The 1,134,945-nt window shown below is 41.1% G+C and overlaps 5 protein-coding genes, 1 long non-coding RNA gene and 1 pseudogene across 16 annotated transcripts; 3 read left to right on the top strand and 4 right to left on the bottom strand.

Annotated features, from left to right (window-relative positions):
• Nucleotides 1-148,759: 148,759 nt before the first annotated feature.
• LLPH (LLP homolog, long-term synaptic facilitation factor) lies at nt 148,760-158,329 on the bottom strand. Its single transcript, XM_070409792.1, has 3 exons — nt 158,242-158,329; nt 156,180-156,391; nt 148,760-153,984 (listed from the first exon to the last, which is right to left on the bottom strand). The coding sequence occupies exons 2-3, from the start codon at nt 156,382-156,384 to the stop codon at nt 153,806-153,808; spliced, it is 384 nt and encodes a 127-aa protein (XP_070265893.1). The 5' UTR covers nt 156,385-156,391; nt 158,242-158,329; the 3' UTR covers nt 148,760-153,805.
• Nucleotides 158,330-158,457: 128 nt separating this feature from the next.
• On the top strand, nt 158,458-175,822 carry LOC139006938 (uncharacterized). Of its 2 annotated transcripts, none has more exons than XR_011470812.1 (2): nt 158,458-158,612; nt 174,826-175,822. It is a non-coding gene; the product is annotated as an uncharacterized lncRNA (long non-coding RNA). The 2 variants fall into 2 exon arrangements; XR_011470813.1 differs by having other exon boundaries at nt 174,691-175,822.
• On the bottom strand, nt 161,914-179,244 carry TMBIM4 (transmembrane BAX inhibitor motif containing 4). The gene is made up of 7 exons (XM_070409791.1): nt 179,063-179,244; nt 171,342-171,450; nt 169,994-170,099; nt 167,670-167,703; nt 164,905-165,022; nt 162,712-162,757; nt 161,914-162,168 (listed from the first exon to the last, which is right to left on the bottom strand). The coding sequence occupies exons 1-7, from the start codon at nt 179,157-179,159 to the stop codon at nt 161,965-161,967; spliced, it is 714 nt and encodes a 237-aa protein (XP_070265892.1). The 5' UTR covers nt 179,160-179,244; the 3' UTR covers nt 161,914-161,964.
• A 9,602-nt stretch (nt 179,245-188,846) lies between these two features.
• On the top strand, nt 188,847-245,197 carry IRAK3 (interleukin 1 receptor associated kinase 3). 2 transcript variants are annotated; one of them, XM_070409790.1, is made up of 12 exons: nt 188,847-189,085; nt 204,463-204,522; nt 210,228-210,292; nt 210,891-210,945; nt 212,140-212,291; nt 215,957-216,021; nt 226,315-226,429; nt 227,211-227,329; nt 239,133-239,331; nt 239,578-239,640; nt 239,720-239,884; nt 241,109-245,197. In XM_070409790.1, exons 1-12 carry the CDS (start codon nt 188,941-188,943, stop codon nt 241,631-241,633), a joined length of 1,728 nt encoding a protein of 575 aa, XP_070265891.1. In that variant the 5' UTR covers nt 188,847-188,940; the 3' UTR covers nt 241,634-245,197. The 2 variants fall into 2 exon arrangements, with proteins under 2 accessions (XP_070265891.1, XP_070265889.1); XM_070409788.1 differs by having other exon boundaries at nt 204,463-204,645.
• A 28,507-nt stretch (nt 245,198-273,704) lies between these two features.
• HELB (DNA helicase B) lies at nt 273,705-318,300 on the top strand. Of its 2 annotated transcripts, none has more exons than XM_070409786.1 (13): nt 273,705-273,933; nt 283,940-284,341; nt 285,439-285,608; nt 288,479-289,348; nt 290,632-290,821; nt 292,000-292,141; nt 295,858-296,012; nt 301,442-301,523; nt 302,142-302,201; nt 303,330-303,540; nt 304,637-304,780; nt 311,390-311,869; nt 317,112-318,300. In XM_070409786.1, exons 1-13 carry the CDS (start codon nt 273,732-273,734, stop codon nt 317,214-317,216), a joined length of 3,213 nt encoding a protein of 1,070 aa, XP_070265887.1. In that variant the 5' UTR covers nt 273,705-273,731; the 3' UTR covers nt 317,217-318,300. The 2 variants fall into 2 exon arrangements, with proteins under 2 accessions (XP_070265887.1, XP_070265888.1); XM_070409787.1 differs by lacking the exon at nt 273,705-273,933 and adding an exon at nt 283,589-283,767.
• Nucleotides 318,301-324,979: 6,679 nt separating this feature from the next.
• GRIP1 (glutamate receptor interacting protein 1) lies at nt 324,980-988,881 on the bottom strand. 8 transcript variants are annotated; one of them, XM_070409780.1, is made up of 25 exons: nt 988,634-988,881; nt 502,833-502,913; nt 471,957-472,092; nt 469,684-469,829; nt 461,398-461,481; nt 455,628-455,703; nt 452,899-453,044; nt 426,292-426,439; nt 424,287-424,456; nt 418,362-418,517; nt 417,548-417,703; nt 407,770-407,956; nt 407,027-407,172; nt 393,275-393,355; nt 378,592-378,661; nt 376,329-376,474; nt 368,156-368,300; nt 365,284-365,423; nt 364,672-364,866; nt 351,576-351,732; nt 350,166-350,277; nt 350,008-350,052; nt 345,399-345,632; nt 329,156-329,302; nt 324,980-326,720 (listed from the first exon to the last, which is right to left on the bottom strand). In XM_070409780.1, the coding sequence occupies exons 1-25, from the start codon at nt 988,689-988,691 to the stop codon at nt 326,496-326,498; spliced, it is 3,387 nt and encodes a 1,128-aa protein (XP_070265881.1). In that variant the 5' UTR covers nt 988,692-988,881; the 3' UTR covers nt 324,980-326,495. The 8 variants fall into 8 exon arrangements, with proteins under 8 accessions (XP_070265881.1, XP_070265878.1, XP_070265879.1 ...); XM_070409777.1 differs by lacking the exon at nt 988,634-988,881 and adding an exon at nt 719,096-719,270; XM_070409778.1 differs by lacking the exons at nt 350,008-350,052; nt 988,634-988,881 and adding an exon at nt 719,096-719,270.
• Nucleotides 764,672-765,679, bottom strand: LOC139005394 (AN1-type zinc finger protein 5 pseudogene; annotated as a pseudogene).
• Nucleotides 988,882-1,134,945: the final 146,064 nt, after the last annotated feature.

Here is a 1,134,945-nt window from a genome sequence, read left to right as displayed (position 1 = left end):
TGCAGCAAACAAGCTGGCTGTAGGACCCAGAACATTCTGCGAGGTCACCAGAGTTTAAAGCCCCATTTCTTTACTTTAGTCACCAAATCTGTAGGCTCAGTAAAGTTCCCTGTGGCCTTGCACTCTTAAATCAAGCACTTGGCAGGCTGATATATGGCTTTTATTTATTACAATGGGATACCCTTGGCCATAAAGCAATTATGTTCAGCCTAATCCCCAACCGATTTAATACTGTCATGGAAAATAAAACCTACAATTCAACCAGCTAATGAAAATGTGAAACGTCCACAAATCTATAAGTCGATTGTACTGCCTGTCTAACTTTTGCAGAAGACATCTTTACCATACTCGGAGATTCAAAAACCTCGGGAACACAGCTGCTTTCTCTTCATCTCTGCTGTCACTACTTACAATCCAAGCCACTATCACTTAGAAAGTTCTGTCTGTGTAGTCTTCCCCCACCCCCACCCCATTTCAATTCTTCCTCTACCTGCAGCAAGAGTGCTCTTACAAAAAAAAACCAAAAAAACAAAAACGTGATGACAAACCTCATGCTCTCACATCAAAATCAAAATCTCTTCTAAGGCCCAAATCACGTGGCAAGGCCTGGCTCCTGCTCCCTTCTCCAGCTTAACTCTGCCCTGCCTTCCTCTCTGGCCTCCCACCACACTGGCTTCCCTTCCAGGAGAGCTGGGGATGCACCATTCTCTTCTTTGTCGCCTCAAGCACGTTCCCCAGGCTCTAGTACTCTCTGCCTGGAATTCTTTTCCTTCTCCGGGCCCCTCTTCCACCCTAGCAACCCTCATTCTTCAATGCTCTGCTTTCTAGGGTCCCTTCTCTACCTTGCTCCCTGCCACATCCTCACCTCCACATGGTCAGGTCTTCTAGTGTATATTCTTCTGTAACACCCTGGGCTTCTCCCTGATACCAATGACCACAACTGTCATTAACCTTTGTGTAATGTGGACCCCTGGTGATCATGAACATAGATCTGTCTTGCCACGTTTGTATCCTTAGCTGCCGTCACAGTTGCTGGCCACAGTCGCCCCTCCAGAAATGCTTGAATGAATAAACGATGCCCAGTCTCCACGGAGTGAGCAGATAGATTCTTTCTGGCAGCCTCTCACATGACGTTGCTCCAGATCTCGCCCATCCTCTGAGATTCCTTTGACCTTCATTGAGGCTTCACTTCCCCTCCGCTACTCGGGGCCCTGGACTCCAAACCACCCCCTACACTCCTCCTACACATCCCACAGAAGCTCTCCTGTACCCCATCTCTGTAGGTTCAACTTCCTGCCTGCATGTTCATTTTGAAAAAATCATCTGATAAACAAATGAATGAACAACTGATGCTACACCAGAGACAGACACCCAGCTCAGTGTCTCAGACATAGTCTGCCCTGGGTGTGTATATTTGCTTTAAACTACTCAGTCTTTTTTTCTTTTTTTAAACTTCCTCTGGGAGGAGTGCTCAATTTTATTTATTTGTTTGTTTATGAGGAAATTCCTCTCCTTCACTCTCAGCCCATGAGATTCAGCTGGCTCTGCCATCCACTCCCTGATGGCAAGGGAAGGTATGAGATTTAAGCCAGGGCGGTTGATTTCTTTCCATCCTCTGATCGGTTCAAGCACAGGCACAACCTATAAGTCCTACAACAGCCTGAGAATGAAGCCAGCACAGAGGGAAGCACAGATAAGACCTGCAGACAGAGCAAGTGCCGAAGACATTGTCTGAGCCACTGGACCCTATTGTGCCCAGAGGCTAGTAAAATTGCTTCTCTTCTTCAAGTGTGAAAAGTTGGGCTTTTCTCACTTCCTCCCAGAAGAGTCCTGGCTATGCCATCAATTAAAGAAGGAATAAAGGGGCCCTGGCTGGGTTGGAGCATCGTCCCCGTGCACTGGGATTGTGGGTTCAATTTTGGGTTGAGGTACACACAAAAAGCAACCAGTGAATGCATAAATAAGTGGAGTAACAAATTGATGTTTCTCACTCTCCCTTCCTCTCTCTAAAGTCAATGGGTAAAAGAAAAAAATTTAAGAATGAATAACTGAATGAACACAGTGAAAGACAGCAGAACTACCCTCAGAGAGCCTTCATTCTAGCTTGGTTCTACGACTCCCGGAGTATAGCAAACCCTGACCAGAACTGTTTCTCTGTCCACATACTGAGGACAATGGTTCAATTAGATGGTTATTATTCCTTCTAGGTTTAAAATTGCAGGATTCTGTGATACTAAGGTCTCCACAAAGGAATCCATTCCAAATGGTGAAAATTAGGATAAGAGCCTGTAAAGGAAACAGTACTGGCTAGGGGGACACTTCCTGGCTCTTTCATGTCTCACCAGGGCACAGATTCCTGTTAGAGTTCCACCTTTGAGAAAGGGGAAACTTTCTGGGCTGAAATTGTTACAGAAAAACCTGAGAAGAACCAAGCAATGCTCAGAGAGTTTGAAGTTATACTTTATTCACTGCGGTGGGCTTAGAGAAAATGAATTTAAATTCTAAGCAGAGCTACAAGCAGAACTTCAAGCAGAACTTCCCTTTTTATGAAAGAGCCAGCCCTATGTGTGTTTAGTGGTTATTTTGCTTGTGGCCTTGAAAACTACACAGTTCTATCCAATTAAAAAATGCACCTGGCATGGCATTGGGCGTATCTAGTCTTTGGCCTACAAGGTCAGACAGCTAAGTTTATCTTTCTCATTATTCAAGCAGGCTAAAATAGGCTAGAAAGCAAAGTTATTTTTTAGAATAAGAGGCCGTCTAAAGAATAGCAGAGAATTCCAAACAGTCGTTTTACAAAATAGGGGTTAGCCTTCACAAAATAGAACCACATGGAATTGGAAACCAACAAATAGCAAAATTGAAAACCCATAGTCAGCAATGGAATTTCATGAAATAGCTTCCCTATTTCACAGTCACAGAAGATGTGTGTGTGTGTGTGTGTGTGTGTGTGTGTGTTAGGTTAAATATATATATATGTTTTTCTTAAATTTAAGATAATATAAAAACACATTCATATAAACATAAATAATCCTATATAATATAGAGGTAATATGCAAATTGACCATCATGCCCTTGCACAAGATGGCCACCCCCATGTGGACATAAGATGGCCACCACAAGATAGCCGGCAGGGGAGGGCAGTTGTGGGCGATCAGGCCAGCAGGGGAGGGCAGTTAGGGGTGACCAGGCTAGCAGGGGAGGGAAGGCAGTTGGGGAGGACCAGGCATGCAGGGGAGGGCAGTTGGGGGCAATTGGGCCGGCAGGGAAGCAGTTAGGCGTTGATCAGGCTGGCAGGGGAGTGGTTAGGGGGTGTTGAGGCTGGCAGGCAGAAGCAGTTAGGGGCAATCAGGCAGGCAGGCAGGCAAATGGTTGGTCGGACATCCCCCACAGGGTCCCAGATTGGAGAGGGTGCAGGCTGGATTGAGGGACAACCCCCCTCCCAGTGCATGAATTTCATGCACCAGGCCTCTAGTAATTATTATAATAATAATTACAATTCTAGCCAGAGGCTAATACACAAAATAGAGCTAGTAAAGAAGTAAATGAAATAGCACATTATTACCTCACATGAATAAATGAAAGATAACATGGCTATCATTGTGGTATAATAGATAACATGATTTGTGACCAAAACTGTTTCAACTCTTAACTAAATATATTCCTGCAACACCATTCTACTCAAAGATACATCCTGTTTAAAAGAAGCACTTTCCTTACCAAAGAAATAACTTTTGTATGAAAATAGACATTGAGCCAAAGTCTAATCTTCTATAAGTCAATGAAAATTCTCCCAAAATTTATAAAGAACATCCTAATTTATCCTTTCCCCTAACCAAACCAAAAAGCTAATATCACATGTAAAACACATAAGCCATCAAAGTAGAATAGTTCTGTTTCTTTTTACTAGTCATTTGTATGCCCATGGGGTAGTTTCAAGGAATTTTCATCTCTATGATTTGTTATTCCTTAACCTGTCACACAACTTGAACTGAAAAATGAACATTTTTTCTGGCTTCCCCATAATCACCAAAGGACCACACCTCCTTAAACAATCAACTTTCAATTAGCTTTAGATTAACATTTTAAAACCACGTTTAACTTTTCTTTCAGCGTTTTCATATCATTCGTGAGGGCATTCAGGGCACATTAGCTCTGGTCCAATGCAGAGCAATAGAAAAAGCATGAAGTGACTATGACCTTTCTGGAGCGTCTTGTGCCCCAGCAGAGGGGTTGGGGCCGGTGGGGGAGGAGCGGTATTGAAAACGTTTCACTTCGCATAAATCCAGAACCTGATCTCATGAGTGATAAGGCAAATGAAGTTTTCAATGTGGTCTTTGTTAACTATTTTTCAAAGGCTCTAAAAACATAGGAAAATATAACAACTTTCCCTCCCCTATTTGTCAAGCCATAAATAAGAGGCAGGGTTATAGCATGTAGCACAAACCATTTTGGAAGCATTTTATTTTCTTCTTTCATGGGGCTATAAAATTATATGGTGCATTTTCAATTTACGTAGGAAATTGCTGGAGGAAAAGAGCTTAGGAAATAGGCGTTTCCTACGGGACACAGGAAATATGCACAGCCTTCTCGCTATCTCTTTTTCCCTTAACTTCTGGATCTAGGCCAACATTTTTTAACTCAGCCTTTGACTCAGGAATTGTTAAGCACAATTGTGCAGTTGTTCTGTTGTTAATTTCCACACATATTCAGTATGTGGGCATACTCAGTATGCAAACTGAAGCGGAACTGAATACATTGACAGTTACTTTCACTCATTCAGGCATGCATACATTTATCCAACAAATGTTTATCGCGCACCTGCTATGTGCCACGTACTGAGCTAGCAGACACATAGCTTAGTCTCTATGCCCAAGGAGCATACAGGCCAGCACAGAAGACTAACAGTAAATGGCAGCAACAACGCAGCGTCTAAAGTGAGATGTCAGAGGGATGCTCTGGGGGCTGCGGGAGATGTGGGCTCCGCACTTAGGTGGTGTCCGGGTTGAGTAGGGCTCCTGCAGGGAGGACCCATCTACGCTGAAGCCTGAGAGATGGGAAGGAGTTGAGCCAAGCAAAAAGGAAAGGGGACGGAGGGGCTGCTCCCAACAGATCCATAGCACAGTCTAAACACCAGAAGCATCGAAGCAAAAGACTTGTGCTAAAACGAATATTTTTGAACAACTACTAATGTTTACATTTCACCTCTGGAAAGTGTGAAGAATGGTTTGCAGTGGTGACTGGCTCTGTGTGCCCCTGATCAACCAGTAGATGACATCGTACCAGAAAATCCGGGCACAGGCGAAGGAAGCAGGTCGGAGCTGAGGCCCCCAGGTGACCAGGAGCCATTTCATGTTGTGAAAATCTCCTAAGTGTCCTGGCACAAAGGTCACTTACACTTCGGGTGAGCAGGCTGCAAGAGCGATGGGGAGTGGAAAGCAGGGTGGCGGGAGAGCAAGCAGATGGCACTGACGTTTCCCCCTTCACTTTCTTCAGTTCCTGTTGCTACAAATTCCGTTGAGAAACATTTTTGCAGTTCTATGAGGACTTCCAATAAATAAAGACTTTATTTAAAAAAATTATTGTAAGATGCTTCTTTTTCTTGCATCTTAAGGACATGAGAAGGCATATCAACTGTATATCTTTGTTATGAGCATTGAGAAGCAATTGATTTAGGTTCCTAAATATTTATATGTTGGACTTGAAGGTTTTCCCCCCAAGTTTTGGGTTAAATACAGTTGCTTTTAATCCTTGCAAAATGACAACAGATATATAATACATTCTTCAATGATCCATATAAATCTCAGCACAATGCCTGGCATATAATAAGTGCTCAATAACAGATTTATTATTGTTGATATGACATATTTCCAGTAAATAAATCCAGAATGTTTTCTAAGACATATACACTCTTTTAAAAAAATAAACAATACAGACATGTGGTGAAAAAAGCAAATAGCTTGCAAAAACTAATGGAAATGACAGTGACTTGCCCCTCCCACTCCTACTCTCTCATCCTAATGCTCACATGCAGCTAAGCAACTGTAATTCTTTTATTGGTTCCTTCAGGTGACTGCCTATTCTTTCTAAATTATAGGCTTTAATGCATGTTTCATTGATGAACCAATTTGAGGCACTATCAACTGACTTCTTTCCATGGCAGATGAGAATTTAGATCTCTTGCATCATTCACTTGCTCATTCACTTTACCAATTATTACTGAGCACCTCCCGTGCCGAGTACTGCTAGCTGGGCCCTGAGGATGCCACTCTGAACAAAGCTGACAAAACTCCTTGTCTGCATGGAGCTTTCCTTCTAATGGGGAGGAGAGACATTAAACAGGTAAAATGCATAGCATGCCAGGTGTTTATAGGTTCAATGGAACAAAATAAAGTGAGGAGGAAGGGCAAGGAGTGCTGGGTGGAGGGGCTGCAGTTTAAATGAGTTGGCCAGGAAAGGCTTCCCTGAGAAGTTGATTATTTGAAATCTTGGGAAATGTTCTTATGTTATTACTATGATGATTTCTTCACCTTCACTTTCTTTATTCTAGCTTTTTGGATCGCTATCAGTCAGATATTGACCCTGCTGGTTTAATCCTCTATGCTGCATGGATGTTTTAAATGTTTTTTTTTTTTTTTCTGTCTTGGTCTTTTTGTTCTGTTCTCTGGGAGATTTCCTTGATTTTATCTTTTTAGTTCTTCATTCAACAAGTATGTAGAGGCCTTTTTCTTAAGACTCTTGAGGTCCCCTGGGAAGTCACCTCTGACCCCTAGGCTCAGGAAAGAAACCAGGCTGCTGACATTTTATGCCCAAAGAAATGGATGGCAGCCAACTGACCCATAAAATCTCCATGTTTTCAGCCCTAAGCCTAAATACCACCCACTACCTGGCATCCCAGAATCCTAAGTCCTTCTGGGATTCCTCTGGGCAAATCTGATTTCTTTTGTCTCTGCCCCCCTTGGCATGCAAAGAGGCCGTTTCTCTTGAGCTGCTGAATTTGCCGAATCTGCATTCCAGAAATGTGCTGGATCTCTTATTTGCTATTGACTTCAGTCCCATTCTTTCTGTTCTCATGAATCTACACCTCTTATATGCTCTTACTATTGTTCTGACAGGGACCTGGGGAAGAAGAAGAAATTAATGCATTAGCTAATCTGCCTTCTATAACCAGATATCTACGTACAATTTTAAAAAGCATTTATTGGCAGTGCCCTCAGAGGTCCTGGATCTGTCTCTCGCTTCAACAGTGTTTGGATGGAACAGACCCAGAGACGCCCCTTCTTCCGGCCTCCGCCCCCTCTCCTGCGTCTCATCCAGTCACCACCTTCAGAACTACTTCCGGGACCAGCCAACACACCGGGGTTTTTTCTACCTTAACTCCTTATTGCCGAAAAACCATGAGCTTCCAAATTCGTCAGAATTATTCCACCGAGATGGAGGCTGCGGTCAACCGCCTGGCCAACCTGCATCTGCGGGCCTCCTACACCTACCTCTCTCTGGGCTACTATTTCGAAGACCGTGATGATGTGGCTCTCGAGGGTGTGGGCCACTTCTTCGGTGAGTTGGCGGAGAAGAAGCGTGAGGGCGGTGAGCATCTCTTATAGTAGCAAAACAAGCGTGGCGGCCGCATCCTCTTTCAAGACATGCAGAAACCTTCCCAAGATGATTGGGGTAAAACTCAGGACGCCATGGAAGCCGCCCTGGCTTTGGAGAAGAACCTGAACCAGGCCCTTTTGGAGCTGCAGGCCCTGGGTTCTACTCGTGCAGACCCTCATCTCTGTGACTTTCTGGAGAACCACTTTCTGGATGAGGAGGTGAAACGGATCAAGAAGATGGGCGACCACCAGACTAACATCCTCAGGCTGGCCGGCCGCCAGGCTGAGCTGGGCGAGTATCTCTTCGAGAGGCTCACCCTCCAGCACAACTAGGAGCCTTTGGAGCCCAGAGGCCTTTCAGAGGCCCCTCTGCATCCCTCTGTTGTCTCTGCCTTTTACCTGAGCCTCTTCCTGAAACTACTAGTCAGTCTTTTAACCTCCCTGGAGCCCGATCCCATGCATTGGACCAAATGAAACAATAAAGCTTTTTGCAGCAATAAATAAATAAATAAATAAGCATTTATTGATTCTTATAATTTCCACCATATATACATATATTTTCTGGATAGGTATTATATATGTATATGTGTGTGTATATACAAATGGATGTATGTGTATGTGTAATCTTTGACTGGTGGAAGGGCATACCATATTGGCTAGAGTGTAGATTCGTTTAGAAAGAAGGAAATGATCACAGGAGATGCTGAAGATAAATTTTTAAAAATAGAGCCAGACCCTGTATTAGTTTCAGATTGAATGTAAATTATAATTGAAAAATAAAAATTAATTATTTTTTAAATGGAGCCAGATGCTAAGGGGCCATGTAAGCAAAGTTAAGAACTTTGAAGTTTATTCTATGATCTATAGAGTCCTACTGAATGAGTTGAGCAGAGGATGATGTAATGAGATTTATATTTTAGAAAAATCACTGGCTACAGCAGAGAATTTAGTAGGAGGCAAAACAGACAGACATGAGGATCAGTTCACAGGCAATTGGAAGGATGCAAGCAAGAGGTAAAGGTGGTCGGAACCAAGACTGTGGCAACAAAGACTGAGGGGTATGGGTATCAATTTGAGAGATATTTGGGAAGTAGAGTTGATGAGTCTAGAAATGGGTGTGTGAGTGGGAAGATGAGTTCAGGATAATTCTTGGTTCTGACCCAGGCAGGTGTGTGCTGGTGCTGTTCACTGAAACAGGATCCATAGAAGGAGCAGGAGGCTAAGAAGCTGATGAAGGGACAGAAAAGACAAGATTCAGAAGCCTGTTCTATCCACCAAGGCCGGCCATAGCCAATACAGACCTTAGCATGGAGGGAGGGCAACCTCACCTGCGTGTAGATTGAAGCATTGATGGATATCTCCTGCAGGACCCTGAGAGGTGGTGATTTGGGGACCAAAGTGGAAACGGGACTCTAGATTATTTTGTAGAAAAAAAAAAACATTTTCCAGAATTTATATCTAGGGACAGAGGAAGTTCACTCCCACTGAATAAATTTCAAATTATATTTTTGTTGTAGGCCATGCCTCATGGACTGAAATACTTATTACAGCTATATGAAACTCCTCGCTCCCAAAATCAAAGATACGCATCCCATTCAAGCACAAACACAACACTTAACAAAATCAACCACATACCAGACACAAAGGACAGCCCAGAATTTTTCAAAAATTTGTCAGCATAGAGATTACATTTTTAACCACATTGTCACTAAATTAGACATCAATAATAATAACGTAGAAAGGGAGAAACATCACATTTTGATTAAGCACATCTCCAAACAATTCATGAGTTGAAGAGGAAATGACAATGGAAATTACAAATCCTTTAGACCTGAACAACTATAAAAGTACTACATATCAGAACATATGGGGTACAGTTAAAATGGTTCTTAGATATAATTTCATATTGCTTTTAAAAAGTATTAAAATGAATAAGTATTTACTTTGAGAAAGTGCATTAAGTCACTTGAAGAAAGTTGGGTATTGAAGTAAGATCTCCTCTTTCTTTATATAAAAAGTTATTGGGTAAAAAAATAGATGGGCATTATTGGGTAAATAAACAAACACCTATTTAACCAGACTAAAATTTATATCATCCAAGAAATACAAATGCTGATTTCATTCATGCTACCCTCTTTGTCTTTTTTACAACTGTATTTATCAAAAACTTCAATGGGTTAGTAGATATTTGGCTTTCTCATATGCATTATGTATATATAATATGGACATATATATGCAATATGATTCTCTGTATGTATATATTATAGTCCAACTGGAACATTTTGCCTCTAAATAGAAAACAACTCTGAGAGAAGCAAGATGGAGGGATGAATAGGACCATGGGCCTGGGGTCAGACAGCACTGAATTCTGTCTCCACTTTACCTCATGTTAGCTGGGTGACTCAGACACATCTATGTTACGTCTGAAAACTTCTGTTTCCTTCTCTGTAAGCTAGAGTTGCTGCAACACTGGTACCAGCCACACATGAGTGTTGCCATGATTGTAAGTTATGCATATGCCGTGCTTACCCCGCTGCCCAGCAGAGCCAGCGATCATTACGTAGTAAGTTACTAGGATTAGAAGAGGGGTGATAATACTTTATTGTGGAAGGGGACTCTTAATGTTAACAAGCTCTTCAATGTATACTTTTCATTTGGCTTTTGACATTCCTAATACTCCAAGAGATAGGGTTGATCAGGCTTTATTTCCGTTTTACAGATAGAGCAAGCCAAGCCCTAAAAAGCTAATAGCAACGTTGTCTAAAATAAAAAAATAAAAACTAGTTAGTGAGGATCTGATATAAGAACCCTGCTTTCCTGACTCCTGGTTTGTGTTCTTTCTATGATACGTTTCAGCAAAGGTGGTACTTAGCGATCTCTTGTAAAGGAACTTTATTTTATTAGATTCACTTAACTATCTCTTAAGACAGTAGAAAAAATAACGCTTTAAAAATGCAGATCTTTCTTGGACCAAAAAGACCTATAGAATCTGTTCACATTCTTTTTTAAAACTTAATGTTTTCATAGAGTAAAAATGTAGCCTTTCTAAGGTAGTTTTCTGAGTTTTGATAAACACCTTTTTACGCATAACCATCACCACAGTTAAAAGAACAATCCTGTTACTCAAAAAATGCTTCTGTGTCACTTTGTAGTCAACTCTTTCTCTCACCTCCAGTCCTTAGCAGCCACTGATCTATTTTCTCTCTATAAACTTTGTCTTTTTCAGAATGTCATAAAATGCCATGCAGTACTAGCATATAGCCAATTTAGTTTGGGTTCCTTCTCGTAGCAGAGCGCATTAGAAATTCATCCACTTGTTTGCATTTATCAGAGGTCTGTTCCATTTTTATTCCTGAGTAGTATTCCATTGTATAAATGTACCACCATTTGTTTATCCATTCCCCAGTTAAGGGATATTTGGGTTGTTCCCAGATTTTGGCGATTACAAATAAAGCCACTATAACCATTCACATACGGGTTTCATGTGAATATACATTTTTATTTATCTTGGGTCAATACCTGGAAGTAAGACTGTCCCACGTGTAACCTTCTCGGGAACTGTCGCACTGTGGGCCAGAGTGGCCACACCATTTGCATGCCCAGCTGTGCTCATTCTACAGGCATTTGGTATTATCAAGGTTTTTTTGTTTTTCACTTTTGCTTGATTTTAACCATTCTAATAAGTGTTACGTGACATTATGTTTTACTAAGAGACCGATATAGACTGAATGTTTGTGTTTCTCCAAAAGTCATATGTTGAAATACTATGTAATGATATTTGGAGTTGGGGCCTTTGGAGTGATTAGGTCTTGAGCACGGAGTCTTCATGAATAGATTAATGTCCTTATAAAAGAGACCCCAGAGAGCTCCTTCGCCCCTTCGGCCACCTGAGTTCATAGAAGATGGCCACCTATGAACCAGGAAGCGGGCTCTCACCAGACCCTGCAAATCTGCCGGCACCTTGATCTTGAACTTCCCAGCCTCCATAATTGTGAGAAATAAATTTCTGTTGTTTATAAAGCTACCCAGCCTTGGGTATGATGTTACAGCAGCCCGATGAACTGAGACAGAGGCATTAGTTAGGATTACAACCTAAGGATCCTTGTTCAAACAAATGGCTATTTTAGTTGACAAGGAAAGTATAAATAAGTCCCTAACCAATAACTTTGCTAGTTGTTCCTCTTCCTTATCCAATTGGGTGTATTGCTTAAATAGAGGTATGAGCACAAACATACACAGCCACATAAGCAAATCTCACTACTTCTGTCAAGTGCCACCCTTTGGGCCTACCAGAGAGCACTTCCTCCTACGACTTGAGTAATGTGTACATTGTTCCAAAGGGGAATAAACAAGGCTTGTCAGGTTTGGTAGGTCACATACTGACCCCCAAAGAGGTCAACCCCTAGTTTACTGAACCCGTGACTATGTTATGTTTCATGGCAAGGGGGAATTAACATTGCAGATGGAATTAAGGTTGCTACTCAGCAAATCTTGAGATGGGAAAGTATCCCTGATTACCCAGGAGGGCCTGATGTAATCACAGGGGGGTCTTTCAAAATAAAAGGGGGAGAAAAAAGAGTCTGTGTCAGAGTGATGGCGCGTGAGAAAGACTTGGCCGGTCATTTGTTGGCTTTGAAGATGCAAGCAGCTCATAAGCCAAGGAATGTGGGCAGCCTCCGGAAGCCGGAAAAGGGCAGGGAAATAGATTCTTCTCTAAGCCTTCCGAAGGGGTGCCGCCTGGCCAGTGCCTTGTCTTTAGCCCAGTGGGACCTATTTTGCACCTCCAGAGAACAAATTTATGTTGATTAAGCCACTGAGTTTGGGGTAAATTGCTCTTAGTACCTAAGAGTTCTTTACAAGAAGAACCACAGTCTGGGTTGATTTCTGAAAGTCTTTCCTCTCATTCATTCACAAAAGTCTGAATACTACACAATTGTGATCCCCGCCTTTGCTACAGTTTCTCAGGATTTAGCGCTGGGACATCTCATTCCTCTCGCTTCCCCTTGGCCCTGCAATAGCATCCACACTCATGGCTTCAGGCGCCGTTTGTCTGTGTGGATGATTCACAGATTTGTATCTCTCACTCAGCCCCCCTATCAGAGCTCCATTCCAAAATATGTCCCTGTGGCTATCTCACAGAGATTTCAAACGTGATACGTCCAATCCTGAGCTCTTGATTTTTTACCCCACACCCCCCATCCTTGCATCCCCGCCTGCCCTTTCCCTGGAGTGTTCCAATTATTGCTCATGATAGAATCTAGTCAAAAAACATTTCATACCTTTGCTCAGCCTCCAGTTACCAAGTCTTATCAAATCTGTCTTCAAATACATCTCTAATTTATCCAATTCTCTCCACCTTTCATCACCACCCTCGTCCAAGCTATCTCTCATCATTTCTTCCGTGAACAGCCTCCTAAAAGCTCTGCTTCCCACAAGATCCCTCCAATTCATTCTCCACTCTACAGCCAGAGTGACCCTTTAAAACATGAATGACATGATGTCATACTGTTTAAAACCCTTTAATGCAGCGGTTCTCAACCTGTGGGTCGCGACCCCTTTAGCGGTCGAACGACCCTTTCACAGGGGTCGCCTAAGACCATCCTGCATATCAGGTATTTACATTACGATTCATAACAGTAGCAACATTACAGTTATGAAGTAGCAACGAAAATAATTTTATGGCCGGGTCACAATATGAGGAACTGTGTTTAAAGGACCAGAAGGTTGAGAACCACTGCTTTAATGGCTTCCCATTGCTCATACAAGAAAATCCAAACTCTTAAGCATGGCTTGAAAGGTCCTGCATGATTCTCTCCTATCTCTCAAAATCTATCTCATGCCACTTCTCCTCTCACTATTTCTGGAAAACTGTGAGGTCATGTTAAACTTTTATTTATTTGTTTGTTTATTTATGAATGACTCATCACCCAAGGTTTTTTCCAGTTGGTTTTTAGAGAGAATGGAAGGAAAAGAGAGAGGGGGGAGAGAGGGGAGAGGGAGGGAGAGAGAGAGAGAGAGAGAGATGAAAGAGACACATCGATTGGTTGCCTCCCACACATGCCCCAACCCAGGCAGGGATTGAACCTACAACCCAGGTATGGCCCGACTGAGAATCAAACCCGCCACCCTTCGATGCACAGGCAGACACTCTAACTGCGGTACACTGGCCAGGGCACATTAACCTTTTAATTCCTTGGGCATCTCGATCTCCTTCCAACATCAGGGCCTTCATACAAACTATTCCTTCTGCCTGGAATACATTTCTTCCAACTTTTACTTTCCACCTTACCAAAGAGATCTTCTTTGACTTAAAGTAGTTCTCATCACATCCTGTTATTTTCTTCCATAGTTCTTATCTTTAAGTTATACACGCACTTATTTGTTTAATTTCTGTGACTCTCACTAGCCTGTAAGCTCCCTGGGGCAGAACCCATGTCTATTATGTTCCTCTCTGTATTGATAGTCCCAGGCACAATGCCCAACACACAGTAGGTAGTCAATAATTTTTATGAAAAGATAAAATAATACATGAATGATGGATTTGGATAAAGTGAACAGAATTTTAAAAGTTCTCCTATCCTATCCCCTATTGGAGAGCATTTCTTCCTCTGCCCCCCAGCAGACTATTTTTGTACTTACTCACACCTTTCCTAGGCAGTACCATATTCTCTGAAACCTTCCTGCCCTATCAAAATTCATCTATCCTGTCACATTTCACAGGGACCCCGCCCTCTTATGGCCGGCAGGGGTACCGATTCCATTTTAATTCATGCTTATGGACTAATTTATTTTCTCAGTATTTTTATCTTAATCATCAACTTCTAGAAAACCAAAAGTTTGCCCTAAAATAAAGATTCCAAATCCACTTCTGTTTACTAATGTATATTAATCAAGTCCATTACTAAACTTGGGAGTGATGAATTCATAAATATAACCAGGGCAGTCTGCAGTTGTTCATTCGGCACCTATTTATTGACTCTCTCTTAGTCTGGGTTGAGAAACTTAGGATTTTTCAAGGAGCCCTCGACCCAGAAGGGGAGCAAGATATTATAACTAAAAACATGGAGCTGTCTCTGCCCTGGCCTGTGTGGCTCAGTTGGTTGGAGAGTTGTCCCAGGACTGAAGGGTTATGGTTCTACTCCAGGTCCAGACACGTGTGGGAGGCAATCCATCAATTTTTTTTCTCACACATCAATTTTTTTTCTCCCTCTCCTTCCCTCTCTGTACAAAATCAATAAAAACATATCCTCAGGTGAGGAATTTTTTAAAAAGGTATCTCTCTTTTTTTAAAAGAATGAAGCTGTCTCCTCTATAGACAATTCTCCATCTCATCTCCTTCAGACCAGGTCACTGGGGAGGACATGCTCCCTGGGCTGAAAAGTGAATCAGCAACTTTACATTATGGCACATTACTAAGACCTTCTCATATTTCCATCATGTCTGAGAGAATATACTTTATGATAAAACTTAGGGGGAAGATCAAGGCAAAAAGTGAATACTACTCTGAAAGTCTCCAGGGGAGCGTTTAGGAAAACATTTCTGTCTTATAGGCTTAGATGACATTGTCTTTGAGACTCATTGGTGCTTATATGTGTGTGATCCAACAGTTAAATAATTGCTGGACAAGGTGTCTGCATCTCACCCCAGTACGGAGACCTAAATAGTGGTCCGGATTTGGAATATGCATGAACACCTTGGGCTGCCCCTTGTGCGATTTCCAAAAGATGGGTGTGGTTATCCCATGGGAATTTAGAAAGAAGAGCCTCCTTCTTAGAGAGGCACATATCTGAGGACAGGGGAGCGAGGTTGGGTACGGCGCACCCATGAGGACACACCTGTGACTTGCCCAATTTCTTGGCTCAGTTTCCCTTAGATTGTAGAAAAGTCATATTTACACTACGGTGTCGGGTGAATTTCCCGCCAAAATATAAGATGGCGCGGGCAATTATTTAGGTTTCCCGCGCAAAATCAGGGATTTTTATGATACCTATTACCCCAATGGGTATGAAACGGTTCGCATACGCAGGTAGGTATCTTTGTGAACGGCAAACAAACAAATATTTGGTAATACGCAGTTACAATCGGCCCGAGTTTACACGTTTCCCGCACTCCGCCGCAAATCTATATGAACCGAGTTAGGACGGCTCCCGCGGAGTACGCACAATTCACGCGAGCCGACTTAACTCATTTCCCGCACTCCAAGTGTTTAGTGCACAATTTTAGGTTACTGTTCTATTATATTACATAAATATTGTTATATTATCAACATAATATTAATAAATTATATCTTATTATTACTACCACCTCCCATTTGGTAATTCTCTTTAGATACATCAACCCTTCAGTAAAGTCTAATTTACCCATGTATCTATGTGTGAATGGTGAGGCAAACATAAAAGTAATGCAGTATAAAAATACGTATCAGAATATTTTGGTTGCTGAAAATCAAATTGGTTTAAGTGGAAAATGAATTCTCTAGATCACTGAACTGAAGATCCAAGTGCACAAACTATGTATTCAAGAACCTCTCTTTCTTCTCCTAGTGCTATTTTCCTCTGTTGTCTTTCTTTTCAAGCATTCTTTCCCACCGATGGGTGCAATGGACACTATAGTTCCCATTTAGCAAGTTGACAAAATTAGGGTTTCTCTTTCCAAAATGTTTTAGCACTAGACAGATCCTTACTTGCTTCACTTGCTGAATCCCAAACCATTTGCTGTGGCCAAAAGTGGCCACACCTGTTTAAATGTCCATCTCCAGAGCAGGAGGGTGAGCCAGGCCCTTGAACCACATAAATCAAATCTAAAATGACAAATCTGGATAGCAGGCACATAGCATTAAAAAATAGGTATGTGCCCACGAGTGTGGCTCAGTGGTTGAGCATTGACCCATGAACTAGGGTCACAGTTCGATTCCAGGTCAGGGCACATGCCCGGTTTGCAGGCTCAATCCAAAGTGGGGGGCATGAGGGACACAGCCAATCAATGATTCTCGGTCATCATTGATGTTTCTGTCTCTCTCTCCTTCTCCCTTTTTCTCTCTGAAGTCATTAAAAACTTATTAAAAAGAAAAAAATAGATATGTAATATTATATCAGGTGATAAGTCTTCTAAATAAAAACATATCAAAGTAAAGGAATATATCAAAGTAGAGGAGGCCAAGTGTGCTTTTTAGAAAGTGTCAGCAGGAAATGAGATCCCAGAGCTAGTCTTTGACTCTGGGTAGAGTGCTTCAGGTCTGAGGGATGATAGGGGCAAAGGTCCTAAGGGTGGTGTGTGCTGAGAATGTTTGACAGACAGCAGAAGTCCATGTGTCTGGAGTCCAGCAAGCAAGGAGTAAATGACAGGAGATGAAGAAAGAGAGGTAGACAGGAGGCAAATCAGGGACAGCCTTGTAGACGACGGCAAAGACTACGGACTTTATTCTAAATGTGACAGGAAAGTATTGAAGTAATTTGAGCACAGGACTGACATGATGTTACTTATATTTTAAGGGGACGACTGCCTACTGTTAAAGACTTTAGGAGCCATCGGGGAAGGGGGAGAGAGGAAACGGATGAGTTAGGAGGCACAGGGCGCCAAGAGATGAAAGATAACAGTGGCTTGGGCTACAATGGTGGTGGAGGAAGTTGGATATATGGTTAGATTCAAGAATTATCTTTGAAGTTAATGCCAATTAGATTAGGAAATGAATTTGATATAGGATGTGAGAAAAAGGAAAGAGTTTGGGGTGATTTCAAGGTTTCATGCTAGGGGAAGCAAGGGTTTCATTTAGGTGACAATATGTAAAGAATAATGGCACTATGTCAAAACACACACACACACACACACACACACACATATTTTATTAAAGAGCTCATGAACTCTGTTACTGGGGATCTGGCACTCTGTGCCTGCACATGTCTGGTAATCCTAAACATCACTCTGAAGACTTCCATCCTTCAGGCCCCCAGGGAAACACTTCTCAGTATCTCTTGCCCCCTATCCTTAACCTATAAGCATATGACTCCCTCAGTGTGTACAGGTGTGCCATTGCCAGGGCTGGAGATGAAACACTGCTTTGAGAAGAGGACTTGAGCAGTGAAAGTACTGAGGTAAGAGAGAAAGACAAATGAACTTGTCACATCATTCCTCTTGCATAAATAGCACCATTTCCCAACAGGACTGGGCATCCGTTTTCTTGCTTCTTTTGATGTTCCAAATTGTAGTCTGGAAGATGCTCCCCAATTAGTTCATTATTCAAAACTTCTGCACATGGCTTCGGTAGAAAACAATTTGCAACATTTAAAAATTCACATTATTCTTAAATGAATGCACTCAGACTTAGGTCTGACTGATGCATAAAATACAGGCACAGGGATGAGTTCTGAAAGATGCATCATTAAGTGACTTTGAGTTACGCTAACATCAGAGTGCGCTTACACAATCCTAGACGGCATGACCTACTACGCACCGAGGCTCTCAGAAAGCCTATTGCTCCGAACGGCTATAAACCATACAGCGTGCTACTGTACGGAATGCTGTAGGCAATTGTAACACAATGGTAAGTACTTATGTATCTAAACTCATTTAAACAAAGAAAAGTTACAGTAAAAATAGGTTATAAAACATGAAAACGGCACACCTTATAGGCCCCTTAACAAGAATGGGGCTTGCAGGACTGGAAGTTGCTCTAGGTGAGGCAGTGAGTGAGTGGTAAGTGAATGTGAAGGCCGGGGACATTACTGTACACCACTGTGGACTTTATAAACACTGTACACTAGGCTACACTACGAAATTAAGTCAAGCACAAAAGAAATTATGCAATCAAGAAACGTGATAGCTGAAACCGGTTTGGCTCAGTGGATAGAGCGTCGGCCTGCGGACTGAAAGGTCCCAGGTTCGATTCCGGTCAAGGGCATGTACCTGGGTTGCGGGCACATCCCCAGTAGGAGATGTGCAGGAGGAGGCTGATCGATGTTTCTCTCTCATCGATGTTTCTAACTCTCTATCTCTCTCCCTTCCTCTCTGTAAAAAATCAATAAAATATATTTTTTAAAAAAAGAAACGTGATAAACTCGAGATGTATGAGGCTGTTGCTAGCCTAACACAGCTTACCGTTTTACAGCAAATATTTTTATATAAGAAAAAGTACACTCAAATAATGATAAAAGTTTGGTATGGTAAATGCACAAACCAGTAACATATCATTTATTATCATTATCAAGCATTATGTGCTGCACATAATTGTATGAGCTATACTTTTATATGACTGTCAGTGCAGTGGGCTTGTTTATGCCAGCATCACCACAAACACAAGAGTAATGCATTGCGCTATGGTGTTATCACGGCTATGATATCACTAGGCAATAGGAAGTTTTTAGCTCCATTATAATCTTATGGAATCACTATCGTATATATATCATTGACCAAAACATTGTTATGGGGCCCATGGCTACATAATATGGATTATTTACATTGGTAATTAGATGACCACTGAACACTAGATTTGCAAATAATTTTACTTTTATAAAATATTTAATAATATTTAACTTTTCAAAAACAGTACATTTAAATATAGGAAAATTATGAGACAAGGCACAGAGCCCTGCAGAGGCAAGCCTTGAATGTTAGCTCTGTGAAATGGTCAGCTGCACTTTCTTATCCATGATCAACACACATGGATATCCCAGAACCAATACATTAGTATGAACATCTTTTAAAGAGATCAGTTTGTTTTTAAAATTTTGTTTTAAAATTTTTATATGCATTAATTATCATGTACTTTGCCTTTTAATTTTGTAGATAATTTTAAATATTTAGAAGAATATTTCTTGAGAACACATAAATAGCTTTAATTGATTGATTTTGCATTTACTTTAATATACAGACAAGATATATTCCAATTTCGTATCCATTGACTACAACTACATTTTATGGTTTAATCCTTTAAATCATAATTATCAATATAATACAAATTAAATGAAAGTCTTTATAATAATAAAATAAATGCTTTTTTTGTTAAAGTCAAGAAAAATCTATTTAGGGAATGACTGTATAAAAATGTCCACAATAATGTATAATAATGTGTGAATTATATTTTTATTACTCATCCAAATGTTACTAGCCTATAAATTAAATAATGTTTAATAATGGCTGTTAAATGTGATCTTCTGCAATATTTTGTCAACTTTTCATCTTATAAAAACAATGTTTGCTCATAATTTTTATTCCGTTATTATGATGGTATATTTGACAAGGGAGCCTAGAACATATTTTATTCAACCATTGATTAGCTTGATTTATAACTTCTTAAACATTTGGACATGTGCTATGTAGACCTCCATCTGTGCTTTTTCCTGGGCCCTATAAATGTTATGTTCAAAATACCAGGAGAGCATTGAGGAGAGTGTAATTAACTCTGGGAGGTCTGCAAGGTTTCACTGAGGAGACGGTGTTTGACTGGATCATGGAGGATGGTTAGGAGCTCACCAGGCAAACGCGGAAGGGCATTCAGAGAGTGGGAACAGCATATGCAAGGCTGAGTGATCATGTGACACGAAATGCAGCAAGCTTTGCATGTTGGGCATAAAATAGTGTGAGGACATGGAATGGTTGGACATGGAGCTGGAGATAAGGCTCATAGAAAACTATCTAGAACAGATATATCTATCTCATCTACAGCTTTTATTCATTCAGAAATATCTGTTTGAGTGTTTACCATGTGCCAGGCATGAGGCTAGAGGCTGGAGGCACCATCTTTTCTCCCCAGGAGTTTATGTGGAGGGAGTCCAGGGGGAAGGTGTTGTGTAGCAGTCACTCTGCACATTTTAAGAAGCTCCATGAGTGAGGGATCCTGGTATAAGTTTCTTTGCAATTCCACTCAGCCCAGGATCAGGTAAATACTCCATGAATATTCAACTCCTTGTTGAATTAAAGTGAAAACATTACAGCTGGAATATTTTAATTTATTCTTAAGGCTACATTGCAGGCAGCACATTTGTGAACCTTTTCCCAAGGTCTCAAGTCTAAGGGATGCTGGGACTCCATTAGCTCATTGTTAGAAATGCTGTGAGAGAGCTAAAGTCTTGCAAATAATAAAGTATTAATAAACATTAAAATAATAAGAAATTTTATTGCCAATACTAACAGTTGCCATTTACAATCTCTCAGTATGCACCCATCACTATGTGAAGTGCTCTGTATGAACAATCCCTATGATCTCTGAATCCTCATATCAACCCTATGACATAGATGGAGATACAGAAGGGCAGCAAAATGAATTAACCTGCCCTGATACCACTGACAGAGACAGACCAGAGGTTCAAACCCAGGTCTACCAGGACCTACTGAGACTGGAAGGGGTCCCTTACACACACACACACACGCACGCACACACACACACACACGCACACACGAAACAGGCAGTGCTTTTAAAATGGTTCAAAGAGCTGTGATCACCCTCAAAATGCACCGCCTGGTGGGTTTTTTCTCTCCTGATGATTTTACGCAGTTTGGACAATGGCCACATCTATATGGTAAACAGATGGAGTACGGCCTCCTTCCATCTGGTCCATCTCTAAAGCATGCTCATCTCAGTAGACTGGTGCTGGGGATTCTGTGGTAGGTCAGGGACTCTTCAGCCAATTGGAAGTACAGTTCCTCAATTGACAGAGCTGAGACCGGGGTTCCTCTTCAGGGTTTCTCAGTCCTATTGTGAGAATCTACTTGCCTCATCAAGGAATCAGTTGAGAGACACGTATTGTTGTGTGTGTGTGTGTGTGTGTGTTTCAATTAGAAGCATTTCCGTCCATTAGAAATGTTTAGAAGAATGTAAATATTAAGAGAAGGGAAAGAATTACTTCTCTGGATACAAAACCTTGGTGAAGAGATTTCTCTACAGATGAGTCTTAGTTCTAAGATCCAGAAGATGGTGAGCGTTTGCTCAAGATCAGTGGAGGAACTGGGCCACCATCGACGGCTGGGCTGCTAGTTCACTGTGTACCCAGCCCAGGTGGCAAGAGAAACTGAAATCTTGCGAGCACTGTGCTCACCCAGTCATGCACACTGGTGCAGGGCCATCTGCCCAGAGGGGTACTTTGTTTGAATCTATACTAATGGCTGCCCTGCCCTAACCTCCTTCCATGCTGAGGGTGCTAGTGGTGACCTCAGGTGTTCATTCCCACTCTTCCAACTCTCTCCCAGAATTTGGAGCAGAGACGCTATGGAGTAGTAGGTAGACCCCTAGCTCTGCACTATCCTATTCAGGAGTCACGAACCACCTGGGTAGGGTTCCTGATCACTTAAAATGTGGCTGATATAAACTGAGATTTCTGAAATGTAAAATACACATCATATTTTGAGACAGAATAGAACAGAAGTTAGGTATTCCTTAAAATTTTTTATTTTGATTACATGCTCAAGTGATAGTATACTAATATATTGGGTTAGAGACTTGGGGTGATAAACACACAATGGAATATACTGATGTTTTGTAGAATTGTATACTTGAAACCTGTATAATTTTATCAACCAATGTCATCCCAATAAATTCAATAAAAAAGCAGCCCTAGTTGGTTTGGCTCAGTGGATAGAGCATTGACCTGTGGACCAAAAGGTCCCGGGTTCAGTTCCTGCTGAACTGCTCGCTATGATGTACACTGACCACCAGGGGGCAGATGTTCTGACCAGTAGGTTAGCTTGCTGCTGGGGCGATAAGGACTGAGTGAGATGGGCCGGACACGCCCTAGAGCCCTCCTTCGGTTCCTCCCTGGCCCAATTGTGCACTGGGGAAGGGGGGACCCCTTAGCCTGGCCTACACCCTCTCATAATCCAGGACCCCTCGGGGGATGTCAGAGAATGGGTTTCAGCCCAATCCCACAGGCCACTCCCTTTGGGAGGGCGCCAGATGCAGGGCTCATGGCTGGTGAGTGCCAGGAGCCTCTCCCTAACTAGACTGATTGGGCACAAGCCCATGACAGGCACAGTGGGGCCGGGATGAGTGGGAGTGGCAGGTAGGAGCTGCAGGTGGGGTTGGACTGTGGGTTTTGGCCCGATCCCTGCAGACCACCCAAGAGGGACCTCACCTGTGCATGAATTTGTGCACCAGGCCTCTAGTATTCATATGAATGCTCAATTTCTGAACAAGACTAAATGTTTGATCATCTTCTCATTCCACGTTTCAGAGGGGTTGACACCAAATATCTAGGAGCCAACAAGTTGCAACTGGCATCTATTGCCTATATCACAAATATCATTTTTCTCTCAACCACCACCTCGGGTGCCTCATGGTCATTTCTTTAGTTTGCTTTCCCACTAAGGCTTGTCCTTGGAATGGCACAACCGCAGAATTTTTTACTGTAAAGGAGGCCTTGGTAAACTCAAAACCAACCGATTTTTAAAAATAGCAATTTTAAAAAAATGGATCACTGTCTGTTGATTGAATCTGTGCTTAGAGAGCCATGGGACATTCTAACTTTTAAATTTTTTCTAGCCACAATCAGAAAGAAGAGTGTTAGGCTATGTGCCACAAGCTTGGAGGTGCAGGAGGGGGAAGTAGATTAGAATAAAAGGCAGATAATGAATATCATTTATTTTAAGAAATCTGGATTCAGTTGACTGCTGTGAACTTTGAGATTTCTGGAATTGCCTAGCGCAGGGCCACACTTAGTCAAAAGACTTCCGCCCCTCTCTCTCTTCCTCTCTCTTTCTTTCTCTCTCCCTTCATTATCCTGTTCTGTTTCCAGTATTTTCTTAGCTGAAAAATATTTTATTTTTGAGTTCTGAAAAACAGGAGGCATGGTCTTAAGCCATAGGCTGTTTTTCATTGGGAAAATGTTTAATGAATGTTTAGTAGCTCCAAGACACTCTCCAGAAATCAAAGCAGACACAAAGATAAATGAGCATCGAGTGTGCCCTCAAGGAGTTTCAGTCTTGGAAAAAAGCTTAGACATTTATCCAATCATTCAACAAATGTTTATTAAGTGCTTACTGCATGCCAAGCATGTTCTAAACATCAGAGACACCGCAAGAAATGAAGTAAAGACATTGCTATTATGCAGCTGAAAACCTGAAGGAAGGAGATTGACAACAAAGAAATAACTATACAAGGTTGGGCAAAAGTAGGTTTATACTTGTGAGTGTGCAAAACACAGAGTGAATAAAGCTAGTGTAATAATCATAACCTGTGTGTCTTTTTCCATACGAACAACTGTAAACCCACTTTTGCCCCAACCTGTATAATATCTCTGATATTAGAATGCCAACTTAGTGCTGGTCACCAAATATTGCTGGTTGCATGCTTGTTGGGCACATGGTAACATCATTCTTCCTTCCCCCTTTTGGTGTAAGTGTGGCCATGTGCCTTGTTATGACCAATGACATAGGAATAGAGGTTACGTATGTCACTTGCCAGCAGAAACTTTAAGAAACAGCACCCAAACCACCACATTCCCTCACCACTGCTGCAGTAATTGTGGAAGAAGCATGTGAGGCCTCCTCATTCTGAGACAATGAGGCCCCAGTTAGCCTGCAGTGGACAAGGTGCATGAGCAAGACACATTTTTGCTGTGTTTCCCCACTAACATTTGGACATTACTTGTGACCACAGAATAGTCAGAACTCTTCTGAAAAGGGGGGGTGGCTAAGTACTCTGTAGAAAAATCAAGCAGAGTTAAGAATATTTTTTAAAATGACACAGAAGTCATGGTTTTTATTTCAGATAGAGTGGTTAGGATTGTTCTCTCTGATAAATTGATATTTGGTCAGAGACCTGAAAGAAACCAGAGTGCCAGACACGTGGGGTTCTAAATGAAAAGCAGGGAAAGATGGGCCAGGCAAAGGTCCTGAGATGGAAGCTGCTTGGAGTGTTTGACATGATCAATGTGGCCAAAGTACAGAGAGCAAGGGGAAGAGTAGTAGGACATGAATTTGGAAAGCCTAGTGGGAAGTTGCCCGTGAGGAGGCCTTTTTGGTTCCCATGTAAAGGTCAAGTGCAATGGAATGTTAGAGATGTGTCCTAGCTGCATATCTCAGTTGGTTAGAATGTCATCCCTATACACCAAGGCTGTGGGTTTGATCCCCGGATTGCAACCAGTGAATGCATACATAAGTAGAACAACAAATATCTCTCTCTCTCTCTCTCACTCTCTCTCTCATCAATTAATAAAAATTAACAAATATAATTGTTTTTTTAAAAAGAAAAGTAGAGAGGTAAGTGATGATAGCAGATGGATGAATGGCAATTGGTCTGGTCATCTTTGACTCCTATCTCTACCTCATCTCTTATAGCTAACTCATGATCAAGTCTTAATTATATCTTGGATCTGTTCTCCATGCCCAGACCCAACACCACTGCCACTACCTTGGTTCCAGCCTTACTAGCCTTGACCTGAACCATTGCAATGGCTTTCTAACTAGCGAAATCCTGTGCTTTTTGTAGCCCAAATGAATCTTGCATGCTACAGCCACTGTCTCCAGGAATTGATTCCTTAAAAACTCAAAACTGAGGAAGTCACACAGCCCTGGTTATAACACATCAGCAGCTCCACACCTTCCAATGAAAAGCAAAACAAACCCAACTCCCTAGCATGGAATCCAAGGCCCTCCATCCTCATGCCAGCCCTTAGGTCCTCCCTTCCAGTCCTGACTCACCTTCACCCTCTCCTCCTCCCCTGCAGAGTGATCTCACTCCTTATGACTCCCACACGCCATGTTTTATGTCTCCATGTCTTTCCACATGCCATTCTGTTGGCCTTTCCCACATCCTCATCTGTCCACATCACTATAACCTTGCTTAATCATGGCCTCCTATGAAAAACTTCCCACGGACACTGCCCCTACAATAGGCCCACTGAGGCTCTCTCATTCACCTTAACATTTTAGAGATTACATCCAGGAGCGTAGCTATGACATGATGTGCGTTTCTCGGTTTCTGTGGCTGTCTCCTCTTCTGATGTGTTCATTCTCTGAGGATGAAACTTTGTGATTCACTTCTCTGATGCAAGCTGGGCCCTGCACAGCACTCCCTGCCCCATGGGGTCATTGTGATGTCTCCTTCAAAGGCATGCTCTGTGGGATTTTTCCAGGCCTTCCCTCCTAAATCTCTTCCAGACCCAGTTGCTCATTCTTCCAACTCTTGGTTTTATCCTCTCTGTGAGCTGCTTGGGTTTAATGTTTTAGACCTATCCATGTTTCCAGCACCATATTTTGCTTTGAATACCAAGAACTTACAATATGGGGCCCTGCTTTGATCAATCTTAGTATCTGGACAACCACCAAAGCCAGAGTCCTGTCCCCTCATTCAGGCAGCAGGTGGACACTGCTCACCTCAGTGCAACAGCTAGCTGTTCCACACAGGATTGCAGAACTGAGCTGATTGCACCTTGCAGACAGGCTTCACCTTCCTTCTTCTTCACCGTGTGCCCTCCAACCCCCATCAATCTCTACCTGGATAAAAGCAAAGTTTCAAAATATTTGTAAGGTGAGTGGTAGCATCTTCCCACAGCAGTTTGGGTGGCCCCCGAAGGGCCCCGGGGCATATTTTACCCACCCTTCCTCTCCTCCTGCCCTGTCGCCTTTCTCCCTCCTGTGCGGGAAATGCCTTCAGAGCCATCATTTAGCAGTAGAGTTAGTAGAATTTGTCCAAGCCTGTCGAAAATAGGGGTACAAAAACCACAAGAATGAAGTTGTGTGTGTTTTCTATTTGGTACTTGGCAATTCTTCTCAAACATGCATTCTGATATGGGCGCAGGTCAGGATGAGCTGTACTCCTTGTCAGGCTCTGTTATGTTAGCACGAATCTCCTCCTGGGGCCATTTTGCCTCAAAGAGTGTGTTTTGAATCTTCTTTGTCTTGGAAAAACCCACATGAGCTGTGAGTAAAGATGGTGGCATGCTGGGGCCTGGGTGTGGGCCAGGGTGGCTCTTGCCTGCCAGCCCCAGAGTTTCTGGGAAAGCAGCATAATTGTACTCAGAATGATTTCTAGGCAATGCTGACTTCAGAGAATAAAGGTGAAAGTAAAGGGAATATAAATTTCAGAAATGAAAACAAAGATCAAGTGACCTTCCTTTTGGATGACTTCATTAAGCCCATTACTCCCTGATTGGTGGAAAGATGACCCAGGTGGGGATTTTGAGCTTGTGCTGTCCATGAGGGTTTCATATCAAGAAAGCAAAAGGAGTTGGAGGAAAGGGCACCTCAGCAGATCGGCGATGTCATGGTCAGTTCTAGATCTCACAAAGGGAAGGGAAGGACTGGCCTTGTCTTATATTAGAAGACTAATGGCAGCTACAGACATCTACAAGGAACATTCAAATGGTAGGTGACTAGGAAATTGACATATTTTCTACTTTGTTATTTTGACATGACGGCTTATAGTAATGTTAGACAGTGCCTGTTAAAACCAAAACTATCTTCCCTTGAATTTTAGCTGTGGGTGAAGTGTATTCAGAGACCATTGAAGATGGGTAGGATTCAAGTGGAAAGGTGGAAAAGCTGATTTTCATAGAGAGCCCCATTGCTCTCAATGTTTGAAATAAGTACTAACCCCCCAGCAAGGTGATTTCCCGATCCTGCCAGTGAGCACCGGAAAAACAGGAGAAGCCAGGAGCAAGTGTCTCTGACACTCAGTCAGAAGGCTAGGTCTGCATTTCTAAGCATATTGAAATCACCTGGGAACTTTTTTATCCCCAGAGGACAATACGGTTTCTAAATGGAAAACTAGAGCAATGGTGGAGTAGCTGTAATACAGCTTCTGCCTCAACTGTGAGGTAAGAGGGAGATATTAAATATTAAATTTTAATTTATATTCATTGAAAATATGAAATACATTAATAAATTATACATTATTACATACTTATCCATATATTAATTTAATAATCTATACGTATAAAGAGGTAATATGCTAATTGCCGTCACGGTGTCCCTGTAACAACCACTTTACATATTGATGTATGCACAGCAGGGGGCAGGTGGCTGGAGCCAAGTTCCCGGGGGTCTGAGGAGAGTGCCTGACAGGACTGCAAAGAAGGAAGAGGAAGCGGCCATTGGGAGCTCTTCCAATCCCCCTGGAGGACGCCCTACCCCAGCCCCTGCACCCCCAGGGGGGCAGATGGACACCCTACCCCAGCCCCTGCACCCCCGGGGTGGATGGGGAGGCTGACCAGATGGGGAGAAGACCCAGCCTTGGGGGTAGCTGCAGCCCGCACCTCTGACTCCTGATCTCTTCCCCTGCCACCCCTGCCAGGGGCGCCCACAACAATAGCACGCCGGCAACCACCTGTCAGCGCCCCTGAGGCACCCAGGGCCCGGGGCCCGCCTCTGCCGGGCCCCCTCCGCCGGGGCTGGGCAGGCCTCTCCTCCCTACAACTCCAGACCCAGGTGGAGGCAGGCCTGAGCAGCCCTCCAGGGTCAGACCCTTCCCCCCACCCCCGACAGTGAACCTTTCTGGGGGGCTGCTAAACCCGCCCTCCTAGTCCGCCTGGCACCACCCTGGCCCGGCCCCCGACCCCACTCCAGGAGATTGGAGCCCCGCCCTGAGCAGGTACAGCTGTGAAACAGCCACATACAATTTAAAGCATGGTGCCAAGCGGGAAGGTTTGACAGTTACTCTCCCTTCGGCCTCGACGCCCCTCTAGTTCCCCCCTAACTCCCTGGCCCCTGCCAGCGCCTCCAGGGACAACCACCGCTATAGGGCTGGTGGTCACAGCCCACCCCTCCAAGGCCTGCGGAACCCTCTGCAGAGTTTCCATAGCTACAGTCCCAGGAAACAATCATGCCCTCCTCCCCTAATCAGCACCTGCTTTCTGGGAGGGTACCTGTGGGCTTAAAAATAACAATCCCTTCCCATTTAGACATCACTTACTTGATGAAACATTTCTAGGTTTATTAGCTCAGAACCTCCTCATGACAACCCAGTGAGGTAGGTGGAGAAGAGATTACAATTCCCATGGTATATGCGTATGCAGAAATGAAGCTCAGAGAGGAAAAGTGTCAAGCCCAGTAGTTCCCAAGGTGCAGCACATGCCCCACAGGGGGGGCAATTTGATTTTAAGTGGGGGAAACTCGAGAATGAGTTAACAGTGATTTTTTTTGCATTTCTTATGGTTCATCTACAGTGTATCCTACATAATAAAAGGCTAATATGCAAATGACCAAATGGTGGAATGACCGGTCACTATGATGCGCGCTGACCACCAGTGGGATGACACTCAACACAGGAGCTGCCCCCTGGTGGTCAGTGTGCTCCCACAGGGGGAGCGCCACTCAGCCAAAAGCTGGGGTCACAGCTGGTGAGCACAGCGGCAGTGGTGGGAGCCTCTCCCGCCTCCATGGCAATGCTAAGAATGTCTGACTGATGGCTTAGGCCCACTAAACCGTCAGTCAGACATCCTCCCAGAGCTTCCAGACTGCTAGAGGGCACAGGTCAGGCTGAGGTACCTTCCCCAAGTGCACGAATTTTGTGCACCGGGCCCCTAGTCCTATATAATAAAAGCCTAATGTGCTAAGTGTCCAACTGTTCAGCCCTTCGACCAGTCGCTATGATGCGTACTGACCATGAGGGGGCTAATGCTCTGACCAGTAGGTTAGCACAATCGGGACTGGGCAAGATGGGCCGGACATGCCCTGGAGCCCTCCCACAGTCCCTCCCCAGCCCCGATAATGCACTGGTGGGGTCCCTCTGCCTGGCCTGTGACCTTTTACAATGTGGGGGATGTCAGAGAGCCAGTTTCGGGCTGATCCTCGCAGGCCATGCCAAGGGACCACACTAGTGCACAAATGCATGCACCAGGCCTCCAGTTATTATATATAATTATACTAGCATCCCGGTGCATGAAATTCGTGCACTGGAGGGGTGTCCCTCAGCCCAGCCTGCATCCTCTCCAATCTGGGACCCCTTGGGGGATGTCCGACTGCCGGTTTAGGCCCGATCCCACAGGGGGTCAGCAGTCGGACAACCCTATCACAATCTAGGACTGCTGGTTCCCAACCGCTCGCCTACCTGCCAGCCTGATCACCCCCTAAACACTCCCCTGCCACCCTGATTGACACCTAACTGCTCCCCTGCCAGCCTGATCGCTCTCAACTGCCCTCCCCTGCAGGCCCAGTCACCCCCCCCAACTTCCCTCCCCTGCCGGCCCAATCACCCCCAACTGACCTCCCTTGCAGTCCCAGTCACCCCCAACTGCCCTCCCCTGCTGGCCTGATCATCCACAGCTGCCCTCCCCTGCCGGCCATCTTGTGACCACGTGGGCGTGGCCATCTTGTGACCACATGGGTCAATTTTCAAATTACCTCTTTATTATATAGGATTATTTTTCTACTAGAGGCCCAGTGCATGAAAATTCATGCACTGGAGGAAGGGTCCCTCAGCCTGGCCTGCCCCCTCTCACAGTCCAGGAGCCCTCAGGAGCAGGAGGCAACCCAGCGATCAGGGGAAGGCGACGCCTCCATCACACCTCTGCTGTTGCCACTGCCGGCAGCACAAGCCTCGGCCGGCCCTGGTTACCTGAGCCTCAGGCGACCCTGGGTGCCTGGGGGGCCAGAGGGGACTGGGGGACTCCAGAGGCAGGTGCACAGCGGGGCTGAGGGGACTGGGTGCTGCCATCTTGTGGCTGTGTGTGCTGCCATCTCTGATGGCAGTGGCAGTCAATTAGCATATTTCCTCCTTATTGGCTGTGGGCATGGCCATTTTTGTAATATATTAATAGAATTATTAATATAAATTATATACTAATTTAACAGTTATTGGTATTAATTTTATTAAATGTGTTTAATATATATTTTAAAGGTATTAGATCAGAGATCACTAAATCTTTAAAAACATATATTCCTATTTTATATAATAGTTCTAAAAAGTTTAAAAAGGGAGAAGCTCTCCAATTCCTTTTATGAAGCTAGCAAAATCTTAAAATAAAATTCCACAAAGGCACAATAGCATGATAAAAATTATGTGCAAAACATAACTTAACATTTATTCATTAATTTTTACCAAAAAAAAGTAAGGAAGAGATAGAGAAGGAAGGGAAAGAGAAAGAGAAAAAAAGAGAGAGACAGAAAGGAAAAACAAAGAAACACATGGTAAATTTGGAATTGAAAAAAAATTCTTAAGCTGATGTAAATAACTACCCATCACCTAAATCAAACATCATACTTAATGGAAAAACCAGAAACATTATCTTTGAAGTCAGAGACAAGGCAATGGTGTTCACTATTACTGGTTCTATAAAGGACAGAAATACAGAAACAGGGGGAAAAGAGAGAAAAAGAAAAACTGGAAAAATGAAACAGTATGGTCAATATTGCCCAATGACATGGTTATCCTATATAATAAAAGGCTAATATGCAAATAAACTTAATGGCAGAACAACCGATAAATATGATGTGCACTGAGCACCAGTAGGCAGATGCTCAACACAGGAGCTGCCCCCTGATGGTTAGTGCTCGCCCACAGGGGGAGCGCCACTCACCCAGAAGCCCTGAGCTGGGCTCACTGCTGGCAAGCACAGCAGCAGTGGTGGGAGCCTCTCCCATCACCACAGCAGTGCCAAGGATGTCTGACTGCCAGCTTAGGCTCACTTCCCGAGGGGAATGAGCCTAAGCCATCAGTTGGACATCCCCTGAGGGCTCCTGGACTGCAAGAGGGCACATGCCAGGCTGAGGGAACCCCCCAAGTGCATGAATTTTGTGCACTGGGCCTCTAGTTTATATATAAAATGCAAAGGAATCCACAATTAGTTTAATAAAATTAATGAGAGCTCATCAATGTTGCTGGGTAGAGAAGCAATATATTAAAATAGTAGCTTTACTCTACCTAATAAAAAATATTTAGAAAATTTAAAGAAAAATCTCATTCACAATGGCAGCAAAAAGATCTAGGTCAGATAATCTACACTAATAAAAGACAAACATGCAAATTGACCATACCTTCGCTACACCTTAAGCCATGTCCACCAGCCAATCAGAGTGACTATATGCAAATTAACCCAACCAGGATGGCGGCAGGCAGCCACGGAGCTGGAGCAAGCAGGAGGCTTGGTTGTCCCAATGATGGAGGAAGCCAAGCTTCCCGCCTGCCGCTGCCAGCTCTGAGCTCCACTCAAAGCAACAAAGTTTCAATTATAGAAGATAAATAAACTCCAGATACCTGCTTTCAGTGGGCCGTGGCCACAGAGCTGGAACCTTGGGTTGCCCCTGGTGATCGAGGAAGCCAAGCTTCCCTCCCACCCGCCCTGGCCGGCTCTGAGCTCCACTCCAGGCTACAAAGTTTCAATTATAGAAGGTAAATAAATCCCAGAATAAAAAAGAAAAAAAGGAGAGGCTGGGAGCTTCCGTCGCCGGGGGGAAGGGGGTGGGGGGTGCGGCGGTGCTTGGCCAGCCTGAAAATGACCCTCAGCCCCTCACCCAGACTGGCCAGGCACCCCCGTGGGGACCCCCCACCCTAAAGAGGGTGTGGCCAGCCAGAAAACTGCCATGAGCCCCTCACCCAGGCTGGCCAAACCTCCATGGGGTGAGGGTCCCCACTGTGGGGGGCTTGACCAGCCTGCAAACAGCCATCAGCCCCTCACCCAGGCTGGCCAGGCAACCCAGCGGGACCCCCACCCTGATCTGGGACACTCTTCAGGGCAAACCAGCCAGCCCCCACCCATGCACCAGGCTTCTATCCTAGATAATAAAAGGGTAATATGCAAATTGACCCTAACAGCAGAGCGACTGGGAATGACTGGTCACTCTGACACACACTGATCACCAGGGGCCAGATTCTCAATGCAGGAGCTGCCCCCTGGTGGTCAGTGCACTCCTACAGGGGGAGCTCTGCTCAGCCACAAGCCAGGCTGATGGCTGCCAGTACAGTGGTGGTGGTGGGAGCCTCTCCTGCCTCCTCAGCAGTGCTAAGGATGTCCGACTGCAGCTTAGGACTGCTCCCCACTGGCAAGTGGACATCCCCCGAGGGCTCCCAGGCTGCCAGAGGGATGTCTGACTGCCAGCTTAGGCCCAATCCCCCGGGGAGCAGACCTAAGCCAGCAGGTGGTCATCCCCCGAGGGGTCCCAGACTGCGAGAGGGCACAGGCCAGGCTGAGGGACCCCCCCCCCCCCCCCCCGAGTGCACAAATTTTTGTGCACTGGGCCTCTTGTAAATTTAATAAAAGATGTACAATATCTTAATAGAAAATATAAAAATGTATTAAAGGACATAAAATAAATAAATGGAGAGATATAAAGTATTAATAGATGGAGAGACTCAATGTTGTAAAATTGATCATTAAAATTAATCTATAAATTTGTTGGCATTCCCTCCCCAGCTAGCCAACCTCCCACATCCCTCCCCAGCCCCAATTGTGCACTGGTGGGGTCCTGTCGCCTGGCCTACGCCCTCTCACAACCTGCCCCTCCCCTCCCCAGGGGATGTCGGAGAGCTGGTTTCGGCTCAACAGTGGAACAACTGGTTGTTACGACATGCACTGACCACCAGGGGGAAGACACTCAACACAGGAGCTGCCTCCTTGTAATCAGTGCACTCCCACAGGGGAGCACCGCTCAGCCAGAAGCCAGGCTCATGGCTGGTGAGCACAGCGGAAGTGACGGGAGCCTCTCCCACCTCAATGGCAGTTGGACATCCCCTGAGGGTTCTCGGACTGCAAGAGTATGCAGGCCGGGCTGAGGGACCCCTGAGTGCACAAATTTCATGCACCAGACCTCTGGTGTTAGATAAGCTTCATTCAGGCACGAGTTCTAGTGTTGTTGCTATGAGTTCAATGTTAATCAACAATAAATATTAAATAAGGTGTCTTTAAAGAGACATAAACATAAGCAGGGTTATATGTTGATCAATTGATGAAAATATTGACCAGAGGCTCACAGAAACTTAGCCCTGCATTACTCCTGGGAGCAATGCTTCACTATTCCCTCACTCTGTGCTGCTGGGACATAGAACATAGCTCCTGTGAGTAGCAAGAATTGACTGTGTGTTTACCATCTGAGTTATGGACATGTTTTTAAAATGGTTTGTGAAAAGCATAGACTTTTTGTATACACAAAACATTTCATAATGGTAAAGCATTAAAAATAAATAAAAGGCAATGAGGCTGGAGCGTAGTTAGTGAAAGGGAGGCTGAAGAGGCAGGCAGGCAGGAACCTGGTCACAGAGGGGCAGTGGACAAAAGCAGTAAGTGAATTTTTATCAAGAACCAGACTAAGTAACTAATACCAGCAAAGGATTTTGCAAGGTTATTTCTTCCCTTCTCTATTCTCTCTTCATCCTTCTTTCTGTAACGTTCCCACCCAGTTCTCAAGAGGCCCAAATAGCTGGACTATCACATTCAATAGGACTTCCCTAGGATATACATTTCTAGATACTGTACTTTCACTGAGGATTCTGACTATATATATATATATATATATATATATATATATATATATTGCTGACACCTTTCAAGCCTCACCTCTGTCTCTTTCCCTTTGCCCCACATCTGGAGGAGCTGACAGAAAGCCAGAGTGCTCCCTCCTTGGGCTGTGGTGGGAGAGTCAAGCCATACAAGTCTCCATTCATGCATCCCCTCAGCCTGACCTGCCCCTCGAACCGTTTGCAGGCCTGCTTGGTGTTCCTTCCCTGCTCTCCCCAGAAAAGCCTCAATTAAGAAAGTAATAAACCTTTTCCTACCCCTTGGCGTGCCTCTACATTGGAACCAAATTAAGGGTGGGGGCCCATCAGATTTTTAAAGAATGGCTATCACATTCAATTTGGGAAGACTATGCCAGAAGGAACTAACACGATCCAGGGCCTTGGGGAAATAAGTATGTTGAGAGATTAATAAGACTAACCATAAATTTTAGAAAAACTAAAGCAACACAATTTCTTTGGTGAGTGATATGCCAAAAAGATTCATTTAGGGTTTTTGTTTGTCCTATTTTAAATGTATTGCACTTTAACCTGAAGAGTATCTTATTCTTATGTTATAGTAAAAGATAAATAGGAGTCTTTCTAGATTTATCTAAACTATTCATTACTTGTCCAGTGCTATTACTCTTCATATTCATTGCAGAGTCCCATAGCTACAGATAAAAAGATAAGCACCATTCCCTAAGGAGCTCTCTTACTTCCCTGAACCTCTCTGCCCCCCGCCCCCCATACTCAATAGCTATGGCTCATCTGGATCAGAGAGGAATATAGGACGCTCCCCCTTAAGGGAAGAGCCTTCCATTGCCATTTATGCCATACTAGAAGCCTGGTGCATGAATTTGTGCACCGGTGGGACCCTTGACATGGTCTACACCCTCTCGCAATCCGGGGCCCCTCAGGAATGTAGATAGCCGGTTTTGGCCTGATCCCCATAGGCCCAATCCAGACAGGAGGGACCCCGATCCTGTGCATTGAGCGTCTGTCCCCTGGTGGTCAGTGTGTATCATAGCGACTGGTCGACTGGTTGTTCGGTTGTTGGATCGCTTAGGCATATATATATATATATATATATATATATATATATATATACTCCTGTCCCTTGCTGTCACATAAGAGGCAGTCAGCTAAAGGCCTGTCATTCTGCATATGAGCTAGAAAAATCTTCCCCTTCTTCCCTCAAAGTGGAAAGTACAGCTATAATAAAGGGCCTGTAATTAGAAAAAGGCATTAGCTAAATGTGTATAACAATGTATTTGTGGGATAACAATAGCTACCATATTCTGAGCATCCACCATATTCAAAATCATTTCTATCTTCTTCAAGAGGCATTTTCCATGCCCCCTTTCTGGGCTATAATATTGGCATGAATGCCAAGAAATATGATTTAATGAGGGAGAAAGACAAATATCAGATGTTTACACAATATTATCCACTGTGTACTTTGCAAAATTCAGATGGCCAGGATTTGAACCTAGATACACCTGCTTCCCTAGCCTGGGCTCTTTGTGTCATGTGAATGCTACCAAGTACCATTAGTCCCTCACCAAACTGACCTTCTCCTCATTCTTCTTTGCTAATAACAAATTCATGTTTCTTTTCAGCTATCAGTGGGCCATGTGCTTCAGGGGAATTTGTTCCCTGCCCAGACCAGAGGTTAAATCAAATATGGTAGTTCTATTTCTATTCTAGCAACTAATTGAGCAATGGGCATGTGACCCAATACTGTTAAGACATGTGGGAAGTCTGAGGGGAGGCTTCTTGAGATATTTTTCTTTCTCTTAAAAGATAAAGATACAAAGAGGCCATTGACTTTATTTAGATTTTTATGTGTGGTTTGGTGGGTTTTTTCTCTCTGTGATGTGATGTTCAGAATTTTGGTAGCCACCTTGGGACATTGAAGGAATTTGCCCTAAGAGGACAGCACACTATCCTGAGAATAGCAGAGTGGGGAAAAGAAAGAACCTAGAACCCTAACAAAATTGTTGACCTGATTTAACTAAAACTTATATTTCCACTTTTCTCTTCAGATAAGATAATAAGTAACTTTTGGTTTAGATATATTAGGTTAGGTTTTGTACTTGAAGTATAAAATGACTTAACTGACAGTTAGCCTATGAAATAAGATTTGCCCATGGTTGGTTTGAACACCGAGAAAGGAATTTTCCTAGAAATAAGTCAATAAATAGGATTTCCGACGTTACTATGGGATGTAGGAAACAGGAAAAAACACCACCCCACACTTACAACAAAACAAAAAAAAGCTAGATAATTTATAAAATTAGAACTTCTCTTAAACCGATCCCAGAGCTGTGGTCACATTAAGAATTGCAAAGAAAGATGGTTGCAGAGGAAGGAAGATGGCAGCATAGGTAAACGTGGTACTCACATCCTCCCATAACCACAACACAATTACAACTAAAATACGGAACCACCATCATTCAGAACCACCTGAAATCTGGCCAAATGGAAGTCCTACAACTAGAGAAGTAAAGAAAGTACATGGAGGCTGATTGGAGGAGCGGAGGCGCAGAACAGGCTGGTCCAACACCAATATGTGGCATTTTTAATCGGGAGGAATATCTTGACTGAGGAGGCCTTCTGTGAGGAGCAAGGGATTCCAATCGCACACCAGGCTCCCAGCCCAGGGTTCCAGAGCCTAGAAGACAACTTTGGGCTGTAAAAATCAGTGGGGATTGTAGCTGAGTGACACAGAGGCTGCTGGAGTCCCAGGTATTACTCTTTTTTTTTTTTAAGGGAGAGGGAGAGAGAGATAGAAACATCAATGATGATTTCAGAGAGAAAGGAAGAGGGAGAGATAGAAACATCAATGATGAGAGAGAATCATTGATCGGCTGCCTGCTGCACAACCCTTACTGGGGATCAAGCCCGCAATCTGGGCATGTGCCCTTGACTGGAATTGAAGCTGGGACCCTTCAGTCCCCAGGCCAACACTCTATCCACTGAGCCAAACCGGCTAGGGCAGCAGGTATTTCTCTTAAAGAGCCAGTGCACAGGCTTACTCAGATTCACACCCTCTGAGCTCTAGCACTAGGGCAGAAGCTAGAAAAGATTCAGGGACAAAAGAGGAGGAACTAAATTGTCTGACATCAAGGCAGCTTTCTCCCAGACAAAAGTGCTGAGACTTTCCTCCCATAGAGCTGACTGTCAGGTGCCGTATCTGAGTCTCCATCAACCTGGCCCACACTGTTTGCCCCACCCTGATGAATCCCTAAGACCCCACCCCACCCAATTTGCAGCCCCACCTGAGCTGTTTGCAGCAGCTTTTCCATATGAATTGCCTGTTCTGGCTCAGGCTTCAGACTTTTCTAAAATCCCTCAAACAATCAGCAGCTAGACTCAGTGTGCCCCATACCTCTCAATAAATAGCCCCAAATCCAGCACTAGCATCAGCTTGCCAAGGTTCACAACTTAGTCTCCCCTGGGCATCCCCTGGGCATCTCCTAGCCCAAGACAAGTAGCAGCCATATGTAGATCACTCTAGCTCATGCTGGGTGGCCCCAGGGAGGACACAGGCAGTGTCCTCTCCGGAGGCCCCAAAGGCAGTGCACCCAGTGGACCACTTCAGAACACTCCAGATTACAATTCTACCACATTCATGAGCAACACACTCAAGGGGAGACTCAGTAAGCACCAAAGCGCCACTAAAGCAAGTCCTGCTCCAAAGTAGTATCTCCTACACAGCAGCACTTCCACTGCAATCACAGCTGGTCCTCAGAGCCTATTGGCCTGGGGCTCAATTCCTCCCAGTGATGCTAACAATCAAGGCTCAACTACAACAGGATAGTGCACACAGCCCACATAGGGGCACACCAAGAGTGCCCAGCTCAGGTAACTAGAGAGGCTGACCCACCGAGCCCTACAGGATACCTACTACACAAGACCACTCTACCAATTCTGGGAGACATAGAAACTCTACCTAATACACAGAAACAAACACAGGGGAGCAGCCAAAATGCAGAGACAAAGAAACATGTCACTAATGAAAGAACAGGAGAAATTTCCAAAAAAGGAACTAAATGAAATGGAGGCAAGCAAACTACTAGATAGAGAATTGAACAATGGTTATAAAGATGATCAAAGAACTTAATGAGAGCTTCAGGGATTTTAGTGAGAATGTCAAGAAACTTAGTGAGAATTTCAAGTAAATTAGTGAGAAAATCAAAGACATGAAAAAGGACCAGTCAGCCAGCTGGCAAGCCTCAGTGGTTGAGCATCAACCTATGAACCAAAAGGTCACAGTTCAATTCCAGGTCAGGGCACATGCCCAGGTTGCAGGCTTGATCCCCAGTGGGGTATGTGCAGAAGGCATCCAATCATTGATTCTCATCATTGATGTTTCTATCTCTCTCTCCCTCTTCTTTCCTCTCTGAAATCAATAAAAATATATAAAAAGAGAAAAGAACCAGCCATAAATGAAGAATACACTAACCAAAATGAAGAATAATTTACAGGGAATAAACAGTAGAGTAGGGAATGCCAATAATCAAATCAGCAATTTGGAATATGAGGAAGCAAAAACTGCCCAATCAGAAGAGCAAAAAGAAAAAAGAATCCAAAAATATGAAGATAGTATAAGGAGCCTCTGAGATAACTTCAAGTGTACCAACATTCGCATCCTGGGCATATCAGAAGTAGGAGAGGGAGTAAGAAATTGAAAACCGCCAAAACCGGTTTGGCTCAGTGGATAGAGCGTCGGCCTGCGGACTGAAGGGTCCCAGGTTCGATTCCGGTCAAGGGCATGTACCTGGGTTGCGGGCACATCCCCAGTAGGAGATGTGCAGGAGGCAGCTGATCGATGTTTCTCTCTCATCGATGTTTCTAACTCTCTATCTCTCTCCCTTCCTCTCTGTAAAAAATCAATAAAATATATTTAAAAAAAAAAAAAAAGAAATTGAAAACCTATTTGAAGAAATAATGAGAAATGACATAAAACTTCCCCTAACTGGTGAAAGAAATAGACATCCAAGTCCAGGAAGTGCAAAGAGTCCCAAATAAGATGAACCCAAAGAGGCCCACACCAAGACACATCATAATTAAAATGCCAAAGGTTAAAAACAAAGAGAGAATCTTAAAAGCAGCAAGAGAAAGACAGTTTTCTACAAGGGAATGCCCATATAACTGTCAGCTGATTTCTCAACGTAAACTTTGCAGACCAGAAGGGAATGGCAAGAAATATTCAAAGTGATGAAAAGCAAGGACCTGCAACCAATATTACTCTACCCAGCAAAGCCATCATTTAGAATTGAAGGTCAGATAAAGAGCTTCACAGACAAGAAAAGGCTAAAGGAGTTCATCACCACCAAACCAGTATTACATGAAATGTTAAAGGGTCTTCTTGAGTAAGAATAAGAATAAGAATAAGAATAAGAATAAGAATAAGAATAAGAATAAGAATAAGAATAAGAATAAGAATAAGAGCCAAACCGGTTTGGCTCAGTGGATAGAGCATTGGCCTGCGGACTGAAAGTTCCCAGGTTCGATTCCTGTCAAGGGCATGTACCTGGGTTGCGAGCACATCCCCAGTAGGAGATGTGCAGGAGTCAGCTGGTCGATGTTTCTCTCTCATCGATGTTTCTAACTCTCTATCCCTCTCCCTTCCTCTCTGTAAAAAATCAATAAAATATATTTTTTTAAAAAGAATAAGAATAAGAAGGAGGAAGAGGAGGAGGAGAAGGAGAAAAAATAAAAATTATGAACAATAAAATGCCAATAAATATCTATCAACAATTGAATCTAAAAATAAAAATAAACAAATAAGGAATCTAATGAACAAAATAAACTGATGAGTAAAATAGAACCAGAGGCATGGGAACATGGAACAGACTGACAAATGAAAGCAATTATGAGAAGGGAAACAGACAAAAGTGTTATCTAAAAAAATATGGATCCTAGTTCCAGAAGTTGTTAAATTAGCTCACCTGAATGATCATTGTTTTCTACATTTGCTTCAGTTTTGATTCTCCATTCTGGGTTTTATAATTATTTGATTTTTGTATGTGAAGATTGTTTTTGTGTTATACCTACATATTTATTTTTAGATTTAACAACATAAATTTAGTAAAAACTGTTATTACTATACTACCTTGAATTTGTGAACATTTTTTAATTAATGACTTTATAAGTGTCATTAAAGGTGTACTCACAACTCCATGGTGAAGGGAGAGAAAATGTAATCATGAGACATAGACATTTCTTTATAAAATGGCAGAGGTTTCTTGTTTGTTTTATCTGAAACCACAATTGTTATCCAAGTCAAGGCCTCAAGTCTTGTGTGCTGTGCTCCTGGGTCTGGCTACTGTTCAAGGTAAAAAAATACACCCCAAACTGCCAGGCTAAGAGAGAAATCAGGAGTTGAAGTAAGAGTACCAGGCCAGAACTAGACATGCAGAATGAAGATCTGAGACAAAGCAGACACAGTCAGTAGAAAGCAAGGAAGGTCAAAAGATTTGGGAGTTTGACCAGGCTTTTAAGCCATGATGGGGCCCTAACCAGTTTGGCTCAGTGGATAGAGCATCGGCCTGTGGACTCAAGGGTCCCAGGCTCGATTCTGGTCAAGGGCACGTACCTTGGTTGCAGGCACATCCCCAGTGGAGAGTGTGCAGGAGGCAACTGATCGATGTTTCTAACTCTCTATCCCTCTCCCTTCTTCTCTGTAAAAAATCAATAAAATATATATTTTAAAAGCCATGGTGGGGCAGAGCTCAAAGCAGATGCCCAGAAAAAATTCAATCCTTTAGGCTTTCTGACTGAGAAAAGATAGTGTCAGGGAGGCCAATTGCCAGGTGAGAGGAGAAAGCCTGAGGCTGAACACCCAGTCCAACCTGGGGTGTTTTATACCCTTTCTGATTCAGGTTCACAGATTAACTCTGGCATGCTCAATTCACCCCCCCTGCTCCCCCCCGCCCTTTAGTCCAGAATTGATCAGTAAACTTAGCCAAACGGCTAATTTTGTGGAATAAAAAAGCCAAGCTAGTCAATTGAATTGACAATGTCAGCAATTTGTCAGATATCTTGGTATCTTTTGGAGAAAGTCTATTCATCATTATTACTGCTTATGTTTAAAAATATGGTTTTATGTTGAAAAGAAAACATGGAGTGGCAGAAAGAACATTTTGGAGTTAAACAGACTTGAGTAAAAATCATTGCTGTTTCTATGAATATAACTTTGGACAATTAAAAATCTGAGTCTCAAGGTCCCCTACATGTAACATGGGGTACACAATGTCTATCCCATGGAATTTCCATGAGCAAATCCCATGGGGAAAAAAAAAAAGATGCTATTTGTAAAGCACCTCACACATAGACGGCATAAAGTAAAAAGTAATAATAATAATAATAATAATGGTCATGTTTTATAGTTCCTGTGTAAATTGAAGCTTGGACATTTCAAAGTTTTACATAATCCATCTAGTTTATTCATAAATAAACAATCTATCTACTTCATTCAAGAAATATTTACTGAGCACCTACTATGTGCCAAACATTCTTTCATGTACATAGGATTCAATGACAAAGAAAAGAAAATCTCTGGCCTCCTGGAATTGGCATTCTGTTGGGAGTTTGTATATTATATGCCACCCACATAGCAAGAGATATTTCTTCCACCGAGAACTACTTCCCCTGCTGTAACTCTGCTGATAACGACTGAGGCCACTGAATTCAATATATTCAAAGAACGGTCTGCAGGTTTCCCCAACAATGCCTGCATCAACATAATGCTCTCCTAGAGAAGAAGGTCCCATTCTGCAGAATGATTATCTATTGAAAACTAACTTGAATTTAGTAGACTCCCTCATACAGGTACACCAGTAACAATGTTGGTAGTTCAGAGTAATCTTATGCTACAGGAGTCATAGACCCAACTGCCAACTAAGGGCAATGGGCAAATGAGTCAAGAAGCCCAGTGGCATGACTAAAGAGAAAAAAACATACATAAAAAAAGTAAACTTTCTCTACAAAATGCGCAGCCACTACCATTTCTAGTTGACACTGGTGGAGAAAACGCCGGTGTGGTCATATCTGATTTTTCAAGAGAAGCTGAACTTTTACATGAAATTAAGTGATTTTTCAAATAAAATCTTTCAATGGTACTGGTTCTGCTTAGGGGACATCAGTTTGTAACTCCCATCATGGTCCTTAGAAGACTCCATTTTTATAAAGCAGTAGCATAAACAATCTTCGATTCTTTTTTCATTTTCCATACTGAACAGTATTTTTTAAATTGCAGAATGCCAAATGGCAGAGATTTCTTGTTTGTTTTATCTGAAACCACAATTATTATCCAACGTCTAAGAACGTAGAGTCCCCCCAGTGGACCCACTAATTGGTGGAGCAGCTACTATCAGAGTGGAGTAATGATAGATTAGAGTGAATGGGGTGCTCTCAAGTCATAATGCCTTCTAGCCTACTGTCACCCCAGAATTCAGGGGACTTGTTTGTAGTCGCAGGTTTTGTATTCTCTGTTGACTGGCTACCCTGAGAAAGCACATCTGTGACATGTTTGCCAGCATGTCAAGAGTAACAGGACTCTTGAAGCCATTTCAAATGTCATGTCAATCCTTTGGCATAACATCTTTAAAAAGATTGTTGCTTTAAAGATCTTAATATTTTTTTAGAAAAATGAAAAGCAATCTGTTTAGCCACTTAAAAGTGGAGTTTTTTTTTCACTAAGCAAGGTTGAACTTTTTAAACTTCTTCTTCTTCTTTCTTTTTCTTTCTTTTTTTTTTTTTTTTACCAAACAAACTTCTTTTTGGTGGTGAGCAAATAAATTAGCATGTGGGTCCTAAGTGCTCTTAAAATAGTTTTGCTATAGATCTGTCCACTGTTTATAATTCTTGAATAAAGCTAAAAGTAAAGAAAGCTTTGCTCTGAGGTTTATGAGCATTTTTCCATGAAGCAGAAGTCAAACAGAAGATCAAAGAGATCTAACAGACTGCTTCAAACTTGGGTAGGGTGGGCTAAAGGCCGGTGAAAAGAAACCAACCTCTCCAGATAGTTTGGGAGATATGTCTTGTTATTTCAAAATAAAACAAAACTAAAACATGATAGTCTAAGTGTATCAAACTGACATTTCTGAACCATGTTGTTAAAAGTATCAGTCTTTGATATTTCACCCATAGTATCAAAGACAATTTAAAAGAGATTAGGCAACTGTTTTCCCAAGTGGCAAATAGGAACAAAATCAGGTGAATTTCCTACCTCTATTTCTAACAGCCATTCTTTTCTGGACTTCTCTTTTTGCAAAGGATACACTCTTCCAGGTTCAAGAATTACTTTACACGGTCTTGAATTATCTCAATACATTCTTTATATTTTGTATACTAATTAATTAATATTTTAGCTTTTGATACACTACCCATTTAAGTGCCTACTAACCATTTACTTTAAAAGAGAAAAATAAGACAAAAGGGATAGAATGAATATATTTGCTCAAATAACATGAATCTAGCCAGCCATGATTAAACCCTCAATTTATCTGCTTCTAAGCACCCATTTGGTATTTAAATATATGGTAACTAGCCTATTAAATATACTTCTCTCTATTAATGACAGTTATTCTAAATTTAATGGCAGTTGTTTGAAATATATATTCACAGATTATTAGCAAAATTTTTAAACCAAGGAAAGTGAGTATGAATCCATCAGATGTCAGTAAGTCAATTACTATTTAATATAGGGTGTCGGAATTGTTAAGTCAAAACATACCCAAGTGAGAATGCTTTGAAACCGTTTTAATAAAAAATAATTTCCTGGGGAGGAGAGAGGGAATCCATCCGTGAACTGCTATTACTATTTCAGCATTAAATTAAGGATATATAACTTTAAAATATATTTACTGTGTATGAAAATATACATTATGTGAAGCGCATTAACTTTTCTTGATTGGGACTTGATTTTAACCAGAATACCATTTTAACATTCTAAGTCAAGTGGTTTTAATATTTCTGTGGCCAAATAAATATGTGCTAAAAATATTACATGCTATTCTATTCTGGGGATTCACAAGCAGGTTTTTACAAAACATTCCTTTACATTGAACATAAGAAAAGCCTTTTCCAAGTTTTGGTGCCCAACAAGTCCCCATCCCTCAAACAGAACAAAGTTCTGATTCTAAATAGTCTGTTTCTGCCTGCTGGCACGTGTGTTTCCAGTCAGGTGGACTCCGGCTGCCATAACTCTCTGGCAAGTGTGAATGGCCCATGCCACACTCGCACGGCCTTGCCCTTCCAGCTATCCTCCTCCACATCGCTGGGCATTTATTGGGATCAGAAGTGTAGACTGGCAAGTTCATGTGTCTTAAGAATCCCAACCTATAAAGCACATCAGTAGACACTTTGTAGCATGTGCTGTTTATTAGGGTTTCCATTAAAAGTATTATGTTTCCATACTTTACAACCATAAAAGAGTAAATAATTTCAAAGGATTGCTTGATAGGAGACTTCTGTTTTAAATGGAACTTGGAAATATCTGGGAAATCACTGGTATAAATGTACTTAATAGACCTGATGCTGTGACGTTCCTTTTAACTGTTTTTAAGAACATAAAAAGGTATACCATTTCCTCCAACATTTTTTGAAATAGGTTTTGGTTTGGGTTTTTTCTCTGTATATTTGACTTATAAATATTTCTTACATTACTTCTTTCTTTCTTTCTTTCTTTCTTTCTTTCTTTCTTTCTTTCTTCCTTTCTTTCTTCCTCATTTTTAGCTGAAGCTGTCTTCCTAACACCAGCAGATTCTGCCCTGCTTCACTGTTCTAGCACTACAGGGTACGCTGAACTTAAACCAGAAAGTAACATCACATGCCACTCAAGAAAACCTGCTGCACCACTCGAGAAGTTGGAAAATGTATACTAAATGCCCCTATTGAAATATTTCCTTTTTTAGAAGAAACAAATTCCAGGCATGTAACTAAGCAAATGTTTCATCAATCTGGGCCATATGTGAAGCCAATACTGAATTTATTGCATGGAAAAAAATCAATAAGGTCAGCTTCAGAATAAAATTATTTTTAAAAAATATTGTAAACATCAAACATTTGAAGAAAAGTTAAGTAATCTGCCCAGCCGGTGTGGCTCAGTGGTTGAGCATCAACTTCGGAACCAAGAGGTCACAGTTCCATTACCAGTCAGGGCACATGCCCAGGTTGTGAGTTGTGGGCTCAATCGCCAGTAGGGGGCGTGCAGGACCCAGCCCATCAATGATGTTTCTCTATCCCTCTCCCTTCCTCTCTCTCTAAAAATCAATTAACATATTTTTTAAAGTTAAGTAAGCTATAAAATATTAACCTGTTATAATCCAGTTGGAGCCATTTAGATTGGCTGTCTCCACAAATCTATTCTCCAGGAAATTACAAGAACTTTTGCTTGATTTTGTCTGTGTAGACATGGCATTAGAACATTTCCTTTATTCAGAGTCATTATTTAAAGACATTTCTGAGCACCAGCAACACTAGCATCACAGACAAGCTGATGAGTAGATAAGTAGGGTGAAAATCATTTGATTGACAATAGCAACTATCAGACTTGCATGCCAGACTCCATGCTGAATTCTTTTTTTCTTTTTTTATATACATTTTTATTGGTTCCAGAAAGGAAGGGAGAGGTAGAGAGAGATAGAAACATCAATGATGAGAGAGAATCATTGATCGCCGCCTTCTGCATGCCCCACACTGGGGATCGAGCCTGCAACCTGGGCATGTGCCCCTGACCAGAATCAAATCTGGGACCCCTCATTCCCCAGGCCGACACTCTATCCACTGAGCCAAACCACCTAGGGCCCCATGCTGAATTCTTGACCCATATCACATCATGTAATTCTTATAGCTCCTCTTCATCTTTACTTTATAAATGAGAAAAATGAGGCTCAGAGAGGTTGACTAACTTACCCAAGCTCACAGAGCTAGTAGTGTAGCTGGGATTTTAAACCACATCTGGCTGAGTCCAAAGCTTATGATCTTAACTAACAGGCACAATATCTCTCCTGCGTCAGAGTTGAGCAGAACTGGAGGGCAGATCCCAGAGCAAAACCTAGAGAAAGGCTTGATTCTTAGGAGGTGAGGATGCATTGAAGTGAAGAAGGAAGTCATCTGATGGCCCGTCATGGGGCCAAGGCCTCGTCCCAGCAGAGTAGGTCTGCTTGGCAGGGAAGAATACATGGGAAGTGCATGAACAGCCTGTTGGGCTGGGGCACAGACTTAATTACACCCTCCATCAAGTGGGAGATGAGTAAAAGCTATCTGCTTCCTTCTGGTACTGAGCCAGGTGTATGTGTCTGGGTGGTAGAAAGCTGGTAGACTCATTTAGCTGGGATAGGCCAGAAAAGAGAAATGAAAGCAGGGAATGGCAACTCAAGGCACGTCTCAAGGCGATCAAGGCCTTGCCCTTCCCATCAATGTCATACACCCTCGCCGAATGAGGACACTATTTGGGAGAGGCTGGGAAATAGAGCAGGAGAGGAGGAATCCAGGGCAATTAATCACCTTGCCTGGCAAGGAGGTGCAGTTCAGAAACCGAAGGGAAAAACAGGGCTCGCTTCCCCAAAGCACTCAATCTCCTGAAAGAAACAGCATAAATAGAGTCATATTTGCCAAGGAAGGTTTCTAAATGTTTAAACTAGCCAGTAACGCCACACAGATGGAGAAACTAATGCTTGCGGAAGTTAATGATTTGTACTGTAGTCACTCAGTGAGTTGGAGATAGAGCAGATGTGAACCCCAATCTCTTGACTCCCAGATCTGCACATAAACCATCAAAAATGCAAACCTAGCCCTGAAACCTGCCAAGCCTTTTGTCTACTGTGTGGTCCCCTGTCAACCTTCAACGTGGCACTACACAGAAGAAATTTCTTTCCCCTTACACAGTCTGTAAGTCTTGGTGAGCTACGTAACCAGGTCTCCGTGATTTTCCCTTTATCCTTTCATTCATTTGACAAATATTTATTGAGTGCTTCCTATGAGTCAGGCACTGTTCTAGATGCCGGGGATACAGTGGCGAACAAGACAAAGACCTTGTTCTCTTGGAGTGCAGATTGTCGAAGGGCAGACAGGCAGTGAACAACAAACCAACAAATAAACACTAGGGGGTGAAAGTGCCATACTGAAAATAAAGGGGCATGATAGGGTGAAAATTGACAGCAGGAAATACCTTAGACCAGGGGTCCTCAAACTACGGCCCGCGGGCCACATGCAAATACAAATACAAATATTGTATTTGTTCCCATTTTGTTTTTTTACTTCAAAATAAGATATGTGCAGTGTGCATAGGAATTTGTTCATAGTTTTTTTTTTTTTTTAACTATAGTCCGGCCCTCCAACGGTCTGAAGGACAGTGAACTGGCCCCCTGTCTAAAAAGTTTGAGGACCCCTGCCTTAGAGCAATCAAGGGAGGCCTCTTACAGGAGGAGAATTATGAGCTAAGACTTGAATGCCAAGGAAAAGCCAGTCACGTGAAGATTGGAGGAAATCGAATGTCTCAACCAACACACACTCCCATAGACTTACCCAGTTATGCTCTCGCTTTAACCTGTTTTTTCTTCCACACAAGATAACTTATTTAACAGCAAGGGAGTGAAAGGGTCATCTTACCAGAAATGAGTCAAAATATTTCATTCTGAACTTTAAAGTTCCATTAGTAAGCTTTGGTATATGGGCTATTGTGAATATTAATTTCTATTGACATAAAATTTCTTACACATTTCACATCAGATTAAGACACAGCAAAGTCTTGTATTGGAGAGGTTGCTGTACAAAGGAATTGAGAGGTTCACGGAAGAGCTCAATAGCATGACAAATGCCATCTCCAGATTATGCTCAAATTCACCTGCACAGTAGAACCTACACACTGTGGCTCCCTGCTATCACCATCTCTTCCCGATTTAGGATTATAGCAGCCTCCTAAGTGGTCGCTCGGCTTCTCAGCAACGATGCAGTGTGCAGATGATGTTTTATCAAAACTTGTGTGGGTTTGCAAACTAATGCCACTCCAATAAATTCAATAAACAAACAAATAAACAAATGAAGTTATTGCATCTCTCCACCGTTCACCCCACTCTGACATACAACCGTCTGCAATTTCAGGTTGTTATGGAATGAATTGCCCTAATATATCCCCATTATACCTGAGATAGGGCCTTTAAGGAGGTAATTAAAGTTAAATGAGGTTGTTAGAGTGGAGTCCTAATTCCACAAGACTGGAATCCTCCTAAAAAGAGCAAGAGATACCAGATCTCTCTCTCTTTCCTCGAGCGCACACAGAGGAAAGGTCATGTGAAGACACAGGGAGAAACCTGTCATCTACAAAATAAGAAGAGAGGCCCCACCAGCAACCAACGCTGATGGCACCTTGATCTTGGACTTTGAGCCTCCCAACCTGAGAAAATCAGATTCTATTGTTGCAGCCACCCACTCTCTGGTGCTGTGTTAGAGCACCCCTGGCGCACTATGCAGGGATATTTGCCTCTGCCCACCTCCTTTTCCCCTCTGACTCATCTCCTGGGTGCTCCCTTCTCCTATTTCCTTCCAGCCACGTGGTGGCCTCTTGTTGCCTGTACTTGCAGCACTCCTCCCCAGATATCCCCAGGGCACTTTCTCTCTCCTCTTCCAGGGCTTTACTCAAATGTCCCCTCACAGTGGCACCTTCCCTGACCACCTCTATTTAAAATTATGATGCCCCGTCCCCCCCCTCCCTGTGGTTCACGGCAATTATCTGCTTTATTTTCTTCACAGCACTTAACACCTGCCAATCTATCTATATAAGACCATAATATGCAAATAGACCGAACAACAGAACAACCAAACAACTGAACAACCAGTTGCTATGTCGTGCACTGACCACCAGGGGGCGCACGCCGAACATGGTTGGTGTCGGCAGCAGGTGGCAGAGCACAGAACATGGAGGCTGTTGGCCACAGCAGGATGGTGGAGCAGGTGAGCAGGGGCGCCAGACCAAGGCAGGGTGCCAGTTGCTATCATCAGGGCGAGCCTCTGGCAGTTACTGAAAATTCTTTGCTCCCGCGCACCAAGGTCCCACCCAGCACTCATACCTGCTGCCGACACAGAAGATGTTGCTCACACCCACTGTTGGCCCCAATTGTTCCACACCAACAGAGGGTGCGAGCAGGGCCTGCACTGTCAGTGCTTGGGAGCGGTGGCAGCAGGAGCAGGGCTGCCGGCAGACAAGGGACCGGGGGCCACAACAGGAGGGTCCCGGAGGGCACTGCTATGGTCTGATTATGGAAAAGCTTTTCATCATCTGAAAACTTCGCAGGTCAGGTAGAGCAAGGTCTTATGTGCTGAATTGCCTAGAGCAATGCCCGGCTTATAGAAGGTGCTCAATTAATACTTGTGATATTAATTGAATGAATTCTAACACAGTAGAAAAACCTAAAACTCTTCTGTATAGCTCAATATAAAATTACCTCATTATTCCTTTCAGTAAATGAATTTTCTTTATTCTGCTTGACTCTGAGCAAAGTGTTCAAATCAGTCATATACCAAGAGAGTATGCAGTAACAGTATTTTGCACAATTTGCATTTCACAAGATGTATAAGACACACAAATATGCTTAACAAAACCTTGTTCTAAAACAACTTTTTAAGGAAACTTTTTCTGAGATTTCAAATTTAGTTATTTTGCTTTTTTCTAGTTTTATTGAGTAAACTATTTTTTAATGCAATGGAGAAGGCTTCTCACTTAAACAAAAAAAGATTGAGAATGAGCTTACAAACACTCTATCTGCAAGTAATTAATCCTGAGAATTGAGAAAATTTTTCTTTGTTGGCTTATTTTGTTGTTGTTGTTTTATGTAAATGATTTGAATTGAATATAGTTGACATATAAAATGATGTTAGTTTTAGTTGTACAACATAATGATTTGATATATGTATATGTTACAAAATGATTGCCACAATCTATTCAGTTAACAGCCATAGCCACTCATCGTTACATAAGTTTTTGTCTGCCTGTGATGAGAACTTTTAAGATCTATTCTCTTAGCAACATTCAAATATAAAGTATACCATTGTTCGCAATAGTCACCATGCTGTGCATTACATCACCAGCATTTATGTATCTTATAATCAGAAGTTGGTGCCTTTTGACTCCCTTCTCCCATTTTGTCCACCTCCCACTCCCCACCTCTGGCAAACACCAATTGTTCTCTGTATCCAAGAGTTTGGGTGCTGCTTGTTTTTTTCAGATTCCACATGTAAGTGATATCATACAGTATTTATCTTTTACTGTATGACTTATTTCACTAAGCATAAAGCCCTCAAGTTTCACCCATGTTGTTGCAAACGGCAGGGTTGCCTTCCTTTTTATGGCCGAATAACATTCCAACATATATTCATACCACATTTTCTTTATCCATTTATCCATTGATAGATACTTAGGTTGTTTTCCATGCCTTGACTATTGCAAATAATGCTGCAATTGACATGGAAGTACAGCTATCTTTTCAAATTAGTGATTATATTTCCTTCAATAAAATGCCTAGAAGTGAAGTTGCTGGATCATATTGTAGTTGTAACTTTAAAAATATTTTATTTTATTATTTTATTTTATTTTATTTTATTTTATTTTATTGTTGATAGTATTACAGATGTCTCCCATGTTTCTTCCTTTTGGGCCACCCTCCAGTTAACCCCAGCCCTGCCTCAGGCCTTCCCCACTTTTTTGATAAACCTCCATACTGTTTTCGATAATAACTACACCAACCTTGCACAAGGGTTCCCTTTTCTCCACATCCTCACCAAAAGTTGCTATTTCTTGTCTTTTTGGTGGTCATTCTAATAGGTGTGAATGATATATCAAGTGATTTTCTTAGAGAGTGTAATATTGAAATTGGCTGTGTTGCATATATTGTTGTCAGTCTTCAAATAATTGTCTGTCTCTTGGTCTAGGGCCGTGGTCAGCCAACTGCGGCTCGCGAGCCACATGCGGCTCTTTGGCCCCTTGAGTGTGGCTTTTCCTAAGCCTTAGGAGTACCCTAATTAAGTTAATAACAATGTACCTACCTGTATAGTTTAAGTTTAAAAAATTTGGCTCTCAAAAGAAATTTCAGTCGTACTGTTGATATTTGGCTCTGTTGACGAATGAGTTTGCCGACCACTGGGGGCTTTTAGACTCTAGGGGCTTTTATTCTCTTTACACCCATTCCCAAGCTCTGAATATGCTCATGAGCATCTCCACCAGAAAGCCATGCAACCACTCACTCTACCTAAGTCCAGGTAAGTAAAAATTATGTGGGGTTAGAAGTAAAAACTATTGTCCAAAAATATCATGCTCTGATATTTTTCATGGATTTCCAGAAACCTGGAGCTCTAACCCACTGAGCTGCATGATTGAGTCATCTGGTTACACACATTTTTGCAGGGGTTATAGTGGTTTCTCAGTAAATTTAATTGAATTTATATGACTAAATCTTTAATATATTGAATTTAACAAATTTATATTTTTTACATGGAGAAACTGCAGGTGTTATTTTAATCTGTTTCCTGTTTAGTTTGTTGTTTAAGCAAAATCAATAAACTGATTTTATCAATTTTGTATTCATTTGAATTTTTATTTGTCCAGGAAACATTTATTCAGTACAGTGTCAGTATTTAAACAGTAGAAAAGCTCTAGCCAGTGTGGCTCAGTGGTTGAGCATCGTCCCATGCACCAAAAGGTCACTGGTTTGATTCCTGTCAGGGCACATGCCCTGTTGTGGACTCCATCCCCAGTAGGGGCCATGCAGGAAGCAGCCAATCAATGTTTCTCTTTCACATTGATGTTTCTCTCTCTCTCTCTCTCTCTCTCTCTCTCTCTTCCCCCTCTCTAAAATCAATTTTAAAAAACACATAAAATTTTAAAATAAAAATCTTTAAAATAAAATAAAAATATATGAACACTTGTCCTTTTAGACATTGTTTTTAAGTTATAAAAAAGGCTAACTTCTGCATCTAGAATGCAGAGACGTGCAGAAGAGTCATAACAGAAAGAGGTGAGTGTGAGCTGAGACCATTTGAGGACATTGGGCAACTTTACATTCAGTGCTAGAGAAATGGTAGAAGTGAAAAAGTTGGCCTGTCTTTAAAGACCAGAAAACCATCTAAATAGAGGCAGCGCCTTTTATATCTGTGTCAGAGTTCATTTGAGGATTGCTTTCTTACACCCTCTGGTAATTGTTTAAAAAGATATCAAAGTTGAAACTGTAAGTAAGTAATCAAATTAAGTTGATAGGTTATTAAATATCTCTTCCAAATTACCAAAAATTGAAATACACAGTTAAAAAATTAAAGAGATACAATATACAGTGGGAGTCTGTGAATCTCCAGACCTCCATTTCCAAAAAAGCTCTCCAAATATTCATAAATCTAAGTAACTTCCTAGCAGGACAACTCCCAAACAAAGTGTGGCTGAGCACAGAAAGCTGAAATACATTTTTTAAAAAACAAAACAAAACATGCTTTAGGTATATACTTTGTCTGGAATTTATTAGGAAACAGAAATGCCACCAAAATGGAAATTGCACATAAGAAAAAAATCCAACCATGCTTTTATCCAAATAGGTTGAAAGTGATGTAATAAAGGCACCGTAATTTATGTACATAAATGTGTGGGCAACTCATTCAGGGAGTGACAAATGCAGAATTCCAGTTGGGGGAAAAAATAGTGGACATCAAAGAAATCTGACCAGCTGCCAACCACCATGAATCTCTTCATGACCTCTTTAATATATAGATGCCAAATACAGCTTGTCATTTTATTTCATCCTCAAAGCAATACATTCTTACTTATGAAGTTATGAGAGAATATAACATTATACTCCATTTGACATGCATCCACAGCGTGTACAACAACCTTGAGAAGATTTCATTTTTAAAAATGGGACATTGATAAATCAACAGCCATACACCTCAAGGATAATGGTTTAAGTCTGACCATAGCCCTCAACTTAACGTGACCATGATCTTCATTCATCTTGCCGTGGTCAGCAAACCACATCACAGAAACCACTGGATGTGATACATCACCGAGAGCCAGCGTGCTACCCAGGAGAGACTTCAAATAAAGATAGCCCTGAATTGTTTCAGATGTGCAGGCGTGAGAAAAACCCTTAAGGATGAAGATAGAATACATTAAATATCACACTAAGAGAAAACGTTTGTATAGTTGTCGAAAACCTGGGAGTTTTTGGCTGCGGTCACCACAGAATTACAGCATTCCCTGGGCTAAAACATTGTTAAATGATAAGCCTTTTTAATAATGTGGCTTTACCAGAAGCCATTTAGCACTCTTCAGATTTATAGTTTGATAAGTTTTCAAGGAGAGCTTCCCTTAAAGATATTTCCTTCTTTGGGTTTCTATAACTCTACATCTTACACGCCTCAGCAGTAAAACACAATGTGTTCCTTATTACTTCTTCTGCAATGAATAACCAATGTTTACCACCTTGAATCATCACTTCAACAAAGTCTAGATCAAATTATTTCTGCTTATCTGGACATGAAATGAGGAGGCCTCATAAATAATCATTTAAAATTTACTCAAGTAATGGCAATACTATAATATTATCCCTCCCACAGCAACCTCAACAAATACTTAGAATCAGAAGTGTGTGGCTGTGTGTGTGAGAGAGAAAAAACAGAAAGTCAGAGATAGGAGATCATCAGTCAAATCAAAATTGCGCCCACTGGGGGGAAGTTCTATGGAATTCTTTAACCAAGTTCTCTAGATGTCAACTTGTAAATGCTAATAAAATGACAAAACCTACTTTAAAGAGTTCAGAACGCAATGAGGAGATACTGCTGCCCGGCACCTGGGAGAAGGCCTGTCACAAAGCAGAGGTTCAATGAATACTTTATGAGCTTACTGGTCATTGTTACCATAACCACCATCTCCTTCATCTAGCGACCCCCGCTGCCCTCAGCTCCTATCACCTGATTATGGACAAGGTTTTCATCATCTGGAAACTGCACAGGTCAAGCAGAGCAGGGTTTTAGGTGCCATATAGACCGGCTGATAGCCACCAGCCCTGTGGGCCTCGAAAAATGAATTTGCCCATCTTCTTTAAAGGCGTCCAAAACTGATGTTATTTCCTACCTTGTAAGAAAGTTATGAAGATAATCAATGGGCCCTATTCTCCCCTTTGTTTTTCCATTTGAAGGACAGCCCAGAGTCAGCGTCCATACATAACCTGATCCCAAGCCTCCTACAACATGCTACTATTGGGCCGATAGAGAAAGACGAGGCGTTGGAATCCATGGCCATCCTTCCAGGTTCATCTGGAACATTGACCTGGTCACAGCGTAGGTCTGCACTTTCCAGGAGGCCAAAAGAAAGTGAAGCCAAAAAACCAGCATCCTTTACCAAGTTCTCAGGGCTAGACCTTGCTCCCTTTCTCTTGGTTCGTGACTGTTTCTGACAATTCCTACAGCCAGCGTCATCACTGGATATATGCGTCATAGCTGGCACTTAGAGAGTAACCAGCCTGGGACTGTATATTCACAGGGGTTGAACAGAAACAGAAAGCAGAGACCCAGAAAGTACCAAAAGGGGGTTAATCACTCTCTAGGGATAAATATGGAGGCACACACCCTGGCCAGTTTGGTTCAGTGGATAGAGCGTCAGCCTGCAGGCTGAAGGGTCTGGGGTTCTATTTCGGTCAAGGGCATGTACCTCAGTTGCAGACTCCTCCCCAGCCCGGGTCCTGGTCGGGGCATATGCAGGAGGCAACCAGCGGATGTGTTTCTTCTCTCACGTCGATGTTTCTCTCTGTCTTTCCCTCTCTCTGCCACTCTAAAAGTCAATGGGAAAAGTGTCCTCGGATGCGGATTAAATACATATATATTGAGGCACCGGGAAGGGAACAGCATCTCCCAGAACACGGATTTTGATAAGACTGGATGGTCCCAGCTGTCCAGGAACACTGGGCGGGTCCCCTATGGGAGGGGACAATGTAACGGGGCACATTTTAATAGGCTTCAGCAGCCTGTGTCCAGAGAGCAGAGTCAAAAGTTACACCCCAAGCCTCGTGTCCCCGCACTCCCCAGAACCCCCATCCGGCTCTGACACCCTGTCCCTGCCTCTGATTCAGCCTGTGAGAGCCAGCTCCCCTCGCGGGGCATCACGAAGCCAATCCATGTCAGTTTGTTGCCACTCAGTGGATCTTAGTTCCATTTTTACAAGACATATCGATGTGAACTCTTTACGTGCTCACCGCCCAGAATTTACTGAGTCGTCATCTCTTAAGATCCCACGCTTCCCAACCATTGAATTCACATGGTTCAATTAGTGAGGAACCCTTAAACGCTCATTACTGGCGTGCAACATTTACCTAGGGTGAAACCCACGAAGAAAGAGAGGAAAGATGTGACGGTAATAAACTAGTATCGAAACAGAATCGTAAAGTTAGATGTCAAACAATAGGGTATATTGTAAGCCATGCCCTTCCCCAAAGCTTCCCTGTGATAGCCACGGCTCAGGACAACATATGATAACAATAAATATGACTTCCACAACGCCACAGCGCTTTCACCACGGGCTCCATGTGGGGAAGATAAGCCATGGTTCTGCTCTGCATTTGTTGTTAAAAAAGAAATTCTTCCTCACAAATAATAAATTTATACCAAGAGAATGTCTCTGTGACGCAGGCATCCATTGTAACTTACTGCTTTTATGGACTGAAAGACTAGCCCTATGCGTGGGAAGTTCGTTAGGGCAACCTGGGATCGGTGGGAATTGGTTAATGTTTAAAAGGGAAATGTGCGATTCACTTTAGAATCTGTTCAGCTCTCTGCCAGACCCCTGGCCGTTTCAACCCAATATGTGAGTTAGTACTACTTCAGTCCACTCTGGAGTAGCCGGTGGCTCGTATTTATTCGTTATATTTGGGTAAAGAAAGATCAATGGAGAAAAATAACACGGCACACATGAGTGTGTACATCGTTCGGTTCGCTGTGTATGTATTTCAGAATACCATACCCTTATTTACATTTTGGAGACTGTTACATTCTTAAAACTCTCTCGGTGTTAAAATAGATTCATTCTTCCAGTGTTTGAGGACAAACAGGGCCCATATGATACCAGAGATACTCCTTGTATATAGTTTATTTTACTTAAGCAAACATGTCAGTGGTTTTTATAAATCAACAGTGCCCAGGCAATGAAATATTTTCATTCAAAAGAAAAGCATATCTTATGAAGCCAAATTATTTGAAAAATACCAGCATTGATCTCGCTGTCTATATTTCAATAGTCTGATCATGGCTCTGCACTTAATCTAAATTGTTATCATCTTCCTTTTGTTTCTCAGCACAAAGACCGTCTAAACTGGTGCTACTCAAAGGGTGTAGGATGGACAGTGCTGGCCCCGAGCCGATTGCCACCGGGCTGCAGTGAGGTGAGCACAGAACAGAGAGTAAGCATTTAGAAACTTCTATAGCAATTTGACAGGTGATGTTTTTGGCCTGTTGAATCCAATAATAAACATTAGAGCAGCCGTGGGCAAACTACGGCCCGCGGGCCGGATCCAGCCTGTTTGAAATGAATAAAACTAAAAAAAAAAAAGACCGTACCCTTTTATGTAATGATGTTTACTTTGAATTTATATTAGTTCACACAAACACTCCATCCATGCTTTTGTTCCGGCCCTCCGGTCCAGTTTAAGAACCCATTGTGGCCCTCGAGTCAAAAAGTTTGCCCACCCCTGCATTAGAGGCTTGCATTTTGCATGAGTTGGGATGTGTTTTTTATTTAATTTTTCTTGTAATTCATTTTTAGTCTATTTTTCAAAAATGTCAGACATGGCTTACTGGAAATTTAAAAAATAGACCTTTGTTCCAGGTAGTTTGAGAAGCATTGGTCTGAAGTACAAAGTGATCTGGATTGTCAGGTAACCATCTTGTAAATTGAATGTACAACATTCAACATATATATTTGAATATATACATAGGTCTTATCTATATAACAGAACAATCAACTCGGCAAAAACAAAGCTTGAAGTTCTCTCTGAACTCATTTCCCCCAGTCTCTCCAGATGTGCCACAGCTGAGGAGATTGCTCAGAAATAGGCATGGTTTGATTAGATGATTGAAACAACTGGATTTGTTCTGCCTTGATCCGTTTTATTCCTTCCTTTTCTCATGCCCTCCCTCCCTTCTTTTTTTTCCCCATGCAGACACTATCATCTTCCCTCTCTTTAAGGAGTGAAACCAAGATCCCACCTTCACTCACACATCAATAAAATACATCAACAAAGATTCACTGAGATGGGGGAAGGAGAAAAGTGTAGGGATATATGGAAACAAAACTAGGAGTGGAAAATGTGGGTACAGTAAGCTCTAGAGAAAAGCAGCTGAAGCAAACAAAAGGAGCCTTCCACCTCGGGTCCCCAGGGGACCTTTGATTACTATATTTTAATTGTCTTGATCTGACTTTCTGAAGAACTCTTATTGGTTGTTCACCCATGAAATTCCAAAGGAATTATAATGAACGAAAGTTCCTTTAGATTCTTTGGGGGAAAGAATCGGTGAAGTCATTTCTGCTGCTGCACCTCCCTCCCCCCGGCTGAACTGTTACAGACCCCAGGACTTGCGTGGGGCCCACATCATTTTTCCTGGCCTCTGAAATGTGGATGGTTAAAATAGGATGCCAAAGCAACCATATTTCCTCCCACTATGCTGCCCCTTTCCATGTACTCAGGACAATGCAGATTTGTTCTGCCTCACCTGTGTCTTATGTTAGACACATGCCCAAGAGCCTCTGACAACTTCTGTCTTTCATTTCACAATGAAGGAAATGTACTGCCCAGGCTCACGTGAAAACACAGAGAAATGAATCTCTATCCCTTAAGCTTTGCAATTCATTTTTCTTCTTTGTGTGTTCTGAAAACTGAATTCCCTGGGTTGAAGTTTTATGCTAGAATTTTGTCTTCTGCCCTTTTCTCTACTTCCCCTGCCCCATGGGGTCATTGAGTCCAAATCACAACAGCTTTCAAGTGGCCGGGACAAAGGTCCAAAGCTCCTACATTTCCTAGAGATTTTTATTCTTTCCTGGATTTTCCCAATATTGGTTAGAGGGCATGTCTGACTGTAAGTGTTGTGCCTGGACCCCATCCTGTCTACAAAAGTTTGTGTGAAGTATATTACTCTTTGCCTGCTTCTTAACTTGAGGCTCAATAGTTTTACAGTGTCAACCCCCTCCTCCTCCCCCCCTCCCCCAAGTGTAATTCAAGAGACAGCTGTCTTTGGAACAAAATTCCAAATAGTTGGTCTGGAAATGAACTTCGTAGTGGGTCCCTCCTCCATTCTGGCTGACTTTTCCCCATTAATTTCTTTTTCTCTTTCATCCATTCATTGGCTGATATGTCTATAAATACACTTCATCTGCTTTTACTTTGCTTTTTAAGAATAAACTGATACCAAGCACACTGTCTTAATTACATCCATGGGCAAAAGCATAACAAGTTTACATGTTGTCACAATATAGATTTAAAACTTTACATTGTTAATTAAGCCAGCTGTGACTTGGCTGGCAAATAAAAATTCTAATTTGAATGTGTAAATGAGTAATTCATCTGAAATGGAAATTTTTACATTATTGGTACATGACATTAGCCAGAAACCTACAAGGCAAAAGAAGAGAGTTGGACAGGAAACTAGTAAGTGGATTGGTAAGAAAGCAGGAAAGCATGGCCCCCATGTCTCTGGGTCTCCACGTTGCTTATACTGGACAAGTCAGTCCTCCCAGATTTAAATCAAACAGGTCCCTGTTCCATTCTTGAGTGTCCACATTTAAGGTGGCTGCTCATTTGTGAGGTTATGGATCCCAAGGGCACACCAAGAAGGAAGGCCAGGACAAATTCTGATTCATTCCCAGAAGACAGTAGGTTTTAGAAAGTTCTGCTTTTGAGATACAGACAAAATTGAAGAAAAGGACTTTTAAGAAAGAAAAGTTTCATAAACTTTGCCAGGTATGAAAATCTTGTCAAAATATTTCCAGAGGGTCTGCCAAAGGCAGTGTGCCAGCCATCTTCTTTCTGAGGTTATATAAATTTGTTGTCCATTTTTGTTTAAGTGCCTTTTGTAAATGCACCCATGAAATCATTATCTCTTCCTTTTCTCCACCAGCTGAAGAAAAAAAAGACAAGATCTCACTATCAGTCCAGAAAAAGAAATACTAATCTTCGAACTGGTTATTTTATGACTTAGCAATTTTTCACTCAAATCAAATACCTTTCAAATTATTAAACTCATATGGCTTTACTTCTTTTTTATAATAGTTTGATATAAATAATGATTATAATAGTAAATGTCACTCATATGTTCTTGATAGAAAATATTGATGTGATGGTAGGGCTGATAATTTTCAGATAACAGTAACCCATTGGGATGCATTAACATTCTGAGTTTTGTAAAGAAATCCTTAGTTTCCTGAGGTATTCTGACATAAAACACATTCTTATTTGACAAAGAGCATTGGAGAAATAAAAGTCAATGGAAACTTTGCCAGGTATGAAATTATTATAATGCTCCATTTTTCACACACAAAAAGCCACACGAAAATAGCAGTTCATATACTTTGAGTCACGTGTGAAAACTGGTAGACATATCAAAAAAGTTTTAACTGAGCCAAAGAAGAAAAGACTTACAGATGGCTGAACGGTCTTGACATTGATGGAGAAGTATAGGAAGAGTGGTGATCAGATGTTTTACTATTTCTATGAGGACAATTCAAAATGAAACTTAGTCAAAAAGTCAAGTTTGGCAACATATAAGAAATCTCAGACTAGCTGGAACCCATTTATCACTAGAAAAGTTTACTCAAAGAGACTGTGGAAGAATCTATTTTCTTTGAAGAGAATATTTCCCTTCCTTTAAAGAAAAGAAGAAAACCAGTATCTGTGTGAGTAGTTCTCAAACTTCATTGCATCAGAATCACCTGGAAAGATTTGCTGAAACACAGATTGTCAGCCCCACTCCCAGAATTTCTGATTCAGTGGGTCTGGGTGAAACCCAAGAGTATATTTCTGACAAATTCTAAGGTGATGCCAACGATACTGGTCTGGTTGCCACACTCTGAGAACCACTGGTCAGTGCTAACTCCGTGTTAGGCGTGGCCACATAAATATCTCACTGACTCTTTGCAACAACTCAAAAGTAGATGTAACTCTGATAGATATACACATATTCCACAACGTTTCATACATTCAATATTCATGTCATGTGTGGACAGCTATAAACTGTTTACTACACACCAAAACCACTCTTTTGTACACCAGTTGATGAACAAACTTTTTGAGAGATCCCCTGGGGCTGTCCACCAACTATAATTCAGTTTGGGCAGCAATGCTGTGTGGCACAGACAGTATGATGAGTTCACCAAACCATTTTGATTCTCTACTGGGCAAATGGGAAAATTACATCTTTCATTTCTCTTGCATCTAAATGGGATCTTGTTTTATGGCCAATAGAATATGAACAGATGTGATGTACATACTTATAGTCTTGGCCCTTAAAAAGACCCATGAGATTCTCCTCATTGTCTCTCTTAACTCATCAGCTGGCTGAACATGGCAGATGCAGCAAAGGCCACCCAAGAAGACCCTAATGGATGATGGAGCCACTCAAAGAATATGCTGGGATCCCTGAGTCCCATCTTAGAGAAGAGCTACCCAAGCAAGATCACCCCCATTGAACTCTACGTGAACAAAACAATGAACTAAGCCACTGAGGTCTGGAGATTCTTCATAGCAACAGCTAACAGTAACTACCCCCAATAAATAGCTCCTGTGGATAGAGCAGTCCAAACAAAGTTCAATATTTGTGCAGTTATTTAAATATTTTATTGCAATTTATTATTTTATATTAACATGATGGAAAACAGAAAAATAAAGGTATAGATACTAGTAATAGGAGTATCACAAACAATATAAACTAAAAAAAGATGAATATTATTAGGCATGTTAAAAATGATAAATCTATAGCCTCAGCCAGATCTCACTTAACCGATTGACTACATGTTCACTTGCAAAGAAAAGTTAACATAGGTGACATGCTAGAATTTAAGTCATTCAAATATTGTCTAAAAAGCAAAACTTATATGAAAACAGGATCCCTCACCCATTAAATCAATTGTTTCACTATCATACGATCAACTTGCAGCCATGTTTTAACTATCAAACGTACAAAAGCATCTATTTCCTCATTTTTGAATATGAGAAAATTGAAAATCAGAGAGGTTGAACAAATTTCCTCAAAACCATGTTAATAAGTAATAGAACTAAGATCTATTCCAAGATTTGCATCAGCCTGCAGCCTTGTTCTTTTCATTACACCTCATTGCCTCTCATCTCTGCAAAAAATTTGGATGTCTGCCTATCTTTGAAGAAAATATACAAAATGATCTTATAGCGCCCCCTTTGAGCACTTTGATTCTATGATAAAGATATTGCCATAACTTTCTAATCTTGTGAATGCAGGAACCGTGTGAAAAACGCCCCTTTGCTTCTCAGGTGAATGAGCGCCCAGAGATAGGGCTCAGGTCAGCTACGTTATGCTGCTTCTACAAAACAACAGTGTTCCTACAAAGTGTTTCTGTTCATCCAACGTGGAAAATGAAGTGACAACAATATTAATGAGTATGCTGCAGTTTCTGAAAACTTGGCCTCTGTCCCAGCATTCTGCCCCAGCCACATCTCACAAGGAAAGAATTCCTCCCATCACTCCACAGCAGTCCATTCTGCTTAACTCAGACCCCTACAGACAGGTGGTGATGAAGACAAAAGGTTTCCCCAGACAGAACTGGCAAACAAAAAGCTTGGAGACACTCTAGTTTTTAGAAAGAATAAAATAAATTATTTATTTATTAACATCATAATGGTCCTTAGAAGAATATCATAAAGCACCCTTTGTCACCAGTGACATACCAAAGCAAATATGTATGAGATACTTGAACTGGAAAAAATTATTTTTCATTGACCAGCCAACAATTTTGACCTCCTACAGTATTTTGAGAGCCCACTATTACAATAAATCAGTTCCACAGTCTTTTGGACCCAATAAAATGTGTATGTCGTAGTTAGACTTTTGCTTTTGAGTGGTGTCAATGTAAAAATAACCTTTAATAAAGTTACTAGCATCCACGGACCCATATGGGTACTCTGTACCCATAACCACTCCATGCCTCTAGTTCTGCCAAGATTCTTGCTTGATGGGTATTTCCTGTGAAGGTTGCCTTGCCTTCTCATCCACAGCACTTCCCTATGGCCTGCGCAGGGACAGAAACAGCCACTGGGAGAAATTATTAGCTAACTTTCCTGAGTCAATCAGGAGTTGGGGCTATCCATTGTTTAGGCACCAGTACCACAAGCAATCTATTTCTCTGCAAACCTCCTGGCCTTTCTTGTTCACATCTGTGAGCTGTGTCCAAAAGTGGAAAATGAAATATGATGATGGATGAGAGGAAGGGAGAGATCTTGGGGTGAATAAGGGAGAGATCTTGGGGTAAGTATTCATGTCAATACAATGGAATTGTCAGAGCATCTTGCTGCTTAGATCACTCCTGAAGAGAAAGTTGGCCACACTTAGAAGTGCAGTGGAACTTCCAGCCACAGAGCGTATGAGCACTCTCAAGAAGTATGTCCCCAGCAGGATGTGGTACTGTGTGGATCAGTGTTTCTCAAACTTCAATGCAAATACAAACCAGCTGGGATCATGCTAAAATGCAGGTTCTGACTCAGTGTCTGGAGTGGGATATGAGATGATGCTTTTCCAACAAACATTAAAATGATAATGCTTTGAGAGGCAAAGGAGTAAAAACACAAAATCCAATTTTAGAACATATGAACTGTGAAACCTTGGGCTTCAGTCTTCTTATCTGTGAAACAGAGATTAAGTATTATCATGTAGGATTATTGTGAGCACTAAATGACATGATGGCATATAATAAGGCACATGATAAGTACTCAATGCATTGACCACCATCAATATTTTATTTTTACTACTCTGGGAATTGAAGCAGCTTCCAAAAAATGATGCCCATTGTAAACTTGGTTTTTTAATGGTGAGACCAAGGTGTGTAGGATGCAGTGAAAAGTGTGTATGTTGGGGGCTGGGTAGAGAAGGTGGGCTGAAAAGCAAGTCCAGGGAGGAATAAAATTAGAGGTCCCACCTATACCTCAATTCCTGCTTGGATAGGAACTAGCCCAGTAACAAATGCATCTCTGTGACATTACATTAGGAGAGATATTTCCTGGAGAATATGAAGCTTTGTGGTTTCTTTTGATTATTATTCCAAAAAATAAATGTATTGAAGTAAGACTGCAGCTACCAAAAAACCCCACATTGCTTTAATCCTCATACTTTTGATTCTCACAGGACATTTCTACCAGAGGGATAGATTAATCAACTGAATGAAAGAAGATAAACCAAATAATTTTGATAATCCTAACCAGCCTATTTTTCATTACCAGAGTATTCTACCAAAATTTCAGTCAAGTGTTTAACTCCTGAACCTTTCCCAGGATGCAGATAGTCTAAGCTCATTTCTGAAAATACAACTAACTTCCAATTTAATAAGAATTTGTCGAGTGCTTCTTATGCCAGGCTAGTCTATGTACTAATCACTTGAAATATAAAAATAAATAAGAATGGCTCTTTCCCATGAACAGTTTTAATATAGTTAGGAAGATATATATATCAGCAAGAATTACAATACATTTTAATAAGTATAAAAGAGATACCCACTGAGTATTACGATAGCACAAGTGAAAAATAACTAAAATAGCAGTTGTATCCTGGTAGCCCATGGGTATAATATATACAGAAGATTTTTTGTTTGTTTGGTTGGTTTGGCTGAGTTTAATTAGTTGGCTACATTAAAATAAAGGAAGGGTTGTGTTTAATTTCCTCCCAGCCACAGTCAGCTGAAGCTGAGTAATGGCTGTTGCTTTTAGACGAGACATACTTTCTCCAGTTTACCACTGTCCCCACTGTTTCCTAGGCTTCATTCATTGACCTTACCAATCTGGCCTATACAGGGTGTTGAGTTTGACCTAAGGAGAGATGGTAAAGAAGTATAGGATTTCTTCCTATAATTATGGAAAGGTGGGAAAGAGATGAAAAATGAGAGGGGAAAAAAAACACAATTTTAAAAATATTAATCCACATATTTATCATTTGGATTGCTCTTTATCTATTTCTATAGATCCAAATCCTCATCTGATATAATTATATTTCTGCTGAAAGAACTTCTTTTAACATTTCTTACAGTGAAGGTCTCTTACCTTTTATTGACCTGAAATGGTTTTCATTTTGCCCTCATTTTTGAAAAATATCTTTGCTGTGTATAGAATTCTGGGTTGGCTGATTTTTCTTTTAATACTTAAAAGATAGCATTCTATTACCTTTAGGTCTACATGGTGAGAAGTCTGCTATAATTCTATCTTTGTTCCTCTGTATATAATGTATCTTTTTACCTGTGGCTATCTACATTTTCTCTTTGGTATTAGTTTCAGAAATTTAATTATGATATGCCTTGGTGTGTTTTTCTTTATGCTGTTTCTGTTTGGAGTTTGAGATTCTTGGATTTGTATGTTTATTAATAAAATTTGGATAATTTTCAGCCATTATGTCTTTAAATAGTGTTTTCATTTCCCTGACACCACATTTCTAGGATTCTAATCACACATATGCTGCACGGCTTAATATGGTTCCAGATTCACTGTGGCACCGTTCATGTATTTTTAGTCTTTTTTTTAACCTGTGCTTAATTTTGGACGCACTTTATTGCTATGTCTTCACATACGGTGATCTTTCCTTCTACATCATATAATATGCTGATAATCCTAACCAGCCTATTTTTCATTTCATCTATTTTCATCTCTACAGGTTGCATTTGTGAGATATATATATATTTTTTTCTTCTTTCATCATATTTGTTTTCTTTTATATCCTTAGCATAAGAATAACATTTGTAATAGCATTGTTCATGTCCTTGTCTACTAATCTGCCATTTCTCAGTTAATCTCTCAAAATTGATTCATTTTTCTCTTGTTATGAAATCATCTTTTCACACTTATCAGCATGTTTAGTAATTACTTTTTGAATTTCACATTTTGTGAATCTTATCTTATTGGGTGCTGGATTTTTATTGTCTTTCTTTAAGGAACTTTGGGCTATAGGGCAGATCAGTTTGATCTATGAGATGCTTGTGTTTAAGTTTTTTATGGGGGTCCAAAACAGCTTTTATTCTAGAACTAATGTAACCCCAGTACTAAGGCATGATACTCCTAAGGACTCTGCTAATGCCCCATATATTTTAAAGATTCGTCATTCAGGCTGGTGGAAACACAACTCTTCCCAGTCCTAAGTGAGCTCCAGGTATTGTTCAGCTAAGTGCATTCTGGTACTTCTTTCCCAAATCTTGGTAGTTTCCTCATATGTATGTGCAGATAATAATATTCAGCCAAACACATGGGGTAAACTCTGCAGATCGCTGGAGTGCCCATTTCATTTCGTTTCTTCTGTTCTTGTAATATGCCCTGCAAATTCTAGCCTCCTTGGTCTTCCCAGATTTTTTATCTCTTTCTCCTCAAATCAGTGAGACCACTGGGTTATGCTTTAGTTCCCACGTCCTGAGAAGTGGCCTGGAAACTGTCTTTAAGCAATAAGCTATGGCAACCACAGGGCTCACCTCATATGCCCTCTTACTCACAGGAATAAAATCTTGTGGTTCAATATCCAACATTTGTATGATTTCTAATTGTTTACAGTAGAATGGTGTAGTAATTAATCATTCATGGTCAGAAGGGGAGGTAAGCATAGTTGGTGGAGAGTGAAGACCTGGAGAGCATTTCAGGCAGAAGTGGTCACATAAGCCAAGGCAAACAGTTGAGAAACAGCAATCCATGAGTATCAGGAAGTAACAATTTAGTGTTGCTGCACCCTAAAGCTAAAGGCAGGAAAGGACTGGCAAAATGTGTGGCTAGAGCTGGGCCCCAAAGCCAGAATTTGGGCTCTCAGAGATCATGTGATTGAGAACTGTGGAATAGGAAGAAAGACAATGGGCAAAGAGTTAGAAGACCTGGGTTTGAGTTCTAGCCTACTATGAGCTCTGTAACTGTAAGCTATTTTGTGTGCTTTTGTTGTCTCAGTTGTAAAGCTGGCCTTCACTGACTCTTATCCAAGACTATATTTCAAGACAACATTTCTATAATTGAGCTCAGTGGAGGTGGAGAACACTTCAGGCTGGAAACTTCAGAGAATATAGGTCATTAACAAATAGTGTTTATTGATCACCTTCTAACTACATGCCAAAATTTATGCTCAGAGTTTTAAATACATTGTCTTTATGCCTCACAACAACCAACCTTACAGATTAGGAAAGCTTGTCGAAGTTCACATATAGCTAAAAATGGTGGAGACAGAATCTGAACCCACGTCTGGGTAATTAAATTTTTTTGGTTTTACCCTGGACCCAGGCATCAGTATGTTTTTTAAAGATCCGTGGGTGATTATAATGTGCATCCAGGGCCAAGAACCAACCTATCAGAAATATTAAAAGCATATTTGAGACATCCACCTTAATAATAACAAGTAATGCCTACAATACTGTTTCTTCCCCCCCCCCCCCCCCCCCCCCCCCCCAGTGCACCACTTTGGACATACTGTGATTATACCTGTACTACATCCCAACCCCGAGAGGTAGGTAGATGGGAAAAGCCTTAATTTTTTGGAAGAGTATGCATTTAAAGTCTTTATAGACCTTCTTAGTTTATCCAACCGTCAGTTGTACTATCTTACTTGTGCTTTTTGCAACAGTACATATTAACTGAAAATATATTATTTATTAATATTGGAGTAAATTCACCCCCCATTTTATGCCAGTTAATTTTGGGAGCACATTAATGGCACTGGGGCAAGATTTTATAGTCCTCATAGCAAACGATTGAAACCTTACTAAGGTCTAGGTACACTGCTGAGCAATCTACTTGTATTATCTTGGTTCATTCTCACAACAATCTCATGAGGTAGGTACAGTTATTATTCCTGTTTCACAGGAAACTGAGGCCCAAAGTTACACAGTGGGTCACCCAGAAATGAGGCCGAGCAGTCTGGCTCCAGATCCTAAGGTCTGAGCCTTGTACTGTGCTACTCCTCTCCTTGCAGTGGTTGCTGGTAGGAGGGACATGTTCTTTATTTCTTTTTAAGTTGTAAATAGTGAAACTAGAATAATCAAAAGGGTTAAAAAATATTGCCCTACCATCCTTTTAAAAGGCAGAATAGGACAGAAAAGGAAACTCTTAGTACCCTGAAGCCAAACTCTTACATTCTTCTGTTCTATTGTAGGTGAAACCTCATTTTTGGCACACGGGTCATTGCTCTAAAGCAATGCATGCCTTTATCTTTTTGATCTGTGTGTGGTCTCAGTAATGTACGTGTGTTATGGGCCATGCCACAAATCTGGCTCTCTCTTCCCCAGCAAGGATTTTACTACACAGACCACGTTAACGTGAAAAATCTGGAACAAAGAGGAACTTTGACTAGCAGCATTATGTCCACAGCTAAAGGGGCTACATGATGAATCACCCATTGATAAAAAAATTTTAAACATTTTCTTTCAGTATGGGAACCACTAACATCTAATTCAGAGATGAGTGCCTTTTGAAAAGATCTAGGGAGCTGAGAGGCCAATGAACACAAGTGTGTCTCACTATTAGGTCTCAGATATGAAGCAAAATGGTTTATAGAAAGCAATTGAGACAAGTATTGATTATCTAACATGGTACAGGCTTCTGAGCTTCTCCAAGGGACAATAGGCACTTTCCCACCAGTATGTGAAGTGACTTTTCACTCTTTCAGAAGAAAAGATAGGGGGAGAAGTTGCTTTTCTAGCAACCTCCAATCATAGATTCCCACGTCCCTCCCAGCAAGTGTGGCCGTGAAAACAGTATGCGTAAGAAAAATGCATAGATGACTCTATTGTTTCATTTAGGTATTGGTTTCAAGTTCCCTCAAACATATAATACGCTTTGATCAAACTTACTGTAAAATATGAAAATTAACATATTATTCCACCCATACCCCCAGCTCCAAGTTAGAGGAGGCTAACAAAAACAGCAGAAGAGAAGCCAAATACAACATAATCAGAAATTGGATATTAGCCCAGAACAATAGCTGATCAACCTTACATTTCTATCATTTTTTTATGTAAGACGCTCTTGATTCAGTATAAAGGTTATTTACTCTGTGGAACTCTGGAAGGAGTGAGCGCTTGGTCCCAGGGCACTGTCAGTGTAGTACTATAGGCAGGATTCCCCACTGGGCAGAAGTTTGGAGCGAATGATTCTGGATTTCAGATAGCACATGCTAAATTTGACAATGAGCAGATCCATCCAAGGACAGAGCCTGCCCCCCAGCTAGAGCCCCAAATACTTCCAACAAGGTTTCATGGTGGCAACTGGAGATGGGCTAGTTCCTTCTGAAGCGAAAGCATCATGCAGCTCCTGGGTGTGACACAGTGAACAGTCACTACATGGGAGTGCAGGTGGTCTTAACACCCCAGAAACTGTGCTGTAGCCCCTCTCAGTGCCCTCTGTGGTCTGCTGGCAAAGCCAAGCTCTGAGACTCCATGGAAGCATCCATCCCACCCAACACGTTGGAGGTCTTTGCTGGGTCTCTATGGAATCTGAGGCAAAACACTGTGATGCTGCAGGTCCCAGGGATGATGTCCCAGCCGCTGCTGGGAGGCCCCTGCCTGCCTGAATCATTTTAACAGCTGGACACCCAGTGCTATTTCTCGGTTCCTGTTGGAGAATCAGGTGGACCAGCAGAACCCAATTAATTCGAATTTCCCAGGTTAAAACATGAAATCCCTCTGAAAACAGTCATGAGAACATTTTTCTTTTGGTCTTGCGTTTTGAAATATTAAAATTAAAAAATAAAAAACCTAATAACTGCTTTATTCCCTAAGTGGTAGTGTGAGTTTTACAACTCACTCTGTTACAGAGGCAGGGCCTCCAAATCCCACTTGAAATCTAAGACTTGCAGAGAGCCTGCCACCAAAGCACGATTGGCAGCTCCGAGCCTCAGAGAACGGCTTCTTCCTCCTTTCCTGAGCAGACAACACTGCGGGGCTGCGAGGGAAGCCGTCTGTGTCCAAGCCGATGATGAGAGCTTTCCTGTGTGTTTCATCAAAACCAAAGCCAAGACCAAAGGATTATGTCAAGGAAATCACATCAGACAGTGCCCTTTCAACATCTAAACTCCTGTGCCTTTAAAACACGGAATAGAATTGATGATTTCCACCCCCCTGAAGCTATTTGTTCTAAGTTCATAAGGAATGCCAGGAAAACATCTCTTTTATCTTTTTTTGCAAGAAGCACTGGATGCAAAGGACAGGCAAGAATCAGTTGGGGACAACATTAATGAGACAGCACAAAACTAAGTATGAATGTTGTGCTGCTCTTATTTTTGGCTGTCGGTGGAAGCAATTGGAACTAATAAAAAATAAAATAAATACAGTTGTGGTGGTGAGAGTGGCCAAGGGTGAAGGAATGCTCTTTCTGGTGCTCTCCTATTGCTAAGCAGCTAGAAGCTGCTCCAGAACATTGCTTCTGATTGTCTGGCTGCATTCTCTTCCTTTTTTTTTTTTTTTATACTGGCAGCAGGGTGAGATGTGTAAGAGGAAAGTCACTGGAGACCTGAGTTCTAGGATCAACTCTGCCACCATGCTGTGTATAGTTGTGCTATAGAGTACCTACTATGTGCCAGGTACTCTTCTCAGTGCTTTGTGTCTGTTGGCTTAGTTCATCATCACAATGATAGTAGGTACAATTTTCACACCACTATATAGAAGAGACAGCAATGAAGTCCCTCTCCCAATGTCACGGGCTCGCAGGTGGAGGGCCTGGGACTCAGATCCAGACAGCCGAGCTCCAGTGCACAAGCCCTTCACGACCATACTATCTTTCACCTGGCTGAGCAGCCCCTGTTCACTCATCTTAAAAAAATGTAGATTATAAACCTCGTAGATTTAATGTTAGTTAATGAGACATTGTATATATGCTGAGCACAGAGCTTGGGGCATAATAAGTAATCAAAAATGCCAGCTATTGCCCTAGCCGGTTTGGCTCAGTGAATAGAGCCTCGGCCTGCAGACTGAAGGATCCCAGGTTTGATTCCGGGCAAGGGTACATGCCGGGTTGTGGGTTTGGTCCCCAGTAGGGGGCATGCAGAAGGCAGCCAATCAATGATTCTCTCTTATCATTGATGTTCCTATCTCTTTCTCCCTTTCCCTTCCTCTCTGAAATCAATAACAAAACAAAACAACCCAGCTATTATTTGTTTGCCTTTCTTTCCTTCTTCTTTCACCCCAGGCCCAAAGAGGCGGAACCAGCAGGCAGGGAGGACTGGCAGAAACCTTGCCAGTTTCTTTTCTTCCCCACCCAGGGTGTCCTGTGCGCATTCTCTATTGTGCTACTTAACGAATATTCACAGCAATAATAATCAGGCCACTGGGTGCCCAGAACATGTGAGGAATTACACAAAACCCATCATTTTACATGTTTGCTTTCCAAACCTGGCCAGTCTCTGATGCGCGGGTTTAAGATTACTAGCAATATATCCATTGCAAACCCTTTAATCCAGAGGGCCTGCTGTTTTGTCTTGCAGGCTTTGGTTCTGCAAGCATACAGGACGCTTTGATTTCAGCTGCAAGGGTGTTTGTTTGGGTAGCAGCCAGAGTCTGTAACATTTGGGGTCCTTAAGCTCTTATGCATCTGTTGTTTGGCCATCACAACTGACTGCATTGACTCGATTGGAATTACAACTCAATTTACACCCTATATTTCCCCTTTACTTGTTCTTCATCATACAGGACGCGAGATTTAACAGCATTTCTTTGACTTTCTGGCCTCCTCTCCATATTTTATTTGATTTCTACAAGTCATATAACTGTGTTCCCTGCAGCCAATAATAAGGCTTCAATCGGATACTCTAACCAGGCTCTTTCTTATGGCAGCAAGCTTCTAGCAGCTTTCTCTTCTACCCTGCAGGAAAGAGAGACACTGGGGGAGTGGGGGGGGGAGTGCTCCATTTTTAGAATGAGGCAAAGGCTGGCTCAACAGGTGAATGAAAGCCAACTGTCCTCAAGGTGGGGAGGGTGCTCCCTCGGAGAGGACAACTCCCCCTCTGTAGGAACTTGCTTGCTTAGAAGGCGCGAAGGCCAAGATAACCAGTTGTGGTCCAGGGCACTGAGTGTTGCTCCTGATGCTCACCTGTCACAGGATTTAAGGCAAGTCCTTTTGCTTCTCTGGGACTCAGTTTTCAAATCTGCGGAATAATATTCTCTGGCGTTTTGACCGCAGAGCTTAAAGCAGTTCAGTATATGTTACCTCTTTCTTCTTCCTTTCAGCCTTGAAAGTCAGGCACAGATACTTTGTTTTAGGGCCTACAAGGAAGCAAAGGAGCAAAGAATGTTGTGGCTGCTCACAAATGGCAACATAGGTCGGAGAGGAATTCACCTTATCTTAATGCTAAGTGCTGTTGTTTCCCAGAAATGTCTTTGCCACAAAATGGAATTCTTCACATAGAAATAAACCACCTTGCTTGCCAGTCACTTGACTTGGGTATATAAATGAACTTAGGGGATTTGAAAACCCAACCTAATAGAAATTATTAATGCTCAGCCAGGAAAAACAGGTCCAACAGCGTTTCCCATTATAGAAATACTAGTATTTCATACTTGGGGTCTACTGCCTTGAAACCCTGACTACTTAATCCTCACAGTTACCTTGTGAAACACGTTATTAGTCATTTTAGTTCCATTTTACAGCTGGAGGAATGAAGGAAGAGTGTTGGAATGGCTTCTCTGGGGCCTCAGAGGAAGTCAGTACTGCACGGGAGAAATTCTTGTGTTTGCTCTCTCTTTTCTTCATGCAAATAGAGAAAACAGGTTGTCTGGAGAGGTTCTCACAGCTAAAATCATTCCTGCAACTAGAGGCACATCCACATCACACCAGCTTTTGGGTACAGTAGCAGCTATCAGATTTCTAAAATACAAAATAAAAACAAATGTCAGCTCCATGTTGTGTTTCTCTAATTGTAGTCATTGGGCTGTCAGGAATTTAAATCACTCACAGCCTATGACATGCTCCTATTCATGCATTAACTATATATTTGATGTCATTCAATTAAAAGCTGATGTCTTCTTAGGTGTATGTGAACAAAGAATAGTGTCAAGCTTCCCATTGGTTTTCACAATGTAGAGGTGTTTGTGTGTGGTGGTGAAGAGTGTGTGTGTGTGTGTGTGTGTGTGTGATGTTAGCTAGGCATTTACTGAGCATTAATTACACTGTGGTTACTTGTTGGGAAATAAAAATAAAAATATTCTCTTGCCCCCTAAGGAATTTAAAATTTAGGTAAGGAAACAAAACAATATAATAGGCTCTGGTAAAACCTGAAATTTAAATATGTGTTATTTTTAATTTTGTGGAATACTCTATGTCTTTGACTTTTTGAACCCTGAAAAACTTTTTTTTCAAAAGCACCTAATAATGCCACTATAATTAGTTCTTCACATTTAAAAACTAATTTTTTAATCCTCACTTAGGAATATATTTATTGATGCGAGAGGGTGCGGCGGCAGGGGGCAGGGGGGGCGGGTAATAGAAACCTCAATGTGAGAGAGAAACATTGATTGGTTGCCTCCCATACATGCCTGACTGAGGATAGAACCACAACCTAGGTATGTGCCCTGACCAAAACTAAACCCACAACCTTTTTGGTGTTGAGACAATGCTCCAACCAACTGAGCCACCTATCACGCTAGAAACTTAATATTTTAAGCTTCTGTCTGGGGCTGAAACTTAGTTTTTTAATCTCCCAGTCCATATTCAGGTTTAGAATTTCCTAAAAGGTCTTTTACTTAAGCTCCCTTATAAAGCAATATCATAATTAAAATGCACATAAAGCCCAGGCCGGTTTGGCTCAGTAGATAGAGTGTCGGCCTGCGGGCTCAAGGGTCCCGTGTTTGATTCTGGTCAGGGGCATGTACCTTGGTTGCGGGCACATCCCCTGTGGGAAGTGTGCAGGAGGCGGCTGATCGGTGTTTCTCTCTCATCGATGTTTCTAACTCTCTATCCCTCTCCCTTACTCTCCGTAAAAAATCAATAAAATATTTTTTTTAAAGAATAAAAATAAAATAAAATGCAAATAAAGACTGCCTACTTTACATTTATAGTCTATAACTTTAGGTTAAATTGGAGCCTTCTACCTGCCAGGTGCTGAGGGAGAGAGACATGTAAGCCAATGATTGCTGTGCATAGGGTGAATGGAGGCTGATAGACCTACAATACACAATATATGAGTGCCTTGAGACCAGCCGCACTACCACGTGGGTGCATAGTGGAGGAGGGGGCGGCCATCTGGTAAAGGAAGGCTTCATGGAGAAAGTCATGTTTGAGCGTTTCTCAAAGAACAGAAGGTCCCAAGAGGAAGATGAGAACGTTTCCAGGCAAAAGGAGGAGCATGTGCAAAGCCTAAATGGCATGATTTGAGAGTTTCCTGGGGGGTTTTAAGAGAAAACCTCCCGAGAAGATTAAGATGTGGGACAGTGTGTGTAGGGCGCTTTGCACAGCCAGCTGAGTCAGAAACCCGCCTGCTTCAGCTAACGAAATCTACCGCCAGCATCTTCTCCCACCAACCCTCGGTCCCTGACACACCCCTGACTTCTCCTGTCTCCCCCTTTTCCTCTGTCAAATAATAGGAGTATCGCTTCTAATTTCTCAAACATGTGCAAAAAGACCTTGAGCTCCACCAATGAGAAGACCAGCTAGACATTAAAGAGCTTCCTTGAACAATAACATGTAGTCGAAATTCCAGGACATGGTTGCTCAATTTGTGTATGAGCCATGACTCCAGTTCCTCCTCCTGTTGCTGACCATCTGGCGATTTCACCACTGACATTTGTGTGCACAACTGGTTGTGTGATTCCACCCTTTCAGCTGCTGTTACTTCTTGTGGGATAAAAGTTAGAACTGAGGATTGCAATAAGACTTGGGAATAGTCTGTGGAGTTTCTGTTTTCAGTTTGATCTACTTCACAGAAAATCAACAGACTTGTTTTATTTTATGGAAAATTAACATTCCTGTCAAAATGTTTATATATATACACACACATATATATACATACATATAATATTATTGATTTTTTACAGAGAGTAAGGGAGAGGGATAGAGAGTTAGAAACATCAACAAGAGAGAAACATCGATCAGCTGCCTCCTGCACACCACCTACTGGGGATGTGCCCGCAACCAAGGTACATGCCCTTGCCTGGAATAGAACCTGGGACCCTTCAGTCCACAGGCTGATGCTCTATCCACTGAGCCAAACTGGTTAGGGCCAAAATGTTCTTTTACAGTGGATTTTGATGGAAAAATTTTTTTAATCTAGTGTCCAAAATTGTTGGACCGTTATACTTTTACTTAATGTCTTGAGTACTAAGAAAAGTCCCTATAGCAAGCATAGGGTTTTGACATTATTAGCAAGGGAAAATACTGTATAGAGATAATTATGTGTGGCTAAAGACCTACCTTAGGCTAAAGTCCTTGAACATAAAACAGTTATAAATATCTTTGTTTGAAGTTTTGTGGTGAAATAATCATTGGAGGCTTATGTATATAAGCCTTGATTGATAACTATCCTATGAAAATATTTTTAAAAGGCTGAGCATTTGCTAGGTAATGCAAAGTACATTTTAAAAATTTCATATTGGTGAAGGTTATGTACTTTCACTCAGCAAATAATTACTGAGTTGCTTCATTTGTGTAGACACTGTCAGATATAAATGCTTGTCATTTATATAAGAAGTAAAGATTATAGTCACCAAAGGAGATCTTACAGTGATTACTATTTGCAAAGACAAAATTGTAATAACATTACATCATAATTTATTGAGCAATTACTAAGTACTACGTGCTATGCTCAATGCTCAATGTATATATTATCTTTTAATCCTCTTGGTGACCCCTTGAGGTCAGTTTATTATCCTCTCCCCTCCCCCATTTTTTAGGTAAGGAATCTGAGAGTCAGAAAGAGAAAGAAAGCCAAGCTGGTGTGGCTCAGTGACTGAGGGTCAACCCATGAACCAGAAGGTCACAATTCGATTCCCACTCAGGATGCATGCCCAGATTGTGGGCTCAATCCCCAGGAAAGAGCATGCAGGAGGCAGCCGATCGATGATTCTCTCTCATTATTGATGTTTATATCTCTCTCTCCCTCTTCCTTCCTCTCTCTGAAATCAATAAAAACAAATTTTAAAAAAGAAAAAGAAATTTATCCAAGTGTATTAGAGTTAAAAACACACAGAGCCAGGTTTTGAACTCAGGAACTTCTAATTCCAAAGACTTGTCTCTTAACCACTATCTTCTATTTCCCCATTGTCTTTGGTAATATACCTGCTAGTGGGAGAGCTACTTAGAGCAGATACTTACCTGTAGTTGGTAATATTCTAACATAGCACCTTACAGTTTGTCAAATGTCTTTACATATGTTAGAACTTGTAATTTTACCTTGGAAATAAGTGTTACAAATTTCTCTTTTTTAGAGCTGAGTATATTGAGACTCAAAGAAATTAAAGGACTTACTTAAAGTCATACAGCTAATATGGGGTAGAATGAAGAATGGAAACCAGGGATTCTTGGTTTCAAATTCTCTGCTATTATTTCTATGCCTTTTTACTCTAAATAGGTAGAAAGAGAGATGATGGAAAGTTTGTTCTACACAAACATATATGGACATGCACTCAACAAATAAGGAGGTATTACTATAAATCTTTGTGCTAATAAAATGTAACTCAAATTAAAACAAGTCAATTTATATTTCATTATAGAAACTTAGTAGTAATTAACTAAGCCTAATAATAAAGGCCAAAAGAATCAAATATTTATCAATCCTCATGAAATGGTAAGTTTTACTGATTAGAAGATATATTTATCTTAGTTTGTCTATTTAATAATCTTTCAAAGAGTGCAGACTTTCAAAAATTATAATGACTTAAAATTTTTTCACTGTAGGCAAAAAAAAAAAAATAACAAGGGGAGTAACTCATTATCTACTTGTTTTAATGTGAAAAGGGGGAAATTTTTTCAAAATGACTTGTTAGTGAAAAATCTGAAAAGATAATGAAGCAAAAGACCTTTAGATCTTGTTAGTTCCTGAAGTTGAAAGTTTTATATCTAAAATGGAGAGGAGAGAGTAAAAATGTAACATCGTTCAGAGGATAATATAATTCAAGAAGTCAGTGCCAACATAGCATGCAGACCAACAAATTCCCCTTCCTTGGTTTGTATCTGGAGAGGAAAACAAGTCAAAAGGAAAAATTCCAAAGAATTTTCCTCCAATTTATTTTTTTATTATTATTATTTTTTCAAATTCATTCCCAAACCTCAGAGCCTAGCTCAGGTTTGTCTGTGTGGTTTTATTGCTTAGTTCACACACACAAATTAGCACTGGCAATCCTAAGAGCCAGCTTTAATTTTTTTTTTTTTTTTTGCTTCTGGTGTTGATGAAAGAAAACACTTTCTCAAAAACGTGATTATTTGGTTCCTCACAAGTTCAAAATGTGTGAAAAGAAAGAGGGGAGTTTCTTAGTTTAAAGGAACTTTCTTCCACCACATTTTAAAATGCTGCTCATTTGTCAATGATGGGCAATCAGGGGCTTCTAAAAGCAGGGAAACATAATGGCATCTTTCAAATTAGTCAACAGGGAACTTAGTGTCAAATTATGTATATAACCAGAATACCATGGAGTTGCTTTCTGTAGTTACTTCTTTATGGGGGAAAAAATAATACAATAATTTACATTTTAAATCTTTGGGATTTAACAGTGACTTTTACTACAGTAAAATCTCATTGGGGAAAAAAATATTGCTACAACATTCCCTCAAGAATAACTATTTATAGTTATAGTCAGGTAAAATACGATTTGCTTATAAGGTGAAAGCTACTGCTATGCCCTACCATCTGCATTATATATTACTGTGAAATTATATTGAAATAAGGATTAGAATAACACCAATTGTCTAACCAAAGAAAACATTCACAAATCTAACAGTTTAAAAAAGGATATGAGAAATGTAAGTTATAAAATGTGTACTTTGCTAACGTTGTTTAACACAATGATCAGGAAAAGAGAGAAAATTGCCTAGAAGTGAAGGAGCTGAGAGTCCCGTGCTGAGCGCCTGGATGGGTAGTCTCTCTGTCCTGGCATAACCGTGCCAGTCACTTGTAAACACGCCATATGCATTAGCATTTGAACTTTATCTAATGCCTTTCAACACTTCAGAAGCCACTACCAATCAAACTAGTTTTTAAAAATACATCGGATCTTGTTTTTCTTGGTCAACCTAGTAAAGCTTTTTGAAATTTTATACTTGGTGACATTCACAGTATCTGTATGGGTTTGAGAAGAGAACAAACTTAGTACTCATTTGTTTATGGCTTAACACAGACGCCAGCCCCTAAATCTGTGTTTTCATTTAAGTTTGCTCATTTCCAGTTATTTTATCTTAGCATCTTTTTACACTTTGTAGATGAAATCTTTTGTCTTGATAGGGCATGGTCAAAAGATAGAACTTCTATTAGATGTGAGGATTTTGAAACTGCCTCCACCATTGGAAAGTATTGTTTACCAGTACACCTCAAAGAACATACACCCCAAATGGTTTTTAAAAATTAAAAAGCACCCCAAAACTAGATACACCATTATGCCCACTAAGGATTTTGAATAAATCTAATATTTAAATGATTAAAAAAACAAACCAAGTCATTTTGGCTGAACCTCACATGACCACCTACTCTGGGTAGATGTAATGAAGTTGAGCTTATGGGGGTATGACATCTGGCAAGGACTTGTGAATTACAATTTTCTTTTACAACTGAAAACCATATCCTGGTCAGGTCTCAGTGGGGTTTAATGCTGTCAGAGAACACAAGGTTTGTTTTGATCTGTTATGGAGTTACACACATCGCTTTCGTTTCACACTAATAACATCCCCATGTCTGGTATACACCAATCCAGAGCCTACTAATTAAAGGTTGGAATTAACCAAACACGGTTTCCCTAAAAAACATGTGAAACTTATTAAAACTTAAAAGTAACTGCTGATTCTCAATATAGGCAGAACTGAAGAATGTGAGTCTTGTGAGGTTACTTGAGCAAGAATTTTAAAGCACATTCAAGATGCTTTGGGTCTGCCTCTTCAGTACGCAATGTGTTAACATAGTAGAAAAATGTGCTAAACTTTTAAGATTACTGAAAACCAAGAGATAAAAAGAATTCACCAGGGTTACCTCCTACTGAGTTTTGGGTTTAACAAATAATTCTATATGCGGTTGTTACCGCACCCATTTCTCGCCAGAAAACTGTTTGTTGATTTGGAAATGAAAGGGGAGTGGTGACCAGCGGGAGATGTGGCGGCAGATCCAAGGACGTGCATTTCAGCCCCCATGTTACATAATTCAATATAAGGCAGCAGCTTTATTTTCGTTTTTATTTTTAACGATATATAAAATAAATATTTAAAAATGCTATTTCATGAGCATACAATTTGCTAAATGTTCACAAAATGGATTTATCTGTGTAACAAGTGCCCAGATCTAGAAACAGAACATTCTTGGCACTCCTACCGATAGTTTGTTTTTTTTAACTGAGCGATGTATCTTTACCCACAGTGGACACTTAGATATTGCTGTATATCATGCTTTGAAAGAATACTGAATTTCTGAAGCTGGACAGCAATAGAGATGACAATAGCTAGCATTGAGTTCTCTCTGCTTGTGGTTTTGACAGAGCTACTGGGTCCCAACATGAGATGTGTGACTACAACCACTCAAACTGAATTCAGAAAAGAGGAGAAAAGCATTTCAATTAAGAGATCCACGGTGGTGGCAGATTAGGTGGATATTACACTCATCTCCTCCCAGAACCAAAGTGGAATCACAACTAAAACACAGCGCAATTAACTTGAATAACCAACTGAACACTAGTTGAAGGGGAGCCTTATAACCAAGGATTTACAGAAAAAGCCACATCAAGACTGGTAGGAAGGGTGGAGATGTGAAAAGAGCTGGACTCACTCCAACAGGCAGCAGCTGAGATTCTGGAAGGAGGAATATCTCAGCTGTAGAGGTTCCCCCAGAGGGGTATAGGGTCTCAACCCCAAACCAGGCTCCCCAGCCCAGAGCATCAGAGCTGGGAAGAGGAGCCCACATAACATCTGACTATGAAAATCAGCAGGGATTCTGTCTGCCAGGGACAGGAGGCTGCTAGAGACACAGGCACCCTATTAAAGGGCCAAGGCACAGAACCTCATTTTCAGCCACACCCCTTGGGCTCCAGTGGAGGGAAGGCAGAGCAGACTAGAGTCATGTAAGGAGAGATTGGGGTTTGAGGCTCTGGGGAGAAAGCTGAAGGAACAGCTACCCAGATACCTGTGCTGAGTCCCGCTTCCTCACTACAGATGCAATCTTTCCAATCTTTCTTGGGTGGAGCATTCCCTCTGCTGGCATCAGCCTGGAGCAATGAAATAGTCCCACCCTCTGAACTCCCTGCTGACCTACCCTGGGAAGCTCATGCCCTGCTGAGGAGTCAGCTGCCTGGGCGAGGGTGTAGAGGTCTGGGAAGACTCCAGGGTGTCAGTGACTGAATTGTGTGGCTGCAGGGTGGGGGCCATCCCTCCACTTTCCTGTGAACCCCTCACAGGAGATCTGCTAGCCTCACTCTCTGGACTCCTAGTGACTCTGCTCTGCTGAAATCTAGACAGAATTTTGGACAGATTGAACTGTGCGGCTCTAAGATGGGGGCCATTTTTCCCTCACACACCCAACCAGTGTAGAGCACTCCCTTCACACGGCCAAATATTGGTCTGTTTGGGCCTGATAAACTCTATTGGCCTAACCCTGATGACTCCCTGAGAACCCGTTCCTCCACAAGGTATGCGAGCAACCAGCTGGTGGCAGCTAGACTTGGTATACCCTGGGACATTTGCTGAGTGGCCTCAGACCCAGCAGTGGCACCAAATTTGAACTTGTATCAGTCTGGTGAACACCATTTACCTCCACCTGGTGATTCACTGAGAAACTACCTTATACAAGTCAAATACTGCCAGATGCTCTCTCAGTGACTGAGCCTAACAGGCAGTGAACAAGCAGAAGCAGGCAAAGATGAATTTCTGGGTGCCTTGGGGCTTTTGCTGACCTTCCCCCAGGCCCAGTGCTGGTAAAATCTAGCCTTGGTGTGTAGCTTGATCCTTCCCATGCATAGCCAGGCCAAGCAGAGGCAGGCACCAACTGTGAATCACTCTGTAGCTCCAAACAGGTTGCCCAGGGCCAGTCACAGGCAGCATCTGACATTGGCCTGCACCAGAGTCCCTCCTAGGAGGCCCCAGAACCAACATACCTGGTGGCCAGCATCAGACAACATCAGAGCAGGATACAATTAGCTTCATAAGCAGCATATCCAAAGGGAGATTTCAGCAGGCAACAGACCATGCAGAGGTGAATTCCACATCATGTAGTCAGTACCTGCACAGCAGCTCATACACTGTGATTCGAGTTGATCCTCACAGTTAGCCAGCCTGGGGGTCAACCCACACATGGACAGATCAATAGCAATGAATGGGTTAATAGCAATCAAGACTCAATTACAATAAGAGGTCCCACCTAACCCACACAAGGGATATTCCTGGAGCACCCAGGTCAGGTGATCAAGGAGACTGTGCCACTGGGTTCCATAGGACACCTACTACATAAGGCCACTCTACCAAGACTGGAAGTCATAGAAGATCTACCTAATACATAGAAACAAACACAAAGTAGCAGCCAAAATGGGGAGACAGAGAAACATGCCCCAAATGAAAGAACAAGAGAAATACCCAGAAAATGAGCTAAATTAAATGGAGGCAAGCAATTTATCAGATATAAAGTTCCCCCCCCAAAAAAATGGTTATAGAGATGCTGAAGGAACTTAGAAAGAACTGCAAACACCATGAAAAAGGACATAGAATCCATAAAAAAGAACCAGTTAGAAATAAAGGATACAATATCTGAAATGAAGAATATCCTAGAAGGAATAAAGAGTAGGTTGGATAAAGCAGAGGACTGAATCAGCAATTTGGAAGGCAAGGTAGCGGAAGACACCCAATCAAAGCAGCAAAAAGAAAAAAGATTTTTTAAAAATGAGAACAGTTTAAGGGACCTTTCAAACAACCTGAAGCATAACAACATCTGCATCATAGGGGTACCAGAAGGAGAGAGGGAGCAAGAGATTTAGAACCTATTTAGAGAAATAATGACTGAGAGCTTTCCTAACCAGGTGAAGGAAAAGGATGCGCAAGTACAGGAAATGCAGTCTCAAACAAAATAAACCCAAAGAGGTCCACACCAAGATACACATTATAATTAAAATGGCAAAGGTTAAAGACAAAAAGGGAATCTTAAAAGCAGCAAGAGAAAGACAGTTACTTACAAGGAAGGAGCTCCCATAAGACTGTCAGCTGATTCCTCAACAGAAACGTTTCAGACTAGAAGGGATTGGCATGGCATATTCAAAGTGATGAAAAGCAAGGAGCTACAACTAAGACTACTTTTCGCAGCAAAGCTATAATTTAAAAATGAAGGAGAGATAAAGAACTTTCCAGACCCCCCCAAAAAAAGCTAAAGGAGTTTGTTACCACCAAACCATTATTACAAAAAGTGTCAAAGGAGTTTCCTAGAAGAAGAAGGCAGAGGAGGAGGAAGAAGAGGAGGAGGGGAAAAAAGAAGAGGGAGAGGAACATAGTTAAAAGAATAAAATGGCAATAAATGCATACCTATTAATAATCACTTTAAATTTAAGTGGATTAAATGCTTCAGTCAAAAGACATAAGAAAACAAGACCCATATATATGCTGTCTACAAGAGATCCACCTCAGAACAAAATGTACACACTATAAAAGTAAAGGTATGGAAAAATATTTCATGCAAATGGAAATGGAAAAAAGCTAGGGTAGCAATATTTATATCTGATGAAATAGACTTTAAAACAAAGGTATAATAAGAGACAAAGAAGGACACTGCAAAATGATAAAGAGATCAATCCAACAAGCAGATATAACCCTTGTAAACCTTTATGCACCCAACTCAGGAGCACCTAAACATACAAAGCAAATCCTGATGGACATAAAGGGAGAGATTGTCAGTAATATAGTCAGAGTAGGGGATTTTTTTTTAAATTCTTTTTAAAAAATATTATAATAAGTATTACAAAGGGTATTACATATGTGTCCTTCCCCCACCCCCCGCCCTTGACAATCCCCTGGCCTCCCTTACCCCCCAGTGTCTTATGTCCATTGGTTACGCTTATATGCATGCATACAAGTCCTTCGGTTGATCTCTTACTCCCCTCCCTTCTGCCCCCCAACCCTCTCTGGCCTTCCCACTGCAGTTTGACAATCAGTTTAAGGCAGCTTTGCCTCTGTATCTATTATTGTTCAAAAGTTTGTAATGGTCTTTATTATCCATGAATGAGTGAGATCATGTGGTATTTTTCCTTCATTGACTGGCTTATTTCACTTAGCATAATGCTCTCCAGTTCCATCCATGCTGTTGCAAATGGTAAGAGTTCCTTCTTTTTTACAGCAGCATAGTATTCCATCGTGTAGATGTACCACAGTTTTCTAATCCATTCATCTACTGATGGGCACTTAGGCTGTTTCCAGATCTTAGCTATGGTGAATTGTGCTGCTATGAACATATGGGTGCACATATCCTTTCTGATTGGTGTTTCTGGTTTCTTGGGATATATTCCTAGAAGTGGGATCACAGGGTCGAATGGGAGTTCCATTTCCAGCTTTTTGAGGAAACTCCATACTGCCTTCCATAGTGGCTGCACCAGTCTGCATTCCCACCAGCAGTGCAGGAGGGTTCCTTTTTCTCCACATCCTCTCCGGTACTTGTCGTTTGTTGATTTGTTGATGATAGCCATTCTGACAGGTGTGAGATGGTACCTCATTGTTGTTTTGATTTGCATCTCTCGGATGATTAGTGACTTTGAGCATGTTTTCATATGTCTCTTGGCTTTCTGAATGTCCTCTTTTGAAAGGTGTCTATTTAGATCCTTTGCCCATTTTTTGATTGGATTGTTTATCTTCTTTTTGTTAAGTTGTATGAGTTCCCTATAAATTTTGGAGACTAGGCCCTTATGAGATATGACGTTGGCAAATATGTTTTCCCATATAGTGGGCTTTCTTGTTGTTTTGTTGATGGTTTCTTTTGCTGTGCAGAAGCTTTTTATTTTGATGTAGTCCCATTTGTTCATTTTCTCTTTAGTTTCAAGTGCCCTAGGAGCTATATCAGTGAAGAAATTGCTTTGGCATATGTCTGAGATTTTGTGGCCTTTGGATTCTTCTAGAATTTTTATGGTTTCCTGTCGTACATTTAAGTCCTTTATCCATTTTGAGTTTATTCTTGTGTATGGTGTAAGTTGGTGGTCTAGTTTCATTTTCTTGCATATATCTGTCCAATTTTCCCAACACCATTTATTGAAGAGACTATCTTGGCTCCATTGTATGTTCTTGCCTCCTTTGTCAAATATTAATTGAGCATATTGGGTTGGGCTAATTTCTGGACTCTCTATTCTATTCCACTGATCTATATGTCTGTTCTTGTGCCAGTACCAGGCAGTTTTGAGAACAGTGGCTTTGTAATACAGCTTGATATCTGGCATTGAGATCCCACCTACTTTGTTCTTTCTCAGGATCGCTGCAGCTATTTGGGGTCTTTTTTTATTCCAGATGAATTTTTGGAGAGTTCGTTCTAGATCTTTGAGGTAGGCCATTGGTATTTTAATGGGAAGTGCGTTGAATTTATAGATTGCTTTGGGTAGTATGGACATTTTGATGATGTTGCTTCTACCAATCCAAGAACATGGTATGTCCTTCCATCTCTTTATGTCTTCCTCTATCTCTTTTTTCAACGTCCTGTAGTTTTCTGAGTAGAGATCTTTTACCTCTTTAGTTAAGTTTATTCCTAGGTATATTAATTTTTTTGGTACGATGGTAAATGGGATTGTTTTTATAATCTCTCTTTCTGAAAGTTCACTATTGGTGTATAGAAATGCCTCAGATTTCTTGGGGTTAATTTTGTATCCTGCTACATTGCCAAATTCATGTATTAAGTCTAGTAGTTTTTTGATGGAGTCTCTAGGGTTTTGTATGTATAATATCATGTTGTCTGCAAATAAGGACAGTTTTACTTCCTCTTTTCCAATTTGGATGCCTTTTATTTCTTCTTCTTGTCTAATTGCAAAGGCTAATCTTCCAGGACTATGTTGAGCAGGAGTGGTGAGAGTGGGCATCCCTGTCTTGTTCCTGTACTTAGGGGAAATGGTGTTAGTTTTTGTCCATTTAGTATGATGTTGGCTGTGGGCCTGTCATATATGGCTTTTATTATGTTGAGGTATGATCCTTCTATTCCCACCTTTCTGAGAGTTTTTATCAAAAATGGGTGTTGGATTTTGTCGAATGCTTTTTCTGCATCAATTGATATGACCATGTGGTTTTTTTCTTTCAATTTGTTTATGTGATGTATTACGTTTATTGATTTACCGATGTTGTACCATCCTTGCATTCCTGGGATAAATCCTACTTGGTCATGGTGTATGATCCTTCTGATGTACTGTTGGATCCGATTTGCTAAGATTTTGTTGAGGATTTTGGCATCTATGTTCATGAGGGATATTGGCCTGTAATTCTCTTTCATTGTGTTGTCTTTACCTGGTTTTGGTATTAGGGTGATGCTGGCTTCATAGAATGAGCTTGGAAGTGTTCCTTCCTCTTGAATTTTTTGTAGTAGTCTGAGGAGGGTAGGTTTTAGTTCTTCCTTGAAAGTTTGGTAAAACTCCCCTGAGAAGCCATCTGGTCCTGGGCTTTTGTTTGCTGGGAGCTTTTTGATGACTGCTTCAATTTCTTCCATAGTTATTGGCCTATTGAGATTTTTAGATTCTTCCTGATTGAGTTTTGGAATGTTGTATTTTTCTAGGAATTTGTCCATTTCCTCCAGGTTGTCTAGTTTGTTGGAGTAGAGTTGTCCGTAGTATTGTTTAACAATCATTTGTATTTCTGTGGGGTCTGTTGTTATTTCGCCTCTATCGTTTCTGATTTGGTTTATTTGGGACCTCTCTCTTTGCTTCTTGGTGAGCTTGGCTAGAGGTTTGTCAATCTTGTTTATCCTTTCAAAGAACCAGCTCTTAGTTTCATTGATTTTCTGTATTGCTTTTTTGGTCTCTATGTCATTTATTTCTGCTCTAATCTTTATTATCTCCTTCCTTCTGCTCACTCTGGGGTTTTCTTGTTGCTCTCTTTCTAATTCTTTGAGTTGAAGAGTTAGATGACTTACTACCATTTTTTCTTGTTTTTTGAGATAGGCCTGCAGAGCTATAAACTTCCCTCTCAGGACTGCTTTCATTGTGTCCCATAGGTTTTGGATTGTTGTGTTTTCATTGTCGTTAGTGTCCAGGATGTTTTTAATTTCTTCTTTGATGTCATTAGTAACCCAATCAATATTTAATAACATGCTATTCAGCTTCCAAGTGTTTGAGTATTTTGGGTTGTTTTTATTGTAGTTTATTTCTAACATTATGCCATCGTGGTCTGAGAAGAAGCTTTTTATGATTTCAATCTTCTTGAATTTGTGGAGACTTTGCTTGTGACCCAATATGTGGTCTATTTTTGAATATGTCCCATGAGCACCTGAGAGGAATGTATATTCCGCAGCTGTGGGGTGAAGTGTTCTGAAGATGTCAATTAAGTCCATCTGATCTAGTGAGTCATTTAGGATTGCTGTTTCTTTGCTGATTGTTTGTCTAGCGGACTTATCCAGTGATGTCAGTGGTGTATTAAAATCCCCTACTATGATTATATTGTTGTCAATCTCTCTTTTGATATCTTCCAGGAGTTTTTTTATGAATTTGGGTGCTCCTGCATTGGGTGCATATATGTTTACCAGGGTTATATTTTCTTGTTGTATTGATCCCTTTAGTATTATGAAGTGGCCTTCCTTATCTCTGGTTATGGCCTTCACTTTGAGATGTATTTTGTCCGATATAAGTATTGCTACCCCAGCTTTCTTTTCCTTTCCATTTGCGTGAAAGATATTTTTCAATCCCTTCACTTTCAGTCTGTGTGAGTCCCTTCTAATGAGGTGGGTCTCTTGTAGACAGCAGATGTATGGGTCATGTTTTTTTATCCATTCAGCCACTCAATGTCTTTTGATTGGAGCATTTAGTCCATTTACATTTAAAGTTATTATTGAAAGGTACTTTTTTGTAGCCATTTCTTTTTTTGTGTGTGTGTGTGGCTGTTTTCTTTCTGAGCTTGTTATTTCTTCTTTTTACACCAGTCCCTTTAGCATTTCTTGCATGGCTGGCTTGGTGGTGATAAACTCCCTTAGCCTTTTTTTGTCTGTGAAGCTTCTTATTTCCCCTTCAATTTTGAATGATAGCCTTGCTGGATAGAGTATTCTTGGATTCAGTCCTTTGCTTTGCATCACTTTGTAGATTTCCGTCCATTCTTTTCTGGCCTGATGTGTTTCTGTTGAAAAATCATTTGATAATCTAATGGGAGATCCCTTGTATGTTACTTTCCGTCTCTCTCTTGCAGCCTGTAAGATTCTCTCTTTATCCTGAACATTTGCCATGGTAATTATGATGTGTCTTGGTGTGGGTCTTTTCGGGTTCACCTTGTTTGGGACTCTCTGTGCTTGTGTGACTTTTTTCTTCCCCACCTCAGGGAAGTTTTCTGATATTATTTCTTCGAATAGGTTTTCTAATCCATGTTCATCTTTCTGTTGTTCTGGCACCCCTATTATTCGTATGTTGTTTCGTTTCATGTTGTCCCAAAGCTCCCTTAGGCTCTCCTCCTGTCTTTTAATTTTTTTCTCCATTTGCAGTACAGTTTGAGTGTGTTTTACTTCCTTGTCTTCTAATTCACTAATTCGGTCCTCCACTTCTCCTAGTCTACTGTTGATACTTTCAATGGTGTTTTTTATTGCAGCTATGTCGCTCTTCATTTCTTCTTGGGACTTACTTAAGTTGTTGATTTTTTCATCTGTTTCTTCTAGCTTCTTGCATAAGTAGTTGATTTTTTCATCTGTTTCTTCTTGCTTCTTGCACATCCGGTGCATGTACTCTAGGACCCTTATTCTGAATTCTTTTTCCGTCATGTTGCATATCTCTGTCTCACTTAGCTACTTTTCTGGTGAGTCCTCCTTTTCTTTCCTTTGGGGGTTTCTTTGTCTACCCATGTTTGATCTCACTGACATATCTAGTTGTTGAGTCGTTCAGTGGCTGCTCCCTGCGTGGCAGTGGCTCCTCAGGCTGTGGTTGCTCCTTGGGCGGTTGTGGTAGCAGCGGCTCCTCTGTTGATAGCAGGGCCTCTGGTGGGTGCTGTTCACAGCTGTGGTGGCTCTTCTGGCTGGTGGAGGGAGGCTTCACAGATAGCAACTGTTCCCCAGACAGAGTGTGTGGTGATCAGGAGGCCGCTGTTGCTTGAATCTGCTGCGTTGATTTAAAGGCACAAAATATAACACAACAAGGCACAACGTACCAGGCACTGAACACGAATGTATTTACGATATTACTAACCCCAAATAAAGGTGGCCACCCAAGCTAAGAGAGTTAGGAGATAAGGAGAAAAGAAGAGAAAAAGGTAGAAGAGAAAAAAGAAAGAAAGAAAAAAAAGGAGTGCAAAAATGAAATTGGAAAAAGGGAGGGGAAAAAAGAGGAGAAAAAAAAAGTAAGAGAGAAAAGAGAATGAAGTATAAAAGGGGAAGAGACTATTTATATGAGGAGAAAACCCCTATAGATCTGCCACTAATACCAACAAATTATAGCAACAGATTCCTGGAGATGAAAACAAACTACAAACAACCAATAATATCAAGTGACGCAAGGGAAAACAGAAGCACAGAAATAACCGGGGGGGGGGGGGGGGGCAGGAAAATAAAAAGAATAAGCAGACTAACCTCACAAACAATCCTAAGAAAACCCCCAATATACTCGTCAGTCAAGCAAACAACAATAAAACAATAGAGAGAGAAAAGAAGAAGAAGAAAAAAATTTGGATAGTGAAGGAAGATAAGGGAAAGGTGTATAAGGATTTAGAGCAGGGGATTGGACGTAGGATATATAAGTAGGGTGAAATTTTGACAGGGGGTAAAAAGAATAGGAAAAATCTAAAGCTGGAGTAGGGTAAGAGAAACAGGACAACAAAAGGGAAAAAGTGGGGAAGAGGGTTTAGCACAGAGGCAAATTGAGGTGGAGAAAAATGTTGCTAAAAGAACGATGAAAATAGAATGGAGAACATTAGTCCCAAAATAAAATAAAGACAAAATAAACTGACACTTTAAAAAATGGTAAAATGGTAGCGGTAATAATACTATTTAAAAATAAAAATGTAGTAGTTGAAAGGGTAAAATCAGGTGATGGGGGGAAAAAAAAGAAAAGAAAAAAATGTTTTCTTAGTTAAAAGTTGAAAAAGTAGTTTAAAAAAATAAAAATAAAAATATGCAGTAATGCAGGTGCTTCAGATCTTCTACTCTTCTTTTTGGCACGCTCGGAATTCAGGAGAATGTTGAATTTCCCTCTGATACACTGTTCCTCCGTGTTGTAAGCCACAGTCCTGATTTTAAGGCAGGCCGTATTGATTCCCCTTACTGCCTTATCTGTATTTACAGAAGAGTCAGTTCGGGGCTCTGCCTCTGGGTGGCAGTGTGTCTGGATTGACCTCCGAGGCTATAAGTTCTCTCTGACTAGGAGTTTTCTATTGTACCTGAACCAGCTCCGCCCAGAGCTGGTTCCCCAGGCGCCACTCCCAGCTCTGTTTCCCAGGCTCCCCAAAAACAATCTTCCCCTACATGCACTGGGATCAACAATCAAACAGAGTAGAGGATTTTAACACCCTATTAACATCAATGGATAGACCTTCCAGACATAAAAACAATAAGGAAACAGCAGCCTTAAATGGCACACTAGATCAGATGAATTTAATTGATATCTTCAGAACATTTCACCCCAAAGCAGCAGAATATATATTTTTTTCAAGTGCACATGGAACATTTTCTATGCTAGAGTACATGTTAGGAAATAAAACAAGTCTCAATAAATTTAAGAAAACTGAAATAGAAAAGATGGCGGCGATATAGGCAGACGCGTCCCAGGTCTTGTCCCGGAGCAAACGGAGTAAGCAGCTGAAACTAATAACACCCACCCCGAATTGGCAAATTTACTCAGCTGGTGAGACGGCTTGCAGCCTGGAAGGGCAGACCTCCCCTGGAAAGGTTAAAAACCAGGGATCTGGGCAGGAAAGTTTGCCAGACCTGAGCCCAGAGGGTCGGAGGGAGACCGCATGGCAGACAGCCGCGTCTCTTGGGACAGACACAGACCCTGACCAGGGTAAGGAGTTCCGCGGGTTTGCTGGCGCCAGGAGATTTGAGATTTGGATTTTGTGATTGCGGAGAACTGAGACTAAAGGGGGCATCCTGAGGAACTGATCAGACCGTGCAGTGCCCATAAGAGAGGAGCGTTTCCCAGACCATGCAGTGCTGGTAAGAGGAGCGTTTCCCAGACCGGTAAGAGGAGCGTTTCCGCGGCCGGCCGGCGTTTGTCTGTTTCTTTGTTTTCACTGAACCCTGCTCATAGGACAGTTCGGATACAGACACTCACCTGTGCTGAAGAGAGGGTGAAGGTGCAGACGAGGGGAATCTGGGGAGAGGCTGAGGAAAGAGGGGGAGCCGGAGGAGGTGGCAGCGAATTGAGTGCTGAGACCCCCCTGGGCCCAGGACTGGGGCAGCCATTCCTCCAGAGGGTGGAATTCCTCCCCCCAGCCCCCCAGGCAAGGAGCACAGCCACACCCAGATTCCACCCTGTATGAGATAAAGGACTAAAACAAGCTGATTAGTCCCTGGGAGTTACCAGGGTCTGGCCTATAGAGGGATTTTCAGTCCCACCAACAACACAGAGCAGGGTAAGGATTAAAAAAGGATAGAGAAGCTGTATAGCCTCAGAGGCCAACCCAAAAACACTGCCACCCAGAGGTTGAGCCACAAACTGACTCTTAGGGGAATACAAATTAAGGCAGACTGGATCACAAATACGGCCTGCTTTAAAATCAGGACTGTGATTTACAACACGGAGGAACAGTGTAATGCAGGCAACACTCTCCTAAATACCTGGCAGGACCAAGGCGAACCAGGCTGAAGAGTAGAAGAACCGAAAGACCATCACTACTGCAAATTTTTTCTTTTTCTTTTTCTTTTTAATTTTTTCACCTTTTTACTAAGAAACCAATTTTTTTTTCTCTTTTTCTTCTTTTTCCATCACCTGATTTTACCCTTTCAATTACCACATTTTTATTTTTAACCAGTATTATTACTCCTACCATTTTACCATTTTTTAAAGTGCCATTTTATTTTCTCTTTATTTTCTTTTGGGATTAGTGTTCTCCATTCTATTTTCATCGTTCCTTTAGCATTAATTTTCCCTATCTCAATTCCACCTCTTTGCTAAAACCCTCTTCCTTACTTTTCCCCTTTTGGTGTCCTGTTTCTCATACCCTATTCCTGCTCCAGACTTTCCCAATTCCCTCTTTTTACCCCCTGTCTAATTCCACCCTACTTATATATCCTATTTCCAATCTACTGCTCTAAATCCTTACACACCTATTCTTTATCCTTCTTCACTTTCCAACCATTTTTTTTTCTCTCTTATCTTTCTATTGTTTTCTTGATTGTTGAATATATTGGGCTTTTTTTTTTTTTTTTTTTTTTTTTTTTAATTTGTTTGTTTGTTTTGTTTTGTGTTTTTTCTTCTTTTTTAGGACTGGTTGTGAGGTTGTTTTTCTTTTTCTTTTTCTTTTTCTTTTTTTTTTTTTTTTTTTTTTCTTCTGCTGGTTTTTCCCTTCCCTCCCCCACCCCACCCCAGCTATTTTTGTGCTTCTGTTTTCCCTTACCCCTCTGGATATTATTGGTGGTTTGTAGTTTGCATTCATCTCCAGGGATCTGTTGCTGGAATTTGTTGTGATTAGTGGCAGTTCTATTGGAGTTTGCTCCTCATACGGGGAGTCTCTTCCCCACTTCTACTTCATTCTCTTTTTTCGCTCTCTTTTTTCCCCCCTCTTTTTTCCCAATTCTATTTTTGCACTCCTTTTTTGTTTGTTTTTTTCTTATTTTTCTTTTCTGTTCTCTCTTTTATCTTCTTCTCTTCTTTCTCCCTTATCCCCTAATTCTCTTAATTCGGGTGGTCACCTTTATTTGGAGTTATTAATATTGTGAATATACTTGTGTTCAGTGCCTGGTACGTTGTGCCTTGCTCTGTTGTATTTTGTGCCTTTAAATCAACGCAGCAGATCCAAGCAACAGCAGCTCCCTGATCACCGCAGCCTCCTGATCACCACAGCCTCCTGATCACCACACCCTCTGTCTGTGGAACAGCAACTGTACGTGAAGCCTCCCCCCACCAGCCAGAAGAGCCAACACAGCTGTGAACAACACCCACCAGAGGAGCTGCTGCCAACTGGAAAGCAGCTGCTACCGCAACTGTCTGAGCAGCAACCACAACCCAAGGAGCCCCTGCCACCCAGGGAGCAGCCACTGAACACCTCAACATCTACATATGTCAGCGAGATCAAACATGGGTAGGCAAAGAAACCCCCAAAGGAAAGAAAAGGAGGACTCGCCAGAAAAGCAGCTAAGTGAGACAGAGATATGCAACATGACGGAAAAAGAATTCAGAATAAGGTTCCTAGAGTACATGCACCACATGTTCAAGAAGCAAGAAGAAACAGATGAAAAACTCAACTACTTATGCAAGAAGCTAGAAGAAACAGATGAAAAAATCAACAACTTAAGTAAGTCCCAAGAAGAAATGAAGAGTGACATAGCTTCAATAAAAAACTCCATTGAAAGTATCAACAGTAGACTGGGAGAAGCGGAGGACCGAATTAGTGAATTAGAAGACAAGGAAGCAAAACACACTCAAACTGTACGGCAAATGGAGAAAAAAATTAAAAGACAGGAGGAGAGCCTAAGGGAGCTTTGGGACAACATGAAACGAAACAACATACGAATAATAGGGGTGCCAGAACAACAGAAAGATGAACATGGATTAGAAAACCTATTCGAAGAAATAATATCAGAAAACTTCCCTGAGGTGGGGAAGAAAAAAGTCACACAAGCCCAGAGAGTCCCAAACAAGGTGAACCCGAAAAGACCCACACCAAGACACATCATAATTACCATGGCAAATGTTCAGGATAAAGAGAGAATCTTACAGGCTGCAAGAGAGAGACGGAAAGTAACATACAAGGGATCTCCCATTAGATTATCAAATGATTTCTCAACAGAAACACATCAGGCCAGAAAAGAATGGACGGAAATCTACAAAGTGATGCAAAGCAAAGGACTGAATCCAAGAATACTCTATCCAGCAAGGCTATCATTCAAAATTGAAGGGGAAATAAGAAGCTTCACAGACAAAAAAGGGCTAAGGGAGTTTATCACCACCAAGCCAGCCATGCAAGAAATGCTAAAGGGACTGGTGTAAAAAGAAGAAATATCAAGCTCAGAAAGAAAACAGCCACACACACACACACAAAAAGAAATGGCTACAAACAAATACCTTTCAATAATAACTTTAAATGTAAATGGACTAAATGCTCCAACCAAAAGACATCGAGTGGCTGAATGGATAAAAAAACATGACCCATACATCTGCTGTCTACAAGAGACCCACCTCATTAGAAGGGACTCACACAGACTGAAAGTGAAGGGATGGAAAAATATCTTTCACGCAAATGGAAAGGAAAAGAAAGCTGGGGTAGCAATACTTATATCTGACAAAGTACATCTCAAAGTGAAGGCCATAACCAGAGATAAGGAAGGCCACTTCATAATACTAAAGGGATCAATACAACAAGAAGATATAACCCTGGTAAACATATATGCACCCAATGCAGGAGCACCCACATACATAAGAAAACTTCTGGAAGATATCAGGGGAGAGATCGACAACAATACAATCATAGTAGGGGACTTTAACACACCACTGACATCACTGGATAAATCCGCTAGACAAAAACTCAGCAAAGAAACAGCAATCCTAAATGACTCACTAGATCAGATGGACTTAATTGACATCTTCAGAACACTTCACCCCACAGCTGCGGAATATACATTCCTCTCAGGTGCTCATGGGACATATTCAAAAATAGACCACATATTGGGTCACAAGCTAAGTCTCCACAAATTCAAGAAGATTGAAATCATAAAAAGCTTCTTCACAGACCACGATGGCATAATGTTAGAAATAAACTACAATAAAAACAACCCAAAATACTCAAACACTTGGAAGCTGAATAGCATGTTATTAAATATTGATTGGGTTACCGATGACATCAAAGAAGAAATTAAAAACATCCTGGACACTAATGACAATGAAAACACAACAATCCAAAACCTCTGGGACACAATGAAAGCAGTCCTGAGAGGGAAGTTTATAGCTCTACAGGCCTATCTCAAAAAACAAGAAAAAATGGTAGTCAATCATCTAACTCTACAACTCAAAGAATTAGAAAGAGAGCAACAAGAAAACCCCAGAGTGAGCAGAAGGAAGGAGATAATAAAGATTAGAGCAGAAATAAATGACATAGAGACCAAAAAAACAATACAGAAAATCAATGAAACCAAGAGCTGGTTCTTTGAAAGGATAAACAAGATTGACAAACCCCTCGCCAGGCTCACCAAGAAGCAAAGAGAAAGGTCCCAAATAAACCAAATCAGAAATGATAGAGGCGAAATAACAACAGACCCCACAGAAATACAAATGATTGTTAAACAATACTACGAGCAACTCTACTCCAACAAACTGGACAACCTGGAGGAAATGGACAAATTCCTAGAAAAATACAAAATTCCAAAACTCAATCAGGAAGAATCTAAAAACCTCAATAGGCCAATAACTATGGAAGAAATTGAAGCAGTCATCAGAAAGCTTCCAGCAAACAAAAGCCCAGGGCCAGACGGCTTCACAGGGGAGTTCTACCAAACATTCAAGGAAGAACTAAAACCTACCCTCCTCAGACTACTACAAAAAATTCAAGAGGAAGGAACGCTTCCAAGCTCATTCTATGAAGCCAGCATCACCCTAATACCAAAACCAGGTAAAGACATCACAATGAAAGAGAATTACAGGCCAATATCCCTCATGAACATAGATGCCAAAATCCTCAACAAAATCTTAGCAAATCGGATCCAGCAGTACATCAGAAGGATCATACACCATGACCAAGTAGGATTCATCCCAGAGATGCAAGGATGGTACAACATCCGTAAATCAATAAATGTGATACATCACATAAACAAATTGAAAGAAAAAAACCACATGGTCATATCAATTGATGCAGAAAAAGCATTCGACAAAATCCAACACCCATTTTTGATAAAAACTCTCAGAAAGGTGGGAATAGAAGGATCATACCTCAACATAATAAAAGCCATATATGACAGGCCCACTGCCAACATCATACTCAATGGACAAAAACTAACACCATTTCCCCTAAGAACAGGAACAAGACAGGGATGCCCACTCTCACCACTCCTGTTCAACATAGTACTGGAAGTATTAGCCATTGCAATTAGGCAAGAAGAAGGAATAAAAGGCATCCAAATTGGAAAAGAGGAAGTAAAACTGTCCTTATTTGCAGATGACATGATATTATACATACAAAACCCAAGAGACTCCATCAAAAAGCTACTAGACTTAATACATGAATTTGGCAATGTAGCAGGATACAAAATTAACCCCAAGAAATCTGAGGCATTTCTATACACCAACAGTGAACTTTCAGAAAGGGAGATCAGAAAAACAATCCCATTTACCATCGCACCAAAAAAATTAAGATACCTAGGAATAAACTTAACTAAAGAGGTTAAAGACCTCTACTCAGAAAACTACAGGACGTTGAAAAAAGAGATAGAGGAAGACATAAACAGATGGAAGAACATACCATGTTCTTGGATTGGTAGAATCAACATCATTAAAATGTCCATACTACCCAAAGCAATCTATACATTCAACGCACTTCCCATTAAAATACCAATGGCCTTCTTCAAAGATCTAGAACGAACTCTCCAAAAATTCATCTGGAATAAAAAAAGACCCCGAATAGCTGCAACGATCCTGAGAAAGAACAAAGTAGGTGGGATCTCAATGCCAGATATCAAGCTGTATTACAAAGCCACTGTTCTCAAAACTGCCTGGTACTGGCACAAGAACAGACATATAGATCAGTGGAATAGAATAGAGAGTCCAGAAATTAGCCCGAACCAATATGCTCAATTAATTTTTGACAAAGGAGGCATGAACATACAATGGAGCCAAGATAGTCTCTTCAATAAATGGTGTTGGGAAAATTGGACAGACATATGCAAGAAAATGAAACTAGACCACCAACTTACACCATACACAAGAATAAACTCAAAATGGATAAAGGACTTAAATGTACGACAGGAAACCATAAAAATTCTAGAAGAATACAAAGGCAACAAAATCTCAGACATATGCCAAAACAATTTCTTCACTGATACAGCTCCTAGGGCAGTTGAAACTAAAGAGAAACTGAACAAATGGGACTACATCAAAATAAAAAGCTTCTGCACAGCAAAAGAAACCATCAACAAAACAACAAGAAAACCCACCTCGTGGGAAAACATATTTGCCAACGTCATATCGGATAAGGGCTTAATCTCCAAAATTTATAGGGAACTCATACAACTTAACAAAAAGAAGATAAACAATCCAATCAAAAAATGGGCAAAGGATCTAAATAGACACCTTTCAAAAGAGGACATTCAGAAAGCCAAGAGACATATGAAAACATGCTCAAAGTCACTAATCATCCGAGAGATGCAAATCAAAACAACAATGAGGTACCATCTCACACCTGTCAGAATGGCCATCATCAACAAATCAACAAACGACAAGTGCTGGAGAGGATGTGGAGAAAAAGGAACACTTGTGCACTGCTGGTGGGAATGCAGACTGGTGCAGCCACTATGGAAGGCAGTATGGAGGTTCCTCAAAAAATTGGAAATGGAACTCCCATTTGACCCTGTGATCCCACTACTAGGAATATATCCCAAGAAACCAGAAACACCTATCAGAAAGGATATATGCACCCAGATGTTCATAGCAGCACAATTCACCATAGCTAAGATCTGGAAACAGCCTAAGTGCCCATCAGTAGATGAATGGATTAGAAAACTGTGGTACATCTACACGATGGAATACTATGCTGCTGTTAAAAAGAAGGAACTCCTACCATTTGCAACATCATGGATGGAACTGGAGAGCATTATGCTAAGTGAAACAAGCCAGTCAATGAAGGAAAAATACCACATGATCTCACTCATTCATGGATAATAAAGACCATTACAAACTTTTGAACAATAATAGATACAGAGGCAGAGCTGCCTCAAACTGATTGTCAAACTGCAGTGGGAAGGCCAGAGAGAGTTGGGGGGCAGGAGGGAGGGGAGTAAGAGATCAACCGAAGGACTTGTATGCATGCATATAAGCATAACTAATGGACATAAGACACTGGGGGGTAAGGGAGGGTAGTGGTTTGTCAAGGGCGGGGGGGGGGGAAAAAGGATACTTATGTAATACCCTTTGTAATACTTTAAGAGGAAAATAAAAAAAAAAAAAAAGATTAAATGAAGAAAACAAAAAAAAAAAGAAAAAAAAAAAATTAAAAAAAAAAAAAAAAAAAAAAAAAAAAAAAAAAAAAGAAAACTGAAATAGTATCAAGCATCTTCTCCTACTGTAATGTTATGAAACTAGAAATTAGCTACAATTTAAAAAAAACTGAAAAACATTCAGACTCATAGAGTCTAAAAACATGTTACCTAACAATGAATGGGTTAGCAATGAGATCAAGGAAGAAAACATAAGATACCTTGAAACAAATGAAAATAAGAACACGACAACCTAAAATCTATAGGACACAGTTAAAGTAGTCCTAAGAGGGAAATTCATAGCATTACAGGCCTACCTCAAAAAACAAGAAAAATCTTAAATAAGCAATCTAATTTACGCTTAAAGAAACTAAAAAAATAAAACAAAGCCCAAAGTGAGGAGAAGAAAGGAACTGATAAACAGTGGAGTGGAAATCAGCAAAATAGAGTCTAATAAAATGACACAAAGTCAATGAAACCAAGAGCTGGTTCTTTGAAAAGATAAAACAAAATTGACAAACCTTAACCAGACTCATCAAGAGAAAAAGAGAGAGGATCCAAATAAGTAAAATCAGAAATGAAAGAAGAAAAGTAACAGCTCACACCAAACAAATACAAAAAATTGTAAGAAAATGTTATGAACAACTTTATATCAACAAATTGTATAATATGGATGAAATGGATAAATTCCTAAAAACATACAATCTTTCAAAACTGAATCAGGAAGAACCAAAATATCTGAATAGACAGATTACAACTAATGAAATTGAAGTAGTAATAAAAAAAAAAAATCCCAACAAACAAAAGTCCTAGACCAGGTGAACTTTACCACACATTCAAAGAAGAACTATTTGAGAACTATCCTTCTCAAACTATTTCAAATAAGTCAAGAGGAGGAAAGACTCCCAAGCCCATTTTACAAGGCTAGCATTATCCTAATTCCAAAACCAGATAAAGACACTACAAATAAATAAAATAATAGGCTAATATCCCTGATAAATATAAATGCGAACATCCTCAACAAAATATTAGCAAACTGGATCCAGCAATACATTAAAAAGATCATACACCATGGTTAAGTGGAATTTATTCTGGGGATGCAAGGTTGGTACAATATCTGCAAATCAATAAGTGTGATACAACACATAAACCAAATGAATAATAAAATTCTCATGATCATATCAATATATACAGAAAAAGCATTTGATAAAATCCAGTACCCGTTTATGACAAAAGCACTCAGCAAAGTGGAAATAGAGGGAACATAATAAAGGCCATCTATGCCAAACCCACAGACATCATAATCAATGGGGAAAAACTAAAAGTGTTTCCTTTAAGATCAGGAACAAGACTGGAAGGCCCACTTTCACCACTCTTATTCAACATAGTACTGGAAGTCCTAGCCACAGCAATCAGGCAAGAAGAAGAAATAAAAGGCATCCAAATTGAAAAGAAAGAAGTAAAACTGTCATTATTTGCAGATGGCATGATACTGTATTTAGAGAACCTTAAAGATTCTACCAAAAACTACTAGAACTGATAAGTGAATTCAGTAAAGTATCAGAATACAAAACAAATTTCCAGAAATCAGTTGCATTTTTATACACCAATAATGAACTATCATAAAGGAAAATTAAAAAAATAAAAATAAATCTCATTTACAATTGCATCAAAAAAGTAAATTAAATACCTAGAAATAAATGTAATCAAAGATGTAGAAGACCTGTACTCGAAAAAATTGCAAGACAATGAAGAAAGAAGTTACAAATAAATGGAAGCATATACTGTGTTCATAGATAGGAAAAATTAACATCATTAAAATGTCCATACTACACAAAACAATCTATAGATTCAACATAATCCCTATCAAGATAACAATGGTGTATTTCACAGAACTAAAGCAAATATTTCAAAAATGTATATAGAAACACAAAAGACCAAGGAATAGCCACAGCAATCTTGAGAAAGAAAAACAAAGTTGGAAGAATCATGCTACCTGATATCAAACTATACTACAAGGCCATAATAATTGAAACAGCATGATATTAGCATAAAAACAGACATATAGATCAATTGAACAGAAAAGAGAGCCCAGAAATAATCCCATACCTTTCTGGTCAATTAATATTTGACAAAGGAGGCAAAAACTTACAATGAGATAAAAATAGTCTTTTAAATAAATGGTGTTGGGAAAAATTAGACAGATACATGCAAAAAAAAAAAAAAAATTAGCCCTAACTAGTTTGGCTCAGTGGATAGAGTGTCGGCCTGCAGACTGAAGAGTCCCAGGATCAATTCTGGTCAAGGGCATGTACCTTGGTTATGGGCACATCTCTAGTGGGAGGTGTGCAGGAGGCAGCTGATCGATGTTTCTCTCTCATCAATGTTTCCAACTCTCTATCCCTCTCCCTTCCTCTCTGTAAAAAATCAATAAAATATATATTTTTTAAAAATGAAACTAGACCACCTTCTTACACCATACAAAAGAACTCAAAATGGATTAAAGACTTAAATGTTAGCCTTGAAACCATAAACATCTTTGAAGAAAACATAGACAGTAAAATTTTAGACATTTCTCGTAGCAATATTTATTCTGATATATCTCCTTAAACAAGGGAAACAAAAAGAAAAAATAAACAAATGAGACTATATCAAGCTAAATTTTTTTTGCAGAGCAAAGAAAACCATCAACAAAATGAAAAGATAACCCATTGAATGGGAGAACATATTTGCCAATGATATATCTGATAAAGGATTAATATCCAAAAATTATAAAGAACTTATAGAACTCAACACCAAAGAAACAAACAATCAAATCTAAAAATAGGCAAAGGACCTGATTAGGCACTTCTCCAAAGAGGATATACAGATAGCCAATACACATATAAAAAATGTTTAATGCTAATCATCAGAGAGATACAAATTAAAACCACAATGAGATATCTTCTCATACCTGTCAGAATGGCTATCATCAATTAATCACAAACAACAAGTATTGGTGAGGGTGTGGAGCAAAAAGAACCCTCATACACTGTTGGTGTAGATGGGTGCAGCCACTGTGGAAAACAGTATGGAATTACCTCAAAAAATTAAAAATGAAACTGCTTTATGACCCAGTGATTCCACTTCTGGGATACCCGGAACACTTGAAAGAATATATGCACCCCTATGTTCATTGCAGTGTTATTTACAATAGCCAAGATTCAGAAGCAGCCCAGGTACCCATCAGTAGATGAGTGGATAAAAAAGCTGTAGTACATATTTACACAAAGGAATACTACTCAACCGAAAAAAAAAAAGGGGAAGAAATCATACCTTTGGGACAGCATGGATGGACCTGGAGAGTATTATGCTAAGTTAAATAAGCCAGTCAGAGAAAAACAAACACCATATGATTTTACTTATATGTGGAACCTATGAACAAAATAAACTAACAAACAAAATAGGAACAGACTTATAGGTACAGAGCACTGACTGACAACTGTCAGAGGGGAGTGGAGTTAGGGGACTGAGTGAAAAAGGTGAAGGAATTACTAGTAAGCAAAGAAAAAAAAACAACTCGTAGACACAGCCAACAGTATGGTGATTACCAGAGGGTAAGGGAGGTGGAGGGAGGTAGAAGAGGGTATAGGGGGATAAATATTGATTGAAGGAGACTTGACTTGGGGTGGTGAACACACAATACAATATACAGATAGTTATCATAGAATTGTACCCTAAAACCTATATAATTTTATTAACCAATGTTACCCCAATAAATTCAATTAAAAATTTTTCAAAATACTTTTCAGGTTGTTTTTTTTTTAATCTTTCCCTGGGAGGCGTGCTCAAAGTATGCTTATAAGAGTCATGAAAGCACTGTGGTTTGGGGACTAAGATCCCAGGATGTAGAATCAGGGATATCATCTTCACAACTCACTAGAAGGAAGACCCAGTCCAAGCTGCTTAATTTCTCTGAGCCTCAAGAACTCCATCAACAGAATTGAAATGTGTCAATCTCACTAAGTTATTGAGAGAATCAATGACATCCCTTATAGTTGCTTGTGAAAAGTGCTGAATACAAGCAGTAATCAAAAGATTATCATAGATATTATTCTATAATGATCAAATCATTATTATCTTTATTACAATATCTGATTCATCCATTGGAGAGACCGCTTGGTTTTCTCCTCCGTTGACTGTCAGTTCACCCTCCTCATGTGGGTTTTGTCATCTATCTCTTAGCCTGTTAGAACAAAATTCAAGATTAAAGAGTAAGTGGCCTCTGCTGGTGAAAGAATCCAGGTATTCCATCCCTTCTTCTCTGGACTCACCTAAATCTTTAAACAAATACCTCCTAACATTTAACCTATGCCAGGTTTTCAAAATCTGGTATGTATAAATGTCACCTGGGTTTCTAAGGCTCATACCTAAATATTCTCTTCTAGTAGATTGGGGGTGGGGCCTAGGAATATGCTTATGAATCAATGCCCAAGTGAGTCTGACATAGGTGATCTCTGGGCCACCCTTTCAGAAACACAGACTCTCTGAGTCTCAGGACCTCGGAGATTATAAAAAGAGCATCTGCTGAAGCAGAGGCATGTTCACTGACTCAATTGTCTAGGCTGTGTAGACAGTATTTACAGTTGACACTTTCCAAACATTAAAGGAATGTTTTAAGGAATAAAAAAATAATTCTCCAAACATGTGGGCTGCTGGCTTTCATTTCAGATAAATCATTTGTATATCATTAAAAGTCCTAAGCAGAAATAAGATGCTAATGAAATTGGTTAAGTCAAATCAATGCAACTTTAAAATTCATGAAAGCAAAATAAGATTCCTGCAAATGAATAAATGTAACATTTTTCTCATTATGGTTTTCTATTTCTTGAGCATATTCCTTGGCATCTGACATTCTCTATTTTGTTGGCATTTTTAGTTCCTCTTATTTTTTTCCTAAAAATAGGCCCATTAATACTATAGCTCAAGATATTTGTACATGTGCTCTTAGAGACATACGTTTATATATCTTGAGATAAGCATGCTTTACTGAAAAAATACTTCTTCCTGACCTTCACACTCCCTTTCTTTTTTCTTGTTGTCATCAGTATCACCTTATTCAGTGCATAGAAAGTTATGTTCACTTTCTTAAAAGATATTTCTTCAACTAAGTTGAAATACTAGTAAATTGGGATGCCCTACCATTAGAAAATAGAGTGTAGAGCCATTGTAATTGGTGCTATTATCAGACATTCTTATTTGTATTCTAAATCCAAGTGCATACTAAGTTCAAAATGCAGTCACTTTGAAAAAGGACCCTTGATAGAATACACAATTGTTTTTTTTCTTGGATGTCAAGATCTCAGGCATGAGTAAGATTAAAGATAGTTTAGTGTTCTTCTTTTTTCACCTCAAGTTTTCTAAAATAAACATGAATAATTTTTATAATTAGAAACATCCCAATAAATGTTATTATTTAGGAAGAAAATTTTAGACTCATGGAAGCCCACACATAATTAGGCTTTACCCAAATGTATCTCTACACTACAGTTGTCTAAATGCTTTCGGTGTGGTGGTCAATTTCTTCCAATAACATTCAATGAAATTTATTTGCTTTAATGATTTTAATAATTAGGTATCCTGTATATACTCCTGATTTTTAAGTCAATCTGGTGTTGGTATGAAATGAATCCAGGAAACTGTACAATTAACAAAATTCCATCTTTGTTGGATATGGCCTTTTAAATAAGCAAGTGTCAGATTTACAATGTGGGACTTAGGAAAATGTCCCATTACCTAGGATTATCATAATCCTGGAAATGACAATTTTAAAATTTGTAGATTCATTTTAAGATAACAGAGAAGGATGAAAGAGGGAGTCTATATTTATGGTGACCAGGTGTTCCTGGCCCACCATCTTTCATAGCCGAGCTCACATTGCTCTATCCCCAGAGCTCTGATCAGGAAGACATAAAAGGTATGAACGTCTGAGAGGGCCTGGTAAACTCTTCACCCTAACTGTTCAAAGTACCTCATTCTTGGGGTAGGACTTAGCAGCTTCCAACTAAAGGTGAGAAGTGCTAAGATTTCTGCAAGCAGATGTTGAAGTCAGTAAACTCAGTCTATATCTAACACATCATCCCACTGGACCAAATAGGAGAATCAGAAATTGAATTCCTTCAAACAAACATACATGAGAAGGCAAACAGCATGAAAAAACAAATGATAGAATTGGCTAATCCCAGGCTCAGCCTGAGTGGACTCACAGAGAAATCACTTTTATTCTTTTGTTTCCTCTTACAGGCAATATTTAATATTGAAAATGAAATTTAAGATATCTGATACTTTAAAATAATATCAATCAGAGAAAGGAGAAATATGTACATATCTGTATGGTTTAATGTACAAGGTCCATATTTGTAAGCCTAAAAAATATTATATATTTTAAATACAACTAAGGATAATTTTCTTTTTTTTAATTGTTTATCTTTATTGTTGAGGATATTACAGATGTCCCCTATTTTTCCCCCATTTCCCCTTCCCCCTGATTGCTGCCCTACCCCAGGCCTTCACTCGCTATTGTCTGTGTCCATGGATTATGCATTAGGTTATCCTCTGCCCACCCTTCCTCTCCCCTTCCCTCTGAGATCCATCAGATAATGTTCTTAGATGGAACTATTTCTGAAAAGAAAGCTTTCTTATTTTATCTGTTAACAGTCTTGTTCATGAAGATTGAGTTGCTCTTTAAAGGTTTACTACTTTAAGCAACAAAGCAATGAACGAACTCTAGTGCAGGGCATGTGAGCAGATTGTTCTCCAACACGGAGACCCAGAGGCCACTGGTTGCCTTGCAGGGTTCTCCAATAACTTGCATAGTCCTTGGGTGGAAGCTAGATAGGCCCTCTCATGGTGCGCTTGGCATAGACTAAGTTTGAATAGCAATGGAGCCAGACTGCTTGGGTTCAAATCCCGTCTCCCCAGTTTACTAGCTTGTGACCTTGGGTGACTTATTTTAGTTCTTTCTGCCTCTGTTCCCTTGCCTGTAGATAAAGATAATACTACTACTCTACCGTAAAGTTGTTGTAAGGTCTCAACACAATTAACCCAAACAAAGTTCTTCGAGTAATGCATGGTACATAGTAAATTGTAAGTATTAACTGTATTCATAAATACGGTGAAGATAGAAATGAAAGAAATCAAGAAGGAAGAAAGAACAATTGCCAAATAGTATCATGAAGATTATTTTAGGAAAATGATGTGCAAATGTATTCATTGTTGTACTTACGTAGTTTTCTTTTCTTGTCTTTTTTTCTCTTGCATCTGCGTGAAAGTCTCCAGGAAATGTGAGTGGAGACTTCTACATTGTCATCTACAACAACCAATCTCCACAAGGCTGAGATGACGTTTCTAAAGAAAGAGCAGTTGTTTGTGAAACATTTCCACCTGCAAAAGTAATGGCCAAAACTTGTTCTCAATTTCACTTAGAACCCATTGTGTTAGAAGCGAATCTCTCAAGGACTGGACATCGATCGCACGCCTGTGGAGAATCACTTTCAAATGGCCTGCCGCCGTGGGAAGTGGTACCGAAGAAGAAGGAGGCCAGCCATAATGAATGGGAAGCACAATGATGAGTCTAATTCGTCAGATTTCTCATATAAGTCAAATGAAGAGGAAGGTAACAGTGGATTAGTATATTTCACTCAACACTTCTCCTTCTGCCAAGAATTTTTTAAATGTCAGAAGACTATAACTCACATGCTTCACAGATTGCGAGCAGCTTTCTCCAAACCTTCAACCATGTGTGCAGTAGCACCCACGCTCAATGTACTCCAAGCAGGACAGCAAATGGCCAAACACCATCTCGAATGCCCCAGGGTGTGAAGGAGTAGAGGACCCCATGCAACACTTGCTCACAGAGAAGGACAACCAAATGCTGCTGGGAGTGGTGCCCTGTGAACACACATACTGTAGCTCTGCCAAAGCATGGGAGAAGCTGAGAGCCATCAACAGAGTGAGCGCAACGAGAAACTCCCACTGATGGTCATCTTATCAAGGTGGCTGGTGGTGAAGAGGAAAGATACTCTTGAGCACTGTAGTGCCAATCATTTACAAGTCATGGACTCATGAGAAGGAGGATCACCTCTTTTCAGCCTTTGGATGGTCAGAGTTGAGTACAGTTCCTGACATATAAAAATAATGATAATCACTACCATTGTTAAAAGCTTACTGTATTCCAGGCACTGTGCTAACAGCTCGACTACAAGTATTATCTCATTTGACCCTAAGAAACCTATTTTATATTTCGGGAACCTCAGCCACACAGAGGTTTGTATTTGACCTGTCACCCATTAGCAATTGTGACTCACATAATCAATACTCAATATGTATTCAAATGAAAAAATGAAGTGAATGCATTTTAAAGTGGAGACTAGTTTCCCAACACACAAACTCACTAGGTATGCACACAGTACTATAGCTGAGGGGAAAGGATACCAAAAAGAGGCTGAGCCCAGCTGCGGTGCATCCACTGTTGAGCATCGACCTATGAACCAGGAGGTCACAGTTCGATTCCCAGTCAGGGAACATGCCCAGTTGCAGGCTGGATTCCCAGAAGGAGGGGGTGCAGGAGGCAGCTAATCAATGATTCTCCCTCATCATTGATGTTTCTATCTCTTTCTCCCTCTCCCTTCCTCTCTGAAGTCAATAAAATGTACATATTAAAAAAAGAGGTTGAATAATTTGAAAATTACTAGGTTCAAAGGGCTTTATAATAATCATGTTGTGGGAAAAATCTTTGAGGCAGGTCACTATTGTTAACCTCGTATTTCTGTAGTAAACCTGAGATTCAGAACTGTTTGTGTGGTTTCAGAAAGGTATTCTGAGGGAAGGGCTGTGAATGCTATAGAAATACTGAGGATCTCCAGGGTCATGAAACCTTAGGAGTGCTGTAAGAGGCAGTGTTGCTCCTCTAATTTGAGACAGTTCATGCAAATAAGAAATACAAATAGCCAATAAATATATAAAAATACCTTCAACCTCAACGGTAATCAAATTTGAATTATATCAATTTTAAAAAATTACTAGGATTGCTTAGCAGATGGGAAGAAGCATTATTGCATACTGCAAAGAAATAATGTCGTTATCACACTCCCTCCTCCTTGTTATCTTCCTTTTAATTCAATTTCCCAGCAAGTATGCTTAAATGGACTTTTAACTATTTTGAATAACCTTTATCATTACTGCTTGGGAGTTCTTTCTCTTTTTGGAGCTAACAGTTTATTTGTCTCAAAAAATGGAAGCAATTCCTTTCTTCTTCTAGGAGCAGCCAACTAGTAGTAGCCCAAGCACTCATTTGTTCGTTCATTCATTCATTCATTCATTCTACAAATATTCCCAGAGCATCTATTGGACGGGGACATGGTGGTGAACCGGACACAGTCTGGCTTTCAGCATCTTACAGCCCAGTAGGAAACCTAGTGGTAAACAAGTAATTGCCCAAATAGTTAACAAATCATAATTAAGATACATGCTATCAAGGAGAGATACATCATACATGAGGGATATAGCAATGAAACATACAAGCCTGGAGGAGTCAAGGAAGAGTTCACTGATATGATGTTTAAGCTGAGACCTGAAAAGGAAATACAGAATATGAATAGAAGTTGGTTGGGGTGGGACGATAAGTAAAAAATGTTCCAAGCAGAGGGAACAGCCTGTGACAGCAGGTATAAGGACCATGAGGCAGGAAGAAACCGGACTCAGCATGGATATTTGTTCTAATTATTAAATATTAACACTTCATTGGTTGTCAATCGAGCACTATCTTCTAGGAACTGCCATGTAAACTATCTATTAGAAAATAGGATGCTACAAGGTAGACCAAGAAAAGTACTCAAACCCTGAACAATCCACCATTGGCCATGTGTAAGAAATTGTTTGGAACTATTTGCTCTAAGAACAACCTCCGGGGAGTTGCTAAGAACATCCTGTTGCCTCTCTGAGGCTCTCCTGCCCCCTCCCACCATACAGAAATGACAGAGAGAGAGAGAGAGAGAGAGAGAGAGAGAGAGAGAGAGAAGCTTATGGAAGAGCCTCTCCCAAAACATTCATTTGGTGCATATTCAGGTCTTCCAGCAAAACCAGCAAAACCAGCAAAACAGTGCTGTGGTTGGCCCCACTGCCTCTCCATTTTCTCCCCACTCACACTCCTTCCCTGAGGCCTCCACCCACCTTTAACTTAAAAACTTAGGCTTATGCATCTGCCAAAGTAAACAGAGATGCCTTTTTTTGAAAAAGCAAAGGAAAAAGAGAGAATGAAGAAAATAAATCCCCTCAGACGTCTTGCACTTTGGGATCCACCCAGCAAAACTATCTGAACGCCAACCTGACTCCTGTAGCTTTTCAAAGCACACAACAACCGGGTCACCCAGCTTAAGTGGCATAAAAAGCAGACCCACCAACTGATTGCATTCACGGTGTGTGGTCCAGAAAATTAATCCACTTGGAGGACAAAGCCCACACCTCTTCTTTGCAAGTTCATTCGGTTTCCTCACTTATTGTTTTCTCCAGGTAATGCCTGCAACCTAAGTAGGATCAGTAAAGTAAGTAGCTCTTGATAAAGTGCAGGAAACAGAGGTGGGAGGGAGAGCGTGGAGGGAGGTGCCAGGCGGAGTAAGAGAGCCTCCGTATCCTGGGACCCAAGGAAAAGTCTGATCAGAGCCTGCAGATGCTCAAGTGAACTCTTAAGGTATGGATAGGTAGTATAGAGCTAAATGTTACTTTTTACTTCTACGTTAAAATAAAGCTCAATCACAGAGGGTTCAGCATTTTCCTAATTTTTAAAACCCGCTCTGAGGGAAACAGTCCCAATTTGGCATGGAAATGGGGTAAGTGCCAGCCCCTCCCCGGCCCACATGGGCTTTTCTGCAATCTCAAATCTCTCTTAAGAGACCAGGCAAGGGTTTCATCTTGCCACCTATAGTCACTCACAGTTTATGGGTGGCTTTTAAAAGTAAATTCTGAACAAATTGTGTACTGTGTAAGTTTATCCTTAGTTCCGTTTTGAGTCTTAAATCAATCTCATTGTTTTAAACAAACAAAACATTTTTTAATTGAGCCAAAAAAATGTTACCACCTATATATTCCTTTTAGGAATGTGTGTGTGTGTGTGTGTGTGTGTGTGTGTGTGTACGTTCGCGGGTGCCTGCGTTCGTTGTGGATCAAATCTCTCTCCTTCAGAAGATTTCCTCTGTCAATAGTTCCTAAAGCAGGAAAACTCAGAGCGCCTCAAGGGTAATGTTCTCATTTTCATGTTGTCCCCTTGTTTCCACAAGACATAAGCCAGCCTCCTACATTGCCCAACTGCAGGGAGCACCCTGTTCTTGCAAACCTGAGTAAGAAGGGCACAGTATGGAACAAGGATTTCAAATGTATACCAAGGTCAGGGGTTGCAGAATATTCTAGAACGTTCGCCAGATGTACACCAACTTCTACATGCACACAGTGTTTTTCCCAACCGCTCTCCACAATGGGTTTTCTCTTGGTCACCCTGTCCCGGGTGGTGGAGGTGGTGGAGGAGGCCTTGGGGAAGCAGGGCCAGTGAGAGGCGGGTTTGCTGGAACACCTTCCTTCATCCTCTGAACCAGGATGGCCCTGGAACCTAAAATCCATTCCCCTTTTATCTTCTTAAAATGAAGTATGTCCACCGAGTGCCCTTGCAGCCACCCTCCCTGTGACCAATGACACAAAACCCACTCGGTTCTCAGAGCCTAACAACAGCCCGTTTCACAGCTGAGACCTCCTGCGTCTCGCATCCCTCGGTGTCCTATTTCCCCTGAAGCTTTTGCTCTTCAAAGAGGGACATCTCTGGGCAGCAGCGCAAGTTTTACTGATAAAGTTAAACCGACCCCGTTGACACAGGGCAATCTGAACGGACAGAGAATTCAAACGCGGCAGGATAAGGAGAGGCGCTGAGGACTAATGGCCTGGCTTTTGAGTGCTCGGTTCCCAAGCTGTGCCCCAGGGAGGATCAGGCTTCCCGGACACTCAATATGCTGGGAGGGTACCCGCCTCAGCCCCGGGCTGCGGCCTAGAGGAACCAGAGAAAAACAATTTTCTCCGGAAGCGCTGGGGAATGCAAAGATACATTTAATAATAATATTTGATGGGGGTGGAGAAAGAGGTTTTTTGTGTGTGCGCGCGTGTGTGTTTTTCAAGGAGAACTTTCTCTGGCACCACAAAATTAAAGGAATTTCTAACCCCGGTCTTCTTTTCGTCTTTCCCAGAGGAGGAAGTTGTAAAGGCCGGCCCTTGAAAAATAATATAGTAAAATCTAACTTTATTCCCCTAATCTCTTAATAATGCTGCAGCTGGCCATGATCTATTTAGCATAACACAAAAATAATGTATTTGTACCAAGCAGATTTGAAATGCTTTAAAATAGGGAAAGCTATTTACTTGATTGATTAAGTTAAAGTGTTTACATAAAAGTGTCGTATTTTGACATCAGTCATACAACACCACATATGGTACTTTTAATTAAATTGTGTGAAAAAGGCTACATCTTATATTCAGTCACAACAATATGGCTAACGGGAAGCACAAACGTATTCGTCATGCCAGAACCTGGGAGCCGCGGTCATGGCATGTGGCTGCTAAAATCCCCAGATTCGGATTTTTAAAGCTTTCATAGCCTCCAACACATGTTTTGCCTGAACAAAGACGAAGCAACTGGGCCCCACTTCTGTGAGTCAATGGTTCTTATTTTTCCCATTTTGATTTAAACCTCTCCAAGCGCCATCAGTGAAGTAAAATATACTGAGAATTAGAAGCAAGTTATCCTAAGGAATTGGTGCTCAGAGCCCAGGTAAGGCGCTTTGTTTTGTTAAGCTTTATTCCTGCAGATTAGGAAATAAACTCAAGAAACTTTCCCGGAGAAACAGGGGAGGGAGACCCTATTATTCTATCTGAGTGAGAGCTCATTTGTATCTTTGAAGTGTGGGACTTATATATCCCTTGAAAAGGGCCTGCTCCTTCCTTCCCCAAGCATTTGATTTAAACCACTGCCCCCCCCTTTTTTTTCTCCCAAAATTAAGATGAAATATTTTAAATATAACAAAGGACAAAATGGCTTGGCTTGTAAAGGCATGCTGACTTCACTTTTAATATAGACAAATAATACTTCAAAGTCCTCTTTGTGTGTGTGTGTGTGTTTTAAGCTAACTTATGTCCACCCCATGTGCAAATTCAATTGACTGACTAAGTCCACAACTGAAGTGAGCCTCCCTGGGAACCATCCATTTGCTACGAAGGTAGAGGAGACACTGCTGTATTTTCTTAAAGAGATTCCTGGCATTTTTCTCCTCCTTCATTTCGCCTTAAAGACTACCTTGAGAAATGTTGCCCAGCAGTAAAAGGAAAATGAGTCCAAGCTTCAAAATCAGGAAATTTGGGTAGTAAAAATGTAAGTTATAAAGCCAATGTTGATCGGAAAATAAATTGAGCTCTTTTAAATGGTGGGTTAAGTGTCAGCCCTGAGAAGTAAAGACCATCCAACTTCTTATAGAACTTACTTGCCCTTCCTCAGGCAAATGCTGCCTCTGAAAGGCTCCTAAGCTGCAAAAGGGTATGCTGGCCCAAGTGGTGAAGCATTTGAACACACATGTGGGGCATACACTTATTTACCATGTACCATGTTCAACCTAAAGAAAACAAAGGGGAAGGCGGGAACCATGAACAACTAGAGGGCACGGTTTTCCATAATTGCAAGGAGGTTTAGGTAATGCTCTGCTCGGTGTTTGATTTAAAATGTTAAAATATTAACAAAAGTTTTCTATAGCAGAGTATTCCTATCACAGTGAAATGACTCATAAGAATGCTAAATTCAAACCAGATGGGCACAAACATTAACTGGGGGAGAAAAAAAAATCAGATTTTTAGGGGTCAGCATGGGTCTTCACAAAAATGAAGACCTTGTCTGAGTTTGTGAAAAATGAACTTTCTGTGATAAAAACTAAAACAAGAGAAAATATTAGTGACTTTATTTTAATTATACAAGCCACCGTCAATTAGAAGAACTAACACTTACAAAACTTCGCATTGCCATTTTAATTTGAAAAAGATGACTAGGGTAATCTTGAGACTTCAGATACACAGGGACTTCGATGTCTCCTGTGGACCCCGAGTGAGGGACACACGAGTTCAGCGGTGTGTCACGCTCTTCTACAGCAAGCTCTTTGCTTCCCACCGAGAAGTTCTTCTCATTGAAGATTTGTGTGGTATAGAAACCTCCAACCATTGGTCCCCGGCATGAGGCCAGCCTCTGCGCCTCTTTCAACAGAACACAGAGGAAAATTCTCACCGCTGGGGCAGACACCTAACCAAATCTGCTCTGCTCTCTTGTTAAAAATATGTTCCCTCGCATTTCTCCCTTTTTGGTTTTTTTCCTCCAGAGCTTTTTACCATTTACAGATTGTCTGCAACATGTGCTGTGTATAAATGTGTACATACCCTACAAGAAGAAAAATATGTGGGCTCAGAATTAATATTGTTTTTGACTTATAGGGAAATTCCAGGTCTGTTTAACTTGGACTGTGGGATCCAGGAACATTACAGAGAGGAGAAACGAATGTGTTTTGAGAAAAAAAAAAAGAAAGAAAAAGTGTATGGGGAGTTCCCTACTGTTTTGTTGCTGGAATCTTGGGCAACATGGGGAAAAGTGACAAGCACATAATTTAGTCTGGCAGCCATACTGCTCTGTGCTGTGCGCCTGTCAGTTCATACCAGCTAAGTAAGGACTGGCCTGCTTTGGTGTGAGGATGAGAGACCTCCCAGGAACAAGTAGGTACTTCAGGAAATGGTGTTTCTCGTTCAGTAGGTGGCCTCTCCCGTCCGTGTGTGAATCGATGCCCTGCGTGGTGTTGGGGGCACTATGCTGCACTAAGCTGTTTACCTTTTGGATGAAACCTAAAACCACAGACCTAACCATTTGTGGTCACCAGAGATCTTATGGCAGACTTTCTAAGAGCAGTTGTGTTAACTCAGGAATCCTGGCCCAAGTCCAACTAAAGTAATTACATTCTGCCTTCCTAAAATTCCCCCTGCAGTTTCAATTGAATACGATAGTCTCAACCCTCCATCTCACAGTGTTGCTAGGCATGGTGGTTAGCATTCCTTGGAGGCGCAGCCCGCAACTCCATGCTGGAAGAAGTGATTCCCTTTTCCTCAGCAAGGTGTGGCGAGGCTTAATTAATGCATATTCATAAAAGCATGTGGAGAGCCTCAGTTTAGAGTGGGACGAGTGGCAGGAATGTACACAAGTTCAGTTGTCCATAAGAGCCAGCGGCCAATGCACTAGGTGACTGCTCTAATAGAAGCATAAATTCAGGACAAGAGAGAGAGAGAGTTAGAGTCCTACTGCCCTCTGACCTGGAAATACAACATTTGGGCTAGTGGGTTCAATTCTGGGGATGCTTTTAAATGAGGCCTCATCTAAGTACAGCGTATCTTCAGAGGCCACCAGAACGATGAGAGCATCTAGAAATGATGTCATGCTTAAGCATGACAGACATGCTTCAAGGAACTGAGGATGTTTAACCAAAAAGAAAAGGGAAGGAAGAAAGCAAAGAAGGAAACTGAAATTTGAAGCGCAAACGTACTTTGTAACCTAACAGAACCAGTGGCTGGAGGTTACAAGGAGAGAAAGCCCTTCCTCCCATCCCTTGCCTAGAGTCTTTTCCCACCACCTCTGGGCATCAACTCTTACCCATTCACCAAGACTAAATTACATTCTATCATCAGATGAAATTCCTTCCACCAAGAACTCATCTTATACCACCTCACTCAGCACATACTGTCTGAAGCACTAATTTGGCCCTATCACAGGCTCTCAATGGTTAGCTCATTAATTCTGAATTTCTTTTCTCATGACTATGTCTCTAAGAGTTAGCAGAGGAAGAATCGTGCATTACACTTCATATATGTAACAGTAGTAAGCAAAATACATTTAACTCAGTTTTTCACAATAGCTATTTATTAAGAAACTAAGACATGTGTCCTGGGTATACAAAGATGAATATGACAAACCTACCCCGAGGGTTGACCTCCCTCTGTATGGCATGAATTATTTTAAAAATAAATAAACAACAGACATGGGGAAAACATCAAATTGGAAGATTCAGGAAAGGTTTTCATGGAAAAGTGATATTTGAGGTCCACCCTTGAAGGAAGCATGTCTTTTTAATAGGCTAGTGTCAGGGGAAACATTTTACATGGAAGGAACCTTAAAAGCAAAGGCCTGGCAGTGGGAAAACATGGAGTAATTTCTTGGAACAATGTAAAGATGTTTCTTGACATAGAGACTAGTAGTTAGGGGAGGGGCAAGAAATAAGGAAAAGCTAATTGGAAATATATATTTGGAGGACTCTAATACTTAATAAACACCAGCTTGCTAATGAAAATTATATTGTTTCAATGGGGAATATTAAGAAGAGAGTTATGCTTTAGGATGCTGATGTGATAGGGATATGTTAGGTGAGTTAGAGGGCTGAAGGCTGGAGTCTAGGTCAAGGTAATTGTAGATCCAACCAAGTAGTAAGCTATGGTGCTAAAGACATGGGGAAGGGGGAGAATTGAAGGAGAGAGAGATTGATTTTACAGAACTTCAACAAGTTTGCCACAGGGATGTAGAATATTATCTCTAAGTTGGAATCTATATTTTAAAAAATAGAGAAAGAAGGAAAGTAGCTGGTTTCCCAGGAAAATAATTAACTTGGTTTTTCACATGTTAAGTTTAGAAACTTGTGCTGAATCCAGGTGAAGATTCCTAATACGCAGCTAGAAATGCAATATTAATCTTTGGGGTAAAGGACATAGTGATATACCTACTGCCTCTATTGACATGGGGGAGGGGCCAAAGGACAGAGCACATAGAAAAGAAGAATTCTCCCAAACGGGGAAGCAGTCTGTCAGGCCCTCTGCTGTACAGAATTCAGACATGACAAGGTGGCATATGACGATGATTAGAAGGTCACAGGTTACCTTCAAGAGTAGACTTCCGTAGAAAATTGAAGGTGCAACATCACAGAGGGAAGTAGAAATGAGAGCAAATATAAATATTTAGATTCTAGTAGGTTTAGAAAAACTATCATAAACTATATGATAAAAACAGAATAAATAAAGAAGAGATGGATTTTAAAATGTTGAGCAATAGTGAATAACTATGGGAAATTGTTGGGATATCGTAAGCACCAAAACAAAATAAAACCACAAACAATAAACACTGTCTTCTTGCTTTTCTCAGTAGTATACCACTTCCTGGGAGTGCACCAACTAGACAGAAAGTAAGGGTTGGTCTGGGTGGGGATTTGGTTATTAGGGAACCGGGCAGAAGATTCTGATAGCAAAGGCAACATGCAATTGACTCCCTAGGATGGAATCTAATGAGGCTTGAGGTGAACCTGGCCACATGATCAGGTTAAAGTTGAGGTAAGAAAGCAGGAGTGGTAGACACATTCTTTGATACCTGCCCAGGTGCTACGGGTATGGAGATGGAGATGCATGTATCTCTGAGGGAGTGTTCAAAGAGGACAAGTGGGAAATATTTGCATTGATGATGATGTACAGGTATGATGATCAAATCTAGCCTCCACCACTTCCTAGCTATTTTATCTTAAGCTAGTACTTAATCTTTAAGCCTCAGTTTCCTATTCTGTAAAACTGGGGTGGCAACCTTCCTCACAGAGTTGTTATGAGAATTAAATAAAATAGCCCATGCACTTGGCTCAAAGTAAGCACCTAAAGAATTTCCCCAAGGTTACCATGTGCTCTTCAACCTACTCCAATCAGCAGCCTTTTCATTCTAGCCCTTTCCCCCTCATGCTAGGTCACCATTCTGACCTTCTGTAAGTGGCTTGCCCTGACTACTATCCTTCTACACTCTCCTCTACTCCCCAACATGTCCCTGCCACACATACACCAATGAAAGACTAACTGTGTGGTACACTCAGAGGTGTAGGTTAAAGGTTCTGAGCTAAGCCCTACTAAGTCTTAATGAATTTCCCAGCCCTTTATCTCTCTGTCCCCAGGAAGAAGTTCAGATTCATAGCTGAGGGACTGTACCCAGATAGGAATTGGGTGTGCACTGACTAGAGGAAGTTGATTCTCTCTTTAATTGCTAGGCCTGACTCTAAGATTTCTCTTTCCTCAGTGGAACAACTTAGCTATGAGTCATTCTGCGGGAATATGTCCTCAGGGAATTTGACGAGGAAGGAACTTGAGTAGCAAGCCCCTTGGAGATAGCTACAGTATAGCTGCTATAGCGTAAGAACAGAGAAGGAGGAAGGCAGTACATGGTGGGGGTCCCAGCCCCTCCACTTTGTACTTCTCTTGGGCCCAGAGCTTTTCCTTTGTGAACAGTGCTGTCTATACCTTGGGTGGGTAAAACTTAGCTCTTTACTGCATTTTGAGGAGACCGTCGTGCATTTTACCTTAAAAATAAGGCCCAACATTCTACCAGTCTTAGAGTCTTTATATTTCACTTCTAATACCAAGGTTAAAAAAATGAATAAAATATTGTCTGTTTGTTTTTAATATATTTTTATTGATTTCAGAGAGGAAGCAGAGAGAGAGAGAGAGAGAGAGAGAGAGAGAGAGAGAGAGAGAGAGAGAGACATCTATATATAGAAAAGCCTAATATGCAAAGTGTCCCCTCAGGAGTTTGATCGCTCACTATGATGTGCACTGACCACCAGGGGGTGGCGCGGAATGAAGGAAGGCCCCGGCCAGCAGCGGGGAAGGGAGGCCCCAGCTGGCAGCTGGCAGCAGGCAGCCACTAGGGACCCTACCAGTGCACAAAATTTGTGCACTGGGCTTCTAGCCAATAATGAGAATAATTGATTGGCTGCCTCCTGCATGCCCCCTACTGGGGATTGAGTCTGCAAACTGGACGTGTACCCTGACCAGGTATTGAACTGGGGACCTCTTGGTGCATGGGTCGATGCTCAACCGCTGAGCCACACCAGCAAAGCAGGTAGCCATTACTTTTCATTTTTCTCATCTCTTCCCATCTTGGTACCAGTCAAACATTCCCTAAACAAAGCAAGCCACAAATCAACCCAGGGGTGAAGGCAAGGTGGACAAAGTTGGATCCACTCAATACAACCTCCCCTCCTAGATCAAGGTTCTTCCTTCACTTAGCCACACAAAAGATAACTGTCCTTCTCGAATATGAAAGTGGAATGTTTCATTAATAAAACAGCTAGTGCATTTTCTAATATGCTTGAAAAAGAAGTCCAACCCACCCCCCCAAATTCTATATGTTTTACTGCTCTTGATCATGGGCAGGGGGACTATCTTTCTTTTTAATTGAGAACCCAAAGACAATGACAAGGAATATTTTCTGAGAGGTGGTACAAATTGTTTTTAATGAAAAGATACATTGCAATGCACTCTGTAATACCCCATTCATTCATTCTTTTAACAAATACTTCTGAATACTGATTATGACTTAGGTACTATCAAACTTGCAATTTAGCTTCATAATTGCAATTTGAAATAAACAAAGGTGTAGGAATCCTAACTAGAACTATGATCCTAGCATTAAGGTATGTGTATGTTTTCATCTAGTAATGCAAATTGTTAGTTAGCCTTTTCATAAAAAAAGAAAGAAAGAAACACTTTTTATTATGGAAGCGATGTGTTAATACTAGTTGCAAGAAAGAATAACACAAAACTTCTGAACTTGGTTATATCGCTCCAAGCGTCCCTTGCTTCCCACACAAATATATATCTTGCCACAGATATAAACAAGATCCTCCGTAGTCCTGGCATTGCAGAGAGAAGGAGGCATGGAAAAAGCAGTTCTTACCTTGTGGCCTCTTTGTTTCCCAGCTAACATTGGTAGCAGGTTCCAAGATAGCTTCAAGTGTCAGAACTGTCTCTTGAAGCTATCTTGGAACCAAAGTTTACCAGGGATCGGGCCTAAACCAGCAGTTGGACATCCCCCAAGGGGTCCCAGATTGGAGAGGGTGCAGACTGGGCTGAAGGACACCTCTCCCCCGCCCCAGTGCATGAATTTCATGCATCGGGCCTATAATTATAAACATAATTATAAACATCTATAATTATAAACCTCTTTCTGTACTTTTAGAAAGACAGCCTAATGATCTGGTTGAGTGATTGCATAATATTCCATTGAGCAAATCTCTTATGGTTCCCTTAACCATTCTCCTATTGTGAGAAATGTAGGTGGCTTCCAAATATTTACTAGTATACAATCCACTGCAATAAATATCTGTGTGTGTAGCTGTTTCTGAAAGAATTGCTTCCTTAGGTTACATATTCTAGAGTAAAATTACTGGAAGAAAAAGTTAAAGTACACAAGGAGGTTAAAAACATGGGATTTGAAATCACATACTCTGGAGTTTAAATCACAGCTCTGTCACTTAGTATGTGACCCTAGACATGAGCTTCTTTTCCAAACCTTTCTGAATTTCTGTTCCCTATCTGTAAAATGGGGATGAAGATATCTATCATTAGGGTTGTTGAGAGGATCATATTGAATAATTCACGTAATTAGCATAGTGTTTGACTCTCAGTAAACACCTCCAAAATTATAGTTAATATTGGGATTTTCATCCTATAATTTTTAATAAGATAGTGTCATATTGTTTCCTAAACATTGTTATTAATCTGCACAGAAATCTACCCCATTTTATTACATTGTAAAACATTTGCAAATTTTACACTTTACCAATTTAGAATGGTACGACAAGGCTATTTTAATTGGAAGTTTTCTGATCACTTAAATAAATGAAACTTTCCCCAGGTGTTTTATAACCAAGTTGTTCTGAACTCAAAGGACACCATCCTCTCAAACCTCAGTAGGTGAATAGCTTGCAAGTAGTGGTTGTCAAAAGTTTTCTAACCTAAAATACCTGAGGGATGCAGTGTACCTCATTGACAACAGTGGCATTTTATGGCAGAGTTTTTCTACCTGAGGATCATGTCCCTTGGAAGTTATTCTAGAACTAGAGGCCCAATGCACAAAATTCATGCCAGAGTAGGCCTTCCTTCCCCCTGGCTGCCGGCACCGGCTGCTCTCTGGCACCCAGGACCCAGGCTTCCCTCGCAGCCCCGCTTTATCTGGAAAGTCATCCGGAAGGACATCTGGTCTAACTAGCATATTATGCTTTTATTATTATAGATTAGAAAAGAAACGGATTGAATAAGTCTCTCGAGTGATTTACCTCATTCAATTAAAAAATTAGCAATGTAAATAAATATACATATTTAATTGTACTGAAGGTTTAAAATATCAATACTCACATCTTTCATCAGCCTTGTTTTCCTACCTATGAATGTCAGGTTGCAAAGTCTATGAAATTGGAAGATGGAGAAACAGGCTATATAGATGGATATTGAGGAGTAGATCCCACTCAAATGGGACCTCAACAACATACCTTTTCTATTAGTTATCATCAATATTGAGGCTTAATGTTACTCCCTACTGCATAAACTGCTGTGAAAGCTGGCAAATAATTAGGTACCAGAGTGATGAAGAGGATGGTGATGTGTAGTGAAAAACCAAAGGTCTATTAACATTTGGTGACAGAATGATTGATATCCCCATCCCTTCCCTAACCCAGTGATAGAAATGGGCTACAACCATCCAGGACCATGATGGCCCCAACTCCAAAGGGCCTCTCTTCACATAAAGTCAGTGTTGGGGGCTCAGGTAAGACATAGGAAAGGATTCAGTAAACAAAAACCCTCGTGGAATGAGCAAGAAATGGGAGAAGAGAAGCCCATGGAAGAGGAAGACTGGGGACTTCTAAGCAGAATATAACAATATAACTTATTAAAGAAAAATGCACAACTTAGTATCTTCTTTGCTGATCACTATCCTAGAATGAGAAATCAATATTGAGTTTCTAAGTTAATCAGTTGTACTTATAATATTGACTCCCCAACACTCCTGCCAGCAGTCCTCATGCAGGATGGAGAATAGGTTGTAGTTTCTATAGATTGTGCTCACTGAAGATTAAACTGGGTAGCCCTTGAGGTGAAGATGATGGAGTTGAGCTCTTAGGGGATTTGGAATTTCCCTGAGACATGGGAATAGACGGAGGACAAAGTGGCTAAGGTAGCATCCCCTTACACAGGAGGGTGGCTATGAGATGCTGAGTCTGTGAGCAGCATCTCATAGCCACCTTGAAGTCAGGCAAGAGCATCATGCTGAAGAGACAGATGTCAGAGACTAGTAAAGACAATTGGGCAACAAAAGGAGTGACGGCAAGGGTGATGTGCTCCCAGATTGCTGCCTGTGCCCACGTTTTGTCACTACTTAAAACCAAAGTTCCTATTTGATAACATAGCATGAAAGAAGAAGCCTCCTAAGTGACTCAAGACAAATTCATGGCCAAACATGTTATGGGTTGAAGCAGAATGAATTTCATCTATAAAAGTAAAGTCAGTTTCTGGTTAAGGATGGCAATAGCCTCTGCTCTCTCCAAAAACCTAACTGAAACAACAATAAAGAAAAAAAATTAAAGCTTATACCCACAAATACAAAGAGAATGAGAGAGAAAACAGCATTTTGGAAGCTAGAATGATGATGGACAAATGAAAATACATTTAGTAGACTTAAGAGTTAAAGTTTAAGCTAACAACTAAGAATGCTGACAAGCAACCTGAATTACACTGGGGACCCAAAAAAGCTTCAAATATTAGTGGTATAACATGTATGGTAGTAGGGATGAGAATGGAGTTAAAAACAGAAGGCTCTGATGGAAGTCTGCTTCAGAACAGACTTAACGCCTCACCAGATCTCTCTATCCCACTCCCCGTAGTTGGCCAACTGCCCTTCTTCCCCCAGCAGAAGACAGGAGACTCTATTTCTATAGAGTATGATGGAGGGTCTAGACTGGAGGCAAAGGTATCATGTTGAAAACGTCATGATTAAGTGAGAAGTGACATTCTTTATGTTGAGACACTCAGCCTTCTTCTGTTGAGCTTTCAGAACCCTGAAATCCAGGCAGGAGATTGAAAGCATCTTCTCTAAATCATGTGATTAACCCAACATGAAAATCTTCAACTAAATGGTCCAGCCAGCTAACACTCCACATACACCAAGCCCCTCCCGCACGTACAAAGTTGGAATCAGCTTTTCAAAGTTCAAATATTAAATATGAGCAGACAATAAGGATCACCAGGAGAAGTCCTCTGACAAACAAACAAACAAAAAACAATGTAGAGAAAACGACTTATGTCAAAAATTGTCACTGATAGCCTAAGAACGATAAAGCATTTTTGACACATGAATAGGAATCTACTTTTTAAATCAAAATAGTGTTCAGAGGACAAAAAATGATATTGCATATTCATATGTAAGCAGAAATAAAAACTGAATTGAAAGAATTACATTACATTTGAAATTTTTTCAATATTATTAAGATCATATTTACTATTGGCCATGTCTATTAGGATATGGAATAATTTGAAAATGTTAATTACATGATTATCTGGTCGTTGTCATTTTGAGATACTTGTTAGCAAATAACGGATGTGGAAAAGCTCTAAATGTTCAATATCTTCAGTATGTAGGGCTTTCAAAGAACTTATAGGAACAAGTTTGTTGAATTTCAAATTTATTGAAAGCATGGCTTTACATCATCAAATCTGTACCAAATACTTGCTAATTTGTAATCACCATTACCTCATAGCAACTGACAGTTAAGTGGAACACCCACTTATGGCAGATTATTTTACAGATTCCCTCCCCACCCTGGTAGGTTTGCTTTTGTCAGTGGAATGTGGGCTGAAGTGACAGGGCATCAGTTCCTAGCCTAGGCCTTCAAAGTCATCACTTGTATCGACTCACCCCTCTGGGATCTTCTGGCTTCTACCATGGAAAGAATATGCCCAGGACGCTGCTGTTTCTCCAGTCTGGTGCCCACAATAAGAGGATGAGCAGACCTGAACTCCACCTGCACCCCAGTCAACACACAGACCCATACAAGAGTTACATGCTTATCATGGTAAGCCACCAATGCATTGTGGTTAGTTATTATGTGTTTTTTTAAAGGGTGCTTCCAAATTCTGCTTGAAAAAAGGCCCCTAAAATTCCACCCCATTGAGGAGCTGGAAGGAGAAGAATCAGGCTCCACGCTACTCATGCAGCCATACTCATGTAAATAGTTTTCATTTTACAGACAGCATTTTCTGAATTGGGCACATATTCATACCCATTTTCAGAGTCCTATTATTTACAAACCAGAGCATTAGCAATCCTCCAAACATGGTAGAACTAAGCCATTTAGACCAATCTTTCCATGAAAGAGAACTAACGAGCAAAAGTAAAACAGTTCTTCACAAAATAGTGAAGAATTCCTGGGCCAAAATCCAGGTGAAGACCCCAGAGAAGTAAACACACTGTTCAAAGCTGCTCTACCCTGAGGGCATTTGCTGATGAATAAGAAATAGTTTTTAAACAAAGCTAGGCTTTGATTGGACTTCAAAGGATCCAGAGTATGAAAATAAAAGTTACAGGCCTGCCAAAAACAAAGATTCTGATAGTCTCTCTTACTTAGCATCAGCATAAGGATTCCTGGAAGTAGCCCAGTCTTCACAGGGATTTATAGCTAACATCTATCTGGGTTGTTCGGGAAACTTTAAGCCTTCAAAACAGATTATGATGTCTCTAGATTCGGAATGTTCCCAGCCTCCTGGTTGAAGCACAATTGTATGCTCTACAGGAAAATAGATGTTTAGGCCTCCAAGCAGTCCTAAATGTGGTGTCTAGCACACACACAAAAATAATTAGGCACACAGAAAGCAAGAGCTTCAGTTGACAACTGGGAGGAATAATAGCTGACAGACCCATAAACATTTGAGATACTGAATTATTAGATGAATACTATAAAAAATATGCTTATATTTTACAAAGACATAACAGCTAAGCCTGAAACTTTTATTGGGGAACAGGAAACTATAAAAAGTGACAGAGCAGCCCTAGCTGGTTTGGCTCAGTTGATAGAGTTTTGGCCCACAGACTGAAGGGTCCTGCGTTCCATTCTGGTCAAGGGTACGTACTTTGGTTGCAGACTGGATTCCAGGCCCTAATCGGGGTGCATGTGGGAGGCAACCAGTCGATGTGTCTCTCTCAAATCCATGTTTCTCTCTCTCTGTCTCTCCCTCTCCCTTCCACTCTCTCTAAAAATCAATGAATAATGTATTTAGGTGAGGATTAACAACAACAAAAAAAGGTGACAGAAGATTTGAAAACTAATCAAATAGAAATTCTACAAATTCATGATACCAACAGTAAAAATATACAAAATCAAGATTTTAGACAAACATAAGGAACTATCTGTATCAGATGCAGAACAGACTCTGGCACTGGCTTCCTCTAAGTTAACAAATTTCTGAAGTAATAATGCTTGCAGCCAAGATAATTTATTTAATTCTTCTAGGTATTACTGGTAGTGCACAGCCTGGGCCACATGGCAGAGATGTGCTATATTGAGTAGTGGCACTTTACTTTAGCTTGGATTCCCACCTCCTACCCCCACTGAATTATTTCTGTTGATAAGAGTAGAAAGCCAAGTCCAGATCATTGATCTATTCTGTAAGTAGAACCTCCAAATACACAATCATTTTAAGGAGCAGTTCCATTATTGGATGTTGAGCCAAAATCCCCACTAACTACTTTTGTCTATATGACATCGAATTTCAGAATATAGCAGAAGTGGGTCCAGAAGAGAATTAAGAAAGAATAACAATAAAACACACAAGGGAAATCCAACAATACATCTCTTCCTTTTTTCTCTTTAAAATAACAATAATCCTTTCCCATTTTTTTTATGAGGAAAAAATAAACTCCGTCTTCAGAAGAGCTTGCAAATTAGCTCTTGCACATTGGCTTTCTCCATTTTGGGGAAAAATAACTTCTCCTCCATGACACAAAGTCCTGAAGCAGCATCTAAAGCATAAATAATAATAATACATTTTTTGCCCTGGCCAGGTGGCTCTGTTGATTGGAGTGTCATCCCATACACTGAAAAGTGAGTTCAATTCCTGGTCAGAGCACATACCCAGGTTTCAGGTTCCATCCCCATTTGGGGCACATATAAGAGGCAACCAATTGATGTTTCTCACATTGATGCTTCTCTCTCTCCCTCTCCCCCCGCCGCCTTACTCTCTATAAAAAAATCAATTAAATAATGGAAAATATTTTATTACAAAAAGATTTTAATTGATGAACTGTGGTTAGAAGATAGTAGGCATTCAATACATATTTATTTACGAGTGCCAAAATTTCTACATTCTTTGCTAACACACTTACATTTAATCTTTGAGGTAGATATGATTGTCAAACAAAGGCTCAGAGAAGTTAAGCCACTTGCTGAAAACCACACAGTTAGTCTGTGTTAGAGCATCAACTCAAAGCCAGGTCTGACACCAAAGCTAGAATCACACAATAATACTTCTTTGTGGAATTAACTTAATAAACTCCCCGATGTCCAAACATCCCTGGTTCCCCTGTGAAATGGAAAGAATCAGACTTACCTCGTTTTTTGCCATTTAGAAGCAATTAGGTGCATTTTCTTCCTGTGCTCCCCCCACCCCCACCCCCTACGCCCGAAAGTCTTAAACATTCCTGTGGACAGTAAAGCAATATTGCTCTCCTGATTAACTGTTTGCTGGAACAATGGTCTGGTCTCTTTTCATGTGTTTCAGGCAGTTCAACAGTCTTCATATTACTTTTTATGGATTGCCATTTGAAATATCTACTTGGAAGACTGAGAATAAAACTGCTTTTTCCACAGACTAGTTTCTGTTTCCATTTGGTAGACTCTAATATTTCTTTCTTCTCATATTTCGAATTCAAGTGAAGTCAAGATGGCTCCACTCTTGGCCCTTTTGCTATTTTCATCTTTGTGCACCAAGGCCTTTGAGCTCATGAGAACATGCCTGCCTCAGGGAAGGGTGATACAAGGACTCCTGAAGCCAACTACCTTTGAGTCTGCTTCCAAATTCCAGATGCAAAAGCATTTCCCCTCCATAGATCAGTGCTCCTGGGGACACCTGAGACCCCCATCACTGCTAATATCAGGCCTTGGGTGCGTTGCCTTTGAATAGGGTTTCTCTCCTGCAGTTCCTGCCTGCCCTTCCCTACCTCACAACTTCCTGAGGGATTTCCCCAACTTTCAACCCAAGTGATTGAAATTCCCACAGAAACAACACCAGCTCACCCTCACTGGAGATCCCCAAGACTTCTCCTCCCCTTCAATACCAAGTTGCCTCAAAGAATGATGATTTTATTTTTTGTAACATATAACTGTGTCAAAGCTAAAAGTTAAATAAACTCTGAATTAATCAATGTTTGTGATTAACAAGAGATAAGCCTGCCAGATACTTCATACAAAAAAAGAAGAAGAAGAAGAAGAAGAAGAAGAAGAAGAAGAAGAAGAAGAAGAAGAAGAAGAAGAAGAAGAAGAAATGCTGTTAAGAAGGGCAAAGAGGCATCCTTGGAGGCAGATCTTGCAACTTCAAATGGAATAAAATGACCAGCAATGTTCATACCAAGAAGCTAATCTCATATTCCTGCTCACAAGCTCTAGTACCATGTGTGTGCACCGTTGTCTTCACTCCCGAATGTTACCATGGTTTCTCCTCTTTCCGGTGCCTCTAGAATAGCGGTTCTCAACCTGTGGGTCGCGACCCCTCTGGGGGTCGAACGACCTTTTCACAGGGGTCCCCTAAGACCATCGGAAAACATATATATAATTACATATTGTTTTGTGATTAATCACTATGCTTTAATTATGTTCAATTTGTAACAATGAAATTGGAGGGTCACCACAACATGAGGAACTGTATTAAAGGGTCTCAGCATTAGGAAGGTTGAGAACCACTGCGCTAGAACTTTGGTGACTCTCACTAATACCCTTCTAATAATTGAACCCTGACTTTGCTTCTGTTCCAAATACAGTTTTGGTGTTTGGCTTCAGTCTTTGATCCTCCAAACTGCCCTGTAGTTTTTGTTTGTCCTCCACCACGCCTTGTTTGACTGTCTACCCAGCAAGGAGTATACCAGCAAAGAGATAGTTGATTTTGTTCAGACTTCCACCCACAGTAATGGCTTGTTTAGTTAAGGAATAGCTTCCTTTCCGAATGCTATATCTACAACCGAATTCTAAGAGTCATTTCCTACTCTAAAGCCTTCAGGTTTGGGGGTGGAGTGGAGCCTGAGATGGGGGTGGCATTCTTATACTAAAACCATATCTATATATTTGTTCATCTTGATCAAGAGTTGTATGTACTTGTGTACATATCTCCATACAGAAGTATTCATTAGAACAGAGACATTTATTTACATTGTTCTTTTAAAAACACACACGCAATGTGCTGCACTCCATTTCTGCTTCCTGTATGAGTGAGTTTCCTTTCCAGGAATAGTTAGATCATGAAAAACGTTCTCCTGAGTTTTACTGAGCAATAATATGACACATAACCACGAAACCTCATATTAAGAAAAAAATTAGTTTAAATAAGAAATTGAAAATTTTGCCCACAAATAATACTGTAAAAGTTTACAGTCCATCCTATCGAGGATACTTTCCATAACTTTAGGGTTTGGTAGTAAAATATATACACACACATATGCATGTTTCTAATAACAAAGCACCAAAGTAAAATAAACCTGCTTGTCCAAATACGGTTGCGTTTCAGTCAAAGTTTTGCTTAATATTTTGAGAAGAGCTTTGAGAAGATAAATATTCTCAGCCTGGGATCTGACATCAGATGCGCATGGTGCCATCTACTGGCCATTGCTATGTGAGTCTTGATTGAGAGACCTGGATTTGGAAAGTTGTTTTCAGTACAAAGCGAAGCCCCCAGTTACCATATATCCACAGCTCTGATGTGGCTTGATTTTAAAACATCAGCTGTGCTGATGGGACATCCAAATTCTTGTTTCACTCAAATTATATGACATCTCATGTTTGAACAGCAATGCTTATAATTATATAAAGCCTGAGCTACATTCTGCACCAGGAGCCATCAAATTCTAGTGAGACGCCTTGCTCTGTCAGAGCATCAAAATGAGAAGGGGAAGCTCAGTGGTTGACCATTGACCTATGCACCAGGAGGCCATGGTTTGATTCCAGGTCAGGGCACACGCCCAGGTTGCAGGTTCGATCCCTATTATGAGACGTGCAGGAGGCAGCCTACCAATGATTCTCTCTCATCGTTGATGTTTCTGTCTCTCTCTCCCTCTCCCTTTCTCTCTGAAATCAATAAAAATATATATGTTTTAAAAAAGAATGAGAAGGGGAAGCAGACCTGGCCAACTGTGTCTTCATGGAAACGCCATCTCAAGAGCATAGGATGTTCCCAGTAACGTGAAGCTGATGAGAAAGAGGGGAAGTGTTGCCACTAAACGAGTCTCTGTAAAGACAGCAGTTAGCAGGATCTGTCCCACCCCTTCAGAAGTCTCGAGGTTACTGAGGCTGCAGCTGATGGCTCGCCTTCCCCAGTGACTTTCTGAGCCAGTTTACTCTGGTGGCCCAGTCCTGGAGAGCAGGTCCAATGTCTTCTTCCTTGTTCATCTCCCCACTGAGTGCATGCTCTTTGCAGGCAGGGCATGTCCTACTTTCATTTGTCTTTCAGAAGCTAAGTTTGTTCTCTCCTCTAACGCTTTCTGTCCCTGGGGCAAGAGACCTCTGTGGGTATCCCATACATCACTAATGAGTCCATGGATCGTCCTGCCCGGCCCCTGTGGAGTTATGCTGAATTTGGAGCTCCCAAGGGCCTGGGCGATTTCAGACGTCAGCCCACCTCAGCCGCAGCAGGAGGGCTTCAGAGCCACCCCCGCCGCTGGTCAGGCCAGCACTGAGCAGCCATGGTCCTTTCACACAGGGGTTGTGTACAAACCAGAAAGTGTTCTGTAGGTCTCTGTGTGGAGACCACCTGGTCAGATCAGACTTCTGAAATCTCTTTTATTATTTAAAACTCTATTATGAAATTATTTTTCAAAAATTAAATTCCAAACCTGATGTATATTTTGAGGCTGGACCCCAAGCTTCTGAGAGGAGGGTAGGGGACCTCTTGAACCCAATATTAACCAAACCCCTTTAAAACGCTATGGCTATCTGAGGTCTCTAACAAAGACTGTGTGAAAAATTTGGTAGAAATTAGGAATCAAAGTCAATTCTTTCTCCCCTTCACACCAAACACGGGTCTATTTGCATCTCCTTAAAAATAGCAGTATGACTCATGCAACAATGTCGGATGCATACTGATGATTTTAGCAACCAGTCTCTCCTTCTGCGAAACAATAAATGGGAACTTTGAAAGAGCCTAGAAGTTTATAAGAGCACACAATATAAAGTCCAAGTCCACAACAAGAATTTTAAACAGCAAGTTCTGTAAGCAGGAGTGATACTTAAAATAAAGGTTGTACCCAAATATAGTTTTACTTTAAAAAGGCTAGTCACACTTCAGTTAGCACAGAAAAGGGGCCTAGAAAAAAAAGGTTGTTTCCTGAATGGCGCAACCCTAACGTCACTTTGCTGGGATCCAACTGATGCCCATGTGTCAGTGGTAAAGGGTTCATTACCCAAACAAAACAGTTTTTCTACCTAATATATGTGAGCTATAAGAAAAGCCTTTTAAAATAGAACAAGTCTGCAGTAATTCAACTGAAGATGAAGAGACACAAAATAGATTTGCAAGGTACAAAGACATAATGTAAGTTAAAGTACTGACATCATCAACTGTGCCCATTCAGAGCCCAAATCTAGTTGATAGAATTTGTGAATTTTCAACTTGATATATTAACAGAGGTTTAGGTTTTGGTCTGGGCCTTCTGAGGATAATTTCCTTGTTTCAAGTTTTTTAAGTAAAACTACCAATGTGTAAGTGCTACTTTTACTATAGGGAGGAACTCGGGTTATTTGAGAAGGGTGCCCAAAATGTGGCACACCCAAGAAACATAGCTTCTATTGCATTTGAACCTCAGTCATATTTGCAATGACAGTGATGCACAGAGAAACTAAAATAATATATTTTCAGTGCCCAAACTTCTAACTATTCCAAATGTTCGTTTCTCATTTTTGAAAGAGATGTCCACCCATTCTGAATTTTCTTTGAGCAATCTTTCTGTTAATTCCCAAGGATCTGCTTGTCTATAAACAGTGCATGAAAGGAAAAAATAAGGTGTGCTGAATTCAATGAAAGAAAGAAAAAGAAAGGAGTGAGGGAGAGAGGGAGAAAAGACAACATTCGGAGAAAAGAGAGACACAGAAAAGAGGGAGGCAAAGGGAGAGACAGACAGACAAGAGGGGATGAGGGGATGAAGGCAGGAGAGTGAAGGCACAGAGAAAGGAAATCAGGGAGAAGAAAGAAAGAAGAGGGGGAGGGAAGTCGGGGGGGGGGGGGGGGAGACAATACCAGAAAGATAAAAAAGGAAAAAGGGGAAAGAAAGAAAAAGCAAGAGAGAAAAAAATTTTTTTAAAGGGAGAGAACAGGAGGAAAAAATTACAAAGGGGTGAGGTGGGTGAAAGAGTTGAAGAGTGGGGGGTGTTGGTGGGGGCAGATTCTTGGAGAGGCTGAGAAACAGAGATAATAATCAAATAGCCTTTTAGGAATTCCACAGGTGGAGCTGGAAGGAATAGTAGAGAACATCTCATCCAACCCTGCAGAGCACAGATTCAGAAAGAGAGGACCAGGGAGGTAAATAACTAAACGAAAATCATCCAGTCAGATACCACTGTTGGGAAAATGCCATAGAAACAAAACAAACAGGCACTTCATGGCAGCTTTTCGGTCATGAAATGCTTAAGCAGCACCCACGCCCTGAGGAATGGACCAGGGTAGTCAGAGGTGCCGGGCGTCCCGGGACCAGGCGGGAGCCGTCTGATTCAGCATCCTCTGACGTTATTCCTGGGCTCCGGGCGAATTCCCAGTGCAGCTGACAGCTCCATAAGCGAATAGAAGTCTCAAAAACAAAAAGAGCAGTAATAACAAAACTCTAATCCCTCTGGTGTTTAGAGGGGGATAGGGCTTGAACTCTAGGGTCAGGCTGCCTCTGTGCGAATCCTCACTGAGCCCCTGCCTGCTGACCCCACTAAAGCCTTTTCTTTACCTGTTTCCTAGTCCGTAAATTGAGATCTCAACAGTATTTACCGCCCAATATTGTCACGAGAATTAAGTAAAACAATCCGTGTGGTGTGATGACTGCAGTGGCCGGCACACCAAACACAAAAGGCTTCGGGACTCCTCGCTGGACTACTTGAGCTTCTGTGCTGCCCAGCTGTGTTGAGAGCATTGGACTGACTGCATTTTATTTTTGTACAATACTTGGTTATGAAATATCTTTGGCATTTATAATGAATGAATGAACGAATGAATGAGAAGGGATAGTGCCAGGCTGGCAACCACTCGGTGAGATTTTCCAAGCTCTACTTACCAATTTTGTGGGACCCTAAATGTCCAATGTCTTAGTTATGAAGAACAAATTTAATTTTATATTTGACGTGCTTGGCTGCAGGCCTACTGAATGCTATTTGTTTTGAAGTGAAAACGGAAAAATTAAAGTAAAGCAGGACTTCCTAACTTACAAACATTGATGCTGATCTGTAGCATTTACTATTAAAACAGCTCTATGTCTATTTCAGCCAAGGTGCTGATCCCCCGTGACCACCTCCGCGTCTTTCATGCCACTTCAGCGTGCTCTTTTATTGCAGGAAGTGAAGTAAACCAGTGGGGAGGCTGATTAAAATCCCTGTTAGAGGCAAGTGGGTAAAAATGAGATTAGGGAATGTGAGTGCATCTCTAAATCACAGCACTTGACCAAACCAATTACAGTTAAGTATACTTTTGCCTCAACCCAGGGGAGTAAGCTGTGATCCAGAGAAAAGGAGACTCAAACTCCAAGAATGGTAAGCTATAGGTATTGACTGTTCACACACACGCACACACACGCACACGCACACGCACATATACACACACACACGCACACGCACATATACACACACACACACAAGCAGGCATGATTTTCCTTAGGTGAAGTGGTACTCCCAACTTCTCCAGATGTTGTTTTGTGATAACAATACCTCCTATTATGGAGTACATTATAAGTGACAGACACTGGGCTGGGAATGTCACATATGTAATTTCATTTAATCTTCACAAATCTGTCCGTGGGTAGTGTTCCCCTAACAAGGATGAAGAAATGGAAGCTCAGAGAATAATAGTTACACTTTTTAAAAAATATTTTTATTGATTTTTAGAGAGAGAGGAAGGAAGAGGGAGAGAGACAGAAACATCAATGATGAGAGAAAATCATTGATTGGCTGCCTCCTGCACACCGGCTACTGGGGACTGAGCCCGCAACCTGGGTATGTGCTCTTTGACCGGAATTGAACCCTGGACCCTTCAGTCCACAGGCGGACGCTCTATCCACTGAGCAAAACCAGCCAGGGCAATAGTTACACTTTTTAATACTTACATGTGCTACGTGTTTTTACATATGTTACTTCATCTAATCATTTTAATGATTCTGTGAGATGGATTTTTCCACATTAAAAATGAAAATAGCACAGTCAGTGTAGCTCAGTGGTTGAGCATTGACTTATGAACCAGGAGGTCAGGGTTCGATTTCTGTCAGGGCACATGCCCGGGTTGCAGTCTTGATACTCTGTGGGGGATGTGCAGGAAGCAGCTGACCAGTGATTCTCTCTCATCATTGATGTTTCTATCTCTATCTCCCTCTCCCTTCCTCTTTGAAATCAATAAAAATACATTTTAAAAAATAAACATTTTTTAAAAAGATGAGAATAAGCTGTGGCCAGATACTCGGTTGATTAGAGCGTCATCCATATATGCCAAGGTTATGGGTTTGATCCCTGGTCAGAGCACATACAAGAATCAACCAATCGCCCTGACTGGTTTGGCTCAGTGGATAGAGCGTCGGCCTGGGGACTGAAAGGTCTGGGGTTCGATTCTGGTCAAGGGCATGTACCTTGGTTGAGGGCACATCCCCAGTAGGGGGTGTGCAGGAGGCAGCTGATTGATGTTTCTCTCTCATCGATGTTTCTAACTCTCTATTCCCTGTCCCTTCTTCTCTGTAAAAAATCAATAAAATATATATATTTTTTAAAGAGAATTAGACATCTCAAGCTAAACTTACTGTTTTAAAAAAAAGAATCAACCAATGAATGTATAAATAAGTGGAACAACAAATCTCTCTCTCTCAAAATCAATAAATTTTTTAAAAGTTTAAAGGTGAGAATAGTGTGGCTCATATTATTTAAAATAGCTACCATTTATTGCATACTAAGCACGCGTCACATCTCTTAAAATACAGCACATTATCTCCTATAATTCTTACGACCTATAAAATAAATCCTAATTCCACTTTACGAATAAGTAAATGAGGCACAGCAAGGCACACAACTTGCCTAATATTGGCCAACTAAGATAAGACAAAGGCAGGATTTTAAACAAGATTTTGGTGATTTCAAAGCCTGAGTGCTTAACCTATGCCTTGTAAATAGAGTTTTAATAAAAGAATACAGATCTAGGGGGCATGGCTCCAAAGCCAATTTGAAGGAGTTCCCACTGACCAAATCTGAAACAATTTGAGCATCGAAATAAATAATAACAGTAATGGATTATAATACATTTGATAAGAAGGAATTCTTAAGTCCACACTGATATGAATGAATGAAAAGAAGAGAAATCTCATTCTTAAAATAGGAAGCGAGCCAATAAATACAGAAAAAAAAATGATGAAATTAGAAAGCCACCATAGTAGCCACCATTCTAGTAATAACTAATTCTTGAAAGAAACATCAATAGATGCCAAACTTAGTGGGTGAAAGTGAAGTGAAGAATGAGACTTTATATAGTCTAAAAGTATCCCCCCACGCAAAATATTTTTTATAACAAAGGGAAAAATAACTTTACAGTAGAGAGACAAGAAAGACACCACAATCTTAACTAAGAGGTCAAAGTTAATACCACTAGTAACAAGACAAGTAGACACCGCATGCAATTTATCTCTCAATAAAATGCAATGAAAAGAACACAGCATCCATGATCTCTCAGCCCAAGATGCACCAGGGTCCAATCATAAGACAATGTCAGAAAAACACGAAGTGAAGGACATCCTACAGAATGGCAGGTGTATAATCTTCAAAACCGTCAAGGTCATAAAAAGACTGAGGACCTCCTCCAGAATAAAGACACTAGAGACAAACAATGGAGTGCCGCCTGTGTCCTTGAATTAGATTCTTTGCTATAAAGGGCATTCCTGGGGAGGTCACTTGCTGCCCCTATGCTTCAGTCTCATTACTTCTGAGGTCCTTTGCAACCTGCAAATGCAAGAGGCCCGCACCTTCCCAGAAGCGTGTAGCACAGCCTTTCGGTGAGGGAGAAGGTGAGTGGGAGATGGAGTGGGATGTGGTGAGAGTTACTGCACGGTGTGGGGAGGAGCAGGAGGACGGTGGTGCTGCAGAACACCAGCCTCCACGTCCCTGGACTTCCAGACCAAACAGCTGCTTGCAATCGATTGGGAGGGGGTCTAAAAATAGGTCAAAACTCCATTAATAGCACAGATGTGGAAATAAAAGTACCGTATTGGAAATATTGGATAGATAGTAATACTTAATAGACTTGCCATTTGAATAGAAAAACCTAAACTAATAGATGAAAAATGAAACTATGTGGAATATTTGAAAGTCTCATCATCACAGATGTTCCACTGGAACCCTAGAAATTCCTAGACAGGGCCTGACCTTAAATGTAAGTGGATATTGGGGAAATAACTACTATGTTCTCTCTCTCTCTCTCTCTCTCTCAACATGCTCCTTGGAACTTCTAAAGAGCAAAGTTAACAGGATATAAATTCCACCTTTGAGGGAATTCTACAGTTTTAAAGTTTGAATTTATCTTAATAAGGTGTCAACATAGAAAGCAGACCAGTATTCACATCAAGTTTGAAAGAATTCCTTCTATCCAAAGAGATTGAAGTTTACTGGATTAGAAAGAAATTTCCCTCTTTATCTTTAGAGATTATGGAATTCCTTCTTTTGTTATTATTTCCTTCTGTTTCTCTCCTGGAAGGATGATCTATTTCTATGTTTTTCTTACTGATCCATCTCATCCTACTTTAAAGGAAAAGACTTGAGGTCTAGACAGACCACAGACCGTGTTTCATTGTTCAATCACTGTAAAAAAGGCAGAAGGATCTTTTATTGCTAAATTTTCTTGAATATCTTTAGACGTTTGTCTCTTTCTTTAGTAACCTTTCATTCAAATGGTGTGTGTGTGTGTGTGTGTGTGTGTAGGCACACATGTTAGAGGTGATAATATATATTTTTTTAATTGATTTCAGAGAGGAAGGAAGAGGGAGAGAGAGATAGAAACATCCATGATGATGAGGAGGAGCCAAGATGGCGGCGTAGGTAAACACCGGAGACCGCTGCCGCAAACAACCATTTCAAAAATACAACTAAAAGATGGAACGGACATCACCCAGAACCACAGGAAGGCTGGCTGAAGAGAGACTCTACAACTAGAAGGAAAGAGAACAGCAAATCGAGGCTCAGAGGCGGCGCAGTGTGGAAAATACAAAGGTACCAAGGTGCGCGCGCAAAGCAGGCTGGTGGCTGAGGGCGCGGTTGTCGTTTTCTGTCGGGAGTGAGTCTCAGACTCTGGGCTCCAGATCCAGGCGAGTCTCTAGGGACCCAGACTCAAACGGGAGAAGCGGGATTATCCGGCATCAGTTGGAACCTGAGGGCAGCTTTCTCTCCGAGGTTTGCAGCGGCTGCCGGGGTTCTCAGAAGCAGAGCCTCTGGGAACGGGACTGAGCGTGGCCATAACTGCTCCCTCCGCCCTGTTGATCCCGCCCCGCCCAAAGCCTGCGCACAGCCATTTGCCGATCGCCTCAGGCAAAGGCTGGATTAGCACCTCCCCAGAAGGCAGACGTTTTCCATACAGCTGATTCCTATAGCCAGTCGGCCTGGGGGTCAAATCCCTCTAGTGTTAACTACAACAATTAAGGCTTGGCTAGAACAAGACTGCGCACAGAGACCACAAGGGGGTGCACCAAGAAAGCATAAAAGATGCGGAGACAAAAAAACATGACAGAAATGGAGGATATGGAGCTAAGAATCGCAATTTTGAGGGCTTGCCATAAATTTGTGCAGAGCCTCACGAAAACTAATGAGACCCTCGATGCTACGATAAAGAAATTAGAAAGTAAGCATACACGGACTGAAATAAAGAATATTATACCCAATAGCAGACCAGAGGAGTACAATAATCAAACCAAAGATTCGACAAAAAACACCCAATTGGAAAAGCAAAATGAAAAAAGAATCCGAAAGTGTGAAGATAGTGTAAGGAGCCTCTGGGACAGCTTTAAGTGGTCTAATATCAGAGTCATTGGAGTGCCAGAAGATGAGAGACAGCAAGATATTGAAAACCTATTTCAAGAAATAATGGCAGAAAACTTCCCCCACCTGGAGAAAGAAATGGACTTACAGGTCCAAGAAGCGCAGAGAACCCCAAACAAAAGGAATCCAAAGAGGACCACACCAAGACACATCATCATTAAAATGCCAAGAGCAAAAGACAAAGAGAAAATCTTAAAAGCAGCAAGAGAAAGAGGCTCAATTACCTACAAGGGAATACCCATACGACTGTCAGCTGATTTCTCAACAGAAACTTTGCAGGCCAGAAGGGAATGGCAAGAAATATTCAAAGTGCTAAATACCAAGAACCTACAACCAAGATTACTTTATCCAGCAAAGCTATCATTCAGAATTGAAGGTCAGATAAAGAGCTTCACAGATAAGGAAAAGCTAAAGGAGTTCATCACCGCCAAATCAGTATTATATGAAATGCTGAAAGGTATCCTTTAAGAAGAGGAAGAAGAAGAAAAAGGTAAAGATACAAACTATGAACAACAAACATGCATCTATCAACAAATGAATCTAAGAATCAAGTGAATAAATAACCTGATGTACAGAATGAACTGGTGATTATAATAGAATCAGGGACATAGAAAGGGAATAGACTGACTATTCTTGGGGGAAAAAGGGGTGTGGGAGATGCGGGAAGTGACTGGACAAAAATCATGCACCTATGGATGAACACAGTGGGTGGGGAGTGAGGGTGGAGGGTGGGGTGGGAGCTGGAAGGAGGGGAGTTATGGGGGGAAAAAAGAGGAACAAATGTAATAATCTGAACAATAAAGATTTAATTTAAAAAAAAAAAAAAGAAAAAGAAACATCCATGATGAGAGAGAATCATGGATCGGCTGCCTCCTGCAAGTCTCCCACTGGGGATCGAGCCCACACTCTGGGCATGTGCCCTTGACTGGAATCGAACCTGGGGCCTTTCAGTTTGCAGGCGACGCTCTATCCACTGAGCCAAACCATCTAGGGCTTATAATATATTTTTAAAACACAACTTTCTTCAAAAATGTACCTGCTCTCCAGTCATTCTGGGAGGCTGTAAGCTCATTCCAGTTCTGAGACATCAAGTTTTTAAGGCTGGCTATATTGACAGAAATATAGTCATTTGACAATATAATCTCTGTTAGATTCCTCAATCTCAGTTAGATATGCATATCGCTAAGTAAATCGATTTCAGCTAAATAAAATTATGGTACTACATGCATACAATTGAAAGTATTCCCAACCTGCAGCTGTTAAAAGGGATTATTTAGCTCATCTCCAATACATTATTAAGTGAAAAAAGACAGACTCAGCGGTGTGTGTGGTGTACCATCATTTACATGAGGGGGAAAAAGGATATATACGCATACATTTATAAAAGCACAAAATATTCCTGAAAGAATACACAGCAAACGCTGACGATGGCGGCCAGCGGGAGTGTGGCGAGGTGGAATGGAGGCATGGAAGGACAGACACCTATTTGTGACTGTGTATTTGAATTTGTCAAGAATATGTTTTACCTAGTCCACAAAAAAGGAAAATAAGAAAGAAGTCTCCTTCCATCCCATGTTTAATGGTCACGTGGTAGAACACTCTACTGACATGAAGTTGGGCTTTGGGGTCAGGCAGGTCAAGATTTGAATCCACATGTTAGCAGGGAGACTTTCTTTGGGTCCCCTAATTTTCCTGAACATCCATCCTCTTCCACGGAGAGTGGGAGGAAGGATAGCTGCCTTCAGTGTGTTCCTCCTGGATTGACACAACAATGAATGGAAACCCAGAAAACGAGCAGAAAACCGCAGCCCTATTTCCTCCCTGCGTGTAGGAAGGACCTGTGTTGGTTATGTGAGGTCCTTAGTAATTTTTAAACAGTTCATTGATTACAGCTTGTTCTTTTCCACTCTTACCAAAAGGTTACAAACAAACTTTGGATAAGGAACCCCTCCCCATGCCCCAGGGAACAAACCTGCTTCAAAACCACCATCCTGGTAGAGGCATTGCCTTGGGGGATCATGGGTTTAAAGAAAAAGAAAAAGAGGGAAAGAAAGTTTTACTACTTGTCTTAAGACATGAAATTTCACCATTAAATTTCTCTCTTTTATTTCTAGGTGGCTAGTAAATCCCTAGCAGCCTTAGTATAAATGATATTTAAACCTCATCTGCTAACACTTTGCAGGGAATTAGTTTAAGCAATTAAAATCTTTCCCTTCCCTAAACACCACCACCCATAAAACAGAGGACATTGGAAGGGGAGGCCAAGTAGTCTCTAGTCCAAATTGCAACTTGCTGTGATGTTAGCAGTAACACTCTCCTTAAGACCCTCTACTGCCACCTGCTGGAAAATTGTAGGTATCCGCTGTACAGATTCTCCCTGGACTACAAGACAATGGCACCCCTGGAATTGTGCAGCAGGAAGCTCACACACCTAGGAGCAATACTCCCCAAACAAGCATCACAGCTTCGCCAAGGACTGGCACTACGCTGCAGCGCAGGCACCGCTGAGAGGCAGCTGTCACTTTCTGGTGTGTGTCCCTCATGAATTCTTTCCTGCAGGGACTTTCCTGGCCCATCCGTGGTAATGGCCTGAAGGTTGAACCCTTCCCCCAGAACCTCTAGAGTGGAATAGCTGCAAGGCCCCTTCCTACTATTTCAAAGACCCATTCAGACCATTTCGGAGACCCCCTTTCAGGGGTCCATGACCTCCGAGGTGAAAGAGTGCTTAACGAGTGTGAATTCATCTTCCCATCATTGCTTGAGGCAGCACCATAAATTGTGACAGTCGGGGAGGTTGACTGAAATGCAGCATTGCAGGCAAGCTCGGAGGATAGGAAACAGATCTGTCTAGGTGCCATCAAGACAAGGCAACTGGCCCCTGGAAACGCTGCTGAGGTCTTGGGTGCTGGGGAGCAGGAGCAGAGAGGAGGGGTAAGAAGTCCTGAGGGGCTCGCACAGCCGGCCAGTTCTTCATCTCAAAGACAGAAATGAGGTTTGGCCTCATTCTTTTCAGCCCACTGATTGCTTTATTTCAAATTACCCTAACTACTTAGCATGGTGAATTAAGTTGAAACCCCCAAAAGTTTGTAGAGGATGTCATCTAATCTGATTAAACGGAATATTCCCGTCACAAGCCAGGGAGGAAATGGAAATTACTCTGAGTGCACTGCTATTAAATAATTTGCATAGACTTGCATATGCTATACATCAGCAAAGCATATGCTGTTTAGATTTAATGAAATAATTTTCCCTCTCTAAAGACTGATTCAGTCTCGGTCCTCCTCACTCTGTCTTTTTCTGTTCCCATCTGTCTCTTTGTGAAGGTTGAAATTATTTTTACGGGAATGGCACACAGCTATGCACAAGTTACATGAAACACGCTAACAACCTTCCTGCTGGCAGGACTGGGAGGTCCTCCAACTGTGAGCTTCCCACGCGCCCTCCCCCTCCTCCACCTCACATAATTAAAGGCTCCCTTGAACAGCCCTTAAAAGGTTCAACTTGATTCATTCGGGGCTTCCACTGATGGGGGGAGGGTGGTTTTAACCTTTGGCTCTGCTTCCCCAGTGATGTTTTCCTAACCCTAAGGAACAGCATCTAAATCAAACTGAAAATGAAAGGACAGGTCTCCGCGGCGCTCATGTCATCCGTATCTGTTGAGTCTGTGACACCGCCGCTGTGGCTGCACGTGCGCACTAATCACCCCTGAAAGATGTCTGTGCCTGCTCTGCATCTCAGGGTTCCAAACCCCTGACAAGTGCTGGCCGCTGTGAAAGCGTCGTTCCCATTTTTATCAATGGAGACAAGGAAGCCCGGATAGACGAACATGATGTGTTAGTGGCAAGGGGGCGGGTGGGGGGACGAAATCTATCTATTTTTGTATTCTCTATGGATATTCCCTAGTTTTGGGTAATATTTTAGCAGATCTCATGTTCAGTTGTAATGTAGCCAACAGAGGAATTCTAGTGAATTCCCCAACAAAATTACATTAGGATCAAATGTGATAGTTATAAACACTATCCAGATGTTGGGGATGGACTGGATATAACTCTTTAAGCCCCAAATTACAGTATAATAAATGCAGGCATGGGGATCTGCCAATACATCTGAACTTCGTGTCGGAAACCAGGTCTGACCTTAATTTAACTCTATAAGGAACTAAGAGTTTCCCCACTTGGGTAGTTAGGATGCATCCAAGGCTCTCCAAGTGCTGCGATATTGTCACAAGTTTTATCACTCACTTGAAGAATAACATTATCAGTTCCTGGAGTCCAGCCAATCCTAACGCAAGCATTTTATTGCAAACAGAATTGCAAATATAAATAACTACTGAGGTTATGAAACAAACCTGTGAAATAAAATACAATATAATATGAAGATCACATTTGTCCTTGGTGAAACTTAGGGAGTCAAGATCCTATATAATAAAAGCCTAATATGCAAATCAACCAAATGGTGGAACAACCAGTCGCTATGATGCACACTGGCCACCAGAGGGCAGATGCTCAATGCAGGAGCTGCCCCCTGGTGGTCAGTGCACTCCCACAGGGGGAGTGCTGCTCAGCCAGAAGCCCTGAGCTGGGCTCACAGCTGGTGAGCTCAGCAGTGGTGGTGGGAGCCTCTCCCATCTCTGCAGCAATGCTAAGGATGTCAGGCATCCTCCAACAGCTCCTGGACTGCAAGAGGGCCCAGGCCAGGCTGAGGGACCCCCCCACAAGTGCATGAATTTCATGCACCGGGCCTCTAGTAGTATAATAAATACTAAAATAATTTACTACATAAACCAGCAGTGCAAACTAGCACATGCCCACAGCAAAAGCTAAGATTTGGCAAGAAAAAACTTCATCCTCTGTCCCTGATGTTTGCTTTCTACCTGCAGGGCTAATAGAAACTGATCGTTTGTACTATAGCTCATGGTCAGTAGTGAATGTATCCTAATTAGAACATCTGTGGTCATAAGGGAAGATGAATATTTCAAATATTGTAGTGTCCAGAAAAAAAAGAAAAAGAAAAAAGCAGGCACTTTGGAAAGCTGGAATCAATAGACTAACCAATTTGTTAAATGGTAAACTTTAGCAAGCCTATCTGTGATATTGTGTTGGATATTGCTGAAAGAAATCAAAAGTAAAAGGAAACGTTTAAAGGAGTGCCAAATATGCATCAAATCCTTCAAGAAATGTATGTTTTTTATCTGGACATACCAAAGCATAGAATGGTCTCCCTGGCGAAACTTAAAACACAGTGCCAAAGATATGAGCTATACAGCCCCCCAAATTCAGAAGTTAAATCACCAAACCAAATAATAGATGCCATAAGCCAGCATAAGCACAGCATTGAGGGGCTCTGTGTATCTCCTACCACTAACTTTCCAAACGAAAAAATAACTATTTGTAGCAGTCAAAAAGTATTGAGAAAAACACAAGAAAACAGCTTCCAAAAAATGCAAAACCTAATTGATGGTTATATTGTATACGAGTATTTTTTGAAATCATACATTTTTTTGCAAAAAGAATGTAAGTCTATCACTATCATTTATATAGTCTGTGAATGAACTCTTCCTCTGCTCCTTCCTCACCCTGCCGCCACCTTCCCCAATATTTTCCTCACTCGGTATGTGAGTGTGAGACAGACAAAGGAGTTTCAAGAAGGGAAGGTTGTCTGAGAATGGAGAACTTGGATGAGCCAGCACCATGGGCCTCAAGATATTCTCAGCAGAACCACCCAAACTGTCCATCGATACATAAACAAAATGTGATCTATCTGTACAGTACAAAATTATTCAGCCATTAAAATGAATGACATTCTGCCCTAGCCGGTTTTGCTCAGTGGTTGGAGCATCGGTCTTAGGACTGAAGGGTCTCAGGTTTGATTCCAGTCAAGGTCACATACCTCAGTTGCAAGCTTGACCCCCAATCTTGGTCGGGGCCCATGCGGAGGCAACCAATTGATGTGTCTCTCTCTTCCATTCTGTCTAAAAATCAATGGAAGCTGGACAGTCATGGCTCAGTAGCTGAGCATCAACCTGTGAATCAGGAGGTCATGGTTTGATTCCTGGTCAGGGCATATGCCCGATTGCAGGCTTGATCCTCAGTGTGGGGCGTGCAGGAGGAAGCAGGTCAATGGTTCTCTTTCATCATTGATGATGTTTCTACCTCTCTACCTCTCCCTTCCTCTCTGAAATCAATAAAAATACATTTTAAAAAATAAAATAAATCAATGGAAAAATATATCCTCTGGTGAGGATTGACAACAACAACAACAAAAATAAATGATGTTCTGACACCTGCTACAACATGGATGAACTTGGAAGATATGTTCAGTAAAAGAGGCCAGAGACAAAAGGCCAAATATTGTATGATTCCACCCTTGAGAGGTATACTTAGAATAGGCAAATTCATAGAGACAGAAAGTAGAATAAAGGTTACCTGAGCTGGGAATGGGGAGTTATTGTTTAATGGGTGCACGGTTTCCATTTGAGATGGTGACAAAGTTGGAAATGTAGTGGTGGTAGTTGCACAAAATTGTGTATGCTCTTAATGTCACTGAATTGTACCCTTAACAATGGTTAAAATGGTAAATTTTATTTTATGTATATTTTACCCTAATAAACAAGTACCAAAAAAGAGAGATTAATATTCTTAAGGGAACAGCCAGTGGAAGCCCAGATGCACTGGCAATGACAGACCTGAGTCCACTGGGAAAGATCAGTAAAGCTGTAGAGCAGGTTTGCCACGGGCAGATTTCCTCCCTGGGTAGCGGGTATGAAACAGCAGGGAGGAGGGGTTACTGGGAGAACTCAGAAGTCCTGGTCCTCCTAAAGACAGCAATACTTCCATCAGAAACAAAGCAAACACTGGACAAAGCATCTGCAGGGCAAGGGCACCAAGTTTTCACTCCTGATAGCAGGTCTCAACGCATGTCAACCTACAACAAAATACCTATTATGGGGCTTCTACTGCTAAGCACATCTTACCAGAAGCTGAAAGTAGAATGTGTGAGAGAAGGAGAGAGATAAGAGGGCGTGTAACAACAAAACGACCACCACCATTTGCAGTGAGCTACTGTGTGCTAGGTAGGCACTGAAGATGTCTCACTTATGCTTTCTTATTTAATCCTCAGGACCACCTCTGAGGTAACAACTACCACCATCCCTATGTTGTAGGTTCAGAGAGGGAGGTACAGAGAGGTAAAGCCTCTCATTAGGAGGTAAGTGGAAGAGCCATCTGGTTCCAGTCTAGAGTCCCTGCCCTCAAGGCAAAAAACCAAAACAAAAAAAAGGTAAACACTAATGATCCTCAAACTGGAAACCTTTTTCAAACACTAGGGTCAAAGAGACATAATATTTAAAGTCGTGAGAGTAAACAAAGTTGACAAAGGTAAGCATATACAAAAAGGAGATGATAGTGTTAGGAGCTCATCTTATATCCATATTTCAGTGGACAAGAATGCAATGGAGATGGAGGAGTTGTCAGAGATGGAGAAAAATGCCAAGAGTGTTAATGACACCAAGTCAAAGGAAAAGAGGGTTTCAGGAATGTCAACAATATTGAATGCTTTGGAGAAAGGACTGAGACTAGGCTGGTGTTATCAGGCTAGAGTGCAATCACAAACAACCCCAAACCTGGGAGCTTTCCAAAAGCAAAGTCTAGCTCTTGCTCGAGATACGTGTCCAACCCTGGTTGGTCATTCTCCACATTGATGTTCTTTCTCCAGGATCCTGGCTCACGGCTTCACCATGGCAGAGAGGATGGAGAATGACTGGCTAAGGCCTAGCTCTGAGAAGATTTTGTATGTAAGTATACATCACCTCATATTGCATTGGCCAAGTCAGTCACGTGGCCACATCCAAATGAAGAGGAGAGGGGAGTGAAATTCTATCGTGAGCCTAAAGGGAATCAGAAATATTTGGTGGACGGCACTAATAACTACCACACTACCCTCAAGAGTAGTTGCAATAACAATACACCCCCTAATGTTTACACAGCATTCCACAGAGTAAAAACTATTCTTACATATATTATCTCACAGGAGCCCCACAAATCAAGGTCTGTTTTATTATTTCCATGTTAAAGCTTTGGAAACAGGCTCAAAGAAATTAAGTTACTTGCCCAAGGTTGCATACTACTAAGTGGCAGGGCTGGGATTTGAACCCTAGTTTTCTGACACTTAGTCCATCTAGGGCTGTTTCCTTGATGCCTCCAGGCAGACTGATGGGGGCAGATGCCAGATTGCTGTGCTGAGAAATCAGTTGGAAGTGAAGGAAAGGAAGAGTGTACACTAAGAAGCTTAGATTTGATCTTGCAGCCATGGGAAGTCTCCTAGCTGGAGAGTGACTTATTGAAAGGAATGTTTTAAAAGGCTTAATTTACAGCCCTTCAAGTGTGCCCCAGCCAGGCAGTCACACACTCCTGGAAGGATTAATTGTTTCAGCCTTTTGGGAAAGTGGTTTGGCAATATGGATCAGGAGTCTTTTTTTAAAAAGTTCATACTCTTCTAGAATTCGTCTACAAGAATATCACCAGATAAGGATTTACATGTAAGGTCATTAATATTACAGGAAAATATTTTTAGGAGCAAAAAATATTTTGGAAAAAGTTTAAATGTCCAAAAATAGGCAAATAAGAAAATTTATAGTTTGCCCACAAGACAGAATAAGAGGGAACTTATCAAACAAACACTTTTAAAGAATTTCAGAGGCATGGGAAAATTTTTCATGATACAAAGCTAAGAAAAAACGCATATAAAATTATACAGTGTTAAGACAATTACAAAAAAATATATATACATACATATAGATATTCTCTGGGTGGTTGTATTATGAATGATTGCATTTCATTTCAACTTTCTTAGACTTTGTAACTTTCTACTAAATACATGTGCTACTTATATGAAAAAAAATAAGAAAAGTTACAAAAATAAAAATAAATGACTGAATTAAAGACAAAAAAAAAGTCCAGGGGAAGGGGGTTTGTTGTTTTGTTTTAATGAAAAGGTGTTTTACTACCTCTGAGGCAAAGAAGCACAGTTACCAATGGAAAAGGTTTAGCTATTAACCACAGCAGAAATAGTCCTGCAAAAAAGACCCCTGGTCACACACAATAGTTTCATTTAGCAGCCCCTCTTTTATTTATTTTTAAAATATATTTTTATTAATTTCAGAGAGGAAGAGAAAGGGAGAGAGATAGAAACATCAATGATGAGAGAGAATCATTGATCGGCTGCCTCCTTCATGCCCCACACTGGGGATTGGGCCCACAACCCAGGCATGTGCCCTGACTGGGAATTGAACCGTGATCTCCTGGTTCATAGGTCAATGCTCAACCACTGAACCATGCCAGCCGGGCTAGCAGTCCCTCTTTTTATAGAAAGGAATAGAATTAATCTTGACATGAAGCAGAATGTTAGCGTTTGTGTGACTAGTTGTCACTGCGTTATGTTTTAGAAAAAGACTGGTCTGAGAGTAGAGACCTGGGCTCCGGGCCTCTGTTATGAATTTCTAATATGTTGCAAAAATTGGGACCTCAGTTTCCTCATCTGTTAAAAAACACAGGATTAAAATAGGTGATCTCTAAAACATGTTTCAGCCTTAAACCCTATGACTATTTTTGGTCTGTATTAATTTCATGTTAATGAAACCAACCTGTAAGTGTATTTGGGTAAAACATTTTCAGCTAGACCACCCAGCAAATGCAACTAAATTGGAATGCTTTCATATGTGCCAGTATTCTAGGTGCCATATTAAATTAAAGCAGAGTCCTTTCTTCAGCATCTGACATTTCCAAAAATGGTTCATAGACTTAAAGGAAAAGTTAGCTATGAGACTTTTGAATAGCTTTACAATGGAATGATTTATTTACTTAATTTGTCCAAAGACTAAAAGAAGACCAGGAAGAGGTGGAAGGTGGGGAACATATCTAAACACACACACACACACACACACACACACACACACACACCCCTGGCTGGTGTGGCTCAGTTGGTTGGGCATTGTTCCATGCACTGAAAGGTCACTTGTTCAATTCCCGGTCAGGGCACATGCCCAGATTGTGGTTTAATCCTGTTTGGGGTGCATGCAGGAGGCAACCGATCCATGTTTCTCTCACACAATCAACGTTTCTCTCTGTCTCTTTCCCTCTTCCTTCCTCTCTCTCTAAAATCAATACAAATATGCCCTGGCTGGTCTGGCTCAGTGGATAGGGCATCGGCCTGCGGACTCGGGGGTCCCGGGTTCGGTTCCGGTCGGGGGGCATGTGCCTTGGTTGCGGGCGCGTCCCCGGTGGGGGGGTGTGCGGGAGGCAGCTGATCGATGTTTCTCTCTCATCAATGTTTCTGACTCTCTGTCCCTCTCCCTTCCTCTCTGTAAAAAATCAAGAAAATAAAATCAATACAAATATATTTTTAAAAAATAAACACACATTACAACATGACAACCCTCTGGTGTCACCTACCTTGCTTTCATACTTACGGTGAGTTTGTATACAACTGCCTTCAAGTAAGAAATTTAGGGAGGTACTTGCAAATATAAAATGCAACCTAACCTCATTAACTAAGGATGGTAGACATAAAACAGACCCAACTCACCTGAATTTCCAAATAAAGAACAGAAACGTTCATTTAATAAAGTAGGAGGCAGCAAAATTTTCCTTAAAAGGCCAGGCAGTAGATATTTTAGACTTTGCAGGCCAGAGAAGGGTCTCCGTCACAACTACTCAACTCTACCTTTGTAGCACAAAAGCAGCACATTAACAAGTGGGCATGACTATGCTCCAATAAAACGTTGTTTACAAAAACAGATGGCCAGCCCTGTTGTAAAGCATATATTTTTATTTTATTATTTTTAATCTTCACCTGGGGATATGTTTTTACTGATTTTAGAGGGAGAGGAGAGAGAGAAAGAGAGAGAGAGGGAGAGAGAGAGAGAGAGAGAGAGAGAGATTGGTTGCCAAGATCCGTTGCCTGCTGTGCTCGCCCCCACTGGGAATCGAACCCGCCACCTTTTGGTGTACTGGATGACACTCCAACCAACTGAGCCACCTGACCAGGGTTTAAGTTTTTATTTTTAAAAAATGTTTTAAAGAAGTGCGAAAGATAAACAGACTGAAGGAGAAAGACTAAAAGTAAAGGGATGCAAAGAAAAGGGAGATTCACAAGAGTGTACCAAATAGGGACCAGGGCAGGGTGGTGACAGCCAGGAGGGAAGAAAAATGGATCAATTTCCCCTGTCCTTTCAGTCTCTGCTCTCTGGAATTCAAAGCGCCACGTTTGGTCTTGCTGGGGATTTCCTGGTCAAAATATTCAGCTGGCACATGCCCAGCAGTAACATGGCCATCCCAGTTCCCCATTCCCTTCAACCCATCCCCAAGTCCTAGTGGTCTCAGCCTACCCTTTGCCTATCCAGAAATTGCTCAATGTCAAATTCCTCCCTGGCACTGTGAGCTCAGTGTGTATACAAGTCTTTAATGACAAGGGTGGAAAATTAACCATGGGTCAATTTCCTCATCCATTGGTCACACCTTAGCATTTCCTTTCAATTAAGAATTACACCAAAAGGACCTCTAGACCTATGGGGTCCTCTGGTACTTTAGTTCTAACAACTAAAGTATACTCTTCAGGTCTGACCTTTTAAACCTTGTAACCTGAGATGTGAGTGTGAGAGAATAGAATAAAGGACTTACAACCATCAGGCGGAATTAAATTTTAACCATCTTAATTAAGTGGGGATCTCCCACTCTCCACCCCTTTCCATTTCTTTCTCTAGCACTCTCTCTCCTCCAGAGATAATTCAACAGCCTCTTTTCAACCCATACTTGGCTTTAAATAACACTCACATTCAGGAAGTTCTTCTTTACATTTAACCCAAATCCCTTCTGCTACAGTTAAAACCCATTTCCTCAGTGGAGATTTGGAACAGCTGGTTCCCATTCTCTTTATAGCAACTCTTCTTAAAGATTCATAGGCTTAGAAAGGTCGTCCATACCAACGTCGCCTAAGGCATACAGCTTCCTTTTCTTAAGCATTTTCCAAGAATATTTTCCTATATAGTTATCAATAACCAATTGCCTAGTCTGTGGAGAGCTGACTCATTAAGCACATTTCTACAGCTGGAGAAAAACAATAGCCCCCTATCCAATTACTCAAGGGATTACCTGAATTATTAAATACCTGTGCTTTTTTTGAAGACACTTAATTTGCAGTTTGGGACAGAACACAAACTAACACAAGAGCACAATGCTTGCTTATGTCTGAGTAGGGAAGCCTGCGGGAATGACCAATCTTTGGCCAAGTGCCTACAGCTCTGCTCAAGAATATCACCTCTTTATGTGAGCAAGGTGAGCCATTTTAGAATTTTGACAAATAGCACCCAATGTTGGTCTCTCACTGAAATTTGTAACTGTCTTCTCCCCACCACATATCTCAAACTGTTTCTTCTCTAAAGCATTAAAAAAAAAAAAATCCTGGAGCAATACAAAAGATCTTCAGCTGACTTTTAGGAGCAAACAACATATGTTCTCGAACATCTGTGCTTTTCCCAAGCTATTTTTTTCCATTATTGTCAAGAGAAAAGAAGTTTAGTGGAATGTTTATCCACAGAGGCACAAGTCTATAATACTCCCTGTTGATTACATATGAGACACAAAATATTAGTTTATTAAAAGCAGCTTCAACCATTGCTGTACAAAGCGGTTCTCCGATGGAACAGATTTATGAAGTAACAGCTGAAAGGTATGCAGATCACAAGATACATGACAAATGTACTTTATTACATGGATCAGAAATACCATATGTACTAGCAGTTACCCAACTAGGACTATTTAAAGGTTTTGCTGATATTGAAAACTATAAAGACACAATGTGAGAGTGAGAAAGTGTTTCATAAGATAACATAATGACAAGATAAGTCATCACTTTAGGAAATTAAATATTCTGCATATTATAAAACTATGCCATTCTTTAAATTAAAATGCAGGGGACTTTTCCCCACTCATTGTTTAAGGCAGATGTTTATAACATTTTTCATGCTTTAAAATGGGACGTAGTGGAATGAATACAAGATTTAACATGAACACATTTAAGATTTCAGATTGAGATACTTAAGTCGCAATCATGTAGCGTTAAAGACTACACAGAGCAAAGCAAGCACAATGCATTTAGACTTGACAGCTTCCTGCAAGGCATTTAACTGGAAAGGACTTTAGCAGCTTTCAACCCTAATTCCACATACAGTAGTCCTCCCTTATCTGAGGTTCCATTTTCTGCAGTTTCAGTTACCTGGGGTCAACTGCAGTTTGAAAATATTAACTGGAAAATTCCAGAAATAAACAATTCACACCATTCTGAGTCAGTGATGAAACCCGAGCTCCCCGGCTCCATCCTGCCTGAGACATGAGTCTCCCTTTGTCCTGTGCATCCACACTGTACACAGGGCAGTGAGATACTTTGAGAGACCACATTCACGTAACTTTTACTACAGTATACATGTGATCCTTGAACAATGCAGAGGTTAAGGGTACCGACCCCACCCCCCACGCAGTCCAAAAACCATGTATAAAGTTTGACTCTCCAAAAACTTACAGTTTGTTCTTTGGTATCCGAGGGGGATGGTTCCAGGACTCCCCACCCAAATCTGCAGATGCTCAAGTCCTTTGTATAAAATGGTAGAGCAATGCGTACAGTTGGCCCCCTGAATCCTTGGATTTCCAACTGCAGATCAAAAATAGTTTTCAATCCGTGGTTGTTTGAATCCACAGATGTGAAACGCAGGGATAAGGAGGGCTGGCTGTATATTTATTGAAAAAGGCCTATCTGTAAGTGGACTATCCTATCTAATAAAGAGGGGATATGCTAATTGACCCTCACACCATCGCAAAGATGGCGGCACACAGCCAATAAGGAGGGAATATGCTAATTGACTGCCCCGCCATCAAAGATGGGGCGCCCAGTGCCCTCAGCCCCACCAGGGCGGCAGATGTGCGGCAAGGCTGGACAGTGGGCCCAGTTGTTCTGCGCGCCTGCCTCAGGAGTCCCCCAGTCCCCTCAGCCTCCCAGCCGCCCAGGGCCGGCCCGAGGCACAGGCAAGCCTCAGATGGCAGCTGCCCAGCTGCCCAGGCCCACCCGAGGCTCAGGTAACCAGGGCTGGCCGAGGCTTGCGCTGCCGGCAGTGGCAGCAGCAGAGGTGTGATGGGGCGTCGCCTTCCTGATCGTCGGGTCGCCTCCCGCCCCTGAGGGCTCCCAGACTGTGAGAGAGGGCAGGCCGGGCTGAGGGACCTCCCCCTCCAGTACATGAATTTTCATGCACTGGGCCTCTATTATTATTATAATTGTTCTATTTTATTATTAGTTGTTGCTAATATCTTACTGTGCATAATTTATAAATTACTTTTACCATAGGTATGTATCAGAAAAAACAGTATATATAGGGTTCACTGTCTGCAGTTTCAGGCATCCGCCAAGGTTCTTAGACTGTATCCCCTGCTGTAGATAAAGGCGGGGGGGGGGGGGGGGGGGGGAATGGCTACTGGACAGTGTTTGAATCCATTCTGCTACATTCCAACTGAGTGGCTGTCCAGCCTTAGCTTACAGGGTAGTCCTCCTGAGGCTGCCTGTTCCGCCTCCCAGCATCCTGGTTAGAAAGTTCTTCCCTAGAGTGAATCAGTCTCTCTCTGAATTCCCATTAGAGGCATTCATTCATTCTACACTCTGGAATAGCCAAGCTCACTATTTAACAGTGGCATGAATTTGGGCAAGTTTACTTACCTCTTCAAAACGGTATCCTCATCTGAAAATAGGAATAAGAGTATTGATCCCACAGCATTGTTTTAAGGATTAAATGATATAACATAGGTAAAATGTTTAACACAGTATGCATCCTCTAAATGTTGATTATTACCATTATTCTACCAAATGAGTCTTATATGACATCTCATTATATTTTTCTCCTGCTATAAAATAGGTGCAGAAGACCCTTAGCGTTAAACTTTGCAAAAGTTAGGGGTTTTGTAGGCAGGCGCACATCTGGTCAGGCTTTCCTGCTATATGATAGGACCCTGCAAATAGTAGAGTGGCCTCTGACCTGGCATGAGTACTAAACAGCTCCCCACTCCCTTCCAACAATTCCTTGTAAAATTCGTAAGTGCCTGATATATATTTTTAATTCTCACCCAAGAATGTTTTTATTGATCTTATTTAGAGAGAAAGGAAGGAGAGAGAAGAGGGAGGGAGGAAGGGAGGGAGGAAGGAGGGATGAGAAAAAAACATTGATTGGTTGCCTCCAGTACTAGTCTGTCCGGGGATTGAACCCACAGTCTTTTGGTGTGCGGGACAACACACCAATCAACTGAACCACCCAGCCAGGGCTGCAATGGTATTTGTATATGCTGGCAAATACAGGGGAAAAGAATTCTATTTTGTACCTAACATGAATTTGAATCACTCTGCCAAGTGGCATCAGAAGTCAGTCACTTAGCTAGTCAACAACCCCAACATCTTCATCTCAATAGCAGTATTTATAAATTTACGTCTCTTTAGATTTCTCCCATTTACCTTATTGTGTGGCTAGCACTTCACTAGTCTAAACCACACACCACTGCCCTTCACCATCATTATACAGTCCATTTCAGATATTCAAATCAAGTCAGCCAGTTATTTCCCCAACTCCTAAAAATCCTATCTTAAATATTGATTCAAATTCTGAACATATACAAATTTTCTAATAAATAAATATATTTGTGAACTAGTGGGAAAAAATGTATCTACATCCATGTGACATTAAAAATAAAAAGAAGTGGTCAAAACTACTACTTGACTCTACCTTAAGGGTTTCAACTGTAGTTCGCATTTCTTCTGTTTAGTAGCTTGCACACCACTGACCTTGGGCTTCACCTTTGGGACTGGGTCAGCCCATGCTAAGGGAGTGCTACCAAGGGAACTCCAGTCTGGGCTAGGCCCAGAGATCTGAGAAGGGTTCTATAAACCATTTCTCTACTAAAACCTATTCTTTATCTGATCCCAAGCTTGCATCATGGTTTGGACCAAAAACAGGTACTCTACCCTGAAACTACCTTTCTTTCCCAGCAAGTTTGTACATCCTTTAGAGGCAGAATAGCATTGTAAGATTGTAGCCTCTGGGGCCTGAACTTGAATCCCAGTTCTCCCAGTTTTAGCCATAGGGCCTGTGTGCCTCAGTTTTCCCATGAGTACCCAACTCATAGATTGCTGGGAGGATAAGTTAATACTGTGATTGAAGAGTTTAGGATTAAATAATTTAGACTAAGTCCTGATATATGAAGCAACCAATAAATGAAAGCAATTTTGATTATCCTTATTTTAAATTCAATTAAAAAAAAAACAAAAATAAAATGTTACATTCAATTCAGAATGTGATTGAGCCCACTCATCCTAATTCCAAAAATGATTTGGTGCTTAGCTTGAGCTCCATCTGGTGGTTTTACAGCAATTCCCTGGAAAACATGAGTCAAATAAAAAGATGACAAATTTTCGAAAAAATATTTTACTCATTTAAAAGATTTAAGGATGTTGCTATACTTCTTTTTAATTTTTTTTTAATCCTCACCTGAGGGTATGTTTTCATTGATTTTTTTTTTTTTAGAGCGAGAGGAAGGGAGAAACATCCATGCAAGAGAGAAACATCAACTGGTTGCCTCCTGTATGTACCCCAACCAGGGATAGAATCCACAACCTATGTATGTGTCCTGACCAGGAATCCAACCTGCAACATTTTGGGTGTAAAAAACAAAGCTCTAACCATCTGAGCAACCTGGCTGGGCTATACTTCTTAATTATAATCTTTAAATATAAAGCAACAAAAGAGTGATCATACCCTATACTCATTTTTGAATGCCAGTCCAAATTTCCTGCCAAAATTTGGAGGGGGTAAATCTTGCTGGCAGTGCAGTCCACCAACTCAGTGCCTTAGCGGCCCCAGTCTCAACCTAGTGCAAGACAATTTCTTTTTAATAGCCTTTCCAGAAGCTATAGGACGCTTGAGGACTTGTTTCTCAAATAAGTTATTGACAATGGTGTTTGATTTTGTTAACTTTATGTTAAATCCTGACTGGACAAACTTCAGGACTGGACAAAATTAAGTGACCATACCTACATCATTATGAGGCCCTGGATGAATGCTCAAAGCAACTACCACTGGAGTCAAATTAGAGGTTATCAGCAACAGAAAATGTATCTTGGGCACTGGACTCTTGGGCAAAATCCAGTAAAACAATACCTGACAATGTTGCCAAAATATAAATAAGCACTAAATGGGTAACATCACCGATACAGACAATTCCCAATAGAAAAAAAGGTAATTTAGCTAGTATATTTAGGATAATATTAGCAACTTTTTATTTCATAAATAAACATTTATTTACCTTTTCCTCACAAACTCTATTTGTTGTTCATAATTATACCACAAGGCAAAAAAGGCCATGAATGACATTTATTTTCCAACTCATCTTTTTTTTCTCTAAATATATTTTTATTGATTTCAGAGAGGGAGAGGGAAACATCGATGAGAGAGAATGACTGGCTGCCTCCTGCACGCCCCCTATTGAGGATCAAGCCCGCAACCTGGGCATGTGCCCTTGACTGGAATCGAACCTGGGACCCTTCAGTATGCAGGCCAATGTTCTATCCACTGAGCCAAACCGGCTAGGGCTCACATCTTCTATTAGATTCTTTGAGAAAACTTATTTTAAGTATTTAAAAATTATCCACTAACTTTTTGGTGAACTAACACTGAGTAAACTGAGAAAAGTCTATTACGTAAAATAATTTTTAAGATTTTACTGGCATTCAGTTTTATAACTCAAAACTCCTAAAAGATTTGGGTCATGTCCTATTTATCTCTATATTGTACCCCAGCCTAGCAGTTTGCCTGGCACAAAATTTGTGTCCTGATGACTAAGTGACTTTATTCTAATAGATCCCACTTTTAGTTTAGTTTTCTCCTGACGTTAACAGCCTCTTCTGAGTAGACATCCATAAAGGCAGACACCTTGTATCGTTCCTTGTGCCCCTAGCACCTAGAAAAGACCCTGGCACACAGTAGGCACTCAAATATTTGTTGTTCCAGTGAATATATAGTGATGGTTAATATTTTTACAGTGAAATTTCAGAGGGAACACTAAGTTTATTTTATTTTTTTTGTTAAACTTCACCCGAGGATATTTTTTCTATTGCTTTTCAAAGAGTGTGGAAAGGAGGTGGGGGAGGGGGGGGAAGAGAAAGAGAGAGAGCGCGTGAGAGAGATAGAGAGAGAGAGAGAGAGAGAAACATTGATGTGAGAAACACATTGACTGGTTGCCTCCCACATGCACCCTGACTGCCCAGCACTTGGGGAATGCTAAGTTTAAATGTTTAAATGGCTTAACTAAAAGTAAACTTAGCCCTGGCCAGTGTTGGTCAGTGGTTAGAGCATGGGCCTGTGCACCAAAGGGTTATGGTTTCAATTCCAGTCAAGGGCATGTACCTAGGTTGCAGGTTCAATCCCCGTGTGGGAGGCAACCAATGGATTGTCTCTCACATCAATGTTTCTTTCTCTCTCCCCCTCCCTCCCTTCCACTCTCTCTAAAAATCAATAGAAAAAATATCCTGGGGTGAGGATTAACAAAACTAAAAATAAAAAATAAGAGTAAATTTAAATAAGAGTGAAATTAGTAAACTGTAGCAAGACAGAGCCAACAAAAATCATTTCATTATACAAACATTTCCAACAGTATATTCTATTCTTCTGAATACTAGTTTTAAAAAGTCAAAGCTAAACAAATTTCTTTATTGCTAGATCTCTATAAAATAATACTGAGCAAATACTTTCTGTGTATCTTCAAGCACATAGCACTTCCCAAACTGATATGACTACAAAATGTATTTTTTCACCACACATCTGGAAAAATAGATTCTGAGAAATATACTCTTGGAAATGTTGCATTATATTAGGCTACATAATATAAAAACTGATAAACATTACGCTAGTTCCCAGGATATTCTAATCTCCTTAAAAGATGGATCATACTAACTAGTACATGTTAATAGTCTATCTAAAAATTTAAAAGAAGAATCTGGACTTCTCCACTACCAGAATACCTTAAGGATACATGAAAGAAAAGATATTCATGATCTAAACAAAATACCTTTCATTATGAAGTATACAAACTCAAAACTCCAAACAAGTACTGCTGATAAGATCCACTGACATTACATTTTAAAATAACATTATATAATTAGTCTTCTTTAATCTAAGTTAGTATAGTATCACTTATCTTTACTAATACCAAAAACCACAACCACATTAATATTTGATAGAATCTTGATGTCTGAAATCTAATCCCTGTATATCAGATAGCGTCCAATTAAAATATAAGTATAGCTTTCATTCATCAAAGGAAATATTTTATTCAAATTTCTAAAACAAATTTGAGGTGTTATGTTGGGTTTGAATTGAAGAAAAAGGCCCATTTAAAAAATGGTTTTCATTTGATAGAAGCTGAAAGAGGTGTATACATTCTAGTCAAAGATCTGCCCCATGTGGCACTTTTCAAGTTTTTAAAAGTCTACCAGGCCAAACCCTTAGCCGCCTTCGCTGCTTTTGCTTTGCTTTTCCCCTTTCCTTTTTCTCGCTTTGCCTTCAGCCTTTTTCTTTGCCTCTGGTTCATCCATATGGGGTACTGTCCATGCTGGTCTAGAAGAGTCTTTTTGTTTCTCTTAATGTCAGTCTCCATTTTCATGTCATCTGAATAAAAAAATGGAAAAGCTATTAATACTCACGAATGAAAAATCAACCCTGTAAAAGAGCATATTAATGCAGTGAGAACATCAATAGTGAAAGTGGTCTGAAACAACAAAAGAAAACACAAATCCCTCATTGACTAACTCTGAAAACCCCTAACAACACTTTCAGTGGAGACACACACATGCTGTCAAGTGTTCCTACTACTGTGAAAGACAAGTATTTGTGAGCAAAGAGACATCACCTTTTTAGTCACTGAAAAACTTTCTAAAGAATGTTGTCATGATTGTCCTTTAGAATAATAAAGGTTAAATAGGAACCATTAAGGATGTATGAATTTGAGTTACTGCGTTAGGGGTAAGTATATGGTTCTGAGTGAGTTACAAGAACATTTCTTAAATTAAGTGCCTTCTTGAGCTAAATAAGACAGCTGAGCCATTAAGAAGTGTACCCACACTTCTAATGGAGAGGCCTCAGAAGTAAATGAGCTGATTAGGAATGAATGACCACTTCTAATGCCGTGAACTAGGAAGAGGAGGAGGAGCAGTAAGCAGCAGGATTTAGATGACAGAGATGGAGAGAAAATAGAGAATGACTGGATATATCTCGGGGCTACCACACTTTTCTAGCCAGATCACATGAAGAAATCCAGCTCTACTAACAGGAGACTTGGCAGGAAACTCAGTGCAACCATGCTGTGGTACATCTACCACCAACCTTACTTATTGTGAAGGACATGCCCAGAATGGCCTTCCCTGGGAACTGACCAAGGTATACAAGGTCTTCCATGTTTTCTACCACCTGACATTCACTTATCTGGTTTACTTTCTCTCTTCTCTAAAACAATGGCAAGTCTACTAGAATAGAGGCCTTTTCTCTAATATTCATTATTTCCATAGTACCTGGAATAACTAGTTGATGAATGATTATTTTAGGTGCTATTCTAGATTCTAGGGACATAGTGGTCCAAATAACCTCCCTGCTCTCATGGAGTTTACAACGTTCTTTTGAGAGGAGAATAACAGAGCAAACTTCAGCCTGTGGTAAGCAGTTTTTTAAAGAGAGGTTCTGTACCTCTGTCTATCAGAATCAGATTTAGTAACACATGGTGGACTCTGGTAAGCATATGAAAAGACAATGTAGTGTTTTAAGCATGAAAATAAAACTTGATTTATATTCTAAAAAGATCACACTGATTGATAGGCTGAAAAAAATCAGAAGGGAAAAAGAGCTGAAGAGAGAAAAGGCTACTATCATAATTCAGTCAAGAGATAGTGATCATTTAAAGTGAAAGCATAAATGAGAAAAACAAATAGATTCCTGTTGTATTTTGAAGATACTCAAGATGTGCTAATTGTTTAGATGTGGGAGAAAAAGGAAAGAGGAATCAAGGATATCTGTGAGGTTTGTGGCTTAAGAAATTAAGTGGGCAGATGAAGGAGTGGAAGGGGAAACATGAACTTGAAAGCAGAGATGAGGAACCATATTGAAAACAGGTAGATTACTAAATGGGGAGACACTGTGAAAGGAAATTTCTAGGATTAGAAAGTTAAGGAATGCTGCTCTTTTCCTTGATCACTGTACACCACATAAATACACTTCTATTTTAAGACCCTAAGTATTGTGAGTGCTTAATTTAATTTGTTGTCAAAGTAGTGTATTAACCATGTGAAAACCAATGAGTCTTTCTCTGTATTGAAACTATAATATACAGCCTCCAATTTTAGACAATAAGTAAGACAAAGAGGTCTCTAAAATCTGTCAAAATCAAATACAGGGAAACTTTATGAATTTTCAGGATAATGTAAGTGCAGAGGACTCTCAGAATGGGAACTAGTTCTTGTAAAGGGTAAAATGAAGAAAGATCTCCTTTTGTCCTGCCTCGTCCCTGACTGAATTGTGTACCTTCCAATGAGGATGTCTAGGTTTGCCTACTCCTATAGCACTGTCTATCTCTGAGACATTTGGGCTATTGTATAAACATCAAAGGCCCACTCTGCATATCCCCAAACGTGCCTATTCACATGAACTGGCTATAAAATAGTTTAGCACAGAAGCTCTAGCAGCACCATAAGCCTTCAAAGAATAATGTGGGCATGGCAGGTTTGTAGGGACGCAAGTGTGGGAGTGAATGGAAGACAGGAAAAAAGAAAAAAAGGCCTAAAAGGAAACTGACAGAATTTTTTTTTTTAACTCACCTTTGTCATCTTTCACCACACACTGGGTTTTCACTTCAGAATGTTTGGGGACCACCACAGTTGCTACCTCATGAACATCTTTCATTAAAACATCAGTATCTACTTTAAGAATACTTTTAAGTCTGCTAAGCTCCTTTGGGGCATTCTTTTTTCTCTTTTCAGCACGCATCTTCCTTTTCCACTTACTCCGTAAGCTTTTAGCCATATTTTATCTGGAAAGTGAACAAAGATACATATTAAAAAGTAAATATGTACCATCAAAGAGGGGCAAATGCTGGGAAAACCAAATCAAAAGGTATCTCTACAAAACATAAACAAACGGAAGGTAAAGCTTTTTACTCTGTTCATGATTTATGTTGGCTTAATGTGCAACTTCTGTGTGGATCAACATGGCCATGTACAGTCATTAAATAATTAAGAACACCAAATCAAATTCCCCTTGGTCACTCACTAGCTATAAGTCAAGCCAATTCTGAAAGTTCCTGGAGTTTCCATACAAGATGCAAAAATTTAATTTCCCCCAAAATGCAAAGAGCATCATCACCTTACATTTAGGCAACGACTCACAAATCACAAAATGCTTTTATAAATATCTCTTTTAACTGAATTTTGACTTCACTCAATCCTACAGGACACCCACCCAAGTCGTCATTACCCACCCCTTCAAGTCAATCTAGCCATCTTAAAGTTGTCCAATTCCACTGCTGCTTTCTCTCCATCCCTTATTCCCAGCCCTAAATCCTCCACAAGGTGGTTAGTGAGCTTCTAAAAACTTAGAGCAGCCCTGGCCAATGTGGCTCAAATAGCTGGAGCACCATCCCGCAAACCAAAAGGTGGTGGGTTCGAGTCCCGGTGAGGGCACATATCCAGGTTTTGGATTTGATCCCTTGTTGGTGTGTGTGCAGGAGGCAACCGATCTAAGTTTCTCTCTCACACTGATGTCTCTCTCCCCCACCCCTTCCTCTCTAAAATCAACTAAAAATAAAATTTAAAAAACAAACAAACACGAAAACACAAAACTTAGGAGCACATGACTGCCTTTCCTTAATGACTTTCCGCCTCCTATCTTCAAGATCTACAAGGTTATTTGTGACCTGACTCCTGCTTCCTTCAACTCTCTCTCCTCTTGTTCCATTTCACCCCCAACTGCATCTGAAAAAAGTCCAACTGGTGACAATGCAGGGACAGTGGGGATGTGATGAGAGGGGGGAAGGAAAGGATTATAAAGAGTTTTTAGGGATAGTTTTGAGAGTGATTTATAACATCCTCTTAATTGTGCTGGATTTATATTTGTATACACCTATCAAAGCTTATATATATTACACACTTTAAACATATGAAGTCTATTGTGCTAATTATACATCCATAACGCAGTTATATAAATCGTTATGACACGGCTTGGGTGGGAAGAAGTCCACACGATGTCCACATCAGGACCTTTCCATTTGCTCTCCTGTGCCTGAGAACCCATCTTCTCAAGGCTTGCTCCTCACTTCACTGGCTGAGAAAGGACTTCTCTGCCCATCAGCTCCCCTCCTAGTATCTCCTATGACAGATCCTTCCCCTTCCTTTTTAAGATGTGTTACAGTTTGAAATTGAGTTTATTTTCTGTCACCCCCGATGGACTGTGACTCCACTGGGCAGGGACTACATCGGTCTTTTTCACCGTTGGGTCCCCCGATACATAACTCTCTGCACATAGCAAAGGTTAAATAGACTTGCTGAATTAATAATGACTAGTGGGGTACCATTCCTTTGGACGCCAGCAATCACAAACTCAGGCTTTCCCCTTGTGAATAACAACCCCAAACCCGTACGCAGTGGGGATGGAAGGATTTCGTTCAACAGTCTTGAGGGCCGAGGTTAACCCGAGCCAGACTGAACGACGGACTCCAGTTCGCCCGGAACACCGATGCCCGAGGGCCGCCAAGACGAGAGGCCCCTGCCCCCAGGAGCGGCTTGCACCTCAGCCTGCCCAGTGATGGACGGGACTGCAGGCGGGCTTCTCTACGAGAGGCAGAACGGAGCCCCAAGTCCCACGCGTCACAGGACACCCGCTTACCTCTACAGGCTCACCACTCACAGAACACACGATCCAGACGACCAGAAGCCCAGCACTTCCGCCTTCCGGGACGCCTCTCCACACCGCGCCGCCCCGCCCCCTGGCGCGTTGCACGCTGGGAGCCGAATGTCCGGGATTGCCTCCAGAGGCGGGGTCTTCTGAAGGTGAACGCTGACGCGCTTCCGGCGTTTGGTCGCCTGCAGGCCTGGGGGCCTGGCTCCTCCCAAACAGGTTCCGAAGCGGAAGTTGAAGAATGCTGAAAAGCCCGGGTCGAGGTTGGGGCGCCCGCCAGGCCCGCTTCCCGAGCGCGGCGGCGGCAGTCTGACATTTTAACCCAACGAGTGACGTTGACCAGCGGACCCTGCTGCCAGGTAAGGAGCTCAGAGCCGGCCTTCAGCTCTCACGTTCACACAGAACTAATGGATTCCCACCGAATCATCCTCCCATGGACACAAACTATAATGTGGTAGAGGCCTAGGGCAGGGGGCTTTTTAAAAAAATTAGCCCGCTGTATTTGGTCAGACATTTAATTAGTTCTCCCCTAATGCCTTGGCAGAGACAGACCAAATGACTTCGCAGGCCGGACGTTCCCTACCCTGTATTAGAACTTCTTTCAAAAATAAAGGTTTGTACTGCGTCTTAGAGAAAGCTCACTTCTACGTAGTTCAGATTGATTGCATCTTTCTTAATAATATACCAGGCCAAGGCTTTTAAATAGACATTTGGCACAAGAAAAGAGAAAAAGACAAACTTATGAAAATGTCTTGGTGTTAAATATATGCCGTAATTTAGCGTTACTAATGCTTTAAAAAACTGAATTTTAACCTAAGCTTCTCTCCAGTTTGTATAAAAGCAGTTCTAACAGAATAGTTAAGTGGCCTTGGAATATTTAAAAACCCCTAATCCATTCCTTCCTTCATCCATTTGAGTGTGTACTATGTGATGAGCTCTCTGCTGGGTATACAAAGATGAAGGAAACCCAACTACGGACTTCAGGAAACTTTAACCCCTGATGGAAGGACAAGGCTTCGGGGGTCAAAGTGGACATTGCTTCTCTCCCCTCACAGGGGTGGACGGATGCTATGGGACGGGAGGCACAGTGGGTCGCACTGCATTCCTGACCGGAAGTGGGCTGTCTCTCCATCTGAAAGGCATACTGCACTATAGCCAGTCCCCGCCGGCCCCCCCGCCGGCCCCCCCGCCCCCGCCCCCCCCCCCCCCCCCCCCCCCGTCAGGCCTCTCTGTGGAACCCCTGCTGTGCATAATCACTTAGTGAAACAGGAAGACTGCTGGGACTCAGATGGTGGCTCCATGTTGCCCAGGCCCCAGATGATGGAAGTGGGTTGAAGCCAGGTGTGGGAAAAGTCATGCAGGCCAGTTAGGTGGGGTCTGCTGCACCTCTTTCCTCAAATTACACTCAGTCAAAACAGTTCTCAGATACTGCTCCTACCTCTCTGACTGCATTTTGTACCTTACACATGGAGTTGCCTGTCACTCTGAGTCCCACTAATTCCACTTTTTTAGTATTTCTGGAGTCTGTATTTTCACGTTTACTTGATGTAAAAAAAACTGAAGTTGCACGTGCCCTTTTATCCAGTAATTCTGCGTCCGGGTATGTTCCCTACCTGGACAAACTCTCTTATCCGTGCATGCTGGTAAATATACAGGGACATACAGAGCAGGACTGATTATGATGGTAAAAAAGGAACCATATAAAATTCAATAACAATGTATGAATAACTATGGTTCATAAACTATAATACTCTACACCAAACTTCTGGGTGTAGTGATTTCTGTACACCCTTAGAAATTACAATATTTTTCATACCAAAAATTACAACAATTTTTGGAAAACTTGATACCATTTTTAAAAGATAAATTATTTACATGTCTACATTTTATCTTAAAAATGTAGGTATTTCCCAAAACAAAAAAAATTTACTGAAAACAGTGGCATTGTTTTACATTTTTTTAAAAATGGTTTGGCTCAGTGGATAGAGCGTCGGCCTGCAGACTCAAGGGTCCCTAGTTCGATTCCGGTCAAGGGCATGTACCTTGGTTGCGGGCACATCCCCAGTAGGGAGTGTGCAGGAGGCAGCTGATCGATGTTTCTCTCTCATCGATGTTTCTAACTCTCTATCCCTCTCCCTTCCTCTGTAAAAAATCAATAAAATATATTAAAAAAAAATAAAAAATGGTTTAGCCCGGCCAGTGTTGCTCAGTGGTTCAACATTGACCTATGAACCAGGTTGCAGTTCAATTCCCAGTCAGGCAACCAGTTGATGTTTCTCTGGTGTTGTGGGTTCCATCCCCAGTAGGAGCATGCAGGAGGCAGCCTATCAATGATTCTCTCTCATCATGATGTTTCTATCTCCCTTTCCCTCTCTGAAATAAATAAAAAATATATAAAAAAATAAAAATATATACCTTTAAATGTTTGTATTGATTTGATTAACTTTTAGAGAAACATTTTGTGTCCCACTTATTTATGCATTCATTGGTTGCTTCTTGTATGAAATTTATCTCTCACAGTTCTGGAGGCTGGAAAGTCCAACATCAAGGTGCCGGCAGATTTGATGTCCAGTAAAGGGCTTCTTTCTAGTTCACAGACTATGTCTTTTCACTGTAACCTCACATGGGACAATGGGTGAGAGATCTCTACAGGGTCTCTAATCTTATAAGAGTAGGAATCCCATTCATGAGAGCTCCACCCTCATGACCTAATCACATCCCCAAAGCTGTACCTCCTGAAACCATCACACTGGGCATTAGGTTGTGGGACACAAACATTCAGATCAGACCACTGCAAAGTCCTAACTCTTGTTAGTATCACAGAATGTGACTATATTTGGAGATAGGGTCCAAAAGAGGTAATTAAGGTAAAATGAGATCACTAGGGTCCCCTAATCCAATATGACTGGTGTCCTTATAAGAAGAAGAAATTTCACACAGACAAATATAGTGAAAGACCATGTAAGAACACAGGGAGAATATTACAAGCCAAAAGCAAGGCCTCAGAGAAACAAATCCCACCAATACCTTGATCTTGGACTTCTAGCCTTCAGAACTGTGAGAAAATACATTTCTGATTAAGCTACCCAGGCTGTAATACTTCGTTATGGCATCTCAATAAAGTATTACAGTGAGGAAATTTGCCAAAGTTTCACTGGCCACTAGTTTACAGTTATATTTTAAAATGAAACCTGCACTTAAAAAAAAATGTCAAATTTTATGTCACAACATCTGACTTTCAAGCAGACTTAATTTTTAATACATTTTATGATGAAACGTCATTAACACTTTAATACAATTCTGAATAATTCTCTGGAATTTATCTTTTAAAATTTTTCCTTTCTAAATAAAATAAAACGCTAGCAGCTCAAGGCAGAAACCAACCCTGGAAAGGATGCTATCGCATCACAGGAGGCACACATACCCTAACTCACTCTGACTGGGACAGTTTAGACGTGCCAGTTCATCTTTGGGATATGGAAGGAAACCAGGGTATCCAGAGAGAGCCCATGCAGACATGGGGAGAACTTGCAAACAATACACCGACAGTGGCCCTTACTGGGAATGGATTTTTTTTCTCACTGAACAAAATATTAAGAACCTGCTATATTATAGTATAGTAATAGCTCAGAAGTACATAGCATACAAATAAAGTAATAATTGATAGTTGTTTCAAACTTTATTAAATCATTTTACATATCCTGTTTTCAGTCACTTTTTAGCTGCTTCCAAAAGTCGCAACAGGTGCAAGAATAGATTGATGATATCCAAGTAGAGATTGATGGCAGCTAACACATACTCCTCAGGTGATAGCCTGTGCATCAGTGAATGTGTGTCATAGATGATGAATCCACAGAAAAGAAGTGCTCCTACAGCAGCCACAACCAATTCCACTGTCTCACTATAAAAAAATAACTGTAGGCAAAACATTAAAGTAGTAAGTAAGAACAGTATTAAGCATACTGAAATTACTTGCTCTTAAGTTACATATACTACATACCTATATATTTAATAATGCTGTACAACTTTGAATACAAATGTTATAAGTAGAAAAAGGCAAAGCAGGTCCACCCTGGCTTCTGATAGATGAAAGAGTGACTGGATGAATCAATGGATATCCCCCTACTAGATAACCCACTGACTTTGAACAGTAGCATCCCAAATATAAACTACTAAAAAATTTTTTTCATAATGGTATGTGCCACTGGGAGGTTAGCAATTACAAATGAGGGCCTTTAAAACTCATTTGTTCATCTTTCTTTCTATCAATACTGATTAACATAAGACCTTGATTTTTCAAAAGATAATTTTATAACCATTCTATATACAAATGTTTCAGATAATTATAATGAAGTATCCTATCTTAAGATTATGCCTCTGACAGCTTTTTTGAGAATATAGTATTTATATTGACATGGCCAGAATTATATTTCAAGTTATCATTCTAAAATAACTCACCCTCAAGATTCCTGACAAGCACAAAATCCACAAAACAGCAAACAGTCTATGGAAATAAAATATTAATAATTTAGAATAAATATTGTTCCTTACAAAAAACTTTATAAACCCATTCAACATATTCTGAAGAAATAAATCCATCCTATTTGTCAAAGAATAGTTTAAATGCAAGAATTCATAAACATACAATGAATAATGTAGAATACCCAGAAATTGAAAGAAGAGCTATTTATTCAACATTTGTTTATATGGTGCATAACACTACTTAAGAGTGTCAATTTTTAGATTTCCAATTGAAATGCACAGGAAGCACACATACCCCCACAACAGAATTAAATTAGAAATTAAATACACATTTATATTATAATACAGTGTCGTGAACTGAGGATATGGTGAGATTCCAGCCCTCAGTTATCTTGCTGGAATGGCCACAAAGCTCAGGCTACATCTGGCATACTTAGAATGAAGTTTCTCACCACCTCATAGTATAGATCCTTCAGGACTGAAAGGGATTCAGGACTTGTCTTTTCACACCTAAACCCTGGGGAAACGCCAAAGTTTCTGCACCAAGAATTTGGGAAGTTGGGATTAAGAACTATAGAGCATGTGAGATTTTACCTTACTTACAAGCAAATAAGTTACCCTAGCACAATTTTGTGGATGCTAGTAGAACACAAGGGACTCCTAGGTCTGAGATGAAGGACACTTTATTACAACAATAACAGTAGCTGAAGAACTGGCATAGTAGATAGGTGTTGTGGGAGTAAAGAAATTACAGAGTTAGAAGGACAAGGTTGAAGAAAAAGTATGACGTTTGGCATTTAAGATTTCAGCAATGGAATAATCCCTAGTGATTGCAAGGTCCACAAAGAGGCCATGGCAGGGAATGAAAGTTGCTGCAGTAGAAGAGGTCCAGAGATATTGAGAGGCAAAGGTGATGGATGGGCCTACCATGTAGTTTGATGCTAAAGTCTTCAAAGAATGAGGAGGCTTGACCAAAAAGGGGATCAATGACAGTAATGAGGAAGGGTAGGATGTATATCACCAGAAAGCATAAGCCTTAATGCAATGAATTTCTATTATGCTGAAGGAATAATGAAAAGTGGCACCAGGAGACTAAAGCAGTTTTTAATAGTAACCCCCCCCCACCCCCACCCCAAGCTATATAGGGTGCGGGGGAATGAGTGGCTAGAGAACAGTTCTCAGGGAGGAATCAAGTTTCAGCTGAGATAAGGAAGAAGAAAGAATATGTTATGAAGAGGCTGAAATATAGGGAAGATTATTTACCTGGAGTTCTAGAGACTATAGTAGAATGGATGGGAAGGAGGGGAGCGATTGGAGTTCAGAATAGAAAGAAGAGAGCAAACCTTTCATTATATATATATATAAATGTATGAAACCCCCTCTCCCCAAAAAATAAGAATAAAAAAAGAACATGTTACCTTTCCCTAAATCAAACTCCATTTTAATAAAACTATTCATCTTGCACAATTATCAGTGTTGTCTAACCAGCTATATTTTATCCCAATGGATTTCTGATAATCTGGATTACCAAGGGAATAACGGAGTGGGGGTGGGGGAGGTGCGTCACAAGAGTACAGTTTTGTAAAATTTTAGTGTTGTAACAGGAAAAAGAACAGAAAATGGTTGGGTGATTATTTGTGCCAACAGTAAGCCAGAGTGATTTTAGAAAAAAAGAGTCTATTCATTCTTAACCTGGTGAGGGCAACACAGTACTATTATCCTAATAAAAAGGATCATTTCATATATCTATTAGTTTGAAGAAGGATAGAGGTTAATCAAATGGATCAAAAAGGTTTTAAGGTTGATGAAGACATCTCCAAAATCTTGCTTTCACCAAGGTTTTGGATGGTTTTGGTAACATTTATGTTAAGACAAAAACCTAAATAATTTAGGCAAATTCCATACCATTCATAAAGCACAGAAGCCTACTCTCTAGAAAGCTAATTTATTTTAGCATTCACTTCCTTTTCAACATAGAGGGGAAGGAAATGACTCAAAGCCAGTTTCCATGCCCTTGAATGTTCTGGGAGAGTAGGATCCTATAACTCAAAGAGATGACCTTTCACTGTGCTCCACTTTAAAAGGCAGTATTCAAAACTAACAGTATAGCACTTCTCTCAAAACTATAATATTAAAGATATCTATCATAGACATGAATATATTACTTACCCTGCTCCAAATTTGCTGAAATCTTTCTTAGATTGTAGAGTATATATAGTCAAACCAAGAAATACTGCAGTAGTCAGTACAAAAGCTTGGAGAATAATATACACATCATAGAAAGTAACTGTAAAATTAAAAAAACACAGATTAAAAGTGCACATAAATATACTCAATATAAAATAGCTTTTTTTTTCTGGGATTTACTCAATATAAAATAGCTTTTTTTTCTCATACTACATGCCAATAAGAACTAAGAAAAGATTTCTTATTCAGCCTTGAGTATTGATTGGTACAGTAAGACTACCTCCTAATGCAATAACTAGGCTCCAAAATATTCATCAATGCAAAATAAGGAGGTCACATTATTCTGAGTTAAAGAAATGACTGGAGATTTCACTGCTAGCCGGTTAGGAGTTTTGAGGGTATGGAGGAACAATTCTCACCCTACCCCTGTTCTAGATGCAATTAATCACTTCCTGCGGTGACTGTCCATTATGGCTTAGATATCAATAGAGAAGATTCTGGGTTCTGTGGCTGGCTGGGAATTCCTGGATAGTATATAGCAGTTCTAGCAATCACCTGGTTAATTGTACCCAGTTCATGGATTGAATATGGCTATTGCAATACAACTGTTTAACATTTTAAGAAAATGATAAATTATAACCTCTTTAAAGGAAGTTAATTTTAATTTTTCAGGGATTAATTATCCAAGCTATTTCTATTCCTAAATGCTAAATTATTGTAATTTCTCCATTTATACCATTACAGGATTAGGAAGGTGAACGCAGAAAGATAAAACATGAAATCACTTTTGCTTCTTGTCAGTAATTTCAGTGTAAGATGTTCTCAGATTATCCTCTCTACGTATTTCTACCCCCAATTCCAATACCCTTGAAATAAATCTCTTTCCTATATCCCTTACAAATGGTGGGAGTCAGGGAGGGCAGAGATGGATTTGATAAAAACATTAATAGTAAGTAACATTAATAGATAATAAATCTAACAAGTAAATATTAACACTTCCTATGTTATAAAATTTCAGTCCTATTTTAGTACTTACTATTTTCTTATATTCTAATTATTTTATAAAAGAGGTAATTACCAAACAATACATACATTCAATAAACTGGCATCAAAAGTTAAAAAAAGTATTGACAAGAAAGGAAGAGATAAATATATTAACCATAAGAATTAACAGTTTATTGAGAGTAATGGTTAATACTGACCCTTTTGATACCCCAGGTTATCATTTTGAAACAATCATAATTTTTACTGTTAACCATAAATTTTTTTACTTGAGGCATTAAATAGGGTACATCAAGTAATTATAAAAGACATTCCTTTCAAACACATTTAACACCAAATACAAAACAGAAATTACTACTGTTTTTTTTGTGGGGCCATTTGAGAAAAGACGAGGATCTATATATATAAAAAACCAGTGACCAAAAAAACAAAACAAAACAAAAAAACCAGTGACCAGAACTGGGTAATGACTGAAACGACCAGTCGCTATGACACCCACAGCAGGCAGCCAACCAGCGATGTGGGGAAGGGGCCAGCCGGCCAATCTCCCATGGCCCCTCCCCCCAGCCGGCCCTGCCCCTGATTGGCCTCTCCCACACCCATCAAGGGCAGGGCGGCCAGCCAAACCCCGCCCCTGGCGCTTTCCCCTGGCCAGCCCCGCCCCTGATCGCCCCACCCACCCCAATAGGGGGCGGGGCTGGCTGGCCAACCTCCTGCAGCCTCTCTTCCCACCCGGCCCCACCCCCCCACCCCTAATGGGCCCCCACCACCCCAATTGGCCTGCGGCCCCTCCCCCCAGCCAGCTCCACCCCCGATTGCCCCCACCACACCAATTGGGGGTGGGGCTGGCCAACCTCCCACAGCCCTTCCCCTGGTTGCTGACCCCTGATAGGCTCCCCAAGTCAGCCCCCCCCCCCACCCCAATCAGGGCCAGGGCCGCTGGCCAATCGCCTGCGGCCCCTCCCCCCAGCTGGCCTGGCCCTGATTGGGCCTGATCAGGGTGGGCCAGCCAGCCAACCTCCCGCCGTCCCCTCCGGACAAGCCTTGCCCTGATCCGCCCCAATTGGGGCCCGGCTGGTTGGACCCCACCCATGCACGAATTCCTGCACTGTTGGACTGGGCCTCTAGTATCATGATAAAGTATAGTTTGATGCAGACAATTTAAGAGGCTGAGCTCGTAAAAAAAAAAAAAAAAAAAGCCTGGCCAGTATGGCTCAGTGGCTTAACATCAACCAATGAACCAGGAGGTCACGGTTCAATTCCAGGTTAGGGCACGTGCCCATGTTGTAGACTTGATCCCCAGTAGCGGGGTTGCAGGAGGCAGATTCTCATTGTTGATGTTTTTGTCTTTCTCCCTCTCTGAAATCAATAAAAATATATTAAAAAAAGAAAAAGAGGCTGAGCTCCTGATGAAAGTACCTGGCTCAAAACATGTCATCAGCTCCTCTAAGGGCCCTTTAAATTACAGAAAAGATTGTCTTATTTTTATAAATGAATAAACACAAATGAATATTATTCTACATTCCTACTTGTTTTTCTAATTCTTTTCCACTCTAAGCTCAGTTGAACTATGTAAAGTATAAACATTTAATTTTTGCCTATATTTTAGGAATTTTTTAGTCTAGACCATATTTTTGAAATATGACATTCCATGATGTTAAGCTTTAGTCCCAAATCCTTTTATCCAGAATACTTATCCATATTAAAAAGTAACTGTAATACATTGGAGAATAATTATGGCTTACCAACACAGGCCACAGACAGAGCTTCCAACAGTGTCTAAGAAAAAGAAATTGAAATTACATAAATGCATGTGAAATTTATACTGTCATGTACATGGTTCTAATTTCTAGTTCAATGTGGTTCCATATGTATGATCTCATTTTAGCTTCAGAGCAGCCTTGTAAAGTATATGGGACAGATAATAAGTCCATCATATAAAAATGAGACCTCAATATATTGAGTGAGAATATTTAGATTCTAATTGTGATCCCATCACTCCTTAAACTCTAACTAGATATTTCATATCTGTAAGAGGAAAATTATAGAAATAGTACCGAAAATTCTATTTTTCTCACTTTGTGTAATGTAAATAAAAATGAAATTGCAAATCATGTGCACATTTATAAAAACATAAATATGTCACTTAAACATAGGAATATTAAACATTTATATTAAATTACTAATTAATTTAATACTAAATATATAGGTAGCACTTTGGTGTGGCAATCTTAAAACTTTCTCACAATATTCTCTCTTTCTTCCCTAGTAACAGAATTTTTACCTGGACACACATTTTTACCTGCTTTTATTAAACATTCTATTTTTCAGTATCCCTTACAGCTAGATCTGGCCAGGATTATATTCCAGCCAACAGAATGTGAGTAGAGACATGTACAACTTTTAAAAGTAAAGAGGCTTCCTCCCTTTTCTCAAACAACTAGATGGAATATGGATATGATAGTGAACATCTTATACCATATGACGCTTTAGGAATATCTGAAACTTAGCACGTACCTGGACCTCTGACAACTCCACTAAACAATCATCATATTTTTTACATGAAAGAGAAATAAACCTTGTTTTAAACCATATCACAAGTAGCTCTAGTTTCTTTTCTCTTAAATATATATCTTTACTTTTTTTATTTGCTTGCTCTACCATAGATTTGTCTCCGTCATCTGAGAGACCATATCATAAAAGCAAAGCCAGCAGTATCAGTAGTACACAGAAACACTCCCTATTAACCTTCCCTACCTAAAATCAAGAAATCATTAGGACCAGAGCAAAAATGGTATTAGAAACTGTACATGGATGTGGAGTCAATGAAGTCACTGCCACATCCTATCTAATAAAGAGGTAATATGCAAATTGACCATCACTCCAACACAAGATGGCCACCCCCATGTGGTCAAAGATGGCCAGCAGGGGAGGGCAGTTAGGGGTGACTAGGTCAGCAGGGGAGGGCAGTTAAGGCCAATCGGGCTGGTAGGGGAGCAGTTAGGCATCGATCAGGCTGGCAGGGGAGTGGTTAGGGGTTGATCAGGCTGGCAGGGGTTAGGGGCAATCAGGCAGGTAGGTGAGCAGTTGGGAACCAGCAGTTCCAGATTGTGAGAGGGATGTCTGACTGCCCGTTTAGGCCTGATCCCACGGACATCCCTCGAGGGGTCCCAGATTGGAGAGGGTGCAGGCTGGGCTGTGGAATAACCTTTCCTATAACAAATTTTCAAAGTTGTGAGCTTTTCTTTCATAATATTAACAAAAACGTGTTATCAGAATTCATAAAACTTTCTTAAAGGCAGTTTAATCTGATAAATAGCATTTTCAATTTTATTTGACTATAAATATTCTTAATAGAAGTTTGGAAAATTTTGATGTACATTTTTAAGTCACAACTCAAATCACACTGGATATAAAAATGGGAAAAGTAATTTTTAAAATATATAACTTGAGGTCTTACCAACTCATTCTGGTCAGATTCTAAGATTGAGTTTTTATAGGTAGTAGTTTGGGTTTTCATTTTCACAAATATTTGAAACAAATGTGACTTAAACTTAGTTCCCCCAACGATGATTTCGAAACAAGTCTTTTAGTAAAGCACATCAATTGAACACACTGGTCCTTTAAAAGAACCAGAGTCATCAGACAAATATAAACCGAGGAATTAATCATAAAGATTTCAATTTAAGGCCTATGAAATTAAGGCCAAAATGTAATTTTTTACCAAATAAAAGCATAGAATATTAGGAGTAGAAAGTATCAAAGGGATAATCTACTTTAAAATTTTCATTTTACATATGAGAAAACTTAGGTACAGAAAGGCTAAATGCTCTGCCAAATGTCACATAATCAGATAGTGGCAAAGCCAGGTCACGTGATTCCAATTCATTACTTTTTCCACTATATCATAATATTGACAGAAAAACTTTGAAACTGACAACAGTTCAAAAATTTTTACAGACAAGGAGATTATAAATTCTGTTAGTTTACTTATATGCATTCAGTTAAGTAAGTAAGTTTAAAACTCAGTAATAAATGTTAAAGGGACAGATATTGTCAAAGTACTCACAAATCCAAAAAGCAGGTACAGGTTAAGGGGATGCTTATGTCTGTTTAGAATCAATGCAAAAATTGAACCCAAAGATCCAATGGCAAACACCAAAATTAAGGCAGGGCTGAAAGACAAAATTAAAAGCAGTTTAAAGTTAAAAAAAATACAGCATAAATAATATTACAAAATTTAATAAAATGTGTCTATTTTATGTGTTTGTGAAAGTACAAAAAACAGTCTGGAAGGATCCACACCAACCTTTCAAAAGAAATTATTTTTCCATCTGGGCAATCTGAGGAGTATGAGATGGAAAGGAGTAACAAGACAAAGAAAAGAGCTCACAGTGCAAGGGGAAGACTTTCCCCTTTTTACTTCATGAACATATCATATTTGAATAAATTTTGCAATTGCTTTTTTAACCAAAATACAAAGAAAAGCTATTAAATACTAAACAAATTTTTTAAATCTTTAAACAAAATTTTTAAATATGTTTTTATTGATTTCAGAGAGGAAGGGAGAGAGAGCAAGAGAGAGAAATATCAATCATGAAAGAGAATCATTGATCAGCTGCCTCCTGCACGCCCCCACTGGGGAGTCAAGCCTTACAACCCGGACATGTGCCCTGGCTGGGAATCAAAATGACCTCCTGGTTCATAGGTCGAAGCTCAACCACTGAGCCACATCGGCTGAGCAATAAACAAATTTTATACCTAACTACTTTTTTAGGTATTTACTACATAGCTGTAATTTAAATTAAATATCTTTACCCCAATTGCAAACTAATAGTTCAAGACTTCCCTTCTGTAGGGGAAGGGAAGATAGAAATTGTCTACTCCTAAGAAAGTATTCATTCCTTATATTTCCTTTCCTTTAATATAAAGAGTCTATATTACTTTTAGCCATAAAAATAATTATTCTGGAGGTCAGGTCTTAAACAAATTTGGGATAAATCATATGGAGTGCCTTTGAAAACTTTTCAGTGAAATTATCCTAAGCCTGATCCAATACTAAGATGAATTAAAAACACCTTAGTTAAATACCTTTATTTTTCAAGTGCTCTATTGGGCTTTGGGGACAAGGCATAAGTCTAATAAAAGCAAAAAATTAAGACTAAAAACTGTATACAGTAAAAATTCTTAATACAATTCCAGGAAATAAGGGGGTTTAAACCTATAAAACTGTAAACTAAAAAGTTGAGAAGTAAATACCATGTTATAGAATATTTATCTAAACAAAACTAATGTTATTTACAAGAGTTAATAAACACTTTTACATTCAAACATAAAAAGAGAATAGAAAATAAAGAACTTTGCTTATTCCCTTTTGATCATAAGCAGTGGCTGAAAGTGATTCAGAATCGTCTTACCTTTCATGTACAAATGTCCGTATAGACTCGAAGTATAAAAAAAATGCAGATGTCACTGTAGTTAAGAGAACTTGCAGAGAAAGGATGGTGTAGACTTTTCTTAGAAAGGCTAGAAAAGAAAAATAATCATACATAACTATTTTCTTAAGCATTTGTCATAGAACAGCAAGATCAAATGTCTTATTAAATTTGTATATGTATTTCTTAAATATTAATCCAAATAATGTTATCTGTAACTGAATCTTAAAGAAAATGCTTCCAAAGGGGAAAAAATTGTTAAGTGGTAACTGTCTTCCAAGAAGCATCAACTTAAAAAAAAAATTAATGGGCCAGAATGTAAATGTTTTTCCATCAATATAAAAAGAAAGCATTGAATGCATATATGTAAATAGCAGTGGTACAACAAAAGATTAAAAAACAGAACACTTTAAAAGAAGGATTCTATCTTGAAACTGAAATGCAGGAACAGAAAGCATGTGTTTACATATAAATTTAAGAAGAAATCTTAATTTCCAAGCAGTACAAATGTTTCCCTAAAATGAACTTCCCCTTAAAAGGCAAACAATATATAAATGTAACTTTCACTCATCCATTTTTATTTCTCACTTATAATACCTCCGCCTCTAGTTTTTATACAATAGAAATTCTTATTTTCAGAATATTTTATCAACATCCATAAATTAACTCCAAGGCCTAAAGATTTAAAAATACTTAGTCTTCTGATATACAGATAATATAATACACTGAACACCCGACTCACCACCAGCTTCACAAATAAAACATTAACAACAGTTCCCACCTCCTTTATGTAAACATCTATAATAATAAAAGCATAATATGCTAATTAGGCTGGATGCCCTTCCAGACGACCTCCAGCGGTTCTCAACCTGTGGGTCGCGACCCCTTTGGCAGATGAACAACCCTTTCACAGGGGTCGCCTAAGACCATCCTGCATATCAGATATTTACATTACGATTCATAACAGTAGCAACATTACAGTTATGAAGTAGCAATGAAAATAATTTTATGGTTGGGTCACAACATGAGGAAGTGTATTTAAAGGGCCAGAAGATTGAGAACCACTGTTCCAGACGAAGCCGGGGCTGGGAGAGAAGCCTGGGTCCCTGGTGCCAGAGGGAAGCTGGTGCTGGCAGGCAGGGGAAGGAAGGCCTACTCTTGCATGAATTTCATGCATCGGGCCTCTAGTACTGATAATAACACCCCTCATCCCCTTAGCTAACAGCTAGTCACCTTTCAAGATTCATCCTTTCTCATTTCCCCAGTCTGAATTAAATGTTCTTCCTCATGCTCCCAATGGACCCTAACCATACTTCTAATCACATTATTTTTTATTTAATTTTTTTATCCTCACCCAAGGGTATGTTTTCATTGATTTCAGAGAGAGAGAGAGAGAGAAGGGGAGAGAAACATCGATTGGAGGATAATTAATGATATCAATCAAATTTAAAATATACATACTCTTTTGACCCATTAATTTCACTTCTAAAAATTTATCCTAGAGCAACACTTGCAGAAATTTACAGAGTTATGGAAAGATGTTCCCTAAAGCACTATTTGAAGGAATACAAAAAAATAACCTAAATATCCATCAAGAGGGTATGATTAAATTAATTGTGGTACACACATACTAGGTAAGACCACTGCCATTAAAAGGCTATTGTGTACTGCGATTTTTCTAAAATATATATTTTGTTATTTTAGAGAGAGAAAGGGAGAGGGAGAAACATCGATGAGAGAACCATTGATCAGCTGCCTCTTGCATGCCCCTATTGGGATTGAGCCCACACCTGGGCATATGCCCTGACTGGGAATTAAACTGGAATGATGCTCAACCAACTGAGACACACTGTACTGCTATTTTTACATGTAAAAGATATTAAGTGAAAATACAAAATTGCAGGAAAGTATATATAATCCCATAAATTATAACATTCTCCTGAGTCTATAAAATAGTATGTGTTAGTGTTTCAAAAATACACATATAGCATATTGCTAAAATAGACTAGTTTAATAGGCTATAATATATTTCTTATATAACTGACTATATAAACTTAATTGGCACTGTAAAAGTGCTCAAGGTAGAGACTGTACTCAAAAATTCATTCTCCCATAATTTTTCTGTAGCTTCATGATTTGTTGTTTTCCAACAAGGAGCCTTGACATTTTATATTTATAATATTACAAAATTATTTTCCAGAAAATGTACACATTACAGTCAGCTTAATTTTGCTTTAAAAAACAAGTGGAGCATTTCTTTTTTACTTATTAATTGGTAAAGGACCAGAGACAGCTGAGAACCACTTTTTAATACAAATGTAGTCAGCTCAGTTACCAGCCTAATTACCAGGGCTCCTAAGTAAAATGCTCCAGCATAATTTAAATATTCATGAATGAGAAAATGTTCATTGAGTTTTGGGTTATTTAGATCAGTATTGTCATAGTGACATAAGACATACAGAAATAAATATAAGACTAATTTTTCTTTAAAAACAGTTTAGGTATGCAGAGAGGTGGAAATTATGAAATCTGGTTTAGGGATTTATGAAATCTGGTTTCTAATCCTGGAGCTTCACTGCAAAGAACCATGCTATTTTATTTATATGCTTTTATTTATTTTAGAGAGAGGAAAGGAGGGACAGAGAGAGAAACATCAATGGTGAGAGAGAATCATCAATCAGCTGCCTCCTGCACTCCCACTACCCCTACTGGGGATCCAGTCTGCAAACCAGGTATATGCCCTGACCAGGAATCGAAATGTAACTTCCTGGTTCATGGGTTGACACTCAACCACCCAGCCAGGTAAGAACCATGTTATTTTAGACAAGTGTTTTTAAACTTAGTTTTCTGTAAATCATGGGTATATATTATTTCAGGATTGTAATTCCAGGGAAAATGACAATATTGTTATCACAAAAATTCTGAGCAAAACTTTGTGGCATTCAATTTCAGGGGTTGGTGGAAGGGAGGGATAAATGGGGAATGGGGAGAGCACGGAGGATTTTTAAGATAGTGAAACTATTCTGTATGATACTGTAAAGGTAGGTGTAAATCATTATACATATATCAAAACCCAAAGAATGTACAACACCTAGAATGAACCCTAATGTAAATTATGGGCTTTGGGTGATGATGTGTCAGTGTAGGTTCATGGATTGTAACAAATGTACCACTCTGGTACAGGATGTTGCTAATGGGGGAGGCTTGGAGTGTGTCTGGGCAAGGGTATATGGGAGCTCTGTAATAATGCGGATTTCTTTCAATAGATGGAGTTACACATATGTTGATATATATGCGATTTGATATGTATGCTATTTTGTTGTATTGACAGCAAGCTTCAAAACTTCATATGTCAAACTTGCTGAAGGTGTTAACATCATAGATATTTTTACGCTTAAAAATGTCTAATTTCGTGCCAAAAAAAGAGCATTTGCGGGAAGTTTTAATTCATTACTTTATTTTGAAGAAACGTGCTGCTGAAAGTTATCGTATACTTCGGGAAGCTTATGGTGAACATGCTCCATCTCAAGATACTTGTGAACGCTGGTTTAAACGCTTTAAAAGTGATGATTTCGATGTGAAAGACAAAGAACATCCAGGTCAACCGAAAAAATTTGAAGACCAACAATTACAAGCATTATTGGATGAAGATGCATGTCAAACTCAAAAACAACTTGCAGAAAGATTAAACGTTGCTCAGCAAACAATTTCTGATCGTTTACAAGCAATGGGAAAGATTTTAAAGGAAGGAAAATGGGTGCCACATCAACTGAACGAAAGACAAATGGAAAACCGAAAAGTCATCAGTAGAGTGTTGCTTCAACGGCACGAAAGAAAGTCTTTTTTGCATCGAATTGTGAATGGCGATGAAAAGTGGATTTACTTTGAGAATCCCAAATGCACAAAATCATCGGTTGATCCAGGTCAACCATCAACATCGACTGTAAGGCCAAATCACTTCGGAAAGAAGACAATGCTCTGTGTTTGGTGGGAGCAGAAAGGTGTGGTGTATTATGAGCTTCTAAAACCAGGTGAAACCGTTAATACTGATCGCTACCAACAACAAATAATCAATTTGAACCACGCTTTGATCATAAAATGACCAGAATGGGCCAGAAGACACGGCAAAGTAATTTTGCTTCATGATGACGCACCATCACACACTTCAAAACCAGTTAAAGACACGTTAAAAGATCTTGCCTGGGAAGTTTTAACCCACCCACCGTATTCTCCAGACCTTGCTCCTTCAGATTACCACTTGTTCCGGTCGATGGCACATGCACTTTCTGAGCAGCACTTCAAAACATACGAAGAAGTGGAAAATTGGGTCTCTGAATGGTTTGCCTCAAAACAAGAAAAGTTCTATTGGGACGGTATCCACAAATTAGCTGAAAGATTGGGGAAATGTGTAGCTAGCGATGGACATTACTTTGAGTAAAGCACTTTTGATGTTTCTCTTGAAATTATTTTTCTTTGATTACAAAATCTGCATTATTAACCGGTACACCGGTACTTTCCACATTTAATTTTGCGGTGAATCTAAAACTGCTTTAAAAAATAAAGCTCATCAAAACAAAATAGGCAAAAAGACATTTCTTCATAGAAGATATAAAAATGGCCCATAAGTATATGAAAAGATGTTCAACATCACTAATTATTAGGGAAATGCAAATTAAAATCGCAATGAGGTATCTCACACCCATTTGGATGGCTACTTAAACAAACAAAATAAATGTTGCTGAGTTTGGACCCTTGTGCAATGTTGATGAGAACATAAAATGGTCCAGCCTCTATATAAAACAGTATGGTAGTTCCTCAAAAACTTAAAAATAGAATTACCATATTATAAGAAAATAGAAAATATATATTGGTCTCTGTCTCTGGTTCCTGACACAGAGCTCATTAAATCCTTCTAATTTCCTGAGTGCTAAGGGCACTTGGTGCATGTTCTAATATTGGTTTTTGACCCTGGCTCCTAACATGGCTGGTCCCTTGTAATGTCCTGGGTGATAAGGGTGCCTTTGTTCTGAGTGGCTTCGGGTTGGCTTCTGGATGTCTCCTGGACAAGGGCCAGGCACAGAAAGATCAAGCTATGATTAGAAGTTGGAATTTTCAGCCCAACCCCCACTTTCTTGAGAAGGGAAAAGGGCTGAAAATGCAGTTAAATGCCTACATGAGGAAGCCTCCAAAAATCCCAGTATTGTGGGGTTAAATTCTTGGTTGGTGAATTTATCTGGGAGGGCAAACACTCCAACTACATGGGGCCAAAAGCTCCTGTGCTTGGGACCATCCCAACGGGCCTTGCCATATGTACTCCATCTGGCTGTTCATCTCTATCCTTTAATGAACTGGTTTCCCTGAGTTCTGTTAGCCACTCGAGTAAATTATCACACCTGAGGAGGGAGTCTTGGGGACCTCTAATTTGTGGTCAAGTCAGACAGAAGCTGGGGACCTACTACTTGTGACGCATCTGAAGTGGGGTGGGAGCAGTACTGAACCCCTAACCTGTGGGATCTAACACTATTTAGTCAGAATTGAGTTAAATAGTAGGACACTCAGATGGTATCACAAAGAACTGCTTGGTATTGGGGGAAAAAACTCACATTTGAAAAAAACAACACCTCACATTTGGTGACCAGAAATGTCAGAAGTGTTCGGTGTGAGAAGTAAAAGAGAAACACAGGAGAAAGAACTGGGCTTTTCCCAATGGAAAAACTGAGGTTTTTCACCAAAACACATTTGATCCAGCAATTCCACTTCTGGGTACATATCCAAAAGATGAAAGCAAGGTCCCAAAAACATATTTGTATGTTCTATACATAGAAATGGAATATTATTCAGCCTTAAAAAGGAAATATCTGAGACATTCTGTAACAGGGATGCACCCTAAACATGCTAACTGAAGCGAATCACAAAAAGACAAATACTGTATGACCCCACTTATATGAGATATCTAGAATGGCCAAATTCATGGAAACAGAAGATAGAAAGGTAGTTGCCAGGAGAGGGGGAAATGGGAAGTTCCTTGATGGGTGTAGAGTTTTGCAAGATGAAAAGTTCTGGAGATTAGTTTCACAATGTGAATAATACTGAGTACTACTGAACTTTAGTACCCTTAAAAATGGTCAAGGTGGTAAATTTTTAATGTTATATGTATTTTACCACAATTAAAAAATTTTAATTAAAAACAAAAACTTGCCAAAATAATTCAAAATTCAATTCCAGAAATATAGCTGCTAGAGATCATGATTCTTAGTGCATCAGAGCTCCATAATTCCTTTTCCAGAGCAAGTTCCAGCTGCCCAGACAGGATGAAAATCTGGGGCAGCTTCTGTGATCAACGGGCTAAACTAGAGGGGACGATGAATTCCACTTAAATGAAACTGAGCATTTTATTTATTTATTTAATATATTTTTATTGATTTCAGAGAGGAAGGGAGAGGGAGAGATAGAGAGAAACATCAATGATGAGAGAGAATCACTGATCGGCCGCCTCCTACATGCCCCACACGGGGATCAAGCCCGCAACCTGGGCATGTGCCCTGACCAGGAATTGAACTGTGACCTCCTGGTTCATAGGTCAATGCTCAACCACTGAGCCATGCCGGCCGCGCAAAACTGAGTATTTTAAATTTAGAATAATTTCTGCCCACTAGATATGGAATAATTTAAAACTAATATGGTATTTTGATTGACTTAGAAATCATCTATTTCCAGCACCTGCCCCAATAATACTCAAACCTATGTTGAGTTCTAGTTCCTACAGAGAAAATAATGAACAAGAATAGATATGGTTCCTGCCCTCACAGATCTTATAATCCAGCAAAGGACACAGACAGATAGAAAAATTAAAATGCATTCACACAGTCCCTGGCTGGGAAGTCAGTCAGTTTAGACTCAGCATCATCCAGTTACACCAAGGTTGCGGTGGGATCCCCAATGAATGTATAAATAAGTGGAACAACAGACTGATGTTGCCCGCTCTCTCTCTAATTAGTAATAAATAAATAAACATAAAATGCGTGCCCTGGCGGGTGTGGCTCAGTAGATAGTGCCTCCTCAGGTTGCGGGCTGGATTCCCGGTAGGGGGCGTGCAGGAGGCAGCGGATGGATGTTCTACTCTCACATCAGCTCTGGGGTTTCTCCCTCTCCCTCTCTCTAAAAATCAATAACAATATAAAAAATAAAATAAAATGCGTTCACATGCCCTACAAGCACAAACATCCCAGCAGATAACTCAATGCAGGTTTTGTGCAATCACAATGATTACACAATACATCACAACGGTTACACAATACTGATTACACAATACTGATTACACAAACTTATTTGCACTGTAAAAAATAACCTCTGGTATCTTCTCATTTATAGACGCCCCAGCACGGCTGTTGAGGCTTTCAAATGTCCCTTTCTACCCCGGAGACGTCAGGGTTCAAGGAGGAAGGGCCCCAGTTTCGTTTTCTCAGCTCCCAGCTCGGAGGCCTCCCTGGGCGGCTCTGCCCTCCGAGCCCCGAGCAGGGCCGGCGCTGCGCTCCGCTCCGGCCCGGGAGCCCCGAGGGGAGGCGGGGCGAAGTGCTTCCCCGCCCGGACCCCGCTCTCCCCGGAGCCCGGCGCGGGGGGCGCTCTCCCTGGAAACCCGGACATCCGCCTCCCGGGGCGACTGCGCAGCAGCAGGGCCGGGCGAGCCGGGGAGGGCGACCTACCCATGCGGATGTGCACGCTGGCGGAGGCCACGCAGCTGCCATAGTTGAAGTCGTCCTCGATGGAGGAGCGGGGGTAGAGGGGATCGGCGTCGGCCATGTCGGCGGTGGAACCCCAGCTCCCCGCGGAATGACGTCGAGCACACGGACCTCAACGGCCCTCGGTCACTTCCTGAGCGCAGTCAGCCCCGAGCGCCCGGCCGCCTCCGCGAGCGGCCGCGGCCAATCCGAGCGCCGTCTCAGCGCGGCTCCAGGAAGGTCGCCGGGGTTAGGGTGCCGGAAGGCGGGTGCGTGCTCGGCGTCAGGTGAAGGGACACTTCTCTCAGATGTTCCTCAACAGCCTTTTTTAAAAAAAATCCTCACCAGAGGATATGTTTTTATTGGTTTTGAGAGACAGAGAAACATCCATGTGATAGAGAAGCATGGATTGGCTGCCTCCCGGCCGCCCCCACCGGGGATCAAACCCGAAACCTAAGAGGTGCCCTGGCAGAATGGAGCCCTTTAAACCTTTGCTGTGGCAGAGGAGCGCCGGCCCGCAGCAGGGCCAGGGCGCCCAGAGGGGTGTTGTTGAGGGGCCCTGACAGGCAGCGCCCAGCGCAGTGGGTTAGGACCTCCTGATACAGCCAGGTTGCGGGTTGGATCTCCCGTCAGGGCACAGACAAGAAGCAACCAAAGAGCGCATAAATAAGTGGAATGACACACTAGTGTTTCACTCCCTTCCTAAAGTAATCAATCAAGCCCTACCGGTTTAGCTCAGTGGATAGAGTGTGGGCCTGCGGACTGAAAGGTCTCAAGTTCGATTCCGTTCAAGGGCATGAACCTGGGTTGCGGGCACATCCCCAGTAGGCGGTGTGCAGGAGGCAGCTGATCGATGTTCCTCTCTCATCAATGTTTCTAACTCTCTATCTCCCTTCCTCTCTGTAAAAAATCAATAAAATATATTTTAAAAAAATAAAGTAATCAATCAATTAAAATGAAAATAAGCCCTCTGGCAAGCAGAGTTGCTAAAACAGAAAGCGAAGTCCCATCCCTTCCCATTAATTCAGCGGTTCTCAACCTGTGGGTCGCGACCCCTTTGGGGGTTGAACAACCCTTTCACAGGGGTCGCCTAAGACCATCGGAAAACACATATATAATTACATATTGTTTTGTGATTAATCACTATGCTTTAATTATGTTCAATTTGTAACAATGAAATTGGGGCTCACCACAACATGAGGAACTGTATTAAAGGGTCGTGGCATTAAGAAGGTTGAGAACCACTGCATTAATTCAACAAATACTTCATATCTTCTTCAACAATCACACTGGGGATGGGTGTTTGTTTGTTTTTGTTAATCCTCACCTGAGGACATTTTTGCATTGATTTTTTTTTTTTTTTTTTTTACAGAGAGTGGAAGGGAGGGAGAAAGACAGAAACTAATGTGAGAGACATCAATTGGTTGCCTCTTACTGAATTCCCGACCAGGGCCCCAGATTGAACCTGCAACCCAGGTACATGCCCTTGATCGGAATCCAACCCGGCACCCTTCAGTCTGCCTGCAGAAGCACTATCCACTGAACCAAACCAGCATTTTTTTTCTTTTTAAGTCCTCCTCTAAGGATATGTTTTTTCATTGATTCTAGAGAGAGGAAGGGAGAGGGAAAGAGAAAGAAACATCAATCAGTTGTCCAAGCAATCCAACAGGGATGGAACCCACAACCTGTGTATGTGCCCTCACCTGGAATAGAACCCATGACCCTTTGGGAGGACACTTTACTGATCCACACTGACCAGGGCCTGGAGGTACATTAAAATTTTTTTTTCAGATCTGCCCTGGCCAGGTGGCTCAATTGGTTGGAGTCTCAACCTGTACACAAAAGGACTTCCTGTTGGATTCTAGGTTAGGGCACATGCTTAGGTTTGGGTTAGATCCCGGTAGGTCAGAGGCAGCCTACCAGTATTTCTCTGTCACATGGATGTTTCTCTCTCTAAAAATCAATTTTAAAAACATCTTCAGGTGAGAATTAAAAATATATATATTAAAAAATTTTCAGATCTGAAATTTTATTTTTTAATTTTATTTTTCATTTACAGTTCACATTCAATATCCTATCCTATATAATACTAGTAAAACCCTAATATGCAAATCGACCTAACAGTGGAACAACTGGTCGCTATGATGCACACTGACCACCAGGGGGCAGATGCTCAATGCAGGAGCTGACCCCTGGTGGTCAGTGCGCTCCCATAGGGGGAGCACCGCTCAGCCAGAAGCTGGGCTCACAGCTGGTGAGCGCAGCAGTGGTGGCAGGAGCCTCTCCTGCCTCCTCAGCAGTGCAGGACCCCTCGGGGGATGTCCAACTAATAGCTTAGGCCCGCTCCATGGAGAACAGGCCTAAGCTGTTAGTTGGACATCCCCTGAGGGGTCCTGGACTGCAAGAGGGCACAGGCCGGGCCGAGCCCCCCCCCCCCCCCCCCAGTGCACAAATGTCATGCACAGGGCCTCTAGTTATTTTATATTAGTTTAGATGTATCGCGTAGTGGTTAGATAATTATATATTTTACAAAGTTTCCCCCTGATATTTCCAGTACCCACTTGGCACCATACATAGTTATTATATTATTAAATATATTACCTATGTTGTACTTTATATCCACATTACTATTTTGTAACTACCAATCTTAATCTCCACCTTTTTCACCCAGTCCCCCAAACTCCCCACCCCTCTGAAACCATCTGTTTTGTATATCTATGAGCCTGTTTCTGTTTTGTTTGTTTATATTGTTTTTTAGGTTTCACATATAAGTTAAACAATATGGTACTTGTCTTTCTCTGACTGACTTATTTCACTTAGCATAATATCCTCAAGGTCCATCCATGCTGGTGCAAATGGTAAGATTTCATTCTTTTTTATGGCCAAGTAATAGTCCACTTTTTTATCCACTCATCTATTGATGGGTACTTGGGTTGCTTCCATATCTCGTACATTATAAATATTGCTGTAATGAATGTAGGGGTACATATATTCTTTTGAATCAGTGTTTTGCATTTCTTTGGATATATACCCAGAAGTAGAATTGCTGGGTCATCAGGCAATTCCATTTTTAATTTTTTGAGGAGCCTCCATATCATTTTCCATAGTGGCTACATCAATCTGCATTCCCACCAACAACATATGAGGGTTCCCTTTTCTCAACATCCTCAGTAACACTGTTTGTTGATTTATTAATGATAGCCATTCTGATAGGTATAAGATGATATCTCAATATACTTTTAATTTGCATTTCTCTGATGATTAGTGACATTGAGCATCTTTTCATATGTCTATTGGCAATCTGTATATCTTCTTTGGAGAAGTGTCTATTCATAGGGATGCATTTTCAATTCTGTTATTTTAACAATAATATTAATCCCTAAATTTAATGAGCACTTTCTATAAACCAGGCTTTTTGAATGAAATAATGCTTAATCCTGGAAGACAAGTAGGAGCCAACCAGAGAAGAGTGGAGTGATGTAGGTAAATTCTCAAAGGACCAACATCTGCAAAAGAGGGAGAGGAGGGCAAGCCTCAGTGGGAGTAGGGTACAGAAGGCAACCAATAGGCTGGATAGATAGCAAAGGCCAGATCTCTGTATGCTATCCCAAATGTAGAATACATTGGAGAGTGTCCCAACCAAAGGCAGGTAAGAGGGGCTATTATATTAATCTAAAAGAAATGATGGTGGCAATTTTGATGAATCAGTTACTATTCGTGATATTGTGTCATTTCAATATAAAGGTGAGGTGTAGATTTACCCAGAGTGACATCATCCCAGGGTCCCTGGGACATTTTTTTGATGAGTTTACATTCACTCCGTCCCTACTTTCACCATAATACAGTACTCAAAAGATTTACTAAAAGTGGAGCTCAGCCGAAACCGGTTTGGCTCAGTGGATAGAGCGTCGGCCTGCGGACTGAAAGGTCCCAGGTTCGATTCCGGTCAAGGGCATGTACCTCGGTTGCGGGCCCATCCCCAGTAGGAGATGTTCAGGAGGCAGCTGATCTATGTTTCTAACTCTCTATCTCTCTCCCTTCCTCTCTGTAAAAATCAATAAAATATATGTTTTTTTAAAAAGTGGAGCTCAGAATAGCTGTAGAACTGTCTATTTTGAAACTAAATTCTTAAACTTAATGATATTGGAAGCTTTTGTCAAAAAAAAATTAACCTCATTTCCATAAGGATAAGCCAAGAAGCACCTTACATGTTATGACTTCACAGACATTTTATAAGCATATTACCCATTTTAATGTAAAATCATAACAAGAGGATTTATTATATTAAAAAACTGGAGTCCTGTCCAGTATTCTCAGTGGTTAGAGCATCCTCTCTTTTCTCTTTCTCTCTGTCATGTACCTACCAAGGAAAGGTAGAAGGAGAACTCTGTCATCTACAAGCTAGAAGGAGGAGAGCTCTCAGCAGAAACTGAACCCTGCTAACACCTTAATCTTGGACTTGTAGCCTCCAAAATTGTGAGAAAATACATTTCTGTTATTTAAGCCCCACAGTCTGGTATTATATGTCAGCCTGAACCAGTTAATACAAGATTTATTTGGGAAATTTATTTAATAGCAAGGAAATGAAAGTAAAACCCTTGAGAGGGAAAATGTACACGATTTGTGTTTATAACATGACAATGAGATTTGTTTTTGTAAGCATTTTTATAAGTATTTTTTTTCAACAAACATTGCATCCAGAGTTCTTACAGCCAGGAACAGTTTTGTCATCTGTAAAATGCAGGAATTGGACTAAGATCTCTAAGCCCTTTCCTAGTCTCAAACTGCAAACAATCGGAGTAAATATTTTACTGCAAGAGAAAAAAATGTTGCCATATTCTCAGATCTTTTCACATGTCTGGGATTCTTCTAGGGATAAATAAATTTTGGCTTCAAAAAATAGCACCTTAGCTAATATTGAAATTAGCATGAAAGCCCTTGGCTGAAAGTTATTTGATTGTAGAAATCAGATTTTAAAAGTCAGTGATAGCTAGGGACAAGTTATTATAGCAATACACCCTGAGGTGCAAAGAGCCATGAAAATAATTCAAAAAGAAAATAGTGGCAGCTGTCCCTATGGAGCTACCCCACTCTTTTCCCCACCCCCTTTTCCCCGGTGGGTTTTCCTGGCCTTTCTCTCTCCTAAGCTCCAAGGGCCCTTCTTTTGCTTCTGTAACTTGGTTCCTGAGCCCATTTCTTCTACCTCTGTGACTTTATAAATAAACTTTCTCTTATAAAAAAATAAATAAATAAAAATAAACTGTCAAATGGGATCAACCATGGAAGTGTTAGAAGAAATTATTTTCTAGACTTGAGAATTTTCTAATCATAGATACAATGCAATTTAACCCTTGGGAATTCGGAAAACACAGGTAAGAAATAAAATCGCAATAATCCTTGAACCTAAAATGTTAATCATTCAGATCCAGAGAAAGATTGAAAGATCTGAATGAGACGTGGTCCCCTCAAAGCCATATGTTATTGCTGATATCAGTCACATGCCAACCTGAATCTCAGTGTACAGACCACTGTAATTTTAAATTTGGAGGTCAGGGTAGACCTTAGCCATGTGATAAGAGCATACCAGGCAAAGGAATAGCAAGCCCAAAGGCTCCAGTGTGGGACTCGACCTGGTGTGTTCAAGGACCAGCAAGGAGGCAGTGTGGCTAAAGTAGAATGAACAAAGAAACAATATCAGAGGGTACACAGAGCAGAGGGGCAGGGCAAGAGAGAATTCAGACAGCATAAAGAGTTTGACTTTTATTCTGACTGAAATGAGAAGCCAGTGTTGGCTTTTGAACAGAGGAGAGACATAATCAAATTTGATTTAAAAGGGTCAATCCAGATGCAGTGTTGAAGAAAGGCTGTAGGAAGCAATAGTGAAAGCTACTTTTAGTTAGGGGACAACTACAGCGATCAGACAAGACATGATGTCTCAAGCCTGGGGTGGCAGCAGTGCAGGTGGGGAAAAGTGCCAAATTCTAGATACAGTCTGAGTAGAATCAGTAGGATTTGCTGGTGGATTGAACGTGGGCTGTGAAGACATGTAGGAGTCAAGGGTGACTACAGGTTTTGGTTCGAGCAACTGGAAGAACAGAGTAATCTAGAGGGGGGAAATGTGAGTAAGAGTAGATTCAGGAGGCATGATCAAGAGTTCAATTTTGGACATGAGTCTGGAGTTCAACAGACAGATCTGGGTTAAAGATATATGGCAGTTCTCAGTAGGTGACTGGTATTTACTAGTAAAGCCTCAACACTGGTTGAGACCACCAAGGGAGTGAGTATAGATAGAGAGAAGAACCATGGACAGAGCCCTGGAAGAAGAGGAACAATAAAGAAAGTTGAAGAGTGACTAGTGAAGTAAGTGGAAATGTATGAGAATGTGGAAGACAAATGAAGAAAGTGTCCAAGAAGGAGGTGGTGATCAACTGTGTCAAAATTTACTAACAGGTCAAGTAAGATGGAGACTGAAAACTATTATATTTAGCAATGATGTGGACGTAGGTGACCCTGAAGAGAGCAATTTCAGTGGAGTAAGGTGAGTGATGGTGGTTCTACTTAGAGTGAGTTTAAGAGAAGAGCAGAGGAGAAAAATTAGAGACAGTAAGAATATTCAACACTTCACTACAAAAGGGAACAATGAAATAGGATGGTTGATAGAAGAGGAAAGTAGCATCAACGAGGTTTGTTTTTGTTTTAAGGTGAGAAGAAATAACATCGTATTTGTATGCTGATGGAATTGATCAGCAAAGAATGAGATATTGATTATATGTCAGAGAGTGAAACAGCTGCCCTTGATGTCTGTGAGCGGGGACAGGAGATAGGACCTCGTGCACAAGTGAAGATATTAGACTTAGATAAGAGCCTAGGTAAATCAGTCTTGGAAAAGAGGGGAGAATGTATATTGGCACAAATGCTGGTAGGTAAATGGACATGGTAGTGAGATCCTGTGGATGTTTTCTCCTGATGTATCAGTATTCTCAAGAAATACTCTCAAGATCATCAGCAGGGCCTGAAGATTGGGGAGAAGATTATGTGAATTGAGAAGAGAAGACATAAAATAGTTGTCAAGGAGACCAGAAAAGTAAATGGACTAAAGGTACATCGTGTAACTGCTTGGCAGCATCAAGGACCAATTTGAGAGTCATGGCTTTGATTTTAAACTGAATCCAATTAACAGGGTTTGGATTCCACCCCCTAGCATGGGTGCAGAGCCAAACATTAGAAAATTAGATTTAATCAGGAGGGTAGATTTGTCAAGAGAGTTCAATAAAGTGAGCGAGGAGCACGAAAATGGAGAGCATAGCAAAGGAGGGATTATAATAATTGAGTGTGGACTTTATGGGTAAGGAGAAAAATGAGGGCTTCCAGAGGATGGGGCCAGAGATGGGATGGCAAGACTTTGGATTGGCACCCAGCCAGCGTGGCTAAGTGTTTAAGCATCAATCTATGAACCAGGAAGTCACAGTTCTTTTCCCAGTCAGGGCACATGCCCAGGTTGTGGGCTTGATCCCCAATAGGGAGCATGCAGGAGGCAGCCAATCAATGATTCTCTCTCATCATTGATGTTTCTTCTCTCTCTCCCTCTCCCTTCCTTTTGAAAATCAATAAAAATATATGTTAAAGAGATTTGGGGTTGGTATTCTGGTGAGAATGAAGGATTATTGATGTTAGAGTACTAGAGAGAATGCACTGCAAGTACAAGTGGTGTGGTCAGAAGGTGGATTTATAAAGTATGGATGGGGTGCAGTTATTGACAATGACAAGTTCTAGGGGATGTTCATGCGAGTGAGTGACTGAAATTGGGTGGAGGATAAAATCATTGAAGGAGAGGAGTCAAGGAACTGAGAGTCCAAAGTATTGGAAAGATCATAATCTATTCTACATATATTTTAAGTCACCAAAAATTAAGACAGGATTGATATTGAAGATAATTACAATGAGAAGGAGCTATATTGTCTAAAAATGAGGAGTTGGAATTGAGGTGGGGTAGCAGAGGATGACAGCAAAAGTGAAGAGTATAATGAGTGATGCTTGGTCAGTGTGGCTCTTGGTTGAGGGATGTCCCATGCACCAAGTTCAATTCCCAGTCAGGGCACTGGTTTTGGGCTTGATCCCCAGGAGGATGTGCAAGTGGCAGCCGATCCATGCTTCACTCTCATTGATGATTCTATCTCTCCCTCTCCCTCCCTCCCTCCCTCCCCCTCTCTCTCTCTAAAACAAACACGAAAAGAGTATAATAAGTGATATAATCTGATGATACAGAATTCAAAACTCAGAGGCAGTTCTAGGGAATAGGGATGAAGCCTGGTCTGATACTAGCTACCAACGTTGAAAATACAAGAGGTTTCATATAATCTCTATAGATTTCACATAATCTGGCTTTCACATAAAATTCTTGCTTCTTTGTAAATCAGAAAACTTGGCACAGCAGGCCTTGGTGACTACTTCATTCATCTACAGTGATTTCCTGGCTCCTCTGTGTACCTGGGTTTGACTCCCCTTTTCTAGCAACTCAAGAGCGACCGAATACTTAATTGTATGTTGCTTCATTACTCACCTTTTTCAGGTAGTCCCTTTGAGAAGTATAGGGTTTCTTAAGCATGTACAGGTTGACAATAAAATCCTAGCCATTTGAACAAAGGGATATAGAAACTCTTGCCCAAACAGCATTGCCTTTACTAATTTTTAAAAAGATGTTATGTAATACTTTAGCTGAGAACGTAAATATTCAGATAGTACTAATGATAGTGTATCTTCACTGTTGATATCTAGGGGGCGCCATTCTTAACGACTGCAAATCTGCAAGGTTTCAAATAGGTGTTGACATTTTTTCAGTTAATGGTCATGGTCCACTCTTCCAGTCATGCAGGTTGGGATGTTTCTCGTCACTTTCGAAGCATCTCTTTTTGTCAGCAGCATTTGTGTTATGCCTGCTGAGGGGATATTACCGCATAACAGTAGAAGATTTCAAAAACAATAGTCAATTTTACTTAAACTCCATGTTGAAAGCAAAAGGAAGATTGCTTGGTAAGCCCTTTTGAGGAAGAACAAAGTGGTCAAACAATGTTTCATCAAGGAAGCTCAGAGAAAAAGAGAACATAGTAAAACCAAATACGGTCCAGTGTGTAGAAAGAGGCAGCCTCGTGAAGAAAGTCACTATGATTTTATTCTACTTTTTCTGTCTTTTGTTTTCCTATTGTTGGCATTTGTGTCCATCTTTTCCAATAATCAGTTCATATACGCACATTAATCCGCTTACATTCAGTAACAGTTGGGAGGATATTGTGCCAAAACATTTGGAGTGGTTGTAGGTTGTCTTCAACACGGTGGGGCTACGAGTGATTATCTTATTCTTTCAGTTTTTCTGGGTTACCCAAGTGTTCCTCACTGTGTCGGTTTTGACAAGATGAGAAGAAGTAAACTTGGTACATAAGTAATGACAGGCCTCATCTCCATCCACGCCAGGAGGCAGTCACGCCAGGACAGGCAGCCGCTCCATTCCTTCTGCGCTTCTGGCTTTCCTCCAGCTTGCACTCTTTGCTGTGTCTTCAGTCACGTCCCAACCCCAGAGGAAAGAAAAAAAAAACCTCTTCAAAACTTAAAGCCGATGACCAGGAACCAGCAGAGGCACGGAGACCCCAGGGCCAAACAGGGCGTCCCCGGGGGCATCCGAGGGGAGCGGCACTTTGCGTCATGCAGGGCCCGCCCCTTCCAGGACCTGGGTTCGGCGTGTTCTGCCGTCTTGGCCGCAGCCGTGGAAGCAGGATTTCCGCGGTTGTGTAACGGCCCCTCGAGGGCGTGCAGAGGTCTGGGCCCCGCATCCCTCCACCTCCCGGCCCCTGGTCTCCGGCGGCCGAGCCATGGCCTGCGCGGCGGCGGGGAGCCGCGGGGCCGGCGGCGCGCTCTCGGTGCACACCCTGCTGTTCGACCTGCCGCCGGCGCTGCTGGGCGAGCTCTGTGCCATCCTGGACAGCTGCGACGGCGCGCTGGGCTGGCGCGGCCTGGGTGAGTGTGGCGCGGGGCGGCCGCGGCCGGGAGGGGCGGCGGGACCCCAGCGTACACGCTCCCTCCCGCCCGTCCGCCCGCCCGCGCTGCGGGGCAGCTGTGGCGCTGCTCGGCGTCTCTGCGCGGTCCTGGACGGCGGGGAAGGGCCCCGGGATGCAGCCGCCTCTGGGTGGTTCCCACGGGGAAGCTGCCCTTTCCTGGCCCTGGAAGGACACCACCTCACCGAGACCCTCCCCAAAGCTGCCCCTTCTCTTTCAAAGAAGCCTGGAGTATGGCTGCAAGAGTAAGTGAGCAGAGGCTGGGCGAAAACAGCAAGCCGCGTGCAACCATCTAGTATGTATCAAGCGTTCCTGTCTTCCTTCGCTCAGAGTGCTGTCAACCAGCATGTCTGTGCGATGCTTTCTGGTCATTGTTAAGTTAGCCGAGACTGGTGTGTTCAGTGCCCTCTCAAGTGACCACCTTACTTAAATGGCAGGTGGAATGCTCTTTGTAATGAACGTGGCTCTCCGTCTTCTTAATTATCTCATTTACCCAATTCGATGGAATGACAGTTTAACTTTAGGCTCTAGAACAGCGGTTCTCAACCTGTGGGTCGCGACCCCTTTGGCGGTCGAACGACCCTTTCACAGGGGTCGCCTAAGACCATCCTGCATATCAGATATTTACATTGTGAGTCATAACAGTAGCAACATTACAGTTATGAAGTAGCAACGAAAATAATTTTATGGTTGGGTCACAACATGAGGAACTGTATTTAAAGGGCCAGAAGGTTGAGAACCACTGCAGAGAATGGCTTTTTATTTTAGTCTGGAAAGTTGGTTTCAAAACCCCATTTCATGCAGTCATGGGAAGGCTGAGACAATGCCGGTGGGAAGTGTTGAGTGTGATCGCCAGAAATGATTCAGGCAAAAATCTTTGTTTTGTTAAGCACAGGCGTTTGGGGTTAGATTTGATACTCTGTGATGCCACATTGAATTTTAGTTGAAAATAAAAACAATTATGTCAAGACAACTTAGCCTTAATTCTCAAAAAGTGCTGTTTTTCTTACGAAAATAGCAGAAGGCCTAGGAGGGAAAAAGTTGTAATTGTTGTTCATGAATATGGTCATACTTTCTGGAATGTGGTATTGGGCTTCTAGTTACATAAAAATTACTTGTATATCATAAGCTCTGTAATTTTAAATTATAACCCTTAAATAAATGCCTCAGAAAAGTATACCCGAGTCTTTGATTTCTGGAAAGCACGGAAATTTCTAAGATACCTTTGAGGAATAAGATCCCTCCCAAAACATATATATTTTATTGATCTCAGAGAGGAAGGGAGAGGGAGAGAGAGATAGAAACATCAATGATGAGAGAGAACCATTGATCAGCTGCCTTCAGCATGCCCTACACTGGGATCAATCAAGTCTGAAACCCAGGCATGTGCTCTGACCGGGAATCTAACCGTGGCCTCCTGGTTCATGGTTAGACTCAACCACTGAGCCACGCCAGTTGGGCCCAAACCAGATCTTTTTGAAATGGATGATGGCATTGGCAGTTTTTGACCCACTGGTTTCCTAGGGTTACTAATTTTGTGAAAGAAAAATGTATTTAGCCCAGTCCACAGGTAGCAAATGAGGCCAGGTAGGTATTATAAATGAGTGAGGCTGGTTGGTGGAAACTTGAAAAGTGGAAGCACATATGTCTCATTTAATAAGGGCAGTTAGTAATCAGCCCAGGGCCACTGTGGCTTTCCAAGAAGTTCAGCCCAGTGTTGCTGGGTCTCTCTTTCTTTCCCTCTCTCCCCTCTTCTCTCTCACCATCGAAATTCATATATTCACATTTTTACATGGGTTATCTCATATAATTCTTCCAGTTGACAATTGAAGCCGGTGGCATTATCATCACCAATGTTTTAACAGGCGAGGAAACTGTGTTACAGATTAGTTAACTTGACAAAATCAACACAGCTAGGAAGTGGCAGAGCCAGGACTTGAACCTTGGCAGTCTGGATCCAGAGCCTGTGCCCTTTCACAGCCCCTCTATACTTCCCACTTGACTTCCCAACCATGACTTCCTCAGAGTCACAGGTACCGCTGCGCTCTTTCTGCTACACTCTCCAGCCTCCCTAAGGTACGGCCATGTCTGCCATGAAAGAACAATCTCATGAGCCATTTTAAGCCACAGCCCCATTTTCCTAGTTGTGGAAAGAAATGAAGACCACCCACACGAGAACAAACACAGGCTCCTTATTCAAAGCAAGGAAGTCAGCCAGCATCACTTGCATTTCTCAGAGATGCCAAGGCAGGCAGAGGAGTAGAAAAGCTTTATAGCGGAAGACAGGGGAGGCTTCAGATATGCCCTAATTGGAGGCTTTTGGCATGAGGACGCTGTAGAGGGACTAGCTAGAAGTGGGGCATTCTGTGTGTGATTGTTTAGGGTGCGTATCTGACTTTCTCCCGTTTACCCAAAGTTGGTAGCAGGGGCAAAACTTAGGGAAGCTGTTAGTTATTAATCAAGTCCTAACCATTTGGGCCTGATTTCTACAGGGCTTATTGTTTGGCTTCCTGGACTAGAGGCTACAGATACTAATTTGACTTCCCGGACTGGTTCCTGTAGGTGGTAGGTTGGCTCTCTAGGCTGGTTAACACATGGTGTGGGTCAGAGTTGCATTTTCACATATAGTCCGGCCACTGTTCCCTTGTGTACTCATTCTGTCATAGGGGAACGCCTACTTTTTGATTCTCCAGCTACAGTTCATTGTGCGGCGGGGGGGGGTGGGGGGGGGGGTGGCGGGGGGGGGGTGGCGCGGGGGGGGGGGTGTCTATTGACAGCTTGGACCACAGAGCTCTGAAAGGAGACTTGGAGCACACCAGCTGCTTCACGAATTGTTGACTCAGCAAGAAGGGAAGACCTGCTCTGTTCAGAGTAGTTGAGGGCAACTGTCTGTGTTAAATATGCTGAGTTTCTCTATTGGCCATTGAAAGAGAAAGAGGGGGAGAGGTGCAGGGAGGGAAGACTTGACTTAGAAGTGGGAGAAGAGAGTGTTGGGGGACTGAATTAAGAAGACAGTCCCTTTTATTTATGCTCAAGACAGTGGAGAGCCTGAGGAAACAGAGGGTCCAAAATTCCATATAAACAACAACTGTAATAGTAACCGGTAATGTAACACTTTAAACAATAAAGATAAAAATTTTTAAAAAGTCGCCGATAAGACTGTCTCGAGCTGATGATGATTCTTGATGATGGTGACTATCAGGCTGTATTTACAAAGGCAGCTCCGACAAAGGCAAGTCATGTGGCAGCCTATGTGATATGATCAGGGTATACACAACAAGATAGACCAGTCGTTCACAAACTGGAATCCCATACCATCTTTTAAAGATACCAATGTCCAGGCTCCACCCCTGGAGCTGTTGATACAGTGAGTCTGCATGGAGGGTCCAGCATCTTTCTGTTTTTGTTTTTTTTGCCAAACCCTGTAGGTGATGCGCAGCCCGGTTGGGAGCCATTACTTAGGTCAAATTCTCTTCTTTGATAGCATCCTAACGTAACAGTTATTTCACCACACTCTTTTACCACTCCACTTAGTTCTTTTTATCTTTAAACAAATTCTACGTAAGAATCTTCAAATCAATTGTATCAACTATTGTTATTTAAAAGAGCATCACCGCAAGGTAACATATTCTCTGGTTGATGTTTCTATTGGTTTTACAATGAAAGTAGAGCTCTCATTAGAAAATGGTATTTATCTTATACTACTTTATAGACACGGTGTCATGTATACAGAGCCTCTGGTAACAACTCATTTCAGTCCATTATAATAGACTGGTATTTGAATTAAATTGTTTGGAGCACTTCAGTAATACACTGAGAAGGAAACCCTTTTTACAAATACTATATTATAGTTATATTCAATTTTCTTCTGCTCAAAAAGGAAATAAAATTATCATAGAAAAAAATTAATCACTTTAAAGCAAATTAAATGTAAAATCACATTAAATGTGTATTTGAGTATTCAATAAAGATTTTTAGATAGTAATAATAATAGCTGCCATCTAGTGAGTGTTGACTATTTGCCATATACTGTGTGTTAAGCATTTCACACTCATTTATTTATCTATGAGGTTGTTATTCTTTCTATTTCCATTTTACAGACAGAGAAGCTGTCAGAGAATTTAAGTAATTTACCTCAAACCATAGTCCAGTAAATCACAGGATTCTAACCAGAAGGTCAGAATCCAGAGCCTAGCTATGCTCTTATTTATTTATTTAATTGTTTTATTAAATATGTTTTTATTGATTTCAGAGAGGAAGGGAGAGAGAGAGAGAGATAGAAACATCAATGATGAGAGAGGATCATTGGTCGGCTGCCTCCTGAATGCTCCCTACTGGGGATCAAGCCCACAACCCGGACATGTACCCTGACCAGGAATCGAACTGTGACCTCCTGGTTTATGGGTCAATGCTCGATCATTGAGCTACACCAGCCGGGCACTTATGCTCTTTTTAAAAAAAATGTTTAAATTGCCCTAGCCGGTTTGGCTCAGTGGATAGAGCGTCGGCCAGCAGACTGAAGGGTCCCGGATTAAATTCTGATCAAGGGCACATGCCTGGGTTGCAGCCTAAATCCCCAGTGTGGGGCATGCAGGAGGCAGCCGATCAATGATTCTCTCTCATCATCAGTGATGATTCTAACTCTCTCTCCCTCTTCCTTCCTCTCTGAAATCAATAAAAATATATTTTTTTTAAATAAATAAATGTTTAAATATAATTGTTTAGAACAGTTTTAAATTTACAGAAAAATTTAGAAGATAGTACAAAGAGTTTCAATATATTCTATATCCTTCCTTCCCATATACTCTGCATCCAGTTTTTCTTCTTATTAACATCTTACATTGGTATGACACATTTGTTACATTGTTGACACACTGTTATTAAAGTCCATACACTATTCAGATTTCCTTCATTTTTACCAGACATCCTTCCTGTCTTCCAGGGTTCCATCCCGGACACCACGTCACATTTAGTTGTCATGTGTCCTTCTGCTCTTCTTGCTGTGATAGTTTCTCAGACTTGTCTAGTTTTTGGTGACATTGACAGTTTTGAGGAGTATTGGTCTACTGCTTTGTAGAATGACCGTTGATTGAAATTTGTCTGATATTTTCCTCACGATTAGATTGCGATTATGGATTTGGGAGAGGTAGGCCACAGAGGTAAAGTACCGCTTTCATTACATTACATCAGAGGTACATGATATTTACATGACTTATCACTGTTGATGTTAACCATGGCTGAGGTAGTGTCTGTCAGGTTCTTCACTTTAAATTGCCCTCCCTCACCCCCATGACCACGTTATACCCTCTGGAAGGAAGTCACTCTGTGCAGCCCACACTTAGGAATAGAGAGTTATGCTTCCCTCCCTGAGTGGAGTGGAGCCTGTGTTCTTTTGACCACCATGTTATTTCTCCCATCTTACTTGTTCTGTTTAGATCTCATTTCTACTCTAAGTTATGGCCCTTTGTTCTGTTCCCCTTTATGATTATACGAGAGGCCCAGTGCACGAAATTCGTGCGTGGGGGTGGAGGGGTCCCTCAGCCCGGCCTGCACCCTCTCGCAATCCGGGACTGCTGGCTCTTAACCGCTCACCTGCCTGCCTGCCTGATCGCCCCTAAACCCTCTGCCTACCTGCCTGATCGCTCCTAACTGCTCGCCTGCTTGCCTGCCTGATCGCCCCTAACCACTCTGCCTGCCTGCCTGCCTGATTGCCCCTAACCACCTCTGCCTTGGCCCCCTCTGCCGCGGCTTCGTCTGGAAGGACGTCCGGAATGATGTCCAGAAGGTTGTTCGGCTATCCAGTCTAATTAGCATATTACTCTTTTATTATTATAGATTCCTAAAAAGAGCTATTTATGCTCCAGTTCCTCCATTCTCCCTGAGTCTGCTCCAGTCAGGCTTCCTCCCCACCACTCCACTGAAATTCCTCTCCTCCAAGGTCGCCGTGGCAGAATCATTGGTCAGTTCTTCATCTTATGTGGCACATTTGGTCACTCCTTCCTCCTTGAAGCATGTTCTTTGCTTCTAGGACATTACACTCTATATTCTTCTCTCTTTACAGTTCCTCTTGACCTCTGATCTCCTAGAGTGCCCCTGGGTTAGTCCACGGACCTCTTCTCTTCTGTGTACTATACCCACTATCTTGTCAATTCCATTTTTTTTTTTTTTTTTTTTGCTAATAACTCCCAAATTTCTAGCCTGGGTCTCTCTCTTGATCATTAGTCCCATCCATCTACTTGCCTGTTTGATAGACAACTCCAACTGAACAGTCCATTTCCCTTTCCTAAAGTTTTTCTCCAGCCCAGTAATGGCAACTCCGTCCTTCATTTGTTCAAGCCAAAAATATTAGTCTTCTGTGACTTCTTGCTTTCTCTCACAAACCACTTCCTGTCTCTCAGCAAAGGCTGTTGACTGTGCCTTCAGGATCAATCTAATAATCTGACAACTTCTTACCGCTACCACCACAGCCATCCTGGTTCAAACCACCATCAGATCCCACCTAGATAATTTCAGCAGCCTCCTCAGCAGGCTCCATGCTGCTGCCCTGGCCCAATCTCTTTTCAACACAGAAGCCAGTAAGTAAAGTATATGTGTAAAGTATATTATATCATTATCCTATTCAGAACCTTTCACTAGCTGCTCATCTCACAGTTAACACCGAAGTCCTACATCGCCTTACTCACTTCTTTTCTGCTCAATTGGCCTCCTTGGACATGCAAGTAATATTTTTCCTGCAGGTAACCTTGAGACTTACTTCCTCACTTCCTTCATGTTTTTGATGAACTATTACCTAGCCTAACCACTCTTATGCTTCTTTCCTGCTTTATTTTTCTCCATGTCATTTATCCTTCTCCACATACTTTATGTCTTTATTATCCATTTAGCAGTAAGCATCATGAAAAATGTCTCCCTCAGCCAGACCCAGCCTCTCATCTGGGTAGCTGTGCACACAATAAATGCTCCCCTTACCACTTGGTGTTTCTTTATAGGCATGCCTCCCCAGCTCGACTGGAAGTTTCCTGAGAGCAGGGAATCCTGTGTCCCCAGAGCCTAGCATAGCATGCTGCTCATAGCTGAAGCTCCATAAATATTTAGAAACGAATGAATGAATGAATAAAAGTGGAGATGTTATGAACATAGACTGTACTATCTGGTAAAAAAAAAAAAAAAAAGCTTCATGAGGGCAGGGTATGTTTGTTGCTTTGTTTTCTGCATACTCCTCTAGCGTCTAAAATCGTACCTGGTACAGAATAGGCATTCGGTAAATATCTGTTGATTGAATGAATTAATGAACAGACAGATGTTAGTGAAACATCCAAAATATTCCTGGGCAGAATCTTAGACAAAGCATTGTACAACATCATGGTCTCTGCTTATAAGAATTTTCCAATTTAATATAGCCAACAGATCTATACAGATGCTATAAAGAGGTTAACGAGGGAAGACAGTGTGGGAAAATAGTACTGATTATCACCTGGGTACGGACTCTGAGTTCCAGACTGAAACATGGTGTTGAGAGTGAACTGTTCTTAAATTCTCTCCCAGAGGTAATGTTAAGTCCTTCCCTAGGCCTGAGATTGAGAAAGCAGGACAGATGGAGGGATACCTGAAAAATCATGCACAGCCCTTTCCAGATATTAAGTTATGAGTCCTACTGAGGTATTTGAGTAACAAGTACACATTAGCCTAGGTATGGATAAGTATTGTTTCTTATAAAATTTCTTAGCTAGTGGAGATGATTGCTTCGGTGTGGAAAGAGAAGTTCAGCTAACTTACACTTCTGAAATTTGTTTTACCTTTTTTGCAATTAAAAATATCTTCAATCTCAAATGTGTTTTTTAAAAAATGACTATTTTTTTGTGTGTTTGTAGAAAGAAGAGGCAAACTTATCTTTGTCTCATTATGTTATCTCAAAACAAACTTTGTGGGACTGTAGTCTTAATTTCCTACGGGTTTTAGCATGTGGTAAAATGCAAATAAAAAAGCTCCAAATAGGGGTGTGTTGCATTATTCTAAAAAACCCCTTCTGACACATATTTGCATATGGAGAGTGATTTCTGCAGCTGAATTCCCCAGCGGTTAGCACTACCTAGAGAGTCCTGCCTCTCAAAACAGCACCTTGGAGCACCCAAAGATTATTTAGCAATCGGTATCTTCAGATAATCTAATCTCTGAGCTCCTCAGGTCGAATTTATGTCTTATATTGTGAAAGATTTCCTTCCAAAAAGTGGTTTTAAACAATGGTTTGCTATAGCATATTTTTTATTTTATTTTTTACAGTATACAAAATAAATCTATTATCAGATTGTAGATACAAAATAATTAGCCATTTATGTGCAATAAAGACTAATATTTCAAGAAAAACAATTTTAAATATGATAACATTACATACAATAAACATTAATATTTCAAGAAAAAAGATTTTAAATATAATAATATTACCAAAACTGTACTAAAGTAGTATAATATCACAGAAGTTGTAGGGAATATTAAAAATCTGCAAATAACAGGATTACTTCTATAAATATTCTAAAATATTTTTTTTTCCTCTGGCTCTATTTTTGTTCATCAGTTTATGTTGTTTGTTGTAGTCCACAAATGAGTGAGATCATGTGATATTTATCTTTCTCTGACTGGCTTATTTCACTCAGCATAATGCTCTCCAGGTCCATTCATGCTGTTGCAAAAGGCAAGAGTTCCTTCTTTTTTACAGCAGCGTAGTATTCCATTGTGTAGATGTACCACCTTTTAAAAAATTATTTATTGTTTAAAGTATTACATTTAATATTACATATGTCTCCTTTTCCCCCCATTGACCTCTCCCCAGCCATCTCCACCCCCCAGCACATATCCTTATCCCCCTAGTGTCTGTATCCATTGGTTATGCTTATATACATGCATACAAGTCCTTTGGTTGATCTCTTATACATCCCCCTCCCCTGCCTTCCCTCTAAAGTTTGACGGTCTGTTCGATGCTTCTCTTTCTCTGGATATATTTTTATTCATCAGTTTATGGTGTTCATTATATTCCATTGTGTAGATGTAACACTGTTTTTTAATCCACTCATCTGCTGATGGACGCTTAGGCTATTTCCAAATCTTAGCTATTGTAAATTGTGCTGCTATGAACATAGGGGTGCATATATCCTTTCTGATTGGTGTTTCTGGTTTCTTGGGATATATTCCTAGAAGTGGGATTACTGGGTCGAATGGGAGTTCCATTATTAATTTTTTGATGAAACTCCATACTGTTTTCCTCAGTGGCTGCATCAGACTGCATTCCCACCAGCAGTGCACGAGTGTTCCTTTTTCTCCAAATCCTCGCCAGCACTTGTCGTTTGTTGATTTGTTGATGATAGCCATTCTGACAGGTGTGAGATAGTACTTCATTGTCATTTTGATTTGCATCTCTCAGATGATTAGTGACTTTGAGCATGTTTTCATATGTCTCTCTGCCTTCTGTTTGTCCTCTTTCAAAAAGTGTCTATTTAGGTCCTTTACCTATTTTTTAATTGGATTGTTTATCTTCCTTTTGTTAAGTGGTATGAGTTCCCTGTAAATTTTGGAGATTAAACTCTTATCAGAGATAATATTGGCAAATATGTTCTCCCATGCAGTGGGCTTTCTTGTTGTTTTGTTGATGGTTTCTTTTGCTGTGCAGAAGCTTTTTATTTTGATGTAGTCCATTTGTTTATTTTCTCCTTAGTTTCTATTATCCTAGCAGCTGTATTGGTAAAGATATTGCTATGACATATGTCTGCTATTTTGCTGCCTATGGATACTTCTAAGTTTTTTATGGTTCCCTGTCTTACGTTTAAGTCCTTTATCTATTTTGAGTTTATTTTTGTGTATGGTGTAAGTTGGTGGTCTAGTTTCATTTTTTTTGCATGTATCTGTCCGATTTTTCCAATACCATTTATTGAAGAGACTGTCTTGACTCCATTGTATGCTCTTCTCTCCTTTGTCAAATATTAATTGAGCATAATGGCTTGGGTCTATTTCTGGGTTCTCTGTTCTATTCCATTGATCTATATGTCTTTTTTCATGCTACAGCATATTTTAATGTATCTTTTTATTTAGAATGCTCCTAACCTTAACAACACAGTCATAGAGAAGTTTACTCTTTATTTGTTTAGTACTATGAATAAACAAAGTTCTGTGTCCTGGAAGGGAACAAATACGGAAGGATAAGAGAAAACTAGGAATATTGAGGAATATAATTAAAGTCAAGAGTTTGCATCCTTTTGCATCAAATTGATGGTATTGTTTTGTGGAATTTTATCTAAATGAATTATACATTTTATGGAAGCTAATAATACTTTTCAGTGGTGTTACTATTCAGAATGCATTATCATTGGCGAAAACCTATTGAGGTTGCACTTGGATCACTAGTTGGAGAAAGAAAACACATTTCATTGCTAGTCCTGGAAGCAACCCATGTATGCAGTATCCATTTTAACTGAGACCAGTCAGTTTCACACTGGGAACTGTCCTTATCAGAAAAATGCCTTTGCCTAATGTAGCTTTCCTTAGACAGTGCAAACTCAAAGCCCTTTGCCCCTGGTCAGTGTTAGGGAACTAAGAACTCCAGCTTTTTTGGCATCTGTTCACTCACCCACCAGCTGAATCTCAAAAATGTGCTTAAGGAAGAGCATTTAAAAAAAAATTTTTTTTTTCCGGTTTGAATGTTTCTTTAAAAAAAATTTTTTTTTTTATTGACTTCAGAGAGGAAAGGAGAGGGAGAGAGAAATAGAAAGATCAATAATGAGAAAGAATCATTGATAGGCTCCCTCTTGCATACCCCCTCTGGGATGGACCTGGCAACCTGGGCATGTGCCCTGACCAGGAATTGAACTGTGACCTCCAGGTTCATAGGTCGAATCTCAACCACTGAGCAACACCAGCCAGGCAAGGAAGAGCATATTACATTAGCAGTTTTTCAGCTGAGTCACAGGACCGGAGAGCACAGACTCATGGCCTGTCGCACTTTTAAAAAGAAAATTCAGAAATTAAAAAAGAGAAGGGAAAACGGGAAATGGAATTATATGGGAAATCTGACATCCTTTGGGCCTTGAAAAGTTAACTCCAGGTTTCCTTAATAGTTAAAAAAAAAAGTTCCTTTCCTCTTGTGAGAATCGGGAGAAAATGCTTATATCTTTTTATGTGCAAATCTTGTATATAAGAAGACTCCTGCTACTATTGCCACCAGATGGCTCTTCCAAAGAGTAAAGCTTCCATCTTTGCATCAGAAATCTTAAATTTGCCAATCTAACTGATGCGAACACTCAGGTCCCTCTCTGTCCTTCAGTAAATATATATTGAACACCCACTATGTGCTGAGCATATTCTTACAAGGCTAACTTGGGGACTTCATGAAGCTCGACCACCTGTTCTTAAACATAAACCTCTGCTCTAAGCAACACTGGTGTGCTCTGCCTCCTCCTGCTCTTTTCTCCATTTCTGGAACAATTCCCCCATTTGACAGGCTCTTTCATCTTCCTTCGGCCTATTTAAACTTTACCCCAGCCCACCCCTGCTGCAAAGCCAGCCAAGGTGGCATCACCCTCACGCTGCTTCCCTGACTGATAGCCCACAAGGGAGTCTTCTTTCTTCACCCCTATTAAATTACACACATGTCTTATCCCAAAGCTTCAAAGTGTAGAGGGAACTGTTTTTCCTGAAAAATAAAGGAAATAAGAAGAGGCTGGCCAGTGTGGCTCAGTGGTTGAGTGTCGACCTATGAACCAGGAGGTGACAGGCTTAATTTCAGGTCAGGGCACATGCCCGGGTTGCAGGCTCGACCCCCAGTAGGGGGCATGCAGGAGGCAACCAGTCTATGATTTTCTCATCATTGATGTTTCTATCTCTATCTCCCTCTTCTTTCTCTCTGAAATCAATAAAAATATATTTTTTAAAAACATAAAAGAAAGAAAAAGAATCCTGTTTTATGTTACTATAAATATTACTAATTTGTATGGTACATTATGCCTAATATTATCTAAATATTAGCCAATTATCTTACTAATAGAAAAAGTGGAAACCTAAGTTTCCCCTTCACTGAACGTTGAGATTTAGCATTTCCTCATTGGAATGTTAATTTTGAGACTAGGAAGTATTTTAAAGACTGGAGGGGTTTTAAAGTCAATGCTCATATAATTAGCAGGCCAGGGAAGCAAACTAATTTGCTATTATGTTTTGGGGAAGAATTTCTTTAAAAGACAGACACTAATGAGAATTTTCAGGTTGCTCAGTGAGACTATGACTTGTCTGCACTGGCACCATAGGTCGATGGCAGAGCCACCACTAAACCAGCATGTTTCTACATAATTCCAGGAGGCCAGCAATGCTGTTTTCACTGGCAACTTTTCTCCTTAGAAGACAGTATAGTCCATGAGGCTCAAATTTCGTTCTCTTTGTTTTTCAAACTGAAACTCCATGATTTCCCCCACCTTACCCCCCTCCCCCACAGAATAGTGTGCCCTATCCAATAATTCCTTAAGAATTGGCCTCTCTTTAGAAATACTCCTAGTTTTAAACTTGGCTCAGGCCCCAGTAACCTTGCCCCTAGGACAGTGATTGGCAAACTGCGGCTCACAGCCACATGCAGCTCTTTGACCCCTTGAGTGTGGCTCTTCCACAAAATACCACGTGAGGGCACGCATGTACAGTGTGATTGAGACTTTGTGGCCCATGCGCAGAAGTCAGTATTTTGTGGAAGAGCCACACTCAAGGGGCCAAAGAGCTGCATGTGGCTCATGAGCTGCAGTTTGCCGACCACTGGCCTAGAACATCTGCTGAGCCAGAAAATAAGGAAGTGTTCCAAAAATGATAGGACTTGTCAAAAGAACACAGGAGCCAACCTGAATAGACAAAGCTGGAATAATTTTAGCAACAAAGTAAAATAATGATGGCACTGGATTTTAACCTATGACATAAATATTCATGAGTCCATGATGTTAAAAATAAATAAATTAGTTAAACAAATGGGGGAGAAGAGACAGCACTTTCTTACAGAAGTGTTACAGCTAATGAACATAGAAGGAAAAAAGAGAAAATAAAAATATTACCATTAAGCAAACACCAGAGTAATAATTGTGATAAACAAGTTCCACTAGTAGATGTGAACACTTATGGGCAAAATCTGAGGAGAAACAGGATATTTCCATAGTTTTGAAGTATTTCCCCCAATATAGTTATCCTATCTAATAATAGACAAACATGGTAATTAACCGTAACTTCGCTACCCTTCCCATTGGCTAATCAGCGAGATATGCAAATTAACTGCCAACCAAGATGGCGGCCGGAAGCCAGGCAGCTGAAGCGAACAGGAGGCTTGCTTGCTCCAGTGATGGAGGAAGCCAAGGTTCCCCGCCTGCCACTGCTGGCCTCTGAGCTGCACTCTAAGAAACAATGTTGCAATTATAGAAGCTAAACAAACCCAGAAACCTGCTTTCAGCCAGCTGGGCCTCAGAGCTGGAGCTGTAACAGTGTTTCAATTATAGAAGCCAAACAAACCCAGATACCTGCTTTCAGCAGCCGAGGTCTCAGAGCTGGAGCCGAGTCTCAGAGCTAAAGCCAGCTCTCAGTTCCAGTGACAGCCATAGAAGGTAAATAAATCCCAGAATAAAAAATAAAAGAAAAAAAGGAGAGGTTAGGAGCTTCAGTCACCCTCCAGCCTGAAAACGGCCCTCAGCCCCTCACCCAGACTGGCCAGGCACCCCAGTGGGGACCCCCACCCTGAAGGGGGTGTGACCAGCTGCAAACAGCCATCATCCCCTCATCCAGGCTGGCCAGGCACCCAAGCGGGACCCCCACCCTGATCTGGGACACCCTTCAGGGCAAACCAGCTGGCCCCCACCCATGCAGCAGGCCTCTATCCTATATAGTAAAAGGGTAATATGCAAACTGACCCTAACAGCAGAAGGACTGGGAATGACTGGTTACTATGACACACACTGACCACCAGGAGGCAGATGCTCAATGCAGGAGCTGCCCTCTGGTGGTCAGGGCGCTCTCACATGGGAGGAGCTCTGCTCAGCCACAAGCCAGGCTGATGGCTGCCAGTACAGCGATGGTGGTGGGAGCCTCTCCTGCCTCCTCAGCAGCGCTTAGGATGTCCGACTGCAGTTTAGGCCTGCTCCCCGCTGGCAAGTGGACATCCCCCAAGGGCTGCCGGGCTGCCAGAGGGATGTCTGATTGCCATCTTAGACCCAATCCCCCGGGGAGCGGGCCTAAGCCAGCAGGTGGTCATCCCCTGAGGGGTCCCAGACTGCTAGAGGGCACAGGCCGGGCTGAGGGATCCCCCTACCCCCCGAGTGCACAAATTTTTGTGCACCGGGCCTCTAGTCCTATATAATAAAAGGCTAATATGTAAGTTGACCGAATGGTCGAACGACCGGTTGCTTTGATGCGCACTGACCACCAGGGGGCAGACGCTCAATGCAGGAGCTGCCCCCTGGTGGTCAGTGCCTCAGCAAGAAACTGAGCTCACCAGCAGGCTCAAGGCTGGCGAGCGCAGTGGAGGTGGCAGGAGCCTCTCCCACCTCTGAGGCAGCACTAAGGAGCAGCAAGCCTGGCTTCTGGCTGAGTGGTGCTCTCACAGGGGGAGCCCCACTCAGCCAGAAGCCAGGCTCATGGCTGGTGAGTGCAGCTGTGGTGGCGGGAGCCTCTCTCATCTCCATGGCAGCGCTAAGGACCCCTCAGGGGATGTCTGACTGCCAGCTTAGGCCTGCTCCCTGGAGTGAACAAGCCTAAGCTGGCAGTTGGACATCCCCCGAGGGGTCCCAGACTGCGAGAGGGCACAGGCCGGGCTGAGGGAACCGCCCCCCTCCCAGTGCACGAATGTCGTGCACTGGGTCTCTAGTTAATGATACTAAAAGGAAATGATAGTAAAGGGAAAGATAATTTCATAGTGCAGATACCATTTTACCCAAGTGATCAAGATGAACATCACCAGTGATAAGACATCAACATCATGAGCCTTTTGATTTTATGCATTGAGAAGGACACAATAGCATTTTCCTGTCCTGCAGGACAAGGAAAAACTAAGGAACATCAGACTGGAGGAGATTAAAAAGAAATAATAACTAATTGTAATGCGGGAAACTGGGTGGGATTTTAGAAGAGAAAAAGGACAGTAGGAAAACTGATGAAATTAGAATAAGGTCATCACTAATAATTGGACTGTAGTTATGTAAGATGTTAAGATTAGGGGAAGCTGGGTGAGGAACTAAAGTTAGTTCAAAATAAAAACTATAAACAAAAATAAAACACATAAGGCACACCAAATATTTCAATAACGTGAACTGTTCTTTGTTTCTTCCTGTTCCATTTCCACAGCGGAGCGACTTTCAAACACCTGGCTGGACGTTCGTCACATTGAAAAATATGTAGATCAAGGTAAAAGTGGAACAAGAGAATTACTTTGGTCCTGGGCACAGAAAAACAAGACCGTCGGTGACCTTTTACAGATTCTCCAGGAAATGGGACATCATCGAGCTATCCATTTAATTGCAAACCATGGTAAACACTGATTTTTATGACATGGCTCTTGGTCCATTTTATAGGAATAATAATTTGTAAATGTAAATATTGCATTTTATTCAAGACAATGACTGGTTATGCTGTATGTCACAGATTTCTCACCAGTGGCATTTATCTGAAGTGGACCTTACTGCTTCACATTTTTTTGGTGCCGCTTTCTTTCTTTACTACATAATGCATACAGCACATTCCTTTCTACCACTTTATAGTTTGGGGTTTAAGATTTTTTTTTACTTGCAAATCACACTTTTTGAACTGTTTTATTCTTAGCAATATGAACCAACTCTCTATCCAAATCTCTGAAACTCTTTGAAGCATAAACATGACCACAATCACAATATAAGTAAAATATAGATAATCCTATAATTTGTTTTATCATATGATTAGAAGTTAAAAATATAATTGGATTTCCCCCCTGTATTTTTGTGTAAATGACATCCCTGCAGAACAACTGTGGGGTTTCTCTTTTATCTGCATTGCTCATTTTATGCCATTGCCTCTAACTCTGCCTTACCTGTTTCTTGTTCATTACACGGGGTCTGATTCTTCCCTTTGTCTTGTTTGTTTCTCATGCTGTGTCATGCCTTACATGAAGAGTAACCGGATAAGTAAAGCTCATGAAGTTTTCTAAATTCATTCTTTGTCAATAAAATAATCTCTTAATGTTACCTGTTCTGTTTATTCCACTTTAGATTTATTCACTTCAATAAGAATTATCTGGAGTGATCTTGGGTCTTATAGACTCAGGGCTCTTAAGTTGGAAACTCTTTTGAATCACTATCATTATTTGCCTCTTTCATTCAGTAACATTTTTATTTCTCTATATTTGCACACATCCTTTTGAATAATATACTAAGTGCCCTTGAACCTCTATGTTATTACCCAAAGAAACTTTGCACACACAAAGAAGAAATCCTGAGAGATTTGTACCAGAAAACCATAGCTTCAGGTTGACTTTTATTCTGTAGGTTTTCCATGTTAATGGGATATTAGACAGTTTCCAATAGGCTTCTACCATGATATTATCTGTGAGACTTGGCTAACTCCTTTTCAACTTTTGCACATTATTTCTTCACTTAGTTTCATAGAACAGAATCCTGCATTATGAAGCTTACTGATCAATTAAAATGCAATGGGTCCTTGGGAACTGTGAATTCAATGCCTGATCATTATCTGAGCCTTTTTCAGCCACTGAAACCATCCACATGACTCACTATTCACACCACTTTGACAGGACACGTGGGATGTTTTATACTTCAGTGTTCTGGAATAGATTTCAGGGTATCTTTTGCTCTCTACATCATTTATTTATACAGCAGAGAATGATGTGAACTGATTAGACAAAAATGTCACATTCTTGATTGACTCCTAGTCTGTTGCACATGCAAAATTGATTTTATTTTTTAAATGGGAGATTGGCTGATTGGTGAAAAGACAAGTATTTACTGCCCTAGTACCAGGAGATAGATACATTTGAGATGAGTGGAGGATAGCACTTTGCGCTGAGTCCTTTTCTGAGGAAAGTAGTGATAACCAGAACTGTGAGCCAAGGTTTTTCCCCCAGGGGGTTGTGTCTCTCCACACCAAAGAATGAGCTCTGCAGACCAAAAGATTTAAGCAAATGCATGGAAAATTTATTGCAAGCAGATTCAGGCTCCCCACATGGGGAGGGAGGCCCAATAATGGGTTTCCTGTGAAGCCTGGTAGTCTAGGGGTATATATTTGCTACAAGCCTGCTCTATATCTATGCTGATTGATTCCCTCAATTTTTCTTGCCCAGCAAGTTTCACATGCCTCCCTAGTTTCACATGCCTCCCACTTTGAGTCCGAAAACATTTTGTTATTCCTGCATGGTTGGTTTCTGTGATTAGTCTTGCTCAAACTGCCCTGTCTGCCCCTGAGGTATGTTCCACCAGCCTTTGTTTTCCACTGGACCCCTGCCCAGATTGCCTGCATGTCAAGCCAAGCCTCTCAATAGCATTATTTAATTGTGATTTATTGAGTGGATGCTTTGATTATCTTAAGAAATGTTCATTGTATAGCTTGTTAAAAGCAGCAATGTGATGATTCATTGGAAACATTAAGTGTAACCTGCTGAACAGATATCTCCTATGATAACTACTCACCAATTTAGGAATTAAGATAAAAATATTTAGTCTTTGTTGCTACCATGGACAGAGCTATCAGTTATCCAAATAATTTATTATCCATCCAGATATCCATTAAAAAAAATTTTTTTTAAATTGATGTCAGAGAGGATGGGAGAGGGAGAGAAGGAAACATCAATGATGAGGGAGAATCATTGATCGGCTGCCTCCTGCACGCCCCACGCTGGGGATTGAGCCCACAACCTGGGCATGTGCCCTGACCGGGAATTGAATCATGACCTCCTGGTTCATAAGTCGATGCTCAACCACTGAGCCACGCCAGCTGGGCCTACCTTTTCTTACAATTGTTCAGTTTGGTGGAATGGTTTTCATTTTAGAGAAATTCTTACCTTTCACTTGCCAGCCTTCAGGGATCACTTTCTAGACTTGGATTTTATTATGAGTCCTTCTGAGGAAGGACCTGTAGTCATCATTCCTGCAATTCAGGTGGCTGCAAAAGGTGGCTTCTTCACATCCATAAAACATTCCCAGATCTCAGGGCATAATCAAGTTGTTCAAGAAATTAGAATCTTTACTTGCTGTCTTTATATTTCTGGCATGCTTGTCTTAACATATCACATTTTGCATTTATGTTTTAATGATCAGTAATTATTTCTTAATTTTGATGTGAAATCCATAGCTTTCTGCTGGCTTCTTAGGAGAGAGACACATTGAGTCTTCCATTTTATATGACAATGAAGTATTGTCCTTTCTTTTTATGAGCAAGAAGAGCAATGACTTTTAGTGCCTTTATAGCCCCAAACTACAAATTTTGTTCTACATGACAGTACTTTATTTAGGATCATTATTATATCTTTTTCTTGCCTAATTGCCCTGGCTAGAATCTCTAGTATATTGTTGAATAGAAGTGGCAAGACCAGACATCCTTTTCTTGTTGATCTAAAAGAGAAACTGTTCAGTCTTTCACAATTGTAAATGATGTTATCTGTGGGTTTTTCATAGATCTTTTTATCAAATTAAGGAAATTCTATTGCTATAGTTATTATGATAGGTTATTGGATTTTACAGGCTTTGTTCTTCATTCTATAAAAATGATTTATTTTACTGATTGATTTTCAGATATTAAGCCAATATTGGATTTCTGGGATGAATCCCACTTGGTTGTGGTATATAATCCTTATATGTTTCTGGATCTGGTTTGTTAGTATTTTGTTGAGGATTTTTGCATCTATGTACATAAGGGATATTGGTCTGTAGTTTTCTTGTGATGTTTTGTCTGGCATTGGTATAAGGAAAATATTGGCCTCAAAGAATAATTTGGGAATAAATTCTATTTTGGAAAAATTTGTGAAGGACTGATGTTAAATCTTCTTTAGTTATTGGTAGAATTCACCTGTGAATTTACCCCGACTTGGACTTTTCTTTGGGGAAGTCTTAAAATATTAACTCCATCTCTTTCTTTGTTATAGGTCCATTTAGATTATTTCTTCTTGAGTTAGTATCAGCAATTTGTGTTTTTCTGGAAATCTGTTTATACCATCTATATCATCTAAGTTATTTAATTTTTTTCATACAGTTGTTCTTGCATTCCCTTATAATTCTTTTTATTTCTGTAAGGTCGGTAGTTATGCCTCCTCTTTTGTTTTTGTTTTAGTAGTTTTAGTCTTTTCTCTTTCTTGGTCAGTTTAAATAAAAGATTGTCAATTTTTTTTCTTTATTTAAAGAATCCACTTTGGTTTCCTTGATTTTTCTCTTTAGTTTTTCTATTTTGTATTTCATTTAATTCCACTCTAATCTTAAATCTTTCTTCCCTTTTGCTTACTTCAGTTTAGTTCACTCTTCTTTTTCTAGCTACTTAAGGTATAAGTTTAGGCTATGGATTTGAGACATCCTTTTTTAATGCAGGCATACACAGCTATAAATTTTCCTTTAAATGAGCCTCAATAAACTTTGCTTTTGCTGTATTATGTTTTGATATGTTGTATTTGGTTTTTTAATTTTTTTATTGATTTCAGAGAAGAAGGGAGAGGGAGAGAAAGATAGAAACATCAATGATGAGAGAGAATCATTGATCGGCTGCCTTCTGCAGGCTCCACACTGGGGATCAAGCCCACAACCCAGTCATATACCCTGACCAGAAACTGAATCTCAACCTCCTGGTTCATAGGTCAATGCTCAACCACTGAGTCACACCAGCCAGGCCATATGTTGTGTTTTTATTTTTATTCATTTCAAAGTATTTTATAATTTTCCTTGTGATTCTTCTTTGACTTTGTTATTTATGAGTTTGTTGTTTAATTTCCATGTATTTGTGAACTCCCCAGATTTCCTTCTGTTACTGATTTCTGCTTTAATTCCATTGTGGTCAGAGAATATGCTTTGTATGATTTCAACCCTGCCAAATTTATTGAGGCCCATTTTATTGCCTAAAATGTGTCTCTTCTGGAGAATGTTCAATGTGCACTTGTGAAGTATGTATATAGTCTTCTGTTTTGGGAGGGAATGTTCAATAGGTGTCTGTTAGGTCTAAAATGTTTAGTTTATAGTATTTTCCAAGGAGATTTGTTATCAATTTATTGTGTTTTGTTGCCAGTCTTCTAAGCAAATAATTTAAGAAACAGTAGAACACAATCTAAGAAAAATTTGAAGATGAAATGAAAATTTTCTAAAATCTGAATCAAAATATCAGAAGCGACTGCAAAATATTGCAGGGCTTTAATCTTTTGTAGGAAGCCACATAGACTACTTCAGTTCAGACAGAACTATAACAGACAGAAGTTACAGTCTAAAACTGGGGAGCAGTGGTGGGTGTTTGTAGTGGTTAACACAGACATGCACACAACATGCATGCGCACCCACACACATACACACTTATGGCATAAAATCTTATAGTTTTAAAAAACAAAAATTAAATATATGTGCAAAAAGATGATAATGTTTTTTTTCTTTCAACTTTCTACTTTACTTTTTAAAATAATATCTAATGCCCTAACCAGTTTGGCTCAGTGGATAGAGCATCAGCCTGCGGACTCAAGGGTCCCAGGTTTGATTCCGGTCAAGGGCATGTACCTTGGTTGCGGGCACATACCCAGTAGGGAGTGTGCAAGAGGCAGCTGATCGATGTTCCTCTCTCATTGATGTTTCTAACTCTCTATCCCTCTCCCTTCCTCTCTGTAAAAAAATCAATAAAATAAAAAAGTAAATAATATCTAACACTAATTTAAGGTAGGTATTCCTATTTTAAGTGAAACAAAATATGTTTGTAAAGTATTTGATCATTAGAAAGCTATTCACATGCATACATTTGCAACCATTCAATGGAAATGAAACTGAGCTTGAGAAATGAACATTACTAGCAAGGTGTTTATTTTTGCAGTCTAAGAAAGAAAAAAGAACATGTTTATTAGGAACATAAAAGGTTTTTGTATCTAGCTCCCCTTACCTCTCTTTCAGGAGCAGCCTTGAATCCTCCAGAGAAGAGTCATCAGGCGGATGGATTTCCAGACTTGTTCTCCAAGGTAGAGTGTGCGCGCACAGATAATGACCCTTGAACTCTGTTGCATACATAATTGAGCATAAGTGCAGAACAATGCTGCACTTCAGGTATCCATGTAAAAGCAGACAAGCCCAGCTCTCATTATTCTTTGTTTAGTTGGGGATTCAGGAAATTAGAGATTCATAGATGCTTGAAGAGTTCACTTTCTCCTCGCAGTGATCTGTCAGAAATGAGACTTAGAATTATTAAGGGTGCTGGGAGTTATGCATTTGTCTTAATTTTCCTGTTCTAATTGGTGCTTTGCATATTGCTGTTAGCTTTTCTTACAGCAAATTAGCAGCGATCACTTGTATAGCAATAGAAGTCATTTAAAATTGAGTATAACTGAATATGACATTGATATTTGAGTTTTTACAGTTGGTCTGGAAGCCTTAAATATATAAGGCAATGAATATCATTGAATAAAATACAATAATTTTGCTTTCTACTAGCTTTCTTCTAAATTAGATTTCACTCTATTGAAATGTATAGTCCCAGAGGGAGCTTTGGATTTCTGTTGAAATTCTGCTCTATCTAGACTTATGAAACTGAATTACTTTTGTATGTATTTCTTCTCTTAGGAAACAGCCAATGTCACAGTGGATAATGTTCCTATCCTTGAACATAATAAAAAAGGTAAAAAACACACAAAAAATCAAACACCCAAACTTCTTTTTAAATCATGTGTTCAAGTAAGTCATTTGAGAGGGAGAAATATCCAATAAATATATTAACTATTCATTATTATGCAGATTCAGGATAAAATTTTCATAGATATAAAAATATTTGCAATTTTGACTGAGACAGTTCTGATGATATATCATTGTGAAATTAAAAATCTATTGGCCAATAAAGAACATAATTGTGGTCTCTTAGGGGATTTCTTATTTTTTGTTAGTGAAATTTGCTATTTTTATGTGTCAGGAAAACATCTAAAAATTATGTTGGGTTTTACATAGCTTTAAATTTTTTCATGGCATTTGCAGAGATTTTTAGAGATGTTTGTAGAGCAATTCTGAAAGTCACTATGAAAATCCAGTTATTTTCCATATCAACTTTCCTAGAGAATAATTTAGTTCTGCCTAGGAATCATTCTGATCAACTTTAGTGGCTCTCTAAGGCTGCCTTGTCTAATCCTTGCCACTAGATCCGATGCTTCTTTGGTTCAAGAGAGATTTAGAAAATGTTGGTCCTTTTAGGATTTAGCAGTAGGGTCTAAATCAAACATTAAATGTGGAAATATAGCCAAAATTGGGTTCTGAAGGATTTAGCCAAGCTTTTGCTTTGGGATTTGTATTTGATTACTTTTTAGATGTTTCTTCCCAATCTCTGCTTTAGCATCTTCCTAATTTATTCTGCCGAAGTAAAAAAATAGGCATTTAGAAGTTTTGGCTAATGAAAAATGTTTCCATCATTCTTGGAAAATATTGTTTAGTAATAGCAAGTTTTCCACTAATATACTTTTTTTTTTTTTTTTTTTTTTTACTGGTTTTTACATTCTTCATAGTTCTAGTGACAAAGAAACAGAACCTTGGAAAAGTTTCCCAACTAAGCTTTTCGGCTGATCTCTTTGTAAGGGTGATAGAACCACAGTGCTATTGTTGGAATATCTAAAAAGCCATTTGCTCTGTGAAATGGTGGGCACCAGACCTGAGTAAATGTGCAGAGAGCACATGGTGGGTTTCCACTTGGTTCCTGGGCCTCACCCCACTGACTTTCCACAGGGTTTCGATACGTTTCTGGCATGGAAGGCCTAGTTCTTTATAATGGTGGCATTGACTCTTAAAAAAAGAAAAGTCAACTTATCTTCTCTCTACTTTCCTTCCGAAGGAATAGTGCTTAACTCTTCTATCAGCTTTCAAAACATCATAGAAGGAACCAACAACTTCCACAAAGGTTTCCTCATCGGAGAAGGGGAGATTTTCGAGGTATACAGAGCGGAGATCCAAAACCAAACCTATGCCATTAAGTTGTTTAAACAGGTATGGAAAGAATTACTGCCACAGGATATCAGTTCCACTTATTTGCTATGCTTCATACTAGAAGGTGTCATTTTTCATCAAGATTGAAAAGAGGTGCATTTGAAAATATAATTTCATAAATGGAAATAAGATATATGATCTCAGGTGACTGGAGAAATGACTGAGAAATGAAATGAATGACTGTCTGGCAGGAATGTGGAAGTCAAAGCCTTCCCACCCCCAGATGTATTGCATGAGAAAGACTTTTCTGAAAAGCCTTGTAGGACCTTTGGGACTTCGCTTCAGATGGTCAGATTGTGCCGGCTGCTCCCATTTTCCTATTTGTTTGATGGGCAGCTTCACAGGCTAAGCCACAGACTGGTATCCCATGCTACTTGATAAATGGTCTTCTGTCAGAGCTCTGGAGGGTAGCAAAGGGGAGGCTTCAAGTAGGAGCAGCAAGGCGACAATGAGAGTAGGAGATTGGGAGACAGCTGAGCGATTGCAGCCAGTAGAGCAGCAAGGGTGCCGAGGCATCTAACCCAGGAGTCGGGCAGAGATAGGTACACCATACCCCGCAAAGAGCTGCTCCTCATGTGCTTCACTGGTAGTCAACAATTACTAAACAGTTTCTAGACTCCTTCTATGGGCTGGGTGTTGAGCCTGCAAAGATGAATAAGGCATATTTCGTCCTCAAGTTGCTCAGAGTTTAACAGGGGAAACAGCCAGCTAAAGAAAATGTTAAATTGCAATGTGAGAAGTACTTTAGCAGCGATTTGTCCAAAAAGTCACAGGATCACGTACCATATAGCCAGAGGAGGGGCGCGTCCAGCACCCAGGAGAGTGCCTGGCACAGAGTAACCATTCACTAAAAATGTCTGCAATGCACAGATGGAGGAGTGGATGAAAGGAAGTGACCTTTCAGCTGGCTTTTGAAGGATGAGTAGAACTTGGCCGGCAGTGAGGGAGGGAAGTACTTCTGGGGTGGAATAAGTAGCAGAGGCACAGGCCTGAAGGCGCAGGCATGAAAGCATCTTACTCATGAATAATAGGTCGTTCAGTGGAGTAGAGATCAGTGTGGGGGTGGGAAGGAAGAGGCAGAAAATGATACTGGAAAGATAGGTTACGTCCATGGATGGTTTGTAAGAGGGAGAGTGAAAAGACTAGATTTGAGTTTTTGAAAAATAACTTTGATTAGATGATAGACAGGAAGTGAGCAGAAGCGTTGGAGGAAGGGTGGCAAGAACTTAGACCGGAGGTGACAAGACCTGGCAGAGGGATCTTTCAGATGTGTACATGAATTGAGCTTAAACTAATGTTCTTAGTCCTAATATTAGAATCACCTCTGGAGCTTTAAAAAAAATGATCCCCTTAGTGTCTGGTTAGGTCAGACTAGGGGCGGTGGTGGCAGGCATCAATATTTTAAAAAAATTTATATTGAGAGAGCCAGCAAGAGAGAGAGAAACATTGATATAAGAGGCATCATATGGGACGTGGTGTATGGGATGATGCTCCAACCAACTGAGCCACAGCAGCCAGGGTGGCGTCAGTGCTTTTTAAAAGCTTCCCAGGTAGTTCATACGTAGCCAGTGTAAGGTGGGGTAGAGGCAGGGGGTGGGGGGATGGCAAGGAGAATGTCTAAGAAAAGAGATGAAATGGACCCAAATAGTGATCTATTAGATAGGACTGGGGAAATAGGGGAGAAAGAGGGAGGACCTGAGATGAATCCTACTTTGCAGCTTACACTACAGGGACTTAAAAAATTATTAGCCTGATTTCTCCATTTCCTCAATTGCATTTTGTCCACTAATTCTATATAGACATCTCAAAATTTCTGATAAGAGGAATGGTCTATTAAACAAATGGAACTACTTACCGGTGAAACCATTCAGCAGAGAATGCGGTTACTGTAGAGGTGGCCTAACTAGAGCCTGTGTCTTAGCACTAATGTGTCTCTGGCCCCATTTGTACATTCTCCTTTGGTTGCACCCCAGGGCCACCTCCCCAAAGGCTCCACCCATCTACCTTCCTCTTCTCTCTGCAGCTACCACCAACTCACATTCCCTTTGGGGAGTTTTGTTTCCAAGAGTTTGGCTTCAGAATGAAATGGCATTGCCTCTAGATCTTCCTTTCCTGCCCCAGAGAATTATTTCTTTGATTGCCTCTGACCCCTCCAGGATGGTTTTGCTGACCCTCCTAAGTGTAGACACAGCATCACTGCATTATATCATAGTATTGATTCCCTCACCCGTCTCTCACAATAGGCTAGATGGTTTTCTTCAAAGAGCTCTTATTTATCTTAGTATCCCAGTGCCTCACTACAGGGCCTGAACCATAGTAGTTGTTCAATAAATGTTTGTCAAGCAATGAAATGAATGGTAAATATGCCCGTTTTATGATTTTCATTGCTGATATCTAGGAGTAAAAAGACAGGAGATGACAAAGGAAGAGGGAAACATACTAGATGTGTGAGATAGGTACATCCAACACCTGGGGAGCTTACAATTCTGACTCAGCACATCTGGGCAGGGACCTGAGACTCAGCCTTTCTCACCAGCTCCTAGTGAAGTTGATGTTTCTTGTGCACAGACCACACTTTGAGCAGCAAGAATGCTAGGTTAGCACGAACACAGAAACTAAACCCTTCACTGTTCAGATTAAGAAAGCTCTGACCTCAGGGAGATTAAGTGACAAAAAAATCACTAATAGTGAGTGCTAGAAATGAGCCTGAGACCCAATCCACTTGGATCGCATGACAATGGTTTTTTTTAAATATAAATTTTCATAAAGATGTCTTTGAAAATGAGCTGTCAAACTAGTTTATTGTTTCTGACTTTCTGGGTTAACTCGGAAAATAGTGTCCAGAATTCTTGTTGGACTTCTCTCCCTTTATTTCTGAGGACAGAGAGGTCTGAAAACTGCCCAGTTTAGCAATTTGCAAATGAAAGAACCTTACAGCTGATGGGACCTAAGGACGCACTTAATTTAACTCTTTTATGGTAGAAGTTAGGAACCTGAGATTCAGAGACAAGTGTGACATAAGGTGTATGAAGCCCTGGAGAACAGTGCCAGGCACAGAATAGATGCTCAGGACAGTATCATTGAACTCATTAATCTATTCAATAAATATTTGTCAGGCACTGGGCTAGCTTCTGAAGCATCTTTGAAGTAAGGAGTTATATTTTCCATTTGCTTAGTAGGCCCATCTTTTCAAAATTAATACAGAGGTAAGCTTGAACCAACGTGTTCGCATGACCCAAGTCATAAATGCCAGATTAGTGAGACCACTTCTAACCAGAATGCGGGGATGCCAAACTGAATTCTTCATGAGATCAAGTGGGGAATTTCTAGACATCATGGGATTTATTTGAATACATATGCTATTTTTAAATTTATGAAAAAGGTGAAAGTTTAAACTATAGAATATGGCAACATGATGCATTGCATGAAAAACTTAATTTAAAAAAATTAAAATTTAATAGCATTGGTTCTAAATCTGTTTGGGGGTTAATGGGTTTTTGAAAATCTGATTAAATCTAAGGATTCTCTTCCCAGAAAAATGTTCATTTGCACTTACACCAAAAAGTTCATCTAATTTCAGGGAGACCATGGCCCTAGGCTAAGACTCCCAGGAATAGCGAGCCTTTCCGTAATTCTTCCCCCTTGTTTTTCTGTATGATATTTAGGAGAAAACAACGCAATGCAAGAAACAATGGAAGAGGTTTTTATCTGAGCTTGAAGTTTTACTACTGTGAGTATATTTTGCCTGGAATGTCTCCCTTTGTGTCTGGTTTTCATCTCCGTTCATCTTTGATTCTGCAGCATGGTTGGCATTTAAAAAATAAGGGTTGGAAATAGAACACTGTGTAAATTTCTGACATCTGCTTTAGTATATTCCTTAGAATACATTTAAAAATAGGCCATTTACATAATTCACTTGAACATATTTTAACAAGAAACTGTCACAGGGAAGTGGGTTAAATCATGTGTGACTAACATAGCTGAGTGTAAAATAATTCCTAGAACATTAGAATTGTATATATTTTACCATTTCCCTCTTCCTTAGAGACATTCCAGTCAAGAAACTGTTTCATCGGTATAACCCTCGTCAGGAAGAGAATTTTAGACAAAGAAATCAAGTACTTTTGATGTGTATATTATTTTCTGGGAATTCATTCATGAGCCTGAGAGTCCTTGGGGACAAACTAAAATGACTTCATTTTCATATATATTCATATCTGCAGCTGTGCAGCCTGCCTCATTGAAGGCCCCTAACCCTATAGAGGCAATCATCACCCTTTCAAATAGAAAATGTTCTCTTCAAACGTGACCAATACGTGCCTGGGGGAGGGAGTATAAATCCTTCTCCTTTTATACCCAGGACCAGAAATCAAAATCTTAAAGGCTAATTTTAAAAACTTAATATCAGAAGCATCGATCAGACTGTCAAACCTCAGAGGGAAGGTAGGGGAGGGTGCGGGTAAGGGGGAGAGATCAACCAAAGGACTTGTATGCATGCATATAAGCCTAACCAATGGACACAGACACCAGGGGGGTGAGGGCATGAGTGAGGGGTGGGGGGTGGGGGGGCAATGGACGGATAAGGACACATATGTAATACCTTAATCCAGCGGTTCTCAACCTGTGGGTCACGACCCCTTTGGAGGTCGAACGACCCTTTCACAGGGGTCGCCTAAGACCATCCTGCATATCAGATATTTACATTACGATTCATAACAGTAGCAACATTACAGTCATGGAGTAGCAACGAAAACAATTTTATGGTTGGGTCACAACATGAGGAACTGTATTTAAAGGACCAGAAGGTTGAGAACCACTGCCTTAATCAATAAAGAAAAAAACATAAAAAGAAAAAATAAAAATAAATAAAAACTTAATATCTAGCCCAGCTGGTGTGGCTCACTGGTTGCGTGATAACCTATGAACCAAGAGGTCACGATTCAATTCCCTGTCAGGGCACATGCCCAGTCTGGGGTGTGCAGGAGGCAGCCAATCAATGATTCTCTCTCATCATTGATGTTTCTATCTCTCTCTCTCTTCCTCTCTGAAACCAATAAAAACATATATTTAAAAACCTTAACATCTATCATTTACTCAATGAACAACTAAAAGCAAAATTGCAATAATAAGGGCTTTATATTTAAGCTTTATTTATTTGCTTATGACTAAACAAGTTCAAAAGATTTCAAAATTCCCAGTGAAAATGGGTAAACCAAGAAAATGATTTCTCCCACTATTATCATCTGGCCGCCCAGCTGATTTTCCCAAAGCAATCGAGTTATCAATTTCTTGTATGTTTTCCATTATGTATTTGTTTTCTTATTTTCTTCTTCTCACACAAGAGATAGCAAAAATACTTTGTTCACTTTGCTTATTTTAGTATTTCATGTGTGCTGTACTGTAACATTCTCTTATTGATGGGTTTTTATGTTCTAATTTTTTATTATTAAAAAATAACGCTGCAACAAAAAAACTTTTACATGTTATTTCATATATAGATTTGAATATATCTAAGATAAATTTACATAAATAAAATTATAGGGTCAAATGGTGAAATGTATGACATATTACCAAATTGTCTTTCAGTTATACCAATTTATACTTATACCAGTCATATGTAAGAGTGCCTGGTTCCCCATATTCTTGCCAACATAGTGTTTATTCTTAACTTTTAATCTTTGCCAGTCTGCTAGGTGGAAATGGTTTCTCAGGGTAGTTTAAATTTCTTTTTCTATTATGAGTGAATCTTTTTACATATTAAAAGATATATTTTCTTTTCTATGAAAATATCTTATAATATCCTTTGCCCCTGTTTTTTATTAGGCCTTTGGGTATTTTTCTTAATGGTTTGTAAGAGCATTTTAAATATTAGAGAAAATTAGCCCTGTTTTTATGTTATGAGATACAAGCTTTTTTTTTTTTTTTTACCAGATTGTCATTTGTCTTTGCTTATTCTATCTAGTTTTGGCCATGTGGAAATGGTTTTCATGTAGTTGAATTTAACATTTTTCAACTATATTTTCTTCATGGACTCTGGGTTTTATATCATAGTTTAAAAGTTCTTCCCTACTGAGAGGTTATAAAAAATATTGCCATTTTTTTTCCAAGTACTTTTATGATTTCATTTTTTACATTTGTAGATCTGGTTCATTTAGAGTTATCCTGGTAAGGTATTTGTATGTTTATTTAGGGAGACATAATAACTCTATGATGTTGAATATTCCTCATGTACTATCATTATTATTTATATTGCTAATAGTTATTTATCAAGAACTTTACATGTATTGATTCTTTAATACTATGAGATAATTATAGGATTACCTATGTGGTAATCAACTTGCCTATGAGGTAAGTACAGCTATTATCCCCATTGTACATACAGATGAAGAAACTGAGGTAGATTCTATATTTTTTTTACAAGTTTCAACTTATTTCCTAAATCATCTTCAATCTCCCTCTTCTCCGAGATTTACTTGTGAGTAAGACAGGTGCAGCTTTCTCCTTTTAGAGCATAGTATCTGAGATGTTTGGAGTGGGATTAGATGAGAAGTACATAATAGGCAATTTCAGAAATTAAGTGATAAGATGAGGAAATACAGGCACTGAAGAAACTGGAAATAGAAACTTGAGGGGGGGCGCTGCAGAGTAGGCTTCTTGGAAAAAATAACATCTAAGCTGAGACCTGAGGATAAGTTTTTGTTCTGTTTTTTAGTTTAATATTAAGGAAACTGCTTAATCCTTGTGCCTTAAATAGAATTGTAAACTCCTTAGAATGTGGCTTCTGGTTCTTTTTTCCCCCTTCTTCCTCAAGGGAAGGGAAAGAAGTTAATAATTTCCGAGGTTCTGGGACTTGGCTAAATGTTTAACCTTTAATTTAATTTTCATAAGAATCTCAGGGTTAGCTGGCTTAAACAACAGAGATTTATTTTCTCACAGTTCTGGAGGCTGGGATCAAGGTCAAGGTAGATTTGATTACTGTGAGGACTCTCTGGCTTGCAAATGACTGCCTTCTTGTTTTGTGCTCACGTGGTATAGAAAGGAAGTAAACTCTCTGTTGCTTCTTCTTATAAGGGCACTAATCCCATTATGAGGACCCCACCCTTATGACCTCATCTAACCCTCATTATCTCCTAAAGGCCTCATCTTGAAATATTATCACTTTGGAGGATAGGGTTTCAAGATATGGATTTGGGGGGAACACAATTCAGCTTATAGAGATTAAATAACTTGCCCAAGTTTATACAGCTGGTAAAAAGAAAGCCAGAGATTCAAACCCAGGTTTGTCTGTGTTCAAGTCTGTCTGTTTTACCACATCGTAGTAACTTGCATCATGTTTTATCTGTAGTAGGCACTCAGAATATTTGTTGACTTGCTGACCTTTAGACCTATATAATCTAAAATCCCACTGAAAGGATTTTAGTGAAAGAATGGGCGAGGTGGGTCCATATAATTAAAACCAGCAGTCATTCCTATGGCATTTCCATGGTCCATACCTTGATAAAAAGTAACCAGGTTTTTGCTTGATCAGTAATAACTAAAAATAAGTAAATGGTCATTTCTGCTCTGTAAGCAAGAGAGCAGAGCCATGGCTGTGTCTATATAAGGTCTTCTACCTACTGCTTTCCAAAAGATTGATATTTCCGTAGAGGCCCAGTGCACAGATTCGTGCACCAGTGGGGTCCCTCAGCCTGGCCTGCACCCTCTCGCAATCTGGGACCCCTTAGGGGATGTTGGACTGCCGGTTTTGGCCCGATGCCCACAGGCCAGCTCAGGGATATAGCAGTGGGATATAGCAGTGCGAGAAGTGGCAGGCAGCCGGAAAGGAGCCCAAGTGGGGGCCAGGCACTGCTCCAGCTCATCCCGGCCACGCTGCACCTGCTGCTGCCGCCACTCAGTAGCTCTGCTGGAGGCGGGAGAGGCTCACGCTACTGCAGCTGTGCTCGCCGGCTGTGAGCCTGGCTTCTGACTGAGCAGCACTCCCACTGTGGGAGCGCACTGACCACCAGGGGGCAGCTCCTGTATTTCGTGTCTGCCCCCTGGTGGTCAGTGTATGTCATAGCAACCAGTCAACCAGTCATTTGGTCATTCAGTCGCTTAGGCTTTTATAGATATACTAGAGGCCCAGTGCACAAAAATTTGTGCACTCGGGGGGGAGAGGGGGTCCCTCAGCCCGTCCTGTGCCCTCTCGCAGTCTGGGACCCCTCGGGAGATAATGACCTGCTGGCTTAGGCCTGCTCCTGGGTGGCAGAGGGCAGGCCCAATCCCTAGGTGCAGCCCCTGGTCGGGCTCAGAGTAGGGCCGATTGGGGAGTTGGGGCGCCGCCCCCTGTCATGCACAGAGCAGGGCAGATGGGGAGGTTGCGATGCCACCCCTAGTCACGCTCAGGGTAGGGCTGATTGGGGGGTTGGGGCACCGCCCTCTGTCACACTCAAGGCAGGGTCGATAGGGAAGTTGCGGCGCCACCCCCTGCCACGCACAGAGCAGGGCCGATCAGGGGGTTGGGCGCTGCCCCCTGTCATGCACAGAGCAGGGCCGATCAGGGGGTTGGGGCGCTGCCCCCTGTCACACACAGAGCAGGGACCATCAGGGGGGTTGGGGCTCCGTACTCTGTCACACACAGAGCAGGGCCCATCAGGGGTTTGGGGAGCTCCCCCTTGTCATGCACAGAGCAGGGTCAATCAGGTTTTGGGAGCTCCCCCCTGTCATGCACAGAGCAGGGCCAATCAGGGGGTTGGGGAGCTATCCCCTGTCACACACAGAGCAGGGCCAATCAGGGGGTTGGGGCACTGCCCCGTGTCACACACAGAGCAGGGACCATCGGGGGTTGGGGCTCCGTACTCTGTCACACACAGAGCAGGGCCCATCAGGGGGGTTGGGGCTCCGTACTCTGTCACACACAGAGCAGGGCCCATCAGGGGTTTGGGGAGCTCCCCCCTGTCATGCACAGAGCAGGGCTGATCAGGGGGTTGAGGAGCTCCCCCCTGTCACACACAGAGTAGGGCCAATAGGGGAGCTGGGGCACCGCCCCCTGTCACATACAGAGCAGGGCCCGTGGGGGGGGGGGGGTAGTTGAGGCGCCACACCCTGTCACACTCAGGGCAGGGCCGATGGGGAGGTATGGCTCTACCCCGTCTCACATAGAGCAGGGCCCGTGGGGGGGGGGGGGGGGGGGTTGGGGTGCCGCCCCCTGTCACACACAGAGCCGCAGGGCAATCAGGGGGTTGGGGCGCTGCCCTCTGTCACACACAGAGCCGCAGGGCAATCAGGGGGTTGGGGCGCCGCCCTCTATCACCCACAGAGCAGGGCTGATCAGGGGGTTGTGGCCCCGCCCCCTGTCACACACAGAGCAGGGCCGATCAGGGGGTTGGGGCGCTGCCCCCTGTCACACACAGAGCCGCAGGGCAATCAGGGGGTTTGGGCGCTGCCCCCTGTCACGCTGATCCCGGTGCCGGGAGGCCTCGCGGCTCTGCTGATCCCGCCCGGCAGGGTCACAGATCCGGGTCCCAGACCGCAGACAGCCTTGCCTGCTGCCGCCTGCCTTCTGTATGCAAATTAGCCGCCATCTTGTTGCTTCAGGGTGGGGTCCCCACTGGGGTGCCTGGCCAGCCTGGGTGAGGGGATGATGGCTGTTTGCAGCTGGTCACACACCCTTCAGGGTGGGGGTCCCCACTGGGGTGCCTGGCCAGTCTGGGTGAGGGGCTGAGGGCCGTTTTCAGGCTGGTGGGCGACTGAAGCTCCAAACCTCTCCTTTTTTTCTTTTCTTTTTATTCTGGCATTTATTTACCTTCTATGGCTGTCACTGGAGCTGAGAGCCAGCTTTCTCTCTGAGGCTCCGCTGAAAGCAGGTTTCTGGCCTTTGTTTTCTGTATTCGAAACAATGTTGCGACTCCTGACAGGAGCTTTCTGGAGTTTTGTTTAACTTCTATAAGTGTTACTATGTTTCCAACTGAAGCTCAGAGGCCAGGGGAACGTTGCAGTCTGCAGTCACGGGAGCAAGCCTCCTGTTAGCTTCCAGCTGCCTGGCTGCCGGCCGCCATCTTGGCTGACAGTTAATTTGCATAAGGATACGCTGATTAGCCAATGGGAAGGGTAGCGGTCGTACTCCAATTACCATGTTTCTCTTTTATTAGTGTAGATAGATATAGATTAAATTATTTTAAACTGCAGGAGAATCAACCAACTAGTGACATAGATCAGCTATTTAAGCAACCAAATACACCAATTCACTTCCTTTTCAGTCCATTGCTTTTCATTTTATAGATATGATCTGAATCATAATAGGTGCAGGAATCTTTGTGTCACAGTTTTTCACATATCTCTATATATAAAAAGCTAAGTGACCAACCGTCTGTCCATCTGACTGTCCGACCAATGAACCAGCCAGTACATATGACACCCACTGGCAATTTAAAAATAAACGTTGACTCACGCATGCATGATACATATAAAGCTCTCGCTAGTGCCAATTGCACACATGTTTTAATTTTATGATACTATATTATATATACTATTTTGTCATGTAATTTTTTGCACTAATGTAATTACTGCACGGATCTTTCTTCTAATTAATTTCCTTTCAGTGTGCACAAATCCGTGCACTGAGCCACTAGTTTAACAATAAAAGTCTGTGTGTTTGTATATGAGTATATGTTTGTATACACACATACACACACATACACCTTTTTTGAGGAAAGAGGAATAGAAGGACTCAGAAGGGAGATATAGATGGATAGATAGATAGATAGATAGATAGAAAGATGAACAGATAGATAATCTCCCTATAGATAGATATCTCTATATACAGGGTATCCCCAAAAATGTATGCACACTTTTGTCTGATAGCTCAATTGATGTTTCTTTATTTTCAAATTTAACCCATTGGAATTAATAATTATTCAAAGTGTGTGTACATTTTTTTGGATACCGTATAGATATGTGTGTGTGTTATAGCAAAGTTTTGCTATTGAAGAAACAAATAATAGGTCTTTATAAATAGAACCATTTTTTTAAATAGCTTTATTTATTTTAATATCCTAAGCATGCCTACAACACAGTAGATGTTCAATAAATAATGGATTAATTGAACTGAATTCACAGTATGTGGGAAGTTCACATGTTTTATATTTCATAGTTATTACCTGGGTTTCATTGGTTTTCACAGTGATGACACACACATTCAAGAAATAGAGCTTGAAGGAAAGGAGCCTGAAAAATGAATCTTACACTGACATAGAATTCTATGATTTAAAAATCAGTGATAGGAGAACCGAGATGGCAGCATAAGTAAACACTGGAGTTTGCTGCCTCGAACAACCACTTCAAAAATACAACTAAAAGACAGAAAGGACATCATCCAGAACCACAGGAAGGCGGGCTGAGTGGAAATTCTACAACTAGAGGGAAAGAGAAAAGCATACCGAGACTCAGAAGAGGCGCAGTGCGGAAGTAAAATACTAAGGTACAGAGGCGCACACAGAGCGGGCTGGCGGCTGAGGGCACGGTTGTCGTTTTCAATCAGGAGGGAGTCTCAGGTTCTGAGCTCCAGTTCCGGGCAAGTCTCTAGGGACCCAGACTCATACGGGAGAAACGGGACTGTCTGGCATCGGTCAGAATCCGAGGGCAACAGGACACTGAGAAGCAGAGCCTCTGAGGACAAGACTGAGAGCAGCCATAACTGCTAGCCCTGCCCTGTTAATCCCGTGGGACCTGCCCTGCCCAAGCCCTGCAGGGAGGCTTTTGCTGGATAGCCTCAGGCAAAGGCTAGATTAGCACCTCCCTAGAGATCCAGGAGCCAGGAAGCCCAGAGGTCAGTGTGGGACCATCCAGTTTGCAGCTCCGTGGAAACATAAAGGACACACTCAGGGGGCAGACTCAGTGAGCACCAAAGCCCCATTGAAGCAAGTCTTGCCCCGGAGGGGTGTCTCCAGCACAGAAGTTCTCCCACTGCAGACACAGCAGATTCTCACAGCCAATTGGCCTGGAGGTCAATTCCTCCCAGTGATAACTACAACAATCAAGGCTTAACTACAACAAGACTGTGCACAAAGCCCACAAGGGGGTGCACCAAGAGTGTCTACCTCAGGTAATTGGGACACTTAGCACAGAAAGGCACTCTATCGAAACAGCAAAGCATAAAAAATGCCGAGACAAAGAAACAGGACACAAATGACAGAAATGGAGGAAAGCAAACTGCTGGAGATAGAGTTCAAAACCACACTTTTAAGGTCTTTAAAGAACTGTCTAGAAGCCGCCGATAAATTTAGTAAGGCCCTCGAAAAGACTGGTGAGACCACCAATAAATGTAATGAGATCTTCAAGAAATCTAGTGAGACCCTCGTTGTGATAAAGAACCAACTAGAAATTAAGCATACACTGACTGAAACAAAGAATATTATACAGACTCCCAACAGCAGACCAGAGGATCGCAAGAATCAAGTCAAAGATTTGAAATATGAAGAAGCAAAAAACACCCAACCGGAAAAGCAAAATGAAAAAAGAATCCAAAAATATGAAGATAGTGTAAGGAGCCTCTGGGACAGCTTCAAGTGTACCAACATCCGAATTATAGGGGTGCCAGAAGAAGAGAGAGAGCAAGATGTTGAAAACCTATTTGAAGAAATAATGACAGAAAACTTCCCCTACTTGTTGAAAGAAATAGACCTCTAAGTCCAGGAAGCGCATAGAACCCCAAACAAAAGGAATCCAAAGAGGACCACACCAAGACACATAATAATTAAAATGCCAAGAGCAAAAGACAAAGAGAGAATCCTAAAAGCAGCAAGAGAAAGAAAATCAGTTACCTACAAGGGAGTACCCATACGGATGTCAGCTGATTTATCAACAGAAACTTTGCAGGCCAGAAGGGAGTGGCAAGAAATATTCAAAGTGATGAATACCAAGAACCTGCAACCAAGACTACTTTACCCAGCAAAGCTATCATTCAGAAGTGAAGGTCAGATAAAGAGCTTCACAGATAAGGAAAAGCTAAAGGAGTTCATCACCACCAAACCAGTATTATATGAAATGCTGAAAGGTATCCTTTAAGAAGAGGAAAAAGAAGAAAAAGGTAAAGATACAAATTATGAACAACAAATACACATCTATCAACAAGTGAATCTAAAAATCAAGTGAATAAATAATCTGATGAACAGTATGAACTGGTGATTGTAATAGAATCAGGGACATAGAAAGGGAATGGACTGACTATTCTTGGGGCGGGGTGGAAAAGGGTGTGGGGGGTGCAGGAAGAGATTGGACAATAATCGTGCACCTATGGATGAGGACAGTGGGTGCGGAGTGAGGGCGGAGGGTGGGGTGGGAACTGGGTGGAGGGGAGTTGTAGTGGGAAAAAAGAGGAACCAATGTAATAATCTGAACAATAAAGATTTAATTAAAATAAATAAATAAAAATCAGTGATATGTATTTCATTATCAAACTTTACTAGTCACATGGGTTTCAGATAACAATACAAACTTTGTGAAGACATTGGCTACATCTTTTACCTGTGTGACTGATGCCTAGTGCAGTACCTGCAGCATCATAGCTCTCAATAAATGGATGAATGAAAACAAGTCTTTGGTACTCTTCTCTTTTGGTGACTTAACTTACACATGTCTACCTAAAGCAATGAAATGGATAATTTCAGTTGCATTATCTTTACTTATTTAATAAATAAGTTATAATGAGTTTTATGCTGATAAAAATAAATTAATATTCAGTATTGTTGTCTATTTGTTGTATAGTTTCCAACACTCCAAATCTTAAGAACTCTCCACTTTCTTAAATTTTGTCTTATATTTGGATATTTTATTTGTATTTGCATGGTCACAATCAATCAAAGAGTGACTAGTATTTGTTAGAACACTTGACCAATTTGGAAAGCAAACCTGTGTCGTGTGTCCAATGAAATTACTTCTTTCTTGGTCAAATTTATATTCTGCTTTACACCTATTCCCCACCCCGTGGCCAGAGTGTTGTTGAATAAGCAATTTGATGGATTTAAATCAAATCTTGTGTTTTAAGATTTCATCATCCAAACATCCTGGAGTTGGCTGCATATTTTACAGAGAGTGAGAAGTTCTGCCTGGTTTATCCATTCATGAGAAACGGATCACTTTTTGACAGATTACAGTGCGTAGTAAGTCATTTCCATTACTCTTCTTGCTACTCCAATTCCCTGTCGCCCCAGGGAGCTGCTGAAACCTTTGATGAGAGCTGGGAGCCCAGTGTGCACGTTCACATGAGGGGACAACCTACACTGGGTTTCCCAAGGAGGCAGAGGACTTCTCCATGAATTAATTTCTTGCTCTTAGAAGACGGCATAAACACCTGAGTTACTACGTGCTGTGCAACATGGTGGCCAAAAGATTTGCTAGGTCCTTACTCCTTATTGATTCTACATCTCAAATGAGTTTACATCAATTACTCTTACTTCTCAGATCATTTTTTATTTATATAACATTACCAAGGTACCATTCAATACACGTAAACATAAAAATGGTACAGACTCCTTAAAGTGAAGGAGGTTGAACCAACGTCATGATTTCTCATAAGGTGTTTTTTGAAATATGCTTAAAAATTGATTCCAATAAGATAGGTTTCAGTTAAGATGAGAATAAAATCAGATTATTTTCAATTATCCACACTATTATGCCACAGATAATTTTAAAATCTTATTTAATGAAGTAAACATAATTACCTTGTTACCCATAATTTGATTAAACTAATATTAACATTAATAGGTATCTCACTAGCTACAAAGGCCTAGAACAGCTATTGGAAGTAGAGGAAAGCCTTTCTTGAATTAAAAATCCATTACTGTAAGCCCAGCTTCTGTTCAGGCAATTTTCTATGTAATGAATACATGTCTGGCTTTCACTCCGAAAGTGCAACTAAAGCAACTACTCTTGTCTTTTTAGGGGAACACCGCCCCACTCTCTTGGCACATTCGGATCAGTGTATTAATCGGAACAGCCAAAGCCATTCAGTACCTGCACAACACGGTCCCGTGCTCGGTCATCTGTGGCAGTATTTCAAGGTAAGTTCTCCCAGAGCTTTAGGTTCCACCTGCAAGCCCCTTTCACCCGGTGAGTCAGACTTCACACTATTTTCTGCCTATAGTTTCCCTGGCATGTACATGTACGTTAAAAATGCTCATCTAAGTATTTAAAACCTTACCTTTTTATTAATGAAAGCATATCTACCAAATTTAAAACACTACATTTATGTTGCCAAAGGGAGAGTTTATATTATCTTGGGGAATTATTAGTGAATAATGTAGGATAGACAGTTTTGTGTATTTTATTAATTATACCTGATAGCAAACTGTGAACTGAACCTGTATTAATCTCACTTACAAAACAAAACAAAACAAAAAACCCCAGGTTAAAGGAAAGGTTAAGTGACTGACTTATAGGGGGATTCCTAGCAAGGTAACAGTAAAATTCTTTGGCAATTAAAAGTCTTTGTCGAGTCTCCAGTGTCTTGCTCTTTCTACTGAGCCTGCTGCCTCGTAGCCGTATATATTCATCTGTGACAAGCCGAGCAGCAGCTCCCGTGTTCATTTTTGAGACATGAGAAATTTAGAAGCAACGTCTAAATGAGTTTCAACCGGTGTGCCGTGAGAAGTTTTAGAATATGCGATACCTGAAATGCCTGACTATTTAGTCAGGGGCACCGACCTCGTTTTCTCTAGATTGTCAAATAAAAAATTAACAACAGCTAAAACAATAATAGCTGTCCAGTGTGAGTGAATCAAAATTATACCTATTATTTTTGTCACATCAGCAAAAAATATAAGACCCTTTTAGTAATTTAGTAGCAGAATTTTAGTAATAAGTTTATGAGTGCCACGAGATGAAAAAGATGGAGAATCGCTGGGCTAGAGCACAGACTGTGGGCCCTGGTTTCTGCTTTCCCATTCATGTTTAGTGTCTTCAGGCAGCTTCCCAGGGAACAGGCTCAGAGGCAGAAATTTGCCTGCGGGAGATTGTTAGGGGTGTGCTCTCAGGAACAACAAATGTCAGGGAGGGGAGGAGGAAGGCAGAATTGGGCGGTTGGAAACGCTGAGCTGGAATATTGTCCTAGAGGCCTTGGCTGATTCTATGGGATAGCTGAAGTTGGGGTGACCCTTCAAAAATATCCTAAAGTGAGGCAAGGCGCTCAGGTTTTTGTACCCCTTCATCTGACTGGCCCTGAGAGGGGCTATAACTTGGCTGAGGCAGCTTCCTTCTTCCAGGGACAGATCCCAGGTTGGGTTTAGCTGTGAGCCATCAGCCACTCCTCCCGGATGGGAAATGGGAAGCGAGAGCCTCCCTGGGTCCTGAAGGAGAGACCTGAGCCACACCCCTGCAGCCACCACAGTTAGGCATGGAGATTGGACTGGATGCCGCTCTGCAAAATGTGACCAAATGATTCTTCTTTCTCATGTGCTTTCCTTACCACCCCTTTCCATCCTTTCCTCTTAGTTCAGCAGAAGCTGACTTTCTACTTACACTGCCATTCTGAGCAATTTGCTTAACTTGTCTAAGCCTTAGTTTCTTCCTCTGCAAAATGAGAATAAAAGAATAACAGCTTCGCCTGGGGTGACTAGGTGGATGGAGTATCGTCCTGTACACCAAAAGGTTTCGGGTTCAATTCCTTGTCAGGGCACATACTTAGGTTTTGGGTTTGACCCCCGGTTGGGGTGCATATGGGAGGCAGCCAATGGATGTTTATCTCTCTCATCAATGTTTCTCTCTCCCTCCCTTCCTCTCTCTCCAAAATCAATAAACATATTCTCAGGTGAGGACTGAAAAAAACAAACAACTCTTTAAAAAAAAAGAATAAAAGCTTCCATCTTAAGGTAATATGACAAAGTATATATGGTGCTTGGCAAAGAGTATACTCATCAAATGGTAGTTCCTGTTACAATTGATCAATAAGAGGTGGAAATAGAAGTGGAGGAGGCTAAGATCTGATGGCTAATCATTCCTTTTACTTCTCTTTTACTTACTGTCTTAACTCATTCGGAATGCTATAACCAAAATACTATGAAGTGGGTGACTTATAAACAACACACACCTATTTCTCACAGTTCTGAAGGCTGGGAAGTCCAAAGCAGGCCTGCTCTTTGTCTGTGAGGGCCCACTTTCTGTTCATAGGCAACCATCTTTCCCCTGTGTCTTCACGTGGCTGAAGGGACAAGGGGTCTTTCTGGGGCCTCTTTATAAGGCACTAATCCCTTTCATGTGGGCTCTATCCTCATACTAATCACCTCGAAAGACCTACCTCCTAATACAGTGATGGCGAACCTTTTGAGCTCAGCGTGTCAGCATTTTGAAAAACCCTAATTTAACTCTGGTGCCGTGTCACATATAGAAATTTTTTGATATTTGCAACCATAGTAAAACAAAGACTTATATTTTTGATATTTATTTATATATTTAAATTCCATTTAACAAAGAAAAATCAACCAAAAAAATGAGTTCGCGTGTCACCTCTGACACCCGTGTCATAGGTTTGCCATCACTGTCCTAATACCATCATCTGGGGTTTAGGGTTTCAACATATAAATTTGGGGAGACACAACCATTCATTGTGGTTGGAGTTGGATTCAGTCCATAGTACTTTACCTCCATCATCAATTCATTGTGTTTGAAAAGTGGATCCACAAACTAAGCTCTATTTTTTTAAAAAGTCACTTCTGTGTTAACTTTTTGAACATTTAAAAAAATTACATTCATTTTAATTCACAAATATTCATGGAACATCTGTGTGCAGAGCATTGTATTAGACCATGATGATCATAGTCTTGTCCTTGAAGGTTCAGCCTGGTGATCAGAGAGATAACACAATCACAGAAAGTATACAGGGCACCACTAACTATGCCCAATGCATGGCTGGTCTGAGAATGCTCTTCTTCTAATTAGATAGTTCTAACCCAAGTCTTTGAGGAGATAGGTCATGGCAGTGGATTAGTTGAAAGAAGAGAAGAGACTATTCCTGGTGGAGGTGATAATATGTTCAAGGGAACAGAGTAAAGAATTGCCAACCATATAATGAAAGCAAGACAAATGGATTGATTGGAGAGGAAAGGATGAGGTTGGAATAAGGAGAGATAAGACTGGAGAGGGGTAAGGAATGTGGTTGGGGTTGGATAGAGCCTTGAGGTCTAACTGGTCTGAGGACCTAGATTTGATAAGCAGGGCTCTCTCAAGGGACTCCGAGGCTTCTCTGGGGTGTAAGGGGCAAGAGAACGGTTCTGGAATCAGCAGTAGATACCACAATTTTAAAGGAGGCCACTTATTCTAGGCCACTTATTCTCAGTACCTGTTTGGATGTGCTGAATATAAAATCATGCAAGGAACCTACTAGATGAGTGCCTGATGAGTAATGGAGATGCAGAGTATGGAACGATATCTGATCAGAGATAGGGAGAATTTCATGGGACAGGCAGGGTTTAAACTGGAAACGCAACTAGCAACGTATTTTATTGTTTTAGTTGGTGAAGGGGCTGCCAATGATTGCTGCCTTTTGGGTTTTTCAAAGGGCTCAAAGCCTCAACATAACCATCTGTAGACTATGCCCACCCAGGCGTGTGTCAGGGTGTGGAGTTGTGATATATGGGCACTTACTGAGAACTGTGGTTTCACAATTGTTCATCAGTGTATTCCTCTCTGCTCCAGAGCAAATCAGCCTCTTTCACAGACATTGATCTCTTGACTTTCTGCTAAGCCTGCCAGCAAAGATGTTAATTAGCAGTAGATTTCCCCCCTCCTTTGGTGATGCACACACCTGTTCTCTAGAAACTGGAATGAGACCAACTCATTTCATTCAAGTCACTGAGCATCTGTCAGGTGGTAGTGACTTTCAGTCCCCAACAGCCTCGGCCAAACGTGCACTGGCTGACCTAGATCACCCTCCCGAGTTTCTTTTAAATGAATCCTTCACTTTGCTCTAAGTGTGGGCCTCCTTGGTTCTTGGTTCCTCTGTGTACAGCCTAGTGCGCTTAGGAATTCTTACTTTTCTGCCTTTGTCTATTAATTTTTTAATTCTTTGTAAGGAAAGGCAGCTTCTAGGAGATCTGTCATTTTGTTACACAGGACATTTCAGAACGTGTTAAACAGTGATGAGAAAGTCAGAGTTCTGTTTGTGTTGGAGAAATGGGAGATACTGTATTGTTACCTTTATTTTCATTTCTGCATCTGGAGCTCAGATGATGGATCACAGAAGAGTTTATTGTACATCTTTGACATTATCAAATAATGTTTTTAATAGTATGAAATAACCTGGAAGAATGTGCATAAAGTGAGATTAAGTGAAAAAAGCCAAATTGAAGTAGCATTGAGTACATGATTATAACTTTGTAGTACTACAAATTTATGAATTAAAGAATAGGTTAAAGTAAAACATAGAAAGTAAAACATACCAAATAAAAAGTAAAAGATACCAAAATATAAATAAGGCTTTATTTAGACAGAGAGATGTAGCTTTTAATTTAATGGCTTAGTTATTACTTCTATGCTATGTTTTTAAATAAAATTTATAATAATTATAACATTTATATAATTGTATAATAAAAATAAAAGTTATTAGGAAAAATAACTTGGCATCAGATCTTTCTATTTCAAACCGAGGAAGCAGAAGAAACTCCAAGAAGGAGTCTAGTTACGAAGTGATGTCTGAAAGTTCTGTTTTATTCATTCCCTGAAATTACTTCCGGCTACAAAAGAAGCTTGGTAATCTTACGCATTTGTGGTTTTTAAAATAGTTTAAGAAATGAAGATTGTAAGGTCATTATTCTGCAGCCTGGAGCCCAAAGTGTGAGCAGCACCTTCGTCTAAGCAACGAAAAGGTGCCTGCACCGGCACTGCAGATGACAGGGCAGGAGCACAGGCAATCCGCTCAAGCCCAGGGCCTCCCACTCCCAGGCCACGGGTTTCTTCTCACTTGTATGATCTGAGCCAACAGGGATGGTCTCACGTTGGAGCTCTTCTTGCTTTCGAATTCTGTGACACTGCCCCTGCCTGTTTTTGTGCTGTGCTCTATACCCAAATCTAGGGATTGTACCAGGAGAAGGATATGAACCTACATTTAAAAAATCCTGGTCATGCTTTATCCTGATCAACTTCAGAGTGGGGATGAGTTCAGCTACGTTAAGGAGGTACCTCCAGAGACCCGCTCGCCCTAGAGCAGGCGAGGCAAAGCCCTGAATTGCCTGTTCCCCAGAGTCTTCTCTCTCTCCTTTCCCCTTTTCAACAACCAGCCAGATGTCATTGCTGCCTCTGTTTCCTGTCACTGGTTACGTGTATGGCCTTTGGGTCAGGAAGATCTCGGTTCAAATGCCTGCTCTGCTACTTGCTGGCTGTGTGACTGTTGGTGAATTCCTTAAACTCCCAGAGGCTCAGTCCTCTTACCTGGAACTGAGCCGGCTACTACGCACTCCCCCCAGGTGGTGGGGATGGAGGGAGATCATCTATATAAAGCACCGCCCAGGGTCGGCAATAGGCTGTAATTTCTCTCACCTAGCGGAGGCTGCCCCTTCCACCTCCCAAGTGTCTCATCCAGCCAGCCCTGGGCCCCAGCACAGCAGTTGTCAGAGCACCATCGAGGTGCAGCTCTGGTGATTAGAGCTTCCTTTATAGTGAGCTAAAACCTGTCTTCCTGTGACCGCTCCGCCACTGTTTTGCACTGGAATTTTCTATATGCCCCTAAAGAAAAGAGGAGATAAAAGTTCATTTCAATTCTGCTTTGTAATCAACAGTTACTTAATCTCTTGAGTAGCTGAATAAAAAGATTTTTTTTCCAGTTAACTATAGTAAATTGAAAGAGCACTGAACACCAAAAAAAGGAGGGCTAAGCTTTAGTCCTGGCTCTGCCATTAAAAAGTTATTTTGCACCCCAGCCAGTTTGGCTCAGTGGATAGAGTGTCGGCCCTTGGACTGAAGGGTCTGGGGTTCAATTCCGGCCAAGGGCACGTAGTTCAGTTGCAGGCTCAATCCCTGACCCTGGTCTCTCTCACATTCATGTTTCTCTCACTCTGTCTCTCCCTCTCCCTTACCCTGTCTCTAAAAAAGAAAATCAGTGGCCCTAGCTGGTTTGGCTCAGTGGATAGAGCATTGGCCTGTGGACTGAAGGGTTCCAGGTTTGATTCCAATCAAGGGCACATGCCTGGGTTTCGGGCTCGATCCCCAGTAGGGGGCGTGCAGGAGGCAGCCGATCAATGATGTTTCAATCTCTCCCTCTCCCTTCTTCTCTGAAATCAATAAAAATATTTTTAAAAACCCAATGGAAAAATATCCTCAGGTGAGGATTAACAACAACAACAACAAAAAGCTATTTTGCACCAAAGAAGTCATTTCAACCATGTGGGCCTCATTTACCTGATCTGAAAAAGGGGCGATTATATTATATAGCAGTGATTATATAGCAGCGATGACAAGTCAGTATCATCTCACATTTCATCTTTGATGGATTGGCAATGATTTCCCACAGGCAGTATTGAAAGGGAATTGGGGGAGGGAGAGGGTGTGCATTCTGAACTCAATTTGTGATGTCTGCCAAGAATATGGGAGGACGTTTTGGCAACATTGGGGCCACATAGTTGCCATATGAAGAGAGGTTTAATCTACTTATGGTTTTAAATTCTCTTAATTAACAAACTGATTATATAAACACATGTTTGTTAACTATTTTCTATAGACTCAACATCATGCTTATGTAAACAACAGAATCTAGTCTCTTAGTAAGAGTCAAATGGCATATAGTGCAGCTGTGCAGTGGGGACTTGGAGAAAAGAAGACCGCTGGAATTCAGGGCAGTTGAGTGAAAACTTCATGGAGGAAGTGAATATTAGGCTGCAGAGAGGCCTGGATAAAAATTGGGGGGAGGGGAGGAGTACTTTGCAGGTGAAGGGAACAGTACAAAGAAAGAGCACTGAACACAGAAAAAGGAGGGGAATGGCAGAGGGGTAAAGGGTAAAGGGAATCAAATGTTTGGTGACAGATGGAAACCAAACTTTTGGTGGCGAGCGTGCTGTAGTGTATACAGATATCAAATGATAAAGCTGCATAGCTGAAACTTATATAATGTTCTTAACCAATGTTACCTCAATAAAAATTAAAAATTTAGCCCGACTGGTGTGGCTGAATGGTTGAGCATTGACCTATGAATCAGAAGGTCATGGTTTAATTCCCAGTCAGTCACATACCTGGGTTGTGGGCTGGATCCCCAGTGTGGGACCTGCAGGAGGCAGCCGATTAATGATTCTCTCTCATCATTGATGTTTCTATCTTTCTTCCCTCTCCCTTCCTCTCTGAAATCAATAAAAAAAAATTTTTTTTAATTAAAAATTTTTTAAAAGAAAGCAAGCCCTTAAACACCACTAAGTGCAGTCCTCCCTGCCTGCATTAGTAAGTGCTAATACCTCAGGGTAGCTAACAGGCTGCAGACAGATCAGGGAGTCAGTGAAAGCTCGAGGGCTTTAGACCTGACCTAAGAGCCCACTGCACAATGTATTAACCTCCCCAGCAACCCCGAGTTTGGGTATCATTGGTCTTATCTCAGTTTGACACAGGAGAAGGCTGAGACTTCCTGAAATTAGTAACCTGCTTCTGTCACACCTCTGTAGATGGGGGAGGGAGGCGGGGCTCACATGTGTGTGGGCCCAACAATCACGCTCCAACTGGGTGATTAGTCATTGTCTCTGGGGGCACGTCAGCTTCATTGGGCAGAGACAGGGAAATGGGCAGGAAAGGAGAGCGTGATTAACGTGTGCAGATTTGGAGATGCTGACGTCAGACACCTGGTGAAAACGGCAGCAGGCGGTGGCCTGAGCTGGAGACGGGACCTGGGTGTGCGTTCAGGACCCTCGCCTGCGCCTGTGAAGCAGTGAGAGCAAACAGGCTCCCCAGGAGACGCTGTGCCAAGGACACTCAAGGAGGAAGCCAAGCCCACATTTCAAAAGTGTTTTCGAGAAGCCTGGTGGTTTCGTTTGCCCAAAAATGTCTTCGTAATTTGAACTCTTCCGAGAGAATGTTATAAAAACAAAACTTTATTTCCAGATGGTGGAATTTGAGGAGGAAAAGGATTTAAAGTAAAGAATCTTAAAGAGTTGACGTCTCTGCTCTTGACAAATGACCTTCCCATTTTTATTTGGGGAACGGAGATGTTTTTGAATTACGGGAAAGCAGTGGTTGTTCTTGCTTTTTCCAACCTATCCCTTCCCGAGCTTAATTGTTTTCACATTTATGAACGATCTTAAATTCAAATGCATTTTATCTTCGGCGTTTTTCATCCCAGACATTCATCCCTGTTCATTTCCTGGCGAACATTTCTAATGTTTCCTGTGAGATTATGTTCTCGCATCATTTTGGCCAGATGCTGCATGCTGCAGCGGGGAGGGCTGTGTGCACCCCTCCCAGCCACCTGCAGGCTCCCGGGGAGACTGGGTCTTGCCCCATCTGGTGAGGGGTATCTTGGTGTGGCAACAGCAGTAACACAGCAAGATGTCCCATCGCTTCAGGCTGTCAACCAGAGGCCACGTGTGTCCTCTATCTCTGGGGCCTATTGGGTGGAGTCTGGACTTTCCCTGAGAGTTGCCAGGCACTCAGGGACTGGGCTACTGGGCACCAATAACGTCCCATAAAATCCTATAAAAATAAATGTATCTTTAAAAAACAATCTTGCACCTACATATCAAACATGGTATTTGCACTTACGTTCAAATCCTGCATTATAGTCTAGGTGTGTCATCTTGCTTTATATTTAAGGCCCACAGCCTTCTACTAAATCAGGAGACAAACTGGTGAGCAAAGAAAGCAATTCTTGTAGCCATTGAGGGATGCAGTTCCCCCCAAAAGAATTGTCTTAAAGACTTAGCAAGAGGGAGATGAAGTAATATTCCCGCAGTGAGGATGTATGTCACCACCTGTGTAGGCTTCTCCCCATCTCCTTCGTGACCCTATCATTGATCCTTCTGCGGAAGAATGATCTAGCGGCCTCTCTGTTACAGTAAGTGGTTTTGTGGGAAAGAATAGAAGAAACAGGTTGCAGAGACACTAAGTTACGTGTGTGGGCCATTGGATGTTTCTCACCTGTGTCTTTGGTAGCCACAATAGCTAGCAAGCTGCCCTTTTAGTGCACCATATTGTTACATGGTTTCAGTTATTTATGTTGTCTTTCAGTCTGTGTTTACCCCCATAGGATAAACGCATTCAGTTGACCTACATGGTAGCTGAAGGCACTTTATGTTGGAACATTCTATTTGAGGTAGAAGCAGGGGAAAGAATTAGGGCAGAATTGATTGTTGACAGGCCTTTTGCAATTCCCACTTTTCTGAAACAGAACATCCTTCTTCCTCGGCTACCATTAACCTTTATTTAGAACAGAGTAAATCACTGGGCTCAAAATTTATGTTATACACTAAGGTCTGCTGGTACACAACTTGTCTTTTCACCAAATATCATTATTCAAAGTGTAAACGCAGTGCCCTAGGACAATTTCGAATTCTTATTGATGGCCTCTCGCTGCCCCCAATCCTCCGTGGGTTTTACTGGGTAGCGTATTGTGGTTCCCTGGGGCCGCCTCTTACAGAACTGCTTCACCCGCTGCCGGAAGCTTCCCACCAGTTCTGCTGAGGGTCAAGTAAATAGACTAGATTATGGTTTTTGTTGTTGTTGTTGTTACTGCTATTTTTTTTTTCTCTTTTGTACCTAGGAAAGAATTATTCTTTGGGAGTCTGAGTGATCCACAGATTTAGCTTATTGCATTCTCATGGCTCTGGCATTCTAAGTTACGCTTTAACCCTTCTTCAGAGCTGGTGAGGGAAGAGGAGGGCTAGGAGTTTGACAAGGAAAATCTGGCGTTCAGAGCTCTGCTGCCTCCCCCTGGGCTGAGATGAAGAGGGGCGGCTGCAGAGGAGGGCCCGGCCCTGAGTGCGGCAGAGGCTGGAGGGGTAGAAGGCTGGTCCTGGTGATGAGAGGACCTGTCTGCCCACCTCACTCCTGGCACACCTGGCACACCTGGCACACTACTGCATTAACTACCCCGGCACTCAGAATTGATCAGGGCGTCCCAGGAAGCTTGGCCTGGATCTGAAAGAGTGCAGTGTACACCCGTGGAAGAAGTAATTATGAACTAAATGTCTATTCTTACCGAGAGATGGAGAGAAGGTAGGATCTGGCTCTAGTATATTCCTCACCTTCAGAAGCATGTCAGGATAGTTAATGCTGTTTTCCAAATGAGAAACCCAAGAATGGGTGAGGAGTGACATCGGTGTGTGAGAGAGACCCAGGCTGGTCTTAGAAGCTGCTGGGTTTGAAATATCAGGAGAGAAAAGACAAGGCAGGGAGAGAACTGAGGACTGTGCTTCTGAGATAAGCCTCCTCCCAGATACAAGTCCCTCCCTGACTTTCTCCTCATTAATGAAGGGACCGCACAACAGGTAGGGGCTCTAGGGCTTATGCAGAAGGTGGGTTCTTTGGGATTTGCGATTCTCCTGCCACCTCCAGAGGAGGGAGAGTGACATAAAGTTTAAGGCATGTCTGTCTGATCCCGGGGAGCCCCATCATTTTGTCTGTCAGTTGAGTCCTAGACAAGGTCTGGGTTAGAATCCTCAAGGCCTCCATTTCAAGTCCTTGAAACAGAGCCAAGACTGACTATTCGGAATCACAGCAGCGCCTGCAGTTCAGACGTGTGGAGCGGCCTGCTTGTCAGCCTGCTCGTCCAGGGACAGCAGGGACTCTGGAACTTTCGTGAGACCCAACACTTGTTCAGAATTAATCATTTCCTGTGTTTATCCTGCTGCTATTCACCACATTTAACAAGAGTGTGTGGCACTCCAAAGGTCCCACGTGGCATTGGGATGGGCAGGGATCTCATACTAGCTTTGGTTTCAGGGGACAAAAACAAGCCCTTAACAAGGTTGAACAGCAGATAACTTTCTCTTAGCCCAATAGCCATCTCTTTTCTCAATAGCCATCTGCTCTCCTGTGAGGAATCACTAGCCTCTATCTAAGCCAGCGTTTACTGAGCATGCCCAGCAGTAGCTGTGTCTGTGCCTGTGAGTTCTGTTGTTTTCCTCATCTCACTCATGAGGGATGATGCTGCTGAGGTTTCCGGGGTGAAGTGACCCGCCAGTGGCTACAGAGCCAGGTGGGCTGTGGGAAATGGGGCTCCCCCTCAGCTTAACTTTTCCCACCCCTCCTACAGCAGCCCTTCCAAGGTCAAACAAGCTCACGCTTACTTCCAGACAAGATGTTAAGTGACTATTAAGGTTTTTATGTGACGAACAGCTAAAATGGACTCCAAGACTTTGCCTCTGCCTCTTTAGACGGTTATATTTTAAGCAAGACTCAAAGACAAAGAAGCCATGGGTATGGGACTGTGGAGTAGGGCCACTGAAGATTCCTCAAAACCTTGCAGGTGAGTGGCTGTGGGCAGAGCAATCCACAGCAGAGCTCCGTGCACAGAACTGACAGGTATTGGCTGAGTAAGACCCAGGTCATGTTCTCATCACGTGCAAGAAGAGCACAAGGAAAGCCGCTTTGGTTCACATTAGTGTCTCTTATTGACAAACCATCAGCTTTATCCACCATCTCCACGTAGGTAGCTGTAAATTCGAAATGCCCACGGTTTTTAGGTCAGGATTTGGTTTTTGGTTCTATAGAACACTTGGATTTAGGACACATTCTCACATTAAGAAAAATGAGAATATGTCCTACAGTTCATGGAAAATATGGATGGCTCTATTTTGTCCATGTTTGTAATGAATAAGACATGAAGGTGAGCTCGTCGTGTTGTTTTTCACCAAAATGTCTTCATGATGTTTTTGTCTTGTTTGTCCTTGCTCCTCATTTTAGTGCCAACATACTTTTGGACGATCAGTTTCAACCCAAACTCATGGATTTCGCCATGGCACACTTCCGGCCTCACCTCGAGCCTCAGAGCGCCACCATAAGCATGAGCAGTGGCAGCAGTAACCATCTGTGGTACATGCCGGAAGAGTACATCAGGCAGGGCAAGTTGTCCACGAAAACAGATGTCTACAGCTTTGGCATCGTAAGTACCGACAATGCTCTCAGTTGAGTGGGACATTGGAAACCTGTATGATTTTATTAACCAGTGTCATGCAACAAATGATCTCCTGTTACTCATTGTCTTATACATTAATTTTGGGTAATCAATCAGCAATAAAATATAAATTCATTGATTGGAATGAACTATATTCATTGTTAAGGTTATAGCCACCACTGACATGTGGGTATAGTTAATGTGCGTAACTGACTTTCTGTGTGTCCTTGGTAGGTGATCATGGAAGCTCTGACCGGTTGTAAAGTGGTGTTGGATGACCCAAAGCACATTCAGCTGGTAAGACTTGTCCTCCCCTCTGCGCCGTGGTCATTTTTCTGATAGAGTTCTAAATGAGGTTGTCTTCTTCTCCTCCTAGAGGGATCTCCTGATGGAGTTGATGGAGAAGAGAGGTCTCGATTCGTGTGTCTCATTTCTAGATAAGAAAGTGTTTCCCTGCCCTCGGAATTTTTCTGCTAAGCTCTTCTCTTTGGCGGGCCAGTGTGCTGCAACACGGGCAAAATTAAGACCATCAATGGATGAAGTACGTATGCACACAGTTTTATTAAACACTGAATCCATGGAACCATTGAAAATCTAAATAGGACAAATGTGTATCTAAGTAAATTCTTTATTAATGAGACAAATCCAGCCCCCAAAATAGAATTCTAATCTAATAGATAGCTTTTCTAGGTCGAAATGTCGCATCATCAGGTACTCTAGTAGAGGTCATTCTTGGGTGGAACCAGGGCACCATGAACATTTTAAGGAAGAGACATAGTAATTTGGAGATGATATTTTATTCAACCTTCATAAGAGATCTGCCCATTAAAAATGCAGTGTGTATTCCCCTTATCGGTTTTTCATTTATCTGTCCATCTATTTAATTGTCCATTCATTTATTTGTTTACAATAAACAAATATTTACTTAGTGCCTACTTTGCAAGGGTCAGGTGTTGTGCTGGGTGCTGGAGATACTACAGTGATCAAGATACAGCTGCTGCCCTCAAGCCCACTATCCACAGGGAGAGTGACCTCAGGAAACATGGAATTTCAGGACAGAAAGATAAGGATCCTGGTAGATGGGAGCATGGAATTAGTACATTCTAGCTGATGGAAGTCAAGGAAGCTTCTTGATGGAGGAGCCAGTGGAGGTAGGCCCTGAAGAACAGGGTGGATTTAGGTAGCCATTAGGATGGACGGACATTCCAGGGAGAGAATATACACCTGCAAAGGCTCAGAGGGCTGGATTTCATGTCGCTAAGACCACAGGTAGTTCTGCTTCTGTGGGATGGTGGGGAAGGAAACGCTGCAGGGTTATAATAGAAGGTTCTAGGTGATAGAACAGGGGTGGGTAACCTTTTTTCTGCCAAGGGCCATTTGGATATTTACAGCATCATTTGCGGGCCATATAAAATTATCAACTTAAAAATTAGCCTGCTGCCCTCTAAAATCAATAAAAACATATTTTAAAAAATAATCAGAGATTCACCCCAGGTCCAAAAGTAGTGGTAACAAATCTAGGCCTAAGGTCAGGTCTCTTGATATTCAATTCAATGCAGTTTCTTTTATCCTTTGCTTCACGTCACTTAATTTATTCATTAAAACGAAGAGTTTAGCTAATCTTTAATGCCTTCTCATTCAAAATTCTGTAGTAGAACTGATTTCATGAAAACAAAAGCACAGTCCTTCAAAGGTAGATGGAAAAAGGGTAAAAGGAAACGTTAGTCAAGCTTAACTCTATGTTTGCTTGCTCCTTGGTTATTAGGTCCTAACTACTCTGGAAAGCACTCAAGCCAGCTTATATTTTGCTGAAGATCCTCCCACCTCACTCAAATCTTTCAGGTGTCCTTCTCCTCTGTTCTTGGATAACATGCCAAGTATTCCAGTGGAAGATGATGAAAGACAGAACAGACAGCCTCTGCTTCATGATCAACATTTGAGGAAAGACAGAATCGCTCAGAAAATCCCTTTTGAATGCAGCCAGTCTGAGGTTACTTATCTGGGCTTGGACGGGAAGACGGGGAGTAAGAGAAAGGAGGACGCTTGCAAACTGCCCAGTTCTCCTCCTGAAGAACGTTGGCCTCCAAAGCACGCGGCACCAGTCTGGGATTCAGAGGCCCCCGGTGTAGATGCAGACCCTTCTGCAGAACCTGCAGGCCACACTCACAGGAGCAGGCCAGTGGAGACCAGCTGTTCCAGTGAATTTGTCTGGAATGAAGGTGAGCAGAACAAAAAGGAATCCATTTTACCAGAAGATAAAGAAGATGACAAATACTACCCAGGTACTTGAGTACAGGTGGCATCTTGGGAAGACATTGCCTTCATAAGTAATGCCCTGAGGGTGATCCATGTGACCTTGGCAATGAGGATCAACAATCTGGACGATCTCATTCTTCACTCTCCAACTTGCAAAACGGGGCCTTCAAAGTGTGTTTTGTTGGGTAATTGCCTCAGATCAAATCTAGGCTGAATTAGAGCCATTCGTGATTCCTTAAGATCCTGGGCCCTGACTTCGGACAAACAAAGCAATCAAAACCTCCCCAACGAGACTGGATTCTTACGTCCTTCACGGCATTGATCTGAGTCCTCAGAGCCTCGTTCTGCTAAGTGTGTTCAGTTGGATTCCACTGTTGGGTGTAGCTTGCCTGTGAAGTCGTAGGAAATGTCTAGTTTGTACATATTAATGGTTGCCCTTTAAAGAATTGCCTTTCCGTGTACTTTGATTGACCCATGGCATTTCCCTGTTCATCCCTATCAAGCTTGCCTGTGCGAAGATGAGCCAGGCTCACCCTTGGCTATGATACGGTCTCTGCAGAGAGTAGATTTTTGCCCAAGATCTGTAGTCTGTATTTAAACTCTTAGGATAATTTGTCACATAGAATACAATTGTTGACTGTTATTATAAGTTCTTTTTTACAAACGTAGGTACCTATTATATCCTAAGTAGGATGTATGAAATTTGAATCAAGTAATTTCTGTTTCTGAGAAAATGGCTGGTCACAAGAGCCTAGGTCTGCTTTTTGATGCTGTACCTTCCAACTCGATGCCTTTGCTCCTGCTGTGTCCTGTATCCCTTCCCTTTTAAAATCTTACCAATCCTTCAGGGCCCAGCAGAACTGCCATCCTCCCGAGACTTCCCTAATCTCCAGCCAGAAGTACTCACTTTACCAGCATTTCCATAGTAATATGTTGTATTTATATTTTATACTCGTCACTTTCTGAATGATACCAAAGTTGCTTGTGCCATCTCTCTCTCTGACCAGGCTTGTAAGCTGCCTGTATTAGTTTTCTATTGTTGCTGTGACGAATCACCATAGACCGAGTGGGCTAAGACAATGTAGGTTAATTATTTTGCAGTTCTGGAGGTCAGAAGTCCATGGCATCCCTTCTGGAGGCTTTAGGTGCAGATTCGTTCCCTCACCTATTCAGGCTCCTGCCTTCCTTGGCTTCTGGCCTCTTCATCCTCAAAGCCAGTAGTGTAGCATCTTTGAATCTAGATCCCTCTTTCTCTCTGACTTCTTCTTTATCACCTATTTCTCATACTTTGGCCCTCCTGCCTCTCTCTTATAAGGATCCTTGTGATTGCGTTGGGTCCTCACAGATAATCCAGGAAAATCTCTGCATCTCCAGATCCTTAATTTAATCACATCTGCAATGTCTCTTTTCTTCTGTAAAGTAATATATCCGCAGCTTTCTTAGGACATGGACATCACTGGGGACCATTACTCTGTCACATTCCCTGCGTGTGCAGGGGCCGTCTCTTCAAGGCCTAGCATGTTATACTATACAGAGCAAGTGTTTTCTTATAAGTCAAGTTGAATTAAATTATCTCTGTGAACCCACATACTCAAAAATTCAGCTACAGTAAATGCTGTTGAGTAAATTAACAAAGTGGGAATAATGATTGTCTTTGTGATGATGAATGGAAATACTCAAGAAAACCATTTCCAGAGGATTTATAACTGCTCCCTCTTCAGGGCATGTATAATGAAAGGGTAGACCTCTAGCTTCAGAGGAATAGGCGCATGTAGCGTGTGTGTGTGTGTGTGTGTGTGTGTGTGTGTGTGTGTGTGTTTGGGTTAGTCATAGATTAGAGTCCAGATTCAAGAACAACTAATCAAAAACAAGAAGTTATCAGGAATTAGGGGCAGGTTAGCAGACCAAGGTCAGAAATGTGGAGCTATAGTTCTGGGGGAAAAAGGATTTCATGGCAGAAAGTGAGCTTCAAAACACAATAAACCTTAGTCTGATTGACAGGCCCAATGCAGGCCCCAGGTAAGCAGTTAGGAGAGGCCATGCTCCCGGGCACGGGCAGGTCTGCCGGCCGGCTGTCCAGTGCTGTCTTCCGCATCTGATCACGATGTCTGTGTTCACAGTGCTCCCAAATGGTCCCTCTGCTAGGACTAGTAGGGGAGCAGGCTTGGACTTGACTTCAGATGATTTCAATTCTTGTGACCTGAGCTGGCTGCCCACTCTTGATTATCCATGCTAATGAAAGGAAGCAGTAGAAGTCTTTGGCATTTGGATTTATAAGATGTAAACCATTCTGAGGCTGATTTACCTTGTTTTATTTGAAAATAAAAAACAGCAAATGTGTTGCTTATTTTATCAGTATTAACTTTATCCTTCCAGATTTGCAAATATTGGAGCAATTGACAAGAATATGGGCAAAAGGACATTCTTGTTCACTATTGGCTGGAGTGACAATTGGTACAACCTTTCTAAGAAGGCAATATGTCAATAAAGAATTATTTAACAAAAAAAGAAGGCAATATGTACTAAAGTTGGCAATATGTATCAAAAATTCAAAAGACACACTTTTACCCGGCAATTTGTTTAGGAATTTATTCTAAACATTCCCTAAGTGTGCAGGGACCATCTCTTTAAGGCCTAGCATGTTATCCTATACAGAGCAAGTGTTTTCTTATAAGTCAAGTTGAATTAAGTTATCAAGCGTGTAAATAAGATGGCAAAGATGTACTTTATCAGATTTATGTTATTAAATCATTGGAAAAAGCCTAAATGTCCTTCAATAAAAGATGGGTTACATAAAGTATAGCACACATATACAATTGACTTACATGCAACTGTCATTAAAGATTATTTAGATCAATGTTTATAACTCTGGAAATTTGTCACTGAAATATTATTGAATGAAAACTCAGACTCCAGAATAGCATGTTTTATAGGCCGCATTTATAACACTGGATATTTTAAAATAATATATATTTCATAGAGAGATCTTTGCCAAAAGGTTAATAATGTTTTTTTTCTGGCCTGTGGTATTTGGATGATCTTTACTTTCTTTAGACTTTTATGTATTTGAAATTTTTATAATGAGCATGGATCATTTTTATTTTCTTAAAACAATAAAGCTATTTTTATTTTGGAAAAAAATCCTCAACATTTCTATATTGGCCCCCCTCTTTGCTTACCTGTGCCCTTGGTAACAACTGGCAACTAGCAATGCTGCTTCTATTCCATTGCCCTTTGTTCTTTCTGTCCTCAAAGCTTAGTGACTGGAGCTCCCACATTGATTTGTCTGGATCCTCTGAGTAACAAGTTTTGGATTGAAAAAGCAATCCAAGAGGCAAAACTAGACAAATTGAAATACAAGAATGGACAATGGCCCTGGCTGGTGTGGCTCAGTTGGTTGCGCATTGTCCCGTGCATTGAAAGGTTGATGGTTTGATTCTGGTCAGGGCACACACTTGGGTTGTAGGCTCCACCTCCAGTAGGGGGCATACAGGAGGCAGCCGATAGCTGTTCTGCTCTCACATCGATGTTTCTCTCTCTCACCCTCTCTCTCTAAAAATCAATAAAAATATCTTTAAAAAAAAGAATGGACAATGGATTACAGTACACAACTGAGAATACTTTATAATTAAATGTTACTCAATTTTGGTAAAATCTTTAAAAATCACCTTTAGTATGTACACCTACAAATCATTATTTCAATGAGTAACCTATAAGTAAATTTAAAGATCTTTGGGGAGATAACATTTTCATCATAAAATATCCATTCCTCAGACTTGTGCCCCACTATCCCCTTTAGCCCACATAAAAACTATAACTTGCTGAATTTAGTAGACTCTGGGCTGTAGTTATCAGTTGAAAATTAAACTTGCAAGAGTGCAGAGAAATTGTGACTAAATACAGTGGTTTTCTCTAGCAGGTAGAGGTGGAGTCCATGTAACAGTGTTAATGGGATTCACACTAATGCATTAGTTAAAGGGAAGTAGCTACTATACTCCAGGCTAAAATACCAATTCTAATGAATCCTATCTGGAGAGACTGTTTGTGGACATAACTAGGTTACAGAGGGTGTCAATATGACAAGAACAACAGCAAAACCCCCATTTCCTTGGCCAATCTAGCTAAAAGACAAATTAGAGCTGGCTTCTTAAGAGCATAACACAGACACAAATTTTGTTCTTTTGATACCAAATTAAGGTACTGGTGCTGCTTTTGTGTTTTCTGGAAGGGAAATGCCAGCTGTGCCATCACTGTGAGGATTTTAACAAAAGACAAGTTAAGAAATCGAATGAATGAACACAGTGTAAAATGGAGTTGTTCTGACAGCACATTGGAGTGAGGCATAAATAGCTTCTGCTGGTCTTCTTAACCGGCTTAATCCTTTTATTCACTAATGGTAATTTCACGGCATTCTGAAAGTGTGTACACGCGAATTACAGTGCGCTTACCCAACCATTACACATTGGGCCTGTGATATTTCTTTTTCTCTTATGCTTGTAGCACAGGGTTTTTAAAAAGACCTGCAATGACTTCAGCCGAGAGCAAATATTAATCTATGACCTATTACTGTTTTTATTTTATATACCCTAGAGAGAAAGGTAGGATTCCAGTATGCTCGCAAAGCCAAATATGCATGATTGTGTTAACTCACTGCCGACAGCTCTGAGGCCTGAGACAGGAGGCAGAGCAACCTCTGGCGTTTTCATTATGCATTTGTCTGGCAGTTAGAAGGGAAGAAATAATTCATGTCATTACTACTATCCTGTCTTGGCCATTAAAATGCATTTCTCTAATAAAAAAAAATATTACCATATTTTAGAAGACAGTCTGACATGCTCTCATCCTTCTCCCTATCTCATATCCTGGCATTATTGTTTCTTATTTTAACAGTCACTTGAGTGAACTAAGTAGCACCATCACATCCCAGTTAAAAGATCATCAATTATAGTGAAACGACACTTTCACTTCATCTCAGCCACTGTTTCCAAGGCTGTACTCTGAGCCTTATCACCACCTGCAACTGCTAACGTCAGAAATCATAGCATGGCCCTGGCCAGCATTGCTCAGTGGTTAGAGCGCCCGCCTGCCCACTGAAGGATCTCGGGTTCAAGGGCACAAACCTGGGTTGCAGGTTTGATCCCCGGCCCTGTTCAGGGCAGATGCAGGAGGCAACCAATCGATGTGTCTCTCTCACATCAATGTCTCTCTCTCTCTCTCTCTCTCTCTCTCTCTCTCTCAAAATCAATGGAAAAAATATTCTCTAGGGAGAATTAACAAACAAAAAAATAAATCATAGCATGTTGCTCCTGATGTCCTGTTATATGATTTTTTTTCTGGCCTATCAATGATCTCCTCCTCCTCCCCATTCATATTATTCTTTGCATAGACTGGGCTGTGGATTCACATGCATCACTGGAGAAATAGAGCCCCACTAAGTATTTCAAACATATAGAATTTAATATTGGGAATTGGTTACCAAAGGGTTGGAAAGGAAAGGCTAGAAGAGAAAAAAAAGTGCAGTTAGAAATTAATAGCTACTGGAAGCCATTCTCATTCTCATGGATGAAGGAGCCAGACCATGCCCCACTGAGGCTGCTGAGAACTTGCTGCTGCCATTGGAATGGTGCTGCCAAGGAGGACAGCAGCCTGCAGATGGCACCCCTCCCCCTGCAGCTGCCCTTGCCCCTGCCCCTGCCCCTGCCCGTGCCCCTGCCCCTGCCCCCGCCCCTGCCCCTGCTGGGCCCAGTGAGGAGCAGAGAGGTGGAGCTTCTCCACTGTATCCAGGCTCCACAGTGAGAAGTTAGCTGCTAGGGGCATCCAGGAAACGCAGTTTCCCCTGAACTACAGGACAGCACAGAAACGCAGGGATGGAGTTCTGAACCAACAGACAAAACCTACCCTTTGCATGTTCAGCATTTATTCTCACCCTTTACCCTATATTCAACTTCCAGGAACAATAGCAGGATCACACAAACACCTCTTAGATAACTGAAGATGCTGTCACTTTCCCAAAAGAGAGGCCTCATCAGTCATTATTTCCATCTCTAGGTGATCTGCTCCCATTTGAATTTTCTTAGAATAAAGGTAATCATCAGTAATATTTCTTATCCTAATATATAAAAAGCCAGGGGCCGTCATGACCAAAACAAGCGGACAGACAACCAAACGCAGGCTGCTGGGGCAACAAGGCTGGCAGGGGGGTTAGTGAGGGATGGACGACCAAATGACTGAACAGCAGGCTATGTGGGGCAACCAGGCCGGCAGAGGGGGGCAGTTGGGGGTGACCAGGCCGGTGGGGGGCAAAGAGGGGGGGCAGTTGAGGGCGGCCAGGCCGGCGGGGGGGGGCAGTTAGGGGCAATCAGGCAGGCAGGCAGAGGCGGTTAAGGGTGATCAGGCTGGCGGGGGCGGGAGGGGGGGGACAGTTAGAGGCAATCAGGCAGGCAGGCAGGTGAGCAGTTAGGAGCCAGTGGTCCCAGATTGTGAGAGGGATGTCTGACTGCCAGTTTAGGCCCAATTCCTGGGATTGGGCCTAAACTGGCAGTTGGACATCCCCTGAGGGGTACTGGACTGGAGAGGATGCAGCCTGGGCTGAGGGGACCCCCGTACATGAATTTTGTTCACCAGGCATAATATGCTAATTAGAGTGGACAGCCAAACGACCTTCTGGACATCATTCCGGATGTCCTTCTGGATGAAGTTGCAGTGACGGGGGCAAGGCAGAGGCAGTTAGGGGCGATCAGGCAGGCAGGCGAGTGGTTAGGTATGATGAGGCAGGCAGGCAGGCAAGCGGTTAGGAGCCAGCGATCCCGGATTGCAAGAGGAATGTCCAACTGCCAGTTTAGGCCCTATCCCAGGGATCAGGCCTAAACCAGCAGTTGGACATCCCCTGAGGCATCCCAGATTACTAAACACTATATACAATGGGATTCTATTTTTTGCATAAAAATGTATATGGACACATAATTGTAGAAATAGGACTAGAAGAAAATTAAAATATCTAAATGAAACTGGGTATTATGAGTATAATGATGTCCCCCTTTATCTATATTTTTAAACTTTTCTACAATGAACATGTTTTATTTTAATTTTTAATGGTTGCCATGATTAGAATAGCTTCAAATTAATTTTGTAATATTATTTGATGGAATTTAATAGTAAGTAAAAGTTATATGCAATAATATATTAGTATTTTCATTATGTAGCTTTTTGTGTAAGAAAACTGCTTTTATCTTTCTGCTTGGCCTCTTATTAATTTCTTGTAGTGATATTCCACTATAGTAGCTTTAAACTTATTAATTGCCAGTATCTATTTATATGAACGCAGACAAGGCTTGGTGTTGCTGTCCTCTGGGAGAGGCTACTATAAGATAGTAAGGATAATGACCGCCAAGCAAATATTCAAGGGACTGAGCTTCATTTGTTAGCATGCTACAGTGATGCGATAACAATGATGGTTTTGCTTCCAGTGTGGGGAGTATCTCCTAAACTGCAGAATGTACCCCTTCGTGGTCCATCCTCTGCCGTGTTGATTAGAAAGGAGACCACAGAGAACAAGGGTAGATAAGCATGAAATACCCTCCCACTGGCCAATCAGTAATCCCATGTTTGTATGAGAAGTGCAGCTGCAGTTGGGTCAGTGAATGTTACTATTTAATTATAATTCAATTAAAATCTAATTTAATTTCTAAATTCAACAAATTTAAAGCCAGCATGATAAAAGGAGTGAAATAGAAAGTTGTCCGGAAAGTGTTCTCTCATATTCTCACCCTCATACACTTCTCTTCCCTCCGGGGTTGATTCGCTCACTGCTCACCTCCCTCCCAGACATTGCTGGTCCACCCCGTGGAATGTTTATTTGCTTGGAAAGAAACTTCTCTTTATTCTTAACCTGCACAAAGACATTTTCACCCTTCCCACTGTCTTAATGGAACCCGACTCTCTGCTTTTCTTCCTTTACCGTTGTGCCCATTCTTCCATGCCCCTGGCCTTTCTAGGTCCGGGAGGAGGAGGTCTGATTCTCCCAGCTCCACACCGCTGCTCCTATACCACTGTCCGCCCAGTCCAGACCGCCTCCCCGGCAGGCAGGGGCCCAGTGCCGTCACACAGGCCCGGCACAGAAGTGCCCCAGGGCTTGGGTTTAATGCTCTGAAGTTAATCTCGAAACTCAACCATTGTTAGGAGCTAATTGTGCCCTCCCCCCAATTCATATATTGAACTCCTTGCCTGCAGTACCTCAGCTTGTGACTGTATTTAAAAATAGGGTCCGCCCTAACCGGTTTGGCTCAGTGGATAGAGCATCAGCCTGTGGACGCCAGGGTCCCAAGTTCGATTCCGGTCAAGGGCATGTACCTTGGTTGCAGGCACATCCCCAGTAGGGGTGTGCAGGAGGCAGCTGATCGATGTTTCTCTCCCATCGATGTTTCTAACTCTCTACCTCTCTCCCTTCCTCTCTGTAAAAAAAACCAATAAAGTACATATTTTTTTAAAAAATAGGGTCCTTTAAAGACCTTTTACTTGAAGTTAAATGATGTCATTTGGATGGACCCTAATCCAATATGACTGGTAAGAGGAGTAGATTCCTAACGTTATAAAATTCCTGATAGGGGTTAGGACACAAACACGGAAGAAAGACCCTGTAGGACAGAGGGAGAGGCCGGCCCTCTGCAAGCAAAGCAAAGGCCTCAACAGAAACCAAACCCGTGACGTCTTGATCTCAGACTTCTAACCTGCAGAAATGGGATGAAATAGATTTCTGTGGTTTAAACCACCAGGTTCTTTGTGACGGCAGCCCTAGCAAACCAATATAACAGCGTTACCTTTTAATTTGTGCTTCTAGTGAAGTCGATGGGACAAGGGAGCACACACCAGGGTCCTGGGGCCTTGGCTCCCATGGGACCCCCACCTTCTACCGCCTCCCCACCTTCCCTGGGCAGGTTCTTGGCTCCCACTCCTCCTCTCCTCCCCAGAACCCTGGGTCCTGCCCAGCCTGCCCCCAGGCCTCCTCCCCAGGGCAGTGACTGTGTGATGACAGAGTATCAAGCCCAACTGTGTCCCACATTGCCCTCTGGCCCTGGTGGGGACTGGATGCAGGTGGGGGTAGGGTTGGGATTGGGTAAACACCACCTCTGGCATCTTCAGCATGGCAGTGCCATCTCTGCTCTAGGCTGGCAGGGACACAGTGTGTGTCTGGTGGGCACTTGTCAGAGGCGGGTCCATCGCCTACTGTCACGCAGGCACCAAGGGTGTCCTGGTGGTTATCTCCCCTTGGGAGCGGCCCTTCTGCTGTGGGTGGCGGGGTTGTGCTGTGGGAGGGAAGACTGATTTCTTTGTGTCCAGCAGGGGTGCAGCACATCAGGGGAGTTAGAAATGAAAAGCCGGTGAGCCGCACAGGGACGGAGCCCCCACTGGGCGTCTGTGAGGGTCTGCGCTCACCCTGCAAGTGTCCCCATGTCCAAGGGACAGCAACATGACACAGCAAACAAAAACACCGTGACAGGTCAAGAGGGAGCGACTGCAGCAAAAAGGAGTTTTTTTCTTAATATTCCAGTATCTTTAACAGCATTATATTTGAACAAAGGCCCCCACATTTTCATGCTGCAATGGGTTCCACAAATAATATAGCCAGCCCTGCCCAGCCACCCCCTCACACATACACACACACACACACACACACACACACACAAATGTCACCACGTTTAGGACTCAGACAACCTGGCTATTTTACACTCTCTCCTCAGTACTCTTGCATACATACAATTTACTCCCTGGCTAGTCTTCTTTTCTTCTTCTCCTTCTCCTTCTCCTTCTCCTTCTCCTTCTCCTTCTCCTTCTCCTTCTCCTTCTCCTTCTCCTTCTTCTTCATCATCTTATTTCAGGAGGAAGGGAGAGGGACAGAGAGATAGAAACTTCAATGATGAGAGAATCATTGATTGGCTGCCTCCTGCACGTTCCCCACTGGGGATCGAGCCCACAACCGGGGCATGTGCCCTGACCGGGAATCTAACCGTGACCTCCTGGTTCATAGGGCAATGCTCAACCAGAGCCACTCCGGTTGGGCTCCCTTCTAGTCTTTATCCCCGCTCCTAGCCATCGTGATGTGGTAATCCATTCCTCACATGTCAGACCCAGCTACACCCAGCTGTCCCCTTCCTTCCCTGACCTGCAAATCCAGGCCAGGAGCACAACTCAGGCCCCTGGCCCATCCTCCTCTCTCCACCCTCACCTCCAGGGACTGAGTGCACAGCCTGGGGCAGATCAGCCAGCTGTGTGACACTGGACGAGTCAGCGGCTGTACTTGAGCCTCGGTTTCCTCGCCTGCTGTAAGGTTCAGTAAAATAATACACAAGCTGTGCTAAGCCTATGTGTCCTCCTGGATCACAACTTCCTGTCCCTCTGGCTGTCACCTTCTTACTCCCATCGAAGCTGGGTCCCAGCACCAAGATCTCCGGGCTCTCAATATCTCCCTTTTCTGTTGTCACGACAATCTCACCCCCACCCCTAGGCTTCACCCCCTCTTCTGTAATCTTGGCAGCATCCTCTGTTTCCTTTCTGCCATATCTGATGGGCAAAATATCTGATCAGCAAAAAATTGTCCAGTTCTTTTCTCGTTCCCTGCGATCTGCTTTCCCTGTGCCGTGACGTCACAGGCACCCGTTCCTTACTGCTGCTTGGCTGTCTGTCTGCTAGTCTCAGGCCATCTGTCCCCTCCACGCCCAAGAGCATTGTTAGAAGGCTTCTCTTCAAGGATCTGTTCTTTTTCTGCCTTCTGACTCGGAGCCCCTGTGTCTGATTCCCACTTTAGAGGGAAACCAAGCCCGCGCTGGCTGGACCCCCGCCCCTCTCCTGCTTCTGCACCGACCCTTCTGCACTGGAGGCTTCTTGCCTCCTCCCCTCCGCCCGCCTGCCTCCTGGGCCTTTTCTTTCTGTTCTGTGCTCTGGGGCCTCTCCTCTCCTTCCCTCGCCAGCCGCCTTTCTGCTCTGTCTCCAACCTCTCATGTTCCACGTCTGCTTCTCCTCGACACAGAAACCTGATTACACCCTTTTCGGTATTTAGGGTGTGTGTGTGTGGGGGGGGGGGGGGGGGGGAGACTCTTCTTTAATCGCATCTTACCTAACTTCCTATTCTTCCCAGCCAGGCCTTCGATAAGGCAGACTGCACCAACTCCCGCCTCCTTTCACATCCTGTTTGCCCCCCCCGCCCCCCAATCCCACAGTTTCTCTCTGAGACAGTCAGGGGCTCCTCAGACATCACCGCTGGATTTCTCTGCAGCATCTGACATTGGTGACTTGTGCTTCTCCCTCTGTCCTCCCTACCTCCCTTCTAGAACATAGCTCCCTCGTTTACTACCATTCCAACCCCTCCCTCTCTCTCCCTTGCCGCCTTCTTCATCTCCTCCTCCTCCTCTGCTGTTTGCTGGGATGTTGCCATTCTCTGGGTTTCTCTCACCTCCCCTTGCCCTCACAGCCTCCCTTGATGAAGTCCTTCGCTCTCCTGGCGTTAACCACCTTGTGCTCTCCCGCAGTGCAGGCTCCAGGCCCACCGGACAGGGGTAGCGTAGTGGGGTCAGCATCCACCAGCCACACCACTCACCAGAGCAGATTTGCGTTAACCTGTGACAGTCTGTTCCTCACTTGTACAATGAGACTAGATATCTTATGGGCTTACTGTGGGGATTAAAATAATGCAGAAAAAATATAGTTCCTGGCTTATATAAATGACTCCATAAGCGGCAGTAATCCCACTGTGGCCAATGGTGCTGCTCCTTAAAGGAAACAGCCGCCCAGGGCCTGCCGGGTGCCTGTGAGGTATCGCCTGCACCTGCCGTAGCCCACCAGCTACAGGTGAACCGCGGGACCTGTACGCGGGCCCACTGGCGCCTCTTTCTGCCCAGAACCACGGCATTGGGAACTGTTGCGTGTTCTCCACTTCCCCTCATGTCTAACCCACCTCCCAGCCAGATGCCTTTGCTTCCTGACCTGAATAACCTCCCGTCCCATCTGACCTGGTCTTCTGAGGTCTGCACATGTAAAGAAGCCCATCGCTCCACAGTCTCCCGAACCCAAACCAGGCCTAGCTGGCACTAGCATTCCCATGTGGTCTTGTGCAGTATTAGTCACAACTCGGCTAATATCAGGGGAACACGGTTTGGGGGACACCACCCGATAGGATAAAGGTCTGGTCCTTACTTACTCTTCTACCTTTATCCACTCTCCTGTGAGTGCTTATGCCTCCGCAGATGAAACCACTAGCGACTTTCAGCAGGTACCCTGCTGCTCCGGCTTCTCTGTCTGAATTGCCTCTCCCTCCCACCCCCCCCCCCCGCCCCCCCGCCCCCCCCAACCCTGCTCTGTGCAGCCGCCCCTAACATCTCTCTCCGGCTCCTTGCCAAATCAGCTATGTCCACTCTGTTGTTCTCTCCTGCAGCTCTGATCAACCTTTTCTATAAATGTTTGCCTCTCAACTTGCCAAACTTGAGTTTTCAACCCTGTCTTGGTCCCCACAGCCTGGCACACAGCAGACCTTCAGTGTCCATGCTGCCATTGAATAGGTAAACGAACACTGGGGAAGCGCTTCAGCAGAATCCCACTAGAGGGCGCGTTCTCTACATTTTAGGAAGAAACAGGCCTGCACTTAGGAAATCAATTCTTTATGAAAAATCCAGCTTTGTGTTTAATTTTTAAAGTCATTTGCTGTTTACTTAATGGGAACTGAAATTCTGCCATGTTGTACAAGCCTCGAAGCACTGTACCACTGCCAACTCTTTCTGCTTCTTACGGATAATGTCAATATTCATGCTTGTGTAAAAAAACAAAATTACACATGGCATTTAATTTTGCATATTAGGAATTCAGATCACTGAATTTATATGAAACTTTCTTCCATATTTTTTAGGTTAATATCCTTAGGTAAGGTTACTATTGAGTTAGTTCAGTGCAAATAGGTTTACAGATTATCCCAAAGACCTGTTCTTCTAAACCTTCATTTATTTTTTTAAAAAAAAATATATTTGATTGATTTTTTTTACAGAGAGGAAGGGAGAGGGATAGAGAGTCAGAAACATCGATGAGAGAGAAACATTGATCAGCTGCCTCCTGCACACCTCCTGACAGGGATGTTCCCACAACCAAGGTACATGCCCTTGACCAGAATTGAACCTGGGACCCTTCAGTCTGCAGGCCAACGCTCTATCCACTGAGCCAAACCAGTCAGGGCTAAATCTTCATTTCTTCACCACACTTATTCTCATTTAATCTCAGTTGTAAAATTAATGGCGTATTCCTACTGATCATCTTGACCTGCCTAATACCACAGGGATTTTAATAAGGGGGGTGGAAAGGGGAGAAACTGATTTTACCAGCAATTAATAGCCACGTACATGCAGTACAAACACACTTAGCACAGATATCATGCTTTAATGTTCTGGTGACTCCCTTCAATGCAATATTCCTGACTGGCCTCTAAAGCAGCCATGGGCTCAAGGTTCTGCTTTTAAGGGAAAATGTTGTTCTTAGCATCAACTGAAAGCAAAATGCCGCAGCTAGTGGACAGACACTGAGATTATACTCACTGTCAGCCGTCTAGGAAACATGGAGACGTCGACCAATGATTCAACACCATCGGGTAAGAACAGCAACAGAACAGGAACCATGTACTGTGGGAGTTGGTTCAAGTACGATGGCTTGACAGAATGAACTGCAAGGAATGCATGCGGTTGGTCACATTTGGAAAGTGCATGGACTGTCTCCATCCCATAGCAGGTGACTGCACATGGAGGCGGGTTCTTTCTCCATAGTATGCCAGGAGACTGCATCTCTGCTAAGTAAACTATGTGTGTGTGTGTGTGTGTGTGTGTGTGAGAGAGAGAGAGAGAGAGAGAGAGAGAGAGAGAGAGGGAGAGAGCAGATTGACATCAGGGATGACATTTGGAAAATCAACATTCACGGAACTGGAGAGAGGCCTCGCTTCGTCAACTTGGCTCTTGCCCATCCCTGAGCCAATTCTGGAAAGCATTTTGGAGCAATTGGCCTGCATGGGCACCTCTCACCTGCTCTACCCTCATCCCGAGGGCACGTGTTTCTCACAGAACGGAAAGCAGTTTCTCTTCTCTGCCTGGAACCCTCCCCCTGCCCAAGTGACGTGAGAGCACCCTCCTCCTCGGGACATGCACAGAAGGGTGACTCCAGGCTTGTCAGTCCTTTCCCCAGAGAGAACCTTTCCTGACCGCGTGGATCAGGGCAAATGTCTGTTAAAAGTTCTCTTTTTGCTCTAAATATTTCTCTTTGGTCGCACTTACTGCTATTGCAATGTTGCATTGCTTTAAAAAGATAAACTGAGGCATAGTTACCATTTAAGAGTTTATTTGAGCAAAAATCTATTCGAATCAGGCAGCGCTAAACTGGTATTTCACTTACAGGAGCTTGGGGAGAGACTTTTATAGAGAAAGAGTGGAAGCAAAGTAAGGGAATTATTGATTGGCTATAACTGAAAGTTTGATGGCTGCTTGTTGTCCTCAGGTGTCAATCTGTAAAGTTAGGGAAGTTACTGTGTTAGCGTCACCTCAGTCTAATGGCCTCCTTTTTTAACTAATTCAACACTGGTAACTATTTAATTAAATACTGACTCAGCTGAAAGTGCTAGGAGACCTCCCCATTATGTCTTTGCTCCCCATCACCTATCGGAATGCCCAGCACAAAGTAAGCATTCAATAAATACTTGTTGGGTAAATGCATGAATGAATATTCCAAAGGATGAGTAAATCATTTTGTTAGGCTGCAGCACTGGCGGGTTGTTCTGGGAAAAGGGAGAATAAATGTATGCTTGCTTTTCTCTCAGAGACGTGGGGGAACGGAGGCAAGCAGAGGTCCTGACTTTGAGCCCTGCTTAGAGAAAAACTCCCTCCCAAGTTTCTGTCAGTTCTTTTAAGGCAGAGCTCCTGGCTTAGAGTCGAAGGTTCTTTGTTCAGGAAACGTTGGGAAATGTCACTAGCTCAGTGAGCTGGTGGCGGAGGGCCAGGCAGGGTGCTCACGGCATGGAAGCTCCGTGATCCCAGTGGGTGCCATGCTTGCCCATTTCTCTGTGCTCCGTTAGTCTGTCGTGTCTCTTTCTGTGGGAACACATCTTAGAACCCTAGACTAGAGCTGCACAGGATTGTACCGATTAGCAACAACCTCATTTTATCTGAGCCACAAGAGTCACAAAATTCTGCAGCCTTCTGTGGTCCACCCATACAAGTAAAACATCTCAGGTTCCCATGCAGTGTAGCTGCAGGAAGCATAGTCACCACCCAGCTATTTCGGGGTGTTCCCATGGGCAATGTTCACATGGCCTGTTGTCAGCTCTCATCACCAATGTCCCTGTCTTCTTCTATCCTCCTGCCCTCCCCTCTTCTCCCTGATGTTCCAGCGCTCTCTGCACCACTCACTTTAATTTGGCTACAGCCCAGCCTTTCCTTTAAGATCCTATGAGCCCAGCACTGTTGTCTGTAACTTGCTTTATAAAAGGCTGGAAGGAAACAGAGTGGAATTACTAAGCAAAATAAGAAACTTTTGACTCAGGTATCAGACTTGAGCTTACTCCTGCTGGTCCTCCTTGGCCTGGCCAGATGCTGTATTGCTGGAAATGGTCTAATCCTATATAACAAAAGCCTAATATGCTAACTGACCTTTTGTTTGACCGTTCGACCAGTCGCTAAGATGTGCACTGACCACCAGGGGGCAGATGCTCTTACTGGTAAGTTAGCTAGCTACTGGGATCTGGTTGATTGGGACTGGGTGAGATGGGCTGGACACACCTTGGAGCCCTCCCACGGTCCCTCCCTGGCCCTGATCGTGCACCTGTGGGGTCCCTCAGCCTGGCCTGCACCCTCTCTCAATCCGGGACCCCTCGGGGGATGTCGGAGAGCCAGTGTCAGCCCATTTCCCACAGGCCAGGCCAACGGACCTCACCGGTGCACGAATCCATGCACCGGGACTCTAGTTTATAATAAATGTCTTTACCTCGCTTTTTATTCTCCATTCTTTTTTTAAAGGATATATATTTTATTGATTTCAGAGAGGAGGAAAAAGGAGAAAGATCAATGATGAGAGAGAATCATTGATCGGCTGCCTCCTGCACGCCCCCTACTGGGGATCAAGCCCACAATCCAGGCATGTGCCCTGATGGGGAATCAAACCATGACCTCCTGTTTCATAGGTCGATGCTCAACCATTGTGCCACTGCAGTCTGGCATTCTTTAAGCCCACAACCCTCTGTCCCCAGCCCCTTCAGCCCAAATTAATTATCATCCAAAGAAGCCCTCTGAGGACCATGCCCTTTCCATTTTATCTATGACAGTTTCATTTACGCATGTTTACTTTTTCTTATCCTTCCTAGACTCAGAAACTTGGTGATGCATAGCCAAGAGGTTCCCTAAAGCTGTTATCGCTCCAAGATTAACTCTGCTGCATTTTCAAATAATAATTTTCCCCACTTGCTGCCTATACTCTTTTGATAAGAAAACAGAAGTCCCAAAGTCCTAGTGACTTCCAAGTGGCATAGCTTCTCAGAGATAGATTTTAGGCCAGAACATTTAGTTCTGAGACTTCTCACTTCCAATCTAGTACACTTTCTGTATAAACCTCTCTAATCTTCTAGCTGAGGAGCTCCTTGAGGGCATGGAAGAGTAATCTCGCTCAGCACAGTGCCTGGAACATGGTAAGATTATGCTCCGTGAATGTCTGCTGCTGAATAGACATGCTTCATCCACATTTCCTCAACATCCTTTTAGCCCCAAGCTCTCCAGCCTTTCCCTCGGGAGCCAGCGACCAGTTGTGACCAGTAGAGGGCAGCAGAGGAGCAAAAGCCCTGACCCTGGAGGGGATGGTTGAAGTGTTGCAATAGAGTCAAAGCCAGAAACATCATGGAATACAGACGTCACATCTAGCAAATAAAAACACCGGACACTCTGGGACATGCTTAACTGGAAAGTCATTCCTTGTCCTGGAGAGTATTATGCTAAGTGAAATAAGACAGTCAGAGAAAGACAAGTATCACATGATGTCACTCATATGTGGAATCAAATGAACAAAATAAACTGTTGAACAAAATAGATCCAGAGAAATAGAAGCATGGAACAGACTGTAGAATCTCAAAGGGAAGGCAGGGGAAGGTGGGTGGGTGGGAAGAGATCAACCAAAGAACTTGTATGCATAGGTGCATAACACATGGACCCAGAAAACAGGGTGGTGAAGGCCTGGGGCAGGGGATGGGGGCGGGCTAGAAGGGGTAAATGGGGGGAAAAGGGGACATATGCAATACTTTCGACAATAAAGATTTTTTTAAAGTTGTATTGCGTGATGCAAATAAATTATAAAATCTAAATAGCAATAAAATACATTTATTATTAAACAACTGAAAGAAAGAGTTATTCCTTGTTTATCTGAAATTCAAATGAACTAGGCATCCTGTGTTTTACCTGGCAACTCCAACAAGTGCCATCGCACATGAACCTGATGCTCAGTAAGTGGCCTTGGTCCTCCTGAGGAGCCTGTTGGAAGGAATCTGACAGGGAAGGTGTATGGTGAGCTTACAAAAATCAGATGATGACAGCTGAAAGGGGATTGCACCATCTCCATATGCGGGCAATTCATACCTCTTCAAGGGCCTGTGGAGCAATGAACAGGGAAATCTCTAGTGAGAAGGTACAATTTGAGCAAAGACTCAAAGATGGTGAGGGAGTTAGCCATGCAGATCCGTGGGCAGGAGCAGAATGAGCAAAGGGGGGCAGAGGAGGAAAGTCCGTGAGACCGACAGGAGAGCAGAGCATGGAGGAACTTCTAGGCTTTTGCTTTCACCATAAATGTGATGTGGGACCATCGCAGGGTTTTGAGCAAAGGAGTAACACACTAAGACTCATTTTATTTTTAATACATTTTATTGATTTTTTTACAGAGAGGAAGGGAGAGGGATAGAGAGTTAGAAGCATCGATGAGAGAAAAACATCGATCAGCTGCCTCCTGCACACCTACTACTGGGGATGTGCCCGCAACCAAGGTACATGCCCCTGACTGGAATCAAACCTGGGACCTTTCAGTCCACAGGCCGACACTCTATCTACTGAGCCAAACCAGTTAGGGCTAAGACTCATTTTAAAAGGATCACTATGGCTGCTATGTTGAGGAAAGGCTGTGGAGAGTGAAAACTGGAGAGAGGAGGTTGGTTAGGAGGTTACTGCAGTAGCACAGAGAATGCAGAGCTCGGACTAGAGTGAGAGCAGTGGGCATGTTCAGAAGCAATGAATTCTGGGTATATTTTGAAGGTGAGTCAACGGAATTTGCTGATGGATTGGATATGGGATCTAGGAGACAGAGGCATCAGGGATGAGTCCAAAGAATTTGGCAAGAAAGGAGAATTGCTGGATTGGTGTTCCTGAGTAGATGAGAGGGGACTGGATCTAGACCGTATCCAAAATAGGACTACAACTAAAGCGTTCATATTTCATAACATCAATAAGAAGGAAGATGCTGCTAAATAAGACAGTAAAATATTAATAATATGCTTGCATTGTGGAGACAATGGATATAAAAAGAAAGTGGAGATTGTGAGGCCAACCAAGAGGCAACTGTAATAAGTTAGGGGAGATGAGCACAGATGAAGGTGCTGTAACTCTCAGGCTTAAGTAATCAGGGCTCCTCACAAGGACCCCAGGCATCAGGAGTCTCACTCATAGAAGTGACTTCCTTAAATCTGTGACCCTCTCTGGTACCTGGGACCAGCTGAGATTGGACTGGCATCCACCTGGGTGAGGCACTCCAAGCTACGGACTGGGGCCCCATGTACTAGTAGACTCAGTTCCATTTCTCTATTTTGGGATGCTCCCCTGCCTGCAGTCCATTGAGTGGAGTTGACCAGATGTCCCAAGTTGCTCCATGATTCATGCCTATCCGTTCAGTTATCCTGGGTTGTGGCCAGGTCCTGGCTCTAGGAGGGGCCCTGGAAAGCCAGTCATGCCCCCAGGCAATGCAGTTTTGTTTATTTGTTTGTTTTTAAGAATTGTGTGAGATTGGGCTGCCAAAATGGCACTGGCATGCTGACTTAGGTGGCTTAAATCGCTTGTGAAGACAGGGCCCTGCAAAAAAAAAATATTTGCACCAGGCTCTACATACCCTAAGGATGACCCTGAGTGTGATATAGCAATGAAGGTTCAATCAAAAAGGTAGTTTAAAGAAAAAGGGATTGGATTGTTTATTTGTTTGGCGTTGAGTTTTATGAGTTCTTTGTATATTTTGGAAATTAAACCTCTGTTGGAGCTGCTGTTTGCAAATATTATCTCCCATCTGGTTGACTGCCTGCTTGTTTTGTTGTCCACTTCTTTTGCTGTGTAGAAGCTCTTCAGTTTGATATAGGCACATGGTCCTACATACAGATTTTGTAAATTAGTAATCCACACATGTAACCTATATGTTCATGTAGACCAGCCATGGGCAAACTACGGCCCGAGGGCTGGATCCGGCCCATTTGAAATGAATAAAACTAAAAAAAAAAAAAAGACCGTACCCTTTTATGTAATGATGTTTACTTTGAATTTATATTAGTTCACACAAACACTCCATCCATGCTTTTGTTCCGGCCCTCCGGTCCAGTTTAAGAACCCATTGTGGCCCTCCAGTCAAAAAGTTTGCCCACCCCTGATGTAGACTAATGTCACCCCAATAAAATTTAAAATAACAAAAATAAATAAATAAAGAAAAAGGGAGAATGGACACCACCCCACATTATTGGATATAATGATATCTGAGTGTCATCTTAGGTGAATTCCCCCACTACCCACCCCAGAAATGCCTCCAGCCCTGTGCTTCCCCCACCTTTTGGCAATGATGGAATTTAGCAAAGAGATAGCAGGCGGAGCTTTTTGAAGAGCAGTGCGGGAGCTGTAAGGAAGTAATTTTTCTCAAAATATGAAGTCATGGTCAAATATTATGGGGAAGGTGTCAGCCAACAATAATCCCTCCAGAACAGAGCTAGCCAGGAAAGAGGTAAACAGCATTCATTTCTCCCACATGCGTTATTAATCTCAGAGCCCTGAGCATAGAGTTCTTACCAATTGACCCAGCAGCTACGTGGAAAATAATCACCCCCGCCCCGTGCAATTTAAGTTATTTATCACTTATTTATGACATCACGCTGTGGGTATCTTTTAAATCTACTCTGAGATCTCAAAGCAGTCTGTGCATGTTTCACAAATCTTAAACAAACAAGTGAGAGGCAACACATCGAGGAGTTTTATTCGGCTACAAAATGAGTCCCCCGCGTAGCCCAGTGTGTCCGCGGTGGGTGTACAGAACCTGAGAACAGAGCTGCGCCTGGCCGTGTAGTAGCTCAGAGCCTGGGCACGGGAGCCAGACTCTGGGCTCAAGCCTAGCTCGTCCACTTCCAACCTCAAGCCCGGCGTTTTACCTCTCACTAGCTGTTTCCTCAGAGTCGAACGAGCGTTTTAATGGCATCTACTTCATAGATCTGTTGTGAAGAGTAAATAAATTAATTTATAAAAACCACTTCGTGGTTGGCACATCACAAATGCTCAAAAGTAGCCATTATTGTTTATATCTAAAGGAAAAAGATAAAAATACACAAATGGCCCAGTAGGCTTGGCTCAGTGCTTGAGCATTGACCTATGAATCAGGAAATCATGGTTCGATTCCCATGTTCCCTGGTTGCAGGCTTGATCCCCAGTGGGGGGTGTGCAGGAAGCAGCCAATCAATGATTCTTTCTCATCATTTATGTTTTTCTCTCCCTCTCCCTTTGAAATATATATATTTAAAATGCACAAATGTTCTAGTTCCTGTATATGAAAACATTTTCTCTGCACTCTCCAAATTCTGTTTACTTCCATAAAAAAGGGGGGATTTTAGAGATTTTATATGCCTTAGGAAACCTGCCATTGGGTAAAATGAGTTGTCACAGTGTTACAGCTATTTTTTAAAAGAATTTTTAAGTTCTTTTTTCTGCTGCCCTGCATCCGCTTCCTTGCGCCTCAGTGGAATTTGCTTTCTGTGTCCTATTTCTTGTCTCCCAGTCATCCCTTCTTTTTCTTTGCTCATGATTATTCCAACCTATTCTTTTTATTTTACCTTTGTCCAGTGCTTCATAAGCTGCATGGTTTTTTTTCCCCCTTGACAGAAGTAGATGTGGTAGGTGGAGTCTTCTCACAGGTGGAGGGAATTGTCCAACCATTTAGAATAAACCCAAGAAAACACCTGCTAATCTGAAGGCAGTTTGATTTCTGCAACAAGGTTGGTCCTGTGGACTGCTCAACTATATTTCTATTCCAAGAAGTCCGTCTTCATCTATTGCTGATTATGGATTGCATGAGCATCGCACTTTCACTTGTTCCCTAATTTGCATTTCTTCTGTTCAATTATTCATCCCTCAGCCAACAAACATAGCATACTATCTTATCAATGTCAATTTAATAATATTTCTGCCTGTTTCCATCGATCACTGCATCTGAAATAATAAATCTCCTCTCCAGTCGTTTTCTGTCCCCTTAATTGCTTTCATGGTTGTTTCTAGTTCTTAGAATCACTTGATATTTGCTTTTACTTATTCTTTGACAATCTCCTCCCACTAGAATAGTGGTTCTCAACCTTGGCTGCACATTAGAATCACCTGGGAATCTTTTTAAAATCCTGATTTCTGGGCCTCATCCTCCAGAAATTCTGTTTCTTTGTTACTAATGTTGTGGCTTCAACCCATAACAAAGAAACAAAATTTCTGGAGGATGAGGCCCAGAAATCAGAATTTTAAAAAGATTCCCAGGTGATTCTAATGTGCAGCCAAGGTTGAGAACCACTGCACTAGAAGGTTCAGCAACTTGGTTTGTTCACTGTTCTTCTCCAGTACTCAGAACACTAACTGTCTTGAAATCTATATTGACTGAATAAATGAGTTATAATCATGTGCATCTTCTTACTAATATTTTCTAAACTTCTGCAGCTTTTTAAATGTATTGTATAAAATAAGATGAATAATTTTCATAAAATGCCTACAAATTAAGACCAATAGAGCAGACTAGGAATGGCTCCCCAGTACCATCTCTCTGGGGTAGCAGAGTTGATGTGTTTTGGGTTTGGTGTTTACCATGATCATGGCATGTTTCTTAGGAAAGAAGCTTATAGAAAACATATTTAAGGAAGCAATAATATTTTTATCAGCATGTTCTCCTACAACTTAAAATCTCACCTACTGAAACAGAAATATAAGAACATGGATTTAGCCCTACAAATATTTTAGCTACAAATATTACCTAAATTGTCACAATTTAGGTAATAATGCAAACTAAAGTAAATTGCAATGGAGGTGATTGGGATCATTTCTTTGTAATATTTAGAGAAAGGGATTAACACAAGGTCAACTCATTACACTAGCATTTTGACTGAAGCACCCATATGACAAAGAAGAGGGCATGGATGCCTCATGGGTCTTGAGGTATTGCCCAACCTGTGCCCACAAGGATGAAATTACTTTTAGGTTTTATCTTTTACCTTAAAAGTTCACATCAAGTTTCTTCCATATAATATACTAGAGGCACAGTGCACGAAATTCGTGCATGGAGGGGGAGGGCTCAACCCGGCCTGCACCCTCTCCAATCCGGGACCCCTTGGGGGATGTCCGACTGCCTCTCGCAATCCGGGACCGCTGGCTCCTAACCATTCGCCTGCCTGCCTGCCTGCCTGATAGCCCCTAACCACCTCTGCCTGCCTGCCTGATTGCCCCTAACTGCTCCCCTACTGGCTTGATCACCCCTAACTGCTCCCCTGCTGGCCTGATTGCCCCTAATTGCCTCTGCCTTGCCCCACACCCGGGACCCAGGATTCCTTCCCTCTGGCCGGCCGCAGGCACCCAGGACCTGGGCCAGCTTCGCCTGGGCCAGTCGCAGCAGCAGGCACCTGGGACCACGGGTCGGGTGGCTTGTCCCTCTCCCGGACCACAGCCCCAGCTGCTGGCACCCAGGACCGCAGGGTGGGCAGTTTGTCCATCTCTTGGGCCGCAGGCACAGGTGCAGCTGCTGGTGCCCAGGACCGCGGGGCGGGTGGCTTGTCCCTCTCCCAGGCTGCAGCCTGGCTGGTCCCCATTGCTCTCTCATGAGCTCATTTGTGCCTGGCTGGTCCCCATTCCTCTCTCCCCAGTGTTGAGTGTCTGAGCCTTTGGCATGATGGCGTGAGGGCGTGAGAGTGTGATGACCATTTGCATATTAGCTCTTTATTATAGAGGATCCTTATTTTTGAAATATAAAAACAACATATTAAATAATAAATATAACATGAGTCAACTGAACACTCCAATAAGCCTTTTATCTTGAGTGTTATTCTCTTTCTGGTGTTCACCACTTACCTAGTAGTAGTCTGGATTCATTAGAGAGTTACAGAACTAGATGTCACTCCGGGGTCGGCTCCTGCTTCCCTGGCTCTCTGTTGGTGCCTCACAGTGCTCTCTCGGGTTCTAGCATGCAAAGCTCTTCTGCATCGGCCCCAAAGGCACTTTTTCAGCCCTTTGCCCCATTAACTCGCAATCTACATACTTTAATTAAATTATAGAAACTTTTTGGGAAGGGCCCTTATTGTTTCCTTACAAATCTCATTTAACCCACCAAAAATAGACATCTAGTACATGTTCAGTATTGTCAGTAAGGCTACCCTAGGTTCTGCTGATAAGAGAAACAACTCCATAGTCTTGGTGGGTTAACACAACAAAGATTTATTCTCCTTTATTCAAAGTCTACTGCAGGTCCACGTAACTCTACAGGACATTTGTCTGTTACAGGATGGCTCACTGTTGCACCTCACACTCCCACAATCACCGTGGAATAATCCGTGCTAGAGAGTTGAGAGATGCAATTAAATGTTTCCACCCTGAAGTGACATGTTGCTCTCATTTTATTGGCCACAGCAAGTCAGATGGTCATTACTAACTTCAAGTTCATGGGGAAATAAAGCCCTACTGTGTATCTGGAACGAGAGGGACACTGGATATCAGTGGGCAACAGTATTACCTGTCACACATACGTCTACCTGTTGACCAAATGAAACCCAGTGCCTTTTTATTATAATTTCGGCTCTCTGTATAATTGTCAATCTCTGGTAATCCTATTATTTAACTTGTTTCTTGTTTTAATTCTACCATTTCCCTTTGGACCCCATTTTAACAAACACAAAAGACAAAATGCTAATTTAGACATGCATCAGGATAAATTAATTTACTAAAGCGCTTCCCCCAAAGTGTGAAGCCATCATTATCATAACTACACATTAATTGGATGCTTTACCTCATCACATTAATTAAACAGGTCACTAAACCTTATTCCCTCCTCACTCTCCCAATAAAATGTTTAGGTTTTACTAATGATAACTCCACAGCGTGGTACTTGCCTTGATACCCCCCAAGCACTCTAAAACAAATGTAAATATAACCAGAAAACACATTACATGTAACCTAGGAAAACACTCCTACGTGAGAAGCAACATGAATGAGATACTGACATGTTTTGCTTCATAAATCAGATTAATTGCTTTCTTTCATAAGCATTTCCTAGGAGAGACTTCAAGGGGACATGGAAGGGAGAGCTTGGTTTCTGCTTGATGAACAACCCTGTTTGCAGAAGAAAATGGGTAAGCTGTTCGCAGCCTTTGGTGGCTTCTCACCGACCCCACTGTGGCCTCTCAAGCACGGCAAGCTGACGTCCAGCCCACCTCGCTAGCCTCCCATGTCCACTCCTTGTCCACCTGACTTCGGCTACTGGCCTCTCTGTCAACCCTGGAACCCCTCTTGTCCTTTCCCACCTTTTCCCCATGACACCGACTTTTTGGAAAATCCAGGTCAGCTGTCTAGTAGAATGTCCCATCTGCTGGCTTAGGTGTGGGCAAATTTTGGCCTGTTTAGTACAGCCCTGGAGCTAGGAATAGTTTCATATTTATAAAGGCTTGTAAAAAAGAAGAGAAAGAAGAAAGAAGAGGAGGAGAATGATGTGAAAACTGTATGGCTTACAAAGCCTAAAATATTTACTAGTTGGCCCTTAAAATTTTTTTTTTCTGACCTCTGTTCTAAATCTTTATGTTTCCTCATGGTATTATTTCGTTTATGCCTCAGGTCCTTGGATTTGGGGCAAATTAGAATTTGGTTCTAGAACTACATCGTCCAATATGATAGTCACCAGCCACATGTAGCTATTGAGCACTTGAAATGAGGCTACTTCAAATTAAGGTGTGCTATGAGGGTAACATACACATCAGATTTGAAATATCTATGATGTAAAATATTTTACCAATGATTTGTATATTGATTGCCATGTTGAAGTAATATTTTGGATATATTGAATTAAGTTCATCTTTAAAATTAATGTCACCTATTTCTTTCTTTTCAATATAGCTATACTACAAACTTTTAAATTATATATATAGTTCACATTATGTTTCCATTGGACAATGCTGTCCTAGAGCCGTGCTTAAAATCAGGTTAAATGTTTTTGGCAAGAATACTTCATAGCTGATCTTATGTTCATCACTATATTGTATCACAGTGTGAGGCACATTTGTTTGTCCCATCATTAATGACTAGAGGCCCGATGCATGAAATTCATGCAAGGGCCTTGGCCTTGGCCTCAGCCCCCGGCCCCCAGCCGTGACTGGGGGCCTCTACTGTGGCCCCCACCCGCTGTCACCGCAGTCAGGGGCCCCTGTCATCCCTGCTGCAGCCCCCGCCCCCTGTGGCTTTGTCCAAAAGGAAGGATGTCTGGAAGGATGTCCAGTCTAATTAGCATATTACCCTTTTATTATTACAGACTAGAGGCCCAGTGCACAAAAATTTGTGCACTGGGGTTGGGGAGGAGGTCCCTCAGCCCGGCCTGTGCCCTCTCACACTCTGGGACCCCTCGGGAGATAATGACCTGCTGGCTTAGGCTTGCTCCCGGGTGGCAGAGGGCAGGCCCAATCCCTAGGTGCAGCCCCTGGTTGGGCTCAGAGTAGGGCCGATTGAGGAGTTGGGGCGCCGCCCCCTGTCATACACAGAGCAGGGCGGATTGGGAGGTTGCGATGCCACCCCTAGTCACGCTCAGGGTAGGGCCGATTGGGGGGTTGGGGCACCGGCCCCTGTCATACTCCAGGCAGGGTCGATAGGGAGTTGCGGTGCCACCCCTTGTCACGCACAGAGCAGGGCTGATCAGGAGGTTGGGGCGCTGCCCCCTGTCACGCACAGAGCAGGGCCCATCAGGGGGGTTGGGGTTCCATACCCTGTCATACACAGAGCAGGGCCGATCAGGGGGTTGAGTAGCTCCCCCCTGTCACTCACAGAGTAGGGCCGATAGGGGAGTTGGGGCACCGCCCTCTATCACCCACAGAGCAGGGCGGATCAGGGGGTTGGAGCGCCACCACTGTCACACTCAGGGCAGGGCTGATGCGGGGGGGGGGGGTTGGGGTGCCGCCCCCTGTCACACACAGAGCAGGGCCGATCAGGGGCTTGGGGGGCTGCCACTGTCACACTCAGGGCAGAGCCGATGGGGAGGTTATGGCTCTACCCTGTCACACACATAGCAGGGCCCATGCGGGGGAGGGAGGGTTGGGGCGCCGCACCCCGTCACACACAGAGCAGGGCTGATCAGGGGGTTGGGGCGCCTTCCCCTGTCACGAACAGAGCAGGGCAGATAGGGAGGTTGTGGCCCCGCCCTCTGTCACACTGATCCCGGTGCCGGGAGGCCTCATGGCTCTGCTGATCCCGGTGCTGGGAGGCATATTACCTTTTTACTATATAGGATAGAGGCCTGGTGCACAGATGGGGGCCAGCTGGTTTGCCCTGAAGGGTGTCCTTGATCAGGGTGGGGGTCCTACTGGGGTGCCTGGCCAGCCTGGATGAGGGGATGATGGCTGTTTGCATCTGGTCACACCCCCTTCAGGGTGGGGGTCCCCACTGGGGTGCCTGGCCAGTCTGGGTGAGGGGCTGAGAGCCGTTTTCAGGCTGACAGGTGACTGAAGCTCCCAACCTGTCCTTTTTTTCTTTTTTTTAAAATTCTGGGCCAGCTTTAGCTCTGAGGCCTCAGCTGCTGAAAGCTGGTTTCTGGCCTTTGTTTACCTTCTGTATTTGATACAATGTTTTGGTCCTGCTCGCTCCAGCTCTGACAGTGAAAGCAGGTATCTGGGTTTTTTTTAGCTTCTATATTTGTTACAATGTTTCTTAGAGAGCAGCTGAGAGGCCTGCAGCAGCAGGCGGGGAACCTGGCTTCCTCTGTCACTGGAGCAAGCAAGCCTCCCTGTTCGCTTCAAGCTGCCTGGCTTCTGGCCGCCATCTTGGCTGGCAGTTAATTTGCATATTTCAGTGATTAGCCAACGGGAAGGGTAGCGGCTGTACGGCTAATTACCACGTTTCTCTTTTATTAGATAGGATACTAAGTTTAATAACTTGATTAAGGGGTGACTGACAAGTACGTGTTTCCATTGGAAAGGCACATTTCCCCCTTCATAATCTGTAAGCTGTTATGAGACTATCAGTTTCCTATTGACTTTTCACTTTATGCTTCCTGCATCCTTTGGGGATCATTGCTTGAATCAGTTATCTCACTAGGGATTGCAAAATGGTGCTTAATATTAAAAAATGTTTTTTAATTTAACTGGCATTCTTTTCTTTCTTTTCTTTCTTCCTTAAACAATTTTTTTTAGTATCACAATGGACACATCAAATTTTTATTTACTCAGTGTGTTATAATCAAGCACAGTAATTCTTTCTGATACTCAAAACTCCCTAAATTTGCTTACTGGGACTCCCAAATCCATTTATCATAACTTCATTAATTTTTTAGTGTTTCCTTGCCTTTTGGTACAAAAAGTCCCAGGTCCACCTTGAACTTGCCCTGTCCCAGAAGTTGAATCAGCCATTTCTTAAGAAGCCTCCATTGCTTTTAGTAAGATACTGGAGGCCCGGTGCACGGATTCGTGTACCGGTGGAGTCCCCCGGCGTGGCTGCAGCGATCAGGCCGAAATCAGCAGTTCAACACCACCTGCTGCTCCTGTCTGCTGCTCCCACTCATCCCAGCCCCACTGCTCCTGCTGCGGGCACATGCCCAGTCAGTCCTGATCAGGAGAGGCTCACGCCAGCAGCTGTGAGCCCTGCGTCTGGCGCCCGTAGGCCAGCTGAGTGGCGCTCCCACTGTGGGAGTGCACTGACCACCAGGGGGCAGCTCTTGCATTGAGCATTTGCCCCCATGGTGGTCAGTGCTTGTCATAGCAACTGGTAGACCAGTCATTCGGTCATTCGGTCATTTAGGCTTTTATATTTATAGATGGTATTCCCAAACCAAGATAACATTGGCAGACGTGGTCAAAATTAGTAGGGTGACACTGCTTTTGGCCCTTTCAGTAAACAGAGCTAGAAAATATAATTTAAGAAATCACAAGCTCATATTGATATTTCCAATTCAAGTTTAATATTGTAGGAGTTTTTCTTAACTTCTTTTATTTTAGGTTTGTATTTCTTTTCCATGTACATTAAAACCATCACTTGATAAAACATGGATACATTTTCTTTTTGCTTTATCCTATAGTACATAATTTCAAAGTTACTGTAACAATATTACAATTAACATTAACCATACTGTGTGGTGAGTTTAAGATTTCTTTGTAGAACTTTTGACCTCAGAATATCATCTACTAGTATATAGTCAGAGTAGGTTAAAATATTTATTCAAAGTATTCTACAAAAGTAACTTGAAGTAATTATTTTCCCTGAGAGGTTATGTTATACATTTGATAGACAGTTTCATTTATTTCTGTTTGTGTTCCATTTTAGGTTTTACTTTCTGTTTCTTTATTTTTGAATATGTAAGACATTTACATGGTTCAGCAGTCAAAACCATTACAAAAGGTTAAATTCAGAGATTCTGTGCCATCCCTATCTCTTTACCCTGTTTCTATCCTATCTGTAGGTAACTATTTTCATTAATTTCTGGTGTATCGTTCCTGTATTTCTTCCCCTCCCCCCCGCAAACACAAAAATAACACACACATAAATAAAACTACATGCATTGTTTATGCCCTGCTCTTTTTGTTTAACATGTTTTGGAAAACACTCCCTATCATAGAGATCATAGAGATCTTCCTCCTTCTTCCTTTTCTTAAATTGCTGAAGAATACTCCACTGTGTGGATGTACTCTAGTTTATCAACAAGTCTCTTATTGGTGCACATTTCTGCTGTTTCCAATCATTTGCTACCACCAAAATTACATAGTGAATAAACTTATGTCTATGTTGTTTGGTGTTTGTGGAAATGTAGCTTCAGGGTAGATGCAAGAATCTAATTTTTAGAAACATCCCAAGTGATTTCATGCACAGCCAGGTTTGAGTACTGTTGCTTACTGTGTATGGGAAAAATGGTATCCAGGAACCCATTCAAATAGTAGCTGCATGATTTTCAAATAGTAGCCAGAACTGTTAACATTTTCTTAAAAAATAAGGGATGGGGCCCTGGCTGGTGTGGCTCAATTGGCTGAGCATTGTCCCATGCTCTAAAAGGTTGCTAGTTAGGTGTTGGTTGGCCACGTGCACAGGTGGAAGTCGATTCCTGGTGGGGGGCTGATCCATGTTTGCTCTCACATAGATGTTTCTCTTTCTCTTCCCCTCTCCCTTCCTCTCTAAAAATCAATAAAAATATACCTTTTTAAAGAGGGATGGCACCCAGCTGGTGTGGCTCAGTGGTTGAGCATGGACCCATGAACCAGGAGGTCACAGTTCAATTCCCAATCAAGAAACATTCCTGGGTTGCAGGCTCAATCCCCAGTGGTGGGAGTGCAGGGGGAAGCCAATCAATGATTCTCTCTCATCATTGGCGTTTCTATCCCTCTCTCCCTCTCCTTTCCTCTCTCTGAAATAAATGAAAACATATTTTTTAAAAAGAGGGAGGGGGAAAATGAGGAAACAACAGGTAAAAAAGCAAGGATATCATCCTGAATCCTCACCTACCGTATCTAGTCGAATGTAATTGAGTTATATGAATGGAGGTTGAACTTCTGGAGTCGTGTCCCCAAATCATCATGTTGGTAACAAGGCTACCCTATGTCTATACACATAAGTGATCCAGATTTGAGCAGTGCACAACTCTCAGTTTGGATGTTTTGAACCTCAAGTAGCCCAGGGGCATCCAATGGGCAGTGGTTTGCACAGGTTTGGAGCTCAGATTAGGAGTGTTTGCTGTAAACAAAGCCAGGTATTCTGTCACAAAAAGGATTAATTCAGGAGAAAAAAAAAGGTTTGCAATCCAGTGTGTGCAGACATGGTGAGAGAGAAGCAAGAAGATCAAGAAGCAGCAGGAAGCCCCCTTTTACTGAGGGGAAGAGCAAGTTGAGGGGAGGGGCTGTTGCACCCACAGAGCTCTGTTGTGAACACAGTTTTTCCTGCAGGGCTTTAGTGACTGACATGTGGTGTCAGAGCTCCTGCCACAGGCCCTGCTCCCGGACTCTTGTCTAGGTTGAAGGTCTCATACATTTTGACAGGTCATTAGCATGTAGGTGGCAGAGTAGGTGAAAGATGATTGAAGGGAGGATTAGAGGGAGAAGGTGCTTAAGATAGAACCCTGGGGAACGGCAGTACTTAAGAGGCCAGTAGAGGAGCCCAATAAAGTACATATGGCCAGAGGGGCAGAAGGAAGACCCGAGAAGACAAATCATTAAAGCCCAGGAAGCTGAGTGTCACAAGAAGAAAACAGTTTTCAGTGCCAAATACTGTTGAGAGGTGAAGTAAGACAAGGCTAAACGGTATCCATTGGATTTAGCATCAAAGAGACCAGCAGTGTGACTTTTGACACAGCAGATTCAACGCTGTGGTGGAAACAGTAGCGTGAGAGTGTTAAGGAAGGAAGTCAACCTCCTTGAGATGAATCTTGGATACACTGGTGTTTTGTCAGTTGCAGCAGAGATTTTTTTCTTCTGAAAGCCACAAAAGTGGACATTTGTACCCAAAGGGAGAAAAATCAATTTTAGTGTTTTCTCAAACCTTTGGCGCTGGCTGTTGTTTATATTAGAATCTAGCATAAGATGCTTTTGGATTTAGCAAACAGTGTATGCAGGGTTATTTTAGGTATATTATTAATAAAGTAATTTCATAATAAGTAGTACCCAAATAGTAATGTACTGATATATTTTACCCTTAAAGAGCACCATGATTTTCAAATAGTAGCCCCATTAAGTATGAGAATCATGGCACCAGAACAATTTTTAAAAACACTGTCCTTTCTCTTCTACTTTGTTCCCCCCATCCCCGTCTATATTCTGGGCTAAGAGTAGATGCCTTTTTTTATTTTATTTTTTGCTCCCCAGTGAGCAGGGGAGCAAAAATTTCTTTCTGCTTAAAGAAATTTGGGAGACCAGGGTGTACTCACCAAGAAAAAGATGAAAAGGACTTCGAATGTTATCTAATACAGTACAGTGGTTTCCAGACCTGGCAGAGCATCCAAATAAAGAACCCTAACTTGCCTTAAAAGACAGAACCCTGGGCCCTGCCCTAGATCCAGACTCAATGGGTGGAATGGGGACTAGAGATCTGCACCTTGCATAACTGCTTTTGATGATAGAAATCCAACTCTTTAAGGAAACAGAGGCCCCAAACAGTCACTAGTCTCAGATGGGAGATTCCCTGTTCCGTGCTCCTGAAGGGCATCTGGATTTTCGTTTTGGGGGTGGTGGGGAGGGCTTGCTTTTCCGGGCTCCCTAGGCTCACTAGACGTGGCCTTCCCCCGTGATTCAGTCTCCGAAGGAGCTGTCGTGGCCCAGCGGCCCAGCAGGTGCCACACATGCCGCTGCCCAGCGGGCTGATTTCGATTTCGTCCAAACCCCTGGTTCCGTCCAGGCGCTGACCTCCTCCGCTCCCCACCCCGTGCACACCGCCCCCCCACCCGGTGCACACCGCCCCCCCACCCGGTGCACACCGCCCCCCCCACCCGGTGCACACCGCCCAGCCCGCGGTGTGGGGGCGGAGCTTCGTTGCAGCCCCGCCCCTCCGCGCTCGCACTGGCGTTCCCGGAAGTTGACGATCTTGCAGCCGCGGGCCTGATTGGCTGATGAAGGCCGGGTGCCCAGGCCGGGTTTTCCCGGGTTGGGTTGAGTTTCGGAGAGTTGAGTTATGGCCTCTAGGAATCAGCAGCTGCGCGAACTGCAGGGACAGCTGCTCCCGTCCAAGGCCCTGGTGGAGGGGAACGAGGACTGCCTGGAGGAGGAGGACGATGACTGCCTGGTGGAGGAGGAGGACGAGCCGGTGTTTGTGGACGCCGAGGAGCTCTGCAGCGGGGGCCTCAAGGCCGGCAGCCTCCCCGGGTGCCTCCACGGTGAGGAAGCGCGGGAGCCTGGGGGTGGCGTGGGGGTGAACGTGGCCCTGTCCGGGGTAAGGCGCCCCAGCGCTGTTCGCAGACTTCGTTGGGGACGGCCTAGCTGTTTGTTTACTTAGATAAAATTATATTGATAATATAGTAGCAGTAACTTGAGCAAATACTATGTGTTAAGCTTGTGCTCTACATGTATTCTCTCTTGTAATGTTCACAACTCTTTGAAGTAGTGAATCGGGGGCTTTTAACTATTTCCGTATCCAGCCTGGAGTCAAATACGAGATTTTTTCCCAGCTGCTTAGAAAACACAGGCGCCCTGGCCGGATTGCTCAGTGGATAGAGCGTTGGTCTGTGGACTGAAGGATCCCGGGGTCAATTCCAGTCAAGGGCACATGCCCGGGTTGTGGGCTCCATCCCGAGTAGGGGGCGTGCAGGAGGCAGTTGATCAATGATTCTCATCATTGAAGTTTCTTTCTTCCTCTCTGAAATCAATAAAAATATATTTTAAAAAAAGAAAACACAAGCACCCAAGAAACACCATCAAGGCATCATTGATTCATTAACCTTGTGTTAATACTATTGATATCCGTGTTTAGTGTGTGTAGTTTCCTATGCTATGAATTATCCTTGTGGCAGCTGTTTATAATATTTTACTATTTAGACCAGTGCCATCCAGTGGAATTTTCTGTGATGATGGCATGGTTTTATATTTGCGCTGTCCAGTACAATAGCCACTAGTCACATGTGGCTATTGAGAACTTGAAATGCAGCTAGTGCAACAAAGGACCTAAATTTTAAAATTAATTTAATTTAAATTTATTTATTTTTTCTTTTTATTTCCTTATTTTTTAAAATAATTCTTTATTGTTGAAAGTATTACACACGTCTCCGTTTTTTCCCCCTCATTGACCCCCTCCAGCTCACCCCCATCCCCCGCCCCAGGCCTTCACCACCCTATTGTCTGTGCCCATGCATATGCATACAGGGTCTTTGGTTGATTACCTCCCAGCCACCCACTCTTCCCTGCCTTTCCTCCAAGATTCCGCACGCTGTTCCATGCTTCCAGGTCTCTGGACCCACTCTATTCATCAGTTTGTTTTGTTACTTGGATGCCGCATATGTGTGAAATCATGTGATACTTGTCTTTCTCTGACTGGCTTATTTCACTTAGCATAATACTCTAGGTCCCTCCATGCTGCCTCAAAGGGTAAGAGATTCTTCTTTTTTACTGCTGCATAGGATTCCATGGTATAAATGTCCCACAGCTTTTTTATCCACTCATCTACTGATGGGCACTTGGGCTGTTTCCGGATCTAAGCTATTGTAAATTGCGCTGCTATGAACATAGGGGTGCATACATTCTTTCTGATTGGTGTTTCAGGCCTCTTAAGATATATTCCTAGAAGTGGGATCACTGAGTCAAATGGCAGTTTCATATTTAATTTTTTGAGGAAACTCCATACTGTTTTCCACAGTGGCTGCATCAGTCTGCATTCCCACCAGCAGGGTACTAGGGTTCCCTTTTCTCCACATTCTCACCAGCACTTGTCATTTGTGGATTTGTTGATGGTAGCCATTCTAACAGGTGTGATGTGATACCTCATTGTCATTTTAATTTGCATCTCTCTGATGATCAGTGACTTTGAGCATTTTTTCATATGTCTCTTGAGCCTCTGTATGCCCACTTTGGAGAATCGTCTATTTAGGTCATTTGCTCATTTTTTAAATTGAATTGTTTGTCTTCCTTTTGTTAAGTTGTATGAGTTCCTTATATGTTTTGGATATTAACCCTTTATCAGATATATCATTGCCAAATATGTTTTCCCATACAGCGGGCTCCCTTTTCATTTTGTTGAGGTTTTCTTTTTTTGTGCAGAAGCTTTTTATTTTGACATAGTGCCATTTGTTTATTTTCTCCTTAGTTTCCTTTGCCCTAGGAGATGTATCCATAAACATATTGCTATGAGAGATGTCTGGGATTTTTGCTGCCTATAGTTTCTTCTAGGATTTTTATGGCTTCATGACTTAAGTCTTTTATCCATTTTGAGTTTATTTATTTTTTATTTTTTAAATTAAATCTTTATTGTTCAGATTATTACAGTTGTTCCTCTTTTCCCCCCCATAGCTCCCCTCCACCCAGTTCACACCCCCCCACTGTCCTCATCCATAGGTGTACGATTTTTGTCCAGTCTCTTCCTGTACCCCCCACACCTCCCCCCAGAATAGTCAGTCCACTCCCTTTCTATGCCCCTGATTCTATTATATTCACCAGTTTATTCTGTTCGTAAGATTACTTATTCAGTTGATTTTTAGATTCACTTGTTGATAGATATGTATTTGTTGTTCATAATTTGTATCTTTACCTTTTTCTTCTTCCTCTTCTTAAAGGATACCTTTCAGCATTTCATATAATACTGGTTTGGTGGTGATGAACTCCTTTAGCTTTTTCTTATCTGTGAAGCTCTTTATCTGACCTTCACTTCTGAATGATAGCTTTGCTGGGTAAAGTAATCTTGGTTGTAAGTTCTTGCTATTCATCATTTTGAATATTTCTTGCCACTCCCTCCTGGCTTGTAAAGTTTCTGTTGAGAAATCAGCTGACAGTCATATGGGTACTCCCTTGTAGGTAACTGACTGTCTTTCTCTTGCTGCTTTTAAGATTCTCTCTTTGATATGTAATACTTTTTGTAATACTTTAAGCAATAAAACAATTTTAAAAAAAGATTCTCTCTTTGTCTTTTGCTCTTGGCATTTTAATTATGATGTGTCTTGGTGTGGTCCTCTTTGGATTCTTTTTGTTTGGGGTTCTCTGTGCTTCTTGGACCTGTAAGTCCATTTCTTTCACCAGGTGGTGGAAGTTTTCTGCCATTATTTCTTCAAATAGGTTTTCAATATCTTGCTCTCTCTCTTCTTCTGGCACCCCCATAATTCAGATGTTGGTATGTTTGAAGTTGTCCCAGAGGCTCCTTACACTATCTTCATATTTTTGGATTCTTTTTTCATTTTGCTTTTCCGGTTGGGTGTTTTTTGCTTCTTCGTATTTCAAATCTTTGACTTGATTCTTGCGATCCTCTAGTCTGCTGTTGGAACTCTGCATAATATCCTTTATTTCAGTCAGTGTATGCTTAATTTCTAGTTGGTCCTTTTTCATAACCTCGAGGGTCTCACTAGATTTCTTGAGGGTCTCACTACATTTATCGGCGGTCTCACCAGTCTTTTTGAGGGTCTTACTAAATTTATCGGCAGTTTCTAGAAAGTTCTTGAAAAACCTTAAAAGTGTGGTTTTGAACTCTATATCCAGTCGTTTGCTTTCCTCCATTTCTGTCGTTTGTGACCTGTTTCTTTGTCTCTGCATTTTGGCTACTTCCCTGTGTTTGTAGAGTGGCTTTGTGTGCTAGGTGTCCTATAGGGCCCAGTGGCTCAGCCTCCCCAATTACCTGAGGAGGACACTCTTCGTGCACCCCTTTGTGGGCTTTGTGCACAGTCTTGTTGTAGTTAAGCCTTGATTGTTGTAGGTATCACTGGGAGGAATTGACCTCTAGGCCAATTGGCTGTGAGAATCAGCTGTGTCTGCAGTGGGAGAACTTCTGTGTTGGAGACACCCTTCATGGGCAAGACTTGCTTCAGTGGGGCTTTGGTGCTTACTGAGTCTGCCCCCTTAGTGTGTCCCTTATGGATCTGAGGAGTTGTAATCTGGATGGTCCCACTCTGACCACTGGGTACACTGGCTCTTGGATTTCTAAGGAGGTGCTAATTTAGCCTCTGCCCGAGGCTACCCAGCAGGAGCCCAGCTGTGAAGCAATGCAAGCTGCTGTGGGGCCTTGGGCCTTCTTTTGGATGTTCTGGGTTTCTCTGATCCAGTTGCAGTTTGTCAGGCAATTTTCAGATTGCAAAGGGCCAGGCCTTTCATATGGAAAAGCTTCTGTGCACAGCTTGGGTGGGTCTCAGGGGATCAACAGGGTGGAGCAAACAGCTATGGCTGCTCCTCAGTCTTGCCTTAACAGGCCCCGCGTCTCAGTGCCCCTGTAATCGCTGCAAGCACCTCTGAGAGAAAGCCGCCCTCAAGTTCTGACCAATGCCAGACAGTCCAGTTTCTCCCCGTATGAGTCTGGTTCCCCAGAGACTCGCCCGGAACTGGAGTTCAGAGCAGTCAGGAGCTTGAGACTCCCTCCCGATTGAAAAAGTCAACCATGTCCTCAGCTGCCAGCCCTTTCCACGTGTGCAGCGTCCTCAGCTGCCAGCTTTTCCCATGTGCGCCTTCGTACCTCTGCACTTTACTTCCGCACCTCCTCTGAGTCTCAGTGTGCTTTTCTCTTTCCTTCTAGTTGTAGAATTTCCACTTGGCCAGCCTTCCTGTGGTTCTGGATGATGTCCGTTTTGTCTTTTAGTTGTATTTTTGAAGTGGTTGTGCGAGGCAGCAATTTCTGATGTTTACCTATGCCGCCATCTTGGTTTCTCTTGAGTTTATTCTTGTGTATAGTGTAAATTAGTGGTTTAGTTTCATTTTTTTGCATATATCTGTCCAATTTTCCCAATACCATTTATTGGCTCCACTGTATGCACTTGCCTCCTTTGTCATATATGAATGGAGTGTAATGGTTTGGGTCGATTTCTGGGGCATCTGTCCTGTTCCATTGATCTATGTGCCTGTCCTTGTGCCAGTACTAGGCTGTTTTGATTACAGTGGCTTTGTAGTATAACTTGAAATCTGGTATTGTGCCTTTTATTTCTTCTTCTTGTCTGATTGCTGTGGCTAGGACTTCCAGTACTATGTTGAATAAGAGTGGTGACAGCGGACATCCCTGTCTTGTTTCTGTTCTTAGATTTGTCATATATGGCCTTTATCATGTTGAGATATGCTCCCTCTATTTGCACTTTGCTGAAAGTTTTTATCAAAAAAGGGTGTTGGATTTTGTCGAATGCTTTTTCTGCACCTATTGATATAATCATGTGATTTTTGTCTTTCAATTTGTTTATGTGATGTATCATGTTTAATGATTTGCGAATATTGTACCAGCCTTGCATCCCTGGAATAAATCCCACTTGGTCATGGTGTATGATCTTTTTTAATATATTGCTGGATCCGATTTGCTCATATTTTGTTGAGGATTTTAACACCTATATTCATCAGGGATATTGACCTGTAACATTCTTTCTTTGTAGTGTCTTTATCTGGTTTTGGAATTAGGATAATACTGGCCTCATAAAAAGAGCTTGGAACTGTTTCTTCCTCTTGGATTTTTTAGAATAGTTTGAGAAATAAAGGTGTTAGTTCTTTGAATGTTTAGTAAAACTCCCCCGTGAAGCCGTCTGGACCTGGACTTTTGTTTGCTGGGAGTTTTTTATTATTACTGCTTTTATTTCATCAGTTGTTATTGGCCTATTCAGATTTTCTGATTCTTCCTGATTCAGTTTTGGGAAATTGTATTTTTCTAGGAATTTGTCCATTTTATCCACAATGTCCACTTTCGTTTCTGATTTTATTTATTTGGGTCCTCTCTCTATTTCTTGATCAGTCTGCTTAATGGTTCATCAATCTTGTTTATCCTTGCAAAGAACCAGCTCATTTTTTGTATTTTTTTTTTGTCTCTATGTCATTTATTTCTGCTCTAATCTTTATTATTTACATCCTTCTACTCACTCTGGGCTTTTCTTGTTGTTCTCTTTCTAGTTCTTTAAGTTGTAGGGTTAACTACAACTTTATTGTTAATTTTTCTTGTTTTTTTGAGGTAGGCCTGTAGTGCTATGAACTTCCCTCTCAGGACAGCTTTTGCTATGTCCCAGAGATTTTGGGTTGTTGTTTGTTGATTTACATTTTTTCCCCAGGAAGTTTTTGTTTTCTTTTTTGATCTCATTGGTAACCATTCATTGCTATTTAAGCCCATGTGTTGGAATTTTTTGGGTGTTTCTACTGTAGTTGATTTCTAATTTCATTTCACTGTGATCTGAGAAGGTACTTGATATGATTTCAATCTTCTTGAACTTTAAAGATTGGTTTTGTGTTCTAGCATGTGGTCTAGCTTTGCGAATGATCCCTGTGCACTTGAGAAGAATATATATTCTACAGCTTTGGGGGGAAATGTTCTATAAATGTCAATTAAATCCATCTGATCCAGTGTGTCCTTTAGAGTCACTGTTTCCTTGTTAACTGTTTGTCTGGAAGGTCTATCCAGTGAAGTCAGTGGGGTGTTAAAGTCCCCTACTATGACTATATTGTTGTCTATCTCTCCATTAAAGTCCCCCAGAAGTTTTTTTATACATTTAGGTGTTCCCATATTGGGTGCATATATGTTTACCAGGGTTATATCCTCTTGTTGGATTGATCCCTTTAGTAGTATGTAGTGTCCTTTGTTGTTTCTTGTGATGGCCTTCATTTTTAAAAAAATATTTTTTTATTGATTTCAGAGAGGAAGTGAGAGGGAGAGAAGGAGATAGAAACATCAATGATGAGAGACAGTCATTGATTGACTGCCTCCTGTTCACTCCCCATTGGGGATTGAGCCCACAATGCGAGTGTGTGCCCTTTACTGGAATTGAACTTGTGAACCTTCAGTCCACAGGCCGATGCTCTATCCACTGAGCCAAACCACACAGGGAAGTAATGGCCTTCATTTTGAAGTTTATTTTGTCAGCTATGAGTATTGCTACTCCAGTTTTTTTTTTCTTTTCCATTTGCATGGAAAATTTTTTTCTATCCCTTTACTCTCATCCCGTGTGTGTGTATTGTTCTGAGGTGGGTCTCTTTAGACAGCATATAGTTGGGTCATGTTTTTGTATCCATTCAGCTACCCTACATCTTTGGAAGGGAGCATTTAATCCATTTACATTTAAGGTTATTATTGATAGGTACTTATTTACTTTTAATTCTGTATGCCTAGGTTTCTCTCTATTTCATCTTCTCATTACAGCAGTCCTTTTAGCATGTCTTGTAATGCTGGCTTGACGGTGATGTACTCCTTTAGCCTTTTTTGTTGTTGTTCAGCAAGCTCTTTATTTGTCTATTTTTTTATTTTTTTAATTATTTTTTATTGATTTCAGAGAGGAAGGGAGAGGGAGAGAGAGAGAGATAGAAACATCAATGTTGGGAGAGAATCATTGATCGGGTGCCTCCTGCACACCCCCTACTGGGGACTGAGCTCACAACCTGGGCCTGTTCCTTTGACCAGAATCAAACCCAGGACCCTTCAGTCCACAGGCTGACGCTCTATCTACTGAGCCACACCTGCTAGGGCTTGATTATCTATTTTGAATGATAGCCTTGCTGGATATAGTAATCTTGGTCTCAGATCCTTGCTTTCCATTACCTTGAGTACTTCATGCTATTCCTTTCTGGCCTGTAGAGTTTCTGATGAGAAATCGGGTGTCAGCCTTATGGGAACTCCTTTATAGGTAACAGTTTTCTTTTCTCTTGCTGCCTTTAAGATTCTCTCTTTGTCTTCAATTTTTGGCATTTTAATTATAATGTGTCTGGGCATGGGGCTGTTTGGATTCTTCTTGCTTGGGGTTCTCTGTGCCTCCTGAACTTGTGTGACTTTTTCCTTTACCAGGTTAGGAAAGTTATGCCATTATTTCTACTTCATTATTTCTTCAAACACGTTTCTCTATCTCTTTCTCCCTTTCTGCCTCTTCTGGCACGCCTGCTATTCTAATATTGTTATGTTTCACATTGTCCCCCAGCTCCCTTAAGCTGTCCTGATTTTTTAATTGTTTTTTTCTTTTTGGTTCTCTGAGTGATTTTTTTCAACCCTGTCTTCTTATTCACTGGTTCAATCCTCAACTTACCCTAATTTGCTGTGTATTCCTTCCAGTGTGTTCTTTGTGCTATGTCATTCTTTATTTCTGTTTTCCTAGTTACAATATGTTTTCTCATGCTGTTGAGCATCTTTCCCATCATTATTCTGAACTCTGTATCAGATAAATTTCTTTTCTCCATTTCATTTTTCTCTTCTTCTGGAGCATTCTCTTGTTCTTTGTCTTATTTTGGCTGCCTGTTTGGGTTTGTGACTCTGTATAGGTAGATCTGCTAAGCCCCTCAATCTCTGGTTCTGAACAGTATCAAACTGTTTCTGACTAATTAGATCAAGCAGAGACTCAGATCCTCCAGAGACCACCCATTAAGAGACTGGGTCTCAGGAACTCCACACTGTGCGGAGCTAGCTCAGCCAAAGGTTCCGCAAGCCTGAGGGAGGGCGGTGAAGGATGAAGAAATGACAGACAGAGAAAATAAGCTGGGTCTAGGTGGATCTTCCTGTGCCTGTTTGAGGCCACAGAGAGAGACCCAGATGGCAAGCTGAGTCTTTATTTTATAGCCAGAGGTAAACAAGGTAGTGGTCACCATAGTTACAATATCCTTGTGAGTTTCACTTGTTTTGGCAGCAGTTGCTGCATCTCCCACAGCCCACTAGCTACCCGGATAAGATCTAGGGAGGTCATAAGGTCAAGCCTAATTATGCTAAGAGGACTGTGCTCTCTAAGCTGGGACTTATTTGTGGCTTTGCCAACAGGTCAGTCCCAGGCTTAACCCTATAGCCTCGCCCTACACACACCTTGGGGCAAGTTGTTTTCCAGTAGGGTGGGTCGGCTATCTTCCCCCCAGGCAAAGTTGCCGGTGTAGCAAATGTCTGTGTGACAAAGATGACCTCTGCTGTGTGAGGGAATGACTCAGCACAGGAAACTGGGGTGTCTGCCTTCTGAGCTCTAACCCCAGAGCCCTGTTCCTGGCTCCTGCTCACACAGCTCCAATCCACTCTGCCCTCCCTCTGCTGGAGCATAAGGTGAGTGGTTCTACACTTTAAAGGGTGCCATTGGCCCTTTAAGAGGGTGTGTGAATTTCCACCTCTCTGTCCCTGGAAAATAAGCAACCCTGCTGCTTTTCACAGCCAGGTGTTTTGTGGACACTCTTGTCAGTTCTAGTGCTCTCTGCTGGTGTGGAGGGCCCAGCTTGGAGATTAGATCCCACAGTTCTCAGTGGCAACCCCCCTCAGCTGAGATCTCTCTCGGAGACTTCAGTTGCTGTCTGTGGGCACCCAGCCAGCCCTTTCACACCTCTGCCCCTCCTACCAGTCTCTATGTTGTCTCTACTTTTGGTCCTCGGGTATCAGGATTCTCTCCTGCAAGTTTTCCATTGATTATTCAGGAAGTTTTTCTGTATTATAGTTGTAATTCCAGTTTGGTCCTGGGAGCAGCATTTACTTACTTGGCTGCCATTTTTAATATCCTATTTAATTTTAATTTTAATTTTAATAGTTACATGTGAGTGGACAACACAGGTTTAGACAATTTTCAAGTGTTTGTGGAGGGTTTAGTAATTTATCCTAAAAGTATTAGTGACTAGCTGCCATGTCCCAAGCAAGGTTGTTGCAGGGATACCCTGGAGAGATATGATGATGAGTTTGCTGTCCTAATGGAGCTTACTATCTATTGAATTAAACAGACATTCTTTAAATAATCACAGAACTAACTATCATGTTACTCAGTGCTTAGGAGAAATAGTAAGTTGTGCTAGAGAGGTTATATTCATGAGACTCAGTGAAGGCTTTCCGGAGGAAGATAGTTAAGCTGAGGTAAATGGGATAAACAGTAAAGAAGAGAATGCTTGAGGCAGATGGAACAGCTTATTCAAAGACCTGGTGGTGGGAGGGACCATGACATTTTTTTTTTTAGAAACTGCATGAAGGTCAGTTTTGGCTGAAGTCAAAGTAGCAGAGAGAGGACTACTTTTAGAAGAACAGCAGGCTTTTGCCATGCACCATTGCTTACCTCTTGGAGCTCAAAGACTAATGAAACATTGTCCTATGCTAGAGGGCTTACAGTGTAGTGACCGAGACAGGGAAACAGGTAAGTGGAATATAGACACCCTAATAGATGTCTGTAGGGGTGCTGTGTGTGTGCGCGGCGGGGGCAGAGGGGGAGCGCAGGGGAGAGTTACAGAGAATGATGTATTTGGTTAAAAAACAAAAACTTTAGGAAAGAGGTTTTAATATATACTGAATAAAATTTTTGTTTTAAGTTGTAATTTCTGATGAAAACACTCGGAAGAATTATGAAGTGTCTGGACATTTTCCATTAACGGGTCCTTGGTGGCGAGTGAAGGTACAAGTAAAGCCTGCAGGATCAAGGAACTATCAAGTTCAAGGATTTCCATCGTACTTTTTACAGTCTGATATGTCACCACCAAATCAAGAAAATATCTGTTCCCTCTTTCTTAAAGACTGTAATGTCCCCAGTGACACTATAACTAAATTTTTAGCTTGGGTAAATGCAACATTAGGCTATGAAAATCTCAACTTTGAAAATCTTTGGGAAATGTTGAGAACTTTTGAGAAGGAAAATATGAAGAATGGTAAAAAACAATCTACACAGCAAGAGTCCCAACCAGATAACAAGATGTGGCGTTCTATGAAAAAAACAAGTAGGTGTGATTTTTATTATCGAGTTTAGTGTAATTGAGATACTTACTGACTTAGGTCTTTTAAATATTGTCACAATGGTATCTTGGCATAGTACCTTAATTTTTTTTTTTAGTTAATCTTCACCTGAGGTTATGTTTAGAGAAGTCGCATGGGGGTGGGGGAGGGAGGGAGGGAGACAGAGAAAGAGAGAGAGAAAGAGAGAGAGAAAGAGAGAGAGAGAAGAGAGAGAGAGAGATATCAAACCTGAAACCTAGATATGTACCCTGACCGATTCAAACCCAAAACTTTTTGGTTTATGAGATGATGCTCCAGCCAACTAAGCCACCCAGCCAGGGCCATAGTATTCTTTTTAAAATTGGTTTGATGAAAATGTGTTTATATTGCTTTTGAAGTATGTCATTGACATTCCAGGTTCCTCATCTTTAATATGAAGAGACTGGGTCCTAGCTGGTTTGGCTCAGTGGATAGAGTGTTGGCCTGTGGACCGAAGGGACCCAGGTTCGATTCTGTTCAAGGGCACATACTTGGGTTGTTGGCTCGATCCCCTATAGGGGGTGTGCAGGAGGCAGCCAATCAATGATTCTCTCTTATCATTGATGTTTCTCTCTCTCCCTCTCCCTTCCTCTCTGAAAAAAAATAAAAAATATATGTTATATATATTTTTATATGAAGATATTGGGTGAGATGATCTTTGGCAGAACACCATCATATGACTTCAGTGACAAAAGGATCACAGTTACAATGAAATTGATTAAGGTTAATATGTGTATTATTTTTATATTTAGCTTTGATTTTATCTTTATGTCATTGAGTCAAGAATTTTATTCTAATTATTTGCAAACAAAATGAAACAAAAGACTAGGAAGTTACCTAAGCATTTAAAGGATATAAATTTTGGTGTTTGATACAGTGAAAACCATCTCAGTACAAATAAATTGTTATAATATGAGATTTCTTGCTGGTTAAAGTAAATTTATTAATCTCTCTTTGATTTGGATTTCTTGAGCTAGGGGTACTAAATAAGAAAATCCATCAAATTGGTTGTTCTGTGAGCTCATTTGTATGTTTTGATTTGGTCTTTTTTGATATCCTGCAGTTCCATTTAGAAGTGTAATGATAGCGTTGAAGTTTCCAAAAATAATGGAATTTCTTCCAGTTCTTCTGCCTCGACACTTTAAGCAGCTCATAAGCTCGTGTCCTAACGAGGTGTTGGGAAACATGGAAGAGATTTTAGGTACACATCCATGGAAGCTTGGATTTAGTAAAGTAAGTAAAACATTTGCTTAGAATTTAGTAATCTTATATAAGGCAAGATTTCTCAAATGTGACAATTTTTGTATCTCTTTCAAACGAAAAAAATTGTATAGATCTCAATGTTGATGTATTTTTCTCTCTTTTTTAAAAAAATGTTTTTATTGATTTCAGAGAGAGGATGAAAGAGGGAGAGATAGAAACATCAATGATGAGAAAGAATCATTGATTGATCAACTACCTCTTGCACATACACTCCCTGCCCCCCACTGGGGATCAAGCCTGCAACCCAGGCATGTGCCCTGACAGGGAATCGAACCGTGACCTCCTGGTTCATGGATTGATGCTCAACCACTGAGACACACCAGCCAGGCTAATGTATGTTTCTTTGATTGTTACAAATTAAATATAAACTTACTTTTTTTTTTTTTTTTTTTACTGAGGAGAGGGGGAGGAGAGGAGGAGGAGATCTAAATATAAACTTTAAAAAAAAATCCTCATCTGATAATATGTGTGTGTGTGTGTGTGTTTGTTTGTTTTTTATTGATGAGAGAGAGAGAGAGAGAGAGAGACATCAATGTGAGAGAGAAATATTGGTTGTGTCCCATACCTTCCATGACCGGAAATCAAATTCACAACCTAGGTATGTGCCCTGCCTGGGAATTGAATCCACAACTCTTTGGTGTATGGGACAATGCTCCAACCATCTGAGCCATATGGCCAGGGACTAAATAGAAAGTTTTTGTGCTTCTAGCTCTTATGCAATAAATATATAAAGGAAAACAAAACAACAAAATAAATGCCATTCACATTATTAATAATTTAGTTATATAATTTAATTTAATATGGCAAACATTTTTTGCTAACTTAACTGCCATTTGCAACTTGAGTATAGATTTCATTGAAGACACAAGTTCTTTGAGTTTGGCAAATGCATTCTGCAGTGCAACTCAATCCTGTACTTTCCTATTAGAACTTTTAAGAACTTTCACTGCTCATATCGGATATATGATTAATTCAGATTTTTAAAGTTATTACAACAATATTATTTATGAATGACTACACTTTTGTTATTATTAGACATCAAGAGGCTCCAGTGGCATTGGAAACCAAACGTGGCACTGAAATTTTGGCCGTCCTTGGTTAAAGGTGGTTTTCCAAATGGAAATACAATTTAAAAATTCTAATGTAACTTTTGGGTCCCCACGAATGTGAATAGACACCCTCCCCATCCTGTTTGAGAAATACAAGAATAATGAATTTGTTTTCTACGTAAAATGACTGGTTTCTGTATGCTTTGAAAAATAAGATCCTGAAATGTTAGATTATCATATGTATTTATTCAGTAGAGAAGCAGTCAGAGCAGTGAACATTCTGGGACTCAAGTGGGAAAAGGAGGCTTGAAGTTTCACTGTTGACCATCCAGAATAAAGACTTGTACTGCGGTATTGTATTAATTTGCTAGGACTGCTCTAACAAACACCATAGACTGGGTGGCTTATACAACAGAAATCTATTTTCTCACAGTTCTGGAGGCTACAAGTTCAAAATCAAGGTGTCAACAAGGTCGATTTCTTCAGAGGTCTCTCTCCTTGACTGACAGTCTTCTTGTTATGTTTTTACACGGTCCTCGGTCCTCTCTCTCTAGAGAGAGTTGTCTGTGTCCTAATTTCATAAATCACATTGGACTAGAGCCCTCCCCAGTGGCCTCATTTTAACTTAATTACCTCTTTAAGGGCCCTTTCCCTAAATATGGTCACATTCTGAAGTACTAGTCGTTAGGATTTCAACACATGAATTGGGGGTACAATTCAGTCCATAAATATGTGTCTAGAGGCTCCATGAAAAAAAAAGGTGGAGCTGGTGGAAGACCCGCTAAGTGGATCCTGATGGAGGAAGTTCCTTACCTCTTTTGTAGCCTTTGGGCAGAATTGTTACTAAGTGCATAGGAAACTGAAGAAGCCAAGTAACCTGGCTGGTATGGCTCAGTGGTTGAGTGTCGACCTAGGATCCAGGAGGTCACAATCTGATTCCCGGTCAGGGCACATGCCCAGGATGTGGGCTCAATCCCCAGTGTAGGGCATGCAGGAAGCAGTCAATCATTGATTCTCTCATCATTGATGTTTCTCTCCCTCTCTCTTCCTTTCTGAAATCAATAAAAATATATTAAAAAAAAAGAAAAAAGAAAACAAGGAAATGAGATAGTCATTAACTTCACAGAACACACAGAGTTTATTATAAAGCTAAGGAACGTAATCATGGTACATCAAGTTGCTTATCTGAATCCTATTTACACTGATTTAACCCAAATTGATTAACAAAATGTATACTGTAACTTTTTTCAAAAATGAGAAGGGGAGAAGCATATGTGGAGGTGATAGTATAAAAGAGAGAGATCTTCTGTAGAGAAAGACTTTCCATAATAGGGAGTTAATATGAGGGCGAGGGAGGTAGGAAAGGATAAAGAGGGTCAAATATATGATGATGGAAGATTGGACTTTAAGTGATAGACACACTATATAATATATAGATGATGTATTATAGAATTATAGATCTGAAACTTATATAATTAACCAATATTATCCCAATAAATTTAATTTAAAAATATCTAAAATTTAAAATAAAATTAAGGAATAGTATATTCCTTAATATACTATACTTTGAGAAAATATAATTTTAATTTAAAAATTATATAGAGCTCTAATCACAGGATAGTCAATAAAAAAATTAGTGATGTATTAGAGTTGTTTCCTCCAAATTTAGTTGAAATACATGTCTCTGGGACTTAAAAAATTATTAACAAATAACATTGTTTTCACTGTAATTTTAATAATCATGAACATGTACAATTTTTATAAAGCAGCTTGAACTTTATTTTCTTAAAGATCACCTACAGAGAGCTGAAGCTTTTGCAATGTGAGGCAAGTTGGACAGCATTTTGTCAGTTTCCGTCTCTCCTCCTCCTGATGACTGATGTGCAGAAGAATGGGCTGATAGTATATTCTAAGCTGAAGCAGCTGTGCAGAGAGCATGGGCACACATATGTGGAAGAACCTGACTTAACTTCTCTGTTGTCAAACCAGATGCCTTTTTATGATGTTTGGGAGTGTCTGAAGTTTTTGAAGGATATCAACGTGGTGACCTATAAGAAGGACTGTGTCTTTCTGTATAACCTTTACCAGGCTGAGAAAGGCATTGCCTCTTCTATAGGTGACCTGATGAAGAGGCCTCCATGGTGTTTTCATGTCGACGTGAAAAAGGTGCTTGCGTCTATTCGTACCAAAAAACCTGAGAATTCAGGAAGGGGTGATCCATTGAACGAAAGTAAACCCGATGAAACATTAGAAACTTCTGAGGCCAACACACAGGACAGTGGGGACCATATTTGTGATCATGGTGAAGATGAAGGTAATGCAGAAATACCTGACGATCAACTGGACCAGGACCAAGTGGCTGCCTTGGAGATGGTCTGCTCCAATGCTGTGACAGTCATCAGTGGGAAAGGCGGTTGTGGGAAGACCACAATTGTTAGCCATCTTTTTAGGCATAGAGAGCTGTTGGAAAAAAGGGAAGTAAAGAAAGCTTGTGAAGACTTTGAGCAAGACCAGGACGTACCAGAAGAGTGGATTACTTATACCGAGCAAAGTCTGCCAAAGGCAGACAAGGGTATAGAAGTTTTACTTACAGCACCTACAGGGAAAGCTGCTGGCTTACTGAGACAAAAGACTGGTTTTCACGCTTATACACTGTGTCAGGTAAAACCTTTTATATTTCTTCTCAATAGGAAACATTTGCCTTAAAGACAGACCTTATTTAATTAATTTAGTTTTCATTTCTTCATGACGACGTGTGGGAAATATGAATGCTTTTGCTGAATATACACGTTGAATCTAGCTACAGTAGAAAACTTAAATAAATTAGTAGTTACAAAATAATGACAAGGATGTAAAGTACAGCCTGGGGAACATAGTCAGTAATATTGTAATATTATGGTGCCAGGCAGGTACTTGAAATATCAGGGCAACACTTTGTAAAGTACATGACTGCCTAACCACTAGGCCAGTGATGGCGAACCTTTTGAGCTCGGCGTGTCAGCATTTTGAAAAACCCTATCTTAACTCTGGTGCTGTGTCACATATAGAAATTTTTTGATATTTGCAACCATAGTAAAACAGATTTATATTTTTGATATTTATTTTATATATTTAAATGCCATTTAACAAAGAAAAATCAACCAAAAAAATGAGTTCGAGTGTCACCTCTGACATGCGTGTCATAGGTTCGCCATCACTGCACTAAACTATACACCTGAAACTAATACAGAATAATATCGAATGTAAACTGTAGTTGAAAATAAAATTTTAAAAATTACGTGTTACCATTTAAGAAACCTGTGTATACAATATATGTGTACTTACAATATAGAAGTGTTTCTGGAATGATAGAGACCAACCTATTTAAGATGATCTCATCTATATTTTTAAAATAGTGAATCTTATTACCTCTGTAATAAATCATTTTTAGTTGTTGGTTTTTTTGTTTGTTTGTTTTTTAATGTGAAGAAGAAGTACGTATTAGGCTGGGAAGACAGCACTTTATTTCCGGATGAAGTGTTATGGTTGGGAGAAGGGGAGGACCTAAGTGATTGGGTAGCTCAGGCCAGGAGAAGGCTTATTTGGGAATGGAAAAGGCTATAGAGAGCTCTCCCTGGTCAAAAGTAATAAGGGGAGGGTTGAAATTTTTGCAGCGGGATAGTGACATATACAAAGCCTGTTCAACACACTAAGTAGTCGTTAGGAAGCATTTTTTTAAATTATTAGATCTTTTTTTTATTTTTAGATTTATTTGATCTCTCTATTCACCTCTATAACTTTTGTGTTCTCTATTTCTTTAGGCTTTTTCCTATGTTACTCTACTTACACGCATTACCCACCCCCTCCAATTTAAGAGTTTTGTTTTCAAATAACATGTTTTTAAAAAAAATTATTTTGGGTAAATTTTATAACCTGAACTTAAAAGTGCAATACTTTACTTGTAGGTCAGTTACAGCTTCTATTTTTGGAAGAAAACAATGGACAAGGAGAACAGAGAGAATAATAGTCCATGGAGATTTTCTTCAGTGAGAGTTCTGGTTGTGGATGAAGGGAGTTTGGTATCTGTAGTAATCTTCAAATCTGTTTTAAATTTATTGCTTGAGCACTCCAATCTGTCTAAGCTTATTATCCTTGGTAAGTTAAAATATTGTTGGAATTCTAATTGTTTAGTTCACAGCATTGTGGTTAAATGGCGGTTTATACAATTCACTACTTTACTATCCATATCCTACAGTTGGGAAGGCATTCGTCAAAGCCCATATTAAAGCTGCACTGAGTTCAACTTGACCACTCTCTTTAGCAGTTTGGGAGGCTCTTCGTTTTGGCCAGGGAATTGGCAGGCTAGGATATGAATGAAATAGAGATGTGAGGGGTCACTGCTGATCACCTAAATGATAACTATAAAAATGGTAAAAATGTCAGAGATCCAAAGTAAATAAGGATATTGATTTATTTGGAAATAATAAAATGTCTGAAGTATAGACCTCTTAAAAATAATTTTATGATTTTAAGCTCATAGCGCAAATGAGACCTCACCAACCTCTTAAGTCCTTTTCAATTCTGGTGAGATTCAGTTAGGTTCTATTGGGTATATTGTTCTGTAGACGGTATGATTTAATGGAAAAAGAAATAGAATTGTAGTGTGAGAATCAAATTCTTCATAAGTAATTTTTTTAGATATTTGAGGATATTTGATGAACAGTTGATTCTATTAAAGGCTTAAGCATTCTCCTATCTTTCACCTAGAAAGTAGTTTTTCTGATCTCTATGGTTGATTGGGTTTGTTTAAAGTAAAAATATTTTTAATAGAGCAAAATATTATCATTACATTACTAGAATTTATCTGTTAGCAAATGCATTTGGTTTGTTTATTTTGTATTTTATCTGTTTATTTTATTCATTTGAGGCCATAGATTCTTTCATGTTTAGTAAGACATTGAGCAAGATTAAATAAGTACCAGCTATCTCAGGCCTGTGTTTTTCTTCACATGTTGGCCAAAATATATGTCTTTACACAGTTGGCCTGTGGTTATAGGTAGGAAAGAAGTTTGACTCAGATTTTACCTTGTTGAGTTATTGCTATTTTTATCTTAATTGTTTAATCTGGATGGTATTTTTGTGTGTGAAACATTTTCAAAGACTTGTTCTCAAGTCATTTTAAACAAAGATTTTTGGGGAAGGGCTTTTTTTTTTTTTCCCTCAGAGTAAGTCTATATAATTATGGCATATATCAGTAGGGCGAAATAAAAATAATTCCTAAATTTCAGAACCACAGTTACCTAAAACCTATATCTATTCCCACCCCCTTTTAGGTGATATTAGACAGTTACCCAGTATTGAACCTGGCAACTTACTGCAAGATCTTTTTGATACTCTTAAGTCAAGGAATTGTGCTATTGAACTAAAGACAAACCATAGAACAGAATCTGAGCTAATTGTGGACAATGCTACAAGGTATAATATAACTAACATTTTCCATTTTCTCTTTCTTGTGTTAGAAATAAAAGGTTAAAAAATACATATTAGCTTTTATTTTTTTGGTTTGTTAATCCTCATCCAAGGATACTTTTTCCATTGATTTTTAGAGAGAGTGGAAGGGAGGGAGAGAGAGAGAGAGAGAGAGAGAGACATCAATGTGAGAGAGACATATTGATTGGTTGGTTGCCTCCCACCCAGGGATCAAGTCTGTAACTGAGGTACCTGCCCTTGACTGGAATCAGACCCAGGGCCCTTCAGTTCGTGGGCCCATGCTCTATCCATTGAGCCAAACCAGTTAGGGCCATATTAGCTTTTGAATTAATGACAGTACATTTATTATGCCCTTTTAGCAAACCTATCCTGTCTTTCAGATATATACATACTAGAGGCCTGGTGCATGAAAATTCATGCACTGGAGGGGGGGTCCCTCAGCCGAGCCTGCCCCCTCTCACAGTCCGGAGCCCTCGGGCGGGAGGTGACCCGGCGATCAGGGGAAGGAGATGATCCCATCACACCTCTGCTGCTGCCACTGCTGGCAGTGCAAGCCTTGGCCAACCCTGGTTACCTGAGCCTCAGGTGGCCCTGGGCGGCTGGGCAGCTGCCATCTGAGGCTTGCCTGTGTCTCGGGCCAGCCCTGGGTGGCTGGGAAGCTGCCATCCAAGGCTTGCCTGTGCCTCAGGCGTTGGCTGGGCAGCCAACATCTGAGGCTTACTTGCGCCTCGGACCGGCCCTGGTGGCTGGGGGGCTGAGAGGATTGGGAGACTCCGGAGGCAGGCACGCTGAGTGGCCAGACCCGCCTTGGGGTGGGCCCAGCCGTGCCGCGCACCTGCTGCCCCAGCAAGGCTGAGGGGACTGGGCATCACCATCTTGTGGCTGTGGTGCCGCCATCTTTGAGGGCGTGGCAGTCAATTAGCATATTCCCTCTTTATTGGCTGTGGGCGTGCCATCTTGTGAGGGTGTGACACTCAATTAGCTTATTCTCTCTTTATTAGATAGGATACCTTTCCCCCCATAATTAGAAAAACAAAGGTAGTATTTTTCATTACTGGCCCAGTAATAAAATTTAAGAGTGAATGTGATTTCAAAGTATGTATGTGGATTAAAGTTACATCAGTCTTGCCCTGGACAATCTTTCTCAGTGGTTAGAGTGTTGGCCTGTGGACTCTAGGGTCTTGGATTCAATTCTGGATAAGCGCATATATGTCAGTTGCAGGTTCAATCCCCAGCCCCAGTAGGGGTGCAAGCAGGAGGCAACCAATTAATGTGTCTCAAGCATGTCAATGTTTCTCTCTCTCTCCTCTCCCTCTCCCCCGTCCTGTCCTTTCCGCTCTCTCTAAAAATCAATGGAAAAAAATATCTTCATTCCTTGGGTGGGGATTAAAAACAAAAGGTTACATCAGTCTTAGTGACTAGAATGAGCCCAAGGGGGACAGAGACTTAGAAACGAGTTCATTAGAGTTCAAGGGAGACTTGGGAAAAGATTTCCCATAATTTTTGCAAGAGACCTCAAAGCAAAATAAATGAATATGGCATTTTATTCCTTGATGAATCTTGGTGGCATCCATGTCATATTCCTCTCCTTAAAGTAGAAAAGAAACCTTATTTTCTCATAGTCTTTGCACAAGTCTTTAGAGTGATCTTCTGTAGTAGATGATATGGGAACTCAGATCGCTAAGAGATGGTTTTATTCATGGGCCAAAATTTATCTTTGTTTTGATGTTCTTTTATTGCTTGAACATTTGATGTCGTTTTATTGCTTGAACATTTCCTTGGTTGGAGATGAGCAGAAACTAGAATATTAAAACCTACTTTCTCCATACCCCTGTCTACCTTGGGTTGGATAGTGGGAGTAGAGGGAGAATTGATAGGAAGAGGGTAGATGATGTAGGTTTATATTAAAACACTAGAGGCCCGGTGCACAAAATTTGTGCACTCGGGGGGTAGGGGTGTCTCTCAGCCTGGCCTGCACCCTCTCGCAGTCCGGGAGCCCTTGGGGGATGTCCGACTGACAGCTTAGGCCTGCTCCCTCTGGGGAGCGGGGAGTAGGCCTAAGCTGTCAGTCAGACATCCTTAGCGCTGCTGCGGAGGTGGGAGAGGCTCCCGCCACCACTGCTGCACTTGCCATCCATGTGTAGCAGCTTCTGGCTGAGCGCAAGAGCGCACTGACCACCAGGGGACAGCTCCTGCATTGAGCATCTGCCCCCTGGTGGTCAGTGTGCGTAATAGTGACCAGTTGTTCCGCCATTCGGTCAATTTGCATATTAGCCTTTTATTATATAGGATTATGAAAAATATGCAATTGGATGTGTTATGTTCTTTTTTGTGAATATATTTTTATTGATTTCAGAGAGGAATGGAGAGGGATAGAGAGATAGAAACATAAATGATAAGAGAGAATCATTGACCAGCTGCCTCCTACACGCCCCCTACTGGGGATCGAGCCCTCAACCTGGGCATGTTAACCAGATTGAACCTGGGACCCTTCAGTCTGCAGGCCAATGCCCTATCCACTGAGCCAAACCAGTTAGGGAGGATGTGTAATATTCTTTTCCTATAACATTTCTGCTCATTCTGGGGATGTTGGTCAATGATTGGTCATTTTAAAGTCTAAAAATCTTAGGGGAATCTGAAGCACATTAGATTTTAACTCAGTTTTATCTGAAATTTAGGAATGCCTTTAATTAACCCCTTTAATACCATTTGGGCTGAGCTGTGCTCCTTTCATCATTTCTTTGTAATCATCATCAAATATCTATAATCCCAGTGATACCAGATAGAAATATATTGAGATAGAAATATATTACATGTCCTGGGTCAGAAGCAAATAGGAAATTCGTGGTGACTTTCAATCCCCCAGAAATTAAATCTGGGATATTTCCAGCAGGGACAGCCTCCTTCCCTCTGCTTTCCTCCTCCCAACTCTCTTGGGCAGGGTTGACGATGACACAGTTGGGTACCATTGCCTTTGATAGCCAGGCTGGTGTTCGGTCATCAGGGAGTCAGTCATCTTCCAAATAACCAAGGGGAGACTATGATGTCAAGGCACCTTCCCCTTTCTCTGTTTTCTGATAGAATTTGCTAGTCTTGGGAAATATAAGAACTAAAGAGGGATGGGGACGGAATAGAAGGAAAGAGAAGATGTGGATACTTGGTTCAACTGGGAAAATGAGGCCACTCACATATAATATACACAGAAGAAAAGGGAAACAGAAAGAGTAAATGTAAGGATAAGAGTCCAAGCTAATTCAAATAGACAAGGATATGGAGCCAAATAGGCCCAAGTAGGCTGACTAGCTCCCTTGCTTCCTAGCTCTGTGGCCTGGGCAACCCACTGCAGTTGACTAAGTCTCATGTTGCTCACATGTGAAATGAGGCTGTACCTACCTTGAGTGGTTCTTTTGGAGAAAAGTAGATCAAGTTCTCAGAATGGCGCTTAGTAAACTCCCTGACAATTTTTTCCAATGCTTTTAATTTGCTAGGGGTGGGGGTCTGATTGCTCAATGTAACATTATGATATTGCCAATTCTATTTTAAAATTCATTTACTATTTATAATGCGTATATGAGTAGTCTGTTTGCCCTATTTATCTATGAGCAAATATTAATTATTGTAATGACATTATCTCTGGTTATATATAAAAGTACATTTTTGGATATTAAGGTTCTTGGTGTACCATTTTACGTGTTTTTAAGAATCTCAAAACGCCAATTTCCAAAATTTGATGCAGAGCTGAGTATCTCAGATGATCCAACAATCCCTGTCTCAGTACAAGATAAAACGTTTATTTTTGTGAGACTCCCAGAAGAGGATGCCAGTTCTCAGTCATCAAAAAGTAATCACCACTCTTGTAAGTATAAACTGGGTTATGCAGGGTTACATGTTTCAGTATTGTAATATAGTTATTAAAGGACTAGTTAGAATGTTATTTGATGGTAAAGATAAGTATTGCTGGCGAAAAAATATCAGGCACTGAAAAGGAAGGAATTTATTAATCATCAAAAGCAGATTACCCTAGAATTTTGTAATCTGCAAAGGCAGATTACCCTAGAATTTTAGATTTTTAGACTTTTAGCTGTTGTCACATACATACTAAGAGCTCAATAAATATTTGATGAGAGGATAAATGGATGTAGATGATTAGTTTAAAATAAAAGAAAAGAAAACAAAGCTCCAGTAATCCAAGTTATTCAGGAGAAGGCATGTCTTTTTTTTTTAATCTTTATTATTGAAAGTATTGCCCCATTGACCCCCTCCATCCCACCTTCACGCACCCCCCCCCCCCCCCGCCCTAGGTCCTCACCACCCCACAAGAAGGCATATCTTAATGAAGTTTTTCTTTCGTAGCAGTTGGAAAAGTAAATGCATTTGTTATTTTGATATATTTGTGAAACAAAAGTAATGGCTGTCGGCTGTTGCCAAGTTGAGTCCTAATATTTCTGTCCTATTTCTTATGAAATGGACAAGTATCACTTCTATTTATGGGCATTAGGAGGACACTATGACAGGGTTGAGGAAGAGCATGGGATAGGAAATCTTCACCCTTATTTATGTATATGGTTCATGTCACATCACTTAATGGTTTGTAAAATGGGAATCCTAGAGACAGGGCCTGTGGAGCAGTTGTGAGGGTTGAGGCCATTCATCAGTTTTGAGGCACTACATAAATTTTAGTTTTTTGTGTGAATAATAGATATTAAGGTATTCCAAATGAACCTATTTAAATAGATTAAACCTTTTGATCTTTATTTCTATTATAAACTTACTTAGAAAACTTTTTGTAGTAGTATAATGGCTTCTTCAAAGTTGAATGAGTGAAGATTTAAATGATTATTATTGAGGATTTATTATAGTTGGCACAGTTCTTAAAGGATATTTTTCCTACTTGGCTACTTTCACTTTGTATGTGACGTTAAGTGACAGAACTTTACCTTTAAGGCTTTCTTCCTTTGTGTGTGTCACCATGTGTTACAATATTCTGTTTTCTTTTTAATACATAATCTTCTATTAATGCCTTTTGGTTTTTTTTAAACTATAGAAATAATTTATAACTTAAAAAAGTCAAATGATACCAAAGTATTTGAAGTAAAAATTAAAATTTCCCAGTAATCTTCCTTTTGCCTCTTCCCTCAAGACAACCCCATAAAGGTCACATATAAGGTAAGGGATTGGTGTTTACCCTTTTAAACATCATATCCAAAAACAACATATATTACTTATTTTAGTTTTACATAAATTGGATTATAAGCTGCACACTGTTTTGTGATATTTTTTGAATTAAATATATTATGAATAATGAATAGATAGTATTTATTGTCACAACAGCTTAGTTAATATAGGTACTAGTACAGATGAAGAAAATGAGACATAAATGGGTAAGTAACTTGACCTCTTTGCCACTCCATTTAGATCTACCTAAAATATGGTTAGTTTATTTTTGGTACCCATTCTTTGTATTAATGAAAATGTACTTTGAAAAATTGTCTGTTTCAGAATGGTAGCAAAACTTAACTGACGTTGTTTTTCTATCTTTATTACAAACTTCAGCTGGAAAATTAGTCTTCTCTTTAAGAGAATTGAAAAAATACTCCTTAGAGAGGCATACAGAGCTTTTTCATTAATAATTAATTAGGTTGTTGAGTAAATTATTTCCATTATTGCAGAGTACAAAGACCTAAGACAGGCTTCTTAGCTGGGTTAGAATTTTAGAGGTGTTAAAATGTGAGCCAAACACATATCGTAGAACCAATGAAATAAGATGTACATATTGATCTGTGAGATGTAGAAAGAGTGAAATAAGTGAGGAGCAAAGCAGCATGATCCTGTATGTGTAGAAGAGAACTGAGCTCTGTGAGACCTTGGCAACTCCTGTTCTGGAAGACCAGGGCTGGCCGGGGTGAGCTGAGTATTGGCTACTTTTTAGTGCTCATCCTCCCTCCATCTGAAAAATGAACTGTTAGCTCACAGCTAATGTAGTCTTCCTGGAGCAGGGCCTCCCAAGGCCTGATTTCTTCATTCTCCTGTGGTTCACCTGCTGAGGGAAAGGCACACAGCTGGAGCGTTCTTACTCAAATAGTTATGTCTTCTCTCTCTCATGGGAGATGTTTGTGTTTTGTTATATTGCTAAGAGAGCTTAGAGGAAGCCTGCTTCTTAGTGCTCTGAGGAAGGACAAGTTGTAAGTGGATGTTGTCACTGTCAATGATCCTACTCCAGTTTCCATTTGGAAAAGTACCTTTGCTTCCAAAAGCCTCAGTATCACATTCATAACAAGGATGTAATCAGTGGTGGTGATAGTCGAACTATTTACTAGCTGGTAGGGTATAGTCACTCTGGGAATGGGTGCCCCTGCCGTGCCAGGGTTAATCTTTCAGTTGCTGAATTATGGGGAGGTGTGGCAGTGCTGGGGGAGGAAAGACCTGATTGGAGTGGGAATGGGGCATGATGGAGTTTGAGAGTAACCATCTTCCAGCCATTTTATCTTAATACTAGTGTCCCGGTGCATGGATCTGTACACATTGAAAGGAAATGAATTAGAAGAAATGTGTGTGTATGTATGTATATGTGTGTGTGTGTGTATATTTATGTAAAGGCAGTGACCGTGATGACTGAAATGACCGGTCGACCGGTCACCATGAGGTGCTAGCATAAACACAGGTAAAGTCTATGAGTGAACTAAGAATGAACAAGACAAATGCTTGCCTTCACGGAGCTCGCACTATAAGGTTAGGTCAGGGATGAGAATTCAAAATTGCCACCAGCACAGATCTGAGGTGCCGCTTCTCAGAGTGGCCAGAGATACACCAAGTAGCGGACTGGGGTGTGACTGAAGGGCTGGCACTGACATGAAGGCAAGGCCATTCTGGATTTCCCAGAGGAGCCATTGGCTGCCTAGGAGGTGGAGCTTTTGATGCTGACTGGCATAGAAACCAACCAATTAGAACCAAGTCTGGGTGAACTCTGAGGAGCCAATGGCTGCCTAGGAGGTGGAGCTTTTGATGCTGACTGGCATAGAAATGTACCAATCAGAACCTAATCTGGGTGAACTGCAAAGGCAGAGCCTAAGGTGGGGACTGAGGAGGGTTTTTTTAAAAATATATATTTTATTGATTTTTTTTTACAGAGAGGAAGGGAGAGAAATAGAGAGTTAGAAACATCAATGAGAGAGAAACATCGACCAGCAGCCTCCTGCACACCTCCTACTGGGGATGTGCCCACAACCAAGGTACATACCCTTGACCGGAATTGAACCTCGGACCTTTCAGTCCACAGGCCGATGCTACCTCCACTGAGCAAACCGGTTTGGTGAGGAGGGGTTTTAAGGGCAATAGCTGTTTGGTGTAAGGTATAAGAAAGCGATTCAATTTTTTAATAACCAGTTTGGCAGTATCGTGCATATGGCTGGCTATCAGTCCAGATATAGGGGTTATGTATTTTTGTCTGCAAGAGCATCTCCTCCTGCTGAAAAAGGCTTTTCCACTCCATTTAAGCAACCCTATCTTATATAATCCATCTATACTAATAAAAGGGTAATATGCTAATTAGACCGGGTTGACCGGCCATCTTCTGGACATTTGACTTCATTCTGGACAAAGCCATGGTGGTGGGGGCTGAGGCAGAGGCAGTTAGGGGCCATTAGGCTGGCAGGGGAGAGCAGTTAGGGGCGAGATCAGGCTGGCAGGGGTTAGGGATGATCAGGCCGGCAGGGGAGGGCAGTTGGGGCGACCAGGCCAGCAGGGGAGGGCAATTAGGGGCAACCAGGCTGGCAGGGGAGGGGTGTTGGGGGCATTAGGCAGACAGGCAGGTGAGTGGTTAGGAGCCAGTGGTCCTGGATTGTGAGAGGGATGTCCGACTGCCGGTTTAGGCCTGATCCCAGGGCCTAAACCGGCAGTCGGACATCCCCCGAGGGGTCCCGGATTGGAAAGGGTGCAGGCCAGGCTGAGGGACACCCCCTCTGTGCACAAATTTTGCGCACCGGGCCTCTAGTATTTTAATATTGCTATTCACGTCTTGCTAATGAAAAGAAAATAGGATTCTACCGAGTCTCCTATCTATCTACTCCAGGACTTCTGTGAGGATCAAATGAGATGAGGCATGGGAAAACGCTTCACAAACATCTGGTTAAACTGTAAAATGTTTGCACCTGGTTATAAAGCAAGTCTGTTTCCTGGGCTGAAGAAACTCTAAGGGTGCTAGTCGCTAGGAAGAGGAAGCTGGGCATTGCTACGTGACATCATTACCCAGCACCCACAGCCACTGTTTCTGGGCTGGGCTGGGCTGTGGGCCGCATTTTGCACCATGGGGTCTTGGCAGCATTGGCTGCAATTTGGTGAGGTGTAGCTCCAGGGTGGTGGTGGGGCCCGTGTCCCACTTGGGGGAAGCCAAGTGTTGGTTTGTCAGTGCCAGGTCTGTGGTGCCACTTAATTTTAAATGGCCAGTGCACGTCATGGCAGCTCCTGCATCAGGGGATGCATCTGCCTCCTGGTGGTCAGTGTGTGTCATAGCTACCAGTCAGACGGATAGACACTTAGCCTTCTATATATATAGATTTTATGCTGGTATGTATTCACTAAATATCAGCCTTGGACATAATATGTGCCTTATATGAATGTTATGAAGATGAAATTTAAATGTAATACGCAGAGCTGTTCTCAAATTTTAACTCACTACCACTAATACTACCAGAGCTTAAAACAGAAAGAAGTCTTACATTAGTAATTCTGTTTCATATTTTCGTCTTCTTGTTCATATTTTATTTATTTATTTGAAATATGTTTTATTAATTTCAGAGAGAGGAAGGGAGAGGGAGAGACAGAAACATCCATGATGAGAGAGAATCATCACTTGGCTGCCTCCCACATGCCCCCTACAACACTGTAGATCGAGCCTACAACACTGGCATGTGCTGTGACTGAGAATCAAACCATGACCTCTTGGTTCATGGGTTGATGCTCAACCATGAGCCACACCAGCCGGGCCTCTTGTTCACATTTTAAATTTAGCATTCACAAATCATCAATGAATACACAGTTACTTTATTACGAACTAGGAGCTGGCTTGTGGCTGACCTCTCTGTTGAGGACAGGGTGTCTGGAACCCTGTCTCCACTCTCTTCTGTTGCTCTGGCTGATGCAGGGAATGAGGTTGATGTTCCTGTGATGAACTTGTATTCTGTTTGGTGAGATGTTTTCCTGCACCCCTTAGCAGCAGTTCTTAATTCGTTTCTACAGTGTTATAATTTGGTGCTTTTCCATGTTAACTGTTTTCTCTTGAATTGTCAGATTTATATTCTGCTGTTGAAACTTTACTCAAAGAAAAGGACCTAGAGTGTGCAGAAACATCACAATTTATTGCATTTAGAAGGTAAAACATTTGCAATATTTTAATGTCTTTAGCCTTTAAATCTTCTTATTAATATAGATACTGTGTGAATGAGAGTCTCTCTTTTTTTTTTTAATCCTCTCCGAGGACATGTTTTTATTGGCTTTAGAGAGAGAGGAAGGGAGAGGGAGAAAGACAGAAATCTTTATGTGAGAGAGAAACATTGATGTGTTGCCTCCCATACCTGCACTCTGACTGGGGATTGAACCGGCAACCTAGGTATGTGCCCTGACCGGGAATCAAACCCTCAACCTTTTTGTGGATGGGATGAATGCTCCACCCAATTGAGCCACACCACCCAGGGCAGAATGAGAGTTTCTTCTAGTTCATCACTGTTTATTCTCTCTCTGATTTTAGGTATTTCTTTGTTAGACATGCAGAGGGCATTTTCTAAGCAGGACTCTTTCTACCAAATATTATGTTTAGAAATTCACAGGATCTCTGACTGGGGCAAAGGTTTATGTTAAGATCAAATTTACAAAATACTTTTTCCAGGAGAAAGTCCTGGAGACTTTTATTAGAATCCATTATGTCATATTGTTGGCAACAGAAACAAGCACAAAACCGTTCAGGTGACCTTTGCATTTTCATGTGTTTCAGGCAAGACTGTGATGTCATCAACGACTGCTGTTGCAAGCACTACACAGGCCTCCGACACAAGTGAGCACCAAAGAGTAGGAACTTTGGGGATGGCCCTACCTTGACTCACTGTTCTTTTGTTTGTTTTGACATTGATCACTGTAGCCACATATTTAAACATTATGTTTTTTTTATTCATTTGTGAAGTAAGATGATCTCTTCAATTAAATATCATATATACCTTAGGAATTGACTTTTTGGTAACTAGTGTAGTAAAAAAAATAGTCAAATTTTCCTTGTGGTTTCTAGGTTGGCAAACTCCAGCTTCTGCAAGATGAGCTTGGAGAATTCAGGAGAATTTTTCACATTCTAATATGTGCATAGTGTGTCCAAGAACTGTAGCAACAGGCTGCATGCAGAGAGTACCTTAGTGAACATCGATCAGAGAAATATGAGTGGAGAAAAGCCATTCTATGAACACAGGAAAAATTAACTCATATCTATTACATTTATCAACACCTTCTACTTATTAAGTGCAGAAAACTGAGAGATGTGTTAGTTGAGGGAATACACACACACACACACACACACAGCACGTTAGGTAACCTATGAAAGGGTTAACAAGCACGAGATTGGGGGCACCTATTCTGGATCCCAGTGACTACGATCTTGGGCAGGTATATGAAAGAGGGCACTTACACAGGATTTCCTCATAGAGTTGTAGTAAGGATAAATGAAATAATATGCCTACAGCACTTATTGCAGTAACTGGCATATTGCCAGCGTTTATTCAATTTGCCGCTATTATTTTAATATGTTACAATTATCATCATAGAAATACATATAAGTGCTGTAAGACCTGAAATAGGGTAGTGATAGGAGTAACTGCAGAAGAGAGGATGAATTTAAAAGGTAGAATCAGTAAGATATTTGGTAACTTTTTGAATAGAGAGGGAAAGAGAGACATCAGCATTTATGCCAAGATTTCTAACAAAAATTTGGCTGGGCAGTGGTCTTGAGTTTGAAAGTGTAGGTAATCAGACCACACCTGTGGGAGTCTGATTTCTTGTTGAACTTTGGAGAGTAAAAGTGGAGTAAAGAAAATATGGAAATTATTTTGAGCATCAGATTGGATCTGAGTAGGAGTTAATGCTTAAACAAAATGAAATTAAGGTTTTCCAAACTTAATATTGTCATTTTCTAACCCAGAGACCATAAGAATAGACTTATATTTGGAGTTGGCCATAAAATTTGTTGTACCAGGAATGCATATCTCTCGGATTTACTGCCTGAAAATAACTTCAACAGTCAAAAGAGTAATGAACTAGAAGATGGTATGCCTCATGGTGTTGCTAAAAATAAGCATGACTTTGAAAGTGGTATTCGACTCTGTAATGGAGAAATATTTTTCATAAGAAAGGTAAGTGATAATAGAAAAATAGGACCTTTTTACCTATTAGAGGTAGATTTTTTTTTTTTATTGCTCTATAATTGAATCAGAATCCAGCCATATTAGAGTTGACATTCTTCTTCCATAATTTTTTGTCAAGGATTTTTGCATCCATGTTTGAAGAATATTGGTTTGTGGGTTTCTAGTAATGTCTGATTTGGTGTCAGAGTGATGCTGGCTTTATAAAATGAAGGCTTTTATATATCTATATATCTATATCTCTATATATATGTATTTTAATCCTTATCTGAGGACATGCTTAGAGGAAGGGGGAAAGAGATAGAGAGAGAGAGAGAGAGAGAGAGAGAGAGAGAGAAACATCGATGTGAGAGGAAAACTTTGATGGGTTGCCTTCTGTAGGTACCCCACCCAGGGATGGAACCCACACCCAGGCATGTGCCCTGACCAGGAATCGAACCAGCAAACCTTCAGTGCACAGGATGATGCCCAACCAACTGATCCACTCTGGCCGGGCTCTTCTATTTTCTAGAAGACTTTGTGAAAAACATTTTTAATAAGTTTGAAGTGCTTGAGTAACAAAATCAAGGAACAAAGGACATATTTTACAAAGCATAATTTCCTTGGTTGCTGCTTAAATATAGAAACTATAAAAGTAGTCACCTTGAATTTGTTCTCATTGTAGAAACACTCTCTTAAACTTATAAGCCGATTCTTTAAAAGTAGTTTTGCAAAGAGTATATGCAGACTTACATAGTTAATACAAGAAATAAAATGTATAGACTTCAAAATAAGAAAGACAACACATACTTTTCCGAAAGCCAAATTTAGTTAAGTTTCAAGGACCAAAAATTTCCATTTGTGTTTATTAAAATATTTTTGTGTGTGTATATATATGTGTGAGTGTGTGTGTGTGTGTGTGTGTGTGTGTATTCAGTTTGTGCTCAAGCATAGGTTTTAAGCCTTTTGAAATTCTTAACAATTATACTGAATATACATGCTATTTTACTCATAAGTTGTTTGCATATGATGTTCAGTCCAACCATAGAATATCTTTGCCCTGTGCATATTTGAACACATACAAAATAGTTCTTTGTTTTGATGACAGGATATAACTGATGTAACTTTTGGAAAGAGAAGATATTTGACCATTGATAATATGGCTGGTTTGGAAGTAACTGTGGATTTTAAGAAACTAATGAAATTTTGTCACATAAGACATGCATGGGCAAGAACCATTCACACTTTTCAGGTAAGAATCAGATTTATGAAGCTGTTTAAATAGCTTGCCAAGCCATAGACTTCCTTATATTATTTTCTTCCTAATTTTTATTGCTTTTATTTTTTTAAATTAGGAAAAAAAATGTACAAAAGCACAGAAAATGCTACACAAATGTAAACTTTCTACTCTTTTTTTCTTCAGAGTTGTCTTTCTTGAGGAGCTAAGACATGCTAGCTAAAGCCTCATCCTCAGGCCTTCCCTTCCCACCAGGGGTAGAGGGTCAGAACCAGCAGGACTGAGTTTGCCTCTTGCATCCATCTCCAGTGTTGCTTGGCATGGCACTGTTATTGATTTTGTCTTTATTTAAAATTTTGATATTTTGATCATCATGAATCTTTTTGCTTTAAATTTTGATTTTTAAAAATATTATATTACAATATTTATCTTGATTGCTGAGTTTCTTGGCATCCTCTTAAATTTTATGTCCTAAGCAAGTGCCTCACTTCTACCCTTGTCCCATGCCTTCCTACCCCCGTCAGAAGTTGCTTCTGCTCTGAATTTGCCCATTCACACAGAAACAGTGTCATCAAGGTGTGCAAAATGGTATTCTAATGCTTATAGATTTTTGTGACTTGCTTATTTTTTATGTAATAAACTATTATTGGGGTATAATTTGCATACATATTATAATTATAAAGTTGGATGAGTTTTGACAAATGTTTCCCCTTTCTCCACCCTTGTGAGGCAACCACTTTAAAAGAAAAATGTTTTTACTGATTTCAGAGAGAGGAAGGTAGAGGGAGAGAGAGATGGAAACTTCAGTGAGAGAGAAACATTGATCAGCTGCCTCCTGCACAATCCCTACTGGAGATCAAGCCCACAACCTGGGCATGTGCCCGGAACCCGTGACCTCCTATAGCATGCACTGACGCCCAACTAACAGAGCATCACCGGCTGAGGGAACTCCTTTTTTTTTTTTTTTTTTTTTTATAGAGAGGAAGAGAGAGGGATAGAGAGTTAGAAACATCGATCAGCTGCCTCCTGCACACCTCCCACTGGGGATGTACCCGCAACCAAGGTATATGTCCTTGACTGGAATGGAACCTGGGACCTTTCAGTCTGCAGGCCGACACTCTATCCACTGAGCCAAATCGGTTAGGGTGGGAACTACTTTCTATTTGGGAATAATTTTAGATTTACAGAAGAGTTGGGAAGATAGCACAGAGAGTTCCCATATACTCTTCACCCAGTCTAACCTTGGACCACGTTGAAGTTAGTGCAACTTACTTTTAAGCTCTACTTTAATGCTCTTAAATTTTCATAAGTTATTAGTGGCTCTGTTATTTATCTCATTGTTTTGAGCTCCCCTCTCTGAAGTTGGAATGTTGTTTTAATGATGAAGTTTCCTCAGCTTCCATTTTTATGCAGAAAAATTTAGGTCAGCCTATATCCTCTACGAGTAGGCAGACACTAATTAGTGTAGGTTTTTTTTTTTTTAATTGAATGGTGTCATACTTAACTTACCCCATCTCAGTTCCAAAAAGAATTTGAAATAGCTACAGAAATGCCTACAATTCAGCATGATATTTAAAAAAGATAAAGAAATGACATCAAGTGGAAAATAAAGGTAAGGATGGTGAAGGATTCCTGCCAGGAGTGGATTGGAATGCTTATACACACACCAACCTATTTGCTTGCTAATGCAGTAGATCCTGGGACAGAAAGAAGACACAGTGAAAAAAAACCTGGTGAAATACAAACAAAGTATAGAGTTTAGTTAATAGCGTTGCACCAATAGTAATTTCTTTTTGACAAATACCAAAATTATTTAAGATGTTAACTTAAGGCAGATTTGGCCTTAAATTCCCTCAAACAAGAGAGAAACAGTCAGTTGACTGTTTCTATTGGATAAAAGCAATAACCATTTATGAAGATGTGCAGTATTTGTGGCTGTGAGATCCTGGAGAAATTTCTTCCATGGTCTCTATACTTCTGAAAACTCATATCATTCAGTTCTAGGACATTTTCTTGAATGATTTCATTAAGATCTCAAGTCCCGAGTTTCCTCTGTTTTTTCTATCTAGAACAGTGGTTCTCAACCTTCCTAATGCCGCGACCCTTTAATACAGTTCCTCATGTTGTGGTGACCCCCAATTTCATTGTTACAAATTGAACATAATTAAAGCATAGTGATTAATCACAAAAACAATATGTAATTATATATGTGTTTCCCAATGGTCTTAGGCAACCCCTGTGAAAGGGTCGTTTGACCCCCAGAGGGGTCACAACCCATAGGTTGAGAACCGCTGTTCTAGAACCTCAGTTATGTTGGACCTCCAGAAGTGGTTATCTCAGTTTCTTATCAATCCCTTTTATTTTCCATCTCATTATCATTTTGCTGTATTTTCTGAGAGAAAGTAAACTACATATTATGTTAGAAGGTGGTAGATGCTATGGAAAAAGGGGTAGGGTGCAGTTGTAATTTTATTTTATTATTATTATTTTTTCCTCACCTGAGGACATGCTTAGAAGTAGAGAGGGAGGGAGTGGGGGAGAAAGAGAAAAAAAGAAAATGAGTGTGGGAGAGAAAACTTCGATTAGTTGCCTTCCCTGTGTGCGCTGACCAGGGATTGAACCTGCAACCTGGGTATGAGCCCTGACCATGAATCGATCCAGCAATCTTGCGGTGCATAGGACAATGGTCCACCAACTGAGCCACTCTGGCCGGGCTGCAGTTGTAATTTTAAATTAGGTGATCAGCAAAGGCCTCATTGAGAAGGTGGCATTGGAGTATAGACTTGAAAGAGGTAAAGAAGTTAACCATGAGGGTATCAGGGAGAACATTCTAGGTGGAGGGAAGAGCCAAGGTCAAGGTCCTTAGGTGGGAGCCTGTCTGGCATATTTGAAGAGTTGGAACAGCCAGGAGGCCAGTGTGGGCGTGACAGGAGATGAGGTCAGAGAAGGGGGCTAATAGAAGCAATAGAAGGATAGGTCACATCCACTGGCCTTTTAGGACTATGTATTAGTCAGTAGAGTAGTCAGATCTGGCTCTCCACCTGTTTTTGTAACTAAAGTTTCATGGGAACAGTCACATTCATTTACATGTTGGCTGTGACAGGAAGAGTTGAGTAGCTGCCGTAGAGACCATCTATCTACAAAGCCTAAATATTTATTCTTTGATCCTTTACAGAAAAAGGTTTTTGGACCCAATGCTAAAGTCCATATAGACTTTCAGATTCTCAGTCTATAAAATAATGAAGGTTTAAATATTGATAGTTTGTGTCGATTCATACAAGTTGTAAGTTTTAGAACAAATTTAGAGAATAGATGTGTATATAATTAAAAGTAAATGTACAAAGCGTGCCTCCCTAAGAAGTTAATAATAGTGTTAATAATTGAAAGAAGATTTAAAGAAATGGACATGTGGCTTATAGCAGGTGATTAAAGAAAAGCTAGAGTCCTTGTCCTGCCTTCTGAGCCCACCTTTGGCAAGATGTTGTAATTTTTATCATCATTCACTCAGTGAGACACAGAATAAAGAACAGTGAGCAGAATAGAAGTGGTCCCACCTTCACAGAGCTCACAGTCCACTGAGGAATACAGTTACGAAGGTACCTCCCAGGCTGATGAGAATTCTGTGGTAGAGAAAGTACAGGGTGCTGGAAAGTATAGGGATGGGGCAGGAAGTGAGCCCAATGGAGGCCATGGGCTGAATGCACAGGCAGAAACACGGAGAGATTCCTGGCGCTAGAGGCAGTGTGGCTCATGGGAATGGAAAGGGGAAAGAAGGAGGGAGGGGAGCAGGGCCGAGGCTGGCTCTTGAAGGGCCATATGAGCCATATTAAGGAGAGACTTTGAGATCCTGGAAGCCATTATTATTATTTTTTTAAATTTATCTTTGTTGAAAGTATTACAGATGGCCCTGGCTGGTTTGGCTCAATGGATAGAGCGTCAGCCTGAGGACTGAAGGGTCCTAGGTTCGATTCCGGTCAAGGGCACATGCCCAGGTTGTGGGCTTGATCCCCGTCCAGGAGGCAGCCGATTGATGATGCTCTCATCATTGATGTTTCTAGCTCTCTCCCCCTCTCCCTTTCTCTCTGAAATCAATAAAAATATATTTTAAAAAATAGAAAGTATTACAGATGTCCCCCTTTTTCCCCCATTGACCCTCCTCTCACCCCTTCCCACTTCCTCAGGCCTTCACCACACTATTGTCTATGCCTTATGGGTTATGCATATCTATAATAATGAAAGTGTAATATGCTAATTAGATGGGACATCCTTCTGGACGACTTTCCAGATGAAGCTGTGAGGGCTGAGGCAGCTGCCGCGGTTGCCTTGGGCTGGGGCTGCTAGGGCCAAGCCCCTTGCACGAATTTCGTGCATTGGGCCTCTAGTATGCATATAAGTTCTTTGGTTAATCTCTTCTCCCGACCCCACCCCCTCCCCTACCTCCCCCTTTCCTCTGAGATTCGACAGTCTGTTCCATGTTTCCATATCTCTGGATCTATTTTGTTTGTCAGTTTATTTTGTCATTAGATTCCACATGTAAGTGAGATGATGTGATACTTGTCTTTCTATGACTGACTTATTTCACTTAGCATAATACTCTCCAGGTCCCTCCATGCTGTCTCAAAGGGTAAGAGGTCCCTCTTTTTTACTGCTGCATAGGATTCCATGGTGTAAATGTACCATAGCTTTTTTATCCACTCATCTACCAATGGACACTTGGGCTGTTTCCAGATCTTAGCTATTGTAAATAGCGCTGCTCTGAACATAGGGGTGCATACATTCTTTCAGATTGGTGTTTTGGGTTTCCTAGGATATATTTCTAGAAGTGGGATCACTGGGTCAAATGGCAGTTTCATATTTAATTTTTTGAGGAAACTCCATACCTTTTTCCATAGTGGCTGCACCAGTCTGCATTCCCACCAGCAGTGTACTAGGGTTCCCTTTTCTCTACAACCTTGCCGGCACTTGTTGTTTGCTGATTCTTTGATGGTAGCCATTCTGGCAGGTGCGAGGAGATACCTCATTGTCGTTTTAATTTGCATCTCTCTGATGATCAGTGACTTTGAGCATGTTTTCATGTCTCTTGCCCTCTGTATGTCCACTTTGGAGAAGTGTCTTTTTAGGTCCTTTGCCCATTTTTTAATTGGATCGTTTGTCTTTTTTTTTTGTTAAGTTGTATGAGCTCTTTATGTATTTTGGAAACTAGCCCCTTATCAGATGGATCATTGGCAGATATGTTCTCCCATACAGTGGGATCCCTTACAAAATAAAAAGAGCCATTAATGGGTTTTAAGCAGAGTCTCTGTGATTGAATTTGCATTTTACAAGTATCACTATAGCTGCCTTGAGGGCAGCGGAATGTAGCAAGTGTGAGTCCAGGGACACTGATTATGAGGCTTTGGGATTTTTCTCATGTTACTTAAATGAGGAGTAAGAACTCAGTTCAGTTTAGGTAGACGTTTACCTGTTTAGGAATACACAGTGTAAAGTCCAGAGGAGCAGTGGTGCTGTGTATCTGTTGAATGTATTTAGCATTTCTCTAATCAAGTATCATTTAAGTCAGTTTCTGAGACCGAGCAGCACTGGAAGGTAGCATTTGTCAAACTTTTATCATCTGAAGAGTTAGTTCAAACTCCTGGTGTCTATGGATAGAAGTGCTTGCTGTGTAGAAGGTTGTTTTTTGTTTTAACTGCAGATCTGTATTTTCCACATGCCCATCTAGTCATTTGTCTCCCACAATTCTTCTTTTGGCAGGGAAATGTGGGAACGTTAGGGGAGATAATGGTTCAAACCACTTCTTAGTTCATGTTGGCACAGAAAATATAGGGGCTAAGAATAGCTACAAAACGATGCTTTTCTCAGTTAATGGTGACATCTGGCATTTTTCTTGCCTCTACCATTCTTGGCTTGCTAAACTTTTGTTTATCTTGAAAAAAGTAATGAATGCTTCAACAATGGGAAAATACAGAAAAGTAGGACAAAAAAATGATCCATCGGCCTTTCATTTTGGAGACAGTCTAGTTATAATTTTGATAGAATTGCCTTCCTTTTTTGTGATTTATTTTGTTTTGTCACATATTTATGTTTATTTTATAGGTACTTTTTTGGATCAGAGTAATTTTATTTTGTGTTACAGAGTTGTAATCATATAAAATATATATATTCAATTTTTAAAGTTATATTTTTAAAGTATCTGATGTTTGCAACGTAGTGTATCATGTATCTATATGTAGATACTTACTATAAATATATGTAAGTAAATATAGTATATATATTCGACCACTGGATTTTTAAGATGTCTGTCGTTTGTAATATAAAGTAAGAGTAGGATAATACATTTATACACAAGCTCATACAATCATTTTAAATTATTCCATTATTTGGCGCTGCACACAGACTTTAAAGTTTATTTCTGGGTTTCTACAGGCCAGCTGTGGATCTGTGAGACCTAAAGTTCTCAGCATAATCCGAAAACGCGAGTGCTTGGGGAATGGGGGGGCTGGGCCCCATTCCTAGGAGCAGCCCAGCCGGTAGTCGGTGCTGGGAGCACTTGTCTCCTCTACCTCTGTGGGCTGAAGACACGAGCCTGTGCGCAGTACTAAGTCCCCTGTGCTTGTTCCCTGCCAGGGGTCTGAGGAGCAGACCGTCGTCTACGCGGTGGGCAAGGCGGGCCGCCAGGACTGGCAGCACGTGTACACCGCGGTGACCCGCGGCCGCAGCAGAGTGTACGTCATTGCAGAAGAGGCTCATCTCCGGAGCGCAATTTCCAGGAACAACGTCCGCAGGAAAACTCGTTTAAAACATTTTCTGCAAGACCAGCTCTCCTCAAGCTCTGCGTCTCCGGCGGAGGGTGCATCCCCGTCCAAGGGCCCCGAGGACAGCAGAGGCGCCAGCACACCGCCGCCAGCATCCCCATTCCCTGCAGCCGCTGACTCAGTGACTGACGATGGCCAGGCCTCTGCGGCTGCTTTCAAGGCATTCGCCTGCCCTGGCGGGTGGAGAGGATTTTTCCCTGGTGAAACGAATGCAGGCGATGATCCATCCCAAATGCGAGGGTCCAAAAGAACCTGTGCCATGGCTGATGAAAGTCCCAGCAAAGTCCGCATGGTAGGAGTGATGGTCTCACGTGCTCAAGCTTTACCTAAATTCGGCTCACCGCAGTTGCTGATGTGTGCTGGGGTGCTCTGCGTTTCTGTCCGTGTTGCGTTGGCTGTAGGACTGAAACAGCGTTTTCTCACGTCTGTTACGTCCTCTCTGCTGCCCTGCTGGTCCTGGTGGTTTCTCTCTCAGCCCGAGGCTGTCACACCAGGCGGCCTCAGCGATGGGCTTTCAGGAGAGGCTACTGTGTCTGCTGCACCTTCTTTCTGCAGATCCTTCTCACCCTCCCCTCCCTGTTGTAGGCCTAGTCTCACTTGTCTCCTCACAGCTCCATGGAAGCGGCTGGTTCCAGTCACCTTGTCAACCTGGAGGCCTGTCCCTAGGTCTTGTTCTTTGTTTCCCTGACATTTCTAGTAGTTTTACATGCTGCCGCAGTTTCAGTGTTTCTTTCCCTTGTTTCAGTGGTGCCTTATCTCACACCTTCCCCACCTCTGTCTCATCGCCCCCTCACCTCTTCCCTCCCTCTGATGGACACACCTCTCCAGGGCTCAGTTCTTCTTTCCTTTGAGGACCCTTTCCACTCTCTAGGTTTCAGCTGTCACCTTTGCACTGGTGATTTGTCAACCAGTAGTCTCAGCTGTCCACTGCATTCTAGGTGTCGAGGACTCCGTGGTAAGTGAGTCCCCACTCTCGCACTGCTGGCCCTGCGTGGGGGCAAAGGCTGTGCTTCCCCGAATGCTCTTCACACTGAAGGGGAGGGACAAACTGGCTCCCCAGGCTGCAGCTTTGTTCCTGGGATTGACTTTCTGGGACCACAGCCCAGCATCTGACTCTTTTTTTCTGCTTTCTCCACCTCAAACAGCATTCTCCCAGTTACACAAGCCGGACTCACCTTGCCTTCGCCCTCTACCTCCAGTTGATAGATTTATTGCAAAATGTAGCTCTCAGGAATTTCTTTCATTCCATGAAGTCTGGGCAATTTTAGAGCCTTACTTCATTTTCTCGGATGATTGCTGACCCACTGCCTTCCCCCCTCATTCCCATCCTCCTAGAAAACTCTGCACCTTGTTACCAAATTCACCCCCTTAAGTGCTCAGCTCTTTCCTGTATTAAAAGCCTTCCACTTAAGTTCCAGACTGTCTAGCTTGGCATTTGAGACCTTGCACAGTTTGACTCCAGCTCTCGGCATCATTTTATTTCCCACTGCTCTATTCCTGCGTTAGTCCAGCTAGTCCTCATTCACTGAAATGAGCCAAACTTACTCTCATTTCTTCCTTTTGGCTTTTGCTGTGCGACTTGGTTTGGATGCCTTATTCTCTCTGCCTGCCCTCGTTTAGCATTTGATGGAAGTTTGGATCCTCTTCTGGTCACTGACCTAAATGTGGAGGGAGGAAAACAGCCTCTTCTCTGACTTTGTTGACATTATAGTCTACCAGTGGGTCATAGGCAGTAAATACAAGAGAAATCAAATGTTCAGGTCAAGAAAGATTCTATGACGAAAAGAAAGGTAATGAGGTAGGGAATGGTGGGAGCGGGGGAGGAGGGAGGGCAGCAGGAGGTGCTACTTTGCCATGGGGGTCAGGTAAGGCCTCACTGAGGAGAGCACATGTGAGCTGAACAGCCAACAGCCCCGTGAGGCTCAGAGAAGTGCCTCCAGGTGAAGGATACAGAAGAGGCAAAGCCTGAAGAGGGAACGGCCTTGTTGGAAGGGAAGCGGCTGATGTGCCGATGGGTGAGGAGGAGGGTGTGTAGATGGCGATGCTGGAGAAATGGCGGGGCTGTGTGAGGGAGATGGGGATGCGCTGGAGCTTTAGCACAGGTGTGACCCTGTGTGTGCTTACAGTCAGCCCGTGTGCTGCTGTGGAGCGTGAACTGTGGAAAGTGCGGTGGGAGCAGGGAGGCCAGTCAGAAGGCTGTCCTAGGGAAGGTGTAGGGAGGAACAGGGAGGTGATGAGAAGCGGAGAGTTGCTGGATGCATTCTGCAGATGGCATCAACACGACCTGCTGATTAGATGTGAGGGGGTAAAACAAAACGTTATCCAGGCTGGTTTCTGGGTTTCTGGTTGAAGTAACTTGGTGAGTGGCAGGGCCGCTTCCTGGGATGGCAAGGCCTTGAGAAGAGCTGGGTAAGGTGGACTCATTGAGGAAGCCAGTGGTGGGTGGGGGAGTTAGGGCCTCAGGGTGGGTTGGGGTGGGCAGTGGTGGGAGGGGGAGTTAGGGCCTCAGGGTGGATAGGGGTGGGCAGTGGTGGTGGGGGAGTTAGAGCCTCAGGGTGGATTGGGGTGCACAGTGGTGGGGGGGAAGTTAGGGCCCCAGGGTGGATTTGGGTGGGCAGTGGTGGGTGGTGGGGGAGTTAGAGCCTCAGGGTGGATTGGGGTGCACAGTGGTGGGGGGGAAGTTAGGGCCCCAGGGTGGATTTGGGTGGGCAGTGGTGGGTGGTGGGGGAGTTAGAGCCTCAGGGTGGATTGGGGTGCACAGTGGTGGGGGGGAAGTTAGGGCCCCAGGGTGGATTGGGGTGCGCAGTGGTGGGTGGGGGAGTTAGGGCCTCAGGGTGTATTGGGGTGGGCAGTGGTGGGTGGGGGGGTTAGGGCCTCAGGGTAGGTTGGGGTGGGCAGTGGTGGGTGGGGGAGTTAGGGCCTCAGGGTGGATAGGGGTGGGCAGTGGGGGGGGGGAGTTAGGGCTTCATGGTGGGTTGGGGTGGGCAGTGTCCATGTGGAAGTCATTTGCATAAAGTGGTACTTAAAGGACTAGGAGAGTTAATTTCAGGAGAGACCACAGACAGGTCTGGCGGAGGAGGAAGAACCAGCAAGGGGCCTGGAAAGGTGTGAGGGAGGGAGAAGGAAAAGAGGGGTGGTGGGAGGGACTAGGAGGTGGGGCGTGGGGGAAGCCTTGGGGCAGCGTTTCTGAGGAGAGAGGGCTGTGCAGCAGAGAGAGGGTTGTGTCTGGATGGACGCCCTGTGGTCGGGGAGCACTTCTTTATTTTGGAGGGCACATCAAGGCACCCTAGGGTGTTGCTGGCACGGTCCAGTGGAGAACAAGGAATTCATGATTCGGAGACGGGCAATTGCAGGAATGGTGTCAGGAGGTGGGTCAGATGGGAAAAATCACGAGTGTGTGTAGGTGTTGCCTTTAGATACAGTCGGGGACAGGGACGCTTCTTCCACTGCAGCCGGACGGAGCGGGCGCAGTGCGCTGCTGGGTAGAGTGGAGGGTGTTGTTCTCAGCTGATGACCTCTGCCTCTCTTCATAGTGGAATTGAGATCAGTTTCTGTTTTGTTCATGAAACCCGCCCTTTCTCCGAACCAGCACTCTCCTGTGTACAGCACGTGCAGCCAGTTTGACTGTAAGTGCGGCTTATTGAGGGCAGCATGCCGATCCCACGGGAATAGCTCAGACGTACTTGGTGGTTGTACTAGGAGTTGTGAATATGTGGCATTCGGACCTTTAAATAAACCGACCCTCAGAGTCTGGTTCTTTCATGTGCTCAAGTCCTACGTGTTCTGCAGCCCCTGCTGTGCGAGTTCCTTTGAGAATCCCTTTCAGAGGCAAGAAAAGACCCTTTTGAATGTGTATAAGGGAAGCAAACGTCTACTGGGACCTATTTTTGTTTTTAGAAATAATCCAGTCAGTTCCATAGTTTTATGAATCAGATGATTCAATTTGGATAATAGCATTTTGTGATTTTTTTTTAAAAAGGTGGATTATGAATTATCTGGGTGGTTAAGTTGCTTTCTGTGCCGGCAGCAGACTTGCTGGGGCGAGGCTCAGGCGTCCAGGGCTGAGCAGTAAGGCCGGGATGGAGCGGGCCACTGTGGGAGCCCAGGGGAAAGTGCCCACAGAGCCCGCCTCTCCTAGGCCGAGTTCCGGGGAGAAACGCCTGCCTTCTGACCCCACAAGGGTACTCGACAGTTAAGCAGTTCACTGGGCGTGTGCCCGGCAGAGGGTCCAGTTGGGAGGGACTGGCACATCAGGCAACGCCGGTCTAGAACTGTGGCTGGAGCAGGACATGTAAGGGCGGGGCGGGGCTGAGCTGAGGACAGTGGGAGAGTCGGGGGAGAGGGCTCCTCTACAGAGAGTACATCCGCTGCAGCCATGGAGAGCCCGGAGCGTTGGAAAACTGGATTGACGATTATGGAGGTGACTCTGACTGGAGTTTAGTAGATGATGGTCAGGCAGAGGCTAGGGCTGAGTTCCCAGCAAAAAGATGCTTTCAGTAACTTGTACAAAATGATTACACCCTAAGTCAGGACTGGGCACAGAGGCTGAGGGACAGGTCTCGTGGGAAAAGTGATGCAGTTGGACATAGTGGGGAGGAAAAGTTTCTTTTCTTCTTAGTAGCAGCAGGCCCACTGCTGACTCTCAGCTTCTGCCTGTACTCCATGGGATGTGGACTTTCCATCTCAGCAAAACATCTCTTTTTCTGAAATGAAATGTGTTAACTCTTAGCAAGGCCATGGGGTAAGTAAGGCTCTGACCGGAGCAGAAAGCGAGGCAGCTCCAGGGAAAGGATCTTTTTCTAAGAGTGCCTGGCGATGTATTTCTCAGCAGGAACATGGGGTGTGGCTGTGGTTTCTGTGGGGGTGCCCAGAGAAGGTGGCAGCGCTATCCCTCTTCAGCTCGGAGCTGCCTCCGGCTGAGGCCAGCATCGCAGAAGACGCGTGAGCAGAGTGACGGCCCAGTGCCGACTGATGCCACGGCAGGAGGGCAGCCGCGCAGCCACACGCTCCAGCTGTGGATTTCCTTACAGGGTTTGCCAGAAGCATGTGGCATTGACAAGAATCCTTAGAAACGTGGAGTAGAACTGAAAGCTTCAGGGCTGGTGAATTAGGAACCTCTGTGTTTTCATGATTGTAGGCTTTTCGGTGCACTGAGATGTGTTGTTTCTAAAGGGTCAAATGCAGTGCCAAGGGCTGCCCACACCCCCTTGCTTTGTACTCACACTGCTGCATGGGAGCCCACCAGCATATATAGTGGGCCCTGTCCACACCTTTGGAAACTAGGTATATGGACTCATTCAGCAAATAGTCCCTTCTCCATGCCAGTGCCAGAGGTGGGGCTGGGGTACCACAGCGAGCAAAGGCAGACGTGAGCCCACAGGAAGGAGCGGACCCTGCTTGCTCTGGTCTGCGTCTTCCCAGCGATGGGGGAGTGTGTCGTCTTCCACAGAAGCAGTCAGGGGGAAAAGAAGTGCAGAGGGCAGACTGACTACACTTTTACAAAACTAACCTTTTTCTTTTCTTTTCCCCAATAGATGGAAGAATCATCTCCACAAGTGTCTTCCAGACTTCAGAATTTGAAACTAAATAATTTAACCCCCAGGCGACTTTTCAAATCCACAGATAATCAAGAAACTTAATTTTATTTCGGATTGCTCGTAATCATTTGTCTATTTTTTTTTTCCATTCAACACAAAATGAACATCATCACTTCAGAGTATCAAGATAAAAGAGGATATCTATAACCGGAGTTCTCTTTTAAGGTGTTTGTGCTAGCAGGTGTTTTAAATTCATTTGATCAAAGAAAACCTTAATGATTTCAATACCTGTCATCATGAGAACTGATAGCACTGGACATAAATGAGGGAAAATGATGTCATATATATTTTTAAAACTCTGTACTTTAAAAAGTGTTTTATTTTAGGATAATGCCTTATTGACTTCCACGATCATTGTGTGTGATCCTCGCCCACGGGATGAAGCAGTGGGAGAGATACCCGGCAGCTGCATCTTACCGCCCCAGTTCCAGGACGGCGTGTCTTCCGCAAAGTGGTCGCCCCTCCAGGCTGCCCTGGCTCCGCCTCACCGGGGCTTCCTCCTGGAAACCCCTTTTGAGTTGGGAGCACAGTGGTTTTTATTTTCTTAATTTGAGATACAGTGGATGTGTAGCATTGTCTAAGCTTAAGGTGTACAATGTGTTGATTTGATACTTACATTTTGCAATATGATTACCACTATAGCATTAACTAACACCTCTATCATGTCACGTAATTATCATTTTTGGGAGGAGCACATTGTTTTGAAACACTCTACTTTGGAAAAAATTTTTCTCAGTGATTTTTCTTTTTCTAGAGATTTATTTATTGTTAAATAGTAAAATGAATAGTTAAGATTTACCTATTATCCCAGTGTTTTAAAAATAGCCGTATTGAGATAAAACTCACCTACAAATCACCCATTTACACAGTCGAGTGGCTGTTAGTATATTTGCAGTTGTGCTACCAACACCACAATCAGTTTTAGAATATTTTAATATAATCTCCCAAAGAAGTCTTATACCTCTTAGCTCTAATACCCTCATTCCCTCCAGCCCTAGGCAACTGCTAATCTATTTGATCTCTATAATAGGCTCTTTTTACTTCTTTGATTTGCATAATATTTTCAGATTTCATATTGTATCATGTATCTATCAATGTGTTTCATCTCTCTTTTTTAAAAAGGGATAAAAACAATTATGTATAAAAAGCTAGCATTGTTTCTTTTATTGGGTAGATGTCTTGGGTAATCCAGTCAAGGACAATCACTCAGTCCAACTTGAAGCTTGTGTCCTTCGTGTACTGCGGGAAAAACTGGCAGCATATACTGAGGCCATATTTCTCCATCGGACTGCTGGCTTGAGCTGATGGGGCACAATTGGGACCCCTGGCTCATTTGTGCAGGTGGCTCCAGAAGAGTTCAGGTGACCCTCTTGCTTTCAGTGATGCCATGAAGCAAAGAGCCTTCATCTCTTTTTATTACTGAGTAATGTTCTGTTGTATGGATATAGCACATTGATTCATTCATCAGTTGATGGACATTCAGGTTGTTTCTACTTTTGGGCTATTTTTAAAAAAATATTTTTTTATTGATTTCAGAGAGGAAAGGAGAGGGAGAGAAGAGATAGAAACATCAATGATGAGAGAGAAACATTGACTGGCTGCTTCCTGCACACCCCACATTGGGGATCAAGCCCACAACCCGGGTGTATGCCCTGACTGGGAATCAAACCATGACCTTCTGATTCATAGTATAATGCGCAACCACTGAGCCACACCGGCCAGGCTACTTTTTGGCTATTATAACTAACTAGAGGCCCGGTGCACAAAAATGTGTGCACTCGGGGGGGTGGGGAGGGGGGTCCCCCAGCCCGGCCTATGCCCTCTCACAGTCTGGGACCCCTTGGGAGATAACGACCTGCTGGCTTAGGCCTGCTCCCAGGTGGCAGAGGGCAGGCCCAATCCCAAAGTGCAGCCCCTGGTCAGGCTCAGAGCAGGGCCAATTGGGGAGTTGGGGCAACGCCCCGTCATGCACAGAGCAGGGCAGATCGGGAGGTTGCGATGCCACCCTCAGTCACGCTCAGGGTAGGGCCGACTGGGGGGTTTGGGCACCGCCCCCTGTCACTCACAGATTAGGGCCGATAGGGGAGTTGGGGCACCGCCCCCTGTCACACACAGAGCAGGGCGGATCAGGGGGTTGGGGCGCTGTACCCTGTCACACTCAGGGCAGGGCCAATGGGGAGGTTATGGCTCTAGCCTGTCACACACAGAGCAAGGCCCGTGGAGGGGGGTTGGGACGCCACCCTCTATCACCCACAGAGCAGGGCCGATCAGGGGGTTGGGGCGCCACCACTGTCACACTCGGGACAGGGCCGATGGAGAGGTTATGGCTCTACCCTGTCACACATAGAGCAGGGCCTGTGGGGGGGCGGGGGTTGGGGCGCCGAACCCTGTCACACACAGAGCAGGGCCAATCAGGGGGTTGGTGCGCTGCACCCTGTCAAACACAGAGCTGCAGGTCAATCAGGGGATTGGGGAGCTCCCCCCATCAGGCACAGAGCAGGGCTGATCAGGGGGTTGGGGTGCCTTCCCCTGTCACGAACAGAGCAGGGCAGATAGGGAGGTTGTGGCCCCGCCCCCTGTCACACACAGAGCCGCAGGGTGATCAGGGGGTTTGGGTGCTGCCCCCTGTCACGCTGATCCCGGTGCCGAGAGGCATATTACCCTTTTACTATATAAGATAGAGGCCTGGTGCACGGGTAGGGGCTGGCTGGTTTGCCCTGAAGGGTGTCCTGGATCAGGGTGGGGGTCCCCACTGGGGTGCCTGGCCAGTCTGGGTGAGGGGCTGAGGGCCATTTTCCGCTGGCAGGTGACTAAAAGCTCCCAACCGCTCCTTGTTTCCTTTTTTTATTTTTTTTTTATTTTGGGCCAGCTTTAGCTCTGAGGCCTTGCTGCTGAAAACATCGATACAATGTTGCGGTCCGGGGCTGACTGACAGCTGGTTTCCTGTGTTTTGTTTAGCTTCTTATTTGCAACATAGTACATAGTTTCTTAGAGTTGTAGCTCAGAGGCCGGCAAGTGAGGCGGGGAGCGTTGGAGTCTGCAGTCACTGCAGCAAGCAAGCCTCATGTTCGCTTCCAGCTGCCTGGCTGCCGGCCGCCATCTTGGCTGACAGTTAATTTGCATATACTCACTGATTAGCCAATGAAAAGGGTAGCGGTCGTACGCCAATTACCATGTTTCTCTTTTATTAGAGTAGATGCTGCTATGAACATCTGTGTACAAGTTTTTGTGTGGACATATATTTTCACTTCTGTAAGGTGTATACCTAGGAGTGGAATTGCTGGCTCTTCCTGTAACTCTATGTTTAACCTTTTGAGGAACTGACAGACTGTTTCCCAAAGTAGCTGCACCATTTTATATTGATACCAGCAGTGTGTGAGGATTCCAGTTTCTCCATATTCTCGCCAACACTTGTTATTATCTGACTTTTTTATTATATAATCATGTAGTGGGTGTAAACTGATATTTCATTGTGGTTTTGATTTGCATTTCCCTGTGGCTAATGGTGTTGATCATCTTTTCATGTGTTTCTTGGCTATTACCATGTCCTCTTAGGACAGCGGTTCTCAACCTGTGGGTCGCAACCCCTTTGGGGGTCGAATGACCCTTTCACAGGGTCACCTAAGACCATCGGAAAACACATATATAACTACATATTGTTTCTGTGATTAATCACTATGCTTTAATTATGTTCAATTTGTAACAATGAAAATACATCCTGCATATCAGATATTTACATTACGATTCATAACAGTAGCAAAATTACAGTTTTGAAGTAGCAACGAAAATAATTTTATGGTTGGGGGTCACCACAACATGAGGAGCTGTATTAAAGGGTTGTGGCATTGGGAAGGTTGAGAACCACTGTCATAGAAGAAATGTCTATTCAGATCTTTTGCCCATTTTAAAATTGGGTTTTTATTATTATTATCTTCTATATATATAAAGAGCCAGGGTCTGTAACGTCCAAAACGACTGAAGGCTCAAACGAATGCCAGGTGGGGGGTGGGTGGGGCAGGGCAGGTGCGGCGAGGTCGTTAGCCTCCGGCCCGTGTGGCCTGCTGCCTCAGCAGTTAACTCCAGCAGGACCTGGGCCCTCCTCTCTGTGGACCAGAGGCCCTTTTCCTGATACCATGTTCCCGGGATCTCTCAGACCTGTTTGTGGAAGTCAGGAAAACTGCATGTGGTCATCCCGCCCTGGGGACTCCCCAGGGCTGACAGCAAGGGTGGGCTTGTGTGGGGTCACCTCTGTTATGCGATCCATGGTCGCTATATCCTAATGTTGACTCTGGCCAGACTTGGGCCGGTCCTCTGCATATCTGAGGTCCCACTCCCTATACCAAAGCCCCCGAGTCTCTGAGACCTGGATGCAGAAATTGCCTGTCGTTGTCATCCCATCCTAGGGACTCCCAGGGCTTACAGCGGGGGAGGGCCTTGGTGGAGTCCCCTCTGTTGTGGTGTCCAGAGTCCTCACCTTGACTCTGGCAGGCCTTGGGCAGTCCTCTGCGTATCTGAGGTCCTGCTCCCTATACCAAAGCCCCCGAGTCTCTGAGACCCGGATGTAGAAATCGCCTGTTGTCATCATCCCACCCTGGGTGGGATGATTCTGTTCTAGGGTCCAGGGTCCCTCCCTCCTCCCTCATGTTCCTCACCTTGAGCCCTGGCAGGTCCTGGGATCCTCCCTCTGTTGACCCAAGGCCGGACTCCTCAGATCAAGGCCTCACTGCCCTGAGTCCTCTGCAGGAAGTCAGTGTATGTCACATCCGGTACCAAGCCCAGCAATTCCAAAGCCTGATGGCAGGGGCTGAGATGGATTCCATAGGGTCCTTTGGCCCTGCCTCTGATCCATACTTTGACAGGACCTGGGCCTCCTGTCCTCTATGAACCTGAGTCTGCAATCCTCAGACCAGGGGTCTGACTACCTGAGTTCCCTGAGGAGGTAGGGTGGGGGGGGGGGGGGGGGGCGGGGGGGAGGTGCAGTTTTCAACATACGAACAGAAAGCCCAACTTTGGGAATTTAAATTCCTGCCTCATTCACCTTATACTGTTAAACCAAAAATCTAGATACTATACCTACCAGGCTCACCCCCAAGATTTTAAACAAAGCTAAGATAACCAGTTGAGCAATTCTATTTATTAAAACAGCCTAACGGCAATGATTTCAACATTGAAAACAGAAAGCTGGGGAGAGCCACATGGACAGTGGAAAAAGGGGGGTGAGACAGAAAATTTCTCTGGTAGAGCCAAGAAGTGAATGGTTTTTAAGGTGCATAAGAGCAACCTGTACTAGGGAAGCAGGATGATTCACATCTCCACAGAGACAGTCACATTACCTTGAAAAGATTTTAGGTAAATCTTATGAAAATGAGCTAATGGTGAAGGATGAGAAAGAACAGTGAACCACTGAAATGGGTGGCCTAGGGAAACGTTTGGAGGAAGCATCATCTCCCTACCATGTGACCCATCAGAATTGAACATGGGGTCAATAAGTTTGAGAAGGCTTAGGAGTAAAGAAATGCCCCCTTTCTCTTACCAAAGCATCTGAGCCTCCTCACCCCTCCCCATGGAAGTGTCAGGATGGTGGTTTGTGATGTCTAAATTTCTCTTCCAGAGCTACCATTAGCTGGAGGGGAGGCTTTTTGATTAATTAAAGCCTAGGGGGGGGTATGGCCCCTCATTGTCCTGGAGAAAAGCATATGTTCAGGAGGCCTGGGGTAGGGCCCTGGGAAATTTTGACATGGTGCAGATGACCAGGAAACCACAAACTCCTAGCACAGTTATGTAACAACCAACCCCATTCACCAAAAGAAGGTAAAAGAGGAAGAAGCCCTGTTAACCCAGGTCCAGTGTCCAGGATGAAAGGGCCACACCCAAACTTCTCCTCTTCTTTAGTGGCATATCCCCAAGACTCCCTGGCCTTCCCTGGCAGATTCCATCCTCAGCCCATACTTTTTCTCATGAAGACTTTTTCCCCTTTCATCCCAGCCATTTCCTCACAAACCAATGTCCTGTGCTCACTCTGTTGTCCTTCCGGGTACTAAAGACATCCATGGAGGTGAAAATCCCTTGAATTTAAGGGAATTCAAGGAAAGGAGCCTTTCCAAAAATTCCTACCCCTTCAAGAAAACCTACGAAAGCTATAAAACCAACAATATGTGGCCATCATCACAGGCCAAATGAGGAACTGAATAAAAATGATCCAGGAAAAGACCAAGACAGAAAAATTCTTGTAGAAAAATTCACCACCTCAAGTGACAACTTGGACAGCCAGTAACTTCAGAGCAAGGCCAGAGACCTCAGAACTATCTATGAAGTCTCTGAAGTCTGGCCCCCAAGAAATGCTGACAGTATGGAAGCCAAATTTTACACCTACAGGGTACACCAATAGTGATGATTAAAATAAAATTAATAAGGGGTTCATTTCCAGTGTAAGCATAATTTGCAGACAATTTTTATTAACTTTATTGGGATAACATCTATACTAATAAAAGAGTAACATGCTAATTAGACCAGGAGACTTTCCAGAGACCTGGACGTCCTTCCAGACAAAACCATGGTCTCGGGGCTGAGGCAGAGGTGGTTAGGGGCAATCAGGCCAGCAGGGGAGAGCAGTTGGGGGCAATCAGGCCATCAGGGTAGAGCAGTTAGGGCGATCAGGCCAGCAGGCAAAGGCAGTTAGGGGCAATCAGGCTGGCAGGCAGAATGGTTAGGGGCAATCAGGCTGGCAGACAGAACGGTTAGGGGCAATCAGGCTGGCAGGCAGAATGGTTAGGGGCAATCAGGCAGGCATGTGAGCAGTTAGGAGCCAGTGGTTCCGGATTGTGAGAGGGATGTTTGACTGCAGGATTGGGCCTAAACAGGCAGTCAGACATCCCGCAAGGGGTGCCGGATTGGAGAGAGTGCAGGCTGGGTTGAGGGACCCAACTCCCCACCGTGTACAAATTTCGTGCGCCGGGCCTCTAGTTGAGATATAAGTTCTTTATATAGTCTACAGAGAAGTCCCTTATTAGAAACATTACTGGCAAAAAAATTTTTGCATTTTGTGGATGTTTTCACTTTATTGATGGTATCCTTTGAAACACAAGTTTTGATATCATGCAAATAGAGATAGTTTTACTTCTTTCAAATCTGGGTGCCTGTTATTGTGCAGGTGGCTCCAGAAGAGTTCAGGTGACCCATCTTGTCTCAAATCTTGGGTGCCTTTTCTTGTCTTACTGCCCTGGCTAGAACTTTTAGTAAACTGTGAAACAGAAGTGGTGAGAATGGACATCCTTGTCTTGTTCCTGTGAATTTACAAGGTCTGCAAGGCAATCTGCAAAAATGGAAGTGTTGGGACTATTAGTGTAGTTTGTTTTCTTTAAAGATGGACTAATTAAAATTTGTATATTTTTAATACTTTATGTAAATATTTCATAGAATACATGTATGTTCTCTGAGGGCAGATGCCACCTAAAATAAATGTGCCTTTGTCCTGGGTGTGTTCCTGTCGGCAGACTGTTCCAGCACTTACATGTGTGTTCACACCTTGTCCTCACAACAGTCCTGGAGAGCAGATACAACCTTTGGTATGGCAGGTGGGGAAAATGACTCCCGGTGAATTTCATGCCACCAGTGAGTTGGCATTCCAGCCCAGGTCTGATTTCAAAACCTCTGCTCTTCCCACTTTTCCATGCTGCTTTTCAAGTTTATGGAAAACCGCCCCCTCTAAAAAATCATGTAGCAATAAGCATTGTGTAAGGCTCAGTCTAGAACATGAAAACACTTTCAAAACACACCAAAAAAATGCATGTCCAATTTTTTTGGCTTTTTAAAATCACTGTTTATTCCATTTGGTAGAGGGTGTGTTTTTTTTCCATACAAATATTTGCAACAATTTTGAATTCCCCAAAACCATACATAGACGATAAATACCATGCTATTAAAGTATTAAATTTGTACAAAAATACTTTACAGTTTAATACTTGTTTGTTACAAATAAAAATACATATTTAAGTGACTCATGATCTTTTTTTTTTTCTAACATGATTCTGCTTTATACTTTCTTGCCCTGGCGGTCCTGAAATGTGATCGAAATGATATATTTCTCTGCACAGAAAGAAAGGTGAGCTTTTTCCTTAAACAAAGGACACAGTGTTCAAATGCTTCATCTAAGCGGTCGGTCGTTTGAATTATTGACCAAAATGAAACAACGTCTGGAAAATAACTGTTTCAATGTGGATATTCTACAATCAATATACAGATCTATTTGTTTTTACATTCACCAAATAACAGTTATTAGTGTAACTATTCAAAATATCTGAACAAAGGGAAACAGTTGCTGACACACATTAATGCAACTGTCACAGTTTATTGCTCTGAGGGATGGTAATAATTGGCAATGCGTTTTGTGGAAAGTGTATTTACAATCTCGGTGCGTGGCATGGCTCAGAACAAAAGACAGTCCAGTGTCATTTTTAAGTCCATGTGCTGTACACCCCTCAACAGAACCTGTTTTTAAAACACGTCAAGCAAGATGAGTTTGATTTGCCTATCCTTAAGAGAAACCTCGTTTTAATAGACTTCATTCTTAAATTCTTAGTTTTGAATTTTTAAAAAGAAGATAACTAACTCTCAGTGTTACTAAACACCCTAATTCATTATCTGAGATTTTCAGCTATTAAAAATGTGTCCTTAAAGGAAAAAAAAACAACAGGTAACAAGACATATCCTGTTTGATCATTTGTTGCATAGGGAATAGCATACATCTTAGTTAAAATCATTCCTATACTTGGGCAAAACAGTTCCCACCACCTATTAGGAGCTCCCACGTGCATCATTGCGGAAACATCTTAGGATAATTTTCTACCTGCAATCCCTCCCCTAGCAGCCGCCCAGCAGTCACCAAACTAGTTCCCCCAGTAGAGCCAGCTTTACGGATTAATGACTTCATAGTAAGAAACTGATTTCAAAGTGAGTTAAGGAAATTATCTTAGAGACTATTTTCAAACAGACGTTTTCCAAAAATCGATAGGAAGATGAGCTTGTAAAAAATGCCCTCCGATGTTCATTGTGGGAGGGGTGGCCTACCTCTTTTTCTGTTTCTTTACCATTGGGCTTGGCAGGGAATCGTCTTCCACATACCATAGTGATCACCAAAAAAGAAACCTCTTCTACGTGGAAAGGGAAGTGAACATGAGCCATGAGAGAGATTTAAAAGACCCCTGTGCTTGCAGTTAATGCCACGTGATTATCTGTGCTTCAAACGTCACAGAAATCTTAAAGGGATTTTTTTTTTAGCACCATGTAGATATTGTCTTTTGTCCTGCTTTATAAAAAGCGTTGCTATAATGTATTAGTGGGCTCTCGAATCTCTAAATTACCACCGTGGCTAGGCTGCTGGAAAAAAGCACTGTTCTGTTCGCTCCATCCTCCCGGGACAGTCTGGTCTATAGATTTCTGGGAGGCCAGTGGGTTCCTGCTGATCACCAGGTCCAGCTTGTTACCAGATTCCGCTATGAGGGGCACCACCAGGCAGCAGTCAAAGTCCCGCGTTCGCACGTGATTAACCTGAAAGGTCAAGAGGGGCCATCCTGAGTCATTGGTACCTTCTTCAAATCATTCCCAAACCCAGAGGAGCCCTTCAGGCATCAGGAGTCGTCTTAAAGGTATTCAAAGCTGCACCTGTACTGACAAGTCCATCCCTGCTCTGGGCAAACCATAACACACTCATTGGCTAACATAGTCCCTGCTGCTCAATGTTAATGTCCCGGAGAGCTGGGAACAAGGACACATCGCCCCCATGCAGAACGGACTGCCTCGCTCACGCCAGGTGTTCCAAGTGCTGAATGAATATTATCCCCAATTTACAGATGAGGACAGTGAGGCACAGAGTGGTTCAGAGATTTGCCTTAAAGAAGCAATTGGGTAAGTGGTCCAGCTAGGATGTGTGATCCCAGGCCGTCTGGAGGACTCCTATAACCCATTCTCTCTTTCTTTTTTTTAATATATTTTTATTGATTTCAGAGAGGAAGGGAGAGGGAGAGAGAGAGAAACATCAGTGAGAGAGAACCATAGATCGGCTGCCTCCTGCACATCCCCTACTGGGGATTGTACCCACAACCCGGGCATGTGCCCTGACCAGGAATGGAACAGTGACCTCCTGGTTCATAAATGGATGCTCAACCGCTGAGCCACACCGCAGGGCAAAAAGCCCGTGCTCTTGACCATGATGCTGAACCACCCTCGTAGGGAACCCTCCCCCCCCCTCAGCCCCCCTCCTCAGCCCACACAGGCACTCATCTCCTGGTTTCCTCTTTATTCTTCACCAACAACAGTTGTTAAAATCGACATGCTGCTTCCATTCTGTGACTTTCCATTCTCTCCCCAGTCTGACCTGACGCTCATATTATACAAATGACCCCAACTGTCCACACAGGAGCCGTGTCTCGGGTTGTCGTTCCCTTTGGCTTTCAGCACCGGCCGCTCTGGACACCCACCCATCCTTAAGCCTCCCCGTCCTGGGCTCCTAGGGCGCTACTTTGCTTTGATCCTTTTACCATTTTAACTGCTCACTCTCGGTCCTTTCCTGCCTCTATTTCTTCCTGTCCTTTAAATTTTGTTTTTCTTATGATTCCATCCTTGGTTCTCTTCTCTTTATTACTACAAGTCCACCATAGGCAACTTTATCCGAACCCACACCTTCATCATCCTAAATCTTCAGCTCTGACTCTAACAGCTCTTCTGAGCAACAAATCCAAACCGCCTCCCAGACAGCTCGACCAGGATGCTCTGAGGTATGACAGGTGTGGTGCCGGTGTCTTTCCCATACCTGTCTCCTCTCCTGTGATCTTCCCTTCCCCCTCCCCCACCCCAACGCACCCACGATAGTATTGTATGTTTTTCCAAATTATAAATTGTGTCATTCTGCTTAAGAAATCAATATACCTCCAGAATGAGCTTGGCATCCAAGTTCATTCTGGAGGTATGACATCTTGACATCTTGTAATGACATCCAAGACTCTTCACAACCTGCACCCAATCTACTTTGATAGCCTCCAGCTGCAGGGAAATAGGTATAGTTCCAATTCAGGGGTGAGGAAGACACTCTTAGAGGGTAACTTGTCCATAGTTATTCATTCATCAAATATAAAAGCACCAATGGAAAACAAAAGTGTCCCACACTTCTAGGACAAGACTAATTGTTCTCTTGCCATGGCAAAAATGATCCCCAGAATTGGTTGTAAAACTGTCTAACTGATCAACGTGTTCAGTGAACACGCCTCAGTGCAGCCTCCCTCATGCTTTCAAAGCCAGCTGTTTGGTGACACACTCATTCCAGTCAAACACACTTTTAAGATGGATGCCAATCCTTTCCTTTTCCTGCAAAATGTTCTTCCTAAAAACTGTACAGAAGAAGTGGCTTGGCCCTAGCCAGTTTGGCTCAGTGGATAGAGCATCAGCCCTGCAGACTGAAGGGTCCTGGGTTTGATTCTGGGGAAGGGCATGTACCTCTTGCAGGCTGGATCCCCACCCCCACCGGTTAGGGCCCATGGGAGAAGCAACCAATCGATGTGTCTCTCTCACATCAATGTTTCTCTCTCTCGGTCTCAGTCTCTCCCCCTCCCTTACACTCTCTCTCTGAAAATCCCTGGGAAAAATGTCCTCAGGTGAAGATTAACAACAACAACAAAGAATTTGCTTTGCTCAATGAAACTACAATTGACCACGATAGGACTCCATCAAGTAAACAAGGTTCAGCGTTGGTTAGAGATTGAGCTATCAAGCATCAGCCAATGGGAGAACAAGGCACTGGCTCTATTCTTAAGAAGTGTAAGATCTGCTGGGGCATCAATACAGGGAAACAGGCAATTTCAATAACCGGAAAATCCTACCAGAGGAAAAGCTTCTATCCTGATCTAGTCCCCGGGCAAAGGAGGATGGGTGGGCTTTGGTCAAGAAAGACTCAGAGGGTAAAATTAATGAAAATTCACCTGCGGTCTTACCTGCAAGAGCCTGTCATAGGGCTTTAAGCCACCGAGGTCTCCCGGCCCCGCAGGGCGAATGTTTTTGACGTACACGCCCTTCTCCAGCAGGCCATCTGCCACGCTGAACCCGAAGTCCTCCATGTCCGAGCTCTTGTACAAGGTCACCTGGAACGGGAGAACGTGTGGCGGGACATTTTAGCCAGGTTGGAGACCGGGCCTGTGAATCTTCTTGACCAACCATCTTTTCAAACTCATTTCAATCACATAATGGATTTGTAATACATGAGGCAGCTACTCCCCACCTTCCCTAGAATATCCTTGGAATTTGTAAACTTCCACCAGAACAGAAAAATAAGGAAGAGAAAAGCTGGAGAGGCCTGGCCTTCTTCTTCTTCTTCTTTTTTTTAATAGCAGTTCCCAGGTACATGTGAGACTTGGACCAGGGCAAGCTGACTTCTCTACTTTCTTGGACAGCTCTCCAGTACGGGGAGCAGCCAGGGCGGCCCTCGGTCCTGCTGGACACCAGGACTGAGCCGAAGGCCCTTCCTTCCAGCCCCGCCCTGCCTGGGGCCCTGCTGGGTACCAGGCCCAGCGTTTCCTCCTCCTCTGAGCAAGTCTTGTGAAGACCATCATTTTATTCGCTCTGGTGCCGCAATCATGACTCCAATAATGTTGGTAAAGCAAGCAAACCAACAAAAACACCTACAAGTGCTCCTGTAACAAACCCCTTGCTCTGGGCCCGGCTTCAGCAGCTCCCTCTGTATGTGTGGAGGGCAGGGTGGAGCAGCTCAAGGCATTCCCCCTTCTCAGCTGTGGGCCACAGCTGGTTCTCTTTATACCCGAGACCAGCTGCCACCAGTTAAGTTCCCCCCAAGGTTCATCTCTCCACCTGACCATCTGCAAGAGTTAGCCTGAGGTTCCCTCACTCATCCAATCAGGCCTACTTTCAGCAAATGGGGATTGAGTCCCCACCCTGTCCTGGCACAGTTCTGGGCGAGGGAAACAACAGTGAATGAGAGAGAAGAGCCTGCCTCCCAGAGGCCCGCGCACTGGTATGTAATGTTTCCCGAGCACAGTGAGGGGCCCTGCCGGGGGCATGCTCAGCGCCTCACACTCATTTCACACTTAAAGGCGCCCACTGTTTGTCCTAAGGCTGCCAAATGCCCTCCGCAAAACCCTGTGCACACTTCAAGCCATGACTTGGGCTTACATTTTTACCCTCGTGGTTGAAAGACATGCCTTTTAGTTTACTTTCACACAAATAATATGGGGACGCATTCTAGTAGACGAGTAGAAAATTCAGAGCTGTAGAGAGCAAAACGTGAAGATGAAAACTTTTAGAGCAGGTTTATTTTTTTATACCCAGTCATTTTAGTTCAGAGAGGCAGGACACATGGAAGGAAGCAGGAAAGTGGCCAGTGTGCGGATTTTTATTTTACTGGACAGAGAGCTAAAGCACCTGCTGGCTGGGTCAGCACGATTCACCAGGCAGCCCTAGCGGTTACTGCCATGTTGGAGGTGAGAACATTCTGTTTTATAGAGGGTTAGTAAGTTGCCCAAGATCACAAAGGTGACGGAGGGTGGGGCTGAGTTTGTCTGACTACATACACGGAGCACTCCACTGTCGCGCAAAAGGCCTTACTTCATAGATTCCAAGAGGCACTGCTTTTTAAAATATTTTAAAATCTCTGAAATCAGACTGTTTTATTTTCAATGGCATCTTAGAGCCTGTGAAGTAAGCACGTGATATGTGCTGATACATCAGCATATACTAGTATATGGTTTTAAAATCTGAAATGGCCCGGTTTCTGTGGAAGGATCACTTCTGTGGCGTTCAGTTCCACAAAGACAGAGCAGCCAGCCCCGCTGTACAATATAGAAGACACGTGTGCGCCTGCGCGGGTGTGTGTGGTTTAGAAAATCCAGCCCCCACCCCCCACCCCCGGCTCCCCATCGGAATGCACCCTTTGATGTTTGGGGAGAAGTGCGTTAAAACTGAGTAAATGAGAGCATGCTCTCCCCCTCCCCCCACCCCGCATCCCCAAAGCAAATCCCATCAGGAGTGGAGGAGACGATTTTCTTGGTGACTTGGGCTCAGGTGAAGTAGGGGAGGACGTGGAAGATGCCCCTTCAGGGAGCTTGAGAGGAGCAAGGACCTTGGGGATATTTACTTACATATCCCAAACCCTAATCCGGTGCCTGCCACATAGGAGGGTTGGTATTTTTGTTGAATAAATTAAAAGATTGGTTCTGACAGTCAGTACTGTCCACCGTAAGCTGGGAGTGTGAACTAGGCTGGGCCCCGACGAGGATCCAATGGCGCCACCTGGTGGTCACAGCAGGTGAGAGCACCTCTAACATGGAGCCAGGCCTGTCCCACAGGAGAGAGATGGATGGAAGGTTGAGCAGGAGATGCTGGACTTCTGGCTAATAAGGTCTGTGGGATTTGGTGAGCAGATTAAAAAGCAAACAGAATGCTACCGTCTCTACCGAGTTTGTGGAGCAGATCACATGGACAGGGAAAGGAAGGCTCAGAGAGGGTTAGAAACCTGCCCAAGGTAAAACAGCAAGCAACAGAGTGGTTCTGACTGAGAAGTTCGGATCGCTCCATGGTACACTTCCTTAGTAAATGCTCATTTCAGAGAAGAATTTTTAGGCCCCTCTATAACCACGATTTGTCATAGGCCATAGGATAGGAGAGAAAGCTATTTTTAATTTTTTCCCAATTTTATTAAGATACAATTGACGCACAGCTCTGTATAAGTTTGAGGTACACAGAATAATAAATTGACATAAACATATTGGGAAATAATTACCACAATAAGTTTTGCTAGGAGAAAGCTATTTTTTAATGAAAAAAATGTCAAACACACTCAAGAGCAGAGAGAGTAGAACAATGAATCCCCATACACTCACCAGTCAGACCCAACAACCATCAATAGCTCACCACACTTACTTCACCCACCCTTCTGTTTTCTTTTTGGGGGTGGTATTTTCAGGCAAATACCAGTCCTCATGCCATTTCACTCTTACATACCTCAGTATGAACTCTAAAAAACATGAACTCTTCCTATGTAACCTCAATGCCACTAATTCATTTGCAAAATCAACTCTTACTCCTTGATATACTCCAATACCTAGTCCATAATACAATTTCTCTGATTGTCTCAAAAGTGGTTTTTAGAGCTGGTTTGCTCAAATCCAAACAAGGTCCACACATTATGTTTGCTTTCAATCTCTCTTTCTCGGCCCCCCCCCCCCCCCGCACCCCTTAAAATACATTTCTATTGATTTCAGAGAGGAAGGGAGCGGGACATAGAAACATCAATGATGAGAGAGAATTATTGATCAGCTGCCTCCTGCATGCCCCCTACTGGGGATCGAGCCCACAACCTGAGCATGTGCCCTGACTGAGAATCGAACCATGACCTCCTGGTTCACAGGTTGATGCTTAACCACTGAGCCATACCAACTGGGCTCTATCTCTTAAATGTCCTTTTATCTAGAGTATGCCCCCGTCTTGTTTTCTCTGTGCTGCTGACTTATTGTGGAAATGGTGTCCTTTGCCATTAGCATGCTCTTTTATCCCCCGTATGTCCTCTAAATAGATGTGAGTCTGGATGCTTGATTGGAGTCAGAGGGGGAAGGGTATCCTATATAATAAAAGGCTAATATGCAAATCAACCAAACTGCGGAACAACCAAACAACCGAACAACTGGTTGCTATAACGTGCGCTGACCACCAGGAGGTGCACACTGAACATGGCAGGCGTCAGCAGCAGGTGGCAGAGCGCAGAACATGGCGGGCATCGGCCCAGGCCAGATGGTGGAGCAGGTAAGCGTAGGTGCCAGACCAAGGCAGGGTGCCAGTCACTGTCATTCGGGCAAGCCTCTGGTGGTTACTGAAAATTCTTTGCTCCTGCATGTCACCATCCTGCCTGGTGCTCGCACCCACTGCCAGCACCTGGTGCCGGCCCCGATCACTTGGTGCCGTCAGCGGGTGGCTGCCAGCCCCGATCGCCCCTCAGGTCTTCTTCACCTCCCCCTGCTCCCGAGGGGCGATCGGGGCAGCAGCCCCCACTTGCACCTGCTGCTGGTGCCAGCCCCAACCACTCTGTGCCATCATCAGGGCCATCGCTGTCAGCACGTGGGAGCAGTGGTGGCAGGAGCAGAGATGCTGGCAGACAGGGGACTGGGGGCCGCGGCAGGAGGGGCTGGGTTGGGACACGGAGGATGGGCCAAGACCCACCCCTATCCCCACCACAGCCTTGCAGCCCACAATTCCTTTCAAGGTGCATGAATTCGTGCACTGGGCCACTAGTAAAGATATATTATCACAGATGGACAGTGTGCTTCCTATGACATCTTGTCACTCAATGTCTAGTGCACTAGACATTGGGTTCCGGTGATGACAGCTCAATTTCTCCACTGTAAGGCTCCCTATCAACTTTTAATCTAGTGGTTTTATCCACTGATGACCTTGCTCTGAATAAATACTTCCATTAGGGCTTGCAGGGTGATAATCTTTTTCTAATCCTATAATATCTTCTGTATTAGCTACAATTCTTTTGTAAAGAGGACTTCTCCTTTCTTCAATTAGTGCTATTTGATTACTCTGAAGTACAGAGTTTGTACAAGAACAGCAAAGGGAATGCTAATTCTTTCCTTTTGTTCTTAGAATAGGAAATTAGGGCACTAAATACTTCCAATGGTGTCCCAGGGAGGATTTTTTGGGAGGAGGAATGACTTTTGTTAAGTAAAATATCAATATAAACCTTTGATGATCAATTGTGTTATCATTACTTTGGATGCTCAAATTACCTCATCTTTGACCAAGGAGAGTCCTTAATGTTGACTCTTATGTCCTTGTGATATGACCCATTTGTTATAACTTCTTGGCTTTCTAGCTCCAGCTGTCACAGACCCACTATGGATATTTCCTGTTCCCCATCTGGAATCAGCCATACCTCCAAGGAGCCTTAATTGCAGAACACACTTCTGGCTTATGTACCAGTCCTTCCCTGCTCCTCTCCCAAAGAGAGGAAGAGGAATGGGGGGATGAGGGCACACTGGAGGAGGAGGTGAGTGGCTAATAGGATTGTGGCACCCTGCATCCTTCGGGCCCTGTTTCCTAGAGGGAGAAATCTCTCTGCTCAGGGTCCCTGCTTATGTGCCCTTTGGCTTGGTCTGTGCCTTGTCTGTGGGACCTCTTGTCCTTGTGCCCCCTTCCCACCTTTATTCCCAGCCACGTTCTCTCCAGTGACCAGCAGCACACCTGGGGCAGGAACCTCCTGGAGGTACATTCCTGTGAGTCTTAGGGACCCTGTGCTTACGGCTGGTTTGGTACATGGATTGGCGTCTGCCCTGCAGACTCCGGGCCCACCTGGGAGGGTTGCAAAGCCTGTACTCACAAGCAGCACTAGGAAGCCCACTTCTTTCTGTGCTCTGAGGCATGTTTTCCAGCACAGTGACCCCGAATCCTTGCACTGGGGGAACACTGGGCATGGGCCTGGCACAACAGTGACGTCTTCATTGCTCAGGTGGCCGGTGGTTCTTGGATGCCTGCTCCACAGCCAGGACCCAGGAGGGGCAGAAAGGTGAGTGGCAGCCAATGATGCCAACACTAGCCAGTGGGAATACATTCGCCAAAGCATTACAGGTGGATGCTAAGCAGAGCCGATGAGCAGGTGAAGGGCACAGCTGTTGACCAAGAGGCTTCACTCTCCTGGGCCTCAGACTTGACGTGTCTCTATGGTAAACTCTTCTGCATAAGAGGCGAATAAGTGGGTTAAATTGGAAAGTAACCTGTTTCTCTGGAAAGATTTCCTAAGGTGAGAAGAGACTGAATTTTAATAGCCAATTCTGTGGTTCTCCTGGAACTAGCTTATAAATAGCACATAATGAAAATGAAATTATTTCTAAATGACCACGAAAGACAAGATTCCAGAAATTAATAATTCACAAAACTGGGCAGCACAGCTGCGCTCAAAGCAGCAATAATAAATTGTGCCAGGTAGCTGCTGCCCCCCCCCCGTCCCACTGGAGGGTGGTGGTGGTTACTTCTGATTTATTTCCCGTCCAAAAATAATTCTAAGCATGCCGGGGGTTAGGCCATTTCGTTTTTGTTTTTGTTTTTGTACACATGCCTCCCTTACCCAGGCACTTTCCTACACATGATTGCTTTTGATCTCCAACAATTCGGCAGCACATTCATTCCCTTCCTGCTAATGGGGATGCTGACTCTTGAAGTTGATGGACAGGCTGGTCCGGTGAGAATGCACAAGCTCTGGGATTTGGTACTAAAATATCTGACCTCATTAGCTGTGTTTGTCAAGTCATGATTTTTTTTCTGGACATAATCTCCTAGCTGGTCAGGCAGCCTTTATCCATTTCCAACGGCCCAGCAAGTAAAGATGAAAAATGCTTCATGTCTGCTGATTTCTTCCCATAGAGCCCTCCCGGGCTCTCCATGGGCATCCCCATACACTCCGACTCCTAGAGTTCGTCCCGGTCCACCCCGGCCCGCGTGAGCCAGTTCATCTTGTAGGGTCTCTATTCTGAGCAGACCAAAGGCTGCCTCCAGGGAACCTGGATAGATTTTTCTGTTCTAAAAGGGCGAGTGAACATGGAACATAACACTCCGGCAAGGACACAGCTCCACAAAGCTCGGTTCCCTTTGAACCCTTGGCCAGCATGTGCTGCAACTCTTCTAACCTTCCCGAGAACGGAGCCTTGGCAGGAGGCAGAGGGTTCGCCGCCATCCACGCTGAGCCTTGCCTTTTATTTCTATCCACGTGTCTGAATAATGTCCTTGAGGCAAAGATCAGAGACCTCCAGCTTGTGATTTCAGTCTGACATGTGAGAGAAGCTTCGCAGCGGAGCCAGCTGTCCCCGCGTGGATGCTCAGGGCGGCTGGGCCTGCGATCTTCGGCAGGTCACTCCGAGTGACACGTGTCCCCAGGAGCAGTTCCTACGCACTGTAGCCTCTCTATGGCTCAGCCCCTCGTCCAAAGGCCTAAGGACCAAACCGACACCCACTTCTCAGAGGTGGTACTGGTCTTCCCGTAAATCACCAGGCATTTGAGTTCATTCTTGCAGGCTCTGCGGGGGTCGCCTTGTTCCTTCAAACCTGACAATTCCCTGAACGGCAGTTTTGAGAACAATCCTGCACTACCTGGGGGGCTGAAAGGAAAAACAAAGCACGGCCTTCCCAGCTGCATTCTTCCCGCCCAAGAGGAAGGAGGCCATGTCCGTTTATGCCTCTCCAGCTCCTGGCTTTCAAGACTCACTAGATCAGAGAAGGCAGCGGCTGCCCTCCTGTCTGCGAGTCTCTGTTGGTGGAGGAGAACGAGGGACAGCTGCTTCACACTATGCCTCCTGCTGCTCCCCGGCACGGCCGTGGCACGGGGGTCGGCAGTGAGAGAACCAGTGTGTGAGCAAGTCAGGGGTTGTTGACCTGGCCCTTGGAAAGCTGAGTCCCAACCAAGGGAGCGCCCGGCTTTTAGGTCTGGCTTTCTCCATTTGTGCAGAGCACCTCATGTCTATCATTTCGCATCAGATCAAAGCAACAAGCGTGAGATCATTCTCCCAATTCTCCAGGCGATCAAGCCAAGCCATGGCAGCTGACAGACACCGCGTTCTCATCAGCTCTGTCGCTGGCCCCTTCCATGTGCTCTGGCCGCCACCGAGCCAGCCAGCAGTGGCGGCGAGTCTGTCCCGACACCTTTGCTCAGGAGGCTGCCGGTTCCTCACAGCACCAGCCCGCTGCTTTGGCCTTCATGCTCCCCTGCCAGGTCTGCTCCGGCCTGGCTCTCCTCTAGCTCTTGACCCTTCCCGATTCCCTCTGCAACTTACTGACCTCATTCCCTGCAGGCCTCTGTGGGTAAAAAGGTCACGATCACAATGCCAACCTGTGTGTAGGGGGCGAAGGGGTGTTTCCCCCTACCACCAAGCAATGCTGCTACACCAGCTGGGTGTCCTACAATTCAGATCCAGTCTGACCCGATCTGCCTGAAGATAGCATCGGATTCCCCAGGTTAAGGGCTCCGTCCCACAAGGCTGCCCCCCAAAGCCTTCAGGTGCCAATTGCAGGTCTAGCTTATCACCTGGGCTTCTGGCCAACTGGCTATCCATCAGAGGTTCCAACAACCCCTTTCTTGGGTTTGATAATTTGCTAGAGCAGCTGTCAGAGCTCAGAAAAACACTTTACTTACTAAAATACTCGTTTATTATAAAAGATACGTCAGGAACAGCCAGATGGAAGAGACGCATAGGGCAAGGTGTGGGGAAAGGAGTGGAGCTTCAAGCCCCCGCGAGTGCACAGCTCTCTCCACATGTCCATGTGTTCACCAACCTCTCCACTCTCTCTCCTTTTAGGTTTTACAGAGGCGTCCTTACTTAGACCTGCTTGACTAAACCATCAGCCATTGGTGATTGATTCAACCTCCAAGCCCTCTCCCTTCCCTCCTCCTTAGGTGCTGTCCAAAAGCCAACTCATTAACACAGCTAAAGACACCCTTACGCGCTCCACACCCAGGACATTCCAAGGCCTTTTGGAGTCCTGTGCCGTGAGGACATGGACCAGGGATACATGCCTTACTATAAACCACAACATCCCAGTGGGCTTCCTGGCTCCAGCGGCCACCTGCTCCTCTGGGTGGGAGACCAGCCTTCCACCCACCCTCTGGGCTGGGGGAACTCAGGGCCAGGCTCCCTGTCCTTCGGGAAGGATGACAAGTTACAACTGATCAACTCCTGCTGCACTGAGCACGAATAGTCTTGACTGCATTTCCTCATTCCAGGGATTGCTGTGGCCCAACACTACAAAGATTCTCAAGCAAGGAAAGATCTCGGCACCCCACCTGGGGGAAAGAAAGAGACAAGCCCTGGGCTGGACCATGATCATGTCCTACCACAGATCTGCTAGACAAGCAGCAGGGCAGAGTGACGGCAAGGGAGGTGGCCAGCAGGCTTCTCTCCAAGGACCTGGACAGTCAGGAGACAGGGTGACCCTCAGAGAGCTACACCGCTGGTCAGATGACAGAATATCTTATAGGTAACAGAGTCTCTTACAACCTATAAACATATTTGATCCCCACAGAGACGTCAGGAAGAGATGAATGCTCTGCAGGCCAGAGCTAGACCTAAGGGAAGCTGGGCACACCTCTGAAGAGGGGTGGTGGTGGATCCAGGACGGAAGGGATAAGACACGTGGTCAAAAAGTGAGAAGTAAGGCACCCCCCCCCCCCCCACTGTCTAACAAGCTGCCCAAGGGCCATCCTTGTCTAGGGGTCGGCAACTCTGTTTGACTTACCAATTCTATTGCTCAGAGCAGAGCTCAGACTCAAAGTGATAGGATGTAAAGCAACTTCCGCCTGGTAGAGATGCAAATGATTCTTTTCCATCAGAAAAGACAACCTCAAAGGCTTTGCTTTATTTTCTGTAAGTCATTGAGCATTTTTATTCTAAATTGGAAATTTTACTCCCACATTCTTTCCCCCCAATAGCCTGAGAATATAAATCTATCTATCTATCTATCTATCGATAGATATTTAATACAAGCCAGCATTTGCATATGAATAATGTTTTTCACATTTTGAAAAGTTGTTTTAACAGGAGCATAGACAAGGGAAGCTGACCAAAATGATACATCCTGAGGATTGTCAGGGTTGGATAATCCGTTATATAAAATGTACAACCTAAATTCCAACCCTCATTCTACAATCCATGTTCCCTCAACAACGTTCAGATACTTAGCTGCCCTGGTTTCACAGGGTGAGAACGTGCTGGTCACGCTGATGCGGTGACGGGTAACTAGACACCCCCCATTTGCCTTTGGGTCTCATTCTGGCCCACATCCCCGCCTCGAGGGGCTCTGAGGCAGCTGGCTGGACCTCCTGTAAGTCCGGGATCCTGAGGAGACCTCATGTTCTGGGGTTCTGACAGTGCATGGCTTTGGCGAGATCTGAAGGATGGCAACTCCCCCAGGGAAAATGCTGTTTTTGAAGTCTCTTCTCCCGATAATCAGCTGTCCCTTCTGTGCTAAGTGAGCAAACCGAGGATATGGGAAGTGAGGCGGCTGAGGACTGTCAGGCTGGGACCGAGCCTCGGCCTGCCTGGCGCTCCCTCATTCATCACTCCTCGCCTGAAGGGGAGAAGCTGTCTAGCACAGGGGCAGGCAGAAGAAAAGGTTCAGACATCCAGTTTGTAGTTTTAGCTTCTCGTGACTTCCACAGTAAGAAGATGCTACACTAGTGATTTGAAGAAGGCCTGGTGTGAGGGCTCCTTTGATTTGAGCACCAACTCCAGATACTTGGTGAGGAAGAGGCCTGGGGCTGAATAAGCATGTCCTTCCATTTCACATTCCCGCTGGGGCTGAGCCTGCTCCTCTCGGGGGTGTGGGGGGAGGGCTGTGGAAGAAGCTGCCATGGAACACCAAGAAGGGCGTCCTTCCGAGGAGAACACGCTTGTACTCTCAGGAAGAACGGAGTCCCCTCTCTAAACACTCAAACGCGTGGGAACTGCAGAGCGCACTGGCGGGGCGGGGCAAGTCGATGGCAGCAAACACAGCCACAAGAAACACACCAGCTTCCAGTGACGCAAATGCCATCAGAAGCCGCCAGTAAAAGTAGATGTGGAAATAAATATCTCTGCAAAATGAAAAATAAAAATAGTTGCATACAAATAAGACATGTAATTTCATTGAAAAACATGCACGACAGAGCACAGGAAATGTCAATATGGTTTTAGAAAGTCCAAATGCTCGGAATGTGGGGAACTTTCTACTCTACTGAAATTTTTTCTGTCTTACACTGTGCAAAGAAGTGGAGCTGGACTTCATCTCAGAAATGGATTAAGTGGACACCAAAGGATATTCACGCTTCAGGCGGGAAAGAAGGGTTATCAATAAACTGTAGCAAAGATCCCAGGCGCCTTACTTGCAAAGAGGAAGAATCTGCGATAAGCTACAGGACAAACCAGAATTCATTGCAAAGATAAAACTCAGAAGTTTCAGGGCCAAAGATGCAACCTCATCTCTTTACCTCATCACCCAGGTGCTGCCTGGGACTTCACCGAAACAGAGGACTCACTGCTAGTTAGCAACACCCAAGGGAATGATACTCCATCTTGGGGCGCAACAGAATCCAATGAAGGGGTTGCTAAAGGGGAGATTATTGGCCTGACTTCCCAGAAAGTGCTGGCCAGCTAAGTCTGGGTAGGGACTAGGAGCCTGCATTTGAACAAGCACCCCATGTCATCACAGAAAAGGGCAGCAGAGGGTCACACGCCAAACTGTTATCTAGGGCTCTGGTCGGCAAACTTTTGGTTGTGACCCATTAATAAGCCTGAAAGCCAGCTTCATGCGATCACATTTAAGAAAAAATAAACAAGAAATAGAAGATGTCAGTGTACAAAGTTTGGATTCATTCATATGTGAATGTGGTGTATGTGTGCACTGACGTGTGAGATAAAATGATTTCAGACTGTGTGACTCAGCCAGGACAGTCTGACAGGCAGTGGTCTAAGGGGACATGAGTATCACTTCCCAGTGACCCTCAGCCTGCCTCCTCCCAACAAAGTACTAAACCATCAGTCCAGCTTCAACTTCCTCCCCATCCACACGGGAAGTGGGGCTTCAGTTCTCTTTGTTCTCGAGTGTCAGGAAGGATGGCTAGCGATTTGGGCTCATGAGAAAGATGGACAACCGGACAACTTCAAGGAAACCCTGCCAGGACCTGGTGGAGCCTGAGACACAGCAAATGATGTGAAATGAACGAAACCGCTTAGACTCTGACCTGAGTTCAGGATTTCTGAAGGTCTAAGGAAGAGAAGGAATGGCTAGGAAGACTAGGTGGAACATGGGCGCAAACAATGAGAGTCAGATGAAACCCAAGAAACTGAAAGACAAGCCCACACTTTGTTCTGCTGTGTGAAGGCGTTAGTCGTCCGTCACCAGGAGATGGGCAGCTTTTCCTTTTGTCTTCCTCTCCAGGAATGGGGGCGGATACCTGCTCATCCGCGCCTAGCCTCCTGGTCAGCTTCTAGCGACAGTAAGCGATTGCAGGCGCTGGCCTGGGCAGGAACGGCCCACACTGTTCTTGTGGAGACAGCTTTCCAAGCGCCAACGGCCACGAGAAAGATGGCCACCGGAAAAAGAACACGAACGTTTTCAGAATGGTGTGTTGCCCACGCCCCCAGCCTCTCGCTCGGCTCTTCCCAGCTCCTGGGGAATTCCTCCACCAGGTCCACTTAGAAAGTGCACCCAAGGGGCTCAGGGAACTGAAAACCAGCCCTCATCCCATGTGTCAGGCTGGGTACTCCATCTGGGGGAGTCTTCAACTTGAGGGAGGGGTGTGTTTCTAATTCCCTAGCCCAGTGGTCGGCAAACTCATTAGTCAACAGAGCCAAATATCAACAGTACAACGATTGAAATTTCTTTTGAGAGCCAAAATTTTTAAACTTAAACTATATAGATAGGTACATTGTTATTAACTTAATTAGGGTACTCCTAAGCTGGCCTTTGCTAAAAACGTCCTCAATCTGATTGAGGTACGTTCGTTGAGGTCGACCCCTTCCAACTCTCCCATCCACACTTGTCTTGTATACTTGTTTCGTCTATCTCCTTTTGTTCATCCTCTCTATATGTCCAAACCATCTCACCATACCTTTCTCAGTTCTCGACACTACATCTTTTTTCACTCCACAACGTTCCCTAAAATTAACTTAATAAACTTTACTTAAAGTTTTAAGTCAACTTCACACTGTACATGCGCGCCTGCACGTGGTATTTTGTGGAAGAGCCACACTCAAGGGGCCAAAGAGCCGCATGTGGCTCGCGAGCCGCGGTTTGCCCTAGCCCCTTCTCTACACCATCACATGAGAGTAATTTTCACAAAGGCGTGGTGCAGGCTGGTGGTACCCAGTGAAGGATCACTCAGGTCTGTCAACACATCACTGTGCTTTTCCAAGGTGTCAGCTAATTGTCCAGAGTTCAAAAGGCACCTCCGGGCAAAGGTCTCGGCTCTGAGTGAAGTGAGTTCTCATGACCATTTCTCCTCCCGACCACTTCAACCCTGAAGGTTTCACAGCCACCATGTGGCTGGCCTATGAGAGCTACTGAAGTCACTCAGAAAGGAAGAGAGGCCTGAGATGTGAGCGAAAACCACTCTGAGAATCCGGTACAGTCGGCTGCAGGTTCCGCCACTTCACCAGATCCTACTAGGAGTCACATGATGCCCAGCCACCGTCTATTTTTCAGAGTCTTATTTAGTTTGAGGTCAATTCAGAAGGAAGGGAAGCTATGAGGGAAATGCACTGAAGTGAAGCGCATTGATTAGGTAAAGCTGGCCCACCCGTGTCTGTGATGGCGAGGCCTCCTGATCCACATACCGACACAGCTTCAGCCAGTCCATCCCCGGCCACTCACTGTGCTGGGTCAGTGGAGGATGCCTTCGAAAAACTTTTCACAGGATCTATTTTCAGCACAGCCATTTTTTGACCTCAACTGTAACAATTCGCACATCCAATTCACCATCACTATCTGTGCTAAATGCAGCCAGTGCAGGAGGGAAGGGGAGACGGGCCTTTTGTATTGCTAGGCTATCGATACTTTTCCCTGGAGGAGACTGCTTTACTCCAGAAGAAAAGTGACTCTATTTTGTACTTGCTAGTTCCCTGTCCTATACATGGGGATAGTAAATATCTGCGAAGGAGGGCTATTGTGAGGGGTATACACCGGTGACATGCAGCACACAGTAGGCGCTCCGTACATGTTGGTGTCCTTTCCCTGGATGCTGAGGGTGGGTGGGTCAGAAGCGTGCTCTCCTCTGCCTGGGCATGGAGTGTTAGAGAAGAGGGCAAGAGGGGCCAGGAGGGGCCAGCCCTCTTTTTATTTATTTATTTTTTCCTTTATTGAATAAGATATTACAAATGTGTCCTTATCCCCCCAATGTCCCCTCATCCCCCCAATCCTGCTCTCACCCTCACCCCCTATTGTCCACATCCATCGCTTATGCTTATATGCATGCATACAAGTCCTTTGGTTGGTCTTCCCCCCTCACCCCCACCCTCCCCTACTTTCCCTCCGAGTTTTGAGCATCTGATCGATGCTTCTCTGTCTCTACATCTGTTTTTGTTCATCCATTTATGTTGTTCATTATAATCCACAAATGAGTGAGAGCATGTGATATTTATCTTTCTCTGACTAACTTATTTCACTTAGCATAATGCTCTCCAGCTCCATCCATGCTGTTGCAAATGGTAGGAGTTCCTTCCTTTTTACAGCAGCATAGTATTCCATTGTGTAGATGTGCCAAAGTTTTTTTAATCCATAGCCCTCATCTTGATGCAGCAGAATTAGCACTGACTATGCAGCTTCTGCAATTGAAGATTCATGTGAGGCCTTCAGACTCCTAATAGTGCTGTCATTAGTGTGTTAGGACATGTGAGAGGGGGGTGAAGGCCAGTGATCACCAAATAGACACACATACTTTCGGGGTTACTGGATAAACAACCTAATTTGTGGTATGGGCCACACCTGGGTCACTACCCTAAAACGTCAGAAACTCCTTTGCTTTTCTGTAAAGTTCTGTAGCTCCTCCTAAGGCACAGGCTTCAATTCAAGGCTCCGGTGATATGTTGGAATATTCTCATCCCCTCAGCACATCATAGTCTTGACATCCTTTGCACATGCTTTTTTCTGTACTTGGAATGCCTTCCCACTCTTCACCTTCCCACTCCCCACTTTTCTGCAGAGGCAACACCTGCGCCTAGGAAGCCTTTTCTATTCCTCTGTAGTGGGAAGGGTCCACCCTCTGTCCTCCAAGGCAGCCTAGTCTTGCTTCTGTCATTGTACCTGTCCCACCATCTTCTCACTGTCTCCCAGAATGTCTCCCCATTAGACTACTGGTATTTGCTTGCTGGGGATTCGCAACAGATTCTTTAAGTGAATGAATGCATCCAGCGATAGAATACCAAGTTCAGAACCCAACTTTCCACAAAGTCCTTTCTTTTACCCTATGCTCTGTCGGCTGTAAAAGAAATAGCTACTTTTAATAGGTGGTTAGGGAAATTGAAGTCTTTAGAGCAGCGGTTCTCAACCTGTGGGTCGCCAACCTGTAGGTCGCGACCCCTTTGCAGGTCGAACGACCCTTTCTCAGGGGTTGCCTAAGACCATCGGAAAACACATATATAATTACATATTGTTTTTGTGATTAATCACTATGCTTTAATTATGTTCAATTTGTAACAATGAAAAGACATCCTGTATATCAGATATTTACATTACAATTCATAACAGTAGCAAAATTACAGTTATGAAGTAGCAGCGAAAATAATTTTATGGTTGGGGAACTGTATTAAAGGGTCGCGGCATTAGGAAGGTTAAGAACCACTGCTTTAGAGGAAAAAAGGAGTAGCTGGCCTGTCACCTCCTTTTAATTTGACATTTATTTGCTTTTCTGGGCAAGAGAAATAATCTCTAGTTACTAGATTATTGACTACAGAGAGGGTCTTGGCTCTCAAGAAAAATGGAGTGAGATTGTAAGTATCCTTATGCATTAACAAAAACAAAGCATTAGTTCTACAAAAGAAAACCAGAGACACCTCTCTACCACAGCTGTACTTGACAGTGGTTCCACAAACACTGCCACTCACCTATGCCTTATTTAAACTCTGCCGCCGCTCAAGTTCAGCTCCGTGTGCCATTGTGGGTTTTCTTCCATGAAGTAAAGCGAGGCAACTATCCTAGCAGAGATGGAACATCGCCAGGCTTACCCTTTCCAAACCCAAGACGTCTAAATCATCTTGAAGAGAACTTCATGTCCCTCAAGTAATGTAGCCAGCTACTGATAAGTCCGACATTAAGAATTAAGCCTTCCCACATTACACCTCAAGCCCCTTTGAGTCAAGCTAGGAGCATATACATTTAGGAAAATCCTTCCTGCCCTTCCCCGTGAATTTGGAATAATAGACCAATCATCAAAGCTCCATGTGACACTGGAGCCTTGAACTTTCGTAAGAAGATTTTTGGCCACAAACACATTTCTTTATTAAGTCATTGCTTGGAAAGCTAATTATCTCTGTTTTACAAAATAATGTCTCAGTGTTGAGAGAACAAGCAAAGCCTCTGCCGATCGACCTTTAAGCCCTGGCTTTCTTCCTTGGCTGAGACCAAAGTGCAAGGTCATTATCATGCTTGCATCAGGCTATGCACAACGGCTACTACGTGTGACCCTAAGGGAGGAGAAGAAAGCTTCCTGACCTTGTGCAGCTCCACCGGAGTCGGGGACATGATCTCCTTTATTTCTTGTTTCATTTTCCTCAGGGGGACGGACCTCCTGCCCACCTCTGAGGGCAGAGTGTTGCTCCGAGTTGTTTGGCTATAGTGTGGCCGCGAGCTGCTCCGTTCCTGGAAGCTGGCCTGTCGCCCCAGCTGACTGCGAGGTGTTGGGGCCTCATGATTCAAACTCATCGTGCTCCCCGACATGATTGTTGCCTGTGGCATTGACAATTTTCAGAAACAATTAAGCCACAGACGAAGGAAAGGGTTTGGTTGCTCAACATTAAGCACATTTCTGCCTCTGCCCAGTCAAAATACAGTGTCTTCAGGGCATAACCAAAGACTGAAGGATGGATAGAGTCACCCAAGTATGAAAATCTGGAAAAAATGCTTTGTAAGTGCCATTTGTAATGCGCATCTCAAATCCAATTTAAGTACTTAAGCTGCTGGGTTTATTTAATCAGATACCACCCCTGGCAGTTCTGAGGCAAATTGAAAAGCTCTAACATTTGCTTACTGTAAACTACATTTTAAGCATTAACTTTCCACTGAGTGGGCTCTAACGATGGGATTCACGAGGCAACCTTCAATGTGTCTTACAGAAATGAGCTAAGAACTTCTCATTGAAGACCAGGCTGCCTCTATTTGTAATGCTGCCTCTCGTCCCACCTGTAAAAACAATGGGCTAAAATGGAGCTATTGGTACAAGGACAAGAGCTCCGACCCGAAGCCCCTTGTCTACTGTCTTTCTTTTGGCCACTGGGCCTGGCCCAGAAGCTTGTAGACCAGCTAGGTCTCCACATCATTTGTTTCTTAGAAATGGCCTTTGTGTAAGATCCTGAGAGAGGTTAAAGAGTAATAATTTATTATGCTACTTGGATTCAGCCCTTGTGCAAAAGCTGTGGCACCTGGATTGAATTTTACCAGTGAATCGGGATGTTACCAGTTTCAGTTTCAAATACATTCTCTACGGAAAACTCCAGGAATAGCAAGCCTAGAAGATCAGTTCCCCCAAAATGACTGAGTCACAGAGGGGAACAAAAAGAGCACTTGAAACCAGCATCGTGTTGGGAATGCCCCTTTCTCGAGTTTGGAGGATGCTGAAATTCTGAAAATATGCCTGTGTTCCTCCAAACAATGGCTATATGAAGGTAAAGTCAAATTGGTGAATCTGCCGGAAATCCTGGGAACAGAAAACAGGTTCCATATGCCGTGTCACTGGCTGCAACTCCACGTAGAGGTTTATAATAATACTGATGCTAAAAGTAACGGAAGTGTAATCTGTTGAGTCCTTTGAATGTATTCACCCATTGAAGCCTCGCAACAACTTTATGAAAGAAGCACTGTTATTCCTCCTAATTTACAGATGAGGAAACTGAGGCACAAAGAGGGTGACTTACCCAAGGCAAAATAGGTAGTAAATGAGCCAAGGGCACGACCTAAAATTATAGATCAGGAGGAAACACTGCAAAGGGGGTAGAGTTTTCATTTTTAGCTAAGGTTTTATAATTCCAAATTCACCTGGTATCCAACTATAAATATAGCCCCAACAAAATTTTTGAATGGCAAATTTTAGTGCTCTTGTGCACATATTTACATCTCTGTTGAAAGAGAAGGAATAAAAATATCCTAAGTAGATCAGTTTTTAAAGGATAATTTTGGAAAAGTAAATGTGAAAAAAACTTCCTGGTCACTGAGCATTAACATGTGCTAAATACCACTTGTATATATATGTGTGTGTATCTAGAATATCATTTAATTATTATATCTTCACATTTCAGTTAAGGCAAGGGATGCCTGGATAAGTTAAGCAACTTGCCCACGAGTCTTGGATTGCAACCTTAGCAATCTGACTCCAGACTTTATTCTTGACTACCAGGGTGTGTAGCTTCTCGGTCAAATATTACGTTGAAACATATAAAACTGACCTTTTTAGTCGATTAAACCCTAATATTTAAACCAGTATGAATTATCCATATTTTGGTTTATTTCAGATATATTCCTTCCCGAATAAAACTTTTCAGTGACCAGCTTTATGGATATCCTGGGACATCCTTTTATTTTATGGCACTTAACTCACACCTATCATTTTTTTGTTTGTTTGTTTAATCTACTGTAACAGACAGCACCCAAGGATTGCTCTCTGGCTGTGGGGACCATCTACCTATTATTGTTTTTTACCTACTTAGACTAGTTATTTGCTTTTATTAACATCTAATTTTTACATTCATTTTTTCGTGGGACCAGCAGAAAACATGTTGGAAATAAAATACTTAATCACTGCAACTGGGAGACAAGTTTGCCTTAGTCATGCAGAAGTTACAAACCGGTCTAGAAAGGGTTCTGATGGGAGCAAGGACATATTCTCAAAAGGTCTTTAGTTCACGTTGATGGCTTGATTGTTTTGTTTAAAAAGAACTTCAATGGAATCAGTGACATGTCTGAAGCAATATAACAATTAAAACACAAATACATGACTATAATAAAAAGTTAAGAAATATTTTAAATTTTCTAGGATTTGTTTGGGCTCCAAGAGTTATTTATTGCCTTTTTCTATTTTGCATAACTCATAATTTACAATTATAATTTCATCTTTTCTACATTATCAGTGAGATAATTGGTATGTACAAACAACTTAGAAGAGATATATTTAAGTGTTCTCTGACGTTTAAACCTTCTTTCTGTATTAGACAAAAAGTAAAAGCAGTGTTCATTAATCAAACAAATGGCAAAAATAATTCATTTCTATTGGACATTTAGTAAGTGCCATGTAAGTATTAGCTCATTACAAACCCCATATTTTAAAGAAAGAGATATATCTGATAAGACATATTAAGTAACTTGTCCAAAGTCTTAGTTAGAATTTTTCTCCTTTGTTAAAACTAACATTTTTCAGTGCTTAAGTTGAACTTAAATTATTGCTAACAATGGGGAAAATGACTAGTATAATTTTCCTTTTCATTTCAATTGTAGTCATTTCAACTTAGTTAATCTACATTTGTTACAGTTCTAGTGCATTTTGACTTTTATAGTGGATATACATTTCATATGTATGAACCTAGCTCAAATAATATATTTTTTTTTTGCATAGTTAGGGTTTGCAATCAAGGGATCAGAGTTCGTTTAAACTAATAAATCAATGTGTCTTTGTGATAAAAGTGTAAATAAGACTCTAATTTATGGTTTGCCAATCATTCTTTCTAGGTGAGCACTTTAATTTCTCAGCCCATTTCCCTTCTGGATTGCTAATTTCAGAAGCCACACCTGCCTGAAGGAAGCTACATTAGAAGCTTGGCAGGCGGTTGCAGTATAATCTTTATGCTGATGGGTGCTGTTTTCACTGGATAACTCAATTTTGGGGTGAAAAACACATATTGTGTTTTACATCATTTGCATTTTACCTGATATAACAGAATATTAGAAGGATAGTTGCTTCTACAAAAAAGGATCAACATGCACAAGGCATGTGAGCCAAACACATGCTTTCAAAAGTAGGAGTATGTTCAGGAATTGTGAACTGAGCTCATCCTTCAGTTTGGGCCCCTTTAGGAAGTGGTAAAAGTTTAAATAAGCCAGCTGATGCTTAAGCATTCTACACTTTTGGAAAGTTGCATGAAAAGGAATTAATTGCTACCATTTTAATGTATTCACGTTTTATAGGATTATCCATCTCCAGGTCCTTTAACCATGCTCGGAAGCTGAAATTCATGCCAGGTAATACTATGATGTTTACAAATTCAAATTAATATTTTTGTTTATAATTCTCTTTGCAGATTCACACAAAATATCCACACATGCAACTGAGAAGCAAAATAATATAAAGATGAGTCATCATTTTAAAATTGCAAGAGTTCCACCCAGTTTTGCCATTCACATTCCTTATGGTGACTTGGGGACCTCGTATGACATCAAAATAAAAATGAAACTTTTGCCACTTTATTTTTTACAGCTTAGAAAATTTAAAAGAACATAAAAGGAAATAGTCCAGGACTTCCCAGACCAAAGCGTGAGTACGTCAGCAAATTCATGGCTTTGATTAAAGAACTCGGCAGGAGTTCAGCTACGACACTCCATCTCACCAGGACTCCTCAAGTTCACACTAAATTAATATGGGATCAGAATTTGCAATGAGCAGCAAAGCACTGTGTAACAGTCTGGCTGCTTAACCCACAGACCGGCCTTTTGTACCAGCTGCATTGCCATCTATTTTAAAGGACAAAACAAAAGATAATAAAATTTCCTCTTATGTTCCGCTTCACGATCAAATTAATTTCTGTACCAGGTACAAATGAAAACATGCCAAAGAAACCTTTCTAAAGCGGCTAAGGGAATGAGATGCGCCACTGCTGGGAGACTGAGCTGCCTCCTTAGCGATTCGGTGGCAAACAGGTACAGTCAGGGTTAGCAGGGAGCAATGGCAGAAGCCACAAGTCAGTCAGCTCAGGGGGGGGGGGGGGGGGGGGGGGGGTGAAAATGGGGAAATCAATATACTTTTCACTGCATTGAATCAAATCAAACTGCTGTCCGGAAGGCAAGGGGGGCAGGGGAGGCAGCTTCACAAGCAAAAATATAAACATAAAAGGGTAGCTACCAAGAGAGTCATGTTTCTCACAGACACACGCCTGTCGGCTTTCTCCTGTGGAAAGGGGTTAAAGCTTTTAAATGAACTGGTGTGATAAATGCCAACTCAGAAGGACCAAAAATCATGAATGTAGAAACAATCAAAGTAAGGAGCAGGACCCAGGCTACCTCAAGCTCTCTCAGGATCCCCGACTGCCCGCAGGTCTCCAAATCCTCCAGCGCCTGGGACCAGAAGTTTTCCTCCTGCTCCGCCTCCGCACTGTCAGGAGCCCCTGTGAAACTGTCACCAAAAACAGTCTTGGTTACGACGATGCTGCTAGATTTGTTTTTGTCCTGTATCCAGACTCTCACCCCTTCATCTCACACACCCAAAAAACCCCAGGTTCGTTTTGGGTTTGGCTTTCTTCCAACTGTGGCCTCCAAACAGTGCTGGCGGGGCGCGAGGGCACTTTAGGAAAGGCTAGAATGAAAGGAGGCCCGTGGTCTTGCTCACTGAACTTGAGTGCTCGTGGCCACTGCCGAATGAGCTGCATTAACGGGGCATTTGTGTGGGAATATCTGTCAGCTACTATAGCTGCAGGGGAGGAGAAGTCAAACTTTTCCCTGAGAGAGAAAATGTTTTCCCCACCCCATGGTAAACACAGTGTAGATCAGTGATTTCCAACCAGTCAGCTGCAAGAATTCTTAACACTATTTAGTCAGGGGCACTGACCTCTTTTCCCTTAGATCAGCGGTTCTCAACCTGTGGGTCGCGACCCCTTTGGGGGTCGAACGACCCTTTCACAGGGGTCGCCTAGGACCATCGGAAAACACATATATAATTACATATTGTTTTAGTGATGAATCACTATGCTTTAATTATGTTCAATTTGTAACAACGAAATTGGGGGTCACCACAACCTGAGAAACTGTATTAAAGGGTCGTGGTATTAGGAAGGTTGAGAACCACTGCCTTAGATTGTCAAATACAAAATGACAACAGCCAACATCACAATAGCCGTCTGGTGTGAATAAATCAAAATGACACCTATTTTTTTTTTTTTTTGTCAGATTGGCAAAAAATATATTTTTTGGTGTACCAAAGAATTTTAGTAATTAGTTTATGTGTGCCATCAGATGCAAAGAGTTGAAAATCACTGGTATAGATCAAGTGCTATCATTTTTTATAAATTTCCTTAAAGTATTTTCGTAAGGAACACAATGCTAAAATATATCTTAGCAAAAAATATGGGACCCTAGGTGTATCTTTTTAAAAAATAGAAGTTGATGTGAAACTACCTTTTAAATGAAAGGAGAGGGAACTAGTCACAGAGTGAGGCCACGGTCCTTAGAGGTAGATTTTCCCCACGTGCTCTTGTTTTCTTTAGGGGACACAGCGCTTGCCCTGTTGTGTGGTGGTGCCCAGGCTCCCACTGGGCAGGCACAAGTGTTAGAATCCTGCCACCAGACCAGCATGGCCGATTCTAGCAGCTTCAGGAAGCCAATGCTGGAAACATGTGCCGATGGACGTAGAGAGGTTCAGATCTGGCCCCCCAAACACAAAGCAGTCGGGACAGGGCCACGGTAGATGAGCCTTACCCGCTGACGGTGGAGCGGTCCCAGTCTTCGTTACTCAGCCCCACGTCTGGGTAAGTCTGGCTCCGAGGCTTAGTGACTGGGGACAAGCTCCCTCTCTGCTTCGAGCTCCTCCAGTCGTAGGTGTTGAAGTTGTATCCCGAGGCCTGAAAGCCGGGCCCTGAAACCAAAGACAAGGCATTCTCTTCTGCCCCTGAGGCCCTCCAGTGAGGTCTGCTTCCTAACTTGTCTTTTTCTGTGGTTTCCATCCGTTTGTTCAAGGGGGTTGACTTTAATGGAATTTGGGGTCATAAAGGCCATCAAGATAACACTAAAGTCTTAACATTTAAAACGCATCCACACACATTAGCCCAATTGATTAACAACATCCATAAGGTAAGACCTTTAGACCCAAGCAGGAGGGGCCGCTGTGCTGGGCTTGTGCTTTGTGTAGCTCCTGCCCTACTCTATCTGGGCAAGAAATCTACTGGGCCAAGGGGATATGCCCAGCAGACTTATATCCAACCCCTTTTAGAGCAAGTTCCAGAAAGTCAGAATCCTGAATTTCCTGCCCAGGCAACCCCGAGCTATGTGAGGGCTTCTTACCCAAGTGTGAACTGAGAGTGGAATTTGCTACAAGATGTAGGTTCCAGACCCAAAAGTGGCCAAAGGGGCTGCTAGTTGCAGATGTGCGGACAGAGCTTGTATATATGGGCTGTGGGCACAAATGTTAGGGACAGGCCTGAGGATTACTTTAATCCAATGAGAAATGGCCTTGTTAGCAAGCAGAGGGGTCGAATAACAACAGCAACAACCATAACAACAGCGAGCACAAAGTGGGTACTCATTCTGCACCCAGAACTTCATTACGGGCTTTCTTTGTATATACAGCCTTTATGTATTCTTCTGAACCGTCTTTGAAAGTAGGTACTATCACTATTTGCATTTTACAGATGAGGATACTAAAGACTCAGAACAGTGGTTCAAGTACCTAGGACTATTTGCATAATTTCTTAAGGGTTCCAGTGACACATTTGGGAGCATCAGTTTTCAGATCATCAAGTTGCATGTACACGTCTCCCCAAAACCGACTTGGCTGAGGAAGCACCAGGAGTCTGAGTCTCCCAGCTCTCCCTCTCCCTCTCCTCTCACAGTTGCTTTCTGCCTCTTTACAAAGGAATGACATTTATTATCCACCTCAAGCCTTTGAAGGAGCTTGGGCCTGGGATAGAAATAACGTAGAGGTAACTGGGAAAGGCTTGCTCCTGCACCCTGCTGGTGTGGCTCAGTGGTTGAGCATGGACCTATGAGGCAGGAGGTCACGGTTCCATTCCCAGTCAGGGCACATGCCCGGGTTGCAGGCTTGATCCCCAGTGTGGGGCGTGCAGGAGGCAGCCAATCAGTGATTCTCTCTCATCTTTGATGTTTCTCTCCTTCCCTCTCCCTTCCTCTCTGAAATCAATTAAAAACATTTAAAAAAGAGAAAGGCTTGTTCCTGAGGAAAGGTCTCTGAGGAGCAGAGCTTTATGTCAACCAGGTACAGACTCAGGCCAGGCTTTGACCTCTCCCATACATCGGCCTCTCTGCCTCTCAGAGTCAGAGTCAGAAGTGTGGGCACTTTAGTGTGTTTATTTGAATTTTTGCAAATGAAGATTGACTTCCTCTCTGATGAGGAGTTAAGTCTGATTAGCTTGATGGGGGAGACAGTGAGGGATATTTTTGGCAATTAGCTTATATAATGAACACTGTCTATGAATCTGAGCTAAATTTTTGGCTCTGTACTTTGACATGTATTATAACATATTTACAGTAAACGGGAAATTCTAGTCTTTGCAAGTATTTAAATTTGGGGAGGAAAACCTTTAGATGACAATTGTAAATGTGTGATGGGGTCTGCAGCTTTTCAAAATTCCTCTGGGGGTTCAGTGGGAGAGCAGGGGCTTGTTGTAGGTCTGACTCTATAGATTGTGCTGTAGCCACTACTGCTCCATCCACCCTTCAGGTTGTGACCTATTGTGTGTGTGTTTACATGTGTGTCCTGGATTACAATAAAACATGGATTTCTTACTGTGTTTAAAAACACTTAATAGCCCAGCCAGTGTGGCTCAGTGGTTGAGAGTCAACCTATGGACCAGGTGGTCATGGTTCAATTCCCAGTTAGTGTACATGCCTGGGTTGCATGCTTGATCCCCAGGGTAGGGCATGCAGGAGGAAGCCCATCAATGATTCTCTCTCACATTGATGTTTCTACCTCTCTCTCCCTCTCCCTTCTAGAAATCAATAAAAATAGATTTTTTAAAAACCACACAAACAACAACAACAACCCCCCCGCCCCCCCTGCCACTTAATATAGCAAATAGGCCTCGGCCTATTTTCACATCCTGTTCAATGACCGGACCATGGAAGATGACTGTGTCCATGGCACCCCTGCTTTGTCTTTCTCATTCATGTTCCCTCCACTTGTCAGCTGGCACAGTGCCATCCTCCCTCTTGGCTACAGCGGGAGAAAGCAGGTTGTCCAGAAGACAATGCTCTGTTGAAAGGATCTGATCTCGGGAGAGCAGGGAGTGCCCACAGCTGCACGATGGAGCATCCATGATGGAGGGCACCAAGGATTACAAGTCCTCGGAGCCAGGGAAAGATCTACAGTTCAATATCCCATTTTCTTTCCCAGATAACTGCAGGAGTGTGGCTAGCCACCTGGGAAGAAATCTTGCGTGATGAATGTGCAGTTTTGTGTCAAAAGTGGTGGATGAAGGGGACACGCAAGAGTCCCTTCTAGAAGGGGAGTGACGAGCAACACCGCCTCTCTCCCAGCTCCTCTGACAGGCGATCTGTTTCCTCCTTCCAACCAACCAACCAGGTACAGGAAGTCTCACTTGTTATGATACAAAAAGTGTTAGGCGAAGCCTGTACTTTCCTCAACCAGCCTAAACCTGCTGAGAGCCGAATGCTGTATGGTGGTGTCCTCCTGGGGTAACCCTTTCTGATCAGCACTAACCCACAGGACCATTCTGTTCTCCGGGGAAATTCCAACAGGTTTTAAGGGCAAATTAACTTTTTAAAAAATATATTTTTATTCAATTCAGAGAGGAAAGGAGAGGGAGGGAGAGAGAGAAACATCAATAATGAGAGAGAATCACTGATTGACTGCCTCTTGCACGCCACCTACTGAGGATCGAGCCCACAACCTGGGCATGTGCCCTTAACTGGAATCAAACCTGGGACCCTTCAGTCTGCAGGCCGATGCTGTATCCACTGAGCCAAACCAGCTAGAGCAAAATAACTCTCTTATTTCCCTCCAGCTGTTGTTTGTAAGTGGTTCTTGGTGAATTGGGCAGGAGGGTAGGATGAGCAGATGTGCAGCATCGTCACTAGACAAACGCCACACTGGCAGGCACATGTATCTACACCAAGAATGCGTTCTCTTTGTAAGCACTATTCAATCATTATTGCATTACAGCAAAGCAGGCATGAAAAGGGGATAAAATTTGAATGGCTTCAAGTCAGGCGTAGACCCAGAAGACTGCGGCCTGGTCCACTCTATGCTGGCACAGGACTGAAGTTAGGAAAGTCCTGGGTTCAAATCCCAGCTTTGCTACTTTCTCACCCTGGGGGCTAGGCCACTTTGCCTCGGGGACAATGACACATGCATCACCAGGCCGGTGTGAGAATGAAGGAGAAGAACGTATATGAACACTTAGATAAGTGCCCAGAACACAGTGAGGTTATCATGAACATAGATGTCCATGACTTTTATTATTTACTATGCCATTCAACTTTTCAAGATCTCAGTTTTCTCATTGTAAAAGGGAGAGCAGGCAAGGAGGAGAGCCTCACCATCACTCATTCACTACGTGTTCGAGCGTCTCCCAAAGGTCAGGTACTATATGAGGTGCTGAAACGCAAAGACACTCTCCAACTGCGTGGCTTAGAATATGCATGGGAGTGAGAGAAGGAGACACAGTCATAGAAATAAGCATTCTAATAGCACAGAAATGTTATCTCTTTAGTCTGAACACACTGATTGCAAGAATGAGACCTGTTTGTGGTGGGAATGTGGGTTATGAAAGGTGCCATAGGAAGGTGGTATCGAACTTAGAGTTGGAGGATGAGCTGGCCTGTACAGTAGGGGTACTGGGTAAGGCAGTATAAGCCCAGCAGGAGAGGCTGGGGAAGGCACTGTCAGGGTAAACCCCGCTCCCTGCCCTTATGTTCCATCAGTGAGTTTCTGCTTCACTCCCAACGAGGGAGCAGCATTCCAGGAATATTCCAAGAACAGCCCTCTTACTACCTGTACTTACTCCTCCCCACAGGAGGAGCTGTGGTTACCTAATTGTCAAGTTTTGGAAAAGAGCACTGGGCATGTACACTTGACCCCTCTTGGCTTTCTTTGGATTCATTCTTTCCCACGGCTGCTGCTCTGGGACATAACAAAACGGGGTCCCACTCTTGGGCTCTCTGAGCTCAGACGGGCAGGGAGACCAAGACCATGCCATTAGCTGACCTGGCCATCAAAACATCCATCTTTTCTCTTTATTCTTAGTCCTGGAATACCAGTTTGGGGATGGACATATTACTGCTCAGGATAAGACTATATCTCCTAGCCTTTCTTGAAGTTGGGCTAACTCTGTAGAACAGTCTGGCCAATGATATCTCAATGGAACTTCTGGAAGGTTCATTACAACGCTCTGTCCTGCTGCCTAGAATGTCGATGAAATGGCTGGAGCCCCAGTAACCATCTTGGACCCTGTAATGGGCCCTTGAGCCCAAACCTAAGGATGGAAGCTGGGTGCTAAGCTTGGTAGAGAATACATACTCAAGAACATGGATGTTGTGAATTTTATACCAGCTCTGAAATGCTTACTTCTTTACGATCTAAGATACTAATGTTAGAATTTTAAGTACTGTTCAGCTGAACCAATTTCAGCTGATGTGCTGGGTCACGGTTTGCTTTGTAGACTGACTTCCCCCTTATGTCAGTTTCAGTGTCTAGACTTGGGTTGGGGGTAGGGAAATAACCATCCTAATTCTGCCTATGCAGCCAATCCAGCTTTCCTAGAAAAAAATAAAATAAAAAAGTTATTTTAATCCGTAGCTGACTCCAATTTCTATTTTTCAACTGTTTGCAACTGATACAGGATGAGGTGGATTATTACATCAAAACACCTAGAGCTATGAAGGTACCAAGGACCACAGCTTGCTTAGCGAGCTCTGAGATGTTCAGGATATTTGTAGTGAAGATATTGCAATGAAGTGTCAGGAGATGAAATTGATAAAATAGTTGAAGGACTCTGTAGTTTAATATATATATATATATTTTTTTTTCAGAGAGGAAGAGAGAGAGAGGGCGAGAGAGAAAGAAACATCACAGTAAGAGTGAATCATTGATCAGCTGCCTCCTGCACGCCCTACACTGGGGATCAAGCCTGAAACCTAGGCATGTGCCCTGACCAGGAATTGAACCATGACCTCTTGGTTCATAGGTTGATGCTCAACCGCTGAGCCATACCCCCCGTGCAGGACTCTGTGTTTAAGCTAAGGACCTTTGACTTTATCCTAAAATAATAGAGAACCACAAAAAGAGTTTTTCTTAAAGGGAGTGGTAATATTAGATTTAGTTTCTTAGGAATCATTGATAGCAATATGGAGTGGTAAGACACTCAGAGTAGGTGATGAGGAAGTAAATATTTCAGGCCTAATGAAAGTTTACAACAAAGGCAGTGGCCATGCAGACACAGAGATGTTAAGTTAGTAGGAGGTAGGAAGATGCCTGGTCCTGCTGATACCATGGGCTACCTGCCTTCTCCAGGCTCTTTACTGCAGCGGGAGAAAAGCAACCCTGTGTCTTGTTTAAATACCAACATTTTGGTTTTCTTTTATTTGGAGGGGAATTCAACTCCTAACTGATGCAGGTGGATGATGTTATTATGACTTAAAATAGGTGGGAATTAAGTTCCTGTAGAGGCCAGCTGGTTGCCTTGGTTGAGAAAAAGTTATCAGGCCTTGAGAAATATTCCCTTTACACCAGGAATCAAAGTTAAAATTCAAAGAAGAAATGGAATAAATGAGGCATCCCAGGTGTGGGAAGAATCAACTGCCAGAAATATAGACTTCATTTTAACTGAACGATAGTACAAATGCATAAAATTAAAATATAAGCATGACATTGGAAACTAGATTTTAACTTCAAAATTGATAAAAGAAACACATTGAAAGATAGCAGTTCTAAAATTTATTTCCTAGGTAATTAGTCTTTTTATTTAAAATGAAAAATCTTTTTTTCTTTTTTCTTTCCTTCTTCTCCCCTCCCTCCCATTTTTCCTTTCCTTTCCTTCTTTCCCTCTCTTTCTCTCTCTCTTTCCCTTCCTTTCACATCTAGGTTTTCATATCTGGTTTTATACTTTGTATCATAATGTTAGGTATGTTATGGATTAATTGTATCCCTCCAAAATTCATTTGTTGAAGCCCTCACTCCCAATGTGACTATATTTGCAGACAGAGCCTTTAAAAAGACAATTAAGTTAAATGAGGTCATAAGGGTGGGGCCATAGTCCAATCTGATTGGTGTCCTTATAAGAAGAAGAAATGTAGACACGTGCACACCAGGGATGCACACACACAGAAGAAAGGCCATGTGAGGACCAATGAGAAGATGGCCATTTGCAAACCAAGGAGAGAGACGCCTCAGGAGAAACCAGCCCAGCTGACATATATTTTTGTTGTTGTTGTTAATCCTCACCTGAGGATATTTTTTCCATTGGTTTTTAGAGAGAGTGGAAGGGAGGGAGGAAGGAAGGAGGAAGAGAGAGAGAGAGAGAGAGAGAGAGAGAGAGAGAGAGAGAGAAACATCGATGTGAGAGAGACACATCGATTGGTTGCCTCCTGCGCATGCCACTCAGTCTGTGGTATTCTGTTATAGCAGCCCAAGCACATTAATACAAGGTCAGAGATTCAGTCTAGATTCCTTTCACTGAAAGTAATGTTAAGTTTTATTCATTTGCTTAATGGAAAATAGGTCTTCACAAATGTAGGTACTTCTGAAAGTTGATGGACTCCTGGTAATGACACTTATTTTTAGGATAACCATCCCTCAGATATTTGTAAAATTCTGACACTCCAATATTAGGCAATTGTTTTTCAGTACCACAGTGTTGTGCAGATTAATATCTTCCATTTAGCTTTTAATTATCACTCAGTATTACTTTAGAAAAGTGAACTAAACAAAGACTCATGTTCATAAGGTTTGAAATTGGAGAATGGTTTTGGAATTCAATCTTCAGCTCTATAATTCAGGACTGTAGCTCCTGCCGTTGCTTCATTTTTGGAGCCAATTTTCGTCTAGCAAAGCAAGTCAGATAATTCCCTGCCAAATTGTTTCCTAAAGACCCAATTTTGTTAAAAATGAGAAAAATCAAATCATATGTTTGTATAACTACTTGTAATTGTTCCTGCCAAGAACTGTAAGGTGTTTGGATGAGACTGTGGTTTGAAAATGGCAGAGCTGCTCTCCCTTCTCTCAGAAATCACCTCAAATCAGAAAGGGATGGAAAAAAAAATAGAATGTGAACTCAATCTTTGGAAAAACTAGAATCTCAAACCATTATACACCAGAGATGTTACCAAATTCTGTGAAAGTCAAACAGGGCATGGGGGGTTCTGTTAAGAAGCCAAGAGGAGACACTTGTGGTCAGTCCTCCAAATCAGGGACCAAACGAAGCAAAACCACAATGCTTTGTTGGGAGCTCTAAGGACGGCACAGACTGGCGGCAGGCAGTGCCATGACACTAGGGAAAAGCTGGGGAGCTGGGCTGAAAGACAACACCTACAGATGTGCCAGAGGCTGCAGGAAGCCAGCTATTGGTGAGGCGGGCTAGCAGAGGGCTTCTGCATTGCTGGCTGTCTGCAGTTGCCGATGTCTCTGGCTGAGGATGAATGCACTCATCACAGATACTGGGAACAGGGTAAGTTTTTCTAGCCTGGAGCACAGCTTGGGCACTTCTGTCTCAAAACCTCTTGCAAATTTCCAAATCAGTAGGAAATCATCTCATTCAAAGATGAGCAATAATTAAAAAAAAAAAATTGGTATACCAAGTTGATGAGAGAGAGAGAGAGAGAGAGAGAGAGCAATAGCAGATGAAGGATACTCATGAGAAAATGGCTGCCATAGAGCAAATGGTAAATATAACCAAATATATCATCTCAAAATTTAAAAATTACAAACTGAAACCATCATCTCTCTAAGAGATCAAAGCAGTGATATAAGAGGGCCAGGAAAACTGGGCAAAACAAGGCAATAGTAGGAGTGAAACATAAGCTTGTAGAGCCCAGAAAAGAAGTGGAAGAGGGAAAAAAAGTCCCCCCGTCCCCCCACATGGGGAAAATACTGCTGAGTGTCTGGGTCTGTGCTACTCTCTGTGCGGACCATGTCGTGTCCCCTAACCACATTAAAGGATAGTCGGATCTCTGGCTGTACATGTTGGTGTCTATTACTAGTCATCACCATCTTTATGAGATGAGAACTACAAGGAAGCATGGAAACAAATGAATAATGCACCCAATTCAAGTCATAAACAGAAAAAAACTCTAAGAAGAACACAATAAAGTTAATCAAATTAAAAGCAAAAATTTATTTTAAAAAATCAGAGTGGAACTAATAAGTAAATGCAAGAGTCAGTTCTTTGGGGGAAAATACTAAATAAAAACAAACCATTACCAATATAATCAGAGTGAAAAAAACATAAATACACCAAATATGGAACAATATTGAGGATATAATTCTAGAAACCTAGAATATAAAAATAAACAAGAGATTACTTCATTGTATGCAAATACATATGAAAACCAGGATAAAACAATTTTTCCCCCGAGAGAATACAAATGATAAAAATGACCTCTAGAGGGTTCAGCAATCCTACTTCTGAGTATATATCCAAAATAAATGAAATTGGTATCTTGAAAAAAAATCTATTCACTCCCATGTCATTGTAGCATTATTCATAATAGCCAAGATATGGAAACAACCTAAGTGTTTGTCAGATGAATGGATTAAAAAAAAAAGAAGTAAAACTCATAGGAACACAGAGGAGAATGTGGCTGCCTGGGGCTGGGGAAGGGGAGAAATAGAGAGATAGAGAGATGTAGGTCTAAGGATAAGATGAATAAATTCTGGGGATTTAATATACAGCATGGCGACTATAGTTAATGATACTATTTTGTAATATTCTTTAAATTTGCTGAGAAAGTCGATGTTAAGTATTCTCACCACACACACACACACACACACACACACACACACACACACAAATGGTAACTATGTGAGGTAATGGATATGCCAATCAACTCGATGGTGGTAATCATTTCACTATATATATATATATATATATATATATATATATATATGTAAAATCACCACATTGCACATTTAAAATATATGCAATCTTGTCAATTTTACATCAATAAAGCTGAAAAAAGGAACTCAGAAGAGAGAAATACCTAAAGATATGATAAGGCAGAAATGTAACTACCTGAGTTGAGAGTCAAGAATTACAGACATCACAAGACCCTCATGTCTATGAGAATGACAGAGTCCAGGCACCAACAAATCTCCTCTTGTATTGACTGACCTTTGCTAAATCCAAAGAAAGCAACCCTAAGGTTTTCTCAGAGTTAGGAGGGATCAATAAGACAAGGGGGACAAAAGCGTATGATTTTGATAAGGCAGAAGGGCATGAATATAGAGCATGGGGACTGGAAGAAGCTGACCCAGAGGCCGACTAGAAAAAGTTTGCATCCTAGCTACACTCTAGAATCGAGAGTCATCCATTGTGAGACTTCCTTGAACACACTCCTTCTTTCTCTACCAGCTTTGATTACTCCATCCTTTCCCCCTTTTCATTGGCTACGTAATGCTTTGCACTGTTGGTTGGTTAATTGTCTGGCCCTTCAGCTGGGTAACCTTTTCCATGAGAACAAGGACTGCATCTCCTTTGCCCAACATTGTATGCCCCCTATACTGACCTTACGCTGTGCCAGCCATGAATGGGGCAAGCTTGACATTTTGGACAAAAGCAGGTAACAATAAGGAATGTAGCTGCAGAGATACAGGAATCAACGGAGGTGCAACATCCTATTGGAAATGGGGCAACTACTGTAGACTTACAGGTGCAGTGAGAATGTGCAGTCTTCCTAGGAAATGGTAGAGCAGCTGAGAGGCCAGAGGGACAGGCGGGAGAGACAATCTACATCTCACAACATGATAGTTAACCGAGGAAAAAGGATGGTTCCATGCCTTGCTTTAGAAAAGTTAATCCAGTGGTCGGCAAACTGCGGCTCGGCAAACAGTGGCTCACGAGCCACATGCAGCTCTTTGGCCCCTTGAGTGTGGCTCTTCCACAAAATACCGGCTTTTCCACAAAATACCGACTTCTACGCATGGGCCACGAAGTTTCAATTGCACTGTACGTGCGTGCCCGCACGTGGTATTTTGTGGAAGAGCCACAATCAAGGGGCCAAAGAGCCGCATGTGGCTCGCGAGCCTCGGTTTGCCGACCATGGGTTAACCCAATATCAGAAGTAAAGGGGGAAAAAAACCACAGACTTTGAGTTCTTGATAAAGAGTAAGCTCAAAATGAGTGACAGATGGGATGTGACCATCAAAATTCTTAAATCGAGTGAGGCTGCACTGATAGGTTCTACAGTCTTCAGCGATAAAGGTGAAAGCCTTGAACTGCTCCGGGCTGTCCGATGATTGCCTGACTTCCTTTCTGAGTGCTACACTTTAATAAGAATGGAGTCAAATTTGAACATGTTCAGAAGAGAGGCCCCCAGGATGATAAAGATACTCAGAAGTAAGCTGCTCAAGGAACAGTTAGAGAAACTGGGGCTATTTTGCTTAGAGAAGGAAAGACTGGAAAGAGGCATGATAGCTGGCTTTGGGAATCTGAAGGGCTGTCAAGTGGAAGAGGCTTTGTCTAGCTCCGAATGACCTCGAGGGCAGAACTAGCACTGATCGGATTTTCGCTCAATGCAGCTGAGGACTCGGAGACAGAGCTACGTTCGTGGAGAAGGGAGAGCAGTGAGGGAGCCCCTGTCTCTGGGGTGCTCCAGCCCCAGCCCAGGCAGTGTGATCCTGCAGCGAGGCTGGCCATGCACCCAGGCTGCACTCGATGTCAGAGAGCTGACTTCTACATTCTCTCCCAACACTGAAATCCTGTGAGCAATGAGCCTTTTGACTTCTATGTTCATGATGGGAATCATTTTGTGAAAGTGCTTTGTAAACACTAAAGTGCTTTACAGATATAAGGTCTTGTGACTATTTTCTCATCACCTTGTAAGACTTCAATTCTGTTCTGATTGCCACTTTCTCTACTTATCTCTAATCTCTCTTCAACCTCATAAAGATTTCTAATTGATAAATGCCAAATTTAATAGTATTGTGACTACTATTCCCTGTCTAGGATTTCAAATGTTCAAAGTGCTTTGTAAATAATAAATGATTCTTCTTTTTTCACTAATGAGGCGAAGGCCCTCTATTGAGTATGCTGCTCCTGGTACTGATCCTATGGTGTAAAGCAGGGGTTCTCAAACTTTTTAAACAGGGGGCCAGTTCACTGTCCCTCAGACCGTTGGAGGGCCGGACTATAGTTTAAAAAAAACTATAAACAAATTCCTATGCACTCTGCACATATCTTATTTTGAAATAAAAAAACAAAATGGGAACAAATACAATATTTGTATTTGTATGTGGCCCGTGGGCCGTAGTTTGAGGACCCCTGGTATAAAGGGACGGGGTAGCTGAATTATTACACACCCACCTTGTGGGGTGGAATTCATTAAAGTCAGTAGCATGCTCACAACATTTGGTGTAACAAAATAGTCTCCACATTAATAAGTTGTCAACAAACAAGCACAGTAATAAATCAACCTCAGAGTCCACGCTGACACAACTTGGCTTCTGCTCTTTGTCAGAGTGACCTCTGGTGGCCCACGAACTCTCAGACAAGGAGAATACCTGTTTTGGTGGCATAGCTTACTTGTTACAAAGCATTACGACTTAGAAAAATTAACTGTCAGACACATAAATTCCCAAATCTATTTTGGGGTGATCAAAATTTTTTTCCCACGAAACTCTAATATCATCTCTAATAAGCAACGACTTGAGAGCTCTAAAATATTTATTTTCCTTTTTCTCCAAGGGACTTAGCCGAGAGTGACACAGGCAAAGACAAGTGGAGAGAAGAAAACCAGGGAGAGAGCAAACTGGATGTAAGCACTCTTAAAAGGTTAACCAAATTACACAGCAACCCTCACACCCAAACGTGTGTTCTAGAACTGTTCATCTATTTCATCCTCTGGCTGACGGACACCCAAAGCAGAAAGGGGATTCAGAGCTGAAATTTATACAAGGCAGCACAGAGAAGGTAAGCCTCAGATAAGATGAAGTACAAAGAATTTTTTGTACACTTCTCTTTTGATGCTATGTACCATTGGGAGGGAAACAGATTTTTAAAAGAAGCTTTTTAATTCATATTCTATATTCAGTCTAACACATTCTGTGTTTACTTTCTGTTCGTGAGTTTTAACTTTTAATGTAGGTTATACTTGTTCACATGCTGATGTCTGCGAAGAGAACTCTATTAAATATTTTTATATGTTATGATTACAACTCTCTAATAATGAGTATTTGGGGAAACCCCTACAAGTTGTTTTTAAAAGTCAGAGGAGGCAGGAATAAATAGATCATTGGCTAATCTCTCATGCTCCTTGTCAGCACCCCAATCCATCTTTGCCGACGAGGTAAAACCATGGGGCTATCTTCAGTGAACCATTCTGTTTCAGGGTTACCCTCATAATTAATTGATGCAGGAAGGACATGCTCCGGATGGAACACTTGAACCTCAGTGGGTCTAATGAGGGGCCTGTTAGTGTTTGATAAATGTTCATGACTTACCAGCATTAAGGAGGAGGAAATGCGGGGACACTATAGCCGTGTGTTCAATATGGTTACATTGACGCAGACATAAGTGAAAGGTGTTCTTTTCGTGGGGCAGAAGGTGGACCCTTGAGAAACATGGGCTTAAACAATGACACTGCCTCTTTCCTCAGGCCCAGGACATACCTTGATTCCCGTAGCCGGCATCGATTCCAGAGCCATCCCACGAGTCCACAGCACTGTCCACACTGGGCACGGTGGACGGGTACATGTCGGAGAGTTTGCCCGGCTTCTGTGCTGGCGAGGAGTCCTCCTCCATGTCTCCCAGGTCACCCAAGTGGCTGGGAATGGGGAATTTCTTGGGACTTGATGCTGACTGAGCTTTAAAGACAGGAAAGAAGTTTAAGTATCAGGGTAAATTGAAAAACATTTTTTATTGCCTTTTAAAATTATTTTTATTGATTTCACAGAGAGGAAGGGAGAGGGAGAGAGAGATAGAAACATCAATGATGAGAGAGAATCATCAATTGGTTGCCTCCTATACGCCCCCTACTGGGGATTGAGCCCACAATCTGGGCATGTGCTCTGACCAGGAATCCAACCAGCAACCATTTGGTGCATGGACGACACCCAATCAACTGAGCTACACCAGCCGGGGCCATATAAATTTAAATAAAAAGATAAACATTCCCTGGCTAGAGAGTCATTTTCCTAGAAATGCACACAGAGACATTTGTCCATTCTTTTGGGGAAGGAAATGCACTGGAAATTCTTAACTGTGGCTCTGAACCCACTCACCATCTGTCTGTTTCTTAATTTTCAAGGTGACAGTCTCTCCCGCCATTTGTAGCAAGTGGATGGCCTCACTCAGGGGCTTCCCTTTCAAGCTGCTGCTGTTGATGGCCAGGATCCGGTCTCCGATGTGGATCGCGCCGGTTCTGGAACACCGAGGAGCAACAGGAAAATAGAAATAATCCCTGTGTGATACTCAATATAGATTCCCGGCCATACTTTATGTATTCATAATAATAAAGACTTGGCAAGGGTCTCTAGAAACCAGGTCTAGCTTTCTCCTGGGCAACGTTACAAGACAACTGCATCTGTTGTGAATTACTTTTTAGTTTCAAATAAAATTAGAAAAATTGTTTTAATTAGTAGTTAAAGTGAACTTGTATGCTTTTTAATTCCAAGAAAGCAGAGTCATTTGGTAACCCTCTTAAAAATCCCAAGGAAACGAACAAGATTGGACAATGAATGTAGCTATGTTTAGCACGGGCATTCCTTCTTCCTACAGATTTAAAAATGTTGAACATACTCATTCTCCCAGCTCACCAGAAGTGAGGATCAGAGAGATGGGGACACACCCCGGACGCTGGTGTGGCTGGGCCCCCCTGCTGGTGATTCCAAGGAAACGAAAAAGGCTGATCTTGGGAATCAATGGCTATACAGTCATGCACCCATAACAAATGGAAACACGTCCTGAGAAATGTGTCGTTAGGCGATTTCCTTGTCTTGGTAACATCATAGAGTGTACCTAACACGAACCTAGATGGTGTAGCCTACCACACACCTAGGCTGTATGGTACAGCCTATTGCTCCTAGACTACAAGCTTGCACAGCATGTTACTGTACAAAACAACTCAAAATCAAATCAAGGCCAAGAGAAAATGATGCAACCAAGAGACTCAGTGAATACGAGATGTATGAGGATGCTGCCAGCATAACTCAATGTATTGTTTTACAACAAACATTTTTATATAAGTAGAATAAGTACACTCTAAAATAACAACAAAAAGCATAGTATACTAAACACATAAACCAGTAGCACAGTCAGTAATTATCAAGTATTATGTACTGTGCATAACTGTTTGTGCTATACTTTTATAAGATTGGCTGTGCAGATTTGTTTACACCGGTGTCATCACAAACACGTGAGCAATGCGTTGTGATATCACATTTGGACAGCTTTGATGTCGTTGGGTATAGGAACTTTTCAGCTCTGTCATAATCATGTGAGACCACTGTGTACGTGTGGTCATCGTTATGTAGCACATGACTGTGGGGCTAGGTTTGAATCCAACTCTGCCACCACCAGCTGTGGGACCTCGGGACCCTATGTTAATCTCTGGGTGTCAGTTTCCTCATCACTACAATGGGGGTAATCATCTTACTGGGAAGCCCTAAAGATTGAATAGGAAACTGTATGTATAGGGTATAGCACACTATTTGAAATGTGGAAATAAAAAACTAATTTATTGATCAATAAACTAATAAACTGATGGCCTTTCTTCTTCTCTTCCCATGCTCACCCAATTCTGAGCTCGCAGGTTGGAATGTATAATTCTCACGCTTAGCATATCTAGCTTAGCTTGGGAGCACTGGGTGGGGAAGGAGTAGACTCACAGCAGGAAGCTCAGGGATAGTGGAAAAACCCAGATCTCTCTGTGCTCAAGGCTGCAGAGAGGAAATCCATGCGCTGGCCTCCTGTGCCCTGCTCACTAACTGAAGCGAGGGAAGGGATCATCCCAGCGCCCAGGGCTGCTTGTGACTGAGCGCTTTGACCACAGCTGGCTCTGGGGCAGTGGGCAGCTGTGATGGGCAGCAAAGGAGACACTGGGTTGTGCAGGCTGGGGGGGGGGGGGGGTGGTGCTGCTTAACAAGTCCACCAATGCATCAACTCTCAAAGAATTCTTCCCCCTGAAAAAAAAATCACTTCATTCTCTCATGAGGAATCTCCAGATTATGAAAGATCTGTGTTGTAAGCCATACAACACTTGACCAGTAGCTTGCTAAAGCAGATAAACAGTAATCTTTTCTCGTTTGCTCCCTAACAGAGATACCTAGAACGGGAGGATGCCTGAAGAATACCATGTTACAGGTGTCTCTGTTAATATCAGGTTATGAAATTCTAACAGGGTGATCCGTTTGAGCGGCCTCAGGGCCCTCGACTGACAGATGTAAATGTTGGATGAGATGATTTCTAAGGTTCCTTGCAGCTCCACAGCTCTGCATTGCTACGTCTCTATTCTGTTGTCCTCCAGTGGCAGCATGAATGATGTGCGTGTGTTCCGGAGCCGGGTTACAGGAGGCCAGATCTGGCTGTGATGCCTGGACCATCCCCCCACAACAGGTCTCAGAAAGATGCAGTTTAGCAGGGGGTTGGGATGCGTGCTCATGGAAACAAATTGCCAAGGGAACATTCCAAATTGCAAGATATCATTAAGATGCTGCACTCTGCTTCCCGAAATCTTTGAGGATACAGCCTGTGCCATCCTCTCCTGAAAAACAGCAGCGGAGGCCATGCCTGTCAGGGGAGAGGCTCAGCGGACGTTTGCTGAATTGAGTTGGACAAGCCTCTTAACCTCCCTGAACTTCAGCCTCCTTCTCTCAAAATGGACAGGATATAAATCTACCTCCAGTCAATTGTGGTCCGTTTATACATTTCTAGAGACTAATATCAATGCTAAGCCCCTGGCACCTTTCACCGTCAGTTAGATGCCCCTCCGAGTCAGGTCGGAGCAATGCCCAAGAACTCTCAAAGCTCTACAATCGATCTTTGAACAAGCCCACAGAAAACCCACGCAGGGGAGGGGAGCACGTGTGTATGCGGCTGTGAGGAAGGAAACCCATCTCGGACCCAGGTAACTGGAGCAGTGCCTTCAAATTGTACCTCTCAGCTAATCCCCCTTTAGTGAGGCTTGAAATGATTATAGGATCGAATGGCTCTTCAGTTCCTGAAATTGTGATGCCGAGGGGCCCCCCGTAGCGCTTCAGCTCCACGGTGTAAATAATTGCCCCGGAACTTTCTTGCTCATCTGCAATAAATGGCAAGGAGTCATAATTGGTTTCTTAGAAAAAAAACAACAACAAAAAAAGCAAAGTAATATGACAAATATATTCAGACATAAAATAAGAAATTCAGAACATCGGCACCAGCACGTTATGTCGCAGAAAATAATTATTTGGAGAAGCAGCATTTCCTTCGTAGGATATCACATTCTAACAGGGAACATCCTAATGACTTATGCTTTAAACCTGGAGAGAGCCACCAGGGGACCTGCAGGCCCTGCCCGCGTGCCCATGCCTCGCACGGCGCTGGCCCAGCATTTTGTGAGTGTGCCATCGACACCAGCGGAAGGAACACACGGCTGAGGAGGCAATTAGGGAGGAGAGAGTCGTGCAGTGACAAAGAGATCAGGCCACGCAATTCCTATTTTCAGGCTTTACAGCCAGCTAACTTTCAACACAGAAAAGCCGATTTTACTCAGGGTTGGAGCAAGCTTTAACTTACGTGCATGGTTAAGTGGGGCTTGGAGAGGTTGGTTGGCCTGGAAATCTAGAATCCCTTACATATCATCCCACCGACTGTGTCTTACAACGTACATCCTGTTGATGAACTCGTGGATATGAAAACAGGTTTGAATGATTACCTCTCTTCTGTTTTTGAATCAAAGGCCGTGTAGGTTATGTTTCGGTAGCATACACCCGGTGTCACACTGTCATACATTTATTTTGGCTGTTTTACATTAGCACAAGGGAAGACATCTGTGAACGGGTCTGCCTCAAGCCTCGGTCTGAAAGACGTCTTGAGGTGACTTCAGCACCTGTGGGTGTTTGACTGTGTCAGGCTTGCAAATACAAAACCTGTTTCGTATTTGCTGGTGGCATGGTAAAGATTTTGAGCATTTCTTGTTTTATTCCTTGGGCCTCAGGGCGCTGTGCCTGGTTAAGGAGCTGTTTCATTTCTGTACCCAAGGACGCAACGAAATGGTCTGGAAGCGACTTTAACAAAACAGTCAGCGTTTACAGTCAGACTGTGTCATGGTGAAGCATTAACGCAGTCACATATCTACCTATCTGTCTGTATCTATCCATGGATATGAAAATCAGGCAAAATGGAAACATTAAGTGAATATTTAATGATATTAAAATTTTTTGCCAATATTTTAAACTGTGATATTTAATTATATATCTTAGAAGTCTTAAATTAGGGCGGGAGTATAGACCAGCAAGATTGATCATAAGTTACCAACTGTTAATGCTAGGGGACGTATGATGGTTTATGGCACCATTTTTCTCTATTTTTAAATATTTGAAGTTTATATAATAACATTTAAAATGTAATAAAATGTTATTTTATTAAATGATATTTAATACATTTGTAATAATAAATATTTAATTTAATAATATTTAATTTAATAAAAACATTAATTCCCTCAGAAAACTCTGTGATGTCTTGAGTAAACTGACATTAATTAGTTTGGTTTGCTCATCTTCATAGGCTGTGGTGGCGGCCCATTTGCCCACCAGGCGAGGTCCCAGCGCATCCGGCTGCCACCTGCGCTAGAGGAGGCAGACATCTCAGCTCTGCCCCGGGTTTCATAACAGTGGTTTCTTCCACATGTTTTCCTGATAGGGACCCAGCCTTTGTCCCTCTCCCTCGCATTGATTTTCACCGGTGCTGCCAGCCTATAATTCCCTTTCCGTTCTTCCTGGAATATTTCAAAGGCATAAATCTGAATGTCACCCTCTTACTTGATGCTTTCATTGGTTCCCCAATTCCTTAAGAATAAAATACCACCCCTTTCTTTGCTCGAGCTGAGCTGGGGCCGCCATGTCTCCAGAGGGCGACCCCCCTCCCATCCCAGCCCAGTCTCCTACATTCTTCCTCAACGCAGTTTCTGTAAAAGCACTTCCCTGAGGTCTTTAACCTTGCACATGCCACTCCCTGGGCACAAACACCTTTCTCTCCTGGAGAATTCCTACTGGGGCCTCAGCACTGGGCGCAGATGTCTTGTCTTTCAGGAGCGCTTCCCGGCTCCCCCGCAGGAGCTCCAGGCCTTTCCTGGGAGACCCCACACTCCTGTGCATTCTTCTAGTGCTTCTCACCTTTTCATTTTAATTCTTGCCTCTGCCCCGCGACGAGGAGAGAAATTAAATTAAAATTCTTCCTAACGAGAGAAATAGGAAGGGCTAAGATTCACTCAGGTAGGGCTGAGCTGTGGAGGGCCACTTACCACTGTGATGTAACATCTCCGGTTCCTTACTCTCTGAGAACCAATTTTTGCCCCCACCCACCGAGAAGGCACGCTCTAGCCAGTCCTGTTCACTAGGTGTTTAGTTATCTCTCTCCTTGTCTCTTCCATTAGAATAAGATCACCTTGAAAACAAGATTTTCATCTTCGTATCCCCAGAGCCTAGATCTAGGGCCCCAAGGCTGCTGCAGTAGATGCCTGAACAGGTGAGTGAAGATGAATGAATGTTCATGTCCCCAGCTCCGAGGGAAGAGAGCTCTGGGAGCCACCCTCCCAGCTACTCCAAGGCCTACTTTCCTTTGCCAAAGTGATGTACACCCAACCTGGCTCCTTCCAAGTGTGAGGGTAAGACCGGGGCTGCCTCTGTGGGGACCAGCAGGCCTGGAGCACCCTCCCCTCACAGTCCCGAGAGTGGCTGCGCCAGCACCAGGCTGCACATCCAGGCCCATCTGCCGCCTAGGGCTGGCGCTCAACTGGCACGTGCACGGCTCTGCAGCTGAGGAGCTGGCAAGAATGCCCGTGATGCTCAGGCCATTTTGGAGGTGGAAGCCCTCCAAGTCACTCTCTCCTCCAGGCTGCTCCAGCGTAGAAAGCAGCAACTGGAGGGTTTGAGGAACAGAAACGTTCTGAAAGGGAAAAATGCAGGATCACCAGTAAGCTGCTACGGGAGCCTAACCAGATGTTAATGATATTATAAGCAGCTTTTACATCACAGCAGAAGGCTCACAACTATTAGTGAAAGACATGACAGGGGGCCAGCCTCCTTGTTTGTTCTGCTTGGCTCTAGTTAAGAAAATGAATGGGACCACGGAACAGATGCGGAATTGCAGCATTAATTATCAGCAACGTTGTTTTTGGGCTTCTCGAGTGCCTCCTGTTTAACAGAATGAGCGCTCTCTGGCGTGAATCCATAACAGCAGCTGCTCCTGTGGCCGAATAGGAGGCTTGGATTTGGGAGAGAGCCTTCGGAATGCCTAACTGTACAGGTCAATCAGAGTTCATTTTAAACTAAAAGTGATGGGATGCATTTCAGAGTATGGCCACCTTTCTTGGAGGAGGGCAGCCTGAGTAAATGAACCATTTAGAACAGCTTCCTTACTGTCGTGTGGTCTCTGCAGACCCCTAGAAATGATTGGAGACAGATTTGGAAGCCTCCATTTACCTCTTCCTACAGTTCCTCCAAATTCTCTACTGTTTTGCTTCAAGGTTCCTTCTCAGATCACCAAACTCTCCCATCTGTTTATAGCAAATCTAGATGCAACCAAGGCAAAGCAATAGATTTTATTTCAAGAGGGTTACTTGCATCTTTGGGGACCTGGGGATTGGGTAACAGCCATTGTTTGGAGCCTGGGACCCAGGCAGGAATGGTTTGGCTCTACTTAATTATTTATGTTTCTGTGGTAATGAAAGAAAACAAGTGCAAAGGCTCCTGAAGGCAGAATGGTCTTGAATATAGAGGGAGGGAAATGCCTATAATCAAGTGTTCCAAAGATCGAGCCATTGTAAAATGAAGCTAAAATTAGCTTTAGTAACACCCTAATAATGACTGTTGATCATTAGCATTCATTGGGCCTTATTAAGTGCCAAACATTATTGCTGAGCACTTCAATTTATTACCTCCTTTGATCCTAAGACAGCCAGGCGAAGTAGGCAGTAAATGGACATTTACAGATGAGGAAACTGATGCTCAGAGAAGTTAATTTCCCGTTTCCCAGTGTGTCAGTTGGGAAGCCAATCTAGTGTTTTGTGTTTTTTTTTTTAATTTTATTGATTTTTTTACAGAGAAGAAGGGAGAGGGATAGAGAGTTAGAAACATCAATGAGAGAGAAGCATCGATTTTCTGACTCCTGCCCACCCCCTACTGGGGATGTGCCTGCATCCAAGGTACATGCCCTTGACCGGAATCGAATCTGGGACCCTCCAGTCCCCAGGCAGACGCTCTATCCAGTGAGTCAAACCAGCTAGGGCCAATCTAGTGTTCTTATTCATTTTCTTCTTCAGCTTCTCCCAGAAAGGACTAGAAACAGTTAATTTAGACGCTCTCAAATGTCTCATTCAATATTCTAGTAAATGATTGCAACTGGTGGTCACTGACCAAACACTATGGCCTCACTCTCCTGCAATAAGCCCTCCCCACTGGCTTCTGGGGTAAGTTCAAATGTCTTAACATGGTTTAGAAGGACCATGATGATTGGCTTCAGGAGAGGTTTCTCCTCTCCTACTGCCGAGTCCTTACGCATCGTTTTTGCTTCAGCCACGTCTGGTACTAAGATGTGCTATGCTCTCTGGCCTCCTGCTTGGTTCATACTCTTCCTCTGGTTGATTCTAACAATACCTCCCAGACCATGTCAAGATAGAGGTTGTTCGAAGTATTCCTTGAGCTCTCCAGGCATCAGGGCTAACATTTTCTGCACACCCTTAGAACATGCATCATGTTGTTAATTATTGATTTTCTTCTGTTTCTCTTATAAGGCGGTGACTGATGTAAGGGCAGGCAGGGACTGTGTCCTTTTTAATCTAATTGGCAGTCCCTGGCACAGTAGATTCCACCTCATAGACACTAAATAAATTGCGTGACTGAATGAAAAACAAAGACTTAATGTTTGAGAATAGTTCTGCCATCTCCCTGGGTAAGGGGCAAGGCAGAGCAATGAAACCAGTGAAGCTGGAAAATATGCTCAATAAGCATATCCTAATAATCATCATGTTAGGTATAGAGATTATAGCGGGAAAGGTCTAAAGGGGGAAAATGAGCTGAAGGAAAGCAACGATTCATGTTTCTGAAACTCCTCCCAATGTGCCTGCTCAGCCTGGCTTTGGAACTGGGGCATCGCCAACCGGGAGCTCCAAATACTGACCAAATACTATGGCCTCACTCTCCTGTATATTCCTCTGTCTTGGCTTTTTCGCTCTGCAAGGAAGGTAGCTGAGACCTGCTTCGCTTGGCAAATCGTGCAAAGTGGGGTTCTCCACGGGGCTTTGCCTCTTCTCTAGGACAGAACCGAGTGCTGCTGGAGGCTTTATCCCTCCAAAAGGAAAGTGCAATCGAAGCATGCTTGTAAGGAGAGGAATGCAAATGTTGGCACAAAAAATCAGTTGCTTGGGAAATAACGAGTAGAAACCTATGCATATTTTAAAATGTTGGTTATATATTTGGACAGAATCATCCTTACCAGCTGTGCAAATTGGCTGTAACTACCAATTTGTTTTGACTTTGAGTAGGAATCGGCAACACATTGCCTGACATAACCATGAACTCTAGGTCTATGGTTTCATTACAGGTGACTCCAGAACTGGCATAATAACTCATTATTGGTTTGGATGAAATTAGAAACAGTAGAAGCTCTCTTAACCAAGCTCCAATCACCCAATTGACTAGACTACTTGTGGCTCCGCATTCTCCACGAGGTTCCTGACGGATGCCATGGACTGCTGCGGATTACTGGGTCTCCCTCTCTAGTGCCCCATGTACTTCTGCTCCTGCTACCTCTTGAGTTGTAATTTTGAAATTTTAGAGTCAATTACATTTATCCCCAAGCCTGTTTTATCCCAGTTTTACTTGTTATTGTAACTATGTAATTTAATGAATCTTACATAATGTATAAAATATGAGTATAGTGGTTCTGTGAAAATAAAATCAAATGCTTTGGAAAGATTCTATAAAAGGGGCTCATTAAGCAAACATAAACATATACTATTAATTATATAGAGGAAAAACTCAAAAACATTTGGGAAAATAAAAATCTAGATGGAGCAAGCATTCTGATTGCGTTGAATTTTTAAAATTCTCACCATATTAAAACAAATGAACAAAAAAAATCTAAAAGTGGAAATCATAAATCGATTATCATGGGTATAGTTTGGGCAAACAAACAAGCAACAAGACATGTAACTATAATCTGCAGAATATTCTTAGGAAAGGCCTTGACTTCACTGGTAAGACTGGCAAAATTTTAAATTAAACATTTATATTATGGATATACTAGAGGCCCGGTGCACAAATTCATGCATGGGTGGGGTCCCTTGGCCTGGTCAGCCATCGGGGCTGACTGGGGTGGCGGGAGGTTGACAGGGGAAAGACCACGGGAGGTTGGCCAGCAGGGGAGATGGGGAGGGGCTGCTGGAGATTGGCTCTCTGGCCCCGATCAGGGCCAACCGGGACCAGACAGTGGGGGGGAATGGTTGCGGGAGGTTGGCTGGGGGAGCATACTGACCACCAGGGGGCAGCTCCTGTGTTGAGCACCTGCCCCTGGTGGTCAGTGCACGTCATAGCGACCAGTCAACTGGTCATTCTGTCGTTTGGTCGTTCAGCCACTTAGGCTTTTATATATATAGATATATTTTCCATAATTCCCCACATTTTGCTGACTCTTTCAATTAATGGACTTTTCTCAATAAGCTCTGGTTCTTATCATAATTAGATAAAAGGGCTTCTACTGCAGGGCTACTCAGAGTGTGGCCCTTGGACCATAGCAGCATAATGAGGAAGTTTGCTGGAAATGCAGAATCTCAGGGCCCAATTTGGGAGCAATGCCCAAGAACTGTGTTTCTTTAAAAAAATAATTTTTTATTTTCCTATTACAGTTGACATACAATATTATATTAGTTTCAGTTATACAACATAGTGATTAGACATTTATGTAACTTATGAAACAATTATTCTGATAATTCTAGTACCCATCTGGCACCATACAGAGTTAGTATAGCATTATTGACTATATTCCCTATGCTGTACTTTACATCCCCAGACTACTTTGTAGCTACCAATTTGTACTTCTAAATCTTTTCCCCCCTTTTCCCCCATCCCCCAACCTCTCTCCTATCTAGTAACCACAAAAAAGTTCTTTATGAGTTTGTTTGTTGCTTTTTAAAAAAATCTTTACCTGAGGATATGTTATTGAATTTTTATTTTTTAGAGAGGAAAGGAGAGAGAGAGAGAGATCAGTTGCCTTTGGTACACAACCTAACTGGGGATTGAACCCACAACCACTTTGGTGTACGGGACAACACTCCAACTAACTGAGCCACCCACCTAGCTGGGACTTGTTTGTTCATTTCTTTTTTTTAAGACAAGCTCTTTAGGCGATCCTGAGGCCCACTAAGGTTTGAGAAGCACTGCTCCAGTGGATTCATATATTGCTGGAAGCACTAAAAATGGATACAGCCCTTTTAGAAAGAAACATGGTAGAAGACTCAACAGGAATCCTAAGATTTCCATCTCAAATTGACTCAGCAATCTTCTAGCGATATTTCCTAATGAAATAATTCAAAGGATGAACAACTGAATAAAGATATCTATGCCTAAAGATATCCATGACTGCACTATCCACAATAATAAACAATTAAAAGCAATCTAAGCAAGAAGAGAAGAATGGTAAATAAATTATAGGCAGTAAATAAAAAATATAGTAAGGGTTTGTAAAATGATAACTGGTTTATAAAATTAAGTAAAAATGTAACATGCACTATGGTTATAATTATGAAATATAACTATCAACTTGAAAATGACTTGTTCCATTGTACTAGGGTGGTACTGGGTGATAATTTAGTTTTCATCTTTAAAGATTACTTAAATACAGTTGTAATAATGGTTCTATAATGACACTATCTTAATTATATCATTTAAAAGCACCATTACTTAAAATTGACACTAAACTCTCAAAGCACAATTTAAAGCCCCTTTTAACTATGTAAAACTCCGCTGCAATGTCACCAGCCAGCTGTTGTATGTAAAACATCAAGATCTAATATCCTCTGTGGCAGATGGGCAGTTAGAGACACCAGTTCCAACGGCGAGGCTATCAATACCTGAATTGTCTTCATCTTTGCGGATTTTGAGCTTCACCAGATCTTCGCACTGCTGGAGGATCTGAACGGCGTCTTCCATGGAGCAGTTGTCCAGGCGGATGTTGTCTATTGCAAGCAATTTATCTCCAAGTTCCAGCGTTCCGGTCCTGTTGGCAAATGCAGAGCAACACGCGAGCGATGATGAGCACGTACGCAGGCCGTCTCAGAGGCGTTAGCATCATGCAGCATGATGGTAATCTTTAGAGGAAAAGCGGTTCCTCAACTGCTTTTAAATTGAATTTTATTGACAACTCCCCCCCCCCACTCCCACCCCCCATTCCGTAAGTCTTATTTTGGATGGTTGCCATGATGAGAAACAGCAGAGTATTAAAAACAGCTTTTTCTTGTGCTGCCTTCTATTAGCCAGGACAACACTGTCAGCCTCACCCAGGAACTCTAAGGCTCTCAGGAAGGGAGGGAATGTCTGCCTCCTATGCTTCTCCACGTTGTCGTGCCACTTTGGATCCTTGGCCATCTAGACGCTAGGACAGGGTGGAGGGAGCAAGGGCAGCCAAGGTGGGAGGGACAGAGTGGAGGGCTGAGACGGGCGCCTCTGCCATTCCCACCTGCGCGGAGAGCTCACTGTGGGGAGAAAAGGTGACTTCCACACTTGCTATCTGAGGTGTGGCCACGGAGGGCCTACTACTAGCTGTGGACCTCTGCGGGTCTCTGAAAGTTTATAAGGTCCATCATGAAATAAGAAAAATGATACGATTGTATATGTGTTTGTGTGTGTGTATATGTATACACACATAATTGTAAATAAGGTTATGTTGTTTTAAAAAATGTATTTTTATTGATTTCAGAGAGGAAGGGAGAGAGAGAAACATCAATGATGAAAGAGAATCATTGATCTGCTGCCTCCTACACGCCTCCCACTGGGGTCCCAGCCGGGGGCATGTGCCCTGACCAGGAATCGAACTGTGACCTCCTGGTTCATAAGCCAATGCTCAACCACTGAGCCATGCTGGCAATAAAGTTATGTTTTGATAAGAACTATCCTTTATGCTTTGGGTCTGCGACAGAGATTGCTAATTGCTTCCCAGCATCTCTTCTCTCCTTCCTGCTTTGGGATCACGCCCTAGCGATGCACAGCCCAGACTCTCTCGGTCCCACCCCTACCTCCCTTCTGTGGCTAGAAGGTTGCAGCACCGAGCAAGTTGTGAGGATGGCGAGCTGCTTCCCAGCCCTGCAGGGCCTGCCACACTCCCCACTGTTATGTGAGAGACAAACTGCTGCCTTGTTTGATCCACTTTACCTATGAGTCTCTTTGTCACAGAGGAGCCTCTACCTATATACACCTACACTCACACACTGTCCTTACTACCTTTTTTAAAAACAGATTTATGCATTTATTTATTTTTTAAAAAATATATTTTTATTGATTTCAGAGAGTAAAGGAGAGGGAGAGAGAAACATCAATGATGAGGGAGAATCACTGATTGGCTGCCTGTGGCACGCCCCCCACTGGGGATGGAGCACACAACCCAGGCATGTGCCCTTGACCAGAATCGAACTCAGGACCCTTCAGTCCACAGGCTGATGCTCTCTATCCACTGAGCCAAACCAGCTAGGGACTTACTATTTTTTGAGGGTTAAATATTTCTTTAATGAAATGGCTATGATAATAGGTGGGATTTTTAAAAAAGTCCTTAACTGGAAAGTAAAAAAAAAAAAACACACAAAAAACAGTCTTATAGTAGTGTTCCCCAATCATTTAAAAAATATTTTTGATCCGTGAAACCAAAAGTTTGAGACTTCCTGATGTGGATAGATATGGACCAAATAGGAGATAAAACATTAAGGCTGAAGGACCTGGCTGGGCCAGGAAGGACATCCTGGCATCTAGCAAAGCTCTTGCACAAGCTACTGTCTCCACGTGGGGTGTCTGGTGCACGTAAGGCTGCTTTCAGATTTCCAGTTAGAAAATGAAAGATGGAATACGATCAGTGAAGGAGAGCCTCTGTTGGACTCATAAAAGGCCTTACAATACATTTTCAGGCCTGTGCTTTCTGTACTGGGTGCAGAAATAAATCAGCATGCCGAGGAATTTCTACAACAGCACTGACATTGGAAATACCAAATATGACTGATTCATGGCGGCTGCCTGGGATATATTGAAGCTACCACGATCCATTAGCAAGGTCTGCCTAGGGTGTGGCAGGGGTCATTTCTGCTTTATGAAGAAATGCCTTGGAATAAACAGAGAAGACGTTTCCCTTACCTGTGTGCCACACTGCCTTTTTTGATATCTGAAATGACAAGGGGGTCTCCCGGTTTTCTACTGGATGGAGCTGTAACAATGAAGATAGAATAGTCACATCTTTATATCCACGATTCACCTACTATACATTTCCTATTTTATAACAACTGTTAATGCAAGTATAGTTTGTATGTAAAGCAAAGATGATCAACCAATGAATTAGAAATGCGCACACTACATCTTCTTGATGCAAACATGTTTATATTACCTACACTAATAAAAGAGAAACATGCAAATTAACCATCACTCCACCACTCCGCTACACCCACCAGCCAATCAGAGCGACTATGCAAATTAACCCAACAAAGATGGCGGTTAATTTGCATACACAGGTGTGGAGTGAATACTGAAGATGACTGAAGATGGCGGCAGCCACAGAGCTGGAGCGAGCAGGAGGCTTGGGTTGCTCCCGGTGACGGAGGAAGCCAAGCTTCCCGCCAGCCCTGGGCTCCGCTCAAGGAGTGGCTGGGGGCCTGGGTCACCAGGGGCAACCCAGGCTTCCAGCCCATCCTGGGCTCCATTCGAGGAGCTGGAAATAAAAAAAAAGGAGGGGCTGGGAGCAGCCGGAGTGGAGAAGCCAAGCCTCGCTGCTGCGGTTGGACCAAAGGCCTGGGTCCCAGGTGCTGGAGGAAATCCGGTGCTGGCAGCCAGGGGAAGGAAGGCCTAGTGCATGAATCTTCGTGCAACAGGCCACTAGTAGTACTTATAAACTTAAAAACTAAAGCATAGTCATTTTAAATTTGTAATTGCAGAAAACAATCGGAGAGCTGCCCATTAGATCTAAATCTATTTTTATCTGTGATTCTCATGAGAGGGAAGAAGGGTGGATTCTCCACTGGGCAGATTGCAGGCTCAATCCCCAGTAGGGGGCGTGCAGGAGGTCAATGATTCTCATCACTGATGTTTCTATCTCTCTCTCCCTCTCCTTTCCTCTCTAAAATCAATAAAAATATATATTTTTAAAAGTCACTGGGGGCTCCTGTTAGTGGTACTCATGTGTGTTCCCTTTTCCAGTCCTTAAAGCCTTTCAAGGGAGAGATACCATTGTCATGGAAATGTACTGTACTACTCAAGTGTCCTGGTTGGGAATGTGGGTGAGAATCACTGATTTAAAGTTCTTTATTTTCCCAGATGGAAATCTTTTGCTAGATATACTATAAATCTTTAAATTTTGTTTACAAATTCATACCTGGAATGCTCTAAAATATTTTGGAATGTGACTATTTTATTTTATTGACAGTAGTAAATATTTGGTGCTATTTAATTATATTTTTATGCATATTCATAATATAGTCATGTACATATAACCTTTATTGAGTTTACAGATAAAATTATTATCTGGCACAGTAATCAATTTTGAGCTTTATAAATTTTCTTAGGAATATTTCCATTTTATGAGAATGAAAAGAAACTAGTAATGAGTCTATGTAGAATTAATCTTGAAAATGAACTCTAGTCCTAATAAATTCAAAATTATCATCTTAATTTAAGAATTTAGAAGTATCATTTAATTTAGGCTGATACTTAAAATTAACCAGACCAACATTTGTAAAAAAACGATTTGCTTCCAAGAGGAGATGTTTTGCCAACCTAAGCTTGTAGTGATCATTAAAAGGCCCCTAAAGTAAGATTTTCTTATAAACAGTCTGATCACCCCATAATAATCATAGAACCATATCATAGCCCGTACTCCCATCTGAATCCCAGAAAAATGTTTATGCACAAGAACAGATGGCTTAATATCTCAACACAACATTGAGAGAAAAAGCAAACACATATACCAATACCATACCCACCGTCTAAATTAGTACATAGGAAATGTTAATGGGACTTCATTCAATCATTATTTTTGGCTTCTAGCAAAGAATGCAAAACATTCTATTCACTACAATTAATTCATAATTCTATCTCCACGCAATGATGTGAAATAATTCCTCCAGAGAAATATACACATCTAGCATTTTTACTTGTGCCATATTTCAGAACAGCAAATTGTTCTGGGCATGGGACACAGAAATAAAAACTTTGTTATTACCAGCAAAAACAACTTTCCAAGCATCTGCCAATGAATTTACACAATATTTTGCCAAGCAGAAGTAACCATGATAGAACACTCAATATTTCTTTTGTTTTTGTTTTTTTTTAAAAAAAAAAATCCATGTTCCACTGAAATGATCTGAAACAAAACAATAATAGATGTACCATCAAACCCATCTGTATCATCTTTGCAACAGAGGAAACAAGCACTGTCACCTCTTGGACAAACCCATGCAGATTTCCAGAGAGGTCGGAAACTTCTCATGGTCTACAGACAAGTATGGTGGCCATTCCCACATTTATTAGATCCTTCTCTTTCTCCTTTAACCAAGGCCATGCCTGAGGTTTGAAAGGGTCTTCGGGGTGGATGACCATCGGAGGGATAAAGTTGAACCCAGAAGTGGGGCCAAATCTCTATGGGCTCCTGACAGTGTCACTGCCAGGCCCACCAAGCACGTTAAACGTGGCAATGCATGTTCTGGGGACTCTGTCACGGTGTGAACACCCTGGCATCATATTTTAACTACCCACTACTTGAGAAGAAGTCATACACCAAGCATGCTTTGCAAGGATTGTAGTGCTTTGAAAAAATTTAGTTCCCAGCATATCAAAATTGTAGATTTCATATAAATGTATAGCTTCTTTTTAAAAAAAATTAGAGGTAATAGTGGTTACTGGGACTTGGCAGTCAGAGTGCTTGGGTTTAAAGTCCTGGCTCTACCACTTATTAGCCATGTGAGCTTGAGCACGTAGTGTTTAGGCACCTTAGTCTCCTAGTCTGTACAATGGTGATGAAGATAGTAACAGTGCTTGTCTCATACAGTTTCTGTTGTAGGTTGTTCTCACATGTAGAGTGATTGGACCAGAGCACGTGAAATGCCCCACATAGTGTTTCTTGTTGGTAGGATTTCCCAGCTGCATTGGACTCGCTTTCCCACCCCCCTCCCCTTTAGGTAGAGCCTTCCTTCTCCCTTTGTTCTCTTTAAATTTTTTTTTTTATTTCTTTTAAATACAGTTTACATTCAATAGTATCTTGTATTATTTTAGGTGTTTAGCAGAGTGGTTAGACAGTCATATACTTTACAAAGTATTCTCCTCGATATTTCCAGTACCCATCTGGCACTGTACATAGTTATTACAATACTAGAGGCCCGGTACACAAAAATTTGTGCACTCGGGGGGGGGGGGGGGGGCGCGTCCCTCAGCCCAGCCTGTGCCCTCTCGCATTCTGGGACCCCTCAGGGAATGACCACTTGCTGGCTTAGGCCTGCTCCCCGGGGGATTGGGCCTAAGATGGCAATCAGACATCCCTCTGGCAGCCCGGCAGCCCTCCGGGGATGTCCACTTGCCAGCGGGGAGCAGACCTAAGCTGCAGTCGGACATCCTTAGCGCTGCTGAGGAGGCAGAAGAGGCTCCCACCACCACTGCTATACTGGCAGCCATCAGCCTGGCTTGTGGCTGAGCAGAGCTCCCCGCTGTGAGAGGACACTGACCACCAGAGGGCGGCTCCTGCATTGAGCGTCTGCCCCCTGGTGGTCAGTGTGTGTCATAGTGACCAGTCATTCCCAGTCTTTTTGCTGTTAGGGTCAGTTTGCATATTATCCTTTTACTATATAGGATAGAGGCCTGGTGCATGGGTGGGGGCCGGCTGGTTTGCCCTGAAGGGTGTCCTGGATCAGGGTGGGGGTCCCACAGGGGTGCTTGGCCAGCCTGGGTGAGGGGCTGATGGCTGTTTGCAGCTGGTCACACCCCCTCAGGGTGGGGGTCCCCACTGGGGTGCCTGGCCAGTCTGGGTGAGGGGCTGAGGGCCGTTTTCAGGCTGGCGGGTGACTGAAGCTCCCAGCCTCTCTTTTTTTTCTTTTTCTTTTTATTCTGGGATTTATTTACCTTCTATAGCTGTCACTGGAGCTGAGAGCTGGCTCCAGCTCTGAGGCTGCGGCTGGCTGAAAGCAGGTATCTGGGGTTTATTTAGCTTCTATAATTGAAACATTGTTGCTGTCCTGCTCGCTACAACTCTGAGGCTGCAGCTGGCTGACAGCAGGTATCTGGGGTTTGTTTAGCTTCTATAATTGAAACATTGTTGCTTTTGGAGCTGTTGCTTCAGGAGCTCAGAGCTGGGCCACGGCAGGCGGGGAACCTTGGCTTCCTCCATCACTGGAGCAAGCAGGCCTCATGTTCGCTTCAGCTGCGTGGCTACCGGCCGCCATCTTGGTTGGCAGTTAATTTTCATATCGCCCTGATTAGCCAATGGGAAGCATAGCGGAGGTATGGTTAATTACCCTATTTGTCTATTATTAGATAGGATTATTGACTATGCTGTACTTGAATCCCCGTGACTATTTTGCCACTACCAATCTGTACTGCTCAATCCCTTCACCTTTCACCCTGTCTCCCAACCACCCTCCCCTCTGGCAGCCATGAGTCTGTCACTGTTCTCATTGGAAGGATCTCACTCATTAACTGGCCTCACTCCTTGAGGGCTTCTGAGAGTGAGACACTTTGAGTGGTGTGAGTCTATTTTCACTCATGACTCATGGACCCATCAATTTGGAAAGCTATATCCATCAATGCTAGGCAATTTTATACAATGATTTGATGCTTTCCTTTCCTCTTTCTTTCTGTAATGGTTGTTATTTGAACTCATCCTGTATAATTCCTCTCTATTTAGATCCCTCATTTACTTTTGTTCCAATTTCTGGAAATTTTCCACAAACTTATTTTCCAATAATTTTTTGACTTTTTATTTTCATTTCTGCCATATTACTATGTTTCTAAAGCTCTTTGTTCCCCTCTGTATGTTATTTTGCAATAGTACCGGTAATCATTTCCTCCCTCCTATGGATATAATATCTTATGTTGCTAATGATGTTAATGATAGTTTTTTTTTCTTAAGTTTTCTTCTTTCTACATGTGCTCTTTCTCTGTTTCTCTTCCTTGTTTTTGGTGACAGTCTTGCATATTAGGTTCTCTCCTCAACTGTCTGGGTTTTTTTTTTTCTTCTTAGTTCTCTGTTTACACTAGAGTGTGACCCGAAACAGCTGAACATTTGGGGCATCTGAGTGGGCTTGTCACTTTGGTCTTCACTGTATAGTTCAGGCTAGGCTGTTTCTTTGGGTCAGATGGCTCTGATTCTTTCTCTTGTTTGGAGGGTATTAAACCTGGCTACCCGGTTTCTTTGAACTTAGGGTTCAAAGAGGTGGGGGGAGACTAGCAGTCCCAACATTCAGTATGTAAACTTCCACCTACTCTGTTTTCAGAGTAGCCATGCCACACTCAGCTGTGCCCCCCAATCCAGAGACCCTCGGTTCCCAGAGACTAAAACTAGGCTTCTGCCGAAACCGGTTTGGCTCAGTGGATAGAGCGTCAGCCTGCGGACTCAAGGGTCCCAGGTTCGATTCCGGTCAGGGGCATGTACCTGGGTTGCGGGCACAATCCCCAGTGGGAGATGTGCAGGAGGCAGCTGGTCGATGTTTCTCTCTCATCAATGTTTCTAACTCTCTATCTCTCTCCCTTCCTCTCTGTAAAAAATCAATAAAATATATTTAAAAATAAAAAATAAAAAATAAATAAATAAAACTAGGCTTCTGCCAGGGAGGAAAGGGGTACCTGGCTGTGCTGAGTTGGAGAAGGCATCTAAGGGACTAATTCATTCTTTTCTTTATTGACACTATTAAAGATGTCCTCCATTTCCTCCCCCTAATAGACTTCCAACCGATACTCCTGTCATAGCTCTACCATCACTCTCACTTCCAGAAGTTCCTGATTTCACCATTTCCTGGGTCTCTTGGGAGTTTAGGATATAAATCAGGTTCCCTGCCAGCTTTCTCTTCTGCTTCTTTAAATTCATCTTTCTCCATGTTCTTTGCTGCTTGCAAATTTTGTTGCTGTTGTCTATTTTCCATTTCCTCTTTTCTTCATGGTTTTTGGCTTTTTGAAAAATCTATACTGTCATTTTAAAATGGGGTAGAAGCTAAATCTATGTGTTCAAGCTATCATCTTTGACCCCTGAAGTTTTAAAGTTACTAGTCATTCTTTGTTATCAGAAGCTATTCTTAAAGTGAATACGGATTCTTTTCCTCTCAAATAGTTGTTGGAAGAGTTAGAAAATGACAGAATTTATCATTTGTTTAAAAAAACTTTGTAGTAAAAGACAGGTGAAATCTTCTGAATTTTGAAGTGAATTAAATGTGAATCAATAAAGTATTCCAGTAACATTCTATAACATGTAGCCATTCATAGAATTTACTCTGCTAGTTCAAGTACTTTGCTCAATGGGCCTGATAAGTGTCCAATGTCATTAGAGTAACACATACATGATCATTCAGTTTTATTTTAATTACAACTATATATATATTACTTGACAAGTGAAACAAGTTATTTGATTTTGAAGTGAGTAGAGATTTTATTGCAAGCTTGGCAAAAAACTTCAACTATTCTCTTCTAAATATGCTTAAGACTTTAAAGGAAAATGATGGATTTGTTGTGCATGTCATGAACTGCTTAATGATTTTATTTTTTTAAAAGTGAGACTTTATTCTTGCAAACAATCTGGTCACAATTGAAAAGGAAAGTCAACAAATTAACTGCACTCCCAAAATGCTGTCTTTTGCTTTTCTAATATGGGATCTGGGAAGGTTCATCAATGAGATAGAGACAGGGATGAGTGGTAATGTGACGGCAAAGCCAATGTTAAGTCAGACAGTTGGGTGTGGCTCCCTATTTAGCCTTTATAGCTCTGGGTCTTTGAGAAGTTATCCAGCTGAGCCTTACCTTCCACTTGTAAATGGGCATAGACGTCACAGGGCCACTTTGAGGATTAAATGGGAAGATACATAAATTGCTTAGAAGCATGCTCAGAACAAATCAGATACAAATTTGTATAATAAAACCAAGGAAGACAACGTCAATATCAAAGGGACTTTACTGACAACTGCACATGACAACCAGGATCCTCTGACTTGAGAGGCAGGTGGGCTGCACTCTCTGGCTTCTGATTGGGTGAGGTGTCAGAACTTGAAGATGCTTCTTCCAGTCACAAACTATCCTTCTGCCAGGTCGTTCACTTCATTTGTTATGATAAATTATTCCATGGTATAGCCATAACATCAGTGAAAGTAATGCCTGATGCTAATGTGCTATGAATGTCTCACCAAGAACTTCAGAAAATTAGTCTAAAACCGCTTACCACATCCAAATTCAGAGGGACTCATTTCTCAGTCAATTAGGTATGAAGAGTGAGCCTTAAGACAAATGTGAAAGGCTCTGATGGTATCGTTCAGAGATGGAGGCCTGTTTCTTACCACTCAGAAGTTTCACAAGGTGAAGAAGACAAAAGAGGAGTTTGTATAAAGATGGTGAGAACCATCAATGAACCCTTGCAGTTCCTTGGTTTCACTAATAGCACTCTGTGTATGTTTGAGAAAGGGTCTCTTGATTTACTCCTTTAGCATAATTGCGATTGGCACTAAAATTGGTGGGGGCAGAGCTTTGATTTAAATATTTCAGAGGGCTCTATGGGTAAAATAAATAATGATCATCATAATGAATAACATTTGTTAGGATTATAGTTATATACAAATGTAAATAAATATATATATATATATATATATATATATAGTTATATAGGGTGTTTTAGGCATTTTACATATAGTAATTCTTTTAATCTTCTCAACTATGTTACAAAGAAGGTAAAAAGTGCACTGTTTTATAGACAAGGAAACTGAAATGAATTGAGGGAGATTAAAAATGGAGGCAGAGTAAGTGGATGCTGCATGGACATGCTCCCAGGAACAAACCGGTATTACAACTAAAGTACAGAAAAACTTCCTGAATAATCAACAGAAAACTCACAGGAGAGAACCCTGACACCCAAGGATCAAAGATGGAGACTGCATAGAGACTGGTAGGAGGGGCGGAGGCGTGAAAGGGCTGGCCAGGCGCCCACAGATGGCAACTGAAGTCCCGGAGAGATATCTCAGCTATGAGGGGTACCACTGAGAACTCTGGGATCTAATCCCAAAGCTGGGATCCCCAGCAGAGAGCACCAAAACTGAGCCACATAACATCTGGCTGTGAAAAGCAGGGTGCTGTCTGCCAGGAAGTAATAGCTGAAAATTCAGGCACCCTCTTAAAGGACCAGCACACAAAATTCCCTGTGGAGCCACCCATCTTGTGTTCTGGCAGAGGTAGGGTGAAGTGGACTGGGGCTGTGAAAGCAGAAGCCAGGACTGGGGACTGTGGGGATAGAGCTCAGAAGGCAGACACATTCATTTTTTGGGGCTGAGTCATTCCCTCATGCAGTGGAGCACATCTTTCCCACATAGACATCTGCCTAGCCTGGGCGGAAGAGAGTAGACACACCCTATTGGGAAATACTTTGCCCTAAGGCCACTTAAGAGATTAAAAATAACAATTAGCCTCCAGGCAGTAGCAACTGCCCCACCCTGTTGAAAAAACTCTCATCACACCAAAGGACGATTGCCTGCGGGTCAATTCAAGTCAGAATCCTATCAGTCTGTAGACAGAGGTGGTCTCTGGAGGCTTTGAGTCTTTGCCTGCCTTATCTAATTAGTCAGAAACAGCCTTTAACACTGTCCTGCACTAGATAGAGATTGAGAGGTATAGAGGATCTACCTAATGCATAGTCACAAACCCAAACAGAAAGCCAAAATGAGGAGACAAAGAAACAACCCCCAAATGAAAGAACTACAGAATTCTCCAGAAGAAGAGATAAATGAAGTAGAGATAAGAAATATATCTGAAACAGAGTTCAGATTAATAATGGTAAAGATGCTCAAGGGCATGAAAAAAGATATAGTAACTATGAAAAAGAACAGTCTGAGATAAAGAATGATATAACACTAATAAAGAACACATTGGAAGGAATACACAGCAGATTAGGGGAAGCTGAGGCTTGAATCAGTGAATTAGAGGACAGAGTTGAAAATATCACTCAATCAGAAAACCAAAAAGAAAAAAACAATTAAAATAGAGGAGGACAGCTTAAGGGAGCTGTGGGACAATGTGAAATGTAAACAATATTAGAATAGCAGGTGTGACAGAAGAGGCAGAAAGGAAGAGAGGCAAAGAGAAGGTGTTTGAAGAAATAATGGCAGAAAATTTCCCTAACCTGGTAAAGGAAAAAGTCACACAAGTACAGGAGGCACAGAGAACCCCAAACAAGAAGAACCCAAACAGGCCCATGCCCAGATATATCATAATTAAAATGACAAAATAAAAGACAAAGAGAGAATCTTAAAGGCAGCAAGAGAAAAGAAAACTTTTACCTACCAAAGGTGTTCTCATAAGGGTAACACCTGATTTCTCATCAGAAACTCTATAGACCAGAAGGGAATGGCATGAAGTACTCAAGGTTATGGAAAACAAGGATATGAGACCAAGATTACTATATCCAGCAAGGCTATCATGCAAAATAGACAGTCAAATGAAGAGCTTCCCAGACAAAAAAATGCTAAAGGAGTACATCACCACCAAGCCAGCATTATAAGACATGCTAAAGGAATTGCTGTAATGAGAGGAAGAAACAGAGGAGAAACCTAGCCATACAGAAATATAATGGCAATAAATAAGTACCTCTCAATAATCACCCTAAATGCAAATGCACTAAATGCTCCAATCAAAAGATGTAGGGTAGCAGAATGGATACAAAAACATGACCCAACTATATGCTGTCTACAAGAGACCCACCTCAAAACAAAAGACACACACAGGATGAGAGTGAAGGGATGGAAAAATTTTTTCTATGGAAATTGAAAAGAAAAAAAAGCTGGAGTAGCAATACTCATATCTGACAAAATAGACTTTAAAATGAAGGCCATCACAAGAGACAACAAAGGTCACTACATAATACTAAAGGGATTGATCCAACAAGAGGATATAACCCTGGTAAACATATATGCACCCAATATAGGAACACCTAACTATATAAAAAAAACTTCTAGAGGACTTTAATGGAGAGATCAACAACAATACAGTCATAGTAGGGGACATTAACACCCCTCTAACTTCACTGGACAGATCTTCCAGACAAAAACTTAACAAGAAAACAGAGACTCTAAAGGACACACTGGATCACATGGATTTAATTGACATTTATAGAACATTTCACCCCAATGCAGCAGAATATACATTGTTCTCAAGTGCACATGGATCATTCACAAAGATACACCACATGTTAGGACACAAAACAAGTCTCTACAAATTCAAGAAGATTGAAATCATATCAAGCATCTTCTCAGATCACAGTGGCATGAAATTAGAAATCAATTACAGTAAAAACACCCACAAACATTCAAACACACGGAGGCTAAATAACATGTTATTAAACAATGAATGGGTTACAACGAAATCAAGAAAGAAATAAAAAACTTCCTGGAAACAAATGAAAATGAACACACAAAACCCCAAATCTCTGGGACACAGCAAAAGCAGGCCTGAGAGGGAAGTTCATAGCACTACAAGTATACCTCAAAAAATAAGAAACATCAGCAATAAACTATATATCCCTACAACTTAAAGAACTAGAAAGAGAACAACAAGAAAAGCCCAGAGTAAGTAGAAGGAAGGAAATAATGAAGATCAGAGCAGAAATAAATAACATAGAGACTAAAAAAAAAAAAAAAAATACAAAAAAATCAATGAAACCAAGAGCTGGTTCTTTGAAAGGATAAACAAAATTGATTGCCAGAAGCCGGTCCATCCTTGCTGCTTGACACAGTCGCTGCAGGAAAGAAACATCTGCACGGCATATGTTTCAAGGGACCTGGTGTATATAGCATACTGTTCTTAGCGCTATGTGTTTTAACCAAGGTCACCTCTCCGAGAAAGGTTGTTTCCCCAGGTAGGGATTTTTCCCTGAAGTTAGGGAGGGGATAAAACCCCTTAACTAAGTGCCAGGCGGGTAGTTAATCACTTTAACTACAAACAATCAGCTTAAGCTACATAATCTTTACTCCCTGGAATGGAGATAAGAAATACCCTAACCTTTGCAATAGAAATTGACAGGATTAAAATCAACTGGTATAAATACAAATGTAACAAGACAACAGAAGACAGAACCTAGGAACAGAACCTAGCGAGAGAACCTGGCTGAAGAACCTAGACACAGAACCTAGAGACAGGACTTGACTGGAGATCCTAGACAGAACCTAGAGACAGAACCTAGAGACAGAACCTAGAGAGAGAACATGGCAAAAGATCCTGGACAGAACCTGGCTACAGAACTTGGCTGGAGAACCTAGACAGAACACGGCTGGAGAACCTGGCTAGAACCTGGCGACAGAACATGGCTGGAGATCCTGGATAGAACCTGGCAAGAGAACCTGACTAGAAGCTGGCAACAGAACCTGGCTGAGGAACCCAACTATGATGATCACCTGAATGCTGCCTCCGTGTCCTTCCTTCTTCACCGACTCCGTCCACACCTTTGGGGACCCCTGGACCCGCTGGGGTTGGACCCCAGCAATTGATAAACCATTAGCCAGACTCATATAGACAAGGAAACTGGTACAGAGAGATTAGACAGTCAAGGAGTGGGGCAGTTGGGCTCTGAGTCCTTGCTCTTAATCATTTTCCAAGCCAGTGCTTCTTCAGTCCACACCACAGCCTCTGCACAGACATCTATATTCATCACCTTCTTCAGAGGCTCATTTCCCAGAGAGCACAGTGGCTGGCAGAAGACTGTTTATCATAGACTCCTTATTCATTCACTCAACAGGTAAACATCCAATGAGCACCTGGTATGTGCCAGGAGCTGTGCTAGGCTTCAGGAGTTCACTATTTCATAATAATGAAAATGGATTCTGGCTTTTCTTTTCTTTTAGCAAATTCTGCTTTCTCAATGGACAAAATATGAGCATTTTCCACAAGGAGACACAAACTCAGGATGGTGATGATTAGTTGTATAAATGGAGCTGTAACTCTAGAAGGGCTGACGAGCATGTTTGACAAGCTTATGTCTCATTTCTCCATCCAGGGAACATCACACTTTAGCTTCCATGAATAATGTTAGCTTAGGGCCAGCTAAAAGTCAGGCCATTCTTGTCGGGGGTGGCTTGGGGTAGTTTCCATTATTGGTATTAAAATCAATTTTAGAAGTCATACTTAGTGCATATGTAGCATCATCATATAGTGTGATTTTAAATGGTTCTTTATGTGAATAAAATATTTTATAGTTGTGTGTACATGATTACACCTTAAACAAATTGAACATATAAATATTGACTTAAAAAAGGGAATATATCACAGGATTTGTTTTTAAGTGAATACTCTCCTTTATAATTAAATCACATTTTTTGTATATCAATTTTAAGAATAAATCTGTTGTATAGAAACACAAAAAAGACCTTTTCCCTAATAAAAATTCGAGGGTAAATTAACTGTGTGGCAAAATGTGTAGCAATAGAAACTTCTGAGGAGGTGTCTTCAGTATATGCACTAGCAGTAGCATCTCTAAGGCAGGGAGTGTATTCTCCAAAACTCAGCACTGGGCCTGGGCATGGTGGCCACTCACAATGTGTTCATTCAATGAAGACAAAAGGACGAAAGAACAGAGTGGAAGGCAGGGCCTCTGTGCACAGCCAGCAAGCTATGCACTGCACAACTCCAGGAGGTACCACTTCCACAGCCAATTCTGATGAAATAAATAAACAGAATGGAATAAATAGAATAAATGAGAGCATGGAGTTACAGAAGCTATCTTGAGCTCCAAATATTTTTATTGATTGATTGATTGATTTGAGAGAGAGAAAAAGAGAGAGAGAAATAGATTTGTTGTTCCACTTATTTATGCATTCATTGGTTGATTCTTGCATGTGCCCTGACCAGGGATCTAACCTGCAACCCTGGTGTACTGGGATGACACTCTAACTGAGCCACCCAGCAAGGACCATATTTTTAGAATAGTAAGTTCTGATGAGCTCTCTTTTAACTTCACTAATCACAGCTGTTGGCAGAATAATAGTATACCATCTTTGCTTCAAATTGAGCAAACTGAGAGGTTAAGTGACTCAATTAAAGGCATATATGACTTTAAGGACCTAGAATAGGTCTGGAGTTGCCAAAATTCCATTTCACCTTTCTATTTACTATATAGAGGCGCATCAGACACCTCAACCCTACTTTTCTCCAGTAAGCCACAGTGAGGTTTGGTGGTGGTGGTGGTGGAGGGGGTGGGCGGGTACAGATTCTCTCTTATGCATATTGTATTATACTGGTGTGTGCAATTTATTAGTTATAAATAACATTTCATTTGCAGTGCTAAATTTATATGGTCAATGTTGAACTGGACAGCCCCCATTTCATACTGCCCAATTGAGATCTCTTTATTTTTGCCAGAACCACTGACATAAATGCTATGCAGCAGAGTGTAATGAGGCACTTTCATGGAGCCTCATCACTCTTTCTTGAAGGGACCACCCCTCGGTCACAGACATTGCCTCTGTCTCCTTTGGTCTTTATGCATTAATCATTTGCTTCATTTCCTGGGGGGGGAGGGGACATTTATGGATATAGTTTATGGATATTAAAAGCAGTAAAACCTCAATTTCCATTCTATAAAACTCCATTGGGGCTGAAATTTTCAAAGTTATTTTACCAAAGCAGTTATAAATCTAGAGCCTGATCAGAGGAGGGAATGAAATACATTTATATATATATATATATATTGATTTCAGAGAGGAAGGGGATGGAGCCCACAACCCAGGCATGTGCCTTGAGCGGAAATCAAACCCTGACTTCTTGGTTCATAGGTCAATGCTCAACCACTGAGCCATGCTGTCTGGGCTATGTTTTATTTTTTTCTTTGTGATTTGGTTACTCAGACACCTTGTATCATGGAGGAGTTCAAGAAGTTACTAAAGTAAACACTGTTTTAGTCTTGCAAAATAGATTTTAGCCCTAACCGGTTTGGCTCAGTGGATAGAGCATCAGCCTGCAGACTGAAAGGTCCCAGGTTTGATTCCGGTCAAGGGCATGTACCTTGGTTGCGGGCACATCCCCAGTTTGGGGTGTGCAGGAGGCAGCTGATCGGTGTTTCTCTCTCATCAATGTTTCTCTTTATGCAAGTTAAAAATCAATAAAATATATTTAAAAAAATAGATTTTAGATGCACAGTGACCAGAAGGGAAAATGGTTTTAAAAGTAAATAAATGTAATTTTTGTTAGTTAAATAGATGACTGTGAAAACTAAATCCATAATATATTGAAATGTAGAGAACCTATATGGATTTATATGCTCATCTAGTTATTAATGGAGGGTGGTAAGAGACACATTTATTGAGCACTTATTACTTGCCAGGGACCACACTAGGTATATAAATGTGTTATTTTAATATAACTCTATATTTTGTAGATATCATTTCCATCTTACAGATGAAGAAACATAAGATTGAAGAGTATTTCAGTAACTTGCCCCATTGACACAGCTTGTAAGTGTTGGAGGTGGGATTGGTTCCACATTTTTGTATCATTATGTAGAAACTTGTCAATGACACTTAAAACGTTTGCCACACCTGTAAACCATTTGACAATACAATTTTCTAATGTAATTTTTATCGACCACATTTTAAAAGAAATCACTTCTACTTACAACTTATGGTTATTCCAAGTTCCACGTTGTGCTTTTTAGGGAGCTTTACATGAAATGTTCCACTACTCGGGATGACAGACTCTGTAATTTCAAAACAAAAAAGAGTGTTTATAGAAGGTCGGCAAGAAGGGAGCGCCAATTAATGAAAATGCACCAGGAAACTTGTATCAGAATCCCCTGTAGTTAAAGCTGTACAACTGAAGAAAGGTGAGTGCCTGTAAAATCCTGGAACCCTAAGCTCCTGGTGAAGAATACATGTCCTATCCACAGCCACCGTGCATAATTCACAGCAGCAGTCAAGGTCACTGTTTCTTCAGTGTCACTCAGGGCATCAGATTTACCTGGGATGCAAGTTAAAAATACAGATGCCTGTACCATTCCAGATCTATAGAAGCAGAATGTCTGAAGATGAAGCCTAGAAGTCTGCATTTTAAATACGTTCTTCAGGTGACTGTTAGGCATAATAAAGTTTAAGAACCTCAAACCTAGTTATATATTCTTTTCTTCCTTAACCATATTTTCCCAGAGTTTACTATTCAGCAATTCATTTTTTCAACCCTTGTTTGAAGGTACTAGGGGGAAAACATTTCAGGAAAGATTTCAAGTTGGTGTGATGGTTGTTGATTTGGGAGGAGGGGAACGGAGGTGCCTTAATTTGTAAAGAGAAAAGAGAGGGAGAGCGGCAGTAAGGGATCGAGGAAAGAGAGAACCATCAATTTTTGTTCTGCTTATTTATGAAGATATTAGTTGATTCTCTCCTCTCTCTCTCTCTCTCTCTCTCTCTCTCTCTCTCTCTGAAGAAATATATATATTTCAGAGAGGAAGGGAGAGTCGATAAACAATGAAGGTACATCTAAAGAGGTAGAAGCAGGAGTGATATTCAAAACTTTTCACAACCAGGATGGCTGCCCATAACCAGTCAGACTGGATGCTGAGCACAGCTGGGAACTCAGGGGCCAGGGAGGCCCAGGTGCACCAAGGATGACCCTTTAGTTTCTGGATCCTGTGGAGCTCCAGAAGGTCCCAGAGAGGAGCCGGAGAGTGACACTGGGACAGGGTGAAGATGGGCTCTGAGACTGGCCACCTGGTATAGAAGGAAGCTGAAATTGTAGTAACACTTGGAGTACGGGAAACGAGTTAAGTCGGCTCGCGTGAATTGCGCGTACTCCGCGGGAGCCGTCTTTAACTCGGTTCATATAGATTTGCGGTGGAGTGCGGGAAACGTGTAAACTCGGGCCGATTGTAACTGCGTATTACCAAATATTTGTTTGTAATCCACCCTTTTGGTGGATGGAACAAAACCAAAAGACAGAGCCATCTTATATTTTGGCGGGAAATTCACCCGCACTCCAAGTGGTAACAGAGAGAACCAGTGTGCGCTGGTTGAATCTCAACTTTGGATGGAACTAAGTTGATTTTACCAGGATCTGACTAATATTTTAGAAAGGAAAGAATTGCTACATATTCTTAAATATATTCTTAAAATTTCTTTAACAGTCTGGGAGACCTTTATAAGTTTAAAATGGAAATATCCTTTGAAGAGATAACATCTATTCACCCTAAATTGCTAATGACTATAATTATTTCTTGAAGGTTTTTGGAAGAGGTGGCAAGAAGGGAGAGAAACATTAGAATAAAGGGAAGACTGTGGGATGGCTGAGCTAAACGGCTTTTACTGCTTGCTTTTGCTCAAGGCCAGCCCCCGAGCGCCCCCCTCCCCCAACCTACCCACAAAGAATTAATGACAGTGGCTGTGATGTGAGAACTATTGAGTCCTCAGGCCTCTGGCCCAATTTGTTAATCACATATTTAACATTTTGAGTCCCTGCAAAGCAGGGTGGAAGTTGGGATGGCCTCATGGAAACAGAGTTAAAATACTCCCTTCCTTGTCCCGCTTTAACTTGCCCTTTCTGGCCTTCTGTACTTCCCCTCGAGGAATTTAGGCAGTAAACTTTTTACAAGACCTGAATCTGATCTTCCAACTCAGAAGATCCTCCACTGATTATTAAACTGCTGAACAAATAAAACTTTGGATTTGCTGGGCTCTCCACCTGTAATGTCACCTATAAAAGACTCTTAAGACCCCTAGGACTCCACCTGTAAAAAGGGTTCCAGTGTTTACTCTCAGGAGAGTGCAGGAATCTGTTACCTTCTCCAACTTTCTCACCTGAGGATATGTTTAGTGATTATATATATATATATATATATATATATATATATATATATATCTCCTATATAATAAAGCCCTAATATGCTAATTAGATCAGACGGCAGAACGACCAGTGGGTGAGAGGCGGGGCAGCCGGGTCACAAGGGCCTATGCTTGCACAAGTTTTGGTCATCGGGCCTCTAGTGTCTATATATATGTGTGTGTGTGTGTGTGTGTGTGTGTGTGTGTATATATATATATATATATATATATATATATATATATATATATATTAGAGGCCCGGTGCACAAAAATTTGCGCACTCGGCGGGGTGGGGGTGGGGGGGGTCCCCCAGCCTGGCCTGTGCCCTCTCGCAGTCTGGGACCCCTCGGGAGATAACGACCTGCTGGCTTAGGCCTGCTCCCAGGTGGCAGAGGGCAGGCCCAATCCCTAAGTGCAGGCCCTGGTCAGGCTCAGAGCAGGGCCGATTGGGGAGCTGGGGCGCTGCCCCCTGTCACTCACAGAGCAGGGCCCATCAGTGGGGTTGGGGCACCGCCCCCTGTCACACACAGAGCAGGGAGGATTAGGGGGTTGGGGCGCTGCACCCTGTCACACTCAGGGCAGGGCCAATGGGGAGGTTATGGCTCTAGCCTGTCACACACAGAGCAAGGCCCATGGAGGGGGGTTGGGGCACCACCCTCTATCACCCACAGAGCAGGGCCGATCAGGGGGTTGGGGCGCCACCACTGTCACACTCAGGGCAGGGCCGATGGAGAGGTTATGGCTCTACCCTGTCACACATAGAGCAGGGCCTGTGGGGGGGCGGGGGTTGGGGCGCTGCACCCTGTCACACACAGAGCAGGGCCGATCAGGGGGTTGGTGCGCTGCACCCTGTCAAACACAGAGCTGCAGGGCAATCAGGGGATTGGGGAGCTCCCCCCTATCAGGCACAGAGCAGGGCTGATCAGGGGGTTGGGGCGCCTTCCCCTGTCACGAACAGAGCAGGGCGGATAGGGAGGTTGTGGTCCCGCCCCCTGTCACACACAGAGCCGCAGGGCAATCAGGGGGTTTGGGTGCTGCCCCCTGTCACGCTGATCCCAGTGCCGGGAGGCATATTACCCTTTTACTATATAGGATAGAGGCCTGGTGCATGGGTAGGGGCTGGCTGGTTTGCCCTGAAGGGTGTCCTGGGTCAGGGTGGGGGTCCCCACTGGGGTGCCTGGCCAGTCTGGGTGAGGGGCTGAGGGCTGTTTTCCGATTGGTGAGTGACTGAAGCTCCCAACCGCTCCTTGTTTTCTTTTCTTTTTTATTCTGGGCCAGCTTTAGCTCTGAGGCCTTGCTGCTGAAAACATCGATACAATGTTGCGGTCGGCTGGCTGAACCTGGCTGACTGACAGCCGGTTTCTGGGGTTTTGTTTAGCTTCTTATTTGCAACATAGTACATAGTTGCTTAGAGTTGCAGCTGAGAGGCCGGCAAGTTAGGCGGGGAACGTTGGAGTCCGCAGTCACTGAAGCAGACAAGTCTCCCTGCTCGCTTCAGTGCATGGCTGCCGGCCACCATCTTGGCTGACAGTTAATTTGCATAAGGATATGCTGATTAGCCAATGGGAAGGGTAGCGGTCGTATGCTAATTACCATGTTTCTCTTTTATTAGTGTATATATATATATATATATACACACACACACACACACACACACACACAGTGGGGCCTTGACTTACGAGTATCCTGACTAATGAGTTTTTCGAGATACGAGCTGTCTCTCGGCCGATTTTTTGCTTTGAGTTGCGAACTAAAATTCGGGTTATGAGCCAGCTTCAGATACCCCACCACTAGTTGGCGCAGCGAACGTCACAGTGAACGCCACAACATCAGCCCAGCATCACGTGTCTCACTCGTTCACTTTTTGATTTGACATACGAGTAATTTGAGTTACGAGCTCCGTCACGGAACAAATTAAACTCGTAAGTCAAGGCCCCTATATAATAAAAGCCTAATATGCAAATTGTCCCCTCTAGCGGTCATTAGACCAAGAGACCGCTTGCTATAACGTGCACTAACCACCAGTGGGCAGCATGGAACATGGTGGGTGCAGCAACGCAGCGCTGGCAGCTGGAGGCAGTGGAAGCACTGCTGGCCCTAATGGGCCCCCACGAGAGCGGGATTACGGTGGGATGGTAGAGCAGGTGAGCGGGCGGTGCCAGGCCAAGGTGAGTGCAAGTGGGGGCTCGAACGCCCCGCCGATCGCCCCACAGATGGTGACCAGCGGCAGCAGCGGTGGGGGGCAGGGCTGCCCGGCTCCCAGGTGCTGAGAGAGCTGGGCAGGGTCCCAGCCTCAATCGATCACCATGCAGGCAGGATGGTGGAACAGGTGAGGGGGTAGCGCCAGGCCAAGGTGGGGTGCCAGGTGGGGCTGCGAGGCTGGGGGCATGAGCTGGGGCCCGATTTCCACAGGCCAACCCAAGGGACCCCACCTGTGCATGAATTCGTGCCCCGGGCCGAGAGAGAGAGAGAGAGAGAGAGAGAATCGGTTGCCTCTTATACTCACTCCAACCCAGAATCAAACCTGCAACATTTTGATATGCATGGGATGACACCTCAACCACCTGAACCACCCAGCCAGGGACTTCCTCCCACTCCTCTTAATCCTGTGAGGTGTGGTCCAGTGAGGGCCATAGACTGAGATGCCCCCTCTGGCTTTGCTGTTATCCTCCCTTAACAGTCTAATGTGCCAGGAAGGACGCTTATTTATTTATTTACTTAGAATTGGTACCCTCCTCATTTCCCAAAAGGACTTGAGCTAGATACATTGTTTATACCCCCCAGAAGGTTTTTAAAAGGCTGGCTAATTTTGATATATTGGGGCAGACAAAGAGAAATGCGGCAAGTTAGAAATATGTAGGTGAGCTCTACTTTCTTACTTCAGGTTCTGCAAGTGTCAGAAATATTTATTACCAAAATATTTTTCAGTTTCACGCCTTCCCTCCATCTCTTTCCTGAGTCCTCTCCATCCCTTGTTCCAGTAATGGAAGGCTAATGGACACCTCCTTCCCACCCCTAAGGCCACAGTTTAAGAATTTGCAATGAGCATGCAGACTGGGGGCAGAGAGGGCATTGGAAAGTGGCCATTTCCCCCAGTAGCCAGTGTGCCAGGAGAAGGGAGAAAGAAAGAAGTGCAGATGAGGAGAGAGCACGAGGCCCCAGAGAGAACCTGCACTCAGCTTGATGGTCTTTGATGTCTGGTCCTAGCTCTTCCTGGGGCTGCCTCCGTAAGGGTCCTGAAACACCCGTCTGCTTCCCGTAAATGCCTCTTTCCGTCTAAACCAGCTTGAGTGCATCTCGGTTACTTCCAACGGAAAGATCTCTGATGAACACATTAATCAAGTAGAGGAAATGGGGTGGGGCTAAAGGGAAAGGGCCCACACGAGTGCTCACGGGGTAGCAGAAAGAAATTGTTTGATTATTCAGATAAAGCATGCAAGTGCCCTAAGGAAAGGTACAAGAAGCTATAGAGGAACAAATGGCTTCCCTATTAATGGAGCTCATTTCATGTATGTTTTAGTGTTATTTATTTTAAGAAAAAAGTTCTCTGTGAAAGGGGAGGGGAGCCTATTGTATACTTGTATATGTATATATGTATCCATGTAAGTATAGGACATCTTGCCCATGATACTATGCCGATATAAGTGAATGGTAAGGGCTGGGAAACACTGATCTAGAATAGTTACCATAGCAACACTGCTTTTATACATTTTTCATGGCGGGAACCTTGACCAAGATTAACATTGTTAATGACACTGGAGGGAGTATTATCACTTCCTGGGAAAAAGTAATGGATCACTTTTGACTACATAAGATTTGAAATATTCATAATGATGAACAAATATCAACAAATAAATCTCTTTGATCAAGCTGTGTCTTCATTTTAATCTTTAAATGCCAACATGATTTATTTTATATTTGGTCATTTTTCTCCCTCTATAATTACTTAGTGGCTAAAGCAAAGGCACATTTAATTTGGGGTTTCTTACAGAAATACTAGTAAAGAGAAAAAAGGTCCAATATTTGGAGAAACAATAGGTTTAGAATAAGTAAATAGACTTTATTTTCTTAGACTCCCATGTGATTATTTTGCGCTTCCCTGGTTTTGCTTTATCTTTGTTAATACTATAATTAAAAACACATTTGGGTAAACAAAGACTTCCTTCTTTCCAACTGGTCTGCTTTTTCTGCCTGAAGCATTCACTGTTGGCACAGGAAGATAACCACCACATCTTAATCCATCAACCTTGTGATATTTGAAAAAAATTAAGGATTCTAAGGGGAATGAGTGTAAATGTTCAACTCCCATCCACTCAGAGAAAAACATTGGGGGTACCAGTCCTGCGGGCAAATAGCATTTGATAGCATTTTCTCTGGGAAGTCTTTTCAGAGTTAAAGTAGAAACTTCAAGTATTCACAATACTGTAGATTGGTATTTGAAAAGACCATATTGAAAAAAATTGTGCATATATTATGAGTACAGTTTTATAAAATCATATATGGTAAAATAATGTAAAAAATTCCATTAATGTTACTATAATGTTGTCTGTACAGTAGCACTCAGAGATAGATTTAAACAAAAGTGCATTCACAGCCAAGCTTCTTAGCCACTTACAATGGTTATAAAATAGAGATGGCTCATCTCTAAGACCCAGTAGCTTGGGATAATACCTGGGCACAATATATTTTGGAGGAAGAGTTTTGGAAATGGATGGCTCACATCCAGACGATTAGGAGTGAATCCAGAAAAACAGGGCAATCTTGAAATAGCTCGTGTCCAGACATTTCCTACCAATATTCCAGGTTCTCTAATGGCAGTTTGGAGTTGAAAAGAATGATGAAGTTTAGAATAGCTAATAGGGAAATCAGTGAGGAAACCACTCAGACTCATGTAAAAGGATTTTTTCAACTGGGCAGTGGGCCAAGCAGAGTCCAGAAGCTCTAACCTGCATGGTCAAGTCCGTGTGTGTGTGTGTGTGTGTGTGTGTGTGTGTGTGTGTGTTGTCAGGAGACCTCAGTGGCTGAGGAATAAGAGCAGAGGTGGTAGATGATTAGATTGAGCCAGAGGCTGAGATTTCCGGAGAAGTTTCAACAGAAGGAGGATTTTAGTCACAGAGGTTCAAATTTTTGCAGAAAGAGTAGGTGAATAATTACAATAATAGCACAAAAATGATCATGATAATATTTATGAAATGCTTACTCATGTCACTTTCCTAAGCACTGTGTGTGCATCAGCAAAAGGAGTGAGTGGCTGAAGTGGAGAGGAGTGGAAGCAAATATTCAACCAGAGGACTGGGCATTGGGAATGTGGTGTGATGGAAGGACCATCCGCACAACTAAATTTCTCAGGTGGAGGGCAGGACTTGGAGTGAGGAGGCGGGTAGGAGCTAGCTGCTCTTGCCAGGTCGAGCACAACCCCATCAAAGAATCTCTGCAGCTGGGGTTTCCTCTGCTTGGGCAGCTCTGCCCCAACATGTTCGAATGGCTTGCTCATTTCATTCAGGCACTTGCTCAAACATCACTTGCTCAGAGAAGCCTTCCCTAACCGTCTATCACTCTCTGTGTGCCCAGATTTATGGTTTTTAGCCCTTTTCAAGCTCCGTCCAATGTTGTGTAATACATTTATTTGCTTATTGTCTTGTCTTCTCCGGTAGAAAAATGTATCATATCAGGGTCCTTATGCTTTTTGTTCATGAATGTACCCCCAAAATAGTCCTTGGAATACAGGAGGTTCTCTGTCCGGAGATGAATAATGTTCAGTGACTCTCCTGAAGGATCCACATCAGGAGACAGGTGCAATTCAACAGACTGGGTTCTACTCAGGAATTTCAATTTGCATGAAGAACTGACTTTACAGCCAGTTTCTTTGGGGTTCCTGGCCTCTGGATGCTGCTTGTTTCTGCTCACCTGCTCCATTTGTCTCTGTACAGATTTTCTCTGACTTTTATTTTATTTCATTTTTGTCCTGACTTTAAATTGTATATGGCTGTTTCATCTTTGCTAAAGTATCCAGCTAGCATCAGCCAGTTCTCATTTCTGATTCTTAAGAGAAACAATCTAATTGGACCAATGTGGGTTTGGTCTCCTCTCCTTTTAGTTAGCTGTGGCCAAGCGAGAATCCAGTAAGGACCCTAAGAGAATCAGTCAGATCCAGCGAGGGCATGGTTTTCAAAGAAGGCTATCCATCCAGCAGCCTCAGAATGTCATTACTACAATCAGAGAACAGACTGGTGAAAGGACTCACAATCCAGTACCTTCACTTACTTGTAAATGGTGGAACTGGGGTTGAGGTAGGGAAACTCAAGGTCATACAGCAAAGTGAAGAGTAGAACCCAGTCTGTTGAATTGCACCTGCCTCTTCCATGCCATATTATGTTGCCTCTTCAAAGAGACGTTAAGAGTTCCCAGCATGAAACAGCTGGCTTTCTGAAATGCACCCTGCCCTTCTGGCATTGCTTGCTGAGACCATGCAGCTCTCCTGTGCACCATGGGCCATGGAGCAGCATTTTTCCCCCTGGGAACCAGCAGTGGAATGGCCGGCACAATTTGACCTTCTTCATAAGCAGTATCTAAGGATTAACTTGTGCTATAAACACATTTTTATTTTATGTGTATCCTCAATATTTGTCCACTGTTTAACCTATACTTAATGTATATGTATATTTTATGTACTTGTTGATTAAATGCTTTAATATCTTAGGTTTAAGCTCCTAAAAATTAGACACTATGCCCATTAAACCCACATTGTTCCAAGCTTGCTTAAATAAGGGACAGTAGAAAGGGACCTAAGGGCATCTCCCTCTGCCCTCGATTACTCCAGAAATAACCCGTATAGATTGGATAGAAACGATGTAGAAGAGGACTGGAAAAATATATGCTCCCAGCCTGTCACTCCCTTCTCCTTTGCTCATGGCAGACATCACTAATTGATGTCAGCATCCCCCTGCTGAGCAGCAGAATCCTCAATATAACACTCTCGTTAGTCATTAGCAATTACTGGAATCTATTGGAAACTTCTGGAAACCTCAATCTTAATCTCTGGCTCAATTTAATCATCTACTCAATATCCCTCACTGTACCCATTTTTCTTCCTGAAGACTCCCAGTGACTGAAGTACTCCCTTTCTTTCCAGTCTGTCAGGCCAATCCTTTATTAACTTCCATCCCTCTCCATCCTAGACTTTTGCAAACATAGGCAGTATGTATAATGGTTAGAGTGTGGCCTTCAGACTCACACCGCCTGGGTTAAAATCCCAGCCCTACCATAAACTGCTCGGCCTCCATTTCCTGGGGATGTAATAATAGTAATCTTCTCCATTGTTGTTATAGGGCTAAGTGAGCTAATGCACACACAGTACTCCTGACCAAAAAAAACCCAAATAAACAAAAACCTTGCCAAAATAATGAAACAACAACAACAATGAATGACTTGACCATGCAGGTTAGAGCTTCTGGACTCTGCTTGGCCCATCCCTTTACATGAGTCTGGTTGGTTCTCTCACTGATTTCTCCATTAGCTATTCTAAATCTTCATCACTCTTCAGCTCCTCAAGATGCTGACCTTTTCACCCTTGCTTGACAGTCCCTACAAGGACTCCCTAATCACAACTAAAAATGTATTTATACTAGAGGCTCAATGCACAAAATTTGTGCAAGAGTAGGCCTTTGCAGCTGCGGTGGCTGCCTCGATCCTGAGGCTGCAGCCCTGACTTCGTCCCTGAAGGACATCTGGTCTAATTAGCATATTACGCTTTTATTATTATAGGTTCTTTCATTCTTCTCTTCAAACTCATAGGAGGAGCTCTTCTATTTTCTGTCTTAGACTAATTATTTCTGTATGTTCTAGGTAACTTCCCCTCTTATCCATTTGGGGACCCAATTTCACCAATTATCTCTCTTCTCCATTCATTACAGGCCTCAAACATGCTCAAATCTCTCCAATCTTAACAAAACAAATTAACACCCTCTGAACTCTGAATTCCCCTGTGCTGTCCCACTTTCTTTCATCTATAGCTAATTAAAAAATATATTTTTATTGATTTCAGAGAGGAAGGGAGAGGGAAAGAGAGATAGAAACATCAATAATAAGAGAGAATCATTGATCGGTTGCCTCCTGCATGCCCTCCACTGGGGATCAAGCCTGAAACTGGGGCATGTGCCCTGACTGGGAATCGAACTGTGACCTCTTGGTTCATAGGTGAATGCTCAACCACTGAGCCATGCTGGCTGGGCATACAGCTAATTTTTTGACATTGCCAAATGTCCCCTGCAGCATACCAGATCTTGGTTGAGAACCACTGATATAAGATATGGTAATATAAAATAGAGCACTGAGTATATAATTAAATTAGGGGCCCGGTGCATGAAATTCATGCACAGGGAGTGGGGTGTGTCCCTCAGCCAAGCCTGCACCCTCTCCAATCTGGGATCCCTCTCACAATCCAGGACTGCTGGCTCCCAACTGCTCACCTGCCTGCCTGCCTGATTGCCCCTAACTGTTTCTGCCTGCCAGCCTGATTACCCCCTAACCACTCCCCTGTCAGCCTGATTGACACCTAACTGCCTCCCCTGCAGGCCTGGTCACCCCTAACTTCCCTCCCTTGCCAGCCTGATTGCCCCTAACTGCCCTCCTCTGCCAGCCTGATTGCCCCTAACTGCCCTCCCTTGCAGGCCTGGTCATCTTAACTGCCCTCCCCTGCAGACCTGGTCAACTCTAACTGTCCTCCCCTGCAGGTTTGGTCACCTCTAACTGTCCTCCCCTGCAGACGTGGTCATCCCTAACTGTCCTCCCTACAGATCTGGTCACCCCTAATTGCCCTCCCCTGCTGGTCTGGTCACCCCCAACTTCCCTCCCCTGCCAGCCATCTTGTGGTGCTATCTTGTGTCCACATGAGGACGGCCATCTTTGACCACATGGGGGTGGCCATCTTGTGTTGGTGTGATGGTCAATTTGCATCTCACCTCTTTATTAGATAGGATGTTATAAAGTTCTAAAAAGAGAAGCCCATAGAGGCCTCCAGTCCCTTTTATCCACTCACTGCATTTTGCCTGCCAAACCCTCTTCCACACACCAATTCCTCAGCAGATAGCAAGCACAGCTTGTCTGCATTCCACTCTCTCCTCCCTCCCTCCTCAGCTCACTGCAGTCTGACCCCAGTCCTCCGTTTTCTGAAACCACTCTGCAATGTCTTTCTTCCTAATTGCCAAATCCCATTGACATTTCCTGCCTCCTATTACTTGAATTCTCCACAGCAATTTTACTCTATTGACCATGACTTCTGCCTTGAAACTCTTGCTTTGGCTTCCAAAACCGTTTTTGGTTCTCCTCCAAAAAGAAGAGTGGATCTTTGTTATCTCCTTTGCTAGCATCCTTTTCCTTTAAACCTTAGCACTCCTTAAGCAGAGTCCCCTCTTCCTGGCACTCTTTCCCTAGTGTTTTCTTCAGTGCAAAGACTTGAACACTCCCTGGCATGGTCCCTCCTGAGTCCTGCTCTGGAGCCCAGGCCTGACCCTGATTCCAGGAGGTACTGCCTGTAGTCACCTGGGCACTTCCTTTTGCAACTGAAATGTAACACACATTCAGTAAGTCTATTCTTATCTTTCAGCAGTTCTTGCTCTTGTCTAACTGGCTATGAGCTCCTTGGCGATATTGATCCTTTCTATTTTCTCTTTCAGTGATCTGAATACAGGACAGTGCATAGCACTCAGTAACTGGTGCTTGATAACTGCTTTTTGGGTTAAGGAATGAATGTACTTGTCCTTTTTCCCTAGCATTGGCAATAGATTTACCTGCTCAGGTCTAAATTAGAATGTTTGCTATTCCCAAATTTCCACTGTTCAAGTCCTCTTCACAGTTAAAGACATCAGTATTTACTCAACTGCTATCCCTTATATCCCTCACCCCATCCCTCATCTTCCATATCTAATCCATGAGCAGATTCTGTTAGCCAAGTCCTAAATTTCACTATTGGTCACCATCTCTAGCACCATTATTTCTTACTTATCCAACTGCCACCACCTCCTAATCAGCTTTTCTGCTGCTGCTATTGTCCCTTCTCATCTCAGAAGGATATCTCCAAAACATTCATCAGGTTACCTCGCTCCCTTCCCTAAAATGCTCCTTGGCTTCATTGCATCTGGAATCTAATCCACTAGAGTCTTTCCCAAGGCCCTTCATAAATGAGCGCTTTCCAACCTCTCCCACCCCATCTCTAAAGCCAAACCTGATTCTCAGCCCAACTCCCCTATCTGCTGTAGCAAGAGCCCTTTTTGCTGTTCCTCAGACCCACCCAGCCTCTTATTTTGGTTCACATCTTGTACACCAGCTGCTCCCTCTGTCTGGAATGCGCTCCTCCCAGATTCCCCTGGCCTGCTTCTTCCCAACCTTCACATTTCTGCTCCAAGGTGTCCTTACAAAGTCATCCTATGAAAATAGCTCCCCACAGTCATTCTCTAAGCCCCATCCTGCTTTATTTCCCTTAGAGCACTTATTATGGTCTGACTTTATGTTTGTTAACTTAAACATTAACTTTCTGTAAGATATCATATAAGCTTCATTAAGACAGGGATTTTTTCTTTCCTGTCTACTATTACACCTCCATGGTATAGAAAAGAAATTGGCCCACAGTAAATACTCAGCAATGTAGGGATAATGCAATCTCTATGTCCGAAGGCATATCTGCACGGATTGGCTAAGGTTATTGGCTCTGTGAGGTGCTGTTTCACTGGGTGAAGATAACTTTCTTAGATGGGAACTGGCACCAACCTCTAAGACCCACACACATGTTAGCTACTGACATAATCAAATTCAGGCTCCTATGAGCCCTCTTCTTGACTAGGACTTGTCTTTGGCCGAGCCCTTAGCCTGCGGAGCCAATTTAGCAAGTCTCCTGCTAACGCAATTTACTGAGTGTCCCTCCATCCTTGAATATATAATCACATCTCTCATCCCTCCACCATTGATATCAAATCAAATTCCTCTTAGTAATTTTCAATCCAATGACTCCCTCTCCTTCTCCTTGCCTGCTGGCTATAAATTCTGGCTGTCTTTGCTCTCTCGCGCCATAGCCTTGAATAAAGTCTTCCTTCTCATTTTTAACAAGTGTCTGGTACAATTTCTCTTTAACACTAGAGACCAAATAGTTACCCACTGAGCTTGTATACAGCTATTTAATGAATTTTCACTGGTCCCCTTCAAACCTTCTTATGTTCTTTGCAGTGGAAAGGGTCAAAAAAAGGCTTTTCTTGTCTGTGTGACTGAAGAATATGGTTTCTCTAGCATACAGGAGAAAGTCAGGAAGAATAAAGGCTACGTGCTTCTTTTTATCACCTTTATAGTGGCTATTACTTATTTATTTTGTCACATTTATTTTCTACTGTTCTTGTGGTGACATTTTAATGAATAATACAACAACCATGTTCAATTCAAAATGACACCCCAAATCTCCTAAACAAAAGCATGTCAGTGTATAAAAAATAGTTCCCCATCTGCCACGAAACCCATGCAATTCACAGGCAGTCCCCTCCTGACTCGGCAGCCAACTGGCGATGATATGGTCATACCTGCCACATCGAACTCGATTTCCAGGGTGACCTTGCTCGTGATGGAGGAGTCTCGGAGGAGCTGATTGGCTTCCTCGAAGGTGCTGTCTTCGGTTGGAATTCCATTAATGGCCATCACTCTGTCTCCAATCTGTAGGACCCCACATCTGAATGTAGAACCACATGTTAGAGGTTGCATAGAGGGTAAATTATCATCAGTCGAAGTTGCCACATCTGCTTTGTTTGACCCTTGCAAAATGGCATAACCATGTGGTCTTGTTTATTCAATGCTGTGGGAATCCTATTAATTAGGTCAACTGCAATGTCTTGCACTTTTGCATCTCATGGCTACGATGTGAGCAAGGGAACCTTGAAGTATTCCAGCAAAGTAATTAATAATTCAGCACCATGGTATTTTTCTAATCTGATCTGAACCAATATATAGTAATGATGAATGTACATCCCTCCATGGCAGAGAAGCTATTAAAGTTTGAACTTAGAGATTTTTTTAATAGATTTTTTTTCCCTTTTTAATTAATATACCCTTAGTCCCTGATGGACGAAACCGTGCTAGATAAAGGCATCCATGCTCATAATTCTTCTCAAAACTCATCAAGAACATAAAATTTTATTGTCAGAACAGAGAGTTCATTATATCTTACATTTCCTGCATTGAGCGCTGCTCCATAATTTATTAGTTGTCCAAAAAGAGCCGGCGCACAAACGCACAGCAGGGAAAGATGCTGTGAAAGAAAGCGTCTCACCTCTCTGCAGGGCTGTCAGCCTCAATGTAGGAAATCAGAGGCGGAGAAGAGAGTGTCTCCGTGGCAAACACACTGCCCTGCAGCTGGATCCCAAATCCTGTGACAGGGTCTGCCGTCAGCACCACCTCTGTGGTTTCTGTGTGAACGACCTGGCCAGCCAAGCCCACTGTGCTGGAGGCTAAAGACACTAGAGGAGCAACACGAACAAGAATGATGTCAGGTTGAAGCAAGCACCAGAAAACCAGCATTTCCAAAACAGATATGGCTCTGAAGAGCAGCTCACTGGCTACGGTGGGAGGTCATATTTTGGCGTTCTGGTAACAAGTTTAGCCAGAGCTGAACAAGATGCGTAACTCTCCCAGAACTAGTCAGTTCTCAGTCACAATACACAATGTAAAGTGTTGCCTCCTCCCCTTACATACCTGCCTGTTAGGGGCAATTGTGGGAGTTGCAGGAAGAAGACACCACAGGGTCAGGGTCAGGGTCAGGGTCAGGGTCAGGGTCAGGGTCAGTCAGGGTCAGGGTACCTGGATTCTGGTCCTGCTTCTACTACTGAGAAACCATTAACCTCTTTCCTATCTAGAAGAAGGTGGTCCGTTGGGCTAACTCGTCTAATGGTTTTTCTACTTCAGCTTTAAGATTTAAAGACAATCTGACCTCCAGCTTTGAAGAAATGCTCTGAGTCTAGCTTCCAGGGTGGTAAGGAAGTGCTGGTCATCAACCTCACTCTAGCATCAGGTTGGCATGATGGAGTCATTTAGACGCTACATTCCTCCTACTCTCAAATTTGGTCTCTTCAGTCCTTACTTCTTCCCAATGGGTCTCCAACATACTCTGTCATCTCTTATTTCATTAGTTCCTCTGATAGTCTTCTCAGTCCCCTGGCACACATCTCTGACTTGTTCCCATCCCCACCCATGTCATGATTGACTGCTGCACTCCTGGACGCCTTCCTCTCAGGCGTGACCTGTGCCTCCTTTGCTCCCTGAGAGCAAGAGCTCTGTCTTTAGGGTCACCCTCTGCTGCACTGTCACTTCTTCCCAACAGAGGCTTCTGGCCCTTTAATGGAAACCTGATGAGAACACGTACCTCAAAACCTTCTCCAACCAGAAGCTGTTTTCTTTCACTCTCCCTGCACGGGGCAAGGAGAGAGAAGGGTTTCTAATACTGCTTGCTTTCCATGTAGTGATCTTTTATTTGTTTTTGTTTTTTTACCTCATACCACTCCTATTTAGAGTTCCATATGCTGTACTAATTCCTGCTCTGTCTCATCTTCAAACCCATAGTTTTCTGTTTACAAGATCCCACCCCTCTTCCTCACTGACTTCAGGACTTGGCTCATCGTCTGTCTCCTCTGACCTACAGCTTTTCGTTGTCCTAAGCCCTTTGACATGATGGGAATAATCTAATGTGCTGGGTTTGTGGTTCTGCAGCTCTCCCATTGCTAGCATTCCACCCTGTCAGCTCTCTGCCACAAAGCCCTGGGTGGACCCCATCCTCCTTTGAAATGGGTAGAGCTCCAAGATTTCAATCCTCCTTGGTGATCACATGTCCTTATTAGCCATCTGTCCCAGCCTCTACGATCTAATTTTCTGCTCTTATGACTTCTGCTTCCATTGCCTCTCACTTGTCTCCTAGTATTTTTAGCAACAGATCACATCCCCCCACCTCTTCAAATGAAGGCAGATGATAAGGGATGCCTCTAAATTCCAGATGAAAACAGAACTACTGCAGTGGACGTTGGAATGAGACCCCAAGCCTTCGTCCTCCCTCGTAGGGGAATCTGTGAACGCAGTTTAAAGACCATCATCTTTATCCATTGCCTTTTACTAGCAACCTTTCCCTCCATACTCCACCTGGACCTCTGGTGACCACTTCAATGATGCATTTGCTGGTAAGAGATTCTGAAACCTCACGTGATTGTCTATACGCTAACGCTCTGTCCTCTTTGGTAAGGCCCAGTTAACTCCACCGCTGTTACTAAGTTGCTTAGGGGTGTTGAGAAAGTCATGACAAATTCACATAGAGAATAATATGGGGCCCTGGAATCTTTTGCTGCATACTATTTTGGCACCTTATTAGATTTCTTACAGGATCTGTCTCAAACATTTCTACCCTTAGTAAGGTCAAACTTGACTCTTTACTTCATTACAAGACTGAAAATATGCCACCATTTAACAAGAGTTCCTTAAACAACATTGTCTCGATCTTAATTTCTCTGTATCAGCGATTTTCAACCCTTTTTATCTCATGGCATTAATGACTAAAATTCTACTGCACACCAAAAAATGTATTACATTTTCAGCCCGCCTGGCAAAAAAATATATAGGTATAATTTTGATTCATTCACACCAGACGGCTATTGTGTTGGCTATTGTCATTTTTTAAATTGACAACCTAAGGGAAAAGAGGTCAGAGCCCCTGACTAAATAGTCAGGTATTGCATGTTTTAAAAACTCTTGCAGCACACCAGTGTGCCGCGGCACACTGACTGAAAACCGCTGTTCTGTATCACCATCTGTTCTCTCTTTCCCCCATTTTTTCCTGCTTCAGGGGGATGTATCCTTTTTCCATCTCCAGGCTAACTATTAAGTATTTTTGATACTATCCTTTTCTGCTCCTGTGATTTTGTGCCATAAAAATCTTTCTTGCCACTTTTCCAACTTACTTACTCACTCCCCTAGCTTTCTGACCTCTCTCTGATTTGTACTGCTTCTAAATGGCTTAAACTGTGGCTTCTTCCTTTACCTTTACTGAAACTACCCTCACTGCTGGCTTCCTGATTGCTAAAATCTATGGCCTCAACTGCTCTAGCCACTAAGTAGCCACTGGCTTTGGGAACCATCACTTTCTTTCTCAAATTGCCCTCTGGGTTTTGATGAAGCTTGGTTCTTAGTTTCTTACTTTTTAGCACCCACCATTCTTTTGCTTTATCTGCATGTCAAGCAAGCTAATGCCCACGGTTCAGTCCTAAGCCTTTTTTATCTCATTCTTTTCCTCATTTACTTCCAGTAAAATATGACCCAGTAAAATACATACCTTCTCAAGTCTACCTCTCTAGTGATGAATTTCAGGACTTGATAGATGCCAACTACAACGATGTCTCATTGACTCCTCAAACTCAACATTTTCAAAATTGAGTTAATCACCTTCTCTTTTCCTATGGGACCACAATTACAGTCCTTTGGGCTTGAAATCTCAAAGTAGCCTTTGACCCACATCTCCCCATTGTCTCAAACTCAATCAATTTTGTTTAAATCCCCCTTTCCATTCTTACGGTCAATACCTTAATTCAGGCTTTCATTACGTTTACTTCAATTAATCTAATATACATATTTCTGGGTTCTTTCATGCCAGTGCTTTCAATATATTGTTGCCAGATTAACATTCTCTTCAGAATGAGGCCCCAATTTATCCACTCCTCATCACTTGACCCTCAGTTCTTTGCATGTCTGGAACCCTAGTGCCTGTACCATTCAGTGAATGCTACGTAAGTGAGGAATGAGTCACATTTTGTGATATCATCTGCATTTTTTGTTTTGAAACCAACATTTCATGTAGATTCTGCTAAGTTAAGGAACTAGGAAGTTGTTCTTTGGGACGCAAATTTTTCCATGATGTGGATCGTTCCAGCACTGCAGCTGACATGGCAGAGGATGGTGGCGGGTCAATGTCTGGAAGGACTAAGGGAACTGTACTTCTTCTAAAGAAGCACGATCATTGTTCTGTCTCAGCAGGATGAAGTCAGTGAGATTTCTGCAGCCTGCAGGGGGAGTGAAGGGAGCCTCCCACCCTAAGCTTTTTACAGGTGGCCGCCTACAGTTCCAAAGTCTCATGGACTATCAATTATTTTCATTTTTAAATTAAATTTATTGACATGGATTAATAAAATTTTATGTTTCCAGTGTGCAATTCTATCATACATCACCTGTGTGTTGTATTGTGTGTTCAGCAGTCCAAGTCAATTCTCCTTCCATCACTATTTATTCCCCTTTATCCTCTTCTACCTCTTCCCAAACCCTCCTCTCCCTCCAGGAATCAGTAATACGTTGTCTGCTTCCTTGAGGTTTTTTTTTTGTTTTGTTTGTTTTTGCTTAATCCCTTCACCTTTTTCACCCAGCCCCCCAAACGCCCCTACTCTCTGGCAGCCGTCAGTCTTAACTTAGATTCTGCCTCTGTATCTATGAGTTTGTATCTATTTTGTTTGTCTGTTTTGTTTCTATTTTACTTGTCAGTTTATTTTGCTCATTAGGCTATCACATATTTTCTAGGATGCTTTTGTGGATGTGAGCTGTACTTTGATTGCTCTCCAGATCATACATATATTTTTTTTAATGCTGGTACAAACCAGTAGAAGATGCCATTTCCTGTCTGTAAGCGTCTGGAAAGTTGCATTTCTTTACAGCTAGTGAGCAGGAACAGAATATTAGAACATCACTTATTTGGCAGATTACTTCCAGTTCTTGGTGAAGTTTTTTTTTTTTGGATGTCAACAAAAATACTTTCTGTGAATCTTTATACATATATTTCATCTGAAATCTCAATTTGGTGCAGATTTTTAGACTACTTAATTAGAGTTAGAAACTATGTTTGGACTTCTAAGTCAGAGACGCCCTGAGGACACAGGCCTGACAGAAGGTGTGCAAGTTTCTGAGGGTTGTGCTCTGGGGCATGTCAGGATATCTACTCCAAAGGAAAGAACAAGTTGCTGCCACTTTCATCCCCTCTGCATAGGAAGAGTCAAACTACTCAATGGGCGTCTTTAGATATTAGATATCAGTTTCCATGTGCCACTTGGACCCATTAACCAGGTGATCCAAAAAGTTGGATCAGTTGGAATGAGCAGCTAAGATGATGCTACAGGTGCTCCTCACAGTGATGCACGTGGCTACTCCAGGCCGGTGCTTTCTGAGGGAAGCTTACAGCCATAGCAATGAGACTCTGACACCAGACTAAACCAGAAGTGATGGCCTGCAATTTCAGAAAGAGAGGAGAACAGAAATGCCAGTGTACAGCTACAGAGAAAACGGATCATTTGAATCCTGTGGCTTCTGGGGAGCAGGACAGAAAGGGACACTGTGTCCCATTCTAAGCCTCATATTACAAGTTCACTTTTAACTATAAGCCTTTATATTGTGATAAAAGTAAGAAGGTGAACATTAAAAAAAGAACTTTTAAGTCAGCTGATTACCATCTCCATTAATTAAGAATCAAAAAGAAATGGTCAGTTTAATAACAATGGGAGAGATTAGGGGAGCTGTAGCAAAGACCCTCTCCAAGGAGAGGCTTGCTATGTTTTTTGGATCAGTTAGAGAAGATGAAAATTTCATTCTGTAGAGGGTTTTGAACACAGAAATAAGCACTAATTCACTGTGGGTAGCATTAAATTTATAAGCTCTATCTAGAGGCAAGTTGAGGTGATAGAAATCATTAGGAACTTTAATTTAGGATTAAAATGTATTAAACATGGGTTTCATAATTATATAAAGTTATAATTTATCTAATAAAAACAGGCTTACATTAGAGCTAGGATTTTACAATTCACTCTGAAAGTCCTCTGACACATTGGGATCTATTCTTTGAAACGGTCAAAGATTACTCACAGGCATTAACATCTTGAAAATGATTACCAGACATGATAAACATCAACTGCAGACTCAAGGATGATGAGCCAGAAAGAAAAACAACCAATATTCCTTGGAAGAGAAAACGATGAACTTGATTACCCCGCTTCATTAATGTGGTCAAGCAGCAGAGGAAAATGAAGGGGATTTAATCCTGAGTTCAGAAAGTTGTAGAATGAATTCTCTCTCCAGTAGCAAATGCCCCTGCAAGGCACTGGCCCTGGCCTGAGAGGTGCCCATTTCTACCCGCAGGTGAAGGCGGACATGACTACACTGCCGCCATGCTGTGTGTGAATACCAGTCACTGGTGTGTGCCAGCATTCACACCTGCATGTCCTGTCCCTTTCACACCTGGAGGGTTCTGTTCACAGCCCTTCAGGTTTGCAGGAAATGGCCCTGTGTTTGGGTCAATTCTTGTCTTTCCGAGTGTAAGTAAGGGAGGGGAACCAAAGGCAGTTTTCTAACTCCCAAAGTTCAAAAATCAGCACCATGTTTCCTTCATTTAGAAGGCTGAGAGGTTTACTGTTAGATATGAAGAGCATTTAAAAAGTACAGAGAGCAAAGGACCTCACAGATTTATTAGTAATGCGGTGTTTGTCATTCTTTGACCCTGTAACTTAAGACATCTCACTGAAGTGTTCCACATTTAGGGTCGACCCACTGTGGACACAACACATTGTGTATCACGTGGTCCATTCGGGAGCGCAGCGGGGTGGCCAGCAGCCCCCTCCTCCATGCAGGGCTGGTGGGGGCAGATCTTACGCTGTCAACTGCCAGCGCTCTGTGCTCCGTCACTTATAAACGCTTACCATTAGCTGCCTTGGCCTTCCATTTTTTTTTCAGGGGTCGGTAGAAGGGATAAAAGTTGTTAGTCTTTTTCATTCTCTTCCTCTCAGCTATCTGCAATGCTGCCCTTCTTGGTAGTAAGTGCCAATGACAAAAGAGGCAAAGACCGTTCTGGGCATGTGCTCTGACGTGTACTCTCTGTTGTATCTCAGGCTGACTGGGCACAGGCAGTCTCCCCAGGGGCTCTGGGTGCAGGAGCAGGAGGCAGACAGCAGGAGAACTGGCTCAGTCATGCCTCTATCATGGGGTGTGGGGGTGACGGGGTCCTGGAAGGAGCCCTGGCCTCTGCAGTAGAAAAAGGGCAGCCGGGTTGTGGGGAAAAGTCAGTAACATTCCAGAAGCGGTGAGGAGAGGTTCCCTCTGTGACACCCTCCGGGCTTTGTGACACTCCTCACAGCCGAGGCGGGGGTTGCTCACCACTGTCCCTGTGGAACTACCAGCGCTTTCCTGTCTCACTGCTTGTAACATATGGTCACGGCTTTTCTGTATTCTCCCCTCTAGGCAACTATACAGAACGTTTTCATATTTATGTGAGAAGATTTTCCACTCTTCCGGCCATGTCCTTCCTTCGTCCTGGAAACATATGTGAGAATTCTTTCTGGTTTCCAGGTTCTGGCCTCAAATGCTCACCAACACGGCAAAAAGGCTTTTGATTGTATTTGGGACTTTGCCAGGACTCACCATCCATACAAATGGCATGGTTGCTATAGAAACATAAGAGTGAGAAAGGGGGCAGCCAGTGGTGGCATGGAATAAACACATAAATAAAGTGGTGGAAATAAACCAAGGTAGAGTGAGAGTGGCTATAAAACTTTTATTATCAGTTATTTGGGGAAACCTTTCTCTCTAATATGACCATTCCAAGCTTAACAACAACAACAAAAGAATGGAACCTAATCTTGAGGATTTTTGTGGGTGATTTTGGAAAACTAATTTTTTAAGGCTCTTTGAAGTTGGAATAAAAGTTCATAGTTTGTGAATCTTATTGTTGGATTAAAATATAACATATATGATCTCCTGAGACAAACATTCTGGTCTATGTATGGTCAGTGATGTTCTAGTAGCGAATGTCTACAGCAAACACAAATAGCTAGAAATTTCTTCAACCAGCTTTGTGTTTATATTTCCACTATGTTGGAGAATAATGTGCTGATTCAAGAGAGAAATTATGAACTGGCCATGGATGTCAGTGACAGTGTGGCCTCAGCTTTGTTGCCTACCACAAAATTCAAGATGTGCAAATATCAAACCCATTATCATTCGTTTGTAGTCCCTAATGTGCTTAGTCAACATAGTCAGTCTTACCTAACACAAGCAAATGTTTAGCCATTGAAGCACAAGTACAAACATTAATGAATTCGTTTTAATTGCTCTTCCCTACTGAGGGATGTTAGCCTGTTTCTGTCAGTGAGGAGTGCTGTACATGAAGCTATTCTATGTAAAAATATTCATGAGCAAATGCCCACCACAAGCCCTGAAGGCACTGCATGGAAGGAGCCCTGGCCTCTGCAGTAGAAAAAAGGCAGCCGGGTTGTGGGGAAAAGTCAGTAACATTCCAGAAGCGGTGAGGAGAGGTTCCCTCTGTGACACCCTCCGGGCTTTGTGACACTCCTCACAGCCGAGGCGGGGGTTGCTCACCACTGTCCCTGTGGAACTACCAGCGCTTTCCTGTCTCACTGCTTGTAACATATGGTCTATGTGTTATGCCAAAGTGTAATCACTGTGAAAAATGCAGAAATTTGAGAGGAATGTTAACAGAATTTTTGCACAGGACCATTCAGACTCAGGCAGAATAGCAGCTAACAATCTATTCAAAAGAGCTAATTACAGTGGGGCCTTGACTTATGAGTGTCCCGACTAACGAGTTTTTCGAGATACGAGCCGTCTCTCGGCCGATTTTTGCTTTGAGTTGCGAGCTAAAATTCGGGTTACGAGCCAGCTTCAGATACCCCACCGCTAGTTGGCGCAGCAAACGTCACAGTGAACGCCACAACATCAGCCCAGCATCACGTGTCTCACTCGTTCACTTTATGATTTAACATACGAGTAATTTGAGTTACGAGCTCCATCACGGAACGAATTAAACTCGTTAGTCAAGGCCCCACTGTATATGACCTGAGAGACCGTTTCCTGGGCTGGGTGGTGGTCAGTCTCCTACACTGATGGTGGCATGCGTGGGACTGGCAGCACATCCACTTGCATAGATGAATCTCTGGCAAATAAGCTGAAGAGCCAACAGGCTCAACCACTCCTTCTCACAAGAACATTCTCTCTTCACTACCAGCTTTGAAGTATCTGGGTTTGGCTTTATTTAGGTAACTTAAGGGTGTTCTTTATTTTATTCTCATGGTAATCCCAGGAAGAGACCCTATCTCCTTTGAGCTTCTTTATAGGAATCACAACCATGGCCAAAAGGAACACATAGGATACAACCCATGCACGCTCTAGACTACAATTAGATCTCGCTGGAAAGATAGGTGTTTTCTTCCTCTAAACCGTAATGTGATGATGATGAGAAATTATGATCTTCCCCAGCAAGAAAAATTAGGAGCTTTTTGAATTTCTTCCCTGTGCACACAATCATTACCCCTTTTTCTCTTTACCAGTATGTGTATAACCAGTCATCCAAAAGCAAGTAGCCAAGCACATTTTCCTAGTCTTGCTTGGTCTATACTGAGCATGGCTGTCCCAGAGGGTCATATTTCCAAGAATCCTATTTGAAATTCCTAGACTTTAAGATGCTTGTTGTAAAGATAAACATCCCTCTCATCTTCTTAAGGCTGAAGAGGGCAGCAGAAATATAAGTTCAAGCTGTGATTCTCAATGGGGTGGGTCCCTGGGGAAAGTATTGGAATCATGGGGAATGAAATATTAATAGCATTAAACAAAAGTGTGAGGTTCTTATATTTACCAAAAAGGAGAAATAGTTTTCAAAAAACTGCTTTAGAGTGAATAAGAAACTAAGAACAAAGGTCATGCTCGAAGCTACCCTGAAGGAGTTTTAAAGGAAAAAAATCACATCTTAAGTCATTTTGTTAGATCAAAGGAGCAAGAAAAAGTTTCACATAAAAAAGTCGTAGGCAAGGGCAGTATGAACTAATTCAATCTGAGATTGCATCCCCTGTAATCACTATCCTAGAGATAACGGATATCACTTTAATGGTCTTTGGCACCGAGCTGGACCTGCTTGGCATCTGCCTGATGAGCAGGCTCTGTAAACTCTCCCCCCAGACCTCTGTGGACCAAAGACTCTAACCTGCCCACACGCTTTCTCCAGGCCACATGGCACTGGCTACCATTCCACTTACGTGAGCTTTTGAAGTCTTTCTTTTTCAGTCTCCTCCTCATCATGGTTCCACGGGGACTAGTGGAGTAGAGGCTGCGAGGCAAAGTCCCCATGTTCAGGGAACTCAGGCTGTATGCACTCATGGAGGTAGGAGAGAAGGATGAAGACACCAGAGCTGCTGTAAGAGAATGAAGACTTGGCACAGAGCATTCCCAGGTGGGGTGTGAGCCCGCCACATGTGCCAACCAGCGACAACCCGGGAAGACACACAGGACGCACAGCGGTAGCGAGTAAGTGCCCCAACCAGACAGAGACAGGGCTCAGGAGCTGGGGACGCAGCACTTTAAGTTCTGAGTTACAAGAGCCCATGGACACCTGAAGGGCAGATGGTCCCCGTACACATAGTGGAACACAGAGAAGCTCTTTGAGTTTTGCGTTAGACACACTAAAATCCCAAACATTAAAACAAGTTTCTTCATAAACAACACAATGCGTCAGATACGTAATCTCATTCTCATAGGTATTTTCTGACATGACTTTTGCATGTGATTCCACATATTCAGAGAAGATCTGCGAATACTGTACGCTGTATAACATTCTGAATGGTTATTTCCTGACCACATGTAAAGCATTCTGAACACTTACATCCTCTCCCCATGACAAATGTGTTCTGATGGAAAAGAAAAAGACGTAGGGGATGTCAGAAATGATAAGCTGCTACAACGAAAAAAGCATACAACGCCCATGAAACCAAATACGGTATGACTCAGATGAGCAAGGAGGGAGATGAAGATAATTTAAATAAAGGACCAGGAGGAGAAAGCCTGGAACATTACGAGGGCTGTTTGGAGGAGGCGCTTTCGGGAATGTCAGGGCCGGCAGTCTGCCATGGTCAGGGTGGTGCGCGTTAGAGTGATGGTAGGTGTGGAGGCTGCAGTGGCTGCTGGCCCAGGAATCCCAGGTAAGTTGCCTGTCGCTCCTCTGAATTTTCACTGCCCATATGAAGTGATGATGGGAAATAAGAAAAACAAACAAAGAACCAAAAAAGAGGAAAAATAACTGAATTGCACAAATAAGAAGTGTAACAAAAATGAAAGCTTCTTGAAAAAAAAAATATACTGTCTACTGCCTTTGCCCTTTTCTCAGTGGTCAGCAAAACAGATGATTAAAATCAGGATGGAAACTTTCATCTTCCCAAGAATAATGCATGTTTTTTTCCCCAGCCCATTTCCCCCCTCTTTTAAAGATGCCTCTGGAATCAATTTCTAATCTCCCCCCAGTGCCTCACAGCAGAAATTAAAACCATTTTTTAAAACTTAAAAGTCAACCCCATAATGATTTATGGCACATGATTAGTAATTGAAGATTTGCAAATCTTGGCTAGTTAGTAGCATTTGTTTTGAGAGAGAAAAAAAGAAGAAACAATAAATCTCATAGGCTCATGATTCAAGTGGTTTACTGGCCACACATCACAGTTTACTGCTCTGACTTAATTGCTTTATGATCCATCACTTGGACTTGGACTTAATTTTTCTCAACATTAAATCACTCTAATCATCTATCAATACCAGAATCTTATCTGTATCCTAGTAAGGAGAAGATAAAAGTCTCAACATAATACATTTTTTTTTGTATTTTTGAAAGAAGGTACTTACATTTGAAAGCAATAATTAATTCTTAAAATATTTCACATTTTCTTATATTTCCTTAAGATGCTACAAAATTTTAATAAAGTTTATTTTTAAATGTTGGCATCCTTTTTATTTTTTAAAAAATGTATACTGTATTTCCATTCTAATTCCAGTATTGTTTCAATTTGATTTTCTACTCAGTGTTCTAAAGTATGACCAATATTAAGTTTGTTACTATGTCTGATAAGAAAATTTTCATTTAGGCTGCTTCAATGGGTTACAACAGCGGTTCTCAACTTGTGGGTCGCGACCCCTTTGGAAGACCATCGGGAAACACATATATAATTACATATTGTTTTTGTGATTAATCACTATGCTTTAATTATGTTCAATGTGTAACAATGAAAATACATCCTGCATATCAGATATTTACATTACGATTCATAACAGTAGCAAAATTACAGTTATGAAGTAGCAACGAAAATAATTTTATGGTTGGGGGTCATCACAACATGAGGAACTGTATTAAAGGGTCTCGGCATTAGGAAGGTTGAGAACCACTGGGTTACAATGACCAAGAGATGCAGATGTGACCGCTATTAATCTCTCCAGCTTCATACCCTATCATTCCACTCATCATTGATTGTTCCACCAACAATGGTCTTAGGTTTGTTGGTAATACAAGTCAGGCTCCTTCCTACCTCGGGGCATTTGCAGTTCCTATTCTTTCTGCCTCTAATATTCTCCTCCCAGTTGTTTGCATGGCTGGCTCCTTCTCATCATTCAAATCTCAGCTTAGCTGCTACCTCCTCAGAGTTGTGGCCGACTTCTGTGACAGAAGTAGCTGCCTTCTCCCACACTATCCTATTACTGTTTTACGTTCTTCATAGCACTTATTACTGTTTCATTTATTTAATGTATTTTCAGTGTTTGTCCCTTTATACTAGAAATCCATAGAATAGGAATCTACTTTGCTGTCTTGCTTACTAGATGTACTGTAGCAACTTTAACCATGCCTAGTACATAATGACTGACGAATGAATGAATGAATAACTGAACACACGATGAACAGGAATATCAGGGAGAGTGTCCATGTCCGCATTGCTGCAGCATTTTCCTTGTGATAAAGTGTTGCAAGGCAAGTCCCTAATGGATTCTCCTTCACCGTCCTTATTCTACGTTGTGGTGCAGAACACCATGTTTTATAGCAATGTGCAATCATTGCTGGGTCCAGCTAATCTACACCCACAGCCATCGATTCTACTCTTTACAAAATATTGCCTGTGTTTCCAATGAAGTATAGTGAGTGGACTTCAGAATTCTAAACTGAATTTTTGATCCGGTTCTTTATGGAATGCTTTGAAAGTGGGAACTTTTGGGGCTGTCGTATATTAGGCAAGTATTTCAGGAGTTTAAAAAGAAAATGTTAACATTTTTTTTAAACACTGTCTAAGTCTATATAATGGCTTGTCTCATAGAGGAGAGCACCGGAATAGGTTAGACCAGTGATGGCGAACCTTTTGAGCTCGGCGTGTCAGCATTTTGAAAAACCCTAACTTAACTCTGGTGCCGTGTCACATATAGAAATTTTTTTATATTTGCAATCATAGTAAAACAAAGACTTATATTTTTGATCTTTATTTTATATATTTAAATGCCTTTTAACAAAGAAAAATCAACCAAAAAAATGAGTTCACGTGTCACCTCTGACACGCGTGTCATAGGTTCGCCATCACTGGGTTAGACTTTGTTACTATAGAAAGCTAAAATGTTACATTTTTATCAAACTCTTTCATTTTGCAAAAAAACATTCACACACATTTTCCCATTTAATGGTCCCAATAATGACAGAAAACTCTGACTGAATACTTGCTATATACCAGACACTTTCCCATTGATTATCTCACACAGTGTTCGCAATAGAATCGTGAGGTATTATTCTCACATCCATTTTACAGAAGAAGAAACTGAGGTATAGAAAAGTTGGATAACTTGCTTAAGGTCCCAAGTGGTGGAGCCATAATTAAGACTCTGGAAGTCCGACTCGAGAGTCCCTTCCCTCAGCCACCACACTACACTGCCTCTGCCTTTGTTACAGATAAATAAATAGTGAAAATACAATGCTGTTCCCATCATTCCATGGTGACACCATTGCTGAAGTCTTAAGAGGTATCTGCCTTGGAGTTGTCTTCCTCTCTAATCGCACCCTCTTGCCCTGTCTGGGACGTCTGAGGGTACAGGCAACAGCAACTTCGGGGTGGTTCCTGGAGCTCGCCGATGCACGTCCTCTTGGCACAGAATATATCATATCAAACCTAGCAATTCCGCTTACATTTACCCCCTAAAGTCTCAGTTTCCTTCAATTATGATTAAGGATCCCAAAGGTCCTCTTGGGGTACAATTTCTAACCTCATTGAAAAGTCGTTCTTGCTGGCTTATTTACTAGCAAAAGGCACAGTCAATCTCTGATTGCTAGTTGATGTGCCCATTTCTATGTTTCATAAAAACACTGTGGTGAATGCTTTGTTGATAAGAAAAATTTGGAAAATGTTGTATTTCCCTCCAACTGGGATGAGAGACGTGCTCATGTTCAGGCATCAGAGATCTTGAAAAAATAACCAGAATTTTCTTGTGGAAAAAGTGTAAAACTATGTAAGGCAATGCTACTAATTACAAAAAGAGAAGTTTGAGGATTATGAACACCATTTTGGGAGGAGGGGTATTTTTCCTCCTTCATAACTGTGATCTAATTATGCTTAGGAGTCTATATTTATTTCCTTTTGGAAATGCAAGTCTGATTTTAATGTAAAATGTAGGGAGTTGCTTCTATGCTCGATAAGGAAGATGGTGAGCAATTGTCGGCAAAAGTGGATGATATGGTCACAAATTAGAATTACGTAAATTACCAGTTCCCTGAAAAATCATAAATGACATCATGTTCTCTACAGTGAAGAAAAAGAATTTGTTCTTGGTCTCCACACATTTTAGTGTATACATTCATTTTCTCAAATTGTCTTGGCAGGTAAAAATATTATTTCACACGTTGGAGACAATTTGAACTATTTATGGTTTGTATACAGGGCAAATAAAAAGGAGAAAAATGAGGTTGCTAAAGACAATGACATTTTTAAAGAGTCTGTTAAACATTTCTGGTTCACTGAAACCAGAATTTACCAAGCAAAACCTCACACTGAAAAAGCGTTACATAGTGTGCGCTCTCCTCCCTACTGTGCTCCAAATCCATGACTACTGCAGATTAGTTTAGGAGAAACTTACAGTCCTAGAAATCTCTCCTCTCAGCCAGTTGCAGGCAGGAAAGGCCCGAGGGGCCTCCCGACAGGAGCGGCCTGCATCCCGGGGGACTGCGTCCTCTGAGCGCCTCATCATTGCCACTCACATGAGGCAGAGTTTCTTCATAACCTGCCTGTACGGCATCGTCTCTCCACTCCAATGTGTAAAATTAAAATCTGATAAAGGTAATGCTGTACTAGAGATTTTCATTAGCTCCAGGGATGCCTAAGCTCCATTTAATTAAAAGAGGTTGCATCCAGCTGACTCATTCAGTATGAAAATTAACTGGTCCCTCTCTTTTTTTCAAATTGCGGAAAAGTGCAGTGTGTTTTAGGAGGTGGGAGACACGCAACGCAAATGACCGCCTCATAAGCAAAATTACAATTACAGAGAAAACTGTTCTCTTTCTCTACACACACAGCAGTGCCTTCTTCACCTCCAGGGCACCTCGGAGGCTTCCAGGATTTGATTTCAGGAATAAAAAGGAGGGCACTTGGCTTAAGGAAAAGGAGGGAGGAGGAACTGGAATAAAGGCCCCACTGGGGAGTCTTTCTTCATTTGATTTTGGACTCAAAGTACTTTTTCTTGCACCAGGTTTTGTTTAAAGAGGCCCAGGTGAAGGGTATATACAGGGAGGGCAAAAGTAGGTTAACAGTTGTGAGTATGTGAAACACAGAGTTTACTCTACTATTATTATTTATTAACTAGAAGCCTGGTGCACAAAAATTCATGCACTCGGGGTGGGGGGAGGAGGGTCCCTCAGCCTGGCCTGCGCCCTCTTGCAGTCCGGGACCCAGAGGGGGATGTCAGACTGATGGCTTAGGCCCGCTCCCCAGGGGACCAGGCCTAAGCTGGCAGTCAGACATCCCTCTGGCAGCCCAGGAGCCCTCGGGGGATGCCCAACTAATGGCTTAGTTGGATATCCTTAGCACTGCCATGGAGGCCTCTCCCACCACCGCCACTGCACTGGCCAGCCATGAGCCGGTTTCTGGCTGAGTGGCGCTTCCCCTGTGGAAGCGCACTGACCACAAGGGGGCAGCTCCTGCATTGAGCATCTGCCCCCTGGTGGTCAGTGTGCATCATAGCGACCAATCATTCCACCTTTAGAGTCAATTTGCATAATATCCTTTTATTATATAGGATGATTGTATTATTTTCCATATGAACAACTGTAAACCTACGTTTGCCCACCCTATAAATACTCAGCAAACTGTGATTTGTGGGATGGTAACACTGTAGATTCCCTCAGCTGACACTTGCTATTGAATAGGTGTACTCAAGTATTAGGATTCTCTCAGGGAAGATATTTGGTCAGAAAGGTTGTTCTCCATTTTAAGAAATACACTCCTCTGGCAAACAGACAAAATATAGAGAAAGTCAACTCTTCACATAACTATTCCCCAATCCCAAATATTTGAAGGGTCTGCTATTAATACCCATTTTATAACTATTTACAAAATGAAAGTTTTACTATTTACCTTCATTGTCCTTCAAATAGAGTGGAAATTTAATATAACAGGTTATCAAATAACTTCCCTTCTCTCCACACTCAATGTACATCCAAGGGTTTTGTTTTGTTTTTTTAAATATCAGATATTACTAGCCTGAAAATTCTTCAAAACATTCTCAAACAAGGTTTCTTTGCTCAGTTTGGGGCTTTTAAGTGAATGACATGCGTCTTAGCAAAAGAGATTCGGAGGATAAAGACCAGCAAACAAAGATAACCTGCTGTTTTGAAAAGAAATGACTAAGGCAGAATTAAACCCAGGATCTTCCTAGCTCTGCTGGAAGGAGCAGCAACTGCACAGAGAAAGCAGAGACTTATCCCGAGGGCCTCACCGTGGTCAGGTCCCTTCAGTGCCAGGCGGGTCTGGTGGTGGGGAAGGATCTCCAGCTTGACCTGGTCGGTGGTGTTGGCCAGGAACTGGGTCGCCTCAGCTAGCGTGCAGTACTCCATGCTGGTGCCGTCGATGGACAGGATGTGATCGCCCACGTGCAGCGCTCCACACCTGCGGGAGGGGAAAGGCTCAGTGCACTTCCTCTTTGGAATGTGGCTTTCATGTCCTTCAAAGTTAAAATTTCCCAGTTTCCATTTACACGCCCTCTCCCCTCCCAAAATACTGGAGTGTTATAGGAAACACCCTGGCAAATGTAAAGAACATAGAAATAGGAATGTAAAACCTTGTGGCAAATACAGAAAAACTCAAGGAAGTGTTTTCCTCTTGTCCTTCGAAAACCAGCAAACAATTATTTGGGGGCAAAGGTGCCAAATGTTGAGGGGAAACGAGCAGGGGGACAGGGAAGGACGGGCAATGTGTTTCCCTTGCCTCTTTCTGTGATGTTTCCTCCCAGGTTTTTGTGTTTATAAATATGATTGGTAACTATTCAGAATGTCAAGATGTGACTCACGGAGTTTGAACAGGGACATTGACAACTATTTTATGTGTGAAGGGGAGTAACTTGGGGAAGTTCAGCTAACGCTTCCTCACAATCTTTTCACACAGGCCCCCAGATAGCCAGTTCTGTATTCTTGTGTTTTGGTTTGTTATTCTGGAGTTAAACACTTATGAGTACAAAAGCTCTCGAAGATGGTGGGAATTATGCAGGAGGCACTAAACCGAGGCCTGCGTGGTGAGAGATGGGGAGTGCAGGGGGCAGCGGGCCTGCTACATCTCGCTGAGCTCAGAGACTGGCTACTGGGTGAGCAGAGAAAAGCACAGTGATCAGCACCACACTTGATGTACCAGGCAAGTGGACAGCTCCCGACACTGCTTCCCCCTGCGGATGGGAAAAGACGGAGGAAATGAGAGCATCCTGCACCACTGAACTGGACACACCTGGATCAGTGGCCGTCATGGTTAAAGGACAGAATGCAGGGTAAGACCACAGTGGGGCGGTAGGCTGGCCACTACAGGGGTTGCTGCAGGTCACTGCACACAGCCAGAGGTGTACCAGGCATGGCGAGGGCATATGGGGAATTGGGCTGAAGACATGCAGGGTGAACTGGGCATTCAATCTTATCTAAAAATGTCCACCGTCAGAATAGTCCACCTCTCAAGACAAAAGCATTTAAAGTCATCTCTTCCATCTACAATTATAATTCCACGTGGAGGTACTCGGAGTGCTTCAGCTATGGGAGGTGGGCATTTTCTTACCGGGAGCTGTAACATAATGTATTAGGTGGTAAAGTCATCTTTGTTATCCCTCTTCTAACTTGTAAGTCTAAAATACCAATTAGGAAAAGGAATTCAAGAAAACTGACTTCCTATTTTTACTGTCATAGGAATGAATGATGTTTTTAGGGACACTTGAAGTTTGTGAAACCCTAAGATTAACATACTAAAAGTTGGACCTTTCTTTAAAGATGGTGTAATTAAAAAAATGTTTTATTCCTTTAAGAGAAAAGGACTGGGGCTTTACGGTGGCAGGACTGAATTGTTAGCAGTCAGGGAACGCCATGGCTTCCCTGCATGGAGCCTAATAAAGTTCTGCTCAGCTGCCCTCGTCCCAGGACATGGTAGGAAAACTTACTCAGCCTGACTTTTTTCTTTTCCATTTTCAAAGGCCACACCAAACATTTGGAGGAGGTGACATTACATCATGGGGTGGCTGATAAGTGAGGTGAATTTTTAAGCCCTAGTACACTAACTTGTTTTCTAACTGAAACTTGTGTAAATTGGCAGGAGAGCTGTGTTTTACTGTGTGTGTATGCATGTATGTGTGTGTATGTACATGTATCACATATGCATGTATAACATATAAAAACCTGTATACATATGCTATTTGTGTGTGTGTTTTAACACACATGCAGTTTTGAAAAGCTGGTGCTTCCTACGACACTCACCTGTCCGCAATGCTTGCAGATTTGATTTTGTCTATGACAATGACCTGCTTGTTACAGCACATCGAGGTAGTAAGGGCAACCCCAAGGCTGGCACCAGGAGTTTTGGCAACTTCAACTAGTAATGGCCCGGATGCTGTTGCCACAGAATCTATGAAAGAACGAATTTCAGAAAAGAAAACAAAATTAGACAAATAAGCAACCAGACACACACACACACGAAATGGAGAATGTTCAGTCTGACATTGGTCTATCAATTTCATCACTGAAATGTAAAATTTCCTCCAAATGACATCCCCACAGCCAGTGGTAACTTCTTGGGGCATCTCTTAGGACACCTGTTCCATGCAGCTTGGTCTTCAGTAGTACGGGCACAGGCCTATCTCTTCAATTACATGCTAAGCTTCACGTCAGCTGGGATAAGGTCTATGTATCTTTATGCCTCTACATCACTTGGTGCATACAGTGCCTGGCACATATTAGGTCTTTCAATAAGTATTTTTAAATTAATTAATCCATGCAATAAACATCTTAGCACCTAATCTGGATGGCTGAATGGCAGGAAGAAAGGAAGGAAGGTAGGGCAGGAAAGTGAGAGGGAGGCAAGGAAGGATGGAGGAAGGAAGGAAGGGAGGGAGGGAGGGAGGGAGGATGGAAGGATGGATGGATAGATGGGTAGATAAATGGATGATGTCTCTAATTAACCACATAGCAGGAATGCGTGCACTGTTGTATCTGTAAATCCATTGGTTCTTTCCTTATTCTAGACCTGATCTAGGGTCACCTCTCCCTCAGGAGTGACTTCAGACATGCTTTATTTTTGCTTTGGAACACTCTTCATTCCTTCAGCTGCCACTGAACCTTGGGGACTCAGTGTAAACATCACTTCCTCTGGGGAGCCTCTCCTGATTCATGGTTTCTCTGTGCGCCCACAGCCTGCTATATTCCTGCTTGTAGCAGACACCTCAGTGGCATAAAAGGCAATGTGGGTTATATGCCTCTAACCCCCCCAGACTGTAGGCTTGCTGCGAAGGCAGAGACTATGCCTGGTCTATCACAGCATCCTCAGTGCCTGGGATAGTGATGGGTACAGAGGAGTGTGCAATCAATAGCTGTTGAACGGACGTATGGACAAATGAGAAAACTCATGAAATCGCTTAAAGCTCAGAAGAGGCAGGGGTCATACAGGAAAGAGCCCTGGACACAGAGTTAGAACCTCTGCATTTAACTCTTCTCTTCACAATATTTTGGTTATGATTCTTTAGACAAGTTACTAAAACCTTCCAAGTCTGCTTGCTTACCTATAAAATGGTATATTTTCAAGTGTTTATTACACCAAAATCAATGTGTAATTAAACATTTTATAATTTTCAAAGTGCCTTATAGAACATGATTATCATTGATATATTATGACCTCAAGCCTTGAGTCATCTTATTTTTCAAGACTGTCTTTCTGATTTCCTACTGCTCTGGTGTTTGGGACTTCATTAATACAACTTTGTCATTATCACCAAGGCGCCACTCAGATATAGTAAACAGGAAGTCTGTACTCCTGCTGCTGAGGTTCAGGCAGTCTGCACTGACTCCTGAAGACGGAAGTTCCATGGGGAGAGCCATTTTCAGTCTGAGATACAATAACATATTTCTTAAATGAGGTAAAGACAGAATATTCATGCCAGCAACAAATGATTGGTGATATTAAAATAATTTAGTCCTAAAAAAAAGAAATAATTTTCCCTGGCTGGTGTGGTTCAGTTGGATGAGTGTGGTCCCTGACAAGAGGTCACCGGGTTGATTCCTGGTCAGGACACATACCCGGGTTGTGGGCTCAATCCCCTTTAGGGGGTGTGCAGGAGGAAGCCGATGGATGTTTCTCTCTCATCGATGTTTCTCTTTCTCTCACTCTCTCCCTCTCCTTTTCTCTCTCTCTCAAAACATATTGAAAAAAAGAAATTATTTAGTTCTAAAAATGGTTGAGAGACCATTAGGACCTATATCTCTTCCTGTCAATTCCAGGGCAGAGCCTCATTGCTAATAGCTGGAAGGAGCCAACAATCTTGGTCTGTTAAGAGGACTTTTTGGACCTGCAGTTCATGGCTGTAATTTTCCCATTATATTATTACTAACTCGCAGAGATTGTTCCCAACCTAACCCTACTGCTACTCTCTGCTCTTGCTCACCTTGCTGTCTGAATTCCCCTCACCTAGGGGTTTATAGTGAGTGGTCCCTGTGCCTATATGCAACAGTGGTTTGCTCCTCATCTGTGGCAGTTGGGGCCCCCCAGAAAGATTTTGGGTCAGTCCCTGAAGTCCCTGTTTTAGTTGTCCTTCCATGATGAGAGTAGTTGATCCTGCCTACCTCTCAACTCTAATAGTCAAAATTCTGCCACAACCCACGTGCACCTGGTCTGATGTCACCAGCTCCATCCAGAAGCTTGCTGTCCTCTTCTTTGAGCGTGATGCCCCCTGGCAACCTCTCTTCTTGCTCAGATTGAACTTCACAGGAGGCTCTGGCCTACCAGGCTATTTCTACGTGTGTTTATAGAACTTTAGAAGGGCTAATTTTAGAAGGACTAATTTCCCAAATGACTTCCCATAGACTTGTTGAATTTTAATAGGTAGCTTTGTGAGGTGGCAATCACATATGCTCTCCCATCTGGTTTGCTCATGTCTAAAGATAAACTTATTTGGCTTAACAGATGAAAGTAATCAAGTTTCTCTGTTACTTATTAACTTAATCTCTTATAAATGACAGAAAATGACAATTGTTCCTTGGTATCCTATCCTCCCTTTTTCTTCAGTAATAAGCTTCCTAAGTGTTAGCTGAGCAAATGGCTTTCCAGTTAAGGACAGCATTTCCCAGACTCCTTTGCAGCGAGGTGCAGCCCTGTGACTAAGTTCCAGCCAATGGGAAGTGGGTGGAAGAGAGATGTGACCCATTTTGGATGTGCTCTGAAAAAATGGCTGTGTCTGCCTCTTCCTCATTTCCTACTTCTTGCTGTTGCCCTGTGTGCCTAGAACTGGTGAGCCACATTCAGCCATGAAGACAGGGGCATGGAGCCACAACATAGAGGAAGGGTAGGTTCCTGACACCACATCTCCAGAGATTGCTTAATCACCCAAGAAATAGACAAATACCCTTCACCTCAAGGCCATAAAGAGATGTGAATGCACTGGGTGCCTGGGAGAGGACGCTATCAGGCCCTAGGAGAATCTGCCAGACTGGCCTAACTATAGAGGACTCTAAGCAAACCATGATGACTGACAGCTGAACAGAACCACAGAGTAGAAGGTGCTTATTTCAGTCCTAGCCAGAAACAGATGGTACTCAAATTAGGATAATTTGAGGAGAGTGTCATAAGGGGCTATTTAGAAGATGTGATAAGGTTGTAGGGAAACCACAGGGAATACTCTAGGGCCAGAAGCAATAGGGCACTGTGCCCCATTAGACCTCATGCCTCACTAGACCCGAAGAAGCAAAAGATAGAACTGTTAGTGGAACCAAGATTTGGAGAGGATAGTTGTGGACAGGGCTACCTGACAGGAGCTGGGACCTTCCATCAAAGAATGCAGCCAGCCCCAGTGAATCTACAGGGAGGAAGTCAGGGAAAAACACCCTCTGTCACTGTTCTCCCTCCCTCTGACCTCCTGCCATGATTCACTATTAGCTAAACCCAGAAGAGCCAGAGGCATGAGAGCCTATCAGGCAGGGCAACAGGGCATGGCACAGAGCAGCCAGGAGAAGGGCGGTGAGTGGCTCTGGAGGTAAGAAGAAGGATGTCTTTATTTGTATATGTCTCCACTCAGCTTCTTTCCACAAACGTCTGGAGGCTGCTTGCTTTAAACAAAATATGCAATATAAGGAAATACTAAGGAAGAAGAAAAAGCGACTACAGATGCCTTGGCCACACTGGTTAATAGAGAATTTAAAAAATAGCTGAACTATATAGGTAAACCCACAGAGACAGAAAGTAGATTAGAAATTGCCAGGTGGTGGGGACAGAGTGACTGCTTAAGTTTTGTAACAACACAGAGGTGATGGCTGCACCACATTGTGAATGTACAACGTGCTACTGAACTATACACTTTAAAAAGTGGTTAACTATGTTATGTGGATTTTTCTTCAATTAAATAAAATATGATTCTGAACCTCTGGAAACCAGGACAATCAAGGAAACATGGTCAGATATACAGTTGTCACTGCTGGAAAGGAGAAAGTCTGTCCCTACAATGGAAATAACGATTCTTCAGGCAGAGAATCCTAAAAGATACCTCTCCCCCGGGTTTTATATATAGTAAATGCTGCTCACTGATAAATGGGCAATGTCCTCCACGTTTTTATAATAGGATGCAGAGGTGGTTTCCAATGGCTATGCCTTCATCAAGGTTGAGGCATAAGGTTAAAAAGCAAATGAATGATGATGTCTCTATAATGGAAAAGCTAATGTGATGGTTTGATCTAAAGACAGATCCTAGGGTGGACAGACCAGATATCTCTCTGGGGGTCTTTCCTAGATACCTGTCTTTCCCCTCACTTAGTTTTCCAACAGAAGCCGGGCATTAGACAATGTAAGAAGGTCCCCTGTGATGAGACCCTGGTATGCTGGCAATTTATATACACGACTGAGACCACATCCAAAAGCTATGGACATCAGCTAAATCAGCAGCAGAATTAATGTACTATCAGGAGGCTGGAGAAGCCCATGTTCTGGCAAAAAGAGAAGAGCACCCACCTCACATTCCCACAGAACAGGGCTTTCTAATTCATCATTCCTGCAACATGAATTTAAAATATACTATTATTGAGTGCTAACTATATACCAGGAACATCAGAAGATGCTGGGGACTCACAGATGAAAATGTTACTATCCCTCCCTTCTAGTAACCCCTGGGGATACCTTGCAGAGAAGGTGATGGAACAGGGTAGACTCCTGGATTTCATGATGGACACTTATTCTGTTGAACCTCATGAAGTTTCTAGTTACTTTTTTTTAAAAAAACTGAAGACACCAAATGTTTGCAATTTACTCTCCACCGCACCTCTGACCCAATGAAATCTTTAATCTAGTAAGGTCAGCATACTTATAGAAAACTAGAGGCCTGGTGCATGAAATTTGTGCAGGAGGGGGGTCCCTCAGCCCAGCCTGCACCCTCTCCAATCCAGGACATCCCTCTCACAATTCTGGACTGCTGGCTCCTAATTTCTCACCTGCCTGCCTGCTTGGTCGCCCCTAACTGCACCCCCTGCTGGCCTGATCACCCCTACCTGCCCCCCCCCGCCACCCCTAACTGCCTCCCACTGCTGGCCAAGTCACCCCCAACTGCCCCCTCCCTGCCGGCCTGGTTGCCACTAACTGCCCCCACCCCGCCAGCTGGGTCACCCCCAACTTCCCCCTCTGCTGGCCTGATCACCCCTAACTGCCCCCTCCTGCCATCCTGGTCACCCCTAACTGCCCCCCACTGCTGGCCAGGTCACACCCAACTGCCCCCTCCCTGCCGACCGGTTGCCCCCAACTCCTCCCCCCACCCCCCCCCACCCCCCTGCTGGCCTGGTCGCCCCATGCAGCCTGCTGTTCAGTCGTTTGGTCGTCCCTCACTAACCGCCCTGCTGGCCTGGTCATAGGCAGCTATCTTGTGAGGGTCAATTTGCATATTACCTCTTTATTATATAGGATACTGGGTTATCTAATAGGATGTGATCTCCAGGTTCCTAGGAAAATTACTCAAGTATGGCAAAAGATCCACAGAAGGGGGTGGAAGCTCCCTGTCCATAAGGACTGCTTATAGAACAGCAATCATTATTACCAAATATCTACAGTACATGACAAGGGAATGGCAGTGACAGTGAGACCTACGGGGATCTGAGTAGGCTGAGCATGGTGGCTGGGATGAGTGTATTAGTGAGATAGAATTTGCTCTTAATATCTCTCAGCTGTCTCTATTTTCATGGGCTCTAGGAAAACAACAAACTATTTTAGCAAGTATGGCTTTCCAGCATTACCCATGAGGCAGTTCCTTTGTGCATCACAGAAGGGGATCTACAAATGTTAACATTTAGTGATCATTAGCCTTCTCTGGCAATTGCTTTCCATAATAAATGTCTCCCCACAATAACATCAAGACGCTCATGCTGCCTTGGCATTAACTATTTCCCTAGCTGCCACCCAATTTCATCCTCAGAGGGCCTTAGGGAAAGCAGGAGTCCAAAAGCCCTGGCTTTATTCCAAGATGTCTAACAAGATGCACAGGAAAAGAAAAAGCAAGCAGACATGGTGGATGGATGGGGCTCTCTGATTTAAGAAAGTGCGAAAGAAAAAAATGGAGTGTGTCAAAATGAGAAAAATAAACAGAAGAAACATGAGGAAGAAATCATTAAGAACCCATCCCCTGACAGAAGATTAGTTACTCCTGCTGAAGTGAAGCATGGTTGAGAAAAATGGATCATGCAGATATAAATTCTTCATGGTTAAAGATGTCTTGGTCATTAAGATATTTGCACCACACTGAAGCCCTTGCATGCTGTGTTGATTTATAGGCTACATAATTACATAGGATATGCTGATGGCTGTTTGCAGGGAAACACACTGGATTTTTATTTTGTTAATCAGTTTTACCACCCTGAGCCCTGCATTGCAATCAGAGTACAGGCTTGATTAGAACCTCCCAGAGGGTGGCAGAAAGACTGTGTGTGGTCATGTTAGCTTTCCCTGCCTTATATTCCTGCAAATATAAAGTACTGTTCGGGGTGCTTTTCAACTTACCCGTTAGTTAAAAGTATTTTTATTAGTGATAGTCTGTTCATACTATGCTACTAATAATTTTAACGCTTTTCAGATGAGCTAAATTTAATAAAATTTTTGTTAACTTTAAAAAAAAGCCAATTTATTTTAATCTATTGACATATACTACTTGGGAAATATTCCAGTATAACAAAAAGTATACCTTCCATGTTCAAGTGAGCTTTATCTTAAGTCCTAAGTTTTTCTGTGGGAGTTAAAGGAGACAACTTGAACAGTTAATTATTGCAGGAAGAGTCCAAAGCAAGGAGCACTCAAAAATAAGTCCCATGTCAACTTGAACTTGGCAAAAGCATGATTGGTGATTAACTTTCATTCTCCTAATCAGGCTCACCCTAGTCATTTAGTTAACTTTGGAATATCTTCAATTCCTTCATGCTCTCCCTACCCATTTTGCATGACAGATTTTTTTGGTAGCCTGCTTATTGGGTTACAGTGTGTTTTTAAAAATTTATTGAAGTAAAAGAAACATTTAGAGAAATACATAAATCATAAGTTTGCAGTTGTTAAATTTTCATAAACTGAACACATCAGTGTAACCACACCCTGATCTAGAAATAAAACACTACCAGCATCAAAGAGTCCCCCCCACCATATACTCCTTTAAATCACTCCCCTGTCCCACAGGTAACTTCTAACAGCATAGGTTACTATTGTTTACTCTTATGCTTTTTAAAAAAAACAGACTCAGTTTATACTCTTCTATATCTGGCTACTTTTTCTCAATATTATGTTCATGAGATTCATGCATATGGTTGGAGTAGTTTTAGATCATGCATTTTCATCTATAATAATAAAAGCATAATATGCTAATTAGACCAGATGTCCTTCTGGACGACCTTCCGGACAAAGACGGGTCCGCGAGGGAAGCCCAGGTTCCGGGTGCCAGAGGGAAGCTGGTGCTGGCAGCCAGGGAAGGAACACCTACTCTTGCACAAATTTCGTGCATTGGGCCTCTAGTTGCTATATAATATTCCAGTGAGTGAATGTGCTATAATTTATCTATTCTACTACTTTGGTGTTTTCTGGTTTCTGGCTAAGACAACTATTGTTGCTATGAATGTTTTGGGTTATCCTTTGAAAAGCACAGGTATACATTTCTGTGGGAGTCATGACCAGGAGTGGCACTGTGGGGTTGTAGGCTATGAATGTATTCAGCTTAAGTAAATACTGTCAGATTTTCCCCAAAGAGTTGTATGGATTTACCTTCTCACCAGCAGGAAAGGAGTTTCAGCTGCTCTACACGTTTGTCACCTCTTGCAGTTGTTCCCATTGTGGCACTCAGGTGGGTATGCAGTGGCATCACATTGTGGTTTCAATTTGCATTCCCCTGGCTAAGGTGTTGAGCAATCTTTCATTGCTTATTAGTCATTTGGATATCCTTTTATAAAGTATCTGTTGAAGTCTTTCCTCCTACCTCCCCTCCCCTGCCAACTTTCTATTAGGTTATCTGGCTTATTGATTGGTGGGAATTAACAAACATTTGATGAGTTCTTTATTGGATATATAGTTTGAAAATATATTTTCAAGCCCTTGTGTGGCTTACCATTTTAGACTCTTTTGATAAAGAGAAGTTCTTAATTATTATTTTTTTATGTTAGTAGTTCATGTGTTCTGTTTAAGAAATCTTTTCTTACTATAAAGTCATGATGATGTTCTCCTATGCTTTTCCAATAGGCCTGATTATCTAATATTCACATTTATATCAGTAGCCCATCTGAATTGGTTTCTATGTCTGGTGTGGAGTAGGGTCACAATATATTTTATCTACATGAATATAACTGACCTATTATCAGTTTTTGAAAAGACCATTCTTTCCTCACTCTATTTATTATCACCGGTCATAAACTAGATGGCTATATATGTACCAGAGGCCTGGTGCACTAAATTCATGCACGGGAGTGGGAGGGGTCCCTCAGCCCAGCCTGTACCCTCTCGCAATCCGGGACCACTGGCTCCTAACCGCTCGCCTGCCTTCTTGCCACATCACCCCTAACCACTCTGCCTGCCTGCCTGATCGCTCCTAACCGCCTCTGCCTTGGCCCCCACTGTTGTGGCTTCATCTGGAAGGACGTCTGGAATGATGTCCAGAAGGCCATTCGGCTGTCTGGTCTAATTAGCTTATTACACTTTTATTATTATAGATAGTTCTGTTTCTGGACACTGTCCTGTTCTATTGGTCAATCTATGTTGTTCTTATGACTTTTTACGAGATCTTGACATCTGGTCCTGTAAGTGCTCTGGTTTTGTTGTTCTTCAAGATGGCACTGGCTTCCCCTGGCCCTTTGCAGAGTGATGTTTTACTGTGTATCAGTTCAGAGAAAACTAGAACCCACTAACTCAGTAAGTGAAGGAGTTTTGGCCGCTGGCTAAAGACATCTATGAAATAATTGTGACAGGATTTACATGGGAGGTTTCACTATTAAATCTGATAGACCGACGTAGTATTTATAGATATTTAAACATGTTTTGCAGAATACTAATAAAAGTTCTCCAACTTAAAATTTTAGGGTTCTTGTTCTTAAATTTTAAACTTGTAAAAGAGAGAATAAAATAAGTACGGTCACAACATTTTTTTTTTAATTAAATCTTTATTGTTCAGATTATTACATTTGTTCCTCTTTTTTCCCCCCATAACTCCCCTCCTTCCAGCTCCCACTCCACCCTCCACCCTCCCTCCCCACCCACTGTGTTCATCCATAGGTGCATGATTTTTGTCCAGTCACTTCCCGCATCTCCCACACCCCTTTTCCCCCCAAGAATAGTCAGTCTATTCCCTTTCTATGTCCCTGATTCTATTATAATCACCAGTTCATTCTGTACATCAGGTTATTTATTCACTTGATTCTTAGATTCATTTGTTGATAGATGCATGTTTGTTGTTCATAATTTGTATCTTTACCTTTTTCTTCTTCTTCCTCTTCTTAAAGGATACCTTTCAGCATTTCATATAATACTGGTTTGGCGGTGATGAACTCCTTTAGCTTTTCCTTATCTGTGAAGCTCTTTATCTGACCTTCAATTCTGAATGATAGCTTTGCTGGATAAAGTAATCTTGGCTGTAGGTTCTTGGTATTCAGCACTTTGAAAATTTCTTGCCATTCCCTTCTGGCCTGCAAAGTTTCTGTTGAGAAATCAGCTGACAGTCGTATGGGTATTCCCTTGTAGGTAATTGAGCCTCTTTCTCTTGCTGCTTTTAAGATTTTCTCTTTGTCTTTTGCTCTTGGCATTTTAATGATGATGTGTCTTGGTGTGGTCCTCTTTGGATTCCTTTTGTTTGGGGTTCTCTGCGCTTCTTGGACCTGTAAGTCCATTTCTTTCTCCAGGTGGGGGAAGTTTTCTGCCATTATTTCTTGAAATAGGTTTTCAATATCTTGCTGTCTCTCATCTTCTGGCACTCCAATAATTCTGATATTAGACCGCTTAAAGCTGTCCCAGAGGCTCCTTACACTATCTTCACACTTTCGGATTCTTTTTTCATTTTGCTTTTCCAATTGGGTGTTTTTTGTCGAATCTTTGGTTTGATTATTGTGCTCCTCTGGTCTGCTATTGGGTATAATATTCTTTATTTCAGTCCGTGTATGCTTACTTTCTAATTTCTTTATCGTAGCATCGAGGGTCTCATTAGTTTTCGTGAGGCTCTGCACAAATTTATGGCAAGCCCTCAAAATTGCGATTCTTAGCTCCATATCCTCCATTTCTGTCATGTTCTTTTGTCTCCGCATCTTTTATGCTTTCTTGGTGCACCCCCTTGTGGTCTCTCCGGTCACAACATTTTTTGAAGTGTCTGAGCTCCGACATGGTGACTCGGGATACACTCTGTAGACAACGCGTGTCCCTTACCACACAAGCTTGGGAAGCTTCCACTACCACTGTCAGCACGAATGGGAACACTTTTAAAAAGGGCATAACTCGGTCTACCAGAAGCAAGCTTCCAGAAAACTCCCAAAATTTATGTCCCATTTGCTTTAAAAACTGTAAACAGCCCAATGAATCTGGCATTTAAGTGATCCATATCAATGGGGAAGTAGATACATTGGCCACAGAGTAAACGATCCTTTGCCCTGACTATTAAAAGATTTGGCATATACACAGGGCTACTGCATAATCATCATACTCATATCATCACTCTCCAGAAAGTCTGATTCCTCCTCACTCTAAAAATAGTCCCTGTCAGGTTTTTCTGAGCTGGATAAGTGATCCACACAGAAAAGAGAAGGAATCTCCATCAGATTCTGCTGAGGCAGAGAAACTACAGCAGGAGGAAGTGTCTGCCAGCCTGGAAAAGAGTTCTTCCTGCTCAGGGTTCTAACCTCCCGAGACGGGAGGAGATGTCCGTCAGCAAGCGGCCAGGACTCAGCAGCAAATGCAGACTCTCTCTGGAATCCTGTGCTAGACGAGGCTTTATGTTTACGGTTAAAAAGAAAAAAGGAGCCTGGTTCTCAAGGATCCAGATCTGAAATAAGACAAACAGATAGCAACCAGCCCAATATCCTAAAAGCAATTTACTTGTAAGTTGCCAAAAATATACTTAGAAATATTTAAAGCACCTATGACTGACCTTGATTTTCACGGAGAATAAAACAAAACAAAACAAAAACAAAAAACACTGGACAAATGTACAGGCCTAAAGACATGGCTAGGTAAAAAAGGAAAAACAACTTGACCACTAGGTATTAAAATCACCGATGTTCTGGCAATAAAGAAGCAGAGGAGGTCTGACCAGAGCCCCTTTCCCCGCACCCCAAGCTTGGGCCAATGTGACCACTGAGCATTGGACAGGGATAATGAGCACACAGTCCACTGTCTTGAATTTGTGGGTCCTCAATAAATACTCATGTGTTAATCGTAAAACAAATGAAATTTGTAATTTGAAATTTTGACATATAGCTGGAAGGGATAGAAAATAAATTGGATGTTGGATGTCAAAAATCAGGATCTAAAAAAGTTTTGACAGGTTGGAAGGATGGGAGGATATTTAGAAATTATTATTTAATAGGGTAAGTGATTATATGCCTTACATTTTTACTGTGAGTTATGCAACAGCCCCCTGGGACTGGCCTGGGCATTTTAAATACAGTGAGGTGGGGGGGGGGGGGGTCCTGCTTTGGGCTGTAGGCTTGGTTGGCCAGAGTGGTCTATTGTTAGAGCTGTTCCAACAGAGCTTGGTAAAGAACATCCTGAGGGATCCCAGCGTTGGAGAGTGGCACAGGGACATAATGCTGGGATGCAGTTATTGTGGCATGCTCCTAACTTTGGAGAAGACTATCTCTGGGGAGCCCTCTTGCCTTTGGAAACACCCTTTGAACATCCTATTTTCACCTGTTTGGTTAGATAGGTCTTCTATAGGCATCTATTTTTTGACTAGGTTTTATTTACTTTTAAAAAATATATATTTTTATTGATTTCAGAGAAGATGGGAGAGGGAGAGAGAGACTGAAACATCAGTGATGAGAATCATTGATCGGCTGCCGCCTGCACACCCCTACTAGGGATCGAGCTTGCAACTCAGGCATGTGCCCTGACTGGGAATCTGAATTGTCATCTCCTGGGTCATAGGTTGACACTCAACCACTAAGCCAAACCAGCCAGGGCTTATTTACTTATTTTTATGCATTTATTTTCAAAAATTTATTTTTATTGTTGAAAGTATTATAGATGTCCCCCCTTTTATCTCCATCAACCCCCTTCCTGATCAGGTCTTAGGTAGAGCATTGAAATGTGAAAAATAGCCCTTTATGCCACTAAAGAAAACTACCAGACAGAAACTGCAAGGTCACCTGAAATACTTCAAAAGACCAAAGTAGAAAACTTCCTGAACCAGTACACACAGCAGAAAGAAGAGCCAACTATTTCTGTAGGGAACTTGAGGATCATGGAGTCCAAGTCCATTCTGCACATGTTTGTAGAATTAAGGAAGCTGAGCGCCTTTGCCAAAGGACAAGAGTTAACAGACCATTCTGTTAAAACCCTTCGTTTATGGAACTGATTTTGATGATGGCGCTATAATATCACTCATGAGATCTCTAATACATTAAGAAGTGAACACAGACCCTACTTTCAAGGTACACTTGTGATCTTTTCTTGGGCTATCTATTCCTCTCCTCTCTAGAGATAAGCGAGATCCTAACACTCTGGTTCATTATGGAAATCTGGGCTGCAATGCTGGGCCCAGGAAAATGTGAAGATGTCTCTGGGTCTGGAGGGAGTAAAGAAAGAAAAAGGTAGAAGGATTCCTGAAAAATTATGCCTCACTCCCTTAGCTTTACCATAATTTGAATCAATAAAAAAATGCCTGATTGATTAAACACCAGTAGATAATTAATTCAGTGTCTCACTTTCTTCCTTCTTACTCAGAACTCTCTCAGGGTGCTTAATGTTAAATATTTGATGTTTTGGGATATTTTTTTCTTGCTCAGTAATGCACGTAGGCCTAAAACAATTACATTTTAGATGATTAGATTTCACTTTTATTTTTAAATACTCCCTGTAAGACTTTTATTTTTGAAAGACTATTAACTGCCTGAGTCGTCCATTTTAATGGCAGAATCTTAAGTTTAGAACAAAGATACATTCTATTACTTTTTGTGCTTTCAAAATGTTCATCCACACTTAAAACATTTATTGTTTCATATATTGGCTATAATAACTCTCAGTCTTCTGTGGGTATATTATCAGATTTGTGAGGTCAGTCTGGGTTTGGTTTAATCCTGGCTAGGTTTAACACAATATGATGTGTGTGATACTGGGCAATTTGTGTAACCTCTTCAAGCCAGTTACTTCATCTATGAAAAATAAGGATAGTCATGTATATGTCACAGGGTTGCTATGACAATTAGAGTTAATAAAATGCATAGAGCAGTGGTTCTCAACCTTCTGGCCCTTTAAATACAGTTCCTCATGTTGTGACCCAACCATAAAATTATTTTCGTTGCTACTTCATAACTGTAATGTTGCTACTGTTATGAATAATAATGTAAATATCTGATATGCAGGATGGTCTTAGGTGACCCCTGTGAAAGGGTCGTTCGAGCGCCAAAGGGGTCGTGACCCATAGGTTGAGAACCGCTGGCATAGAGTATACCTTGCACAATGCTTGGCGGAAATTAACCACACAAATTGTTAGTTCTACTCTTGGGTTAAACTCAAGGCATGTTGATGCTGCTCAATTAATTTCCTAGCTGGTGTGAAAAATTACTTTCTTTACTTGGCCAGAGAAAGCTAGAGAAGACTTAAGTAAAAATAAAATAAAATTCTTTACTTATCTGCCCCAGCACTTTAAGTTAGTGTGTGCCTCTATGTAAGATGTGTGGTATTGTCCTTAAGAGAAAGTTATAACAGACAGAGAGAAAGAAAGCTAAAGGGAGAGCTAGATGGTATTTTAGTGTATCATGAGTTAGATTTTCATATGTCGTTTCGCTTACTTAGCTTTAAGTGTTGTAAATGATTTCAATATTACTCTCTCTGCAATTTCAAATTTTCTATACTGCTATGGATTGAGTTTTATAATCTATAACTAGCAAATCCATATCTTGGGCAAGATACTAAAAAAAATCAACACGTGGAACCTCTGAACTACACAAATTATGAAAATTAAATTAATTTTTTTCACAGGTAGAATATTCAACATTCCTGCTAAATGATACCTTTTGCTTGACTGACCAAGCTAAAACCTAGCTCAGGCCCCCACCTGCCCTCCCAAGGGTGAGAATTCTGCTTTTACTATAATTCTGTTTGGACAGTAAGACAAGTGAATGTACCACTCAGCACAAAACTGCCTTTCAAGTTGCTCAACAGATAAGTTCAAGGTAAGGAAGTGCCCTGTGAGAAGAGGCTCCATAGCACCCAAAGCATGTCCACACTGTGAGACAGCTCAGTAGAGTCTGTGACAAAACTTCAAAGGGGTCCTAAGAAGTAGGCAACCAACAGTGACGAACCAAAGTGCATGCGACGAAAGACCAGTGGGATTTCATAGGAGTGCGGCTGAAATATCACTGGAGTGCCTCACCCAATTCTTGTGAGTTAATGATAACCACTCCTTGCTACTTTCTGAGAGAGAGTGTGTGGCTTAGTAGCTATAAGCTTAACCATGCCCGGATGAAAGTGTCCAGTGGGCCAAAATGACATGTCAATACTCTGCTTGTTCAAATATATGATGCTTATCTGAAACCACACCTAGGGGGTGGCTAAAAGAATCTTCCTTGTACCTGTGCCTACAAGGCTCAGGCCTCTGTGGAAGGTATGGGATACGCAGGGTTTGGACAATGAGTATGGATGATACAATAGATTTACATTCCTGATTAGCAGCAATAGCTGAAACTAAAGAGAAGCTGGGGAATCCTCAAATGACCTACCGGACAACAAGCTTTCAACTGGCCAAGATACCAGAGCAGGACACCGTTCAAAAGCTCCATTTTTAGGAACTTATATCATGAAGACTCATACTTGCTGTTTTGTTAAAACAAGGTTCTTCTAACACAAGAGGGCTGGACCCAGGGTGACATAGGCCACTCTGATCCAAGTACTTCCCAATATTCAAAGAACAGGAGATAAATAATTTGTTGCTTGTACACCTTCTTTGGAGAGTCTAGTATATTTTTTCAGAGTCTTGATCTCTAGGCTAACATTTACTATTAGAGTTTGGAGCTATGGTGTTCCTGAATCACTGGAAATAGCTAATGAACAACCGGACAGGAAATCAACTGTGAGTGTGGACCAATGAGTCATGGAAAACCCTTCCACGAAGTTCTCTAAGATTCAGGCACCATGATGCTTTTATTTATAACCTGGAGAAAATGCTATTTAAGGGAATGGAAAGGAAGGAGAGTGAAAGGCAAGGGTGAGGGGAAAGAGGAGTGAGGGAAAGGAAGGAGGAATGCATAAGAATATCCAAATATGAATATATATTGGCTACTTAGGTCTTTATTACATCTTTTACTACTATCTTTGGAGTTCAGAGAAAAGTAACTATTTACCCTTAATTTTGCAAGATGAGAAGATTATCATACCGGTAAATTAGGATTATAATGGTGATGATTATTGTAAAGGAAAAGCAAGGGCAAGTAAAACAGGAAGACCTAATTTAGATAGGGTATCAGGAAAGTTTGAGGAAGTGACATTTAGGCTGAGACATTAAAGGATATGCACCCAATGGCTGGGTGAAAATGTGTGTTTGTACACGTGCACGGGTTGGAGAATCACTTCTGAGGCAGAGGGAAGGGAATGTGCAAAATCCCTGAGGAGAGGAGGCAGGTATGGGGGAGGATCTTAAAAAAAAGCCTTGGGACTCAAAGAGAAGTGAGCCACAGAGAAACTGAAAAGTTGAAGTAGGAGAGGCCGCTCTAGAGACCGAACACGCAGGGACTCATACGCACAACACAAGAGTTTAATTTTATTCAAAATTGAGTGGGACGACACTGAATGAGAGGACATGGTTCATTGTATGCTACATAAAAAGCTCTGGGGCTTCCAGGTGAGCAGGGATTTGAATGGAAGTGGGCATCAGAGTGCAGGTAGACATGAGCTGTGAGGTGACTGCAGTTCTCTGGGAGAGAGGGTGGCATCTGTGAGAGAGGCAAGGACAAGTGTGTGGAAAGCAAAACCAGAGACAAGCAGGATGACTAGAGAGAAGAGTTGGGACCCTGTGTAAGTGGGGCTGGGGAAAATGAACAATGACCCAGACTTTATTATTTTTAATCCTGATCTGAGGATATTCTTTCCATTGATTTTTAGAGAGTGGAAAGGAGGGGGAGAGACAGAGAGAGAGAAACATCGATGTGAGAGAGACACATTGATTGGTTGTCTCCTGCACATGCCCCGACCAGGGCCAGGTATCGAGCCTGCAACAGAGGTACTTGCCCTTGACTGGAACCTGTGACCCTTCAGTTCAAGGGTCTCTAACCACTGAGCAAAACCAACTAGGGCCAGACTTTTGATTTGAGAACTGCTCAAATAGAAGCACTAAAGCCTGAGATGGGAAAGATGGGATAGAAACAGGGTAAGGAGAGAATTTGAGTTCAATTCTAAACATTTAGTTTTAAGAACCCTATATAATAGAAGCCTAATATGCTAAGTGTCTGGTCATCCGTTCAATCAATCAAAGCGTAATATTTGAATGATATGCTAAGGCCGCTCGACCACTAACTATGACGTGCACTGACCACCAGGGGGCAGACAGTCAACTGGTCAACCAGTTTCTATGACATGCACTGACCACCAGGGGGCAGATGCTCTGACCAGTAGATTAGCTTGCTGCTGGGGTTTGGCCAATCAGGACTGAGTGAGATGGGCCAGACATGCCCTGGAGCCCTCCCATGGTCCCTCCCCACTGGCCAACCTCCCGCATCCCTCCCCACCCCTAATCGTGCACCAGTGGGGTCCCTCGGCCTGGCCTGCGCCCTCTTGCAATCTGGGACCCTTTGAGGGATGTTGGAGAGCTAGTTTCAGCCTGATCCCATAAGCATAAAAGGCTAATATGCAAATTGACAGAGCGGCAGAATGACTGGTCGCTATGACGCACACTGACCACCTCGGGGCAGACTCTCAATGCAGGAGCTTCCCCTGGCAGTCAGTGCACTCCCACAGTGGGAGCACTGCTCAGCCAGAAGCCAGGCTCACGTCTGGCGAGTGCAGTGGCGGTGGCGGGAGCCTCTCTTGCCTCTGCAACAACACTAAGGGTGTCCGACTGCCTGCTTAGGCCCAAAGGTTCCTGGACTGCGAGAGGGTGCAGGCCAGGCTGAGCCCCGTGCCCCCCCTCCCCCGAGTGCATGAGTTTCATGCATCAGGCCTCTAGTTATCATATAAGTGTTGCATTAAGACAGCTCTGATGGTTAAACTGGAATTGAACGTAACAATTTGAATTCTGGCTCTGTTATTCTTTACCTATGCAAGTTATTTTATGTTCTCTGATTCCTCAAATGGGTAATACCTAGGTCTATCTCTTACGGTAAGAACACAATGTTTATATAGGGCCTTGAACACAAAAGATACTTAGTAACTGGAAGCTGTTATGACTGTACTAGTAAGATGCTAATAGCAGTATATTATTTTAGAGAAAAGACTGAGTTTTGACTTTGGCACTTATAAACTATCATCTAAGCAAATAATTTACCTTGGATTTCTAATTTTTAAAACACCTAATACCTTCCTTTCCTATATCACAAGGTAAGTAAAACAATAATTATGACTTCAACATTTAGCCTTCAACCTATAGGTCCCATTGATAGGTGTCAAGAAGTCTTGGAATGAAAGACCCTCGTGCATAGTTGGTGGGAATGCAGATTGGTGCAGCCACTATAAAAAACAGTATGGAATTTCCTCAGAAAATTAGGAATGGAACTGCCTCATGACCCAGCAATTCTACTTGTGGAAATTTATCCAAAGAAACCCAAAATACTAGCTCGAAAGGATATATGTACCCCTATGTTCATTGTAGTGCTGTTTTATAATAGCCAGGCTATGGAAGCAACCCAAGTGCCCATCAGTAGACAAGTGGATAAAAAATTAAGAGGTACATATATATAATGGAACATTACTGAGCCATAAAAATAAGAAAAAAGAAATCTTACCATTTGTGACAGCATGGATGGACATAAGTGAAATAAGTCAGACAAAGAAATACAAATACCATGTGACTTTACTTATATGTGGAATGTAAAGAACAAAATAAATGAACAAACAAAACAGAAAGGAAGGGATTGGGTGAAAAAGGTGAAGGGATTAAAAAGTACAAATCGGTAGTCACAAAATAGTCACGGGGATGTAAAGTACAGCATAGAGAATATAGTCAATATTATTTAATAACTATGTATGGTGCCAGGTGGGTCCTGGAAATAGCAGGTTGCGGGAAAGGTCTTATTTAAAGTCAGTCTCACATATGTTCACTGAGAAGGAACAAAACTTCCCTAAAATATTCAAATGTGAACTCCAAAGTTCTCATGCACTTTTCTAGGAATGTGGCCTTCGACTTGAACATTGAATGTGTGGTGACCCTGGAGCCTGTAAAACCCTGTATGTTTTCTAAGAACAAGTTTTATTGAGGAAATAGGATTTGTTCACTTTGTTGGCTTAAGTTGCAAATGAATTCACTAAGCCGTTGTGAATTCTTGTACTTATCAGAAAGTGCCAGAGTCCCCAGGTCAGCATAACCCTTTCAGGCTTTCTAAAAACAAAACAAAAACAACCCAAAACAAAACAACACACAAAAAAGGGAGCTTGGTTTCCTTAAGAGCAAATGGATAAAATAGGACAGTGGTGTGAAGTGCACTGTTAACACACTGGGGAGTATAAAGTTAGTATCCAACCGTAGAGAAAAGGAATCCTGATTAGTACCTTGGCAGTTCTCTAAATAGATGGTCAAGAACTGACCTTATGACCCATCTAAGCATTGGTCTGCTACTCCTCTCAAAAGGAAAAGCAGTTCTCACCTACCTAATACATGTACATGATCCCAGAGAAACTGACGGTGCAGAGACAGATTTCCCCTGACAAAGTTCAGCCAGTTTTTCATTTTTCTATAATACACTACAATTAAAAGGCTAATTTTCCCCTTAAGGGACATGTTTAATTTTAGAAGCATAATATTCAATCTGAGGGAACTTAAAGCAATGTTTTATTCATTTATTAAATGTCTCAAAATGCCAAGAACAAGATCCTCGCAGATAATGGCTTCACAGCAGCATGCTGGCCTTATGCCATGATAAGAATGCTGGGAAATAATCCGTGGGACATTTATAACTGTTAACGGGACTGCTGGGTTTCATGCCGTTAACAAGGGAAATGACCAACTTTCCTTTTTAGTTGGCGGTTTTAGCTGTCACCATTTTAATTCAGTCTGAACTACAGTTAAATGTTACCTTTAAACTATTTTTATTGATATTATTTTACTTTGGAGCTACGTCAATGAAAAAGAAGTGGTCATAACTTCTCAACCCTCTTTGAGAAGTTACTAAATTCCAAGAGTTACAGAATATTAGAGCTAGAAGGACCTTTGAGATAATGTAGTCTAGTCCTCTCATGTCACAGGTGAGGAGTAGTGGTGCAAAAGATTTAAAAGATCCTGTCAATTCTCTCACAATGGATATCACTTAAAATATAGTCAAATGGGCCTTTAGAGAAAAGGTAGATGTTAAATTACTAATACTTATGACTCCTGCTCCCATACCACTCCTCATCTCCTTGGCACCTAGTGTAACACTAAACCTCTAAGAGGAATGAGCTCCTGAGCGGTATTCTACGGTATTTTATATCGTTACCTTCGTGTTACTGAGGTATTTAAAAATATCAATGGGTACCTTTTACACTAAAATTAGACTATCCAAATGACTTCAGAGACCTAGAAACTAATGATTAGCTTATTAGGGATGAGCCTTCTAGATTCATGTCTTCCCCAGCCCAAGGACACAATCAGGTGTACCAAGAGTGAGAGAGCAGGCCCAGCAGGGACAGAATGGGGCCAACAGGGGCTCACATGAGAGAGACTGAGAGAGTGGGCTGTGCTAGTGGGTTGGGTTGAGTATCTCAGCTCTCAACTCTGTATTTTGCCCAAAATTTTCACATTCCTTCCAGGAAATGAGAGATTAGACAGAGAAAAATGTTGAATACTTGCAACATTCCTGAGAAACTACACAACCCAGACTGAGGGCTGAAACAGAAAGGTGATGGTGTAGAGCAAGGGTCCCAACCCCAAAAGCCTGCAGGGGACAAGCATGATGTGGACTTGCTGTAGGGTGTTGGTGTCAGGGAAACAATGTGGACCAACTGGAGAGAGTATTTCCAAAGAGGCAACATGGGACTCAACTCAAGCCAGTGGTTACATGCAGGAGGGCTGGCCCAGGGTTCTCAACTTGTTCAGAGCAGCCAGATACTTACATTTTTAAAAATAAAAAGCCCTTGTTTTTAGATGTTGAAAACTAATCCCAACTTTTTAAAACCAGGGAAGAAGACTTGAGAGACAGAATGCCTGTGACAGAATTGAACTTGTGTGTCAAGCCAGGAGACACCTTGGGCTCCCCACTTCTGAAAGCTAATCAGTTCCCTCCTTAAGCTACTCTACATTAGGTTTATGCGATTGGTACACGACTGAGCTGTTTATTGTTCCTCATTTTCTCAATTGAAGACACATCTATTTAGCTTTATCCTCGAGTGACAAAAACTTACCTGAATAGAAGCCTATAAACTTTAAGTTTTAAACATTCTTTGATAAATTTAATTCTTTTGTACTCTAAATATCTCCTGGTTTCCTTTAAGGATTAATAGTTTTATTTTAAATGTTTAATTATTGAGGAATTTACTACTCCAATGAGCTGAATAAGAAAAATATCATTCTTATTTCCCATTTAAATATCTCATTCAAAGTTAGGTAAAATAAAAAAAAATTGTTACATTAATTATTCAATTGTTAAAATTTTTCTTGCTTGAGAAAACAAGAGTAGTAAACTATTTTTAATGGAAATTTGACTCCCCAAAAGTTTGAAAGAGATAATTGAGCCTCTCAGAGTAACAAGTAGGCTGTGTTGTATAAAGAGCTAATTTTACCCCATTTGAGAAAAAAAATCCAAAAGTTGCAAAAAAAGAAAAAAAGCAAATAAAAAGAAAATGTGTTTTGTTGTTGTTGTTGTTATAACAGGAAAGGTTAGTTTAAAAGGAAAGGTTAGTTAATATTTGATGAACAATAATTCTAACTGAAAGTATCCTATATTACAATTTTCTAAGGCACCACTTTTACTTCCCTTTCCTCAAATTGTCATTCTCAATTATTGGACCTTCTCTATAGCCCTGTCTTAACCTAAATTAGGAAAACAGGAATGGGAAAGAAGCAAGGAAGAGAAAAAGGAATATGACTACAGGGAAATACTAGAAAGACCTCAAGTAAGACAATTAGAATACAGAAGAATATTGACAAGTGAGAAGCTGAGAGTAGAATATTATAAAGAATGGAGTGGCTGAAAAGGGAAGGAGGAAAGGAAGGGAGATAGAGAGTGAGGTTCAGAATAAGAAAGGAAAAAGTTGAGAGAGAGAGAGAGTGAGCATAGAGTGGTAAAAAAAACAAAAGAGAAAAAAAGGAACTAAAAAGAAATAAAAAAAAGTTTGGTCATTTGCTATATAAAGTTAACAAAGCTTAGAATATTGCAACAAATGTAGTAGGTAAATAATTTTTCAAAAAAATAAATCTGTGTTCTTTTATGGTAATTAGAACCCTTATGCTAAGACTTTAATTCAAAAGTCCTATCCTGAATTCTGTTGTGGAACTGAATACAAAGAGAAGAACAACTAGCCCAGAGCTAGACTAGTGTGTTTAAAAACTTAATGTACGACTTTAAAAAATCACAAATCAGTGGGTATGTGATAGATTCTTTTTTTAACTGATCCAGGTATATTGGTAACTATTTAGAAAAATATTATTTAAATCCTAAGCAAAATCCTAGATCCAACGATAAAAAGAAAAACCAAAACCAAAAGAAAATAAACTTCAATATGTCAAAATAAAATATATTGGAAATAAGCTACCGAGAAAAGTTTTTACAAAAAAACTAACATCCTTAACATATAGCTTATACAAACCAATTAAAAAAAAACAAGGGTACTTCCAACAGAAAAATGAATAAAGAACACAAGCAGAAAACAGCAAATGAAAATGGCTAGTGTTCATACGAAAAAATACTCACTTGCACTATAAGTTTTTAAAAAGGTAAATTAAAATGTAAATGCAACTTTTACTTAACATCAGAATGATTAAACATAATAACAGTCAATGTTGCCAATCTCTAGTGGGAGCGGTACATTTAAAATACTGCTGGTAATAATATAAAATACAGGGCAGGGCAAATGTGGGTTTACAGTGGTGAGTATGTGAAACACAGAGTTTATTCTTGCATTATTATTTATTAATTATTTTATTATTTTCCATTCAAACAACTGTAAACCTACTTTGCCTCCACCCTGCAGTGTAATCTTTCTGGAGGACAATTTAAAATTATGTATCAGCTATTTTAAAAATAAATATAGTCTAACTTAATGAAATCAGAAATACAGACAAAAATTTGGGTAAAAGGATATTCATTCCAGTTATTTATAATACCAGTCTGTTGGGAAATGGTTACATAAATACAACATTTATTTTTGGATGTGAAATGAAGTAGGAATTTAATTGACTTTTTCCCATGAGGCTAATTGACCCAGCATCATTTGCTGACTAGTTCAATCTTTGTCCACTGATGTAAGACCATACCTCTGTTTCTATATTTGCAGTGGCCTTCTAGTCATTCCATTTTCTTCTGTTGGTCTCTTTACCCCACATTAATATTATATACATTTAATGGCACAATTTTAGAATAAGTCTTGACATTGCTTAGAACAAGTTTCTCTGCTTTCGCATTGTTCCAAAGTATATTGCTGTTTGTTCCTCCCATCTTTCTTACACCATGTACATTTTAGAAAGAACTTATTAAGGTCTCCTGACCTCAAGATCCTTCTGAGACTTGAAATAGAATTAATTTATTAATACATTTGAGAGAAGTGACATCTTTCAGATATTAATATTTCTCATCTAAGAATATGATACAAAACCCTTGATTTTTCAGACTTCAATTTAGCAGACTTTAGATTTAATGTATAAAATTTCTGGTCCTTATGTCATATGGAAAAATGAACACTTTGCTAATTTTAAAATCCTTTAAACCAAGATTTGCTCATAATTAAATTAACTTTTTTTTGTTATTAATTCACCATTATTTTTGACAAATTTTAGCAAATGTTGGAAAATACACTGTAGTAATTTCACTGACATAAATAAATATTACATGTCTACAACAGTACATGTTTAAATCCAAGAGTTCTTGCTGGTAAACAATGTTCAGCAATGATTGGCATATGATCACACTACATCGAGAATGGTAATTGTTTTTTGTCCCTGGGGTGACTTTCTGCAGCAGTTTTAATGTGTGCAGGCTGATGTTCCTACGTGCCCCAGCTGTGTGCATCTGTTTATTGGTGGTGACTGGTGAATGCACGCATTTACTGGAGCTATTCAGTATAAATTTAAATTACTGTAATACATATAGAAAATTTTTCTGTGAAATTAAACTTTTCATACATACTTAATTTTCATTACACAAACATATCTCCCTAAGTAAAAACAGATAAGCTAACTAATTTGTCAATTTTTAAACATATATTTGGAATATCTTCTTTATTGTGTAACCAACTTTCAGGTTTAACAAACACCCCCTCACCCAAATTAACCCACATATTAAGGTTTTACTATATAGATCTTCATTTATTTCTGTATTCTTTATACATCTTAATAGACTCATATACCTTTTGTTATATTTATTTCTTATAGGAACTGTACTATTTTATTTTTGTTATCAATGGTATCTTAAAATTTAACTTTCTGCCCTGGTGGTTTTGCTGTGTGATTAGAGCATTAGCCCACAGACTGAAGGATCATAGGTTCAATTCCCTGTCAAGGGCTGTACCTGGGTTGCAGGTGTGATACCCAGCTCTGGTCAGGGAACATGAGGGAGGCAACTGGTTGATGTGTCTCTCTTACATTGATGTTTGTCTCTCTCTCTCCTCCCTTCCTCCCTACTTTTCACTCTCTCTAAAAAGCAACAAAAAAAATATCCTCTCGTGAGGATTAAAAAAAACAAACACAAAACAATTTAACTTTCTGTTTTTGGTTGCTACAGAGAAATATTTTGTATATTAGTCTTATATCTAGCAACTTAGAGGACATTTTAATGTGTTTCCTTCCTGATGGCCTACTTTCCCCTATATTAGGGGGCTATCTGAGAACTCTGGAGTGTGAAAACTGTCAAGCATCATTAAGAATGTGAGTGTGGGTTGGGGAGAAGGCAGACAGGTGAGTCACCTCATCCCCTCCCAACTGGCAACAATGAGACAGGGAGGAATCTTCTCCGAAGTGCTGCTCAACCCCATTGGGGAGGTAGACTGCAGGCCTTAACAGGCTATTGTTATCTTCAGTTTGGGAGCTGGTTCTTTCTAAGCCTTCAGGTTTTAGCTTACCTGTCACCTCTTCAATGACTACCCTATTATTGGAACCTGCCAACCCTCACCTGTGCCTGCCCTTATTCCCTATTACAGAATCCCATTTATGCCCTTCACGGTAGGTAATGATCACATTTTATGATTGCTTGTTTGGTAAATTACAGTTTACTATCTGTTCCTCCAACACTTGTGAGTTTCATAATGACAGGACGGGTTTGTTATTCTGTATTCCTGGTACTTCCCACTAAGCTCAATAAAAACTTTTAGACTGAACTAATGAGTTAAATATGCCAAACATCTGCTTCAATTTTTAATGTTAACAATGTATTGTATCAACATTTAAAATATATTTACTTGTATAATTTATTTTTGTTTGCACAACTACCTTTTAAAATAGGCATTACTAGTCCCTATTTGACAAATGAGGTAACTAAGGCATGGGGAAATAAGTAACATAGTCTAAATTATAGCTAGAAATCAGTAGAATTGAAAACAGAAGCCAAATCATCTAACTAAAAATCTAATTTAAAAACCATATAACAAAAGAAAAAGAGAAAGAGGGAGGGAAGACAAGATACAGGAAGAATGAACGAAGGGAGAAAAGTTCCTTCATATTTAGGGCATATCATCCTATTTATCCTGCTAAGAACTTCTTAGGTCTCACATTTTAAGCCAGCGGTTCTCAACCTGTGGGTCGAGACCCCTTTGGCGGTCGAATGACCCTTTCACATGGGTCACCTAAGACCATCCTGCATATCAGATATTTACATTACGATTCATAACAGTAGCAACATTACAGTTATGAAGTAGCAACGAAAATAATTTTATGGTTGGGTCACAACCTGAGGAACTGTATTTAAAGGGCCAGAAGGTTGAGAACCACAGCTTAAGCCCTTAGGGAATCTCAGACCTAAGACATTTCATGCTAGGAGGCAGATTAAGAATACTTTCAAGCAACACTGTTCTACATGAATCATACAGAGTGGGAAATAGAGGAGTTTGCAGTTATGCAATATGTTTCTTTTTCTGTGCATAAACTCATGGGTAAAGTCAGGTCACATAATCAAGTCTGATAATTGTAAGAAGTACTTAACAATACGATTTAAGCTTCAATTTCGGGGTTTCAATTGACTCTCTCATAAGTTTTCTGCCTTAGCCAACATGACACAAATCTTTGGCCCTCTTCTTAACATTTAAAAGCCACATGAGACTATCTTCCCAGTTATATTATAGTTATGAGGGTAGAAATAAAGTTACTTTCTATTGGAATCACTATTGAAAGAAAGAACAGGGCACTCAACTTCTGATTTTAATCAATGACATTACATGTCCATTTCCTTTCTTTGTCCCTAAGTCTGATGATGAAATGGCAATTTCCATTAATTCTGATTATCTGGCTTCATATTGTGACATTACAAAAAAAGAAAGGAATCCCCTACTGGGAACTTTTACTCTGGAGTAAAAGAAAAAAATATCCCCTGAGTTAACAATGCTATTTCTGTGCTTTGGAAGGCAAAACTACTTTCCGGCCAAAGGGTAATCCCCATATAAATGCTGATTGCTAGGTGAAACCCACTGACAGAATGAGACCTCCTTATAGAGTCTATTGACACAAGAACTCTAAATTGCTGAAAGGAACCACTCACCTCTTCCTGAACCCAAACAGAGTTATGCTATGGTACTGATGAAATTCTGTCTGCTCCAGGAGGACATAGCAGATCATTCTCTTTACAAAGTAGTTTATCGGGGATGGATGATGACGTGTACTACAGCTTAGGGATCACAACCGAAGGACTGGGACATACCCATTACTGAGACGTCATATTCTATCAGCAGCGTTGCTTCTTGTCCACACTGTTTGAGAATACTCATGGCTTCAGCATGCGTGGTTCCCAGGAGTCGAATTCCATCCACACTGAGCAGCCTGTCGCCAGGTTTAATTGTGCCCTCTCTGAAGGGAGAACAGAGGAACAGTCTCTAGCAATTTAGCATGACGGGGCTTGCTTAGCATTAATAGTCACTTAGCCAACATGGTTCTTTCATACACGCTCTACCATCTACTCCACTTGCATTTCCTTTTAAGCCTCAAGTGTGACAGAAGGAGAGTAAAGAGGTAGCCCCGAACAGGAAATTGCTGCAATATGAAAATCAGTAATAAGAGAATAACTACACATTAGCAAGTAACTAAGTCACCCGCAGTTATCTCTTGGGGTACAAGAGTAATGAAGGCACATTTCTCTCTTCTGGATTTTTGCCCACATGTCTGAAGATGATTTATTAGAGTCCAGGAAATAGCATTCACCTATTTTCCCAAAGCCAGGTGAGCATAAAAGCCTGCTAGTTCCATTCAATTTATTACCAGTGAACCCAAGCAGGACAGGAAGGCTGGTGAAAAATTTCCCTAGTCTATAAAATTTCCTACTGATTTATAAGGCCATTTGGCGATCGTTAAATTGATTCAGTTTCACATTCACTGGAAAAGTCAGGCAAATACCATTCTCCCTGCTGGGACCACAGACACTCAGGGCACTGGGAGAGATCCCTCAGGACCTAGTGACACCACTAGGGCATGGCTTCCAGATCATAACTATCCTGCCTCAGGGATGGTCATCGCGATGAGAAAAGCAAATTGGGGGTGGGGGGGGGTGGGGAGGTGGGGGCACGAGTCTAGGATTTGGGAAGAATAAAAATAACCTCTTAAATATCTCTCAGCTATATAATGCTCTGTTTTGACTTTAAATGTTTATCTTAAATTCTTAGATTTCCTTTAGTCTTACATTAATTTGGTAATTTGTTGTTCACAAACTAGCCTGCTTCTGATGTTTCTGTTGACTCCATCTCTAAATGGTAGTAATCAAGAAACGAAAAAGCATGAGAAGGGAAAATGCCGGGGCTGACCAGCAGACCCTGAGCGATGGATGAATGGATTACTCCAACACAACATTTGCTGTGAAAGAGAGGACTAAGGGACTGTCTGGCTAATGTAACTAGACAGCCCCGATTGCCTGTCTCGTTAGGCTTTTACTGCAGTTTTTATCTTTAGATACAATCAGTAGGGTGAGTAATCTTGGGAGGACACATGTGTTTACATTGTCCTCTAGGCAAGGGCATTCAGGGATTAAGCATAAGGGTTCCAGTAAACACCGGGGGGTCTGCATGTGCACAGACTTGTTTGGAAAGGTCAAGGAATAATCAGAGGTGCCGCCTTCGACACTCCCCAAGTTTCTCCTAAGTCGGAATTCCGATAAACAGGGCAGGTGGCCTTCTACACACTTCCCTTTTCTCAGAATGTCCTCCTTACAAACTTTCCAACCAAGTCTCATGCTTCCCCACAGGAAAAAGGCAACATTTCCCTGGAAAATTTGACTTTGTATTATTCTCTGGAAACAAATATATTTTAGCACAAGTGAAAAAACAGTGTCTTCATATCCTCTTATTTTATATTAAATATTAACTTTTTCAAAATATCTGAGCTCACAGTATGAGCATTGAAGGAAAACAAACCCACACTAGCTCTTCGATGTACTAGTTGAGAAGTCAGTAACCATGATGGGCCTCAGTTTTGTCATCTGTAACTGTAGATACAAATACTTCATTTCATGGGTGGTTGTGAGCATAAAATAAGGTAATGTCTGCCAAGCACTTTGCACAGTTTCTGGCACATGGTAAGTGCTCAATGAGTAGCACTGATTACTATCACCATTTCTATTGCTTAAGGAAAGGTTTTAAACAATTTTCCTGGTCTGAAACATAGTGGGGTCAGGGGTCACCAGTGCACTTTTCTCCCACCTTTCGTTCCACAATATGTAATGGCAGGAGTTATGTTCCCCCACTATTATGGGCTCCGCTTTTGCTGTGGAAATGAATACAAAGATAAGTATCTCTTGAGATACCTAAGTTGTGATTTTACTTGGGATCCCCCCAAGGTTTATGAGATGAAAGCTGAAGGAGCTATCCTTCAGGTAGTCAAATTAACCAGGAAAAGAAAGCACTAGAGACCAACAATACTTCATTTTATTAAAAATTACTTCCCTCTGACATACCTCATCATCAACAGAGGGACTAATAATAATGATAAGGATGTTGCTAATAGTAAGACTCAGACCACCACCACCTGTCTTTCCAGGTCAGGAGATTAGCAATAGGAGCTGATGCCCCTCAAGTGCCTGCCTTCAAGGTGCCAGCTGCCTTTTATCCCAGAGCCACAGCACGGCCAGTCCCCTGCAATGCACCCAAAGCAGCAGTCTTTGATAAAACGGAAAACCTTGAAAGCTAGCTGTTCTCTCCCTTTCACAAAGGAGGAAACTGAGCTCAGGACTGTTGACTCACTTGCCAAAGCAGGGCAGTACGTGTGGCATCTAGAGTCAAGCCTTTCTTTTGATTCCGCAGCCTAAACTAATTCACTTTTCACATTCTCACATATTTAGTTACTATCTATCTTATGCTATGAAATTTATAACCCATCAACGTCTCTGCCAAAGTCCCTAAGCTTTATTAATCTGTTTGGATAGTGACACAGAAAGATGGAGCTTACCTGTCAGCAGGCCCTCCAGGACGAACACATGTTATCACAACGGGACGAGATTTATTTCTGTCATCGTGTGCTCCCCCTGGCAACGAAAAGAAATACAGCTCCTTTCACTAAAAACCTTCGCTTATAAAATGCCAGCTGAGAACTTTTGTTGATGTGTGGAGGAAAATGCAAATTATTTTTCTTCTGGCATATAGTCGCCTCAAAAATCTTACTCATTTTACATAGAGTGTGTTAGAAGTCATCATTTCTTCACCTCTCAATAAATATATGACTGTAATTACGGGTGACATAAAATACTGAACTACTGGTGTGACAAGGGAATCAGCGCATTATCAAGTCCTAGCCCGATGAGAACAGCTGCCAGTTATAAACAAAGTGCCGGTGGGGAGACCTGGCGCTAATTAACCTGGGCTGTGAGGCAGGTGAGTAGGTCTGCAACCTGACATACAGGAAGAAAAACCTGAAGTAAAAGAAAATCATCCAAGTATTTAAAAAAGAAAGAAAAAAATTCAAGTGGCTGAAGTGGCCTCCATTAAATTGGCATGTTCAAAATCCCGGGGGTAGATTTGGCAGACTATGTCAAGCCAATCGCAAAGCTAAATGGGAATTTTAATTTTGTATAAAACATTTCCCATCAATAATTTTTAGAAATATAGAAGCTTTGAGATAGAAGATAATTTATTGAAAATCCTCCTTTTATCTAGGACCCCTTTGTACAACTTGTTTAATCTGTGCTCCCCCAGCATCCACTCGAGACCCACCCCTTGTTCTGCTCACTAGATTGGAGGCAGCCCATTCCACATATGGACAGACACCAGAAGGTTCTTCTTAATATTCATCTTTCATTTAGCTTCCTTCAACTTTCATCCTTGCATCTCTGTTCTGTTATCTACAGCAGTAGAAGAAAAATGTATATCCTCACCCAGCCAGTGTGGGTCAGTGGTTGAGCGTTGACCTATGAACCAGGAATTCACAGTTCAATTCTTGGTCAAGTCACATGCCCAGGTTGCGGGCTAGATCCCCTGTAGGGGGTGTGCAGGAGGCAGCCAATCAATGATTCTCTCTCATCATTGATGTTGCTATCTCTCTCTCTCCCTCTCCCTTCCTCTCTGAAATCAATAAAAATACATATATTTTAAAAGTATGCTCTCTTCTACAAGTGTTTCCTGAAAGTGGAAAATAGTGATTATACTGCTAAGTCTCATCTTCTTAAGGCTGAACATTTCCAGTTTCTTACTGTCCTTCATCTGACCTGACTTCCTCATCTATCACCACCCTGGCTGCCCATCTGGGTGGTCTCTAGTTTGCATTATGTGATTACTATGAATGTTACTGCCAAGTTGTCGTTCCTTAATGTCTGCCTGGTAGAACAGACTGACATTTCCCAAGCTTGGCACAGGTAGGGAGGTCAACTTAAAGAAAGTAAACTGATGAACAAAATAGATCCAGAGACATAGAAGCATGGAATAGACTGTTGAATCTCAGAGGGAAGGTGGGGGTGGGTGGGCGGGTGGGAAGAGATCAACCTATGAACTTGTATGCATAACCCATGGACACAGACAATAGTGTGCAAAGGCCTGGGGCAGGGGGCAGGGGCAGGCTAGAAGGGATCAATGGGCAAAAAAAGGGGACATATGTAATACTTTCAGCAACAAAGATTTTTTTTTTTTTAAAAAGAACCTAGCCTAAGAGAAAAATACTATTATGTAACTTCTCATTTGCAAGGTGATCATTAATAGATAGGTTTGCTTTCCCCAGAAGCAGTATTGATTTAGAAAAGGATTGGGCCTGAAGACAGCAAGAAACTTTTCCATAATTTTGATTTGGAGGTCTAAATTCAAATATATACCAGTAAATGCATATTAAAGTATGAGAGAGATAGCTCTAAATTTCATGATATATGACATTTTATCAGTACTTGAAATGATGAACCAAATTTAGTGACTGGCTTAGGATCCAGAAGTTTGGTGATGCCAAGCAAAACAGAAACCACTCGGAGACCAGTGGTACTCTCAATCCTGGCTGCACACTAGCATCACCCACCTGGGATATTTTTGTAAAAGTATCAAGGCCAGGCAGGGCCACTGTGCAAACCAAATTTGAATATCAGGCTCCATACATTAGCTGAGTACATCTACCTACAATTTTATAGCTGAGAGTGACTAGAAAAAGTTTCCTGGTCTAAAGTGAAAAGTAATTTATGGCAGAGTGATATTTCTATCAGCCCAGACCAACTCCTGTAGCTTGGTGGTAAGGGAGTTAACTGAAATTTAATTTTCCAAGATTTAGGCCAGAACATCATTTTTCATTCTATGGATGAAAGGTTCTATTGTTTGGTGAGCCAAGGTTTCTAGAACCTGTGACATACCATTAGAAATGTAATTCCATTCAGTAGCTCAAAGCCGGTTTTATTGTTCTAAGACCCACTTTAATTGGTTAAGAAAGAATTCTCCTGAACTAAATGAATATGCTCCATCTGCAAAATCTGCCCCTCCTTTCTGAATGTCCTGGTCGTCTCCTTTGATTTAAGTTTAGCTCAATATTTATGCAACTATAAACTATTATTTGCCATGATGACATTTACCCACTGTCTCACTCTGCAATTCTTTTTGTGATTAACCAATGATTCCTAAAGGGTGGATGGTGACCCTTTTTTCAGCATGAAGGACCCTCCAGACAGATCTCAAATTGATATGTTGTTTATTTGTCCTTCATTGAAAAATTATGCAAAAAAGTTAAACACACTTTTTAAAAATATATATATTTTATTGATTTTTTACAGAGAGGAAGGGAGAGGGATAGAGAGTTAGAAACATCGATGAGAGAGAAGCATTGATCAGCTGCCTCCTGCACACCCCCCACTGGGGATGTGCCTGCAACCAAGGTACATGCCCTTGACCGGAATCGAACCTGGGACCCTTCAGCCCGCAGGCCGACGCTCCATCCAGTGAGCCAAACCAGCTAGGGCAAAAGTTAAACAAACTTTTATGTTTAACCAATTCAGTAAGGGAGTTATTAAAGCCTACAAAAGTTGTGTCACCCATAAACTAAAATGGGTTCATTAAGAGAAAGACAAATATCACATGATCTCACTTATATGTGAACAAAATAAACTGACAAACAAAATAGGTCCAGAGGCATGGATGCATGGAATAGACTGACATCTCTCAGAGTGGAGGGGGAGGAGAGGATGGGAAGAGAATAGCCAAAGAACGTATATGCAAATATGCATAGCCCATGGACACAGACAGTAGTGTGGAGAAGGCCTAGGGTGGGACAGGGGGCTGGGTGGAGGAGTACAAAGGGAGGGAAATGGGAGACATCTGTAATACTGTCAACAATAAATAAATTTAAAAAATTAGTATAATACTAAGAAATCTGATGTCCACATAAATCTAGGCAATGTTCAATATTTATTCCTTCATTTATTAAGTGCCTACAATGTACCAGGTAGTATTCCAGCCTCATACAAAAAAACTCTTACGAGGCATGCACACGCAGACAGATGTTCAAAATTCCTGCAAATTGTGTGAAGGAGATTTTTTTAACATTATATCATCAGTTGTCTTGAGGTGGTTGTGGATTTCAATTACTTTTTTTTTTTTTAGTTCTTGATGCTAAATTACTGTTGGTTTAGCTTTTTCATTAGCAATTTGATTGGTTATTGATTAACCATACAGCAACTAGTGATAAATATTTGAACCAGCAAAACTTTCACTACAGCTTTCCAATAATTAGGCGTGTAGGCATGTGATCAAGTGCCTCCGTTCATACCTATATTGCAGAAACAGATCTGTATACACCACCTCGTGCTAAAATTACTTGTAAACTGACTTTTCATTACATTCATTTACTAGTTCTTTTACACAGAAATTTGGAAATGCTTAAGGTAAAAGATGAGGGTGAATCGATCTTCTTGTTTCATCTAAAAATAGGACCTGGTCAGAAAAATGCAATCACAACTGGTCTAAACCACTCAGTGAGCTCCTCGTTGCCCATTTTCTTTACCACTCACTTGGGCACTTAATCAACTTATGTCTAAAATTCACTGAGCTGTAATTGACTGTAGATAGGGGTCCTGTCTTATGACTCCAGAGTACTTGGCCCTATGCTGACATGTTGACGAATCTTTAATAAATATTTGATTGATTTATTTGCTACATGACTAACACAGAATGAAATCTAATGCTTAAATCTATTACTCAGTCATTTAAGGTAAGTCTATAGGACTGAACACATCTCATTTTTTCCTTGATGTTTGTAAATTTATTAAGATATTTACTTTTAATTAATGTTTTAATAAATTGGGTAGAATTTTTACTCTGATGAAATACAACATATAATAATAGATAAAAATAAATCAAGAAATGTCAAATCTTTAAAGATTCCTGATGCCTATATAGTTCCCTCACTTTCACACTAGGATTTATGAGTTGTTAATGTCTGTGCAGTCTTTAAGAAATAAAGCTGCTAATGAGAAAAATAGAATGTTAAAATCCAAAATTACAGCTCAGAATGAAGGGTTTTATAGACAAGTTGGAATCACTCAAAATATTTATTATTAATGTCATCTCCTCCCATAATAAGATGAGCTGAGCTGATGTACAAAGGTGCCAAGGAATTAGATTATCAATTCATCTTTAGAAAGCTATAACAAAATGTATTAAAATAAGAGAATAAAAGTTGCTTAATCCTAGTGTTTTAAATCAAATCAAGTAATACTCATCACATCAACACTTTTTCCCAAGGGAAACAATAATCTTTATTTAGATTATGAAATCAGGGATTTATGACAACATGACTTTTTAAAATTGTTGTTCTTTATCTTTAAAAAAATTAAATTACTATATAATATTGTACATTAACTATACAACATAATTATTTAACATCTATATACCTAACAAATTTATCACATGATTAAGTGCAATAAAGATCTGGCACCATGCAAAGTTATTACAATATTATTGACTATATTCCCTATGCTTTACGTTACATTCCTGTAACTTATTTATTTTATAATTTGTTCTTCTTATTCCACTTCTTTTTTGCTCATCCCCTATCCTTTCCCCTCTGGCAACCATCACTCATCTACAGTTTTGACTCAGGGATATAGAAGAGTATAAAGGGAAGGTAAAAGGTGTATTGAAAAGTGGCAAATAAGAAGGATGACTGTGAACAGATAAGGTTTACAGACGTGACTTCTTGGCTCTGTGTTAACAGGCTGAAAATAAAGCTAGGTCATTTGGATTCCACTTTGATTCCCACTCACTGCTGCTTTATTTCTTTAAAGAAAATGAACTAACAAGCAAAATAGAGATAGATTCATTGATAGAGAGCAGGCTGACAGCTGTCAGGAGGTGGTGGGGGGTTGAGGAGGTGGAGGGATTGAGCAAAAAAGAAGAAAAGAAGAAGAGAAAGAGCTTATGGATACAGACAACAGTGTGGTGGTTGCTGGGGCAAGAGGGGTTGGGGGGAGGGGGCGGGAGAGGAGAGCCATAGGGGGATAACTGGTGATGGAAGGAGTCTTGACTTGGGTGGAGAACATATAATACAGCTTATAGATGATGCGTTATGGAACTGTGCCACTGACATACCTGTGTGACTCCAATTAATTCAATAAAAAAGAAAGAAAGAATGGGTGCAAATACTATAAAACGACTTTATGTGCTGGAAAGATCAGGGTTTTTGAGGATGACTTTCTAGTTCACTCCCAATATTTCACTGACAAATTCTCCAAAAATATCTGACAGTTTATTAAACCATCACCTACCTCGTATTACAAAACCAAAGGTATTGCCTTCTTTATGTAATGTGACCTCCACTGTTCGGAAAATAACACTCGATCCTTGGACAGCTAAATGTAGAAAAGAGGCAGGCAAGCATAAGTTTAAGTCATAATAACATTTCTATATTAATGTGGCATGTAATATTGCAGATTCTTGTTGCAAATAATTATTGCTTTGAGTATTAAAACAGCAATAATTTGTTTTCAAAGAAATGTTAGAAAAAATAACTGGAATAACATACAAATACCATAAGAGTCATCTGCACACACAACTCATACAGATTCAAGTGGAATCAAAATCACAGGCACTTCTTTTTCTCTTGTGTAGCCAATTTCTAGGTAGAGGGTAATATTCACATTGTTAAAACTCCATAGAACAAGAGAGACACTTTTCATATGATAAATAGAATTGTTTTTCCTTTGTGAAAAGCAAAAACAATATGATTTGTGTAAAACTAATGAAACAAGTAATGTATTTATTTTTGCAGCTAGCAAAGGAAGAAAAAGTAATATTCTCAAATTGCTATTAAAAGATTAGGCTGATACAAATAGATTTTTTGACATGATGCAAAGCAATTAAGCAAAAACATCAACAACACAAATGAAACTTGGAGGGCAAAAGAAATCCTAAGTACATTCAAAATATTACTACTGACTAATAAAATAAAGATCCACTTAATTTTATTTGATGCCATGTTTTCCTGTTTATTGCTCTCATTTCACAAAATGAAATTACATTTCCAAGTTGCAATCTCTAATTATATTGCACACAGTATGAGTTTATAAATTGTGTGGAGGTGTGGTCACTACACTATTCTCTAAGACTGCTTTAAAAAAACTGGTGAATAATTCTGTTATATAGTACACTATTGGTGAATTAAAAACAAAAAAAGTCCACAAATTAACATTTCATCATTAGGATATAAAATTGGTTTTACTCATGGAGACAGAAAAGTTTGCAAAGTATAGAATGTGATGGTCTTAGATCCTTGTATTAAATTTTTACAATGATGTCTACTTATCTAATGTTATTTTCATGATCAATGACATTTTTACATTGTTACTAGATCTTGAAGGTTATAGTGTATAAAACTATCAACAAGAAATATATAGACAGGATTTAAGGCATTTAAAAAAATAATACTTCTTGCCATAACAGAAATAGGAGATAGCTTTAATTAAGTATTAATTACAATTATTTTACTAGAAATTCTGAATCCTCGAAGGAACGGACATGATTATGTAAAGCACTCAGCTAAATTCACAAAGCTGCACACATCTAGCTGGGACATAAAGTACAATAAGAACTTGGATCTGCCGAAAAACATAAACCTACAGCTGACCAAATGTTTCTGTGCATTGCTGATTTAATTAAATGTCATATTCTTGCTCTCAGGGGAATTTCATTTTATTCTAATCAGCTAGGTCAGTATATACAACTAGCCGAAACCATTGAGATACAGATTTAATTAAATAAACAATTTGAGTTCAAACCAAATGTTTTCTTATTTCTATGATCCACTTCTAAGAAACTGATTAAGCACATGAGCTTTTTGTTCTATTGGTAAGGGAGAAAAGGAAAAGATACAGGGAGAAATAATTCATGAGCTTCTACTGTGTGCCAGGAATTCTGCAAAGTAGTTTGCAAATATTATTTCACTTAATCATTAAATCAACTTTCAATTATATACAACTAAATCTAATTCTGGGCCACCTGTCCTTGTTGGCTGGGTGTCTGCTGTGGAAGGCAAAGCACTGTCATTTTAATTTTGCTTGAGCTAAATCTAGCTGACCACCAAATCTTACAATCAGATCTAACGTTAATATAAAGACTTTTAGGATTATCTACAGCTTTAGGTTATTCACACTAATGATGTTCATTATTTACAAAGGTAAATGTGAATGTTGACTACATTTTAATATACTTAATGAAATAGATTTGGTCTTTATAATTTTTTTATTGATTTCAGAGAGAGGAACCGAGAAGGAAAGATAGACACATCAATGATGAGAGAGAATCATTGATCGGCTGTCTCCTGTCCTCCATGCCCCCTACTGCAGATCGAGCTTGACACCCAGGCATGTGACCTGACTGGGAATTGAACTGTGACCTCCTGGTTCATAGGTCGGTGCTCAACCACTGAGCCACACTGGCCAGGCTGGTCTTTATAATTTTTATTTGTATGATTGGTTCTGGGTGACTACATTTTTATATTCAGAACCAAGATATTTTATATTGCCATGTGAATTTTACATGTGTGTTTGTGGACATAAACGTCCAATTAAATGGTTTCCCCAAAGAATCATATCTGGTACATAGAAGGGCTAGGTAGAAACCAATTTCATAGTGAAGAAATACTTCTCCTTGGTATTTTAGTTGTACTGTTGTCCTTTGTTTCTATATGTACCACATGTGTATTCATATTAATTTACTATGGTAAATTATATTTTTCTAAATTACATACTACTTCCCTGACTCCTCAACTCCTACCTGAACAGGGGAATCGGAATTGTGTTCTTTCCCACCTCATTATGTTAGGCTTGCCCATGTGACTTGCTTTGGCCAATGGAATGTTAAGAGTGTGAGCAGTGATTGGAAGTGTTTTTCCACTACCACTGCCACTGGAAGAGCTTTCCCTGGGAGCTGCTGCTCCTTCAGATAGAATCCCACAATGATCCAGGCGGAAGAGATCTGAGACTGCTCCTGCCCACTACCACCACCACCATCATCATCATCATCATCTATCTATCTCTCTTAGAATAAGAATTGAGATGCCCTAACTGGTTTGGCTCAGTGGATAGAGCGTCGGCCTGAGGACTGGAGAGTCCCAGGTTCGATTCCAGCCAAGGGCATGTACCTTGGTTGCAGGCACATCCCCAGTAGGGGGTGTGCAGGAGGCAGCTGATCAGTGGTTCTCTCTCATCAATGTTTCCAACTCTCTATCCCTCTCCCTTCCTCTCTGTAAAAAATCAATAAAATATATTTAAAAAAAAAAAGAATTGAGAAGAAGGCTGTCACAGAGACATGCTTCAACACATTTATTTGAATTAATGAAGAACTCCTGATAGAAAGCTAGTCTGATTTAGCTGATGGTTTAACAGTGAGGATTGCCTTTGCCAACTCTCTGCTGTATTTTCCATAAAATAAGACATATTCCATAAAATATGTAGCTCCAAGTTTCAATAAAATAGTACTTAAGACATATAAAGAAAATCATGCCAAAAAAATAAATCTTTTTGAAATATTTAAGCTTTATGGATAAAGAATTTTAGGTGTTAACTAAAAAGATGGGTGAGGATTATATAATATTTCAAAATTCTTTAGCGGTTATATGGTAAAAAAAATTTGAAGGCAGCGCTCTAGACTTTAATACATAAACACCTGATACTGTTTGGAATTTTCTTTCTAAATACAGTCTCAAACCATCACATAATTTTAAAGTCAAAAAGAACTTTATAGCTTATGTAGATGGACCATTTCATTTTCATAAAGACACTGAATCTTGCCCTGGCCAGGTGGCTCAGTAGATTAGAGCATCATCCTGTGCACCAAAAGGTTTCAGGTTCAATTCCTGGTCAGGGCACATACTTAGGTTGCAGGTTCAATCCCCAGTCTAGGCATGTAAGGGAGAGAGCCAATCAATGATAGACGTTTCTCTCTCACCTCTCTCTCTTTCTCTCTCTCTTCCTCTATCTCTAAAAATCAATAAAAACGTAGCCTCCAGAGAGGATAGAGAAATTAAAAAGAAAGAAATGGAATCTTAGAAAAGGTAAGTGGTTTTCCCAAGATCAAAGTTCCATCTTTCATCTATCAGATCACACACACACAACACACACACACACACACACACACACACACACACACACACACACGCCCTTCCACTTTTTTCTAGACTGGGTGGGAGCAGGGTGGTTGGCTGAGGCTCAGATTGCTGTGATTAGTGAAAGAGTTAGCAATCTCGGCCTCAGGCGATCTGCCTTCAGCAGCCAGTGCTCCCCCAGGGTCTCACTGCTGGCGGCTTGCTCCTGCTTGGGCTGCCTGAGCACAGTGAAGGAGAGGCGTATTAATTCCTTCAACCTCGCTGAACACAAAGATCTTATTAATTTATCCAAACATAATAGAAAATGACAGAGATAATCCTTGGAGAACAGACCTCTCCTATCTATCTACTCCAAAATTCACACTTTTGTGTTTAAAAATAATTTTCCTATTTCTCATCAGACTTATTGCATGCAGAAGGAAATGCTGGTATATTCACCAAGTCATGATAGGTTTTAACCCCTGATATGTCTGATACCCACCCTCTCCCCTTTAACTCTATGGATGCTATATTTATTCAGGATATCACCTCTCTTTTGGAAAACTGTAACAGCCTTCGGTTTATAGCTTCTGATATATTCTCCATTTGGTTTTTAAAATGATAAGTCTAAAAACTCAGGTCTGGAGATGCCATTCCTTGGCTTTATAAGACTTCAAAGGCGCTTCATTGCTACTTGATGCCATCCAAGATCCACCCCCATGGCTCACATGGCCCCCATTGTTGCATTCCTGTTGCTGTTGCTGGCCTCAGTCCTCTCAGCCCTCCAGGCCTCTCTGTTTTTCTCTGTGGGCTCCAGCAACTCCAATCTGTGTGTAGTTCAAACCATGCACTGGGCTGTGTTCTGACCTCCTTGCATTATGCTCTGCCTAGAAACTTCCTCTTCCAACTGGACTTGGCAAATCTCCATAAACTTGGCAAATCTCCTCTACTGTCCCTAGCCCTGGAAAGCTATCCTAAGAGTTCCTTTTAGGAAGAGATTGTGTTTTATTGATTTTCATATACCCAGTGGAGTAAAAATGCTAAGTCAAAGAGCATTAGCTCTAGATATCTGGTTTCTCTTAACTCCTTGGCATTGGTTTGAAGTAGCAATTTCAAAGCAAACAGACTCTTTTAAAGTTCAAGAAAACATAGTACTTTCAGTGTAATAATAATAAAAATGGCAATAATCACTAATGTACTATGGCTTATTGAATACTTGGTAATGATCTAAATACTTTACGAGATTATAGCCTTGAATTCTTAGAAAAATTTTATATCTATTATAGCCACTTTGTAGATAAGAAACCCAAGGCTCAGAGAGTTTAAATAGCATGTCCAAGGTCACAAAGCTAGAAAGGGGAAAAACTGACACTTAAGCAGTGACACAGTCCAAGCTCTCTACACTGGATTTCATTGCCTTCCCTTGCTGAAAATGAAAAATGTTGGCAAGAGTTCTGAACACAGACTTCTATTGATTTTGTTATAAAATCACTGTTAAAGTTTTGGTGTTAGATTTTATATTAAGTACAAGAACTGGTGATTGGTTATGTATACTCACTCCCCGCGTGCTGTCATCTGTTCCCAAAGCTACAACCACCACCTATATTCCCATTAACCTTAAATTTACATTTCCAGCCCGGATCTTTCTCCCAAACTCCAAGCCAGACCTCCAGCTCTTGACATTTCTTCTTTGCATGTCAAATAGGCACCTCAACTGCAGCATTTTAAGCAATGAACTTCTGGTCTTTCTCTCGCAAATCAACTCTGCCCACCTTCTTAGCCACCTCATTCATGGCAACTCCATCCTCTGGTTGCTCAGGTTCAATGTCTGGGATGGCCCTTGACTCCTCTATTTCTGTGCAACCCACGTCAAATCTGTCAGAAGATCCTGAATGTGATGGGCCGATATGGCTCAGCTGGTTGAGTGTCAGACCATGCACCAAAAGGTGACTGGTTTAATTCCTGGTCAGGGCACGGGCCCAGGTTGTGGGTTCGGTCCCCTGTTGGGTGCATGCAGGAGGCAGCTGACTGATGTTTTGCTCTCACGTTGATGTTTCTCTTAACCCTCTCCCTTCCTTTATCTCTAAAAATCAATAAAAACATAAAAAAGGAATGTGATGGTGTTTCTCCACCACCACCTCTCACCTGGATCACTTACAATAGCCCCCCAACCGGTGACTTAGCTTCTACCTTTGCCATGGCCGTCTATTCTCACACAGCGGCCAGAGGGAGCTTTTGGAAATACAAACCAGGTCATGTCACTCCTCTGCCCCTACATCATTCAGAGCAAAATTTAAGGACTGTCCAATGGTCTACAATAGTACCTCATCCTTTACATTCTGACCTCCTCTCCTACTTCTCTTCATGCTCACTCTGCTATAGCCACACTGCCCTTCCTAATGTTTCTAGAACAACTCCAGATATATTCCTGCTGTTGGATCTTAGCACTGGCTGTTCCATCTTTCTGCAATTCTCTTTTCCCTGAAATCCACACAGCCAACTTTCTCACCTCCTTCAGTCACTGACTAATGTAAGTTTCCAAGAGAAGCTGTTCCTAACTATCCTATTTAAATTGAAATCCCACGCCAGCACTCAACCCCTCTCCTTGCTCTTTCTTTTTCCCACAGCATTCATGCTATGTAATTCACTTATTTATTGTGGTTTTATCTTGTTGTCTGTCTTCCCATTAGAATGTAAACTCCACCAATGTACATAGTGGTGGCTAGAACTTAATAAATGATCAATAAATTATTGCTGAACAAATACATTGTAATTGAGTATTAATATTCAGTCTAAGTTCTCACCAGGACAGAAAAGCAAAGAATTTTCTCAGAATAGCATCCCTGTTAATAGCTTAATAGAAGGAGAGGTGGTTGTAGAATAGCACAGCTTAAAGGTAGGGCAGCAGTAATACATAGCATAAGGTATACCTCACACTGAAGAAGCATATGGACTTTGGAGTCAGGGAGCCTGAGTTCAGATACTGACTTTGCTGCTTTCTCATTTGGGAAAGATATTAACTTAAGCCTCTGTAGAATGAGAATAATAATGATGATAATGCCTATCTTGAATGTTGATTAATTTGTGTATTTATTATTTACCAAAAAATGTTTATTGTTCTAAGTCAGTGGTCGGCAAACTGCGGCTCAGCAAACAGCTCGCGAGCCACATGCGGCTCTTTGGCCCCTTGAGTGTGGCTCTTCCACGAAATACCGGCTCTTCCACAAAATACCGACTTCTGCACATGGGCCACAAAGTTTCAATCGCACTGTACGTATGCACCCGCACGTGGTATTTTGTGGAAGAGTCACACTCAAGGGGCCAAAGAGCCGCATGTGGCTCGCGAGCCGCAGTTTGCAGACCACGGTTCTAAGTGCATTACAAATACTCATTTAATCCTCACAACAGATCTATGAGTAGTAACTAATATGCCCATTTTCCAGATGCTGAAACTGAGACCCAGAAAGCTTAAGTAACTTTCTCAAAGGCATATAGGTAGTAAAAAGTGGAGCTAGAGTTCTAACTCCACTTTTTACTACCTACATGCCTTTGAGAAAGTTACAGAATCTAGCTCCACTTTCTACTACCTATATGCCTTTGAGAAAGTTACTTAAGCTTTCTGGGTCTCAGTTTTGGCTACTGACACTGGAGTTCAGCTCAGCTATGCTGACTGTCCTTGTGATGAGAAATAAATGTATCAATGCAAGTCAGGTTCCATATAATGTCAGACATTTATAAGTTCTCAAAATGTGTTGGCTGCTCTTGTTACATTATTATTATTATTATTATTATTACTTGACAATAATGTGTTCTAAATCAATTTTCATGCTTCAGAAATTAACATAACTATAAAGAATCAATATTAAACATGTTTCTCCTAAACCTCGACACTAAGTACAAGGCCTGGCTGGAACTTAATGCACAGAACTTACAAAGATGGTTACTGTTTATTAAAATAGCTTAACTGGCATATACAATGTTCACAGATCACCTTAATAGAAAGCCAGTTCTATATAATTTTATTGATATCAACACTCTTTTCAATTCTTCCTGAGCAGGTTATAAGCTTATCAATTCAAATAATTACTATTATTTTTAATCCTCACCTGAGGATATTTTTTCCATTGATTTTTAGAGATAGTGGAAATGAGAGGGAGAGACAGAGAGAAACACCGATGTGAGAGACACACATCAATTGGTTGCCTCCCGCATGGCCCCCTGCCAGGGCTGGGAGCCTGCAACCGAGATATGTGCCCTTGACTGGAATTGAACCCGGGACCCATCAGTCCCCAGGCCGACACTCTATCCACTGAGCCAAACCAACTAGGGCTCAAATAATTTTTAAATATCAAGAAACTATGCTCTGCCATCCCAGTAATGAGACAATGATGGCAAAAAGGAAGAAAATAAGAAACAACCTTTTAGGCAAAAACGTGGTGCAGCCGTTCTGCCTTGGGTGACAAGTACTTACAGACTGGCGGCAGCTCATACTCGACTTCAAGAACCACTCTCTCCCCCACGTTCTTCAGCAAACTGATGATCTCGTCATGGCGGAACTTGGCCAGGTTGATCCCATTCACGGCTTTGATGTAGTCACCCACGTCCAGCTGGTCACTTCTGCAAAATAGGGGATGTCGCCTCAGTGGACCCATCCTCTCCACAGGCCTGTCCGACTGCATTTCCACGTTCCCTTCATGATTATCACGCAAGGCCCACGGAGCAGCAGTCCCGGCCTCTTGGGCTATGGCTGGCTCCTGGGAGTGGGAATACAGCCAGGTGGATGCGAGAGTCCACGGACCCCTCTTACTCATGCTGACTCTTTGCCTTTAGAAGTCTTGCTCTGGATCTGTGGCTGTCTCTGATTTTTTCCCCAACCCTTTGCCTCTTCTATTTTTAGAGAGAATCATGAAACAAAATACAGAATATTTTTTTTAGTTACTCTGGCCATAAAGGATTGGCTATCTGGGGGTGCAGGGCGGGGGGTGGGGTAGGTTATCCAGATCCTGGACACACCAGGATTTTTACTTTCTTCACATTCTTCCCCATTTTTGCCACCTGTCTTTTGGACATGTCACAGCTTTCAATATCTTCGCTGGGAATTTGTTAAGGAAAGCATCAGCTTGTTTTGCTATTTACTGCTTACAACGTGAGTGACAAAGAAGAGTATTGGTGAAGGAGAAATTATAACAAAAATACTAGGTTTCGGTAACATTCTTGTTTCTTTTTACCACCATAATAGAACCCCAGCTACTTGTGGGCTTTTAGTCAAACTCTACTTGTAAGCCAAGAGCAAGCAGCGAGACGAATGATAGGACTTAAAATTAGGACCTTCAATAATATTTTCTCTCCAAATAGAAATACCTAATTCATTTATTTTATATAAGTTCAGCTCCAATCATTCCTTTTTCAGCGAGCCTCCCTAATCCGATGCAGCCTGCCAGACATGCTGCTACGGTTACCTCGGGTTTACTGACACTCACTGGGCAACTTAACCGCCGACCGCTCTGGCTCTGTGACAACTCCTGTTGTCGTTTTTCACTATTATGCGATGTTATTATTATTGAACTTTTCATGTTTTCTATTCCATATCTCCTCTAATAGATTATAAGTCCCCTTAGGGCAGAGACCTTATCCTAAATTAGTTTGGTTTACTACCTATAAAATGTAGGTGCCTTAAACAGTGAATGTTTGGTGATTGATAATAATACAACCAGCAAGCACTACTAGTAATTACAGCATCAATACAACTGCCAATGGCACCCATCCCCCCTCCGCCCCGCCGCCACCGTTCTCACATGAAGCTCCGGAGACATTCACAGCCCGAGCATCACGGACTGGCCATGACTGTTACAAAAGAGGAGGCTGCGGGTGTGGAAAGACGTCTCTTAAAAGCCTGAAGAAAGGAAATCAGGATGCTTGTGTGGACAATGGCCTGTTTTACAAACAGTACCTCAGATCATGGAGCAATCAATTGGACTAAGCTTATAAATTAATTGTACACACAGGTTCACCAACTGGAGTAATCACTATTTCAAATGGCACTTTATAAAGCAAGCACTCTAAAACCTAATTGGCGATTATGTGGACAAAAGCACTGGTGTCAGGATTTAAGGTACATGAACCTTACTTTGAACGGAACCTGACCATCCCATCCATCCCCTCTTCCGGAGGCGGATTTTTGAATCTGTCTACAAAGCAAGCCCACTCCTGCCCGGCGTCCAGGACAGGCTGCCTTGGGCAGTAACTCGAACAATTTGCAGCTCACCGGGAACAAGCACATGAGACCTCCTCGCCTAAGCCTGCTGTCCTTTTGAAGATCACCTCTGTGTCTGAAGAGAAGGGAGATCCCACAAGTAGAAAAGTGGAGAAGATGCCAGACCCGCAAAACTGTCCCACAGAAGCTCAGAGTCGGGCCCTCTCTGGATCATCTGTTCCCCAGGTACATGATCAAAGGGTCTCATCCCCACCGCAGCCCATCAGTGCTCAGTGGCACATTTGGGGACTGCAGCCATACAGGGGTTTTAACATTAAAATCTCATGAGGGCCTGGCTGCTCCTGAGATGACCTCCTGGGTGACTGGGGCACAGGCCAAAAAAAGCCACACACTGAACCACGCCCCGGCGCGCCTCCGCCCCGCGCAGGGCAGCCGTCATTCATTAATCGGTGACCTTCTCTGGGGGAGCTTTAGTGTTTGAGTTAATTTCACCCCGTGTCCCTTTGCCCACTTCCCCGGGATGAGGTTACCTGGCTGCAATGCCTCCTTGCCGCAGGTTAGAGACTCTCGGCTTGCCGTCCTTATCCACTCCGCCCGACACGGTCAGTCCCAGGGTGGTGCCTTCCTTCTTCATCAGCTCCACGAAGGTGGAGCCCTTGAATTCCTCTGTGGAAAAAGAAAAGCATTTGCCTTATGAAATGAGATTAGAAACACAAGGTGTTTTGTGTGTGAGGAACGGACGCCTCGCCAGGAACTCTTTCCACGTTTTCTTTTATGTGCAAAGATCTGTGGCCTCTTTTCATTGCAATTTGCAGAGTGCCTCATAAAGATTGCATGCAGATATTCCATTGTTATTAAAATGGGTACCAGTGGGACAGCTCACTCTAGGTTCACAATAAATAGTCCGATACGGCTTATGTACAAATGATATGCTTCGCCCTTTGCTTTCTGCCATTCTCAAGTGGCTTTCTCTGGTTTCTCTCCTTGTAACTCTAAAGGGAAATGAGAGCTGTAAAAGAAGGGGCTAGGCCAATGGTCGGCAAACTGCGGCTCACGAGCCACATGTGGCTCTTTGGCCCCTTGAGTGTGGCCACGAAGTTTCAATCGCACTGTACGTGCGCGCCTGCACGTGGTATTTTGTGGAAGAGCCACACTCAAGGGGCCGTAGTTTGCAGATCACTGGGCTAGGCCATTTAAAAATAATGATGCAGATGCATACAGTATAGCCACAGAGTCCAAGTTCATGTTACATTTCAGCAAAGAAGACGAGGACTCAAGCAATAGAAAAGAGCTTTCTACCTGTTTGAGCTTTACTTTTTTTTTTCTTTCTTCCTGTCGTTCAGAAAACAAAGTACGATGGCCTCATGTAGCAACTCATCACTTATAACAGAGTATGTCACGATATGGTAAAGCAGGTTTGGCCCTCAGAAACCTGGGTAATTCCTGCAAAGTCCTCATTCTCTACACATTTAATGTAAAATCTTACAGATCCTGTGGGGATAATGTCTTTACACTAAGAGAGAACCCAAATCTTTTGATTTTAGCCACAACCGAAGGTAAGAAAACTTGAAGACTACCCTTCCTTTCTGAAAGAAAATGAGTAGAGTCAGCATGCAGGATTAAGTCCAGAGGCTAATTACGATAAACACTGCTTTAAAATTCTCTGTGATTTTATGCCCCCTCTGCATGCACATTTTTGGGTAGGGATGGGGGAAATGGACAGTTTTCCAAATCTTTCTGGACCAGGTTATGAATTTCAGGGGTTATGAACTTCTGGGACATCAAAGGCATTACTTAAAATGCAAGAACAGACCTTCTTTTTCAAAGTCCGAAAGCCAAAAATATTATTTGCACACCTCTGCCCCTTTCTTAATTACATACGAGAGGTAATTGTTTTAAAAATGTAAATGAATCTTTATCATGAAGGGTTTTGAATTGTTGTTGCTGATATACTATGGCACCTACAGGTGAAAAACGTCAACTCATGCTGGGGAAGGAAATAATCTCTCATCTGTTAAGAAAAACAGAGCATCATGGGAAAGCAGGCGAGTGGGGGGCAGGGACAGGGCACGACTTCCTCTGTGACGCCCAGAACGTCATTCCAGACACGGCCTTTGAGATTGCCACGTCCTGTGACCTTGGCACCCAGCGCACTTCTTCATGGGTGATTCATGACAGTGCATTCGTGAGCTGTAGCTGCCCGTTAAAGTAGAAGCCAAGGAAGAGTTTATGGGTATGAGTGATGTCAGCTTCATTAACTACATTTTATGTGAGATCACACAATGGCTGAAATTCAGGAATCAAAATTCTTGTCAAGTATACAGAAAGCACAGAGCCTTTTAAATCACTTAGCAGAAGCACTTGTAACAAAAGTCCACCACTGTGTGCATTTCACCTTAAAATGCAATAAAACAACCCCCTACACACCAATAAAAACATACATAGACCCAACTGATACTTGCAGAGATCAGTTAAACAAACAACTCCCCCTCCAAATCCTTCCTGGCAGAAAACCAGGTATAAACTACTTTAAAAAAATAAAGTGAATAATTAAAATAATTTAATTTAATAATAAAGTACATAACAGATGATGACTGTCCACACTACAGGGATGCAATGCGCTCAACAATTTTGCCCAACAAAAGAATTCTCTGCATTTTCTTTAAACATGTAGAACAACCCTGTACATTTAAACATTTGATTATAGATTTTAACTTGAAGAGTTGGAAGCATAGTTTTTTAAGGGTCCATCTTAAAGGTCAGTCAGAAATGCACAAAGAAGCAACTATGAAATAGTACTACCTGGCAAGAGAGAAGTCAGTTTCAATTCACAAGACTTTATTCCTATTCAGGTTTTCAAGAATGAGCTTCCTGCATGAATGAGATGCTCACACTAAGGCGCAGTGTCCTGGGGTGTGGACCATACAGTTTTCTTCACAAGGAACCCAGGTCCTTCCAAGGCTTCTGGTTGAACCTTGAAAATCTAGAAGAGCTCAATTTCTGTAGTTTAATTTGGTCTCTGTTACAATACAAATCTTTCTGGGCTCCTTTTTTTTTTTTTTTTGGTTAATCCTCACCTGAAGATATTTTTTGCATTGATTTTTAGAGAGAGTGGAAGAGAGGGGGAAAGACAGAGAGAGGAACATCCATGTGACAGAGGTACATTGATTGGTTGCCTTCCGCTCCCTGACCAGGGCCAGGGATAGAGCCTGAAACTGAGGTACATGCTTTTGACCAGAATCGAACCAGGGACCCTTCAGTCCGCAGGCCAACGCTCCAACCACTGAGGGATGAGCTACTTTTTAAATTAGTCAGAGTTAACTACCTTCTTGTTTAAAAATATTTCAAATCTTTTCCCCAGGGCTAATTTTAATACCATAAAAGACAGAAAATATTCATGCCCTAGTTAATTGAGCAATTTGTGCATTCGTTGATTCAAGCATTTATTGAGAGCCTACCGTGAGCCAAACAATAAAACGGAAAGATGGGAAAAGTCTGAGGTGCTTATAGCCTAATCACAGAGGCAAATGGTTCAGGAACCGACCGGCATGCCACAGTGTGGGTTGTTGGGGGAGGGGGCATGGAGGAGTCAGTCCTGCCAACAATGTAAACTGAAGGCTTGCTGTTCCAAATGCGATATTTGTGCCACATGATGTCTTCTGTCTAATCTGTCTGTACTTATCGATCAGGATTAGCTAAGTGGAACAGACCAAAGGCAGAATCTAAATTAGGCAAAACTCAGGAGGAAAGATAGAATATTGCTGCAAGAAAATGCGCTGGATCACAAGAATGTTAACTGCCAATAAGTATCTCTAGTCCCTGAAGGATCGACTACATATTTCATGGGAATGTCTGAAGGGGTAGGAGAAAAAAAGCAGCCTGGAGAGGGAGGAACATGCTTCTGGAGTTTGCTGTGAGCTATCTTGCACTCTCCACTAGATTAATCAATCATTTCATGTCTTTCTTGGTGTTTAATGTTTGCATAATGATCTAATGGCAAAGAGAAATGAAGACAGATGCATTCATTCGCATGAGTTCACTTACATATCAAGGCTTACTAAATCAAGCTCTGCAGTGAAACAAATCAGAAAATTTAGTAACATAGATGGTAACAAAATTAATATACAAAAACCATAACCCTTACACAAACAAACGACAGCCTATTAGAAGTTATCATTGAAGAAAAAAATAACATTTACAATAGCCGAAAAATTAAACCTCTAAGAAAAAATTTAATGAAAAATGTGAAGGAAAAATTTAAAACACTTCTGAGGGCTGTAAGATCAGAACAAATGGAAAGGCATCCATTCCTTCATTCAATAAAAACTCAGCACCTACTATGTACCAGGCACTGTTCTAGGGTTTGGAGACACAGCACTGTACAAAACAGAGAAAAACCCTCCCATCTAGAAACTAATATTCCAGTGGATAGCATAACCCAATACCACCAATCGGCCAATTTTCCCTAAGTTAATCCATAAAGCTCACAATATCAATAAAAATGCTAATAGGATTTGGAGGGGGCACAAGATATACCTTTATATTAGTGCAAAAATGGAACATGCATCGTTGCAAAAATTCTGTGAAGAATTGTGTTCCCACAGTACGGCACCTTGCTGTGAAAGAAAAAGACAGCCTGCCCATGAGGCCTACCTGAATGAGGTAATGGAATTATGACTGAACTACAATTGTACCTCCCTCGATAGCATTTATAAAAAGAACCAGACATCCCAGAAGCAAGGGCCTGGAGTGGGAAGGCTGGCAAAATCTCTGTGTCTGCCCCCAAACGTTGGTCAGAGTCTGGAACTATTTGGACATACAAAAAAATAATAATTCAGAAAGAAAAGCAGAGAAGTATCATAGGCCTAGTGCATTCAAAACCCATATTAGGCCATTTCAGTGTTTTGTAATGCTGTTCTACATGGACTAAAGGTGTAGCATAATCATCACATTTTGTTCTGTTTCAGAAACTCTCAGTGTCTGAAATTTTTTTACCTCATTTCCTATTTAAAAAGTATAATTAGGCCTAATTATAATTATAGAAAAAGGGAGTTACTACTACTTTTGGAAGTTCCCTAAAATTCAGGGGCTAAATGAACAAGGAATTAGGAAGTGAACAATTGTAAAAACAGTTGCTGAAAGTGGGGAGACAGATAAAAAGTGATGATTACAACGACGAGTGTTAAGGGCTATGGCAGTGAACACATAAAGGTCTATCACGCTGCATACAGGGAGGATCCCGCATCAGACAGGGGGTCGGGGGGACCTGACAGTGTACTCTGGACAGTTCCTTGGAGGAGTTATCCATGAGCTGTCTTGAAACAGCCTCAGCTCAGCAAATGCAGGGACGGAAGGTGTTAAAGGCAGAGGAACCGCACAGGCTATTACAAGGATTCTGCCCAGTGCAAGTCCATGTCTGACATTAGGGGAAAAGCATTCCATGTGTCATCATTCAATGTTAGGTCAGCGGTTGGATTTTGTAGATACTCTTTATCAAGTTGAGGAAACTCTCCTCTATTCCTATTTTTCTGAAAGATTTTTTTTATCATGAATGAATTTGAATTTTGTCAACATTTTTTGCATTGATTGATATGATCATGTGATTTTTTTCTTTAGTGTGATAATGTAGTGGATTACATTGATTAATTTTCTAATATTAAACCAATCTTGCATTTCTAAATAATCTCCATTTGCTCATGGTATATAATTCTTTTTATATATTACTGAATTCTATTTGTTAATATTTTGTTAAGGACTTTTTTTGCATCTGTATTCATGAGGGACATAATGTGTGGTTTTCTTTTTGTACTATCTTGGTTTGGTATCAGGCTAATAATACTGGCTTCATAAATGAATTAAGAAATACATTTCTTCCTCTTCTATTTTTTGGAAGAGATTATATAGAATTGATGTTTATTCTTTTTAAACATTTGGTGTAATTTTTCAGTGAAGCATTTGGGTTTGGACTTCTCTCCTCTTCCTCCTCCTCCTCCTCCTCCTCCTCCTCCTCCTCTTCCTCCTCCTCCATCTACTCCTTATTTTGAGTTTTAAAATTTGCAATTGAAAAAAAATTCCTGAATAGTTACAGGGCTATTCAATATCCAGTTCACACTGGGTAAGTTGTGGTAGTTTGTGCTCTTCAAGGAACTGGACCTTGTTATATTTTTAAAGAGCCCCATGTGATCCTAACATGTAGTCAAGATTGAGAGCCACTGACTTAGGGTTTGGTGCATAAGGAAAGAAGGGTGGAAGGGAGACTGGGAAGCAAATAAGTGCTCAGATTTGAGTTTAGAAAAGCTTAGCCTATTATCAGTGTAGAGCAATTTATTTGGTAATGATGACATGAAGTGTTGGGAAGAAAGGCATTAGATTTGGGCCAAGGAGAGTCATTTAAAGACCACTGCAGTTAGGCTAGGTTGTGTCAACAAAACCAAAAATGAATAATGGCTGAACCACAACAGAAGTTTATTCTGCTCATATACAAGTCTAAGGTGGGTGGGTGCTCCTGATCAGCAGCCAGTTCATCTCCACATAGAGATTCAGGGATCTAGACTCTTCCACTTGGTGATTCTGTTTTATCCCTGTTTTATTCTGGTTTCCAAACTGCACTAGGGTGCCTCAAGTTCCACAGTGAACTCACAGGACCACCAGGAACAATTTTAAATTTCTGAAGGAAATACAGTCCTACTTGGTATCTGTTGGACACAACACCACTGATTAGCTGGAGAGAGCACTTTTTCCAACCCTGTCTTTCTAAAGCTGGGTTTTTGGTGGTTGCTATGAACAAAAAAGTCGAAATCAATGTGGAACAGGAAATGAGATTGTAATATTTAATTTTATTTGAAGGTTTGAGAAGTTGTGCAATGCCCAACCATCACACACACACCATTACTAAATACTTGTGGTTGTTTTGATTTATACGTATTTTTTAAATGGTTACCAAATGGTTAGGATATAATTATGTACTATGCTGTTTGGGTCTAAGTACTTAATGAATGGAACTGCTGATGTTTTATTTGACCTGGAGGTACTGTGAAAGACCACTGACATGCCAAGGGCTCTGTGAACTGAGGAAGTTTGGAGACTTCTGCCCTAGGACTTTACTCTGTCTGCATTCACCAGGTGGAAGGAGAAAGACAGCTCTCTTAAACCCACCACTGGCCTCCTTGTGTTCACATCCCAAAGGCAAGAACTTGTTGCCTGGCCACACCTAACTGCAAGGGAGGTTAAGACTTGGACTGTAGATGCCAAGGCAGTAGGATAAGGTGGATGTGTGTGTGTGTGGCGGGGGGGGGGGGGGGGGGGGGGGCGGTGAGCAGGTAGACAACTCACCAGAGACTGAAATCCGGCAGTAGCGATGTAGAGAGCATGGAGTCAGGTATTGAGGAAGAACTGCCCTGAGTTAGAGACAAATTAGTATGTGTGGCGGGGGTGGGAGGGGTGGGGGGGGGGTGATGTGGGGGTGGGATGTGGAATTGTGAGAGACAAGAGGACCTGAAGTTTTCTGACTTGTTTGTTTGACGTCTGTTACTAAGAAAGGAAATCTGAACAAGGAGAGAAAGTTTGTGTTGCTGTGACTGATTGGAGGAGGGCAGTTACGTGATACAATATCACCCAGAGAGAAACTAAATGAGGTTTAAGTACCATGGAACACCCTAGTTTTCGTCACACCTCAAACAAAGTGAGGGGTCTGTGAGATCCTCACCCCATAGCTGTAACGTAAAGAGAGAAAATGCATGTTAAAAGCAACCAGCATAGGTGCATTCAGCAGAACAGGCGTTGGTGAGGCTCTTCACGTCTTGAAGTTTCATGAACAACATAGACTATTAAGAATATCATAGACAGTGAAATAGAAATACTGTTGTGAAAAACTACAGATTTTCACAGATTTCCAAATGCCAGTGATAGAGATAACGCTTTCCTCCCTTCTGTATCTCCAGTGCCTAGAATGGTGCCTGGCACACGCGCAGGTGCCCTGTGGTAACTGCTGATGAATGAGCACATCAGTCCCACTGCAGGGAATTGTGACTGGGCGCTGGGCACTGGCTCCTGGCAAACAGAGTTATTGCTGAATGGTGCAGAAGGAAAATGATAAAGGAGCAGAATTTGAACAGGAGTAGACATATTTCCCTAAGCTTACTTGGCTGATTATGTTTTATCATTGCCTTAGTAAGGGGGATTGAGGCTTATCCCAGACTGCTTTAGCTATGTCTGGGTATTACCTTTGGAGAGAATATTACTGCCCACACTACAGTTTTATCTGTAGATTGCTTTTAGTGATGCCACTAGAAAGTTTATCCCCCTCAGGAAATAAACAGATGCTTTTTCCAATACTCATTTCGAGTTCCTCCTAAGATGCCCTGGTTCAGCAAAACTGTGGGGATCAAAGCGGGGTTTCCGAGATGAAGGGCTGCACGTTCGGTCTCAGTGCTTGCCACCTGCACAGCAGAGAAAGGGTTCCTGGCACTCCCCACCTTTACGTAGTGACAGGAGGGATCTGCCAGAATTTCTCTCATTCCCTGGGAAGCCGAGCATAAGTCAGCTTAGTGGCAGGGATGTACCACATATAAATACTACCTAGCACAAATCGTCACGTGAATAGCTATGATCTATATTTATTTCACCCCATGACAGGGAGGACTGGATTAATGTTCGTATGTTTCTTAGAGAAAGAGGATATACAAATATGCAGTAGAAAATATAAAAATCTGAGGCTCCTGAGAGCATGTGATATACAGATCAGGATTTAAAACAACAGAATAGAGATATGGACTCTCGGTGTAACTGATTCAGATATCTTATGTCTCCTAAAGGACCACCCCCCCCAAAAAAAAATCACTACTTTTAAAATATGGTTAATACTAGAATTCTTTCAGTCTCCCACTTCTCAAAAAAGCAATGATTTAATTGTCAACATTTTCTATTAAGCTTTCCAGTGTCACAATTTATTAACAAGTTATTTAATTTTGGGGGGGATCTTAATTTTCTTATCTCTAAAATAGGCATAAAAACCATACCTACCCTAGAGTATTATGAAGATTAAGTGATAAAATTCCTATAAGAAACTTATTGTAATACTAGACACATAGTGAGTATTATATGTTAGCCATGGTGGTATTATTATTATTATTATTATTATGATATTGGAAAATTCCAGGTATTCAGATTGCCGATATTTTACTGCATCTTGATATGAATAGAAGACAAAACAATTAGCAGTGATAGTTAATAATTTTTTAAAAATATATTTTATTGATTTTTTACAGAGAGGAAGGGGGAGAGAGAGAGAGTTAGAAACATAGATCAGCTGCCTCCTGCACATCTCCTACTGGGGATGTGCCCGCAACCCAGGTACATGCCCTTGACTGGAATCAAACCTGGGACCTTTTAGTCCGCAGACCAACGCTCTATCTACTGAGCCAAACCGGTTTCGGCAATTTTTATAAAAATAATAGATTCCTTGGGGAATCTAATGATCCCATGGGCCCTCTCCCCAGAAAAAATTTGTATAAAGTTTTAGGGGAATTCATGGACACCCTGAGGATCTTAAATCAGATCAGATTTGAGCAATGTGAAAATCAAAGACCATTTTCTCTTAGGCTGACATTGTATAATCTGTGTGCATGTCAGGTAGGGATCATGGAGTAGCAAACAATGCCCAAACCTATCAGTCAAGTGTTCCTACATAGTCATCTACTAATCAAAATGAAACCATAGTCAAGACATCAGAAACAGGAAGAGACTCGCCTCGGCCACACTTCCCTTTTTCCTGAGCAGGATGGCTGAGTGGTGGGCATTTATACCGGAGGCTCCATGAGGACCAGCACAAGGCCCTGGCAGGAGACCCAGTAATTGTACTTGCTTCCAGAGCCCCCGGCAATGTCCCTTTGGGCAAACTCTCCATCTGTGATTTTTTACTTGTATGTGGTTATAATAACATTATCAAAGTTGTTGGCAAGATTGAAAACTGGATTCTTCAAGTTAAACTTAAGCAATTGGCAGAGTGAATTCTGAAATTACGCCAATTTTCAATGTGCTCCTGGGAAGTTAACTGCATCCTTATAGCTACTTGTGGACCCTTTTGGTCCAAAAATACTTTGTGAGCATCTACAGACTCTGTACTAGAGCAAATTGCTGAGCAGATGAATGAGATATTGTTGTGGAGGGATTTCTTAGGGATGTCTTTTTGATACCCTTTTGGCCAGTATCTTATGTTGAATAACCATTGAAACATGAAAAAGTAAAGCTGCTGTACTGGGATTGGAATGAGCAGATGGCCTGGTCTGTGAGTCCAGCTGAACAAGGGATGAAAGACATGTCTTGTCCAGCTGGTGGGTAAGAAAGGATCACTCCAGAAGTGAAGGAAGACCCTAAGACTGAGAGGTGTTAGGTGGCAATGCTCTGGAAGCTAGTAAGAGCTAGTCATCAGTGAGTTAGGTGGCTTAGCTAGGTCCAGGTTAGGGGAGCTAAACATCACTTAGGATAGCGGTTCTCAACATGCGGGTCTCGACCCCATTGGGGGTCAAACGACCCTTTCACAGGGGTCGCCTAAGACCATCCTGCATATCAGATATTTACATTATGATTCATAACAGTAGCAACATTACAGTTATGAAGTAGCAACGAAAATAATTTTATGGTTGGGCCACAACATGAGGAACTGTATTTAAAGGGCCAGAAGGTTGAGAACCACTGACTTAGGGGATGTTGCTTCTTCAAAGATAACTGCAAAGACCATGCCTGGGAGCCCACGCTGCCTGCAGAGGAAAGTGAGGGAGGGTAAACTTCAATAAGAAATCAGACCTCTTAAATAATCAGGGCAAAATGGGACTTAGAGCTATACTTGCTTGGCCTCCTCGTTCCATGGATATCTAAAGTTCCCAGGAGTTGCCGGGCTGCTGTGGCTCAGTGGTTGGGTGTCAATCCATGAAAAAGAAGGTCTTGGTTGAATGCCTAGTCAGGGCACATACACGGATTTCAGGCTTGATCCCTAGGAGGGGGCGTGCAGGAGGCAGCCAGTCAATGATTCTCTCTCATCATGGATGTGTCTATCTCTCTCCCTCTCCCTTCCTCTCTCTGAAATCAATAAAAACATATTTTTAAAAAAGTACTCAGAGTCAAGCATGAACTAGACAAACTGATTGAATAGAGAAATTAAAATAAGTAAGTCCCTGACACCTTTTAAGATTATCCATCATTTAAAAGTAGTTAATACTTTTAAAAATATCCTCATATCCATTATCTAATTCAACCTTCAGACCAATTCTGTGAAGAAGATATTACTCCTATTTTGTACATTAAGGAACCGAGACTTAAAAATTTGCTAAGCGGAACTTTGTATCTGTTTTAAGTACATGGAATTACCTCCTCATATAACTGAATGTTATCAATTTTCAGAGTCATAAAGTAATTGCTCAACAACGGGCACATGCATGTGTAGATGAAATACTACTGAGAAAAAGGCTGAAAAACAAGGCCAGCCTCAGGCAGACTCCAAGGCCCTAGGGTAGCAGTGAATTAGTAAATCCCTCATCATTTTGTTACCAATATCAGAGGCACTTATTTGACTTTCTCTTATTTTTATGAGACTTGATCCATTTCAAATAAAAGAACAGATGGAAAACTAATAGTGCAGTCACTGCAGATAACCAAGAGGCAAGGCATCAAGGGGGCCCTGTGAACTCTCCCTGGAGAAGCCAAGCAGCCTGCTGTAGGAAGCTTGAGTTTTATTACAACCTTACGGAGACCCTGCTGGGATTCGGAACTGGACGAGGCTGCACTGCCCGCGTCAAAGACAGCTCCCAATCCTGCTCCAGCTTCCTCCACCCTCACCAGGTGGGAGCCTTCTCTTCTGGCCCCTCTCATGATAAAGCTCTTTTCACTGCTCCACATGAGAAACAAGCATGTTCTTGTCGCTAGGGAACTAGCAGACAAACCAGAGTCATTATTTCCTCTCTGCTCAGTCCTTTGTATTAGTATCTCAATCACCACATATAGCACTGCCTTACCCAATTATCTTGTAGTCTCACTCTGAGGATGAAATGTGTTCCTTCTTTCCATCCATCCATCCATCCATCCACCCACCCTCCCTCCCATTGAATATCTATTGATTATTTGCTAAATGCTAGGTACCCTGATATCCAGCAATAAACAAAACAGAATTAGTTCCTGCCCCCAAGTAATTTTTATTCTAGTAAGAAATATAGATTTTAAGCTTTTAAAAATCATAGCCAATATAATTAGTGATGATTAGCAAGACAAAGGGTAAGGAATCTATCTGGGGCTAACCAAGGAACAACTGCTTTAAAAATATTTGCAACTGCTTCATTATGTCCTGGAAAACCCAGCCGTACTGCCTTGGGCAAGTCACTAAACCCTCTCTGGGCATTAATCTCTGCACTGCAACGTAATAGAATTGAACTAAATGATGTTAAAAATACCACATTTCATTGACTTCAAGATGCCTATCACCTGTAAGACACACTGTTATTTTATTTACCACTAAGAAATGCTGCCAATTAAGTTACAACATAATGCTTTCTTATTACTAAGTTGTTTTTCAGTTTTTTCTTATAAAATCACTCAACGTTCATGTATGAAAGGGAAAATGTAAGTTACATAAATGGGTTAAGGTAGCCAGCCCCACGTTCTTCACAGTCACATTCTGACCCAGTGGCACTGATGTCCGGATTTCCCACATGAGGCTGCCTTTTCCAAATCAAGAACAGTGGTGAGGCAGGCTTCTCAGAGGATGCTCTGTCAGTGTCTCTTGGACTCTCTTCCAAGCTGCTGAGACCTGCTTGGCAAGTTTTGATGCTTGCGCCTCCTTGATCTTATGTGAAAGTGTCAACAGAATGTTTTAGATGATCCTTCTTCAGATGGTCCTTAAATGGTTTACTGTCTGTATCTTCCAGGGGTTCCACTGACCCAATCACATCACCAGGAATAATAACCAAGTAAGGGCACGCACAGGCAGTAATGATGACATCACAACCACTGCAGGTTCACAAACAACCATATGATGAATCCTGGTCCCATAGTTGTCAAAGTGTGTGTGTGTGTGTGTGTGTGTGTGTTGGGGGGGAGTGGGTCTTTGAATAAATGAAATATAATATGTTCCTCCAAACTCCACTTTCAACTGAAGTGCTTAAGGTACCCAAGGAAGGGGGGGCGGCAAGCAGGCATATCTCTAAGTCCATTGTCCCCCTTCAGCTAGTCTCATCTGTTCTCTCTTCTGTTCCTCTATGTAAGATTTTGTTTGCAAAGAGGTTTTTTACTATGAAAAAGCAAGTGTGAACCCCGTCAGATGCCTCCTAGCTCTGGCATTTGGTAATTCTGAAATAATAACGAACAGGAGAAGCTTCTGACTCTTAAAAGTCCAGGAATTTCACTGCCATAGGCGTCTTCCAAAGCCCTGGGAGGGGCCCTAGCTATGTTCACATGGACACATGGTTTTTAAAATTGGAAAAGTATTTTTTTTCTCTTATAGAGCTGCCTCCCTCAAAGTCTACAAGCTTCCGGTACCAGAAAACCTAGCCCCTCCTTTGACTGTGCCATTTCACACCTATGTAGTCCTTAATGAGCTACCTAGTAGAGTCACATATATTTTCTCATTTGATTCCTACAGAAACCCAGGATCTTAAACATGAAATATCTGAAGCTTTTCAAGGTTAGATAGATGACTTACTTAAGGACACCATAGCATGCAAATCATTTCGCTAGAACTTAAAACCAGGTGCTTTAACTCTAAAGTCAGTCTTCTTTCTCCTCTATTACTTTGGTTAACATGGTTGTCTTGCATCAAGAAATTGCTAAAGTGACTGTTATGAAAGGTTTTTTTCCAAATTCTAATAAAAAGTTCTAACCCTATTTTTCTTTGATTTCTTGAATGTAAGTATGAAACATTAAAACGAATTGTGGTTCAAGTGGATTGTGAAAGTCACTTTCATACAACGGGTAAAAGAATATTTACTGGTTTGTATTGAGCCATCGATCTGCCAAACCCTCATTTGGAAGGCCACGCCAGTTCCAGAAAATAACAACTTTGTGTTGGAATTCAGGAGAAATATGTCCTGCTGAATATCTAAAGAAAAGGCTTACTCTTTTTTCTCTTGTTTAATCCTTGTTCAACCCAGTGATATATGCACACATAGGAACGTATTTTTGTCATATCTGGAATCTGGATACATATTTCCTGGAAAAATATTACTTGTGTCTTTGGTTTCCATTGCAAATTCTCCTTTAACAGATTCATCATGTGGCCTGAATACAATCTCCACCCTTGTTATCCAGCACGAACAGAGCAGAGGACAATTTCTTTTTAAAAGCACAACGCCCTACCAATGCCTTTAAAATCTATTAAAGAAGATCTCACCAAGCCCATGAGAGCATTACAATAATTGCTTCTCTTACCCAGGTGAAAAAAAGGACATATCTGTCAACTAAAGAAGTGCAGAAGCAATTAGCACCTCAACACTCTACTGGGAGACTGCTTCAATTAAAGAAATAACAGGGATGCTTCATGCTTATTGTATCACTAATATTTAGTTACTAGTGTGGCAGTAGGGCCCCTCAGTTACCCTCATCCACCCTCCCGTGCCCTGGGGCCAGGAGCTAATGCGGGCATGGTCCAGGGTGAACTCGGGCGCTGACACCTGTGGCACAAGTGGTTGTTGGCCACAGTTTTCGGAGGCTGAATGCACAAACAGAGCTGGTATGTGCCCTGATGAAATCAACATGCAAGGCTATGTATGTCTTACATCAATTAAAGCACATTTTTTTCAGGCATTAAAAGAACATTTCTGGATTCTGTGCTATCACAATGAAACTGCCTTATCTGTCCTTTTCAAAGGCTGGGCTACTAAAAAGAAAGTTTATAACAGGGAATTTGGAAAATGAAATGTATTTTAATAAACACTGCCTTTATAATTATTCAAAGGGTGTGCATACATTTAAACGGGACACCCCAGGTTTACATTGCCATCCATATAACAGCGGAGGCTCATGGCTGAGCTGGGCAGTGAAACAGGCAAAACCCTCGTTTATCAGCAGCAAGATCTAGATCTCTCTAGAAGTCCAATCCATCATCTTTCCTGCTTCTGGGAGCCACCCACTCATGTTGTATGCAGCCTTTATCGAGTGCAATCTAGGAACACAAGCCTGATTAGGGTTTTGAGAGACACAGAAGCTGAAACCAGGGCCTGGGCTCCTGCAAGTCTTAGTGAAGCTAAATGTAACTCTTTTCTTCCTTTCCACCCTCACCCCCACCCCAAAGCTTGGTTGTTGTAAGAGGGACCAAAGTCACTCCTAGAATTCTCAGAGAAAATCATGTAGGATAGACTGGTATCCATTTTCACATAGGTGAAGTCAGGTAAAAATGAAAAAGATAACACGCGAGAAGAAAGACGCTGGAAGAGATTGGAGGAGGAGGGCCTGGTTACTGACTTAATCACATATGACCCTCAAGGTCATCTGGTTCAAGACCGGTCTCCATTTAGTGTTTATCATCACCCAGCACCTGGCTGACTACCCCAGTGTGAGAAACTAATCCTCTCCGAAAACCACCCACGTCTTCTTCAGGCAGCGTCAATGAACAAACGCTGCGTGTATCAGGCACTTAGCGTGCACGCGGCCTCGCTGAGTATGCTGTTCCAGACGCACTACAGGTGGCCATCATTCTTCCCAATGCCTGATCACAAGATCACAAGCCCTTGTGTTGTCTCCTTCCTTCCTTCCTTCCTTCCTTCCTCTCTCTCTCTCTCTCTCACTCTCTCTCTCTCTGTTAACTTTTAAAAAATCCTCACCCAAGGATATTTTTTCCATTGAGTTTTAGACGAGTTGAAGTGGGGGAAAATGGGGTGGGGGGAGGTGTGGGGAGAGAAACATCAATGTGAGAGTCACACATTGTTTGGTTGCCTCCTGCTCATGCCTAGACCAGGGCCTGGGGTCGAAACTGCAACCGAGGTGTGTGCCCTTGACTGAAAATGGAAACCAAGACCCTTTGGTACGAGGGCCAGCACTCTAACCACTAAGCAAAACCGGCCAGGGTTTGTCCTCTTTTCTTGAGTATGGACATGACCTGTGACTTGTATCTAATCAGTAGACTATGGCCAAGGTGCTGGGATGTGTGATTACGGTATGTGATTACCCACATAGAACAGTAGTACCCATCCTGCTGGAGACCTGATCATCTTTGTGAGTTTTAAGGAAGCAGCAGCCACATTGGGTCTGAGGGTCACCTCTGGATGCACAGTGGAGGCGGGGCCCAGCGGCTGCTCCGCGTGGTGAGGCCTGGGGCTCTAGGGGAGGGAAGTTGTGGGTGATCAGGCCAGCAGGATGGGGCCTAAACTGGCAGTCAGACATCCCCTGAGGGGTCCCAGATTGGAGAGGGTGCAGGCCAGGCTGAGGGACACCCCCGCCGCCCCCCATGCGTGAATTTTGTGCACCAGGTCTCTAGTACTGTAATAAAAGTTATATGAATGTGGTGTTCTCTCTCTCTCTATATATATCTATTCCTCTCAAAATATCTCACTGTACTGTACTCACCTTTTCACTTAAAAGAGGCACCTTGCGAATTTTTTTTGGCATACCTGAATTACAAGCATCACTAATCTTGTGCTTTAGGGCTTTGGTTGAGTAAAATAAGGATTACTTGAACACAAACATTGTGATTGATACCACAACAGTCAATCTGATAACTGAGATGACTATAAGTGAATAACGGGTGGGTAGTGTATACAGTGTGGACATACTGGACAAAGGGATGATTCACAATACTCAGAATGGTGCCCAATTTAAAACGTATGAATTGTTTATTTCTGGAATTTTCCATTCAATTTTTTGGACCATGGTTGACCATGAATAACTGAAAATGCGAAAAGCAAAACCATGGATTGGGGGGGCAGATTACTGGAGATGCTTTATATGCATTAACTCATTTAATCCTCATTACTCTCTCATACCATACAGAGGGAAAACTGATACATGAAGCATGAAATTAACATAGCAGTAAGTGGCAGGGCTGGAATTCAAACAAGACAGGCTAACTCCAGAGCCCGTGTTCCTAGCCAGTAGGGTTGCTCCCTTTCTCTACTTAGAAACTTCTGTCTTAAGTTGCTTCCAAATCTCACTCCTCTAACTTAGCCTTATAGCATGGCTCAAATATCCAAATGCAGGTGTTAGTTAAATACATTAAATGAATAAAGCAGGCTGTTTGTAACCTGATCAGTAGGGTGTGGACATGAACTGGGGTGAAGAGCAGCAGATGCTGCTTCAAGGAATTTGCTGGTCAAACAAACACATCTGGGGACTGCCCTCAGCCAGTGGGATAATCTGGCTGGTGACCCTGACATATGAGTTATGGTATGCTCTGAGATCAGGGAGAACACACTGCTCCTTTTCCATATCACTTAAAATATCAGAAAACAGTTATAATTTTTGTTCCAAATCTTCTATTTTCTCCTGTTTTTATAAATGATGAGACCCTCGCGTTTATGTTGTGCTTTCTTGCAGACAGTCTTTGGTCTTCTTGACACGTGTATAAATATTTAAAAGGTCCGAGCTCTGTGTGGTATCAGCTGGCAGATATGTATCTCTCCTCTTCTCCACCTGCAGGGTTGGGTCTGGTAGGCCCACAGGGATATGGTTCTGCTAGGTAGCTCTAATCCATTAATATTTCTCTTGTCTTTATAGCATTTTTACAGAAGTCACTAAGGTATTACATTTTGGTATAAGATTCAAATGATACATAAGTGCATGGAGCAAAGCCACACTCGCCCTGTACTCCTCTCACTGCAGAGGAAACTACCACTGGTCTTTGGCCCAACCTTTCATTCTCTGTTGAGACACTAACATTTCACCTAAATTGTATTAAACAACAATGATATATTCAACCAAACAATATGACTTGGAAATCTTTTCATAACATGGCCTATAGGTCTACCTCATACTTTTTTTTTTTTTTTAGCAGTTTTATACTACTTATTAGAATGGCTGCGTCCTAGTTCGTTTGAACAATTCCTCAATTGATAAATATTTTAGGTAGTTTCCAATATTTTACTAACAAGCAACACTTAATGAACATCTCTGTAAATACTGATATGCTAGCACATTTTATTCCCAGTTCTGCCCATTTTCATGGTCAACCATACCCCACCTCACTCATGACTGACTGAAGGGACTCTCAGTTCCCACTTGTTAACCTGAGTTGGGGGAGGTCCCTTTCTATTCCCACAGCCACCCTCCTCCAAGTCAATGATGTTTGCCTCAGAGATAATGAGTGATGGTAAAAGTGGTTGTTGGGTGGCTTCTTAGATTTAAAATTTTTTTTTAATTGATTTCAGAAAGGAAGGGAGAGGGAGAGAGAGACAGAAACATCAATGATGAGAGAGAATCACTGATCAGCTGTCTCTTGCACACCATTCCCCCCATCCCCCCCGGGGATCGAGTCCACAACCCGGGCATGTACCCTGACCTCCTGGTTCCTAGGTCGATGCTTAATTACTGAGCCACACCAGCCAGGCACTACTTAGATTTTTTCCAAAGCATTTCTTTATCAAATTGAGATGATTCTCAAAAATTATCACATCTTGAAAGCAGGCAAATATGGTTACATCTTTGTGCACAGGTGTGAGGATTACTGTAGGATATATTCCCAGAAATGCTGGGAAAAGTGCAACATTTGAAAACATTTTGATTGATGTTATCACAGTGTCTTCCAAAAACATATTTTTACCAACAATATATGAATGTTCCTGTTTTCCTATGCTCTTGACAGCACTTGACAAAATCATTTTTAATATTTGTCATTTCAGTTTTTTGCAAACTCCTAACATTTTTTCTCTTTATTCTTGGTGCCTGGAGAACAAAAGAGGAGTTCTTGCCATCATAACTATTGCCACCTTCATCTGGTCTCCTAGAAAGAATACTTCTTGAAATATGTTTTATTAGAATATGGACAACTTTATCATGTGAGAACTGTAGCTAACAGAAGTGTTAAGGATAATTGGAAGGCTTTTTCCAAGTTCTCTAGGCCAGAATAAGAAGAACATGGAGAAGAAATCTGCTGTTAGAAGCTGGTATAAAGTTACTTTTAGCATGGTGAAATGCTGAGCTACTCAACTCCCATGATGCATCTCCAGTGGCCCCTAAGGAGAACAATCTTAAACTAGAAAGGATAGGATTTTACATTAAAGTAAGAGGAAACTTATGCCAAAGGTGGTAAAGTGACAGTAAGAGAACACTTTAGCTGTTTAAAATGTATTTGAGTTTCTAGAGTCAGATAAATTACCTCCCCGACAATTAAAAGAATGTGCAGATGTGATGGTGAAACAAAGAGAAAGATGAAAAATGTGCCAAAAGGCTGGGAATGAGTGAGTATCTCAATTTCTACAATGAGGGGCTCTGGAAATCCTAGCTCTCTGGAATTGATGGCATGTTTTGGCAAAAAAAAATGTAGAAAGAATTATTGTATCATTGAAGAATAAGGTCTGCAAACCAACATTATGTATAAAGACAGTTTAATGAGATTTCAGAATTTCAGTGGGCTTTCAGAGACATCTGTCATGATAACCTGTGGGCAGAACAGAGTACTGTGAGCTGAAAGTCTAGGAAGTTCATTAAGGATGCAAATCATTGTTAATGGGGAAGGATCACAGTTTCCGGTGGGGATGCTGCAGAGCTCTGTTTGTGGTACTGCAAGGTTCAAAATTCTTAATACTCTCAGATGTTTATTAAATTTGTGGTAAATCAATTGCTAAGAAATGTAATAAATGTATGTGATGATCAGGAATAGAACTATTTCCACTATGTTGAAAAGATGAGCCAAATCATTGGAGAACCGGGTACATAGCTGAAAGATTAAGGCAATTTTAGACTCAAATACCAGCTCTGTTGTTGTTGGGCTAATTACTTAAGCCTCTGTGAGCCTCAATTTCTTCCTCCATAAAATTGGGATGATTAACTATTTATCTTGAATAAATAAGACTGGTACATGACAGATGCCCAACAATTGTTAGTAACCTCCCTCTCCTCCCATTCTCAAACTTTATCAGCTGAATATAATAGAAATAAATGTGCAGATAACTGAACGAAGGGTGTAGAGTTGTCCAGCATTGTACAAAGTGTTACTACTCAAGGAAGGAAGCCTGAATCTTAAGAGGAAGTCATGAGGACAAGATTTATAAGTTTTAGTTGTGCAAAAGTTCAGTGTAAATAAAGATCATTATTGCATGTAAAATATAATCTTGATCAGCATTAATTAACTAGAACAATCTGATCAGGGAAGGTAATGGTTTTCTTGCATTCTGTTCTCTTCAGACCACAGCTGGGGAAGGGTGCAGTTTTGGCTGCCAGACGCTACAGAGCACTGAGGAGCTGCAGAAAGACTCTCAGGGTGATGAAAACATGCCACAGAAGGCAAGGTGGAAGGAAGGAATATGCTTTACCTGGTTAAACCACAACGACTGTGACGATGACACAACACGATGACAATGACTCAGGGAAAAGATTACAGGTGCATTGAAGTACCTGAAAAACTTAATTTGGGGAAGTTCAAAATAATCAAAAGAGCCAATGGGTAGAGGTATGGGGGGTGGTGGGGGAATTCAGCCCAGTGGTAAGAGGAATATTTCTTAACAGGAAGACATATAAAAAATGGGGGCTACCTTGTAAGATAGTGTTTCCTGTTTCTAAAAATATTGAAGCAGAAGTTAGATGTGGCATTTCCTATATTGAAAGAGGAAAACAGAGAAGATGTGTGTGCATGCATGGTATGTGTGATAGGTTTAATGTTTATTAGAGAAAGAGCAGTAAGGGTACTAACAAGGTGCATTCCTTCATTCCATCTCATTATTTTGTAAGGTTCAATGCACAGTAGTGATCAGATCCTAAGGTAGATGATGAAAGGAGAGTCTAATTCAACAAACGTGAACCACTTCAGCTATGAACCCTGCAGGGTACAACTTTGTGGAGGAGTTTTTAATAAAAATATTTTCTTGAATTTAAGGGACTATACCTTTAAATTAGAGATAAATCTAGAACCCAAGAAAATAATTGCAGAGAAACTTGATATAGAATGAGGTAAACTGCCAAAAGATTTAATAAAAGTACATAATATGCTGGGTATTCATAAAAAGAAATGGTTGTGGAAGGAAGAAATTGTCAAGGAGCTCCCAGGGGAAATGGAATATGGTATATGGGGACGACATGGGACATGAGCATTAGATGGGTAAGTTCATTTTAAAAAGTATATTTGTATTGATTTAAGGGAGGAAGGGAGAGTGAGAGAGAGATAGAAACATCAATAATGAGAGAGAATCATTGATTGGTTTGCACAAGCCTACAACCCAGGCATGTGCCCTGACAGTGAATCGAATTGTGACCTCCTGGTTCATAGGTCGATGCTCAACCACTGAGTCACGCTGGCCGGGCTATGGGTAAGTTCATTTTATCCCTTTTTTATTTGAAGAGGTAGGATATGTAAGAGAGAAAAGGATACTATTTAGTTAAGAATCTACAGGGCTGCACAATTGCCTTGGCCATTGCCTTAGGCAATCCACTTTCCCAGCCTTTGAAATGACACCACCTCCCCTCTGCACAAGGCTAGGGCATGCCCTTTCCCTCCTTCCTCTCTCTGATGACCTCACCTGCATTTCACTGAGAAACCCAGCAATCATTAGAGGACTGACACATCCTCTCAGCAGGAAACTACCATCCTCTAGGCCTGTGTGCCCTTGCACCTTTGTCTGCCTTCCCACCTGCTGACACCGCCACTGCAGGATGGATGTCCCCCTCCAGCCTCTTCAAAGACTTTGCTTTCCCCCCCTCCATCTCCCTCCTCAATTTCTCAAACTCCACTAGACCAACCACACCAGCACACAAACATGCTGATGTCTAGGTTTTATCCAAGAGCCACTACTCTCCCGCCTTGTGACTTTGGACTGGCTTCTTTAGCTCTCTGAACTCAAGTCTGCTCACCTGTTAGAGGGGAATGAACAAAACTTACTTCCTGAAGGTGTTGTGAGGAAAACATGAAGCAATATTTATGAAAATGCTTAGTCCAATACTTGGAACATAGCATGAAATGAATAGCAACTAGTATTTTTACTATTATCTCTAGCTTCCCTCACTCTCTTTCTAGGTTAGGTTACTCTGGTGATCAGGACATTCTTGCTACTCCCCAGGCTTTGGGTGAATATTATTCAACATCTGCTTTCTCTTTAAGTACTTCTTTTCTCTTTATAGCAAAAGCTCTGAATGCCTTTCACTCCCATTCAGATCACCCACTTCTGCACTATAAACCAACAACTACTTATCAATATATTGACAAAGTATATAGCATAGGGGTTCCCAAAGTCATTTCTTCTGAGAAGAATCTCCTTCCAAGCCAGTGTTTGCCAAATTATGGTGTAATAAACATTGATAAATGTATTTGAGGAGGACATATAAATATTTAAAAAATCTCAGCGTTAAAAAATTTATAATTTATATTAGAAAAATATAATTACTATATCAAATAATAGATAGTAAAGGTTAGGATAAAGCTAAGTAAATGAGGAGAAACCAAGATGGCAGCATAGGTAAACACTGGAAATTGCTGCCTCGCACAACTACTTCAAAAATATAACTAAAAGAGAAAACGGACATCATCCAGAACCACAGGAAGGCTGGCTGAGTGGAAACTCTATAACTAGAAGGAAAGAGAAAAGCACACTGAGACTCAGAGGTGGTGCAGAAGTAAAGTGCAGAGGTACGGAGGTGCACGTGGAAAGGGCTGGCAACTGAGGACATGGTTGTCTTTTTGAATTGGGAGGGAGTCTCAAGCTCCCGACTGCTCTGAACTCCAGTTCTGGACTGTCTGTCATCGGTCGGAACTTGAGGGCGGCTTTCTCTCAGAGGTGCCTGCAGCAATTACCAAGGAACACTGAGACTCGGGGCCTCTTAGGGTAGGACTGAGGAACAGCCATAGCTGCTTGCTCCACCCTGTTGATCCCCTGATAACCCGCTCCACCCAAGCTGTGCACAGAGGCTTTTGCATATAAAAGGCCTGGCCCTTTGCAATCTGAAAATTACCTAACAAACTGCAGCTGAGTCAGAGAGAACCAGAACTTCCAAAAGAAGGCCCAAGGCCCCACAGCAGCTTGCATTGCTTCACAGCTGGGCCTCATCTGGGCACCTCCAAACCCCCAAACAAAGAAGAGGAATCTGCAGATCTCTCCATAGCTCCTGCTGGGTAGCCTCAGGCAGAGGCTAAATTAGCACCTCCTTAGAGATCCAAGAGCCAGTGTACCCAGTGGTCAGAGTGGGACGATCCAGATTACAACTCCTCAGATCCATAAGGGACACACTCAGAGGCAGACTCAGTGAGCACTGAAGCAAGTCTTGACCCAGAAGGGTGTCTCCAGCACAGAAGTTCTCCCACTGCAGACACAGCTGATTCTCACAGCCAATTGGCCTGGAGATCAATTCCTCCCAGTGATACCTACAACAATCAAGGCTTAACTACAACAAGGCTGTGCACAAAGCCCACAAAGGGGTGCACCAAGAGTGTCCACCTCAGGTAATTGGAGAGGCTGAACCACTGGGCCCTAAAGGACACCTAGCACACAAAGCCACTCTATCAACACAGGAAGCATAAAAAATGCGGAGACAAAGAAACAGGTCACAAACTACAGAAATGGAGGAAAGCAAACTACTGGATATAGAGTTCAAAACCACACTTACAAGGTTTTTCAAAAATTTTCTAGAAACTGCTGATAAATGTAGTGAGACCCTCAAGAAATCTAGTGAGACCCTCGAGGTTATGAAAAAGGACCAACTAGAAATTAAGCATACACTGACTGAAATAAAGAATATTATACAGAGTTCCAATAGCAGACTAGAGGATCGCAAGAATCAAGTCAAAGATTTGAAATACGAAGAAGCAAAAAACACCCAACCGGAAAAACAAAAAGAAAAAAGAATCCAAAAATATGAAGTTAGTGTAAGGAGCCTCTGGGACAACTTCAAGCATACCAACATCCGAATTATGGGGGTGCCAGAAGAAGAGAGAGAGCAAGATACTGAAAACCTATTTGAAGAAATAATGACAGAAAACTTCCCCTACCTAGTGAAAGAAATAGACTTACAAGTCCAGGAAGCACAGAGAACCCCAAACAAAAGGAATCCAAAGAGGACCACACCAAGACACATCATAATTAAAATGCCAAGAGCAAAAGACAAAGAGAGAATCTTAAAAGCAGCAAGAGAAAAACAGTCAGTTATCCACACGACTGTCAGCTGATTTCTCAACAGAAACTATGCAGGCCAGAAGGGAGTGGCAAGAAATATTCAAAGTGTTGAATACCAAGAACCTACAACCAAGATTACTTTACCCAGCAAAGCTATCATTCAGAATTGAAAGTCAGATAAAGAGCTTCACAGATAAGAAAAAGCTAAAGGAGTTCATCATCACCAAACCAGTATTATATGAAATGCTGAAAAGTATATTTTAAGAAGAGAAGAATAAGAAAAAGGTAAAGATACAAATTATGAACAAATACACATCTATCAACAAGTGAATCTAAAAATCAAGTGAATAAATAATCTGATGAACAGAATAAACTGGTGAATATAATAGAATCAGGGGCATAGAAAGGGAGTGGACTGACTATTTTTGGGGGGGGAGGGGTGTGGGGGGTGCGGGAAGAGACTGGACCAAAATCATACACCTATGGATGAGGACATTGGCGGGGGGTAAGGGCAGAGGGTGGGGTGGGAACCGGGTGGAGGGGAGCTATGGGGGGGAAAAAGAGGAACAACTGTAATAATCTGAACAATAAAGATTTAATTTTAAAAAAAGCTAAGTAAACAAGTGAACCAATTTAAATGTACCTAAAATATTAATCATAATATAGGTGGAACACAGATATATAACAAACATTATGAATTTGACCTGTGAATGACTGAAATTTGGGAAGCTATTCTAAATCATGTAAGCCCAATGGATAAGAAAGAAGTATTAATGGCCTCACAGAAAACTGTGTAAGACAATTCTTTACTTTCCCCAATGCCAATAAATACAACCTGTACCCAAGCCAATTTTCTAAGGTCACTTCATTAAAGCTTCCTGGGTTGAAGGTCTCCCTAACCTAACCCATAGAGTGAGAGAATTAATTTTTCTTCAATGCAGAGTAATAGAGGAAGAAGTCTTTCTTCTTGTAGCTCTTCTGCACATGTTGTTGAGCCTCCTTGTAAGATTCTCTTTAGACCCGGGGAGACTGTGCTGGCCATCACCCGTGTTACTCAGTCTGAATACTGTGTGTACCCTGAGCATAACACTGACCAAAGGCCACTACTCCTATAACACAGGGGGCCCGGGAAGTATCAAGGCACAGTACTAATTCACTATAAAGAATCTCCCCCTAAGTTGCATGCTGGAAGAATTAATGTTTAAAAATCATTTGCTGCACATGTACTGGTTCATTCTATTTCACCCATGTTTACTAAGGCATGAACGAAGTTCAAACATAATAGACTCATTTCTCTGAATCACTAATGAAGCCACAGCCCCGCACACACAAATCAATCTGCCCACCTTGCCCAGTGTTTCTGGAGAACTCAGTATGTACAACCAGCCGCAGAGCAAAGTGGATCAGTTCTCAGGGGGAAATCCCGAGTGTGTACCTGCCATAATAAGTAATAAGTTCTGCTTTGCATCACTCTATTTATAGACTCTGGCTATTTTCGCAAAATTTTTAGCCTTTTTGGTAGCTGAACACTTGAATAAATCATTCTGATCTTGTCAATTTTATTGTTAAATGGTGCTCAACCTTTCTCTTAAGGTGTTCCAGGCCTGCAGACATGTTCTGCTCAAACAGAAACAGATAAAGCTGGGGGGAGACCTCTGGCATTTAATATTCTCTAGCTTCTAGCTGACCTATATCTCACTCGTTAGCGGTGGGCAGCCAACGATTTCCTTAGAAATGTCGTATTTTGTGCAGCCTCAAGGCTAACGTGCACAGCATACGAGTCACAAAACGTGTTGCACGTTTTGGTAGGAAAGTGTACTAGTCATAAGGTAACAAAGTCTGCACAGAGAAAACCTGCCCGCTGCGCTCTGCCTGCGCATCCAATCCACAGGTGGTGACAACACCTACCATTGGATAAGCACTGTCCTATGCACAGATGTGATAGTAAACGAGACATAAAGCGCCCGTTTTCAGAGAGCTAGCATTTTAGTGAGGAAATGAGAAACAAATGCCAGTTAATTTCTGATAGTGACAAGGACAATGGAAAACACAAATCAATAAATGAACGGGGGGTGTGGGCAGAATCTCACACATATTTGCAGTGCTACCAAGAGTCTCAACTCTATGATCTTAGAAACTTCTCTCTAAAGAAGTAATACAGTGTTTCTAATTTCTTAAATATTCAGTAATTTCAACATATATAAACATCACTGTTTTGGGCTTTTAATGCTGACTCCAAGGGCTCTGGTGGGGCACACCCTGAGCCTTAGGTCCCTGATGTCCTCACCTTGGCCCACTGGGTGCTTTTGAGGATGCAGGGACAGCCTGACTGAGTAGCAAAGGTCCTTGTCCCTTGGCATGTTCCCACGTGGGTCATTCCCTCACTTGAAAACTTTGGGCGGCATCTGCAGCTCCATGTTTTTTTTTTTAATTTATTTTGAAATAATTGTAAAAATGTATGAGTTGCAGGAACACTATAAAGCACTCCTTCATACACACACACACAGACACTTAGTTTTTTTCTAAATCACCTGAGAGCACATTGCAAATGCAATGGCCCTTCACCTCTTATTTTATTCTAGCTTTACTAGTTGTACTTGAATATTTAGAGTGCACAGTGTGATGATTTGATATACATATGCATTGTGCAGCACTATTATTTGCATGACATTTCACACTTGCTTCATTCAACTGATTTTGGTTTCCTATCTGTGACACTTGCCCATTTTTTGGAGGAGCTCAATGGTGAAACTAAACAGAAGAAGGAGAACCAGGCCAGAAAACTAGAGTAACTGTCCTTCATATACCTGAAGAGTGCTATAACTCTAAATACTAGGGCAAATGTCACACTATATAACTGCTATAATAATGAACATTACTCTCTGGCCCCCTTCCTCTCTGTAAGCATGCCCTCGGGTGAGGATTAAAACAAAAAAGGAAAATGCAATAGAGGTGAGTGTTTGACACTATCCTGCCCTTGTGAATTGCCCAGAATTCTTTGGAAGACCAGAATAAGAGAGAAAGCTGTCCTACCTGGAAAGGTGAAGCAAATCAAATAAAAAATACATAAACTCCAGTTTTTGAGGTCTATGTAGTATCCTGTTTTCCCTTCACTGGCACTAGACAGACATGATTAAATGCCTCAGCTCTAAGTGGGTAAAGCCAAAAATACTTGCAAAATCTGTCAAGAATCTGTACAAATTTCCTCTAATAATTTGGACAAACCACTCAAGTGGTCAAACTTCAGTACACCAGTAATATGTCAAATATAAAAGAATAAAATCAATACATTATTTTTAATAAACATAGATGTATGGTAGAATCTGTTAGTTAAAAATATCTCTGTACTTGAAATTCATCTTCTCTTTGAAAAAAAAAAGGACAGAAATGAGATTGAAAATAGTCATCCTTAATTTTTTTTTTTTTTTTTTTACCAGAATGTTGTCTTTTATCTATTTAAACTTTTTTTTTAGGGACACTCGACATTTTTTAAAATACCCTCATTATTAAAAATTTTACAACAACTTAGGAAAGAGTAAAAATATTTTTTCTTACACACTTTATGCCATAAGAGGCATGATTAAAATGACGAGTTTCCAAATAACATGAATAATGCATTTCTCCTTTATCCAAAGCAAATGCACTTTGCTCTTAAGCGATGTTTAATCCATTTTCTTTTTTGAGAAGAGCAAAGGAGGATGATGAGGGATTTATACTTAGAATTATCATCAACGTAGGCACATATTTGACTTGTGATTATAAAATAATTGTTGTAGTAATTTTGAGTTTAAACAAGGGTAGTGAATTTTGATATGAATGAAAAGCAAATTATATTTCTGTTAGTATTCAAGGCTACCTTTTTGGGACAGAATTATGAAATGGCACTGTTTATTATGTTATGGAAAATGTGGAGCCCATGTTAAAAAATTTTATGTATTCATATGTGAATAAATATTTACTCCAGGAGTAGCAGGTCTACATTTGTAGGTCTACATAAGTTTCAAAGAACAGCCTAAGCTTTCATAAAACTTGGATAGAGAAGCTTAAAATCCTTCCACTACCCTCCACTTCCCCACCCCCTTCCACCAGAAAAAGTGGTCAGTGGTCAAATCCAATCACCATCCTTGGATCACTGAGAGTGGAGCTTTGGGGAGATGTGAGGAAAAGCCATAGATCCTTTGAGGTTTCAGCTTCTTGTGTTTGCTTACTCCCCAGGCACAGGGAAGGGTAACGGCAGCGGGGCTGCCTCTCTACTGAGGTGCCTCTGCACTGGGGAGATTCGGGGGCTGATAGGTGAGCTGAGCTCTCCTTTCTGCCTTCTTTCACCTCTTTGGTGCACTTTTCTCTAGACACATTTTCCTTGCTCCCAGGGTAGTAATACTATCTTTGAGGGAAATAAGATGGGACGTGAGCACAGGAGAGAGAATCAAAGGCTGTAAACGTGCATTTTGCTCTTACAGCCCCATGTGGTCCAACTTAGTTCATCGGAACACTCTGGGATTTTTCAGCTGAAGCTCCAGCAAGTAATAAAGACTGTGCTTCCCCTGGCCTTTCCATTTCTCTCTTGTGGACTTAGTAAGGGTAAAGGTGGACATGGTAGGTGACGGGTTAAGATCTCTTTGTTTTAAGTGACTTTTTGGCCAAAGGTCAGGGAAGACTTCCTTTAGTCAGAAAAAAAATAGTTTTTTATTTATTTTTTTAAATTTTTTTTAGAGAAAGTGAAACATCAATCAGCTGCCTCCTGGGGACTGAGCCTGCAACCTGGGCATATGCCCTGACAGGGAATTGAACCGGCAACTTCTGAGACACATTAACTGAGCCACACCAGCCAGGGCAAGAATAGATAATTTTAAAATGACAGTAAGGTTTCGGAATTCCATGTGTCAGAAATCAGTTAGGAAGCATCCAAGAAGTTCCTTGATTTTCTCAAGAGAATAGTAATATAGTAATAGTAATAGCACCAGAGGGAAAGGGGAGTGGAGGTGGGTAGAAAAGGGTAAAGTGGCAATAAATGGTGATGAAAGGAGACTTGAATTTGGATGATGAACACACAGTATGATATACAGATGATGTATCATGGAATTGTACAACTGAAACCGATATAATTGTGTTAACCAATGTCACCCCAATAAATTCAATAAAAAAGAAAAAAATACATAGAGAAGATCTAGTAAAAATATGACAAATCTGGGCCCACATTCCCCTAGACTTGATACATTTCTTTTCTTTTTTTGAAAAAAGAAAAGCCAGAAATCTCTAGTTTTTAATATAATATCTCCCAAATTTTAAATATTGGCTATTCATTCAAAATTTTTAAAAAGATTACGCAGGCCAAACAAAAAGAGTAATAATCAGCTCCTAACCACTTTGTTTCCTTCGCCCTGTGGCTGGTGGGGCTTTTTTCTTGGACTGTTCTAAACAACTAAGAAGGTTTTGAAGACCTTTGGCCCTTTGACCACTACCTTCTGAGAGGTGGGCAAAAGGTGTTTGTGCCTATTTAAAACCCCAGGAAAATAACCCATGAAGCCTACAAAACAGGCTCATGATGGCAGTGACTTTTAAACTGTTATGAGGAGGAACAAAAGGAAAAAGTACACAGTGAAGAATCACTTAAGTGTCATGAACCAAGGATTATGATGAACGACTTCTGTATATTCTCCCAACCATAACATGTAATTTTTAAAACTACTCAGTGACTTTAAGGCAAAGCCTGGCCCTCAGACATGTGTTATAATTTAGTGCGCACCATTAGAGAACCCATGAAAGGAAAACATGATGACAGTCAGTGCTTTTGTTTTGTGTCATACAATGTGGTAAGGACAGTGGTAATTCTCTTCACTCTTCCCCACAGAGGAGTACGGAGTGCCAGCTACTGTAGAGAAGACAAGAAGGAATTGATGGGTAGCTAGCATTCTTGAACTTTAAACCTTGTACTTCCTTGATGCTGACAAGGAGAAAGCAGAGAACACAGCCCATAGCTAGCTGCAATAGTTTTTCTAAAGGTGACCAGCACTAAGACGGATGTTTTCTAGGATGGAACCGAAGAAGTCTTAGGACTGCGGGATGCCATCTAATTACTGAATTCAAATTACTTTAGCATCTTTAAAGCACACAGACAAGGATGCATCACATATTCACAACATGCCCCTTTATAAACCATGTACTTTCATAATGAACCTAAGCCTTCAGAATGAGAATAAACATGACTACATGTAGTTCTTATACAAATAAATAATAATCACGAACAGGGCTGCTCAGAACGAAACTCATCTTACTCTTTATTCAAATGAAAGATTCCCCTTTTCACTGACAGGCAAAACCACTCAATTTACTGTTGAGGACACTGCCTTGTTTCTCCTGAATTGCTAAATCTACTACATAAAATCCTGTAGCGAAGGGTTAGCTGTACTCGATTTCCTTGTGTTAAATATATAAAGACATTATTTTTCATAAATGTCTAATGCATTAGTGCTTTTAACCCGTCCTTTAAGTACAGTTGCCTCCATAGAGGTTTTCCATAAATTACCTAGTTCAGATGAAGTTTTAATAATATTTTGAATATCCTTCCACCTTTAACTTTAAGAAGATATGTTATTGTCAAAGTCAAAGCTTTAAAATATTGAAGTTCGGGAGTAAAGACATTTAAAGATAGCTCTCAAAATGTTTTTGTTGAAAAAACAGATGTCACTTAAATGTTTTAAGAATCCTCATCACAGCTTCCTAAGGAAAGGAGATTCCAGAATTTTCCAGGAGTTGTCCAATGGAAGTAAGTCCAGGTTCAAAGAGCTAAGAAGAAAGGAATGATTTTTATTCAGCACATACACAATCGGCTACAGCGACTTTGAGCCTCTTTGTTCTGCTGGTTATATCTCAGTAAAGAAATAGATGCTTCTGTGAAAGTCATCCCCTAAAAACAGAGGTGAGTGCAGGAAAATGAGCGTGAGCTGATATAACCTCAGGTCATTTCACAGAGAATTTGCACACAAAGTGAATTCTCACAAGTTTGCAAGTTTTTCCAAAGTCTAGCTTTCATGAATATTGTGTGAACAAGTTGTATAGAATGCAGTCTATGCCCTATGGAACAGCATCATGTTTATTACGACGGTGGGATTATTTGGCATCACCAAATAGCAGGGTTCAAACGTCAAACAGCTGAAAAATCCAACAATCTGGTCTAACCTGGGATGCTCTGTCTCCTCACAGCCAATGCTCCATCAGGCGGCTTTGTCTGGCTGGCGGATTTAGTGTAGGGACTCTCATCTGCAAAGGTACAATGAAGGGTTTGGTTAATTTCCATCCAGTTTCTAATGCAGTGAAGACTCTTAATGGATTGCAGTCCTTCTGCCAGAGAGAGGAGATATGGCATGGTACAGCACAAAGAATCGGTAGACCTCGGTCCTAACCTCGGCTTAGCTGTGGGGCCAATTATTTAAAATGCTCTGGACATGGGTTTCCTTTCCTCTAAAAGAGGGATATATTTCTCACCCACCTCTTAGGATTGTCAGGATTGAACTAGAGTGCACATGAAGGCATCAAATAGTAAGAAGTATGCAAATAGAGTATGCAAATTATTTGCCTGTCAGCTTCATTCATTGATAAATAAGTATCAGTGAATATCAGTAACAGGAAGACAAAGAGAGAATAAAACGGCTCGATGGGCACCAAGAATAATCAGGTAGAAGGACAAAGGAAATGAGAAGAAATGTTATATTTCAGATAAGCAGATGACAGATCATTAGTATTGCAGGGAAATAAAGACACACAGAATTAGTGGGTTCCTCAGCGTGTGAAGCGGCAGCCAGAGCCAAAAGGAGGGAACAGGGGCCTTCAGAGTGAGACCAGAGAAGGGAGGTTGAGAACAGGAAAGGAAGGATGGTTTGGCAAAAGAACAGGTGCACAGCAATGAGCTGACTGGCCTTCTTTTAGAAAGAGATGGAAATAATCTGAAGAACCATAAAAAAGCAACTGAAAAGACAGAAGCTCAGTATATCTGTGAGAGTTAGGCAAGAAGCTGAAGAGATGACAAGATCTTAAGAGGTGACGGATTCATCAGATTCTGAGTAAAATGATTTTGTTAAATCTAGAACAGAAGTTAATCTGGCTTGGAATATAGGAGTAATGATCTAGGATGGCAAATATTAGGGTTAAAACAGAAAGGAAGACTTCTTCTTAGTTTGCATGCAGACATTGGCATAAAGTAGAAGAGATGTCTGAGCAAAGATCAGCATGTATATGGCCTGAGTAAACATAATTTAAAATACTTAGCAAGTAAATCTAGGCAAGCTAGATGACCCAAATGTTACTTCTGGACACACCATACGGATGGTTTGTTGTAATTATAATAGGAAATCCTTAACGGATTAAAAAGAACGATATTGTGCTTGGCAAACTACTGAATGTAACAAGGATTTAATTCAGCAACAAGGCTTTGTCATATGAAAACATTAATTCTCCCAACTAAGTGGTTTGTGTTTTAAAATTGAGGGACTCGATTTCTCTCTGGAACGTACTTCTGGTTGAAATGATTCATGATTTCTTCATAAAACTAACAAGGTCTTTATAAGGAATGACAAAAAGGAAGGATGAACACTGCTGTAAGCTGCAATTAACTTAAAAAATGAAGTCACACTGCTTCATGTTTATATTCCTTTTGTCACACAATTCTTTATATTCTCCCAACCATAAACTACCAACTTTCAGACACCAATACAATCAGCAGCATCCCTTTTGCTTATGAAGCAGTATCCCAGGTTTCTGACTGTTTACTTTGCAAACGCAATGTTTAAAAAGTATATTTTTTTTATTGTTGATAGTATTACAGGTATCTCCCATTCCTCCCACCCCCTTTACTCCCCTTGTCCCAGATCTTCTCTACCCTACTGCCTGTGTCCATGGGCTATGCATCTCTATAATAATAAAAGCATAATATGCTAATTAGATCAGATGTCCTTCCGGGTGTCCTTCTGGACAAAGCCGGGGCTGTGAGCGAAGCCTGGTACCTGGGTGCCAGAGGGAAGCCAGTCCTGGCAGCCAGGGGAAGGGAGGCCTACTCTTGCATGAATTTCATGTATCGGGCCTCCAATAAGTATATAATTTCTTTGGTTTATTTCTTCTCGTTCCCCCAGCCCTACATCGAGGTATGTCAGTCTGTTCCATGCCTCCATGCTTCCGGTCTTATTTTGTTGGTCAATTCATTTTGTTCATTAGATCCCACAAATAAATGAGATCATGTGATATTTGTCTTTTCAGATTGGCTTATTTCACTTAGCATAATATTTTTGAGTATAATCACAAACCACGAAAGGTAAGCATCACAGTACAAAAGTCTCCATTTCCCCCATCGTTCCCACCTGAATATTTGAGTGTTTTTCTCACAGTGTTGATTTAATAACCAGGCAATGTGCTTTACATATATAGCACCTACTAAAACAAATTTTCTATATGTTAAAATCTTAATTCTTAATAAAGCCAATTAAAAATACGTTTTCTTTTATTATCCAAAAACTTTGAAACAATGTATTTATGGGTACAGCACAATGAACCAGGGGCTATAGATCATAACAACCAGTTTTACCGCAGGCACAGCATCTCAGAAGCTTAAAGGTTTTCTTCAGTTTTCAACTTGTCAAAAGTCCAGCCAATTAAAATCTTGGTTGAATCCAGTGTTGGATATCTTAAAGGGAAGTAGAGATTTGCACAGGAGATGCTGAATTTTTTTGCACTTGATACTCTATATTTTAAGGAGCCATTTCTTTAGAAGTTTACCCACTTTGCATTCCAGAAGTAGTCAACCCTGTTAAAATTGGTTTCTTATTTATAGTGAATTTGAAAGTAGAGCTGAGATAGTTTAGTTATGCACATCCTTAAAAGGTTGAAACTGAATTATAGATGGCTACCTGACCAGCTTCTACCTATGCATTCCCCAGCTCCCGCTCTCATTCTCAGGATTCAGTGTCCTTACTGAGATAGGTGGAAGTAGACAATTATCTAGAAGCCAAAAGTTGTACTGGTCAAAGGATCTGACTGAAATAAGTTCCATATTGTCTAAACGTAACTTGCCAAAGTCGATCTGGGTGAAAGCAGTAATAATTCCTAATGGAAGTGAGGAGAATCTTGGCAACATTTATCATGAGAGTAAAAGGAGAGCATAGCAACAGAGCACCATTTAGCATTTATTTTTAGAGAAAAATTTTCTAAGAACATATCTTTATTTTAAATCACCAAAAGACACTATGGACTTTCATAAACAAAGCAACCCATTACAGAATGAACACATCAACTCTCATGATGTAATTTACTCAACGTCAACTCTTGATTCAAACATTGACAACAGTAATGGATGGAAGACACTGAATGTTTCAGTAGCAGATGGCCCCATAACAGGATACTAAAGCACAAGAATGTCTAGAGTATAGTTTTAATCCGCCAAGTCATGGAGAGCTATGGAATCTACTGTCAGGGTTTTTCATGCAGCCCCTAATGGAGATGTATAGATATAATCACTAGAATTTCATGATATAAGGGATGATCTAGACCACTCTTTCACTTTATAGTTGAACTTGAGGCCCAGAGTGATACATTTATAGAAGGACATATCTAGAGTGCTCCTAGAATGCATTTCTTTTATTTTTGTTCCCACACTATTTCCTCTTGGGTGGACAATGAGATATGATAGGTGATCGGGTGCACATTTCTGTATCACACAGGTATGTGAATAGACACAACCCTCCAGCAGAGACCTTGCATGATGTAAGTTAATCCTTATGGAGAAGCCTATGTGTGAATATGTATACATGTATGTATATAAACTTCATTTCCCTCTCCTCCAAATATTTGTTTCTCTAAAGTGAAGTACATATCAATTGTTCTACAAAACCAATTTATACGGTTCATTTCACTTGTTTTTGCAGACAAAATTTTTAAATAAATTTTAATGCAATTCATTGTTCCTTAGTAAGGGCCTCAAAGGTTCAGTAAATTATAAAATCTGTGTTAATACTTCTCCTTTATCAGGGAGACACTAACTACACTTTCAGGTTCCATCCAAATTACATGAGTTAAAATATTAGCCAAATAACAAAGAAAGGAATCAATTAGTAGATAAGATCTCTAAAACAGTATCCAATCCATAGTATGCATCCATCAAATGTGTGCTGATAGATGAATGAATTGTATTCAACTTTTCAAACTAACGCATTTATTATAAACTAGAGGCCTGATGCACGAAATTTGTGCACGGATAGAGACCCTAGACCTGGCCGGGGATGAGGGCTGATCTGTGGGGTGATGGGGGGGATGGGGGGCGTTGGCATCCGCCTCAGCGGGCCCTGCCCCCTGCTGCTGCCAATCACCTCCCTCTGCGGGGCAACAGGTGGGGAGATCTGGGGGCCCCTGCTGGCACCTTCCTTGGCTGAACTGGGGCCTGCAGGTTAGGGGCAGCTCCTGCAATGAGCGTCTGCCCCCTGGTGGTCAGTGCACGTCACAGCGACCCATCGTTCCATGGTTGTTCTGCTGTTCGGTCAATTTGCATATTAGGCTTTTATTATATAGGATAAGCTATCTGAAGGAAGTCAAATATTTGCTATGAGCTTTCCTCCCTCTGATTTCCCCCCTAGTTTCATAGCCTATTCCATTTAAAGTCACAGCATCACCCAATAGCTATTGAGTACTGACCTATGGCATGTTAACAATTTGTGACTCTTTATAAAATGGATATTAAAATATTACCTTTAATTTTCATTTAGACTACAGAGGATTTATTGAACAATCTTTAAAATAATGCCTTTAAGCAAAATAATTCTGATTTCCATACCAGACTCCCAGCCTTGACTTTGATGGTGGATCATATTAACAGGGATCCTTCTTGACATTCACTATAAGAGCAAAGCAGACATGCAGCTGGCGAGCTAGTGCTCAATGAAGTGAATGTTGCAAGTAATCATTGTGTGCATCTCGGGGACTCAGAACTGTCAGCATTTTCTAATGACATCTTAGCAGATAGATAATCACTGTCACACATGATGGCCACCCACTGTCCAAAGGGCTGCATATTGGTCACAACAAGGAAGAGCATGGGTCCCCTTTACAATGTCATCCCATGAGGCCAGAGAAAATCCCCTCCACTAAGTGAAAAGTCAACACCATGACAGAGGCACAGAGAGGGCTGAGCTAAGCATATACTTAAAACAGAGTGAAACGATGGGGGTGGGGAGGCATCTGTCCCTGCCATTCCATCCATTTCAGCCAGTTTCCTCACGTGCCAAACACAGGAGGGGCAAACACAGATCATTTGTTTTGATTCCATTTTCCAAGTGAGGCTGGTGTATAAACTTGGGAAGCAAACAGCAGGCACCTAGGGAGCAATGCTTCATTCTGCATCACAACAAAGCCCCTGTCAGAGCTGAACCACATCCTGTGGAAGAGACTCAGGTCCCTTCATGTCATAACCTCGAATGCTGCCTGGCATCAAATCGCTCCCACGTGTAGTGAGGCTGGTTCTTATCTCCCACCTCTTGCCTCTCCCATCCCTGGGGTCTGGGCTTCGCAGATGAACAGGATATGACTGTGGTTTCAAGAATCTCTAGCTGTGTTCAGGGCTTTGTTGACGGAAAAAATTTAATTTCCTTTGGCTGAGACTAATCAGCCTAGGCTCAACAATTCCTAGCAACTAATTATGCAGAATTGAGGCACCTGCTAAGCCAGCAGATCCCGTAACTTCTTGATTAGGAAAAAATAAAAGGCACTCTGTGCAATTAAACATTATGGCCATTTCCTAGCAGCAGGGAGACAGGCAGCTCAGACCACAACGTTCATGCTCATCATTACAAACTCTGAAGAAAACTCTGTTTTTCATGAATGAACCAAATGAAATCCAGTGTGAAGGAAATAATCCGTCCCTTGAAGTCAATTACATCCCACAAATGTTAGTGCCTACTATGTGCAAATGAAGAATCAGTTGGATAAAAAATAATAATGCTCTAAGTAGAATGGTGATGGAGAAGTCCTTATTACGCCATAGGTTTGAGGCAAGAACATGTCCTTCATTAGCTGAAGGGGAACAGAGCAGGGGCTTGGGTTGCTGGTGTAGGATGTGTGTGTGTGTTGGCGGGGCGGGGGGGGGGGGGTGCGATAGGGGGCGAAAGGATGCTTCATGGCAATGAATTGATCCAGAACTTCGCTATCAGAAAAAATGAAAAAACAGGCCATTTTAATTTTCAGCTAACATGGAAGTTTTGTGTGGTATGGGACCATGATCTTTCCAGTCCTTGGGGGCCTGTGAACACTTCATCTCAGCCCAGCAGGAAATTCTTGCACGTTGGCTGTTTCTTGCAGACACTAGCTCTACAGTTCAGTGTGCTGCCTCGGGGGTTTGATGGCACACTACCATTTAAGCAGCGGTTCTCAACCTGTGGGTTGTGACCCCTTTGGGGGTCAAACGACCCTTTCACAGGGGTTGCCTAAATACATCCCACATATCAGATATTTACATTATGATTCATAACAGTAGCAACATTACAGTTATGAAGTAGCAATGAAAATTTTATGGTTGGGGGTCACCACAACATGAGGGTCCCGGCATTAGGAAGATTGAGAACCACTGATTTGAGCAAGGCTTCCTGAAGGGGCACTGTCAAAGGGTGTTGATAATAGGATTTATGCAAGTATGTCTTTCCCTTCTTGTTAAAATAATGCACAACTACAAGCTCAGTGCCCTGCATAATTTTTTTTATTGATTTCAGAGAGGGAAGGAGAGATAGAAACATCAGTGATGAGAGAGAATCGATTGGCTGTCTCCTGCATGCCCCACACTGGGGATCCAGCCCACAACCCGGGCATATGCCCTGATTGGGAATTGAACCGTGACCTCCTGGTTCATACATAGGTCTACTCCCAACCACTGGGCCCCCGCATAATTTAAAGAAATGCAAACTCAAAGATTTGATCAAAGACTCCTCTTTAATCCTAAGTAGTTCTTGACCCCAGGTTAAAATAATGCTGTTTCTCTAGTGTCACACAAACAGTGCACCCTCAATCTTTCCTAGAGTCAGGGGGTTCTGGATCCTACGTAGTCTCAGCTCTATGGCACTGGCATATTGAAGCTCTGACGGATAGCTGCTTACAATTGATCTCATTGGAATTAATTTCATCTCCTTCCCCAATGGGATAAAGCAGTCCACACAACTTGGTTTAAACCAGAGGGAGTGAGAATGATCTGAGCTTGGTGGCAGCAGGCAGAGGCAACTCCACTATAGTCTCTTTCCTCCAAGGTCTACTGTCCTTCCTCTCCTTTGTTATTGTTTTGCATTTGCATGGCATTAATGTCTATTCTTCATGTTGTAGGATTTCTTACAGTTTTATGGTCTAGACACAGATGTGCTTTATATTCTTAAAGGGGACCCGGTCTTTAGTTTCTGAACGTGAAAAAAACACATATCCAAAAGAGCACAAATTCATTGTTAAGACAAATGTACAGTGGTTTCTTCACAATGATAGAATGTCCTCAAAATTATATAAATCACAACCATTCCAGGGATTAAGTATTACAGCTAAAATATGCCAACTACACAGTTCAAGTTGCTGAAGGCCTGTCTACAACCCATTTTCTCCATCCCTGGTCCCTTATCTAGGTTATTGCAACTCAAAATGTGGCCCGTGGGCATCACCTCGGAGCTCATCAGAAATACAGACACTCAGGCCCCAACCCAGACCTATGGAATCGGAGTCTACATTTAATTAAACCTCCAGGAGACCAGCCAGTGTTGCTCAGCGGTTGAGCGTCCACTTATGAACCAGGAGGTCATAGTTTGATTCCCGATCAGGGCACATGCCTGGGTTGCAGACTTGATCTGTGTGGGGCATGCAGGAGGCAGCCGATCAATGATTCTCTCTCATCGTTGATGTTTCCATCTGTTTCTCCCTCTCCCTTCCTCTCTGAAATCAACAAAAATATATATTAACAGAAGAAATGCAAACTCAAGGATTTGGTCAAAAACCTTCGCACAGGGAGAAAGAAAGGTGCTGTGGCGGAGCCTCTGGCCAACCTCGTGGAGGTGGTGGGAAACCGGTGCTCGGTGATGCCCGCAGGCCTTTGGAGGAGTGGCTGCTCCAGTCAGGTCAGTTCGTAAATCCTCTGTGAAATGAATGAGCATGAAATTGCACATTTTCTGCCTCTGGTTTTCCTATTGCTCATGGGCCTGAATTGTGATGATCACTCCTGTGCTTCTTCCTGGAATTGTTTCCAGTGAGGACTGATGAGCAGGAGTCCCAGCAGTCCCAGACTGGCTCTCTCACCCAAGAACCAATAACATAAAGCTTGTTTTCATTACCAGATCAAATCCCAATTTAAAGCTTTAAAATATTAAATGCAGTACAGCTTTTACATTTTCAGTGTCAGGGGGCACAATCTGAGTCGTTCTCAGTATCTCAAGGCTGTGAAATATGCACAGGTTCAATAAGGTCTTGGTATTAGAATAATACTCTGGTGAAAAATATGAATTACTTCAGGGTAGTGAGTATTGGCTATTTAAAACCACATTTGATAATCCTTATTTAAAAAGTGCACAATTCTTCAGGAAAAAGTATGCATTTATGTGGGCATTAACAGGCCACACCAGCCATTTTCAACCTTTACATCTCATGGCACACATAAATTAATTACTAAATTTCTCCAGCACACCAAAAAATATATTTTTTGCTGATCTGACAAAAATAGCTATAATTTTGACTCATTCACACTAGACAGCTGTTGTGTTGGCTGTTGTCAAATTTTATTTGACAATGTAGAGGAAAAGATGTCAGTGCCCCTGACTAAATAGTTAGGTATTGCATGCTTTAAAAAGTCTTGTGGCACACTGGTTGAAAATTGTTGGGCTAGACCATTATTTAAGTATTCTTGGAGGATAAGAATCAATGATTTTATGTAATAGCAACAAGAGCTGGATAGTAGGATTAATAGAAATAAATAACACATTTGGAGAAATTAAGGTTCTGCAGTTTTTTAAACCAATGGATGGTATGCAATTAAGAAGTTACTATGACAAATATTGATCACAATTGAGACTAGAGTAAATTTGAGGGGAAAAATTTAAAATAGCACACAGATTTCCTCAAGATAACTCATGAAATAAAATGTTGGAAATATCTTCATTGAAAAGACTGAGAGTATTGTTTTAAAAAAACATTCCAATAACAATGGTCACAGCTTTACAAGTGGATGATTTAAATAACAATATCTCTTAAATAATTTCTTTTTTTGACCCTTGTTTGGGACCTTTATTTATTTTATTTATTTTTCATTTCTAATATAAATTGGAGAGGAAAAGATATAACTTTTTGAAAAGTCAGGGCTCTCCTAGAACTTTCCTTTTACATGATATTACTGCAAAGATTTCTCTATTTAGAAAATTTCAGTCTCAGAGTTGCTAGAATGACGTCAAGATGGATGGGAAAAATAAGAGAAAGCCAAATGCACCCAGGATGACTTTAAGAGGTCTACACTTTATGGTGTGTGAATGACCATGGATGCCATTAGAAAAATAATGATTCACATATATCTGTGGGGAGGGCCATCTGAGTCTAGGTTTGATTATGGAGAAAATAGCCTTTAAAGACCTCACCTGTCGCTCTGACAGTGACAACGAGGACATTTTAAAATTTAGGCCACTTTCAGCCACGGTTCCGTGGCTCAGTATTTTCCTGCATTTTCCCTGTTAACCAAGTTGGTGTGAATTGAAACAAATGTAAATTGATGGTAAGTTAGTTTATACAAATCAATGATCAGATACTGCTGATAAATTTATAAATGAAACTGAAGAAAAAAGCATTAGCAGCACTGTTCAGGCTCAGTTTCCAATACACAGGCTGAAAGTCTCTTTCTAGCCCTAGCATCCCCGAGTAACAGAAGGGGAAATGCATAGGGCACATTTATATCCTTGAGTAACATTCTGGAGCTCGGGGAACAGACTATTTTCCTCAGGGTCACTGGTGGGACTGAGACATGAGGAGCATATGTGACGGCCTGAAAGTGCCAGATCCCCTTGGGACTCCCAACGTCCTCTTCGTGTTGACCTGTGTGGTGGCCTTGGAAACGATGACCCCAAAGATGTTTGCAATATGCAGAGGAAAGCGAAGCTGTTTCTGGGAGCCTATTTTAATTCATAATTAAAACAGTGGAGCTACAGATGAGACTGTGTGGCAACGGAGAAAACGGATTAAGCCAGAAGTTATCAGAGTGCAGAGAGGGAGCTCTCCAGCCTACATATTTTTATGTTGAAGGCCCTGGTTGTGTATAAGAGGTGTAAGTTATGTGAAGAAATATTAGGGCTTGATTCTAATCTTATAACATTTTTAGATGCGTTTTTTCATTATATATCAATGCCGTTGGTTTCCCCTACAAGTAATCCAAATAATTTCTTGCGGACGCTTTCTTTACTTCCGAGTTGCACATGGTTTAATAAGTAGTTTGAGCATACTTGAGTCAATCAGAGACTGTTAAAAATGTCAACAATACTAATAATGCTATAACAATTAGAGCTAATACTTATTGAGCACTCATTAAATGTCAGCATGAAATCTTATTTCTTCTCACAATAACTTAACAACATTTACAATAACAGGAAAAGTTAAATTCACTTTACAAAAGGAGTCCTGGTTTTAAAGAACTTGCCATTGTTCATCCTAAATCATAGATTCCAAGTGAATTTTAATGAAACTGCTATTATGCTAGAATGAAGACTAGAGCAGTGTGGGTGTGTGACATGCCCAGCGCAGTGCTTAGTACCCCATAGACACATATTATCAATAATCACAACAATGTAATTGCACAGGTACAATTATACTGCTTGAAATACAAGGATTCAGAGGCTTATAGAGATGAAATGATGCTCCTAAATGTTCCCAAGGAGAAAAGTGCAGAAAAGTCTTTATAGAGTCTGCTTTTCACCACCAGAATATACTATTTATCAAAATTTGATTCACATATTTTTTGAAAGTGTGTGTGTGTGTGTAAAGAGAGGCACTCCTTCACATAGTACTCACTACTGGGTCAACTCTGGGTGACTATACATCCTTGATATAGGGACTTGAGGCTGCATTTGAAGATTCCCTAGAATTTCAGATTAGAAGAGACAATATCTCTCCCAGTTTTCAGATCTCCCTTCTTTGTCATGAATTCTTGGTTTAATTTATGACACAAGATTCAAGATTTTCCTGGCACATAAACAAATCACTTGAAAGAATGCCTTTTAGTCAAGAAGCTCCCAGGATTTTAGGGGATGAAATCTGGCTGAATTTATCTCTCTAACTCCTACACTCCATGCCAACCATTCTCTACTGATAGGGCATTTATGAACTGGCTCCTACAAGTGGTTTATCATCGCAAAATGAATAAGTGGTGGGACACTTTCTTTTCTCCTTTAGTATTCCAGACCACATACTCATAGCCTGCTGCTTACAATATTTCAAACCTTTCATTAGCGTCATGCAGCTGGAGGGAGAAAATAAATCTTGGACCAGGCGACGTCCAGGAATGCAATGAAGAGAATGGTGGTGTGACTTGTGCAGCTGGCAGAAGAGATCATTGAGTCTGTCTTTCCTCTCCCTCTGGCTCCCCAAGTCCATGTCTACAAATAGCCAGGCTCCAGAGCAGGAGTGGTGCAACCTTGGTTCTCAACTCAGGAGTGCCTTCTGTGCAGCAGGGTTACTGGGCAGACAGGTGTGCAGCAGGATTACTGGGCGGACAGGTGTGCAGCAGGGTTATTGGGCGGACAGGTGTGCAGCAGGGTTACTGGGCAGACAGGGATGTAGCAGGTTACTGGGCAGACTTTGGGACTTCACAGGGATCTTTTGAAACCCAGGTGATAACACAACCATTATCCGTTCTTTCCAAGATTGTCACCTCTTCTGGCCTTGGCTCATATCAGGAACTGTCTCTGAACTCACTTTTTTAATATAGTTTTGAAAATTTTCAGGTTTCTAAGTGTGAGCCAGTCTCTTTATATACCATTTTAGAAACCAAATCTTCTTGTCAGCAGGGCGGGAGCTGAGAATCACATGTAGATCCCTTGGGAATATTTCATACATATGCCTAGAGTTGTCAGATATTCAGCTTTATTAATTCATTGCCAGGTCAAGCAATAGCAGAGGACTGCTTATCAAACAGATGACACATGTTTTTAATGCATGATTAAAACAGGATTTATTGTGGCTGTCAGAATCCAGGGAGTTTGTGATTATTGTTCATTTAAAGCTGTCCTTTGAATACTCTGGTGTTACAGCGAGAGGCATTGATTAGACAAACAAAGCACTACAAGGGTGTTAGAACAGAAGTAATTTTTTTATGGAAAACACTAAACCAATTTTTAAAGCACTAAAACTTTACTGTCATGTAACTTTTATAATTCATCCTGCTCTACCACTTACTGGCTGTGTGACCTTGGACGAGTTATACGTTCTTCCTGAGCTTTGGTTTCCTCCCCTATAAAATGGAATAGTGCCTGCCTCATAGGATTGCTGTGAGGGCTGGAAACACACAAAGCACCAGACTTCAAGAGGTGGCTCTTTCCCTTTATCTGGTGGATGAGGAAGCTGGTGGATGAGTGGAGGTCAAGGGCCAGCAGGAGTGAATATTTCGATGGTATGAATTCCTTTGAGAGAAGATTTACTTTTATAGGCATAGATATTATTATCCCCATTTTTACAGATGAGAAAATGGAATCTCAGGGAAGTTAAACATCTGTCTAAGCCGCAGTGGTTCTCAACCTTCCTAATGCTGCGACCCTTTAATACAGCTCCTCATGTTGTGGTGACTCCCAACCATAAAATTATTTTTGTTGCTACTTCATAACTGTAATTTTGCTACTGTTATGAATCGGATTGTAAATATCTGATATGCAGGATGTATTTTCATTGTTCTCGACCCACAGGTTGAGAACCGCTGGAAGGCTAAGCAGCTAATGAGTGGCAGACACATGATTCTGACACCAAGGGCCTTCTTTCCCCAGTATGGCTGCACTGCCTCAACAAAGAGTTTGCACCACAAAACAACCCTCAGTGGAAGGACAGTCTTTATCTGACCACTGTAAAGCGATCTGAGTGTTGTCAAAACCTGTCTATTGTAATAAAGAGGCAGATACTGGACACTTTTTTTAAGGCTATGGGCTACCATTTGCTGAGCTATTAGTTGGAGAAATTCATTGATATTAAATGGTCTATTATGACTCAATTTGTCAGTGGCAAAAGAAAAATTAAAGCCCAGGTACCTACATTTAATAGTCCAAAGATTATCAAATTATCTTCATTTGCTTCTGAGACAAATTAATTTCCTCCCAAATTACTTGCTTGTCTAACTCTTCTTGGGTTATGTCTACTTCATCAACTTTACTACTTTTCCCTATAAATCTTGCCTGTGCAAAGATTCAGCTTTTATAGTTAATTAGGATGAACAAGTAAAATGCAATTCAACTTCACAAAATGTGAATGTTTAATTTTGAACGATCTTGTAGCATTATACTCAATAGGACTCTTCTGATTTTCCAATGAACATGTTACTGACATTTACAATCACCTAGCATAAAGGAAACCTTTTTCTTCCATCACTGTTTGTTAGTTTCATTACTGAATTTTGGGTCTGCTTTGGGGACACTTCAATCATGAAAGTAACCATGTAAAACTATTGGATTCTATTAGCACTAATACCTTAGAGGAGTTTCATTTATGATAACTGAAACTTTCTCAGATCCACTCTCATCTGCCATGTAATTGCCTTAAGGTATTTTAAAATTACATCGTCAAAGCTTTAGCAGAGTACTCCTAAGCATTTAACTCTGAGCTGCATTATATTTTAAAACAGATTTTTATGAAATTTAATAATGACTGAGTGACAGGCAACTTTGTATTTTTCAATGTAAACAATATTTAAAATTTCTAGATAAGTGTCTATCAATGCCATATGAGACAATCAAAAAGGTATATAACCACAAATACATGCATACATACAGATACTAGTATACTTATATATTTCATAGTTGTAGTCATCCCTTCTCTCCTATCCTGCAGGGCAAAATACAATGGGTAAAAGCTTTATCGCAGTGACTTCTTTAAAATATATATATTTTTTATTGATTTCAGAGAGGAAGGGAGAGCGAGAGAGAGATAAAACATCAATGATGAGAGAAAATCATTGATCGTCTGCCTCCTGCACGCTCCCTACTGGGGATTGAGCCCACAACCCTGGCATGTGCCCTGACCAGGAATTGAACTGTGACCTCCTGGTTCATGGATTGATGCCCAACCACTGAGCCACACCAGCCAGGCATATCCCAGTGACTTCTTATTGAGCCTGCCATAGAATGATCAAGAGCTCAGGGGTAATGGCAAGACTCATGATGATAAAAAGCATCTGTAATAATCCAGAAACTTCAACTTTTAGAGAATATATGAAAATCTGTGCATTCATTTATATAGTTCATAGACTTTGGAATTTGACATTTAGGATTGCCACATTCTATCAAAAGATGCTTTAAAAGAAATTGCAATTTAGCTTGGAGACAGCCTACAAATTGTAATGCAGGTTCACAGCTGGTAGAAGAACCTCACAACTATGGGAGAAATTTGTTCATCTCAGTGGTCCAAAGTGAATGATTCAAGCATAGCACAGCAGACACTGTTGAGGTGGGCATGATTACCATTTGACAAGGGCTGTCTACATATTCCATACATAATGTAGTAGCTTAGAAATGTGATGTGTGTGTCGTAGATCTACTGAACAATTCGGGTGCTGACTGTAAGTGTAGTCTGCCTTCACATTTCTCCACTGTAGTGTAACTGCAGCCTTTATTGACTTCTATTTTGTTTAAGACAGGCTTAACAAAACACTCGATATTTATTGTGTTAGAAAAAGTAAACAACACATGATGGTTATTCTGGGTACAATAAAGCTGAGATATTTGCTTCTTTGACAATTAGGGGTGTATTGCTTGAAATAAGTAAAAGCATTTGTGCTTATCTGAAAAATGTCACATTTATGTAAACAGAGACTATAAAACTGAAATATGTAAGTATCACTGGTACAACTCCTGTCAGCATCTTCCCTCTAGAAAACGATTTCAAGGGATATTGTCTTTATTCCAACTATGAGGGATTTTAGCTAAAACCTATTAGGTCAAAACATTCTGTGTTAAACCAAATAGAAAGCGTTGCCACCTTTGTTAAATATCTACGAAGTAAATTGAAAAAAAAAAAGTTACATTTGGTAGAGAAATATCAGAAAGCCTCAAGCAGCTTACATAATTAGACCACCTTTTAAAATTTCCTTTGATCATTTTTTTCCTTTAGACCCCAGAACTTCGTCTTGCATTGCATGTTTGTGTGTAACTATGATGCAGTATAATGTAAAAGCTGAACTCTCATTCTATGAGCCCTTGGAATCACTGGCGGGTGAGCTGCTCAGTGAGTAATGTCGATTAAACTTAAGGATTAAATGTACATCCACTAAATTGTTTTGTCTCATTTGGACAGTGAATCCTGTGGGCCTATTACAAATTTTAAAAATATAAAGGAGGCAGCCTGGCCAGTGTTGCTCAGTAGTTCAGCATTGACTTATGAACCAGGAGATCATGGTTTGATTTCTGGTCAGGGCACATGGCTGGGTTGTGGGCTTGATCCCCAGTAGGGGGCGTGCAGGAGATAGCCAATTGATAATTCTCTCTCATCATTGATGTTTCTATCTCTCCCTCTCCCTTTCTCTCTGAAATCTAAAAAAGAAATATATATATATATATTTCAAGAAAGAAAGGAAGGAAGGAAGGAAGGAAGGAAGGAAGGAAGGAAGGAAGGAAGGGAGGAAATATTGACCACATTTGTTTTTTTTCTGCCATCAGCAAAGATAAATCAATTGGAAATAAATGGTAGAGGATTCTTTATTTTTCATCTAGAACTTTTCTTCTTAAGGTTTATAGCAACAGAGTGCATGTGTATGCTATCCTTATAATATTGCATTCATGCAATGCCTACTCGGCTAATATGAATGCAAACAGTGTGAACACAGGGATGTGGGCTCTTGTGGAGAGTTGGCATGGTAATGTGGAAAGCATACAGGCTTTATTTTTTTATTTTTATTTTTATTTTTTTAAATATATTTTATTGATTTTTTACAGAGAGGAAGGGAGAGAGATAGAGAGTTAGAAACATCGATGAGAGAGAAACATCGATCAGCTGCCTCCTGCACACCCCCTACTGGGGATGTGCCTCCAACCCAGGTACATGCCCTTGACCGGAATCGAACCTGGGACCTTTCAGTCCGCAGGCCGACGCTCTATCCACTGAGCCAAACCGGTTTCGGCAACACAGGCTTTATATTCATAAAATGTTTGAACCCTGGTTTCTTTGTTGACTTCGGGCAAGTTACAGAAATCCTCTGAGTCTTGATTTTCTCATCTCACAAAAGGGGGATAACAATATCTATTTTTCAAACTTGTGATAATTAATTGGGAAAATGAATGAAAAGACCCTGGTTAGCTATAGCACAAGCTCAACAACAGTACTCACTTCCTCATGCCACTCTGGCCAGGTATGATTTCATGCAACACTTGGGCCTTTGATACATGTTAACTGATCATACTTAGTAGAAATAAAAATAATGCACATGGAGATTTTTAAAAGGATAGAATATGTCTTGTTTTCATTTGTTTTTATTTTATTATGAGGGAAAGACAGGATCCAAACAACAGAGAACAAAAACTGCTGTTTCCACATAACTGAATTAATTAGAGATGAGTTCTGAAAGAGCTAAGCATGACTCCTTAAAAGAGTAGTTAATGCCCCAAATACACATGAAATCTATTAAGTATAAAACATATTTTTAAACTAAATCCTCCCAGAGGCATAACTTAGTCCCCTAAACTAGACACGTAAGGTGGGCAAATGCCTGTTCTTTTATGGCACTAGGGCAGTGATGGCGAACCTTTTGAGCTCGGCGTGTCAGCATTTTGAAAAACCCTAACTTAACTCTGGTGCCGTGTCACATATAGAAATTTTTTGATATTTGCAACCACAGTAAACCAAAGGTTTATATTTTTGATATTTATTTTATATATTTAAATGCCATTTAACAAAGAAAAATCAACCAAAAAAATGAGTTCGTGTGTCACCTCTGACACACGTGTCATAGGTTCGCCATCACTGCACTAGGATCTCATTTATGAAATTACGTTTATAGTGCCCTGGTGGCTCTGGAACTAACTCTCCTTGTAAAGGTTTAAGTTAGAATGAGGGAGATGACTTGCTCTTCTGGTGTCTTCTGCAAAAGTATCACTAATTGCACAAACCTGGCTTGTATTTGTTCCATTAAGTATTTCAAGTGACATTGTTCTGTACACAGCACAACTCTGAGATGCACACTCTGTCTGCACACAGAACATTTCCTACACGTTACAGTTAGGTTCAGGATTTTAGTTAAACAAATTGAGAAACAATTGAATAACGAGGCAGCCAGCTCTTTTAAATAATGAGTACTAGTATGCACAATTCTCCTTGCTTTACATGATAAATGATGACAAAGGACAGGGGAGTAGCATTACCCAATTGGCAACAACTATGAAAAAGAAGTTTTAAATTTCTTTCTATAAAATTTTATTTTAAAAAGTGAAATACGGCAAAAGGTGAGTACTCTTGTGTATTATAATTCATCTCCGAGCTAGGAAGAGAGATCTGTTGGAAGATATGAGCAGGCCACTTTGATCTGTTCTCTTTTCCTGAAACACTAATAGGATGCACTTACTTTTCATTGGATTTAGGTTTCTTCTGTGCAAGCATTGAAAATATGCTCCCACATCCTGGAGTTTAAAACTATAGAAACAGCGCACACTTACAATGCAGTATAGGCAGCCCTCACTTCTGGTCAGAAGGTTTTCTAGAATCATGTCTTCAGACATATCACCTTTAATGTAATTTTTAAATGTCCCTTATTTCTTTATTCTAGACATTTTGACAGCATTACAGGAGTCGATCTCTCAGTCCCCTTGGCTCTGGATGTATCAGATGGTCCTGCTTCCCACCCGCCTCACCAACCATACCTTCGCAGCCTCTGTTGTTGCCACCCTTCCATCCTCCCTCCTTTTAGACCTGTAAGTGTGAACATGTCCCTCCTCTTGTCTATATTCCCCCCTTATCTCATCCATTTCCATGCCTTTCAGTGCTAATGACTCCCCATATTTTATATCTGAACATGACCTCTCCCACAGCTCTAGATGCAGGATATAAGCTGTATATTGGGCATCTCTGCTTGAATGTCAAAAAGGCCTTTCAATCTTCACATGCCCACAATAGAATGAGTGATTCCTCCGTTACCTTAACCCCATGGCATCCCCATTCAACAAGTTATTCAGGCCCCAAACTTCTGAGTTATCTTGGATCCTCTCTTGCCCTTACATTCTATCTTGAATCAGTAAGCAAGTTCTGCTGGCTCGCTCTTAGACTATAACCCCAATCCATCCACTTCTCACCACCTACAGACCCACCACCCTGACCTAAGCCACTATCACCTTCCTGCACTACAGAAACAGATTCCAGAACTTGCCGACCTACTGCTCACATGACAACCGAAGTTAACTACTGAAGTTAAAATTTAAAACAAAACAAAAGTATCACATTACTCTTTGGCTTAAAGTTCTCCAGAGGCTTCCCATGATACTTAGAATAATATCCATACAGCTGACCATGATATAATTTGGTCCCAACCCGCTTTTCTCCCCTTGTCTTATATCTTTCTCTTCTCCATTCACTCCACTCCAGAGACACTGGTCTTCCTTTTGTTCCTTCACCATGCTACAGTCATGCTCACCTTAGAGCAGCGGTTCTCAACCTGTGGGTCACGACCCCTTTGGGGGTCAAACGGCCCTTTCACAGGGGTCGCCTAAGACCATTGGAAAACACATATATAATTACATATTGTTTTGTGATTAATCACTATGCTTTAATTATGTTCAATTTGTAACAATGAACATACATCCTGCATATCAGATATTTACATTACGATTCGTAACAGTAGCAAAATTATAGTTATGAAGTAGCAACAAAAATAATTTTATGGTTGGGGGTCACCACAATATGAGGAACTGTATTAAAGGGTCACAGCACTAGGAAGGTTGAGAACCACTGCCTTAGAGCTTTTACTCTTGCTCTTCCTTCTACGTGGAACATAATTCTGCAGGTCTTTGCACAACCAACCTCTTATTATCCTGATCTTGCTAAAAAGTCATCTCTTCATCTTGAGCATCCTTTCCCAATTTGTCCCTCTCTTCCCAAGTCACTCTCTCTATCCATTAATTTATTTTATTTCCTTTCCAATACCTAAAACTATCTGAAATGTCTATACATGTACTTGCCTGGTGTCTGTCTCTCCCACTAGAATTCCACTAAATCAGGAGCTTGGCATGTATTGTCCATGTGTCTTAGACCACAGTAGGTATTCAATAAGTATTTGTTGAAAGATTATTTGAATGCATTCCTGATCAACATATCTATGTAAAGATGTATAGGCATATCATATAACAAAGTCAAACATAACAACTTAATTCCTTTATAATAATTTAAAATAATAAAATCATGCTCCTGGCGATATAGTTCAAGGACTGGAAAGACCTTAGAAAGTATAGTGCATTCTCTCAGAGAGGGGCAGAGAGCACTAAAAGTTCACAGCACGAGACAGGCAGAGTCAGGCCTGGCCAGGTCCCCATCACGGCATCAACTACAGCTGCTGCTCCTTATACATTACACATGGGTGATTGTGTGGAACCACTGACAACACAAAGAAATCCAAATTCAGCACCAAAGTGCACACCTACTATGCATAGCAAGCAAAAATATGATCTTGCATCATAAATTTTGATTTATCTTCAGTGCATACACTAGTGCTCATACTACATTGTAGTCTTCTAATGAGCAGTGTGCTTGCATTGGAATTTATTATTATTATTAGTAGTAGTAGTAGTATTTTTAATTTAATTTAATTTTTTATTAATCTCACCTGAGGGTATTTTTCCATTGATTTTTAGGGAAAGTGGATGAGAGAGGGAAAGACAGAGAGAAACATCGATGTGAGAGAAACACATCGATTGGTTGCCTCCTGCAAAAGCCCTGACCAGGGCCTGGCTGAAACCAAGCTACGTGCCCTTGACTGGAATCGAACCCAGGACCCTCTGTTCCACAGTCCAATGCTCTATCCACTAAGCCAAACCGGCTAGGGCTGCATTGGAATTGAGAACGTCTTTTCAAATACCATAAATGACACATATCTCTTAAAAATATGAACAGAAGAGTTTTAACTGACACAGTTTCTCTCCACAAATGTCCATAAACATCACTTGCAAATATCTGCATAGCTACATCTCAATATCTGGGTGGCATTAAGTTACGAGACACAATGATGCATGTAATGTAGCCCTCTTGAGTACCCAAGTCAAGAGAGCCTAGGCCACTTTAAATTTTTGAGACAATTGGTATTTTTTAAAATAAAGACATATTGAAATGGGGTTATCACAATTATGGAATATTTTAAATATTTGCATTGAACAAATCAACTTATTAACCGCCCCCCCCCCAAAAAAAGAGTGCCTTATAGTTGTAGGATTTATTAAAAAATAAAAAGTCTATTCTTCGTGCTCTAGAGGTACTTTGATCTCCTGCAGAAACATGCGATGTGAAGCTGTTAAGAGGCACACCTCCTTGCAACGCTGTTCTTGAATCTCTGGGACATGTATATGGAAATAATGGTAGAAGTCTAAGTTTGAGGCTCTACGTGAAAGTGAGACTGGCCCCAACTGGGCCTCCTAGCACCCAGACAGGCCATGAGTATCTGATTTGCTTTGCTTTCCACCTTCTTCAGTGGGAGCAAGTGGTGTGGGGAGAGGATGGGAGGGATGGGAGAGACAATAGCTTCAAAAGGCAGCGGAAACCGAAATGTACACAGAGTGAGGGAGGGACAGAATCTGTCTAGTCTCAGAACTTGAAAACCATCAACCAAACAAGTTAAATGAACTGATGTAACGCTCCTCATCTCTCTCAACCCACTGCCTCTCTGATTCTCAGGGGGAAATGAGTAGCTGTTTGGGATTTACAGTTACTGTGGCCGATTCCCCAGTGAAGACAATCTGTTCTGGCCATGGCCAAATCCCGCCATGCACGTTCCAGGCATGGCTTGAAATGAAAGCAAAATGCCCATTTATTAGAAGAAATCTCAAAAGGCATTATTGGAGTTGCAGGTGTGTGCTCTGAAAAGTCTATGGGGTCCAGAAAGGTAAGGTAACTCATAGGAAAAATGAAACAGAATTCATTTCTTCAAAAGTTAGGGAGCAATTTGAAGCAATAGATTGTGTGTGTGTGTGTGTGTGTGTGTGTGTGTGAGTGTGCGTGTGTGTGAGAGAGAGATATTATGTACAGTCCTAAGTTCCTTTCATTTTCAGAAAATCAGCTCTCCAGTGGAAATGAGAAAAACTCAGCTTTAATTATGCAAAGAGACCCCATCTCAGGTCTGCCTCTTCCTCCCACATAGCCAAAGAAAAAAAGAGACACTTGTAAATTACTGCATTGGTGGTCCTATTCATCTTTTTAAAGTGACATTATCCAGCTAATAAGTCTTAGTTCTTAATTGTTCTTACAAGAAAGATGCTTAATCGAAGCTAATGATATCAGGGTACTTGAATCACCACAGGAATTAATTTAGCATTATAAATGCTTCATCACATTCCCTTATTTCTGTCAATATTAATTAGATCATTTCCCCCAAATAGTGGGAAGTCCCAGGGATCACCCAGATATCTCATTTTTCTACCCACAGTAGGCAATTCCAAGAGTCTGACAGCCACAGAAAGACTGGTTTTGGTTAAAGATCAGTTTCTAAGATTTGCCCAAATCTGGGATATTTACATGTACTTGATTTTAACACACCATAACAAAAACCCAGCAGAAACAATGGGCCTGTGATATTAATGAAAATTCACAGAAAAGGAAATACCAATGGCTCATAAAAGTAAAAAAGCTGTTCAAACTTATTCATTAGAAACACAAATTAAAGCCACAAGAAATATAATTTTTTTTTTTTACTTTTCATATTAGAAGTAGTGAGGTTGTGGGGAAGCAGGTACTGTCATACATTGCAGGTGGGGATTTAACCTTCATAAAGGGCCATCTGGTGATATTAGACAAAGGCTGCGGAAAAGGACAAGTGACACAACCATCTAATATAATAATAGAGGAATATGCAAATTAGCCAGGATGCCATAACGGTGGAGAGCTACAGGAGGGCGCGGCAGTGGCGGTGGGCAGGATGGCCAGCTGAGGCAAGTGGCAGTGAGCTACTGGCACACGGATTCGTGCTCAGGGCTACTAGTCTATAATAAAAGACAAAAACTGAGATGTTCACTGGCTATCATATATCATTTTGGCAAGATAAATAAAGGACCTGTTTATTTGATTTCTTTACAGGTTTCTAATATTGGGAAGTTAAAGCTCTGATTACTCTAAAATATGATGTCCAGGCAGATATGAACCTCACATTAAAATACTAAGATAAAAATATAAAGGGCATTTTCTCACAGTTAGTTGTTGTTGCAGTTATTTGAAGTCTTGTCTGGATAATTGAAAAGGCAAAAGAACCCAAGGTATCAATATCAAGATATAAGACAAAATAAGATTAAGTAGAATGTGCACATTACTAGTAAATTCAAAGGGAGCAGTGAGTAGAGAAATACTTTGGGAGCTGCAGAGCAAGCAGGACTATAATATGAGTTACACATTTCTGTTTTAAAAGGCAACCAAAAGCTTACATAAAATAAGTTTAGATGGACATATAATGTTCACAATTCACAATTTTAAAAGGACACATTGAGAGCGAGGCACTAGATCACAGGGCCCAGGGGCCAAGGTAGAGTAGGAAAAGGTGGGCATACATAGAGAGAGCCATAATGGGTGGTTTTCCTTGGTCTCTCTGGATGAACAGCACACATTAGGGAATTTTTGCTTTATTCCTGGTGGCAACTTTGACAAAAATAGCTCCCAGTATTTGTACTCCAGGTCCATTTCAAGAAGAACAGATCAGTGAGCTGCTAACATTTGCCGAGTATTGGGTAAAAGAAAGGAGAGCAATACATGAACTGAAGGTGAAATCAATGAAGACTATAAAATGGCCAGAACATTAAACTGTTCCCTTTTTATATGTCTTGTACAAGAAAACCAGAAGAAGAAAGAAATGGAAAAAAAAGAAAAGGCTTAAGGGTAATTATAAAGTAACAACATCCTCCAAATAGTTACAAAAAGCAGGTGACTAGATATTGTCCATCTAAATTTATCCTCCAGTAAAAGAGCAAACATCTAATTCTCTATGGATAAAGATGGATAAAGATGATACAGATGAGTAAAGAGGTAAAGATGAATAAGAATTAAAAAATACTGGTTGACTATTATATGGTTTTGATTGTTAAAGGGGGAGTAAAGTAATTGATTTAGGGGAGGTTGAAATTACTGCCTCTTACAAACCTCTAATAGAAACAACTCTTATTTATGTACTAGAGGCCCAGCACGTGAAATCACGTGTGGTAGCCTGCCGTTGCTCGCAGCCCCACCCACCCACCCACCCCCTGTTGCTCACCGCGCTTGCTGCCCTGCCCACTCACCACCCACCTTGCTGCGATCGAAGCTTGTGGGCTGCGGGGGAGGGACTGAGAGGTGCTCAATTGCACCTCATGGTGACTGGTCGTTTGGTCATCCTGGTTGTCACGGACACTGGCTATATATATATATATATATTTATTTATTTATTTATAGAGGAAGGGAGAGAGAGAGAAACATCAATGATGAGAGAGAATCATTGATTGGCTGCCTTCTGCATGCCCCCTACTGGGGACTGAGCCTGCAACTCGGGCATGTGCTCTGACTGGGAATCGAGCCCTGATCTCCTGGTTCATCAGTTGACGCTCAGCCACTGAGCAACACCAGCCAGGCAGAAGCAACTCTTATTCAGAAAGCACTTTACAATTTTACTGCAACCTTACATCCATTCCTTCATTTGATGAGCGGACAGTATCATCCCAGTAATACAGATAACATATAGAGACCAAAGCTCAGAGGCATTAAACTACCTGTGAGGTTGCACAGGTAGAGAGGACTGAAGCAGAGATTGAAACCTAGTTCATGATTCCAAATATTCTGTGCTCTGTGCTCCATAGATACCCAAGTATATGTGTAAGTAATGGTACCCAGCTCTCTTTAAAAAATGAGGCATTCAGGTCCTCTTTATAGTAACCAGCTGGGGACTACGGGTACTTGGACAGTCTGTGCCAATGGTGTGCTGAGGGAGCTCTCAAAAATAGGTTCCGCATTAGTTACAAAGACACACTGATGCATTGTCACCATCCGGGACTCTCGATTCCCTGCACACAAAAAGACAATGTAATTTTGAGCCATCAGCTGAGCAAGGAATTGATTTTCCCTTAATTCACATTCCTGAGTATGCCACTCTGGAAACCCGGGGAAGCTTTGCTCTCACCTGCTGGACATCCCACTTCAATATGAGGCAGATGTTAACAATTAGAGATGCTCAAAGAACAATAAGCCATGTAGGAGCCGGCAGGATTGATCTTCTACTCCAGGTAATAGCTGTGGGGATACTGTGCCTTTCTTGAGAGCAAGAATAAAAATAAGACCTTCATGAAGCTGCAGACCAGTGCTTTTAAAATTTTTTGGTCTTCCCCCAATCTGCACCCACTCCTACCTCACTCCCTCCCACCACCCACCCAAAAGCTCCTTTTACTCAAGTGGGACGAGTGGTGGAAGGGCCTTCTTCCTCCTCACATTCAGAGTTGGGCTGTAGACATTCTTTTGAAGTCTGGAAGCTAGAGGGTGAGATTATTCACTCAGAACATCTCTTCCTGCCCAAACCTCTCTAATTAGCTCAAATTCACACACTCACAAAATTACAAAGGCAGCAGGCAGATAACAAGTGAATTTAAATGTCAAAGAGATGTTTATATTTAGAAAAGATTTGTTTAATTGTAGGAAAATATTTTATAAAGCTCAGGGCATAGTGATTCCATGACTGCACATTACATTTTTTGTATTGTGGTATAATACATATAATGTAAAATTTACCATCTTTACCATTTTTAATTGTAACGTTTAGTGGTGTTAAATACATTCATAATGTACAATTAACACCACTATCCATCTCCATAATTCTTATCATCTTGTGAAACTGAAACTCTATACCCATTAAATAATACTTTTCCATTCTCCCTTTCCCACAGCCCCTGGTAACCTCTATTTTACTCTCTGCCTGTAAGTTTGGCTATTCTAGGTACCTCAGATAAGTGAAGTCGTACAATATTTATCCCTTTGTATTGGGCTTATTTCACTTAGCATAATGCCTTCAAGGTTCATCCATGTTGTAGTATATCAGAATTTTCTTCTTTTTCATGGCTGAATAATATTTCATTGTATGTGTATACCACATTTTGTTAATCCATTCACCTGTTAATGGACATCTGGGTTGGACCCACCTTTTGGTGACTGTGAATAACGCTGCTGTAAAGACTGGTGTACAAGTATCATTCCAAGCCCTATTTTCAACTCTTTTGGTTACATACCTAGGAGTAGGGTTGCTGGATCATATGGCAATTTCGTGTTTAACTTTATGAGGAACCCTCAAACTGTTTTCCACAGTGACGGCCCATTTTATATTCTCACTAGTGATACACAAAGTTCCCAGTTTCTCCACATCTTTGCCAATATTTATACGTGTTATTTTCCATTGTTTTTGTTTTTGGGTATTAGCCATTTTAGTGGGCACACAGCGATATCTCACTGTGGTTACAATTTCATTTCCCTGGTGACTAGTGATGTTGAGTACTTTTCTTTGTGCTTATAGGCCTTTTCTTTGGAGGTATCCTCTTTGGAGAAATGTGTATGCAAGCTCTTTGCTCACTTTTTAATTGGGTTATTTTTTGTTGTTGAGTTCTAAGAGCTCTTTATGTATTTTGGAATATATTAATCCCTTATCAAATATATAATTTGCAAATATTCTCCACTATTGTGTGGGATGCCTTATCACTCGATAGTATACTTTGATGCACAAAAATATTTAATTTTTATGAAGTCCAAGTTATTATTTTCTTTTGATGCCAGTACTTTTGATGTCATATCCAAGACCTCACTATTGTGATTCCACCTTGAATAACCATCATTAAGCAGTATTTTGGGGTTACATTACAAGTCACCTTAGCCCCAAATAAATCCCAAAGGCAATGTGACAGGCTAAAGAGCAAAAGATGCATGAGTGACTTCATATTAGCTTCTCATTACCGTTAAGCACAAAAATATGTAACCAGATGATTTAAAACTTTATGTCAAAGTGTATAATATGTAACTGTAGTTATGAGTTAATCCCCCTAAAGAGAGAAAAAATTAGACGTTAAGTAAAATTTTAAGGATGGATATGTTAGAAATTTACCATTGGATAGATTACAAAACCTCTCTTGCATATGGATAATATAAAAATACTTTATTGATTCTCTCTGAATGTATTAAAGAATTAAAGCATACAAACTAATCACTTTATACTAAGGACATACAGTGAAGAATCAAAATTATTCTCGGTAGCAAGTACTAGGCCAATGGTTAATAGCACATGCATTCATTTTCACACTGCTTTCCCTTTTTAATATGTCTCACAGGAAGACAGTGGTTATTACTTGGTGTTCCCATGTGAACTTTCTCAAATACTGCAGTTAATCTTAAAAAGTTATTTGAAAAGTACATTTTTCTTTCAGGATTCTCATTCAGAGTTAAGAATGCTTGTGGGCATATTTCATTTAGCATGGACAACATTTCCAATTTAACTTGTTCCAGAGAATGTAACATTTGCAGCTAATTTCCAATATAACATTTAGAAATAGCTCAAAGTGAAAACCCATTATTGGTTTTTGCCATGTTTAAAAGCCAAATGCAAATGAAAACCAAGGCAAGACTATATTTTACTTTTAGAGCATGTATTTCAGTTGCTTTTCCAGGAAAATAAGTTTGGTGTAGGTGGAAAGCCTGTAATGTCATTCTTGTTTAAAATACAAAGCAGAAAGGCCACAGAGAGGAGAGGACACACATTAACATCTGTCAAGACCCTATACTTAGAAATCTGCCATCTGAAGCCAGGCCTTCAAATGACCAGATGGGTGTCCGTGTTCTCTAAGCCACTTACATTGGCTTCATTTTCTGTTAACCAATATAGCTTGTTTTGTCTTTTATGTTCTACTAGAGGCCCTGTGCATGAAAATTCATGTACTGGAAGGGGGGGTCCCTCAGCCCAGCCTGCCCCCTCTCACAGTCCGGGAGCCCCCAGGGGTGGGAGGTGACCTGGCGATCAGGGGAAGGTGACGCCTCCATCACACCTCTGCTGTTGTCACTGCCAGCAGCGCAAGCCTCAGCCCGGCCCTGGTTACCTGAGCCTCGGGCCGGCCCTGGGTGGCTGGGGGGCTGAGGAGACTGGGCGCTGCCATCTTGTGGCTGTGGGTGCCACCATTTTTGAGGGCGTGGCAGTTAATTAGCATATTCCCTCCTTATTGGCTGTGGGTGCTGCCATCTTTGCGACAGTGTGAGGGTCAATTAGCATATTCCCTCTTAATTAGATAGGATAAGCTATTCATCATGGATGGCTTCCATTTTACTTTGCCCAAATTGTACTGACTCCCTGATTTGGCCCATGAATCCTACTTGCAAATGGACAGATTTTCACATATATACTTTCCCATATGAATTGATGACCCAAGTGGGTCATAATATTCTTTTCTGAGTATTTATCATGTTAAAAATTACTACATTAATTTTAAAAGGGACTCAATAAAGTAATAAAAGATTTACAAACTTAGATTGAAATGCAGTCATTTATACTATAAAACAAGAAAAACCATAGTTACTATTAATTATTTTTAATATAATTACCCTCTGACAATATCCATGAAATGAGGGAATTCAAAATGATGAAATAACCTAGACGTTTGAGCTAATATAAGTAGCTTTTTAAGCATTAGCGTTTGATGGGAACTGTCATTGAGGTAGAAAAATTTTGCAAACATAAATTTTACATGGAGTTTAAAATCTAAAAGAGATGATTTTAAGATAATCTAACAAATTTAAGGAGTCAGGGATTATTAAGAACTTTGCCAAAAATAAAAATAGCATAAAGAGTGTATAGAGACATTTGCATAAGGAGTATATAGATGTGCCTTCCTTTTAGGATTCCACAAATATTAATTCCATGCCTAGATACTGGGACTCCTGAGAGGGAGGGAGAAGGCACCATCAGGTAGGGAATGCCTCACTGTGGACTCCAGTGAGGACAAGGATCCAGCCCCCCCTATAGAGAGGAGGATTCCAGATAAGGTAAGAACAAGCACATGAGTCTCAAAAGCACATTAATAGTATATTTTAAAAAGCAAACACTGAGTCAAACAAAAGTTCAATGAAAAATTAATATATTTATGTATAACTAAGGTATATATATATATATATATATATATTACTAGAGGCCTGGTGCACGAGATTCGTGCATGGTGGGGGGAGGTGCCTCAGCCCGGCCTGTGCCCTCTCGCAGACCGGGAGCCCTTGGGGGATGTCTGACTGATGGCTTAGGCCTGCTCCCTGGTCAGTCGGACATTGTTAGCACTGCCGTGGAGGCGGGAGAGGCTCCCGCCACCGCCGCTGCACTCGTCAGCCATGAGCCCAGCTTCTGGCTGAGTGGCACTCCCCCTGTGGGAGCACAGTGACCACTAGGTGGCAGCTCCTGCGTTGAGCATCCGCCCCCGGTGGTCAGTGCGCATCATAGCGACCCGTCGTTCTGCTGTTTGGTCAATTTTCATATTAGCCTTTTATTATATAGGATATTCTAATAATATGCACGTATACATATATATGCGTATGTGTATATATTTATTATGTAATTTATATTCATATACATATGTAATATTTCTATAGAGAAAATGGAAGATACATTTCTTAAATGTTTTGAATATCAGCATTGGAAGCTAGGAGTAACTGGATAGCTTATACACTAAAAACATCTGCTTACAGTTTGTCCTAATAAATCTGCTCAGTCCTTACTTCTCTTGGCCTCTTCTTCTGCCAGGATCTCATATTCTGTCCTCGTCTCCTGAAAGCTGCGGAAGGTGAGAAGGCCTTACTGTCTCAATTAAAAAGAAGTATGGTCAGCATCACAGAGAAATGAGCATAGTATCCTGACGAGAGAGAGGCCTGCTTCTTTCTACAGAGGTGGCCCTGCGGGTGGATAAAAGAAAGGGTGCTGAGCTGGGCCACCCAGGGCCTTGGCATGGCTGCTATTTTGTCAGGATTCATGCTCTTGTGCTCTCTGACCATCTCTGCCTGGTCCAGGTAATTTATTTGCATGGATGTTAAGCTCCAAATGTCATTGCACGCTGTGCCTTTCCATTTTCTAACCACAGGTGCTTACAGATCAGGCTCTTGCTCAAGCTGCCACTGGCTGCCGAGCCATTATCTGTCCTGCAGAGCACGAGGACAGCTGCACTCTCTCCTTTGATGGAGGATACTTAGGTGTTCCACCTTATTGCTCAAGACAGTGTGACACTCGCCTTAGCAAGACTGTATTACTACTGGCTTTTCATCAGATGGTTTCTTTGTGGGAGAGATCAGTGTCTAACCTTGGGATGTTATGTTCCTGTTCTAGGAAGGAGACTGCAACCCTGAAATTCAACACAAAAACGAAGTCGACCAAATCTCTTTATCAGACTCCCAGACTCCCAACTGGTTTCCCTGACTATTCTCCCTCAATGATCAGAGCTCTAAATGTTAAACAAAATGATAATACCAGTTCATTGGCTCATTCACTCATTCACTCAACAAATATGCACAGTATTTACTGAATATTGTCCATGTGTCAAGCACCTGCCTTACAAATGTCGGAGTGACTGTAGCAGGGCTCACAGTGTAGTCAGGCAGGCTGCTGTAGTGGACAAGGGATGCTTTTGACTAATTAGCAGCCATGTTTCCCCTTCTCTCAACAGTACTTGGATTTACCTGTGGAAATATCTTTCTCTCATTCTGATGCCATTGGGTGAAGCTATGTCTACCTGCGGATTTGGGGAGAGGGGGTGCTGAGACCTAATGCTGCACAGGGTACAGTGAAGTTCGGGATCTCTGGTGCTTTGTTTGGAACTGTTAGGAAGAAATAGCAACTACGACTGAGGGTGGAGCTGAGGTTGCAAGGCCACTACAGGAAGAAACTTGCCTGTCTGGGAATGAGGATGGGAGGGAGGGAGGGGGCCTGAGGGTAGGCTGGAGGGACAGAGAAGAGGGAGCGAGGGGCACACATATATAGCTATATGGACTAGATAGACATAGATATATACATATATCGATATATACATGTATAGATATATAACTATATCGATATATATTCTATCTATCATTCTATCTATCTATCTATCTATCTATCTATCTATCTACCTATCGTCTACCTATATGAGAAGGGCTAATTCCAACATCTGAGTGTTTAGTCAGCCGTGGGCAAACTACAGCCTGCGGGCCGGATCTGGCCCGTTTGAAATGAATAAAACTAAAAAAAAAAGACCGTACCCTTTTATGTAATGATGTTTACTTTGAATTTATAATAGTTCACACAAACACTCCATCCATGCTTTTGTTCCGGCCCTCCGGTCCAGTTTAAGAACCCATTGTGGCCCTCGAGTCAAAAAGTTTGCCCACCCCTGGTTTAGATCTAATTGTGGCCCAAAGCTCTCAGGGCAATGATGGAAGTACTGACAAACCAGAAAATGAGCACTGGGGAGGGAAACATACATCTAGTTGGCACCTGCCTATTCTTCATTATTCTTCAAATGTCACCTTTTCAGGGAAAACTTTCTCTCTCCCTGCAACCTCCAGAAGGAGTGCAAGCTTTCTGTATTATGTTCCCAATAGATTGTGAGTTCACAGGTACCAGAGCATGGTTTGGTCATATTTATATCCCCCAGTGCTCCGCACTGTTCTTGTTAGGTTGTATGTATATTATGCCTTTGATGAAAATCCCAGGAGTGCCTTCAGGTTCCCAGCCCTACAGTGAATGCAAGGGATTCAAACAGGAGCAGGACACTGGCCCTGCCCTTGAGGAATTCACCAGGGTAACATGTACAGAAAACCAGATTTTAACCTTAAGTAACTTGTTTTCCCCCCTCATTTCCCCTCCTTCTCTCCATGTCCTTAACACCTCCCCAAGCCCTCTTGTCTAGTCAATCCCATCAGAGCTTAACACACATATTCCCATGTCACTTCTCAGAGTTTTGCCAATTTAGGTCCAATTTCCCTGTTAGAGGTTCTCAAAATGCCTTGTATTTCTCCTTTATATAATCAGTGCTTCTCAACTAGGGGTGAGAACATCTTAAGACCTTTTGATTGTCACACTTGGAGGGGGTTGCTATTGGCTACAGTGGGTAAAGAATAGAGATGCTGCGAACTATTCTACAATGTACAGGGCACTCCCCACCACAGAGAATGATCTTGCCCCAAATGTCAGTAATGCTGAGGTTGAGAAACCCTTATATAAATCATCACAGTTTAGAACTACTGATCAATTTTTGTCAATATTTGATGAATGTATTTTCCCTCACTAAACTATAAGTCCCAAAAGGGCAGAGACTAAGTCTGTTTTGCACCATTATTTTCCCAAAGACTCTCAAAGAGAAGGGCCTCAACGCTCATTTGTTGAACACTGCCTTTAAAGAAATGTTAAATCTGCTCTCTGAAACAAATTCAGATTTTGAATCATTCCTGCTTCTTTCTTGCAAGTATTAGATTAACAGGCAAAATTTAGTTCTCTGTCCTCATGTATCATTTTCTAGAAACAAAGGTTGTTGGTTGCAAGGTTGTATTTTAGCTTAATTGAGGAGGCTTCATTCCATATGAAAATATGAGTATTAACATTAAGAGATTCTGGGCAAAGCTGACAAAATCCATGAAAACATAGCCGTGGCGCAGTAGTCCCTAGAATTCCAAGCCTCATGACACAAATCAGAGGAATCCTGATGTGTGTGATGACTAGTATATCACAGAGTTATCAGAGGGCACCATAAAAATATCCCTGAAGTCAACGATAATAGAGGCTCTTATACTTCTTATCTGCTACCGAGTAGCAATCAGCTTGGGTTCAATTTAGCGGCGTCTTCAATGACCAGTAATTCTAAAGCCTCTAATTATAACCTTGAGTCATAATATTTGCTTTTAAGCTTTACCTCAAGTGTAATTCAAATGTGATTTTTATATAGAAGTCAATTTCTGAAAGAGCTGCGATATAAAAACACTGGAGAAAGGATGTGGCCAATTATTAACCTGCATCTAAAACGATGTACTAAAATGTACTACAGTACTTTATAAAAATAAAGCAATGGGTTTACAGAGGAGACCATCCTTAAAAGCATGTTACAAATGCACACTGGACCTATTTTCACCAACAGATGCTTATCTTTGGCAGCAGGCAGTGAATTATTTAAATATACACAAGGCCTTCACTTGAAAGCATGCTAAACATTCATCTTTTACATTTCCCGGTGAAATTTTGTATGAAAGATGTCTCAAGATTCTAGTTTCAAATGATACAAACTTAATTTTGACTTAAAAACAAAAAGGTTTTGCCCTAACTGGTTTGGCTCAGTGGACAGAGCGTCGGCCTGCGGACTGAAGGGTCCCGGGTTCGATTCCGGTCAAGGGCATGTACCTTGGTTGCGGGCTCATGCCCCAGTGGGGGATGTGCAGGAGGCAGCTGATCGATGTTTCTCTCACATCAATGTTTCTAACTCTCTATCCCTCTCCCTTCCTCTCTGTGAAACATCGATGAGAGAGAAACATCGATCAGCTGCCTCCTGCACATCCCCCACTGGGGCATGAGCCCGCAACCAAGGTACATGCCCTTGACCGGAATCGAACCCGGGACCCTTCAGTCCACAGGCCGACGCTCTGTCCACTGAGCTAAACCAGTCAGGGCAATAAAATATATTTTTTAAAAACAGGTTTGTTTCCTCCTCAATGCCCCACCTTCCCCCTAAAATCCTTAAGTCTCTCCCTGGCTTTCACTCATTTGTGTGTGTGTGTGTGTGTGTGTGTGTGTGTGTGTGTTTGTATTTGGCAACAACAATTTGTAAGGCCCTTACTGTTGGGTAGTTAAAATTAAAGATATAAAATTTGGAATCCTTGTTCTCAAATTCCAACTCAGAATCTCCCTAGATTCCCTCCTCTCCTCTGTTTTCTGAACTCAAGATACTTAAACTCTTGAGGGGGCCGATAAACACGGACTTTAGGGCTCAATTTGTGCAAATATATGTATATATATATGTGTTTGAGTGAATAAATGGATCTCATTTGATAAGTGAGAAAAGTAAGACTTAGAGAAGTTAGTTGAAAGCATCTTAAAGCAGAGGATTTCTTTTTGTGTCTTTTAAGGGCATATATTCAAAAGTTAATTTGTCTACCATTATGAGACTGCCAAGTCCATGCGATGGCAGGGAGCAGAGACTCTTAGAATGGTCTGGTTACACTCCCATGAACCACAGAGCAGTCTTCTGTATCTTATTGCACTTTCAGGGTGGAAAAGGTGTTCTCCAGTAGATGAAAATTGAAGGATACATATCAATTCTTAGGATTTTATTGTTAATACCACCCTAGAAAGAAAAAGGCCAAAAATACCCATGCCGGGCCAAGTTTCCATATGTTGGCTGAATTTAATGTGATAACTTTGGGAATAAGAGATGAGGAAGGTAACACTTTCTCTTACTATCATGCTAGTAAGATAACTGGGAAAGCTAGTATTTCCTCAGGCATAGGCTTGATTAGAAATTCATTGGAGCTGGGACTATTTCTCATTCATATTTCTTCCTTACACAGTAACTTGCACATTATAGGTACTTAAGTATTTGTTCATTGAGTTTGCTTACTACTCAGATAAAAGGGTTACTAAAGGTGCTATTTAACTAGGACATGAAAATTTATTAACAAGAAAAATAAACACTATCTATACCCAATCTTTTTAAATCACTATAACAGCAATACTAAAGACATATATAATGCATAGTTTTTTGTTGTTTTACTCAATTTTAGTAAGCATTAGAAAGAGGTAAGATTTTTCTCCCTCTCTTAATACAATGTCATCCATTGTGGACATCTGACTTTTTGTTTTTAATATATATTTTTATTGATTTCAGAGAGAAAGAGAGAGATAGAAACATCAATGATGAGAGAGAATCATTGATTGACTGCCTCCTGCACACCCCCTACTGGGGATTGAGCCTGCAACCCAGGGATGTGCCCTTGGCCGGAATTGAACCTGGGACCCTTCAGTCCGCAGGCCAACGCTCTATCCACTGAGCCAAACCAGCTAGGGCGACATATGACCTTTTATGCAACAAAGGAAAAGTATAAGTGATACATATTCCTGTGACTATTATGGGAGACTGGTGACAAATTGCAGAGGGTTGATATTGAAGGGACAGAACTAGAGCAGAAATGAAATGAACATTTATCAACATTATGACAAGGCCTGGCTCAATAGTTTCAACATATTTTATTCTATTTAATTCTTGTATAACCTTATGGTGTAGGCATTTTTAAAGGATATTTTTATTGATTTTTAGAGAGATAGGAAAGGAAAGGGAGAGAAAGAAGTATCCATGAAAGAGCACAACATTGATCAGCTGCCTCCGGTATGCCCCCTACTGGGAATCGAGCTGGCAAACTAGTCATGTGCCCTGACTGGGAATTGAAGTAGAAACCTGTGATGACACCCAACCAACCGAGTCACACCGGCCAGGGTGAGATAGGCATTCTTTCTGACAGAGGTTCAACATGGGAATGATTAGGAAGTACTGTGAGGCGGTACGTATACTGAGAGAATCTCAGTGAGCACAGTCAACTTCTTGGCGAATCTCATTGGAGCCCTTTGCCTTGTAGGACTCAAAACTATCTGCACACCCAGAGTGGTCCCATTTCTCAGGGATGAGAAACGTATTACCAAACAGAGGAGACTGATGTATATTGAGACAGATGCCCAATAAGGAATTTACTGTCCCACAAACAAGAATACTCACTGTAAGCAGAACTACGTGGAAGACAAAATATAATCAGAAGTTTAATGAGTGAGTAGAGAATGAAAAGAAAAGGAGCCATATCTAAAAGGATGGCCTTTATTATGTTGAGGACATCCCTTTACAAAGAAATGGAGAAAACAATTCCTTTTGCAATAGCAACCAAAAGAATAAAACACCTTGTAATAAACTTAACAAATAATGTGAAAGACCTATGTACTGAAAATTACAAAACATTATTAAAAGAGATTGAAAAAGATACAATGAAATGGGAAAATATCACATGCTCATGGATTGGAACATAGTTAAAATGGCCATTTTACCCAAAGCAATATACAGATTTAATGCTATTCCCATCATAATCCAATGTCATTTTTTAAAGAAATAGAAGGAGAAGTAATCAGATTTGTATGGAACCACAAAAGACCCAGAATAGGCAAAGCAATCCTGAGAAAAAAGAACAAAGTTGGAGGTATTATGCTACCTGATTTAAAAATATACTACAGAGCTACGATAATCAAAACAGCATGGTATTGGCAGAGAAACAAACAGATCAATGGAATAGAATAGAGAGCCTAGCTATAAAACCACACATATATGTAGAGATCATTTTTGACAAAGGAGCCAGAAATGCACATTGGAGTAAAGATAGTCTCTTCAATAAATGGAAAAACTGGAAAGTCACATGCAAACGAATGAAACTAGACTGCAGTTTGTCCCCATGTACAAAAATTAATTCAAAATGTATCAAAGACTTAAACATAAGACCTGAAACTATAAGTCACATAGAAAAATATATTGGTACCAAACTTATGGACATGGGTGATAGAAAACATTTTATAAACTTGACCCCAAAGGTAAAGGAGGTAAAGGCAAAAATAAATGAATGGGACTATATTAAACTGAAGAGCTTCTGCACAGCAAAAGAAACGGACAACAAAACAAACAGGCAGCCAACCAGATGGGAGATGATATTTGCAAACAGAAGCTCTGAAAAGGTTTAGTTTCCAAAATATACAAAGAACTTGTAAAACCCAACACCAAACAAATAAACAATCCAATCAAAAAGTGGGCAGAGGACCTGAAAATAAACCTCTCCCAAGAAGACATATGAACAGCCAATAGATATATGAAAAGATGTTCAACCTCACTGCAATTAGGGAAATGCAAATTAAAACTACAATGAGATACCACCTCACACCAGTTAGAGTGGCCATTATCAATAAGACAAGTAATAACAAATGTTGGGGAGGTTGTGGAAAAAGGGAACCCTCATTCACTGTTGGTGGGAATGTAGACTGGTACAATCACTATGGAAAGCAGTCTGGTGATTTCTCAAAAAAATTAAAAATAGAGCTACCATATAACCCAACAACCCCACTCCCGAGTATATACCCGAAAAATTCAAAATCATTTATACACAAAGATATATGCACCCCTATGTTCACTGTAGCATTACTCATAGTGGCCAAGAGTTAGAAACAGCCAAAGTGCCCTGCGTTTGAGGACTGGATAAAGAAGATGTGGTAAATATGCACATGGAATATTACTCAGCCATAAGAAAGGAAGAAATAGTGTCATTTATAACAACATGGATGGACCTTGAGAACATTATGCGAAGTGAAATAAGTCAGACAGAAAAAGCTAAGAACTATATGATTTCACTCATATGTATAATATAAAACTGAAACGTATGAACACAGTAGCAGTGTGGTGGTTGCCAGAGGGAGGGGAGGGTGGGGAGAGAAAGGGGTCCTAATATGAGGAGACAGGAGAAGATTTGACTTCGGGTGGTGGGCACATGGTGCAATATACAGATTTTGTAACTTAGTAATCCACATATGAAACCTATATGTTCATGTTGACTAATGTCACCCCAATAAAATATAACTTATAAATAAATAAATAAGAAAGGGATGGCGATGCCATTGTAATAGGAACCCTTTCCAACAAGAACAACTGGACAGCTCCTCTGTCTTTGTCTTAGGGATGATCTAGATCAGTGGTTCTAAACCTGTGGGTTGCGACCCCTTTGGGGGTCGAACGACCCTTTCACAGGGGTCACCTAAGACCATCGGAAAACACACATATAATTACATATTGTTTTGTGATTAATCACTATGCTTTAATTATGTTCAATTTTTAACAATGAAATTGGGGGTCACCACAACATGAGGAACTGTATTAAAGGGTCACGGCATCAGGAGAACCACTGATCTAGATGTTGGCACTGGAACTCCTCAAGACCATGAGCTAAGATTTCCTCTCCTCCTTGGAGGGTGTCAGTATTTACTGCTGTGACCACCTTTTTTACTCTACTTCCAGTGAGGACCACGCCCTCTTCAGATGAACACTTTCCTTATGGTCGTATGTTAACACGTCTGGTCAGGTTATGGTCGCCTTGCTTTTTAAGAAGTTGTTAGTCTCATGTTGAGGAAGTGGTTTTTAAACATGTTTGACTCATAAACTTCTTTAAGAATGTTTTGAAAGGTAAGGACTTTCTCTCCAGAAAAAGGTACACAGACAAATACAAAAACACATTATTTCCAGAATTCTAGGAACCCATACTTGAATCCAAGATTTTAAGCCATTGCTTAAGATAAATACATATTCATAAAGTGGAACACTCACAGTCCATGGGGGACCTATGACCCTTATGAATTGGTACCGTTTTGATTTGGTAAATAAGAAAAGTGAGGCTCAGTGACTTCCTCAAGGGCCAGAAAGGGGCAGAATAAGGAATCTACTAGCTTCTATAGCAGATATAAGAATGTCTGTAATTTTTAAGATGACTCCTAAAAATTTCATCCCAAATTAAAAAAATATAAAAAATAAAAAAGGAAGAAGTGGAGGAAGAATGAAATGGCTGTTTTATGACTTCTGAATATTTAAAGATGGCCACAACTTCTTTCTTTTTAATCAGCAAAGATGTGGCTTAAGTTGCCACTATCCTCATTTTACCAAAGGGTAGGAATTACCTGAGGCTAAATAACTTGCCCACGTTTTCTTTGCTTTAAGGGACAGGATTAGAATTGGAACAAGGAAGTTGTTCAAGTTCAAGGCAGTCAGAGTCCAGGGTAACCCTCAGATAGGTGGGAAGAATAAGATTCATATGCTTCCATTCAGTTTTTCAAAGAGATGTAAAAATAAAAAATAAAGAGATGTTTTAGTTCAAAAATGGTCTGTCTTTGCATTTTCCTTTTGTGTTGTGTTATATTTCATTAGACAACAAAGGCTTCTCTTCTTCCTCTCCTGGTAATAAATAGTGATTAATCACGACCACCTGTCACGCTCAATTTTGCATTCATTTCATGGGAAGATTTTCCACACTCTCCAAGGTGAAATTTACATTTTAATGTCCATAGATAAAAAAGGAAAGCAGTGTGTGTTACATTTTTTCCCCACTACGAAAACCATTTTCAGGAATTTAGAATGTTAAATAATCATTCTCTTTATGGGACTAGCTCTAAAGATACATATAAATTTTGAAATCTATAGTATTACTTAGTAATTTTAGTGCTTTACTTTTTGCAGCCAATCATGGAAGACTGGCTTTTATAACTTTCTCTGCAGAGTCATCTTAATTATAGGGAAATCCTGTTACAGATGGCTCCCCATTTACAGTGCTTCTGCTGGAATCTAACAGTGGTTTTATTGGAAATGATGAACAATTACTTTTCCTAGGATGCAGAGTTAAGAATCAGGATTGGAAGTGAACTACATTTTTTCGGCTTTGGTAAAATTCAAACTTACATATTATTTCCTTCAAAACTTTATCCCAAGGAGCAAAATATAAATAAAGAAAAAAACCTTTTAGATTTCTCATAATCCTAGAAAATTTTTCAAGATGAAAGGAGTCATACAAACTATCTGATTCAATCCACACATTTAACTGGCAAGATGAGTTTCACCCAATTGCAGAAATAGTGACAGAGCTGGGCCTGGGAGCTTTATGGACTATCACCAGACCTTTGATACAAATGTACCCTTCTTGTACTTTTCCCAAGGAAGGGTTCTCTGGCCCTAATGACAAGAATTTCTTTTATCCTTTCTTCATAGCACGATGACAAGATGGCATTAAGTTATATATTCGTTTATTTATTGTCTTTCTCCTCAAAAAATGTTAAGTTCCAAGAGGGCAAAAAAATCTGTAGCTTCTAATAGCGTTGGGGCACAGCAGGACTCTAAATACTTGATAAATAAAGTTTCAAATTTAACATTTTCATGTATCCCATGTTTTCTTTAATTAGGATTTTGAAAAAATATCTTTTAAAAATATATTTTTTATTAATTTCAGAGAGGAAGGGAGAAGGAGAGAGGAATAGAAACATCAATTATGAGAGAGAATCAATGATTGGCTGCTTCCTGCCTACTCCATACTGAGGATTGAGCCTGCAACCCCGGCATATGCCCTGCCCAGGAATCCTTCCTGGTCCATAGACTGATGCTCACCCACTGAGCCATGCTGGCCAGGCAAAAAAATTAAATATCTTAATGTACTCAATGTAGAAGACTTCTTAACAAGATAAAAAGTCATAAAAATAATTTCTGTTACATTACAATTAAGGGCTTCTGATCATAAATACAAGTCACAAATCAAGAGAAAACTGCCACACAGATAAGCAACAAAGGATTAGTATCCAGAATACCTCAATAACTCCTAAAAATAAAAATATGTAATCCATTAGGAAAAAAATGGTAAAATATACGGACAGATATTTTAAAGAAGAGCCAATACAAATGGCTAATAACGTCTCATAATAACCAACAAAAATAAGATATTCAATTTTTTTTAGTAATGAGGGAAACGAAAATTAAAAACCACTATAATATACACTCAAAAGAACTGAAAGCAGGACTCAAATAGAACACCCATTTTTGTGCACTTATTTGCATACCCATGTTCATAGCGTAATTCACAGCAGTCAAAAAGTGGCAGCAACCCAAGTGTTTATCAACAGATGAATGGATACACAAAAGAAATTCTGTCATGCTACAATATGGATGAACCTTTAAGACATTATGCTAAGTGAAATAAGCCAGTCAGAAAAGAGCAAATACTGTATGATTTTACTTACACTAGGTATATAGAGTTGTGAAATTCTGCTTAAAAACAAGAGTAGAATGATGATTACCATGGGTTTGCAGGAGGGGGAGTGAGAGCTTTTGTTTAATAAATATGGAGTTTCAATTTGAGAAGATGAAAAGACTTACAGAAATGGATTATGTGATCGATGGTTGCACAACAATAGGAATGTACTTAATGACAGTGAATTGTACACTTAAAATGGTTGAAATGGTAAATTTTGCTGTGTGTGTTTTATCATAATAAAGAAAAAGTCACAATGAGATATCAATTTATATCCACTAGCCTGACAAAAATAAAACTTCTGACAACAGCAAGTATTTATCATTGCTATGGACTGAGCGTGTCTCTCCCCCTCCCCCTTCCCCCCAAATTCATATGTTGAAGCCAGACCACCTTTCCTACCCTCCACCTGACTGTGTTGGAGACAAGGCCTTTAAGGAGACAATCAAAGTTAAATGAGGCCATACGTATGGAGCCCTGATCTCATAGAACTGGTGTCCTTATAAAAGAGAAAGAGCTCTCCTCTCCACTGAGAACATAGTGGGGAGGTGGCTGTCTGCAAGCCAGGAAGAGAGCACTCACCAGAAACTGAACCCTGCTGAAAACTTAATTTTGGACTGTCCAGTCTCCCGAACAGTGAGAAAATAGGTTTCTGTAGTTTCAGCCAGCCAATCTATGGTATTTTGTTATGACAGCCCAAGACAGTCGTAGTAGAGCAGTGGGATCTCATGTGCTGCTGAGAGGACTGTGTATGGGGACCATCTGTCCTAGTCTAGCAAAGCCAAGGCTATGTACCCTCACAATCCAGCAGCTCCATTGCATGGCATACATTCTTGAGAAACTAGCACATGTGTAACAAGAGATAAATACATGGAAGTTAAATGGGACAGCTTTTGTATTAGCAAAATCTGGAAATAACCAAAATGTACAGTGAGAGGACAATAGGAACTATAAAGAAAAATAGGTAAATGATACAAAACATAGAATGGGATTACATCTGGGTGATAAAGAACAATGCTTGAAGAGAGTACATAGGCTTCATGCAGTCATCAATACTCTATAGTCTAAGCTGGATGGTGGGCATATAGACATCTTATTATTATTATTTAAAGCATATGTATCCATTCTGCATATTCTTATTTCACACATGTAGAATATGTATTAACAATTAAATAAATAAAACAAATGACAATTTTCAATACCCAAAGCACAAATAAATAAGAGTATAAAACTTCAAGTTGCAGGGCATAACCAGGATCGAAAACAAAGCAAACAAAATTCTTATATATAATGAATTATTTGAACTGCTTAAAAAAGTTGGCTACGTAAATCACAATTTTACCAGAAGTACTGCAAAATCCATCCTGGCTGCCAAATGCACTATGAACAGCAAAACATCTTTGGTATGCTATCAATACAGACCCCACATCATGTATGTTAAGTCTGAAAGCCATTTATTTATACATATCACCATCAAGAGCAATGTTTTCCCCTCAGAGTGAGAATGGAGTAGCCCACATGAAAATATATAGTGTATTTTGTATGGCCAGAGGTGGGTGATGAGATGTTAGAGTGAGAGCAAAGAGTTAAAAAAAAGAACATCGAAACCATTAAGCAATGCCATATTTTACATTTTATTCCTCCAGGGTAAACAGATTATTCTGGGGCACTGACAATGTGACATATAACTGTTTTAGGTGCATTCACATATATCATTTTATTTAATCTTCAATACATCATCCTTGATAGGTATTACTTTTCTCATTTTATATAGGGAAAGAGAGAGCGATGAAATAACCTGCCCGGCATTCCTGTGCAGGTGAGAGTGTTGGAATTCAAACCTAGTTCTCACTCAAAGTCCAGCACTTTGACTATTACACAGTGTCTTTATGATTGCCTTAAAAAACAGGTTTTTGTAAATGACAGCAAAAATCATTAACAAATCAAGAGTTAATCAGCCAGGCTCCTTATCCCCCCCTCCCCACTCCCACCAATGTAAGGGCTTTTCCTCTCTCTTTGGCTATATTCTTGCTCATTGTTTATTTCTTAGTAAGATGAACCAAGGAAATAAGCTATGGAATTGAGTCTGTCAATTTAGGTTCTTCTTGGAAACGCAGATAATCATGTCTAAAATGTGTCTTAGGATTTCTTTTTGTTTGTTTGTTTGTTCTTAGCCATACATCCTGTAACATACACAAAGTACACGTGGTACAGTGCTGCCCAGAGTAGGGGCTTTGGGGTGCATACGAATCCAGAGGCAATGGTTAGAGCTCCGTGTCCTTGGGAATTTTATAGACCTCTCTGTGTCTTAATTTGTCAGATGGGGATAATATCTTATAGTGTGGTTGTGAGGATTAAATGATATAGTGCACATAAAGCATTTAATAGTTCTTGATACATAATAGGAGCCCAGTAAGTGTCAGGCATTACTATTAGTAGCAAATATACATATGCATGTATCTTATATACACTAATAAGTTGTAGGTATTGCTATTAGGATTATTAGAATATTCTAGCATTAGTATGCTCAGGTGCCATGCAGTGGGGTTGTGGGGAGGGGACAGAAGCACAGAAGCAAGGCATCTCAGCAGAAAAGGATTAGAATGACCTTCTGGAAAAGGCTAATCTTGGCCTGGATTTTGAAAGGTGAGAAGGAGTTAGATATATAAAGAAGGTAAGGTGTATGTGCTGGGATGGGAGGATGGGAGAGCAAGGAAACTTCAGGCAGGAGGAAACGGCATTAATGAAATCCCACAGCATGAAATGGCATGATGTATAGGGTAGATTGGTGGGGCAGGACATCAGCATCAAGGGACCAATTACAGTGAAGTCGTTGGCATGGAGATCAAACCGAGGTGGGCCCATAAGGGACTGGTGAGCAAGTCGAAAATGACTCTTTCAGGGAGGCACACTGTGAAGAGATTAAGTCATTGTTCTAAGTTAGAAAGAAACATAGAAAAGACTGGTAAGTAGCCCAGCAAAGTATGGCCACTTGAACTGTGATCCAATTCTTAATTTTTGTATTTTCTAGTATGAGAGTCTAAAATTTCAGAGATAAAAGTTGTAGAAAACATCTGCATCAAATATCCTCATTGCCATTTTTCTATTAAAAATTGTCACAGCCCTGGCAGGTGTGGCTCAGTTGGCTGGGCATTGTCCCGTGCACTGAAAGGTTGCTGGTTTGATTCCCAGTAGGACACATCCCAGGTTTTAGGTTCAATCCCTGGTAGGGGGCATTCAGGAAGCAGCTGACAGATGTTTAACTTTCACAGCAATGTTTCTCTCTCTCCCTCTCCTTCCCTCTCTCTCTAAAAAAAAAATTTAAAAAACCAATAAAAATATTTTTAAAAAGTTGCCACACATGAGAATGAGCGAAATCTGTTTTCTCATGGCCCATATGAGGAACTGGATGAATTTAGTGTAAGCACAAATATACCAGTAGAATTAAAACTAAGTTAAGACAAGCCCTTAGGAGATAAAATTCAAGAACATAACTCTTCTTTCCATCCACCCTGAACTACCAGTAATAGCAATTGCCTTTCTGCATACCCACACCTTTCTTCTCTTCTTGGCCTTCAAAATTAAGTTGAGGGTCATTTCCTTCGGGGGCCTTCCCCAATCTTCCAACATGTTTTAGGTGCATGTTCGCTTGCTCCCAGACCTCATACATGCTTCCATCTTAGCACTAACCACACTGTAGTGTAATTGTTGGTGTTATACTAATTTGAATTACCAGTAAACTATGAGGTCCTTGAAGGCAGGGATCATGGTTATTCAAAATATAGACCATGCTTGATCCTCTACCCCTAATTCCAAGCATATTACTTAGCACATATTTGGCACTAATTAAATGCATGTAGTTTGTTGATTCAACATAAGACAAGTATGGATTGAAAAATAAATTTATCCCTAAAGTAACAAGATGACTTTAAAACAGATTCCTTCTTTCTCTACCTGAAACCTACAATAGATTGTATACCCCAGAGATACCCAAAGTCAGACAGAGACATCAGACAATGTCTCACCCAGTGTTTTAAGGAGTGGTATAAGAATTTGTTTCTTTCTTATGTCCACTGAGACTCTCATTTGATTTCCAGATCAGTCTACCTTCAAATCAATAGTTACAATTTTTCATTATTGTAAAAGAACAACTCTCTCATCCACAAAATAGGCTGTTATAGCATTGCTGGGTCATTTTCTCCATATATGAGCATAAAAACTAAAAGATGAATTTTCAAGGGATTAATGTTTCAAGTAAAACCCATGCAGGGTTTGCCATTATCTTTCAAGAGAATCGTCTCTCCGGTTCTCCCAAAGCACACTTTCACGTCAAGGAAAATCACTTGACTTTCAAGGCAAAGGCAGACAAAATACTGCCTGGAAATAGTTTGTACACCCCATTGGGGCAAAAAGGTCTTTATACATAAGAACAGAAAAATATTACAGTGAATGAGACAACAAAAGTCCAATGCAAAGAGTGTCAATCCCCCCAATTTCTATGCAAAACCTAAAATATGCTGGAGTCGCCTGAGTGTAAGCAGGTCTATTAGATAGAGGCACATTTTGTTCTCATTGTAGATAAATACACTTTTGTCTGACACACTGAGGTAGTAATCCTTTAGGGCTATTTGTCAGTGTGTTCAATTGACTAACTATGCCACAATCTGTGGAAACAGTAATAACAGAGACAGACATATGCAGTCAAGAGCACAGAGAGCAATGATCTGCACAGGGGCCACCACAGCTGAGGAGCAACAGCTAATGGGCTCTGAGAAAACTGCGTGACATGTGAGGTGAGTCTTACAGGATGAGCCTAAGTGAAGTGCTCAAGTAGTGAGGGGTGTGGATCTCTGAGGAGTTGAACCAAAGATATCATCAGCGGAGAATTTTGTAAAGAACTGAAAGGATTCTCAAGGGTGTTACATTATGGGTCATCTTTCTCCCTTGTGCCCTTAGATGTATAAGGTCCCCAGCCCTGTGCAGATCACATTCCTGTTGATCTGATAAGAAGGCAAAATAAATATTATCACTCTTTATCCCGAGTTAGTAAATCATCTATAATAATAAAAGCATAATATGCTAATTAGACCGGACATCCTTCCAGACAACCTTCCAGATGAAGGTGGGGCTGCGAGGGAAGCCCAGGTCCCGGGTACCAGGGGGAAGACGGTGCCGGCACCCGGGGCAAGGAAGGCCTACTCTTGCACAAATTTCGTGCATTGGGCCTCTAGTAAATTATATTGACAATGCAAAAACTGTGGGGGAGGGCAATAGTTTCTATAACAGCCATACCATCAATAGAAAGAGAATAAGAAGAAGACAGAGCATGGTGTCATAGATACACACAACACAGTCATAGCAGCAATGTTTCGCTCACGGCTACATTCATCAACAATAACTGACTGTGCACCCTCAGTGTCAGTTACAGGGGAATTATAATGGTAAACAAGCCAGAGAGCTTAGATGGTCTTATCAGCCTAGTGGGAGTGATAAGCCAGTGAACAGGTTCTTACTATACAGTGTTAAATGCCATCCTGGGGAAACCTTACAAGATGCTAAGGAAGACACAATGGGATCAACTAAACTGAATTTTGTAGGGAAACGAAGGACAGTGACATCTAAATTGAGGTCAGAAAGAAGAATTTGCCAGAAGAAGGGGAGGATGGGGAGGAGAGAGGAGTTAGAGAAAACATTTGCATTCCACTGGCTGGAGGCAGCTCGGGAAGACTGGGACAAGGCGGTGGAGATGAGAAACTGAAGCTACATTACTAAGTAGTAAGAGTCAGATCACCCATGGCCTTGAGATGGTTTTAAGCAGCTTGAACCTTATTTCCAGGAGAGTGGGGAGCCACTGCAGTACTTGTGACACACAGACAACACGCATACCTGTGCTTTAGGGAGACCTCCTAAGTGTAGGGTGGACAACAGCCTCGAGGGGATCAGGCAGGACCCAGGCAAGCAGTGAAGAGTCCGATCCAAGTAATCTAAAGGCCAGCATTTTGAAATTGTGAAGAATGCTTTCTAAAGTCCATTTGGAAGAAGGAACGAATGAGAATGGACATGACTCCTTCTAAGCTCTCCACCTTCTGTCCTAGCCAAGGCATTAAATTTATTTTAAAACTACAGCAATTAAGAGAGTGATAATAGCTCAGAAATGGTACAGGCAGATGAGTGGAACAAAGTCAAGAAATAAGCCTAAGTATATATGGAAATTTAGGCTATGATAAAGATGGCAAGTGGAACTGTTTTAAAAAATAATTAGGCTTTCTCTGTACCTAACCAAAAAAAAAAAAATAACTCTAGATAAAGATTTAAATGTACAAAATAAAAGCTGGCAAAAAAATCATTATAGGTAATTACAAAAGAAGAAAAGCAAGTGCTTAATAAACATAAATACCAATTTTTACCTAGAAGACTGGCAAGAATGAAAAATAGTTCATAATATTCATGGGCAGTGAGATTAGAGGGAAATCAGGTTCCTTCTACTGCATGGGTAAAAATGTATAAAATTGGTATGTCCTTTCTGGAAGACAACTTAACAATATGAATCGAACCGTTGGAAATGTGCATGAAGTTTGACCCAGAAACTATACCTTTAGGCAGTTATCCTAAGGATGTAACTGGAAAACTACCCAAACATGTATATACAATGGTGGCAATTACAACACTTTGAATGATACAGAACTTTTTAAAGGCATGAAAAGATATTCACAATATAGTGGTAAGTGAATCAACAAGGTTATGAAACTGTGGATATTACAACCCTACTATATATACATATACATACACACAGAGAGAGAGAAAAACAGAGAAATTGATATAGAGTTATTAACAGTCATTTTCTTTGGTGTTGAGATTATGGTTGGTTTCTGTTTTCTTCCTATCTGTTTTCTGAAAATTTCTTGCCATAAGTACATATTGCTTTCATAATCATAAAAAGTAAAGACTCTTATCCCTTTACAAAGAAATGTCAAGAATAATAGTGATGGTGGAGTTAATAACTCAAGAGAATGCAGGAAAGAGCAAGTGTCTGTACCACATTAACAAGTGCCAACTATACTGTCTTTTCTCAGTGGATTCAAGACCAAAACTGACACAGAAAGAACTCTACCACCTTACCTAAAAAAAAAAAAAAAAAAAAAAAAAAGGAATGAAAATCCTTGTCAGGAAAACCAGCAGTATTACTGCATAAATTACAATACATTTTGCACTTCAATTGCATAGACAATATAGATACTTAAACCACACTTTCACACTCAACCCCACATCATGCCTGCCCATTTATCAAACCATGTCAAATATTACAAACAGTACAACTTAGCTTAAAGAGCCCAGGTTGTTCTCTTGTGTAGGATTATTGTACATTTGCACGAATCTTCTTGTCACTCTGTTTTTTCACTTATAAAACAGTAAGGAGATGTTTCAGGTATCTAACTTTGCATATCAAATACAGCATGCAATAATACGGCAAGTGTTGTTTTCATAATAATCTAAATTCAGTAACAAAAAATGACACCTTGATGTTGTAATGTATAGTTTTCTAATATTCTTTTGTGCACACTAACATATAATCTTTAAAAGTCCATGTGTAGCATAGGAGCAGGCATTTTTACTACTACTATTATTATTATTATTACTACTACTATTACTATTATTATAATTCCTATTTATATAGAGAAGTCACAATCAGAAGAGTTTATTGCCTCGAGGGTTTCATGATCAATTGGCCACCAATTTGGATTCATGTTTTGCTTTCATGATGGTATTTTTTCAGCTTCTACAAAGGACACTTTTTTTGTTTTGTTGTTAATCCTCACCCAAGGATAGTTTCCCATTGATTTTTAGAGAGAGTGGAAGAGAGGCGAAGAGACACATAGAGAGAAACATCCATGTGAGAACTGGTTGCCTCCTGCACTCATCCCGACTGGATTGAACCCGGGACCCTTCAATCCTCAGGTTGACGCTCTATCTACTGTGCTAAATCAGCTAGGGGAATGGACACTGTTTTAATGAGAAATACTGGAGTTGACCGATTTTATTCTTCTGCCATAATCATTTTAAAATTATGAAGCTCATAAAGTCCAGTCTCCTTGCCTTATTGACAGAGAAACTAAAGCCCGGGGAGAATAAGTGAGCAGAACGGGAGTGAGACTTCAGGTCCCCACACTTGTTCTAGTGTTCACTGTGCGACAGAGAGAGCCGAGGACCCTACAGCCATAACGACTCATAGAGCATCTTCACATACATTTCCCCCCACAATTACCCTCTGAGGTCTTATTATTTATTCTTATTTTATAAAAGGATAACTGTTACTTGGAGAATTGAAGTGACTTTTGAATACTTTCAGTTACAAAGCTCAAGGTTTTTATACCCGAGGCCAGTGCTTTCCCACTCTGAACTCCAGACTGGGATGCATTTTCCATAATTCCCTCTCAATTCAAGGGCAACCATTGCTGAAAAAGTTTGGAAACTTAAAACAATATATCAATCTTAGGAAAAGATTCACGAACTGTGTGACCATTATTTACCAAAAAATATCTTTTAGATCATATCTCTTCTCAAAGCATTAGCTTTCTACAGATAATTAAAAATCGAACTCAGCAAATAATGAAAGCTTACCACTGTTGAGCTTGGCAAGAAATGCCAGAGGGCTCTGATCCAAGCCAACCTTTGTATCGTTAACATCGGGAAGCTCACAGCTTAAGTGGAAATCGTCAATGTAAGCGTCCAAGGCTTTGGAGGCAGAGGAGTACGGCTTTTCTTTATATTGGATGGAACCGTCAGTGTTAAAGGAGATGCTGCTGAGGGTGGGAAGAGAGGGCTCAGAAGTGCTCAAGTGATGTTTCTTAACTGACTTTGCCATGGCTTTCTCAACATGGGCTGCAATGTCCATTCATCTTTTAACAAACTCTAAACACAGAAAAGGGTATACAAGATTTCAGTTACATAGGAATGGTCATCCGTGGTGATCCTTGAATCCTGTGTATTTACTTTTTACAAATTAACCCCCCCCCTTTTTTCTGCACTGTTTATATTGAGTTCTCAAGCAATACTTGACAGTTTCATTGACATGGCCACAATGTAAATGGCACTTTAGCCATATATTAAGAAGCTAGCGATATAAGCCCTGACAGGTAAGGCATCAAATAGAGGGGCTGCTTTCCTTGGACTTTAGTTCTACTCAACTAAATGAGTAGCTCTGGAATAGTGAGATACTTTTATTTGCTACGTTTAAAATAAGACAAGGCCTCCAGAATCATGTCATGGTTTTTCATTCCTACACCTGTTCTCCTCTCATTCATGGGACAGGGAAAATCAAGGATGAAGATAAGGAAGCAACAGGGGACCCTGGCTCAAAAGAGATGGCAAACCGAGACCAGACAGCAAGATGAGGTGAGTGCCGAAAGGCGTAGCATTTAGTGGGGGATGTTGGGTCCTGGACCTTCTGCCACTCTGACCTTGGTGGAGGAATTCAGCCGCTGCAGACCTTGTTGGTCCCATCTGGCCCCCACCACTTACTCGCCGCAATAACTATAACAATTGAGTAGTACCAGTTTCCTAATTTTCAAGATAGAATACAGTGGCACATGGAGACTGAGTAATTTGTCTGAAGCTATGGCGCAGGGAAGCAACAGCCATGGTTGAGCCCCAGTGTTTGGATCCAGAGCTTGAACTGAATTGTTTGCACCAGACCACTGTCTCATGTGTGCTGGGATTGCCCTATGACCCGTGATCTCTAAATGTTGGCCACAGCTGGTGTGCCACCAATGTCTGCCAGGGTTGGGTGCCTGTGTTTTGTAGTCTCTCATTTCTCCAAGAGTATTCATTGGTACGTGCAGGAGAAATGCCATTTATTTAATAAGAATATATACGTAAGTGCCAAAGAGAGAGAGAGAGAGTACTCACTTTTCCAGGCCCTTGATGTTCGAATGGGCATGTTGTGGTTTCAGAATGTTACATTATATGACATCATAATCCCTAACATTTCCATATGTGGGGTATTTTGAGTGTCCTCTAATGTAATGGAGTTATACTGTGGCTGTTGAGAACCAGAAGAAAACTATGGATCATCTTCCCACAAAAATGTACACTGGCAGACACAAATGCGATGAGTTCTAGGGTTCGGGAAGTTCATGGCTCTTCTGCATCTGAACCCTAGATTTGGAATTTTTGTCTAATTATAGTGGTAGATGTGGGAAGAAGGGAAGGGAAAGAAGGCTAGCTAAGGAAAAGAACAAAAAGAGATCCTTACTACAGATGGAACAAAGTACCCAATACCACAATTCTTGGAGCTTTTATGATAAAATCTCTTTTGACTTTAAAGACCCAGCTCAAAAGGCACTTTCTTTATAAATCATGAGTGTGATCCTCTTCCTCCTTGTCTTCCTTCTCTGGATTTGTCAGTATGAATTAGTTACTATTGTAGACAATGGGCTTCAGAATGAGAGAGAGGTGGGTTCATTGCCAATCATATTTGATTTTATCACTTTTAATGCTGTTTAATAATACTGAGCTCATTGGGTGGCTGTGTTTAACCTGCTGCTTTGCACCAGGATGGCCACATCTGGGCTAAGATATTTAAATACTTTCAAAACAGCTGGAAAAAGCCCCTGCCCTTCATGTGCATCCACCCTCACCCCCAGAACCAACACACCAGTGTCTTCTTGCCACCCCAGCCCTGACCCACTTCACCCAGAAGTCCTTGGACCTTCCCATGATCTGACAACTTAAGAGATACTGTCTGCCTCTGTGGGACTCTTCTCCAGGCTATGGCCAATGCCCACTGTGTCTGGTCAGTGTCTGACTATACAGATTGTTAAATGTTTAGAATATGGCCCCTGGTTTGACCTATAGAAGAGCTGGGTATATGTCTTCTTCCCTCTAAAAGCTCAAACAAAATAAGGAATGAATGGGTATCCCTCCTCCTGCCCGCGGTTTTCTAGTCCATGGTAGTTGCTCAATAAATGTTTGCCGAATGTCAGCAAACATGTTCCTTTCAATATAAAGCAGTGTGATGACTGCAGTCATAAAAATGTTCTGAGGAAATCAATAAAGAAATATATTTTAAAAAGGGGGGGCGCAAAAAATGTTCTGAAAGATCAAGTCCTGTTGGTTTATTAGTAGATGCTGAGAAGCAATGAAACAGGAGACTAGAATAATGTGCTCAAGTCCAGGATTTAATGAGAGAAAGGCAGAATGCAAAGAGAGCAAGAAGCTGATGAGAGAATTGGTGAGATTACCAGCCATGTTGGAATATTTTTGAGGTTCACTTAAGGCAAACCTTTATTACCCAATTGTTCAACGTGTATTCACAGCTGGAAGTCTAGTTTTAAGTGAATATTTAAAGGCATTTTCTGTACCACCAAATTGCATGAACACCACTGTAAAGGAAACTTAATCATTACTATTTCTAAAACAACACAACGGAAAAAATCAATGCATAAGATATATGTCAATCATCCTAATAAAACAAATTTATTTTGTGACTTTCATTTTATCATATACACAGCAATGTGAAAATTCATTCTCTTGATTTTTCACCATGTGAACTTATAGGGGCTAAGCAATGAAAGAAATGAACACTTGTGACATTTAAAAAGCAAGAAGACCATATGGAATAACTAAGAAAGAAAACAGGATCAATACATTGCCTAATCATATATCAAATAAAATGCAGATTGCTTGGATATTTCCCCTGGCAATTTCATGTTTGAAGTTGGTCTCGCTCAATTCTCTTTGATAGTATTTTTTTAAATGTATTCAATCTATAGACTTCTCAGAGTGCATCCATCTTCCAGGAGGCAAACAATTCCTGAAGAATACAGATGACTGCAAGAAGGAACACTAGGACAAGACATCAGCTCCATCTCCCTTATCACCTTAGGTTAAACCAGACTCAATCACAGAAGCTGAGTCCCACAAGCCTGAGCCGAGAGAAAGGTTCAGCGATCTGCACAAAGTTCGGTTTCCTTCTCTCATTCAATTCAATTAGACACACAATTATTGACTGCCAGTGTGCAAGGAACCATGCTAAGCAGTGATGGACAAGACATTATTTCCCTCCCAAAGATGCTGTAGTCCAGTAGGAAAAATAAGAGCAGCATATAAATGATTACAACCCAAGGAAAGGCATGCTAAATGCCACCGAGCACCCCCAAAGGGGGCTGGAACACAGAGAGGAGAGAAAGTACTTCTGTTTGGTGGAATTGGGGAAAGTTTGACTTTAGTAGGGTATTTAAACTAGGACTTGCAAAAGAGGCAAGTTTCAGACACACAGACATGAGGAAAATGGAAATGCTAGGAACACTGAAATAGAAAAACCACATACATATATGAATGGAGGAATAAATCTGATTCGCCTGGGTTGTCAGGTAGAGAGAAAAAAGGCTGGACATACTGTATTCCATCCTGTACAGACCAAAGTGGCAAGTTTTAGGGCTGGGTATTATATTTATTTCACAGAAAAGGAAAACTGAGCCTCAGAAAGCTTTTAGAAATCTCTAAGAGAATATACCAGTAAGTGATAGATTTGAGACTTAAAGCTTGAAAGCTCATATTTTTCCCCACTACACCACAGTGTCCACTCTCTGCCATCTTCCCCCAATGACAGCAGAGTGAAGGAAGCCAGGCAACCCCTTCTGCATACAGCATGGTGGTTAGCCCCAGATCCAAGAGTAAGAGTATCCCACCCACCTGTGCAGCTCTGAGAGCTCCATATGCCAATTTAAGCCATCCATAGAACAATGATTTAAAAAGGCAATTGGTTAAGATTTCCTTCTTTTTTTTCAGCTGAGTACTATTCCACAGCTCTTTTACCCATTCATCTACTGATGGGCACTTGGGGGCTGTTTCCTAATCTTGGCTCTTGTATATAATGCTGCAATGAACACAGGGGTGCATATATTCTTTCATATTAGCATTTCAGGTTTCTTGAGATATATTCCCAGAAGTGGAATACTGAAACCTGTATAATTTTGTTAACCAGTATTACCCCAGTAAATTCATAAAACGGAAAAGCAAAACAAAACCAACCAAACAGAAAAAGGCTACTTGGGTCATCTGGGCAATGAGCTACCTCCATCTATGCCAGCTCTATCCATCTCAGAATGCTTGAGGGAGACAGGGAGCACCAGGACAGGGTTCTTCCTTAATCTTCAGAGCTTTGTCCAAGACACTTAGTAAGAAAATAAGGCATAGTTTATTAGCGAGATATTATCCTATCTGTTGTCAATCTGACTCTGGGGGAATTTTGAGCTATTGAACACCAAGATGTGACCATGCTATGCTTTGGAATTTGAATTTTAGTAGCATATAGTCAGTGAGATGCAACTTACATTTTATCAATAGATAGGACCTAATGGAAAAGACTTCACACACTGTCTCAATCAATCACCAGGCACTATGAGAAGCAATACCTTCTTTGAAAGAGAGCTTATACATACTGGTCACTATTATTAACTGTTCAAAGTTTAGACCACAGGCTGATCTTCATTATCAAGAAAGAATCAGAGATGAAACCAATGTTTGAAACACATAGAATATTACAGACCACACACAGTCTTTTGAGATTGGTCTGCTATCAATTTGGTACATGGTATACCACGAGCACAAACATATACAGGCACTACCCTTGTGCTTATAGTTTTGGGTCTGTAACTATTTGAGATGAACAGAATATTGCAGTGTTGTGTAGTGCTCTTTTATAAACTCAACTGGCAATCCCTACACGCTTGAGGATGAAACACTTCCCTCAAGCTACGATCCCTCATTTATTCAACGAGTATTTATTGTAAATGTAGAAAGGTCATGCAGAACAGAGGTCAGGAGTCTGGGTCTGGTACCACCCTGGCCAGCTTCAAATCTAGCTGCATGACTTTGGGCATTCTACTTAACTTCTCCGTCCCTAAACGTCCTCATCTCTAAAATGGTATGGTAATAAGACCCAACTCATGCCACTACTGTATGGATTCAATGAGATATTATGGGTAACACTTAGAACAATGGCTAATATACATGGAAAGTGTTCAGTAAATGTAGGGAGTAGTTGTTATTATTTATTCCCTTGTACGTGTTAGTATTTATTACCTACATGTCTTCCTGCTAGAACATAATTTTCCATCAGCATGTATATACTTTGTGGTTGTAAGGGAGTATACTATGCCCAGTCAAACACTGCGCATCAATTCTGGAATATGAAGCATCAAAATAAGAAACCTACAATTTCATTCATTGTATCCATTAATCTCCTTACATTCACATTCCATAGATGAAAGGATTATCTTAAAGCAGGATCGATACTTGATTCATTTCACATCCTAGAATATTCTCTACAGTCCAGGAAAGCCTGAGGCTTGAGGAAAGGTGTCAGCAAAATTTGAATCATTTCCTAAGTCTTAAGCTTTAAGAGCAATTGTGCTCTGCTCTAGGGACTGCCTTTCTCCCTGTGTCATTTAGCTTTTTCCCCTCCAACATTTTCAATTTCTCTTTATTCCCAAATCAGAATACTCACAATTATAGTATTTCTGTGTGTTTTTTTTAACAAGGATATAAGCACTTCAGCAAAAATAGCTGCCAAAAGACTTTAAAAGATGTTACTCACTTTAGTACACCATGACTAATTGAGGGAAAATAGCAAACAAGCATATTAGGATCCTATCTGCAGGCTGTAACCATTCACTGGCACACTGGCAACATGTTAAGTAGAATTTGACAATACTGGATAATGAGGAAAAATATTCTTTTGCTTGGTAGAACTCTCGATGGGCATAATTTTAAGGAGGAAGAAAGGGAGCTTCTACTCATTCTTTCTAAACTAAATAATATCATCCATCACTTCTGAATACACTGTTTTTATTAGGAAAAAAAATTAGCAACAGGAAGGGAGTACATGGACCACCCAGATACATTTCCTACTGTAACGCATACCATCTTTCAGGAGTTTTCTCCATGGAGGTTGTGGCATCTGGAAATTATTGTGAGAAAAATTAAAATCCTAGGAAGCAAAAGAGGTTTGAGTAGTATGTTCACATTTAATGAAAGGGAAGTATTCCACCTTTTGGAAAAGGTGAAAATTTTTCTTAATGAAAAACCGAAAGATGTGAAACAAATTCTTATTCTACTGCTTGTACTGCCGTATGCCAATCCCATCATGGGAGCTACGGAGGAAAACAAGGAAATAGAGTAGACAGTGGTTTACTTCTATGGAGAGAAAATGTGTTTGACCCTTATTGGAACTCTGGGTGGTTAGTGTTAGGGTGGCCAAAAGTCCAGGCAACAAAGAGGGTGCTGAGGAAACTGGCTCACTGGTGAACGGATGTGTCCTGCCCTTATCTTTCCAGGGGCTCCTCCCCTCTGTGACCAAAACTGATTTGACTAGTGAGAAGTCTAGTCTTTCCTCTGAGAACCTGATGACAGATTGTCACTCCAGAGACTCTTGCTTAACACTCTGACTTCAGAGCCAGGGGAGGCCTCACCAACGGAGAAAGGCACAGGTGGGGATGCTGCAACAGGCTGCAGCTGTTCATTTCTAGTGCGTCTGATCTGTAAAGTAGGAATGCCAGCTGCTTTCCTTGAAAGACTAGAGGCCTGGTACATGAAATTCATGCATGAGGGGGCGGTCCCTCAGCCGGGCCTGCACCCTCTCCTTGGGGGATGTCCAACTGCCGGTTTACTGGCAGTCAGACATCACTCTCGCAATCTGGGACCGCTGGCTCCTAACTACTTGCCTAACCACCTGCCTGCCTGATCGCCCCTAACTGCCTCTGCCTGCCAGCCTGATTGCCCCTATCTTGCCCCCCCCCCCGCCAGCCTAATTGCCCCTACCTTGCCCCCCTGCTAGCCTGGTTGCCCCTAACCGCCTCTGCCTTGGCCCCCCACCTAAGCCTAAGTCTGGCCTCCTTCTGTGGGAGGCGACCCGGTAGATCAGGGGAAGGCACTGCCTCCATTACCCTGCTGCTGCTGCCACTGCTGGCCTGAGCCTGGGCCCTTTGCAGCCATTGCAGCTTTGTCTGGAAGGACGTCCAGAAGGTTGTCTGGAAGACGTCCGCCCTAATTAGCATATTACCCTTTTATTAGTATAGATTCCAGAGATAAAGAATGAAAAAAAAGTCCAACACTAAAGTGTTTTAATTTGTTTTTTCTGGGATAAATTCTATTGTACTCACTATTATAATACCATGGCAGAAAAGCTGTGGCTGGTGAGTGGGTGATGGCATTGCTACGCTTGGGAAGAGCTGCATCCTTGGGCTCCTAGATACTGGTTTCTAGCTCACAGGCTTTCATTTTCTACAATTTTCATTGAATTTCTAAATTTAAAAGGGATTAAAAAAACAAATCTCTTTCATAAAAGTATTAATATGCAATCAATTGAATTACTCCCTTACTATAAATTTAAATACATTGGTTTTAGGGAGAAAACACCATGTAACTAAAACCAGACACTTTTTAAACTTCAGGTGCCCCTGTAAGCTGAACAGTGCCCCTTTTCACAGGATACTTATCAGTTTCACACTAGCCCACCTATCTCCTGAAAATATCACCTCGAGTGAGTACTGATTTGGAAATAGACTCAGGAAGCCACCTAACTCCCCTGGATTGGCAATGTCTCCATGTGTTAATCTGCTGTACCTTTTCTTCGGCTTCTTATAAGCCTCAATCTGCCATGTCAGCATTTATGTCACTGAGAGGACTTATAAAACCCAGGAAACTGTTGATCTGCACTACACCTGAAGAAAGAAACTATTTGCTATAAGACTTTGGCATAGAAAGTAAAAACTGGCTCTTTGAAAATATAATCAAAATTGCCCACAAATTGGAAAACTTAGAACAAATGGATAAAATCCTAAAAACATATAATCTACCAATACTGAATCATGAGAAATAGAAAATCTGAACAAAACAATTACTAGTAAGGAGATTAAATCAGTAATCAAAAACCTCCTAACAAACAAAAGTCCAGGACCAGATGGCTTCACTGGTAAATTTTACCAAACACTCAAGAATAATTAATACCAATCCTTCTCAAAATCTTCCCTCCAAAAAATGGAAGAGGAGGAAACGATTTCAAGGCTAGCATTACCCTGATATCAAAACCAGACAAGGACACACCGACACACACACCAAAAAAGACAACTATGGGTCAATATCCCTGATGAACATACATGCAAAAATCCCCAACAAAATACTAGCAAATCAAATGTAACAATATATTAAAAGGATAACACACATAATCAAGTGGGATTTACTCCAGGGATGCAAAGCTGGTTCAACATCCACAAATTTGACAATGTGATATGCCACATTAACAATATGAAGGATAAAAATCATATGATCATCTCAATTGTAGAAAAATCATTTGACAAAATTCAACATCCACTGATGATAGACAGAAACTCTCAACAAAGTGAGTATGGAGGAAATGTACCTCAATATAATAAAGGCCATGTATAACAAACCCACAATTAGCATCATACTTAACAGCAAAAAGCTGGAAGCTGTTGTTCTAAGATCAGAAACAAGATAAGAATGCCCAGTCTTACCACTTTTATTCAACACTAGAGGCCCAGTGCATGAAATTCGTGCACCAGGGTGGGGGGGGTGTCCCTCAGCCCCGCATGCACCCTCTTGCAATCCAGGACCGCTGGCTCCTAACCGCTCACCTGCCTGTCTGATTGCTCCTAACTGCTCACCTGCCTGCCTGATCGCCCCTAACTGCCTCTGCCTCAGCTCCTGCTGCCGCAGCTTTGTCCGGAATGACGTCCGGAAGGTCGTTCAGCTGTCTGGTCTAATTTGTATATTACGCTTTTATTATTATAGATAGTACTGGAAGTCCTAGAAAGAGCAATTGGACAAGAAAAAAAAAAGCATCCAAATAAGAGAGGAAGAAATAAAACTCACTATTTACAGATGACATGCTATTATCTTACCTAATAATAGACAAACATGGTAATTGACCATACGTTTGCTACACCTCCCATTAGCTAATCAGCGAGATATGCAAATTAACCACCAAAAAAGATGGCAGCAGGCAGCCACAGAGCTGAAGCGAGCAGGAGGCTTGCTTGCTCCAGTGATGGAGGAAGCCAAGGTTCTCCACCTGCTGCGGCCTGCTCTAAGCTACACTCAAAGCAACAAAGTTTCAATTATAGAAGGTAAATAAACCCCAGATACCTGCTTTCAGCCGGCCATGGCCACGGAGCTGGAGCCTTGGGTTGCCCCTGGTGATGGAGGAAGCCAAGCCCTGGCTGGCTCTGAGCTTCACTCCAGGTTACAAAGTTTCAATTACAGAAGGTAAATAAATCCCAGAAAAATAAAAGAAAAAAAGGAGAGGCTGGGAGCTTCCGTCGCCGGGGAGGCTTGGCTAGCCTGAAAACGGCCCTCAGCCCCTCACCCAGACTGGTCAGGCACCCCAGTGAGGACCCCCACCCTAAAGGGGGTGTGGCCAGCCTGAAAACAGCCATCAGCCCCTCACCCAGGCTGACCAAACCTCCATGGGGTGAGGGTCCCCACTGAGGGGGGGGCTTGACCAGCCTGCAAACAGCTATCAGCCCCTCACCCAGGCTGGCCAGGAACCCCAGTGGGGACCCCCAACCTGAAGGGGGTGTGACCAGCTGCAAACAGCCATCAGCCCCTCACCCAGGCTGGCCAGGCACCCCAGCGGGACCTCCACCCTGATCCAAGACACCCTTCAGGGCAAACCAGCCGTCCCCCACCCATGCACCAGGCCTCTATCCTATATAATAAAAGGGTAATATTCAAACTGACCCTAACAGCAGAAAGACTGGGAATGACTGGTCACTATGACACACACTGACCACCAGGGGGCAGATGCTCAATGTAGGAGCTGCCCCCTGGTGGTCAGTGCGCTCCCACAGGGGGAACTCTGCTCAGCCACAAGCCAGGCTGATGGCTGCCAGTACAGTGGTGGTGGTGGGGGCCTCTCCCGCCTCAACAGCAGCACTAAGGATGTCAGACTGCAGCTTAGGCCTACTCCCCGCTGGCAAGTGGACATCCCCCGAGGGCTCCCGGGTTGCCAGAGGGATGTCTGATTGCCAGCATAGGCCCAATCCCCTGGGGAGTGGGCCTAAGCCAGCAGGCGGTCATCCCCTGAGGAGTCCCAGACTGCGAGAGGGCACAGGCCCGGCTGAGGGACCCCCCCACCCCCGAGTGCACAAATTTTTGTGTACCAGGCCTCTAGTAGTATAGAAAACTCTAAAGCAGTGGTTCTCAACCTTGGCTGCACATTAGAATCACCTGGAAATCTTTTTAAAATCCTGATTTCTGTCCTCATCCTCCGGAAATTCTGTTTCTTTGTTACTAATGTTGTAGACCCATCCCATAACAAAGAAACAGAATTTCCGGAGGATGAGGCCCAGAAATCAGGATTTTAAAAAGATTCCCAGGTGATTCTAATGTGCAGCCAAGGTTGAGAACCACTGTGGCCTAAAGACTCAAAACACCATTAGAAACAATACATGAATTTAGTAATGTTGCAAGATACAAAATCAATTTTCAAAAATTGTTGTTTGTATACATTAATACTGAGTAGGGACTGTGATCCCTGCTTCTGAAATAGAGGGATGAGTAGAGCCATCAGGCACCAAACCAAGGTTTTAGATTTAAACTCTCTAAGACAGAGTCATCCGAAGATCTGCTTGTCAACGTTTGATTCCCAGAGGACAGGAGACAACTACAAAATGTTGAACATGGGGAGGTGATCTTAAGGAAAGAAAAAAAAAAATTCAAAAATCAAAACAATAAAAAAAGCAACAACAAAAAAACCCAAACCAACACTTCTACCTAAGATAACCTTCCAAACCAAAAGCTTAAATACAGTACCAAAGTGAATACAAGTGCCAAAAATATAATGACAATACATATAGGTCAAGTCCTACAGAGGAGGAGGGACTTGGAGCAGACTTGTAGGAAGGAGTTTTGGAAAGGTAGAAAAGGAAGGGGTGTTTTGTGAAGGAGAAACATCTTGTGCAAAATCATGAGAGTTGAAAGTGGAATGGTGATTGTTTTGTGGAAGGCACTGGAGGGATGCTGAGAAGGTTAGGGATAGTGGGAGGGGGAGATATGCTTTATAAACTGAGATGGGGCCAATCTACGGTGATACCCAAGTGCCGGAAGAGGAACTGGAATGTGATTTGTGAACAATGCCTGGCATGTGTAGGGCAGAGATGTGATGAATGCGATAAGTGCATTGCACAGGACAGAGTGGAGGGGGAAATGCAGGTTGTCAGACATCTGGAGGTGATGACAGTGGATAAGGTGTTAAATGATGATGTCTGTGCCATAATGATACAGTAAAAATGGGAAGAGATGCTCTGAAGGTCGATTTCATTAGTAACAGACTGGGTCAGCCACTGGGGACAAACAAGCGGGAGAATTTAAATATCTCAAGTCTGGGAGGCTAGTGCCATTAAAGCAATGGTGAAAATTAGAAAAGGCATTCCCTTAGGAATAAAGAAAAAAATTCTAATTTAGTCATGCTGGTTTTCACATTCCTATTCTATTTTTATTATCTATTTTAAATATTGTAAGCAGAAAGATGGAGAAAACACAGTCTGCCTAAGTACTTGTCATCAAGATTTAACAAATATTTACATTTTGTCAAAATTATATCAGATATTTTTAAAGAAATAAAGTGTTTCACATACAATTACAGACCAATATCTCCATCTCATTTCCCTCCCTCTTCCCCCAGAGGCACCCATGGTCCTCAAGTGGGTGTCGTTATCCTTGGGCTGTAGACATTTTCATGCTTTTCCTGCGGATGCATGTTCCTACAATATAATTGGTTTGTGTGCCTTAAAAATTCACATAAAATCATTCTGCTTACTTTTGCAACTTTTTAATTTCCTTTTTTCTCATTATTATGCTTTGAACATGTATTCATGTTGATTCAAGAAGACCTATTTTATTGATATACTAGAGGCCCGGTGCATGAGGTTCGTGCACTGTGGGGGGGGGGGGGGCGCCCTCAGCCCTGCCTGTGACCTCTCGCAGTCTGGGACCCCTTGGGAGATGTCTGCCTGCCAGTTTAGGCCTAAGCCAGCAGTCAGACATCCCTCTCGCAGTCCAGGGCTCTCACAGTCCAGGACCCCTCACTCCTTACCACCCATCTGCAGCGGGGGCAGGGGAGGGTCCCGCCACCACCATTGCGCTCACCATCCTTGAGCCCAGCTCAGGGCTTCTGGCTGAGCGTGCTCCCCCTGTAGGAGTGCACTGACCACAGGGGGGCAGCTCCTGTGTTGAGCGTCTGCTCCCTGGTGGCCAGTGTGTGTCATAGTGACTGGTTGTTCTACCGTTCAGTCGATTTGCATATTATGCTTTTATTTTATAGAATCATATTTGAAGGAAATTAGACATACTGAAGGTCAGGTGAGAGACTAGAACTGTACATGTTGATTTGAAGACTATAGGCATACAGGAAAAGACTGAACTGTGAGTATGGATCTGTTATTTAGATGAGGGTGAGGCATTGCTGGACTGAGTTTTTTAAAATTCAATAGCCCTTATTGTTGAAAGCCCCACAGCACCAATCGAGATTGATACTCAATAAATGTGGGCTGATAAATGAAAAATAAATGGATGAATAAACAACTTTGTTTCCCTCCTGTGGGATATGCAAGGAACAGCTAGGAAACTGGCAACCGCAGGCAAAATTTGAACTATAAGTGAAATTTGTTAGCCGACACAGTATTTTTTTTAAATAGAATCAACATTTTATAATTGGGAGGTTTCCCATTTAAAGGCCAGGTTCCTGGCTTTTATTCCAAAATCTAAATATCTGACAAAACCTGGTTTGTATTGCCTTGTACTTTTTGCCTGGCAACAATCAAGGTGGGCAGCTGCAGCCACCTTTCCAGAGGCCGCATGTTTCCAGCGTGACACCCTCACTTCCACTGCTGTCCGACACCGAGGCCAATGGTCAGTTCCATGGGTCATTGCTGCCTGTTGTGTTTCCTACAGTAGAAATATTTCATTGTATTCTAGCCCTTAAGAAAGACGGAACAAGTACATATGGGCTGAGAGGGCCCAGTGTGTGATGCAAAGTTGAAGAGAACATATTCCTTTGCAAAAATGGAAACTGTGTCCTTAGGTGTTTAACATGCTGACTGTGTCCCAGTCAGTCAGTCTAGGTCAGGGGAATGGCACTTATTTATTATTAAATTAATATTACATGCTTGGCTTCTAAACTATGTCTGTATTTGGGAGTCACATTAGTGCCCAATCTTCATACCAGGACAGAAGAGAGCATCAGAAAGGGTGATGGGGATAGGCAGGCTCCATGCCTTTATGTGGGGTGTCCCAGCGGCCTAAAGGATTCTCTATTTGAGTTTTACTTCAACCCTCCGTTCCAATACAATAGTCCTTTTAGATCCTTTACATCAATAGAAGATTATTTTTCTTGAGAAAAATGGTCTTTGATTAGAAAGTAAATGTTTCTCAGCCCGACAAGTAGGAGAATGCGACTCCGATTAGAAAAGCAGAACCCAAAAGCTGCACCATCCCTCATCCTGTATTTCTAGGGGTTTGAGCTTGTTTATTTCCAGGTACAGCAGGTTCCCTTTCCACTGCATTTTAAAGATATCCCCACATTTAGCATGCTCCACACTTTCATGAAAATTAATAAAATCTTCATAGATGGCTAAGAGAACGACAGTACACAAAGCATGAGAGCCACTTCTTTCACATATTTTTTTTAAATTTGTTTATAGTGATATTTTAGGTGATTTTGAAGTTAACTCTTAAATGTTTGACAAGGTCATTTGTTCTGAGGATTTAACTAAACTTGGGTTCTTACAGAAATATAAAAGTTATTTAACATTTTGTAAGTTTACAGTCTTCTCTCACCCTACTCTAAGGAGGGCAAATTCTCAGGTTTCAAATGTACTTGTCAATACAATCAATGGTAAATAATTGTCTCAATTGTTGATAAACAATATATATGATGAAAAATTTTTACTCAATTGACATATTAATGCAAAAAAAACCAGAGAGGTAAAGACAAAATAAATCATTAATAGCAATGGAAATGATGCACAAGATTTTGCTACTATTAATTAGCTAATTACTTTGAGGACTTAATGCAGCTGATGCTGACTGTGGATCTGGTTGAGGGCTCTCTTGGCAACTAGGGAAGATCCTTGTGAATGTGAAGAAAGGCCTAGTAAGTAAAGTCTGATACTAAATAACTTGAAGTCTTGTTTTCTTGTAATCCACACCTTTACAGAGCATCCCTGGGGTGTGACTGCAAATGGATAAGCAGAAACAACTTAAAATCCCTCATTTAAAAAGCAAGTCCTGCTCTAACAATATTGGCCCCTTGATGATCCTTGCACCCCAAGCTCATTCCTACCTCAGGGCCTTTGTCCTTGCTGTTCCCTTTGTATAGAACACTTTTCCTTCAGATACTCTCAGATACGGTTTTCATGTCTTGGCTCAATGTCCTCTCATCAGTGCGGCCGTCCTTGACTACCCCATCTCAAATAATGCCTCCCCTCTCACCCTCTCACCCTCTCACCCTCTCACCCCACATCCTCCTTAACTTTCTGCATAACACTGAGCGTGTGCATTTATTTGTATATTTGTTTATTGTCTGACTCCACCATTAGAAGTCAAGCTCCACTGATGCAAAAACAACACTTGTTTTGTTCATACCAGTGTGAAGCCAGAGCTTTATCTCACATTTAGTAGGTGCTCAGTAATATTTATGGATAAATTAATGAATGAAGCTATTGTTTTACTTTCCTTTTTTTGAAAGTAACTTGGCTTTATTTCCTTCCAGACAGAACATTTTTTGTTTGTGTGATGCTGCTAAACCAATTTTTTTAAAAAAAATAAAACACTTAAAAGCTACATTTCTACACATAGTACAGTGTCACACAATCCTTGTGGATGTCAATGTACTACTTCCATTTTATAGGCTCCTAACAAGGAACATATGCACCAGTCTCTGTATAGGTTCCAATTTAACATACACCATATAGGTACACTGAACTCTGTCTAACAGAACAATTCTTTTTACTCTCACATGGTTGTTCATTCTGACAGTGTATCCAGTATGTCCTCTAAACATGGACATTTATAAGATATACTTCTTGCAGGACCCAGTCTTGTACCATATACTCACCAGAGGTTCAATAACTGTTAACTCTTGGTGAATTGTTGCCTTGCAATTCCCCTGTAAACTCTCTCTAGTGGAAAAGAAAAGGAAGTTTTGCCTTGCTTTTAGACCAGAAAAAATGGTCTTATATAGTAAAAATGTATCCCAAGTTAACACACAGGTTTCTACACGCAAAACAAACAAAGGGTTGTTTTTCTATTAAAATAATTCAGTTTGCTGTACAAAGATGGCCATCAAAATAAATCCATGTTCATGCTTCTCTAGAGAGAAGAACTATAAACTACCTATTGTTTTCTATGATTCTCCTGTTGGTGCCTGAACTGTATAAGATTCACCGGGTTCAGCCCTACTATTCTATGGTAAATGGTTGGCTATCATTGAGGTTAAGGAATCCATATTGTGTCCTCATTAGAATTTTCCTCATTTATCTTCAAATCTTTATTTTGTTATTAAAATGCTATCTAGCATTCATATCCTAAAGTAATAGCAAAAAATAAAATATGAAAATCAGTATCATAACATACCATGTATTATAATGATATGCCTATTCAAATGAATGGCAACATCTTAGTGCTAGAATACTTATCAAATTGTTCCTGTGTCACAACTAAACATTTAATGCTGTGTGAGGCAAGGAGGAAAATGATTTAAGTTATGAATTATCCTCATTAATATTTTAACTAATGAATCTATTCCTCAGCTAATGACACAGTATTAATTGCTTATTATCAATCCAGGGTCTACTACTAAAACTATACTTATATTGTATAATTATAACATTTCAAATGTTTGTATTTTATTGTATAACATAACCCTATATTTATATAAAATTTTACAAAAGTTTCACATACATTTGTCATCCATCATTCCCAGTCCACTATTTCTTATGGTAACATATACTAGTACATTTCTATTTTGGGGGAAAATGTGTGAAGAGAAGGTTAAGTTATTAATTTTATTGTAAGTTCCATTTTATTTACTTATATTTTTATTTTTATTGATTGCCTGATATGTTTTAGGCATTTCTCTAGGTGCTGAGAATACTGAGAGGAGTAAGATATGGGCCATGCCCATTGCATTAGTGGCTATTTAGGTATGGAAAAAAAGGGCTTTATTTATTTTTGTGTTAATCCTCACCCAAGGATATTTTCCCATTGATTTTTAGAGAGAGTGGAGCAGGAGAGACACACAGAGAGAAACATCAATGTGAGAGATACACATCGATTGGTTGCCTCCCACAAGGGAGCCTGCAACTGAGGTACATGTCCTTGATAGGAATTGAACCCAGGATCCTTCAGTCAATGGGCCGATGCTCTATCCACTGAGCCAAACTAGCTAGGGCATGAAATGTATTTTTGCAGAGCATCCAATAAATTTGTGTGTGCATTTTTGTGTATGTATTATATATATATATATATATATATATATATATATATATATATACACACACACACACACAGAGATATATACAACATACAAATTATATACATGATACATGTATATTACATATATGAATATATATTGTAAATTATACAAACATAAACACACAAATATTGACTTTGGAAGGGGGGTTATAAGTTTTAAGAAAATAAAAGCTTAATATGCAGATATATGGTGGCTTTCCTAGAAACATCAGAAATATGCTCAAGTTTCGAGATGTGATTCAGAATCCATGACCTTATAGAAATTGAGCAATATTGGGGAGAAAAATGACTTCTATACAGTAGTCTGAAAGCAGAGTTGCCCTTAAGTGCAGGAAGCAACCTCTGCAGCTGATTTGAACTCCCTGTGCCAAATAGGAGCCATCCAGAGAGTTAAGTTCTGCCTCTGGAGATTTAAGCCTTTTTTTTTTTTTAATCCTCACCCTAGGATATGTTTTTTAAAATGATGTGTGTGTGTGTGTGTGTGTGTGTGTGAGAGAGAGAGAGAGAGAGAGAGAGAGAGAGAGAGAGAGAGAGAGAGAAAGAGAGAGAGAGAGAGAGAGAAAGAGAAACATCAATCAGTTGCCTCCCTTATATGCCCTGACAGGAATCAAACCCCCAATCTTTTGGTGCATGGGATGGATGCTCTAACCAACTGAACCACCTGACTAGGGCTGGAGATTTGAGTCTTGAGGAAATTTTGCTCAACTAGAATTCCCAATGAAAAAGGTCAACCAAAGTCATAGAAGTTGAATTCTAAAAAAAAAAGATTATTTCTCTCTAAAACCAAAAACAAACGAAACAAAACTAGCTCTGAGAAGAAGGTCCTTTGGAAATGAAACCCTGATCAGATTCTGGAAAACCTGGGGAGATGTAAAGAAACCAAAACAAACATCTATTACTACTTTCAATCAGACTGCCTAGAAAATTTACCATAATCTTTATTAAAACACTAGAGGCCCGATGCATGAAGTTCGTGCAAGAGTAGGCCTTCCTTACCCTGGCTGCCGGCACCGGCTTCCCTTTGGCACCCAGGACCCGGGCTTCCCTCCGGCCACCTCCGGCCACCACTGGGCACCTGGACCCGGGCTTCCCTCGCAGCCCTGGCTTCTTTTGGAAGGACGTCTGGTCTAATTAGCATATTACGCTTTTATTATTATAGATAGCAGAGGGACTTCATTTGAATATTAGACTCTATATAATATACATTTTACACTGTTTTGTCTAAAATTTCACCGAAGTGATGGAAAAGATGGAATAATTTATACATTTTCTTTTCCCCAAATTAATATTTTTCTGAGTCCTTATTTACTTTTACTTTAAGTTTTATTGAAGTACTTTCTCAAGCCTCTACAATGACTACTGGCCTATTTATGCAATAAACAACCCTATTTTTCTTTCCATTTCTGCCTTTAAGACATTTTAAATAAAATAATTCATCCTAAAACAGTTTTTAACACTTAATATTTCACCAAGTGTCTCAGCTGAACAGTGACATTTCAGCCAGGTGAGATGTAGGTAAAGCAAGGCTCTCTTCCTTCCCGTAAGTAATGCTGCAGCCTCTCTCACGCCAGGTTCAGTGAGCGGATTAAGTCCCAACCTTCTAAGCTGTCTGTACTCCTATGCATGTGGGATTGCACTGTGTGTCATCCTTGGAAGAATTAGGGAAATAGTCACTGAAAACATTTGAAATGAGGAACCAAACTGAAAGATCCAGATTTAGACCAGTCAAAATTCCTGCAGAGGTTTTCTTCTAACCATGCTAATATCTGTTCATCCTGGTGGCCCCTTTGCTATTTTTCAAGTTCACTGTCTGCTGTAGTCAGGAATCCTGCTTCCTCCCTCTGCATCGTCCCCTTCAGATTCTTTATTTCCCCACTCCTCCCCTCCCCCAAAAAATCTGTACAAGTTAAACACAATACAGAGGAAATTGTGCATAAACTGTTTAACTTCAAATCTTTTCAAGGTAATTCCTTTGGGAGGGAGAGAGTTCTAAGAAACTTCTGAGAAGAAAGTTTGGCTGAAAAGCTGAGATCCTTGTGCGCTGTCATCGGAGGTATGCCGTCTCCAGGGGGAGAGTGGAAGCACGCCTTTCTTTAGATGACTGGGGGAATTATCTCATGATGCTTTTCCCACACGTTATGGTTTACAGACCTGCCTCTTCCTAGGATTTGGTTAAAACAAAACAAAACAAATCAACTCTCTGAAATATTTCTATCATTTACCTCAATGTTGAAAAAGATCTTGGGGGAAAAACAAAAAAAAAAAACAAAAACGCTCTTCCTCCCAGAATTATAATGACTGTCCTGTGTGACTGCCGTTCCTGCCAGGCCACTTACTATAATGACTTTTTTGGGAATAATCCCTTCATGGTGGGCTCTCTTGTCAAAATGGGAAGCCACTGTACATTGCAAAACTATGACTCGTTTTCTCCATAAGAACAATAAATGGTAAGCCTTCATCCTTCAATCTATTATTTTGCATTAAGGAGTCAGTTTTTCACTGCTGATTACTGCTCTATCCTTGCTTCATCACATTGAGATGAGGTAAGACTTTTTGTCGTATTCATTGATCTTCTTTGCCTTTGATTCCACAAACAGGAACTAAATATGAGTCAAGCTGTACAATCTTGGATTAAAGCCCAGGCTATTAACGCCTTTTCAAAGAGTATGCCATAATACTACTGTCAGAATCCGTGTGGATAAGGGTGCCCGTTTGACAGGTCAAATTCCAAGTCTAAGTGGTGTAGCGTTCCCCCTCCTGTTAACCTTTATCAAGATAACTTGATAATGTTTTGCTCAGTTGGAATTATGCCCACAGGTTCTACCAAATTGAAAGATATGCCATTGTCTTATTATTAGGGTGTATTGATTATTGCTATAAAGAATTTAGTGTAAGACATACTTATGATATAATGTTTATACTTGGCAGACACCCTGACAAATATAATTGACAAATGACAAACTGAACCTCCCCCGAGAAGTCTAGTTATTTCAGAAATCTTTGTTGCCAGACTCCCCAGGAAGTGGCTGCATGAGAAACTAGACCGTGCTGGAGGGTCACCTGCCTCTTTCATCATCTGGTTGGCTAACAGGTAATAGCTGCCTTTTAAATGTTATGAATTCAAATCATCTCATTCATGTTTCACCGCACAGAACTTAGCGGTTTCATGGAATTTACTTGAAATGATTTGGCAGATTCAGAATGCAGACAGCTCTGCCCTTTGAGGGGTGGGGCTTAGTGGGGTCTAATCCAGCTGCAGAGAAGCCTGTGGTTTATTTCTGTATGGAAGTGAGAGGAGTATGTCTAGAAAAGAATTTGTTGGACTCGAGTTTTTGTACCACTCACAATTCTGAAGCACATCGGTTTAATTTTATAAAGAATACCAGAGAACACTGGCACTTGAGGCAATTCTCAGAAGAGTCAACTGCTAATTTTTCATTTTCCAGTGCTTGCCAAGAGTGCGTTTGAAACAACTGTTTTTGAAAGCTACTGTCTACTAATGACTACTAATATCTACTAATGACTGGTGCTTCTTTTTTAAAAAATATATATTTTTATTGATTTCAGAGAGGAAGGGAGAGGGAGATAGAAACATCAATGATGAGAGAGAATCGTTGATCAGCTGCCTCCTGCACGTCCCCTTCTGGGGATCGAGCCCACAACCTGGGCATGCGCCCTTGACTGGACTTGAACCCAGGACCCTTCATTCCACAGGCCGATGCTCTATCCACTGAACCAAACCAGCTAAGGCTGACTGGTGCTTCTATGTTTGCTACACTCCAACCTGTATCGAAGTAAACTAACATTTCCCTAAATCTGGTTTCCACAGTGTTAGGGTTACTTAAAAAAAAAAAAGTCCCATTGTCAAATACATTGAGAAAACACTGGCTTAATTCAAATTAAGTAGCTTTATTCCCTATTTTATTTCTAAGGGTCTTTAATATTCTAATATAGTTTTTTAATCTACAAGTGAGAGATTACAGTTTGATGCATTTTCCAAGATAATTTAACTTGAACCCATTTCGCTGGAGTAACTACTGTATTAACATCTAGCACAATTAGTTTTCTAATGAACAAAGGTTGGGAAAAGCTCCAGATGTCACTATGTCCAGACTCAACTACCTGCATTTCCTAAAAAACCCTGTGTTATGATGTAGTATTATGCCCTTCGCTTTTTATATTGAGTCAGTAAGAGAGTTTTTAAAATAACTTTTATTTTTGCCATAGCATAATTATAGCATCTAACATACATTAGATAAACAGGGTTTTGTTTGTTTGTTTGTTTTTAATGGGTATTGAGATTTATAAACACAATAAAAGCCTATTTTTTCCCCTTGACTGCTAGGGAACTCAAACTCAAATGTGCTTTAATATAATAACACTAGAGGCCTGGTGCATGGAAATTCATGCATTGGAGGGGGTTCCCTCAGCCCGGCTTGCCCTCTCTCACAGTCTGGGAGCCCTCAGGGGTGGGAGGCGACCCGGTGATCAGGGGAAGGCGACGTCCCATCACACCTCTGCTGCTGCCACTGCCGGCAGCGCAAGCCTCGGCCGGCCCTGGTTACCTGAGCCTCGGGCGGCCCTGGGCGGCTGGGGGCTGAGGGAACTGGGGGCCTTTGGAGGCAGGCGCACGGAGTGGCTGGGCCCACCCTTAGATGGGATGGGTGTGAGTACAAGAAACAATGGAAGAGGGAAACTATTTTTACACTTCTCTACTATTAACGTTAAAAAGAGAAACACAAAACAATTAAAAGTAACTTTAATATTTATAACGGCTACAATTTATTTCATGCTGCTATTTCTGATATGCTGAAGTAGATATTCCATGTAACTTATCTCAATTAAATCTTCACACTTTCTATCCCTCAAATGGGCCTGGCTTTGCTGCGCACCTGCCACCCAGGTGGGGCTGAAGGGACTGGGCGCCATCATCTTGTGGCTGTGGGCACTGCCATCTTTGAGGGTGTGGCGGTCAATTAGCATATTCCCTCCTTATTGGCTGTGGGCGCTGCCATCTTTGAGGGTGTGGCAGTAAATTAGCATATTCCTCCTTATTGGCTGTGGGTGCCACCATCTTTGAGGGCAGGGCCATCAATTAGCATATCCCCTCCTTATTGGCTGTGGGCGCTGCCATCTTTATGATGGCATGAGGGTCAATTAGCATATTCCCTCTTTATTAGATAGGATATTCTGGGTTGTTGAGATTTATTTTTCTAAATAATGTTTTATGTTTTTGTACTATAATTGGATATTTTGATGTTTAGTTTTTATCATTATAACCGGTTTAATAAACTCCACCCTAATAAATGTGGCAAAGAATATAAAGTGTGAAGATTTAATTGAGATAAGTTACATGGAATATCTACTTCAGCATATCAGAAATAGCAGCATGAAATAAATTGTAGCTGTTATTAATATTAAAGTTACTTTTAATTGTTTTGTTTTTCTCTTTTTAATGTTAATAGTAGAGAAGTATAAAACATAAAAAGTAGTTTCCTTTTTCCATAGTTCCTCAACAGGAAACATTTTCTTACTTTCAGTTGCCAAACTTCTGAAAATTCCAAAATAATTATAACCATTTCTTCATTTATCAATTTTAAACAATATTTATCAACATTGGGAAAAAGAAAGTTATTTCATGTGCATGGTCCTCTCTTTTTTTCCTCCTCCTTTCTATTTTGACAGTTAGCATTAGTTTTTCATTTAGTTATATTTATGAAATATAATCTACTGAAAACTTTGGTTTTTAAAAGCAAACCTTTTCATGAAATACAGCATATGCACTGAAAATACACAAATCTAAAGTGAACGGCAAGATAGTTTTCACACAGCAAACACCCCATGTAATCACAGCTCAGTTTAAGACAGAGACCAGCAGCAAATCTCTGTCTCTACCACTGTTTTTATGTCTATCGTCATATATCGGTTTTCAGTGTTTTTAAACTTTTTAATAAATGAATCACATAGTCTTTGTATTTAGCTTCTTTCACTTAACATTATGCTTGCAAGATTTGCCCATTTAATTGCATGTAGCAACAGTGCATTCTCTTAAATTACATACTGTGTGCTATTAGATACCATCATGCACTTATCCATTCTACTGCTAAGGGGTATCTGGGTTGTTTCCACTCTTGTGTCAGTGCAAATAAGTGCTGCAATGACCATCCATGTGCAAGTGCTTTGAGTCATATATTATGGATATTTGTTGTGTGTAAAATGAGGAATGGAATTGCTATGTCATATTTAGATACTACTAAACAGTTTTCCAAAAGTGGTAGTACCAAATTGTACTTCTATAAGAAGTATATGAAAATTCCACTTGCCTCATATCCAAGCCAGTATTTGATACGGTCAATCTTTTTTTCTTAAGGTGTAAACTTCACATAGTACCTTAAATATATTCTACATAAATTGAGGAGATTAGTAGTCCTGTACTTTCCTCCATAAATCTCTAAGTTTTATTGGATATATAATCATCTTTATGTTCTACAAGTTTATAATATTTACATTCTTTTCTGTAATTATAATTTAATTTTGTGCTCCCTCTATACAGACTGTAAAAATAAAAATCAAATAAATGACAGTATCAAATTGATTCAATAATTATTATTCATTACAAAATAAAATAATGTGATGAATTCTCTAAAGCAGGAAATGCAATTCTCTGTTACCAAATCTGTGCTACTCAATGGAGAATATTTCAAGCATGAAGGTTAAAAACCATGGCTCAAAACATGACCCTTTTACATTGATTTTTACTTTTCTTCCAGCTTTTGTACTCTTTAGGGTTTCTAACTGCCTTACTTTACCTGGTTGACAAAAGAATACTTATATCTCTACTTCTTCATTAATTTTACCCAACTTATTCATTAACTGTTATAAGAAATCCACATTCTTGGGAAGATGCTCTTCTCCTGACTTGGATGAACTGTTCTCTACTACACAGTTGCCTTTCTGGGGCATCTTTCCACTGCACAATTACATTAGATCCACGGCTCCTCGACTTTTACACTTTCCTCTCTCCCGGATTCAGGGTGTGTGTGTGTGTTGCTTAAGCATATCCTCAGGTAGTTATTTCTAAAAGCGCATGTTGAATATGAATTGTCTGAGTTATTGTGTGCCTAAAAATGTCTTTATTTTATGCTCACCCTTGAGTGGCAGTCCCAGGTTTAAAAGCATACCTTCTCAGAACTTTGCAAGCACTGAAAAAATTTTTCTGGGATCTAGTGTTGGTAAAAAAAAGTCCAATGCCATGTTGATTCTTATTCCCTTACAGAAAATATATTTTTATTTCTCTTGAGAAGATCTTAGGATCTTCTCTTTTTCATGCCTGGCATTTCAAGAGAATTTGTCTAGGTCTTTCTTCAGTAATCCAGATTAGGGCTCAGTGGGCCCTTTCAATCTGAAAATGTCCTTTAATTTCAGGAATTTACGTACAATTTCCATTATAATTTCTTCTCCTTTCTTCCTTCTGCTCTCTTCATGTCTTTTTAGGTGGTTGTTGTGTCTTTCCAATTCACCTTCTAGGTACCTACTTTTTTCAAATATCTGCCTTTATTTTGTCAACATTTTCTCTTAATGAATATTTACTTTAGCAGTCATATTTTCATATTTTAAGAATTCTGTATATTTCTCTTTTCCCCCTTATCATTATAGTTGGTCTTGGCTTATGTATGTAATACCCTTTTCAATGTTTTCAATGCTACTACTTAGACTTTTACAGAATGTATCTTTTGGTCCCAAATTGCTTCTTCTTTCTTCAGGTCAGTTGTCAGTCCTCAAATGTCAGTGATCATCAGCTTATACTTATTAATAAAGAACTAGGTTGCTTGATACAAGTAGGTATTCTGAGTTACACAGATATGTTTTCTTAACCAACCTCTCCTCAGAATGACAGGGCATGATCCCTGGCAGGCTTTATGTGAAAGCCTTGGCTGAGGACAGACTGCAAGGCAGGCAGGCACGTTATACCTGCCTATTCCTCACTAACTTCATGCCACAATGGGCAGGGCTTTGCTCTGGGGTCATCGTCTCTGCAAATCCTTGAGTTTCTTCAAAGATTGATTTTTATGGTTTTAGATTAGGGAACAATACATTAAAAGGGAGGCAGGTTGACTATTCCAGCTGCTGCGACCTTCAAAATATTACCTTATTTTCTACCCTCTTCTTCCTGATCTCCAAACCAACACATGTTTGGAGTCTGTGAGGCTCCAGTGCCAGAAAGCACCACTCCCCCTCCACGTCCCTTATATTTGCTCTGCACTGTAATGTCTGCGTTGGTTTATTCACTTTCCATCGTTCAGACATTTCTGAAAATCTCTGGTCTCTTGAAATCCACTCCTCTAATTTGTAGAACTGCCCTTTTTTACATTCATGTTGACATTTGGGATGTAGCAGAGGAAAAAGTTTTTTTTGGGGGGACAGTATGCCTTGAGCCCCTAAGCCTTATACAGATGTTTAACATTTTGGAGGCATACACTTAAAACAAACAAATATCATCTACATAAAAATATCATTAGGAAGTAATACTCTTTGGAAACTGTTTTGATCTGAGACATTATAAATGAATCTTCACAGCATAGGAACCAAATTGACCAACAAACCATTTAGAAACTAAAGGCAATGAAAGAATTCATTTCTTATCTGTATTTAGTCACTTAGCATGGGAAAGACCCCATTCAATCAGAAACTTGGTGGGCCCTACATATTCCCCAGATTGAATCCCACTGGGAATTTGGTCATGCACAACCTCACCACAGTTTGCCCTTCAGCCTCCAAGCCCCAGGATGCTGTTCCTGGCCTCCTGCCAATGTCTTCCCCCAGGTGGCCCTGAGCAGGCTTGGGAGGAGGAGGGGGGGCGAAGGAGGGCAGAGTGAGCAGGTGTTAGGTGATGCTGAAGCGCCTTGGAAAAGTCCCAGGGCTTCCTCATGTGATGTGAAAACCCGAAAGAATATTTTCTAAAATCAAGAGCTCTGGTAAAAGGGAAGGAGTTGTCTGAAACTTTCCAAATCCACAGGGAACATGTGAGATTGATGAATGCAAGAGATCTGTAGCAATTAACACTATCCATTCAACATGGCATTTTTGTTGTACCAAATTCTGTGTACTTGCTGGTGACATAATAATAAGTAAAAGATGCACACTAACATCAAGGAATTCATAGTCTCATGGCTGTATACAGATAAGCAGATAGTCACCATCTCATTTAGAGAGCACAAAGAAAGACATCTGCACAGGTGTTACCAATAAATAGAGTGGCGATACCTATTCAGTAGTATGTTGATAAATGATTAACAACTGACTTTCAGAAGCTTAGGAAGAAGCCCTGATTTATAGCATTTGCCAATTTCCATGGTGTAAATACTCACACCATAGCCAATTTCAAACCATTAACATGATGTCACTGGATGGGAATTTGGTAAGAGATGTGCAGTAGCACACTATAGTATTTGCACAATACTGATACACAAACTTCAGCAGTATACATAATCAAATGGAGTAAAATAATATTAAGTAGTAATTAGGAAGTAAGGAGTGTTAAATATTACCTTTGCTTTTAATATAATTCCTTTAATTGTAAGTTTATATGTAATAAAGTTTAATAATAGATGTGTTTAACAACTGGCTCACAAAACTCTTGAAAATTTAACTCTTGGCTCTTTTAGGCCAGTACAAGCTGGCTCCAGCATGCAGCTAGTCATGCTGGGACGACAGACTTCCTGCAGGATACAAATGCGGGTGCCATTGTTCACCATAAGTCAGCTCTATGCCAGTTAGATTGGAAGGGGGAAGGCACTAAAAGAAGGAAAGAGGGAGTAAGGAGAAGAGCTGATGATGCCCAGAGAAACAGTGCACTCCAGATAGTCCAGCAGCACAAGCTTATGATCCTGCTCTGTAACTGTGCTCTTTAAACAAGCACCTTCTGCTCAAGCAGGAGGGAAAGTGAGGAGCCGTTGGCTCCCGGAATAGCAAGGACAGGAAAATCACAGGGAAATAAAACATTCTATCCCTATCTCAACATGCTTCTAGCTTATGCTTATGTGGACGGCCAAGTGGGCAGAGGCGGGGGCAGTAGATCAATGGTCCACTGAACAAAAAGATCCAATGGAAATTCTAAATTAGCAGTGGTGTTCATCACCCAACATGGAGTTGGGGGACCAAGATTAGTTGAGGCTGTCCTGGTGTTCTGTGCAACGTGAAGGACTCAGGAGTCCACAAGGGTGAGTCAGTTGTGATTTTTAAAGTATATCTTAAAAACTCATAAAAATGAATACACTAAGATGTGTTATAACCATTTCTGGCTTCTTTTGATTGCAACTGACAGAAACACCTGGCTTTAATTACCTTAGGTGTTGAGGGTAATTATTAGCTAATGTAACTGAAGAAATCCAGGGGTAGAGCTGAGAGCTCACTTAAGATAGTTTTTGTCCAGAGACTCTGACACTGGGACCTGGTTTCTCTTTCTTTTGGCTCAATTTCCATTTTCATATGGGGGTCTGGCTTCAAAGTCACAGGAAGGCGAATCTGCTCAATTTCTACCTCCCAGCAATTGAATCAAATTCCTGGACTTGTCTCTGGTTGAAACACGCCCAAAGGTCCAGTGTTACATCTAATGAAGCTTCCAAATCCATCTGCACAGCAGAATCACCTGAGGAATTTTTAAAAATTCCAAAGCATAGATCACATCCCCAGTCAATTTAATCACAATCTCTGGGTTGACACAGGTGCCATTATTTTTTAAGCTCTTCAGGTGATCCAATACAGAGACAATTTAGAAACCCCTGGTTTAGGAGCTCATAAGAATATGAAAACAAATAATCCAATAAAAAAAATGGGCAAAGGACATAAATAGACACTTCTCCAAAGAGGACATACAGATGGCTACCATATGAAAAAGTGCTCAAGGTCACTGATTATCAGAGAGATGCAAATTCAAACACCAATGAGGTGCTATCTCACACCTGCCAGAATGACTACTATCAACAAATCAATAAATGACAAGTGCTGGCAAGGATGTACAGAAAAGGGAACACTAGTACACTGTTGATGGGAATGCAGACTAGTGCATTCACTATGGAAAACAATATGGAGTGTCCTCAAAAAAATTAAAAATGGAACTGCCATTTGACCCAGTGATCCCACATCTAGGTTTATATCCTAAGAATCCTGAAACACTAATGAGAAAGACTATATGCACCCCTATACTCACAGCTGCATTATTTACAATAGCTAAGGTCTGGAAACAGCCCAAGTGTCCATCGGTAGATGAGTGGATAAAAAAGATGCGATACATTTACACAATGGAATACTATGCAGCTATAACCAAGAAGGATCTCTTACCCTTTGAGACAGCATGGAGGGATGTGGAGAGCACTGTGTTAAGTGAAATAAGCCAGTCAGATCACATGATCTCACTTATATGTGGAATCTAATGAACAAAGTGAACTGACAAAAAAAATAGATCCAGAGACATTGAAGCATACAACAGACTGACGGGTTTGAGGGAAAAGGTCGGGGGTGGAAAGAGATTAACCAAAGAATTTATATGCATATATACATAACCCATGGACAGACAATAGTGCAGTGAAGGCTTGGAGAAAGGGGCGGGTGCAGACTAGAAAGGGTCAATGGGGAAAAAGGAAGACATACATTTTAAAAATATATATATGAGTTTAGGATCTTCTAATTTATTAACAAAGTCAAGTCAGGCTAATTTCCTTAATGTCTACTTTAAGTCTTTCTTCCTGTGCTTTCCCACCTGTATGACAGAAGTGTTCCTCTCGCTGGCCAGGCTGGCGTCCATCTGCATCCCCCATCAGCATGGTCCTCATTCCATTCACCCAGCCTCACATTGCTCTAGGAGTCATCCCTCCTCTGGTGCACATCTTACTGTTCCACCTCTCTGCTGGTTCCTTCTTCTCCTAAAAAAATGCTCAGATCTCTCCTATCCTGTAATACCCTTCCCTATCCCCTGCAGCCCCACCCTCCACCCCCAGAGGCTACTGCTCAGTGTTAGCCTGGCCTTCACTGTCTGCTTTAGAAGAGAGAGCTTCACTCCTGGCCCCTAGGTATGCCTAAAAGCCTCCTAATCTGGTTGTGGACATCGCTACCCTGCCGACACTGTCCTCTCAATGGTCAGCATGACCCCTTCCAAATCCAAATGGCCAGTTCTGTCTCATTCTCTTAGTTATTGAAGGCTGCGCTCTCTCCCCTGTTTAAAATGCCATGTTTTCTCTGTGTGTTTTTTTGGATATTAATGGCATCCAAAGGCAGCTTCCCTCACTAAATTTCTATCAATTTTATTGATTTAGAAAAGCCTTTGAGAAAATGTGTTGGATATGCATCCGAAACACAATTCTCAGGAAATACATATCAGTAGATACTAAAGGGAGAATACACAAAAAATTTCTTTAAGATATTCTAAACCATCCTTTATTAGAGTGAAGATTTGGAATAGGCAGATCTGTTAAGTATGGTGATCCAACAATGGAATACTATGGAGACGGTAACATTTTCCTATGGCAAGTGTGCACTGACATGCACAAGTGGGTATAATATTAAGAAGAAAATGAGGGCAAACATATTGTATACATAGTATAATTCCAGATCTCAGTAAACAGCACATAGAATAAACTGTAAGTCAACTTGTCTCCTTCCTCCTCCTCCACACAGTTGTGTTCCCATTCCAATACTGGCAACAGATCTTTAGCGACATTAGGTTTTACCTTTAATCCTAATTCGTCTTTGTTTTAAAATCGCACAGAAACTTTTCTTAGTACAAATTTTAATCATAGTGCTTTATCATATATTCATCTATTTAATAACCTAATATGAATTAGTAATAAGAAGCCTTTTCCCCATTTTCTAATAGCCTAAGAGGCCTTGTCTGAATGTAGGCAGTTATCAATGACTAAGAAATATGAAAGGATTTGTTTTTATTGCTTTTGTAAAGGCAAGGTCAAAGTTCCTCTTTGCATCTGAAGGGTGAAGTAATATCCTTCAAGAAGATAAATGTAATAAACTTTTGAGACATCGGTTTTTTAAAATTATATATGGTATTGAAACTTTAATAAAGCAATTACAAAAGAAATTTTGCACAAAATATTTTCTTCTGTGGATTTAATAAGACATAGATTATTAATTTTTAGTTTTACATGTAATTCTCAGGTATATGAGCAAAATAATGCCAAGAGACTACATAAACTTGAGAGGAAGAAGAGAAAGAGGGATCTAAACATTGACTGCATCCTTATATTCTTAGAAATTACCAGAATACCATATTTCATCTTCTCTACGATAGTGGGAAATTACCAAAAAATATATTCCTGCCAGAATAAAGTGACTTTACTACGGTAAAAAAATTCAAATACATCAATCACAGTAGAAAATTTAAATCAAACTATCTTCTTATAGCTAACATGAGCATAAAACCATATGAAACTTTTCACAAATGATTTTATTTTATCAATGAGAAACCTGAGATTCAGTGAGGAGGCTCAGTTCCTTTTTTCTGCCACACAAGTAAAAGCAGAAGAGCTGAGACAGGATCAGACATCTCACTTGCAAGTCAGTTCTATTTCCCCAACAACATCTGGAATGTGAAGGACTCGTGATGCATGGCCTTGGTTGAGTTCTCTTAATATTCTAGGTGGGCAGGTCTATAGTTTCCACCTAGAACATTAGAATGAAACATTGGTTCTCATTTTTCCAAAGCACAGAGGTTAATATATTAGGATGCCTATCCTAAATTGACCTCTCTTTTCCCAGTAATAAGTCAGCTTTTCCTTCCTTCCTAATCAGCCACCGTCATTTCAGAAAGGTATGGACTTCTTGTTCATAGAAGGTTGTATGAGGGATAGCCAAATACTCCATCAGAAGGATGGATACCTCCTGGAAGGAAGTAAAGTATTTCTAACATGCAATTCCCATCCAGAAGATGAAGTGTGTGTTTGGGGGGCGGGGTGGTGAAGGGAAGAGGGCAGAATAAAAGTGTGACTATAAGTGCAGCCATTTTCACATATGAAAAGCTTCGGACCACTAGGAGTAACATGGTCCAAACCACTGTCCAATGTCAACCCCCTGAGAATGCAGCCAGAAATCCATCACAGTCACCACCACCATCAGCAGCTGTGGGAGAACCCCAAGACCCGCCTGGGATCTGGTTACGGAATTCTTTTCCAGTGGGGTCTATTTGTGAGAGACATTTGCCCCATGCCCGAGCAAAAGATCAAACTCCAACAAAAGAAGACAATCTTATTCTGGGAACTTACTTTTAAGTACATAGTATTTTTTTAAAGTTTATAGGCTGGGATGATAAATAAACTAGCTCTGATGGGATGAAATTAAGAGGTATGGACAAAGGAGAAAGGTAAAATTTGAAAAGGGACAGAAAGTTAATGAGGTGGAGAGATATAGTCAAGCTGTTCCAGATGGAAGGATCTGACAGAGGAGGCCAGCACGGGTTAGCAGAAGAAATGAGAAAAGGGAGACGGGAGACACGAGGTCCAGGAGAGAGAAAGCGTTCTCAACCTAGATGATAATCAATTCTGAATCACATCACGGAGTGGACGAGAGCCATTAGAACAGAATGCTGGAGGAGCCGTGCAACTCGACACAGATGGATGGCAAAGTGCAAGGGGATCTAAGCAGAAACTGTGAGGTTATCTGAAGAGGAGCAATCATGTTCAGAACAATGGCATTGAACTCAATGACTGATGCAAAGTTCTTTGGATTAAAAGAATGTTACAGAAGGGAAGAGATAGGAAATACCTTCCTTTTCTCTTCCACGAAGACAAAAAAATGTAAATGCATTGTTGAAGTTGATTGCAATTGCACATAGAAAATGAATTTCTGAAGAGAAAACCTTTTTTTTAACATTAGACGAGCATCGAAGAGTTTAAAGGGATTCAGAAGTCACGTGAACAATCCTTTGAAAGGTTATCAGACACATTGTGAGACTGTCCCTGTTGGAGAGAATTAAGATGAAGATTGCTGGCTGTCTAAGATGGTTGAGTCTCAGTTCTCTCAGGAGACAAATCCTAGATTAATGTCTGACCTCCCCTTTCAAGCATGATGATAACAAGATTGAGGGAAGTGCAAGAAGCAAAGACTGCAAGGAAGAGCATGTGCTTGTGATCAGAACAAAGCCCTTTACACCTGTTCAGTGCCAGTGGATAAGCAATGCCCCTGAATGTCCAGGCAGCAGAACAGAAGGAAGGATATCGAGGTTGGGAGGAGAAATCCAGGAGAGAGAGAGGCAGAGAGAAAGAAGGCACACACAGCAGGAAGCTGCTGGATGCCAGCCACAAACATCTAGCTCAGACACCCCACTGGGACGCAGGGCCATGGCTGCCAGTAGTAAGCCGATGGAAAGGGGCAGGGAGGGTTAATTCTATTCTAGGCCGTATGTGTGTTTGGAAAGAGGCGGGAAGAGAAAGCAAGTAGAAAATAAAATGACAATGAGGCCAGTCATAATGAACAAGTCTGAAATCTAGACTAAAATGAAGACAAATTTTTGGACACGAGTTTCGAGCAGGTAGAAAGAAGACAGGGAGATAAAGTGAATGGTGACAAAACCCACAAGGTTACCAGAGCCACGGCCTCTGTGAACTGTGAGTAAGTATGTATTGGATGATGTTGACTTTGGCAGACAGAATAAAAGCTCCATTGCCCGTGGAGCACAGAGGTTCAGATCACTGAGCTAAAACAGTGAGAAAGAAGTAGAGTAATAGTTATCATGACAGAAAATGATTGTTTGTATATGAAGCCAACCAATCTCAAGGAGAAAGAGATGACACCATCATGACAAAAGAAAGAGAACAAAGCCTGTAAAACATGAAAAGGTATTCCCTTCTCAAAGGACCTGTTCACGTCTCTGGAGGTACCGCAGCCCCTGGCAGAAGAAGCAGGGCTCTCGGAGGTAGGCAGCTGGAAGGTAGGTGCCAAGAAGCCTGGCTTTACTTGCTCAGGAAAATTCCTTTGTCCGATGTGGCTGGGAAGCTGAAAAACTGTTATTTTTGGATTTGTCTCCAAGGCTAGGTAATCAGTAGACAGTCTCATTTTGGAGGGAGGAAGGAAGAGTTGAGGCAGAAGACTATCTCTTCTCTGGATTTCGGCATGAGAAGTAAAAGAGTGCTTTTGACAGTCTGGGTCCATCAGTGGCCCAAAGTTTCTGTCTTAAGGGCAGGGATGGGCCTTGGGAGTCAAGGTTATTTTCTTGTTCTTGTTTTACCTTGGTAAGGGGCCAATAAGGCAAATAAATGGTGCCTTAAAAACTTAATAAGAAAAACGACTCAATTCCTAAGTCTGAGAAGTGCTAAGTTCACCTAAAATATGTCTTGCCATATTATCGTGGGCCATGCTTCTATGTGGATGACCAGAGGATTTGTCTATAAAATATAAGTTTTATAGATCTTTTAAAACCACTTCCCAAATAATAATTTATTTATTATTTTAATTGAAGTTATTGAGATGACATCTATAATAATAAAAGTGTAATATGCTAATTAGACTGGATGTCCTTCCGGACGACCTTCCGGATGAAGCAGGGGCTGCGAGGGAAGCCCGGGTCCTGGATGCCAGAGGGAAGCCAGTGCCGGCAGCCAGGGGAAGGAAGGCCTACTCTTGCACAAATTTTGTGCATCGGGCCTCTAGTTGGTTAATAAAATTATAGGCTTCAGGTGTACAATTATATAATACGTCATCTGTATATTGTATTGTGTGTTTAGTTAAGTCTCCTTTCATCACCATTTATTCCCCCCTTTACCCTCTTCTACCCCCCAACTCCCTTTCCCTCTGGTAATCACCATACTGTTGTCTATGTCTATGATTTTTTTCTTAATACCTTCACCTATTTTACCCAGTCCCCCATGCTCCCTGCTCTCTGACAGCTGTTAATCTGTTCTCTGTATCTATGTCTGTTTCTATTTTTTTTATTTTGTTCATGAGATTCCACATGCAAATGAAATCATATGGTATTTGTCTTTCTCTAACTTATTTCACTTAGCATAATACTCTCCAGGTTTAAAAATGCTGATTATCCCATAAAATGTCCCAGTCCAGGATTCTAGTATTCAATAGATATTTGTTAACTGGACAATAGATGAATAAAGAAACCTAAAAAAATACCCAAGTAAAATACTAAGAATATGAATGCACACAGAAAATAGTTTCCCTTTAATTGCATTCATCCTTTTTTCCTTAAGAGAATTCAAAAGATATTGTAATTGCCGTACTGCTTTTTCTTATGGGTGACATCAACCACAAATAACAAGGTTGTCTCAGAAACATCAAGCAGATCTCTGTCCCTTCTAGGAGCTCACAGAAAATTTGAGTGCTACCACTGTCAAAGAATGCCAATCCAATTCATTTCAACAGACAGTTACTGAGCATCTACTATGTGCAGGGCACTCAGGTAAATATCTGAAGGAAGTATATTAGGTGCAGCCTTCATGAGTACAAAGAAATATGTGTACTTGGGGGTTGAGGGTGAGGATGTGCGAGTTGTATGGGTAGGAAGGATGGGACAGAAATTTCATCCAAGTGCATAGCCACACTACACTCCCCTGAAAAAGATGGGGCATTTAAGGTTATAATTACATACAATTCTTGGTTTCAGTATTACAGCCTAAGAAAAATAGCACCCCAGGTAGTGGTGAGGTGCTGGAACTCATGCATCCATTTCAGAACAACAGGTAGCACTGGTGGGACTTGAACTTTGTTGAACAGGGGATGGCAAGGTTGGCGTTCCATTACTCAGGCACATTCCTGGCCAACATTTGAACATCTAGTCAAGCACTCAGAGGAGTCAAATGATAGCAAATTGATTCCATAGAGATATTTTTGTTGTTGTGAATCCTCACCGAAGGGTATTTTTTTCCATTTATTTTCAGAGAGAGTGGAAGGGAGAGAGAGAGAAAAAAAAACACATCGATGTGAGCAAGATACTCTAATGGCCACCTCCCAATTGCCCCCAGTGCCCCACCAGGCCAGAGATCGAACCTGCAATCCAGGTACATGCCCTTGACGGAGACCACTGAGGCACACTGGCCAGGGAGAGAGATTTTATTTTAGTCATCAACTGAAAGTCTTCAGCTAAATACCAGATAAAAAAGAGCAGATATAAAGATATTGGGGGGAAAAGTGAAATACCAACTATGAAGAAGGTATCAATACTTTCTTCATTGATGTAGATTTTTTTTAATTTTAAAATTGATTTGAGAGAGAGAGAGAGAGAGAGATCGGTTGCCTCCCATATGTGCTTCAATCGGGGATGGGGCCTGCAACCTGGGCATGTGCCCTGATTGGGAATTGAACCCACAACCTCCTGGTGCACAGAAGTATGCTACAACTAACCGAGCCACACGGGCCAGGGCTGATCTGGATTTTTAACAACTATCTTAGTAAACATTTAAATCTCTATTCGTGGCATGAGAGAGATGCTTCCATAAGACTCAGAAAACCGGAAAAAGCTTTAAAATATTTGTAAGAACTAAAAATTGCTTGGTTTCACTTGCATTCTGGTATGTAGGATTTAGAAAAGAATTTCTGAAATACACGAATGGAAAATATTGATTGCTTCATGATTATAATGTAAGACAAGCATCAACTTCTCAGCATCAAGCTAAGTAAATGCTAAAATCAGATAAGAAAAGAACTTTTTTGAATAAGAGAGCTTTAAAAGTCTTAGCCAAAACCACCACATAAAGAATAGACTTTCAATAGCAATTCATAAACAGAAATTATACGTTTGTATCAATTGCAGAGGATAAAGTCAAAACAGTACTTACTACCTCATACTAACAGCTTAGTTTAAAATGGATTGTTTTTCCTGTATTCCTCCCAAAGAACCTTTGGAAGGACTTGCTCTGCTATCCAAACAACTTGCAAATGCATTAGGTCAGTTGGGCTATAGTATCTATTCCCTTTCCTGTTACGGATCTATTTCTCACTATTTGCTTTGTGCTCATTCTTCTGCCAAATAAAATATTAATTGCATTTTTAGCTGCACTGCTGGCGATCAAAGAATTCTGATATGTCGAGCTAAACTGATAGAAATAGCATCCATTAACATATTTATAGGTTCAGAGCTTAGAGCATAATTACATCCATTAATTACTCCACAGTGCCGTATGTTACAGGTTAAAAAAAGGGGGGGGGGGCATTTTCAGCTACACACTTTTACCCAGAGTAAAGTTTTTTTTTTAAAATAATACATTCTCTCTAAAGAAAATTCTATCTAAAAATAATAATAAATAAGACAAGAGGGCTCACATATCTATACGTACCTAAGGCTAGCTTTTTAAAGCCACCATTCACTAACTTTGGGATGGAATGCATGCAAAGTATATGAGATGACATAGAATGATTTCCAAGAAAAACACATTTTCAATATTAGAGACTGAATTAATATTTTAGAGTTGTAAGAGAGACAATCTCAAGCCAGTCATACTTGAGTATAAGACCCAGAGCAACAATTTTTACTTTCAAATAAAGTTCGAATATCACCTAGGACCAAAGCATTTCAAATTACCTACATTTATGAACGTGCAATTCTAAAATTAAAAAATTAATGCTGTCCTGGGAAAAAGCTCACGAGATGTTGGACACTAATAGGATAAACAATAATTATGTGGATTCACCGGCTGTGCGGGTCCCGAGGCAGCCGATGGCATTTCAGTAAGTGTATCAGGGAAAGGACAGTAGCACATGCTTGATGCCTCTTGACCAGTGAATCAGCAAGCAAAACGATGGTTTCCCATAATAACTTCAGTCCCGGACCCAGACCCATCTTCTTTTCAGGAAAGAATAAAGTCGTTCAGGGAAAAGACATACAAGCTGGTTCATGATTTCAGCATGAACACAACCGGGCTGTGAGGGGAAAGCCAAGCTGAGTTACCTGCACATATACATCTATACATATTTCACTGACTTCTTTGTTGCCTGATAGTAAACTGAAAAGACAGTCATATTTGAAAGTAAAAACGATTAAACTGTGTTTACAGGCCACCGCAACAGACTCGGTGAATGAATAGGAAGAGAATCACGGTACCTTTAGTGAGTCGCCTCAGAATTTGACAGCGGCATTTGAAAGAGACAGCTATCATTCTTGCTCCCTGCTTTCTGTGGCCAAGTGTACTCGGGGCTCTGCTCTGCTGGCTGCAGCGGCAGCCTACGAATTCCTCGCGCACATACCAGGAGAAAGGTAGTCCCAGTGGGGAGTGACAACGCTTAATTCCTCTTGGCTGATGCAGAGGTCCGCTGTCATCTGGCAGAGCTGTGTCATTCACTACTACTACCACCCCTGCCCGCCACAGCCCCCTCCCCCTGCACCATCACGATGGCTTAGAAAGTAAGGCTGTTTCGATAGCAACAAAGCACCAAATTGTAGGAAGCAGGGACGACGCCGGGAGAAGAGCCATTCCATAAATCTAGCGCTAAGCACCGCGCGGTGCCTCCAGTTTTAGGCAAAGGGATATGCATTCCAGGCAGTTCAGCCGTCCCCACCCCCTTCCGTCCCTGTGCTTCATGTGTCTCACTTAACTGGAAACGCAAGAGAAATGCTTGCCCTCTGACTTTAGGAACAAATGTGTGCATCTTATACCATGTTCTTTTAATAACAAAAAAAGAAAGGCAAAGGAAGGATGCAGATTATCTTTGGGATGCAATAGAGAACAATTATTTTACGTCTCTCAGGGAAGCAGCCTTATGATAGTGTCAGAAAGGCAGGCGTCTGTGGTACTTGACACATCAAGGAGGGTCAAGGCAGGCTAGGTTTAGAGGTGAAATGCAAGAAGGGCTGGGGGAAAGGGCTCAGGCAGGCAGACCATGGGGCAAAAGGAGTGCCGGCCCCTTTAATCACCTTTTCCAAAACAGGACTTGGCTAGAAAGCAGCACAGTCAAGACTGTTTCTAAAGAGGCGGGGAACAAAAGCAAACAAGGCCAAGTATTTCTATTTTTAATGCACCTTATGATAACCCTCCCCCAAACCGTTCTTCTCACGGTGCAAATAAAAGCCTTGCGACACAGCAAATATCTGTGAGTATCTGCTCCAGTGGAGTAAAGAGCAAATTAACAAACCCTTCACAATCCATTCACAGACTGACAAGAAGGCGGAGCTCATTTCTCCTTCTGCCAGCACCAGCCGACTCACTCCACAGTTAATACCAATGAACATTTGGTGTGGAATTTTCATCACAACCCAAGGAGCTCCCACAAGAGTTAACGCAAACATTCAGAAAACAAGCAAAATACAGTTGGTCAGGAACTTTAAAAAAATCAATTAGTCCAAATGAAAAGCTATATCACTGTCCAAATTATTTGATTAATATTTCTAGGACTCTATGAATTATTCACACAGACTTATCCTCTACTATAAGACTACACAGAAACCTTTCAAGCTGATTTCTTAAATAACTTCCAATGTTCCAAATTTAGTGATAGAGCTTTCTCCTTTCCATTCATAAATTCCACATTAAGTCAAACAATTTCAATCCACTGATACTGAAATGCACATGCATTCTATTTTGGGTGCAATAGAAAAATAACTCCTATGTGGGAAAAAAAAAAAAAAAAAAAGCTGAGTATCATGGGCATCTACTTTAAAGGTTTTTGGAAAGAACAGAATTCCCTCACCAAGATGGTCTAGCTAAAGCAGGCAGCCACCACTGATCAATAGGAAAGTAAATTAAATGGATTGTATTGCAGAATCAAATTTTTATAATTGTTCCAATTAGCCTTAATCTGTTTTGAATTTCAACCCATCCTATTTTCATCCCTGGTAATACTTTAGCCCCTTTGATATTTTTTTGCTCTAAAAGAAAATGTACTTTAGTGCTAGAGAATTGGGTTATTAGCTAAAGTGAGATAAATATTTATAGTTAGCTCTTTCCAAGATCCTTCCCCCAATTTAACATCTTGCTTTAAAACCAGGCACTCAGAATATGCAGCTGTCAAATGGCATTAGTAAAATCTTGCCCATGGAACATCACCACTCCAGCCCATTATAATAATGTCTTTTCAAATAAAACTCAAAATCATGCAGGAATCTCTTGCCCCTCTGCTATTATGCCTACTCAGATCTAATTTGCTTCTTCCTTAAGGCTAAAATGATCACATATTTCCCATCTGACTAGATGCTCAGGCTCAATTTTTGTAAGGATCGTCCGCTGGTCCTAAGGAAGATCTTCAGAACGACTGAAATGTCCCATTTTACTGGCAGGGGGAAAACTCTGCCTGGCGCCCTTTGAAAGGTTTCTGGGGGCTCAACGTAAGGGATTTTTTTTTTCTCTTTGGATAATGTGGCTGCCAACCCATATATATCCTATTAGCCAGCTCAGGCTCAGCTCCAGGAGTTCTTAGAGAAATAGGGCCGTCCTGAAGGAACCCCTTTCCAGGAAACAGAGGAATCTGCCCTGTGTTCCCACCGTCTTCCATTTTCAACCTCTCTAGTCCTCACGGATTTCCCTGGGAGCAATTCCCAGCTCAGTGCTTGCCCTCAGACCTTCCTCTGCCCTCCACCTAATGCGAGCCTAGCCTCAGACCCTGAACGCTAATGCTGGCAAAATGCCTTCCAGATGTGCATGGTTTTCTACCTCAAAAATCACTCCCCTGTAGGACAAAGGTCCCAAGGGACCAAGGCAACTGGGCACAGTCTAACATAAGCCACCAGTGGGCAGAGTGACCTTCATTTCTCAGCCACCAGGTTACTGTAAGCAGGTGTGTTTGGGATCCTGTCATCAACAGTGTTAAGGATGGTGGCTCCGCTATGTAGATAACTCAACTTTCCAACGTGCTCTTTGAGAGTCACCAAGTGGAGACTAGGACATATCCAGCAGTCAAAATGGTACAAAATATTTGTCTGGTTAAGCTCCAAAAGTGATCTGGAGAAAAGCTAGTTCACGAGGGTTGTTCCTCTTTAAAACAAACAAACAGCAACAATAAAAAAAACATATGAAAACATAACTTGCTGGATTCAGGGCTCATTATTCTGTTAAAATGATCCTCCTTATTTCAGGGTTTCTTTAAAATATTAGTTTTCCCAAGATACAATACAAGTACACTATGTCTATAGAGAACTTAGTGAGTTACAAAGCACCTTCACACACAATGGGTCATAGTTACTAACTGTTAGGCACAGCCCAGGTCTTTGGGGTATTTTATTTTACTTATTTATTTTTAATCCTTAACCCCTCCTCCTCCCCCCCCCCCCCCGCCCCCCGAGGATATATTTCCATTGATTTTAGAGAGAAAGGTAGAGAGAAAGGAACTGAGAAGGAGAGGAAGAAGGAGAGAGAAAGAGAACCATTGATGTGAGAGAAACATGGATTGGTTGCCTCCTGTATGTGCCCCCAATGGGGATAGAAGCTGCAACTTAGGTATGTGCCCTGACTGGGCATCGAACCCGAGACCTTTTGGTGTACGGATGAGTCTCCAACCAACTGAGCCACACCAGCCGGGGCTTTGGGGCATTTTAGAGTACAATGTTCATGGAGGTCTTAAAAATGTGCCCAGCACCCCTTTACAACTTTTTATGGACAATTTCATTGACTTAATCCTTAGCTTATAATAATCGGCCGTGCTTAGTATCCTTTTCAAAGATTCTGAAAGCAACCATGAGCCTCAGATACTATCATCCGAGTGGCCCTTGCGTGCCCCTTAATTCATGGAGTGTGTCAATGTGAGCCCAAACATAGGGATCGGGCTCCAAACAGAACCCGCCGCCGCCAAGCTGCAGCTGAGGACTCCTCTGAGAAGCAGGAAAAGCAAGACCTAATTTACTAACAGAGGCTCTCAGGGTGTGGAGATTGGGTGTAATTGCCCAAGACAGGATTTATTAGGCATTTTCTACAAATATTTTATGAGAAAACATTTTTGTAGATGTAATGATGCCCTTTAGGAAGTGTCATTAGGACATACTCTTGCAAATCTAGGGTGATTAAAAAGCACTTAGTGGCTCTGGGCCTCTGGTGTGCTGTGGCGGGAAAGGGTGCACACGCCCGCCCCGTGTTCCTGGCTTATCCGGTAGGGGCTCTCATGCGCCTCACGGTGCCAAGGGAAGGAGGTGGCCTTCACTTAACATGAGAAAGCCAGGAATGCTCCCACAAAGGTAAGGACCTTAGACATTCTCAGCTAAGAGCATCTTGTGGGAAATGTAAAGGAATGGGATATATAGGAAAGGAGAAATGCAGTGCAAGAGGAAGCAGAAACCATCTCCTTAAAAGCCCTGGTTGAGTTCAGCTATTTACTGAAGCATTATGTAGAGAAAAGATGGTGTCATGGCCAAAAGTCCGGGCTTTGGCATCAAATTGATTGCCTTTGAACCCTGTTTTTATTGTTAAATGGCTGCGTGACCTTGAGCAAGTTTGTTAACATCTCTGTTCTTCCTTTACAAAATGGTGAAAATCATTTCCAGGCTTGTTTTAACAATTAAACCGAGTAATTTGTGTAAAACGCCTAAAACAGCGAATTGCAAAAGGTTTCATGAGTCACTATGTATTTGGTAGGGAACAAAATCGTATAATCGGGCATTTGACTGCAGAGCCCAGACTCTGAAAGAGGGGGTTGGGATTAACAATTGAAATCATCACTTTCTATAAAGGCTTCCAGGATTGCAATGGCACAAAGTGGCCGCCCTTCCCCCCCCCTCCACCCCCCCCCCTCCACCCCCACCCTCCACCCCCACCTCCCAGCTCCTGAGAAGTGTTCCCGCTCTCATGCCTCTCCTTTCTTCCGCTCCTAAGTGATGGAATTCCCCCAAGTTCTGCCCCTGCAGCTTGGCCTCCTTCCACAGCATTTTATCTGCTCCCAGGGCTCTCGCAATCACCTTCCCGCTTTCTCTCCCAAATCTCGACTTTCAGCCCAATTTCTGCTCTCATTTCAAACCACCTCGGCTGATCCTTGATTCCCATATTTGTGGGCACCCTTCCTGACCATCTCAAACTAGCCTTGAGCTAAATCTATTCCAGCTCCTCATTTTATGCCCAACAGGATGCCTGCTCCTCCTGCATGAACTCACTGACATCACTCTCTTCCTCAGCAGTTCATTCCTTTCAAGTCCACATTTAAAATTCCTGCCAATACTCCCATTCTGACCCTCAGCATCCTAGTTTAAACCTGCCTGGCCATTGCATGCAGTGGTTTTCTCTTACAAACATTTATTGATTTGTTTGAGGCACTGGGGCACTGGGGCACTGGGCCCCACGCTGAATATACTGGCTAACTCATTCCAGAATCAGTGGCCAATACTTTAAAAAAATGTTCTTACCGATATCTGAGTAGTTCTATGGGGGCAGCAATATTCTTCAAATTTTAGTGTAAGTCAAAGTTTGTTCTTTTTAGGGCTAAATTAAAGGGTACTTTCATATAAATAATATCACGATTAATACAACATTCAACCCCAAGTTATGTCAAATACTTAAGTATGTTATTTGAAGAATTAAGAAAAGTGGGCAATCCAATAGGAAAGATTCTATGGTTATTAAAATGAAAATAAAAAGACTACCTGTAGAAGCACAGACTAAAGATGAGTTAGAGGAATGTTAATTTTCCACATTCTAGGGTACATCCAGGGTTCTATGCCACTGAGAAGGCAAAAAACACAACTCATCCCAGAGCCCAACCATAAGGAGAGGTGGTGTGTGGGCAGGAAACAGGTTAGATCCAGGGAAGAGATGAGGTTTCTAAAAAATGCTGGTGAAGTGGCCATTTCCAGGATCCCCACCACACCCACCCCATTGCCTTTTTTTGCTTTACTTTTTCCTGGATCACTCAGCACATTCTCTATTTCAATTGTTTATTTTCTGCCTTCCCCAGTGCCTGGAACATGTTTTATTTAATGAGGGCAAGATTTTTGACTATTTTTTCACTGCCTAGGACTACACCTAGTCCAATATTTTGTTGTTGTTGTTGACTAAATAAATCTTGGGGTTTTCCTTCCAGTGGACGACCTTCATAAGCAATAGTGTTTCTAAAGATCTTCTGCAAAAAAAATGAAGTTAGCAAATTACTGTTTTAAAAATGAGGCTCTGCCACTTTAAGAGAAAATTCTTCCAAATAATATGTTTCGTAAAGACTGCCTGTTTGGGGGAGGGAGGCCGGGGGAGAAAAAGATTGAGAGAGAGAGAGAGAGAGAGAGAGAGAGAGAAAGAGAGAGAAGAGAAGAGGAGAGGAGAGGGGAGGAGAGGAGAGGAGAGGAGAGAGAGGGAGAGAGAGAGAGAGAGAGGTGCCATGTGCCCTCCTCTTCAGAGCACACCTCAGATTTATTCCTGGTGCTTCTGACAAGATGATTCATAGGGACCCTGTTGTTCTCCAAGTAATATGAAGAAACGCACAGCCCAGCTAGTTTTTCATGGAAGTCAAAGGCAGCAAGAGCAACAAAGGAAAAAGAAAAGATGCAAAAATTAAAAGAAATTCTCTCTTTGGTTTGGCCCTTGAAGAAAGTAGCCAATCTGATACAGATCAGATGAGTGTGTGATAGTCCACACACTCATCTGACCTATAGCGCATAATTACAGCCCGTCAGGGATATAATGTATATCTACATAGCCGATGGGTCTGTTTTTAAAAATACTATACCCTTTAACCCACCAGCAAAAAACCAGTAACTCCATCTTCAACAGGACTTGGTACTATAACAGTTAACCTACAGCCTGACCTTGTTGCCATTCCAGCTGCTATGTTGACAGCTTTTGTTTTGTGGACCTAGGAGTTAAGCTTTCCAGGGCAAGAACACATGCATTAAAAACAAGCAACTAGCCCAGCTGGTGTGGCTCAGTAGTGGAGCATCAACCTATGAACCAAGAGGTCACAGTTTGATTCCTGGTCAGGGCATATGCCTGGGTTTTGGGCTCCATCCCCAGTGTGGGGCATGTGGGAAGCAGCCGATCAATGATTCTCTCTCATCATTGATGTTTCTATTCCTCTCTTCCTCTCCCTTCCTCTCTTAAAACAATAAAAATATATTTAAAAAACAAACAACTACAATAGCACAGCTTCCTCCATTCTAAGACACCTTACTCATACAATAAAATTGAATTGAGAATGTTTTAAAGTATTCTATAGACACATAAAAACCTGAAGAATTTAAATACAATGAGGGAAAAGTAAGTCTTGATATAATTGTTTTATGTAATACAATGAAATGGACAAACTCCACTTCTTCAAGCAATGCGGAAAAACACATACAATTGAGTGGCAAATGCCACCAAGCCCCAGAATACTGGTATTTTAATCAAATAACACTGATACGATGGTAGAAAGTACAATAAAGGAAAACTGCACATGGGAAATAGGATGGCAGAATTGAAAGACGTCCTAAGGCAGTGGTCGGCAAACTGCGGCTCGCGAGCCACATGAGGCTCTTTGGCCCCTTGAGTGTGGCTCTTCCTAAGCCTTAGGAGTACCCTAATTAAGTTAATAACAATGTACCTACCTATATAGTTTAAGTTTAAAAAATTTGGCTCTCAAAAGAAATTTCAATCGTTGTACTGTTGATATTTGGCTCTGTTGACTAATGAGTTTGCCGACCACTGTCCTAAGGGGACGGAAGCCTCAGGTTGAAGTTCAGATGCAGTTAGTTACAGACTGGCTGCGACCTCCTTTATGCCACTTAACCACAGTGGGCCCTGCAGGTGCAAAGGTGAAACAGAACCAGTCTCCTTGTGGGAAAAATATTAGTGGGGGTAGCTCCAACTCAGAATACAGCACACAACCCAGAATTCCAACCAACCAACCATGGAACTGCTTTACACAAAAGGCCATCCGACTTTACAAGTTGCTTCTGCCTATGCAGCATCACAACCCCTCCCTTTAAAGAGTAATAAAAGACTAACAGCACCTTGATTTTCTTTTGAGGACACAGTCTCAGTCCATGTGTGTGGGTAGGGAGGGCACTCCTTCCAGTGCTCTTCCAGGTGGGCATTAGGCCTGACCAAATGGAACATACAAACCCTTTAACCACATGGATTGGTCCAGACACAGGCAGTCATACAAGCTGACTTGATGAGCTGCAATCCCAGGGTTTTTGTTAGAACTACTGCAGAGCAGATACGCATTCCACCAGGAATGGTAGGTTGCGAGCCTAGACCTGCCATCCTGTTACCATTTTGGGAGAAGCTGCCTTTGAACCATGCCATTCTAAGGCAAAGAGAGTCAGGAGATGGAGAGTGACAGATTCCTGGACATGTGGGAACACCTGGATCCATCCATTCCTGAAACCATTATAACCCTGGACTTTTCAGTTATATTTGTCAACATTGTCCCCTTTTGCTAATCCATTTTGAGTTGGGTTTCTGACATTTGGGATCAAAAGAGCTTTGACGAATACTCCTTCTAAGCTTCAGATTCTTGATCTGTAAAATAAGGAGGTATCTCCCTAAAATCCTTCACAGAGCAACCATTCTATTACAATACCGAATTCACTGATCTTACAGGGTTGCTGTAGTGAGCAAGTGAGATAATGAATAGGACAGCACTTTATCAATTTTAAAGTGCCCTACAAGAGTACAGGAGTTTATGAAAATGATAATATTCAAACATATACATTTGTATATATGCATGTGTGCAAGTATATGCTAGTATGTATATAAATATACATATATGTGCAACTGTGTGCATGTGTGTACTGAAAAAATATTGGAATATTGGGAGGTCCATAGTCCACCACCTGTAATACAATTATATCAGTAAAAACTCAGAAAACAAAAAGGTCTCACTCCTTCTGTGCTTCTCTCATTTTATCAAATCTCACAGGTTTCTGCTAACCATATCCTGCTAAGCTCATTACCACATCCCAGAAGGGCCTTATTCTCTGACTTAAGAAAAAATCATGTCCATCATTTTTCATTTCCCCCCATAAAAATAAGATTAAAGGGCTCATTGGGGATGTTTAGCAAAACAAACAATTTTAATCACTGATCAATGACTGAAAAAAAAGGTCTAAGTGTTCCCTTTATTTCCCTCTAATATATGAAACAACCCTCTGATAATGCCTAAAGGGGGCAAGAGATCTATATGATGAAAGGAGTGAGGAAATGAGGGGACAAAAGAAAACCCGGTATAGAGGGAGGGACATTCTAAATTGGGTCTCTTTCTCTCCTCAGGCATCTTCTTAAGATCCAGTTACATGAGCCCCCTGAGATCCAGTAAGAATAGCATTGGTTTTGTGTTCTGGCTGCTCAATGGGCCGAGTAGCTACTAGAGGGCAGCAAAGAATGGGAAATGGGAGTGCAGGGCTCAGGAGGGCTGGCTGACCTGACCCGGGACCAAACCGCAGCCTGTGGCCTGGAGAAGACTTGGTCCAGCTTCCCATCACAGGAGAGGGAAGGTGAACTTGCAGTGGACCCTTCAAGTTCTTAGATGGCTTATGACAAAGCCTGTGTTGACAGCAATGTGAGGACTTACCTGAGCATCTAGTAATAGGCACACAGCTAGAGTCACCAAGAAACCAGGGGTGTAGGGGAAGGGGAAGCCAACATCCAAGAAAGGTTGGGAGGAGGTTGGGAGAACCTGTGTTCTGGCTAGAATTCATGGGCCCCATTAGGTCAATTGGTCATGATGACTGTTGTCATCTTTCCATTATTGCTGTAGTCATCATCATCATCGTTGTCGTCATCATCATCAACATCATCATCATCATCAACATCATCATCACCATCAACATCATCATCATCATCAACATCATCATCACCATCAACATCATCATCATCATCAACATCATCATCATTATCATCATGGCTAGTCTTTACATGGACCTGAGTGCTGACCTACGCTTCATTGATTCCTCACGTTAACCTAGGCAGGAGGGACCATTATTATCCTGTTTTTTTCAGTTGAGGGAGTCCCTTCCCCTATTTGCCCACTGCACATCGGAGTAGTGATGGCCAAGTCCCCAGAGGCCTGGAAGCTTTTGGAAGCACAGTCTCCATTTTTGGGGTCTCAGGACCTAGAACTTGGAGAACACTAGGCTCTTAACAATTCTTTTCTTGCAGGAATGAAAGAATGGGGCATAGAGGAAAAGACTGGAAGAACAATGTGTTATTTCAAAGTGAACAGTCAATAAACATTGGGGTATCAAGGGCCAAGGATGAATCCCAGAAGAGCTGCGGCTCTCAGACATGGATGCTCACAGGAACAGCACTAATGGGGCCCCTCAGCCCGGGTGTGGAGTCCTGGCAGCAGTTTTCTCTTGCAGGAGGTCTTCACTACCTCTGGACCTTTCCTTTCCTAGTCCCCTTTTTGTGCAGGAGAAGCTGAATAAAGGGACATTTTAAGAAGCTAGTGGGAGTGGGTGCTGAGGTGTCTGGCAGATAGCCCTCTGGAATAGGCGTGGGCTTTCAGGTGTGAGGTCACCTGGTGGTCAGGCTGCTGCAGGACCATCTGGAGCAGTGGTTCTCAACCTTCCTAATGCCACGACCCTTTAATACAGTTCCTCATGTTATGGTGACCCCCAACCATAAAATTATTTTCATTGCTACTTCATAACTGAAATTTTGCTACTGTTATGAATCGTAATGTAAATATCTGATATGCTATATGTGTTTTCCGATGGTCGCGATCCACAGGTTGAGAACCGCTGAATTCTGGAGGATGTTGGCTATGTGAGTTCTAGTAAGCAAGGTCAAGTCTAGAGCCGGTCTCCCCATTTCTGAGTCATCTCTATGCTCCCAGTGGCTTCCTTTTGCCTTCTGCCGGCTGATCCCAGTATCTCAAGAGTTTTCTTAGAAAGTTTCAGAAATTCTCTGGCTTCAGAAAATGCAGCAAAAGTACTTCAACAGCCAACAGATTCCAAATATACCCAGACCAGTTTGGCCACAGAGAGCTCTTAAAAATATCCCGAGGGCCAACAAAAAATCGGCTTCACAAATGAGGTACATGGGGAAAAGATTTTCCTTCCATAAAGATTTTCCTTCCATAAAACAGGAAAAAAGCCAGAACATTTAATTAAAAATAAAATGGAGAAAAGTTTACTTTCAATTTTTTTGTAGGACACTAATAAAAGATGTAGGCTTTCATTGGAGCCATCAACATTTCCCTTTGTTGCTATATAGATAGATCTCTGAATGGTTTTTCCTGGTTGGCGGTGTTATCCAGCCTGGAATTCTACAATGTCCTCAAAATGCCCTTGCTCACTGAATCGTCCATATTTTGGTTGTGAGTCTCAGTGGTCAATAACAGAGTTCTCTTTACTAACATTTTTAAAATTCCAAAGCTACTTCCCTTTAAGCTTCCTATCTACTGCTCTAAGGATTGGCATTAAAACTAGTCCCCCGGAAGAGAGGTCTCCCAGGGATTTTTCTCTATGTTTGGGGATGGAGGGACAGGAGCTTAATCAATCAAAGGGGCGTCACAGGAGGCTGAAATATTTGCAGAAGCCTATGCTAATGGCTGCACACCAACTGCCAAGACCCACTGCTTCCAGGAAGCGGCATAACTGGCGAGCTGAGGGAAATGCACAGCTGTAAAGTAACAGCCAAGTCTACCCCCCTCCCCCCACCACCTCCTGTAAGGAGCATCTTCCACGTAGGAAATTAGAGACCCGTTTGATATGATTCATGGCATGTGACAGCTCTGGAGTAAATTCACACCCTGTTCCCCCTCCCTCCCTCCTTCAGTTTTCCATTATCAGTCTCTCAGCAGGGCCTGGGTTCCAGCATCAGCACCAACAGACAGAGCTGCAAGCAACTGCCCTTCAGAAATCACTGCAGGCTCCCATGTCGTGATCCCATCCTCACTCGTCAGACGCAGTGTCCACGTTCCTGCTGCAGATTCAGTCAATGCTCTGTCATTACAACTGTCGTTTCGCTCTCATGTCAGGAGCTTATTTGTGCAAACCCTTAGGAAGCCCTACTCTTTGGAGGAGGGTCGGATGAAACAGGAATTTGAGCGGAGCAGGAAGCGGGCACTTTCTTTTCCTCATGCAGCTGTCTGACTCTAATGTACCTCCTTGGATTGCTGTGATGACAGTCGGGGCCAAAGTTGTCGAGAGACAAAAGAGAAGGCCATCTATCACCATTATTTGGAAATCCCATCTAGCAAAGGATTTATGATCTGCTCATTTCAGAGGAGATGAAAAAAAAACCCCACACCCCGAAGATTGAATAAAGCGTCTCTGGCGATGCATGAAAATGAGATGAGTTCACAGAAGACCTGGGGCTGACTGCAGTCCGTCAGGAGCGCCACAACATGCCCATGAGTCTGGGACCGTTGAGAGGTATTTGCAGAGTGGCCGGTACCCAGGGCAAAGGCAGTCAGAACAGCACCACGGGGAAGAGTGCTGGCTCTGGAACCAGGGGTCATGGTATGGATTCGGGGAAGTTACTAAGCACCTCGGTGCCTCAGTTTCCCTGGCTACTCGGAAGATGGTTCCAAGGATTAAATGAATTAAACGTGTGCCCACAGCCTCTAGAACAGTACCTGAAATACAGTAAATGCTACATAAGTGTTTGCAAATACAGGAGTAACTTAGCTCCCTAGGTTGTTGAGATGATTTAAGTATTTAGAATAGCCGTTGGTACACAGGTACTGGAGTGTCAGCCCTTATTATCATGAAAGTTGTTATAATAGTGATGCTAGTATTCCCCCCATGGGGGGAGGGGGAAGCTCCCACCCCAAGGGGACCAGGTCTCCAGTGTATTCATCTCAGGCCACTGTCTTAGTTCAGGTTGTGAGCCCGGCAGCTCCTGGGTCACACAGGACCTGTAGGTTGCTTCGTTTGCCTGAGCTGTTCATAAATGTTATGAATTGGTTGTACACCTCCGGCATTTCTGCAGCTCATTCATAATTATGGGTTTGTGGCTTCTCTTTAAAAACTCCAGAGGCCATCCCACACTGGGCCTGCACTCCTGCACAGCAGCTCACCCGCGTCCCCACCAGGTTTATTTCACGCACTGTGTCACCCGCCTGGCCTTTGTAGGCACGTGTTTGCCGCTCTGCCTTCAAATTATTTGATGCTCCTTTGGCTGATGCCTTCAGACAGAACGTGTTTTTTTATGGCTGGAAACCCTTCCCAGTAAAATGCCCACAAAGGCTTTTGTTCACAGGACATGATGATAATTCCAGGGATCGTGGACCCTGAAGCCCACTTATGGAAACAGTCCCAGCTTTAAGGGCTTATTCATGAACAAGTAACCCTCAGTCTTCCCTAGCTTACTAGGATAGCCACATTGCTGCAAGGGAGAGCATGACTGAAACGAGGTCAGTTCTGCAGAGGCCAGCCCTGAAGGACTGTGCTTAGCAACAGGCCATGCTTTGAATTGATGATAAACTTATTGGTCTATTTTGTTTCAGTCAAATTTTACATCTTTAAAATAGAAATATTATATGGGCTTACTATCTCATTTCATCTCCTGCACACCCCTCAACTCTATCCCTGTTCCCCCTCATCTCATTGCCGGGGCCACTGCTATGGAGGGTCCCACTGTGAGCATCAGAAAGAGGCATCCCATTAGACCCCAAGAACAACAGTCTGATGGTTGCCAGAGGGGCAGGGTCAGAGCCTGGGTGAAAGAGATCAAGGGGTTGAGCAGTACAGATTGGCAGTTACAAAATAGCCATGGGTAGGGAATATAGTCAATTATATTGTAATAACTATGTATGGTGCCAGGTGGGTACTGGAAATATCAGGAGGAACACTTTGTAAAGTATATGATTGTCTAACCACTATGCTGTACACCTGAAACTAAATAACAATGAATATAATCGGTAAATGTAAATAAAATTTAAAGTTCTTTAAAAAAAAAAAAGGAAGAAAAGAAAAAGAAACATTTTACTGCCATCTGCTGGGCGAAAAGTGCTAACTAACCACAGATATGCCTTATGTCTAAGACACCTGGCCCCTAGGCCCAGGCCCTGGCACAGCGCAGGGCTGCATGGCGTGGTCCAGCAGGTGGGAGCAGTGGCACCTGGCACGCTGCCCCTCGCCACAGGAGGCTGTTATCTGGGCGAGGCCGCTCAGAGCACTGCTTACAATCTTTGTTGTTTGAGTTTTTAGAGAACTTGCTCTTTTGAACTACTTGTAAACTTAATGAGAGGCTGCAAAAATAGAACATGCCCCTTACTCAGGCTCCTCCAAGAAGTTTTGGTTTTGTAGCCATAAAAAATCAGGGTTTAAATCAAGATTCTGACAAGATCTTGGCAGATGGGCACAGTGCCGACACACGGTAACTTGTAGGATATTATCATTACCCACTAGCATCGGTTTCCCTAACTGTCAATGATACGTAGTGTTAAGGATCACATTACATTGTATGTAAAGTATTTAGCACAGTGCTTGATACACAGTAAGATTAACTGTTGGTTATATGGGTAATGCTATTAACTGTTATTATTTCTGTGCTCCCAGCGCAGGTGTGTGAGATTTTCAACAGGAGAAGCGACCTGGCTCCTAGATCAGACTCCGACTCCTCGGGGTGGAGATGGGGTCAGGAATCTGTGGAGAGAAGCCTTGCTCTTGGAAGGGAAGACCCTTGGCTCAAAGCACTCCTAGACTGCTGACACCGCATGCAATCTAAGCTTTTTCTTTGCAGCATCTGTTTATACAAATTCTGACCAGGTGGCAAACGCTTCCCCTCTGCTCTCAGCAGCAGCATGCAGGACAGAGAACACCTGTTCTAAAAACGGACTGATTAGCCCAAGGCTGGCACACACAGCACGGGCTTGGGGCCACACATGGGGAGGAGATCCTGTCTTCTTGTCAGCTGTTGGCCCGCCTCCTCCTCTTGGCTCTAGCCCATGCCCACTGCTAATGGGATTGATCCATGGGCATAAATCTGAGAGACTCTGCTAGGGATGTGGGAGGCTGCTCTACCCCAAACTGCCACTCCGTGCCGTAACTAGTCTAACTGAAAATGTTTGGAGCACTGGGTAGGGTGCTAAAGGTATACAATGAGCATGATTGGTCCTTGCTTTAAGGATTTTCTTGGGGACAGGGTTACTAAAGAAGTTAGAATGAAATGAAAATATCATTCACTGAATGCCTTTTCGGCGATGTAATTTACATACGCAGGATCACTTTAAACAAGTAACAATAATTGAATGGGATACCTGTTTACTGGTACTGTTAACAGAACATTGTAGAAGCAGAAGGATGGAACAAATTAGTGAGGTGAACAGAAAAGTGAGGGAGTGAGGAAACCATGAGTCAGTTTCATAGAAGAGGAGGCCTTGGAGCTGGATCTTGAAGAATAAGTAGGAGTGTGTCCATGGAGGAGGAGGCAAATATTTCAGGCAGAAGAAACCGCATGCAGATGGGAACGAAGCTCTAATGAAACTGAAAGAACTAAGTGAAGAGGTGAAGAGAAAATAAAATTACATTTTGGAGAAGCTAATAACGCAAAGTTACTCTTATTTTAAAACTTCATTTTCTTATGAGGATAGCACATCACAACACTTCCCATCTATATGGCTCTTTACAAATTTTGGCTACTTTCATGTCTCAGGAACGGTCCCTTGACCCAGTGGACATAAAGAAATACAAGTCACACAACCTATTCAGCTCCTCAATCTACGGAAAACTAACTTTGCATACATACTCCTTGTCACTTTAAAACTTGTTTTCTGGTGAGGAAGATGCCAACCTAAAGTAGAATGCTAATCTAAACATTGTTATGGATGGAGTAACAGAAAAGACATGCTACAGGTTCTTTATTCCAACTGTCATAATGGTCAGAGACCAGAGAGAATATAAGGTAGCAAAAGGTAGAATATACCCAACTGAAAAAGAAAGTTAAAAAAATTATTTTATTCTTTGATATATATATATTATTGATTTCAGAGAGGAAGGGAGAGGGAGAGAGAGATAGAAACATCAATGATGAAAGAGAATCATTGATTGGCTGCCTCCTATATACAACCTACTGGGGATTGGGTCAGCAATCTGGGCATGTGCCCTTGACCAGAATTGAACCAGAGACCCTTCAGTCTGCAGACCGACGCTCTATCCACTGAGCCAAACCAGCTAGGAGCCAAGTAATATCTTATTGCATATATGTATGTTTTAGCCACTTGTCTATTGATGGGCATTTGGGTTGCTTCCATATCTTAGCTATCATAAATAATGCTGTAATAAATATAGGGGTGCATATATTCTTTAGCATTAGTGTTTTGGGTTTCTTCAGATATATACCCAAAAGTGGAACTGCTGTGTCATAAGGCAGTTCCATTTTTAATTTTTTGAGGAGCCTCCATACTGTTGAAAGAGCAATTTTTAAAAATAATTATAAAAGTTTAGACCTAGGAAGGCTGTTCAGCAGCCTGCACCTACCAGAACATGGCAGATACTCAAGAAAATACTTCAATGACTGACTGAATAATTGTTCTACTTCCATGGTTTACAAACTGGGCCTCCTAGAGGTGGCTCTGGATTCTGTAAACACCAATGTGATTTTCATACAACAGTGAAGGTTTAAACTGCTATGAAGACAAGCTTGACCTATGCTTAACGTAAACAGGTGCTTTATAAATAGTTGACAGTGAATAAATGAAGAAAAAGCAAGTATATTAATAAATAAAAGATTGGAATGGTTTGAACATTACCAATTGAGAAAGAAGAAAGTAATTTCTAAATGGAAGAAGAGAAAGACTAAATTTCATTCTCTACTAACATACTTCAAATTTCACCTTTGCCATATCTTACTTTCCTTGGACCAAAAGAAGCATAAAAATGACCTTTTCCTCATGAGAGAGGAATATGAGAAGGGTAATGAGTTCCTTGGAGAGAGCCAAGGCAGGTATTAATTTCATAATTATAAGCTGCTTATGAAAACAGCTGTCACACCTTTAAACCATTTTTTGAAAATATCTCAAATACTTTAACTAGAACAGCATATTGGTTATGCTCAATAGGGAAAAGTGCCAACAAAACAACTCACCTGGTCCTCAGCCTCAGACTCACTTGGGGCTCAGTTCTGGGGCAATCACAAACTCAAGACCTTACTTTAGGCAAAGGGCTGGGATGTGAGCTGTCAGCCTCATTGAGCTGAGTGGGGTCAAAGGTGAAACAAATCCATCTTTCTTTATCCATTGAAAGCACTGATTTTGAACTAAATTCCAGGAGAAAAGGTATAAAGATGAAAGTCAATGATTTGGAAGGTATTTTAAGTGGGTTATTCTCTTTGTAAGAAGTACTGACCCTATTCAAACTTCATTTCTCATGTCAACACTGCAGACAAATTGCTCTAATCAGCAAATGCAAATTGAGACCCCTTCAGTAAAAGGAAGTAGGATAAGAATAAAAGCTTATTGATCTGCTTATTATTGATCTGGACCATACATTTAGATTTACTTGGATCCTAAAAGTAGAAGAAAAATCTTCAATGTATAGAATTAAATAGAGAAAAGAATATGAATAATGGTTTCTAAAATATTTACACATACAGATGATTTCAATGCAAAAATGTAGTAAGTTAGTACTGGTGAGCCTTGAGCAGTTCAAGAACTAACATCCCCCCCCTCCCCCCCACCCGATCCAAGGTCAAAAACAAGAGAGATATGCAACGGAGTCAGGCAGGTAGAAAGAAGCAAAGCATCTCCCTTACAACTGATAAAGCTAATCTGGAGAAGGTGGCTTAGTGTGAGGATGCAGAGGGACTTACACTGTCAATGTCCATAGCAATGCTGAACAACCATGACCCCTGCAGGAGGCCTTGTCTGCAGAATGTAAGGCATAAAGGTGTCAAGGAGCTCTGGCTCCCAGAGAAGGGAGGGAGGAGCTGAGGAGCTCAACTTCATTCCCCAACTAACTCCATCCACCAGTCCACCTGCTGTGAGGGAGCAGGTGGGGCAAGAGTCATGCAGCCAGGGGGCAGAAGCTTCCCTCTTCCTGCCCAAGAAATATTAGAGATATGCACAGTGTATCATAGTGGCAACAGAAGGGAGGACATCACCCAGCTGTGGCGGGGCATGCAGAAAACCAGAGAGAAACTCCTGGAAGAGTTTCAATGGGTAAGCAGGAGTTAGGCATAGAGTGGAAGAGAGAAGAGGGAGATAGTCCTGGCAGAGGGAAGAGCATTAGTGAAGCAGGGATCTGAAGAAGGGCATGGTATATGCTGGGACAACACACAGTTTGGTGTTGGTGGAGTCACAAGTTCATTCTGGGAATTGCAAGGTGCAAGGCTGGGGAGGTAGGCGGGAAAGGTCAAGTCTGGGGAGAGCCTGTGTAGCGTTAGGGGGAGTGGGTGCATCACTGGTTACAGGAACCACTGAAGGCTCTTCCTCAGGGTGTGATATAGCCAGTTGGTTTTAGACAGACTGGGTGTTGAGGATGGACGGGAGGCGGAAACATCAGGTCAGTCAGGAGGATGTTCAAGTTTGTCCGGGGCTTGAACTAAGATAACGGTGTCAACCATGAGGAGAGGATGGACTCAAAAACTATTCTGGAGGGTATGATTGGCAGAACTCAGGAATTGCTTTACTATGGAGTCTTCTGGCCTCCAAGCTGTCCTTTCTCCAACCCATTTTGAATCCTCCACAGGCTGCCTGAAGTCCTGCTATGTGCCAGGCGTCATGCAAAATGCTTGATTTTCATGTTCATCCTCAGATTAACCTCATGAGTACCAGTAAGTCCTGTTTGACAAAAGAGGGAATTAAAGTTCAGAGAGGTTAAGTCTAAGAAGACCAGAGAGGAGATGATGGAGTTGGAATTGATATCTAAGCAGTCTGACTCCAAAACCTGTGCAACTAACCAAAACAGACTCTCACCCTTTCTGCACACATCTGCAGGGCCCTACTCCTCTACTGCTGTTCCCTGATTCACCCAAGTGGTCTCCCCGGTCTCTTTGCCATGACTCATTCCTTCTTCCTTTTTATGGCTGCCTCTTGACCATTGCTTACTCTGGCACATTTCAATTGAGTAACTACTTGAGCTACCCAACTTTAATTGTACAACGACACACATTTATTGATTAGAGCATTGTCCTGATGTATTGAGATTTTGGGCTCGATCCCCCGTCAGGGGTCAGGGCACAAAACAAGAATCAATCAATGAGTGCCTAAATAAATGTAACAATAAATTGATGTTTCTCTCTCTCTCTCTCTCTCTCTCTCTCTATCTCTCTTTCAAATTGATTGATCAATTAAACTATTTGCACAAGGTAAAAAAACTCAATCATCTAATTGGGAATACAGTAAAAAGCAAGTTCTCTCCCAGATCCTTTCTCTATAAGCAACTATAGTTATCAATTGATAGAATACTTCTGGAAAGATATACAAGATATACATAAGCATAAATAGAGAATATTCTTCAGGCTGTCCACAGGAAGGTTTCTCCAACTCCTGCCTTCACTGCTCTTTTCTCCCCTGGGTTCTTCTTATTATCCACAAAGCAGTGCCCCAGAGGTTAGGGCACACAATTAACTTCAAGTTGTTTAATAAATATTAGCCTTGTCTCATTGAGGGCAATGGCTGTTACAGACACATCAGAGCATTAGACACACAGTAGGTGTTCAATAAATACCTGCTGATTAATTAAACATCCTTGAATTAACTTCACGCTCACTTAAATGCGGTATTTCATGGAAACCTTTTATAGAACCCATCACATAGCATTTTACATAGTTACTTTTGCAATATCCACCTACTTAATATGTCATCAGTCTCTTTTTAGAACTGTAACTGTACAAGTAGTTGAAAAAAATTGCCTTTATAAATGCTGATACTACAGTGAATGCAGTCATTCGAAAGCAGAAACCTCAAGACATCCAAGTATCATAGAACTGGTCACGCAACACAAATTCCAATTCCATTTTGAAAAGTCTGGGTTACAAATGATGGCAAAAGGTAGTAAAGGTCCCCATAGCACAGGTATTATTTCTGCCATTTCTACCTATTTGCACTAGGCTATATACTCAGCTGGGCTAAACTTTAAATATTTGCTCTATTATATTCATGATATTCCATTAAAAGGAGACCACCAAGGTCATTACATTTACTCTTCAAAGGCATGAATCTCAGACAACCTATCAGAAAGAGACAAAATGTTTCTTTTTACTGTGATTCAATGATGTTTATATTAAATAGTGCTCTAGAATTACACTTTCCTCCCCTAATTTGGGACCTCTTGTGCTAATTCACTTCTTTTGTTCTCCTGACAGCTTTCAGTTATGGTTTAAATACCTGGAGTTCTGCTTTCCGGGTAGTAAGTTTTGATCCTTATTTTTAATGACAGCAAAAGCTCTATGACAGGGTTCACGTGTATGGCTTGCTCTGTGTATTTTACAAGACCAAAGAAAATTACATTTCAGAGAAGGTAAATTTTCCGTTACTAGGAAATGAGTTATAACAAAGTGGCCATAAGAGGCAGCATAATAAAAACAACCTCAATTAAAAGTCATTGTAACAAGGCAAAAAAAGAGACAAGACCCAATGCACACTAACAGCTTATTCAGAAGCTAAATATGGAGTGGGTGTAGGAAAAAGGAAGTTTCTTTTACATTCAGGTTAATCAATCATTCCATTTAGCAAGAGGTGGATAGGAAAGGGTAAGGGTCTCTTCTGCAATCAATGGGAGGTAGCAGACCCAAGATGGTGGCAAAGTTGGTGGATGTTACACTCACCTCCTCCCAGGACCAAACTGGAATTATAACTAAAATATAGAGCAATCTGCCTGACTGGCATGGCTCAGTGGTTGAGCGTTGACCTATGAACTAGGAGGTCACAGTTCAATTCCTGGTCGAACTCGGGTTGTGTGCTTGATCCCCAGTGGGGCGCCAGGCAGGAGGCAGCCAATCAATGATTCTCTCTCATCATTGATGTTTCTATCTCTCTATCCTTCTCCTTCTTTCCTCTCTGAAATCAATGAAAATGTATTTTAAAAATCAAATATAAAGCAATCAACTGCATAACCAACTGATGACTAGCTGAAGAGAAGTCTTATAACCAAGGATTTACAGAAGAAGCCACATTGAGACTAGCAGGAAGAAGAGAGATGGGAAAAGGCTGATCCAGCTCCTAAAATCAGGCCCTGGCCAGGTAGCTCAGTTCATTGGAACGTCATCCTGATTCACCAAGGTTTCGAGTTCAATCCCTGGTCAGGGCACATATAAAAATCAACCAATGAGTACATACTTACAGAAGAAGCCACATTGAGACTAGCAGGAAGAAAAGAGATGGGAAAAGGCTGACCCATGCCACTGAGAGTCTGGAGGGATATCTCAGCTGTGGGGATTCACCCCAAAGAGCATGGGGTCTCAACCTCAAGCCAGGTTCTGTAGCCCAGAGCATCAGAGCCAGGAAGAGGTGCCCACGTAACATCTGGCTGTGAAAATCAGTGGAGATTCTGTCTATCAGGGAGAGATGGGAATCTGCTAGAGACACAAGCACACTCTTTAAGGGCTAATGCACAAAATATCATTTGCACCCACTCAGCTTGGGCTTTGGCGGAGGGAGGGTGGAGTGGACTAGAGTCAAATGAGAAGAGAGAAAGAAAAGCTGGTGAGGTTTCTGGGAATAAACAAAGATATACAGCCTTCCTGGAGTGCGAATGAAATGCAATAAGGCTTAAGCTTTCTGGCTGTGTGTGTGTGTGTGTGTGTGTGTGTGTACAGAGGGGAAAGTGGAATTGAGGTGAGAGAAGAGTTCTTGATTTCTAACTTTGGTGGGGTGGGGGGAAGGGAAACTTTATCATGAAAGTCATAAACTTCAGAAACATTTTAAGCCAGAGCAGTGGCATGATCATATCTGCATTAAGAAGACAAAATAAGCCAGTCAGAGAAAGACAAGTATCACATGATCTCACTCATATGTGGAATCTAATGAACAAAATAAACTGATGAACAAAATAGATCCAGAGACATTGAAGCATGAAACAGACTGAGGAATTTCAGAGGGAAGGCAGGGGAGGATGGGAAGGTGGGAAGAGATTAACCAAAGAACTTGTATGCATATATGCATAACCCATGGGCACAGACAATAGGGTGGTGAAGGCCTGGGGTGGGGGCAAGGGCTGGGTGGAGACGGTCAGTGGGGGAAAGATGGGACATCTGTAATACTTTCAACAATAAAGATATATTAAAAAAGAAGAAGAAGACAACCAGGTGGTTCCAGCATGGAAGAAGGATGGGAGAAGGCAAAGGGAGAGGAACCCAGATTCGCTGGGAGGCTGAGGAATTGGTAGGTGATAGGACCTGAGCAAGGGCAGGGTAGAGGGAAAATGGGGACCCAAGGAATGGTAATGGTAGAGGACCAACAGGACAAGTAACTGATGGATGTGAGGAGAGAGGAACAAAGAAGAGCCAAGATGATTCCCAGCTTTCAGGCCTGGGTTGCTGCTGGAGGGGAAAGCGCTCAGATAAAAGAAGATACACCAGGAGAAGCATTTCAAACAACACTACAGATATGTAAAATTATGAGCATCAACTTAAAGAAGGCTGGGTGGTATGATGTGTATCAGACATTTAAATATAATATGAAATCAGGCCCTGGCCAGGTAGCTCAGTTCATTGGAACATCATCCTGATTCACCAAGGTTTCGAGTTCGATCCCTGGTCAGGGCACATGTAAAAATCAACCAATGAATACATACATAAGTAGAACAACAAACCAATGTTTCTCTCTCTCATCAATAAATAAAAATTAAATGTATATATTTATACAAATCTATAATAAAATCATTTGGGAGAAGAGGGGAGTTGAGGAGCTATGGTTTAATAGTTACAGTTTCTGTGGGATGATGAAAAAACAGTGGTAACTGTGAATGTATTTAATGCCACTGAATTGTACACTTTAAGAATGGTTAAAATAATAAATTGTAATAATAGGTAAAATGACAAATAAAGCAAAAGCCATTTGACAAAGGTATGAGACATACACAGCTAAAGCATATCCCAGTATTTGAGGCATACAGTAGATGACAAAAGAAGGACACATTAATATCAAAGGGACAGAAGGTAAAAAAATGTCCTCCAAAAAAGTCAATTTAGATACATTTCACAAATATCAAAATAAACTGCAGTTCAGTGAGCATAACATGTTAACAAAGAACATAAAATATCTAGAAAAACATTATAGGGAATATTTGATCTGTGGATAGGAAAGAACTTTCAAAGCATAAAAGCAATGGAAGAAATGATAAAGAAAATTATCAACACATTTTCATATTTAAATAATCTGAATGTTAAAAAATTAAAAGGTAAATCAGGAATTATAAAGAATTTGATGCAAAATGAGAAAGGTTAATACTACCCCATGAAAAGTACACAGGGATCAATAAAAACTTCACTAAGACCCGCAGAGAAAAATGGACAAAACATGAAGAAACAGTGTAGCCAAGGGCAAATACAAATACACAACAAATGTATGAAAAACGCTTCAGGGTCATGAATAATCACAGAACAGCAAAGCAAAACAATGAGATGTGATTTTCACGTGTTAAATGAAGGGTTCTCTGGTGCTCGAAAGCCCTCTGAGGTCAATTGAGCACCACTTTTTCAGAGAGCTCCCTGATGACTCGTATCGAGAGCATTAGAAATGTTCCCTTTCCTTGATCCAGTAATTGCACTGTAGGGATCTATTCTAAGGAAATACTCAGAAATATAGCCAAGAGTTTTGCATATTATCATAATCTCTTTTTTTCCTACATGAAAATAAAAGATTTGCAGAACTTTTCACCGTATTATTCCCGCCCCTCCCCCATTAATCCTCTAGGTAATTCCATCTTTCCATCAGGTCTCATCCAGTCTCTGAACCCTGACTACATTGCTATGGCTGCCAGCACTGCTATGGCATTCTGCAGTCCCCTTTATGCTGGCCATTGTGCCAATATTGGCTGTCTTCCTCTTGTGTACATGTCTCGTCAGGACAGTAACCTCCACGAGATCTTCTTTTCTGTTATATATCCATCACCCAATAGAGCCCTTAATACAAAGTACTTGTTGAATGAAAGCATGAATGAATGAATGACTGCTGAGAAACAAAACTGTAATCACTTTTACTTTCCTTCTTCCTTTTCCCCTAAGATTCCTTACAGATGATCTTATGGGACTTTGCTATACAGGATGAGTACAACAAAAGCTATGAAAACAACATCCTTTCATATAGCTCACTTTCTACACTAAAAGTCAATACTTCATAAACTGTGACATACTTACTTTGTAGGATTTAAAACTAATCAAAACATCCCTTTCAGACTTGCTTTTAGTTTTTCAGTAGGAGAAAAATGAAAACAAAGTGAACCGCCTTTGCACCTCCAGGCTGGCTCCCCACCCACAAAGCTGTTCAAATTATGTCCACTCCTGTAACCAGTCTGTCCCCAGCGCCCACATGTTCTTGGAGATGCCCAACATTAGAGCCGTCCTGTCCTGGTCTCTGTGCTATAGCTGTTATTCTGAGAGCTCCCCAGATGTGAGAGACCAGAAATATTTATTACTAGTGCAGATACCTGCACTTATTTCGACAGGTTAAATCATACCATGTGAATAAGCAAGGTGGAGAAAAACTTGCTTACACTCAGTCTCTAAAGTCTGGTTAAAAAAAGTAAACACAATCTTTCTTCTCTGAGTAGCAGCACTAGGCCTTGTGGTTTTGCTGCCTGAGCCAATCACTGTTTTAAGAGAAACAATGGTATGAAAACCTTGGGTTGGCCCATTTAGAGGCACTGACCATGTCTTCCATCACCCTCTCTTAGCACCTCAAGTAATACTTCTTTTAAAAAAAGGTAGAGCTAGGCCAGTGGGGTTCACTGGTTGAGTGTCGACCCATGGACCAGGAGATCACGGTTTGATTCCTGGTCAGGGCACATGCCCAGGTTGCTGGCTTGATCCTTAGTAAGCGGCATGCAGGAAGCAGCTGGTTGATGATTCAAGCTCATCATTGATGTTTCTCTCTCTCTTTCTCCCCACTTCCTCTCTCTGAAAGCAATAAAAGCATACTTTTAAAAAGTGCTAATTTTTTAAAAAAGATGTAGGGTTTTTTTGTGTGTGTTTTTTGTTTGTTTATTTTTGTTTGTTTGTTTGTGAAAGTGGAAAAAAGATGGTAGCATTCTCCTTCCTTCTCTTCCTCCTTGGAACGTGGCAAATGTCCCCATAATTCAACCACTCCTAAAATTCCTTTCAGTGCCCTGCTGAAATGCTATGTATTGAAAAATCCATGAATTTTTGCTAAAACAGTCCTCCATCAGTTTTTACATGCTCCATATTACTGCTATACTACAGAATAAAAAAGAAATTACAACTGTAATTAAAAATACATTTGAAATAGTATACTATGCTAGACTTAAAAAAAAAAATAAGACAGGTCTATTCTAATTACTGTGTAATACTGAATGTTAACCGAGAGTCCATTTTGCCTGGGAGAGGTTATTAACAATTTTTTCAAAAGAAACACAGAGAAGCAATGGGTATTTGTATAACAGTCCCTATTCTCAGAATGCTATTAAGAGTCTCAAAGGGCATATTTTCAGGATCCGCTGTTATTGCCTTTTGAATATTTAAGGTGAACTGGCCCATCGACTCTCTGAAGGCCCCCGCAGCACTGGGCCGTGTGGGACATAAGCACATGTAGCACGTGCCCCGCAGGAAGAATGCCATGGCAGCGCTCAGAATGCTATACATCTATACTCTAGTAACAGAATTACCACAGCTCCTGCAGAATCAAAGGTGGCAAATTAAAGGTGATTTAAAAAAAACAAGTAAGGAAAAATATAACCCCTGTCTAAAACTTTGTTTAAATGTTAGATATCTATAATGCAAGAAGTGTCTTTTAAGATTATTTATTGAAAACAATGCCAAAGATTTACAACCCCAGGGTATGTTTTGTTAGTTTCCTGGTAGGTTCTATGAGGAAGCTTACATTTGCAATGCTTATTTCCTGAGTTCAGACTCAGGTAGATCAATGTCAATCCAGCACTTCCACGTGATGATCAAATAAATTATTCCTAGACTAGAATAAAAAATAAAATCAACCTCTCAGTGATCCTCTCAGTAAAATCCTCAGTCTTCTTTTTCTTTTCAAAACCAAACAAACAATAGCAACCACAATAAAAAAACAGCCAGTCAGGTACACCGAAGAATTAAGAACTGGAAATAGCGGGCACTAGAACATATTTATCAGCAGTGTTTACATTGTACAATCCTATGGAGGCGGATAGATTTGACACTGAGTCAGAATGTGTCCCTACACCTTCCTGAGCAGCAGGATTGCTAATGAAACTGTTGCATATGCTTCCCAATTCATGCAGAAAAAGGAAGACCAACTAACAACCTTCAGGAGTGCTATGATGTAATAAAGAGCATGCTGACTGGAGGGTATCGGAGGGGCAGTGGGGAAATGCTGGAGAGCTGCTGGCTTTTCTCACTGATGAGGTAAGGAGGCAGGTGCTTCCCAGGCAGCCTGTGGTTACCACACATGAGCTGTGTAGGACCCATGGCCGGTTTCTATGGGAAACTGACAATAATATACTCTTGCACCTTAAGATTTTATAGCAGTTTTAAAAGTTCCTTTGATAATGATAAGTCCTAGTTTCAAAGATAGGATTTGATACAATTATATTTTAAGGCTATAATATTTTAACTTCTTTAGAGTATTAAGAGGAATTAGTTTTTATGCAGCTCTCAAACATAAACATGTGTTTTGTTTGTTCATGTAATATTCATGTCCTTTTTATACTTCATATGAAAAGATAATTAAAATAGTATGTCAGGTAGAAGAATATAGCTGAATATTTTTATGCAAATGAAAAATCAAATAAGCTTGTGGTCGGTCCACAATGAAAATGCATGAAGTTAGGTTATATTTATGCTTTCATTGAGGATATACTTAAAAATTGTATGTTTATGTATTTTGAACCCCACAAATTCTTTTTCTTTGAATGTTTTAAACTACATTTAGTTGTAGTTGACTCCATCTACTGGCTAAAAATGATATTTTTTTGTGAAAACATTTTTCTCGATTTGACATAGAAAATAAACACCATTTGTAAAATCTGATAAATTAGTAACATTACTATGCAATATGATTTTCATAACCAGAGAGAAATTAATATAAAAGAAAATATATCATCATGAAGTAGAATAGAATAAAAAATAAGGGAATGAAAGTTTCCCAGGGCATTTAATATACAGCAAAGAAAATAAAATATTTTTTAAAAAGCATTTTGAAACAAATTTTAGAGCTGATGCAAGAATCTGGTAATCATATTCAAGGACAAATACAGTTTTTAAATGATTAAGAAGAAAAATATCTCAGGATCTGTGAGATCTGTCACATCTATGAGAAGAAAATGTTTCTGCTCACTGTTTTTTAATCAGTGACTTGAAAGATTTTTAAAGTATATTTATAAAAATTGTTGATGACTCAGAAGGAGAAGGGAACACTCATGTACTATTGGTGAACAGACTAAGGACTCAAACTGATCTTAACCAGGTGGCACAATGGATTGACCAGTTAATCCCTTATCTACAGTTCCCAAACCAAATGCACCAAAACCTGAAAGTTGTTTTTAACCCTTTTGGTGGCAAAACCTGACCTGAGCTAACAAGAAGTTTATAAGTCTTTATTAATCCCACTTAGTCTAAATATCCATACTTTTCATTGTGGAAGTATTAATATGTTTGGTTACAGGGAGCTGTTCCAGGATTATATGGCAGGGGGCATAGTCTATAACATGGCAGGTAATTGTGCAACCTTCCAAAGGCTGACAGTTCAAGGCATCTTGATACGCAATCCCGATACGGGATTGTGAATACATAACAAAAGTAAACTGAAAGGGGTAAATGTCAGTGTGCAAACCTGGAACCAAAAATCCAACAGCACAAATGCAGGGGAGAGACCAGCACATATATATGGCGAATATGCAAAGTGTCCCCTCAGGAGTTCGATCGAGAGACCAAGAGTTCAATCTCTTGCTATGATGTGCGCTGACCACCAAGGGACGGCATGGAACATGGTGGGCAACCAGCGGCTGTGGCAGGAGAGCACTGAGGGAGTGAGGGAAAAGGGAGTCAGGGAATCTGATCAGCCCTGATCGCTGGCCAGGCCTAGGGACCCTAGCCATGCACGAATTTTGTGCACGAGGCCTCTAGTATTTAATATGAGGAGGTTGGTTCGTTTACAATGAGCTGCTGTTTTTAGAACACCTATTTGCCTAGCCCTTTGCAAGTCATTTTATATAAATTAGCACTAATCTTGCAATAATTGTGTGAAGTAACGATATTACTCTGATTTTACAGACGAGAAAACCGAGGCTGAGGGTAGCCAAGTGATGTATGCAGAGATCATAGCGATTCCATGGCAGACCCAGGGATTTGAGACCAATTCTTTCTGACTCTCACAGTGGTACCTTTCTATAGTGCCATAATCCAAAACAGGAAGGGACTTGAATGTTAAACACATTGTATGCAGGAAACGTATTTATACGTTTTACGTTGACTGTAAGAAGTAGAGCCACCTGTTAGCGCGCGATAAAAACTACCCGCAAACAATGTATTAACCATGTTAAGAATATTGGAAGGAACTGGGAGAGTGTTGCCAAAAAACAGTATTTGCTGGGATTGGAGTGGAGAGTGGGGTGGGATTTAGAGACACAATAGCTATCTTCAAGTATCAGACTTCACTAATGGGAGCTATAGTGATTCAGATTTCAGCTCAAGATAAGGAGACATGTTGTAATTTTCAGAGACTGTAAGCTTCACAAAGGCAGGGTTATCAGTCTGCTCTGTTCACTGATGTACCTAAGTGACTGGAACACAGCCTGGTCAATAGCAGGTAGTCAATAAATATTTCTGGGATGAATGAATGAGCTGACAAGAAATGAGAAATGTGAGTCTGTTGTCAGTTGTGGCCCCTCCCAGGGCAACCATAGCTCCTCATATTACCTCGCTTATCTTCTAGAACTCATTGTACAACTGTTTACTTTGTTCCCCACCATCAGGTGAGCTCTTTAAGCCAGGGATGCTTTTATCCTTTTATCCTCAGCATATGCTAGCACAGAAAAGATGTTCAATAAATACTGGTTGAGTTAATGACTATGTAAATGAATAGCAGATAATGGTTACCCAGACCTGCTGTATAACAGATTACATTTGCGTAAACAAATCTTGCCTTAAAACATCGACATAACCCTGTTTCTTTATATTCAACAGAAGGGCTAATACCCAAGACCACACTATAATTAGAGTTGATCCCTAAGATTTTACCTCTTGGTCTAGAAACGTAAATATGTATAATCCAGGGCTCAGAAATGATAGAGGCACCATCTAATGATGATGCTGTTCATATTACAGAGAACTAATTCTCAATAGCTAGAGCTAGACATGGCTCCCTAAAAATGAGAGAAAAATCCAATAAAACTTGTGCAAATATGAGTCCTCTGAGTATCTAATGCAGATAATTCATGTGCAGAACTTTGTAGATTTTGTTTGTTTGCTATAAAATTTTAATTTTAAAATAGTTTTAGGTTGGTAGAAAATAATGGCCCTGAGCAGTGTTGCTCAGTAGTTAGAATGTCGGCCTGTGGACCGAAGGGTTGCAGGTTCGATTCCCAGTCAAGGGAGCATACCTCAGTTTTGGGCTCAATCCCTGGCCTCAATCAAGCCAAGTGCAGGAAGCAAACAGTTGATGTGTCTCTCTCATGTTGATGTTTCTCTTATTCTCCCTCCATCCCCTCCACTCTCTTTAAAAAAAATTAATGGGAAAAAAGTACTCTCGGGTAAGGATTAAAATCTCTATATATAAAAGCCCAGTGACCAGAATGGCGGAACAACCAGAACGACCGGAATGACCCGTGGCTATGACGTGCACTGTGGCAGCCAACCAGCCTGATCCGGGCCCTGATTGGGTGCTCCCCCGCCAGCCTGGCCCCTGCTAGGCCTCCCAATCAGGGGCGGGGCCAGCCAGCCAACTGCCCATGGCCCCTCCCCCACCAGCCCAGCCCCACCTGTGAATGAATTCATGCACCAGGCCTCTACTAATAATTATATATATATATATATATGAAATATGCAAATTAGGCCAGGACACCATAACGGGTCATGACCACAGGAGGAGGCTGCACGCACAGGTGAGCCCCGGAGCGGAGACGGACAGGGACAGGAACGGGGAGGGGCGGGGGGGGGGCGGCCCACAGCCTCCGCAGCCGAGCGCAGGCCTGGAGAGGAGACAGCTGGCCTGCCTCCCGCAGAAGCTGCGCGGCTCCCTCCTGGCTCCTGCAGAATCAGTGTGGGTCCCTCCTGGCTCCCGCGGAAGTGGCGCAGCTCCCTCCTGGCTCCTGTGGACACTGGCGGCTCGCTTCCGCCTCCTGCAGAAGCTGCATGGCTCCTATGGAAGCAGTGTGGCTCCCGGCAGCTCCCACAAAAATGGCGTGCGGCCTACTCCGCGCGATATCACGCGATGGGCTAATAGTCTATATATATAAAAGCCTAAGTGATTGAATGACTGAACGACCAGAATGACCGGTAGCTATGATGTGCACTGACCACCAGGGGGCAGACGCTTAATGCAGGAACTGCCCCCTGATGATCAGTGTGCTCCCACAGTGGGAGCATGGCTCAGCTGACTGACCTGTCCCAGTGGCCCACAGCTCGGCAGCAGCCACTCACACCCTCAGTAGTCATGCAGGTCCAATCTCCAGTGAACGGCCCAGGCACTGATGGACCAGTGCCGCCGGCACAATCCTGACAGTGCTACAGGCCTCCTAGAAGTTGGTCTCAGGCACCAAGGCCACTTCCCCTCCCTAGATGCTGTGCAAGGAAGAAACAATATAAAAGCGGCTGCCAGGTGGCTCCTGACAAGCAGCGCGAATGTCAGTGGGATGGACCTGGACCCCGGGCTGGCAAGGGCATCCCACCACCCATCCAGAGGGCTGATCGTGTCCTGCCCCCCCCCCCCCCCCATAATCCTTCTTGGGACCCCACCTGTGCACGAATTATGTGCTGAGCCTCTAGTAATAATAATAAAGATATTACAGAGAGTTCCAATATACCCCACACCTAATTTTCCCTTTTAACAAAAGGGGAAATTAGTGTGGTACATCTGTCACAATTAATGAGCAAATAATTGATAATAGTCATTAACTAAAGTGTTTTATTCAGATTTCCTTAGTTTTTACCTGCTGTCCTTTTTATGTTTCAGCATCTCCTCCAAAAAAAAAACACTGCATTTAGTTGTCATGTCTCCTTAGGCTCCTCATGGCTGAGAGTTTCTTACACTTGCCTTGGTTTTGGTGCACTGACAGTTGTGAGGAGTACTAGTCAGGTATTTTATGGAATGTCCCTTAAGTGGGATTTCTCTGATGTTTTTCTCATGACTAGACTGGGGTTGTATATTATTGGGAAGAAGAACAAAGAGGTCAAGTGCCCTTCTCAGCACATCCATGAAAGATCCCTGCTGGTAACATGACTTGTCACCGCTAATCATCACCTGGCTGAGGGGTGTTTGTCAGGTTTCTCTGCTGTCAAGTTTCTCTTTTTTCCGCTTTACATACTGTGACCTTTGGGAGGAAGTCACTATGTACAGACCACACTTTAAAAGGGGGAGTTATGTTTCACCTTTCTAGAGTGCTTTTACAAACAGGAGAGGGTAGAATTATGTCTTAAGAGAGAGGTGAAATAGTTTGACAAGAGAAACAAAATACACTCCACCCTTCGGAAGATTACACACTAATTGTGGGAACTATCAGAATAATAAATAGTCTCTTAATAATTGGTGCTTTGCTCTCTAAGACATTTCCAACTGAGAAGTACTCTATGGTCTTCCTTTTCATTGGAAACAAGCTGTTCGGCCATTGTGCTTTTAGCCCCATCTTTTGCAAACCTGCCTTATTCTTGAAGGAAGTGGATATTTATTTATTAAAACATTTACATGGAGTACATGGCTGTGCTATTTCCAAAACTGATCGATTTGTTTCCAAACCTATACATGAACTTCCTCACATCTATAAACAAAATGCATATAAACCAGTGCAACTTGAGAGTTTACTGCTGCCATCCCCCCTGAGTTAATGACCCAAAATACAAAGAAGAAATTCAGCCCACTCTCTTGTCATACACTTTGCAAGGCCTTATGATTAAAGAGAATCTTAACATAAATAATGCATGGTCAATAACATAGTACACCAAATTGCATTTAAAATATTCATGCAATTCTTTTTAAAAATAAAACTACAAATTGCAATTCAGACTGAGGCTTCTGAAGGGATACAATACATAAATGGCCTGCCCATTGTGGCTCAGTGGTTGATCATCCACCCAGGAACCAAGAGGTCACTGGGTTTCTGGCTTGATCCCCAGGAGGGGGCATGCAGGAGGCAGCTGATCAATGATGTTTCTCATCCACGTTTCTATTTCTCTAACCATCTCCCTTCCTCTCTCTCTAAAAATCAATTCACACACACACACACACACACACACACATATATATATACTAGAGGCCCAATGCACAAAATTTATGCACTTGCGGGGGGGGGGGGTCCCTCAGTCCGGCCTGCACCCTCTCACAGTCCAGGAGCCCTTGGGGGATGTCTGACTGATGACTTAGGCCCCCTCGTTGGCCTAAGCTGTCAGTCAGACATCCTTAGCACTGCCACGGAGGCGGGAGAGGCTCCTGCCACTGCCGCTGCGCTCACCAGCCATGAGCCCAGCTCACAGCTTCTGGCTGAGTGGTGCTCCCCCTGTTGGAGGGCACTGACCACCAGGGGACAGCTCCTGCATTGAGCGTCTGCCCCCTGGTGGTCAGTGTGTGTCATAGCGACCGGTTGTTCTGCTGTTCAGTCGATTTGCATATTAGCCTTTTATTATATAGGATACAGTGGGGCCTTGACTTAGGAGTGTCCCGACTAACGAGTTTTTTGAGATACCAGCTGTCTCTCGGCCGATTTTTTGCACTGAGTTGACAGAGTAACTTGAGTTAACGAGCTCCTTAACAAGCTCCTTAATGAGCTCGGTCTCGGAATGAATTAAACTCGTAAGTCAAGGCCCCAACGTATATATATGTCTGAGTATCTCTGAAATGAATTTACAGAAAAATCTTCTACAGGTTTCTGTTTTTTCAGGATCACTTCAGCATAGATTCTGAAAATACTAGATAATGTGGTATGCTTGCCTAAGATATGACTTTATAGAGAATGTATTTTCCTTCATTCTTCACACACAGTGACGTGATTCTCTAGACCAGTATCGAAACAGCTTTGGGTATTGATTTGGAGTTCAGATGAATAAACTGCTTTAGAGCTTTTTTGGTCTGATTTCTGCTTTAAGGAAAAGTATTTTCAAAATGTTTGGTTAAAAATGTATTTAGCAGGAAAATAACAAGACCACAGGATTTTAGCCTCCATTAAAAAATGGATTCAAAATTGATGCATCTCAGTTGTCAGTAATAAATACATGTCCCTGAAAAATAAAATTTTGTAAATGTACATGCCAAACCCTAGAGATTTCTAAAAATTTATGAGCACAATTAAATCAAGAAAGTTTTTTGAGCACTGTAAATTAAAAAGTAAAGCACTGATCTCACCATAGATCAAAAAATGGTTTCGACTTCAAAAAAATTAAATTTGGTTAAGCCTTGAAATAAATCAACAAAACAAAATTCACTGTGCTCTTAAATATCAAAAAGCCTAAACTATGAAAGGTATAACATATAGTTATATTCATCATTGAGGTTTTTCTCAGTAGAATAATTGAGTTCACACTAATCCAAACCTTAGTAAATTTATGTCTTATAAACTGAATAACTATAAATTCAAGGGCATGAATACACAAGTAATGGATAAATTAAAAATCCACCTACCCAAATGCCTTTCTGGAACTCAGAATTGGCCTGTTTGGTCTGCCACAGTGAGCTACACATGACAAAGCATGACTAATAACATTATAGTTTACAGACTGAATTTGAGGACACCCAAACAGTTGTTTGCCAAGCTGCTCAGAACAGTCTGAGTCATAGATCCTAAATGGGTAAATCAAATCTGGACCATTAATTGGTATGAACAGAACAGAAAAAATACCAAATGGTTCAGTATCATTTTAAAAAATAGATATTCATGTAAACCTACCATATCAGTGAAAATTTAACTAAATTCAACTACCCAAGAACTATAGTTTGCCTTTTATGTTAGCGACAAGTGTTGTAAAAAGTAATAAGTATTTTTTATTTTTTTAAATATATATATATATATTTTAAATATTTTATTGATTTTTTTACAGAGAGGAAGGGAGAGGGATAGAGAGTTAGAAACATCGATGAGAGAGAAACATCGTTCAGCCACCTCCCGCACACCCCCCACTGGGGATGTGCCTGCAATCAAGGTATATGCCCTCGACCGGAATTGAACCTGGGACCTTTCAGTCCGCAGGCCGACACTCTATCCACTGAGCCAAACCAGTTAGGGCAAAAGTAATAGTATTTTTTAAATGACGGTGCTTTCAATTCTTGAAATTTAATACAATCATTTACATCATTTGTTCAACAATGAAATGTGCTATTTCTAAGCAATCTGATTTCTGACCACTATTTATGCTTTCATACTTTAAGTGAACCTTGACACTTACCAGTTGGAAAAAAATATTTGATATTAATAAAATCATCATGCAGAGTTATGATACTTTTTGTCAAAAGCACTGGATATCTTTACACTTGATCTAAGCCAAAAGGCCGAGAAGTGATTAGAATTGGATATTATTTATGGATAAAACCTACTAACATTCTTAAGATCCAATAAGATTTAGGAAAATGTCAGAACCTTAAAATTGGCAGGAAACAAATTAGGATGCCGTACATAGGACACTGAATGACTTGATGAGGCCAGATAGCTTGCTGACATGACACAGATATTCTTGGGATACCTTTCAATTTTGAACATAAATTTTGAGGGAACGTAAGATTTCAGTGCATCTTATATATACAATTCAATTATATTTCATGATTACTTTGGCATCTATATATATATAAGCTTAAGCAACGGTACGACCGGTAGCTAGGACGCACAATGACCACTGGGGGGCAGACACTCCAATCGGTAGCTATGACTCACACTGACCAACAGGGGGCAGACGCTCAACACAGGAGCTGCTGAGCTGCGGTGACTTGGCAGCTGCAGTTCTCAGGTGACCCACCCAGAACCAGAGAGGAGGGAGCCTGATTTCGGGGTGCCTCACCCAAGAACTGCCCTCTCACAATCCGGGGCCCCTTGGGGAATGTCTGAGAGCCAGTTTCAGCTCGATCCCCACAGGCCAGGCCGAGGGACCCCACCAGTGCATGAATCCGTGCACTGGGCCTCTAGTAAACAAATAAAGGCAAACATAAGTAAAAGGACAGCATGCTGATGTATAAATGCAATGAGTAAGAATAATGTATTTTATAGACATTGAGTTCAAATTACAGTTTTCATGCCTTGCTATAATGTGAGCTAGGGTGAATCTCTTAATTCCTAAGACACAGTTTCATCATCTGTAAAATAAATGTTCTGTAAGGTTCTTAGGGTTAAATGGCATATCAGCAAGTGGAAAGTGCCTGACCCAGTGCTTGGCACCATTCTGCAGTCCTAGACTTATCACCGTGGAGTCATTGAGTTTTGCTTGTTTGTCTTCACCTAGAGGTGGAGTGCTCATTGAAGGCAGTGTTTTCATCTCTATATTCCTAGAACTGTATCTGCAGATTAGTAAGTCCAAGAAATGGTGGCTAAAGCAGGATGAGTGAACACAGCATATTTAAAAAGTTCAAAGTATTTTTGTAGAAAGTATTTAAGCTTTTAATGCAGAAAAGACAGGAAATAAACCAGCAGACTACTTTTTCTTCCACTATAATAACCTAATACCCTCCCTTCAAAAATTTCCTTCCCTAATTTTTGTCTTTATAACAGTCAGCCCTTCTAGTTTCTTAAAATGGAATGGGCAACAGTAAACTCACCTACTCACAGCCAAAGCAGAAAGGACCTAAGAAAGCAAGCAGGAATCATCCCTTATGAGTCAACTGTCTAGCAAGTGGTCTTGTTCCTCAAAATACATTCATCAACCACCTATCATATGCCAGGTAGTATGCTAGGTACTGATACAGTGATAAGTGAAACAATCTCTATTCTGGGAATTTAACATTTAAGAATGTATGCACTAAGCTAGACTGTAGTGGGCCTACGAGTTACCTGGCGTACTTACTAAAAATGGAGATTCTTGAGTTCCCCATCAGAAGAATGGAACTGAAATTTCTAGCTCTCAGTCCCAGAAGTTGACCAGTTTGTCTCCTAAACCCCCTCTCTCAGTGCCTTTGTTTATACTGTGCGGTTTGTCTGAAAAGATATCCTCCACTTGCCATCACCCTTCCCACTCACTCTTCACAGTTCTGTTCCAATGCTACCTCCTCTAGCATCTGTTCCTGATCATCCATGTTCCCCGTAGAGTTAATTCCTTCTTTCTCTGACACTTTGTGTACCTTGTACCCATTTCTATTGGTTTACACATCTGCTTCCCTTACTGGTCTAGGGGCTCTGCCAACAGAAACTGGGCCCCGTTCACCTCTGCAACCAGTCCCTAGCACCGGACTTGTATGAAGTGGATGGTCAGGGAACATTTACAAAATTATACATGGGAAAATTGTAAAGCTCCCTGATAAAGTTGGGAATGTCTGTAGTCAGAGACAGGCAAGGGTGAAAAAATCCATTTAAATTCATCCTGTTGCCAGTACAGTGACCCAACACAGTCAAATGTTCCCAACTGCAGGGTTGTGACAAGCCATATTATTTTAAAATTTCCTACAAGTTGTTTTCAGTTGTGATTTATAAGTTCTAAACCAATGTAAAAAATATTCTTACTCTTTAAATCTACCCATCAGATCTGTTCGGTTTGATTTAGGTCTAATGAAGACTTTTTTTTTTTTTTTAGAAACTAAAACTAGAATCCAATTTAGAATAAGGATTTGGTATATTCACGATGTGACATATTTGAAGTAAACATTTTCTGTTCACACTATATTTCATTGAAAATAATTTAACTCCTTAAAACACGAGTGTAAGAGACTATAAAAATTAAAGAAAAGACATAAGCACAGAGGATCAGTAAAGAAAATCAGCTGGCTTGCCCTGGCCAGGTGGCTCAGTTGGTTGGAGCGTCACCACATGCACCAGAAGGTTTTGGGTTTGATTCCTGATCAAGGCACATGCCTGGGTTGTGGGTTCCATCCCCGGTCAGGGAGAGGGCAGGAGGCAGACAATAGATGTTTCCCTCTCACATCCATCTCTCTCTCTCTCTTTCTCTCCCTCTCTCCCTCCCTCTCTCCCTCTCTCCCTCCCTTTCTAGAATCAATGAACATGTCATCAGGTGAGGATTTTTAAAAAATGAACTTGCTCAATTATCAATTTGATTGCCAGCTGTGTTTGTGTCCTCTATACCTTTCCTTTTCTCTTTTATTACTGTAAAAGTGTGTCAGAATATATCTAAAATATTCACATAATTTTAATTTTTCTGTAATTATACCAAATAACCTCTTTAATAGTTTCCTTTCATAGTTTTAAACTTAAAGATAATTATTAAATAATCACTGTATTTTTCATGCACATTTACAATTTAGTTTCACCTCCTGGACAGAAGCACATTTTTTCATCTCTGTCACCCACATTTCAAGAGAACTGCTTGGCATGAGGAAGACAGATTAAGTAATATGGGTTGAATAAATGAATAATTGTCTACTTGGCGCATGCCTAAGACTGGTCCTGCTCAGAGCTGTGCCAGAAACTATGAAAACATTAACTTGTGTAATAAGTGGGAATAAACACAGAGTTCTAAACAGCTTAATTAAGGTAAAGGAATTGCTTCTGCCTCCTTCACCCCACCTCCAAGCATCTCTGTCCTTCTCTCCTGTCCTCACTGATTCTGCAGTGGGAGCTTTGATGAGACACTTTAGATCTAGGAGTTTAAGAAGGGAAGAAACTGAGCATTTGGAATAACTTAAGAGGGTTTCCCCACACAGGAACATTCAATCAGTCCCCGTGAGTCCCTGGGGACCCCTTTGACCAAAAGAAGCAATGCTCACCTGGCATGAATATTTCACTCGCCCATCTATAACTCCTCACTGATGGTGCTTCTGAGATTTACTTATACCCATTCTGTGCTATGGAGGCTTTGCTGTAGCTGATATACTCGTATAAGGGTCAGTTTCCTTATCTAAAAAATTATAATCACCTTTCCTTATTCTCTGTTATAAAAGTTCAAATGTGGTAAAGTGAAACTACTTTGAAAAACCATTAAAAAATCAAATACATTTAATTTATTATAATTAGCTTATGTGAATTCACTTATTTTCTACTTGTTTCTTAATTGAGTTTTGCTGATTTTGATGAAACTAGGGTTTTGGTTGGGAGAAAAGAGATTCAGATATTTTGGATACCGGGTCCGTGATCTGGCTGTTCCTTCGAGGCTCCTGAGGACATGAAGATGCCTCCCACCTCCGGATCTGGGAATTCTGGGGCCTGAAGAGATGCCTGGGGATTGGCATGTTAATAAAGCTCCCTGGAGGACTTCCATCATCAACTAGATTGAAAATTCCTGTTTTAGGTTTCTATCCTTTGAGAAGGTATTTTTTCAAAGTTGGAAGTATGTTTCCATCTGGGCCATGGACAGACGAATTCAAATCTAGATGCTAAACATGCCTCCTCGATTCCTCTTGACTCGGTAACTATGGTGGCTTAACTGGGGGCGATACCACAGGCGTGGAAAAGTGACAGCCTCATAAACTCCACCGTCCCACCTCTTGAGGCAGGACGTCCAGGCTTGCCCTGCGTACTACCATTCAGCTAGTTTAACAGTCTCTGCTCCTGACCCTTCTCACAGCCAAACACACAGCTCAGGCAAGAAACTGGGAAAAGTGCTGAGAACCTGGTTACTATTTATATACGCCTCTGTTTTCATGGCAGAATATGTTCCAAGTTCCAAAAACCTTATTCAAGAGTGATCTTTAGAAACACATCTTCTTCTCAGATCGGAAACTATCTCTGTTACCCTAGGAAAAAAAGTCTAGTGAGTTACAAAACACACATATTTATACCAGCCTGTTTCTATTTCTAGACAACTTAGGACAAAATTTTCCTCTTCTTGAATTTTGTAGACAGAGGGCAGCATGCACAAGCCAACCGTACAAGCAAAAGCCTCTGTGCCAGTTTTAGAGGAGATGCTCTCTTTAAGACATCTTTGTGTGACGGTCCTTTTAAAATTCAAAATGCTGTCCACTTAGAGTAAGCTGGCATTTTGCTGACTGCAAAAACAACAACAACACCCATAACATGGCCCAGGATGGTGTTTATTTCTTTGATTTAGAAAATACACGCCCGTGATGGCCCCACGGCTTTGGAGAGGGCATACACACAGCAGCGAAGACAAGCATCATGCCAGAAAACTCAGTAATTAAAAATGGTATCTGATCTTGCTGTGCTGTCATTATGCAAATCCAAGAAATGTAGTGCCAAAGTGATTGATGCTAGTGCAGTTGAAAGACAATTAAAAATGTAATCTTCAGCAGATCATTTTACAATGACCCTCTATGGCTGCCGATACCTTATAATGGTGATGCATGTGAACAGTAATTGTGTTGGTCTGCCTTTTATCAGAAATGATATGGCACTTAAATCCAATGTACCCAACTGCCAAACAAAATTAGGTTAGCAGACTTTATTTATTTACTTATTTTCAAATATGTTTTTATTGATTTCAGAGAGAGGAAGGGAGAGGGAGAGGAAGAGAGAGATAGAAATATCAATTGGCTGCCTCCTGCACACCCACTACTGGGGATTGAGCCCACAACCTGGGCATGTGCCCTGATAGGAATCGAACTGTGACCTCCTGGTTTATAAGACAACACTCAACCAACTGAGTGAGCCACACAGGCCAGGGGCAAGTTAGTGGACTTTAAAAGATACTGATTTTAAAACTTATTTGGTGTTCTGAGTCTCTTTCCCATTTTTGTGTTTTGGTTAACATGGCTGTTCTTGGACTAGAGCAGTGGTTCTCAACCTTCCTAATGCTGTGACCCTTTAATACAGTTCCTCATGTTGTGGTGACCCCCAACCATAAAATTATTTTCGTTGCTACTTCATAACTGTAATTTTGCTACTGTTATGAATCGTAATGTAAATATCTGATATGCAGGATGTATTTTCATTGTTATAAACTGAACATAATTAAAACATAGTGATTAATCACAAAACAATATGTAATTATATATGTGTTTTCCGATGGTCTTAGGCGACCCACAGGTTGAGAACCGCTGGACTAGAGGATAACACCCCGATAGTTCACTTGTTTAGGGACAGCGGCTAGACGGGACCCTGTTTCCAGGGAAGACGTGTTCTACAGACGGGCTAGTCGCTACAAAACCGTTTCCATGGAGATCTGTCCCTGATATCATACTTTGGTAACTGCCTTCCAAATCTCCTGACTAGTTTCCAGCTGCAGGCCCTTCCAGCTACACTGGAATGTAGACATTCACACGCTGGCTGGTCAGTCCTCCAGGTTGCAGTGAAATCCCTCATTAATGCCAAAAGACTCCACCACCCCTAATGTTCTGCTGATTCTGAGTTGCCATGAGTTACCAACACTGGTGAAATGAAATGAGGGAGGTTCTTCTAGGATGACTGCCAAGTTTTTTCCAACTTGTTGATCCCAAGAGCCCACACTAACTCTTATTTTACAGATAGAAAATGTGGTGAAGGCCTGGGGCAGGGGGTGGGGCGGAGGCGGGCTAGAAGCGGTCAGTGGGGAAAAAAAGAGGGACATATGTAATCCCTTCAACAATAAAGATTAAAAACAAAAAGAAAATAGGAGCCCTCATGATTAATATTTAGGGTAATCTTTCTAACAATTTGGAAAACACACATACACTTAAAATAATTGGAATTCAAATTCGCTTAATCTATCTTTATTTATTTTAATCCTCACCTGCGGATATGTTTTTTTTATTGATTTTTAGATAGAAAAGAAGGGGGGGTGAAAGAAACAAAAATGAGAGAGAGAAACATCGATGGGTTGCCTCTCATATCTGCCCTAGCCAGGGATGGAATCCCCAATCTAGGTATTTGCCCTGACCAAGAATCAAAGCCACAACCTTTTGGTGTGTTGACCATGCTTCAACCAAATGAGCCACTGGGCCAGAGCACCTGAACAATTTTTATAAAAGAGAGAATACTAAACTTTTTTTTAAACATAATTACGTTTGAGAAACAGTAGGATAAACAAAGTAGAGCAGATTTCCTTCCTACAGAAATTTTCATTACTCTCTTTGTGAATCTGTGGGAAGGGTGATGGTAAATAAAAATGTTTCCTGAACATTTTTTTTTCTCTTTTCTTATAGAGCACTTTTGAGATCTAGCAATCTGCAGAATAAATTTGGCAGACACTATTACAGAGGCATGGAGTGACTCTGTAATTTATTATCCAATTAGAAAATTTTGAGAGTGAAAGAAGATGCCATTAATATTGTGTTGCGAAAACAGGCATAAAGTGAGACTGACCTGGATGGAATGTATTGTCACCACACAGAGGCATAAAACAAAACAAAACAACTTGAGAGCTAAACATAACGGAAAGGTAGTCATAATTCTGGTCCTCAACTTGAAGACTATAATATATAAGAAAAATGAGTACTAGTCTGTGCTGCTCTAAGAAAGCAATAATGATAATAACAATAACAAGGCCAACAACAACAATAGGAGGAGGAGGGGAAATTACATGAAGGAAGACTTTCACACAATGTGACAAGGAACTTCCTAGCAATTATATCCATCCAAAAAGGAAATTAATTCTGTTAGGAAGATACAGCTCCTCCCTATCTCCCAAGAGATTTAGCCAGTGAGGGATGCTACATGGATTAAGAGTACATGATTTCTAAGAACTAACTAATATTTTTTTACGATTCCACGATTTCACAAATAGGAACTTATTGTAAAATCCTGAGACATTACTACAATTCAATCCAGATAAACATGTTCATTTTAAGGAAGGACTCAAAATGTCTTATAATCTAACACTTTGCAGTTAACCATTTGCCAAAAGGCATAATATTAGTACACTATTGAACAAATGAAACATCATCATACCTGAGTTTCACACAAGTTAAACCACACTGAGCACTTTGCCATGAGGCTTTGTTCTCAAAGAGGTCATTGCATTTATGTAAAAATTAATGCTCTCAAAATTAAAGAATTTGGAGCTTCAGACTTAGGTGCCATTTATAGATTAACCAAATGCAGAGTGGAAGGAACTTCATAGGTCATTCTAACTCAGTTTGTTTATTTCCGTATAAGGGCACCTGCCTAGGCATAGAAAGCATCTTGGCCAACATCACACAGTAATTTAGGAGCAGAGTTGAAATCTCAATTAGGTATGAATGTGAATAAGACATAGACAGAAGATTAAAATTATTTTACCTATTCTCACATAAGAAAATAGGATGTATTAACAAATTAAGGTGCTGAGTTCTCTAATTTTATCAAAATATGTGGTTTCTGGAATAAGTCTCTCACTCTTCTAGTGCCTAGTAAAGAAAATTCAAAATAAAGGTAACAGCAGAAGTAATTAATCATGTCAGCTTTAATGTTTTTAAATAATGATATATAGCAATGTAGGATCAAAATTGCACATTTTGCAGGTGAGAAGGTAAATGGTATGACCAAGATCAAACAGCTAAAATGGGAAGAAGTAGAATTCTAACCTGAATCATGTCACTTGAAGATAAGTATAGTAGTATTTTCATTATGTTTGCCTGTCCTCTATAATAATTTTTGAGGTTATTTCCAAAATTTCATTGTATTGAAGAAGCACTTTGATAAAATCAATAAAGAAAAGAAAACCCTACATTTGTAGGATCCATTTGTCCTCAGGCCTTCACTAACCCTACATCAAGTCACTGGAGCCACAGGCTCAGAGCTGGGTCCTTGGGAAGCAGTCAATAGACATCTTTTGGAAAACAAATGAAAGAATGTAATCAGGTGAGTATCTACACATGGGAATCATCCATCAAGTAAGAGTTTCTCATTTTCCTTTTGGCTTCAGAATGAAAACAGGGAGTTCTGCACACACACCCTGCTTCACCGCGGAGTTTTCTGAAGCCACACCACAGCAAGAGGCCTATGTGCAAAGCAGTCTGAGATGCTTCAGACCAAGAAAGGGTAGGGGAAACACAGAACTAGGAATTATCTGAGATAGCTTCAACAGAAAGAATTCAAGAAGAGCTACCCATTTTGGAGTCATTTTGCAAACACATCTGATGAATAAAACACAGTGGTTCCGTGAAATGAACATTTCTCCCATTATGTCAATGGGTTATAGATTAAGCAGTGAAGTGGTAGGGGAGAGATGGGTTAGGAAATAGAAACAAAATAGAACACAGAAATGGTGCCTTGTAGAAAGAAAGGGTAGGGTAGGAAAGCATGGGGCCCTCGATTCATAACACTTACCATTCCTCTGGTTCCAAGTCAGAGAATGGGAGTTGAATTAGTACACGATTCCTTTTAGGAAACGCTGGGAGTTCACACTTGAGTAGTAAGGGATGCCAGTTGTATGGAGCTCTGCTAAATTGGAAATAGCTTTTCTGGAAAGCTTGTTTTGGTTGTCCCACCATGAGAAGTTCCTGACATATATGAACAGGACACAAGCGGTGCCCTCTTTACACATATCAGCACTTTTTAGCAAACTGTTTCTGTGACACTTTCATGAGAGAGGAGCAGATGGGGTGTCAATGATACCCAAAGCAACTGCCCACACTCGCATGACCTTTCCTTAGAGCTGCATTGAGCAGTGTGCCTCAAGTATTGCATGACTGAGGCAGCGGGGAATTCACTTCATCACAGCTCCTTGTTTCCTAGGTGTTCACCATCACACATGTCATTTAAGCCTAGAGCATTCAGTGAGAAGTCAACCAGCCTGCAGCTATTTTACCTTGAAAACTGATGTCTTACGTGCGTCAGGGGGCTTTGGACATCTGCTGTCCAGAATGGACTCCAGAGACAACGCTTCACCACAGGTGCCTCACAGGCTCAGACACATGTCCATCTGGTGTTCTGTACTCTGGAGCCTTCCTTTAGAAGTTATTTCGTGCATCAATGTCCATTTGTAATGGGCAGATAACTAAAGCTACTGCTACCTTGGGTTTCCCACATCACCATTTGCTGCTCCAAGAAAAAAAATCTAGGGAGTTCAAAGGACCTTTGCCTGCAGAAGTAAAAGGGACATAGTCACATGGAGTCCACGTAAGGGCTGACCCTGTGTCAATGAGGTGGCATGGGAGCAGGTGTGTACAAAGCCCCTGACTGCAAGACACACTTCCCCTTACTGCTATCTCATTTCTCTCCACTTTGCTGCTCAAATGACAAGCTCACACATTACAGATTCCCGTTAGAATGAGGGAATCTTTTTTAAAGTACATTAACAAATAGAATACAGGAACATTATATGATGTGAAGGCAAACAAACATTCAGAGCTAATTTTGGTATTACCTTTATAGTTTCTTCTTCTATTATATATAAAAACTAGAGGCCCAGTGCACAAAAATTTGTGCACTTGGGGGGGAGGGGGGCCCCTCAGCCCGGCCTGTGACTTCTCGAAGTCTGGGACCCCTCAGGAGATAACGACCTGCTGGCTTAGGCCTGCTCCCGGGTGGCAGAGGGCACGCCCAATCCCTAGGTGCAGCCCCTGGTTGGGCTCAGAGCAGGGCCGATTGGGGAGTTGGGGAGCTACCCCCTGTCATGCACAGAGCAGGGCGGATCGGGAGGTTGCGATGCCACCCCTAGTCACGCCCAGGGTAGGGCCGATTGGGGGGTTGGGGCACCGCCCCGTCACACTCAAGGCAGGGTTGATGGGGAGGTTGCGGCGCCACCCCCTGTCACGCACAGAGCAGGGCCAATCAGGGGGTTGGGGCGTTGCCCCCTGTCATGTACAGAGCAGGGCCCATCAGGGGGGTTGGGGCTCCGTACCCTGTCACACACAGAGCAGGGCCGATCAGGGGGTTGAGGAGCTCCACCCTGTCATGCACAGAGCAGGACCGATAAGGGAGTTGGGGCACTGACCCTGTCACACACAGAGCAGGGTGGATCAGGGGGTTGGGGCGCTGCCCCCTGTCATGCACAGAGCAGGGCTCATCAGGTGGGTTGGGGCTCCGTACCCTGTCCCACACAGAGCAGGGCCAATCAGGGGGGTGGGGCGCCACCACTGTCACACTCAGGGCAGGGCCGATGGGGAGGTTATGGCTCTACCCCGTCACACATAGAGCAGGGCCAGTGGGGGGGGGAGGTTGGGGCGCCGCCCTCTATCACACACAGAGCAGGGCTGATCAGGGGGTTGGGGCATTGCACCCTGTCACACACAGAGCCACAGGGCGATCAGGGGGTTGGGGAGCTCCCCCCTATCAGGCACAGAGCAGGGGTGATCAGGGGGTTGGGGCACCTTCCCCTGTCAGGAACAGAGCAGGGTGGATGGGGAGGTTGTGGCCCCGCCCCCTGTCACACACAGAGCCACAGGATGATCAGGGGGTTTGGGCGCTGCCCCCTGTCACTCTGATCCTAGTGCCAGGAGCCTCGCTGCTCAGCTGATCCCGGTGCCGGGAGGCATATTACCCTTTTACTATATAGAATAGAGGCCTGGTGCACGGGTGGGGGCCGGCTGGTTTGCCCTGAAAGGTGTCCTAGATCAGGGTGGGGATCCCCACTGGGGTGCCTGGACAGTCTGGCTGAGGGGCTGAGGGCCATTTTCCGGCTGGTGGGTGACTGAAGCTCCCAACAGCTCCTTTTTTTCTTTTTTCATTCTGGGCCGGCTTTAGCTCTGAGGCCTCGTCTGCTGAAAGCCGGTTTCTGGCCTTTACCTTCTGTATTCTATACAATGTTGCGGTCAGGCTGGCTGAAGCCAGGCTGACTGAAAGCTGGTTTCTAGGGTTTTGTTTAGCTTCTATATTTGCAACATAGTTGGTTAGAGTTGCAGCTGAGAGGCCGGCAAGTCAGGCAGGGAACGTTGGAGTTCGCCATCACTGGAGCAAGCAAGCCTCCCTGTTCGCCTCAGTGCATGGCTGCACACATTTTGGAATATATATATATATATATATATATCTACACTAATAAAAGAGAAACATGGTAATTAGCGTATGACCGCTACCCTTCCCATTGGCTAATCAGCATATCCTTATGCAAATTAACTGTCAGTCAAGATGGCGGCCGGCAGCCATGCACTGAGGCGAATGGGGAGGTTAGCTTGCTCCAGTGATGGCGAACTCCAACGTTCCCCGCCTGACTTGCCGGCCTCTCAGCTGCAACTCTAAGCAACTATGTTGCAAATATAGAAGCTAAACAAAACCCTAGAAACCAGCTTTCAGTCAGCCGGGCTTCAGCCAGCCGGACCGCAACATTGTATCGAATACAGAAGGTAAAGGCCAGAAACCTGCTTTCAGCAGCCGAGGCCTCAGAGCTAAAGCCGGCCCAGAATAAAAAAAAGAAAAAAGAAAAAAGAGAGCAGTTGGGAGCTTCAGTCACCCGCCAGCCTGAAAACGGCCCTCAGGCCCTCAGCCAGACTGGCCAGGCACCCCAGTGGGGACCCCCACCCTGATCCAGGACACCCTTCAGGGCAAACCAGCCAGCCCCCACCCGTGCACCAGGCCTCTATTCTATATAGTAAAAGGGTAATATGCCTCCCAGCACCGGGATCAGTGTGACAGGGAGCAGTGCCCAAATCCCCTGATCTGCCCTGCCCTGAGTGTGACAGGGTGCAGCGCCCCAACCCCCTGATCCGCCCTGCTCTGTGTGTGACAGGGTGCGGCGCCCCAACCCCCCCCCTCCCCCCCGAAGGGCCCTGCTCTGTGTGTGACAGGGTGGAGCCATAACCTCTCCATTGGCCCTGCCCTGAGTGTGACAGGGTGCAGCGCCCCAACCCCTGATCCGCCCTGCTCTGTGTGTGACAGGGGGCGGTGCCCCAACTCCCCTATCGGCCCGTCTCTGTGAGTGACAGGGGGGAGCTCCTCAACCCCCTGATCAGCCCTGCTCTGTGCATGACAGGGGGGAGCTCCTCAACCCCCTGATGGGCCCTGCTCTGTGCATGACAGGGGGGAGCTCCCCAACCCCCTGATCAGCCCTGCTCTGTGTGTGACAGGGTACGAAGCCCCAACCCCCCTGCTGGGCCCTGCTCTGTGAGTGACAGGGGGTGGCGCCACAACCTCCCCATCGACCCTGCCTTGAGTGTGACAAGGGGCGGTGCCCCAACCCCCCAGTTGGCCTACCCTGAGCGTGACTAGGGGTGGCATTGCAACCTCCCGATCCGCCCTGCTCTGTGCATGACGGGGCGGCGCCTCAACTCCCCAATCGGCCCTGCTCTGAGCCCAACCAGGGGCTGCACCTAGGGATTGGGCGTGCCCTCTGCCACCCAGGAGCAGGCCTAAGCCAGCAGGTCGTTATCTCCCAAGGGGTCCAAGACTGCGAGAGGGCACAGGCCGGGCTGGGGGACCCCTCTCCCCCCACGAGTGTACAAATTTTTGTGCACACACACACACACACACAAAATGTATATGTATTGCTTTTACAAAAATGAGACATGTTTCAGTTAATGTATTATAAGATCTTTTAAAATCACTAGATCATGTGTGTAAAAATTCACAGGTTCACAGAATATTAGAGCTGGAAGAGACTAATATTCAAACTTTGACTGCACCTATACTAAAAATACATCTTACATTGCAACTCAGTACATGCATTCATATTTGTTATAAACAGAAATACAACTTTCAGGTAAGAAGCACTCTAATAATTTCTATTTTACTTTTATTATATTTAAAAAGTGCCACTGATGATGCCAAGTCCTAGCAAGGATGTGGAGCAACAGGAACTCTCATTTATTGCTGGCAGGAACACAAAATAGCACAGCCACTTTGGAAGAGAGCTCAGTGGTTTCTTACACATCTAAACACAGTCTTACCATAGGACCCAGCACTCCAGCTGGAGCCAGCATTCCTTGGTATTTACCCAAAGAAGTTGAAAACTTATGTCCATGCAAAAATCTGTACTCAAATGTTTATAGCAGCTTTATTTATAACTAGAGGCCCGGTGCACAAAAATTTGTGCACTCAGGGGGGAAGGGAGGGTCCCTCAGCCCGGCCTGTGCCCTCTCGCAGTCTGGGACCCCTCGGGAGATAACGACCTGCTGGCTTAGGCCTGCTCCTGGGTGGCAGAGGGCAGGCCCAATCCCTAGGTGCAGCCCCTGGTCGGGCTCAGAGCAGGGCTGATTGGGGAGTTGGGGCGCCACCCCCTGTCATGCACAGAGCAGGGTGGATCGGGAGGCTGAGATGCCACCCTCAGTCATGCTCAGGGTAGGGCTGATTGGGGGGTTGGGGCACCGCCCCCTATCACACTCAAGGCAGGGTCGATGGGGAGCTTGCGAGCCACCCCCTGTCACACACAGAGCAGGGCCAATCAGGGGGTTGGGGCACTGCCCCCACCCCCCGTCACGCACAGAGCAGGGCCCATCAGGGGGTTGGGGAGCTCCCCCCTCTCATGCACAGAGCAGGGCCCATCAGGGGTTTGGGGAGCTCCCCCTGTCACGCACAGAGTAGGGCCGATCAGGGGGTTGGGGCGCCACCACTGTCACACTCAGGGCAGGGCCAATGGGGAGGTTATGGCTCTACCCCGTCACAGACAGAGCAGGGCCCGTGGGGGGGGGAGGGTTGGGGCGCCACCCCCTGTCACACACAGAGCAGGGCCGATCAGGGGGTTGGGATGCCACACCCTGTCACACACAGAGCCGCAGGGCGATCAGGGGGTTTGGGCACTGCACCCTGTCATGCTGATCTGGTGCCAGGAGACCTCTCGGCTCCACTGATCCCGGTGCTGGGACGCATATTACCCTTTTACTATATAGGATAGAGGCCTGGGGGCCAGCTGGTTTGCCCTGAAGGGTGTCCTGGATCAGGGTGGGGGTCCCCACTGGGGTGCCTGGCCAGCCTGGATGAGGGGAAGATGGCTGTTTGCAGCTGGTCACACACCCTTCAGGGTGGGGGTCCCCACTGGGGTGCCTGGCCAGTCTGGGTGAGGGGCTGAGGGCTGCTTTCAGGCTGGTGGTTGTTGACTGAAGCTCCCAACCGCTCCTTTTTTTCTTTTTTTTATTTTATTCTGGGCCAGCTTTAGCACTGGCTCTAGCTCTGAGGCTTCCGCTGCTGGTTTGTTTGCCGTTCTATAATCGAAACAATGTATAACTTCAGCTCTGAGATCCCAGCCGGCTATATTTTTTACAAAGTTTCAAACTGCCAGCTCAGAGGCCTGCAAGGCAGGCGGAGAACGTTGGAGTCCACAGTCACTGGAGCAAGCAAGTCTCATGTTCGCTTCCAGCTGCCTGGCTGCCAGCCGCCATCTTGGCTGACAGTTAATTTGCATAAGGATATGCTGATTAGCCAATGGGAAGGGTAGCGGTCGTACACCAATTACCATCTTTCTCTTTTATTAGTGTAGATTGCCAAAACATGGACACAACTGAGATGTCCTTCAGTAGGTGAGTGGCTAAATAAACTATGTTACATTCAAACAGTAGAATATTAATGAACATTATAAAGAAGTAAGCTATCAAGCCACGAAGAGACATGGAGGTATCTTAAATGCATATTACTAAGTGAAAGAAGCCAACTTGAAAGGGCTACACGCTATATGATTCCAATTGTATGCATTCTGGAAAAGGCAAAACTATGGAGATGGTAAAATGATCAGTGGTTGCTGGGGGGTAGGAGGAGGGATGAAAAGGTGGAGCACAGATTGTTAGGGTAGGGAAAATACTCTGTGTGATACTATCAGGATGGGTACATGTCATTATACATTTGTCCAAAACCACAGAATGTACTCCAAGAGTGGACCCTAATATAAACTATGGGCTTAGATGGTTAGGATTCATTAATGTAGGTTCATCAATTATAACAAATGTTATGACTCTGGCGGTGGAGGATGATCACAGAATGATTATGTATGTGTGAATGAGGGAAGCTTATGATAAAATTCTGCACCTTCCTCTTCATTTTTCTGTGAACTTAAAACTGCTCTGAAAAATAAAGTCTTGCCTGGCCGATCTGGCTCAGTTGTTGAGCATCGTCCTATGAACTAGAAGGTCGTGGTTTGATTCCCTGTCAGGGCACATGCCTGTGGGCTCCATCCCCAGCGTGGAGCACACAGGAAGCAACCTATCAGTGATTCTCTCTCATCATTGATGTTTCTATCTCTTCCACTCCCTTTCTCTCTGAAATCAATAAAAATATTTTTTTTAAATAAAGTCTTAAAAATGCTGGTAGAGATTTTCTGTAGATTTATAAGTCACTACTAGACTGTGACCCACAGTTTTTGGGAAAATCATCTAATTAAACCCCTTTCTTTGAGAAGAAAACAGGTCCAAAGAAATTAAGTGCTTTCCTAAGATCACACAGTGAATAAATTGTCATTGTCACAAACAGGATCAGATCTCCTTGTTCCTACCCTACACCATCCCAGCCCCTCTACAGCACTACCTATGGGTAGATAGACATGTGTGTGTGTGTGTGCGTGTGTGTGTGTGTGTGTGTGTGTGTGTGTGTGTGGTGGAGGGGGATGATAGGGGAGCTGATGGTATCCCAAAATATATAGGAAAGTGTTCAACATTTTTTCATGAGAAAAATAAATTAATATCTAATTTATGATACATGAATCAAATTTCTCACACTGTTTTATAATTTTCTAGGGCAGCTAGTCCAGTACATTTCCACAACTGAATAAAGATCAAGCTGGTATGTGTGCCAGTAGTTAGAATAGCTTTAAGCCACAGCATTGTAGACTATGCAAGATTATCACTCTGGTTTGGTAAAATATCTTGATTTTTTGAAGTTCAGTTATTTTCTATATTATCTGCAAAATGGAAATGACTGCCCTACATATCTAAAAGAAATGTAGGACATAACTAAAAAAAAACCACATTTTATTTCTTGTTTTGCCAATTCCAGTGCAGGCTGAGTGACAGCCCAGTGGCTGTGCTCCATGTGGCAACTCCATGACCCCAGCTGCCACCATCTCTACCTGCTTCCAGGTCAATCCAGTAGGAGAATGAAGAGGTAGAGGGTGACAAGCTGACTCTTAAATGCATTGGTCCAGCAGCATCATAATAACATCTACTTACCGCTCACTCAATGTCTAGATATAGTAACTGGCCCTACCCAACACAAGGGAACCAGAAAAACATGGAGTGGAATAAACTATAAGAAGTAAATGTCTCTCTCCTCGGGGAATGATGCCAAAATTGTTAGAAACCGACTAACTATAATGAGCTATTCTAGGGCACATTGGTCGGCTTCACCAGACTACCATCATGCTCAGTGTTTCTGTTTTTCAAACTATGATCTGAGGGCATGAACAATACCTTTTTAAAAGCTGAAGCAACTATTTATAATTGCCTTGACCTCTAATAACCAATGAAGCAGATTCTCACGGAGCTATTATATTTTATGTCCACAGAGACCCCAACGTATATTGCAATTATATGTAGAAACGACACTCCGTGGTGCAGGTTATTTTCAGCACAGTTCCCAAAGCATCACTGAGCTGAAGGAATTTCAGGCAGTGAAGTCAGCCACTATCTTTATTTTGTCCATTAAGTAAAATCAGCTGGATTCTAACATGCAGTGGCACCAGTCATCAGAATCAAAAGTGAATTTCCTCAAGAGACGCAGTGTGACAGTGACCCTGCAAGACACTGGCTGGGAGCTTTGGCCTTCACAATTATTTAAACATACACTGCACATAGTTCAGTTAACTCACCAACCCATTAACAATGTAATACTATAAATCTAGAATCTCTCTTTCTAAAGATTATAAAAGAAATAATTCTCTAATATAAAACTCAAACCTCCCGAAGTACATATACACTCCTTTTGGGACCTTACTCCATCTATATCTTTTTAAAAAATACTTATTGTTGAAAGTATGACATATGTCCCCCTTTCTTTCCCATTGACCCCTTCTAGCCTGTCCCTGCCCATTCCATCTTAAAGTTAGAATTAGATGAATCTGTGCGCATGTGCGTGTATGGTGAATATCAAGAGAAAGCATACATTCACTATTCTATAAAGTATGGCTTCAAATATTTCCATTTTTATAATAGATTATAGATCTGCACCCTTCAAAGAATAGGTGGAATAGATCTCCCTGCCTCCTTGAGTTTGGCCAGTGGATGTGGCAGAAGTGAAAGAATGATCATTCCCAGGTGAGGCCTTAAGAGACTCAGTCCTCTTCCACCATCTGCCAGTAGATTATGAACTGAGTAGCTTCCAGTTGCAGAATGAGAGACGAATGGAGCAGATCTGAACCCAATTTGCATCAGAAGCAAAGCTTCCCAGCCACTCCACAGACCCAGTAGAGAGAAATCTAAATGGAGGTTGTAAACACTGAAATCTTAGGGTTATCTATTATGTCATCTATGTCATGTTAATGGAGAAAAACCTAACTGATACAAATGAGGAAAACAAAGAAACAGAATATTTTTCTCTCACCTATTTCTAAAACTAGTTTTACAAATTTTCCATTCTTAAAACATATAGCCTCTTAAAATAAGACAGAAAAGGAACAGAAATGGCACGAAATTAAGGATGTTGCTTCATGAGGATCTATAAGATAAAATGTAGATGCTGAAATAGATAATATGGGTATAGAAATATGCATATAAACTCAGAGAAGCCTGGGAAAATTCTGTATAAAGACAAGTGTTTTTTGCTTGCCTAAGAACGTGGACAAGAAAAATCTCAACTGTTTTTTAACAGCGCTGTCCATGGTAATGCTAAAACTTGACCTGGGTTAAGTCCTCGAATGCAGAAGGGCTGATTAATACCTACAGATGTTATGACTTTATAGAACAGATGGGGCACTTCAAAGAGAAAAACACAACACACTCACTGCCATGATTAATATCCATCTTGAGGGCTGACATGTTACAAAAATGAAATGGAAGATAATTCAGATTTAATGTAGCTCAGATTTTACAACCTATAAAAATGCTCTTCTATTACTTTTAATGTTTACAATTAGTTTGGTTGTGGGTAACAGATAACCAAAATAAATAGTGGCTCATACATAGTAGGATTTTTTCTCTCATAAAAAAAAGTTCAGAGGCCCTCAATACAGGGCCTCAAGGCTCACTGCAAAGCCACATGGGCCCAGGATCTTTCTATTTTTCTTGCTCCAAAATTCTCAGCACACGGCTCTCCCTTTAAGCTCTATGATGCCTTTCTGATCTCCAGCCATCACATCCATATCAGGAAGCGGAATAGGGGACAAAATAAAGAAGACCATGCTTTCCTCTGTAGGGCACTTCACAGATGTTCCATGTCACATTTTAGCTTATGTCATATTAGCTAGAGCTTAGATTCACAGGTAACTTTAAAGGAACACACCCAGACTTCTAAAAATGGGTTTCTATTATTAAAGGATAGGATGGAATTAGGGAATGAGTAGCCTATGCTACAATTTTTATTGTGTCAAGAATGCAACATATAGGCAAGAAACAGGCAGTCTTTCAATAGCCCACCCTAAATCACTATTGCAAAACAAGATAAGAAGTGTGCAGAAAAAAACAACAGCATTTCATTTTAAAATTTAAACAGAACACTAGCAACATTAACTCACAGAATCTCAGCATACATAAAACATAAACATAAAAACGTATATAAAAAAAGATGACATCTATAAACTTTCCTTCCTCCCTTCTTCCCTTCCTTCCTTCTATTCCTTGGTGCCAATTAAAATATAAAATCTGGTAATCTTTAGCATTATCAAAAACATTTTACTAGTCAGATCAAAAAGGACTGGTTGATTAATTTGATTAAAGAAAACTATTCTTTCTTCCAGAAGATTAAATGTAAAACAGGTGACTATAGTTGATAACAATATATTGTATAACTGAAATTTGCTAAGAGAGTAGAACTTAATGTTTTCCCTAAAAATAAATAAATAAATAAATAAATAAATAAAGTGATAGACTTGTTAATTAACTAGATGGAAAAAATCCTTTCACAGTAAATAAATTTATAAAATCAACTCGATGTACACTTTAAATATTTTCAATTTTATATGTCAAATGTACCTCAATTAAGCTGAAAAAAAAAAGTAAGCTTTGTTCACATAAAACATATCACTCTTGATCACTAACATGAATGGGCTAAATCTGAATATTATATTTTGCCTTATGATATTTAAGCTGATCCCCAAGGTTTTTGGTTAACATTGAGATAGACCGTGTTGGCGTTAACCTTTTTCTTCATATAGAATACTTATTTTGAATGTGCATAATTTTTTACGTACAGGGTGGGGCAAAGTAGGTTTGCAATTGTGAGTATGAGAAACAGTTTATTCCTGCATTATTAAATATTTATTATTGTATTATTTTCCATACAAACAACTGACACTGTGTATCTAGGTCAGTGGTTGGCAAACTGCGGCTCGGCAAACCACGGCTCGTGAGCCACATGCGGCTCTTTGGCCCCTTGAGTGTGGCTCTTTCACAAAATACCGGCTCTTCCACAAAATACTGACTTCTGCGCATGGGCCACAAAGTTTCAATTGCACTGTACGTGTGCACCCGCACGTGGTATTTTGTGATATAATTCCCTAAAAAATATATTTCATATATTTTAATACACAATACATATATGCCATAGTAATGGTTTTTGTTTTATAATTACACTTAAAATTACAAACATTCCCAATATCACATACAATTTCACCAATCTGAATTTCTATTATAAAATACTAGAGGCCCGGTGCACAAAATTCATGCACTGGGGTGGGGAGGTGGTGTCCCTCTGCCCAGACTGCACCCTCTCCAATCTGGGATCCCTCTAACAATCTGAGACTGCTAGCTCCCAACCACTCACCTGCCTGCCTGCCAGATTGCCCCTAACCACTCCCCTGCTAGCCTGATTGACGCCTAACTGCTCCCCTGCCGGCCTGATCGCCCCCAACTGCCCTCCTCTGCTGGCCTGGTCACCCCCAACTGCCCTCTCCTGCCGGCCATCTTGTGGAGGCCATCTTGTGACCACATGGGAGCAGCCATCTTGTACGAGGGCGTGATGGTCAATTTACATATTACATATTTATTATATAGGATCATCTATCACTAATGACTAGTAGTGGTTTTAAAATTGTTTTTTAAGTTGCTATAACTCTAAAGGTCTTAATATTTGAAATATATATATATATACACACACATATATACATATATATACATATACACACATATACTAGTATATATAATTTATTATAACATTCTAGAAGCAGGAATAGTGATTGGAAAATGCGTTATTTATTGCTTACAATCATATCTACAATTTGTTTCTATCTTAAAGATCAACAACATTCTCCTGATTTTACAATAATTATAATTGTCCAAAAAACAGCTTCAATATAAAGTATATATGTGAATTATACATCTTTTTTCCAAAAATAGGTCATCCAAATAAGACACAAATTATTGACTTCTGATATGCTTGTCCTCAACAACTGGATGCCAGCCCAAGAGTAAGATGCCAGGAGAGTCATCCACGCAGAAGAGACTGACCTGGATGTGGTACTTCCATGCCCACTGTGGAAGGGGGAGGTGATAGAACATAGCACTGGCTGGTGTGCAAAGAAAGTGGCTTCTCACTTCACATTTTCAAGAAATGTGTATGTAACTTCTCTTTATGTGCCATGTGTTGCCCTACCTGTCACTGAAACTTTATTTAAAAATAGAATAGTCTCTACTCTTGAGAAGAAAGGGCATTAAGGAAGCATGGAATGCACAATTATAAATGTTAAAATTAAAGTCCTCGTTAAGCTTGTTGGTTAAATAACAAAGGGAGACTGTAAGCCCATCTTGTAGCTCTGGGTTCATAAAGTGCCCGTGTGGTCTTCTACCACATTTTTTTTTTCCTTAAGGAGATCTCATTAGATATTTTCTCTGCTGCTAGGTTTCATTATTTTAAAGAGAACCATTGGATTGCCAGCCAAGGAAGAAAATTATAGATTCTATAGATTTTATGGATTAAAGTAACGCAGAATGAAATCTATATATATAAAAGCCTAAGCAACTGTTACGACTGAACAACGGGAATGACCATTTGACCAGTCACTATGATGCACACTGACCACCAGGGGGCAAACACTCTATGCAAGAGCTGGCCCCTGGTGGTCAGTGCACTCCCACATCCAACCTGCCGTGGTCCCTCCCCTTGTTTCTCCCCCAAGCCGGCAGGCTCCAATCAGCCTGGCCCCGACTGGGACTGGGAGAGAGGGCCCTGATTGGCCCTGATCACTGGCCAGGCCTAGGGACTCCACCTGTGCATGAATTCATGCACCAGGCCTCTAGCAGAATAAAAAAGAAAAGAGGTCAGTTGTTGTTATAATTGTTATTTTAAAAATATTAAAAATGAGAAACATTTTGGGATTATTATTAAGCTAGTATTATAACACCTTGGACTCAAAAGAGACTTTAAATTATTCATGTCATAAAAACTATCTTAGCCATCTGGAATTTTAGGTCTTAAATTTAGTTTTAGAGATTGTGGGGTGGTGGTGCTGTAACTGCATAAAATCACTTGTGCACTGTTTTAGATAAGAAGGTTCCCAGTTTAGTAGTACATTGTCCAATTAGACCTGTTTGTGGCCATTTACAAAATATCTGTCTTATTTAATCAGTGGAATTCTGAATAAAACTGATGAGAATACAACTACTTGTTATCTAAAAATTCATATGCATGAGCAAACATTCATGAAACATTACTTTGTGCCAGATACAATGGTAGACAAGAAAAAAGTAGGTCATAATTAAGAAAAAGCCAATGGGCATGTCCCTTCTCCTGTTTCTCTCCGGGACTCGGATGAGATGGCTGAAACTCTGGCAGCTGTTTTGGGGCCTGCAAGCAATAACCACATAATACAGATGCCCGAGCAGGAGAAATGAAGGGTTCCTGGATCTCAATGGAGGCCGTGGAATTGTCTCATGTGGACCCCCATCCTCTAAAATCCCCATCACAGGAGTAAAAGAATCAACTCATTTTTTAAAAGTCACTATCTCTGAGTGTTTATAACTAGCAGCTATACCATTTCTTACTAATCATCAGCTAAAACAATTAGGACAGATATGCTACCCCACTGAAAGAAGAGGGCCCTCTCCAATTTTTAACCACAATGTCTGGTAAAATCTTAACCTCACTGTACAATAAGTAAACATTTTATTCCAAAAAATCAAAGGAGAAAGAGTGGTGCCTTCCATGACATTTCAGAGTTAAGTGTGCTGAAAGCCACGGCACGACACTGCAGGGCATCCTTCCAAACACAGATGCCAGTTGCCGTTTGCCAGGAGAGAGGTGGTTTTCTACATAAGCGGTAACCAGGAGAGACACAAAGGAAGCCCGCGGCCCACACAGCAAAAACAGCAGGAGTCAAAGTTGCTTACTTTGTAAATCTGGAGATGTGAATGGTGTATACACTAGGCTCTCAGAGGTCTAGTATAATAAAATTCCTATTTTAATTACAGCAGTATGCCTAACGTGCTATCATTAAGGTTGTGTCAGCAATTACTTTTTTACAACCTCATTTTCCAGAGAATAATAAAAGTGTTTGGGACTGACACCTTGGCCTAAAGAGGCAGTCAGCTCTCCATCCACATGCCTTTTCTTGTTTCTGACAAATTAGAAGAGAACTGGGGCTATGTTTGCTTGACATTGTGAAAGAGAAAATTCTACCCGGCAGACCTCCAAGCACTGTGCCTTTGATTGTCTGAAATTCGGGTCTGTGAACCGTCAGGGCTGATCGCTGCTGTCACGGCTCAGGATGACAACTGTGGTTTCTGTGGTAACAGAGGCTCGAAATGATTAGTGCTTAAAAATTAAAGTCTTCTCTCTGAACCGTACTTCAAAGAAGGACACCGGAGCCGTGATACAGGAGCGTTAACTTGGTACGTAGCTCCATTGTGGAGTGATTTGTGCAGAACAAAATAAGAGACTCAAAGCAGTGCGAGAAAAATATTACTTCAGAAATGGAACTCTCCACAGATGGATGGAAATAAACACCGCCGTTTTGTGAATGGTGGAAAGAGTTATGAAAACAGCAAAAAGGCAGTATTAGGAGATTCATTGTTAGAAAGAAGTATTATTAGAAGAATTGAGGCTTAAAGAAGAGTGAAATCTCTTTATAAGACTGATAATATATTAAAGGCTGCACATGAATGTCAAGAATCAATTATAATAATACCAAGTATGATTAGTATAATAATTAAAATTGATTGAGCAGTAACTGTGGATAACAGGCCTTTTGATAACATTTTTACATGGATGAACTCATTTAACACTGATGACAATCCGATAAGGTAGATACTTTTATTACTCCCATTTCACAGATGTGGAAACTGAAGCAATCAAATACTTATCCTCCGAGCAGTGATGGGCAGTAAAAGGAGTCTCCTGCATTCTGTTCTTAACAGATACTATTTAAAGGAGCACGGCTGACTGCCCAAATCTATTGTGCACAAATCTATGGAAGAGTAAGCTTTACTGTAACAGACTTCTATGGTTTCATAAAAGAAGGACAGGTGGGTCTTTAAGATACTCATATAGAAATTAAGAGCTCTATGTTTGCAATGTTGAAACGACAATGATTTGGGGAGGCACAGAGAAAAGATTAGGAAAGAGAAAGAATTCTGGACTAAAGAAAAGTTATAGGGACCAAGTCACTAAAAGAGACTGCAGAGTCAATAATAAGAACTCTCAGTGGCCTAGTGGCCGTGGTGACAGGGGAGCCTGGCAGGATAAAAAACCCAGCAACTGGACATAAATTTCTGACTCACTCCATATTGCCTGGAGTCATTCTAAGACTCCTTTAGGACAAAAAGGAAAATCTGATCAAACTTGGTAGGAAGATAAAAAGTTTAAGTTGCAGCAGTGTGTGTGGGGGGGGGGGGCGGGGGGGGGAGGGGGAGAGGGATGGAGGTGATAAGAGAGGAGAAAACCTGAGAACAAAGGTGTCAAGAAGGGAACAACCATCAAGATTTGTCTGAGGAAACAAGCCAAAGAAAGGAGGACTGTAGGACGAGAGAGGCAATGGATCACAAGTGCCAGGACTTTCTGATACAAAAGCTGCCATTACCAAGACAAATCTTTTCATAATCCCGTTTCTTATCAATTTCAGCAGGAATCCATTCCCCAGGAAATATGTTTCAGCATTAAACAGTAATTACAGGCTCTTCCCTCCACTCCCTCCTTACCAATAAGCAAAGACAGCCCTTAGGATATGACACAGTTAAATAAGAAGAGGAATCTTCACACAGACATGCAATGCAGCACCCAGGAAAAGGACAGTGAAGGTGAACATAGCGTCTACATATTCGAACTGATACTCATCTGCTGCTAAAAATCCCTGAGGGGGAAAAGCTATATTTAATTTAAAGAGAAATTGGGAAAGAGGTGTGCTAAGTAGATGAATTTTTGTCATAAAGATGCATTGAAATGAGACAAGATCCATGATGGCATTTTCTGGGAAAGAAGTCTCCAAATGGAATAGACATCAATCGGTGCTTGCTTTGGCATTCAGCGGTTTCACAAGTCTTTTTGTTATTGCTGTTAAAACCCTAACATCCAAACATTCACAGAGCTTTGCAGACTGACAATTATTCCACAAGAATTTTCAGGCACAGCTGCAAAGTGGCAAGGAAGACTAATATTTGAAAAGTTGATGGTGGTCATGCGTGCACCTCGGTCAGTTAAATACAGCATAGAGCTAAACAACATCAGTTTCCTTCCCTCTGCACCAGAAGGTTGCTAAGTCATTACCCTGCTGCACAGGGTGTGCGTCTGCTTAGGTTGCAGTTCACTGTGACTGACTGCCTCCCCCACCCCCCACCCGCAACTACGTTCTGCAGAATTGTCCTCTATTTCACCCCTAGTGGTTCCCAGGTACTTCTGGTCTCTTTTACACACTCTCACCTCATAAAATCACTTCATTACTCCTTATCTCTGTAGTCTTTCCAGCATAACTTCTATCTCCCCCTTCCTCTCCCTTCAACCTAGTGTCCTTTTGAGATTATTTTTAAAAGCTAACAATATTGCCACCTGTCTTTGCTGCATCCTGGACCTATTTTTTCATTCTTTTGTCCATCTTTTAACTAATATTTAATCATCATCCACCATGTGCCAGATGCTATGTTAGGCATTCAGGATACAACAAGAAACAAGGCAGACCGAGTCCATGTCCTCATGATGTTTAAATTCTAGTTGAGAAGGCAGCCACTAAAGAGGCAATTATTTAATAACATATCACAAGGAAGAAGGGCAGAGTGCAAAGATAGCATGAACAATGGGAGCTGACCAGGTCAAAGCAATCAAGGAAAGTGTCATTGTGGTGATGGGGGAACAGAAGCAGGAAAGAGTGGGAGAAAATCCATTTCTAGGTTTCTGGTGCCCGGGACTCTTTGGCTGGAAGGTCTCAACACAGACAGAAGCACAGATGTTTGAGGATAGACAGAAGCACAGATGTTTGAAGACAGACAGAAGCACAGATGCTTGAGGACTGGAAAGAAGTGCAGAGATGGGTTGAGAGGAAGCAGAGCAGAAGAAGAGCTGGTGAGGCAGGCAGGGTCAGAACGTGAGAGCCTTGTTAGTTAAAGATTTGATGTTTTATTATTAGAGCAATGTGAAGCCATCAGAGGATTTTAAGCAGAAAGGAGAGGATGTTTTGTATGTTTGGAGAATGCTCATTCCTGTGACTTGGAAAAGAGGGATCTCAAGAAGACACAAGGAGGCCAGCGAGGAGGCCATGGTGGTAATACAAGGGAGAGATAATAGGTGCTATCAGTGAGAATGAATGGAAATGGGTGGGAGGAAGGGATATTAATTTTGGAGAATAAATATGGCTCATAAATGCCCTGGGTATTTCTCTTATTGCAATAACATGAAGGTGTTAATCTGTGGTCTGGATGGAAGCCTACTCTCTCATGTTGCCTCTTCACTCCTGCTAGAAACCCATGCTGCCCAGTTCCTCCTTTACACATTCAGTGTTCTTCTGCCCCTTATTTTGTTCAGAGCCAAGACAGCCTTAGATATTTGTTTATAAATTGACACATTTAGTAAGTCAGTATTTTCCCCAGTGACTCCAAACACTGGCTTTACAATCGGCTTGGGTCACGATAAATTGTTGAACTCAAAGGATCATGATACTGAAGTTGTCAAACAAGTCCATTGCCTACTGTATCACCTGCCAACTGAGGAATTAAGATTAGGGAATTGATAATAATCATCATTATTAACATCTACTGAGTACTTAGAAATATGGCAGGTACTCTAGGGTGATTATCGAATTTAAACCTCAGAACTCCTATAAGGTGGGTCCTATAATTTATCTCCATTTTACAGATGAATAGACTGAGGCTTAAAAAAGCTAAGTAATTTGCACAAAGGCACAGAGAATGAATGGCTGAGCTAGCAGTGTGACTCTTAAACTAACTGCACAAGAAGAGGCTTTGTCTTCTAAAGGAATCTTTGGCTCCCAGCCCCTTGTACCAGTAAAAGGTACTACTGAGATTTCCTAGTCTTGGTGATGCCCTATTTGTCACACTGACTATTGGGATGATTATAACCTGACTACTTCTCTGTTTTAGTTCTCTTCCTGGGTAGGGGATCATTCAATAGCCCTCTACACAATCCCCTATTTCCAATCTGTAAATCCAGTCTCATATCAGGTTCTGGAATTCAGGCAAGTGAAATTTAAGGGAAATATTGGATCAGTTTTGTCCTTTAAAGAAAATCAGCATAAAGTAAATCTTGCTACAAGTCTGTTGAGGCTCAGTCCTCAGAACTAATCTCTACCTGTTACTGGGGCCCTCATCTTCTTTATACATGAAATCCAGTAAACAGGTTCACCCTGAGCCTCTACCTTAGCAGCAAGCCCTGCACTCCTAGGACTGCAATCCTACCTTTTCTAACTCTCTTCTGTAATAATGAGTCCTGGCATTTTTACCTAGGCTCTTCTAACAGATGCCCTAGGTGTGAATTTAGATCCTCATATATAGCCAGTGTCAGGAAGCCTGGTGGCTGGGCGTGGTCTGGTGGTCAGATAATCTTATTATGATGTCATATATATATTGGACCCCCAATGATGAATATAAGTCCATCTGTTGCCATGATCTCTGATTTGTGTTCTGCCTGCCATTCCTATCCCCACTTTTTCCTTATAATGGGACAGACCTAATCCCCAGTCATGTTTCTCTCAGTTGGCTCTAGCCATCTAGGTTTAGCTGGGCCATCCCCAGCCCTGTCAGTGCCTATAAGGCATAAGTGATACAAATGGCAGTGTCAGGATCGATGTAAGGTTCCTGACTTCAATGAAGGGATGTTAGGACTAGGGTCACCCAGCTTCTCTCCTAGAATCTTAACTGTGGCCAGCAATAATTTCTGGACTCTGGCCCAGGGCATAGAAGGGTTGAAACTTGAGTTCTAATGCCAAGAGTGCTTTTAACTCATAGAAGATGTTGGATAAATCACTTAGCCTACTGTTGATTCATCCCATTAGAACAGTGGTTCTCAACCTGTGGGTCACGACCCCTTTGGCTGTCGAACAACCCTTTCACAGGGGTGACCTAAGACTATCCTGCATATCAGATATTTACATTACGATTCATAACAGTAGCAACATTGCAGTTATGAAGTAGCAACGAAAATAATTTTATGGTTGGGTCACAACATGAGGAACTGTATTTAAAGGGCCAGAAGGTTGAGAACCACTGCATTAGAAGGATACAGGGCCAAAATTCGGGACAGTAAATGAAGATTACATTTTCACATTCAAAGTTATATCCAGAAGAACAGTTAATATTTATTGAATGTGCCAGACACCGTGCTAAATGCTTTGGATAGTTATCTCATTTAATTTTCACAACAATCCAATGAACAATGAATACTTATTATAATTATCTTGATGTTACATTTGAGAAAAATTAGGTTTTGAGGGATGAATTAATTTGCCTAAGATCAAGAGCTAGGACATGGTGGAGTTAGGAGCAAGCTCAAGCCATCATCTAGACGAGCCGTGGGCAAACTACGGCCCACGGGCCGGATTCGGCCCGTCTGAAATGAATAAAACTAAAAAAAAAAAAAGACCGTACCCTTTTATGTAATGATGTTTACTTTGAATTTATATTAGTTCATACAAACACTCCATCCATGCTTTTGTTCCTTCCTTCCGGTCTAGTTTAAGAACCCATTGTGGCCCTCGAGTCAAAAAGTTTGCCCACCCCTGATCTAGACCCTGGATAGAAGGGTTCATATTTTCTCTCAGCAAATGCACTGAAGATATGGCTATAGACACATATGTTTTAAATAGATGCAAACCTGTCCATAAAAATAATTCTCCGATTATATGTTGTTTATGCTCTTTACTCATGTCTACATCCTACTTTAACAATAAAATTCCAAAACAGATAAAACAACTACATAAAAAAATCAACAAATTCACAGGAAAAATGTGAGGTGAAAGTAAAATCAGCCAAAGAAGAAAGTTAACTATGGTTAAAATGTCAAAGACAGAAAATAGTCATTCTGATGTGTTGTGTGGCTAGACCAGCACTGTCCAAGAGAAATATAATGTGACCCACATATGTAATTTAAAAATTTCTGTAGTCATCTTTAAAATATAAAAAATAAGTAAACTTAATTTTTTAAATCCTCACCTGAGGATATGTTTTTATTGATTTGAGAGAAGAAGGGAGAGGGAGAGAGAGAAAAAAACATCGATGTGAGAGAGGAACATCAATCAGTTGCCTCCTGTATGCTACTCAATCAGGGATCGAACCCACAACCTAGGTATGTGCCCTGATCAGGAATTGAACTTGCAACCTTTTAGTGTAGAGGATGATGCTCCAACCAACGAGCAACCTGGCCAGGGCAAGGAAACTTAAATTTTTAAAAATATATTTTTACTAGTGGTCAGGTGCATGAAATTTGTGTGGGGGGGGGGGGGGTCGGTGTCCCTTAGCCCGTCCTGCACCCTCTCCAATCTGGGACCCCTCGAGGGATGTCTAACTGCTGATTTAGGCCCAATCCCACAGGGACTGCTGGCTCCTAACCACTCACCTGCCTGCCTGCCTGATCACCCCTAACCACTCTGCCTGTCGGCCTGATTGCCCCCAACTGGCCCCCTTCCAGCCTGATCACCCCTAACTGCCCCACCCGCCAGCCTGATCACCCCCAACTACTCCCCCTGCTGGCCTGATCACTCCCAACTGCCCTCCCCTGCCAGCCTGTTCGCCCCTAACTGCCTCTGCCTCAGCCCTGCCACTATGGCTTTGTCCGGAATGATGTTCAGAAAGTCCCCCGGTCTAATTAGCATATTACCCTTTTATTAATATAGATTGATTTCAGAGAGGAAGGGAGAGATATAGAGATAGAAACATCAATGATGAGAGAGAATCATTGATCAGCTGCCTTTTGCACACCTCACACTGGGGATCAAGCCCACAATCCAGGTATATGCCCCGATTGGGAATCAAACTGTGACCTCCTGGCTCATAAGTCACCACTCAACCACTGAGCCACACCCAGCCGGGCCAGGTAAACTTAATTTTAATTTAACAAACATATCAAAAATTATAATTTCAACATATAATCAATCTAGAAGTTAAGATATTTCATATCTTAGTAGAGATTATTAAAATTATATGTATACTAGAGGCCCGATGCACAAAATTCGTGCAAAGGGCTTGGCCCCCTCTGCAGCAGTGGCTGCCTCTGACTCTGCCTCAGTCCCCACTGCCACGGCTTTGTCCGGAAGGTTGTCCAGAAGGACGTCTAGTCTAATTAGCATATTATGCTTTTATTATTATAGATATACTAGAGGGCCCGTGCATGGATTTGTGCACTAGTGGGTTCCCTCGGCCTGGCCTGTACCCTCTCACAATCTGGGACCCCTCAGGGGATGTCGGACTGCCCATCCCCGCAGGCCAGGCCGAGGGACTGCACTGGTGCATGAATCCGTGCAGAGGGCCTCTAGTATGCATATAAGATCTTTGGTTAATCTCTTCCTGCCCTCCCCCCTCCCCCTTCTCTCTGAGATTCGTCAGTCTGTTCCATGTTTCCATGCTTGTGCGTTGAGTGTCTGCCCCCTGGTGGTCATTGTGCATCATAACTACCGGTGAGTCACTTAGGCTTTTTTCTATCTATCTATCTATCTATCTATCTATCTATATCTATCTAGATACAGATAGATAGATATAGATGCTAAAACTTGGAATCTGATATGTAGTTTTCACTTACAGTATGTCTCAATTTGGACTAACCACATTTCAAGTGCTCTATGGACACATGTGACTAGTGGCTATAGCATTGGACAGCAGAGGTAGACTGTACAAATCTGAATATTCTTCAAGTTTCTAGAACATCATGGCTTCCCATCTTCAGAGAACAGCCGGCTCTTTACTCATTCTATTCTTTCCTAGCACTCTTCCCTGTCATTTGCCAGAAGCCGGTCCATCCTTGCTGCTTGACACAGTCGCTGCAGGAAAGAAACATCTGCACAGCATATGTTTCAAGGTACCTGGCATATATAGCATATTGTTCTTAATATGTTTGCTCTCCTTAGCGCCATGTGTTTTAACCAAGGTCACCTCTCTGAGAAAGGTTGTTTCCCCAGGTGGGGATTTTTCCCTGAGGTTAGGGAGGGGATACAACCCCTTAACTAAGTGCCAGGCGGGTAGTTAATCACTTCAACTACAAACAATCACCCTTAAGCTACATAATCTTTACTCCCTGGAATGGAGATAAGAAATGCCCTAACCTTTGCAATAGAAATTGACAGGATTAAAATTGACTGGTATAAATACAGATGTAACAAGACAATAAACATCAGATCTTCATCAGATCCTCATCAGTTCCTAACCAGAACTCCGACCAGAACTTTGGCTGGAGATCCTGGCTAGAGGTCCTGACTAGGCTGCTGATCAACTGAAGGCTGTCTTCGTGTCATTCCTTCTTCGCCGACTCTGTCCACACCTTTGGGGACCCCTGGACCCGCTGGGGTTGGACCCCAGCAGTCATTGTTTCCCATCCTCTCTACCAATTCTTTACTCAATTCAGACTAGAAAAAAACAATTTTCTGTCAACAGACCACAATACAGAAGAAATTAGGCACCATTGTACCCATCTTCCTCTGTTTTATACGGCACCCAGATTATTTCCCTGCTCTTGCATAATTTTATTCTCAGACACATGGCCTTTGATTTATAAGGGCTGCCAGTTTTCCACATGATTACTACTGAAAACTCCACAGAGCTTCCTCTGAGAAGTCTAATCTTTTTTTCTGATATTAACTGTCCTGTTCCATTTGCATTTTTACTGGAAGCCACCTCCACACATCTTTTCTTCCTTCCTTTCTTTCTTCCTTTCTTCCTTTCTTTCTTCCTCTTTCTTTCTTTCTTTCTTTCCCTTTCTTTCTTTCTTTCTTTCTTTCTTTCTTTCTTTCTTTCTTTCTTGCTTGCTTTCTTCCTTCCTTCCTTCCTTCCTTCCTTCCTTCCTTCCTTTCTTTCTTTTGATATTTGTTACCAATGAACTACTAATAAAATGGGTTTCTTAGGAAAAAAACTGAAGCAGGGTGAGGGGGAGACAGGGACAGAAAGACAGAGACAGAGAGAACAGAGTCCAAAGTAAAAATATGACAGCAGACAGAAATGTTTGCTTATAATCATCATGGAACTGGAAAGAGGATGCCTAAGGGTGATAAGAAACCTCCAGCCCCTCTCTCTGAAAGTGGAATAAATTATTACAGGAAGATAATTAGAAAGTAAAATAAATAAATAAATAACCATGGCATTTCCAATATTGTCCTGAAGAAAGGTGAACTGGAAATGAGGTGATAAGCAGATTTACACTATTTGAATAAGATGGATCAGCGGTCATGTCTGGTGTATCACGGCAGACACACGTCACATAGAAAAATGTCAAAAGCATCACATTGCAAAGTTGCTTCAAGTGAGAGATGAAACAGGAAATACACAACAATAACATCTGAGCAAATGGCTGCTTTTCCCCAGATGGTAATAGGAGACTACAAGCTGAGAGAAGAAAAGGGCAAATGAAACAAGGATGAGGCAATAAAAAGTAAAGAGAGAATGTCAGTCCAATTTATTATCTATATTTTGACAATTAAAAACAATAGTTAATTCAAGGCAGTTAATGACTAGCAAAAGTAGAAGGTAAAACAGTCAACTTAAGAATAAAGTTCATACTGGAAAGAGCAGTGCACGACCTTTCTGTGAACATAATACAGGTAGTTAATGTTCAGGTGAACCTTCTCAACACAGCATAGTGCCAGCGCCTTTCCCAGTCAGACTCTGCAAATAAATAGACCAATAAGAGATGTCAACTCCGCATGGCAAACCAGCAGCCCTCGAAAACCCACGGAAACAATGACAGCAAATGTGAAGAAGAAATGAAAGGAGAACTGGTCTGAAGCTCGGATGCAGGTTTATCATAATGCCTGGCACATAGTACATACTCATTAAATATTTGGGGGCAAATGGCTATAGCTTCCGGTTACTAGGAGGCATATTTCTATCCCCAAATATGTTGGGGTATAAAAATGTTGAGAACACTGGGCTAGTGGCACCCTCCCCCAAAGCGGAAGGGTTAAGACTGAGTGGCAATGGGAGTCCTGCTGTTATCTGAGCTGGTGGAGTGACCATAAGGAAGTTTATCATGAACCCCAATCAGAGTAGGGGTCATGAGGAAGAACCCTATCAGAAGCCAAGGTGTGACTGATCCAACCAGACCCATGGATCAGAAGCCTGGGACCTCGGGGAAATCAATACATCAGTTGGTACAGGACAGTGGTCACGCCCTCCATGGAGCAAGTTGAGTAAATAAATGGAAAACATAATGTATGCAGACCTTTTTGTAACCAGGAGCTTGACCTTTAACAGGACTCAGAAGGAGGCTGTCCTGGAGGGTGCAGGAGGTTGTGCAAGACCCCCAAAGTGTGGGATAACAAGGAAGGGAATGTTAACATTCCATAGTACAACCAGACAAAGTTAATGGTGCTAAGATGAGTGTGCCAACAAGTTGACCCACCTTCTATTCAAAATCACCAGTTCCCAAAGGATTACCACAGGGCCTCCGGTAAGAGAATGCTGAAATCTTCCTGGGGGGCCTATTCTCCTCTCCATTACATATGTAAGTGGGAGGTGGCAACTTCTCAATACCAGTAGCCTCTTTACCTTCCCATCAAGAACACAGACACTATCGCTGTATAGATGACTTCCTTGTTCTCACCTGTGATAATAGCTGTTTCGATCTCAGGTGCCTTTCAGTGCTTTTCCCTTGCTTCCTGGGTCATAATGAAAACATTATCTTCATTCCCTGAGCATGATCCCTAGAGATGCACTTAGCTACTACTCTCCCAGGTGGTGGCGGTGAGAAGTTACCAAAGTAAGCGGCACAGTAAATTAATATACGAACAAACAAACACATTAAAGCATGAAAAATGGAAGAAATTGAATATTGCTTAATTCTGTTCTTACTTCATGTCTCCCCATTCATTTCTCACCAATGCACTTGGCAAGGTGGTCCTTTATTCCTGAAAAAAAAAAGAAAGTCCATTCCTATAAGAATAGACTTCCCCTTCCTCTTTACTTCTTCTCCAAGTATTTCATTCTGTCTGCAATACACAGACTACCCCTTTTTGGGGACTGGTGCCCGAGAGAGAATAAAAAGCAGGGGTTCTCATTGTCCCTATACAGATTTTTTTTTTCTGAGTTTCCAGTTCCCCTTGGTCCTAGACTGCTCAGGGGAATTCTTGCTGTCTTATCTGTCTTCCTGGACTCGGGCCCCACTGTGCATTTTGACCTGTAAGTTTTGTATAAACGGGAGCCTGATGATGAAGCAGTCTGCTCCAGACTGTTACACTCACTGCAGACCTCGGCGTGGACCCTTTCCTCCTAGGCCCCTCTGGAGGCCTGGCCCACCACCCTATGTATTTCCTATCTTTGCACTTTGTCCCAGGCACCAGTGTTTCAGTGTCAGCACCTCACTCTGCATAGACAACCCAGGACCACCAGACTCTGATATTATCTAAAGGTTATTCCCTTGCCCTAACCGGTTTGGCTCAGTGGATAGAGCGTCAGCCTGCGGACTGAAGGGTCCCGGGTTCGATTCCGGTCGGGGGCATGTACCTGGGTTGCGGGCACATCCCCAGTAGGGTGTGCGCAAGAGGCAGCCGATTGATGTTTCTAACTCTCTATCCCTCTCCCTTCCTCTCTGTAAAAAAAATCAATAAAATATATTTTAAAAAAATAAAGGTTATTCCCTCATCCCTTGAGCTGCATACAAGGAATTCCACCCAATTATATTTAAAACAATTCTATGAGTACCACTGACAATTACTAAATTCATAGTACTGTATGACTGTGTTATACATCACCAGCAGAAGGTTAATGAATTAGGCTTCCAGTTCTAACAAAGTCATTTTTGGTCATGTGAAAGGCAAAGGTAGGAAGCATTGCCTTGCAGGGGCTACTTGAATGCCAGGGACAAAGTATTTCATGCCTCGCCTGACAGCTGTAACTGGAAGGACTGCTCCATCACAGGAGGTCCATAGGTAGTAAGGAACATCAAAGGCTTCTATGGCTCCCAGGTGGCCAAGCTGCCAAATTACTTCTACAGGGAGTCTGACAACATACATAAAGCAGTCAGTAAAAAGGACTGCAGTTTTACAGGGTCAGCATTCGGGAATAGTCAGGAAAACCCAGCAAAAATATACAAATGACTTACAGGTAATTTATACAGGGAACAGAGAGGCCTCATTGGTTTGGCCAAGACTATAGATAGATCAAAGCTGAGGAAAGGCAAATTACATGCGGTAAAGGATGAATTGGGAATCATACAGAGTAAATGATAAGGAAAAACAGGCTGATCAAGAAATGTATTCATTCAGTCAACATTTATTCTGTGCCCAGGTCCCAGATACTGCACTAGGAGTTAGAGAAAGATGAACAAGATCAAGTTCTTGTTCTTGAGAAGCTCACATTCCCAGGCAAAGACAAACACATAATAAAACATTGTAATAGATGGTAAGGGCTATGGCAGAATTATGTATGGCCCTTTACAGAGCAGAGAGAAGTGACTAACTGTATGGTGCACTTGGAAGTAAACTCTGAATCATCTTAAAAAGGAGAAAGACTTGACATGCACAGAGAGATACAGAGAAAATTCAAAGGGTAAGAAAAGGTTGAAAACACCAGAGGAGAAAGTAATTCACTGAAAAGGATCAGTTATGAAGGAGCAAGACACAGAGGCATCCCAGAAGCCGTGAGAGGAGAGAGGTTCAGTGATCAGAGTGGGTAGCAGGGTCAGAAGCAGTGAAGCTGGGCCAGTGAGATGCCGGCCATCACCCAACCACACCCAACAGATGCATGTGGGACTTTGGCCGCTGTACAATATACTGAAAGCTTAAAATTTAAGAATGGTAAATTTATTCACTTCAAGTTAGTTCTCATATGTATGAGCTTAGAATATTTCACAAAATAAGCATCACATGAAGGACCAGTCCAGCCATAAGAAAAGACAAATTTTGCTCTAGCAGGACTTGCTGGCTGTCATGACTGCTGAATTTTAGAAAAAGAAAGGAAAGGGACGGAAACATCAGAAACCTTGTTGCTTGAAAAATACAATAATGCTGCTGAGAGAACTTAGAAGAGAAATGAATCTCCGTAAGAGGAGCTAGAAGAAAATTTAGAGATAGAAGAACATCCAAAAAAGTTCCTTATTTCCATAACTTTCCTGGGTATTTCATACGGTTGCTACTCAAAACGTGGTTCTCGGGCCAGCAGCACCAGCCCTGGCGGGAAGCTTGATGGACATGCAGCATTTGGGCTGCACCTTGGAGGTGTCGAGTCTGAATCTGCAGCTCACTAAGAGCAGTTTATGTGAATCGCATGCACAGTGATGGTTGAGAAGCACTGTTGTAGAGAACCCGGGAAAGTGTCCATGCTGCAAGAGGGCATGGGAACTACTGCCAAGTCACGAAGTAGAAGGGTGCCCTTCTCCACCTCTGGTCCTCAGCGCCCTCGTGTGGCGCTCTCCATTTGAAATCCTGCAGGTCTGCCAAACACTTCCCTGGAATGTCTCAAAATATCTGCATTAAATATATGCCTACATCACTGTGACTGAGTTTAATAAGGTACCAAGAGAAAAAGAACATGATTATCTCATTAACTTGATGTCTCACGCACCAAGGTGTGAAAGGCTGATTGGATTAACATTCTCACAATGATAGACATTTTAAGGGTATTTGTTCATCCAAGTAAATTTCTAATTGGTAGTCTACGGAAAAGAGTTATTTTTGAACCAGGAAGGTTTGTATTGTCCCTGCCTACTGAACACTACTGCTAGCAGAACGATAAATTATTAGAATCCACCTATGGGACAAATAAATCAAACCATCTTCATCTGAGGTGTAGAAATAATAGTGGTGACAGGCTAAGCAGACTTGCTAAGATTCAATTACGTACTATGACCAATCCTCCCCCCTTCCCCCCCCCCCCCCCCCCACACACACAACAGCATGGATAGATAGAAGAGTAAATTGGATTTAGGATTTGAAAAATTGATGTTGGATGTTGAAAAGAAGTGAACTTAGGAGGAAATTAACAAATTATATATTCTATACTACAAAAAAAACCTTTAAGATGATCTCTAGAAAGAATATAAGGGATAAAAAAAATAGAGTGATACCCAGATTATTTGGCTGTATAGGGTATTTAAAAATTGAAACTAGAAAAAAAAGAAGGGGGCGATATCAAGTGAAGGCATTTCTAAGTTGAGTAATAACCATAGCATTACTGCCTACATGATCCAAGAGGTATTTTTGCACATGAAAAGAATGTTTTTTCATTAAAAGCTTCTAAAATCAGGCAAGTTATATGTTCTTGGCAGTGGTCCAAAATTTAAATTATCTATGATAAACCTGAATCAAAAGAAGCATTTCTTTCTATGCTTTTTCAGTGGATGAGGAAAAATTAAACTAGTCTTAAACAATAGAGGATGGAAATTGTGTGGGATAGCAAACAAAACAAGAAAAGCTACACACGTAAAAGTTTAGATTTGAGCAAGAGCCAGGTTACTTAACATTTCTAAGACTCGATCTCTTAATCTGAAAAACTGGTTTAACAATAACTACTTTGGGAATTTTAGGGTTGTATTAAAACTTGGGGAAAAGTGTACTCTCACTCAGTAGCAGTCAATAAATATTTGAACTTTTGTATAATTCCCAAAATAAGGAAATAGGGATTACAATAATATTTTAATGTAAGAGGCTGTAATTCATATTCAATGAAAGTTTTAAAATAATAAAAAAGAAGAGGGATATATATTTATATGTAACTATGTGCACATATATATTTATTTCTTCTTTCTCTCTCTCTCTATAAATATATATATATATATATTCTTGCATTCTTATTCTACAACTTCACAGCTCTAAGCTATCAATATTAATTACTCATTTAAGGACTCTGGAGCCAGATTGCTTGGGTGTAAATCCTGGCATCATCTTTAATAATTTTACATATTAATTCTAATATGCCAATCTTAGAAGGCATATTCAATTCTCTGTGGCTCAGTCTCCTCATCTGTGAAATAAGGGTAACAGTAATCCCTACATCTAATATTTCTAGGGCATTTGTTTGCCTGTTAGCCTTTTAACTCTCATTACTTAATTGGCCGCAGCACAGTCCTTCTCCTCCAAGTTGTTGACATGTTTCCCAAGGCTCCATCAGTAACCAACCAAAAGTTGTTTTGAAAACATTGCATGATGCCCAGCAGCCTTGGGATCCAGAGAGACTTGAGGTCCAGTTCTATCTGTGTTGTGCAGAAAATAAAAATCTGTTTGCTTCACAACGTCCAGTCACTGAGCCCACTGGTCTGCCGTGTCTTAGCTGTCTGGACTTTTCATGTGATTTTTTCCGTTCAGGTGCTCCTGGGTCTTACATTCTTTGTTCCAATTTGATTGCTACTATCATATTTAAGTAATTTTTACAAATTACATGGATAAGATCTAAATTCTATAAGTTCTATAAAATATTTATACTACACAGAAGTGTACCCAACCCCAGAGGTGAAGACTCTTGCCGACTTTTTATGTATAAACTCCAGATTATTGCTATGCATACATCACAGATAGATAGGTAGATCACTAGTATAACCATAGAGCAGAGCTAACACCTAGCAGCCACTTAATAAACATTTGTTGCGTAAGTTAATTACTACACCAACTGTACCAGAGACTGCTAGTTGCCTACCAATATCCATTCTTCTCATTCTCCCTTTCTTTTACAGAACCCCCTGATTTTACCTGGGTATATCCATTACAATATTTTCATGACACATTTGTCTCCCTCGTTAGAATATGAGTTACTCAAGAGCAAAACCTATGTCTTTTTCGATCTAATTTCGTAATTCCTTATACAATATCTGACGCCTACTAGGTATAGAGTAAATGTTGGATGAACAACACTATTTATTGGTCCACCTATTTCCTGCATTGTTTCATCAGTAGTCTTTATGAAAGCAATAAACCCACCTGTCAATGGTCCATACCTTGCCATTCAGCCAAAATTGCTTGCCTTTTTTCAGTCATACACTAGTATTAGGCAACAGCTTTCCAATGGGAAAACTGATGAGACTATTTCTGTCCTCTGTGTTTCCTGTAAGCCATTAGTATATTTTCTGCTGTGTTTTACTGACTCTACCTAGATGCCAATTTTACAAAAGTATAATCCTTTTTACTGACTAGTATATAGTAGTCAGACTTCCTGTGGAGGTAATTCGGCAATTCTGCCACCTGGGGTAAGTGGAGGTGACTTTGTTTCCTAGCTTCCCCTGCAGCAACTGGATATGAGCCAAATCGATGCATGCATCTTCTGGATGGCCCTTCCACCTCTTTCTCTCTTCCTGTTGGTTGAAATGCAGATACAGTGGTGGTGAGACATCTTGGATAAAGACAATACCCCAGAGATGAGAAGCAACAGGGTAGAAGGATCCTGGGTCCCTGTCACCATGAGCTGCTTATGCCCAGATGGGTACATGAGATTGAAATAAATTTCTACCTTTATTAATATCTTAACTAATAACAAGAGCAGATTATCTCACCACGCTACCTTTCTCATACTCCTTTCATTTCTCAGGCAAACAGCCAGGCATTAGTAGAGGTATCCTTTAGGGATTCCATCACCTCTACAAAGTAGCCCCAACTAACCAGAGACAGTGCAAAGTATGTGTCTATTGTCTATACCACAGAGTACACTCACACCTCTTTCCTCTCATAATAGGTGCTTATATCAGCTTCCTCTTTTCTGCCCAGTACTATTATACCAGATGAATTCCACCTGTCAAGCACCAGGATTTGGAGAGAATTCTACATCACATAGCATGAATTTAAGAGCAAGCTTTATTAGGAAAATTTATATAAGCCAGCTAGCTTATTGTCCAGTCAATCCAGAGTTAACAGAGCTGACACTCCCTGTGCAATTCTGAGGATATATAGCTGCTTTTGAACATAACTTTAAAGAAGTCTGTTGAATCAGATCAGAGTGCCAAAATGCCTAGAGACAGTCAAAGGAATACAATTTAAAATCAGTCTTAAATGATATGCACTAATAGCAATAGTTTCCCAGAATAAGCAAAAGACTGGTGAAAAGGGGGTTAAACCACCACACTACAGATAGCAAAGAGAATTTAAAATAAATTCTTTACATGTGATCATTAAAAGCGCATGGGCAATGAACTATAATCCAGTTCTTAAAGTATTAGGAAGATTGATTTAAACCAATAAAGACTAAAATATGTTAAGGTTGCTATAACTTTATTCTCTTTCATCTTCAGATATTTATCATAGCAGTCTGCTTTTGGGGTGCTAGCCTAAAAAAGATTTCAAGTTAAACTGAAGATACTATCTACTTAAGAAATTGAGAAAGAATTATAGATGCAGCTTAAGGAATCCTCCAGAGCAGCGGTCGTCAACCATTCGGACCTCACGGAACACCAGTGGTCCGCGGACCACCGGGTGGCGACCGCTGCTTTGGAGTTCTAATTATTAGATTTTAAGGTAGGGACATTGGAATGGTTGCCCCCAACAGAACTGTGTATCAGTGATAAAACAACTTACCCCCAGCAGCTCTAACTATAATGAAGAGGGAAGGGAGAACTGAAAAATAAGAGATCAAGAAAACGAAAGCCCTTAGAGGAGTAACGTGAGTAGGGAAACTAGGAGAGATGGGACTGTTCAAGGATACACCAATGTATGGACAGAACTAATCAGCATAACTGGGAACACTATTCTTTCTTCCCATATCCTGCCTTCTGTACCCACCCAAACCCCAACCTAGTCCACACCCTTCAGAAATGAAAGGTAAAGCTATACTCAGGATTATTTCTTCTATTGGGAAATGTGCAGCCCACGGCACAACTACTGAATGCTTTGGTTTAGTTATTTCCATTCTAACCTGGCTCAAAAGTCACTTCCTCCACGATGTCTTCCATCCTCACAGGGTGAGGACCTCAGGAGCAGGAGTTAACACTTCTTGATTTTCCCGACTGGCTTTTAGGCAGATGCTCCACAGATGGAATTACATGAGAGTACAGATTGAGAGTGGTGCTTTCATTAACCCCAATGAGAAACAATTCACAGTTAGTTTAGTTAAAATGAATAGATTTAGACTTAGTACCAAATTCATTTCACTTATAAACTTGGCAAATTTGCTTCTGAGTTTCACATATAATTTGAAAGAGCTGACAACATGTGTCACCAGCTTAAAGTCTACATTATGATCCAATGGTGGGAAGTGAATCTGAAATGACTTGAATAACCCTGCTGCAATTTCAAATAAAAGCAAAGCACAGAGCCATAATGAATAACTATCAGTAAGGTAAGCATGTTGCAAATCCAAGGGTCCAATGCAATAGGCATGAGAGAGCTCTAGATTATTATTTTCACTGGCAGGCCCTCAATTTTTCAAGTCACTAATGAAAATGCTTCTTGTATAGAGGAAGTATTTATACATATTATAAACCATAACAAAGCTTGACATATCAATTTATTATGGTTAGAAGCTTCCATTTAAAAGACAACTGAGACTATGCTTATAAGGACATGGCACAGAATGAACAAAGTGAACTGGCTGGAGTATGGAACATTTTTATCACACATCTGCTAGACCTTCCTCTGAGAGTCCCACTAGTCCACCATGTGCTTCACATGTCTGTTTTAGATGTTTTCTAATTTGAAACAAAATGACATTTAGTTTTAGAGTAAATTAAACCAAAGGATCTGATATAGGACTACATAGAGTACTCTTGAAAACATCATAAAGATATTCCAATGACAGTCGTGCATTTTTAAAAATTTGAAATCTTAAATACCTAGAGAAGAATCCTTCTCACTATTATGCCCCAACTCAAAGCCTTGTACATATGGGCAATTAACATACTTGATTTAATGATACAATAAAGATGCCCCTAAGTTGCTAGTCAGTATGAATTCCTGAATTATTTAGACATAGTACCATGGGCTAGTAACATTGCTTTAATATACCTCTTAGTTAAAACCAATTTCTATAAAGTCATTACTAAAACATCAGCTAGTTAATAAACACTGACTAAATACTTTTGTACCTCAGCTGTTTAGGGAAACTATAGGAAAATATATGAAGTGTAAATGGGATCCATAGGCCTGGCCGGCGATCAGGGCCAATCGGGGCCTTCCTTCGTTCCGCGTTGTCCCCTGGTGGTCAACACACGTCATAGTGAGCAGTCGTACTCGGTAGAACTCCCGAAGGGACAATTTGCATATTAGCCTTTTATTATATAGGATTGAAAAGACAAAGCATACATTTTTAATAATTGCATTATCAAAATAAAATGCAATGGATCTAAAGTACTAAATATAACATCTACTTCAAAAATAAATTTCAGTCCAGCAAATTTCCATCCAGTCAGTTATTATCTCTATATATAAAACCCAAATATGCAAATAGACCAAATGGCAGAACAACCAAAAACTGAACAACTGGTCGCTATGAGGTGCGCTGACCACCAGGGGGTGCACGTGGAACATGGTGGGCATCGGCTGCAGCAGGATGGTGGAGCAGGTGAGCAAGGGTGCCAGACCAAGGCGGGGCACCGGTCCCTGTCATCAGGGCGAGCCTCTGGTGGTTACTGAAAATTCTTTGGTCCCATGTGCTGCGGTCCCACCTAGCACTTGCACATGCTGCCGGCACTGGCCCTGCTCACACCTGATGCTGGTGCCCGGCACCAGCCCCCATCACTTGGCACCATCAGTTGGTGTGAGTGGTGGCTGTTGGCCCCGATCCACCTCTCCCTGCCCCTGAGGAGCAATCAGGGCTGACAGTCGCCTCTTGCACCCATTGCCAGCGCCAGCCCTGCTCGCACCCACAGCCATCGCTGGAGACAATGCTCACATCCACTGCCGGTGCCCGGTGCTGGTCTCGATCACTCGGCACCATCAGCAGGTGCGAGCAGTGGCTACTGGCCCCAATCAGCCCCGAGGGTTTCTCCATCTCCCCCTGCTCCAGAGGGGCTATTGGAGGAGCAGCCACTGCTTGTACCCAATGATGGCGCCAGCCCCGCTCACACCCACTGCTGGCACTGGCCCCAATCTCTCCTTGCCATGAGCGGGTACGAGTGGGGCCGGTGCTGTCAGCATGTGGGAGCAGCAGCAGTGGGAGTGGGGCTGCTGGCAGAGAGGGCCTGGGGGGCCACGGTGGGAGGGGCCAGGCGGGGGCACGGAGGATGGGCCAAGACCCGTCCCTGTGCCCACCACAGCCTCACGGCCCACAGTTCCTTTCAAAGTGCACAAATTCGTGCACTGGGCCCCTAGTCTGTAAAAATAAAAGCATAATATGCTAACTAGACCAGATGTCCTTCTGGATATCCTTCTGGATGACCTTCCAGACAAAGCCGCCACGGTGGAGGCCGAGGCAGAGGCAGCAAAGGAGGCAGAGGCAGCAGAGGCTCCCAGCCGCCACGGTGGGCAGGAGCTGAGACAGTGGCAGCCACTGCGGTGGCAGGGGCCGAGCCCCTTGCATGAATTTTGTGCATCGGGCCTCTTGTTTATTTATAATGTTAAAACAACAATGGAGACCTGTAACTCCTTAAACTTCTCAGTCATTTATGATCTCTTGTAATCTGGCCCTGAATCTCCTTTCTAGTATTTTTTTCTCATAGACCCCCTCCCTGCCCATCAGGCAGAGCCAAAAGAGAATACTCCCTCCTTCTGAAACTCTTTCATATCACTGTGTGTGTGTCTCGTGCTCCCCTCTGCTCGTTATGTAGCTATCCAACCTTACTTCTTAACCTAAAAAAAAGATCTCACTGTACCAAGATTACTTATAGTTACTAATATATGTGTTTTTCCTCTTCTATTTGGACATATGGCTAAAATACATTCTCATTCCCTTGCAGTTAGATGTGGCCACAAGTCTGAGTCCCAGTAAACAGAATGTGGATGGGAATGCTGCAGGCCACTTCTTGGTCTGGCCCATAAAATCTTCCATCTGCAGGCCTCTTATTCCAAGGATCTGGAAGAAGGTAAAACAACATGTGGGAAGGGACTCAGGGTCCCTAAATCACTCTGTGGAGCAGCCACCTTCCACCAGTGCTGACCTTCTTTGGGCTGTTGGCCTGTGACCTAAGTGAGGAAAAAAAACTTCCTATTGTGTGTAGCCACTGAAATTTGTGAGTTTATGTTATAATACTTAGCACTGTTTATCTTAATGATTACACCCACTTATCCTTTAGTCACAGATCAAAGATTCCACCTCTGCAGTCTTTTCCACCCCCTCAACAGAATTACTCACCCTCTTCACTGTGCTCCCAGAGCATTTATTATGCATATTTACCATTTACTGCTGTCTAATCTATGAACTAGCTTTTCAGCTCCCTGAGGGTAGCTACTGTTTATTCACCTGGCAATCCTTAACCTAGCCCATAGTAGGTACTCAGTGAATGCTTACTGAAAGTTCTTGAGTGGCCCATGGTACCTGAGGACCTTGTATTAATTTACTAATGTGCTTATACATAAATTGGATTTAGAACACAGAAGAAAACACCCCCCCCCCCCCAAATTGGTGAGAAAATACTACTATAGGATCCAGCAATGTATTCAACTTACACTTGAATGCCATGGTAAATGGTAACATTTCTTTGGATAAACATGGTTTATTTATTCTTCCCTTTTATGATGCTTAGAAATGTGCAACATCAACTGCAAGTACCGTAAATGCATTTCCTCTTCCTCTGACTCTTAATAGCCCCTGAGGGTTTCAGTCACAACCTGCTGGTAAGTAATTATGGTCTGTTGCAATTTTTGAAAAGAGCCTTATTGTTCTTTTTGACAAAGGAAAACAGACTGTTGGAAGGTTACCTCTGGTGTACATTCAAGAATAATCTAGCCAGAAATAATTTAAAGGGTCTGCAGAACAAGTGTTAACATAAAACTGAAAATAGGCAAAGGTTCACTTTATACCCATAGTATCAGAAATTGAAAAAACCCATACATTTCCAGGTTCATAAGTGTTCTGTGCCTGCCTCTCTCCCCAAGGTGCATTTCCACACCGCAGGAATTCCTGGGGACGACAGATGGGAAGGCGAAACACACATGCACACTCACACACATGCGCACACAGAATACAATTGGGTTAAATCCTCGGTTTATTAATGAAAGAGAAAAAAATATTATATCCCCCAATATTATTTTATTGCCCGTGAGGACTCGTAGCAAGGGCTGACCCTGCACTGCCCACTCAGGTAGGGTCTCATAGGCTCTAAGACAGGGGTGGGCAAACTTTTTGACTCGAGGGCCACAATGGGTTCTTAAACTGGACCGGAGGGCCGGAACAAAAGCATGGATGGAGTGTTTGTGTGAACTAATATAAATTCAAAGTAAACATCATTACATAAAAGGGTATGGTCTTTTTTTTTTTTTAGTTTTGTTCATTTCAAACAGGCCGGATCCGGCCCGCAGGCCGTAGTTTGCCCACGGCTGCTCTAAGAGCACAATTCTTCCCAACCCCTGCCCTTTAAAACTCAGGGCTTAGATCTTTATTCCAGAAGATGTAAGACTAGCATGGAGTTCTCCTGACTCTCAAACCAGCATCAGCCTGAGGGAAGGCCCTCTCCATACAGGGGGCACTGGAAATGGAGGACAGGAAGCAGTGGAAGGTGGAAAGCACAGGAGACCCTGACAAGAACTCCACATTCCAGCACTTTGGGAAGCCCATCTCCTGCTTCATTTTAATATCCTTTTATCTGTTTGGCTGTCATATGAGCTTGGTCTAAGGGCTATGATCAAAAATCCATTTCCTGCCCGGCCTGTGTGGCTCAGAGCCAGGAGGTCGAGGTTCAATTCCCAGTCAGGGCACATGCCTGGGTTGCGGACTCGATCCCCAGTAGGGGGCGTGCAGGAGGCAGCCAATCAATGATTCTCTCTCATCATTGATGTTTCTATCTCTCTTCCTCTCCCACCCTCTCTTAAATCAATAAAAGTATATTTTAAAAAATAAAAGAAAATTTTAAAAATCAATTTCTCTACACACAAAACTATGCTACCATTTACCTAAAGGCAAACAAGCATAATTTCCACATTTTCTAAATGTGAAATTATTTAAAACAGGAAATATTTTTATATCTTCTCAAATGCCACTACATTTAATTTTACCCCCAGGATATACTAAACACAGTGTTGATTCTAGTAAAACAAAAGAAAGTTGAGCCAGAAGAAAACAGAAGGGAACATGTGATCTGCATCAGGAAATGTTCCAATGAGAAAACAAGGCCAGAGTAGGAATTGAGAACACAATTGCTATAGCGATGCTTGTGGATACTTAGAACATTAAAAAGGCTGTGAAAAATCAGGACTATAACATTTTTCAGAAATATGAACTATTTGGGAAAAAAAATGCTCTCATTGCATAATGTGATAAATAAGTAACTAAGATAAGTAACTAGGACTCACTTTATTTTCCAAAGCAAAGAGGGCAAAGAATGTGGGGAGCAATCTGAAAAATCACGCTCTGCATCCAGCCAAAAGTAATAAAGATATATTGGTTTCTAATATAAGACACACTGGCTAACAGCAAGGCTTTTATATTATATTTTTTTAAAAAGAAAAAGAAAGGTAGAGTGCAGTAGCAATTATTTCATCACCATAAAAACGGATACACTGCCCATCATCAGAGTCCCTTGGCTGTACTTCCTCCCACTTAGGTAGCTCAGTTTTCACCACCAGCATCCCCTTGCCCTGGGAGTGTTCAATGTTCCGCTGGGCAGCTGGACCCATCAGTCATCCACCTGGAGTTTCTGGCTTCTCCTACTACAACAGCTGGAGAGGCTCAATGCCACATGGAAATGTGGGGAACTTAATGTCTCTGACCTGTGGGAGCGGGGAGGGAGCTGGGTGGATAATGGCCCTCCTCTCTCTCCTGGGCACTGCTCTGAGGCCTGATTCTTTTTTCCAGCATGTCCAGAAAAGTTCCGGACGCCAAGTGGATGCACCTGCCAAGTGGCTGTGTCCACAGGTGGCCTTGTGAAGCAGTAACCAGGCCTGGAACCTGTTGCTTTGCATTGCTTGACCTCCTCCCTTCTCTCCGTCCCCCTCCCCCTTTTTAAAATAATGGCAAAAAACACATGACGTAAAATGTTCCCCCTTAACTATCTTTAGGTGTACAATCCAGCAGTGTTAAGTATATTCACACTGGCATGCAACAGATCTGTAGAACTTTCTCATATTGCAAAACTGAAACTCTATACCCATTGCACATCTCTGCATGCCCCCCCCCCCCAACCCAGCCCATGGCAATCATTCCACTTTCTGTTTCTATTAGTTTGACTGCTTTAGGTACCTCCCTTGTCTTTGTGTCACTCCCTTTCCTTTTTCTTCACCTCACTGATCTGGATTTGTATATCCCAAATAAAGTCTTAGCATTTCAATCCTTGCCTCAGGTAAAAGTGTCTGGAAAATTCTTTCTAGAACAGTGTTCTGCATTACTGAGAGAAAACACATTGGAGCCCTAAACTTGTCTCTTGAAAAAAGGTCCTTGAGTTGGACATTAGAATTAGTGTAGAAACTTGTACCATATAATACTGTTGCATTTTCTAAGCATCCTTTTTGTTAAGCACCCGGTTTTTATCATAAATTTTTTTATTGAAGATATTAAACCAGCCACGAGAGCTGTAGCAATGGAGGTGGCAGGGTGTGAGTGATAGCGGAAGTGCTAGCAGTGCGATGACAGAAGAAACAGTTGACCACTATGGAGCACTGTGCATCATCTTATTTAATCCTACCCGCAATGAAGTACATCTCATCATCTCTCTATGACAGGTGAAGAACTAAGATTATCAAAATGCACTGAGAACTTACCTTGGGCCACAGAGTCAATAGGAGCAGAATGGGGATTCAAACTGAAGTCTTTCTGCCCTCAGAGCCTGGCACTTAACCACCTGTGCTACAGATACTGCCTCTCTTCCAGTCAAATCAATCTGAGTCCTCCTATGTGTCAGGAACTTTACCAATGCTCCATGCACCTTTTTGTTCTTGCTAAGTCCCCCAAATGAGTCTATAAAATCAAAAAAGCTCATCCTATATAATAAAACCCTAATATTCGAATTGTCCGGTAGTCCGTTCAACCAATCAAAGCATAATATGCTAATGATATACTAAGGCCTCTCAACCGTTCACTATGATGTGCACTGACCGCCAAGGGGCAGACACTCCAAACGGGAGGTTAGCTTGCTGTTAGGGTCTGGCCGATTGAGACTGAGCAAGATGGGCTGGACATGCCCTGGAACCCTCCCGCAGTCCCTCCCCGGCTGGCCAACCTCCCGCATCCCTCCCGCCTTGGCCCTGGTCATGCACCAGTGGGGTCCCTCGGCCTGGCCTGCATCCTCTTGCAATCTGGGACCCCTCAGAGAGCCAGTTTCGGCCCAATCCCACTCAATGCAGGAGCTGCCCCCTGGTGGTCAGTGCGCTCCCACAAGGGGGAGCACTGCTCAGCCAGAAGCTGGGCTCATGGCTGGCGAGCACACCAGCAGTGGTGGGAGCCTCTCCTGCAAGGGCTCCCAGACTGCAAGAGGGCACAGGCCGGGCTGAGGGACACCCCCCCCCCCCCAACCGAGTGCACGAATTTCATGCACTGGGCTTCTAGTTAATACATAAAATCATCTCTATTATTTTCCCCAAAACAAATCTAGAAAGAAAATAAAGCTTTCCCATGTATTTTATTATAGGAATAAAACAGAAAATTTATAAATCCTGTGAAAAATATTATGCTCACAAAATGTAGTTTAGAAAAAGAAAAAAAATATTTCTATAGAAATATTTCTATAAACAGAAATGGTGTATGCATTTTTATCCCAGATTAGTATTGTAAAATTAATCTGGGATAAAAATGCATACACCATGAAGACTACACACTATCAATATTTTAAACTTCCTTAATTTGATCTGGAACTTGTTTCAATGTTAGTGCCTTATCCTTGTTAGCAAGATTCCTGTTTGCCCCCCAAAAGTAGTCTGGGGTGCCTTTGTCTGTTTGCATGATTCCAGCCAGGATGCTGGGTAGGTTGCATAATTCAGAGAAAGCACTGAGTTCTACACAACCCTCCAAATTTCCACCGAGTGTGTGATGCCCTGGTAAACCACTTCAGCTACTTCAGATTAGTCTACAGTATTCAACCGACTTAGCAAAATAGTCCATTCCTTCCTGCCTTCATACTTTATAAATGCAATCCCGTGATTTCATCCCATTCTTCCCCTTCCATTGTCCCACCTTGTCCCTTGACACCTTGTGATAGATCCTTACTGATAACCTGCCTTTTCTTCATCCTAAGAATCATCACTACAGGTAAATTTTTCTGAAGCACAAGTCATTTCCCTATTCAATAATGTCCATGAATTCATGTTGTTGTTGTTTTTGTCTTCTTCTGTCACCCAAGGCCACACCATCATGATCTGCAGTCAGAGGTGGGTCTCTGCTTGTCCAGTCTGCATTCTGCTCTGCCTGTTTCTGCATCTCTGTGTATCTCTCTACCTCATATGAAGCTGCCACAGCCTCCCCGACAAGCCTTTGCCAATCCTTCAGTCTGTTTCCAACGCTCCAGGCTCCACAAAGCCTATATCCCCTCAACTAAATGTGATCACTGCTTTTCTTTGATCCCCACCACACTGGGCCTCTCCTTTGACACCCCATTAACTCTGTCACGTACTGTCTCCCTACGCAATGGAAAGCTTCCTAAGGACAGGTGTGTCATATTTATCATTCTTCCTTTGGAGTCGAGCACTCAGCAAGGCTCATGTTTTTTAATGGAAATAGGAGTTTGACATCAGTCTCAAGGGCTTATGGTGTTTAGAAGCTGAATTTTGAAGATTCAGACCCCAGCTTCCTCAACTCTTTGTACTTCATTAAACAACTGAACAAGAGAGGCAACACAGCTTAACAGGGAAGAGCATGGATTCTGCAGCCAGACTGCCTGGGGTTGAGTCCTGACTCTACCACACACTAGCTATAGTGTGACACTGAGCGGGTTGCTTTATTTCTCTCTGCCTCGGTTTCCTCATCTGTAAAATAAGGATAATTACATTGCCTACTTTAGAGGCTTATTAAGAAAAATAAATGAGTTGATATTTGTACAGCACTTAGCTCAGTGCCTGACACATAATAAATGTAATATTAACACTGAGTCCCCATGTTTTTATTCTTTCCGTGTTACTCACCTTCCATCATGAGATAATGGCTTTGTGGACTTGGAGAAACTCTCTGGGGATTTATATTTACTTAGTATGAGTTTTACTTAACATTAAATGTCAGGGCATAATTGTCAACTAGGAGATACTCGACTGCAGGCGATTTACCTGGCCTAGAGGAAGCTAGCTTCTGCCACTCACCTGTGTCACGTTTCCCTTCCTCTGGTCAGAGGAGACTGTGAGGGGGAACCCCCACCCCTCAGTCAGAGTTGCTGACACTGAAGGATGAGGGGCTGGGAGCATTTCTGCCGGCTTCCTTTCCCAGGTTCATCTTCCTATTACCTGTTGTTAATACCCTTTCCGAACTTCCCCTTATTTTTATGTCACCGTGTGTTCTGTACACTTTAAAATGTGTAGCTACCATCTGCTGAACTCTTTCCGCAAACAGATGCAAACTTTGGTTCAATAGTTGGTTCACTTCAGTTCCCCTCCTGTGTCAGATGTGGTGCTTACGCAGGGGAATCAGGGAGAAATGAGGCAAGGCCCCTGCCCTCCAGGAACTCCCGCCTATTTTCGCAGGAGACAGACATAAAACACTCACCTGTGAGGCAGTATGTTAAATGCCTTCACAGGAGAACAGACAATGTGCGGTGCTTACACAGATTGATTCTGCCCTGGCTTTATTAAAACATCTAACAAATTAGTATACAATACTGGTCGATTTCATTTCATCACTCCCTGTGTTTAACGCTTTGCCTATGAGGCTGTTACCAGGGGCTACTGAGCTGAAGCAGTGAAAACAGTCACTATCATCATACTCTTGAATATTATGTTTACAGAAGCTGCCCACATAGTGGGCTCTGTTATTGCAAAATGCATCTAAAAACGATCTGAAGTACTTAAAACATTGTATCTTTAAAACTGGATCATGTGCTCTCTACTGTTCAGCTATTCCAGGGATGGCGAACCTTTTGAGCTCGGTGTGTCCGAATTTTGAAAAACCCTAACTTAACTCTGGTGCCGTGTCACATATAGAAATTTTTTGATATTTGTAATCATAGTAAAACAAAGACTTATATTTTTGATATTTATTTTATATATTTAAATGCCATTTAACAAAGAAAAATCAACCAAAAAAATGAGTTCGCGTGTCACCTCTCACACGCGTGTCATAGGTTCGCCATCACTGATAGTCCTTGCTGTCTTCCATTCAGGCCCTGGAGCATGTGCTTCCTTCCCTCTGTGCTTCCATCACCAGATTCCCACGTGGACCCCGAACTCCAAAGGCCAGTGACCGCACCTGCAAATAGGGGTGGGCCCTCCAAAGCAGCCACCCAGAGTTGCAGTTGCGATCACTGGTCTGGGTGACCCACTCTTTTTTTTTTTTCCCCCAAGCTTCCCTCAAATCAGCTAATCACTGGCAGGCTTGAAGGAAGTCCCATCTAGCCTACCCAGGGCAAGCTATCTGGTCTTTAGGAACAAGCTCCACCTCAGAAATGTGTTCTGACATAAAATTACAACAACTGTCGGTCTCACCACAGTCCATGATAATTCCCCAGGACTCAGCTTGACAAGAAGAAAAATGAAATGGAAGAAAACTAGACGCTTGCCAGCACGGCTGTTAAATGTCAGCTATTCTGGGTTTTATCCCCATATGAGATATTTCTTTGGTACTGAGGACCATCACTGAAAAAACACGACAACATAATAAAGCCACAGAAGGCAACCCCGTCATTACTGCTGCAGGAAATAAACACAGATTCATGCCTCCAAAGCGAAGAACGGCAGGAGGGGGAATGACAATGTCTACAAATGAACCTTCTCGTCCCGGACAAAAGGGCTTAAGCATCACCTACGAGTGAGTAGTAATTATAGACAAATCACCAATGACAATGCTATCTGCTAGGCACGTATTATGTTCTCACGGTTTCAAAGAGTTTGTTTTCTATTTTTCTCTGAAATTTCTCTAAAAGTCTTCCCACTTGGATTCCAGTGACACAAATGACAAAGTGGTGCAGCAAACACTTACATGGCTTAACAAGGCACACGCAGCCTGCCATGGACAGTGAGGGGACACCAGCCCCCAGCCCCCCTCCCCCCCCCCCCCCCCCCCCCCCCCGCCCCGCTGCTCAACGTGCCAGGAGGACAGTGCAGCTGTGGGCAAAACAGGCCAGAGTGATGTAGGCCATGTGGAGAGGCTATCTGAGCGTCCAAATCAAAACTGGATATAAACAATCATTTGGAAAATAGGTGCCATTTGTGCTTCTGGCTGCAGAAAAATGGGGCAGGGAGTCAAAAATAAATGGGAAAGAATCAGAGGGCAAGGCTGACCGATATAAAGAGTGCAGCATCTAGTTAGAATGTTAAAGATGGAAGGAGACAGAATTCCTTCATCTTGGCTCCAGTCATTTCACCACTAACTAGTAGTCTTAGTGTGGTTGGTTAGAGCACCACAATACTCACATCAGTCTTTGCAACCTCAAGGTATGCCTCAGGAAAACAATAAATGGCAACCATTTTGCTAAGAGCTATTACTTCATTTACACTGAGATCCTTGAGCAAAATCTAAGCTCAACTTTTCAGGGTTGTGCTTTATTTTATAACAACTCCACCTGTACTCAAGAGCAAACGAATGGGTCATAGTTACTGCAACCCCGTCTACTCATAGGTGAGTTCTTGACAGTTTGTATTTATTAAAGCCTATGAACATTCATGGTCATTTAAGAGGATGAGGGGTGGAAAAGAAGATTGTGTCTTCTTCCTCTTTTCTTTATATTCTTCCCTGTTGGGATAAAGTGTCGTCAAGCACAGAGAACATTACTTGCCCTTGAGCAGAGCCTGCAACCCTGGCCTACAGAGCCAGTGCTGCCCCCAACCTGTGAAGAAGAGAACAGCTGAAGTAGGCTACAAAATGTAACAATACCAATATGACTAATAACAGCTAGTGCTTATTTAGTGCTTCCTTGGTTCCAGACACTGTTCTAAGTGACTTAGATGAGGTATTCATCTAATCCTTATAAATCTTATTTATTATACTCCTTATTTGAAAGATAAACGAAATGACATATATATATATGTATGTATATGTATATGTGTATATATATGTATGTATATATATATGTATATATATGTATATATATATGTATGTATATGTATATGTGTATATATATATATATATACACATATACATATACATACATATATTTTTTCTCATAAATAAGTTACCCTCTTGCAACTTCAATAGAGTACTGACTAGAAAGGAGATGGAGTTCCTTCTCTTACTAAATATATACCCTTCACTGAAGGTTCATTTGGTCTTCCTTTCTGATGGGGAGGCCCTTGGTCACAACCTATTCATCTGATCTGGTAATAATATTTCATAGACTCAAACACTCTCCTTCCTTCCTCCCTCTTCGCTCGCTTCCTTCCTTCCTTCCTTCCTTCCTTCCTTCCTTCCTTCCTTATTAAAGTATAGCTGACATGCAATATTATATTAGCTTCAGGTGTACAACATAGTGATTTGACATTTACATGTGATCACCATTATGATGTGATCATCACAAGTTGGAAAAAACTTTGGGTCACTAATGGAGTCCTGTAATGCAGCCCTCTGCAGGAACCATCCTTTCTGACTGGGTTTCTGGCAATCGCCTCAACACCTCAGGCCCACCTTGTCGATGGAGAGCTCTGGGTGCCAGGTTCTCATGTTATTCGGGCTCATAACTAGTCTTTGAAATGGCTCTTCTTCAGTCAACCAAGGACTTCTTCCTTGGCAGAGTTACTCTATGCAAGTGAAATAGGAGGAATATTGTAGTTCCTTTTCATTTTAAAAAATAGTAATTAGGTAAAATCAAGAGTGTGATATTACAGATGCTAGTAGGAGGCTGTTCCTCATCTGTGGGGTGTGAGATCGGACCCTCATTCCTGGTGGTCATACTCCTAGCTTCATCCGGCCTCTCCTCTGGGAATGCACTAAGATTCCCTCATATTGCCTTAGTGAAAACACACTAGAAACCAGCTATATATAAGATTTATGTTGAGTAGGAAGCTGTTGATAAGTGAAGCTGAAGCTGTTTTTTAAAATTTTTATAAATGGTATGAAAACTCACTTACCCACAGTCTATTTCAGAGAAAGAATTATACATTGGATTTGAGAGAAGAGGCAGGAAGAGAAAGGAGGAGGAAGGAGAAAGTGGAGAAGAAAAATGGGCAAGGAGGAAAAAATGCCTGCAGACTTAGGACATCCTTAGGAAAAGGGTCCAGCACAGTCACCTTCAGAACCGCAGACCCCCCAGGAATGCTCTTAGGGTGCCACCACCCATCCTTCTGAGCCCTTCCTCCTCCTCCAGGACTCACCACACCGTGGCTCTGGTTTTCCCCTGAAACTATGAAAACATGCTCAGAAAGAACTCCTGAGGCGCATCCACTCGGAGATGGAAATGACTGATGAAATATCCACACCATCAAAAGTGTATTTTTAACAGGAATTAAAGCTTGTATTACAGGGCCAAGGCTCCAGGTCTGGAATTTCGTCTATCAACCAGCAACTGGCAGCGACATCTGGGGGCCAGTGGCAGTGAGCCTTTCCAAGACCAGGCGACTCCCCGGGGCTCCCTTTGTCAGACCTCTGCACATGGCATCGCTTTGGAGAAGGTGGAGGTATTCCAGGCAGAGCTGTCTCGCCCTTCTTTGAACCTTTACTAGCACAGGGCATATACCCTCCATGAAAGCATTTACTGTACGTCTGAGTTCACACGTCTGTCTCCTGCACCAGCCTGTGAGCTCCTTGGGGGCAGACACTGTATCTTGGTCACTTTTCCATTCTCAGCACTTTGTATCAGGCCTGCTGCAAACCAAGTCTTCTTCTTTAATCCCACTGCTGATCTAGTCATCTTCAAATCTCCGAAAGCCACTGTACAGCTTCTGAATATAAAAGCTTTAATTTGATTTGCTTTAAAAATTCAGTTTAAAATGCTCTTATCTTTACAAAGCAGCACCTTTAAATTCTAAATTGCGTTTACATTGAAAGTGCTTCCCTTTAACAAGATATCTCCAGAAACACTCCAAATCAGAAGCCAGTCACCTCTGGGGGATGAGGAGTGAGAAGGAATTCTCAGAAGTAGCATCTAAAGATAAGAGACTTAGGAAGGGAAAAAAAAGCAAACAAAACTACTTTCATTATTTATCTCACCCATGCTTAGATGTTTAAAGAGGTATTTCCACAGAGAGGTCCGCGGCGGGATTAAAGGCATTAAGTTTTCTGATATATCTAATCAAGCAGTAGAGCGAAGAAGAATGCTCTACATCATAATTCTTGCCTTCCCAGCAAGTGTCAGTCTCATGTTAAAAAATAGCTTTAATCGCTAACACTGACCTTTGGCAGGATTAATAGGCTACCAGGCACGCTTTCTCATAGGAGGCTGAAAAATTGCAACTAACATGAGAGAAAATTATATAATCACTGAGGCTTAAGACGAGCAAATAATTCATACATGAGGCAACTGAGATGGAGCAGCCCAGCCGGGATGCCAGCTTGCCTCTCCTCAGCCGTAGCCACTGGAGACATCACACACATGTTCTGGTGCCATGGTGAGGTAACGTCTTATAACAGCATGAGAGCCTTGAGTTTCTCTCCTTTGGAACAATGTTGAGGCGCAACAACTCATTTGGGATGTGCTTTGCTGAAACAACCACAGACCTGGTAAAGGGAAGATGGGAAGGTTAAGAATCAACGCAATTCCTGTTGAGTGTTTGGATCCTGCAGGCTGATAAAAGGTGGAATCAATTCGCTTCGGCAATGAGTAATAACTTCTATGTCCTTGAAGAGCACTTTGAGGAATGCTAGAGTCACAGAGCTACACATCCGCTGACACTGATTAAATACTCTCTTTGCTATATCTGTTATTGAAGGTGGAGGTGGGGCGGCACATTAGTATTGCTTGCTCGTGCTGGGAGGAGCCACACTGAGGAAACTAGGGAGGAGGTCTTCCATCAGGGAAGGCCGTTTGCAAATTGCTGGCACTTTCTAATGAACTTCGCTGAAATGAATAGTTTCTATAACCTCAGTTTAGCAGGCACCCACTTCGCCAAATTACAGTTTTTTATTATCACCAATCATTGAAGCGTTTGTCTACAAATGCACACTCACACACAGCCACGTGCGGCTGGGAATGCTATAGGCCTTGTTCATTGGGACTTGCAACCTTGCCAGTTGCTTCCATGGTAATAAAGATGAGAATCTGCCAACACAGGGGGATAATGCACCGGAGGGAATTGAGAAAGTTAGTAACGTACGAGTTCCTGTGGCCCAGTGGACGGGCCAAAAGGCCGAGGGAATGAAGGCAGGCACAGTGTGTTCTCATTGCACCCTCGTCTCTGATTTTCACAATGTTTGGAAGAAGTTATTTGTCTCTTCCATGCTCAGGTTATAGTGTAAAGGTATATTATGGAAAATGAACATGTCAGCTAGATACCATTGATACATACTGACATTTGCCCCCTACCTTTTTTTTTTTTTTTGATGCAGTGGCATTTTATTATTGGTGACTGGGGACAAAGGCAATGCTGCATTTAAGAGTTTTCACATTATAGAGTGAGAAAACATACACACACACAAAGCTCAGGTATCTAGAGTGAGAGATCAGTGGATCTTAAACTTCACTGCACATTGGAGTAGCCTGGGTACATTTGGACAAATCCTGACACCCAGCCTACATCCAAACCAATCCATTCAGAATCTCTGGGAATGTGACCCCGTTTCTAAACCTTTCAGGTTAATTCCAATGTGTTTCTGGGTCTGAGAACCAATAATGTTGGACTTGACAACAGCACTTGGATTCCCTTATCCCAGCAGTCTTGCTCTTAAGTGAGCACCCCTGGGAGCCCTTGTTACAATGCAGATTGCTGGGCTGCACTCCTGACTCACCATGTCCTTGGCATTCCTAACTAGCTCCCAGGTGTGCGGCTGCTGTCCAGGGACCACACTTTGAGGATCACTGCCTCATTTAAATGTACTCAGCCCCATGAATGATTCTCTGGCTAGAAATATTCTTTTGCCTGAGCCTTTCTGCAAACATGGTCCTCTGACCACTGCCATCACAATCCCCGAGGTGCCTACTGAAAATACAGATTCCCAGGCCCCACTCCAGATGTGCTAGATGGGAATTAATATGGATGAGGCCCCTAAAGTTCATTTTACGACTCCTCCCTGGTGATTATGCTCAGTAAAGTGTGAGAATCACTTCTTCACTTCCTCTTCCTGTACGCACATGAAACAGTTCACCCCTAATGACCAAAAGGACTGGGGCATGAAAGGCCACCAGATCCCAACCTGAGAAGTGGGGCGGAGGTCAAGAACACAAGTGGGGTGGAGGTCAAGGTGCCAGTTCAGAACACAGTGTCTAAGAAACCAGCTCCGTCCCCGAGCAAAGGCTTCAGTGTGCTGAGCGCACCCTCTCCTTATCTGTCTTAATGCTGCAGACCCTTTGAATGTAGGGGGAAACCTTTCCAGAAAGTGCACTAGAACACCAATGGTGATGATAATTTTGTAATGTCTCTTTTAATCTTCCTGGCTGCATCCATTCCTATCTCTGCATCCACTCTTGAGTTCACAAAAAAATAACCGAGTATCAGGAAAGGAGAATATTCCTTCCCATCCCACTTTGCTGACACTCTTGGTTTTAATTAATGAGGAATAAGGGAACTGGACAATAGTTTATTTATAACTGAAAATGCTTCTGGTAACTTAATTGAAAGATGGGTGTTGGAGCTATTCAAATATGGGGTTGTATCCCAAATATGCCACTCACCAGCTGGTGGCCTTGGGGGAAATTACTTACCCCCTACCCTCCATTTCCTTGCCTATAAAATGGAGATAATACTAATGCCTGATGCATGGAATTACTGAAATGAACTGAAGCACCTAGCACAGTGCCCAGCACATGGTGTGTGTTTGTTAATGTGAGCTTTGGTTTTTATTATAACACAGTGCACACTCAGCAAATGCTGAACAAAGAATGGCATGAATGAATAAACAAATGGCTATCCAATAAGCCATAAGAAAGGCAGTCCTTTAGGTCTGTCAAATGTCAAATTCAGATGAAGTTATTGCTCAGGGCATCTAAAATGTAAGGGTGCCTGGATGGAGAGTTTGATTCAGCATGAAGTTCATTAACAGAAGTGCTATCAATTTATTTTTATCGCTGGGTCAGACCCAAGTTTATTCTGTGAAAGTTATGCTTGCCAAGAAAAAGAAAGAAAAGGGATTTAGACTTTGCATTTTTTTAAAATATATATTTTTATTGGTTTCAGAGAGGAAGGGAGAGAGGGAGAGATAAAAACATCAATGATGAGAGAGAATCCTTGATCAGCTGTCTCCTGCACGCCCCCTACTGGGGATCAAGCCTGCAACCCAGGAATGTGCCCTGACTGGGAATTGAACCCATGACCTCCTGGTTCATAGATCAATGCTCAAACACTGAGCCACCACGGCTGGGCAGGCTTTGCATTTGATGGGGCAAACAGTTAATTAAAATAGAATGGCAAGTAGCAGGGTAACCCCTTGACTCCTCCCTGGGGGAGCAAAGGCAGAGCCATGGAAGAGAGCCATCAGTGACCAGAGTAAAGCAGGGGCTGAGGAACATATGGGCAATGGAGCTCCAAAGGGTGAGCTGGATGGGTCAGGGATCTACTTTAACTTTATGATGGACTTTCTCCCCTTTACATTTATAGATATACAAGCCACATTCCCTACCTCATGGTACCAGGAGCCCCAATCTACTTCATCAGTCAAACCTTCAATAAAAAGTTGGCAACTGGCCTCTGTGCTGTGGTTTATTATCCAGAGACAAGCCAAAGACTCAACACCACAGACCATTTCATCTTCTGGAGCCCTAATCTTCAACTCAGGAAAGGCTTATTTAAAGAAAATTCATTTTTAGTGATGATACTTTTATTCTCATTATTACATTTTTCCGACCTGATACTCAAATGTAATATAGTAACACAATGGATCATTAAGTTTCAACTATTTACATGAGTATATTGGGCCACAAGCATACGAGATCTTGCGCACACACACATATAACACACATAGATGCACTCCTACCCAAACCATAGAGTACATTATAAAATAAGGCCTACTCGTCTATTGCTACAGATCTGTGGAGTATATATTAAGGCTGAATTAAATTTTTGAGTTCATTTTGGTCTAAAGAATTTTGGATACAATCTGTATTCAGCCAATCCCAGGCCAGAGTGGCCCCAAAGAACAAGTCATTTCTAAGACTCACTCAAATTTGTTTTGAGGGTTACACAACTGACCCTTAAAGAGGCTACTGTGCTTACAAAAGCCATCTCAAGGCCAGAAAGTCTCCTACTGGTTTTTGGGGAAAAGTAAGTCCATTAAGCCTAAAGTAAACAAGAAATGTTACTTCACCAGTTCAGGCCAAAGCCTAAGTCTTTAGGGTTTGGCCACAAACAGCCAAGTCTTGGATCTACTATGGAGGGTAAATCTATGGAGGCACATTGCAATTGCCACAATTGACAGAAGAATCTTTAATTTATTATAACAGGACCCACACCCATGAGTGATACATAAAATAAATGAGAAATTAATACAACAAGGAAGAACTGGGTCATGAACAAGAAAAAATAGTAAAGGGTGATCCCAAAGTACAGACAAGGGAGCTAAATCCCCAAATAAGCTAAACTCTTTGGGACACACTGAAAATGACACAAAGGACATTTTATTGATGGGGTTCAAGACTGAGAGAATAAATCCTGTTGGCTCCAAGCTTCAGTCACAGCTGGGTAGCCTGAAGGGATAACGGGGTATGCCTTTAAGAGAGGAGTGAGAAACCACCAAGGGAATACTACATCCTAAGAGGGAAGCCTGCTGCCACGTGAGGATAATGGCAGCAGGATGGAGGGGAGCCTGATCTGAGTCATTAGTGTGTGTCACCTCTATCCCATAGGCTGGTGACAGAGCTCTGGGGACTGAAGATAGAAAAACGCTGCTCTTTAATGACCTTTAGGCTTTGGAGAGCACAGACAGCCACTGAAAGGTCCATGTGACAGAGTGCAGTACAGATGGGAGGGAAAGAGCTTTTCCCACTTGGGTAGACTCTCGATGGCCCCTGGAGACTCCGGTGGGGCCGGCACACAGGCTGGAAGCCATGCCCCAGAGCATTAGGCGTAGGAGACCCACAAGGCCGCAGGAGATGAGACCCTCCCCAACACATGCAGCTGGGAAAACAGGGCTTTCAGACCAAGTGAACAATAGACCCAACACGAGTTGGAGAGCTGGGACGTTGAGGAGATGTCAGAGGAGAGGGAAGTCCTGCAATTCCTTTGATATTTATGTCAACGTTCAAAAAACAGAGAACAGTATATTTGAGTGTAAATTCAGTGAGATATTGTCATGTGGTAGGAAAAGGAGAAACGTGAATGGGTCAGGGATGGCTCAAAGTCTTTGTTAAGGCATAATGCTGTTGCCTCGATTTTGCCATCCACCTAAATGGAGATCATGAAAATCTTAGCCCACAGCTTGTGGGATGTTCAAATGAGTCCATGTTTTCTTATAAAAATGCTGTGCAAACTGAAGCTCCTAAAGCTTCCTATCTACCCACAGTCTGTGTAAAGGCCTGGGAATAAAATTAAACCAATATGAAAGTGACACGACTAAGAGAAAGCCAAGTGTTGAATAATGAGGAAATGAAGATTAGTAAAGCACTCTGCTTCAGGAACAATGAGATGGGATGCAACAGAGATATACTTTCATTAACATAAAATGTTTTAACTGCCCAGGTATTAAAAAGTGGGGAGCCGCAGCCCTAACCTTAGAGCATCTGACGTAGGAACAACCTTGGAGGTTTCGTTTCACCACAAGCTGAATATTAGTCACCAATAAGATCTGGATACTAAAAAGGGAATGCCACCATATGCCGAATTAATGGAACTATCACTCCAGGAGAACAGAATGGGACTGTTATTTCTCTTCGGCAGGCAGTACATCTGTATCACTGCAGCCTCCATGAATTAACTATTTATAGCATGATTTGGATACACTAGGGGTTAATGGGCTTTTAAGGGCTGATCTGGAATCATAGAACCATAGACAACATTATTCAGCAGGAGGGAAAAGAAGTGCTCAAAGTTCCAAACAGTCAGTTTACTCATATTCTTTGGAACACAATTGATTCACAAAGCAGGTGGAGCTGGAGAGTGCAAGTACTGGGGGTCATGTCTCTCACCCAGAGCACCCCCTACCCCCAGGGTGGGCCTCTCATTTCACAGGAGGTGCCTGCTCTCTCTCAAAGATGATTTCAGAAGATGGAGGTAAATTAACATATTGATTTCCCAGCACTCTGAAGGCCAAATGCCGCACACACTCGGTCATGTTTCCAATGATGGAATGTGAAATTAAATTAAAGGATGCATCTGTGCTCAGCCCCTAATTGCCAGCCTAGTGGATGTTATAAGGAGCACAGTGAGGGAAGAGAGAGAAATGAGAAGGGGAAGAGCAAGGTGAGTGCATTAGAGAGGCTGAAAGCACAGGCTGTAACAAAAGGCGGGGAGGGGCACTGGATTTCTATGCACAGAGCCAAGTTCTCAGGGCCTGTCAAGGAAAACTCCGTAACTGAAAATCCATGCAAGAGCATCTTTGACAATACAAGTAGAAGTTTTAGAAGCATTCCTCGGACAACATTTCAAGTGTCTGAACATGTTACATAGGGGAACTTAGTATCTTGTCTTATTTTTTAAAAACATCGCTTTCTCCATATATCAATTTTAAGGCTTATATTTGTTCCTAAATTCTCAGGTTAGCTTTAATGTTTCTAATTAGCCCTAGGATGTAGTCTATTAAAAAAAATAGATCACTAAATTAAAATGTTCAGTTCCTTCATGGCCTCTTTCTATAGTCAACTGGCTACAAACCAGTCCATACCAGATACAAACTCTTCATTTAATGAATGCATGCTAGGAATATATATGATAATTATGCATATAAATTTAAATAAGTGCCTCTATTGCTAGAAAATGAACAACAGAGACAAAAACCTGATCTTGTTTTTCTCCAAATATATTTTGTGGAAAACTAGTACCCTGTGTTACATTGGTAGTTATTACTAAGAAAAACACAGTTTTCTGTGGTCAAATCAATTTGACAAGCATTGAGATAAAGAGTTTTCTTTACCACAGGATTTCTCAGAACCCTTAATATGCTTATGTGCACGGAGAAGGGAGAGTCAGTATAACATTTCCAAAATGGAACATTTGTGATTATCTCCAGGAACTCAGTGTGCAGGGAGACCCAGCCCAGGAAATGCTGCTGCTCATCTTCCTGACCCAGCTCACACTCTGCTCCTCTGTCCAAATCCATTTTCAAATCATATTTTCAAGATTCTCAAAGCTAAGTGACTGCATACCCATTGGCCTAATGACCTGAGCAGCCAGATGCCCAAGGCTATGGACCAGAAATTGCTGCTCGGTTTCAAGATGACGAACCAGATAGAAGCAGACAAAGATACAGGGATCTGGCTGACCTGTATTTACTGCCACCTACACAGGTATCCAATTCAGTCCGGCTCAGGTCTTTGTATATTTCAAGAAATGCTTACTTTGGGGATTCGAAATAAGATAACAAATTGACTATAGCCATCCTGAGCTCTACAGATAGAAGACATAATTGTTCTCAGCTAGCAGTCAAAAACATGTAATCCAATAAATCAAAGAGTTCCACTGACCGGTCTTGCTGTCATTTTAATTATTAAATTGATGATACAAGTATAAGACTATGTAGCATAATTCAAATAGAATTAAGTAATTCACTTGTTAATCAACAAAGAGATGATAACTGCTTATTGTGCATTTAGCAAAATTGTAGTCGTTGGAGGAGGTATAAAAAAATGAGAGATTAGCCCTGCTTTTGAGAAACTTATAGCAAAGAGTGGGACACAGGACACAAACAATTAAAATACAAAGCAATATTTGTTATAATAGATGTAAAGTGCAAAGCAGTTTGGGAGCCCTGGGGGTGGGGTGGGAAGGGAGCAGAATAAAATCTTCATTATTATATGATTTAGAATGAAGGGGGAGTGGGAATCACAGTAAAATTATACCAACAGAAGAACACTTTTACTTATAGAATTACCAAAAATAAAATTATTGATTAACTACTCTAGTAATAGGAAAACAAGCAGTCTCATATATTATAGATGGGAGTCGAAATTTGTACAATCCCTTGAGAGAGCGACTGGGCAATATCTGGGAAAATGAAAAATGACCATCCCTGCATCTAGCTATTTCATTGCTAGAACTTTATTCTGCATGTAGATTCACACACATGAGCAAAAACACATGGATTCAAGGATGTATAATGTGTCGTTGTTTAGAATATAAAACAGGTCAAAAAGAACCTAAGTATCCCTCTGAGTAGGAGACTGGTAAATAAATTATGGTACATCCATACATTGGAAAGCTTGTGGCTGCTAATGAGAATGTGGCAGAACTCCCTATGCTCAGAGCAATAGTCCCAGGGGTCACAGTAGCCTGTCTACAAAGCAACAAGACCCACCATCCTCTCCAATCCGAGCTCACTCAGTTCCCTGCTCCTCTCTCGCACTTCATTCCAGACGCATTGACCTCTTCATTGCTCCTCAGAAGAGCTGAGCACATCCACCTTGGGCTTTTACATGCCTCTCCCCCTGCTTATAACACCCTACACCCCGGAGTTAGCCCCTTGCCTCCCTCAAGGCATTGAGCAAGTCTCACCTTCTTGTGAGGTCTACCCTGAGCGCCCTATTTGGAATAGAAACTCCTCTTCCCCACAATTTTTCCTTTTTTATAATACTTGGTACTTCTAACACACTATATAACTTACCTACTTATCCCTCCCCTCTAAAATGTAAAATCCAAAGGCAGAGGCATTTCTCGGTGTTGTTCACAGATATAACACAAGTGCCTAGCAAAGTGTGTGGCACATAGTAGGTTGTCAATAAATATTTATTGCATTGAATTGAACACACGCAAATACACATGCAACACATACACACACAATACATGCATACATATACAAACACACACACACATACTTACACCACACTAAAGAATGGCCTCCAAGATATAGTCGTGAGAAAAAAAAGGACTAAAACACTGTGCATAGTGTGCCTTTATTTGTATTTTTAAAATGAGGAAAAATACAGCTAATGCATAAAATAACTCTGAAAAGTATGTGAAAATTGTGTTTGCCTTTGGGGATAAAGATGGAGGAACTGAGGATTAGAAGTATAGGGAGTCTATTCCACACTGCATACTTTTTTGTACATTATTACTTTCTTTTCTCCTTCCTCCCTTCTGTACTTTAGAAAACAGTAGCCACTATTAGCTAATGAGCACTTGAAATGTGGCTTGTCCACATGAAAACATATTGTAAATGTAAAATACATACTGGATTTTGAAGAACTATACACAACATAAAATGTAAAATAGCTCATTAACAATTTTTATATTGATTGCATATTAAAATGAAACTATTTTGTATAGTATATTAGTTTACTAAAATCTATCATTAAAGTTAATTTTACCTATTTATTTTGACTTTTAGAAATGTGGCTACAATAAATATTAAAACAGACATGAGACTTTTATTTGTGGCTCATATTATATTTCTATTGGACACTGCTGCCCTCTCTAAAAAAAAGATAATTATCTATATACATCCTTACACACACACACACACACACACACACACTTATTAACAAGAATGTAAAGACACTAAATTAGACAGACAGACTTAGGATAAAAACTACTTTGCTTTCACTAACTTCTCTGAGCCTTAGTTTCCTTTGCCAGTGAAATGGGGCTGTGATCACCTACTGGCAGGACTATGTTGGAAATCAAATGAGATAAATGTATCTAAGTGCTTGGTACAAGAAGGTATACCATCAAGTACTACAGTGCTGGAATCTTTTTTAGAAAAAAACAGTTCACAAGGCTCGTATGAAACCATGAGCCCTATAATTAAGCTGTGGGGCAGTATTATTTGTGTGCATGCTTGTGCAGATTGTATTACCTATGGAAAAAGAAAAGAAAGACACTATGAAGAAAGAAAAACAGAAGCAGGAAAAGGTAAGTAGAAGATAAGTGAAGGAAAAAAGGGTTGCATTTTCAGTGTAGGGCTGGAGCCATATTTCTACATGTAATTTCATAGTATTCAGTAGGTACCAAATTGCTCCACAGTGAAAACGACAGTAAAGACAAGGGAAATGAGAAACGATGGAGAACTGTGGACTGTGTACAGACATGGCCCAAGACATGAGGGCAGGTCTGAACTGGCCTCATCTCGAGCAAGTCTCTGTTTGGGAACATGGGATAGCACCCTATTTTTTAAATTAAATATATTTTTATTGATTCCAGAGAAGAAGGGAGAGGGAGAAAAAGATAGAAACATCAATGAGGAGAGATAACCATTGATCAGCTGCCTCCTGCACGTCCCCCACTGGGGATCGAGCCTGCAAGCCAGGCATATGCTCTGACCAGGAATCGAACCGTGACCTTCTAGTTCATAGGTAGGCGCTCAACCACTGAGCCACGCCAGCCGGACAGATAGTGCTCTATTGAATGTGAGGTGCAGAGGACAGCAGCAGCTACATGGCCCTGGAAGCATGCCTCCCCAAACAAAGGAATGCAAAGATGAGGAAGAAACCAGAACACCTGTTCCATGAAGACAAAGCGCTATGCTTAAAGAAAATGCCTTTGTTAACATATAATTTCAGGGAGAAAACGAGTTATCAGATTTAAGGAGCCCAAGGACAGTTTGTCTTCCTATTCAGGTCAATATGGCAGATTTTCCAATTAAACTGGACTTCACAATCTGCCACACCAGAGGGCATCGAGGGGGATAATAAGAACCCCTTGAAAGTAAAAGGCTTCTGCAATGTAGTGGAGCATTTTTTTATTTTTTATTTCCTAGTGGCTGAATTTATTTTAATGGCTTTAGAAATGATTTTAGTTCTGTATTCAAAGATACACTAAGAGGTCACTTAAATTTTTCAGTTACACTTTACTGCATTTTACAGAGGACATTTTATGTGATAATATTTGTGAATTGGTGGAAATAAGAACCCCCTGGGCATATTCCTCATGGATGTCACAGGTCTACTACAAACACTATTAGAGACAGGAAGGCTTTCTAGTAAACTGAGGACCACAAGATAAAGCAGCCCAGAGGCCATAATGATAGTTACCATACAATCAGGGAACCTGGAGTGCCATTCACATCCCTCCCTCCCATTCTCCTTCCTCCCTTCTTCCTTTCTTCTTTCCTTCCTTTCCTTCTTCCTTTGTTCTCTCTCTTTCTTCCTCCATCCTACCCTCCCCATCTCTTTTTCAATTTACTAACATTTATTAAGCAGGAACGGGGAATGCAGTGTTCAATAAGACAGGATTTCTTACATTACAGTGGTTGCCATGGGGGACACCCAATAAACAAAGAAAGAATGCCATGTGATGGTAAGTGCTTCAGTGAAAAAGTAGAACAATGTGGTACAGGCTGGCTGGGAAACAACTCTAAACTGGAAGGTCAGGTCTGTTGGAGGAGATGACATTTACACAGATACCTTCATGGTAAGAAGCAGTCAGCCAGTTGACTATATTCAGAAAGCACATGCCAGGCTAGTCGGAAGGCCCTGGAGCAAACTATTTGAGAAACGGAAAGAAGACTGTGTGGCTGGAGCACAGGCAACAGAGAAGTGGCAGAGGAGGGCAGAGAGGGAGAGAGATCCTCAAGGTAAGAGGTTTGCATTTTATTCTGGTTGCGATGCACATCATTGGAGAGTGTTCATCAACCATGGTGTTCTTTTAAAAGATCCCTCTGAGAGAATTCTGGTAAAGGGTGGTGGTAGTGGCAGCACAATGTTGGATCTTTCCAAATCTGCCCATAAAAACAGACTGACTAGATAGTCAAAACCCTAGGGACAACATTTACACAAAACTAGGAGACGGTGTAACTCACAAACTCCAAATTCCAAACAGGTGAGGACAAACCACCAAGAGGCACAATATCAATGTCTATGCAAGAGAAAGCAGAGAGAAGCAAAGAAGTGTCTGACAGCTCTGAGAAGAAGAGAATGCCTGACAGCCATTCTTGCTAGGGAGTGACTGAAACTGTCCAATACAAAAGCCAGGCAGGGCAAGAGGCCCACGGCAAGGCCTGGGTGGTCTGGAGCAGTCTAGACCCTGTGAACATTTCAATGTGACCCAGCCAGGGCTCCCTCCACACTGAGGACCCCACCTTGAGGAGGAACTGCTGGGAGTGGAATCAAAATTGAGCCGGATGGGAACCATAGTGGTGGAGGAGAGAGAAGACGCAGATAAAAGGGGAGGCATATTTTCCAAAGCTGTGCCTCATAATATCTCCCATTCTACATGCTCTTTATTACTCGAGTGGCCCGGTGCACAAATCCATGCACACTGAAAGGAAATTAAGTGGAAGAAATATTTTAATCTCACTATTCGCCCTTTCTCTACAATAGAAGTGTCAACCAAATTCACAATCGACAATGACAGATCAAAACACACACGTGCGAATGGCGCCAGCAAGAGCATTATATGTATCATGCATGCGCAAGTCAACTTAGCCATATATATATATATATATATATATATATGTATGTATGTATATACACACATACTAGAGGCCTGGTGCACTTAATTCGTGCATGGGGGGCAGGGGGTGGGTGGTGTGTGTGTGTGTGTCCCTCAGCCCAGCCTACGCCCTCTCTCAATCTGGGACCCCTCCGGTAGGGTCCCTAGGCCTGGCCGGTGATCAGGGCCTATGGGGGCTTTCCTTCCCCCAGCTGCCGGCAGCTGGCCCCACCCCTGCCGCTGCCACTGCTTGCCATCTGTGCAGCACTGCCCTCCCACCCCCGCCACTGGTTGCCTCCCTATGCGAGTGACAGGCATGGGGTGTGATCACTTGGCTGGCCTGGGCCTCCCTCTGTGGGGCAATCACGGAGTCTCCCCTTCCCCCCCATCGATTGCCCCACCGGCCAGTGGCCTGGGCCTCCCTCTTTGAGGTGATCAACCACGGAGCCCCGCCATCGATAGCCCTGCAGAGAGAGGGTAGCCTGGCCTCCCTCTGCAGGTTGATCATGGGGTTATGGCGCGCCCCTCCCCCCCCCAACCAATCACATCGCACCCATCTTGGCTGGCCTGGAGCCAGTGCGTGTCATAGCGTGGTCGTTGGACGGTAGTTCTGCTGTTCGGTCGTTTGGTAGATTTGCATATTGTGCCTTTATTATTATAAATAGAACAAACTTGTTTAATTAGAACTGCTTTCTGATTTAGCTAAACTTTTTCCAGCCGAGTTAAGCACCCCAACTTCTCTTTCAGGTAATTGTCAGCAACACAACAGTAAATACCAACACAAAGCAGATTATTATTGTAGATCATGCAGGGAGAACAAAGGGTAAAATATTTAACTGCAGCAGTGTTTGACTATATTCTGTGCAGTGGGAAAACTGAAGTCATTTTAAAGGTCCACTGTTTCTTACTTCTTTTCAGTTGGGTCAAGTTTCTAAACTTTCTAAATCTCCATTTTCCTGCTAATGAAAAGAAAATAGGATTCCACCGAGTCTCCTGTCTCCCTACTCCAGGACTTCTGTGAGGATCAAATGAGATGAGGCACAGGAAAACGCTTCACAGACATTTGGTTAAAGGGTAAAATGTTTGCACCTGGCTTTAAAGCAAGTCGTGCTCCTGGGCTGAAGAAACACCAAGGAGGCTAGTCGCTAGGGCAGTGATTCCCAAAGTGGGCGCTACTGCCCCCTGGTGGGCACTGCAGCGATCCAGGGGGGCGGTGATGGCCACAGGTGCATTTGGGGGCGATGAATAACTGTAAGGGGGTGGTGAAAGCATAAAAGAAAGAAGAGAAGATTTAGAAAAATTGATTTATGTATTCCGCTCATAACGCTTAATTTTTCTTTGAACAATGTACTAGACGTTGGCTCGGTTCCCGCATACTCCCTCACTTGCATTGAGGTATGTGCAATAGCGCACTGCTACTGTTCACGTGGTGCCACTGAATTGCCGTTCCAAAACACGTGAGCACTACGAGCATTGCTGCGGGCAACTGCCACTCATGCGATTGGTCAATCGCAAGGCCAAAGCCTGGAACGGCAGCGGCAGTACTGGCTACTGGCAGTACTACCAGCAGATTTTGGAGCACGCTATGAATCAGGAGATTTCCCGTAATTATTACAGGAAAATTACGGCGTAATATAACTCTAAGTTAGATTGTTGTGATATTGTGACAAGCTAAAGTTAACTAACAAATAGTGCGACTATAATTGGTGAGTATTACTTATTTATTTTGTAATAATTATATGAGCTTTACAATTAATAATATCATGTTTATAATGTATTACCTTTCTATTCTGAGTTCAATAAATAGTTTCATAATTTCAAACTTCAATGTTTCTAATTTACACCTTTCTTTACTATATTTTACGAAAAAGGTAGAAACATTAATACATATATCTTTCTGTTTAATTGCTATTAAAATTTAAAAATAATTAATTTCCAGGGGGCGCTGAGTAATATTTTTTCTGGAATGGGGGCGGTAGGCCAAATAAGTTTGGGAACCACTGTGCTAGGGAGAGGAAGCTGGGCATTGCTATGTGACGTCATTACCCGGCACCCACAGTGACTGTTCCCAGGCTTGGCTGGGCTGTGGGCTGCATTTTTTGCCATGGGGTCTTGGCAGTGTTGGCTGTGATTTGGTGAGCTGTTGCTCCAAGGTGGTGGCGAGGCCTGTGTCCCACTTGGGGGAAGCTGAGTGTTGCTTTGTTGGCACCAGGTCCACAGTGTCATTTCTTTGTAAATGGCCAGTGCACGTCACAGCAGCTCCTGCGATGAGCGTCTGCTCCCTGGTGGTCAGTGCACATCATAGCAACCGATCGGATGGTCAGAGGGACACTTGGCATATTAGCCTTTTATATATAGAGATGGTGACTTTGACACCCCTCCCACTGGGTGATCAGGTCTATGTTCCTGCTACTTGAATCAGGGCAGAATTTTGTGAATTAATTAATGAACTATGGCAAAAATGACTATGTGACTTTGGAGGCTAGATTGTAACAACGCCATGCACGTACACCTTGCCTTCTGGGGATACTCTTCGAACTCTCCCTTTTGGAATCCAGCTGCCATGCTGTGAGGGAGAGGAAGTCTAATTGATAGCTGAGCTGAAGTCTCAGCCAATAACAAGCTGAGACCCGGAAACTATAGAGTAGACAAGTAATTTCTGCTGTGCTCTATCTGAATCCCTGGCCCACAGAATTTAAGAGCATGATAAGGCAGTTGTTTTCACCACTGAGGTCTCAGGTGGTTCATTACCCAGCAACAGTAACAGAGATACCATAGTTTTAGTTAAAAACTTTTATCTCGTGGCAAAATGTATATGGCACACTTACTTTAAAAGTCTTCTTTATTTTCAGTAAATTATAAAATAAACTCAATGTAGGTGTAAGGGGTCCCCTTGGAAAAGAGTAGCTTAATGGATTGGTGTAGCATAATCAATTTTCCTCTGCTTTGCATTGTAACTCTTGCTAGAAAGTGCTTCAAACACCATGCCAGGAAGTTTATGGGGTTTTTTTTCCACGTAAAGCAGCCACACTCATTCAGACATTTTTTCTTGCTCTCCATTTTAAAACTCATTTGCAAAAGGTAGAAATGGGGTAAAGTAAGACGACCACATAATTTATCATCCAAGCTAGGATAATTTTTAAAAATACTTATATTGAGGTAAAATTCACATACCATAAAATTTGCCTATATAAAGCATACAATTCAATGTTTTCAAGAATTATAGTTGGAGTTCTGCAACCATCAGCATAATCTAATTTTAGAACAGTTCCATTCCCCCTAACCTGGGACAATTTGAAAGTGAAGGAAACACAAGTAATAATTACACAAGGACAACAGCTATACCCTTGGTATAACCAAAGTCTATCTAGGGAAACCCAGACAGTATCATCCTCTGAAGTAGAGGATACAGGTATTGGGAAGAAATCTGTAAAACCTAGTTCAAAATAGTAGCCTGCAGTCCTGGCTTCTGTCGCTCAGTGGTTAGAGTGTAGGCCCATGCACCAAAGAGTCACAGGTTCGATTCTCGGTCAAGAAAACGTACCTGGGTTTCAGATTTGATTCCAGGTCTCAGTTGGGGTTCATGCAGGAGGCGACCAGTCGATGTGTCTCTCTCACATGGATGTTTCTCTTCTCTTTCTCTCTCTCTCTCTCTCTCTTTCTCTCTCTCTCTCTCTCTCTCACTCTCTCCTCTAAAAATCAATGGAAGGGATTTTTAAATGTAGGTATAAAATATAGACAATAAAAAATTGAATTCTCATTCCTGGCTGGGGCTGGGGGGGGGTATAAATTGATGGAATCATTTTTGAAAACTGGTGCTATCAATTAAAGCTGCACATATGCATTCATAGTGACCCAGAAATTTGACTCCAAGCTATATAGTCAATAGAAATGACTGCTTGCTATATGATTTCATTCGCATCAATTTCAAAAACATGCAAAAGTAATCTGTCATGGTCCAGATCCGGATAGTGGTTAACCTTGGACAGGAGGTAGTGACTGGAAAGGGGCATGTGGGAGATTTGGGACTGCTTAACCTGCGTGCTCGTTCCATGGTTGTGTCCACTGCATACATATTCAACAAGCTGCATGTTTTTAATCTGTGCACTTGTCTATAGGAGTGTTAGACTTCAATAAAAAGCTCACTTTAAAATGGATAGGTTTATGTTTGCTAGAGGAACTGTAAGAATCTGGATGGAGACAGGATTTCCAAACCCATTAACAGAAGCTATCTTAAAAAGAGCAATTAAGAGCAGTTAGTGTTCTCACAGTAACAACAACGTGTTCATTTTCTCCTTAACACCTTTCCCTTAACTGGAGGCAATAAAATTCTTAGGGAAATAGAGGTGGTGAAAGCACACAGTCCTTCCCTCACATAAAGGAATGTGTAAGTAAAGACTGCAATCATTTACTACTACTTAGGAATGGGGGAGGCTTTTAAAGAGCTTTTAAATGCTTCTGCTAGCCAGGCTAGTATTTTAGAGTTAGAAGTAATATTCAAGATCATTTAATCAATTTATTTCACTTCACAGTTGAGGAAACTAAGATCAGGAGGACTGACGGGATTTGCCCCAAATTCACAGCTAGTTAGTGTCTAGGCTGAGTCCAGACCCCAGGACTTTTGACTCAGTAACTATTTTCCTATTAATACTGGAAGTTGCTCTTAAGGCTTACCATGCAGACCATTACTACTGATCTAATTTAATCTCCAAAGGAGACAGGACGTATACCAATGACCCCCATTTTACAGAAAGGAAAACTGGGCATGCTTAGAAAAGTTTATAGCCCTAGCCAGTTTGGTTCAGTAGACAGAGAGTCGGCCTGCAGACCGAAGGGTCCAGGGTTCAATTCCGGTCAAGGGCATGTACCTCATTTGCAGGCTCTTCCCTGGCCTGAACCCTAGTGGGGGCTCATGCAGGAGGCAACCAATTGATGTGTTTCTCTCACATTGATACTTCTCTGTCTCTCCCTCTCTCTTCCACTCTCTCTAAAAATCAATGGAAAAATATCCTTGGGTGAGGATTAAAAGAAAAAGAAAAATTTATATACTTTGACAACGTTAAAAATCAATTAGATAGAGAAGCCAGGATTCCAATTAGTTCTCACACTAAACTCTGAGATTTAACCAGGGGGCAATACTGCTTCTTTGAATTAATAGTACATTGCAATGGTTCTAAGCTGAAGAGTAAGTAAGTATACAGATGTGTTCTTCCTCTCTCCCTTCCTCCCTCCTTCCCTCCCTCCCTCTTTCTCCTTCCTTTCTCCCTCCCTCTCCCTCCTTCCTTCCTTCCTTCCTTCCTTCCTTCCTTCGCATTAATTCTCACTGGAGGATATTTTTCCCATTGATTTTTTTAGAGAGAGTAGAAGGGAGGAAGGGAGGAGGAGAGAAAGAGTAAGAGAGTGAAATATCCATGTGAGAGAGACACATAGATTGGTTGCCTCCCACACACACCCCAAAGGGGGAGGAGGGGTTAAACCTGCAATCCAGGTACATGCCTGCAACCCAGGTTCATGCCCTTGACTGGGAATCGAACCTGAGACCTTTCAGTATGCAAGCCGACACTCTAACCACTGAGCACCAGCCAGGGCCGGATGTGTTATTTCTTGATTTTGTGCCATGGAAAAAGAGATGAGTAATTTATTTCTGTGTTATAATCCAGTTCTTCTCACTTAATCATATTGAGGAAAATATATCCTTTGGACCAAGGACCTCTCCGGTAGGCTCCATCTCTAAGTGAAGTGGCTCTGCTTAACCTCCTAAGAGTTATTCAACAACCAGAGAGAGGTCAGTATGACCTCTTTTAGTGACACATTTTATTTCCTGAAGCAATGTTAAAGATTCATGGTCAACACATCAATTTTATCGTTTTCTTCTTAAGTATCCATGGATATTTAAGAAACGTTCTTCCAAGTAGAGTCTAAGTAACTGTTCGTATCCCGAAGTGCTGAAAAACACTATGTTAAGTGTAATACAAACACAAAAGAAGTACATTCAGATAAAATACATTTCATTTGGCAAAAGATGGCTGGCTTTAAAACTTTATTTTCCTCACCTTCTTTCTAAATACCTAATATGTAGGAGAACTAAGACACCTAAGAAGCACAGGCTCATTCATTATGCATTACAAAGTGAATTTCCTTCCAATTCATTCATGTTGCAAGGTTAATAGAACAGTAGAACAAAAATTGTATTTTCCTTCCATATGATTGTCATAATTTTAAACTTATGATGCACAAGTAAGGATGGAGGGAAAGAAAGGAACTCTTCATGGGAGAAGGTTCATAATTTAAGCCCGTGCTCCTTCTAATTTATTTTTTACATCGTAAGTAAAAAACTGTAATGTAAAAAATAAAATGCAAGGACTGAGTATACATGATTATTGCATTCAACCACACTCCAAAGATGATAACATATATGGCCTACTTTCTCCCACTCCCATGGCAGACACCACGAACTGATCAGGGGTTGCTTTCCCACCTAGCGTGATCTCATAATCTTTCTTCTCTGACCTCATGATCTTCCTCAACACTAACAGCTAACACTTATGATGTATAAGGCACTGAGCTAACTGCTTTACATGGACTATCTCCTTTCAGAGCCCCACACTATCCCTAATGAGATATTACTATTATTCCCCTTTTCGAGAGGTGGACACTGAGCATCAGAGATTAAGTTACCCAGTAGGAAGGGGCTCAACCAGCACTCAATGTCAGGTTCATTTTACTCCAATGTCCAGACTCAAAAGGACCACATTTACTGCCAGCTCCCACCAACTGACAGGCTAGCACATAATACATAAGCTGTTTGGCATCCTGATTCTCTATCTATGCATTCCTTCTATGGCATTGCTAATAGTGAGCACAGAAAAGATTCAGTTTTGTTTTCTGAAAGAAAAAAAAAATCTTTCCTGAAAGCTACCCACTGGTTTCAGCTTTTTTAAAAAGGCCACAAAAAGCAAAATCTTGGTAGCACTATTGTACCTCCAACACCCTCTGCTATTTTTCTCCTCTTTTCTGAGATAAACATCTTCAGTCTTTCAGCCAGTCCACATGTGTCTAGTCACTATTCTCTCGCTGTATTTCAGTTTGTCCACATCTCTCTGATGCAAACAGAATGTCTCTAGTAAGGTCTGCCCAGCACACAGCGCAGTAGGGCTATCCTAGCCCCCATGTTCTTACTCTCTTGATTATCACATCTGAAGACTGATTTTCAAACCAATTTCATAGCTCTATTGACTCATGCTGACTACTTAATATTCTACTAAGTCAGCATAGGCCTCAAACTCTGAAGAAGAAAAAGCTGGCTAGGAGGAAAGGAAAAGAGAAGAGAGTTAAAAACTGGTAGGAGGAAGGAGGCTGAAGAAATGAAACCGTTTCTGACAGGACAGACTGCAGATTCCCCCTCTCAAGGTGTCCTCATATTTAAATAGAATACACTCAGAAGCAAACTTTAGTAAAAGTGATGTTATTTACTTTTTGCCTGAAATTCCATCACTTAAAGATATGTTGGTGTTAATAATCAAAAACAAACAACAAAAAGCAAAACAAAACAAAAGCTTCACCAATAATAATGTGGATCACACATGTTGAGAGTTTAAAAGTAACTTGGTTGAGTGAATGACACTAAGGTGTGGTATTGAGGTCATTAACTTTTAGATTGGGATAAAGTTTGGGGAGAAGGTAGATTGGGAATTTGAGGATGGGTGGGGGTAGAAAACCAAAATTCGTTCTAGAGAATGGATATGGTGACCATGTTTTGCAAAATAAAAATCAGTACTCATGGGTGAATAGAGGACAAAGGATTTTGGACTGGCACAGTGGCCAAACACCTGAGGAGACACATGGAGGCCAAAAGTACTCTGTCGGTGAGCAGGCCTGGAAGGAACATCACCATGGGCGCCATGCAGTCAAAAGCAGGAAGCAGGAGGCAAACTGACCTTCCCTCTCCCCGAACCCAAACACAGATGTCATGGATCTCTTATCACACACAGACACACCATGCTGTGTTCTTCTCAGCATCCCTAGGGCCTCACACAATGTCTAGTTCTGAGCCCTCAAGGGTGGATGCTGCTAGAACAGTCCTCGGCACCAAATGTCTGGCCCGTGAGGTGCTGTCGCGGAAGGAGCGTGTAGATCGGCTGGCTCTCCAGGACATACGACTCCCAGGGGCCCCCCGGGGACAAGGCAGAGGAAGAGTCCACAGTCATGATTTGCCAAAGAAGGCCCCATTTACATGGAACCGCAGGGTGGAAACTGCGCCAACGTCTGACAAATAAGCTTTGCTTTTGCTGTCAACCTCACACTGTAATTTAATCAGAGTGGCAGTCTCATAATTCCAAGAAAGAGCCACAGCTGACCCCTGAGGTCTAACCTTTTAGATACTTGCTAGGAGGAGAGGAAAACTCAAAACGAAACAAGAACAAGCTGTGGTAACACTGTGACTACAGCTTATTAGGTTTAATTTTACACACCAGTGACCTTAGATACCTACTATTTGACCTCTAATTGGCCCCAGCTGAGCCCAAGTACTATCTATTCTAGCTACACACACACACACACACACACACACACACACGCACGCACGCACGTGCGCGTATTGTAAAGGTTACACAGAAAGGGTTAGGAAACATTTTGCTTCCAATGGACACAGTTGCAGTGCAAAACTATGGACTATGTTTGTTGTTAACTTTACTAGTAAATAATTATTTAGCATGAACTCTTTCATTCAGGAGGATACTTCTCATGCCTGCTACCATCACAAGATATGTCATCCTAGACATCTTCAGACACACCAAAAACATAATAAACGACATGAAACAGAACAGGTAGGAGCCCAAGGGGAAAAGATGGGTGCAGTGCGCAATAGTGATTGGCCTGCCTATTAGCCAATACCCCTCATTGTGGTAATGGCACCTCAATCTTTCTCTCTCCACTCTCAGTTTATAGGATTTAGATTTCTGTTCCTGTCACTTTTCCCCAGGTTCCAGGGGTGGGTAGGTGACCCAGGACTGGTCGATGGGGGGTTCCATCACCCCCGGCCTTACAGATGGGCACAGAACTCAAGACAGATAGAATCCATTCAGATTATTTAACAAAAGCAAAGTTGAATGTTGAAGGAAGAACAGAACAGAATCAAGGCAACCCTGAGACTTTTTTTTTTATTAAGTAAATAAATTACTTTGGAGTACGGAGGGAGGTGCTGCTAAAGACTGTTTGAATTCGGTTTCTGTAATTTTTTCCTTTAAAAGTCTGGACAAGGTAGAGAGAGGTCAAACTGCTGGAATTTCATTTCTTCTGATTTATTCTATTTAAACAGCACTTAATATGGATGTGGCACTTCTGATGGTCCCAAAGATTCTGGCCTTCTAGGACTCACCGTCTGGTATAATCTCACCCTCTGGAGTGTGGGTTAACCCAGTGATTCTCTTTGAATAAACAGAGGCAGAGTGGTGGGTTTTCAGTTCCTAGATGAAGTTACAAAGAGGCTTTTGTCTTGCCTGCCTTTCTCTCTCTTGGCTCCCTTGCTCTAGATGAACCAGCTGCCATGTTTGCACTGCTTAATGGAGAGAGAGAGACCCACGTGGGGGAAAACACAATATCTCCAACCAACAGCCTGCGGGGACCTGAGACTAGGGTTACACAAGTGAGTTTAGGAGATGCTTGCCCACCTGGCCTTGAGAGACTGCGGCCCCAGTCTGCACCTTGATGGAAGCCTTATGCAACACAGTGAGCCCCAGGACCCAGCTAAGTGGCAACAAGATTTCCGACCCACAGAAATTGTGATATAATAAATATTTGTGGTGTGTTTTTTTAGGAGGCCATATTTTGTGGTAATTTGTCATGCAGCAGTAGATAACAAATAGAATGAATTAACCCCAAATAGATTAACAATAAAATACTCATCCTTTGCCTCTTCGTTATGTTTCTTATGACAACTCTCAATTTATATGAAGTACATTATTTACAGGACTTTACAAATGCAGTTCCAATATTTTCAAGTGCACAGCATAATTCCATTAAGTTGATAAAATATCATATTTGAGTAGAAAGATTCTTTGAGAGACTGACAATTGAAATTTCATTCTACTGTGGAATAATCCATTCAACATATATACTTTTACACTGGCTGTATCCCAGGCACAGGAGGATAAATAGGACAGGTTAGCCCTGTTTCAAAGACTTCGAAGTACATTCATGAAATAAGAAAAGCTCACAAGATATGGAAACAAAATAATCAAGACTAGTGCCACTACTCACTGTCTGTGTGACACTAGATAAGCCATTTAATTTTTCAGTGTTTTTTCCACCTCCTGCATAAAATAGGGAAGTAATAATAATTACGGCTGATTTACTAACATATAAGATTGCTAGAAGTACCACAGAGGGAAATATATGTAAAAACATTTTAAAGTTCTAAAACAAAGTGAAATAAAACTATAATTATTTCAATGCTTATTACCAAAACTATAATATACAGACTTTGCTATGGATATAGATAATAATTATTCATAATTAAGTTGTTATATGCTGGCATGTGATAGTTCTTGTTCTATGAACTATTTAAACATATCTTTACACTTGAAATTTCAAAATTGAAAATTCCAAAGGTATCCCAGCCATAAGCATTCCTTTGAAAATTATGCAATTTGAAATTACTTCTCCCCTGAATTTAAATCTCTCATACTTTCATTTTAATTTAGTCTCTGTGAGAAAAACTTTATAGTTGTCGTTGAAAGAGAAACTGATTAAAAATCACAAAGAATGCCGAAACCGGTTTGGCTCAGTGGATAGAGCATCGGCCTGCGGACTGAAAGGTCCCAGGTTTGATTCTGGTCAAGGGCATGTACCTGGGTTGCGGGCACATCCCCAGTGGGAGATGTGCAGGAGGCAGCTGATCGATGTTTCTCTCTCATCGATGTTTCTAACTCTCTATCTCTCTCCCTTCCTCTCTGTAAAAAATCATTAAAATATATTTTTTAAAAAAAATCACAAAGAATATAAAAATTCTAGTCATTTTGGTTAATAACTTTCATAAGCAAAAATGTTTCTTTCCTATAAAAAAGATAAAAAGCTTTCTTTTTTTTAATCCTCACTTAAGGATATATTTTCATTGATTTTAAGAGAGGGGAGGGAAGGAGGGAGTGGGGAGAGAGGGAGAGGGGGAAGAAGGAAGGGGAAGAAGGAGGAATGTCCATAGGTTGCCTCCCTTAGGTGCCAACCGGGGTCAAACCCACAAGGTAGGTATGTACCCTGACTGGGAATTGAACCCGCAACCTTTTGGTGCTCCAAACAACTGATCCACCCGGCCAGGGCACTTCCTTTGCTGTTAAATTTAAATAATATTTAGAGTTACCATTTAGAATCAATTAAATGTTCTCATTATTTCTATTGCCTTTCTCCACTAAGCTTCCTCTGATATACTTCATGATTTAATTAGATCAATGCTTTGAGGTCACCGAAAAACACTTTATTTCTCATATTTTCAATATGTGACTGTACTGAAATTCATTATTCTAATCCAAATAGCAAGTCCGTTAATAAAAATGCAAAGGCAAGAATAATTGATTCCATTTTAGGGAAAAGATATCAACAATAAAATGCTTTGGACTGAGCAATCAATGGTTATTGAATTTTAGACTCCAAGCTAATATTTCCAGCTACACAGGTTCTCAAGACTTAAGTTGCCCACTTTCCTTTTAATGAACAAGGTCAAAATCATGAATTGAAATGCTAGGACACTAATAGAATACTTTACCTCAGGAAAATGTTAGCCTCAAGGCATCATAAACTACCAAGTATCTCTCCAATTGGCCTAAATATTAATATACATCAAAGCTGAAGATAGATATGTCCCTTGGAATCCACTATTCTTGTCATCTACAGTTTGGTGTAAAATAAAATAAAACATTTATTAAGCTCTAACTATGGGCTAGCTTTAGTGCGGAGGGAATACAAAGATGAAGTAAGAAGTAGATGAAGTAAATGAAATGTAATTGAAAAACTTTGAGAATGTATGGTGAGAAATGATCTTGAGTTTCCTAGTATGGGCAAATTTTTAGAGGACGTTGCCTTTAACAGAGAAGGGAGCTGGAAGGAACATGTTGGGGGAGGGTGGCAGGTATGAGTTTAGTTTAGGAAATGCTGAACTCTGAGGAGATGGAGCATCCAGAGGAGAATTAGCAGAATGGATCGGGAGCTCATTTGTGACATCTAAACTACAAAGAAGAGGAAGGAACAGAGTGTCCAGGAAGAGGTTACAGAAGGAGAAGGCAAAAGAACCAGGACTAAGCTCTGGCGAATTCCAGAGTTAAAGGGGAGCAGAAGGAAAGGGTGATCAGAAAAGGGGAGAAGAACCAGGAAGAAGATGGGTCATAGAACCAAGAGAGGAAAGACTCCAAGACCAAAATGGTGACCAGTTGTCAAATGTTACACAGAAAGACCAACCAAGTTAAGGAAGTTTTAAAAACCACATTAATGGGGACATCTGTAATAGTGTCAACAATGAAAATAAAGTTATTTTTTAAAGGAAAAAAAAGTAAAAGCCACATTCAGGAGGCCCCTGTGATCTTTGCTGGATCAATTTCGGTGGAGTGGCAAGTGAGGATTCCAAAGGCCATGAAACATTGTTCCATCATATGTTTCCACTTTTCCAGCCTAATATTAAAAGAGCACATTCCTTGTGCGTTGGAGATAGGAAAGTACAGCTGTGCGTTTGGTAAAAGATATTTGGGGAAGGAGAGTCAGGAGAACTTAGAAGTCATCTATGTCTTCAGTTGAGAGTGAGGTTAGGAAGGGAGGACCAGGTTGGGACATCAGAAGAGAGGTAGAATTTGGGAATAATTGCTGAGGGAAAGGAAGCGTGGCTAGAGACAAAGACAAAGAATAATGACTAGTATTGAAAGCCCAGCTGAGGCTGGAACTAGTATGTTTGTAATGCAGCCAACCTCATGGTCGTACAGTCTTTTCTTCCAGGACTGACATAGCCTGAGAGTATGAATCAAGATCACAGATGGTTTGGGGACACTAAGGCCAAGCTGGCAGGCACCTGAGGCTGAAGTCAAGGGGAGACAAACAAGGACCTGGTGATCAAGCAGGGAAGTGTGCCTAATGAAAGAATGAGAGGCCAGTATATTCTGAGGGGTGGAAAGAACAGGTAGAGCCTCAAGGACCTGGTGAGTTTAACATTCAGGTTTGATGGGGAGGAAGAGGTAAAAAAAAATGAGATTGTATAAGATTTTTGAGAAGACAATGGTATAAAATTAGAGAAAGGAAACCTACTAAAATTAAAAGTTAGCAAATGTCTTTAAAAAGCAAGAAAACTGATTCTACATTTTTAAAAATGACATACATACTTCACTCTTTCTCTTCTCTATATTACTTAAAATGTATACTATCCTCTTAACATTACATATCCCAAGTAACAGCAGGGCATTTCTGGGGCTTGCCATTACATTTCAAACTAAGAGACTCCTGTCAAGTTAATAAAGTACTGCAGTATCTGATAATTTGGGAAACTTTTTTAAAAGTTAAAAAAAAGCCTTCCAAATGAAAAGAATAAATAGCTATTGTTTGAGACAATTACAAAACCCCAAGTAAGACACTCTGACAAAGCTAAACTCCAACTGGACAATGTGTGACATAACCTGACACTAAGTTTCTTAAGCACTATTGTCAAGAGTAAGAGTAATACTCACTGTTAAACTTTATATCTTAGGGTATATAATTTCCCTCTACTTGAGCAATACTTCCCATCACCAAAGTTGATATGTGAGCATTTATTTTATTTGGGGGGATATGATTCATGTGTGACTTCAAAATAGAGAATATAAATTTTTAAAAAGTAGTTCTGCTATCACTTTCCAATTCTCGTGAATTCTAGGATTTATTTGGAACCTTGAAGAGAACACTTTTTATGACAGATTTATAGCCATACTGACATTTTTATTTATATAAATGCATTATTTTTGTACTGTTTCATTTTTAATTTAAATTTTAGGTATCAAAGACACAGCATGTATTCATTTTGAGATATTCAGATGGTCTCTTGTTCTCCCTTCCATGTTGCTTGAGGGATTATGACCAAGGCTTAGTTGAGGTCCCACCCTAGATTGAATTGGTCTGCTGCCTTGGTGATAATAAGTTTTCCTCCAGTCCAAATACACTGTGAATTATATACATCAGTTATGAATTTCAGATTCAATGAGGAAACACATACTAAGTTACACCAGAATGTAGGCAAATGTCACGGTCAAGGCACAACTGCATTTAAATTAATTGAATAAAGAGGACTGAGAATAAAATTTATCTCATTACAGAAATGATGAGTCATAACAAGGGTAACATGGAATTAGATCCAAGGTGACTCAGGAGTTTGTCAACCTGTCAAGAAGTTTGATGTTCCCATCACGACAGCAGCCTTGAACAGCAGCGTGGGGGAGGAAGACGCACACCACTGCACTTGGGAGATGTGGCACACTTGGCCCAGCTGGTATAGCCCATAGTTGAGTGCTTAACAAATATTCGTTAATACGTTTGACAGTTCAGATAATTGTATGGCATTGGAACAGTTAATTAAGCTCTTTCGGCCCCAGTTTTATGGAAAATAAGGATAATAATATCTGTCTCAGGGAGTTTCACGAATTAAATGAGACAACTCATGTGTAGTGCTTAGCCCAGCACTATCTCAGAAGACCAAACATCAAGAACTGTGTAACACGTGTGTGTTGAAAACAGAAGGCAGGTCTATAATATCTAATATGTAAACATTTCCTTTCCCCTTCCATTTTCTTTCCATTTAGAGTCTCTAAAAATCTGTTGAAAGTCTGTGTTTTCTCAAGCTACTGGAATCCTAGGAGAGGAGCAGGATCAGAATCATGGATCGGCAAAACTCAGACGTTTATAGCCAAAGAGAGTTGTTTCCTAAACCTGCTCATTCTTTCAGATATGTGAAATAGGTTTCTGTGGGTTCCTCATGGGAATCAGTCTTCACATATTTTCAAACAAAAGGTCCAGAGGCATGGATGCATGCAATAGACTGACAGACCTCAGAGGAGAAGAAGGGCAGAGGGATGGGAAGAGATTAACCAAAGAACTTATATGCATATATGTATAACCCATGGCCAATGGTGTGGTGAAGACCTGGGGTGGGATGGGAGCTGGGTGGAGGGGATAAAGTTGTGGGGGTGGGAATGGGGACATCTGTAATACTGTCAAGAATAAAAAACAAACAATTAAATAAAGGAAATATCTATTGATGGTCCAGAATAGGACAGGCAGTCAGGAACTGTCCTGAGTGCTGAAATACAAAGCTGAGGAAGTAGCACTCACAGGAAAGACATTCACCCATGTAATCACAAAACAATGGAGTGCGTGAGGCAGCATTCCTATGCACAGGCGCCCCAGATGTAACCTGTGGGGCTCAGCTGGGGTTGGGAGCATCACATGGAGGCAGTCTTTGAATCAATGGAAAGGGTTTGGGGGAAAATAAGATTAAAAATACATCAAGTTCAGAGACTTAAATGCTATGGCAGTTCTATTCTTAGCTGCCTTTGCAATCCTGAGGTAGATATTTTCTCTCCTTAAGCCTTAAAAAAATTACTGAATTATTATGTTGTTATAAAAATTTATATGTAAAATCAGAGGGCTGGATTGGATGATCTTAATAGATTTTCTTAGTTTCAAGATTTGTATGCCTGATCATCTTCCAAATGACCCTAAAAACACCATTACACAAGAGCTTTGGGATTTTTAAGAATGAAATAAAATGGCATGCTTTCCCTATAAATCTTGAAAACTTGGTATTGGTAGACAAAACCAGCCATAAACAACAGTTCTCAGGTGCTGGGAATTCCCCAACTCTACTGCAACAATGAAAGGTCACTGTAAATCCATAAAGTGGACATTTATAACCAACTGCTGAGCATCTGAATTTTTCACCCTATATTTTGACAGCTGCTCCCTTAAAAGTGATCATGACTCCAGGCAGAGTGAAATGTACTAAGCAAAGTATTTTCAAAGTATAAATTCATATCTTTGAAATACTTGCAGAAATTAATTTTTCCACATGCCAATCACAATTTACAAAACCAAGTGTTAACCCCAACTGTAATCATTTCAAAATTTCTACTGTAGTTATTTGCCAACCTACATCCAATTTTTAGACTCAGCAAGATGCCACTGTTGGCTTCACATACTTTACTGGTTGCATTTGACACGTGCCTAGTTTTATCTAAAAAATGGGGCTTCAAAAATCAAATGTTATTTTCTGCACCTGCAAATTCATGAATCAGACACCACCACCAGCACAAGGGCAACATGAAAACATAAGACCAGCTCAGCAGTAACCAGAAGGGCCTGTTTTCACAAAATGCAGACCACTGTACTGAAATTAATTTTTAAGTTTGTTGGTTAGAGACATCTCCTAAAAAGCAATTTGAACAGTCATCAGAAAACAGAAATATTTTAAAAATTTTACACTAGATATTTTTTCTAACTAGAAAGGATTAATACTCAGAATCATATTTAACAAACAGTAGCTAATCTATAAAACAACTTAATATTTTAACAAGCAACATAAAATTCCCTGGTTATCTCTTGCTAGTAAAACAATAAGCAACAGAAACATAAAGTGTCCATTTCTCCATTAAGCACAGAGACTGGCGATGCAGTGGGCTGTAACCCGAGAAACCCTGTACAACTTTGCTCACTCTCTGGAAAAAATTGTTTTGACATACAGTCTTTCCTATAAAATGCACAAGCCACTAAGAGTCTCTATAATATGGTGATTTTCAAAAGACTACAGAGAAGTGTAACATATGTGTGTACTACAGAAAACAAACAAGAAACTATAAAACAATCAGACATTTTAGTATCCTGATTATGTGGCAAGCACACTTTCAGCTTAAGAATTGTGTTCAATGGACGTTTAGGATCCAAGTGTAAAGAAGATCATGACATACTTATATGAATATAACTGTAGAAGAAACTGTTTTTACGTTCTCTAAAAAACCATTGCCACTTTAAGCAACCCCTAACCTGTCAGATGAACACTCCTAAATATATATGAATGACAACCACAGCCCTCTCTTTTTCAGCAAAGTAAAGGTTTTCTCCAATAACCATGCCTCCTTTGGCCACAGCCACACTTTACCTATTAGTGAAATATTACAAATGCCTTTATAGCCAGACCTGGCTTGAAATCTCCATTTTTCTAGGAAGAAACGCATCCAGAATTCTAAACAATTGGTTTTACAAATGCACTTTAAAGAAACAGACCATTCAGAAGATGTCAACACAAGTATTGTATTAAAATGAATAACTACATTTCTAACTCCTAATGCTCTAGCCTCCTAAACAGATCTTCACACAGTGCATCTGTCTCTTCAATCAGGGTCAGCTCAACCATCCATCTCTCAAAGAAGAATCACTTTAGCTAAAACACTCCTTTCTCATCCGGCTGGTGTTGCTTCGTGGTTGAGCATCTACCCATGAACCAGGAGGTCAGGGTTCGATTCCCAGTCAGGGCACATGCCCAAGTTGCAGGTTTGATCCCCAGAAGGGGGCGTGCAGAAGGTAGCTGATTAAAGAATTCAATTCTATGGCTCAATGTTTCAGGAAAGCTTTATGGCTCTAAGCTTATGATACAGTTAATGAGATATTGGTGTAGAATTCTAACACTTCAAATAAAAAAAGGTATAAAATCAATTCTAATATATATTCTAAAATGTCACTGGGAGTGTTTCCCTCTGGCACCATGGTGAAGCATTCTGTATTCAACGTTTTCTTAGACTTTTTTCCCTGAGTTGTTACTTAATATTCACTTCTTTAATATATGGTGACAGGAGAAGATGTGACTTTGGGTGGTGAGCATCTGGTGCAATATGCAGATCTTGTAACATAGACACACACCTGAAATCTATATGTTTATGTTGACCAATGTCACCCCAATCAATTTAATAAAAAATAATAATCACTTCTTGATTGAATAATGCTTACAATATTCCACAGTGGAGGAAAAAAAAACCAAAAAACCAAGACTGCCACTCAGGAGTAGAAATAAATAAATAAACAAATAAATAAAACCTTGTACATATTGGAGTGCCTATCCCCCACCTTAAAAAAATTTAAAATAATTTAATAATATTTTAAGGTCCAGTTACAGAGTTGTCCAACCATCACCATAGCCAAATTTTTAGAATTTTTCCATCATCCTGTGCCTATTTGCATCAGTAGATGACCTTTGAGTCTAACTTTATTTCACTTGGCATATTTTTTGAGGTTCTTCATATTGTGTAGCATGTACTATTCCCGATTTTCCTAAACTCATTTAGAAGTAGATTTATCTCTAGGATACCACAACTGAATGCACAACACTAATAAAAATCCAACTTTCAAAACCTAACATCTATTTTTTTCCTTTTTATTGAATTTATTGGGGTGGGCACTGGTTAACAAAATTATACAGGTTTCAGGTGCACAATTCTACAACACCTTATCTGTTCACTGTATTGTGTGTTCACCATCCTAAGTCAAGTCTCCATCCATAGCCATTTATCCTCCATACACCCTCCTCCACCTCCCTCCACCACTCTTCTCCCTAAAGCAAAAAAGAAAAAAAAAAGAGAGAAAAATATCACGGACACAGACTAACACCTATTTTTGAGTTGCATTTCCCTTTGCATAATCAACTTGCATTTAATCTGCTGTATTATCATTAGAAGAAATTAATCAAATGAGCAATCAATTCAGTACTCATTACAAATTCCCTTATTAACACTTGGAGTGGGGGAAACGAGTTAAGTCGGCTCGCGTGAATTGCGCGTACTCCGCGGGAGCCGTCTTAACTCGGTTCATATAGATTTGCGGTGGAGTGCGGGAAACGTGTAAACTTGGGCCGATTGTAACTGCGTATTACCAAATATTTGTTTGTTTGCCGTTCACAAAGATACCTACCTGCGTATGCGAACCGTTTCATACCCATTGGGGTAATAGGTATCATAAAAATCCCTGATTTTGCGCGGGAAACCTAAATAATTGCCCGCGCCATCTTATATTTTGGCGGGAAATTCACCCCACACCGGAGTGTTAAGGTATTCACAGAAATTATTCCTTTATCTGTTGAAACTCTCTCTTATATCATGAGAATTGCATGTTTTATCACTTTTCCTGGATTGGCTCCAGCATAAGACTGAGTAGGAAGTGACCCTAACCAAGTTCATCTAGTCCATTGGTTCCCAATGTGGGGCACACACCCACGGGGGGGGGGGGGGGCAATTTGATTTTTAAGGGGAGCAATTCAAGAAAGTTATTAACAGTGAATTTTTTGCATTTCTTATGGTTCTAGGGGCCTCATATACAGTATGTAAATATATATTGTGACATATTCATGCATTTCAGTTCTATTATATGTTTTGAAACTTTGCTATTTTTTTCATCTCACTTCATATTATGATTTTTTAAAACAATTTCTTAGTGGTTTCTTCCTTAGTCCTTTAGTTCTTTTATTTTTCTCTTTCATGGATGCCATGTTCTTTGGAAGCTTGTTTAAACCAAGTTAATGGCCTTTTAGGCTTTTTCCATGAGAACAGGAGTTTACTTTTTGAGTAATAAGAATTATATGTCACCTCAAATCTAGACCCATGTCTTCCAAATCTCTTGAGCCCTGTCTGTACCCTCACCACAGTTCCAGCTTCTACATGTTAAGTTGTCTCCTAACAATTCTCCTTGGACAACTTGGCAACTCAAACTCAGTACGTTGAATATATTCTTTCTGTTCACACCTACATTTTCCCACAACTGCCCTATCTGCTCTTTTATTTATGTCTTTCCCTGAAATCCCTTTATACACTAATCCCACACTAATCTTTCTAAAGTGCAGCTCTTTTCAGGTTATACCTATACTAAAAAACCTACAACAGTGCCCTGAAGCCTAAACAAAGAATTTAAGCTCTCTAGTCTGCCATTCATAACTATCCAACATGCTTACTCATTACTTTATGAATAAAGCTTCCTTCTATTAACATTTACTAAGTGCTCACTATGTCTCAATCACTTAATGTCGTATTATGTCATTTAATCCACAAAAATCTAGTAAGATGGATAGTTACTGTCCCAATTTCATAGATGAGGAAACTGAGGCACAGGCAAATGTATCTGTCAAGGTCACATATCAATTAAGGGAGAGAGCCAGGATTCCAACTTAGGTCATCTCATCCAGGTCCCGCATCCTTAACCACCATAGTGAGCTGCCTCTGAGAGAAACAGATATCGCCTTACAGCAGAGGTTCTCAACCTGTGGGTCGCGACCCCTTTGGTGGTCGAACGACCCTTTCACAGGGGTCACCTAAGACCATCCTGCACATGAGATATTTACATTACGATTCATAACAGTAGCAACATTACAGTTATGAAGTAGCAACGAAAATAATTTTAGGGTTGGGTCACAACATGAGGAACTATATTTAAAGGGCCAGAAGGTTGAGAACCACTGCCTTACAGCAAGGAATGGGTGCTGTTGTTTACTTCAAGAATATCTATGTGAGTGCAGAGTGTGTGTGTGTGTGTGTGTGTGTGTGTGTGTGTGTGCGCGCGCGCGAGTGCGCCCATGTATGCCACACATATCCTTTGGGGATCTCACTGTCCTGTACATTATACTCTAAAGCAGTGGTTCTCAACCTTCCTAATGCCGAGACCCTTTAATACAGTTCCTCATGTTGTGGTGATCCCCAACCATAAAATTATTTTCATTGCTACTTCATAACTGTAATGTTGCTACTGTTATGAATCGTAATGTAAATATCTGATATGCAGGATGTATTTAGGCGACCCCTGTGAAAGGGTCGTTCGACCCCCAAAGGGGTCGTGACCCACAGATTGAGAACCGCTGCAAAGCATCTAGTTTCAGGGCACATGCTGATTAGAAATAACTGTCTATGTCTCCAAGTCCTCTTTATTCAGCTGTAGGTACTAGGGGCAGAACTCCAGTGAGATGAATCAGGGGAAGTTGCATGGTCCCCTCTGAAATAATATTTAACTCTGAATGAAAAATGAAGACAAAAGGATGGTAGAACACACAGCAGGTTATGCTGCAAAGAGAAATCTTCTGCTCAAATCTGCCCACTGGCTGTCTCCTTCCTCCACCTGCTTTGGCTGTGTGCTGTCCTGAGAGATTGAGCTCTCTGACTAAGCCTGTTGGTGATTCCTTTCTCAGGGTCTTTGTCATTCTACCCTGGAATATAGGGCCCTAATTTTGTAAATGAGAAGCATAGAGATCCAAGTGAGTCATCTAAAGTCACATAGTTCTGCCCTGGCCGGTGTGGCTCAGCTGAAGCGTCTTCTGTGCACTAAAGGGTCTGGAGTTCCATTCCCGGTCAGGGCGTGTGTGGAGGCAGCCAAGTGATGTTTCTCTCTCACACTGATGTCTCTCCCTGTCCCTTTCCTCTCCCTTCTTCTATCTCTCAGAATTCATGAAAAAGTGTATCCTTGGGTGAGGATTAAAAATAAATAAATAAATAGCCTTGGCTTAGTGGATAGAGGATAGACCTGCAGACTGAAGGGTCCCGGGTTCAATACCAGTCAAGGGCACATGCCCAGGTTGCGGGCTCGATCCCCAGTGGGGGGCATGCAGGAGGCAGCCAGTCAATGAATCTTTCTCATCAGTGATGTTTCTATCTCTCTCTCTCCCTCTCCCGACCTCTCTGAAATAAAAATGTATTTTAAAAAATAAATAAAGTTACATAGTTCATTAATCTCATTAAGAAAATTACATTTTAGAGGACAGAACAAATCTAGTTTCCATCTCTAGCACTTATTTCTATCAAATAAAAATGCCCAAATAATCATATTTTCCAAATTAAAAAAAAAATGCCACTAGCCTGAGTTTCAATCCCAGTTCTGGTCTTTTCTAGCTACATGAACTCCAATCTGGGCAGCTCTAGAAACCTCAAGGGTTAGAACTATGACCAGAAATCTGTGACGGGGTCTCTTCTCCTTCATCTCAATCTCTTTTGCATGTTGACTTGATTCTCTCACAGTCCAGACTGTATTTTTTTTCCATGTGGTAGAGGACACTGTTGAATTTGCAAATTCCCAGAGGAGCACTCGAACTGACCCAGCATGGTTTATGTGTCCATTGCCTGACCAATCACCTTAGCCAAAGAAATGGTACAATATAATCATGTCAATTTTGGTCAATCAATAATGACCGAATTGGAGGTGGAAACAGGGGTATTTTAAATATGAGATTGCTCTTCCCAATGGGCAGACATATAGATGTCCACCACATCATGCAAACAGAAAGCACTATGTGTTTTTCATTAAATCAACGGAAGATTTGGTGACTTTTTAGAAGTACATTTTTTTAAGGGGAAAAAGAAAAGCTATCACATAAATGTGGGCCCGATACAGAGCTCTTCTGCATTTGTGTAGTTAAAACAAAAATAGCATTAAAGGAATTACCTCCACATACCATATGTTACATTGGTGAGAGAATAATGTGACTAGAGAGGAGGCATGATGTCTTATTTCACATGCAATTTAATAGAGTCTATATTTATTTGGGTCTAGATAAAAATTTGAGAATGTATTTGTTGGAATATGCAAATAACTGAACATGTAACTTCGAACTTGTTTAAAAGAGACATAGGTATGTTCAGCGACTTGCCTCATCTGGGAGGGAATGCGATGTACTGGAAGATTTAAACAAAAGCTAACGCTAAGGTTCTCTGATAGAATTATGCCACCCTAAGTCCCCTGAAGGGATATGCATTGACAAAAGCGGCCGCACTGGCAAATCACAGAGCAAATGGGAGGTGATACAGAAATACTGTTAGTTGGTTGTTTGAGTCGCTGACAATCACCGTCATTACCATCATCTATAAATAAGACATCCTGTTAATTGGACTAATTATATTAGGAGTTAGTTTTTCTTCAAGAGTTTAGTTTAAGACAAGAGGACCCACTGCTCTAAAGAATAAAGCCACCCAGGAGGGAAATGAATAGTTATAATTCACACATAGATGGATCCAGCCCTTAAATATCCGAGGTGATTGGACAACTAAAACTAAACGGTGAGTGTGGAATAAGGCTCTATCAGGAGGGCTGCCTTTCGCAAGGATCAGTGGGGGCTTGGGTAAGTCACTTAACTTGCTTGTATCCCAGCTTATTCATCCCAAGAAAACACTCAGGTTGGACTCTAAGGTCACTTTCAACTTTAATATTTCTTTAAATTATTCCACATGGGGAAAATACAGCTAGAGATAATAACGTTAATGACACAAAATACCCCAAACAAATGGTATGTGGTAGCCAATCAATTTTCAACAAAACAACTATATTGCAGGTGGAAAGCCATTCTTGGGAAAGGAAAATAAGCTGTGTAGTCATTTAAAAAAAAATCAAGTTTGCCCAGCTTCTACATAATTGGTGTTTCTTCTAATTCGTTTGGGATTTCTTGAGTCAAACTAAGTATAGGTAAGGCTTAAATCATCCAATATCTTACATTCAAGATCTGTCCGTTCGATGATCATTGTTTTTAACACAGAAACAAATGGTGTTTATGCTTGTAAACCTTGGAGGATAAGGATAACCTATAAAAGGTGCTGCTTCTCTCCTCTTCTCTCCTCCTATTTTTTCCTCTTCTCCCTGCTCCCTGTCCTCCCTTACCACCTCCCATAGACTGAGGGAGGCAACACCCCCTTTGATTTGCACATAGAGGAGCAAGAATCAGCCCCCTTCCCACAGTATATGTAAAAGTTCTCACTCTATCGCTTTGGCACCCTTATCAAGAGAGAGAATCCTAATTAGATGTCAATTCTGGGAAGCAGAAAGGATATGATTATATGAATTTCCAAAAATAAATCTTGTTAATCCTTTAACTAGTGAGAATAAATTATTTAAATGAATTACCCATACCAATTCCAAAAAATTCTCAGACTACACACACCTTGGAGATTTCATTTTTCTCCAAGATATGTTTTGTGTGTTTTTTCTTTTTCTCCAAGAACAATACAGGGCATTTTTCAATGAAATAAAAGAAAGTGAGCAGCCCTCTTAAAATGTACTTTAATGTATAAAATAAACTGGTGAACAAAATAGATTCAGGAGCACGAATACCTGGAACAGACTGACAGAGGAGGGGGGGGGGGGGGGCATTGGATAAAAGAAGGTGAAGAGATTCACCAAAGCACATATATGCATGGCCCATGGACACAGAGACAATAGTGGGATGAAGGCTGGGGAGATGGGCAAAGGGAAGTGGTGGTGAATGGGGGACATCTGTAATGGTTTCAATAATAATAATTAATTTAAATTCTAAAAAAAATTTACAGTTTTTTAAAAAAGCAGTTTGAACATCTCAGGCACTTTAAAACCTGAACTGGCTAATAACTAGGGGTCTTAGATGCATACCCTGTTTAATAAAGTAACTTAGCTAACAATGTTTTTACACAGGCACATCACAATTACTGCTCAACATCTATTAGAATAGGCAAACAACAATAAAAACAACAACAATACGTTAATTTACAAATACAAATGACCTTTTCTTGGAAGGTCTAAACCATATTTCCTAGAAGGACCTCAGTAGAAGAGGTGAACGGGTGGCTAATGACTGCCCTGAACAGCTTTCCTGCACAGCTTTGCTCTGGCCCAGGTGGTTCAGGGAGAAAATCGAGAAGGGAGGTTACCATGGAGGAACTCCATGCCTACGTCAATGCCGTTACAGGTATGCAAAAGGTGCCAGGTCCATAAGTGAGAGTGGCTCACATACTCCCATTCGTCAGAGATAAACAAATTCCTCCTTTTTAAGTAATTCAATAACCCTGCCCGGCATGACCATGGCAGGTCAGAATTTCAGTATAGATATGAGCAGTGCTAAGAGAGGGCTTGTTAAATGTTACATTATCTGTTTTATAATTTAAATATTATCAGGTGTGGATTTATTTTTTGTATCACAGATTAATCAAAATATGATCTTCCAGAGCCTTTAAAAAGCCATTGCTATAACAGTATTTAGTGAAAAACAAATAAAAGCACCAAACATAATAAAAGTGAATTTCAAGATCCTTCTCTGGCTTTTTGTTACATTCATGTTTATGAATCAGTTTCGAAACCAGTACCAGTTTTTCTTAAGAAAAAATATAATATTCTGTGTGAGAATTTCAGAGTAAATGGTGCTTCTTGGCAGATAAGATTAAATAAAAGAAGAGATCTAGGATTTACCAACATGCTCAGAATTGTGTGGGTTTAAAAATATTCCCCAAAACTCCTTAATAGTCAATGATAGATTATTATCACAAAGGAAAGAATCTCCCTACTGACAATTCCTGCCAGAAAAACAATTCCCTCTGGGCATCCAGGTGAATTTTTTGGTGGAAATCCAGTTAAAAATCCTTCAGCCAATATGTTTATCTGAACTGTCATAGAATAAAACAAAAATTACAAAGATTATATAGTTCCACAACTTGAAAAATCTTAACCAATAATTCCACCTCTTGTCACATTTTAAGGGATGAAAACCCAGAGAAGTTTGGGGATTTGCCCAAAGCATTTGTCTAGTTTATTTAAACTCTAATCCCAGAATTATGAAAGAATAGATGAATGATGAAAGCAGATGTTTTAACACTAAATAGAGTCATCCCATGAACAATGACATACATCACGTTAAAATAAAATCATGGAAGATTCAAAATCAGCCTATCATCATCACTATTAAAACTGGAGCTACAGAAAAATCACCTATTTTCTAAGTAACTTCTTAAACATAAGCTCAGATCCCCCAGACAGTTTAATTTGGGCTTCTGCATTTCATGAGATTATAAACTGTGTTGTCTTTGAGATGAAGGAAAGGATAGTAAAATTCTAAACCAGAGACCACCATAGAAAAGACATTATTTAGGGGAAATATCAGCCAACATTAGAGAATGTACTAAAAAAGAGCATACTTATTGGAGAATTTTCTGGGAGGGTCTTTCTAGCTCAGTCTTTCATTACTATATGAATAAAGCTCTTGGGGTAATCTGGACCACTAGCTAAACTGGCAACACTGGGAGGTAAAGCTTCTTTCAAGAAACAAACAATATAAGAAGAAAAGCAAGAGCAACAACACTTCTGGTTTTTCAATGGCACCATAAACTAAGATGTGAACCTTCAGTCAATTCCACCATGTTTTAGCCTTAATGTAAATAGTTTTTCTAAGCCATCTAGAGATACGCGGAACATAAACTTTCAAAGTATGCCAAAGACTAATCAAGATAGATACGCTGTAGATGTAATTGAAGTAAACCATATTACCCATTTGAGAGGATTGGTTTTTCAAATCAGTCCCACCCTTTAATACTTTGCTAGAGCCATAAAATATAAGTGGATGTCTCCCCTACCCAATTCAGAGAGGCCCCAAAACCGAAACCAAGATGCACTGAGAAGTCATTAAATATATGACATGTCTTCTTTGAAAGCTCTGGCTATTTAACATTTAATGAAATGCCAAGGGCCTGTGTCCTCCGTGACACACATTTACTATACAACAGTTTAAAGTTGGAGACAAACTGCATCTGACTCCACAAAGTTACCTGTTACACATAATGGGTGCTCTCTGATACATCACAGGGGAAAGCATGTTAGTTTTGCATCTAAAGCAAATCGCTTCTGATGCTTAGCATCTTATTCTTAGCATGACCTTGACAAATCAGATAAGTTAAGACATGATTCCCTTTAAGTTACTGCATTTGATGGATAAAGACTACTGCCTTAGCTGTAGCATCCTCCTAGTTCGAGGATATTTCTTAGACTCCACCACAAATATTTCTCCTTGTAGGCACATTTTGTAAACTTATAAAGTATCTCTGTTGTTTTTAAATTCTTACCCAAACTAATAGGGTGCTGGTGTTTGAGAATTTTTTTTTAAATTTGTACAAACACATCACAATACAAACTCAAAAAGTTATAAATTTGATTCATTTTATATATTGATTGTAAGACATTTGTACAACAAACATAACATAATTGAAAATTCCTAAGGTTTTTTTTTAATCTACCAGTTTTCAGAATTATGCATGCAAGCTGACAGTATTTTTTGATGTGATACAACTCTTAGTTTAATTCTTGAATATATTATGGAAACTAAATTTAGGAAACATAGACTGTCACTACATTAGAGCATATTATTCATGTAAAAGCATTACAGAAGAGAAACATAAAACTGAAATTCATAGATTACTCTGTAAAGCCACACAGCCATGTTATCAAGGCAAGTGTCAAAGAATTATAATTTTGCATTATTGTGTTGTTGCCTCCACATGAATTTTCAGCTCTCAGTTTTCATCAATCACAACAGAATTTCTGGCATTTAGACCAAATTCTCATGGATATCAATACCACAAAAAATGGATTCTAAATTATTTATTGGCCAACACTCAGATGCTGTAGATGGGATATATTACAAGACATCAAAAGGACAGGAAGAATTAGAACTGTAATACAAGTTTATAAAGATCCTTATTCAAGAAGATAAACATCTTTTTTAATTTTGTAAATGCTGATCATAGATCACTGTCAGTTCTACCCACTTAGGACACCTCAGAAACTCATTGATCTCTGTATGTGGCTGCTTTCCCTCTGCACCCATAGGCATTCCTGGGCATTTTAAACCTCCTGGGACCTGTCTCACCCTCACCAGGAACTTAAAGGACTACTAAGCACAAGAAAAACTCCAGTTCTCTGCTATTTATAAGCTAATTTACAGAAGTCTTAATATGGGCATATTATTTTATTCTACAGGTATCACTGCTTCTCGCTGACAGCAAATAAGAGTCCCCTTAATTTAACAACAAAATTATGAACCTGCATCAGAGAAAAGCATTTGAACTTCCGTATACAAATAACACCTCAGATTCCTGGCAGGTAACTGTCTAGAAGTCTGTATCAGGAGCATTAATCATCACCATCAACTTGATCAATTATTTCTTCCAAATAAACTAGCCTTCCCTATTTTAAAGAAAACACAGTTGTTGAAAAACACCTCCAACAGAACGTAATTTAACCATCTACTACCTTGGCTTGCAAGATAATATTTGAATGGTTCATTAAAATGATAACAAAATCAATGAACTGCACCTAAAATATTAATCATCTGCATAGACCTGGGCAGGTGATACTGTCTGGATGCTATCTGATGGGTATCCTTGCAACAAATCAAGCAATAGGTAGCACTTCAGTACTTACAGACTGCTCACCCAGGATACTATCTGGGCAACCTCTTGCAGTTAAGATTAAAGCACCACTCAAGGTTTATTGTTAAGGAGCGGGAGGGTGGAGGGGAGCGCTTACTTCGGAAATGCTCTGAAGTGTAATAATAGACATCCTCATAGCCCTCGTGGTAATCCTCTTCTGGCCGGTACTTTTTCCCCTTTCTTCTCCTAGATCTTCTTATTTGCCTGACGAAACCCAGGAAGCGGTCCATCTCTCCCTCCCCGCGCAGCCTGACTCAGCCAGCGCGGAGCCCAGCAGCAGCAGCCCAGCTGCTCAGCGGGCTGCTGGAGCATGAACGCCCAGCACCGAACCGGGACGTGCTACCCTTCCATCTGCCTCGGTGCTACCATCCACGCAGAGGTTTCAGCCAAGGCAGGGAAAAACAAAAACAACACAGCGATATGGGTTCGCCTTGACAAGATTTCTTACTTTGCTCAGTAAACTGTCCAATGTGCAATTTAAGAAGAAAATCAAGGAAAAGAGGGAGAAAGTAAAATGATAAAGACTAAGAGATAAATTTAACAGCGAAGCTTTGGACTTCAAAAGGCTTCAAAACAGAGGAGAACAAAGTTCAACAAGCAATTCAGCTGAGGGGAGTCCCAGCACTAGGATTTCACTATGCAACATCTCCATCATCAGGGGCGGGGGTGCAGGAGCAGAGCGGGGCGGGGACTCCTGCTGGTCAACGGACTGAACCAAAGCTGGAGACAGAACCAGCTTTTTCTTACCTGCCAACCCCACCCCCCTCATCGAACGCCCTTTGCAATGGCAAAGCGCAGGGCTTGGGAAACTGCCCTGAAAGCTGTTGGTTTGCTCTGGATGGACTGATTAACCCTTTGTGCTCTCTTGCATATCATACTAATGAGCAGTTAAAGTGGTTTCATCCATAGGCACTGCCTCTTGCTGACAAAAGTGTGCTCTATGTGTTAATTGGAGCAGCAGGGAGAAGGCTCAGCAGCTGCTTTCAAATGACACATTTACCCACTGGGCATTAGTGTATTCCAATCGCTATTTGATCTAAATATTAAAATGCACTTCACAGAGAGGCTTGCTCATAGGCTTGGTAACAGCATATCATAATCAGCCAATAAAAGAAACTGCATGGTTCTGGGGGGAAGAAACACAAATAATCCAACTCTGCCTACAGTGAACTCAAACACAAGAGTTGGTACACTTTTTTAAAAATATGAAAATAAATAGGCTAAAGAGCACATTAAAAGCTGGTTCTTAGTGAAGATGGGGAGGAGAAGTTTTGAGAAATGGTCACACCCTGTTCATCCTTTGTCTCTAAAATAGCAACCTTTTTAGAAACACTTCAGACACCATGAAGGAGGTACTCTGAAGTCTAGACAGGTCAGCGTTAATCTTTTTCTCTCTGGCTTCTTTCTTCGGGTCTTTAAATGAATGTGAATGCTTCATACCTGGAAAAATTCATTTTGTTTTTACAATATAAGTAAGCAAACATGACAGCAAGCAAACATATTACCTACTAAACAAATAACATTCTGCAACTCCATGTTCCCAGAAATGTAATTTTTTAAAAAGCTACTTACTATATAAAAGTCTTCCATGGCTACATAATATCAAGTCTGTAAGACCAGAAGGGAGTGAATGCACTTCGCATTATCTGTTGTTGGATTCACAAGCATTTGCCTCTCTTCTAGATGTGAATAGTTCTCTATTTTCAAATATGACTTGTTAACGATTAGTAGGCAGACATTTACTTGAGAGGTAAATATTCATCAACCAGGAACATTTCAGCTCTGAAGTGTGCAAAGTTCGATCCAATGAATTCCTACTGTTCCTACAGATTTCCCTTTTGTTTTTTTCAATGCTTCCCAAGTGAATTTGTGAAGAGAAACACAAACTTAATGATGCTGACAAAAAGATACTATAAAATGTTTTAGGAACATCTTTAAACAAAAATTTACTTGTCCTTAGGTTCCAAATCTTTTCTTTTTTTATTCTGACTCCCCCAACCAAAATACATCAGAACAGTTTAAAACAGTGAAATTTAAAGATCTGGAACCTAGACTTTGAATAGGTCAATAAGTAAATGATAATAATACATAACCTTTTAATTTAATTCTCCTTTATAATGAGGTGATGCCTCTATAGATGAGGAAAGAAGGTTCAAAGATGTTTTTGTGGTTTGTTAAAGATCACAAGTAACATTGCCAAGTACTGCCTATTGCAGGTATTTTTTCATACAAAATCAGAGATTGTCTTGTCTGAGACTTATTTGCATTCGGTGAATCACTGTTTTCTATGTGAGTATGCTATTGAAATGGAGTTCAAAAATAACTGTTGCCATTCATTTCTAACATACAACTAAGCATACTAGTATATCCTGATTTATGTGTCTAATTTCTCAAGTACATATGTCCCCAGAGATTATGCAGGCAACAAAACTTACCCAACTGCGTCTGAATTATAACTACTAAATTAGTAGAGTCCACATTGTTTTGTAGTGATAAGCTCCCAGTTTAATCCAAAAGAACTGACATTATCGAACAGATGATGCTTCATTGGAGAGAATGTCTTTTTTATATAGATCAACTTAAAACACTCCACCACAGTTTACCGGTTTTTAATATTCAAAGAGCCTGACAGTTTCTCAGTCAGTGGTAAGTAACCATTTTTGAACCAGAACCAATGCAAAGTAAAACTGTCTACATATCAAACTGTTTTCAGAAATTATGCTTGAAGCACCTTTGTTTGCTTTTCCTGGTTTTGAAAGATTTTATTTGGGCAGTTAACATTTCAATATCTGATTATAATGGGGGAAAATTAAAGAAGAGGAAGTTTGATGATGCTAGGAGAGAATTTAGAGTTCAACCACACAGTTGGAGGGGTATGGTGAAGGAGGTAACAACCCTGTTAACACAATCACAGATGCTTGGGACTCTGCTGCCTAGAGGAGGGTCCCAAAGAATGAAAGAATGGGGCAGTGCACCATGTGAGGGAGGAGGAGCATGTATGAATGTGTCACAATCCAAAAGACAGATGGCAAGACACACGCAACACTGCCTGAAGGGTGGTGCAGCTGGATTGGATCTTTTAATCTAATTTCCTGAGTCCACTGCTCTGAAATTTTCCCAACTTCTCTCTTAAATCCTCCATGATTAACAAAGGAGGACCAGTCTAAAATCTAAAAGGACTTCAGGTTGTACAGCAGTTAGCTAATACCCTCACAATAATTGATAAATAGGTGAAATTCAAGTCCCATTCCGTTAGGTTGGCTACTATTTCTGAGAGAATCGCCCTTTGTCTCCATAGCACAAACACTGGTAAGCGGCAGTATTCTTCAGGATTACACTCTACTACAGTCTAAACAAATGGGGTAGTTTACAGGTTGAAAATGGCAGTTAGGACACGTATCTCCCATAAATGTGCTTTGTTTAGCTCACATAAGTGTTAACTTTTGTCTGTTTGTCTGTTTTAAACTGGGTCAATATCTGAGAGTCAGGTATTTCACACACAAATCAGACATTTGATTTTTTTCTTGAAAAGTCAAAAGATCTGGCAACTCTGGGCCCAACTCCAATGTGGTGTGGCAACTATTCATTAAAGCTAAGTGGTGGCTGCCACCCACAAATAAATATGTACTTTCCACTGAGCCACAGTCCCCTCCCCTGTGTCCAATTCTCTCATTCAGTTGCCACCTGGCCCCTGCATGCATTTATGCTTTGATCCTTGGTTGAGGTGCTATCCTGACTAGCCAGGTCCCACACACTAATTTCTTCAAGAGAAATTTCAGCTCCCATAGAGTTTCATGTAAAGAAAACAGATTATTATGACAAATTGGTTTTAGTTGAGCTAAATGTTCACTAAACTATAAAATTAAATTTCTTAGAAAAAATTGTTCACATGAGAAAATAAAGCAGGTTGAATTATTCAACAAAATGTGCTTCCATAAAAAATCACAAATATATATTAGCAAATATATTTTTTAGAAAGCTAATTCTTTCCCATCTGGGAGGTAGGCAAGAGCTGGAACAGTATTTACCAGGTTTCCATACTCTTCTGAATTAGGTTCTTCATCCCCTTTCAGGAAAAGAGGAACAGGCCAACTATTGAGATTAAATCTTCAATTTATAACCTTCTCTAAATCACTCAGTACATAGTACTCTTTTGCATATATTTAGATTGAGTAATAGTTATAGTATTTTTTGAGTAGCAGTATGAAATATACAGTTTATTAGAAGAATCTTTGAAACATTAAACCAATTGGACCTTTTCAGATACCATTGTGCTTGCTTGTGATGCCAAGAACGGTGGCTGACTCCCTGTGGCCTTAGGGGAGGCACTCTGTCACACCCTGATCCCCAGCAATGACAGTATTCCTAACTCTGTCAGACCCAATACCACTTTATTGTAGCAAATGATTTGTAATATCCCACTTTACTAGTCTAAATGAAATTCACAGATCATGTGAGCCATGCACACATCATTCAAACATAAAATATCTTATAAATAATATATTTAAATATGTTTAATAATATGTATTTAAGTTAGTAAATCTCAGAACACCACCTCACCAGGAGATGTAGTTACATCCTTGCATCTACTTCGTTTTTTGTATTGATTTAGAGGGAAAGAAAAACATCAATTTGTTATTCTACTTATTTATGCATTTATTTATTTGTGGGTTCCCTAACTGAGGATTGAACACACAACCTTATCATACTGGAACCAACCCAGCTACCAGGCCAAGGCCAAAAGGTGATCAGAAGCAATTCCATACAATATAGAGAAAATATATGGAGGGACAAGTAGACGACACAGTAAAAATTAGTATAATCATGTATATTAAAACTGTGAAGAATATCTCATGTCAAAAGAATGGAAAGAGAAGTCACAAACTGGGAGAAAATGTTTGCAAAAGAAACATCTGGTAAATGACTGTTGTCCAAAATATACAGAGAACAGAATATAGAAATATAAAAAGAACTCTTAAAACTTAATAAGAAAAACTACCTGATTAAAGACTTTAACAGATACCACACGAGAGGAGATAGACAGATGGCAAATGAGCACATGAAAAGGTGCCCCACATCAGATGTCATCAGGGAAATGCAAATTAAAGCAACAAGGACATACGACTATACATCTATCAGAATTGCCAAAATCTGGAACACTGACAACACCACATGCTGATGAGGAAGGGGAGCAACAGGAATTTTCCTTCATTGCTGGTGGGAATGCAAAATGGTATAGCAACTTTGGATGACAGTGGCTTTCTTACAAACCTGAACATATTCTTACCATACAATTCATCAGCTGCACCCCTTGGCATTTACCCAAAGAATTTGAAAACATGTCCACACAAAAACCGGCATTTGGATGTTTATGGCATCTTTACTCATAATCGCCAAACCTGGAAGCAACCAAGATGTCCTTCAGTAGGTGAATGGATCAACTGGATAATAGGATATTATTCAGCGCTAAAGGGAAATGAGCTATCAAGCTCTGAAAAGACATGGAGTAAACTTAAGCGCATAGTACTAAGTGAAAGAAGCTAAAATGAAAAAGCCACATACTGTGTGATTCCGCCTATATGACATTCTGGAAAAGGCAAAACTATGGAGAGAGTAAAGAGAGCAGTGGTTGCCAGGAATTGGGGAGAGGGAACAGTGAATAGGCAGAGCACACGGGGTATTTAATTAGGCAGTGAAAACACTCTGTATAATACTGTAATAGTGGATGTCATTATACACTTATCCAAACTCAAGTAATGTACAACACCAGGAATGAACTCTATGTAAACTATGGACTCTGGGTGATAATGATGTGTCAATGCAGGTTCATGGTTTATAACAAAGGTACCACTCTCATGGAGAAGGCTGATACTGAGGGAGGCTATGCATATGTGAGGAGGGAGTGTGTGGGATATCTCTGTACCTTTCGCTCAATTTTGGTGTGAACCTAAAACTACTCCAAAAAAAAAAAATCCATTTAAGAAAAACACACCTTATGCCTCTGTATTTAACAGTATTAGCTTTTGAGGCTCAAATAATTAGAAATAAGTTTTCACTTACAGGAACACTTTTTCATATAGATATTTGAAAGTTTACAGATGCAGGACAAATTTTCAATTTGGAAGAATTTCTTTCTCATTTCAGTACTTCTAGCACCCCAGGCCTCCTCCACACCATGCCCATATAAATTTCCAATAGGGGCATGTTGGGCTACCCAGGCTGCAATTACAAAATGAAATTAATCAAGCAAATGCTGTCCTACCCTGGAATTCTTCCTGCACATTGTCATAATTCCCCACCCCTTTGTGTTGTCCTTGCTTAAGATACTTTGAAGTATGAAGGCTAATTTTATCACTCAGCTATTTCAACAGTTGATATATAAAGACAGGTCATATTCTAAGAAATCTGAATGGTATAACTTGATATTTTGTGTTCTTGCTCTTCATGAATTTATAAAAAAATTCAAGAGAAATTAAGTTTCAAAATAAATGCTTCAAATTAAATAGAAATGCTTCACACCAAGACCCAAGATTTAAACTATTATTCTGCCAGTAATTACATTTAGATTTACTAGAAGGAAAACGCTGTCTGTGGTATACTAAAATTAAGTCATTCTCAATAAAGAGCCACCAGAGCCCTGAAATCAACAAATACTCCAATTCTTACATTTATTTAAGTAGTAAGAACACTTGTTTTCATTGTTTAAAAAATATAGTAAAATAATTTTACTAATAGTCATGATCCACGTAGGGGTCATCAGAGGCTGAAGGAAAAGGCTTTTAATGTAAAAATAATTTTAAAAAATTCTCCTCAGGCACACATATCTGTGGGTAAGCAGACTCATTTACAAAAAGATAGGCATTCATTGTTCCTGGCAGATAGTAGTTGCTCAATAAATCTTTTTGTGGCATTCATATAATAGCAATGGCAAGATATCTTAGTTAATAAGAGAAAGAGAAATGTAAAGACATAAAAATTTTTTGGAATTTTAGATTCACAAAATACTGATGTTGGAAAAGATTTCAGAGATCTTCCCAGCCTCTCTATTCCCCTAGCTCCACCAGTATTTAAATCTGAGGTTCCCATCAGACCCACACTGGGAACTGAGGAAGGCCCAGTCCTAGAGCTGTCCCCTCTTAGGCACCCCGACTCTACTCTGGAGCAGAAGAGCGGCCTTTTCCTCCACACTGCAAGGGGACTTTGCTTCCTTCTCTTTTAAATGCTAGCTCTCCCCTGCCCCCCAGTGCCCCTTGACTCAAAAGTATAGTTAGTTAGTGTATAGGAGTACTTATTACTAATTTGAGATATGGACAATGGTATATATATTTTCATTTAATATGATATCTGTTTTATTTCAGGGAAAATTATACTCAATTTATTTATGACTTTTAACTCTGCTATTTTTTTTCTGTAAGTCTCTTTTCAGGAAATTAATGATAATATAATGACAACATTAAATTTACATATTTCTTGCTATGAGCCAGTCTCTTAAGAGTTTTATGTTCTCATTTAATCCTGGCAACAACCTTATAAATTTAATACCATCGTTTGTCCTCACTTGCAGAGGAAGCAAGAAGATGCAGAAAAGTTTAGTAACTTGCTGTTAGCCACACAGATAAGGGTGGTGCATTTACTAGTCTGAAATAAAATTTATAGATTTATGTAACCCTCACAAACATAATTTTTAAAATTTTTACTTTTTTCAATTATAGTTGACACACAATATTATATTAATTTCAGGTGTACAACATAGTGATTAGACATTTATATAACTTACAAAGTGCTCACCCCATAAGTCTAGTATCCATCTGACACCATGCATAGTTAATGCAATATTATTTCATACTAGAGGGCCGGTGCACGAAATTCGTGCACTGGGTGTGTGTGTGTGTGTGTGTGTGTGTGTGTGTGTGTGTCCCTCAGCCCAGCCTGCACCCTCTCCAATCTGGGACCCCTTGGGGGATGTCCTACTGCCGGTTTAGACCTGATCCTGCCTACACTGGCAGTCGGACATCCCTCTCAGAATCCAGGACTGCTGGCTCCTAACAGCTTGCCTGCCTGCCTGCCTGATTGCCCCTAACCACTTCTGCCTGACAGCCTGATCACCCCCTAACCGCTCCCCTGCTGGCCTGATTGACACCTAACTGCTCCCCTGCCAGGCTGATTGCCCCCAACTGCCCTCCCCTGCAGGTCTGGTCACCCCCAACTGCCCTCCCTGCCGGCCTTGTCACCCCCAACTTCCCGGCCCTGATGGCCTGATGGCCCACAACTGCCCTCCCCTGCAGGCCATCTTGTGGTGGCCATCTTGTGACAACGTGAGGGCAGCCATCTTGTGGTGGCCATTTAGTGATGACATTGTGCGTGATGCCGCCTAGGCTTTTATTATATAGGATAATTTAAGTATATATTATGCTCTTACATATCATGCTATACTACCTTTCGAGAGTTTTTCTACTTTAACAGTAATTTTTAATGATTATAACAAATTGCTGCAATATTTAGTTGTCACTGGATACATTCAAATGAATGATCTAATGGGTTTATTTAAAATTTATAACATGCTAGAAATGATTTATTTTGCAAATATATAAATGATGAAAAATTTTACTTTAGAACTTTATTTTTCAATTATAGTTTACATTCAATATTGTTTTACATTAGTTTCAGGTGTATAGCGTGGTAGTTACATAATCATATACTTTACAAAATGATGCCCCATATTTCAAGTACCCACCTGGCACCATACATAGTTATTAGAATATTATTGACTGTATTCCCTATACTTCACTTAACATCCCCATGACTATTTGGTAACTACCAATTTATACTTCTTACTCCTTTCACCTTTTTCACCCAGTCTCTTACACCTCTTCCCCTTTGGAACCAACTTTCTGTTTCCTGTATCTATGAGTCTGTTTTTATTTTGTTTGTTCATTTATTTTGTTCTTTAGATTCCACATGTATTTGGAATGGGTTTTCATATGGTATTTTTCTTTCTCTTATTTCACTTAGCTTAAATTACAGGCGGATCACAAGAATTCTCGTGTTTCATATTATACAGTGTTTTATAAAGTAACATACTTTAAAAAGCTATTAGCTTGTAAGAACATGTAATAAATAACTTCAAAATGCAATGGGTATTTAAATTTAAGGTGTGCCTTTAACATTTATGTAAAATGTTTTTTGTACTCCTTCAATAGAAACTTATCTGGCCACTGGGTAAAGCTAGCAATAAAAATACTGGTTCGCAATGTGTTAATACCTTCTAGGTCCATCCATGCTATCACAATGTTAAGATTTAATTTCTTAATGGTCAAGTAATATTCCACTGTATAATGTACCACCACTTTTTTATCCATGTGTCTATTGATGGGCATTGGGTTGCTTCCATATCTTTGCTATTGTAAATAATGCTGCAATGAACATAGAGGTGCCTATATACCAGGGGTCTTCAAACTACGGCCCGCGCGCCACATGCAAATACAAATATTGTATTTGTTCCCGTTTTGTTTTTTTTACTTCAAAATAAGATATGTTCAGTGTGCATAGGAATTTGTTCATAGTTTTTTTTTAAACTATATTCCGGCCCTCCAATGGTCTGAGGGACAGTGAACTGGCCCCCTCTTTAAAAAGTTTGAGGACCCCTGCTATATACTTTCAAATCAGTGTTTTGGGTTTCTTTGGCTATATACCCAGAAGTGGAACCACTGGGTCACAAGGTAGTTCAATTTTTAAATTTCTTAGAAACATCCATACTATTTTCCACAGTGGCTGCTCCAATCTGCATTCCCACCAATAGTGCATGAGGGGTCCCTTTTATGATGAAAAACTTTAGATGTGAAGTTAAAATCTACGGGGAGAATTTTTTTCCCAAATTCCCTTAGTGTAGACAAGTTTGAAACCACTGCCTAAATATAGTAGTGGTTCCTTTTCACTTTTGTATCCTTAGTTGGGAGAGCATGTTACTATATGCTCAATGTCCGATGAGCGGAAAGATGGAATGAAGGGTGAATAATGGATGAATAAATAATTGATTGAGTGATGACTGAAGAGGCAAGATTTACCTAAGATTGCTCCCTGAGAGTGGGAGAGCTTTCATATACTGGAAATATAGCTGTGTCCTATCACACTGGGCCACAGAGAAGACAGGGTTGTGAGAGGAGCCATGGAAGACACAAGTTTAGGTTTGCTGTCTTGCACTCCTGTGAGGCTCCAAGAGAATATACCAAGTAAGCCCTGCCCCTTTAAGTGGAGATGAACCTGAATGAGACACCTGAAGCAGACCTAAACCAGACAGCCTGCAGCCAAGTCCACATGTCTAGCAGCCTGAAGCAGACCTGCCAGGTTGAACCCAGCCTTGATTAGCCCAATTGCAAACTCTGTGCAGATCAGTTAGTGGGAAAATAGAAATGATCGTGCCTGTAAACCACAATCATTTTAGGGGTGGCTCAAAATGCAGCCTTATGAGTATATGCTAAGATACCACTTATCTAGCACAGCTCATACTGTATTGCAAGTATCTATTTTTAAACCTGTCTTTCTGACTAGACTGGGAAATACATAGAACAAGAGCCATATCTTAGCTATTTTTAGATCTTTGGTCTCTGGCACAGTGCTGGGCACAGAGTAGATGTTCAACACATGTTTAAAGATGGGGTGCATAGATCAAAGAATGAAGTGTTACATTATTTCTGAGGTTTCTTTCATTGAGTACCCACCCCTAGGCACTGAGTAGGCCCACATATACATGGGGGAGCCTCAGAAATAGACCAGTGACCGCCTAGGAAACGTCTAGGAAATAGTCCCAGAACATGATGGGCACTGATCATTGTTCCCATTGTTCCAAGACTGCACATCTTAACACATAATGCATGTATGAGGAGAGTCCTATCTGGGCCTCCAGAAATTAAGATCAGGTTGTGGCAGAATCCCTTCAGTCTGAGGATCAGTGATGGCTGCTTGACAGAAATCTAAATTAGGCGTGGCTTTAACTCTTAAGAAAACAAGAAAACATACACACACACACACACACACACACACACCTTACTTCTTTCTTTGAACATTAAAAATCCCAATTGTGCCTTCTCTATGTTATTTATTTTTAACCGCTGGTTGATGATTTTGAAATTGGATGTTTCCAGCATTCTGGGTTATGAGAGAATAATCCAATAGTCCATGTAGCCCACAGGCCAATCCAAGGAAAGAAATTCTGGTCTAACTATTTAAGTTTCACGGATTCTGTTTCGCATCAGGACATTTAGCCTCATGATGAGAACAAAATGTCAAATGTTACCAGGAAAGGCTAGAATTCAGACAGTTATCCTCAGTTGGTCAGCTTTAATCTCTTATTCTGTTTTTCTACAAAGATTAAATATATCTAAAAAAAAGAATATAGACTATTAGATGATTTTTTCAAGAAAAATGACATGAAGTGGAGAGTTTGTTGCTAAGTCTTTCAAAATAACCAACAGTTTTGCAAGTGTACATAATACCCAATATTTGCCTATTTTCTTGCACTAGTTTACTAAATGGGTATACAGGCAAGTAGTGCATTATGCCTTTAAGTATCTCATTGCTGGAGGATGATGTAAAGCTAATAAACATAGAAAAGTATTTTACTGTAATTTATAATGGGTACTATGTCATTAAATAAAAGGAGAATGCTATTCTGTTCATTTTCTCACCCACAGACTACACCTCCACTGAGCTCTAGGTTCATGTAACGATATCCATCTTCCCATTAAGATGTGTTATAGGCATCTCCAAAATAACAAGGTCAGAAACTCGGGGCACGGCCCTCAAAGCTGTACCTCCTATCACAGTTCCCATCATATTGAGCAGTGTTTTCCTTCCATCAGAGCCATTCTTGATTCCTCTCCTTTAGATGATCCACATCCAATTTATCAGCTATACCTTCAAAATAACCCCAAATATACTGATTTTTCTATGCCCCACCGCCACTCCCAAACCCAGCCAGCATTCTTTCTAACTATGCACCGTATTTCTACTCTTGCTCTATTTTCCCTACAACGACCAGAATGATATTAAACATACATCAGATGATATTAATTCCCTGCCTAAAAACTTTGCAATGAGTTCCATGTGCTCCTAAGGCACATAAAATAAAATAAAACTCCACAATCCTTACCAGGGCCTTTAAAGCCCAAGGTGAGCTGGTCCCTACCTACTGGTAAGTCTTTAGCTTCTTCTCATGTTACTTCTCACAATGACCTTCCTGTCCCTGGCAAAATGCCAAGCCCAAAATTGCCATCCTTCCTGTTAACTCTGCACCAAATGCACTGGCCCCAAATGTTTTCATGGACGGATCTTTTTGTCTTATTTAGATCTCAGCTCAAATTTTGTCTCCACCTGGTGAGGCTGCCCCAAATCCCCCATTACAAAATAGCCACCATTTCCATCATATCACTCTGTCACTTCTCACTATTAGAAAATACTTTGAATATGTTCTTGTATGTTATCTGTTTCTTCTCCTCTAGAACACGAACTCCATGAGAGTAGGGGCCTTTGCCCTCATGCACACTGCTCTATCTTTGGGTTGTAACAGTGCCTGACAACATAGACAAATAATAAGCATTTCTTGAATGAATGAATGAATGAATGAATCAGTTGATATGAGATAGCACATACTGTTCATGGTTCATGGAAACACACTATTTAAATTATACAAGGACCTTTAACGTTTCCTTCCTACAAAGTGTATTAAACACCAAAATCACTCAGCAAGAATACAAAACACGACCAGTCCTAAATGTTGGTCAAGCTGGCATGGATTACGCAGCTAGCATGTTACAGGTGTTAAATACATTTGATCTAGTCAATAAATGAACTACAGACATCCCAAAAGCCTTTTTAAACTCAGGTTTGAAGCTCTTCACTAAACTTGTAACTAACCGAATATCAAATAGAAAGATGACTTAAAAGTCTCCCCCTCTTGTTACACACTCACTGCATAATAAATATTGATTGTACAGTATGTATGTAAGGTACGTTTGAGCAAATAAATGCACAATCAAATGAATGAACCAGCCAAAGGTTCAATAATAAAAGTTAAAAAGTGAGGCATGAACATAGGTTAATCCAAATTGGATAAACAGCTCAGAAAAAATCAACAACTCTTAAGTCCTTCAATAACAAACCACGAGTGTGCCTGTCACTGGGGTCTAAGAAATGGCTCTAAGAGAAAAAGGTCACGGAGGTAAGATGAATCATATGGCAAAGCACTTAGAGGAAGGAAAAGAAGAGAAAGTTAAATCAGATTAGTCATCACAACCCTAAAGTGAGTTTAGAGACACTATTTTAAATACCAAGAAAATGTTCCCAGAGCCAAATGAATCGATTAAAAAACAATGACACTAAGCTTTTAGAAATGCTATGCTTTGGTAAATCAACCAGTCAAGGAAACATAAATAAACAAATAAATATGTGCCACTTAAAAATAGATTTGTCTTGTTCTCTAGCAGCCTGGAAGGACAAGTGAAAGAGCAATAGAGGGAGGAAGGAAGTGTGAATGAACTCTCAGGCAATAGAAACCATTAGGTAATATATTGTTCAGAACCATCAATAGGAAGCTTAAATAGATCCTGAGAAGTCTCACAATTACCTAAAAAGACTTCATAATCACCACTAATTTTCCCCACACTTGAGTGAACCTAGTTGTGTAAAAATAATAACAAACACCTTGCAGATACAAGAGACTTGCCTGAATCATCTATTTATGATATATTACATATTCAGGGTAAACATCAATTCAGTACTTTGTATATTTTTCAAGTTTCTAAAATATTCAGATTGGACACATTTAGCATTTCAAATTTGGAAGTTAATTTTACATTTTAATTTTTAATTTTCCTATGCTCATGCCACACTTAGTTATTGGTTAACTATATTAATTAATTATACATTGTAGGAAAAAAAAACCTGAAAGCAAAATCTCAGTTATTCAAGTCCTTTGAAGCCTAAAACATTTGGAATCTCAGAATACTCCCTGACATTTCATTTTGCAGGAAGTCTAAACAACCACAATAAATTTACACATGCAGACATGCCACAGTTAAATTTCATTTCACGCTTAGTAAGCAAACATTATCAAACTATAAGCACTGTCCTCCACTGTCTTTTTAACTCAAAATCTTGTAACCAATGTTTGGTCAACCTTGAAATATTTCACAGATGGATGAATTGGCTTAGTTTATTCATCAATTTGCAGGCTAGCAAACTTAGGCTGCATGTATTATTACATAGAGCAGGTGGCTCTATGCTTTATTTCATAAACAACACAAATAATTAGTGATTAGACAGAAGCAAATTAGGGACCCAATTAGGAATTGTTCAGGGGAAAAGTCTTCTAAAAATAATGAGTATTTCTTCCTGCATTCAAATTTCTTTAAAAACATGCGTCCACATTACTTTCTTAATGGCAAATTTCTTTAAACAGTTCGCATCCATTTCAATGAAAGCAGAAAAACATTTCATTGAAGAAATCATCCGGTTATACAGGGCTTTGTGAAACTAAATGAGGATTAAGTGAGTGGAGCACCAGGTGACTTTATTTACCTGCATTTTTGGATTATATGTAAAGAGGAAGCTCTCTTCACTGAAACATGTTTCGTTTTTTAATACTGCCAATTATTTTGTTGTTCTGCATATATCAGTTACTCAGTAAATGTAATAAAGGTATATTAAAACACATAGAAAAAAAGTCATAGCACACTTTATAGTCTTGATGGCAAAATCCCACTTAGCATATGAGAACCTTCTGTTCAACTTTTATTATTCAGCTTTAAAATTGTTACACGGTATCAGCTTTCAATTACAAATAATTAAAAAGGCAAATCATTGATGCCAATTTTATATCAGGGGAAAATTTTTTGACTAATCAAACGCTAAAGCTGACAGTTGTGAACTAAAGAGATTTTTTAAAGTTGCAATGCACATTATTCACCAGTAGGTAAGCTTAATCCTGTAGAACCCAAGTTAATAGTTTTAGTCATGATTTGAATCTAATGCTAGTGGGCAATGTTAACCCACTTATCCATATCCATATTGACTTTCTCTTTCCTATCACTGGTGCATCCCTGAGTAAATTTCTTTTCATAAGCTGTACCCTAGTGACTTCACACTTTAAAGAGTAATGTCACTCTTTCTGCTATCTGGGAGCCTGCAGAGGCTGCTGGGAACAAGACTTCAGTAATGACAGCTATGTCTGGAAGTCTGTGCTCTAAGGCCATTTCTGCTGGCTACAAGCAGGGCCTCCAGAACCCGAGGGAGCACACAGCTCTTCTTAAAATGGAAGATGTTCATGCTCGAGACGAAACTGAATTCTATCTATGCACTCTTGCGCGTGTGTACAAAGCAAAGAATAACACGGTGACTCCTGGTGGCAAACTGAACAAAACCAGAGTCATCTGGGGACAGGTAGCTGGTGCTCATGGAAACAGTGGCATGTTTCATGCTAAATTCTGAACTAATCTTCCTGCTAAGACCATCGGGCCATCCATATGATGCTGTAACCCTCGAGGATTTAAACTTCTTGAAAAGTAAACAAATAAAATGGATTTGTTTTCTTGTTAAAAAAAAAGTGATGTCATTATTTTAGTGATGTGGTTAATATTGAACTCCTGTTCAAAATCCACCTAGCAACAAAGGATATCTAAGGACTCTTTTTGTAAGGCATTATTAAAGAAACAGAATTCAATGATTTCTATACAGTAATGGCTGTCAAAGTTTAACTCACAGAATATGTTCATTAGCCCTATTATAGCTGCTCTTCACATCACCTTGTAAGCATCAGCTTACTTAACTGTGAGTTCCAGGGCAAAATTGTCCTTTTCATTGCTGTAGATTGAATGTCTACACATATATATCTCCCTGTATTCATTGGTTCTTTCAAAAAAAAAATTTACTGAATGCCTACTATGAGACCAGCTGCACTGAGGATACCACACAAAACAAAAGCAGACAATGACCATATCTTAATGAAGCTTATATTCTTGGGGGAAGGAAATTACAGTTTATTAAAAAAGGTTAAAAATCAGTAAGAAGGACATACAGTGGATATTTATATCCTTGATTTAATTTAATGTGTAATATATATGATAAGTGCTCCGTACAAATTTGTTTAAAAAATGAAGCAATTACTACTTAATTCAATCTTCCACCAGAATCTCACGAAGGAAAAGTCAAGCCTCATTATGAGGCATCTCATCAGTGATTAGGGCTCATAAGAGGGGTGTCTCAGAATCAAATGGGGAGGAGTGTTTTTTAAAAGCACAGTGACCCTTCAACACCCAGGTCAGGGATTCCCTCCTTCAGGAAGGCCTGCCTTCTGCTCTCCCTCCCCCATCTCCTCCAAGGGGTCTAGGCTTGGGAGTTACAACATCCTGAGCTTCCTGTGCTAGTTAGGACACTGGTTCAGGTGCTTTAACAAATAAGTAAGGGTGCTTAAGCAAGATGGATGGCTTAATCATTTCTTATATTAGGGCCTGAGCTGGTTAGAGGTTGGGAGAAAGTAGGTGGCACTGCCATATAAAAAAATCATCGGGGGATCTGGATTCCTTTTATACCTCAAAATGCTGTCCTCATGCTCCTGAGTGTGATTCACCACTGCCATGGCCAAGATTCAGCCCAATGGAAAGGGAAAATAGATAGAAAAGTTGCCTTATGAGAATTGAATGTGTAAGTTGCACTTATAACTTCATCTCCATGCCACTGTTATATGGCCACACCTTACTGCAATTGAAGAAAGAAGGGAAATGTGATTCTCCAGCTGGAAGGCAACCAGAAAATGGGAGTTTCTATTAATAAAGAATGGGCAAATGAGTATTGGAGGATTACCAATTTATCTCCCCTCATTTATTTTATTATAGCATTATTATTCTCTGTTGTAACTGAGACCTATTGGGACTGATCTCAAAGTCTGTTAAGGAAAGAGGCAGTGTTCTATCCATCTGTACTTCCCTGTAATCTAGCATAGAGCTTGATCTCTAGTGGGCACTGAATTCCTGTGTATTGACTGTACTATGCGCTCTGTAGAAATTTCATTTTCTTTGTACAACAACCTAGTGAAAAAGGTATAACAATCTCATTTTATATGCGCTAATACTTATAAACTTATCCATTAAAGACAATAAATTATGGATTCAGTATGGAAACCAACCTCATATGACTCCTCAAATCCTTTCCTCTTACAACAAACCATGCAGGTATATTTTAAGTAAACAATAAAATGTGGAACTACTATTTTAAAATATAGTTCAACACCTTTCATTAGAGATGTGTTAGAATTTTCAGATGATTATAATAACATTAACAGCCTTATATTTATTCTATACCAATGCAAATTTCCTTAAGACAAGAAATAAGAATTCAAATGGGAAAGACTTTGAAGTTCTTATAGAATCTTAAAAACATAAGATATATATTTAAAAAAACTAGATCCTCAGCCACTTGTACTCCTTAAATATTATGTTATTGGCCTCATGATTAGGGTTGCCAGCTTTTATATACTAAACTTGAGAGCTGTGATATTTATAGTAATATTTAATTTTTATTTTACTGTGGCAAAAACACTTAGCATGCAATCTACCCTCTTGACAGATTCTTAAATTTACAATACAATACTGCTAACTGTAAGCACAATATTGGATAGCACATCCTTACAACTTATTCATCCTACATAACTGAAATTTGTCAATGGGAATGCAAACTGGTGCTGCCCTTATGGGAACCAATATGCAGTTTCTTCAAAAACTAAAAAATGCATCTACCATATGATCCAGCAACTCTGGGTCTTTATCCTAAAGATATGAAATCAGGATCTCATCTCACTCATTCATGGATAATAAAGACCATTACAAACTTTTGAACAATAATAGATACAGAGGCAGAGCTGCCTCAAACTGATTGTCAAACTGCAGTGGGAAGGCCAGGGAGGGTTGGGGGGCAGAAGGTAGGGGTGTAAGAGATCAACCGAAGGACTTGTATGCATGCATATAAGCATAACTAATGGACATAAGACACTGGGGGGTAAGGGAGGGCAGGGGATTGTCAAGGGCGGGGGGGGGGGGGGGGGCGGGAGGACACATATGTAACACCCTTTGTAATACTTTTAGCAAAAAAAAAAAAAAGAAATCAGGATCTCAAAGAGATATTAGCACTCCCATGTTCACTGCAGCACTAGTCACAACAGGCAAGACATGGCAACAACTTCAGTGTCTTTTGACAGATGAATGAAAAAAGAAAATGTATATACATACAATTAAATATTATTTAACCTTAAAAAGATATAAAATGTGTAATATAATAACCTTTTAACCAATGCAAGGCACTAGATCTTTGAAGTGAGATGAAAGTGAAGCAATATTTGTGAAATATTACAAATACTCCATTCTCCGAGTAAAAACAGGATTTCATCCAAGAGTTTGAGAAACATCAAAATAAACAAAATTAAGCATGCTTTTCGGCTGTAGGACATCTTGGAACTTCTATAATACCACTGTGCCACTGTACATCATAACTGGCTGAAAGGGAGCAAACTTATTTCACCACCGTATATGTTTTTCCTGTGGACTCCTTTACAGCAGTGGTTCTAAACTCTGTTGTCAAGAACACCACTCTCTTAAAGGTTACTGAGATCATAAAAGGGCTTTTGAGTTACATCTATTGATATTTAGCCATATTAAAAATAAAACAGAATTTGAAAATATATTTATTAGTCATTTATTTAAAAATAGCATGTTAATGTAATAACATTACATCTATATATATAAAAGCCTAAGCAACCATACGACCAAATGACCAGTTAACCAGTCACTATGATGCACACTGACCATGAGGGGGCAGACGCCCAATGCAGGAACTTGTTCCCTGGTGATCAGTGTGCTCCCACAGCCAACCTCCTGCAGCTGGCCAACCTCCCGCAGTCCCTCCCCCCGCGACTGGTTCCTCCCCTCAGCTGGCTGGCCCTGAACCACCCAAATTGGGGCTGGCTGGCCAACCTCCCGTAGTCCCTCCCCCCCCCTCCCCCCCCCCCCCCCCCGGCTGGCCAGTCAACCTCCCAAGTTCCCTCCCCCTGCTGGCCAACCTCCCCAGCCCCAATTGGGACTGGGTGAGATGGCCTTGATCGGCCCTGATTGCCAGCCAGGCCTAGGGATCCCACCCATACACAAATTTGTGCACTGGGCCTCTAGTGTTAATATAAAATATAAAACCTTACATTAATATTAAAAACCATTATATGTTAATATAAATAACAAATTTTATGAAAAACCACTATATTTCCAAAAAGAAATTTAATGAGATTAGCACTGTTTTATAGTTTTACAAATATGTAGCTTAATAAGAAAAAGCTGCATTTTCATGTCAGATTCTACATTCAACCTGTTGCAATGTGTTGTTTGTTCAAAGCATATAAAGAAAATCCAGTCGCATAAATATGTTGTTAGAAAAAGAAGAAGTATTTTAATAGCTTTTTCAGATGATAGAGGATATTCTTTTTTATATAATACCATAATTAAACAGAAGTTGAATTTTTTAATAACTTTCTTATTTGCGATGTGAAATCTGAAACTTTGTCAAACTTTCTTTATCTTTTACATTACAATCCATTGGTCTATCTTACATTTTGAATAGGTGTTTACGCATGCTTTTGTATCATCATGTATTCACCTGGAAAATAAGTGGCTCAATGAGTTATGCAGGTCTTCCAAACCTTAATGGTTCATTACACCAGATCAGAGCATCCTATTCATTATCACCGCTGACCTTATTGGCAAAGTCGATAAGTACTGGAAAGCTGTCAAGCCCAAGATGGTGGGTACAAGTATCCCAAACTTCAAATTTTCACTTTAAAACTCATATTTTATCTTTGGTAACAAATATTACCTGTTTTATCTTTGAAGATATAGGTTCATTTCATACATTTTCAAGAAAATGTCTGCTAAATACCCACGTTTGAATAGCCATAGGTTGCTTGCCAATTCTTTCAAAAAAAATGTTATTCCATGGGGAAAGTGATTAGTTTAGTTCCAAATTCAACTGAACTACTTTTTCCTGAGCCACACTACTTTGGTATACAACAGAAGAGCTTTAACGGTACTTCCCATTTCATAAGAGAAACATGCTTTTTGCTTTTAATTGCAATTGTATGGTGGTGAAGAATATAATGACTACTAGTGCACTTTGTTGCCACTATCTTGGTGCTAAGTCAGCACCAGAGGGTAACATCAAATAATGTGGACACCCAGGGTCCATGGACTATACTTTGAGACCCTGCTGTACACAATCACTTCTGATAAAAAGAGGTAAGTGCCTTGGTTTTCTATTATTTGCTCCAAGTTCTTAAAAAGGGTTTCTCAAAAAACTAAGTGCAATTTAAAGCTTTAATAATTTCAGATGTAAAAATGCTAACAACTTAATGTCTTTTCCATGTATTTAGTTCAGAAAGAATAAATTTTTTATTTAAAAGTTTTGTCTACAACTGTTTCTAGATGAATTGGGAGAGGAAGCCCTTTGCTTGGCCACCCACCTTAGTTATCAGATCTGCCTGCATTAGTTTTTTTGTTACTGTTGTTGTGGTTTTCTGTAGGTAATCTCTGAATTGTTACATATGTATCAAAACCTTGTTCTCCTGGTAATTTTAAAGCTAAGACTACAAATACAATCCTTTCAGTTCATAAACTCAGCTGGGGAAAATTTTAATAAAATTTAAAAATCAACTAGAACAATATAATAATGTAAGGTGGTAGTTATGTTGAATTGTAATATGAAACATCAATATTTTAAAACATTAAGGAAGCAACCTTTCAAATCTTACTTTCTGTAAGTAACGACACTATATTATTCATAGATTACTGGTATCAAAAAGAAAATATAGTTAAAAAATGTAAATTACACCATTCACTCAACAGTTAATAAATATTTATTGAGTGGTATTATGCACCAGGAATTAGGCTAGGAATTGCAAAACATTTAGTAGAGGAAGCTTTTAAATAATAGACATTGTTATATTGAATCTATTCTTCACAATGCCAGTACAAAGTAGTTTCCGAGATTTTTATGTTTAAAATGTCAAACTAAACTGATAATTTTTATTATTCACCTAATTCAACTTCATCCTAGTCCAGCATTTATAGTAAAATTATAAACTTGGTAGAGACATTAAAATGAGAAATTATCATTGACATTGTTTTTAAAATTTATCATAAGATAATGAGTACTATAAAAATGTTGCTCAAGACTTTGTATCTCAACCAAAAGATAGAAAGTTATGGGTGAATAAAGGTCAGTGATAACGGTTTTCTTTATGGGTGCCATGAGCACTCAATTCAGGAGCACTGTGACGTGAATAATTGTGGTTCTTCCCTGACTTCTTGCTTTCTAACATAAGAAATAAGGAATATTTCTTTAGATTCTGCTTGTTATTCTCTTACCTAAGTTGAGAAAAAGTGAAACAAATGTCAGTCTACAGAAATAAAAGCATTATCCTTGTTAGTACAATTTAGCCAAAGTTATGTTTGAATTTTTAATGGTGCTAACTGGTCTCCCTGGGGAAATTAAACCAATGGTAATTAGACATCTCTCTTATACATATTCACTCTTCTGCATCTTGATAAAAAGTAAACCACTGAGATAGTCAGCAATGTACCCCTTCTGAAGCAGAGTCATGCAACACTTAAGGAGGGGCATATGTTCTAAGGAATGCATCCTTAGGCAATTCTGTGCTTGTATGAACACCATAGGTTGCACTTACACAAACCTAGATGATAGAGCCTACTACACACAGCTAGATGATACTACTTCTAGGTTGCAAACCTATACAGCATGTTAGTGTATTGGATACTGTGGGCAATTGTAACACAATTGTAAATATTTGTGTATCTAATTATAGAAAAGTTACAGTAAAAATGTGGTATAAAAGATTTTTAATGGCACATCTGTATAGAGCACATACCATGAATGAAACTTGCAGGGTTGGAAGTTGCTCTGGGTGAGGCAGTGAGTGAGTGGTGAGTGAATGTGAAGGCCTGGGACATTGCTGGACACCCCTGTGGACTTTATAAACACTGTACACGAGGCTACCCTACATTTATTTTTAAAAACTTTCCTTTCTTCAATGACAAATTAACCTTAGTTGACTGTGACTCTTTTACTTTATAAACTTTTTAATTTTTTAAACTTCTGACCCTTTTGTAATAATAGTTAGCTTAAAACATGAATACATTGTACAGTCATATAAAATATTCTTGCTTTATACCCTTACCTATAAGCTGTTTTCTATTAAGAATTTTCTTTTTACTTTTAACTTTTTTGTTAAAAACTAAGACACATATACACACATCAGCCTAGGCCAGCGGTTCTCAACCTGTGGGTCGCGACCATCGGAAAACACATATAGCATATCAGAAATTTACATTACGATTCATAACAGTAGCAAAATTACAGTTATGAAGTAGCTACGAAAATAATTTTATGGTTGGGGGTCACCATAACATGAGGAACTGTATTAAAGGGTCGCGGCAATTAGAAGGTTGAGAACCACTGGTCTAGGCCTCCATAGGATCAGGACCATCAGTGTTACTGTTTTCCACCTGCATGTCGTGCCCCACTGGAAGGTCAGCAGTGGCAGTAACACTTGGAGCTGGCATCTCCTGTGATAACAATGTCTTCTTCTGAAACACCTCCTGGAGGGCCTGCCTGAGGCTCCTTTGAGAAGGTGACTCATTCTTCAGAAATATGCCATATAGTTGGTTCAGGTCAGTTCTTTTTTTCAATCACAGGTTTGCTTATAATCAGATAATGAATAGTCCTCTCTATTAATGAAAACTTTTCATTTTGGGGGTCCATGTTTTCAAACTTTTCAAAGAGCTTGATGAAGTCTGCAAAAACTTCTGCTAAACCCTTCACTGTGAATCATCCTGGGTGCTTTTCTTCCCCTGCCATTTCCTTTTCTCTTGCCCCTTTTTCAAACAGGCATTCCTGTTCCATTTGCAACAACTCCTCACTAGTCAGTTCCTCAGGAACCATCTCTAGGCCCTCATCCACACCCAGGTTAAGGTTGTTTGCCATCTCAACCACAGCCTTGTTGGTTTTTGCAACCTCCTGACCCTTGGCAACTCCTGTGAAGTCCTGGACAACCTCTTGTGTGTGTTCTTCCAAAGGCCATGCATACACTCCTTGGGGACAGCACCCCAAGCCAGCCTGTCTCTGGATGCAGTCAGTCTTAAATGCTGTAATCCTTCCAGAATTGCGTCAGTGTCTTCCACAGTTGCAATAATAGCCTAGGCAAAGATCTTCGGGTAATAGTTCTTAAAAGTTGCTACAACCCCTTGATTCATTTGTTGAATCAAAAAGGTGTTTGGAGGGGTAAGGTGGCGGGGGAGGGGGGGACACCACTTTGATATCAGGATGAAGATCATCAATAAAAGAAGGATGTCTGGGAGCATTGTCAACAATAAGCAAAATCTTGAAAGGTACGTTATTCTCCAAACAGTACCTCCATTTCACTGACATAGCAGTTCAGAAGGGCTTCTTGGAAGAGGACCTGGGTCACCATGACTTATTGTTCCTGATGTACAAAGCATTGTGTGCTCACTGACACGTTTGAAGGCCTGGGTTCTCACTGTGCCAGATCACAAAGGGTTTTCATTTATAGCTTGCAACATTGCTCCCAAGCAAGTCTGTTTTCCTGCCCATAACGGCCCTGAAACCTGGTGGTTAATTAGCCTCCTTATGGGTAAAAGTCCTTTCAGGCTTCTGCTTCCAGAATAAGAAGGTTTCATCTGTATTGACTATTTGCTCTGAAAAGTAGTTTTCCTCCACAACCAGCTTATCTAGAATGTCTGAAAATTCTTCTACCTTCACATCAGCACTTGCAGACTCACCACTCACGTTCACATTATGTAATGAATAATGATTCTTGAATCGTTTAAACCACCAGAGCTAGCAGGAAATTCAACACCACAGTCGGTCCAGTCTTCTCGTCCAACATTACCCACATTTTGCTTTGGCTGGGAGCGTCACGGTGCCGAGAGGGATATGCTTCTGTGTCTGGTTTTCAATCCAGGTCATTAGAAGTCATTTCATCTCTGATATAGGCCCTTCTCAAATTTTTATTAGTCTTGTTTCCTTCAGTAAAGCAGACATTTTAACCTTGTTCTTGTTTTTTCATATTGTAGCTGTGGTGGAATGGGACATGCTTAACAGGTGAGCAATACATTACTGGTTTTCCACCTTCACAGCCCTTAATCACTTTTAATTTCGTTTTCAGATCAATCACTTCACCTGACCTCTTACGGGCAACATTTGGAGTAGGCTAAGTGGCCATAACAAATGAAACAAGAGATTAAAGCAAGTACAAGAGAAAATGATGCAATCAAGAGACCTGGTAAACACGCAATGTATGAGCCGGTGTAACACAGCGTAGTGTTTCACAGCCAACTGTAGAGTACACTCTACAATGACAATGAAAAGTACAGTATAGTAAATGCATAAACCAGTAACATAGTTGCTTAGTATCATTATCAAGCATTAGATCCTACACTTAATCGTACCTGCTATTCTTTAACCCAACGGTAGCGCAGTAGGTTTGTTTGCTTCAGCATGACCACAAACATGTGAGCAATGCGTTGTGCTATGACATTACAATGGCTACCACATCACCAGGCAACAGGACATTTCATGAGACCATCGTCGGATTTGCGGCCCGTCCTTGACTGGAACATCATTTTGTGGCGCATGACTGTAATCTTGTGGAAGCAGGTGGCTTCTCACGGGAAGAAGTGGGACGGAACATGAGATGTGGACACCCATCAGAATGAGGGGCACTTCTGTGTACATCTCATCAAACAACAAAAAGTGGAGGCTCCGCCCCAGTGTTTGTGATCTAGGAGGGATTGTGTGCGCCACATCCCTGGCCAACCCCATCCACCCTGGGAAGAAAACCCAAATGATGAGCACTTCTTACACTGGACCAGAGAGAGAATAGCAGCTGAGTGAGGGCGCCATGTCTATATGCAACGCATCCAAATAAATGTGTCTCCTTTTCTTTTCAAATTCTTGGTATTCAAAAAGCATCATGCAGTTGAAACATGTGGGTGGGCTAGGAAGAAATTAATTAGCCTGACTTTAAGTGACTCAACGAATCCCAGAAGCCCTACTGCAACATACCTAGAAGCCAGCCTAATGCTTGGGAGAAGGTGGCTTTGGCGTTCTGTTTTCTTTCTTTCTTTCTTCCTTTTAATTTTGTTTTATTGCTTAAAGTATTACAAAGAGTATTACATATGTCTCCCCCCCACCAACCTTCTTATTTTCACCTATAAGGCTTCCTGGCTAACAAAACCATAGTTTCTCAGCATACCTGTGGAAGGTTCTAAAGGCCAGTCCACCATTCCATTTATACAGTTGAAGCTAGTGAAGCAGAAATCAGTCTCCTGCCAAAGAGCAGACCTGGTTTCTGGTTCCAGCAGAGCCTGCTAACTCACTGCACAGCTGTGGGCAATGACTTTCCCTCTCCAGGCTTGTTTTCTCATCTGGAAAATGAGGGGATTGCACAATATGATAGCTTATGTGCTTGGCGCCTCTAAAATTCTACAACTACTTGATTATATATTCTCACACATCTTGAATATAAGAAACAGTTTGAATATCAAAATGTCCTAGGAAATTAAGAGAGTGTGGCAGAGAATTGTTTTTTGTTTTTTGGTGTGTGTTTTTACAGTTGTGTGCTACTTGTACATGTTGGTAATGTTTCTCAAGTAGCTGCCTTTGTATTTGTTTGGGAGATTAAAATTCCTTGAGCATGGAGATCTCAACATTTCTATTTGGTTAATTACCCAATAATGTCTAGTCAAGTGCTTTGCACATTAACATTTTCATGATAAAAATGATCAATGATCATTTAAAGCTTCTCTTGCTAAGTACTGGTTTATAAGAAAATTATACCTCCATTAAGATTCATCTTTCTCCTTCATCATTATTTAGTACATACTTTGGTACCTAGCAACCACGTGTATCTGTCTCTACAGCAAAAAAAAATAAATAAATAAAAATTAAAGAAAAGTAAGGTTTTGGTACTTTAAAAATATTAGAGACATTTAATAGAAGCAAGACTGGGAATCAAGTATTTAATCAGTCAAACACCACTTGTAATTCTACAGAATCATTTTTCTGTACAAATCTTTTCCTCAACCTGAGAATTGTGCCACTAACTCACAGCACTCATGGGTGCCCGCCTCTAAGGAAGTATTTCTGAAAGAATTTCCGATGGGCAGCACAAGCCTCCCTCCCTTCCCGGACCCAAACACCAGCACTATCCATGTGCTCTTTACTGCCACGAGTGAACTAAATGTCTTATCAGTTGGACTATGTGTAGAACAGAAAATGCAATGCCCTCCATGACTCTGAAACAAGGAGTCCCATGATTCCCAGGAGAGGACACAGAAATGACTCCAGCTGTCCTAGGGCCTGTGCTTTACTCTTTGTACAAGCCTGACACATTTTCAAACGCAAATGGCCTTTGCAATGCTTTCCATCGTGTAAGCATGGCAGAGGTGTCCTGAGTATACCATGACTTTTAAAAAGGTGGGTGGAAAACAATCCCTCAACACTAGGAGGTTCAAGGATAAGGCATTTTAACCGCCAACCAGAAAATTAGATGCACGCACACAAATGCATACACACATGCGAGAAGTAAAGAAGAAAGAGTTGTTGTTTGAAGGGCACTCTCACAGAGAGGTTGTTTTGGGGTTGCCAAAGGGGAGTGCTAGACCGAGAAGAGAAAAGAAAGATGAGTGAAGGACACGGCATGTGCTGTTGAAGCTCCAGGCCCAGGTGAAGCCTCTACACTAGGACTCATGCGACCAGTCATTCCCTGAATGGCACCAGGCACTTTGACTTTTTGATTTGACACAGCTTCAAGGATTTCAGGGGGCTTTGGCGTTGGGAGTGGTCTTGAAGGTCATCAAGTCCAAGCACCACCTTCTCCCCATCAAGCTAAATCCCTCTGCATAATCTGGAAAAGTGGTTTTTCCGTTTCTCCTCCAACTTGCCCAATGATGAGAAGCCCATCAGAGTTAAATAACTGTGCTTTACAGGAAGCACAGGGGGCCCATTATTCAAGGATAATTGGTACCAAGGAGAGGCAACTCATAGCAAATCCACTTAAAGCAGAAGATAAATTTCATGGTATAGAGCAGAAATAACAAGGCTTGGAAAATGAACCAAAACAATCAAGCATTCATTTTTATTATTTTTAGAAGAGGATTTTTTTTAATGTTACTGAGATTTATACAATAGAACAAAATTGTGTGATAGCAAATTTTAACTTTATATTGGACTTTCACAGCCCAGTCTAAAACAAGTCTTCATTTTTGTAAATGTTTTCAAGGGTTTTATTAATTTTCCCAAAGGCCTTTCTTACACCCTTGATAGACAAATCATTCACTTTAGAAGCCTATATTACACTATTCTTGTCTATTTTTCATCTAACCAGTCCAATTGTATCTTTAGATTTGAGTCATTTGTCCACATCTCTTTATCAATCTCATGAAACTCTAAATCTTTGGCAAGATTTTCAATTTATACTATTCTTCATTGTCAAGAAGAGTAATCAGTCATAGTATACAGTATATTTATGGTATCTCCTAAAAAGGAAGAAAGACCAATGGAAAAGAATGCAAGACAAGGTAGATAGTAAATACCTGAGGAATGTGAGAACATGTTCATAAGTAAATTGACTCGTGTTGCACAATTTCTGCTTTGCAATTCATTTAACATGCATTCTTATAGCATTAGCATTATTACCTTTTCCTCTGTGACTACACACAAGGCATGAGAAGTTAAATACAGAGAATGCTTAGAATATGTGTGATTATATTATACACATAACAAGAGGCCCGGTGCATGAAATTCATGCACAGGTAGGGTCCCTAGGCCTGGCCAGTGATCAGGGCCGATCTGTGGGGTGACTGGTAGGGCGATTGGGAGGTCCCTGCTGGCACCTGCCTTGGCTGGCCTGGAGCCTGCAGGCTGGGGACATCTCCTGTGTTGTGTCTGCCCCCTGGTGGTCAGTGTGTGTCACAGTGACTGGTCATTCCACCGGTCATTCTGCCTTTTGGTTTATTTGCATATTGGGCTTTTATTATATAGGATATTATCAAAGGGAATTCCCCCTGCCTTTTCTCTTGGGGAAGCTAGGATGCTACAGAGAGGCCCTCCACCCTTATTTCCAGGGATTAGTAAGTAGTAAACTCTTCAGTTCTTGAGTTGGCTTGGTTGCCATTTTACTTGGCCAGTTGCTAAAGCTGAGACTTTAGGCAAGACACTTCCCCCCTCCATCCCACAATTTCTCATCTATAAAATGGGTATCATGATAGTACCTTCATCACCAGCTGTGTGTGGAGACTGTTGCAAGTAATCAGCACACAATCAATGTCAGCTGTTACCCTCCTGCTGCTGCTGTTGTGATAAAATGATGGGAATGCCCTTTGAATGACTAATAAGAAATCCTTTTTTTTTTTATTTTTCATGGAAAAAATTATACTTAAAATTGTTAAAAAGCATCTCATGTTTCTGGAATAAAAAATTTTGATTAAGATGAAAAAACTAAACCTTCAACTAATATTCAGAGTTTTTATTATCCCAAAATACATGTGAAGAATTAGGCAGATTGAACTAAAAAGTTAGCAAAACTTTTTTTATGATAATTGAATCGAAGTCCTCAGTTCTATTACTACAAATGCTATTGGAGTTACAGATCTACAGTATTATCTAGTGAAATGCCTGCCCTACAAGTATTAGGTGAAAATAAAATCACCAAAAAGAAAAAATAGAATAATATACTACATCAGTGGTTCTCAACCTTGGCTGCACATTAGAATCACCTGGGAATCTTTTTAAAATCCTGATTTCTGGGCCTCATCCTCCGGAAATTCTGTTTCTTTGTTATGGGGTGGGGCCACAACATTAGTAACAAAGAAACAGAATTCCCAGAGGATGAGGCCCAGAAATCAGGATTTTAAAAAGATTCCCAGGTGATTCTAATGTGCAGCCAAGGTTGAGAACCACTGTACTATATTCTATCCAATGAAGAAACAACTTGAAAGTAAGAAAGGAATGGTTTTCCTCCAAAGCTCAAAATTTTAAATACCATTAAACTTAGTTAAAATTGTGGTGAAGGTGGGAAGAATTCTCAAGTTCTGAGTATATAATAAGCTTAACTCTTCCTTTCAAAATATTCACTAAGTATATTCAGTGTTTGTTTTTCTAATGCATAAAGGAGACTATGGGAGTATGGGTAGAAGAAAATCAACATATAAACAATATACAACCTGAATTTATTATATTATTTTCCAAAATAATTAGGAGCTGTTTAAAGCTATAACTTATACTTATACTGCCTTCCTTGTGGTAAGCTTTTGGATGTCGAGAGCAAAATCCAAATTCATTGTATCAACCAACATCTGTCATTACATAATAATACCCAAATTGAGTAGCACAAAACAACACCCATTTTATTATCTCACAGTTTCAGTGAGTCAGGAGTCCTGACAATGCTTAGCTGGGACCTCTGCTCAGGGTGTCACAGGCTGCAATCCATGTGTCTGAGTTCTCATCTGAAATTCAAGTGGGGAAGCATCCACTCCAAGCTTACTCAAGGTTGTTAGCAGAATTAAGTTCTTGAAGTTCCTAGCTGTCAGCTGGAGACTGCCCTCAGTGAGTAGAGGCTGCCTGGAGTCCCTTGCTACACAGTGTCCCCCACTATGGCTGCGTGCCTCTTTAAAATGAGCAGTGAGGGAATGGGGTCACATATGTAATACCTTAATCAATAAAGAAATTAAAGATTGGAAAAATATAAAATTAAAATTAAATTAATTAATTAATTAAAATAAAATGAGCAGTGAGAAACACAGGAAGAGGAGAGGGAGAGTGAGAGGGAGGGGAAGAGACAGACAGAGATAGAGCAGTATGACAGACACTACAATCTTATGTAACAAAAACATAATTACATACATATAATCACTATATCCCATCATTTTGCCATGTTCTAGTGGTTGGAAGCATGCCACAGTTCCTGTCCACACTCAAGAGGAGGGAATCACACAAGGGCATGAGTACCAGGAGCAGGGGATGTGGAAGCCACTTCAAGAATCTGTCAGCTACACTCATCTATTTTAATACTCACCAGATTAATTTTTAGTGAAAGAGAAGAGTGACATTAACTTTTAAATGAAAAAGTCTCTATTCCACTCCTTCCACCCATTAATTGAGTACGGATTCTTTCAATGTATTATTTTGAAATGGTTGTGAGAGCTAGATATACATCTGCCTATAATTCAAACTTTAATAGATTCCTTTTCATACAAATATATTTTGCTAAATAAGCATAGTACACAGTGTGTCTGGTTCTAGAGTTCCAATTCTCAGAGTCCAAAATGAACCAAATATTAGTCCCAAGGTGACATAATTTACCAGCATTTTGGTGAGACAATTAGCTTAATATTCAGGCAACACCACTCTTTCTACAGGCTTTAATAAATTCAAACCACTCCTTGTGAATATTAGATGACATGATCACAATTATGGATAATGTTATACGTGATAATACAAGGTTAAAGACATTGCCAAAAGCTACACTAAAAAGAACTAATGAATAGACCCAATATTTGGGTTCTTGACCTTGAGCTCGCCCTTCAGAATGTAAAGCCACACCATCCATTGTCCAACCTACTGATGTGCAGTACTTAAATCATATGATTTGGAGATTACCGGCATTATTTAATAATCAACGCTTCACATCCCCATAGCTTTTACATTTTCAAAACACACTCATAACTATTATCTCACTTTAGATAAGTAAAAATGGAATCAAGTATCATCTATCCCTACAGTTTTTTAATCTGACTTTTGTTATATGTCGTGACTTTTATCTCTCTTTTGCAATGGAAATTATGTTAATATCTTTTCTTCAAAACTCCACTCCAACTAGTCCTCAGGTGAGAAAGCCTTCTGAGAGAGCCTTCTGCAGACTGCTGGGGCAGCCTTCTGCCTTTGCATGCCCTAGGCAAGGAGATCTCTCTGTTTCTTTGTCTCCCTCACAAATTTGGGTCGTTTGCAAGTGTGTTTTCTATTTCCTTTGCTAGATGGGAACCTTATGAAGGGGGGCAGGGGAGTATTTGTTTTTATTTGTGTTTGCAATTGCTCCTATAATGCCTCCTAAGAGTGCTCTTGCTCCACAGAAATATTCAACGAAGGGTATCAAAGGTCTGACACACAGCTGCTGGTTGAAGGATCTTTACCATTTCTGAAAGAGGCCCCCAACCCCCTAGTTTTCCCTGTGTCTCTGTGGTAGGCTGAACAAAATGAACGCCTTCTTTGCCACTGGTTACTAGCGCTGCTCTTACAAAGACCTTTATTGAACTTCTAAAGAAATACAGCCCAGCATGTTTTCTGAAGCATGATTTTCAAACTTAAGAAAAAAAAACCACCACCACCAGAATTACTTTTTCAAAATCTTACTTGAAATTCTCAACATATAAAAGCCATCAAAGCAATTTTGTTCTGATGGAGGTGGTGGGGAGTGCAGGGGGGAGCGGATCTAGCCTGCCTTTCCACGGCCCTCCGCCCCCTTCCAGGACCCCCTTCAGCAAGCCAAGGTCAGACGTGCACAGGAAGCTGCTCTTTTGCCTCTAAACGGTGACACTCAGGTCTGTTTTTCTAGGAATGATAATTAGTTCATGTTGATTTATTCACATTAGCATTATGTTCATGTCCTTGATATTTTCCAGGACTGCGAGGTATCTTCCATTATCAGTTTCTCTCAAGAAGGACAAGAGAAAGAATGAGTTGACTCGGTCACCCCAAGTTTAAAGGTAGGACTAATCACACTCCTTTCAAAATGTCACAGGTTGACCCAACCAGGTTCCCCAGACATACTTCAAAACTAGAATGGCTAAGAATATCTGCTCCACGTGTGTCCTCACAAACAACACTTCAAAGCAGCTGTTCCACCCTCCATTTACAGTTTTTACAAACTGAGACTGGGAAATAGCTGCCCTGGATCCTGCACCTAGGGCCATCTATCTCCAAGACATGCTCTGTCCAGTGGAGACACGTGCTGCCTTGGGGAGGAGCATGTTCAAACCCAGATTTTCCTGTTTTCTTGACAAGTTATTTAACCTCTCGCAGCCTGGGTTCCCACCTATCAAATAAGCCACAGTGAAAACTAACTGAGTTAACACATGCAAGGTGCTTGGCAAAGTCCCTGGAATACAGTAAGGTGTTCAGTACGTATTTTTAACCATGACTATGGTCTATTAATAGATTTGAATTTTAAGTCAGACTTTCCTCAATCATCCTGCACTACTCTTTGGTTTAACCAGAGTCATAAAAGGGGAAATTTTAGCTCCTGTCAATACCAGGAGAAGTTGTGGACTGAGACAAGTTACCTCTGAGTCTCTCTTTGTGTACACGGAAGACCAGTACCTTCCTGCTGAATTAGTTTCATGCTTAGAAAATATCAAAAGGTTGTTGAGTTCATCTTCAAGCTGTGGCCCGGTCCCTTCTGAATTTATCTACTTCGGTTTGAAATACCTCCAGAGAAAGAGACTTTATAGTTTCCTGTGGTAATTGATTCAAATGTCACACTTGGAAAGGCCCAAAGCCATAAGCACTGAGGCTAGCGTTTCATTTTGGGCATGAGGTCAGAGATACATAAAATGTAATCTATGATCTTCCTGTAGAGACCGGGGCTTTTTACAAAGGGGCTTTTTGAACGTAGGTGATTGTCTTCCTTCTAAAACAATGCTTAACCCATTCTTCCTTCCATTCTTCCTCGGAACTCATGAATATCTCCATTTAAAAACTGTGTTATTTGTTTATGGAAGAAAATTATTGTCCTTCAAGACTGCAGAACTTGATAAGGAAATAATTCACTGCAAAATGAGCCCAGTTAATGGAGCAAACCTGGAGAGGGGGAGCCACAGGGAGTACTTAACTGGTTGTAGTGAGGTGTTCAGAAAATCTCTAGACTGGAAATAAGGAGAAACAGATTTTACAACAGGCTTCTTCATTTACTGATTGTCTGGCTTTAGGCAAACCCATAAAAGGGTATGATGACAACTACCCAGTTTATTTTACAGGCAAGTTGTGAAATCCAGTGCGATCATGTTAAGCAACGTGCATCCGTGACTACAATAGTGTGTAACAGGTGACCACAGAAATTCTGTGATGCCACCAAAGTTTATGTCTGACCTGCAATCCTGACAGCATGACCACAGGCACCCCCACCCTCTGAGCCCTTCCCACCCCGGCAGGACGGGGTTTGCTTTGAGATGTGTTCCTCCTGGTGGCTATCGGAGTGAGTGCCTGGTGCCCAGAGACATAGAGATGGAACCCAGCCAAGTAAGGGGCAGAATCTGCCTGTGGAACTCCCAGTTTCATGGGGCCAGTTCCCTCCTTACACCTGAGGTCCGCTGCAGCAAGATGCAGCCGGCTTTCCTGGTGCTGCCAGTGGAGTTACGGACGATGCTGAGTCAGTCTGGGCTCAGCCAGAGCTGTCTGTGTAACAGGGGTCCCGGCCACGGCTCCGAGCAGGGTGTGCACTCCATGGCAGCCCTCCCGGAATATTCAACTCCTGCCACCTTTTTATTCTGACACAGACTAGGGCTTCTTTCCCTTTTCTTCAGAAGCATCACCATATTGTCAACCTGGGCTCCAAGTGAGACCCACGGACCCCCATTTTTTTCCTGTAGGGATCCAAGGTTCCTCACATCACTCAAAGCCTCTGCCATTCGGTCTCCCTCTCTCTGGGGAAAAGGGCCTTTCCCTTAGGCCACTGGGCCCTAGCTTCTCCACCTCCTTCTTCTCCTCCTCCTCCTCCCCTCGCCATCCTTCTCCCCTAGTTCACTCATAACCTGCAGACCTGTACCCCTCATCCCACCTCTCACTGGACCCTTACTACTCAAACTGTGAATTATTATGATTCTAGTCATCATTATTATTGCAATTCAAAAATCATCCTGAAGTTGGGTGCTGTTTGCAGCTGAGTAAAAGAAGTCACAGGTTATTTTTCTATCTCCTACATTAAAAAAAAAAGGCAAGCTCAAGAATCAAGAGTAGAAAGAAAAGCCTTGATAGATAATAATAGACAACATGTATCAAGGACCTACTATATGCCAGGCATCAAAAAAGTTTTAAATGAGTGTATCATTTAATCCTCCATACAGACCAATGAGTTGGGTATTGCTCTTTCTAGCTCCATTTAACAAATGATTACACTGAGGCTCTGAGATGGTATATCCCCGCAGATTACTCAGTTAATAAGCAGCAGAACCAAGATTCAAACCCTTATGCTGCACTGCCTCTGTGAAATAATTAAGGCCTTTTACTCCTCACTGACACATTAATGTATGCAAGAAAAAACAGTGGCTCTGAATTAATACAGGTATAAGACAACACAAGATAAGGGCTTATAATCCCAAATGAAGCATCTTCCTTTGGATCAAGGAAAAACTAAGATTTCGTTAAATAACAATTAATAATAGTCAAATCAGCAGCCAGTATATGCTAGCATTTCTTTATAATTTGTTCTTCACTGTATTTGCCTTAAATACGCTTTAGAGTTCTTGAGGTTTGTTGATGATTTATATCATTTTAGTAGAAGCACACACTTGGCTGAACTGTATCTATGGGTCAAATGAGCCCTTTTATGTAAGCCTGTTACTATTCTTGGTAAGGAGTAAAGGCTCTAATGAAATAACAAATATGATATGATCATTTTACCATCCTGCTATGTCTAAGATCTCTGCGCCCATCTAAGATATAATAAGTATTCCTTATGAATAACAAATCGCACACAACTCAACATTTCTGTCTAAATGCTTGGAGAAGCGCCCAGCCTTGGGAGCCCCAGGACCTCATCTCCTCCCAGAAGATGCCTGCCTCCCCCGCGTCTTCTCTGTCCTCCAGACTTGCTGGGCCTTTAGCCACAGCCCTTTCATGTAAGCCTGCCACTAGTTAATGGGAGCTTTCAGGCAGTGACAGAGTGGCAATTACATTAGCTCTTCAATACATCTTTAAAATAGGCTATAGCTCTTGGAGCGGAAATGTCCTTAGAAGGATCCCCACAACCACCCTCCCCAAAATTGATTTAACTAAATTTAGAGAGAAAATACAGCACATATACATGTTTTTTTCTGCTTATGAATCTCTAGTTGTAAACACATATACCTTTTAACTTGTAAAAGATGAAATAATGAGAACCCTTCATTGGAAGGATGAAAGATTGGCATTGATAAAAACGCCTCCATGAATAACATGGGTTATGGCCAGCAGGAGGACTTGGGGTCTTCCTTCGCTTGGGCTCCCATTTACAGCCTTGAAATAAGTATTATCATTACTAGGCCTCATTTGCAGGCTGGCAGCAGGTTGCCCCACCAAAAGTCTGAGCAATGATTAGTCCCATTGAAGAAGAGGATGTTTATTGCTCACAGTTGGAAAATTCAACCATCAAAGCAGCACAACGCTTTTTCAAAGAAAGGAAGGGCACGTTCGTGCTGTTTTTCTCTTCAAAGCCCATCTTTCCAATGGGGGCTACATGGGAGGAAATGCATGCTTTTATCCAAATGATTACTGCTGTCAAATAATCGGGTATGAAATCATTTCCACTGTGCACTGAATCATTGGAATCTGTCACTTCCATTGATTTCCCTAGACTCACATTACTCATGGCTTTTCTCTTTCCAAGGCAGTAATGCCTTTATTCTCTGATTCAAATTAATTTAACACAATTTACTTAGTACCTACTATTGAGCCATAGCCAGCAGAAAGTAAAGGTAAATAAAACATTGTTCCAATCTTTAAAATCTCACACTAGAGAAGGGGAAAAAGAGATTTAGAGAGGAGTTGCATTAACACAGTTATGGAAATCATACAGAAAAAGAACAAAGAAGCAAGTGATTGACCCTACTTGGGTGGGTCAAGGAAGGCATCCCAGGAAAAAGATATGTGAGCCAATCACTGATGTGCACTTGGTATACATTCAGAAAAGAAGAACATTCCTGTAGCAACAGACAGCAATGCCCAGAGGCCTGCAGTGATTCCTTCAGTGTGATATGTACGCAGACACAGTGAAAGGAGGACAGAGAAGTTGGCAAAGGCAAGGTAATGGAGTGTTAAGGAGTTAATAATGGATCTTGCAAACAATGAACAACCAACCACAAGCCAACTTGAGTTTTAGAAAAATCACTCGTGTTACAGTATGGAGAGTGGCTGAAGAAGGGTATGAGAGAGACAATTGGATGCCTATTACAGTAGTCCAGGCATAGGGAGTGAGGGTGTGAACCAAGGCAGTCACGGAGGAGCAAAGAAGAAAGGTTGAATGTTTACAACTCAGAGACAGAATAAAGAAGAAAGCATCGAGATGGGGATCCAGTCTTCAGCTTGGGTTCTTTGAGAAGGGGGATGTGAGAACAATTTGGGGGAAAGACAATGAGTTCATTCTTTGCAAAACAGCAACAGATGAGGTATAAGACACATTCTTCATTCCCTCACCCATTACCATTTATACTTCCATGTTTTTCAGAGTACTAATTCTAAACACTTTTGAAAAACACTTCAAGTGTTTCAAACTAAGAAAGCTTATTGGACAATGGGCAAAATCGTTAACAGAGAGACAGAGATGGGGTTGGAACATCAGCATTACATTAATGAGACAGCACTCTGCTTGCCTAGAGCGAACACAGGGGATGCAAAACCCTGATTAGGCAGGAATCTTGCCAGGAGCAGAGGTGTGACACACTCACTCGTGCCTGGAGACAAATCAACTTGGACACAATAAAGCCAAAGAAGTTGATTAGAAATGTCTGGGATCAGTGACTGGGTTAAAATAACAGGAAAGGAAAGCACAAGGACAGAACATCCCCCTGAGAAGGGGGCACGTACTTTCGTTTGGATTGGTAAAAATAGGTGAGTGAGTCAGGTAATTCTTTCTGGTTTGGTAATGGCAGTGATTGGGAAAGTGAGAAAATGGGAGAGGTTAAAAAAAAGAACAGCCCATTAAATAAGAAAGGAAGGCAGAAGAGGCAGAAGGATAACAGAATCATCAGGGTAAAATATTGGGGTCATCAATAAGGGCAGCTTCCTATGTATAAAGGCCAATTTTAAACTTACCAGTGAATAAGACATCTTAAAGGGCAAGTCACATGGAGGCAGAAATGGTTAGCTGCCTAGGTCACAAATACAACAAGAACTCGAGCACAGACTTGAATATTGTACAGCAAACAGCAATGAAGTCAAGACACTAAGTGCTGGCTATGCAATAATGAGACTATTGCTATGAAAGAAAATTAGACTAATTTAAATTTAATTCCCAATTCACTCATATTTGAGGTCAAATTCAGAAAGAACAGAAAAATGAGGGGGGTAAAAACTTACATTTACTGAACAGAAAGAAGCCTCCCATTCACTATTGGCAAATAATGGACAGGTGAAATGATTTAGTAGGCAAAATTGCCAAATCAGGGACCTAGTGTCCCTAATGAACCTATTAGAGACCACTGTGGCCAAGTAGTACAAGTAGACAGGCCCAGATGACTCTTTCCTATGTTACCTGCAAATTGTAATAGATGCAATTCTATGGGATGCCAATTTTCAAAAAGATTTAATTCTGCAAGGTAACTGCATGTAATATTCATTTGTAAGTTTATTTTAAATATACATTTGCATACACATACTAATGCCTCAGTCTATGCATATATGTATGAGACCATATGAAGCTTCATAGTCAGATGAGAAACATCTGAAAAATTCAACTCAGTCAAGTCAGTTTCAGCAGCTGTGTAGCATGAGAAATAATGAAGAGATATAACCCCAAAGGACAGCCTTGGGCTTCAAAGGCCAAAAAAGAAAACAAAAATTCATGGCACAGCATAAATAATAGTCTGCTAAATGACAGCTTACTTAGAAGAAGGGGTATCCCACCTAGTCAGACTGAGGGGAGGACAGAGTTCAGGTCAACACGTGTTAATTTCACATTTACCCTGTGCAAGGCTCTCTGCCAAGTGGTCCATGTTGTCAGAGAGCCATTCATTGGCCTCCTGTACCCATCTCCTCTCTTAACTTGTTATTATCACCACTTATATTTGACAGTGTGCTCAAAAGACACTCTAGCTAGCAAATATAATACATAAGGCTGCAAATTCAATACAGTTTAATCTAGGATCAAAATGGGAAATTAATTTAGACACTGGTATGTACTGGCTTTGGTCCTGCATCGCTGGTTTGTAGTTTAGGACACACACATTCTCTCCCACTCAAGCCATGAATGCCTCAAACTGCAGCAACCCCAACCACAAGGACAAAAGAGCCCCTTAATGTGTAACTAAAAGAAAATCTCTACACTTGGGAGTTTAAAGTAATAATAGAAACAATAATAATAGGCTTCTGGTGTCGATTGCCAAATAAAGCAAACCTGAGGGGCTTTTAATCTCCATAGCTAAGCAGTGGATGTTATTCTTATCAAGGAACAATAATGAGCTAACACATTTGAGGTGGTGGCTTTTAATCACTAATGAAATTGTGAAAACTCAACATTTTCCTAATGTTAATCTGCTAGAGAAAGGACTAGAAAACAATGTAAGAGGCAGCTTTAAAGGAAGAAAGTTTGTCCTAGACAAGAGCAGGAAAGGAACAAGATCATTAGACAATGACAATAAGGGCTGCACTGTTAATGAGGCAGATGGAAGATTTTCCTAGCTGATGGGCTTGACACTTTTCTTGCCAGGGATGTTATTACTCACCTTGTAAAATGAAGTCCTTTTACATCAGGGCGCAGCATTAACTCTAGAGTACCCAAGAATTTCATACCATGGAAGAAGCCATTGCTTAAACTGAAACCTATTGAACTCCTACTGTGCGCCAGACTTGAGGGAACTGGAGTCCCCAGCGGCTCTCACTGGTCACTGGGGCTGCCTGAGAGGCACTAGTGGGTAGCAGTTATGTCAGCCTCTCATCCTGCAGTGCTGGACCAATGACAGACACCACAGCCCAATGTACACAGACAAGCCCAATGAGTCTCTTTGACTCTAACTGGCTGGTAATTCAGCTCCGTTTCCCCAACCAGCTCAAATATTTTAAAATCCTTTTAAAATTTAAAAGAGTCATCAGCTACTGGGGGGTGGGGGGGAGTGGCTGGGGATAGGCCAATGGGGGAAAAAGGAGACATATGTAATCCTTTAATCAATAAAGAATAAATTAATTAATTAATTTAAAAAAAGAGTTGTCAGCTAAAATATAGGACACCCATTTAATTTTGAACTCCAGATAGTGACTTTTATTTTTATTATTTTTTTTTTTTTTTAGTATAAGTATATCCCAAACACTGCATGGGATATACTGCCATTAAAATTCAATTATTTGTTATTTTTCTGAAATTCAAGTTTAACTGAACATCCTGGATTTTATTTGCAAAATATGGCAGAGCTGAGCTTTGCCAGAAAATTATCAGGGTGGGGTGGAGGCAAAAGAAACTGAAACTGAAGATGAGTGATTGGCATACAGAGGATGCTTCCCGTGGGATCGTGCCTTCTTCCTTTCCTCTTTCCCTTCTTTTCTTGCCCCTTGCTAGACCTTAGTGGAATCCGAAAAAGTTTATGTCCCTCTCCTCAGTGAGTACGCTGCTAATAAAACAAAAACAGCAGTACAGTAAAAGATGATATGTGCCAGTTCCAAAGAGGAGGCTAGGAGCAACCTTCTATAGAAAGTGAGAGATCATGTCCAGTGAAACATGTGTCCTTATCTAATAAGCAAACATCCACTAAAACGAGATGAAGCTGGTCACCACAGGGGGCTTTTTCTCTGTTTGTCACGTTCCTCAATACATATGTTGAGGCTTACCCTTCAATTCCCTAAACTATTTTCTATAGGTACCAGCTCAGTCACATGTCTTTGTAAGTTTGGCTCAAACCTCGTCTCAACTGGGATTTTATGACGTATGTCCTTAAAGGTGACCACAATTAAAGGATATAAAAGCAACCAGCCCTGAGAAACTGGGGAGCCATGCCAGCAGCCCAAAGGAGCCTCTGTTACTTGTGGAGAACATATTGGGATAAATATCCTCCTTTCACAAATGCCAAGCAAAAGGCTTATAGTTCCCTATTGTTCAAATCCCATTTGCAAAGACAAAAGTAGCCAAAATCATTAAACACACATGTTCAAAATACAGATTTTATTTTTAAAAGATAAAATAACGTTTTCTACACTCTCCCTAGGTCAATGACTTTCCTTGCTCCTATGCCACTCCCAGCATGGAGATTAATTTCAAGTGCTTATTTTAAAAGTTCTTTTTCTAAAAACAAAACACATTCTAAAAATAAAAACACATCCATACTTTAGAAGAAAAACGCCCAAACCTCTAAAATATTGCTGAGGGTGTACACCTTCATATTTCCTTTAGTTTTCTTAAATAGATAACGTATAATTGAGATCTTATTTTACATATAATCAATATATATGAAAGCCCAGCAACTAAACAGTGGAACGACCAGAATGACCGGTCAACCAGTTGCTATGACACGCACTGCCCACCAGGGGGCAGACACTCAACACAGGAGCTTCCCCCTGGTGGTCAGTGTGCTCCCGCAGTGGGAGCACTGCTTGGCTGACCAGGATAAGTGGTGCTCCCACAGCGGGCTGATCCCTGCAGGCCATGTCCCCCCACCAGTGCACAAATCTGTGTACCGAGCCTCTAGTCTTTTATATTAAACTAGAGGCCTGGTGCACAAATTCGTGCATGGGTGGGGTTCCTTGGCCTGGCGAGCTATCGGGACCAATCAGGGCCAGCCGGCTGGGGGGAGGGACCACAGGAGGTTGGCTGGCCAGGGGGTGGGGGGAGACCGTGGGAAGTTGGCCGGCCGTGGGAGGTTGGCTGTGGGAGCGCACTGACCACGAGGGGGCAGCTCCTGCATTGAGTATCTGCCCCCTGGTGGTCAGTGAGCGTTATAGTGACCGGTCGTTCGGTCAACCGGTTGTAACTGTCACTCAGGCATATATATATATACACACATACACATACATATATAGATTTTGTACATGCAGTATTGAATATATATTACACATATGATTTCATATTAAAAAGATATCCCATAATTTGATTCATCACTTGTCTATTTTATAAGAGCTGTTTCTGGGACAAGACTGCCTGTGTTGGATCCTAGCACCTCTAATTACTGTCATGTGGCCATCAGCACTTCCTACCTTGGTTTCCTCTGGATGTTATAAGTCATAAATAAGTTAGTTGTAAGGATAGCACTTATCTAGTACCTGACACATTATGAATGCTAAATAATGTTAGTTATTAGTGTTTTTGTAATTATGATAAAATTAATTTGTCATTTTAGAGGCTAGAAAAATCAAAACAATCAGAGTGTAGATAAAACTCCAGTGGGACTGATAGAAATGTCTCTGATACCATCAGAAATGAAATTTTGTATGGATTTCCAATGTTTGGCACACAATGGATATTCAGTTGGTGCTGTTGAATGAATTAGTCAATAAATTATAGACCAATGGCTTTTAGCCTAGGGGCACAGATCACATTTTTATTTGTTTCCATATTAAGATGTGCCTCTGGAAACTGAAAAAATAAAATATAGAAAGTCATCAACTTCTTAGGTCCTTGAGATCCAAGAAAAGATTCAGTTTGCAGGACCACTTAATTAATAGGGAGAAGGTTGTCAAAATATTGTATAAATGTATATTTGGGAAGAGATTCATTTATTTTATTGGAAGAGCTTTAAACTAAAATTGTCAAAAAAAATTCCTGATAAAATCCTTAGTAAATACCAAATAAAAATGGAGCGAAAAGAACACCAAAACAGGCTGGTTTGGGGGAGAAAACTTCCTAACCATGAAATGTGAGATACTACTTCTAAATTAATTTAATCTAGTTTCATAGATTAAAACACTTAATACTGGTTAAGATGTCAATACCATCTGAAGATTTAATGGAAATCCTATCAAAATCCCAAAGCAGATTTTTGCAGAAATAGGAAAATCCATCCTAAAATACATATGGAATCTCAAGAGATCTCAAATAGCCAAAACAATCTTGGGAAAAAAAGAACAATGTTGGAGGTCTCATATTTTCTGAGTTCAAAACTTATTACAAAGCTATAGTAATCAAAAGAGTGTGGTACTGGCATAAAGATAGGCAAGAAACCAATGCAATAGAGAGCCAAGGGGAAAAAAAATTCTGAATAGAGAACCCAGAAAAAAAAACACCACAAAAACTTGTACATATATGATCATACATATGATCATCCAATAAGGGTGCTAAGACCATTCAATAGAGAAAGGACTGTCTTCCAACAAATGATGCTGGAAAATGTTTATATACAAATGAAAAAGAATGACGGTAGACCCTTACCTTATCCCATACACAAAAAGTGACTCAAGATGAAAAAAAGACCTAAGCATAATAAGAGCTAAAACTAAGAAACGTTTAAAAGAAAACAAAGAGGAAAATATTCATAACAATGAATTTGGCAATGGTTTCTTTCTTGAATATGCCACCAAAAGCAGAGGCAACAAAATTAAACCTGCTTTTAGAAATGGGCAAAAGTCTTGAATTGACATTTCTCCAAAAAAGATATACATGTGCCAAAAAGAGCAGGAAAAGATACTCAATTAATTCACTAATTATTAAGAAAATGCAAATCAAAACCACAATGAAATGCCACCTCACACTCAATAATTGACAACTATTAATAAAACGTGTTTGCAGAGGATGTGAAGAAATTATAACTATTATGCATTGTTGGTGGAAATGTAAAATGCTACAGTCACTATGTAAAAAACAGTATAGTGGTTCCTCAAAATATTCAAAATAAAATTACCACATTGTCCAGCAATTCCACTTCTGGCTATGTAACCAAAAGAATTGAAAGTAGGATCTTAAAGAGATATCTGTATGTCCATGTTCACAGCAGCATTATTTACAAAACTAAAAGATGGAAGCAACCCAAGTGATCATCAATAGGTAAATGATTAAACAAAATGTGGTAGATTTTATATATATATATATATATTTGAATATTACTCACTTTTTAAAAAGAAGAAGAAAATTCTGATACTTACTACAACCTGTATAGACCCTGAGGACATTATGCTTAGTGAAATAAGCCAGTCACTTATATGAGGTACCTAGAGTCCCCAAATTCATAGGGACAGAAAATAGAATGGGTTTTGCAGGAGCTGGAAAGGGGGAGGACACTGGGGAGTTACTGTTTAATGGGTGTAGATGGCAAAGTTTATGTGTACTTTACCACAATTAAAAAGAAATACACAGTAAAAAATGTTTAAGGACAAATATAGAAATATCTCATGACATATTCTTCTTGGCATTAATTTTTAGATTCCACATCTCTCTTTTTAAATCACTGTGTAAGTATAAGTCTATCTCCCCAACAAATCTGTAATTTCCATGGGATCATGGACTGGGGCCTGTGATTTGGGCACACAGTAGACTTATAATAAATCTTTGATAGCTGACTGAAATAACCATTAACAGGATAATGTTTGGAGAAGCTTCTTTTGAGCCTGAAACATTAATACTCTCTACACTGGCTGAGCAGAATCAGCAGGCAAAGGAGAATCTCTGTCCTGCAGGAACATCTATTCTAAAAGACAGAAAAGCCTGAACAAGAAAAACACGATTTAATTCTCTTAATGAAGTGTCAGAGGACTACTGGCACTTAATAACCTCCTTACCTTCCAGGCCTTCAAGGGCAGGATAATTCGGTATCTGGGTAGTACGCTACACCTAACTCCACTCCTCCTCTTACAAACTGTCTGCTTTCATTAAGCTGGACTATTCACTGTTGTCCTAATTTGCAAAACACATTTTACTTCTGTACCTTTGTTCATATTTATTCCTCCTGCTCAGTCGTCTCTTGCCTCAGGTCACATTCCCTGCAGGAAGTATTCCTCATAAAAGGACTGCCATGTTTGGCGATTTCTACCACCTATAATTCTCACTTGCTGAGATATTTTGAAGTCTATTATTCAAAAGTCCTTCTTTCCCAACAGATGCAGTCACCAGTCCTAAACTGTACAGCCGACTATCTCCTTGCCATTTCCCCTTGAATATCTCAAAGTTACCCTAATATCAATGTGCCCCAATCTGAACTCAAGACTCCATCCCACAACCAGGGCCTCTCCCAGTTTGCTCAGTAGTGAGGAATGGCCCCTGTCACACCAGCCAGAAGAAACCTAGGAGTCTTTTTTATCACCTACTTTTCTCTCATCCTCAATAGGGACCTAGAATTCAAAAAACCTGCTTTTAAACATGGGCAAAAGGCTTGAATAGACATTTCTCATCCTAGAATACTGTGGATGTTACCTCCTAAATATCGCTGCCTTCACCAACTTCTTGCTGTCTTCATCATCAACTTAGTCCAGTATTAATAAGTTTTGTTATTATTTAGATAAGGCCAACAGATCTGCCATTGCGAAGAGTTTATTCTACTCACAGTTCCCAAGAGCGGGAATACATGTCACACCACAGGGGCCACACAGGGAACCACTGAGGCAGTGGGAAGAGGGGGACTGTGGGCAGGAGCCTTTACTGTGGTTTCCACAGGAAGGAGTGAGTATGACAGCGTAAACCAGCTTAGGGTTGGCTAGTTTAAATAATTTCCATGGGTTCTGGGGCATGGGGCCTGTGGCTGGTTGTCTGGTATCTGGGCCTGTGGTGATCAGAGCAGGTGAATAGTGGCCCAGAGTGTGAGAGCCCAGGAAAGGAAAAGTTTAGTGGTATGGACTTAATCAACTGCTCCAGAAAGACACTGACTGACCGGTAGAGTCAAGACAGCATTGAAGCAGCTCTATTATATCATATCACCCTGGGCTGTTTACTTCAGTCACTCTCCTCCGCTTCTAATGCCTTCTCCATCCACCCTCCTCTAAAATCCTTCAGAGGATTTCTACTCCCTTAGAAAAAGGGCATAATCCTCTCACATGGTTTATGAAGCCATGAATGCTCTGGTCCCATCCTACTTCCCCAGGCACAGCTGCACTATATACCTAGCTCTTGCCTACCTGTATATATAACTTGTCATTTGCTCGACAAAAAGGTACTTCTTGCTGAGATGTAAGTTGCAAGAACTTTGATGAACTCCTTAAATCAATTCTGGTTATTTGAATTACTTTTATTTGGCAAATTCAATAACTTCATTTAATGTTAACTAATCAGATATTACTATCCATTTACATACTTATCTGCATCATTGATAGGAACACTGAAGGTAAAATGGTTGAATTTTTTTCATATAAAGAATAGGTTTCAAGTTGACATCTTAAATTTGATTATTAAATCTTGCAATAAAAATGTTCTATTCAGAAAATCCTTGTTTCTAGAAACTTTATGAGCTAATGTAGTCATAAATTTTGCTTTAGAATGTGCCTGACAATTCCATCAGACTCATAAACATCCTCAAGATCTGATGGCAGCATGTGAAAAACTCATTTCGGGATGAAATTTTTCCCACAGCATTTAAATTACAGACAGAAGATATGAGAATGTGTTTAATTTCCTTTTGTTGGTGCACTATCAATGTGGGTGTTGTTTTTGGTTGTTGTTGTGTTGTGTTTTTTTCAGATTTCCATCCAATTTTATTCAAGGGAGGACATATACATTTTGTACGGCTGTATCTATCCAATTCTGCCTGTAACAAACACCCAAACATCCTAAAATATCAATTATAAGACAGACAAGTAGTATAAAGTAAAACTCTGGAGAACATCAAAGGAAAATGGCCATGCATCTGCTCTTTAATGTTTTCCTACGATATACTAAAATAAAAACAAAGTTTCAGTCTCTTCACAAGTAGTAATTTATATTCTCTGGATTTTTTCAGCCACAACAACTGGATTCTCTCTTCTGATTTTTGCTGCAGCTTCTGCTTTGTAATCATATGGACAGTTGTGCTTGTCAGAGTAACAGTGAAGTCCACAAAACAAATTTCCACACCGGCAGTCAAACCCTGTAAGGCCAACTTTCTTTCTGCACATGAAACATCTATTCTTCTTTGGTTTGGGTAACTCGGGAGCTTTTTCTTCACTTTGAGAAGCACTAGGTTGAGAAACTGATGAACTGGGCTGAGTAACAACTGGCTCTGACACCTCTGTGTTCAGGGTAGTTATTTTGTCCTCCCTTGAAATGTTCATTTCTGTCATTTGCTGAGTTACAGGCAAGGCAGCCACAGGCACATTTCTTGATTTTTCAGATGTGCTGCCAGCAGTACCTTCACAGTTGTTTAAACTAGCGTCTTCTCTTTGCACAGATGCAGAATCTGAGGTAGGACTGTTGGTACCACTAGCTGTCCCCATTGAGTTCATTCTGCCACTATTCTGCTGCCTCTGAAGATGCTCTTTGTAGCAAACAGAACACATTCCATTTGCCCTAGGATTCCCATAAAAGCCACATCCGGTACTATACAGCATGGGCCCTGGGGTCTGGTTAGTCTCCTGAGCCATATTTTTCTGTGGTTGCATCTCGGTGCACGTGGGATGATGTCCGTGTGAGATCGATGTTTCTCTGTGTCTCTCCTCCTCCTTTCTATGTTTCTCTCCTGTTTTGTTTTTTTAAATGTCTATTTAACAGGTAGCAAGTAAGTTTATTTGATCCTTAAATTTGTCATAATTTCCCTTACTAACTTGAAATTTTTTACTCATTTTACGAGGAGACAGGACCTAGTCATGAGCAATATGATTTGCATCATATATGACTTTCAAAGGCCATTATGCCAACATCATATTAAATCAATATTAATGGGCTTTATGGAAAGACACATTAAAAGCCTAGTTGAAAACAAGGTTCTTTTGTAATAACTCTAAATTAGTTATTTTATTTCTAAATCTTTAATTGTTTCTCCTTTCCTTCCTTCCTTCCTCTCTCCTTTACTCCCTCCTTCTCTCCTTGTTTCTTTTTCTCTCTCTTCCCCACTCAGCTCTCCACTTCTCTCCCTCCTACATGAATCTACTAGAGGCCCGGTGCACGAAATTCATGCACAGGTAGGATCCCTAGGCCTGGCCGGCGATCAGGGCCAATCTGTGGGACAACCGGCAGGGTGATCGGGGGGCCCCTGCTGGCACCCACCTTGGCTGGCCTGGGGCCTGCAGGCTGGGGCAGCTCCTGCATTAAGCTTCTGCCCCTGGTGGTCAGTGCGCATCATAGCGACTGGTCATTCTGCAGTTCGGTCGATTTGCATATTAGGCTTTTATTATATAGGATCCTTTCAGCTAGTTAGTCATTCTGAGCACTTTCTCTGTGAAAGATACTATACCAGGCCCTCGGAAACAAACAGTGAACAAGACAGGAACTGGTCCTGTCATGGGGAAGTTCACAGTCCAAAGGAGTGACCAACCATTAAGCAATTGCAACATAGCAAGGGAGATGCTATGGTGGGCAAAGTGTAGAGTTTTATGAAAGCACATACAGAGGAAATAACTTAAACCCAGGGACCACAGAGGCTTTCTAAAAGAAGTAGCATCTAAACTATGGCATGAAAGAATTAGCCAGGTAGACATTTCAATTAAATCTCAAATTAAGAAAAAAGAACACTGACTGGGAGTCTAGTTTTAAGTATTCTGGCTCTACCCAGTTCCTTCACTAGCCTCTGTGTCACACTGAGGAAGTCACCTCAACATCCTAGGCCTCGACCCAAATCTATAAACAAGGGTACTGCAGGTGATGAACTCCTCTCCAGTCCAGGATTCTCATTTTAAGTCTGAATCTTCCTATCTCTTGTGTCTTGCTCCCACTTTCTCCCAACTCCATCCAGCACACTGTTGCCAGCTTCATCTTCCTAAAGCCCTGTTCTATGCCCCTTCTGTGCCTCCAGGATATTCAGCGGTCGTCAAGATAACACCTCACCTTACCCCGTGCTATCAGTCCTGCCTCATCTCCCCAAGATGAGCCTGCCACCTTGAGCAGGTTACAGTGCACACCCAATGCTGGGATCACCCACACCTGTTCCTCCCCCCTAAGGGAATTTGGGAATAGAGGCTATGACGGTAAAATATTAGTAAGCGATATAGCTGATCCATTTTAAAAGCTTCCCCATCTGGAAGAATGACAGGCTTTCACAAGACACAGGACAGCTGGGAGTGGAAGCAGGAGGCTGCACATGAAAAATGGGAACATAGGCAAGTGACTCTCTACAAGGAAAGGAAATTATGGGCAGGAGGATGTTTTCAAGGCTAGAACTGTCCATCTGAGAGCTCAGCAACCCAAAGCCAAAATACACAACTTTATTATAATTGCATTTGAACTGTACATAGCCGTTTCATGCTATAAACAGCTAGGCAAACCTTCATCCTGCAGGCCTCACAGCCTGCCAGTAAGAGTTTACCAGCTGAACCAATCTAGAAGTGAATATGTTGCAATGAAATCAGAACATGAGGTTGAAGTGCACCAACTTCACCGCTCCAGACTCAGTTTCTCCATATGTAAAATGGGCTTATTTAAGTCCCTTTTCAGCAATAAAATCCCATAATTCTACTTTCCTAGCCATTTAAACTGGGTACTTTTCCCAGCTTCTGAGAGCACTTGGCTGAGTGGGATTTAGATCCTCTTTCTTCGTTCTCTGAATTTTAGTATATTATAAAGATTTTCCTTCTTTATATTAAATAACCAAAGTGTTAAAAGAGTAAGCATTCTTCCTTTAACCCAAAATCATCTGTAATGTTTAAGTTGGCTCTGGACAGATATGTAATCATAAAACTTTAACAAAAAACAACCTAACAGTTCACACCATGTACAAGTCAGACATGATTATGACTAATACTCCTTTCCCTCATCACATCATCAAGAATTAGTCATAATCTATAAATAGAGGGGACAGGATTTCAATATAAAAAAATCAGTTGTATTTTAGGGGTAAAGTCAGAGCCAGTTACTTTAGTCGAGAAGGACTGGGTAAAAGACTGTGAAAAGACTTATCTATTCAAACACAAATTCATTCTTCCATATTTGAACACCTTTTGTGCCTAATGTAGTCATGAAAATTATAACTCGCATAGCTGTGCCAGGGTATTATTTTTAAGTAAAGTTGATGCCTTTCCAAAACTGCATATGATTTGACTTAAGTCAAGAAAGAGGCCAAGATTTACCCACTTTGTTAAGTTAGCAGGTTTCCCAAGAAGTTAAATTTGAAGTCAAATAAACAGAAATGTAATTTAGAATGAGACTGCAGAAGAAAACAATCTCTTACTATCTCCTGAGTGTAGGTATAATTTTTAATTACCCCAAACAAACAAAAGAATGCTAATATACAAGGATAAACATAACAGAGTACATATATATAATACTATTCTACCCATTAAAATTAATTTGGGTATTTTTTTCAAATCCTTATGAATTTAAAAATGTGTATTTTGATAAATAAAATGTAATTTCCAAACACCAATTAAATAGAGATATCAACTCTAATAATTCTGAAACATTTACTTGATACATTATTAATGGGAAATCTGGACCAATTCCCATGTATTTCAACTAATGCCAAAAGATGTAAAATGATTCCACTTACAATTCAAAGCCTGGAATCATTGCAAGTAAAACAGTTTTACTGTTAAACATTGCGAATCATTAGTGCTATCAGCCTATATGTCTTTGGAGGGAAGACACATTCTAACAAAGACCAACCTCCATTTCGTGCAAGATTAGGAGGAAGTAAAACATGCCAGGCTAGCAAAATGCACCTCAACCCTCCTAAGCGACGACTCTCCTTTGTTTAAGTTCCTCTTCGTACACATGAAGTGGAAAAGTACCAGACAGTAAGATGTTATTGGCTAGGAGTTCATGTCTGTCTCATGGATCAGACACAAGGGCTCTTTCTCCTGATGGGAGAATTTTCAAGTAACCATGAGAGATTTCTTTATGTGACTAACAGAAAAAAGACTTTAAACCTCTCAGCTGCTGTGGAGCGCATGTACTCTGAAGATACTCAAATACTTCTGTAAATATCCTCAAATTTTCCTCATGCGAGGCAAGTTTTTTTTCCTTTCTTTCTGAAGACTTTATTATTACCTGTCAGCAGCGCGTGACGCATTTGATATTTGGCTTCCCTCCTAGACCAAATGTAAAAGTCGTCCCCAAAATGAATTATAGAGTAGCTGGCAGTGCAAACTGTTTGACGGAACTTCATTTTTGAAATTTATCTTTTTTTTTTCCTTCTTACATAAGCAAAAGTGAGGGAGCCACTTTAACAATTCTGCTCTTAAGTAATAATTAAGCTCCCGCGACACAGGAGTTTATGTCTTTATAAATGTCAGGCCAGTTCTAGCGAGTCGGAGCTGCTTCTCAGCAGCTTGAACAACACACCCAGGAAGATACAAGATTTTGAAATGTCTTTGCCATTTATACATTTATAAATCATGGGCCAAAGTTAACACCCTAATCAAGTATGTGCCTTTTATTAATTCCTGAACCAACAATTAGGGCATGCATTCTCATAACAGAATTCCTCCCAAATTACATGATGTTGAGGCTGCAGAACAATTTTAAATATTTAAAGTTCAATTACCCTTAATTCTATAAGAATATATTTGAGAATTCATAAATATGATTGGTTGCTATTTATGGAGTTTCTTAACATACACACAAACCTATCATTTTTTTTCTAAGTAGATATTAAAAATAATAGGTTCTTTAATTTTTTTATTTTAAAGAGGAAGAGAGAGGAGGAGAGAAATATAAATATCAATGATGAGAGAGAATCACTGATCAGTTGCCTCCTGCATGCCCCACACTGGTGATGGAGCCCAAAACCTGGGCATGTGCCCTGAACGGGAATCAAACCATGACTTCCTGATTCATAGGCCAACGCTCAACCACTGAGCCACGCCGGCTGGACTAGGTTATTTTTTATATAAAAATTACTAAAATATGTCTGGCTCAATTAATACATAGTGATGAATCTTTTCATTCTCTTTGGGTTGACAGGCATAAGGGAGAAAAATAAGGTAATGGAGAATCCATGAAGCAAAGATTTATTGGTCACTTGCTGTATAACAGATATTGTACACTGGGAATCCAAATATAAATAAGGTACAGGTTCCACCCTTCATGTGAAATCTTGTGAGGGAACAGACAGATAAACACTGCATTAAAATGAATAAATGCAGCAAGATAGCACAGAAGAGAGAGATCATGCTAGGTGGTGGGCAAGGGTAGACAGAGGAGCCCTCCTGAGGAGGAAAGGAAGTGCATGGTAGGACAAGCAAAGGCATACAGGTGAGAGGAGAGCTGAGACGTGCAGGGCGACTGGTCCCAAAGTGTGAAGAAGAGAATGATGGAAAATAGGGCTAGAAATAAGCCAGCTCATGAGGGACCTCTAATGACTCAATAGGAGGTTTGGTTTGATCCTGAGAGCACTGGGAGCCACTGAAGGATCTTAAACAGAAGAATTCAGATTAATATTTTACATTAGTTACTCTAACAGGAGTGCTATGAAGGAGGGCTTTACGCAACTAGTGCTTATTAAATACCTATTATACCCCAGACTCTATTTATATTACCTCACTGAATCCTCACAACAATCCTAGATATCATTATCTCTATTTCATAGCTGAGGAAAGGAGACAATAAAAAATTAAATAGTTTAACAAGATCACACAGGTGCTATGTGGTAAGACTGGAATTAAAATGCTGCCTGAAATGCAATCCCCAATTTTTTCAACTACGTCAACATGTTGCACAAAATGCAAAATGAGGAACATGAGCAATGTCTGTACAACCCGTTTCATGACCATGGATGCAAGAGGGGAATCTGTGGAATGGGGTGAAGGACAGGAACATTACTATCCACACTACCCACAAAGGCAGATAATGTGGAGAAACCCCAAAATGCTTTCAAGATGGACTGTATGTCCCATGGCACTTTGTTAAAGTAAGTTGCAGTATCAATCTTTGTCAAGGTCACCACTATGTGAAGTGACGTCATCAAGCAATTCTTTCTTTCCCATCTGCTCTTTTGGGGTGTGTGTGAGGGCAGCTGAGGGAGGGAGGCTGAGGTATGGGGAGAAACCACATTGGTAATCAAATGTCTTATGTGTTACTAAGTCATTAAGGTTGAGTTACAAATATTAGGCTTTACCAGCTGCTACTTATACACACAAGGCACGTTACACAACGGGTCAGATGCTGTTAGTCACTTTCAAGGACATCTCTGTCTTCTGAAAATGACACTACTCTCTAAGCAAGTTTGGTTTTAAAAAATAGCCTTACGAGTGTTACATCTGGAATCAAGCAGAGCAAAATCTCATCTCTGCATTTTTTCCTTCTTCCGTCCTGTTTTGCCACTTCAGGGACTCAATACCCCCACTTTCTAGGTGAGAAAACTCAGGTTCATGAAGAGAAATGACAAGTACACTCCATAGAGTTTGTGAATGTCAGGCTCAGGGTCCTTGAATCCAAGCCTGTTGACTCATATCACTTAATGCTTTACTTTCAAGCTTCGGAAGGAAAAACTAATAATATATTTGCGAAGGTCAAAGCATTGACAAATCAAGGAGTTAGAAGAGGCCCTCAATTCTACATGTCTCTACAAGGACACTAGATTATGTCATTCTAAAATAGCAGAAGAAAAGCCCCTGGCTCACATTATTCCCAACACTAATAATTAAATATAAATATTTGACTCGCACAGCATGCTGAGGACATGACTGGAACTATCTAGAATCTTCTAGAATCTGCTCTGGAAGTGTTCTGGAGGGGATTCTGGAGAACAGTGGTCCCATAAGACACTCCATTGTTTCAATAAATCTGTGAAACACTAAATACTTTATTAGCTTCCGCAGATTCCTAACGCCCTTTGGCAGATAAAGAATTGATAATGTAAAGAAACCTGTTGACCTTAGTTAATTCAGAGTGTTTCAAAATAATAAAAGTGGAACAACAGAGGTGCCTGAACCTCGGTGACTGAGATACCAGAACATTTTATAACATTTCTAGACTGAACTCCATCAGAATACTTAAACCAAATGTAAAACCAAAGCACAAATTTCTTATGATTGCCAATTAATATCATTTCTTACATAACAATAATAATGATTGCTTACTATGAGCCAGGTGCTCTGCTAGACCAGTGGTAGCAAGGAAGTTGAAACTAGAGTGCCAATCACAATGAATTTGTAGTAAGTAGCTTACTGAAGTGTGGTGTGCAGAAATACTGTGGGGCTAAGCCTAGTCTCTGAGAGAAAGAGTGCCATGATTGATTTGTAATGTCTACTATCTGCCACAGATGCAGAATTTCAGATGATGTGCCACAACTGTTCCATCCATCAACTGGGCACTGAGGATATATAAATGAGTAAAATGTGGTTCCTGACTTCAAGAAGCACATTTGGGCGTTGGGAGAGGCGAGACATATCATCATAAGATTTCTACAGCGAGACAGGAACAAGAATAGGAGGCCCTAATAGAAAGAGAAGAGTAATCAGCTAGCTTCAAAGATCAGAGGACACTTGATCTGAGTCTTGAAGGACACATGCAAGTTTATCAAGTGTGCAGAAGATGGGGTATCTGCGTCGACACTATAGGTAGGGGAATATCAATGTAAAGCAAGGAAGAGTGGAATAGCACAGCTCATTCACGGGGCCCTCACTCACACATCTTGGCTGGAGCACAGGAATTATTTTTCCACCTTTTTTAAAATCATATTTTCCAAGGCAACCCTTTCAACAATCATGAGTTTTTTATTTGAGGTTTTCTTCATGTATTTTTTCACATTCAGTATTGTGAAGTTATTCAACACGGTAAAAAAAAAAAGAAAGAAAAAGAGGGAGAGAGAGAGATGTTCTGTTTAATTAAATAATATGTTTTGTGGAGGATTATTACATATGCAAGAGATCACTTTTATTCTAATTTTCAAAATGATCCATATGCTCTTAACTAAAACAAAGCTCGACATATTTTATAATGTGCCGCTCTTAACTGCTTCTTTGTGATCATTTATTTTCACCACCATGTAAGTTACATGAGCTTTGTATATTTAAGAAATTATGATGAATATGTATCAACTTTATGATGTATTCCAGAACTACTCTTAAAAAATATAAGTCACTCAAATTGACTTGTTTTTCTTGGCACTTTTGTCTTTTTTGCAAATTGTAGACTACAGCTTTCCCATGAATGGAATAGTAGCTAATAACGTCTACCATTTCCCTGGGAAACATTTCATTTTCTTACGGAGAAAGGTGAGGGTAAAATGAAATGGCCAAGATCCACTTCTAAAACTGTCTTGAGACAATAACCAGATGCAATTCATAACAGACTTCCTTCAGAGGAGCTGTCATCTCACCTCCATCCTCTTTACATTTAAAACAAAAGCCTCTGCCCCAGTGATTTTCAACCGGTATGCCACAAGAATTTTTAAAACATGAAATACCTCACTGTTTAGTCAGGGGCCTGCCCTTTTTTCCCTGAGACTGTCAAATAAAACCATGACAACAGCCATCACAACAATACCCATCGGATGTGAATGCCCTGTCTTGAACCATAAATATGCACCTTATTAGTCATGTTGCATAGTAAGATTGAGTTCTGATTGGCTAATTCTTGGTACCAGAAATCCTAATATACAAATACAGGCACCTGATTTTTTCAAAAGTCACTTTGGAGCAAAAAGGGTAATAAGTAAGTAGTATTATTACATTTTTGGGGGTGAACCAATCAAAATTATAGTGACTTTTTGTCAGATCAGCAAAAAGTACATTTTTGGTGTGCCACAGAATTTTAGTAATTAGTCTATGTGTGCCATGAGATAGAAAAGGTTGAAAATCGCTGCCCTGCTCCAAGGAGCCATGGACTTGAAGCAAAATGAAGAATGAACAGGCGGTACTCAGAGGCTTATGAGGAAAGAACTAATTGAAATGGAGGAAAAGCTCAGCCCTGAAAAAATGACCTAGTACTTTAGAGTTAATTCAGTGTCTGTATTGTTGATGTTGGTTAGGGAGAAATTTCCTGTGTCAGAGCTATTGCTTTAAAGCAGGGATGGGGAACCTTTCTTCTGCCAAGGGCCATTTGGATATTTATAATATCATTCACAGGCATACAAAATTGTCAGCTTAAAAATTAGCCTGCTATATTTGGTCAAACATTTAATTAACTCACCCCTAATGCTTTGGCAGGGTCAGACCAAAGAGTTCCCAGGCCCAATGTTCCCCACCCCTGCAAAGAATGAGATAAGGGTGAGGATTGACTAATTACCTCCATAACCATGAAGACTGACTATTTTGACCCAGTTTTCCTATTACCCAGTCCCTGTGAATGTGTGCAGGTATTTCTCTCTACCAATTTCTACCCCTTTTGTATATTTAGGAATATGGGCCATATTCGGAATGTGCATTTACCAGTGATATAAGACAAACTAGAAGCAAATCATTTTTTACTCTAGGATATTAAATGTAACAAATTGCCTGGAAATAACAAAATGAGGCTTAAAAGATTAGGATAAATATTCCCTGCATTTTCTAGAAATACCAATATTGGCCCTCAATGGTCAAGGCCATTTAGTACCTTTAACACCACTGTATGAGCCACAGCATCCTCACAATAAGCAGTTTAATTTTTACCAACTAGGTATGATTCTACTGCTAAACCATTACTCAACTTTAATATTCGTTCTGCTTACAGGTATGTACAATACATGAATTAGTAAATGCTAGTACAGAAAGAAAAAAAATGAATGAAATAATTTTCTTGAACTGAGCAGCAATCTGGCTATAAAACAAAGAAATAGATGTAATGTCTTTATCTTACTGAGAGATCTGATTCCATTCTCTGTGGGAAACTCATCAAGGAACTTAGATAAAACAAGGATTCTGATATAATTGAGGTAATTACAACTATATTAACCCCTGAAAATGGTTGTGAAGGGATCAGTGGCAATATGGGCAATTCCTAAAACCAGTGCCCTGTGGGTTACTCCACATCCTGATGAATGCTGACTTGTAAGGGACACCTGATTGGATTTGGGACAGAATGCTGAGATCCTGAGCTCTCCTGAGCTCAGCACGGATACAATCCCATTCTGCCACAAATCCCTACTGCCACCCCTCTGCAGTCAGTCCCCACCTCCTCAGGACCCCAGGGCTTCGTTAGATCCCCAGTGTCCTGACAGGGCACTCAGGGGTCCCACTGCCCCGGGAAGTCACTCTTAAGTGCTTGACTTGTACACTTCCCAACATTTACATTTTTTGTTTGTTTGTTGTTATTTTTAAATTTATCTTTATTGTTGAAAGTATTAGATGTCCCCTTTATTTTGCTTTTTTGTGTGTTTTTTCCCCATTGACTCCCTCTACCCTGTACCTTCCCACCCAGACCAATTTTAATGCAAGATACTCAAATCCTTAGTCTGGAAACCAATCCCTTCCTTTGTTATCTGTAACAGGTTATAAGGAAAGATAACATTGAAAAAGCTTGGGCTTTGAAGCCTAACAGAGCTGGTTTCAGCTTTAATTCATCTTTGACGGGCTGTGTGAACTTCGCAGTTTCCTCTGCTGGGATAGTATTTTCTGCCTCTCAGGGTTATTGTAAGGATTAAATGTGAATCTCAGCCCCAATGCCTACCAAACACATACTTGTACTTAGTACATACCTGGCCTAGCACCTCCATTGCTGAATCGGTAATGTGGTTGTGTGTTGTTTTTTTAACATGCTCTTCCATCCCCTGACTATAAACTCCGTGGTAGCTAGCATCCTGACTGGGCCATTTCCACAATCCAAGCCCAGGACACACTGCTTGACACATAGTAGGCTCTCAACATCTGCTTACATTAAAGAAGAGGAGGCACTTAATAGTCAGTGCTTCTCGAATGTTAATGTTTACATGATTCATATTCTGATTCACTAAGTGTAGGGGGTAGGGAGTGTCAAGATACAGCATTTCTGATGAACACCCAGGTAGAAACGGGCTATTGGACCACACTTTGAGTAACTGGGTGCTAGTTTCCCTCCCTTCCTTCCTTCCATCCTTTTTGGCCACCACAGTAATCCACAAAGTGGCAATGGAGAGCAGTTGGTAGCAGCTCTCTGAAGAACCACATCCATTCCATGATGCAAGCACAGAGGGCAGAGCACCCAAGATAATATTAATGTGGAAATTATTTGCTGATATATCTCTACCCTATTAGAACAAGCTATTAAGTGAACTCCAATGTTAAGCTGCAGAAAAATAAAAAGCTCCTTAAGGAGTGAGGAACAGTTTCACTATACTTCTAGAGGGCAATACTACATAATAATAATGTGCCTGTATAAGAGACAAATTTACAAATAATTGACATTTAATACCTTGTATTTCAAAAAAAGTGTCAGACCCTCCACTGTAATGCTAACAGAATGAGTATTTATAATACATGCCAGAAATGCACACAGCACATTTGCGAAAAGGAAGCCTTCATCTGATTGCCACACAGTGCCATCTGCTGGACAGCTGCTGATGTGCAGCAGGAAAAATGCAAGATACCCACTGGGAATGACAGGAAATTTTCTGCAGCTTTTCAATGAGATTTGTGCAAACTAAAGCAATTTCTTACAATTCCACACAACTTTATTTGGAGACAATATTGTACAGCATCTATTCTCTTTTTCTTAGAAAAGTATAACAGTTTTATAGAGATATGTATATTGATGCTGGGCCAAAGGTTGAACATACACAAATCCCATACCGCCATAATGAAGAAAAACCTGTTTCTAAAAAACAAAACAAAAAAACTCTAATTTCCTGGGCACATCTAGAATTACTGACTCTTCATCATAAAGTCTTAGTGCTCTATTTTGCATCACCTCTCACAAACAAAAATAGATAAAACAAAGTAGAAAATTCAAATCCCTAATTTTGTTCACTTCTGAGCACAGGTTCCTCTGGAACCCTAAAAGTGGACAAATTCTTTCGCGCAAGTGGCAAGAAAAAAAAGGGGGTTGGGGGAGACATGAGGCTATATAAGTCCCCCTTCCTGGCTTCTTCCAAGAAAAATGCAACCTGCTCCATCATTTCCTGTCTGCATGTGCTCGCAGGTGAGTTGCAAGAGCTTAGGTCTCAGGCCATCTTTGATTTCAAAGAATTAAGCAGATGTATGGGTATAACTGGGAATATTAAAAAATAATGATTAGTTCTATGAAATAACTACTCTGGGATGTTAGAAAAATATATATAACCAGGTCCTCTTAGGCAATTTTCTATGGGGGATCTCAAAGGGCAGTACTGGCTTTCACTCAATGACCCTCCGAATGATCCTACTGAGGTTTTCCTAAGATTCAGAAGTGGCATGTATGAATAAAATATGGATCAATAAAGTATCCTATAGGTACTTTAGAGGAACATTAACTGAGTTGCCTGAGGTCATGAAGTCCTCATGGTGAGTGGGAAAAAGAATCTGGAACTCCTAGATCCTAGCTTAAAACACTTAATGCACTTCCTCCCATGGAATACTTCTTGGAGGACAACCCCATAATTAATTTAAGTAGCCTTCTGGGCACATTAATTATGTACACCAGGCCACTCAAAAGGAAAAACTGGCTTTCTTGCTGCTCAGAGCTGGGACTTGTTTCCTCTTAGTGAGACCCGGACCACTGAAAGGCATTGGAAGTAAACAGCAGACAAACCACGAGGGCTGGGAACACAGGTGGGCACAGGTTTCTCATCTGGCTGTCTCATCTCATCCTGTGGAATATCCTCAGCCTGGGAAAACTAACCTTTCTTTCCAACTGTGGCGCCTCACCCTTACCCCCTCCAGGCCTTCATCACCACCAGAGGGAAGAATCCCAAATGTAAATGTTGGTGAACTGAGCACTGCCTGAGGGCCCAGCTGTACCGGCAGGGCACTCTGATGGATCTCTGTAATGGTTAAGGCAGCATTACTCTTCCCTTCCCCCATCCATAAGAATTTCCAAAATGCTGCATGTACAAAGCAAGAAGAACAGAATGGACTTTTTGGACACTTTTGACAATACGGAGTCATCGTCAGCCATGTCAGTCATGTCAAGTGCAATGTCAGGACTGAGGTAATGGGGCTGTAATGGGAATGCCCTTATGAGGGGCCAGAATGCTCAAAAGGCTGGCCCCTCAGATAAGGACTACATGTGGACACCATGCAAGTGGGACCTCCATCCCTGTGGGCTATGAGAACTCAGAGAGCCCACAACCCCAACTCAAGCTTCCCCTGGACCAGACACACCTCACGGCCACTGTAGCTGCCTGGCTTGAGACTTGAGAGACCGATACCCGCCTCTCCCTCTGTGACCAGGACTTTGTGCCAGACACTTGCTCTGCTCACTTCTACCGGTATAAGCTGCCCTGCCTGTGACTCTATTGGCCTCCTGAGGAGTCTCCCCTCATAAGCCCTGTGCTGTGGAAAGACAAACATGTGTGGGTGACTCCTTTAGGGGATGCTCCCTTGCTCACGACACTGCACTTTCCAGGAAGTTGAACCAGTTTGGGGAGCAAACTCTTACATGGTACGATGATGAACATTAAAATATGAACGATGGTACTAAGATTGAAATATCAAAATAAAACAAGCACATTAAAGTTGGTTACGAAAAGGATCCTTGATCGTGATAAGGCATCTGGTAAGGCTCAGAAAAAGAAGGTTCTTTAGTCACATGTGCTGAAGTCTAGAACCAAAATATGACTTTACCCACTTGGACTGAAGCTAGAGCTGACTGAAACTTCATTTCTCTCACCCCTTTTCTACCCTAATTAAATTACCTAGTGCGCCCTAAGGCATATCTGCATTTTCAAGCACCATTGCAACTGTTCCTGCCATTCACTCACTCACTCATGCGTGCATTGGACAAATATTAAGTCCAACTCTGTCTCAAGCACTGTTCTGGGTGTTAGGAACAGAAAATGTACAGAATAAACAAGTCCCTGTTCTTGCAGAGTTGCCTTCCAGCAGGGTGAGGCAGGCAATAACTACATAACCAATAAATATACATGGGGGTGAATAACCTATAGGAAGAAAGATAAAGCAAGGTAAGGAGACAGAGTGATGAGGGAGGTGTACTTGAGCCATCGGGGAAAGCATTTCTGAAAAGGTGACAGCTGAACCTTATCAGGACAACTGGGGAGGTTCGGAGGAGGAGAGGGAGAGAGAGCGGATGTTACAGGGAGGAAGCATATGCCAAGCAGAGGGGAGAGCAAAGGTGAGAAGTGTTTGCTTGGCACGTTGGAGGAACCGCTAGGAGGCCCAGAGGTGCACCAGTAAGTGAAGGCTGGGAAGAAAAGGAGACGGAAGACACAGGAGCAAGATCACACAAGGCAGGGCTCTGTGGTAAAGAACCACTTCTCTTGTTTCACTCTGTTGCAGATTAATTATTTTATAAAATACAACCAAAATATCACAGCAGTATCTATTGCTATAGAAGTTTCTGATTCTATTTCCTCACAGACCCTGGCAGTTCTCAGACCAGCAGTGAGCCCAGGGCACGGAGGTGGGGTCGGGGAGGCCAGGGTCTGCGCTTTGAATTTTATTCGGAGGGAATAAAATTCATCAGCTCTAGAATGTTTTGATCAGAGGGGCCTCCGATCCTTCAGACTGAAATGCCCCTCCCTCACCACCACCTGTCAAGACCCCCCTCACTTACAGGAGCCATAACCCCTTTTACAGAGACCATCTTCAGCCACGAGGGCTTCAGGTTCGCCTGGGCTGACCTGCCCTCATGGCTTCTCGTGCACCCCTGCCAAAAGAAATCGTTTTCAATGGGAATGTTTATCCCTTTTTGGTACACTCTTTGTGGCATTCATCTACACTATATTAAGATTTTTTAGTACATGCCACATCTTTTCAAATAGTCTGTAAACCCCTGGATATCAGAGACTGTTTTATAAATCTTACACTTATTATGTTAACTTGACAGCCAATACATGCTCTTGAATTGAGTAGTAAAGCAGGTCTATAAAGTCCGGTCATCAATAATACGATCTGACTGTATCAAACAATGTTTAGAGGCCTGTTTTCAGCGCTTTGGAAGAAGTGCTGACATTTTTCAAGCTCCCTGTTACTTTACAGATCAAATCCAGAAAGTTATTACTGGTTCAAAACTTCTGTAGTTCTAATCTCTCATCTTCAGTGAATTTCTTGAAATATGTGGCCCACTGGCTGGAACCTGTTACCATCTTAGTGCTATATAGATCTCTTTGCTGATGAAATGGGTTGTACTAGTACTGCAATTTGGCCTGTAGAGCTGAAATGCTCCCTTAAAAAGTCAATGATCAAGAAACTGTATTGTTTGTATGTGTCCCAGACCCAGAGTTAATTTTAAAATGATAAGTAATGATCTGCTATGTTCAATGAGTCAGAGAATAATTGAACACCTGGATTAGGAGAGTGTGAGAGCCCAGTAGCAAGTTGAGAATTTAGCTTTCAATATTTTAGCCCAAAGAGGCATGACAAGAAGTTTATTGCTCAAAAATCGATATGAAAAAGTTCATGGTGGTTCTAACTTTATTATGACGAGCAGAAACAGAGTTGGCTATACAATCTTGATTATTTTTCTTTGGACTGAATCACAGTTTAATGTGATGACATTCTTCATTTAAAATTTAAAAAAAAATGTTACTAGTCCTAGAATGTTATTATTTTTCTCAAAATTACAACTTTCTCTTTTACAAAAGAGGAAAACCTCTTTCAAGTTAGAGGCAGGCAGTAAGGAATACCTAAATAGAGCAGATTTTTGCTGTAGTTTTTTTGCATGGACAGAAATATGTTCATTTCTAGCTGCAAAGGGTCTCTTTCTTGATAAAGGCAGCTTTAAAACGTCTTAGTCATTTCAGGCGCTATAACAAAATGCCACAGACTGGGTGGCTTATGAACAATATATATTTACTTCTCACAGTTCTGGAGGCTGGGAAGTCTAAGACTAAGGCACAGGCTGATGCAGTGTCTGGTAGGAGCCCGGTTCCTAGTTTATAGGTGGTGCCTTTTTGTTGTGTCTCATTTATAAGGACACTAATCCAATTCATGAGGGTTCACCCTGATGACATAATCACCTCCCAAAGGCTCCACCTCCTAATACCGTCACCTTAAAGGTTAGGATTTCAACATATCGACACTCAATCTACAGCACTCAGCAACACATAATCCATTACTGCATCTTCCATTCATCCAGACATCCATCCATTCATCCATCCTGTTCATTATGAAATACATCCATCTATCTGTTGATCTATCCATCCATCCATCCATCTATCCATCCACCCACCCACTCATCCACTCACCCACATACATCTCTATCTCTTTCTCTATCTCTCTCTCCTTTTTATAAGCTTCAGAATGAAGCAAATAATATTTTCTTCCCCCAAATCACAAGACTAAGACAAAGACCTAGGCATATCTTTATGCTTATCTTTCTGTATTCCTGGATTATCACCTTTCTTGAGCAATGTTCCTAGGTTTGCCTTTTAAACCAACTCCCCTAAATTTAATCTTTTTCTTCTTTCCCTAAATTTAATCTTTTTCTTTGATATGTAACTCTCCATTTCTTTCTGTCAACCTACAGAAGAAAGTTTAAATGAATCCCATAACACTTGCTCAGGGGTCTGTGTAAAGCAAGAAAAGAACAAGGAACCAAGGCCTTCCCTCCTGGGCCTTCTCTCCGGTCCCCTTCCTGGGGTTGTGACTTTAATTGATGCCCCAACAGACTTTTCACTTGGTGGCATTCGTGCCAGCCAGCACTTGCCCAGGGGAAACATATGAAAAATCTATGACCATCTGAAAAAACCTATAAGAAAAATACAAAGACCTGCTCCTAAATGATTTTAAAAAGAAAATGCAGTTATTTCATATCGTGAATTTAAAAACTCATGACTAAAATGTGACCTCTGGACAGATACTGGTGCCCTTGACTGAAATGGTGTAATACCAGACAAGCTCAAAATATTGAGACAGCATCATTGTTTTCATTACAAATTTAAACATGTAAAGTGTAAGCATTTAGAGGTTATCTTTGGGTAGGGTTGGAGTAGGCAAAGGGTGATGAGGGACACAGGGGAGCTTTCAAATGTGCTAGTTGTATATGTTTCTTAAGTTGGTTGGTGAATAACAATGTTATTTCATTCTTTATACCTTATACATATATTATTATCATGTCTATATTTAATATCTAGTAAAACAAAATTAAATGCCATCCTTCAAAAAGAATTGATTTAGAATGTTATCTGTTTAGAAAAGGACAGAAAAAAATAACTATTGTATGTAGACAATTTAAAATAAGTCCACCAGAAAATCAAGATAAATACATCTCACAACTTTTTATAGAATTGTGTGATAATGAATGTGAAAGCATTTAGTACATTGCTTTGAACACTGCACGTATTCAATGACTGTCCTTGAGCCAAATATAGATTGCTTAACAGGAAACAAAAATCTTCTATAGAAAGACATGCAGAAAGGTTTGGTATTGGACAACAAAATTTCAATTCCATGTGAAAGGAAAGATAGGATTGTTTATTTTAATACAAAATTGGAAGTCGTGATTGGTAAAAGATGGTATAACAAAACTATCACATAATTAATCTCAAAGTATGGGCTAGAGAAGGAAAACTGCTTAAGGGTTCGCTCAAGCAAACTATGATTGTCTTAGTCCAGTCAGGCTGCTCTAACAAAATCACAAATACTAGGTGGCTTATAAACAACAGAAATTTACCACTCACAGTTCTGGGGGTTAGAAATCCAAGATCAGGATGCTAGCATGGTCCGGTTCTGGTGAAGACCCTCTTTCGGGTTGCCCACAGCTGACTTCTGGGTGTGTCCTCACATGGTGGAAGGGCCCAGAGAGCACTGTGAGGTCTCTTTTATGAAGGCACTAATCCCATTCATGAGGGCTCCACCCTTCTTAAGCACCTTCTAAAGGCCCCACCTCCTAATATCATCTTTAGGAGTTAGGATTTCAACACATGATTTTGGGGGAGACACAAACATTCACACCATAGCAATAGTAACCTGTGGAATTAGTTAAAATTTACATGACGCATGCCTTATCAGAAAACAAGAAGAAAAAGTTTAGGCTGTTGATCAGAATGAGCGGAGAGATGGGGGGCAGGGAGGGAGAGAATAATCTATGCTGGTAAACAGTGAAGCAACAGATACCACTGCTCAGATAGAGAAGGAAAGAGAGTTCCTTTAGAAATATTACCTAAGTAAGGAAGATAAACAGGTAAGGGGAGGACTCACTGAGGCATTTTTGGCAACCACTCTGTCAACTCAACTAATCTCAAAAGTATGATATGCAGATGTCTTTAGACCAGTGGTTCTCAACCTTCCTAATGCCTCGACCCTTTAATACAGTTCTTCATGTTGTGGTGACTCCCAATTTCATTGTTACAAATTGAACATAATTAAAGCATAGTGATTAATCACAAAAACAATATATATGTGTTTTCCGATGGTCTTAGGCAACCCCTGTGAAAGGGTCGTTCGACCCCCAAAGGGGTCGCGACCCACAGGTTGAGAACCGCTACTTTAGACTGTCCGTCGAGACAAGGAAATCGGAGTTCTGTGAAGTTAGAAAAGTTACCCCAAAAATTATCCAAAGCTATAGTAGGAATTTAAAATCCAGATATATTTGACTCCAAAGCCTATAATTTTTCTACCATGTTACCTCAAGAATAAAAATGTCTACAGAATATAATTGGGTTAGAGGGAAGAGAGAGCAATCAACTACTCACAACATGGGAAAACTAAAGAATATACAGAAATTAAACATTTGTTTTATTTTAGTTGTTACTGCAGCAGATAGAAAGCTAAAATCATCTTTTGAAACTGAAGTCAAGTTCATGCTAACAGTACATGATGTTCTGGGTCTAACTGACACTGGACACAAATAAATCACCAGGAGTGGTTGTAATACACTTTAAAGGCCTCAAGAAACTTCAGGATGAAACAGTATAACACTGGGCCAAAAATGTACAACTTGTCATTTACAAAATGACAAGGCATCTGGAACGCTGCCCGCAAGGTTCTAATACAGAATACGGGTTCCGGAGGTCTGGATCAGTAAAGAACTTTCATGCATGACTGGCAGGCAGGCTCTACAAGGATGACGCTTCACACACACCACAGAAGCACTGCAACGCACACACATCTCTTTCTAGAGTACTTTACAGTTACTTATGGAGATGTCTTGCCACCCCTAACTAGGGTCTAAGCTGTTTAGCAAGGGCTGTTCCTTATTCATCCTGTATTCCCGGACAGCCTGCCATACTGACCTGCACTTAACAGATACTACTCAATATTTAACTGAATCAACCCCTGAGCACATCAGTAGGCACAACTGCGGGATGGAAAGACAATGATGGTTTCTGCTGAGGCGGGTGGGGTGGGGGGTTCACTGATCACTAGAATTCTTTAAGAGACTGGCATCAGTTTGTGGCCAAGAAGACCTTGTGGACATACTTTTCCAAATGAATTGTATGGTGATTGGGAACATGTTTTTCAAGGGAAGAAAACATTCCAAACTATAAACAAGAAGAAAAAATAAATGTATAACTTTTCTAAATGTAAGAGTTAATAGCAAGGAGTCTGTTACAGCTGACCTTAATTAACATTTCTAAAATATAAATCATCTGGCTGATGGAGCAATAAAGTAGTCCAGATTGCAGATAAGAAGACAAGCTGATGAACATGAATGGGAAAACAAAAACAAAAACGAAAAAACTGCAAAGAGTTTAGTGACAGATGTGCTTCATTGAAGACAAGTACAAACTAATGATTAAAATACAAAAGTACCAGCTAGGATGATGGGTTCTGAATAATTACTAACAATTTAGGAAAGTAATGAATGTCCTAAGCTCAGACATTCCTACTTTTCTCCCTAGTTAATATGTGACATATATTCCTAGCATTGACTCAGACAAGGGGGAAAGCATGATCACCAAGACACCTAGTCAAATCCCGATCAGTGCGTAGGAGAGCAGATCTACAATCAGACTGGCTGGGTCAAAATGCCAGCACTGCTGCTTATTAGCTATGGGGACCCCTTTGTGCCTCAGTTTCTTCATCTGTAAAATCAGATAATAATAATAATATTACCAACCTGGAAGGGTTGTTGTAAGGATTTAAAAGAATTAACCTATAAAGTACTTAAAACAGTGCCCAGCACACAGTAAACACTCAATAAGTGTTGGTATCATCATCATCATCATCATCATCATCACCATTTCTTCTCAAGGTCACACTATGCCAAGACAGGAACTGATGGGCATGGAGCCCCATGCCCAGTGTAAAGTATAAAGACTGCAGAGTTAAGCTGATTTACTTCACCTCTTCTGATAATATTCTGCAGGTCGGGTTTTTCTAGGAAAGACTGAAATTAAAATTAGATTGGTCAATGTCTTGCTAGGGCAGTGATGGCGAACATTTTGAGCTCGGCATGTCAGCATTTTGAAAAACCCTAACTTAACTCCGGTGCCGTGTCTCATATAGAAATTTTTTTATATTTGCAAGCATAGTAAAACAAAGACTTATATTTTTGATATTTATTTTATATATTTAAATGCCATTTAACAAAGAAAAATCAATCAAAAAAATGAATTCGCGTGTCACCTCTGACACGTGTGTCATAGGTTCACCATCACTGTGCTAGGGCAAGGAATTTTCTCTTGAGTTGTATACATTGGTACAAAATTTAACAGCCTCGCCTGCAGATAGACCTGAGTACTCCATCAATTGTCTCTAGTTTTTGCTTTGGCACCACGAGAATAATCCTCTGAGTTGTGGTCAGCCAAAATTCTGTTTGTCTTGCAATAGAATTAATTATCCCATCTTGTGCATAATTATCATGTTGTCAAGCTACCCAGCACCGTTCAAACACCCTCACTATGTTGGGGAAATTTGCAGTCTTATGGATCTCATTTTATCAGAATCCAGAAAACTCAAGTCCCAGACCCCTTCGCAACTGGGATGCAGGCACTTGGACTAGATTTTGCTTGTTAGTCAAGTTTGGTTTGTAAATAAGCAATTTGTGGAGCCAAGCTTGGGGGGAACCCACGTTGGGGGCCTTGGTGGCAGCAGAGGCTTCCAACCACCAGGGGCAGCCAGCCTGGGCGCTTCCTTGGTGTTTAGTGGGGAACAGCAGCAGTTGCAATTTCCTCATCAGGCAGGTTCAGATTCATGGGTTAGAATGGTTCCTGTATGTTTGGATTCCTCCCCACAGTTCTGTGAGCTCCTTAACATCCTTATAATAAAATCCTTTTCTGGTTAATCAGTTACGGTTGGTTTGTGTTTCTTCCAGCTAAAAATATTAACTGAAAGAACTGTCTCCTAGTAAAGGGATTCAGGCACCAACCAGTACTAATAATATACATAAAAAATACCTGGTGTTTAAAAATGGCAGTGAATATAATTAAGTCTGCCGGAATGTGCAAATTTCCTCTCCAAATTTTTCAATGCATTCTGCTTCTACAGAGAAGAAACAACTTTGTTCAGGATTTGCAGTTGACAATAATGCTTTGCCATTATAATGTCAAGTTTACCTTCTCAATTTTTCCAGTTAACTGCACTATGAGATAAACTACCCCAAAACTTAGTGACTTAAGACAACAGAGGTTTTATGATGCTCACAGATACAGGGGGTCAGGAATTTGGATAGGGCACAGAGAAGATGTCTTCTTTCTGCTCCAAGATCTGGACTTCAGTTGGGAAGAATTGCGGGGTGGTTCACGGCTGAGAGTTGGAATCACCGGGAGACCCCTTTTCCTTTGATCATCTCTATTGCCTGGGCTGATATGACAAAGACTAGGCCTACTGACTGGAGCACCGGCAGGCTTCGTGGCTTCCTCACATGGTAGCCTCAGGGTCATCGGACTTGGTACTGTCAGCTCAAGTATTTCAGTTAACAAGGGGAAGGAAGGTGCATTGCCTTTCATGATCCATCTAGGAGGCCACACAGTGTTAACTGCAGCACACCCTATTGGCCCAAACAACCACGAGCCTGCCCATATTCAAGAGGAGAGTGGTTAGACTCCACTTCCTGATGGGGCAGTGACAAAGTCACATCGTCAAAGAGCATGTGGGATGAGAAGTGTTGTTGCATCCATCTTTGGAAAGTAAAATCTGCCACAGTGATGCAGGCAAAATAGATTTAGAATCCAAATTTTAATTCTAAAGATGTTTAGTAGTAATAGTCAGATATTTCAACAGCGAGGGTACTTGGAGGCTTAGTACAGGCACACCTTAGAAATGCTGCGGATTTGGTTCCAGACTACCACAATAAAGCAAGTAGCGCAATAAAGCTAGTGGTAATTTTTGCTGGTGGAGGGTCTTGCCTTCAATTGAAAAACAACAACAACAAAAACAAACCCATCATCTGTGAACGGCAATAAACAGTTGTATGCATCATAATAGTCTGCCTCCAGTAGAGGCCCCAAAAGGATAAGCTAACTTTCTCAATTCTGCTTCCCATTTTTCATCCATCCGTGTGTAATTTGATCATGGAATACCCATCTAGACAAACATGGTGACTACTTCAATTCTGAATATTAAAATCGCTCAGTAACAGTCCAAATTAATTTGTGTGTGTTTTTTTTTTTCCAGCTTGCAATAAATCCCTGGTACTATGATTCCTCTGCAAAATAGTTAAAGATCTCTTGAAAAATCTTGTGTTTGCTTTCAGAGCAATGTCATGAATATAAAATCCTTTTGAAGATAAAAGGACTTTATATGATGCTCATGTATTTCCTCCAGTTTTATTGATGGAAGATGGTGTTGATAATGGCATGGTAATTTACATCCTACTCACTGAGCAGGTCATTGCAGCTGAGCTTTCCATTGAAAAATGCAATTACATTTCTCTTCATTTTAACACCACTGCCAAAAGATGCACTGAAATCTTTTCTGACTCCCTTCTAGGCAAAAAGAGGTTCTGCTATGAAAAGTCTCTTAAGATACTTGAAGGACATTTCTCCTCATCAGTATGTAATATGCAGGTGATATATGCGGTTTCAAGACACTGGCTCATTCAGTTATTCTCTTGGTAAATGTAAGAGCTTTTGCTTATCTGATTGCAAAGGTAACACCTGAGAGCTATTAGTTTTAGGGTGCCAATCCTTTCCAGAAGAATATATATCCAGCATCCTTTTTAATGGTATATCATTTGTTCCTCAAGGCCAAGGCGTGGGTCTCATCCACTGATGTCCAACCCAGTACATTTACATAGTGGCCCTTCAACAAACGTCTGTTGATGAGAATCTTATGATGACACCTCTCTTCCATGAATATATAATTCATGTACCACCATGCTGACTCTTTCATTTATGGCTAGGATTTAAAAATTTTTCAACTTCTGGTGGCTTACATTCCAAAAGACGGCCATTATATTCACATTCTAAGATACATTACACTTCATGCATACATACCTTGTCTGTATGCTACAAAGTCAAATCCATCAGAATTGGTAATAAGATGCATGAGGGTAGGAACCATGTATATCTTACATATTCCTGCATGTAGCAAAGAGCTTTATGTAGAGTAGTTGTTCAATAAAGCTTTGTAAAATGATGCATTGATTAGATAAATGAAAGAATGATAAGACATGTACTTGGGTCTTAAGTCAGCTTGTCTTGTTCATTCGTTGTCTCATGAACAAGTCTCATCCTAAAAATAAAGTTGGTAATATCTACATTGTTACAAAATGGGACCTCAGCACACTAGGAAATAATTGGCTCACATCCTGTACTGACATCACCAAAAAGGATTTAATTTCCAGCAGCAACTTATGCAAATTGAGCTAGATCTCCAGGCCTGTATTGATTTTTTACAGAGAGGAAGGGAGAGAGATAGAGAGTTAGAAGCATCAATGAGAGAGAAACACCGATCAGCTGCTTCCTGCACACCTCCTACTGGGGATGTGCCCTCAACCCAGGTACATGCCCTTGACCGGAATCAAACCTGGGACCTTTCAGTCTGCAGGGCGATGCTCTATCCACTGAGCCAAACTGGTTAGGACCAGGCCTGATTCTTGATTGGTCTGAACAACTAGAAGTCCTGCACTGATGTGCTCCTGTTAAGTGAACAGGAAGTGACCAGGATGTACTTATCTAGCTGCAAAATTTCATTTTCATGCCCTCTTCTCTGTGGTTGCTAGGGCTCACCCATAAGGCTGCTTGATAAACATTACACATCCTCCATAAAAGTAAAACCTGGCATCGTTGCTAGTTAGTAATTAAGTTCCATGTACATCCAGAATTTTGCTAGTATGTACATTTAAATAATGAGCTTGTTTTAAAGGCTGCTGAAAGGTAGTGGAAGACTTCATTGCTTAACCAAAGTCTGCCAATTATCCTTTACTTGGCAGTTTTACTAGGATCAATCATCCATCATATTGTGGTGTTTTAACTGGTTACAAATTAAACAGGAAAAGTAATAAGAAAAGAAAACTAATTTTCCTAGACTACCCTATTCTTGCCAAGCATAAAGATGCACTTAACTGAGAAAACTGCTGAGAGATTCATATAGAAGCCATATCCTACTAAAGAAATCATTATAGCAGCTAAGTTCTGAGAATAGAACCTCTGCAAAAAGAGTGGTGCAATAAAATTTAGTTATTTATTCTCTACCAATTTAAAAAGGTTTATATTAGTGTAACTTCATTTAAAGTTGGTATGCAAATCTTCAGTGTGTCAGTGACAAAAAGAATTCAACTGTTAGGCAATTTAATTTATAGTATTAGCTAAAGGGAAAAGAGCATTTACCTTAAAACAAGGAAATCTATAAAAGTGATAAGGATAAAACTGGAATAAAAATCAGGGTACCTAGCTACTTAAAGAAAAAAAATGCTAGTTAAGTTAGAAAGAAAATCAAAATCAAATAACTTGAATTTTATCTCAATTATAATTCTTTATCACTGTCATTGTTGTCATCAACATTATAATCATACTAGGGGCCTTGTGCACCTTGAAAGAACTGTGGACTGAGAGGCTGCGGTGGGCACAGGGGCAGGTCTCGGACCATCCTCCATGCGCCCACCCAGCCGCTCCCACCACTGCCCCTGGTCCCCTGTATGCCGGCAGCACCTCTCCCACCACTGCCACTCCCACACGCTGACGGCGCTGGCACCCACTGACGGTGCCAAGCGAGGAGCGGCTCAGGCACCGGTGGTGGGTGTGAGCGGGGCCGGCACCAGCATTGGGTGCGAGTGGCGGTTCCAGCACCAGCAGCGGGTGTGAGCAGGGCCATCACAGGCAGCGGGTGCGAGGGGCAGCTGCTGCCCCTTTTGCCCCCTCAGGAGCAGGGGGAGGTGGAGAAACTCTCAGGAGCGATCGGGGCTGGCGCCGGGTGCCTGCAGGTGCAAGTGGCTGCTCCAGCAGTGGGTGTGAGTGGGGCTGGTGCCAGCAGCAGGTGTGAGCGCTGGGAGAGACTGCGGCACGTGGGAGCAAAGAATTTTCAGTAACCACCAGAGGCTTGCCCAGATGACAGCGACCTGCACCGCCTTGGGCTGGTGCTCCAGCTCACCTGCTCCACCATCTTGCCATGGCCAACACCCACCATGTTCCGCACTCTGCTGCCTGCTGCCAATGCCTGCTATGTTCCGCACGTGGCCCCTGGTGGTCAGCGCATGCCATAGCGACCGGTTGTTCGGGTGTTCTGCCATTTGGTCTATTTGCATATTAGGGTTTTATATAAATAGATCATCATCATTGCTACACTTTACCAAATGTGTTACTCTATAACAAGCACTTTATACATATTTTCTAATTTAATCCTCAGAAAAGCTCTATGAGTTAGGTTCTATTATTACCCATGGTTTACTGTTGAAGAAACCGAGGCTAAAACAGGTTAACTAGTACAAATTACTTGCCTAAACCTTGTAAGGGGTAGGTTCAAATTCCAGGCAGTCTGATGACTCATTTCCTCATGTGTCTCGATGTTTCTGACAGAAGGTCTGAGGGGAACAGTAGCTGCAGTCATAACAAAGCTGTCAAGCAGCTCATGAGCAACATGAGGCATGACCGATTATGTGACCAGGTTCAAGCAACGGAAACTTTCTGGTTCTCAAACTCCTCAAGGAGGTGGTAGCACTAGGCTAGAGATTTGCAACTGGGTGGCACTAACCACTAGGGAACACTCTAGACATTATGAGGAGGTGGGATCACAATGACTGTGGACCAGTCTTGAGGGTGTTTGGTGATAATGAATGGGACAATTCCAGTAAAGGAAAAACTGTCAAATGTTCCACCAGATATTCAGATATTAAGTAAACCCTTATCTGAGCCCACACATTAACTCCTTTTTCACATGTACTAGTAAACACAAGTGTTTTTTGTTTTGTGCTATCTTAATAACACATTTTTTTCCAGGAATGCAGCTCCAATATGCGTGCATGTGTGGGTGTATGTGTATGAATGAAATGGCTTCATTTTGAACTTTACCAATGATAGCTCACCATCTGAGAAAATCACACTATTGCCGTAAGGCCATTTATGGTGTCTGATCTGCCAATACACCACACCTGTATCTGACAGAACTTGTGGCTGTTCCTTTCATGATGATTCTACATACAGGTACAATCACCTTCCTACTTCATACGTCTTCCAGGAGTCATGCTCAAGCACTTATATACATAGATACTGAGGCATGTATATGTGCATATGTGATTTTTACATATTAAAAATATAATTTTAAATATAAATTATATATATATATATATATTTATATATATATATATTTCTTTTTTATAGACGAAGTTGCCCAATATCAATTCATTCCACTGGGTACTTATGTGGAAGAGAAACATCGATTGGTTGCCTCCCATATGTGCTCTGACTGGGGATCAAACCCGCAACCTAGGTATGTGCCCTGACCAGGAATTGAACCCGAGACCTTCTGGTATACAGGGGGACTCTCCAACCAGCTGAGCCACCTGGCTGGGGTTAAATTATATATAATTTAATCTGTATATACATATATTCAATTTTTATACAGTATTTTGTTTTTATTTTTCCTTTATATTTCAGCCAGGGTGTTATATTAATCTTTTAAAAGTCCCTGTGTGTTCATTGCATTTAAGCCACTAAGTTGTTGTTACTAAATATTTGTAAAAAAGGGTGCACTCGTCCTGACAAGATCAAGAAATTCTGGACTAAGTAATATCTAAGTTCTCATTCAGCTTTAAAATTATACCCCAATCTATTAAATAAAGCCATAAGCAGCTATTTTCTCTACAAAAGTAGCTCTAGCCAAAACCAAAAGTAAATTACACACACCCACTTATTTAGCATTACTGCTCATAGAACATACACTTATATTTCTGGAAATTCCCTAATTTGCACATTTTTTGTAATGAGAAATGCCTTTCCTAGTCCATGAAGCAGAAAATGGCATTCCACACACACCCACACATATTCATTCCATCCTCTTCGCCCACGCATAAAACATACCTGGCAGAAAGTCAGTTGGATTAGAAAATGAAATGAGACTATGCTTACAAATTAACTTCAAATAAAAAAAAAGTTTTCAAATTGAGTGAAAGGAGTAACAACAGAAACAATGGATGGAAAGTGAGAGAAATGATGTGGAATTAAAGTAATTCGATTACTCTGCACTATGGGCCAACATTATAGCAATATTCAGAGAATTACGATGAAGTATCATAAGTTTTACTAAAGAAGACCTGAAAGCCTCCTCAGTGCTTTGACGTCTAAAGGAGTCCATCATTAAACAAGAGTTCTGAACTCTTTTCAAAGGGTTATGATTGGCCTTTCTGAAATGCCTCTTCACACTCAGATTCAATTAATTAAACAAAGGTTTACAGAGCACCCACTGAACAGAGGGGCAGAGCACTGCTCTTGGTACTATGAAGTACAGGGGAAATGATGAGATTCCTACACTCCATATCCTTGCAGGACACACATATGTAAATAAATCTAAAATAAGGAAGACTGTGAAACTAACTATAAGAGAGGTTCAAAGTACTAAAGCAACCTGTGAGAAAGATTCATGTCAACTGGAGAAATCTAAGAAGGCTTCTTGGAGGAGGTAGGATTGAGCTGAACTTGAAGAAGAAAAGCTTTGATAAGCAGAAATGAAATGGTGAGGGAGGTAGCCCACATACAGGAAACAGCTTGAACCAAAGCCTGGGAGAGAAGATGTAGGGCAAATTGGAGTGATAGTGTTAGTGTGTGGCAGTGACACTGGAGAAGGCCAAAATAAACCTGAAATCCAGGTTGAGAAGTGGGATTATATTCCACACATTCAACATTCACTAAATATTACAGAGCACTACTATGTATACAATTCTGTTTTAGGCAGTAGGATTATATCAGAAAACAAGGCAGACGAAAATCCCTCATCTCATAGAGCTTACCTATTTAATTGGCAAAATATACAAAAAGATAAATAAGAAAGAATATCTGTGTCATAAAGTAAGAAGTACAGTACTGTGGAGAAAAAGGATGACAGGATAAGGAATAAAGGTGTTACCATTTTAGAATGTCCAGGGAAGGCCTCGCTGAGAAGGTGGCATTCGGAACAATAGCTCATAGGAGGTGAGAGTATAGTATGCAATGGGGATTCAAAAGTACACTGTGACCACTACATACCTTTTAGAATGGCCTAAAGTCAGGGCACTGACAATACTAACTGCTAACATGGAAGTGGAGCAACAGGAACTCACATACATTGTTGGTGGGAATGCAAAATAGAACAGCCACTTTGGAAGACAGTTTGGTGGCTTCTCACAAAACTAAACATACCTTACCACCCAATTCAGCAATTGTGTTCCTTGGTATTTACCCAAAGGAGTTAAAAACTTATGTCCATACAAGTCCTCCACCTGGATGTTTACAGCAGCTTTATTCATATTTGCCAAAACTTTGAAGCAACCAAAATGTCTTTCTGAAGGTGAGTAGATAAAGAAACTGTGATATATCAGATCATGGGATATTATCCAGCACTAAGAGAGAGAGAGAGAGAGAGAGAGAGAGAGAGAGCTATTAAGCCCTGGCTGGTGTTGCTCAGTTGGTTGGAGCGTCATCCCCTGACCAAAAGGTGGTGAGTTCGATCCCTAGTCTGGGCACATGGTGGAGGCAACTGATTGATGTTTCTGTAATGTTTCTGTTTCTGTTCTCTCTCTCTCTCTCTCTCTCTCTCTCTCTCTCTCTCTCTCTCTCTTCCTTTCTCCGTCCCTTCCTCCTGTCCTCTTTCTTAAAAAAAATGAAAATAAAAATAATCAATTTAAAAAATTTATTAAGCTAAAAAAATACATGGAGGTACCTTAAGTGCACATTACTAAGGATAGAAGTCAGTCAGAAAAGGCTATCCTATATAATAAAAGGCTAATGTGCAAATTGTCCCCTCGATTGGGAGTTCAACCAGGGGGAGGGGCCAGCCAGTCAATCACCCACAGCCCTGCCCCCCAGCCAGCCCCACCCCAGAGTGCCTCTCCACCCCAATCGGGGGAGAAGCCGGTTGCCAACCGCCTGCAGCCCCTCCCCCCGGCGTCCCCTCCCATTGGCCGGCCCAGCCCAATGGACCCTGATCTGGGCAGGTCGGCCAGACTCCACCCATGCACGAATTCATGCACCCGGCCTCTAGTATACTATATAATTCCAACTATATAACATCTTGGAAAAGGGAAAACTATGAAAACAATAAAAAGATACATGGTTGCTGGTGGGGGATGGGGAGAACAGACATGAACAGGCAAAGCACAGAGGAATTTTAGGGCAGTGAAAATACTCTGTATCCTATCTAATAAAGAGGTGATATGCAAATTGACCATCACTCCAACACACAAGACGGCCGCCCCCATGTGGTCAAAGATGGCCACCACAAGATGACCGGCAAGGGAGGGCAATTAGGGGTGACCGGACCAGTAGGGGAGGGCAGTTGGGGGCAACCAGGCCTGCAGGGGAGGACAGTTAAGGGTGACCAGGCTGGCAGGGGAAGGCGGTTAGGGGCAATTGGGCCAGCAGGGGAGCAGTTAGGCATCGATCAGGCTGGCAGGGGAATGGTTAGGGGCAAACAGGCAGGCAAGCAGGCAAGTGGTTGGTAACAGCAGTCCTGGATTGTGAGAGGGATGTCCAACTGCCCATTTAGGCCTGATCCCGGTGGGCCTAAACAGGCAATCGGACATCCCTCGAGGGGTCTCAGATTGGAGAGGGTGCAGGGTGGACTGAGGGACACCCCCATCCCGTGCATGAATTTCATGCACCAGGCCTCCAGTGATATTATAATGTTAGATATATGTCATTATACATTTGTCCAAACTCATAAAATGTACAACACCAAAAGTGAACTCTAAGGTAAACTACAGACTTTGAGTGATTATGATGTTCAATGTGGGTTCATCTTTGGTTAAAAATAAATAAATAAAAAAGGAAAAGAACAAAAAAATATACCGTTCTGGTGAGTGATGTTGATAATGAGAGGATATATGCATATAAATGAGCAGAGGGTATATGAGAAATCTCTTCACTTTTTTCTCATTTTTGTTGTGAACTAAAATTGCTCTAAAAAACAGTCTTTTTTTAAAAAAGAAGAAATTGTGCACAACTTACAGAATCAGATTTGTGTTTTAAGATAACTCTAGAAACAATATGGATTACTGATTTGATTCATACATTGGGGGCAGTAACCAAAAGTAGGAAGATAAAGCACCAGCACAATGCATTGCACACCATATACTAGTAGTGTTCACTAGAGGCTTGATGCATGAAAATTGGTGCAAGAGTAGGCCTTCCTTCCCCCAGCTGCCAGCACCGGCTTCCCTCTGGCACCCAGGACCCACACTGGCTTCCCTTGGGCTGTCCACAGGCACCCGGGACCCAGTCTGGCTTCCCTCCGGCCTGGCTTCGTCAGGAAGGATGTCTGGTCTAATTAGCATATTATTCTTTTATTATTATAGAAGATGGTTCCTAGCTGCATAGTAAATGTATAAAAGTACACATATAAATGATAAACATCAAAGTTAGATCAGTAGTTATCTTTGAAATGGAAGGAAGAAGGAGGGGGGAAAAAAGAAGAAAAGGTGATATAGGAGAGGGTCCTCAGGTGGCTTTTACAATCTTTGTTGCTTTCTTTCTTAAACTGCTAGTGGGTGCATCAATGTTTGCTATATTAATCTCCACTCCTATTTGAGTGTCTGAAACAGATCACAAAAAGAAAATTATAAAAGTGGAAGCTAGAAATAATTAAAATAGTTAATATTTAATTACCATTTACTATGTGCCAGGCACTAAATGTTACACAGGAACTACCTCAATTCATACAACCCTATGGAAGGAGGTATTATTATTATTATTACTCTCCATTTGTTTTTAAAAAATGAGTCACAGAGATAGGTAATTTGCACAAGATCACACAGCTAGCAAACCAAGTCATAGAGTCTCTAAACTAAGGCAGCCAAGCTCCAAAGACTCTACTTGAAACCACTGAACTTCCCAAAATTAAATAAAAGTTTGAGTTGGAGAAAATTGAATGTGAAAAATGGTTGACAATGATAGCAACAGAGTTAAGAGCACTGTTAAGGGAGAGTGGATTGAATGGAAACTAGTTATAAGATTCACTCATTTATTCCTTCATTTTTTGATTGTTCAACTTTCAACACATTTTTTTTGAAGTTTATTTACCAGGCAGTATTCCAGATGCAGCAATATAAGAGTAGAGAAGACATTTTATTGGGAACTGGAATACAGTGTGATTAGTGTGATAATAAAGATACGCACGGAGGGTAAGAGAGCCTGTGGGTGGCATATCTAAAACCTAGACTTCAAAGCCATGTTCAAATGAGGAAAAGTAAAATCAATTCAGCAGAGGTTGATGTGTCTGATCACAGCAGGTGAAGGTATTTATATCAAGGCTTGCTTGAAAAATTGAAAATGGTTAATGTGAGGGGGAGGGTTGGGGGGGGGAGGGGGCGGCGGTAAGTATTTGCAAAAACTGAAGATGGAGCAGTAAGCAGAGGCCAGCTCAGGAAAGGCAGAGATAGAACCATCGGCCATGCAAAGGTACACCGGAGCTAAGTAAGGATGGATATAATTAAGAGCAAATTTAGTGTGCAAGGGAGGGAGCAGTGGAAGCCGAAAACCTCACATTTCCTAGAATTGTGGGTGGTAAGATCTTCTGTAAAGAGAAAAAAAGGTGGGGGAGAGGAAAGCTCTGGGGAGCGGATAGAGGAGGTCAGAAATACCCGTGTTAATTAAACTGACAGGAAATTAACAGGGGATCCAAAATAAATGCTTCATGACAAAACTGAGGATGTAGTGATGGGAAAGGGCCTTGACACTGAGTTCATGGGTCAGTGCACGCATCAGTCAACATCACAGTTGGGAGATCCCGATCCATTCTCAACCATCTTGGAACAGGAGCAGAAAGAGTGCAGAAATAACCAGGGAATACAGACCATCACGGGCGGGCACGACAGATTCTTGGACTATTTTTAAAATTATTTATAAGGTTTCAATAAGAAACATAGACTATGTATATTGCTTGCAACGCAAAGAATTTATAATATAATTGGAAGAGAGCAAAAGTAGTAAGTAGTTGGGAACATGACAGTGTATGTATAACCAATTCACAGTAGCCAAAGATTAGCAAAAAAAATTTCAAAAGAATGTTGAACTGATTGACTGGCTGTACCATTCCATAGGCAAGCCCTTAACAATTCAACTTCTGTTAACTTTTTGTAAGGTTCCTCTCACCTGTGGCCCAACACCAATTCAGTTTTTAAGCAGAATTTTGGTTTCTCTTCTGTTCTTTTCCTTTCTTGCAAATAATAGGCGTCTCAATTAAGTGGGACAAAAGGGGCTTTTCACTTCTTTGCTCTTCGTTCATTAATTCCTACAGAGAGATATTGTTCCAAATGAGCTATCTGATGGCTGGTAAATAGAGTTCCTTTAAGGAAAAAGGCCCCAATGGGTAGAAAAAGAAGAAGCTTCTGTATGGTACGGATAGGGGAAGGGGCAGCGGTACACAGAACTTCCTTTTTTCTAACACTACTAGTAATACCAGAGGTCAGTATTAAGTGTTGCTCTATGGCAGCCATTTTCAACCCTTTTCACCTCACAGCACACATAAACTAATTACTAACATTCTGCAGCACAGCAAAAAATATATTACATTTTTTGTTGATCAGACCAAAAAATAGGTATAATTTTGATTCATTCACACTGAGCGTCTGTTGCTGTGTTGACTGTTGTCATATTTTTAATCTGGCAATCTAAGGGAAAAGAGGTCAGTGCCCCTGGCGCAATTGCCAGGTACTCCAAGGTTGAGAAGTTTGTGAGGCACAGTGGCTGAAAACTGCTGGCTTATGGAGACCTGATCTGGGTATCACAAGGGGAGTAAAGGGTAAAAGACCGAAAAAGCATCACTGAAGAAGCAGGAGCTGCTAATTGGCTCTAATGATCTGAATGCAAATTAATAAATCTCTGTGCTAAAAATTACACGCATATATAATTGGGACTTTTATAACTGCAGAGCTCTATTTAACCCATTATTCTCAGTTTTTCCTCTGTGGAAGCTGGTAGGAATGGAGAACAATTTTTTTTTTTACTAACTTTCCTGCACCATCCATCACATGCATCATTGAGCTTTTACAGTTTTTGAAGTCTGGTTAAAAGAATCCAAAGATTGCAGAAACCAAAGGCACGGACAACTTTACAAAGGAGGGGAAAGGATCAAGCACAAAGCTGTGGGAGGCCGAAGGGCTTGAAAATTCCCAGCAAAGTCATCTTCTTAAGAACCTTGGACCCAACAAGAAGAAAAACTTGAAATGTGTGGCTGTGGACTGTCAGAAATAAAGGGCATATAAGAACAGAGCTATAACCAAATGGTCAAAATGCACTTTCTTCAACAAAGACTGGAGCAGCCGTCAGGATTAACTGAGATAATTGATATTAAAAAGTCTAATAGAGTGCCTGGTACACAGCAGTACTCAAATTTGTATCCTTTCATCATCCAACCAGTCAGACAAACAGCATCTAATTCCCAGTTCTATTTCCTGTTATTTCACTTTTCCTTGTCTTCCTCTCTGTATTTTCCTCTTTGCTATGTACTTGCCCCCTGTTCCTTCCCCCCTTTCTCCCTTCTCCCTCTTCCCACGCTTTTCATCATATGCAAAAGCACCAGTTAGCTTCTCTGGGGGCACGTGGAGAGAACAAGTATGGGACCTGGTCATTAAACACTCACCAGAGACTTAAATCCTTGGGCCTCATTAGCAACGCCCCCTGTGTAGACATCAGGTAAAAGCCCACCCTTATCAACACAGATGTTACAGCACCTTTGCCAACATGGTGCCAATAATAAGTTTAAAAGGGGACCACACCTGGAAGTATGGCAGCCAGGGCAGTGTGCACAGGTAGAACCTTTCAAGACCACCCTAGAAAACTAGATGCAAACAAATGGCCATATTGTACTTGAGACCTAGATAGTATAGGAGACAAAAGTAAGAGGAGCCAGTTAACCTGAACCAAACCCCATTTTAAGCCACTAAGTAGCTGTGATCCTGAATAATTGCCTGACTCAGTGATGGCGAACCTATGACAGGCGTGTCAGAAGTGACACGTGAACTCATTTTTTTGGTTGATTTTTCTTTGTTAAATGGCATTTAAATATATAAAATAAATATCAAAAATATAAGTCTTTGTTTTACTATGGTTGCAAATATCAAAAAATTTCTACATGTGACATGGCACCAGAGTTAAACTAGGGTTTTTCAAAATGCTGACACGCCGAGCTCAAAAGGTTCACCATCACTGGCCTAACTTCTCTGTGCCTCAGTTTGCTTATCTGTAAAATGAAGTTATTGTGGAAATTAAATTAGTCCATACATCTAAAGCACTGAGAACAGAGTCAGGAATGATTTAAGTGCCAAATAAAGTATTAACTACTATTACCTCCACCTTCACAATCATTTTTTTCAAGATTAGTCCAGAATAAATATTATAATATTATAAATGATTATAAATATAATGATTATAAATATTATAATCATTAATATTAAAGGCAATAATAGTATTCTGTTTGTTTTATAATTTGCTTTCGCTTATGCTCTCATTTTGGCTTCTCACCAGCCCTGTGGACCAGGAGGCTTCTTATCTCTATTTCACAGAAGAGGAATCTGAGCTGCCTGACACACCTGCTCTACTCTGCCAGGGCCACAACTAAAGAACACCTCTTCTGGATTCTGGCCCCAGAAATAGGGGAGACAAGCACAAAAGCAAGGGAAGAAACCAAAATTGGGAGGAATATACTTCCATCTCGCCCCTCACATCCCATTCATCATGCAGTTATGTGCATTCTACACCCTCTGTTTCCTTCATGTCTCTTCTTTCCATCCCATGCTCACTGTTCTGACCTTTATCATCTCTCACTTGGATAATGGAAACTACCACTTACTGTTCATCCTGTCTGGCCTCTGCCCCTCGCAGCTATTCTCCACATAAAACCCATCAGGTCACTCTCTCCTTCAGGAGCTCCCCACATCTGCCCCTGACCGACTCTTCCAAGCGTGGTCCCATTGCATCTGTGCATCCCCGTCTCCCCTTTAAAGCTCTGTTCACCCTATTCTACAAGTATTAGCTCGTGTCTCCACACTACATTGGAAATTCCTTTAGAGCATGAACCATGTCTTCATTTTCCAGTACCCATCAAAATGCCCAACCCATGGTAAGAGCTCAACAAAAATAAGTTGAGTCAACAAACTGAAACTCTATAATACAAATAGGGAGGGACTGGGGTACAGCCCTGACCATGTTTACATGGTACTGAATCAGTGGAGACATTCATGGAAAATTGCCTTCTTTATCTGATTAGAGACTAGGAACTTTCCAACCTTGGGAACAATATCAGAAAGGACCCCATAGTCTCCCTTCACTGTCTCAATTATTATAAGCTCTGCACCAAGAGGGCTTGTAGGTAGGGTAAACATATATCCTGATCTGCACAGGAAAGCTTTGGTTTATAACTAACATCCCAGTGTAAATAGCTATATTACATGGTAGAAAATGGGCAGCCTGCATTTGAGTTCTGTTACCTTCTAGTTCCATGACCTTGGTCAACATCTCTTAATTTCTGGTTCTCTATCTGCAAAATGGGTATCTACTTTCCGGGTTATTAAGATTAAATGAGAAAAAAAAAGATTAAGTGAGAGAATGCCTGCAAGGTGGTTAGCACAATGCCTGGCATATTGCTCAAAGCTACTATCATTATCACTGAGTTAGAGAAGGTGATCACTCTAATGCACCTGTATGTGTAAACAGGAGAATTGCAATGACTAAATGTTAGCTCTCCCACACACTCTGGCAACAAATTGATCAGGGTTTTAACCCAAACCATGTATTTTTGCCGTTTGTGCAACACTGCAATGGCACTTTTGAGAGCAGAGAATTGGGGAAAAGCAGAGCAAAAGGCTGCATGCTTGACCTGTGTAGTTTGTTAATAATTTAAGTGAGACCACTTAGTGCTTTTGCTTGCAACAGGGAGCAGAGATCCGCAGCTCCCACTGCTGTATTAGAACTCTTGTCAGCCAGAGGGAATAGAGTGCTATTTGAGAAATTGCCTTTCTCCAGCCTCTAATAATTACATAAAGCATATCGTTGAGTATCTATAATTGGTAGAGAAGGCTAAGACTAAAAAATGAGATTATTACTCTCTAGAACCTTCTTATGATAAATGATACATTTCTTTTAGGAAAATGAGAATCAAAATATAGGAATAGGAAGTAAAGTTAATGCAGCTTAAAATATTACTATTCAGCAGAGTTGGCACAAACTCTGTAAATGAATGATCATGAAATTCAAAAGCTATTAAAAACACACAAAAGCTTTGAGAGCAAAAATTGAAAATTGATTATAAAATGTCACAAATTTCACATAGATTTAGCTTAGTCCTGCACACAAGACCTTCTCAATGAATATCTGATGTACACAGCAAAAAGTAACTAAATATATAAGAACAATAAGTAAAATACTACTTGTGTAGGTAGTAGAATAATACTTTGAAATATCACACAAAATATGCCTCACTCCTAGCAATGCTCATTATCTCAAAGTCCTCCACTCTTTGAAGCTGAGGAATCCATGGCTTAAAGAAGTCAGGGCCAGATAGTCAAAAGAAGCCATTGGCCATTTCGGACTTTAAAATAAACTTGTTTTAAAACATGTCATGAAAACCCTGATATTCCCTTGTAAAAGCTGGGTACTTAGAAAGAGGTTTTCCATAGACTCCAAATACATGCTTTCAATATTGAGACTAGCTTGAAAAACTGGGTATAAAATTCTATGATGAGCCTGGTGAATCTTGCCTGTTGGGGTCCTCAGGAGGGTATATCAGAACTCTTCAGAGAGATTTAGCTGAGGACACTCATGGTCCCTTTTCAAGTGAAGACTCTCATAGTGCCAATGCCACTCAGGGAGGCTGCAGCAGAATAGAAATGCCATTGGGCAGCTTTCAACAGAGAGGACAACACACTCCTACTTCCCTCCATACCAGTTCCCCTTGGAACTGAAAAATTTCCATGGGCCTTCCAGAGGGGCAAAGAGGGCAGCTATGAGTTGCCAGTCAATGTGCTATCCTATCAGGGTGGTCCAAGACAATGGCAAACTATAGCAAGAGTTGTGGGTAGACCAAAGCAGGATTTTATGTGGTTGTGGCTGAATCTCAAGGAGAAAATAGCACCAGGAAAAAAGTGGAAGTTCTTATATATTTTGCATTTAGTGTAGCTAAATGTACTGAAGACTCTTCTACATCCCTGGCAATCCAATACACTCTTTAATCAATCCTCACAATAGCCTGATAACACCACGTGGGCACTAGTATTCCATTTTATGAAGTACTCCAAGGTTCATGGAGGCGAATGAACTTGTACAAAGTCACAATGCTGTCAAGGGGCAAAAATGGGATTCAAACCCAACTGCCCTGACTCCCCAAAGTCCAGGGTCTCTTTCTGTAGAAAGCAGATTCAAATTTAATGATGTCAGCACCTGGAAATTAAAGGAGAAAAAGCTGAGGAATAGAATTTGGTGTGTGCTTTGCAGTATGTACTATGAATGCGCCTGCCACTAATTTATATCTCATAAGACCAAAACACTGAATGTTCCAAATCATAATGAAACTTACATTAGAATGAGATTATTTTTATTTGCAATGTTTAGAGTTTGTTTGCTACCTTCTTGAAGCAAATATTTATTGAGTTTGTGTAAGTGCACTGCAATGTATTATTAATATTTTAGCATGGATTCATTCAAACTCAAGCAAAAGTATGCACTTAAAACCAAATTAGCCCAGCAGGTTTTGCTGAGTGCCTGAGTGTCGACCCATGAACCAGGAGGTCACAATTTGATTCCCACTCAGGGAACATGCCTGAGAGGCAGCCGATTAATGATTCTCTCTCATCATTGATGTTTTTAATATAGAAAAATTAAAATATATATATTTTAATTTTTTTAAACACTTTGAAGAAGCTATGGCATATGTTGCTGCTGCTGTTGTTAATTACCGCTATTACCACTGTCCCATCCATTTCATCGCACATAGCACATGAAGCCTCAACAGATTCAGGTAGTTTTGCAAGATCACATCCCTACGTAAGAGTTGGAACTGGAAGTCAAAGTCTCCCTGTGCTCCTTCCACTTCCCTCAGTATCTCCCAGTATCACTCCTTAGATATTAAATGAATTTCAAATCTTGAAAGTTGGGGAATTGAAAAAGCAAAGCAATTAAAATTGTGGTGTATGAACCACTTGATCTTACCCTTTGTGTTTCTGGCTTTAACTATGTCTGCATAGGACAATGATGGCGAACCTATAACACGCGAACTCATTTTTTTGGTTGATTTTTCTTTGTTAAATGGCATTTAAATATATAAAATAAATATCAAAAATATAAGTCTTTGTTTTACTATGGTTGCAAATATCAAAAAATTTCTATATGTGACATGGCACCAGAGTTAAGTTAGGGTTTTTCAAAATGCTGACACGCCAAGCTCAAAAGGTTCACCATCACTGGCATAGGAGATTCCCTGCTTTGAAGACTGTGTCTTCTGGCTTTGCCTTAGGAGTAAAACATTTTAATAAAGGTTGGCATTCCAAATACTAGCAGTACTTGGAAATAGTAAGGACAACTAAAGCATAGAAAATTTTTAGGAAGAAGGCTCAGAATTCAAACTGTAATTACTACTAATAATATTTACATATGTATAGCTGACCTCTGCGTGGATTGGTTCCAGGACCACTGAGGATACCAAAAGCCCATGGATGCTCAAGTCCCTTATATAAACCAGCACAGTATTTGCATGTAGCCTACACAATCCTCCTGTATACTGTCAATAATCTCTAGATTACCTATAACTACCTAGTACAATGTAAATGCTATGTAAATAGTTGCTATACTGTATTGTTGTGGGGAGCTGATATAGGGTTAAGCCTCGGGCTGACCTGTGGGCAAAGTCATAAACAATTCCCAGCTTAGAGGGCACAGTCCTCTTAGCATAATTAGGCTTGACATTATGAGGCTCTCTAGATCTTATCTGGGAAGCTAATGGGCTGAGGGAAGTGCAGGAAGTGTAACTATGGTCAAAACAAGTGAAACTCACAAGAACTGTGTAACTCTAGAAACCACTACCTTGTTTACCTCTCACTATAAAATAAAGGCTCAGCTTGACTTGGGATCTTTCTCTGTGGCCTCAGCCAGGCACAGGAAGATCCACGGAGACTAGAGAGCTAGAGAGTTCTGAACACTGTCTCCGTGTAAAACATTCTTCGCCGACTCCGTCCACGCCTTTGGGAACCCCTGGACCTCTGGGGCTGGACCCCGGCATATTGTTTAGGTAATAACGACAAGAAAAAAGTCTGTACATGTTCAGTACCGATGCAACCACTGCAGTCCTAACTACATAGTATACACATCAAGAATAACATTAGTGTTCTTTCCCAAATATTTCCACCATAATTGGTTGAATCTACAGATGCAAAACGCGAGGATATGGTGAGTCAACTGTAAATGTAAAACTGCTCACTGTGTCTCAATATTCTCCTGGGTAAATGGGACAATATGGAACCTACTTCATGGATTCTGGTGAGGTTTATGAGATCCTGCCCTAAGGTGCTTGGAATGCATCAATGTCAGCTGGTAGAGCCATCGTTTCTAATGATAAAATAATAAACATAGATACCTTCATGAATGTCTCTTGCTTTTTTTCTGGATTTCAAGGATATTTATATCTGATATTTAGTTGCTTTTTAAACAATTTGACAATTCTACATACATTTTTGTACACCGAATGTTTGTGTTCCCCCACAATTCCTATGTTTAAATCTTAACTCCCAATATGATATGGACCTAGGAGGTGGGGCCTTTGGGAGGTAATTAAGTCAAGAAGGTGGAGCATTCATGAATGTGATTAGGGCATTTACAATAGAGATACAGTGAGAAGACAGCCATCCATAAAAAATGAGCACTCACCAAGACACCAAATCTGCTGGTAGACTTCCCAGCCTCCAGAACTGTAAGAAATAAATTTCTGTTATATTAAAGCACTGAGGCTATGGTATTTTTGCTATAGCAGTCCAAAAGGACTAAGACATATGTTTTGACAGTGTGTTTGAATGATCATGTTTTTTGTATTGCTAGTCTAAGCTAAAAAATTTCTTAAGGAACTGGCCATTAAAATGTGATTATGATAATTTTAAACATTTCTTTGTATATTTTAAAGTTCACTTTATTAAAAGAAACAGAGGGGTGTTTCCCATGTTAAAGTGCTCCTGAACCAAAGAAAACTTTTACCAATAAGAGTGTGTGAAGATATTTATGCCCAGGTGCCTCCCTATCAAAAGAAAAAAAGAATCTGCTTTAATTACATGTAAATTTAATTTAGATAAGGATAAGCCTCAATCAGCAGTCCGCTGTCCTCTGTGCACATCAGAATCATCAGGGCTCTGGAGGGCTTTTTTTTTTTTTTTTTTTTTTCTGGAGGGCTTTTAACAAACGCAGAGCCCAGGTCCCACCCCTGGTGATCCCGATTCAACCGGCCGGGGCTGGGGTCCAGCAGTTGATAAAGTTTAAAATCTATTCAAATGGTAGTAATGTGCACTCAGAGTTGAGAACCATTGACCCAAACTAGATTTCCAAGTTTCTACCTTGCTAATAGGATTTTGTGAGTCTGTGATGTTTTTCTTCTGAATATAGTTGTTATCATTAGACTTCAGATGTTTTGACCTGAGGAACAGTAGCCTAAGGTTTGAAACTACACTTAAATAAGCAGTCTGGTCTTGTATAAGCGCAATGGGGTGTTAATGAAGAAGTAATGCTAGAAAGGATGGCCGATCTAGGGAAAAGAGAAGCTCTAAGGAACATGATTTATCCAAGGGACTAAAGCCAGCATTAGACTCCAGTATCAAACCTATTTCTTCCTACCCTGACACACTTCTTCTATTGTAAATTGAATTGTTTGTATGCACACAAGAATTCTTTGTTTTCACCATTTCACATACTTTGAAGAACGGTAATCCAATATTGACCAGTATCTATTCTACATTATATATGTTGACTACTTTTAAATGTCTACTAGAGGCCTGGTGTATGGATTCGTGCACCAGTGGGGTCCCTCGGCCTGGCCGGCACCCTCTCGCAATCCAGGACTCCTCGGGGGATGTCAGACTGCCGGTTTCAGCCCGATTCCCACAGGCCAGTCTGACGGACCCCACTGGTGCACAAATCCGTGTACCAGGCCTCTAGTATGCATATAAGATCTTTGGATAATCTCCCCCGCCCCCCCCACCCCTTCCCTCTGAGATTTATCAGTCTGTTCCATGTTTCCATGCCTGGCGCTCATGCTTAGGCTTTTATATATATACTAGAGGCCCGGTGCATGAAAATTCATGCACTAGAGGGGGGGTCCTCAGCCCGGCCTGCCCCCTCTCACAAACTGGGAGCCCTCAGGGGCGGGAGGCGACCCAGTGATCAGGGGAAGGCGACACCCCCATCACACTTCTGCTGCTGCTACTGCCGGCAATGCAAGCTTTGGCCTGCCCTGGTTACCTGAGCCTCGGGCGGCCCTGGGCGGCTGGGCAGCTGCCATCCAAGGCTTGCCTGCACCTCAGGATGGCCCTGGGCGGCTGGGCAGCTGACATCCGAGACTTGCCTGAACCTTGGGCCGGCCCTGGGCGGCTGGGGGGCTGAAGGGACTGGGGGACTCCAGAGGCAGGCACGCAGAGTGGCCGGGCCCGCCCCTGGCGGGTCTGAGGGGACTGGGCACCGCCATCGTGTGGCTGTGGGCGCCACCATCTTTGAGAGTGTGGCAGTCAATTAGCATATTCCCTCCTTATTGGTTGTGGGCGCTGCCATATTTGAGGGTGTGGCGGTCAACTAGCATATTCCCTCCTTATTGGCCGTGGGTGCCACCATCTTTGAGGGCGTGGCAGTCAATTAGTATATTTCCTCCTTATTGGCTGTGGGCGCCACCATTTTTGTGATGGTGTGAGGGTCAATTAGCATATTCCCTCTTTATTAGATAGGATAGATAAAAGTCAATTAGCTAAGTGGTCAGTAATGTCAGCCAAAGTACACCCTTTGCTTCTGATCTGTTATTTGGCTTCCAAATTTTAATAAAAGCTAAATAATACTAATTTCTTCAATTAATTTCATACTATTTGTATAATATTTTAAAGCATAAATGTCTGACATGTATCAGGTCTGAGATGTGTTCCTGAGCAGGGAATGGGTAAGTGCCATCATGTATTGTAATGTGCTAACTTACTTTTCACATCATTGAATTTGGGACTGCATTTCTTAAAAATATATATATATTGTAACAATATTACAGTCACAACAATAACTGCCATTTATTGAGTACTTATTATATACTAAGAATTATACTCAGTGTTGTATTATACATAATAGCTTTTAATCCTATTATATAGATTGCATAGATGGGTAAACTGGGGCTTAGGGAACTTTAGGTGCTCACAAGCATAGCCATTTGGTGGTGGCAAAGTAAGGATTCCAATCCAGACTGGTTTTGTTTCAAGGACAATGCTCAATCTTCAAATTTATCTTGCCTTAAAATAATCACTTTGAGACCATCCAAAGTTCAATTTTGTTTAATATAAATTAGATTACAATTTTGATATAAAATTGAGTTTAAATATAATTTAGGTTGAAAAAACTCCAATTGTTTGAGAAAATACTGATGATGATGAAGATTCACACGGATAAAAACTGAATGTAAGACTGTTGAAGAATTTCCTTGTTCATCTGAGTGACTGAGAAAGATGACACAGGGTTCAGAAGTGATACACCTGTAAATACTATTCTCTGCTCTGCACCTGGGAATGAGCACCTGAGAGTATAAAATTAGAAAAACAGGCATAGAGGATAAACTTTAAAATGCAAATAATCCAGTGATTGTAACTAGAATAAAAATGGTTTTATTATAAATGCTAATATATCAATCATCTTTTGATGAAAAAAGTAAACTATCTGACTAAAGTTAAATTTTAGCAGGAGTGCAGAGAATGTAATAGGGTAGCAGATGTGCTGTGTCTAAAAAGAATTACAGGACTTTAAACTAAGGCTACGGATCTTTCATCTTGAAGAATTAACTATGGATGCTGCTAACATTATGATACATTTCTTAGAGACTTCAATAACCTATGAATTTTGGGGAGAAATGGAAAAACAAGTAGTGTTCCTATATTTTAATGTCGATCTTAAAATTATATAGTTGGTTTTCTAGTAGCAGTTTTATGAGGTGCCTAGAAGTCTCACATACTTAGTTAAAAAATAGTTTTAGTGAAATAAAAGTAGAAGGATCTCAAAACAAGCTAAAGTTTATATTTCTGCGTAAAGGTTGAGTCTATGTTTGGAAGGCAACTGGCAAAAGTCCCAACCACTTTTTTGAGATAATACCAATGATGATTCAAAATTCATATAAGGCTTCTCATCACCTTACTAAGAAATAGGCTGCAGTTATGACTCAATGGTCCAGAACTGCTCAAAGACTTAATGTAAATTCTGTGTATCAAGGACCTGGCAGGGCTGCAGCCCTGAAAAAGTGTTCATAGCTGAATGGCTACATAGCTATCAGCATATGCTTCTAGGGGGGATGAAAAGGTGGAGGGCCTGGCTGCCGTCAGGAATCCAGAAGGAAGGATTCATCTCCCACCAGAAGGATGCCTGGAGGGCGTGGGCCAGTGTACTCATATCAGAATGATGCCTATGGATTGGTGGCCAAAAACAGAAGTGTGGCAGCTGCATCCTCCACATAATAAGGGATGGAAACTGGGATGACTGGGCCTCTGTTGGGTACTTCCCCACAGATCCCTGAGTGGTCCATCTTCTTGAGAAAGCACGAGGATGCACGCCATAACCCTGGATCAACAGGAAGGAAAATGCTTTGATACAGATTCTCCTTCCTCTCTCAGGTGGGAGTGTATCTTGAAAAAGCACTGAGAGATAACGAGACCCCACTGGAAAATATGCCAAAGGTGAACTCTTCCTCCATGGATGTGAACTCTTCCTCAGGACTTAGAAGCTTCCTGAGAGGAACCCACAATCTCCTGAAAAAGCGAAAGTCAGAAGAGCAGAATCTGATACACTTCTGGTGGGAGACAGTGCGAAATTCCAGTTCCAACTACACGGGGCAGGCGGTAGACCCCTTTCAATGGATGGACAGAGGAAATACAGCCCAGACAGCAAAAGCCAGCACCTGTGAAGGCTCAGGAAACTATGGTACAAAGAAGCAGGAACCCATGGCATCTTTAGGGCAACAGCACCTACACTGGCTGTGCCACTCAATGGGCAGCACTGGGATAAGACTGACTCCGGAAGTGGTAGAAGAGATGGCGAAGGGTAGGGACAGGCTCTGGGTCTGGCTCTTCTGAAAGATGTGCCATTGCACAGCCCAGAAGGGACAGGTAGCAGCCCCACCACCAAACGCACCTGGTCCCAGCCACGATCATCTCTCACCTAGAGTCGTCTCCTTGCTTCCCACCTCCCACCTTCAGTTTCAACTGAACGAAACTGCCACAGAGATCCTTTTTAAATTCTTCAGAAATAATATAGAATCACACGAAAGTTGCAAAAATAACAGATTTCATGTACCTTTTAGCCAGTTCCCCCAATAACAACATCTTACATATCCATCAAACAAGGAAAATTAACATTGGCACAGTACTATGAACTCAGCTACAGATCTTCTTAGGACTTCTCCACTTTTCTCATGCACTGATTGCTTACTGTATAGTTCTATGAAATGTGATCCTATGTACAGATCTGTGCCACCACCATCACCAGCAGGACACGGAACTGCTCCTCACCACAAAGGAGCGCCCTGTGCTATGCCTTTCCGGTCACACCCTCCCACCCTCATCCCTGGCCACCACTGATCTCGTCTCCATCACTCTCATTTCCCCATTTTGAATAGGTTATATAAGTGGAATTATACAATATAAAACCTTTTGAGATTAGCCTTTTTTTTTTTTTTTTTGGTTGGCATACTGTCCTTGAGATCCATCCAAGTTGCTACATGTATTTAACAGTTCTTTTCTTTTTTTATCCTTGAGTAGTATTTCATTGTCTGGATGTACCCAAGTTTGTTTTTCCAGTCACCCAACTGAGCACTGAGCTACATTTGGGTTGTTTCCGGTCTTTGGCTTTTACAAATAAAGCTGCTATGTACATTAAGGTACAGGAATTTGTGCAAACTTAAGTTCACATTTCTCTAAACACCCAGGAGTGTGATTGCAGGTTTATATGGTAAGTGTATGTTGAAATTTATCAGGAATTGGCAAACTATTTTTTTTAAAGCAAAGGTCACATTATATCACTTCTTGCTCAAAACCCTCCAGTGGCTTCTCATCTTACTCCAATAAAAGCCAAAGTGCTCTCAGTCATTTTCACCTTGTGCAATGCGTACACGTACAACCCACTACCTCTAACCTCTTATCTTCTTACTCCCCTCACTCATTCGGCTCTAGCCAACCTCTCACTGACCAAGCCTCTCCTAACTCAGGACCTTAGCATGAACTGCTCATCCCTCAGAAGTGCATGCCCTTGCTTCCTTGTCTTCAATGCCCAGCCTTTAAAATTATAGTGCTTTCCTTTTCTGCTTTATTTTATCCAAAGAGGGTATTTTAAAAATTCTCCAATCTTTCCTGTGAAGTGCCCATTGGGGTTCATAGAGAAAAACCCTTAAGGGAGTGTGCACTCCCCCAATTTCTGCCACCCCTCAGTGCCTCCACATTCTCTCACTAGTCCACACAGCCCCCTCCATTTTACCAACCAGTGTCCCATTCAGTCTACCACAGCTAAGCCAGTATTGACATCTTGTCTGTTTTTGCCAGTCTCTCCTTAGATTTTGGGTCAGCTCATTGTCCTGCAACCAAGCTCTCCAATGAGTTTAAGAAAATACATACACATGCAGTTTGATGTGCTTTAGGACTTTTTCATTGTAAGGATGAGAACGGCGCTCTTTCCATCTGTGTACATGGCAGGGAAGAAAGCCAGATTTGTCTGTATTCCACAGCGTGTGCTGAGCATATTGCTCTGTGGTCACTGGCCTGGCCACATTGCCCCTCCTTTGCCTTCAAAGTCCCTTATCCACCCAAGCATGCCCTGGTTCCTGAGCTAATCATGCAAGTGGCAAGAATTTGATCAGAAGACACAGACTACCTCCCAGACACAGACCTGAGAATTAAATTGTGCTGTCCATCAGCCCCCATATTGGAAAAGCAGAAGGCATCCATAAGGCCTCCCAGTGGCAATTTTTCTAGCCAATGTATTAGACAACTTTTCCCACAGTCTTCCTGGATATACTAACCAAAAACCTAGGCTCCCTCTAGGATGAGAACCCTACTGCTGGGCTTAGATTCTGTACCTTACTCAGTGCCTCCCTCAGGGTCCTGCTGCTGTCCTCCAGCCTGTGGCTGGGGTTCGGCTGTGAAGGAACAGGGTCTTCTGATGTGGCTCAGCTGTGCCCAACTTTGCCCTCTGTGCTCCACCTGCAGCCCTCCATGCACTTCAACCTCTGGGGCCACGAGATGCATGAGCACACCATCTCTATGGGCACATCTGTGGATTGCTCAGGTACCCTTCGGGCAGAGCCCAACTGTCACATGTCACATGGTCTGAACCCATTCTCTTTCCTTGTTTCTGCCTGAGCCCTATATGTCTCAAGTTCACTGCATGCTCTCCAGATCACCATTAATAAACAAAAACAAGATATGATTATCACTCATTGCCTTACTTAAGGATTTGTCCTTAAAAGTAAAGACAGGCCCAGACCTGACACCACCTCCTGTGGTTAGTAAGTATGCTACTGGTTTCCGTTCATGTTAATGTTCATTTATCAGAAGAAAGAAAGGGTATACTCATCTTATAGTTCCCTGTGGTTCCTATTATGTGTCTTAATGATAATGTTAATTTTCCTTTATTTCCGGTTTAGCCCAAAGAATCAATGTATTTAATATTCAAACTGACTATAACCACTTCTGCCATGTAACATCAAAATTCATATCATAGAGAAAAAAATGTTTTCTCCTCTGTTCTCCACTTTCAGAACTTGAGCAGAGGTGAGGAGAAAGAAGACTGAAACTCCAAAGTTACTGCCAGTTCTGTTATATTGATAAAGACTAAATGGCCATTGTAGATATGCACCACTTCTTCTTAATCCGTGGACACCAGGTTGCTTCCACATCTTGGCTACTGTAAATACTGCAGCAAGTAACACAGGGATGCATATATCTTCTTGAATTTGTGTTTTGGATTTCTTTAGGCAAATATCCAGAAGTGGGATTGCTGGGTCATATGGTAGTTCTATTTTTAACTTTTTGAAGAACCTCCATACTGTTTTCCACAATGGAATGTTACTCAGCCATTAAAAAATTGAAATCTGACCATTTTCAACAATGTGGATAGACCTAGAGGGTATTATGCTAGGTGAAATAAGTCAGACAGAGAAAGACAAATACCATCTGATTTCATTTATATGTGGAATCTAAAAGATAAAATAAATGAGCAAACAAAACAGAAACAGAATTATGGACAGAGAAAGCAGACTGGTGGTTGTCAGATGGAAGGGGAGTTGGTGGCTGGGTAAAAAAGGTGAAGGGATTAAGAAGTGCAAATTGGCAGTTGCAAAATAATCCCAGAGATTATTATTTTGTAGGGAATATAGACAATGATGTTTTAATAACTATGTATAGTGCCAGGTGGGTACTGGAAATATCAAGGGGAACACTTTGTAAAGTATATTATTGTCTAACTAATATGCTGCACACCTGAAACTAATAAGATACTGAATGTCAACTCTAATAGGAAAAAAAAATTTTTTTAAAGAATGAATGATCATTTTGTTTAGCAAGATATTAATGAATTATGAGACAGAAAAAGGGAGGCCTGAGGCCAAAGAGAGGGTTATGGCTAGACAACTCTGCATAAAACAAAGAAAATTTGAATTTTTAAAAAAGAATATGCTTTTATTGATTTCAGAGAGAGGATAAGAGAGGGAGAGAGATATAAAAACACCAATGATGAGAGAGAATCATCAATCGGCTGCCTCCTGCATGTCTCCCACCAGGGATCAAGCCTATAACCCAGGCATATGGCCTGACCGCAAATCGGCCCATGACCTCCTGGTTCATAGGTTGATGCTCAATCACTGAGCATGCCGGCTGGGCAAAAAGACTGAATTTAAAGTGTAAAGAGAAGTGGAGGGGTCGTGAGGTTGAGAAAGAGCCTGGAGCCTACTATCGGGGTACTTTGTAAGAAAAATTATCTGTGATCGAGTGGCTGAGAGCCATTTAGGAAAAGAAATGTCTACATTCAATTCTAGGCTTTTTGTGTTATGGGATGTAACCACTAACTGACCCTGTTACCCCAAACATTTATTAAAGTCTGTTATACCCAAAAAGGCTTTGTATGAGTAATCTGCTGGGAAATATAGGGTGAAAGCCAGGTATAATTCAAAATGGAGCAGAGGGAAGAAAATAGCAAGGAAATTCAAGACTTCGATGGGAACCAAAACTCAAAGCCAGAAATGACTGTGAGAATATTACGTCTCAGGAATTGGGGTGGGGTCTCTGGTGGCCTGGATTCCCCACAGGATGTAGCAGAGAGGGCTTAAGTCCATTAATTCCTAAGCTGTCATCTGTGTATACGTTTGCATGTGAATGGACCCAGGTCTCAAATGGGTGGTTCTGGTAGAGGCGGAAGTCCTGGTGACATGAAGAAAGACAGAAGGGGTTAAAAAACCATGCAAAGAACAGCTTTGGCAGACTGAAGAAAGCGTCTGGAAGCTGTTTTTAGAATGAAGACAGTTCCAAGTTAACCAGCCATAATAAATTCTGTATTTAAAGTTAAGTGTCACGAAACAAGGATTAGGAAGAGAGCTTGGCAGTTTTCTGGTTCCAGAACTTCAAAAACATTCCCACGATAAAGGAACAAATAATTAGAATGTGTCAAGGCAGTTCCCAGACAGCCTTCTAAAGTCCTGCTGCACCCGCGGTGGGAAGCTGCTCACACTGAGAGGCAGCAGCGGGATGGTGCCGCGTGTGGGCCCGGGGCTGGCTCGCCCGCTCAGGCACTTGCCACCCTGAGATCCTCAGCAAGCTACTTATATTGTCTGTCTCCATTTTCTTATCTATAAAACGTGAACAACAGTAAATAGCGCCATATTCCCAGCCCCGTTAGGAAGGTGACATGAATTAATACATGCAAAGCACTTAGATTGGCAGTGGGTTCCCAGAAGGCACTGGGTATGTGTTTGCTCTCTCTTTACTGTGTACAGGAAACAGCTCACTGAAAGCGCCCTAAGCCTTCTCCTGAGAACTAGGAATCACATTCTCCCACTTAGGGAGAAAAGTTGGGGTCAGAGTGTAAGTCTCATGGAGCCTTCCATGGTGGTGACGTTTATGGCAGAACAATTGCTAGAGTGTCCACCTCTTCTCTATCAGCATCTGGCAATACAGAAACTGACACTATTTAACATCTGCACAGGCTTACATGCCATTTAGGTCAGAAAGATGCGCTTGGTTTCAACGAGGAGACCGTAGCCAAGGTGGGCAAGCAGCAACTTCAGAGCACTTGCCTCAAAAACCGACGTATAAATGGATGGAAAAGAGTCAATGATGGTGGCATTTGAGATCTAACAGAGCAGTATTTCCTTTATATATAGAGACTAGGGCCCAATGCATGAAGATTCATGCAAGAATGGGCCTTCCTTTCCCTGGCTGCCTGCACTGCCTTTGCTCTGGCCAGAGCCACCTTTCCACCTTTGTTCGGGCCTGGAGCCACCTTTCTGCCTTCCCACGCTGCACAGAGGCCCGGAGCAGCTGGGGTGGTGCAGAATGCCTGCCCTGCCCCACCCCTGGCCACTGAGCATCTGAGTATGCAAATTAACCCGGCATCTTTGTTGGGTTAATTTGCATACTAATGCCTGATTGGCTGGTGGGTATCGCGGAGGTGTGGTCAATTTGCATCTTTCTCTTTTATTAGTGTAGATTTTCACAGAGTTGGCAAAGTGACAACAAACCTAGTAATGTGAACAGATCCAGTTATGGCAAAACAGAGGAAATTAATGCTGTGGCTGCACCATATAATGTTTAGACCAGGGGTTTCCTTTTGTGACTTATAATATCTGATTTTTCTGACTTTGATTTTGAAATACCTTTCTTATAGTTCTTTGTTCATGGTGTAAGCTTGAATCCAAACACATACACACATCAGTTATGGCTTTATAAAACCAAGTAATAATAATCACCTGCCACAAAATGCTAGGATCTATTTTTCTACAAAAACCAAATCCTTGGAAAACAGAGAAAATAATCAATACTGACAAGAATATGTTGCCTAACTCTTGAGCTATAAAAATCTCAAACAAATACTAGTTCAGCTGTTGAGGGGAAAAAATAATGTTTATTTATCACCTTTATCATCTAAATGCCTTCCAAATACTATGTTCCATAATCCCCAAATCCTGCAAAGTGAAGGCATTTAAAAGGTCATTTTATTGATGTTAGCCAAGGCAAGAGCTGAGATTCAAAACCAGTTCTGAGTGCAGAGCCAGTGCTATGCCCACTAAACTAATACCTTGAAACACAGATTGCACAACCTTTCTCAGTAACTGGTTATAGTTTGTGACATTTTTTACCTTTGAAGATGTTCACTTTCAAGAAATGCTTCCCAATAGTTCATCTAAGTCCCTCTGTTCCCCTTTACTTTAAACAGTTCCTTTGTCTTATGTCTTCGATGGGGACAGAGAATGTTGGTCAGTCCTTAGCAGCAGTGCTTTCACAATTAATAAGCCACCTCTACTTCAGACTAAATGCAGCACACTCCTGTAACCTTTTGTCAAAGACCCAATTTTACCACCTATTGATAACTACATTTGCTCTTCTCTGGATCCCTTCCAAACTCTTGAAGTTTCCCACAAAATGCTATCTTACATCTATACATTGCTCTTCAAATGAAGAACCTGTGCCAACTAAAGCTGGACTAATCCCTCCCAGTTCCTTCATGAGAAAGGGGGAGGGAAGCACTGATTTGTAATTTTAGTAAAAGCTTTATCTTGTTAGGATATTTATTATCAATTTACAATCCATTATCACAGCTTTCTTTTTACAACACTCTTCCCTAGTGCACCTTCTACCCAGTGTAGTGTGCTTTTTATCAACAGTTATAATCTACTTTGAAATTACTCTCTACAGCACGCCAAGTGCTTTGGTGCCTGGAGAGGGGAACAGGCTGTGCTGGAAGGGGCTGGGTTGCTGAGCAGAAAAGTTTATGTGAGGCCCCAATACCAAGCATCCTGACAGGGGCTGGGGGAGACGGCAATATGACACAGCACGCAGTGACAGCATCCTCCCCTCCAGCAGGGGCGGGGTTGCCTTGCTTCTCTTTCTTGTACCCTTGCACCTCTCTCAGGACTAGTGCCCAACTCGCTCCACCTCCCCAATTTATGTGCATATTGCTTATCCGAGCTTTTGTTTTATTTTCACCGAACACTCTTTTATCCCAGGCTGAATGTGACCTCCACCTTCTTTCACATGAGCAATCCTACAGGAGGTTGTGGGAAGGCAGGTAGAAGACTGCAGATCAGTAAGGGCTTAAAGGGAGCTCTCTCACCACCAGTCCATGAAACACCCCGCGAGGTGCTGCTGGGGGCACAGAACCTGCTTCCTGTAGACATCGCTGGGAAGAAATTGTGTTCCTGATGCATGTGAGACTCTAGCCCTGCCCAATTCATCTTTTGCCACAGTAGATTCTAGACTTCAATGGCGCCTGCGTGCAAACCATGGCTCTGTCCTACATACCCCACCCCACCACCACTGCAGCGAGTGCTGCTATGGAAAGTCTCTGCCGCTCTGAAAGTCTTTGTGTTCCTGGAGAACAGAGCAACAGCAGAAATATCTGGGAATATATTCTTGGGCAAGACCGGTCTGCATATGGGACTTTCAGGCAGGCACTTCCTGTCTGAAAATGCCCGCTTGAGTGCTAGGAGTAAGTAGAGGAGGGTGGCATTAGAGTTGGGAGAAGAGAGGAGACTGGTGAAGTAGAAGTAGATGTTTCTGCATTGCAGTTATGAGGAAGCTAAAGAAAACAGCATTAGGTATGATTACGTGTGTCTGTGTATAGCAGAAACCCCACATGCGTGCCTTAAACAAGACAGAAGTTTGTTTCCTGTTCCGGTAAAGGAAACACCAATGTTGGCAGTACATGCTGCCATGTCGGCTCCAGAGTCATCAGGAACTCCAGATCCTATCTTTCACCTGGAACTCATCCTTGAGGTCCAACATGGCTGTGCAATGCCAGAGAGTACATTTCCAGCAGAAAGAGGAGGAAGAAAGGAAGGGCCAAAAAGGTGTGCCTCTCAGCTGAGTCATCTGCTTCACACAGCCTTCCTGAAAGCCCTCCTAACACCTTCAGCTGAACCTCACTGACCACCCAGGGGAAGCTGGGCACACTGCCAGTTACAAAAAAAAAAAAAAAATCAGGTTTCTGTGCATAAACATAGAATGAATATTGGGTATACAGCTAGCAGTTTCTACACTAAAGCTAAGACAAACGAAATACTTTTGCTCTTGGCTCTTAAACCTGCATGTTTTCTGAAAGCAAGGAGGACATGCACCACCATTTCCCCAACACGACACTCTCAGGGAAGTAGAAAGAGATGGGGAGGAAAACAGACCAGGATATTTAAGGCAGTGGCATGGAAATTTATCACTCACATTGTTTAGATTATTTTTAACTTAAAAATGAAAGGAAGGCTTGATTATATAAGTAAAGTAACAGAACTTTATCATAACAGAGGGAGCTATTCAAACTGAAATGGAGAGCTTTGTTTCCATAACAAAATACATTCACTGGAGGGGGAGATAGTTCAACAAAAGAAAGAATGAAACCAGTAAACATCTGCAATTTCACATGATGAGGGAAAAGAATATAAAGCGTAGTTATTTTAAGCAATAGACCCAAAAAAGTGAAAGCAGAATGGAGCTTAAGACTCATCACTCTTTTTTTGTTGTTGTAGTTGTTTTGTTATTCCTCACCAGAAGATATATTTCCATTATTTTTAGAGAGAGTGGAAGAGAGAGACAGAGAAACATCAATGTGAGAGAGACACAAGGAGATCTAGCCTGCAATGGAGGTAAATGCCCTTGACCAGAATGGAACCCGGAATCCCTCAGTCCACAGGCCAACGCTCTATCCACTGAGCCAAATCAGCTAGGGCAGACTTGTCACTCTTGATGAGACAAGGGATGGCTTCACTCTACCGTGAGTGGGACCCATCTGGTGGAAAGGGAGTCCTACAGATGTCACTGAGTTGTCCTTATGCTTCCTGAGAGGTTATATGGTTTGATAGGATTGTTTTCTTTTGTGCCAAGGCATGGAATAGTCTCACAGGTAAGTAAGATGGGGCACATTTAAGAGACTGCAAAAGCACTGGACCTCAGGGCTCTCTCAAGAAAGCTGGGGTATACGCTAGAGTTAATAAACCAGGATTTACCTTTACAATCAGCAACTGAGATTCTTACCTGGAGTATTTATTGCCCTGCAGATAACCACTGGTCCAAGTCTTACTTCTGACCCTGGGGAAACCTGGTCTTAGACAAGAGTCAGGGAGCCACAGGAGGGTGAAGACCTGTTCTTTGTATTTTCTTGGTACCTTACTACTTCAATAATGGACCAAAGGTCCACAATGAATTATGCTCCACAATTGAACTGTAAAGTTTGGGGAGCACTGCCATGCACAAAGCCTTCTCAAAGTCATAGTGCATTCAACAACAACAAAAGTTAGTATTTCTTCCTGAGATTATCTTCCTGTGCACATGCATATGTGAAGAAAACATGAGCTTTGGGGCCACAAATACCTGATTGGCAATCCAAAATCTATGATTCATTGGGCTAGGTTAACACTGGGAAAGCAATTAACATTTCTCATGTGCAAAAGTGGAAAAGCAGTTTCTTACTTCTTTGGAGTGATGTTGCAGTGATTCAATAATACACAACACTTAGTAGGTATTCAACAAATGTCAGAATCTCTCCCTCTCTCCCACCTCCCCAACCCATTCAATTTCCCCTCGAAAATTCAATGTTTTGAATTTAGGTTCATATAGTAAGCCCAACTTGATGATACTAATATGGGTTAAATAAGGATGTCTATGTAACACCAGAGCCAGGGGTAAAATCTTCTGCTCCTTCTCAAGGTGATATGAGGTGCAGGTCTCCGAGAAATAGCTGATCTCAGTGATAACTTTGGCATGGACTCTAGGGAGGTACAGAGGTATAAGAACACCAGCTTCAAAGCTCAGGTCATCTGAGCAGGCAGACTCCCAGATGTCATCCAGCAGTTTTCATCCTATGCCCAGTCCTTGGCTCCAGGATTAGGCGACAATTTGTGAAAACTGCCAATTCCATTCATCAGCTCAAAGGTGAAATCACCAACTAAGGCCATTTTGGAATGTTGTAAAAGAGAGAGATGCAGGGAGAGAGTGAGAGAGAACTGGAGTTTTCTTCGGCGCCAATGACCTAATGTAGGAAATAGTGACAGTCTTCTGGGAAAATTCATTTAGAAGCCATGTAATATATTTGAATACAGACACAGAAAATAGTGTGGTAGTTTTAAGAGCTTATATATTAAAATGAAATGTAAAGACTCTAAATGTATATTGCCTTTACAGCTTTTGAAATATTTAATAGTAAAGACACATGTTCTGTCTGAATTTCTCATTCAATGCTCAGAACCAAGCATTAGGGAACACTGCAGGTGGGTGTGAAAAAGTAATTGCTAAATTTTATTTTTCAAACCAGGTAGTTCTCACCTGTTTACCACCAAACACATTATTTATACAAATAACTAAGATACATTTTTAGAGCAAATGCAAGAAAATAATATAGAAATAAATAGGCTAAAATCTGAAATAAGACCAAAATATCCATTAAAAGCTTTTCTTGTTAATTCACATTTAGCAACTGGGAAATCCTTTGCTTAGTATTATGTTATGCAAACCAAAAAGAAAAAAAAAGGCATAAAAAACATTAAGAGCATCATACCACAATCTAGTTATCACTTATTTTGACAATTCTAGTCCTATTTTAATTATTTATTATAGTACTTTATGGCAGAGTATAAATGTGCTAAAGTATATTTTTCAAGTTAAAAATTCTATGTACTGCGAATCTCAGGAGAACTTTTTCCCATTAAATGTTTTTTATAACCAGAAAAGAGACTGCTTTTTAGGAAACTTCCAAGGTTATTTAGTGACAGAGCAGAATAAATCATATTCTACTGCTCACCTACTTCTACAATTTGTAGATTTTAAAGATAAAAATGCTTTACTTTTTTAAAAAATAAGTCTCTGAAGAAAATATATTTTGTGGGCCTCACTTAATAAAACTCTTGAGTTTAAGTTTTAGGTTTTCAAGTTTTCTCTTTGAAGGGGAGGTGGGAAATAACGTCACAGATAACAAATAATCAAAGAAAGATTCTAGGTAAGACTAATTTTCTCTTTAAAGTCTATTTATTGAACTTAAATCAACATAAACAGGAAGGCTTAAGCTTATAGATTTTTCCCCAAAACGATATGAATGGAGAGAATGTGGGTAATAGACCATCATGAGCTAGGGATCAATGATAATTAGATAACTTCAAGGACACCTGCCTTTGCCACGCTCAAGGATAGAGTGTACAGATTGCTGCTTTTCCATGGGGGGACAGGAGGGAAGGTAAGAGGGGGAGTTCTTCTCTATTCCCCTTTTCACTCAACCAAGCAAAGGGCTCCAAGGATAGAGCCCCTAGACACAGCAGCACTGTGCTTCTGCACCTGTTGACACTTTAAGATACTGGCTATTTCTTCTGCAAGAAGGCGCTTGCTCTTCAAGAAAGTGACTTGCCCTAGCTGGTTTGGATCACTGGATAGAGCATCCCACTCAGGACCTAAGGCTCCTGGGTTCTATTCAGGTTAAGGGCACTTACCTGGTTTGCAGGCTCCGCCCCGGCCCAAGCCCTGAGCGTGCAGGAGACAACCAATCGATGTGTTTCTCTCACATCAATGTTTCTCTTTGTCTTTCCCACTCTCTTCCACTCTCTCTCTCTAGAAATCATTGGAGAAAAATATCCTCTGGTGAGGATTTAAAAAAAGAAAAGAAGAGTGACTTGATGATGTCTGTTTTAAGAAAAGGCATTTTTGGGAGTATTTAATAGCAGGTTAATACCCTTTATATAACCAATGTATTCACAGCAGGTTAATACCCTTTATATAACCAATGTATTCGGCCTGCCTATCGCTGCAAGTTTGCTGCTAAATAATGGACCTCCAGAAATGAACAGCAGAAAGGGGAAGCATTTTTCTTCCTGCTGCACAGGCTAGAGGGCACTGTGGTATAATCTCAGTAGACAGATATTTTTCAACCTTTCTGTAGCCCAGACTTCTGCACACCAGTTATTTAACAAATATTTCAAACCACTGCACATCTGCCAGCCGACACCTCAGTGTGGACAGTGACCCCATCTTGGAGTGAGCAGTAGTGCTCATTTGAGTATTACAGGCATATTTCCTTATTTTGTTGTATCAAATGGCACGGAAAAATGGAAGTCATGAAAGTCTTGGTTCTAATGGTAAAGAGCAAGGGATCTCAGATGGAAAACCAGTTGATCTGAGAGTTGGTTTATGTTAAAAATTAAAACAAAAAAAGTAAAGGACCTATCTGGAACGCTGAAAATTTGTAGTCTAAGATTGTGCCTGAAAGTACAGGGGTGAGCAAAAGTAGGTTTAGAGTTGCCCGTATAGAAAAACACACATTAATAAAAGTCGTATATCTGATTAGGGATTTCAACATGCATTTAGTTCTTTGTGTGTGGACGCCCTACCCTTAAATATAGAAAGCTTGTCGAAATGTAAGATTGGTTTTGTTCATCTTTTTCATGGAGAAGCAAGGAGAGTTTGAAAGGCAGGTCACCTCTGCAGGACACTCAACAAAGGTGCCTTCACCGTCGTGGCCCTTTGATGCAGCAAATGCTGCTGAGACTCTACACATGGTGACCTTGCAGAAGTGTCTGTGACACCTCACAGAGTGGGTAGCATTCGGGGTTCAGGAAATGTTTTCAAAATAGTTTGAAAACTTGGGGGGGGGGGGGGGACTCTCTGTTTCCTTTTTTTCTTTTGACTTCTAGTTGAAACTGCCCATGTTACCCATATATTATGCTAAAGGAACAAGAGTGTGGCAAGTTGCCGTGCTGCACTGTACAATGTCGCTGCTGGAAGCCTCTGCCACAAGCCCCACACTTGCCATCGGTGGGTGCTTGTGCTTGTGAGGCGTGAGTGACTAGATACAGAGACGGCAGGCGCCATGGAAGAGCATCGGTAGGTAGCTGTGCAAAGCAGAAGTCCACGGGACGGGGAGGCTGAGAAACTGACAAGAGGGACTTCCCTTTGCTAAGACAAGCAGCTCAACTCTTTGGTTAATCGTGCACAGTTTATGAGAGCAAATGACAGTTAAGTTATGGTTGACACAGAGTACCCTCTGTTTTCAATAGGACATAACCGTAAGTCAAGGGCTTTATGAGCAAGAGGAAAATAACTACACACTGACCCTAAATTTCTATAAATGATTCAACCTTGAAAAAGCCTTTCTTAAATTTCCAGCTGATTAGAAGGTCTTATAGATCTTATTAATTACCTGTGCTATTATTTAGTCATTTAAAAGGGATGAACTAAGTTTAGAATGCACTTAGAAATGCTCATGGATGTTTTTATGAGGATTTCTGAGGTTTTACACTTATTTTTTCAACTTTTCTAAATTGTCTTCAAAGCCACAGTGTTTTGTATTTCTAACACAATGTATTAGGATAAAGATATCCTTTTATATGTGTAAGACATGTTAGAGAAACATTTTCTTCATAAAACTTGAGTTGAGATGCTATTAGTGAAAAGGTGATCAGTCCTGTTTGTTGTAAAATAAAATAAGAATTTGTTAAAATCATAAAAAAGAAAAAGATGCTAAATTGGGAATCGGGACGATCTTGGCATTCAAATAATAACAAAAAATTTTAATTCAAAGATAAAATACAGAAAATTTAACATCAAGATAGAAAGAGACCAGGATCCCCATTTTTTATTCTGTTTTTCTCCAGCACAACTCTTCTTTATGATCTTCAGTCCTGATGAAAGTAAATCACCAATACACAGGATGGGTATGGTGTCATTGCCACCAAAAGGCAGGATGCTGGCCTCCCCAGCACATGCACTCTGGGACCAGTCCTCCCTAAGGGCGCCAAGCTGTTGCTAGGTGAGGCAAGAAGAAAACACAGACTGCAAATAACTAAGTGGAAGCGAGAAAGGGTAAAAGAATCCGGTGTTTACTGAGCACCTACTATGCTGGGCACTGTTAGGGGCTAGGAACATAAGTAGTTTAGACTTTGAGAAAAGTATTAAAATTGTACCTTTTACCTAATGCTAGTATATGACATAATCATTATCAATTATTAAAACTGAGAGACTGACCTTGGTACAATACTTGCTCACTACCCTAACACACTTTGTATTTCACTGTTTTTTTCTGCTAATGTCCTCCTTCTATCCCAGGATCCACTACAGGATCCCACATTGCATTGGGCATCCTCTCTAATCTCCTTCATTCTGTGACAGCTCCTCAGTCTCTTCTTGACTTTTATGGTCTTGACATTTTTGCTAGTGGACTGTTGGACAATTATAATGAAATATGTAAGTTCCAGGAGGGAACTATGTTTTTGCCTGGGGATAAAAAGACATTTGAACTGGGTCTGAAAAAATAAAATGAGAGACTGCCAATTTATTATTTCCATCTCATCTGTTCAATTCAACATGTATTTACAATAATGGGAAGAACGTTAGGCACTATGAATGCAGCCGTGAAAAAGACAGAAATGGTCTCTGCTCTTATGCATCGTATGAGGTAGTAAACAAGTCACGACAAATGCACTGAGAAGTACAAATGGGGGCAAAGAGGGTTGGGTAACACTCAGCAAATGAACTTCACCTGATCTAAGGGATGAGGGGAGATTCTCTGGAGGAGATGGCAGTAAGCTGAGATCTAACCTGGTTTAGTTAGAGGGGACAACAGTGGGCCAGAAAGTAGGAATAGCATCTGCAAACGCAAGGAGCACTCAACATAGTGTAACTTCAAATGCTGCATCACTGAAACATGATGGAGGGGAGTAGTGTGAAGTAGAGACTAAATGAGATTTTAGAAAGACAGGAACTGCCAGTTGCACATAAGATGAGAAACTTCAAATAGGAACAAAAAAGTACCCGGAAACATGGGTAGAAAAGTAAAACAGACCGAGATTCCTCCATCGCCTGCGTAACAAGTTCCGTTCATGTTCTGAGTTACTTGGGAGAGGATGACTGGAGCAAAGAGAAAGGAGACAGGTCATCCCGATGTAAAAATAGCATCTGCCAACAAGAAAGAGATGCCTTGGATGAGAACAATCTTGCATTACCCTTCAGAGAACGGAGATTAGAGCATCAGCAAAATTACGGTACCAAAAGTAAGAACACAATTTTTGAAAAATAAAGAGATTTATTATTTTCCCAAAAAGGCATCAAAAGCTTGGAAATGGTAAGAACTCTGTTAAACTTCCTTAAACTTGTATTGAAATGGCTCAGTGGTGTTTTTACTTTGAATTACATCATGTAGGATACATAATTTCAGGGTGCATGGCTTCTCAATGTCCTGGTCTTGGCTAAAAATATAGATTCTAATAAGACCGGTATTAAAAGCCACATGAACAAGAGATGGATAAAAGAGTGCAGAACACAGCTTGGCAGGAGGGCAGGCAAAGACTAACATGTTAGGTGTGAGTGGTGCACTAGAAGCCATTTAAGATCTGAAGCAGGTCTAGCCAGAAAATAGTGAAAAGTCCAAGGAAACTTGGTTACAGAAATCAGGAAGGAAAACATTTCAAGGAGGCACCCCTTCTCCCGGACAGGTGAGCAGGAGGAGCAGTAAAATGATTCCTGTAATCTGGCACTTAAGTGTAGCTGTCACTTGGGACCTTTGTTAGAACAGTCATGGCGTAAATGCTGTATTAAGACAAATCGAGGAGTGAATGTGACCTGAAGAAACAGTGCTTTGGCCCTGGCTGGTGTTGCTCAGTCATTAGAGTGTCCAGTCCTCACATAGAAGGATCTAGGGTGTGATTCCCAGTCAAGGGCATGTACCTGGGTTGCAGATTCTCCGCCCGCCCCACTCCCTTGGGATAGGTGCAGGAGGCAACCAGTTGATGTGTCTCTCTCACATAAATGTCTCTTCCTGCCCACCCCACCCCCCTTCCTCCCTTCCACTCTCTCTAAAAAGCAATGGGAAAATGTCCTCAGGTGAGGATTAACAAAAAGGGATGGGGAGGGGAGGGGAGGGAAGGGGAGGGGAGGGGAGGGGAGGGGAGTAGAGTGTGAGGCAGAGGGGAGAGAAAAGAATGAGCTGAGTGAGAGGTGGGAGAGATGTTTCTGGAGGACATTGTGCTCCTAGAGCACAGAGGAGTGAGGGGAGAGGAGTCCTGCTGAAAGAGGTCCGCACGTCTGCAGGGTCCTCTGGTGAAGAGCTGTGCTAATGTTCAGCCATGAAAATGTCTCTCTTGCAGGTCTCAGAGAAGTGGATGTCTGCCCAGACACTGACCCCCTCAAACCTCTCCCCTAAAACCAAACCCCAGATTTAAGCAGACACAAGGGAAGCCTGCAGTGCTTCTAGGCTGCCTCCATGGCGGTGCTGACTTAGACTTCACCCTTCATAGGGGCTAACTTCGCCCAGCACTAAACAGCCTTCTTCCTTTTTAGCACATTCCTCTATGTTTTTGCTATTTTCTTTTTATTACTATTTTTTGTTGTTGTTAAAACTGTTCACTGACTCATTTAAAAAAATTTAACAATGTGTTTAATCATCTTTATCTCAGCCCTTTTTTTTTTTTTTGTCCTTGTTATCATTCACCTTCTTTGTTTTATACTTTGCCCTGTTAGCATGCTGTGATGCATTAGCTCCTGGTGACATGAGCTTTTGATACTTCCCTCACCTCCACCTCAAAGGGCCTCTCTAACACCAGCCACTGTGCCCTTCCAATGTTCTCTCTGAAGTGTGAGAGAAGGTCATGGGCTGGGAGACAGGGAGATGACCTGGAGAACACAGCAGCAGTGAAAGCTAAATCCAGGCGGCTCCAGACAAATAAGTTATTCACCTGCTCTGTACTGATAAGGATTTTGAAAATTGTTCCATATGCAAAACCAGCTTCCATCTAAATCCTGTTTACAGAACATTTCAATGGGGATGTGTCATCATCAGCTCACGTGGTCAACTTAAGGCTTCTTGTGGCCAGTAGTCAGTTATGTCTCCACACTCTACTTTTTTACTTCTCTCCTACTTAAACCCCATACGCATTTACTGAGTGCCTACTGAATGCATTCATCTGGTCACCGAGCAATTACATGAGAAAGCTGCTATAAAAGCAATGACTATAGGGCGGGTGGGAAGAAGGTCTAGCATGTTCTTCCAAAACAGATTTCTTTCCCTTTAGCCCCTCCTCTAGCTTCTCTTTCTCTTTACCCCAGACTAGTTTCCTTCTAATACCGGGTGAGGCAAAAGTAGGTTTACAGTTACTTAGATGTAAAATAATACAATAATTAATAAATACAATAATTAATAAATACTAATACAAGAATCAACTCTGTGTTTCACATACTCACAACTGTAGTAAAGCTACACCTAAAATACCATCTCACCTCATCTAAGCAAATCGTAATCAATCACAGTATTGGTCAGGGCATTTAACCGAAGTCTTCCTTTAGTAGACTCTCAAAGTTAAAAGGCACTGCTACTAGGATGACTAGTACAGGCAGTGCTTGCAATTCCAGACTAGAAGCCACTAAATTATGAATATCTCTTGCTAGGAAGCAGCACCTAGGCCAGGGACCTATCTCTCCCCTCTCTTCTTGCCATTCACTATTCTCCTTTCCTCTGTTTTTTTTACCAGTTTGCTGACAGAGTTCATCAACAGTGTTAGTTCACAGTCCTCACCTCTCTAGGCCTAAGCACAAAAGAGGAAATAGGGCTGAGGGCCAGTAAGTCACATATTTCCATACTCAGGGCTGGGCCTCCCCTTTCCTTGCTTTTCCTGGGTTCTGTAAGATGTAATTTCACATTTGGGTAATGAGCACAGGCTTATAAAGCTCCCAGTTAACCCACAGTCAGAGCCAGGAGACAGAACACTGAGGATCTGATGCCATCACCCAAAATGTATTGAAACCAAAAGCCCGAGGCAAAAACATTTAAGCAAGAACGGAGGGGTATGTCTTGCAGCCTTTCCAGCTTAAGAACCAAATTAGTTATCCGGGGTGCATGAATACAGGCATGGGCCCCTCCTACTTAGCATCTGACTCCTAACCTCAAAAACAACCTGAGGACATCAAAAAGAAAGAGTAGGTTGGAAAATGCAACACAAAAACCTTGAAATAAATATATTACAAGCCAAAGAATTAGAGATCAGAAAGAAAACCAAAGAAATCATCTAAGTTCAACTCTGTAGATCAGCGATTCTCAAACAGTGACCCTAGAGGTGCTTCAAGGACTAAGTGGGTAGGTCTCCATGCCCTGACATTCCATTTAATCAGAGAAGCTCCATTTTTATCTCTTTTATATACTAGACCATGTCATATTTCAATTTGAAGAACAGATCCTGCAGCATAAAAAAAAACAAAAAACCTTAAAAACCATTATTTCACACTATAACCATTCATGCATTCATCCACACAGGAAACATTTACTGGGCATCTATTATCCTATATAATAAAAACCTAATATGCAAGTTGGTCAACCATGAGCTCAACCTCTTGCTATGATGTGCATGACCACCAGGGGGCGGCGTGGAACATGGCCGGCATCAGCAACGTGGGGGCAGTGGAGGCAATGCTGGCCCCAATGAGCCCCAACGAGAGCGGGACTGTGGCGGGATGGTGGAGCAGGTGAGGGGGCGGCTCCAGGCCACAGTGGAGTGCCAGGCGGGGCTGCGAGGCTGGGCGAACGAGCTGGGGCCTGATCCCCACAGGCCACCCTGAGGGACCCCACCCGTGCACAAATTCGTGGACTGGGCCTCTACTGTGCTAATAAGCACTCTGCTAAGGGATGGAGATACAAAAACAAGCAACACATTGTTACTGCCCTCAGGGGCTGGCTCTTCCTGGACATGAAGATATGGACTGATGATGCAAAACTCAGAGCTGAGTGTGACCAAGTGGCATGACAGGGGAAGAAGAGGGAGGGAGCTTTGAGATTCCATAAAACAGATGCTTTAACATCTGGAAACTGGCTTTCAAGTTCTGCTTAAACATAGCCAATGGTGGGATAATTCTACAAGGAAGCCAATTCTATTTTTAACGCTTGTAATTATTAGAAAATTTTCTTTTTAGAGCTGAAATCTATGTTCTGTGGCTTCTATCCATCAGTTCTAATTCTATCTCTAAATCCACACAGACCAGGTCCATTAACCTTTTCCACAAGATTGCCTTTTAAGATTTGAGTTCAGTCATCATTCCTTTGCCTTGCCTTTCTACTCTCTAGGCATATAGCTTTTATTTATACCAATTACTTTATGGTTTCCTGTAACCAAGACAAAAAGGGTCAGAATTCTGGGAGGACAGAGGCTTGAAGAGATGGCTCCTTCTATGTAAGAACTTTGTCTTTAGGAGGATAATTCTAACATCAGTTTTGGTGCTATCCTGGAATTAAGGGGGGAAATCATATATATATGAAATTACACATCATAAAATGTGACGATAGACCATTTATAGCTCATTTTTCTTCATAACCTTCAAAATTAATGGAAATCCAGAGGGTGTGCAAAAACATGCAAGAACATACATAAAAATGGTTCATTGATGTTACATTATAATACACTAGAGGCCCAGCGTGCACAAAATCGTGCGTGAGTAGCTCGCTTCCACTTGCCTCAGCCGGCCGCCCCACCCATCATCGCTCGTAGCTCTCTGCTGCTAGTAGCTCGTACCCTGCCTGCTGAGAGAGCTGCTGTTCGTTTGGTCGTGACGGCATTACGGCGTGAAGGCCACGGGCCTTTTATATAAGAGATGATATGTTCAATGTGTTGTCCTTTATTAAAATGCACGTCTCAATATACCATTCAAAAGTGAATGGACACCATGTACTAACAGTTTCCATCAATGCTCCACAAGCGTCTGAGATATGCTGCCTGAGATGACTGTCTCTAACTAGCATATTCTAGGAGAAGTAACCAAGGAAGATCTAGTAAAAAAAAAAAAAAATGCAAAGTATTATCTATGTTTGTAGATCTTATGGCCAGCATCTATTTTTCATTAAATTATACTGTTTTACTTTTTAATTACTTTTAATTATTGAAAACTTTAGAAAGTTATCATGTTTCAGTAACACTACAAACTATTTTACATATGCAATTTTATAAAGCATTTCAGCATTTCTTTTTCTAACTAAAATGTCTAGACAAGGGAATTTCACTATATAATGAATTAAGAAAGTCTGAAGGCCAGTGTGACATTTAACACACATACAACTTGATGTCAATGAAAAAAAAATCAGTTAAAATGTTTTTAAGATACATTTTCTGAACACAGGCTTTGAATAAGAGGTATGTTTCACTATTAATATAAAATATAAGTACCACCTGCTTCCAAAGGAATCGAATATACAAGCCTTTTTTTTTTAAAAAGCATGTGTAGACATTACTATGATAAGTATTAAATCTGACTTTTATCTTCCTGGCAGCCTAAACAAAAAGGAAACCATGAAAGAACACTTAATTATACTTGCATCTGATAAGATAAAATATTTGGGGGGTGAGGGGTTAGGGGTTAGGGAAAAAAAAACATTCTTACTAGTAAGAATGTTGGAAACTTACTAGTTTTATCTAGATGTACTAATTTATCTAGATGTACTAATTAAGGGAATTTAAACAAGAGACATTTAGTGATACCATGTCAATAAAAATAGGCAATTGGAGACTGAAAAACAATCCTAAAATGCTATATATTATATGTCTTCTATAAAATTTGAGGACACAGTATTAATGCTATTTAATGCTATTTAACTTAAGGAAGCTCTCTCATGAACTGTGATCATTAATTCATGAGGGGAACTTGAATAGAAACGAGATGACTATTATTTTATTCTTTCTCTACTGTTACTGTTATAGAATATAAACTTCAAGTTTAAACTCTAAGGGAAAAGCCTGTAGGGCAGATACTTTGTGTTCATGCCTGGGAGAAGAACTTAGGGTACCAAACAAAAAAAGTGACAGAAGCTGAAAAGCTATTTATAATCCTTGCCTGGGTAAAGGGTCACCTCATCTCCACACAAGTCAGCCACAGCAGCAGATAGGGGCAAAATTGGCCTCATGTTTTGGACCTGCTCAAATTCCTGGAAAAGGTGATTGTTTGAAACTCCAAATTACCATATCAAATACTACTACTTCTCCAACTCTGCCTTTACTCCAAGACTTCTCAGAGCTTTTAGTGAGCTAACATGCCACGTGGCCCTCCCAAAGTGGGCACAGATGGGTAGTAAACTTATCTGTCCACAATGCTCTCATTTTTCAGAGCATCTTGCAAAACTAATGTCCCATGGGACATAGTTTAAAAAATACCACCAGCTATGCCATAGTCATACTTTAGAAAACAGATACCACTATCTCAGTAAAAAAAAAAAAAAAAAAAAAGGCACTCAGTGATGTTCCAGTAAAATGTTTGGTTTTCAGCACTGGTGCCTCAAAGATCTTCCATACAAAACTAATCTTGAATCATGCCCCAAGCAACTGAACCAATCAGGTCTCAGAAAGGCACTGCTTATCATTGCTGGAGAACTGTTAATGAAATCACAATAGTTTCCGCATTTTTGGCATCGTTTAAATAAAGTGTCTCCTTATGACAACATGTGGCAACAAGATCACTTGCTCACAAGAGCTACAGATAGAAGGTTAATGTCTTCAGCCTAAAGAGGAATGGTTTTCTATTCAACTATAACAGGAGGCCATTCAAGTAAGAAATCTGAAACCTGCAATAGTAAGATAAATTAAACCGAAACGACACTTAAATATTATACTGTTTATACCATTTGATATTGAAACGTAATCTATTAGTAGATAATTCATTTCATTCCTGACATCAAAATGTGATTTAAATACTGGTTTTGAAGAACCATCACTAGCTCAAAAATGGGCTGGGCTCACTGGATTCAAAAATGATAATAGCCAATACTTGTTACACTGTAAGCCATTAACTCTTATAACAATTCTATGAGATTGGTATTATTGCCATCCCTGTTGAACCAATGAGGAATGTTCTATGGACTACAGAGGATACAATTAAAAATAAGGAGATCTTTTCTTTACCTCTAAATTTTAACCACTTTTCTCACTGTGCAAAGAGCGAATTCTGGGATTATAACTCCTTTAACTGGATCTATCTCAAAGACTGTTAAATATGTAATCAGCTAGAGGCCCGGTGCACGAAATTTGTGCATGGGGGGGGGGGGGGGGGGCCTTCAGCCCGGTCTGCACCCTCTCACAATCCGGGACCCCTCAGGAGATATCCAACTCGCACAATCCGGGACCGCTGGCTCCTAACCACTTGCCTATCTGCTTGCCTGATCACCCCTAACCACTCTGCCTGCCTGTCTGATCACCCCTAACTGCCTCTGCCTCTGCCTCAGCCCCCACCGCTGCAACTTCGTCCGGAAGGTCATTCGGCTGTCTGGTCTAATTAGCATATTATGCTTTTATTATTATAAATAATGATAAGAAACAGTCTTCCAGGTTTTCTACCGAACTCTCTGGGGGTTTTCTGTTTGCTTGTTTTTAAACAATAATGGTAAAGGTTATACATACTCTTGAACAGGTATATTCCTTTTGATTTATTCGGTTTATCTCTAGAACTGTAATTTTTGACCTTTATTTTCTCCACAACACATTTGACAGATGAACCTTATATATAATGGATTCCCACAGCCCAACCTCTTTCTGACAAAACCAAATTGTGGTGAAATAAACTGAGAGCGTGAAATAACTTTTGCTATGGTATTTATAAAAGTACTAGAGGCCCATTGCACGAAAAGATTCATGCAATAGGCCTTCCCTTCCCCTGGCTGCCGGCACCGGTTTTCCTCTGGCACCTGGGACCCAGGCCTTCGCTCGGCCGGAGCCGCCTTCAGTCTTCATTCCTCCGCTTTGTGCCTACATATGCAAATTAAACGCCACCTTTGTTGGTGGTTAATTTGCATATCTTGCTGATTAGCCAATGGGAGGTGTAGCGAAGGTACGGTCAATTACCATGTTTGTCTATTATTACATAGGATTTTACAGGTTAATGGGTTAGGAAGCCACAATTTAAAACGCCTCAAAATTTTGTCAGTTTACATGGAGAATTGAATAAATAGTCATCTTTATCTCAAATAATTTTTAATGTGAGCTTTTTCCAAAATGCTATTCCATAGGTAAAGTTAATTAAGCAAAAGACATACATTATTGAAGAATGAGCATAAGAATATATTATTTTATTGTTTCAAATGATAGTACAGAGAATTTACAGATTTTTTACATTGTAATGAATGTGCTCATGTTATTGCACATTTTACTTGCATCATCATCTTTTCTGCTGTTTTGCTAGTAACTGTGATGTAGCTATTAATATAATTGGTGATTATAAAAAATTTTACTAGCACATCAGAAATGACTACAGCGACCGGCAATTCCTGGTGTGTTAGTTTCAATTCTACCCCCTTCTCTTCCACCCAGGAAAAGATCATGAAGCAATGAGCAGTACTAACAGGATAAATTAGAATCTACTTTAGACTGTATAAAAAAGGAAATCATTAGAAAAATCTTGGGATTTGTTAGTGCATCCAGTAAACTACACAACTTATCAACTGATATATATCATTTCATGATATGTAAGAACTGAATATATTAAAACACTGCCCTTGGAAGAGACCTGCAAAGTCCAACTTTTCCCTGATGAGGGTTTGGCAGGTGACAGAGTACGTAAAGATCATGACCCCAAAACCTGGAGACCAAGGAATTTGCATGAACCTTGGCAGGAGGAAAACAAATACGAAGACACTGCAGATAGGTCTAATCAGAAAGTCGAATTAAAATCAGACTAGAGCTGGAAAAACAACAACAAGCTTTCCTATTCTATAAGGCATAAAACATGCCTCCGGATGGCCCAGTTTTGTATCTCCCAGTTCTCCCAATTCATCTGATCTGGGGGGAATTCATTTCCTAAAACCCGGGCCCCCTGCAGGCAAATGACAAAGTTCCACAGAAACCTTAGCAGGACCCGAACCTTGCCTTTGACATGCCCATCCTGACATGTTCCAAGTGAAGGGCTTTAACTTCAGAAAAGAATAAGCATCCTCAGTAATTACAAAGTGAGGAAAATACTGGCATTTTCTTTTTGGCAAAAGCCCACTAACTAGAGTAACACTACGAGAGTTAGACTAGCTTCACTGCCAAGGCGTCCTGGGGAGGAGTTCTTGGTAGTGAGAATGTCTATGGGATTCGCAGACACAGCCATCTGGAGATGGAAGAGGGGGCTGTCTAGACAAGGAGACAGCTAGCTTTAGAAAAGAAAGAGAGTTCACTGTGACAAAGGAGAGCGAGATGGAAAGAGGGTGAGAATCTCGCAGTCTGTGTTCGCAGCAGGCGCTGGGTGTGGGTGGGATCAGGCAGCGTGACAGAACAGATACTCCTATCTGTCTGCAGTCTGCAAGCATCAGCCAGGCGGGCTCCAGAGATGGCACGGATCTCCCCACTGTGAGGCTTCTCCTTGTGGGGTCTCCAATTAATGAGAAAGATATTACATGGGGTGAGTTCGGGTGGGGCCGACATCTTATATGCTGGGTTTGGAGCGTGCCAGGTTTCAACAAGCGTGGCTTTTCCTCAGGATAGTTTCCTGCTGCTCACTAAACAAGCCTAATGAGCTAGGAGTGCAGGCCAGACACTGGGCTATGCATTGGGGATGAGATGAAGAATAAAACATAGTTCCACCTTCAGGTGGCTCTGCCCCTATTAACACTCAATCAAGATTGGAAGCAAAATGAGAGGAAGCCTTCAGAACACTCTTCCCACAGGAGCCCTTTGTGAGAAACGGATCATGCCAGAAGGCACTGACAAGCCTTGTGGGGGGCAAGGGTAGGTGGGTTATGGACCTCTTTAGCTTTGCCTAAACACCATGGCACCTCAGGCATGTGCATGCATGCATAGGCATGCATGAGTATGTGTTCACACTATGGGTATGCATGCATATGTGTGCACGCTATGAGGCCTAGGTATGTCTACCTCTGCCCTATATATAAAGTGATTTTATAAGAAAGGTTTAGTAAAAAGGAAAATGGTACACAAAATTATTTTTGGTGTTCTTTTTTTTATATGTTTTTATTGATTTCAGAGAGGAAGAGAGAGACAGAAACATCAATGATGAGAGAGAATCATTGATTGGCTGCCTCCTGTACGTCCCCCACTGGGGATCCAGCCCGCAACCTGGGCATGTGCTCTTGACTAGAATCAAACATGGGACCCTTCCGTCCCCAGGCCGACGCTCTATCCACTGAGCCAAACCAGCTAGGGCCAAAATTATTTTTTAATTCACAAAAGAACAAAGTGCTGACATAATATTTTAGGTTGGGACTCCTACAATAATAAAGAGATATCTTTTATCTCCACCCTCTCAGGTTGGAGTCCTCAGCAGAGGGTCTCTAAGGGCTGAGATGCTCCCATATGGAGAATCCGAGAGCCAGAGATATGAAGACAAACCTGGGTGTTCATCTCCCCTCCGCCCACACACAGCTTATAACCTAATCAGGTTCAGACCCGTAGAGCTCAGCAGCCTCAGCACTTCACCTTCCAGCAACCCCATTCCAAGGCTGCCAGCGTACTGTAAAGTGCCTTTCATGTTTAAAAAAACACACAAAACCACCTTCAAATACAACATATTAGAAGCATTATGTTTTTTTAAGAAGAAAAATGCACATACTTCAAACACTCACATTCCAACAACTTTCATAGAGGATAAAAAAGAATGTTTAACTATATATTTTTGTTCTTTTTGAACAAATGTTAAGGGAGCCACCATCAGGAAAAGCAGCCAACAAAATATAGAAACTGAAGATTTTGTTAGGAAAAAAAAATCTTAACATAAAATAGTAATAGTTTCTTATACTACGCCCCTTTGCCTAGGATCAAAAGGCGTTTACTTTTTCTGCAGGCCTGATATTCTAAAGAGATGACTTGTGTTTCTGGTGCTATTATTAAAATGAACTTTGTGCAATACAAGATAGATATCACACAGCACTAGAAATAATATATCTTTATGAAATAAATCAGAATGGACTTTTGTTTGTAAATTTGGGTTCAAAACTCTATTTTCATGGTAATACAATTAAAGTATGACATTAATTGAAAAAACAGAAGGTAAAGCCATGATTGTCTTTTATCACATGTCAAGTGTAGCGCTTCATTTGAAACACTATTTATCCAACACCTAAAATATGCCAGAGGGGAATTTTCTGCATTAATTTCAATCACTAGACATTTGAAAGAATGTTCTGAATCAGTTTTAAAACATTATTTGAATTCCCCCTATTTTCTCAGCATCATTCTTTTTAAATCAGATATGCTAGAAAACATTACACTGGAAAAATTAAGTTGTTTTATATAATGTTCCCTATGGTATTTGTCATTTTCAAAATAATTATTCCTCTCTCTCTCTCTCTCTCTCTATGTATATATATATATATATATATATATATATATATATATATATACATATCAAAACCACTTAGTCCAACTGTATTAGTCTGGGTTTGTCAGAGACTCAGAATCCCTAGGGTATGGATAGATAAATAGAGAAATTATATATATAATTTATATATATAAATTATAGGAGGCTGACAAGTCTTGAGATCAACAAGCTGGAGATCCAGGAGAGCTGATAGCTGAGTCCCAGTCTGAGTCTGAAAGCCTGAGAACCAGGAGAGCCCATGGTACAGTTTTGTCTGAAGGGTGGGGGCAAGCATGAGACACAGGGAGGGCCAAAGTTTCCATTCAAGTCCAAAGGCAGGAAAAAAAGCAACCACCGATGTTCCACTTCAAACTCAGTCAGGCAGGAAGAATTCTCTTACTTGGCAGAAGGTCAGCCTTTCTGTTTCACTCAGGTCTTCAGCTGATTAGACAGGGCCCACCCACATTCAGGAGGGCAATCTGCTTTCCCTCTGTCTACCCACTTAAATGTTCATCTCATTCAAAACACCCTCACAGCATCATCCAGACTAATGTTTGACCTTTATCTTGGCACCCTCAACTTGACACATAAAATTAACTATCACACAACCAATGATATTCCCAAATTTACTTTCTTTATTTTGTATTTTACCCTCATTCTCCAAAATATCAGAGTTTTAGAGGACTGAAATGTTTCTAAACAATTAGTTGAAGTTATTCAGAAAAACCATATCAATAGCAGTAAGTTTTCTTCTCAGGCAGGAAAATGATTCTTTCCTTCTCATTTATGAGTTTGATATTACTTATGTTAGCTCTCATAATAAAGTAGGGATATCATCCATCTAAACTAAAAGAAAATGTCAAGCCTAAATTCAAATACCAATCTTCATTTGGCAATTTCTTCCAAAATTCCCAGAATAACATTAATGCTACGAGGTAAAGACATTTTATAAAAATATACAATGAAAAGTAAGAATATATGAATAAATTAATACAAATGTCACAGAATCTTAACATTTAAGTTTACTTTAGAGCCTTGGAATAACCTTAAAATGCGTATGAAAAAATAATTCACAAATATTGAACTTCTATCATGAGTGGTTCAGAAATGGGTGAGGCCAAATGGTCATTTGAGCTTCAGGCTCACAGGGGTCAATACCCTTGTCTACCATAATTCAGTAGCTGACTTTTTGCAGTTTAATTTGGTTCCCCCAGGCTGTAACAGGTATAATGGAATGGATTCACAACAATATAATGAAAAAGAAACCTATTGAAATCCTGAATCATCAATTATTTAAGTGTACAATTTTGTTTGGCCCAGGAACTATGGACATATCTGCAGGGAACATGTCCTTCCTGGGGGTTGGGGGAGGAGGAGGGGGTTGGGGGAGGAGGAGGAGGTTCACCTGAAAGCAAAGTTAGCAATAGGCAGCTGGCTGTGTGAGAACAGAAGAGAGCAGTGATTATGATTCTGCTTAGGGAACTGGAACGGTGTAACCTGATGAACTACCCTTCTCTACCTTACAGATATTTTTTATGTTAAGAGCAAGATGACTCATTAATAATCCAAACACCTGCCCTGTGGGTAGCGCAGGAGAAAAACTGCAAATTCTTTCTCTGCGACCCCCTTTTCTTTTCTAGACTACACAGAATGTTTGCACTTGTCATTACATCATTCTCCTCTATTTTAGCTTACATAATAGACTGCTGTCTGTTTCCGAATGATGTAAAGGGAGGCACCTCAATGACACCAGTGAAATGAAGCAAGAATTTGAATTGGGGTTTGATTTTTACCCCCAGACAATTATTTCAATTATCCAATTCCAATGAGAGGGATAAAAATGTGTCATAGTGCATAATGTTGACTTACCTCTCCACCAAAGTAGGTTAGAGGAGACACTGAATAAAGGTCTGTAGATGTGATAAGAAAAATTTTGCCTTGGTAAAGCTAAAGTGGGAATATTTATTGGTACATCAAATATAATATATAAGTTCATTTAAGAAATGCAGATTAACCACAGAAATATTAAGAAAGCAATGATTTTCAATAATATAAATCCAATAGAGGTGATATTTTATACACATACCAAAAAAAAAAACTATATAAATAGGTTGTTTGTTGATGCATTTTACTTTGGCAATTATAAACCAATTTGAGTCATAAAACCCATAAGGATTATCAGTAATTTGGATGAGGCAAGAAAAAATTAAACTACCAAGATGTGCCAGATTATTATTAATATATTGAATATTAAAGTCTCAGTCGTCCCACATTGTCGAGCAATGCTCCCTTCCACCTGTGTTAATGCAGTATGCCAGTGGTGTGCTCTTCACCTCTCTCATTCTCCGCTCTCCCTCTTGCTCATCTTCACGTTTCATGGTCCACTTCTCTAATCACTCTTTTCATTCACCCCTGGTCCTTCTTCCTCAAGAGCAACTTGATTATACCCAAACATCTGCCTTCTCTTTATCTAGCCCCGAAGCAACCAAATGTAGGTAGAGAAAAACCCACCACCATGACAAGGCACAGGTCATCTTGAGAGTATCATGCTAAGTGAAATAAGTCAGACGGAAAAGGACAAGAACCATATGATTTCACTTTCATGTGGAATATAAAACAAAAAGAAACAAACAAAACCAAAGATACAGACGACAGAATGGTGGGTGGGGGTGAGGGGAGGAGGGAAGACAAAGAAGATAAAGGGGATTGAATACAGTGGGGCCTTGACTTACGAGTTTAATTCGTTCCGTGACAGAGCTCGTAACTCAAATTACTCGTATGTCAAATCATAAAGTGAACGATTGAGACACGTGATGCTAGGCTGATGTGGCGTTCACTGTGATGTTCGCTGCGCCAACTAGCGGTGGGGTATCTGAAGCTGGCTCGTAACCCGAATTTTAGCTCGCAACTCAAAGCAAAAAATCGGCCGAGAGACGGCTCGTATCTCGAAAAACTCGTTAGTCGGGACACTCGTAAGTCAAGGCCCCACTGTACATGGTGATGGAAGGAAACTACTGACCTCAGGTAGTGAACACACAATAAAGCAGACCCATGGACTAAAGTGGTTCACCTGAAATTTACATATTATTAACCATTGTTACCCAAAGGAAATTAAATTTTAAAAGGGAAAAAATAAAAAAGCTCAAAAGAACATTTAGCATCACCCAGTGACTCTCAGAGTTACCAAGAAAAGTTGTCCAGAGTGTGCAATGTACCATCTGAGAAATGTTGGAAGATATTCAAGAATACAGAGATCTTTTGGTATCTAGTTCAGAATCACCCCCTTATCATTTATCACTCTGTCAATATTCTCATGATTCCAGAAAAAAAAAAAAGTTCCATACTTCATACATATTTTAGTTACTAGTGGGTATGAACAGCCTTAATCAGGCCCAGATCCCAAAAGGCTTTCCTTAAGATTTCGTAAGCTTGGGGGATCTCTAGTCAGCTTCTTCCTCATCTTTTCTTTATTTGAGCTTTAACTTCTGGGCATTCTGATCCTATCGGCTGCTTCTCACACCTGATCAGGGCCCATGAGGACCATATCTACTGCTCTGCTGGGAATGCCTCTTATTTTTAGTGTCACAATCTCTATCTCCCCAACACCCCTATCCCGCAGCCAAATAATGGGAAGGTAACAGTGGGATCCATTTACTTGGAGTTAAGGCATAAAAGGACTCCCCTGAATACCTTCTGGCAAACTGTAACAGGAGGCAGGAGTGCTTCCTCCTACTCCCTTTTACGTGGGATGGCACAACCCCGCCTCTGAACACGGGCATCCAGATGACAGGAAATTAAAGTCACACTTCGGGAAATGAGATGCCCTGATGCTACCATTCAAGGCAGGTGATATGTGAGCCTTTGTTACCAATCATGAGCCATCCCTTGCCACCCAGAGGGAAATCATAGATGAGTTCAGAAGCCTTTCAGCTCAAAGAACTGTTTATAACAGCAAAGAAAATGCTATGATACCCTCCTACCTGATATGTCATCCTGGGAGACAGATGAAATACCCAAGACAACTGTTTTCCATAAATCCAAATGTGTCAACGGCCTAAAGCCCCATGCAAGATTCCACAGGAAATACCAAGGAAAGGGGGTTGCTCCTGGCTCCTAGCTCACATCAATATCTATATATATAAAAAGCCAGTGACCAGAACGCTGTAAGGACCAGAACGAACGACTGGTTGCTATGACACCCACTGCAGCCAGCAAACCGGCCCGATCTGGGGTGGGGCTGGCCGGCCAACCTCCCTCGGCCCCTCCCCCAGGCTGGCCCAGCCCCCAATCGGCCTCTCCCACCCCATCAAGGGCGGGGCAGCTGGCCAAACCCCCACGGCCCCTCCCCCTGGCCGGTCCCACCCTCAATCGCCCCTCTTACCCCAATAGGGGGCGGGGCCGGCCAGCCAACCTCCTGCAGCCCCTCCCCCCACCGGCCACCCCTTCCCCGGTTATGGGTGGGGCCGGCTGGCCAACCTCCTGTGGCCCCTTCCCCTGGCTGGCCCCACCCACAATCAGCCCCCCCCCCTACCCCAATCGAGGGTGGGGCCCACCAGCCAATCGCCCACAGCCCCTCCCCCCAGCCCTGATTGAGCCCCAATCGGGGCCAGGTGGGCCAGACCCCACCCGTGCATGAATTCGTGCACTGGGCCTCTAGTGTAAGAAGAAAAACCCCATCTAGATCACATGAAGGTGTCTGGGCTGCCTTCCAGCCAAGCTCCTGAGCAATTCCTTCATTTTGTTCTTTATTGTTAATTCCCAGATCAACAGAGCTTCCCACGCCCTGGCCCTGAGTGCACTGACTTCTCCATGTGTTGCAAATGCCAGACTCCAGCCACCTCTGGTCACACCACTGATCACATCCAGTCACTCATTTATACCCTCAGGGCAGGACACAGTGCTGAGTCTAACATCAATCAGCAAAGAACCAGGATGGAAAACACAAATTGGAAATGATAGTTCCACCTGAATCTGCTTAAAGCCATCCAGAGAAAGTGGAAGCTCCATTCTTTTTTTTAATAAATTTTATTGATTTTTTTACAGAGAGGAAGGGAGAGGGACAGAGAGTCAGAAACATCGATGATTCGATCAGCCGCCTCCCACACACCTCCCACTGGATCCTGCCCGCAACCAAGGTACATGCCCTTGACCGGAATCGAACCCTGGACCCTTCAGTCTGCAGACCGACATTCTATCTACTGAGCCAAACTGTTAGGGCATGGAAGCTCCATTCTTAAATGTTTGAAGAATTAGTCCTATAGAGCTAAAGGTATTTTCTTTCCCTCAACTCTGAATGCTCCTCTTTTACAGGTCCTTATGATATCAGGCCATCTTTCATTTCTTCCCGTTGTTGTCACCATAAAGCAGCTACAGAAGCTGTGGCTAATTTCCTACTTGCCTGCCATCTGAAAGGAAAGAGGATTAGAAAATAATAGAACAGAAACACAGAAAATTGTTAACATGAAACAAATCCCGTTTGTTTCAAAAGTGTTTGTTTTACCTTATCTGTTTATAAAAGATGTAGCTGGGTTATATTTCATTTCAAAACCAACTGTTTATAAGAAGAATCAACAACTATGAAATTCTCGCTGGGAAAGAAAGATGAAAACCGACTAATAAATACACAGAACAATCAGCAGCCAACACTTTTTCAATATATCCAGCTTCCCTGTCTCTAGAACACATCGGTAACCCTCTAGTCTAGAACATATCCGTAACCCCAAAATATTGTGCATGGTGCAAGGCTTGACATGGGGTGGGGGGAGGGGGACATCATGCTCTGCTCTGTTTCCCCTTCTATGAAATCATAACTCCATGCTCTCATGTCATCTTAAATTAGAAAACAACAGCAGCCATTTGCATTCTAACCTTGTGAGAGGATTTCACACTGTATCTCTCTGACGTTCATCTAAGGCTTCCAAATATTTGGGAACAGAAAAGTGTTGCAGAGACTGCTATTGTTTTCAATATCCTGTTTTCTTTTTTTTCTTTAAAAGCAGGTCCCTATATTGTTGTAGGTGGCAATGTGCCTGGGTTTAAAAACAAACAAACAAAAAAACAACCATAATTCTCAAACCCCCTGGTATTTAAGATATCTAAAGATTTCACAGAAGTCGATGATGGGTTTCGGGGGAAATGTTACAAAGGGAGCTGACTCAGGTGACAGCCTTTACTCTTCCTCCTTTGCTCCCTCCTGCTATCTGAGATGTGGGCATGATGGCCAGAACTCCAGAAATTGTCTTGAGGTGACCTTGAGGATGGAAAGCCTGGAAGAGTGGAGCAAAAAGACAAACAGCTGAGCCACTGATGACTGTATAAATATCATAGAAGCCCTTGAGTACCTACAGTGAGGTTTCTTTTACGTGACAGAAAAATGAACCTCTACCTTAAGCTACCAGTAACTCGAGTTTACTGGTTGCTGAAACTAATCTCAATTGATCCAAACCGTTATTAGGTTGTTTGAGTCCTGTTTAAAAAATTTTGCTTTGCAACACTGGACTTTATTTGGCAGATTGATACCACCACTAATTCATGGTCCGCAGCATCAACCGATTCCCCAGAAATGCCTGCACTCTCAGTCCCTGTTATCATTTCATCCTCCAAACTGAACAAAAGTTCTTTCAAATCTCTCCAGCCTTCCACAAACCTCTATCCTCTTTTTAATCCCACTCAACTCTCAGCAGAAGATCTCATCTTGGGGAAAAAAATCAGAAGTAGAAACTATTAGCTGCCCCCACCAAATCCACAAATCCCCTGGTATTTATGAGTCAGTAGGAAATAAGAGCCCAGACTCTGGATTCAGAAAGACCGGGTTGGTATCGCATCCGTCTGCTGAGAAATCTTGAGATGTCCTTACCCTAAATTTCAATTCCTCATATATAAAGTGAGAATAAATGTTGTAGCTGCACTTCATGGGCTTTTGAAAGGAGTAAATAAGATAAATTTCTAGCATACTTTATCACAACACCTGAAACACGGGAAGCACTGAAACAATGTTAGTTCACACTATAGTTAAGTCTACACCGTATCTGTCACAATCGCCTCAGTGCAAAGAGCCTGACATACAGGAGACACATACTAAATATTTCCCAAATGCCATTTAAAATCTAGGGAAAACTCCTGAAAAATAAGGAATTGTATATATGACCAACACCATGTTGCAGGTAGAGAGATATAGATGTGTTTGTGTAACTTATGTAGAATTGTACCATCAGCTGACAGGGACGATCACATTCTCTAAATTCTTTTTGTCTTCTCTAAGGAAAAAAAATTGGTATAGAAGTTGCCTGGCTGATTTTCACAGTGATCTAGTGACGGATTGACTAACTGAGAGAACAGTGAGAGGTACCACAAAACAAATGATGCCTAGCCCATAAGAGAATCCAAATAAAAGTTAATATAGCAAGATAAACAATATTTATTCAAAATACTAAAAACCTATATTATTAGTGACATATATTAAAGGATATGATGAGACTTTCACTTACTAACAGATTTTGGGCACTTGGGAAGATAAAATTCATAGGAAAAGGGTTAAGTAAATAAGTACGACAATGCCAAAAGAATTTTTTTTATATATTTTATTGATTTTTTACAGAGAGGAAGGGAGAGAGATAGAGAGTTAGAAACATCGATGAGAGAGAAGCATCGATCAGCTGCCTCCTGCACATCTCCTACTGCGGATGTGCCCGCAACCCAGGTACATGCCCTTGACCGGAATCGAACCTGGGACCCTTCAGTCCACAGGCCGACGCTCTATCCACTGAGCCAAACCGGTTTCGGCCCAAAAGAATTTTTAAATCACCTTTCATATACAAAGACAGATTTTTTTTAAAAAGCTAGGTAAAGATCTATACATATACACAGTTACACAGGATATGGGAGTACAAATGAAACAGTAGGGCCAACTGCTAAGCAGCATGAAAACCACCCAACCCTTCCATGAGTTCAGTCAGGAACAACACACTGGGCAAGAATTAGTACTTTGAAAATGAAAGTAAAAACACACTTTCAAGTGAGATGTATAATACAATGTAATACGATATTCCCCTTATACTCTATAAGAAGTGTAATACAATATCCTATAAGAAGCATAATACAGCCGAAACCGGTTTGGCTCAGTGGATAGAGCGTCAGCCTGCGGACTGAGGAGTCCTGGGTTCGATTCCGGTCAAGGGCATGTACCTGGGTTGCGGGCACATCCCCAGTGGGGAGTGTGCAGGAGGCAGCTGATCAGTGTTTCTCTCTCATCGATGTTTCTAACTCTCTATCTCTCTCCCTTCCTCTCTGTAAGAAATCAATAAAGTATATTTAAAAAAAAAAAAAAAGAAGCATAATATAATATCCCCCTTATATTATATAGAAGAATGAATGGACATTCAGTTTTTACTTGCCTGCGTCATATAGAGCAGATACCTGGAGAATATCCTAAAAACCGTGTTTATTAGAGTCAAACCTGCTGAAGAAAATTTCTGAACAATCAAGAGAAGTAGCATGAAAGTATGAATTATGAGGTAATGAACTGACTAATTTTATTAGACATTTTAATATAGGAATAACGGTAATAGGTATTCTAAGGGGTGAACCAATAGACCCTCATCATAGGCAACTAAGCAGCCTCCTCCAAGGAAAGCTTCCTTCTCCATGTGAGAAAGTCGTTACCCCACAATGTACTTCTGAAGGAGTCACCACGGAGTTTTTATTTTAAATTCTCAGCACTTTACAGTCAGTGTTACCAGTCCCTCTGACAATAACTTCAGTGTTTTACATGCAATAATGTTCTTCACCACCTAAGGAGACGGTTACTTTAAAATTTTTCCCCTTATTCCGAAATGGCCCATTAGTAAAATGAAGGTCTATTCAGGACTAGCAAGACTCCCATGGCTCGACGCTAGCTGTTGCCTAAAATCAAACTTTAAAAATCAGCCTGCTGCTCTAATTATCCTTTATCCCCTCCCATGGTCAAAGTGCTGCAGCTCAGCTGAGCCACCTGAGTGCGAGTTCTGCCTCCACCATTTACCGGAACGGAAGCAGCTGGCCATCACCCTGCTTGTCTGTCTCCTATTTCCATGTACAGAATGGGAGGGTCAGGAGAGATGGTCTTTCAAGTCTTTCCAAAGATGCCGTCACTTCATTCTATATGATTTTTGACAGTAATTGGTATATTTGGTTGGTAGAATCCTGAGGTTATTTGCTGTTAGGCACTAAGAAGGCAATTTTGTCAGGTACAAAGTCTAGGCCTGTGTGCTCCAAATAAGCAGCCTTTTGTTGGAATTCCACAATACTGAATCAAAGCACATTCTGCTAGGCTACATTTTTCATTAGAAATATAGCTTTCCATTAAAATAGCAAAGCACTAATATTATCACAAATCACGCCACTAAAAGCAAAGAAAACAATGCATGAAGGCACAGTTGGATATGAACTATTTAAGCTAATCATAATGCTTTCCAAAATATAATTAGAGAGCTCACCGTTCATTCATTCATTCATTCATTCATCAATTATTTATTGAATGTGTACTGCATGCTAGGTGTTGTGCTAAATATTCTTATCAAGTAAAAACCCTTCAAAGGCATAGATATCACCCCAACCTGTTACATTATGTCAAGGTCTGGGAGCTTTACTGACATCAGAAGTCCTTCATTACCTGTTTCCATCGTCCAGGTGAGAAAGAATTCATTTACCTCCTCAGACTTCATACCTTACGGAACCTTCCATTATTCAAGCCTGCCACCAAGCTTCTGTTGTGCATGACCCTATTATTCCATTATCCTTTCAGAAATCATGAATGATTCTGGCTCCAATAAACACTATTTCAATAAATATGTAGGGTGTGCTGGGTATGTGTCATGGTGAACAATGCAGTGGAAAGTCTCCACTCCCACAGAGCTTATCATTGATTAAAGGTGAATCGGATCAATAAGGCTTATCCTTCCACTCCCTCTTGGTCATTCCTGTGGCTATTCTGATTATTTGTTTATGTGACTACCCTGTGGGTTTCAGTTCTTGCAACACAGAAATCCAGTACACATTTTCTAAATAAAAATATTCAGTCCCTCTGGGTTTGTGTACACAAGAAGAAAAGTCCTTTCCATAGAACTTGGCTGCCACCAATAAAGAACAAATTAAAATTCACTATTAATACATCTTTAGTCTTTTCTATAGACTTCTACCTTGTAGGAGTGGATGTCATCTAATATCCATCCTCCCCTTCCTCTTTCCAAATGCAGCCATAATTTAGTTCAGGTTTTCCCCTTTCACTGCAGCCCACAGTTCTTAGGAGAAGGATAGCCTATCGCCCAGGGTGAGTCCAGATTGCCTGCTCTACTACGATCCTGGCCCGGGTGCTAATGGTCAGGGTGAGCACATGACCTAAGCCAATCAGACTGAAAGAAAGGAGAACAAGCCCTTTCTTCCACTATAATTAGGGACAATTGCTGCCAGTAGTGACAATTATCTTGTGAAAGCCAGTATGGGGGGCGGGGGAGGCAGGTAACACATAGAAGAGAGTAAAACTGAGCTCTTAGAAAAATGAAATTTGACCTCTGGCTTCCAGTTTTGTGTGATAATATAGCTGTTTACTTTTTATTCCAGTTTAAGTAGGTTTTCTGTCACTTATTGTTATAAGATCCTGATATAACCCTCTGGAAACTACTGGTTGAACTCCAAGTTAGGAGAGAAGAAAGTGTGCTTTAGAATACATGCATAATTTTAAATGTAAATTCTGACCACAGGGACAGCACATCTCTGCTAAGACCCAGCTGGAGAGTGAGGCATCTGTTATTACAGTTGTGAAGTGAAAACAACATTTACCACAAATAATTTATAAGGTTCTTTTCCCTCTCTCTAAACTTGGTGTCTAGTACCCTTCAGAATACTTAGAAGGACTTTAAAATTTTCTTTGAATTGAAAAGAAGTTCTTTAAATTAAAAGCAACATAAACAATCAACATTGGATAATTCACTCATTTGTAGAGGAGAAAAGATTAACAATAAATAACCCAGGAATAAAAAAAACTTTTAAAAGAACTGTGGATTGTAGCATCAAAGCTGGAAAAACCTTAGTGCTTTTCAAACTTTTCCACAGAAATGCATGAGGGAAATGCTTTCATGAGTATGGAAATAGTGTATAAAGTGGCCTGTCAAATGCATGAAATATCTTTGACACTTGACTTTTTAATATTAAAAATGCAAGGGAATTTTGCATTCCAGTGCAGAATATTATTCATATATTAGAGGCCCGGTGTATGAAGTTTGTGCATGAGTAGGGTCCCTAGGCCTGGCCAGTGATCAGGGCCAATCTGTGGAGCAGCCAGCAGGGTGATCAGGGTGGCGGGGGTGGGGGGGGGGGGGGGGGCCTGCACCTGCCTTGGCTGGCGTGGGGCCTGCAGTCTGGGGGCAGCTTCTGAGTTGAGCGTCTGCCCCCTGGCAGTCAGTGTGCGTCATAGCAACTGGTCATTCTGCCATTCAGTCAATTTGCATATTAAGCTTTTATTATATAGGATAATTTCCCCCAAACTCTTAATGAAAGTAAGAGCCCAGGAAGCTGCAGTGTCTATTCTGTGGTTTCGAATTGACCTCACTGGCACACCACTATGTATCCCCAAAGGCAGATGGTATATCTACCTGTGTACAGTTCTAGACCATTACCCTTGTGTCTCAGATCAGAGAACTGAAGCAAAGTGAAGTTTTTAAAAAACCTGCCCAAAATTTTAAAGAGAGTTATTGGCAGATCAGAGAACAGAATCAAGTTTATTCTAACTTCCAAAACCAGTACTCTCTCCAAAGGCTTCTTTTAATCTTTGTATGGAAATTAGAACAACCCAAATTAAAAAGTCACCTACAGCTCTAATCAAATTCATCAGGCTGTGGGTCATATCCTGAACATGCTCAGCCTCAGCGCCTTTGCACTTGCTAAACATTTCCTTTAGAAGACTCTTCTGACTCTCTGCATGACTGGTTTCTTCCCAATATTCTTAGCTCAAATGTTCCCCTGAACACCCTATCTAAAGTGGTCCCCCTCAGCCTCAGTTACACTCAACCATATCAGTCTATCATGGTTCCTTCCTAAAACATATTACAATAAGAAATTACCTTATTTATATATTTGTTCACTTGTATATTGTCTGGTTTCCTCCCTCCTCAATACAAAATCCACAAAGGAACAGTCCTTTTCTGTTTTATTCATTGCTCACCCCAAAATTGGGAGTTCGCACATAGAAGATGCTTGAAAAATTTTTTTTTATTTCAGAGAGGAAGAGGGAGAGAGAGAAATATCAATAATGAGAGAGAATCATTGATCGGTTGCCTCCTGCAGTCCCCCTACTGGGGATCAAGCCCCCAACCCAGGCATGTGCCATGATGGGGAATGGAACCTTGACCTCCTGGTTCATAGGTCACTGCTCAACCACTGAGCCACACCAGACAAGCGAAAAATATTTTTAATAATAAATGAATGTATTATTCCTACACTCTCCTACATTCTCCTAGCTATCTTTTTCCAAGGTGCACTCACTTAGAGTGCCTTTCTTTATTCACATGTACCTGCTTTTAGGAAGCCTCCCCTAGATCTATTTACTGACTTACTTATGAGAACAGGAAACTTGCCTTACTCACGTTTGTATTCCCAGACCCTAACATAAGATGAACCTTTGATCCCAGTCCTTCACTTTCATCACTGGCTCACTGACTTTCTCATCTCAGGGCACTTTTTCTCTGGGTTCTAAGTGACCATGATAATGTTATTATTCTACTTGAGATTTGCTGTATTTTCCATTATGCCAATTCTGTTCCCTAACACTCCAGTGCAAATTATAATTGTGTCATTTTCTTCCCCGCCTCTTACCATCTTTTGTCTGCCATTCAAGTTCTCTCTCTATCTCTCTCTCTCTCCCTCCCTCTCTCCCTCAAAGCAATCTTTCCTTTGGGCTTTATACTCTTTCATTGAGATCCTGCCTCTTTGTAGTTGACGTAGGTTATCTAAGTTTTTTTAAATAGCATGCTACTTCCTGTAACAAATTACACTCAGAAGTAATCTCTTCCTCTGATCTTCCATTTCAAAACTTCTTTTCCATAATCTACATTGTTATTTTTATGAGCCCCAAACTTAGGCCTTCCTCTGTTTTCATCCTAGAAGGAAGGGAGTCCTATCCAGACTCACATGCTAACCAAACAGGTTATTGGGAGAACTCTTAGCCCTACTGTCTGCCAGGAAGCAGGTCAAATCCCAGATGTAAAGCAAAGGAATGACTGGTGTGCAGGTCTTTCTTGCCTTCAAGAGTCTAGCCCAATTCAGAGCAGCTCTAATGGACCTAGGTGAGATCTTCTCTCAACTCCATGGAATGATGGAGTTTAGTAGTATAGGAAAAACCAACATGCATAGGGTTAATGATTTCCTAGGACAATGCATTCCTCCTCCAGCCCCCTCTACACTACATTCTTCTCTGTTCGTTTCTAAATTTATTGCCTGTAAATGGACACTAAAAGTGGAAAGAACAGAATTAAAGCCTCTTCGCGGAAAATATAATAAATGAAAAAAGCAAAGGTCTAAAAACGGAACCTTAAACATTTCTACATGTGAGGACTAGAGAAAGAAGAAGCAGTCCAAAGCTAAATGATAACCACGTTATGTCACCCAGATGACATCAGGCTAAGGGAGGGTTGAAGTACTGCAAAGTGGTGATCATCAACGTCAATGATTTCATCAAAGAAACAGAATGACTACTGCATGATTGGGAAGCCCCTGATGCCCTTGGAATTTTCAGAAGAATAACAAAGAATACCACTGTGGGAGGTGATTATACAATGACTAGAATGATGAAAGAAAGGAAACGTACTTGTTGAGGAAGATCAACAGTGAAATACAAGGGAGAAATAGGTAGCAATATTTTCAAGGAGATGTTAAAGTGTGCAAGTACTATTTAAATCTCTAGATAAAAATAATAGGCATAATTTCCTTTCTTGAGTTTGGAAAGACTATCTCAGGTTTAGAAAATAGTAAGAGTAACCACTACGTACATCCTTTTTAATACAAAGGGGCACAAGTGAGATGAGGGGAGAGGAATTAAACTCCAGAAACCTGAGAACAGTAGATAAAGTACCAGTGAGGAAAGCTCTGTGACTCTTCTAATACTGCATTTAAAAACATCTTCCCTTGGGGATGTAAAGTACAGCATAGGAAATATAGTCAATAATATAATAACTAGGTATGGTGTTAGATGGTACTAGATTTATTGGGATGATCACTTTGTAAGTTATATAAATGCCCAATCACTGGTTTGTGCACCTGAAACTATACTGTACCTCAACTCTAATCGAAAAATAAAAATATATATTATTAAATAAATAATAAAAATACACAAAATTATTATAAGAAAGTCTTCCTTAACTCTGGTAAGTCACCATGAAATTTTTGGACCTCTCTTTTTAATATTTTGTTAAATTGTTATATGGTCCCACTATCAACTACAGGCTATGTGTCAAATTCTGAAGACTTCTTACAACTAAATAAAACGGTGACTTTGTATGGTTTGATGGCTATACATGATCACATTCACTGAATAAGATTATAGCAGAAGAAAAGTGAAATTATTTTGAATTGTGTTAAAAATATGTGTATGTTTATCAGCAAGGGAAAGCCATTAAATATTTTATTTCATATCTTATATTCTGAGACTATGAAAAATCTAATTATTGTTTTCAGCCACAACCCAGCAAGACGAATTTATTATATCAAGGCACCTGGCCTCAAGTAAACTTGGTAAAGGCAGCGGAACTGTGTATCTCAGTTCTGATCTACAACCCCAAAGAGCCTCACAAGGATCCCACCCATCCAGGGGCACAAAACCACAGACTATACCTTAGACCTCAATTGTGTTTACTTCATTAGTCATTTAAGAAAGGTGACAAATTGGAAACTCTACCACTCTGAGAACTAATCAGGATCATCTACCAACTGCTTAAATATTCTAAGTTTTATAAAGTAATTCACTCACACAGTATCTATTGAGGACTCCTATATACCAGGCTCTAAGACTTAAACGAATAGGACACTTAGACACTGACACTGACTTCTCAGTCAAGTGAGCAGAAGGATAACGTTTATATACACTCTAGAAACAATATCCAAGGCATTCAACTGAAGGGACTAAAGTCAGAGGCAAAAAGACTCACAGATTATCCATTACTTTATTGGCAGTGAAGTTAGCATGAAATGACATTAACCCCATAGGCAACAACTTCCATTTTATTTACAACCTTTCCTACTTGTGACATCTTTTAGCCTTTAGTCTAACTTTTCTTCTAGGTACTGAACTTCTTTGGTGAGCATATGTTTCTAAGGTAGATAAGTTTTGATGATGTGACCTAACATTTTTCTTGAGTACAGTCAACACAAATGGAGGTTGGCACCACTTTTCCAAGTCTTATGCCAATAGAAAGGCATGACTGAGATAGTACCTCTTCCCCAAGGAGCTGCACAAGGGCTTGGAATCATCAACATGTTAATTCTCCAGAGAAATCTATAATAAAAGATGAGATCACTTGTGCGTAATTAAACTAAAAATAAATTCTGTCTTAGGTTATATGGAAATGACTGTTGACATGTTCCCCAAACATAACTCTAGTCTTAGGATAAAATCATCTTAGCATTTTGTTGATTTTGAAATTCATTTACCATACTAAAGGCATAAATCTACTACTAAACTTCTTCCTCTACACAGTTTAAGCGGGGTGTACATCTTAATTTCTGCATATTCAGTTCACACAACAAAAATGAATTGAGGGCCTACTGTGTACCAGCCAGTGTTATAGGCTCTGAGGACACCACAATGAAATGAAATGCAGTGACATCTCTGCCCTCATGGAGTTTACATTTTAGTGGATTAATATATAAATGTACCACATGCATACACAGTACAGTAATATTCCTTTATCAAAATGAAATCTGCTTCCCTTCTTAAATTTGGAAGTACTTAAATACTATCAGGAACCTACCTAAACAAGCCACTAGGCAACTTTTATTCTGCACAGTATTAAACTATACCCCTGGTTTAAATCTTAGCAGGTTCACATAATACTCTGTGACCCTTTATTTCTATAGCAGGTTGTTCTCCCTGCATAAGTTATCTTTAATAGAGGTATTATTTTTCCATTCTTAACCCCACTAACCTACCCCAGCAGCATTACTCATTCTCCCAATGTGAATTAAAAATGTTCTCATGCAGGTTGCATTCTAATATAGGAGCACTGTTTTGAATGGTACTTCCATGTCCTTGATCTTATTTTTTTAAAGATTTCCAAGACCTACCTAAGGTGGCACACAATGCAATCACTTCTTATCTTTTCAGATCATTTCTTACAACTCACTTTACATTCCAAAGAACTACTTTTGCTTCTCAATCACCACAGGCCTCATCTCACCTGCAGGCCTTTGCTCACGCTTCACACATTGTGGAGAATAGGCTTTCGCCACACTCTTTCCAGGCAAAATGCTTATTCATCTTTTAATACTTAGTTCAGACATTACCTCCTCCAAGAAACTTTCTCTGACCCTACTCCCTGGGGATACTTTAAGTTCTCCTCCTCTGTGTTTGCAAAATACATAAAGTAAGAATCACAGTAACTGAACTTAACACACTGTACTGTAATCATCGAAGTAACAGATCTGAAAGAGGAGATGAAGTCCTGGTCATGTTTGTGGACCAGTGTTTCATACAGAGCCCTCCATAGAGTAGATGCTAAGAAACATATTTGCTGAATAAACCATTTTTTTGTTTTGCTAATCCTCACCTGAGGATATTTTTCCACTGATTTTTAGGGAGAATGGAAGAGAGAGGGAAAGACAGAGAGAAATATCGATGTGAGAGAAATGCATCACTTGGTTGCCTCCTGCATGCACCCAGACCAGGGCTTGGGCCAGGGAGGAGCCTGTAATCAAGATACTTGCCCTTGACTGGAATTGAACCTGGGACCCTTTGGTCCACAGGCTGACGCTTTATCCACTGAGCCAAACTGGCTAGGGCCTGAATAAACAATTGAATGAATTTTAAAAACATACTTCAATTGATGTTTAACAGTGACTAAAACTTATGAAATTATCAAGTTCCCTAAACCAAAGAATGTTTCTTAACTCTGTCCAATGTTTGTCTTTTTTATTCAACACAAAATATCTTTTTGTTTTAACTGGTTGTTAAGCACAAGTTAAATGCTTGTTTAAACTTGAAAAATCCTACAGGGATCATGGAAGTTGATGGAGGAAACATAGTAAGCAACTGAACAAATATCTGTTATGAGATTTACCCTGGGCCCTGGAGACACCAGAAAGAACTTCATTAGCAAAGATCTTCCCTCACCAATGAGGTAATGAAAGGGGAATTGCCAAAGCCCTCAAGGCAAGGAGTGGGTGACATCAACTTTATCCAGAGCATTTAAATCTATCTACAATGCCATGTCCTCCAAAAGGGGCCTAGATGAGAAAAAGGAGCTAAACATTTTCATTCACCTTCTTTTCTACCCTTGGCAGCTGCCCCTCACAAAGAGATGAACAGGAGCTTTGGTTGTGAAATCCCCTTCAGAATCAGGATTTTTTGCCTTAGTTGTTACTTTCTTATCTCTGAGCCAGCTATCTTTATAGTAAAATTCATAAGCTAAACAGTTTTGAATTTCTGTTGTATAATAAAAAAAGTATCTGGCTTTTCTCCAGGGCCCCTGGGAGGCAGCTTCTAAACTCAGAATGGTCCAAGTGACAGGAGTGTCTTTGTTATTCATGAAGATCCTCAGGCCTGAATTTAAGCTAATGAAGTGACTTGAATGGGGCCTTAGTTTCAGGTTGGGGACTGGCTATGCCAGAAAGACCAACCATGTGATTCAAGGGTTGGGACTTTGAATTACATGATATCAGTTCAACCTCCAGGGAGGAATGTGAGACTAAGGATTGAGGTCAATCACATGACCAATGATTCAATAAATCATGCCTATCCAATGAAACCCCAATACAAACTCTGGGTACTGAGGCTCTGGTGAAATTCCCAGCAGGTGGACAAATTGATGTTTCTGGAAGGCCATGTGTCCTTATTCTAGGGAGAGAATACATGAAAGCTCTATATTCAAGACCCTTCCATACCTAACTTTATATATCTCTTTATTTGACTGGCTCTGATTTGTAGACTTTATAATAAAAATGTAGCCATAAGCATAGGCTATTCTAGTGAATTATAAAACCTCAGGAGGTTGGAGAAACCCCTGAATTTATAACCAGTTGGATAGAAGTGCAGTGCAAACTTGCAGCTGACATCTAATATGAGGGCAGTCTTGTTAGGGAGTCTGCCCTTTAACCTTTCCCTTAGCTCCAGGAGGTGGTTAGCATAAGAACTGCATTGCAGTATTGCACTGTTCTACCATGGTAACCACACAATTACCATATTTATTCAGCATGAATAAAAAATGTCAGGCCTGGAGTCAGGGGACCTGGGTCCAGGGTCAAAGCTACCATTTAATAGCTTTGTGACCTTGGCCAAGCTACATAATTCTTCTGACTTTTCTCATCAGTACATGGGGGGGTGGGGAGAAGGGGCTGGATTCAGTGGCTTCTGCCATTTCTCATCTTTATACTGCCCCCATTAGACCTCTCTATGGAGGGAAGCCAGTGATGGCTTTTTCCTCTGGATGATTTTCTTCTCAGCAACGATTTGCAGATAGGTTTGAGGCTTTTGCACTTGCTGTTCCCTCTACCTGGAACACTTCTCCCCCAGATATCTGTGTGACTTACTGCCTAACTTTCTCCAAGGTTTTTCTGCACAAATGTCATTTTCCTGTTTATCCTCATTGGTCATATTATCTACAATTCAACCCCATACCCAACACTTCACCTCCTCCTTCTCTGCTTTATTTTATGCTATGACATTTATCATTACCTTATGACATTTATAGTTATCATGTAAAATACTATACATGACAATGGCTTGTTTCTCCTCTATTTCCTCAGTAGAATGTAAACTCCATGAGTGCAAGGATCTTTATTCTCTGGTAAATGACCAATAAATAGTATGTGCTTAATAAATATTTCACAAATGGATCAATGACTTTCTTTTCTGAGATCTGGTAGACACAGCAGCTTAGTTAGGTAATCCACATGCTCATATCTGAAATAACTATAAAAATTACTCCCCCACAATTCAAAAAGGCTAGAAGAAAAAGTGCAATAACAGGTAATAGTAACAAAATTCTAGTAACTGAGTCAGAGTAAGAGATTACAGAGGTTACTAACTGGGTGGTATTAAGAATCAAAGAATAAAGATAATAGTAATGAGTGAAACAGATGAGATAAGACATTGAGAGATAGTAAGGCCATAGATTTTAGCATGTTCAAAAATGAAGAGAAGCAAAGGAGTATCAGAAAAACTGTAGAGCAGTTAATGATACCAAAATTCTGAAAAGTGAGAAATGATTGTATTAGCCCGAGCAAAGATTATGAAAAGCAGGTGGTATGAGACAAAAACTCTAAAATATTGAGAAATTGTGGGGGAATGAAGCTGCTGTCTGATTCAGTACCTACGAGGGAGCTATTAAGCGTCTGAAATGTGGCTACTCTGAATTGAGATGTGTTGTACGTGTGTAAAATAAATGCCAGATTTCAAGATTTAGTATAAATACACAACATAACACATGTCATTGAAAATGTTTACACTAGTTACACATTAAAATAATTTTGGATAATTAGACTAAATAAGATATATAGTTAAAATTAATTTTACCTCTTTCTTTTTACTGTCTTAATGTGGCTAACTGGACATTTTTAATTACATACGGGAGCTAGCGTTATATTTCTACCAGAAGTGCTAGTCTAGAAGTGCCCAAGGGGTATATGAAGAGTTCTGCAGGTCTGACACCAGCCCCTATGAATCTGGAGAAATGAGAGAGAAGGCATGGTCTCCACCAGAGAAGTTTGCTAAGGAAGCAGGGAAACTTCAAGGTAGAGTTTCAACATCAGGAAGGAAGTGAAATAGTTATTTGGAAAAATGGTACCATTTAGGTGTCGGAGACAAGGTGGTAAATGAATCACAGGAGAGGGAGACACTTTGAAATTCACCTTCTCCGTGCGGATCCCGAAACTGAGAGCATTTCCATTAGTCAAGACCAACTTTTGGGGAGATGGGTAGGTAAATAAGTCATCCAATTATAATACTGTCAACCAACAAATATTTATTAAGGACTCCATATATCCTAGGCTCTAGAGATCTAAACACGAATAGGTTCCTGCCTGCAAATTGTTTTGGGGCTAGTAGAAGAGAGAGGTGTGTAAAAATAGATAAACTCCAATATATAGCCTGGCAAATACAATAGTTACATGCAAACTGGGCCCCAAGGTCAGAGGCAGATCCACACAGTGTAAGTCCTGTGTGCTATTCCACCTGGGCATGGGCTATAGAAATAGTCAACTCAGAACAATTTCAACTCTAGCTACAAAAGGGTCATGTCTTCTTTTACTTAAAAACATAAAGCTTTTGTCTGGGGGAGAAAAACTTATTCCCATAAGACTTTCATAGATATAAAGAGAAATAACCAATAGTGTACAAATGCACTGCACTCTCCCTCATTTAAACTATAATTATATTTCATTCAAAAACTTTAACAATAGCAGCTTATTATCTGCAACATTATTTTTAGATGTCTTTCTATAAAACAAAGTGTGTCCATAAGTGCTACCTGCTTTTAGTATTTTTAAGATGCCAGATGGTTACAAAAGAGAACACTTTCCTTTTCCTGCTTGCTTTCTTTCAAAAAAATATAACACGATTTGGTATATTTAATTTATAAAAGATATAATGTGAAGCAGCAAAATCTCATTAGTAGAAACAAATCAGCCTGTGTATACCTTTTTTGTTTCTTTACGGCATTTTTTCAAAGGCACCACAATAAAGGAGAAGATACCTGCTGATAACAAGGGGAGGGGGGCATGTGTTTGTGGCAAGAACTGATCATCTCTGGGCCCATCCTTGTTAGAGCAGGCCCAAGGCAGGAAGAGAGGCACTGAGCATTAGAATCAGAGGAACCTAGATCCAAATCTCACCTTTACAGCTCATTAAATTTAGAATCTTGGGAATGTTAATCAACTCAGATCTTTAATTTCGTCACCAAGATAATGGAACTAATATGCTGCACACCCCTGGCATTCTGAAAATTAAATGAACGTCCTGGCAAACGGCAGGTGCTCAGGAAATGGCAGTTCTCCAGGCCTTTCCTTTCCTCCAACCCCGCTGTCCCTCCCAACCTGGTCATGGTCACACACATCCCAAAAGAAAGACAGGATTACACTAATCAGCACAGCAGATATTATGCTCCTAAGGGTACCAGTGCATCAATGAAGGCAGTCGACCATATGCTGTGTATTAAAATGGAAGAACAAGGTTTCAGAATATAAATGTCATAAATTTCTATGAAAAATTAACTACTTGAGGATTTTCTAGCAAAATTCATCCAAGCTAACTGAGTATTACTTGAAGAGCAAGAAATCATTAGGGCCATTGTAGACCATGGATTCAATTTCTATAAAGTTAAAAAGAAAATTATATAAGGTTGCTATGAAAATGTTCTCCTTATCAGCATGGATAAAGGCTCATAAACTTCATCCACTAAATTCCAACAATCCAAGATTCAACAGAAGAAAAATATCTTAATAACCCAAGAGAAGGTGTGTTTTTTATCAGAAAAATAACCTACCTTAAATGCTCTGTGGAAAGAAATAAGATATACATTTAATTTTTTATTTTATAAAACTTTCCATTGTTTATATCAAAGTCTCCTCTTTTATTTGAATAAGTACAATTTCCACACAAAAGTTCCTGAGAAAAACAATGGATGTGATTAAAGTAAATCACAATGCTGAGCAGTGTCCCGTGAACAGAGCACTTAATAAATGTGCAGGAAATGGCAAATAAGCAGTAAAAGCAAGTATCCTTAACAATGTGTCACAACAAGACCAGGTGATTAACTCAGGACAGGTAGAAAGTTTTATACCAACTTTGTGGGTGAGGAGGCTCAGAGAGGGCGATTACCCAAGGTCACACTTCCTAAAGTGTGGTGGAGCCCAAATCAGCTGATTCATGTTCAGACCTTTCAAATCTTCCTGTTGGAACGCCCTCCCCCATGGAAGTCATCGAGTTTCCAGGCCACACAGGAATCCCATCAATAACATTCTTGACATGTGGTTGTTTGGTCGCTGTTTAACAGTTCCAATGACTCACTCCTTTTATAAGGTCACCACTGCCATTTCTGAAATGTCTTCTTTACAATGAATCTAAATCTTCTCCCCCGTTATTTTTATCCTTCCATCTGACTACACAGCATAAAATCAACCCCCCTTCCATAAAAGAGCTGGTCCCATACAGTTCTTTGTACTTCAAAGCAGAGACGTTCTTTCCACCAATTTGGTTTTACCATGAGTTGCTGCTATGGGTGCTATCGAGATACCATATCTGAAAACCCTTGCTCGTTTCCACTTTCCATTTCTTCCCACATTTTGGTTTTCATTTCATATCACCCCTGAGACATTTCAAACAAAGGCATAAGTAGATTAATAACTAAAAGAATGTTCAATTAAATGGCAACCAGTAACATAACCATGACCTTCCTAAAATACTTAGCACTGTTCAGTGGAGGATTATTCATAATCTGTATCCGTAAGAATCAACAGTTATCAAATCTCTTCTTTTACATTCAAATTCAGAATTCATTTAATTGTTTACACACACATTAATTGAACACCAACTACGTGCTATATCCAATGCTAGGCTTTGTGGCAAGCACTACCCATAGAGGAATCAATAAAACAGAGTTTCTATCCTGAAGGAGAGAGATGATCAAATACCTTTCGTTAAGTATTTCCTATGTGTGTTTAAGGACTTTACATGCACGAGTTCACCGAATCCTCACAATGACCACAGGTAGGTGCTACTGTAATCACTATTTTCTAATGAGTCCCAGAGAGGTTGTGAATTCACCAGCCTCCCTTTCTTTACCCACCTTTTTCATTTTTCTCTCCGTTTTTCTGCTATTTCCTGGCTGCCCGTGTCCTTGCTAACGTTAAGTACTGTGCATCTTTTTTTCATTCACTAATTTACATTAGTATGTAGATGAGTACCAGGCTTCTGCTCTTCCTTCTTTCTGGCCCCACCTTCTCTCCCATGTACACAAATGACCAAAGTCGGCAGATGGGTATCCCAACTTTGACTTGACACTTGAACTGAACAATGAGGTATATTTTAAATAGTCTGGGGTATATATAATATTTCAGAGCATCTGCTACTCATCATGCCCAACCAACATCCTTCATTTCATGCAATACCTGTAGTTGGTAAGAAGGGCAGGTCAGAATAAGCAGTGGGTGCTATGACATGGAAGACTCCATTTGTAGATGGTGCTTTAGGACTTGTGCATTGATTGGGAAAGAGGAGCACAAATGTAAATGCAAGGATTCCTTTGTTGATAATTTTGTCTTCCAATCTTATGCAGAATCATTCCATCTTCCTTGTTGGCACATCTAACATGAGCTGGAATTTCTCTATGCAATGCCTCATCTGAAGGACAAACGAGCGCTAGCCTATACAGGGAATGGGCAGAGCACAAGTAGTCAGGGCCTTCATAGCAGGGGCTGAGCATGTGCTAAGGTGCCAAGATGGTGAGGTTTGGCGGATTCCAGGAGCAAGTACCAGTTTGGAAGGGAAGGGTAAGGAGCATTGTCAAGGAAGAACTTTCTAATGAGAGTATTATTTGAGAGCCATGAGGAACCATAATACATGATAATATAACTGATATTCATAAATTGATTTTCTCTAAGTGTTATAGGCATTAAAGACATCTTTATTTAAAAGATAGCATTATAACCGAAACCGGTTTGGCTCAGTGGATAGAGCGTCGGCTTGCGGACTGGAGGGTCCCGGGTTCGATTCCAGTCGAGGGCATGTACCTGGGTTGCGGGCACATCCCCAGTAGGAGATGTGCAGGAGGCAGCTGATCGATGTTTCTCTCTCATCGATGTTTCTAGCTCTCTATCACTCTCCCTTCCTCTCTGTAAAAAATCAGTAAAATATATTTAAAAAAATAAAAAATAAAAAATAAAAGATAGCATTATAAACATTAGAGCTATATTCCTCTTTTTTGAAAAATTTCTTAGTTCATAACCCAGCAAAAGGAAAGAAAGGCAGCAAGCATGTCCCTGATTAAGTTTTTAAAAGGGAAGCAGGCAGCGCATTACAGTAAATGCATTCACACATTATTCTGCTTGTGAAATCTCATTCAACAGATATAATAATCACCTTTTTAGTCTTTGGACCATAGGACATTTAGAAGGTTTTTCAGTTTGTGTGTTTTGTTTTTTTAAATTAAAAAGGAACTTAGAAACACAATGTAACTAAAAATCTACTGAAACAATGGAAGAATGTCATTTGATTTGTGTGTTCTTGGTTTTTAAGGTCCCTTTGCGTCCGTGTGAAGCAGGCAGCTGGGTTTTGTCTTAGTCTCACAGGGTATGTATTGTTTAAAGGTTCGCTTTGACCCAGGTAATCTGAAAAAAAACCCCACAAAATAATATATCTACCTCTCCGATCTTTGACACCTTGACATGACCAATAATTCTCACTCCCAGGCTTTGCAGGGGTTGATGCTACATCACCATGGATTCTTCCAAGTAGAACTTCAGCAGGAGGGGTGACCCGATACCTTTCTCTAATTGTGAACAGAAAGGGCCTTGAGAGGCTGCCGTGCTGTGAAACAGCACTCAGTCTTTAGCTGAAGCCACTCAGTTACCCTTCAGGGTTTTGATCTGTTAGACAAAGGGGTGGGACTCCATAATCTCAAAGGTCCCCCTGCTCTCATATGTTATGATTCTGTGACTTGTGGATGGCTTGGTTTCCTTCTTTATAGATTTGGAACCTAACAGATAGCCTGACTCTGATGCTATTATAAAAATATCTATCTTTTTCAGAGTACAAGGCTATGTCCTTTTGAGTAAATGTGACATACAGCTGGAAATTCATGTTGATCAAGTGGAGTACTTCACATTTTTGATGGGGCACTTTGCTGAAACAGAGGCCAGTGTATCCATTCTAAGCAATGAAGAAAAAGGAGAGATGCAACTCTGAGAGTAAGTGGGCAGTTAGAGAACTCCAAGATGTGTGAGAAAGTCCTGTGGCCTGATGGGCTGATGGGTGTGAGGGTGGGGCATGACAGGAGAGTAACACAGAGGGTCAGAAAGGGAAAGGTCCCTGATGTCTCATTACTGTAGGGCCTAGCCGGGCACTCAGAAGGCCCACACTGAGCCATTCTGTAGTCTTTCCTCATCAACAGCTTAAAGTCAATTTACACAGGAGGTTTTGAATATGACCTTGTCCCTCCCTTCCACAAGATTCATTACAAAAACAATAATCTATTATGACAAAAATGGAACACAAATTCCATCTTCAACCACATTAACCTTTAAAATCCAAAAACATTAGGCTCAAATATCCATTAGATTAATCCATCAAATTAGTGGATTAATTAATCTGTCAATAATCCATCACATTATTCCTGCTTATTCTATGAAATGATCCTATATCCTCCATATTTTAGCAAGCTTTGGAGACTCACATACCCTGGCTCTGATTCTCCCCTTCTGCTGAATTAGCATCCATTGCTTAATACCCTGAAGTTATTCTTGTCCTTGACCTCTTGACCTTGCAGAGACCCAAACATGGAGCTTCCCTTGATCCCACCCTTCTTCCTGCATAATCTCTATTATTGAGAGCAATTCAATTCTTTCCAGGCCTGTCTTATAAACTACAATCCTGGCCCAGCTTTGAATAATCCAAGCCTAGAAGATAGCCTGAGATTATAGCCTTTTCTTAAAAATGATTGGCAATTCTTAGGTAGTAGCTGTGGTTTTAAATAATGACATTTTCTATTACAAATAAATAGATACTTTTCAAAGGAAGACAGAAGAAAGGCCAAAAGACATATGAAAACATGTTTAAAATCACTAATCATCCGAGAGATGCAAATCAAAACAACAATGAGGTACCATCTCACACCTGTCAGAATGGCTATCATCAACAAATCAACAAACGACAAGTGCTGGCGAAGATGTGGAGAAAAAGGAACCCTACTGCACTGCTGGTGGGAATGCAGACTGGTGTAGCCACTGTGGAGAACAGTATGGAGTTTCCTCAAAAAACTAAAAATGGAACTCCCATTTGAACCAGTGACCCCACTTCTAGGAATATATCCCAAGAAACTAGAAATACCAATTAGAAAGGATATATGCATCCCTATGTTCAAAGCAGCACAATTCACCATAGCTAAGATTTAGAAACAGCCTAAGTGCCCATCAGCAGATGAGTGGGTTAAAAACTGTAGTACATCTACACAATGGACTACTACTCTGCAGTAAAAAAGGAGTTCTTACCATTTGCAACAGCATGGATGGAACTGGAGAGCATTATGCTAAGTGAAATAAGCCAGTCAGAGAAAGATAAATATCACATGATCTCACTCATTTATGGAATATAATGAACAACATAAACTGATGAAGAAAAACAGATCCAGAGACAGAGAAGCAGTGATCAGACCATCAAACCTCAGAGGGAAGGTAGGGGAGGGTGGGGGTAAGGGGGAGAGATCAATCAAAGGACTTATATGCAAGCATATAGGCCTAACCAATGGTCACAGACAACAGGGGGGTGAGGGCATGGGGGGGGGAACGTGGGGATAAGGACACATATGTAATAACTTAATCAATAAAAAAACACAAATATACTCAAATAAATCAGCAATTTTCAACCTTTTTCATCGCATGGCACACATAAACTAATTACTACAATTGCAGGGCACACCAAAAATATATTTTTTGCCAATCTGACAAAAAAATAGGTATAATTTTGATTGATTTGCAAATAATGATAATTACCTATTCTTTTTGCTACAAAGTGACTTTTTAAAAAATCAGGTACCTATATTTGTATATAAATATTTCTGATACCAAGAATTAACCAATCAGGCACAAACTTATTATGCGACATGACCAGTAAGATTCAATTCTATTCTAATACATATATATATTTATTTCAAGGCAGAGTATTTACACCGAACAGCAAGTGTTGTGTTGGCTGTTGTCATTGTTTTCTTTGACACTACGGGAAAAGAGGTCAGTGCCCCCAACTAAACAGTCAGGTATGGCATGTTTTAAAAACTCTGTGGCACACTGGTTAAAAATCGCTGCCCTAAATGATGGGCATCAATCCTAAACAAGAGTTAGCCTAAATGTATTACCATGACTTCCAAAAATGGCATCCTGAGTGTATTATTCTTAATATATATTAATACAGTTATTCTCAAACAGTAACATTCATTCAATCAACTGGAGGGCTTGGCAAAACACAGATTGCTCGGCCCCATCTCCAGAGCTTTGGTTTCAGTGGAATTGGAAATTTGCACTTCAAACATGTCCCAGGCATTGCTAATACTCTGTCCCTTTAAGAATCACTGCTTTAACGGAAGTTCTCATCCCTTCCACCTGAGGACAGCAGGAAGCACAGCAGATGCTCTGACTAACACAATGGCTGGAGCTTTCTGCTGAAGGTGTAGGTAGCAAATACTTTCACCTGTCCCCTGTCAGCCCACATATGGTGATGAATCATCCTGTTCCCACAGATTCTATTCCATTTGCTTCCATTCCACAAAGCAAGGGTAGGTGTGGTCTGCATATTAATCATTCTCAGAACCCTGTCACCACAGCAGCTCTAAGGATATGCTCAGGCCTTACATGATAATGTGACACTGTTTAGAAGATGATGTTCATTTTCCATCCCCATCGCTTCCCCTTAATCACCATGATTGTTGGTGATTACTCCCCAGTGCCGGCGGGGGAGAAGATGTAAAGAATGAGAAGTTTGAAGGAGACAAAAGCAATGATATAGTACATGATCCTTCATGTGTTTAGCTTTTCGATGTGACAATAATTTTCATACTCCCTGAGCCAGTGACAGCTGGGTGACTTCTGGCATAGAAACGATTGATGCTGATTTGATGGCTGCCCCCACAGCATCAATGACAAGGCATTGTAAACGAGAGTCCTAACAAAATTTAGCTACTGTTCAGCATCAACTGTTCAGCATCTTCTCACCAGATTTCTCCAGAGGCTATTTCTGGAAGAATACTTAAATTTATCAGCCTAATCAATAACCAAGTATACGACACAAAGCCACACACATAGTGACAGGCTTTCTAAGCAACATCTACAGCTGAAATTAAAGAACCATCTTCATGGCTCAGTGTAGAAAGGGAAGTTGATCCTGTACTACCTTTTCCTGCCTCCTCTGTCACAGATTTAGTTATTTTCAGAGCCAACTCTAAAGATGCAGGGCCTTATTGTTTATAAAAGAATGGCTAGTAAAATCCCTTTATAAAGTGGGTTCACCTCACACTGCCAGAACAGATCAAGATATACATGCCATTTCCACTGCACCAGAGAAAACATGACGAAAAATTGGAAGATGTTCTAATTCCCAAGGCTAGGGTTTAAAGGTTTACATTTTAAAAAATTGATTTAGAAAATTGAAGTTTCTATGTATCAGAACTATTTTAATCTTTCAAATTGCCATTACATAGCCTTCTGGGGGACAGTGGACTTTAAGGTCTGTCCTTAGATAGTATTTAGTCAGTTTCTCACATGCTGGGCTTATTAAGTGTCTACTCTTTCTTCTCTTCATTCTTCTCTACTTCATGTGGCTAAATGATCTGGAGCATGCCTATGCTTAAGAACTCTAAACATGGCAATTTATTATTCAATCATCAAGTTTTATTGGGCAGATAACTGCCTTCAGGACAGTGTTACATAAACGGGCACCCAAGATGAAAAAGTGATCATACCTGTCCTGAATAAACTCATTTCCATGAGGAGAGACAGATATGTGACCAGATGAACTACTGTGAACGGTGTGTGAGAGCAGATAACTAAATACAGTGCACTGGGAACACTCAGTAAGGAGAAATTAACTTGGTAGGGATATGAAGAAGGCTTCGAATGGAGGCTTGGTCTGAGCTTGGTTTCCAAGGATGCATAGGAAAATGGAAGAAGAGAAAGGGAGAGAAAAGAAAGAGCCGTACACAGGTTTTATCTTTTCTCCAATTTGCATCAAGGACAAATTCTAAACTTCCTACCACAAAAACTTGGAATTGTGGAATTTCGTTTTATATCTACTTCCACTTCCATTTTTAGCTAATGTTAGGGAATCTCTGTTTTAAATGACTAAAGATATGTTGCAGCTAAGAGGATAAACTGGAAGCATATAGCTAACGTAAACAGAACAAATTAAGAAAAGGAACAGAACACCCTTCCCTCCAATTCAGCATGATTTCCCCTTTTTCCCCCACCAAATTAATCTGGTTAAATGTGTTTAAGCAAACCAAATAGCATTTACATAAATTTTGTTGAAAATGTTTTTATAGGGGGCTTTGGTTCTTTAAGAAAATGATTTGAAGACATAGCTATAAGCACTTTATACCACAATCTAAAAGTAGTGTTTATAAGAAAATGGTTAGTAAAAAAGTATGTATATTAATCTAACTGTATCTGCTTCTTAGAGAAAAATTCTTGAGATTTTTTCTATAAAGCGAAAAAGAAAGCTAAACAAACAAGTAGAAACAATGTCCTAATTGAAGAAAAGAAGCATAAAGCCATTTTCCTCCAGTTATACTCTGAGCAACTAGACTGAAAAGTCAAATGAGAAGTCTGTGTACAATTAACCCTGATAGCCTACATAATGTGAATGCAAATTTATGGCTAAGAAGGGACTTCACAAGCCCAATAGCTAATGGTCACAATGACTTGATAAAGAATAAATTAAAGATGAGTAGAAAACATATCACTCTTTCTTTTAAAATCTTTTTTAAAAAATGGTTGCTTTATTAAAGTTACACAGTCTTAATGACAACTTGTATATCTTATTCTAAAAAGAAGACAAGAAAGTGCATTAATGCTAATCATCCTTACTTCTCGGATTGGCCATGGCATACTACCAACCTGGTGCTCTAAGCATTCCTCAGAAGTTGGCTCTACAAATCTAAGGTCATGAACTGATAACAGATGTGAGAATTTCAATTTCCTTTATCTCTTCCTACTCTCATGTTTGACTCTATCCAAAATCTCATTAAAACCTTTCTAACCCTTCTGATATATGGAATCAAAACCAAATTTAATGACTATATTGCACTACACGGTTTTAGATACAAAAGTAAAGGGAATTCTAAAACAGCCAATAATTCTCAAAATGAATATTTTTAAATGCTAGCTGATAAACAATTTTGATATATTAATGCTCATATATTTTAAATGAGATAGTAATGTTCTAGATCCTCAAAAACATTTTCGTTTCTTTAGTCAAAATACTTTTCTTGAACTGAAATAGTTTATATCCAATATTAATTTATTACTAATCTTAACATTTAACATTATTAAATGTTATCTTAACACTTATTATTAAAAGCCACAGCTTTAAGTAAAATATTTCCTCAAAAAACGTTTCCCAAGTATGAAATCAGTTAAGTTCGTTTTAACCAGTGTGAAAAAAAAATCAATAAAATAGCATAAGATAAAGTAGAAAAGACTATAATAAAAATTAATAAAATAAGTTGCATGTAGCAATGACAAATATTGATTACTGAAGTTTTAGAGTTTTATTTCAGAGGTGTGTGTGTGTGTGTGTGTGTGTTGAATACATAGACAATGAGATAAACTGGGTCATGGCCAAAACATTTGGGAAAATACTGTTCTAAAACATTTATTTAAGAAAAGTAATGACTACTGACGAGTAGATGCCATTCGTTTCTGTAGCTTAGAGACTGTGCAGTGTGGAGGCTGGCCACTATGCTCATGCTGCCAGATGAAAGAAGCTGCTTCTTCATAAACTGTTTATAATATGTTGAAGCTAAAGATTGACCAGCCCAACATTTGGTGCCTAGAACATCCGTTTACAAGTATTTGAGTATCTTTGGCTTCCATTCAACCATGTGACCTGCATTTATCAAGACTAATTTATACAGACACCACGATAGGCCTGGGAAGAAAAATGGTGAACAAAAAAGTCATGATTCCTGCTGGCATGAAGCTTATAGTCTAGCAAATACTAATCAAGTGAATATGCAAATAAGGTATAATGATAGCTGTTCATGCTATAAAGTATGATTAAAAAGATAATGAGGAAGCCTTCCTTGGTTGAGAAAATAATAATTCTTGATCAATATGTAACGTATTATAATACTAGAGGCTCAGTGCACAGATTCGTACACCAGTGGGGTCCCTCGGCCTGGCCTGCAGGGATCTGGCCAAAACCAGCAATCCGACATCGCCTGGGGAGTCCTGGATTGCAAGAGGGTGCAGGCCAGGCCAAGGGACCCCATCGGTGCATGAATCCGTGCACCGGGCCTCTAGTATGCATATAAGATCTTCGGTTAATCTCTTCCCGCCCTCCCCCTCCCCCCTTCCCTCTGAGATTCATCAGTCTGTTCCATGTTTCCATGCCTGTATGTTGAGCATCTGCCCCTGGTTGTCAGTGCATGTCATAGCTACCGGTTGAACGGTCAGACACTTAGCATATTAGCCTTTTATATATGTAGATGTTATTGCTATTAACAGTATTTAGGTGGTATTAACTTCCTGATGGGAATGATATGTAGACTGAGATCTTAAGGATGAGAAGTAGTTAACTTCGTAAAGCACTGTGCAGGGGGCTGGGGAATGAGCACATTCCAAGCAGAGGACACAGCAGACACAACGCTCCCAGGGCAGGAGGCAGGCCGGCATATTTCCAGGAACAGAAAGAACAACAGTTAAGGTCTCTGGCTATAGCAGGGACCACATGAGGGAAGTGTCTTGTGACATGAGGCTGTAGGGGTCAGTGGGAGTCAGAACATGCAGAAACTTGTAGCCTTGTTAAAGATTGTGATCTTAACAAGGGGGGCAGTATATAATCAAATTTCTCTCTTGAAAAGACTACTCTGGCTGCAATACGGATAAGGTTAAGTGAAGAACAAGAATGGATGTTAGAAAACCAGTCTGGAGATTATCCAAGCCTATAACAGAAATTCCCAGTGTAGTCCACATGAAAGGTTCTGCTGGCTTAGCCTCAGGTGTCTGGCCAGGTGCACTTGGGATGAAGAGAAGCTATAGGGTGAAATCCACAGGTGACTGAGCAGACTTGAAAGAGTAAGAGAGGTACCATCAGGATATATCCTAGGTCTCTTGGTATAGACATGAATAGACAGTGGTGATGTGGAAGAGGGTTTAAAGTAGGCAATGGACACGTGCTAGAAAGGGGAGATGTTTGGATAGGCAGGTCTGGTGTTCAGAAGAAAGGTAAGGGCTGAAGACTTTGATTTGATTTTTTTTTTAATTTTAAAAAGGAAAGGAGACGGAGATAGAGAGAGAAACATCAATAATGAGAGAGAATCATTGATCAGCTGCCTCCTGCACGCCCCAAACTGGGGATCAAGCCCGAGACCTGGGCATGTGCCCTGACCAGGAATCGAACCATGACCTCCTGGTTCATGGGTCAATGCTCAACCACTGAGCCATGCCAGCTGTGCTGAAGACTTTGAGTTTAGACTCAAGAACATATTGTAGAAAACTCATGATAGATAGGATTACAGATGAGATTATTTAGGAAAGAAAAAAGTATAAAGTAAGAAGAAATGAGAGGGAAGGGGATGGGCAGTGACTGAAAGAGAGGGAAGGGAAAGAAAGAGAAGGGAGGAGAGGGAAAGGGGAGAAGCACTGGGACTGACTGAGCCTTGAGGAACCACTGGATGCATGGCTGGGCAGCACACAGAAAGAACACACAAAAAGTTTGAAGAAAACCATGTGCATAAGTGAAAAGAAGAGATGGTTTCAAGGAGGAAGTGACTGTTGAGAAAATAAACAAGATGAGGACTGAGAAGTATTCTTTAGATCTTGGACATTGAGGGTATCAGAGTGCCTAGTGGTCAAGAAAGAGATAATATTAAAGCACTGATTGAGGTTCTCTTGTACAAATTTTGAGAATTTTAAAGCTCAATTATGAATAAAAATCACAGATAGTATTACTATCAATGGCCTATTACTGGGACCCAATAAAAGGATCAACAGCATCTCCTTTTACAACAAAAGTATAAGCAACATTTTTATTTATTTATTTTTCCATGATTGATCCCATCTTCTTGCCCTTACCTGGTAAAGTAGGACTTTATATGAATGGCAGATAAACATTTACTTTTTCATTTTAATACAAAGCATAAAGTTTCACCTCAATAAATTTCAAATTTCTCTGACTCAATATATTCAACATCTTTCATGGCCACAATTCAATCTGATTTGACATATTAAACACATTCTCTACTTGCCGCTGGATGAATGATTTCATAAATTGCATACACGATCCAGACCCTAGAGTACTGAAAGGAACAGGATTCTGATGAGTAAATATCTGCCATTTTTAGTTCATTTTTATTGTGCAAACTTGCAAACTTATTCAAATTTATGATGAGAGTTACATGAGGACTTTTATAAATATTCTGTATAGCTGGACCATAAAAATTTAGTCAAGACATAGAAATTTAAATTCCAAAGTTGGCTAAGCATGGCTGCAATCCAAATCAGAAGAGGAAATGTTATACTGGAGTACATTTTCAAAGCATTGAAATTGTACCACAATTTCTAAAGAAATCATTCAGCTAGCAACAAACGGAAAATAACATCTTTAGAATTTTTTAATCTAAACAAACCTAAAAGAATCATGTATTCATTGATTCATGTTGTCAGTACTTATTGAGTGTCTGCCATTTGTTGCGCTCTAAGCCACAGGTGTGAATGGACAGACACGCTCCATGTGACAGGAAACGCCAATCATGCCAAGGCTCTGGAGGGAAGGACTAAGGAGGCAGGTGGATTTATCTGACTCAGTCGGGGGTCGGGGGGAGATGTGAGCTGGAGGATGGTGATGGTGGCACTAGCAGCTGTCATTCATTTAGTACTTATTACTGTGTTAGGCTCTGAGGAACCACAATACAAATTGTTTCAGTTGATCCTGTAATTCTCTGAATTGAGTATTAATGTCCTTATTCCCACTTTAAGACAAGAAAACTAAAATTAAAGAAACACCTGTTTTGTCTGTTTTTAGCATAAACAATGCTTAGAATGCTTATCCTTGAGACATCAAGAAAATCTAAACTCTGCTCAGCAAAATAATAGAGGAGGCAGGTTTTTAGAAATGTCTAAAACCTGGTTGTAAGTTGGTATTGCGTTGGTGTTCATGAGTATCCGTGGTTTCTTGTGAAGACTCTCTATTCTCCCCAAAGATGACAGATTTAGAAGGCAGTTAGAGAGGGGGAGGAGAAGGGGCAATAAAAGGAGATTGGGAGTACCAGACAGTGGACAAGAGGGAGAGGCATGTTGCAATTATGAAGAGGATAATCAAAAAAGGCCTCCTGGGTGAAGTGCCATTCAGCACAACCCCAAAAGAGGTGAGGGAGTTAGCCAGGAAGATATCTGAGGGAAGAGGTGGTGATATCTGGCTTTAATTGGTACCTTTTACTGAACCACCTATAATGTGCCAGGCAAATTGCTATTAAGTTAGAATGAGTTTGTTCACAGAAGAGTTGTGAGGACAGTATAAAGAATTGTCATATACCTACCCTTCAAGCGGATTCCCTAATGATAATATCTTAAATAACATTGATCAAAACTTTGAAATTAGCATTGGTAATACTATATATGAACTAATTTTCAGATTTTATTCAGATTTCAGAGTTTTTCCACTAAGGATCTTTTCCAGTCCAGAATAGCATATTGCATTTAGTCCTAATGCCTGTTTATTCTCATCTGGTATGTGACAGTTTCTCAGCTGTTCCTTGTTTTTCATGACCTTGACACTTTTGAAGCAAACTTGTCAGGTATTTTTTGAACAGTTGAGTTTTTGTTGTTGTTGTTTCTGAATGAAATAAACTGGGTTTATAGATTTGGGGGGAGAATGTAAGAGAGGTAAAGTGCCCTCATTTCATTCTATTATTGGCACCTGGTATGAACAGGACTCACCACTGGTGATGGTGAACTTGATCACTTAGTTAAGGTGTTGCCTGCCAGGTTTCTCCACGGTAAAGTTCCTATTTTCCTCTTTCCATAATTTTAAAAGGGAGTCACTATGTCCACACTTAGAGAGAACTGAACTCCACCTCTTAGGGGAGGGCATATAAAACATTCTGTGCACTTATGTTAAAACCATCACAGCAATGAATACATCTGTGAGATGTGGAAGATAGCTTGAGGTTGTGTACATATCCTATTTCTCCTTAACGTTTCTCCAAGACTAATCTTGTATTTTCCCTATCCAGTCCCAGATTCAGCCATTTCTCCTTCTAATAGAGAGAATGGTATTTAGAAACTATCTACGGGCTAGGTATGCTTGCTGCTCCTGAAATGTCACTGCTCCTAGAACCTCTTGGCAATGTGTGCACACATATCTATATTTATTTCTGTATCTATATGTATATATATCAGTTAACACTTAAGGTGTGGGGATTTACATCCCACCTCCTTTAAAGTGGAGTAGCTCCATGAGTTACTTGGAATTTTTCAGCATAGGAGATTCATCTCTTGTTCTCCATTTATTTATTCAATCATCTATGTATATAAAAGCCTAAGCAACCTTTACAAGGGAATGGCTGGAATGACCAGTCGCTATGACGCGCACTGACCACCAGGGGGCAGATGCTCAACACAGGAGCTGCGGGGATTGGGCCAAAACCGGAAGTCATTCCCTGAGGGGTCCTGGATTGCGAGAGGGCACAGTCCAAGCCAAGGAACCCCACTCGTGCACGAATTTGCGCACTGGGACTCTAGTCTATATATATAAAAGCCTAAGCAACCGAACAACCAGTCGACCAGTCACTATGATGCACCCTGACCACCAAGGGGCAGACACTCAATGCAGGAGCTGCCCCTGGTGATCAGTGCGCTCCCACAGTGGGAGCACCACTCAGCTGACCTACAGGTGCCAGATGCCGGGCTCACAGCAAGCAAGCGCAGCCACAAAGGCGTGAGCCTCTCCTGTCTCTGTGGCAGCACTACTGAGTGGGTGCAGCACGATACCCAGCCTGGGTTCAGGCTCCTCCCCGGCCGCCTGCCACTTCACACACTGCTACATCCCTCGGGGGATGTCGGACTGCCAGTTTTGGCCTGGCCTGCGGGGATCGGGCCAAAACCGGCAGTTATCCCCAGAGGGGTCCTGGATTGCAAGAGGGCACAGGCCAGGCTGAGGGACCCCACTGGTGCATAAATCTGAGCACCAGGCCTCTAGTTTATTTTTTGGGGTATATACTCATGAATCTTTATTTCTTACTTGGGATTACAATCCAGTGCTCTATTTTGCTGCTAAAATTGTACCAATCCTGGCCACTGGGAGCTCTTTTAGTTGGTTCCTGTGTCTCTTTGAAATAACTCCATGCAGGTTTTTTTCTTGAACACTTCCTTACTTTCTGGCACTAGGGCTCATTTTATACATTTCTTGACCCAGTACTAGAATCAGCTATTTCTCCAAGGATTCCTGGTTTCTTTTATTGGAGAAAGGTCTTAGGAACCAAGAATGGGTGCTAGGTTTGTCCTACATTTTTGACCTAATAATTCATCATAAATATTTTTCAATGTGAATATATAATTTAAATGATCACATTTTGAACTATATAATATTCCAATGTGTGGCTAAACCATAATATCATCTACTAATGGATATCTAGATGTTTTGATATTGTAAACAAGCTGGAACAAACTTTCTGTATCAAAATCATCGTACTCATAACTAATTATTGCCTTAGAATAAATACCGAGAATTACAAATTATGAGTTTAGTATTTTTAATGTATATCATGAAAGAACCTTCCAGAGTCCCACCTCAGAAAATGACTATCTATTGCTCCGCATACTCTCCAAAATCATTATATCATTTTTTATCATTTCCTATTTAATAGAAGTTTTTTGTAGTTGTAATTGATCCCAATGTTTTTAATATGTACTTGCCATTTAAATCCCCCTTTAAAAAAATTTTCTGCTCAAGTACTTTGTCCACTTTTTTATTAATTGATATGTATAGTATTTGTATATTAAAGAAATTAACTCTTTGACTGTTACATATTTAACCATCTTCCACCAATTTGTCATTGTTGTCTAATTTGGTTATTGCCTCTCTATTTCCTTTTACTTTTTTATATATTTTTATTGATTTCAGAGAGGAAGGGAGAGGGAGAGAGAGATAGAAACATCAATGATGAGAGAGAATCATTAATCGGCTGCCTCCTGAATGCCTGCTATTGGGGATCGAGCCCATAATCCAGGCATGTGCCCTGACCGGGAATTGAACCATGACCTCCTGGTTCATAAGTCAATGCTCAACCACTAACCCACAATTTCTTTTTAAACAATAACTTACCATATATCATATTCTATAAATTTAAACTAATTTATAGATTTTTTTTGCCTAAGCCACATTTACATTTTACAATTTTGCTCATGGACTAAAAAATGTGTTTACTTTCACATTTTTGCATTATGTGGCCAATCTAAAAAAGAGCTGATGATGTATTATTGATTCTGACACAGTCCTGAAAGCACAGATTAAACTACTATTAAAACTTATATTTTATGACAGATTTTGTCAGGTTTAATTTATGACTCATAAACACTTCTGGCTCAGTAGCCACCAATTATCTCCTTTTGAATCTTTATAATATAGTACATTTTCTTTCCAGAGCATTTTGTCAAGCATCTTGATACATTTTAATAATAAATAAAAAAATAACACCACAAAATACACACCAAAAATTGATAAATAGGAAATATCATTTTAAAAAACAATTTCAAATAAACATACACATATATTTATAATAATTCAATCATCACTTTCTATTTCTTATGCTAGTTTCCTATTTTATAAATATATTTTCTAATTCTTAGAAAATGATGGAACTTGGATATTCATGTTGTCACATTTCTCTAATTTTCTGAAAATAAGAAACAAACACAAAATGGAACTGATGAAACCATCTTCTGTAGAGTAATAGTGAAATTTCAAATGAGGGAAATATATATATATATATAATTAATACTAGGAAATATTTATTGCTAATACTAGGAATTACCTAGGATGATGGGGTTGAGAAAGAGCTGGCTGAGAATATTCTAGTCACATGCAGACATCGTGGTGGGAAGATATATGGCATAGTCAGTAAATGGAGGGAAAGTAGGCAGGGCCAGATCACAGGGGCCATCAAGTCTTATTAAGAATTTGGGTCCTTACCCTAAAAGCAGATGGAAGCATATGTAAGTGACTTGTTCAAATTTATTGTTTTGCAAGACCTCTGAGTAACATAGACAGTGGATTAAAGGGAAGCAAAAGTTCCTGAAGTCCAGGACTGAGGCTCCTCAGTGGTCTGGGCTGCAGATGGTGGTGGCCTGACCTGCAGTGGTGCGGTAGAAGTATGGAGAAAAGGGAATGGGTCTGGGGTAGAGCTGTATGCAAAACCAGCAGCACTTAGAGATTTCACTAGAAACAGGGAATGACAGCAATGGGTGGATGGCAGAGCCTTATCATGAGATATAGGAAACACCAAGAGAGGAAGTGTAGTAGAAAGATCAGCATTTTTAATTTTGAGCTTTGCAATCTCTTAGAAATAACCAAGAAAATATGTTGTCACCAGAGCTCGGAAACAAGGTCTGAATTGAGATTATATAATGAGCATGACTGACATGTAAATCATACTAGAATCCAAGAGTGGTATGGGGTTGCTTAGAGAAAGAGTATAAAGTAGTGATTCTCAACCTGGGGCAGGGAGGTTATTTGGCCCTCAGGGCTTTTTGAAAATGTGTGAAGACATTTTTGGTTGTCACAACTGGGGGCATCTGAGGAAAAGTGGCCAGTATTCTCACAATTCCTGCAGCGAATTATCCTACAATGCACAAGACAGGCACCTACAACAAAAACTACACCAATGTTAGTAGCGCTAAGGCTGAGAAACCATGGGAAAAAGCGTGAGGAAATGAGCACTTTCAGGAACTGCACCTGAAGACCATGATGGGCCAGGAACAGAGACTAAGGAAGAACAACCACAGAACTGGGAGGAACGCCAGGAGGGTCTGGTACTACTAACTTCAAAGGAAGAGAATTTTCAAAGGCATGGGCAACAAGTAGCCAAATGTTGCTGCTGCAAAATGAAGTACTGCATATACTGGTTCATAGTCTAACACAAAAAAAATTTTTTTAAATAATTTCCCGTTAAAATACTTCCATATCTATGTTATTTTCCCGAAGGCCACAGACTAGGTATACATTTCTAGAAAAAGAAATGGAATTTTGCATCCATTGTCATTAATCCCAACTTTGGTCAACCTTCTAAATTTCACCATTTCTCAGATGCTTACCCTATGACTTTACATGGAAAACAGTGAGGACCACTTATAAATATAAAGCACTCCAAATGAACATTTAGAATTTGTTTTCTGGAATTCCGTGTACATCTTCCCACAGAAACAATGCTATAAGAAGTAGCTAAATTTAAGGAAAAACTACAAAAGCTTGTTTTACCTGCAATACCTTTGGATACTGATGACAGCCCAAGTTGTGTAGAGACTCCTGAGTTCAGGAGGTTCAGGAGCATTTGAAGAAAATCAGCTACCTTCCCTTTTCTTGAGAACACCCTTGATCCCAATTTTTTAAAGTTCATTTGTTCATAAAACACTTATTGAGTACCTTTGTCATTATTTGTTTAGTGTCTGTGTCCCCTACTAAATGCTAAGCTCCATGGAGCCAGCACCACATCAACTCTATTTACTACTAAATGCTAAGAAATTACCATGACTGCCGGGTGTCCAAAAAATAAAAATGGATTAATGAATGAATGATGAGCAAATGACTTAATATATTTCTATTTTAAAAAACAATGTTTGTTTACACTAATGTACTTCAAAAGGGTGAATAATTATACAGAATTACCATATAAACTTTAGAAAATAGCCTGGCAGCATGAAGAATGATGTTTTGAGGCAGAAAGGTCACCCATAAGTAGGCCAGTGCTGCCTGAGAGCCTACCCTCGGGGTCAGCTGCGTTCAAATGGAATATATGTATTTATAGTCACATTTTTCTTCCTGCCTTTCAGACAATAAAACATCCATTTTGCCATGGCTCTGGTAGTGGTGACCCAAGTGTAGCCCAAGCTAACAAGCAGTTTTTAAATGTAGGGAGAAAACCTTCTATTTACTTTAATAATAAAAGAAAATCTTCAGGAGAGGCAAGTTTTTGAAATGTTTGCAGACCGACTAACAGGATTAATGTATTATCGTAAACAATTTTATGCAAGGAAACTTCCACCTTGGACTTCAAAAGGGAATGGAATTAAGACAGGAGAAGTGGGTCAGGTGGAAAAGACTTTTCTGATTAGGAAAAGATAGTCATCAGGGAGCATTTTACAGGGAACTCAAGCATGAGGCCTTTGTAACGTGCTTTTCTTACAGCTAAACAGTGCTATTTAGACCAAAGCATGATATTAGAGAATGAAAGCATCTAAGAACTAGGTACTCTGTAGGAAGCCAGGCCATCAAGATGTCAATTTAAGAAGACAGCAAATTAAAAAAACAACAACAACTGCAAACACGCTTTAATGAGCCAGTTAATTAGGAGCCCAGGACTTTCAGGTCTTCACGGTACTAACACAGGGTGGGGCAAAAGTAGGTTTACAGTTACTCATATGGAAAATAATACAATAATTCATAAACAATAAAAAAATAAACTCTGTTTCCCATATTCACAACTGTAACCTTACTTCGCCCTACCCTGTATAAAGGTCTATCTGAAAACAAAAAGAAGACAATAAGACCCTGATTAAACCATAATGAATAAGGTACTCAATAATTTTATTCTGGAGTTTATATTTTATTAAAGGTTCTTTAATAACCTTTGGTTTACAATGTATGATTAGTAACTGGTAGGCATATTAATAATTATTCACATACATACATATCCACAGACATAACATGAAGGAGTGCTCCATCACACTCAGCAATCCATACCTTACAGAGATCTTCTGTGGTTGATACTTGGAAGCTATAAGCACTAATATTCCAAACTGGAAACATAGTGCTATAATTTTAAATGATGTTGATAAGAGCTAACTGTACTGAGTGCACACTATGTGATAGAAGCATTACATATATCTCATCTGCTCCTCACAACAAACCTATGATAGTGGTAGGTATTATAATTGGATCCATTTTACAAATGAAGATGAGGTGTAAAGTGGTTAAGTGACTTACCAAGATTCTAGCTCAGACCTAGAATTTGAACCACACATTCTTCCTAAAGTTCTATGAAGGAATGACAAGTAGTAAGGTTTTTACAGAACGTTTGGGAAGAGCCCTAACCTTCTCCCTGTGTGTGGATTTCCTACTCTCAGTACTCCTTGCTCTTACCTTCTGTGTCTGCACTCCTCTGGCTCAACTGCATCCAATCCCGTGGCTTTCACTTTACCTCTAAGTTGAAGATTCCCAACTCCACTCCTCTACAGCCACTGTCAACTGGACATCTGTCTTGATGTCATTCTGCTACCTGAAGCTAAATATAACAAAAACTTAACTCAATATCTCCAACCCACCCCCCATATATTTCTTGCCTCAGGAAATAACCCTATCTTTCTCTCAGTGCTGAAGCCAGCAATTTGGGAGTGATCTTGGACTTCCCTCTTCTCCCTCAAACCCTAGATCCAGTCAAATCACAAGTTCTCTTGATTCCATCTCCTGATTAACCCTCCCACAAGTCTAATCTGCCCATCCCACCTTCCCCATCAACTCCAGCAGGGCCACTACAGCAGCCTCCTAACTTATATTCCTGCTTGGGATCACATTCCAAACATTTTCTATAGTTCTTCCAAAGTGATTTTTTTAAAAGAACAAATTATGATTTGAATTGATTCATCTATATATATAAAAGCCTAAGCAACCGTTTGACTGTTCAACCGGTAGCTATGATGCGCACTGACCACCAGGGGACAGACTCTCAACACACAGGCATGGAAACATGGAACAGAATGATGAATCTCAGAGGGAATGGGGGAGAGAAAGGGGGGAGGGCGGGAAGAGAGTAACCAAAGATCTTATATGCATACTAGAGGCCCGGTGCATGGATTCATGCACCGGTGGGGTCCCTCTGCCTGGCCTGCGGAGACCGAGCCAAAACCAGCAGTCCAACATCCCCTGAGGGGTCCTGGGTTGTGAGACGAGGGATCCCACTGGTGCACGAATCCATGCACTGGGTCTCTAGTTTATTTATAAGTTAATTGGCCACGCACCATTCTACCAATAAAAATATGTATACTTTCAACAATAAAGATTTTAAAAATAAACAGAATGATAAAAAATAAAAGAAAATACAACACTGAACAAAAGTTATCATTCTAACTTCATTCTAGTGGGGAGAGATTGACTTTCATTAAACAAAATGTGTATGTGGGGGGAAAATGAGGGTATTAGATGGTGATAAAAGCTTACTACTCTGGTGCCAAATCTTAGTATTTTCTCATTCAGACACACAACTTAGACTTCATCCCTATCAGCTACTTTTAATTTCCCAAACATGAAATGCTCCCATATCCAGGCCTCTGCACACGATGTTCCTTCTACTTAAAATTCTCTTTCCCCTGCCCTTTCCACCAGGCTGCTACCTACTTTCAACAAGTCTTCCCTGACCCACCCAGTTCTAATTTTGTTATCCATCAATGGGCTCCCAGTGCAACTGAAACTTCCCCTTTAACACTTAGCGCACTACACTGTTATTACAAAATTACTCACATGTATTCCCTTCTAATCTAAAAGTGCCCAGAGAGCAAGAACATGTGCCCAGATGGTGTGATAAATATTTATATTACTTTAGTTAGGCTGCCATAATAAAATACCACAGACTGGTGGATTACACAACAGAAATATATTTTCTCACAGTTCTGGACACTAGAAGTTCAAGATCAAGGTGTTAGCTGATTTGGTTTCTTCTGAGGCCTCTCTCTTTGGCTTGTAGATAGGTGTCTTCTTGCTTATCTGTCCTTGTATGCTTTTCCCGCTGTGCACGTGCATTCCTGTGTGTTCAAATTACCTCTTCTCATAAGAACACCAATCAGATTGGTTTAGGGCCCACGCTAGAGATTTCATTTTAACGGAATCACTTCTTCAAAAGCCCTATCTCCAAATACAGAGATATAGGTTCAGGCTTCAGCATTTGGGGAAGACACAATTCAGCCCATAACAGCACTCTATAATCAACTCACAGCCTATCTGGTTTCGTTTACAGCCCTACCACCTCACCTACTCCCACATTATTTTGAAGCAAATGTAAGATATATGTTTTAATCAGTAAATATTCTTTGAATGTCTTTGGATAAAGACAATATATTTTTCTCTTTGAGATAAAAGAGATAAGTCCTACTTAGTTCTCTCATTATTTGCTAACATCTCTTCAGGTTTTTAGGAGCAATGATCTTTTAACAAAAGATTTTCTCTTTTTGGAAAATATTTCCCTTTATAACAATCATTTACAAAGCAAACAAATGGTTTAAATCTTCAATATGGTAGCTCTTCAGTCTACACTCTAAAGATAGGAAAGGAGATATCTATTCATTTTTTTAATCTTCACCTAAGGATATGTTCATTGATTTTAGAGAGAGAAAGGGAGAAAGAGAGAGACAGACAAGACAGGCACAGAACTAGAGACTGACCCCACACACTAGGTATGTGCCCTGACAGGGAATCTAACCCACAACCTTTCAATGTACGGGATTGTGCCGCGCCAGCACAGCCAAGGGTGATCCTGGGGGGGGGGGGGGGGGGGGGGGGGGGGGGGCGGTGAAAGGATTGAGAAAAGACAGACAAGAGAATGAAAGCTGGGTCTCTGTGGGACGCTGCTCCCTGATGAGGAGACAGCGCCAGCGCCCACAAGCCTTGTCTTTATTTTATAGCAGATGCCACGAGGCAAATTAGGGGCGCGATCAAGTTGTTTACAACATTCTCGTGAGTTCCAACCCTACTCAACTACATGCACCTGAACTCTAGCGCACGGCATGTGGGGCCACGTGTTTGGACCATAGGTTCAAGCTTAAAACCACAGCCGTTGGCTATAATTGTGCTGGGAGGGCCCTGCCCTCCAGCTGGGACTTGCACATGGCAATGAGAGGACCCTGTCCTTTCATTAGTCCGAGGTTTGAGCCAGTCCAAAACACTGTAGCCGCGCCCCACACGGGATGAAGCTCCAACCAACTGAGTCACACTGGCCAAGGCACTATGTGTGGTTTTAGTTAGGCTTTAATTTTTCTATGTCTACTTAGGCGACTGAAAAATGAGCTGTGTGTTGATGTACCTGTGTGTGTCTATAACGTATTTTGCCTAAAATGAAGCTAACAGGTTGCAAGGTGCATTTTCTGACTCCGTGCATGCTATTTCATGCATCATCAGTGAGATCCAAGAAGCTAGACTGTTTTTCCTTTTCATTGTGGATGCTCTTTACAGCACCCCACTCTCCTAACAACTGTCATGGCAACATTATCCTCTGTCAGGATGAGAAAGCGGCAAGGCTCATCCTCTTACTGCATGAATGAACCAGGGACACTTCTGAATTACAGAACTCCCCGGAGTTTGGATGACACCATTGCAAAATGCAGTTTCCACCAGGCAGTCTGCTTTCACAGTGATGGCTTCTCCATACTGGCTCTTCATACATGGATAAAATAAGGAGTAGATGAAAGAAGTGGACTTTATAACCCTATTTTGTCCTTAAATAGAAAGTTATAAAATGACAATGAATAACATAAGCACTGAAAAATATATGGAAGGCATAGGATTTTAACAAATAAATGACAATGTTGCCCTTGCAAATGTTTATAAGAGAAAATAAAAGAATAGCTGTATTCCAGAAATAAACTGAATATCATAAATACCGAAAGTTTTATTCAGCAGAAATTCTTGAAACTAGAACAAATGGCCTTGGGTAAGGGTTCTACAAATGAATCGCATGTAGGTATGCTCACATTGATTTTTTAAAATAAATTATATTTTTAGAACAGCTTTAGATTTACAGAAATATTGCAAAGATAGTGAGTGCCTACAACCCCAGAGAGGTTCCCATATTACTGGTATTAACATCCTACATATGCATTTCTACATTTAATGAACCAATAGTGATATATTATTATTAACCAAAGTTCCTCCTTTATTTATATTTTCTTCATGTTTGCCTAATAACCTTTTCTGTTCAGGATTCTATTCAACATAATACATTTCAGCCCTGGCTGGTGTGGCTCAGTTGGTTGAGCATCATCCCATGCACCAAGAGGTTGCCAGATCGATTCCTGGTCAGGACACATGGCTAGGTTGAGGGCTCGATTCCCCCAGTTGGGGGCATGCAGGAGGCAGCCAAACGATGTTTCTCTTCAATGTTTCTCCCTCTCTCTCCCTCTCCCTTCCTCTCTCTCTAATATCAATTAAAACTTTTTTTTAAGAGAACATATTTCATTTAGTTGTCATGTCTCCTCAGGCTCCTCTTGGTTCTAAAAATGTTTTAAACTTCCCTTGTTTTTAGGGGCACTCATTTCTGTAGAATGTCCCTCAACTGAGTTTTGTCTGATGATTAGACTCAGGCTATGGGTTTGGGGGAGGAAGACCATAGAGGTAAAGTGCCATTTTCATCACATCACCTCCAGTATATAATGTCAACACCACTTATCACTGTGGCTGTCAATCTTGTTGTAACCACCAAGAAGTTGCATTTTTTTCCTCCTTTCCATACTGTGCTCTTTGTAACAAAACCACTATGCACAGCCCACTCTTAAGGAGTGGAGAGTTATGCTCTACCACCCTGAGGGTGAAGTATCTACATAAGGTATTTGGCATTCTGCAGAGGAGAATCTCTCTTCGCTCCAATATACTTACTTTTTGCATGGCTGTGCCACAGTTTGTTTATCCATTTACCTACTGAAACATATCTTTGTTGCTTCGTTGTTTCTTTTCTAATATATGCATTTAATAACTTGATTGCATTTTCAATTTCATTTTGTTCAAAGTATTTTGACATCTTTGATCTACATGTGATTTAAAGGAGTGTTGTTTAGCCCTGGCCTGGTGGATTAGTTGTTTGAACCCTCATCCCTTGATTCCTGGTCAGGTCAGGGCACACTCTTAAGTTGCGGGTTTGATCCCCAGTTGGGGCACCTACAGGAGGCAACTGATTGTTTCTCTCTCACACATCGATGCCTCTCTCTCTCTCTCTCTCTCTCTCTTTTCCTCTCTCCCTCCTCCAAAAAAAAAAAAAAGTCAATAAAAACATATCCTCCTGTGAGGACTAAAAAAAAAAAGCGCGTTGTTTAATCTCCAACTATTTGAGGATTTTCTGAATATCTTTCTGTTATTAATTTCTAATTTAATTCCATTATAGGCTCATTACATACTTTGTAAGGTTTCTACTCTTTTAAATTTGTTAAGATGTGTTTTATAACCCAGAATGTGTTTTATCTTGATGAATGTTCATTGCAAGCTTACGAAGAATGTGGATTCTGCTGTTTTTGGATAGAGTATTCTATAAATGACCATTAGATTAAGTTGACTGATAGTGCTATTCAGGTCAATTATATCCTCCCTGCTTTTGATCACTGCCTGTTTGATGTATCAATTACTGATACAATTGTGGATTCTCTATTTCTTTTTGCAGTTCCATCAGGTTTTTTTCTCATGTATTTTTGATGCTCTGATGTTAGGTGCACACACATTTAGGATTCTTGGTGAACTGACCTGTTTATCATTCTTGAATGTCTTTCTTTACCCCTGATAATTTTCCTTGTACTGAAATTTTCTCTGTCTAAAATTAAGATAGTGACTCCGCTTTCTTCTGATTAGTGTTAACACAATATATAACTTTCTCCATCCTTTTACTTTTAACCTGAGGCTTTGTATGCAGAATGGGACTTTTGTAGCCTACATAGAGTAGGGTCTATTTTTTAATCTACTCTGATAATGTCTCTCTTAATTGGTTAATTGGTATATTTAGACCATTCACATTTAACGTCATTATTCATATAGTTGAATTAATATCTAAAATGTTTATAACTTTTCTATTATTTAGACCATTCACATTTAACGTCATTATTCATATAGTTGAATTAATATCTAAAATGTTTATAACTTTTCTATTATGTGTTTTCCTCTTTGTTTCTTTCTCACCTCTTATCTGCCTTCTATTATTTTAATTGAGCATTCATATGATACTACTTTATCTCCTCACTGGGCATATAATTATACTTCTTTAAAAAAAACTCTTAGTGGTTGTCAAAGAATTTGCAATATGCATTTTAAACTAATCCACACCCACCTTCAAGTAACACTATTACCCCACACTTCAAGTGTAGTGTCTGTACCTGGTAACAGATGATCAATTCCTCCCTCCTATCTCTTATGACACTGTTGTTATTCATTTCACATATGCTGTAATTATCTAATACATCACTACCAGCATTAGTTTAAGCAAATCTTTTTTTTTACATCAATTAATAATAAAAAATATTTTCTTTTACCTTCTCTGATACACTTCTTTTCATTAAGTAGATCCAAGTTTCTGAACTTTTTTTTTTCCTGAAGATCTTTTTAACATTTCACAAAAAGCAGGTCTGCTGGTAATGAATCCCTTCCATTTTGCTTGTCTGAAAAAGTATTTATTTCTCCTTTACTTTTTCAGGATAATTTCTCTGTATATACAATTTAAGGTTGCTGGGAGTATTTTTTCTTTCATTATTTTAAATAATTCCGTGCATTTGCATGGTTTCTAATGAGAAGTCCGCTGTAATTTTTATTCTTGTTCCTCTATAGTTAAGGTTCCCCTCACCCCACCCCACCCCATGGCTTCTTTCAAAACTTTGTCTTTCTCTTTCTGAATATATTATACCTAGGTCTAGATTGTTTTGGTATCTATACTATTTGATGATCTCTGAGCTTCCTGGATATGAAGTTAGGTTTGTCCTTAATTTTGGAAAATTATCAGTCATTATTATGTCAAATATTTATTTTGTTTTATTTTCTCATTTTTTCCTCCTCCTGATATTCTAATTACACATATGTTTCACCTTCTGAGGCTGTGTCACAGTTGTGGGCTGTTCTTTTTTTTTCTAATTGTCTTTTCTCTTTGCATTTCAGTTTGGGAGGTTTTCCTGGACTAATCGTCAAGCTCACTGAGATTTGCCTCAGCCATGTCTTATCCACCAATGAGTCTATCAGAGGTATTCTGCATTTTTATTAGTGTGTCTCTGATTTCTAGATTTTCCTTTTGATTTTTACATTTTCCATGTCTCTACTTACATTTCCCATTTGTTTTTGAATGTTTATTTTTTTATATTAGAGTTCTTAACATATGAATCCTAGTTATTTTAAAATCCCTGTCTCCTCATTCCAAAATCTGTGTGATACCTGAGCCTGACTCTGATGCTGGCTTTTTCTCTCCATGCTGTGTTTTTCCCTTGCCTTTTCATATGTCTTGTAATTTTCTTTGAAAGCCGGACATGATATATCAAATAATAGGAACTGACATAACTAGGACTGGAGTGTGAGGTTTCCGTTAACCTGGCTGGGAGCTGGGCTGTGTTTAATGTTAGCTATAGATACAGGTGCAGAGCTTCAAATTCCTCATGTCCTTGTTCTGTCTCCCCTGTTACCTTTGGGCTTTCCTGTAAACCTCTCCTTGGGTGGAGCCTGCATCTGCAGCTTCTTCAGGTATAATCCAATGTTATTCTAGGGGATAAGGAGTGGGGAAGCGTAAGCATTCTATAATCTTATGATTAAATCTCAGTCTCTTGGTGGGCCTGTGTTGCTGTGCTGTGACCTTTACCAGTGTTTCTTAGATTTTCTTTTCGTCCTCCCTTAGGTGATACAGAAAAGTTAAAGGGAGCTTGAATCAGAGAAATGTCCTTCCCCCAGGGGTTATAAGATCTGCTAAAATCATTTCCCTGAGGAGTAGCCCTTTATTAGAAAGAATACTCTGGGAGTATTTAATAATGGTTACTTTCCCCTCCCCTTACCAGAGCCTGGGGAGAATCTTTCTTGGCTCTTCACTATGAGATCCTGGTGGGGTTCCTACAGACAAAAACCGAGTAAGTCTGAGGCCCCCTCTAAAGCTGCTGTGCTCAAGAATTTCTCATCCTCAAGCTAGACTATACTCAGCCTCCAGCAATTCATCAAAATTACTATTTAAGTAGTAGTCCCTCCAGTTTATGGCTCCAACTGCTTCAGCTGCAGGAAAGCACACCTTAGCTATGACTGTATGGATTCGCCTGTTTATCCGGATTTCAGGGTGGTGTATGGTTTGTCCTGCCACTGAGGATGGGTCCAAGAAAAGCCACTGAGTTTCAGTTTCTTTAGCTTTTTCTAATTGTGAGGATTAGAAAGCTCTTTATATGTTGGAGTACCGTACATTGATTTTTCATACTCATATTTTAATATTTATTTTTCTAGAAAACAGAAATGCTTACCTGCAAAGTACTTATCGAGAACTTATGACAAGCTTAGCTTAGTACCAGGTACCTTGGAAGATAAAAATTCATTCATTGGACAAACATTTATTAGGCACCTATTATGATGCTAGGCCATGTGCTATCTAGTGGGGCACGGTGATGAAGAAAGACCTATGGTTCCTGCCCTTAGAACTCTTATATTCTAGTGAGGGAGACAGAAAAGGGATATACACATGAAAATAGTAACTTCAGCCCCTAATCAGAGTGACAAAACAAAATGTAATAGCTATAAAAAATACATATGTTTGAATACATTGTAAAGGTAGTTCAGCAAAGAAAAGGAATGGAATGAGTTAAAGTATTCTGGGACTTGAGCAGAAGTTAGAAAATAAGTAGAATTAAGGTTGTGAAGAAATGTCACTTTGATAAAGGGCACAGCAACGGCAAAGACTTAGAGGCAGTAATGAGAATAACATGTTCCAATACAGCCAATACATTACAATAGCATGTTCCAATACAGCTTAGCCGCAGTGTAGTTTTCAACAGAGAGTAATATGAGAGAACAGCAGAAAAGCTGGCTAAGGCCAGAATTGGAAATTTGTTTAACAAGAACCAGGAGGACCTTGTTATTAAAACATTAGACAGTGAGTGGAATGGAAAACATCTCTGTGCTAGGATTCATGAGGACACCTGGCCTCTGCACTGAGGGAAAACCCCTCGGCTCTCGGTCTATGTCTTCATCTTTAACAAATAAATTATTGAATCACTGAAATCCTCTTTCCATTTAAATATTCTAAGGCTCTGTGTGGGAGTCTCTTCTACATCATTCCAAATAAGCATGAATCTAGTCTCTGCATGAGTCCATCAACTGACAGAAAGCTCACTCTTCTTTGGGCAACCAATTCAGCAGAACAGGCAGGCACAGTTAACTGATAGGATGCTTTTGTTCACGGTGAGCTGAAATCTGTTTTTCCATAATCTACTCTGTTCAAAAATTAAAATTCTGGAGTAGCTCTGTCCAACAGATCTTTCTGCACGGATGAAATATTCTATACCTGCTCTGCTCAACTCAGTAACCACTGGCCACATGCAGCCACTGGGCACCTGAAGAGTTGGCTACTCTGACCGGAAAACTGAATTTTGTATTCTATTTCATTTTAGCTTGTGGCCACATGTGGCCAGTAGCTACAGTGTTGGACCTCTAGCTCTAAGCAACCCAGAATAAATGTATCCCTTCCAGGTGACAGCTCCTCCAATATGGATGATAGTTCATTATTGACATGTCTCTCAGGCTCTTTTTTTCCTATCTAGCTAACCATGCTAGGATTTCCTAACCATTGTTCACATGGCATGTTTTGTAACCCCACATTCTTACTGACACATTCTAATTGACTCACTCAGCTGAGGTCCATGATGGTTTCCAGAAACTATGGAATGCATTGAATTTACATGTAAATCTGTTATGTATACATGTGCATATTTGATGAGACAGCTTCCATGGTTGCCTTCAAGTTCTCAAAGGAATTCCTGACCCCGACATGGGAGGGCTAGGGTAAGAGGGGAAGATAAAAGAAAATAGAACACAATGAGTATTAAACTCAGCTCTGAAACATCACATTACATAACTATTCAGAGGCTGAGATGAAAGCAGATCTTAGGACCCCCTAGTGCCCAGCCTTAGCTCTGTTTCAATACCATCAATGTATTTTCACATGGAAGTTGCCTTAATTTCTTTCTAAAACACAGCCCATCATTCTTTGTCTATAAACATGGTAACATGTAATTTTTATAAATCTACATGTCATATAAAACTAGGTTATTTTCAAGAGAACTATGGTGGAAAGTATTTTTTAAAAGCATTCTTTAACACCAGAAAAGAAAAAATACACTACGTAGCTCATTCAAAATCTTTGGATACTTATTGTTTATTTTTTTTCCCCGACTGGCATGACAATGTTAAAAAAAAAAAATGGAAAATGCACTTCAAAACCCCTTTTGGAGAATGTTAAAGATATCTGTGATTCCCTTGGTTCAGATCTTGCTGCCTCCATATAGAAAGAAGGGAATCTTCTGAAAAGATTTTTGAATTCTGAATAAATTCATCATACTAAATCAGGACTTACAGTCTGTCAGGTAATCTAACCTCTATTGGCCTAAATCAAAACATCACAGCCTTGCCAGTGTTCATCCTATTTTTAAAGAACTCCAGGAAAGATCTTTCCATTACCCCTTAAATAGCAATTCATTCCAATGTCATTCAATAAAAGACCTGGTGTAATATAACACTAAAATAATTTTGCAGATAGCATATTGCCTTTTCAAGATATTTATCAAGTAAATGTGCATCATCTACTTGGACAGTTGTGGCTTCTCTTTCTATCATCCTAATTTAATGTAGGCATTAAAATTACATAAGACCCTGTGGCATATTGAATATTCAAGTCTACAGTTTTCCTAGATTCCAGAGTTTAAAGGCAGTCTTTCTTTTTCCTCTCTCTTCATTTCTTTTTCTCTGTTTTTTAAGCAAGCAATTACAGTGGCTACAATATAAAAAATTCTAAACAAACAAAAAAGAATGCCTCAACTTTACATTGCCTTGGACCTGTAAGGTTACTTTTTAAATGTTTCAATCTATCTCTTTGCAATTAGATCTTTATGCACATATTTTAGAACATTTACTTTTGCATTTCCAGTTCTAAAGAAAGAAATCACCAGGACACATGAACAAGTCTCTCTAAATCATCTTGAATGGCAGAACCTGGAGTCAGTCTGACTGGAGTCTGGAGTACTCTTAGGAAATATGCTGTGAATGCCTAAGTACCACCCTCTCACAGGCAGATTCACTCTCTCTCTCCTCTCCTCTCCTCTCCTCCTCTCCTCCTTTCCTCTTCCCCTCTTCTTCTTCTTCCTCCTCCTCCTCCTCTTCCTCCTCCTCCTCCTCCTCCTCCTCCTCTTCCTCCTCCTCCTCCTCCTCCTCCTCCTCCTCCTCCTCCTTCTTCTTCTTTTTCTTCTTCTTCTTCTTCTTCTTCTCTCTCTCTCTCTCTCTCTCTGTCTACTTGACTGCTAAAGACCAAACACATAATCTAGCCCATCTCATTACCTACAGCGCTGCCTCCCTGTGCTACATCCCCATGACTCCCCCCGGCCCCCATCAGATCACCAAAATTCTTTCTAACTCATCTCTTTATTCCACCCTTGACCTCTTTTAAGTGAGATCATATTACTCATCAACATGTCCCAAATGCTTTTCATATCACTCAAAGAAAAAGCTAAAAGCCTTACATGCCCCCACAAAACTGGTCTTTAATCAAATGCCACCTTCTCCATAAGCAATCCATTTAAATCTCAATCCCTACTCCTCAAACACACACACAGTTCTTACCTCCTCATGTGCTTCACTGTTCTTCCTTAGTACTTGTAACTTATAGCAGATCATAGACTTTACTTATTCATCTTACTTATTGACCTATTTATCTAGTATCTCCCCCATCTAGAATGTAAGCTTAATGAAGGCAGGGATTTGAACATCTAGAACACTGCCTAGCATTCGGTGAGTAAGTAGTTGGTGCATAAATTTAATGAAAAGGTTACTACACGGGATGAAGTGAAAATTCAAATCTTCATTTAAATACTGGTATTACTCTCTGGAATATTTTAAAAATAGAAATATAATTTTATGATAAAGTAATCAAAATGCTCATTTAACAAAATCAAAGTAAAGTCTTAGCAGGGTGTCTAGCACATAGTAAGCACTCAACAAATGTTTGCTATTATTGATCTTTTATTGCACACTCTCCTTGGGATAAATTCTTGGAAGTGCAATTGCTGATCACAGAGAGAGGCTTATATATTAAGTCCCTAATAAGGCTAATCTTCAGGGTCCCTCATTTGCTATAGCATCTTCTAAGACATGTAAAGGGTCTTCAAAATATCTTCACATGGCCATGTATTTTTGTAAATTTTGTACAAATAAAATATTTTAACTGCATCTGTTATGAATGCTGCTGCCTTCCACTCATCCAGCTTACCATTAGATGGAGTGGCTATAAAGCAGCCATGGACATTTTTGGAATCCAGTAAGGATAAATCGAGTAGAGAATTATAGTTTAGTTTAGTGGCTGTTACGTATGGACTTTGAACTAAGTTCCAAAGATAGTTAGTGATAGTTATTCCAGACAGGAATACTCCCATGGCCCATCATTTCAATGCATCCTCCAGATGCCTGAGGTCATATCACAATGAGAATGCCTCTTGCCAAGCCTGGTACCAGAAGTAAGTGGGTGGTAGGAGAGGAACAAGATTTGATATGTATAGAGCCAGGAGCTCATCTGTAGAAAATTATTCCAATCATCAGGTATCTAAAATTTTAAGCAAAAATTCAATTCCATTTTCATCAGTGCCTAGACCAAATGGAAGTAATCTATCAGGATTAAATTCAATAATGAAGTATATTAAATTATAAACACAACAAACCTGTAGCAGCACAGCAAACAGCAAATATGTATGCATGTGCACTGTCAAGTTTTATGCATGCTAACTATTAATAATAAAAAGAAATTTCTGCCCTAGCCAGTTTGGCCCAAAAACTGAAGGGTCCCAGGTTCAATTTCAGTCAAGGGCCTAGATTGCAGGCTCTATCCCCGCCCTGGTCCGGGCGGTGCATGTGGAAGGCAACCAATTAACGTGTCTTTCTCATATCAATGTTTCTCTCCCTCCATCTTTCTCACTCTCTCTTTCTCTCTTCCCCCCTTCCACTCTCTCTAAAAATCAATAGAAAAATATCCATCTACCATGTTAGAAGTCTTAATTATCTTTCCTGTGCCTTTGCAGAAAATAATACAAAATCATTATCATATGAAAAGGCAAAAAGTAATCAAAATAACATAATAAATAAAATATAGATGAATGTCAGGAAGTTAATTACTAAAAATGTTCATAAACACTAGGTACATTTCATTCAAAGGTGAAACCAAAGACCAATTAGGAGGCTCTTCCAATGATCCAGGAGAGACAGGTGGAGGTTTAGGGCAGGGCACCAGTAGTAGAGGTGGAGAGAGGTTGCAAATACATCTTGGTCTCTAGTAGTCAACAGACATACATGGAGCTGCATTCTGAGACAGTCATAGCAAAGCTGTTATGAGTCAAGGCCTGAAGCCAGTCTGGCTCAAGTTTGCCACTTAGAGATGTACTCTGTGACATTGTAGTATTTACCAATTTTATAAAAAATTTGTTATATATTTTCCCTAATTAAAACAATCTATTTACTTTCACATCCAATTTTGTATTATAATCTTTTTTAAAAGACCTTCTCCGCCGCCCCCCCAAATAAATGCATAAGGTCTGTATCCACAAGCCCTTTGTCTGCCCCTGGTCATAGAGTATATGAATTTGAAGTTTTGATCCAAGCTGCCTAATTTCCCACTGGAAAAATTATACCAATTGATAATCCTGGTTTCTTTAAACTTCATTAATATTATCATTTTTCTAAATTTGGCCAATCTGATAAAGTTTTAATTTGTGAATCTTCGATTACTAGAGATGCTGAACATACTTCCACATATATATTGCACATTTAGAAATCTTTCCCTATAGACTACCTCATCCAGTCATTTGCCATTTTTTCTACTAGAAATGTGGTCTTTGTAACTTGCCTGACACACAAATAAATGCTCACTAAGTGTCAATTATTGTTACTACTAGAGGCCCAGTGTATAAAATTTGTGCACTGGAGCGGGGGATCCCTCAGCCAGTCTGGGACCCTTCGGGGGATGTCCGCCTGCCGGCTTAGGCCCTATACCCCTGGGGATCGAGCCTAAACCGGCAGTCAGACATCCCTCTCACAGTCCGGGGCTCTCGCAGTCCGGGACACCTCACTCCTTACCGCCCGCCTGCAGCACACTGCCGCTGTGCTCGCCAGCCATGAGCCCGGCTTCTGGCTGAGCAGTGCTCCCCCTGTGGAAGCACACTGACCACCAGGGGGCAGCTTCTGCATTGAGCGTCTGCCCCCTGGTGGTTAGTGTGTGTCATAGTGACCAGTCGTTCTGCTGTTCGGTTGATTTGCATATTAGGGTTTTATTACATAGGATGTGTGTATTTATACCACGTATCTTGCACATATATTCCAGTTAAGCCTTTTAGCTCTATATGCCATGTTTCCAACTAAAAAATAAGTTCTCAATAGGCAGAAAAAGTTCTTGCTGGGAAGACATATTATATTATGCCATATATTTTATTTTTTATATCCTCCACCTATCACAGAACCACAGTATTTTAAATAAGTGATACTTGAAACAAAATCTAAATTGCTTAACCCAATACCACTGCCATCTCTTCTTAGTTTGAACAGCTAAGTCCATTCAATAAATAGGAGTTAAATACAAATGCCTTACTGGATATGTCACGTCTTGCCAAGAGACTATTCCAGCCCTGGCTGGGTGGCTCTGATAGCTGGAGCATTGTCTGGTACACCAAAAAAAGATTGTGGGTTCAATTCCCAGTCAGGGCACATACCCAGGTTGCAGGTTCAATCCCCATTTGGGGTGCAAATGGAAAACAACCAATTGATGATTCTCTCTCATGTCAATGTTTCTCTTTCTCCCTTCCTCTCTCTAAGATCAATAATATATCTTCAGGTGAGAATTAAAAGAGAGAGAGAATATTCCATTGTCTTGCTTTAAATGAACACCTACTCATCTTGAGCTCTTCTCTACTTCCTCCATAATTTCTTAGTCTTTCTTTTTTGCTGGATTCCTAAGACTAACATACATACATACATACATTCCAGTCTACGAACCCTGGAGCTAATTAAAATTTGAGGAACAAATTCTGTTTTTTGAATTGAATATAAATTTTAGCTAATTCTGACACCCCATTAGGCCTTTGAACCCACTTATATGATTGAAAATACAATTTTAGGAACAGTTGCAAATTGCTCCTTATAAGGAATATTAATGGACAGCTCCCAGAGAAAGAGTCCTCAATGTTGGTTCAATTATGAAAAAAACAAAGTATAAACATTAGCATTCCCAAGTATGCTATGTTCAAGATCAGGTCAAAGTTTCATTAATATCTATCAGCAAGCCTGTAAAATTTAAATTCCTTCAAGGATAAAATTATCTTAAAAAAAATTCTGAATGTTCGTTAAGTTCTATATCTTTTTAACCTTTTCTAATGTAACAAAAATGTAACAGAAAAGTACATAGCTTGATGAATTTTCACAAAATGAAAATGAAATAGCACTACTAGACCATGCCTACTCCAACTCACTAATTCTCCCCAAAGTATACCAATATCTTGACTTTCAACGCCATAGATTAATGTTGTCTATATTGAATGCCACATAAATGGGAATCATCCAATATATCCTTTTTTTATGTGGCTTTTTTTTTTTTCGTAATCATGTCTTTTTGTGTAACAATAACAGCCCAAACACTCAAGTTTTGTAATATATCACTAAAGAATGCTTTCCTTCAGTCATTACAATTAGTTCCAGAGTTGGGGATAGTTTTTAAATAAAGTTTTATATTTTAGGCTTGTAATCCAAATCCAGAAATTATCTCAACAGAAGTTAATATACCGATTCTACCCTAGAGGATATTAGGATGATTTTTTTGACAGGATAAAGTACAAATTCACACATATAAAAGTGGAACTATCTTTTATTGTACCAAAATCCCATATAATAAAAGGCTAAATATGCAAATTGTCCCCTCGGGAGTTCGACTGACCAGGAGTTCGACTGCTTGCTATGACATGTGATGACCACCAGGGGGTGACATGGAACAAAGGAAGGCCCCAGCTGGGAGCTGGCAGCCAGGGGAAGGAAGACCCTGATTGGCCCTGATAGCTGGCCAGGACTAGGGACCTTACTTGTGCACAAATTTCATGCACCGGGCCTCTAGTGTAATAATAAAGCACTTCTACAGAAATAGTTTTGAATTGTAGATCAAATCCGTGCATACATATATAGCAAAATCACATATTTTTTTTTTAATTTCTTTATTGGTTAAGATATTACAAATGTGTCCTCATCCCTCCATTAACCCCCAACCTTCCCCCACACACTCATCCCCCTGTTGTCCATGTCCATTGGTTTGGCTTATATGCATGCATACAAGTCCTTTGGTTGATCTCTTCCCCTTACCCCCACCCTCCCCTACTTTCCCTCTGGGGATTGATAGTCTGATCGCTATTTCTCTGTCTTTGGATCTGTTCCTGTTCATCAGTCTATGTAGTTCTCTATATTCCACAAATGAGTGAGATCATGTGGTATTTATCTTTCTCTGATTTACCTATTTTTGACCATGTAATTTGAAATAGCCACTCTCCCCCATCAACCTGTGTCTCCGGTAATTACGTTAACAGCTCCAGTCTTCCTCAAACTGGTCCTATTTCTCCCAAGGAGGCAATGCTACTGTCTGAATGGTAGTGCCACATGCATCACGCTTCAGCACCCCTGTCTTTCATCTGTCTCAGACCAGCTGTTTTCTTTTTCCAAAACATTAAATGTTACTAGATTAAAGACCCCCAAAAGAGTATTTGTCTCAAAAGCTAAGATTAAAAAGTAAACAAAAATAACTAAAGAAACAACTTTAAAACTTTTTTTTAAAATACTGCATTTCTACCAAATTGTTCATTTTTCTCTTGTGCAATGACATTTTCTTTTACTTGATCTCACTTCTAACCAAGTCCACTCGTAAATTACAGGCAGCTAAGCCTTTGAAAATTTTATCTGCAGTGTTCAGGATCCACAGGGACAAATGGCAAAGTGGTCGAGCGTGACCAGGCCACAGCTCAAGCCCACAGAAGCCAGCCAAACTCTATGCCTTGGGCAACATGCCTCAACTCTCTGTGCTAGGTCAGTGACTTTACACCATCTGGGTTGTTGCCCCAGGATATATGATTTACTAAACCCGCTGTGATCCCATGTGTGACTCTTTCCAAAGAATTTAATAGAAAATACACTACTATTCCAATAAATTACAAGCATTTTGATCCCCATGACCCTACTTAAGGATTCACACAACAAACCCAAACCATGAAGCGTCTCTTCTATTTTAAAAAATAAAACAAACAAACAAAAGCCAAACAACCTGTCATCTTGCAAGTACCACTAGATAATTCTGGAATTACTTTTAAATGGCTTAATACATTTTGGGAAGGTTGAAAGAAACTCAATGAGTGGATCCAGAATTGAAAGTGACTTGCTAACCTAATTTATATGGCAACATATTAGACAACACTGAAACCCTATAGCTCCTGTCTTCGTGAACTCAGGAAAACTTCGAACGCTTCATAGGGCTCCAAATTTCAATTTGGGACTTGGACTGAATTTTGATTAGAGAATGATTTCTGTCTCCCAAAAAGATCTGTATCTGTACCTATGAATGTGAGTGTGTTCTTACTTGGAATGTGAACTTATTTGGAAATAGGATCTATGAAGATGTAATCAAATTAAAATGAAGTCATTACAGTAATCCCTAACCCAATATGACTGGAGTCCTTGTAGGAGGGCAATGGCACAGTGCCATGTGATAACAGAGGCAGAGACTGGATTGGTGCACCAGCAAGCCAAGGAATACCAAGGATCGTCAGCCAACATAAGAAGCAGAAAAAGGCAAGAGAGAATTCTACCCAGACTCTCACAGGGAGGATGGCCCTGCTGTCACCGTGATTTTGGACTTCTAACCCCCAGAACTTTGAGAGAATAGGTTTATGTTGTTTTCTACCCGCTCCCCACCCCTCCAGTTTGCAGTGCTTTGTTGTGGCAGCCCTAGGAAATGAATAGACACTATGCTGAGTATATTAACTAGAGTGCCAGCAAGGCTTCTATAGTTCTCCTTCTTTTACAAAATCCCACTGCCAAATCAGAATACTCACAATCTAGCATAAGTCGCTAAATTTGCTCAATTCTCAGTTCTCTATGATGAGATAAAAAACTAAAAAAAGTTCATCAATTTGCTTTGGAGAAAGTACTTTATACTCATATTTGAAGGCGAGTGAGTGGCATTCTAGAAATCCACACTTCAAACAACAACAGCTAACACACACTGAGTGCTTCCCACGGGCCCGGCGTACACCTAAGAATTCAAACCCATGAAATATTATTAACTTTATTATACAAATAAGAAAACTGAGACAAGAAGAAATTTACTTGCCCAAGATCACATAATTAGAAAGCAGCAGAACCACCATCTGACAGCCCTGGCAGCCTGACTCCGGAGCCTTTCTTCACGAGCAAGCAACGGTGACTCTATTACCGTTCTTAGCCTGAAGTTTTGACCATTCAGCTTATCCCTGTTACTGTTTCTACTCAATGCCTTTCCTCTTCCTCCATTCTTCCTGCCTTGTTCTCCATTACGTTGTTTTGGACATGGGCCAAATTACCACTAGGCAATGTAAAGGACCCTTGCAAGGAGAGCTGAGTCCTTTCTGCAAATGTGCTGTTTCCTACTTTTCCGAGGGCAGAGAGGTTAAGTATTTTGATTTAAAAGGCCTTCTATTCCAATTGAATCATAGTAAACAAGGCTCCTATTTATGTCAACCAAGCACTTGAAGCAGAGAAGGTGACAAAGTCAGCAAGTCTTCCTCTCACATACTTAATGTGCATAATCTCTAGTCAGGAGTTGGCTATGCAGTAGAGTGCTTTTCCCAATGATCTGCAAGCTGAAGGTGGTCTCTACCTCTTTCTGAATATCCTTAAAATTGAGTGCTTCTTATGTTTGTCAGAAACCAGCTTCTATTATAATTTGTGTGCAAGTGTTACTTCCCATTTAGCAGGATAAATTCTTCATATCAAAACTACATTGCATGTCTGTCTCCCCCACATCAACTTTCTTGGTGCTTGCACAAAGCAGGCCCTCAAAATACATTTGTTGAATGGATAACTGGATAAATATATTATGATCATACTATTAGGCAGTGGCTCTACTGATGCTAAATTCTACACATAGATTGATTATTCTATCCATTGAAAGCAACATAAAAAAAATTCACCTAAAAAATTAATTCCTATCTGTTAGCAAAAGTATAAATTAGATTTAAAGTTGAAAAGCATAAAAGAAAAATACTTATCTGTGCGGCAAGGTCCTGCGATAACTTTAACCAAAGACAGGTTAAGAAGATAAAGTCCTCATCAGTGTGGCTCAGTTGGTTGGACATCGCATTGTCCCATGCACCAAGGGGTCACCAGTTTAATTCCCGATTTGATCCAGTCAGGGCGCCCACAGGAGGCAACCAATCAATGTTTCTCTCTTTAACTCTCCCTCTCCCTTCCTTTCTCTTTAAAATAAATAAAAACATATTTTTTAAAAAAGATAAACAAAAAACCTGTATTTTTTTCAAAGATGAAGGAAGCACATACTTTGACTGGTGCAGGTATTCTACCACTATATTTTCAGGAAAGACTCAGCTCTGCTATACACAGGTTCTTTACCTTTGCCTAGATGGTAAGATGGCCTATTTAAAAAGATCATAATCCTGTGACTTTGTTGAGAAAATAGAAGGTCAAAAATTTAATTCATTCATTTGATAACTGGCAGGACTCAAATCCAGTCCCTTCTATCTCCAAACTCTTCATAGTGGCAATGCTATCTGCCCATCCAATATCCATTTCTTCTTCCTGATTTTGTGTGCGATGGTAATATCCCCATTAAAAAGTACTTAACCTCTAGGATGGCTCCAATTGATTCCCGCCTTATTGTGCTTGTATAATCCCTTCCCATTGAATGTGGATTGAACCTAGTGACACTTCCAGTAAATAGAATAGAGCAAAAGTAATGTAATGTCACTTCCAAAAGTACTTTTAAAAGACTAGGGCTTCCATTTTGGACTACCCTCCCCCACTTCCTTGTTCATTCTGAGGGAAGCAAAGGGCCATGGTGTAACCTGACCTGGGGAGAGGTCCTCATGACAAGGAACAGTGAAAGTTTGGCAAACTACCAGTAAGGAACTGAGGCTATCAGTCCAACAACCCATCCGAGATTGAATCCTGCCAACAAACACCTGAGTGCACTCAGAAGTGATTTATCTCCCAGTCAAGTCTTCACATGAAACCACAGCCCCAATGACACCTTGACTGCAGCCTTGTGAGATGAGACAGAGGCACCCACCTAAGCCTCTGTGTCCTGACCCACAGAAACTGAGGTAATAAATGTGGCTTCAGTTTCTAAGGTAGGATAATTTATCATGTTAGATAACTAACACCATTCCTTTGGAGTTGGTGGGGCTCCATGACCTGAGATATAAGCAGAAGTCAATGAACAGAACTTCTAGAAAAGCTCCTGCTTTCTTAACAAACAGGGAAAAACTCAGCTCTCATGAGCTTTTGGCACTTTTCCCATTCTACCTTTCAAGAATGTAGGTTTGATGCCTGAGGTTGGAGCCATCATCTTGGAACCATGGGCACAAAACCTAAATGCTGAGGAAAGGCAGAGAAAAAAGCGGGGAAGAACCTGGATCCTTTATGGAATCATCATGGAGCTGCCCTTCTATCCAGACAGGTGTGTTGAAGTGCTTTGTTCTCATAAAATGCACTATAAATATAAGGCACACTTATTATTTTTATTTTAAGAACTCAAAATATTATTAACATTTAATGACAAGACTAGGTATAATATTACTGACAATAAATTCATATGCTTAAATAACTTTAACTCTTAGCAATATTTAAAAAAACAATTTATTAATAAGTTTTTGAAAACTAAAATAAATTATTTGTAGGTAATTATTTTAACAACTATGTCATAACAAAGTTTTTGTATTTATGTACCTCAGCAATAAAACCCATATGGAGTCTTAACTCTCTCACTTATGCTGTATGTAAATTTGATTGAGTTGTATCTCTGTTTTCCACTGAGCCAAACCGGTTTCGGCTGTATCTATGTTTTCAAAATAATTCACAAAACATCTGAAATACAAGCCCAATAAGTAACAAATTAAATTTAATGCTTATTCTTCATCAGGCAATATCATCAATGTCACTTATAGGGCATTGTGCATGAAGTGTATGCCCTTGGCTGCTGCTATCAAGGGGAAAGTATCATGGTGGTTATGTTTTTGAACAATGGGATATCTATTTTCAAATAAGACTCCAGGCAGGAAGCACATCTTCCCACCAAGGGAGATTTAAAACCCACCTCCTATCTTTGCATCACACAGAAGACACAGATTACAGCAAAGAAAGCACAAATGAGGATGGTCGGGTTAGAGATACAGCATTACTGGTATGTGACCACAGCCAGCAATTTGCAGAACAAACTCAACAGAAGCAAAGCCACACTTAAAAATCCACAGATAAATCAAGCCTGTAGCCTATACTTAAGACTATATTTCAAGAGCATAAGTAAAGAAGAAGACATAGCTATGAGACTACAAGAAAAAGTAGGCAAAAGCCTATGGAGGATCTAATCTGGACCAAAATTATTTCCATGTCCCCATTGGTTAAAGACTCTCACTGGGGCTCTTTACTGAGAAGAGACCTGGGACTAATATAAAAAAATTATATAGTATATTTATCATATTTAAGAACATATAGAAAACTATGGGATAGTCATAATCAATTGTGGGATCAAATGCTCTCAACAAATCCTTGAATTGTCTTCCTTCATAAAGCATCAGAATTATAATGATGCTAACAGTACCTAACATTTATTGAGTATTTACTATGTGCCAACTTTTGTTCTATGTGCTTTACACATACTTACTCTTTTAATTTCACAATTCTGAGTTAAGTGTATTAGTATCATTCCCAATTTACAAGTGAAGAAACCAAGCAACTTGCCCATAAAGTATAAGGTGATATAGCGGTGTAGAAAGTCTCACTCTCAACCACTACACTAAAAATATATCCAGATGTTATCTGTTGACTACAACAAGGACTCTGGCTATTAGAGTCAAGCTACTATTGTCTATTGTGAACAAATTAAGTAAGCAGCACCAGTTACAGAAGTTTAATTAACAAGACATTTAATTCTGAGTATGTTAGTCATGTGTTCTGGTTATCTACTGCTGTGAAATAAATGATCTCAAACTATCTCAGACTTAGAGGTTTAAAATTACAACAATCATTTTATTTTGCCCATGAACCTGCAATCCGGGCAGGATGTATCTTTGCTCCACATAGTGTCAACCAGGGTGGCCGAAAGGTTTGTTGGGGCAGAGAGTGACTCTATGCCTGTAGATTGGAATCATCTGAAAACTCACTCCGTCCTATAGTTGGCAGCCAGCTGCCAGGCAGGGTGATCAGCGTGGGTGGTCAGCAAGCATACCTGCACATTTCCTTACAGTGTGTTGGCTGGAACCCAAGAGTAAACATGCCAAAATAATAAGGTAAAAGTATATGGCCTTTTTATGCCTTAGCTTCAGAAGTCACATGCTATCACTGTTGATCAAGGCAATCACAAACTTGGCTACGGTTCAAAGAAGATATAGACCCCACCACTCGATGGAAAGAGTGCTGATGTCATGTGGTAACACAGCTTGCAGTAGAAGATATGTGGTGGCAGCCATCTTTGGAAAATATAACCTGTCACAACAAGGCAATTATAGCTTTTCTAAAGCTAAGAATAATGGACCTATACAGTAAATAAAGAAATTAAATAAGTGAAGTCAACAGCATCCTACTTAAATGCTTCATGTGTTATTTTAAACATAAAGTTTTCACTGTTTAAATTTCCTTCTAGTATAGAGCTCAAAGACATTTCAATTTACAACTTAGTTGTATGTGATGCAATTTCAACTTCCTGGGGACCAAATTTGAGGTTAAATCACTCTACCAATGTGACTAGTTGGAGAAATAGAGATTGATATTGTGAAAGATCAGAATTTTTCTACTATGATATTAAACTAGAAAAGTGAGAACTGCCACTCAGGCTGTCAAAGAAAAAGTGTCAATTTCAGTAACACCTACTACCTCTGAATCATTTCATCCTGCCCTAAAAAAAAGGACTGCAAATCAAAATCTCAATTCACTTTACCCAAGAGGTCATGTCATTTGTAGCTCCTTCACTCAAGACACTAGAAAACAACTCCATCACTATAATTCATGTGCCTCTGGTCAATGATCAGCAACAGTTACTGATTTCATCCTGATTACAAGTGCTCAGTGTTGCTGTGTCTAAAATTCAGGGCCATCTTTTTCAATGTGCTATGTAATTTTTTTCTTCATCATCACTTTCAGCCCTGAGATATACTGTTCTGCAGCCGACGTGCCCTTCTCCCAACTGACCTAAATCTTATACATTACTTAACTCAATCAGAGATCTTGATTTCTGTACTCCCTCTGAATACACGTCTGCAATCCGTGAAAGAGATACACTTGTGCTAGCAAAATTCTTATCTGAAAATGATTTCGAGACCTGGAAATTCTAAGAAGCTCAGAGACACCATGTAAATGTAAAGAGATAATACACAAGAGTTCTCTCTATTTGGGGTCTGTTAGGGAAGTAAAGGGTTCAGCAAGAGTATTTGAACCTTCTGGGTTAAAAGCTTAAAAGGGGTCAGAAGAAGGTGAAATAAATTGAAATAAAGTTGAACTTTTGGATGTTTCCAGGAAAAAATAAGGAATAAGAACCTAGGGGGCAAGATATAAACGTGAGCAGGCGGGGAAAGGGAGAAACATGATTTATTGTCTCCCCTTACCTGGCTGTAAGTTCTGTGAAAACAAGGGTGATTGTTGGTTTGTTCACTGTAATATCTCCAGTGCCTAGAACAGTACCTGACAGATCATTGGTTTGTTCACTGTAATACCTCCAGCGCCCAGAACAGTACCTGATAGATAGATGTTCAACCAGTACTTGTTGAGTGAATGATGATATTGATAGCGAGTAGTAATCCTCAAGATAAAATACAATGAGAGATGGGAATCCCTGAGTTGATTCTTTTGATACACCTGTGTTTTCAACCTTTGCCCTCTTATCAAACTACTCTTTCTCTCTCCCTCCTCACAAGTCTCAGCCAGAGTAGGATGCTAACCTTCTCCCCCACATGGAGAGCTCAAGTGCAGAGTTCTGTCTCCCATTACTGATGTAAAGGAATATCTGCCAACATCTATTCACTGGCACAACAGGTCAACTTTGCAGTCCAACAGCAAGTATCCTCACCTTCTACAAAAGAGCATTACCTGGAGCCTGGGCTTTTAATAGCATGCTAAGCTGACTTTCCACTTACAAGGTCAAAAGGTCACAGTGTAGTCACCAAAGAGTGGTTCTTAGACATCTTCCACTCTCACTGAAAATGAGTGAGGAAGAGGTTTCTTCTTCACTTAAAGTTTTCTTCTTAGAACACATCCTCATTCAACTGCCATTTCTCTGCCCATCTTGACAACCACTATTGCCTTCAGAAATGCCCCGTCAATAGCACAACATGAGCACAAGGCCATGAGATAGGCTTTATCTCTTCCTTATGCACTGGGTAAATCTGCCTTGATTTCCAAGCCTGCTTCAGTCACTAAGTCCAAGTCACTTAACCCCAATGCTCAGCTTAATTTATAAAACGAGAGGTCAGGAATAAATAAACTTAATGGTTTCTTCTAGTCACAAATTCTTCAAACCAATAAGTAATTAAGAAAGGAGTCCAAACAATAATCTTTCTGATGGTGTGAAATAATGGGGCTAGTTAATTCTTTCTCGTAATCTAATGGTGCCCCTTATTTCTTTGACCAATAAATAACCAAATGTTCACTAGGCACTCACTACAAGCATAGCACTGCACTATTCTGATGTTCCAGAACTTGTATTTGTGAATGGTATCTGCTTGAGTTTTGATCCATGTTTTGGGAATTTCAGGTTCTTGTTCCAAATTCTGATAAATTGTATGATTAGTTCATTTACCAGTTCTTCGAGGGACAGTTAAGAAGCTAGGAGCATATTGATTAACTCTCAATAAAGATTGATTTGAGTACTTTATAATGGAAGGTTAAGTTTAGCATTTGATATTTGCTTAACTTTATGGACTACAATAATGGATAGACAAGCTAACTAGTGATCAGAACTTTCATTTACAAATGTTTCAGAAACTAAATGTCATCATAACTACCAGTGGCTGAGCACTTCCTATGGACCAGTGCTTTATATTCCACCTTCAAAACCAAGCAACTTGCTCTAAGAAATGGATTTAGTCCCACAGAACAGACAACAAAAGAGGTAACAGGTTTTAAAAGATTGTACAGTGAGTCACAATTCCTGACTCTAAAGCTGTCATTCCCAAAGGTCATAGGCAATTTCCTACCAACATTCTAATTTTCTAAATTTCTGTTCATCAGATTCTCTTGTGCAAACAGCTTCACAATTAAGATGCAAACTTATCCAATGGACAGCCTGTTCTTGGTTGTTACTCTGAGTAGCCAGTTGCTGCGCAGTATGGGAAATTTTTACTGAATGAATGCAGTTTTTGCCTTGTTGATAGCATCAAATTTGAGAGTTATCACAGTGAGGATCAGTGTGTCCTTGGGAGAGAGCCATGGTCATAGAAATTGCTTCTTCCCCAAGCAATTAACGGGGTGTCTGGTCTGTTCGCCTTCAGGGTTTGGAGTAAGACCCATCTGTTCGTGCCCTTAAACAAATGGCCTGATGGTGAAATTGTCTTCAGTTCCTCAGATGAATACATCTAAATAGGTTATTAATTGTCCTTAAACAGAAAACCTTTATCTCACGTTTAGAAACCTTTTTTTAAAGCCTCATATATTCAGATTAAAATGTAATGTTTCTAAAGTTAAGCTTCAAATTGCCTTTGGAACAATAATAAACAATGTCACTAGAGAAGGAAGAAAAATAATGGAAGACAGTAGTTTGTTAGTGGGAAATGGAATCCCTAGCTCCAACACAACCTGGCTGACAGCACCAAAACCTTTAATGGAATTTCAGTTACAACCAGAGAAACAAATACAATCAGCTGTGTAGATTGTTGCACTGTGGGAGGCAGGGAAGAAAAGAGTAAATGATTTAAAAGGAATTACAAATTCCAAGGGAAATGATAAAACTGCAAATGTACAGTTAGATGTTATTCAATACAATTTCATTGGATTAATATAAATGGAAATATTACTGCAAGTTATAAGATCATTATATTATGCCTATTCCTGACTAACAATATATTAAATATATCAGGTGGGGCAAAAGTAGGTTTACAGTTGTTCATAACAATTAATAAATGATACAAGAATAAACTCTGTGCTTCGCATACTCACAAGTGTAATCCTACTTTTGACCCACCCTGTATTTTATTAAAAGGCATGGCCCATGATAAAGGTAAAGGAAATACTGCCTCAAATTCTAAAAAGTTAGAAACCTAGGAAGATGAGAATTGTGGCTTCAATTCCAAACTAGGGAGAATAAGGCATTGTCACAACCGACAGGGGGAGAAAAAAATGTTCTTCCACATAACAGAGTCAGGAGATATCAAGGAGTTATACAAGATAACATCAAGGGTCAAAGTAAAATATGGATTTATTAGTCAAAATATGTTATTAATTTATTTAAATAATTATTATTTCTGAGTGAATGCGTACAGGAAATCATGAAGACAGCTTGGGCACAACCAATTTCAATAATGGGCAATATATTCACAAATTCATATTATGAGATTCAGAGGATTTATTAATAGCAATGTTGAAATGCAGCCAGCTAGATATCTAATGGTAATATAAAAGCTGTGCAAAAACAATTTAATTCAACCCAAAAATATACTGAGTGGTAATAAGTATATTTTAATCTATATTAATGATGTCAATGAGAACACTGGGGTTTGTCAACCTGAACCATTTTTCAACTTTCTAGAATGTATTCAGCCACAGCCCATCTCAATTTGGATTCTAGTTTAACAACAATAATGGGAGCTCTTTGCCTTAATTTCAGCTGTTTCATGAAAGAGAAAATGTTTTCACAAAACAGGACACATTCAAACACCTTTCAAAATATGATTTAAATAGACAGGAATGTCGTGGTAGCGCTGAGATACTTCCAACTGTCTTCAAATTTCCAAGAATGTTGTGGGTATGTTTTATTTAATAGGCATAGGCTGCACTCCATTGAATCTTGAATCCCATCCACATTGAGCACTGTGGTTTCCTAATGCAGATATTCAGGGACAACTGCAGAAACATCATTCATGTTCATCAAAATCTGCACATTTCTTTCAAAACTGAATTTATTCTCAGTGTGCTGCACCATTCTTAAAGAAGCAATAATGCTATTGATTTTAAGACAACTCAGTAACAGGACATGAATAAGCATGCTGCATTGGGCAACCACATTTCTCACTGGAAGCTTACTACCTGCACCCTAAGCAATAATTTTAAGGTGTTTGAAAAATCTTTGTTGCTGTTTAGCTTTTTAATACAAATTCAACTTCAGTGTGTCAATTTAGAGAGAAGTGCAACCAAGCAGGCAGTTGACTCAGAGACCTTTAAATACCACCAAGTCCTGATTAAACTGCTTGTTAAATGTATTTAACAAATGTTTAAAATAAGACGTGTTATAAATTAACCAGACTGAACACAGATCTATAGAACATTCCACCTAACAATAGCAGAATACACATTCTTCTCTCATGCACATAGAACATTCTCCAGGATAGATCATATGGTAGGCCATAAAATAAGCCTACAAATATATATTTAAAAGAACTGAAATTCTACAATGGATGTTTTCTGGCCACAGTAGAATAAAAGTAAAAATCAATAACAAAGAAATTTAGAAAAATCACGAATATGTAGAATTTTTTAAAAGCACTTATAAATAGCCAATAGATCAAAAAAGCAAAGCAAATACATAGAAATACGTTCAAATGAAAATACAACGTACCCAAACTTACAAGATGCAGCAACATCAGTACTTAGAGGGACATGTATAGCTAGAAATGTCTATATCAAAAAGAAGAAACATTTCAAATCGCTAACCTAACTTCCCACTTTAAGATACTGGAAAAAGAAAGGTAAACTATACCGATGGCAAGCAGAATGAAGAAAATAATAAAGATTATTATTTTTTAATAACCCCAAACTAATTTTTAAAACTACTAAAAATGACAGAAAAAAATCAATAAAACCAAAGTTGTGTGTTTGAAAATATCAAAAAAAATTTGCAAAATTTTGCTAGATTGGTCAAGAAAAAAGACTCAAATTACTAAAAATTAAGAATGAAAGAAAGGCCATTACTTCCAACTTTATAGAAATAAAAGGATTATAAAGGAATACTATAAAAAACTGTATGCCAACAAGTTATATAATCTAGATGAAATGAACAATTTCTTAGAACACTGATTCAATAAGAAATAAAAACTCTGAATAGACTTAAAACAAGTACGCATATTGTATTAGTGCTTTTAAAACCTCCCACAAAGAAAGACCCAGGCCCAAATGGCTTCACTAGTAAATTTTATCACACACTTTAAGAAGAGGAAGAAGAAGAAAAAGGTAAAGATAAAAATTATGAACAACAAAGTGACAACAAATACATATCTATCAACAAGTGAATCTAAAAATCAAGTGAATAAAAAATCTGACGAACAGAATAAACTGGTGGATAGAATAGAATCAGGAGCATAGGAAGGGAGTGGACTGACAATTCTCGGGGGGAAGGGAGTGTGGGGGGTTCGGGAAGAGTCTGGCCAAAAATCATACAACTATGGACAAGGACGGGGGGGGTGTTTAAAGCGGGGGGGGGGGGGGGGGGGGGCGGGGAACCGGGTGGAGGGGAGCTATGGGGGGGGAAAAGAGGAACAACTGTAATCATCTGAACAATAAAGATTTATTTAAAAAAATTTTATCACACACTTAAAAAAGAGTTAATGCCAATTTTTCACAAGCTCTTGCCAAAAAATGAAAAAGAGAGAACTATTACTCACACTTTTTAGCATCCCTCTTACACCCAAACCAGACAAGTAAAAAAATGAGAACTATGGACCAATATCCCTTATGAATATAGAGGCAAAATCCTCAGCAAATCACTAGCAAACAGAATCTAGGAACATATAAAAAAGACTGTAGCCAGGCCATTGTGGCCCAGTGGTTGAGAGTGGACCCTTGAACCAGGAGGTTATGACTCAATTCCCAATTGGGGCATGTGCCCAGGTTGTGGGCTTGACCTACAGTAGGGAGAATGTGGAAGGTAGCCAATTGATGATTCTCTCTCATCACTGATGTTTCTATCTCTCTGACTCTCTCCCTTTCTCTCTTTGAAATCAATAAAAACTTATTTTAACAAATAAAGACTGTATACTATGACCAAATGAGATTTATCCCAGATATATGTTGATACAATATCCAAAAATCAATTAATGTAACACACCATTTAATAGCATGAAGGACAAAAACCACATGATGATCTCAATAAATGCAGAAAAGTATGTGACAAAATAAAATATCTTTCATGATAAAAATACTCAAGCCCTAAATGGTTTGGCTCAGTGGATAGAGCGTCAGCCTGCGGACTAAAGAGTCCCAGGTTCAATTCTGGTCAAGGGCATGTACCTTGGTTGCAGGCACATCCCCAGTAGGGGGTGTGCAGGAGGCAGCTGATCGATGTTTCTCTCTCATCGATGTTTCTAACTCTCTACCCCTCTCCCTTCCTCTCTGTAAACAATCAATAAAAAAAAATTAAAAACACTCAACAAATTAGGAATAGAGAGAAATTTCTCAACTTAATAAAGCACATCTACAAAAACCCATAGCTAACAACATACAAAGTGGTGAAAGACTGGATGCTTTCACACCAAAGATCAGAAACAAGAGGTGCTCTCACCAGTTCCATTCAGCATTGTCCTAGAGGTGGTAGCCAGAGCAATTAGGCAAGAAAATGAGATAAAAGTCATCCAGATTGGAAAGGAAAACGTAAGCTCTCTCTACTTGTAGATAACATGATCTTGTACACAGAAAATCCTAAGGAATCCAACTAAAAAAACTATTGGAACTAATAAGTGAGTTCAGCAACGTGACAGGATATAAGATAAATACACAAATTCCATTGCATTTCTATGCACTTGCAATTAAAAATATGAAAATGAAAACAACTCCACTGACAATAAACCAAAAAGAATACATAAGTTATAAATAAATTTAACAACAGTTGTATAAAATGTATACTCCAAAACTACAAAACATCCTTTAAAAAAAATGAAAGAAAATCTAAATAAATGGAAAGACAGTCCGTTCATGAATCAGAGACAATAGTGTTAATATGGCGATACTCTCAAAATGTATGTATTCCTAATATGTCTAACCAGAAATTACTATTAACCTCCAAAGCATTCTTTTAAAAGTGTCATCCCTTTGGAGAGCCTTCAGTCAATCATGGACAAACACCTGAACTGTATTCGTCCATAAACTTCCACGACAGCTTTGCACACACAGAGACTGCTCTGCCTCCTCACCTGCAGCAATTCTAGAAAGGTTACTTTACAATTCAGAAGAACACCTCAACATCAGCCAGTCCGAACACTGTTGAAAGAATTTGTTACAGCTCTTCACTATATTCTGGCTTGTGAATCTTGGGTATTCTGGCCTATACTTTGAATTTTGCCCAAGCTCGTGGTATAGGGTTGCCATATTTAGCAAATACAAACAATACAAAAACAAAATTCCAGGATCAATTTGAATTTTAGATAAATGTCAAATAATGTGTTAGTATAAGGATGCCCCATGCAATATGTGATGTATATTTGTAATTTTTAATATTGTGTGAGATATCCTTATACTAGCACATTACTTGTTATTTATCTGAAATTCGAATTTAACTGGGTATCCTGTATTTTATCTGGTGACTTTGCCCTAGAGGATAGAAATCAGACTTGCCATATCTCTAGAACCATCTTCACTCAGCACTGATGTCATATTGCCTAAACTTGCATTTTTGTAAAAATGCTTCCTGGCTAATGCAGTCTATCCCTCTCTTACTCTACTTGCTTAATCCTAGCTTTGTTCCTCCTAGAGATTTTTGAAATGAGTTCTGATTACCTATTCAGATTTCACTCTAGCTCAGCTCTTTGCTTTAAAAGAGCCAAGTCTCCACCAGTGGTTCCCAACACAAATTATTCTGAGGGCTTGTGAGCTATCTAAATTCTCTTCCACAGGCTCCACAACTGAAACAGAAAGGACAAAATAATAATCAAGATACATCCGCAGTCACAGAATGAGAGAGATGCAGCAAATGTAAGGTAATGAATATTTTCTCCAAGACTGTGGGGTCGGAATACATTCAGTCAGCGTCTACCAGAGGCCACAAGCTCACAGACCGAGACATGCTTTATTTGGCCCACACAGTATAATCCTTTATGGTATTTTTTAGAATTTTCAATTAATTGAAACCTAATAATCAGGACACTCCCTTAAAACTCTCTCTGTGGTTGGTTTCTCTTGAAAAATAAGACATAGCATCTCTGGGCCTGCATTTCTATCTGATAACCAGAGACTGGAGCTGAAGAGCCACCCAAGAACCCTAAAGATCCCACCACTCACTCCTGTCTCACCTGCATCCCACTGCACATGGGCTGCCTTGGAGTGTGTGACCCTCTCATCCAAACCCTTCACGTTTCACAAGTCCATATCCTGGTTCCTACTCTCCACCTGCAGAAGTCTCGTGTGCTACTTCGGCATGACTCACCTGGCAGATCCCCATCTCATTTGTACAACGTCCCACCTGGTCAGAAGATTATGTTAATCCAGACGTAAAATAAAGTTGAACTCCACACAAGATATAGAGCTTTGCCTATGAGATAAGGACAAAATATCCTGAGGAACATGTGTACCAACTTATAAATCAAGCGAGAAGTGTGAGGTTTAGAATCCTGTAAGTACTGCATGTTAAATGAGTAGTATTACATTCAAACTCAATGGAACAGTGCTTTCACTATTAGAGCAAGAATAAATGCAACCATTGCTCCTTAGTCAAAAGAACTGTAGTACAACTATTTATTTTCCTGCTCAAAACAGTGTTTGTAAAATGTACATCTGTCAAAAATTGAAGACGTCCACAAGTAAGCATTTAAATCAGCAAATCTTCATGTTGAAATTCACTGACATGATCATACCAACAGAATAATTTGTAAACACTGCATACCAGTAACAGAGCAGACTAGAACATAGACTCCTAGTGTATGCAGCACATTATCTCACATTTCCTTTGCAAACTTCCTAAACTCGCAACCTCACAAAAGTTCTGTTACCCAGGGAGCTTAATAGAAGATGATTCCGGCCTTTTTCACAAGTCAGTTCATACAACACAGTAAATTAAAATTATCTAATTGGTGTTAAAGAAACAATTATTTTCTTTTATTATAACAGCCATACATGATTAATTGGGTCCATGACTCAGGACATAGTATGTGTATCCATTTTCTTTTCTGATTTTTAGAAAGTCATGCAATCTTTTTTTTCTTTTCTTTTTTAAATTAAATTTATTGGGGTGGCATTGGTTAACATGAACATATGGGTTTCAGGTGTGGGTTTCTGCTACAAGATCTTTATATTGCACTGTGTGAACACCACCCAAAGTCAAATCTTCTCTCATCTCCACATATTAGAACCCTCTTCACCCTCTACCCCCTTTCCTCTGGCAATTACCACACTACTATTTGTGTCCACAAGTTTCAGTTTTATATCCCACATATGAGTGAAATCATATGGTTCTTGGCTTTTTCTGATTAATTTATTTCACTTAGCATAATATTCTCAAGTCCATCCATGCTGTTGCAAGTGGCAGTATTTCATCCTTTTAATGGCTGAGTAGTATTTCATTATGTGTATGTACCACATCTTCTTTATCCAGTCCTCTATCACAGGGTACTATTTGTTTCCATGTCTTAGCCACCATGAATAATGCTGCAATGAACATAGGGGTGCATATATCTTTAAGAATACATGTTTTCAGCGTTTTCGGGTATATATCCAGGAGAGGGATTGCTGGGTTGTATGGTAGCTCTATTCTTAATTTTTTAGGAAATCACCAGACTGTTTTCTATAGTGGTTGTGCCAGTCTACATTCCCATCTTTCACTAATTTATTTATCATCTCAACTTATTTTCTCCCTGCCCAAACCCCAACAATAGCAATTCGCTTAACAGTTTTAAATTCAAAGTGGCAAACTACTGTTAAAAAAAGGACTAAATACATAGCACCTAGTATATTATGTTCTGTTATTTAAAACTAGAGGCCTGGTGCATGAAATTCATGCACAGGTAGGGTCCCTAGGCCTTTTCTCACAACCTCTCCAACACTTGTTATTACTTGTCTTATTGATAATAGCCACTCTAACAGCTGTGAGGTGGTTGTCACTTTTTATTAAAGTGACAACCCCCTGGCTAGACTCACTAAGGAAAAAAGTTTGGAAAAGACCCATATTAACAAAATCAGAAATGAGAAAGAAGTCACCACAGACATCACAAATATACAAAGGATCCTACTAGAATTTTATGAAAGACTACATTGCCACAAAATGTAATAACCTAGAAGAAATGGATAAGTTTCTAGAAATACATAACCTTCCTAGACTAAATCATGAAGAACTGGAAAATCTAAGAAGACTGATCAGCAGTGAGAAAATTAAACAACCATTAAAAATCTTCCCAAAAAATAAAAGTTCAGGTCCAGGTGGCTTCACCAGTGAATTTTACCAAACATTCAAAGAGGAGTTGAAACCTATCCTTCTCAAACTCTTCAAAAAATTGAAGAAGAGGTGATTTGATTTTCAAGAGAACCAGATATACCCTTTTCCCATAAAACTGGACCAGAATCATGGTTTTCTACTCTCCTTTTCTACATTAGTTTCTTTTGCCTTTCCATTTTTCCTTTCCTTTACTTTCAATATTTAACTTCAGAGACTTCTCTAAAGCAAAAAGACTTTTGTTTCTATCAGAGTTAAAGCAGAGTTACAGATGGCTTTTTGCCTCCAGGGAAGGCTATTTGTGGGAGAGAGAGTCAGTGACCACTCATGCTTCTACCCTGCCCTTCAGCACCTGGTTTCTATGTACCATTTGCTTTCTACTCTCCCTGGCTGAGTACTGGCAGGTGTTTGGTCCCTCTGCATACCATATCCTCGTATGACATGGCAGCCTTGGTCCAGAGAAGCAGAACCTCCTATTCTCCCCCTTAAAGAAATGTGCTAAAATCCTACACATGCGACTTTAAATAAAATTCTAAGTGGAAACACCATCTTTCACTAATTTATTTATCATCTCAACTTATTTTCTCCCTGCCCCAACCCCAACAATAGCAATTCACTTAACAGTTTTCAATTCTAAGTGGCAAACTACTGTTAAAAAAAGGACTAAATACATAGCACCTAGTATATTATGTTCTGTTATTTAAAACTAGAGGCCTGGTGCATGAAATTCATGCACAGGTAGGGTCCCTAGGCCTGACCAGCAATCAGGACCGATTTGGGCCTTCCTTCCCCCGGCTGCGAACTGCCAGCCAGGGCCTTCCTTTGTTCCACCGCCTCCTGGTGGTCAGCACACATCATAGTGAGTAGTCAAACTCCTGCAGTCGAACTCCCAAGGGGACAATTTGCATATTAGCCTTTTATTATATAGGAATATATATATATAGATAGATAGATAGATAGATAGATAGATATATATATCAATTAGTTTCCTGAATATGTAATTCTATACTACTAATTCTGTAATAAAGATTGACATCTCAAAAATAGTAATTTCTATCTTTTTTTTCTTCTTTCCCTCACCTATTTTACAATGAAACTATCAAGAGAGAGAACAATAGATGTGCATTAGTTTCCTGAAGCTGCTGTAACAAATCACCACAAACTTGGCAGCTTCACACAACAGAATTGTATTCTCACCCAGTTCTGAAGCTCCAAAAGGTTGAGATCCAGCAGGGCCACAACGCCTCCTCCAGGGGCTCCAGGGGAGAGTCCTTTCTTGCTTCTTCCAGCTTTTGGGGCTGCCCTGGCCTTCCTGGGCTTGGGGCTGCATCATTCTAACCCATCTTCACATCAACTTCCTCTCTGTTTGTGTGACCTCCCTCTGCTCTCTCTTATAAGGACAGGTGATGGCATATAGGGCTCCCTCAGATAATTCAGGGTTAATCTCCCTATCTCAAGATCCTTAACTTAGTTAGTTCATCAACAAAGGTCTTTTAACTGAATAAAATAACATTTACAAATTACAGAAATTGGGCCTTGATATCTTTGGGTGGCCATTATTTATCCTACTATAAAATAAGTCAAGTACTACATGTAAAATGTCTTAATTGGCTGCAAAGCACTAGCCAGCCATATGCTATCTTTCAACTGTATAGCATATTGCAGATTCTACATTCTTATTAATATAAACAAGCCCCAGCTGTAACAGGCACCCTCAGCATTTAGTAGCTGAAAAATTCCAGATACTTAATCTGGAAAAGCACCTAGATGGCAAAGTGTTGGACTAAATAAGGAAATATTTCAATGGGCAAAACTATACCTCTCAGAACTTGGGGAAGACCCGGTCTGGAAGACATTCTATGAATAGGATAAAGTTCTATTGTTACAAAACAAACAAGCCTGGTTTTGGAGAAGAGAATATAATATGTTGAAATGTGTTGCCAAGACCGGTTTGGCTCAGTGGATAGAGCGTCGGCCTGCGGACTCAAGGGTCCCGGGTTCGATTCCGGTCGAGGGCATGTACCTGGGTTGCGGGCACATCCCCAGTGGGAGATGTGCAGGAGGCAGCTGGTCGATGTTTCTCTCTCATCGATGTTTCTAACTCTCTATCTCTCTCCCTTCCTCTCTGTAAAAAATCAATAAAATATATTAAAAAAAAAAAAAAAAAGAAATGTGATCCACCCATAACACTCTGGTTGGTTGGAAATAAAAGAAAAAAGAGGCAACAAAATATCCTTTCTGGGACACCACCAGAAAACGGAGGAGTTAAATGTTGAGCATCGAATGACAGCAAAAACTAGTACATTTTTTAAACTTAAATGGAAGAAATAAGAGTATTAGGGAGTTGGGAATGGAATTCATTTTGGAGAAAATTGAAGGAATATAGAGTGTATGACTAATTTGGTCAAGCATTATCTAAGATAGGTCAAAACCACAGAAAAACATTTGAAATATGTGCATTCCAGAAAGAGCAAGGAATTTAATATATTACCAAAGGATTAAAAGCAATGGGAAAAAGCTGTCTTCAAGTGAAACCATGAGAGCATTTTTTAAAGGTCATACACTGGCTTTGTTGCATTAACTTTAAAAGAAGGCAAATAAAATACCAATTTATTTTCATCACTGTGGACAGGAAATATGTAAGTAAGAATTTTTACTTTTTTATAGAGATCCGATCAAAGCCATCTTATCACAGGTAGGAGCTAGAGAAATACTCTTCAACCCACCTGGAAAGTTTACATAACTTGATGCTCAGTCCCCTTCAAATACTCAGGAAACAAACTCAAATATTTTATTGAGTTTCCACCCCTTCTTCTATATCTAATCTAAATGTACAGCCTAGAAAGGAAACAGTCCAATGATAATATCACCCAGCCATAATAAACATAATGTTAACAATGCAAAAGCTATGAGGTGAAAAGCCCTGAAATGTAATGACAGTAATGGAATTATCAGAAATTCACTAGGACGATAACATTACCTGACATTCATTGAGTGCTTACTATCAGGCACTGTGCTAAGGACTTAAAGATTTAAGTCCTCACAAAAATCTAATGAGGAATTTACTATTTGCATGGAAATTCTAAAGCAAAGGAAAATGAAGTGAAGATCCCAAGACTGAAAGGAGGTGGGCTGGGATTCAAGCACACAGAGTCTAAATCCAGAGAGGAACTCTCATCTATGGCTGCATGGTGCTCTACCAGGCATCTCACACATATGAAGATACTCCTCCCAACCTCCCTGGGAGGCAGGTACTATTAGTAAACCCAGACAAAAAGATTAGGGAACCCATGGTCACACAGTTAGTAAATGGTAGACCAGCATTTCAACACAGCAAAGGAAATTCTAAAGGCAGCATATTTGGCAAGTACACCAACTAGTGACTTATGTCTTTCTATATAATAAAAGCCTAATGTGCTAAGTGCCCAGTCGGCTGTTCAATTAATCAAAGCATAATATGCTAATGATATGCAAAAGCTGCTCAACTGCTCGCTCTGATGTGCACTGACCACCAGGGGGCAGACAGTTGACTGGTCAACCAGTCGCTCTGATGTGCACTGATCACCAGGGGGCAGATGCTCCGACCAATAGGTTAGCTTACTGCTGGGTTCCAGCTGATTGGGACTGAGTGAGACAGGCCGGACATGCCCTGGCGCCCTCCCACAGTCCCTCCCCGGCTGGCCAACCTCCCACATCCCTCCCCAGCCCTGATTGTGCACCGGTGGGGTCCCTTGGCCTGGCCTGCACCCTCTTGCTATGCAGGACCCCTTGAAGGATGTCAAAGAGCCAGTTTCGGCCCATTCCCACAGGCCAGGCCAAGGGACCCCACTGGTGCATGAATTCGTGCACTGGGCCTCTAGTATTTAATAAGCCTTTCTCTGAACACATACAGAGGGGGAATCCAGTCATCTAATCTGCCATTTCCCTTGACTTCTAAGCATAATATCCCTATGCCAGTTCCCCCAGCTTTTCAAAGGGGAGGATTAGGTAGCATGGTCACTTTTAGTACAGTTGAATGGGGAAAACAGTGCCAGGTTTCCTAATGACCTGATGCTCTAAGGGCAAGAATATATGAGGGAAGGTATGGAAAGAGGCATCCATTAACAAGTCAGGAATAACTCAAGCACCAATAATACAAATCACTTTCCCACCACTGCCTCTATTCAGTCAGATAAACACTGACATAAAAAAAAAAAAGGGGCCATGCTGTCAGCCTTCATCTGAGGGGACTTCCAGGTGCATCTAAGAGGATGCTTGCTGGCTAGCACAAACCTAAAGACAGAAGCCAGCAGACTCCAAAGATAGGAACAGAGGACCAAAACAGAAATAAGCCACAAGTAAACCAAAACGGGTGGTATGTGCGTGTGTGTGTTTACACATATTACTCTGAGAAAGTTCATAAAGACTATTTGTTCCCTTGGCTTGTAGAGCTAAGTATAACCATGAAGAATGTTTCCTCTAGATCTTATGAATTCAGAGCTAGGCTCAAGTTAGGGCAATCACTGCTCACCTTTTTGGTTTCCCTTTAATACCTAGAATGGAAAACAGAACCCTAGCAGGGAGAGCACAGTAGTGATAGGTGGAGAAAGGCAAAAAAATGCCTTAGAGTACAAACTAGATACTATACAATTTTTCTTCCTGTTGTCACACACACACACACACACACACACACAAACACACACACACACACGAAGTGCAAAAGGACACTTCAGTGTGCAATACAATTACCTGCCAAAATTCAGGACAAGATTCATATGGGAGAAGAAAAGGAATCTACTCCGCATTTACTCAGAAAAATAATATCCAAAATATATGTGACCAATAGATACAACCCATCTTCCTGTTTTACAATTTTCAATAATCTATTGTATTTCTTATATGTGCAGAGAGCAATGTACGGAGTTACCCCTCCCCGACAAAAAAAAATGAAGAGTAAGGCAACTGAAAGAAAAAGGACTGAAGGGTAAATATGACATTACTGTCCAGACTTACAATGTAATTGTTTTAATAAATATACAATCTTTAAAACAACAATAGGTCCACTACACATCCCTTGTTCCACTTGGTACTATTACTAGTCTCATCTTTCTTTTATTCCCAGTGCCATCCCCACCGACATCCCTGCCACCACAGGAAAATTGGGGTTATGGTATGAGAGCAGTCTTGCCATATAAATCAAAGGTAGAATTTTCTTGCCCAATCAATGACTTCTATATCTATACTATAAACTCACAGGGATTTAACCACAGCCAACAATCATTAAGCTATACAAACAGCTGTGTTCTAGCCCTACAATGTGCATCAACATCTCAGAATTAACACTGCCTATGTAAGGATAAAGTTAACAAAAAGAAACATATGATGGCATATTCAGCTGAGAAAAATTAAATAGGAACCACAGAGTTTTGGCAAAAATAACAATTCATGAATAAAACATCTGCATAGTATACTGCCTCAGAAGGAATCAATCATAATAAAGGCTTCTATGACACAGGATAATATGCATGTATTTAAATGTTTCTTCTTGACAAATGACAGACTATCATCAAATCCTTCTGTATTCACTGAAAACACATTGCCTGTCTAAATGCTGACAACATCCACTGCCTCTTCATATGTGTGATAGGGAACAGGGGGAGGTTCCCTACCACAAAGAGGCAGTGGATACTGCTCCGTTCATGCTTAGAGTACAGTTTTACACACAAAAAAAATAAAATATAAAAGGAAATCTGCAGAAATAGCCAACTCTCCGGGGGAGTATGGGGGGAGAGGGAGGGAATGTGGTGTTTGGATAAGCAAGTCTCTAGTCCATTCACCATAATGCATATAAAGATTTATCTTAAAGATTTCCAAAAATAAGGCTATGGGATCATATTAACAGAAAGCCACTCGATACATTATTATTTACATTCTGCTGACTTTCAAAAAGGAATTCGATTTCATGTACAATAAAAGACACATCCAATCAGAGCTGACAAACAGCAGTTTGGCACAGTGGTTATGAGCTCTGACTCTGGAGATAGGAAGGATGGGATCTGAACTCCTTCACTGTAGGGGACTAGCTGTGTGACCTTGAGCAAATTATTGCACATCCTAATCCTCACTTCCCTTGCCTATAAAACTAAAGTGCTAACACCTACCTCATAGGGGACTGCGTGAAATAACATACAAAGCACACACATAGTCCCAGCACTGTGCTAGTGTCCAAATAATAAGTGCTTAAGAACCTGCAGGCGCTGTGAATTTTGTAAGTAATAACAGGCGGTAGGGGTGGAGATGGAAGAGGGAATAGAGGGGATAAATGGTGTTAAAAAAAATAAAAATAATAATAATGGAAAAAATTCGAGGACCCTTCAAGCTAGCAGGTTGTCCTTATTAACTATTTAAAAAAGGAAACACCCATATGCTTTCACTAACAAATATGTGCATGACAGATAAAAATTAAAGAACCTGACCCCTGCAGGAAAGTCATTTCACTTTTATACAAACACTAGGAGCCCAGTGCACAAATTCATGCACCTTGAAAGAAACTGTGGGCCGCGAGGCTGCAGTGGGCACAGGGGGAGGTCTTGGCCCATCCTCTGCACCTCCGCCCGACCCTTCAAGCCGCGGCCCCCCTGTCCCCTGTCTGCTGGCATCTCCGCTCCTGCCGCTACCGTTCCCACATGCTGACGGCGCTAGCCCTGCTCACACCAGCTGATGGCGCGGAGCGATTTGGGCCAGCACCAGCAGTGGGTGCAAGCGGGGCTAGTCAGTGGGTGCAAGCGGCAGCTGCTGCCCCAATCACCCCTCAGGAGCAGGGGGAGGTGGAGAAGCCCTCCGGGGCGATTGGGGCCAGCAGCTGCCACTTGCACCTGATAATGGTGCTGAGCAATCGGGACTGGCGCTGGACACCACAGCGGGTGTAAGTGGCAGCATCGGCACCGGCAGAGGGTGCGAGTGGGGCCATCACCAGCAGCGGGTACGAGAGGGAACTGCCAGCCCCGATCTCCCCTCAGGAGCAGGGGGAGGTGGAGAAGCCCTGAGGGGTGACTGGGGCTGGCAGCTGCCACTGGCAGCCACTGATGGCGCCGAGCAATCAGGGCCAGTGCCTGGCACTGGCAGCAGGTGCGAGCAGTGGCTCCAGCACCAGCAGCGGGTGTGAGTGGGGCCAGCGCTGGTTGCAGGTGCGAGTGCTAGGTGGGACTGTGGCATGCAAGAGCAAATACTTTTCAGTAACCATCACAGGTTCACCACGATGACAGCGACATGCGCTCTGCCTTGGTCTGGCGCCCCCGCTCACCTGCTTCATCATCCATCCCTCCACGACCGACGCCCATCATGTCCCACGCTCTGCTGCCTGTTGCCGACGCCCGCTATGTTCCACGCACGCCCCCTGGTGGTCAGCACACATCATAGCAACCGGTTGTTCAGTTGTTCTGCCGTTTGGTCTATTTGCCTATTAGCCTTTTATTATATACGATGGCCTATAATAAAATCCACAAATGTGAGAGAAAAAGTGGTTCAAGAATTAACTTTGGCCCTGGCCAGTTTTGCTCAGTGGTTATAGTGTCAGCCCTCAGGTTGAATTCTCTGCAACCCAGTAATGGCATGTACCTCGGTTGCAGGTTCAATCCCGGCCCCAGTCTGGACATGTGCAGGAGGGAACCAATCAATGTATCTCTCTCACATCTCTCTCTCCTCTCTCTCTCTCTCTCTCTCTTTCTTTCTCTCTCCTTCCCTCCCTCCCCTCCACTCTCTTTAAATATCAATAGAAATAATGTCCTCAGGTAAGGATTTTTAAAAAAGAATTAACTTTGCATTTATTTCAAGGGCCTAAGCAACTGAAACACTGGAGTTTTCTATCATGAAACAGACAGCAATGACTTTGGTCTGAAATATTTTAAGAGCAGAAACTACCAGCTTTAATCACAATTTCTATTTTTAAAAACTGCATCCTCTTGTGTCCCAAGACTGAATGAGCCACAAATTGTTTCCTCTGAGAATCAAGCAAAAAAGTTATTTTATATTTTGCATCTAATTGCTGAAGATTTTGATAGAGGGGATATTGAGCTTTCTTTCTGAGAGTAATTAGCCACTGCATTCACCTGCCTTGATTACAACATGGAGGAAGATGCTTATCTTTCAATTAACTTTGAGGGAAGGGCATGCCTACAGCTCTTCTAAAAGCCATGTGGGCTTATTTGGTGAAGTTAAAAATCAAAACACCTAGAAGACAGTGTTATTTTATATTTTCGAGGATCGGAATTTGACCTACAAAGGACACATTCTTACACACTATCATTCTCAGAATGGTCTTGTGACACAGACTCTGTAGAAGCATTAACAGCTTGTGATTGATGTTGAATTATAGTTGACACTAAAATGATTCTGCTTGTGCATTATTAGCCTGTCCACAGATGGACTGGCCAATGTTGTGCAAGTCCTTCATTGCTGCTGAACATCTTACTGAAATAGACCAAGCCTGTTCATCTTCATCCAAAACAGATGATGACTCAGTGAAGGCTACTGAGAAGGTTGTACATTTTGAATGTACACCTAGAAAAAGGACAGATCTATAATCAGGGAAAACCAAAAGCCTACCTTTAGAAAATAGTTTAGTCTAAACGTTGAGTCCATCCAAAAGAAATTGTAGTTGATGAACAAATATCAGAGCCATCATTTGGAACAGGATTTTGACTGTTCTGATGATACCTTCGGGTAGTATAGTTGGTATTTCACTTTTGAGTTTCAAATAACATATCCACTTTGAGCTGTGACTAAAAGGAGAGGTGTAATGACTACAAGGAGGTATTCCTAGGCGGATAAACCACTACCTCAGAGTGTACTTCTTAATGGTCTAGTGGAATGGTGTCAACCTAGACAAATTTCCATGGGTATTCAACAGGATGGTCTCCAACCCTTCCTTTTCCACCATTTTATATATATCAAACTTATGGGATAATGCAAAGCTAACAGTACAGGTAATATAAGAGAAAAGAAAAACAGGATTCAAAATGGTGGCAAAAAGATTAGTGGAATGAGCCAAAACATAGCAGACTAAATTTAATTCCCCATTCAATTGACTATATATGTATAGGATTTGATTTAATAGCAATTTGTGTTTAAAAAAAAAAAGAAGAAGATACAGGTGTTTTGGTTGCCTTCAAGATAAATGTAAGTCAGCAGTGTTACAGATGCCAAAAAAAAGTTAAAAACAATCTAAAATTACATTAAAAGAGATAAGTGTCTAAACTAAAGCAAGAAAATGCAATCTTCCTTTTCTATTATAAACAGCTATCACCACCAGGAACTGATGAGTTCAGTTGTGGGTGCCACATTTAAGAAGGTCGTTGACAAGCTGAAATATACTTGGGGAAGGTGACAAGAACCTTAAGGAGTTTGAAAACCAGGTAAGAGAAAGGAATGAAGGAAATTAAGATATTAGTCAGAAGAAAAACCTCTGAAAGAACAGTCAGTGGTAGTGTGTTCACATCCTCATTGTAGCTAACCCAGGGGCCATTAACAAGAGATGATGGCAGAAATAGGGAATGCAGAACCACCATGCCCGCCCCCCGGACCCCACACCCCCGCCACACACACACACACACACACACACACTCCACAACTCCTGAGCCTTTGGTCCAGGCCACAGCTGAATTGTGTTATGTCCCAGGGCCCACCCAGTTCTAGGGGAACATCAACACCAAATCCAACAGAATGCCACACATTCGCTGCTTTCCTTGGTTGCCTCCTAAGTGCAGGCTTCTGTACTCAAATGGTCTCTATTGCTACCAACAAACCACCCCATCACTTAGGGGCTAAAACTATCTTTTCTGTCTCATGATTGTGCAATTTGAGCCAAGCTTAGCCGGACAGTTCTTCTGCTGACCTTGCTAGTGGTCACCCAGTGGCTACATTAAGCTGGCAGGTTGGAGGCTGGGTTCAGCTAAGATGACTTGGACGCATTCTCCCTCTCCCCATGCAGTGTTAGGGTTTCTTCCTCTCCACATGGCTTCTCCAGCAGGGTAGTCAGACGTCTTTAATAGCATGTAAGGGCTTGCAAGAGACTAACAGCTTAGTCCTAGAATTGACACTGCCTTGTTATTGCCATGTTCTATTGATTAAAGCAAGTCATAGATTCAGACCAAATGCAAGGGAAGACATTGACACAGGGAGACACGGTTCACTGGGGTCACTAATGGTTCAGACTACCACAGCTACTACCACTCGGACTGCTAATTGATGTCTCTGCTCTACTGATAACTATGTATCCCACCCTCCTATGCCCTCAATTGTGGCCTCTGGAACCCTGGAGATCACGGAATGCCCATATCTTCAGCCTCTTTCCTGAACAGTGATTTTCACTTCCTTGCCTGCATCTCCTTTCCTTACCTGAAACCTGGCTATCCAAGAGGAGTCAGGTCTGCTAAAGCTGTCTAGTCCAGTGATGGCGAACCTATGACACTCATTTTTTTGGTTGATTTTTCTTTGTTAAATGGCATTTAAATATATAAAATAAATATCAAAAATATAAGTCTTTGGTTTACTATGGTTGCAAATATCAAAAAATTTCTATATGTGACACGGCACCAGAGTTAAGTTAGGGTTTTTCAAAATGCTGACACGCTGAGCTCAAAAGGTTCGCCATCACTGGTCTAGTCTCGCATACATTTTCTTACTTCCTTCCTGATATCCACCACCTCCCACATTTAACAGGTGACCTGGTTTTACATTCCACAGAGCAAACAGAAGGCACCGATAGCCATGGATCGCCCCTCAACTTCCTACAGCATATGGGCAGCCCCTCCTGCAAGTGCAATCATTTGTCTGCTCTCCTTCCTGTAGCAATGGAGGGAGTGTCCTTCCTCCCATTGAAAGTTCAAGATTCCTCCCGTGTAGTAAGATCACAGACCTCATCTATTATCCTTTAACTCTGTTGTCACATCACTTTTCTGACCCTCACCTTTCCTTCCTCTCCAGACTCAAACAACTTAAAAACAAAGAAACCTTCTGTAGATATCCTCTCCCTCTCTAGCTGCTACCTTCTGTCTCTTATCCTTCTCAACCAAGTATCTTGAAGAAAAAGAAAGTCTCCTTATCCTTACTTCCTACTCATGTGCCTCCCAACCTAACCTAATCCGCTGAATGTGTCCTTACTAATCTTACCCTTGGGCTTCAAGTGTTCAACCTAATGAGCTCTCAGTCTTCTTCACCTTCCATCAGTAGCAGCATGGGACATGTGAAATCAGGCCTTCTTCTTAAAACACTCTCTCTGCTTAGCAATTTTCCTAGGTCCCTTCCTACTTCTCCGGTTGTTCCTGCTTAGTTTCATTTAGAAGCTCCCTCTCCTCCTCCACCCAACTACAAATGTGGAGTCTTCAGGTTGTAAGCCTCATACTCTCTTTCCCTGTACCCTTCTCCCTAGGCAATCTCGCCCACCAGCACAGCTTCAAAGAACCAGAAATGCCAAAGACTTTCACATCACAACTGCCACCCACATCTTTCCTTTAAGCTCCACGTTTGCACATCCAACTGTCTTCTTGACATTTCTACTTAGATATCTCACTGGCATCTCCAAGACTCAAATCATCCTCATCTCCCACTAACCCTGCCTCTCCTTCAGGGTTCCCCATTTCCTAAATGACTTCATTCATCCAGTTGCTTAAATAAGATAGTTTGGAATCTTCCTAGATTCCTTGCTCCCTTTTACTCACACATTAAAACAACTGGTCCACCAAATACATACAATTGACCTTTGAACAACAAAGGTTTGGAGATTTGTGACAATTTGAAAAAACTCATAAACACGTAACATGGAAATATATTAAAAATTAATAAGTTGGGTATGTCATGAATGCATAAAATTTATGTTGATACCAGTCTATTTTATCATTTACTACCATAAAATATACACAAATTATAAAGCATTTGAGTGTATTAAAATCTGTAAACACAGACCGTATATGGTGCCATTTGTAGTCAAGAGAAATGTAAACCAATGTGAAAATGTAGTATTAAATCATAACTGCATAAAATTAACTGTAGTCTATACTGTACTACTGTACTCCCATATAATCTCACAGCCACTTCCTGTTGCTACTGCAGTGAGCTCAAGTGTTGAAAGTATCCTCTTAAAACGCCAGGTAATGTTAATCCATCATGTGAGCAGTACATATCTGGAGTTGTGTATTTTTCACCGTGTTTTGTGCAATATCGCAAATCTTGAATAACACCATGGGACCCATACAAAGTGCCACTAGTGATGCTGGAAGTGCTCCCAAGAAGCAGAGCAAAGTCATGACATTATAAGAAAAAGTAGAATTGCTTGATATGTACTGTAGTTTGAGATCTGCAGCTGAGATTGCCCACCATTTCAAAATAAATAAATCCAGAGTTAGGATCTCTGTAAAAAAAATAAAAGAAAATCCATGCAGCCTTCCCTGCAGTTACACCAACAGGGATGAAAGACTTACACTTTGTGAGAAATATCCTTTCAGCTCATGCTGAAAATGCAGCCTCTGTGTGGGTGCAGGATTGCCATAAGAAAGGCATACCTATAAAAGGTAGCATGATTCAAGAAAAAGTGAAGTCATTACATACCAAACTAAAGCAAAATAAAGGTGAAGGATCTAAAGCTGGAGAATTTAATGCCAGCAAAGGATGGTTTGATAATTTTAGAAATAGGTTTGACTTTTTTAAAAAGTCCAGACAACAGGAGAAACAGCTTCAGACAACCAACAGGCAGCAGACGAGTTCCCAAGCACAATTAAGAAAATCACTGAGGAGAAACCAAGATGGCGGCATAGGTAAACACCTGGAATTGCTGCCTCGCACAACCACTTCAAAAATACAACTAAAAGACAAGACGGACATCATCGAGAACCACAGGAAGGCTGGCTGAGTGGAAATTCTACAACTAGAAGGAAAGAGAAAAGCACACTGAGACTCAGAGGAGGTGTGGAAGTAAAGTGCAGAGGTACGGAGGCGCACGCGGAAAGGGCTGGCAACTGAGGACGCGGTTGTCTTTTCCAATCGGGAGGGAGTCACAAGCTCCCAACGGCTCTGAACTGCAGTTCCAGGCGAGTCTTTGGGGACCCAGATCATATGGGGAGAAACTGGACTGTCTGGCAGCTGGCAGAACTCGAGGGCGGCTTTCTCTCAGAGGTGCTTGCAGTGATTACCACGGGACACTGAGACCCGGGACCTCTTAGGGCAGGACTGAGGAGCAGCCATAGCTGTTTGCTCCTCCCTGTTGATTCCCTGAGACCCCGCCCCACCCAAGCTGTGCACAGAGGCTTCTGCATATGAATGGCCTGGCCCTTTGCAATCTAAAATTACCTAACAAACTGCAGCTGGGTCAGAGAGACACAGAACATCCAAAAGAAGGCCCAAGCCCCCACAGCAGCTTGCATTGCTTCACAGCTGGGCCTCATCTGGGCACCTCCAAACCCCAAACAAAGAAGAGGAATCTTCAGATCTCTCCATAGCTCTTGCTGGGTAGCCTCAGGCAGAGGCTAAATTAGCACCTCCTTAGATCCAAGAGCCAGTGTACCCAGTGGTCAGAGTGGGACCATCCAGATTACAGCTCCTCAGATCCAGAAGAGACACACTCAGAGGGCAGACTCAGTGAGCACCAAAGCCTCACTGAAGCAAGTCCTGCCCTATAAGGGTGTCTCTAGCACAGAAGTTCTCCCACTGTAAACACAGCTGATTCTCACAGCCAATTGGCCTGGAGGTCAATTCCTCCCAGTGACACCTACAACAATCAAGGCTTAACTACAACAAGACTGTGCACAAAGCCCACAAAGGGGTGCACCAAGAGTGTCTACCTCAGGTAATTGGGGAGGCTGAGCCACTGGGCCCTATAGGACACCTAGCACAGAAAGCCACTCTATCAACACAGGGAAGCAGCCAAAATTCGAAGACAAAGAAACAGGTCACAAATGACAGAAATGGAGGAAAGCAAACTACTGGATATAGAGTCCAAAACCACGGTTATAAGGTTTTTCAAGAATTTTCTAGAAACCGCCGATAAATTTAGTGAGACCCTCAATAAATCTAGTGAGACCCTCGAGGATATGAAAAAGGACCAACTAGAAATTAAGCATACACTGACCGAAAGAAAGAATATTATACAGAGATCCAACAGCAGACTAGAGGATCGAAAGAATCAAGTCAAACATTTGAAATACGAAGAAGCAAAAAACACCCAACCGGAAAAGAAAAAGGAAGCCAAAAATATGAAGATAGTGTAAGGAGCCTCTGGGACAACTTCAAGCGTACCAACATCCGAATTATGGGGGTGCCAGAAGAAGAGAGAGCAAGATATTGAAAACCTATTTGAAGAAATAATGACAGAAAACTTCCCCTACCTGGTGAGAGAAATAGACTTACAAGTCCAGGAAGCGCAGAGAACCCCAAACAAAAGGAATCCAAAGAGGACCACACCAAGACACATCATAATTAAAATGCCAAGAGCAAAAGACAAAGAGAGACTCTTAAAAGCAGCAAGAGAAAGACAGTTACCTACAAGGGAGTACCCATACGACTGTCAGCTGATTTCTCAATAGAAACTATGCAGGCCAGAAGGGAGTGGCAAGAAATATTCAAAGTGATGGATAGCAAGAACCTACAACCCAGCAAAGTTTCATTCAGAATTGAAGGTCAGATAAAGAGCTTCACAGATAAGAAAAAGCTAAAGGAGTTCATCACCACCAAACCAGTATTATATGAAATGCTAAAAGGTATCCTTTAAGAAGAGGAAGAAGAAGAAAAAGGTAAAGTAAAAATTATGAACAACAAATACATATCTGTCAAAAAGTGAATCTAAAAATCAAGTGAATAAATAATCTGATGAGCAGAATAAACTGGTGAATATAATATAGAATCAGGGGCATAGAAAGGGAGTAGGACTGACAATTCTCGGGTGTGGGGGGGGGGGAGGGATGTGGGAAGAGACTGGAAAAAAATCGTCCACCTATGGATGAGGACAGTGTGTGTGTGTGGGGGGGGGGGGTGGGTAAGGGCAGAGGGTGGGGTGGGAACCGGGTGAAGGGGAGCTATAGGTGGGGGGGGGGGGGGGGGGGGAGGAACAACTGTAATAATCTGAACAATAAAGATTTAATTTAAAAAAGAAAATCACTGAGAAGGAAAGATATCAACCTGGATAAGTTCTTAATGGGGACAAAAGTGCCCTATTCTTGGGGGGAAATGCCATTATTGCAAGGCAGAGAAGTGAGCTCCTGAATTCAAGTCAGAAGGGTTAGGCAAACTCTACTATTTTGTACAAATACAGTCCAGTTTACATTCAGGACTGCTCTCATCTATAAAGCTGCCAATCTCCAAGCTTTGAGGAAAAAGTTAAACATCAGTGTCTAGTCTTTGGGTTGTACAACAAGAAGGCCTGAACAACGAGAACCTTTTTCTAGGTTGGTTTCATCTATGCCTAGTCCCTGAAGTCAAGAAGTACCCTGCTAGTAAGACACTGCCTTTTAAAGTTCTTTGGGACAATGCCTCTGGCCACCCAGAACCTCATGAGTTCAACAGCAAAGGCATCAAAGTGGTCTACCTGTCCCCAAACACAAAGTCCCTATTTCAGCCTCTAGATCAGGGGGTCATAAGGACCTTTAAGGCTCATGAGACATGATACCCTATGGAAAGGACTGTCAATGATTTGGAAGAGAACCCCGACAGAGAGAACACCATGAAAGTCTGGAAGGATCACACCATTGACGATGCCATCGTTGTTAATAAAAAGCCAGGAAAGCCAAATTCCTACTGGAGAAAACTGTATCCAGATCTTGTGCATGGCTTCAAAGGACTTACAACAGAGCCAATCAAGGAAATCATGAAAGAGATTGTGAATATAGCATAAAGGGGTGGGGGGGTGGGGGGTGTGAAGGGTTATCAGATATGGATCCTGGAGAAATCCAAGAGCTAAGACTCCACACCAGAGGGCTTAACAGAAGACGACTTGATGGAGAGCAGTGTTTCTGAACCATCTCCAGGCAACGAGGAAGAAGACATAGAAGCAGCAGGACCAGGAAACAAACTGGCATTAGACAATCTGGCAGAAGTGTTCCGATTAGTCAAGAAGGATTTTAACTTGTTTGACATGGACCCTTCTAGAATGCGGGCACTGAAACTAAAGCAAACACAGGAAAAAGGATTGGTATCACATAGAAACATTTTGAGAGAAATGAAAAGGCAAAACTGTCAGACAAAAATTACGATGTATTTCTGCAAAGTTACACCAAGTGTGCCTGCCTCTCCTGCCTCCCCTTCCACCTCCTCCCCTGAGACAGCAAGACCAACCCTCCTCTTCCTCCTCATTCTCAGCCTACTCAACAGGAAGACAACAAGGATGAAGGCCTTTATGAGGATCCAGTTCCACTTAATGAATAGTAAGTAATCACTGTGCCATACAGTTAATAAACTTGTATCTGTTGTGTATTTGTGTGGAAATCTAAAAACTGTATGCCAAGAACTTTATGAGACTTTTTGTGTCATTATCACCATCACTGCCTAAGCATTAGTTGTGTAGCACATCATGTGCAAGACCTGTATGGAAATGGATTGCCTATCCTTACATAGGCATAAGGTGAGTGATATTTAATGTATAATGAAAATGTGTTAGTTTTCTTTTTTATACTATTTTATGCCTTTGCTTTCAAAGACTTACATAACTGTACAGCAAGCCTCTCTCTTTCTCTCTTGTAATTAGAGAAACTATGTATTAGCCTGTCATCACAGGTAAGTGGTTTGTATTTTTTTAAATCCTCACCTGAGGACATACTTAGAGAGAGGAAGGGAGAGAGAGAATGAAACAGCAATTGGTGCCTTCTGTACATGCCCTGAACAGGGATTAAACCCACAACCTAGGTATGTGCCTGACCAGGATGATCCCCCAACCTTTTGGTACTTGGGATGATGCTCAACCAACTGAACCACTCTGGCCAGGCTGTTGTTGTTTTTTTAAAATGTAACATTTCCAATGGTGTATTATGAATACGACTTTAATACTATATGCCATAAAATTTTTATAACGATTCATTCATTAGAATATAAGGTAAGCTACCGTGAAGCAATCATATTTATAACACTTGGCAACCATAAGGCAATCATATTGCTACTTCTTCGTTATCAATTCATGTAGCTACTGACAGAAAAATGATTCATCTTATAAACAGATGATGTAAATTTACAGTATGGACAAATACAGTACAGTAATGTAAATGTATTTCCCCTGTGATTTTCTTAACAACATTTTCTTTTCTCACTTCATTTTAAGAATACAGTGTATAATAAACACAGTGGTGGAGGAAAAAGTAGGTTTACAGTTGGGAATATGTAAAGCAACTTTTTCTTGCATTATTATTTATTAATTATTGTATTATTTTCCATATGAACAACTGTAAACCTAGTTTTGCCAACCCTTGTATAACATACAACATATGTATTACTCAACTGTTTATGTTATCCCTGAGGCTTCTGATCAACAGTAGGCTTATTCGTGGTTAAGTTTTGAGGGAGTGAAAAGTTAAACATGGATTTTCAACTTCACAGAGGTTGGTACCCTAACCTGTGAGTTGTTCAAGGGTTCATAGCTAATTCAAGTACTTCCAAGTAATTGCTTACAAATGCAAATCTACTGAAAACCCTTCAGTAATATCTCCAAGTTCTTAACAAAACAACAATAATTTTTAGAAGACCCTGCCAGATCCTGCCCCTGCCTGCCTCTCTAGCTGAACCTCAAACCACTTGCATTCCCTCCTCACTCAGTTCCAGCAAACCCGACCTTCTCTTAGTTCTTTTCTTTCATATGTCTATTTATTGTTTTGTTTTTTGTTGTTTTTACTGTTGACATTATTACAGATGTTCCCCATCCCCCCCTTTGCCCACCACACAGCCCCCATAGCCTCCTCCCCTGGCTTTCAACACACTATTGTCTGTGTCCATGGGCTATGCATATATGTTCTTTGGGTAATCTCTTTTTAGTTCTTTAAATATGTCAAGTTCACTTCCTTCTGCAGGACTTCAGACAAGTTGTCCCTCTGCCTATTTGATCCTCAAACCGTCGAAATCTCTCTCTCTCTCTCTCTCTCTCTCTCTCTCTCTCTGTCTCCTTCTCTATCCTTCAGGTCCAGCTTATAGGTCACTTTCTCAAGGCCTTACTTCACTGCCCAACCTAAATTTGGTTCTCTCTGTTATCTCTTTCATAGCACCCGGCACTACAGAAATTTGAAATGACATATTCATTAACATATTTAAGAATTTAATATCAACCATATCCACCATGCCAGGGGTCAGCAATTTTTTTCTGCAAAGATCCAGAAAGTAAATATTTTAGGCTTTACAGAGCACAGGGTCTGTGTTGCATCCATCATTTGCTACTTTAACACAGAAGTAGCCATAGACAATATGTTAAAAAAAATAAGTGTGGCTGTGTTCTAATAAAACTGTATTTGCAAAAATAGGCAGTAGGCTGGTTTTGAACTAAAGCTCCAGTTTGCAGACGCCTGCTCTAGAGTATAACTTCCAGGGAGGCGGGGGTAAGACTGCTTTACTCTCACCGCTGTATCTCCGCTGCCTAGTAAGTGCCTGGTATGTAGTAGTTACACAAAAACAGTCATTGAATGGGCACAATCTGAAAGACTGTCACAATAAAATTTGCTCCATGTAGCTCTCAGTAAGTACAAGTTATGGGAGAGCAAATTTAAATTCAATGTAAAAAAAAAAAAGCTTCCTAAAAGTTCTACCAACTTTACAGAATTACCATACAGGTTAGCTAAAATAATGGTTCTTAAAAGTTCTGCCAACTTTAAAGAATTAACATACAGATTAACTATAATAATGGATGTGAAAATATTCTATAAAATACAAAGTATATGTTGTTATCATTAAGAATTATAATTGACCAAAAACATGTGTAGGCTACCCTCTGAGGCAGTGGGGTCCCTGAGTTACTTAATGAGACCCATCGATCAGTGCTCCAGGGCAGCCTTTTGCCCAGGTAGGTGGGAGGTTGGACAAGAAGACTTTGGAGATGCCTTCCAATTTGAAGTTTCTCCATCACTTGGGACCTGCCCATTATGAGCAATAACGTACTTACTAAATCCCTACCTTGTAAAAAGAACTCTATGTGGCAGGATTTATCTAATTCTTGAAACAACCCTTCACGTTTAAATGACATTATCCTCATTTTGCAGACAGGAAGTTGAGAGTCAGAGATGATAAGGAAAAAAGATAGATCCAGGATCAGGAGCCAGACAGGACTGTGACTGTGCTCTTATCACGCACTCCATACCTCCCCAGGCACACCAGTCTTTTCTCAAGCATGCCACCCGGAACCCCAAATTTACAAACATACAGTTCCTAACATGTCCCTGTATTTAGGACTGAAAGGTAAGCCCCTCAAAAAGCAGTTAGCATCACATTTCTTATAGGGCTCTGACGGAATGATGAAGAAATATAAGAACTGAAACCATCATTTTTTTAAAGTTTTCCTTTGAAATATGCTATGTAAATAGAACAACTTTGAAAACAAGATAACTTATGTCTAAGAGAAACATTTTCACCTTTGTGAGAAAACCTATTATTTTTCAATCTGTATTTCACAGAAGGGAAAACAGGTAGCTAAAGTATTAGGTAATAGTATAAATTACTACATCACATAATTTGGGTAACATTTGTTGGGGAAAGAAAATACCAGCTGCAGCACAGAATAAATATTGCTTTTTCTGATTTCCAAAGAGAGAGTACTTTCCATTTCCATATGAAAACGCTTATATAAAAGTAGGCAATTTTTATTCCAGAAGGAGGTCAAAAATTAATCTGCTGTTTAAGTCAGAGCAATGGGATTACAAATGTTCTTTATTACCTTCAAATTGCTTGTCTATCTTTTCTACATGTTTAATGATAAACATATATTACTTGTGTAATAAAATGGTCAAAACAACTTGACTAGGGTATGTATTTCTTAATATTTTCTCAGTAATTTATTGACCAAATCCTTCCTAATGACTCCATCTATTTCCTGCTCAGTTACTTGGCCTCACCTACCTGGAACACAACTGAGAATTCTGAAGAAAGCTAAAAAGGCCTCGGAACAGCCCAAATAGATGTGACAAATCCAGTCTTTGGGCACATTCATTACACAGGAGGGTTTTCTGAGCTCTTATTATTTCACAGCGAGTTCTAATAAACCTAGATAGCTGGTGGACCTAATCTCTTACAGAGCTGGGGAGTCACATACGGAGGGTTATGTAGTAGACAACACAGTTATCCCCCCAAAATCCATTCTATCCACCCTCCAATGTGTAACAGCCATTCTATCTGGGTGGGAATGAATCCCCCACCTCCAGAGATATTCTCTGATAACCACAGTAATACCAGAATATTCCCATCTCATTTCATACTCATTGCTGCCTCATATTCAAACCAATAAGCACTTAGAATTCCTTGGGGATTGGTTCAGGAGTTTGTCCAATCAGCACAAAGCTCAGGATTGCTACTAACAGTTCTGGCCAAAGGTGCTCTTTGTTTCTGATAGCGATCTATGCAAGATGTAAAACCTGAAAATACTGCAATTGTTTTTCACTGTGACGCAGACCAGCCCTCACACATGGAGCCCAATAAAGTAATTCAGAACTCTGATCAAGCCACAAAAGAAGCCAACCTAGCCTCGGAGGCAGTATAAAACACCTGTATTGTTTAATTAAGTTAGTTTGTACTGGATTCCGTGTTAGCCATAACAACCTTGGCCTTCCCTGGAGAGTCACAATTTACAACTGTTGTCCCGATATAACTATTACCAGAGTCCCCTTTCACTTCCAGAAGTATTCTGATTTGAATAATCAATTATATGTAGAGTAAACATATAACTCAAACCATAACTGATGTAGAGTAATAAGGAGGTATCAGGCATTAGAAAAGGCCAAAACACTCACAGTGACACCTGAAAACATTGAAAAATAAGAATGCACAGAAACTGTATTTTAAAGGGAGACATAAAATTCCTCAGGAGTCTGAGATCACTTGACGTAGAAGCAAACCATCCCATATATATTGATAGCCCTAGAGGCTATCACACTAAAGCAGCCCTTCCCCCAAAAGCTCTACAGATTTTCTTCAGAACTATGACGAATGTAACACAAGGGGGGTTCTCTGGTCCATTATGTTTAAGAACAGTTCCCCTTGGAGACTTAAAAATACACATGAACACGGTGAAGACTCTGAGTGCTCCTGAAAAAAAGTTATTTAATTTTGTTTACCCAATATTTACCCAATTTGTTTGATCATAGAGAATTGTTTTTCTAAGATACCCATTAATGTGCAGTAAATAACTCTTCCGCTGACACCAATTCGGGAAAAGCTGCCATCACTAATTAATGACGCTGAGTCATCGAAAAAATCATCAAATTATATTTAGTTTTTTTTGTTTAAAGTGTTGAGAAGTATTTAATATATTCTAGAAAGATTTCCTTACAAAATGGTCAACATTTTAACGTGTAAAATAACTAAATAAATTTAAAAAAATAAAACCTCACCTGTCTTAGTGGTTATGTAAGAATAGTGAATAACAAACTCTCTACTACAGAACTAATTTGGCACCTTCTAAGGTGCCATGGCTTTTGGTAGGGTATAAGTCCTATTATCTAAGAGAGAAAAAAGCTGTGAAAACACACACATACACATCAGTAATTATGTCTAAGTAGAGTTCTACACTGAACAAAAAAATGTGTAAATGCTATTCGTTAGCACCTCAAGATGTGTATTATTCCAGAGATCAAATCTATCATAATGACTTTAGAAGGGGCTTGAGGAATGGCAGTCTTCGCTAGACAAATTCCTGGCAAGCTTAGGGGGCTCTTTCCTGCTGAAATATAAACACGAGCTCAGGAGGAATGTGCCGGGGCATATTTCACTGTCCCCAAGAGGGGTTCTCTTGACTCTGAGTAGAATAAAACAAAAAGCTTCCGAGATGCTCGAACACAAATCCTGCTTCCAGCAGGCAGGCTGGCATCTTCATTACAACCTGGGCCTGTCGAATTCTTGTGATTCAGGAAGTCCTCAGAACTTTTGAGAACCACTCTATAAAGACTTCTGCCAGGCATCCCATGTTAGGCGACTAGAAACTAAAGGAGTGAGGAGGGAGAGAAAATGCATGGCTTGGCTACAGCATCAAATCCCGAAAGCCCTGCAAGGAAGGAAACAAACAATCCTCCGCGGATACTGAGTTTAAACAACCATAAACAACCCCGCTTAAGGGTTTCAACTATGTTGTGATGGCGAGAGAGCAATTTCCCTTCAATTTCCACAGGAGGAGGGGTACATCCTTCAGGAGGATTCTTAGCAGCTGAAAACTGAACAGTTGGCATAAAACCAGAAAATGCTGCGGGCCTCAGAAACAATATCACCTCCACATGAGAAGCAGTAATAAAGTGGCACTAGACTAGAGCATGAAGTAGAAATGACCCTGATGGTGGATTACAGTGAGTTCCGACACCAGGAATGCCAGCTGTGGTTTACGTTGGCCCCACCACCAGCACCACTGTGGCCCTTATTTACTTCTGTGAACCTCTCAAGAGGCTTGAATAAAAATTTAAGGGCACAATAACATCTTACTTACACCTGGGGCTGTGTAACTCTAGGTTACCGGGGATGGGGGATGCCTAAGGCCCTTCATGCCAGTTGAACCACAGTTTTAATTGTCTATATACTATATAGGATGTCCCCAAAAATGTATGCACACGCTTTGATAATTATAAAGGCAGAGCTTATTAAAATACATTTCAATTTCAAAATTAAGCTATCGGCTGTTAAAGTGTGTATACATTTTTTGGGAATACCCTGTATATTTAAGATGCACATGATACTATCCCTTGAAAGAAAAAACATTACTTTGTTTCATAGCTTATGTTTGTGTACATGGAAGAAATTGGGTTAAAATGGTTTCTTTCTCTATAGAAAATAGAAGAAATTATAAACACTTGAAAAATTAAAACATTAAGACATTCAGATATTCCAAATATCTGATAACTCCAAATTCACATATACAGACACAAGGATAGATAGGTAGGCAGAGAGATAGAGAGATACATAGACTGACAGACGGATAATCAACATAAGTCAGGAAGCCATGGTACAAAGGAGTATTCTGAAATAATCACTAATATCATGACTCTTTGTATTTATTTCAGAAGAATTTTCACATGCATTTAATTTGAGCTTCACACTATCCCCTTGAACAGAGTACATATTATTTCATTTTAACAAAGAAGCTAAATGACTTGCTCCTATGCTCAAAAGTAGATGGGAATGGCTAAGCTGAGACCTATTATCTGATTACTCCTGACCACCTATCCCCTTCATCTTACTTTAAACAGGATTAAAAATTTGGGGGGAAAGGAATTAATGTCTGAACTTGTACTGAAAAGGACAACTTAACAACTGATGAAGAGGTTATCTGGATCATTCAATTGGAAACAAATAAACAAACTGGAATAATAATATTGCCTTGTATCTGTAGAGGCACTTTCACTTATTATAGTTCAAAGTGCATTTGCATATATCATTTCCTTTGCCTTTACGATATCCCTATAAAATATGTAGCACAGATATAGTTCCCCATTTTTTAGATGAAGATATTTAGATACCTAGATATTGAATCACTTGCCTGGAGTCATGTGAATTACTAGAACTTAGATCTGATGGTGGTTATTCAATTCTACAAGATGTTTTTACTAACCTAAGAACATCAGTGTTGTTATTTTTCTGTCTTCCACTCTCTCTTCTTCAGTTCAGAATTGAGCACTTATTACATGCACAGCACTGTGCCAAAGGCTCTGGGAAAGGCACATGAATAAGACAGTGAATCTGTTTTCTAGGAGTTTAGAATTTAAGAGAGTATTGACACTTACTTTCCCTCAAAATACCAAGAAGAATGAAATGTGTCCCAAAAGGGATATGAAGAACTTCATCAGAAGGGAAAGATCATTCATGGACAGAAAAACCAGGGAGTAGCTTGGGAATGGTCATTATATGTCCCAATTTGCCAGGAACTATTCTAGTTGATGCCTGTTGTCCTTTGAGCAGCCTCTTTCCTCTCTCAAAAGTGTCCCCATTGTATGATAAATTATATGATCAGCCCTTTCAAGAAAGGAGTGAAATTTACGGTTGGGGTGTATTTTAATGGATGAAGATTTGGGAAAAAATATTAATAAAAGAAAGGGAACAAGAGAGCCAAAGACAAAGGTGGAGGAGCGAAGCATGGCAAATTCAGAATGGTGGACGATCCACAGACTTAGCTGCCACCCACTCTTTTCCTCCATATACAACTGACCCTTGAACAACAAGAATTTGAACTGAGTGGGTCCACTTATACGCGCACTTTTCCAATAAATATATATAGTACTGTAAATGTATTTTCTCTTCTTTATTATTTCCTTCATAGCATTTTATTTCCTCTAGCTCACTTTACTGTAAGACTGTAGTATATAACTCATGTATGTGTTAACTGACTGTTTATATTACTGTTAAGGCTTCTGGTCAACAGTAGGCCATTAGTAGCTAAGTTTCTGGGAAAGTCAGTTATTCTGAGATTTTTCAATGGCACAGCGTGGGATGGTCAGTGTCCCGAACCCCTGCACTGTTCAAGGGGTCCACTGTATGTGAATACTGCTCCACCCATCAAGAGGCAGAATCTCTTTCCCTGAATCTGAGCTGGCCCCTAACTTGTCTTGCCCAGAAAGCACTGGGAGTAACCTCGTGCCAGCTCCATTCTAGCCTTTAAGAGGCTGAGCAACTTCTGCATTTCGCTCTTGAAAAGAACAACCAAGAAAGCTGAAGACAGAGGCAGGAAAGGAGCCCAAACCAGCCTGAGGCAATTCCAGCCAAGCCTACTGAGATGCCCAGTTATGAATGGAGAAGCAGCGATTAAGGCCTTTTCAGCACCAGCAGACCACACGAGGAGCAGAACAACTACTCATCTTGCCAGGCGTTGCAGAATTCAGAGAGAGAGAGAGGGAGAGAGAGAGAGAGAGAGAATGAATGAATGAATAAATTGCTTATATGTTAGGCCACTAAATTTTAAGGTGGCTTGTTGTAACTCCAATAGATACCTGGCACAATGAGTAAGTAGAACATGAGGACTTACTCTTGTCTAAGATGTGGTTTGTGAGGTGAGTATTTCTCTGACATCCTGTTCAGCCACAATCTTAGGAAAGCCCGGTGTCCCTCTGTCTCAGAGGCAGACTTCTCAGTGATTCTGTCCCTCCTCCAGTAGTAGAAGACTCCCCCCGCCCCCATAAGTCTGGACCCAAGACTGAAGCTTCCTCTCCTAGTCCAGGCCTACATCACCCAGGGAGACTCTCAGGTCACCTGTCCTGCCTTTAGTCTTTCATAGGAGCACCCAGTGAAGCCTGTGAGGAGAGCCTTCTGGGGAGTGCCCACCCCCCTGTATCTCCCACCTACATGGGCTCTATATGCTACCACTATCCACTTGATCTTTAGGAATTCATTAACAACTTAGCTGAATGCAGATAATCTGCTTTTACACCAACCTGCCTTCCTCCCTCCAAGTCTGCAACAGATAAGCCACGGCCTGCATTTCAGTCTCTCCTTGGAGGTGCCTGTTTGTCCTTGGATTTTAGGGAAGCTGTTGCCCTGCAACCTCAGCTCTATGATGGGTTTGAGAAAAGTTACAATTGTGGACATTACTTCTTGGATCAGGTTTCTACATGCCACGCAGAAGCCAGAAGTATATAGTTGCTCTTTAAACTGATCCAGGGAACTCTAGGAGGCCTACAAAGGGGCACCCAGGAGAAAGGGGACCCTTTGTCACTGAGTCAGCCAGCCACCTCCATTTTTAAAAACCAAGTTTACATACAGAGCACCGACAGAAAGAAACATGTGACTACAAGCAGTTAGAAAACCACTGACCCACAGCACGATTTCAGATGCACCAAGCTATCAGTCCCTTTCCCAGACCTCCTCCTCTCTACCTGTTCCCCAAAGCCTGAGAGCCTTCCCAGGGGAGAGAAGCTTGGACACCACATCAGAGGCAAAGTTTAAAGTGCAAATACTTCAAGGGAAAGTTGACTTAAAATTCACATGAAATGTAGTTGATAATAGGAATTTCCCCCCCCCTAATAGGAGGTTTTAATAAGAACAAAGCACAAAAACTGAGTCTGACAAGAAGGAAAAAGGGGTCCTGGATTGGGGGCAGAGAATATTTCAAAAATGATGGTCCGGCACAACAAGCCAACCTCCTACATCACAATTTGCCCACGGCTGGTACACATACACAGGCACTTAAGCATATCTCCAGGAAAAGCAGGCAGCCCAGGAATCTATTTTGCGGTTGCACAATGCAAGCAACCACAGTTAGCACCTTAGGGGGCCCCGAGTGATGACAGATGTAAAAAGCGACACTTTCTTCTCCACCAGCTGGCCTGGGAGCCAGTGATAGACACACAGCGGCTCAGCCCCTCCTCTGGCCCTGATTATACTGAGCAGTAATAGTAGAGGATGAAATATGCAGGAAGGAAGGGAGATATGTTAAAGGTGAACACCATGAAAAACGGTCACTGGAAAGCCACTCAAAATAAGAGGAGCAGAAAAGGTAGGTGCTTCTCCAGAAAGCACCTTCCCTTTCCAAGCATCACATGAATCATCTAAGGGAGAACACCTTCACAGCTGGAGAGGTGACATCTAGAAAAAAATGCTAATGTTACTGAATGTTACTACTACCATTTCAAGTGAGGGTGACTAGGGCAGCAACAGCATTAGCTATTTTCAAATCAGGCCTTAGGTAAGCAGGTTAAAAAGGAGAGTAAGTGTAGAATTAAATTCTCTTACAATCCTTAGATATAATTACTCAAACAAAGACAGGTGGTTGGTGATGAAATACATATACATGAAAGATTCATGTAAAGACATAAAACATGAGAAAATGTCATTATTTCCTGCAGAAAAAAACTTAGATCTCTCAATCAATACCTGAAAAGGTAAGTATCATGGAAAACAAACGTCAACCTCAGTTAAAGGCTTCCTTTACTCTTACTTGAATATGTACATAAATCTCATCTTCCCAACTAAAATATGAACCTCTTTGGAGGTCAGTTCTTTTTTGTGACTTCTTTTCTTGCACTTTATGTATAAAATAAACAAACAGTACTTAATAACATAAATACTTGAGAAACAAATAAATAGATTTGGAAGACAGAGTTTTCAACCCAAGTCCAGAGCATGATATGACACTGTTCTTTCCATAATGTTGTGTGGAAAATGTTTTGACTTAATAAATAATTAATCTTGTTTTATTTCACAGTACCACTCATAACATTTTGGTCCTTTGATGTTTGTGCTATTTTAAGCCTACGTATAACATTTAATGTCTAAACATATTTAAATATCATTAATGCTAAAGGAATTATCAACTTAAACTGTCAGGAAGTGTTAACCTAAGAGCAGACACTGAAAGCACATTTAAACCAATAAGAGTAAAGCCACATTAGTGAGTTAAACTTAATACAGTTTCTTTTACAATTTTAATAAGGTATAATTGGCATACAATAAACTGCATATATTAAAATATAGAATTCAGTAAGTGTTGACTTCCAAGTGTTGACATCCAAGAAATCTTTGCCCCCATAATGCTAATAAACCATTACATGACCCCCAAGAGTTTCCTCCCACCACACCCTGTCTTCCACCTCTCCCTTCTCCTGTCCCTAGACCAGTGGTTCTCAACCTTCCTAATGCCGCGACCCTTTAATACAGTTCCTCATGTTGTGGTGACCCCCAATTTCATTGTTACAAATTGAACATAATTAAAGCATAGTGACTAATTACAAAAACAATATGTAATTATATATGTGTTTTTCCAATGGTCTTAGGCAACCCCTGTGAAAGGATCGTTCAACCCCCAAAGGGGTTGCAACCTACAGGTTGAGAACTGCTGCCCTAGACAAGCAGTGATCTGTTTGCATTTTTTCAAGTTTTATACAAATAAGGTCATACAATACACACTCTTTGGGGATGGTCAGAGGTGTCTGGCTTCTTTTACTCTACAAAATTATTTTTGAGGTTCATCTGTGTTGTAGCATGTATCAATAGCTCATCCCTTTTATTTGCTGAATAGTATTTGTTATAATTATACTAGAGGCCCAGTGCACAGATTCGTGCACCGGTGGGGTCCCTCGGCCTGGCCTGCGGGGATCAGCCGACACCAGCAGTCATACATCGCCCAAGGGATGTAGTAGTGCGCGAAGCAGCAGGCAGCCAGGAAGGAGCCCGAGCCCAGGCTGGGCACCGTGCCACTCCCGCTCATCCCGGCCCCACTGCGCCTGCCACCTCCACCACTTGGTAGGCTTGCTGCTGTTCCACTGCAGTCTGTGCCCATCCTAGGGTGATACCAGCACGCCCCTGACCGAGAAGGGGCCGCGGGCTCATGCCCAGTCATTCCCAATGTCGGTCCCAATCCCGGTCTTGGTCCAGATGGGGGAGGAGTATGCAAGGGGAGTGTCCACAGGAGAGGCTTGCACCACTGCTGCCGCAGCTGCACTCACCAGCCATGAGCCCAGCGTCTGGTGCCCGTTGGTCAGCTGAGTGGTGCTCCTGCTGTGGGAGCACACTGACCACTAGGGAGCAGCTCCTCCATTGAGCATCTGCTCCCTGATGGTCAGTACACATCATAGCAACCGGTCGACCAGTCGTTCAGTTGTTTGGTCGCTTAGGCTTTCATATATATAGACTAGAGGCCCAGTGCATGGATTTGTGCACATTGAAAGCAAATTCATTAGAAGGTGGCCGGCGAGGCTGGACTGGGCAAGACAGGCTGGACACTCCCTGCAGCCAACCTCCCGCGGTCCCTCCCTGACCGGCCGCACCTGGGGCAGCACCAGGGCTCAAAGGGCATCTGCGGAGTGAGCGGGCAGATGGGGTCCCTTGGCCTGGCCTGTGGGGATTGGGCTGAAACCAGCAGTCCGACATCCTCTGAGGGGTCCCAGAGTGTGAGAGGGCACTCTGCAAAGTTGCTGTCACTCGGCAGCTCCTCTGTTGAGTGTCTGCCCCCTGCTGGTCACTGTGCATCGTAACTACCGGCCAGTCGGCCCATCACTTAGGCCTTTACATATACCACAGATTGTTTATCCAGTCATCTGTTGATAGACATTTGGGTTGTTTGCAGGTTTGATTTAACAAATAAAGCTGACCTGAACATTTATGTAGAAGTCTTTAAATGTGCATGTGCTTTTATTTCTTTGCACAAACACCTGGGAGTGGAATGGCACAACAGTTTGGTAGGTAAAGTTTAACTTTTTAAGAAACTGCCAAACCATTTTCCTCAGTGGTTGTACATTTTACATTCCCATCAGCAGCGTATGAGTGTTCCAGTTCTTCCACCTCCTTTCCAACACTTGGTACGGTCAATCTTTTCAATTTTAACAATTTTAAGAGGTGTGTACTGATGACTCCTTGTGGGTTTAGTTTGCATTTCTCTAATGACTAATTATGTTGAGGACCTTTTCATGTAATAAATTGCCACGTATCTTCTTTTCCTAAATGTCTCCTCAAATTTTTTGCCCATTTAAAAAATGTATTCCTGTTTACTTGAGTTTTGAAAGTTCTTTATATATTCTGAATAGGTCAGACATTGGTCTTACAAAAGTTTCCTCCCAGTATGACTTGTCTTTTCTTTTACTAACAATGTCTTTCACAAAGCAGACATTTTTTAATTTTGATAAAGTCTAATTTATCAATTTGCTTATTTTTAAATTGTGCTTCTGGTGGCATACTTAAGAAATTTTTACCTAACCCAAAGTCACAAAGGATTTCTCCTATATTTTATTACAGAAGTATAATAATTTTAGGTTTTACATTTAGGCCTATGACACACTTTGAGATTATTTTTAATATGGATAGTCAATTGTCCCAGTGCCATTTGCTAAGACAATCCTTTCTCCATTGAATTGCCTTTGCACCGTCATCAAAAAGAAGCTGTCTGTATGTGGATCTACTTCTGAATTCTCCATTCTGTACCACTGATTTATTCATCTATCTTGATACCAATACCACCACACTGCCCTGATTACTACAGCTTTTTAATAAATGCTTAGATCAACTAGCTAGTTATCTAACTTTGTTCTTCTTTTATTTTTACCAGTTATTTAGGCTAGTATTCTAAGTCCTTTGCATTTCCATGGGAATTTTAGAATCAACTTGTCAAAAAATACCTGCAGGGATTTTTATTGAGATTGCACTGAATCTATGGATCAGTTGGGGAGAAGTAATCCAGGGCAAAGGAATCCCAAACTTCCACTCTCATCCTTTCCTCCCTCCCTGTCAGGTTTACATCAGTAGAAGACTAAGGGCCAGAGAGTAGAAGCCTGAGATCAAACCAGAAGTTAGGATGTCTCCCGCCAGTAGGTCTCTTTGGGGACCCAAGACTAGTTCCCTTTCATCTTTTCTCTCCTTTATCTTTGCTTTCCCTTCTGTGGTATTTTCTCCTTCTTTCCTTCCTTTCATGAGTGTATTACAGATTAGCTCCCCTGCTCCCAGTTCCACCATTAACACCAGCTCCTTCCAGCCAGGGTGGAAACCAAAGTTTCACAGCCATTTCTCAACTCTCAGGTCCCTGAAGCAAGCAAAAAGCCCTTTTGAGAGTATACACATTTGGCCATCTTTGGGGCCTATCTGAAGAACAATGCTTTCCTCCCACAACTCATCACCCTGCCTTTCTATACTTTCCACAATTCTAGAGAACGCTAAAACACAGACAAAGGATTAAAACCATGATGGCCCAAAGGAATGAAGATTCATGTGTATTTCTGAGGCGAACACTGCCTCTAAGGAATTCTGGCTGGGGCTACATGGGAACCACAAGGGGAAGGACAAACCTGCAGCCAGAGAAACTGGGCGTGGGGATGAGGGGGCAACAAAAACTAATGGGGAAGAAAGGAGAGTGTTGAAACCGGAGCAATGAAAGGGACGTGAAGAAGAAAGGGGAGGAAATCCTGTCAGCGGCAGCCTATCTGAGATAGGACTTACTGGTACACTGTTCCTAGAGGCCCTTTGGCTATTGTACATTAGGGGCTGCCTCTCTAACAAAACAGCCATTAAAAATTTTACCATCTTATTTAACTTGTGTTAAGTGCAGAGTTTAAATTACAAATTATAGAAAAAGTATTATGACCCTAATCACTATGTAAATGGAATTCTTTAAATCTCTATATCTCTTAGAAACATACAAAGAATCAGAAATAAAAATGTCTATTCTTCTATATTTAATTTTACTTCAATCCTAATAAAATCAAAGGAAGGAAATGATTGGTACATATGTGTTTTAATCAAAAGATCTTTACAATAACAGGGTTGTCATAATTATTCCTAGTCAGTGGTTCTCCTGCCAACAGTATTCATAAACTTATTTCAACTTAAAGAAATAATAACATATTTCTGACTGCATTTCCTTTGAGTTTTGTCCCAGGGACTCTTCTAAAAGATGTGGTTGAGAACCAAGCCAACTTCTGAAATAACCCATTTCTACTTGACTACTTAGAGAGCACAAAATCCCCTCTATAAGAATAAGCAGAGAGAATAACCACACAGCCTGTGAAAAAAAATTCTTCAGTCCTGTCAGTGTGGCTCAGTGGTTGAGCATCTCCTATAAACCAGGAGGTCATGGTCCAATTCCTGGTCGGGCACATGCCTGGGTTGTGGGCTCAATCCCCAGTAAGGGGCATGCAGGATGCAGCCGGTCAATGATTCTCTCTCATCATTGTTTCTATCTCAATCTCTCTCTCCCTTTCTCTCTGAAATCAATAAAAATATATATTTTTAAAATCTTCAAAACACAGAATGTTATTATTAGAAATGAAGAAAATAAGGAATTTTAAATTCCAAAGCCATTTGATTTATAATTATTTACTCTTGTGAGCAAACTTACACTTTAGTCCTCTATTTCCATAGAAATATGAGATACAATAAATAAATGTACATTACAAAGACAACCCTAGCACTTTCAAATGTTCATTACCTTTAATATCACCTCATGGACTTGAATTTCTAAAGCTGGACCATCACAGATTTATTTCGCCCCTGGTTTTAACTTGCAATTTCTACACCTGCCATCAGGTGGTATATTGGGTCATAATGACAAGGATCAGTCAGCTACGTTTATATCTCCAGGTGTGGATAAACGAAAGAATACATATTCTAGAATACATAAGTATGCACATTCTATTAAAATAAATAAATATTTTAAATTGCAAGCATAAATTATTAACTAGTTCCCAATTATCATGTATAAAAGTGCTTTCTCAGCACTCTAATCTGAATTCTCAAAATACCCTTAACTAGCCAGGGCTGTTATGTTTCCTTTTTCATTTGGAAAGGTGTATGGTCACAGAGCTTCTGCAGCAGCATGAATCTCTCTGGCCTATTTTCCCATTTAGAAGGTTTACCTCCTCCTTGGGCTGCTTCATGCTTGCCTAAATCCCTAAACACTGCCTCTAATGCAATTTAATTGTCACTGAATTACTTAAGATTATTTATTGAAAACCTTAGGTGCTTTCTGCCAACTACAGTTTTTGCTAAAGGACAGTGTCTTTTTAAATTTTCCTGCTTAAAAATATTAAAAAGTATAAAGAAGAAAATAAAAACTATCCCTAAATTTACCACCTAAAGGTGCTAAGGGTTTTGTTTTCTATAGTTTTCATTATTATTCCTTTTCCTCTCTTTGAATTTTTCCCCTCAGTTTGTTTTCTACTTCACTACTTGTGGTATTTCTTAGTGTCCCAGTTCTGTTGACTCCTTTCTAAATTGGGTTAATAGTTGCATGTCCCTCATAAGGTTGTCGTGAAGATTAAATGAGTTAAAACATGTGGGCCTTTAGAACAATGCCAGGCCCGAGTAAGTGCTCAATAAATGCTAGCTCTTATCATTATTTCTATTAGGACTGGCTTTCACATTTTTCAACTCTGTCATTCTTCCTTCCTCTTCTTCCTTTTCCTGGCGGCCTGCTTAGCTGGCTGCTGCTTCACACATGCAACATCCCCTCAAGTGTTGTTGAAAACAGAAAAACAGATTTTCTAAGATCATCTCATATTTCATGATCAATCTACTACAGAGAAAACAATTCCTCTGAACCCTTAGGAAAATGGTGACCCCTTTATTTTGAGTAACAGAATCTCTTAATAGAATCCACAATAGAACCTTATTTTCCGATAAAATAATCTCCTGAGTTGAGCTGCTTTCTGGCATAATTTGCTATGGTTCCGAATCTTTCTTAGAGACACATCCCTATCTGGATTGCAGGGAAAACGGTCTAGAGCAGGGTAGGATGGGGAGGAGGACAGTGCTTTACCAGTACAATACCCAGCAGCCTAGGCGACAGTAAAGGAATTAGAATGAGCATCTCTAGACCTCCAATGTGGATCGCATTCCCTGGGAAATGACCCATTTCCCAAAACCTCTGTCTGATGTGGCAGCCACACCAAGAGCAACCTGAAGAGCTTTTCTGTCACCAAGCCTGGAGCTTTGCTTGTGGTAGTCGACTATGGGGGAAGCAAAGGTCAAGGTAGCTATTGAATTACAAATGCTGGCTCCACCAATCCATCTATCCATTCATCCATTCCATAAATAGTTATTGAGTAATATGTGCCAAGTATGTGCTCAACCCTAGGGATGCAATGTTCCCCTCCTGGCTCTCCAAGTCTAATATGAGTGACAAATACCAAGTAGACAATCATAAAAATGACCCTACCATTAGAATTAGAGTACCATGACAGCACAGATCTCTGATGATCCTTAAGGAAGTAATGATGGAGCCAAGGTCTGAAGGATGATTAGGAATTAAGGAGGTTGCCCAACACAAAGACCCAAGGCCAATGGTGCTCATGAGGTCGTGTGCTGCAGCAGAGAAGCCACGGTGGACACGGGGCTAGACGGCAGGAGAGGTCCATATTCTGGATGGCTGCCTTGATCTAAAAACAGTCAAAACCCCTGGAAGCATTTAAACCGAGATCACATGACAGACCTGCATCTTAAAAGACTCAATGGAAGTCGGGCCAGTGTGGTTCTGTGGTTGAGCGTCGACCTATGAACCAGAAGGTCAGGGTTTGATTCCTCGTCAGGGCACATGCCGGAGTCTCGGGCTCGATCCCCAGTGTGGGACGTGCAGGAGACAGTCGATCAATGATTCTCACTCATCATTGATGTTTCTATCTCTCTTTCCTTCTCCCTTCCTCTCTGAAATCAATAAAAATATATATTTTTTTAAAAAAGGCTCATGGGCTGAACCGGTTTGGCTCAGTGGATAGAGCGTCGGCCTGCGGACTCAGGGGTCCCGGGTTCGATTCTGGTCAGGAGCATGTGCCTTGGTTGCGGGCGCGTCCCCACTGGGGGGCGGGCAGGAGGCAGCTGATCTATCTCATCGATGTTTCTGGTTCTCTGTCCCTCTCCCTTCTTCTCTGTAGAAAATCAATAAAATATATTTTAAAAAAAAAAAAAGGCTCATGGAAGTTTAGTGAGAAAGAAGGAATTGAAAGAGGGCAAGATGGCTGTAGGGAGACACACAGAGCAACCTGAATCTCAATATGCCATGGTTACATGCTCACCACCAGCCCCTCACGCTGCCGTTAGTTCCAAACATTGCATCACTCAGGTCACCGGCTTACTTTCTGGACCCACTGAGGGAAGGGCCTCTAGGACATCCTCCAACCTGGATCCACTGAAGACACGCCAACAAAAATCCCCCATCACTCTCTGCCATAGGGACTGTAACTTCACTGGTTTCTCTTGTTAATGCTGATTTCCCCTATTTCTATATCCTTTCAGCCATTCCATTAGAAATTTGGGGAGTACTGGGGTCCCTGCTTACACCAATCCCCAAACCTAGCCATTTCAAATATCGCCTTCTGAAAACTGAACATTCAAATTAAAGAACCATATTTGAAAAGAACCACTTTTAAGCATGTATTTTTAGTAGCCTCTTCACAAGCATATTTTGGATCAAAAGGATAGTTGTAATTATATCAGCAATCTTCAGCATTCATGTAAGTAGAAATTGTTGAAAAAAGATTGCTGAAAAAGGAAGCATCTCCCACACCCCTATTATCTACTATAATGCAGAACACAGCTGGCGTGGCGAATAGGCATTTATGAATAATTTTAAAGAACTTTTTATTCAATAGTTTCCACCTCTTCAGTAATTTTTACTAATAAAGATAAAATGTTGTGACTCCCTCCCTCTCCCTTTTTCTCCATATCATGTTTTTAATGTAAGAAGTAAAGTATCCCAAAAGCACTCTGAGTAATCCCTGTGGTAACTGTTTACTACGGTCCTAGTAAATGTTCCTTTTACATTTTACAGTACCAGTATATAACAAATGAATTATTAAATTAGTCAATACAATTTGTGGAACATACTGGTTATAGAATTTCTCAATTTTTTACAGTTATTATTTATTGCAGGACCTACAATACCCCGTAGACTTAATCATTGGGAAACATAATGAGATTCATTGGTATTTTCATTTTATTAACATGGAATCTTGGGCTCACATGTTAAATAGGTTTACATACAATTTAATCAAGGTCAAATAATAAACCTTTGGCAAATCCAAAAATAAAACGGATCTATTTTGATTATCAAACCAAAATTCTGGCAACCATGTAACATTGCTTTGACATTTCCATCTGTTTTTAGAAAAAAAAGTCCCTCCCAAGCAGTCACTGACAGGTGCCAGTCATGCTGACTGAAACTTTGACTATTTATATTGCTGGCAATTTCTAGCAAGCACGTTTCTATTTTTGTATTTCTCTGTACTTTTGTATTTTAAAACATTCACGTTCTTCAAATGTGAATTGCTTATATGCTTTTATTTACTTGTTTCCAATGGCAACAATATAGAAAAAAACAAAATCTAATCTAGCAGCTGACTATAACTTTCCTTAAGCCATCACAAGACAATATTACTGTAGGGAAGTAAAAGCTGTCATCAATAACAACATGCACAGGGATGTGAACCTCTAGTTAAATACATCCCTCACCCAGGGCAGATTGAAAAACACCCATCTCTTTGTGGCACCATACCTAGCAATGTAGTACATGTAGAAAAGCAAAAGAGAAGCACTGATCAGACCATCAAACCTCAGAGGGAAGGTAGGGGAGGGTGGGGGTAAGGGGGAGAGATCAACCAAAGGACTTGCATGCATGCATATAAGCCTAACCAATGGACACAGACACCAGGGGTTGAGGGCATGAGTGGGGGAAAGGGAATGAGGAGATAAGGACACATATGTAATACCTTAATCAATCAATCAATAAATAAATAAATAATTTTTAAAAAGCTATGTATCGTGGCTTTTTCATTCAAATGGCAAAAAGTTTCCAATTAGGAAATGTACTTTAAAAGTATAATTTTCTCTCTTTGATTCACATTTCATTCAGCTATTTCCCATATCCCCCTTAGTAATAAATATTAAAATGAAGCAGTTAGTTCTTCATTTTCACCAACCCTTCTGAAATCAGCAGATAAAATTAAAAATTAATATTACTTCAAACTATGAAAAGGTGATCGGGGCTAAGGTGAGTTTATTTATTTAATTTTAAACCCCTCCCCCATCATTTCTACTTAACTTATTTTACCAGAAACATTCTCCTTAGCCCAAGCTGCATAAGTGTAAGTAGAATTAGGTATGGTCCCTTGTTTAAGATGTCAACTCTAAAAACTTTCAGAGCTTTGATAAAGGAGAAATATGGACAACTACAAAGTTTTAGGATTTAGGAACCTAATTATTAAAAATTTCCCTTCTGCCACTTTTTTCCCCATCAATGGCCTTGTTAGCTCTGGTTTCTTGAGCCCAGAAATGTAAGATGCTAGAGATATTATCTTAGTTTTCTTTATGGACCCCTAATTGCCCATCCCATGTTAGGTAAAATAATAAATACTTGTCTAATAAATATCTGTTGAAGGAATGAATGACCCAAGAGGAAAAAATGTCACAAAATTAGCATGTGCCTGTTCTCCCAACAGATGCTCTGGGACTGACTGTGACCACAGAAACAGTTTGCCCACTTGCTTCTTTGTTCCCTACCATCTGCTTTCCACCCATCACTAGGCTACCAACAGCCTTTTGATGGTGAAATCCAATTCCTAAACATGGTTGCAGCTTCATCCTCCGTACTGTTAGTACTGTCCCACAATGGAACATTCCCATTTAAAACTTCCGCTAACTTTCATGATGCCAAATTACAGAAAATCCTGTTTCTATATTCTCTGCTATATATATACATACACACACACACACACACACACACACACACACACACATATATGTATCTTTTATTTCCTTTACTGACTTCTCATCTTCATTTCATCACCTAAATACAGTCACACCTAAGGGGGTGTCCTAGCATTCTCACTGGACACGACCTTTCTCCAGTAATCTTATCCATTCTCAAAACGTCAATGATACTTTACTAGAGATAATTCCAAAATCTCTATTTCTTGTCCTATTCACTCACTAGGCCTCCACATCTGATTCCCAGGGGCTTCCTTGACCTCTCCACCATCTAGGTAACTTACTGTTACCTCAAGTTCAACAAAGCAATCCTGAACTCGTCTTTCCATTCTTGCCAAACGAATCCAATTTCCTGACCTCCATTCCAATGAATGCTCCCAGACACCCAAGCTTAAAGCTCCTGAATCATCTTTGATTCCTCCCTCTCCTTTACCTAAACATCCTGTCAATTGCCTAGTCCTTTACAGTTTGCCTTTCTCATCTTGCCTTTTTCTCACCTAACCAATCTATTACACATGACCTCAGTTTTCTTTATTTTTGTTTATTTCTTTTGTGTGGTGTTTTCATATTTTAGTCTCATTCCCAACTACTTCCCACTGGGATTCTAAGTCAACTTGACTATAAACTATTCCGCAAACGCACCCCACACTTTCCTTCCCCGTTGCCGTGGGCCATGCTGTTCCCTCTGTTGTATATGCCTTTCCACCATCTCCATGGGTTGTTATCTTGCCCAATCGTGGAATATTTTACGTAGGACCTTCTCCATGAAGCCTTACATGATTTCCAAAACCAAACATGGTTTATTTTCCCTTGAAGTCCATAGTTGTTGTTTTTCCCACCATCTGTCTTCTGACATCATATGCTACTTTTCAAGGAAAGTCTGCTTCTCATGCCATCCCCTACCAGCCTACAGTCTTTCTGAAGGCAGGAATCATATTTTATATATTTATTTCCCCTGTAGAAGCTTTGCAGACAAACAGAATTCAGTATTTGTATTTATGTATTTATTCTTCCCTCATCCTGTTCCAAAAAGGACTTGTAGTCACTCAATAAATATTTGTTGAAATAACAAAACCAGTTGCTTTTATTCTTACACCCCTAACCACCTACAATTTCCTTACTCTTTCCTACAATAATAGTCCTTTAATGTTGCTAAATACTTATTCATTCCAATGTTTCAAATAAAATTAACCTAAAAGTAGTTTTAGTTCCCAATCTTTTTTCTCTACTTCTCCTTTCTGAATCATCTATACCAGGAGTTTTTAACCTCGGCACTACTGACATTTTGAACCATTTAATTCTTTCTTGGAGAATGAGAGAAGGGTCTATCCTATCTCAACCAGCACTATCATATAGAAATATAATGAAAGTTACAAATGCAAGCTACAGGTGTAATTTTAAATATTCTAGAAGCTTCACTTAAAAATAAAAAGAGTCCTGGATAGGTGGCTCTGTTGGTTAGAGCGTTGTCCCATAAACCAAAATGTTGCAGTTTTGATTCCCGGTCAGGGCACATATCTAAATTGCAGGGTTCGATAACCTGTGGGGCACGCTTACAGGAAGCAACCAATTGATCTCTCTCTCTCCCTCATTCCCTCCCTCCCCACCTTCCTCTCTCTCTCAAATCAATAAAAAAAAACATATCCTCGGGTGAGTATTAAAAATATAAATTAAATTTAAAAACTAAAGGTAAACAGATTAAATTCGTTTTAGTAATATATTTAACCCAACATATTCAAACTATCATTATTTCAACATGTAATCAATATAAGAAAGTTATTAATGAAATATTTACTGTTCTGTTTTCTTACTAGTCTTCAAAATCCGGTGTATATTTTATATTTTGTTCATTTACTTTACAGCCACATTGGCTAGTGACTACTGTGTTGGACAGCTCAGGTACTGACAGTTTTCCTTAGGCTGAGAAATCATTTTTCAAGAAGAATAAAGAAATCTTCTCTTTTCTTCCCCCCTAGTCATTCACTGCTACAATCAAATATAGCAAGATTCAGGATCAGTCATAAACGCAGAAAATTTCAGAGAAAATAGATGATAGGGGATCTTGGATCAGAAAGTAGATGTGGGGAAAAAAGATGGAAAATCAAGAAATGGCTATATGATTCTATTTCACTAGCTTAGTGCATTTGATCATTAGTTCACATAGAGATGTCACTTTCTACTTGCCTTCCACACCCAAAACTCCCAACCCAGAAAGAAGATCAATATTTTCCTATATAATAAAAGCCTAATATACTAAGTGTTCAACTGTTTGTTCAACCGTTCAACCAGTTGCTATGACGCGCACTAACCACCAGAGGGCAGATGCTCCAACTGGTAGGTTAGCTTGCTGCTGGGGTCCGGCTGATCAGGACTGAGCAAGAAGGGCTGGACACGCCCTGGAGCCCTCCCGCGGCCCCTCCCTGGCCCCAATAGTGCACCAGTGGGGTCCCTTGGCCTGGCCTGCACCCTCTCGCAATCTGGGACCCCTCAGGGGATGTCAGAGAGCCAGTTTTGGCCTGATCCCTGCAGGCCAGGCTGACGGACCCCACGGTGCATGAATCCATGCACTGGGCCTCTAGTTACGTAATATATCTCTACACACCCTGCACAAAGTGTTCTCACAGTGTGCATGAAAATCTTAAGTATTAATTTCTCTAAAGTTCTGGGTGAGTCATACATTACAGATGTGGGAAAGAAACTTACCCAAATTTTCTCATTCTAACCACTTCACTTTACAAATAAAGCAGCTAGGGTCGAAACAGGACTAGAAATTGGCCTGATATCTTGGATCTCAGGAAGGACGTCTAAGCCAGAACCCAAGTTCAGAGTCCTGGTTCCAAGCCCTCCTCCCACTCCTTCCTTGCTGTGTAATTTTCAAAGAGTAACTTCACCTCTTGTGCCATTGGTTTCTTCACATCTATAACAGAACCAATGATATCTGCTTGGTACATTTTTTGTGAAAATTACCACCAATAAGTTAATATATGTGAAAATACGAGGCACAGTGTTCCTATGATTCCAAAGGTTTGCTGAGTCTGAAAAGGGTAGACATATTAGAGTCACAAGGTAAGAAGCACCTTGAAGATTTATGTTAATCCATTATTATTTCTCAGGAGTGTTACGCCTAATCTATTAAGGCTGATGAAAATGTAAATGGTTACTTAAAAGCTTTAACGAAATACTGTTAAGAACTCTCTCAACAATACATTCCAATAAGGAACAACTCTTACTATCCAAAAGTTTTCCGATAGGTCTACAATTTTAACCAAGTTTCCTCTCTCTTTATAGAAGTATAAACTCAATCACTAATGGAAAATGGAGCTCACCATCATTTCCATGAGGTATCAGCATGACTCCTTCAAATATCTGAAAAGCATTGTTATTCCTTAGCCTTCTTTCCTCAGAAGTTGTAAATATTAACTTTCTGTATTCTGTAGAAAGGTGGGCACTTTAATAACACCTTGTACCAATATTCGTTTGCATTTTGGTCCAATTCGAATTTAGTTGCAATCTTCCTCTGGGTAAAATGAAAGAAAAGCACTTTTTCCCTCCACGTAGTTCTATAAGTTCTGGTTTCATGCAGGATCTTTTATGGAAGGACATCCCTTTGAGTTAGATACATCCTGCCTCAGCCTTCCCTCTGCAGGGTGTGCATGGAGGAGGGCTTGCACTTTAGAATTCAGGCCCCTGAGTTAGGGAACAAAGTCTGAATCTGCGCATCCTCCAGGACACAATGGAAGAGCCAGCTGTTTGCTTAGATTTTTGTCTGAGTAGTATTTTATCGAGCTATTATTAGTTTTAATGTTGTAATTAGATGTACAAATGTACCCTGAGGTATGTTTGGATAGGATCATCATACAAATCAGAATTGACAAGGATGAACACAGCTGCATTTCTGCCAATGATTAGGCATTTAAATGAGTGCTGGTGGTGTGTTTGCTGGAAACGTGATCCCATGAAGTGGAGAGGTTAGCAAGGATGTGAGGCTGACAAGGGGACATCAAAAATATCATAAAAACAAAAGAGAGTGAATATATTAAATTTCACTTGGAGACCGGAACTAGTTTTCCTAACCACCCTATGTAAAATGGTTCCCCCCTCTCACCCTGACAATATTATATATTCAAACAGGTTTTTGGCCTTGTGCCTGTTGTGCCTCCCTTCCCACTAGAACATAAGTTCTAAGAGAACAGGGACAATGTTACATCTTCAACACTAGAACAGTGCCCAGTTTCTCCACATACTAGATTCTCAAAATTATTGCTGAGTAATTAAATAGATAAAAATGAATTCCAATATACACCGAGAAGAGTTGGTGTAGGTATGACTTCTTCATCTACAACTTTCATAAAAATCATTTAACATTTACCCCTGGATGGCATCAAATTCAGCATCATGTTTTTCACCACTGGAACCTGGAGGCTTGGGGTGGCTAAGTGACTTGTCCAAAGGCTTATAATTAATTAGCCTGGACTCAGACAAAATAGCTGATTGCCAAGTTTGCACTTCATTATGCTTTTTATGTCTATGACAGTAGCCATCAGAGGAATATATTAGTGTTCTTTCCTACTCACCTTAATTCTACTAAATGAGTATAATTGTAATAGAGAATAAAGACGTCAGCACTTTCGTCCCTTCACAGCACTCTCAGTTGTGGCATCATAATTAAATCTCTTTCGGAAACTGCTGACCTCTAGAATCCTCCCTCTTGTAGCTCCAAATTACTAAACCTTCCAACCCAGGGCTTTCCAAACCTTGTCTACTTGTCACCTCAAGTCCCAAAGCCTTGACTTCTTGACAAGGTTTCCACCCCTGCCACTATACTTCTTCCAAATTTTAAAAAATGTGAATCCAAAGGTACAAACACAAGAAATAAGTAGGATATTTCTGGAAGCACATAAGCCCTACAGAGTCTTTGACAAGAGTGTAAGCCAATATGGTTTGGAGGATCTGAGTGCATAGTTAAAGAATGTATCAATGGTCTATGAATAGGAATAAAATACTCTAACACTAATGCTATACCAATATAATGTAATCTTTTTTGGAGATTCAGAAGCACATCCTTGCAATTTTGAACATTGATTCTCTCTGCATATTCTTGTAGAAAGAAAATATAATTATTTAAGTTCTTGGATTCTTAATTAATGGAACTTTATAGCATTTTGACAAAGAGAACTTGTGATGTTCTTCTATGAAGCAAAAGCAGACATAAAGTAAATGAGTTATATTTCAAACAAAAACAGCTAAATTAAATATTTATCATTTCTCTACATGTAAAAGACTAAATCTAATTCCCAAATCATTAAAGTATAATTGCATTTATCATGGGTTCTGACCAGAAAAGCTTACTCAATCTTTTGTTCTCAAGCAAATGTTGAAGTTATGAATTTTCTGTTACATTATATTTCAGTTTAGCTACTTTAAATTATGTATCATCCTAAATATACTGAAACTGACAAAAGCTGTTTATCAATTTTAAATATTCAAGTTGATGACAAACATAACTCATCAGTACAATTCACATTGGCTATCTCATATCTAGAACTGTTGTCTGACTAGTACTAACCCAGCTACTGAAGGACTGACTAATCAATAACTTTTTAAAAGCTTCCTATGCTGGTATTCAAAGCAGAAGGGCTTCCAAGGAGAGTCACTACAGAATGTTAACAATGGAGAAAGGGAAGAACCTGAGCAGAGGCACCTGGAGAAGCAGAAATAAGGACATGGGGAGAGGATCCTGAAATTTTCTTCAAACCCTTCTTGTGACCCAGCTCTATGCCCACCTTTGCATTCCATGGCACATCTCTGAATCCTTATGATAAATCACTTCTCTCTTTTAAACTTAACTCCAGTTAGTGTCTGTGCCTTGGGAAAAACATCTTTAACTATTAAACTTAAAAAAAATAAACCCACAACTTTTAAACTATCTTCTTAGAGTTTCACAACACACATTAATATGAAAGCTTCAGAGAACTCCCTCAGTATTTTGAAACAACAAACCAGTAGAATTTTTTTTCATGGTATCGACTAACCACCTTTAAGAGAGTACCCAACAGGGCCTTTTTGAAAAACAATGATGCACACATTAATATAAACTTATACAATGTGTTTTGTCACCCAAGGCATCTCAAAACATGGTTGTAAAAGGGAAGGTCTGCCCAGCTTATGTGGCTCAATAGCTGAGCATCGACCTATGAACCAGGAGATTATGGTTCAATTCCCTGTCAGGGTACATGTCTGGGTTGTAGGGTATGAAAGGGGGGCGTGCAGGAGGCAGCCGATCAATGATTCTCTCTCATCATTGATGTTTCTATCACTTTCTCCCTCTCTGAAATCAATAAAAATATCTTTTTTAAAAAGCAAATTTAGGTCTATTGCTTATATGCCATGTCACACAGTGGAAAGAATAATACATTTCATTTATAAAAAAATTAAAAAATGAAGGCTTGAGGAAGAACCTCAGAAATAGTATCACATAGGTGTCTGTCTGTTCTATCTTAGCGAAGGCAGATTCTGTACAAATCAAAAGGTCATTTTCCTCCTCAAAATGAATTCAATTGCCACAAATACACATTTTACTTTAGATGATCCACCACTGACTTTTAAAAATATAACCAACCAACCCTTTAATGTAGCATGACTGCACTCGCTATAAATCAACACTACACACATGTTCTGAAGTCCTAAACAATGCCTTAAAATGCACCATAGCCACATGACCAAACTCATGACCATATCTCCATAAATATGTATCAAGAAAAAGCTGCAAACCATGTACACATACATACACTTTTAGCACTTATTCCTAAAACAATTTTAAAATGAAAAATAGAGGTCCTGAAAACTTAAAGTTATAAGCCATCTTACTGACAATCAGGAGTTACACAAGGCTTATATTTGGATCAGATGGAATATTATATTTTAAACTGTTCGGGAAGTTCCCCAAAAGCACAACTCATAAATATGCCATTGGATTTCAATGACTGCTTACACACCATGCTTATTCTCAGACATCTGAGCAACATGTGTACATAAAAAGAAACAAGCCCTGAATCTTTTTTACATGCCACATTCTACCAGACACTGGCACAAAACAATAAATTCTAAATAGTGACTCTTCCATTATAAGCAGATAAAATGAAAATAAATTTGCTTCAGGCAGGATAAAAGGCAGTCAGGCTAGCTGCAGAGTCGGAAGGAATTTGAGTTCTAACACTGGAAATGAATTCTGCACAGCTGGGCTCTCTAACTCTATTTAAACTACAGCCAACGTGGGTGCTAGTCAAAAGCCAATTAAGGCCAACAGCTCCATGTCCAAAACACTCTGCAACACTGGTTCTGTACCAATAGAAGGAATTTGAGTCTCATAGTAATGATTACTGTTTCACAAAAATACCTATGTCCAGAACCCTAGGAACATGAACCACTATGGAGAAAATTATTTCTAGAGAAATGAAGGGTTATTACTTTACAGTAAGCACTAAAACATCTTACCAATTTTCCAAGGGATCCTTCTAGAATAGACCACACACTTTTAGGCCTTCTAAAATAGAATGTTCAAAACCTGATTCTCAATGAGTCCTGGAGACTCATTATGAATGACAATTACTGTCTTCTGTCCAGTGGTCTTCGGTGTGAAGGGGTGTTTTAAGTTATGTTACATGGACCCTGGCTGTGGTATATTTTAGGTTTCTGTTTGCTTTTGTTAAGCTTTACTCTTCCACCCAGTTTAGCCAACCAGCTATTATTTCTTACTATTCTCAAGCTGTTTGCCTATTGCAAAGCCTCTCTCCTCTCTCCCCCTTCCTAACTGACAACTTCTCACAGTGCTGTAGCCTCAGAAATCAGTGTTTCAGGTGAGAGCAAACAGGCTGACTCAATGCCATGATTTTACGGCATCTATGGGCTGTTTCCACATATCCTCTGGTTATCAGCTATATTCCAGATGATTGTGGGGTAACTGGAGCCTGAGTAGATTCTCTCCTGCACACTACCCGTCTCTAGCAACTTGTAATGAGTGGCCAGTCCCTACTTGTAATGAGTGGCCAGCAAGTTGAAATAATCTTTGACTCAATATGATCTCAGACACAAAATATATTCTTTTAAACTTATGCTTCTTAGCCTGTCAATAAACTTCCAAATGATCTTCCTGAGCCTTGTCCTAGAATCCTTCCACAAAGACATAAGTCCTTATTATGATCAGATCATGGAAAAGAGTCACAACCTGAGTAAATGAATAAACAACTTGTACTCACAGAGAGTTCTTCGGAACTCAACTTAGATGTCCCTTCATGAGACCCCTAAGAGTTCTCAGTGTATCTGTCATTTTCATGTTTACATAGAGAGGTAAGAAATATGAATTCTAGCTCAACCACTTCTTACCTGTGGGACCTTCAGCAGGTAACTTATCCACTTCATTCCTGGTTTTCCCCAATAGTAGAATGAAGACACCCAACTGACAGAGTTAATAAGAACTAAATGAGATATCTGAAAAGTACTTAACTCAAGGCCTGGTACTCAGAATATGCTCAGTAAAGTTCGGTTACTATGATGGTGAATTTTATGTGTCAACCAGCTGTCTGGGCCACAGTGCCACATATTTGGTCAAACATTATTCTAGATGTTTCTATAAACATCAGATTACCCTCCATAATGTGGGTAGGCCAAAGGCTGACCTCCCCCAAGCAAGAGGGAATTCTGCCCGTGGACTGCCTTTGGATAGAAGTACAGCTTCCTGAATCTCTAGCCTGCAGGCCTACACCATCAGATTTTGGACTCATCAAGCCTCCACAATCGTGTGACCAAATTCCTTAAAATCAACTTTCTCTCTCTCTCTCTCTCTCCATATATACAGAGAACCCTGACTAATACAGTTACTATTATAATTACTTATAATCATCATCATTACACTACTAAACAAAATCTACTGGTCATCCTCTAATTTCAAGTACAAAGGAGATAGGGGGAAAAGCATAATTTCCTCAAACTTCTTCAAATGAAAAAAGGACTGGATGATCCTCAGCAATACCGGACAATTCAGTAAATGTCCCATAGTCACTCACCCAGCATACCAGAATATCTTGTTATCAAAATATCACTTCCCATTCCTAGGTATTACAAATAAATTTAACAACTTAAATATTTCTCTTTTTATAAGAAGTTTTAAGGAGGAAAAGATATATAGCAAAAGAAGACCTGCAATCAGAAAATTAATTGTTTTATATGTTTTACTGTTGTATTTGTTAGTGTAAGCTCCTTAATGGCATATACAATGCCTGCATCTTTTAGCAAAACCTATAGTAATGTTAACAAAATGATTATACATTTATTGCCTCCTGATTTAGTAGGCATATGCTTCGAAGACCTGGGTTTTGCTCATAAAACTATCATGATGAAACCCCTTTTTCTATAAAAGGTCATAAATAGGCTTCATGTCTTTGAAGTATGGAATTTTTCACAATCTCTTTTCACATTTTTCTTTTGCAGAGGGTCAAAAGATATCTCCAAACCCTGTAATTTTATTCTATTTCAACTCACAGGACATAAATATCTTTATTTCTCTGCCAAGCACTTTATTTCTTTCCTTGTTCATGTCTTATAGCTGGTGCATCCTAAATTTCCAGTCTCCTACCTGGTTGCTGGCTTTAAATATCTTCTTCAATCATCAGAAACACAAACACTGTGAGAGGGCCAGGCTGCAAGTGGTCGGGAGGCCAGAACTGAGGCCAATTTAGTGCTGAGAATGATGAGGATGGCACCAGGTGAGAAGACTGACGGGACAGTTCTGAGGGGCAAGGGTGTGCCATGACTGTGCGTCCTGAGAGTTAGACTGAAGTCAGGGCAATGGGGCGGGGACAGAGTGAAGCAGAAAGGGCCAGGCTCTAAGCTTGAGTGAGAAGGAGAGGGTCAGTGTCCAGGGGAACAACCTGGGCAGGCGCAGAATACATCTTCCAGGCAAGTTGCAAGGAAACAGGCAGAGAAGAGCCTCACATGGGACAAATGGACTTGTCCACATGACAGCACAATTTGGAATGACAAAGGATTCCAGGGCAGGGCCATCTGCCTGCTGTCTCGGCTTTAAATGGCCTCACTAGAGTGGGTAGATAAAGGCTAGCAGGTGTGTGCCGTTCCCTGACAGAGAGGCCGAGGCTGACTCTGCAGGTGCCAATGATTGCGGCTGAGAGAGGCCCTCCAGGGGAGCCCTTGTGTTCTATTGCTATCATTGAAATCGACGTAGCAAAGGTTCTTCCTTGGTTTTCATCCTCTTAAGGTCCACGCATGAAAGTAGGCATCTTTATCACACAGACTTATCTTCTGGAACTTGTTAATAGGAGGAATGATTAAACTCTGGAAAAAGCCTAAAGTCTGCTGTGAGAGCTTGGGAAGAATTCAAAAATCTTCCCACTTTCACTAAAACTGTAATTGTTCAGGCTCCAAACATCTTCTTTCGTCTCAGAGAACAAGAGAGAATGATCCCTAGCTCTTATTCAAAAGCCAACTACATCAGCCCCTCTTAAAGCTACAACTATAAGTATGGAGGCATAAAATGGAAGGGTTTTTATGTTGTTGATTACTCAGAGATCAAAAAAGAAGGTACAGCCCAGAGCAAGAGAAAAGCAGACACCCAGCTTTTGTTTTATGTACCCCTTCCCCATTTTCATAGCTGGGGCATCACCTTCTTACACTCCCACCCCTTCTCCCAACGACCAAGAATATGGATGCTCTCTCCCTACTCAGTACTATTTAAGGCCAAACAGAAACCCCATAACCCAGAAAACAGTTTATAAACTCACTAACACGTTATTGTGAGGCGGAGCAAGTTATTACTTAGTTATGTCCGTGATATTTGCATTTGCAGAAGATAGGACACTTAATTTTTTTTTTAAAAAAAATTTCTATTGTGGAATTTCAAACAGTGAATAGATAAAGAAGTTATTTGGAGGGAATTCAAAGGCATTTCTCAACTGCTTAAGTGAAACAACTTATTTGGGGTCCACTCCACCCACGGATAACACTGACTCTGAGAGAACCTTTTATATCAGAGGGATGAGTTTTAATTTTAAGAGATTTGCCTATGATTTCTGAATATGCAACTCTGAGAGAACTGGAAAAACACACTAATGCTTCGAGAAAATCTAATGGTGCTTCCGATTTCTACCAAGAGCTATATCCATAGGTCTGTTCCTGGGGTAATTGGAGGCGTGAGCTGGTAGGGGCATTTCTTCCACCAGTTAAATATCCTTAAAGAAAGAAACCATGTTGCCTTCTGCTAAGGGGTTTAATTCAAATAATTTTTTCCCTTCAGATTTCACATGCAAATTGCTCACGGCTTGAGAAAACTAGGATTTGTAAATACTAAAGAAGTAAATAAGAAATTAAGCTGCTTGGATGTACCATTTACCAATATGGTATTATTCTCTGGGGAAACCACTCAACCACTTTCTTGCTCACATTCACCTTCTATAGCATATTAAAGAGATTAAACCTTTTTCATACAGATTTTTCTAAGTGCCTGTACATTTCCCTTGAAAATCTTTGAAATGAAAAAGCTACTGTGAAAATCTAGTACAATTGTTGTCATAATCATAATTACTGTAAAATTCCCGTTGATTCCCAGGATGTATTATGTATCACAATTGCTAACTTTATCTCATTCTGCCCTGTTCAAGCTGACACCAGCTCCTTCTAATTCTCCTCTAGTGACTGTCACAATGTTTCTATTTTAGGATTTAAACAGATCCTAACCCAGAGTCATGTAATATACTATTCATCATTTAAAAAAAAAAAAAAAACTCAAAATCTTCTGTGCTCTGAAGACATTTTTTTTAAAGAAGCTTTTTGTGTTGTACTAATTCAGAAGCAGACACTGAGTTGACCAGCAGCATAACAATTCTTACTGAGTGCTTGCTATGCACTAGGTATGTGAGTTCATTTCATCCTCACAATAACCAGATGAGGAAGGTGTGGTGATTAACCCCATTTTAACCACTAGCAAACTGAGTCACGGAGGCATTAAGTGACTTGCCAAAGGTCATACAACTAATAAATGGCAGAGTCGAGATTTGAATGAGAGCAGTTAGCTCTGCCGATGAAGAACATGAACACAGTAGAGAAAGGGTGTAAAATCATGCTGTTTAGGGGGGTGGAATCAAGATATGTCTAACTATACTGGGAAGAGTAGGCCATTTCATTCTCAGGGTTGTTGTTTTTTCTTTAATTTAATTAGCAAGCAAAATACTGGTAATTCTGTGTCAGAGAGAGAGGGGGATAGAGGTAGAAAGGGGAATAGGGAGGGAAAGAGAGCAGCAGAGAAAGAAAAAGACCCTACATCAACTTTTACATGGTTTTAAGAAAGCAGAAAAATCCTGATCACTCTACTGCATTAAAGCCCAAATAAGTTAACAGGAAATGCTGTATAACTGGAGAAAAATTTTCTTTCTGCTGCCTTGCTCTTCCAACCCCACAGCATGTTTGTTACAGGATGCGGCTTTCCTGGAAGGGCCATGATGTACCTGGTGTCCTTTTATTTTAGTTCCTGGAAGGGAAGGGAGTCACCTGCACAGTGTCTGGCTCTAGGGCACAGTAGACATCTGAGTAAACCACTGTGAGACTAACAGAATTCTGAGCACACTAAGGAATGAGCCTCAAGTTTCAGCTCACAGTTGTAGCTACACTAAGGAAAAGACTGAGCAAAATGATGCCTGTCGTGGCAGTGGGGCCTCCAGACCTCTCTGTTCGGAGGCTGGGCTTGCACAGGCCAAACCTCACACGGGCTGAGAGCTTCCTCCAGGATCACCAACACCAGTCAAATGCTGGTGACAGCGCCGGGGCTGTCAGCACTTCGACCACAGCCAAGACAGTGATCAGACCTGCACCAGGTAGAGGGAGAGCCTGGACTGACCCTGGCCAGGCCAGAGCAGATAAACTCCTAGAAAGGGAAAAACCACCTGAACTTCAGTTGACCTCCATTTCCCAACTGTGTTCAGTCAGTCTCAAAGTCAAAGGCAAAAACTTCACCTATTGAAAGGGACAGGAAGGGGTGTAGCTAGCTGTATAGTGCAAAGAGCAGTAGCTGTGGACACAGGAGCTCCCTCCTCAGCTCCCTTCTCCTGCCACCTGACCTTAGGGAAATCCAAGGATCTCCATGGTAGAATCTCATGGGAAAACACAGTTCACAGGCAGTATCTAATTCTCAAGGGTTCTAGTCTACCCAACATTCTTTCATTGTTTCAGTTCTCCAGCTAGGCTTTGCTTACTATTAATTCTAACATGACTGAATTCCATGCTAAGTTTTAAATTTTTGAGTCTTGAGTTTTAAATCTTATGGAACATTTACATAGGACATAATAAATTCTGATACAACCAAAATACAAAGCTCTCTGACCTATATTCAACATTTTAAGCTGTTACTGAACACTTTCATAATTTTAAATTAAATTTTGAAAATCTTTATTTTTAATTCAAACCAATTTCCAAACGCAAAGCACAAAAACAATTCCAAAACTTAAGAGAATTTATCTAAAACATTTCAAAACGCAAACCAATTACACAAAATAAATTTACAAATAAGTATGAAACATAATTAAAGTTTACTTAGAATCACATTAGTGGGGTCCTACAGGATAGGAAACAATGCTTGAGTGGAAATTTGCATTCCTTTATCTTACTTTAAAAGAGGAAAAGGAAAAAACACACCATTATCCTAAACAGCCATTTTCAGAATTTTAATTATATTATTGTACTCTTTATGGCATGTAAAATAAGAAGACTACAGAATTACTAGGCTGCTAAATTTTCATTTACCTAATCAAATTGACATTGTGTTAGACTTTTTGATCTGTTAAATGTAAGTTTTTATTTGTTCAATACACAATTACCATTTACTACACAAGTGTTTTAATGAAAGTAGCATCTCAAAGGCTTTTAAACATATCAGTGAAACAAAAGATGTTTTAGGTGCTCAATAAAATCACAAATTCTGGTAGTTTTAGTTAGATCTATTAAATTCCCATAATTACTTGAACATAAGTTCCTATTTCCCTCTTTAAAGTGAACACTGCAAACACATAAGTAGTGGCAACTATGTTTTATGTTTATTTTTCTAACTTAAAAAAAGCAATACATTCTTATTGTAAAAAATTTGGGTCGTAGCGAAAAATATAAAAAAAAATTCATTTACAATCCAATTACAAAATAACTGTTAATGTTTTCATGTACTTCCTTTCCTTTCACACTTTTTTCTGTTTATTTTTCACACAGTTGAAGTCAATATACATATAATTTGATATTCTACATTTTATACCTAACATTTTAAAAGTCAACATTTCCCATGTTATGCAAATCCTCTTTTTGTTGTTGTTGTTTTGTTTAAAATGTTTTCATTGATTTGTAGAGAGAGAAGAAGGGGGAGAAACAGAAACATCAGTGAGCTGGGAATGGAACCAGCGACCTCTTGGTACATGAGACGACACTCTGGCCAGAGGACAAATTCTCATTTGTTTTTAAAAATATATTTTTATTGATTTCAGAGAGAGGGAGGGAGAGAAGAGATATAGAAACATCAATGATGAAAGAGAATAACTGATTGGCTTCCTCCTGCACGCCCCCTTCTGGGGGGATAGAGCCCATAACCCAGACATGTGCCCTTGACCGGAATCGAACCTGGCACCCTTCAGACCGCAGGCCGACGCTCTATCCACTGAGCCAAACCAGCTAGGGCACAAGTCCTCTTTTGAAAAATCATTTGAGGAAGAGATTTTGTTCACTGTAATGTCCTCAGCACTGAAGCAATGCCTGGTTCAGTATAGGCAATCAATGGATATTTGTTGAATAAATTAATGAACAAATTATTTATCCTATCATTTATTACCCCATTACCATTGTGCTGCACATTTACGTTGTTTTCCATTTTTCACTGTTATTGGTAATGCCACGTATCTTTTGTGCATGGAGAGTTTTCAGTATTTAGGATTATTTATTTGGGATCACATTCTAGAAGTTGAATTAAGGTTTGTATAAACAATTTTAATACTTCTGATACTTATCAAATTGCTGTCTCCAAAATAGTACCTTTGTGGTACCTGTTTCAGCACTCTTTTTGAAAAAGCTTTTCAGACTTCATAGGATGAAAAATAGTTATCTCATGATGATCTTATTTCTAAGTCTTTAAACCAATATTGACAATTTCTTCAAATCTGTATGAGACATTTGTATTTCCTCTTCTCTGAGTTGGTTCATCTCAGCATTTATCGATTTCTTCATTCACTCTATATTCCTTGCACCAGTGGCACATATCTGCTATGCCCTGGTTATGCTTCCTCTTTATTCTTCTTTTGTGGAAAAAAGTTGGTCCTGTTAATTTTTTCATATGAACTTCAAAATGTTTTGTCATAGTCACACACAGACACAAATATACAGATGCACACATATTTATAAGATTTTAAAATATTTTTGCTTATAACAATATATGCTGTAGAAAAATTAAAAAGCATAAACAGAAAATAAAAATAAGCACTGTTTGAGTTTCAGTATATATCTTTCCAAATTTTGCTCAATGCTATATATTTTTTAAAAACTTATATGAGATCATATATGCATACTATTTTTGCAATATTGTTTTTACTTAATTCTATTTCATAAATAACTTGCCATATTCATCAAATAACCTTCATGATATTGTTAATGCTAACAGAATGCCATGGTAGGTAGATAAAAATGTAAAATTTAGAGGCATATAGGTGAGTTCAGATATCACCTACAAAATCCTAACTATAAGACTTTACTTCTTTAAACCCTTTACTCCTTGATAAAATGAAGATAACACTTATTTCAGAGGGATCATTGTTTAAATTACATGAAATAATATAATTTATAAGGCAACTTAACAGTGATGTGGTAATAGCTGCTTAGTAGGCATTGATCAAATTAATGAAGGATCGATGAAAGGTTTTTTGTTTTAATTTGCATTTCTTTGTTATGTGTATTTTGATTTGTGTGTGTGTGTGTGTGTGTGTGTGTGTGTGAGTATGAGTGTGACTTGGACTATGACAACTCTTCACATCTTCTCTCTTTTTCTAGTGGGATAATATTTTTTTCCTTAATGCTTTCAATTCATTCATTCATTCAAACAATTAAAAGCAACTTTGTGCTCATTTTCTTATAAATAGTAAACTTTTGTCTTTTATGTTCCAAACTAGAGGCTCAGTGCACGGGGGGGGGGGGGGGGGGGGGGTGGGTGTACCTCAGCCTGGCCTGCGTCCTTTCACAGTCTGGGACCCCTCAGAAGATGTCCACCTGCTGGCTTAGGCCCGCTCCCCAGGGTATCAGGCCTAAGCAGGCAGTCAGACATCTCTCTGGCAGCCTGGGAGCCCTTGGGAAATGTCCAACTAATGGTTTAGGCCCGCTCCCCTAAGCCACTGTCAAACATCCTTAGCATTGCCGTGGAGGCGGTAGACTCCGCCACTGCCCCCGCTGCACTAGCAGCCATCAGCCTGGCTTATGGCTGAGCAGAGCTCCCCCTGTGGGAGTGCACTGACCACCAGGGGGCAACTCCTGTGTTGAGCGTCTACCCCCTGGTGGTCAGTGTGCATCATAGCGACCGGTTGTTCCACAGTTAGGGTCAATTTGCATATTACCCTTTTAATATATAGGATGTTCTTCCTAGTTTACTACTTGCCCTTTAACTTTGTTTATGGTAGGTTTTGAGGTATAGAAATATATAAAATTTTCATACAACTTATTCTATTTTCAGAAATTCCTTTTATACCCTAAGGGGATCTTTTATTATTTGGAGTGGAAATTGAATAAAGCTCTGTGGTGTTTTTATTTAAGACTTAGGCCTGAAATGAAGAAAATCAAAATGACTAGACTGATGTAGAACCAGCTTTATAAAATATTCACTTTACACTATAATTCACTTTTTAAGGACAAACCTTGCTTATTCATATTTGTGTTTCTGGCAACTAGCAAATCATATGACATGTAGTCAGTTATCAGTAAATGCTAAACTTGCTGAAGAGAGAAAAAAGAAGCAATCAGGAAGGACAACGTCAATAATCAAATATCAGAATTAAGAGGAAAGGTTTTAATTCGAGTGACATTAGTACACAGAAAACATGAAGAAAGTTCAAAATCAATCAAGCATGTCTACAGCACTGATGTTCTTCTGTGTTTAAAGGGATAATATCTTCTGTTGACATTTTTCTAAGCCCCCAATATCTCAACTCCTCCACTTGGCAGCATTTCTCCAAGTGTGTTCTTAACTATGTCACTCACCAAGATGCTCCCACAGCAAGTCCTATGATCAAATAAACGTAACCGCTCCATATTGCTTTACCCCTTCTCCTCAATCCACCCACACACCAGAGGCACAATGGAATTTCACGTAAATAAATACTCTGAGAGCCCGGCCCTTGGCTCAGTGGTTGAGCATCACCTATGAACCAGGAGGTCACAGTTCCATTCCCAGTCAGGCACAGGCCCAGCATGCAGGAGGCAGCCAATCAATGATTCTCTCTCATCATTGATGTTTCTATTTTTCTCTCCCTCTCCCTTCCTCTCTGAAATCAATAAAAATATTTTTTTTAAAATAAAATAAATACTCTGAGAAATTCTCCAGGTTCCAGTGTTCGAAGGAGACAGAGAGGAAGCTACCCTGAGAGTTTGCCTGGGGAGTCCAAGCAGAAAGGAGGGAACCGGGGAAATGCTGGGTACTGGTGAAAAGCAAAATCAGTATTCTGGGATTTGGGAAGACACTAGACAAAATACACTGGAGATACAGGAAAGGACCAATGACCGGAGAAGACACAGACCAGGCAGAAGGCATTCAAGGATGTTGGCAGGACTTGGGCTATGTGGTGGTGTGAGCATGAAGTAAACATCAGCATCCTGGATCCAGAAACCAGAAACAGGGAACAGGGTCCCAGGCGGACTCTAAAGATGGAATGGAAAGACTTGGTAATAATAGCAACCCCAAGCACCAAGAGCTGGGCTGGACCATAACATGTGGTAGGATGCCTATGCATGCCAACCATTTGCTTCCCAGGCTAGTTTTTCAGTTTACTAGGGGCAGGACCAATGCACTCTGCAGGGGAATTCTTTTAAATTTCACTTGACAATCTGTCTACTATGGTCAAAGAAACATGGGTGAAGGCTTGAATTAACTAGCACCATGTTCCTGAATTCTTTCAGTGATATGCAGCATCCATTTAGACTGGTGACCTGGCAACAGAATCCTTAATTCTAATGTGACTGTGACTGAGTGCAAAGTGGAAGGGGCCATCAACGCCAACCTCAGTAACAAATCAACTTCTCCAAGGCAGGGGTTTCCCTGGGAGATTCTGAACTGGGCCACACCATGAACACAGGGGGCTCCCAGAAGTACATCTAGTAGTCAGTAGAGTGGGAAGCCAGGCAGCTCCAAATGGCTATAAATAGTGCAAAGTCCAGTGGCAGAAGGGATCTGGGCTGGGATCTGGGACAAGGAATTCCCTGAGATCCCAGGAGAAGTTTGCTGCAACCTCAAGTCGGAGAGCACTCTGCTGTTTTGCTTTGTGTTGTTTTGTTTTGTGTTCATCTGTAAACCATTAATTGAAGTGTTGAAATGAAATCTAAATCACCACATCTTTGCAGGCTGTGTACACTGAAAGATAATAGTTTGGTTAGTGTATGATTATTTTATTGTCTTGGTTTAACATATATTGAAAGTCTCACATTGAACAAGGCTATTCTTTAAATGAAGTCACTGACAGGAGAAGTGGAAAACTGTGATTCAAGGGCTTGGTGTCAGGCTGAACCACATATCAGCAACAAAATAAACGGAGGCGTGTAGCTTTATAATCAATCCTTGTATCCAGATATGGATAATTCTACAATGAGTTTGGGGCCTTTAAATTTGAGCAAATTAGCCTAGATAAGAACAGGTTCTGTTCATAGTTATTTTTTCAACTATTTTAACCAATTGTTACTAAGTTACCAATTAGTTAGTTCGGCATGAGAAATTTATGAACATCACTCTTACTGCTCATGAAATACAGGGATCTTCAAACATCCTGGAATTTAGCTTCTAAAGCAATCCTCAGGTAACAGCACCACCAAGAACATGAAAACCTGGACTTCATCTTATCCTATCTAATAAAAGAGAAACATGGTAATTAGCCGTACAGCCGCTACCCTTCCCATTGGCTAATCACTGAGATATGCAAATTAACTGCCAACCAAGATGGCGGCCGGCAGCCAGGCAGCTGACGCAAACAGGGAGGCTTGCTTGCTCCAGTGACGGAGGAAGCCAGGTTCCCCGCCTGCTGCCGGCCTCTCAGCTGCTCTCTAAGAAACATTGTAACAAATATAGAAGCTAAACAAAACCCCAGAAACCTGCTTTCAGCCAGCCGGGCTAGAGCCAGCAGGACCGCACCATTGTTTCAAATACAGCCGAGGCCTCAGAGCTAAAGCTGGCCCAGAATAAAAAAAAAAGAAAAAAAGGACAGGTTGGGAGCTTCAGTCACCCGCCAGCCTGAAAATGGCCCTCAGCCCCTCATCCAGGCTGGCCAGGCACCCCAGTGGGGACCCCCACCCTGATCCAGGACACCCTTCAGGGCAAACCAGCTGGCCCCCACCCGTGCACCAGGCCTCTATCCTATATAGTAAAAGGGTAATATGCCTCCCAGCACCGGGATCAGCGTGACAGGGGGCAGCAACCAAGCCCCCTGATCACCCTGCGGCTCTGTGTGTGACAGGGGGCGGGGCCACAACCTCCCTATCCGCCCTGCTCTGTTCGTGACAGGGGAAGGTGCCCCAACCCCCTGATCAGCCCTGCTCTGTGCCTGATATGGGGGAGCTCCCCAACCCCCTAATCGCCCTGTGGCTCTGTGACAGGGTGCAGCACCCCAACCACCCCTCCCCCCACGGGCCCTGCTCTGTGTGTGACAGGGTAGAGCCATAACCTCCCCATCGGCCCTGCCCTGAGTGTGACAGTGGCGGCACCCTAACCCCCCGATCGGCCCTGCTCTGTGTGACGGGGGTGGTGCCCCAACTCCCCTATTGGCCCTACTCTGTGAGTGACAGGGAAGAGCTCCTCAACGCCCTGATCGGCCCTGCTCTGTGTGTGACAGGGTACGGAGCCCCAACCCCCCTGATGGTCCCTGCTCTGTGCATGACAGGGAGCAGCGCCCCAACCCCCTGATCGGCCCTGCTCTGTGCATGACAGGGGGTGGCGCCACAACCTCCCTATCGACCCTGCCTTGAGTGTGACAGGGGGCGGTGCCCCAACCCCCCAAATCGGCCCTACCCTGAGCGTGACTAGGGGTGGCATCGCAACCTCCCGATCCGCCCTGCTCTGTGCATGACAGGGGGCGGCGCCCCAACTCCCCAATCGGCCCTGCTCTGAGCCCGACTAGGGGCTGCACCTAGGGATTGGGCCTGCCCTCTGCCACCCGGGAGCAGGCCTAAGCCAGCAGGTCGTTATCTCCCGAGGGGTCCCAGACTGCGAGAGGGCACAGGCTGGGCTGAGGGACCCCCTCTTCCCCCCGAGTGCACAAATTTTTGTGCACCAGGCCTCTAGTAATCTTATAATTAGTACACTCATTAGATTTCACAGTTCTATACAGAGCTACCATTACTGAGGGTCTACCATTGACAGAGACGTTTATAGACACTCTTAAAATTGACTACACCCTACAGAGTAGGTGTTGTTATGGTCTGTTTACAAAGGAAGAGACCGAGAAGTCAAATGGTTTGTCTATAGCCATAGGGCTGCTTAGTGTAGAAATCAGTATTCAAATCCAACTCTGACTCTGAAAGCCCAAATCTCTAATTAGCCACAGTAAAATCAAGTTTCCTAAATTGTCTTCCCATAATAATTAAAAGTAAAATTTTGATCATTGAATATTTTTTCCTCATCCACTGTTTACATTCCAAATCTAACTGACATGATGAGGAGTCCAAGAGGGGCCTTTGATTCATTCAGGAGTCTTCCTTGAGTTACACAGTCTGCAGGAGTAGAAGGGGTTTAGATCAATCAATCAACTAGTGTTTATTGAATGCCTGAGATTTGGGGCCAGGCATTAAAAATATATATACTGTAGAGTAGTAGAACTGATTGTTATTCTGCTATTTCAAAGTTGGGGGTCTGAGGAAGGAAACCAAGCAAATACCTTGGGAATTTAGAAAAAAATAGAGGTCCTTTGAGATTAAAGAAACACTGAATCACAGGAAATGACACTTTACATGCAATAGTAGTCTGGGAAAATTAGCTGTTTAAGAGGTGCTTTGGGGGGAAAACTATTGCATTAAACCAACTGCCTTAGTCTAAGTATGATTCATGATTATGCTGAAATTTGAGATTATCCACCATGCAATCAACTGTATCTTTAAAAAAAAAGATGCAGTTAAGAGTGTATGTACATATCAATGAAGCCTTAGAACAAGGAATGATGCTATATAATAACATTACAAATGTTTTCCTAAAATATATATGAGCATTCCCTAATTGGCTTACCATGTAACTGTGCAGCCCTTTACTTTCAGTAATAAGCAAGGAAATTGATTAAGTACTACTTCCTGTGTTTGATATTAAGAAAAAACAAATGGCATAATAAATTATTCAATTAAAGGCCATTTTTTATTTCACTCCATTAGAGTACAATGAATTGGCTTAGAAAAATTAGGGCAAAATATACTAATCTTCATTTTACTGGCATGTTATTATACACTGGTAAAACCTATTGGATTTATCTAGGAACAGAAGGAGGCTATTATAAAGATACTAGAGGCCCGGTGCACGACATTCGTGCACTGGGGAGTGTGGGGGTCCCTCAGCCCAACCTGCACCCTCTCCAATCTGGGAGCTCTCAGGGGAGCCCTCTCCAATCCAGGAGTTTCTGTCTGTCTTTGCAATCATATGAGCGAATTGTCTGAGACTCCAACTCAGTTTGGTTTGCTGCTCACAGAATAATAGAAGCATTTTTTTTCTTTGCTTCATTGGTGGAGATTTCCTGGAAGTTTTAGGATATCTTTCCTTTAATTTTTCCTAGACACTCTGATTTTACTTATGTCTCTCACTTTTGCTTTCCCTCCATCCTCCACCACAACAGTAACTTGCTCCAGGCTCACTTTGCTCTAGTGTCACTCTAGGAGATCCCTCTGCCACCAGAACTATGATTCCCAGCATTACTGGTGCTCCCCACGCTCTGGGCATCAGCTTCAGGTCCTGGGGCTGCCACCAGAACTACTATTCTCAGAATTCCTGGTGCTCCCTGTGGTCTTGGTTTTCTCTTCCTGCTCTGTCTCCGTCCCATGGCCTCCCACTCTGCCAAGTCCTCCAAGCTGCCAGCTCTCCCTCTCTGCTCTCTGTCTGGCGGCTTGGGGAGCCAAGTTCCCCAAGCCTCTCCACTGTCCACCGGCTCTCCCGCTCTGCTCTCCGCCCAGCGGCTTGGGGGGAGCAACTGAGGGAGCCACATCCCCCCAAGACTCCGGCTCTCCGGCTCTGCTCTCCACCTGGTGACTTGGGGGGAGCTACCGGGGGAGCCACGTCCCCCCAAGCTGCCGGCTCTCCTGCTCTGCTCTCTGCCCAGTGCCTGTGTATGCAAATTAACTGCCATCTTTGTTGGGTTAATTTGCATACTCACTCCTGATTGGCTGGTGGGTGTAGCGGAGGGATGGTCAATTTACATGTTTATCTTTTATTATATAGGATTGCCTTCAGTTCTCCTGTAAGAATCATGAATTACAAATAATATATAGATAAAGAAATATGTACACTATTCAGATTTTTTTAAAAAATCTTGTCGTTGGCAAAACCTCTTTAAATGCCACATAACAAAGACAAAAAATATTTTTTCACTTAAAATATTTGCATGATATAATTCAGTGATGTGTAATTATACTAGGTGGAAATATGCTCTACTCCTGACTTTTACATAGCTTTTGCCTCTAGACAGAGAGGAGAATATAAGCCTATCTTTTTCCTACCATAACTTTTCACAGTATCAACTCATTTTTGTCTCATGTATTCATTCAGTTAACAAATATTAAATATCTACACTATTCCTTGCACCATGGCAGGCAGGTGAACACAAAAAAGAAAACTATGACACAGCTACTAAGTGACACAGCAATCTTATCTCAAAATATCAAGAAAGAGACTTTCACTAAAACATTTCTCTATCATTTTTCTGCTTTAAAATATCAACTATATCACCAACAGAGAGTAATTTTAGCAGAAAACTTTATAGCTCTAGATATTAAAGAACACCTTCAAGAGCCAGTCTATAGATTACTACTGATAGAAGAGCAACTCCCTGCTCATCTGCCATCTTCCTCTCTTGGGGTAATAATAGTCTATTTAGGTTCCAATTCTTCTTCAACCCCAAAGGATAGACTAAAAATGATATGGCACTTTTTTTCCTAGTTCTTCTTCTCCTAGAATCAAGATGCTCAAAATTCAAACATAAACCTTGAAAGTAATGGAAATTCAAATGTGATCAGAACTACTCCATCATCTGAAAATCATCTCTCTGATTCTCTTATTAATACTGTCTTAATGCCTCAAATCATCAGATATTTACTGAGCAGCTACTATAAGCCAAACACTCTTCCATGTACTAGGAATATAGCAATAACAAAACAGATAAAAAATCCCTGCCCTCATAGAGCTTTCATTAACAATATAAATAGGCATGCACAAGACGTAAATAAATAATATACAAAATAGTAAATAAAATAAACATGGAAAAAATTAAAGCAAGAGAGTGTAACACTAGTCGGTTGCGCAGTGGTTAGAGTGTTGGCCCTCGGACCAAAGGATCATGGGTTTGATTCCAGTCAAGGGAATGTACCTCAGTTGCAGGTTCAGTCCCCAGCCCCAGTAGGGGTGCAACCAATCCATGTGTTTCTTTCACATCAATGTTTCCCTCTCTCTCTCCTGCCCCTCTCCTTCCCTTCCACTCTCTTAAAAAAAAAAAAAAAAAAAAAAAAAAAAAATCAAAGGAAAAAATATCCTCATGTGAGGATTAACAAGAAAAAAGAAAGAGAGGATGAGTGTTAGAGAGATGGCAATTTCAATTAAGATAGTCAGGGAAGTCCTCCCTCACTAGGAAAGTTATATTTATGGAGGCTTGAAGAAGGTCACAGAGGGAGTTATACGGGTAAAAGGAGGAGTAAGTGCAAAGAAAGACCCTGAGACGTGAGCACAATGGTGTTTCTATGGCAATGTGATAGAGCAGAGTAAGTGGGGAGGGGGGAGAGTATGGGAAAATAAGGATGTGTGGAAGCCTGGTTATGGAGGCCCTTATACTTTGGCTTTCACTCCCGAGTGAGACAGGAAGCCATTAAAGGGTTTTGAAGAGATCTGAGATATTTTTAAAAGATTACTATGGCTTTTCTGCAGAAAATAGTTGTAAGAACAGAGGTCAAGGAGACAAATGGAAAAAACAGGAGGAGAAGGCAATAATCCAGGTACAAATAGATGATGTTGGGCTTGAACTGAGTTGAATGTGGTGGAGGTGGGTGACAATAACCAGATTCTAGATATATTCTGAAGGTGGTATCAATGGTATTTTCTGACAGATTGGATGTGGAGTGTGAGAGAAATAGAGGAACCCAGGAAGACAGCAAAGGCCTTAACATGAACAAGCAGTAAGACAGATTTGTCATTTACCAAGATGTGGAAAACTAGAGGAGCAGGTTTGAGGGAGAGAATCAGTACCAAATATATATTTGTAATCATGGTGAGATGCCTGCCTGTTACACATACAATTGGAAATGTTGAAAGTCAGGTGAATAGGGAAGCCTAGAGTTCAGGAAAAGGACTAAGCTGGAGATACAAATTCGGGGTGGTCAGCATATTGATGAGACTATATGAAAGCTTTAAGAAGAGGAGGCACAAAGACCAAACCTTGGTGTACTGTGATATTTAGGCATCAGGGGCCTGAGGGAAAACCACCAAATGAGATGAAGAAGGAAGAGAAGTAAGACAATGTGACAGCCTAGAGGCCAAGTGAATAAAGTGTTTTCAGAGCAGGAGGTAGTTAATTATCTCAAATGCTTCTGACTGATTGAGAATTGGCTACTAGTTTTAACAATATAGGGGTCATTGGTGATCTTGGTAAAAGGAAACAAAATGGGTCCAAACACTGAATTGGACCGGTTCAAGAGGGAGTTAGAGGAGAACTATTACAAAGTGAATATTGACAACTCTCTCAAGGGAGTTGCTATTACAGAAAACAGAAAAGTGGAGTGGCAAATGAGGGGAGTGGGAGTCAGGAGATGGTTGTATTTTAAAGTAGGCGAAATAACATCATGGTTGTATGCAGAGTGGCCATAATCCAGTAGAGGGGGATGATCCTGCAGAGGGAGGAGGATATGCTAGCCAAGACCTGGAGTCAGGGCAGGATGGGATCTGGTGCACCAGTGGAGGGTTGGCCTTGGATAAAAGCAAACAGTTCAAGCAGAGTAAGAGGAATGAAGACAGAACACATGGGCACAAATGGAAGCAGAAGTTCTCTTCTAGTTGCTAAGTGAACTAAGAAGCAAAGCCTTTAGCTGAGGCTGAGAATGAAAGAGGACTTGTTGAGGGAAGAGGAGAGAGTGGGAGGGCAGAAGTCATGAATGAATTGACCAAGGAAATGTAGCCGGATGACCGGGCAGCTGGAAGGCCCTTTTCAGATTAGTGATGGGGAAATTAAAGTGAAACCAGTCAGCTTGGCTGAGGGTTTTTCTTCAACCACATTAAAGTACACAAGCATAAACTAGAATGGTGGAAAGTTGGGTTTTACCAGCTTTCCCAGATGAATCCTACAAAATGAGAGAGGAGAGAGGAAATTAAGAGTACACTGAAGAGACTGATGATGAGTTATACGAAGGAATTTAAATTGGGAGAAGGGAAAATGAGGACATGAGAGGAGTGGTGAATAGTATAAAGGGGGTAGGGCCAATGGATTTTATGTCCTAGTGGGATTGAAGGACTATTGGAGTCAGGATAACAGAGGCTGAGTTAGAAAGATAGGTCCTGATTGGACAGCAGGATGCTTAAAGATGAGACAAGGATGGATTGCAGTCACTGGTAATGACAAGGTTTAGGGCAGCAGTTCTCAAACATGTTGGTCTCAGGATGGCTTTACAACATTCTTAAAAATTAGCCCTGGCCGGATTTTCTCAGTGGTTACAGTGTCGGCCCTCAGACTGAAGGGCCGTGGCTTCAATTCTGGATCAAGGGCATATACCTTGGTTGAAGTTTGATCCCCGGCCCTAGTCAGGGCACATGCAGGTGGCAACCCATCAATGGATCTCTCTCATGTTGGTATTTTCTCTTTCTTTCTCATTCTCTCTCTCTCCCCTTCCCCCGCCTCTCCTCCACTCCATTCTCTCTGAAAATCAATGGAAAAAATATCCTAGGGTGAGGATTAAAAAAAAAAATTAGTATGGACTCCAAAAAGTTTTTGGTTTATATGCATTAATATTTACCATACTGAAATTAAAACAGAAAATTTTAAAACCCAAGAATATTCAAGTACACATTCCATTAGCTGCCAGGGTGGAGATGTTCATCACACCTCATGTATTTCTTAGGAAATTACACTGTGCAATGACAAGTAAATGAAAGTTCGAAAGGCAAATAATGTCTTAATATCATTATTGTTATTATAAAAATAGTCTTTGACCTAACAGAACCTCTAAAAGTGTCTTAGGAATCCCCAGAGGCCACCAGACCTCACTTTGAGAACTGCTGGCTTGGGGAGCAGGAAAGGACCAATGCACTCAGTCTGAGTGCAGCCACGAGAGTTACAGTGATGAATGTAACAATTAAGTGGGGAGGGCAGAGGACTGAGACACCAAGAAACTGAGGGGACAATTTATGTATACATTGAAATCATCAAGAATTATCAAAGAAGTAGTATGGAAACAAGTGGCAGTGAGCCACGAGTTAAAATGGTCATAGACCGAAGTGATTGCAACAAGGAAGAGCAGTGGTTTGTGTAGTCTGAGGGCACAAGATTTGGAGTTAGGGATCTTTAGAAAGGAGAAGAGTCCAAAAGTAGCAAAGAAAGACAAAAAGGACCTTCCACCCCTCCTCCAGGGGTATGTGAGAGAAAACTGCCACCACCTGAGAGTGCACGGAGGAAGCAATGCCCTAAGGGTAGTAAAGTTTCAATTAGAGCAAGGGGAAGGGGAAGTTAATGGAGGAGGCTGAGGATATACAGGATTTGGCTGATGATAAACAGTGAGTGCCAGAGAATGCAATTGAATGAGAGATAAGGGACAGCTGTGTTACAAATTACCCCCAAACCTAGCTGCCTCTTAAAAACCATTTAATTATGCTCATAGATTCTGTGGGTCAGGAATTCGGACAGGACACAGTAAGAATGGCTTGTTTCCATCTAATCCATGATATCTGGGACCTCAGCTGTGAAAACTCAAAAGCTGGGGGGACTCAACAACTGAGGGCTGAAATCATCTAAAGGCTCATGTACTCACATGTCTGGTGTCTGGGCTGGGAAGACTGAACACCAGGATTGCCAAGCAGAGCACCTACACTTGGCCTCTCCCTGGCTTTCCCCACAGCATGGTGGCCTCAGGGTATCAGAAGTAGTAGAGCCACCTAGTGGCTCAGGACTCCAAACACAGCTGTTCCAGTAACAAGGGAGCTAGCTGCTGCATGTCTTGTGGATCCCAGAGGCACAGAGGTAACACAGTATCACTTCCAGCATACCCAGTTGGTTAAAGCACCCACAAGTCTGTCCAGATTCAAATGGAGGGGACACAGACACTCAAAGAGAAAACTTTCAAAAATATTTGGAAGCCTTAATTTTAAAACCAGCATGGCATCTTTTGCCCAAAAGGAGCAGTTTCCAGACACTGAAAGATGAAATTTATAGGAACATTATATAAACCATTGATTAATCTTCTGTTCCTGTCTGGTATGGACTGTATGTTATGTCCCTCCAAAATTCAGTCATCAAAGCCTTTACCCCAAGGGTGGCTGTATTTGGAGATGAGGCCTCCAAAGAAGTAGTTAAGGTTAAGTGAGGTCATAAGGGTGGAGCCCTGAACCCACAGGATTAGTGCCCTGATAAGAAGAGACAGTAGAGAGCTTTCTCCATCCCCCCACCTCATGCACACTCCAGGGAAAGGCCATGTGCACTCACACAGTGAAAAGGCAGCCATTGACAATCCAAATAGAGAGCTTTCAACAGAGACTGACCATGCTGACACCTCGACCAAAGACTCTAGCCTCCAGAACTGTGAAAGATAAATTTCTGTTGTTTAACCACCCCCCCCCCCCCCGCATAATATTTTTTTTATGGAAGCCTGAGCTGACAAATACCCTGCCCTCCCTCCTTTGTCAGCACAATCAGTAGGGGCTCAGAGGGTAGGGTTTTCAGTAAGTGCAGTCATTGAACTCAGAGCCTAAATCAAACTTGGTAATTTTAAATGATTGTTGGTGAAAAACCAGGGCTACCCTTAGTGGTAGGGCTCTCATATACCATGGTATATATCAGCATTCCAGATCACTAACAAAGCCAAATGAGGCACCTTCTTAGAAGATGGAGCACTACAGGTTCTAGCCTGGCAAATTTTCATTCTAACTAAAATTATAGGGGGAGGGGGGGTGTGACATAGTAACAAAGAAACTAAATTTATATTGCCTTGTTCAAGGTTTTCGTTTAATGAAAATGTGCTCTGCACTTACTAGAAAATTATACACTTAAAAAGAAACACTTGAATTCATCTGAAAAATCTAATTTTAAATGCCACTCTCTTTTAGCCAACAATCCTGACACTTCTGAAGAGGGCAATGCAGACATCCTGTGTCTACGTAAGCATGACTCCATGAAGATATTAGTGCATTTCTCTCCGTCTTTCTCAATGGAATTTCTGAGTATCAGTAACAGGAGCTATAAATACCCAACATTAAAAGATATCAAAGAAGGAAACTATTCACAGATTATATATTAGAAAAATGAACAAATAAATATCTATTACTTTATCATCTGAATGTTTACCTATGTTATTTTCTACTCTTTGGTTGTTGTTCTTTAATGTACTAAGAGGTGAAAACTTTATTCATTAATTTTTTCTCCAATGATAAACTCTAGTGCTTTATGCTGTCAAACTCTGTGTCAAATTTTCATATTGTCTGCTATATTCAGCAACTGTGAAACTAAAACAAATGAACACTTTGCCAATAAAATAATTAATTTTAATATCAATTCATACATATCTTTAGTATATCTAGTGATCCAAATGCACTTATTCAAAATACAAAGTAAACCTTTAAACACATCAATCTCTAATACATAATGCACATTGCAGTTACATGACCAATCCTAAGAAATATGTCAGTTCTCATGTCCTGATGAAATATAAAGAGCAGATTTATCATGAACTATTAAGTGAGAAAGGTTTGTATACAAGGCAGACCAGTAGAAGGTATTGGCTGAAATTACTTGCCAGCTTCAATCTAGGTCATCCCTGAGCTGTTTGACAGTTTCTCTATTTCTTTCTTCCCTGATGTTCAGATCTTAGGGAGGGGTGCCCACCTAATGATGGGAACAGGACTCTTCCCCCTTATCATTCATTTACCCTCCTGACTCCTGTCCCTTCCAGTCTGAAGTTTTTAAGTCACATAAGCCACTCTAGACATCTGGTACAACAGAGAAAGGGAAGGGGGGGATATAGGGAGGGGGACAGAAGATCACCTGTAAGTGTCCAATATCCTACAAGGATTCAAGCTCCTTGACAAGTGCAAACAGACAGAAAAACTAACATCTGTGTAGCTTTCACAGCATTAGTGAATATTGTGACCAATAGCCCTCATCACCTAGCATGGTGGTCCCTCTCCCCACAGGCAGCACTCACCATGGCACTGGAGCAAAGCAGGGGTCATGTCTGCAGAAGGTACCGCCAGACACAACAGCTAGGTCCAGGAAGTCCAAACCAGCTGCCAAGGTACAAGACCAAATGGGAACAGGCTCATTTCACTGGAACCAGGGCACTACGCCCAGTCACAATGGGTGCCAAGTGCAGAGCAATGGACTCAGTGAGGGTCACACAATGAATAAAATGCCCTTCACCCAGTGCCATGAGAATAAGAAGCTTTTCCCTTCACCCGAATGCCATCTTGCGAATGAGGTAAGGGGAAATCCTTGAGAAATAAGAGAACCAATCACAGAGTTTTTAAACCTTGGAGTAATGTGCTCATTTTTCCCCCTTTTTTTATTGAATTGGTTGAGGTGACATTAGTTAATAAAATTATATATGTTTCAGGTGTACAATGCTATAATACATCACCTGTATACTATATTGCGTTTTACCACCCCAAGTCAAGATTCCTTCCATCTCCATTTATCCCCCCATACATTCTTCTACCTCCTCCCAACCCCTTTTCCTTCTGGTAATCACTATGCTGTTGTCTGTGCCTATGAGGTTTTTGTTTTTAATCTCACTTGAGGATATGTGTGTGTTTTTTTTCTTGATTTTAGAGAGAAAGGAAAGAAGACAGAAAACATGGATGTAAGAGAGAAGCATCTATCAGTTGCTTCCCATACGCACCCTGATGGAGGACTGAACCCGCTACGCAGGTATGTGCCCCGACCTCGAATCGAACCTGAAACCTTTTTGGTGTACAAGACAATGTTCCAATCAACTGACCCACCCGGGGTGTTTTGGGGGTTTTATATTTTGTTTTGTTTTTGCTTTATCTCTTCATCCTTTTCACCCAGGCCCTCTGACAGCAGTCAGTCTGTTCTCTATCTATGAATCGGTTTCTATTTGTTAGTTTACTTTGTTCATTAGATTCCACACATGAGTGAAATCATATGGTAGTTGTCTTTCTCTGACCACTTATTTCACTTAGCATAATACTCTCCAGGTCCATCACCAGATGTTTTCCATCTTCCGTGGGAATGGGATCTTGAAGGTAAGGTGAAAGCAGCTACAGAAAATAAATTATATGCATCTTAAAAGTACATTTTTATACACACACACACACACACATCCTTCTGAACTCTTCTCACCAACCCCAGCTACAGGAACATATTCCAATCCAGTACTATTCAAAGTGTGATTTGTGGACAATACTGGGCAGAAAACTATTTATTACCTGTCCATGGTTACATGAGTACTGAAAATGAAGGTAGGTGATTAGAAATTCCTGTAGCAATAAGACACTGCCCCCATATCTAAGTCTGTGATGTATGAGTTCATCTCACTGAAAAGGACATAGACAAGTACAGGTGTGACCAGAGTCAGGTAGGAGTTGCACATGGTACACTCACTGTGCTACAGGACTACATACCAGACTGAGATTTAAAAAAAAATAAAAAGACTCCACCACAAATAGTTCAAGAAGTATGAACATAGCTCAGTATGCTGCCTAATACTGCCACCAATTGTAGCACCATACTAGGTCTTGTATTTAGGATCACAATGGTGCAAAACAGACCAATGAGAATGGAGGACTTCATATGCAAATGATATGCACATGCTCCGGAAAGACCAAGTGTTAAAACCAAGGTTCTATAGGCGTTCAACTAAAAAAAAAACAAGAAAAAGAAAAAAAAGACAATATTCCTTTCCATAGCAGTGAGTACCACAGTCACACTGCAAGAGAGAATTTAATTTCAGGCAAACAATATTAAGTCACAAGAAATTGATGTTAATTTGAAAGTTACTGGGTTTTTTGGTAGTTTTGTTTGTCTTTCATTTGCAAAATCTGTTCTGGTTTTGTGTCTGGATGAAAGCTATGACCATCATGAGTTTATACCTAGTTTTATGTTAGTACATATTTAAATCGCATAATAAAATTAAAACAGTGGAGATCTCCCTTGAAAAGATTCCACCCATGATTTCGGTTTGATAAGTAAAGAAGTCTGGACTGGAGAGAAGCAGGAAGTGAATGACAGGAGTGATGGCAAGGCCCACTCAGCATCCAACCTGGACTCCTCCAGGCAGATCCAAAAAGGAGGCTGCCTTGAGGAACTGTGAAACTGTGTATTATAATTTGCATCGTTTGGGTTATTTTATTATAAATAGAGGCCTGAGGGGGGAACATAATATATTTGAACTTCATTCTGGAAGACTAAGAATTAGAATTTTTTAATGAAAAATTCCAGTTTATGAAACAGAAGTTATGCAAGTAACACCTCCATCCAGAAACCACTAGCTCATAGACAAATGTACTTTAAGAATCTCGGTCTTTCAACAACTTTGTAACATAACCATGTAACAATAATAGCTTTCACCAGTCACCTAAACCCAGGAGGCTGGTATATCGAGAATCATCTTTACTTCACAGATGAGAGAGGGCAGTTCAGAGAAGCAGGCTGTGCCCAGACCCAATAATCAGGAACATGGCTAAGAGAGAATTTTAATCCTGGTTCTCTAATCTTGAGTCCAGTATAAAAAGTATTTAAAACTTTATTAATACTGTGTGTTTTTTAATCTACCCAATTCTATTACTAGGGAAGACATCTCTATAAAATAATTACTACTTTTCTCTTTTTCTGTTTAAAAAAAATCACTTAAAATTCCAAATTAGTTTTAGGAGATAAATGCACAGGATAATAACTATTTTTCCTTTAGGATTAGATAGTATGTGAATTTTATATAATTAAAATAAACTAGTGTCCATTAACCTATCATGATGACCGAGCTTGGTACTCAATCACTTTGGTGGTACTCTATTTTCACGTTATTCTGCCAAATTATGTGTACATTTTCCCCTTACAAAGATTTGGGGAAGAGAGGAAAAAGAAAGGCAATATGGCCCAGCCAGTGTTGCTCAGTGGTTGAGTGGCAACCCAGGAACCAAGAGGTTACAGTTCGATTCCCAGTCAGGACACATGCCCAGGTTGCAGGCTGGATCCCCAGTAGGGGGCGTGCAGGAGGCAGTTGATCGATGATGATTCTCATTGATGTTTCTATCGCTCTATCCCTCTCCCTTCCTCTCTGTCTAAAAATCAATAAAAACATATTCTAAAAAAAGAAAGGCAATATGTGGTGAAAAGATTACCAGGCACTGGGCCTCATGACACCACTCTGACTCTAATCACTACCCATACCAGAGACCTACACCCTCCATATTTCCTACGTTCACCTGCTCACCAAGTCCTCCTCCTGAGTATCTCGTCATGGCCTTAAACAGGGCAGAAGCTTTTTACCTGGTCCCAACTCCACCCCCAGTTGCTCCCTTTTCCAATCTTTCCCCTTTGCTGCCAAGGTGACCTTTCTAAGATGTAAATCTGACCACCTCACTTCTCCCTTGGAAGTCTTTCCTTTAACTCCTCATCACCTGCTGGATACAACTGAACTCTTCAATCTGGCATTCAAAGTCCTTCCAAAGCTGGCTCTCTGGTCTCATCTTCTCCCACCCCGTTTCTCCACATCATTGAGAAAAGCACACTCATATTCAACAGTCAATATACTTGTGCATATTCTATATTTCAGCCCCTAAGCAATCAGTAGTAGCTCCTGGAATATTTTACTCCAAAGTGCTTTGGGACATGCCATGACCTTTGCCCAAAACACCAGTTCTCACATCTCCTCCCAACTAAACACCTCCCCAGTTAGTGGCCAGTTTACTTATGTATGAAATGTGGCCATTGACACATTTATCTCTCTACACTGGAGTTTCTTCTTCTTCATGAGAGAGTTGGACTAGAATATATCAAAAACCTTGGTCTTATAAAGTTGTGTTTGAGTGTAGCTTTTTATAAAACACTGACCTTTTTTTTTTACTAGTTTATGAAGTCTTTAAATAATAAAAATGTATCATTTCATCATCACCTTGAGGTGTTGGGTTTACAGATCTACATCAAGATATAAAATTAATGGCAGTTGTTATTACTGAGCCCTGAACTATATGCAAGGTACTGTCATAAATTCCCCCACATTTGTTAATTTCATTTAATCCTCCCATGAGGTAGATATTAATTGTCCTCATCATAAAGAGGAGAATGCAATGGCTTTGAGTAGTAAAAAGACTATAGAGCTAGGAAGTGCTGAAGTGGATTTAAACACACAGCTATTCAACTTCAAATATCTTGTGGTCCACCTCTCTGCTGGATGGGACTAAGGAATCTATCTAGGATAGGAGCCATGTCTTCCCATTCTATTCAACACCTGACCTGGTGTTTAAAGTTTGATCACTATTGAAATGAAAGGCAGTAAGAAAGTCAATCAGGTGAGTTTTAATTGGTAGATATTTTTAAAGAACATCAACTTTCCCATAAAACTGACAGTGCCCTTTGGCCATTGACATGCCTACCCATGTAGTTCTCTTGAATGAGGAGATTTGTATTGATATACTTTTATATTTAGGAAACCTTTAAATTTAAGAAGAAATACACTTTAATAAGAGATTGAACAAGACATGCATAACCAGGTTTTGCTTTAGCGTTTGAATGTGTTTCTTTGTATTACTATTTTGTATATTGTATTACTAAGTTACTATTATATTTTAACTGAAAATAAATAAATCAAATTCTAAGTGCCTTCTACCATTAGCCATTACCAGCATTTAACGTAACAGTTTTAAAACTCATGATATTCAATCTTTAATATCCAGTACCAATCACAGTGATACTTCTTTTTCTCCACGGAAGAACCAAGCAGGCTGCCACAGAAGAAAGCAGCGTCTGAAGTCCCTTTGTTCGGCCACTGGTCCTCCTGATAGTCAGGCTGAGATTTCAGATGGATGGCTTTAATTAAATGAAATGTTGGCAAAAGAGCAAATGCACAATGGCTATTAACAATATAGTACTTTCCCAGTTCATTACAGTGAGAAAGAATACCTAATTCTTGTTAATTCTTACCTTCCTGACAAATGGGAAAACCATGTGATTATGTCATGTCTTCGGTGGAAAAACCACTCTCTTAAATGAGTTTCTTTAAGTTTGGTCAAATAATTCTACTTAAAAATATGTTAGTGTTCCAATGCTTATGGTTAGAGTTAGTAAAAGTCAGTTTGTTAAATGCCCAAAATATACTGTGGAAACTTCTTCCAGATAGATATGTAACTAAAAAACTCTTCTAATGAAAGATTTGGTGGCAGTTTATTAAAATACTATTTTTTTAAAAAAACAACAACAACAACACATCTATATATATAAAGAGCCAGGGGCTGTCACATCTGAAACAACTGAAGGAGGACCAAACAGGCTGAGTGGGGCGACCAGGCCAGCAGTGGGGTTAGTGAGGGACGACCAAATGACTAAACAGCAGGCTGTGTGGGGCAACCAGGCCAGCAAGGGGGGCAGTGAGAGGTGACCAGGCTGGGGGGGGGGGGGCAGTTGGGGGTGACCAGGCCGACAGAGAGGGCTGTGAGGGGTAACCAAGCCAGCAGTGGGGGAGGGGGGGGCAGTTGTGGGTGACCAGGCCAGCAGCGGGGGCAGTTGTGGGCGACCAGGCCGGCACAGGGGGGCAGTGAGGGGCGACCAGGCTGGTGGGGGGGGGGGGGGAGTTGAGGGCGACCAGGTTGGCAGGGGGAGGCAGTTAGGGGCAACCAGGCTGGCAGTGAGGGGCAACCAGGCTGGCAGTGGGGGGCAACCAGGCCAGCAGCGGGGGCAGTTGGGGGCGACCAGGCCAGCAGGGGGGCAGTTGGGGGAGACTAGGTTGGCAGGGGGGCCAGTGAGGGGCGACCAGGTCGGCAGTGGGGGGGGGGGGGGGGCAGTTGGGGGCAACCAGGCCGGCAGGGAGGGCAGTAAAGGGCAACTAGGCTGGCCAGGGGGGCAGTTGGGGGCGACCAGGTTGGTGGGGGGGGGGGGCAGGTGGGAGCGACCAGGCTGGCAGGGGGGGCAGTTAGGGGTGATCAGGTCAGCAGGTAGAGGCGGTTAGGGGTGATCAGGCTGCAGGGGGGCCAGTTAGGAGCAATCAGGCAGGCAGGGAGGTGAGCAGTTAGGAGCCAGCGGTCCTGGATTGTGAGGGGGATGTCTGCCGAGGGGTTCCGGATTGGAGAGGGTGCAGGCTGGGCTGAGGGAACTCCCCCGCACCCCCATGCATGAATTTCATGCACCAGGCCTCTAGTATGATGTTATAATGTTGATATAATCGGAAAACTTTATCTCAGGAAATGTAACTTTTTAAAATTATCTCTTTAGAAACTGTGCCCTAACTCTGCTTTGTAACTTTAGTAAACCTTTTTCCCTTTTCTGATGATCTGTTTCTTCATATATCAGAGTAAATAATAGTAATACCTACCTTACAGGTATGCAGTAAGGTTGTACCAAATAATGCATGTGAAATGGATCACAGTGCCCAACATACAGCAGACTCTCCATGCATTTTGATTTTTTTCTCCCTTCCCCACAGCACTCTGAGATCAAAACTCAAATTTCAAATTGGACTTTTTGTTAAGCAGGTTGTGGTGGCAGTCACCAGATCTCCTCGTGATGTGGAAAATGAAACAGACCAAAGCTAAAAAGAAGGCACACTACTTAAGCCTCCTGTGCTTTCTCGTAGATATTTTGTAAAAGCTAAATCTTTATATTTTAAGAGATGCAAATGCTCTCATTTGACAAAACAGGAGCAAAACCCCAGACACAATAATTTCTACAGAAGTCCAAAGGGAAGTTTTCAAGTTCACTTGTAAACCTCCAAACCTGTGAGAACAGAAAGGCCAGGGGGAGAGTACCTATACAAAATGCATACCTGTTTCCCCTGGTGAGTGAGTGTGTGTGTGTGTGTGTGTGTGTGTGCACTCGCGCATACAAGGCAAAAGAAAGGCATCATTAATTACTGAGGCATCTATTCCTATATAGTGAGATTTTCCTTAACAAATATATTCCTATTATACATGATCAGCTAATAAGAAGATTAAAACAACTAATAAATTACTTAATTTAATTTGATTGGAAGGGGTGTTAAGTAGAACAGTTTGCAGGATCATTTCACTTCTCCTGAAACATTTACCCAAAAGTGTATTAGGTGGTTTCTGAGTGGATTGGGTTCATCAGCTCAGGCAGAAAACTGGGGGGAGGACAGAGAAATGTGTCCTGAATTTTAATAATACGTCACTGTACATAAGTGAATCATAACATGCCATTTTGGAAGTGACTGCATTTACTGCGACAACCCATCTGCTACAGTTTCCCTGCTCAGCACGGGATGCAGTAGCAATAATTCACTCGATATCTTGACAGAGCTCTTCAAGATGAACCCAAGTTATCAATGGTGTACAGGTATGGCATGAATCTTTATAGACTGGCTAACCTCTCTTTGTATGTGACAATACCATACAAAGTAGGTTCCCTGAATCTTTTGAGTTGAGATCAGCATTTTTTTTAAAGACTAATACGTACTGGGAAATACTTGTCCAAATACGTGGTCCTTAAAGAAGCGAGCAGCCTGTATCAATTTGCATTAAGTGTCAGAAAGAAATTTAGCTCAATAAAATCTACATGAAGAAATGTTATGCTAGAGTAGTCTCCATAATGGGTTTTAGAATATTTAAATGTAAATTGAGTGTAGAGAATGTGGAAAGAGCAATGGTTATATCAGTATAACCAACCTTAGAATTTAATGGTAACATATTAGAAATTCACTTTGTAGTCAATGTTATTCCTGGAAAAAAAATTTTTTAAAAGTGAATTTGTTTCCTCTATATTCATTATTCTCCTGACCAACCTGATAATTTACTCTTTCTGTTTATATTTAACAAGAACTTAAATCAACACTATTTGAATCAATTAAATTTGTAAATACAATCTGATTTCAAATGCAAATAGAAAACATTGCTCATTACTTTACAGTAAAATTCAAAAGTATAAGCCAATCTCAAGCAGTGTCCTCTGACATATGCATTAATTTAAATATATCTTTATATATGTATACACACACACTTGAAACACAAAGTAGGAGATTTTAAAAGAAACTAAACACAAGTATTTGTGCATTACCAATGAAGCAGGACCTCAAAAAGAAATACTACAACCAAACAAAACCAATACCAATTAGAAAAGTATCACATAATATAAGCAAAAAGTAAGAAACTTTTAAAGTGAAAAAGCCACAAAGTTAACTAAGGTTCCCTGTTTTTTCCTATGGATGAAAATAAGACAGAACACCCAATTTCTGACTCAGATTTTTACATTCAGGAGGAAATTCAGTCTTATCTTCACCAAACAGATTAGCTGATCACCTTTCAAAGTTACAGTATATTTCTAAAAGACATACATTTTGTCACAATCCAAAAAATCTACCCATTTCAGCGTTCTGATTCAATTTTTTGCCAGTACTGCGGTATTTTCTTTAGCAAATGGATACATTTAATTGATAGGAGAGACGGTCCATGCTTCACAGAACGCTTGCATGTAGTGCTTTCACCTAGTTATAAATTATTGGTACCATTATTTGCAACTCTTAGAGATATGATTAAATGAAAAAGCATTCCTAAGGGGTGCCTTCTGAGTAGGTAAACGCAGTCGCTGGTCAAAAAATGTGCTGGAAATGTACACACATGTCTATTAAAGAAGTGGTTAAAGGGGGATGAATTCCCTGAGTCATTAAACGGGATATAAGCCAGACAGGTTGTGCCACCTAGAGAAAAACTGGAAATCGTGCATCGGCTGTTCAGTAGTAACATCATTTCAAAAGCCTGAAACTTTTGGCATGCTCAACAACCAAGCCACCCTCCACGCCAACCGGTCAGCTGCTGGAGTAACCTTTCCTGACAATGCTGCCTTCTCCACACACCAGACCGGCCTCCTGCTTCCTCACCCACTCACCCTGGCAGCACCATTCACCCTCAACACAGTCTGTGGCCACAGCCCATGCAACCCCAGCATCCTGAAACCCATCCAAGTCTAAAGCATTTTCCTCGAAGCCAGGGCAGGCCGGGTGGGAGGAGCAGGGGAATCATCCTGGTGGACTTTGCCAGCCAGGGTCCCTGTGGCTGCTCGCAGAGACCAGGCACACCCCTCCCCGGCCCCTTGGGGCCTGCGTAGGAAATTCTGGTGCACTCATATCCAGGTTACCGAGCTGAACTCCCTGGCCAACCTCGGCACAAACCGAACACCATAAAATGACCTCAACAGAACCAAGCCTTTAAGGTGCAAAAGGCCTTCAACTTTCGAGAGTCACTCAAAAGCAACGTGCAAAGCACCCTTGTCAGGCTGAAGCACAAAAGGTCGACAAGTCACCAGGCACAGAGAGCCGCTTTTACCAAGAAAATAGACAGTAACTGTGAAAAGCCCGCAGTCCTGCGGTATTAACTTGACAGCCAGGACTGCGCTGGGGCATCGCTCATCCCCGAGGCATCACTCCCAGCCCCAGACCGCCGGCCTTAGGGACAGCCTTCCTCCTCCTCCCTACCCCTCCGGAGCCCGGAGGCAGCGCCCACCTCCCGCCCCCGCGCAATTCCTTCACCACCACCTTCTCCTCCTCCTTCTCCCTGGATCTCCAGCAACTTTGGGTTGTGGAGCACCATCGAAGCTCAGCCCCGGCGGGGACCGCGCGAAGGCGGCCGCGGGAGGTGGAGGAAAGTTTGGAAAGTCGCTTCAAGCACTGCAGGCCGTCCCTATCGTCTCCCCCAGCACCCACTCCGCACCCTGCCGCTCCGGGCTCCACGTGCGAGGGCCCTGCAGAAGCTGGAGTTCCCCTTCGGGCCTCTCCAGAAAAATCTTTCCCTAAATCAAAAAGTTGGCTGCTGCAGCGCCCTCTCTTTTTCCCCTTCCCTCCCACCTTGACCCCCCCCCCCCCCCCCCCCCAAAAAAAAAAAGAAAGAAATCGCTCAGAGTTCGCTCGCCGCCGCCTGGCTTCGCCCGCGGCACCAGTGGGCGCGGCGCCCCTCCCCCGCCGGCCGGTGGACAGGTCGGGAGGGGACCGGGGAGAGGGAGGCACGGGCGGCCGGAGCCCGGACCCCCGTCCCCGCCCCCCGCGCCGTCGCCCCACTCACCTCGCTCCTGCTCTTCCGCCTGCAAGCAGATGGGGATGTTCTTCTTCCAGCCCGGCATGGTGCCTGCTCCCTGCGCTGGCTCCGGGGCTCGCTCTGCCTCGCTCGCCGGCTCCCTCTCCGCGGCTGCCGCGCCTCCCGCCCGCCCTCCCGGGCGGCCGCTGCGCTCCGGCTCTTCAGCGGGGCTGGGGCGCCGCGGCGGCTCCCGGGCGCATCGAGGCGGCGCCACGCGCCCCGCGCTCGCCTCAAACTCGCCGGCGGCTCCAGGTGGCGGCGGCCGGACCGGGCGGGCCGGGCTGGAGGGGCTGCAGCTGCGGCTGCCGCGGTGAGCACGCGAGGCCGGGCCGGGCCGGGGGCGGGGGGCGCGTGCAGGCCGGGCGCCGGGACTGCGGAGCCCCCGGGAGGTGGGCGCCGGGGGGAGGAGTGGGCTCCGGCCGCCGCCTCTCTCCCTTCCTCCTCCTCTTCTTCCCCTTCCTTGTCTCCCCGCCGCCAGCAGGTGGGACTCGGAGCCGCGGCCGCCGCACAAAGCTCCGCGGGCGGCGGGACTGAGGCTGCGGGCTCCCCGGCGCTCGCGGCGGAGCCTCTCCCGAGAGGCGCGCGGAGCGGAGCGGAGCGGGCACGGAGGGGGCGCGCGCTCACACCCTCCGCGCCCCGGGCGGCCTGCGAAGCGCGCCCGGCCGCAGGTACCGAGCCTGGCGCCCCGCCGCGGGTGCGGAGCCCACGCCGCTCCCCTACGGCCGCCTCGCGTCCCTCCCCAGACCCAAACTGGCGGCTCCGCCGGCCGAGGCGACGACCTCAAAGAAGTAGGGGGCAGTGTCCTTCCTCTAGTCCCTCCTCCTCGCCGCGCTCCCCCCGCCCCGCTGTCACCCCCCTCCCCCAAGTCCAGACTTGGCAGCTATGGATTCTCTAACTTCGCCCTTCAACTAAGGGAAAAAGCAACTTTCGGGATGACCAGCCATGGTTCCCGGAATACTTGTTCTGGGGGGTGGGAAGGGCGTTCGTAGACGAACCTCTTTTGTTTTAAAATGAAGCAGAGGAGACCTTGGCGGAGTGACTATTTAATTGCGTCTTCAAGTAGAAGAAGGGTTTTATGGTCAGGTTTTATGATGAATTGCTTCCCCTTGTCATGAGCTCTTAGAAATATCGGTAGAAGAATGAATCAGGGGGGAGGGGGAGGACAGCCTAACAGTAGTGCCTGGAAGATTCTGCCCAGATATGGGGGCCCTTGTTTGTGATTTCAAAAGAATAATGCTAGGTGGGGCTCCTGACAGTCTTACAAATGGCACCTGGTCCGTCCTGCAGAGTTATGAAGTCCATCTTCCCCAAGGGGGGGGGGGGGGGGTCCTGGCTCCATGACACCTATGCCTTCACCTCCCAAGAACCTGATGTGGACTGAAGAATTTCGAGCCCCGAGGCGACAGCTACTGATTTGTAAGTTGTTGGGGACCAACCACTGCACTGTCATGATTCTCTTTGACCTGCAGTTTATTTTGGCCTCTGACGGAACTGCAGTTTGCTCTCCCAAACTGAGGGCATCGGCTCTCTTCTCTTGGAAACATAATCATACAACCAGAGAATTTAATAACTACAAAGGACAGCAAAGTAGGATTTTTTTTCTCTCTCTCTGCCACTGCAGAAGCAGTCTTATCCGGCTGATGTTGGCTCCTGCTGCTGCCCCGTGGCTGGGTGGCTGTCTGTCATGACAGAAATGCCCAGGTGCCAAAGACAAGTGGCTGTCTCTCCTAAGCAATGGAGAGGCTCAGGCCCAGGAGCTTGAAAGGTAAGAGAATCGAAGGGCAGAATCAAACCATTTCAGGCCGTTAGCCTTAGAAATCTGGTCTGAGCTGCTCAAATCTTCTTTCCAGATTCTTTGAGAAGCAAAACTCAGAAAATCAATATGAACATCACTCCTGTCACCTTTCAATGGTCCACCCTCTGTCCTGAAATAGTCTTAGCCTCATCTTGTTTCAAGATCTAGTCCCACTGTCCTTCATGTGGAGAAAGGCTTTTGTCATGGATTCCCCCCAAAGGACAGAGCAAACCCAGCCATCCCCAGGCAGCTGGTGTATGTATGCAGGCAAAGACCTAGGTTTTTAACATGGGTCATGCTTGTTTTTGTTTTGATAGCGTCTTATATTGCATTTGTATGTGTTTGTGGTGGTTCTAACAAGCATCATTCTAGAAAACCTACACACTATAATATGGATTGAACTATACTCTTATAGGTACATTCAGTGGTGTGCTTGTCCTGCCAAGATTGAGTCCTGACAGATTACAGTTGATAGGGAGTTCCAGTGCGCATCAGTTAAAATAATAGTGTTTTAACTCAGGTAGACAAAATTCCTACTAATGTATTAGATTCTGGGTTAAAAGCCTGGAATCTAAGACAATTACAATTTAGTAGTGGAAGATCAAGTTAACACATCCTTTTATGTGTTAGGGTCAGATATTATTTTACAGATTATACAACTGAGACTGGTAAAGAAACTCTTAAGAATAGATTTCTATCTTTCCCAACCTCAAAGTCCTTATTGTCTGAACACTCGTTAACAATATCCAACCTTGTATCATCTTTGTATGTACATGTAAGTCACCAGTTAGGCTCTAAGCTCTCTCAGGGGGGGACTATGGCTTACCTCTTTGCATCCCCAGAGCCAGGGACAGCAAGCGTTCAGCCAATGATGGTTGATGATGGTAGGATTAAGCCTCATGTAGACTACCTGGGCTATGCCTAGAACATCACCTCGGGGAAATAGGCCCTTATGAATCCTTTTCACAATACTATGTCACTTGATAATATCAAACCAGAAATAAAAGAGATAACTTAATCATTGAAAACTTCATCTGATATATTTGTTTATTGTTGACGTCATCTCATATCCAAAGCATCATATATACAAATTTATTCCAAGGAAATTGTAATACTGTTGGAACCTTTATGAGGAAGATATCTACCAACCAGTAGGATGTAAGATATATTATTCTTCTCCTTTACTAAATTTGAAATTCAATGTCCTTTAAAGACTTTAACTGCAATTACAACCGCAATGTCCGTTTCTAAACATTAGCTCACTTATATGAAGAATTGGTGCTCCTTTTTTTAAACACAAATTCTTCTAAGTTATTTGTACAATTTGAATGGCTTTATAGCCTGGGTTTACAGAATTCAAAGTTTAATTAAAATTAATTGTGCAGTGTACACAGTTGATTGCTCAGGCCATAGGACATAATCCTGGGTGTGCCCTTGCTTGATTTCCTTTTCTATTTAAAACTTTAAAGTAATGAGAAGAGACTTGTTCTCTTCCTACTCGTGCCTTTCTCACCTGGTCGAAAAGGAAAAAAACTCTAAAAGCTTTAATATTGCTATTAGATCACCTTTTCAAACTTACATGGATGCACTCAGCCCATTAAAGAATTGAAAATGTATGTGATAGAAAGAGCAGCGTCCCTTTCAATTCCTTTGTACTCTGACAACTGAGCTTCCAGTCTTCTGTTCACAGGGCTTTCATTCTAACAGAGTGTGATGACTTCCTGAGACTGAATTTCATGCGTTTGAGGAGTCCCCCAGGAGATATAAAACCCCAGCTGTTATTTTGGATTGGCTCCAGGGCCTAAAAACATCCACAATATTTTTTTTAATCATGCATTGACTTTTCCAAATACACACACTGCATACTAAGCAGCCACCTGAAAGTTTTAGAACTGCTACCAAACATGCACTTCTTTTTTATGGCATGCAGCGAATTTGAAAACTCTTTTAACACCTGATATGCACTCCTAGTGGGTACCCAGGATTCTTTTAGATGTTGTTAACTCACTTTTGCAGCAAAACCCTCTTTGAACATTTAAAATGAAAGAAGCTTCCTTGGGTAGTTTGTCTTCTTGGGGGGAAAAAACAAAGAGAGCAGAAAGCAAACAGAATGAGTGACAGTGGTCTTAACTTTAAAATTTTCAGTTAGGAGAATGTAACTGGGGAAAGGGGAAACGTGGAAGGAGAAGAGATCTAACAAGAATCATTCAAGTAAGGAATGTGTGAAAGCAAAATGAAAGTTCATCTAAGAAAAACAGTAGAGTGTATTTTGAAATAGTAGTACAGGGCACAGTGGTTGGAGTCAGAGAGGCAATGGTGGTAATTTACTTTTTTAAAATGTATTTTATTGATTTTTTACAGAGAGGAAGGGAGAGAGGTAGAGAGTTAGAAACATTGATGAGAGAGAAACATTGATCAGCTGCCTCCTGCACACCTCCTACTGGGGATGTGCCTACAACCAAGTTACATGCCGTTGACCAGAATTGAACCTGGGACCCTTCAGTCTGCAGGCCGACGCTCTATCCATTGAGCCAAACCGGTTAGGGCAATGGTGGTTAATTTAATGTGTCAACTTGGCTGGGCTATGGGATGCCTAGATATTTGGTCAAACATTATTCTGTAAGGGTGTTTTAAATGAGATTAACATTTAAATCAGTAGAGTAAATAAAGCAGATTGCTCTCTCTAATGTGGGTGGGCCTTATCCAATCAGCTGAAGGCCTGAATAGAACTAAAGGACTGACCCTCCCCCAAGTAAGAAAGAATTCCTCCTGTCTATCTGCCTTTGAAGTGCAACACTGGCTTTTTCCTGCCTTTGAAGGGAAACATCACATCTCCTTAGGTCTGGCCCTGCTGGCCTCAGAAGGGAACTACACCATTGGTTCTCCTGGTTCTCCAGCCTTCAGACTCAAAGTGGGTCTGGTTCATGGTCACCAGGTTGCTGACTGCAGATCTTGGGACTTGTCAGCCTCCATAATCGTAGGAGCTACTTCCTTAGAAAAAATCTCTTTACACACACACACACACACACTTTATTGGTTCTGTTCTTCTAATGCAGTGGTTCTCAACCTTCTGGCCCTGTAAAAACAGTACCTCATGTTGTGATCCAACCATAAAATTATTTTCATTGCTACTTCATAACTGTAATTTTGCTACTGTTAGGAATCATAATGTAAATATCTGATATGCAGGATGGTTTTAGGCGACCCCTGTGAAAGGGTCGTTCCACCACCAAAGGGGTCGCGACCCACAGGTTGAGAACCGCTGTTCTAAAGAACCCTCACTAATACAGAGACCTGTATTCAAATCCTGCCTCTACTACATACTAACTCTGCAACTCTGGGCAATTTCTTTAACCTGTCTAACTCTGAGTTTCCCTATGTTTGAAATGTAATACCTATATGACAATGTTATGGTGAGCATTAAATGAGCTAATACAGGCAAGGCAATTAGTACAGTGCCTGACATGTGGCTAACTATAGTTGGAAGAAGGTATTAATGCATTGGTTACAAAAGAAGTTATGCAGAGCACTCTTTCAGGATTCAATGGCTGGGTTTCAAAAAATACAAAAACTCCCTAAAATTGTATGCAAATTTCTGAATGTATATCTATTACCCCCCCCCACACACACACACACACACACACACATATACACACACGCACATACACACTTTTGGACATAAGAGACTCTATAGTTCTCATCAAGTTCTCAAAGAAATTCGTAATCCAAAAGGAGAATAAAGATCCCTGAGAAGAATGAGAAGATTCCATAATATATAATTAACGTTGGTTTTGCTAAAGGAAAGAAAATGTTAATCCAAAAAAGGATTTACCTTTCTAAATTATCATTAAGATTACTGACGCTCAAACTCTCCCTTTACATTCAGACTTTTCAAAAAGTCATCTATTCTGCTGATACCCAAGTTTTCAACAGTGATTCATTCTTAAACTAACTGCAGTTTCTCTCTGCAAAAGGCATTATCATCATTTCGGGCCCCTGGGGCGAAAATTGGAGGAACATTTGACTCACTCCCAAATCCCAAATTGCTTACCAAGTTCCTTCAAATCTACTTTGGAAATAATTCTGGTGCCTCTCTCCTTCTATTCCATGAATATTGCCTTGATCATGCCTTTATTATCTCTCACCTGGACAATAACAATAGCCTCCTATAGGTTCACTTCCTCAGCCTATCCTTAATCCAAAACCATATGGCTGCCAACCTTGTTGTTGATTCCCGTTTAGTAAAATGACAAGTTATCTTTCTGCTCTCCCAAGTCTTCCAACAACTCCTCATACCTATTTCAATTTGTCTTTAGCCACAACTACTTCCCACATACACTCACTCCTCCCTCCCTCGTTTTTTTCCTCAAAATGCCTCAATACCCCCCCTGAAAACCTCTCTACTATTTATTACTTTGCTCATTAGAACTAAGCCCAACTGGCAAGGCTCCGGTCATTAGACCTATGAACCAGGAGGTCACAGCTTGATTCCCGGTCAGGGTATATGTCCATGTTGTGGGCTCGATCCCCAGTGGGGAACGTGAAGGAGGCAGCCCATCAATGATTCTCATCATTGCTGTTTCTCTCTCTCCTCCCTTCCTCTCTGAAAACAATAAAAATATATTTTTTAAATGAAACAACAAAATAGGTTGAGTGCCTGAGGCTAAGAAAAGATCCCTTGCAACTACTATATGCTGGAGTCAGAATTTGAGCCCAGGGGTTTTGGGCTCTTGAGTTCATCTTTCCACCCCACATTAAACTATATCCACTTTCATTTCTACCCATTTTCATCTCCAACCTAAATGATATTGTTCATATTCTACCTCTTCTTTAGATCTTAATTTCTCTGAATTTCCCACCCTCCTGTACTACATATCTTCATATTTACAATATTTTATTGCAGCTTATATGTAAGTCTGATCTATACCCTAAGTTTTTATAGGGACGTATGCGTTAAGTCAGTTCTGAAGTGAAATAGTCTGGGTTCAAATTCATTTGCATGATCCTGGGCAATTACTTGCTTTCCCCTGCCTTTGCTTCGTTATCTATAAAATAGAGATAATAATAAAGCCAGTCTCATGTCATTGTTGGATAGGTTCAATGAGTTAATGTGTGACAAGCATTTAGACCAGTGCCTGGCACACGGATAGAATCCAGTAAGTTTCTCATATTAATATTATTATCATAAGGCCAGAAATGATCCCTAGGCTTCTTGGCATTGCCACGGGCATCCAGCATTGCACATTATAGTGTGTGCCCAATGGGTGCTTGCTGAAAAGATGAATATTAAGAGAGTTTTAATTTCCTAAATAAATCTCAAGTGATCATGAAGACCTGGCCCATAAACATACTAGTGATGGGAATTTTGCCTATTTCAATAAGGCTTGACAATATTTCAAAAAGGAACCTTTTAGATCAGAATGAAGAGCAATGATTTTTTTAAAAAATTATTGTTATTGTGAACAAGAGCACAAATGACTAATGGAATGGATGACTAGACATAAATAAGTATCTCATCAGGAATATTAAATGGATGGTTTCTATGTTCGTGACAAAAACTTCTAATAATGAATTCAGGTTTAGTCCCTTGAGTATCTAAAAAATTAGAGCAATGAAGTGATTAAGAAAACTGACTTCAGAGGGAAAATTAAGGTAGCTAGCTACATCTAGTATAGATTGGCAAAGTAATGACTAAGAGCTTTCTTAGTTGAAATTCATAGGATCAGTAAGAGAAGTAAATACCAAAAAGGGAAAGGAATTATTTATCATGCTGGCAGGTGATAAATGAAAATAAATGAAAGGAAAGGGTAGGTTGGTCAAGAGGCAAGATTTAAGTTGTACATTCTGTTGGTAATAGAGGAAAACACTTGTTAGGAAACAGTGTGCCCACATATTCTACTGGTTAGGGTACAGACTAGTACAGTCATTTTGGAAAGCAATTTGGCAATATGTAGGAAATGCAAACTGCATAGCATTTTACATAGTTATGCTATTTTTAGAAGTGTCTCTTAAGGAAATTGTCAAAGATGTGAACAAAGATTTATGCTCAAAGATATTTATCACATCTTTATTTATAATGGCAAAAAAACTGGGAAGGTCCTAAATGTCTAACAATAGGGAATTGTTTATAAAAATTATATTGACTGTTGTCAAACCCTTAAGTGATAGTAAATTCTCATGACATAAAGTTCAGCAAAAATGAGGGTTACATATGTACTATATATCACAGATTCTAAGATGCATAGTTTTTCAAATTTTTACATATCTAAAATCATAATATTTCTTATAGTTTTCCTGTGCCTGTGCAGGAAAACACATATATCAAAAAAGTAAATCACAGAGTGAATCCTAAGAGTTGAAGTTCAAGATGAAAAAATTTTAGGAATACTTAACCAGTTAATTTCACTTACGTTTTACTTATGTAAGCTCAAGATGTTTGATAAAACTATGTCTAAATGATTTCTTTCCACAAGTATAAAATAATAATTCTATGTAGTTGAGTGTTGTGTCATAGCATGGTCAGTTTTCCCCCTTGATTCTTAATAGTACATAGAATAATAGATGTTAATATAGATTACCTACTCAGCTAATGAAAAGCAATGTGTATATAGAGTATGAATCCAATTGTTTTTTAGTGGGGAAGAGATACATCAAAACACGTTCTCTCTGGGTATTAGCATTATCTGTGATTTTTTTCCTGTTTCATACATTTTTCTAAAAAGCAGTATTGCACTTTAAGAGGGAAATCTTAGTAAATATTGTTTTTAAAAACAAGTGGTTGAAAACTTGAGAACTTTTTCCAATTACTCTGGAGTTCAAGTATTTATGAGCTATTCTGAAGAAAATAGGCTAAGAAATTGAATTTGAGAAATTAGAGTTTTATTCTTGGGTTTGGCAGACTAGCCATTTACAAATAATTTGACTTTTATAGAAATTTTTTTATTTCCATGTATAGGAAGTACTCAATAATGTTCACTTGCCTACTTCAAAGGAACAGCAAGTGAACATCTGGAATGAAACAAATAGATTGTATCATAATTGCAGACAGTCCCAGCAAAGAGCACGAACAAAGCCTTTTGTGAAGACAGATCTATCTGCCTTTAACTTAACACTAAGCAGCATTTATTTCCACACAAGCTGTGGGGCCCAGTCCAGCCAGTCCATTGAAATCCCCAGGAACACTAACTCAGAGCAGTATCTGTATGATGTTCCAAAAGGATTTAAAAAAAAAAAAAGGCCCTGGCCGGTCTGTATAGCTCAGTTGATTGAGAGTCTTCCTTGTGCACTGAAAGGTGGCTGTTCTACTAGATCCCTGGATCCCCAGGGGGGACGCATACCTGAGGCATTCTCTCTCACCTTGATGTCTCTCTCTCTCACGTTGATGTTTCTCTCTCTCTCTCTCTCTCTCTCTCTCTCCCCCCCCCCTTCCGCTCTCTCTAAAATCAATAAAGCCATATTTTATATTACAAAGGTCCCTTAGGGATTTGTAAGCTTATTTATTTTTACAAGCTGAAAACTTCAGTCTCAGTATTGAAGGTGAAGTGTCTGACACATATGCATTATGCATGTATGAGCATTTCTTTATATTCTCTTTGACTTAAAAATCTACTCAATGAGCCTTTTTATTCCACACTCATTATATACGATGTTTCATTAAGATCCATGGATAGAGGCGCTCCTAGTTTATATTTACATTATTTAAGCACTACCAGTGATATTTGCTACTGATTATGTAAATGGAAAATAACGCGAGATTTATGACGTGATTTTCTTTCTTTCGCGCGGTGACTGCGTTGCCTCCTGATTTTTTTTTTTATGCCCTGAATAATAATCAGCCTCTTCCATTTGCCCACCCATTTGCCTAAGCTTTAAGAAGCAATGTAGCTAGGTCATTAGCATTATCTGTGGGGGGAGAAATAACTGTACTTGGTTCAGAATGATAATAGTGAGCGCCTCCTAGAAACCATGAGGCAGGTCAGTTTCCTAGAAGAAATGCCAACCTGCTTTCTGTGAGCGGAGAAGCAGGAAACCCCAGAGCTGGACTCAGGAGCTCCCCTAGCCTGCTCTTCACAGTCAGCCTCAGGGAGAGCAAAAAGGATTGACATTAGGGAAAAACCTGCAGCGGATTAACAGGTGGACAGAGGAGCACATTCAAAATGTTAATGAACAGTAATAGACTAGATGGGCACCAAGAAATGTGACCATCTATAGCCACCCTGAAATCTAAGGGGAAAAGGCTAGATTGCAAATTAGTTTGTTTGATGGTTGTACGTGTATGAGAGAAAAATGCCTCTCTTGTAAAGGATCTGTCGACAAATCCAGTCTTGTGAAAAGAGAAAGTTATAAACAAGTTAAAGGCGCTTCAAGACAACTTTCCTGGATTCACTAAATTATTAAATGTTTTCATTGTAACCCAAGTGAAAAAAGAAACAAACCAGAAAGACAAAAAAAAAAAAAAAAAAGAAGGAATTTAAGAAAAACCTAACAGCCCCTAAATGAAATGCCAGGATGGCACCATCTCAGGGTCACAGATTTTCTAATGCCCCAAACAAATGGACTTTTACCAAGCAAGCAACATTCCTGAACTTTTACTTCAGCAAAGTACACTCCGTATTCTGCTAATGAAAGGGACAAGGGCATCCTATCTGTGTGTAATTTAGTTCTATTTTTAACTCATTTCACTAGTCCAATTACTATTCTAGTGCTTTATTCATAGTCAGATTCAGAGCAGCCTGGGAGAAATTTTGCATTGAGGCTGCCCCTAACCTTTTCCAATGCTGACCCTTCTCAGCACTCTCTTTTCCACCATTACTGTTTGTTCTCTTTCTCCCTGGAGCCTTCCTTCCCTGTAGTCACTGCAAGAGACAGACCTTCTCACCTCTTCTCCACTATCCCCAAACTGCACCTGTCCCAGTTGTAATCTTTGCTCTCTAAGTGACAGTTTACTAATCTGATAAACCAATCTATGTTAATGAACTATTGCTCACCATTGTGCATAGGGGAGCAGTTAGTTCCCTAGCCTCTTTCCCTTCCAGGAAGTTGTACTGCTGGTCTTTGAAAAAAAAAAAAAAAAAAAAGTCTTATTTGTAAGAGATGCTATTAGCAGTGGGAATTTTAGGTAAGATGAGACCTATAGGAGAAAATAGGACAGCCCTTTTTGTTATCCTTCACATCACAACACAAAGGAATGGTGTCACCTGGGTAGTTGCTGATGCATTTGTCTATGGTATTATGGATGATTCTGCAACAGTTCTGTTCAGAGCTACTGTGAACTCAGCATTCGGTTAAACCCTAGAAGAACATCATGTAAAGCAAGTTGTATTTTCATGTCTATAGCAAAGTTTAAAACGTGAACTCTCTACTTAGTTGGTATATATTTAAACTTTTCTTACAAGGGTAAAAGAAAGGCTTTCGGCATTAAACTGCTGCTGCATAGGTCTTAAATGTCTGAAAATTCATTAAAGTAGCACTTTAATTTTGACAGAGTTGAACTACTGGGAAAATTAATTGATTGTTTCTCACTTGAGCTTTGGAGAAGTCATTAAGGTTTTCATGGTTTATGGAAAATTGAGAATTGAAGTACACTAAAATCAATATGTTATCTGATGTACAGAGAAAATGGCACTTCAGATGAAAGGAAGCATAAACAATTCCTCAGAGCTTTTTCTTTCTTTCTCCTGATTCGACAAGCATGGTTATATAGAGCTTCTATATTTACTTGTATTCAAAGTCCTTAGTCAGTCATTTCATTGTGATGCGCATTGTGAGGATAGAATAATAAGGGCTGAGAGATGAACCATTGCATTTTAGAATCTATTTTTTCCTGTTAATTTCAAAAATATTAAGGACATAATACAAAATACCAGCATGACAAATCCAGCAGTTAGGTAAGTCTTGAACATCATTGTTGCTTCCAAGTATATCCTCAGCCTCGGCCTGACCCTTTACCTCCTTGGGTAGCTAAAATCACTTCCAATTCGCCATCCTCCTGCACAGTAATATCCACAGTGGCCCATGGAGGGATTGAATATGGTAGGAAACCAGTAAGTGTGTTAGCAATACAATAGTTGCCAGCATAAGCCTTATCTCAGCAGCACTACGTAAATAAAGTAGCCCTCTAAATAGCAAATTGGTTATTTTGGTTATCATTGGACACTTGAAAACCAGAATGGTTGCCCTGTAAGAATTTACCCTAAACCAGGTATTCTGAGGTAATCAAGCAAGTGCCTCACAAAACAAGAGAGGGCTTACTAAATTAGCATTTGATGTGTGACATGTTCAGGATTCAGTGTCTTTAGTTCCAAACTTTATCCAACTGAGTTAACCATTATTTTCTCTATTGGGAAATTAATAATCTGTAAGGAATATACCATGACAACAAACTCTTTCAGACTTTTTTTAAAACTGTATTCTAAACTTCTTTCTTTTGTATTTCTATTAACAAGTATGTGGAAAACTCAAGAAATAAATTCCCACCCAAATCAAGGTTGGGTGCCAGTTCATCTCCTGGCTGTCAGTCTGGTGCACAGCCTTTCACCTGGTCTTTATGCTGCCAGCTTGTGAGTGACTAATCTCTGCCTTCTTCTCCCACAGTCCATTTATCCTATTATATGTTCCCATGATAGGCATCTCTGAACGTGTTCTAACAGCTTGTTCAGAGGAAGGCTTTCAGTTGAAATGGAAGACTAGAAATTTTTGCTGCTTCAACAGTTGCTCATAAGAATATAATTTATTAAGCTATAGCTATAAAACCAAGATTAGAATTTCTTGCTCATGATTATACTACAGTTATGGATTTATTGAGACACTAAAAGGAAAAAAATTGTTTTAAAAAGATTCACTCCAGCATGTATTCTTTAAAGGAGGAAAACTGTTAACTAAAGCATAGATTGGGGTCAGGAGACTTAGGTGTTATTACTGTTTTTTCCACCTGATCTGTTTAATGATCCCAATCATTTGACATGAGCACCAAACTGTGCTCTTTTCTGAGCAATGGTTCTTTTTCTACCTCTAAGTTTAATGCTATAGGTTGTGAGATCGCTGTGGTATTATTCTTTCTTCTATTTCTGAGATTACAGGTTCCACTCCTAGAAAGAGAATCTTTGGGTCAAGCCATGGTCTCCTTGGAGTCCATATTAAAATATACCTGGGGTATGTAACACAGTAACTTACTCATGTCCATCATGACATGTCACAGGTGGATTTATTGCATGTTAACCAACTAGTGGCCAGCTTGGCAGGAAAAATTGACTGGAGACTAGAAAGACAGCAGAAATCAGACAAGAAGTAGTTCTTCAGAAGGCACACTTACAATGAGGGGGTAGGAAAGGTCCCCAAGCCAGCTGCAGGAAGACACTGCCCAACTAGAGAATGGGGAGTCAGCTAATACTGAAGGGACCCTCCAGAGACTAACCCCAGCCCTCACAATTTTTTTGTAGCGACTGTTTTCCAACCAGTTCTTTAAATAAAATATCCAAAGTCTGCAGCAAAAAGAACAAAATATCAGTTACAGCATTACATTTCCACGGTTTTCTTTTTCAGCTCTATTTTCAATGTTGGAATTGCATTGAATTCTGATAGCAATATCAGTAGACTGCCTGACTTCTAGTCTGAGAAGATTCATTTGTATTTACTGAGACCCATATCATTCTTTTTTTTTAAATTGGAAAAACTTAAAGTGGAAAAAATATAAATTTAAGCACAGAAGGCTCACATTACATGTGTAAATATGGGAGAAAGAATAACATCGTTGTTAACAGCATAGAATCCAACAGAACTGCATTGGAGTCCCAGTTCCGTCGCTTACTATCAATGTAAACATGAGCAACCTAGTAGAGCCTCAATTTTCCTGTCTGTAAAATGGAGATAATAATGGTACTTATTTCATGAAAAATAAGTACCCCAGAAGTTAGCTGTTATTAATTTTTAAAAATTAAATATTATTCTACTAGAATTTACTTCTATAATTTAAAGATTTTATAATATTACAGAGGCAGCTACCATTGGATATTTGAGACAAATTGTAATCAAAGAAGCAAATATCTATAGGGTTTCACATGTTTTATGAATACAAAAGAAATGTAAGCCCAGTCTTTTCCTTTAAGTTATATACCTCATAGTTAGAGAGACAAGACTAACTTATGCATATGTAATCATTAATAAAACATACAGTACTAGTAAATAAAACATTGTGGTATTTATTTAAAGGTTGTTTTCATACAGATGATTATAAAATTATATGTGAAACAGTCATGCAACATAGTCCTTAGTCTTGCAAAATCTCAAAACAATTATATATAGTGATAAAATAATGAAATAAAGTCAAAAGTTGCAGTGAAGTACTAGCCCATTCAATGTTGCATTTCCTCATTGTACCTTCTTCATTGCATGAGCTGATAGGGCACCATTTTAAACTGTGCAATGGGTCACATGCAGAGCTGTCCCTCTTGGGCAGTGAGTCCAGACTGAAAGGGTTGGACTCATTTCCATGCTTTGTGAATCAGCCAAGTTCTCATTGCAGGGCAGAGACCCAATAAGCATAGCCAGGTTGGGAGAAGGTGTTTCTGTTAGCCAATCAGAATCCAAATATGCTGCTGGACCAAACCTCATGCTCCACCTCTGTAAGGTAGGCAGCAAACCACATTTCCTCTGCCCATTTTTCTTACACATCCCTCAAACTAAACATTGCTACGTGATGATACTCAATATCTATATAGAAGTGATTATGACTACAGTGCAACAACAGCAACAAACTTTGGGAAGGAGGTCTTCCATGCTACACTGGCATTTCAGAACCACCCTGGATATCATGCTACTCCTAAGGCGAAGAGGGAACAGGGTTATAGAACGGAGATGCTGACACAGGCTTGCTGCTATGGAAATATTTTCTTTTTTTTTCCAAAGTGAAGGCTAGAATTGCCTGACTCTAGGAGGTACTGCCTGGCAGTTATTTGTTTCATGGTTCAGAAGTTTGTTTACTGAGCTTTTGTTCTGATAATGATCTGAAAGTCAGTTTTAGTTTGGAAAGAATGGCAAGTCTAACTTGAATTTTTTATTATTATTTGAGCTTCTTGAAGAGGTCAAAAATGACCGTATCACTGATCCATGGAGAAGCAGAGTTATTTCCTGTAAAATAACTAACTTTATCTCTGGTTTAAGGTAACCTTTCAGGAACACACACACACACACACACACACACACACACACACACCTTACTCTGTCTACAAATTTTGCCTCCACAGAAGAGGGGTCAGCAGTTTGAAACTATCAATAATTCTTAACTAAATCAGATCAGTCATTTTTCCACACCCTTTTTACTTTGACAATAAATGTATTGATCATTCCCAAGAGTAAACAATTTCTAATGAAAGCTACCACATTTGGTGCTGGGAGGTGGGTAGTGGTTACAGAGTAACTCAGGTCTTTAGAAGTGTGACGGCCAGTGTTGCTCAGTTGGTTGTGTGTCATCCCAGGCACTGAAAGGTCACCAGTTCAATTTATGGTCAGGGCACATGCCCAGGCTGCAGGTCCAGTCCCCCCATGCTTACAGGAGTTGATGTTTCTCTTTCTCTCTCTTCCTTTTCTCTAAAATCAATAAAAACATGTGTACATGTTTGCGTGTGTGTGTGTATGTTGTGTGTATCTACAATAGTAAGATGTTTTCAAGCCTAGTTGATGGAATTCATGTAGCTATTTTGTTGTCATATATTTTATAGATATCATATCTTATTTAAGACATTGCATATCTAAATAAATTGTATTTTATTTAGATGGGAAAACTACTTCAAAATTATTGGCTATTGAGGTTTAATATTCCCAAGAAAGTATTAAAGTATATTATGATTTCTGTTAAAATAAGAACAAAGAGGCATTCAGAATTTGTTTTATTACTGTTTGAACTAAACATTCAGTATTTGTGGCTTACTTAGTCTTCTGACACACAATGCAAGGACGGCCTTTGGTTCATTTAAGTTCATGTGTCTGCACTGCATAGTTAAAATTATATTTTAAAACTTTTGTAGGGGAGGAGAGGGTGACTCCAAATTCTGTAGAGACTGGTTATAGAATTCTTCATTTATATTCTCAAAAGAATACCCCATAATACTTCAGTGGTTTTTCTGGTAACATCTGGGAACACACACACACACACACACACACACACAATTTGAAGAAATACAATTGCCCTAGAAAATATTCATTAAAATAGTTGTCCCAAGCATGGAGAGACCTGAAGAGTATTCCACTAAGCAAAATAAGCCAATCAGAGAAATACAAGTATTACATGATCTCACTCATATGTGGAATCTAATGAAGAAAAAATAAATTAGCTGATGAACAAAATAGATCCAGAGACATAGAAGCATGGAACAGATTGTCGAATCTCAGATAGAAGATGGGGGTGGGTGGGTGGGAAGAGATAAACCAAAGAACTTGTATGCATATATGTATAATCCATGGATACAGACAATAGGGTGGTGAAGGCCTGGGAGGGAGGTGGGAGCTGGCTAGAAGGGGGTCAATGGAGGAAAAAGGGAACATATATAATACTTTCAACAATAAAGATTTTAAAAAATAAAATAGTTGTTCCAAATTCATTCTCTTAAATAATATGTATTATGCTTAAGTGCTTATTTTCAGATTTATGTATGTATTCATTGATGTTTATCTAGCCTTTTCTTAGAGAACAGTGGTGTGAACTCCAACTTCATGTGTGAACTTGCCCTAGAATACTCAATGTTAATGTGGATAGCAAGGAAGGAAGGAAGGAAGGAAGGAAGGAAGGAAGGAAGGAAGGACTTACTGAAAAAAAAATGCAGATTTACCTTGTTAAGAAAGTGAAACTTTCAAAAGTAGAGTTATGCTTTTCACCATTAAATGTGACATTTTGGAAGCAATTTTGGGAAAAGTGCTTCCATTAGCAGCTAAAAAGTAGAAAATCAGTGCTTAGAGCCTTGCCACTTTATCACTTCCCCCACCATGAGGTCCTCCTGCTTCACTGATATGAGACTAACATGACTAAGGATTACTTTGGTTTGCAATACTTTGAGACACAATTATTTCTCTTCAGAAAATACTGGAAGAGGAGAAACATTGATGTGCGAGACACATCAATTGGTTGCCTCCTACACGCCACGACCAGGGCTGAGGATCAAGCCTGGAACCAAGATTAAAGATGGTGGCAGAGTAGGAGGATGCTGTGTAGACATGCTCCCAGGAACAAGCTAGAATTATAACTGAAATACAGAAAGTCTTCCTGAATAATCAATGGAAAACTCACAGGAGAGAACCCTGATACCCAAGGACCGAAGGTGGAGACCACATAGAGACTGGTAGGAGGGGCAGAGGTGTAAAAGGGCTGGCTGGGCACCCACAGACGGCAACTGAAGTCCTGGAGAGATATCTCAGCTGGGGAGGGGGTGGGGGGGCGCACTGAGAACTCTGGGATCTAATCCCAAAGCTGGGCTCCCCAGCAGAAAGCACCAAAACTGAGGAGGGTACCCAGATAACATCTGGCTGTGAAAAGCAGTGGGGTGCTGTCTGCCAGGAAGTGGCAGCTGAAAGTCTAGGAACCTTCTTAAAGGGCTAATGCACAAAAACTCCCTGTGGAGCCACCCACCTTGTGCTCTGGCAGAGGGAGGTGAAGTGGACTGGAGCTGTGGAGAGTGAAGTGACTGGGGACTCGGGGGATAGAGCTCAGAAGGCAGACACCCCAAGTTTCCTGGACTGAGTCATTCCCTCACGCAGCAGGGGACATCTTTCCCACATAGACATCTGCCTTGCCTCGTGGGAAGACAGTTGACAAACCCTATTGGAAAATACCTTGCCCTGAGGCCACTTAAGAGATTAAAAGTAACAATTAGCCTCGAGGCAGAAGCAATTGCCCCACCCTGTTGAAAAACTCTCGCCACACCTGAGGACAATTGCCTGGGAGTAATTCAAGTTGGAATCCTATTAGTCTGTAGACCAGTGGTTCTTAACCTTTCTAATGCTGCGACCCTTTAATACAATTCCTCATGTTGTGGTGACCCCCAACCATAAAATTATTTTCATTGCTACTTCATAACTGTAATTTTGCTACTGTTATAAATCATAATGTAAATATCTGATATGCAGGATGTATTTAGGTGACCCCTGTGAAACGGTCGTTCGACCCCCAAAGGGGTCACAACCTACAGGTTGAAAATCGCTGCTATAGACAGAGGTGGAGGCTTTGAGTCTGTCTGATCCAATTAGTCAGAAACAGCCTTTAACACTGTCCAGCACTAGAGATTGAGAGTGTAGAGGATCTACCTAAAACATAGTCACAAACTCAAACAGAAAGCCAAAATGAGGAGACAAAGAAACAACCCCCAAATGAAAGAACTAGAGAATGTTCCAGAAAAAGAGGTAAATGAAGCAGAGATAAAAAAAATTTATCTGAAACAGAGTTCAGAGTAATGATGGTAAAAATGCTCAACAGTATGAAAAAAGATATAGAAACTATGAAAAAAGAACAGTCTCAGATAAAGAATGACATAACACAAATAAAGAACATATTGGAAGGAATACACAGAACATTCGGGGAAGCTGAGGATCAAATCAGTGAATTAGAAGGCCAAGTTGAAAATATCACTTAGCCCTAACTGGTTTGGCTCAGTGGATAGTGTGTCAGCCTTTGGACTGAAGGTCCCAGGTTCAATTCCGATCAAGGGCATGTACCTTGGTTGCGGGCACATCCCCAGTAGGGGATGTGCAGGAGGCAGCTGATCGATGGTTCTCTCTCATCGATATTTCTAACTCTCTATTCCTCTTCTCCCTTCCTCTCTGTAAAAAAATCAATAAAATATATTTTTTTTTAAAAAGAAAATATCACTCAATTAGAGAACTAAAAAGAAAAACAATTTAAAAAGGGGGACAGCTTAATGGTGCTGTGGGACAACGTGAAAAGTAACAATATTAGAATAGTAAGTGTGCCAGAAGAGGCAGAAAGGGAGAACGGAATAGAGAAGGTGTTTGAAGAAATAATGGTAGACAACTTCCCTAACCTGGTAAAGAAAAAAGTTACACAAATTCAGGAGGCACAGAGAACTCCAAACAAGAAGAACCCAAACAGATCCATGCCCAGACACATCATAATTAAAATGCCAAAAATTAAAGACAAAGAGAGAATTTTAAAGGCAGCAAGAGAAAAGAAAACTGTTACCTACAAAGGAGTTCCCATTAGGCTGACACCTGATTTCTCATCAGAAACTCTACAGGCCAGAAGGGAATGGCATGAAGTACTCAAGGTAATGGAAAGCAAGGATATGAGACCAAGATTACTATATCCAGCAAGACTATCATTCAAAGCCGAAACCGGTTTGGCTCAGTGGATAGAGCGTCGGCCTGCGGACTAAAAGGTCCCAGGTTCGATTCCGGTCAAGGGCATGTACCTGGGTTGCGGGCACATCCCCGGTGGGAGATGTGCAGAAGGCGGCTGATCGATGTTTCTCTCTCATCGATGTTTCTAACTCTCTATCTCTCTCCCTTCCTCTCTGTAAAAAATCAATAAAATATATTTAAAAAAAAAAAAAAAAAAAAGACTATCATTCAAAATAGATTGAGGAGGAAACTGGTCTTGCAAGGCCTGTCAGGCCATAAAAACTGTGAACAATGCACTGCCCTGGTGGTGGGGAGGAAGGTCATTATCACTGGCCCCAGGACAGATCATCGGATATGGCCTGGGGACCCCCAACACCTGGGGGCCTTCTGTAAGCCCACAAAAGGGGGCAGAACCATATCTGCAAGACAAAGACCCCAGAAGGTTATAAAAAGTGAAGCCCTCTGCGTGTTACTTCACTCTAATTTGGAAATTATTCCCAGAGTCCACTAGTGTTAATAAACGGGGTCTCTCCCTTTCTCTAGGAAGCGTGCTTGGTATTTCTTTGGTCTTCTGCAACATTTGGTTCCCTGACTGCGAAGCTAACCGCATTTGGCTCTTGCCTCCGGTGAGTGGACAGGTTTTGGGGCCCGGGGGTACAGGACAGGCCTCTGGAAGGTGCATGCTGCTGATTTTAGCTGAATTGAACTGAGGGGAACTTCAGGCGCTCCCAGACCTCAGCCCAGGACCCAGCCGGCATCTGGAGAAAGTGGACGGACACCTCTGGACCTGTCAACAGAATTGATAAGGTAGGGGCCCCAGTTAGTCAGGCCCACTCCAAGTGAGTGGAAGGGGGAGCTTGATCACTTCTCCAGAAGTCATAGGACTTTCTCAGGTAAATCAGGAATCAGGACTTCGGAGGTGAGTGGATTCAGATTCAATTAAGGAATTATGGGTTCGCTCTTCTGTTTGTTTGTGTGTGGGACTAGCCAATTTGCTACCGAGAAGGGGGGCTGGACACAGTCTTAACTCCTCCGGTAGGTTCTCAGCGAGATGTCAGTCGAGAATTCTGGGCATGGGTGCCAGAAGTGCCCCCATGCCCATCTGGGGAGTTGGGCATTATCTGCTCGGCTCCAGTCTGGGCTAGTCTACTGAGAGAGTGTGAGTACGGATGTTTGTCTGTCTTGGCATAATTATCTGCTGATTAACTGGTCTATGTGAAAGTGAAAGCTACTTTGATTCTCTGTTTGCTCATCTGGTTGAAACGTTTGATTTACTGAAGGCTGAACCCGTGATGGTCTGCAAAAGTCTCAAGCAGCGCTGTTGAGTTAAGTTTTCTCAGAGACGTTTGCTCTCTATCACGGAGGGATAGTTGATAAAAATTTCTGTCTATGTTTGTGTACTAGGGGCTTTGGTTTGCTCTGTGATTTTGCTGTGTTAGGTTAAAATTTTGGAATTCTGGGGTCGATTTAAAGGTATTTGTGGCTTTTCTTGTCTCTTTTGGCTGGCTGGGACTTTCAGGGGCAGGGCTCACAGCTCCACAGGGCGGAGAGATTTCACCCGCCCTGCCCCTGCCTGTGCTGATTAAGGATCTTTTCTTTAAGGAGACCCTCCAGGCTTTTAGTAAATTTCCCTGCACCCTTATCTATCTCTCGCCACCGATCATCATGGGGTTGGGACAAAGTAAACCCACTGTTCTCAATTGCATGTTGGAAAATTTTGAAAAGGGTTTTATTGAGGACTATGATATTAAAATGAACCCCGAAACACTGAGGAAATTCTGTAGATTAGAATGGCCAGCCTTTGGGGTCAGCTGGCTCCCAGAAGGCTCTTTAGATGTAGGACTGGTCAGGGCAGTCTGGAATGTAGTCACGACAGACCCCGGACACCCAGATCAGTTCCCTTAAATAGACAGCTGGTTAGGAATTGCTCAAATCTTGCCACCTTGGGTCCGGTTCTGTAAGGTTTTAGTAGTAGGAGAAAAGAAGCAGGTCTCTCAGAAGGGAACCCAACCCCTTATTCTGCCAGAATCCCCTGAGGAAGTCCCGCTAGTTTTACCATCTCCATATGTGCCACAGGCAGCACCAAGTGCTTCCCCAGCTGGTCTGAAAGGTCCAGAAACACCGCCCCCTTCTGTTTCTCCTCAACCAGGCTCGCCAGAGCCAGTTGGACGGCGCTTGCGTTCAGCCGATCAAGGGCCCAGGCCACAACCAGCACGTCAGATGCCTCTAAGGGAGATTCAGGGTGCCAAAGTAGTTGGCGAAGATGGGACCTTGCAGGAGGGAGGGCCAATCTATTATTATCAGCCCTTTACCACCGGTGACATCTTGAATTGGAAACATCACACCCCAGCTTATTCTGAAAAACCTCAGGCTATGATAGACCTCCTAGAAATGAACCTCCAGACCCAGAAGCCCACCTGGGTGGATTGCAAGCAGCTCCTTTTCTGGTTCTTTAACATGGAGGAGCGCATGAGAATAGTAACAGAGGCTCAGAAGTGGCTCCAGACCCAGAGCCCGGCAGGAATATTAGATACAGAAAATGGGCCAGGAAGGCCTTCCCAGATGAGGAACCCGATTGGAACCCAAACTCAGAAGATGGAAGGACCGGGCTAGAAAGATATCAGCTAGCCTTCCTCCAGGGGGTCAGGGTCGGAGCCAAGAAGCCCACCAACATGGCTAAAATCTCTGAGGTTTTCCAGAAGCCTGATGAAAGTCCAGCAGTTTCCTGTGAGAGACTATGTGAGGCATACCGGATCTACACCCCCTTTAGACCTGAGGCCCCAGAAAATCAAACCATGGGAAATGCCGCTTTTGTAGGCCAAGCCCAGCCTGATAACAGGAGAAAAATTACAGAAGCTGGAAGGGTTTGCAGGAAAAAATGCCACCGAACTGCTGGAGATAGCCAACAAGGTTTTCATCAACAGAGACAGTGTGGCAAGGAGGAAGGAAGAAAAGAGAATACAGAGAAGGGCCAATATAATAGCAGCGGCTTTTAGAGGCTCAGGCTCCCAGACAGATCAGCAAGGATACAGACCAGGGGGAAAAGGAAGAGTGAGCCTGAGACGAGACCAGTGTGCCTATTGTAAGGAAACAGGACACTGGAAGAATGAATGTCCCAAAAGGCAAAGTAAAAAGACTGGGCCCCCTTTTCCGCCCAGTTGTTATCAACCAGAGTCACCTGAAGCAGATCTCATTGGGCTAGCATGGCTGATTCCGACTAGGACAGACCGGGCTCACTTCAGCTAGGCCCCCACGAGCCCATGGTCAGAATGAAAATTGGGGGCCAGACTGTGGACTTTATGGTTGATATGGGAGCTGAGCACTCAGTAGTCACTCAGAAAGTAGCACCTCTCTCAGGAAAGGAGGTCACCATTATTGGAGCTACTGGGGACCAGACCCATAGACCATTCTGCTGCCCTTGCCGATGCCATCTTGCAGTCATCGATAATTCATGAATTCCCGTACTTACCAGATTGTCCAGTGCCTCTACTGGGTAGAGACCTTTTAGCCAAAATGGGGGCAGAAATCACTTTTGCTCCAGATGGCTCAGCACATCTTCGCCTAGGTGAGGAGACCTCCCCAATGATCCTGTCCTTAGTGCCAAAGGAGGAAGAATGGAGACTTTATACGCCCCAGACAAAGGCCTCACCATTAGAACCTGAATTAGAGAAGGAATTCCCGCTGGTCTGTGCAGAAGGGAATCCTCCAGGCCTGGCTAAGGACCACGCCCTGGTGGTAATCAAGTTAAAGCCTGGGGCACAGCCTGTTAAAATCTGCCAATATCCAATTCCAAGGGAAGCACGCCTAGGAATCCAGGTCCACTTAGACCGGCTGCTTCAGTGGGGACTTGTTAAACGATGCAGGTCTCCATGGAATGCGCCTCTCTTGCCTGTCAAAAAGCCTGGGACTAACGACTACCGCCTGGTGCAGGATCTACAGGCTGTTAATGAGGCTGTTATAACCCTGCATTCAGCACTGCTGAACCCCTACACTCTTCTGGGACTCATCCCATCAGAGGCAGAATGGTTTACATGCCTAGATCTGAAAGATGCCTTTTTTTGTCTTAGATTAGCGCCTTCCAGTCAGCCTCTCTTCACTTTTGAATGGGAAAACCCAACTACGGGGGCCAAGGAGCAGTGCACCTGGACCAGACTTCCACAGGGGTTCAAGAACTCCCCTACTCTTTTTAGTGGAGCACTAGCATCTGCTCTAAGTTCCCAGGACAGGACTTGAGGTGTGTTCTACTCCAGTATGTAGACTACCTCCTACTAGCCAGCTCCACACGAGCTCAGTACTAGGAGGGAACACGAGCCCTTCTGAGACTACTAACTGAAACAGGTTATCGGGTGTTTAAGAAAAAGGCACAGATTTGTCAGAAAGAAGTCAAGTATCTAGGCTTCCGGATCACCCAAGGGAAATGAAGACTAGGGACTGAAAGGAAGCAGGCAGTATGTACCACCCCAGTCCATAGCACCCGGTGGCAGATTCGGGAATTCCTGGGAGTGGCAGGATTCTGTCGAATTTGGATCCCAGGGTTTTCAGACCTGGCCAAGCCTCTCTATGAAGCTTTAAGAGGAGAAGAGAAGGCACCCATCAGCTAGGGTTCCGAACAGGAGAAAGCCTTCGTCACCATAAAGGCAAAGCTCACTGAGGTCCTGGCACTAGGGCTACCAGATGTGACTCGAGACTTTAATCTTTTTGTTCATGAGAACAGCGGGGTAGCCCTAGGAGTTCTAACCCAGGAGTTTGGACCCTGGCAAAGACCAGTAGCCTATCTCTCCAAGCAGATTGACCCAGTTACCTCCTGGTGGCCCCTGTGCCTCAGGGCCCTTGCAGCCATGGCATTATTAGTCAAGGAAGCGGATAAGCTTACCTTAGGACAAAACTTAAATGTAAAAGTACCTCATGCTGTTGTCACCCTGATGGAAGCAAGGGGGCAGCACTGGCTGACTCATGCTCGAATGGCTCAGTATCAAGGGCTGCTATGTGAGAATCCGAGGGTACGATTAGAAGCAGTGAGAACTCTTAATCCTGCTACCTTTCTACCCATCGCTGAGGGGGCCCCTGAGCATGATTGCCTGCAAGTCCTAGAGGAGGTTTATTCCAGCCGGCCAGACCTAAGGGATAGGCCTCTGCAAAACACAGACTTGGTATTGTTCACAGATGGCAGCAGCTTCTTAGATGAAGGGAAAAGACGAGCCGGATATGCAGTGGTATCAAACTTTGAGACAATTGAAGCAGTCAGCGCAGAGGGCAGAACTTTGGGCCCTAGTAAGAGCCCTAGAACACAGTAAGAATAAGCGTGCCAACATCTACACTGACTCGCACTATGCCTTTGCTTCCCTGTGTGTCCCTGGGACCATATATAAGGAAAGGGGGCTCTTGACAGCAGGAGGAAAAGGAATCAAAAATCAGAATGAGATTTTAAAGTTACTAGAAGCAGTCTGGGAGCCTAAGGAAATAGCCATCATCCATTACAAAGGTCACCAGAAAGGGAAAGACTCAGTATCAGAAGGAAACCAGCATTCTGACACCGCAGCCAGCTGGCTGCTAAAGAACAAGCAGCACTGGCATGGATCATGTTGGCCCCCGAATTACCTGAACCTCCAAAATACACTCCTCAGGAAGAGAAATGGGACTAGAAAGAAGGGGACAAGAGAACAATGGAAGGCTGGTGGATACTCCCAGATCATAGGGTCTATGTCCCAGAACAGTTAGCCCATAAGGTAGTCCTCCAGCAGCATGAACTCACTCATTTAGGAAAGGCTTCCCTAGAAGCTTTGTTAGGCAGGTACTACCTAATTGCCCGTCTACCCTCCTTGTGTACCTCAGTGTATCAGCGTTGCCTCCTCTGTGCTCAGAACAATGCTAAACAGGGTCCTATGGGACCGATAGGAGTTCAGCGCTGTGGGCGAGCTCCTTTTGAGGACTTAGAAGTAGATTTTATAGAAATAGGGCCTAGCAGAGGGAATAAATACCTGCTAGTCTTTGTTTGCACCTTTTCAGATTGGGTCGAGGCATATCCCACTCACACTGAAAAGGCGAGAGAAGTCACTAAGGCATTGCTGAAGGAATAATTCCACGGTATGGAATGCCTCTGACCATAGGGCCCGATAATGGCCCAGCCTTTGTGGCAGAAATAGTACAACAGGTAGTCAAGGCTTTAGGGATTAAATGGAATCTACATACAGCTTACACTCCTCAGAGTTCAGGGAAAGTGGAGCGCATGAATCGGACTCTAAAGCAGGTATGGCTGAGCTATGCCAAGAGACAACCTTACCCTGGACAGATATCTTGCCTCTTGTACTCCTGCGGGTTCGCTGTGCCTCAAGGGCCAGGGTAGGTTTCTCTCCCTTTGAAATTCTATATGGTAGACCCCCTCCCTTAATTTGGCCAAAGGGAGATTTGGGGGAAATAGGGAGCTTAGAAATCCAGAAACAACTACAAGGACTTGGAAAAACTGTCTTTGAGGTCCACAGGTGGGTTATTGACCGACTACCCATCTCTCTAGGAACAGCTGTACATCCTTATAAACCTGGAGACCAGATTTGGGTAAAGGATTGGAAAAAGGAGCCCCTCAAGCCTACCTGGAAAGGACCCTATCCAGTCATATTAACCACCCCCACAGCTCTTAAGGTTGCAGGACTAAACACCTGGGTCCACCACTCCCGGGTGAAGATAGCCCACCAGCCGAGTGACATCCAGTCTGAGTAGAAGGTGATCTCTGACCAGAAACACCCCCTGCGGATCACCCTCAAGAAGACAGCAGACCTGGCCAAGCAACCTGCTCCAAGAAATTCAGATAACACCCTGCTGAATTCTTCCTAATACTAATCTTTCTTTCTTATCTCCTCCTAACGTAACATGCTCTAATATTTCTGGATAATCACTGGTTTTATCTAATAATTCTTATTTTGTCTTTTTATGAGTGCCAGTGGAATCCAAGCCTAATACCAGGAGGAGAACTCATCTGCTCTTGCTGGTACACAGAAGCACCATAAAAGTACTGCTCCCCACACAGCAAGGAAACAAAGGCCTTATCATAAATTGTTGGATTACACCTTGTCATGCCATCCTTTGCTCCTTGCTTAGAAACTCGCTACCCAAATATGCTAGACCAGGTTGTCCATGAGAAAACCCAATCAAGCCAGATTTTTGTTAGCTATACTTATCAGCCTGCAGCATGTTATGACTCTACTACCAAATGCATGTGGGGATGGGGGAGGAGGGGAATTGTATTGGACAGAAAAAATAATAATTGGACATGTCACGGCCAATGTGCAGCTAACTAATGTTGCTCCTATTTGATTCAGCAGTACACAGGGCCAACATCCAACAGGTCACCTCCCAGATGAGCTATGCAACTCTACCCCTAAGGCTGAAAACACCACCTACCCCTGGTGCCCCCTGCAGGAACATTCTACGCGTGTGGGACCACTGCTTACCTCTGTCTGCCTGCCAACTGGACGGGAATGCCTTTAAACTTCAGATGGCCCTACAAACCAGAAGAACTCCCTACAAACCCCTCTGAGAGGAAGAAGCGGGATGCTAACCCCTAGGTCATTGTCCCTTTCCAGCAGGAAGTAGCTAAGAGTGGTCATCACCCCTGTTCACCATAACATCCTGTGGTCGTTGCTTCACAAGGCTAAAAGAAGCTTGTGGGACAAGGGGGGTGGGGAAATGAGGAGGAAACTGGTCTTGCAAGGCGTGTCAGGCCATAAAAACTGTGAACAATGCACTGCCCTGGCCGGGGAGGGGGGGGGGGGCGGGGGGGGGGGAGGAAGGTCATTATCGCTGGCCCCAGGAAAGATCATCAGATATGGCCTGGGGACCTCAACACCTGGGGGCCTTTCTGTAAGCCCATGAAAGGGGGCGGAACCATATCTGCAAGACAAAGACCCCAGAAGGTTATAAAAAGTGAAGCCCTCTGTGTGTTACTTCACTCTGATTTGGAAATTATTCCTGGAGTCCACTAGTGTTAATAAACGGGGTCTCTCCCTTTCTCTAGGAAGTGTGCTTGGTATTTCTTTGGTCTTCTGCAACAAGATGGTCAAATAAAGAGCTTCCCAGACAAAAAAAGGCTAAAGGAGTTCATCACCACCAAGCCAGTGTTACAAGAAATGCTAAAGGAATTGCTGAGAAGAAGAAACAGAGAGAGAAACATGGCCATACAGAATTAAAATGGCTATAAATAAGTACCTCTCAACAATAACCCTAAATGTAAATGCATTAAATGCTCCAATCAAAAGGTGTAGGGTAGCTGAACGAATACAAAACCATGACCCAACTATATGCTGTCTACAAGAGACCCACCTCAAAACAAAAAACACACACGGGATGAAAGTGAAGGGATGGAAAAATTTTTTCCATGCAAATGGAAAAGAAAAGAAAGCTGGAGTCGCAATACTCATATCCAACAAAATAGACTTTAAATTCATTATGCTAAGTGAAATAAGCAAGTCAGAGAAAGATAAATATCATATGATCTCATTCATTTGTGGAATATAATGAACAACATAAACTGATGAACAAAAATAGAGCCAGAGGGGAAAAAATATTCTAGAATATAATAGAAGTAATCCTGTTATTTGCAGATTTTTAATATTTCCTACAACTTTTGTGATATCATACCACGTTAGTATAGTTTGGGTAATATTATTATACTTAAAATCCTTTTATTCTTGAAATATTGATGTTTATTGCATGTAATATTATATGTAAAATCATTTTTCTTGAATAATTGGTGTTTATTGCATGTAACATCATATGTAAAATCATTTTTCTTGAGATATTGTTTGTTGCATGTAACATTATTATAGTTAAGATCGTTTTTCTCAAAATAAAAAAACTGGGGAAAAAAAAGAAAAATCAGGCTGAAGTTAAGGGTATGTCATAATACAATATTTTAAGTTAAAACATGCTGTGTCTAGTCAGCTTTCTATTTCTCAGTGTTACTAATATTGTATTTCAAATAAAAGGAAGACTATACATAGACCAAAAATAAGCATATTTTAAAAACACAAAATTTCTTTCTTCTAGTTTAGGCCAGATTATTGAAACAATGTTTATTAGAGAGAAAAAAAGATATCAAGGAAATATAAACTTATCCAATCCACATGTTTGATTTTATATTTCAGTTCAAAATAATTCTGCATTTATGCTAATTCCTGTTCTTGATGTTAATCTTTTGCAGGTTGGCTTGAAACTACAGGTTGGCTTGAAACTACTAATTCTAAAAGGGAAATCAAGAAGACAATCTATAATTTCACAAATATGACAAGACCTCCTACAAGAAAAATTTACAATAGTTGTGAGTTATATTTGTTTTTCTTGTTACTTTTTATTATAAACACTCTTTCACAAAGGTGTTATTTCTTCTTTGCCCGGGAGGCAAAAGAGCGTGGCCCTCTGTTGAATTAGTTCATCTAAATGTCAACTCTTTTTTTAATGGAATGAGAATTTTGTCTTAATATTTTCATTTAGGACTACAACTATATGACCTTTAAGATCCTTTCCTACACTACTATGATTTCTGATAATTTTATTATACCTCTCCTTAAAATTAATGGTAAAAATCTTTGTCATAATTGTTAAATAACATTCACTATTATATTCGCTTAAGACAGAATATTAAAATATTTAAGTGAACCATGGCTTTCTGTTGGGATTGTACAGATCCTGGGGAATCTCCAAAGAATTTTCCTAGTGCCTGAGAAAAAGGAAGCATTGAAAGAATTCTCCTCCAAGTTTATATTTTTGAACCCAAGACCTTTCCCTGTCCCCTCCCCCTCTCCCCTTTATGTCGCCCCTTTCTGTTAGTATCTCTAAATGTAATACATACATGCCCACCAGGACTGCTCGGCAATAGAATTTAGCACAGCTTAGCTCACATATTACATGCAGTTAGTCAATGTTCAGATGTAAACTAGGTTGTTGTAATTTAACTCCTTACTCTGATCCAAAAGCTGTCTCCCAAGGTTCCCTGGTAGGTTTGCTGGCTCACATTCCTCCCTTTGATCTCAGGTTTACTCCATCCTTCCTCATGGCTCCCAGCTCCACTTCTTTGGTTCCAGAATAAAAGTACCCTCACTGCACTGCCCCAGTGCTGACTCAGGGGCTCTGCCTTCTCTTTAGTCTGCCCTCCGCTCATCAGATTTCACTGCTTCCTGAATGGAGATCTTGCTTCCTGGGCTTGAGGCCTTGGACAGTTCTACACAAACCTTTCTGTTCTGCTGCCACTCATTTAGGGTTTTGTTGTTGTTGCTGTTGTTGTTAACCACTTTACATACCCTCATCAAGTTTCTTCTAACTGTCCTTTTTATACTTTCAGAATTTCCTGATTTAGATTAGCCTATAGCCCTTGCCTTTACATTATCTATAATTGCATATTCATACTGATAGTCTAAAGAATGTTGTCTACATAGAAATACTAACATTCAGCATAATGAAATGCATTAAATATGTTCAAAAGCATATGAGTTTATAATGATACTTAAAAATACTACTCATTAATCATCTTTGGAAACTGGTAACAAAAGGAGGGGCAGAGACAGAATCAAGCATTTATCATGCTTTTCCCATAAGAACCGTATCTTATAGTTACCAAAGAGTTGATGAGGCCAATTTTTGTTTGTTTGTTTTAATGAATTGCGGCTAATAAATGTAGAAGGGATAATAAATTTTAAACGTCACCATTTTGCAATCCTAATGAAATAAAGAGTCTAAGCAATGACCATCAATTGCTTCTAATTTAATAAAGAATGGATCACACTGACAATACCAGAACCCACTGATCAAGTTTAACATCACAAAAAGGAAAACAACCACACACTCTGTGCTTCCTTATATGATGCAAAAAAACATATATACAACACCAATGATGAAATATCCTTGTAAATAATTGAATGGGATTCTTATCAAGGCCTCTAGATTTAACTGCTAATTTCATAGGAAATACAGAAGATAAAGCATATCACAGGAAAGCAATCAGCAAAATCCAAAATATGGGAAATTCTACAGGGCAAATTATCCACTTTCTTCAACAAATTGCAAGGGAAAAAGGGAAAAGATACATAACATTCTTTAGACTATAGGTATGAATATGCAATAGAGACATATTAATATAGATCATATGAACTTTGTCTCCTGATTTGAACAAAGCAATTATAAACAAATGATCTCTTAGGAAACAATCAGAGAAATCTGAAGGCTGGGTATTTTATAATATTAGGGATTTTTAACTTTTAGGTGTAATAATGGTATTGTGGTTATTATTTTTTTAAAGAATTCCTCTCTTTAAAAGACATATTACAAAATATCCATAGATAAAATTATATAAATTCTTTTATTTGTATAAAATTAAATCCAGGCAACGGGAGATGTGAATGGGATAGAGATGAAAGAAGACTGGCCCTGAATTGACGATTACTGAAGCCAGTGATGGCTACATGGTAGTTCATTCTGCTATTTTGTACACTTTTGCATATGTTTAAAATTTGTCATAATAAAAATGCTTTCAAAGATTCAGTAGCTAATACACTTCTCTGCAGTTGTTATAGGAACTCTAATGTCAAGAGAAAAGCTTATTCCAAAAATTACAGCCTATCACATAGACTCTATTCTGTGGGAGTGTAGTGATTTTTTTCACCCACTTTCTTCTCTCCTTTTCCTCCAAAAAGCTTCAGAAAATATGATACTGTCTGTTAAAATATAGACATTGAATGACTGGAAGGTGGAAAGAAAGGTGCTCACTAGGGAAGTGGCAGCTTTATCTGTGAGTTTTGGATAATCCCCACTTTGTCTTCGTGGCTCTAAAAAGGAATGTTGTGATTCAAGCTGGAGGTGTTAATCCTAGGTGAGCATAAGTCTCCCCCAACACCCAGCACAGCCCACCAAGTGTCCCAGGGCCACCTCTGAAAGGATCTGGGGAGCCACAGCCATGTAGCAGGCTGGCAGATCCTTTCTGGGGCTGGGAGGGGGCGTAAACTGCTGCTAAAGGAGGAGGATTAGAGGAAACTGAGAACAAAGGGACTGGGAGATTCCCAGGGAGGAATCTACAGTCCAAATCAGGAAGTTCAGGCCATGACAAGTCCAATTCTTATCCCAACTAAAAATTAAAGGGTGAACATAAGAGGTTAAGATGCCACCACAATGACTTCTCAGGCCTGGCAGGACTAAGGAATAGGGGTCAGAGCCCATCTAGAATGCAGGAGAGGCACAGCCTGAAGAGTGAATTAAAGTAGAGACCAGGAGTCAGGAACACACACATGTTGAGCAGGGCGGGGTGGGGGGTGGGGGGCGGGGGGAGAGATGCAGTGGATTTGGTGGAAAGGTACTATGATTACGTGATCTCCTATGAGTCTAATGTCACCTGTAACCACACAATGAATCCCGGGCAATGGATGCAATCCAGTCATGGTGGAGAGGGAAAGTGAACCCTGGTCTGAGTTCAAGACTTGTGGCTTTCCTATTGCTCAGGCTGCCTCCCAGCTCATTGATCTGACTGGCCTGTAGAAGAGTCCTCTCCCAAGCAGCCCTATTGTATGCACTTGGTGTTGTTCTGGTCTGGCATTCCTCCCACCCTCTTGTTAAATGCCAGTCTTTTGCTTAGGCAATGGTGGAAGAGAGCCAAATTGGCACAAAAGGAAGAAGAGAAAGACTCAGTGGGAAAGCGTGGGACTCTGCAGGCAAACTCACCTGGGTTGAATTCTGGTTTAGTTCTTCCCAGCTCACTAGTTTCTGGCAAATTTCCTGTCCTTTGGAGTGTTTGATCATCTGTAAAATGAGCAGAGCATTGTCTATGTTATATGATTGTTGTAAAAATGACTTTTAAAATGGACCATAAAAAATGTGAAAGTAACCAGGAACTCCACCTCCCCTTTTAAAACTGTTTTGCCCATTTGGGGTCCTGAAATAAATGCAAACAAGGTAGACTGTGTGATAGCAGAATTTTAGTCTCATGTGGCATCCCCACACTAAGAAAGTCAAGTACCCAACCTGTCCAAACTTGACTAGGAAAGAGTTGTTTTTGTAAAAATTTTATGAGTCAAAATAGTATAATACCTTGCTTGGTCTTTTCCCAGCAGTAGTCCATCCCTGGATCACAGAAATTAGGGAGCTGGAAGGGAGTTTCCTGCTGATTCAGTCTTGTCCAAAGGACTCTTTCTTTCTATTCTGTAATTCTCAACACCCCCAAAAGATCAGACTTGCAAGAAGCAAGTAACCTGAGTAATAAATATGAAAAAGTTGATTCCTTTGGTCTGGGCAAAGAACTTATTCTAAAGCACTTAGCTAGAGCACTGTGTCAGGTAAAGTCTAAGAGGCTTTTCCAAAGAGGTCCAAATACAGGGAGGAGTAGAGAATAATGTAATGTATGAGGAGTTTCTTTTTCTCACACATTATAATACTTAACTGAGCAGTCCATGTTGAGTGATGGCTCTGCTCTGCGTGGGCTATAGAACATGGAGAGAGTGGGGGAAGACTAGATTGTAAAATTTTTTGCTTGTCTATCATCAGGGTCTTTATGCTTTTTAATATTGTTCCTCCATATATAGCTATTGCTCACTAAATGTTAGCAGCTTTCTTCTTTTCATATCATTCTATATCAAGTATATTGGAGATGGCCAACTTATTTGCTGATAATTTTATGAAACATATAAAATGATTAATTTTGGCCCTAACCGGTTTGGCTCAGTGGATAGAGCGTCATCCTGCAGACTGAAAGGTCCCAGGTTCGATTCCGGTCAAGGGCATGTACCTTGGTTGCAGGCACATCCCCAGTAGGGAATGTGCAGGAGGCAGCTGATCGATGTTTCTCTCTTATCGATGTTTCTAACTCTCTATCCCTCTTCTCCCTTCCTCTCTGTAAAAAAATCAATAAAATATATTTTTTAAGAATAAATAAATAAAATATAACACATCATTCTTTAAAAAATTAAATAAAAAATAAAATAAAATGATTAATTTTGAAAATAATGTTTCACTTCACCACTGTTTTTTAAAAAAATAGCCTTACTTTTCACTAGAACAGTCTCTAAAATTGTTATTTGACTTTGAGTCATGGGGTTTTTATGCTTATCTTTTAAAAGGATCACCTGACTAATGTTCAATAGGATAGAACTTTATTATTGAATTTAATTTTAAATGTCTCACCAGGTTAGCTGCTGACACCTCTAAATTTTGGCTGATTTTTTTAAAAATCACCAATAGTAAAGATGCAGAATTTAAGGTACAGGGAAAATAAATGTTCAACCCAGTTTCCCCTTTTATCTCCTTTCCAAGACTGTCTTTGATCAATAGCCATCGTATCAAGAACAAGTCTCCAGGGGAATGCTGCAATTTTGTTCATTTCAAGCTAAATTACTGAGGACATTTCTATGGTATTTGTTGTCTCTACTTTATAAAAACTTTTGTGTTACTAAAAGGCCATTATAGAACCTTCCCTAACATTAATCTTTCAAAGCCATTCTCTGACACAAATAATTAAAAAAAATTTTTTTGAGACTCACTGGACTTATTTTAGAGCTACTAAACTTTTATTATGATTATGTTGGGTGTGTTTTTGCTACTATTCTTTAAAGATGAATTATTATGGAACATATTTTTCCACTGTTTAAATGACCCCAAAATATCCACATGAATAAAGAAATTTTTCAATTATCTGGGCCTTTATGTTTTCCCATCACAAAACACTAGGTAAACACCACCATCAGGAACATTAAATTTTTCCCTCACCTCTTACATAGTAGTTTCTGCCTGTAGACAGAGTTTTAATCTAAAGATGGAATGAAAAGCCAGACTGGATGGATCATGCTAGGTTTCTTGAATTCTGGGCAATGTCCCAAAATTGAAATGAATTGTTTTCAGAGCTGCGGGGAGTGGATATCTGAAATCACTCCTTTACAAACTGCAGGAAGCTTGGGATTATGAAATGGTAGAATGTCAACTTGAAGGAAATTAAAGGCTTCAAATCCATGAGCTTGACCTTAGAGAAAAGGTTGATTCCTGAGTAACCACAGTGGAGGAACACAGCCACAGTGGATCTAGGTGGAGATTATCTAAAGCCAAGCCTCAGAGGTCCCCAAACCAGCAGAATGTTGAAATAAGAAAGAAGCGGGACAAACAGCTTTTAGTGCCAATGCTACTGGTTATTGGCCACTTAGGTTCTCTAAAAGCCATTGAGCCAATATGGTGTAGTGGCTTAGCATGTGGGCCGTAGAGCCAGACTGTGCTGATTCGGTCACTTACTACTGTGTGAACTCGTGGATCTTAAACTTCTTAAGGCTCATCTGTGAAATGGGGCTATTAATAGAACCTAACTCTCAGGATTTCATGAAGAGTCAATGAGTTAGTACAGTGGGGCCTTGACTTACGAGTTTAATTCGTTCCGTGACCAAGCTCGTAACTCAAATTACTCGTATGTCAAATCAATTTTCACCATTACAATGAATTGAATGCTGGGCTGATGTTATGGCGTTCACTGTGACATTCGCTGCGCCAACTAGCGGTGGGGTATCTGAAGCTGGCTCGTAACCCGAATTTTAGCTCACAACTCAAAGCAAAAAATCGGCCGAGAGGCAGCTCGTATCTCGAAAAACTCATTAGTCAGGACACGCGTAAGTCAAGGCCCCACTGTATATGTACACTTGGCACACAGTCACTGCTCACTTATGGAGCTCCTATGATCATTACTCCCAGAGGCTGCTATGAGGAACACAACTGAGATAAAAGATGTGAAATTTTGTGAAAACTACAAATGGCCATGTAAATTCAAGGTATTATTAGTTTAGTTCTCAATCAGACCTACCTTAATAGCTCATCAGAGGTCTGGATGAAATCTCAAAGCATAATGGGAATGAATACTTTTTCCATATTCTGATACGTACCTACAACCTGTGTTTTCACGGATTTAGAAGAGAGTCATTTCTTCTTTGTATGTATCTGATCAAGTAGAGTCCTACCACTGCTGGCAGCCATGCACCTTACCTGAATGATTGCCCATTATTTCAATAAAGCACAGGTTCCTCCCTTGCCCTTAGAATTGAGAAATGCTGAGAATCAAACAGGAATAAGGAAGTCATACTTCTTAATTCTTCCTTATCCCACCTTAGACTCCACCCTTCTTAGGTTTTCTGGCCTGTAGATTAACTGTACTTTGAGTCACCCCATAGGTTCACCATCTCCCTTCTTATATAAAGCTGCCCTCCCCCGCCCCCAAAAAAATAAAAAAATAAAAATGCCCTAGTTAGAAATTACAAAGACCAGCTTTCTGCCTCTACAGAGATTGAATTTAGTGTATGGAGAACTGGACCATTAACTGAGTTAGATTAATTTAAAATGATATGGTTTTGGCTACTTGAGAAATATTTTTGAGATTAAAAAAATAAATGTTGTAAATAATTAAATGTCCTGTGTGCTGTGGGAGTATAAAACAGAATGAGAGAAAGGGCTTATAATTGGGAAATGCTTTGAGTTCTTTAATCAGGATTCTGTTATCAGAATCCAAGAACTTTTGCTACTCCATAGCAGTCCTAACAGAAATCTGACTTTTCCCAAAGTCTGGTGGTATCATCAACTTAGGACTCATAAAAAAATAGCATCAGAAACAAGTTTTGTGGGTGAAATAACACATGGAGCTATATATAGTTAGCAAAATATACAATATTTTAAAAAAATATCCCTGAAACTAAGCCCCAGCTTCGGAGGAAAGGAAATCAATAAGCAATAAGATTCTGTGACAGGAATTCTGAAAATGTGTGAGAAAATGTCCTTTTTCTCTTTAAATGGATGACCTTACATGTTTATACTATGATTGACATTGTTAACATTTATTGACTATTCACTCAACAAAATAAAATGTACTCTCTATATCCTTGCAAAACATCCACCCTCTTAATAATCTCAGCAAAGGGGCATTTTTATCAGCCTAATCCCCAGAGAAAACCTGAAGCTGCCCTCATGGCCTTTCTTGCCTCATGTAAAACACTGTCGGCAGCACGCACCCCTCTTAGCCCATTGATGGAATCACAGCAAATGGCCCGTCTTTTGTACAATCCTCTTCCTCTAATTTTCTATCCTCCTGAGTAGGGGGCCCTGCATTCTGCTTCTTCATCATCGCCACTCCCCCGGCACCATGTCATAGGTAGAGATGGGTAGGTGGATAAGACCTATTGATTAAAACATATTTGTACCTGTTCGCAAAGCAATAAGAAAGTACATTTGATTATGAATTGCAGTAATTAGTGGTGAGCAGCACGCTCACTCGTTGTTAATGTTACTGCTATTTCAGGCAGAGGTCAACACTGCCTCATGAATGAATGACTCAGCATTGCAAAATTCTGAGGTGTTTCCATTGCAATCCAATTTGGCCCTCTCTGAGGTAATCAAAACAGAGTGCTCATCAGGAAAGCTGGGCTGGGGAATCATTTGGCAGTATAGCGTAGTGATTATTATTATTTTATAACTAGAGGCCCGATGCACAAAATTCGGGCAAGGGGCTCGGCCCTCTCAGCCCTGACCGGCCCTCGCAGCCTCAGCTTTGTCCAGAAGGTCGTCCAGACGGTCCTTCTGCTGTTCAGTCTAATTAGCATATTAGCTCTTTATTATATAGGATATTTGTGATGGGAACTATTCTTTATTGACCAAAAGCCATTCTCCTCTCCTGGGCACATCTTCATCCCACTGCAAGACAGCATTTCCTTGTGTCCTTTGAGACTAACTGTGGCCATAGGACTAAAGTCTTAAAAATGGAATGTGAGCAGAAGTTATGAGTATGACTTCCTGTGTCATTTGCTTAAGATGAAATTGATACTCTGGACTTGGACTCTTTCACACTTGCTCATGTGTCTAGGACCTGTCTTTGACCAGACACATAAAGAGGGGGCTCCTCGTAGGGGGTTTCCACAGTAACAAATTGGGAGACACACAAGCACCCAGATGCCCAAGTAGAGCAAAGACACCCTGGCCTGCACTGCTCTCCTCAGGACCACGGTGTGTGAGGAAACAAGCTCCTATATTCTCTCATCCTTGGTATTTTTGGATCTTTTTGAAAAAGCATGTTAGGCTTTATCCTGATGCATAAATTATGCACTATATCCTTCCATGAAACATAATACAATAATATATGTATACAGTTGAGCCTTGAACAACATGGGGGTTAGGGATGCCCAACCCCCCATACAGTTGAAAATCCACGTGCAACTTTTGACCCCCCAAAACTTAACTACTACTGTTGATCAGAAGCCTAAATAATAGCATTAATAGTTGATTAACACTTATTTAGTATATGTATTATATACTGAATTCTTATAATAAAATAAGAGAAAAGAAAATGTTATTAAGAAAAACCATAAGGAAGATAAAGTACATTTATAATACTGTACATATTGAAAAAAATCTGCATACAAGTGAACCTTCTCATTCGAACCATGTTGTTCAAGAGCCGACTGTAATTATATTCATTTTCTATATCACCGTAACAAATCGCCATAAACTCAGTGCCTTAACACAAGAGAACCGTTAATCTCATGGTCCGTAGGTTACACTGGGTGGGTTCTCTGCTCAGGGTCTCTCCAGGCTGACGTCAAGGTGCTGGCTGGGGCTGCCTCTTCTTCTCAGGTCCAGGGTCCTCTTCCAAGTTCACGTGCTGTTTGACAGAATGATTTCCTGGCTGTTGTAGATTGGGGTCCCTGTTTGCCTGCCGGCTGTAGATCAGTGACCACTCCCAGTTCCTGGAGGCCAGCTGCAATTCCTTGCCACGTGGCCCCCATAGGTAGTTCACAACATGATTGTTGCTTCTCATTTCAGGCCATCAGCAGCATCTCTCTGGCTTCTTTCTCAGATGTTTACAATCTGGAGAAAACTCTGCTTTTAAAGTGCTTGCCTGACAAGGTCAGACCTACCCCACTAACCTTCCTTTTTTCATATTAGATAATATAATCACAGGAACAATACACATTAATAAATTCTGTCCACACTCAGGGGAGGGCATTATATAGGGCTTGTACGTCACAGAGTGGAAATCTTGGATGGAATTTTAAAATTCTGCCTACCACAATCACATGTAATATACATATGCAATATCAACATACATGTGATATATAATAACTCAATATAATTATCACTTATAATAATTGTTAGGCTTACTATGTGCCAGGAACTTACAAATCATCTTTGGTGTATTTTATCATTTAATCCTCACAACAAGCCTATGAGAGATAATATTATATTCCCCATTTCACAGATTACAGAAGTAACTGAGGCTTATAAAGGTTAAGCAATTGGCCCAAAGTTATACAGCAAGTAAGTGGCAGAATCTGGATTACACCCAGCTGTATTCCCAGGCAGCACCAACGTTGAAATTGGACAGACTAGCTATGTATACATGCTCCGGGTACCCAATAATTTTCCTTCCTTTGAGTCCTTATTTTATGGGTTTAAGATGGCTTTTGCAGCTCCAGCCATTACATCAAAATCAAGGCTGGAAGAAAGGGAGTAATTAAGGTAGCTGTTATCTGTCTCATTTCAGTGGGAAAGCAAACTTTCCCTTCATGAATGTGGGTATAACTGGGTTGCTTACAACTCCAAGTAGAAACGAGCAGGGAGAGGGAGATTGTGCACAGTCTAAATTGGGAAATAAAGGTATAGTGAATATTTGGTAAACAAAATTAGTGTCTGCCGTAGGCAGGCATTGTTTCTGTCTGATTCATCATTTTATTTCTCAGTTCAATGATTTGCACATAGTAAGCTCTTAATCATTGTTGAGTGAATGTTTGCTAAATAATGCATGCAAAATGCTTAGCGCAGTGCTGGCATACCCTGGGTGGCTGATAAACTAAAGTCACTGTTGCTAACTACATTGTTTAGAGGCCTCAACGTGTGTGTGCGTGTGTGTGTGTGTGTGTGTGTGTGTGTGTGTGTGTGATCTGTGCTTTCCAACACTACAGGCATACCTTGAAGATATTGCGGGTTGGGTTCCAGACCATCATAATAAAGCAAGTATCATAACAAAGTGAGTAGCAATCGTTTTGCCAGTGGAGGGTCTTACCTTCTTTGGTTAAAATAAAAGGGGGGGCCACATCTGTGAGGTGCAATGAAACACTGCACAGGTCTGCTGGGTGGATTAGCCACCCAAGAATGGGGTCTGCTCTGAGGTGGGAAAGTGGGAAGTGATGAACCTCCTTCTAGACCCCTGGTCTTTGCAGGCTAAGGCTGGACCAAAGGGACAGTCTACAGCAATTGCTCCGCTGCTGCTGAGCGTGAAACTCAGTTTACACAGTTAGCGGAAGGATGAATGCTTAAAACATTCGTTCATTTGGTAAAGAGGGGGCCGGGGGGCGGCGGGGAGGGAAGCCCTGTCTGAAGATGGCAAGACTTCTCTGCTTGAAGCTGAGGCGGGAAAGAACTTTAAGCCCTCTGTGCCACCACCCTCTTCTTGGAAACATTTCAACCAGCTTGCTGGTCTTCAACTTGTCTCACCGTGGTTGAGCAACACAGTATGTTTAGATCACCAGGTGAAATAGACAAAAGTTTGAGCCACTCAGGTCCATTTATACCTGGATTTTTTGAATAATTAATACTGTAAAGGTATTCTCTCTTTCTTATGGCTTTCTTGGTAATGTTTTCTTTAGCTTACTTTATTATAAGAATACAGCATATAACACATATCAAATTTTGGTATACAAAATTTGTGTTAATTGACTCTGTGTTATCAGTAAGGCTTCTGGTCAAAGGTAAGCTATTTATAGTTATGTTTTGGGGGCATCAAAGTTTTAAGAAGATTTTTGACTGTGTGTGGAAGGGTCAGTCATTGCTCAAGGATCAACTGTACACTTTAGACTGCTGATTCAGCAACAGTGCTGGGATCCCTCAACAATACACGCTGTTTCTCTCTTCCCCAAGTCTCCACTGTGTGACTTGAGTGATTAGATTGGTTTCCTAGAGCTGCCGTAACAAAGGACTGCACGCACACTGGTGGCTTAAACAACAGAATTGTAATATTTCAGGATCCTGGAAGCAAAAGTCCAAGAACAAGGTGTCAGCAGGGTTGGTTCCTTCTGAGGGCCCTGAGGAAGGGATCTGTTCCGGGGCCTCTCCCCTAGCTGCAGGCATTTTGCTGGCAATACTTGGTGTTCCTCAGCTTATCTTCTTTCTTTGGCTTATAGAAGCATCATCCCGATCTATGCCTCCATCTCCACATGGTGTTCTCCCTGTGTGCCTCTATCTCTCTGTTCAAATTTCCCCATTTTATAAGGACACAGTATATCGAATTAGGCCTATTCTAATGACTTCATCTTAACTTGACAATCTGCAGTCTCTATTTCCTAATAAGGTCACATTCACAGGCACAGAGGTTTAGGATTACAAAGTTCTTTTTGTGGGGGACACAATTCAGTCCATAACTGTGAGAACTGGTACATATATATATCCCTTTGCATAAACAAAGACCAATGCTGATCTTTGGGCCTCCCCAAACGTTAAATTACTTCTAGGATCTTGGGCAAGAATCAGGAACTATAACGATAATGATTCTATTACCTGGATTTTTAGGATAACACAGACTCCATGTAACATTTTTTAATAAAAGCAATTGATTCATCATAATTAGAAGGGATTTATATTTAATGCCTTTATGAATTTTCTCAGATAAAGAAATGGTCAACTCAGAAAAAGTAATGGTTATAATTAATTACCATTTATGACATATAACCTCTAGATTGGCAGACACTGTATTGGGAGTTTAACCATGATAATACTACAAAGTGGGTGTTAATAGGTTCATATTATGGGGATAAAGAAGTTAAGTCTTACTGGTAGGTGAGTTAGAGGACACACCAAAGGGCAGGTCCCGCCTGGGAGGGGTGAATCCAGAATACTAATCAATATAGATATGTCTGAGTCCCAAAACTGTTTCAAGTATGGTGCCTATTTTTGTTTCAGAAAATATGGTCTCCATACTTTCATGGCTCAAATCTGCTATACAAATTACAATGGCTGAACATGAAAAAATAAGTCTCTGAACAAATTAGACTTTTAATAAAAAGAGAAAAATGTGACCCACAGTGCTGATATGGCCCTTCATTGATTTTCTAATATCAGTTCCATCAGATGTATCATGATTATACCGAAAAGAGCAGGCAGTGGTATGTTTCAAATGCTGTTTAAAAATTTGTGTATTGGTTGTTTTAAATAACTCTTCAAACCTTTAACATATTATTTTTACTTTTGGGGGGCACCTGCAGGTGAAAATTAAGAGGACAGAAATTCAAGGCATTGCCTACATCACTACTAAAAGCACTTCAGGAAGACACAGGCATTATTGAGAGAATGAGAATAGAGTTTTTTAAAGTGTCATTTGTTTTAAATTACTCTTGTGGTCTAGAAAATGTAGATTTCTCATCAAACTATTTAATTGAAGTCTTCTTAATACCCAGGTTAAGCTACATTAAAGAGGAGATGAAGAATCTCTTTAAATCACTTTGCTGTGATAGGATTTTGTGGATAAGAACCTAATTTAAAATAAATGGGCCACTGGCTAGATTTAGACATTTCTGTCATACAAATTTTAGTTCCAAATCTATTTGCAGTAATGGGTTTTGCTCTATTGTGAAAATGGTCAATTGTTTTGAGCATTGTACCTCTCTTCATGTGCAGGTGGTAACCGATGAGCCACTTTTAGAAATATTGCTAATTATCAATGCCCTATGTTTATGATGATAAAATCAAAGAATTTAGCACAAATGTAAGAACTGCTTTAAGCCTGTAACCACCCCCTCCAAATATTTCTGCCCAGGGAATTCAGATGTGGAAGCTACACATATTCATCCGGCATAGCTATTAAACACCCACTCTGGACCAGGCACTATTCTAGGTGAGTGAGATGCATCGGTGAACAGACATAAAGATCCCTACCTCATGGAGTTTACTTCCATTAGGGGGAGACAGGCAACAAACAACAAAATAGGAAGTCAGAAGGGTCAGAATGAAAGAGTAAGAAGGTGATTGTGCCTTCTTACTTGTGCAAGGCAAGAGGCATTGGGAATGCTGACAAGTGAGCTCATCCTTTTAAAAAGCTCAGTCAGGGGAAGACTTACAGCGAAGGTGACACCAAAGTCTCAAACTAGAGAAGTTGGGGAATCAGGGCTTCCACTAGATGAAGTCGAGCAGGACCCCAAAGTAGATAGTGCATGTGTATTGTAAACGATGGCCCAGGTTTGGATAGAGTTGCTCTATTTATTTTTTATTTTTTCTTGCAAGGGAAACTTTTTATTAGCATGAGGGTTTGGAATTGCACATGCTGCAAGGGTTACCCCACCAAAGACAAGGGACACAGACAATCTTGTTTGTGGAGTGTGTGACCACGACTGGGATGTTTTCGATGTTGGCATAATAATGACTCTTGCTACCTTTGGATAAATTTCTGTTGATGGTTTTCTGTCATGGAGTTCCAAGGATCCAGCAGCCCTGAGTAATTGTTTTGTTTTGTTTTTCCTCTTTTTCTTTTTGGGTTTGTTTTGGCGATGTTTGTCTCCGGGCTTGTCCACAGTGAAGAGATGGGGACATGAAGTGTTTGGAGTCAGAAGGAAAGAGAGGGAAACCTTGAGACAGGCTTCCTTCACAAAAAGTCATCGAACCAAATACTAACCAGGCCCCACCCTGCATAGTTTGGGAGACCAGGCACTGCCAGTGTAATAAATTCTAACATGGTGGAGACTGAGTTCTCACAGGAACTCAAAAAGCAGTGACTTGAACTCAAGTCCTGCACCAAGGAGCTGACTGATACTTAAATAATGCTTGAGAGAAACAGAAAGAGGTTGAGAAATTTGCAGATAGAGACACACAAATGGATGGGGTTGCTTTGAAACAAGTGTGTGTGAAACAGAAATCACTGGTTTTCTCTTAAAGGCGATGGGAGCAGGGATGGAGGAAAATGGTAGTGAGATGATTGTGCATAGCAAATTACTCAGAGGTGGCATTCTAAAACCAGCTCAAGACTAAATGGAGATATTGAAATTGACCCTTGAAAATTCCTCTGGAAAGTGCCCGTTGGAGACCAGCAGACCATCTTACATGAACTCATCACAGCCAAGTTTGCTTTGGCATTGCAATAGATTTCTGTTTCTTTGGTTGAGCAGCCAATGAAATAATTGATTTGCATTGTAGGGCCACATTGAATGTTTGAATGTGTGGTAAGAGGTTCACAAGGGGCCTGGGATAGACTTAGGTCATAGCAGCAGATGCGTGTCTCTTGTCTCACTCTGGGGAACATGATCATTGAGGGAGATGGCAGGCAAATGCTATTTTAATATCTCTCTCCCAAGCAAGCATAGTTGAATTTGCATAAATTATTTAAAATAATAATTTAATGGCTCTACCTATCAAGCCTCCGACTTGTGTTGATCAGCTGCTGACAGTGTGCTTCCAACTCTCTCTTTCTGCCTCTCTGAGACACTATGTGACCTTCACTTGTCTGTTTGTGGCTGCTATACAAGGCCACCAAAGACGGGGCCCTGGGCATTTGCCCTTTGTTATTGTTCAAGAGGGTTTTATCTTTCTAATGCTATTGAAATACCTGTACATTTTTCTCTTGCTCTGTTTCATTTAGTTTAATAAAGATGAGTGAAATGAATTAAAGGAAAAAGCTTATGCAAAATATCACAATTCACTTCTACACACGTACTTCATATAGGCAAGATCCAAATTAAGAGAACTGCTGAAGACAGTGAGAGAATTTAAGACAAGTTCAGAATATCATAAAGCTCAAAGACCCTTATTTTAATTATTAGTCAGGATTATTCTGATTACATATGCATAAACTTCTCCCTGGGGATAGAAGTAAGAAGATTAAGTTGTCTTTTTCTAAGCAACACATTACAAGCTTAACTCAGATTAGCCACACTATAACAATTACGATTATATATTCAAGATTCCAGTTACTTAATTTAAATATTTTAAAAACTGAAGCAAACTTCTCAAAATTCCCAAACTAAAAAAAAATTGTGTGTGTATGTGTGTGTTGTATTATGTTTGTGTTTAATCAATTAAGCACAACACTAAATAGTCCTCTCTCTCTCTCTTTCTCTCTCTCTCTCTCTCTCTCTCTCTCTCTCTCTCTCTCAATAAAAGTTATAGGAGAAGCAATTAAAATTTTAGGTTTTTTCCAGGTAGAGTTCCTAAAGGGAAGAAATTTTCAAGATTCTCAAAGTCTCCCCAATTTTTATTTTGGTTTCAAGGAGAAAATTCCCTTAGGTAGATTCCTGAGAAATCAGCAGAGTTTAGGAATGTGTAACATAGATTCTATTCCAAAAGAAAAAAATAAAAGACTTAAAATGTACTGCTCCATCCTGGCTGACTGCCAAGTTTCCAATTTTCACCAACTCTTTTATAGATGGAATAACCCTTACTAATATCTAATTTTGCATGTATTTAGGATAAAAGAGTTAAGGCAGTCCAATGGATTTAATATCAAGGATTAGCTGCTTAAATAACTTAAGGACTACTTTTTAAAATGAAAATATAGGAATGAAATAGATTTCTAAACAGGAGTCTTATGATATAACCTGAAAAAAATTCCAAACACTTGTAATGTAAGTGAAAGGAGTGGGTGTGATCTTTGAGAGGGCTGCCCTCCTGGGCACACAGAAATTCTTTATACTTTTTTTTGAAAATTGATTTTAGAGAAAGAGAAAGGAAGAGAGACAGAAACATGGATGAGAGAGACACATCGATTGGTTGCCTCTCGTACTCACCCCTATTGGGGATCCAACCGCAACCTAGGTATGTGCCCTGACTGGAAATTGAACCTGCAACCTTTTTGGTGTATAGGAAGACGCTCCAACCAACTGAGCCACCCAGCCAGGGCCACACAGAAATTCTTTAGAATTCACTGTTCAAAATGAACAAAGGAAGCTGATGTCTAGGAGAGTTCTAGAGTGGGACCCAGGGTCCAGGAAGCCATTGCAAATCCTCATACTCCACAAATACATCTGGAGGACCAGCAGGGCAGTTCTGCCTGCCGGGGGTGGGGGGTATTCGCAGGAGGAAACACAGAGCCTGGTGGGAAGGAATTCACCCAAAGAAGGTTGAGGTGTGCCAGCTTGGCCCAAGGACAATGACCCATTGTCCAAGGGGAGGGACAGTCTGAGGTTAGCAAAGTGTATGTTGCTCGGATTTCCCTTGGCTCTTGTTGTATGCGGAGACCAGTGCCCGAGTCTGGGAGAGAGAGTGTCCGATAAGAAGCTGATCAGCAGCATCGTTTCAAAATACATACAGGTCGGGGCAGCGTAAATCTGTGGCCTGTAACAGAATACAACCCAAGAGAGGGGCGGGGTACATTCCTCGTTTCAGCCCAAAGGCGGTTGGCACGTGTTGCAGCAGCTACAAGCTGGAAATGCTATGCAGATCAGCCACCTGGGACCCCTTGGCTGCTGGATCTCCCCGCGATAACCTGACACCCCGATAACCTGACACCTGAGTACGTGCTGCAGGAGCGAAGGCAGGTAGAGACTCTCGTATTGGCCAGGAGGGTTAAATCTGGGAGTCCATGTGGCAGCACACCACTCAGGATTTCCTTAGCTACTCCCGGAGGCCTGGACCAGGCCGGAGCTTCCCATGATTCACCTGGAGGGACCAGGCCACACAAACCCACTTTTGTTAAAAAATTCCTGGATCCTCCCTAAAGCTGGTGTGACCTGCGCAAACCCAGGTTAGGTATGTAAGGGCCTTTATTCAAAAACCCCGATCCTCTCTCTCTGGCTGCTTGCTCCTTCCCACCTCCCACCCCACCCCCAATGCCTGCACAGTGCCTACATACATACGTAGAATACTGAGCATCTACAGCATTCAGAGAGGATACCGACATAACTAAAATAATGGCTTTTACTTTAGACCAGCGGTTCTCAACCTGGGGGTCGAACGACCCTTTCACAGGGGTCACCTAAGGCCATCGGAAAACACATATATAATTGCATATTGTTTTTGTGATTAATCACTATGCTTTAATGATGTTCAATTTGTAACAATGAAAATACATACTGCATATCAGATATTTATATTACGATTCATAACAGTAGCAACATTACAGTTATGAAGTGGCAACGAAAATAATTTTATGGTTGGGGGTCACCACAACATGAGGAACTGTATTAAAGGGTCACAGCATTAGGAAGGTTGGGAACCACTGCTTTAGACTGTTTAATCTAGTTTGGGAGTCATTATAGGTTTAAAAAAATGAAGCAGAATGAAACAAGCATAACAAATGAAGATAAACGTTCAGTATAGCTGTTATGTTGGGATGAACAACCAAGAAGATTCATTCAGGAAAGGTTTATGGGAAGAAATGAGGAGGTAAAAACATTGGAGAGGGATAGTGCTGTTTCGATTTGTGATGTTAAAATCCCAGTCCCCTCTGTGCAATGTTAGTTCAAACAGCAGCAGCAGCAACACACACACACGCTCAGCAGGAGTTATCCGAAGTAAAGCAAGGTCATTGAACAGTACTTCCAACAATTCCCCACCGTACAATCTACAGTTCTATTGCCCTCCTCAGGAGATGACAAAGTAAGTAATAGCCATGAAAATTTTAAGTGCCCATATTTGAATCTCTTGGGCACTGTGAAGAGAGAAACAGGCCCAAGATTCATTCAAAATGCATGCCATAAAAGCCAAGCACCTACAAAGTGGGAGCTGGAAGCTGCCTGGCTGTGTGAGTTAGACACCCAGGTAAAAGTCCCAGTTCTTCCCTGAATGATCATGGAAAAGGGACTTGTCTCCTTTCTGAACTTGGGTTCCTCATCTGTAAAAGGAGGATAAACATACCTTAAAGGGTTGTGAAGATGGAACATCTATATTATAAAAGGCCTGTGGCCGTAATGCCATAATGCCCAAATGACCGGTCACCAGAAGGTGCATGGAGCACCTCTTGGTCCCTCCCCCTCGCCGCCCCCCCCCCCCCCTCGCTGCTCGCCATGAAGAGGGGTGGCAGCGGGGTGGGACTGGGAACTGTTGAGTGGCAGTGGCGGGGGGAGGGGGAGTTTTGCAGAGCAGTCCAGGGGCTGGGGGAGTCTCATGGAGCAGTGGGCGGGGGGAGCCTTGCAGAGCAGTAGAGGGGCAGCGGCCATGAGCATTGCGGAGCATCTTGGGGCGGGGAACTTCATGTAGCATCGCAAGGTGGCAGAGGCCATGCGACGGAAGCCAGGCCAGGCCTAGGGACCCTACTCATGCACGATTTTGTGCACTGGGCCTCTAGTATGTATGTAAAGTCTATTAAGGCATCTAGACTTGATACATTAGAACTGTGGTTCTGCACATGGTAGCTGATGTCTCCTCAACCACAAAACTGATGAAAGACAGTGGTGTGTGATTACAGGAAATGTAAGAATCCAGTGAAACTAATAGTTCCTGACTGTATCCAGAAGCATCATTCTGTACTCCAGCTACCCTTCTATGCCACAACCCTAAACCCTTTGTGTGTGTCCTTCTGAATCAAGGGGCTGGTCAAGGTCATGCTCGCTGTAGTAAGTGCCTTGAGGTTGGGATCTGAAGAATGCCACTCTGTCTTCAGATTCTTCACTTCTTGCGTGCTGTCCACTGCAGCGGCTCTGGGCTGGGGTAGCTGTCCCTGCTTCTTTCTCTTTGATGCTTCTCTCAACCAGGGTCACTGTCAAGTGCAGGTCACTACTGCTAGCTCTCCGCCTGCGGCCTGGTGCTGGGAAGGGTTTGGAAGAAACAGGGAGGTGTTTCCCACCAGTATTGGACTGGCCTCTCGGTGCTCAGCTGGTCTGGCACTGGGGCCATGTCTCTTGTCTTTGGTGCTGCTCAGTAGCCCCAGCCCTTTTATTTCCTTGAAGGGGAAAAGGTGCATTTCCAATTAAAATAGAGAAAACCCTGGGATGCTGGCATGCCATAACTCTACCTTCTCTAATCTACCATATAATGATGCTGTGAAGATTCTGTCATTTAATCCAAACAACAACACTAGAGCATGAATAGTCTTTACCCCATTTTACATATGACAGGTAAACCCTTTCATAGCTAGGGAGGCCGAACCAGGAAACAAGCCCAGCTTTTCTGGCTCCAAAGCCCCTCTGCTTTCCATAACTCTTTATTTACACGCAGAACTCTTACCGGGCAAAGAACCAGTCCTCTGAATTATGCCCCCAATATCTCAATAGTCCCCAATCCCTATGAGGTTCTCAATTATAGTCTCCATAAATGGATATTGAGTGCCAGCACAAGGCAATAATCAAACTACTTATTCAGGGATAATAGGGCTGTCCCATTTCAAAGAACAATATTCAGATATATACCATGGGGAGCATGTTGTTTATACATGATGGAGAATTCGGTTAATTTTTCAATTCACAGTGGAAGATGATGGACAGGTGAGTCCTTGGTGTGATGGCACACCCATTGCAAGACATACATACACGAAAGGCCTGAGCAGAGACAGGTTTGGCTCCGTGCGAGCCTGCTTGGACATGAAGCAGTGATGAGAACAAACAAGAACAGCAGTAGCAGGCAGGCCTGACAAGTGACTTTTGCAGCTAAGCACATTGATATTAAGCACTGCAAGGGAGTTAACGTGTAGAGAAAAGAAACATTAAGGAAGAAATGAAATACATCATGGAGGAAGGGAAAAGGGCAGAGAAAAAAAGCTCACTGTCTATAGGGCAAAGGCAGTTAACAGATTGTTGTACAGATCAGGAAATGAAAAGAAATTCTTTATAGTGGTTTCCCTTCCTCTGTCCACACTACAAAGAAATGATAAGTCCCCTGAGCATTGTGGACACAGCATTCTCTCCTTCTTTTTTCCCTCTTAATAAATTACTTGTTTGTAAAAGATACCTTAACACAGCTTTAGAAAATAAAAGTGTTTTTCCACCAACAGAAGACCTGCCATCAGAGTTGGATTACATGCACAAAAGAGCTCAGGAAAAGACCCAGAAATCTAAGTAACAAGATAAAAAAGAAAGCCCCATACTATCTCTGGTTATTGGCAACTGTATGTCTTAAAATTTCACCCTATTGTGTGACACTGCAACTCGTTCATAAATTCATCAGTCACCCAGTATTTACTAAATCTTACTGAGTAGCAGGTCGAAGGATATATAGATGGAGGCACTGTCCTGTTTTCAAAGAGCTCACACAATTAGGGGATATAACTATATATCTTATTTGTAATAAGATATATAACTGATTCTCTGAAAACACTCTGCCTGGGAGATAGGTAAAAGAGGAGGCTGAAAGGCTTCACAGAGAGGGTACCTGTGAGTTACATCTCGAATAGTAAGTAACAAAAGAGGGTGGTGGCAGGTTCAGGCAGGGGAACAACATGAGCAAGGCTTGGAATGCTTGCCTGAGTACTGTAATTCCAATAAGGGGCAAATCCAGACTATGTAGGGCCTGGAGAGTATAGTTTTCTGTAATCTCTTCAATAAACATAATAAAAATTATGAACATAAACTAAAATATTAAAGTGAGGATTTATTTAGAATGAAAAAGTAGATGACAACTTATAAGTATACATGCTGAAAATACCACTAATCTCACAAATCCAGAAAAATAAAATAATATTGAATTAATTAGCTGCCTAACATATAACTGTATAATACTTTTCCCCAACATCTTTTGTGGAGCTTATACCCTTTGATAGCCTCTGCATATGACAATAATTTTACAATATAGCACGTAGGGAATAAGTTGAGTTTTATTATTACCAGTTTAGAAAAAATATATTTCCATTTTACAATTCTTTGCTGTTGATGCCATGTTAAATTGTTAGAAGCATTATCAAATTTCGGGAGACATGGTCAAGTTTCTTTTATACACCAGCTCTAAGATTTCATGATGCTTTCAATTTCTTTTTGGTAGTGACTCATCCTCAATTCTCTTTGAATTAATGATAATACCATCCTGTTGTCATCAATGTCTTTTTCATTCTGGTGGCATATCATGATTTTATTTTATCTTTCTTGATGTCAGTTATTTTGTGTCAAAAAAGAAAAAATTGTTAACATCTCCCCACCATGCTTACATGCTTCACTTCATCGATTGAATTATCGAGCAATATGCATGAGCATTTTTTATTACTCTTATTGCAAATTTATCTCTTCCTATGAATGACTTTATAGCAGCAGAAAAATATCTATAGATTTTATCACATTTCATATTTAATTAATTTCATCTGAATTTTTTTTACCTTTCTTTAGTAAACTTTAGTATAATAAAAGGAGATGCCCTTCATATACTTCCAAATCGGGAATCTGTAATTTTCCTTGTTCTATTGAAACGTTTATGAAAAGGCTGCCAAATGACAGTTATATGGTGGTTTTTGAGTTTTACAAACTTTTAAATAACCTTTTTGCATCAGACGTGTGTCCATGTTGCAAGTATTAAGCAGCTTTATGATAGGCAGATCATAGTATTACATCTAGACTGAAAATCATAATCAAAATTGGTTGTGGATTTAAATACCCTATCTAGGAGATGAACCAGAAACAGTTTTTACAAAATAGCAAAGTAATCAATACTCTCAGGAACTATGGGGCCAGGTTTTTCCACAGCAAGATTATGGCATGAACTGCATGTGGCACACATTCTGCAAACTTAATAATGATCAATAGTAAGATCTTTGTTCTTACCTTGTATAACAGCTGTGTTGTCACAATGTTTGATTGTAAATGTTGCTCAGTAGTGGGTTACGATTGAACAGATTTGTTTCATTCTGTTAAATAAAGTCACACATAAATGCTGTTAAAGTAACTATAAATATATGATATTTACCCCACATAAATATATTCCACTGTAGTCAAACTAAATATAATTCCAAGTCCACCTCTCCTTAGCTGGATTCCCAAAATGCCTTTGCCCACCCCGGTGCCACTCAACACTAAGGGGCATGTAATAGAGGGAAGGCAACAGTGGGAAGCGTGTTCTTAACTGAGTGTGCTTTAAAATATCATAATTTTCCTAATTTATGAAAGCATAATTATTCTTTTTTTTATCTTATATAATAAAAGCCTAATATGCTAAGTGTCTAGTCGTCCGGTCGGCCGTTCAACCAATCAAAGCGTAATATGCTAAAGATATGTTAAGGCTGCTCAACCACTCGCTATGACATGCACTGACCACCAGGGGCCAGATGCTCTGACCAGTAGTTTAGCTTGCTGCTGGGGTCTGGCCAATCGGGACTGAGTGAGATGGGCCAGACATGCCCTGGAGCCCTCCCATGGTCCCTCCCTGGCTGGCCAACCTCCCCCGTCCCTCCCCGGCCCCGATCGTGCACCAGTGGGGTCCTTCAGCCTGACCTGTGCCCTCTCGCAATCTGGGACCCCTCAAGGGATGTTGGAGAGCCGGTTTCGACTTGACATCAGAACAACCATTCACTATGACGCGCACTGACCACCAGGGGGCAGATGCTCGACGCAGGAGCTGCCCCCTGGTAGTCAATGTGCTCCCACAGGGGGAGCGCCACTCAGCCAGAAGCCAGGCTCACAGCTGGCGAGTGTAGCAGTCGTGGCAGAGCCTCTCCTGCCTCCACAGCAGTCGGACATTCCCTGAGGGCTCCCAGACTGCGAGAGGGTGCAGGCCGGGCTGAGAGACCGCCCCCGCCCCCCGATGCAATAATTTCATGTACCAGGCCTCTAGTAAAAACATGAAAATCCTTTTCCCCTCCCACCCTTCTTTTCTAAACAATTTAGTTCAGCAGTGGTAATGGTGCTGGTGGTGGTAGGGAGAGGTATCAAAGGCCAAATGGGATGAAGGGAGAGGGCATTTGTGTGAAGGAGGACAGGGAAATAGGTAAATGTGGGCTGTCAGAGCCCAAGAAGAGTGAGGAGGTTGTCCATGAGGCCCAGTGCAGGACATGGGGGTCCAACGGTGGTAAATAGAAAAATCTGAGCTCAGGGTGGGGTGAGATGGGTGGTGGTAGTAGCAGCCCAGAGAAGGGTGTCAGAACCTGAATTAGGTGAGGAGAAAGCCAATGCATGATTGATGTTGTCTGGCACAGGGTAATGGGGGGTAGGGGGGAACCTTGTGGCAGGGATAGGGGAGAAGATTGGTTACATAAAGGAGGAATTGACCCATTTGGTAAATAAATTGAGAGTTTGGTAGCCAGGTTTCTAACTGTCAGAGAACAGAGTTACAGATATGCTCAGGAGACAACTTAAATGAGCCTTGTGGTGTTGGATTGCAAAAGGAGGTATCAGTGAGAACTCATATATAGAAAGACATAAAAATACATATAGATGTAAACATGGGTATATGTGTAGTCCGTTAGCTTCTCCACTTAGAAGGCTTGGAAATAGCAAAAATAACAACACCCCAAAGCAATGAGCACCCCTAGTGCACACATCTGGTTTGTCAATACCATTACAGGCTTTGAGTAGGGAAATTACAAGACAAACTTGGAAATATTGTTATTTTAGAAAGCAAGAAGTGCTCAAAGAATAATGGGGACATCTCAAAATTTATAACAGGAGCTTGAAGGGGATCTCTCTGGCCAAATCTGGGCCAATTTGAGACCAAAATAAAGTATGATAATAACAGAATGTTACTCGATGAATAAAATAATAGTTATAAATTCACACCAATATAAATTAATTAATGAATAATAAATGGGGAAAAGAAAAAGCTTTTCTGACAGTAGAATACCAATGAATAAATGAAGGAAGGAGGGAATTAGAAAATCATCTTGTGGCAACCATTACAGTAATAATTCAAGTCATTAATGAAATTGTTAAGACAAGTGGGTGAGAGAAGAGGAAGTTCACATGGTTTCAAAATATCCCCCACAATATATTAATTCTAAAGGGAAAGAGTAACGTGAGACTAGAGAAACCCAGTAAAAACCACCTCAATCATGATTATGATCAAAGTTAACATCACCAGTAGGAGGACAAATGGAAATCATATACTACTTGAGAAGATGCAATGAGAAGAACACAGCATTACTTGTGTGATGTTCCTGCTGCAGATGTATGAGCTGGATCCAAGCATGAGGGAAAACATCAGATGAACCTGAACTGAGGGACATTTTACAAACTATATGGCTTGTGATTTTCAAAAGCATCAAGGTCATGAAAGCCAGGGAAAGACTAAGGAACAGTTCCAGACTGGAAGAGTCTAAAGATACTTAAAAGTAAATGCAATACATAATCCTCAATTGAATCACTTTGCTCTAAAGCATGCCATTGAGACAATTGGCAAAACTCAAATTGAGTCTCTGGATAGTAATAATGTTATCTATTTTTGCAATTTTCCTGTCATTTTTAAATGATTAAAAAGTCCATACAGCTATATGGACATAGAGTTATGGACCTGCCATAAACCTCAGACAGGACTTGTACTGGCGGAGGTCCTTATGCTTACGTTTCATTAGCTTCATGATGAATATGCTTTTGCCTGTAAGTACATGAAGATGGGATGCATTCCTAGAAATAAAAGCACTAACTAAATCGATAAATATGGGTTGTTACAACATACATTTAGGAAAATATTTTTCCAGCATCATCCCCTGGCTATTTCTCTTTTGTCTTCAAATACCTGAAGTTATGACGTCTCCAACCTAAGCATCCTCCATCTCAAATAATGGATGGCTAATCCTTCTGGTCTTCAGTAATATATTTTTATTTTATAGTAATGTTTATAGTGCTTCTCTAATGTCAAAGACTTTTCACCAACCCCTAATTATCTGATGATTGCTACTCTTTTCTCCCTCCACTATCTCTTGAAGGTGTCTTGAGCCTTTTTGGAACCTGAATTTTATGCTGAATAACTTCAGTTATATATGGAATCTAAAACAACTGAGCTCATAGAAACAGAGAGTAGAGTGGTGGTTGCCAAGGGCTGCAGAGTGAGGGAAATGAGATGTTGGTCAAAGGGTACAAACTTCCATTATAAGAGATGTAAGATCTGAGGACCTAAAGTACAGCATAGTGACTATAGCTAACAATACTGAATTGTATATTTGAAAGTTGCTAAGAGAGTAGATCTGAAATGTTCTCACATTAACAACAACAAACACAGTTAATCCTTGAACAACATGGATTTGAACTGCATCAGTTGACTGATATGTGGAATTTTTTCAATAAATACTATAGATGTATTTTCTCTTCTTTATGATTTTCTTAATAACATTTTTTCTCTAGCTTACTTTATTATAACAATGCAGTATATAATACAAATAAGACACAAATATAGTTAATTGACTATGTTACAGGTAAAGCTTCCAGTTAACAATAGGCTGTTAGTAGTTAAGTTTGGGGGGACATCAAAAGGTTTACGTGGATTTTCAACTATGTGGGGGTTCAGTGCCCTTAACTCCTGCATTATTCAAGGGTCAACTATAGTAGTTATGTGAGCTAAATAATGTGTTAACTAACCTTATTGTGGTATTGATTTTATAATATATCATATTGTACACCTTAAAAATACTGCACTGTATACTTGAAAGTTTCTAAGATTTTAAGTGTTCTCACCACACAAAAAAATTGTAACCATGTAATGTGACAGATATATCAACTAGCTTGAGTGTGATCATCATTTCACAGTGTATACATGTATTAAGACATCATGTTGTACACCTTAAATATATACAGTTTTCATTAGTTAAGTATACCTCAATAAAGATGGAAAATAGCAACAACAAAAATAATTTACATTTAAGTCCAGGTTGTGATTTTTCCTTTAGTCTATCATGATTAGTTCAAGAATATACTCTGAATACCTTAATTAGTCATCATCCATCCAAACTGTTTGCCAGATCACAAAACTAAATGACAGAGAGGCCATTGTAGAATAAACCTCTATACACACAGTGCAGAATAGATATAACTGGGAAAGCCCATTGGGATCTTATTGGCCAAAAGTATTTGTTAACCTATGAAGTATGAGGCAAAATATGTATTAACTTCCCAGCTGGCATGGCTCAGTGATTGAGTGTCCACCTATGAGCCAGGAGGTCATGGTTCGATTCCCAGTCAGGGTACATGCCCCCGTTGTGGGCTCGATCCCCAGTTGGGGGCATGCAGGAGGCAGCTGATCAATGATTCTCTCTCATCATTGATGTTTCTATCTTTCTCTCCCTCTCTCTTCCTCTCTGGAATCAATAAAATATTTTTAAAAATATGTATTAACAGCATATGTAATATATTAGCAAAATAAAAATAACTAAATGAATCAGTGTTACTTGGGTGGCTATAAAAGGATTTGTCTGGTGTGACTAAAGTGGGAAGTAGGTTGGGGCCACAGTATTGAGAGTTTTTATAATTTAAAAATAGTTTACATTTAATATTATTTTGTATTAGTTTCAAGTGTACAGCACGGTGGTCAGGCAATCATACACCCACAAAGTGTCCCCCCTTGATATTTCCAGTATCCTGGCACCATGCATAGTTATTACAATATTATTGCCTTCCCTTTGGCAACTATCACTTATTCCATGGTATTGAGAGTTTTGATTGGCATACTAAGCTGTTCAATTGTATTCGATAAGCAATAGGGTGATATTGTAGCTATTTTAGTAAATCAGAATTGTGTCTAGGAAAGAATCTGAAGGTAATATGGAGAATAGACTGACATGAGAAGTCTGGATACAGAAAAGACTGGAAGGAAGCTATTACAAAAGTCCAGACATCATAAAATTCTGATCTAAGGCAGGGGCAGTGGGAATTGAGATAAAAAGGTTTGTTAAATCTGTTGCAGACAGGATTATCAGGCTCAGTGTCCTATTACATATGTCAAGTGATAAAAAACAATTTTAAAAAATGCTTGGTTTCTAGCCTGAGTGGCTTGGGGGAATGACTAGTGAGCATAGCAGACACCACGCTGCCTGTACGACGATCCACCACATAGCAAATTTGATGGTTGCCTCCCTGTAGACCTTCTTTCTTGGTAACAAAGCCTGGACAATGTATCAAGCTGAAAATGACATTTCCCGGCCTCCTTTCCAATATAGGAAGAAATCTTGCCTGGGTTATCTGGGAAGTCTCTCTAAAAGAGAAAGATTAAGACTTGCTCTCTCATTTCCAGACCCCTACTGCCTAGAATGGAGATACTGGATGGACTGTGGCATGGAAGCCTCATACAGAAAGGCAAAGAGTTTAGAGGGAGCCTGCATCCATCATTGCTTCATGGAGGTAACCCAACTATCCCAGATTTTCTGTTTCTGGATTCCTTTATATACTTAAGCCACCATTGATTTGGGTCTTTGTTAATATTAGTCAAACCTCATCATAACTGATTCAACTACCTGCTCTCTTTTCTAATAGAGCCCTGACTCTATTCAGACACCCACCACCCCAAAGCAAAACAAATCATACAAGAGAAGTGGTCTTACCGCAATGACCTGCCTTTCTATTTCACAGTAGATGATTTTAAAAAGAGCATATGACACAGATTTGGCCAATGGCATGAGAGGATGAGCCTTCCTGAAGGCACCTGGGAAAGGTGTTCTTTGCTGTTATGAAGACACACAGAAAAGAGATAGGCCCTATTTTCTTCCAATGGACTGCTCTGTCTTGATGTGATGCCAGGAACAACAGCAGCCATCTCATGAGAGGCCAGCCTGAGGATGAGCCAATGGGCTGACAATGACAGGAAGTGAAAATAGAAGGTCTTTCTTAAACAACAAACAAAAAAAACCAAAACCCTTTATTGTTGAAAGTATTATATATGTCCCCTTTTGTCCCACATTGACTCCTTCTAGCCCACCCCCACCCCAGGCCTTCACCACACTATTGTCTGTGTCCATGGGTTATTTATATATGCATACAAGTTCTTTGGTTGATCTCTTGCCAGTCCCTGAGTTAACCAAAGGACTGACCTATCTTCAGAAGTCACATTATGTGAAATTATATCATCATCATGTGGAATAAGTTTCCTTATTGTTCAAACCAATTGAGTCTAGGTGTTCCATTAAAGTTGAAAGCATCCTCGCTGATATCTTATTAACTCAAATATGGAGAAACAGATTGGAAGGAACACTAGAGAGAATTCTATTTTCTAAATGTTGATTTTAGTGATTTGTTATGACCATTGAAGCTTGAAATAGCGGTGGAACAGAACATGGGTACTGGGGATCATAGGTATATAGATAGTAGTTGGAGCCATGGTTTAGAACTCCTCAGAGAGCACATGTAGATTGAGAAAAGGGTCATGGATGAATGCCTGGGAAGAAATTTCATTTAAAGCATGAGCAAATGAAGAGTTATAGAAAGAGGAGACAAAAGTAAGGAGGAAAGCTCTGGCCGGTGTGGCTCATTTGGTTGAGCATTGTCCCGTACACTGAAGGGTCACCAGTTCGGGCCCCAGTCAGAGCACATGCTTGGGTTGCAGGTTCAGTTCTCTGTCGGGGTGCTTACAAGAGGCGACCGATCTGTGTTCCTCTCTCACATAGATGTTTCTCACTCTCTCTCTCTCTCTCTCTGAAGTCAATAAAAACAGATTTTTTAATGTAAGAAGGAAAATCACTGAAAGGTGGTGATTTCAGAAAACAAAAGGATAGAACTTTAAGAAGGGGTAGTTGCTGCAGAGAAGAGACTGTGGGATTTAGCGGTATGGAATTCACTGATGTCCTTTGAGAGTGTAGCTTTAGTAAAGAAGTGGGGTCGGAATTGGTTGACAATGGATGGAAGAGACTGGAGTATTGGCTACTTTAGTGGTTCTCACATCTTGGAGCAGCTTTGTTTTAAAAGAAGAAAAATGACTGATTTCCACACAGCTCTTGATTCATTACTTCTGAAGTTGGAGCCCAGGAGGCCACATTTTAAACAAGGGCTTGGGTGACTCTGTTGTGAGTTATTCATGAACCACACCTTAAGGAGCACTGGGCTACTCTCTCCATAAGTTATTTTTGAAAGAAAGGAGGAAGGTGGCAATTTGAGGCCAGGCAGGGTTGATGGAAGGCATTCATATTAGGGAAGACTCAGCATTATTGAAAGGATACAGGAGGAACAGAGAGATGAAAGATAGCACAAGATCCTGGAGAAGGATGTGGTTGGTAAAGGATGAAGTATTCTCCAAAACCAAAAAGAAACATAAGGAGGAGTAAAGCCATCGACCCTAAACCACTTGCAGCTAGTTTTTCTGTTCTTTTCCTCATTCTGCTCTTTCTGCTTTCTCTGCCCACCTGGAGGTGTTCACCCCACCCTCTCATTTTCTGAAAATCCTTAGAGTTATTCTTAAAGATTCTGCCCAATTGTCCCCTTCCCCAATAAACAAATGGATGAGTAAAATGCCACAATTAGAAACTCACCGTTAGGGTTTTAATTCATAAAAATTATTTTATGACTTACATGCATGCATATAGGCCTAATCAATGGACACAGACAACAGGGGGGTAAGGGCATGAGTGGGGAGGATGGGGAGGTAATGTGGGGATAAGGACACATATGTAATAACTTAATCAATAAAGAAATTTTAAAAAATTATTTTAATCAATTAGATCTTTTAAAATGAAATGACCTATCTCCAGAAGAAGTGAATTTCTCATTTTAGGAGATCACAAGCCAAGGCTGGAAACTGTCTGGGACAAATGTTGCAGGCAGAACTGATGCTCAGGATTGATGCCCCAGACAAGCACGTGTCCTTTTCCAACGCTGAGATTCTGAGATTCCAGGTAATATTGGAATAGAAGAACCTTCGTAAAGGATGAGAAAAGAGCAAATAGGGCACAGAGCTGGGAAGAAATTGGAAACTATTGGCATCCCGCAAATACTGGAATGGAATAAAAATAGAAGGTAGGAGGGCAGAATTCAAAGTAGGTTTACCTACCTTATGGTTTTTGCCTTTGGTGGCCTTAATATTTCCCTAACCCCCTGCTAAGTGGTGGTGCCAACGTTTGATGTAAATTTCAAGTCAAAACCTGAAACTGCCTTAGGCTATGTCTAAGCCTCAGTCTGACATTGAAGAGAATTTTTAGTTCATCAGTGAGGCCAATCCTGATGTTTTCGAGGTGAGTGAATTTTTGCATAAGGCATGAAAAAGATAATAAAATGCTGCTGGCTTTCAGACTCTCAGTTTTTTATGGCAAGAATGATTATCAACAGCCACTGTATTAAAACATGACAGAGGGAAATGATTGTTTGGGGTGTGGGGAGTATTTTTTCCTCAAAAATAAATTTATTTAATGACCGGTGGTAATTAATGTGTCGATTTTTCCATGAATGATGTATAGTTGATTATTGCTATTGCTAAGTAAAAAAGCTAAATGCAAGTAAGAAAAAAATGAAAGACAGAAGAGGTGTTGTGCTCACTGGGAAAGGCAAAGTTAAGTACTACTAATAATATTAATTAATTGGCATGAATAATGTATCAAGAGGCTGATTAACATTGGTAGGGATGAACTTAAATTATGCAACAGTCTCTTCAAAGCATCCCATGGATTTTGCAGACCCTCTTATAGATACATAACCTCCCTCAAGCCATCAATTCCTACTTTATAATGGAAAAGCAGGTGTGGGTGGGCAGGTGTCCTGTGACAGTCATGCAGAAAATCGCTAGCAGAATCCAAGCTCAGAACAGAGTTCAACCACTGTCCTGTCCAATCCTTCAAATGTCAATTGGTATTTTAAATGCTTTCAGAGAGGCTTGTACTAGTGGAAGAATATCAAACATTTGGCTGCAATAGGAGTGATGGAAATGCTGGAAATGACTTCACAGTGCCTGGCTGCCTGGAGGAAATGATTTCCTGGTGGAACGGTTGGTGGGAATAGACCTGAAAACGGTTGGTTTAATTTCTTGCCCATCATTAATGGTGTGAAGCCCAAGTACATAATGGGTACAGTTGGACTCAATCTGTTTTATGCACCCATGCCTGACATTACAACAAGGGATTTAGATGCTATTACCAGAACATGTTTCAAAGTCTCCAACATACTTCTCTATCTCACTGGATTTCAAACATCCCCAGATCCTTGTGAGGCCATTGATGAACTTGCTTATGAGCAAATGATTGTACCCTAGAACAACAAGTCCAGTAAGTGACTTTGTAGATTGTAGACTGCTGTGCAGTGGCAGCTGAACAGCAGGGTTTGGAATGAATTTAAAGGAGACAAACCAGTTATAAAATCAGCCCAGAAAAATATAGCCCTAAAACTTTGTTGTTAGAGTAGAATGAAAAGCTTCCAGTGTCTAAAATATTGCTTAGAAATATCTATAGCTCAGCAATAGGAAGGAGAGAGGAATTCTAATCGAGAAGACGGTGGTTTTATGACAGTGTAGAGTGTATTCAGCACAGAATGGATAATCCATTCTGTTTGGAGAGTAGGGTCTGCAAGGGGGAGTAATAAACATACAGTAAAAAGCATGCAGTTTGGAAGAAAAGTTTAGACCTTATTTCCTCCGGTAATTTTTCTCTGAACTCTCCAGCCTAAATGTTCCTGTTAAATGCTCACATAATATCAGACACATTTCATATTTCATTGCTGTTGCTTTTTAAATTCTGTGATTTCCAGGTAAAACTCAAATGCTCTAAGGACACCTTCCTCTCCCTATAGAGCCAGCAGAGATCCTGGCACTGTAAGTGCTGGATACATACGCATTTGTTGTGTAAACAAGCGAATGGACAATGAGAAGCCATTGATGGCCTCAGTTGGGAGGCATGTGATTTAGAAGAGTCAGAGGGCGGTGAAATGTAACACAGCTGGACAATAAGACCAGGAAGTCTCCTACCCCCTTACCAGGTGCTGGGCTCACCTGGATCCAAACCACTGATAATTGTGTTGTCCCCTAGGAGAGTGTGGGATCTGAGGGAGCAGGGGAGAGCTGCAAGGCATGCTACTGCATCCCTTCCACTGCTGAGGAACTTCACTGTGCTCCTACCATTACTTGGTTTTAACATCACAGAGGAGAAAACTGAGTCTTAGAGGAGTTTGGGGTTTTTCTTTTTTTACTTTTTTTTTTTAAATTATTTATTTACTTTTTTAAAATATATTTTTATTGATATCAGAGAGGAAGAGAAAGGGAGAGAGATAGAAACACCAATGATGAGAATCATTGATCGGTTGCCTCCTACACGTCCCCCCTTCTGGGGATCGAGCCTGCAACCTGGACATGTGCCCTTGACCGGTATTGAACTCTTCAGTCCGCAGGCTGACGCTCTATCCACTGAGCCAAACCAGCTAGGGCTGAAATTTTTTTTATTTTGAACTTTGTGTAGAACATCAGGCAAGCAAAAATAATAATAATAAAAATAATAAAATTCAAAAAAGGAAACAAGAAATAGATTAATACTTTTTTAAAGCATTTTTAGATGATGAAGATCACTTATTTTTTTAATTTTATTTTTTAAGGTATCACTACGGTGTCGGGTGAATTTCCCGCCAAAATATAAGATGGCGCGGGCAATCATTTAGGTTTCCCGCGCAAAATCAGAGTTAGTTTAAACACGTAATAATATTCACAAAACTCAAAACTAAAGACGTCCGGACACAAGAAGTATTTCTCAATAACTATTCTCTTTGCATGGTGAGATATCCAGGGATATCGGTTATAAAATGAGAAAACAATACATTGGTACCCTAACGGTATTGTACTCGACCAGCGCCATAAAGTGTTCTCTACTTACAAGGGATTTTTATGATACCTATTACCCCAATGGGTATGAAACGGTTCGCATACGCAGGTAGGTATCTTTGTGAACGGCAAACAAACAAATATTTGGTAATACGCAGTTACAATCGGCCCGAGTTTACACGTTTCCCGCACTCCACCGCAAATCTATATGAACCGAGTTAAGACGGCTCCCGCGGAGTGCGCGCAATTCACGCGAGCCGACTTAACTCGTTTCCCGCACTCCAAGTGGTATTATAAATAGTAGTACATATGTCTCCTTTCCCCTCGCCCCCTGACCTCCCTCCGGCCCCCCTCTTCCCCCCCCCCGGCACTTGCCCTCACCTCCCCCACCCCCCACAGTGTTTTGTATCTGTTGGTTATGCTTATATGCATACATACAAGTCCTTCAGTTGATCTCTTACCCCCCCAACCCTCCCCTACCTTCCCACTGTAGTTTGACAGTCAGTTCGATGCTTCTTTGCCTTTATCTATTTTTGTTCAACAGTTTATAATGTTCTTTATATTCCACAAATGAGATCATGTGATATTTATCTTTCACTGACTGGCTTATTTCACTTAGCATAATGCTCTCCAGTTCCATCCATGCTGTTGCAAATGGTAAGAATTCCTTCTTTTTTTACAGCAGCATAGTATTCCATTGTGTAGATGTACCACAGTTTTCTAATCCATTCATCTGCTGATGGGCACTTAGGCTGTTTCCAAATCTTAGCTATTGTGAATTGTGCTACTATGAACGTATGGGTGCATATATCCTTTCTGATTGGTGTTTCTGGTTTCTTGGGATATATTCCTAAAAGTGGGATCACGGGGTCAAATGGGAGTTCCATTTTTAGTTTTTGAGGAAACTCCATACTGTCTTCCATAGTGGCTGCACCAGTCTGCATTCCCACCAGCAGTGCACGAGTGTTCCCTTTTCTCCGTATCCTCTCCAGCACTTGTCGTTTGTGGATTTGTTGATGATAGCCATTCTGACAGGTGTGAGATGGTACCTCATTGTTGTTTTGATTTGCATTTCTCAGATGATTAGTGACTTTGAGCATGTTTTCATATGTCTCTTGGTTTTCTGAATGTCCTCTTTTGAAAAGTGTCTATTTAGGTCCTTTGCCCATTTTTTGATTGGATTGTTTATCTTTCTTTTGTTAAGTTGTATGAGTTCCCTGTAAATGAGGGAAATTAAATCCTTATCTGAGATAACATTGGCAAATATGTTCTCCCATGAATTGGGCTTTCTTGTTGTTTTGTTGATGATTTTTTTTGCTGTGCAGAAGCTTTTTATTTTGATGTAGTCCCATTTGTTTATTTTCTCTTTAGTTTCCATTGCCCTAGGAGCTGTATCGGTAAAGATATTGCTACAACAAATGTCTGCTATTTTACTGCCTATGGAGTCTTGTAGGATTTTTATGGTTTCCCGGCTTACATTTAAGTCCTCCTTTATCCATTTTTAGTTTATTTTTGTGTATGGTGTAAGTTGGTGGTCTCGTTTCATTTTTTTGCAAGTATTTGTCCAGTTTTTGAGTTTGGGGTTTTTCTGTGAGTTCACATACAGGAACAAAGCTGAGACGAGTTCCCAAGTTCCTAAAATCAAATCCAAAAGCTCTTCCTGTTATGCCTTTCTGCAACTCTTTAGAAAAATTTGTCTCTCAGCATTATTTAGGAGGGATCTAAGGAGATAGTATAAACAAGGAAGGGATTATCAGATCTTCAGATATGATATGTTGAGGGTCCTTGTCAAGGTCATTGTAGTGTGACTGAAAAGAAAGACATGGCTCTGAGAGATTTTACAAAGAAAGAGCTTGTTGTTTTGACATTAGGTTAGATCTAGAAGGAAGGTTTGGGGCATTAAATGAATGAAAATGTTAATTCCTGAGCATCCTGATAAATATGAGTCAAGAAGAGAGTGTTTTACCCAATATTCTTGCATAAAAATAATATAGAGGACTCTGTTTAACAAAGGGTTTGGGATGGAGACTGCAACAGAAAAAGGGAAAGAACAGGAGAAAAAAGGGAAGTCACACGGTGAAGAGCAAAGGGTCAGTGAGGGTAATAGAGAATACTATTTGTTGCTACGTAATTAATTCTTTATAGTTGTCGTTGAAAGAGAAACTGATTAAAAATCACAAAGAATGCCGAAACCGGTTTGGCTCAGTGGATAGAGCATCGGCCTGCGGACTGAAGGGTCCCAGGTAAGATTCCGGTCAAGGGCATGTACTTGGGTTGCGGGCACATCCTCAGTGGGAGGTGTGCAGGAGGCAGCTGATCGATGTTTCTCTCTCATCGATGTTTCTGGCTCTCTATCTCTCTCCCTTCCTCTCTGTAAAAAATCAATAAAATATATTTAAAAAAAAAAGAAAGAAAGTTCAATACCCAAATTTCAACAACAACAATAAAACAAAACAAACAAACAAAAAAGAACTCGTGGAACTCTCTTACTGGTCATAGACTGCCTACCTCTAGACTCCTTCAGTTACACTTGCCTAAAATAGCCAAGGTTATTTTTGTGTTGTGTTTTCTGTTATATTAAATCAGACCTAATCCTGACTAATGTAGGTAGACAGTGAAAGGAACAGGGATTCTACCAGTGATACGGAGAATGAATCAAGCTCTAAGAGAATGAACAGTAGAGACAGGGACTTTGGTGGGATGAGCAGCAAATGCAGGGATATTTATTATTAAGGCGGAAAAAAGTGTGACTAACTGCTATTGTCAAGGATGCCCTGAATAATAGGAGTCCAGTGACAAAGTTAAAATATAGGTCTCCAAGTTTCCTAGGCAAAACTTTATAGAAGTCTCCTGTCCAAAAATAGTGAAACAGACAACGTCTCTGAAGTTTAAGAACAATTTAAGTTCAGTATGAATATTTTGTACACAATGCCTGGTACCTATTTAAGTTCTATTTCATATAAATCTCTATCATCTGTTATGTGCTTGGCACTTAAAATATTATCATTTTATTATTAATAATATTATTTTATATTTGTTGTTTAGGCAACTTAGAATAGTTAACACAAAAAGGTGCAATTAGGTGCTGTATTGACTTTATTTCTAACAAAGGGAAAAAAATTTCTTCTGAATATTGGCAAATCAACAAAGGGTCATTTTGACTGTACCCTCTCAGGGTCCAAGGGGGAAAAAATTACACCACCACTCTAAATGGGAAAGTGGCATTAAATCTGCTATTGCCAGGAAAATACATTCTTGACATGCCTTCCTGGTAATTTTATCTGCCAAAAGGCAAGGAAAGCAATAAAGGGAAAGTGTTATTTTGGATCTAATCATAGCCTACATGAAAAAATGTGCTGATAAAGTATAACTACTAGAACTTTGGAGGAATAAAATGATGTATAATATTTTGTAATAATCAAGGAGAGGAAGGCTGGTCATATTCAGCCATGTATCAGATTGCATTTTTATTTATGTTAATTATTTTTATTACAAAAGAGGTGTTCACTGCAGAGGAATGCAGAATATGGAGAAATTTACAAAGGAAAAAAGAGTCCAGTAATCTAGAAATAACACTGTTAACATTGTGATGTACATTCCTGGCTTTCTAATACCTTTATTATGTTTCTGTTGTTATACAATTTATATTATATTATACATAAAATTTTATACCCTGCTTTTTCCCATTAACAATATATCATAAACATTTTCCCATTTTACTACATGGTCTACAGAGTCATTATTCTAATGTCTACATGACAATCTATAAAACAAAATACTGATGGTTAATTTTCATTGGTACTATGTTCTAGACACTACATAATTAGTGCATTGTTGGACTATCTCATTTAATGCTCATATCAATCATCATGTTAAGCACTTTTAGAATCTCCATTTATTCCGCAGTTTAAGGAAAATAAATAAATTGCCCAAGGCTCTAAAGGTAAGAATTATAAGATTCGTATTTGAATCCAGCTCATTTAAAACTAGAGTGTTTATCTTAAGTACTACATTATGCTATTTCTCTTGTAGGAATTTATCAAAATTGATTTAATTCAGTCCTGTATTGTGGGTTTACATTTTTAGACTATTACAAATAATGCTGTCATTAACAGCTTTGGCCATGTACTTTTGTGACTATCCATTGTTACTGCCTTAAGATAAAGTTATAGAAGTAAAATTGCTGGATGAAAGAGTATGCATAATTCTAAGACATTTGAAATAGTTCAAAATATATTTGCCATGTTGACAAAAAACATTTTTATTTAAATTTTAGTTTCTTAGATTACTAATGAGGTAATATATTTATTGGATACTTAGTTTATTTTTAAAATACTTGATAATTTTTAGCATAATTTCTGGCTTAAAAATTTTTCTTACTGATTTGAAGGAATTCATTACATATTAACTATAGTCAAAATTTATCATAAAGTTTTCAAATGTTATTCTAACATTTGACCTTAAAATTCTATTTTTGATTTTTCTCATGGATAAGATTTAAAATATTAGATAATATATTCATATTTTCCCTAAATGTTTTTCATTGTTGTTATATTCAAAAAAGTGTCTGCTCTCAAAGTTCAGACCGATGTTTCATTCTATTTTTGAACAAATTTAAAACACTTCCCTTTGAGAATTGGATTCGTATTTTAGCTATGTGAACCTCACATATATTTAAGTACATGGCCTGCAAGTTAAATCATGCACAGAAGCCTCAGTGAGAAGACTGTTGAGTTATATGTTATGCCTTCATTGTACTTTTCATTAGTAGTGTTGGTAAAACATAATCAGGGTTATGTTGTTGTTTACAGACTAGTCATGTTCACGTCTTACATTCATTTCTGGGAAACAATATGGCATATCCCTGGGAGGATTGCCTATAAAGCAACTCTAACTTATGCTGTTTACAGTGGATGACAATGAATGACAGACCATTCTCTTTAGCAAAACCTCTTGCTTTATTTTTGGGGGCTGCCATGGGAGGAAGTAAGTAATTCCTGTCCCTTACAAGAATTATTATATTTCTATTGTCTGGATCTTTTCATTCTTTCAGCTACCACCCTACATTTTCATATATGATATATTTAACATTATGATACACTACACGGTACCTAACCCTTCTGCATTTCCTATCTGTACCTTTATTGTTTTCCCTTCACCTGGATGTGTCTTGTTGAATCTCTCTCCCAGAAGAGCTCTTGATTTCCAGATTAAGCTCCTTCAAATGAATTGAAAACAATTTTCTCTATCAGAGTCCCACTTGTTATCATAGATGCCAGCAAGTGAGGTGGTGCTGGGAGCTGCGCTGCATTGGCAGGACTAGGGAATATTGATGCAATACTAATTGAACAATCAAGCTTTCTGAAATTTAATATTTTTATGCATCTAAAATTTTATTTGGGTGTATAGTGCAAAATGGAAATCTAATCTTATGCTAATTTTCTTAATAAGTAATGAATTATTTCCTCAATTATTTGAAATGCTACTCCTTTCATATATAAATTTATATATTTACTAGTGGCCCAGTGCACGAAATTCATGCATGGGGGGGAGGGGGTCGTGTCCTTCAGCCCAGCCTGCACCCTCTCCAATCTGGGACCCCTCGGGGGATGTCCAACTGCCGGTTTAGTCCCAATCCTTGTGGGCCTAAACCGGCAGTTGGACATCCCTCTCGAAATCCTGGACCACTGGCTCCTAACCGCTCACCTTCCTGCCTGCCTGATTGCCCCTAACACTCTACCTGACAGCCTCCTCACCCCCAGCTGGCCCCCCTGCCAGCCTGATCACTCCCAACTGCCCTCCCCTCCTGGCCTGATCACCCCTAACCACCTCTGCCTCGGCCCCGCCTCCATGGCTTTGTCCAGAAGGACATCTGGAAGGTCTCCCGATCTAATTAGCATATTACCCTTTTATTAGTATAGATGTGTACACATATGTATACACACATATAGGTCTATTCTGAACTTTTAATTCCCTTATTTTTCTTTGTTGGTCAGTTTCTTCAGTCTTGTGCTGTTCTCATACTGTTTTCATTATTACAGTTTTAAAACATATTTTAATAATATACAGTGGCAATCCAAATCACCTTCTCTGCCAGTAATAAATGTATTGCTTCTCAGCTCCAAAATCACCCTTCACTGAATGCTCTGGGAAAATGGAGTTGGGTTCCTTAAATATTTTCCTTTGCCAGCAGGCATGATGTTAATCTTAGTCAGCAGAGGGCGCTAAAGAGACATTGCAAACGGAAGCAGCCTACCTTCTCAGTTTGGAAGAGCTTGCTTGGCAGTCTCTGCAGCAGGCAAGGCCTTTCTAGTGCCTAGTCCTGCAGTGCACATTAGTCTGGAGTACCCAACAGGCAACACATTTCCCCAGCACTCCCTTTGGACAGTTTTGTAAAACGATTTTAGTGAGACACCTGCCAGTGAACAGCTTTCCCCAGCACTCTAGAATGCAAACCACATTTTTCTGTTATTGAGAGCGACTTTTACTTAGCCCTAGAATTCATGGCTGCTTAGTACATAAGTTATTCTTATACTAGAGGCCCAGTGCTCCCTCAGCTTGGCCTGCACCCTCTCGCAATCCGGGTCCACTGGGGGGATATAGTAGTGTGCCAAGCGGCTTGTGGCTGGGGAGGAGCCTGAGCCCAGGCTGGGCACCCCGGAGCTCCACTCAGCTCATCCCAGCCCATCTGGGCCTGCTGCTGTTTGGTAGCGCTGCTGCTGAGGCAGGAAAGGCTCGCACTGCTGCAGCTGCACTCCTCAGCTGAGCCCAGCATCTGGGGTCCATCCGTCAGCTGAGCCATGCTCCCACTGTGGGAGCACACTGACCACCAGGGGGTAGCTCCTGAATTGAGCGTCTGCCCCTGGTGGTCAATGCGCATCATAGCAACTGGTCAAACGATCGACTGGTCGCTTAGAGTTTTATATATATAGATTCTTTAGCTCTCTTTAATTCTTACTAGCCAACCCCTCATTATCACCATTAATATTGAGCTTTCTCTGTTCAAATTATTGTTTTGTTTCTGTCTCCTAATTTTTATAGATGAGCTTTAGAACATGTAAAATTCAAGAAAAATCCTTTAAAATTTTCCATTAAGTGCATGTAATTATATGGAATTACATTAATCTTATACATTAATTTGTATTACTATATTTTCAATATTGAATGTTTCCTTCTAGAAAAATCAGTTCTCCTTTATGTTCTTCAGAAAAAAATAATCATTTTTTAATTTGGGCCCTACAAATTTCTTCTTAATTTGTAGATTTTTTTGTTGGCTGACATTATGAATGTGATCTTTTCCCATTATATTTTCAATCTGGCTCAGAGGTAATGGTTAACTGATCTCCTGCAATTTGGCTCCCAGAAAACAGGCCTTCTGCAGAACTCCATGGAATTTGGATAAAGCCAGATGTTAAAACAATCAATTCTGGCATAATAGTGGGATGGTTATATAAACTACAAATGCAAGATTTGAATTCTTGTCTCTGCTTTAGTTACTATGATTACATAAAAATTATCCCAAGATTTAGTGGTGTAAAACAATCATTTATTACACTCATGGATCAGGGATTTGGACAGGACACAGTGAGTATAGCTTCTCTCTGTTCCTTGATGTCTGGGGCTCGGCTGGAGGATGGGGAGGTTGGATACTGAAATCATAGGAAGGGTTGCTAACTCACCTGTCTGGTAGTTGATATTTGCTGTTGGTTATGGGGCCTCAGTTCTTCTCCACATTGACCTGTCCATGTGGTCCCTCTATGTAGGCTAGTGTGTTTTCCTCATTGCATAGTGGCTGGTTTCCCCAATCTGAGCCTCCCTCAAAGAAAGCGCCCTTTGGAAACTGTGTCCTATTATTGAACTAGCTTTGAAAGTCACATAAAATCATTTCCTCTGTAATCTATTGGTCATAGAAGTGACTGGTGCACTTGAGCTCAAGAAGAGGCTAACTAGACCATACTTTTGATGAATATGGTGAGATTCTACAGCAGTGGTTCTCAACCTTCCTAATGCCGTGACCCTTTAATACAGTTCCTCATGTTGTGGTGACCCCCAACCATAAAATTATTTTTGTTGCTACTTCATAACTATAATTTTGCTACTGTTATGAATCATAATGTAAATATCTGATATGCAGGATGTATTTTCATTGTTACAAGTTGAACATAATTAAAGCATAGTGAATAATCACAAAAACAATATGTAATTATATATGTGTTTTCCGATGGTCGTAGGCGACCCCTGTGAAAGGGTCGTTCGACCCCCAAAGGGGTCGCGACCCACAGGTTGAGAACCACTGTTCTACAGGAACATGTGGGATTAAAAATACTGCTGTGGCCATTTTTTAAAAAAATAATAGCCTCTGCCACAAACCCCAAACAATGTCAAAGGAAGGGCTGATGCTTCCCAAACCATGAATGTTGAGGTGGCAGTGCAGTGATGAGGGATAAGTTCCCCTCAGAATCTTGGTCAAGTTTGGTGAGGGGCTGCTCTCTCCCCAGTTAAGCAGTTTGTAAGTCCCATATCCCTAGGGCAGGATCCCTTTCCTAGAGTCTCACACCTGAACCTGCTATGTCTCTATGAGCTTTTTCAGAATGTGAAGGGCAATATTAAACTCAAACACCATGTGCTGCTTTAGTCTCTCTGAGTTTCCTTAATAAATGTTGCAGAGGCTTGTTGTGAGAGCGCTGGCATTAGCCTCTGTTTGCTAAAGTTGGAATTTGCAGGCATATAAAAAAATCTAATTTTTAATATATATAGTCACATTTCTGAACTTTTTTTATGGCTTTTAAAATATTTTCAGTTGATTCTCTTGGGTATTCAGGTAACAGATTTTTCAAGTAATGATAGTTTTGTTTTCTTGCTTTTTATTATTTTATACTGGTTAAAATATGCAGAAAAAAATGGTAAATAAGAGTACTGATTGAAAAGTTTTGACTCTTTATTACTTCAAAATAAGAAAGTTTAGTCATTAAATGTGATCTTGGTAGTGGGTTTGAGATATATTTTTTATTATCATTTTAAAGAACTATCTTCTCAGTCCTCCTTTGCTAAGAGTTTTTGTGTTGTTTTTTTAAATCAGAGTGAAGGTTTTCTGTTTAGCATTTGTGGAGATTATTTTTTCCCCTTTAACTTTTTGGGTGGCTGCTTTATATTAGTGCATTTCCTTACTTTAAATCATGCTTAGAATAAGCTCTGTTTGGTCATGGTGCATTTTCTAGTATTAAACTCAATCAACCACTAATATTTGTTTGCATATGGGTTTTGCAGCAGTCTGTAGATAGATAGATAGATCAAGCATGTGAAACTCAAAGACTAACATGGCCAAATAAACAAGGTTTAAGTTTCTGTGGGCCGCAAAAAAACAAAAGCTTCAATTTTCATAGAAACATAGGTTTATTTTGATAGAGACATGCTGAATACAAAGGGCTGAAATAAGTAAGTAATCATTAACATAGAATAATTGAACATTTAAATAAAAATTAATATTTTTTCTTGATCATTAACTTACCAGACACTGAATAACTGCACAAGTTAATAAGCATAATGCAAATAAACCTACCTTTCTTGTTCTCCGAAAGTGAAATATTTCCTGTTGCGTACACCAAACAAATCAGTACAAGACTAATGATGTGGCAATCGTCTGCTAAAATATTCGCTGCTAGTATTAGTGGAGAGAAATGGTACGCCTGCATGTAAGGGAAATGAATGCAACATGATTATAGTAATCAGTTATTAGCAAACATTGTAGTTCATTTTTAATAACTAGAGGCCCGGTGCACAACAATTTGTGCACTCGGGGAAGGGGGGGGGGGGGTCCCTCAGGCCGGCCTGTGCCCTCTCGCAGTCTGGGACCCCACAGGGGATGTCCGGGTTGTTTCAGTCCGCCTCCCTCAGTCCGGGCTCAGGTGGCTCGTTCCCGCCTCCCTCAGCCGCCCGGCCCAGGTTGATTGTTCCCGCCTCCCTCAGCCGCCCAGCCTAGGTTGTTCGTTCCCACCTCCCTCAGCCGCCCGGCCCAGGTTGATTGTTCCCGCCTCCCTCAGCCGCCCAGCCTAGGTTGTTCGTTCCCACCTCCCTCAGCCGCCTGGCTCAGGTTGATTGTTCCCGCCTCCCTCAGCCGCCTGGCCCAGGTTGATTGTTCCCGCCTCCCTCAGCCGCCTGGCCCAGGTTGATTGTTCCCGCCTCCCTCAGCCGCCTGGCCCAGGTTGATTGTTCCCGCCTCCCTCAGCCGCCTGGCCCAGGTTGATTGTTCCCGCCTCCCTCAGCCGCCTGGCCCAGGTTGTTCGTTCCCGCCTCCCTCAGCTGCTCGGCTGGCTTGTTTTGCTCCCACCTCCGCCGCTCAGCTTGTTTTCGGCCTCCTGGCTTGCTACGCTCCCAGCGGATATATGCAAATTAACCGCCATCTTGGCTGACAGTTAATTTGCATATACTCACTGATTAGCCAATGAAAAGGGTAGCGGTCGTACGTTAATTACCATGTTTCTCTTTTATTAGTGTAGATTATATATAACAGGATATTGTAAAAATTAAGTTATGAAATTTTTATTAAAGCATTTCTTACATACCGTTATATTGGCTGGGCCACAAAAATATTCGTTGTGGGCCACATGTGGCCCGCGGGCTGCAAGTTTGACATGCTTGAGATAGATGATAGATAGATAGATAGATAGATAGCTGCCTTGGCCTTTTGAAAGAAAGTCACAGAAGCAATGAGCCAGCTGGGCTACGTGGACTCAGGAAACAAGTTACAGAGGCACAGGAAGGGCCCTGGAGACAAGTTCAGAGGGTTAGCCTAGGATGAGTTGCTACTGCTCACTGCTCCTCTGGTTGCAAGTCCAGTGGGATCTTCGTGCTTAGAAAAAAGCAAAGATACACAACTGAAGAAAGAAGGTGTGGGCATGTTCTAGAGAGAGAGAGTATGCCTCATTCTATATATTTTTATGAAGTGTTCTGATTGTCATTATTTCCTAAATAATTTGTAATAATATTTTTTTCCAAAATTATTTGGGAAAGTTTTTTAAAAAATTATTGTTGCTATTTCCAAGTATTCAAGATTTGTTTGAAATTCTGTTATGATGACTTAGATATTAAGATAATATATTTGTTTATAGAGAAGTGCATATTATTTTAATGTTCTAGTCAGAGTAGTTCATGTTTATAGACATAACATATTAATTCCCAGATTTTAGTGGTTTTACGCAACAAATGTTTATTCTTGGTCACACTACATGTTTTTTTTGTTTATTTGTTTTTGTTTGTTTTTAATCTTCACCGAAGGATATTTTTCCATTGATTTTCAGAGAGAGTGGAAAGAGAGGATAAGACAGAGAGAAATATCTATGTGAGAGAAACACATCGATTGGTTGCCTCCTGCACACACCCTGACCAGGGCCCAGGATGGGGAGGAGCCTGCAACCAGGGAACATGCCCTTGACTAGAATTGAACCAAGGACCCTTCGGTCCCCAGGCTGACACTCTATCCACTGAGCCAAACCAGCTCAGGCGATCACACTACATATTGAATGGCAGGTTGGTAGGGAGCTCCACTCCAAGAACTGAGGCTGATGGAATGTCCACCATTTCTTGATGCTGCTATCTCAACTGTGATTTCAGCCTTCCTAACAAGAAAGAGAATGAATGGAGAACTTGCTCTTTCTTTAAAAATCTTTGACCTAAAAACAGCACACATCACTTTCAAAATTGTTCTGTCACCTGAAACAAACACATGAAGAAGCTGTTTTCAAGAAATTGGACATCAGGGAACTAAGAACAGTAATTCCTGAGAGATAAGGAAAATATTAGCTAAGTCCTACTATTGACCCAGATTGCTGCCTTGAAAGCATTTCCAGGTTGGAGAACCTGCAGTTCAGGTTGGAGAACCTCAGTCAGATCTGAGTTGAGGGTCAGAGGTGAAGATTTGGGAGATTTCAGGTGACTAGAGTTCATAAGACATAGTAACAGAGAGAAGAAACCTGCACAGAATTGAACTCTAGAAGTCTTCAGAGGGTTCTCCCCTAGCATTTAGCAGAGTACTGATCAGCACACACATCTGGGGAAACTTCCTCAGGCTGAGGAACGAATCACTTAAAAGGATTTCAGACAATGATGCCCCACACCAGTACAAGGCTAGGAATCACGCCTGTTCCCATCAGTCAGACTGGGAAACATCATTCGCAAGGCGTTGTTAGGACACTCAGAATAGTTTGCTTCCAGAGTGAGAAATAATGAGGCCTAGACTAAATTATGCTCTGGTGTTGTCTACAATGTTTTAAAAATAAGACCCAAAGCATTAAATTCCTTTCAAGTTCCTTAACTGCATCCCAGAACAAGGCTCAAGAATATTTATAATGATACAAAAATATCCAGCTTCCAGGAAGGTAAAATTCAGTGTCTGGCATCCAGTAAATAATTAACAGCCATGAAAAAGCAGAAAATGTGACCCATGATGAAGAGAAAAATCAATTAATTGGAACTTACCCAGAACCAAGGCAGATGTCAGAATTAGCAGACAAGGACATTAAAAGTTATTTTAACTGTATTCCATGAGTTAAAAAGTTAAATAGGGATATTACTAAAAATAAATTTTTTAGAGATAAAAACTACAAAGTCTGAGATGAAAAAATATAATGGATGGTATTAATGGTAGATAAGACATGATAGAAGAAAAGTTTAGTGACTTTTAAAACATAAAGCAATAGAAACTCTCTAAAACAGCAGTTCTCAACCTGTGGGTCGTGACCCCTTTGGTGGTCGAACGACCCTTTCTCAGGGGTCACCTAAGACCATCCTGCATATCAGATATTTACATTACGATTTATAACAGTAGCAACATTACAGTTATGAAGTAGCAACGAAAATAATTTTATGTTTCAGTCACAACATGAGGAACTGTATTTATAGGAACTGTATTTATAGAAGGTTGAGAACCACTGCTCTAAAATGAAGCAGAGCCAAACCGGTTTGGCTCAGTGGATAGAGCGTCGGCTTGCGGACTGAAAGGTCCCAGGTTCGATTTCCGTCAAGGGCATGTACCTTGGTTGCAGGCACATCCCCAGTAGGAGGTGTGCAGGAGGCAGCTGGTCGATGTTTCTCTCTCATCGATATTTCTAACTCTCTATCCCTCTCCCTTCCTCTCTGTAAAAAATCAATAAAAAATATTTTAAAAATAAATAAATAAATAAATTAATTAATTAAATAAAATGAAGCAGAGAGAGGTTGTGAGACAACATCAAGGAGCCTTATGTACTTGTAATTAGTGTCTCCAAAGGAGAGGAGAGAGATGGGGGAATAGAAAAATATTTTAAAAAATAATGGTCAATAATTTTCCAAACTGACAAAGACTAGAAACCCACAAATCCAAGAAGCTAGATTAAATTAACCCCAACCACAAGAAATGGGAAGATAACCACACCCTGGCACATTATAAGTAATTTGCTCAAAACCAGTGATAAAGAGGAAATCTTAAAATCAACCTGAGGAAAAAGACACAATGTTCAGAGGCACAAAGATAGGATAACAGCAGTTTTCTTGGTGGAGAAAACGTGAGACATCAGTAAAGAAAAATCTTTAAAGTAGAAAAATTTTCAACTTAGAATTCTATACCCAGCAAAAATATATTTCAACAATAAAGATGAGATAGTGACTTTTTCAAAAGCTGGAAGCAGACCAGCTTTTCATCTCCAGAAGATCTGCACTGCAAGAAATATTAAAGAAAGTAGTCCAGGTAGCAAGAAAATAATTCTGGACAGAAACAAGGATTTACACAAAGAATGTAGAGTTCTGGGTATTGTTAATTATTCTCACAGACACAAATGACTGGGACAGTTCCTTGCATCATGTCCAGAAAAGATGAAATTCAGCCGAAGGAAAGGGGTTCATCTTTGTTAGCATGATTTTTAAGAACAGGAATTCTTTCCCAGAAGCAATCCCATATATATCCATAGATTTGCCCTTAAGTCACACTGGCCAGATCTGCAAAAAGAGGACCACCATGATTAGCTTAAATTTAGGATTTACTGTAGAATCAAGTTGGGGAGGAATGGAACAATGGATAACTGATCTAAATTGGAAGTCTGCCGTAAGAAAAAGTGGAAAATGATTGTTAGATAGGCAACCAACATTTTCTGCTAGCTAGCTCAGGGTAAGAAATTAAATTATTACATTATTTATACACATATAAAAACATATGTGATAACTGGATCATAATATAAAACAGGTTTGAACTTTGTGTTTTAATATATTGTGACCATTTCCTCCACCATTTGTTTCCTACACCAACATTTTACATTTAAGAGGTTTATTATAAAATTCCACAGAGTGGAGGTACCATAACTCATTTAACCTAACTCATAATCCCTTCTGTTGAATATTTGGATTGCTTTGAATTATTAACAATCCTATGATAAATTTCTTCTAGAAATACATCTGTGCCCACAACTGATTATTTCCATAGATCAATTATTTGAAAGGGAAGGGTCAAATCAAAGGTGCACAGTAAATGCTGTCATTAGCAAGGTTATACAAGTTTTATTTCCCCACCGCCAGAATAGGATAGCTTCCATATTCCTTCACACTTACTTACTAGCTATGGAACTTCTCCACTTGATAGGAAAAACATGTTTTTCATTGTTTCAATTCAACTTCACTTTGACTACTGGTGAGGTAAACCATGTATTTTCATATTTTGTCCCCATTTATATTTCTCCTTTTGTGAAACACCCATTCAATATCTTTTGCCTCCTAAACAAAATGACATTTTATTGCAAACAAACACAATATGAAAGGGAAAACACATAATTTAAGACATTAAAGAATGGTGTGGACCAAATTATGATATTATCAGAAAGATAAATGGCCAGAAAGAATTGAAACTTATAAAAAATAATAAAAAGGATTCTTATTGGATTTAGCTTGAAGAGAAGAATAAGAATATATTGATTTTATTTTATATACTCTGTGATGGAGATTGATGGCCAGACCATAAATATAGATTAGACATTGGTAGGAAAAAATTGATATCCTACCTAGATTAAGAGTTATCAGAGAGAGCTTGTTTTCCAATGAGTTTAACCCTCTGGGACTCATTGAATTAATTGTCAAAGTACTAGTACTATGAATTAGATTGCTGATCTTTAAGGAATCTTACAGAACAGGAGAGTTCCTAGAAATCTGGAAACGCAAATGCTGCCTTGAATTTTACAGAAGGGAAAAAAGGTAGAATTTGCATGGTATCCTAGTGATAATGGTGGTATGCAGATCCCATTTGATTATGGTCTCTGGTGGAGTGCTACAGGACTCAGTCCCCAAGATATCCTCTTCAAAACATGGATTACAAGCTAACATAATGAAATTGAATGAGCACATACGTGCTAATGAAAAGAAATCATCTAAATTATATAAATAACTTATGTATAAAATTAGGGGTAGAAGTGTAAACTACAGTATGCTTTAGGAAAATTTGTTTCTTACTCAATTTTGTTTAGGTCTAATATGGCAGAGATTATTTAAATAGCAAGAAAAATTATTTTAAAAATCTATCCTAGAGCTACAAATAAACAATTCCACTTTAGAATGAGATAGGGACTTCAAGATTATTTTGTCTAAGCCTTCATTTTAAAGTTGTCAAAAAGAGGTCAAGAGGGGTAAAGTGCCTTTCCCACCCCCCCAACAATTTAGTTGTATAATTTCATTCTGCATCATCTGCCATTGGTGTCCTCTCTCTCTCTCTCTCCCCCACCCTCCCATCTCTCTCCCCCAGTTACAATCTCTCATGATCCACTCTTCAGGGAAAGTGTGAGGTTTTCTCTGCTGAACAAAATAGGTCTTTTCAGAGGAAAAATATTGTGAATGTCTTTGACTGAAACATGAATTTTCAACTCTAGATTTCCATTTAGATTCACAACTTCTGTAAAAGAGATCTAAATCAATGATTGGCCCAGCCAGTCTAACAATTGGAGTCCCTTGGTCCCACACTGAGACACATTTGGCCCTTCCCAGGGAGGAAGAACACTGCCTGCAAGCATCTTTCCTGCCTCATGCAGAACAGGTGCTCTCCGGCCCAGGGGGCTCCTCATGGGCCGCTCACCTCTCTGCCCGCAGGTTCGATCACTGCGGATCACTCATTATGCTGCAATGACTCGGGCATTCATTCTCTTTCTCCAACTCGCAAAGCCATCTTGTAAAACCTTTCTTTACACTGGCTGCTCCCCTTTCTCAAAACTCTACCAGATCTTTGTATGAGTGGCCAGAAGGTTCAGTTTAGCTGTGACCTCCCCAGAGAACCCTTCCTTGATGATTCATTCTGAAGTACCTGCTCACCTTCCTGGCTCCTTTTCTTCCCTTATTTTTTTCATAGCATTTATAACCATTTAAAATTTTATTTTCCCCTTAATATTTTTATGTTTATTGTTTGTCTCTCCACACACTCTAAAGCAAAACCTTTACCAGAACAGGGAAGGCCTTGAACAGTATCGTTCACTTCAGGATATGCAATGCCTAGAAGAGAAGCTGGCTCATGGAAAGATCTCGGTAAATATTTGATAAATAAATTAATAAAGTCCCCACTTAGACTCTCTGTCCCACTTCCAATGTGGGAATCATAATACTCATAAGTCTTTTTTTGGGTCTCATATTTATGTGCATTCAAGCACATATCAGAATCAGGCAGTATGGAGGGATTCCTCTGATTAAACTAGTTACTGTTAAACTAGTCTATACCTTTGTATTTGAAAGAAAAGCCAGAATTTCAGAGCTTAAAGAACTTCAAGGATGATGGTTATGATAGATAGATAGATAGATAGATAGATAGATAGATAGATAGATTATAGATAGATAGATGGATGGATAGAGAGATTACTGAAACTCAGAAGTAAAGTGACTAGCTCAACGTGACACAAATATTTCTGGGTAAAGTGGAGACATAATCCAGGATTCCTGACTCCTAATTCCATGCTTTTCCTATTGAATTTTACTACCTCTATAAATTCTAAGGCTAAATATGAACTTACAGTGGGAGAGGGAGTATGTTTGGAAAGGATGATGGATGGTAGGAGAAAGTTAGAAAAAACACACACAATCGATTAGCAATGTCTGTCACAGGTACAGAATCAGGAAGTGGTGATAAACACTACCACTAGTCTAAGAGGAAGAGAATATCCAATAGCTCATGATATCATAAACCAGGAAACCCTAATAGAGTACAGCTATTTCAATTGTAAAGGGTATGAGGTGGCGTTTTTCTTCCCCAGAGGAGAGCCATAGCCTCCTGTAGGCAAAGCTATTCAGTATAAGAAGCTCTGAGAGGTTTTGTGATTGCCCCATTATTTAAGTAAATCAGATCAATTTTCTGTGCTCACGGAAGATCTCCTCTTAGGAGAAATGTAATGCAAATGTAAGAAGCCATGATTTTTCACAACTGTCACATAAAATTCTATCTTTTGTATATATGTCAGGGCTATAAAACTAGAGATAAAAGTGCATATAGAACTGAATTCACTCAACGTGACGTGTAGAGAGAATGATATTAGATAAGATAGACACATGTGCTCTCTATATAAAATTGTTATTTGCAAATATCTGAGGCTATGCTCAAAAAGAAACTTTCTCATAACTTGCATTTTTGGCAGGGCTTTCTTGACTTTAAAATGATTAAACGTGGAATCTTTCTGATAAGGTTTGTAAAGATTCGACTTTCTGCATTTCCTCTTACCATATTTTCATTCACCCAGAATAGTTGGCTGTCTTCAAAATAGTGGATTTCAATGTATCATATCATTACTGCATTTTTTGGACAGAAACTAAGGAGGAGAAACTATATTATTCAATAAAAACATAGAAATAAAACAGCCTAGTTCTCTCATACATCACATGTGTAGGTGTGGGTTAAGCTGGGGATTCGGTGAGCAAATAGATGCGAAGGGAATGCCTGACTTCCCTCTCTATTACCTGTACAGAGAGAAGTGCTTAGCCAAGTTCAAGGACCAAAGAAAGCACTTTCCTGTGTGGAAAGTGCGGAGCAATGTAAACACCACTAAATCTGGGATTCTAGGCCCTTGTTAGCAATGTGACCCTGAAATAGTGACTCAACTGTTAAGAGCTTTAGTTTCCTCATCTATAAGGTGATTATAATGATGTTACCCCACCTTTATCATTTTCCACTAAAAGCAATCAGAATACCTGGGGAAAGGCTGATTTCAGGGCTGGACAGGAAAAATAAAATGTGAGCCTAGTACACCTTGTGTGAGAAGGTGAGGAAGTGCTCACAAATTATGGGTTATGGCAAAATAACACAGAGGCAGCTTGAAGGGATTTTTATTGGCCCAATCTGGGGAAATTTATCATCAAAATAATAAATGATAACAATTAATTATTAATCATTGAGAAATCATGAGTTCATACTGATAATAAACAGATAAATGGGGAAGAAGGAAGGAAAAGTGCTATAAGGCCCATTATTGAGAAAATTGATGAAATTAGAATATAGACTGCAAACAAAATGAAATTACTGTATTCATGTTAAATTTCTAGAATTTGATCATTGAACTGTGGTTTATATAGGAATAAGTTTTCTTAGAAAAACTCACCAGAGTATTAAGGTATAAAAGGTCATGCTGTATATAACCTATACTCTAATAATTCATAAAAAGTATATGTATAAAATCATATCTATATAAATTATATATAAAATAGACTGAAGTCTTTTATTAGACAAATATGGGACATGAATTTGCTTCCTGATTTTACCCCATATGAGCTGTTTTAATGTTTGATCTTTCTGTTTCTTCTTTTGCACCCAAAGTACAGAGGGACAGGTGACTTGGAGGTATAGAGAGGCTAGACAGCTGAAATATTAGGTAAACCTAAGTGCTTAAAGAAAATGCACTTTCCTGTGTGGAAAGCATTCATAAAGAAAAGCACACCCATAATAAGTGTATAACTTGATGAATTATCACAAAGTGAACACCCGTGTATCACAGCATCCATATCAAGAAATAGAACCTTCCATTGCTAGCCCCAGAGCCCCTCCCATGCTCCCTTCCAGTTGCTGCCTCCACCAGAACAATCACCATACTGACTTCTAAGAGCATAGTTTAGTGCTGTCTGTTATTAACTTTATATAAACCACCAGCTTCTTTCTTGCCACATTATGCTGTAAGTTTTATGTATTTTTAGTTCATTTATTTTCATTGCCATGTAGCATTTTATTTATGAATAAACCACAACTTATTCTTTCATTTTCCTGATGATGGATATTTGGGTTGTTTCCAGGTTGGGACTATTATAAATACTGTGACCAAGGACATTCTGAGGCTCGTCTTTTGGTAAACATGTATGTATTTATTTTAGTCATGTATTCAGGAGTGAAATTGCTGAATCCTGGAGTATATATATACACATACACATATAATACATTTATGTGTATAATTTATATATATAAATTTATATACATACATATACATATAATTTTTCAGTTTTAGCAAATGCTGCTAAACAGCTTTCCAAAATACCTGAACCAATTTGCACTCTCTAGTAGTATATGAGAATTCCAATTATTTTATGACTTTGCCATAGTTGGTATTCCCTGGCTCATTTTTGCCATTTCAGTGGGTACATTAGTTTTATATGTCTGCATAACAAATTCCCACAAATTTAGCAGCTTAATACAACACAAATTATTATATCGTAGTTTCTGTGCATTAGGAGTACAGTTTAGCTGAGTCCTCTGCTCCGTGTCTCACAAGTGGCAATCAAGATGTTGGCTTGGCTACATCTTGATTGCAATCTGAGAATCTATTTCCAGGCTCATTCGGGTTATTGACAGAATTCACATTCTCGCCACTGCATGACTGAGAGCCCAGACTTGGTGCTGGCTGTTGACTGGGGCTGCTCCGGGCCCTAGAAGTTGTCCACAGTTCTTAGACGCCACCTTTGCTTCCTTTCCACGTTTCTCTGTCTTGGCTACTTACTTCATCAAGCTCACAACCTTATCTCCATGTATACCAATACTGAGTCTGATATAACATGATGTAATAACCGGAGTGATAGCCCACCATCTTTGCCACATTCCATCAGAAACACATCACCAGTCCTGCCTGTAGTAAAAGGGAAGGGGTTACACAAAGGTGTAAACTCCAGGAGGTGGGAGGTGGGGATCATTGGGGTTTCATCTTATAGTCAGCCACAGTGAGTATACTGTATTGCACTGTAACTTCAGTTTATGTTGGAAGGCTATTTTTTCTTCAGAACTAATAAAATAAGAAAGTAAGGTTTACTTAGGAAATTTGTTCATAAATATTTCCAATCATTATTATTTTTCTCCATCCTGTGAATTAAATTCTCCATCTGGCTTTGCCTATCTAGATATGGGCTCAAGGTCTAGACTTCAGCTCTCACACCCTAGATAAAGCCTAGCTTGTTGATGGGTTTGCCATTCGCCAGCCCAAGTATCCATGTTATTCCAGTTGGGTACAAAACACAAAGACCTGAGTCATAGCTTGTGGTACTCCAGAGATTTTAGATACATTGCTGAAATACAAGGAATTCTTAGTTGCCTGGAAGTGTGACTTGGTCTCTTCTTTCTTGCTTACTTCCTCTAAACAGCATGAAAGATCGCTCTGCACTATTAAGCAGTGGCAATTTCACCCTAGGGGAGACAGCATTTCAGGAGTGAATGTTATGATCTCTGAGATTTGTTTACTACTTCTCTTAACTTCATGGAGTGGTTGGAACCTTCCCCAGGAGGAAGGTTCTGAGTAACTATCAAACATCATTATGGTTCATATGCTTGCTGAGTCACATATTATATCGGAATTGTCGACGTTGACCACAAAGAAAAAAAGCAGTCATTGCTCTTTCAAAATTAAAAATTTATAAAGTCACCCAGCTAGATAATAACTGCATTTTAAAATGTTTTACTCACTGTAGAGAACATTTTCACAGATTAAATAATATAACCAACTGCAATAACACACAACAGAGAGATTTTTAATGAAATTATACCAAGGAGATTTGAGAAAATAATTGCTTGAGCGAGCTTAAGGACTCAATACTTTCCTAAATCCAGAAAACACAAAAGCTTATCCAACTTAGAGATTTTTTTTACTCCAATGATCTTTTAATATTTTGGAAACTTATTAACAGGAATGTATGGAAAGAAAATGACATCACTGGAAATAAATCCCCAAATTAGAGAGTGATTGCATCTAACAGAGATAGTCCCACCTGGAGCTGTCTTTGAGTCATCTTTACAATAAGACTAAAGAGAAATTCATTCCGATTTGAATTCCTTTGCAAGGAAGTGGAAAATGTATTCCAAAATATTCAGAACACTGAAAGAAACACCTGAAAATTATTTACAATGAATGAAGTTCAACTGTCATGAACAGTGAATTTGAATTTCTGCTGAGTGGGAAATTTTTTATTCTTTAAACCTGATTTTGTAAGTAAAAGTCACAGGCAACTATTTATCCATGCAACAAACTGTAGAGATGGCATAAGTAACGATCAAGTTCTATTATCTATATATTAAAAGCCTAAGCGACCATCGCAACCGAACAGACAACCAAACAGGCTGCGTGGGGCAACCAGGCCAGCATGGGGGTTAGTGAGGGATGACCAAACGACTGAGCAGCAGGCTGCAAAAATGGCGGCGCCCACAGCCAATAAGGAGGGAATATGCTAATTGACTGCCATGCCCTCAAAGATGGCAGTGCCCACAGCCACAAGATGGCCGGCAGGGGAGGGCAGTTGGGGGCAATCAGGCCTACAGGAGAGCAGTTAGGCATCAGTCAGGCTGGCAGGGGAATGGTTAGGGGGTGATCAGGCTGGCAGGGAGGGCAGTTAGGTGTTGATCAGGCTGGCAGGGGAATGGTTAGCAGGTGATCAGGCAGGCAGGCAGAAGCAGTTAAAGGCAGTCAGGCAGGCAGGCAGGCGAGCAGTTGGAAGTCAGCAGTCCTGAATTTTGAGAGGGATGTCTGACTGCCCATTTAGGATCAGGCCTAAACGGGCAGTTGGACATCCCCCAAGGGGTCCCAGATTGGAGAGGGTGCAGGCTGGGCTGAGGCCAACTTCCAGGAGGCCAGCGGCGCTATTGGGATCGTGCCAGTGGCACCAGGCCATCGGTGCCTGACCCATTCTCTGGAATTGGACCTGCAGAATTACTGAGGGAGTGAGTGGCTGCCGCTGGGCTGGTGGGCTGCCAGGATGGGTTGGTCAGCTGAGCAGCACTCCCGCTATGAGAGCGCACTGACCACCAGGGGGCAGCTCCTACATTGAGTGTCTGCCCCTGGTGGTCAGTGCATGTCATAGTGACCAGTTGACCGGTCTTTTGGTCATTCGGTCATTAAGTTGCTTAGGCTTTTATATATCTAGACTAGAGGCCCGGTGCACAAAAATTTGTGCACGGGGGGGGGGGGGGGGTCCCTCAGCCCGGCCTGTGCCCTCTCCCAGTCTGGGACCCCTCAGGGGATGACCACCTGCTGGCTTAGGCCCGCTCCCCAGGGGATTGGGCCTAAAATGGCAATCAGACATCCCTCTGGCAGCCCGGCAGCCCTTGGGGGATGTCCACTTGCCAGCGGGGAGCAGGCCTAAACTGCAGTCGGACATCCTTAGCGCTGCTGAGGAGGCAGGAGAGGCTCCCACCACCACCACTGTACTGGCAGCCATCAGCCTGGCTTGTGACTGAGCAGAGCTCCTCCCATGTGAGAGTGCCCTGACCACCAGAGGGAAGCTCCTGCATTGAGCGTCTGCCCCGTGGTGGTCAGTGTGTGTCACAGTGGCCAGTCATTCCCAGTCCTTCTGCTGTTAGGGTCAGTTTGCATATTACCCTTTTACTATATAGGATAGAGGCCTGGTGCACTGGTGGGGGCCGGCTGGTTTGCCCTGAAGGGTGTCCCTGATCAGGGTGGGGGTCCCGCTTGGGTGCCTGGCCAGCCTGGATGAGGGGATGATGGCTGTTTGCAGCTGGTCATACCCCCTTCAGGGTGGGAGTCCCCACTGGGGTGCCTGACCAGTCTGAGTGAGGGGCTGAGGGCCGTTTTCAGGCTGGTGGGTGACTGAAGCTCCCAACCTCTCCTTTTTTTCTTTTTTTTTTATTCTGGGATTTATTTACCTTCTATGGCTGTCACTGGAACTGAGAGCCGGCTTTAGCTCTGAGGCTTGGCTCCAGCTCTGAGACTTCGGCTGCTGAAAGCAGGTATCTGGGCTTTGTTTAGCTTCTATAATTGAAACACTGTTGTAACTCCAGCTCTGAGGCCCAGCTGGCTGAAAGCAAGTTTCTGGAGATTGTTTAGCTTCTAAAATTGCAACATAGTTGCTTAGAGTGCAGCTCAGAGCTGGGTGGTGGCAGGCGGGGAACCTTGGCTTCCTCCATCACTGGAGCAAGCAAGCCTCCTGTTCGCTTCAGCTGCATGGCTGCCAGCCGCCATCTTGGTTGACAGTTAATTTGCATATCGCCCTGATTAGCCAATGGGAAGCGTGTCAGAGGTACGGTTAATTACCATGTTTGTCTATTATTAGATAGGATAGGGATAGGCAAAAGCAGGTTTATAGTTGTTCATGTGGAAAGTAATATAATAATTAGTAAATAATACAAGAATAAATGCTGTTTCACATACTCATAATTGTAAACCTACTTTTGCCCACCCTGTATTATATTATTTATTCTTTACTTATATATGATATATAAATAATATATATTTTTATATGTTAACTTATACATAAACTAGAGGCACGAAATTAGTGCACTCAGGGGATGGAAGTCCCTCAGCCCAGATTGTAAGAGGGCACAGGCCAGGCTGAGGAACCCCACTGGTGCATGATTGGGCCGTGGACGGACACTGGAGGTTGGCCAGCTGGGGAGGGACCATGGGAGGGCTCCAGGGCGTGTCCGGCCATCTCACTCAGTCCTGATTGGCCGGACCCCAGCAGCAAGCTAACCTACCCGTCAGAGCATCTGCCTCCCTGGTGGTCAGTGCATGTCATAGTGAGCGGTTGAGTGGCCTTAGCATATCATTAGCATATTACGCTTTGATTGGTTGAATGGACGGCTGGACACTTAGCATATTAGGCTTTTATTATATAGGATGTATAGATATATATATATATTCTCATCTAATCTTCTCAGGCATTTTGCAAGATAAATATTATCTCAATTTGCTAGATGAAGAAACCAAATCGTGCAAATTCCAAATCACATGACCAGTCAGTGATAGAGCTGTGCATGGTTCTAAAGCACATTGCATTCTGCTGCTCTGGAAGCTCTTTCATTGGGTGAAGCAGGTGAGGTCCCTTTGGGGGTAATCTTCCCCCTGACTGTGTGGCCCATTATCTTATTACTAAAAGCCCTGTGATTGATTTAAACATTGAGTATTAATTCCAATGTTGTTACCAAATTGCACCCAGGATAAGCTCATGTTCACAGGGCCCTTGAGGCTAAACTGTGTCAGAAGACATTTGCCAACCTGGCTTTGAAAGTGCTCTTCCATTCAGCTTCAATTTCTCTTACCCCTATTTAATCATGGTAGATATCAGATATAGAAACTATATCCTGAATATTGGTCTCTGCCCCCAGTTCCTGACACAGAACTCCAGAAACCCTTGTCATTTCCTAAGTAATAAGAGTACGGGGAGTCTCTTTTGTTCCAATATTTGTTTTTGATCCTGGTTCCTGACACAGCTGCTCCTGAAAGCCTTCTAATTTCCTGGGTTATAGAAGTATCTTTTGTTCTAATGAGGCAACTCTGGGTCAGCTCCTGGATGAGGGAGGGCTGTCATCAGAAAGAATAAACCACGATTGGAAGCTTGGAATTTTCAGTCCTGCCCCTCCCCGCTCCTGAGAAGGAAGAAGAGCTGAAAATGGAGTTAATGATTGATCATGCCTCTGTGAGGAAACCTCCATAAAATCCCCAAAATATGGGGTTTGGAGAGCTTCCAGGTGGGCAAACACATGCACACGAGGAGGGTGACACATTCCAAATCCATGGGGACAGAAGCCCCTGTGTTTGTGACCTCCCAAACTTGCTGTAGGTATCTCTTCATTTGGCTGTTTATTTTTTAAAACTCATATCTTTTAATAAACTAGTAAACTTGTTTCCCTGGGTTCTTTGAGCTGCTCTAGTAAATTATTCAAACCTGAGGTGGGCGTCATTAGAACCTCCAATCTACAGCCAGCTGATCAGAAGCACAGGTGATAACCTGAGCTTGCTGTGGGGTTCTGAAGAGAGGATTAGGGGGCAGTCTTGTGGGACTGAGCCCTGAACCTGTGGGATCTGATGCTACCTCCAGACAGATAGTGTCAGAATTGAGTTAAATTGTAAGACGCCCAGTTTATGTCAGAGACTTGCTTGTTGTTGTGAGGGGAAAAAACAAAACAAAAAAACACATCTGTTTTAGTGACGAGAGATGTCAGAAGTGAAGTGTTCTGTGTGAGAAGTAAAAGAGAGAAACAGGATAAAGAAACATAGGGAAGAACTGTTGTTTTTTTTCCTACACAGGGAGTGGAAAACTAGGTTTTTCCTTTACACCAAGTCTGTCACCAACCAGAAGAAGAATGTCATCACTTGGTTCAGCCTCTCCCAACACTTTCTCTTCTACCTTCCATTCCTTCTAGAACCAATGAGGGAAATCCAGGTAAGAGAGATTCCAGTATTTTTAACTATTATTTATTATCTCTTTCGTTTTTACCAGTTTGATTATGATGCACCAAGCTGTACTATATTTTTATTGCTTTGGATTCACTGAGATTCTTCTGTCTGCAGATCAATATTTTTTTTTACCAGTTTCAGAAACTGCAGAATTATTTCTTCAAATATTGTTACTGCCACATTCTCTCTTTTTCCTCCTTGTGGGACTCCAAACTCCCGTACACTGTGTCTTCTGGCTTAGTCTCACATACCTCCTGTATTCTCTTTGTTTCCTTTTTTTAATGCTCTTTGTGCTTTATTTTGAAATAGAGGCCTGGTGCATGAAATTCGTGGATGGGTAGGGTCCCTAGGCCTGGCCGGCGATTAGGGCCGATCAGGTTCCCCGCCTCCCAGCCTCCCTGCCTCCTCCTTCTCTCACTCCCTCAGCACCCCGCCGCGGCTGCTGGTAGCCTGCCAGTTCTGTGCCGTCCCCTGGTGGTCAGCACATGTCATAGTGAGCAATTGAACTCCCAGTCTCCCAGTTGAACTCCTGAGGGGACAATTTGCATATTAGCCTTTTATTATATAGGATATCTTCTGTTGACCTGCCTTTTGAGCTTACTAATTATGTCTTTTGCTGTATACAATATGCTTTAAAAAGAAACCCAAACAACTTAATTGAGATGTAATTTACATACCATAAAATTCAACCATTTAAAATGAGATGAGGGATTTAAAGTACATCATAGGGAATATAGTCAATAATATTGTAATAACTATGAATGGTGCCAGGTGGGTACTGGAAATATCAGGGAAACACTTTGTAAAGTATATGATTGTCTAACCACTATGTTGTACACCTGAAACTAATACAAAATAGTATCGAATGCAAACTGTAACTGAAAAATAAAATATAATAAGTAAGGTGAGATCAGCTAGGGAGAGAATGTATAGGCATACCTCATTTTATTGCACCTTGCTTTATTGTGCTTCATAGGTATGCTTTTGCAAACTGAAGACAAAAAGATTACAACTTGCTTTATTGCCATACTTGCTTTATTGTGGTGGTCTGGAACCGAACCTACAATCACTCTGAGGTATGCCTGCAGTTTGAGAAGAAGGTTGAGGACCAAGCCATGTTTACAGGCCTAGCTGGAAAAACTGGATCTGCAAATGAGTTGTGCCTAGAAACTCATCCCTGCTCCCAGGTGCAGAGCCCACCTGTTGCTTGTGCCTTTCTTAGTCCCTTTGCCTTTTTGATCCATCGACCTTCTCTTTTTCTTGCTGCACATTCAAAATCTATTCGGACTTCTGCCTTTCACTTCAACAAAAGATAACTTCTTTCCAGCTCCCTCTCTGCTGAAGATCTTAAATGATTAGTAAAACTGATAATTGATTCAGATTAGTGTATAATATGGTACCTGCTCTGGGGTGCTTAGAACTCAACAGAAAGATTCTTAGAGATAAAATAACGTAACCTACTTTTCCTCAAAGAGAGATTCGTGGACCAACTTCATTAGGAGTGCATGAAAAAATACAGATACCTGGCCCTCATGCTGGACCTATTGCCGCAGAACCTTTGCTTTCATAAGCTCTCCCAGCTGTTTCTTATGGACCCTAGAGTTTGAAAATAAACGCGTAACCCAGCAGTATAAATCTCAAATATCTATTGGTAGGACTTCAAGCCCAGGGCAGACTGGCACAATTTAATTGCAGAGATCTCCAAGGGTCTCAGCTGAGCCTTTCCAGCTACACTACAGTTTCCCCACTGATTTCAACTTCAAGCAAAACTAGCCTAGTTTTACATAAATAAATATCTATATAGTGTGTGCACAAAATCCCACATTATATGAACTCCTGGGTGAGAGATGTGGAAGGAAATGAAGATAGTCACTTTTATTTGAGTGGCAGAAAAAATCTGCAATGCCAGACTTCTATTCTGGGCCAAAATAGATATGGAAAGAAGTTTGGAGATGCTTAATTTAAAATGACACAATCCATTTCAAGCCGCAGCCGAGAGCGCTGATGCAGTGGCTGGAGGACATCACGCTGACCGTGAGCAGGGCTAGAGCAAGGCTGCAGCAGCCGTGGGCTTCCAAAGATCTGTCTATGCGGCTCCTTCATGCTGTTCTTAACCCTTTCAGCCTAGAAGTCCCTTCGGGGACACGAAAATGAATCTTAGCAGGACATAAGCCCTATCTTTGGAATCTCTGACCTCTAGTTAGTCCTATAGATATATCTAAGACCGGTTTGCATGTGATTGGAAGGGCTTAAAAAGGTAAGGTATTTAGAAGATTCTTTACTAACATATTAGAGGCTGCAATGTCACCAACATTGGCAATACCATCAGCTTTTATAATCCGTCCTTCCTGACAGTCTGCCTCTCTGCTTGCTGTGTCTGAGCAGAACAGCACTGCGGTTTCTGGACAGACAACTGCTGTGGTTGGTGTGGGTAAGCTCGCAGCAGAGAAATAATGGAAAGTTGATGTTGCTGTGATCGTTTTCCTAATTTAATTTTTCAAAATCATGGTCCATATAGTATAAATACTGAAATGTAAAAAAAAAAAAAAAAAAAAAAGGAAAGCTTTCAAACTCTTTTAAAAAAAAGTAGGATAATATGTTTATGATCACAGCATAGGAAAGAATGTCAATGAGGCACAAAAAGCCTCACTGATAAAAGAAAAGCCTAATAAATGAGATCACATCAAAATGTAAAACTTCAGCATAAAAGACACTATAAACAAAGTTAAAGGCAAGTGACAGGCTGAGAGAAGATATTTGCAATACATAAGCAAAGGTTTAATATCCAGAATATATAAAGACAGCCTACAATTCAATGGGAAAAGGAAAAAGAACCCAATAGAAAATGCACAAAGGCCCTAGCTGGTATACTCAGTGGTTAGAGCGTTGGCCTGCACAATGAAGGGTCTCAGGTTCAAATCCCAATTGGGAAGGATACGAGAGGCAACCAATCAATGTTTCTCTCTCACATCAATATTTCTCTCTCTCTCTCTTCTATCCCTCCCTCCCTCCACTCACTCTAAAAAAAAAAATCAATGGAAAAAAATATAATCTGGTGAGGATTAACAAAAAAAGAAAAGGCACAAAGGCTACTAACACGAGAATCACAGAAGATAAAATTCAAATGACCAATGAACATTAAAAAAAATGCTTAGGCTCATTGAGAAAACTGCAATAAAATCCATAAGATACAATTTCTCATCCATCAAATTAGACAAAAACATCTGAATAAACAAGGCATGGTTCTGTAGTCGCACACAATAGAAATCAACCACAATTAACTTAAGCAGAAAACTAATGTATAAATTATCATAGCTAACATGTACTGGATGCTTACCATGTGCCCAGAACAGTTCTAAATGGCTTATATGTATTTGCTCATTTAATCCTCACAACAACCCTATCAGATAGATGCAGTTATTTCCCACATGTTATAGAAGAGGAAGTGGAGACTCTGAGGTTGGTTTGCTATAGCTTACACAGCTAGTTTCTCAAGAAACAGCAGTCACCTTCTTTACAGCTGCCTTCAGTTGTCTATTAGAAAACTCACAGAGTCTGTGGGAGGACCGGGAGTCATGCCCCAAATCACACTTCTCCAGGCCACCAAAACTCCAAGATCCTAAATACCCACCACTGTTTGTGTCACCAATACCAGCACAGAATGTTGCTTCTTGAACCTCTGTTTCTGAGGCTTCTAGAAAATGCTTGTAGCTGCTGCCAACAAGAGCGGATTCCAAGGAGCACCTGTTCCCTGTGACGTCACCGGCTTCCCATTCTTTCTTTTTTTTTTTTTTAATATATTTTATTGATTTTTTACAGAGAGGAAGGGAGAGAGATAGAGAGTCAGAAACATCAATGAGAGAGAAACATCGATCAACTGCCTCCTGCACACCTCCCACTGGGGATGTGCCCGCAACCCAGGTACATGCCCTTGACCGGAATTGAACCTGGGACCTTTCAGTCCACAGGCTGACGCTCTATCCACTGAGCCAAACCGGTTTTGGCAGGCTTCCCATTCTTGATCTGGTGTGCGCGAGTCTGATTGGCAAAGTCTCAGGAGCTTGGGAAAGAGTATTGACATCTATAGTGGGAGGTAGAGACTCGAAATGGGATATTCTCTAAATATAGGAAGGATGTTCAGGGTTTTGGGTAGCCAAAAAGAATGACAAATGCTCACCACATTGACAATACCATTTGCTGAAGATGTAGAGAAACAACAACTCCGAAGTGGAACTGTAATTGGTACAACGGACAGTATTTTGGTGTTTGCACCTACCTAACAATGTAGATTTCTGGAGAAACTCCAGCACAGGTATACATGTCAAGTGCAGCAGTGTCAAACAGCAAACTAATAGAGTCAACCTAACTTTCCCATTAATGACTAAGTTGATTCATGAAATAAAATACACTACAGCAATTAAAGTGAATGGCCTAGATCTATACTAATCAGCATGGATGTTCCCAATAACAGGATGGTAAAATAAAGTTTCAGAAATAATAGATACCATGTGAGAGCATTAATGTAAATTAAAAACAAAAAGAGCACATAAATGTAGTAAGTATAAAAACATGGACTAAAGGGGTACATATCACATTCATGATCAGTGAGTAGGAATTGACTCTGGGGAGGAAAGAAAAGATTACAATTGGGATAGGAGTGGTTTAGGAAGACAAAGGGAATTTTAATTTCATTTGAAATGTTTTATTTCCTTCATTAAATTTTTTAAAAGGAAGCAAAAATGTTAATATGTTAACAGCATTTGTTAATTTTTGGTTATGAGTATCTAAAAATTGCTTACTTTCTGTACTTTAATAATTTTCAAAAAAAGAGGAAAATCATGGTTATTCAACTATATTATTTGAGTTTTAGAGCCCTGCTAATTTAAACCATTTTTTCCCTATTTTTTAATTCTCTGTAGTAAGTTTCCCTTTTGGACGAATAAAGGGCACAACTTTATTAGTAATTCTGAAGCTATATAATTCATTTGATTTGCATTCTACTTTGATGACTATAGAAATTTGTACGTTTTCTAGGTTATCATTAAAGGCTCAAATGTAATCTTTCTCAAGGTTATAAACTATATTTAACTTCTTTCTCTTTGTTTAATCTACCCAAAGTGATTTGTCTGTTGTTTTCTGGCTAATGCAGATAGAATCCATTTGGTAACAAAGACTAAAACCATTTTTTACATGAAAAAAAAGTACTTTTAGTATTCGTTTTATTTCAATGGCAACAACATCTAAATCAAAAGTCGAAGAGTATTTTTAACAGCAAAATGTCAAATATACTTTCTTCTAAAATATATATGCAGAATATCTTTGAAGCTACAGTGTTAAAGACAGATTTTTAGCACTTGTCATCTCCCTAGGTATTCTATTTTATTGATTATGTGTTTTGAAGAATTTGAGATTTCAGTAGAATTAACTATTTCTAAATATGGGAAAATTTAGTCAAGTCCTACTAGCTTTGGAACAGACAATATGATATATGTACGATCACTTAAGGATCCTCAGCAAAGCTCACACAGATATCAGCTAGATCCAGCTTGAAGATTAACCTATTAATAGACTTTCAGGATAGCAGAGGTGTGGGGAGAAATGTAATCTTCCCAAGAGAAGTTCAGACTACCAAACTACTATCACCTCTGATAATGGGAAGTGATTACAGTTTTCATGGCTCAAACTTCCTGAAAAGAAAACAAAGTGGTCATATTTAATACCTACCTAGATTGGTGAAGAGATATTTGCACAGAAAATTTAAAATACGTCTTCAAATAATATGAAACAATTACAGCAGAAGATGGAAAACAAGTGGTCTCCATTGCCACTGTTGTGAGCTCTAGATTTAGTTACCTCAATTGATAATAGTAAGAATTTAAGGTAAACATTAAATAAAATCATTGCGAGGAATGATAATGAAAAGCTGAAAACAAAGATGTATTACTTACATTAACTCTTCTGGAAGATTTATAAAAACAAAATTGATAGTTATCAGCTGGAGATGACATGGGCAACATAAAGGATAATTAAAAATAATCTTTGGTGACATCAAAATACATTGGAATGATAAACAGTGATTATCATCCTGTTTATGATAACAGTGATCTCCTCTGGAGAATAAGAAGAGGAGGCTGAAGGGGAGCTATTATAAGAGACTTCGTCTATTTGATAATATTCTGTTTAAATTTGGTGATAGGTACATAGGTGTTTGTTATAATATTCTCTCTGCATTTTGTTTGCTGGAATATTTCATAATCATGTTTTAAAGAAAGCTGTGTTCTGAAGTCCTAAATCATGAGCTATTCTGGAAACCAGACTTAGGGAGATATTTAAACAAATTAGAGACCATTCAGAAGATAATGACCTAAATAGTGATGAGACTGGATACCCTAATATAAGGAAAGGTTGAATGGGCTGGGGAGGGTTAGCCAGATAGCACAGTAAGGAACATAACAGATGACAAAAATATGTGAGCAACAGTGCTCAGCAAAAAGGAATAGATTTGTTCTGTATGACTACAGGGGGTTAAAAAAACATGGAAGAGATTTAGTAGGAGCTACTCAGAGATAAAATGCCCCACATTTCCACACTGGTTCCCCCAAGCTTATCTTGAGGACTAGTTAACATGATTGTCATCAAAGGAATTTGAGCAAAATTGAATTACTCTAGAGTTTTTCAATACAAATAGTAGGCTTTTTAAAAAAAATGGTAAACTATAGCCCTCACTGGGTGGCTCAATTGGCTGGAGTGTCATTCCCTACACCAAAAAGTTTTGGGTTCCATCCCCGGTCAGGAAACACACACTTTGATTGCAGGTTCAATCCCAGGTTGGGCACATACAGGAGACAACCAATCAATGTTTCTCTCTCTCTCTCTCTCTCTCTCTCTCTCTCTCTCTCTCATCTTTCTCTCTCTCTCTCCCCTACCCTCCCCCCTCTCCCTTCCTCTCTTTCTGAAAATCACTAAAAATATATCCTCGGGTGAGGATTAAAAATAATAAAAATAAAATGGTAAACTATATAAAATTTTCACCTGGTCAGCACCTCCCCTGGTGGAGAGGTTGTTCAAAGTGTTCTCCACACTAGTTATTCCCACAGTACTAAGGGACTGAAAATGTGACTTACCCACCAGCATGGTGCCAAGTGCTTGAGGACAAATGACTAAAATACTTTAAATCTGTTTGAAGGTATTATAACAAAATGATTAACAAATCAGTCTCTAGAATCATAAAGACCTGGGTTTGAAGAGTAAACATTCAATAGAAGTTAATATATTCTTGCCTTCACAATATAGTAGAACTCTTGCTAGACTGGTAAAAATTTACCTCGTAATATGTAGTTTGGAAGTTGCAAAACACTGGCCTATCAGTTCTTTAAGGTTCCTTCCAATGCAGAAATTCTTTCATTTCATTTATTTTACTTGAGTTCAACTGTGTACCTGACACTGTGTGAAGTGATGGAGGAACAGAAATGAATGAAGCAGTGGTCCAGCTCTTGAGGAGCTTACAGTTTAAAGAGAAAAACCGACATGGTATCAGTACCTATTCTTAATACCCAGGGGGTAGGAACACTGAACTGGCAATGTCCACAGAGAGCTGAGAGCCTTGCGATTCCCTTCGGTCTGCCAGCATGCACGCTGAATGCCTAAGTGCTAGGCTCTGCGGGGCTTACCTGTTCAATTCCCCATCCGTTGGGTCTTTCCCTTGGAACACATTCTTGGTCTTTAGCTGGTCATTGACTTCCTCTTTGTTTACTGACTCCCCTAGAAACTGTTTTTTTCTCCTGTTTATTTTCCATAACTATATCAAATCAACTTTCTTCTTTTTTTTTTTTTTTTAAGTTAAAAGTGGTGGATGATTGGTGCTTTATTCTAGAAAGTTTGTGACTACGCTTTTTATTTCATTGGTCTTCTTCCCTTCATTATGCCCTGGGTCAGTTTTGAAAACATGTCTTTAGAACTCTGGGAGGGCTTGGATATGTTCTGTGGAATCTCAGTTTTTGGCAAAGCTTTTTTACTTGATGTTTTTATTTCACTGATACATGTTTAAATTAATGTGATTTATCAAAAAAACTATCTTTTAACTGATTAATGTCTTGTAATTCTAATACTTGAGCTTGTGTTTGTATTTATGATTGTGTTTGCTTTAAAGAGAATCATGAAATGCTCACTGGCCAAAGTTTCAAAGTTATAAGAATAGAGAAATGTGGAGGGAGAATTGGGTCATCACATGGAATATGATGTTGTAGACATGCAGAATTAAAAAGGAAGACAACAAACGACTCTGTAGCACCTGGTATTGTGCTTATTGTACAAGTAGAGGTATATTGTTCAGATACTAACTAGGAAAAACTCATTAACTATCAATATGCTCTGAAGTAGTCACTATATTAATAATTGGATTAAATCCCAATACTAATATTTTTAAGTGCCCCAATGTTAAATTTACCTTTAAAAAAAAACAAACAAACACAACAACAATATAGTGGTTCTTTCTTTCATTAAAAATGTGTTTTTTATTGATTTTAGAGAGAGAGGAAGGGAAAGGAAGAGAGAGGAGAGGGAGAGAAACATTGACTAGAGAGAGAAGCATTGATTGGTTGCCTCCTGCATGCACCCCAACCAGGAATCAAACCCACAACCTGGGTATGTGCCCTGACTGGGAATTGAACCAGTGACCTTTTGCTGCATAGGACGACATTCAACCAACTGAGCCACACGGCCTAAACTTATCTTAAAGTACGTAATTTACAGAATTGACACTTCATAAAATTTGCTCTAGGACCATTAGTCACTGGAAGAATTTTGATTCTACAGCAAGACTGTTTATCCTAAACCAGGAAACAAAATCATACATAGAAGAACACATGTTTTTTTTTTTTTCCTGCATTGGTATTGTTGAAGTCAAAATATAAAAATTGATTATGTATGGAACCTGACTTGAGGCTACATCCCTGTATATTAAAGCCTACATCAGCAATGTAGTTCCAATAAAACAGCATCATGTATTATTTTAAATTTGCACTGTTAATTTGAATTATAATGATTTTGTTAGTATTTGTAAATTTACTTTTGTTTTCTAGTTGGATAGGAGTGTGAGCACATATTTCTTTTATAGTCACATAAAATATGTGCATGTTTTTACATTATAATAAAATAATGGAAAGCAAAGGGAAGAGGAGTGTCTGTGAGCATGATTTTCCCTTTACAATGAGAATATATATTATTCAAGCTATAGAAACACTGCATTAAGCAACTGAAGTTCTTGGGAGCTCAGAAGTTTCAGTCTTTAAATTAGCACAGAATGTGAAAGAAGGTTTGATGTCATTGAGAGAAAATGAGCAAGATAAGGACAGTGTAGTAAGTTTTAAATCACACTAATACTACATTTAAAGGAATGTCCATTAACTGATGTTCCTACTGTTTTGGAGGATTAAAATGGTCCTATAAAATGTTGGTGATAACACATGTTAGGCTTACTTAATCATGCTTTTACTTGACAAGATGTTGCTGTGAAATTCTACCAGTTTATCACATTCTAAAGTCATGAACCTGGTTTGTCTTGGTTCTCTGCAGCCCACTGGATCTCTGATCCTCTGTCTCCAGTGTTCTGGCACTGGTACCACCCACTCAATTCAGAACTTTTGACTTTTAGGAGCTTGCAAACCAAACCATCACAAGATGGTAGATTTCTTTATTGCAATTGGGACTAGTAGTTGGTCAGGTAACAAAAACAAAATAGATTAAAACAAGGATACTTGAGGAGATACCAAGATGGAGGCATAGGTAATCACCTATACTTGCTGCCTCTTACAACCACATCAAAATTACAACTAAACGGCAGAACAACTACCACCCAGAACCGGGAAAGCTGGCTGAATGGAAGTTCCACAACTAGAGAGGTGAAGAAAGCTCATTGAGACCAGTAAGACGTGCGGAGGTGCGGAAAGTGCTGGCACCTGGATGTGCTGCTCTTTTAATCGGGAGGGAGATACAAGCTCCCATTTGCTCTGAACTCCAGTTCCGGGCGAGACTCTGGGGGACCCAGACACATACAGGGAGAAACTGGACTGTCTGGCATCGGGACAGGAACACGAGGGCGGCTTACTCTTAGAGGTGCTCACAATGATCATTGTTCCTGCGCGGGACGCAGAGAACCAGGGACTTCTCCAGTTCAGGGAAGCCATCGCTGTTTGCTCTGCCCTGGTGATTCCCAGAGACCCTGCCCCACCCAATTTACAACCCCACCCAAGCTGTGCACAGTGGCTTTTGCATATGAATGGCCTGTCCTTTTGCCTAAAACAAACTGCAGCTGGGTCAGAGAGCCCCAGAGATTCCAAAAGAAGGCCCACTACCTGACAGCCGCAGTGGCCTTGCTTCACAGCTGGGCCTCGTCTGGGCACTTCCAAACCCCATACAAAGAGGAGGAATCTGCAGATGTCTCTGTAGCTCCTGCTTGGAAGGCCCCAGACAATAGCTGACCTTGCACCTCTTTGGAGATCCAAGAGCCAATGTACCCAGTGGTCAGAGTGAGACCATAATGGTTTACAATTATTCACATCCATAAAAGACACACTCAGGGGGTAGACTCAGTGAGCACCAAAGCCCTACTGAAGCAAGTCCTGCCCCATAAGGGTGTCTCCTGCGCAGCAGATCTTCCAGTGTAGACACAGCTGGTCATCACAGCCAGTTGGCCTGGAGGTCAATTCCTCCCAGTGATACCAACAGCAATCAAGGGTTAACTACAACAAGACTGCGCAAACAGCCTACAAAGGGGTGCACCAAGAACGTCCACCTCAGGTGACTGGGGAGGCTGAGCCACAGGGCCCTATAAGACACCAACCACACAAGGCCACTCTATCAACTCAAGGAGACTAAGCAGCCACCCAGTACATAAAAACAAACACAGGGAAGCAGCCAAAATGTAGAGACAAAGAAACAAGTCATAAATGAAAGAAATGGATGAAAGCAAAATACTGTATATAGAGTTCAAAATCACAGTTATAAGGTTACTCAAGAATCTTCTAGAAACCTACAGGAAATTTAGTGAGACCCTCAAGGATATGAAAAAGGACCAATCAGAAATTAAGCATACACTGACTGAAATAAAGAATAATATACAGAGATCCAATAGCAGACGAGAGGATCCCAAGAATCAAGTCAAAGATTTGAAATACGAAGAAGCAAAAAACACCCAACAGGAAAAGCAAAAAGGAAAAGAATCCAAAAATATGAAGATTGTGTAAGAAGCCTTTGGGACAACTTCAGGCATACCAACATCCGAATTATGGGGGTGCCAAAAGAAGAGAGAGAGCAAGATATTGAAAACCTATTTGAAGAAATAATGACAGAAAACTTCTCCTACCTGATGGAAGAAATAGACTTACAAGTCCAGGAAGCGCAGAGAACTCCAAACAAGAGAAATCTAAAGAGAACCACACCAAGACACATCATAATTAAAATGCCAAGGGCAAAAGAGAATCTTAAAAGCAGCAAGATAAAAACAGTTAGTTACCTACAAGGGAGTACCCATATGACTGTCAGCTGATTTCTCAACAGAAACTATGCAGGCCAGAAGGGAGTGGCAAAAAATATACAAAGTGATGAATACCAAGAACCTACAACCAAGATTACCCAGCAAAGCTATCATTCAGAATTGAAGGTCAGATAAAGAGCTTCACAGATAAGAAAAAGCTAAAGGAGTTCATCACCACCAAACCAGTATTATATGAAATGCTGAAGGGTATTCTCTAAGAAGAGGAAGAAAAAGGTTAAGATAAAAATTATAAATTTTTTTCATAACAAAGTGACAACAAATACATATCTATCAACAAGTGAATCTAAAAATCAAGTGAATAAAAAATCTGAAGAACAGAATAAACTGGTGAATAAAATAGAATCAGGGCCATAGAAAGGGAGTGGACTGACAATTCTCGGGGGGAAGGGGGTGTGGGGGGTGCAGGAAGAGATTGGACAAAAATCTTACACCTATGGACGAGGACAATGGGGTGGATAAGGGCATTAGGTGGGGTGGGAACCGGGTGGAGGGGAGCTAAGGGGGAAAAAAAGGAACAACTGTAATAATCTGAACAATAAAGATTTATTAATAAAAAACAAAACAAACAAGGATACTTGAATGACTCACATACCATAATTATTTTTTTCTCAGTACAAATAAATGTATGTTAATTCACCAATATTTTGATGTGGAGTCACAGAAATATGGGCCCATTGCAGGGTGTATAAATTTACATCCAATTTCAAATTCTTTCAAGTGGAGCAGGAATTTAAAGGCATTTGCCATCAATCTGAATGCAGGTTCATGTCTAATTCCTTTACCCATATGTTTTTTATAGTTGTGTCATTTACAATTATTTAACAGGATTTTTAATTGGCTTAGCTTTATTAGTAGTTCCTAAATCATTCACTTTTTTTTCATAGAAATGGCTCCTTTTATATCTAAACTTTATTGGTGTAGACAATATTTAAAATACATAATTGCAAAAAAAAATACATAATTGCGATAAATCCAGTTGAATGAAAGGGCTTTGGGAACCAGCCTAACTGACTCTTGCAAGCCAACTGTTCAACTGGTGAGTAGTATGAGGCACAGTGAAGAGAAAAAGCATTAAGCATCAAGTGTTGTGAACGTCAGTCAGCATGTTTTATAGACAGAGGAGAGCATCATCTGCCTTGGCAACCTGGTTAAATGGAAGTCAGTTGAAAACATTCTGCACAATATAATTTGTGTGAAAAAAAATATTTAAGTACAGAATGGAAGCCCAAAGGAGGGAGTAACTGACTGCCTGTGATTCTAGACCCCTTTAACCCTAATTAAACAACAATAGAAACCACAAATAACTTTTAAAATTTTTATTTCAACATCTTCACAATTATAATATTAGTGAGTTGTTCCAACACAAAAGGTTAATCTGGATATATACCTTTCCCTTAAATTTGGAGGATAATACATACCATACTTACTCCTTTTTTTGTTTTTTGAGCTATCAGGAATTGATACGTTGATTGTTGCTTTTAATTATCTGATGTCCTGTTTGTGAAGTGTTAGTATTTCCAGTAAAAGTCTTTTCATCCTTGCAGAAAGCGCAAATTCTGTGCTCTAACCACACAGGTCTCATGGTGAATGTTTTCTCCTGCTGGGAATGTTTTCTCCAATCACCTTTCTTCCTTTTACCGGTCCTTGGCACCAATCAAGTCTCTTCACCCTATTCCCCTCTCCTGGCTCCAGTCTTTGCTGGTCTCCAGCCGTGTCAGAACTGAGCTCTGTGACATTTAAGGATACCCTGTCTTGGATCATTCAGTGCCCATTTCATGTGTTTATGTCCTGTGTCTCAAAGCTGACAGCAAGCCTCTTGGCAGAGGACCAAGTCTCACAGGTCTTCTTTCTGTTCACAGCATCTTTATATCACAGGTACAAATAATTGCTTGTTGAGTTGAACTGAAACAACCAACAGGCTGCCAGAAAAACAGTGTAGGTATATTTAATAAAGTGGCCAGACCCTTCTGTGCAATTATTAAGTATTTAGTCTACAGTAAGTGCTGTGAAGAATAGGTATAAACCTTCAGCCCCAGTTACAAGAAATTAAATCATTTCTTCAATAGGAGCACAGAGGAGTTAGTCATATTTAAGGGAGACTTACTGAAATAGAAATTCAGATGGTTCATTTATCATCCTAGATTAAGTGCTAAAAAATATTGCATACTAGTACTAAGGAAGGCTGTGGCATGCTTCCTTTTATTGGGTTAGTGTAATGCCTGACATATTAAGTTAGTTATCATAAAAATGTTTATTATCTTTATCCTCATCATCCCCTCCACAGCCATAATGGGAGCATTAGAACATGAGTTGATTGTTTTCACTCAACAGCAATAATAGGTTTTTTTTTAAAAAAATATATGTTTTTACTGACTTTTGGAGAGAGAGGAAGAGAGAGGGATAGAGAGGAACGTCATCGATGGACTGCCTCCTGCGCACCCCGCACCAAGGATTGAGCCTGAAACTGGAGCATGTGCCCTGACTGGGAATCGAACCGGCAACCTCTTGGTTCCTGGGTCAATGCTCAACTGCTGAGCACACCAGCCGGCAAGAATAGCGGGACTTGGATTTGGGATTCCCAACAATAAAAAAACCCAAATAAAATGTTTGTAATGAAAAATTTTCTTTATGAGTTCTTTCTCCATCTGTTTCACTTGTTTGCTGAAATGAAGAGGATTTTCCTCTAAAAATTTCCTTTGCTTCCTCTTCTTTCTTTCAGAGCAATTTTATCCTAATAAGAACACAGTGTAATGAAACCTAATATATTTTCAATGCAAACCCCAGGACTCAATTGAACTTTCTGATAGAAAAACTCATTTCTTCCCTCTCTCTCATGCTAAAGTTGTCCTATTTCTTGAGCTGTTTCTAAGATGACTATCTTTTGAATATTTAGGTGTTCTTGCTCAAGGTCAGGAGGCATGCTAATGCACCAGGAAGACATTTGTCTTTCTGTTTTCCTTGTTCCAGGTGGCAGGAGTCAAACTAGAATGATAATTTTATTTCCTATTTCAGATCAAAGCTATGTTTTTTGTTCCTCTGGAAAGGAATACCTTTGGAGGAAACGTTAGTGTTAGCCTGTGGAGCAAGTGGGCCATTGATCCTAAGAAGGTGACTTGAAGAGACTGATATATTAATATTCCCTCCTTTTGAGCCCCTCTCACTCTACCACTGTTGAGAACCCTTCTCTGATGGGGAGAACTTATTGACGATTTGTGCAATTGGAAAATGGGTACCTGCAGGTAAGCACAGGTAACCACTGCAACCAGAAATACAGCTAACAAGGCTCCCATACACAGTAGAGAAGGGAGGATCATTGGGAGATAAAAGGAGTGGTTTGAAGGCTTGATTCTTCACTCAACTTCGTGGTGCTGACTCAGGTACTCAGGCATCTATGGATGTTGACTTCTGAAATATTGTGATTTTTTAAGAAAAAAGGATACTTTTGACATTTAGATAACCAAAATATATTTTTATGCATATTTAATCTTTGGAACACAGCTCCTAAAACCCTTGGAATTTCCTGTGATAAAGGTGATTAAAGTTTCTTTTGTTATATTAATGAGGTGGCTTTGGGAGGGGGGGGGCCTTAGGGAGGGGATAGGGGCTGAAGACTGAGTTGAATTGCCAATGGCTGATGTTTAATCAATCCTGCCTATGTAATGAAGCCTCCGTAAAACTCGGAAAGGACAGGTTTCAGAGAGCTCCCTGGTGGTTGAATATGTGGTAATTGGGGGAAAGTGGTGCACCGGAGAGGGCGTGGGAGCTCCTCACCCTTTCCTCATACTCTGTCCTCTGCATCTCTTCCAACTGGCTGTTCCTGAGTTACATTCTTTTATGATAAATCTGTGATCTAGCCAGCAAAAAATTTATCTGAGTTCTGTGAGCTGCTCTAGCAAACCCAAGGAGTGGTCTTGGGAACCTCTGCTTTCACAGCCAATCAGTGAGAAATATACGCAACAATGTGGACTTGGGACTGGTGGCTGAAGTCCCAAGATGGAGCTTGTGGGACCTTCTCATCTGTAGCGGGTTAGTCAAAAGCACAGGTAACAACCTGGGCTTTCAGCTGCTGTCTGAAGTTGGGGGTGGAGCAGGAACAGTAGCACTGAACCCTTAACCTGTGAAGTCTGATGCTAACTCTGGGTAGTGTGGATGAAAAAGGGGCCACATGCTAAACCTTACAAGCTCAGGGGAGGCCTGCATGGTGGCCTTACAAAGTCAGAGACCTAAAGTAATCACTTAGGAAGACTAAAAGTGAGTCATGGTGGTAGTCATTTCCTAGGCCAGTATCTTCCTTGACAAAGGTCAATCTTTACCTTACCTACGACTGTTTATTGTCTTTTTGCATCTATAATAATATACCTGTGGGATGTCAGAGTAATCTCTCTTTTTCTAGACCCCTCAGGGCACAAGCTTCTGTGATAGCAAGAGACCACAGAACCCTTTATTGTTATTTTGTTGCTTAAATACCATCTCTATGTACTGTAAATGTTAATTTTTAACTACCCTATATCCATCAATGTAAAAGAAATATTTGTTTCTATATTTTATTCTTTACCCAATCTCAGAGACTTCCCCCTCTTAGCTTTTTCCTGCCTCCCTAAACTATCACCAATGAATTTCATGTAACCCTCCTTACATTGATTGTAATGTATGCAATAAACTGCAAAACTGTCATTCTCTGGAGCATTTTTCTCAACCCATTGAGATTTTGCTTCCTGGCAATTGTCAGTTTGGCCCAAATAAACTCATAAAAATTCTCTACAGGTTTGGACATTTCTTGGTTGACAGTAGATAGTGTCAGAATTTAGTTGATTTCTTCGACACCCTGCTGGTGTCCTAGAATTGCTTGGTATTGTGTGGGAAGCCCTCCCCCACCACACACACTTAAACACAAGGGAATTGGTACCAGAACCTAGTTAACTTCTCTTTTCCATCTGGCCATCTAGTTCTGAGTCTTTGTAATTCCACCTCCTCTAAGATTGTCTAAGATTATCAGTCCCTGACCTTTCAAAAGCACACACGCTTACTTACACACACACACACACACACACATACACACACAATGTTTTTCTCTTTCCCTACAAAGTGTTCTCTTGAGATGCGTATTTGTGGCAAGGAGGGAAGGAGGTGGAATTTGGACAGAAGAGAAGTTGAGCTGTGATGCAGCCTGAAGACGCCCTTGGCTGATGCCCTGGGGAGCTTGGGATCTGAAGTGTCTGGCCACAGTGCTCTTGTGTAAAGGCCAGGCCTTTATGCTCCCGCCTTTATCAGCCATTGGAGGTGGGCCATCTCACAAAGGACGTGGGCTTAGGTGAGGCAGTTCTCTGCAGCGGGACAATCCCCAAAGGAGCGGACAACATCTGAAGAGTCTCTGCTGACAGCACTCCCACCTGCTGGGGCAATAAGTCCATCCTTGGAGGGAGATCTGGGGGTGCATCTTATGTCCACCCCAATGGTTATGGATTAAATGCCATTTTCTATTCTCCTTAGGATTCCTCTTATGATTCTCAAAGGCTTCTCTCTTTTTTTGAGGTTTTTTTTTTTAATTATCAAAGGCTTCTTTAAAAAAAAATTTAAAAAGAAAAATTAAACATTTAGAATTTCTTTCTTTTTTATATTCATGCTATAACAAAAAATTTTTCAAGCAATATAAACATCTCTTAATGACCAGAAAAAAAGGTCTATAGGAGGATGTGCTTTAAAAGGCAAAATTTGTTCAAAGATCAATATTTAAGATAGAATAGAGAAATTGCTCTTTTATGGTCAAAATGATTTGACTTAATTTCACTCCAAGTTTCTTTAATTTTGTCTACTTGCTGGTTTAACTTAATTTTCATTGTGAACTATGAGAAAGTCCAGGTTTATGTGAGTTTACCCTACAATTTATGACAGAGCTGAAAGTCATGGTAAAATGATCTCCATCCTAGATAAAAATCTCGCCTCTCCAAACAAGAACTTCAAATCTTCAGTTTAAAAGAGTTGCCTAACCCCAGTGCCAGACCGGACCTGATTCGTGAGCAGATTCAATGCAGGTTTCAATTCCAGATGTACTGCTTGGTAGCAAAAAGAAGAGATCAGCCAGTTGAGTTGCATTTTAATATTTTCTATTCATACAGAATACTTGGGGTCTAATAGCAGAGCATAAAAGCCCAACTCAGCTGAAATATGAACTACCATTTGTTATTATCAATGCTGTGTGTCATCATTGCCAGCCTCATATTTCAAGAGGACAGCTGGTACTTGCAAGGTCAATGACAGTTTTATATTAAAAACCCCCAATGAAAGGACTACAGAGATCAAAGATGTGGGGCAATCATATAGCGAAAGACTGCCATATGCTAACTCACCCATTCCAAAAACTGGGTTTTTATTTTTGGTACCTATGATGGAGAGGTCGGAGGAAATTGAAAAGGATGATTTAGTGAAGGCTATCAATACGAGACTGGACTCTCTCATGTAAGTCAGACATTCTATCAGAGGCGTGGCTAAAGAGAAATGCACCCAGATAATCGTTACTGCTGAATGTCCACTCCCTGTTGGTGAATTCATCTGAGGAAGCTTGATGCTAATACAGAATGATTCAGTTATACAGCAGGATAGTAATGCTCTCACCGACTGATGAAAACAAACAAGATCAGCTCCATGGTGCCAAGGAACGGATGTGAACAGGCTGTGTGCTAGGCTTGCAATGACCTTGGTGTTTTTACATGAATGGAAGAGGGATACCGAATTCTCAAAGCTTTTTAATTTTCAGAACTAAACAGGAATCGGGATCATGAAATCCATGATTGATATGTCTCACTTTTTCTTTCTCCAAGGGAATAGTGGCGTTATTATGAGAAATTATCCAAATCCAGCCCAGATGATGCCAGCATCAACTTCAAAGTTCTTGATCCTGCCAGGGATGAAATAGAATGATGCAGGCATTTGGGAGCGATGGGAGACACTGGATGATCCCAATTATTTCAACTTCACATGCTGCCCACCCCCGTAGTTACCTTCATTTTGAAGTTATAAGTTGAAGCTATTTGAAGAATACTGTGGAAGGAAGAGAGTGACTAGACCAGAAAAATGGGGAATATATGTAGTGAGCAAAGCTTTAAGCCCCCAAAGTTTCTCTACTGAACATTTTCTTGCCCATACTATTTGATCCCTCCTTTCCGGCTGCATCAGCATTTGCATTCATTCTTTGGACCCACTTCTTTTTTGTTAAACTGTGTGCTCTGGTTTGCTAGGAAATTGGAGGGACAGACATACACAAAAACCTGTTTTATTTGTGAAAGCAATATTGTACTCAAAACGTTGAATAACCGGGTTGAAAATTGAGTTTTTCCCAACTCATGTCAGAGACTCAGCAGTGCCAAGCCCAGCTGAGCATTCTCTGGGTTATGTCTGCTTTCTTATTGAGATGATGAGGACCTTGGTCCCACATCATGGATCCTAGGATATGGGAGTTTATGGCGGAAGGTAAGACTAGAATTGTTCCGTGATGCGCTAATGGGCAGGATGCCTTCATTACTGTAGACAACTCCTCCCACCACAGCAATGTGGTTCCCAGAGCTCCTTTTTACAGCCTCATTTCAAATGATCTTAGAGTGAACTTGGATGCCCTGCTTTAGCGTCTGACTGAGTCCCAGCCCCAACACATACACCACACGTTTCAGCAATGGGATAGACCAGTGGTCGGCAAACTGCGGCTCTTTGGCCCCTTTAGTGTGGCTCTTCCACAAAATACCGACTTCTGCGCATGGGCCACGAAGTTTCAATCGCACTGTACGTGTGCACCGCACATGGTATTTTGTGGAAGAGCCACACTGAAGGGGCCAAAGAGCCGCAGTTTGCCGACCACAGGCGATAGACATTTATTTGCCAAGTATCTAGGAATTCTAAGTTAAGTTGCATGATCTTTTGTTTTCTACAGCCCCTCTAAACATCACCCTTCACTGCTGATGGAGCACCAGAAACTGTCTCTCTCCATGTACTCTCAGGAAAAAAATCTAAAATGGGTGATTGGAAATTACATGCTTCTGTAAGTTTGACGTTTTTAGATTCCACATATAGGCAAATCATCCCGTATTTGTCTTTCTCTGTCTGACTTATTTCACTTAGCATACATAATACCTTCAAGTTTCATTCACGTTGTTGCAAATGTGAAATTTTTTCTTTATATGGCTGAATAATATTCCTCTGTGTATGTGTATAATATTTTCTTTATGTATTTACCTACTGATGGACACTTAGGTTATTTCCACATTGTGGCTATTGTGAATAGTGCTGCAATGAACATGGGGAAACAGATATCTCTTCAATTTCCATTGGATTTATACCCAGAAGAGGGATTGCTGGATCATGCGATAGTTTTATATTTAATTTTCTGAGGAACCTTTATACTCTTTTCCATAGTGACTGTACAATATATATTTCCACCAGCAGTGTACTTACTACAAAGGTTCCCTATTTTCTACATCCTTGCCAAAGCTTACCTCTTGTCTTTTTTCTTTTTAAAAATATTTTTATTGATTTCAGGGAGGAAGAGAGAGGGAGAGAGTTAGAAACATCAAGGATGAGAGAGAATCATCAATTGGCTGTCTCCTGCATGCCTCCCACTGGGGATCCAGCTCAAAACCAGGTATGCCCTGACCGAGAATCAAATTGTGACCTTCTGGTTCATAGGTTGATGCTCAACCATTGAGCCACACTGGCTGGGCTTGTCATTTTTATAATAGCAATTCTAACAGGTATGAAATGATATCTTATTGTAGTTTTGATTTGCATTTTCCTGATGATTAGGGATATTGAGCACTTTTTCATGCATCTGTTGGCCATTTGTATGCCTTCTTTGAAAATTACCTGTTCAGGTTCTCTGCCCATCGAAAAAATTGTATTATTTGTATAAAATCGTACTATTGAATTGTACAAGTTTTTGTATATTTTGGATATTAGCCTCTTATCAGTTATATGACTGGCATGTACTTTCTCCCACTAGTGAGTTGCCGTTTTACTTTGTTGAAACCTTTGCTGTGCAAAAAGTTTTTAGTTTTGTGTAGTTCCACTTGTTTATTCTTGCTTTTGTTGCTTGTGCTTTCAGTGTCATATAAAAAAGTCATTGCTGATACCGATGACTTTTTTTCTATGTTTTCTTCTATGAGTTTTATGGCTTTGACTCTTACATTTAAGTCTTTAATCAATTTGGAGTTAGTTTTTGTAGATGTATAAGATAGGAGTTCAATTTCTTTCTTTTGCATATGAAAATCCTCAATACCATTTATTGATGAGGTTATGCTTTCCCCACTGAATAGTCTCGACTCTCTTGTGAAATGTTAGTTGACCATACATGTGTGGGTTTATTTCTGGGCTCTTCATTCTGTTCCAGTGATCTGTGTGTCTGTTTATTGTTGTTGTTTGTTTTGTTCTTAATCTTCACCTGAGGATGTTTTTTTCCACTGATTTTTTTAGAAAGAGTGGAGGGGCAGGAGGAGGGAGTGAGAGAGAGAAACATCGATGATACACACATCCATTGGTTGCCTCCCACATGTGCTCCAGCGAGGCCAGGGATTAAACATGCAACCAAGGTATGTGCCCTTGACTGGAAATGGAACCGGTGATCCTTTGGTCTGTGGGCTGATGCTCTAACCATTGAGCAACTGGCCAGAGCTATGTGTCTGTTTTTATGTCAGTACCAAGCTGTTTTTATTGCTCTAGACTCATAATATACTTTTAAATCAGAAAATATGATGTCTCTAGCTTTTTTTCTTAAGATTTCTTTGGTTATTTGGGGTCTTTTGTTGTTCTGTACGAATTTTAAGATTGCTTGTTCTATTTATGTGAAAAATGCTATTGCCAGTTACATTTTAGTTTTCTGGCAATTTGCTTTAATTCTCAGATGTGGAAATAAATTCCATACCTTTTCACTTTTTAAAAATGAATTTGGATTTTAAATTCTGCCACCATATTTTGTTTTTACTTTCATTTATATTTTAATAAAAGAATATTTCTTTCAAAGCTGTAAAGGAAATGAAAAACTGAGAATTAACATAAATATACCCCTCCAAACAAGCGAATGGTGGAAATGATCATTGTTCTGACAGGAAAAATAAACATTCTAAGAAAAAGTTTAAAATAAGCATGTGTAGGTTCTACTGTGATGGCAAGCTCAGCCTTTGCCTCCCCCAGGTGGAAAGAAACTCACTGGCACTGAACTGAAGTACTTCTTTAATGGATTGAATACATTCTTTGGTCAGTGAAGGAAACAGAGAACTTGGAAATGTTCTTGACCAGCCTGGTATTTTTCCATTTTGTTTCTGGCTAGCAATGTGTTCTTTCAATGTACTTGTTTGTCCCAGTACATCAAGCTCATTGGGCCAGCACTTTGAATTTCCAGATAAAAACTCTTGATTGAATATCATTTGGATGTTTTTCATTTTGGCATCATGACCTAAAAAAAAGGCAGCATTTTCAATTTCATTAAACTTGTATTTATTAATCAACTTCTCTGTGCCAAGTGCTGTGCTAGACACTATTAGAGATTTGGAGATGAGAGAAGCAACCCTAAGTTGTGCTGAATCTAAAGCAACAAAAATGGTCCAGCAGGTGTAGCTCGGTGGTTGAGCATTGGCCTATGAACCAGAAAGTCACCATTCAATTCCCTGTCGGGACACATGCCTGGGTTGTGGGCTCGATCCCCAGTAGTGGGTGTACAGGAGGCAGCCAATCAGTCATTCTCTCTCATCATTAATGTTTCTCTCTCTCCCTCTCTGAAATCAATAAAAATAAATTTTAGCCACAGCAATCCTGAGAAAGAAGAACAAAGTTGGAGGGATCACAATACCAGATATCAAGCTATATTACCAAGCCACGATTCTCAAAACTGCCTGGTACTGGCATAAGAACAGACATATAGACCAATGGAACAGAACAGAGAACCCAGAAATCAACCCAAGCCATTATGCTCAACTAATATTTGACAAAGGAGGCAAGAGCATACAATGGAGTCAAGACAGTCTCTTCAATAAATGGTGCTGGGAAATTTGGTCAGATACATGCAAAAAATGAAACTAGATCACCAACTTACACCATACACAAAAACAAACTCAAAATGGTAAAGGACTTAAATGTAAGACGGGAAACCATAGAAATCTTACAAGACTCCATAGGCAGCAAAATACCATGGTAGCAGACATGTCGTAGCAATATCTTTATCGACACAGCAACTAGGGCAATGGAGACTAAGGAGAAAATAAACAAATGGGACTAAAAAACAAAAAGCTTCTGCACAGCAAAAGAAACCATCAATGAAACAACAAGAAAGTCCACTGCATGGGAGAACATATTTGCCAATGATATTTCTGATAAGGGTTTAATCTCCAAAATTTACAGAGAACTCATACAACTTAACAAAAGGAAGATAAACAATCCAATCAAAAAATGGGCAAAGGACCTAAATAGATACTTTTCAAAAGAGAACATTCAGAAACCAAGAGACCCATGAAAGCATGCTCAAAGTCACTAATCATTCGAGAGATGCAAATCAAAACAACAATGAGGTACCATCTCACACCTGTCAGAATGGCTATCATCAACAAATCAACAAATGACAAGTGCTGGTGAGGATGCGGAGAAAAAGGAACCTTTCTGCACTGCTGGTGGGAATGCAGACTGGTGCAGCCACTGTGGAAGACAGTATGTAGTTTCCTCAAAAAGTTAAAAATGGAACTCCCATTTGACCCAGTGATCCCACTTTCTTCTATATCCCAAGAAACCAGAAACACCAATCAGAAAGGATATATGCACCCCTATGTTCATAGCAGCACAATTTACAATAGCTAAGATTTGGAAACAACCTAAGTGCCCATCAGCAGATGAGTGGATTAAAAAACTGTGGTACATCTACACAATGGAATACTACGCTGCTATAAAAAAGAAGGAACTTTTACCATTTGCAACAGCATAAATGGAACTGGAGAGCACTATGTAAGTGAAATAAGTCAGGAAGTGAAAGAAAAACACCACATGATCTCACTCATTTATGGGATATAATGATCAACGTAATTTGATGAACAAGAATAGATCCAGAGACAAATGGCAGGGGCGGGGGAAGGTTAGAGAGCAACCAGAGGACTTGTATGCATGCATATTAGCATAACCAATGGACAGACACTGGGGCGGTGGGGGCTTGCCCGAGATGGGAATGGCTTGGGGGGTAGGGGGAGGGTGTCAATCGGGAAAAAAGGAGACATATGTAAAATTTTAGGCAATAAATAAAAATTTTAAAAAATAAATTTTAAACAAGAAAAATAAATAAAGTAACACAAATGATATCCTTATGTGTCTCATGTACATTGATCTCATTTGGACACTCCTTACAGAACGTGGTTTCTTTTCTAGAGGAAGTAACAGTTTAGTGAAGAGGATACGAAATCCACATATTAAATAACTACATGACAAAATAAGAAGGAAATTATTCAGTACTGAACAGTTTGATGTAGTCAGTTCATAGAGGAACTCATGTATGGAAGAATCTGTGATGGAGAGTGATTACTGTAGACTGAGGAAATCAGATGAGCTTGCAGAATAAATGGGCACTGAGTAGGCAGAGTCAGGCAAAGACTTTCTGTGTGTGGGAAGTTACAGGAAAAATAAGTGTACAAAGTAGGGAAATAGTGAGTCCACAACCTGATCAGAACAGAGGGTCAGATGACAAGTAGAAGAGGAGAGTATGCAATCATTTACAATATGTATATATCATGAAGCAATACTATTTTAAAATATTTGTCAACCTCTCATGTACCCAGAAAAAAACCTAACTAAAATGACAATATTTTAATCAAAATTGATGTGCCAAAGATTAATTTTTACTCCATATTTTAATCTTTTATGAATGGTATGAAGAAGGAATGGTGGCACAGTTTTGGATTCTTTATATTTAGTCTCATTTCATTTATGTAACAATTCTGTGAAGTAGGAATTGCATGTGATTACTGGTTAAAAGGATAGGAAAAATAGCAACTAAAACAAGAAAGAAGTTTTTTTTATCTGTTACATTAAAACTCCAAAGATAGTCAGTCCCTGTCCAGCTCCATGGCCATCAATGACCCAGGCTTCTTTCGTTTCTCTGTTCATCAGACTTAGTGAATGGCTTTGAGTCTTATGATTGCCTCATGGTTATAAAATGGCCTCTATAGTTCCCACCATCACATCCATGTTCCAGGTGGGAGGAATACGAAAGGAAGCTGAAATGCAGAAGGGCACAAATCCTAGCTGACTAAGTTCTCTTAAAAGAGATTTCCAAAAAGCCCCATTCAGTGATTTCTGAACTGTGATCTCACACCTATCTGCAAGAAAGGATTGGAAATGTACTATTAGCCAATCATATCCTGTCCCAAATAATACAGAATTTCTACTAGTAAGGAAGAGGGGGATATGTATATTAGCAGGTTGCTAGCAGTCTCTGTCAGAATCATCTTACTGCCACTTTACAGATGAGGAAACCAAACCTCTAAAGTGTTGAGTAAACTACCCCAGTCACACGGCCATGTCCTAAGCCCAGCTCTTCCCATTCTCTGTGCAGTGCTTGTGCCTGAAATTCTAGGCTTAGTTTCCCTGTGCTAGTCTCAGACTTTCTCAGGTGCACATTGAACAATTATTCTCCTCTCAGGATTTATCACTTTCTAGCTGCAAGGAGATGCTTCAGTATCATTAAGAGGACTGGAACTTAGACAACAATTTGATATATTGAGGTCACTTACTGCAGGTGAGGTTTGTGTAGGTACAGCCTGTGGAAGGCTTGGGAATGAAGCTGCTATACAGGCACCATGTCTGCTATCATATGTGTTTCATTTCAGCTCTACAGATATGGTCTCTCTGTTTATCCCTGCCAATCTACCCATGTGTCATTGCTTCCCAGACATCCACATTTCTTTTTCCAGAACTGACACTCAGTTACTAACTCCATTCTCAAGAGAAATTGTGAGCAAAAACATGTCGAGGGAAGCATTTTACTCAGCCTCAATCCGCAATCTACCCATTATTTTTGAACATTTACTCTGTACAAATTACAACTGGGTTTATTATGAAACATAAGGTACGGTCACATTTGATCTCAAGGAGTAAACAATCTAGTGGAGAAATGAAATGCAGACACATTAAATGACAGCTAATAGTGCAAGGCAGTCTATCAGTGCAGGTCCAATGAGAGATAGAAGATGGATGTCCTAAGTGTTGAGAGGACGGAAAAATCCCTTTTGGCTAAGGAGAGGAAATTGATTTGATCCCGGTGGAACTCAGGGAAGTAGAAAAATGAAAGGTGTTAAGAGACTTCTTTAGGTGGGGAAATTGAAAGATCAAAGAAATCACAGCAATGGAGACACTGGATGCCTTCATGACACGGGAGTGCACGTGTCTGGCTAAAGTAGTTGGTTAGTGTGGGAAAGGAGGGAGAAGTGAACCTAAAGAACTGGTTTGTGGTTATATGATGGACAGCCTTACTAGTAAATGTTCGGTTAAGGCATGTAGATTACATATGCATTTGGATTTTATCTAAATTGCAAATAGGACTTAGAGCAATACTTAATGAAAGTCCTGAGAAAGGACTAATTCCAAGCCCATGTAAACTGTGTTCTGTACAAACAATTTTCCCCACCCTAGGGTTCTTTTTCTGATCTGTATTTAACTGGTGCAGGCCCCATGGCCTCTCTTTCTTCTCCCACAGCCTGCTTTTCATTTGCGTTGACCCCTTCATCAGCTCTTTTTTTTTTTAAAATGAGAGAAAGTAGAACTGATAGCAGTTCATTTTTATGAATTAGGTTTTTTTCAGGTTTACTGAAAGGTTTTGAGAAAAAATATCTGTAAGTAATCTCAAATATGGTCTTGGATTATTAAGTGATCGTGTCTAGGAGGACAAAAAAAGTAGTGCCTTTACGAGCAATGCAGTAGAGGTTGTCTGCACGTTGGAACTAGGGGAGATGATGTGCCTGACTTCCTGTCATTGATGTTGGCAAATGAGGTAGCTTGTAAAATGGTAGTGATGGTTTTAGTTCTGTCCAGTCCTAGGAAGAGAATTGGGTGAGGAAATTAGCAGTAGTGTCTCTTTCCAGTAGGCAAAATCCTTTAAGCTCTAATAACATTATCTTATTTGGAATTATTGATGATATTTTAGGTAACAAATAACAGACAACCTAACCCAAATAGGCTAAGGCAAGAAAGGAACTTCACAAAAAAAGAAAGGAACTTAGAGTGCACAGGGATCACGATGGACAAAATGTTTGTGTGTCTCTCCTTCTTCCCCCACAAATTGACATGTTGAAATCCTAATTCCTAATGTGATGGTATTAGGAGGTGGGGCCTTTGGGAGGTAATTAGGTTATGAGGGTAGAGGCCTTATGAATGGGATTAGTGCCCTTATAAGAGACCTGAGAGCTGTCTTTCCCTCATGTGAGGATACAGTGAGAAGCTTGTAACACAGGAGATGATCCTTACCAGGACCTGACTGTGCTGGCACTCCAATCTCAGACTTCCAGCCTCCAGAAATGGGAGAAATAAATTTCCATCGTGTATAAGCTACTCAGTCCATTGTACTTTGTTATAGCAGCCCGAACTGAGACAGGGTCATACACAGCTTCAGTGTGGCTGGCTCCATGGACTAAAGTGATGTCATCAGGACACTGTGTTTGTCCATCTCTCAACTTTGCTCTCGCCACATTGTGTTTTTGTTTTTAATTGATTTTAGAGAGAGACGAAGGGAGAGAGAGAGAAACATCGATGTGAGAGAGAAACATTGATCGGTTGCCTCCTGTACATGCCCCAACACACAACCTGGGTATGTGCCCTGACTGGGAATCAAACCCATGACCCTTCAGTGCACAGGATGATGCTCCAACCAACTGAGCCACACCAGGGTGGGTACATTTGTTCTTTTTTATGCTTCCATGCTAGCAAGATGGCTTTTGGCAGCTTCAAGTTTCAAGGTTCAAGTCCAGTGGAAAAGCACACAGGCTTCCTCTCAATGCTTGCAAAGCAAAACAACCTAGATCACATCTCATCAAATCTGATGAGATGTTTGGTTTTCCCACCCTGAGTCTCATGCCCCCCTGTGGAGTTAGGTGTTCAGTCAACCACATTCAAAGTGAGGATGATCTGGCTGCGACATCCGTCACTCATTGATCGCCAGGATTGAATCGGCTGACCTGGCTGGCTAGGTGGGTGTCCCCTCCTCCCTCACCGATCCATGCGCGTCCCTCCTGGAGCTGTGTGCTGGGTCGAAGAGGATGACCTTCTCCCCAGAGGAGAGGACCAGTCTTCGGTCAAGGATATACAAATAGCTGTGCTCCCCTGCTAGAACCTCCAAACGGGCTCTCAAAGTGCATAGACAGAGAATAGAAAAAGAGTTATCCTATCACCAGAAAAAAGATACTGTGGATGGGGTGGGGAACAGCAACTGTCTACAACTATTACCTTCTACAATGTCTATCTTTTAGTTATACATTGCACAATTTCCCCCATCCTTTTCAACTTTCCAGTACCATTGTCGTATGACATTTGTAAGAAGAGAATACATGAATATGACATTTGTAAGAAGAGAATATATGAATACATATAGCCCTATATATCCAGAGCCAGAGCCTAGGCTATACATTTATTTTAGACTAATTTTTTGAGCGTATGGAGATCTAGTCTTTACGGAGCAAATGTTCCATGTCAGGGGATTCACTTGTACTACAATAGTTCACCTTCACAGCAGCCCTTTGAAGCAGGCATTTTCTGACTTTTTAGATGAAGAAACTTCAGTTCAAAGAGTTTAAGCATCTCTCCCATAGCTACTAGGAAAGGAGACCTGGCATTGGTACTAGAAATCAGGTCTTTCTGGCTCCAAAGCCAGAAAGCTCCCACTGTCCTGTGCTGCCCCTCAGTCTGATTTCATTTCCAGAGCCCACTCATTTCCACAGTCAAAAAAGCATTCCGTGCATGATCATGTTTGTTTGTTTGTTTTCCATGAAATTCCAAACCCTGCCTGTTGGTGAAGACAAAGAGTCTGAGATGCAAGAGCTGAAAGGGACCTTAGATATTATTCTAGTTCAAAACTAAGAATTCTGCTTCAAAAGACCAGGAGGCTGAGGTACAGAGGACTGTTGGTTGTTTAAGAGCATAAAAGCGGTGGGCTCTTTCCGAAGCAGCCAGAGGTGACCTAAAAATGGAGTGGGTTTGTGTGCCCAGGCCAAACCGTGGGGCTGGACCCAGGGTCCGTGGCCCCAAAAGAGTGTGGAGTTTTTGCTGCACATGCCTAGAACTGCGGAGAGTAATGCTGAACTTAAGGATTTAGATGTCAATTCTCTGGCCATTGAGCACATCCAGGTGAACAAAACACCCAAGATTAGGGCAGAATTTACAGAGATCCTGGGAGGATTTTCCCCATACATGAGCTCTCCCTGCCACATGCAGATGATCCTTCCTGAGAAAGAGCAGATGGTTCCTAAACCACAGGAGGAGGTTGCACAAAAGAGAAAGGTATCCCCGAAAAAAACAAACAAACAAACAAAAACAACAAAATAAAACAAACAAAAAAACCTGAAGAAGCAAATACTTATGGCCCAGAAGTAAATTCAGCATACAACAAATACTAATTAAAGTAAAAGCAGGAAAGAGAGAGAGAGAGAGAGAGAGAGAGAGAGAGAGACACCCTGGTATAGGCACCTGATTTTCAGATTCATACCATGGTCCCTCCACTTTCTTTTCTTGCCCGAATGTGACCTTGGGAACATTACCGTAACCTCCTGGCTTTAGTTTGGTCCTCTGCAAAATAAGGGCCAGAGTATTTTGTATTTCATTGATTACCAAGTACACATTATTTCACATTTTAAAATGTGATGTGAATGGAAAGCAAATCATAGCTTAATTTGTTTTTACTTTCTTTTTTTATATTTTTATTTATTTCAGAGAGGGAGAGAGAGATAGAAACATCAATGATGAGAGAGAACCACTGATCGGCCGCCTCCTGCACACCCCCCACAGGGGGGATTGAGCCCACAACCCAGGCATGTGCCCTTGACTGGAATTGAACCTGGGACCCTTCAGTCCACAGGCCGACGCTTTATCCACTGAGCCACACCAGCCAGGGCTGTTTTTACTTTCTTAACAGTACAGATACAGAGTAATTGCACATTTCACAGTCAGTAATATCTGAGATTTTATGAAATATGGAAATACAACCTTTATGGGGTTGCTGCAGAAATGTAATAAAATAATAAAGATATAACATTTAAAGTAGCACCTGGCACATAGTAAGTGCTGAGTAAATGCTAGTTGGTGTGGCTGTGGTGGTGATGGTTACACTGTCCATAAACAAGAACATGTGTGTGACTTGGCCCTTACACATACCCTTTCAGGAAATAACATTGTCCCTGCCCTTGGTCTTCATTTACAGCTTGTCTCTTGGGCTGGTGGGCAACATAGTGATTTTCCTTTCTTATTCTTCATCCCTGGGTGTCGTACCCTGGAACTGAACCACAGCCCCCAAATCCATTTGAACTGAATTATCCAGATTTGTCTTTTCCTTTGTTCAGATCATGTGGCAAATCGACAAATTGTCACTCCCGTTTGTGCTATATAGACACAGGGTAGAGCTTGTACTTGTCTTTTATAGTCCGTTGATAAAAGTGGTGCTGGCAGATAATTTCACTCAAAACCCTCAGCCTCATCTTTTTATGACACAGAAATGCATCACAGCAGGTATGTTGGCATGAGATATTTTTGGGATAGAGATTTATCTTTGACTTTCTCCATTAAGAAGGGAGTCTGATAGAATTCAGATGTAAGTTTAAATTGGCACAATAACAAACTAAGTCAAGCTCTATTGATTTCTGAGACAAGTTTCTGTGTGTTTTGTTTCTCATATCTCAAGGTGTAACTTTGAAAGGCACAATGTCCTTTAAAAGACAGGCCATTGCCGTGGCTGGTGTGGCTCAGTTGGTTGAGCATTGACCTATGAACCAGGAGGTCACAGTTTGATTCCCATGCAGGGCACATGCCTGGGTTGCAGGCTTGATCCCCTGTAGGAGACATGCAGGAGGAAGCTGACTAATGATTCTCTCTCATCATTGATGTTTCTATCTCTCTCTCCTTCTCCCTTCCCTCTCTGAAATCAATAAAAACATAGTTTTAAAAAAGATAGGGCATTAATGAAAAGACATTGTGTTTCTTTTCTCTAGTTCCCCAAATTTCTATAGATTTGAGATAAAAATAGGTGATATCCTAACTGTTCTTGTTATTCAGAATTCACAGCTCTTTGTATTATTCTTCTATTCATCATTCCCCCCTTGCCTTTCAGAATGTCAATAAAATGATGGGTTATTATTTCCACTACTTCAGTTAGTGTTTATGTCAGCAGGGGGAACATTATTTTATTATTTTTAGAGAATAAGAGCTATTTCTTGAACCAGGAAATTGAACTTGCTATTTTAGAGAAATAAATCAAAGACATCCTTCCCATCAATCTCTACTGATTTTCTCTAAGGAGCCTTCCCCATTCCCTAAAACGGCCCCCTACATGAGTGAGGAAGCTTTCCCATCTGATATTGTGCAAATCTCTATTTATTGCTGTGTGACATGATACCTGTTTCTGTCTTCTCTCTAGCAAGGGTGCTCCTCAAGGACAGGGACTGCGGCCATTTCCGTGCTGTATGCACATATCCTAGAGCACCAAAAGTGCGGCAAGCAAAGAAAGGTCTAACTTGAAGTCACTCTTAGAGCTCTGAGGATATCTGTGTATTTAGTTTGAAAACCGACGTTTATCCCCTGGGTAGTAAGATTCATCACCAAAGTAGATGTTGGTTTCTCAGAGCTGCACCTGCAAAGTTGCATGCACCACTTTAGGCACTAATCTGCTACAGACACTGATAGACACATATTTACTTAATATTAAGCTGGGCTAGAAAAGACACCAATTTGAAATTGCTTCCTCAGCTGAAAGCTCTATGCTAACAATAAAGTTTAATTTCAGCAGCTGTAGTTCTCAAATCAATAGGCTGCAAAGAGGGTGGCAGAATTTCAGTTTTGGGTTTTGAATACTAAGCAGGTCAGAAGTTGCATTATTGAAGAATAAATTTACTGGGTTTTAAAAGAAGTTTTTGGAAAATTAGCCATGTGGATTGATATTATTTTCAGTAAGTATCTAAATTTCCAGCATAAAAAAATATATGTAGTGCCCAACCATAAGCTATCATATTCATTATATAAATCCAAGGGTTTTTTTTAATGGCTTTAAGGGAAAGACTTGTGGATAAATTTAGATATTAAATTGCATTAAACGATTGGATAGTGTTACTTGACAAAGAGTTTCGGAGTATTTTTGTAAATCTCTCCAGTGCTTTCTTTTAAACAAAAATTATTGTAGTAATACCTCCTGGTAACTAGACTGTGCTATGCTAATCTCTGACTGTTTTTCCCTTTTAATACTATTTGCACTAGAGTGAGAATGTATGTGTGATGAATAGTGACCTTGGCTATATTGGCCTTTAAACATTGACCTTGAGTGTGTTGTCTCACTTCAGCTTTTAATAACTAATTATGCTGGTAGTCACTGGGGCACAAGAGTAGCAAGTCATGGATATTTTTCTAAAAAAGAAGTCCAGTTTGGAAAATAAATTTAAAATATAAATAAGTTATTTTGTCCTTAGAAAAAAAAATAAATTATCTTAAATCTCACCAGGCTCATCACAGAATGTACTTATATCAAACAGAGGGTTCCAGGTTCCCTATCCTGGATGATTAGAGGTTGGGGATGAGAGAAAGCCACATCTACTAAGATTTTCTAAGGTCAGGTGGTATAGGAAGGTCTTAAAGTAGTGGATCTCAACCTGTGGGTCCAGACCCCGTTGGCGGTTGAACAACCCTTTCACAGGGGTCGCCTAAGACCATCCTGCATATCAGATATTTACATTACGATTCATAACAGTAGCAACATTACAGTTATGAAGTAGCAACGAAAATAATTTTATGGTTGGGTCACAACATGAGGAACTGTATTTAAAGGGCCAGAAGGTTGAGAACCACTGCTTAAAGTGTTCTGAAGTGGTGGGCAAGAGTGGCCAGCATTTCTGAAGGGATGCTAAAGGTCAAGTTGATTAGTGTTTTAAACACAGTGATAGGGATGCAGACAAGGGCTTCAGATGGGATGGGTGGGGTCTGGAAACTGGACAGCTCTGCTGATCTTCACCTGCTGGACTTTTCTTCTTGTCGGCTCTTGGAAACCGGGAGCCATTTCATTCATAGGCTCTGACTCTGACTGAGCTATGGAACTTTAATATCATGGTCTGGATATTTTAGGCTCTGTTCTTATTGAGGGAGGAATAAAAAATGAACTTTATCTGCCTTTCATATCCACTGGGGGAGGCTTCAGCAACATGGAGGGCAACTATGGGGTGGAGTGCGGGTAAGGTTGTAGGCTACCCGAGTACTCTATCTTATTTTCCCACCATGCCTTTCTTTTCTCCTCAAAGGTAGAGATTGACATGAGCAGAGCCCAAGACTAAAAATGAAAAGACATTCTCAACTCAGTTTGTGGAAGACCCTGAAGGTACCCAGCGAGGCACTTATTTTTCTCTCCCATTGAAAGAAAGAAAAACACAAGCTTTCTCTTTTCAGTAATTGTGTGTAATTAAACTTCAGGCTTTTAAATGTAATGCATACTGATGAATTCTCCATGGAATCTTTCAGAAGTAAAGTACAGCTGTTCAATTCATGGATTTGTTTTGCAGTGTCTTAATAGAATGTTTTCCTCAAGAAGAATTTTATTCTTCAGATGGCCCGAATGACCTTTTGTATTTTATCTTCTCTCTCATCTCTGTTATTTTTGCCCTGATGCATGATTGAGAAAACTCATGAGCCTTAGTGTGTTATACTTCTTGGATCAGGTCAATTCTTCCTGTGAGATGTAGACCCATGTTTAAGAATCGCCATTTCATTTTACCCTCCTCTGAACCAAAGATTGTACTTGCTACAGGAGCCTTTAAATTCAGTGCAGTTAGATGGGATTTTATTAAAATATATGATCCCTGATTATCTTCTTAACTTAGATATTTTACCAGTTAAGTTATGATCTAGGTTTATGAAATATTCAACAATATGGCTAAACACAGAGGAGAAAGAAAATATTGGGAATTACATTTAATCTGAATCAATCAGGAGAAATTTTTCTACCCTTATTCAATATTATGATCATAACCTAGGTCATATTGACAATTAAGGAAGAGACCCTCCTTCCTTCCTCTAGGATGTACCAAACAACATTGATTGAGTTGGAATCCTTGAGCTTTTGAAATATTTCTCTCATATCTCACTTAACCTTAAACTGCTCACTCGTCTCATTCTCCATCAAGGGTTCTTCCTGATCACTTTCCACACCAATCCCCTATATGACCTTGAGAGAGGACGTAGGGGAAAAAAAAGTGGGAGGAGTGCAAGGATGGAGGAAATGGAAATGGAAGAGGGAGGCTACACTGAAGCAGGTTACATTACATTACATTCTGTGTACTTTCCCTTGATGGCTCTGTTTGTGATCATCGCCAAAACTTGTGCACAGGCAAATTTAGACCATAAAGAAATCCATAACAAGATAGCATTCTGCTTTATCACTTTTTCTAATAAATCTCTCCTTTCCTATGGCTGATCAACTCTAGTAGTTGAGTTCATCTGACCAAGACAAATGGAGATAGTTCCAGCACTTTGTTGGAAATCTAAGAATGTTCTATCAAGGTGTCCTTAGGATTAAAAATAATAATATTCAGATGAATTTCATTCAGGGGCATTTCAAAATAAACTTTTTGAATTAATCACCAGGAAAGGAAATATCAGAAGGATAAATAAAAGTGTTTACTATTCAGAAGGTAACACACAAAGCGTGGGCATCAAATATTCTAGAAATAAAAAAAAAATCTTTAAATAGACCAAGTTTATACTTTCATCAGTTTAAGAGCTTAATTTTTTTAAATCCTGCATCACTGACTTAGAAGCAACTTGGGTCAACAGCACATGACTCAACCATGTGGGCTCTCCCTTGACCTCTTCACTCGTTTGTCTTTCTCTCTTCCTTCGCTTTAGATAGTGCCTTTATTCAAAGGAGCCTAAAAGAATAGCATTACATTATCAAATTTTGAAATATCTTTGGGAGGCAATCAAAGGACAAATACTCCAAATTTTCATATACCAAATAAAGTAATATTTATTTTAAGTTTGGCAGACATGTATCAATAGTATTCTGCTATGGTAAGCAAGGTCCTTAGATTCTGGCCTCAAGGCATGTATAATTTAAAACTATCAATAATGATAAACATGATGAAGCACATGTCAACAAACAGGGAGCTGCATAATAAATTTACAGGTAGAAACCAGGGACAAGATTCTAAAGAAAGCAATATCTATAGTTCAGAATTTAAAAAATAAAATATACATTCAGTTTTTATAAAATTTTGGAAGAAGAAATTATAGGTATATTCTAAGGAATGCTTTTAAGTAAAGATATGAAGCTGAAAATTTTGGTCATCTCAGCCTTTCACTTATTCCCTCTTTGGTAGCATCCTCTAACTCCTGACTTTATGACTAAAGTGACTTCTGTTCCCACCTATTCTCTACCATCCAGATCTAATTAGAACAACAATTTATATCTTGTAGTTCATTGTAGTCATTTCTCTCTTTAGAAAGGTATGTGTCCTTAGGTCTCATTTCTCCTGTGAAATGAGACTTTACTCCCTGTTAATAGAACTTAAAACATTTTTAAAAATTTAAATATCAGCAAATATACCTGTGGGTGGGATGATATTTGAGAAATAAACATGCCTTCTTGGGCCACTGAGATTATAGAACATAGTACTTTTTTCCTTGACTAAGAAAGGTAGCCTAAGACCATCCTTTCATTCATATATATATATATATATATATATATATATATATATATATATACACACACACACACACATATATATATATACACTAGAGGCCCAGTGCACAAAAATTGTGCACTGGAGCAGGGGGTCCCTTAGCCTGGACTGCACCCTCTTGCAGTCCGGGACCCCTCAGGGGAAGTCCGCCTCCTGGCTTAGGCCCTCTCGCAGTCCGGGACCCCTCGCTCCTTACCACCTGCCTGCCGGGCTCCTTAGTGCTGCAGTGAGCCCAGCTTCTGGCTGAGTGGCACTCCCCTGAGGGAGCAAACTGACTACGAGGGGGCAGCTCCTGCATTGAACATCTGCCCCCTGGTGGTCAGTGCATGTCATAGCGACCAGTTGTTCTGCAGTTTGGTCAATTTGCATATTAGGGTTTTATTATATAGGATATATATATATATATATATATATATATATATATAATTGTTATTAATCCTCACATGAGGATATTTTTTCCATTGATCTTTTTTTTTAGAGAGAGTACAAGGGAGGGAGGGAGGAAGGAGGAGAAGAAGGAAGAGAGAGAAAGAGAGAGAGAGATGTGAGAGAGACACATTGATTGGTTGCCTCTGGCACCCACCCCAACCCAGCTGGGGATCATACCTGCAACCCATGTATGTGCCTTTGATCAGGAATGGAACCCATGACCCTTCTGTGTGAGGGCCAATGCTCTAACCACTGAGAACACCGGTGAGGGCTAGGAAGTCATTCTTAATTTGGTCTATCCCTCATCCCATGATCAAACTGTTTACTGATTCAAGATTCATATACTTAATGCTTCAAAGTCCAATATTCAATATGTCAGAATTTGGAATAGGAAAGGTTTATTGATTGAGAAGGTGCCAGCTCAAGAAGATGGGGACCTTAGAGGTTTCTGAAATACTTTTTAAGAGGACCTGGAATTCAGGGGTCTTTTATGTCAAGGGAAGGAAGGAGCAGGGCAAGAGATAGGTGAGAATCATAGACAGCTAGGTGCACACGGGGATCCAAGGAAGAGTTTAAAATCTCAATCTCTTTTCCCCTTGGGTCTGATCATTTGAGTCTGGCCTGGAAACCCTGGTATATCTTTGATAAACAGTCATTATTGTGTATATATTTCCCCACCTCTTCTGGAAAGGGTCCTTCTGACAAGGGGCTGTTCTAGCAAAGAACAAAAGTCCCAAGCAGAATTTCTCTAGTTAACTAGCATCTTTATAGCAGGAGCTATGAGCCTGTGGGCCATGGGAGAAATGCAGGCTAGAATTAAGACAGAGTCGGAAAGTGCAAGCATTTTTCTCTGATATAAAAATTGGAGTCCATTTCCTATGAGTTCTGCCTCCTAAATAGCTCTTGGATCTCTTCGCTTCTTTGTGTCATCACTAATACTTGGTCAACCTCCACCAAATTTTTGCTGAGTTACTGGAATGATTTTCTATTCTTTCCTGGTCTCCTTACTGTGAGTGAAAGTGTTTTTTTCTAAATTGTACATCTAATTCAAGATACCTGCTTAAGTGGTCCTCATAACCTTTAGGATAAAATTCCATTTTCCTTAGCAAGATCAACAAGCTCTTCATGACTGCCCCTCTTCCAGTCCAACCTCATCTCTTACCACTTACTTTCTCATCATTCCCATTTGAACTATTTGAAATTCTCCAAATGTGACAGTTGCTCTTGTCTCTGGCCTATGTGACCCTATTTCTTTGGCTTAAAGAAACTTCCCTCTCCCCACCCTTAACTAAGTTATATGGAGTATCAGTTAGAATGATGCAGTTGCAAGCAACTTCTCCCCTTCTAAGAGTCACCTTGGCAAAGGTTGGTTATGATAGAAGAGGGACAATAAATTCAGTTTTCTTGTCATCTAACCATGTTAACTCTGGTAGAAGTTAACTCTATAAAAGGCTATGAATCACTGGTTCTAGATTCAAATGCCATTTCTTTTCTTTCTTTATTTGAACTTTATTAAGGTCTTGTGATGATTTTATACACCCAACATCAGGTACAGATTTCCCACAATGACTTAATTAACACATGTACCTCACATATTTATCCTTTTAATCTTTTGGTGAGAATACTTAAATTCTACTCTCTTAGCAAATTTATACACTAAATGTTATCAACTATAGTCACCATCTTATACATTAAATGCTCAGACCTTCTTCACCTTGCAACTGAGTTTATACATTTTTCCAGCCTCTCCTTTTCCTCCCTTCCCCTCCCCCAGCCCCTGGTAACCACTTTTCTTCTCTGTTTTTATGACTTTGACTTTTTTTTTCAAAGATTCCACATATAAGTAATACCAGGCAGTATTTTTCTTCTGTCTGGCTTATTTCATTTAGCATAATGCCCTCCAGGTTCATCCATGCTTCCCTGGTCTCCAGGGAGGATCCAGGCAGCCTCCAGCTGTGTGCAAAATTAGAAGCCTGACCCTCAAGCAGCAGCTTTACAGTCTGCAGAAGAAACCCTTTCAGGGAAAGGCTGGGAGACGGGTGAGTTTGCTTGCTCCCTCTGAGCTAAATCCTGGAGAGATCACCATAGCAAGTGCTTATGCACCAATTACAGCTACTTCTTTGTCTGCTCTAGTCTGTGGGAATTTTCTTTACTGCTACTGGTCTGGACCAAGCCTGCTTGTCCTACTAAACCTGCTCAAAGATGGGTTGTATCACCTTGAATTACTTTCCTAATGCTACTGGGTCACCTTAACTTGTCTTCGGTTTTCTTCCTGGAGGACTAGATCATAAGCAGCAAGCAATCGGCACACATGAGGCAAATAACTCTCCACCATAGCCACGGCAAATGTTATTGTCTCTCCCAACCTAAAATGTTCAGGTCTAGAAATAAATAATCAAACTTAACATATTTCAATAGAACCAGTGTCGTGGTTGTGACAAACATTTGGACATAAATCATTTTTACACAATACACACATAGAATTTCTCACATATACTAAAATAGAATCAGCTTTCTAGTCAATAGATTCTGTATCTGTGATTATCTCTTTGATATTCCCATTGGGTTTCCAACATAATAAGCAAATGAATATTGCTTAAATTGCATCCAGGACATCGGAAGGCATATCTGAAGGCCTAAAAGTTAACTTAAAGAAGACATTTGATACCCTGGCCAGTGTGGCTCAATTGGCTGAACATCCTCCCATGCACTGAAATGTCACTGGTTTGATTACCAGTCAGGGCATATGCCTAGGTTGCTGGTTTGGTCCCAGATCGTACTGAAGGCAACTAATCAGTCTCTCTCTCTCTCTCTCTCTCTCTCTCTCTCTCATCAATTAAAACATATACAAAAGAATAAGACTTTTGATTATGAGGCAGTTGTCCATCTGTAAATTGCCATTGGGTTTTTATAGGCCCTCTCTTTGTCACTAACTTCTTCACATGTTATTTCATACTTCTTCCATGAATATTTAGTTCTGCTAGTTTTTGGTAGATGGGTTCAGGACTCAGGTCCATCTTATGAAAATTAAATGTGAAATAGGATGACCAAGAACACCAACCAGAAACATTAATTACATGAAAATCTGGCTACCAGAACTATATATGGTGATCCAGATATCATGTGATAATTGCAAGGTGGGATGAAAGCTTTACCAGACTAGTCTTGGCCACCATGCTTCTCATAGTGCCAGAGAAGTATGCAACACCATGCCTTTGGCTCATACCAAACTTCCAGTCAATAAAACCTAACAGCCTTTCTCCCATGATGAGTTGTTAAATCAGTTCTCCCACATCCTGCACTTTTACCATTGATTTTTTAAAGCCTACCCTTTAACTTTATAATTTTTCCCAATACATTTTGTCTTATTAGTTTTAACTACTTTTTCTGGCCCACTTGTCTTTGATAGCTTCACTAGAAGAAGGATCATCACACATTGATTCAGCCCTCCTTCAGAATATTTCACCATAGGACGCTTACATCAGGCTAAATTAGAACATTCTGAACGGATGTTGTAGTAAATGCCTTTAACTGCTTTGCAATCAATTCCTAGGAATGGAGTGGGGAGGGGAGAAAGAGAGGAGATGGAGGGTAAGAGATAAGAATAAAACATTGGAAGATAAGTGAATTTTTTTGACATTGGAATCAAGAAATTCCTGACAAAGTTGAAAACACAGCTGTAAGTAGCATGGGGAGTGATTAAGCCTTCCCTCCTGGCAGTCTTTTAACTTTGGCAGCAAGAATTGGACCTGAAAGACTTCCACTGCTTTGGGTTCTGATTTTCATTTAGTCTTACCAGCAAACAAAATACCCTGGAGCAATGAGCCTGCTGGTTTTGTTAATTCCCTCAAATATGGCATTTGTTTAAATCACTGCTGATTAAACATTCCTGACATCTTTTCTTTCTCAATGTGCCATGACTCATCAGGTGATCACAGTGGAAGGTAAAAGCTAAATCTATTTCTTTAAAATGTTTACTGAAAGTAAGCAGTGGAAAAAAAAACTGTAGCAGCTAAGATGATGAATGACTTTGATGGGCCGTTTTGACCTGTTGATAGTCTTCGAGAAGAGAAATATTAGCTGTAAGGAAACATCACTAGGAGCTTAGTCAGATCAGAGGCATGAACTCCTGCAAGCCTGGGCTTCTGCTTTCAAATGAGCATTTTCCAAATGGCGTTTGACTACTCTGCTACTCCTGAAGGCCATTTAGAGGTAGTAGTTTTAGCTGTGATCATGAATTTTCTCGTTGCCTTATCAGAAATGGTATTCAAATTCACTCCAATATGTGATTCTCTAGTTCCCAGCAGTCGGAACTTTAAGATTATAAAATTACATGCCATAAAGGAACCAGGCATGAGTAGAATGTTAACTGAAACTCCTTTTAGACTATGCTACTTTTAACATAACAAAAGTTAGATTTTCTATTCCACATATGACAATAACAGGAAGAAGATGACTACCACCACAAATTACTCACTCCAACCTACCTAAAAATCCATCAGGCTCTGTCAGCTGTGTTAAGGGAGGAAATCATCATCTTCACTGTAATACAATATAAGGAGTACTGGAGATCAGGTTTCCTATTCTTGGTTCTGTCCCCAAATTTTGTAACCTTGGATAAGTCATGTAAACTCTCTATTACAATAAACTCTTTAATTTTTCATCTGTTAGACATTAGACTAGAATAAGATCTTGGTTTTACATTTCATTCCATGACTTCTCCCATTCTAACAAGAATTATCTTTCTGGAATGTAATTAGGATTTATGTATGTACCTCACTCAATGTAGACAGGAACATTAGTTTAATTATCATTTGAAAAATAATCTGAAGAAAAGATCAGAAAACATAATCAGGCATTTTCATTTTGCCAGGAAAGATCCTGTTTTAGGGGGTTAGCTTTACTGACTTCAGGGGTCATTTAAATAAGTGTATTTAGGTAGAAGGATACATTAGTCTTATGTGCAGAACTGCTGTCTCAGGGTCAGGGGTGGAAAGGTTGAAGTGCTATGCGCTTCAGTCTGAGGTCTGTCACTGACTCTTCTCTGGGAGTCAGACCAGTCACCCCCCTTCTCTGTAGTTGAATAGGTTATTTCTATCTGGGAGTTATTCACTTATTTAAGCTTGCCTCAAGAAGTTGTGGCAAATATGAATAACAATCATTTGGGAGCACAGTGTCCATGAGTGTCAGAAGAATGTTATAATTTTAAAAGTAAGTAAAAAAAAAGTTGTTTCCTTTAGGCTCTGTTATTGACAATATAAGTGCCTCATGATTTGGAGAATTCTAACAGCATCTGTAGGTTGCCATGGCAATAGCTACTGCTGTTATCAGCCTACCTGGAAATCTGAACATAACGTAATAATTCAAAAGTCTTTCTCCTGGCTATGACTAATGAAATAGCAACTATTTTCCTCCTCTGGTCTATGTACTTTTTCCATTTCCTACTTTTTGCTGCATCATAGGCCATTTCTTGCTGTTTCTCTTCTGTAGAGCTACACAGTCCCATCAGCCAGTAAGTGGTCTAGGAAAATGCTCTTTTTCTTCCTTGCCAGATATAAGAAGGGGTATGAACTGCAGGGGAAATAAAGTTTGATTCACGGACACTTCTTGCTTGGGGAGATTAGAAGGAAGAATTCCCTTTTTCTTCAATTAAGAGTAGATAAAGGTGGCCTATGGAATTAGTCTCATGTAATTCAACAAAAACTTAAAGTAACTTATCTAAAATTTAGTCTTCCTATTTTATGGCAGAGAAAGAAATACTGATTGGGAGTTAAGTGGGCGGTTACGTAAGTCTAGTACACTATATTGCAGTGATGGCGAACCTATGACACGCGTGTCAGAGGTGACACGCGTGTCAGAGGTGACACGCAAACTGATTTTTTTGGTTGATTTTTCTTTGTTAAATGGCATTTAAATATATAAAATAAATATCAAAAATACAAGTCTTTGTTTTACTATGGTTGCAAATATCAAAAAATTTCTATATGTGACACGGCACCAGAGTTAAGTTAGGGTTTTTCAAAATGCTGACACGCTGAGCTCAAAAGGTTCACCGTCACTGCTATATTGTCATGTGCCCACTGTTGGTTTTTTTTTTTCTCTTTTTAAATATGTCCTGGTGGCTTTCAAGTTAGGATGGCAAATGGAACCAATGCTAAAACTCCCATCTTTAGCTCAAATGCACACCTCAATTATAGGTAAATATATTTTATAAATTATAAAGCACAAGGCAACACTCATAAACATGAAGGGGAAATATATGGTTTAGAAACCAAGATATTACCATAAACTGGCAAAACAAACAAGATCAGAATAATCCAGCTGCATGCGGCTGAAGTTGTGGGGTTGGCACATCTGAAAAGAGCTCCCAAAGGAGGCAGAGGAAACAGGTGCAAAGCAACACTACAACAGCTAATGCCTGGACTTTCTCAGAACCAGAGGAAGACAAGAGCCCTCAGACTAATAGATTCTACCGCGTGGCAAATGGAGTAAATATACTCTAAAAATTCACATCTAGACACATCAGAGTAATGCAGAATATTAACATAAAGAGAAAATCCTACAAAATAAAAATCAGATTAACTGTAGCCTAGTCTCAGTAAAAATAAATGCCTAAGGAAATAGATAGATGTCCAAGGAAAAAAATAACTGTACTATAATTCTAGAGCCAGTCAAGCTGTAATTTATGAGGATATTTTAAAGTTACTGACACCTCTAAAATAAAAACCATTATTAGAATAACCTTGAAAGTCTATTTTCAACTAACTAAATTAATTTATAGAATTAGAAGGAAGTAGTGATGTACAAAGAGTCAAAAGTAAGCAAATAATCAGGAAACCAAAATAAAAATGCAAATAAATGTTGCTTATTAAAAATATATATAATATTTTTATGTTTAGCAACAAGATGTCTCTACAACTTTAGGCAAAAATTACATGGGCATTGGAGGAAATTTTAAAGAAAACTGAAGTGTGCTAAGATTATTGTCTTCTTCAGAACTTTGAGTTTGTTAAAAAAAAATATGTGTATGAATGTTAAAAATTATAAGGCTCAAAAATAAAAGGAAAGAAAAAAAGAAAGAAACAGAATACATAATTTCTGAATGAGGAGAGGAGAAAGGGGGAACAAAATCTTGAACAGAAGATAGAAAAAGAAAACAAGAAAAAGCAAAGAAAAGTATAATAGATAAAAACACAAAATAACATGGCAGATACAAGAACAAATATATCAGTAATCATAAAATATATAAAGCATCAAACTTATCTTCTAAAAGATAGTCTCATAGTTGATAAAAGTAAATCTATCTATGCTCTTTTCCAAGAATCACCCAGAAATAGAAAAAAAATGGATAAAATGGATGAGGATATATACTTTGATAAATATTATCATAGAGATACTAATATAGCAATACTAAAATCCTAAAAGTAGAATAGCTTGGTAAACAACATTAAAAGGGTGAAAGAAAAAATATTCAGTTCTAGTAAAAGGAACAATTCCTCCTCCCCAAAAGACAAAAAATATGTTCCAGAGTGTGTTCTCCCACCTGTCCACACCGTGATACTTTTTAACGAAATTAAACAGAAAAGATATTACCTGAGACACTATTCACATTTAAAACTTTAACCACATTCTCTTCAGAGTTTGCATTCCTGATTTTTTTGTTATCCATTTAGTTATCTATACTAATAAAAGGGTAATATGCTAATTAGACTGGATTAACCGGACATCTTCTGGACCTACGACTTTCTTCCGGACAAAACCATGGTGGTGGGGGCCGAGGCAGAGGTGGTTAGGGGCAATCAGGCCAGGAGGGGAGCAAGCAGTTAGGGATGCGATCAGGCTGGCACAGGGGAGCAAGCAGTTAGGGGGCAATCAGGCCGGCAGGGGAGGGCAGTTAGGGGACGATCAAGCCAGCAGGGGAGCAGTTAGGGGTGATCAGGCAGGCAGGCAGAGACGGTTAGGGGTGATCAGGCAAGCAGGCAGGCGAGTGGTTAGGAGTCAGAGGTCCCAAATTGTGAAAGGGATGTCCCACTGCTGGTTTAGGCCCAATCCCACAGGCCTAAACCAGCAGTCAGACATCCCCTAAGGGGTCCCAGATTGGAGAGGGTGCAGGCTGGATTGAGGGACACCCCCCATGCACGAATTTCGTGCACTGGGCCTCTAGTGTAAGTTATAAATAAATATTAGGAATGTTTTTCTTGCCTGCATAATTCTAAAATATAATTATTTAAATAGTATTTCAGTGTATTTGCCCAAAAGTGGCTCTATTTTTGTATGTAGACATCTCCTGCCCTTAATTTTGTTTGTTCCTTACCTGCTATGGGATGACATTAGAGTCTCCTTAAATGATGAAATATTAAATTTTGTTTATTAATATCCTATATAATAAAAGAGAAACATGCAAATTAACCATCCCTCTACTATGCTCAAGCCACGCCCACCAGCCATGCCCACCAGCCAATCAGGAGCAAGTATGCAAATTAACCCAACTAAGATGGCAGCGGCCAAGGAGCTAGAGCAAGCAGAAGGCTTGGGTTGCCCCCAGTGATGCAGGAAGCCAAGCTTCCCCCCTGCCCTGGCCGGCCCTCAGCTTTGCTCAAGGCTACAACATTTCAATTATAGAAGATAAATAAATCCCAGATACCTGCTTCCAGCCGGCCATGGCCTCCGCTCAAGGAGGGGCTGGGAGCCAGACAACCCAGGCTTCCAGCCGGACCTGGGCTCTGCTCAAGGCTACAAAGTTTCAATTATAGAAGATAAATAAATCCCAGAAAAAAAATAATAAAAGGAGAGGCTAGGAGCTTGGGTCACCGGGGGGCGTGGCCAGCCTGCAAACAGCCATCAGCCCATCACCCAGGCTGGCCAGGCACCCAAGTGGGGACACCCAACCTGAAGGGGGTGTGGCCAGACTGAAAATGGCCCTCAGCCCCTCAGCCAGGCTGGCCAGGCACCCCAGCGGGACCCCCACCCTGATCCGGGACACCCTTCAAGGCAAACCAGCCAGCCCCCACCTGTGCACCAGGCCTCTATCCTATATAATAAAAGGGTAATATGCAAATTGACCCTAACAGCAGAACCACTGGGAATGACTGGTCACTATGACACACACTGACCACCAGGGGACAGATGCTCAATGCAGGAGCTGCCCCCTGGTAGTCAGTGTGCTCCCACAGCGGGAGCTCTGCTCAGCCACAAGCCAGTCTGACAGCTGCCAGCACAGCAGTGGTGGCAGGAGCCTCTCCCGCCTCCTCAGCAGCGCTAAGGATGTCCAACTGCAGCTTAGGCCTGCTCCCCGCTGGCAAGTGGACATCCCCCAAGGGCTCCCAGGCTGCCAGAGGGATGTCTGACTGCCAACTTAGGTCCGATCCCCTGGGGAGCGGGCCTAAGCAAGCAGGTGGACATCCCCCGAGGGGTCCCAGACTGTAAGAGGGCACAAGCCAGGCTGAGGGACCCCTCCGAGTGCACAAATTTTTATGCACCAGGCCTCTAGTCTATATATATATAAAAGCCTAAGCGACCATCTGACCATCCGACCGTCCCACTGGTAGCTATGACATGCAATGACCACCAGGGGGCAGACGCTCTGAGCAGTAGCTATGATGTGCACTGACCACTACGGGGCAGATGCTCAACGCAGGAGCTGCTGAGCAACAGAAACTTTGCAGAGTGCCCTCTTGCACTCGGAACCCCTCAGGGGGAGTCAGACTGTCAGTTTTGGCCTGATCCCGATAGGCCAGAGGGACCCCACCTGCCAGAGGGACCCTGCTAACTCCGCAAATGCCCTTTAAGCCCTGGCGCCACCCCAGGTGTGGCTGACAGGGGAAGGACTGCAGGAGGTTGGCTCCAGGGCATGTCCGGCCCATCTTACCCAGTCCTACCCTGCCGGCCACCTTCTAATTAATTTTCTTTCGATGTGCATGAATCTGTGTACTGGGCCTCTAGTTTATATATAATTAACAAGTTATTTCTAAATTATTTCTCAATTCTTATATTTAAAAGTAACAATAAAACATTTGAGATAGTTCTTCAAGTATTTATCTTTTCCCTATAATTAGAATACAGGAAAAAAATCAAGGTGATATACAATGAGAAATGGCAGAAAACTCAAAAGTTAGGACAAATTAGTTTATATCATTTTAATAATTTTAAAAGCACACCTCATGTAAGAGTAATTATTGATTGAAATATCTGTTAATTAATTTTTGTTTTATTTGTCTTCTTTTATTGAGATTACATAGGAGTCCTCGCTGGGAATAGAAAGATAAAAATGAAATATTCCTTGAGGAACATATGTATAGTAAGAGGTTTGTGATTAATTCTTTGGAGTCAGGAGATGGCTTTGGATTAAGTATTGTTTTACTACTATTATAGTCTAGGTAAGTTACTGGATCAGGAAAATGGATTTTTCTTGATTGTATGCCCATCTCTACTAATCAAGCCATCTGATCTCCTGTGATTAATGTTGTATAGCAAAAAATTTACTCTATAGCTTAACACGAAGCAGAAGAATGTTAATTCATTGTCATTCCCTAAACACCTGGTGTAAAGAAAACATTCCTTTTAACAACAAATATGCTTCCCCAATGCCTATTTCTTGTCAACAGATGCAGTTTAATCTTTGAGAGGCAGATGCACACATCTTTTGGCTGAAAATACAGAGAGCAATTCTACACCAAACACTTCAAGAGGGAAATTGGGAACCATCGCAGCACTATTGCTCAGCATCAGAAATGCTTTTGCAGTCCGGGACAAAAACTGGCCGCATGCCGGCTCCCAAAATTCCTCCTCTGGAGTGTAATCTCTTAAGAGATTTTTTCATTATTGTCTTTACTGCTTAGATCAACACCAGGCAGATTGAGTGAAAATGGCCCTTCAAATTCATTTTTAATCTTTCAAACAAGCAAATTAATTGTGAATTATTTATCAAGAATATCCAGGTGGGCACTAAAACAGTCAAGTCAATGTTCTGCACTCTTGTAACCTAGAGTTTTTAAGCCTTGGAAATACTGCTGTCATTCCTGTTTCTTTTCTCTTACCTATATTCATTTGTGTGTGTGTGTTTTTTAATAATTTGATATGCTATCAGAGTACTGAAAGGTGTTTGCTTTTTTATCCTGAAGTGACATCGTCAAACCACTGGGAAAAATCAAATAGTACCTGGACCAACAAAGGTTTAGGATTCACAGAGAAATGCAAAGCTGAAGTAAGAAAGAAAAAATTGTTAAAGGACGGTTATGATTATATAATACCTTTGGGGAGATAGAAAAGAGGAATGTAGAGTGTGTACTGTACTAATCTTACCACACAAGTCAATGAATTTGCTGTAAAGAAATAACAAGCCAACTACAATTCCTTGATTTGCAACTTTATAAAGTCAACATTAATTCTCTCTTTCCATTGCTGACCTAAATCTTTTGTCAATCCAAATATCATTACCTTGTTTGATATAACACAAAGTTGTACATAATAACAAGCCTTATATTTGTTTTATTTCTAATATGCAGGCAAAACTGGCTGCTTCAAAACCTAAAGGTTATAAACTCCAGGGACAAAATTGTAGAATAAACTCAAGCAAAACTGAGGCATTGGGGGGAGGGGGAGGAATCAAGCAGAGAATATTAGCAATGAGAGCAACATTATTTGTGTAGTTAGAAATATTGTGATGCTGTTAAGTAACAAGACAACTTTTAAAAGATGGGCTTAAATTTAAAGGTTTTGTTTTACAAGTTTTAGAGCTGCAAAAGTTAACTCTTATTGAGCGCTTACTGTAAACCACAATTAATTCTCATAGAAATCCAAAGGGTTAAGAGTAAGTAAAGTCCCCATTAATTGATGAGAAAACCAAAATATAGAGAAACTGAGTAGCTTGCCCAAAGTCCCATGGCTATCAAGTGGGGCTGGGGTAGGACTTCCACACAGACTCTGCTCTCAGAGCCCATGGGTTTAACTACTTGGCATTTGACCTCTTTTCCATTCACTATACCCAACATCCCTGGAACTAGTATCACAAAACCTTGGGGTGATCCTTTATCAAAACAACAAAAATGCCTTACAGCATCTTGCACAATATTTACACAAAACACTTGAACTATTTGCAACTTTGATGCACATAAAGCCGATCACTGTGCTTTTAGAGTATTCCTTTCTGCCATGTGTGCTGTCTGCTCAAGCTGGTGTTGAGCAATATTACTTTAGGGTGGGGAAGATGCCAAAAAGTAGAAGATGGAGAACAATTCAGTGGGGATAAGGGAGACTTGCAAGGACAAGCAAGAAATTGTGTGCATTTTTTAGTCTAACAGAGAAAAACAACATTAAACTTAAAATAGGTTAAAAAAAAAACACAACTTTGGCAGCAATGTTGTGCTGCATACTCTCTTATGTAAAACTCACTGAAATCTCCTAATTACTCTGTGAGGTAAGCATTCTTACCCTTTTTAAATGTGAGCAACCTGAAGTGAACCAATAAAGAGACAAAATTCAAACCCAAGTCTTCTCTTAACAAGTCCTTTGCTCTATCTTCTTCTGCTCTGCTACTCTTTAATGAAATGCAATATGAATGCCAGTTCTATAGTCAGTCCAAATACCTGCCTTTGACATCATATTGACAATGAGATGCTCCTACAAATTAAAACGACAATTTGATGCTGATAGTTAAGAAGGATGACTATATCAAATGTTGGCAAGGATGTAGAAAAACTAGAACTCTCACATATTCATGGTGGGGGTGGAAAATGGTACAACCTTACTTATTAGCTGTATAACCTTGAGCCAAATTAGTTAAACTCTTTGTAGCCTGCTTTCTTAATTTGTAAAATGGGAATGATAATCACACATAAAGAGTTGTTGTGCCCTGGTGTTACTAATCAGGGCACATACCTAGGTTGTAAGTTTGATCCTTGATTAGGGTGTGTAATGGAGGCAACCAATTGAGGTTTCTCTTTCACCCTCTCTTCTTTCTCCCCCCACTATCTAAAAAAATTAATAAAACCATACCTTTCAGTAAGGATAAAAAAATAAAAATAGCCTGAGGACAGACAGGTTGCAGGTTTGATTCCCAGTTAAGGGCATGTAGGGGTATGTGCAGGAGGCAAACAATTGATGTGTCTCTCTCACATTGATGTCTCTCTCTCTCTCTCTCTCTCTCTCTCTCTCTCTCTCTCCTCTCCTTTCCACTCTCTCTAAAAAAAAAAAAAAATCAATGGAAAAAAATATCCTCAGGTGAGGATAAATAAATAAATAATTCTAACCTTATAAAGTTCAATTGTTTTGGGGAGGGCAGATATTAAATAAGTAAAAATGTAAATAAACAAGATCATTACAAACTGTAATGAATCTTATAATGGAATAAAACAGGCAAGGAGACAGAGTCACTGTATAAAGAGGCTCCTTGAGAGGATGGCAAGGGAAGTTCTTTCTAAGTAGGTGGGCTTTAAACTGATAACAGAAGGATGAGAATAAATGAGTTATGCAAAAATCTTGGAGAAGAAGAGTATTCTGGGCAGAAAAAAGAGCAAGTGCTCTTGACAAATATATGTTTTGTAAGTGAATTAAGAGTATACATTGATTAACGATATTTTATGACAATTTACTTTGTAATCTACATTACAACTCTTTGATAGTTCCCTTTTACATGTTGTTCCCAGTTAGCAAGCAAATGAGAACATAAAATTCGAAATGCGTTTTCCTTCTTTAAGAAATTGTGTTATGTATCTGTCATTTGTACACATAAATTCAGGCAAGCATTCCTTGGCAGTCCTACTAAATTGTATACATATGAGTTATGAATGGGTTTGTTTACTGGGTCCAAGAATTACATATATCCCCAGGGCTAAGAAATTCTCAGGGAGTCTCTGCCAACTCCACAAAATTATAGCCTTATATGAATCCCACAAGGAGGGAAAGAAATTATCTTATCATCCCTGTACTTTTTTTCTAGCATGTAGTAAACAATTGCTGTTAGAGCATAGAAAAAAGAAAATTGATAAAAATAACATTCATACTTCACAGATCTTTTCTCTCTAGCTCATAAACTCAGAGAACTATATTCAAAATGAAAATGTAGAAGTGGTGTTGAGAAGTTGGATAAATAAAAGAACTGAGGGGCTTGTAAATGAGAGACATACTAGGTAATACCTGTTTCTCTACCTGCTGTGGTTCGTTACATGTAAATAGTTCAAATGGACATGGTTCCCTGCAACATATCAGCTTCCCAGAACAGACTGGAGAGCAAGAGAAACTCTATGGTCATTACATGCCAAAATTATATAGTTTCAGAAAAGAGCTTGAGGAAATTGGAGGTGAGTAATGGGCTTTCCCCCAGATATTACTCTCTCATTCTAAATTCAAGAGGGAGGCAGGTTGATGAACCACATATTTGCATATTGCCTGTCTAATGCATGTGTAAAAAAAATATACTCATTAACTGAATCAGTCTATCCATCTTCCCACTTAAGTGCAGGCTCCTATAAAGATAGAATTTCAAGACCTAACCCCCCCCCCAATAAAAACCTGGTAATTTTTAAAAGGTCTTTGTACTTACTGAAAAAAAACACTGTTAGAACTTAATTTCTTTAGGTGAAAGCACTGGTCTTTATTTACATGAAAATAACCTTAGTAAATGAGTTTGGGCTCTTTCCTCAAGCACAAATTTTTATAATGGATAGATCAAGAATATAAAAGCACTAAGCATACTAGTATAAGATGATAGGAAAGTAGAGAAAAGACACCAAATGGTGAGCCTTAATCACCACAAGTAAATTTCCCCTACCTCAAAATTTTCTTTGTAGCAAGTTTTGTCTCTGGGTGTCGGTTTAAGTTCCTGGCTATTTGGCAAACTAGGTAAGTGAGATAGAACTCAGCATGTAAATATAAAACTTCTAAATGACAGTTGCCCCAAAAACTCAAGTTGCTGTAATGCCCTGGGTCCCCTCCTGGTGCTATGAACTGGAAACTCAGGGTGGTAAGATGGAGCAACCATAGAGTTCACCTCATTGTTATTCTGTATCTTGGAGATTGCTGCTCTTCATTGCTTAATGTCCATGAAAACCATTGGTTCATATATTTTGTCTGTTTTATTTTTATTATTTTTTTATTTATTTGGGGGGGGATTTAATCCTCACCTGAGGATATTTTTCCATTGATTTTCAGAGAGACTGGAAGGAAGGGGTAGAGACAGAGAGAGAGAAACATCAATGTGAGAGAGACACATCAATTGCCTGCCTCCCACATGCATCCTGACAGGGGCTGGGGATCAAGCCTGCAACTGAGGTATGCACCCTTGACAGGAATCGAACCCGTGACCCTTCAGTCACTGGGCTGAAGCTCTCACCACTGAGCCAAACCGGCCAGGGCCTGTTTTATTTTGGGGGTTGTTTTGGGTAGAAGGGTAAATCGGGTTCCTGTTACTCCATCTTGGATGGAAATGGAAGTCTCAGAAATAAATTTTAAGAGTACATTTATTATATTTTGTCTGAAATGTGAAAGTGTTTTGTAACAAGAATTTTTATATTCTCTAAAGTGGTGGCATCTGCTAAGTGCCTTCCTCAACATCCGAGTTCCCTTTTGTTCTCAGTAATGGAACACTAAATAAAGACACACCTAGCTAAAAGGCACAGTTCTCGGTCTCCCGGGACGTCTGGGTGGCATATTTGACTGGGTGCTGCCAGTATAGTTGTGGACAATAATGTGCTGAACCTCTGAGATGCTCCTTAGATTCTTGCTTCCCCCCACCCTGCAGCTGAGACTGCAAATGCAATGCCTGGAGCACTTGCAGCTATTTGGGGCCACAAAGGAAACTTGCACATCTTTTTTTTTTTTTTTTTTTTTTTTTTTTTTTTTTTTTTAATAATTTTTATTTCTTAAAGTATTACAAAGAGTATTACATATGTCTCCTTTTTCCCCCCCATGATATTCCCCCGGCCCCTACCCCCCGCCCCCCCCGCACCGTGTCTTGTGTCCATTGGTTAATCTTATATGCATGCATATAAGTCCTTCAGTTGGTCTCTTAATCCCCCCCCCCAGCCCTCCCCAGGCTCCCCATTGTAGTTTAACATTCTGTTCAATGTTGCTCTGCTTCTGTATCTACACCTGTTCATCAGTCCATACTGGTCCCCTTTATTTGTCCCAACCTCACTGGAGTAGTCTCAACCTCACCAGGGCCGTCTGAGCCTCACCAGGGCCGTTTCAACCTCACCGGGGTCGTCCCTACCTCACGGGGGCCGTTTCAACCTGACCGGGGTTGTCCCTACCACGCCGGGGCCGTTTCGACCTGACTGGGGTCGTCCCTACCTCACGGGGGCCGTTTCGACCTCACCGGGGTTGTCCCTACCACACCGGGGCTGTTTCAACCTGACCGGGGTTGTCCCTACCACACCGGGGCTGTTTCAACCTGACTGGGGTTGTCCCTACCACACCGGGGCCGTTTCGACCTGACTGGGGTCGTCCCTACCTCACGGGGGCCGTTTCAACCTGACCGGGGTTGTCCCTACCACGCCGGGGCCGTTTCGACCTGACTGGGGTCGTCCCTACCTCACGGGGGCTGTTTCAACCTCACCGGGGTCGTCCCTACCTCATGGGGGCCGTTTCAACCTGACCGGGGTTGTCCCTACCACGCCGGGGCCGATTCGACCTGACTGGGGTTGTCCCTACCTCACGGGGGCCGTTTCAACCTCACCGGGGTTGTCCCTACCACACCGGGGCTGTTTCAACCTGACCGGAGTTGTCCCTACCACACCGGGGCCGTTTCGACCTGACTGGGGTCGTCCCTACCTCACGGGGGCCGTTTCAACCTGACCGGGGTTGTCCCTACCACGCCGGGGCCGTTTCGACCTGACTGGGGTCGTCCCTACCTCACGGGGGCTGTTTCAACCTCACCGGGGTCGTCCCTACCTCACGGGGGCCGTTTCAACCTCACCGGGGTCGTCCCTACCTCACGGGGGCCGTTTCAACCTGACCGGGGTTGTCCCTACCACACCGGGGCTGTTTCGACCTGACTGGGGTCGTCCCTACCTCACGGGGGCTGTTTCAACCTCACCGGGGTCGTCCCTACCTCACGGGGGCCGTTTCAACCTGACCGGGGTTGTCCCTACCACACCGGGGCCGTTTCAACCTGACCGGGGTTGTCCCTACCACACCGGGGCTGTTTCAACCTGACCGGGGTTGTCCCTACCACACCGGGGCCGGGAAACTTGCACATCTTTAATGACTGATCAGAAACCTGCAAATGGCCTGGTTCTTGATGATTCTGAGGAGCTACCATAGCAACTTGAGTATGGAATTCTTATCGTATAAAAGGCAGTTAAATTCTTTGTTAACTAGTGGACATGCTGGGTTCAAGCATGCACTGAGCGTCTGCGTAGATAAAGACAGCTAGAGTTTGCAGACCAGAGCACTAAACACAAGAGAGCTTCACAGAGAGAGAACTCTGACATCTGCAGAATCCCCCTCAACTATTTGGCAAAGTACTCATCAGTTCATCGATGTGAAGAAAACAACCAAGTTTAGGAATAAAAACAAACAAAAACAAGCATTAGAGAATAGTGCCTGGCACTCACAAGGGGTTGGCAATAGTGTCTGTTCCCACCAGGCAGATTGGAAAAAGGCATAATTCACAGGGTAATGCGTAATAACCTCACCAAGTTGCCTCAGTAATTAACAATCCCATAGAGCACTACTCTGAACCTGTGAAACAAATCATAAAAGGATCAAATTGTTTGTATTCTTGTATCTAAGTTCACTGGATCCTATAACAAATCTCAAAAATATTTATAGCAATACAAACATATACATCTAATGAGGTAAAGATTCAATATCTGTCATCAAATCAACTAAATGAGTTTCTCAAGTTTGCCTGGTATAAAATAATATCTGAAAATAAATTATATTTCTATATAACAGCAGTATATAACCCGAAATTGAAATAAAAACACCACTTTAAATAACATCAAAAATATGACGTACATAGGAATAAATCTGTAAAAAAAAAAAAAAATGTAAAAGACTTGTGTACTCAAAATGGAATGACTGGTTCATTGGCCTGAGGGGCACATCTTCTCTCACTCCAAGTCTCTTAGAAAATGGAAGCCTTCCAAGTCATCCAATAAATGGGTCAAAGCAATATTCTGCATTACAGCATGTTCCTCCAAAGTCCAAAGGCCCATCAAACACAGTGCTTGTTTTTCTTGTGGCAAGAAGTATGAGGTGCAACAATATATTCTTCATCTTAGAAGGGGATATCCCAGTCCAGGAAACTTTACCGATATGGCAAGCTCCTGTCTCACCATGGGGCTGTCTTCCACTTTCTAGTACTAGGGAGTCATTTAGGGTACTTACCACTACTTGCTCACAAGATTCAATTAGATTCAATCTAATGGACCAGTGATGGTTCATGACATATCAAGATGACTAAGTATGCAGACACATTATGACAGAGAGCAAGAAAGTTGACCTAGGTCTGGGTCAAGACAGTAAGTTTGCCCTTGCCATGCAAAAGCAAACTGCTTTTGATCCTTTCTACTGATTAAGACTGAGCAAAACGCAGTTACCACATCAATAGTTGGCTACTGAATACCACTGGCTATGTCCATCTGCTCCAATAAAGCTACCATATTTGGCATGTCAGCTGCTATTGGGGCTACCATCTGTTCAGATTTAAGGTATTCCAATATTACCCTTCACTATCCATATGTTTTTTTTTTCAGCCAAGAACTGAGCCTTGACCTGATAGGGAGCACCATCCTTGCATCCTTTCAGTCTTGTAGAGTGGCACTAATTTCTGAAATTCCTCTTGGATGGTACTGCTTCTGATGTACTCTCTTTGCCATGGGTAAGTGGCAGTTTCAGGGACTTGCACTTGGCTCTTACTGACATTATGGTTCTCACTTCGCAAGTCTTTGGTCAAATGTAAAAGGTCTGCTTGTGCCAAGAATATTTTTTCCAATTACAGGACCAGGAAATTTACCGCAAGCTGGATCTGTGGTCTCACTGGACCCACTGTAAGATGGGCTTGGGCCAGGATTCTATATATCAACTAATCTGCATAAATTTCACTTTGTTACTGCCCTCAAACAGTCTGAATATTCTCCTTTCTCCAGTGGACAGTTAGTCTGGAAAAAAAATCACAGGTCTCTTTGGGGAAGGTTTGGAAAATACATACTAGGGTGATGACATTGCAGGGTACGTCCTCAAGGGCAAATACCCTCTGCTTCTATCAGTTGGCTCTGGGTCTGTGAACTGCCTTAGGTCTGGAGTGAATGAGAAATTGCAATTTCCTCTTAATAATAGCTGACATCGGCCCACTACTCACCACCTCTCTCTTTTTTTTAATTCTGTTTTAAAAACTATTGTTTTTCTGCCAATCAGGTTAAACCCTAGTCTACTGTCTATTTTGACTCTAGAAACATTATGACCTATTAGCCATCACCCTAGGTCCCTATGGATCAAGGCATCCTGATTATCATCCCACTGTTTCTGTCTATTACTAGGTGACCAAAGATTTACTGTCAAAACCAGGGCACTGTTGAGAGTGAAATCTGGCACTATTGCTAATTATACTAGGACAACAGGCAAAAACTGTCCCAGGCAAACTATGTCATGCATTGACCTTACTCTTGTGGTAATTAGATCCGTCTTGCCTCCGATGATTTAGTGCTGCCACCTGGCTTCTGCCAAGTCTTAATCCCTCGTCTTCCTGAACTCCAAGGAGCGCACTTCAATGCTGCATCTCACACCTTCAGCTCCAGCCTATACAGGACAGCAACCATTAAACTTCTCAAAGATATTGGTGATTCCTTCACAGGTACATTTTGTTGCTTTTAGAAAGGAGGCACCCCTTAGGACCGCTCACAAACTGTTAGCTGGTGGGTCCTTAGATTTCACACAGTAAGTCCACTCTAGCATTCCCACGTCCTTGAGTCCTCTGAACACTTTCCCAATCTCATGCCAAGGAAATTCTGGCATCTCCATTTAATTCAATATAGGCTATTGCTGTATCCAGACTTCAAAAAACCATGCCAGGTGTCTTTCTCAAAATACTGAGCCCAAGTCATAGGAGAAAGCCTCCATAGCCATGAATTATCCCCTATCTAGTCCTATAGTTTACACTCCTGCCCAGTCCCACGTTCTGAAGATCTGGTCCCTCACATGTGCCCCTGGTTCATGCCTGTATATGTGATCCACATTGTTCAATTCCCTCAACATGCAAGCTACTTCTTCCTGGAGCAGACTACTTTCTCATTTGACCTGTGCTGAAATCTGGCCCTAGTTTTCCACCTAGGCCGTGGGTTGGCAAACTGCGGCTCTCAAGCCACATGCAGCTTTTTGGCCCCTTGAGTGTGGCTCTTCCACAAAAATACCACATGCGGGCGCACGTACAATGCAATTGAAACTTCGTGGCCCATGCGCAGAGGTTGGTTTTCAGCCTGGGCAAGTCTATTTTGAAGAAGTACTGTTGATATTTGGCTCTGTTGACTAATGAGTTTGTCGACCACTGACTAGGGCATTGGCTAGGGGATGGGGGGGGGGGGGTCATGCTAATAATTAGCACCATTTAATGAGACACCTGCTATAGCTGAGGCCATTACATAGTCTCTAGGTACCAGGACTCTTGCCCTAGCAAGTGGTAGGGTCTGCTTTTGCCAGTTTAGAGAGATTAAAAGAATTTGTGTGTTAGAGAATTTTCAGGCTCATCTATCTAAATGCCCTAATTCCAGATCTCAGGACCCTACTCGTTTTCTATCAAGGTCCTGTATTTTACACAGGAAATCTGTTCAGTTTGCACAGTCAGTCCTTTGCAGCACTGCCACCCTTAAGTTAGATCCAGGGCCTAATTTTCATCACCGTCTACCTCGTGGCTACAGGAATTGAGCATGTTCTTCCAAACTACTCTAGAAGCTTATTAGTCAAGGTCAGAGTATTTCCTTTCCTTCAGTGCACAGTCATGATGGTAAATTCCTGCCATCACTTTGAGGAAAGCTTAGAGCAGTGGTCAGCGAACCGCGGCTCGCGAGCCACATGCAGCTCTTTGGCCCCTTGAGTGTGGTTCTTCCACAAATTACCACATGCGGGCGCGCACGTACAGTGCGAAGTTGACTTAAAACTTTAAGTAAAGTTTATTAAGTTAATTTTAGGGAACATTGTGGAGTGAAAGAAGATGTAGTGTCGAGGATTGAGAAAGGTATGTTGAGATGGTCTGGACATATAGAGAGGATGAACGAAAGGAGATAGACGAAACAAGTATACATGACGAGTGTGGATGGGAGAGTTGGAAGGGGTCGACCTCAGCGAACGTACCTCAATCAGATTGAGGACGTTTTTAGCAAAGGCCAGCTTAGGAGTACCCTAATTAAGTTAATAACAATGTACCTACCTATATGGTTTAAGTTTTAAAAAGTTGGGTCTCAAAAGAAATTTCAATCGTTGTAATGTTGATATTTGGCTCTGTTGACTAATGAGTTTGCCGACCACTGGCTTAGAGGAAGATCTACAGCATATATTGTAGCCCAGTGGCAGGGCACTTTCTCACAGGACCCGCCCCCCTCTTCAATCAAAGCCTGTTGAGCTTGTGAACAGGTCTGCAGCTGGATGAGGGGCATTGACTCTCCATTGTGGTGACTCGAGTCAGTTTTTTTGGATACGTGATCTGGATTTTTTTTTTCTTCATGTTATAAAGATCAAGAAACACTTGGTTAGAATGTATATCATTTATGTAGCTGATGGCCAAACATTTTGATTATCTCTTCATCTGTGATGCTTATGTCTCTCAGAGGTCAGTGTTTCTACTTAGCTCGGCTTTGTTGGGATCCTAGCATCCAGTTGAAATCAGGGGACCCGTGGCAATGGCAGATTCTCACGTCATCCTGCCTGGCTTACAGAGGACAAGGACTACTGAGTTTTTCTGTGATATGATGGCTGTCTCACCAGTGTGTTGCTTAATGACCTAGTGAAGGAAGGGTCCTCTAAGGCACCCAGGGTGGTGTCATGAGGGTGGGGGGTTAGTGTACATATCTCTTATGATAAATCCACTCCACCATACCCATCCTCTGAAACCTTTAAATTCCTTCCTCCGCATTATTGGGGAAATTTCTGCCTCTCCTGCTCAATAAATACATGTCGCCATTGAACCCAAGTTCTATCAATCAACCAAGGAAACGATTAGAACCACTTCCAGATGTGCAAGATAACGAATTACATCCCTAATCTCTGGGAAGGATAATCCTTTCAATTTCTTTGACTCAGTTGTGGATCAGAGACAGTGTATCATAAAGAATTAGTTAAATAGATAGTGAAAGACTGAAAAGGCAAAAGGAAAAAAATTGAGAGAACACAGAAATAATACTGCCATTCCAAGAGCTGGGGAACAAGTTTTTATTAAAACTTAGAAGCTTGAAGAGCCTCCAGGTAGCCGGATGCTGGCCTCTGCGGATGGGGACTGGAAGACCGTGTTTCTGAAGGGGTGATGTTGGCAGGCACTTAACACAAAGCCCAAAGGTGCTGGCTGGTTATTTCTCCTCTCCAGGCTCCCAGTCTCCCTCTAGTGTTCTTTTTTTGGAAAAACCTAACAGGGAGCTAGCTGCTTGGCCAGCTCTTCATAAAGTATCACAAAGCAAAGTACAAAAGTGGGGTTGGAGCTGAAAAACCACAGCTTAATAACTCTCAGGGCCCTCAGACTACCACAGTGGCAACCGGCTCACGTAACCCATTATTTGGGTGACCAATGCCATGAACAGGGCCCAGTCTCTTCCATAATCCTTATGCTTATAATTGTCCCCATATCCGGAGACATGAGATGTGCTACAGCCACAGCACATGCCAGAGCCTCAATCTCCCCTCCTCCACCCCCCACCACCACCACTTCATCCCAATTAACCCTAGATGAAAGCTTTAGTGATTTTGTCGCTACTGTAAGCAGGAGTTATTACCACCTACACTTACCACTAGCAATAGGGCCCCTATTGCCATCAGACTGAGGAGAAACACAACTCCAAATCCTTTCCTGAGGGGTCTACTTCCAAGGGTTGTTTCTTGTTCCAGCAGTCTTAGCCTGAGTGCTCTAGAGCACAGAGCCTGAGGCAAACACTTGTATCTTGCTACTTTACCCAAGAAGGCAAGCCCAG

Source organism: Myotis yumanensis, unplaced genomic scaffold (assembly GCF_028538775.1).
Source record: "Myotis yumanensis isolate MYYU_CA2020_CCGP unplaced genomic scaffold, mMyoYum1.0.hap1 SCAF_3, whole genome shotgun sequence".
NCBI lineage: Eukaryota > Metazoa > Chordata > Mammalia > Chiroptera > Vespertilionidae > Myotis > Myotis yumanensis.
Note: the sequence above shows the minus strand (reverse complement) of the source record. Positions and strands in the feature narration are given on the sequence as shown.

Excerpts from the sequence above, each read along its gene's own strand:
- GRIP1 (XM_070409777.1), bottom strand. The coding sequence starts at position 719,228 with ATGGACCGCTTCCTGGGTTTCGTCAGGCAAATAAGAAGATCTAGGAGA. Across the intron at positions 455,704-461,397 it reads CTTTGGTTTTGTAATACGAG|GGGGAGCACACGATGACAGA; the intron begins GTAGGTGATGGT and ends TTTCGTTGCCAG. Across the intron at positions 417,704-418,361 it reads GCCTCCTCCAAACAGCCCTC|CAGCTCTGGTGTCTTCATCC; the intron begins GTAATGTTCCAG and ends ATTCTCTTACAG.
- TMBIM4 (XM_070409791.1), bottom strand. The coding sequence starts at position 179,159 with ATGGCCGACGCCGATCCCCTCTACCCCCGCTCCTCCATCGAGGACGAC. Across the intron at positions 170,100-171,341 it reads CGGACATTTGTACATGAAAG|CCCTGCCTTAATTTTGGTGT; the intron begins GTAAGACGATTC and ends TTTGTCTTTCAG. Across the intron at positions 162,169-162,711 it reads GCTTGTCAGGAATCTTGAGG|TTATTTTTTTATAGTGAGAC; the intron begins GTGAGTTATTTT and ends TTTTGCCTACAG.
- IRAK3 (XM_070409788.1), top strand. The coding sequence starts at position 188,941 with ATGGCCTGCGCGGCGGCGGGGAGCCGCGGGGCCGGCGGCGCGCTCTCG. Across the intron at positions 189,086-204,462 it reads GCTGGGCTGGCGCGGCCTGG|CGGAGCGACTTTCAAACACC; the intron begins GTGAGTGTGGCG and ends CCATTTCCACAG. Across the intron at positions 226,430-227,210 it reads TTGACAGATTACAGTGCGTA|GGGAACACCGCCCCACTCTC; the intron begins GTAAGTCATTTC and ends TTGTCTTTTTAG.
- HELB (XM_070409786.1), top strand. The coding sequence starts at position 273,732 with ATGGCCTCTAGGAATCAGCAGCTGCGCGAACTGCAGGGACAGCTGCTC. Across the intron at positions 302,202-303,329 it reads TACACAGGCCTCCGACACAA|AGACCATAAGAATAGACTTA; the intron begins GTGAGCACCAAA and ends TTTCTAACCCAG. Across the intron at positions 303,541-304,636 it reads AAATATTTTTCATAAGAAAG|GATATAACTGATGTAACTTT; the intron begins GTAAGTGATAAT and ends TTTTGATGACAG.
- LLPH (XM_070409792.1), bottom strand. The coding sequence starts at position 156,384 with ATGGCTAAAAGCTTACGGAGTAAGTGGAAAAGGAAGATGCGTGCTGAA. Across the intron at positions 153,985-156,179 it reads TGTGGTGAAAGATGACAAAG|ATGACATGAAAATGGAGACT; the intron begins GTGAGTTAAAAA and ends TTTTTTATTCAG.